Raw genomic sequence first — 1,153,433 nt, 5'->3', positions numbered from 1 at the left:
CACATTCTCAGCCTTTTTCTACTGTAGGCTGTGCATGGTAACTTGGGGAAAGCATTATGTTAAACTGAGAGAACATAGAGCCATAGTTAAGCAAATGTATTGGACATCTCTTTAATATGAAATGCAAGTGCCTCATAAAATCTATAAGTAAAAATGAGACATTAAAGACAAGGCAGACTAGAAGGGTCTAGGGAAGGATATTTATGTTCATCTTGTTATAGGACCACAATTATCATGTGGAAGCCAGGGATATGTAAGAGGTTGGCTTCTTGATTTTAAAAACATCTCATAAGCACCATGGAAAGGGGCATAAATGAGAGAAAGTGGAAGAAATGGAGTTAGTTTGTCATTATGAAAGAAGTGAGAAGACCTGTCCAATATGCTGTTTTTGTTAAATATAATTCTAACAACCTAATAAGTGAATTACCATTGATTGAGTGATATGAGAGATTGAATAAATGTTCCACTCTACACAATAAATACCTTGAAATTCTAACTTGTCATCTAATGGCATTCTGAGGTCAGAGCTTATGGATGAAATTAGGCTATAAGGGTAAAGTTCTCATGCATGGGATTGTTACCTTGATAAAAGGTACCTAAACATTTTCTTGCCCCTCCCACCATGTGAAGACATCATACAAAAACTATATTATTGCACACTGAAGAAATTCTTACCAAGAGTGTGACCATGATGGCACAGAGATCTCAAACTTGCAGACTCCCAAACTGGGAAACTATTCTTCCGTTATGTCTTAGCCTATCTGCAGTATTTTGCCATAGCTAAGATATACAATTCTACTTCTATAGAATATTTAAGTCTTTCTAAATTTTCAACATGAAGTGCTGAGAATATGGCCTACTGGCAAGAGTGCTCACCTCGTATACATGAGCCCTGGGTTTGATTCCTTAGCACCACATATATAGAAAACGGCTAGAAGTGGCACTGTGGCTCAAATGGCAGAGTGGTAGCCTTGAGCAAAAAGAAGCCAGGGACAGTGCTCAGGCCCTGAGTTCAAGGCCCAGGACTGGCAAGAAAATAAAGAAATACAATATTTTAATGATTGGCTTTATATAAGGATCTTAATCTACTTGTTTTTCAGTTCAAATTACTTAACCATATTTAATTCATGATGTTAGTCTTCTTTTTTCTAGGGCTCTTATATATTTAAAGATGTACTTTTAAAGCACTGGGTTCAATGTCTTGTTTTGTTTTCTTCCCCATGATGAAAATGAGATAGTGGCAGAGAGTGTAGCATTAGCAGCAGGCTACATTCAAGAACTCTATGATGCTTTTGAAATCTTACTTGGAATTAGAAAGTTATTTCCCATGGACTTTTTAAAGAGAGATACAATGAGTAGTGTCATCATAATTTTTGCCAGGAAGATTACCCGTGGAAATCCAATTCAAAACTTTAAACAAACATCTGAGAAACCTATTGTTCCTGGCTAACCACTCACATCATGTATCAGATTGTTTGATATAGGAATTACTTAAACTTACTTTTCCTTGAGGTACCCACAGGAAATTTGAACAAAAATTTCACAGCCTCTGAGTAAATATGGAAAGTAATATGTGTCAACGCTTCCCACTATTCTTTCTGGCACTTGTAGGAGCCTCAGAAACTATTATATATTGTTTAGGAATTTGCAGATCAAGTTATTTTCACATATTAGAAATAGAATAACAAGAGTAATAAAATACCATATATAATTCATTTGTTACAAAGAAAATCAATTTTGAAAACACTTTATGAACTAATGCTAATGTTCCTAACATGTTAGATTATTTTGTATTCATCTTTTTTCAAGCATATGTATATGAGGTTTCTATGACTAAGTGACTTGGCTTAAAGAATCCAGGTTCAGAAAAAGCTTAGCACTTGGTCTATGCAGTTTATTTTTAAACCTAGAAACTTAGCTCAGAATTATTTTTTCCTTAAGCTGGTGAGCTATAGCCAAATTAAGTTTCATGTCCAAAGGGAAGTACAATTTTCTTTGAAACTAAGACACCTTTTTTAAAAGAAAGATGGCTTAATTTTGTTGAGTCATCCCTGTGTAGCTATAAAGCAGGAAGTTCATATTGCCCCTAACATCAAAGCAATTCTTCCTTTTCCAAATTTAAATGCAGCACTAACAAAAAAACATGAGTCCAAAGACTGAGGAGTTACAATACTAGATATAGCCTGGAAATTTCAATATTATTAAATGGAACCTATTGGTTTTATAAAATCTGGAATTTTTTAACATGTGAAAATTTTAGATAGAATAATATTGGCAATAATGATATTGCAAATAATACCTGCTGTTGATTGTATATAGTTTAAGATGCCTCAATCAATTCTTAACATTATAAAATTATAAGTATACCGAGTGGGTATTGCAGGCTGTTTATAATGCCTCCAAATTATATCTTGAAGTCTTAAATCCTATGTAGTTGTATTGGCAGATGAGGCCCATAAGAAAGTACTTAAGGTCAAATGAGTTTATGAGAGTGGGGCCCTTTTTGATAGGATTAGTATCTTCCTGAGTAAAGTAACAAAGATCTCTCTAACAATCCCTCCTCACATAAATTCAAGATAACTTACATGGGGACAGAGATAGCTCACTATAAGCAAGAACTAGCCCTCACTTGGAGCTAAATTACCTGTCATGGTTTCCATAGACTTCCAATCTCCAGAATTATAAGAAATAAACTTGTATTTTTCATGCCACCTAATCTGTGGCAATTTGTTATGGGAGTTCTTGCAGAAAAAATATGGTGAATTACACAGCAGAGACAAAGTTCTGAAGTAGAAGGATTAGGGCTGTGGTTACTTAAATAGGTGATATGTTTATAGTTAATATTTCTGTGTATCCTTGTATATTATTCATATAGTTATTTTAAGGAGGCCATTTTTTTCTCTTTGTAAGTAGTGACTGAAAGAAGTAACATTAACTGGACACTTTACATCTGCCAGGCACCATTTTATCCTTAGAAGCTTCTTAAAATATATTATTATTCCAATAATCCTAAAGAAATACAATAATTCACACACACACAATCACTTAAGCAGTAAACTGATAATTTTGGAACTCAAATATACAAAGCCATTGGTTTCCTATTATATATTTTTGGGGGTCAAAGTCTGAAAAGAGAAAACAGTGTGATATTTCAAATACAGAGAATTAAGGTGACAACAACAACAAAAGAAATCAGCTAAAATGTCAAAGGGAAGATGACAAAACTACCAAGAGATAACAACAATTTAAGCATAGTTATGCCTTTGATCTACGAGACCATAAAGACAGTTATTTCATGAGGCCCAGGAGTAGAAATACTAGTGAAAGCTACAAGTTCTCCTTATCTGTCCCATGGAAGATAGGACAAGGTAGAGAGGTTTTCTGACAAGAGCTAGAGCTATTGTACTAGCACAATCCCTAAAGCAGTTGAAGGAATTACTGGGACTTCTCTCCTCTCCCTCTCTCCAGTCTTTAAAGAGGCAGTGCTCACATTACCTATATCTCCAGAATGTCAGAAAGCAAAGGCCCGAGAAAGCACTCTGTGATACAGAACAGAAAGAAAGCAAGTACTGGATCTGAGAACAAATAATCAAGTTGCTGGAGCAAAACCAGGGCAGGCTGGAACAGGTTTCCATATAAGTAACAGTTCTCAGTTCCTATCGTGTTTTGGAAGGTGCTGTACTTGCATGCATACATATAACCTGCAAGGGCTTCACGACTCATGTAGGTTTTTTTCTGTTGGCACATTATTAAACTGTGGCTCAAAGAGATAAATTGACTTACTAAATTTCAAAGAGCAAATGAACATCAAAGCTAGAAGCAAATGTAGCCAGAAGCAAATCCAAATACAACCAAATCTAGCATGGTTCTTATTTCATGCTAAAGAGCACCATTCATGATGTTTCAAATTAAATTGAACTGAATGGATTCCACTGAGGTGAGCGTTGTCAAGGCCAGCAATGCATTGCTGGTACAATCTCATAAACAACATTTCCGGTCAAGCTATAATGTTAAACTCTATAATAAATGAGTGTTCATCTTCTAAGTTTTGCTTGTCTACAGGTATTTCAAGTTTTCTCTTGCCATCAATAGAAGTACAAAATTAATTTTGCTTTACTTGAGATTACTGTTTGACTCCCTTAAATATATCTACTCTAAAACTGGTGAAACTAAAAGCTATCATTTCTTTTTTCTTAAATGAATACAATTTGAGCATTGTCCTTGGAGGGTCATCACCTGAAACTAATCCAATCTTCTCCAATAACTTAGGAGTGGGAACCAAAGAAAATCTCTTTTACCCAAGGGATAAATGTATTTACTTTGCCTCATAAAAATTCATAGCAATTTCTTCTCATATTCTTTTTATATTTCTCAGTAAATACAAGAGAGGGAAGCATCTTTCTGCTTCCCCAGAATTTACCCTGGATAAAGGAAAATCAAGGAAGGCAGATAAAGGATTCTTCTGATCCTCATTTTGTGTTGTCCTTGCCCAGCCGGCTACAATATCCCAAATTGAAGAATATTAATTATTATACCCACAGAACTCTAATAAGTTATTTTATTATCCTGAGCTACAACTGGGTACATTAAAACAAGCTCCAAACATATAAAACATTATTCTGACTTCTTGTCTCCACTGGCTCTCTCTATATGCTATCAATTCTGTCCTCAAATTATAATTCAGAGTATAGCTAATCTCGAGAAACAATCATGATAACTTCATTATGAATCTCTTTTGTAAGTTTTTAATGTGTGTTCCATCCCAGCAAACTCCCCTCTACTTTCTTAGTTCAACTTACCTTTCTGTGTTCTGTGGAACTGCACAACAATTTTTTCCTTTTATTGAGACAGAACTAGTGGCTCTTTCTATTGCCTGTGGTTTTAAGACTATAAGTCTCTTTCCTCATTTCCCACTATTATATTTGTCCACTAAACTCTCCAGCCCTTTCTCAGAGTGGCAATAGGCCTTCAATATGCTGAGCCAGAAAGATGTGTCTAAGGAAAGTGAGTCCTCCAAATTGCCCATGCTAGGGGTCACCAGTCAGAGCACGATTTATGTGAATGGCACCTCTAGTGTATCATGTAGTTCACAAGTATTTGTACAGACTGATGTCAACATCCACCTCCCTGAGTTGTATAGTTCTATTTATAAGAAGTTGTGACTGAGACCTCTAAACCTCTGTCTCAATGGCTAACCTTGAAATTATGCAAAGGTCCAGATTCCTTTCACCAGGCTTCTCCAAAAACTATATTTTATCATCGCATACCTTCTCTCTCCTGTTTTGTTCAAGACATATATATATAATCTCCTTGTAGCCAGTAATAAACTTCTTAAAAACTTCTTCTTGTCTATCTTCTAACCTTTCATTAGCCTCACCTTTCTAACCATGATTACTGCCACATAAACATATAATATACCTTATATGTGGTAAAAGCTTCTCTTATCAGTTATTATTCTTTATTCATATAAATAATTGCATATAAGTAAAGACATTATCCCAAACATACATGAACATGTAAAAAACCAAATAATCATTTTACTAAAGCTTATTTTTTTCAGGAACGATTTCACAAACCTAATTTATAAAGTATCTCTCCTCTAAATTACTAATACAGAAGTTAAAATGCATTAAGTAACAAGGTCCCACAGCACCTGCTTGATCTGAAAACAATTCATCTCTGAGATGGCTCATTCAGAACTATTCATAGTGCTGTGTATTATCTGGCACTTTCACTATGTTTCTACAATAAGAGTCTAATGTATGAAAACGACAGGAAATATCTGGGCCTACATTTTTAAGTCTAAAGTAGTTAACTATATAGTTCATAGTCTTATGCCTAACATAGAGCAGAAGGAGATAAACTGTATAATGATTCTAAATTCTCACAGTACTGTCTTAGTTATTTTTTTCAAAATATGTCAGCTAATAAATATTCTTTTTAGTTTTCTTTAACCTAAAATATCCAATTAAACAGAAACTTATAAAAACACATCTGTTTATTTTCCTTATATTTTGAGAGTTTTATTGACTGGTACTTGTATGGGCCACAGATCAACTTATTGAATAATTATGTTCTAATTAATAAACATTCTCACCATTATTATACTCTCCCTGATAATAATGACCTGCCAAATTTCCTATCAGTGATAGTGCATTCAATTCTATAGGAATTGTAAAAACTGGTGGACTCTCAAAGATCTTGAATAACCCCACAAAAATTCTATAGAAATCTTCATCCATGTTGCAGCTGGACCAATGCAAATTTTATTTTTTAGTTGGACATCAATACTATTTTAGATATTTTTCTATCCATTGTCATCATGGGAAGTTTTTGTTTATTTGTAATTCTTCAGTAGAGAACAACTAATATGAATTACAATAAAGCTAATGTTCTGTCAAACTAGGTTAACTCACTTACCATTCAGCTTACTATGAAGAGTCAACTTAATCACAAATTCTACCTCAGCAATACTGAAATATTTTGTATATCAAAGCATTTCATGTTGATTTGTGACTTGCCCAAAGCACAATGGCTAAATTCATAAATTCAATAATCCACTGGTTTTGAGTGGCACACATCCTGGCATTCTCCTCACACGATTGCATCTGGACTTCTGTTACACTCATTAGTGAGTAAGCAAGAGGAAAGTAACTCTGAACTCTAGGCCTATGCCCCCTGATATCTGTGATCTAAAACAACAGGAAAAAAATTTGTCCATTTCCAGACTTAGCTGATTTTCCTTGCTCTGAGGGCTTTTTAAAAAAGACAACAAGAGAAAAAAAAAAAAGATAAAAAGAAACCTATGGTGGGGAAGCCTGAAGCTGCAACACAAATAATGATTATTTCTGTCAAGGTTTAGCTGTGGTTGCTAAGTTACTGGTCTTCTCTGAAAAACCTTGAAGTATGGGACACATTAGGCGCTCGTTAGGTCCCGGTGACTTGCGGTAAATGTACAATTTGTCTCTGTACTAAACACACTTCAAAAATAACAATAAAAACCCACATGGCTTAAAATTTGTGACCTTTTTCTTTCTTTCTTTCTCCTCCCCTTTTCCCAACATCTAGTCTGATGTTATTAGAAAAGCAGCACAATTGGAAAAAATACACATGGGAATTTGACAATGGACTAGAACCAGACACACGAGCTTGTAGCCTTTACCATTTAATGATGGTGTTTGCAGAGAGAATCACATGAAGGGTTGAAACAAACTGAAAGAAGTTTCTATAATAATTGTTTGCATTACAAATTGCTAGGCCTTGAGCTCACTATTGCAGAGAGCACCTGAAATGTGTGTGCCAGATGTACAAAACACTGCTGAAATAGGTGTGCCACAGATTTACCCATTTTCTCTTGATACCATCAACATAATGCATCCAATTCATGGGTCATGAAATAAACCTAGTAACTTCTATTTGCAATTCAAACTGTTGCATGTGGGCCATTGAAAATCTTTTGCAGCCCAAGCTTAGTGACAGTGTTGGCACGCCTATTTCTGCCTCTGTGTTGTTTTCCTGTTCCATTGCTATTATTACAGAAAAAAAAAATATTTTACAGGTTCCATTTTCCTCTATTTTAACTACTAGCAGCTTTATCACATATATGTTTTCTTCCCCATAGGTAATATATTATATTTTCAAACATTTCAAATCATACTTTTGCTTTTAGATTTCGTACTTGTCTCCAGTGTTAGACACATTAACAAATTAGAGTAGATTCTTGATCATTACTTTGATCTATCAAGAATACTTGATATGTCAATATTTCTTCTTGCTTGAACATTTTTTCTGATCTCCGGGAAGCTACCCTGTACTTACCACATTTAGGCTTACTGCTTTACCTTAATCAATGATTTTGCTCAGCCCATAGTCTGGATGTTTATTTTTGTAACCTTTCTAACAAGCAGGAGATTTCCTAGTGTTCATACTGTTCTCTCTGAATTAACTACACTTACTATCTGGTGACCTCATATAGTTCTCATCTATAGAATGGATAATTTTAGTTTACATCATCCTCAGTAAAGTGCCTTCCATGGTAAATTCTGGGTTTGTTTTTCCAACAGTCTCATGTGGACTTTCTGAGCTTTTTCTTCTCTTAATCTTCCTTGGTTCTTCCATCAGGCAAATGGTAACTTCATTCTTTCAGCTTCTCAGTCCAAAACTTGTGAGAAGAAATTGACTTTCTCTCTTATACTACATTTCCATCCAGCAGCAAATGCTATTTTCTTTATCTCAAAATGCAACCTGAAGCTATCTTTTGTACAAATACTACTCTACACTATTATTGTGTTATACCATTCTTGTGCAAATCATCATCTTGTCTTTCTGGATTTATCACAGTAACCAAACTTCCATTTTTAATTTTTTCCATTATATATATATTTTTTTCTCCACACAAAAACAGCAATAATTGAAAAAAAGTCAGATAATACTACATATATACTGAAACCCTTTCAGTGGTGTTCTGCCTTGCTCAAAATAGAAGTAAAAATCTGTATAGTAGCTTAAGAGATTTTTGAGATATTATTATCTGGCTTTAATGCCAGCACTTTCCTCTCATTCTCTCTGTTTCCACTACTAAGTTCTTCCTATGTCTTATTTCTCAAACATAACAAACTATTGTTGCCCCATGGACTTACTCTTCTCTCCCCATAGTACAACCTACTGCTCTACTGCCCCAACACTCTCTCCATCACTTCATTCCTATCTCTGTTCTCATATAACTTCATCAGAGAATCTTTGTGTGGTGATCCTTGTGAAAATATTACTCTTCCTCTTATTTCTACCTTGTACTATTTTACAGCACATAGAGATTTGAAATACCTATGCATGTCAGTATATATGGATCTATAAATACTTGAAATATTGTAAGTATATGAATTTATATAATTGCTTATAGCTTGTTTACTTATAAAACAAGATTTTTTTCAATGTAAGCACCATTAATATATACATATATTAATTATTAATATTAATATTAATAATTAATATTAATTATTAATATATATAAATATATATTTTTTTTTTTGGCCAGTCCTGGGCCTTGGACTCAGGGCCTGAGCACTGTCCCTGGCTTCTTTTTGCTCAAGGCTAGCACTCTGCCACTTGAGCCACAGCGCCGCTTCTGGCCGTTTTCTGTATATGTGGTGCTGGGGAATCGAACCTAGGGCCTCGTGTAACCGAGGCAGGCACTCTTGCCACTAGGCTATATCCCCAGCCCACCATTAATATTTTTAGTTGAGCAATTTTGATTCATAATGGGGTTTTATGTGTATGTTTTTAGATATTTTCATTAACACTTGTGCTATTCACTGGATTCCAGTAGGAAAAGTTCTGTTTATTTAATATGTGTCCAGCAACTGACAAAATCTCTTCTGGGGACAAGATAACCCATAGTGAAGAACCATTTGTCTAAGCTGGGTATCCATGGCTCATACCTTTAATCTAGCTAGATACCCAGGACTCTGAGATCTGCAAAATCTCAATTTGAAATCATCCCAGACAGAAAAGTTCACACAACTCTATTTCGAAAGTAACAAGCAAAACTAAAGCAGGGCTAAAGGTGTGATTTAAGTGGTAAAATGACAGCTAAACAAGCTAATTAAGTCCATATCCTCATTTAGCAAAAATAAAAAGAAAGTGAGAAACTACTTGTCTAAACCCAAGTTATGTAAGCTTCAAAAGTCAAAGATTTTTTTTAATTGATTGCAATAAGACCAATATACAGGAAATGCTCAAAATCATTAAGTGAATAAAATCATGGATATTATGAGTTAGTTCAATACTGTTTCCACTGAGATAATAAATTTCTTCTTTGCTCTTCTAGTTTGAAATAATTTTCTGTGTGCCAAACCAGTTTTTTTCAAATATTTAGAAATGTAAAAAGAAAAAATGTATAATGATACAAAATGTGAATTGCCAAGATAATAAAGATCATCATATCCAAAGATTCTTGCATTAATACAGACTCAATAAATGTGGTACCAAAAATTATCTTCAAGCTGGATGCCAGTAGCTCAGACCTTTAATCCTACCTACTCAGGAGGCTGAGATTTGAGGATCGTGCTTTGAACCCAGCTTGGGCAGGAAAGACCACAAAACTCTTATTTCCAATAAACTACTTAGAAAAAACCAGAAGTGGTGCTGTAGTTCAAGTGGTAGAATGCTAGCCTTGAGCAAAAAGAAGCTCAAGGACAACACTTAGTCCCTGAGTTCAAGCCCCAAGTCCTGCCCCCCCCAAAAAAAATTGTATTCAAAAACGTAGATATTTTAGAGTTAAGGACCTAGTTTTCTAATGTTTGTGGTAACATTGCTCAGAAATGTTACTCATTTCAATTTTTCTTAGTAAAATTATTTTGGCAATTTAATAATCAGATGCTTATTTGAGCACAAATTGGAAAACAGTCCACCTTTTGCGTATTCTCTAGTACTTTGAAAAACTACTGGTATTGTAGATTCCTTCTGGAATCATCTTGAACATATTTGCATGTCTAAGTTAGCAAGTTTCTTTGGGAGTACTCATGCACTAGAAGACACAGGTAAAGAGGTAGCTTCAATAAGTGATGTAGATGCTTTGTTTATGGTGAGGATCTCTATCTGTATCTTCACATTTATGTATAACTGCAAGTCACTGGGAACAAAAACAGTTAACAAAATCTGACAAGCCATGTTAGAAAGGCATGTTAAGAAAGGTGGCAAGTGTTTTGGGGTTTGTGCAGTGAGGAGTGATATATGAATAACCATGTGTCTGATGGATAATGGAAGGAAGATAATTCCTGGCAAATGACAGCATATATATATATGTACAGATAGATAGATAGATAGATGGATATAGATGTACACATGTATATGCATATATATATACATATGGGTAAATATATATGGGTAAATGTATAGTGTATAACTATAAAAAGGAAATTGTATGACTGTATTCCTGGAGAATACAAGATTAATGAAGCCAAGTTATAAAGGCCCTTACAAGTCCTTTTAAGATTCTTATATATCACCGTGCACCAAAATCAATTCCAAATGGACCAAAGACCTCGAAATTAAAACAGATACCCTGAAAACACTACAAGAAGGAGTAAGAGAAACACTTGGGCTCCTTGGCACAGGATGAAACTTCCTTAATAAATGCCCAGAAATGCTACAAATCAAAGAACGGTTGGACAAATGTGACTGCATCAAACTGCAGAGCTTCTGCAGGGCAAAAGACATAGCATGCAAGATAAACAGAAAGCCAACAGATTGGGAAAAGATCTTTACAGGACATACAACAGACAAAGGCCTCATATCTAAAATATATGCAGAACTAAAACAATTAAATTCCTCCAAAACAAAACCGCAAAGAACCAACAGCCCCCTCAACAAGTGGGCTAAAGACTTAAAAAGAGACTTCTCTGATGAGGAAATGAGAATGGCCAAGAGACATATGAAAAAGTGCTCTATATCACTGGCCATAAAAGAAATGCAAATCAAAACAACATTTAGATTCCACCTTACCCCAGTAAGAATGTCCTTTACCAAGAAAACTAACGAACAAATGTTGGAGGGGATGTGGCCAAAAGGGAACCCTACTTCATTGTTGGTGGGAATGTAAACTTGTTCAACCACTCAGAGAAGTGGTATGGAGGTTCCTCAGAAGGCTAAACATAGAGCTCCCCTGTCACCCAGCAGCCCCACTTTTGGGTATCTACCCAAAAGACCACAAACAAGAACACAATAAAGCCACCAGCACAACAGTGTTCTTTGATTGTATCACAGTTTGTCATAGCTAAAATATGGAACCAACCCAGATGCCCCTCAGTAGGTAAATGGATCAGGAAAATGTGGTACATATACACAATGGAATTGTATGCCTCTATCAGAAAGAATGACATTGCCCCATTTGTGAGGAAATGGAAGAACTTGGAAAAAATTATACCAAATGAAGTGAGCCAGACCTAAAGAAATATGGACTCCATAGTTTCCCTCACAGGGAATAATTAGCACAGGTTTGGGCTAGTCACAGCAGAGGCTCACAAGAGCCTAATAGCTATGCCCTGATGAATACATAAGATGATGCTAAGTGAAATGAACTCCATGTTATGGAAGAAGTGTTATACCACTGTTGTAATTAATTTCAACATGCCATGTGAAACCGTAGCTTCTTTTCTTGATGATCCTCTTATATCCCTTCCTGTGGTTGTACTTGTGCTATCACTGTATGTCATCTGAATACACTGGACACTGTATATACTGGTATTAGAACTAGGGAAGTGAAAGGGAATATCAAAATTAAGAGACAAAGGATAAAAAGACAAACAGCTCCAAAAGCAATACTTGCAAAACCATTTGGTGTAAACCAACTGAACAACTCATGGGGGGAGATGGAAAAGAGGAGGGTGAGGGGGCAATTGAGGGAGTTGGTAACAAAAGTACAAGAAATGTACCCAAGGCCTAATGTATGAGACAATAATCTTTCTGTACATCAATTTGACAATAAAATAAAAATAAACATAAAAAAGAATTCATGCTTTTCTGGATGAAAAAAAAAGATATATGTACTTGGACTGGAAGTATGACTCAAGTGGTAATCCATCCAGCAGGAAAGTTGATTAAGAATGAGGCCCTGAGTTCAAAATCCAGTACTGTCCCCCTTTCAAAAATATAGGAAGAAGAGGAAGCAAAGAAAAACATTTATACTTGAGTCCCTGTTAAAACATAAACCTGTAATCCTATCTGTTCAGTAGGCAGAGGCAAGAGAATGGTAAATTTGAAGTCAGCCTGAGCATAGTTACTCCAGTGAAACAAGAAACAAAAGGACTGAGGCCTGACTCATGTGACAGAGCACTTACCTGGCAATCTCAAAGACCCATGTTTAATCTCCAGCATATAAAAAGAAATAAAAGTATGTACTGTATTTTATATATTACTTGGACTCTTCCTAGGTTTTTAACTTTGAGAATTACATTTCTCATATTTAGGAAGACCACTTGTCAATTCCGTGGTTACTGTATGGTAGTAAAAAGTACAAAATTAAAGCTGTTTTATTAATAATATATTATACCCTTTGAAGGGAGAAAAATAAGGATTTGAACCTTCCCAGGACATTGTGGAGGCATTGTGAGGTGGGAAGTAAAGTCAAATTTACGTCAGAAAATCGACATACATAGGTGATTGATAAAAGAAAAGAAGTAAAATGTGTCGTTAAGGATCCTGGCTTAGACAATTTGGAGAAACTATTGTGATTTTGTAATGATAAAGACAACCTTCCCACAATTCCCTTCATCGTCAGAACTCTGCTTGGTTTTCATATTCTTTTCTAGTGGCTGTGAATACTGATCTTATTTATTCAGATGAGAAATTCTGGTGGAGCAGGAAAAATATTGAACATCTGGGGTATCTCTGTACCAATGTCATATTTTATAAAGACAGTATTGCTTTGAAATTTTGATACTGAAATGACAAAGCAGAGTCTTAAAATATCAGCTGTCTTTGGCTGAATCCTTTTAAAGAAATGACTCCCGGCTTTCCATGTTTATGAACTCCTTCATGGACAGTCACAGCAACTTATTTTTCTGGCTTCAGCCCATCTCTTCGAGTTCTCCACTTTTATGTGCATCTCACTCAAAACAAATTATATGTGTGACTTGGCAAGTCTTAGGTGTGTGCATGTCCGTGGGTTAACACTGCCATCTAGCATCTGAAGGGAATTTTCCTTTGCTTGCTAACAGGAGAAATTCCAATCTCTCCTTTCCAGGCATCAGTGCCAGAACTCCCACCTTGCAAAGAGCTTGTTTACCATTAATTAGCATCGCAGGTGAAGAGCTTCTCATTTCTACATCAACATTTCAGCATGCTATGCTAAATGTTTGGAGTGTCCATCACTGCAAAGTGTCAGTGAGAAGTCAGGACAGCTGTGTGTTGGTGTGTATGCTGTACATACACGTATGTTCCACCTCAGAGATGGAGAGAAAGGAAGGGTGGGAGGGAGTCTGGAGAGGAAAGAAAAGTATTTTATTAAGACATGGAGTTGACCCTGCATGGGAAGAACGGAATGGTTAACAAGAATGAATGGCAGTAGTAGAGAGTATATCCGAATCTATAGGGACAGGATTAAGAGGAAAAATTGTATAAGCAGGGAGAGGAAAGGAAAGAAAATGTCATATTTCAGTCATCCAAGGAAGAGGAGGATTTCAGAATTTTTACATTTCCCTCCCCACCCTTAATACTCTTCTTCCACTCCTCCTCCTCCTCCTCCTCCTCCTCCTCCTCCTCCTCCTCCTCCTCCTCCTCCTCCTCCTCCTCCTCCTCCTCCTCCTCCTCCTCCTCCTTCTTCTTCTTCTTCTTCTCTCTATCTCTCTCTTTTTTCCTCGCTCTCACTTGCTCTCCACTTTCTCCTTCCCCTTCCCTTCCACTCTGAATATTAACTCTGTGAGACTATTAGCTTGATAGTTTTATATGCCGGTGAACTATCTTTTCTTCAGGCTCTATCAGGCCCATGATATCATTTGGTACACAACATGTCAAACATATGGGCCTCTTGTCAACATCTCCTTGGTTTCCTGAAGCTGCCTATATTGGAATTTTTGTATGCCCCATGGATGATGTCATAAACATCCAGACTATCCTTTTTAGGAGCAGGTTCCTAATATGTGTGTCAAAACATTACTCACTCATCAAAACCTCATAATTATATTTCTTGGTTGGGACACAAGCTTGTGTACCATATTAATTCTAGTGTGTATAGGAAGAGATACAAGAATTTAGCCTGTTATTATTAAATATGCTGAGAAGAACTTGGGGTTTAGAGTTCTGTGCTGGAAGTACTTGCTCTCGAGATTGTGCAAAGATCACATAAATGTGCCCCTTGGGCCTCTGAATGTCTTGCAAAGACTTTCTAAAAAGTACATCTTAGATCATAGTTTGAGCTGCATTTGAGAACTCTCTTTTCTCCCTCTTGCCCTCTGCCATGACAGTTCAATGTTCAAAAATCTTTTAAAGGATTTCTTTAGGGAAACATTCATACATTTGAAAGACTGTGCCCAGGTTCTTGTTTCTATAGTGTTTTCTCACCAATGACAGCCCTCCATCAAGTTCCTCATTTGTCACCATTTGGCTCTTCTTTTATTAGTGGTTGTGTCTGCCCATTGTTTGCTTTTCTCCTTCCTATTTTTTCTTGAAGGTAAGCAGCTTCAATTTGGTCAGGTGATGTTCATGTGTCCTACTTCTTATGACATATAAGTTTTTAAGCGCTTGTCTGTGTCTTAGGCAACCAAGAAGCTAGATCTGTTCTTATGACTGGATAATTGTTGTTGTAAGAGTCCAGTCAGGGGCAAAATTCAGGTCAGTCTAGTACCTGCAATTTGCCATTTACTACATTGGCTTTTTCTTTGCTGCTGAAATTCCTAGGATCTCACATCTTCTACAGGGGACCCTCTTTGTGGATTTCCCCACCAAATTTACCTAGTATTTGATTTCCTAGAGCTTAAGAAGTTGGTAACAAAGTATACAACTATATAACAGTTCTCTCATATTTTCCCTTCCTTCCTTCCTTCCTTCCTTCCTTCCTTCCTTCCTTCCTTCCTTCCTTCCTTCCTTCCTTCCTTCCTTCCTTCCTCCCTCCCTCCCTCCTTCCCTCCCTCCCTCCCTTCTTCCCTTCCTTCCTTCTTTCCTTCCTTCCTCTGTGTAAGACAAAGACAGAAACTAACTCAGGTTGCTTGTCCAGGTTGTGTTCTATCACTTGAGCCATGCTTCCAGGCCACTTTTTTTATGGTTATTTTGAGATGTGTTCTCACAGACTTTTCTAGCCAGGCTGGCTTCCAGCTGAGGTTCTCTAGATTTCAATCTTCTGTGTAGGCTAAGAGCATAGAGATGGGTCATTAGTACCAAACTCAGAATAGTTCCTTCCATCAGGCTATTTTTCAGTATCCACACTTTGTTTCCTGCTTGGAATAGCATCCTCTACTTTTGTGGTGACTTTTTAATTCAGTATGTAACCGGGCTGCTATTTAGCAAGGATAACTTACACATACCCTTTTGGCTGAGGGACAATCAGAGATAGAAAGTATATTCCTTTATGTTAATTGCCCTGTTTATGATGTCAGTCTTACTGAATGAGAAGCAGATCTTCACACAGGCCTCTGTGCATGAATTTTACATACAATTTACCACTTGATACCAGTCCCGCAGTCAGACTAGCTTGCAGCAGAGTGGTATTGGGCAGCATAACAAAAAGAATTAAAAATCAATCATGGCAGCCAAGGGGAGGCTGAGTAGAAAGCTTATGAATTGATGCAGTTCTGAGGTGATAACAGAGAAGATAAATGTTGGGGATTTCAAAAGGTACTGATTGAAAGATACAGGTTAAGATTGGGTCAGAGATGTTGACCTTTTTGAATCACAATTCCACACATATGTTATTCATTCATCATTCAGGTTAGTGGGCTCCATGATTCAGTCTGGAGCTGAATAACGTAATTGCCTTCTCAACAATGCTATGTAGAGTTAGTCTTTTGCAGAATGACTTACACTTTTTTTTTGCGGGGGGGAGATGGATATATTGAGTTGAATTAAGGTTAATTTACAGTATATTTTGAGTAGTTCATTTTTCTTGAGGAAATCTTTTAATTTTGATAATTTTAGAATTTCAAAGAGTTATTTATCATTTTAGATTTGTAGATGAAAATTAAAAGCACCCTTCTTTCTCTTATCTTGCACCTCTAGTACTCAGACTGCTGAACACCCTGTGTCTCAGTGATATTAAATGCTCAGACACTACAATGTTTATCATTGAGCTTTACAGTGAAGTATGTGTCTATTATGAAAAAAAATATTGCTACATGGAACTAGAAATTCACAACAGACTTAACTAGGAAGGCATGCCGGTGTGAATCACACTAGGACATAGAACTTTTCCTCTTGAATTACTCCAATGAACTGTGTGCAATGATCAGGACTGCTCAATACAGAATTTACAGAGAAAGGTTTCAAAGTCTCCTTTGCATGTGATATTAAAACCAGCAGTTAATTCCCTACCCAGTCCCCAGCTCCATCCAGATAAGAAGGGTGTATTCTGAAACATTATAATGAAGAGGACTTATACTACTTATCTTAGAGTATATATGTTTTTATTATTTATTTGTAAGAATTTTGAAAGGGATAACTGTAAGTATAGTACATGAAAGTGAGTCTAATTTAAAATTCTTGTTTAATAGTGTGTCCTTTTCTTAAAGCTGCTTAACATTCCTGAGCTTGCTTTCCTAATCTATGAAATGGAATGAATGTGCTTACAAATCCTTAGCTACAAATGAAATTATGGATATTTATTCTCTTTTCTGCAGTTATGTTTCTCACATCAACCTTATCCTGTATAACATATGCATGCATTGCACTTTTTAAATGCAGATGGCAGAGTCTCTAAAGCTATAGAGTGAAGGTAGTATTTATCTCAGAATTTCTATAGCTTTGATTACCTAAATATACTAATAGAAAAATTGGGTGAAGAAAAAACAGTAACTAAGCAAGATATTCTCAGACTTATACAGGGAATTGAAGTTTCATAAATTTTATTAGCCAGGCTTCAATTGCTTATGGTAAGTCCAAAGAATATTAGGTAAAAAATAGAAAACATTTTAATCCTTTGCCTTTGAAATTTGCAAAAGGTAGAAGGAAGATGTATTCGGCTCAGTGTATTAAGCACTTTAGATAGATCCTTACTCTCTGGATAGAGTAGGGTCAGAAGACTATGACACTTGCCTTTCTGACATTTCTACAAGTATTATGTACAGAGAGGCTGTCTGTGGTCTGGGGATAGTGATGTTATCTCTGTCCAGAGCACAAGTCAGGTTTCTTTAGAATACATTATAGAAAAAGATAATATCTCCATCCAGGTTAGGTCAGGCAGGCTTACTGCCTGTCATAGAAGATTTGAGTTCCTTATGATGGAGTTCCCTCCTTAATGCAAAGTACCAAGTATTCAAGTGTCACCGGGCCCACTTCAAGTCAGGGCGCCCTATTGGGGCTGGGATTTAGAAAACTACACAAACAAAGATACACTGTTCAACACTATCACTATCAATAACACAAACCTTTCTTTCTCATTCAAATGTCTCTTGTTATCTTCCAATGTGTAGGTAACAGAGGCAAGCAGATATGTTTTCTAGCAAGTAGACTATAAACCTTAGACCTTTTACAAGGGTTGGTAGGCAACAACTTGAACTTTTGTCTTAGTTCTCAATGTAGATTTCTGAAAACTTGGCCATTGTAGACTCATGGGTTCCATATGGTATTAAGAGTTTAATGTCTAGACCTGACCTTCAGAAGTAACTCATTGTAGAAATTAGGGGAAACAACTAAGAAGTAAAAGAAAGGTAATGCCAAATGAGAAGAAATTTGCTAAAAGGAGAAAGTATTAGGGGGCAGTAGTTCATGCCTATAGTTGTACAGATCAGGATGCTTCCAATTCAAGACCAGTCAGTCTGGGCCAAAAGTACCTGACATCCTATATCAACCAATAACCTGGGAATGGTAGTTGATACCTGTGATCTCAGCATGGTGGGAGGAATAGATAGGAAAATCTCTTGGTCAGAAGCTGGCTACATACAAAAATATGAAACCCTATCTGAACAGTAACTAAAGCACAAAATGTCTAGTAGGGGAAGGGGTGGCTCAAATGGTAGACTACCTAAAAGAGGCCTGAGTCTAATGGGGCATTTTGGTGCATGGGGACGGGAGGGAGCAGCAGGAGAAAGAATCCTAAAGACAAATATCACTCTTTAGATGTGTTCTTCTTTTTCATCCTTGTTCTTTTTCATTTATTTTCCTGGTAGTAAATTCTTTAACACCTAGCAGATTTTGCTACAGGTTTTTTGAACAAAGGTTAAGACAGAGTTTAAGTCACTTGTACCTTAACTTCATTGTTGAAGTCCCTGTGAAACAGAATTGAACTATCAGGAAGCAAATATGTATGCACATGGGTTATCACTCCGTATTGGGTTGTGAAACTTGAGAAATCTGGCAAATGCAAATGCCAGTCTGCACAATGACTTCTTTTGGGCTAAGCAGCAGGCCAGTCATGGCATGAACACATAGTCTAATTCCTTGTAATTTAAAATTGACAACTAATATTCCTAGTTGATAACTCTGCAGTTTTATCAATCAAGATGTAATGTAGTATATTATGATTATGATCATTATCATTGTCACTTTTTCCCTAAAAGCATGCCAGTATAGAGATAATAGAGGCTGCTGAGTTATTTGGATGAATCTTCATTTGGGGATGCCAGGCAGATCCAAATACCATAGTATTAATACTGTCTTCATATTATATTTGACACTGATGAGATTTGAGAACTGTTGTCCCAGACACAGATCTTCTCGTGAGTGAAGGGAGGATTGGTATAACATAAGGGTTCAAAAACAGCCTTGATACTTGATAGGCATGGCTTCAAATACCACTGTGGCCACTTACTATCTAGAGAATTATAGATTACTTTTGTTAAGATGGACACATGAGACCTGGAGAAATTGGATGGTTTGGAGAAATGGATTCAAAGAACTAACAGGGCTTTCAAACGACTGCATTTAGGGAAGGACAGAAGGTGGAAAAAATCAAAATGACTTCTAGGTAGGTGGTTCAAACAAGTAGATGGGCTGGTTGTGGAGCCAATAGGAAAGGCAGTACAAATGGAGAAAGAAGCCATCTGAGCTCTAGTCTGGAACAAGTTGAGATGAGGATAAGGAATAGAATAAGGAATTGATCCAGTAAAATCCCAACATTGGAGGGCTGAAGAAGAAGGTTAGTAAGTTTGAGGCTAGCTTGGACTACATAATTTCAAAAGAAGAAAATAGTTTCATTACCAGTTAATTTTTGAACACTGTAGTGCATATAAGACATCAGTTTTCATAGGAAAAAACAGAAAATATGTTTCTATGTTATGATATTATCAGTTTATTAGATTTCTTTGCAAGTTTCATTGCTTAAAAATTGTGGTGGTAACATTTACCTCTATTGCCTTATTTACGGTAGCCATACTTTAATCCTTCTTAAGTGCCTCTAATAGGGAATATCTCTCTGTTAAATAAGGTATTGCAAAGGAAGTGCAAGACATAGAGAAAACATGTTAGATATAGTTTAAATATGTGCTAAATTAAATGAGATAATCAATTACTATCATTTTAATAAGTAAAACTTCCAAATAAAGAATTGAGTTTTATGAAGTTGTGATTCCTTGAGACATCAAGTGGAAATGGCATGTGAACAGATCATATATAAGTTTCATCTTCAATGTACAGGCAGGGGCTGGAGACAGTACTATGTTGTTCATCTGCATAAAAATTAAATATAATGTGTATGAATAACTAGCAAAAGAAAAGAAAATAGACACCCAATTCTTAGAGTAGATATTAAGTAAATTACGTTGGACCTGTGAAACTTAATTCTGTCATCTATAAAAGAAAATAGTATTACATGATCTTTCAGTTTATAGGAAATTATGTCTGTATAAAATCAAAAGAAATGAATGTACTGTAGCTATTATTGTAATCACAATATTATGGATTCTTGCTACTAAAGAGAAAGAAAAATGAGAATGGTGAATAAAAATAGAAAAACGACTTTTGGAAATCAAATGTAGTATTCAAAATATAAAGACAATTACCTCATTAAAATGTGTATTAGTTATGCACGTAGGTACACACTGATGTGTAGCCACTGTGTTTGAGTATATGTCTGTGGCAGAGAACTTCCTTATTACAGTGGCAAAAATTAATCCTGTGAAAAGCAGTGACTATGGATAGGTCTCAAAAAGGATATGGGACAGTTCAAGTAGAGGTTGTTTTAGGCAACAAGAGAATTGTATATGTTAGTCAAGGGAAAATGAATGATTTGAAATAGAGAGCGAAGATATTGAAGATGATGTATTTGAAGTCTGATTTAATTGATGTGAAACACAACAGTCACAGAAGTGTCAAAGTTCCTCCCTCTGAGACCAACTCTGTACTCATTTCATGAGAGGCAATTTGTCTTCACATTGATAGTTACGATGGCATATTGAAGAGAATGGCCACTGGTCTGTGAATATGGGAAGACAAGAATTTTCAGGGTGATGGAAAGGAGGTAGTGTGCATCAGTAACCATCAATTAGATAGTATGACAAAAGTATTTTCTGGCTTGCTTAAACTTGAAGTCTTGAGTACAGTGGAAGAGAAATTATAATTAGAGCAAAAGAAAGAATGCATGTTTAGGGATTTACATGCTTGTGATAATAGGACTGTACATAACCTGAGTGAGAGAACTCTTCAGGAATCAATGGGAGCATGAGAAGCCACATGACAGCATTTCTCACCACATAGAGACTAAAATTTTCTGGAAACACAGTGGAAAAAGAGATCAAAGACTTTATATTTATTCAGAAAAAATGAATCTGGAAGAAAATACACACTTAGTTGAAATTATTCCAGGGGAACTTTAAAGCATAGGTTTGTGGACGTAGAAGACAATTAAGGAGAAGTTTAAACATATGTTGAATACAAGCAAAACTTATCAATATGAGTTTCAAACCACAGGAAAGTGAAAAAAATGACTAGTTTTTACTCACATCAAAGGCAAAATGATTGTGTTTTCTTCCAGTATTTTTTCTACTCTCTTTTTTATATGCTAATGTTAGTTGCATGTATGATAATGACTCTACCATTCACAAATGGACACAGGCATGACCTATTTGTGAATGAGTTCAATGGAAGACTTTGGAGAATTGGAAACATCAAATGGAAGAAAGAAGTGATGTGCCCACCAAATTTTTTGGCCAGTTAAAAACTGTGAGATACTCTCAATATAAAAGCTACAAAGTAAAGGCCAACTCATGGATACTTTCTGAAACAAAACTGGTAAATATTAGAACAACATGCCAGGTTCTCAAAATAATGCATCCTTTTGCCCTAAAACTGAACTAAGAAAGCAATCCTTTTCAAAATTTTCCATAAAAGCTTTTGATATGGAGGGGCTTGGAATATGCCCTGGGTTTGATTCCCCAGCACCACATATATAGAAAATCGCCAGAAGTGGTGTTGTGGCTCAAGTGGCAGAGTGCTAGCCTTGAGCAAAAAGAAGCCAGAGACAGTGCTCAGGCCCTGAGTTCAAGCCCCAGGACTGTCAAAAAGAAAAAAAGGTTTTAATATGGAAAGCTCAGGGAATTAAAAGTATAATATTTTTAGGAATTTTTATAAGAGAAATATAGAAAGGGGTGGTAATAAAAAGAACTAAATTACATTTACATTACAGGTATGTTCTTGAATACTTCTCTTTGGAAAGGAGTAGGAAACAGGCATAAAATACTAGTAAACATTCTCTGTTTAAAGATCACTTCATAATATATTTCCCCAACAGATCACAGCTATGCTGAACATTCATGACCATTTATCCCATTCAGAATATTAATAACATTTTCCTGGTGAATATTAAATTTACAACAACCATCCATTTTATGGGAAAACAAATTGATCATAGTATTTAAGTTTTTAATGAATTGAGTTTAAATTTTATATGCTCATCTCTAGTAATCTTTCCTCTGTCTACTCCTACTTCCTAGGGTCATCTTGATATACTCATGACTAGCTATAAGTCAAAATAATGTTAAAATAACTAACACTATGAAAATGAATATTGAAATGAAAATAGCAGTAAATCACACTTGCATTACGCTTTACAGCTGTTGAGTTTTATTATCACATGTCATTCATTAACAGTTTTATAAGCCAGTATTAGTACTATTTGCATTTTAATTTTACAGAATGAAGACTCAGAAATTATGGAGTTACCAGAGGTATATAGCAAGTAATAAAATCAAGACTATTCACTTCTCTGGCTACAATTCCATGTTCTGTTCTCTATTTGCGGTAGCTATTTGAAATTATACCACCAAATTGGATATCTTGGCTCCTTTCTTTAGACCATCTGGGCAGAAAACAATTTCTTTTTATCTGAGCCACACTTGCCACCAGGAAAGGGAAAAAAAGGAACTTCTAAGTCCTTGATTCTCTGGCACTACAGCAACCTTTTACTTTTAGGAATATTTGGGGAATATAGAGAATAAGACAGCATTTCTTTTTGATTCATTTGAAGCTGCTGACCTTGGAGAACAGATCACCAACAGGCATCAAATCTAGTTATTTGTCAACCATTTGGTGTCTTATGTTTCCAGGAAACAGAGCTTATAATTTGTTCCTTTGTGGAGAATCATCATTAGTGAAATGTATATAAGCTTAGAAAACAGATAGAATTAATTCACATCCCATTTCCTCTATTTGTTAGCTGTGTAGACTCAGAAAAAAAATCAACCACTGATCCTCATTTCTCATTTGTATAAGAGATGAGAAAATTTCCTTGATTTAGAGATCTCTTTCTGTTGGATTAGAGTTAATATATGTTAAAAGATGATCATTGGGATTTCCTACAGTACTCAGCAGAACACAGTTATGAATGCAGTTTCTGCTGCAAGTCTCAGACTTCAGCATGTCACTCCTGGATTTTTTAAGAGCCAGCCTTAAAAAAGAAGGGAAGTCAGCATTAAAGGTAATGCTTCATAGGCTTTTCAGACATTGTATGCATTCTGCTAAGGGCCATTCATTATGTCCTGTCCCAGTCCCTTCTCCTGCCACAACAGCAGTGAGAGACCAAGGACCACAAAGAAGCTGTCCTGTTTTATAATACTTACATGTACCAGTGTAAATGCTTTTATGTGATCTGGTAACTGGTTATCACATTTTTTTAAGCATCTCTTGAAAGCTCAGCACCATCAGTAGGCTCACATGGCATGGTAAATGCTTCTTTCTTTGCCTGATAACTCAGGTGATCAGAAGATGTTTTTTTGTGTGTGTTTTTTTCCTGTGTTTTGTGTGTAGCACTTTGGTATCATAAAACAGAAAGGAAAGAACAGAAGTTTGTGATATTTTTTATTGTTCTGGGTCTTTCCCATTCCTGAAGTACCTGTGATCATCAGCTATGCCTGAGAGACACAGGCAGTCCATAGAGCATGAGGTACAGATCTTACCGCATAATAAAAAGAGCATCTTAGAAAAAACATCAAACAGATGCGTGTTTTTTATTTCCTTTTTTTAAATGGCATTACTGATAAGGATGAAAGCTACTAGGTTAGCTCTTTCAATACAATATAAATGGGGCTAATCAGGCACGCTTGCTCTCTAAAATATACTATGCTGATTTCGCTAAAATATTAAGTTATGAAGATTACCAAAATAATGTGGACTGTCAAAGGTGGACCTGTAGCTTCCCAGCTGCTGTTTATTTTCATCTTGGGAAGGAAAATTTAGTAGATTATGTGGGTTTAGTAGTCAGATTATCTAGGCTCAATCCCAGCTCTGCCTTTTCCTCTTTATATAACCACAGACAAGTCGAAATGGCTTCCCACCCCAATCCCATCAGTCTCAGTTTCTACAAGTGCAAAATATGGAAAATTATGGTAATGTCTGTGTGCATTGAGATCATATGTATGCATATATATATGTATGTATATATGTATGTATGATGTGTGTTATGTGTATATATACATATGCATGCATATATAGATTAATATGAAGACCAAAATCATAGGGCTCAATCTATAAATGTCAGCTGTTCTTATTTTAATCATGTTCAAATATATTTACTGGATTGCACACATTAACAAAATTCTAGACAAAGCTAAGTAAGGTAATAAAATGGTTTTTATTTGAAAAGCTTATCCTTATGCCAAGAGACAGAAATGGGTACTTTTACATTCTAAATGTTCAAATAGAAGAAGCATAGAGACACAACTGAGTGAAAAAAAAGCCAGCAACCCAGGGTGGCAGAGGAAAGCTGCAATTATCCAATGTTTCTAGCTATAGGAGAGATTGGCAAACCTTTTCCATAAAGCACCAGATAGTACATGTTTTGACCATTGTATAACATTCACTGTCTCTGTTGTAAGTACTCATTTCTGCCAGCATAAGGAGAGAGGTTATAACTATTTGTATGTGAATGGGTATGGCTGTAATCCAATGAAACTCCATTTACAAAAATTAAAACAAAAACTTAAGTTTAAGTTAAGATTTTCTGGATTCTTCCCAAGTCTTTCCATTTCCTTACAAATCGGGTGATGCCATTCTTTGTGATGGAAGCATAGCATTCCATTTTGGATGAACACCATATTTTCTTGATCCCTTCACCTACTGAAGGACATCTGGGTTGATTCCACATCTTAGCTATGGTGAATAATAGTGCAATGAAAATAGTGCTGGTATCTTTAGTGTGACCTTGTTTGCTACCATTTGGGTAAATCCCAAGAGTGGAATTGCTGGATCATAAGGAAGCTGCATGTTTAGTCATTTAAGGAATCTCCATAGTACTTTTCAGAGTGCTTGGACAAGTTTATACTCCCACCAACAGTGGAGTAGCATTCCCTTTAATTTATCTCATGTTTTCCCTGTTTTTTATTTTGGTACCCTGTGTCTGGTATATATTTATCTGATTTGGGGAATGGAATGAGAATAACAAATTGGTGATACAAAGGGTAAACTAATACAATAGCAATATGACTAAGAACTATATTGGACATGAACATTACAACTTTGTGGGGAGAGCTGAGCAGGAGGGAAAGTGGTAGAAAATGAGGGAGGGGATAGCACTATTTGACAAGAAATATACTTATCACTTTACTTATGTAATTATAACCCCTCTGTACATCACCTTTATAATAAAACAAAATTAAATTTAAAAATGGTTCCTGGAGAAATTCTCTCTCTCTCTCTCTCTCTCTCTCTCTCTCTCTCTCTCTCTCTCTCTCTCTCTCTCTCTCTCTTTCTCTCTCTCTCTCTCTCTCTTTCTCTCTCTCTCTGTGTGTGTGTGTGTGTGTGTGTGTGTGTGTGTGTGTATTTGAAGTTTCATCTCAAGAAACTAGTTCATAGGATTATAGAAGCTAGCAAATCTAATCTGAGTTTGGACCAGCAAACCACGGGTTTGGAGAGGGGCTGGTGTGAGAGTTTTAAGGATGCCTGCTGCAGTATTCTCTTCTTGTTCAAGGAAGGTCATCCTTTTGTTTCATTCAGAGCCTTATGACAGACATCAGAGGCCTTACCAGTTTGTGGAGGGCAATTTCTTTGACTTAAAGTCTCTTGACTATAAACTAAGGGACTAACTCAAGTGATAGAATGTCTGTCTAGCAATCACAGGGCTCTGAGTTCAAACTCTACTTACTTTCTTTCCAAATACTTGTCTCAAAGTCCATTTGAAAAGATATGTCCTGGCCATCCCAGGGGACCATGCAGAGATAATCACAGACAGAAGAAGGTTCATAAGGAGGTTTAATAGTGGGGCCATAGCTCCCATGGGAGAGGGAGCTACAGGGCGTCTGCACTTTATCCAGGTGGCAGCTTCTCTTTGGGGGTAAAGGGGAAGTAGGTAGGTCTTAACAGTGAGTAGGAGTGGCTCATTAGGTATGGGTGATCTGGGGGCTAATGGGAGGAGCTGAGGACCTGAAGCAGGGGAAATGCTAACATTGTGATTTAACTTTTCCTGTATAGCTACTCCTGGGCCTTGAATTCAGAGTATGGGTGCTGTCCCTTAGCTCTTTTTACTCAAGGCTAGTGCTTAGCCAGTTGAGCCACAGCTCCATTTCTGGATGGTTTGGTTGTCAACTGAAGAAAAATGTCTCATGGCCATTTCTACTCAGGCCTGCTTCAAATGGATCCACAGATCTCAGCCTCCTGAATAGCTAGAATTACAAGCTTGCAATGCTAGCCCCCTTCCCACTGATTTAAATGCTTAACCTCTAAATTAACACATAAAAAATAACTATTTTCGGTATGCTATAATTTTCCTATCTTTGAGCTAGAGAGAGAGAACCCTGCTCACAACCAAAGTGAGTAGCATTCTGTTTTCTAAAAGCAACACAACTGTCACCCCAACATGCTGTGAATTGTCACAGCACACTGCACTATACTTTGGTGCTTAAGGACCATAATAGAGTGGATGGTGGGATCTGTGAATGGGATTGGGTATCTCCAGACAAAGCCTCCTACTTGTCACTGAGGATAGGAATGCCATATCCAAACAGGAGACACTGAGGAGAAAGATTCTTTCCTTTGGGCAGAGGAAAGGGATTAGCAGAATGAAGGATTATTTTACAACCTTCCCCAATAGAATTAAGCATATCCATGATACAAACAGAGGCTCAGCTACTCAAATTTCACCCCCAAATTGATTCAGTGTTATTCAAATCCATAAAAGATTTCAGTTATGTTTTAATAGAGATGTGGATGAAATGAGAACATTGATCTGAAGGAGAAGAAAATTAACCCAAAAGATACAAAGGAAAAGACTTTTGGGGAAGAAAGAAGCAGAGAAAGAAGGAGTTGGGATACAATACAAAAATGGATGGAAGCAGTAAAAAGTTTAATTTTTAATTTCATTTCTAAGCTTCAAACTGACTCTATCTTCCTTAGAATTTTCTAAAACAAGTGTTCAGTTGCTCAAAGGGTGTTATGGGGATGAAATCATTTAAATTGCAAAGCATTTCAGAACTCTTAGATGAAAAGTATTATTGAAGTACAAAGCTCAGGTTCATTATTAATAAAAATCAGTCCTTCGTAGCATAGTCTCCTTTGAAATGATTGGCTTCTTGACAATGCCTAAGGTTATTAGGAGATGGCCTTCATCTAATAAAAGAATCATACAGATGGAGATATGTATGTGTCTTTATCCTGCATGAGAGCTTTGTCAGAATCATGTCCAACTGTAGCTTAAAATTTCCTGGTCCAGGGCTCGCTTGCTACATGTCAAGGTTTTGTTGAAAACTTGCCTAAGAGAGGAATCAATGCAAAATGAATTACTTTTTGAATACCTAGGGAAGTTTAGGTGATTCAGTTCTATTCTAATAAAAGTCCATGATTTCTCATATTTTTCATAGTAAATATAATGATTCTGTATAGAGGAGAAATTTCTTGTGACAGTACCTTAACAATGATGATGGATATAACTGCTCTTTCATTCATTTCTAACAAGTTTACCAAAGAAATTAAAGAGTCTGAAGTATATTTAAAGTTTAACTACAACTTCTCTGTGGAAGTGCTTATTGGCAAACTATGATTTGCCTTTGCACTGCTAACCCTGCTGTGTTTTCTGGCCACTCTCCATGGTGTATGTATTTTGGCAATTATTTGTATGAAAATATTTATGTGCATTGTTTGCATGAGATGCTTTCTGAAGTGAGATGACATACAGATAACTATATTATAAATAATATTTATGTAGAAAATACGAAGGAACCAGTCACTGTTAATCGACAAGAGCAAGCCATGGTAAATATTTGTGCCATTATTCAGATTGGTTGACCTACTTTGGTTGATCCTTTTGGGAAAAATACCTTCATATTATCTATAAACATTTACAATTGCTCTTTGTTATGACATGCATGTTTCATGTTATGAATCTTCTTCAGCATAATATTTGAGAATGAGCTATCAAACTTTCACAGTTCTGGATGGAAGTGGGTTGGCCTGGCAGGATTTATTGCAGAATGCACAGTTGAAAGAGATTCCTAACTCCATGCTGTTGCACCAGTGATGTACCCCAGGAAGGAAGTTTCTGATCTCCTGTTTGTAACTTTAAGTCCTATTATGATTTTTTTTTCAGAAATAAAGCTAGAGAAAAAGATCTCCTAACTCAAAGTGGTAGATCTCACAGTTCAGTATAATTTAACAAGTCATTTAGCTCCACTGCCAATTCCATCCCTCCCACTCTATTTTCTTTCAGGTGTCCTTAGGCAGGATTTCTTAGGCAGGATTTCTCAAAAATCTGTATTAATAATATTTAATATCAGGTATTTCTTTGTGGTGGAACTGATTGTAAGATGCTCGTGAAACCTCACCCTCACATGTAACCCAATTACAGTGTCAGACAACCAAAAGTGTTCCCAGAGGACATTACCAAATGTCTACACAAAGGCAAGATAGATCATGGCTGAGAACCATTGTTTTAAAGAAATCTCTGTTATTCAGCCTCTCTGAGGAATATGTTTCTTGTCTTTTTCTGACATATGTCTATCTGTGCGTGTGTGTGTGGAAGAATAAGAAAATATAATTATTATGCCCTGTAGGAGCAGTTCCAGGGATCTAATCACATATAGGCTGTCTACTAATCTTTACGTTTTATCTCCTAGAATTCTAGAGGTATTCTTTACCTATAATTCCAGAAGCTTTCTTGAGCTCTGTGTTAGCATTATTTTTTCTTGGCTTCACCTCAAAGGCTCTTACAATTCCTATTCATTCTTACTCATCTGTGAAATCAGTTAAGTTTATCTTATTGCATCTTTCAAAGCTTTCTAAGTTTGCCTGTACTGCAGTTATTTCATCTCCCAGCAGGCCAGAAGTCTGATTTGTTTATATGACATTAAACAGGTTCTATGGTAACGGGAAAGAAGAAATGATACATTATGGATGTAGCTGAGGGACCACAAGCTAAGCAATATAGGAAGATGCTAAAAGGCCAGGAAATAGATTCTCCCACTGGAATATACAGAAACAACCAGATTGTGGATACTTTATTTTTGGCTTAGTAAGCATGTTTTTTTTTTCAATTTCTGACTTCAGAATTATAAGAGAGTAATTTTTATTATTTTGTGCCATTGACTTTGTGATCCTATATTGCATCTGTAAAAGGAATGAATATGCCAGGATGACTGTGATGAGGATAGTCTGCATCAAAATACACATCTTTGAATTACCCAAGAACATCAAAAGTCTAACTTTCTTCATATAACATTGGAAAAGTTTTCAGACAGACACAGAGAAAATAAGTGTGTGTGTGTGTGTGTGTGTGTGTGTGTGTGTGTGTGTGCATTAGAGAGAGGAAAGAGAAAGAGATGAAAGGAGGGAAAGCTAGACAATGTAGGAGTTCACAAGGATTTCTAAAGCTTATCATGTCACTTCTGGCAAAAGGAAATCACAAAGGCAGTCAAGATTCAAGGGTTAAAGAAATACTTGCGGGAAAGTCATATAGCAGGGTATGGATGCAAGACAGTGTAAAAGATCAGCATCACTTTCCCAATCTGCTATATTACTTCTTTCTCCAAACCTGCCTTTGACATTTCCAAGTGAGTAAGGCAAGTTTTTAAAATAAGAGAATTAGAGAATACTCTTCTCTTTATCCCTTTCTTTCCTTCCACATAAACAGGTGGGTTTATTTGTACTCTAAAATAATTCTCAAATATACTCCTTTTCTTCTACCCCAGAAGAAATTCAAAGTTTCATACTTAACCTTTCATCATCACTTGCTCATGCTATTTCAAATTTCTCATCTCCCTAACTTTGTTGGCTTTTGTTGTTGTTTTTATTTTTCATAACCATTCAAACCCCACTGCTCTAACACTGGACTGCCCTTTGTGTGTTGTTAGCTATGCCATATAACCCATACTGCTTATGATCATGCAGTGATTTTTTTTGCCAGTCCTGGAGCTTGAACTCAGGGCCTGGACACTCACTGTGCCAGTGCTTCTTTTTGCTTAAGGCTAGCACCCTTATCCTTGAGCCATTGTGCCACTTCTGGCTTTTTCTGTGTATGTGATACTAAGGAATCGAACTCAGATCCTCACGCCTGCTAGGCAAGCATGCTACCACTAAGCCACCTTCGCAGCTCTTTTAATCACTAACAGAAACCAACTCAGATGTGTGTTAATAGGAGGCTAGAATCTTATTACCTTCTTCCTTCCATACCTTTTGGCTTCCTTTCTCTTTCATTTGTTCCTTCCTTTGCTATGAAATCTGGAAACAAAGATAGCAGTATTTCTATTGTTTTATTATTTATAGTTTGATCTTCTGGCTTTCCTTATATGATGTTGATTTCTTGTCAGGTTTATTCATTGAAAGTAATAGGTATCATTTCTTTAAAGCAGTGTACCACAGACGTGTGTGCAAGGATTATTGGAAATGCTTCATTAATGCGCTGCCTGTACTGCAGTTCTGTCCAGCCCAATGAGCTCCATACCATTAATAAAGGGTATTCCACTGATCCTACCATGTGATGTTTTAAACATGTCATACATTTTAATGTAACATCAATATTGCAATTACAAATATTTATATGTGTTAATCTCTTATTTTCGGGGGTGAAGGACCCTTTGTCTAACACTCATTGTTTTTCTTGACTTTCAAGCTTTCCATGTGAGCTGTCCCATCTCCTCTTAGGGCTTTTCTGTACCCAATTATCCTATGGTAGTTGAATCACACATTAATTTCTGTGAGAAGCTTTTTCTTATTACCCTCAGTGTCTCCAGTACCATCAGCCTTCCACTCATTCCTTGACCTTTAGAAATCCAATAAGTGGAAACTGAATCCTCTCCTGTGGACAATTAATAGCTCCTGATACATATATTAAGCCATAGCTGACATCAGCATCATAGGTGCTAATATCTCAGAGAAGGCAGATGCATGTCTACTTTGGATAAATAAACAAAAAAGCTAGTCCTGTGAGAGTTAAATTATTCACAACAGGCAGATAAGCTTCTCTCAGATAATAGAGAATTGCTGAAGTTAAATCATGTGCTAGAGGAAGGTATTCAATCAAGTCTATCAGTTAGTTAAAAATAAACCTAGAGATGACATTGCTATAAATTCATTCTTTATCTAGAAGCTTTCCTCTCCTATTTAAAATGATTCTTCAAACCTTACATTTTCCATGAAACCTTCACCTACTAAAATGCATCTCTGTTCAATGTTCACAATTATCTCTCAGGTTTTACTCATATTTTCTCTTTGAGTTCATAAGCATTGCTGGGCAGAGACTTACTTTATCAATATGATATATTCATAAAGTACAAGATGTATCCACAAAGCTTCATACAGACTCATAATAACAGAAATATGTATTACAGATGACAGACACAGAATTGCTATTCTAGACCTCAAAAGTGCAAATCAGAATAAATAAGGCTGTATGAATTTCATTAGGGTATTTCTCTCATATTTGGTTTGTGGAACACAGATAACAATCTACTTATTTCTGGAATTATTTTTCTCATTGAAAATATGCCTAGCAATTTCTAATACATATTCACACAAACCATGTTTTCATTTAGTAAATAAAGTCAGATATTTTACTTAATGGTGAATTAGTTTCATGGTACATCAGTTTGATGGACTATTACATACCCATTAAGATGATAAATGTAGAATCTACTAAGATACATGGAAAACTATACGCTGCAAGAAAATTAATGCACACCATGCTGATATAATTATCTCGATTGAGTTCATCATTTTGCATAGTGCTGGGCACCAGTGGCTCACGCTGGTAATCCTAGCTACTCAGGAGGCTGAAATCTGAGGATTGCAGTTCAAAACTAGCCCAGGCAGGAAATGAGACTTTTATCTCCAATTAATCACCAGAAAACCAGAAGTGATGCTGTGGCTCAAGAGGTAGATTGCTAGACTTGAACTGAATAGCTCAGGGACAGCACCCAGGCCCAGAGTTCAAGCCCTGTGGGGTGTGAACAACCATATGCACATATATATGTATATATATTATATACTATATGTAGTATACATATACTATATATATAAAACAAAGTTTAGTAGTAGCTACAGAACAAGATAAATATTAATACATGTTTTCGTAGAAAGACACTGAGAATTTTAAATGTAAAAGTCGTTTTAAAGTATGTCTAAATAATATTAAATGAGAAAACTATAAGTTGTCTGGACATACTAATTCTTATAGTTGGACATTCATTTGAAATTAAATCATATACTTTGTCACCTGTAGAGGGAATATGTTGGGAAAATGATCTACAAATCTCTCTGGTCAGGTATCATCACTCATTTATTCCTATGTTCACATGAAGGTGAAAGTTTTGTATCTTGTTTCCATGACTGTGAGAAATTACAAACACTGTCTTTGCAATCAGATTGTTTAGTTTAAATCAACTTCTATAATTAATTATCTTACCTGGGGCCAGATGCTTAAATTCCCCTACATGTAGTTTCCCTCACCTATAAAGTGGAAATGATAAAAAACAAATTACCTCATATTAGTTTAGGAGACGAAATAAGGACATATATAAAGTGTTTTTCCCAATATCTGGCACATATAAATTTTGTGTATAGTTACATACACATACCCGGAGGACAGCAGAAATTCTAAGTACTTTTTTTAATTTGCCAAAGAAAAGCCAATGGAAAAAGATCAGTAAGAATGATACTCTGAAACATTTAGGCCATTCTAGATGAAATCTCATTCAACAGGGGTTTCTTTTGATTTATATAAAAATGAGAAGTTTTAAAATATGCAGTCTTCCTACCGGAAGAAAAGCAGACTTTTGCATAGTGTCTGTAGTAGATGACCTTTCTGCAGATGGGGCTTTGAGATAGAGTTGCAGGCATTCAGGGAACTTGCTGAACATCTTGTGAATTGATTCCATTTGGTAAAAAGCACTGGAATATGATACTTAAAGACTTTATTAGACTTAGAAGACCTGTTGATCATGATATATCAATATTTAAAAGTCTAAATGAATCTTGTCAGGAATTTGTTGCTCTATTTTCACCCTTTTATATATATCACATCTAAATAAATGTCTATAATTTGACTATGTGCTGTGTCCCAACCTACCCTTCTTCTTTAATCTGAAAGAAGAGTCAAAGGTTAAAAAAAAAAAACAGGCATCAAAGAACTGTTAAAAAGTAGGTGACATTCCTATGTTATCATGTCTTACATTCATGGAGTCATTCAAAGTTTACTTACAGTGAGATTAAGGGCTCTGTGATCAATTTAAGAGAACCCTTTATTCTTCTTGAGAAGGAGTCCTATATGGAAAAGTTTAGGCTATACTTCTGCAAGACTCACGCAGAGAAGAGAAAACATTATAAATGGGAAGGTTTGCCTCCCTGGAAATGGCAACCTCGAGTAAGTGAGAATTTATTTCAAAGTCTAGGAAAATTGTCAAGTTATATTAAACTTAAGAAATTATTTGGGGCTATTAAATAAGGACTTAGGGAGAATATGAATTGTTCTAAATGATCCAATGTTAGAGCCTGTTGTGTAAAGATTATGAAAGATAAACTAAGCCAAGGGAATGTTCTAATCTGCATCCTATAGCCAAGCTAGCTTTGTGCCCGGTCATAAATTCACATAGTCAAATGTATTACAACAAACTATCTTCCAGAGAGCATAATAAATCCTTTGAGACCAGGGACTTTGGATTGATTACTCACCTAATGTTTAGTCCAAGGAAACCAACCATAAACATATGATTACTTGAGTATATAAAGAAGTTAAAAATCTAATTAGATTCAAAATATGCTGAATTATCTGTACTTAAGAAGATAATGTTGTCTTCTGGTGGCTGTTACTATGCTCTGCCTAAACTATCCTTTATACCATTGTCAGGAGCAGAACTGAGTTGAATGGTGTGTTATTGTGTCCCTGCTCCTTCTAATGTACCATGTGGCTTTCAATGGTTCTTTAAGTTGATTTCTAATAGTTTATAGTATGTTGGTGATGTATACTAATCATCTAGCTTACACTAATAAGCATGCCATGTCATTTTTCTAGATGTCAATTCCTGCACCTGTAAATTGAGGCTCTAGAACTAGATTGTCTTAAAGATAAGTATCTACTCTGTATATATTTGCCTGATAATGAAGAAGTCAATATTTAGAGATCCATGGTCTTCATTCTAAGAGTATATCCTTCTGTCCTCTACATCATTTGCCTTAACTTTAGTATCTAGCTCACAATGAAAATAGTATAGAATCTGTCTTGACCTTAGTATAAAATAATAGGGTTATGGAAATAATATGGTTATGGAAATTGCTTTTTGTGCTTGTTGGTTTTGTTTGTTGTATGCATGTATTTATTTGAATTTGCCTAATGTAGCTCTTTTTCTTTTTAAGAAAAGGTCAAGTTGGAGCCCTGTCTATTTCTCTTCTGATCCATCCTTCAGAGATAGTATATATTACAGCATTTTAATGTACACAATGAAGATAGGATATGGTATCATGATATCATCCTACTTTATAATCAGAAGATTTTCTAGGTATCCACTTGTCTCTTGAACTGGTAGCTGCAGAACTTGTTTTCTTGTACTGTATTGGTTTGTCGATGTTTGAAATAGATATGAGTTATCATGTATGTCTTTTTTATTGTTTTCAATGTTGTTAATCAGACCCAAGTCCTCACACAGAAAGAGAAGTATGTTACCCATAAATTACACTCATGTATATTTTGGGTACTGCTATGACTATGCAAGAAGTGACCAATACTTGGCCAACATATTAACACCCCTTGTCAAAATCAAATAATGCCTTTAACAGCTTGAGGAATCAGCTGCAATATACACATTGCTGTGAAGAGAGGGACCTCTTGTCTCCCTTTATATAAACTAGACAGCAGTCTTGTTCTTGGAAATGATTTCTTTTCTCTGAACATCTTTAAAACTGAGCTCTTCTCACTGATAATAAGTAAATGTTCACAAAGGTTTGATTTCAAACATGGAACCAATCATAACAATGGAATTACTGTTTTTTTTTTTACTCATGCTGCCTGTTAGTGAAAAGTTTAAGTAACACTATCATATCATTAACACTGTCTACCCACCCCCTGTGATATGCAGGGGATCACTTACTGAATATTAACAGTTACCATTATCTCAGTCATCTGATTCTGCCCAGTTGTGTGATACTGATTATGCAAGGTATTTCTAAAGAATATGCAAATAACTAATACAAATCTCATTTTTGAATTTTACCAAACATTCCTCGAATGTCAGACATGTCAGAACACTTTCACAGAACATTCCTTGAAGGAATGATGGAAAAGGGTGACTATAAGTTCAACTCTTACAAATAGAAAATCATGAAACAACTTATAAAATACAAAAACTGGAGCTACAGAGTAATTTAAGAGCTTGGATTTTTGTTTGTTTTGCTTCAGACAGGGATTCACTATATAACTTAGGATCACCATCATCCTGCCTCTGCTTCACAAGAGCTGGAAATACAGGTGTGTACCACTGTGCTTGAAAACATGGGTTTTACTTTTTAGCATCATTTTAAACTTTATCATTTAAGATTCTGTTACCATATTGAATATGTTATTTTTTGTCAGGTTGTGATCATTGGGCAACATAGTTTTATGGTGATAGTTCCACACTTGCACATATGGGCATATAATTTTTTTAAATCAGATGCAGGAACATCTCAACCCTGTGGCTTATTTTTCCAGATAATTTTGGATAACATTTAATACAGTAAAGTTTCAGTTACTTCATTTGTGTAGAAAATTCCATTTGATAGTTCAAATTTGTTAAATATTGACTATGGTGCAAAACAATGTGTGTTTTAAGAATGGTGTGAAAAAATTGCCTGGTTGGATACAAGTCTACCTAGTATTTGATAACTTGCTGGTGGTGCTGCTTCCGTCCACCACTGCTATTGCTGTTGCTCCTATCACTAAGGCCACAACTACTGCCATGACCATTACAGCTGCTTGCCTTCTTCACAAATCTCACTCTTGTCATTTTCTCTCATCTACTCTATTATCATCAACATATGCCTTGGGTGAGATGAACAGTAGGTTTGTTCCAAACAGGTGAGAAAAAGTATCTATCACATTCCTCTGGTAAGTTTGAAAGTTCTTATTCTTGGCAGATTCTCTTTTATAAAACTATTATTAGTGTAGTTCAGGGAGGAAGTCTAAAGCAAAAATACCTGTGTTAGATTTGCAATAGATCTGAACTTCTTTTGTTAAAATAAAATAGTAGAATAATGGAAGTGGGATTGAAACTCAGGATGGAAATCAAATTTCAAAAAAAAAAACTATTACATTTTAAAGTGCTTCAGAAAAAAATGAATGGGGATAGAGAGAAAAAATGTATTTCTTGTACAAATTTTAGAATTGTTGGGGAAAAAAAAGAAGGAAAGAAAAAGCCAGCCCTCAGAATAGGAGAATTTGAGAGACACGGAGCTTTAGAGAGCTCTAACAAAAAATGCGATACAATCCAAGAAATACAATATATAGGTAGGAGAATAACTGAATCAAGGTACAGTGTTCTTAAAAGAAGAGAAAATTTAAAGCAAATACTTTTTAGGAAGTAGACAAAAAATAATAGGTGACATAAATCCTATTTGCTCTTCTCTGCATTACCTATATGGATTCAACTTTAAAATTCTCTCTCAAAAAGTACCTAGTATATTAACAACAATCTCACCACAATTTCTATACTCAATTTTGCTATTAAACATCTGTGTGACTATGACCAATTCTTAAAGTTCTACCATATAGCATATACTGTGATGATGCTTAAGCAGTAATACTTTTTAATTCATTACTCAGCTACTTTCAAATTGAACCACACTGCTTCTATTTTTATTCATCAGAAAGTAGAAAAGAGTTCCCTGGATGAGGCTTAATATTGATTTACAAATAGTGTCTTCCAAGTAAATGTTCAAGAAACCAAGGCAAAATTAAGAGATAAGAACACATTTTAAAGGTCAAGAATGTATAACCTGTTTGTATTGATCCCATCTTCTCAACATAGGGACTAAATCTAGGCTATAATTGACTATATTATATATACAAACACTTTTTCTAAGAATAGATATTTGACTTAAAAAATGTGACCAGGTATTGCTGTATATAGGGACTTTCAAATCAATTGTGAGGCTCTATTTAGTTTGCAAGGCAAGGTGGAAGACAGAGGCATGAAGGTAGTATGAGAAGAATGGAATGTGAAGAAATTCCTTTTTAGAAGTTTAGATGCCAGTCTTTGTATAGCATTCTTTTTCTCTATAATGTAAGAGTAATTTTTGCCACAGATCTTAGCAATGTCAGCATTTTTTCTTATTATGAGAAGTACTTTCACTCTTATCATTAAAAGGAAGCACTTTATAGCTTTTTCTTGGTATTTCTGAACTGAGAACAACACTACCTTGTGCTGTTACTTAGCAAAAAAAAATTGTGATCTTATTATAGTAATGACTAATAATTGAGAGAGCTATTAGGTTACTTAATAGTTAATCTAGAGACAAAGGACAAAGGGAACTCAAAATAAGACACTGACCCTAAATATGTTCAGTCTAGACAGAACAAGATAGGGAAAAATTTCACTGTGTTAGTCAGAATGAGAACAATTTAAAATATATAAATTCTTCATTTCTGAAATTGTTCATTTCTGGAATTTTTCCTTTAGTTTTATTTGAGGAACTGCTGACCATAAGAAACAGAAATTACTTAAAAGTCAAGTCACTGATAAGTGGAGACCTTTGCAATGGTCTGTGGAAAAAAAAAAACACCATGAAGAAGATAAAATGTAAGGCACATAGAACTATGGACATGGATGGTACTAGAATGCTAATTTTTTGTGTTAAATATGATGGGATCCAAATAGATTCAAATATGTTTATATTTCCTTGTGCAAGCTCTGGCAAGGAGACTCGGGAACTAATAATAGTGTGTATCTATAGGTGCCAGAGATTAAGAGCAAATACGGATAACAAATTTGAGAAAGTGAATTTATAGACACTAACAGGAAAAGTTTGTTGTACAAAAAATTAGCTTCATTATGATGTCTATATATATGTAAATATAATTGTGTTTGATCACATTCATCCTTATGGCTCAGTTTCCTCCTTCCCACTAAGTGACTTCCTGTATGTAAAAACAACAACAGAGACAAAAAAAAAAAAAAAAAACCCAAAGCAACTAGCTATTACCTGTAATCTTAGCTACTTAGGAAGCCAAGATAGGATCATGGTTCAAAGTCAGTCTGAGCAGGAAAGTCCATGATATTCTATTCTCCAGTTAGATGTCAACAAGCTAGAAACGGACTCATGTCTCAAATAGTAGAGCACTCATCTTGAGATAAAAAAGCTCCCGGATAGCATCCCTGTCTGAGTTCAAACCCCAAGATTGACACACATACCACATACATACACACACACACACACACACACACACACACACACTTAGCTAAGTGAAATGTGTCAAGTTTATATGTAAAAGTGTGAGCCCAACTTTTCATAAGTAATTTATGTTGATATATGTGTTTTCTTACAAATGATAACATAGTCAAATAAAAATACTGAATATGCATACTTGTCTGAGAATTTTTGTAAGCCACGTTTTCAAATACATTTTCAATATGTGAGGATGAGCTGTTTTTGGAGGACTTTGTGAAATGCAGTGTGGGAAGGGACAGGAGGATAAATAGCATGATCTGGAGAACCATGATTGAACATATCCATCCCCTAAGTCAGCCTGCATCAGTTCCATTCTCATAGCCCTTGAGTACTCTGTGCGAAAGAAAATAGTTCTCTAACCATCCATCTTCTCCAAAGCTGAAGTAGGGCCAGTTTAAAATCTTGAATGTCTTGATTAAACAAAAAGCCCACTGTGTGTCCAACTACTAGGCTTCTCAGACAATTATCTCCTCAAACTGACCTCAAAGAGCTTCATCACTCCATTTTCATATATATACATAAAAGATTGGGATCTTATAATTGTGAATCTTAGTTGACTAGATTTCCATAAAGTTTCTAATTCAAGAGGCAAATACTGTATTTTTACCAATTTACTTGACTGTGAATCTTCTAGTACAATCTGATCTTCCTCTGGAGAATCTCTGCTGTGAGAGGAAGATTATTGCTTACACAGCTGTTGAGATTCCAATGGAATCATTGGTTATGGAAAGAGGAGTGGGTGGAAGATGGATAGACTCAAAGGAACTCTTTAAAGATGAGACTGAAGCAATTTTCAGTGGAAAATGAGAGGAAATAATTACAAAAAAAATTCTGCCTCAAAGAGATCAATAGCTAGAAAATTACCCTTTGAACTCATTGTCTAGAAAATCTATTTTATATTTTTTTCTCCAGAAAATTACCCTTTGAATTCATTGTCTAGAAAATCTATTTTATATTTTTTTCTCCAGAAGACTAATTTTTAAATTGGCTTATATTGTCTAGTACAACCTTTTTACAGAAGTTTTAAGAGTCTACGCACATTTCCAGAAAAGGAAAAAATACTATTTTCCATGGTTTCAGGAAAAGTTAACATCATCAAACTGTAGAATAGTTAGACCTACTTTAATCTAACAATGTATTCTTGTAAGTATATTGATGGAAGAATTAATGTGAAAAAGAAAATGTATAGGTTAAAGAAGTTATTGTATATTTAATCCTAAACATTAAAACATTGTCATCATCAGAACATACGTGTTTGACTAATTCAGGCTTATAAAATATCTATGGAAAGACAACACTTTTATTCTTTTAGAAAGCTAGATTTATTTAGAATTATTTTACAGAGACTAATATTAGTCTTGACCACATATTTGGAACACTACTGAGAAATATATGCAGTTTTAAATTCTCAGCTACAATTATGATACAGAACATTTCCATTAACTCAGTTGATTCCTTAAATTCTTTATCATCAATCCTCTGGAGCGGAGTTCCTGGCAATCAATAATCTGTCACTATTGATTTTAGCCTCTCTAGGATTTTATATGAATGCAATAAGGCACATATTGTATGTTTGCTGTCTCTGCATATAACACAGTTGTTTACGTAATACCATTGCATCTGTAAGTAATTATGATATTGTTCTACTGATAAAAGCATTCTATTTTGTGACTGTGCTATAAATTAACTATCAGTATGTACCCTGAGAGGTTTATGGAGTAATTCAAGGTTAATGTGTGTGTGTGTGTGTGTGTGTGTGTGTGTGTGTGTGTGTGTGTGTGTGTGTGTTAGTCCTGGGGCTCAAATTCAAGGTCTGGCCTCTGACTTTCCTTTTGCTGAAGGCTAGCACTAACCACTTGAGCCACAGCTCCACTTCCAGCTTTTTTTGGTAGTTGGGTGGAGATAAGAACCTAACAGACTTTCCTGCCCAGATTGGCTTCAAACTGAAATCCTCGAATATCAGCCTCCTGAGTAGCAAGGTTAGAGGCATGAGCCATGGGCACCCAGGTTAAATTTAACAAGTTTTGTAACAAGCTCAGATATTCAGATCAGCAGTCAATTGTTTTCCATGTGAGAGGCCCTGGGTGCAATCCTCAGCTTTTCAAAAGACAAAACAAATATTTTTGTGTTATATGTTTTCATCTATATTGTATAAATGGAAGTAGAATTGGGTTCTTTTTCATATGGTAAGTGTGTCTTTTATGGTATAAGAATCTACTATTTTTGTTTCACATATTCACTACTTAGGTCTGTGTGCTCCACTTACTCCTCTTTTTCCCCAACATCTTGAATCATGCAGGTTGATTAATCAATGATTTTTGCCATGAACTCCAGCAGTAACTTTCTTTTACACTATAGCTTCTGTGATGCAGTTATAACTGAAACATATTTTAGGAAAAAGCACTTTGGGTTTGATTTTAACATCTTAAATCACTGATAAATTGCTAAAAATGTTAAAGCTCTATATCTTTAGTAAATTGAATTCACAAGTTACTAATGATTTGACCTAAAGTTTAATTATCACAACTCATAGTTTTAGCATTCAAATTCATAACCACACAAATATCTAATTTTAAGTTAATGGCTTGTTTTTATGAGAACATGACTATCTGATATATATATATATATATATATATACATATATATGCATTAGCGAATAAGTCCATGATTTTAGAAAAGAAAAAGGTAGAACATATTATTACATATTATTAGTAATTATTAAACTTTGAATTAGAAAGACCAAAATAACCATCTCAAACTATGAGATTTCACCATTTAATTTATTTATATACTTTCCATGATATTTGTTCATATTTGTTCAAGAATTAGGTGTACTAAGATAATATACACTTGAACTTGAAGAGCTGTAATACTAAATAAGGTTGTTACACTATGGCACTAAGTCTGGATATAGTTCTTATAGGAGATAACTATGTATTTATCTGTTATTTTTTTCTTATGAATTGGAAATTTTGGATCATTTTCTAAGTCATGTGCAGTGGTATCTACTTTTCCCATTGAAATTCACTATCCTTCCTTCCACCAATGGGTACCCAGCTAAAAGCTGGGTCTTTAAAGGCCTTAATAGTAGAGAAAACTGTGAAGTTGCAGAAATCATTAATACACTGATTCAACCTTTCAGATTAGCAAAGGAACATAGTCCAAGGTCACTGAATAAATTACAGTGCATCAGAAAAAGAAAATTACACCCTGACATAGTATGATTTTAATAAAAAATGAAAATGAGATTTATGACCTCCTTTCTTCAGGCTACTAATGTTCATTGCTAAAAGATGAATCCCTTCAGTGACATTAATGTGAGATGGGCTATAGAAAATGCTGTGGACTAATTCGCTTGCCAAAAAGAGAGGCAAAGCATATACATGCATATATTTTTATACCCATCTGCTTTCACAGTGAAGCCAAGCATATTTGAGGCAAACAAATCAGTCCAGATATGTTCTTTTTTTCCACACCACTGTAATAATGAAAACCTGAAGAAGTAGTTAGATGCAGGTCCAACATTTCAAATAAGTAACAAAGGTGATTGCAAAGAAGGGGCAAACATTTGATTTTACCACTGACAAATAATTAAACGCAACTCATCCAGGAAGTTCTGACAAGCTATTGTTGATCTGAAAGAACATAGTATGTTGAGTCTCTAATAAGAGACTTAAAATTATGATAGTAATAAACACTGTCATTAACAACTTAGAGAACCAAGTAAGAGAATAGGCAAGGCATGATTTAAAGGCGTAATAAGTCTAAAGACACTGAAGAAAAAAAAAAGCTTGTGTTCGAATCAGTTCACAACATACTCTGATTAAGATTGGAAAATTGGTTAAAGTCAATTTTGTAAGTAAAAGGAAATCTATTTAGTAAAAAAAAAATGTAAAATGGTTCAATGGTGGCAGAAATGAACAGGTGCCTTCATTTGGAATGACTATAACACAGACAGACTCCTGAGGATGGTTGAATGCATAGATTAATGAAGCTGCTAATAAGATAACATTTTACTGGAGGAATGTCTCCTAAGGCAGTCAATATTTTTATTTAGCCTTAAAAAGAAAACATTACATTACAAACTCTAAAATGTCAAGATGCTTCTCATCAATTAAAGCAAAGTTCTCCTTGACAAAATAGGAGATTCCACAGCATAAATAATAATGAAAATATTCCTACTACATAGGCACTGTTTGTATTTGGAGGACATTTCTTGATATATCTCCTTGGACTTCACAATGCACCTTTGTACTTCCTCTCTAGACTAATCCTTAGTTTCATTGCCCACCTTTATACTTCCCTAACTACCTGTTCTCTGGAGTCCCTCTAACCAAACTCCTGTTTCCATTTTTTTTTCTTAAATAATTTTACATGTGAGGTATTTACAAGCCAGGTCATAGTGACTCACACATACAATCTTAGCTATTCAGGAGGGTGAAATCTAAGAATCAGGATTCAGAGCTATCCAGGGAAAAACAAATCCTAAAGTATCTTCTCTCCAGAAAACAGCAAAAAATCTGAAGGTGGGGGCATGGCTCACATGGTAGGGCACAAAAAGCTTTATTAGAGGAAAAGAAAAATTGACACATGTTATTTAGAACCTCCCTCTAGTCAATGTACTTCTTCCCTTTCCCAGCTTTATTTATTTATTTTTTCCTTTGACTCTAGCATTTGGAACATAAGACCTTGTTTTCTTTTGAATTGCTTCTTGTTTGGCCTTTTTTCTCTCAGGTCCTCAATCTTTAAAGCTCTGACCTCTGCTTAGTTCTTCTTTAAGTGGCTATTTTGTTCCTCTACACACATATTGTGAGATTTCCTGAGTTTTAATATTGTGCTCAATTTTTTTCTTCTCCATACTCTCCAATTCTGAGAATATTTTATTATGGATTCAGTTGGCATCTTTATCATTATCTAATTTTCTAGTTCTTCAGCTCTGACCTCTTATCCTCGCTTGTTTATTTCACTTTTCTTTTCCAGTCCTTGGGCTTGGACTCTGGGCCTGAGCACTGTTCCTGTCTTCTTTTTGTTTAAGGCTAGCACTCTACCATTTGAGCCATGGTGCCATTTCAGCCTTTTCTGTTTATGTGATGTTGAGGAATCAAACCCAGGGCTTAGTGAATGCTAGGCAAACACTCTACTGCTACGCCACATTCCCAACCCCCATTTCACTAATTTAAAAATATATCTTGAATTTGTATATCTATTGCACATTTCACATTCTTATTGGAAGTAGTATTCTATTTGTAATTTTTTTTGTGTGTTTAATTGAGCAAAAGCACCATATTCCTTCTATGTTTGTTACTGACTCTTTTTCCGTTTGCCCTTTTTATTCATATCAGATCCCTCAGATGAAACGTTCTCACCAGGTTTGTGTGGTCACTGATCTCAGCATTGAACATACCGTGTCTAGTTCCTATGAAGGATTTTTACCCATTCTGTCTTATGAGCCAAACCTCTGGGCTCTGTTTGCACAACAAATATATTTTACACATAACTCATCATTTTTTCTAGCAATCAAATTTTCATGGTCCCCAAGGTCTAATTTGTCATATAGAGGATATTTTGCCTGTAGGTTAGTCTTTACCATAAACCCTCCCATTGCCTGAATAATTCCTTCTCATTTGCAGCAAAGTGTCTGCTTTACTTAGGACGACTTCATTTTTGTTTCCACTTTGTACCTTTCTTATAATGATTTGAAATAGTAACTATTCTTTGGTAGGCCAAAATTTGCTATTAAGAACCCAATAACACACACACACACACACACACACACACACACACACATACACACACACACACACACCTGTAGTCATTTAAAGAAATGATCAATGTTTAGCCTTCTGAGGAATCTCCATACTGCTTGCCAGAGTGGCTGAACCAGCTTACATTCCCACCAACAATGAAGTGGGGTTCCCTTTTGGCCACATCCCCTCCAACATTTGTTATTGTTAGTTTTCTTGATATAGGACATTCTTACTGGGAGGAGGTGGAATCTCATTGTTGTTTTGATTTGCATTTCTTTTATGGCCAGTGATGTAGAGTACTTTTTCATATGTCTCTTGGCCATTCTCATTTCCTCTTGAGGGGGCTGTTGGTTCTTTGCAGTTTTGTTTTGGAGGAGTTCTGCATATATTTTAGATATGAGGCTTTTGTCCATTGTATGGCTGGTAAAGATCTTTTCCCAATCTGTGGGCTTTCTTTTTATCTTGCAAGCTATGTCCTTTGCCCTGCAGAAGCTCTGCAGTTTGATGCAGTCCCATTTGTCCATCCTTTCTTTGATTTGTAGCATTTCTGGGTCTTTGTTAAGGAAGTTTTGTCCTCTGCCAAGGAGCCCATGGAGCTCCCCTATGACCTAGCAGCCCCACTTTTGGGCATCTACCCAAAAGACCACAAACAAGAACACACTAAAGCCACCAACACAACAGTGTTCATTGTATCACAACTTGTCATAGCTAAAATATGGAACCAACCCAGATGCCCCTCAGTAGGCAAATGGATCAGGAAAATGTGGTACATATACACAATGGAATTTTATGCCTCTATCAGAAAGAATGGCATTGCCCCATTCGTAAGGAAATGGAAGGACTTGGAAAAAAATTATACTAAATGAAGTGAGCCAGACCTAAAGAAACATGGACTCTATGGTCTCCCTCATAGGGTATAAGTAGCACAGGTTTAGGCAAGTCACAGTAGAGGATCACAAGAGCCCAACAGCTATACCCTTATGAACACATAAGATGATACTAAGTGAAATGAACTCCAGGTTATGGAAATGATTGTTATATCACTTTTGTAACTACATTCAATGTGCTATGTGTAACCATAGCTTTGATGATCTTCTTGTATCCCCCCTCCTGTGGTTGTACCTGCACTATTTCTGTATCTTATCTGAGTACATTGGAAATCGTGTATACTGGTATTAGAACTAGGAAACTGAAAGGAAATACTAAAATCAAGAGACACAGAGTAAAAAAGACAAATGACTACAAGAGCAATACTTGCAAAACGGTTTGGTCTAAATGAACTGAACAATTCTTGGGGGGGGGGAGGGAAAAGGGGAGGGGGGAGGAGGTAAAAAACAGAAAAAGAAATGTATCCAATGCCTAACATATGGAACTGTAACCTCTCTGTGCATCAGTTTGAAAAAAAAAAAAAGAAATGATCAAAAAATTATTGGTATTCCATGTATCTTAATTTTTTTTTGTTTTTTCTCCTAGATTCTAGGATAGCTTATGATTCCTGTGACCAAAACAAAAACAAAAGAACAACAAAAAAAACAATGTTTGACTTCTTTTGGTGGGGGGGGGCTTTATTTGTTTTCATTATTGTCAAAGTGTGCAGAGGAGTTACAGATTCATATGAAAGGCAGTGAGTACATTTCTTGTTCTACTTGTTACCTCCTCCCTCATTTCCCCCCTCCTCCTTCCCCCTTCCCTTTCCCCCCCAAGAGTTGTGCAGTTGGTTTACACCAAACGGTTTCTAAGTGTTGCTTTTTTTTTGTTTGTTTTGTTTTGTTTTGTTTTCTTATTTATTGTCAAAGTGATGTACAGAGAGGTTACAGTTCCATATGTTAGGCCTTGGGTACATTTATTGTACTGTTTGTTACCTCCTTCCTCATTCCCTCATCACCCCCTTCTCCCTCTCCCTCCATGAGTTGTTCAGTTGCTTTACACCAAATGGTTGACTTCTGAGGTTCATGTTTTATTATTTTTTTCATCAAAACAGTTTTGTCAAACATTTATTTGTACCTACTTAAAAGACCAAAGCAAGCTCTCATGAAACTAGTATGCTAGCAAGGCTGTAATATCAAAGGTTATATAGGGAACTGTCTGTCTGTCCATCCTGACACCAACTACTTAGTTTCTCTTCCCACAGAGGTATCCTTTTAGAGATAGTTGCTGTTCAGAGTGCACCCCCACACACACTCCCACATACTCCTTTCATACATGCCAGCATATTACTATATTGCTCAGCACTCTGATGTTGTTTGTCCCTTACACTTTTTCCTGATATTTAAAGTTTCTGTGTGTGTGTGTGCGCGTGCATGTGCACGCGCACACACACACACAGCCATGTGCGCATCCATTCTAGGGCTTGAACTCAAGGCATGAGTGCTGTCTCTTAGCTCTTTTCTCTTAAGGCGAGCACTCTACCACTTGAGCCACAGTTTTACTTCTGGAGTTTTGGTAGTTAATTGGAGATAAGAGTCTTCCCTGCCCAGGCTTGCTTCAAAACTTGGATCCTTAGGTCTCAGCCTCCTGAGTAGCTAGAATTATGTTGCACAGTACTCTGTTGTATGAATGCATGCTTTTCTTAACCAATTTCCTCCAGAGGGATATTTAAGGCTGCCTTCATTTTTATTACCAAAAGTGCTGGACTAAAGGAAGCTATTTTAAAAAGTCTAACTAGTTCATGAAAGTGTTTCTATAATGCACTCTATTGAGAGGATTAACAATTTGTCCTGGATATAAAGAGGCTCATGTTTTAAAGGACAAATATAACTTCTACTTTTTTTGCTGTAATATTTGTGAAAATCCCCTGAAACATTATGAAAGTTGTTCTGATCCTCTAAGCAAGCTTTAAGGGCCTTTTGTAGGCATGCTGTATCACTTCTGTGCATTACCACCCTATTCCAGGTACCAGACTCATGAGTTCTTACAATCTCAGTCTGGTCCCTGTTGTTCCCAATCATTAGAAATAAATAGTTCTCATTGTGCCATTTTTAAAACCGGACCAATATATATATACACACACACATAATTAAAATAGTGGTTTTAATATTAGTAAAGTTTATATTAAAATAGTTTATGAAATAGTTTTTCCCATTAGAAGATGGAATACTTTTACACAAAAGTTGCAAGTATGAGAGTCCTTTTCCAGTTATATAAATTCCACCACTTTGTAGCTTGCCTTTTTATTCTCTTAATGAAGGATTTTGATAAAAAAAAAAAATAAGTCCAGTTTTCAAACTTATTCTTCATGTGTCATGTTTTTGAGGGTTTTATTTGATGTGTTTTTATATTCTAGGGCCATTAAGGCCATTTTGTGTTGACTTTGAGAATCTCACCCTTCCTTTAATTTTCCAGTGTACAATTGTGATTTTTTTGTATGGTGTAAGATTTTCAAACTCATTTATTTTTGCTTACAGACATGCAATTGATCTATTCACATATATAAAAAGCTGATTTCTTCCCCATTTGTTTTTGGCTTTCGTTCTGGATGAACTTTTTCCTCCCATTAACTTATCTTTCTTTGAAAAATACTGTCTTTGGGCTGGGGATATGGCCTAGTGGCAAGAGTGCCTGCCTCGGATACACGAGGCCCTAGGTTCGATTCCCCAGCACCACATATACAGAAAACCGCCAGAAGTGGTGCTGTGGCTCAAGCGGCAGAGTGCTAGCCTTGAGCGGGAAGAAGCCAGGGACAGTGCTCAGGCCCTGAGTCCAAGGCCCAGGACTGGCAAAAAAAAAAAAAAAAAAGAAAAATACTGTCTTAGTTACTATTTTTATACGACTTCACATATGATTGCTTAGATCTTTGACTGTTTTTTAAAAATTAATTAATTAACTGGGCCTTGGACTCAGGGCCTGAGCACTGTCCCTGGATTCTTTTTGCTCAAGGCTAGCACTCTGCCACTTGAGCCACAGCACCCCTTCTGGCCGTTTCCTATATATGTGGTGCTGGGGAATTGAACCCAGGGCTTCATGTATACAAGGTGAGCACTCTACCACTAGGCCATATTCCCAGCCCTCTTTAACTGTTTTACTCTCAAAAAATATAGCTCTTGGATACCTAGAGAGGTTTTATATTTCTATCTAAATTTTTATACAAGGTTTTTTTTTCAATTTATAAGCACATAACTACCATGATTTTAATTGCAATTGAACTGAAAATATAGGGATATTTTGGGAAAAATTATCTCAAGAGTATTGGGCTTCCTATCTGTAAAAAAAATCCTATCTATAGAAAGTGAGGGTAAATTGTGGTGCAATAAACATAGTTGTTCTGGTAGTTTTAGTGTGACCATGCTTGTAATCCTTTGGTAAATGCCCAAACGTGGGGTTGCTGGGTCAAAGGGGAGCTCTATGTTTAGTTTTTTGAGGAATGTCCACACTGCTTTCCAGAGTGATTGAACAAGTTTACACTCCCACCAACGGTGTAGCAGGGTTCCCTTTTGGCCACATACTCACCAGAATGAGTTATTGTTAGTTTTCTTGTTAATGGACATTCTTACTGGAGTGAGGTGGAATCTCAATGGTGTTTTGATTTTCATTTCTTTTATGGCTAGTCCCCCTCAGTAGATGAATGGATCAAGAAAATGTGGTACATATACACATTGGAATTGTATGCTTCCATTAGAAAGAATGATTTGACCCCATTGGTAAGGAAACGGAAAGAATGGAAAAACTCATACTAAGTGAAGTGAGCCAGACCCAAAGAAACATAAATTCTGGTTTCATTTATTGGAAATAATTAGTAGTTGTCTAGGATAGTCCTAGCAGAGGATCACAATAGCTCAATAGCAATGTACATATGAACACATAAGATGGTGCAAAGTGAAATAAACTCCAAGTTATGGAACTAAGTGGTTTATCTTTGTTGTTATTTTCAACATGCCTTGTAAAATTATGCCTTTTTCTTTGTCTTTCTTCCCCATGATTTTACCCTGATGTCATGGTAACTGACTTTGCTACACTGGGTATTGTATGTACATTTATCAGAACTACGGAAGGGTATACCACAATGGAGAAGCAAAAGGTTAAAGGCAAACCAATGTCACAGCAACACTTACAAGACAATATGCTGTTAACCAACTGTACAACTCTGGAGAGGATAGGGAGGGAGCCAAGGAGGCAGGAAGGTGGGAGAAAAACTCAGTGGAGGTAACAAAGTTTGATGAGGAATATACTCACTGCCTTACCTATGAAACTGTAACACCTATGGACATTACTTTAACAATAAATCAATAAATTAATTTAAAAAATAACTAGACTTGGCTACTTTTAGTTTCTCTCAATATATTTTACACCTTTCTGTATAGATATAATGCACATCTATTGTAGATGTATTCCTACAGAGTTGATATTTTCTACCTTTTTAAAATTTAAATGTTATTGTAAAGATGATGTAGAGAGCTTACAGCTACATACATAAGGTAGTCAGTACACTTCTTGTCAAATGTGTTACCCCTTCTCTCATTTTTCTCCCACTTTAATTCCTCCCACAATAAACCCACCCCTAAGTTGTACAGTTAATTTCCAATGTACTGTCTTGTGAGTATTAATGTGGCATTCATTCACCTTTTGTCCTTTGTCACACCCGTTTGTTGATCCCCTTCCCTTCCCAAATTAGGATAAAAGTATATACAATACCCAGGGTAACAAAATCAAATACAGTGAAAACAGGTTATAAACCACAGGGGAAAAAATGAAAGAAAAAATAACATTCATTGTATTTCTTTTCTGTCTATTTGTTTATCTTGACATGGTACACAGTAACCTTCTTATATACATGCATTTAATATAACATTTAGTTCAACATGTTTGCATTGTCTTCACATGTAAGTACTTTTAAAAGCATGATACCATTAATTATTCTAATTCTTTTTTTTAAGTTAATTATGTTTTGGCACTAAGCCTGAATTACAAAGTTTAATAAAATGGTAAAATCAGATCATGTCTTCTCAAAGGTGTGATAAAAAATATCAATGTCATTGCAAAGCACAGAAATTGTCTTAAGTTTTTGAGATCTGTTCTGTCATAAGAAATACTTCCTGTGAATTTAGAGTTTGGGAATTGACATTTGTTCAATTTTTAATCACAAATAAGGTAGAATTTTAGTACATGGCTTTCTATCTATTGGCATGATTATATGCTCTTGGACATTTTCAATTTAGTGAATTATAATAGGCAGTTTTCAAATGTTAAATCAGCATTGCACAGCCAAACAAAGCGATTTTGTTATATTTTCTTACATTTGTATAACTTTTCTTATTCATTTATTTATTTATTTATTTATTTTACCAGTCCTGGGGCTGGGACTCAGGGCCTGAACACTGTCCCTAGCTTCTTTTTGCTCAAGACTAGCACTCTGCCAACTTGGCCACAGAGCCACTTCTGGCCTTTTTTATACATGTGGTACTGAGGAATCAAACCGGGCTTCATGTATATGGACAAGCACTCTTGCCACTAAGCCATATTCCCAGCCCTGTATAATATTTTTAACTATCATTTATTCTTATGAATAGGAGTGACCTCTATTTCCCTTTCTTGAAATTGTTATGTGATATTTTCTCTACCCCCTTTTCTACACAGTATTTTATTTGTATACATACATATGTGTGTGTATTCATATACATCTGCACATATTGATACATGGTGCTAGGGATCAAATCCAAGGCCATACACATGCTGTACATACCACTTAATTACTTCCAAAATCCCAGAAAGTCATATGCACATATGTACGTTTACATACTTGTAGATAAAATTATACATATTTATTTAACTATATATCAAACTTTAGATATAATTCTGTGCATAAAGTTTGTGGTATCAGAGATATCCCTACTTTCCAGAATATGTTGGAAATTTTGTGAATGAGCTTGCATTTGTATATGTTTCTCAAAGAAAAAATTTAGATTAATTTCATAAGTTTTTATAAGTCAAACATGTAGAATTTTTCTCAAATACCATTGTAATATTTTTGATCCAAGGTTACATATAAAACAATTTAGAAATATATTGATGGATATCAAATATGTTGAAATTTTTTCAGTGATCTTCTTGTTGATCACTAATTTGAGTGATGGTTGGAGAAAATACACTCCATCTGTAAGGTATAGTCACATGATTTTATGTATCGTACTGATAAAATGGAATTGTATGCTCATCATTGCTTACATAAAAATATTGCAACATAAAACTATCTCCAGAAATTAATATTTAGTGATAACAAATCCCTTGATCTCATTTATGTTAATCTATTTTAGTCATACTAAGAACTACTGAAATGTATGCAATTATTCACAAATATGATAGTATAACTAAAATACAGAGGGTATTTTTTTTTTTACAAAGTGGTAGAGCAAGTAAATAACTGAGTTTAAATCTGAACTCAAATTTCTGTTACTAAAGTTCTTATTTTTTGGGTAATACTTAGCTTAGATTGAAAGGGGAAAAGGCAAACACACAACTCAGTGTATTATAGATATAATTCTTGTAGCAGAAAGCAATCCTGTGACCTTAAGGACTTTAATTTTTTTATTATTTTTTATTTCTTATTCCAACATCAAAGTTATAAAATATCAAATCAATCCTACAGAGAAACTTGAAAGGAGGTGTTTTACCAACAATTTAACATTTAGTGCGCATTGCAAATATAAATAATATGAGTCATGTTTAAATTTGATTTACTGACAAAGATGCATACATGTAGTTTCTAAATTGTTTTTCAATATTGTGTTCTAAAATATTTATCAAACAGGTATCACTTATTTGTCTTTTTTTAAAGAAGGTATCTTCAATTTTGTATACATAAAGCAAAGCTATATTTTTAGTGTATGTTTTAACAAAATAATGGGTTTCATTATGGCATTGTCATATGTGTATAATTTATTTATCATATCTATCCTTTAGTCTCACATAAAATTACTTTTAATGTCTCACTTGTCCCCTTCCTTTTTAAAATTTTTTCATTATATCTTTAAACAGCTATACAAAGCAGTTGTTGTTTAACAAAACAATTTATGAATACAATATATCTTGATTAATGTCACCTCTTTCAATATTCTCACCAATATCTCCCTTACCTACCTCTTCCCTCTTCTTACCTTGAATTCTTTTTTTTTTTAAGTTTTTATTATAAAACTGATGTACAGAGAGGTTACAGTTTCACACGTTAGGCATTGGATACATTTCTTGTACTGTTTGTTACCTTGTCCCTCATACCCCCCTCCCCCCTTCCCCTGTGTCCCCCTGAGGTGTTCAGTTCACTTACACCAAACAGTTTTGCAAGTATTGCTTTTGTTGTTGTTTCTGGTATTTTACCCTTTGTCTCTCAATTTTGGTATTCCCTTTGAATTTCCTAATTCTAATACCAGTACACACTGTTTCCCATACACTCAGATAAGATTACAGAGATAGTGTAGATACAATCACAAGAAGGTGATACACGAACATCATCAATAGTAGAAAGTACAGATACACATGGGATGTTGAAAGTAGTTTCAACTCTGATATAACAATCATTTTCATAAAATGGAGTTCATTTCACTTAGCATCATCTTGTAAGGAAATGGAAGGACTTGGAAAAAATTATACTAAGTGAAGTGAGCCAGACCCAAAGAAACATGGACTCTATGGTCTCCCTTATTGGGACTAATTAGCACAGGTTTAGGCAAGTCACAACAGAGGATCACAAGAGCCCAATAGCTATGCCCTTATGATTACCTTGAATTCTTATCTGCATTTCCCCCCTTTTCCTCTCCATTGATCCACTCCACCTCTTTCAAGTACCCATTTCTTAGTGTCTCATTTTGCTGAGCTTAGGTTTTGGCTTTCTAAGGAATTACACTATTTGAGAACTCCTGTGAATCTACCATATTTCAGTTAATACATTTGTATACAGTTGAATACTACCCAATGCATTGACGCTGAGAATTTCCATTTCTTTACAAATGGTACACTATCATTCTTTCTGGATGAGTAATATTCAATTGTATATATACCATAATTTCTTGATCCATTCATAGACTGAGGGACATCTGGACTGATTCACCATATCTTGGCTATGGTAAATAGTGCGGCAATGAACACAGTTGTGCTGGTGGCTTTATTGTAGCCTTGTTTGTGTTCTAGTGCATAAATGCCCAGGAGTATATTTGCTGCAGGGTCGTAGAGAAGCTCTATATTTTGATTTTTGAGAAACATTCACACCGCTTTTCAGGGTAGTTGAATAAGTTTACATGCCAATTAATACTATATTAGGGTTAGCTGTGGCCACATCCTTCACAGTATCTATAATTGCTTGTGATCTAGATGATGACCATTCTAACTGGGTGAGGTGGAATCTCAATGTTTTTGTTTTTGTTTTTGTTTTTTAATTTATATTTCCTTTATAGCCACAGATGCGTACTATTTCTTTGTGTGTCTACTGGTCATTTTTACTTCTTCTTTAGAGAAGATTTTCTTTAGCTCATTAGCCCATTCATTAATTGAGTTGGGGTTTTGAGGGTTTAATTTGTAAGTTCTCTGTATATTTTCGATAATAGGCCATTGTCTGCTATGTAACTGGCTCCAAAACTGCTCCTATTATGTAGGCTTTTTATCTTGGTTATGTCCTTTGCTATGTGGAAACTTTCGTTTGGTACCATCCCATTTATCAAGTCTTTCTTTAATTTTCTGTGCTTGGGATATTTACTTAGAAGGTTTCTACATGTGCCCAGGTTTGTAACCCCAGTTAATCAGGAGTGAGAAAACTGAGGATCACAGTTAAGAGCCAGCCTAGGCAGGAAAGTTCATCAGACTCTTTATCTCCAATTAGCAGCAAAAAAAAAAAAAAAAAAAAAAAAAAAGCTGTTGAGGAACTGGCTTAAATGATAGTGTTGTAGCCTTGAGCAAAAATTCTTAGGGACAGGTCCTGAACAAGCAATAGGGCTAGCACCAAAATAGAAAAAAGCAGTTCCCTTCCTTTTTTTTTTTTAATAGTACTCCTTTCTTCTTTCCTTCCTTTCTTCCTTTCTTTTATTCTTTCCTTCTTGCTTTTGTTTTAAGGAAAGCTATATTGAGAAATGTCCTTTCCCAGGATAAACCAAGATATTGAGTACAAGTAAAAGGAAGGTACCTTGAAAAATCAAAATTCATCTGAAGGTGTGTTAGGTATAAGATGTGCAGAAGTGAGGCAGATTTCTAAGACAGGAAAAAAGGGAAATAGCTAAATGGAAAAATAGCCTCCTTAAATTTGAATGACTATTAAATAGTTCTTAGTAATAGTTTCTGGATAATGACAAGGTTCAAGGGAACTTTTATTGGAAGGAAGAATTCTTTTTCAGGTATTTCCTACTTTGTTTTCAGCCTACCTGTCTTTCCATTGAAGAACATGTAGCAAAACGGTTCCTTAAACACACACACACACACACACACACACACACACACACACACACACACACACTGAGGATGTGCTATAGTTGAAACAAGAGGAAGCGAATATGCATGCTTGATTTGTGCTCCTGAGGTGCTCAGAAGCAATTTCTTTATTCAATGTTCAGACCACAAGAAAAATTTATGGCTTTAAAAATTCGAACAGCTGGAAGAGACAGCGTGAATGTGCTGACACATCTGAGTTTCTAATTAATGAGTGATTCAGGTATTTCAGGAATAAAAGATGGTGTTTCAAATTGTTGTTCAGCAGGAAATAATTTCTTAATAGAAGCATGAAATTTCCAGTACTGTAGTATTTGAATGATCTCTTGACTTTTCATTTCTATGTGCTTGTGACTCCACCCTTTATTTCTGTGCACTCAATAAGCTGGCAGATGGAAATACTGTCCTTTAGGATAAGTTTCTGTGCTGGGATTCTGAGGGTAGAGTTGTAGTGGGGCAGTGTATGAAAGCATGTATGTAAGCTTTCAGCCAACGTGGGTTTGCAAAGGATCTATAGCTGTGGCATGTTCATTTTCTCATTTTGCAAAGCTGTCCTGATACAGACAAAAAGGCTTTTGGCTTTTCTGTGCTTATTGTTTTCAATTAATTAGAAATCTCTTTCCCCTTTGTCCCTGCACTGTTTCCCCTCTTACTCCCTGGAGATTAATGGGGGCAGATCAGCAAACACAGATGACTGTGCAGCAGGAAAGCCAGATTCACTTTCAGGGCTCAGTTCTGAGCCAGCATATTGGATCCACCTGCTGCTCAGCACTATAGTCACTATTGAATTAGCAGATGGAGGGGGAGAGTTTTAAACTTAGGGACACAGATGGAGAGCAGACATCAGAGTGAGGATTATTCTAGAGTTTAGTGAAAGGTTGTGTCACTTCAAAACAAATCCTTAGAACTAGAGAGATTAAATCTCTATGCCAAGAGACCAGAGACAATGTATATAATTAAAAGCAGTCAACCATCCAAGAAACATGTTCTGACCGCTGGTTTCAGTTTATTCACCAGGAGTTAATGAAACTTAACAAACCAAAGGTTAGCATCTCTTCAGATTCTTCTCTTTAAAAACAATATAAGTCAAAATGTTCCCTTTAAATCATTTCCTAGCAGCAACAATGAAAATAATTTTAAAAAAAGATTTGCATATTTATAGCTAAGAGAGAAGTAAAGGGGCAGTGTAACAGGGGAGAAGGTTCTGGACATTTCATAAAGTCCTTCTACATGAGTATGACTGGAGGGAATTTACCACTATGTAGAGATGGCCAAAGTCTGACAGCCTCAGAAAACTGATCCCTGAGGAGATGATTCACATTAATCAGATTCACAAGAGAATGAACTGTAAATCCAGAAGGCCAGCTTACTAATTTTCTTTGAAAAACGCAGATGTGTCTGATGAAATGAAATACTCAGTGACTCAAGCCTATCTCTATATAGAGTACAGCATGGGAAAATGAAATCATAATCTGGTATAGCAATTTCAGAGTCGCTAAACAGTGAAATGATTTTGTGTCATGGGAACATCTGGAAGATTGTTGAATAAACTTTATACTCATTCTCACAATAGAGATGAGAATGCTAATGCAATTGGACTACTAAAATTATTTTTACCTGGAGCCTAGAGCATCCATATTAGCTAGTAGTGAACTCTGAACAAATTGCCTGTTTCAAGCCCAATTCTGCAATTTACTAGCTGTGTCACCTCAGAGAAGTTACTTAGCTTCTCTATAACTTATAGTTGTCTCATTTATAGAATGAGGATTGTAATAATGTATTCTAAATTTGTTTGAGCTCTAGGTTAAAATATTTCCTCCATTATTTTCTTTATTGAGCAGGACTTTGAAACAGATCTTCTCTTTACCGCAGTATATATTTATGTATGTGCTTACTTATTTATTCATTCACCCATTAATTTTGGCAGCATTTGGGTCTGAACCCAGGGCTTCACAGGTGCTCTACTACTTTAGCCACACCTCCAGATCTTGCTTTTATTTTTTTCTTTTGTCTTGTCCTTTCTTTTTGTTTGTCTTTTCCTTCCTTCCTTCATTCTTTCTGCCCTTGTGCACAGTGGCTTGAATTCAGGATATTATCCCATAGTTTTTTCTGCTCAAGTCTGGCACTCTACCTCTTGAACTTGAGCCACATCTTTATGTCTGGCTTTTTGGTGGCTAATTGGTCGTGAGAATCTCATAGACTTTGTTTACATTTGTTACAGCATAGTAGAAACTTCACATGCATGGAGACAATCAAATAAAGTTAGAATAAATCCAAATGTAGCAGAATTAGAGTCTTTGATAATGCATCTGAATCAAGAATCTTAAATGAATGCTAGCCAGAGAAAGAAAGGTGAGGTTCAAGAATGTGCAAAGCACAATGTCTAGATTGAGAATTAATTTCATTGCATTTTAAATGCTGTAGTCTCAGGTATAAATTGGCACAGATTATTAAAATATTGCCAGTTCATGAAAAAATGCATATACTCACCACAGATCTACCTGTCTTTATAAGCAATAGACATAAATGATAGTTTTCATAAAGGAAGTAATTTTATTTTTAGTACTAAAGGTAATTTTAATTTAACACAAAAAATAAAGGTACCTTGCCTTATTGCAGATTTTAAATTAGTCTACTCTTCATTCCAATTCAATTTCATTCCATTCAATTTTATTTGTTTCAATTCTACTTGATTCAATTCAAGTCAATATACATTTACGAAGTTCTATTACATGTTCAGCAGTATGCACAGGTTAGACATAATTAGTTTTCGTTCCACCTGTGTATCATACTCTTTTCCAAACTAAAAAAATAAAATAAAATACTTCTAAATGTAGTACCTTAGAAGTAGGTCTGAGTTTTATATTGTTGCCTCTCAGAGAGTAAGAGGAGACCAAGATGAGAAAAGGAAGGTAAAAATTTATTTGGATTACTCATTGCTAAAATCAGTGGTGGGCTAATCTGACTCATCCATATTTTAAGCAAACAAATCTAAAATGTATTTTTTTAATTTAATGTAATTGTCAAGCCAATGTAAAATTTTCAAAATTTAAAACACAAATGTAAAAACCAATTTAAAAAAAGAACAGTCCTGAATTCGTAATGTTTCCTGATTTATCTCCCAATATGGCCACTTTCTTGAAACCTATGATTTAACAACTAGCTTGCCAAGGACCAGAGTACTTATAACAAATATATTTCAGGTACGAGGAGACCTCAGGCACCATTCTGTGCCTCACTGGGGTGATAGGCTTGGTCATGATTAGATATCTTCCCTGTCACTGTGTAAATGCTAAGAGTAATGTCTGCATCTGTCATACACAGCCTGCATATCCTTGTAACTGCCCCAGTACCTGAGAGAGAAAAGGCTTAGTAAATAGTTCCAGTGAATTTTGTCCACATGTGTCCTATCACTTAGCCAGATAATTATCCTCCTAAAGTCCTCTTCATAGAAGAAGCTTAACTACATAATTTTTCTCAATGAATGCCTGGGACTAAAGGGATCACTGAAAATCCCTTTAATACTCCTTACTTCCACTCACATGTATACACTCAACACATATTTTTCCAATTTCTTTTTTTTTGGGCGGGGGCAATACTGGGTTTGAACTAAAAGCCTCATTCCAGGCTCTGCTAGCTTGCTTGGCTGGTCCTCTACCACTTGAACCATACCTCCAGCCCTGGTCTTTTGCTTGTTATTTTAGAAACATAGTATCACAGACTTTTCTGAACAGGCTGTCTTCAAACTTCCATAGTCTGGATCTCAGCCCCATGAGGAGCTAGGGTTACAAGCATGAGCCAGTTAGCATCCTGCTAACACACTTTAGGTGCTACATCAACGTATTGAGCATCACACCGAATTCCACAGACTCAGGGATGAAAATGATCAAGATCCCAGTAAGGACTTGTAGAAGCCTGGCAGTTCAGTGTGAAAGGAGCTCTGTGTTTGAGAAAAGCATGAGCTTGCAAGTCATGGAAAGTGGGTCCTACCCAAGTTCTGAAGGCACACCTTATATTCTCTCTTCACCATAGATTTTGCAACTACGTCTGAAGAGGGTAACTGCAACAATTGAAATACCAAACATTATCCTTAGTTGAACTTTACTGAATACTACAATTTATCCTAACATGGAATGATGGTCATTCTTGAAAGAACAAGGTACAGTGAGAATTACCAAATAAATATCATTTTATTACGCATAAAGATATGGTTATGGGCTCCTCAGAAAACAAAATGGCATATGTTTCTCCTAGCTAATGGAGCAAGTTTAGGAAACATCAACCTGATTGTAAACTAAATTTTTATTAACAGAACCTTCAGGATATGCCTGCCTTTGTAAAAATATCATCTCATTACATAGTAAGCATCTATAAAATTAGACCAAAATTGTATTTAATTAATGCCACTTTTTCTTCCAGCTGGAGGCAAAATGATTTTTTAACTTTCAACCAGAGATATATTAATTAAGCTCTCACCTACTGATGGAATTTTACTAAGCAAAATGCCAGCCAAGTAAATATAGACCTTAACCTCTTCCACACTCACGCCCATATCCTCTACTCTTTAGGTCAGCATCTGCGGAAATACCTGAGTCAGTGCCCACATATATGACTTTCCTATTGGCTCTATTCAGCCAGGTGCAAGAACAATTTTATTTCCACTTACTTAAAAGCAGGTTTTGAAAAAGCACTAGTAGTTTCTACAATCAGATATAATGCAGTGCTTTTTTTTTTCCACATTCAGCTTGAAAATTCTACTCAGCCCTCACAAAATTTATACATGATGGACAGAAGGAAAGGGGAACTTTACAGAAGCTAAATCAATGCAGAAAAAAAGCCCCGAACCCTGCAGCTACCACGGTGAGGGGCATAACCAAAGATAGTTGAGTTCCTTTTAAACTCAGGCACCAGGGCTAATGGCATAATGCTAAGAACTCTCAGCCCATGGTTAAGGATCAAGCTGACTCATAAAATGCATTCTGTTCGGTTTGCAATCCTGTTGTTTCTCAAATAGCCTTCCCTGGCAAGAACTGAGGCTGGGAAGGAAAGCCACATGTAAACACAGGGCAGGGCCAGCACAATAAGCCTGCATGTGAGCAGCTGCAAACAATCCATTTTAATTCCAAGTCAGTGTTTAAGGACCTTGGGTGTTATAGTTAGGGAGGTGGAGGTAAAAGTGGAATTGGATTTGGCAGGCATGAATTTTCCTACAAACTGTGCTCAATTCTTCTAATCATAGTTATTATGAATGTTTCTCTCCAATTTATTCCTCTTGTCACTTTGTGCTCCCCACCATCTGCTAGTCAAGGGTATGAGAATGGTTTTTGAGCTTAGAAATAATAAGGCAGGAAAAGTGACAACTTTTAAAACCACATAAACACATGCACACGAATCTCCCTTGACCTCTGCCCTACTGGGCTAAACAACTGTGGACATTTGACAAAGGTGGAAATTATCTGAAGTGTGCCAAGACCTTAGTCATATCATGCAATTTTCTAAATCATGATGATTTGGTACATCATAGAATTATCTATGTGTTATAAACCTTGGCACATGCTTTTCTTCCTTTCTGCCTCAGTATCTCCTTTAGCAAACCAGGAGTCATTCCTAATTTTTTTTCAATATGACATAATTATTTTAGTAGTGGTCTTATTAGCAGACTATCATCAAGAATTCTTGCCAGGTGCAGGTGGCTCACACCTGTAATCCTAGCTACTCAAGAGGCTAAGATCCAAGAATTTCTGTTCAAAGCCAGCCCAGGCAGGAAAGTCTATGAAACTCTTAGCTCCACTTAACCACCAGAAAACTGGAAGAGTTGCTGTGGCTCAAGTGGTAGAACCCTAGCCTTGAACTGAAGAGCTCAAGGACAGCACCCAGGCCCAGAGTTCAAGCCAAACATCCAGAAGAAGAAGCCGGAGGAGGAGGAGGAGGACCGGCAAGGGGAGCAGGAGGGGAAAGAGAGTGAGATGGGGAGGAAGGGGAGGAGGAGGGGGGGAAGGAGGAGGAAGAGAAGGAGGAGAGGGGAGGAGGGGGAAAAGGGGGAGGAGGGAGGGGGGAGGGGAGGGGAGGGGAGGGGGGAGGAGGAGGAGGAGGAAGAGGAGGAGGGGGAGGAGGAGGAGGAGGAGGAGGAGAGGGAGGAGGAGAGGGGGGAGGAGGAGGGGGAGGAAGAGGGGGAAGGAGGAGGGGGGAGGAGGAGGGGGGAGGAGGGGGGAAGAGGGGGGGAAGAGGAGGGGGGAGGAGGGGGGAGGAGGAATCTAGCAGGAGGAGGAATCTTGATAGTGACCAAGTATACAACTAGAAATGAAAAAGGATATTTGATTTAAATTCTGTGAATTTCTGCAACTTCCATCCTATATCTGTCAACTACCTCTCAGACAAATACTATATATTTGTTGCAGAACATACTGAATTTCACTATGGCCTTTTCATACATGTTTTCTTTTTTTTATTCCATACTTTCTTTCTTTAAAAACTTGTTTAATTTTATTATTTTTCTGAAATTCAAAACATTATACACTGTGGTTAAAATTTAAATTGACCACATGTGTCTAGTACTTTTTGTCTATCCTTGTATCAACTTCTCCCAACTGTCTGTTCCCTGCCCCCAGACTTACTTCACACTTCTCGCTTCCTTTATCATGTATATACATTACTTCTTCTATACTTTTACTCATTGCTAATAGTTTAAATGTTCCCATTTTTTATATTACATTTTTGTGTGTGTCAATATTGAAGCTTAAGCTCAATGTTTTTCATTTTTGATTGGCTTTTTTACTCAATGTTATTGCTCTATTATTTGAACTGCAGTTCTACTTCCAGCATTTTGCTGGTTATTTCGAGGTAAGAGCCTCATGGAGGTTTTTTGTTGTTGTTAGTTTGTTTGCTTATTTGTTTTCTTAGTTGTATTTGAACTAGCATCTCAGATATTAGCCTCTTGAGTAGCTAAGATTACAGGAACAAGCCATTTGTGCCTGGGAAATAGTTTAGTTTCCCTTTTCCTTCTCAGTTATGGAAGCCTGTACTGATTTTCTTTTTTATTGAGACATAGATTAAATGGATTTGTAATATGGATGAATTCTTAAAGCTTTAAGAAAAATTTCTCCAGTGCAAAGGGTATTAGATTTGGTATCCTGGCCAAAGTCCAAATGACTAATTACATTTTATCCTGTAGTTTTAATCAAGGATGATATTCTTATTCCTTTACCTCCACTAGTGTCTATTGTTCTTGAGCATCTGTTAAAATGACTGCATTTCACTCCAGTGGAGAGTTCTTCACAGTAGTTATCCTAGTATTAAATAGCCTCTTTAAATGTACCCCATTTGCAACTTATGCGTGGGTGTGAGCAGGTGTGAGTAGCAACTAAAAGGCAATGATTTATAAAATGCCTTGGGATCCTAGATGGAAAGGGCAATTTAAACCTGGGTTATCAGCATTGTGTGAAAAACATGCCTCTGTAAACCAGTTACTAATTACACAATTACCTCTGTGGCACAAGTAAAAAATGATGTGAAGCTTTTCAGCAAATTCTAGTTTTAAGTAAATAATTCTCAGAGACAAATGATTAATTGTATCAAGCAGTCTTTACTGGATGCAATTTAGGGGAAGTCATTTTTTAAAAATATCTAAAGCACCATGATGAAGTAATTGCAAATTGTAATAAATTTGTCTCCTAGAAGAAATTTAATCCAGGGCAAAGAAAAATACTCTATCATTGTAAAAGAAGATTGTTAGTGTAGTTTAATTGTATACAGACAATATATAAGGGAAGCTATTGACTGCTGATGGGATCAGGTAAAGTTTCTAACAGTGATATGCTAGTCTCTTGTGGGTACTCCTGATAGAGGTTATTTGAGGACCTGTATTAAATGGAGTTTACGAACAGTCTCACTGAAAGATTAAATAAAGGCATGTGCCATAGCTTTCCTAAAACAGTTCTTCCTGATAGTTCTTTTTATATGTGGGTTCAGGGGGCTCAGGCATGAAATTCCAGCTGGGAGCAGCTGAGACTATTTGAGGCCATCCTGGACAGATAAAATAATGTCCTGGAGACCCCTTCTAGATAACAGACCTGTTTGTTATTCTGGCTATTCCAAGGCCTACTTAATAGAGGTGGATCATGCCCATACACATACCTGGGCAGGAAGGAAGACTCTGTGTAAAAACCTAGCAGTACAAAACTAACTCAGAGGTGGAGGTGTAGATCAGTCATGAATTGTTTGTTGGCATAAAGGTTATAATGTTCTAAATTTCAGTGGTATTTATTGTGATACATTTATTAACTTGGATGATTTATCCTTTTTGTCAGATTAGCTAAAAACATCAATTTTGTTTATCTTTTTAAAGAAACACCTTCTTGTTTTGTTTGTTCTTTGTAGAGTTCTTTTAGTCTCTGCTTGACTCACGTCTGATTTAATCTTTATTAGTGCCATCTACTGGTTTGGCGTTTGGCTTGTTTTTGCTGTCTAAGAGCTGGAGGTGCATTGTTTGAATATTAATTTGAGATCTCTATTTTGTCGATGTGGGTATTCAGTTATATATATATTAGTCTTAAAACTGCATTTGCTGATGCCAAATATTCTTGTATGTTTATATTTTCATTTGATTCTAAGAACTTTTCAGTTTCTGTTCTTTTTTTTTAATTTTTATTGTCAAACTGATGTACAGAAAGCTTACAGTTTCATACATTAGGCATTGGATACATTTCTTATACTGTTTGTTACCTCCTCCCTCATTCCCCCCTCCCCCTCCCCCTTTCCCTTCTCCCCATCCCCACCCCATGAGTTGTTAAGTTTATTTACACCAAACAGTTTTGCAAGTATTGCTTTTTGTGGTCGTTTGTCTTTTTTTACCCTGTGTCTCTCGATTTTGGTATTCCCTTTCAGTTTCCTAGTTCTAATACCAGTATACACGGTTTCCAATGTACTCAGATAAGATACAGAGATAGTGCAGGTATACCACAGGAAGGGGATGCAAGAGGATCATCAATAATAGAAGCTATGGTTATCCATTGGCCATTCAGCAATGTGTTGTTGTCTCCATGAGTCTGAATATTTTCTATGGTTTATTGTTATTATTATTAAGGTATAATTTTATCCCATTGTAATCTAACAGGATTGAGCATATTTTCAGTTCTCTTAAATTCACTGAGACTTGCTTTATGACACAGAATATGGTCTATTTTGGAGAATGTTCCAGGGCTATTGAAACAAATGTGTATTTTGTAGCTGCTGGATGAAAAATTCTGTAAATGTCTGTGAGGTCTAACTGACATATGACATCATTTAAACCTGACTTTTTTGTTGTTATTGTTGGTCTTTTGCAGGGTGATGTATCCATTGGTGAAAGTGTAGTGGGGAAAACTCCAAAAAATTGTTGTGTTTGGATCTATGAGTGGTTTTAAATCCAATACTGTTTATTTGGCAAGATCAGATGCTGCAGCATTTAATGGATAGATGTTAAGAATTGTTATGGCTCCTTCATGGAATGTTTCTTTTATTAATATGAAATAGCCTTCTTTATTTCTTCTAATTTTGATTTTAAATCTGCTTTGTCAGATATGAATATTACTAATCCATCCTATTTTACAAGGCCCATTTGCTTGGAAGGTTTCCAACCTTTCACCTTAGAGAAATGTTTGTTTTTGTCAGATGTGTGTCTCTTGAAGACAACAGATGGTTGGGTGTTAATAGCCTTTTGATCCAAACTGCCATTCTGTGTCTTATATTGTAGAATTGAACTCATCAGTATTGAGTGTTAGAATTGAGAAGTATGCAATAGTTCCTTTCATCTTCCCACCACAGTTTTGGTTTGATATCACTTTTTTGTCCTCCTATGTTAACTGACTACTCTGTTGGGAACTTTTTTCTTCCCACTTTATTTTTGTTGTTGGTGGTGGTGGTTGTAGAGTTTGAACTCAAGGCCTAGGTATAGTCCCTGAGATATTTTCCTCAAGGCTAGTACTCTACTACTTTGAACTATTGTTCCACTTCTGAGTTTCTGGTGGTTAATTGGACATAAGTGTCTCATGGACTTCCAGCCCGGACTGGCTTTGAACCATAATCCTCATCAGCCTCCTTAGTAGCTAGGATACAGGCATAAGCCATCAGCCCCCAACTTCCACTTTTTTTTTTTTTTTTCATGTTCATGTGGATCTCTGTGAGGGTGATATTTGAGTATCTTTTCTAGCATTCATGTAATGGTAATACATTGTTTTAGTTTTTGTTTATCATGTAATATTTTGATTTGCCTGTTTAGATAGTGTTTGGGAGCACCTTGGGATGAGAGTTATAACCATGATCTACAGTAAAACCAGTTCAGCCCCACTTGAGCATTGTGAGTTTTGCCTGAGGTAAAGTGGTTTAAAATCACACTCAATAGTGGCCTCTGCTAGGACATGCTGAGTCAGTGCGGGCAGTGTCCTGCACATAGGATGAGTTGCAGGAAACAAATGTCTTTCTCCCTGCTTGCTGGAGTTCAGGAGAAAGACAATCGAGGATGGCTGCAAGGTCTCCTTTCTAGGTGACTCTAGAGAACACCATTTCCCTGCAAGGAGTGAAGCATGTGGCCAAGTGTGGAGTTTCTTTGTTTAGTGCTTCTCTAGCACTCTCAGGAAATGGCTGCTGCTGGGTCAGCTCTGGCTTTTTCCAACCTTCAAACATGGCCTTACAGTTTGGTTTCCTTCCTTTAGCAGCATGGGTACATGGTCTCTTCAGGATATTACAAAACCAAACAAAACACAAAAACAAAACAAATAAAAAACAGTGTTTGCAGTTGCAGTGATGGCTCCTGCTGAGCCCAGGATCCTAAGTCTAAGATCCTTTTTGTCTGTTTGATTTTTTCTCTATTTAAAAGCTTAAATATTAAATTATTTTTGGTTAATACTAGACTCTGTTATACTCTGCCTGGTATCTTCACATAAGCTGGATTTCTCTGATAAAGCCCTATACTTCCTGTTGGTCAGAGAAGATCATGACTTTGGTTGGTCAGAAACCTTCCTTTTACCTTCCCAAATATCTATCTATCTGTCTGTCTATCTATCTATCTATCGATCGATCAATCAATCTATCGATCGATCTATCTATCCCGGATAGATAGATCCAAAATAAACTTCAGTAGTAGGTGAGCAGTAGATGCCTTAGAATACATAGTTGACTCTGCTAAGTTTGGAGCACTTGGTCTTTGTTATGAATATTTCCCTGAACTCCTTATTAACTGGAAATATAGAAATTATAATTCTCCAGGTTGTCTCTCTTCAATGGTTAAGAGGAATACTATATCTATTTTCTTACACTAAAAAGTCAGAAATCTGTTTACTATAGTAAATATTCTAATTTGCCTTTAAGAAATTTAAATAACCCCTGAAAATTCATGGTTATATGGTAAAGTGAAGCATTTTTATGCTCCAGTAAGCTAAACTGACAACTAGGCAATTTAGTAAAATAAATCTAAAAGAAGAATTTTCTTCAGGGGATAGTGTTTAATTCCTAGTTTGCATAAGCCAACAGAAAGCCTATGACTTTATTTCTATAAAAGTGAATGGTTTCTACCTAATTTAAGCAATCAATACTATTTTATAAAATGATAAATTGGGCTGTAGTGACCAGTATTGATTGTGGAAAACAACCAAAATTAATTCAGGTCAATCAAATATACTATATCTCAGTTAAATGTATTCATCAGCAAAGAGTCTAATATAATGTCCAGAATAGAGATTTTATAACTAAGGTTGAACATCAGAGCTGCCAGAGGGGTTGTGAGCAGAGAAAGGTTTTGATAGGATTCTCTGTACAGTCATTAGACACTTAGTGAAAATAAATCTTGTTTGACTATCTGTTGATGTTTTCTAAGATCTCAAGGTTTTGAAAGCCCGAACAAAGTGGCTTATATCGCAGAAAATATTTCTTATAACGTTTTCAGAGGTACTCCATGCATGCTGAGCATGAAAGGATGAGAATGTGGGCTTGCATCTTTTATTTTGCTTTCATTTCCTACAGAGACTTGATCTAGATCACAAGATGGAAATGGATATGTTGTAGGTGTTTATCATTAGGGGTTAACAGGTCATTTGATTGCAAATAAAGATGCCAACATAGCTGAAGTTATTTGAATTTTCATCATCTTGAAAAATTACCAGTGTTTGAAGTATAGAGGGAATTTTCCTTTCCTTATTTTTGTTTCATCTATTTTGATTTACCCTCTATAACTACACATAATTGAACGTAAGAAAATTTATATTTTGTAGATAGTTCTATTCCAAATCTTTTCTGACTGCTAATACTACACTCAATATTCTTTATAATTTTATTTAATTGCATATAAAGAAACTCTTCATATTTCACAGTTAGGCTATTTTTTAGAATTTTTATACTTGAGGTAATGGTTAATAGGTCACTGCATATAAGGCTTGATGTTCCTCAGATGGTCTGTCAGAATCTCATTATCCTCTTACAATTTCTTCATTTATCTATCTATAACACATTCTAAGCCCAGTATTGCCATAAACTAACGGTAACAAGAAATATAAAACAAAATTCCCACTGTCACGTATATTTGTTTGATATTTTTACTTTAGATGACTATGACTTTAAGAAGAGCAACCCTTTTTCTAAAAGATATTACATAATTCAATGAACAATTTTTTTAATTTTATTGTCAAGGTTATGTACAGTGGTTACAGCTACATGCATAGATTATGATTTCACAGGTTATTTTGAGTTAGGGCTCAGACACTATATGAGAAGGCATGCTTCCTCCAAATGAAAAGCAGAATGAAGATAATCATTTGTTAGCCAGTTAAGACTCCACGATATTTGATTTTGAATTATTAGGCTCCTATCAGTTTCCTTGAAGAAATTGTTTTTCATGTGTCTTGCAAGTTCAATGTGCTTGAAAACCTTCAATTTCTACTCATCACTATCATACAAGGTTACTCTTGTCTGTTAAATAACCATAATAGCATATTGCTGTTACTGTTGAAGGCACAATACTGTATGGAATTCAAACTGTGATTCTCAGAAACCTGAGGATAATCTGATGTTATATTAATTATGATGAACTAAGGGCATAATAATCTACTTACATAATAGATTCTGTAGTACATTCTCCCCTGATTTCAGTAATAAATATATTAGACACTGACACCATTGCCCTACTTTTATAGAAGATATTCCCATTTTCAGTAAATGTAAATCCTTCAAGTAAGAGTCATGATACTTGTTTATAATTTCTCTTGTTGTTTTATTTTATTTTATTTTACTGTCTCCCTGACAGATGGTCTGGCCTTTTTGCACTTCACCACACTTATCTACCTGTCTAGTCAGCCTGAAATGTTTTCTTTCATTTTTCCTGCCTCTTTATGCAAACTGTTTTTTCAGATTCAGCTCAAATATCCTCAGTCTGAAGAGAAACTTTTCTTTTTTTTTTTTTTTTTTTTTTGTAATGGTGGTATACAGAGAGGTTACAGTGCATGAGCCGGATAAGGAATACCCTTTCTTTTGTACAGTGTTAACCCCTCCATCATTTTCTCACAGTGTTTCTCCTTCTTGCTTCTTTCCTCCAAAAGTTGTATAGTTCATTTCTAACATAGTGTCTAGTGGGTTTCACTGCCGAGTTGGTTTTCTTTAGTTACTCCACAATGTTCCCCCCTAGTCAATTCTCTCAGCAGACCAAACTTGTTAACCTAGAAATAAACATGGTGCCTGACCACATCTGCACTTGTTTGTATTCTATTTTCCTCACATTCATTTCTCATCCAACAAATATCTTTGAATACTTAGCTTATATCAGATTGTCTTCTAAATTTAAGGAAACTATTTATTGATAAATATTGATTATACCCTAGAAAATGATAAAGCTTAATAGAAGGCAAAGAAAATAAATATCCTCTTCCCTACTTCAGCCCCAGACTTCACAGAGAGCCAGCAATGCTGAGTCTCTGTGGCAAAGATCCTTAAATTATCACTGCTAATGGAGTCATGTTTATGACATTGTTCATAGAGTGAGTGAAGCTCAATGGAAAAACTGTGACTTAGAAATCAATTGAAAACATTATTAGTACAAGCCTACATGTCTAAAGTTCTAGAATAGTAGGAGGATCAGCAAAACTTGAGACCAGTTAAGTCAGCTCTTTATACTGTACTGAATAAATATGAAAGTTGGGTGAATATGTTTATAAATGAAAGGCCACATATACAGACGTACATATTATCATCATTGTTGCAGAGGACTTCCTTTTTATTGTAATAAAATTGAAATGAAATATTCACAATACTCTTGGACACATATTGAAGTGTTACCTATCATTGCCTGGGGCAATCGCCTGGCAAGATAATGGGGAACAGTGGTAATTCAAATGGACTTCTAAAGAATGAAAGTAAAGAAGAGAGGAAATACAAAGCCATAAATTACAAGTGGAAAAATCTGAAGTAATTGTGGTTCGTTGGTGCATAAAGGGATTATAAATCTTTGTTTATATCCCAAGAATACAAGTGTAAAAAGTTCAGAATATCCAATTAGTTGGGGAATAAATTATAAGAGGCTTATATGGTAGGCAAAGGATTTGGAGACTTTAGAAAGTTGTTAAGAATTAAGTATTGGTCAGTTGTGAGTTTTGGAGAAACCATTAAAAGAACAAAATAGAGCAAAGATTAAGCTTGAGAAAAAGTGAGATGCTTTTGCAGTTAGCACAATGTGTGTGGGTGTTTATGTGTTTGTGTGACTGTGTGCACATGCATGCACGTGTCTGCCAATAGTACAGCTTTAAGTCAGAGCTGGATGCTGTCTGTTAGCTTCTTTGTATAAGACTAGTGTTGTACCACTTGAGGCATAGCATCATTTTGAGTTTATCATGGATTTTCCTACCTGGATTGGCTTTCAACTTTGATCCTCAGATCTCAGCCTCCTGAGTTACTAGGATTATAGAATTAACCACCAGTGCCTAGCTGAGCCCATTATTTTCTAATAAAAGATAAATATTGCTAAAAGATAACTAGTGCTTGATGACTAGTTCTTGACCATGGGCCTAGGATAAGAAGAGTCAGGAATGGGCTGTTTTCTCTTGATTCTTAGTCTGTGAAAGTAGCTCTAAGCAAGATGGTTGATTCAGAAACATGAGCTTGTGTGGGCAATTAAAGTCTGCCTTCTCCAACTTCATTGTAATATGTTTGAGGTCAGAGACCTTTCTTTTCATTTCTTTATTTTAGCCATCTTGTGATATAAAGAAATTATACTAACAATTAATTGCTGAGCAGAATAAAATGACACAGATGAGCCATTAACATTTTTTTCTGAGAGATACAGTGAAGCATAAGTAAGAGTTAAGGGAACCACATGTATATTTGCATTAAATATGCATCAAATTTGCATACAATTTGAGTAAATCTGTCAAAATAGTTCCATTTTTCATGTACACTTTAAATATTCAAAATCTATTATTGATATCTTTTAAAGGAGCCAATACATATTTCAGACAAAATGTCAGTAGCAGGCAAAGGGCAAAAAGGAGCAAAATTACTAACTACTTTTCATATAGAAATGCCCCCAGCAGACTAAGTATTCCTCATCCTAATGGCTAGATGTTTTATCTTTGATTAACACATCATTCATTGGACCTTAATAATCATGTAGCAAAACTCTCTCTCTCTCCTGCCACAGACAAATTTAATTATACACAGAAGTTACAGTTAGTAAAGTTCCTTGAGAACTTAATCATGAAAAGATATGAGAAATGCTCACTTAGTGAGGAGAACATAAAATTAGGCTCTCTTCTCAAATCATGGACATCTTACTCTTTCATTCTTGTTTGAACTCCCCTAGAAGGTGCTATATGTTTATACAAGATGTTATGGGCTACATGGGAGGTAAAATACATGGATGGTTTCTTTTCTTTTCTCTTCTTTAAGTGGTTGTACCAATGAGTTGCCATTTAACAAGGCAATTTCTGAATACACTGCATCTTGTTCAATGTCACCCCTTTCAATATTGTCATCTATCCCTCCAAGGTACCCCTTTCCCCACTTAAAAAATTTTTGTAGCATATGCATTGAATTCTTGATTGCATTCTCCAGGCCAGTGTGACCACATTGGAACCATCTAGGAAATTATCAAAGGACAAATTCACAATCCCTGTCTTTTGAGATTAGCAACTGAAGTGATACCATATCTGGCATGCATAGTTTCAAACCTGTCCTTAGATAAATTTAAGTCGAACACCTGGTTCTGAATCATTAAAATAGACTAAAAAAGCCTATCTGACTTCCAGTTTCATGATTATTCTTCTACCTGCTTCCAGTGGAGCAAGAAAGAGATTCAGCTGTGTGTGTATCACAATGACTTCCCCAAGTGTGAGAAGGATTCTCAGCCTCCAGCATAAAGGATTATACTCTAGATCCCACAATGAACTACCAAGGGGTAAAGATGGGCCATTTTTGACTCTGAAATCTTCAGGACATTCATCCCTAACCCTCGCATTGCTAGTAAGAATTCCTGAGCTAAGTCTGGGCATTTATCCAGTATAATATCCACAAAGTTCTTATACTTGAGTTTGAGGGATTTTTTTTTCCATAAAATTGCCCACACTCTATTTGTTGTTTTCTTATTCTATCCAATGACTTACTTTGTTCCTTAACTATTGGAACATATTATTGAATTAATCATATTTCTCATCTCAAAATTCATCTTCAAACATGGTCTGTGCATGACTTTCTCAGAGTTTTTGTTGTTTGTTTTTTCATTTCAAATTTATTAAAGTTTGACCTTTTCTCAGTCCTATCCCCAGTTCTGACCCATATATAATCATTCATGCTTATATATATGCAAAGATATGCATAGCTTACATATACATGTGTGTTTATATATAATATATTAACACATATATATATATATGCCTTTCTATAATTAATAATCCTGGCTTTTTGTGAGTGATTTTCCATAGTGAGGTAATGTTTACATGTCAGGTGATCCATGTGTGTGTGTGTGTGTGTGTGTGTGTGTGTCTTGATGGTTGAACTCATGTCTTGAACATAGTTGTTCATGTCTAGTGTGTGTGTGTATGTGTGTGTATATATGTGTGTGTCTTGACGCTTGAACTCATGTCCTGAGCATGTTTGCTCACGTCTATTCTTCTACCACTTGAACCAAAGTTCCACTTCTTGCTTTTTGGGTAGATAATAGAGATAACAGTCTCATGAACTTTCATATTAGGCCTAGCTTCAACTGTGATTTACTCAACCTCCTGAGTGGACATGAGCCATTGGTGTCTGGAGAAAGTCAGTTTATCTTTTTATATAAGTGTACATGGTATAACTCATCTAATAACTTTATAGTAGCATTTAATGATAATTGTAATACACTTACCTGTTCCCTGAACATAGGTGTATAGATTGGCCTCAGCTACATGATTAAAGAAATAGTACTGAAACAGTTTGATTTAGATTTACCACAGACAAATGGAAAATGTATGTCCAGGAAGATCTGTATGATCTGCTGTTAACTAATTGCACTAAGTATTGCCAACTTGATCTTTATGGCATGGTACTAGTAAATATTTCTAGCAGTGATGATTACCATATCCTATCCAACATTGATAATTTGCCAAATATAAACATATAACCATATACTGGTCATCTACAATTTTAGTTTTCTTTTTTTTTTTCATTACAATTGCCTTTGAAGGTGTCTTTGTAACTGAGAAACTGCTTTTGCTTAAAGTACTGACTTCCTTTGAGCATGAAGATTTTGTGGATGGGTAACTAAATGCAGAAAGAAGTGTAACATCTTTGATTTCATTTTGTATGCATTTATTTTATGACTTTTAAAATGTTGATTTGGATTCCTATTCATTTCTCTACTGTGAACATATTAATCACTTAAAGCTATTTATTTAAAGCTATCAATTTTCCTTTGTATTTTCAACAGAATGTCCATAGACTTAAGTTTTTAAAATTCCTATTCCAGAATCCTGGAGGGGCACCTAGAGGACTTTAATCATTGCCTCAAGCATTCCTTAAACAGCAGTCTTGCAAGAAGATAACCTCATGATGAATCTTATGGGAACTTAATTGCCCCACACCCACATTCAGGATCACAAGCCTCCTAGGAAAATGTCCTGGGAAGAAAATGGAGACTGACCCTACCAATATCTATTTCCTTGACATCAAATGGAAATTCCACACCTCCAGGGCACAGTAGTGTCAATTCTCTTGACATTGATTAAGACTCTGTGTTATCAGGCTGAGATGATGATCAATCAGGCCACAGTTGGTCTAAGACTTCTTGAGTATGCATATTCATTTCAATACTGCCAGATAAATCTAGGAGTTTTGATTTCCCTTGTCTTTTCAAGATAGCAATTTCTACTAAATTCCTTTTTATCATTAATTTTCTGTTGGATTTCTGTGGCCAATGGCAAGATCTAATTTGCTGACATTTCAGTAGCACGAATATATGAACACACACACACACACACACAAATTTACAGAATGGTTACAATTACGTAAGTCAAAATAATGAGTACATTTCTTTTTGAACAGTGTTACCACTTTCCTAACTCTTTCCGAATTTTTCCCTCTGGTCCTCCCCAACAAGTTGAATAGTGCATTTTTAACGTAATGTCTGGTGAATATCACTGCTGCATTTGTTCACCCTTTGTCTCATCTTTTCTGTACCCCTAACTTACCCTCCCCAAAGCAGATAAACTGACACAAAACAAAAGTTACAGAAAACAACACCAGCAACAATGAAAAAGAGGGGAACAGCCTTTTGAGGAGTGTCATTGGGGAGTGCCATTTCTTGGCACTCATTTTGATAAATATTGCTTTATATGATCATATGCACATAACTATTGAGTCTTTGTGATTCTCTCCCTTAAGACTATCCACCTTTGGTCTCACTATATCTAGAGACATATATAAATTTATCATGTCCAGGTATATTTTTTGCCTTTTACTGATGTGTTTATTTGTACATTTATAAGCGCATTCTAATTATCTATAAAAAAAATCACCTGGATTTAGTGTTTACTTAAGAAAACAAAAGGTTCAATCACCCTTTATATGATTATTATTTACTTGAATTATTTATCTCTTCTCACTCGCAGACATTTTTTACTTTTGATTCTTTTTAGTTTTGCTTTGATTCAGAAATTGTCATTTCTCATTTTTATAAACACTAATTTTCCTGATCTGTCATGTTTTTTCTCATTTCTGTTTTCTTCATGTTTAATTTTACTTATCCCCTTGTGAAGACATCCACTATTTTATTAACTTACTCAGAAATAATACTTTATATTAATTTATATAATCTTACCAGTGTTATGTTTCATGTAAATGGCTCCTGATTTATTTTTATTGTTTTCTCTATTTTTGTATCTTTCAATTTAACAAACTATTTAGTTCAAATATTTTATAAGACATGTACTTATATTTTAAAATTCTATAAGCTAAATTTTTCATCTATGTCATCACATGTCTGTGCCCCACATATTTTAACATTTACTGTTTTAAATGCTATATTCATATTTTGTAATTTTACTGGAGAATGTCTCATATAATTTTTTACAAATAGGTTCATTTTTATGCTTGTTAGCTTGTTTTGGAGTTGGGTTTTGTTTTTGCCATTTCGAGGGAAGTTGTGGTATTTGGGGTCTTTTAAATAAATAATACCTGATATTAATGTATTATAGTATTATTTTTCAAATAATATATCTGCATAAACACAACTCGTAAAAAATTACTTGTCCTATCTCTGTGGATTCATTTATAAGAAGTGTGATGAATGTCCCATATGCTTTTGCAGGTGATATACATTTTTTAATATATTTAGTAGTTGTATGAAATATTTGTTGAATCATATTCTTAAAATATTGTACAGATTCTCCTTTTATTTACCTGGTTATATGTTCAGTTTAAAAATATTTTCTGAAGCCAGGCTTTGATGGCTCACATTTAGAGAAGGAAGCTTGGACAGGCAACAATCAGACTCTCAGCTCCAATTAACTAGCTAAAAGCCAGAAGTAGAGCTGTAGCTAGGTGATAGAATGAGCAAAAAGATCAGGGACTACACCAGGCCATAAGTTCAAGTTCCAGGACCAGCACACCACACACACACACACATACACCACACACACACACACACACACTCCAAACTGTTGCTAGATTTAAAACCCTAAGCATATAATTAAGTCAAGTATTCCATCATTTATTGACTATTTGACATTGGGAAAATAGAATCTATTCACTGAACTCCAGAAAGGTCTTCTTAGGGTGAAGTCAGTTTCTGGTATCACTATTTTGATACTACTTGGCAAAGTTCCTATACGTTCATACATTACGTTCATATTTACATGCTTCCTGCAGCAAAGGGTAAATAAATTATACACATAGGGATGAAGAAATGGATGCTAGCTTTCCATGTTAGTTAACTCTTTATTCCATGCTTATGTTCTGAGATGAATGGGAAGAAAAAAGTCCTTTAATAGCAATTCATAAATGATGCTAGCATACAGGATGTGTCATTTGAAGGAGATGTAGAACATGACTAAATGGATATGAAGTAGACACAATGACTTGTCAAGTGTGGTACTTTGTTTATTCTTCACCCCTTTTGAAGCTTCAATATATAAGGTTCAGTGAATAAATTCAATTTTCTCAATGCCACACAGCCAATAAATGATACAAGTGAAACAGAAACATGAGACATTCTGGACATCATGAATCTAAAATCTCACTTTCTTCAAAGCAGCCAAGGTGCTTTTCTCTCTTCATAAATTCAGGAAATTTGAGCTAGGAGAATCTATTTTAACTTAGGATTCCGTAGACGTTGACCCTCATCATACACATTGTTCCACACATAGATAGTATAACTCTACAAAGAAATGGAAGAAGGAAACATTGTACCAGGGTTGAAACTCAGGGCCCTGTGCTTGCGAGGCAGGTGCTCTACCACTGAGCCACACCTCCAGCCAAGGGCATGCTTTCAAGGCAGGCCAGAAAATCTCACAAGCCTGGCACATTACCTAATGCCAGGGTTTCCTTAAAATAAATAAATAAAAATGCAATAGAGGAATTTAAATTGTTACAGTTAATTGCAGGATTAAATTGCCATTTGTCAATAGCAATGTAATTTGTATTATAGATTATAGGACTGTAGCTTTCTGGCATATTTTATCAATATGTTTCCAATGATTTAATAACAATATTTCTCAAAAATAAGCCAAACCACTTTTTGCCTCTTTTTAAATGAACATATTCAGAAGGATTTCATCAGCGTGCTAGCTAGCTCTGCAAAATTTCTAGTAAATAAATTATCACCAGGAGGCTCAAAATCCATTACCATAAAAAAAGCCATTTTTTCCTCCCTAATCGATTGCCCACTGTGCGACTGCTTATGGGACCATGTACACACGTTGTGCAGAGGGAATTCGTTTTCAGTGCTCTCTCTTTTCTAGAATTTATTTTACAAAGAATTTCTCACTCAACTCATAAATTAGTCAATGCATAAAATGAGCACTTCAGCTTCCAGCAAGAGAAATATTAAGGCTGTGCACCTAGACTGCTTTCCAAGCTGTTCCCCAAGGAAGTGGAAGTTGGTTTGTCCTGGGTGCCCTGAAAACCTTGAAGCACCTGTTTGAATGTTGACCCTTACTCCCTTCCCCACACCAGAGCTTGTGCCTTAATTTGGCTTCTATTGTTCAAGGATCCTTGTAAGCACAATTCCCTGTATATGCTGATTGATATTCCATCTGACAAGTGCACTGTGTAATACTGACCTTTAAACAGAAGATTTTTTGTGTTTTTTTTTTTGTGTGTGTCTGTGTGTGTGTGTGTGTGGCAACTGGGTCCGTGTTACCAAGCCATTTACATGTCTTCCTACTGATCTTTTGTGGGGCTTGAACTTGGGGCCTGAGTCTGTCTGTGAGCTTTTTCACTCAAGGCTAGTGCTCTACCCCTTTGAGACACAGTGCCACTTCCAGTTTTCAGCAGTTAATTGGAGATAAGAGTCTCACCGACTTTCCTGCCTCAGGTGGCTTCCAATTGCGATCCTCAGATTTCAGACTCCTGAGTAGCTATGATTACAAGTGTGAGCCACTGGTGCCCAGTTTCTTTTTATTTTTTTTCCTTTTTATAACCATCAATCCTATTCGGTATTGTTTGCAAATGATATTGCAGTGTTATAAATGCCAAATTATGCCACAGTATATAATTGCTCTAAACCTATAACTTTGACAGCCAAATCAGTCTTGACCCCATATAGAATAATCCACCTCTGGCAGACAAAAAAATGACACTGCTTGCAACTTCATCCTAACCCCCAATTTTATTCCAATTGAGTCACCTAAAAAAAAAAAAAAAAAAAAAAAAAAAAGAAGAAAAAAACTTCATTTGTTAACAGTTTATAGTTGCCATTCCAGTTGCTTTCTTTCAACTCAGAATTCTGAAACTTCAAACAAATGTATGACCATGTACCCCATCACTTTCTATTTCTATCTAGGATGAGATGAAATCTGAAATAAGCTCAGAATTTCGGGATTCCATTAATGTAAAATTAGTCATTTTCTGAGATAAGTTGTGTGTTAGAGCCAAACCTGAGAAGAAGATGTTGCAAAGATTGGGTCGACACGGGAAGTGAGGGGAGCTAAAAGAAAGCTGGCCAGAGACAAGAGAATAATAAACATTTCAAGGATGCAGGCTATCAATAATTACAGTGGGTCTCACTGAGTCTTCTTAATGTATGTAGTTTGAAGTTGATTGTCACCATGTCTTGCTTTCTTTAGGATGATTTTATCATTCTTCTAGAGTAACGTGTATCTTTTTCTTATTTTCTTTGTAGGTAAGTTGCTGTTCCTGCTTTTAAAAACTTATTGTCATGAAAAAGTCATGAATCCACGGCAAGTAACCATTGTGCTATTTTTTTTTTTCTTTCCATGTTTAAGTGACTTCGTCTCTGGTATTTGGTCCAGAAATTTCACAGTACAGTTCAGAGTTTTCATTTCCTGAAGCATCCATAGGTCTGATGATATCCTTACATAAGCTCCATGATCTCTTGGGGACAATGGCAAAAGGACTACTGTGTTTATCTACATTGTCCTGTTTGTTCTCAAGTTCTTTGTAAATTTCTCACTGGGTTTAACTGACAGATCATGATGGCATTTCAAAAACAACAAATGATATTGCTTCTGTTTTCACTGGGCCATGTGGGATGCCACAATACAAATAGAGCAATGGAGCAACATAGTTCATTTCTTGTAGTTATCTTGTTATTGTGATGTTGTCAGAAGAGTGAAATGTACATTGGCTAGAAGTTCTTCAGATTATTGGCAAAATATGAGAGAGACGGTTTAGAAATTCCTTTGTCTTTTTCTTTGCCTTCATGATTTCTTTCTCTTGCCTTTTTCTCTGGTTTATAATGTCAACTAATAAGATATAAGATAGATATAAGAAAACAAAGAAAAAGGAAGGAAGGGAGGGGAGAAAAGAAAGAGAAAGAAAAAGAAGATATATTATTTGAATAACCACCAAAAAAGCAGTGACTATTATGAAAATATCATAGAAATAATAAACAACAGGGATGAGTATTCATATTTAAGAGATATCTAGTTTTGTTTTCCCCAGTAGTGATAACTAATGTTACTGTTGACATTGCTGTTGATTTGCTATATTCTCAATAAACTAAACCATTCAGTACAGTTTTTATCAATAGAGAATGCTTTAAACATTTTGTTATGAGACAGGGGTTATTTATACTAGATCCAAGCAAATAAGAATTTTAAATGGGTTTAACTGGACATTTTCTATAATGTCAAAATAATGAGCCTGAAACAAAGGAAATACAAATATAAATCATTGAGTCCTGGATATTTAAGAGTTTGGAAATAAATAGCTGCAGCGGGATTTATGGTATTAAAGCCTTGATCTAATTACAAACATTAATTTTCTTTAGTACCATTGCTATAGCAACTCTGTAGCCAGAGGGTCCAGGCAAGTCCCAAATTATATATATTAGAAATTCTTCCCTCAACTATTAACATTTTATATTACTGAAACTTAAAAATATTTTATATTCAAGTGGACTTTTCATCATCTACATAATTTATATTTTTTCTTAACCAGTTCTTAATTATTTAAGATGGAAATTTTTCCATGTTTGGATTTTTTTTTTTTTTTTTTTTTTTGCTTTACTTGCTGATTCTCTAATACAATCCTGAGTTTCTTCTGGGCGTGGGCTTTCAACACCACAGGAGAACAAATTTAAAATATAAATTTGCTCATTGATATTTTCAAAGAAAGAATTATGTTTGCTTTGAGAACTTTAACAGAGACTTTTTTGACTCTTGTGTAATTATAATCTCAGTCTTAACTCTTCATTAGCATATTTTTGCATCTAATTTTATAAACAAATGCAACATTTTATAATAATATAGTCTTAAGTGGAAAATTTGGAAGCCATAAAAGTTAGGTAATTTCTAAACTTAAGATATTGTGAGATAACAATGAAATACTGTTGGGGATTCATCTTGGCCTTAAGGGGGGAAGGGCGAGGAGAGCGCGCTCCGGAGACGCCGCCCTTCCCCCAACCCTGGGGCAGTGTGGAAGTGAGCCACACCTATCTCCTTTGGGTCCAGAAGGAGTACCAGAAGGGGTAGCTTTGAGACCATCCCCCACCTTGCGCCAGCAAGCATGTGTGCTCTTCTTTGGGGGGGGGGGGGGGGTTTGCCCAGAGGGCGGTACTATGGGAAGTGACATTAGCCCATGAGGGAGGTCCTTGGGAGCTGCTATTGGATGTACAAGCTCGCCAGCCTATTGCCAGCTCATGCTCAATCCTCGTCATCACTACTATATTACTGTGAGCCCCTCCCAATTAAATTGGATTGCTCTCCGAAGCGTCCCAAGATCCGTCTGCGCCTGGCTTCCTTGGTGGGTAAGGAGGGAGGAAAAGGGGATCTCGTTCGGCCAAGTGCGCCTTAGGCTAGCCCGTGTCCCTTTGATCCACCTTGGCTTCCCACTGGTCGGGTGCCCAGGGGAAGGGGTGAAAAGGGGAGCACTGATAAGGGAGTAAGCTTAGCATCCCTGCACCAGGGGAGGTAAATCTAGCCCAGCAAAATACATTGCCATCTATGTAAACAAACATATTCACATGTACATACATACAAGATAGAGTAGCTAAAATATTTTTGGTTAACATTGTTTCAGTTATTTTAAATAAACAGAAGGATCATTTTCCTTTGCATACTACTAGTGAAATTATACATTAAATATAAATTATGCTTTAAAAACATCAGGATATTAGGAATAACTAACTCAACAGTCACTTATAGATACTTCCTACATGCTATTAGGTACTCTCATAAATATTATTTAGAATAGATTTATGCACTAAAGATTTTCTTCTAAAGTAGTGGTGACATAATATTACATAGAATATATATATATATACATATATATGAATATATATGTAAGCAACACACAGAAGAATGTTGTGAATCCATAAGAAAGAAAATACTTCAAACATGGACATGAGAGACAACTTTATACCAGTATGGTAATTTTTAGAAGTTAGTTTTACATAAGCATACTTAACAATGAGTTTAAAAAATAACATAAGATCCAGAAGAACAAAGGATAAAGGATGTTTAGTGGTAATTCTTCTCTCATGAGAGGATCAAGAGACAGAATTGGTTATGAAGTGATGATACTAGATTCATAATTCTGAAATATTCAGGGTTATTCAAGTATTTTTAATATATAGTCCCAAGATCACTACAAATATCATTATTTATGAGACACTCTTCTTTCTAATTTAATAGTATACCTTCCATGAGAATTTATCAATACAAATGGCAATTCCTTCATATAACTCCTTAAAGATAAAATTATCCCCACTCCCCCCAAAATAGCAGTTGACCATGAATTAATTATACCTACTGGAGTTTACCATTTCCTCAAAAATTATAAAGCCAACACAAAACTGCATTTATTTTTTGTATGCTCCTTTTTAGCTAAATTTTTAGCATAGAGTTGGCCTTAAATATAGTTGACCTTAAATAAATACTGTTTCTTTCTCTTAAGACAATTTTTTCTGCATCTTAATTCTGTATTTTACCAAGTCATACTTGACCCATACTCCCCTGGCTCTGTCAAATAGATGCTATGTAGTGAAACACCTGAACCTTCCAGATACCTACTTTCCTAAGGTGTGGGTTAAGGGCAGAAACTGAAATCTGTCTGTGATTCAATTTATTTCACCACTACCCTATAATGTAACCTTGCAAAATTTTCTAAACTACTTTGTGCTTCTGTTTCCTTATTTTATTAAATAAGAATAAAAGTTCAAAGAGTTGTTTCAATGACAGATTATATAGCTAGAGAGATGGAAACGTGGCTGGATCATAATGGGCACTTAAGTCCTTGCTATGTTCATCTTCACTGCTAATATAGTTGAAAATCAGCTTCTATTTGGAGATAGTAGAGGCTCATTCTATAACATTAAAAGTAATTAAATAACTAAAATTATTATGTGGAACTAATTATGTTATGAATTATTAATGAACACTAAGTTTATACTTTTTTTTCTCTTATGAATCACTAAGCATCTGTGTGTGCACATACATGTGTATCCTACAGTGTAAAGCTGGAGAAATTTTAGATACTATCCCATATGAATATTGTCTTTCCTTATAATTTAATGTTTAGTTCTTAGCTAAAATGCTGCTTGTTTGCTTATATAACTAGAAATTTTACTAGGGAGATTAGAATTCTCAAGTTGAATCCTCTTCTGAGTCCTATATATTTCGATTGCTATTGCTTGCAAATATTCTTGTGTCATTCAGCTCTTTCATGTTTTTTTTTGGGGGGGGGGGGGCAATGATAACTGAAAAGTGTATTTGGTAATAGCAGGTTTTCATTTGTCTCAAGTGCTACTTTTATTGTCATCTACTGTCGGGGTCTCTAGCCACCGGGCCCCCCCCCCCCCCACGCTCCCCTGACCCATGGAAGAGACAAGAGAAAGCCACACCCAGACCAGGACAAGCCAAGAGAGGAAAGGGTCAGCAGGCCACCCGCACCCAGCCCTCCCTCACTGGAGGACAATCAGACAGCCTGGGAGTCAAGTCAGCACAAGAGCACAAGATCTTGTTTATTGAGGAAATACGTGCCATTAATATAAGGCACAGGAGCCAATCAGATCTAAGATTGTCAGGAAGGGAAGGGATGAGCTGTCCATCAAGGGTAGAAGAGCCAGGGCGTCACAGCCCACAGAACCACCTCCAGGTTATAACCAAAGACACTTGCAGCAGCTGTTCATTGTTGTTAGGTGCCTCCATCTTAGCCATACGTGGCTTCAAGACTGAGAAACAGGCAGGGCCAGCTAGTTGACTTCCAGGTGTGCCCCACATCTCCCCCTTTTTGTTTTACTGGGGGAGGTAGAGATTGACACTCAAGAGGGAGTCCTGTTACTGCGCAGGGCAGCTGTCCTGGATGGAACTCCTCAGCGCCCAGCAGCAGGTCGCATCCTTGGCATTCTAGGGGCTGCCATTTCTGCACCAGGAGCTCCCATCGGGGCCCCACTGCCAGTTGACAAGCAGCTGCACATTGTCCTGTGCCAGGGCCCACAGAGCCATTCAGTGCCACGAGCTCCTTTGCGGGTGCACCGGTCCACAGTGGTGCCGCCACTCGCCGCTAGTCTGATGTCAGCGCATGGGAGACCATATCCCACACCAGGCTGCTCTTGTTCCAGGGGTGGATGCTCCAGGGCCCGGCCAGCCCCCTTTCCTCTTGCCCTTCTGGCTGCTGCTTCTCCTTTAGGGGGCCTCCTCCTGGTCCTCCTCCCTCATCTGCTTGTTGGCAGCTCTGGTGCTGCTCAGGAGGCACAGCAGCTCCAGCTGGCTCTGCTTCTCGGCAGCGTCGGGCTCTGGGGGCTTGGCCTGCGGTGCTGGCTGTGACAACAGAGGTGGTGGCCCAGAGCCCACTGCTTCCACTGAGTCCCCTCTCCAGGAATCTCCTCTCCATCTTGTTCCTCCAGTGGCTCCAGTGGGCTCTGCACCACTCCTCCAGGCAGCTGGGTTCAGCTTTCCACTCTGCTCCTCCAGTCCATCTGGTTCCACTCTACTCCACTTCACACCCCTCCTCTCTCCTTCCTTAAACAGTCTTCTTTGTTCATTTTCCTGTCATCTAAAGCTTAGGGTGAGATTACCCCATCTTTTCGGGGATACCCTTACCTTGGGTTATCTAAAGCTTAAACCTACACTTCCTCATGGCTAATGTTGGTCTCTGGCACCCAGCGCTCCTCCGACCTGTGAGAGAGACAGGGAAAGGCACACCCCAGCCAGACAACAAGCCAAGATAGGTAAAGGGTCGGCACACAGCCCGCCTGCAGCCCTCCCTCACCAGAGGACAATCAAACAGCCTGGGAATCAAGTCGATGCAAGATCTCATTTATTGGGGAAATATGTGCCACTAATATAAGGCACAGGAGCCAATCAGGTCTAAGATCGGCAGGAAGGGGGGGGATGAGCTGTCCACCAAGGATGGAAGAGCTGGGGCGTCACAGCCCACAGAACTGCCTCTGGGTTATAACCAAAGACACTTGTGGCAGCTTCGTATTGTAGTTAGGCGCTGCCATCTTAGCCACATGTGGCCCCAAGACTGAGAAACAGGCAGGGCCAGCTAGTTGACTTCCAGGTGTGCCCCACAATCTACTGCAGTTTAATGACCCAAACCTTAACAGTATTCTTGGATGAGCTGTATAGCAGGCAAGTCCAAAGTAATAAAGAAGCCTGATCAGCTATTGACTCAATGAGAGAATATGGGGGCCTAATAGCTTTCTTTACAGCATACATCTCTAGAAGAAACAAGGGCTCTAATGGGCAGTGTTTTCCTATTGTTTCCATAGTTCAGCACATAATAGGACCATGATAAAGAATATAATTTTATAAACAACTTTATCATGAGAGCTACTATTTTTCTAACAGTGTTATGATTAGTCTTTGGATTGTACTAGAAAACCTCAAGTATAAAAGAAAGAGTACAATTACTTGCACTTGTATCTCCAAGTGCACAAAATCAAGTACTGAAACCAGACGTAAAGTACATAGAGTAGCTAGCTGTATTTAATGATGTTCAGTTAATTTTCCCATCATCCTGGAGAGTAAAGGTAGAATGTCTTTGAGACTCAATTTGCTCCAAGAAAATTGAGAAGTAACATAGCAGAACAGTGTTTAGAAACAAATATACAGATTAGCATAGAAGAATGATAGGTGTCAGTCAGTATGTATGATTGGGCCACAAGGAACAAGGGGCATTAATAGAAAAACAATAGAACCTAGTGTTTTTAGAATTCCTAATTGAGTATTGAATAGAGATAGAGCTTGATCAAAATACATTTTCCACTCTTTTTTGATCAAGATACTTGAAAGTTAAATTTATCTACCCAAAGAAAATAGCCATAAAGTGGTGTTTGGTTTATAAAGAAGTGTCTATCTACATGTCTGTCTGTCTTTCTGTTTGTCTATATAACATTTTATAGAGTTTATTATTTCAAAATAGTGGTGACATTCTCCAAAGTTTCCAATTGAAGAATTATATTCTGGTTATATTTCAATGTGGGCAGTGTAGGTGTATTTATGGAAGCATATGGATATATGTATGTATTTTCAAAAAGTCTATAGGTTAGTAGATATATTTATCTCTATCTCTACTGTGTGTTTATTCATAGATCCCACTTGCTACTTTAGTGCACATTCATTCCTACATGGTCTTTGCTCTTCTCAGTACAATAAATGGCTACCCTGTTGTTGTTCTTTTTGTGTTTTTTGTTGTTATTGTTGTTTATCTTATTGAAAACTGGCTCTCTGTTATGAGAGCCAGTAGTGGGTGATTGGCAGTAAAAATGAGTCAAACTAATTCTGTCAACTTTTCTCTCTCTACTTCTATATCTTATCTATAGTACCAGGATACAAAGTATACCTTCTACTAGTTTTTTGTTTCCTTTGAGTGATCAGTTTGAGAAACAGATGCAACTTGGTAAGCTATAGCAACACCTGTCTTTGATTCTATTTCTTACAATTTTAGGGTTACAGGCATAAACCATCTCAACCAGCCCTAACTGATTAGTATTATATACAAGTATTCTTTAAGCCCGATAAAGAAAAATATAAAGATGATATGTATGAAGTCCATTTTCTCCATTACTTTCTTTGATTTCTTTAGTCTTCAAGCTAATTGTTTCCAAGTTATACTTTCTTCAGTTGACAGGTGTTAAGAATGATTTGAGCCTTCTGAATCTTATACCTTCATGTAACAGGAAAATAACTTTGAATTGTAGTAGAACAACTTGAGTCCTAAGAGAGTGTCTTACTGATCAATTCATTCATCCATCTACCTCTACATCCATCTATTCAGTAAAATTAAAACTAAACCCTAGAAGTGCCGTTTATCAACTATGGGCTTTTAAGCAGGTCACAATTTTGGAAAAGCTATGCTTCCTGAAATGGAAAAGATGTAAAGTATTTTCTGCTTTGTGAGGCTGCTGAAGTGTTACATAACTTGAAGTTTCTTTCCCTACTTCATACCATTGACAAATCACTAAAGAGTTGATTATTCAGTAGTCAATGAATGGAGAACTTGACCTACTACAAGGACACATTCTGTTTTGGCTGTCCTAGATTCTACATTTTTATTACAGCTTAGTTATGGGTGAGTGTGGAATGCAGGCTCTCAGAGCTTTCCGTGGCAAAGGAAGTTAATTTCCAGAAAACAGAGTTCTACCTTCCTACCCTAATTTGAGCAGAGTCAGATCTGTCATGGACCTGAGTTGGCGGGGGTGGGGGTACTTCTTTTTTTAATCATTATGAATCTGAAGTCTTTGGGAATGTCAATGTAGTCCCAGAGTCAGATTGAGCCAGTAATAAGTGACAAATGATTTGTTTGTTCAAGTAGTTAGAAGCTTTGTGTCATATCTATCTGGCTTTAACTTTTGCAAACATAGGTATGGCATAGAAAACTGATAGAATTCGATATCAGTAATTACAGTAATTATCAGTAATTATTCTGGTGAGAGGAGCATTTTTACTGTGCATGAATGTTTTGTAACACATAAAATCACATAAATACGGATATAAAATATATAATAATGCATGAATCCTAAACATTCATAATACTAAAATACTGTAGATGTCAATTTCTTATATTAATGTTAAGATTTATCCTTAAAGAATGACAATAGCAAAACCATAGCTTGTCTCTGATAGGGAAGCTAGAAAATTCATACAACATGACCTTTATGCTTTAAAAAATATTGCATGTACTTATATTTAACATGCCCATTTTTTATTTGGCTTATAAAGCCAAGTAAGATTTGAAAATAAGATTTTCTGAGACTATCACTTATCTTGGAAACTGGACTTGCTTTTCAAATGCTCAGCTAAGGATAATTTGAGTATTAAGGAAATCAAATGTCAGAGTTACATATATTCCAAAAGGATTATATTCCAATACGGTCAGTACAATAGATGATACAACTTGACCACAGTCTCCTAGCAAAGCAATGAATGATGCAGTGATATAATTTTGTTTCATATATTTCAAGCACAAAAGTAAAGTCTTTCCAAAGGGATTATTTGTATTATTTGTATTTGTGCAAGTTAAGTTGAACTGTATTTTTCTATACTCACTTATATGAGAATATTGTAAATAATGTAACAGAAAATAGGTAGATGAAAAGGAGACTGACAAAAACAAATGGCCTTTCATTGCAGGGCTTGCTGAAAAGGATTTGTGTCTTCAGAAATAAGTACAGGAAAAATATGTCAGAGATACTAGAAAGAGAACTGTTAAGTTTTCAGAAAGATCAATATAAATAAAATATTAGCACTGGATGGCAATAGTTTATGGGTTTGGAAGAAATTCAAAGGCAGGCAACATGTGCAACTTATAATTATAAATAATCCATTTCATTGGCTTGAAAAGCCTAGAAATTATATACTGATAAGTGCCACTTTTGTAGAGAAATAAGGATAAAAAAATTACACTCCCTACAGTTAATACTATCCTTATTTCCAAATAAACTCCGGTTTTCTCTCTCTAGTCATGTATGAGATATCAGTAGGTTTATATAACAAATTCCTCCCATTACAATGTTAACATTGGCATATTTTCTTTCAATTGATTTTTATATAAATTAAGCCTTCAAATTGGTAACCACCCTTTTCCCTAATCTTTGTAACAATTTACTTGAGATATTTGCTTGTTTCTAAAAAATCTAAAAATTTAAGGTAGTTAATTTTCTGGTATACAAAGAGATATAACAAGCTTCTTGATTCTGATTTTTTTAAATGTTTTACTTCCCACTATTGTAAAAATTATGTCATATTTATTTTCTCTTTTAGTTTTCATGTAAATCTATACAGTATTGTAAATAATATTGGAAAAAAGAATAAAATTAAAGCAGGATGTATGATAACAGGTTTTCTAGATATTCCATATCCATAAATATCTTCCTTCCTTTGAACCTTATTATTGTAATTATTTCTATACAATCTTTAGTAAATATGTACATATATTTTTCCTTTATTGTCAAAGTGATGTACAGAGGGGTTACAGTTTTATACATAAGGCAGTGTGTACTTTTTTTTATCCAACTTGTTACCTCCTCCCTCATTTTTCTCCCCACCTTTCCACTTCCCAACTTTCTCTCCCTACACCATGAGCTGTACAGTTTGTTTACACCATATAGTTTTGTAAGTATTGCTGTGCATTGGTTTGTCGTTTTGTCCTTTGTCTCTCAATTTTATTTCCATATCTAGACTTGTAATGACCAAAGTATTTAAAAGAATTTGATGAGAAAATAGCAAAAGCAAATCAGACCTATGTATTATTCAGAGTTATGTTTGTATTGTCTTATTTAGTATCTCCTCAATTCTACAAATTATTGGAAGCAGTACAGACACAGACTTAGCACAATTTTTTTTTATTTCCATGTTAGGGATAAATGAACAAAAAAACCCAGTAAATATCTTGGTGAATTATGTATGGAAAAATGTCTTTCTCTAAGATAGATAGATAGATAGATAGATAGATAGATAGATAGATAGATATACAGACAGATCGAGATATCTTCTATGTATACTTTTTTTGCCCCTGTTGAAATAATCAGACAATAGTTCTGATTTTTAAGATATAGCAGATGGAAAGGAAACGATTTAACTTCTTTCCATTTAGCTAATGCTAGAAGGCAGAAAATGGCCTAATCTCAGCTTGAAATGAAAAGTAAGTCCAGGTCTTGAATATAAATTGTGTCCTGAATACATACATACATATATATATATATATATATATATATATATATATATATATACACACATATATCCAATCTGACTTGAATGGACTAGCCTCATGACATCTTCAAAGGCCAGCTGGAAACTGGGGAGCCCAAGCAGGTCAGAGGCATTTGGTCTACTTTGTTAGCAAAAGGTCAAGTGGCACATGTGTATACATGTGTTCTTCTACAGGGCCCCTGGTTAGTACACAACCTGAGGTATTGAAAGGTCTGAAAAGCCTTCTATAGTTTAGGCATCATCAGAGCCTCTGAACAACACAAATCACAGAGACCACACAGTGGCTCTATTATTTCAGGTTTCCAAAGATCCATAAGCTAATTGCTTTGGTTTTGTTCCTGAGGGTGCTCTGTTCTCTGCTAACCTAATTCAATGCTGTTATTAAAGCCAAAGTTAAAACCAGGCTATATTCTTACTATTGAGCTATCTGCCTACCCCATAAGGTAGTAGAATTTGTGATTTTCCATTAGAAAAATAGTATTATTGAACAGTCACAATACTCTTTAAAATATGAATTCATTAATTTGTCCTGGCACATTTGTTTATATATACACTACACACAAGATTAGCAGGGAAGAATAGAGCATTTCAAATATCTTATTACAGATCTTATTACTACAGATTATTGCCCTTTCTGAGCTTGTCACAGTCTACAATGCTCACCCAAGTCATCTATCCATATTCACTAATATACTCTCCAAACTTCAGCTCTTTACATGTAAAAAGAATGGGTCAATTAGTATTGTTTCAAGGACTGAATAAGCTCCTATTTGTAACCTGCTTAGTAGTGTCGTTTCCTGCAGTATTGTAAGTATAAGAAAAAGGAAATCTTTGTTTTTTATTTTAAAGGTGATGTACAGAAGGATTACAGTTAGGAAATATTTCATAATAAACTGAATGCCATTGGCTACTTTTACGAGCATCAAAGGGTTGGAATAACGGAAGTGCACACACAAGGTGGTGCATTACTTCTCAATAGCAGAGCCTGTGTAGAATCTCATGATCACCCTCCACCTGTGTTAGAAGAGGGGCTTTACATTGTGTGTGTGTGGCAGCTAGGTGGTCTCTAAGGTTTCTTCTTTTCCAGTTTTAGTAGTAAGTGCTAAGTCACTCTACTCACCAATCCAATAGATTCTCAACCATTACAGTTCTTTAAATTTACTATTTTTACACCTATTCCTAGTGGTTCTTAACAATATTCGGATGAGAAAGAAGGATTGCTGTGAACATTGTTATTTTATGTATGGTGAAATACCGAGTATCAGAGAAGCTAAAGAACTTCCCCAAATCTGGGGGAGGTCAGAGAGCTGGGAGGTGTGGGAGTTCAGAGAGCTGGAACACACACTGTGCCTCTGGTTCCTGCGTTTGACATTTTGCTCAGTCATCTGCGGTTTTGTTTTGATGCTGGCTATTCTTTCAGAGATACTTCTGCAGAGTCATGCTCCTTCTCAGCATTTAGCTTTCCTGCCCCATATCTACTCAGTTACTACTATATCTACAAAATGCAATGTTGTAATGCTCAAGCTCATAGGCCCTTGTTGAAAAACTTGAGTGAGATTTTAAATTGGGCAGCTGGGGCAGGAAGGTCATTTGCTTGTTTACTCTTTGACCTAACTTCATTTTCCTACAAAATTTGCCCTGGCATTGAGAGTAAGAAAGCCTAAGCAGGTGCCATTCCTTCCTATTTTTTTGTACAGTAATACATTTGTGAACATACCTTGCTGTGAATTACTCTTCAGCAGAACATGTCTTTTTAATTTAAATCCATGGATACGTAGCCATTCAACTGGTGATGACTCAGGGTGGCTGTAACTGGGAGTCTAGCAGGAGGCCACTTATGCAAACCTGGGAATGGGCTCCTACTTTGCTATAATCCACTGTTATTATGAAAGGAAAGAGAATGTGTTTAATAGTCAAGCAGAGTATTTATGGACCAGTGTTCCCCTAGCTGCCAACCTCAGTTCTGAATGTACAAACCATGAGGGATATTAGTTGCCATGGATAAGTTTGGCCTATGCTTTTTTATTTTTTACCTTAAATCTTACTTCAAATTGTATTTTTCTACTCTAACAAATACTTTATTCAGTGACTTAAAATAGAATAAGTGTTATTAACTATTGGAAGCATTAGGTCTGTCCTTCATCACATTCTTTAAGACTTTAAGTAGACATGAGTCTTTCTTGCAGGCTGAAGAAAACTAAAATTGGCATTCTGGTTGTCTGTCCAATTGGAAAGTAGAAGAATACACTCAGCATTTCTCAGCATTGTGTTTCAGCTATCTTGTCCCAGTGTCTATTGGTCTCGAGAAGCAGGCAGACTATTTGTTGTTCAAATATATTTGCTTCATTTTACTTGTGTTTCTGTAAGTCATAAATATGTTACTAGTCAGGATGGTTTGCAAAGAAAGCAACATCAAGGAACTGGAATCATCAGGGAATCTTGAAAGGAAGTGATCTTACCTGTTGTCACTTTATCTTTTTTATTTTATAATTCAGGAAATTCTATGTGCCCTAGAATGAGAATATGGAAAACAACATCAAGCATTGGACATTTCTAGTAACACTCAGCATTCAAAAGAAATATATAAGCAATAAAACATTGAACCCTATATAACAGTAGAAAAAGCAGTCAATATCTTCCAGTGCAGAGAAAGGGTCTTGACTGCCTCTGGTAAAGCTGAAAGGTTTCCCTGAAGATGACAGCACTAGAACAGAATACCAGACAACAAATTCACTTCACAGACATAGAAAACAAGGCCAGTCTAAATAGTATCTCTACAAAAGACAGAACTCTGAGGGTGTATGCTGTGTAAAAGTTAAGGAGTTTAGTGTTATTAAACCTACATGTAGTGGCGAAATGTTGTTCAGAGACTTGTAGAAAGATACTCTTCAAAGTTCTTTGCTATCTTGTGAAAGAGTTTGAAGGGCAGGAAGATGTAAAGTGATCTAGTTAGGTTTTTAGGTTGAGGAAATATGGAAAAGTATGTGCTGTAGCATTTAAAGGGTATGAGTAGCAGGTGGTACAGCAGCAGATACATAGATATCTGTCTCTGCTGTTCATTTTCTGCTTGAGCTGTGGTCAGGACACTCCATTTATACTTCCTGGTCTGGAAGGGTGCAGGGTTCTGCATCTCTGTGGATAAAGGGTAAATTTGGTACAGTGACGAGACATACAAAAGCACTCCATAACTTGCAACGATTGTTTCTTGTGAGCGGGAGTAATAGCACCCCAATGGAGGTGTAGAAGGGAGGTTCTGTTGGGTCATGGAGCTAGGATAGGCATGGCAGGATCTTGACAATAGCCTAATGTGCATTTATAATCAAGGGTGAAAAGACTGAAAGATTGATGAGTCTGAAAACTGGCACTGGGCTATGGGAGAAACAACCATATTTCTACTTTGAGAAGGGAGTAGGCATGTAGAAGAACTAGCAGAAAAGAGACAGCTTAGCATTCCATGTTCATCTTAAGTTGCTGGCTCACTCCTCACTCAAAGCTTCTAATTCTCCCTGATGTTTTGAAAGTAGTATCTACAGTGCATTTTGCGTGATGGTCCCTTCAGCAGCATCCTTCAGTGAGTCCCAGATAACTCCTAAACTTACATAAGGTTACTAACAACAGTATGCATACAGTACTACAGGAATACTGTTGAATCAGGGCGTCTTTCAATTGGACTGATAAGAACATCTTTTATAAATAAATAAAATAATTAGCAATGATAATATTAAATGCATTATAATATATAATGTTAAATACATTTTAAGCATTATCATCACAGTGCTGGATGCACAGTAACATTCATCTTCCTCACAATAAGGAACAGGTAGAACTATGCCCACTATAAGTGGCATAAACAACAGTGGATTAGGGTAGAGAAAATATTTCTAAATGAATACTGTTAAAATCCGTGCTTAACTATGAGCATTCAAGTGTGGTGCCTAACTCCAGATCCTGTCTTCTTTCTCCCAGTGCTTCTTTCTCTGAGACATGATGAGGAAAGAAAGCTACTCTGATGTTTTGGGTTAAATCCAGCCAGGCAATTTTATTAGGGTTCCAAAGTGGCTTTCTGTGAAAGTTACAATTAGGTAAGAAATTTTTTCTTCTTTCCTCTCTTGATAAAAATGTGATTGTATACCCGTCTGTCTTCAGTTTCGATTCATAGAAGCATACGTGCACTTATTGAGAAATCTACTTGACAAAGGCTGAAAGATTCTGAAGAGCTGTAAGGATCTTGCCTTGGTTCTGTGAAAAATCCATAGCCTAACCTCTGGCCTTTTAGGGGAAAAAGTGTTATTCTTCCAATTAAAATGTCTACGGTACCATTACTGTCAACCCAAAGAAACCAATGCATAAATAAAATATTAGTGATGATGGTAGTAGTGTGTGCTAATCTATAAAAGTCTTTTTATCAATTTAAAGTAGCTCAAATGTGTATTCTGGAACTCACTAAAGCCATTTTTGCACAATTCTTTCTGCAGGTAATTGGTCTTATCCACTTTGTCTTAGAAGATTTGAATTGTATTTGCCCTAGCCCAGGGGTGGGGCCTTCCTGATTTTTCCTATACCTATCTTAACTCTTACTTTCCTTTTCTCTATCTATACGATATTCCTGGATATAGAACCAAGGGCAGTGGAAAGAAAGGATACCCAGCGCCTGAACAGAAAAAACATGCAAAAGAAAAGCAGTACTAGATGAGAACTGAGAGAAAATTAAACAGATAAATTCACAGAGCCACCAAATAATTCTTTTCATGCATTTCTTTATCTATTCCCATTATTCTCTTTGAGGAGCACAGGCCCTGTAATTCCTCTCTTTGTCTTCCTTGTCCTCCACTGAATCTCCAGAACTAAAACAAATCAAATCAAGAATTAACCTTTTAGGCATGAAATATATCTCTTTGCTATGCTGAGCATGTCCTCTATAAATCATTCTGTGGGAGAAGCCTAGGAGATCCACAGAGCTGCAATCCTCAGGTGACTACTAGGAAGTGCTTGCTGCAGCCTTCCCACCTTCCCTACCCAGCCCCCCCCCACCCCAGCATCCCATTTACTGTGATGGCTTTTCTCTGGCTGAAATACAGCTTTAGTAGAAACAAGCTCTTCAAATAGTTTCTTCATGCAACATCCAGCAATAACACAATCAAGACACTAGCAGAATGGGAAGGTCATAAGCCTGGTAAGACATAATTATTTGTAAGTAATTAAGTCATTCTATGACCTAAGACTGCAGCCTTATGCTAGGACTAAATTACAAGGCAAAGGATCAAGGAAGAGACAATTTTTCCCCCATCTCGCGTTGCCCACGACTGCTCCCCCTATGGGATTCTAAGGTGCTGCTTCTTGGCCCTCTCATTAACCTTGGCCTCAGATATCATGAAGCAAAGCACCAGTGGCTCTTGCCTGTAATCCTAGTTACTCAGAAGGCTGTGAGCTGAGGCTTGCGGAATGAAACCAGTCAGGGCAGGAAAGACTCTCATCTCCAATGAAATGGCAAAAAAAATAAAAAAGAAGAAAATGGAGCTATGGCTCAAATGTAGAGTACTAGCCTAGAGCAAAAAAAAACAAAAAAACAAAAAACCCAACAACTGAAACACAGAACCCAGGCCCTGAGTTCAAGCCTGGGACCTGCACATACACACAAAACATATCATGAAAAAAGTAGAATCAGATAGACATACATTAACTGCATCCATTACTTTTCATCTCTCTCTTGATCCATCAAAATTGGTATAATGTTTCTTCCTATTTTACTGATACAGTACAAGAAATGTATCCAATGCCTAATATATGAAACTGTAACCTCTCTGTGCATCACTTTGACAATAAATAAGAAAAGAATAAATATATAAATAAATAAAATTACCTTTCCCAAAGCAACACAGGTAGTAGTCAATACACTTAGAATTCAAACATAGGTCTGTCTAAGTCTAATGATTGCTCTTGGTATTACTCAAAAGAGGATTGGTCAAGATGTATTGTAATCATGCACTGCTTTGTTGAATGGCAACTCTTGTACAACTACTTAAAGAAAATTTAAAGGGTGAGGGGGGCTGCAGACTAAGCATGGTGGCTAACAGTTATAATCCTAGCTACTCAGGAGGTAATAAGTGGGAAAGAAACCAGCCTAAGGAACAAGTTAGCAAGTCTCTACTACAGTTAACCAGTCAGGTATGTTTGTGCATACACACCAGAAATCCCAACACAGAGGTAGAAAAATTTGTGTATGAAGCCAGGCATAGGAAACAATATGCATCTTGATCAATGTCACTCCTTTCATCATTCTCTCCCATCCCTGTCAACCTTATATTCTTCCCTCAATTTTCTTACTTTTGTAGGATATGTGCTGAATTTTCTGACTGCATTACCTCCTTCCTCAAACTACCATCCTTCGGCTGAAATGTGAATGTTGCAGGGAATACCTTCTTTTATTTTGTGGCCCTATGTGGTAATCCAATTTTCTTTCTTTCTTTTTTTTTTTTTTTTGAGATTAATAGGAGTTAGTGCAGAGAGCTGTTGGAAAGAAAGAACTTCACAAAGAACTACATTTCTCTATTTTTTTTTGTAGTTCTGGGGCTTGAACCCAGGGCCTTGTGTATGCTAGGAAAATGCTCTACTACTGAGCTATACCCCCATCCTATGAGGGAATACAAACCCTCCTAGTTTCATTGCCCCAGTGACAAGGGATAGTCTCAAATGGCATAGCAAAGTTTGATACACTCCTTTTATTAAATGTCTGCCAACAGAGACAAAATCTCTTTCCTGTCTACTCAACAGGCTATTTAAATACATCCACAAAGAATTTCATTGCTTGAACACATCCTCAAACATCTCATTGGATAAAAACATCCTCAAAGAGGATTGCTGAGAAGTATCCACAGTGGTTCAAGTGCATCCCGGTGGTGAAGGAGGAGGTCCTCCTGAACATGAGCAGACTTTTCAGATGTAGAGTCTGATTTCAAGGAGGGCAAACCACACCAGTCTGCAGTTACATAACCAAAACCACGGCTAGCCATTAATTGTTCTTCTTGTAATTGTTGATTGATCCATAATTCGATTGCAGAATCCAGGCTTTTATAATAAAATATGAGCAGAACTATCCAATTAAGAATATAGCAGCTCAAAGGAATCCAAACACATCTCTGGATTCACTGACAAACAGAGGTCGTTTCTAGCAGAGGGACCAATTAAAATCTCCTGGAGAGTGGGAAGAGATTTAAATTTAAATTGAATTAGCCTTTGTTAAGCACACACAATTCACCAGATATTAGGATGGATCATCTTACATTAACATACATCTGAGCTTTACAGTAATTCTGTAAGAGGCAGATGGGAACTTATACCTTTTAAAGCTCAGTAACCTGAAAAGGCTATGAAAGATATTCAAAATTCCCTGAAGATTTTGCAACTGTCCAGTGGTAAATAGCCAAACATACATCAGTTAAATTCCTCAGATCCCTTTACTTCTGATTCTAATTATTCTCCTCTGTATTCACATAAGAGGAAGGAGTATTTTTTTTTAGACACAAAAGGACATCATAGCACCATTAAGTCACAAAATATTAAGGTGAATGTATGTATTAAAAACCTCTGAGATTTACCTAGAAAATTTTAAATTCATATTTTTTGGAATATTTATACAGCTAACACTAGAAAATAATACATTTTACAGGTATCTCTGAAGTACTGCCTGGTAAAGAAAGATGATTTTGTAGTTCCTCACCAAGCTGCTTCTGTTCTATTAATTTCATTTTTCTATATCTAAAACTGTCACAGATCAAAACTCAGAACAAAGGAGTGGAATATAAATTACTATGCTTGCGTGTGGGATCTAGGCTAATAAGAATCTGTCTTCAATTGACTATAACATGCAAATTTGGGGAAAATAATCCTTAGTATTTCTACTCGCTGTGCAGTCTGGAGAAAGCAGTTTGGTAAGCCTGCTTTTCTAACTCTTTGTGACCTAATACGACAACAGGAACAACTGCTATTTACAAAGTAAATCCACTCAATAGCAAAATAATAAATAAATACTAGTTTTTTCCTCATGATAATAAGTACCTGAGAGAAACAATGTAAAGGAGAAAAGAGCTCCTGGTTTCAGAAGTCCAGGGTCAGTTGTTTCCATTGACTCTAGGCCCATATCAGGGCAGAAATATCATGGCAGAAATGTGTGACAGAGAGAAGTTGCTCAAGTTATGGCAGCCAAGAATCAGGGGGCCATCATATGCCTGAACTCGTGATTCCCTTCTGAATGTATAGGAGGTACTGCACATATTCAGCGAGGTTCTTTCCCCCTTTAGTTGCTATCCGACAAACCATTCATCTCTAGAAAAACCTTCATGATAGGCAACCAAAAGAATTTTTTTGCTAATATCCTCCATATCCCTCAGTTCAATCAATTTGACCATCATTAGTAACCCTCACAATGTATAAGATGTGCCACACTTTTGCTAGACATTAGCTAGAATAGATACAAACCTCTCCCCTCACAGAGTAATAATCTGACTCAAATAAAAACATATAAAAAACAAGCAAATGAATACCTCCTTACAATTTTGAACATACTTATAATAAAAGACCAGATTTCCTTGATAGCATAATATAAAAGTGGTGATGGGATGAGCCACTCAACAAGAGTTAACATTAGCTTTCTGATAACAGTCCTAATTGTGGATGAGAACTCAGCCATGACAAAAGAACACAGATGGCCTTTGTTCCTCCTCCAGGAACAACATGTTCTAAAGAAGACATGCACCTGGTTTATTTCAGGAATAAACTTGCAGGAAGCTTTGAGCAAGGTAAAAGTAGTCAGAAATTCCTTCCTGGAATTCAGAGACTTCAGGAAGGCTAACTCAAATCAGCCATGCTATCTACAGTAGAGAGAATGGGATCTTTTTCTAAGAGCTACAGAGAAACCTTCAAGGGTGTTAGCTAAAGAGTATCAGAGTTTAACTCATTTAGATGATCTGTTTGGCTCATTGAAGGAGAGAAGAAAGGGAACATTGATATTTCAAAAGATTCTGTATAGTCTGTCCAGCCTCAAAACACTGTGGAATCCAAGAGAAATAGATGACTCAAGGCCTATTCTTTAATGATTACTGTGGGAAGAAGGCTCCTGACACCTATGCCTGACACTGACAATTCTAATCATACCATTGTCGTCATGGGGATGAGCAAGATTTACCTTCACCAGGATGAAATTAGTGCATGGTTATTTGCTGACTAGTTTTCTCAAACTGTGTAGCAATATGGCTCCCTTCCCATTAAACATAACTTCTATTTTTCCCTCCAAAACAAACACTTGTGTATGTATCGGGGATAAAGTTCAGAGAGAAGAATATAAAAGCTGAGTTTCCTTTTGGCTATTTCTTTATAAACTTTTTTTTCAAGTTCTATAATAATAGATTAAAACCAAACAAAAGATATTAATAAATTTCTACCACCACAGAGCCTTAATCTACAAAACAAAACATTACTCTAGGGCACTAGGAAAGACAACAAGAGAGATAAAGTTGACTGCTTAATGAAAAACTTAGTTTGGAACATGTGTTTTTCCAACACTCATATTTTAGAGAACTGTGCTGTTCAACAAAATCATTGAGCAGATGACAATTCTTGGGACAATTCTTGCTAATTCTGGGATGTCAAACAAATTTTCACTTTCTGAATAACAGCCTACTATTGATTCCTTCATTGTTTACTCTTCTTCAATGCAAAGTTTACATCTTCAGGGTCTCATATAAACAATGGTCACATTTGAAAGCATCCTGGTATGAAAATTTCTAAGTAATGTCTATCACCTATAATGTGACAGGCCTTCCCTTTGGGACAGAAGACCCCTTGAGTGTAGGTTCTTGAGGTAACCCATATAAGTATCTAGTGGGAAGACAATTTGGAGGCAGGGTGATGAGTATTTGGGCACAGTGGTGTTTGGGGAACTTTTCTCTAATCAGTTTGCTGAGATGAGTGGATGACCCACATGCCTAGGAAGCCAGCCCTGAGGTTCAGGATTCTAGCAGTTGCATTTTCATCTTTTGTTTATATGAGCAGAGAGCACTAAGGCTCCTCAGCCTGGAAACTGGGCAGTACTTAGTTAAACTGGTAAGAGTTCCTTCAATAACCCCAGGTGCATTGCCTTTTTGAAGAGTCTGGTACAAGCTTCTCCCTTTTTGTGAGTTGTACTTTTCCTGACACAGCTCAGGGAAATTTTCATTCTGAATGCAAGTGTTTATATGGGCAAACCTCATTTGGATTAGGCTATTGAGATAGCCACACTGCCTTCTTGTCACACATATGCAGTGTAGGAGCCAGGTAAAGATGGGGAAAATTGCTTGAAGAGGCAAATGGAAATGTAAGAAGTAGCAGGCAATCAAGACTACATTTTTGAAATACTGGTGTTAAAATAATGATTGAAGATGAAAATACGTATGAGTCAGTCTCTTCTTTCGTAAGAAAATCATCAATACAACTTAGAGATTGTCTGAGATGAGTTGGGGAGTGTGGGGGTTGTGTAAGAACATGTTAAAAGTCGTGTTTTATATATATTTTTAAATGGTGTAGACTTTTGTGTTACTATAAATGGGCACACCTGATACCTGTAATAGGAAGTGTTCTAGAAACAGAACAGATTAAAAAAAGCATTATTTAATAATTCATGGCTGAACTGGGTACCAGAGGCTCATGTAATCCTACCTACTCAGCCAGGCTGTGCAGTTTGAAGCCAGTCCAAGCAAAAGTCCATGAGACTTTTATCTCCAATAAACTACTCAGAAAATTCTAGAAGTATTGCAGTGGTTCAAGTGGTAGAATGCTAGCCTTGAGCAAAAGAAACTCAGGGATAGCATCCAAGCCCAGAGTTCAAGCCTTGGGGGTGGGGGTGGCGGGGGAGAGGAGAAGCAATCATGTTGACATTAACAGGGCACACCTTCCCAAATTTCTGGATTTATACTTCGATTTCATAAAGTACATTCCTGTTTGCAGGCAGAGAACTCTCCACCATTACTAATGTGAGTAGCAAATAACCCTCTTTGACAAGAGTTCTGACTCTCAGTTGCTTTAACATTAGGGTTTGTTTTTGTTTTTTTGTTTTTTTTGTTTTTTGTTTTAGCTCTGAGAAGAAAACCTATGGAGTATGCTTGCATGTGTGACTGTGGGGTGAGTGGAGATACATATGTTTGCTTCATTTTCTCTGGAAAGATGATGAAGAAATCAGTGAAAATCCTGTCTAGGCCCCCAGAAAAGTATATTCAAAATTCTCCATGTTTTCCCTTAGTTGTACATTTGTCTCAGTTTTCTTCATGGCATCTATAAATGTATTTTATATTTGCACTATTCATATTAGGTCAGATCTACCTATTGAAGTGTTTTTCATCTGTAACATCTTCCAATCTGTTGCTTTCTCTCTGTCTAAATACTTTAGTTCAGGTCTTGTAGGTTCTTATCTAGACAATTTTCATAGCTTTCCAACTATTTCCTTATCACCAGTATAGCTTCTATCCACCTTCCCCTACTGTTGAAGTAATTAATCCAAAACTCAGATCTACTTGAATCACTTTTAGTTTAACAATCACTAAGTGGTTCTTAATAGTTTTATCTGACATCTAATACCTAACAATAATACCCACAATGTTATCCATGTGGTAGGCACCACGCTACATATTTTTCACCTGACTTCTCTCATTGATCCTCACTATTTCCTTGTTTTAGGTATTAGGGTTAGTTTTAACTTTATAACAGAAGGAACAAGGTTTAAGATGGGGAACACCAAGAGACAAAATAAATAGTCCAATCATGTTCTACTATACTTTTAACCTCAATCTCAAACCATTAAATAGTATCATGGTATTACTAATGTAACAGATGAAAGTTAAGTCATGAACTCCATATCTGAGTGCATCTGTGAGATAAATTCAGAAGAGAATTTGCCAAAAAGGTTTGAATAGATAGATAAACCAGAAAAGCAGCCAGGTTCTAAAAGCAGAAATGGACTCTGGACCATTGTCTCAAAAAAAAAAATTGCAAAGACTTACAGAAAAGAAAGTGGGTCGAAAATCCTTTATGCTTCATTTTTCCACTTTATATCATTAATCAAGTCACACAGTAAAGTTTCAGTGTCTACCTTTGTATTCAAGGTGACACAAGTGTTCTCCCATGCACCCCAGCTCTCTCCCCTACTTCCACATACTGACACTTGCTGTCTTAGCTCTCTACAATTTACCTTTCTCTCCTTTGGTTAGGTAATTTGTCCTTATATGCTTTAAGTGTTTATCTAGGCATCACTGTGGCCAGAAAGCCTTTCTTCCCTGTGTGCAACTTATCTTCTGCTTCATCTCCATATCAAAACCAGCACTGTAGCCATTATTCATTGTGACATTCCTGATGGCAGAGTACTTCTTCTATGATTTTGATTTCCAAATGCTTGGCCCAAGTTTTCACTCATAATAAATACTAAACATACATTTTTGGAATCTGCAGAATAAATAAACGATTGAAGACAATAAACTCATTGAAGGATGAGGAAAAGAGATAAATTTTGCATGTTACTTTCTTCCTTGAGAAGATGCAGTGCTACCTTATGTAAATAGGATTCTTTTTGCAAAGGTGTATATTTTTCAGATGGCTGTTGTTCTTTATGGTGATGTAGATAATTCTGCATTTGGGCAGAAGAGAAAAATTGTTGTAGTTAAAGAGTTTTCAGTTGCTAGAGGGGCTTTGGGTACCTAAAAGAACCTGAGAGTCTGGGGAATCCTTCTCCTTCAAATATTACTCCTTTGTACTCCTCACTTCCTTATCCAAAGCAGGTTACCATTCATGTTTTCTCTTGGAATCCTTCATAAGTATTTTTAAATAGAAAAAGTATTATGGTTCTAAAATGTTTAGAGTCTATAAGACAGAAGAAATTCAAATATATGAATTAAAAAATAGTTCTAGTATGGCTGTGGCCTTCAGCTTTCTGGAGGTCCTCATACTGGTCATTTATTTTTCTGAAGCCCAATATCTTAATCTGTGTGTGGAATTAATCCCCCCTAGGCTGTATGAGTCCTGAAGTCCTGTATAACCCCTAGAATAATTCCTATCTCATACTTAGGCATAGTATATGAAAATCTAAAATGTTTTTTGCTTAGTGTACTGCAGTCAGAAATTTCTGTTAACCACCACTTTGAATATGGAGACCTAAACTCTAAAATCACCCTATTTCAAGTGCCTGAGATACAAACAATAGGTTCTTGTCCTTATCTTCAAAACATCTAACACAAATTCCTGTACCTTCTATCCTTCCCATATTATTGGTCCATTTGTCTGCCCACCTGTTACTTGCCCTTTTCTATTAACAGTCATTGCTATCTATTTCTTAATTATTTGTTTAGGCATTCAAATTCTCTCATTTTTACTCTGTTTGTCTTATTTCAAGACACTATAAATTATGCACAGTTCATAAAATAGATTCAATCTGACCAATTAAGGAACAACTTTACTTCATTTTTGTTATATTTGTCAGGTAAGCACACATGCCATGGTAGACTTTATTAATGTAAGAAAATATGCATATGCTTTATATAGACACTTGATTTCTATGGCGTGAAATCTATTTATTATATAGATATCACTGGTCCTAGACAAAAGCTATTTTAGGAAACACTCTACCTGCCGAATAAAGCATACAGTGCATGGGTGCACCTTCAAGCATCCTGTGCCCATCAAAATGAAGATTTAAATTACATGGACTTGGAAAATGCTTAGTGCAGAGATGCTTTGAAAGTAAAATATAACTTAAAATTAATTTTCAGATGTTAGCTTCTTTGTATGTTCTGTTGTATCACATTTCCTGTAAAGTATGAGCCCTGGTAATTTTATGACTATCAGCATGCAATCTCTACATGTGATAATATTCTGAAAAATGAAAGGCAGTTCATGGGGTGGAAGTAAATATTCCATTTTCTTCTTTGTTCTTTTGTCATTGTCAAAAGCTCCCAAGATCACACACACACACACACACACACACACACACACACACACACACACACACTAGCACTCTCTTCCTCCAAATCCTGAACTTTTCCTACAGTTTAAAAACATTGGCAGGACTTCTGAAGCAAGTGGAGGCAACAAAGTATTCTTATAGGACACATCCCTCTTAATAAGTCCCTGTGGCCCCAAGAGGCAGCCTGGCTTCCTCTCCAGGGGCCCAGAGGTTTATAGCTGGGCTTTGTCTCTTCCCAACTTGCATCTAATGAGCTGATTCTTCCCTTTATCTGGGACACCTCAAAGGCCTCTGTGGAGCATGCCTTTTATGTGATCATTTTTTTCATTAAGGGTGGTACCTCTACCTCTTGGGAGGCCAAATTACTGTCTGAGATGCAGCCTTCTGGCAATTTCCATGGCTCACTCCCCGAGAGAGAAATCACCTCAGACACTGAGAGTCAATGTAATGCTACTGCTTTAGAAAAGAGTAACTCTCTTCTTCCTTATGTCCTTACTTACTGGCTGTTAAGAAGAACACTTTCTGGCCTGTAAAACTTCCAGTGAATGAATGATCTAGACAGTCCTGTCTGCAATCCAGCAAGGAAAAGAAACTTTTTTTTTTCAGAGATAATCACCCTTTTTAATCATTTCAAGAGCTCTGTTTTCCTCCCAAGATTTCCAGCCCAATGCAAAATGACCTAGCTGAAGAAATAAACACCCAAAGTCTTGTACACTTATCCATATCACTCTTCTAATCTCCCTGTCACTGGATCATCAATACATGGAATGAGTCTGAAGGTCCTTTTGTCTGAGCATCCTGAATGCAGAATGGAAGACAGGGAGCCTTGCATCAGTCACCTGTCACTCTCCCTCACCACCATCCTCTACTCTCTGGTCTCTTTTCAGAATTAATTTATCCTACAAGTTCCGAGAGGCAACAGGGTTCCATGTACATGCTCCACATCACAGCAATAACTGACCCAGACTCTTAATGTCATGCTGGTCCACAGTTCTTAGTGCAAAGCATATGTGATCCAGTGGAGAAGAGAAGGGAAATGGAGAGCTGGAGAGAGAGACAGACAGAGGCAGAGATGGAAGAGACAGACAGAGAGAAACGGAGATGGAGAGAGAGAGACAGAGAGATAGATGGACACTGGCGTATGCCCACACACATTACATTCACATCCAGAGAGCCATGTTCCTAACTTTCATTTCTCCAGAATTTTATAAAGACCCTAAGACACCAGTGCAAAAGTGTTCATGGGAAATGATTTGGATTTTCCTACTGTCACTAACTCAAACTATGCTTATATGGCGACAAGAAAATAAAATAGGAGGAAGAATAACATCAACAACTTAAAAATTAATTAGCTTCTAACTTCTCATGGATGAACCAACACTCTGTGTCACCAACACAAGTTGCAGTTTTGCTTTATTTCTCTTCCTTTTCCTGGCAGCTGTCATACTGTATAGTTCACTGGCTTCAGTCCACTTTTAGAGGCTTGGATGTAGTAGGCAGGGCATCCTTTGCTGGATTCATGCCACTGTCTCCTTCATGCTTGCCATACTCTATTTTCCTCATATGCTGATGAGGACAAAACTGAGGGGAACTTTCTGTGAGTCTGATGTGGAAAAAGGTTTTAGTGTGTCTTTGGCCGATGTGCCTACTGGTTTTGGGAGACACCTTATCTTTTTTCAGCCTAGATGATGCTGTGCAGTGTATGCTAGAAAATAGTTACAGGTGCACCTTTTGCAATTGCTGTGATAACAATGGTCCCAACTGGCCTGTGGGTAGGAAATTCTTAGGATAATAAGGTGAATTTTGCCTTTGAGACAGGAAGCTGTCAAAGTGTTGTTTCTTCTCTTATCAGAAATATCCCTAGAGTTTCCTCTTTATTAATATTTAGTGTTGATTCTTAGATGTTAACTATACAAAGGGATATTTGAAATCATTATATGGCATCCTATGACCAATGTCATCACAATAGCAAAACCCTACTCCTTGCTGGTTCTTTTTCATAAGTCACCACTTAGACACAATTAGGGAATACTGAGCCACTGTGCCTGGATACATATAGGTTAGGTTGTGGTAACTGTCTGATTACATTTTTACAACTGATTGTATATAACTGTTGTGTACATGTTTCTGTTTTAAGCTACTTTATTGAAAATCTATTATTGGGCTTGGAATATGGCCTAGTGGCAAGAGTGCTTGCCTCGTATATGTGAATCCCTGGGTTCGATTCATCAGCAGCACATATATAGAAAACTGCCAGAAGTGGCACTGTGGCTCAAGTGGTAGAGTGCTAGCTTTGAGCAAAAAGATGTCATGGACAGTGCTTAGGCCCTGAGTCCAAGCCCCAAGACTGGCAAAAAATAAAGATTAAAAAATACTGTTGAGGGGGCTGGGGATATAGCCTAGTGGCAAGAGTGCCTGCCTCGGATACACGAGGCTCTAGGTTCGATTCCCCAGCACCACATATACAGAAAACGGCCAGAAGTGGCGCTGTGGCTCAAGTGGCAGAGTGCTAGCCTTGAGCGGGAAGAAGCCAGGGACAGTGCTCAGGCCCTGAGTCCAAGGCCCAGGACTGGCCAAAAAAAAAAAAAAAAAATACTGTTGAAACTATATACTTAAAAAAAAAGAAAATCTATTATTGATTCATAAACACAAAAATACCACCACAAGTACAGAAGTGACACATGAACAAAGTGTGCCTTCCTGCCTTCCTGCTTGTCTTCTTTCATCCCTTCCTTCTTCCCTCACTCCTTCCCTCCATCTATCACTCCCTTCTTCTCTTTTTCTTTCTGGTATAGGGATTGGAACTCAGGCCCTTGCAAGAGCTAGCTGATACTCTTATTATTTGAACCACACCCATAAACACTTGAATGAAGCTTTCTAGCATACATACGTTTTCTAGAAGGCACATCACAGCCTTTTTTTGTTCTCAGAAATGCTAGATAGCATTTCAGTACTATGCTCCTGGGACATTTTCAATAGTGAATTCACTGATGCAAACAACAAACAACTGAAAAATGTGCCACTAAATAGACCACAGACAGAAGTGTGGTTTCCAATAGGAGAGCTGAATCTAGAATTCTTCTCAGCTGAACTTGGGCATGAGCATGAAATGTTCATGACGGTACAGTAGGTATTGTTTGATAATTACAAATACATTCTAGCCAATAGAATTTGGAAGTGATGAACTCTTCCAAGAATGACACTAAGCTTTAATTTGTAATTTAGGCTGAAGGACAAAGCAACACAGAATCCAAAACAAATAAATAAACAGTCAGACAATTCCTACACCATAGTCCTCAATGATCTGGCCAATGGCTTTCCTTCTGGGAAACCCTAAATGGAAGAAGCTTTTTCAGCTATCTCAGGGCAATAAAGCTTATTTAGCACTACAGATAGCAGTGTACTTATAAATAGCCATCCTTCTCTTGTTGCCGTTGCTTTAAACAGGTTCTTGTAATGGTCCGTTTTATATTAATCAGACCGATCTTTGGAAGAAAGTCTCTGATTCAGTTACATGTGCACTTTATTAATTTTGCAGTGCTCTGGGCATTGACTATGCTAGAAAAATGCCCAGCTACTGAGACCCAGTACCTCCCTCAGACCAGATATGTTTAATCTTTATAATGTGTCCACTTTATGACCCAATGTGTGCATGGACTTTTGACAAGAGGTGAAAATAATTAATAGGAGGCATCATTCTACATAACTTCCAAGTTCCCAGTAACCATGGTCATTTTTATCATCACCTTTGATCCCAAGTATAAAATGGAGTTGAATCTCTGAATGAAAGAAGTTGTGAGTGAACTGAGTCACTATTGACCTCCTGCATAGAGCTTGAGATGCTCCCATAAGAAAGGAAGTCTGGCAAATAAACATTTCAACCATTTTACATTACAAAGTTATGTGGTAAGATCTAGAAGTATCTGCTTTGAATTATGTATAAACAAGGTGAATGTTCCAACTGGGAAAATATATGAACTCTAATAGGATTTTTTTTACTTGCGTATTAATTTCATGGCTAAAGTTCTGAATGCTATAGTGTTTGTTGTTGTGTTGTTAGGCTGAGAAACTCAAAGTCAGCCTTTTTTAACCATAAGGATTTGGGGAAGTTTGCTAGGTATTAAGAAACAATATTTGAAAAACCTACCCCTACACATTAACAAAATCAGAAAGTCATCTGTTTATTCTATAAATTTAGTATACTCCACTATATGACAGCTCTAGACAGTTATGTATGAAATTCCATTTTCTTTTCTCATTTCACAGAGCTCTTTGTGACTGCTCTGCATTGCATCTTTTAGATTTTCCTGTCCATTCTCCCTAGTTGTTTTCTTTTGTTTTCCCCTTAACTGCCTGCCGCCTCTCTGCAGATGGCAGGGTAGTCTAGGATTTTCAAAGGCTTTGGTGGACTGTATGTGCAGAAAGCAGGGCAAGTGCTCCCTCTGCTGCCCAAAGGAGTAGTTGCAGGATTGAGTCTTTAAGTTTGAGCCCAGCAAACAGGTGAGAGGAACCGAATCTCTTTTGAGATATAAAGATATGCTTTCTTGTGAAATCTAAAGTTTAGACATTTCCCAAGGCACCCTCATTATTGTAGATGTCATTAGGACTTCCATGGTGGTTCTAGAATTATCAAATATGAGACAAATACATGCTGAGCTCCTCCTGGAATACTACTTACTATTGGCATTTTCCAAATTGCTTGCTAAATGGAGTCACAAAAGGTTTAAATCCCTAATAGGCATGGTGCAAGTCTGTGATAAAAATCTTTGTGAAGGATAAATGAATGACTTGTAACAATTTTTCATTTGTCTCTCTGAACCACCTGTTTGCAGTTTTTTTAAAAGGAGAAAATTCAGCATTAAACTGATTGAGCACTTTCTAAATCCACAGAGGGATCCAGTGAGCAGAAAGGAAATAATTTCTCACAAGGTACGGAGGATACTGAGCACATTGAAAGTGGAGACAGAGGAGGGTTTATAGTTCTTCATAGTTCCTCCCACAACCTAAGGGACGCCAGGCAGCCATGTCCACTTCCTTCACTGAAGGAAAAAGCTGTTTTACTAGGAAGGATTTGGCAGCAGAAGCCACTGTTCCAGAAAGTAGATCTGGTGTCATTTGGGGGAATGGAATTATGGGCATTTTCTTTATGGGCTTAACTGGGTGTCAGGGGACAGTCATTAATAGCAGGTAGAAATTTAGAGTCATGGTTATGCAAATCAAGTAAATCTATCACTTTCTTTAAAAGCAATATGAAAGCTTTTCACAATGTTACTTTTCAAATGCTTGCCCTGAATAACTTAATTCAGACTTCAGAATTATGGCATGCTGAATTGGGCTTGTAGTGCTTTTAATAACTTAGGCAAAAATTGGGGAGGGGGGCAGATATAAGGGAGTGAGGAGTTCAATCCTCAATTAGATATTCCTCTCGCAAGACATATATTTCCCTCCTGGTGCATGGCACAGCTGATCCTGAGGTAGTGATACAATTGAACTGTCAGAGATCTCAAACAATCAAACAGCCCTTTTCCATTCTTGAATTCTAGACTTAGAACCAGACTCCAAATAAACATTTTTTGGTTGGTCTTATGTTATCTGAAACTCAGCATCCCCACCCTCATAAGTGAGCAAAATCTAACAATTTTAACATTCTTCATAGTGAATCCAGTTCCCCTCCTTCGCCCCCCCCCCACAACAGAATCATTTTCTTAGAAGTCTGGCTTCATTTTTTCACTATTCTTCCATGCTTTTCAAAATAGATCTACCAATGTCATCGATACTTCTTTAAATTGTTCTGGTCACTCTTTCTTTCACATGACCACCAAACACCATGATTCCATCCTGATTGATACCGGATAACAGATAACAAGATAACAGCACCACAGCCTCCTGACTCAACTTTCTATTCCTGGTTTTTTGCTTAGAGTTTACATTCTCCATGGAAGTTCCCTGAGTACTGTCTCTTGTAGTCTAGGGTCAGAAAGTGGTCTCTGTTGTTGAAGCTCCTGTGGCTGTGATTCTAGTAAACACGTGGAGCCTTATACGTGCTCTGTGCGAGCAAAATGCTAAATATTCTCCATGGAATTCTTGTTATGCCCATCTTTATAGGTCAAGCTTTCATTTACTTCATTTATTGTTAGCTTTTCTACTGGTCAGGTCAAGGAAAGAAAATCTCACGCTTTCTATACTTTGAGCTTTCTATACCACAAACTGTAATATTTGGCATGCAATATAAATGATACATGTTTATCCCAGTGCCTGTGCTTCACACCTACAATCCTAGTTACTTGGGGATACAGATTTGAAGATCATGGTTTGAAGCCAGCCAGGCAGGGAAGTCTGTGAGATTTTTCTCTCCAATTAATCAACAAAACATCTGGAAATTAAACAATGGCTCAAGTGATAGAACACCAGTCTGGAGAGGAAAAGATAAGGAACATTACCGAGGCCCTGAGTTCAAGCTCCAGTGCCAGGAAAAGAAAAGAGAAAGATACATTTTATCCTTGAGCACATTTATTATTAACTTTCATAGACTGTATGCTGTTCTATGCAGTAGACAGTAAGTAATACATTCATCATTATGTTTTATCATGCACCTCAACAATTAGTTCTACATCTGAAAAAGCTATTTCTATTCATCCTTTGAAAAGATATTTTTAAAGAAAAATGCATTTAGGAAGACAAATAGTCATATGTTATCCTTTATAAAAATTCAAGTCTCATCTAAGCATCTTGCTTAAAGAAAAATACACTTGAATGGAAACATATTTTAAAGAGTACAAAGGCAATTGTCCAGGTGATTGCTTTTGGGAACAGGTTAAAAATCCAATGTAATTAATGTATTGGTTGCTTATAAGTAATTAGATATTTTAAAAACAACAGCTGAAGTTTTTATTCCTTGATTGTTTTTAAATTCACATTCTGAAGCTTTCTAAGAACAGCAAAGCAAGCTTCAAGGTTCATTCTTTATAAACCATCTAGACCAAATCCAATCCATTCCACGTTGTTTTTTTTTAATCAGACATCAAATTAATCAAAGTTTTCTGATTTATGTATCTTAGTGGAACTGTGGTCTGTGGTTTACTTGATAATTTTGAAAAGAATGTAGAGTGAATGCATATTCATTGAATCACCAATATGTATCTGACACAGAGGAAAGAGAAGTTGGAAAGTTGAATAAGGTCTTTCTCCTCATTTTTGTGCTTAATGGTAGGGATTTGCTTTTATTCCTGTCCATTTTCTGTTAAATAAAAGTAATGCTACTGCAGTGTCCTGAATACTTATTTTTAGAGAAGAATCAAGGAACATAAACTGTCAGGCAACAATTCCTTCATTAATTACTTCCTTCTAACTTATGCAATGACAGAAAACAGTGCAATAGAAACCTGTTTTCCTTTTGCCTCACAGATGGCAAACATAGCTGGAAAAAAATAAAAAGCTCATCATTAATGAAACCAACAGATGTACTAAGTGCATTCTGGTTGAGTTCCTGCATCTCTAACCTTTTGTCTTCCTCTCTCTCCCTCCCCATTCTGACCAACAATGAACACCATAGACAGGTAGAGAAACAAAGCAGCAAGCTGGACCAAAATTGAACTTAAGAGTGGAGAGGGATTTTTTTTTGGGGGGGGGGGAGGGGACAATCTAGGACAACCGCCTCTCATTTCTTTTCCATAAAAGAAAAGAAAACTTTGAAACAGAAAATTACACGCACAGGAGTTTTCAGGGAATGAATAATAGATTCTAGATGAGGAAAGGTCTTCTGACAACCATTTCTGTTCTTTATTTCTTTAAGTGACAAGGTTCTTGACAGCTGAATTTTCAGCCATGTGTTCATTCATCTCTGTTTTCTACAGTGGGGGCCTACAGAAATCTTCTAGGATGGGATGAAACCCACTCTGAGTTTTCAACCACAGACAAATAATAATGACTCACATGAGAATCAAGCCAAAGCATCCCCTTCAAGGCAGAAGGGAAAATGGGCAAATCTTAGAGCGTGAAACAGGGTGGCTCATGGCAGGATAAACAGAGTCTTCTGGGCACAGGGAAAGACAAAGCTGAGAATGGAGGAGAGGACAGATCTTCAAGTTCTTGGATCCTGTGCAAAAGACTTTGGGGTTGTTGTTGTTTTTGTGTGGGGATTTTGTTGTTATTTTTTCCTGACAGTGACAAAGACTCACACGTGGCTCCATGTATTAAGTGGCTGAATCTCAGTTTGAGAGTATAGGTGGCCAGGGTTGATGAAACCAGATAGTAGTAGTTCTGGTAATTGATTCATAGTAGTTGCTGGTTGATAGATATAGTAATTTCTTAGATGATGAGAAATGTTCCATGTACCCCACTCCCCACTCCTCTCACTCCTGGCTGATTCCCAGAAGTAAACAACTCTGCTATCGATGGGTTTGTGTATTTCTGCTGAGATAGTTGCATCAAAATCACTCTGAAAATTTCTAACCGCTCGCGCGGCAAGAGTATGAAAGAGTGGGGCACTGTTTGCAGAGTCTAACTCTCTAGCTAGGAAGGCTCTCTGCCTGGATAATTGCCTTCGTGTTTCATATGGAAGAGTAATGACTTTTTTTTCCAGACATGTATCTTTTGGCTGAAATCGATGTCGTAGATTTGTAACTCCACAGAAGCTGTGGTAATTATCACGAATCTCCCAGAAGAATTTGAGTAGCAATTTATAAAATTTTAGAGAAATAATCACTTGGTGGTGGAGGTGAGGAACTATTGAAAAATGAACATTTCATTCGCCTCCCTTGGTCTAATCAGAAAGCGCTGGTGTTTCTGAGACACAATTGAGTAACAGAGTTCATATTATTGGCACTTCTAAGTTATTGAGAGATGGTCTATGTTTTGCTACCTTATTAATTGGGGGGAGCACAGAGTGTCACATGTTCATAAAATAGCCTAAAAACTATTACTGTTATGTAGTGTGTAGGCACAGAATGACTTAAAGTATAAATGGAGAGGAACATTCAAAATCAGAGTGTCTGATCCTTAATTGGAAAATCAGTGCTGTGTTGATTTCTTTGACACTGGCATGTGGCACTAAGTATTGCATAAGACACAGGAAGGCACGTAAAAAGAGATGTAAATTTCCTGATACTAAATGCAAAGTGGGACATAAATGCTCCCTTCCAGATGTTATCTATTTATTGACTGCTTCCTATACAATAAATCCTCCATTATTGAGCATTATGACTGTTGTATTTTAAACACTAACGTTGGGAAGCCAATGCTTATGAATTCTGTGGTTTCACATTAGTTTTGCTTAAGTAAGATATATGTACATATATGTTTATGTAACACATATAGGATGTCATATACATTACAAAAAGAAATTTTATAGTGAATATTCAACCCAAGGACTAGGTCGGTTATTTCCCAAATTCACCTATCTATGCCCATCCTACCTTATTCCTTATTCTCTAAAGAGGTTATAGCTCCAAATTTTCTACTCATCATTTGCCTGCTTCTAAATAAAGCAGTTATGTCACAGATTGAAATAATACTTTTATTTTACTGTTTTAAGCTTTATAAAATCATATTAAATATATGTGTATATATACATATAATTTGCTAGTGCTTTCTCTTCACTGACCATTATGTATATTTACTTATAATTGATTAGTGTATTTACTTGTTAGTGATTGTTCATTTGGTACATGTTCCACGATGTTGTTGTTCATTCCTTTGTAGGTGGATAATCAAATTCTACTGTTTCCAGTAGTTTAATATATAAATCCTTTAAAATTAAGCATTTGGAAATAATTTATTTTTATTTTTATAAAGTAAAAATGATAATCTAGGCTGAAACTACACTACAAATGCAAGTATGGACAACTTATTTAAGATTCAGTCCAGGGCTGGGGATATAGCCTAGTGGCAAGAGTGCCTGCCTCGGATACACGAGGCCCTAGGTTCGATTCCCCAGCACCACATATACAGAAAACGGTCAGAAGCGGCGCTGTGGCTCAAGTGGCAGAGTGCTAGCCTTGAGCGGGAAGAAGCCAGGGACAGTGCTCAGGCCCTGAGTCCAAGGCCCAGGACTGGCCAAAAAAAAAAAAAAAAAAAAAAGATTCAGTCCAAAATAATATACCATTATCTTCCCTGAAAATATTCCTGCTGGCAGCTAACTTTTGACCAGGTACTTTTTGCCCTGTAGTACAAATCTGGAAGTTCATAGGACACCTTTTCTAGAGAACCATATGTTAAACCACATGACCAAACATCTTTCTTTCAAAAGATGCTTTTGTGATCTAGGAAAAATATCCATCTTTATTGGGCGACCAATAGTCTTCTGCCACCAACATGAACATATTGATATTCTCTATAAATCTCCTGTACCTTCTCTCTTTCATTTCCTTAGAGATTGTACATTACATATGAAGTAAAAGCAAACTTTTTAATTTTCTTTACTTGTGTATTTGTTCATGCTAGTACTGAGGCTTGAACTTAGGCCTCAAGTTCTCACTTGGCTGTTTCACTCCCGGTTAGAGCTCTACAACTTCATCAGTATCTCAACTTCCAGTTTTTTTTATGGTTAATTGGACATAAGTCTCCTGGATAAGTCTGCCTGGATTGATTTCTAACCAGGATCTCCTCAGATTTCAACTTCTCGAGTAGGTAGGATTACAGACACAAATCATTGGTGTCTGGCTTGTGTTATATCTTTTGGTAACACTGTAAAGCATCAGAGTTGACATGACAGGCATCAGGCAGTGAAACTTTCAATAAGTATATTTTACTTATTCTTGAAGCATTATAACATACACAGGAGGTATCTGCAAATGCTTCCAGGGGAAAATACAGTACTACTACAAGCAGCTTTCTCCATAAGGAGCATACAACCTAGGAAAGCTGTCTTTTTGTCCTTCCCATCACTAAAAATCTAGGTTCATTGAGGACTGAAATGATTCTTTTCCCCATTCACTCTAGAGGAAGTCTCCTTCTTCCTTCCATGTCTTAGCCTCTCATCCATGGAGCCATGGTCCCCTCTGCTATTTCACATGTACAAAATTCACATCTTCTGATGTTCTTTTCATTGCAAGCAAGCACACAGCCCTGGTTCTGCAATGTCCTTAATTCTAGGTCCTAACTTTTACTTTCTTCCACAAAAGGCCAGTGCTGCTGCAAACTCTCTCAACTTTCCATTAGTGTTGTCAATGCTCCTTTTCATTATTTGAAATTTGAATTATAAAGACTTCCTCCCTCCCATTATTTGTTCAGCTTGGGTGATACCCACCACCACTGACATGGTGTTTTGCTAAATTCACCAGTGAACATCATCTTGCCCGATTCAACAAGCCCTTTCCAATCCTCATTTTATTTCCACTCTATATTTCAATGCCTTTGGTTTTGCTACTGTTCTTACTACAATCTCGTACTCGCTACCTTGCATGGCCCCATATTTAGGACTTTATTCACCTTTCTATTTCTCACCTTCCTTATCCCATTTCTTTATCTCCTGCTAACTCTTTTTTATTTGTTTTTGTGCTGGTTCTGGGACTTGAGCTGAGAGCCTGGGCACTAGCCCTTAACTTTTTCACTCAAGGTTGGTACTGTATGACTTGAGCTACAACTCTACTTCCGAATTTTTGGTGGTTGGCGGAAACAAGAGTTTTCATGGATTTTCCAGCCCAAGCTGGCTTTGAACTGCAATCCTCAGATGTCAGCCTCCTGAATAACTAGGATTTCTGGCATGAACCACTAAAGCCAAGCTCCTGCTAACTTTTATGTTAATCTCCTCAGGTTTAAAATTAATTTAGGGTCTTCATGTATGTGTGCATGTCCTGGTATTTGAACTCAGGACACAGGCACTGTCCCTTTGCTTTTTGTTCAAGACTGGCACTCTACCACTTGAACCACAGGATCATTTCTGGCTTTTTGGTGGTGAATTGGAGATAAGAGTCTAATTTGTTGTTGTTGTTGTTGTTGTTGTTGTTGTTTTCCTTCCTAGGCTGTCATCAAACCTTGTGCTTAAAGTCTCAGCTTCCCAATAGCTGGGACTTTTAATAGTTGGGACTAAGGGCACCTCTCATGTTGTCTTTATTTCTTCTGCAAAATACAAAATATATTGGGAAAGTTGAAAATAAATGCCTTCTTCACCAAACAATAAAGAGAGAGGGGTGGGTAAAAAAGAAGAAAAGAAGAAGATATGGGATTTAAATAAATGAGGTGTGCAGGTAGAAACCAGAGAAGTAAATGTAGTATATAAGTTGAAAAACAAATCGAATAAATACTAATAGAAATCAGAAATGACTGTAAGACACAATTTTATAATTCCATCCCCATCTTTGTTCCTGGACCTAAGCCCAGGTATTCTTGGAGTTCCTGCTGTGTGGTGACCAGTCTGTGCTGACTCCTTAGCACTCATCTGGATCTTTGGTAGGATGGTCACTCTGCCTATGGACTTCTGTATGTCCACATTTCTTTATCCTCAACTCTGCATGTATTTGCCATGGCTCATGGTACACAGAGGTGCCTATCTTCCTTCACTTTTCGGGTTCCAAGCCTTATCATCCTTGAGGGAGGGGAGTGGGAAAGATTGTGACTTCTATGCACTGCTGAGATGCAAGGAGATGTAATCGTTTCCAGGCAGGCAAGGTTACAAGGCAGATACATCAGAAGAGACACTTAGTCAATCTGCAGCAGTATAACTCATTGAAGACGTGGATGGAAATTAAGGGTGACGGTGGGCTCGACTTGCTTCCTTCTGTATTAGGATCCACATACAAAGCACGTCTGCACTGAAGTTCCAACGGTGGCAGAGGATGTCCATCGCAGTTGTTCACTTTCAGGTATTATAGGTGACTAAGAGAAACAAATATAAAAACTGAAAGAGCTGCAAGGAGAAAGAAACATTAGGAAGATAATGACAGAAAATCATTACCATTGAGTTCCACTCTACTCCATCTGGCCACTGCCATTTAAAAATGAAACCTGAGGAACTTTTCACACATTCAAAGGATGTTAAAGCTCTGGAGACTTTTATTTGTTTAGTTTCCCCCCTCCCCCCACATACACACCCCAGTCCTGGGGCTTGAACTGAGAGCCTGGGCACCATCCTTGGACTTCTTTTGTTCATAGCTAGCACTCTACCACTTGAACCACAACACTACTTCTGGTTTTTTCTGTTTATGTGATGCTGAGGAATTGAATCTAGGGTTTCATGAATGCTAGACAGACACTCTACTGCTAGACTCCTATTTGTTTAGATTTGATCTTCTTTTTAACACAAAGGTTATCACCTCTTAATTAAAAGATAGGTTAAAGGAAGATGCTCAGCTTTGATCAATTCACAACTGTGAGTGAATTGCCTGATGTATCAATCATTCCATTAAGTGCCGTAGAAGCCAAGCACCATTCCAATTTTGTTCTCGGAAGTGTGCAGTCCAATCTATACAGCACCCTCTAAGATGGAACATCTAGGAATCTTTCAGTTCATAAGGGCAAAATTTCAGCTCAAGTGTGTTGAGCTGGAACTAAAATAGTTCTGGGATTACTCAACTAATGACTATTGCATAGCTTCCTTACGCTGAGGAATCTTGTTTAAAATGACCATAATTGAAGCTCAAAAAGGAAATGAAAATAAATAAACAAATAAATGAAGAAAAACCACTTAACTTGATAAGGGCTTCTGTGAATCAGGAATTTTTCTTCCGACAATCACATATTATTTATCTCTGGTTTTATAACTTGTGAAACAGAATGAGTTTTCAGGGTTTGTGCAATGCCTTCAAGGAAGTTACCACAAATTAAATGTGCATCTGACTTCCATATTATGCTGTGGATCACTTCAGGTACTGCACACTCTTGAGTTCAAGTGGAAACTCACTAACACAAACACTTTGTCCTGGATTTAGTTGTGTCTTCTGCTATTTCTTCGAGACAGGTTAAGAGAATGTATAGTGTCTTCTAGATTCGAGTGAATCTCTCTCACATTTTAATTTCTGTGTTTATATGCAGTTGTCATTGTTGTGGAAATAAGATAAATCATAAAGACTATTGACAAGAGAGTATATGGATTATACACATTGAGATATTTGCTTTATCTTGCACATGGAGGAAAACTAACTAGTTAGGAAAGTGGGCCATCAGACTCTATCCCCAAAATTGAGAGAAGAGAAGAAAGAGAAATGGGATAGAAAAGCAAAGATGTGTTAACTGACAGCCAGCCCATTAAAAAACAAGAGAAATGCCAAAAGGTTATTTCAATAAGAATATATTGAGCACTTACAAGCGGTGCTGGGATGTCAAAAACAAGAACCTGAGAAAAAGCAGGGGACGTATTTTCTATTCTCTGTGAGTCCTCAGAGAGAATGAGAGAAATATCATTAATGCTGTCCTGGTCACTTTTACATCCTATCTCTTGACATATGGCATATCAGAGAATATACTAGAAAATAATATTTAAATAATTTCATCTCTCCCTGTTTTAGTTGTTTGTAAGTTCCATATTCTAGTTAAATTTATTGATCTGGTCACAGGATAGGTGAGGAATGAGGCAAAATGGTAATTTCTTGGCCAGTTAGAATATCACATTCAATATTTTCTGTTTATATTCTTGAAATATTATTTCCTTTGCTTCCCCAAATCACAAGTCTAAGATTCTGATCAATTAATGAATTCACTCAAATTATTATAAATTCACACAAATTGTGTTTCAATGTGTAACTTTAAAAGCAGATTTGAATTTGAATGATATGAAGGTTTATATCTTAGATTTTACTCTACAGAAATATGAAAGCACAATCCTACACACCTCCAGTGATTCAGCAAAAAGAAAGATAAATGTTAACATTTATAATGGGCATTGGAAGAATGGTGTATATATGTTCATGTGTATTTAGGTATTATCCTTGTATTTCACTTCATTAGCTCTAATCATACACTAGTCTCAAAAAAAACAAAAAATAGCATCTGAAAGCAGCTTAAACTCATACACTGCAATAAATGAATAGGCCAGTAGATGGAGCGCGCACCTCACAATTGAGGACACTACCAATGACTGCAAAATTGTATTTTCCAAGTCTGCCCTAAGAGGTCCAGGGAAACAAATAATCACCATGTGTAGAATTAGGAAGAAGAATTGCTCATATTTGAAAGCATTTCCCTGCTTACATTCGAGAAAGAATTTATGAAATTAGTTGCTCATTATCTAATTTGAGTTACTGAAATCCTATGGAATTTCAGATGTTACCACCTAATACATGGTGTTTTTCAAAGGCAAGAAATGTCCATTGTTGTCTTGGCCATTATTGGGGCATTTTATTCCCCTGGGCAGTTCTGTAGCATTCCCTGGCCTCATTAATATCATGACAAATGGTGCATAGTGACCTTCAATGGGTCTCCTCCTCTGCTGATCTCATTTCATCAGATTTCTGAAGCAGAGGGCGGAATAGATCATGGATCTGGATAAAAAGAAACAGAAGATATGCATAGTTATGTAGCTACACATCTATGCTGTAGAAATGTGGAAATAAAGTAATATCTCAAGGTCAGGTGGAAAGTATAAGCCTTAATTTATTTTTGGATGCATTTTTTATCTAAGAAAGTTTCTGATAAGTAAAAAATATGGAATGAGAGGTCATTCTTTCTAGCCTACATGTAAAGGCATTCATTCCTATTCTGATAAAAATCTATACCCTTTCTAAAAGATCCAATTTTTCTCCAACAGAATATTATTCTCTTTCCTCATTCCTATATCCCACACTTTTTTTTCTTCCATATTCTTTCCTCTTTGAAAGCAGCAATTATTTTCCCCCTACTTTTGTTTCCTAGATTGATGCTCTACTACTTGAGCCATACCACAATCATGTTTTTGCTGGCTATTTTTTGTTTTAAGATAGGGACTTATAATGTTTTTCTACCTATGCTGGTCTGGAATCACAATCTACTTGTTCTCAGTCTCCAGAGTAGCTGAGTTACCTGTATTTCTTTTCTTATCACTGCTGCATATTGTTCAGGGCATCTTTCCTTAGTCATCTTTTCACACAAGCTGTCTGTCCATCATGTCCTCTGAGGTGTCCTTCCCACCTTACATAGGACTTGACATGGTGTTGGGAAGCACATCGCTAGGTACCACTCCTTGACATCCATTTGACAGTAGATGGTCTCTCTAAGAGAAAAAACTTGCCCAAAGGCCTCTGGTTAATGTGGGGCACCACATTGTGACTGTGTTGTTCATCTTGCTTCTGATGATACAAAAATAGGAAACAAAACACATTGTTGCTGGGATTTCAGTACATGAGCCAGGCAGAAAGAGAAGCAAAAACAACGAAGGAGAAACAGAAAATAGAAATGTAGTTCTGGAAAGTATTGGGGAAAGTAATGCTGAGTAAGGTCAGAGTGATTCAAAGAGTACTGTCTACTGTGCTTACTTGTGTTAGATAGCTTTGCTCTCAAACATATTCCCTAAGACCATTTCTTTATCTGAACAATGGAAAAGAAATCCTCACTTCCAGGAGAATTAAATGAACACTGCATATAAAATGACTGTTAGAACACTTGTGTTCAGGGCTGGATGTGATGGTGCATGCCTCTAAACCTAGACACTGCACAAGAAGGGGAGTGTAGAGATATGAAGACGAAAATCCAGAAAAAGAAGAGGAAAAAACATGAGTCCCCTTCTGGAAAAATAAATAAGCAAGGAAAAACCTAAATCAAAAAAGGCTTAAGGGTATGACTCATAAAGTGCTTGCCTACCCTTTCCGAGGCCCGGTATTCAGATGAAAGTACAGTAAAACATAGTAAAATGAAAGGAAGAAGAACTTACACACACACAACAAGATTATATTTTTAAAATATATTATATGGTGAGGTGGGAAGGTCAGAGGGCATAGGCTCATTAATCAGAGGTTCTGCTCCCTGACATACTAGTCCTTTCCAGACTCTTCATCTCTAGCAGAATACAGAGAGATGCAGGCTTCCAGATCCTACTGCATGATCTGGAGGAAGATACGTAAACTTCTGACTTTCTATTTCTGCATTTGGAAAGCACACATGAAGTCAGCAAGATGGAATGTGATGATGTAGGTGGTAAAGCTCTGCTGTCAGCAGGGCAGGCATGTTGCTTCCCCTTGTTCTGCCACCACACCAATGCCTCCCAAGCCCTCTTGGGGACGAGAGCAATAGATGCACCTCTTCTCACTTCCGCTGAGCATCCATCGTACCCTTTTCTTCCCAGGAACTCTCCAGAATCTAGTCTTTGCCTTGGCTACTGCTTCATGTCCCTTCATTGAACCTCTGCTCTATACTATGTTCCACTGCCTGTCAATTACCAGTGTCCTGGTTCCTGCTGGAAAGAGATGCAGACAGATTTTGAGAGCCTCAGCTCACCTCCAAATTATCCTGGTCCCCTTGCCAAAGACACTGCCTAAGTTTAGCTCTAATCGATGCTAGAAAACTTCATCTTTGGAGACCACTGTGGAACATCTTTCTCCAAGTCTCAAAAACATACCACTTTTAACTGGTGTTGCTTTTCACTTTATTGAAACAATATAAGCCATCTCACATGACTACATTCTAAAACCTCCCCTTTTGCTGCTGAAAATATACTCTTTTCTCTTCTTGTCCTGACAGCTGACATTTCTTTGTCATTTTTTGTCATGGGGCGGTTCCTTACGACTTAGTCATAGAAACATCTAGTTCTTTTCTTCTACAGCCTCTGTTTTTTAACAGATATGTCCTTTTCTGTAAGGTGACAATCACTTTTGTCCAGCTAATTAAGAGCAGACTTTTGCTCTAGGTTTGTTTTAAATATTTTTATCATTATTATAAAGGCACAGAGGAGTTACAGTCCCGTAAGCCAGGTAATGACTACAGTTCTTTATGAACAGTGTCACCTCTTTTTCTCCCACTTTTTCCCTCCCCATCCACAAGTTGTATAGTTCATTTTCAATGCAGTGTCTAGTGAGTATCACTGCTGCATTTTCTCTGTTTTTAATTTATTTGGGAGGGGAAGTGGTCTTTTTTTCTTCGTGTGCCTCTACTAAGGCTTGAACTTAGGATCTGGGTGTTGTCCCTTATCTTTATTGCTCTTCCACTTCTGGCTTTCAGGTAGATCATTGCACTTTTCTGCCTAACCTGGCTTCGAATTGTGATCCTCAGATGTTACTCGCCAGAGTGCCTAGGATTATAGTGATGGCATTTCACCTGTGCTGTGTTTTTCTATGTCCAGCTGCTCTCTAGATATTTCTAGATTACTCTGGTATGGTACAGAAAGCAGTAAATATATTGCTTGGTTCTTATTGAGTAGATTACTTTTTCCAGTGCTGCTATAAGAAACTTAGACGCTTACAACAACAAAAATGTATTATGTCACAGTTCCGTAGGTAAGAAATTCAGCACAGCATGCCTGGATTCTCCGCTGAGAGTATTACCAGTGTCTAATCAAGCTTTTGTTTGGCTGCGGTTCTCAGCCAGAGCCTTGAGATCACTTGCTCTGTGAGAATTCATTTCCTCTCCTGCTTTCTGTGTCTCCTTCTCCATACAGAAGTCAGGAATGGCACACAGTTCTCCTCCTCTTCCAGTCCGAGTTCTGTTTTGCTTATAAAGACTCATGTGGTTATGTAGGTCCCAGACAAATAACTCAGAAAAATATATTTTATTGTAGTAAGGTCAATTTTTGTGCAAAGCTAATTACTTTTTCAAAGTTTGTTTGGCTATGTAAAGTCATTCAATGTCATTGCTGGAGATTAGAATGTGGAGTTTTATTGTGGGCCATGGTTTTCTTACAAGCAATGCACAGGTGCTGGAAAGGATATTAGGGATTATATAGTCCAATGGTGTTATTTTCCAGACAAAGGAAATTAAGGTCCAATTAAGTAGACTTGTCAACATTGCATGCTGCTTAGTGATCACTGTTACTTCTTCCATGATTAACCACATGTGAACTCACACTAATCTCCATTCATTTCATCCCTGGAAAATGTAGCCTTTCTTTCATCCTGCAAAAACCACATCAATCAGTAGTCTGACATCTAAGTCACAAACTCTCCATCTCATCCTTGAGGTTATATTGAATGGAACTACTCACAGATATGTGAACCAAGATTTTAGAAAATTAAAAATGTTAACATTTGTGAAAGTTGAAAAGAATTCAACATCTAGAAGGATGAAGCATAAAAAAAGATTACAATGTAATATGGAGAGAAAGAGAGAGAGAGTGAGAGAGAGAGAGAGAGAGAGAGAGAGAGCGCTATGTATACACAATTACCCGTAAACACAGGTATAGGGATAGTAGAACCCATCCATATTCAGTTCATGAAGAATGGGTCAGTAAAGTCTCTGTGGACATGAATTTTAAAGAAAGATAAAATTACATTAGTTAAAAGTAAAGAAGGGGAGGTATAGATGCGTAGGCTGACAAGTCAACATTATCAGACCCACAGAAGTTTGCAATCTGGACTGGAAGAAGTCTTGTGAGAAGTGAAGCAGAAGTGGTGTTGTGTGCGTACTGAAGAATAATTTGCTGAAAGGTCTGGGATCTGAGTCCAAGGAAAGGCACAGCATTTAGTGTGTGGAAATATGGGCTAAATGGTGCATAGCACATTCTGCTTCTCCATTTGTTTCTTTGAGGGTCAGATGGAAAGAGACCCCAGGGAGTCCAAACCAGAAAGAAGTTGCAGAAAACCAGATGGGAATTATGAAATGAAAAGAAAGATATGGTAATCAGAAATAATGGGAAAACTTAGGGAAATGTGATTAGGCTGATTGAATGAGGTGTGTGTAAGAACAGAAAGATTTAAAGTATGAGCAAGATTTTTCCCCCCAGAAGGATGGGTGTGTCCATCAGAGATGAGGGAGTTTGAACAACTGTTATTTTCCTTTTGTGTGGGTGGGAATTCATTCCAAGGCTGTCAGATATAAACTTGAAAGGCATTAATAAGTGTGGGCAATTATACAGTTACTAAATTTTCTTTTCTTATTCATTTTGGTTTTCATATTAAGACTTTTATTTTTTTTAATTGGGAAGCTATTAGGCTAAAATTGTTCTACATCTTGAACCTTATATAATCAAACGAACTCTAACTAGGGATCTCTCTCATTTAACCATTCTTTTGGTTTATTTCCACAATCACCCTGACTGCCTTTCTCCCTTGTGTAGCTCTAATAGACTTTACAGTTTGTTGGTTGGTACTCAATTTATGAGGCTATGAATGTTCAAATAAACTGATTAATATTTTAAAGTGCCTTTTAAGAAGAGCAGCAGTTTATATTTTTTTAATTAAAGAGAAAATGAATACTTGGGCTTTGAATTATATATATATATATATATATATATATATATATATATATATATATATATATCTTAAAATTTGTATACAAAACCAGAAATTTTATTTAAAGGCAGAGACAAAGATTTGCTTTTGCTACATTCTATTTGTAGAAATGTTGGCAACTTTTCTTTTCCATCACTAGCCTGCCACTCTCATTCTACTGTTCCTAACAATGCTTATCTGGTCTTCCTTACATCACAGTGGCTACATTTCCATAGAGGTAATCAGTGATTTAGAGTCACTGACTTTTTCCAGTTATCTTTTTTTTTTTAAATCAGTACAAAGCCACAAAATTGTGAGTGGTTAAGGACACAACTTTCTGCATAGTAGGACAAGGATGAGCAAACATGAACTCATATTTTTATCTATCATCTATTAGTTTATTGTAATGTATTAGAGTCTTAAACTCTGGTTTCTATTTCTTCCGTTCCATTAAGCCAATGCTCTTGAAACTTCACTTCAATAATACTTTTCATAAAATATTAACAAAGCATCCAAAATTGTTCATCCTTATCTATAATTCTAATAAGGAATAACCTCAACCAAAGAAGTGAAAGGTCTCCATGATGAGAACTTTAAAAACCAGTAAAAGAAAATTAAGGCAGAACATAGGAAATGGAAAAACCTCCCATGCTCCTAGATTGGGAGGATTAATGTCAATATTGCCAAAGGCTATCTACACATTCAATGCAATACCCATCAATATCCCAACACCATTCTTTAATGAAATAGAGGAAGCAATCCAGAAATTCATATGGAACAATAAAAGACTCCAAATAACAAAAACAATCCTAAGTAGAAAGAACAGTGCTGGAGGAATTTCAATATCAAACTTCAAGCTGTATTACAAAGCTATAGTTATTGAAATTGGCACAAGAACAGGTCAGAGGACCAATGGAACAGAATTGAAGATCTAGAAATGAACCCACAGAACTATGGGTACTTAATCTTTGATAAAGGAGCTAAAAATATAGATTGGAAGAAAGACAGCCTCTTCAACAAATGTTGCTAGCAAAACTGGATCAACACCTGTAACAAACTAAAACTAGATCCTTATATTTCACCCTGCACCAAAATCAATTCCAAATGGATCAAAGACCTCCAAGTAAAATCAGGTACCTTGAAAACACTACAAGAAGAAATAGGGAAAACAGTTGGGCTCCTTGGCACAGGACAAAACGTCCTTAATAAAGACCCAGAAAGCCAACAAATCAAAGAAAGGTAGGAAAAATGGGACTTCATAAAACTGCAGAGCTTCTGCACAGCGAAGGACATAGTTTGCAAAATAAACAGAAAGCCCACAGATTGGGAGAAAAGATCTTTAACAGCCATATGATGGACAAAGGCCTCATATCTAAAATATACATAGAACTCAAAAAATTCAATTCCTCTAAAACAAATGCTCAAAAATCCAACTACCCCTTCAACAAATGGGCTAAAGACCTAAAAAGATACTTCTCTGAAGAGGAAATGAGAATGGCCAAAAGATACATGACGTGCTCTACATCACTGGCCATAAAAGAAATGCAAATCAAGACAACACTGAGATATCACCTCACCCCAGTAAGAATGTCCATTATCAGGAACACTAATAATAACAAATGCTAGAGGGGATGTGGCCAAAAGGGAACCCTACTTCATTGTTGGTGGGTTCAACCACTTGTCAACCACTCTGTGAAGTGGTATGGAGGTTCCTCAGAAAGCTAAACATAGAGCTTCCATATGACCCAGCAGCCCCACTTTTGGGCATCTACCCAAAAGATTACAAGCAAGACCATACTAAAGCCACCAACACAACTATGTTCACTGCAGCACAATTTGTCATAGCTAAAATATGGAGCCAACACAGATGCCCCTCAGTGGAATAGTAGATTAGGAAAATGTGGTACATATACACAATGGAATTTTATGCCTCCTCAGAAAGAGTGACACTGCCCCATTCATAAGGAAATGGAAGGATTTGGGAAAAAAACATACTAAGTGAAGTGAGCCAGACCCAAAGAAACCTGGACGCTATGGTTTACTTCATAGGGATTAATTAGTACATGTTTAAGCTAGTCATAGCAGAAGATTACAATAGCCCAATAGCTATGCCCATATAAACAAAGAAGATGATGCTAAGTGAAATGAACTCCGTGTTATTCAAACAAATAGTATATCATTGTTGTAACTATTTTCATCATTCCATGTGAAACAGTACTCTTTTCATTTTTTTTTCTTTTCTCTTGTATTCCTTTTCTGTGGTGTTACCCCTGCTATCACTCTATCTGATCTTAGCACACTGGATAATGTATATACATGTATTAGAACTAAGGATGGGAATGGGAATACCAAAATGGAGAGACAAAGGATAAAAAGACAAACCATTCCAAAAGCAATACTTATAAAACCATTTGTAATAAACAACTGTACAATTCATGGGGGAAAGAGTGAATGGGGGAGGGAAGAGGCAGGGGAAAAATGAGGGAGGAGGTAACAAGTTGGATAAGAAACGTACTCACTGCCTTACATATGAAACTGTAACCCCTCTGTACTTCACTACTGACAATAAAGAAAAAAATTAAAATTAAAATTAAAAAAATAAATTGAAAAAAGAGAGAGATCTGTAGTAGGGAAACAATTAGAGGTTATCCTTAAAATATCACTTTTCCTGATTTATGTTTTCTAAATATCTAGACATTTAGGATAAATGTATTTCCTTTTTTAAAAGAAAGTGGTGGGGGGAGTTAATTTACAGCTTAGTGATAGAGAGCTAGCCTTGAGCCAAAAGAGTTCAGGAACAGGGCCTAGCCCTGAGTTCAAGCCCCACAACTGACAAAAAAAATGGGGGGGGGGGGGGGAGAAAAAGATAAGAAGGTGAAGGAGAAAAAGAAGGAAGGAAGGAAAGGATGGAGGAAGAAAGAAAATGAAATCAGAAACTGAATATAACTGATTTTAAGTAATGTTGAGAAAATCAATTTTTCCAAGGTGATTTATCTCCAGCCTAATTCTGTTTTACAAACTCTAACTTTTGATTCTCAAGCTGCCCCTTGATGGCAATAATTTTAACTTAAATTTCTCTTCTTCCTCCTTCTCCTCTTCTTCTGTAGTATTATTTTTTCCTCTTTTCCTTGTATATATCTTTGACATGCTTTAGGAAGTCCCTTTCTACTCTTACTTGCGATATTTTTTAGCATTTAATTTCTCCCATGTTAATATTTCCAAATTTTGAATTTTCAAATTTATTTGTATAAAATTATACGTATACATTTGTTGTTGTGTTAATCCTGAACTTCTGTTGTTGTATGGTTCTTGATTATTTCTGACAATTCTGTCCATTTTAAGCCCTTCCACAAGAATATATTTTGGACTTTTATCATTCATTTCTATTTTTTTCTATTGTTTTGAATCATTTCTTTCAACCATCTTTGGTATTATTCTGCTGTTATTTCTCTGATCTATAAAGGTGAACATTTAACTCACATATTTTGAGTATCCTTAAAGTTTAGTGTCTATACAGTTGCATTGTAATTGATGGGCCTAACAAAGGGTCTGGTTTATCTTTAAAATAAATTATTGTCAAGTTGATGTACAGAGGGGTTACAATTACATATGTAAGGTAGTGAGTACATTCCTTGTCAAAATTCTTACCCTTTCCCTCATTTTTCATCAACTTTCCTTCTCCCACAATTTCCCCCCAAAGTAGTATCATTAATTTCCAACATATTGTCTTGTAAGTATTGCTGTTACATTGGTTCACCCTTTGTCCTTTGTCTCACTATTTTGATGTCCCCCTTCCCTTTCCTGATTCAGATAAACATATATACAATACCCAGGGTATCAAAATCAAATACAGTGACAAAAGGGGATAAGCCATAGGAAATAAAACTAAAAGAAAAAAAGAGAGGATCTAACAGAGCACATTAAAAATAAAAAGCAACAATGGAAAACCTCTTGTTTCCATATCTTGGAGTCTATATTGCCTACCATCATCTTATATGATCATACATACATAGCTATTGAGCTGTTGTGATCCTCTGCTAAGACTATCCTAGACATATACTCATTATTACCAATGAGGGAAACCATGTAATCTATGTTTCTTTGGGTCTGGCTTATCATATTGCCCAAATTAAAGTGGTATAAATAATATTTCTTAAGCAAAAAAGGTGAAAGGACAGCTCTATTTCGAACACTCTAACCACTCATGAAGCATCACTGGAAGTTCTGTTTATGTCACTTAGAAGTGACTTTGGCAAATGTAAGATGTGCAAAGCTTAAAGTAATATGGTGACAAAGCATTAGAGATTAATGACTGAAATAACTGTTTACTTATCATAAAAATTAGAATTAGGCGTGAGGCATGGGTTAAAAACTTCAAACGTTTGAAGTGATGTAAAATAAGAGTTTGAATTTGCATCTTTAAAAATTCTAATTGGCAAAAAAAAACTATATGGTTTGATATAATTTAGGAATGTCATTTTTGTTTCAGAAATAATTACTGATACACTAGCTAGTGGTAGAAAACTCAGTCTCACAGGAATTTTCTAAGACTCCTCCACCCCTTAACTCAATATTGTGATGGAATGTCTTACATGACTTAGACTTGGATGTGATCAATTCTACCGCTTATCTTCTATTATCCATTTTGTGATTTTTTTTAATTTTTAAGCTTAAGAGGCATTGACAAGAGACCCTGCATCTCTGTTTGCTTTTGTTTTGATTACCATCTTTAAATCTGCCCAAATGGGTTCTATGAGCACTGAAAATCAATGTATAAATTAATGAATGTTTAAATAAATCAGTGATAAAAGCAGCAACTATGCTATTAAAGGTCTCTTGCCTGATGCACTCACGTCTCTATAATTAATGCAGCTGTGTACTTGTAAAGGGGTGTGTGCTTATGCATATGTGTTGTAGAAACGTTGGAGGAGATCATTTGTCAAACTTCAAGCCCTGTCAGTGATTTCTTATTCAGAGTACGTAAAATCTTCCAACGCCTCTATTCAGTGACACCCTGGAAATGTTTTATGGATCAGGTTTCATCACTGGTTAGCAGTGGGTCTGGAAGGCTGAGCTACTTTTGATGAATGAGTTTTCAGAGTCTGTCTTAAAACAGTACTCTTGGTTTACTCCTTCTTAACTATTCCCGTTGCGCAGCCTTCTGATTATCTGCCTTCTGCTGGTTCCCAAATCAGTTTAGAACATCTGCTTCCTTTAGTTAATTTTCCCAACTTGGCTATAAATTGTCTACCCAACCTATAATTCTGCCCACTTCGTAATCTGTGAACGTCTATCAAATAATTTTTGTCACATGCACTATAATTCCAGTCATTAACTTTTCCTCTCTGGATTACTCTGGTCACCTCCTAAATAGCTTTTGTTACTTAATTATAGACTATGTTTCCCAGACTCCTTTAGCGCTAGGTCTGGCTATGTCATTAGGCTCAGGCTGGGATAGGAACAGAAATGATATGTGAAAGTCAAGACAGTCCCCATGTACAGAGAGAGACCCTGATCTATAATCCATTCCCTGCTTGTCTCTCCACACTTTTATCTTTCTCAGTCTTCACACTATTTTAATATTTAGTATTTTGTAATGTATTGTACTTAAGATTGCATTCTTAATGATTGTCCATTCCTTCTCTTCACATGGTATGCATTATCCTTTGTGATTTCCTTCTTCAATTTTTCAAACTTCTTTTCTTCTAAGAATTCTGTTTTGTCTGCCTCTACATTGTTTTCTAGTCTGGATTAGATGCCACCCCTGTGAGCTTCTACCATAGAAAAGTACAGTTTTTCAGTTAAACTGAATGGTCACCAAGAAAGTTACCTATATCTATACCTGTAACATTAATGCCTAGAAAGTTGCTTGTCATTTACTCAATGCTAAACAGAACTGCCTCTTCTTTTTTTGTATTGTAGAGCTTACTTCAAAGTTCTTTTTTATTTTTATATTTTTTATTATCAAACTGAATTACAGAGAGGTTACAGTTTCATACATTAGGCATTGGATACATTTCTTTGAGAACTGCCTCTTTTATTGATCTTTGTAGGGCAAAGGCTCAGTGTTAGAGGTCAGGAGTATTGTGATTGGTTAAGCATACAGGGTAGGAAACCAGAGAGAGTGAACTTGCCAAAAAGGCTTTGGTTATATATGTAACTTGGAGACCTAAGAATAAATTATATCCCATGATAAAGGAAATTAGACTATGAATACACATTTCTATATGATTTTGTGTATAACTTACTCAGTTCCTTCTGTCAATGGTTCCTTATGCCTTTCTTGTCTCCATTCTGCCTTTTTTTCAGTGCTTGCTGTCTCTCCAAACCTGGATAAATGAATCATGGCTTCTCATAAGGATTTCACAAAGCAGCACAATTTCCTTGAGCCAAGGAAGGCAACATAATGTCAATTTCTTATTGCTACAAGTAGTGAGAAATGATGGGGCTGCTTAGAACAAGAGTAGCTGGAGACAAAGATGAGATGCTGTATGAAAATACTACCAAATCATACTGTCATCTATCATAATTGACAAATGACAACTGTCATTTGCTTTTGCCTTTGATATTTAACAAATCAGTGTCATAAATGATTCTTTGGTGACAGATCCACCTTCCTGCCTATTGTATTAAGATTGTAGTTCAAAGGCTCTCGCCCATTTTCTCTCTTAGAGACAGGGAGTTTTGTTGTTGTTTGTTGTTTTTTAGGCCGGTACTGGGGTTTGAACTCAGAACCTCTTGCTCTCCTTTAGCTTTTTTGCTCAAGGCCGCCAGTCACCCTACCAATTGAGCCACACTTCTACTTTGACTTTTTGTTACATTAGTTTGAGATTCACAGATTTTTCTACCTGGGCTTGCCTTGAAGCACTATCTTCAGATTTCAGCCTCTGAACAGAATAGCTGGAATTACAAGTATGCACCGTCAGTGCCCAGCAACAAGGAAGTGTTAATCCTAAATTATCATCTTCTTAGATATAGCTGATGGCTTGATGATTGCAATGTTAAATTCAGTACAGTTTGGATTTGAAGCATACTATTTTATCATCAAACTATAGACTATAAAAAATCTCATTTTCCAATGTGAAAATTTTGGTAAGAATGATATTCATGCAACATATAAACTGAAAACATTGTACATTGGTGCTGTGAGTTATGTCTTATGTTATTATTTATTTCTTCTCCCTGCTTTTTTTTTTTAACGAATCAATCTTATTTGAGGATCTAGACGCTACTTGGAGCCCCTGCTACTCTCTTTAGATGCCTTTTTCCTTATACTGATGGGGGAAGGGTTGTTTGTCTGTGGTGAGTTGCTGGTACTAAAGTTTGAACTCAGGACATCACACTTTCTTGTCTGGTACTCTGTCACTTGAACCACCCATACAGCATGGCTTTCTTGCTGATTATTATGAATATGGAATCTCATAGATTTTCTGCTAGAGCTGGTTTCAAGTCATTCTCCTCCAGATAGCAGTCTCATAAGTAAATAAGATTAGTTGCAAGACCCTATGGCCAAGCTATGGGGTCCCCACTTTTGACTTAGCCACCATCAGCTCTTATTTGCTGTAATGCCATTGCACTCTTCAGACTTCAGGTCACACCACCTGCCCTGGTGGAAAACACAGAGGTCTATTCCTTCCCTTCATGCATTGATTTAACTGATAGGGGTTAGGTATTTGCCTTTCAAAGGCAAACATGGCCTTGGAGTCATAACAGGGCCTCCAGTGCCCATCTGGCTCTTAGCCTACACAGAGCATTTCCCTCCTTTCTGCATGCCTTGAGATAAAACTCCCTCGGTCCTTTTATTTCATTGCTTTCCCCCTTGTGAGGAACTGAAATGATTGCTGGAGTGCTGGAAATTCATGCTAATAATGAGTTCTCAAGAGCGACTTTCCTTTTCTCTGTCTTTCTCTCTCTCCTCTCTCTCACTCTCTCTCGTATTTCTCTTCTGAGTGGTGAGCTCTGAAAAGAATAATTTATCAAATCGTTTGTATTCAACTTTGGAGGAAGAAGAAAGAGGAAAGGGAGGGGAGAAGCCCTTTTGCAGTTTTAATTGCTTTGCAGTACACCCGTGACACTCTGGCTGAGCTTATCAAAGCTCACACAGCTGAGGCCCTGGGCTCACAGCTCCGTGCTGCCTCTTCACAGCAGCTGGGCTCTACTGATGGGCCAGATAGAGCCTCAGCTATCTGATGGCTTCAGTACTTAGGAGGTTAATTCAAGTGATGGATTAGAAAATTTGCAAGATCGAAGGAGGAAGGGGTAGGGGCTATGTTGTAGAACATATTTAGAATCATTAAGATGTTTAAAACTTACGTTTTATTCCATCCTCCCCCTTTCTATGGCTTCGAAACATATGAACTCATAGATTTGTATAATAAAGGGGAACAATATCTTCTTTGTTATTTCCAAAGTAATAATGTGAATGAGGACATATTGCATGATTTATTTACTATTATCCTTTTCTAATTCCTGAGGATGTCTAAAAAAAGTCATTTAGAAAGCCAGAAGTGCACAGAATATTGACATTTGTTGTGTAGAAAACAGAAGTTCTGTTAAATATTTCAGTGAAGGTATTGTATAGCGTGTATCCAGGAGAAGAGACAAGATGGTCTCATTATAGGAGAAGGTAGAGTCAAGTTCACTGTGGGAGAACTAGGCAAGTGGTCAGACACACTATGACAACAAGTGCTTAAAATGATACAGGAGCAGTTTGTAAAATCACTAGCAACAGAAGCACTTTAAAAAAGTATTTAAAATTTTTGAATCTTATTGGTGAGTACAGGTCAATCTTAGCCTCTTGTCTCTCTCTTTTCTCTTCTGTTCTCTCTCTTCTGTCTTTTCTCTTCTCTTTGCTATTCCTTCTCCCCTGCCAGTACAGAAGCTTAAAATCAGGGCCTAGTAGCTGTCCCTTAGCTATTTCAATCAAGGATGGTACGCTACCACTTGAGCTACAGCTCTGATTTGAGCATTTTGGGTGACTAATTGGAGATGGTCTTTCCTGCTCACACTGGCTGAGAATCACATTCCTCGATCTCAGCCTGCTGAGTATCTAGGATTATAGGCCTGATTTGTTTGTTTTTAGAGGCAGAAATATGTGCAAATGATCAAAGCCAGAGGAAAGGTGAATACTAGTCTATGGGCTATCATATCTTTGTGTTCTATACTTACCTTTCTCCACAGTGGGTAAAAGCACCCAAATGGAGGTTAAATAGCTTAGATCCATTCCAGATCTACCACATAATAGCAAAGGTGGCCTAGGAATGTGACAGAGTTTCTCTGTGCTTCAGAGATCTTGCCTATAAAGTTCTAGTAATTATAATAATGGTGTCACAATCTTATAAAGAAAATCAAATGTAGTAATATTTTAGAAAAATAAAAACCACTTGTCATAGCAACAAGCTATACTAAGCTGCTTGTGAGTGAGGCTGGAGTATTGCAAACCATTGTCATAGTACCAAGTAGTCAAGCTTTTCCTCAGTGCAATGAACTCTAGTCTAGAGTTCTGCCTGTGAAGTCACCGCCTTCAGATATGCCAAAGCTGAGTATGATACTGAGTGATTTGAGGAGGATCATAGTTACTATGATCTTTGCTGGATGTGTATAGGTAACTGAGTCAGGCCACATGTAGCAAGGTAGGCCAGGAGCTACAGGATATAACAGAAAGTTGTAATGGTTTGGGGGTCCAACAGACCTGGCTAGCTTCTTTCACCACTATTGTTCTCTGTAAGCAGTACATTTAACTTTTGTGGAACTATTTTCTCAGCTTACAACTCTGTGTTGAGGGAGAAGAAGATAGTGATAGTTAGAAATGCAGTCAACATCCACAGCAGATTTGGATCGAATTCTCATATTCAGAGAATCAGGCACCGTTTGCTTATTACTGCGAGTCTGGTATTATGGGTAGCCATCATGGGAAAGGGTTTTGAATGAGATTGCTTTTCTATGAAATATGCTTTAAAATATCTTGTGAATAAGATAATTTATAGGCGCTACATCTGTCAACACACTTAATATATATTCCGCATTTAAAAAATTAAGATCCTTTTAACTACTGTTTCCATTAAATTGTTTAATTGGAGGCAAAATGTGGGCTTATTGCTTGTCACTTATATCTGATAAAGAACCTGTGTTTTCTGGTTAATTCAATTTAAATTAAATCCCATCACTTTCAATACATTACAGGAAGGGGGAGAGGCGTTCTCCCTCAAAAGTAACAATGGAACAATCTATTATTAAATGTAGAAAATGACGCTAATGCAACCTGATGGCTGAGATTTTACAACAACAAAAAATCAGAAAATTCAGAGCTCTGTATCCCACAGCAACCGAAACACTTCTCCCTGTGAGCATGTGTAACATTTCACATTACCAAATATGCACTTAACTCTCGATTATTACATATTCACAATGGGGCCGAATTACAGTCACCATGGGCACCAGAAATTTGAAATTCCTAACATCTGTGCACTTGGAGCTTAAATGTCATTAGTACTTCTCCTCTCTTTTCTTCTTATTCTATTGTATATTAGTGTTTCGCATTCACTTTAGAAATGTAGGAAAATGTCTATGCTGCTTTCAGCCTCCAGTGTTTCCATGTATGTTGAAATCAGTATTTTCAAAAGGCCACAATGATGATATCCATCTGTGCATGCTTTGGGCCTGTTTGTGTATAAGAAAGACCCAGTTCTGTGTTCCATATTAGAAATTTATGCCCAGTACTTAGGTCCTTCAGTTTTAAGTTTCCTTCTTGGCCTTAGGAGCTGTCAAGTAAGACTGACAGAGTTCACCATCCTACTAGATGAATTTCCAGTTTGACAGTGGCATCTGGAAGAATTCTCCCTTATCATTAGTATCCCAAAACCTGTTCTCTATCACAATGTATTTATTTTATTCAGTAGGAAAGACACAGCTAAATTTTCAGTATTGGGTTATATAAGAAAACACTTCATTCTGGAATTAAATGTGCAGTCAATATGAATGTCTCGTTTTAAGCTATTGTTGTAGATCAGTCCTCTGGAGTGGAGGGAAGTCTACAGGGATATTTGGCTTTACTCTGCTGCTATCAAGGGCCTGGAAGGAAAGGAGCTTACTAAAATAAGCAGGCAGTTAACCATCTACAATTTTTATGGATCAGTGGATTACAAGTTTTGCTTCATGGAATTTTTCTAAAGTGTCCAGTCAGACAAGGACATCAAGATATATATGTAGAAACAAACACATAATATATATATACATATATAGTGTGTAAACATATGTGTTGTGTGTGTGTGTGTGAGAGAGAGAGAGAGAGAGAGAGAGAGACCAACAAAATATTAAACTATTGGGCACAAGAATAAATAATTGATATAATGCTTTGCTAAACAGCACAAAATATATATGAGATAGAAAGAGTTCCATAATACATTGTTAAATAAAAATATAAATTTTCAGGTTTGAATATGCAACATATTCTAACTTAGAGATATGAAGACATATATGTATTATCTAATAGTATATAGTTCATGTATGTGAGTAATACATAGTATTTTATATGTAATGCATGTAATGGTATCATATATTGTGTCAATAATATCACATACATGACATACATGCATGGCATACATTGCCTATATAATATATACTGTGTATATAATTTTATAATATATAATTGCTACATACAAAATATAATGTATATAATATATACATAACTATATAATCACATTATATAGAACTTGAGCAAAAAATCTGGAAAGATGCATCTACAATGTTGACAATGATTCTATCTCAAGGATGAAATTTCAGGTATTTATTTTTCTCATTTTACTTCATCTGCCAAGTTCAATTTTTCCTAGTAATCATCAGTTTCAGTATTATAAAAATACATTGCTATTTTAAAATGACTGTGTTCATGTATATTCTTAAATATATACATATGCATGAATATACATAAAATTCATAAATATGTATATATTAAATATATATTTAAGTATATGCATAAATCTACATACTTAAATATATATGCCTCATTTGGTGCCTTTTCCTGCACTAGAGATAATATACAATCATAAATATTCTGTCATGGTCAAAGCACAAAAGATTCAATACAGGAACCCTTGATTCCCAACCAAGTCATTAGCCTTGGTTCTCAAAATAGAGTGCACCCAAAATGATAGGTAAAACCCAGGAATCTTACAAGTAAGGTTTATATTTTCATGGTAATCTGCCTTTTTAGAGGAAGCTGAGTAGGAAGGGCTAGAAGATTTTGGAAATTAATTCACCATCTGAGTGAAAGGACCCTGTTTTGGATGTGTGCCCTATTAAAGAGGACTGGCATGGATTAGAGATGAGCAGGAGGAATCACGTTAGAAGAACATGAACATGGAAGGAGGAAAGTTTAGATTTTAATGATATAATTTTGGATTGATTAGCCAGCAGAGTGCCTTTCTAAGCCTAACTGTAGAATATCATTCAGTTAGACTTTACTAAATGCTTACTTACCAGAAAGTCAGCCAGGCACTGCAGAAGAGATTTAGTAATCAATAGCAAGGGAAAGGAAGACATCTTGATGAAATGAAGAGATAGTATGCAATGAATGAGTATTGAGACGTGGCCTAGAGCATGCTGGAATTTTCACTGACTTTGTTTTATATCTAATACCATTACTCTAATTTGAGCTGGGTGTTTTGTTGTTATTGTTTGTTTGCTTTACTCAGTCATGCAAAGGTTTGGTGGGTCTGCTATGATTAGACACTCTGACAATTGTTTGCATTTTGGTAACACATAGTATACATCCCTTTATTAGTAGGTTATAGTTTAGTGGGGAGTTGGAAAATTAGATGGCAAGTTTTCCAGAATTTTAAATCCAATGCAACAGAGACCAGCAATAAGTGAGCTCCAAGGGGAACAACTGATTCAGACAGGTAGATTGGAATAGTTGATGTTTTCAATGTCTATTTTATTCTTAGTTTTTGTCCCCACCCTCACCCCAGGCTTCTTAATTGCTAGACTTCCCTTCTGTCCTTCTATAATATCGTTACACTGACATTTGATACAAATGATACAAAAATGTGATTATCTTCTGTCATTTCTTGCTTAAGAAGTTACAATCGTTCTGTATTCTTCTTCTGTTTTCTGCCATTCTCATTAATCCATATTTCCACCTAATCTCATAGTTTTTCATTCATTCATTGAAGTGTTTATGTTTCTCACCATGAGGTACCCTAAGGTTGCAAAACTGAGTTAGAATGGTTTTTCTGTCCTCCAAAAAATAAGTGTAGTGTAAAAATGAAGAGTGGAAATAAATGAATATTAGCATAATGGATATGGAGTGTTATGATGGCATGGATACATGACAAATTATAAATAAAAGCCAGGAAGTCATCTGAACCAAGAGGAGTACAACTGTGAAAAAAGAGGCGGAACTAAGTCTTAAAAAAATGAACAGACACTTGAAGGATGAAAAACAGTTTTCTTTGTTATTGAGCTAAAAATACATGGCAATGTCAAGGGATGCAGACCTGTAGAGGCTGAATCATTGCAAACTGCCTTTCATACAATTAATTTACAAACATGATCTGCACTGGATATCTCTCTAGGACAGGTAAGAGATGGGGTGAAAGGGGGAGGACCCAGATTGGGATTTAGGCCATCCTGTAATATATTGTACTCCTCTAGACATGAGTAACTCAACTGGGATTCTAAGGCAAGTGACAGAAAGGAAGGTAAGGGAAGATAAGGATCTAGCAACCTGGATTTGTGGATAAATCTAAGACTTATTGTCAGGATGAATCATTTGGTACTCATCACAGAGATCTTATGAAGAAGTTATAGAAGGTACAGAGAGTAATGCAGAGGATTAGGGGATCAAGAGCAGGAGACTAATCTGGAGTATCTGAAATAGACATAGCTTGTGGGATGATTTGAGTTAAGTATGCCCTTCTATCCCTTAGGAAAGAGATCTATGCGAAGGAAACAAATTTGCAAATCATATCAAAATGACTAACTGAAGTTACTGGAGTGAAGCCATTTGTCCAACAAATATTTAATGGAAGGTATTTATTTGTCATAGTCTTCTACATGCTGAAAATTGAGAAATGAGTAATGACAAAAACGACTTCCAGTCCATCGTAGAACTTGCGATTCTATGAAAGAGTCAGGATATAAATAATTAAATAGATAGCTAAGTATAGCATCAGCAACTAGAGCATAAGCAACTAATGATAAATAGAGTATGGAGGAGGGGTACAAAGTGTAAGAATTACAATCAGGAAAAGGTTTTCCTAGTGGCCATAGCTTCTACAATCCTATGTAGAAAGGGTAAGCTTGACATTATTAGAAAAAATGGATAAGGCTTCTTAGTCTCTTTTGGACTAAAAAAAATGACTTTGACAGTTATAATGTAGTTATAACATACTTTGGTGGTATTTTAATCTTAAAGTGCTATCTGAGCCAACCACTAGTAACACATGCCTGTAATGCTACCTAATTAGGAAGCTGAGGTTTGGCAGATCATGGTTCAAGCCAGCCCAGGGAGTAAAGTTCACTATTGTCCTTATCCAAAACAATCAGCAAAATACCAGGGCTGGAGGTGTGGTTCAAATAGTTGAGTGCCAGCTGAATGCATAAGGAAGTGTAAGGACATTGGTTCAAATCCCAGTACAACTTTAAAAAGAAGAATGAAAGAAAAAAATATGATCGGAAGAGCATGCTTATGGATTTAGATAAAATAGAGATTGATTTGTGGAAAAAAAGCATGACTGGAAATATAGCTTATTCAATACTGAGAAAGCAAATTTGAAGTGTATCATGCTATGGGGTGCTGGTGATCAAACCTCAGCTGGATGCCAGTGGCATAGCTGAGAGAAATAAGGTCCAAAGCTACCTAGTCAAAAACTTCTGGGAGACTCCATCTCCAATGAACCATTAAAATGCCAGACAAGAGACATGGTTCAAATGGGCGAGAGTCACTTGTGAGCAAGACCGTTGGGGAAGAATATGAGGCCCTGAGTTTAAGCTTCAGTAACAGCACAAAGAAAAACAAATGAATAATAACAACAACAACAAACCACTCAGGGCCTCATGCGTGCTAGGCAATTCCTCTATCACTAAACTTCATCCCAAGTCCTGAATAATGTCTTCATGTTCCATCTCAGAACAGCTCTACAATAACTATTTATTAATAGCTAAGTGTTGCAGTATGTACCTGTTACTCTATATAGAGAGTAAGTAAGAGGCTCACAATCCAGAAAGCACATGAGACACTATCTTACACATAAACAGAGCAATAGGAACTATTGTTGTGGCTCAAGCTATTGAACACTATCGGAGCAAGCTTTAAATCTCTGAGGTAAAGCCTTAGTACCTCCCAAGTCCCCCACATCTCTTTCTCATCTCTGTGCTGTATTACATACATGATAAGGACTGTGCTAGAAATATTATTAAAGAATTAGGATGTGTACAATGTATCATTTCCTACAACTTAGGTACTTGTACATGCTATTTTTATAATCAACCTCACCCGTTATAGATTTTGACGTTTACTGAAAATTGTTCAGAGTTTTATTTTTTATTCTGTAAACAAAATAAAATAAGGATTTTGGTTATTGGTGATTCATTGTCATATTTCTTTATTTTTGGCTTTCCTGACAAAATGTAATTTTTGTAACTGACGAGAAGGTTTTGTATTTTTCCCATTTCCAAGTCTTCAGCATGTAGATGATGAGAAATAATATTTATTTATTGCACAAATGGATTCACTATAGTAATTTTAATGGCCATTATTATATAATTAAAAATTTTATTTCCCTAGTCTAGATCTCTTTCCCTGATTTAAAATCAATATATTCAACTGAGCTGAAATCACTCCAAGCCACCTCTAAACTCAGACACTTGAGGATGAACTCCTTATCTTGCATCCTCACATCTCTGCTTCACCCCCTCTAGCTTCCATGACCTCATGTAATCTCTGTGGTAAATAATAAGGATTCATCTAGACAGCAAGTGAAAAGGCTTGGATTTATGTCACAGTCACAAATTCTGGTCTTTAGATCCTTATCTTCCCTTGTACAGCACTCTTTCTTTCTATAATATCTCTGGAAGCAAGTATGAATGTTTTGTATTTATCTTTCTTTTGTTAATATGTGTCTAACTATACAAAATGACTGAATGTCCAAATGGAATTATTTTAATATGTGTAGGAATAGCTGTCATAAATTTAATTTCTTTATGTAAGAGAAATGTAAGAAATGTCTTTGTTGTAAAATATTTATTCCTATTAAAATCATTCTTCCTACTAACATTTAGGCCATTGTTTCTTTTTTTTAAAGTTTTTATTATCAAATAGGCTATTGTTTCATTTGGGGACATAATTCACAAATTAACAGTACTCAATGTAATTAGCATATAAAATAGAGGTTTTGAATGGTTCTCAATTCTTATATAAATTAATATTTCTTTAGTGTTCATTATTTTGTAGTCCTAAGAGACAGTAGCATATAGCAACAAATTATTTCATGTCTGCTCTGCTACCTAAGGCATAACACTTATTGACCCCATTTGTGTTTGTTGTAGGATTTCCATTATTATGAATGTTCAGAGATCACAAAATTTTTATGTGACATCAGATACAAATCTCTTACTGAGCTGTACGTTACTTTCCATTAAGTAAGTTATTTGGGTATGAATCTCAAGTTATTATTGCTCATTAATTTCAAGTAAAACAAGCTGTTTGTACATTTAATCTGAATTATTGTGATCACTGTCTCAACATACATGCACATATTTTAGTTGACTAAGACAATTGGGCACAACTGTATAGCAGTCAGTTTAAAGGCATGTCTAAATTCCTTCATTATATTCATAAGAGACAGAGAAAAAATGCTTTAAATTCTATTTTCCCTTCCAGGTTTTCCTTGTACGCTATATTGTTACCTACCTTATGTTTATATATGCTGCGTATTAATGTACATACAGATGTTCACATTGAGACAGTATCTGTCTGAAGTTCACATAATGAGTCTATTGTGGGCTCCAATTTGAATTATACCAAACATAGTTTTTGAGTGACCTGATTAGCCAGACCAAGGCAGTCCTTCAATGTCTTTGAAAAATATCAAGTGCTAATGTATTTGCTTTTTGAATATTGTTGTCATAAATCTATCTACATTCTTGTCCTTTCTAACTGCGTTAGAATGAATCACCTGCCAAGGTAATTGTGGCTTTCCTCTTTATTAAAGACTCCTTGAGTTCAGATGTGAAAGAAACCATGATAATAAACTACAGGCGTAGGATAAACAACACCATATAGGCAGAGAAAATATCTCACAAAGATATAGTAATTACAAAACAAAAACCTCTTTGGTAAGCAATGAATTATAGGGCCCAATATCCTGTAATTACAAACCATTTGTATATCTGTTTAAATTACTGTAGATGCCACTTAGTGTAATCACTTTGATGATTAATCAAACATTATGTGTGGTATGGAATGCTTCAGAGTTCACAGGTGTGCATGCTTTTTCAAATGCTTCCCCTAAAGTATCAAACTGCAGAGTTACTAGCGTTCTATTTGCTTCATATTTTACAGAAACAACCAAACCACCACCAACAACAACAAAAAGCACAGTACCACCAAGAACACTTCAACAATCCCGTATTTTCCTTCCAAGGCTATTGCTTTATGCTTGCTTTGGAGATTCCATCCCAGTTTCAATGTGTTAAAAGCCATGTTTCAATAGCTCCAATTTTAACATGCATACTCCCTGAGGTTACAGTAGAAATAAACTCAACTTGCCAAGTATTTGTGTGTAGTGAAGCTTTAGTGGCATGTTTAACTTGTCTTCCTAAAGCAAGACCTTTAACAACACTGCCAGAGAGCAGCCAATGAATTGGGCCCAATGCCCACCAAGGTGTTCCTTGGGCACAATACAGATCTGTCCTAAGGCTGTGAATGACAAGGATTAGTCCAGGACTACTGCTTTGAGCCCTTGCATTTTTGGCTGCCAAAGACATTAATCTTCCTGGCAACAGTAAATAAGGGTCAAATCGGATTATTCTAAACCAATATGATAAAAATGTAAGAACAATAGCTAGCTAGGGAGAAAATACCATGCAACTGAATTTCAGTAAATTATAGAGTCTTACCTTGGAAGAAATAATTTGATCACAAGACCTTCAAGAAATAATTATTACTGATTACAGAAAGCATCCCTCAATGGCTTATATGGAAACCACCTCAGGAAATGAGCTAGCTGCTCCAGTTCCTCTGTACATTACCCAAAAATGTAGATGTGAAGTTTACAGAATGTTTACTAAACACTTCTAAGTGTTTTGCTTGTATTAACTATCCCTCTCCACTATATTCCCACCTCATTACTACATTTCATAGGTAAGAATACTGAACATGAAATTTTCAAGTAACTGGATCATGACTACTAAATGTCAAAGCTGAATTTAAACCAAGGAAGCACAGCTTCAAAGTTTATATTTCTTTTTTTTTTAATTATGTCAAGATGATATACAGAGAAGTTACAGTTACATACATAAGGTAGTGTGTTTCTTGTCAAACTTGTTACTTGCTCCCTCATTTTACTCCCACCTACTCTCCTCCCCAGTCCCTCCTCCCCAAATTGTACAGTTCACAACATACTGTCTTGTAAGTATTGCTGTTGCATTGGTTTGCCTTTTACCCTTTGTCTCACCATTTTTATGTTCCTCTTCCCTTCCCTAATTCAGAAAAACATATATTCAATACCAAGTGTATTTCTAAATATTGTACTAACAAAGCCTTTCTATAGCATTTAAAAACAAGCTCTGGTTGAAGTTATAGTAGAGATTTTTTTTTTTATCCATGAGCTGCATCTAAATTGCATTTAATCTCAGATATCATTTTCTTTCTGCCAAAGCAGCCTAGGAAACTTTTATTTTTGCAATGGAGCAGAAGTGCTTTCAAGCTCCCAAATTTTTTTTCATATTAACTTCAACCTGTCTTGCCCTGTTGTGTACTTTAGCAGAGCAGAGCTATATGGCTAGCTGGGATTCAGGCTGGCAGGTAGCTTATCGATAATGTTGTTCTCTACATTAGGCTTTCTCAACTATCTCTCTTTCCTTTGGTTCCTCTATTCTCACTTCTTTTCCTTTTATATTTCCCCTTAAAATGAAATAAGTAAGGTGCCAGTGGCTCATGCCTGTAATCCTAGCTACTGAGGAGGCTGTGATCTGAGGATCACAATTCAAAGACACCCAAACAGGAAAGTCTGTGAGTGATCACCAATTAACTACCAAAAATATGAACGTGGAACTGTGACTCAAATTACAGAATGCTAGCCTTGACCAAAAAAAAGCTTAGAGGCAGTGCCCAGGCCAAGTTCAAACACTGGCACGCATGCACACACACACACACACACACACACACACATTAATAAATTAAAAATTGTTAACTGTAGTTGTGTAAGTAACTTAAAAGTTGAGCTTCAAACTTTAGCTATTTTCTTCCCCAGCCTTGCCAGGCAGCAATCCTGAGCTAAAAAAGTCACAAACTGTTTTTAAAAGGCTTGAAACTAACTTTGATATTGAAGTGTTGTGGAAATTCCACAATATAATATAACTAATATGAAATATGACTGTAAAGTTTAGATTGTAAACACTAAAAAGAAAACTTTTCAAGTAAATAAATAAAAACAATTGGTCTCTGATGGCTCATGTTTGGATTCTTTACAACTCAGGAGCCTGAAATCTGAGAATGTAGGTTCAGAGCCATCTGGGGCATGATATTCTGAGAATCTTTTTGTCAGTTAACCAGCAAAAAACCAGAAGTGGAGTTGTGTCTTAATTGTAGAGCTTTAGCCTTAAGCAAAAAGCCAAGTGTGATTGTAAAGGCCCTGAGTTCAAGCCCTATTAGGGGCACAAAATAAGTAAGTAGAAATTTAAAAAACAGAATAAATGAGGTTAAAACTAAAAGAAACATCAGCACTAGGAAAAGAGAAGCACATTTATGCTTCTTCCAAATAAATTTTCTCTCACAAGTCTGCTTTTGGCAAATGAATTGATGAGCACCATTTTATGTGAGAAATACAAATATGAGATTGGAGAAGACTGGCTTTACCCAAGGGATGAAGGCATGTTCGGGGCAGGGAAGTAGGGATAGAAGCACTTAAAAAACTTAGCTGTTAGAGAACCAGAAAATCCCAAACCCTAGGGAATTTTAAAGAAAATAATATTGTCTTAATATTGAGATAGCAATAGAGGAAGAAGAAATTAACTACAAAAGGCCAAGTAGACTGAAAAATACTTTAAAGGGAGATAGGACATTGTTAAGTAACTTGTTTTAGGCCATCCACAGCATGGAAATTTGATTTGATATAGAAATGCTGCAGAAATTCTACAACATAACTACTATAAAATATGATTGTAACATTTAGACTATAAACACTTGTAAATACTAAAACAAAAAATATAAACTGGTTAAGTTCTAATAAGAAACTTCTGTCATCATTTGCACGTGTGTGTGTGTGTGTGTGTGTGTGTGTGTGTGTGTGTCTGGGGACTTAACTCAAGGCCTTATATCTACTAGGTATATTCTGTACATCTTGGAACCACACTGCTCCAGTGTTTACTTTTCCAGCTTATTTTCCAAGTATCATCTTGAACCATTTTTCTACACTGACTTTAAATTACAATTTTCCTATGTTCCTCCAAAAGCTTGGACTACCACACCCAGTTCATTTTGAAGTTTGTACTGCATAGATAAAGCACTATGGCTCATTCATTCACTCAAAACATTCATTTCAATGCTTCATTCATTCACTGAAAACATCATTAGTCATTGATACTAGATAATAAACAATGCTTGGCTTACTCCTACTTTCAAAGATCAGAGTTGAAAGAGTACAAGAGACACATCTTTGTCTAGGAGTACACTGAAATGGCTATCTTCAGTTACCATCACCACACCCACACATGAACAGATGGGTTGGGGAAGAATTCTTCGATGAGGTACAATGGACCTAAGCATATGTAATTCTACGGGGAGAATCATATATTTCCCTAGGTATACACTTAGGATAGGCAGTCTCGTTTCTGTTTCTCCTTTGTTAATGCACTCACAGCCATTCAGAATGACTTTGCATGAGTTGTAATGAACTAGACTATATGTAGACTGCTTTAGGCCCCAAGAAAAAAAGATGCCAACTGTTTTCAAGGATTTTCTGTAGATATTGGACTAACAAGAAAATAATTACCCTAGAAGATATGCCTGCAACCACTACCTATCGGTGATACATAAACAAGGTTTATATTGTTGGAAGGAAGTTTGGCAAGTGGTGAAAGAATTACAGGAAGAAGGAATCCAGTCCTGTTTTTCAAAACACATCAAAAACTTTTTTTTTTTTTTTTTTTTTTTTTTTGGCCAGTCCTGGGGCTTGGACTCAGGGCCTGAGCACTGTCCCTGGCTTCTTTTTGCTCAAGGCTAGCACTCTGCCACTTGAGCCACAGCGCCCCCTCTGGCCATTTTCTGTATATGTGGTGCTGAGGAATTGAACCCAGGGCCTCATGTATAGGAGGCAAGCACTCTTGCCACTAGGCCGTATCCCCAGCCCACATCAAAAACTTTTATTGTTGGTTTTTACCCACTATGGTTTGGTTCCCAAAGTAGAATGTCTGTGAAAAGAAATTATGCCCATTGCTCCTGACTTCGTTGAATATGTCTGCTTCTGTTGGAAAATAATATAACATCTACAAGTCTCTGATTGCAATCTTCATGATTTAGTCCAATTTTAATTACATTGAATCTCTTATTAAACTCTACTTTTATGTTATTTAAGGCAATAGTGTATGCATCTTATGTTATGTAGCTCACCAATTTAGCTAAATGCTGAACTTGGCTTTTTCTTCTTTGAACTGTGAGACTATATCACAATTAGAGATGGAAGAAAAGGGATGGATTATGCCTTGGGATGATTGTATTATGTATGGGTGTTCTTCACGACATTTTCTGTGGAAAAATTTAAGCATACACAAAACTTGATAGAACAGTTCAGTGAAAATGCTTCATCAATAAATCTGATCATCAGTTCAAGATTAATTTTATTTCATATAAAAACCCTATGTCTCCTTCAGTCATGTTGAAATACACTTTAAGCTTCAAATTATATCATCTAATGTGTTTTTGTAAAGTATCCTCAAAAGATAAGACTATCTTTAAGCACAGCCAGAACACGATTATTATTCTAAGACAGAATACGTTTTAATATCAAACACTCAGTAAGGAACAAATTTCCGTAATTCTTAGGCTGAGAAATAGTTATGGATAATTGTAGGATTCAAATTCTATATTATCTTGGTTTCTACAGTGAATTGTACATAGTATATTTTCAGTATTGTTCAGTCAATAGCAAAGGTCAGCTGTCTTTAGCCCATGGAACAAGTATATATCATAGACTGATTCTACTTGGTTTTTGTTTTTGTTTTTGTTTTTCTGTATTGCCAGTCCTGGGGCTTGAATTCAGGGCCTGACCACTGTCACTCACTTCTTTTTTGCTCAAGGCTAGCACTTTGCCACTTGAGACACAGTCTCAATATATGTGTTGCTGAGGAATGAAACCCAGGGCTTCATGTATATGAGGCAAGCACTCTTGCCACTAGGCCAATTCCCAGCCCCATAACCTAATTCTGTAAATAAAGTTTTATTGAAATATATCCATGCTCTTCCATTTACATGTTCTCTATGACTGCTTTCATACTGCAGCTCTACTGCTCAGTGGTTGTAATGAAGATTATATGACTCAAAGAGATGAAATTATTTACTATCTTGTCATGTGCAGAAAAAGTTTGCTGACTTCTAATCTGTAGAGTTCATCACACACACACACACACACACACACACACACACACACACACACACACAACCCTGATTCAAATGGCAAAATGCTTCCTGCATAGATGACACAAAGTCTGACTGTAAAATAATTTTCCCCTTTCCCCTAACACCTCCCATTTGATTAACAAAATAATTCCTTCCATCTTTCATGCTTTTGGAGAGAGGAGAATGACAAACAGATATAGAGACTAGAGGCCACTGGCTTAGGCCTAGTAAAGTGGAAGTCACTTGCAAAGCTTCCTATTTTGAGTCTCCTAATTCCTGTGTCCTTAAGTTTACCTTTCTTCTCAGGCACAATCAAGCTGCAAAACTGATACCTATCTCTATTAGATTTTTTTGTTGTTAGTATAATAGTTTGCAACAAGAGTGATGAGATTTAACATATGATTGAAATGAGTGTATCTCTATCACTACTCTTAATACTTCCTTTGCACTAATTTATTCAATTCACACACACACACACTGTTATTACATCCTTTTTGTAGATATGGAAAATAAGTCATACAGTTGTTCACAAAATCCCAGACTGAGCCATAAATCCTTGCCAGTTCGTTGTTAATCTAGTCTCTACTCCATTAGAAAATCTTCATAGGAATCCAGTTAGCCTGGACCAAGAACAATGCAATATATGTCAACTTCCATGGTGGTGAAGAATATTGAGATACGGAGACATAATCTATGCTCCTTCCTACCAGTAGACATAAATATGCTAGGGACCCTGTAGCTTGTAGATTTCTTTACCCCTTGGCTTCCTTTATGAGCCAGTATAAACTCTTCTTGTGTTTCTTCAGTTTGGTTAAAATAAAATGATGGATTTTAAGCTTTCATTTTCCAATTTTGCTCTGTAGATTTTTTTCCAAGTCCTCTTACTTAAACTTGGATATTTCCAAATCTGCTTAGCTTCATGTTTTTATGAAATCCCCTTGGAACTTCTGTAGATGACTAATCTTCTCTAGTCTGTGTTGCTTCTTGCTAATTTCACTCTCAGTGGGTAAACTAATTTCCATATTCTGAGAGGCATTTTACATTATCTCTCCCTATTCACCAAGCTCTTGTGAAGATCAGCTCTGTCAGAAGGACTTTTAAAGATAATTTATTCAATTTTTGAATCCAAAATAGTGCACATCAGCATAGACAGAATCAGTCTTCTATTGTCTGCTCCAGAAAAAGAAGGCAGGAGTTGCTTTAAAAATTCATAGATACTCTTAATTCTTAGTGTCACATTTCCAAGACCAGGCAGATCAAAGGTGCAGAAAGATAACTGATCCTGACAGAATTGTTATGCAACCACACAGAAAAGATGTCTGCCTTCACATCTGTCCATTCTCCCAATCTTCAGTGGATGGAGTTGACACTGAAAAAGCAGAGGAATTAGTGGTACCATGTGCTCCACTCAGGCATGAACAAATTCTGTAATCCTTTCTACTTTTCTAAATTAGAATAAGAAAGTCATGAAGGAAGGGCCAAGTGGCTGAGAACAAAAACTGACCAGTGAGAATGAAATGTGATCGTCACCAAGAAGCAGATTGCATAAAAAGCAAATGGACGTCTCCCACTTTATTTTGTTTTCCATGGATCCAGAATATTACCATTTCAGGATAGTCCTGTATGGGATATCATTGGAAAGGTTTCATTCTCCCCATATTTAATTTTATGTGGAAAAGGAGAGAAAGAGTGAGTCAAAGAGGCATGATGAATCTGAGTCTAAGAGAACAGGACATAGAATGAGCAAAATCTGATTTTGAGACTACAAAGCCCATGATTTTACACAGGCTTCAGAGAATACCAGTAGAACTATGCATGTATGATGGGATGAGTTCCAGTCTTATTTAGATTATAAATTTAATACAGAACTATCTGAATATGCTATGAAAACTAAACTATGATTTTGATATTTTGATTATATAATTCTCGAATATCCCTTTTTGCCTCTTTATCCCAGTCATTAGTCCCTGTCCTTGGTATAATTTGTTCCTCTTCTGTTGTGTGTGTGTGTGTTTGTGTGTGTGTGTGTGTGTGTGTGCAATCATTTTTCTGAGTCTGGATTATTTTTCTTAATGATGTCCAGTTCTAGCTATTTTCCAGAAAATTATGTGATTTTTCTTGTTTTCATGGCTTTATAATACTTCAATGTGTGTGTGTGTGTGTGTGTGTGTGTGTGTGTGTGTGCACAACTGCCTTCATTTTTTTATGGATACCAAGGCTGATTTTGTAACTTGGCTATCATGAATACTGCTGCCAAAAATAATGATATTTCCATTATATTCTGACTTAGATTGTTGTGGGCATATACCAGGCATGCTATAGCTAGATCATATAATAACTCTTTTAGTTTTCCCTAGATTTGGAATTTTTAATTATCTAATTTAATTGAAATAAAGTGATCTGCTGGGGCTGGATTCAGAGCTCTCAGTTTCTACTGGTAAAAATCCCACTCACATGGAGGCTAGGGGATGCACTAGCCACAGGTTCAGGCTTGGAGGTCTGAGTTTCTTCAGTAATCCTAAAGTGATAGGCCTCATTCTTACCACCTAGGGCAGGATTAGCCACAATTATACCTTTCAGACCCAGAGCATCCTGCATCTTAAGCATCTCAGTAAGTCTGTGTCTGATCTCTCTTTCTCTCTCTCTAACTCCCTTTCATAACATTCTTCTACCCAGACACTGTGGCAGGGTATTCTCAGTCTCCATGACTTGTGACTATAAATCTGTACCTTTTACCCTACAACTCCATTTCCTATTCTAAAAAGATTTGTAAGTTTTCTCTCTAAATAATGTTCCAAAGATTTTAGATGTTACTGTCATAATTGCTATTTTCTTCATTGCTATCCAGATGTATTAATTCTACAACTTCATCTTTGATCTCTGACTTTTTTTTTCTGCTATTTGGTTTAGTCTTCTGTTAATGCTTTTCACTGAGATGTTTTATTTATTGAGCTATTCCTTTTGAAGATTTTCTTTTGACTTCAATTTAAAATCTATTATTTAGTTCCTTAATTTCTTGCCCACATTGTTAATATTTTTGTTGACTTACTCATCCTATTTTGAGTTGACTTCTTAATTCAAAATGAAAAGTTTAAATTCTTTTTTATTTCAACCATTTTAATATCTTTGGATTCAATTATTACAAAGTTGGAAGAATCTAGTGTCTTTGAGTTGAGATCTGTGCATTTGTTGGGATTGATACATTTTTCTGATATATTCATGAGTTTCTTAGTAGCCAGCCAGCTTCTGAGGGCTTAATCCAGGTATCACTGAGACAGGAGAAAGCAAATATGAACAGTAACTATATCAAAACAAATCAGTTATGAAATGCAAGGAGACTAAATTAAAACCAACCACTATACTACAAATAACCAGAAAAAAGAAATATTTAGAAAATAAGCTGTGAGGTTAAAATTAATGAAGGTAAAATTAATAATAGTAAATGAATAAAATTGAGGGGCAGGAAAAACATGAAAGAAACAAGATTGAATGAAAGAAAAGGAAAAAGTGAATAGAAAAGAGGAGGAGAAAAAGTAGAAAATATAACTAAGAAAGAGGATTTGAAGCTCTCATCACAAAAAAGAAAAATACTTTAAAATTAGATCAAGGGAAAGCATAAAAAAGAGAAATGATTAAGGAAAACCAAAACTAAAATATACTAAAATTTACAAAAAGAAATAAAACCAAAAAATTAGATTACAATTGACAAAGATGGAAATACGCTTATTTCTGGGTCCCCAAATATGAGGGTTTGCCAAGTGAGTGGTGAGTTGCAAGTGACACTTGTAGTTCTTGCTCTTCAGATTTATACCGTGTGTGGCCAAGGGTCAGTTGTCGGATTGAAGGCTTCATTCACTTTAGACATTTCTCAGGGTATTTAGTGTTCTAGACCCATTGAACTTTGCAGTCTATGGATTGAGCTGTTCCTATTTACTCCAGTTTGTGCCTTCCAGGGGTGGCAAACATCCAAGCCCACATGTGTCCCCCGAGGGTATGAAAGAGTAGGGTACAGGACAGAGTTCTGAGATGTGCACTTGAATGGGAGACCTCACCGGAGCTCTGCACTTCCTCATCCCATTCAGCAATAAAGCCCCTGAGTTTGGGGAAATCAAGTGATCTACTAGGCCTGGATTCAGAGATCTCAGTTTCTCCTGGCCAAAAAAAAAAAAAAGAAAAAGAAAAATCACTTTCACAAGGAAGCTGTGTGACCCACTGGCCACAGATTCAGGCTTGGGGAGGAGAGTCTGAGTTTCTTCAGAAATCTCAGCCTGATGGGGTTCATCCTCACCACAGAGGGCAAGATTATCTACCATTCTACCATTCACAACCAGAATATCCTGCATCTTAAGTGTCTCAGTAAGTCTGTGTCTCATATTTCTCTCTGTAACTGCCTTTCATAACATACTTCCACTCAGACACTGGGGCAGAGTATCCTCAGACTCCCTGACCTGTCTGTGACTGTGGCTTGTTTACAGACCCTCAGGTCAGTCTCAAACAACAGATGCCTTCTCAAGATGCCACCTGGTTTCAACTCTCTGAGGTATGGGGACTGACAAAATGGATTGACTCTCCAGTGCTGACCTGCCATAAAAGACAAGCCATAATCTCAACAAATTTCCCATCTGGATTTATGGTCTGTGAGAACCAGGGGTCTATCCTGTGACTAGTAATACCAGTATATTCTCACTAGGGCTGCCTGGCTTATCTCATGTCTTCAGCTTCCCCTCTACACCAGAGAGCCTAGGCTAGAGTTGTAGACTCTGTTTTTCTCTGCTCAGTATTTCTATTCCTCCATGATATATCCATGAAAAGGTGTGCCATGTGAAAAACTCATCATGTTTCTCTATTCCTCTGTTTTCAATGTAGTCTGACTATAGTACTCAGACTCTTCTACTTCATGGATTTGCAAGGAGGGAGTTTGTAACCATCCATTTTATCTCAGAAGCCTTTTTCACATTCTTCTAAAGATTCCTAGCAACCTCTATTATGACATTCTATCTGTGTTTGTATCTTGGTGCAGCACTCATTTCCCCCAGAAGAAAAAAAAACAAGTAACATGAAGCCCTTCATTGCTTAACTGGAGTGCAAAGCTAACACAGAACCCCTTCCATTTTACCCTCTCACCTCCCCATACCAAGTAAGATGGATATTAAGGATGTTCCCTGTGTTAAATCCCTTGTCATTCCCCCATCCAGGGTAAGTGAGTGATTTATAATTTCATGCTCGATTTTGAGTTTTTCTCTTCACTGTGGCTATTGGGTACTCAGTGCCTTTGGGACTTGTATTATATGCGGGTAAAAACCATCACAGCTTTTAGTAATATCTAAAATGTTCTAATCCTTTTCTGTAGAGGTGTTAGATACAATAAAACTTATATTTATCGCAGTTGCCACAGAAATGACCACTACCTTTTAGAAGACTTTTTCAAACCATATCAGAGTGGATATCTAAGCATTTGTTTATTGGTGGGTTTTGTAAAGGCATAGTTGTATGAGCAACCTACTAAGGTGTGTGTGTGAGTGTGTGTGTCTGTGTGTCTGTGTGTGTGTGTGTGTGTAAGGACGGGAGAACAAGGCTATAAAGTTAAGGTAGGGATGGATCTCCATGGAGGTTTCTACATGGTGTTTCTCACAGTAGAGGACTCAAACGAAAGGAAATGGTTGCCTGTTTCCTTAACAACCAGCGTTGCTTGTGACCTTCACTAAATTCCCCTGCATTTTTTAGCAACATTGCTGAGTAGGAAGAAGGCATGGATTAAGGAAGCATATTCTTGGCGACTATTGTGCATAGCCTAAATAACCATCATAATGCATAAATGTGGGGAAAAAACATCACAAAGCTGCCTAATTGTAAGACTTGAATTGAAAGAGAAATCTGGTAGCATCAACTGGGGCCTTTGGCTGTAGGGTTGTTGAAAAGGTTTTGTGTAAGAAGCACTGATTGGTGTGATTATGGTCCAGAAAGAAAGCTGCCAGCTGTGGCATTGGATACATAGTGCTTCCGCCATGTTACCTGGACTCTCAGAGAAGAAACTGGGAAATGCAATCAGCTTCATAGTCAAAAAAGATCAGGAACTTATGTAAGCCAAGGAGATTGTAGCTGAAATGCCATCCATGTGTCTGTCTGGAATCCTGCTGTTTCACCTCTGTGTCCCATGCCACTTAGGTGACTGAAGAACAAGCATAGTATCCCTACAAGCAAAGTTTGACCTGGGACTGTTGCATCTATCAAGGCAGCTCCTTTATTCTTTTTCTTTCACTTAGCAATGCATCGACCTCTTCATATGTGGCATCTCAAAATGGTTTCTGAGCTAAACCAGCTAATCCTGTGAATGGAAATAAAAGAAACAGACCTCACATACAAAAGATGATTCCCACCTATATTACTTACTTGAAGCATACCTGTTTACCTGTTTTCTTGTTTGAAGAATGTCAAGGTACACAAGAAAATGTTAGCTTATTTTCTGCTTTGGAGAACATCTACTCGTGAAATATACAAAGTATGCACAGAGATATTTCTATTCATACAATAGTTCCCAAGGCAAATGGACAGTTGAAACTGAAATGCATAGAAGCATGTGTGCAGTAAGAAAAGGACACAGGGACCAATCTTTGCATATGCAGTGACACAGAGAGCTTTTGGTTTGATTGAACTAGGCTTTTCCCTCACTATTCTATGTACTGTGGATCTTGGTTAGCTATAGATTTAAGAGGGCAAAAATAATATTTTGATGTGATTCCACATGCTCTATACAATATTGTTTTATAAGTGTTTAGGTATTTGGATAACTATCAAAAATACTGTTCTTATGAAACTTCTCTTTTTTGACTCATTTCAATATCCACCAACATTTTGGGTCCCAAGTCCTGATAAACAAGTGTGGTGAGAAAAGCATTCACGGTAGTGTTGTGAGTCCATTTATCAATGATTATATGATTGTTATGATTATAAAGAGCATTTCAAAATGCTCTTGGAAAAACCCTCTTGGAAAGGAAAGATATTGAACAAAGCTATACATACAATGAATGAGTATACTGATACTAGTTGTATCAATTAAGCATACAAACCACACATTGGCATTAGTTGAAAAATAATATGATTTTTAAGGCGGTATAGAAAAATTATAGGATTATGTTTCAGAGCCAAAATGATCTATGCACTTCCAGCTGCTAGTTCTCTCTCAAGGCCTATTTTCTTCCTCATTTTTCAATATAATTCAGCACGTGTTATCCAGATTTAATACTCGTGCACATATATCCAATCTTCCATAGAACAAAGGACTTAGTCTTTGGCAAAAGAAAACAGAAAAGTTGTATTAATTTGAGGATTTTTTTTGAAAAACAAAGGGATATGTCCTTCCGTTTTCCATCTTTTGTCCCTTCTGTATGAAAGTGTTTATAATGGTGGATCTTAACAAACATATTATAGGGCCATGACAGAGAAGTCATGATGACAAACTAACAAGACCCAAACCATCAATTACAACATTTATGTAAGAGGAAAATATATGTCTCTGTTTTTCACATCTTTGTAAGTTTGTCTTTGTTAGAGCTATCTTACCTGTGTCCTGACAATATGATTTGTCTCTTCTCCTAGCATTGGTACTAGTTTTGAGTTGAAAACTTTTCTATTGCAACAAAACAAAGTGTCATTTTCTTGATTTTTTTCCCTACTGAAATTTGGTTGGAATCCTTCCATAATTTCTAATTGATATTCTTCAGCAAAGTTATAATGTTCTGCTAAATAATATACATAAACTTATGTGAATAATTTGGTACAATGTTTAGAAAGGCAAAATAACACTAATGCTAGGGATAATAACAAGGAAGAAATTGTCAAAGCATTAAAGTAATTAAATTAAAAATATTGAAGTAATTGTCCAAATGATGATGATCTTGGAAAGCAGGAATCACTTTTTCTTTTAACATGGAAAGAGCCAAGAAATCAAGGAGACAAAGGAATGGATGCCAAAAATCTGAATTTATAACTCTTTAAATCTGACTCTTTAAGGCTTTTCATTGGTGATAGACTGGATCTGAAAGAAATCTTGATAACCAGGAATTAAAATCTCTGAATCTCCCTCTGCTTTATATAAGAATGTGTCATCACTGTTATCCCCTTGTAGAACCTTTTAGTTGAAATGGTATTTTATATGCTTGAAATCAACTACAAAAAAGCTGTCATTTAACCTTTGTAAAGGTCCGTATTTACATCATAAGTGACAATAACTTTAAAGTTCTATTTGTCAATGTTTACATTAATTTCATGTTCAGTGTCTCATAGTCTTGTCTTTAATCACTGTTGCTCCAATATTCAGGTCACTACTTCCTATCCATTGATTTCAATCTTATTCTAAAGAACAAATTTCTCTCACTTACCTATATTACTATAATTCTCAGCTTTTACCTCTATGTATTCTGGAAAGTCTGACCAATGGCAATATAGCTCTTGCACATCCTTCACACTTTCTCTTTCCCACTTACCTTAATTAAATCCTGATTCACTCCCAAGCATAATTATTACAAACCTCTTCAAGAAGCAGAGAATGGTCATTTTCTAAATATATTCATATTATTCTTGACCATCGTTTTTTATTCCAGAACAGTTTCCTTATGAACTCAGAAAAACAAACAAAACATCTTTTCTGTGGCTCATACCATTTATTTATTTACTTATTTATTTATTTCACCATTCTTTGTCTTTATTCTCCATTATTATCTTTTACAATGTTCAACCCCATTTCTTGTTTTCATTCCTCTTGAGTTTAAGCTCCATATGGATGAACATCAGAATATTTTGATTTTGTAATATTTGGCTTCTTTGACACTTGCATATTTCAAGACAACATTAGTTGCAGTATTCATATTTACAATGGATTCAACTTGACTGTCTCTTAAGATGTTCCTTTCTGTTTATGTCAAATTCCAGAATAACATTCTATAAACCCAATAGCCATGAAAAATCTTCAACTTTCCATCTTGTTACTCCTAGCTCATTATCTTTGACCTCACTTCATTTGATGGATTATTGATTTCTTTGTTTTTCTTTATAGTTTTCTTCTACTTTTGGGGACAGAAGAAAGGAAGGAGGCTATCAACAATTTCAGTGGCAATGTAACAATCCTGAGAAATTTCTGGTGGAAATCTACATATACATTCACATAGCTCAGAATATAAATCTGGCCTGGAAACATAATTTGGAAAGAGTTAGCAGAGATGTGTTATCTAAAGACATAATACTAGATGGCATTAGCAGGCAGAAGTTATTGATAGATAAGGTGGGCCTAGAAAGTATTAATTCCTTTTCTATCACTCTGACCCAATGCCTTAAGAACACAACTTAATGGGTGCAATCTGTGGTTGTATGTCCCCAAGCCCTTGGGCAGAATTTCAAGGCAGAGGGAGCATGTAGAAGAGAAGGATGCTCACGTGTTAAACAGGAAGTTGAAAATAAAGAAGTTACTGGAGTTCAGGCTCACCATCCCGTCAGTGACCTGATTTCTCCAAAGAGGCTCCAGCTCTATACGTTTTTAGAACTTCTGAAAGTAGTCCCACCAACTAGGGATCAAGCCTTTGACACATGAATTTTGTGGATAGACTTCAGATTCAAACCTTAGAAGAAAATGTACTAAAATACTTTAATATATGTGAATGTGGAGAAGGATGAGCTAACATGGGAACCTGAGAGAAAGTAAAAAATAGGTTTGAGAGAAAAACAGAGGGTGAAGACTACCATGGAAGTCAGTAGAAGAGAGTGTTTGAAGAAAGAGAATGCATGACATGACTTTTTTTTTTTTTTTGGCCAGTCCTCAGCGCCTGAGCACTGTCCCTAGCTTTTTTTTTTTTTTTTTTTTTTTTTTTTTTTTTGCTCAAGGCTAGCACTCTGCCACTCAAACCACAGCTCCACTTCTGGTTGTTTTGTATATATGTGGTGCTGGGGAATCGAACCCAGGGCTTCATGTATACAAGGCAAGCACTCTTGCCACTAGGCCATATTCCCAGCCCCTGCATGACATTTTTTGTGTGTACAACTTTTGCAGAAGGTGAAGTTGAAACCAGTCTGAAAGAAACCCAAAATCGTGATTAAAGACTGATGAAGTTAAGTTATAACGAATAGAAAAACAGTTAAAGAACCCAAAGAGATGGTACATTAGCTGAGGTTTCTTGCCTTTCTTCTTTCCTTTTCCTCCTTTCCCTTCCTCTTTGCCTCCCTTCCTCTCTCCCTCCTTTCTTCCAGTCCTTCCTTCTTTCCTTTCCCTCTCTTTTCCCTTTTTTCCTTCAACTGCTGTATTTCCCTCCTTTCCTTTCTTCCTCACTCCTTTCCTCCTCCCTTCCTCTCTTCTTTCTTCCTCTACCCTTTCTGTTTTCTTCCATTCCTGTTTATCTCCCTTATTTTCTCTCTTTCATCTCCTTTTATCTTTTTAAGGATGGGAGCTATACAGAATGCTTGAGGTTGTTTATGGGATAGTTGTGACTCATCTACTAGTGAATGTTTTATCATGAAGTAGGGAGAAAGGAAAATTGAAGGAGCAAAGCCCCTTAGAAATCATTGAAGGGTGAACTTTACTATACAGGGACAGAGATATTTCTAAGAGAAACAAAGTTTTAATACTAAGTTTGGCAGGAGAGAGACACAAGTTGCTTTCTCCAAAAGTGTAACCAAGAGTACAAAAGAATCTTCTCTAATAGCTCATTTTTTTAACATAGAGTAAAGCAGATATCAAATTAAAATAATGAGAGGAATGAGAGTGGGAGATTGCAGGACAGTTAAACATTATGAAATAATCTAGATAGTGAAAAAGCAAATCTATTGAAGAAAATTAATATAATTTTGACAGTGATCATGGTCCAAATGACTTTATGATCATAAATTAAAGTGACATAATTTAAACAGTCAGGCTGGTTGTCTCCTCTGCTTCTATATAGCAAGGCAAGGAAAGAATGAAGGATGTTGGATAAGTATGATGGAAAGAAACAGAGATTTAGACTTTGTGGAGCATCATAATGATGACCCATGGGATTCGAGACAGATCACTAACAGAGCCAAACATAATACCCAGCTCATCTTCCCAAAATAAAAGTGTTATTGGCAATTTTAGGCCAGCACTATAATTTAATGTTTGGTACTCTTTTATAAGTTTAAGACATTTCTTTAAACAATTCTTCTCCTTAATGAAAGATGTCACATTAATTCTGATTCATTATGAGAACAGACATACTGTTCATGCTTGACAGGTGCACTGAATCAATAAAATAGTGAGGGTTATAAAGTTGATCTTCAAAATTTTTAAATTAAAATTATTATTCTACCCCCAGAAACTTATCCTAAGAAATATTTGTATAATGTGAATATTTACAAATACAGTACTGTAATTTTAGTAGGATTTTAATTTGGACTTCATGTAGTATTCCCAATCCATCTGTTAATTACACTGATTACATCCTCTGGCTGATTACACTGAAAATTGCTATCCATGCCTCAGGTCAGGCAATGAGAAAGTTGTAGGTTCAGTTGTGAGTGGCAATAAATCTTTGTAAACTGAAATAACAAGCAAATGAAAATAAAGGCCAGGGATTTTTGGAGAATGTGTTGATTAGTTACCATGCTAAGCATTTTGCCTTCAACAAAGTTTCACTCTGTGGGCAGAGTGCAATACTGAACTGCTTACTTATTATGACGCCATATTTTCCCATAAAGTTACCAACTCTCTGAGTTTGATTTGTTTTGGTTTTCATTTGGCTAAAGGAAATACTTGTAAGTCCATCCAAGAGAATATTTTCCCCCCTGAGATAGAGCCCTATGTTGTTTTAAGTCTCACAGTCTGTGTCTTGAGCATTTTCTATCTGACTTTGCCTATCCAGTGGAATTCTCCATATCTAAGAGAGCCAAAGTGTAGTCCTTAAAGCCTGATGTTTCAAGAAAGTTACACTTAGGCTGGATTCTAATGTTATTTGAGAAGTATCTTCAGTCCTGAGTATGATCTTATCTGTAGGAAGAAGGGAAGAGAGGAAATGTGATAAGCCAATAGTCAAAATCAGAAAGTTCTTTAAAGCCTGATGTATTCTCCCAGACATAGACTGGTATAAGGCACATAAATGAAAGAGGAGAGCAGAGGAGAGGAGAGAGGAGAATTCAGCATTTAAGGTAATCTGTACTTAGCTGATTAAATCCACTGAAAGCTTCCTTTTAAGTGGTATTGATATTTGCTTTGGGCCTTGCTCTATTTGGTATTTTTAGCAGTGGCTTGAATAATAAAATACAGGACCTACTTATCAAATTTTCAAGTCTATCTTGTAGAAAATATCTAATATATTGAATAGCAAAATGAAAATTCAAGACTGTCAGCTTAAACAGTGAGCTGAAGTTAACAAACCAAAAATCAATGTGGATAAATGTGAAGTCTCACACTTAGATTAAAACATCCATTGCACAAGACAGGTGGAGGAAGTGTAACTTAATTGCCATTTAAGTTAGAACAAACCTCAATTCTTTGTACGATTCATAACAAAATATAGAGTGATCTTATACGCGTTTAATAGAAATAGAGCCTCCAGATTGTGGAAGGTAAAAACCCCAACATTCACTGAAGTGATGAGATTACAGCTGGAGTCTTATGTTTGGCAATAGCCAATATATTTTATTAGAAACATTGAAAACTAGATGGTAATGGGATGCTGCCAACATCTGTACACTAACAGTAGATATGATTCAACTGGGAAAAGAGGGGATGTTTCATGGGTATATAATAGCTACTTTTTATTTGATGACTTGCCACACAGGAGCAAAATTTGACTTATTCTCCAAAGGTCAAAACTTATTTCATAAATCTGACCTAAAGTTATACTCAAAGGAATTATTTCCTGACACTTAAAGCTTTTCATGAACTCAGGTTGCTTCATGCAACAAGGAGTGTCTTGTACTAAGTAGGACCTGGAGGCTGGGGAACTGGCTGAGATGATGAATTCCAGTGGCACAGTGGCCTTCAGTAGAACAGGTCCAATATTTATTGACAATCTCTAGGTATTCTCTAACCTCTGACTCCACTTGAGAGATAGATTTGGAATGCTAAATCTTCAGAGTAACAATGTATTACTCAGTATTAGCTCCCCCAGGCAGCTCAGTTATGCACATATGTACTGGTTTCTCTTTGATTAGTTCATCCTTGTCTGATAGACAGGTGTTATTCCGAAGCTGGCTCAGCTTTCTTTGTTTTGGTTACTTTGAAGCAAAGGGATTAATCCCCTCTGGAGATATTTGCTTGTTTTTGCTGTCAGAGCAGTCACACGTTTCCCTTTGTATCTCTTAGCTTGTTTTTTTTTGAAGTTTAGCTTCACAGAGAAACAGGCCTCATATTTCCTTGGTGATTCACTGCATCTGGAGAGTCCCTTCTCTGTCTTAAAAACAGCCACTGAGGATTTCTGCTTCCTGGTTTGCAAATTGGACAAAAGACTAGGCTTTTTTTTTTTTTTTGGTTCCCCAACTTAAATATTTCTTGCAGAAAATACCTCTCTGGTGAAAACAGTCCTCAGGCAGCCAGGCACCAGGACTCTCACTTGTAATCCTAGCTACTCAGGAGGTTCAGGTTCAAAGCCAGTCTTGGTAGAAAAGACAAAGACCCTATCTCTAATTAACCAGCAAGAGTCAAGTTGTAGTGCCAGCCGTGAACAAGTGAGCCTTGTGATACAATGAGACCCTGAGTTCGAGTCCTAGTGCCAGCACAACAATAGCCACAACAGAACAGGGAATTTGATTTTCCTTTCTTCCTTTTGTATTTTATATATGCAGATGTATATTGATTTAAATCGATAGTTTAGAAATCATTGCATTTGTTATAAATATCCTCTCCAAGTACCACTGGAATCACAATGATGAACATGAAAATAAAGAATTATCTCATCAAGACAAATTTTACTCCTGTACAGAAGGGTGCACCATCAGCTAACAACTCAGTAAGCAAACACAGGGAGCAGGCAGGCTTGCTTCCCTATTTATCTGTTTCACAGCACGCCCTGCCTCTATGCTCAGATTGGTTTAGCTCAGGTTCACAATCTGGATAAGGTAAAACTGAAACAAGTAAAAAATTTATACAAGGTGATTTTGAAATAAGGTTAACAGTTTGCAATTATACCCACACCCTCTACAATTTCTTGAACAATCAGCAGTCTTAATGTATTTGGAAAATAAACCAGTTTAAGAAAAAAATCTTATATTTCAAAAATCTTTTCTTATTTTAAAATCTTATATTTATCCTCCTTTCCTTTACAACAGCCAATCCACCAGGTTAAGGCAGGAAATTTTAAACAACACACTTTTAGAGAAAAGACATTTTTTTCCTCACACACTTATCAGTAATAAATACTGAATCTATGTATTAACTTTGCTTGCTAATATCATTAACAGCTACGTTTGTGACCTTTGCCATTTTAGAGTCATAGAATATTATCACTTCTAGCTACACCACTATGAGACAAAACAGGATTATTTTAAGGGCATAGAATGAGAAACACACTGATGAAAGATGAACTTGAGTTAAATGAAGGAAAATGTTACAAAATCTCAATGTAAATAAAACTAAAAATATGTATGTCTGCTTTATCACTGAAGTGATTCTCCCAAGGCCATATAAAATGGAGAATTTCAACCAAATGCCAACATATTCTGAAACATCTGTCTAATCAGAATGAGAACACCAGAACATACTGGGAGAAGATATTTGCAAGTGATACATATGATAAAAGACTGTAATCCAAAGTATAAAAAGAATAGTTAAAATTCAGTATTAAGAAGCAACATCTGACTAAAGACAATACACAGATTTAAAATAGAGGGAAATGCATATTTATATATATATATTAGTATATATGAATACTATTAGTATATATTATATGCTATATATATGTATATATATATGGTATATGTATCTCACATACATGTAATTCCATCACATGTTCTAGAGTGACCAAAATCCAAAACACTGACAACACCAAATGCTGGAGATATTGTGGGTGGAGCAACCAGAAAAACTGGTGATTTCTGGTGATCTTGCAAATTGGGATAACCATTTTCAAAGACATTTTGGCTTTTTCTTGTATAAATAAGTATATTGTTCCATTTTGTTCATTAATTTTATTTCTTGGTATCTACCCAAAGGAATGGAAAATGTGTGTTCACACAAAAACCTAAAGTGAGATGTTGATAGTTGCAGTTGATGAATGGATGAATAAATTACTGCCTGCTTAGATAAAGGATTATTTATTGCTAAAGTAAATGAGCTTCGAGGACAAAAACAAGTATGGAGGAATACCACAATGTGAAGACAGACAACTTGAAAGAAAATGCATACCAAATAAATTCTATGAATTTGGGACTAAAAACTCTAATGTTAAAAAAGTGTGTCCTTTCCTCCTTTTTTGTAAACATCATTGTCCATTGGAAACATAACATATGGTATGTGATTGAGTAAACTCAGGAGTCAGAAACACGGCAACAAAACACAATTGATACCTGTTAGCACACTTGAGACCTCTCTTATGATTTAGATTGTAGAACAAATATTGTTGTGAAAGACAGTATATCTTAGTAAGTAGATCTCAATGGTTGCATTGGCAAGTGATGCAATGTGAAGGCTTCTGTTTAAAGTGAGGAAATAGAGACAGAATGGAACCCATCATCCAAAAAAAATATAGCAACCAAAGAGCTGAAGAAGGGTTCTTTCTCAGTTTGAGACATTTCCAGAATTTTACACTGAAAGCATTTCTTGTCTAATGTGTTCCAGGAAAACAAAATTGTGAATGAACAGGTAGAATAAAAAACACTACAGTTTAAATCACAACCCTAATTCCTTATTCATCTAGTGAGTGAATACTATCAATGTTGAATGAAAATTCTGGAGAATAGATTACTGTAGGAGGAAGGATTTATAATCTCAGGGTAAAGAAAGTTTTCTTAATGTTCTTCCTATTTTCATGATTTGTTTTTTGGTTTCCTCTTTTTCACTGTTTAACATCAACTGACAATGGCACAAGATATTTTAATAATTTGATTATGTAATGTATGTGAAAGTGCTGAGAAAGAGTTCAAATATTGTATGTACACAAATACTACTAATTCTCTTCACTTGCTATTTTCCCTGTGCAGGTCAACTCTGACTGGAAAAGCATGAGAAGCAACTTGTCTTTGTACCTCATTCTGTTATTTACCAGAATTTACAGCACAAAAGCAAACATCCTCCCTCCTGCCCCATCTTCAGTCCTGTCCTTTGCTCCACTTATTTCCTAGACCTTTCTGAAAAGTTCCGTCTCTCTTTAGTGTTTACATTCTTCAAACGTTTGTAGACAGTTATCATACACCGCCTTGGTTGTGCTTTGCCAAGCTCTACAGATTTGGTCCTTTTCATCTTTTTTCATAAGCGACTGCCTCCATCGCTTTAATCATTTATTTTTTCTCAATGTTCTCCAAATTCTATCCAATTTGTAGATATCTTACTGGATGGAGGTGCCAAGAACAGAGTGTACAGTGTGATTAAGAAGCCGTGTCCATCGCTTCTCAGCCAGATGGGACAGTTGTTACTGCAGAGGACACAACTATAGACTGAGCACAGAGATAAAGGGGAAGGAAAGAGTAAATCTTGAGAAAGGAATTATACAATCCATTCCCTAGGGAAAATGAAAGAAGCACTGAAGTCACAGATCTGTTTCTAGTTTTGTGGCTATCAAGCAGATGCTATTGGGGTGAGGAAGGCAGGAAGGCAATATTTTATAAGATAAGGAAATGGAATCTTCAGAAGCATAATAATATGTCAGACCCTTCCTCACATTTTGAGAAAACAGTGGTAAACTATGAATGAAATTATTTTTAAAATGCTTTCAGACATTTTCCTCCATAGGAAAGCAGAAGGGAAATTGAGATTGACTAATTTAAATCCTTTAACACATTCCCTATGCCATTTTAATGCATGTGATACACAATTCATAAAATGGGTCCCCCAAAAGAGGCAAATTCTGTCGACTTAGAAAAATGTAGAGTTCCCATTAAATGTTTTTAGGTTATATCTCAAGATTTAGGCTTAGGTTTACCCGCAGAATGAATGACAGGTGAAAGTATGAATATTTGTTATATAGGGCGTCCATAATGAATACACAGAAGCCAATGTTTTCTAGTATGTTAGACTGAAGCTGAATATAGATGTTTCAGCCAGATGCTTTATTAAAGCTGAGTTTCATCACAGCCCTAATTTATCTCTAGTGTTTTGCTTTATGCTTATGTTTAAAGTTTTACTGTACTCATTGAACTGTGCTTGATCATTAATAATGGCAGCTATCTTAATGAGATGCATGTCACCCTCTGGCAGGTGGTATGGTCTAATAGTCTGAGCATTGAATTATGAGTCAGAAAGAAAATATTTCTTACTACATTTTCGAATGAGAAAGCTAAAAGTATCTTTAAAATGGAGTATCATTTGAAAAGAGAGAATGAGAAAAACAAAAACCAGAGTGCTTTGGTTTGTTGTTTTCTAAATAATAATTATATCCTGTTCACCCCTGAAAGAAGAACTTATAATTCACATGTTACTATTATGGAATTGAGCAGAAGCTGGGTCAATAAATGCTGACATTTTTAGTTGAGATAGCCCATCTGTTACTTTGTGTTGTAAGGGGGAGGAGGTGAAAGGGGGAAAGGTAGGAGAGGAAGAGGGGAGGAGGGAAAAGGAAGAGAGAGAGAAAGAAGGCAAAGGAGAGATGGAGAGGGAGAGAAGGATAGGGGGTTAAAGAGATAGAGACAGAGACAGAAAGAGAGGAAAGAACCAATGCATATAATGCATGTGGGTTTTCTGATGTTAAAAAATTATCAGAGAACATAAGTACATATGCCTTTCCTTCCTAAAACTCCAAGCATATCTCTAAGATTGTGTTGGTCTACATATTACCCATATTTACCCAGGTGGGAATTCTTGGATAATGGCTCAGTAAGAGTACTGTGTTTATCTTTCCTTTGATGCCTTTATCCTAAAATGCATATTTTGAAGATGGGGAATCAAGGCCCAGATTTATAGGCAAAAATTTTAAAGATACATAAGTATATTCATGAGACTGAAGTTTGTAATCATGTGAACTTTAGGAACTTAACTTTGAGTCTGTAAGTGGAGTAACTACTAAGTGTCTTCTACCTCTAAGGAGAGTTGGGACTATTCTGGAGGATAAAAATAAGAGACAGTGCTTTAATGTTTCTTATTGTTTTTCACTGTATAGTAAAAATAATCATAGCTGGGAACTGGTAGCTCAAGCCTGCAATCCTAGATACTCAAGATGCTGAGTTCAGAGGATGAGGATTCTAACCAAGCCTGGACAGAAAAGTTCTTAAGACTCTTATCTCCAATAAACTATTAAGAAACTTATGGAAGTGGCATTGTGGCTCAAGGGGTACAGTGCTAGCCTTGAGCACAAAGAGGATCAGGGATGGCACCCAGGCCTTGAGTTCAAGCCCCAGAACCAGCAAAAATAAATAAATAAAATAAGAAAGAAAGAAATTGTGCCTTTTCCTCTGTGTTACAGGCAAGTTCATCCTTAAAATAATGTTAGGTTAGAAAAGATTCAACTCCGCAAACATGTCAGTTTTGCTAATAAGTTTCAGAATAGAGACTGTGAAAATAACTTGCATTGCATGAAAACCAGTGCTCCTATTTGGGATTTTCTTTCATGTTAAATGTCATATTTAGGATTTTTAAAAAGCTGTAGCAGAGAAATAAGAAACAGGAAATTATTCTAGCCTAAGCTAGGACTGTGTTATTTTATATGGTTGTAACCCGTGGCTATAGGTTGTCATCACTTTTCTGGGCAATTGTCCTTAAAAAGATTTTAGATATGAAGATATTTGTCCTACATCCTCCATCAAATCTTCATTTTGACTGTCTCCTCTGCTCAGGCAAATTCTTCTCTGTCATTCTTGGCTTTGCAGTGGCTTTGCATGCTGGTTGCTGGTGTGTCCGTGGGGCTTATGGTAGAGCTAAGATTCTCCGAAAGCCTCCTACAAAAGGGGAATTCAGATGTTTTCTCATTCAGTTTGCCCTTGGGAGAAAAGTACTTCCAAAAGTTACATGACCATCTATACCATACCACTAGGAACACTCTCAAAATTAGAAATCTGTAGAAAATTTTAGTCCTGAGGGGGAAGTATACTGCTTAAGGAAAATTTGCTCAAGAATTTAGAGTCTTCTAGGGCAAGATTTGTCCTTTCAAACTTGCTCATAACATCAGTCTTGCCATTAGAAGAGAATATTTGCTGTTGTTCAAAACAGTGTCAAACATATCTCCATTTATTTTTCCAGAACACATCATTTCCTCCTTGTAGAAACTTACCTCAATTTCTGCCTAGTCAATTTCTAGCACTACTAGTCAAAGTCTTTAATTTGGAGCAATTTGGACTCTACATCTGAAAGGTCAGCTCAGGGTTGATTTTGGTGCCTTTGTCTAATAGAATAATCCAAAGTGTCATGGAATATGTAGCATGTTGCCCATTTTTTTATTCCAAGAAATCACAGTTACTTCATCAGCATGTTTCCCTTGTTTTGTTTTGTTTTGTTTTTACCATCTAGTACTTAATTAGTATATCACATATATAGAAACATATACATACAAATAGACAGTCTGCTTGTTGGCAATGGAAACATTAATTCTCAAAGACAGATTTTTCCAAGAGAGCTCTCTAACTCATAATACCCGAGCCAAATTCAGCCTACAGACACACTCTATTTGGCCCATGCAGTTTTTGTTTATTCTTAGAAACTAATATAACATTAAAAATTGGCATGGTTAATATAAAAAATTATACTTGTTATTTTTCTTTAAAACATTAAGATACAGATGTACTATGACTATAATTCTGCATGGAAAAATTGTGTAGCCAATGCCCCCTTTAGGTCTATGGTTTTCCTTTAACCATAATCTCTATGGAGTCCCTTTTATTTTCTCAACATGGAGGTCAAGTAGTCATGAATCATCTCAATGCATTTTCTTATTCCTGATCTATTTATCTTTTTCTATCTTTCCCTTGTATGCTTGGAACAAAAATCCTAATTTTGTATATCAAAAATCCAAAGAGATGTTTAGATTGCTTGCTAAACCTACAGCAGTAGACCATCATGATGGAAAAATACTTGTTTAAAATTTTATTATCTTTAAGTAGTTGCACAAAGCAGTTTCAATTTAGCAAAGCAGGGTATGAATACAGTGCATCATGATCAGTGACACCCCTTTCTATTTTATTTTCCATCTGTCCCAACCCACCCAGTAGGGACGCGTAAATGCAGAGCCATGAGGTCAGCCAAAGAGAATTGGAAGGCCATTCTCTGACTCAGAAGGCTGAGAGTGGCCCTACTATGATCTATTGCTCTTAGCATTACAGCAGCCACAGTTTCTACCCTAGTGATAATCTGTTCAGCATTCCAGCGTCACCGGACCTTGGAGCTGGCAGTTGGCCTATTTAAATTGGATGTTTACTGCTCACCTTCACTTCCTGTTAACAGGAAGTCACTGATCCTAGGATTGTTCTCCCCATGGTGGTACTCTTATCTCTTAAAAAATGGCTACCTTGTTTTCTGCATATACTCTCCTGTTTGATAATGAATAAAAGCTCTGTTCAAGGGACCCTCTGGATCTCTTGCTGAAAGCACGCAGCAGGTCCCCTGATACCCCAAAACCAGCTCCATGGTCTGGTCTCCATTACTGCTTTGCTCCTGGTTGTGACCCTTTGCAACACCCCCTTCCTCACACTTTTATTAATTTTGTCGTATATACAATGAATGAATGCTTGACTGTATTCTCCCCCTTTTCCACTTTCATTTGCCCATCTCTCTTCCGTTAACCCCAACTCCCTGGTGCTGATGTTATTGGGCTTTGACCTAGGCTTTCTAAAAGGTTATACTATTTCAGCTCTTCATAGAGTCTATTTCACTTTAGTTAGTTCATGGGTAACCACTATTATACTGCCCAGCTTCTTTACTCATAGACTTTAAGGTACATTCTATCTACCACAAATGAAGGAAACCATGCAATCTTTGTTTCTCTGAGTTTGGATTGATTCACTTGATATACTTTTTGCCAAATCTTTCCAATTCCTTATAGATAGTACAATATCATTTTTGATAGAAGCATAGAATTCTATTGTGTGTATATTCCACATTTTCTTGATCTAGTCATCCTTTGAGGGGCATCTGGACTGACCCTATATATCTTGGCTATGGTGAATGGTGCTACAATGGACATAATTTTGCTAGTGGCTTTAGTGTAACATTGTTTGTGTTCTACTGGATACATGCCAAGGAGTGGAATTTCTGGGTCATAGGGTAATTCTGTTTAGTTTTTTCTGAGGAACCTCTGTACTGCTTTCCAGCGTGGTTGAACAAGCTTACGTTTCTACCCAGTGTTCTAATACACTATTGGCACCATCTTTGCCAGCATTTGTTGTTGTTTTCTTGATAGTGGTCATTCTAACTGGGGTGAGGTAGAATCTCAGCATAGTTTTGATTTGTATTTTCTTTATGTCCAGAGTTGTTGAGAATTTTTTCATGTGTCTAGCAACCATTTTTACTTCTGAGAACTCTCTGTTTAAATCATTAGCACATTTATTAAATGGCTCATTGTTTCTTTGAGAGTTTAATCTTTGATGATTTAATTTTTTGAGCTCTAAGTACATTCTGGATATTTTGACTTTGTTGGATATATAGCTGATAAAAATCTCCCGTTCTATTGGCTATTTTAGGAAAAAATAATTCATATGCTCAAACAAGGGAAAAATAAATCATATTTTCTTCCCAATTCCTGATATCCATTAGAGAATATATGTGACCACAGATACATTTTAAGTTATAAAAATAGAGGAGTAGTCTTTAGGGAGAGAAAACACAAAAACACACACACAAATCTGTGTTTTCTGATTCTTAAAATGTTAGCAGCTTGAAAGGAGTCAACACAGAATACGAGAAATGAGGTGACAAATGCTTGGTGTCCAAGCCATCACTTACATATAATGAAACTGAGGAGCTGTTATCTGAATGCCTGGTTCATCACCATCATATTCATCTATTGCAAAAGCTGATACCTAAGAAATTACCTCAGGATGTAGAATTGGCATTGATCTTTTATGTTCTCTGGCTTCATGATGTACCTTCATTATCTTTCAATAAGTCTTAAGTTGGTCAGTGGGAGGAAAATCATGCCTTGGGCTAGGAAGAATTAAGTATCAGTTGTTTTCATTTCTATAGAATGGTTCAATTCTGTGCCTGAAGGCAAGAGACTTCATGAACAAAGTATAATTCAGTGCTCTTTGACCAATCAAAATATGAGAGAGAAGAGAGTCCTAACAGTGAAGGTTGACTGATTTGCAGTCTGGTTTTGCCTAGAATTCGATGTTAAATACTACAACCAGGAAATTTAATCTTTCTGAACCTCATCTTTGTCAGCCAAATAAGGATAATAATGTTATCTACCTTGAGAGATGTTCATTTGGTCACTAAATATATTCTTATGAAGTCCCTACAATCTGTGATATATTGTTGAGGGTGTTAATAGAGAGTCAGAAGATAATCAGCCTTATTATGGAAGGCAGGGTTGTTGTCAGAATTAAATGAATATATTATCTGACACAGAAGGCATGCTCAAAAATATTCACTTTCATTTTCTATCATGTTATTTTCCAAAATCAAGCCTTCATATGATGAGAATCAGTGCTGTGAAATTTTAATAAAGACTATAAGGTGATATAAATTGTAAAACAGGACCTTGAGAAGTTTTAAATAATGAGTCCAAATCCAAATATTATTTTTTATAACATGAGATGTGGTGCTATACCCCCAAAATGGTGAATACACAGCATCGTACACACTTTCCTTGAATATCAGAGACAAACTATTTGTAAAGAAAAAAACGACAGCAACCTTTTCATTATTATACTAGAATTTTCTATGAAACCCGAAGCAATGTCACAAACACTTGCTTTGTCTTTATGTCTTTACGTAAGGCAGAATAATATTCTCACTCTTCTAAATTCCTGAAAACTAGGAGTGGGGGGGTGGAAGTGGGTGATTAATTAAGGGAAAAGTTCTTACATCTTCTTTTGATCATCATCCCTGAAAGAGAGAAGAAAGTTGAAGCAAAAGCAGGCTGCTGTGAGATCTTGAAGGCATTCAGAAAGACTAAAAAGAGAATTGCTTATATCACCCCTCTTCGCCTCCCCACTCCCACCAAAGACGAAGATCTGTTCAGAACTGGAAGGAGAAATCAGAAGCCACCCTATGCTATGCCTCTTGCAAAAGTTATTTATTTCCTACAAAAGCCAATCCAACAATACAAAATATAAATAATATACAATTTAAAAATCATGTAACCTAAGGTTTATGCATAGGCAGGCCTTGTCATTATTTTACCATATTCCCTAGTCCACGATTCTTCCATTATATTAAAAAAATCATCCTATCTCAATAGCCATTGTTATATGGCCTTGAAAATTTTGTCTGACCTTTCTTTTATTTCAGCCTAAAGTCCAAGTTATGTGGTATGATGCAGAACTATTTGATGTGGTGACACTTCCCACATAGCAGTTCATTTTATTTTTATTATGATGAGTAAATAGTTGTACGCAGGGTTTACAATTGCACGAGTCAGGTTAGGAATAGAATGCTTCTTGATTGATGTCACCCCTTTCTTCTCCATTTTCCACTTCCATCCATACCCTCAAGTAACGTAGTTCAATGTTCATATAATGTACATTGAATATAATGACTGCATTCCCCTTCCATTCATGTGCACCTTCCACAAAGCTTTTTAGAGAAACCAAGAGGATATTATGGAATAGCATGAAGCATTTCCTTCAGATCTGCCTCTTGCTAGATACTTGACATGTATTTCAGTGCATCACATGATCTCTTAGGTCTTGCTTTCCTTGTCTATAAAATGGGCAATAGTGAATTATACAATTAGAGATAACCTTGTAGCTCAAGAAGCCAGATCTTCTAGGTATAAGGATGTGTGTCAACTACTTTTATTATCAGATATTTGGCTGTCTTGCACTTTCATAACACTGAAAATGTCTGGTCCATCAAAAAAGTAGGGTTCTATTCTTGCTCCAGCGCTGATCCTACCCATTCCCAGCTAGCTATTTAAAAATCCAGAATAGACTCAATTATGTCATATTATATTTATAATTCTTCATTGCAGTAGTAGGAAGCAGCTTTCAATTGAGATCGATTTTTGATTGCTTTCAGATTTTAAGAGTAAATTCTTTGAGAAAGACCGGAGATAATTATAGGAACTCAAACTTTCTGAGAAGGCCCCCTCTTACTGGTTATAGTAGTCAACAAACATAGAGTTGGTAACTGTAAATCCCCAGATAGTGTCTCACACAGAGTAGGAATTTAACCAATTGTACAACTTAATATTGTTACTTTGCAATTCAGTCTTGTGAGCTAGACAATCTACTCATAGTTTCAGGTTTTATTGTCTTTTAATATCCCTGTGAAGTCTTTGAAACCTGGGAGAATGTTTGGGACCTTAGCCTAACGTGTTAGTTCTGAAAATAAAACATTTCCCCTTTTCCCTTTCCTTTATATTTCTTAAGGTCACATTTTATTTTATTCTTCATTCCTGTATATTCTCATGTTCATGTTCTTTCTTTAGCTGTACTTTTTTTTCCAAATTTTTATTATCAAACTGATGTACAGAGAGGTTACAGTTTCATTGGTTAGGCATTGGAAACATTACTTGTACTGTTTGTTACCTCGTCCCTCATACCCTGCTGTACTTTTTTACATTTTCAGAATCACCATCCCCTAATATCCATTTTTACCAGCCTACCTTGCTGTAGCTATGGGGTAAAGTTTATTCCCTGAATCAAGAGAAAGCTTGATAATGTGCAGAGACCACCATACCTAAGGCAAAGTGAGGATTTAATACATTTTCTAATCTCTTTTTCCCCAGAGCCCCTCCTCTGTTTGTTTGGTTGTTGTTGTTGTGTTGTTTTTCTGTATTAAAAGACTAAGTCAGGCAATCATTTTTTCCCTCCACTGTTCCCTTTGCTTCTGGATTTGTTTTATTTTATTTGGATCTATGTTACCTTGTGCAAGGCTGTGAACTAGGGGTGTAAGATGAGGAAGACTGTTCCTATGAAATCACGGAAAAGGTGGAGGCCTAAGCAAGGGTGAGGGAGACTGGATGCAATCTTCCCAGCCATTTATACAGTTTAAGAATAGTAAATGATACCATATTTATTTTTCCCTTGAAATAAAGTCATCTATCTGTGATTTAATTGCTGTTCTCCTTAGATCATTTTCTTCCTGACATCCAGCATCCGTTGCCCCCTCTATTATTTTTCTCACATGTTTTCTCTTTCCTAGAAAATTGTCTTTCCTTTTTATTTGTACTTCTTTCAAAAACAGTGGATATCTCACTTGATTCATTCATGTTATTAATTAACAATGCTAATAAAACAGGAATTGTGTATTGCTTTACAAGGTTAAAATATTGATGTATCTAATTCTTTGTGTGTTTGTGCATGTGTGGGGGAAGGGGCTTGAACTCAGGTCTTCAGTTGGGCTGGGATGTAGCTCAGTGGTGAAGCACTTGCCTAGCACTTGCCTAGCAAGTGCAACATCCTGGGTTCAATCCCCAGTACCATACCTCTACTTCTCACTTTTTTACTGGTTGAATGGAGTTGAGTGTCTCATGGACACTCATGGACACAAAGCCTTTACTGGCTTTTAACCATATAATCTTCAGACCTCAGCTTCCTGACAAGCTAGGATTATAGATGTCCAACTATTGAATATCTGAAATAAGCCTGTGAGATACTTTACTGTTCATTCAATTTTATGGGCAGAACATCAAGCCAGAGGCCTTCCATTACATGGAACAAGTAGATGTTCTGAGTCCTGATACTATGCTTTCTCTGCATGACTCAGCAGTCTTTCCATTTCAAGCTTCATCTATGTGATTTAGTTCGGCCCTTACTGTCTCTATATGATATTTAATTATATCAAATATAAAGCTATTGTACTATTCTAAAATTACTTCCTAATTATATATATAGTTATACACACTCATACACATACATATGCATGTTAGTTTTTTATAATCTAACAAGATTGGTGGCCACATAGACATGGAGGTTTTGTCTTACCCTTATCTTGTTTCTGGTTGAGTTTCTAAACCTTTGAGTTATACATACTAAACATATATTTTGATTAACTGAGTTAAAGAGAGAACATCCTTTTCAATAAATTGTGCACATTTCCTTGACTATAAAATAGACAGGTGATAATTGTGATGATATTGGTAATAACACTGTAGTCATTCACAAACTATTATCTTTAATTCTGAATTCTATATGGGCATTATGGAATTCCCATTTGACTGATGTAAACTGATGGACAGACAGTGGCAAAAGCACTCCTATTCTTGTCTATTGAAGACAAATACAGTTGACTTCCTTTGCAGTGTATTTTGTTAGTGTGAATTAGATTATGTTTGTGTAAGAAAAATAAGACCTTTGAAGTTGAAGTCAAATAGGTAGGTCATGGCTGCATGCAGGTGGCTCACTCTTGTAACCTTCGGTATTCAAGAGTTTAAGGTCTGAGGATCTCAATTCAAATCCTACCTGAGCAGGAAAGCCTGTGAGACTCTTTCCTGTAAATAACTACCCCTCAAAAAACTAAGTGGTGCTGAAGCTCAAATGGTAGAGTGTTTGCCTTGAGAAGAGAAGCTAAGGGACAGTGCCCAGGCCCTGAGTTCAAGCTCCAGTACCAGCACACACACACACATCATCATCATCATCATCATCATCATCATCATCATCATCATCACCATCACTTTACAGCCTTGGTCAGGGGGTTATGCTATTGTGTTAACACTACTCTGCCTTCTAAGCAATACATGTTCATAAATACGTGTGTGTGTGTGTGGTGCATATGTGTGTCTGATATGATGTGTTTGGTGGTGTGCATATGTGTGTATCTGATATAATATGTGTGTTTATGTCTATATTTGTGTGTGTTCAAATGTCTATATTTTTCTGACAGAGGTGCTTTAAAGGGAAAGAGCTTCCTTGGATGTTTTTCTTCCAGTAGGAAGAATACCTCTTAAAGAAGAAAACAGGTGTTAAAGTACCACTTCTCTACTTTATCCCTTACCCTCCTCCTTACTTTTTTTTCTCCTCTCTTTCTAGTTGGCAAGAGAGTCTGGCTTTTATGCACAAGATTTACAGGAAATGTTTCTTCCTCGGCTGAAGAAATATTTAGACAGCAGCCGAGACAGACTTGAATCCCCACCCACACCAGACCTTCTGCTCTCATCTAGGCTTTCATATGAGAACTGAAGCATGAAGGGTGTTTTTTCAAAAGTTTTAAAATTATTTTTTTAATAATCATAGTACTCTCTTCCACAGAGACTGGCAGTCTGGAGATTTTTCTTGTTTTTCTTTTCTCTTTTTCCTCACAAGTTTGATTCCAGATTTCTGCCATTTTTTTTCTTGTCTTCCTCTCTTAGGTGAAGTAGAAACATAGGCAGTGACCATGCAATGTGTCTTTAGAGTGGTAAAAAGATGAAATACCTCAGTGTGACTGAGACATAGTGTTAAAAGAAGAGACTTTCTGGGCAAGAGTTTATTCTTTGTCCAAAACCTAAATCTCTCTGTAATACAGCAGGGCATAATACAAGGACTGAAAACAGAACAGATGATATGACAATAGGGTGAAACAGAGCAACATCCTATAACCATGAACACAAAGGAAATCCCAGGCATACAAGCCACTTAGGGACCATGTTTGTGGACAGATTTTTTTTCTTAAGGAAAGTGATAATCTAGGTACTTTTCTTAATCTTTGGTTCTCTTGTTTTCTTCATGAAAAACATACTCTAAATTCTTGATAGAAATGCATAATCCTCTCTCCTGCCCTCTAGCCCCCTCCTTCCCCTTCAGTTCTACTGAATCATAAAATCTTCACTTGACAAGATCCCAGGTGACACAGGGCACTGCCAAAGGCAATTTGTCCATCCTCTTCTTCCTGTTTCTGCTTTTTCTTCATCTGCCCTTTGTCTCGGTCTGTCTTTTTATTTCCGCAGATCTTTACCGAGAACTCTGATCTGACTTCTCATCAGCTGCATCAAGGTGGCCTGTTTGTAATAAATTGTATAATGCAGAGAGGATTTCTATCTAGAAAAATGCAATCCTGATATCAAGATGACCATCCCTGGAGGAGCTGGTGGGAGGGGAATGAGGGCAGTGCAGGCTGTGCAAGCTTCGGAGTTCTCTGTAGTTAATAATGAATTTATTTTTGCAAGGTAAAAATTAGATCAATATTTCTTCAGTTCCTTCAGTTTTAGAGTAACACACATGCCAGGATGAAAATCTCTCTGTCTCTCTTTCTGTGTCTCTGTGTTTCTGTCTCTGTCTCTGTTGCTCTCTTTCACTGTCTCTCTCTTTCTCAATGCTAAAATTTCTTCTCTATTTTCAGAATAAAAATCTTGTTTACTTTGAGTTGTTCACGGTCAAGGAACAGTGAAGCAATTACTGACTTTGGTCACAAGATTAAGTCCTGGAAGTGCTATTTGCTGGGAATATAATAATTTTCTTTGCCAGCTACCTTGGGTTAATAATGTACCCCTACAATCTGACCTATTGTTTGTTCTTGATTTTTGCCAAGAAAACACCATGAAATCATCCAGAAAGTGCTCACCAGCTGTTTTCCTCAAGTGCCACAGTACTGGTTTGTACTACATGTTACCATATAATTAAGGCTCAAACCTGCTTTGGCCCTTTAGAGACAAAAGGTCTTGCTAGTGGATTAGTTGCTATATTCCTTCACAGGTGCTTGCTTGTTGAGGGTCTTACCTTCACTTTATATTGAAATGGGCTAAAACTACATGCATTATTTTTTTCTCCTTATGGTTGACTATAGAAAAAATATATATTAACTAAATTAGAACAGTATACTATTCAAATCAAAATGAAAATCCATTTTGAGTTGAGCCAACTTTGGAAGCAGTAAAAGTTCTCCCATCTTGTCATGTCTATCACTGTGACTAAATTAGCTGTGTTTTCCCTAATTCAGTATTTTTAACTTTTAGTTATTAATTCTACAACAGACAATTTGATCGACTTTGTAGAAATTTCAATCATATTTTTAAACATTTTCCTTTTGTTTTACAATGCTGGGGAATCTCATCTAGGGCCTTATGCATGCTAAGCAAGCATTCTATCACTGAACCATCCCTGAATGTGTTTTCAATGGGGCAGGGGGAGGGAGACTTAAAAACCCTATCTTTGTGAATTACCAACCTGTTCATCTGTTACACTACCTAAAATCAAAGAAACAGAACACAAGGGGATTTGTACCTTGTCTCCATTATTGTAGATAATACATCGTGCTAGAAGAAAAATTCTAACATCAATCGTTCTTTAATCCATTGCTAGGAGATATGCTTTTGCCTAGAGCTATGTTGATTGACCTTCAGGGTAATTTTAAACCCTAAGCTCCACGTCTGAATTAGAATCAAATTACACATCTTTCTTGTTGAGCACAATATTCTTTTCAATTGAACAAAAATTTATAATGTGTCTAGCATTATTATAGGCCAGGAAAATGGCAAAGATATGGATAACAAAGTCCTTTCTCTCCATAAAACATATATTTTATTTCAGAGACCTGTAGATTGAGTATTGGTATTTACCAACCTGTATCTCCTCCTAAAGCTCCTCCTTTAGAGAACAGCATTTTTGCCACCCAATTCTCAACTCAGATTCAAACTTCCATTTCTCTCCAAATGGTAGTAAGTCAAATTGATTTTACTTTCTTCATATGTCCTGACATTTCTCTCTCCACTTCTTGTGCTGTTTCTTTAAATTGATCTCCATTACCCTAGGCTTATACCCTTGCAATATCCTTCCCAACTGTGGCATTCTACTTAGACAGCTCTTTGAAATACAGTTATTATTTTTCTGTTGCTCACAGAACAAAGTCCAGACCCCATCTTTCAGACCCATATCTCCGTTTTTGTGTCTTTCTTCAAAGTGTCTGTTTTTTCATGGTTAGAACAGAAGATATCCAGTTGTTTCAGCATCTGGAGTTTTTCTCACATGACTCCCTATTTTATTTTCTACTTGACCACCAGAGAAACACTCTCCAATATTCCTTTTAAAGAAATTTATTATGACTATCTTCCTAAGTAAGATTTACTTTGCCCTACCTTGGGTCCCATCCTGCAAATGAGGCACTTGACTATTTGATAACAATATTTTACCTACTCCCATTCAATAATCAACTCTTCAAAAACAGATTCCAGATAATTATACTCCTTGTATCTTCAAAGAGTTAGCAAAATATGGTTTACATACTAAAACGAATGAGAAAATGTATGAACAAATGAGTATGAAGGCAAGTATAGTCAAATGTGATACTCCTATAAAACAAAGGCCAAAGACAGGCTCACACAATGTACTAGTCTTCCATTGTTGCTATAATAAATAACCATGAACCATAGGACTTCAGATATTACAAATTATTATCTTATATTCCAGGTTAAAGGTGTAAAGTTTTTCTAGAGTACACTCCTTGTGAAGGTTCTCTAGTAAATCTATAGTTGCTTTTCTAACTTTTAGTGGCTTCCTGCTGTCATTGGCAAATAATTCATCACTTTGATCTCTAATTACCTCATCTGACTTTTAATATCTAATTTTCACTGTATGAGTATATTGAGTATACAGATGTAATTCTAGATAAACTACAATAGTCCTAGTTTGTCCTCACCATTAACTAATTACACTTGCAAAATCTCTGTTGTTAGTAATGTAATACAGTCACAAGTTCCAACAGTTGGTATAGGATATCTCTTTAGGATAATAAATCTGCTTATTACACAAAAAATCAAGCAATTTCTTACATATTATAGACATCAAGTGATTCTATTGCACTGGAAGGAAGATGTAAAGTAACATAGCACCTAGATGATGCCTAACCCTAAACAGTTTTGCTGTTGTTGTTGTTGAAGTTGAATTCAGGTCCTGAGCACTGTTCCTGAGCTTTTTCACTCAAGGCTAGTGCTCTACCACTTGAGCCACAGCTCCACCTCCAGCTTTTTGATAGTTAATTGGGGAAAAGAGTCACTTAGACTTACCTTTTCAAGCTGTCTTTGAAATGTGATCCTGCTCAGCCTCATGAATGGCTAGGATTAAAGGAATAAGCCATCAGCATGCACCATTAAACAGTTTTTAATGTGTACATAAGCATTAATATCCATAGAAATATTTGTCTGATGGATTTTTCTGTGAAGACTGTCCTGAAATTGTGATCCTATTGATCCCTGCCTTCCTTCCATAGCTCATGTGACAGATGTGCACCATTGCAACCAAACTGTGGGTTTAGTAGGGGTCTTCCAAATGTGTATACCTGTTTGACTTTGAATCATAATCTTCCCATTCTCAGTAGAAGAAGATGGATATGATACTGTGGGCTTGTCATCCTAGCTAAGATGGGAAGGTTAGAATAGGGAGATTACACTTCAGGTGCATGCTCGGGGAGGAAGCAGATCCTATCTCAAAAATGACCAGTGTAATCAATCAAGGTCTTAGCATTAGAGTGGCTGCCTAGGAAGCCTGAGGCCTTGAGTTCAAATCCTAGAACAATAAAACAAATAAAATTAAAATTATAACAAAGGCAAAGGGAGTAAAGGAAGGATGAAAAAAAATCACCTTGAGTTGTATCAGTAAAGCTCGATATTAGTGTAGTCATATACCCATTCTCAGTCTTGCAAGTGGCAAGAGTAATAGGCATGAGCCACCAGCTTTTGGCTGCCCTTGCACTTTTTTTTTTTTCTGAGAATAAACTGGCATAAGTTCAGGTGGGAAGTGGTTTGACTCTTCACCAGAAATGACCCAAAAGGCTTTTTGTCTGCAAGTTCACATCAATCTTCAAGGCATGGGAAGTGACACCAGATTTCTACTATGGAAAATCCTCTTCAAAAACTGGTTTCAGCATTTGAGGAAAGAGTGTGACAGTCCTTGGTGGTTTTAGGTGGTTATGATTTTTCAAAGAATTGCTTAATTTGTTAGTCCTTTGAAAAGCCTCAGGGAAAAACAAAATCTGTCAGATTGATGCCAAGCTACATCTAAGCCTGAAATTCAATTATTCCAATGATATTGACTATTTTTTTAAGATTCTCCATTTCTCCTCTGAAGTCATATGCTGTTTGGAACCACTTTAAATACAATATTGTTTGTGTGTGACTAAAAGGTCCTTAAAATCTGTATCAGAATTAACTCATCTTGAATTACAGATATTTGTGAGTCAGTTCAATCACACTTTCGATTTCTTGTTCTATTTTCTTGAGACATAAGGACCTGCCTTATAATTATTCATCCATTCCTCTCTGTGCTCTCACTGTAACTTCTCTGAGGGTACACTTTCACACTGTGTGTGTGTGTGTGTTTGTGTGTGTGTGTGTTTATGTGTGTTTGTTCATGCTTTGGAATAATAAGGACTAAGTGTCTTCTTCTGTCACTTCACAATCAGATGCAGGATGTGCTGGTTTTTGAAACATCATTACTAATTCTCTTGCCCTGGAGTGAATGATGTTAGAAATCCTGAAATTCCTTCAGCAGACTAAACTCTATTTCTCCCTAACTATAGACCTCCTTATATCATAAATAGTTGTCATGCAAATGTCTTCAAGTGACAAGATAATACCCTATCAATCATAAATTTTCCAAGTTATGCAGATGTGTCCTTCTATTCCATTTGTATTGTCATTGTGGATGGTAAAAGAATAAAGTGTCTAATGCATAAAAGGGAGAGTATTATTGTTTATCATCTTCCCCACATTTGAAAATTAAAGGTATTTTCTCAGTGGTTTTAGCAATTGGTTGTTTCTCCTGCAAAATCCGTTACTAGTAATTACTATGGGACATTGGATGAGAAGAAGAAAATGGCATGAGGTAACTTTCTGGCAAACTCCTGCTCTGAACTGTTGACTGAATTTGATTTTTATAGAATGGCTAACAACCCAAGGGCATTCTCCAGAACTGACAGTTATAGATCAGAGAGTTCTCTGCATTTGGCTAAGCTTATTAGGGACAGAATTGTAATTTATAAGAAAATTCTATGAGGCATTTTTAAGTACACAAAGTCCTCAAGCAATATAAAAATGCATGCGCACACACACACACACACACACACACACGCACGCACACTCACAGAGTGGAGTACAAGATAGGCAGTCCCTGGAGAATGACAGGCTGTCTTGACCCAGGCTGGTTTGGAAATAGAGGTTTGAGATATTGCAGAGTTAAGTTTTAGATCACAATGTAAGCACCTCTGGCTCATCTACTCTAGTTAGTCTGTCAATTTTTTTAAAGTACCTGAATTTCATTTTTATGTTGCTCTATAAATAAAGCAATTGTGACATTTTTAATACATTTATAGTTCCTGTAAGTCATTGCTCCTTTCACTTAATTGAAAGGAGGGGCCACAGTTTGAATTTGGTAACACAGCATAAAATGAAATTTAAATTGAATTCAGAAATAAGCAACCATCTTAAAATTTCAGGACAAATGAAGCATCAGTTATGGTCAATATTCAAATCACATATCAAAACCATCTTAAGGGGCTGGGGATATGGCCTAGTGGCAAGAGAGCTTGCCTTGTATACATGAGGCCCTGGGTTCGATTCCCCAGCATCACATATACAGAAAATGGCCAGAAGTGGCGCTGTGGCTCAAGTGGCAGAGTGCTAGCCTTGAGCAAGAAGAAGCCAGGGACAGTGCTCAGGCCCTGAGTCCAAGCCCCAGGACTGGCAAAAAAGAAAAAAAAAAAACCCATCTTAAGTCAAGAAGCTTAAACATTGTACATAAAATATGTGATGATGTGTGTATGTTGATGAATATAACAGGATCTGACAGAAGACAGAAAGTAATTGCTTCATCTTCTTTTACTTTATATCAATTTTCTTATTATCCAATTGCCTCATAAACCTTTATATATTTTTCCAAAAATATAAATTTATGCCAACTATGCTCCAGAACTATTATATTGCCTGGGAATACAAAAATAAATATCACACCTCTCTCCTCTCTCTCTCCCTCTCTCTCTCTCTCTCTCTCTCTCTCTCTCTCTCTCTCTCTCTCTCTCTCTCTCTCTCTCTCTGTGGCAGACATGTGTAGAAAGTTCTTTGAACAACATGAGACAGTAACTTTATCTACCCTAATGAATGACAAAAGATCTTCTAGAAAAGACGTTTCTTCAATTTTGAAGGTGAGGGAGGTCCCTACATTAGGGGATAGCCATTGTAAATGAGAAATCTTAATAATAATGGATTGTTTGTTACATAGAATGGAAATGGTGAAAGTTGATTTATGGTACAATATGAGAGCAATCAAGAAAAGCTTGACACACCACACCAGAGGTCAGGAAGTTTAACCCCAAACTCATAGATAGCCATAGGAAGAATTTGAACAATTAGCATGATATGATTGAATTGGGATTTAGAAATATGAATCAGACATTATAGGATATAGATTGGGAGGGTAGGTGTGGGAATGTGGCTTGGTAGTAGAGTGCTTGCTTCCCATGCACGAAGCCCTGGGCTTGAATCCTCAGTACCATATAAGCAGATAAAGCTGGAAGTGGCGCAGTTCCTCAAGTGGTAGAGTTCTAGCCTTGGGCAAAAGAAGCTCAAGGACAGTGCCCAGACCCTGAATACAAGCCCAAGGACTGGCTAAATAAATAGAGAAAAGAAAGAAAAAGGAAAGTACATTGGCCCTGGGAAGTGTTCAGAACTAGAAGGAAAGGAACAAACACTATTTCAAAATCCCAGGAATGGGTGCCAAACTAAAATGGAATTGGTTTAAATGTATGATGCCAGGAAAAAGGAAAAGATGAAGCAGTTTTAACTTGTGGCTTGGGCAGTTGAGTTGGCACAACATGTTTGCTAAAAGGAAGTAGTACAGAAGCAAAGGTTGCAAGCAAAAAGTGGATTAAAGGAGAATGTCATTGAGACCAGGAGTATGATGCATAGTCATAACTTGATAAAGAGAATGTTCTTTGAACATTAAATTTCCTTTTATTTCATAGAATGTTTCTTTCAGTTATTTATCTCTTATTAAATTTAGTTTATCTGTACTACTCTAATGTCAGCCACAAACATGTTTTTTCTTTTCTTATTGTTCATTTAATTCAAACATTTACCTTATTTCCTTTTTGTTATGTCCACACTTTGATTTTTCTTTCTAGCTTAATCCTAGCCTTTCACTTAATTCTCATATCTTAGTGCCCCTACTTATATTACAAGATTATATTTTAGTATTTACAGCCCTTTCCAATGCAAATGTTCAGTCCTTCTCTGAATCTCAGAGAAGTGTTGCAGTTTACCTACATCTTCTCTTCACTAATGATTTGCTATACCTTGGCCAGTATCAAATTGGCTTTTGGAAGGGTTTTACCTGGGGCAATTTAAGTCTGAACAAGTTGCCCAAAGTTAATAATGTATTCAAACACCATAAATCCTGTGCAGTTGCAAACTAAGTGGTCTTAGGGAAAGACTTACCACTTGCTTCAGGATCCTGAGCAATATGACCATTTTCAATTGTGATGAAAGCCGTACTTTTTAAACATAATTACACAACACATGCCTTGGTCATTGCACAAGGGAAACAATTTTCTAATAGATATGTGCAAAGGTTTTAACTCCTCCATTAGATTAAAATATATAGTAATGGAAATTAAGAAAATGATAATGAGTTTGAAAAGCCAAGGTAAACTTCCACACAATAATTTATAATCTTAAGATGAATCACTGTATTCCTCCATCATAAACAATTCTGCAAAGATAATTTTGGCCTAAGAGTTTCAGACCAGCCTAGGCCATACTGTGAGATCCCGTGTCTCTAAAATAAAATAAATGAACCCTTACACAAACAATACAATTTGTATAGGTATCCTTTCATAAGTTCATTGATGGAGTCACAGATGGGATAAGGAACCTGTCCTGCATGTAGCTACTTGGCTTACTCTTACACCTCTTTGTAGTTTGGTGTTTTCTTTCTTTTACATAATATTTTTGTAGTAATGTTTTTTTCTGGTCACTTTGTTGAGAACTTGTTTTAGCTCCCATTACAATACATGCTACCTCATTTCCCTGCTTTATTTGACTCTTTAGCACTTAAACTCATTTAACCTGCCATATGTTTAACTTTTAAAATATCCGTTTTCTTGTCAAGTTCCATTGCTGAACTAGAATTTATATACTTATACTGTTCTATATCTCTCGCTCACTGCTATCTGTCAGCCCCTAGAATAGTTCTGAACTGTCAATAAATAGTTATGTTCATGAAATCATTGGTCAATTGTGTTAGGTCTACATGCAGGTTAAAAAAAATCTCCTGAGAAATTTTATCTTCAACCAATTTTATTCACTTGCAAAATGTAGTGGCCAAATGTTATGGCTCATGCCTATAATTTCAGCTGCTTGGCCTACAGAAGCAGGAGGATCATGTACTTTCTAACTTACTAACTTTCAAAAACAATGTAAAAATGAAAAGGACTAGGGTTATGAGGCAAATGATATAGCACCTGTGAGGACCCAGGGTTGAACCCCTAATACCTCCTAAACAAAACAAGGAAACAAAAATCAAAGTATACTAAAAATGGTTTCTCTCCTTAAAGTTATGAACAGGACGATTATCGTTATAACTAGAATGAAAAATAAGCAGTTGCTCCTGGACGATCTCCTGGGATACGTCTAATAAAAGAGTAAAACTCTGTTTTCAATAGCACAAATTTAGGATGATTCTCATGATTATTGGCTTAAGAAATTATTTTAAAGGATTTTCATCAAGTTTCTTATTTTGATTGCTTGTGAATTACTCTCTATATATAGAGGGGGGAAGAATTGGGGTGAACATTTTACTTTTGTATTTGGAAGCTTTTTGTTCTCATTTTAATGGTTCAGATAATAGTCTTGGTGTTATTCCTCATTAGCTGATAGAGTCAGCGCTTTTGGAGGAAGCCCAGAAAGAAATGAATTAGTAGACAGAGTGTTAATTGATTGTGCAAACAAGTAGAATAACATCAATTTATTATTTTCTGGCACATGGCAATAATTTTAAGGGAGTGGGAATAAAGGGATGCTCTAACCAGGATGTGCTTGTTTAAAGAAAAAAAGTCAACAAAACACCCACCACCAACAACAAAACAACCGAACTCTGCATGGTCCCAATTCATGCCTACTTCATCTTAAGAACCTGGATATTCATTTGATTTTCTTTTATCATTAACTATAAAACTGTACATCTGAATGAGGAAAAGATAGAAAAAAATTAGAGATTTAGAGATCCAAAGACAAGCATTGACTTCCTCACCATTCTGGAATCTCTTAAACATTGCTTCAATTTTACTAAGTTTCTTCCTTCATTCTCTTACACAAACAACCCTTATTATTTGCTTGTGTCCTGCCAGCCACTGTGATCTACCAAGCCAATAGAGGGATTCACTTGTTACTGAAATATATATATATATATTGCACCCAGGTGTCAGGCATTTGTTCTAAGAACTAATGATAGAGAAATGAATGTATCAAGGTCCCTGCTTGCCATGCACTTTCACTGTATCAGGAGAAGGACAAAAGCAAGGAAACCAAAAATGCAAAGAAATATTCAAGTATAGGCATGCTCTATGATGGAAAACATGCCCAAGTAAGTGGAAACAAAGCAAGCATGAGGGCCTAGCAATGAGTCTGAGATTAACCAAATCTTAATATTATTTTGAGTGATTTGGAACTAGGAAGTAACTCTTAAAGACTCAGTCAGTGTGGGTAGAAGGAGACTAGTGGCTTGGTAGCTAGGTATCGTTGAAGTTACACATAGTACTAATGGCAATAGCTAGGCTAAGAGGATAGAAGGATAAAAGAGGATAGTAGAGAAGAATATATGTACACAAATACATATAAGAATATAAAATTGGGTTTTCTGTAACAAGGTTTTATATATATAGGATTATATTATATACATCATATACATACATGACAGAAAAGGAATGAGAGAAGGGAAAAAGAGAAGTGAGATAGAAAAGGAGGTAGGAAGGAAGGGAACAAGGAAGAAAGGATGAAATGATAGAAGGAAGAAAGTAAAGGGAAAAGAAAGGACAAAAGAAAGAAAAATGTAATTATAAACCACATCTTAAAAAGGTAGAATAGACACGCCCACTAAAAATATAGAACAAGAAAGTACTCAGTATTTCTTCAAATCTTTCTTGAGCAAATGTTCAATTCAGGCAATAGATGGATGCTCAGACCTGCAGTATATGTATGTTGGTGCACAGTATTTCACACAGGAAGGTCTGTTCGCTCTGAAACAGCATGGACTTGATGTGCTGCAGAGAATACTTAGTAAATTCATGAATTGTACCTGCCACATTTTATGCATCTTCTCAAAAAAAAGATAATTACTTTTTAGAGTGTGTTAGCAAAGGAAAATGTGTTTTTATTTTAGAGTCATGTTTGTATTACATAAGTTAGTTTTCTATTCCCTATAGGCCACCGAGTCTGGTCTGCCTCACTTTTTCTGAAGGCGGTAATAAAGCCATCAGGCTTCCAGTAAAGAAACAATTGCCTCGAGGATGAAAAATGTGAGCTTATATATAATTCAAAAATTTACTGATTGCGTTCCACCTTCACTATTCCTCCAAGAATGTAGCTGCCGATTGAATATACACGTGCACACACATGCACATACCCATATGCACTAATTTTTGCAAACTATTCTTGGGTGCTGATGAGAGTCGCTTCCAAATGCTTTCTTTTCCCATTAGATTGAATTACTGAGCCAGAGAGTAGATGGTTTGTCCCTTTCTGATCAGGACACTGATGAGCCTCCTGAATTAAAATTTATGTCTTTCCTTGTTACTGATATACCACCTGGCTCTTTTGAATTATTGCAGGCACCAAATGAATTTTATAGTCCATTGGGGGCTGTCCATGCTTGTTAAGGTGATATTTCTATCTCTGGCATAGCATGGAATCTCATCTCCTCCTTAGTGAATAATCACAGAACTCAATCCCCAATCTTTTGTTTCTTAAAATAATCTTTATGTATCCTCCATATCTTAGAAGGCCAGTCAAAAGTTGGCAGTCCCAACCTTTTGTTGACTTGGTTGTCTACTGATTAACAGAAGCTCTGTGTGTGTGTGTGCGTAGGTATGGGTATGGGTGTTTTGTTTTTGTTTTCCATCTATCCTCTAGATGGGTTTATTCTATCACCACTGTTTTTTTTTCTAACTCTTTTCTTCTCTTACTAGTTTTCTTCTCCTACTAGTTTCTACTTCTCTTTCTTCTCCTATTCTATTAAAGTCACTTAGGTATACTCCACTAGGAGATTTACTTATGTAATCATCATTTATATGTATCATACATATATATGATATAAATATATATCTCATATACATCTCATATATATCATATATGTATTATATATATATATATATATATATATATATATGGCCATTCCTGGGGACTGGGAACTGTCCCTGAACCTCTTTGTGCTCTACTACTACTTCATCCACAGTACCACTTCTAGCTTTTACTGAGTAGTTTATTTGAGATGAGAGTCTCACAGACTTTTTTGCCTGGACTGGCTTTGAATCATGATCCTTAGATCTCAACCTCACAAGTAGCTACGATTATACGTATGAGCCACTAGGACCCAGCCCATATAATTTTTAACTCTATACTTCTTTACCACTCTTACAAATGTAAGAATATTATCCAAGGTAGTACAGATAATTATACAGAGTCAGAATTCAACTTCAGATTATAGTATCCCAAAGGCCATACCTACTTATATCCACTACTGCCTCTTTAAAAAGCCATACATTTCCTGTGATTCTGAATCTTATCCTAGTATTTTTTCTATCTCCTAGAAAGCTATCTTGGGAAAAGAGAGAAGTACTACACTATTCATTTTAATGGCTTGCCAGCAGTTTTTCTTCTAAGTCATGAGACAAGTATAACATGTAAAATCTGGACTACAGATATTTGGTGAGATTTTTTTTGTTGTTGTTGTTGTTCATGATGATGTTTTTGTATGGCTTTATTCAGTCCTCATGGCTGAGCCCAGGCTTGACATATATTAATGCTGTACCATCCAAGCTATTCTACTGGCCAATAAAAATACCTACCTTTATCTATCTACCTACCTATATATCATCTATTAGTTTTGATTTTAAGAAAGCATCTTCCTAAGCAGATCTCCTAGGCAGGCTTTGAACTCAAGACCTTACTGCATTCTTGTCTTCTTTGTTTTGTTTTCCAGTTGGTACTGGGGCTTGAACTCAGGGATTCTTGCATTCTTGCTTACCTATCTTGATCAAAGTTGAGCCACACCTCCACTTTTGCCTTTTTGATGGATAACTGGAGATAACAATCTTGGGAATTTCTCTGCCTGGGCTGGCTTGGAACCATGGTCCTCAGATCTCAGCCTCCTGAGCTAGGATTACAAGGTGACAAGTATGAGCTCAGTGATTTGAATAAACCTAATTCACATTTATAGTGACAAAATACACATAGTTTCTTTGGGCAGTGAGGACATTAAAGTAAGACTTTGATCGATGCAGGAGCAAACCACTGAAGGTCAATGGTTTGAATGACAACATCCTGATGGTATTGACTGAAAGATTCTTAAAATCAAACCTCAAGAATGTCTGACTTTCTGTCTTCTCTGAGACATATTCATAGAAATTACTGGAATAACTTTGTTATTTCTCCTTGCAACACACCCAAAGAATTTGACTACTGCAATTTAAATAATATAAACAACCAATTTCCACCTCCTCAGGATTCTAATTTGTATAGGGACCTCAGTGAGAAAATATTTAGTATAGCTTCTCCATGGGGCTGAAATGGCAAAATTGGATACACATAGGCAAAGGTTCACTCCTGAGGCCACAGGTAATCTTTTCAAGTGGGGGCGTGGCAAGGGGAGTAGCTCTCAAAGGCTAGAACATTTGCATCTGCTCTTTTGGAAGCCTGCCAATCAACAATCATAAAGATGACAGATTAATGGGAACCACTGAGTTACATGTCATTAGATCTAGATAGTTTTATATGATAAGAGTTATAAGGATTCTCTCTGAATTATCCTCTCTCTCTCGTGCTCTCTCTCTCTCTCATGCTCTCTCTCTCTCTCTCATGGGGATTGAACTCTCTGGGTCTGGGTGCTGTCCCTGAGCTCCTCAGCTCAATGCTACCATTTCAGCCACAATGCCACTTCTGGTTTTCTGGTGGTTAATTGGAAGAGTATCACTGACTTTCCTACCCAGGGTGGTTTTGAACCAAGATCCTTAGATCTCAGTCCCCTGAGTAACTAGGATTACAGGTGCCTGGCTTCTTTTTCACTTTTGCTTGCAATTCACATCATGAAGTTTTGGAGTATATAGCAAGTGATATAGCATTCTTGAAGGAATCTATTCTTAGTTCTATCACCACACATTAGCTTTGCTTCACTTTGTACTTTGAATGAATGAAATTACATCCTAAGTATTCTTTGCATCTCCAAGTAAAATTGTTGAATCATAATGTGTGTTTATTTAGGTACTACAAAGAGTTTTTCAAATGTTATATTAATTTATATTGTTATAAGCTGTGTGGGAGCTCTCATTTCTCCAGTTCCTTATCAACCCTGGTAATTCTACTTTTTTACTTTTCAATGTTGTGTTGAGTGTATATTGCTATATATTGTGGCTTTAATTTGCATTTCTGGCATAACCAATGAAATTGAACAAGTTTTAAATTATGTGTTGGCCATTGGATAGTATTTTCCATGTAGCTCAATTAAAACATTACATTTCTGTTAAATTTTCTTTTCAAAGTTTTGATTATGACTTCTGAGCATTTGTTATACATTTATTTCAAATATATTCTCTTGGTTAATATGGATTGCTATTTTATCTTGGTTTTGGTGGCTTTTCCTTTCAGCTATTGTTTTTATGCTAATTTAGTTTTGTATTTCACCTAAGGTTTGCAAGCATCAATGTCCATTTATGCAAAGACATCTCTTATTATGTCTCTCACACAATTTCAGTGTTAATAAAGCCCTGTTTTTATTTTGAATTTCTAGTTTTATATTTTCTCTTATTTAACTGGTTAGATTTAGTTACATTTTAATGATTGTTCCTGCCTCCCCCCCCATCCCCTACCTCCTACCCTCCACAAAACAAGTGTTTGTATTTGCTTTGCAATTTTCAGTATATTAATATTGGCTTTTATCTTTATAAAATCATCCATCTTTATTCCTTTAGGTGTGTTTTGTTGCTCTAATTTCTTCAGTTGAATAATTAATCCATGCATTTTATTAAATCTTTTGAAAAGTTGGAAATGCGAATTACATAGATGTCTTTCCATGCACAGCTTTCTTTATATGCTTTAGATATGACACATGATATCTTTATAATTGTTAACTTATAAAGTAGCTATCTGTGTAAACATTAAAATAGGAAGAATGACTTAGGAAAACAAAGTCTCCTTCCCAGATAGATTATCTAGTAAGAGCTTCCTCATCACATTTACAAAACCGTCAGTCACTGGAGCAAGGCTTCTTTCATTTAGTTTTGCCTCTTGATCAGCAAAAAAAAAAAAAAGGAAAAAATACACAGAGGTTTCAATTAGGCTTGACAAATGCATATTCATTCTGTACAATAATTTGGCATTTACCCACCAGAGTTTTCTTACCTCACACCCAGCTTTTGTTTGCTCACTTTTGGCCCAGAACTTTTCCATATCTGCCTCTTGAAGAGTAGCGATATTCCAGTCACATGAGTGGTGCCTGTCTTCCTGTTACTTTCCTCACTCCCAGAAAAAGAAGTCCTGTGTTGGTTTCCCATAGGTCAATCTCCAAGTTAGAGGTTTTGACTTCACTTCAGCCTGATGGCATTAGCTTTAGATGGATGATGTGTTCCACAGGGAATCTGTCAAAGACTGGATTAGCTGTAGTCAACCTTTCTTGGCTGGCTCCTATCCTCATCCCTTTGTATTGTAGTCTGTAACAGACAATTACAGACTGTGTCATTTATAAATAAAAATTGTATTCCTACAATTTAAGACCTGGGGAAGTCTAAGTTCAGAATATGAGTGTACTATTTTCTCCTGATAAGTTAGTTCTTTAGATTTTGTGTTCTCTTGAGCAAGGCTAAAAGACAGGCTGGATCTTGATGGCAGCAGTAGTGAGGGTGTTTGTGTGTGGAGCCTGTGGTGTTCAATAGATTTCGCAGTATTAGCAATAAAATTAAAGGCTACCAAAGACTTACAAAGTGAGTTGCTGTGGGGAATGTTTGTAATTTTGAGCTAGTGCTCTGACTGCAGTGTATAAAGTGGATTGAAGAAAAAGCAAGACCACTAATCAGAACACCAAGGCAGAGAAGACTGTAGTGCTCTAAGAGAAAACCAAGGTTGCCTCTAAGGACAGCAATGATAATAATATTGGAGAAAAGCAGATTTGAGATTTATAAACTAGATTATTTTAAGTGAGAGAGTTCCAGAGTAAGTTGAAGCAAGTGTAACAGGTAAGTTTTTGGGTTGTTAATAAGTAAGAATACGGTGTTGAGGAAAACAATTTTAGTTTGGTCTTGTTTTTCAGAATTTCCCATGTTCTTTAATTAGGCAGTTGGTGCTTATGACTGAAGCTGAGGAGATGTGTGTTTATGCATGTGTGTGTGTGTGTGTGTGTATGCAGTTGCTACCACAGGACTAAAAGTAACTGTCCTGTGAAATTTGTAAGACTGAACAAACAACAAAAAAAGCAAGACAAATGCTTGTACCTAAATAATAAACACAAGAAATTACGGACATACAGAGTGTAAGAGGAAAGCAGAACAGGGTATTTCAGGGCTGTGTGAGCCAGGTTTGGGATTCGTTGTGAAGCCAGGAAAGAATGGAGAATACCATAGGATCGGTTGAAAGATCCAAAGATGTTGAAGGCTTTTCCTTTCTGCTTCTTCTTCTATCGTGTCCATGAGCATCTACAAACACTTCCGAGATCTCCTCTTCCTGTTTCTACACCCCTTCCTGTTTTCCTTACATGTTTTGTTCACATCACTATCCAACTCTACCCAATAAAGTATACCCTAAGGCCTTTAAGATGATGAGATCACTACAGAAGGGGTTGGAAGTCTCATTGTACATTTTTGAGTGATGGTTCTGCAAGATGTAATCTTCAGAACAGTGCATCTCTAGGAATAAAAGTTGCTTTGTTCTTGTTAATTACTTGTTAATAGTGGTGAATTCATATAGCATTGCTTTGATGTAATATGCCAAGAAAAAAAAATGTGTCTAGCTCTTTACTTTGCAAAGATATTTTCCCTAGCAGGAATGAAATGGGAAGGTTAAAAGGATATTTTAAAAGAGAAAATTACCATTTTATTCTAAATCCTTACAGAAAGACTATACAAATGGACATTGTGAATCGATATGCCCATTTTAGAACATAACACACACAAACACACATGAGCTCACAAATGTTACCGCATTCTTAACTGATCTAATTTCCATGTGCTTGTTTCAAATTCTGCTTTCATATATACATTAAATTTATGTTACATTTTAAATTAAAGGAAGTATTATTGTATTTGCTTTAGGAAATTTTGCTCCCAAAAGGCAGATTTTGTAACTTTCAATTTAACTTTACATGCACTCAAGTTTATAAATCTTTTACACAGTGATGATTTTAACTACAGCAATGGGACTGTTGATATTTTATCTTTACAGATCTATGCTTCCTGATTTTTTCCCATTTTTATTTCATCTAACTCAAAGCTCCTAATTCATTTTGATAATTTGGATCTATGCAGAAGGAAGTGGAGGTGGCTGATATTATTACATTTCTTTTTTATGCAACCTAATTAATTCTTATTTTATTTTTCCTCTTCATTTCCATGTTTTCCCTCCTCCTACTCAATGTCAAAAAAAAGAAGATATAGAGCATTTTAATGTAAAAAATAATCCTTTGAAATGATACCTTCTCTGTCACTTTACTCTCACTTTTTAAATTATAACTAAAATAAAAATTGGCATATTGATAAAAGCTTCCAAGCCTGCTGCCTGCTGCTTCCTAGTGATTAGGTGTGAAAAGGTAGCCATTCTCAAGTTCAGATAAAAAATATGCAAATGATGATATTTAAATCAAAATGACAGTGCAGTGGAAGAGGGAGGGGTACTTTCCTTTCTTCACCACCCATGACTATCTCAGGAGCAGTTTATAATTCTAAGGATGAGAAGCTGAAGATAAAGGAAGCACACAAACACACACACACACACACACACACACACACACATACACACACACACACACACACACACTTTTCTCCACCTTGGAGAGCAAAAACAGCCCTGACCTTGGTTCAAGTACTCTAGACTGTTGCTTCTTTGTTCAGATAATACATTAAGGTTTGTAATTTTTCTAACTGAAGGAAAACTACAGAGCATTTAAGAACTTGGTACTGGACAAACATGCCAGGATTTTTAATATGGATTTGTTTAATCTATAGGTTGATTCTCCAAAGCCAGAATAATCTTTATTCTATTCTCATTTTCATATATATGAAGTAAACCAATAGGTGCTGATAGATTTCCAAAGCCACATCCCAAACTACTGACTAGAAAGTGAGGATGGCAGAGATGGATCTATTTAATTCTAAGTTGTGTAAAATTATCATCAAGAAAGAAGACAGATGTACTAGTAGAGTTCCATTGTCTTTGGTACATAAAGCCTGTTTCTGGCTAGGTGAAATCATCAAGTCTATTTTCGTGATTCCCAGTAACCAACAGGAATGTTGCCTAGAAATAATTTACAGATTCTAGAAGGAACATGAAGAAAACTTTAAACTGGCCTGCACAGATATGCCATCGAATTTTAGCCCCATGGAATTTCAGCCTGAACTTGAAGTCTCCCTCATGTACTTCATGTATGCTTACATATTAAGAGCTTCAGTCAATTTGATTTATCACCGAGTAAACCGATGGAATCATAACTCTTAATATGTACATAAGCCACAAATTGGAGTTTTCCAGTGTAAATAAGATCTAGGAAGTGTGACTTCGCATATGCTGTGAATGTTTTGAAACGTAATAGGTAAAGGAGTAGAGTATGAATGTAGTTTAGTGCAGACCCTGGCTGGATATAATCTGTGAATCTGCATATCTCTTTTTTCTTTTTCTTTTGTCTATCCTGAGGCTTGACCTCTGGGTCTGGGCACAGTCCCTGATCTCTTCAACCCAAGGCTGGCACTCTACCACTTGAGCCACAATGCCATTTCAAATCTGCATATCTCTAGAAGTATGTATCTCTGCATTAAAATAAATAAACAATTAAGCAAATAAATGATGAAAAAGGAACTGGAGAATTGGAAAGGTTACATTTTTACAAACAATACATATGTTTGTAGAGCGAACATCAGCCCTACTAGTCAAATGCTAAATTCCCATTTCAAGAGGCATGTTATGTTCCTGGTAATACTGACTGGGATCTCAGGAAGTCCTCAGAATCTTTGCTGAGTCCAGAAACAGAATCATGGGAATTCATTTTTCCCACAAAGAAAGCTAGACTAAGTTGAGCATCTCACATCCCAAAATCCCCCAACTGAAATTCTTCAGTATCTAAAGTCTTGTGTCCAACCTGATACCACAAATGGCAAATCATTTCTACACTTAAACCTTACATGATGGATTGCAATCAATATACTGCTGTACCAAAAATACTGGAGGAGATTAATTTGTATATACAGTTAAGATGAAGAATACACAAATTTCACACATAAGACTTAAGTTTCATCACCAATATGTTACTAGATATAGGCAAATATTCCAAAATCCAGAAACAATCCAATATTGAAAACATTTTTGTGTCCAAAGAATTTCAGGTAAGGGGCTGGGAATATGGCCTAGTGGCAAGAGTGCCTGCCTCATATACATGAGGCCCTGGGTTCGATTCCCCAGCACCACATATACAGAAAATGGCCAGAAGTGGTGCTGTGGCTCAAGTGGCAGAGTGCTAGCCTTGAGCAAAAAGAAGCCAGGGGCAGTGCTCAAGCCCTGAGTCCAAGCCCCAGGACTGGCAAAAAAAAAAAAAAAAAAAGAATTTCAAGTAATATTCCTCTGTATTAACTGGCCTAAGATTTTTTTTTCAAGCTTCTGATACTGTCACTGGACAGAGGTGAGTTTTACTGAAGTTTCCCTTTAAAAGTAGGAACTCTTCACTTAGCATTCTTGACTTCAATCACAGAATTAGAATTTCTGGACAGCTCACAATGTAAGACAACTTGGTGGAGCTTTACTGAGCAAGTAAACAGGCAGTCAAATAGGCAAACAGGCAAGAAACAGACAGATAAGCAGAAGGCCAGGGTCACACTAACAGAGTATAGGTGCTCTTACAGAGAGATATACACATACAGATACACACACACATGCACACACACACACACACACTCACACACACACACACACACAAACACAGAATGAGAGACACAGAGACACACAGCTCCCTGGCTGTTGGAATACTTATATGGTAAAGGCAGGGGTTCTGGCTTCCAAGTTATGACTTTGCTCGAATCACACCTAGTGTTATTTTCTGAGTTTCCAGGTAAGAATGCATCCTGCCAGAAAACAGATTCTTGTCCTTGAGACAAGGAAGTGCTCTACTATCTGCATTTAGGGGCAGGAGGTTGCTTAAGTTTGGGGAAACACTTAAATCAGGACCACATAGGAAGGAATGCATCCTCGTTCTTTGAAGTGAAGATGACACTTCAATGTTTCTAAATACAATATTTCTGAAGTGCCTGCACCAGGCCTCAGTTTCCTTAAATTATCCAGTTCCCTTTCCCCCAAATTACATTGTCTCCTTAATCTTAAGGGAAGTAAATGAAGGACTATCTTCTGTATTTGATGTAAGTTTACCGTAACTCATTTCCCCCTAGTCCATCTGGGTTCAATCCCACCTAAAGGTCAAATAAAATGAATGAACATGGTATAGTTTAAGAATCTAGTATTTGTCCTTTTCAGCACTGATACTGATAGTGATATTTAAGGAGTTATACTTCAATCTTGTAGCTTCATTATGTAGCTGCTGATGAAATGTTTGGCTGTCTCTTTTTCTAACAAATGTTCAGTCCTTCAAGTAGGGAGACAAAACAATCTATCTCTCTAGTTTAAAGAAAATATTGGACATCTGTGTCTTTCATTTGAGCCACACAGAAGGGAAGAAGCAAGGAGGAGACAGGAGATATGGAGTGCTGGCACTTTGCCTGATGTGAAGACCATTGGAACCCCAGCAGCTCTCTCTAGAGAGAACACATCTCTTTATTCTTTTATCAAAGAGAATTCATCATGTTGAAAGTCTAAATTCCTTTAGTAAGAGACAGACCTGATGGCATTTTTTTTTTGGTCTCTCATCATTCACTACTGTTTGATCTGTGAGGCTTTTGAGAGGTAGGAAGCTGAGACCGGGAACCTAATATCACATTACTCCCCCGCTCCTAGATCTCTCCCTTCCTCCCATCTAAATACTCTGAGAAGAATGTGAATGAGGCCTTGTGAAGTTGGAATGATTTTAGCAGGTTTCACATGAGGGAGTTGATCACAGTAGGCATCAGATAACAAGTAGTTTCAAGTCTCTGTGAGACACAAATGTAATAGTATATTGAGCATGCTCTGACTCAGAATCTACTCAATACATTTCTAATGTTCATCCTAAAGACAGGTGATTGTTTAAAGGATTGTCAAAGTAACAGGGTTACAAGACTGCTGTGATACTCCTTTTCCATAAAATTCAGTTGAGATCAGCAAAAGCACTAGATTTACAGGTAGATGGACTTTTAACCCTAACTTGGTAACTATTGTCAGGCTTATTTCAACCATGCCTTTCAAGACTAGGTGCTAAAAGTGAAATACAAGAATGGTCTCATCTTCCCCGGCTCCTTCTTGATTTTGCAATGAAAATTGTGTTTATTATGAAAACAACTACCACGATTTGCTACTGGCACTAAACCAAGTTATCAGCAGACTCCTGATTAAGGATGTGCTCACTTAACAGTATTTCTTTATTTTAGATATAGATGCCCATTCAGAGGCTATGGGTCACTCACATTTATGACTGACTTTCCAGCACCCATTAAATATCAACAACTTACTATAGTTGTATCCAGGTAACTAAGGTGGGACTCTAACCCATGAGACTATAACCCATAGCCAGACTGAAGGTGTTTTATCCCAAATTCAAAGGAAACTCCTAGACTGTCAGTTAATTGGGCTAGGATTTTATTATCCACACGATGTCTGCACTCTACCATTTGGGGAGCGAAAGTGCAGCCCTGAGCTTCAGTAGGCCTGTGTTTATAAAGGCAAAAAGAAAGCCACATATAGGTGGTTGAGGAAGTTAGATAAAGCAAGCAAGCAGACATACAGAAGCAGAATTGGTGGTTAATGATTACAGATGATTATAATTCTGGTAAACAAGTTAATATTGACCAGAACACATTCCAGATTTTCTTTTTCAGATCTAAGACCAGACCATTCCAGGGTGTTACACTCTTCCGAGTTTCACTCCTATATACTAAATTCCAGTAACCTGGTATTCAATTCCCTAATTTACATTCTCTATTTCCAGAATTTCCCCATCCTCAATAGGGCCTTTTGTGTGAAGTCATCATAGTCTGGATGTCACACTATAACAACACATGGAAGTCAGGAAAATGCTATACTCGGAATTTCATTTTAAAGTACCCATATCAAGATCAGACTCATAAGGAAATGTTTAAAAGGGCCTGAAATTCAGAGGTTTTGTTTACTTTGTAGAATCAGGGAAAACATCATTCAAATCTACCTCCCTTGTGTTCACCAACCAAGGGCTCTAGTAAGTGTCCATATTCAGGATGCATATTGACGCTTGATATTTTATGATGGAGGCATGATTAACTCATTTCCCCCTCTAGTTCCTTTCCCTACCCAGAGCTCAAGCTGGTTCCAAATTCCAACTCTGATTAGTTTGTCTTCCTGGTCACTAGGTTCTGTCCTGAATTTCTGTAGAGGCTTGCCATAGGGTTTATTACTCCAGTGGGAGCCAGAGACTTTGAAAATAAAACAGATACTTTGACCACTTAAGAAATTGAAAAGAACCAGATGCTCTTGCCTCACACCTGTAATCCTAACTACTCAGGAGGCTGAGATCTGAGGATTGTGATTCGAAGCCAGCCCAGGCAGAAAAGTCCCCATGCAACGCTTGTCTCCAATTAACCACTCACAAAGCAGAAGTGGCACTATAGCTCAATTGGAAAAGCCTTGAGCATAGAGACTCAGGGAGAGTACCCAGGCCCTGAGTTCAAGCCACACAACCAACAACAACAACAACAAAAAGCAAAAAAAGAAATTGAAAGGTTGCATAACTTGCATGCTAAGAACCCAGCACAAAATGGAGACACCATTTTTATTACACTAGAATGTTATAGGTAGGGGAACATGAGGTATTATACAGTTACAAAGTATTATTGTTTTAAATTATATCCTCCTTAGCTTATACTTGGTGAAAATTCTCACATGGCAGAACACAAACCCCTCAGGGTGGCCTGTTGTGCCCTTGCTCTATTGTCTCTGGCCACTTTTGCTTACAATGCAGGGCCCTTCTGGAGCATTTGAGATGGCACAGTTGAAATTAAAGACAAAATACTTGAACATAAGGCAGGCCTTTCTCTTTTCTTTCTCTAGCTTGAGAGCAACACGTAGCTTTTACCTCATCAAAATGGAGAGATGGCCTCTTCAGGATAAACACTTTGAGTATAAGAGAGTGTTTGAAGCAATATGTAATGCATGTTTTTTTTCTTCTTTCTGGAAAAAAAAATCCAACTACTTAGAGAAAAAAGTTAAAAATTTTAATGAACCTCAACAGTTGTTGCCCATTCCTAGTATATACTATGTGTATCTAAACCAGTAATTCCTATGAACAACTCTGCATAATGATTTGCTTTTCAAGTGGATATGTAGAAAATGGCTTTTCCTTGATGATGTACTATTCAGAGCCATTTCTTCTTCCCCTTCGTTTTTTTAGGTAGAAAGACCAATATTTTCCATTTTCTGAGAATTCATCAATCTACAATCCAAATGCCTATATAGAAATGTTACTTAGTTTGCCCTTTAGGGACTTATCTCTCTTATTCTAAATCAGAAAAAATATTTGTCTCTCTCTGCTGATTCAGTTGTAAGGGAAACTTACAAGCCTATATGCTTTCACAAATGTATATGGCCATATCCATATATATTTGCATTATAAAGTCCCTCTTGATCATTTGTGCTTACAGATAATTGTGGCTTATATTCAGACACTATTTTGGTTTGATTTTAGTTGTTTATATTTGCCTAGACTCCTTTAGAGAGCAACCCTCTGTTTTCTCTTCCATCATCTCAGTTACTTACAGTAGAATGAGAAAAATTTGGTTTTTATATTATTTAGACATCAAAATATTCATTATTATTCTACAAAATGGTGTTAACTTAATTTTCATAAACACAATAAATCATGTCATCTCTTTAAAATCTTTTATCATCTACCATTACCCTCCATTAGCTTGAAATGCAAATTTGGCTTGGCATTTAAAGTCCTTCATAAAACTTTCTTTCTAATATCATTGTATATTATTCCTTTTATATGTATTTGATCTGCTTTCAGACATACAGTGTTTCCTATGTCCTGAGAATGTTTTGTCAATTGATTTTTATTCTTCCCACTGTCTAAAATAACATTTCCTTGGTTGAAAATGTTTGGCCATTTTCAATGTGTAGCTCAAATATCACCTCTACCAGAAAAGCATTCATTCTGTTTATGTGACCTTGCTTCCCAGGGGCAGCAGAGGTCTACTGATAAATTACTACATTCTAGGCACAACTAGACCACAGTGGTGAATGCTATAGCAAGAAGAACTTGTTACCTTCAACAATTTTAAAGCCCAAGCAGAGGAGATAGAGAACAACCATAAAGCCTAAAGATGCTATCATGGAGGAGGTCTGAGTTTCTATCGGGACTCATAAAAAGTGAACTTAGCCCTGTGAGCAATGAAAGAAGAAATTCTAAGAAAAGAATGCCAGTGCTGGAAGAAGAATTTGTTCAGTATGAAGAATTAGGAAGATGGTTTCTTGCTTTGATGCTCAAAGCAGGAGTCAGAGTTGGCAGAAGAATTTTCCTGAACACATTTTCTTTAGAGCTGTGGTCAGACTAGACTTAAAACATGCTATCCCCTACAAAATAACCGTGCACATGTGGTTTATATATCTTTTACTTATTTTAAAGGTTACTTTGTACCTATTCCCCTTGTGTTTTGTGTGGTTTTGAAGCATGGACATATCCCTTTAAATGGATTCTCCTATTTGTTTTAAATTTCCTAAAATATAAAAATATCCCTCTACTGTGTACAGTTTTCTTTTTCAGATCCTGCCACTGGATTCCCAGCTGTGGCTACTGAAGAGATTGCTCTGCTTTGCCTAATTCCTGAATCATTAAGATTCAGGCCTGGTGGTATATTAGAAACTAATTCCCCACCAGCAGGAATAAAAAATTAGTTTGTAGCCCTATGCAGGTGTCGCTTTTCTTCCAAGAACTGCTTCAGCATCAAGCTGAGCTTTCTTTCTCTAACCACCCTCTCTCCTCTTTCCTCGGAATTTTCATCATTCTGCTGAGCAGGCTGCCCTCCTGGGCCCCTTGCAACAAACCTTAACATCAAGCTCAGCTGTCTACGGCTATAACCTTCCTTCTAACTCCTACATGTCCCTTCCCCAGGGGTCTAGATCTTATTCTCTGAGATATTGATACTGCCTTCTGCCATTCCCAAAGCACAGTAGATATCAGTGACTCCTTTGCTCAGTTTCTTACCCAATGTCAGATAGCAAATGAGCACCTTCTAAGTCTGCCCTATTTCTCTTTGAAATCGGACTCAAATCTGGAGGAGCTATTACCTCAGAGATTTGGACTTTAGACCCTCTTCTCCTGGTATATGTCATCTACCTTAGGATGGTTTTTCTCATGTCTGAGTCCTTTCTTTTGGCTTTAGCTGTTTTATTTTTAAATTAATTGTATTGTCAAGGTGATATACAGAGGGATTATAGTTACATACATAGGTAATGAGTACACTTCTCGTCATACTTGTTACTTCTCCCTCATTTTCCCCCACTTTCCCTCCCACCCAGTTGTACAGTTAATTTTCAACATATCTTATCATCTTGTGAGTATCCCTACTGCATTGGTTCATCCTTTATACTTTGTCTCAGCATTTTGATGTTCCCCTTCCCTTACCTAATCAGATAAATGCATATACAATATCCAGGGTACTGAAATCAAATACAGTAACAACATGGAATAAACCATAGGGGAGAAAAAGAAAAAAAATAGCATAGTACATAGTTTAGACTTTATAGAGAAAGAACTCACAGACATTCTAAACAAAACATAGACCACTGCAGGAGCTGCAAGATACAATCAGAAAACCTAATTTAAGGCTAATAGGTATTGAGAAGGACTTAGAGAAGGAAGCTAATGGAATAGGAATATATATTTAACTGAATCCTAGCAGAGGATGTCCCAAATATCTGTAAAAATAAGCCCATGCAGATACAAGAAGCTTTTAGAACCCCAAACAGACCAGATCAGAACAGGACAGCCCATCATCCTTGAATTCTTTGTTTCTAGACAACTTGTCCTCTCCAATCCTCACTCCTCTTCTGTAGAGCAAAGTGAGTTCAAGGTGAAGTTACACAGAGTACCAGAATCGAGCCAAAAATTATTCAAAGTATCAGAGTCACAAGACTCATTCTTTATAATACTTGTGTTCTAATATAGCATCCCATTTCAGTAGCTCCTATAAGTCTTTCTGCAAAGTTATTAGGATTCTAGTATCTTTGATAGATGCCTGAAAGAAAACTTAAAATCTGTGTCTAATTTTAAACATCTGACTTCTTTTTGAAACTTTAGCTATAGTAAACTCTCATAAAGATGAGAAAAAATATTTTAATATTGTTGAGTTCTACAAATATAGACATGAAAATATTTTTCTTTTTTTGTCAAGTATTCAGAATGGAACCCATGTTCCTCATAATTGCTAGGCAAGCACTCTAGCCACAATTCTAACCCTGTTTTCTTCTTTGGTACTCTTCTTTCCCTTCTTCTCTTCTCCTCTTCCTCCTGCATATTCTCTTCATCCTTCTTCCTTTCATTCTTTCATCTTCTTCCTTTTTAGTGAATTCTATGCCAAAAAGAAATCTACTATAAAAAATCCAAACAGACTTTGTAGATAAAGAATTCTCTATTATAAGAACCAAGCACACTAGAATATATCCTGGCTCCATCTATTAGCCTGCAGAGATTTCATCATATATTAAGCTGAAGCTGAAAATAAACTGTGTTTATGTAGCTATCTTGAAAATTGTCAGACAATATATCTTTTGAAGGCTGTCATATAAAGTAAAACATTAAGAAGAATATTTATGGCTTTTTGTGCTATGGTAACATTGCAATTCTAGTAAATCATTTTTTGCAGCATGTACCCCTTTTTCTTTTGGCTTTCTGTCAAAGAAGTGCAAGACACATAGATGTCTAGAACTTAGACAGTCAGTTGCAAGCCTGGGAAAATCCTGAGTTGGAAAGCAGTACATGCAACTGCCATTTGGTGGGGTGAACCTAGCTAACCTGGGAGCACAAAACCACAAATTTCCCCTTTGCGTATGTTGCATAATCTTTGCATGTAATTATAACAAGTTTGCTGTAGGAAGGTGGAGGAATAATCTTAAAAGGCATTCCAAATTCCCACATTGCACCAGAAACCTGAAGATTAAAATGATACCAAGCAATAGAAGTAAAGAGGTAAAGAATTATACAAGAAATGTACCCACTGCCTTACATATGAAACTGTAACCCCTCTGTACATCAATTTGACAATAAATAATTATTGAGAAAAAAGAAGTTCTGTTTATGAGTAGAGCATTTCTTTTACAGCCCTGGGAAGTTTTTCTACTCTTTCTTGTGCTTTCTTAGTCTGTGTTCACTCACGTGCAGCCTCCACACAGTCCTTATTGAGAGAGAAGGCATCAAAATAACAGACAGTAGCTGAGCTGGGCACCACAACCTCATGCCTGTAATCCTTGCTAATCAGGAGGCTGAAATCTGAAAGATAGTGATTCAAAATTTACTGTGGTAGAAAAAGTTCTCAAGATACCATCTCCAAAATAATCAGCAAAAAAATGAGGCTGGATATATAGCTCAAGGGATAGAGCACCAGCCAAATGAGCATTCAGACCAAGCATGAGACCCTGAAGTATCTTTCCTTCTGGCAGATGCTACATTTAAATAAATGGTGAATCATATTTCTAGGTGTGATTTCTTTTTTTCTTTATTTTTATTATTATTATTATTATTATTATTATTATTATTATTATTATTATTATTTTTTGCCAGTCCTGGGCCTTGGACTCAGGGCCAGAGCACTGTCCTGGCTTCTTTTTGCTCAAGGATAGCACTCAACCACTTGAACCACAGCACCACTTCAGGCCGTTTTCTATATATGTGGTGCTGGGGAATTGAACCCAGGGCCTCATGTATGTGAGGTGAGCACTCTTGCCACTAGGCCATATTCCCAGCCCGTCTAGGTGTGATTTCTAATGGTAAAAATATGTGGGCCATGATGCTGGCATATCCTTCAAAGCCATCTTTTTTTGTGTTTTAACTTTTATAATACATCCATGGTAAAGAGCTGCTCCATACAAGTCAAACGAAGGTGCTAATGAGCACACAATTGAAAAAAGGGACACCCAGAAAATGCACATAGGTTTTGAATTCCATTAATATTCAATCCAGAATTGTCATGGTGGGGACCTCTGGCCAACGTGATAGACATATGTGTGGAGCAGCTCTGAATTTAGGAGACCTGAGTGCAACCCAAGGTCCTGCCTTCATTTATATTTCATCTCTGTCCATTAACTCTTGCGACAGAAAAACTGGAAAGAATTTAAGGCTGCTATTATCTGAGTCTTTTTCACTATTTAGTTGTACATTTATACAGAAGTAGAAATTGATGTCCTTCTGTTGCTCGAAAATTTCCCATCTCCTCCAAGTTTCTAAGATAAGAGATACAAAATGCAACAAAGAAAATAATAACAATAAATTAAAGCAATCATAATTCCAAAAGAAATAAATTAATACCAAATGGGAAAGGCAGCCACAAGTGGCCTAAATATGAAATCCTTCTGCTTTACTTTACTGTTTTGTGAAGCCATTCTATTTGGAATATTTGTTCTGTCCTGTTAGGAATATTGTAAATCCGATCAACAAATTCAAAATGAGGACACATTCTTTGTGTGTGTGCATTTGTTAGTGTGTGTGTGTGTGTGTGTGTGTGTGTGTGCAAGTACTAGTCCTGGAGCTTGAACTCAGGACCTAGTCTGTATTCCTAAGCTTCTTTTACTCAAGGCTAGCACTCTATTAATTGAGCCACACTGCATTTCCAGAGGCAGCTCCTCCTTCTCCTCGTCCTCCTCTCCTCCTCGTCCTCCTCCTCCTCTTCCTCCTCCTTATGCTTTTCTTTTTAAGTAGTTTTCTAGTAGTAGGAATTAAAATTCTCATGAAATATCTTTCCCTGGCTGGCTTTGAACTATAATCCTCAGATTTCAGCCTCTTGAATAGCTGGAATTACAATGTGAGCCACTGGCTCCCAGAAAGGTCATATTCTTACTAGTTCATGATAATGAGCAGAAATCATTTTGCCATGATTCTAAGAGAAAATAATGTATATTTCAATTGCAAGTTAATATGTTTACTTCCTTCGTTAAATCAAGTTACTTGGGTCTCTATATTTTTCCTAATATCTTTTTTTTAATGCCATGTACTTCAAACTAGCTTCTAAATTTTATGAATTTACACAAGTGTAGTTTAATAGAAAATAGATCAGTATTTACTTTAAAACTCTAAACTGGTGTAACATGATTTTTATATGCTATATGAAAGTTTTCAAATGCTCTGGGCATTTCAAATACTCTGGTACACTTGCTAATTAGTATATTACTCTCAAATGGCATAAAAATGGAATATTACCAAAGAACAGAGATAAAGATGAAAGATGGTGAAAGAGGATCTTACATCCAGAGTCAAAGCTGTAAGATCTGTGATCTTACAGAGTTCTTTGATTTTCTGAGCACAAATACTTGTAAATTAAATGTCTGATAACAACACAAGTACTATTACATGTGGATTATAGAAAATTGACCAGAGAAGCTGGTTAAATCACTGCCCTGAATAGTTCATAGCATTCTCCTCGTGAATTCTTCTCCTAGTCTGTGAATCTTTTGGAAATAAATACCATACCAATATAATCCTTGGCCTAGCACAGTGATTGGGAAATAGTAGAACTTGATAAGGATTATGAAATTAATTAAAAAAAACTCATTTAACTTCATAGATAGAGAGACATAAAGACACAGAGACATAGACAGAGGTAGAAAAAAATAATAAAGGAGTTAATGGAGTAATAAGGAAAACTATGTTTCAGGGCACTTGTGAATTTTAAATAAAAATAATGTACACTGAAAGAGTTGGTATATTTTCAAATCTACAATTGATTTCCCTATTGCCTACATTTTTTATTGTTGGAATACAAATTGGAATTCAAATTCTAAAAGATATTTGCTAATATATGTCTCTCCAATTTTATAAAATAGTCTTTCTTTTCTTTGATATAAAACTATAAGGAGAATTTTCCTGGGAGCAGGTACAATGAGTAGCCAGAGAAAAGTGAATGATGAAATAAGGGGAAATTGTATTGAAGTGGGAGGCACATACATTAATACCAAAGATAAGAGTGGTGGGGATCATTCAACACTCAATATCCTGGCATCTGTCCCTTCTTTGTTTCTCTGTTTATTTCTGGCACTTTGAGTTTTCCACTTTTATTCGTTATTCGTCCAACCCTTGACTGGCCAATGAAACCACAGGCTATTTCTAGAACCTTCTGATGAGGCTCCCTGCCTATCTCTTCTTTCTTTTTCTCTTGAAAACCCTGTTATAAGCTATTCAATACTTCAGGTCTTTACTCTTTATTTGCTAATCTGATGAATAACTCTTCTGGGAAGGTTCCCTAAGTAGACAATAATTTAATCAAATTGTTTTTGCTTTAATATTAGTGTTTCTAGCAAACATAACAAACTTTAAAAACAAATTCTTATTATGGTTGAGTGCTGGTGATTCACTTCTGTAATCCTAGCTACCCAGGAGGCTGAGATCTGAGGATCATGCTTCAAACCCAGTCTGAGCAGGAAAGTCCGTGAGACTACAATTAACTACTCAGAAAAAGCCAGATGTTTACCTGTAGCTCCAGTGGTAGAACACTAGCCTTAAGCAGGAGAAGTAAAAGAAGCTCAGGGAGAACACCTAGGCCCTGAGTTCAACACACACACACACACTCACACTCACACACACACACACACTCACACACACACACACACACACATTGAATATTGTGATGCTATTGAGATTTGAACTCCAGGCCTTATGCTTGCTAGCCAGCTACTTTACTACTTGACCACTTTACCCCATCCATAACAAATCTTTCGATGAAGACTTTTGGCTAATGTTTCTCAGTTCTTATTAAACCTCCATTTGGGCTTATTTGTGCTGACATTGTCAAGTCTTAACAAGGTTAGGAGAAGCTGTTGGGGCACTTGAGAGAAAAGTTCTACAGAGGACATTTGTTTCACATTTAAAATGAAAATAGTCCTATTCACTCTTACTGATTATTAAATCAATCTATCCATTTCATACTAGCATAGAAAAGGTTCAAAAAGGAATCCCTTATAAGAGCCCATCATCTCCAACATTGTGGAATGTATATTTTCTCAGTATGTTTCCTTTATAAATAAAAGAACAAAATCATATGAGTTTTGTTCTCTCTTCAATAGAAATATACTATGCATAGATTTCTATGCCAATAAAGATAGGCTTAAATAATCATGTTAATGGCTGCTTAGAATTCTGTTGAACTTGGTCTTATTCTTTTTGACAGCTACAGAAAAATCTCTATCAACCGAGTAGCTTATAAACAGCAGAAAATTATGACCCACAGTTTCACAGACCCAGTGCAGGATAAGGTTGCTTTCTGGTTCACAGAGAACACTTGCTTGCTGGGTTCTCAGTTGAGTTTCTTGCCAACCTCTTTCAGAACAGCATTATTCTCATTTATGAATATTCCATCCTCATTAACTATCCCTTCCTAATACAATTACTTTGGGACAAAGAATTTCAATAAATGACTTTGAGGGAATATATTCAGACCATAACATATGCTAATACTAAAAAACTGTTTAATATTTTCTTATTAATGAGCACTGTGGTTAGTTTTGGTTTATCACATGACTTCCTGAATTTGATATTGGTCTAATTATGTATCATTATTTGCTGATTTGTGGATTCCTCATAAGCAACAACAATCCATTTTGAAATATTTCCCTTTCAAATCTTGGAGTCAATCCTTTCTTCCCTATAGATTAACAGACTCACTTCATTACCATGCCCTCATATTACCCAGTGAGTGTGTGTGTGTGTGTATGTGTTTGTATGTGTCTGTCTGTGTGTGTATGTGTGTGTGTGTGCACACATAAAGTAATCACTGTTATAGTTTGGAGGATCTGGGATGAGTCTCAAAGGCATATCTGTTGAAACCTTAGTCCCGAGCTGACAGCACTATAGAGACTTGATGGGCATTTTAGAGGTAGAACCTCATTGGCAGAAGTAGGTATTTGGAGGTGCATCTTTGAAAAGTGTATTGAGACTTCAGTCCCTTGTTCTCATTGTCTTGTTCTTGGGTGCCACATGGTGGGCAGCTTTACCTTACCACATACTACTCTGAACCAAACATTGTATTCTGATTCACTGCAGGTCCAGAAACAATGAAACCAGGTAACCACAGAGTGAAACCTAAAACCATAAACCCAAATAAAACTTTCTTTCCCCAAGTTGACTTCCTCAGGTATCTAGTCACCATTATTAAATTAAAAAAAAATTAGGTCTACAATAACCAAGCATGGTTTGGTGTTGATGAAATGCTTCATCATATATTGAACTATTTGGTGCTTATAGCCATTCTGTGAAGTAGGTAAGGCATGAAAAATACACAGTATTTATTTACATTAGAGTAAACCAAAGCATATGCTCTTTGCAGTGTTCTTACATTACCATATCTTCATAACTTGGCTAAGGTTTAGTCGGCTTTGTGATGCTGTAACAGACTACAGAGACAGTGGTTAATAATGAAATGAAATTTCTCAGTTACAGCTCTAGAGACTGAGAAGCTCAATACTGGGGTTCTGGAATCCAGTGATGTTCTTCTTTCTGTGCTGTCCCATGGCAGAAGGCAGGATGGAAAAGGAGAGAATGAGAGAGAAAGGTACCCAGAGAGAGGGTAGAGAAGAGGGTGAATTTCATACCTTTATAACATACTCTTGCAATAATGACTAATTTGCAAGACAGTGACATTAATTTATTCACACCCCTCTATATATTCTAATCACCTTCCATTAGACCCTAACTCTCAACACACATAGTTGTGTTGCATAGGTAATTAAGTTTCCCATGTATTTTTTATATGGTACTTTCAACTATAGCATAGAGGTGTAACAATATTATAATTATAGTGTAGGTGTATTATTTTTTAAAATCTGTTTTCTCTGCTAAAGGAAAATAGTAGGTGCTAGGTGACCTTCATTTGCATATCATTTGCATCTATTTCCTTGGATGTCATTTGCATTCTCTTAGCCACTTTTTTTAAAGTAACATTCAGAGTTCTAAGACTGGCACTGGTAAAATGTACTAGGAGACAAAATCTGAACTATACAATATTCTTGTGCCTTGCATGGCCACCTTCCAGTAGATTTTCTTCCTCAGAGTTCTGCCATTTCAATAATATGCATGAGATTTGATTTCTTATTTAATAACTTGGCCACCGCTTTGATAAATAACCCTTCACTAAATACCTGTAGTATAGCTAAGATGAGTCTGGAATATTTAAGAGCAATTCTATTAAAAGGAAATCAACAGGAAATACATACCATGTCGTCCTTTCACTGTAACAGACACTTGAGAAACTAATGTAAACAGTAGATTCTCTTAATGATTAAATTACATAAAAACATTCACGCAGAAAGCTTTGCATATTGACAAAATTCATGAACTCCCTCGAGTTCACATATGGACTACAAATATCAATCTTAGAATCTCTGCTGGAGATAAATCTGATTGGAAAACTAATAGACTCTCTTGGGTCATTGTTGGTTTTTTTAATGTGAAAAATATAAAATACTTCTTCAAAAATGTGAAAAATATAAAATATTTCTTATTTTTAGTAGCTACTGTCCCACCCTGTACTTGTGTCTACCTTGATTCTGTAAAGTATAGATCAAGTAGGGTCTATGGTTATTATTTAATTTACACCACCTGCTCAATCATTTAGTTTCTTCTGTGACTCACCTTTCAACCACTGACCCAGTTTTCCACAGACATCAAGAAAATAGATAGGTTTCTATGTCACACGGCCATTAATAATGCATAAAACAAAAAGAGACACGGCGGGGGGGACCTTAGGTGAGGGAGACCTTCCAACTCTGGTTTCTGTTTCCTTCAGTCCTTTCATTTTATTTTTATACATGGACTCCTTGTGCTCCTGCTTGGATTAATTTTCACTCAAGGCTGGGTCTTTACCATTTTAACCACATCTCTACCTCTTGCTTTTTGCTAGTAATTGAAGATAAGAGTCTCAAGAATATTGTTTCTGCCGGGGTTCATTTCAAGCAGTGATCTGAGCCTCAGATCTCAGTCTCCTGAGTATTTAGGATTATAGGCATGAGCCACTACCACCTGGCTCTTCAGCTCTTTTATAATGTATGGCGTTTTCCTTTCCTGAAGGTATGTGGAGTTCTATGTCATTTGTGTTTTGAGATACTATATCTTGAAACCCTTTTTCTCTGTATCTTACAGCAGTTGCTAGGAGACACTGACTAACCAACCATAAATCAATAAACCTCTGATCTGTGTTCCCTGAATTTGGAGGGATACTGTGTCCTTTTACAGCAGAGAATAAACCTCAGAGAACTGAACAAACTACTCAGAGGCAAGATTGTCTAGCTCTTACTAGAGGATGAGAGAGGCAGATCACAGAATAACAACAGAAAAAGGAACATCTTAGAAATAATATTGAAGACTGGGATTTGATATTGAACTCAAGATGAGAGTTCACATTAAAAGGAAAAAGTAAAGATTCTCTATAAGGGCAAGAAAAACTTTCACCAGAAGATGAATGAAGTTTTTGGCTCAGGCATTTTACCAAGATGCATTGTACTTTACATCTTGCTGTCATGATGAATCCAATGCAGGCCAGGTGCTGGTGGTTTCTGCCTGTAATCCTAACTACTTAGGAGGCTGAGATTTGAGCCAGCCCGAGCAGGAAAGTCTGTGACACTCTCATCTCCAGTTAACCACCAAAATCCAGATATAGAGCTGTGGCTCAAAGTGGAAGAAAACCAGCCTTGAGCAGAAAATGTGATGGACAGCACCCAGGCCCTGAATTCAAAGCACAGAACCAAAAAAAAAAAACAAAAACAAGAATGAATGTTTCTTCTGGTTTGGTAATTTCAGTAGACTATTTTCCCCAATTTCTTCTCTTTTAGATTGATGGCTCTTGTTTCATCCACATTTTTCCCCATTACATTATAGGTTTCCCTTTTAGTAATCCATATTTTATTATACTTTTTTGTTTTAAATTTTACAATACTGGGGTTTGAACTCACAGCCTTTCAATTGCTAGGTAAATACTATATTATTTATTAGATATGGTCTTTTATTTTTGGCTTTGTTTTGCTTAGGGCTGGCTGTGAACCATGATCATTTTACTTGTGTTTCCCAAGTAGCTGGGATTACAAGTATGAGTCACTGTAACTGGCCTATGTTTTGGTTTTTAAGTAATGTCTTTTCCAAATTTATCGCTAGGAAACCCCACCAGTATAGAATTCAAAAATGATGAGTAAAGTCCTTCTTTAAGATCACCCAGATACAGAGGGCAAAGCTTTGTTTTAGATGTACTTTCATGGTGAGTTTGTAAAAACCTGCCTGGATTTACAGATGCTCAGGGATCTCAGACTCACGGCTTTGCTAATCCCCAAGATCTCTACATTGCTCTCAGGATTAGGCAGAAGAATAGTTCCCCATCCATTATCTGTGCGAGAAAGCTGAATTCCATCACTGCTGATTTAATATTTTAACTTTGGTAGGTCATTCCTCCTGTGTAAGACTCAATTCCCCCTTCATAGAGGGAGTATTTATTTAACCTGATCAAGCAGTAGTTTCCCGGCAGTTTTTCTCCTGTGCACAGGCACTGTTAACCTAAATAGATTATTCTTAATTCTTACTGATTTGTCATCTTCTGGCTTTATTAGCCCTAACTGAGGGCAAGGTTCATAGTGAGTCCAACTGGCTGCTTATTCTCATTCTATGGTCTCTGTATCCGTATAAACCGTTCTTTATTTCCCAGTGAATATTAGACATTCTATGTTCTACCTCCTCAAGAGACCAGATTTCCTCTTCCTGGCTACCATTACCCCCATGGTTGATATTATTTTGCCTTTATCTTCCAGCCGTACTTCTCAATGGATGTTGGAAATTCTTGCTTTATGTTGTTTTCCTGTCTAAAACGTATTTTGGCCTGCCTGCTAGTATTGGGTTCTCAGGGACTAATCCTGCTTTCTTTTGTTTATGAAGATCTTCAGCTCTGTGTAAGTATCCTTTCAATAATCAATTCATTCTTCTCTTCAGGATCTGAAGATGCTTCATTGGGCATACTAATTTTGTACAATATTTGACTTGCAGTTTTGATGGAATGCTGATTAAATAAAAAAAAAAACCACAGTAACAGAACACATCTCTGGCAAACTTTAAGGCAAATGCAGAATACTAGGTTTGGTTTATTGCTGCCAATCTAAGGTAGAAATGCAGAAGTGCAAGATTTTGTCTTCTGCTTGGTAACAAACCAAAGGGGGAATCTCAGAGCCACATGTGTGTTGTTTCACCATCCCCCTTTCTCTGTTTTCCTTTACTTTTTTTTTTTTTTTTTTTGATTCGGTGTCAAATATCTGCCTGAGCATTGCCATTATGCCTCCCAAGCATAGGCCGTCTTTAGAGCTTTGGTTTCAGAAACATGCACACAGATATATGCAATTAAATGCAGGCTTTGACTTTTCGCCTGGGAAACTGGAAGGATAAGGTGAGCTAAGCTTTTAATTACAAGTACCCATTCTGGGAGGCAGGGAGTTTGAGCTTCTGACAGCTACTGCTGCTCAGCCTAATCCCTATCTTTCAGGAAAGAAAACACAAAGCTGACATGTATCTATTTACAAAATGTTGACTCAATAGATTTGGCTTTTTAAAGTATATGTACATCTACTAGAGCAAATTCTGGTTTAAAAACCTGAAAAAAATATTGTTGTTTTTAAGGTAGAAAGATTTGTATTCATCTGATTTTTTTTAGTCTTTTTCTATTATTCTCTCTGTGTTTTGTTTAAGATTGGTGTGTGATATAGAAAAAAGCTAGTATTCTACACTTTACTCTCATCCAGGGTCCCAAATCTCTCTACAAACATTAATTACTGTGATCTAATGTCACTGAAAATCATTAAATATGCCCCAAAGAGGTCTAAAACATTAAATTCCAATTTACAAATTGAAAAATAGAATGTAGATAAGCAAAGCTACATGTGGGCATTTAAATAAGGTTTTTGGTTGAAGCAACTAGAAATGACATCTGTCAACTGAGTATGCTAGTCCTTGAACTTATGTGATATCCTACACTTCTTTAGTTATTATACATGCAGAAAGACAGCTTGGCATTGGGAATTCAGTCACCGAAGAGCTCTTCTCCTCCAAATAATATATAACATCTAAAAATACCAGTGTAAGATAGTGATATCTTTTCAGTCAAACTTTAAGATGTTTTTTAATGGAAGTGATTCTTTTGAACCAGGAATTATTGCAATCAGTGAATCACTTTACCCTTCTTAAGCATCTTCTAGATAGCCACTAGATTCAGTTTAATAAGTTAACAAATAGATTCATATATCCATCTTATCTTCTCACATTTCTACGCAGGGACACATATATGTATAACTGCATATGATCACAGATGCAGAAGTGTGAACACACAAAACCAGGTAAACAGAAACCATAGCCATTGAAGACCTTGAAATGAGGATCATGTAGAGTTCCCTATGTGCGATGCAGACACACGTCAATATATTCCCAACATTGCTTTTCATTTTCCAAAGGCTTGTCTGTACCTCTCTCTCTCTCTACCTCTCTCTCTCTCACTTTCTCTCTCTCTCTCTCTCTCTCTCTCTTTCTAATACACACACACACAGGCTCATAGTCTAACTATATTTCTGGAATACTTCGAAAGGTTGATTAAAGACAAAGGATACAATTCAAAGAAGCAAGCCTTCAGTTGTTACAAAACTGGACCCTCCTAGAAAAAGACATCAATAGGATCTATATTCACAAAAATGTCAGGTAGTTACCTAGATACAAAAAATGTTAGGCTAGTGCTATACTGAACTATTGAGCTACACTCCAGCCATGAAGCACGAAACATAAAAGAATAGATTAACCTAGGTATAATGAAGCAATGTAATAGACACACAATGTTGCATAAACAGAGAGTAGAGAGAGAAAAACCTACACACTTTCCAAAGTAAACAAAAATTATCTGCTGGTGTTGTAGCAACATAATCTGAAAATATGGGCACTATCCCTATTCTTTATGGGATGGTTTAGCTAGTTTTTCCAGTAATAATTGACCTAGCACCCAACAATCCTCAATATGACCACAAGCTATTTTGAGACTTCACTATTTGCTTAGGAAATTATAATACTTATTTCTTATATTTCATTTGACTCTGAGATTTCAAAGTGAGCAAATAAGGCAGCTAGCTTTCTTATTATTGTTGCTGTTTTAGAGCATTCGTAAAGCTGGTGCTGAAAGAGATTTTTCTTTCTAGAAACACACTTTCTGAGTAAGAAATGAGGTAGCTTGCATTTTTATGTTGTATACTTGCCACTCCTCATTAGTCCCTCCCCTACTTAAGCAAAACTATCCACATCTACTGTACTTACTTAATGGTAAATACAAACAACAATTAAGACTTAAACATCTTCCTAAATACTAACAATTGCTCACCAAAAGTTGTTTTCCTCTTTTAAAGACATAAAAAATGAAAAAAAGCAATGCAGTTACATGTACTTAACATATGTAATATCTAAGAGTGTAGCAAGAGACAGCACAGTTGTGTTAGGCTTAGAGAAGAGATTAAGCAGGACTACATTCTGGGGGAAATCATTATGGCTATAGCTTGTCACTTGTCAATACATTAATGTACTGTTGGTCTTGCTTCTGTTTCAGCTTGGATTTAACTTATATTTGAGAAATCACCCATTATCTTCTTCTCTTCTTCCAGAATTTGTTGTAAATTGACTTGCTGCCAATTTACCTTCACTACGCTATTACTCACCTATAGGCTCATTTTTGTTCTGTTCCTAAACTGCAAAGAAATAATAACCTAATAAATGCAAAAATCAGTGGTGTCTATGGAGTTGTAGTGGAAGGGGATGCCTCAAATGATGTAATATATGAACAAGGTACACTGGAAAGGAGAAAGTGAGTAAAATATTGTTGAAGCATCCCTAAAATATTTGTGTCGGTATACTATTTAAATGCACCATAACTAATCAGTTAAGTCCATCGTTCCCAAATATCATATTTGGATTTTCTTTTCACAGGAAATGAATATTACTCTGTATTAATCAGTGTTCTCCAGAGAAAGAAAACCAAATGGCAGACACATAAGTAGTTAGTTACTAGAGAGATAAATCATAGACAGACAGATGATAGGTAGATTGTAGACATGATAATCAGATAGATGATAAAGGATTTTCTTACGTGATTACAGAAACTGAGAATTACCAAGATTTGTCATCTGTAAACTGGAAGCCCTAGAGTACTGGTGGCATAGATTCAGTCTAACCCTGAAGGCCAGAGGGAAAATGGAAGCCATAATCTAAGTCCCAGTGTAGGAGAAGAGCAGGATCTCAGCAAGAGAAAACCTTCATTTCTCTCCCTTTTGTCTTATGTGAAGTCTGGATAGGTTGAATAAAGCCCAACCACATTGCTGAGGGTGATCTGCTCTACTCAGTCTAGCAGTTCAAAACCTATTTTTTTTCTAGAAACACCATCTGACGCATACCAAGAAGCAGTTTCTACCAGTTATATGTCTCATCAATTTGAGAGGCAAAATTAATATGACAACCCATGTAGCAAGAATATATATATATATGTGCCTATATGCAATGTACATAAAAGTATGTAATAAAATTTCAGTACAATATAGGTATTAAAATTTATTCAGCCTCTAGTTTATTAAGCAATTCTTCATTAACCCCCTCTCCTATGTGACAAAATCACTATCCCATGCATAGATTCACCCCCTAATGGATCTAGGGTCTTTATCTTAGCTCCAGTTTAGACAAAACTCTATTGTTGGCCAAACCTCCCAGTGTTAGACATATAATGAAATCTCAGTGGCCATTAAAAAAGTTTGTGAACAAATGAAAACTCATGACTATATATGTCAGAGGTAAGAAAAAGAAAAATTAAAATAACCTCTCTACTGTTATGCTACCCTTTGCACACACTATAGAGCAATAAGTTATGTGTCTTTAATGAAATGTTGATTAATATGTTAGTACATTGGCTACTAAAAAGAATTGGAAGAAACTACCTATTTCATTTCCATGTGGTTAAACAACTGAATTTATGTAAAAAAATAGATTAGGATATAAGTTCATCCACCAACATAAATACTGTAACTTTCCATACTCTGCAAAAATACTTTATGCACAATTATTTTTAACTGGATTATTTTTTCCTTTTGTGAAACACATAAGTTCCTTCTTTCGAGAAAGTATTCATTTCTAAAGTTCTGCAACAAAAGTTTACCACACAAATCTGACACAGATAGCTATACATCAACCTTTTAGTTTAGCCTGTATCTATTAATCAGTATTTAGAATTTTTTTTTGGGGGGGGGGATTTTCTTGCTAATAATGGAGAGATGAGGTATAAATGTTAGTGAGTTGAAATGAAAGCATAGAAATTATGTATTTAATGAAAAATGTAAGTATGGTAGCAGGCCTGACTCATTGCAAAATCAGGGCTGACTAGAATGGGATGGTTGAGTTGGTGACCTAAGGAGAAAGAAGGTACCAGAAGGCTGGTTCAAACAGAAAGGGAGTGATGAGCACACACATTTTGTCAAGTATAGGACATAAACAATTTAGTAACGTGAATTACAGTGTACTGTGAGTATTAATAAGATAAATATGTTCTCACTTGCATTTGATAGCTTGTTGGAAATGAATAATAATATCTTCTTCTTGGCAGTAATTTCTACTGATTTACTATTAAGACAGCAATTCTGAGTAAGCATGATTTGTATCCAACATGACAGATAATCTTTCCTTTCTGTCTCTAAGAATATACATAAAACTCTTTAATAACAGAGTCAAATTCAGCAGGACTGACTTCTGAGATCTTTGAGCTCTCTGCTAGGATTTTGTGTTTCCCAAATTGGAATTTGCTTTGCACTCTTTTTCAACTCGTATGCTTTTTCTTTATGCTTTCCACCACCACTCAAACAGAAACCTTTTAAGTTATGTAGGAAAAATAATTTTATTCTCTTATGAAATGTTTGTCTTAACCTGGGTTTGAAATGACATTGTGCATCTGTTCAGCACTCTCTAAACCATAAGACTTCATAACTAGGGGCTGGAGATATGGCTTAGTGGCAAGAATACTTACCTTGTATACATGAGGCCCTGGGTTGGATTCCCAAGCACCACACATACAGAAAACGGCCAGAAGTGGCACTGTGGCTCAAGTGGCAGAGTGCTAGCCTTGAGCAAGAAGAAGCCAGGGACACTGCTCAGGCCCTGAGTCCAAGGCCCAGGACTGGCCAATCAATCAATCAATCAATCAATAAATAAATAAATAAATAAAATGGCAACATTAAAAAAATAGACTTCATAACTATCTCTGGCTTCTTTTTGATGAAGGCTAGCACACTACCGCTTAAGTCACAATGCCACGTCTGGCTTTTTTTGTTTATGTGGTGCTGAGGAATCGAACCCAGGGCTTCATGAAAGCTAGGCAAGCATTGTACAGCTAAGCTACATTCCCAGCCCCTAGCCTATTTATATTATGGCATTCAAAATGGGAAGCTTTTCATTTCCTCCTATTTGTCTCTCTCCAATGTTTATTTATTTAATTTTGTTTCTTCGTAATGAACAGGTGTGGCTCTCTGAAATATACTCCCAGCCCCAGTAATTCCTCTTTAAAGTATAAATGACAGCACTTTATAATTCTGTGATCATGACTTGACCATTTAGAGAGTAGCAGAGATTTATTTTAATTCAGGAAAGTTGTATGGGGGCAGCTTATGCTTTGTGATTCAGCAATCACATTCTACTCATGCCCTAAGAGTTTTCAGTGCAGTGAAGTACCTACCAGGCTATACCTAGACCCTTATCACTCTGACTTTCCTTGTCTTTTCCTCTCTCCTTCACCAGTCCTTCACCTTGAACTCAATATCGTTTTTGCTTTCCTCATAATAAACGTGGTTCCTCTTCAAACCTATTTACCTCTTTTCTGGCTAATTTTCTCCAGCTTCTCCTTCCCCACTACTTGCATTTAATCTAGTCCTAGTGCTGTGTGCTTATCATTCAAGGTACTCTGAATAGAAAGATTGACATCCAGGTAAGCCTGGAGACCTTATCTCAGAAATAACCAGAACAAAAAGGTCTGCAGTCATGCCTCAAGAGGTAGAGTAATTGCTTAGCAAGTGTTGAGGCTTACTCTCAAACTCTAGTATTGAGGGGGAAAAAATCTCATTTGATGCTGGTCATCATTCTTATTTTATAATTCTTACATATGGCAATTAGACCTGGCTTTCTGAGTTTCAAGTTCAGAAGTGATCCAGATTGAAGACAAAATTAGGTAATGGAGAACAGAAGATCTCCTGCATTTGGGGTCTGATGATGCACAGTAATTTGTAGATACAGGCCATTGCTCTACCTGTGTTTTGACTTTAGAATTAAGGAAAGCTACAACAGAGTTTAGTTAGCACTAGGCAGCACACACATTCTACTTTTCTGGTAAACATCCTTCTAATTTTAAACATCTCAAAATAGTGTTTCCGTGACTACCTCTTGCCTCCTACGAATTCTGCAAGGTTTCTAATTCAATCTTGCAATTTGGGGCTAGCTTTTATTTTTGGTGCTTGAATAAATTAACAGGTATAAAACAATGATTTTATTGATGTGCTTTCAGAGTATTTGCACAAAATACTTTTTTAGCATCCCTCACCTTCTTACTAAAGTCCTAATTTCATGTATTTGATACCTATTTTCTTTCTTTAAGATAAAGCGACCTTTATTTTATCTTAATCTCTCTCTTGTTTTGGCCCATTGTTTTGCCCATTATGAAATACAACTACACAAAAGGAGTATACTTCCTGCTGAATTATGAAAGAAAAAAGAAAGACTGCTATATTCTAGCAGTTGTAATTTGGATTGTTAAAATAAAACACAATTATGTATGAAAGAAGGCTCTAAACAGACTTACAGGTAGACTCTATTAAGATCCAAAATGCTTGATTTCACTAAAATTAGCATGATGATATTATCATCTTGTGACCATGAATAAAACTTTATTGAATAAAAAATAAAATACCTCCTTCGCATAGTCCATGCTTTACCTATCCACTCACAAGGACAGAAGTCTGGGGTCTTTCAATACTTCTGATATAACCACACAAATGTTTTCAATATTGAAATATATTCTTCCTAATAGAATACTTGTAAAAATGTATGATGTGCACCTACTTAAACTTTTGAATTTTTACCATTACCAGAATGACATACTTTTGCAAAATTTTAGTTTTTGTGTCACCATTACTTAGTTTTTTTTACCTCTGTTCAGTTTCTTTTTTCTACCTTCTGTTTTACTTTTTAAGGCTTAGTGACTCAGTTAAGACTTATAGGAGTTAGATATATTGCAATAAAATTCACTACACCAATACATGTCAAGAGCTTTTTTTTACATTCATGTCTTGTCAGTTCACACTGATAACAACAAAGTACCATGAAGTGTATGGCTTATAAATAATGGACCACCAATTCATTTCTCACAAGCTAAAGGCTGAGAAGCGTAACTCCATGATGCCAGCAAATCCAGTTAGAGCCCACACTGGTTTATAGACAGCTACTTTCTCTTTGCCTCTCTTTCTAAAGGCATAGATTCCATTCCTTAGGCCCTTATGATCTAATTATCTCACAAAAGCACTGCCTAATGCCACCTAGCTGGGAGTTAGAAGAATTTTAGAGGGACACAAATACTCCTTAACATTAAAGAATAGATCTACACTAGGAAATAAGTAAAATACAAAGACTTGACCTCAATAAATACTCATTCTCCCTCAGGAGGGATTTTGGTATTTTAAAAAAAGGAACAAAAAGCAAGAAAGGAAACAGGTACATTTTACAGTAAATGATATGGCATTTAGGACCATAGAAACAAAGGAGTTAAGGACGAACAGAGATTTGGTGTATATAAGCAAGTGTATAGTAACATGTGTCTCCAGGCACATCTGTGTGCATTGGTGAGTTTCTTAATAGGATAGACAAGAAAGGGGTCATGACAAATGGCATCAGAGAAGAGGCTGAAGAACATAGTAGAATGTGTTATTATGTTCTCAAGAAGAGCTTTCCAGGGGAAGACAGCAGCAAGTACGAAGAGCAGAAGGAGTGACTGTCACATCAGGAACACAAAGAAGGCCACTTTAGCTGAAATAGAATGAAGGATCAGAGTGTGAAAGGAGATGAGACCTTTAAGCAGAAAGATGCATTAGGTGAAGGGATAATGATCACAATCATATTTTGAACATTTTTGTGAAATTGTTACTCTATGTAACTGAAACATAGTCTGGATGGATTTAATTTTTTTTCTTTTTCATTTTTTAGGTATAGTTTATAAATAACAAAATAAAATTGTCCTAAGTTTCTAGTTCTAGGTATCTTGACAATTATGTATTTAGATCTAAAACCTATGTTACCCTCAGCCAAAACATATAACATATTTTTCTCATGCCAGAATATTCTTCATTTTTATTATATTCTATATACTACATTTCTCTTCTTTAAAATTAATTAAAAATTATTATCTATGGGTAGTTATACAAAAAGTGCCATTTAACAAAGCTGTTTATGAATACAATGCAGCTTGATTGATATTTCCTCTTTCAACATCTTCATCCATCCTTCCTTCCCTCACTGTATCTAATTTTGCAGTACTTGTATTGAATTATTGGCTGCATTTTCCCTCTCTTCTCTTTTTCATTTTTTCCCTCTTCCCCTTTGACCCTACCCACCTCTTTCATGTATCTGTTTCCTGGTATTTATTTTGCTGAATTTTGACTTTGCTTTTCTAAGGAATTATACCATATCAGTTCACTCTGTATCTACCATATTTCAGACAAGACATTTGTATACTCTTGCATATTACCTAGCATATTTATTTGTAAGTTTATGAGCTAAATCTAGCTTTCATACATAAGAGAAAAATCCATCCTTTGTCTCTCTTGGCCTGATTTCACTTAACGTAATTTTGTCTAGGTCTTTCCATTTCTTGAGAAATGATACAATATTATTCTGTCATTGATAAGTGAAATTCCGTTTTATATTTTCTTGCTCCATTTTCCCATTGAGGGGCATCTGTGTACCTTGCCTACATTGGAAACCTTGGCAAAGGTGATGGAGCCCAGTAGTATGTACATACTTTTTTTTTCACAGTCCTGGGGCTTGGAACTCAGCATCTAAGCACTGTCCCTGGCTTCTTTTTGCTAAAGGTTAGCATTCTACCACTTGAGCCACAGCACCACTTCAGGCTTTTTCTATATATGTGTTGCTGGGGAAATGAACCCAGGGCTTCATGTATGTGAGGTGAGCACTATACCACTAGGCCACATTCCCAGCCCCTGTACATATACTTTTGTGTTTGGCATCTACTTTAATATTTGTCTGAAAGATTAATCCTTATTGTATGAATGAATAGTTATTCTTTTTTATTGCTGTGTGGCGCTCTAGAGTTTCGTAAATTGTTCATAAGTTGATGTCCTTATGAATACTTGGGTTGTCTCCAACTGTGTGGCATTATAAGTAAGATTACCACAAATTCTTTTTGAGGATAGATGCTTTTCATTACTGTTAGTATTCACCTAACTGTTCTACTAGGTCATAAGTTAATGGTATGTTGAATTTTACAGTAGGTGTGAAACTCTTCTTTAAGTTGCTGGACAATCTTGGTCATTCCTCAGCATTATATAAGAGTTGTGACCATTACAGTGTCTTCTTTGGTACATACATGTTAAAATTCTTTGTCTAATTGTATTGGTAAATTATCAGAGTGTCTTTGTGTTACTGATTTATGAAGCTTTACAGGTGTTTATTCTGTGCATATATTTCCTGGTGGTTAGTTTGCTCATTGTATTTTCCTAATGGAGTCTTGATAAGCAGGGCTGTTAGTTTTGAATGATATGTACTTCATGGAGTTTGCTCCTTCCAGATCAGTACTCACGTGTTCTGTTTAATAAATGTTCACAAGTGTGTAAACCCATTTTATCTGTTTCATCCTAGAAGTACTACATTATTGGTTTTTCACCTTTTTTTTTATCCTGAAGTAGTATTTGTGACCAATAAGTTAGTATTGAGAAATGTTTTTCTCTGTGTGTATTCATATGTTAAACAACAAAACCACTTTGTTTCCTCCATTGCATTGGCCTAGTGTATGGTTGAAATCAGCTGATGATATATGCATTATATATTAAAAATATCATTGGCTACTGTCTTGTCAGTAAACTATCATAGGCACACCAAGGGATAAAATCAGAGGTTACTGTTAAGCAACTATTGAAATGATTTTCTAAGCCAAATGATAAAGTTTAAAAAACAATGCAGAGTCTAGTTTGGGACACTTCAAGGTAAATAGAAAAAAGATTTCCTAATAGATTACATGTGGTTTTGAAAGGAAAAACAACTACTAAGGTGTAGATAACAGATGGCTCCCAGTTTTGTGGTAGAAAAGTTTAGGGATGAATTGTTTTCTATTGTGCACACAATTGTATATATTTTTGAAGAAAGAAGAATAAAAATTGTAGACTATGTAGCTTGAAATCAATCATCCGTGAAAGAACAGGGAAAGCTGCATAATTGTCCTCATTGCTCTCGAGTAAGACTAGACACAAGACAAAAAGAAAGCAAGCCACATAGACAATAAGCATTTTAAAATCTTTTTATTCTTCAGTAAGTGTTTTCTATTTTTTTCACTTTTTTATTTGTTTGCTTGTTTGTTTGTGCCAATCCGGGGGCTTGAACTCAGGGCTTGGGTGCTGTCACAGCTCCTCTTCTGACATTTTTTGGTTTGTTCACTGGAGAGACTTTTCTGCCTGGCCTGGCTTTGATCCACAATCTTCATATCTCAGCCTCTGGAGTAGCTAGAATTACAGGCATGAGCTACTTGTGCCTGGCTTAAAGTTTTCTGTGTTTGAACTCTCCTGGAATAGGATTTTATGGACAGGAGCTATAATACCTAAAGGTGTTATTTTATATAAGCATTTACTTCTTTCTCAGAAAGACCTCAAAAACCTCTTCCAATTGGATTATAACATGCCTCCCATAACTGGAAACAGATGTTGTAGTGAGTCCTATCTCTGAAACAGGAAAGAAATGCACCATCCTCACTCAAGAATGCCACTTGCAAGACTGATTCGCATTTCAAATTGAGTTGTTTTTCCTTCCTTAGATTTCCGTTGAATCTGTTTCTAAGCTGTAATCTGTAGACAAGGGTTCACCCACGTACCTGTGGTTAGGGCATGGTGAGAGAGCTTTGCCTTTATTCCATATTAAATGTAAAAAATTACTTTAATGCAGCACAGAAGTAAAAATGCTGCAGGAACTCTAGAAAAAAAATGAAAGCTAGCAATTTCTACTAAATGGTGATGCTGAAGGAAAACCTCAACTTCACTTTGTATCCTATGCATATCACAATGTGCATTTGACATAAAGCTGAAAGATAAATAAGATAAGCCACTTTCATCCCACTACTAATTATAAAGGATTAGAAAAACATATCCAGGGCACATTGGATCTTTACTGTTTCTTCTGTTTTCGCTTATATTTTTCTCTGGGTAGGGGAGTTCTTTAGTCAGATATCTGATAGGAACACAGGAGGATGACAGAGAAAAGAATAGGCTCAAATATAGCACATGGCTGAATATCTATCTTTTTAGTAATAGAAACTATGATCTTGGATATGTGTGTGTGTGTGTGCGCGCGCACACATGTGCACAGGCTACAAATTTGGGTTGAATTGTAAAAGATCTTTCATTTAATTAAAAGTATTTCTTCAAAATTTCTTTTGGCTATGGAATGCTGGTCAATTCTGAAGAGATATCACATTTTTCAGGTAATAGATATGATTAATTATCTATTTGTAGGAAATAGACTCAGAAGACACTGGCAAGAATGCATAAAATTTAGTGCTGGATAAGTGACATAACCCAGTTATTTACACAAATGAGTAATAGTGGCATTTTGTAAGAAAATAATAGAATCTTCTAGAACTACTAGTACTGTTGACTACCATAAGAGAAGACAGAGAGAAGTGGGGGAGGGGAGAAAGCATGGTAAAACCAATGTATGGGGAAAAATGTGAAAAATAGCACAACAAAACCGTAGGAATTCATTAACTTTGCTACATAATAGCCCACACCAAAATGTGAGAATTAAGCCAAGTAGTTAGTTTATGATTTTGTAGAAGTTGAGCTGTTATTCTGTATTAGACTTGTTTTCTTACTGATTTCTATAGGGTCTCTTATGCAGAGGTAAGTAGATGGTAGTTTTCTGATAATTCATAATATCCTCATTCATTTATCTGGTGGTTTCTGCTTCTAGCTTGAATATCCTGCCATGATCTTAGCATGAAGTTATTAAATGTGGTCTTCTCAATGCTCCAAGGGAAGGGTGTGTAGGTCTTAGTGCAAACACATAATCTGTAAATATCTTATTGTCTCTTTTTTCCTTTTAAGTCACTGGAGAGTTGATTACAAGAGAACGTAGAGAAATTGATGCCACATTTTGAGGGGAAGAATTAGAGGCTCACTTTGCAAAGTGTCATGAATGTGAGGTGGGAAAAATCCATGTCCAGTTTTTTCAATGCACCACTTTTTATAATACAATGGACCAACGTAGAGCTATAGTAGAATAGAGTCACTATTACAAAGGGAAAAACATAGCTGGGTGCCATTGAAAGAGCCACTGTGGTGATCTTAATAGGGGAAATAAGTGATGGCAAAATGATAATGTTATGTATATTAGAAAACAAATAGGTTTGTGAATAGTTTGGAGGAAAGACAGCACAGAGAAACATTTGATATGTGTGAAAACAGCTGCCAGGGTCTAGTTTCTAGCAGGTACACACAAAGTAGTTCTGGTACCTAAAGCATACTCTAAATCCAGTGCAAGACATTGAGAATATGCACCATAGTAATTGTACATATATACACAAAGTAGTGCCAAGTGCAAAAAGAAATTTACAATGACTTATATGATTTGGCTTTGAGGAATTTGAGGATTGGGATGGATAAGTAAAAGACAATAAAAAGTTAGCTTTACTGTTTCAATCCATGACAAGGGAAAGTAATAATAGATAAACACAGAGAAGGAAGGGGAAAGGTTTTGTTTAGGGACATTAAATTCGCACACATGACAGCATATTCTATTAATCTTGTTCAGCGGGACATTGGAAGAGTCGATGCCAGGCTTGGGTCATGGCCAATGATATATCAATAAGCATATTCTTATCCATATTCCAAACAGAACTGATGGTGAAATAATTGGATGAATTATCTGTGACGGAGGACAACAGATAAGCACAGAGTGGAGTTATGAATCTAACGTGTGATCATTGGAAGAATAAAAGATGGGAAAGGAACCAACAAAGATTAAATAAAAAACAAAAGAAAAAAATGATCCAGTAGCTGGAGGATGGTACAGAGGCAGTGTTATGTGTCACAGAGGGAAAAGTAGGAAACGATCTCCGGGAAACTTCCTGGAATTTTTTAAAAATCAAGAACATTTGAAAAGAGAAATTAAAATTAATGTTTGATTGGAAATCAGTAAGAAACAAAAGAGGCTGGCAGGAGATGTTAGTCATGCTGAATAGGAGTCTGGAAAGATTAGGGAAATGACAGGAATAATTGCAATTGGAACCAATTGAGACAAGCCATCACTTGCAGGGTCATTCCCTTGGATCAATGGGGGGAAAAATCTAAGAAAGAAGTTTCTCATGATTTGGCTCATCAACCTAGCTTACCTTACCCCCACCCTTACTATTGTAAACAAAGCAATTATATGTACTAGGATAGAAGATAAAATTTTTGACTTTGGCATATTCACATGCAGAATCAATATTTCCTTTATTCATTTTATCCTTACTTTCTTCTTTTCAAAATGATATGAAAAAAGTTTTATTCCCTAGTGTTGGATATGTATCCAATGTTTTTTCAAATGAAAATTCATTAACCATGAGTCACAAAATTGGTAAAAAGGATGGAACTACAAGGGACTCATGGACTACGATGGACTACAATAACTTGTGAATCAGTGTAAACAGAGCCCCTACTTTGTTCATCACAAAATGTATCTCACTGTGTGTCCATGTGCAACAATTCAAAATGATAGGGAATCATGTCTGAATTAAGTATTTTCTAATGGAGGGGTTTTATAGCTAGGACTTAAGCCCACAATCACCAGCAAAAATATATATATATTTTTTTTTTCCAGAAAGATGGGGCAGGAGAATCCTTGAGTAGAGAGATTTATGGGAAAATTCTGAAAAGCTAGGTTTTCTGTTTTTACCAGTAAGCACAATGGCCTGACACCATTGGCTCATATGTACAGTCCTAGCTACTAAGAAGACTGAGATTTGAGGATCACAGAAGCCAGACAGAGCAGAAAGTCCCAATGACTCTTATCTCCAAATAACTACAAAAGCCAGAATGGAGCTGTGGTTCAAATAGTAGAGTATGAGATTTGATCTGCATAAAGGTCAGGGACAGAGCCCAGGTCATGAGTTCAAGCCCAACACCTGGGAAAAAAAAGTAAGCTAATAGCACAGATCCTCTTTTCAAAAAGAATTTATGTTTATGTTAGGAAGAAGGCATGAAAAGCTGAGAAAAACAAATACATAGGTCACCAAATGCCAGATAAAATAGTTGTAATATCATTCATTGGCTGTTTGGAAACTGAGAAGCAGTGACATGTTTAAGACAATTTAGAAGAGTAGATAAAAGCAGTGAGATGCTCTTAGGCAGAATAATTACCTCTCTATTTTCTTCTAATTTTAAGAGTTATACAGATGTAAAGTAGCCTAAATTCATATAATCTGCTTAACTAAGGTAAACAACTTTTATTGCAAACTTGAAAGAAAGTAAATCTGTGTGATGTGCTCTTCAATTTTATTTGATAATTTATTTCTGGATTCCTAGGGACATTTTGTAAATTGGATAGTTTTCACATGAATCCCTGCCTTTTCATCCTTGTAATATAAGAAAAACCAAGTAAACACACTGCATAAAAGTCAACAGTTATTAAAATGAATTTATAGTGAGCATTGATAAGTATATTGTCTTAGTATGTTCTAACACCACTTCTTGAAATTAAGTGATGTTAAGACTGTCATAATCATGTTGGCTTGTTTAATTTGAGAGAGCTGGGTTGTCACTGAATTGATATGAACAAATCAATGGCTAATCAGTTTAAATAGCAATCACTACTAAATATATTTATGGGAGCTTAATTACTGTACAGTTGTGCCATATCAAGTGTGAAAATGCATTAAAATATACTAGAACGTGTCAACAGGCGATGTCAGAAAGTGCAATGAACTACAAACCCATTAAAGTTGTATGTTTTTAAGCTCTGTAGTTGGGCAAATCAACCAATCTCAGTGATAACCTGAAAAATATGCAAATTAGTAATATTTCACTTCCTGGCAAGCCACAACACATTCTAAGCCTATTCTGTATACAGTCACTATATTCAACATAAGTTACTTGAGCTGTTCTCTAGTACAAATTATAAGATTGCTGCAATTCTGATGATGATCTGGGTAGGTGGTGGAAAAAATGACATTATCTAAGCAATTCTGTCTAGAGCTGTCTAATTTCCTTGCAATGTTTTGTTTGTTTATAATCCAGCTTAGTTTATTGGATAGACTTGTCTTAAAAATAGAGGGGAATGTAGAAAACAGTAGTGGGGCAAATTGTCTGGAGCAGGTTCCATGACAGAGTTTTCCTATGGCCAGGAAAGACTGGCTCTTAATTAGAAGCTTAAGTGAAGGCTGTAGGATAATGAAAGGTAGAAGAAAGTGCCTATAGAGGTATAAGAATAATGCAAAGAGAAATACACCTATTTCAAAATCCCATCGATTCTGTACAGCTCGCTCTCTCTTTGCCTCATAAGTAAGCACACAAATATCATATGCACGTGTATGCACATATACTCATATATATAGACACATCCTTTTTCATTTAATGGCTAGATAAATAATAAAAGAAATAAATATTTTTGGTTCCCTTCTCTTTACCCAACTCCTTTCCCCATATTATTCTGCCTAGCTTTTATTACAATCTCTATTGCAAAAGAAATGTCATCAATTGGGAGGGGAGAATTTTGCTGTTAAATGGAACTCTTTTTTCTCCTATTTTAAGTCACTGGTGAAGGAAGTAATAAATGCAACATATTTATTTTGGTTATTTTTTTTCCTGACAGTATCTGGAACTTAGTAACAAGAATACTGATGTCTTGAGGGCTTTTCTTTTTGCATCTGTTCCTTAAAAAGTTCCTATAACTGGTACACAATCTCTATATATTTCCATCTTAATTAAAATGGTGCTTGGAAAATGAGAAGAGGAATAAAGAAAAAGTAAGAATTCATTTTATCCAGAAAACAGATTAAAACAGAAAGAGAAACAAAAGCTTCATAGGAGAGGTAAAAGCTAGAACTCATGGTGACTGGGAAAGCCAGAAGGAAAAATAAAACAAAGATATATATGATTTGCCCAATAGTTTGAAGACATATACGATACAGGCTTTCTGTTTCTAATTCTAGCTTGCTCCTGTCTTCACTCAGTTTTCACACCCTTTTTATTCCCTTAAAGAAAAAGAACAGCCTCTTGACGGACTCACTGTTGTAATACTTGGACTCCAAATATAAAGCTGGTCTTGCTCAAGTTAAGGCTCAACTAGTGTCATGATTATGAAGGTATTTTGAAGATTGCTGGCTCCTGGTCATTATTAAACACCTCTTAATCCATCTTCCAGGAACATGAACGATTATGCCATCTCCCACATACATAATTACTTCTCAATTCTGTGTCTATGTGGTTACATGGTGATAACTTAACACAGATTATCTTCTTGCCTCTAAAACATTTTCTTGAATCAAGCATTACAATAACACAAGCAAGGGCCATAATAAAGTAGTCAATTCTACCAAATTGAAAAATTAAAACTTAAAAATAAAAAATAAATAAATAAAAGCAAGGAAAGACTAGGGAGAAAATGCAGGCATACCCATCTATTACTGCAAAAAATGAATTTTTATTTTTTTCTTATTTATTGTCAAAGTGATGTACAGAGACGTTACAGTTTCATATGTTAGGCCTAGGGTACATGTCTTGTACTGTTTGTTACCTCTTCCCTCATTCTCCCCTCCCCCCTTGCCCTGTCTCTCTCCCCTCATGAGTTGTTCAGTTGGTTTACACCAAATGGTTTTGCAAATATTGCTTTTAGAGTCATTTGTCTTTTTATCTTTGGCTCTCGATTTGTAATCTAAACAGAAAAAATGATGAATTTATATATATATATATAATTTCCTTCATCATATGTATATATGTTTTATATATTTTTATATCTATAATATATATATACATATATAAAATCATATTGGTTGAAATTTGTGATCAGACAGATGAAAAGATAAAATGAAAATCATTTTCTTATACCCAAACTAGTTTCTGGAAACTGCAGAATGATTACAAGTAATATTTCTTCCAATGTTTTAAGCAGGCAATGGAGAAGAGCTGAACCAGCTGGATACTGAAAGCTGTTGATTAAAAAACAACAACAAACTTTGAATTATCCAGGCTAACCCAGGCTAATAAATCAGGTTCCTGGAAAATTATTTTTGCCTTCTTTTGCCTTTACCCTAAAGACCTGGGTTCTTGTGATTTGCCCATTTAGTAAGAGTCCCATGCAAAGAGAAACACGCTGACATTAAATTTTCAGTCTCATTGGAATCAATCTCTCCTGAAAGGAGCTCCTGCTGTCTCTCAGACCAAAAGTAAAACATGAAATCCATACTGGCTCATTAAAATACCAGTCTTCTCCAGGCCATCTGTAATCATGACAAGCAGTAATCAATGTGATTGCAATGTGCAGTTAATTCTTTCATATATCAACACATACATGCATGTAGCATGGTTTGGAAATGTCGGAAATATCTCAGGGTTTTTTTTGAACTCTAGCATTTCAGACTGTATCCTGGTTTCTATTATAAAATATAATTGAAATAGGTGATGATCTAGGCCCAAGAAGAGAAGCTAGTAATGTAATTTTCACCTCTTGTGGGCTTTTTTGGGTTCCAGCAGTCCAACACTCTTAGTCTCTGATGTGATACCCGAAGATACAGAACATAAGCCACACTGCTAGCTAGCGATAGAGCTCATAGATGATAAACTAGTCAATGCTTCTTTCCGGGAAGCCTCTGAGGATCCCAATTACTCTGAATCAATAGAGAAGTCAGTCAGGCTTGAAGTTAGGGGCTTGCATTTCAAATCAACAATGATGGAAAAGTGTGATGAACAGATGAAGTTTCTTAGCTTGTCAAAGTTGCTGAAAACTATTACCTTCAAATGTACCATTTCTCTCTCTGTCTTTCCTCTTTTATGGTATCGATAGGAAATGCAATCAGATACATTTATCTCCTTCTTCCTGTAAAAGCATAAGGTTACTTATTGACATTCTCTAAATTTCAATCTAGGAAGTTACTTTTTTCAGGACAAGATCCTGGAGAAGCCCCCTAAATCTCTTTTCATTTAGAAAGAAAACTGAGGAGGTTCTTCTCAAGAGGAGAAATAAATGTCTATAGCTGTATTTGATGCGAAATTGCTTAATGAAAGATTGCAGGCACCACATCCTCTTTAATTGATTCTCATCTTGTTTCACACATGGGAGTCCAGTTGTCACCAGAGAATTTTAAACAGACCCTTTGCCCTTCATAGCAATGCCCTTCATGTCTATGAAGACCACCAGAGTGGTGGAGGAGAAGAGCATTATTCACAAGGATTGCCCATGCCACCTTCAAAGGAGTCAGATGACAGGAGGGAGGCCTTGAAGATGACATTGGAATTCTGCTTCTAAAGTGCAATTGACAATAGTCTGGCCCGTCAAGTGCTACTTATGTTTTAGATACTTCCCCACTAGTGGTGTAGTGACAAAGTATAAAAGGCTACTCTCCACTTGATAGATAAAACCAATGGTCCATCTGGATCTTTAACAGATTTAAATATCACTATTCATGTAAATTACATTCCATTTTTTAAATTTTTACAAATTTATTTTAAATGATAGGTAACTGTAAATACTTATATGTGCTATTTTATGAGATATGTGGTATTTCAAGTACACAGTGATTACAACAGGATAATTAGGTTATACATTTCAGACACTGATCATTTTTTAAACGTGTGTGTGTGTGTGTGTGTGTGTGTTTGTGTGTGTGTGTGTGTGCTGTTTATGGGGCTTGACCTCAAGGCCTAGTGCTTGGGCTGGTCATTTTCCCTTACAACTGGTGATCTCTCATTTGGGCCACACATCCATTCCTGCTAGTTCATTGGAGGTCATTAATTGGAAGTTAACCATAGATCCTTAGATCTCACCAGTGCCTGGCTCATCATCTCTTTTGGAAAGTTTTTGGACATGATATATGTTAGGCAATTTGTACATCCTTGGCTAAAGGGTTAAAACAACAAGTAAATTAAAACTTTAGTAACATTTCCAAACCTCAGTGGATAAGCAAAGGAAATGTATTTATTTTAAATGCACGTATCTGTACAATTGAGAATCTTCCATTCAGCCATTAACTGGAAGTGATTATTCCACAGTGTAATAATATCATGATAAAAGGTAAATACAAGCCGAGTGCCAGTGGTTACTACCTGTAATCCTAGCTAGGAGACTGAAATTAATCCAAGAGCATCTTACTTCCAATTAACCTATTAAAAAAATACCTGGAACTCTAGGTGTTGTTCAAGTGGTGGATGCCCACCTCTACACCCAAAACAAGCATGACTGTGAAGCCTGGAGTGAAAGCCCCATCATTGGCACAAATAATTTGTTTTGTATTTCCAATGTGGTATTTGAGGATCAGTTGGTAATTTGGTTTGGGGGCCTTGGTAGGAATGGGTAGGAGAAGCCTCTCAGTGACAGGCCTGTTCTCTTGTAGAATGCCTTTGTTTATCGCATATAAGTGCAAATGAAAGAATGTGCCTTCCAAGCTAACCACCATGTGTCCAGTTTTCCTAAAACATTGCCTGCAACATGATATATGTTCAATCAATGTTGTAAAATGAGTGAAAGGAAAAGTGAATGATTGAATTTCAGGAACATAGTGATTGTCTGCGGTTGGTGATTTGTCTTCTTCATTTCTCATTGCTTGAAAACACCATTAGCCTGCAAAGGGTTAGTAATTAGAATTAATTTGCATGCATCTTCCTGTAAGGAAAAAATGGTTTTGGCATCTTTCTGTAAAATGCAGTCTTTCTCCTACATTTTGCTGTTTCTGTGACACAGCCTAGTTTCTGCTCTCTGAGATGGCCTGACAGGTACCTCATCTGGTTGTGCCCACCTCTCTGTGTTCTCACAAGGCTCCATCTGGGGCAAGGGCTGCTATTTGCTAGGGATAATTTTCTTGTAGAGCTACCGCCCACGGTCCAGTGTATGATCTCACTCTCTACTTGGGTGATGGAGTAGTACAGAAAAGATATATAATGGTGAATTAAACATATGATGGATTAATTTTTTATTTAGTAATTACTTCACAGTAGCAAACAGAACAAGATATCAGTGAATGTTGACATCTAATTTTCAGGTTTTGAATGGCTTGGAGAAAAAGCAGATCTCTCTGTTTGCATCTACTAGTTTTTATTGCCAGGTAATTATGCAGAGCATGGCGTGGTCTTGGGTCACGTTTAATGCAGGCAGGTTATGACTAGACAGTGAATGGACCCTTGCTTTAAGTACGGGAATAATTAAAGGCCTATTATCTTGGAAGAGCAGAGGTGATGTCATTTAATAGACATACAGGGAACTTCCTGCTGGAAAGGCTTGTGTTTTTGCCAGTCAGGTTTATTAGTAAACTGACAACACAATTTGGGAGCCAAATTCCTTTTGCCTAACTCGTTGCCTCATTGTTGGGGGTATGTTTTTATCTTTATGAGCAAGTTTATGCTTTGTGGCATTCATATGTCTTTGTTTACTTGAGAATGTACATATGTATTCATTCCAATATGTTGTTTTCCTTGGTTTATGAATGAATCAAGGAATTGAGAGAATAGGAATATAAATAGAAAATGGCATGAAATTATACATTTGTGGGCTTTCCCTACTCTGAAAGCTTTAGTGGTCCTATTTTTATTTCCTTTTTATACATTACAAAAAGAAAGACCATCCATACTATGCTGCTCTCTCTTAAGACATCGGTGACAAATTCATGTGGTTTTTGTATCACTCTTCTTTCACTTTAGCTGATGATTAGTTTTATGATTTAAAAATCTTTGCCTCATTGTTGAATATCTTTTATATTATTCACAAATGGCTGACTGTAAATGTTTATGAATATCACATATGAAATAATTTATCACAATAAAGGACAAATAAGAAAATAATCATGTCTTGCTTATTTTTAACCAATGAAATATATTAGATAAGATGAAGTAACTGAAGGGCCTGTCCATATATGCAATCAAATGGCAGAAAAACAGAACTTAAGAGGTAAAGAAGAATGTGATCATTCTCTCATAGATTTGTGTATAATTTGGATGTTTGGGAATCTTCGGCACCATTATAGAACGAGTACCTTTATATAAGAATCACCAGTGGATACCATGTTTAAAAAATTGGTAGAAAACAGTATATTTCATAGTTCCAAACAGCTTTCTCACATGCTGCTTATTAGTAGCAAGGAGGGAAAATAGTTACTATATAGTGGAAAACATTAGATAAGACTTTATTTACTTTGGCAAGAGACAGATGGAAGGTAGGACATCCTATGAAGGAAATATCACTCATGTCACTTCCGACCAGGCATATATTATCTGAATGGAATTGAGAGAAACAGCTAAGTGTAATTATGGTCAGAAACCACTGAATTTGTGGTGAGATTGATAGATGAGTTAAGAATGATTGGGGTACGTTATATACATGTATGTAAAGTCACAATGAAATCCCTTTGTACAACTAAATGTAACTAACATGTCCTAATTTAAAAAATAAATAACTACTAGATATTATACGGGAGAAAATATGTTAAGAAATGATATATTTGTTATTGAAAAAAATTGGAATATGGGCAGTATATCACTATATCAACATTGAATTTCCTAAACAGTATGGGCAGCACATTAACTATCATTGTATCAATGTTACATTTCCTGAATTTGAAATGTGTGTATATATGTAAGAATATGTATATGTCTATGAACATATATGGTACTAGATAAATATTAAATTATATATCTTAATGAGAAAAATAACAGAAGTAGCAAAGTGGTAGTTTAATAGAACCAGGAAAGAGAATTAAGTACTTGCTAATTTAGCATGCTTAAAAGCTTGAAATCATTTCTAAATTGGAATTTGAAAAGGAATACATTTTTAAGTTATTACCAAAAAAAATTACCAAAAAGCATGCAATAGGAAAATAAGAAATGGCTGAATTTCCAAAAGATTTGTCCCTACATTCTGACTTGTAACAGGGAGGTCAGGTTTTTTGTTTGTTTGTTTTGTTGTTGTTGTTTTATTTCGTTGTTTTAGAGATCTCTATTGGATAGACAGTTTAACAAAGTGAGCATCAGGAAACCAAAACATGCCTTGACTCAGAACATAAATGGGAATGGAAGGAAACAAATGGGAGAACAGACAAATAAAACTTGGAAACATGGGTAATTGTAATTATTTTATTTAATGTACCTACATGAGAATAGAACTAAAAACCATAACAATACTGATGAAAAGAAGCAGCAGGAGGGAGGAGGGAAAAATCATGGAAGAGGTGACTCAACTCAAGATGTGTTGTACACACAAATAGATACATTAAATTGAACACCCATTATACAATTACTTGGAAGGAGTAAGAATAACAAAAGCATGACAAAGACTTAAAATACAAAAATCCCTTTAAAACATTTCCATTTCGTATCAGCAAGCTACCTTTTTTACATCATGTCTCAATTCCTTCCTTCCTCCTAGTGTATTGGTCCCATAGGTAATGTGGGATTCTTCATTTGCCTCCCTTTGCATTGTTACACTCCTGAGGATGCTCTCAGAGGAGTCAGCTTGCACATGCCTCACAGGCTTGGGTAGATTCCCAGGTCATTCCCTCCTCCAGGGACCCTTTTCCCTTTCAGCTCCGCATCCAACTTTTTCTCAAGGTAAGCAAGCAGATGGCTCTCTGGGCCTCCAAGGGATCTCCCATGTTATGGGAACTTATTTTACATCTTGTAGAGCTGATGAGAATTAGCAATCTTAACAGTCCAATTTCGCCACCCCCACCCCACCCCCACGCATGCACACACACCTTTGCAATGTTTCTGAGTACCTAGAAAGAATTTTAGGGACTTCATTTCATCTGTTTCCTCATGGTACATAATTGGTGGTAGATGAGATGTAGATAAGGAACAAGTATCACAAACCTCATATTTCAAAACAACTGAAGCCTGGATGCATTGCAGATACTCTTCAAGGATCTAGTTAAGCTTTCTTTTCAGAAAGGAATACCCTGACAATAATTTATTGCTTTAAAATATCCTATGAAATTTTAAAACAAATCCACAAGGATTATTAGTGTGTCTGCATCTTAGGTTATCAACTAAAGAATATTCTGGAGTCTTTATCTATCCAGATGATTTCCAGAGTATGATTCTGTGTGTGAGAGGGTGGTTACATACACACATTGATGTTTTAACTGGCTTCCTTGTAATTTTAATGTGACTCCATTTTGAGAGAGATGATCAATCAACAATGAATTAAAATATCATCTACATATTGAGTTATCTATTAGTTTAACATCAGATTGAACCTGTCATCTTCTAGTGGAAGTGTAAAACTAGACATATTACTTAACCTCTCTATATCTCATTTTCCTTTTCTGGATAAATAGGATAATGATAGTATTTATCTGAGAGGACTGTTGTTTGAATTACATTAAACAATTTAATATATGCAAAGCACTCGGCACGTTGCTTGTTACCTAATGACCACTCCATACAGTTACAGAAGTTAGCAACAATAATAACCACTCACATTAGCATAATGATTCCGTTTTGCAAAGCACCTCACGTACATGATGCCATTTAAAGCTTACAGTAATTGGAAAGGCTGCATTAGTTGCATAACTTCATGTGGCTCAAAGCAGTCAAAATTGATTTTAAAAAAGATTTCTACACCTAAAAAGAAGGATTCATTCAAAGGAAGAAGATAAGGAAGGCAAAAACAATGGTTTAGGGCCAATTAAGAAGTAGGGGGATTCTATCTAGAGTTATTTTTTTAATTATCTATCTAAAATATTTCATTCATGGTGAATAGATTCACTAATCAATTTTCTTTATTAATTACAATTATGATTAATGCACTAACTTTCATTTTATTAAAGGGAAGTCATGCTGAAGAGTCATAGGCAACCTCTACTCTAACCTAGATCCCCACACCACTTACTAAGTGGTGCAGATGATCTATTCTAAAATAGAATACATTACAAGTTTATATTTCTATTTATTTCTTTGACATATAATCACCAAGAGTCAGCTTGTCCTCTTTATCAAGTAGGTAACTACATATGTGCTTGACATAGAAATGGGAGAAGAGTCTTCTATTCATTTAAAATGACAGGGATGTTTGGGATGACATCACTAGCATAAGTGCATGAGGTCCTTCTTTGTATGACATGCAATATTGTAAATAAGCCCAAAAAGTGGTTAAGTACTCAAACTAGGCTTTGAGTAGTGAATGTTCTAGAATGCTCCTCCTCTTCCAGTACAACACTTTCTTTAAGTAGGACTACTGCCCAGGATAATTGAAGTGTTACTAAATAGATTGATAGTGTATCTCTTGCCATCAATATATTTTCCTGTGTGTTGGGAGTTCTCTTCATTCTCATCACCTTACCTTTGGGCATTCTTCAAATTTTTTTTTTTTTTGTTCTAAAGATGTGACTTCAAGGAAAGTGCCTTCTTTGACAGCCCTGTTATGCCTTCAGGTCACTGCTAGACACACAAAGGTCATTGACTTACAAAGGGAAAACTATATCTTGTTCTGCCTCAGGCAAAATACAGTACTGGAATGGCTCAGTGAACTGCCTTTATGTGTTTTCTTTTCTTTTTTTTTTTTACCCTTTAGCTTGATTTCACCTTAGGCAAAACTATAAAATAGTTGGAGTGGATAGTGGATATTTGGTTCTACCTCTCCAGATTTCAATTTTCTTCTTTGAAATTCTTGCTGTTGCTTAAGATGTCCATTTTACAAGACATTGTGGGGACAGTGACACCATAATACAAATACCACCCTTCCTCACAGAAAGATGACATTTAGTAACCCAAGTAGTTAATGTTTTGGTCATGATAGCACTTGAGGTGGGCTCATTTAGTGTGGAAGGGTTTTTTTCCAATTTATATTCAGCAGAGAGCCATTAACCTGCCACTGAGTGAGATGAGTAAATGGAATATAAAGAAAAAGCTATGAATGACGTGGCCTCTAATGATTGGTTTAGAGAGGAGCCATTGGGTTGGGATATCATACTGCTACTAAACCATCTCTTGTCTCTGGGGAGAGTACAGGTATTTTAAATCAGATATCATGATTTAAACACTTTCCGGGCATAACAGTATTTCCTAGGTTATAGCACTGGATTGCTGCTCATATCATAAATACTCTCTAATTTTTGATGATTATTTTGGACACAACTACTAGAAAATTCCCAGATGTTTCTTAGAAGCCAATAATATACTTAACAGATAACACCCAAGAGGAAAAGAATCTGACAGAGATAGCATGAAAATATAAAACTTATTTTCAGCTCAAGTTACAAATGAGATAGTCAAGACGTTGTATTCCTAAATGTATTTTGTTATCTTGGAATACTTATGAAGAGGGGTTTCAATTCAACACATCAATGTATGTATATAGTGCATCTTGAACAATTTCACTCCTTCCATCATCCTCAACTCCCATTTGTTCCAACCCCATCCATTCTCATAAGTTTTCTAGTTCCATCTTCACATCTGTACATTGAGTATTATGAGCATGTTTTCCAACCATTCCTCTCTCCATTGATCTGCCTATTTCCCCTTAAGCTTTACCCACTCTTCAAACAATAGATGTCTCAGCTTCCTTGTATTCATTTTGTTAAATTGTCTGTTAATATTAAAAAGGGTTCTACCATGGGAGTGCATCCCATTGTCTCCTATATTTATGCCATCTTCATTGCAGATGTATACAGATGACTCTGCATATGTTTTCATATATGATTATATTTTAGGTCTAACTTCTATGTATAAGAGAAAACATGAGCTCTTTATCTCACTGAACCTGACTCATGACAGTTAAAAATAATTATTTCCAGGCCATGTCCATTCCTGAAAATGACATTTATTATTATTATTATTATTATTATTATTATTATTGGTGGATGAATAAGATATCATCATATCTATGCATATATGCAAACATATACATATAAACATTTTCTTGATCCATTCATTGGTTGAAGAGCACCTGAATTGTTTCCAATACTTAGCTATTTGAGCAGTGCAGCAATGTACATGCCAGGGTGGTTGTCTTTATTATATCCTAACTTGTGGTCTTTTAGATAAATACCCAAGAGTGCATCACTGGGCCATAGAGTAGTCATAGCAGATATCATCCAACAGATTTCTCAGCATAGTCCTTAAAAGCTTGAACATAGAATAATGAGTATTAACTTCATCAATTCATTCAATTATTTGTTACTGAAATTAAACAATAGCCAACCCAGAATACTCTACCAAGTGAAGCTTTCATTCATAACTAATAGTCAAATAAAAACTTTTTATGTTCATACTAAAACAATTTATCACCACTAAACCAACACTAAAGAAGATACTCAAAGAAATCATGCATGCAGAAGATCTTAATGAGCATGAAAATGAGATTAAAAATCCTACTAGTTAACTAGGTAAACAGGAGGAGGAACAGGAAAATGTATATAACTAAAACTTTCAGGGAAAATGACAGAGACTACATATGTTTCAATTCATTAGCGGTTTTAGTAATAAGTATCCCTATGATCATGAAGTTTACACACAGAAGAAGAAGGCAGACTTTTGAAAGTTAGAGCATAAAATAACCAAGATTTTCCAGGCACTAGTGACTCACACCTGTAATCCAACTACTTAAGAGTCTTAGATCTGAGGATTGTGGTTTGAAGCCAGCCTGGGCAGAAAAGTCCCCATGAAACTCTTTTCTCCAATTACTACTCAATAAAACAGAAGTGGAGCTATGGCTCAAAGTGGTACAGCACTAGCCTTAAGCAAAAGAGCTCAGAGATAGCACCCAGGCCCCAAGTTCAAGGCCTATGACCAACAAAACAAACAAAAAACAAGATTTATAGTAAATTTCCAGGGCTCTAATTTAAGAAGCCTGCCCTTCACCTTTCTGCCCCATACCCTACACACACACACACACACACACACACACACACACACACATACACACACACACACACACACACACACACACAGATCCAGTGCTCTTATTTCAGTCTACCTGTAAGCAACATAAGTTACACCTTTGCAGTGGGAAAATTTTTTCGGCTTTTGTTCCTGAAGTCTGGAATCATTCTTGTTATCGCTCTTGAAAGGCCCCAGGAATAGTATATTGTAAAGAATGTGTAGTTGGTCTCAGAAAATTTTAGCTTGAGTTTTGATTAGATATTTATTAGCTTTGTCCTTTAAATCATTTTCTGTCCTCTCTGACAGTCTGTTTCACTTAGAAAGAGAGGTTAATTATAGCTTACAAATATTAAATAAACAACATGAAAGTGTATAATGTGTGCAATAAGCCTCACTGGAAAATTAGAAGTTGGATGTTTTGTGATTACATTGGGTCTAAGTTGAGTGGAATTCAGAGGCTATTATTGTGGTTACCCTGACTGATGTTGACACCTCTCACCTGGTGATTAGAGACATGAGTAGTACTTTCCACCACTATGAATGAAAATCAGATTCATGTGTCAATTCATTATGTTCATTTGCAAATAACAGAACACTCATTTTGTAGTGACTTGTAAAATGAGGGCTGATTTCTCTAATTTGTACGGAGGGATGATTGTGGGGTATAGGAACTACTGTTAGTGCTTTAGTAGCTCCTTGCTACAGGTCCAATACATCTGCAATGTTTTGGAGATTTCCTGTGTGATTGAGAATGATGGCTTGAACACCAAACATCGAGTTCCAATGAAGAAGAAAGGGGGTGGGAGAATGATAGCTAAAAGGTCTTTTTTTTAGCCATATTAAATACAAAGAAGTACTCTGACAAACATTACTTTCAAAGATGACTGAAAATAACCAAATTTTTACCTAATCAAAGGATCATTTCAAACATAATGTGAAGCTTTCAGCACAGAACAGGCAGGAAAAGAAAACTAAACAAGGGATTCAAAGAGTCTGCCTTAAATTAAAGTCTCAATAAATCAATTTAAAAATGAGTTATTTTCTCTAATGAAGGAACAGATATTTTATTACAGTGAGACTCCAATCCCAAGGATGTAGAAGCGTAAATATAGATGTGTGCAATGCTTTTGTTTACTGGTTCTTAAGATGACTGCTTTTGCTGATCAATTGGTTTTCCCTTTATTTACTCCTTGAGGAACATATAGCTTGTTGGAAGATTTAATCTGTGTGTGTGTGTGTGTGTGTGTGTGTGTGTGTATGTGTTTCCTGTTATAACTATGGAAGTAATCAAATTAAAAAAAAACCCAAACCAGCAAGGCACTCACTTGTACACACACACACACACACACACACACACACACACACACACACACGAATTTACTAACACTTCCTAATTAGTAGTTATATCTGGTTGAAAATAAATGGTGAAAGCATTACAAATCAGAAACTCTGACTCCCAGATGGGCAGCTGAACTTGTTGCATCTGTCATTATGACAAGAACAAGTATTTTACTTGTCACAGGTTTATAAAAAGCATTCATGTTAACTTTTAGGCATAAACACTTTCTGCTTTGCATATCGCACTGTATTTCTCCATTATCCACAGAAGTATATACAACAATATTTTATGTGGTTGGTATACATTGCTTCAGAATAAGAATTTTGCATTTTCAAAGCCAGTCTTGAAGAAATATAAAAAGTAAAAGCTAAAAAGCTAGTATAAAAAGGAGAGAATATTCTAGAGGAAAGTATTGTATTGAAAGATACTTGTGACAGGAGAAATAAATCTATTGTATTAGCAATGGCCGGAAATATATTTCTTCTTAAAAGCCTTTAAGTAGTTGTACAAAGGGTTTTAAACTTTTGATGTCAATTTATGAGTACATTTCATCTTAATCAATATCACCCCTTCCAATCACCTTCCCCTATCACCCCCCCTAATATATTTCTTTAGTTTTCTATCTCACCATTTTTCTTGGGCACAGGTGTAGACAATGAGTAAGTAGCATGGATGCAGCTTGAGTTTGTGGATGAGCAAGAAGTTTGACTCTAGAAGGGGTGCTTTTGGAATTCTTGAAAAAGCAGAACTATGCATAGCCCAAATTATGTTAAAATGTTTAGATAATTATGGAAGTTAAACTATCTATTAGCAAATTGATTCATAATAGGAAAAAATTAAGCATTCAATATTAGTACAACTTTATATTTCATTTCAATCACTAACACTAACTCAGCATCTGTATATATTAGATTTGATTGAAATCATGCTTGCATAGAGTCATGGAGAAACTCTGGTTAGTAAGTATCCTTGTAGACATTTGCAGAACATCATCATTAGTAACCCCATAATCAATAAGACATCCTTGGGAATAAAAGAATAGTTGACTATATTTGTTATGTGATTTTTTTTCTTAAGTTCTAATTGCAGAAAATGAAAGACTGATTCACTCTAGAAAACTAGATCTAGGTTGTTTTCAAAAACTCACCAAAGCCACTTTGTGGATTTTCCTTCAGCACTATTGACACTCAGCTCAACGCATCCTCATGATTAGTAAAGTGGAGCAGTGACATAAAGGCCCTTTTGGTATATATGCCAGTACTGAAGCCACAAGACTGAAAGCCACAAAAAACTTGGAGCAGAACAGAGAAATGCATTCTTTGTCCGGTCAGAAACCTTTTTAGTGAAAGAAACATAGGAAGGATATTATACACTCTAGAGATATTTTGCCCACAAATGTCCTGGTAATATTCACACAGCATAATATGAAAACAAACTTCTTTTTGTTGTTGTTGTTTTTTTGTTTTTTTGGCCAGTCCTGGGGCTTGGACTCAGGGCCTGAGCACTGTCCCTGGCTTCTTTTTTGCTCAAGGCTAGCACTCTGCCACTTGAGCCACAGCGCCACTTCTGGCCATTTTCTGTATATGTGGTGCTGGGGAATCCAACCCAGGGCCTCATGTATATGAGGCAGGCACTCTTGCCACTAGGCCTGAAAACAAACTTGCCCAGCCCTGAAAATAAACTTCTTAATTGTATAACAGAAAATGGAAGTTAGACATTAACCTATATAAGAAAAATCTACACAAAACGTATTTTCCATTCAGGATGTGAAATCAGGCTGAGACTTGATCAATGGAAAACTGACTGATTGCCTATAAAGTCAAATATGATTGTTTTGATGGTCAACCATTCCTTTCTTTGGGCAATCATTCTCTTACACTCAATTCTTGCTTATTCATATTTGTCTCAGGCTGAGTGTTTATCTCAGAAGGATCCAATTAGAACCTGTCACTCAGATGTCAGTTATAACTAATCATTGCCTTGCTATTTATGAAAACTGTAGGAAAAAAATGTTTCCTGAAACTGCAGGTAACAATGTTTCCCTACCTATGAAAGAAAGTATGTTACAAAATGAATCCAGAGGAGAAAAAAAAAAGGCAAGGCTGAGAGCTGAAGGTAAAGAGGAGATAGGAAAGGCGGGGAAGAGATAAAAACAGAGACAGTGAGAAGGAAAACAGTTTGAGAATTGGTATGCTGCATCTGATACTGAGTATGTTTTTAAGGTATTTTGATTTGAATTTTACTGAATGTGTTTTTAAGGTATTTTGGTGTGTTTCTTTAATACTAAGTTTTTTACACCATCACTTCTACTGAAGCTCATCATAACATTCCATAGCTACTTAAATCCAAGCACAGGGTGGAGTTCCATCTTTAAAAACTAAATGGGCATTTTGGACAACACGTTCTTGGCAGTGGAGCCTGTACAACATTTATCAAACACAGCAGGGAGAGTTCTCACTTCGCATTATAAAAAGGCCATCCAGATATCAACTCTTACAGAAATTATATAAGACAGAAAATTTCAACAAACAGCCCCAACTACTCTTAAAGATACTTTCTCCATTGCCAGAGATCTTAAATAGCCTCCTGGTCAGTCATCCAGAAGCAATACTTCATGTAGTTGATGAACTTGGCTTCCACTTTGGGGAAAGAACCACCTTTGTCTACTCTTGCTAGCATGTTTGCTTTAATGTGTTCTACTGAACTAGGTCCTTTTGATGTTTTAGGAGTTTTTTCCTTTTTTTTTTTTTTTAAGGATTCTTGACCTTTTGATCTTGGCGTTGTTGGTTTTGAGACTTTTCCATTCTGGTTTTAGTTCTGTGTATTTTTGGCTGGAGTATCTCGTATAGATTTCTTCACTGGAACTTTTTCTTCTGCTTCCTCATCATCAAAATCATTGTCATCCTCCTTCTCTTCCTCTCCATCTTCATCCTCCTCCTCCTCCTCATCTTCCTCAGCAAGTTTTACTTTTTTATCTGGAACCTTGCTACCACCTCCAGGGGCAGACCGCTTTCCAGACACACTCAGTAGTTTTACATCCTCCTCCTCTTAATCTTCTGACCCTGCATCCTCCTCCACAGCAACCAAGTGCTGTTCACTAATGTGCACAGGTCCTGAGCCACACTTCAGCCTCAGAAGTACGGGGGGGGGGCGGTGATTTCAAAGCCCCCAAGGGAAACCCTTGGCTGCCCAGACATTTTCAAAGTTGCCAGTGTAACTTTAACTGGACTTCTCTCATAGTCCTCTGCCTCTGCCTCGACGATATGCAGTTCATCTTTTGCACCAGCCCCTAAACTAAGCGTTCTTAATGATAATTGTTGCTCATTTTCATTATTATCTACCTTAAAGTGATAATCTTTGTCAGCTTTTAGTTCACAAATGAAAAGGCAGTTCTGGGGCCGCAGCGGGCTCATGTCCATGTCCATGGAGTCCTCCATGGGCACGGTGAGGGCAGACAGACTAGTGGGGAGAAGAAGTGAGACCCAGGACAGAATCACGCCAAGGAAGCAAGTGTTTTGATTTGAGTTTCCCCTCACTTAGAATATTGAGTATACTAATAGACACACAAACTGGACAGTACAATGAATTTTAGAAATGGGTGTATCTTTTATAAGGTTTTGAGCAAAACCAAATAAGTAAACTAGAAACTGACTTGACTACAGCCTAAAGAAACAAGCATGTCTGGTTCCTTAACCTTTTCACTGTTATTGTGTCATACCTCCAAATAGTGTCTGATCTTTTTTGCACCATATTCTAAGATAACAGATAGGACAGTATTTTGCTCAAAGATTTGAACTTAGACCTCCACATAACAGTGAGCAGGACTGTGTTTATTGCTGCACACTGGAGTTATTTTTGCTAAAAAAATACTAAAAACTGAAGTTACTCTTGTAGAAAAGACTTTAGTGAGATTGGTTTCATGCTCACGATCTCTGTTGTGTGCTGAAATTTTTCAATACCATCTGTGCCAAGGGAGAAAATGGTTAGATCCATCCAGAATACTGTACGTTTTGAGAATCGATCGTCTGCTTACTATTGCTTTAAGAGGGTCCTAAAATCTAACCTTATATAATTGCTTCTGTAAGCAGAATAGTGTATAAAGATGCATGTAAACATAGCATGTGAAAGACAGTAATTCTGAATCAGGACTATAAAACAAAGCCTAAGGAAAAACACAACCATCACAACCATCTACTTGTTGAGAAAAGGATGAGTAGCAGTGCTTAGATGTCAAAACTTTTAATACAAGAGCCACAGGAAAAAAGAGAAAGGTGCACTTTAGACCACAGGTTAAAACCTTTTCCAAGTCTACTTCCCTTTGCATCTATCCACTTGAGGACATTAGTCTATTGATTTTTTTTAACTTAATAAGCATGTTGTGGGGCTCATCTAGAAACCAGAGTCTTGTACACATTGGCTTTTTAACAGCTCCATGAGGGAATTGATCAGAGATACTCTAGTTTTAACCTCCGAGCATGGGGTGAACCTAGTTAAATGTACTCAGTCAATATTTTTTCTCCATACATAATGCAGGCCAGCCACTCCAAGACCCAACTGAGCAATTTAGAGTGATTTCTTAAGATAGGGGGAGAAGGAAACCCTCATGTTATGCTTTTTGTACACTGCCGTTTAACACTTAGATCAAAAACTTTACCGTGATCACACCTTGGGTACATTCTACTTACATGGAAGTGACTGGAGGAGATTTATTTCTATTATGGACCATTCCCCATGGAAAAGACAGCAGGTGTGATGGGCCAATGCATTAACACGTTTCATTCTCTGCATAGTTGTCTCGAGACTGGTGATAAGGCAAAGAGAGGGTGTTAGTCTATGTCATCCTAAGTCACCTATTGCTATAGGGGCTATGCATTCTGGCTTGATGAACAGACACTGCCACTTTTTCCTTTTCATCATTGTGTGTGTGTGTATGTGTGTGTGTGTGTAAACAACTTTGTGAACTGGAGCTTTAGGAATATATTCTGCTTAATTTATATCTGGGAGTCCTGCAATTCCTCCTTTCTCATGTATCTCCTGCTGTTCCACAGCATTCCTAAACTCTGATTGCACCAGGTCTCCTCCCAGATGTTACTGCCTCTATTCCGTTTATCTCTTCTGTTTGAATCCTTCTTATATATGTACTTATTTGAAGCTTAGCAAGATGTTTTACATGTTCTGTCTGTTGAGAGCCACTGGGTTTCCCAATGTATTTCTCTTTATAGGTTAACATATTCACATTTCAATTTTATCTTTTTAATGTCAGATACAGTCATAAGCCTAAAGAAAGGAGAGAAATGGAAATCCTGAAGTTAGTGGATTCTGTACATTTCTCATGGAGACATCATCACTCTGACTGGGGCCTCTCTAGGTCTGGTTTATGTATCACTCATCTTGCTAGGTCTATCAAATATGAAAGAACAAATTCAGACACCTAGGTCCCAGTTGCTTTAACATAATCGTTGCTTGAAATTTAAGGCTGATATTTTGATGCTTGTTGCTCCAGAGTTAATTCTAGGTCCCTCTTTGCAATCTCTCACAGGCAACTTAATGCATTAGTGGGCATTTCTCATAAAGGATGTCAGGACCACTTTGCACAGAGGAGTGTGGACCCTCAACTTCCAAAAACTTTTGTGTCTCTTGCATAATAAAGTAGTAGACAAATTGCAAGTGTGTAGAGATTGTTTATTCATCAAAAATTCCCTTTCCTGCTTGAGGTTCTGATGATATCTTCTCATCTTGGTCTTTGGAGAGCCTACCATGGAATTGAACCTATGTTTGCAAAAGATGGTTAGTTGATTAATTTCTACTTTGTTTTAAATGAATTCTTATTTTTGATGAAAAAATCAAAGCTTAATAAAAACCTGGAGATAAGTAATTTATAAGGTAGAGCTTTCCAGTCTTCCTTTCTGTATACCCTATGATGGGCAAAGGATGAAAGAAAGCTTCCTTTAAGTCTGACCAGTTTCCCAAGCAGTCAGTAAGCAAGTGGAAAGGGGTTATTGGTGCAGTGTTTTCCTGACATGGTACTGAACTGTAACATAGGAGTTTTTCTTGTGGCTCAGAGCACAGAAAACAACCAACCATCCTCGAAGCATTGAGGTCTGCTGAACCATGCACTCTAAGCAGCCAGAAAAATTGCAAATATCTCACTTCAAAGGTGTTGGAAAACTTTCAAGTGTGAATGCCAAAAAATGTAGGACCTCAAGTTGAAAGAGAAAAGCACTGGTTTTGTTTGCTTGTTTGTTTCTTTTCAAAGGAGAATTGTATTTTCTGGAGTGACCATGAGCACGTTATTTCAAGTCAGGGGAGCTTCTATTTTACCAGTCTCCAAAGCCAGGATAAAATAGATAAAAATGATTGTGACACTCAAAAGCCCTTCCATTCCCCAGGGTCTGTCAGTGATCACATTCCTAACCAATTCTCTCCTGGCCCCAGGGATTTGACACAGAACCCTTCGGTCCCAGAGCATTTCTCTCAACTCAATTTGCCTTAAAGTTTGTCTTGGCTATTAAATTGGAGACAGATTCTAAAACCTTACTGAAGGAGATCCATTCATAAGGACATCTGCCACTCCAAACAATAGCTCTTGTACTGTCAAGTCTCTGGTTTGTAAAGCACTGGAATGCCTGTGTTCACAGGAGAATACTTAAGCATTAAACTTTGGACACAGCTTGCAGGTGGGTTCATATTTTCCAGAGAGCCCTTCATTTTGAAGAAATTGGGAGCTGCTCCCTGAGGGCCCAGACTCATACAATTTTAAAGTCTCACAGAGTTGCAAAAACAAAGTGAATGATGTCGTGGGTCAGTGGCTACACTGGTGAATCATTTATTTAAAGAGGCTTACTACAATAAAACTCTTAGAGAGTTATGAAATATGAATAGAGAAAAGTGGTTCACACCTTTTAGAAGTTGGGCATAGTCTTGATTCTTTGCTAATGGATGTGCTCGGGTAGCTTCAGGTTTTAGCAAGTCTTCCTTCCTCTTTTTGGGAGTGCACACTCAGAATGAATTCTTCTCTCCTGGCTGGCACCCTGCGTCGTCTGGTAAACCTTCAGGAACATATTGAGAACAGACAGGCACAGCACAACATTGAGTTCACAGTCCATTTTCTAAATGAAAAATCTTAGGAAGAATTTTTTAGTCCTATCTTCCTATGATCTGACAGAACCCCTTGTCTGTAAATAGTTCACCAGCTAACAGTGTTATTAAGATTTTTCTGGCTTGTCTTTCATATGAGCTATAGAAGTATTTTACTTTTTCTTTTACTGTTTTACAGTGTACAATTTCAATAGATAGAGAGCAGTTTGTTTCTCTATGTTAGGTAGATTTATTAGAGTTTGTGTTCTCCATTCTATGGTCTACAGGGCAGTGTATGGTACACAATCCTCAACATTGATGTACAATCACAGTCCAAATACATAAAGTTCTTCCTGAAAAGACATACATTCTAAGGGGCATCCCAAAGAAGACCCTTAGAAGAGAAGCAATAGAAATTAATAAATACATACGTAACTGTAGGGAAGTAAAACATTTTCCCCTTTATCTATTGTAGTTAACTAGCTTGACCCTTAAAAATAAATTCAACCAAAAACACATTAGCAAAGAAAATCGGGTTGTTACACAGGGTCTCACTTGCAATCCCAGCACTTATCAGAAGGAAAATAGTTCAAGGCCAGTCCAGGAAAAATGTTAGTGAGAATCTATCTTGACACACAAGCCATGAGTGGTGGCAAATGCCTGTAATCACACCTACCTGACAGGTATAGGAAGTTGGATCATAGTCTGAAACCAACCAAGACAGAAAGCACTGGACCCCATCAGAAAAAAATAACTAAAATAAAGATGGGCGGGGACTTTTTGTGGTAAAAATATGTGCCTCTGACAAGTACAAGACCTTAAGTTTAAGCTTCACTACCAAACAAAACAAGGAAAGGAAGAAAAGGAAACGAAAGAGAAAGGAAAAAGGAAAGGAAAGGAAAGGAAAGGAAAGGAAAGGAAAGGAAAAACAAACATGCATTAACTTTACCATGTACACTTACAAAAAAATGGAAGGGTCCAGATATGACTCCAAAAGATACTTAGGACTTACAGTTCAAATCCTCTTCGGCTAAAACAAAAGAACAGAGATGTTGAGACTTATGGGCAAGAAGTCAAGTTGTAGGATGCGAACAAGGAAAGTGAATACAAGAATGTTCAATATGATTTGTAACATGGATTTTTTACAAATGGAAACTAAGAGTCCTGTTTTTGCTGGTATAGAGGAAAAAGACATCTTTATAAATGGAAATTTTATTTGTAAATTTAGATTTCCTTTACAAAGGGAAAGCCCTGGTTCAGTGAATTCCCTGAGTCTTCTAGTTATTGATGGCTTTAAGCTCAAAATCATCCACATGCACAAGGGACCTATTATGGGATGTCATACTTTGAGTCCTCCTACATTGTAGAATGACATAAAAATGGAATGTGAGAGTTGGGAATGTGGCTTAGTGGTAGAATGCTTTCCTAGCATGCATGAAGCCCTGGGATCAATTCCACAGTACTATATAAACAACAACAAAAAAGCAGGAAATAGTGCTGTGACTTGAGGGGTAGAGTGCTGGTCTTGGGGGTGGGGACAGAAGCAGAAGCGCAAAGACAGTGCCCAGGCCCTGAGTTCAAGCCTTGGGACTGGCAAAAAATAAAAAATAAATAAGATTGCGAAAAGTTATGATGTAGAAAGGAGTAGCTAAAGGCCTTAACAATTGGGCATATGAAACAATAGGGAGAACGTTTACAATCTACAATCATAATTAGAAGGTACAACCTATTGTCAGCTCTCCCAGATGCTAAAAATATACAAAATGAGTCATACTAAGATAGAAAATTAAAGAAATGTACTGTATACTTGATTGTAAGGAAAGTTTTACTGGTAGCGTTTAAGTAGAAATCAAGAAGGACTGGAATATGAGACATGAATGACCACTGGAGAAAAGTCTTTCAAACTTTGGGGCCAGCAGGTACACCATCTGGGAGGTGGAAGTAGAATTTGAATATTCATGTTAAAGAAATGGCAAATCGATGTGACTGGAAGGGAATGGACATGAGGAAGACCAGGTTGGGCCTTCTAAGTCATAGTAAAAAAAAATAATAACAAATTTTACTCTATGAGAGTTGTACACCCAGGCGAGACTTTGACCAGAAGAGGAGCACAATCTGATTTACCATGTTGAATCCTCCATGTAGCATAGACAATAGGAAATAAATGTTCAAATGAAAGGAACAGAATAAATAGGATGTTATGGAAATAATCCATAGAGGAAACCATTATGGCTTTGAGTAATAACAGACTGGGTACTAGCAGTGAAATTGATAAGAGGAGATTTGATTCTTGATGTATTTCAAAATTATCATCCTTGAAAACTAGAAAATATATACAACAGAATACTTTAAAAAAATCTGAATTTCACTTTGCCCAATGCTTGGCAGTAATTGACAAGAAAAGACATTAAACTACTTTTCTTCGAAAACTGGTGATTCTTTATTCCCATATACACAGCTCTCAATACCAAGAATTTCTGATCACCCATCTGCCACTCCCAACAGTTTATGAACTCCTTCAGAACAGAATGTGTCATATTGGTTTTTGTAAACCCAGCAGGGAATCTTGTCATATAATTAAAATGAATAAACAAATGAATGAAATTGCTTAAAAAATCATGAAATCAAATAAAATAATAAAAAACGACTGTCTTAGCTTCTAAGGATATCAATTATATGAATGGAACCTGCACTCTTTTAAAGGAAAGATAAAATTGATTGTCAATGTTCTTGTGGAAGAGAAATTGAAAACAAGGAAATGTCAGTGTTCAGGACCTTAGATGGAAAGGCTCTGAGGGAGTGCCCACCTGGCATAGATATAGATTAAAAGTCTGGATTGAGGAACAGAATTTTTTGAGAGACAGAAACAAAGATAGAGACAGAGAGACAGAGAGAGACAGAGACAGAGAAACAGCTTGTATGCCTAAGTACTGCAAAGAAATACAGTGAATTAAAACTGGGTGAGGAAAAGCCCTGAGAATCTGTGAACACAGCATCTTCATTTAGACAAGCTGATGATCCTAGTGCACACTTTATTTTTATCAGCTCTCTATCTGGTAAATTGACCAATTTATTTCTTTTTTATAATTTCTGTAAAGATGATGTTGCCTTGCTATCTCCCAATATTGTTACAGAAAAGTAAAGCATAATACACATTTCAGTTTGAGGGTTTGTCTACTTGAAGGTGTTGGTCTGTGACTTCTTGTTTATCTAGGCTTTGGAAACTGAATTAAATACTCTGAACTCATTGTCAGCAGCAGATAAATGAGCTAATAGCAATATCTTCCTACTGGGGCCATTGTCAAAATGGAGAGGGATGCCATAATCTTGGCATCTTGTACAATCAGGGGCGTGTGGCAAGTTATAAATAACCACACATACATAGTGAAGCACATAATACTCTGGGAGCCAAGATGATGGCAAGAGCCACAGTCCAGTCTAGGAACCAAAGAATTCTACTGAGGTGACAGAAGAGTAAGTCTTTAACACACAGCTCTTTTCCCATATGGTTCTTCTTCCCTTCACAACTCTGTATGTGTGTTAACCTGAATGGCAATAGCGTCTTCTTCCCCTAGTGTCTTCCTTGACTGAAATTTTTCATTGTAATTTTAGAGTTAACCAGTGAGATTCTGCTGCTAGTTATGCAAACACAGGTGGGCAACTTAGGGGAACAATTACATGCTTTCTCTTGTGGAACCCTGAGAACACTTCTCACTTGCTTTCCATTCTTTGTGATAAGTGTATAAGTTTTGTGGCCATCTCAGAGTTCCTGCTGAACTGAACTATATCAGACTTACTGATCTAAACTCTGAATTCAGTTTGGTGCCTTGCCTATTCTGTCTTCAACTCTTGCTTCCTCCTTCTGTTTCCTGCCTGAATCATTATCTAGTTTCCTTTCATGCCTTTCTCTCTTTCATTTTCCATCTGCTTGTCTCTCACTTTTCCACATACAATATTGCTTTGTCTCTACACATTCCTAAGGTGACTTCAGCAGAGATTCTGGGAGCTCAATGTGCTTATTGCTTGCTCAGTGAGCTTCCAAAACATTCCTCAATGGTATTATCAAAGGGCAAGTTATCTCTGTACTATACTCCCTCAAACCTGTAGCACAGCTAGCTCCATGATGGTCCTGGTTAGTTGAGGGTAGCAGGAACAAATTGTAGTAGGTGAGGTGGTCAGCTCTTTATAAGATGTTCACAGGTTCATACCCAGCTCTTAAAAGAACCTATTTTTACTTACTTTATGGCTGATTACCACCTTGCCTATAATCTACTCTTATGGCAAGAAAGTGCTGTCAAGGCAGCTCCAGGCAAAGTAGGATAATACAGTGTTTTGTGACACCTTTCAGAGTAAGCTCTGGCTTCCTTAAGTGATGGAGGCAGACTAAATCATTATTTTTAAGGAGAAAGATGTCACTATATGGCTGAGTTGGTGTTCAATAATATGCACATTTAGGAAGCCTTCATTTTTTTTATTTTTCTTAGATGTGTTGTCAAGAAGCAGATACAGAAGAGTGGCCCTTAATTTACATCTAATTGCCACAAGACATTGAAAATGCAGGCATTCTCACAAAGAGTATGACTTAAACACAATGTATTCACACTCACCTTTGCACTTGTTAGGCTATAAATACTTGCATGCATTGTGATACGTATTATAAGAATTCATAAAAATGCTAAAAATAGGCAGTATATGTTGCATATATATGGCAAATATGCAAAGTAGCAATGTTACCTAATTTCAAATAATCCAGTTATTAACATTTGCAGGTTCTTTCTTTGCAACATGCATTGTAAGATCCTATCAGCAAAGAGAAAGACAGTTTTCTGTAAGTACAAAATATATGCTGTAGGTATACAACAAATAAATAAACTAAAAATGTACTCATTGTAAGGTTAAAGGAAATTTTATAGAGCTGATTAACTGACATTACTTATCAGGATCATGATGATTCCCTCTATCAAAACACAAACAAGTGTACATTTGTGCACATAGATATATACACACACACACACACACACATACACACACACTTCCTCTTCTTCCCCCAGATGCTCCAAATGTTCTTTCATCTCCTTCCCTAATGGCTGTCATTTTCTTTAATCTTTAGCAGTCATTCAAAAGGTATAAAGAAATAAGTCTTTCCAACTTCGAATTAATCCCTCATTTCAGTTATATCTTTACAACTCTTAAACACTATTTCGGAATCTCACATTTTCTACCTGAGGTGAGCATTCACTCTGAGTTTTTGACCTGATCATAAATCTCCTTGACATCTGGATAATCTTTACTTTCATCTCCAACTCAACAACAAGGTTTCTTAATGCCAAGTGTGCTGCATTTTAGGTTCAAGCCCAGACTTCAAGTCCTCCTGTTAGCTGCCTACCCCATCTATCTCTATGGCATCACTGTTACCCAAACTCTCACTATGTGTCTATTCTGGCCACAAGCAATGGATTTCCACCCCCTCACCCTGTGACCTTAGTTTCTTCCTGATGTAGCAGAGCACCTTGCACAGAGCCTTGTGTCTGTTCTTAGACAATACATGGCTTCATATTCAGATGTGTTGCTCACACCACTCCTTTCCTGCAAGTGTGTGCACAAGGTTGTCCTGGCAAAATGTCACTATAAAATGATTATTCATCATTTTACCATAGAAGTAGATATCACCAGCAACTAGCATATTTTTGTTGCTCTGTTACTTCATACACTTTCTTAAGTACTTTTCTCTGTCCATCTTCTGATTTTTATTAAGTATGAACCAATGTTTATCAGAGACCTCGGGTACAATTTTTTTGGAGTTTTACTAGTCCTGGTATAGAATTGTAAACATAAACTAGCCATCAATAAATTCAACTTAATTAATACTTCTTTGACTTTGTGTCACTGTTCCTTCTCAGAAAGCTGGGAGACATTCTCTCTAACCACACATGAAAAACCTGGAAACTATAAACATTTAATTTGTATAAAGGTTTGTAGCCTATGAATAGCCAAATTTATCTTAATATACTATAATAAAATGATCAAATTAAATAACTACCTTTTTAATTTTTTATTATTAAAAGAAATTCATACATGTGCTATACTGCTTCTACACCCAAACTTGATGTACTTTCTAATGGTTTGGGGTGCCAATATTACTATTAAGTAAAAACTGCTACCTTAGTTAGGGAAGGAATATTACTAGATTTCTGTTTAGTATACAATACTGAAAAGAATAGCTGAAAAAAGCAGTACAGTGTTATAATTTTCTACATACCCTTAATAGAATCAAGACTCCCTTCTGTTCAGTAAACAACTTAATTCAATTAGCAGAGATGAATATTGTTTAAGTCTATAGCACAACTCCATTCCATAAACTTGCTCGTTACTGAACTTTTGTTGCTTTGAGCAATGCATGTATAATATAGAAACCACTACAATATGTACTTCACAGGAATATCATGATGAAAAAAATGGAGAAAACACTTGGGAAATACTTTTTAGAGAACAAAAACCACGTTGGGCAATAATTACCAAATTTTTTTTCACTGTAAAAACTGTCTACACACACTATTGACAATGGGGTTACTAGCTCTCACCCTTATTTTAATCTCTGATCGCTAAAATAATCAGCTTTTGCTATAAAAATAAAGCTGTGAAAACAAGTGATATGGCAAAGAAACATCATGTTTAAATTTATGTTAAGCGTTGATTATCTTCACATAAGCAAATCCAGAAATGCTTGTTTACATAATAACAATAAACAAAAGCACAGTTAAATAGTATCTCCAGAAAGCATTCAGAAAACAAATATTAAAAGTCGAATAAATAGTGTCCAAATTGCCACCACAGTAGTTTGAACTGTTGACAAGATGGTTGTGTTAAAAGAGACAGTGGCATTCCAGGATGATGGTTTTTTAGAGGGCTACTTGCTTAAAGGGAAATTATAATTTGAACCCTGTGTAGTTATATTATGCATGATGCATTTGCCTGCAGCCTTAGAATACCTTCCTTTTCCTATAACCACCTTAAACTTCCATTTCACCTGCCAGTCATTTTTTTTCATATTTCAAAACTTAACTCAGGTGTCATTTTCTAATTCTTTGTTCTTCTACTTATAACTCCACCCCCTGAAAATAAATCAGTTCTCAAAGCTACTTCCAGAACTTATTTATGTTCCTACCATTTTATTTACTACCTGTGGTCTAATTTATTTGTTTACTAGCTTGTCTGCTTTTGACTTAGTGATTTTATGGGTAAATTCTGTGCCCTAAGTTCGCAGACTCATTTTGAGTAGAGTTTAACTGTCCAAAGTTTTTGTTTCATTTTTGTTTGTGTATTGAATTTTTTGAGGATTTCAAGTTGCTTGCAAAATTGTGGTAGCATTATTAAATGGGCAAGAAAATTGAGAGTATGAAGAGCATTAATTTATTATTTGTAAACAAAACTTTTACACTAATAGAGAAAAAATGAGAGTTTACAAAGCAAAGATTCGTAAAACGAAACCTGGCTTCTAGAAGAGAACTCTTAGTACCTATGCAAAGATGATGGTGTATGCCAGGAAAAAATCATTTACTATTTTTTAAAAATGGAAAATTAAATAACTAAAATCATAAATCATAGGAAGGCAAAATAAGAATGGAAGGGGTGACGAAGTTTCTTTTCAGTCATTTTTCATGTGGCCTTAGTATACAACTTGTCAATTTATTTTTAATTGTGTTTTTATTATCTTGAGGTAGTTGTACAAAGGAGTTGCCATGTGACAAAGCAAATTTTGAATGCAATTCATTTGGATCAAATGTCATCCCTTTCACCATTCTCTCCTGTCCCTCCCAACCCTACTGCTCCCCTCAGTCTTCTTAATTTTCTAGTATTTGCATAGAATTTTAAGATTTCCCTCCCCTGGCCCTGCCTTCTTTGTTCCTCTTCCCCCTTCTCCTTGTTCTCACCTCCCTTTTGAGTACCCATTTACTAGTGCTTATTTTGTTGGACTATGTTAACTTATCCATTTGAACTTTAATTTACTTATTTTGAGGACCTGCCTCTGAGAGTTACTATGAAGCTAAAATGTCCCAAGATTGCTTGACATTTGTAATTGTGGCTCTTAGGTTAACTTTTTTATCACTCAAGTAGATATAATCTAGATTCATTAATGGAAGCTGTGTGACAATGTAATGATTAACTTTACAACTTAATTTAGCAAAATCTTTTAAGATTAAATTCTTAGAAGTTGGTTAAATTACCCTTCTAATGGAGATATTGCTACAGATTCCATTAGTAGAAGTCATGTGCACATAAAACCACTTCATTTGCTCATTGTATACCAATTTTCCAATATATAATTTATACTCTTAAGATACCAGGAATCTCTACTGCTCTCCCTCCGCCGCCCTGTCCTCCTCCTCCCTCTCCCTCCACTCTCCTCCCTCCCTTCTCTCTGTCATTTTCAGTGTCTCCCTCAGCCTCCTTCCTGGCTGCTAGGAGGTGTGGTAATTCTCTGCTCCATTTTCCCACTGTGGTCATGTTGTGTCCAATGCATGGGTCTCAGGAATGGAGAACAGAATCCTTTGAAGTAATGAATCAAAATAAATCCTTTGTCCCTTAAAAAAAAAGAAAAAGAAAAAGAAAGCAGGTTCTTGGCTGTCTCTGAGCTCTTTTGCTCAAGACTAGTGCTCAGTCATTTTGACCACAACTCCACTTCTGAGTTTTGAATGGTTAATTTAACACAGGTGTTCCATGTGGACCTTTCTGCTCGGGCTGGCTTTGAACTGTGATCCTTACATCTCAGCATCCTGAGCAGTTAGGATTACAAATGTGAGCCTCCAGCACCCAGTTTAGCTTTTATTCCAGATTATTAGTTACATGTTTCTTCATAGTGTCCATTGGTGAGAGGTTGTCACATCATTTTGAGAACAATTAGAACAAAGCAAGCTTGGTAAGTTTCCTAAGGTCATAGGTGAGCTAAGTCAGAAGTATCTATAGACAATGGAATGATGTCAGAATAAACATTTAAGCATTCTGATTTCTTCATGATTAAGAGTTATGGGGGATTTATACCTGCATAAAGAAAGATTAGAATGTATTTCAAAAAGATAGAAAATTCAACATAATCAACTTTTGTAATCATTGTTCCTTTTTCCTTTATCAGGTAACTCCCTTCTCTTTTTCCCATACAGTTTTCCTCATGAAAGGAGTGACGCATGCTTATCACACCATTCACCTGATCATACACATTCTTTCAGAGTTGGACAACTATAAACCAATCATTATCATTATCATTGCCTAGTACTGATCCTGGTGCCATTTCACTTGGAAGAAGGCATTAAAAATATTAATATATAAGAAAATGAAAATCTAAAACGTATTTTATTGATCAAGTTCTCACTTGTATTTACCATTTCCTTTCTTACTTCTGAATAAGGATTTCTAATTAAAATGTCAAATTGACATCAAAGTTCCCAAACTTCCATAGTTTGATAGTAATACAGTAACTTTTAATTTTATCTAATAGAGTACTCATGTTGAAAATCCAAATGAGTTTTACACTTTAAAAAGAAATAAACCCTAGCATTTTTCAACTCTCTTTTGCAGCAGGTTCTTAGTGTATATGATGACTCCTTAGAATTCTTGTCCTAATTTTCTTTATCTTGGCATTCTGAAGGCTGATACTATTGCCCTTTCTAGCTACCAGAGACAAGTAGTAGTAAAACACATTCATATAAGAAGTAGTAAAACACATCCTTCCTTGAGAACTTAAGAAGAATGAGGCTGAAACTTTCTTAAATACCTGGGAAAGCATCTTGAAAGCCTTTAAATGGTTAATGTACATATATTGTTGAACTGGAATTAATCTGCTAAAGACGCTCTCTCCTAAAGGCCATAGTAAAGACAGACTATCTTCATGATAGATGAGCTTATATATGGACACGTGTGGACTACTGGAATCAACATGAACTGTACTCTCAAATCTAGTTAAAAAATAAATACAACCCTTCGAAGTTTCTCCTACATGTATAACTCTTCCACATTTTTACATTCTTGGTGGTCCAGAGTATATCAGAATTTGCCCTTGTTTGTATAAACTGTTTACTTCTGAGGGACCAAAGATCTAAGAGATTAAGAAATCATCAGAACACCTGCTTGTCTTATTTGGGGACTATACCAAATCCTCCTTAGAGTACAAATATTTCTGAATCTCATTCTGGATCCCCTGGGGATCTAAGACACATACTTCATATTTCTGTCCTTGGTTCTGAAGCAAACCATTTTAGGTGCTATGCAATTTAAGATTCTGTGACTGAGTAAGACATTCTTTAACAAAAAACAAGGACAATATCAAAACTGCATATTCGGTAATAGGATGTGAATTTCTCAAATTAATTTAAAGGTATCTGAGAGAGAACGGGAAGGCAAGGTGAAGAGCAAAAGAAGTAAATTTAGCAGGCTAGTTTGACATGCACTTAGAACCCATGCTCAGTTGAATGCCCTGCTCAGTGCCAGTGTCTAAAATTTTTTAAAGTATTTTTAAAATGAAGAGTTTCTCAATTAGAGAAAAAGTATCTCAATTAGAAAACCAGACCAATTTACTCTTTGACATTTGCAGATTTTACCCTGCTTGTTTTAATTTGGGACAGCAAAATAGAAAAAAAAAAAGAAACTGTTTTTTTTTTATACTTGTGACAATGTAACTCTTGAATTATAGAACCTAATTCAAAATATTCCAGTGACCACAGCTAGTGTTCCTGAAGTAAGGATTCATTGATTCTACAGCAGGCAAAGGCAATGTGGTTTCCATTTTAATCAGTTCTGGCCTTTATGGAAAACAAGTAAAATCCTCTCCTATGGTTCTTCTAAAACAAAAAGTACAACCTTCCACCCCTGTCAGCTACTGCAATGATTATACCAGCCTCCTCTTTAAGGGGCCACTGACCAAATTTTAATCCCCACTGTGCGGCTTTGCAAGGCACTTCTAGAAATGATCTTTCTTCCCTCCCCTTGATACCCACCCCACTGCCTTTCCTCTTGCCTTGTAAGAGAAGCAATATGTAGGATGCATCTATGTTAAAAATAGGAAAAGGCAGGGAATGTCCCCCAAAATGTTTAATTCTCTTTCTCTTTTTATTTGTATTTAATTTTTATTTCTGTGTATGCTGACTCTTCTTACTCATAGCTCTTTTCCCTTGTGTCAGAGCTGGAATGGATTTGAATGGAGGCTTTCCACATATCACCATCATTGCTTGCTCATGTATGAATGAAATATGTTTCCATATTATTTCCAGACACTCTTTTCACACCTTATTTTTTTCAGTTCTGGCATTTGACCTCAGAGTTTCATGCTTGGTAAGGAGGAACTGTACCCTTAGGACTACTAGATCATTGTTTTATTGTGTTGATTGTTTTCAAGATACTATCTCCTTTATGTCTGTCCCAGCCTTGACCATGATTCTCCTGTTTGCATATACCTTTGTCATTGGGGTAACAGGTGCATATCACCATACCCAGCCTCTAACTTTGGATAACAGAAGCTTGTTGTTGTGCCCAGCCATTGTTAGATAAGATTTTTATGCCAAGCTTTCCTCCATGTCTGGCTTCCCAAGTAGCTGTAGTTACCATAGGCTTGAGTGGCCACACCCAGCTAAAAATTATGGAAAATTTTCTATCTTTTAGTATTTTCCAGTACTTTACTATATTTTCTGTATTCAGAATTTAAAAAGTAATTTGCTTTTTTGCATGAATCTTTAATCTGGGTTATTTTTGAACCTTCATCTTATTTCCTTGCCCTTTTGAATTTATGCATTCCAATGCAGGGAGATGCATTTTAAAACTAATTTTCAATACAATTAGTTTGTGAAACACTTTTTTGTTCATTTTATCTCTTTGGTGGCTTGTGTTTCATTTTCCACCTGTCTAATAATACTTTCAAAATAACCAAAACACTACTCTTTAAAATCATTATTGAAATTTGACTTCTCCTATTTTGAATCTACTCAATCGAATCTACCCACTAAGTATGGCTTTTTCTGTCTACATCAAGCTTTTCATTTCTTTTCCTGTAAAATAGATGCTCACTACCAGAGTCCTGAATTAGTACAATGCCTTCCATGTCCCTGTCTCTCTTTTTTATTTGGCTTTTCAATCAACCTTATTGCCCATCATTAAACAACATTTTGAAACAGCATTTTCCTAATAATTCACAATCTGTTGAAACATTTCAGGAGATCTTTTCTTTTGGTATAATGTTTTAACCTGGCATTTAAGGCCCAATTTTATCTGATATCAGGTGGTTTCACCAATATTCAATTGGGTTAATTTTCCTCACAGGTACTTTTCTCTGGAGAGAATCCTTTACAGGTTCTCTGCTGAACATTCCATCCTTACCTCCTGACTTTGGAAACTGTATGTGTTGTTTGTCCTTTCACGTAGGAGCATTAAGTACAAACCCATCTTCCTTTCCATTGTTGATTCAAGAACCCCAGTATGGATAAGGGTGGCTCAAGCCTATAATCCCAGCTACCAAGAAGTAGGAGATCAGAACATAGAGTTTAGAAGTCAGCCCACAGATAAAGTTCTCAACAACTGACTGGGTGCAGTGGCACATACCTGTTATCCTGGGTTCCATAGAAACACCCAAATAAGGAAATCCACATCTTAGGCTGACACAGACTAAAGTGATACCATACCTTGAGAACAACTAATACAAAAACAAGCTGAAAGTGTTGCTCAAGTGATAGAGCACCTGCTTGGCAAGCATGAAAACCTGAGTTCAATCCCCAGTACCAATAAAATAGAGAGTGAGAGAGAGAGAGACAGACAGACAGACAGAGCGACAGAGAGACAAAGATAGAAAGACAGAGAGAGAGAAAGAGAGGAGACAGAGAGACAGAGACAGACAGAAGGAGAGGGACAGAGAGGGAGAATGGAAGACAAGAAGAGGTAAAAATGAAAAACAGAAACTCACGGTTCAATCCCATTGCTCATACCTTTATATTGTATATTGTATATATTCTTCTAATTCCATAGTGTTTCTTGTGAGTACTATCAAAACTAACAATTCCTCAGCATGTCTGTTTTTTCCACATTCCTAAAACATCTAGAAAAATGCTGAGAAGGGATTGTGTGCATAATTATGTACATGGATGGAAAAACTGATAATAAGACACTCTTAGGTTTACTAATTCATGAAGTCACAGGAAACTGCTCATATATTGAACATTTGAAACAATGCATTAGAACTAGAAGTAGACATTTTCACAGTCTGTAATTGTAAGATAGTAAAAATGGATATTATTTTCCTTTTTTGTAGTTCATTTCATAAAATGTTATTTTATGTGATCATTTGGTCCATAGCTATTTTGGCTTCTCTGTGTTAATAACTATGGTCCTATATAGTTCATTGTGTCCTGATTTCACTTATTTGTTTTGATCATTTGGTGTGTCTACTTGCAAATTTATAAGCACATTCTAGTTATCAAAAATGAGGGGAACCATGCAACCTATGTTCCTTTGGTTCTGGCTTATTTTGCTTCAAACAATATTTAATATAATAGTATGATATGCTTATAAAATATAACATGTATTATATTATATAGTAGTAATATTTCCAAATCTTTCTTTTTCTTTACAAATGGTAAAATATTGGGAGGAGGAAGGAAAGCACATAAAAGGTGGAACAAGGATGAGCAAATACAACAGTGATACTCACCAGAAACTATGTAGAAAATGAACTGGACATCTTATGGGTGGAGATGAAAGGAAAAGATTGCGAGAGAGTGATGGAAGGGGAAAGCTGGTTCAAAAATATACTAATAGTACCTGATTCATATAACTGTAACCTCTTTTTATATAAACTACATAAAACCAATAAAAAGAACTGATAATGGGTACATTTAAAACAAAACTAATATTGAGTCCTATATGGGCTTTTATTTGCTCTAAATTAATAGCATTTAATAAATTCTAACACTACTTAATATCCCCATCAAAGTATCTTCATACCAATATTTTCTTTTGTTCTACTTCTGAAGCATTTCAAGTTATGGTAGTAAATTACTTTGATGTGATCAGATCATACTCCATTTAGTACTACCCTAATTATATATGCCATTGCATTTAGTTATGCATCCTGTAAGGCTTAAAATCCCACCTGCTCCCTAAGCACATAATTTTAACTTTATGGCAAAGATAACAAGATCCATGAACTCCCCTCCACTCTTTTTTTTTAAAAATCAAGCGAAAGGATGTTATAGTAAACTTACATGCATTAATGTAAAGGCTAACTTTCTAGTTTCAAAATGGAGTTTGTGTTTGAATGTAGAATGGCTGTTAAAAACTGTTCCATAGTTCATCAAAACATTGAACATAGAATCACATATACAAATTCCACTCCTGGGTGCATTCTCAAAAGAACTGCAAATACTGAAACAGAAATGTGTATGTTCATGTTCAAAGAAGCATTATTCACAGGCGGGGTCATTCGACCCCAGCACTCTCCCGGCCAGCGGGAGAGGCGGGGAAGTACACCCCGACCATTCACAATATCCAAAATATAGAAACAGCCAAAATGTCCATAAAGGGAGGAATAAATAAGCACAATATGATATTTCTATGAAATGTGATATTATTTGTCCACTGAAAGGAAAGAAATACTGATTCACAAGAGATACAATGTGAATGGAAATTGAAATGCATTAAGCTAAGAGAAATGTCAATTATGAACTGCCCATACATTTTGTAATTTCTTTCAAATGAAGTATTTTAAATATGTATACCTGTCAAACCAAAAAATAGATTAGTGCTTCATTAGTGGCAGATTAAGGTAATAAGACACAGATATGGTATAGCTAAAGAGTACAAGATATATTGTGTATAAAAATGAAAAATTTTTTTAAATTGATTGCAGTAATAATTACACATATCTATTCATATGTTTAGAAACAGTGAGGAGGCATTGTCTGGAATATATTTATGACAAACCAAACAAGCTATTTTAAATGGATCACAGACCATGTGTATTGGTGCTTACATAAATGGACATTTATGTTAAAATACTTTATTAACAGATAATGAAGAAGCAAAATAACACAGACATATTTTATACTGCCTCTCAACTTCCTCTTTATATTGTAAAGAAAAAGGAGAGTTGTTTGAGAAAGAAGGAAATTTATGTAGGGTTATAATTATTTTTTGTAGTCAAGGGAATACATACTGGCATTAGGGAAGCCAAAAGTCCTCAGAGAGAAAAACTTCCAGAAATAAAGTCATGTACTAGTGCCAGGCAAGGTTCAAACCTCTAATCCTGGCTACTTGGGAGGCTAAGTTAGAGAAGAATATGGTTTCAGACAAACCCAGCAAACAGTTTATGAGATTCGATCTCAACCAAAACAGCTGGATAGATGATGGCTTGTGCATTTTCTCTCAGCTATATGGGAAGTAAATATCAGCAGAGATGGTGTAGGCCTGACAAGGTCAAAATAACAAGTTCTACAAGGACTGGAGTGATTGCTCAGTTGGTATAGTGCATGGCAAGTTAAAACCCCACTACTGGGGGAAAAAAGAAAGAAAGTAAGAAGGAAAGAAGGAAAGAAAGAAAGAAAGAAAGAAAGAGAGAGAGAGAGAGAGGGAGGGAGGGAGGAGGGAAGGAAGGAAGGAGGGAAGGAAGGAAGGAAGGAAGGAAGGAAGGAAGGAAGGAAGGAAGGAAGGAAGGAAGGAAGGAAGGAAGGAAGGAGAAACAAAAAGCATGTCACCTTAGAGTGGGTTCATTTCAATGAGTACTGAATATTACTGTGCTATTGCTCACATGGTCCTAGTTTCTGTCTCTGAATTATCTCTCTTTTCTAGTATTCAGCATGAGTGTTCCACATGTCTAGATCATGTTTTCAGGAAAAAGGCAATAAGTGATATCTAGGGCTGCAACTGTTGCTCCATCTTCCTCCCTCTGAATCAACTCCCACATAGAGAAAAAAATTCTGGAAAATTAAATGTAAACACCACCTGTCACCATTTACAAATCATCCCCTCCCACTATCAGAGGCTTTCTCTGACAAAAAAAAATAAATTTAAATCTCCACATGACATTTTTTAAATTAAAGAAATCAGTAAAGGAGAAATTTAAAAGCTCCCAAATTTGATAAATTTTGCTCATTTCCATTATTATTGAACAACTTGGATTGTTAATATAAAGGTTAATGAAATGTTCTGACTATGACAGTTAGAATATAGTCCGCTAGTGACATGAGTCATCACTTCACCCACCAAATTTAAAATGAGAATATTAGGGCACCACAGGAGGAGTTAAAAAAAATCCATGCTTCTTTTTCAGTTTAAAAACTCCCACGTTTATTGTAATTTAAATAGTACAACCAAGATGGGTCATGCACATGCATCTTACATCACTAATATCACTGACACCCATCTATGCAGGTCTGAATGACAACTACAGACACATAGATATCACCTCAAATGGTCCTGATCAGAAATGCAGTTTTCAGTAGGAACTTTTGAATACCATATACATACAAAGAAATACACACAGCATAAAATGTTCACATCTCTCTCTATCTTCTTCTTACCTGTAAGTTTCCACCACTCTTATTATAGTAAGATTTTGTGTGTATGCAGGTAATAGGGCTTTAACTCTTATCTGTTTATCTACTTATACTTACCAATTATAATTATCTATAGTTAGCTCAGAGAAACATGCCAACAAGCTTAAAATTATTTAGCTTTTTTTATATTAAACCTTTCCCCTTCTTTAGCCTGATTGAATGAAAAATTTTCTTTGTGAACATACCAGTGATTTTAGTGACATACAATAATTTTACTTATTTATGAGATGCACTGTGATACACTCTATTTCCTCCAAAATTCCACAAATGACAGAATTTTATTCTTTTACTATAGCTGAATAATATTCCACTCTAAATGCATACTGCACCTTTAGCATCCGTTCATCCATCAATAAACACCTCAGTGGATGGTATAATGTGGCTATTGTTACTAATGCTGCTATAAACAGGTGAAGGCAGGCACCTCATTGATGTACTGGTATTATTTTCCTTGGGCCTATGCAAACATTTGCAGCATTTTTATGTACAAATAATATGTTTGCTGGGAAAGAAATAAAAGAAAGCCATCACACTCACTATGGTGACCAAAACAAAAGAAAAGAAAGCACATACAAACAAACAATAAAGTCATCTAGGAAATAGACCCAAGGAAGTAAATTATCGCTATGATGAACATTGTGCTTCAAGGAGTAATTAATGATGTGAAGGAAGAAACTAAAGAGCACGTGAAATTATGCCATTTTCATATTTTGAAAGAACATTGTTAAAATGTTCACGCTACACAAAGTGATTTACAAAGTGATTTCTCATCAAAGTAGCCATGACATTCTGATAGAACTTTTTTAATGTAATTCATGTGGCTCATGTGGCGCCACAAAAGTAGCCAAAGCAACATTGAGCAGAAACTACAAAGACAAATATGTCACTACTTTACTTCAAAACACACTACTAAATTGCAGCAATCAAACTACATTGTACTGGCATAAAGGTAGACCTAAAGGCCAATGGGAAAAGGTAGAGAAAGCAGAAATAACCCTGCATGTCTATTACCAACTAGTCAAGAAAAACATACATTGCAAAAAAAAAATCACCTCTTCAAGTGAAACATATGGAAGGAACTGGGTGCACATGTGCATAAAAATGTCTCTTACCTTAGATCACAATAAATTCAAAATGACTCCAAGAACTTAATATATGATCCAAAACTATGAAACCACTGATGATTTTTTTCAGGAGAATGAAACTGGCATGACTCTCTTATACTTATAGACCTTTATTATTCCTTGAAGTTTAGTTTCTTATGTTCCTCATTCCCCCCCACCCCCCACAAAGAAAAAACAAAACTGGAAGGTTGAATTAATCGCCCACTCGTATTCATTGCCAACAAAAGGCAGCATACCATTCAGCTTTGTTTTATGAGAGAACAATCTCTTTGGACAAAACCATTCTCTATAGTGGTGGCCAACATGGCACTGTGAACCACTCAGTTCTATCAAAAGGGGTGTCCTAGGATATGAACAGCATTACCAGACTAGTCAGGCAAATTAGATGTTTATCATGAATGAAGCCACGTGATGCTTTGCTGAGAAGATTATATAAGTACTTAAAAGTATATTTGATTTCATTTCTTGATGAAGGATGGTAGAATCAAGCTTAAGAAATGTTGATATAGACTTTATATTCATTATATGACATACCCTATGACAATATCTATAAGCATCTTGTCCATTGCTTCTCCTTGCTACTCTGCCATGCCCCATTGAGAATAATGTTCTAAGGAAAAAGCTCAGATCCAAGTGTCAATTTCTAGATTCCAGCCATCTATATATATATACAGAGTCATCTACTGTGGGTTGCAATCAAGTAACTGCCTGAGTAGACCAGAAAAGCCAGAGACTATGCTTACTTAGGTACCCAATTCCTGGCAGTCTGGGAGCTGTATTTGTTTTCCAGCATGCACAGTATAAACATGTTTGTTGACTTTAAAGTAATATAATGAAATTGAAGGAAACTTAAGAAGTCATTAATCTCTATTATTGCTTTCCTTTTCTTCCATCTCAGGGTGAAATTCTATTGACATTTTGGGATGAGAGTATGATTGGATGTTATGTAAAACTTATTGTTTCTCTTACCTGCAAAGACTAGGTTAGTGCCAGATAAAAACATGTTAGCTCACAACAATGGACATGGTTTCATATAAAATGAAAGCCTCAGAAGAATATAGCAAATAAAAACAATGACTATGTGCTCTTGTAAGAGGTTAAAGCAGGAAGCAGGGAAAGGTTGGTGAAAGTCTTGAGTGCTAGTGAGTTTAAATCTTAGGGGAGGAAAACAAATGTTGCATACTTACTACAGCTACTATAGGTGGATGTAATTGGGATTTAGTTTTAAAATTGTAAGGTTTTTCTCTAGTCACTTTGTTTCCAATATTTACTGTGAAAAACTATATAACAAAAGATACAGGTTTGCAAATGTGTCCATATATTATGAGACAAACACACATTCATATGATATAAATGGTTCAAAATATTTTTCTTTGAATAGGGAAATTTGGCTGTGAATGAATGATAATACAAAAAGAAACAATTCTTGATGAGAATAGGATTTTCTATATCTAAGCAAAATAACTCACAATCAACAATCAAGTTCATCCATTTCAAGCCAGACAATACATAAACATAGTTAAATAAACAAATCAATCAAAGAACTGCCTTTCATGCTTGGAATTTGGAGGAAAGAATGTGATTCTTCAGTAGCCCATGAGATTTTCACATGCAATAATGTATGTATGCATGTGTATGTGTGTGTGTGAGAGAGAGAGAGAGAGAGAGAGAGAGAGAGAGAGAGAGAGAGAGCAAGTGAGAGATTGGATTTATGTGTCAGTTACACTTTTGGGCCTATTCGCACCTTATTCATAGGATTATACTTGGAATGTCTGTTCCATGAGCATTTATTGAGTACCTACTATGCACAGAGCCCTGCTTGTCACAAACACTCAGTGAATTACAGAGTACTACTGTGAGAACAGCAACAATATTATCCTACTTCACTGAGAAAAAAATACATAGAAATTAGGTTAACTTGTCCAATATCACAGTTATTAAGAGGTGGAGTTAGGATTTGCAGTTAAACTCATGCATTAATAATTTTAACTGCAATGCTATGAAGGAAAAATGGGAGCACAAAGAAAAAGTTGTAGGAGCAAAGGATAGGCTAGAATGATATAAACTATATCTTTTTAAAATGTAGAAATCAAGGTAAAAAAGAGATAGAACGGTCAGGGATTTATTTTCCTAACTATCATGTTTGTTAATGAGGCTTTCATACAATAGATTTGGATAATTGTCTTCAATCAGCCATAATTCAATTAGGTAGAGATAAGCAAAAAGATAGTATTCTTAATATAGTATGCTGAAATAAGTTTGTGAGTGTAATACAGAGAGGAAAGTAATTATCCTGGTTGATCCATTTCTTGGGAGGGTGTCATTAATTTGATACAATATAGAAAGTGATAAGAAGAAATTCATGTGATGTAAAATGTTTCTGTCCCTAGCCTATTTAAGCTGTGATGTTATAGCATTTAAGGCAGAAGATACTATCTGCAAGGGCTAAGCCCTCTGATGCTCATTAGCATATTAGCTGCTATTACTTTAACTGGTTCTAGCAGACAACAAAATAACTAAGCGAATGCATCTTTGAGCAAAAAGGTTATTAATGGTGCAATGCAGAGAAGAGAGTTGTGAACATGGACCATGCCTTCAGGATGGCTGTGGGCCTAATTAGGCTGGTCAGAGAGTGGCAGAGCAATTTGTTGATCTCAGCTGCATAGCCAAAGGTTGTACTTAAATACCCAGAATGATGATCTGTAAATACAGTGCCAGGAGAGACAGACTATTTCTTGGTTGGTTTCGACATGATGGAAGAACCAGCATAAGCCTGTATCCTGAAGAGGCAGAATGAAGAAGAAAATTTTAGTTTACAGATTCTTTATTAGATTGATGGTGTGTATAGGAGGAAGAGGTTTGAGAAACGTTACTGCTTAGAAACTATCCAATGTCTGCTTGGTTTAAGATCAGGATGATTTCTTCCAGTTGAGTTCAGTTGTTCCTCCAATTTACAGTTTTACCTTCATCTGTCTCTCTCTCTTTTTTTGTCCTTGTTGGAGCAAATTACCCCATCAGCTGCTAGATAGTATCCCATTCTATGAGTACAGAATCTCCTCACCTGCCTCAAAGCACCATACATCCTTCAGGAATGTGCCTACTGTGAGTGGGATGAGAGCCTTGGTCAACCTTTTCTATGAAAAATACCTTTCCCTTTTGTTGCTTTACTCCTCCTGGGAGGTAGATAGCTGTATCCAGAGAAGATAAATGGCAAAGGCACCCAGATGTATCAAATCAAAAGAAAAGATTCCCATGTAAGTTTAAATCTCAGTAAACAATGACACTTGGGGAGTATAAGTATAGCCCGTGCAATAGATGGATCACAATTGATGTTAAATTATTTATAACTTATCTGCAATTCAGATTTAACTGGATGTCCTGTATATTATCTCACACTTCTCTACAGGCAAAAAGGGTGGTGAGCATAGACCTTTGTTAGTTCAAGTACCTATAGCAGATATCTACCTTAAAGAAATGATTCTCTCCTTTTCATACAGTGTCTGTCAGTGGAGTGGAATGTGGAGTAAGGAAGTTACCACTTGAGCTGGGCAGTAGAACATTCACACACTGAACTATTTCATTAAACTCAAAGCTCTACCTGGAGCATAGCAATGAACTCTGCCAAAGCTGGTAGCAATCATTATTGATGAAATTCCCTCTAATCCATGAAAAGTTTTCAGTGTCTAGACTATGATTAATATTTAATTTTCATGTAAATTTCAGTATTTTTTAACTCAGAATAAGATGGGGGTGTTTTATTGTGTAAAACATTTACTATTCTGATGGAAGTCCCGCAGAATTGGCATTCCTCTGAGAATACATCCTCAAAAATCGTTAGTTTGGGGCTGGGATGTAACTCAATGGCAAAGTGCTTGCTTAGCAAGTACAATATCTGGGGTTTGATCCCCAGCACCAAGAAAGAAAAAATAAAATCATACAGGTTTTCTTGATGCAATTTTACTCACTTTTGATTCCAAGAGGTGGGCATTAACTCTGCCAATAGCCACTCTCCCTTTACAAACAATGGTGCAAGGAAATTCTGCAATAATGCAAGTCTCTCCCAGGGAATTTTCTGTTTCTGTCTGTTTGCTTATCCCTTTTCTTGCCTCACACCAACACAATGTACAGATGCATAAACACATACTCAGTCACTCATCTGCCCTTGCCTAGGGGAAAAAAAAACAAAAAAACATATGTCTGTCTTAAAGAGAGTATGATAGATATTTAGCAATTTTCTAAAATGTATTTTCTATTTAGAGAGGAGAAGGAGAGAGAAAGAAGGAGGAAGAGAGATAACCCCAGGAAAGTCAAACTATCTATTTATTTAGTTATGTGTTTTGGGTTGCATTTTGCATTAATCGCCGCCACACACAGAAGCACTGCAATTTATTATTAGTGATAAGTGTGGACAGTAGCTATTATTTTCTTTCCCTGTTCTAAAATGTGGCATAGTGGGACACTTAGATTTATGGAACATGCATTATTCAAAACTCTAGTTCTGGGATGGCTCAGCAGGAAAATTCCCAACTATTTCCATAAGCTTTTTTCCCCCCTTCTATTTCTTTAAGATTTTTTCCCCTGGCTTCCTTCATTTCCATCTCATGGTATTAGAAATCAGTCCAAACTCAGAATTGAAGAATTGATCACGGGAATATATCAATGCATCCTGTACTTTCACCAAGGAGAATCAGCAAGAACCTTCTATTCTATAAAGCCTGAAGAAAAGCCCTGGAGAAAGTACGTAGGAATTTCACCTACAGCAGTGCAATCAATGAGCACCTTATTCGCTAGCACCTCCAGTGTTAAATATCCAATTATATATTTTCCCTTAAACTTGAGAGGGCTAGCAGTAGGAAATATTTATAACCCATCATTTTAATATTTTTTAAATAATCTATTACTCAATATCCCAGTTGTCACATGTGCAAGTTATGTGAATGGAAGAACAAATTTGGAACCAGAGAAGGATAGGCATTAAAAAAATAAATAAATCAAAGAACAAAAACCTCATCCCTCTGTATATATGAACAAGGGTATAAGTCCAATGAATGAACTTGCAAATACAAACAATTTGTAATTGCTACTCATCATTGCATGTGGATAATTACTTTGAGAGAATCTAAGTGTAAATTGAGCATAATTAATGACTACTTGGGTTGTTTATCTTCAGAAATCCATCTGAATGTGACTCTGAAGTAATGAGAGAAGTACAATCTGTAACAAGGGTGAGTTGGGATTCCTGGCAATGAGAAAAAATTGAAAATGACATTTCAATGTCATGGTAACCTAAGAAGAATCAACAGGATAATGGAATCCTTGGCAATAAACAACACAGAAGAGACAGATGATCTGAAGGTGTGGTTAGTAGCCTGAGCTCAAAATAGTTGCTCTGTAACTTTAATATATTTGACAATTATTTATTTAGCTTCAAAAAGATTAGTTTTCTTCCTGACTTTCATCAGACTTGTGAGACTATGGGGTTTTTTTTTGTCTGCCTTGGGGCTTAAACCCATGTCCTGGGCACTAGCCCTAGCTTTTTTGTTCAAGGCTAGGGCTCTACCACTTTGAGGCACAAAGCCACTTCAAGCTTTTTCTGTGATTAATTGGAGATAAGTGTCTCCTGGATTTTCTGCCCAGCCTGGCTTAGCAACAAGCTACTCAGATATCAGCCTCCTTATTAGCTGAGATTATAGGTGTGTGAGACACCAGTGCCTCACTTGGGTTATGAATTTCTTTTGGACTGGAATTGTGTCTCACATTGCTCAGCTTCGAAGTACCCGACTGTTCCATTGTCTAGCTCCACTTGTGTTTTTGTATGATGATCAGTAGATGAAATCACAGGCCAACTACTTGCACCTCAGTATTGAGGTCTTTTGTAATGAAGTTTTGTAATGCCAAAGAAGTTTTTATTAAAATCTTCATTGTAAGCATGGAGAATGGTGGGAGGACATTTGGTTGTCAAATTTTTAATATTCTCAATATTTGCTATTCTCAGTGTTGAGATCTGTTTCTCATTATTGGTGAGAAATAGTAAGATTTTAGTTTACAGAAAGCAGAAATTGATTGAGAATTAATGCCCTGATTTACTGTAATTCCCTGAGATTGAGTCTTTGGGGAAAAGTCCAACAAGAAAAGCACTATTGAGAGAATTCAGGCTAGATCTTAATTCTGATGTATGATTTGAAGCCTTCTCCAGGTTCACAATTAGGAAAGGGATACAGGATTGTAACTAGACTACTTTGAGTTGAATCCTAGTAATTTCAGGGATTGTACTTAAACACATTACCCATCTGGGAAGAATCAGAGACCATGTGACTGGTTTGTTGTGTAGGATCAATGACGGAACAGTTATCTGTCATTTAAAATAGTGTTTGGAACCCCCTAAGTTGCCATGTACATGCTAGCTACTTTTAATTACTTGGGCTCTTGTGATAGCCTTGGCAATTGGATACTTCAAGAAGATTTTATTTATTGGGTCTTCACCCAAGAGCATCAAAGGCTACCAAGCCATAGAGGTGAAATATAACCTTGGGATGTAATTGCTGTCTGCTTAGGTCCATTCACAGCTTCCATGGGAAAATTAGAAATGATAATCCAGATCATTTGTTTACCTTATGATTCTAATTGGAGAGAAAGAGAGGACACTGCCATCAAATATACAAAAGAATCCAAGGTGACCCCTTTCATCGCATTTCTGCTGGAAGAATCTCTCCCCAAAGTAGAACTTTGTCCTTCCAAGATTCTGTTCAACAAGCAATGACCATCCCTAAGACAAAAAAACTTCACATTCCTGTTCAGTTGAGTGTGCATTTCAGGGAAAACAGCAACTGAAGGAAATAAGAAGAAATGACACAATTAAAAGTGCTTAGAAAAGTCACCTCAATTGTTCCATTATTATGTTAGAAATCCAAGGGAAACTAAAACTATTGGGCTGCAAAAGAAAAAAAAAAAAAGGACTTTACCAGTAATGTAGTGGGATGAGGAACCTATTTTCATCAAAAAGAAGAAAACTTATGTTCTATCAGTTGAGCCGCTTAAAAAACGTGTAAACAAACATTAGAAAACATGTCTGAGTTTCAACTTACCTACCAGCCAGAGGAGCCTATTTATGTTTTTTCTGTTCAAACTAATGATACATGTTCATCGATGTATGTAATATATACCTGTTTTACCACTTGAACGTATATAGTCTTAATATATTTCCTAACAGGTTTGCACCTTTTATCTAAGCATGTATGACAATGGAGCTGTTCATAAGAAAGCAATTAATATGGAAATCACACTAATATACAAATAAATATGTAAATCCAAATTATTTTAATTCATCTCATTTTCTACACATATCTACACATTGCAAATTTTGCTTACTAAGCAACATAACTTCCAAATCGAGTGATTATTAGTGATAATTTGGGTGCCTCTGCTGTCCTATTTGTGAGCTTTGATTTGATACTGTACCGACAAGAAAATGATGCTCCAATCTCTGTTATAATTTGCAATGGCAGATCCTGTCAAACTTTCCACCCATGTTTCCATTAAAGTAATATCATGGCCCCAACAATTAGAGACTCTCTTAATATCAATTACAATGTCAATTCACACAATCAGACTTCTGTTTCTTCTCAACTAATAGAAATCATAGTAAGACTACACTATCCTCAACAGGTTGCTGACATATAAAATGCAATATGCATAATGCTATTTTTGATTCAATCCAAATTCCATTTAATAAATAGGCATCATGTGAATAGGTGGGATCTGCTTTGATAATCACAACAAGCAGAGTAGTTTTTCCCATTTAACTAACAGCTCAACCTAGACTCGTTGCCAGGTTTCTTGAAGCAAAATTGTTTCTGTGATATTTAAGTAATATTAAATAATAATTTGTGCCTCAGTTTCCTCATCTATGAATAGGGATATACTTCCTCATCACATGGTCACTGTATTTATGAGATGGTATATACATAGCTGGATGGTTTATATTGATATTCTTTTTTTTAAATTTGGATAAGTACTAAGAGTACCTTTATTTTATTTGTTTTTTTTATTAGAAACTTTATTTTAATGTGATATTTAAATAAACCTAATCTAATGTATTTTATTTTATTTTTTTAATTTTTTAATATAAAACTGATGTACAGAGAGGTTACAGTTTCATACGTTAGGCATTGGATACATTGCTTGTACTGTTTGTTACCTTGTCCCTCATACCCCCCTCCCTCCTCCCCCTTTCCCCCCTGAGGTGTTCAGTTCGCTTACACCATACAGTTTTGCAAGTATTGCTTTTGTTGTTGTTTCTCTTAATTTACCCTTTGTCTCTCAATTTTGGTATTCCCTCTCAATTTCCTAATTCTAATACCAGTATACACGGTTTCCAATATACTCAGATAAGATTACAGAGATAGTGTAGATACAATCCAAGAAGGAGATACAAGAACATCATCAACAGTATAAACTACAGATACACATGGGATGTTGAAAGTAGTTACAACTGTGATATAACAATCATTTCCATAAAATGGAGTTCATTTCACTTAGCATCATCTTATGTGATCATAAGGGTATAGCTATTGGGCTCTTGTGATCCTCTGCTGTGGCTTGCCTAATCCTGTGCTAATTATTCCCAATAAGGGAGACCATAGAGTCCATGTTTCTTTGGGTCTGGCTCACTTCACTTAGTATAATTTTTTCCAAGTCCTTCCATTTCCTTACAAATGGGGCAATGTCATTCTTTCTGATAGAGGCATAAAATTCCATTGTGTATATGTACCACATTTTCCTGATCCATTCGTCTACAGAGGGGCATCTGGGTTGGTTCCAGATTCTCGCTATGACAAATTGCGCTGCAATGACCATTGTTGTGCTGGTGGCTTTACTGTGATTTTGTTTGTGGTTTTTTGGATAAATACCCAAAAGTGGGGTTGCTGGGTCATATATTGATATTCTTATGTGACACTTTCACTTGTTCTCAGTGGGAGGAGCTGCCATGTGTGCCATCTCTCCCTCTCATCTTTTTTTGTCCTAGCATTTCCTTGTCCTTTTTATCATAGTCTGAAACACCAAGTCAGTGCCCCTGGGAGCACCTATTATTCCTCTATTGCACACTTCCTTCTTTAGTTTTTCCATGTCCTTTAAAAACTGACCAGATATTATACACTTGTTTACTAGATGTTGGGAACTAGCAGGGATGCTCTTCCTTTCATTAACAGACTAAAAATGTATGGAACTTCCACTATATAGTAACTCCTGCTTGCACTGTATTGATATGAATCATCACTGACAGCCCTGTTTAAATTTAAGCTCCCATGACACCATAATAGTTAACATTATATGGTAAAATATAAACCACCTTATAGTAAATAAGAAGGTGGCTTGGGTAAAATTGAGGTTTTCTCTAATTTTATCTGCCATATTCTTCTTATAGTCATGGGCTAGTCATGTAAATTTGTATCTTTTATCTAAGAAGTGTAAAACTCTCTTTAAAAAAATTAAGAGCTTTCATTTTTGAAACATAAACTTTATTACAAGTTTCAGTTATTATAAATGCTGTTAGAATTAACTAATAATTCTACTTGGAGCAACAGTTGAGCAACTGACATTATAGAAAATGCTACCATAAACAAAACACATTGGCAAAAATTGCTGAATATAATGGGACTCTAGGAGCTCCTACCTGTAATCTTAGATACTCAGTAGGCTGAGATATAAGGATCAAGATCATGATTCACCAGAGCGGGGAGAAAAGTTCATGAGACTCTTCTTACTAATATACTACCAGAAAGCCAAAGGTAGATCTATAGCTCAAGTGATAGAGTGCTAGGCTTGAACAACAACAACAAAAAACTCAACAGTGCCCCAACCCTTAGTCCAGGCTCCAAGAATGGCACAAAACAAATCAAACCAGAAACCCCTGAAAATAAAGTTCTGTGACTTCCCATTTAAGGGGTTGACTTTTCATAGTTCCCTAGACGTTTTTTTAACTAGGGAGACATTGTTGTAGCCAGGACTTATGGTATGCAAATGTTGTTCTATATAATTTATTTGCTTCTACTTTACTGGTCATGAATATGGATGCCATTTACTCCTGCAATTAAAATATAGTCTAGTAATTTACACCTGAATTCAATTATAGACTTAAAATAGGTTCTCCACAGAGACTTTAGAAATTGCTCTGAGTTATTTTATTCCTGTTCACATGCTCAGTAAGAATCATGGCGTCTGGTCCACCATAAACCCCTTCTTTTGCAATTCCACTTATAACCCTAGAAGCTCTTTTATACAGTTTTATCTCAGTAATGTTATCAGTGGGCATTCCATCCACTTGAAAACTCATAAAACAAATAAAAGACCATTCATTTTCTGTTTTGATGTTACCTTTCCATACTTCTATGTTAAAACTTACAACTTTGTATGTACATTTTAAACTCTGTGCTTATTGTTTTCCCATTTCTCTCCTTTCCCAAATTGTGCAGTTGTGGAGAATGGCTATCTATTCAGTTCACGTTGGTACCTCTGTGTTTGGCATGGTGGCTTATATACAGAAGGGATTTAAGGTGGCTTTGTGTCTGAGCAAACAAGCAAGGATTGAAATACAAGAAATACTACTGTGAGTAAGCTATTGTACTATCAGGGCTTAGTTTGAATTGTAGGTTTTAAAAGCAGGAATGGTACTCTGAGGTAGAAGAATGTTATTACTATTTTAATTAAGATTGTGTAAGGCATGTATATTAAATATCTGGAAGTTCCCCTGAAAAAACAATTATTAATACTCACTTCATTCACAATTTTTCCTATATACTTCATCTTGCTTCTTCCTGGAACACTTTTAAGACAGTCCAATAGAATAAAATAACTTAGGCTGATAGTTTACTCATGATATAATTTAATTTTCTGAAATTTACATAGGCTGCAAGGTCCAAAATCAAAATGCCTGCATTTGTTACTATTCTTTTTTTTCATATATATATACATATATATATGTATATATATACATATATATATATAATCAAACTGAATTACAAAGAGGTTACAGTTTCATACATCAGGCATTGGATACATTCCTTGTACTGTTTGTCACCTCGTCCCTCATACCCCCCTCCCTTTCCCTTCCCCCTCCCCCCGCCATGAGTTGTTCAGTTGTTCAGTTCATTTTCACCAAACAGTTTGTAAGTATTGCTTTTGTAGTTGTTTGTCATTTTTTACCCTGTGTCTCTCGATTTTGGTATTCCCTTCCAATTTCCTAGTTCTAATACCAGTATACCCGGTTTCCAATATACTCAGATAAGATACAGAGATAGTGTAGGTACAACTACAGGAAGGTGATACAGGAATATCATCAATAATAGACGCTACAGTTACATATGGCACGTTGAAAGTAGTTACAACTGTGATATAACAGTCGTTTCCATAACATGGAGTTCATTTCACTTAGCATTATCATATGTGTTCATAAGGGTATAGCTATTGGGCTCCTGTGATCCTCTGCTGTGACTTGCCTAAACCTATGCTAATTATTCCCTATAAGGGAGACCATATAGTCCATGTTTCTTTGGGTCTGGCTCATTTCACTTAGTATAACTTTTTCCAGGACCTTCCATTTCCTTACAAATGGGGCAATGTCATACTTTCTGATAGAGGCATAAAATTCCATTGTGTATATGTACCACATCTTTCTGATCGACTCATCTACTGAGGGGCATATGGGTTGGTTCCAGAATCTAGCTATGACAAATTGTGCTGCGATGAACATTGTTGTGCTGGTGGCTTTGGTGTGATTTTGTTTGTGATCTTTTGGATAGATACCCAAAAGTGGGGCTGCTGGGTCATAGGACAGTTCTATGTTTAGCCTTCTGAGGAATCTCCATACTGCTTGCCAGAATGGCTGAACCAGTTTACATTCCCACCAAAAATGAAGTAGCGTTCCCTTTTGGCCACAACCCCTCCAACAGTTGTTATTGTTAGTTTTCTTGATATATGACATTCTTACTGGGGTGAGATGGAATCTCAATGTTGTTTTGATTTGCATTTCTTTTATGACCAGTGACGTAGAGCACTTTTTCATATGTCTCTTGGCCATTCTCATTTCCTCATCTGAGAAGTCTCTTTTTAAGTCTCTAGCCCACTTGATGAGGGGCTATTGGTTCTTTGCATTTTTGTTTTGGATGAAGGTAATTTTTTTAGTTCTGCATATATTTTAGGCCTTTGTCTGTTGAATGGCTGGTAAAGATCTTCTCCCAATCTGTGGGCTTTCTGTTTATCTTGTGAGCTATGTCCTTTGCCCTGCAGAAGCTCTGGAGTTTGATGTAGTCCCATTTGTCCAACCTTTCTTTGATTTGTAGCCCTTCTGGGCCTTTGTTAAGGAAGTTCCGTTCTGTGCCAAGGAGCCCAAGTGTTTCTCCTACTCCTTCCTTAATGTTTTCAGGGTGTCTGTTTTGATTTTGAGATCTTTGATCCATTTCGAATTGATTTTGGTGCAGGGTGATATATATGGATCTAGTTTTAGTTTGTTGCATGTGTTGAACCAGCTCTGGGAGCACCATTTGTTAAAGAGGCTATCTTTCTTCCAGACTATTGTTTTAGCTCCTTTATCAAAGATTAAGTAGGCATAGTTCTGTGGGTTCATTTCTGGGTCTTCAATTCTGTTTCATTGATCTTCAGGCCTGCTCCTGTGCCAACACCAAGCTGTTTTTATTACTATAGCTTTATAATACAGCTTGAAGTTTGGTATTGTAATTCCTCCAGCACTGATCTTTCTGCTTAGGAGTGTTTTTGCTATTCTAGGTCTTTTATTGTTCCACATGAATTTCAGGATTGCTTCCTCTATTTCATTAAAAAATGTTGTTGGTATATTAATGGGTATTGCATTGAATTTGCTGATTGCCTTTGGCAATATTGCCATTTTGATAATATTAATCCTCCCAATCCAGGAGCATGGGAGGTTTTTCCATTTCCTTAGTTCTGCCTTAATTTCACTTTTCTTGTTTTTAAAGTTCTCATCATAGAGGTCTTTCACTTATTTGTCTAAGGTTATTCCTAGGTATTTTATGTTTTTTGACGCTATTGCAAAAGGAGTTGCTTTCCTGATTTCAACCTCGGTCTTCGGGTCGTTAGCATAGAGAAAGGCCGTTGATTTTTGAGGGTTTATTATCCTGCAACTTTGCCAAAGTTTTGGATCAGCTCTAGTAGCTTGGGGGTAGAGTCTATGGGATTCTTTAGGTATAGGGTCATGTCATCTGCAAAGAGAGAAAATTTAACTTCATCTTTTCCTATTTGGATCCCCTTTATATTTTCTTCTTGCCTAATTGCTCTGGCTAGGAATTCTAGTACTATGTTGAAGAGACGGGGAGAGAGTGGACATCCCTGTCTTGTTCCTGATTTTAAAGGGAATGGCTTTAGGTTTTCACCATTTAGAGTTATGCTTGCTCTTGGTTTGTCATAAACTGCCTTGATTATATTCAAGAATGTTCCCTGGAATCCCAGTTTTTCCAGGGCTTTTAGCATAAATGGGTGCTGGATTTTATCAAAAGCTTTCTCTGCATCCAGTAATATAACCATGTGGTTCTTTACCTTGCTCCAGTTGATGTGGTGGATTACATTAATTGACTTGCATATATTGAACCAACTTTGCATCCCAGGGATGAATCCACTTTGATCGTGATGTATGATTTTTTTGATGACCTGTTGAAGTCAATTAGCCAGAATTTTGTTGAGAATTTTTGAGTCTATGTTCATCAGGGAAATTGGTCTATAATCCTCTTTCCGTGATGAGTCCCTGCCTGGTTTTGGGATGAGGGTTATAGTGGCTTCATAGAACGTGTCTGGAGGTGAACGTTCTCTTTCAATTTCATTGAAGAGTTTGAGAAATATTGGTGTGAGTTCTGTTTTGAAGACCTTGTAGAATTTTGCTGTGAATCCGTCTGGACCTGGGCTTTTCTTGGCTGGGAGATCACTTATTGCCTTTTCTATTTCAGTACTGGATATGGGTCTGTTTAGAAGGTTTAAGTCTTCATGGTTGAGTTTAGGGATATGAATTTTTTCTAGGAAATCATCCATTTCTTCCAAGTTCTCGAATTTGTTGGCATAAAGGTTAGGTTTGCAAAATAGTCCCTTATGGTCTGAATTTTGGTTGTTTCTGTGGTGATGTTACCTGTTTCATCTCTTATCTTATTTATTTGAGTGTGCTGCCTTCGTTTTTTGGTCAGGTTTGCTAGGGGTCTGTCTATCTTGTTGATTTTTTTTCAAAGAACCAACTCTTTGTTCTGTCAATTGTTTCATGGTTTTTTTTGTCTCTAATTGATTTAATTCTGATTTGATTTTAATTATTTGCTTTTGTCTATTGACTTGGGGTTTGGCTTGTTGTTCTCTTTCAAGGAAATTAAGGTGCTTCCTTAAATGATTGAGTTGCTGTTTCTCCAGTTTGTTGTTGTATGCACTCAGAGATGTAAATTTTCCTCTGAGTACTGCCTTTGCTGTGTCCCAAAGGAGCTGGTGCTTTGTGTCCTCATCTTGGTTGAGTTCCATAAACATTTGAATTTCTGATTTAATTTCTTCAATGACACACTCATGGTTCAGCAGGGTGTTGTTTAGTCTCCATGAACTGTAGGATTTTCTGTGGTGGCTGTTTGAGTTGTGTGTATTCTGTTCTTGCAGGGTGGGATATTCTGTAGATGTTGATTAAGTCTAGTTGGTCTACGTAATTGTTTGGTTCTGTGGTTTCTTTGTTCAGTTTTTGTCATGTTGATCTGTCCAGAGGTGATAGTGGAGTGTTAAAGTCCCCAACTATCCCCAACTATCAATGTGTTTGGGTCTATGAGTGTTTTTAGAGACAGCAGTGTTTGTTTGATGAAGTTGGGTGCTCCTGTATTTGGTGTATAGATATTTAGGATGGTTATATCTTCCTGTAGGGGAGATCCCTTTATTAGTATGTAGTAACCTTCTTTGTCTCTTCTTACCTTTTTTAATTTGAAGTCAATTTTGTCTGATACTAGGATTGCAACTCTGGTCTGCTTATGGGGGCCATTTGCTTGATAGATTTGATTCCAGCCTTTCACTTTTAGAAGATGTTTACTTTTGCTGGATAGATGAGTCTCTTGGAGGCAGCAGAAAGATGGATCTTGATTTTTGATCCAACTTATGAGCCTATGCCGTTTGATTGGCAAATTAAGTCCATTAATGTTGAGAATTAGGATTGAGAGCTTATCATTTGTTCCTTTCATTATCCCTATCTTGTTAAAGGCTGAGTGTTCCGATTTGTTGATCTGTTATTCTGGTTTACTATTTAGGGTTCATTTCTCTGTCTGCATTGGGATCTTGATTATTTTCTCTGTATAGTACATCTTTGAGTATTTTTGTAAAGCTGGTTTGGTGGAGATATATTGTTTCAGTTTTTCCTTACTGTGGAAGACTTTTATTTGACATTCGGCTATGAATGAGAGTTTAGCTGGGTACACTATTCTTGGTTGGTAGTTATTTTATTTAGGGTTTGGCATACCTCATTCCAGGCTCTCCTTGCTTTCATGGTCTCTGCTGAGAAGTCTGGGGTAATTCTTATTGCTTTTCCTTTATATGTGATTGTTCTCTTCTTCATAACAGCTTTAAGGGTTCTTTCCTTGGACTCTGCTGATCCTGTTTTGATCACAATGTGTTGGTGTGGACTCAGCAGGGCGGGGCGCCTCTGGCCTGGTTTACTTGGCTCAGGGTTGCTTTCCTGGGGAAGGTTCCTCCCTCCTGGGCAGAGCTGGGTATTGAATTCAGCTCCGTTTCGGGCTGGGAATTGGGCTTCTAAACCGGTAGTAAAGAAACTATTCTGGTCTGGTCAGTTTGGGGTCCTAAATGCTTCTAGTATCTGTATAGGTCTTTCCTTCTAGATGTTTGGGAAGTTCTCAGCTAATATTCTGTTAAATAGGTTGCCTATTCCATTAACTTCCTTCTCCAGGTTTTCCTCAATACCTATTATCCTTAAATTGGGATTTCTGATTGTATCTTGAATCTCCTGGAACGATCTGTTTTGTCGATTGGATTGGTTTTTTTTATTGATTTTTGATCTTTCTGCATAGTTTCTAGGGAATCTTCAGATCCTGACATTTGATCCTCTGCTTCAGTTAGTTGGGACTGTAGGCTAGCTACTTGATTTCGAATCTCTTTTCCTTCTGAGTGGTCTTTCCTGATGATTTCCATGTCATCTCTTAGGTCCTATATGGACTTCTTTACTTCATTAACTTCATTAATTTGGTTTTGAATGTTGTCTCTTAAATCTTTTAGCTGGGTAGCTATCTTTTCATTTGACTCTTGAAGTTCATTTATCTTTCTATTTGAGGAGGCCATGAAATTCTCCATTAAGTTTTGCTTTGCCTCCTCACACTGTAGAATAATTGGCTGAAGAGATCCAAACTTTTCATTTATCATGTTTATCAGTAGACTTTGTAGAGCATTTTGGGGGTTCTCTTCTATGTCTTTGATTGACTGCTCTTCTTCCTGCTTGTTTTGAGTGGGAGATAAGACTTGGTTGTTTGCCATCTTTCTTGTGTTTCTTCTGCCCATTTGGATTGGGAATGCCAGTCTACAAGCACCTGTGAGCACCATTTAAGACCCAAAGCAGAACTTACCAAGCACTGTTGTCTAAATCTTAGAAGTTCAGAATTATATACAGATACCTTTTATACCTGTGTATAAAATTAGTGTTCCTAAAGAATACAATTTCAATATAACAACCAATCCTGTGCCCTCTATTCAGTAGTTACTTGTTTACTGTTACAACCCTATGAGCACTTCTTGTTCTTATATTAAGTTCCTTTTGGACTGGCTTTCTCTATGAAACCCTTTGTTTCACTCAGATTAAGCAGGGATACCCTCTATCCAATAACCAGGACTCAATGGGATCTGGAGGACCTAGAAGAAAGTCAGGACGGTAAGTTAGAGGTAGTAAAGAAACTAGAGTAAAATGTATGGGGGGGGGTGATGATTTTGGTTTAGTTTCAGTGACGTGGAAATGTGGAGGAGAGTAGAATCAGTAGAAACAACAAGGTTAAAATGATAAACAATAGAGAGTTAGCAGTAAAGTGTGGAGGTGTTATTCATAAGAAAGTAATTTTTAAAGAACGAGAATACAAAGAGAGAAATAAACAAAGAATACTGGAAGACAGATGCACATAACAGAGAAAAATTATTTTAAAAAATACCAGAAAATGAAAAGAGAAAAAAAAATGAACAAGAACAACAAACAACAACAACAACAACAAAAAAAAAACTTGATAGAACCAACAGGTGAAAATGGAAAACAAAAACAAACCAATGTCGTTTCAGAAATGAAAATATAAGAAAAAAATAAAAATAAAAATGAAAGCTTAAAAAACTTTTGAGAGAAAACATACAAAAAAAAAAGTCTTCCTTGTTTGGGTGGGCTTTCTACAGTCTCTGGTTTCCTTGAGACGGTCTGCAGTCTATCTGCCGCTTGGCTGGTTTGACTTGCTTTCAGTTCGCAGGGGGTGGATCTGCTCTGACCTCTTCCCCTGTGAGTGAAATACTGGGGCTCTGTGGTTCCCACAGCTTGCAGGTAAGACTTGGGCATCCTCTGTAGATGGTGATGTGAACAGTCTTGGGAACCATGACTCCTCTGTCTGCTGTGTGGCTGCTGCCTTTAATGCCTGGCTCTGAATAGGCTGTGGACTCAGCAGGGCCGGGCGCCTCTGGCCTGGTTTACTTGGCTCAGGGTTGCTTTCCTGGGGAAGGTTCCTCCCTCCTGGGCGGGGCGGCCTTCTAGGCAGAGCTGGGTATTGAATTCAGCTCAGTTTTGGCCTGGGAATTGGGCTTCTAAACCGGAATTTGTCTGTCTCGGGAAGTTTTTTCTCCCTTGTGGCTGTTCCGTGCCACCCATAGCTACTTGCTGCTTTTGCTTTTAATTTAGGAATTCCAGCATGTAGGGTGGGCACCTCTAGCCAAGCTGAGGCCCAGGACAAGCCCCCCCCCCCCCCCCCCGTCTCCCTGGTCTCTGTTGAGCTGCTCAGGGTGCGCAGCGCTGTGCCTGCGCCGGCACTGGTGTGGCGACGGGATGCCACCGGGAGCTCAAATCTGTGTTTTCAGACCAGCAAAGTCGATTTTTCCTTCCTGGCCAGAATCCCTGTACTGTTATAACTTATTTGGGCAGTTTATCTAGGGGTAAAAGTTTCTCTGGGGTGGGAAAACTGCAATGTTGGAGGGAGCTCAGCTAGGGCTCTGCTGCTCCTTTGCCGTCTTCCCCCACCCATCCTTGTTATAAGAACTTTTTCTTTTTTTTCTTTTTTTTTTTGCCAGTCCTGGGCCTTGAACTCAGGGCCTGAGCACTGTCCCTGGCTTCTTTTTGCTCAAGGCTACCACTCTGCCACTTGAGCCACAGCACCACTTCTGGCCGTTTTCCTTATATATGGTGCTGGGGAATTGAACCCAGGACTTCATGCATACAAGGCAAACAGTCTTGCCACTAGGCTATATCCCCAGCCCCCTTGTTACTATTCTTACAAACTGAATTTGCCTAGTGTTAGCCTTCATTTTTATTTTAAGTATTGGTTACCTTTGGCATAGATGTTTATTGATCAGAAGCTTTTTGCTGAGAATGTGATTCCAAGGACCACCAGTTTTATGATGATATTTGTATTTGTTTTATGATTAAGAATAGAAATTGCTGGAATGCTTACCTGTTTTCCTGGGTCTTATTTTTCTCCATGAATGATGTATTTCTGTTCAAGCCTATGTTATCTATGTGAACATCACAGTTCTGCCATGTTCCTCAGAGATTGAAAGACTGTCATCATCATTCTAACATGTGCATAATTACACATAATACGTGTCCAATCTGCCAGTCTAAATGCAGAGAGCTGACATGCTGGCATGCTTGTATGTATATTCCAGCCAATTTTCTCAACCCTGCGGCTCTTCTTAGAACAGCAACTGAGGAATCTGTAGATGGAGGAATCAGAAGTGGAAGGTAACAGAATAAAGAAATGAAAAAAAAAAAGAAAATTGCTTAGCTACTTAGGTCTGGTGTTGAGATTACAGATTTCAAGCAGCTATGAAATACAACTGGGAGAGATTACATTTTTTTTCTATTTCCATTGATTACACAGATATTTGGATCAAAAATTATAAAAATGACATTAATTATCACAAACCATAATAAAAGAACGGTAAGAAATCATTTGTTCTACTTTCATAATCCAAATAATTAACAAGGCATTTGTGTACATTATGATAACATGTAGATCTCAAGATACTTTTTTGTAGGCACACATAATGTGATCTATTTTGGAAATTAAGAGTTCTACCTCAAAGATGTTAAGTGGATAGGACAAATCGATATACTTGAAATTAGAAAAAACAATACTTGTATTTCTAAAGTCAATACATTGTTGTTGTTTTTTAATTTTAATTTTTGCCAGTCCAGGGGCCTGGTCACCATCCCTGAGCTTCTTTTACTCAAGGCTAATACTTTACTACTTGAATCACAGTGCCACTTCCGGCTTTTCTGTTTATATGGTACTGAGGAATTGAACCCAGAGCTTCATGCAAGCTAGACAAAAAGTCTACCCCAAGCCACATTCCCACACCTATAATTTTTTTTTTTTTTTGCCAGTCCTGGTGCTTGGACTCAGGGCCTGAGCACTGTCCCTGACTTCTTTTCTTGCTCAAGGCTAGCACTCTGCCACTTGAGCCACAGCACCACTTCTGGCCATTTTCTGTATATATGGTGCTGGGGAATTGAACCTAGGGTGTCATATGTACAAGGCAATCACTCTTGCCACTAGGCCATATCCCCAGCCCCCTTATGAATGTTTTTGATGTACAGTTTAGGCTCCCCAGGAATTGTGTAGATAAGGATTTATTAGCGTTTAAGGACATAACAGTGTCAGAGAATACACAAGTAAGAAATTGGACATTTATTTTATTTCAATAAATTCCAGGAGAATGATGTTCCCATTGCATTCCTCCCAGTGTAGTCCTTGAGGAAGAAGGCTGTTCCATGAGTCATACAGAAAGGAAAAGGAAATGGTTGAGCAATGGATAGGAAAGAAATTTGGTCCAGTTGACCTTGTACTGAAAGTTCTCACCTTGAAGTTGTCCCAAGTCTGCCTGAATAATGAGGGCTGTCATGAAGGAGACTGATAAAGACTGAATGCTTGACACTGACAACAATAACATTTCATCATTGGTAAAAATGTTCCACAAGGGGCTGATAATATACCTCTGGATCATGCATGACTTATTCACATAATGGCAGTGGCTCCCATTCAGAGCAGCTTCTGAAGACAGTGGAATATGGGCTGGCAAAGTGTTTCCGCTCCATCAGCAAAAACATCTTTGTCCAGCAGAGAAGCTGATGATATAAGACTACTTGAATCCTTTCGTGTGTGTGTGTGTGTGTGTGTGAGAGAGAGAGAGAGAGAGAGAGAGAGGAAGAATAAAAGTTTAAAACAAGGTTTAATACACTCATGTATTTTTATGCAAAATCTGGAATCTTATGGTTCTTCCTTACATTGGAAGTTGATATAGACTTTTTTTAAATAAAGAAGCCATAGTAGATAAGGTAATTTGATTGTACAGAAACCCACTTATATCTCAGGACAGTACAATTAGCATCTCTATGCATAGAGAGTGTGGAGTGTAAGTATGTGGATCAAAGGTCCTTTTTTTACTTGAAGAATTTGCTTAAACTTTGAGGTAAAAACAGACCAAAGACAGTAGTTTAGCTCTCTTCAATCTCTGTTTCTCTCTGTCTCTTTCTCTCTTTCTATCTATGTCTATATATGTATGTACTTACTGATGTGGACAAATGGGGAATTTCTCCATGGGTAAAGACATAAACTGGTTTAATAGATTTAAGCCAGTTAAAAATAAAATATTTTAATATAGGAATATATTTATATAATAGTCATAGTAGTCATACAAAAAGATGAAGGTAAACATGTGTATGTGTGAGCAATTCCAGTTTCTATGAAAAATGAATGTATACATATATTTCTGCATATCTAAATAATATATAAATACTCATGATTGGTATATATCTTTATATATATTTAGATAGATAGATAGATAGATAGATAGATATTCTCTACAACATTCATCACAATGTCCAAAAGATGTTGTAAATATTCCCAATAATAAAGATTTAACTAGGTGCAATTTGGAGAATTTATACAATAAGCTACTAATTATCTATAATGAAGCATAAGGTAAAGCTAGGCACCAGTGACTCACACTTTAATTGAGACAAAGGATAGAAAGACAAACGACTCCAAAAGCAATACTTACAGAACCATTTGGTGTAAACCAACTGAAAAACTCATGGGGGGAGAGGGAAATGGGGAAGGGGGGAGGGGAGATATGAGTGAGGAGGTAACAAATTGTACAAGAAATGTACCCACTGCCTTATGTATGAAATTGTAACCCCTCTGTACATCACTTTGACAATAAATAAGTAATTATTCAGAAAAAAATCCTTTTTTAGAAAGCTCCTATCTGAAGGACAACAATTAGAGAGCCACTGTAGGTGGAAAAGTTAACTAGATGTCATATCCAAAATAAACAGCAGAAATTAGAGTTGGAGGTGTGGCTCAAGTGGTAGTGTGGCAACCTAAATCAAGGTGATCAAATATGAGGCCATGAATTAAACCCCAGTTCCACCGAAAAAACAAAAAACAAAAAACAAAAAACTACCACCACAACAAAAAAGCACACATTGGATCCATATAGCTGGATGCAAACCAACCTTCGAAATATATAAAGTTAAAAATACTATGAACAAATATTCATAAGAAAAATTGCATAAGATAAAGTATGTACATGTATACTATTTTACAAAAAAACAGGAAATTGAATTTGAAAAATATATAACAATGTTATGCTAGATTATTTTTGGCAAAGTGAAGTTGATTGATTTCAAATTTGTTCTCATTTTTTATATTATATAGATATATAGATATCTGTAGTTATAAAGGATTTATATATAGATTTCTATAGAGTATATAATATATATACTCATGTTACATGTATTAGACATATATGTGTATATATATATATATATATATATATATATGCCTAGATATAGGTATACTTATAGAATCAGTAAACCAAGAAGAAGAAAAAAGCAGGAACTTGAGCCTGGAATAGCTTTTAAAGTGAGTGTGTGTGTGTGTGTGTGTGTGTATGTGTGTGTGAATTGTATGGCAATATTGTTCAGGTCTCTAGTGTGCATTAAAGAAAACACCATAAAACCTCAAAAGCACAGGTCAAAATTCCTAGGATTTAGAGTTGCTTGACATTTCTCAGCTCTCCCCAAATAACTTTCTGAGTATCTTCATATTTCTCTATACTCTTTCTGTGTTTCTTGCTGACTGGCATTCTTACCAGGCTTTTGATGGATCAGAGGATAAGTAGAAAAAAAATCCCCTATAAGAACAAAGTAAAACTCAACAGTAGCAGAAAAGCCACTAAAGGTTTTGAGATATGTAGCCCAGAAGTTGTTGAGGTTGATGCTACTTCGTATTTCTAGGTCACATACAAAGGATAATACTCCACATTGTCTACCTATATGGAAGAATAAATGAATGGCCAAGACTGTCCAAAATAAAATTTAAGAAATAGTTAAAAGTGGCCTGGAATATATCTCAGTGGAAGACCTTTCCCAACATGCACAGGCCTTGCATTTGGTTTGCAATATTGTAACTAAAAGAAAATAGTGAGGGGCATCTGGGTTGGTTCCAGATTCTAGCTATGACAAATTGCGCTGCGATGAACATAGTTGTGCTAGTGGCTTTACTGTGATTTTGTTTGTGTTCTTTTGGATAGATACCCAAAAGTGGGGCTGCTGAGTCATAGAGGAGTTCTATATTTAGCCTTCTGAGGAATCTCCATACTGCTTGCCAGAGTGGTTGAACCAGTTTACATTCCCATCAACAATGAAGAAGGGTTCCCTTTTGGCCACATCCCCTTCAACAGTTGTTATTGTTAGTTTTCTTGATATATGACATTCTTACTGGGGTGAGATGAAATCTCAATGTTGTTTTGATTTGCATTTCTTTTATGGCCAGTGATGTAGAGCACTTTTTCATATGTCTCTTGGCCATTCTCATTTCCTCATCAGAGAGGAATGGATCAGGAAAATGTGGTACATACACACAATGGAATGTTATGCCTCTATCAGAAAGAATGACATTGCCCCATTTGCAAGGAAATGGAAGGACTTGGAAAAAATTATACTAAGTGAAGTGAGCCAGACCCAAAGAAACATGGAGACTCTATGGTTTCCCTTATTGGGTATAATTAGTACAGGTATAGGCAAGTCACAGCAGAGGATCACAAGAGCCCAATAGCTATACCCTTATGATCACATAAGATGATACTAAGTGAAATGAACTCCATGTTATGGAAACAATTGTTATATCACAGTTGTAACTACTTTCAACGTCCCATGTGTATCTGTAGCTACTATTATTGACGATGTTCTTGTATCACCTTCCCGTGGTTTACCTACAATATCTCTGTAATCTTATCTGAGTATATTGGAAACCATGTATACTTGTATTAGAACTAGGAAATTGAGAGGGAATACCAAAATTGAGAGACACAGGGTAAAAAAAGAAAAAAGTACAAAAGCAATACTTCCAAAGCTGTTTGGTGTAAGTGAACTGAACACCTCATGGGAGGAAAGGGAAACGGGGAGGAGGGAGGGGGGGTACGGGGGACAAGGTAACAAACAGTAGAAGTAATGTATCCAATGCCTAATGTATGAAACTGTAACCTCTCTGTACATCAGTTTGATAATAAAAATTTGAAAAAAGGAAAAGAAAAAAAAATAGTGAGAAGATGTACAGATCATTATTAACATTTTCTTTAAGCAGCTAACTATTCAGAATTATCTGGAAACCAATTCTCTCTCTCTCTCTCTCTCTCTCTCTGTGTGTGTGTGTGTGTGTGTGTGTGTGTGTGTGTGTGTGTGTGTGTGTGTGTGTGTGTTGGTCCTGGGACTTGAACTCAGACTGGGCACTTTCCCTGAGGTCTTTTACACAAGGCTAGCAATCTAGCACTTGAGCCACAACTCTGTTTCTGCATTTTTTTTTTTGGTGGTGGTTAATTGGAGATATGAGTCTCATAGACTTTTCTTGCCAGCTGGCTTCAAATCTCAAAATAAAGTTTAATAAGTCTAATGTTGATATCACCCACAAAGCCAGTCCCCATATGCTCCCTTCTACTTGTGTCTTTCAGGACTTACTCATTTGCCTATTGTTAAAATAGATTCACTTTTATTTTTATAATCATTTCTCAAACATACATTCTTTTTTATGTGATATTCTCTACTCCCTATAATGATTTAAAAATCCTCAGGGGTTATATGTAACCATTTAAAATTGTGAAGCAGTATAGCTACGTGGATATATTATAATCTGTTTACTCAGTGGAAGTGTGGACTATTTCAGTTTTAAGCTTGCACAAATAAAGTTGCTATTAGCATTCATGTGTGAAGATTTATGTGAACACATATTTTCATTTGTCTTGGGTAAAATGCCTAAGTATAGTTTCATTTTAAACTTCTACAGGGTAAATGAAAATTGTAGTTCTCCAATTCCTGACCATTCTAATGGGTGTGGAATGGAATTCATTCTGGTTATAACTTGTATTTCTCTAATGAATAATAATATTTAACCAATTTTTATGTGTTTAAAGTCCATGTGCATATCTTCTTTTTGTTCAAATCTCTGACCTGATTTCTATGTGTGATTGTTCTTCATTTTCTTATTTTTAAACTTAGAAATTCTTTCTACATTTAGCATGTAAGTTGTTTGATATGTGTGTTTCAAATATTTTCTTCTACTCTGAAGTTGCATTTTTTCTCATAATGCAATCTTTTGAAGAGCAAAATTTTCTAACTTAGAGGAAGTCTAATTTAGCAAAATTCACTTCATGCTTTCCTATTACTCGAGAGTATAAAAATGTATCATCTATATTTTTCTGTGAAATAGTAATAATTTGGGATTTTAAATATAGGTCTATGAAACACTACAAGTGAATTTTTCTACCATGTGAAAGAAGGATTAGTGATTATCAGTTGCTTCATTACTACTTTTATGTTGTGTAACTTAAAATTTGTTACAACTATGACCTCATATTTATTGATTATATTAAAACCAATACATAATGTCTATATCTAAAGATACAATTAGCAGCTTACTTCCAACACTGAATAAACTAGGATATCCCAGCCATTCTTTATATTTTAATCTCAGCATAATTATAAGCATCTCAACTAGAACTATCAAGGAGAAAATTAAGGTAACAATTTTAAGGCTTCTCATTTTGAGGAAATCTTGGAAATTTCATATAACAGTTTTTGTAGATTTTATTTAATGGAGCAATGTCATTTCCTTGTAAACTTTGAGGAGTTTCTAACTGTACTTTAGTCTAAGTAAATGTCAGTATCATTTGACAGTCATATTATCTTCAGTGCTAACAATGGTGTCTAATATATAATTGTGAATTATTTATAGAGCCTTTCTCCTGACTGTCATCCATTCTCATTCTAATGATGATATGGAGAAACTTACATAATTAGATAAAATACAAAATAAATGTATTTTGAAATGAGGGATGTGCAAAGTAGATACAAAATTGAAGCAAGAGATACACAGTAACATATATATATATATCATAACAATGTGTAAGTATTCAATAATCCAAGTACTGAAACATCCCCTATCTCATTTCTAGACAACAGGTTATTTTATTCTGTATTTTTAAAGAAGCTAAAACAAACAAAACAGAAACCAAAAACAAGCCAAACTAGCAATGGCTGTTCATTCTCCTCCACATTGCATAAAACTTTTGGTATGTTCCAGACTTCACTCTGCTGAACTTAACTCCATCTGTGGCTCTGTGGCTGGGATTCTTTGCTAAGAATTTATAATCACAGAGAAAATTCAATTCGAACATATATATATGTATATATACATATATAGACATATGCATACATGTATTTACACAAATATATGCATCTTTTATGTATATAAACATTCTTTATGGTGTATATACATACATATATATGTATCCTTTAAGTATCTGTACATATAACATAATATATGAAGGATATATATGAACATATATGTATGCATGTACATTTATATACGTATGTATATACACACATATCCTTCTTCTACTCTTTCAATCATCTTATCCTTCCCAGACTAGTGTAATCTGCCTTTCCCAAATAAACTATCCTTATTTTCTCTCTCTTCTATTAGTATTCTGGTGGGGAAGACTGAACTCAAGACAGTCACATAAGTAAAAATGAGATTTCTAGATATGACAAATCAAATGCTACTGACAAAAAGATTTTTTTTTCCCTTAGAAAGCTTCCACACCATTTTTTTAAATAGTGTTGATAAGACAGTGCCTCTGTCTTCTTTGGCTGTCTTCTATAGCTGTGACTCTGAGAATAAGAGGAAAGAAAAAGTGATAGACCAGAAGTGGAAAGTTAAAAGGGAAAATCTCTCTTCTTTTAATTCTGGATTCTTTCTGACCTAGAAATGGGGTTGTTCTAGATTGATCAGTGGGTTGTCATTCCATTTTTCAGCCTCTTCCTGGTCTGATCTCCTCACTTGAGATTCCCTAATTAGGAAGCTGCTGTTCATTACCACTTGGCTACAGCTTGGGTTGACAGGAGGCTCATTTGCCAAGTTCCTCCACCTATTTGGTGTCACATATTTTCCCCATAAATCTACCTGTGCAAAAAAAAAATGTCATGCATGATGTCTGAGGAGATGAGCAGCCATTTCTTTGTTTTCTGTTAGAGAAGGAAAAGACATAATAAAAGAAAAAATGGTATGCTGACACATCAAATCCTTAAGCCAGGCTGTCCACTAATGAAATGGGCAGGTTTTGATCATGGGTCTGATGGATGAGGCTAGCCTGTGCTTGTTTATTTTTCTTGGGCACAACGATTTGTCATGTCTCTTGGGCATCTCTCATCCAATGGTCACTGGTAGCTGTGCTTATCTTTAAATAACAACACAAACAAATCTTTTTTTTTCTTTCACTATTGTCTAATTAACAAGAAAAAACATAGGAAAGCAAAGTTCCCGGAAAGGAAGCATTAACAAAGAATTGAATGAAATGAGAGATTCAGGCCATGCTTTGACACTGAAAATCAGCAGCTTGTGCCATAGTTGGTCTACTTATTTTAGTTACTTTGACAGCTTGTTCCAAGCACTGTAGTCTGGATGTGATTAATTGTTTGGCTATCACTTGCTAATATAGCAGGGTTTAAAAAAATGGAAAGAATCAGCTACATTGCAGTAGATTAGGTATGTCATCTAGGCAGCAAAACTTGGATTTATAAACTCATAACGAAATATTTTACTGAATAATTAAGTGGTAACTAATAAGCGCAAAACACCAGTGTGCAGAAAAATTCAACTGTTCTCATACGTTCCACCCCCTCTGCTCTGCCCTCCTCAGCAAGTTTTTTCACAGGTAAGAGTATGCACTATCTTGGGTACATACCCAAGCTGTTATCTTGTTACTATATGGCAGAAAATGTATCTAAATGTTAATGGAGGAATAGCAGTTGCCCCTATCTATGTAAGGCAATCCCATCTTGCTGCTCAAAAACAGCAAATTGAAGGAATACAGATTTCAAGGTGTGTAGATTAGTAGTGTGTGGATAATAATAGAATGAGAGAGAATTTATTAGTAAGAAACGCTGAAAACTCACTTGCTGCTAATCTCACTCTCAAGCCCACTTCATTCTTAGTCATAACAATAACCCTCAAGTAAGAACTACTATTGTCCTTCTTTAACAAATTAAAGAACTGATTCAGAATAATCAGTTGCACTGATAGGAAAATTATAGACAATAAATGGTAGAACTGAGATATTCATCAGATAGATTGATTCTAGAACCAAGTCTCTAAAGATCCCCAACATACAGGTCCCCAGGTAACTTGTTGACTAAATATTTCATTTGAAACTAAGAGAAGAAAAATAAAATAATATTGAATTCTATAGTGATTTAGTCTGAGGAAATGATACATATTACTTTCTGCATCTAAAAGATATTTCCCAGAAATTCAAGGTAGACATTGGTATATGAAGGGTTTGGGTCTGAGCCTCAATGTCTGATATTCAAGAAGTCATATATCAACTAAGTAAAATAAAAATCCTGTACACATGAGTTTATTTACTTATGAATAGATTCCTGAGATGGCATTAACAATTTAAAATTAGCTCCTCCATTGAAGTAAGGTTTGTGATATTGCCCATTCGGGCTTTTTTTCTGACTTGGAGACTGAGTTATAAAAAGCTCCCCATCAAGATCATGTTTACTGAGTATGGTTCAGTGAATTCATTGCTTTTCATGAGATTTTGTATTAAAATTACTAAAAACTATGACAAATCTCAACTTTTATCTACTCAAGTTTGTAAAAAGAGTACAAGTTTTCTTTTGCTGTATACTTGAACCATCTATAAAAATGAGTAGTATACTTTGTACTCATATAAATTATGTTGAATTGAAACCTCTTTGTACAAGTACTTAAAGGTAATAAAATGATTGAACATTTTCTTTTAAAAAAAGAATGAGGAAGTATTTGATTAGTATTTTTAGATATAGTAAGCTATCTACGGTGGTTCACACCTGCAATCCCACTTGCTCAGGAGGCAAAAGGATTATTAATTAAATGCCAGCCTGTGGAACATTATTGATCCTTAAAATAAAATGTAAATGAAAGATCCAGGAACATGGCTCAAGTGGTAGAGCCCAGCATGTCCTATATTCAATTCCTGATACATGTAGAAGGAGTGAGATTGAATAATTATCAGAGTGGGAGTGTAAATGAATTTTTTTTTTATAAATCATTGGATGGAAAAGAAGTTTCTTGAGGTATCATAATTTCTATAGATGTATAGACAACAAAAATTTAAGTGTGTTACTTGTACTCCTTTGATTATTTATCGTACATATTATTATAGAAAATATATACAAATTTTAATTTTTTGTTTTCATAAACAAATCTGTCTGCAGAACTCCCCTTCCCCCAATAATTCTTTCAATTCCTGTCTCCTGTAATTCAGATTCCATTTTCAGGAAGACTTCTATGAATAAGTCACTTTATTTCAGAAAGAAAAAAGAAGTAATTCTGCCAATTGTACTGGACTGCCTCTTTACCAAGAGGCCTTGGGAAGCACACATGGTGAAGATATACTTCAAAGGCAGCTCTGGCATAAAAATTAATTAGACTCCAATTCAGACAATAAAAAACTGGGTACAGTGGTACACGCCTGTCATCTTAGTTATGAAGGGAGCATAAGTAGGAAGATTGCTGATAGGGCAAGCCTTGTCATAAATTCAGCATTCTATTTAGAAAGTTATAAAAGAAGAAAGTACCAGGGACATTAAAAAAGAAAAAAAGGACCGTGCCTTGCAAGAGCCAGGCCCTAAGTTCAAACTCATTGCTACAAATTAAGAAGGTATTCTTTGTAAATATGAATGTGTACATACTCACAAATATATCAGATGTTTAATTTGCCAGGATATATACTCTTTTAGGACTTTGGTAATTGCCAAAATCTCATAGAGAGACAGAAGATCCCCATGTTGAGTTGGTTTATTTTAGCCAGGATTGGCCAAAGTAAAAATCCTCATTGGTAACCAAAAGACTTTAGTCTGTGAGTTTGACAATCTTTACAAGAATCAAACTGATATTTCAAAGAAATTAAAAACTGAAGCTGAGACTTCAGATTTAATGAAGGCTGTATCAGAATGAGATATGATTCAGATATCAAATTATATTTGTTTCGCACAGCACAGCTTAATAAATCACAGCCACATTTAATAAATATTTATCTTGTTGTAATCACCATTTAGTGCGTTTCAATCTTCTCATCTTACTAAATAGTTCACTTCAATATTTATTAAATACCATTTCCATTTAAAAATAATCTATACATCTTTATTTTATGTTCATGATTCAAATTTACTTTGCCTATTTCTGAGAGATTTAATTAAGATTACATTTTGATCTCTCATTTTAAACATAAATTCCTACCTTTTCACAATGAAACCATTATTTGAAAATGTTTGGTATTGATATCCTATAGGGCAGTGATGAATTGAACACACATCATTAATTATTGACAGTTTGGAAGTTCTTATTAAAGATGAAGAAACTTTGTGAACATTGTATTTCCAAATTTAAATATGTAAATGTATGGATAGATAGTAATGATTAAAGAAATAATGAAATCAACAATAACATTTTCTTTTATGTGTGTGAAAAAATTCCCAAGTTTTAATTAGTAAATGGCAAATGAATATACTAAGATATTTTATGGAATACCATCATCCTAGGAGTCAGTAAATTATTTGTTAAGATTTTATTTTTCATGCACTCTTAAAATACAGTCTAGTTAAAGATTCCATTGTTCTCACTGTCCGTGGGGGTGATAGTAATTTTGTTAGTGATATCCAAAAGAAGTTGTAAAGTAAAACTACATTATTGTGAAATTATCTGGATAGTTTTGGGAGGGAACCAGTAGGAGTGGGAAGGGGGTGGGGAGAGAGGTAAACAGAATCATGAAACCCACTGAAAACTTTTTTAAAAGAAAGAGAAGGGAAGAGAAAGATAGTAATAGAGGTGTAAATTTGATCAAATGCATTGTATGTGTGCATGGAAAAACATGAAGTACCCCCTCTATATAATTAATTTGTATTAATTAAAATGAGGAAAATCACCTGCACAGTACTTTAATATTATTGAGGAAAAGTCCTGAGTCATTATTATGTCCTTCCAGTGATAAGAATTTTGCTTGAAGCAATTTGATGAATGTCAAATTAGTGAATGAATGGTCATAGAGTACAACAAAGAATCCTAACCACTTCGTTAACTCCTCTCCTTGCTCCCCTACATACGGAATTGCAGTTGTACAATATAAGGTATCATTTTTACACAAATTTCTTGGTGTAGAATAAAAGTTGTTGTGATTTGGGAAATGCTTGCTCCTTACTTATCTGAAAATATTTGCTTTTCATGTTGAGGCTCTGCCTAGAATATCTGATAGACTACCATTTCATTAATCTGAACATTGTTATACATCCTATGAATACCGTAATAAATAATAATAATGCCCGCCCTTGCTGTTAGTGGGGCTGTGGAGACTGACATAACAACCCGGTAATAAAAATTATTACAAATAAAATTGAAGTGGAATGAAGAACATAAAGAGTGTGAAAGTAGTATATCTAAAATAAGATGTTCAAGAGAGGCTTATTGAAATGATTTGAATAGAGACTTCAAGAAAGTCAAGAGCAGGCCATTCAAGAATCACTGTATTTGATTTTTGATACCATGGGTATTGTATATACATTTATCTGAATTAGGGAAGAGAAGGGGAACATCAAAATGGTGAGACAAAGAATAAAGGGTAAACCAATGCAGCAGCTATACTCAGGAGACAATATGGTAGAAATTAACTGTACAACTCGGCTGGGGTGGGATTGGGAAGAAAAGGGGTAACAAGCATGACAAGAAATGTACTCACTACCTTATGTATGTAACTATAATCCCTCTGTACATCATCTTGACAATAAAATTTAATTTAACAAAAAGAAGAAGAAGAAAAAAGTCCTCAGGATATTAAAAAAAAAAAAAAAAGAATCCTGGGAAAAGAGTACCCAGGTATAGAAAAAGTGAATAAAAATGAAGTTGGCAAAAGGCAAAGATTGGCCAAAGTGCCAATGTGTCTATGAAAGAGTAAGTAAAGAAGTTCATAGAAGATGATGTCAGACAGGTAGCAAGAAGTGGATGAAAGGGCTGGGGATATAGCCTAGTGGCAAGAGTGCCTGCCTCGGATACACGAGGCCCTAGGTTCGATTCCCCAGCACCACATATACAGAAAAAACGGCCAGAAGCGGCGCTGTGGCTCACGTGGCAGAGTGCTAGCCTTGAGCGGGAAGAAGCCAGGGATAGTGCTCAGGCCCTGAGTCCAAGGCCCAGGACTGGCCAAAAAAAAAAAAAAAAAAAAAAAGAAGTGGATGAAAAAGGTTAAACTTTGAAATTGAAAGCTAGCGAAGAATTTAAATCAGAGTAGCAACGCCTAATGTAGTGTTTCATGAGTTTTCTGATTGTTAAGTGCAGAATAGAAAATATGGTAGGGAATTCAGTGGAAAAGGAGATATGCTAGGTGGGATTGTTACAACCATCCAGTTAACTAAGAAACATGAAATGCTGGGAGCATGTTGGTAGTTATGGTGATTATAAGAAATGTGTCAAGCTGTGCACCAGTGACTCACTATAGTAATCCTAGCTACTCAGGAGGCTGAAATCTGAGGATTACAGTTGAAACCCAGGCAGGGAAAACAGTCAAACAACAACAACAACAACAAAAAAAAACACCTAAAAACCTGTGACACCTTTATTAACAATTAAACACTAAAAAGCCAAAGTAGAGCAGTGGCTCAAGAGCCAGCCTTAAGCACAAACGCTCAGGGAAAATGTTAAGTCCTTGAATTGAAGCCCTAGCACCAATAAATAGAAAAAGGCATTTATTTGTTTTACTTGGCACAACTGGGTATGAACTTTGGACCTTATGCTTGTCCAGCAGGTGATATGCTATTTGATACACACTTAGAGGACCTTTGGCTTTATTTCTTTTTCACATGGAGCTCTGTGTGTGTGTGTGTGTGTGTGTGTGTGTGTGTTTACCAGTATCAGCCTTGAACTGTATTCTTGCCTAAGTCCTTTTAAGAAGCTGGAATTGAAGACATGAACCACCATGCCTAGCTTGTTTGTGGAAATAGAGTTTTGCTAAATTTCTGCCTGGGCTGGCTTGATACTGTGATTCTTCTAATCTCCACCTTCTGTGTATGTGAGAATACAGGCATAAGACACTGCTGTTAACCAGAAAATAATTGTATTTAGATTAACTTGGATCAAATAAATAAAAGATCCTCGATCTTAGATTACAAAAACAAAAGCATTTTAATTCATTTATGTGTCCTTGTCAGCAAAGTTAAAATGTCTTCTTATACACCTAGAATACTGCTAACAGCCAGAATTTTAGCCGTATCTATAGAGTGCTTGTTTTCTGTGAAATAATGAGAAGTATCCTCCCTAGCTCATAAACTGTACTTGCACAAGTCATGAATTTGTCCATAGTTCCTTATGGGCTAGTGGATCAAGTTCATTGATATAGAATCTAAGACAGAGCCTTAATTTCCTGTACTGAGAACACTTGAACTCTTCACACCTATGAAACAGATAAACATGCCCTCCTACCAAGATTTTATTTTAATTGATGTGGGGCTTGAACTCAGGTCTAGCCACTGTCTCTGATCCTTTTTGTGCTCAAGCTAGCACTCTACCACTTGAGACACAGGGTTTTGAGAGGTTAATTGGAGATAAGAATCTCACAGGGTCTTTTCTGCCTAGGCTGGCTTCGAACCTCAATCTTCAGATCCCAACCTTCTGCTATTTAGGATTATAGGTGTGAGCTACAATGGAGTGGCTCCAAGATTTAAATTTAACTTTCCTGTTTAGTTTCTCAAAAACTCCTTCACAAAATGTTTTGTTATTAATTGGAAACTCACAACCTTTGGTCTCATGAAATCATTAATATATTTGTATCTATGCATTTTATGAAGTCAGGAATGCATAATATTTAGTAGTTTTGTTGTTTTTTTATTGTTGAGATGATGTACAGAGGAGTTACATTTACATACATAAGGGAGTGAGTACAATTTTTTCTTTTCCAACTTGTTACCTCCTACCTAATTTTTCTCCCACCTTCCCTCTTCCCCAATTCCTCCTCCCCCAAGTTGTACAGTTGATTTACAACACATTGTCCTGTAAGTATTGCTGTTACATTGTTTTGCCTTTAATCCCTTGTCTCACCATTTTGATGTTCCACTTCTCTCCCCTGATTCAGAAAAACAAAAAAAACAAAATCAAATACATTGACAACAAGGGCTAAACCACAGGGAAGATAAACAATAGTAAAAGTAAATAATTTCACGTATTGTGTTAAAAATAACAACTACAATGATAAACCACTATTTCCATAACTCAGAGCTCATTTCACTTTATGAAATATTTTCATCATTAATTCTTGGAGAAGTGAGAAATAGTCAAAAGTTCTACTTTCTTCAGGGCCTATTGTTTCCTTGCATAGGTTTTTCCAGTTAGCCAGTCATTTCAAGTGCCTACAAATAAGCTGTAAAAACTCAACACCTTAACACATTTCTGTTTGTAAGATAAACATATCTGAACTGGATTGGTTGTTGATTTATTGTGAGGAAAGATGTTTCACTGTTCTTGGAGTTTGTTAATAGTGAAAATTAAATGATGTGTGATACTATTGCTCAAATTTCATTGATTACAAATTCCTTGCTCATGATAAGGGGAAACAGACTCTATGGCCCTCAGGCCTTACCTACCTAAGCCACTGGTTTTATAAATACATACATTTTTGGAAGACAGCCCTATTTGTTCATTTATGTATAGTCCATGGCTGCCTGAACACTTTCCAATAGAGCAAAATATTTAGCCTTCTGTTCCAAAGTTTAAAATATTTATCATCTGAACCTTTACAAAAAAAAAAGCACCTTATCCCCTGACTTAATGATTCAAAGGGAAGATAGATTCTGTATATCTTCCCAGTTTATTCTGGGTTACTATCCTGGTCAAAATATGTTATTCTTAATATTTGATAAACAGAGGAATTCTGAATCAAACTTTGGAACATTATGATGTAGAAAAATATGTCTTGATTCAAATGTTATTATTCAGTCAGCTTTTATAGTTTAAGTGATGTATTAGTGTATCATTTATCTTTTTTTTGTGAGGATGTATAATTTACCAATTGCCTTTTTTTTTCTATTCTCCTTTCCCTTCCTGCCATACTCTTTCAACAAATAATTTTTGCTTAAGAGTATATGCACATGAGCTGTTTTTTAACATCGGAAAAAAATCCCCACATTTTTCTTTATTAATTTTTAATACATTGGTCTTTTTCCCTTATCCTGAAAACTATCCCTATTTTTAATCCTTAACAGGACACTTTAATTCAATATTTCACTGCTATTATTATGTGTTATCATTCTCTATTTTACTACTCTCTTCAATTCACAGCCACTTTCTTTTTCTGTGTCACACTTGGTCTTCTCCAGTATTGTAACATGCATCCTTTGAATATATAATTCCTTTTGAGTAGAAAAGATAAAACATAGCAATCCAGGTCATTGAGCAAATTGTCCTGCAGTTCTCTTGGACTTCAGAGACAGATTTCTCTTAATTGGTCTCAGGAGCTTTGTATGTTATTAACTATTTTAAACAAGCTTTCTCTTTTGGAAAGAGACCTAAAAGTGCATTATTGGCTAAGTCCCTCATATTAATCACTCATTGATAACGTCAAACCACTAACAATTGGACTTGTCACTGAGTTACCTGCCACTATTAATAGAGTAATAATGTGGGCAGCAGAGCACTATCACCTACCTTGAAGAAGTCCTATGGCAAATGAGGTGGAGTATCCACTAACAGTAATACAGGACTCACACTTAGAAAAGTCCCAAACATTTGTTAAAGAGGCTATCTTTCTTCCATCCTACTTTTTTAGCCCCTTTATCAAAGATTAAGTAAGCATAGTTCTGTGGGTTCATTTCTGGGTCTTCAGTTCTATTCCATTGGTCTTCAGGCCTGTTCCTGTGCCAATACCAAGCTGTTTTTATTATTATAGCTTTGTAATACAGCTTGAAGTTTGGTATTACAATTCCTCCAGCACTGTTCTTTCTACTTAGGATTGTTTTTGCTATTGGGGCAATACTTACAAAACCATTTGGTGTAAACCAACTGAACAACTCATGAAGGGAGAGGGAAAGAGGGAGGGGGAGGGGCAGGGGGAAAATGGAGGAGGAGATAACAAATTGTACAAGAAAAATACCCACTGCCCTACGTATGAAACTGTAACCCCTCTGTACATCACTTTGACAATAAATATTATTTTTAAAATAATAATTATTTTAAATAAATTTTTTAAATAAATTATTTTAAATAAATATTATTATTTTTTAAAAAGAAAGAAAAGTCCCAAACAGGAAAGGGTAAGTTTCCTAAGGACATGAAACTTGTAAATAAATTTCCAAACTCCCTAAATTAGAATGCAACAAACTTTTTTTTTTGGTCAGCCACAGGACTTGAATTCAGGGCCTGGGTGTTGTCCCTGGGCTCTTTTGGTCAAGGCTAGCACTCCACCACTTTGAGCCTCAGTGCCACTGCCAGTGTTTGCATGGTTAATTAGAAATAAGAGTCATAAGGACTTTTTTGCCTTGATTGGCTTTGAACTGTGATCCTCAGATCTCAGCCTCTTGAATAGCTAGGATTACCACTGATGCCCAGATAAAACAAGCTTTGAAGAGTAGACTCATGTGGCATAGAAATACCAACAATTTAAATTTTTTCTCAGTTGTTTGGTTTCCTACTTTGAGTCCTTTGTAAGGATAATCATCAAAACTGCTGGAAGTGGAGCTGTGACTCAAGAGCTCCAGCACTGAGCAAAAAATTTAAGTGACAGAGCCCAAGGTCTAACAGCAGTATCAGTGAACACACACACACACACACACACACACACACACACACACACATTCATGAATTATTTGCAAGAAAATCTTCTTACAAGAGAGAAAAAAATATATATATATATATACATATACACTCACCTTAATCAGAATGATTGTTATCAGAAATAAATTAGAGCTGGTGAGAATGGAAAATGACCTAGCACATTATTTTTATGGGAATGTAAATCAGAACAGCACTTACCACATGGATAGTTCCTAAAAGCATACACACACACACACACACACACACACACACACACACACACAAAATGCCCCATGATTCAGCAACCCTCACTACTGGATATATCCTCCAAAGAAATGAAATTAATCTGTCAAAGTGACATCTGCTCTCCCATGTCTATTGTAGCACCATTTACATTAGCCAGGAGAAATAAATAAACTAAGTGTCCATCAACCAATGAATGGGCATAGTGGTTCCTATCCACAGTGAAATACTGCTCAGCCATAAACACAAAAAAATAAAGTCCTATCACTTATGACAACATGGATGAACTAGAAATGATCAAACCAAATGAAAATCCAGGGACAGCAAGACAAGTGCCACATGATGCTGTGTGGTTTTAGGACAAAACAAGATGATCTCATAGAAGGTTGCATCAACATGGTGGCTGCTAAGGCTGAGAAGAATAGAAAGGAAAGGTTGATCAAATCATGTTGAATTACAATTACACAGGAGTAAATGCTTCTTTGTTTTCTTTTTGCTTAGTTTTGATTTTTGGTGTACTATTTTTCAGTAGGGCCATTACAGATAGACAAGTATTTGAAAAAGAAAAGATTTTAAATAGTTTGACTCTGAACATATAATAAATATTTGAGGAGATAGGTATGATTTACCTAGTTTACATGTAACACTGAATACCTGAATCAAATTTTCACACAGAAACTCATTAAATGCATATATCCATATATGTGTATATGTAATTGTATGCTTTGTGTCTCAGTAAAAAAGAAAGTTAATTTAAAAGTACTCAAAGCAAATATGATTTATTTGTGCTTGAATTAATAGAATTTTCTGCATTTTTAAAACACTGTTTTAAAATGAGTAAATTCTGGTTTATAAACTCATAAAGGTACTTCCCAGATCAACTACAAAATATTGGTTATTCTTCTCAACTCTGTAATTGTTTTGCAGAGTTTCATTGTATGAAACCATAAGTGATCACAAAGTTTTCTGATCTTTAATAGTCCAAATATTTGCCTTATTTAAATAAAAAGCTGTCATACTGACTTTATTAACCCTCTCCTCCCTTGATAATACAGGGTTATATTTTCCTTTTTTGTTATCTTTGAGTAGTTGTACAAAAGAGATACCATTCAACAAAGCAGGTTATGAATATTAGGTATCTTGAACACTATCACTCCATTCAACATGTCACTCCCCCCAAGCTACCCCTTCCCTTGCTTTTATTAAATTTGTGGTATATACAATGAATTCTTCATTACATTCTCCTTCTCTTTCCCCCTTCATTCCACATTAGCGAGGTAGGGTATTTCATTTTTATGATTCCATACATGTTTACAGTGTATTATAATTAATAACATCTTCCTTCTTTCCTCCCTTCCTGAATCAACACAAAGTTTCTTTTTTCTATTCTTATACTTGGAAACAACCTATTTCCACCATACTTAATCTCCTCCATCCTCTTTGTCAGTCCAACCCCCTTCCGTTAGTATCCACCCCATAACAGTCTATTTATCTTTCTCCATGTCCCCATGTTTATTTAACATCAAGTTTTATTGAGGTGGCTTATGCTTTTTTCATAATATTTTTGCAATGTTATACAAACTTATTTCCCCTTTTTTTCTCCTTCTCTCTTCCCTTTTGCCTCTTAGGTAGCTATTCTTGTGCATAGTATGAAGAGAAAGTACCCATCCACAGTCACCAGGTTTTAATTTCAGGCAAATAGAAATGGATGCTTTTTCCTCCTCTCAAATTATTTTCCTTCTACTGCACAGCCTCAGCCTTTCATTTGAGTGACTCCCATCCAGAGTTGTTTTTTTTTTAATATTTTCTTTCATTGTAAAGGTGTTGTACAGATGTACAGAGTGGTTACAGTTACATAAATAAGGTAATGAGTACATTACTTGTTACCTTCTCTTTTGTTTTCTCCCACTTTCCCCCTACCCAGTTGTAAAGTTCATATTCAATGTAGTGTCTTGTGACCATCACTGTTGCATTGGTTCACCCTTTGTCCTCTGTCCCACCATTTTGTTATTCCCCTTTCTTTCCCCCAAATCATTTAATGTACATATTAGACCCGTAGTACTAAAATCAAAAACAGTGACAACAGGCGATAAACCAAAAGGAGGAGAAAGAAAAAAGAAAAAAAATAACTTCACATTGAACATTAAAAATGACACTGACAAAGAAAAACCTCTTGTTTCCATATCTTGGAATTCATTTTGCTTAGCAGCAACTTATATAATTATATGTACATAGCTATTGAGCTGCTGTGATCCTCTTTTAGGACTGTCCTAGACATAAACTAATAATTACTAATGAGGGAAACCATGTATTCTATGTTTCTTTTTGTCTAGCTTAGATCATTTAATATGATTTTTTCTAAGTCTTTCCATTTCCTTATGAAGGAGTCGATGTCCTTCTTTCTGATGGAAGCATAGAATTCCCTTGTGTATATATACCACATTTTCTTGATCCATTCGCCCACTGAGGGGCATCTGGGTGGATCCATATCTTAGCTATGGTAAATAATGCTGCAATGAGCAGAAGGTTTTGAAAATACTCATACAGCTCCTTCTTTAATTCTCTAGAACCTATCTGCCCTGATATGTCCTTTCCTTCTATGGATATGGCCACGTGACCCTTTTAGGGGCTCATTGTTCTTCCTACAGACCTGAAAAGTGTAGGGGGGAAAATAGTTTTCATAGTACTAAACTGAAATTATATTAAACTATAGTTGTGCTAAAAAGTAAGTTTAAATACTAGCAAAAGTATAAAAGCAGCCAGTGCATTTAAAGAACAGAGCTTTCTGGCCTGAATGATTAACTGCAAATGCATTAACGTGATTGCTTTAATATTTCGTGGTTTTCCCTCACAATGAATGAAAGAGAATTTCATGTGAAGAAATACAAATTTTGCTGAGCCACTCAAGAAACTATCAAAAAAAAGGTTCATTTAGTTTCACAGCAAGGATGCTGATCTTCAAGGCCCCTCATAAACTACTGTCTATTTTTATTGATAGGCAAGAATTCCAGGGATATCCCTTTCAGCTCTTTGAGTGGCCTTGATCTGACTGTTCTTTACTTAGCACCAAAAATATATCTGGTTCCCTGTGGTTCTTTATATTTAGAAACATCATCCAATTTCCTAATTCAATGCTTTTATTTCCATTTGATGTATCTTCTAAAATACATATGTTCAAACAATTGCTAGGGTTGAGCTTACTCTGTGGGAGATTTACTTCTAGTTCATTTATAAAACTCCTATGGCCTTCATGACAAATCAACTCCATTCCTAGAGGGGAAGAAAACATATCATCTTCTTCCTATAATTGTCTTCCTTTGCTCCAGGTTATCAGCTTCCCACTTAAAAGTATTCACTTCCTACTTAAACCTAGGTAAGTTCATCTGGTTTGGGGAGGGGAAGGGAAAACATAGAAAAGGTGGGACAAAGGGTGAACCAATTCAACCGTGATACTCAGTAGACAATATGTTGGAAATTAACTTTATAGCTTTGGGGGAGTGTAGGGGGAAAACAACCAGGAGAAAATGAGGGAGGTGACAGTGTTCAAAATAATATACTCGGGGCTGGGGATATAGCCTAGTGTCAAGAGTGCCTGCCTCGGGCTGGGGATATAGCCTAGTGGCAAGAGTGCCTGCCTCGGATACACGAGGCTCTAGGTTCGATTCCCCAGCACCACATATACAGAAAACGGCCAGAAGTGGCGCTGTGGCTCAAGTGGCAGAGTGCTAGCCTTGAGCGGGAAGAAGCCAGGGACAGTGCTCAGGCCCTGAGTCCAAGGCCCAGGACTGGCCAAAAAAAAAAAAAAAAAAAAGAGTGCCTGCCTCGGATACACGAGGCCCTAGGTTCGATTCCCCAGCACCACATATACAGAAAACGGCCAGAAGCGGCGCTGTGGCTCAAGTGGCAGAGTGCTAGCCTTGAGCGGGAAGAAGCCAGGGACAGTGCTCAGGCCCTGAGTCCAAGGCCCAGGACTGGCAAAAAAAAAAAAAAAAATATATATATATATATATATATATATATACTCAATACCTGATTTATGTAACTGTAACCCTCTGTACATCCGCTTTACAATAAAAATTAAAAGTAAAATAATGTTACCATTGACTCCTAAAAACTAGATACTAATGTCAGATACATACCTACTAGGCAGTGCCTGCCATGAAGATATATGCAGTATAAGGGGGTGATCACTATTTATTTACATTCTCGGTTTATTGTTTCCTGGCCATGATATTTATAAAATAGAAATTATTTATATTTTATTTTGTCTAGCTAATCTATATCTCTTATCTAAGGCCATCATTTTTACTTAATTTGCTGAATCTGATCTTAAATATGACTGGTGATACAATTTATAATATATATAATATATGTGCATATTATATATGTGTGTGTGCTTATATGAGTATATTGTACTATGAATGTGTATATATACATACATATATATTATGCTATATATACTGTATATACTATGTATACTATATATGTGTGTATATACATTATTTTTATCTATATACAATATAGTATACTGTGTGTATACACATATATATTATAATACAGTATCAATGTTATCTTACACCTAGACTCTAAGTTCCAGGAGAAAATGAGAAGCAGATTTTTGTTGCTTTTGCATTTGGTGGTAGTTAATACAGGGAAATATCACAAAAAAGTAGAAATACGAAAGTAACAGCCAAATTTAACATGCCCTTGATATTGGCAACTTTTGTACTGGCAGTGGAAACATATCATATTATGAAATGAGAGAAATATTATAAAAATTATTCACTGGAAATTTTTAAGTTATTGTTTCATTTCTTCTATATTCAAAGATCTTCACTCATTGTCCATCAAAGCATGCTTAAAAATGTAAGATGTTGCATATTTTGACAGACATTTACAACTCAGTTTAGTACTTCTTTGTTCTAGAACAGTTTTGGTTTTCGATTTTAATCTCAATATTGTATTTCTATTTAATATTTGTACTGAGATGACTGGAAACACCATCAAACTTTTATGCAAATAAAATACTAAGCATTACTAAGATACTAAGCATTAGTTTTTCTCATTTTTCAAAAGTTAACTCCAAGCATTTCCTGCTGCAGTAATGCACATATGCAGGTACTAGGAAAGGGCAGTGCCTTGACATGGACGTCCTGGCTCCAGCAGGCATTCTCTCTCCTTTGGAACAAAGAGCAGTCCTATCTTTCTCTGCTCAAGCATGCATATACAAATCTAAGCTTTTTCCCAGAATACAGTTTTGCACTTATAGTTTGACATTTGTGTTTTGAATACTTAGTGAGCCTTTAGTTACAGTAGGGACTCAATGCTAGCATATTCTCCAGATCCTTTGTTCAACCTACTGAATTTTACATAAGTCCTCAGTGTATAGATACTTTAACACCAAACATTATATTACATTGAATAGTTCATTCTGGTGTTATGCCTAGCCACATAAGCTTGTGATCCTGCTATGAATGGTTTATGCCATAGCTGGGGGTAGCAGGTGTTTATCACTGTAAGTAGCAACTGTATGAAAAGATGTGTCCTGAAATTTTTTCCTCACACTCTCCAGAACCTGTTTCTCTCACTCTTTACATTTCAAGTACCAATAATTTAAAGTACCAGCCACCAGTGACTGGCCAGAACAAAAAATCCTATAGTTTGTCAATATATAATACTCTGGTAGTTAAGAACATAATTTTTGGAAACAAATTGAACTGAGAGTCCCTCACTGCTTTTTTATAATATATGTGACTATGGGCAAGTTACTTAATCTCTCCAGCTTTGTGTTCGGTATCACAAACTTTTAGGATTTTTGTTTATATTAAAGGAGAGTATATTTGCAAAACACTGCAGTGCATAGCTAACCTTATATATATATAATAACATGATTATATATTTTAATTGTTATTACTTCTCAGTCAGTTGTATATTTCAAAATCTTGCTTCTCAGAGCCCTTCTATTCTACATGATATATATTGGCTTAAAGCATTGCCTGTAGAAAGACATTGAATAGTCAGTACAACATCACCCAATTACCATTTTGGATCTTGTTACAGTAGCTGATTTATCTCGTTTCAAACAAGACTACACAATGGTAACTATTTTTTAATGAAAACATGAGATTGGAGAGAATAAGATTTAGGGGTAGGATGGTATTGGATTCTGGAATACAGCAAGACTAGGATATCTGAAGCCCAGACTTTTCCCCCTTAATTCCTCTAGCTCTATTGATATCTAATAAGCATTACTTGACATAAATTCTCTCACGTAAAACACATAAGATCAGAAGTACTATAAATTAGAGTAAACTTTGCTCAATTCATGAACAGAAATAATCAAATTTAAATTTACAAAGAGGTGAGAATATCTATTACTTTGTTAACTTGAATAGTTTTTGTCATTTTTGACAGAATAAAAGTTCAGAGTATTTATTCCTTATGATTTAGCCATAAACTCACCAGATTGCACTGAGTTGTTAAAACAGAGATTCAGTAGTCTGAGTATGAAAAGGTGACAGAGAATATTTTCGTTGCAAAGTTGTTGTTTTTTTTCATATAATTGTATCTATGAAAATCCAAGTTCCAGGAAAATGCTGGCTTGCTTGTTTTCATCTCAGTATTGAATTCTTTCCCTCCTTTTCTCTATTCTCCATCTACTCACTCACTCATTCATTTATTAACTTACAATTTACTGAACTCCATTATAATCTTCTCTTTTCAGCTTCTTCCCTTCTTGGGGGTTAACATTTGACATTTCAATAAACTTTTTGATAAACATTTGACATTTTAATAAAAAGTAGTGATGAGCATGAAAAGATCCCTATTTTCCAAATCTTGAGAGTTCCAATCATGGCCACGATATTTGGCTGTTCCTACTATCTGTAATATGGTTATTGCAGATAGTCATTCTTGAAAGTCGCTGAAAATGTGGAAACTCTGTTCAATAAATATTTTGTTTTTCTACAATTATTATGAATACAATACAATAAAAGGAGGAGATATATATTTGAGAAGACAAAATTGACTGCACTCAGACACTCAGTTTTCAATAGTTGAGCACAATAGCTATTTATTTCATGGATAATAAATATTCTGGTCATCAGAAAAAAAAAGAAAAAATTGTGTGCTCTAAGTCTAAATGGTTATTAGGAACTCCAGTTCTTCCATCTACTGAACTATATACCATAGGGTCATGCCATGAAAATATCCACCCATAGGATGAATAAAAAGCAATAATAGAGGATATATACCACATGAGACAATAGCTTCAGACCAGAATTAATCCATATCACATATGCTCACATTCATCAGAAAAACACAATCACCTAGATATATGTATGTCACCTAGATATATCTATGTAGATACATAGATAGAGAGAAAGATAACTGTATACATAAAGATACATAGATAGAGATCTATCTATCTTTTATACCTATATCTATGTATCTATATCTACATATCTAGATATATGTCTAGATATATTTTTGGATAGATGATAGATAGATAGATAGATAGATAGATAGATAGATAGATAGATAGATAGATAGACACTTGACTATAGGCTAAGAGACCTTGCTTCAAGACTGTTGTGGGAGAAGAAAGCATGACTGGGTTCAATATATAATGACATAGCTTTGCCCCAATATATGAAGGAGAAGCTATATTACAGAGGTGATTTTGTTTACTCACAAAGAGTAACTTGCTAGTATAGTGATACTTATTCCATTTTTTCTGAAGAATCCCTCCCCAGGAATAGTAATTTAAATTCTGCCTCTTCCCAAATGGATAAGGCATATGGGAGTATGATGGCATTCATTCTAAAAGGTAGATGATCTTTCTTAATGTACTTTTAAATAACACACCCAATTTAATGCAGCACCAGCATAGTATTCAATTTAAATTACATTACTAAAATAAAAATTAATGTTTTGTTACTGAATTGCTTGGCTGAATGCACCAATTAAACTGTTCTTATCTTCCCTACCTCCTCTCCAATCATTTTGGGAAAGACAAGACATGAAAACACAAATGCTCACATAAGTATACAACTTCTGACTACACAAACTGAATCTGAAGATAAATTTAGTCCCAGATATATTGTAATTATTCATTTTATGAGCATAATAAGGCAAGTAACATGAAAATCACATAATTCAAATACTTCATTAAAACATGTCTGACACTGGGCTCTGAGGACATGCCTGTAATCTACCTTCTCAAGAGGCTGACATCTGAGGATTGCAATTTGAAGCCATCCAGGCACGAAAGTCCATGAGACTCTTGTTTTCAGTTAAGTACCAAAAAAGCCAGAAGTGAAGCTGTGATTCAAGTGTTAGAATGCTAGCTTTGAGAAAAAAAATATTCAGGGACAGTGCTCTGGTCCTGAGTTCAAGCCCCAGAACTCTCACAAAAAAATTAAAGTAGAAAGCAATGTATGACATCTACATTCTTATACACTATTTTGTTTTCCTTTTAACTTATGTGTATGTGCTACTTTTTAAAGCAGAGTGTAATTTGGGTACTAGATCTCCATATGCAGTCCTTGTGGCGTGAATTTAACAGCTTTACAACACACCTATGTATTTTTACTTTTATTCTTCTAAATAGTACTTTTCTTAGAAACAATCCCTGTGGAATTCCAAAGTTATTTTTTGAAAATATATTTTTCCTAATATCTTCTTTTCTTTATCTGTCTTTGCATAATGACTTGGGTAGTCACTAAGAAATGGATAGAAATCATGGCAATAAAGAAAGAAACATATTTACACTAGGGTTGCTGATGATCAATTCTTTCTCCTTTAAGCAGATGAGGAAAGGCATCAAAAGACAGCAAAGGACATGTTACAGGAAAATCCTGTAACTATTTCCATAAGCAAGTTTTAGGTCCTATCTATGCTGGATCCACCTTCCTTTCCCATTTGCCACCTCCTTTCCAGAACATGCTATCTTCCTGATTTTCTCATATTATCCATTCTGCAAAATTGTTCTTGCCTTGAGTCCTTTGATTCAAATGTAAATGTGGTAGTTCACCCCTTGCTCACCTCTGAGAGCACTGTCGCCCAAGGTTTCTTCACCACCAGCAATTTCTTTCTCATCCAGATCTCTTTTTTTTTTTTTTTTTTTTTTTTTTTTTTTTTTTTGGCCAGTCCTGGGCCTTGGACTCAGGGCCTGAGCACTGTCCCTGGCTTCTTCTTGCTCAAAGCTAGCACTCTGCCACTTGAGCCACAGCGCCACTTCTGGCAGTTTTCTGTCTATGTGGTGCTGGGGAATCGAACCCAGGGCCTCATGTATACAAGACAAGCACTCTTGCCACTAGGCCATATCCCCAGCCCCTTCCAGATCTCTTTGTGGATATAAGCAACACAGAATCTTCTGAAGTTTTGTATACTCCTGTTAGATCCAGCCACCATTTTCCTTTTTTCCTTAGTAATTTGATCTTTCTATAAGTTTGCTTTTTTCTATTCTAATGGAAAAACCTGCCAGCTTCTATGTGAAGTTTCAGATACAGTTGAATATTGATCCCACTCTCATTATTTTTCCAGCACTCTTCCTGACACTGATAACACACAGATGAGCACAGCAACTGCTGCCATATCATGAACTAGATTTCCACATACTCATTTGAAATATGTTTGGTGGTTCATACTGAAGAAGTCAAATCTCTCTTCTTTTAGAGAAATATACACTTACAATATATGTACAATTACAAATGGCCAGAATATCAACCACATGAAGTGCTCATAAAAGGCAGAAAGTAGAGTTACTACTAATCTCAATGTTTAAGTAAATCACATTTGGCATATCTTTTTAACAACTGGATATTAGAAATGGAAAGTAAAGTTGCAGATGAAAACAACTATCTTGAATGGCAGTTATCATATCAGAATTTAGAAAACAAAGCAGAAACTTCTATGTGATATTATCACTGAACAAGAGTATACAATCCATGCTTAATACAGACCAAGACCAATCAGACCAAGACCCTCCCATTAAAATGATACTGGCAAAAAATTGTAAGTAGAGGATGAGGATTTATGCTCATTCCATATTCTAAAGATATCTATTAATGATATCTTCTGGAGAATAGCTTTCAAAAAGGCCATGCCATGGAGAAAAATAGTCCATCACTCAAGGAACTGTATGGTCATATGGAGAGGGAAGGACTGGCTTGGATTTGACTTTTAAAATACCTGCAAAGACAAACTAATTCATACACCGTTTCTTGTCTTGCAAACTCTATGGAAGGTTAGTCATCTCACATGATAATACACTTCCTGTGAAGTCCAAGGAAGGAACATGCATTTGGTCTTGGTGAGTATCAGTTCATATTCTTATAGATGTTTATTGATGTGCTTATATGAATACATTGGTTCATATGTAAAGAGGATTTCTGATGAAGTTCTTGCTCAGTCACTGTAGTCAGGCAGTTTCTGTTACAAGAACCTGTAAAGCTACCAGAGGCCTTGGAGAGGCCACTTTGTGACACTTCTCAATTCCTAAACATATTCACTCAACCTTAGCAAATTTCATTCAACAGCATCTACTTTCTCCATTTGGTTGTGTACAAATGATGAGTAACTTAATGCCTTTCTCAGGCAGTGACTCAATTCTTTCACTTCAACTTACTCAAATTACCTTCAATTAATGTGATTTATCCTTTCTACTTGAGGAATCCTAAAAAGAAACAAAAAACTATCAGGCTTTATTTTAACATGCAGTTTCAATGAGATTGTGGATGGATAGATAATAATTGTTTAAGAAAAAAAGTTCTATGAACAGATTGGCCTCTCAGTAGGGATGAACTCGATATATCAGGGAGAGAGATGACCTAGAATTTTGAAAAGCTGAAATGTTCCCAGGAGGAGGCCGCCTCTTAGGCATTTCTCTTCCATCCTTGCATAGCTTCTCATCCCTGAGAAGTGTATAGTACATATGGAAATAGGTCAGCATAGAAAGGGACATTAAAGCAGTATTATCTGCCCTCCAAATCATGTCATTCCATGTTCTCTTTTATACCTAGAAATTGAAGGAAAAGCAAGACCTCATTAGAGCAAATCAGATTCAAATGTACAAGAATCCATTGACTCTCTTGTGATGTATTCAGCCTTGAAAACTCAAATTCAGGTGAAAAGGGTGACAGAGGTTGAGACTGAGGACAGCAAAGGGAAATCAGAATGCACCTGTGGTCCTCGGTCATGTTTATAATTCACCTAGGCCTCAGATATCTGTGTGTTTGATGCACATAATACTTGGTTAAATGTTGTCAGGGATAAAATAAATTGTGAGTTGCAATTAATGCTTCTCAGAAGCTTATAGTCAGAAAAGGGCAAAGAGAATGTTAATGTCCACATTTAATTTGAAGGAAGAGGCAAATTATACTTGTGTACATATCCACCTCAGCCTTTGACCTCAGGCTGTGATAAGTTATCTCACTTAATTCTCACAAAACTCAAGGTAATAATTATATATCTGATACTACTTTATAGATAACACAGCTGTAGTTAAACAAGGATCTCAATTTCTACCTTTAATATTTTCAAATTTCTATGTGCTTTGTATACATGTCCAGAGAAACCTCCTTAAAAGCTTTGGTCATTATTTTATTTCTTACCTACTTGTTTTTAATAGTCCTCACTGCCTATATCACCACCACCATCATCATCATCATTATCAACATCATCATCATCCTCAAATCATCAGTTGGAATTTGAGACCTTAGAGTCAGTGCCCTGTAATCACTTCAACTTTCCAGTGTACAGGCGATTCTTTTTATGAACTTCCTAACTTCTCCTCAATAGGGTCTAATTTTCTTTGAATAAATAAAGAAAAACCAATCAAAGTTGGTCACATAAATGTCATGGGACCTGAAATTTTGCTTGACTTTACCCAGCTTACCTTCTCTTCTGATAACTATACATGCCTCAGTTATCTACAATTATCAACTTCTGCTTTCTTCCCATATTGGCCTTTCCACTTGTAGGTTCCTAAATCTGCCCTTTGTAAACTACCACAAATTGCATGCTTTCAACTACAGAAATATATTGTCTTGCAGTTCTGGAGCCTAAGGCCAAGGTGTTGGCAAGGTTGGTTTCTATTGACAGTTGTGATGATGAATCTGTTCTGTTCCTCTTTTCATAGTTTGCTGGTAATTTATCATTCATCCTATGGTAAAACATTGCCTTCATCATTGTTTTTACCTTCAATTGGTATTTGTTAACATCCCCTCCTTTATTTAAGGACACCAGTCATTTTGGGCCATTGCTCAATCTCACCTCATCTTTGTGTGCAAGGACTCTGTCACAAAGTCCATCTAATGTGCTAGAGGATAATGCTTTATGTGTGAATTTTAGAGGAACACATTTCAAACCACATTTTTCCATTGCTTAGCTAGTGCTTTGTTTTATTTTATTTTATTTCTAGTACTGGTAATTGAACTCAGGGCATCATATGCTTGCTTGGCATGTGATCTGCTACTTGAGCCACACTCTCAATCCTTTTTTTCCCCAGTTATATTTCAGATAGATTTTCAGGTTTTCACCTGGGACTAGTCATGCCATGTGCCGCTTACACTGCTGCTGTGGTCTTCTCTGATTTCCTTAGCAACCAATCCTTATTCATTTGTATCTGCAACATCTGGTAACCTCGGAATCACAGCAAGAATTTGGCAAATTGAAAGTAGTGAGAATAGATAGATCTGAGAGTAAGTAAAACCCGATCATCCCCACACAAGAGACTCCTCCCCAGATTAAGAACCATCAGGAAGCAGAGGGAAGGGTGTGGTCCCAATTATTGGAGAAGAGATATGTTGCAAATTTCAGCTCTTTTTGGTTCTTTTAAATCATGAATGTGATACATTAAGCACCATGGCCTTGTTTGCAAAGGCACAGTATAATCACATAGGATGAAGAATTGCTGAATAGGAAGCAAGCAAAGGTCACCAAATATTTCTAAATATCATTTAAGTAGACATTTTAGGTCAAATTAGTTGAATTTAAATGTTCTCTTTCTGCACAGGAACAAAATATAAAAATACAGATTATCAGTGTCTCTTCAAGTTACCAGGTAATTCCACAAACATTACCCACACAAGCCACCAGTGAATATTCAGAATTATAGTCTGGCTGCTACAAATCTGGCCCAATAAACCAATGAGAAATTTTTAGCCTTTCTCAGTTGTCAGTGTGCCTGTGTTTAAGGATCACTTTGTCCTTTAACATTCCAACAATTTTTAAAGGTTAAGAAGAAAAATATCAATGTTTAAACAAAGGTTCAAAAAGAATTTTAAAAGACTGTCTTGTGGTTTATAATGAAGATGTACAAATTTTCTACAACTCCAAAATGAAATTTGTTCACTATTTTTTAGTAATTAAAAAGAAAGAATGAGAATATTCTAAAATGCCAAAGGAGCAATGAAAAATAGAGAAGCATATGATAGTATTACCTCCTAACTTAGTACATCAAGAATAAAGAGTAAAGGAAAGAAGTCTGAAGGTAAGTTGTAGAGAATGAAACGTAGATTTTTAATGACTTCTTAAATTCTAACCTTTTCTATCATTACGGAAAACATTTAAACTTTTCAGAAGAGCAACCTCAAGTCCATTCCCCATCCATCTGCATCTTGCCATCTAAATTATTGGCTAAATAGAAAGATGGAAGTAACTTGTGAACATGATAGACAAAAGTCAAGTCAAAACTTTGAGATAACTAGTACTTTGGAGTCAAATACCACCAATGCCTTCTACCCTATTAACACCAATTGTTTTATCCAAAGTCTTGCAGTCCTTTATTAAATCTAGTGAAAGTTGGTCCAGAATGCATTTTGGGAGATTTTGACATTTGCTGTCAGAGATTTAAGGTATCACTATGACAGGGACATGAAAAGTTGGCAACAAAGATAGAAATAGGTAGTGACTTTTAAGCCTTTTTGTCAAAAGAAACCAGATTAATAATACTGACAAATGATGGTGTGTGAAGAGGATTAGGAGAAAGGAGTGCAGAGCATAAATAGATAAGGACACCAGGGGAAATGACAAAAGGGCAGAGGGACTTTCCACAGAGTGATATAGGACTAAAGTCTCAGAGGAGAGGCATACAGTGAGACAGCAAGAGGCTTCATGGGGGAGAGGGGATAAGCCTGGAACTCTAATGGTTTAACAACTTCTTTACACACACTGTTAATAATAAAAACATTAGACATTATTTATAATCACAAAATGCAAATAAGGGATTCCTTCTTTTTTTCTTTCCCCTAAAATACATAGTGCTTGTTTTTCCTCCTAGAGGCAAAGGGATGGTTTTAAAAGTGCTATGAGTAAACTTTTCTCACAGAGTAGAGATGGCTCTTCAGCAATCATTTAAACCTTTTTTCAGTCTCAAAGACATAAAATAGGAGAGATGCAAAGCTTGTATATTCTAATTTTAGAAGAAGTTGAAGACAAAGAGATAAATATTTCCCAAAAGCAGGTTTGGGCAGAAAAGAAGCATAGGAAGTATGCCCATTAAACAGCTTTCCATAATTTTCTTACACCTATCCAATATTCTAAAATATGTTTTAAATTATTAGAGACCTCAATAGGTTTTATACCTTTTCTATCAAATTTTTACTTATTTTCTTGTGTGGCTTCTTGTACACATGACACAGTAAATTAAAAGAAAATTTTAACTTTTGTTTTCATTAGGCTTTGCATCTCTAAAATGTAGACAATAAAAATAACTAGTTCTCAGTTGTTACCTTAAAGGAACTTCAGGCATAATAAATAGTCTTTAAGGGATTGTTGTAAGTATTTGTGATAATAAAATAATAATGTATTACATGAAGTAAGTTAAGAAAATTCATTGTTACCTTCCTTTAATTCCAGTGAGCATATATGTGCACACTTGTGGGCACAGACAAATCACTTACATTTTTTTTTAGAATGAGCTGCTGATACTTTAAATCTGTTTTCAGACATGGTATCTTGCTGAATAATTTTACAACTATAATTTCTTCTGCATTTTAGAATGAAGCTAATATCAAAAAGAGCTTACAAGGGGCCCTGTAGGAATATGATACTGCCAGAAGTGAGAAGTGCATACGCATATGTGTATACATATTCACACTCTCACACTCATATACCACCAGATACTATGTGGTAGGAGACCTTGCCACAAAAAAGGTATTCTTTCAAACTTTAAAGGTTTTCTCTGTTCCCAAATATCTAAATGGAGTGGAAAAAAATCACTTTGTAAATATGAGATAGTATGTTACTTTAGGAAGAAAATTTTAAGATAGCATTCTGAGGCTGAGTTCCTCCAGGAGTCAGATTAGCTGTTATTTACCTAGAAACTCAATACAAGTGCTACATGTCTATAAATAAATGAGTAAAACATTCAATCAGTCCATTAGCACATCAGTGGTAGAATGATAGGCACAAAGGCAGTGAAACACAGATGAAGAAATCATGGACCACACTACCTTTTCTTCTGTTGATACTTCTTTTAACAGGTAGTTAAGGAGATTCTGGGACAGAGAGAAACTTTGATAGGGTAACAAAAGTGCATTGTATGCACACACTAAGTTTCATAGTGATTTTTTTTTTAATTTCGAGAAAGATACGAAGACAGAAGGTATAGGAAAGAGTAATAGAGGGAGCAAATGTGCATGTACAAACACATCACAATGAAATTTATGGTATTGTTGAGTAAATATGTGCTAATAAGAATGTGAAAGAAGAAAACCACAAAAATAGTATTTGGCCAGGCAATGTTGGCTTAGGGTTATAATCCTAGGTATTCAGGAAGCTGAGATCTGGGAATGATAGTTGGAAGCCGAACCAAGCAGACAAATCCAAGAGATTCTTATCCGCAATTAAAGTACAGACATGTCTGAAGAGGTAGAGTGTCAGGCTCATATTTAAGCCCTGCTACCAGCACAGAAAATGCAGAGTGCAGAGAAAGATTTTATAGAGGAAGACATTTATTGTCAATCAGTTTGTCCTAATGGTTCTTAACAATCCTTAATGAGGTTCTGAATACACTAACAAAATAAGCCCTCCTTGCTCATGAATGTAAGCATGTAGTTTTGAACAAACATGGTCAACAAAATGATCATGTGTTTAATGAATCAGAAGTTATTTTAAGAAAAATGAAATTAAATTTTAAAATATTTTAAGAACAAAAATTTTTAGTCCCCCTGCCTTCATGGCACAGCTCGCTCGCTGCCTTGTGGAGAAACAATCACTGATTCTGTTGTGAACTGTGCTTAAATCCCTGCATGATCTGCTGCAGATTTCCTTCCCTTAATTTTGTGAAAATACATCTTTCAGAGAAAATTGTGCTCCAAAAGCAAGGCAAAGTTAATGTGCTTAATTGAAGTCATAAAGTAAGCATTTTAGATTATTTAAAAGATGGCACATCTTTAGCAGTAGGGTAGTGTTTGGGGAAAATGAACAAGGCATATGCAGTATTTGTGGTAAAGAGAATGGAATATGACCTACTACTGGCTGATCAGTAGAAATGTATACAACACTGATCTTTTAAATATTTCATTGTTGTTATAAAGGTGACATATTGAGGGGTTACAGTTTACATAAGTCATGTAAAGTACAAATTTGCTTTTGGACAAGGTCTACCCTTCCATTGTTCTTTCCTAGTATAATGCTGATTTTTGCAACATTAATGTAGCCTATTCTGTGAAGTTTCAATATGGACGCTCAGCTACTTTACCCATGGTATAGGCGGTTTGAGTAATTTTTTAGAGCACTAACTGTGTTCATCCAGAGCACTCATGGTGGTTGTTTTTTCCCCCTCTCTAATGATCTTGGAAGTATATGGCAGTGCAAACCAAGAGGTCTACTGTACCTTAAAGCTGAAGGCCATAGAAAAGGCAGACTGAGCACACACTCCAGATATTAAAGTAGCAAAGGGTCTTAATGAAGATGTATGATCACAGTTGTAATACTGTCTTTTTAATGCCTCTGAAACTATTAGCTCCAGGTGGCATGGAAATTCTTCACTGTATCCTTGGCCCCTTGCCAACATATTCCATATATGACTTGTAGTTCAGTAAATTGGTAAGTTCAGTAAGTTTGGTGATGGAGTCTATGAATGAATTAATATTATTAGAGGGGGGAATTGAGAATGAAGCAAAACTTAGAGTATATATATGCTGGCAGGGAAAAAGACTGATGAAAGTTAATTGAAGATTGTACAGAAAGAAAAGAATGACACTGGACACATATGAAGGAAAGGTAAAAAGAATAGATTATACAGTCCCAGGAAGAGTAAACAGCCTATGTGCAGGATCGGGTATTTTACTGCACAATTTCATATATTGAGTTAGTTTACAATTCTCTATCTAAATTGGTGTTTAAGTAATTTGAGAGAAAGGCAAAATCCAAAAATCACAACAAAAGCAAGTTAGGTATTATGTTTCTCTGCAGACCTCATAAAAGAACAATTTACTCCTGTACATTCTCTAAACATTTACAAGAGAGAATGTTTTATGGGCATACTGATTTTAAATTCCCTCCTCATCTTTGACTCTTAACTAATTTACTTAAAAACAAAAACTTGCCATCTTTGGAAAACTGGAAAAGTTCTTCCCACAGCTGGAGTTTTGAATTGGAAGTCTTAGGATCTGGGTTGGTCATTCTGTGTTGAAATTAACATAGTAATAGCAAAAGTCATTAAAAAGCAATTCGATTACCAAAGCAACAATAGTCATACCCAGTATTTTCAAAATTTAATAACCCTGTTAAACTCTTGGCTTATCCTATGGAAACACACAGTAACAGAACCTTCCAGAATCTAGTGAAACCCAAGAATCAGAGATATTTCCCTCTACAGAGATTTCACTCCTACGTTCATGGATTCACAGTAAACACATATTATTATCTAACAAGACAGAAAGCTTACTAAAAACATAAAGCCTGAAAGGTTATTGGACTGATACTGTTGTTGAAAAATAAAGAGATTGTTACCTTGGTTCACAAAATTATTCCAAGACAGAAACATGACTCAAAGTCGGGATCCACATTTTCACTCAGAAAGAACATAATTGATTACATTGGTGGTAAAGAGAAAAATACAGTTGAGGATAAAGTACTTGATGGGACCAGAAAAGTACATTTACTGCATAATCTAATTTTATAAGAAGCAAATCCTTCTTATATCTCTATGCTTAGTTTGTACTTGTAGCATTTGTAGTTGCTCAACACTTGTGCTTGTATGTATATATATGTAAATTGAGGTATAATTTATATACAATAGTATGTGACAAATTTCAGTATTCAGCTGGATGAATTCTAGAGATTTTTCTATTCACGTAGCTGTTCACAGAATAGCAAACTCCATCCTTTTGTCAGATATATGTTTAATGAAAAAACTTTCCCCAGTCTGTTTTTGACTATATTTGCATGACTCTGAAAAATTCCCTAATGGCCTCATATGAGCAATGTACCCTACCAAGAGAGGCAAATGCTTTCTGAGTTCTATCATCACATTTTGTCTAGTTTTAGAAATATGTAAGTTAAATCAATAAATATATTTTATTACTTATTTTGTTCAGTTCCAAAGTTTTGGGAATGTTCAGTTTTAAAATTTATTCCTGTATTAGAAATTCCATTCCATGGCATCTATTGAATGTATATAACACACTTCTAAAATTTATTTTCCTGTTGTGCTATGTACTCTTTGGGGGTGATATTGAATATTCTTTTATAAAATATCTTTTAGGATATTTTGAGTACATTTAACTACACACTGTCATTCATACTTCTTCAGATGTGCCTAAGATTTTTGACTATTGGGTAATTTGCCTTTTTATTTTTAGAAATTTTTCTAACCTGAGCATGACTTTTTTTCTCAATATATGCACGTTCAATTTATTCTTGACTATTAATTTTCTTGATAAGGATGATTCTAGTGTACGGTAAAAACTTAACAATTATCTTTGTTTTCTTTAGATTTTCTGACTCTGTCCTGGAGGTTTAGGGTTTGGTCAGTGTCGCTGAGCTTTTTCTTTTTGCTCAAGTCTAGCATTATAGCTTCACTTTGGCATTTTTGGTAGCTTACTGGCAATAAGAGTTTCACAAGACTGTTCCACCCCAAATGGCTTCAAATCATGATCTTTTGATCTCAGCCTCCTGAATAACTAGGAATACGAGTGTGAGCCACCAGTGCCCAGATGATTTACTGATTTATTGAAATCAATTTGCCATTTTCCAAGATTATAAATATATTATTCTATTTTAGTTGTGTTTGGATAGTAAGTTTTAAGTTTTTGTCAACATTTATTTAAGACTTTCTTTTCCCCCACTGAATCAAACCTATTCTTTTTCTGAAGATCAATGGCACGGTCTTTGTGAGTCTATTTCTACACTCTTTTGTGTTCCATTAGCTTAGGTCTTTAAATGAATTATTGTATTGTTGACTATAGTTGTACAATCTTGAAGTTAAGTGGTATTAAATCTTCTAACTTTTTAAACTTCCTTCATATTTCCATATGAGTTTTAGAAGCAGCTTGCCAATATCTTCAAAATGTACTGCTTGCAAATTGATATTGAATTGAATCATTAGCCACACCTTCAACCCTGCTTTCAGCTGGGTTGTTTCAAATATGAAGTCTAGTGGTCTTTTCTACCTTGGCTAGCCTCAAACCGTCATTCCTGCCACCTTCCATACCTCAGTCTCCTTAGTAACTAAAATTTTAGTTGTGAGGAACTAACACCCATAAGCCACCTCTATATTTTGAGTCATCTTGCAGGTCATAACTGCAAGATGACTTCTTTTTAATATCTTTTGATAGCCATGTCTTATATTGGGTGAGTTTTTTATTTAGAAAATGTATCAATTCAAGGATTTCTGGGTTTTTATTGCTTCCACTTCTCTGTTAGGTTGAACTATTAGCATCGTCTATCATCTCTGGGTTATCAGGAAGCATATTTACTCTCCTTAAGTGTTTAAATTCTCAGTGTTAAAACTTGCCTGTAGCTCCTAGAATAGTACTCTGATGCCTAATTTCCTTTCAGTTCTTGGGACTTTTTGGTATGCAGCATCACTGGCACATGGAAGTGTTAGGTGTTCTAGTTTTACAATATGGCATTGATTAAAACAGAGTACTTTTTTTTTGAGCCTGTAATTACTTCTACTATTTTATGTGACATGGCATTACAAGTCTAGGACTGCTACAAGTCTGTTTATTGCTATGTTGTCACTGCATCATAACCACATGGCAACCCAAGCCCAGATTTGTACCAAATTTATAATTGGTATGCTCTTCAGCATGAATTTGTCTCTGCTGACCTATTTCTAAAAGAAGGCTGTGGAGAAGAAGTGTGGACTTATATGTAGCTCTGGATAAAGTCCAAATGAATGAAATAATACCCATATCAGCATTAACAGACATATAGGTCAAACAATAAAGAATTGAAATGCAAAAAGTAGACTTATACATCTATTGCCAACTGATTTTTTGTATTATAATGATAAAAACATGCAGTGAAGAATGGACAGTCCTTCCAATAAATGGTGTATGGACAGAATAGTGAAATGGCCCCTATATAACACCAATTACTCAAATCAACTCAAAAATGGATTGAAGAATTAACAACGGACATGAAAATATGAAACTGTTAGAAAAAGTACATCAAAAATAGAAAAAAATGCTTAATGACATTGGAATGCTCAAAATTTTTAGAGAAGATCCCAAAACACATATGTATACATGCACACACACACACACGCACACACACACACACACAACTAAAAAGAAAAGGGAGGGGGCAGGAATGTGGCTTAGCGGTAGAGTGCCTGCCTATCATGCACAAAGCCCTGAGTTTGACTTCTTCAGCACCACATATATAGAAAAAGCCATAAGTAGAACTGTGGCTCAAGTGGTAGAGTGCTAGCCTTGAGCAAAAAGAAACCAGGGACAGTGCTCAGGTATTGTCCAAGCCCCAGGACTGGCAAAAAAAAGAAAAGAAAAGAAATGTTATACAGGCCACGTGAGACTGATATACCTAGCTGTACATCTTGGACACATATGAAGTTTAGTTAGCAAGCCTGGTCTCTTTTATTAGACTATGGGATTTACCTATACCCAAAATTCTTCTACCTGAAAAATCACACATCTTCAGTTTTTTGTTGCTGTTGTTGTTGTTGTTGTTGTTTTTGGCCAGTCCTGGGCCTTGGACTCAAGGCCTGAGCACTGTCCCTGGCTTCTTCCCCCTCAAGGCTAGCACTCTGCCACCAGAGCCACAGCGCCACTTCTGGCCGTTTTCCATATATGTGGTGCTGGGGAATCGAACCGAGAGCTTCATGTGTAGGAGGCAAGCACTCTTGCCACTAGGCCATATTCCCAGCCCACCTCTTCAGTTATTGAAACAGGCATTTGGAACACAGTTGTTGATTTTTTTAAAATAGAAATACTAGCTGGATTATTTTCATAGATATACCTTTTATCAAGTTGAGGAGGGTTCTTTCCATTTTCAGCTCGGTTTTTATTCTGAGGACATATTTATAGTTGTCAAATGTTCTTTTATACATAAAATTAGATAATGTTGTCCTTTCTCTTTTATTTTAATGTATACTAACTTACAAAATGAATCTTTAAAGGTCATTCCCTTTCTCTGCCTACATGATATAAAATCCAGCATCATTCTACCCACATGCATGTGTACATGTGTATGAATGTGTATATGCATACAACTTTTATGTGTGTTGTTACCTGTTTTGCACCTGTGATCTTCAGTATGTGTTTTGAAGTATAAATCTTTGCAAGTGTTAGTATCAGGGTTATATTGGCTTTGCAATGAAAATGAAACTGTTTGATAGAATTTATGTAAATTTAGGAATGTTGCAAAATCTTAGAAAACAATTATAAAACAAAATTTTATAAAATTAAGCAAAACCATCTGGAGTCCTCTTGGTTTCAGCTAGGTTTTCAGGTATAAGCCACCAGCTCATGTATTTTTAAAGTACTATCTTTTGGTATATATACGTATTGAATTTTTAAAATTATATGATGAATAAGTCTCATTATAATTATAAAACATTTTCATTTTACTTCAGAAACATTCCTTGCTTGTAAATATATCTATTTTAATATTAAAATAGCCACATAAAACTTTTAATTATACTATTTAAATGACATATTTAATATAAAAAATTTTAATCTGAACATTAAGACTCATTCTCGTGCTTTAATAGTATACTTTTATATATTTATTTCTCATTGGGGTCTTTTAACATAAAATTTATCCTTTAAAATGGTATAGAATTGTGTATTATATATATGTATATATATATAAATGATGTGTATGTATATTATACACAAATATATATCCATCTGGTATTTGTTTCCCTAGATATCTTTCTTGCCTTCTTCAGATAAATCATAGATTATTTTACTATTCTAACTCTAACTCCTACTTTCTAACTCCTATTTTTGATATACTATACATGCTTTAGTTTGTACTCTTAGAGGTTATCTAGACCAGCGCTCTCTAAATGAAAATTTTTCAGTAGTGGAAACATTGTATCTGTCTAGTTCAATGCTAGTCACTTTTAACACAAATATTTCTAGTCCAACTGAGGAGCTCAATTTGTTATTGGTGTTTTATTTCAGCTTCCATTAAACTTGAGTTACAACAGGTAGCTAGCAGTGATTGTGATTTTGATTTTAGATTTTTGTTTCCTGGTGCTTGAACTAAGGGCCTGGGTCTTGTCTCTGGTTTTTGTTGTTGTTGTTGTTTTTGGTCATGGGGCTTGAAAACTCTGTTCTTCAGCTCTTCAGCTCAAGGTTAGTACTCTAGCACTTGAGCCACAGTGCCACTTCCAGTTGTCTGGTGGTTAAATGGAGATATGAGTCTCACTTACTTTCCTGCCTAGGCTAGCCTTGAACCGTAATCCTCAGATCTCAGCCTCCTGAGTAGCTAGGATTACGGGTGTGAGTCATGTGCCCAGTGCTAGCAATGACCTTAATTGAATAGTAGACATTGCAAAATGATGATATGAGTCTTGAATTCATTTTAATCACCTTCACATAAACTACAGAATATATGTATTATGTATTATTATATATATATATATATATATATATATATATATTTTTTTTTTTTTTTGGCCAGTCCTGGGGCTTGGACTCAGGGCCTGAGCACTGTCCCTGGCTTCTTTTTGCTCAAGGCTAGAACTCTGCCACTTGAGGCACAGCGCCACTTCTGGCCACTTTCTGTATATGTGGTGCTGGGGAATTGAACCCAGGGCCTCATGCATATGAGGCAAGCACTCTTGCCACTAGGCCATATCTCCAGCCCATATGCATGTATTTTTATATGTGACATATTAATGACATGTATATATGTGATGTTTATATGTGACATAGATGGCATATATGATATAGGTATGATTATTTATATCATGTACATGACATATATATATAACATAGCCAGCATAGATAGATAGATTTAATTGATACTTTCTTTATGTGTGTGTGTGCATGCGTGCATTTGTGACAGTACTAGGGCTTGAACTCAGGGCCTAAGCGCTATTCCTTAACTTTCTGTATTCAAAGCTATAACTCCAACCCTTGAGGCTAGCAGTCTACTGTTTGAGCCTCAGCTCCCCTTTTGGCTTTTGGCTGGTTAGAGGTAAAATTCTCCTAGACTTTCCCCCTCCCGTGTTTGTGGGGTAGCAGGGGTGCCTTCAACTGCACTACTCTGATCTCACCCTCCTGAGTAGCTAGGACCATAGGACTGAGCCACTATCAACCAACTATATATTTAATTCTTACAGCAGTTTTAGGTATAGAGCATAATTGAAAGGAAAGTACAGAGAATTTCTTTGCAACTCTAGTCCAGCCCCTTCAACAATCAGCGATCCTGCATTGACACATTAGTGTTATTCAGTGTCCAAAGTTTATGTTTAAACTCTCTTGTGTTGTACATTCTATGGGTTTTGACAAATATATAATGATGCACCCATGCTTATATTATGTCACACAAATTAGCTTTCTTACCCTAATAATATAGTCTTTTGCTGTACAGTAGGACAGTACAGATTGACGCTGCAACTAGGGACTCACAGCTTAATCTTTCTTGGCATCACACAGATTTCTCCTTACTCCTTTCCATAGAGGACATTTTCTTTTCCTGCTACCAGCATGGGAGGAAAAGAGCTTTGTGTATCTTCTCAGTTCTGAACTCTCTTAAACTAAGGTCTAGTTTATTCAAATTTCTTTTGCATTTTCACTTTTTTATGAGTTCAGGAAAGCTGACTGTATCTTGAGGAAGACCAAAGGGCATTTTCCACTGTTTTGTTTTAACATCCAGGTTTGTCATCAGTTTGCCCCTTGTTAAGTGTATGTTTCCTTAACTATTGCATAGTAGTGATGCTTACATTTGATCTATGAACTTGAAAATTAAATGAGTTACCGTATGTAAATTTCATAGACTGATAGTCTCGCCCCAGTGAAATTTATGTTTATTGTTTTTATTTTGCTTTGAAATAATATTTCTTCAAAAAAATACCACAGAATGTATTTTTTATTCTCATCAATTCATCCCAAGATAATTACCTTTCCAACAATGAAGAGGGTAGAATTTGAAACCACTACCAATTATTAAAATAAAAGGTATTCCTTTAAATAGTATTGAATCAACCTGAATAACACTTTCAAGTCGCTGTTGAAAAAGGTGTTTTATCAGTAGAATTAGAAGATGAAAATGTTGTGTTCTATAAAGTACTTAAAGGAGCAAGCAGCTCTCTGCCTGAAATATATATATATATATATATATATATATATATATATATATATATATCACCACTGCTTATCTGTGTACCTCCTACAACTTATAGAATGTCATGCCATAAAGGGCAGTGCTGGGCAGTTCTACTCATCTTTCTTTTATGCCATCTCTTAAGCAGCTTTGGCTGACTATGACTAGTCACACAGTCCTGAGATTCTCCGCAAATTAAAGTAATGAACTTTTTTTTTGGGGGGGGGGGTACTGGAGCACTGTCCCTGAGCCTTTTGGCTTTTTGGCTCAAAGCTACTACTCTACCACTTGAGCCACAGCAACACTTCTTTTAAACTTTGTGTCTTTTAACTTTGTGTCTTCTTTTATATCATCCTTTAAAAATGTATAAAGTATTATTTCCTTCTCTAAAGTCTCTCTCCCTACTTTTCACTACTATCGTAGTGTCTTCTAATTATCTTTTCATTGTTTCTCTTTCTCTCGTATAGCTAAGGCAATGATAATGATATATTAATAATAGCAATTGTGTATTAACTATAGATTAATGAGATTATTAAAAGCATTTTCCACTGACTATAATCTCTTGCACTCACTCTCCTCTCTCTCTCTTTCTTTTTCTTGTTTCGGTCCTGGGGCTTGGACCAAGGGCATGAACTCAGTGTCATTTACCTTCTTTTTATCAAGGCTAGCCTTCTACCACTCGAGCCAATGCTCCATTTCTGGGTTTTAGGTGGTTAGTCAAAGATAAATGTCTAATGGACTTTCTTGCTTGGGCTGTCTTTGAATACAATAATCAAACCTCAGCGCCTTCAGTTGCTAGGAATACAGACATGAACCATGGGTGCCTGGTTTGACTCCAATTTCTTAACAACACAAAAATCCCAAATTATGGAAAGGTATTAGATGCTGAAGAACATCTTTATAAAGTTAACAAAATAATGAAGAACAAGAACTGTTAAATCAACAAGTTATATCTGTCACTCAAATTTATGAACTGAATAAATTGTGGCTGTAATATGCAAACCCTTGGAACCTGGATTTCCCAGTCCAAAACTTTTTTTTTTTTTAATTTTAGTGAAAGCATAGATCAAGAGTATGGTCAGTGTGTTTACTACTATTTGGGAGTATTGAACCAATCGATTTCTCTCTCAGCTTCATTCTTTCTCAACATTCCCAAATACCACACATTGGTCTGCTTTTCCCTCCCTCCCTCCCTCTTCCCCCTCTCTCTCTCCCTCTCCCTCACTTACTCTCTCTGTCTGTGGTTCTCTGCTTTATGTCCTTTTCTTTGTTTCTTTCATCAGAACAAGAATCACATTATTTTCAGCTCCTTCTCACATCCCCTTTTCTGCCTCTGTGTGTGTGTGTGTGTGAGAGAGAGAGAGAGAGAGAGAGAGAGAGAGAGAGAGAAAGAGAGAGAGACACCAGAGTTGATAATAATGCTTACATTTATTCTGATGTTTTTCCAGGTTCTCTGACTACTGATTTGGGAGGTATTTTTATACAAGGGGTTCTTCCAGAAAAACAGCCACTTATGTGTAAGTCTGGCTCGTATTGAACTGAATTTGCCAAGAAACAAGGTTTTAGGGGAAAGAACATGTACATTTTCTAAAAGGAAGATTGAAAGAGTGAAACCTATACTCCCTCCCATCTGTTCTGGTAGCACTTTGCTAGGTGAAGGACCACTATGGGTCACATGCTCTGCTCCACCCACCCCACTAATGGATTGTTTCCTCTTTGCCTTGTTTTCAAGGTTGGTACTCTCTGAGCCAGCCAGCCAGGCAGGCAGCTGCAGAGGACTGCAGCACAACTCTTGAATCCTGCAGATAATTGCCAAAGGCAGCTGAGTTCAGAAGCCCCACCTGTTAACGAGCTGCCAATTATTTATATGCTTATAAATCACCTTTTAAAAACTAACAAGCACTAATAAGCCCTGGCTGCCAGTTACCATGGTAACTATCAGTGCCCCCTAAAGGAAGAAGACTACTGACATATGGACTCTAGGTCAATGGTCCAGTATTTCCTGGCACTGTCATTTTTTTTACTCCTACTCATGAAATGATTCTGTCTAAGTATAACCTAAAATCACATGAAAAAAGAGACATGAGACATGATGAAATGTCTGCATTTTTCCCCACTCCCCCTGCATCCCAGGGTGTCTAAAGGGAATAGAATTGTGTCCAACTCCCCATGAGCTACAGGAACAGGCTGCCCTAACTTGTTAAGTGGCAGTTCCTATGTACAACCACACAGCTGGTCTACCCAGGCCACCTGCTGTCAGATATTTTATTCCCCAAAGCTTCCTGGGCTGCTAGGCTTCAGTGGTCTGAAGAGGTTTTCCTAATGTATTCAGTTTGCTATTGCAAATAGATATGATGATAAGCTACTTGTGGGATGCTCAGTAATATTTAGGGAGATGCAAGTAATGGTTTCATATGAAAAAGAACATATTTTTGCTCTTAGCATACTGAAGGCATTTTCTCTCTTCTCTTAAAAGCTCAGTGAGGAAGCAACCATCCGTGACCCAAAAGCTCTTTTTATAGAAGAGGAAGAAAACTACCCTCTGCCTTCAACTGGTTTTCCAAACTAGATATAAAGAAACTCACGGCAAGTAGTATCAGATAGGCTATGACAGCTCAAAGAAGCCCCTGGACATAGAACATGAGTGAACACTGACCTAATCTATCAACAGAGGGATATGATTGTGTCATTTTGCCATGATTGACCCAGAAATGATTTCTGACATGCCTCTGAAAGACACTAGTTTTTAAAAGAAAATTGTGTTGCTAGTGCTACCAAGAAGTTCCCTAAACTTTACCACAAATTCAAATTTATACCTTGAATCTTCAACCTGCCTTCAATGGGGAAGAGATTGTAGCCATATACCAAAGGCAGCTGATACAAGACTTATTAATGTTGGCACCATTGCGTATGTGTCATCTTAGATGGCAAATAGTGGCAAGGAATGAGACATGCCATATATCTTTAGGTTTTGGTAAAAATTATGCTAATAGCTGGGATTATAAGCTCCATCTACCTTGACAGCAATATAGATAGATAGATAGATGATAGATAGATAGATAGATAGATAGATAGATAGATAGATAGATAGACAGATATATTACTAACTCCATCTATTTACATCTAAGTAGCTATGAATCTGAGTAAACACACACACACACACACACACACACACATACTTCTCTCCTTACAGTTATATTCTAATGCTAGAGAATGAGTCCTGACACTGCAATTACTAATTTTTATGATGAGTAGCATTTTTTGTATACTACCATTACCTCCATTTATAGGTCCAAAATATTTACTTAGGGATTAAAACTATCCAAAAGGAGATAAACATTTTTAGTGATACAATACACACAATTGACCCCAAAATGAGACATCTGAGCATGTACAGAGAGGCCATGTGAATAAAATCCAGTGGCAGGAGGTTGAAGTCTTGTCTCAGGTGATAGAGTGTCAGCCAATGAGCAAGAGTGTCAGATACTGAGTTTGAGTCACGGTCTTGGAAAAGAAAAAATAGTGACAGTGAAGGTGTAATATGGAATAGAAGACAGAAGAGGACCAGTTGTATTCAAAATTCATGACAATGTGAATGCTACGAACATGCTGAGGCACAAACAATGGCAATGGAACAGTCACCTAACTTGGATGGTTGAGAAAGGTTTGCTCACAGCTCTTTGGTATTACTCCAGCAGGCTGGTATTAAGGATGGCAAGATGGTTAGTAATTCACTAGTGTTTGTGATTTAATAAGGAACCAAGTCATTTTGAAATATCAGGGAAAAGCAGACAGAGTAATCTCTTATGCCAGTGGAAATATGATTATGATTATGACTATCTTCCTACCCACTCCAGTTTTTCTTTGTTCAGAACGGTCAATTGGATACTGAGAAACAGGATGGTAGCTTTTCTTATGTTTCAAATTAGTTGTGCACCATCGGGAACATTATTTCACGATTTAGGGCATAGTTTTTTGTACTGCCTCTATGAACTTCATAATACAAAACAGTGTAATAACTACTGGTAAATTATATGAAAGATTAATATTTCTAAATAAAATATTGTCAATGTAGAAGATGATAATATTAATATGATAATAATGAACCTCCTATTTTATGAGAGTGTTCTAATAGTTGTAAAACTTAATTGAAATTTATATTGAGTAACCCAAGATGGCCTATATTCAAATGTAAAGTAATGATGTAAGAAAGACAGGTGGGAATTCTTTAAAAGGACAGTAAGCATATACCATCACAATGAAGGAGTATTACAAAGAATGTGGTAGGGGAATTCAGAAAAAAAATTCTTAGTTGATAAAGACCCAGGAGTCCTGGTTATAATCCCAGCTCTGTCGCTAGACACTTGAAACAAGTTACTCAGTATCTCCTGAGCTAGAATTTTTGACAATTGACATTCAAATACTCCTAAACCAATTTGAATTCTTCTAAGAAGAGAATTAATATTGAGGTTAAGAAGGACTCAGATTGAAATATATATATATATATGTGTGTGTGTATATATATATATATTTCTTATTATTGAACTAACTGATACCAAAAAATTCATCTTGAAAGAATAATCACCAAAAAAAGACAAAAGAGTTCATGAGGAAATAATATTTCCTAAATCAATACTAATTTAAGAATATTTATACAAGTAGAATATGAACAGAACTCGTGACAATGCTCCATAAACTAACTTCTGTGGAAAGCATCAACTCTATAGTTGTTGCTATCAGTATAGCCTGAATAATTTTGTATCCCAAGCATAAACAGTCCAATATATCCTGAGAGGGGCTCAGGGGGATATGATCTCATATATTTCCCATGTTCTCTCTCTTACAGGATGCTTTCATCCCTTCTTTTTCACACTTTATTCAACTCATGGAAATTTCTAAGGAGTTGAGTGCAGTGGGCAACTCCTGAAAAGAAACAATTGGACAGATTCTGGCTAGAATCTACAAGGACCACTTTGGGAATAGGATTTACATACCTCAGCCATCATTGGAAGTTATCAATTTCTATCAAATGGCTTTATTCATGTATTTATTGTGCTGGCACTGGGGCTGGAATTCAGGATCTCCATCTTTCCCTTGGCTTTTCTGCCCCAGCCTACTTCCCTACAGTTGAGCTACAGCTTTGCTTCCACTTTCTGTTGGTTAACTAGGGATAAGAGTTTTTTTCCAATCTGTGTGCCTAAGCTGGTATAAATCCAAGGTCTTCATATCTCAGCCTCCCAAATAGTATCACAGTATTACAGTTAGTATCACTAACTACTCTGCTCAGCAAGACCAATGTTTTGCAAAATGTTCCTCCACAATTGTTTTCATAAGGAGTTCCCTCAAATCTTTACTGAGCTTCAAGACACAGTTATGATTGTGTGGAGCTTTAAAGCTTTTGGGAAATCCTGAGTGTTGTCACCTTTTCTTACAGCTTGATATTTCAATTTCCACGTTTGCATTCTCTCAGTGGTCTATACATGCCCTACCACATGGCTGATGGAGTTGCAGGAGGAAATGCAGTAATGCAGCTTTGGGCAGAAAAACACATTCATCCAGGCCTCCTGACAGTACACATCTGGATATAGTTGACACAGAAAAAGCCACTGAAACTTTATATGAAAATACTGCTTTTTAATCTTAAAAGAAAATTTAAATATTTTTAGTATTAAGGTCCATTAGCATGTAAATATTTTAAGATTCCATAGCCTCCACTTTTGTTCATTGTCAGCGCAGTAGACTAGGGATATAACTCAGATATTTCACTGAAATCTCACTTTTGTGCAACTGAAAGTGCCTGGAAAGTATGGCTACTCCCTGAAGGGGTAAAGGATGAATAAAAGAAGGTGGCATTTTGCTATAGTTACTCCTTCTTTGCCAAGCAGTTGAAAATCTCACTTCTGTTCTCACCTCTCATTTCTCTTCAATTCCTCTGCTTATTAATATTTTATTCTTTCCAGGTTTCCATTGCCTTTTAAAAATCTTGTAAGGTGGGAAAGATGTTGTGGTATCTGTGGGTATGTAAGCTAGTTCAGAAACAAAATGAAAAAATAGGTTCCAGACACAGAGTTTTCAAAAGAAAAGAGAAGCAAAGAAACATTAAAATTTATTTTTCATTATTTCAGGTTCTTTTTATGATCAGATAAGAGCCAGACTCTAAATATGGTGTGTGTGTGTGTGTGTGTGTGTATGTGTATGTGCATGTGTATGTGTATGTGCATGCGTATGGGAGGGGTGGTGGTGGTCTGCATGGCCACAAAGAACACATAACTCATGTAACCCACTCTGTTTTGGAACAGTTGCTAGGAAAAGTCAGAGCAAACCCTGCGAAACTAGACCTCTGTGTAAATCTCTACTTGCCAAACTTTAGACATCTTAAGGAGTTTTCCTACTGAGCAGAACAATGTGACTTCTTTTTTATGATTAATTTTACCCAATTTTTAAAAATATTTTATTTTAGTGTTCCATTTATCATAAACTTTTTTTAAAAATATTATTATTATTTCTTTTTTATTTGTGCTAGTAGTACAAGGACATGAATTCAGGGCACAATCTTCTGCTCCTTTTTGCTTATGGCTGTAATTCTATCACTTGAATACTTCCAGTCCTAGATTTGGGATGATGAATTGAAAATTAAAATATCAAGGATTTGTCTACCTGAGCTGGCTTGGAACAAGGATCCTTCAATTTCAACCTGAGTAGCTAAGATTATAGACATGTGTGTGGCTTCATACAATTATTTTCCCAATTCTTCATCTTTAGAACACTGCTTGAGTTTTCTCTGTGTCTTTGCTTTTCTTATACAAATACCTGTCCCAATGTCCCAAAATTCTTTTAAAAGTTATTCTTCCACAAAGAACAGGAAAAACTCTTAACTTAAAAAATATATAACTTGACTAAATCTTAAGTGGCATACAATAAACTCTACAGGTGTGTCTATACCCTGAATTCATCATCATAGTCAAAATAATAAAACACCTAGCAGGCCAACTTGTTGGTTTGCATATATTTCTTGTTTGACTGGATTATGGCCATAGGAGTATATCTAATTATTCTATATTTTTACTATGACCAAGCATCTGGAACTTACAAGTTTTATATATCTATAATGCATACATTATCTACACATCATACAATGATTTTGCAGTATTAAATATATATTATAGTGAGAAAGAATCTGGTTACTTGTGGATTATTTGAGATTTGCCCCTGATTGGAGATTTTGAATTTTAAGATTAGATGGTGGGAGAATATGGAAGAAAGGAGACAGGATTGTATGGAAAGCCAGAACTTGGAAGTGAGGAAATGGCAGTAAAGACCACTGGCCACAGCCAGCTTTTGCTGAGAGGGGGTTGGAGATAAGGCCAGTGTGACTTTTAGGAAGGGGGCTGGGGATCAGTGGCTTATGTTTGTAACCCTACCTACTCAGGACAATGAGGATCGAAGTTCCAAGCCAGCCCAGGCAGGAAAGTCAGTGAGACTCTTATCACCAATTAATCACCCCCTAAAAATGCCATAAGTGAAGCTGTGGCTCAAGTAGTAGAGTGCTAGCCTTGAGCAGAATAGGTCAGGCTGTGAGATCAGGTCCCAGGCCTGGAAAAGAGGGGGCTGGAAAGAGTTTGTGATTCACTGGACCAGTTAAGGTACTTTCAATAAAATGATGCAGTTTTTATTAGGTAAGGTTTGGAAACATCAACTTTATACAACTATGTCCCTAAAGTCCCTGGGAAGATTCTAATTTAATCCAGCAACAATATCTACTGGGCTCCAAGCTGATGAGCATCTGCTAATTTTTCTAACTGCTTTAATCATGTTTGGGGATGCTGCTTTAGAACCAGTCCAACTCTCCCCCTTCTCACTAAAGTCTCAAGTCTTCAAAGCCTATGCCAATTTTAATGAAGGACTGTGAAGATTACCTTATGTTCCTGTATTGAGTTTTCCTATTTAATATTCCATTCTTTGTCCTACTGTAAATATTTCAAGATGAAAAAATAGAGATCCTTGAATTTCCAGAAGCCAAAGACTCACAAAATTTAAAAAAAAATTCAATTTAGGTGACACATAAGCAAGAAGCATTGTTGTGTGTAAGTGAGTGTGTGTGTGTGTGTGGTGTGTGTGTGTGTTATCCGGCACAGGATGATGTTGTTGAAGACAAGAGCTTAGACCTCTTCAGATTTTTTTTCCCCCAAGATATTAGCACAATTATCTCTTCTGACTTCTTTTTTTAGTTCCTTTTGTGAAAAGTTAATATTCAGGGTTATTTTTTTATTTTCATATTGAAGCACTACAAATCAAGAGTGATTGGTACCTCAAAACAGAATTGGAAATTATGAACAAACAAAACCCAGGAAATGCATTTATTATAAAATTAGATTATTTATTTTTTTCAACGTCTTTTTTATGCTCTAGATATGATATGGAGTTTGGGTGCAGAGTAGGAAAATTTTAGCAGTGGAAACAAGAATAAATAGGAGCCATATGTGTAAGGAAAGAGAGAGAAACAAAATAGAAGCATAGGAAAGCAAAGGCAGGGATGTGCTCACTGAAACAGAGATCCTGTGTGAATGACCTCCTAAATCACTCCATTCATCAAAATCAAATCGATCAGATTTCTGCATAGGGAGGTTTTGCCATGCCGCTTAGTTTCAATGATTTTCCACTTAGCTGTCATTGGAGAAACAGTTGAACTAGATGATTGGCCTTGCTTTGTCTTGCCCTCAAATGTCCATTCTGAAATTGTACTTTTTCTCTACATATTTTAGTCATATAGAAAAAGATGTGATAGTTTAGAAATTCCCCAATAGCATATCTTCAGGCTAGCAAACAGATCATTAACTAAAGCATTACCTTCTTAAAATGAGTGCTGAAATTCCAGGTTGTCTCGACGACTTTAACAAAATAGCTATAAATGGATTGCAAAATATCATGTTCACACAAGGATAAGGCAGAAGATTTCAATAGGTCATGGGAAGTTACAGGTACTTCAGAATAAGATTTAGTGACAAATGTAGGTGTCAGTATTGCTTTACAAAAACAAACCTAAGCACCCCTAACATCTTACAAAAGTATTAATGTTGTCTGCTTTCCAAATAGCACACAAGAATGAAAACAAAGTACGTTGTCATGTTTACAGAAAAAGATATAATAATTACTAAAAAGAACAAGATATTTTCTTTCCAATTTGTCTTCATTAAATCAAACTATTTCTACAATCTCCAGTGGAACATTCAGTATCTTTTGTCTACACTGTGTGAGGCTCCATGATTTCAAAGGCAAACAGACAACCAAACTTATTGTGAAGTAGAGACAATAGAACACAATGTACTCACACAAAGTAGTCAGGCATATTTGAAAGAACTCCGATGATGTATTTGACAACCTTGCTTTCTAGGAAGGTGTAGCAAGATGTCTTTCCTGAGAAGGAGCAAGAATTCAAGAAGGGATAGTATTTGGCTATGAATAAAGAATATGAATTTACTACATAATGAAAAGTTGGTGGCAAAGAACACAGAGGAAAGTGGGGAGTTTCTACACAGGAAATAGAGCAAGCAATTTCACACATAACAAACAAACATGGGTGTGCATAGACAGTCATAGTCCCTTTCTGACTGTTGGCATATTTCATTCATAAACTGGCACAGACAATAAAAACAAATGCATTTGCATCCTGGCTTTTAGGAACTGTTGTGTACTGTTAAGCAAGACCTTTGCACTCTTTGATTTGGTTGTTCTAGTTGTATAATGAAAAGAAGTGAGTTTCATGATGTGTTCACTTTTATACAAATAAATATTTGGGACATATATTTAAATGTGTTTCATTTAAAATTGATGATTTAGGGGATAAACTAATAGTTTGTTCCAGGTTCCTGTGGCTCAACATTAATTATAGCTATTCGGAAGTTTAAAATCTGAAGAGTCACAGGTTGAAATTGGCCTAGGTAGTAAAGCGTGCAAGATTCCATTTCCAATCTAACTTCCCCCTCCTCAAAACTGGATTGGAGGCATGACTCATGTGGTAGAATACCAGTTGAGCAAGGTAAGACAAGTGAGTGTCAGACAGTTCAAACCCTAGTGCAAGCAACACATAATTTATGAGAAATTGCCTAAGCTACCCTATTTGATTTTTCATGTAAGGGAAACATTGTAAATTCTCATGAAGAGGACAAAGGAGTCATAAATTAAATATCCCTTTAAGTCCCTTTACTATTTGAGAGTACAGATATCTTTGGATATATATTTAGTGTTTTTCTATAAAAATTAAGGACAGTTTTTCCTCTAAGTATCAGACAAGGAAAGGCACTGCTGAGAGTCAGGACATTGACATATAGTGCATTATAATACTCTATCTTGATCTGCCTAGGCAAGTGGGGATGATAAAGAATCAGTGTGGTACATTGAACCAAGTTCTGGGTGACAGAGAGAATTGAATGGCTCGAAATACAGTGAGAGTATACTAAATCTTCTGCTCATATCTGAATATCTGTAGGATTTTCATTTGTCAAATGGGAAAAGTGGAGCTCAGAAGCTATATGTAATACTAAAGATAGCAGCAGACACATCTTCTGTTCTTGAATATCTCCCTTAGACTTAGAGTACAAAGTTTCAGTCTTCAATTCTCAAGTAGGCCATTTGCCTGAGGCAGAAGCTACATGAACAAAACTAAGAAGTTAGACATGAAGTTTACTCTCTCCCAGTGATGTAGCTGGGCTTTAGTTAAATTTGTGAATCACCAGACCAATAAATAAGTGGCCAATAGTTACCAAATACCCAATTTTTTAGTACATTTGATGGGCAAATATTGCATATGTGTCATTCTATGTGGATGTATGATGTCATGTTTCTCCTTAAATAGTGTATAAAATGTTCATTGGGAAAAGTGAAAAATATTGGTGCTGATTACCAGAGGCTTTTTTATTTTCCTTTTGTAAAATACCTGGGTAACATCTCATCTTGTATTGTAAAGGAAACACTGCATTTCAATTGGCTTTTAGAACAACAGTCAAACATATACTTAAACTACTCCATTAACCTGATTTTTAATAGTAAAGATGACTAATGATTTCTCTTGGAAACAGAAAATCATACTTCAAATGTAGCAGCATCCCTAGGTTTATGATAGGCTCAATGGAACTTTAAATTAGAACACATTTGTGGAAGGACCACTCTTCCCTTGACGATATGTCACATCAGGTAGGACATGTTGCGCATGTAGGAATACCCTTGGCCTTCCCCACTCTTAGTTCTGTTCATCTTTAGCTATTGATCCAAGCCACTGGGTAATGAATATCGGAAGCATCTTCTTTTTGTTTAAAAATCTCAAGTATCTATTGTTGTTTTAATGTTTATTATCTTTATTCCCGATATTTATGACATCTTTCTTCTGAAGGGCTCTCTGGAGTGCTATAAGACATCAACTGGAGATAAATGAACATGAAAACACTTTGTGCTCTATGGAAGAAAGGAGGACTGCATGATCCTGCTGCTTTTCAGGAACAAAGTTCCCTGGTTCTTTCTTTCAATATGGCAAACCTACTCAAGATATAGTTCTTAAATGTAGTTCTAGAATGTGCTCTTCTTGTTCTTCTCTGTGTGACATATATACACAACCACACACACACACACACACACCACATACATAAAGACACACACCATCTCTAAATGCATTCACACACTCACCTGATGACTCCAAAACTTTTATTCTACTATGAGGTCTTTTCTTAAAGCCCAGATCCATATTCATAAGTATCTTTTGTAAATTTCTTGTTTAATATTTAAAACAAATCCAAACTCAACTTATAGCTCATTACTTATTTATCTTTAGAAAAACTATTCCATAACTTTATTTAACATTCAAAATGCATCTTGAAATGTACAGGTTTTTTTTTTTTTTAAGATCTGCCCTCAGCTTGAAATAGACTAGAATAAAGAAAGGCGTAAGACTCTCAAGAGCTGGGCATAATAATGAATAATCTAATCCAGTGAGCATAGCCTGAAATAGTTTGGACTAGATAAGAGTTTGAGCACAAGATATACTGAGACCTAGTAAATAAAATCTAGAATTATATAAAAACAGATGAAGGGCAATCAAATGTGAGTGTCTAGGCCTAGGTACTATGTGTATTTTAAGTATGTTTTAAAGTGTATATCACAATGTTAGATGCTAGAAAATAATAATATTTTATTTAGAAATTCTAACAAATGTAATCATCTGCAACAAAAGGATCTCTTAATTCTTTTGTTCCATTTTCCCTTTCATCGTTATGCACAGCTGGGAAAGTCACACTGAATGACTAATGCAGCCAACCCACCATCAGACATACCCCATCTCCCAGCAGATGCTGGCCAAGGACTGTCCAATGCTAATGAGGGAGAAGCTACTCACCCCACCTCCATCCCATGCACAATGTTTTCCAGTCCCTGATTGCTACTTGTGAGAATACACTTCTCAGGGCAGGGAACAGGAAGATACTTGAGACTCATGTTCCATAGTTAACACTTTTTCATTTCTTTATACTTGGTTACTCTCCATTCCCCGTAGCTTCTTCCTTCACAATCTTGACTTGGTGTTGATCCTTCTCCACCCTCTCTGTTAGATGCTTGAGTTACTGACATTGTTTCTTACCTGAATCTTCATTTTATTATGGTTACTACCCCAAATGCTCCTATCAAGAACTTGCCCAAGAAAACATTTGCTTCTTAAGGGCTTTAAACCTCTCCATTCTCCTTATCTAAATGTACTTCCTAGTATTTCCATGTCAAGGTTCTCCACTCTGAGTGGAGCACTTGCTTCTCTGCCTTATTGCCCTGGGTACTGGGACAGCCTGGGGTACTCTGGCATCCCTGATATCATTTCAAGCTTTGCCTAAAGCCAGAGGGCTCCAAGTTATACAGACCACTGATCTATTCTGATAGAGATTAATGATTGTCTTTGTTTAACTGGGATGCATTCTGTTTATATTGTTTTGGCTCTACCTTCGGTTTCTTAACTTGCTAACAAGTTTAACAAAGCTGTGGGCTCTTCTGATGCAAAGTACATCTAGCCTCAGTGAAATAGGCATTTCCAATCTACAACTTAGCCTACCCAATAGATGTTTCAGCTACACTGAAAAAGATTAATATCCTTGGCGGGGGGCACTATGCATTCTACATAGTAAAATTAGGAAAGAACACTGTTTCTAGGGGTGAGGTCTATGAATATCAATTTCAGTGTTCCCAAATAGCTGCACAAACTCTAAGTTTCAGTGTAGCAGCTTAAAAGGAGAGACTAAACAAGGAGATTTTTCTGGATCTCTTCCAGTTTTAACATTGTACAATTTTTCTAATTACATATCCTTCCTGATTTTTCCCCTAAATTTTATATTAGAACTTAATGGTTTGCAGTTTCACAGTAATTTTCTGACAAGTAGGGTGGTAATACTTGCACTGTTTATCTCAGAGAATTGCAGTGGAGATAACATTTGAAATTATTGGTGGCAGTATGCATTGTGAACTGCAAAGCCCTATAACTCTACGAAAGCAACAACAACAGCAAATTATTTGTGGGTATTTCTATTCTTTTCCATTATTACTCTGATGACACAAGCACCATGGTACCTCAATGTATAACCAGCAGAGGGAGACAAGTTCAGTTTTTATTTTTCTCTTGAAACAAAATCAATTACTAGCTCTGTGGGCATATGCTTTTTAAAAATCAAAATAAAATCCATTATTGCCAAATTAGTTCAGTGCTCATGTACTATATAAACATATCATAGTTACACAAACATGTGAGAGAGAAAAAAAGAAAGCCAAGGGAAAATACAGGAGAATGATTCTGGCCTTCTGGGCTTAGTTTATCACAGAAGTCAGAGACAGCCCTTCTGTGAAAAAATGTCATTTTCCTATGACAACTTCCTGAGCATGTCCATCTGGGACCACAGGCAATTTGAGTATGAATTTAGGAAGGAATCCAAAATTCTAAAAGTAGAATTTCCAAATTCTCTCTGAAGCTAGATTTTTATTCTGCTTCCCATTTTTATCAGCCTGAACTTAAAGAAGACAAAGAAAGAAAGAGAAATCCTTTGCCCTTCCTATTCCTGTCATTTCCATCTCCAACCAGTTGACAAGTCCCATCAGTCTTTCTGTGAAATTCCTCCAAAAGTTTTCACCTCTTCTTCATTTTACTCATTGCTCTGTAGCCTGCTTTTATCATCTCTCATCTGTGCTATTCCAGAGACTTTATAACTGTTGTTCCTTGACATTCCTTGTCCTACTGTGTTTTTCACTCCATTACCAGTTAATTATCTTCTTAAAACACAAGTTGATGTATGTTCTCTACTTCATGCAGAATAAAAGCCACAACTCATTAACATAAGCCTCACAATGACCACAGCTTGAAAACAGTAATTTCCCTCCGAAATTTTTTTCCATCTCTACCCCTACACACTCCTTTCTGCAATGCCCTCTTCTCTTCATGAAGGGCTTTCTTCCTCCTTTATATTTCATTGGAAGAGAAAAGTATACTGCTGATAGTATTTGTCACATTTTCATTATTTCTTCAGCAATCTGTTCGGCTCCTACCGTTTATCAACTTTGTCCCCATTGCACATTCTGATTTCTCATTGTCAAGTTATTCTCCTTAACTTGTCAGTGACTTCACTTGCTCAGGTTCAAACTAGCCCTCTGATCTGCTGAAGAAAAAGTATGCCTGTTTATTCAAGGCATTCACAGACCCCTATTCATTGCACAGACCCTTCTACCTACAGTGAGACAAATTCATGTGCCATTCTATTGGTTGTTTAGGGCTCTCCCTATCACAGTTCTTTGTAAAGTTGTGAATATCCCTTATTTTCAAACTTCTTCTAAGAATTACCTAAAATGTGATTTCCCCCCCAGAAGTTTTCTGGATGATCTCTTCTGAACTCCTATTGTGTTTTGATTCCGTTCACTTACAGTGCAGTCCTTGCTTGCTCACTGGTAATTCTTTTGCTTCTTGAGAATTTCTCTTACTTCCATCTTGGTTATGAGGCCCTGGGTACCTGAGAGTCTCTGAATTTTATTATTTTGCAGCACTGAGAAGCACCAAAGATTAAACTGGGCATATGTTTTAGCCATTGTATTGGAGAGCATTGTGTTTGAAGGCCTTATTTATGATTATATAAGAACAGTATTCAGGGCTGGGGATATAGCCTAGTGGCAAGAGTGCCTGCCTCGGATACACGAGGCCCTAGGTTCGATTCCCCAGCACCACATATACAGAAAAAGGCCAGAAGCGGCGCTGTGGCTCAAGTGGCAGAGTGCTAGCCTTGAGCGGGAAGAAGCCAGGGACAGTGCTCAGGCCCTGAGTCCAAGGCCCAGGACTGGCCAAAAAAAAAAAAAAAAAAGAACAGTATTCAATCCCTCTCTGGAAGGCCACTCCCTTGTTAGGTTTGCACAAGGAGATCTATTTTGTGCATCATTGTTTGTTCAGAGCTAAGCACAATGCCTCTTATATGGTAACTTTCAAAAGCTACGGATTATTTTAATGACCGCTCTCGTATATGGCAACACAACTGATGGGACAGGTCTTGTGAATCTTCTTTCTCTCATCTAGACAATGATCCTACATTCATTACTGAAAGCAGAGAAAGCTGAGAATGTAAATTACAAGCTAAGCTAGACAGCAAAGAGTCTTTTAAGCAGGCAAACTTCTGGGACCCTTTGCATAATATAATGACCTAACACTAGACTTTCCCTGCAGCTCAATATTGTCAGTAAACTCTGGAGAAAACATATTAGTGCTATTTACATGACTTATAGCCTCAAGACATTTAACTAGGCATTCCATTTAGATTTAGCAGGGTAGCAATTGCCTGAAAAATAAATATAGATGTGTACAAAAACATTTAGTAAAGTTTAGCTACTAAATAGCATCTGCTTATCTTGTTATGCATATCTTAATCTTTAACAAAACACTTTTGATTATGCTGATATTTAATTAACACACAACCATATTACAAAGTAAGTGGCATTTATACTTGAAGAAAAGCAACAACTGGAACAGTATTTTCTTTTTTTTTTTCCTGATACTGATAATGCCAGCCTACATGGCATCTGTCACTTTTAGTTGATGAGTGGAGGCATCCAATAAGGGTATACCAGAGTTAGATGAGTACAACGGGATAAAAACTCTAGCATTTGAAGAATATACATCACTTATGACAGAGCACTGGTAATTGGAAAGGTCCGCCCATCATGAGCCTGCTTCTTATTGGATCTTCCTTTAATCGCTGCTGTTACCAATGCAACCCCATTGTGACTGTATGAATAAGATCTCTTTCTACTTGTTCCTTAGCTTTCACTATTGTCCTCTGACAATCCACAAACTATATTGAATTCACAATAATCTTAATAAAATGTAAATCAGATAATATCAGTTTCTTGTTAAATTTTCACCAAAATAAAATTAGTCCACTAGAATAAAATTTAACTTCTGTACCAGGGAATCTTTCTAATTTGATTCCTTCTCAACCTGCAGGTCATCCACTTGTTTTCCAACTGCCTACCACAGCAGACACATAAACTAAACTTCATGTTTATGGTCCTTGTTTTGATTCCAAGTGCATAATGCATGAATTTCCTAACTAGGCCCTCTGAAATGGCATTTCTTCTACTTGGAAAAATTTTGCTGATATTTTCACTACTTCCTTCTCACATTTTAGGGTTTTAGCTTAAATGTTACCTTTTCAACAAGGTTTTTGTTAATTCCTCTTCTTTAAAAAGAAGTTCCAGTAGTATATATTAATTGCACAGATGGGTTTCATTGAGATATTCTTATACATGCATATGTTGTACATTTATCGAATGTATAGTTTTTATTACTCTTTCTTATTTTCATTCCTCCTTCTTTTGAAAATAGTCTTTTATGGGCTTCTTTAAACTATTTTCATACATAGGTGTAATAAACTTCGATATTGTTCACCCCTGGAAACGTTTCCTTTCTCTCTCCCATCCTGTTCATCCTTTTCCAAACAGTTCAACATTCATATGAATATATATGTGTGTATATAATATACTAGCATATATTATAGTGTAATATGCTTTATATATTATGTAAAATGCCTTATGTAATACACATCATATGTAATATATTATGAATATATTTTAGATAATATACATGATGAAGATTCTACATATAAGCAAAACCATAAAATAGTTTTTTATCATTTTTCTTTGTGATTTTTCTCAACCTATTTCCACACCTCTAGGCTATTTATTCTCTATTTCATATACTTTTTTCCATAGCATTTACTACATAAAATAACTTAATTATACATTCATTTGCTTATATCTATTGTTAAATCTAGGATATAACAATATATATGAATTCTACAAGCATCTTGGTCTGCCTTCACCCACTATTATATCAGTAGAAGCATACTGAGCAAATGAATGAATCATGAATATTTCACATGTTAGAGTGTTACAATTATATACCTGCTACTACTCTTTTACTTTTCTTAGCCTATTTTGTGATTTTAGGCATCTAAATCATGACAACTACCACAAACCAAGTTTAGAGTTGGTAGATTGCCTTCCTGTTCTAACATCTTGCTATCCTAAAAATGCTATTTCTGCCACCTTGCCAGGCGTGACAATGTTCTTCCCATATGTAGGGAGATCAAAAAGATCAGTAGTGATGCTGATGAAGTATTACTTGGCCATTATGCGGTATATAGTGTCCATGGTTGCAGTGGAAAAATTAGAAAATAGCTGCTTCCAAGGGCCAATGTACACACATAAATAGGTCATACAAGAATAAGTGTATTGTTACACCAGTGTATTAGTAAAAGTAAATGCATGTAATCAGGAGCAGAAAGAAGATGAGAGAATACAAGTAACAGCTCAAGAATCTCTGTGTAAAAATTGTGACATACCAAAGCATTAATGCCTACAAAATAGAATAAGAGAGCAAAATGTACTTAGAAGCAGAGGACTGATGTGATAATGATGAACTACAATGGCATGCACCAGAAGCAAACCAGATAGTAATTTTCATTGTGAAGAATTTGGGTCAAGTGTTTTGCATCGCTGGAGAATCCATGAGAGGTATTTGGATGATATTTAACGGACTTCAAGGTTGATGATTTTGTTATACAGTGAGCATGTATAAAAATGAAATTATGTGTGAGATATCCAAGGGATACTCATATGACATTGAGTCATGCTTATAAGCATGAACTAAAATGCTCAAATATTGCTAAATTATGATGAAATCATTAGAATGTCATAATAGGAATCCTAAGGACAGTATTAAAAACTCTGTGTTTCTAGTTCATATGGAAATGCTAATTCTACTTATGAAAGTAGAGTACAGGCATGACATTATTGTGATTAGGACCTTCTGACTGTAGAAATGTACAGTAGTGTATTAATAGTGTGATAGACATGTTTAGCATAAAACTCAAACAATGTGGCCAAATTAGTTGTGCATTCCAGGCGGCATCTGGATTTTATGTGAGCCTATAACCTTAAAAAGCTAAAGAGAGGAATAAACCTTTCATGTTTCTTAGGCTTCTCAAATGTTAGTCAGGTTTTTTTTTCTTGCAGCACTTGTCCCTAGAGAGTACCAGAATCTCCTACAACCTCTTTTAGAAAGGCAGTATGTTATTTTAAAGTAGTAGTTAAGATCATCTTACTTGGGTGATGATGGCTGTTTCACATGGCTAACAGCCATACTTGCCTCACAAATAACCCAAAAGTATGTTCGTTTTTGCCAACCTTCTGGGAAGAATGTATATAGTAGATTCTAGAATAATAGCATTGTACATTTCAAAAATGTATCTATTTGTTTCCCTCTCTACATTTCTAAGGAAAGCAAGCAGAGAAGTTAACATCGGAGTAGTTTGGGAAGAATGACTGTGAGGATTCAATACATTATCCAATTTTATGGACTACTGAATTTATTTAAAAAGGGCAACCATAAAAGAAAATAATGCACTCTGAGGAAGAGTAGACAGAGAAAACTCTCTGAGAAGCCATACTGTTGAAAATGATAATGGATGGTATTCCCACAAATTGACTTTGTGCTTTGTAAGTGATGAGGTAAGCCATGTAAGTTGACTAGGGCATTCAGTCATCTTTCCTCCATCCTTATACTGATCAATCAAAGTCTATTCCTTTTGAGTCAAGTTTTGGGTTAATGAGAAGTACTTGAAATGCTAGTTAGGTATAAATACTACTACATTAATAACATATGATAGACATCAAGAGCTTGAAATTGTTCAGGCATCTATTCTAATTTGATTAGACTGATTAAGCCGCTTAAATTATCACCCTTTTTTTCGAATTTTGTTTATATGGTTCATAGTAAGTCAAAAATTGTCTAGAATTGGACTTTGTTTAGTGAAGATATTGAATATTCCTTTAACAGATTTTTTTATTATTTCTATACAAATATGTATTTGTGGTTTATCTTCTTAAGTAGGTTAAGCATTTCCATTACAATTCTGATTACAGTCTTGATTAACGGAACATATGCTTTTCCTCATAGTGATTGTAGAGAAAAATTCTGGATGTGATTGATTTACTACAAATTCTACATTCCATCTTCTCCTTTGTGAGTTATTTTATGTCCTCTGTGTTATTCTGCGTTATGTCCCAGCACTGCCTACCAAGTTCTACCAGTAGCTTGAAATTATAGGTGTAGGTATTGGTAAACAGCCATGTATAAGCATTTTCTGCAAGTAATATGCTACCACTCCATCCATACTTCTTTTCATTTTGGAAAAAAAAACCCTCCTTCTTTGTCCATTCCATCCCTCTGGTACAAATGGATGGTCGTACTCTAGGTATGTCTGATCTTCTTTGCCTAATACATAGGACAACACTGAAGATCAAAACTCTACCTACTACCATCAGAGGAAAAACATCATCTAGTAGAACCCTGACTCTTGTATTAATATTCCTGTCTCTTCGCATTTTAAAAAATATCATCCAACTACATAATATGTGCTACAACTAAGGCTTTGCTTATGCAAGTCCTTCATATTTAAGAGCTCAGAAGCCTAACAGGAATGGTAGCAGTAATATAATATAGCATGATCATATAATCCTTGCAACCTTCTCCACCCTACACCCCACCACCACTAACATTAACAGTCATTTACCCATCGAGATAAATATTTGTGATTTAAATGTCCACTTAATCTACCCATCTTTTTCTATAGCAAAATGGGCCACACATTTTCAACTGCTAAGTTTAAGTTATGGTTTTGTAGTGGAACACCAGTGTCTCTTTAGCTGGCACTACTGATTAGCCCTGACAGAGGACATCTTGATTTATATGAAATAAATTCACCATTCAAATAAAATTAATAGACTTTAAGAACCTTGCATTTGTGACAATTCAAATTCCAGTCCTTCAAAGTCTTTTCTTCAATGACAAAAGGTCTTCCTTCCTCTCATTATACAACCTTAAGGTATCGTCTACCTTTAAGCTGATAACAATTCTGCAAAGAATTACTTTCAAGAATCTGGGGAAACAAGGCAGGTGTCAGCAGACTAAGTGCTCCTTAGAGTTGTGTTCTGCTGATGTTTGTTAAGATTCCTAAGAATGCTCCTTTTATTATTTCCTTATTTTTGCACATGTGTTAGGCTAGCAATTTGTGTAAAAGGAGTAACCATATTAACTTTGTGTGTGTTATACATACATATTAACATGCATATTAACTCTGTGTGTGTGTTTTGTATGTGGAATATTTGTAGGCAGAAAATGGCTCAGGAGGGAGGTAGAAAATAGAAGCTTTCACCACTGGGCTTCCCTCTGCTCATACTTGTAGAAGGGAGCTCCAGGAGTCACTTAAAGCCTGGTTGTGTTCAATGCTGCCTATGCAAATTTCTTGGGCTTTCTTTGATACCATTGAGGAAACACTTTATTTATTTTGTTCATTTAACTTTTATTATCTTTAAGTAGTTATTCAAATGAGTTGTCATTCCACAAAGTATTTTACAAATAAAACATGTCTTGGTATATATCACCTGTTTTAACATTTTCATCCATCCCTCCCAACCTTCCTCTTCCCTCACTTTTCTTAATTTTGTAGGATATTCATTGAATTTTTAATTCCATTCTACTCTTTCTTATTTTCATTGACCCCCCCATCTCTTTCAAGTACCCATTTCCTTTCTTTATTTTGTTAAAATTTGATTTTGCCTTTTGAAGGGATTGCAAAGTTTGTGTTCTCTGAATGTACCATATTTCAGTTAATACATTTGTATACACTGGAATATACCCAACATGTTTACTTATGTGTTTATAAAGTAGTTCTAGCTTTGAGGAAACACTTTAAACCTTGAGATTTGCTGGTATCAAAACCGAAAGGGTCATCAACAATAGAAGCTACGGTTATCCCCTTCCTGTGGTTGTACCTGGACTATCACTGTATCTCATCTGAGTACACTGGATATTGTATATACTGGTATTAGAACTAGGGAAGTGAAAGGGATTATCAAAATCGAGAGACAGGATAAAAAGACAAATGACTATAAAAGCAATACTTAAAACCATTTGGTGTAAACCAACTGAAAGCTCATGGCGGGAGAGGTAGAGAGGAAGGGGGGATTGGGGAATGAGGGAGGAGGTAACAAACAGTACATGAAATGTACCCAAGGCTTAACGTATGAAACTGTAACCTCTCTGTACATTACTTTGACAATAAATCAGAAAAAAAAAAGAAAAAGAGATGAAAGGTGATAGATAAGCATGCAAAAAAAAAAAAAAACGAAAGAGTAGCATACGTAATTCTGTGCTAGGGTCTGAAAGCAGATATTCTTGTTCAAAATCTGAAGGTGCTTCAGTTTTCCATCCCTCACATATCTTCCTTTGCCAACTTGTATTTATGAGAAACTGGACATATTTGCTGTATCTAGATTAGAGAAATGGTTGCCTAAAGATAGCAATAGGTAACCGACTACAATTCATCCTGTGGCCTTCTTTACCATTTGCATCTTATATAATATGAATATTTTCTTTTATGAATTCTCCAAAAAGAAAACAAATGCTTTGGTGGTCCACCCCCCATCTTTTATCCCCATGTCTGGTCATCTAGATCTCTGACTTGAGAGTCTCAAAATACTCTTAGGAACCTCTTCACTGACTTGGCTTATGGAGCAACAGTGACAAATGATGGTAGCCTGTCTGGTGTTCATTAGAGTGCTGTATTCACCATTGGATCTCACTAGAAATAACAAGCTTTATGATATACAAGTCTACTTCCTTGCATAGCAACGTTTTGAGAAGCAAATGCCAGTAGAAACTTGTATAGAAACAGCAATGTGCCAATTAAACAATCATCCTTCATACCATTACTCATGTACAGGACTGAGGGTTTCCTGGAGAGTGAAGTTGATTTAGGAATTGGGGATCAGCTGCTGAGGCTGGCACTTGGAAAAGACAAGCCAAGCATTCACACCCAGACCACTCAATACCAGCATTGTATCCCATCCATCTTTCATAAGGGGGTTTCAAGAGGGGGAGGGGATGAAAAAGGAAGAGAAAATAAACCTTTTTTTTTTTTTTAAATCCTATAACAGAAAGTGCAGGAGGAAGGAAACAATAAACATGACATGAGTTCTGGAAAGGAATGTTTCATTGAAATCAACCTTGGGTTTTCATCACTATTCCACCGTCAAGTTTCTTGTGTTTTATATTATTTAATCCTTCTGATTCTGGTTTGATCCCTACTACCCTTGCCTTCCTATCCTTCTGTTTCACTCTCTCCATTTGACAGTTTGCATTTCTTTTTTCACATTCTTTTTCCCTTCTTTCCTTAGCTTTTCCTGGACTCTTTTATAGCCACAGTCCTTTTCCTTCTCCTCTGTCTTGAACAGTACCTCTGAGTTCCATTCCCTCTTCTTAAGGAAATCAGCCAGGCCTCAGATGGAGCTGTTGTCCTGACAACCCAAAGGCGCATCAGGCTTTCATTGAGGCTGGCTGCTGTTGAAGGGGGCAGTTGTGCGAAGCAAAGGGGCCACGCCAAGGGGAGGGAGGAGGGGATGACGTGGTGGGGCTGTTGAAAACCAGCAGGGTAAAAGGGGGGAGGTGCTGAGTGGAGAGAGAGCCAGGGACTGGAAGGAGAAGCAGAGAAGGGAGGAGGGAGAAAGAGCCTTTGGGTTGCTGCTGCTGCTGCTGCTGCTGCTGCTACTGCTGCTAGGCTGTTTCTTTACACTCACTGGCAGGCTCGGTGCTGGTTCGCTTGCTCTCCAGCCTGGGAAGGAAAGTGGGTTACAGAGAGAAGCTCAGCTCACACACTGGCAGGGGGAGCTTCAAGCGTCCAAGGGAATCCCTCTCTGCCTTAGACAGTCTTGTCTTCATCTTTTCTAGAGGGTTTTATATTTTGTAACTCTCCCTTTTTAATTTTTATTTTATTTTTGGTTTGTTTGTTGTTGTTCTTTGGACTTCTCCTCCTCAACCCTTGTTTGGGTTTCCTGGGGGCTTTGTTAAGTCTTAGAAGGGCAAAAGACTAAGCGAAGGAAAAGAAGAGTTCCACAAACTGGGCAAGCTCGAGTTGCCTGGGCTGTGCATGCCAGCCCAGGGTTGGTAAAGCCTTCTGCCCAGACATCCGCGCGCACACACGCCCTCCGGAGTGCCCCTCAGACCTGCAACTCGGCTTGGCCACGATGGTCGGGAGAGTTCAGCCTGATCGGAAACAGTTGCCGCTGGTCCTACTGAGATTGCTCTGCCTTCTTCCCACAGGACTGCCCGTTCGCAGCGTGGATTTTAACCGAGGCACGGACAATATCACAGTGAGGCAGGGGGACACGGCCATCCTCAGGTAGGGGCTTTTCAGACAACTTTTCTGCTGTGTGAGGGTCTATGTGTCTGTGGTGTGTATGTGTGTTTGTGTGTGTGTGTGTGTGTAAGCATATGTAAGCTACTTGAACTTCTGCTGGCTTGGTGTTGCTGCAGGGATGTGTGTGTGTGTGTGTGTATGTGTGTTCCTTTTACTAAGAACACACAGCCACCAACAAAATTGAAGCGAATTCTGGTTCTTTTCAATATCCTGTGATGCTGGTAGAATGTTGTTTGGGTCTTTGCACACTATTTTCCTTATCATGGAAACGGAACTTCTCCCTCACCCCCACCCCCACCCTCATAACCTCTCACCCTGCATTAGTAGCATTGGGGCAGTATTCTTGATTTTATAATTGGTGGTGCTTGGCACTTCAGACTCTTGATGAGGCTTCTTAATCTAAGAGAAGAGTTGTTAAATTATGGCTCTCAGAGTGTGGTGCACAATAATGTGTTCTTCCTGCCTCCTCTCGTGTGTGTGTATGTGTGTGTGTGTGTGTGTGTGTGTGTTGGGGCACACCAGCACATCTCAGTCTGCCCTAGCAGTAGTTCTGATAGAAGACTTTATGTAAAGATCTTCTAATTGACATCTAGGGCAATAAATCAATGTGAGAACTTTGGTTGGTTACTGAGCCTGTTTTGGACTGTGGAGAGAAATCAACACAAGAATGAAGAGAGGAGGAGAAGAAGGGTCTTGCCCAACCACTAGCACTAAGGAACAGGATTATGAAGCACAGAGACTGGGACAGAATTAACCTGACATAGCATGGATATTCCAAATAGATTATTGACTTTAAAGTCTTACTGCCAACCTCTGAAATATAATTTGGGGATGGAAATTTGGAAAAGGGGAGTCATAGTCCTTGGGAGTTTGACCCCTAGAAGGGACTATGAGACAGGGACCCAAATCATTAGATTAGAGGCACCTAATCACTATCCTATCTCTAAAAAGCTCCAAGCTTCTTTTCTTGTGTTTTCCTTCTCTCTTCCTCTTTTCTACCCTTGCCTTTCAGCTTTACTTGAAAATCTGCTAGTAATAAAAAATAAAAGAAAACATTGTCCTTAGAGATCTTTTAAAATCTCATTTCCTCCAAATAAAATGACCCAGTGTTGAGTCTGTCTATCTAGCTAATATTTCTGGTTATAGCAATAAAAAAAACAGTATGCAATAGAAAATAAACCTCTAATCTGTGTGGAAGGAGCTGATAGTGCACAAACCCTGGGGCATCAGGGAGCAGTTCTGTAGCAGAGCTGCCGACAGCAGCAAAGTTTTCTTTTCTTTTCTCAGAAATAAATTTGGTTGGCTGTCACAGAGTGTCCTGCTTTGGGATCTCTAGCCTTGTTAGAGAAGAGCATGTGTGTGTAGTGTCATGTGTAAGTGTGTGTGTGAGTGAGTGTGTGTGTGCTGGGTTCTATGTGTGTATTTCATGCATATACTGTTCCAGATTGTAAAAAGTAAGAGAATGTGAATGTCTAAGTACTTCTTTCTTCATTTCCTGAGCGCTAGGTGGTTATGAATCCCAAAGACCCTACAATCCAAAGTAGATTTCCCCCTGTAGCTTTCCAGCCTTGTAAACCTGTATGTGTGATTTATCCACATGGAGCAATAAGATTTATAGAGTAATTTATCTGTTTGCAAGGGATTTAGATGTAATGCAGAAAATGTTTTTGCAAACACACAAGCGTGCCACCTCATCGGCTAGCATCCAGATCACCTAACATCATTAACCCTTTAATGAAGCAATCTATAGAAAAGTATGCTAGCCCTATAAATATAATTTCCCCAATAATAAGACTGAATATGAGAGATGTGCACTCACTCTGAATGTACAAGTTTCTATGTAAATGTTTATGAACTTTGTAAGGTCTAAATTAGTATCACCACTATCCTAGTATATAGCTATCAAAGAGTTAGAATAACTTTTAACTGTTAACTCAGAAGAAGAAGAATATGCTTATGTGTTCTGCATGTATACTATACTTTCATTTTGCACACATGTAGACATCTACATGTAGGATATGTAGTCTCATTACATAAACGTCAACTTAGAGTATACTTGTGTTTGTGTATATCTGTAGCTTAAAAGCAATGGAGTATTTTCTAAAACCAATATATATTTTTATAGAAATGGGTGTGTAAACAAAATGTCCAGATCTTTCCTGGAAAAGAGAAGATACACGAAAAGACCATGCAGATAGGTCACCAACAAGATTCCATAGCCTTCCCAGACATCACCTAACATGACCTCTTTTTTAATTGCCTGAGTTGGACAAGCCTTGATTTTTGAGTTGCTAGAATTCTATCAGAAGTACTCTGGTGAGAGTTCCCTTTGTTTCCTTAGCTGACCTTCTCTTCAATCTCTTTAACTGAATCCAGTAAGCTTTGTGGGTCAGTTTCCTGGTGAAGAATGGTCTTCTGGCTTTCTGTTAGAAAGTCTAGCCTGGGAAAGGCATGCATCCACTTTGTGACATTTTGCTGGGGGTGTGATCATCTAGGGGGAAGAGAGGAAGGAGAACTTGATTCATTAGACACCACAGTAGATGTTTGGCACTGAAAAAGTGAAATGGCAAGAAAAGAAAAAAAATCCTTTATTAGTCTGAAGCCCTGAATAATTCAAAATGGTAACGGGAGACAAGGGAGGCTTGTAATTCTGGTGGTCCAGTGACAGGAGTTTTGCCAACTTGTTTTTAAAACATTTACCTTCACTGTCTTCCTTCCATGAAACAAGTGTTTCTTTTGCAAATTGATACTTATCTTTATCTAGTTATGAATTTTGATATAATAGTGCATCATGATCAGAGTGTATACATTAGTCTTATAGACTTACACTGTAGCCTCTATCTTTTTGAAAACAGAAAGAAAACTACAGATTTACAGTGACAAAACTTGAGAGAAAGAGAAATGGATAGCCTGAGGTAAACAGAGCTGACCATGTTGCTTCTTGGAACAAAATGTGGCACAATAGCACCAGCAGCACCAAGGGGTATTTGTACTTGCATGTGTATAAAAGTGTATGACACACTTATCCATAGGAGTTCTCTCAGGATGCAACCTCAGATGATTTTCGGAATAGAACCTGCCTACCACAGTGCCACCCCAGTAAGCATAGGTGTTCCATCAACTACTGGGTGAACTTCCAGTGCAGCTTCTAGAAACCTGCTTAACTTTCACACAGACACCCCCGAAGGTACAGTTCCTGTTGAAACTTCATACACTGAGGCCATACAGTTGTGATAAAGCAAGATAAAATGAAAATAATTGATGTTTCAAAATGAAGTTCAAAATTTTCATTTTACTGGTACCATGGACCATATTTACAATATAACAGTAGGTATATGGGAAGATGAGCATAAAATACTTGATTCCATATAACTGTGCAAGTTGTATGACACATTATGTTATCCTATATCTGCTCATAAATTTCCTTTGTGAATATCATATGTACATGAATGTATGAACAGCACATATGATATAATGCAGAATCTCCCCAAAATGTCATTCTAAATATTTTAAATTGAACTTGTATTTATTTCAAGAGTCTAATCCTCCCTGGTGGTTGCAGGATGTTATAATACATTCTATGATAATAACATTTTCCCATTTAAATGTAAATATAGGTAGTGAGTATAAAGAATTTCCAAAGAAACTAAATATTTAAGTGAAGATTGGTTAATTCCAAATTCTAGGTCTTTACTTGTCTGTTTCTATACTAAAGGGAAGAAGACAAAAATACAACAGAGGATGTAATTGCTTAACAATAATATAAAGATTTTGTGCAAATTTCATGAAAAATGATTTCTCTTATATAAGGCATCTGGAACGCCTACATTCAGGAAGAAAGCATCAACACTCAAACAAATGCTTGACACAACATGTGATTTTTCTCCTACTTATAATTCATTATTTGGAAACAAACTTTGAGGGTGTACAGGGCAAGTTAGTAACAATTGTAAGGTTTTCTTTGTTTGTAGCTACATCACCCAAGGTAATAAAAATTGACTAATTATTACTAATACATTAATGAGAATTCATTTACAATGAAATCCTTTATTATAGTATAACATACTACATGTCATCTGGGAATATGACATTTTGTATACTTTGACAAAGAATTCATTTGTTGTCTTTTATGACTCAAGAAACAGTGGACAAATCTGAGACAAATGAAAATTATGTCTGTGTGCATGTGTGTGTTGCAATAACATGTAAGTATATGTATACATATGTACATATAAGTATGTACTATATACAAAATATACATAAACACATATATATTGTGTTATGTGTATATGTATGTATGTGTGAGTGTGTGTCATTTTTTTCTGCTTTATATAACGACTTCAAATAAATAACTTGTAAAATTGAGGAGAGAACTACCAAAGGGGATGATTCATCCTCTATGTCAGTTGGTGAAGGTTAAAAACTTGCATTTCCCAAAGCTGATTCCTCAAAAAGGAAGCAAACTCAGGCCAAAATGGATTAGTGCATTTTGCTGTGGCCTCTGAGAGTTCCAAGTACAAACAGCTGTGACTCACCTGATAGGAAGTTGTGTGAATGTGCTGGTCTTCCTCCCTGTAATCATCACCTGAACCATAGAGATACCTTTCCTTTAGGCCATTATTTATGGGTAATAGACATTGGCCCTCCTCTTAACCGAATGCCTAACTTGTTAATTTGTGAAACTCAAAAGAGCTAAGCTCTAAAATTGGATCTATCCTTTTATGCTATGACTTTGAGCAAAACCTCACATTATTTTGGGCTGTAGTTTCATTTGCAAAATGCTAAAACTATTTTAGTTACTCTGTAGTGTTATTTTAAGAAGCATGTAAGAGGTAAAGTTTGTTGAATTGTAAAGGGCTAGACAAACATTAAATATCAGTGGTTTTCCAACCTCATGCAACCAGTTGTTTAGAAACTCCTTTTACCTGATGATTTTTTTCTCAAAATTAAATGTATGTCTAGATTACCAGGAAGAGACAGACACCAGTGGCCCATATCTCTAATCCTAGTTACTGCAGATGCTAAGATCTGAGAATCATAGTTGAAAGCTAGCCAAAATAAGTTATGAATTAAGCAGAAAAAAAAGGCCAGAAATGGAGATAGAGCCTAAGTGGTAAAATACCGGCCTTGTATAAAAAAGCTGAAGGACAGAACCCAGGTGCTGAGTTCAAGCTCTTGTATTGGCAGAGAAATAGAGACAGAGATAGAGACAAAGACAGAGTGACAGAGACATACAGAGAGACAGGGACAAAAAGAGACAGAGACAAAGAAACACAGAGAGAGACAGAGAGACAAAGACAGACAGAGAAACAGAGAGGGGGAAGAGAGAGAGAGAGAGAGAGAGAGAAAACATGGAAAACGTTTTTAAAAGGTGCACTGCTGGGCCCCACTTCCAGAATTTCTGAGTAGTCTCTAACCTAATGAAAGAATATCTAACAAGTTCTCAAGTGATGATTCTACCTTCAGCCTAGCCCACACTTTGATTAACACTGACTCTTGCTACCATAAGCACTGTCTATAGATGAGAACCTTAACTATCTTACAGTAATTTGTTTAAAAGTAAAATCTCTGGCCAGGTTTCAGTGTCTAACACCTGTAATCTTAGCTACTCAAGAGGCTGAGCTAAGTATCACAACTCAAAGCCAGCCTGGACACACACACCACCACTACCACCATCACCACCACTACCACCACCACTACCACTACCACCACCACCACCACCACCACCACCAACAACAACAACAACAACAAACAAACAAATGAACAAAAAACATTGTGAGACTCTTATCTTCAATTAACTCCCATAGGATCTGAGGGCGATCTGGCTGCGACATCTGTCACCCCATTGATCGCCAGGGTTGATTCGGCTGATCTGGCTGGCTAGGCGGGTGTCGCCTTCCTCCCTCACCACTCCACGTGCGTCCCTCCCGAAGCTGCGCGCTTGGTCGAAGAGGATGACCATCCCGGATAGAGGAGGACGGTCAAGGGTATAGGAGTAGCTGCGCTCCCCTGCTAGAACCTCCAAACAAGCTCTCAATTAACTCCCATAAAGCCAGAGTGGGGCTGTGTGGCTCAAGCAGTAAAGCACTAGCCTAGATCAAAGAAAAAGGTAGGGGGAAAAAACAAAGAAAAATAACAAAATAAATATCCCTCGTAAAACAAGCACCAGGACAATGCCAAGCCTTGAGTTAAAGTCCCAGAACTGGCCTACATGCACATAAAAAGAGTATAAAAGAAAAAAAAAGCAACTCTCAAAACTATCCCAGAGTGGTGATACTGGATCTGTATAAGAACTCTCATTAATTTCTAAGTCAAGTGGAAGAAGAGGTGCTCTGGACATTTACCACCAGCGCTATTCATTCCCTCCAGCTAGAGAGCATTAGAAAAATACCAAGGCTGCATATTTCTTGTCCTCAGAAAATTTCATTTGATTAGTTGGGAGAAGAGCCCGGGATAAAATTACTGCTTTTTATATTTTAGTGATCTTATCTATGTACACAGAAGGGAAGCCTTTTTCAGGATAATACTCAGTAGACTGGCAGTAAAAATGTATAGTTTTATTGTCTGTTTTGAGAAACAAGATGGTAGGCAAGGAAGTTCAAATTCAGTTTGGACAAAAGAAAGAGATTGTCATGGATCCATTTCTTCTCTAAGTGATTCCATCACCACAATATAATAGAAAATGGAATAACTTTATTTTAATATGGATACAGTTTACATTGAATACAGTTTACATTGAATACATTGGATACATTTTATATTGAAATAGGATTAAAATTTGATTTTTGAAAGCTCTCGTCTTCCCCTCCTTCTCTCTCCTCCTCCTTTCTTCTCTTTCCCCTCTTTCTCCTTTTCTTCCTCCTTTCTCCTCTTCCTTATCCTTATTATGGTGGTTATTAAAGATTGAACTCAAATCCTTATGGTTGTTGTACTTTACCATATAAACCAAGTGCCCAGTCATTTTTACTTTACTTTATTCTTCTTGTAACACCTCTGTGTTTGCCAGATCTCAGATCATGGTCCTCCCACCTTCATCTCCCAAGAAACAGACTACAGGTCCAGTTCTCATTATTTAGTTTAGGTAAGACGCAAAGCAATCCTACATTTGTTAGCCATATGATCATTACTGTTGTTTATTGTGCTTTAAGGAAAGGAAAGGGCAATAGTTAGACAAAGAGAATGTCCAGTTCTAACATGTTCATACAGACTTTATTCTGTGCAATTATGTTTCTACATACTTAAATAGTTGCCAAAACAATGTATTTGTTGAATAATTCACTTCACTTTAATATAGTGATCAATCTTTAGTTGAAACTTACAAACAAGAATTTTCATGAAGGATATGTTAAGAATGCTCAAGAAGAAGTCAAATGACTAAGATCTAATAGCGTAAGATATTCTAAACTATTAGTGAAGATAATGGACAAACTATTTTAAGATCAAATAAGATAGTTCATAGCAAAGAGTTTTTAAATTATAAAATTGAATAAAGTATTAGCAGTTAAAAAGTGTTGACATTGTATTCATTATAGTTTCAACAAGAAATAACTTTTAGAAAATTGAGAAATTTAACAAAAGGATTTTATTCATAGCTCCATTGTCCATGTGGTTCATTTTCTATAAAGTAATTTTATTGTTATTGTTTCAAGTCATTTGAAGTCACAAGTATTTTATTTAATTATTCCTTATACTTGCAGCATGAGTGAATGCATTTTTGTAGTCACCCGTAATCAAAACATAATTTCAAGTTAATGTATGATTAACCTTCACAAAATAAAACCCTTCACTTCAGACTTTGTTAATTACTGCCTGAAAAACACATAGAAATTTTGAGTAGGACAAACCTTAGAGATTAGACAGTCCGAGTAACGTAACTGAGAAAAGATAAATTTAGGTGGTTGCTTAAAACCTTGAGTAACTATCTGAACCCTAGAACTGCTGTCTCTTGATTCTCATTCCATAGTACTATGGAGATAATCTTCTTTATTTTTATTTTATGTCATGATATGCCACTTTTTATGCCCAAAATGTTGCTAAAAATATCCCTCCCTTTGTTTATTCCATCTGCCCTTCTGTGTTCCCTCTTTTGATTTCTCTGCCTTCTTGTTTTTCTAATATTTGTCTCATCCTTGCAAATCAAATCTACATTTATTTGTGGAGGATCTTCCACTTAAGTCTAGTCAAGGAAGAATTCTTCAGAAAATGCCCCTTTTTGACATTTCCACTATTGACCCAAACTGAGGGATTTTCTTTCCCTCAGGCAAACACACAACCAAGACAGGAAACTTGATCAGCAGGTAAAGGACAGAGACCCATTCACTAGAAGGAAGACTTAAATAACCTTGGGAGTGATTTGAAGGTGACTTTCAGAGCTTTGAGGTCTATCTTTTAAAAAGTCCTACTTTGTAATTTCAGATTCCTTAGACCTGGTTTAGCTCTGTGGGAAAAAGATGACAGCAAGGGTGTGAATGCAATAACAACTTATCCTATTTACTTCTTCCCTAAGTACATTGATCAATTTTATATATGCATATGATATAAATATATAGAGTGAAAGATACATAGTGTGTGTGTGTGTGTGTGTGTGTGTGTGTGTGTGTGTGTGTGTGTGTGTGTGTGTACCTGTCCTGGGGCTTGAAATGAAGTCCTGGAGGGTCTGGGTGCTATCCCTGAGCTTTTGTGTTCATGGCTTGCACTTTACATCTTGAGTTACTGCTCTACTTCCACATTGTATGGTTAATTGGAGATGAGAATCTTTTCTGACTTTCCTACCAGGAATGACTTTGAATCTTGATCCTCAGGTCTCAGCCTCCTAATTTGCTAGGATTACAGGCATAAGTCCCCACTGCCTGACTTTATAAGTTTTGTCCACTTAGAACTCCCAGACTCCAAGCAGAGTAATTGTGGCCGTGAGTTCTCTTCTGGAGTGTCTCAGACTTGCTGTTTTTCAATAAATTAAAAATATCACTAGACCCATTAAAGTTTATTCATCATCCATAACATTTTGCCTTGAGTAACTCTGTGACCTAAAGATACCCCAGGAACGCCTCTACCCATAAGCAAGTGAGTGTGTCTCTACACAGTGTTGGTTCCTAGCTTTGTTCATGAAACTCTCTTTTTGGAGCTTCCCTCTATCTTTTACTCCATCACGCTTCTTTACTAGCTTGCTTCCCTATAGCTCCCTCAAGGCTAAATTCTGGTGTTAACCAGCATTTGGAAAATCTTTCCTAATTCCTCCAGGCTGTGGATAAATACTCTTATTTATTCTCACTGATAGGGTCTCTCTATACCTTGTGTTTAGCATTTATTACACTTTAAATAAAAACCATTCTGTTAATTTGTGCCTCTCTTCAAAGGAAGGCATCTCATCTGTTTTACCATCTCATCCCAGAATTTTACTTTGTAACTACAAGTACTCAAATAAATATTTGCCTGCTTAATTGAACAAAGAGGGATGGTAGCACTATAAATCAAGCAGACAAGAACTTGATTTATAAAAGAGGAATCAAATTAAAAAGAGACAAAGCTGGAAAAAGATATTTTGGTAGTGAAATCAACCACCACTAGATTAATTATGGTTGTGCTATTGAAGAAGGCATAGTAGCAATATCAGATGTAAATTATTATAAATTATTCTCTTATTACTGGTGGGGCAGATTATTAAAGTGTTTGATATATATATAAACTCTTCAATGTTTCTTATTGCAGTTATTTTTTCTGAGCACAAGTTTCTGAAAAAAATAATAAAACAAAACAGAAGGTCAAATGGGGATTCTAATGCTTCAGAGTTAGAGATACAGGACCCTAGACAGAGGGTGCATTCTCTGCTAGAATACCAGTTTCTGTTGTTTAATGGCCATGAAGTGAAGAATATCCAGTCTTTGAAGATCTCAGAATCCTATGCTGTTCTTAATGAGGAAACTTATCTTCACAGATACTCTAAGGCTTTCTCCCTCTAGTGGTGGCTATGAACTTTCAGGAAATTAAGGTAGCAAGATTGAGAGCAGCACCTACTATATCCAATGCCACACGTTCTACTTTCTTGTGAAATGAGGCAAGGCACATATCACTTACATTCATTTTTCTAAAAGTAATTACTCATACTGAGTAATGTTAGCTATCAGTGTTGTTGTTTTTTTCAGTTTAGAGCTCATTTCTCACTCCTGGAGAAACTGAAACCTGAGTCTACACTAGACTTTGGACTCATCCTAATTTCTCTTTGTGTCTTACTCTAATGCAGAGAGACATTGTTTATATGAGGTCAGAAGGGAAATTTATGCCCCTAAAAATTGCGATGAGTATCCCCTGAAATAATGCACTACTATTTATTTTATTGTAATATAGGATGATCTACTTGACTATTAATTCTCTCACTAATCTAAAGTTAGTTTTATCATTTCTAAGTTTTCTTTTAATGATGATGCTATTTCCCATACCTATTAGGCACAGATGGTTAAAATGGAAAAAATTGTAGTCCAATAGTAACTCATTTACAGCAAGTATTTATATCTATATTTATATGTGAAGGATGATTAGAACAAACTAACTGGAGTTCTGACTTTTGATTTTTATGTTTTAGTGACAATTCAGTCTAGTATATAATACAAACATATACATATAAGCTACAGATTTTTATCTTAATATCAATACTCTGAAGATTGTTGTCACCTTTTGCATTTTGATAAGGTAAGTGTATAAGCATATCTTAACATCACCAGTTTTTATAACTGAGTCAGTAACTTAACACAGAAATGAAATTCCTATATTGAGTTCTACTATGATCATTGTTCATCTCTTTTTTGAGTGACTAGATGAAGAACTGATCAATCCCTCAATGAATTTCCCAAAGTTTACAGACAATGTTTGATTAAATAAAACTCTAGTTTGATAATTAAAAAACAAGGATATTTTCTGCACTGTGTAAACTCTGGGATTAGCTTCTACTATTACATCTTAACAAATATCTATAGCATCTGTCTCTTAAAACAAGACATGTTGGTCTAGTAAAATAAAAGGACATCAATGAACATAGTTGAGGTAATTGGAAAAGCAAATGTACTATGTTGCAAAAAGGGTGATGGCTTATTCAAATTAAAAATTCTTTAATTGTGTGTGTGTGTATGTGTGTGTGTTATCCTAGTATAAGAAATAGAGTGACATTTTACATTAGTGCCTAATCCATACATAAAAATAAAACAGAACTCAAAATCTAGGTTTTCTAAAATAAGACTATTATTTGTACAGAATTGTTTATGAGGCATAATCAGCTTATGTCATGAATATGCATAATCTATATTGTTTAAATATGTTTCAAAACAAGGTTTTATATCTGACATATTGATATATAAAAATGTACAAGCATAAATGTGTTTTTATATGTATATAAAGTTTACATACACAAGATCAGGATGTGAACATTACCATGAACTTGGGTCACAGCACAATTTAATAGGAAACTAATTAACTTGATGCACCAATGATGGGAATTTTTTTAGCTGAAAACCAAAATTTTCAGGTTTTCAAGGATATGAACAAAATGTAAAAAGCATTAAAACAACTGCTTGAATTTGTTTTGACTAATGCCTTATTTTTAGTGATTGTGCAAGGAGCTAAATTTATATTGAAAGTGAAATGAAATTTCACATTTTTGTTTCTATTAAATGTGGGGTATTGTATAGTTTATAATGAGTAAAAGAAAATCTTACATAGCTTTTTTTCTATTTATTTTTGAAGGACAGGAACTGTGGTGGCTGGCTAAAGAAAAAATAACTATATTTTGTTCAATGTAACGTTAATACTTTGCATCTCAAGTTCAGACTAAATTTCTCTTTGTTTTCATTCTAAGTCATCTACTGATCTAGCATTTTTTAACAAGCATACATAGTCAAGATGAGCCTGTCCACTGAAAATATAAAAATTTATTGCCTATTTTAAATAGTATTATCCTTATGTAGTTGTACAAAAGGCTTACTATTGAACAAATCAGTTTATAAATATAATGCATTTTGATCAATATCATCTTGTTCATTATTTTCTTCCATCCCTTCCAATGTGACTCTTCCCCTAAATTCTCCTGGCTTCATAGGATATCCATTGAAAATTATGACTGCACACCCCTTTTTAAATAAAATTATGAAAATTATTCATTATGTAAAGTTTTAATGTTCAAGACATGTGCAACAAAAACTATTAGGATTATATAATAAATTCAGCTGTAAGATCTATGTGCAGTATAGTCAGAACGCTAAAATAATTTAGAAACATAATTGTAAAAACATTACTACTCAACATTTATATATTAACAGATAATAGAAATATTCTTGTAATATTTGTGGCATACAATATTGGCATCGCTATAAATAAATAGTAAAATAATAAATAGACCAAAATAAAACTCCACATCAAATTTTATAACTGAATTTTTTAAGTAGGTAGTTGTACAAAGGGATTGTCATTTGAATGTAGTTTTAAACAGATTTTGAAAAAAAAAGAAGTAATCTCTAGAGGCCAGCATGTGTTTCCTACAAAAAAAAACTAATATGTAGTAAATTAGTAAATTAATTTCCTTAAAATGAACAAATAAAATTGAAAAGTGGTAGATTGGGGAAAGCCCATTCACTTTGAGGCTCTGTGTTTCAGTAAGTTCCTTCTGTAGCTTTGTAAACACATAATGGGTCCAAATTATGGTATTTTTTTCTCAGCTGCACAATTGCGCCAAACAAATACTGATGGGCTGTGATAGAGAACTCTCTCAGCCTGTCAGTGGTCATGTTCCACAGTTGTATAAGAGAGTAGGCAGCCTTTTAGTAATGTGAATGACATCTAGATTTGGGGATTCTTAGTTTTTGTTCATGTAGATGGATGGAAACAAACTGTAAGAAGAAAGTTACAGCTCTGTAAAAAAATAACATTGTATACAGCTCACTCAGAATAAAAAAGACAAAGAAAGCAAATAATGTTGGTACTTTACAGTTTAGGTAGAACATGATTTACTTCTTTCTGTAAGCATCTCAGGTGAATACACATAAAACAACTATTCCAATGGGGTAAGGGAGATGTCAGAGTTCTGGGTCAGAAGATGGAGATCCAAGGTTTACCTGCACACTCTTGGCTTTGTCAATATGGGGCAATTTCTGCTGATCTTCTGATGCTCCTCCTTCTAAGATATAAAGAGCACTAATGATATTTTCCCTCTTGCCTTAAAAGAAGATTATAAGAATTAGGAAAGGTAGATCCACAATTACGTTTACCCATGTTTGGAATATTTATTACTGGTAAGGTTCCCTTCTGCCAAATGAACTGGGTTTTCCTTGTAGGGAAATACATTTTCCATCATTTAACTATTCAAGTAGAAGCTATACAACCATTATTAGGAAATATTACTATTTTAAAATGATCTTTTATGTTTGACATGGGTGATTTCTCTGATTCCCTACCACCAGTATCCTATAAAGAGTATCCAAAGAGTAATGGCTTAGGTAGTCCGTTCCCAAAATATGGCCACCTGGGGCAAAAAGTCCAAACTTCGAGACACACACTAGGCTTTGTGTGTTTATATTACATATCCCACAATATATAAATTATGTAAAGTATGTTCTTAATTCCTAAATTGATTACTGTTTTCCTAATCTGTGTGGTAGTTTCTATTCTATTGGGATGCAGTATTATTTTCCTCAATTAAGGTATTTCTTAAAGGGCTCATTTCCTTCATTATAAAGAAGGAAGAATATTAGATTAATGACTGAAGATCTTCTTAATCAATACATTATCATACTGTTCTAATCCAGTCAGTGATGAGTTCCATGAAAACATAAGCAAAAAATGAAAAGACTGACAGGACAGAGAGCAGTTTAAGTGAATAAGATATGGCATAAATGTAGATATAGACCTAGGAAAGTTAGAGAAAAGATATGCATAAAATCAAATAGTAGATTTTCAAAGTAAGATTATTTTATTGGCTGAACTGGGTTTGACAGACTATCAAGTGTTCAGGTAGAGTTGCTCACAATGTATTAACTCAAGACCTAGTAGTATTCAATAGAAGTTCTGAGATATATGGAACACAACCTAGTTTCTTATAAGAGGACAGTTCCAAGATATAGGTTTAAATAAAATTATCTGGGAAAGGATTACAGGAGATAAGAATCTCAAGGACTTTGCTACCCAGGATGGCCTTGAACTTTGATCCTCAGATCTCAGCCTCCTGAGTAGGTAAGATGACTGGCCCAAGCCACTGGTCCCTAGCTTCATTTGCATTTTAAACAAATGTTCTACACTGTGTGAGTTTCAGCCCCCACCAACCTGTGGATCCATCCCTGTCTAATGCTACATGGAACTTGTCCAAATAAAAAATTAGTTAACAACCCAGGTGTGGTTCAGATGGCTCTTCAAAAACTGCTGTGGGTTGATGTGTCACGATGGATATTTTCACTAAAAGAGCTGTGTCTTAAGGGGTGCAGTAGAATGTGAAGAGGGACAGGGAGAATGAATCTGGAGACAGACATTTCAATGTACAAGAGAGCACAATAAACAGTAAACCAATCTCAGGATGTCTGCTCACAGACAAACCCCAGGAGAGCTTTCTTTTCAAACTCTTTGGCACACTTCTTTACCTGGCAGCACATTCGTAACAATCATTAACCCCTTCATACTGTAGAAGGCTGTGGTTTATAATTCTTTCCTATGAAAAATAGCCTGCTGACAGCACTGTTCTAGTTCAGAATTAGGTAATGTGGTAATATGATGACCCCAGGGTTCAGAGCCCAGAGAAGACATAGAAGAAGTACTCACCTTTCAGATTTGTTTTCCCAATTGTGCTGCAGTGCTGTTGGGATTTTATTATTACTATTATTTTGCTTTTATTTTTCTTTATACTTGGTAAATTTAATGAGCTGTCTCTAAGTAATGGAGCTTCTTTATTCCCATTGCTATCATTCTATTCCAAATCTTTATCAGTGCATGACAGTATTACTGACTCGGGTTTTTCCACATATTGAGTTCTGACTTTTTATTAGGCTCTGAGTTGAGAGCTGGAAATGAACAGTGAATAAGATGAAGCTTATAGTCTAGCCCTTTAGAGAGGCACCAGTTTTTGGAATCTTCTTCAACAAGTTTTTCAACAAATCTGATTTTTTTTCCCCAAAGACTAAAATTTGCCTTTAGTCTTATGTCATATGAGTCTCAATTCCAAAGCACCAATGGGTTTTATAGTATCTTCCTCTAATACTCATCCTCTCTATTTTATCTAGCATGTGATGTTCTGTCACACTCTTGTTCTTAAGTCATTCTTAGCCTCCCAAGTAGTTAAGAAATGGAAGTATGTATTATGATACCCAGCTTCATCCTCTATTTATGTTTATTCATGGCACATGTTTATCATTTTGTGTATGTTTAGGTTTTAGTTTCTATCAGGACTTGTGGTTATATTTTCCCCTTCTGTTTATCTAAATTTTGCTCACCCTAAATCCAGCTTCCCCTAAGAAACTATTATTTGTAATTTAGTTCATTACTTTTTTGCCCTGATTTAAGCATGTATTTGTTTATGTTCATAAGGACATGATTGAACATGTATATGTCTGCTAATATTTTTCTTCAATTTCATCCTAGAAGTCAAATATCACACATTTTGCACCATAAGGTCAAGGAAAACTAGAGATATTGGTTTAATGACTTTCAATCAACATTTGTATCATATCCAGGAAGGTCATCTTATGTACAGTTTAATGTAGAGGAAATAAAACTCTGAGGAAAATAAGTGATTACCACAACAGCCAGTTGTTAGTTAAATTCAATTTAGAGCAGACCTGTTTCCACTAAGTTTTGTTTCCTATTGTCCTACATATTTCTTGAGTCAGGGATCACCATGTAGCAGGTGCTCAATAATTTCTTTTAATAGGAGATACAAAATAAAGTATAGTCATTGCTATTGTACAGCCTATAAATCAGATATGACCAAAGGTGAGTAATAGAGCATCATTTGTTTCCATTTTGTAAGTAAATATGGAGTGGGAAACATTGCAAGACCAATAAAAATTCCCGAAGCAATTAATTTTTTTCAAATCACTTTCATGCTGATTGTGAGTGTTAATTGTATTCCCAGAGTTGATAGCATGACTAAATCTTTGTGATTCAGAAATTTAGAATCATCACCAATTCTAAAGGCTCAGTTCCCCAACCACTCCAGATAAAAAAATTTATTTGGTTTGGCAAACTACTCTTTTTCCTTCGTTAGTGAAGTTAGCCTCTTGCAGATGACATTTTCATGAGTAATGGTGATACCTCTTTTCCTATCAATAAAGATGTGATTTACAATATTTAATCTAGCTGAAAGGAATAGAAAATAGAAGTCTGTATAGAAGAGAAATGAAATTATAGTAAAATGGCACACTCCCCAAGGTTTTCGTAATATGTTGAGTATTAAGCTGGCACTTCGCCTTATTTATGGCATGCAAAGCTCCATCAATCAAAAGAATGGCAAACCTGGCTTTCTGAGAGTCTTACTAGGGCATATGACTTAGTAGGTTCTGAAGATGTCATTGAGTAGGAAGTATGATATTTCACCTCTAACTCTTCTGTTGCCCTGTGTATGACGGTTGATGTTAAACCTAAAAATACTACTGTTTAGGATATCTGCTCTACAATTACCTAAATTCCACTTTTAACTCATGTGCTCCTATCTTTTATATTGCCATATAAATATCTCATTTGGTAGTACAACATTCGGCTTTAATAAGTACGACCATTCTCTGATGTTTTCTTTACAGATAAATGCTCTTTGAAGAAGGTAGACATACAGGAAATTAGTAGCGCGTCTTCTCAGAAATTCTGGAATGCAATTTAAATATTTTCCCCATGAACTATAAACTCTTCCCCTTTACTCAACCCTAAAACTTGAGTGGGATTTAGTGTTCATTCAGAGCTAACAATGTACATCCACTTCAGAAAAAATGTTCTGTTTACATAGCACTCTAAAAAGCTAAAGACATGTCATTGCCTAATTAGTCTTCACGGGACTTTGGTGAAGAAGGAATGGAGGACATACACATTATTATCACTACAAACATTGGAAATGTACCTCATGTTTTTCAAGATGAGAACTGGGACATAAGTGAAACAGACTTTGATTCATTCTGAAGTGACTCATAGAGGTCTTTACTTATCTCTCTCTATTCCTACTCCTATCACCTATTTCATATATTTTTAAATAAATTTTTATTTACTGGTTTGTGGTTTTTTTTGAGATGGGGTTTTACTATCTACTAGGACATAATCAAACTTTCCATATTAAGCCTCAACTTCCCAATTACTGGGATGATAGGTCTGCAACCGATTTTGACATTATTTCATTCTTTTTGTGCATTTTTCAAAAAGTGAAGGTTTTTTTTGCTTGTGATTATGCTATACACCCTTATCATGTAGAATAGAACTGTTCAGTGATTCATACTCCTCTGTGTGTGTGTGTGTGTGTGTGTGTGTGTGTGTGTGTGTGTGTGTGTGGTGTTGGTTCTGAGGCTTTGAACTCAGGGCCTGGGTGCTGTCTTTGAGCTTCTTTTGCTCAAGGCTAGCACTCTACCACTCCAGCTTTTTTGGTGTGAGTAATAAGAGCTAAGTGTCTCAGATAAGACGTCTCAGTCTGGGCTGATTTCAAACCCAGATCCTCAGATCTGAGCCTCTTGAGTAGGTTTATAGGCGTTAGCCACTGGTGCTTAGCTTTCCTGCTTTTTTTTCTTACATTTACTACTATGTTAAGTGAACGGTTGTGAAGACATAACATGACTATAGTTTCTCTCTCTCTCTCTCTCTCTCTCTCTCTCTCTCTCTCTCTCTCTCTCTCTCTCTCTCTCTCTCTCTCTTTCTTCCTCTTTCCCTGTCTCTGTCCTCTTTAGTTTTGGTACTGTGTTCAGTGTACGCTCTCTCTTCTCATTAAGGTTGCAGTTTGTCTGCTGAATGACTGCTTTGTATTTAGCCTGGGACCATGGAGTATTTCCAGTGTATTTATTTTCTGTTCCTGAGCTGGATTCTGGGTGCTTCTTTGTCCTGATGTTTCTGTAAAGGAGTTTAGAGTTTGGGGGAGGGGGTGCAAGAATGCCAATAAGGCTTTCTGTATCCCCCAGAGGATGTGCATGAACATCTTCACCACTGCTTCATTCTGGGTTCTCCTCTCTACTGCCCTTGCTCTTAATTGGATCTTACCCTAGAGAAAACAACTTTGTTAAGGGGATGGTTAAAGAAAATGAGAGGTGGAAGTTGGCTGCGTTCAGTTCTGGCACCTTACCCTCCTTGGGAATAAAAAGGTCTTAGATGCCTGATCTGGGAAGGGATTCTACTTTCTTGATCATGGGGATATACCACTTCCTTTTTTCCCCTGTTTTTTTGTTTTTGTTTTTCTGCCTCCCAGTCAAAAATGGAAGGCTATATTGCATTTTTTTTCCTTTTATAGGTAAATGCATCTAGTTTGCTCAGTAAATATGAGTCATTAGTTTCTCAGCAATTTGTTTATTTATTTATTTATTCATTTATTTATTTTAACATATATTTGGCAAATGTCTGTTAAACACAAATTTGTTCCTAGTGCTGTACATTTATTTCCATTTACTTATTTTTGTTATTTTATTTATGGAAATGTTAAATGGGTAAATAATGTCTCTACTTTATTGAGGTCTGCATTCCCACTGAAGAAATATGACCATAGTGAGTATGTCAATACACAAAATAATAATAGTATATGTTAAATGATAAAATTTGAAAGAAATATCAAATAGTAATAAACATTATAAAGGGGGTACTTTGGATAAAGAATGTATGTAAGCACATTGAAGTGGTAATATTTCATCTGAGACCTAAAGCCTGCTTATATAAGCTTGTTAGTACTATTTATCTTTGCAGTTTTAATGAAGTTAAACATGCATAATTAAAATTACCATGTTAAATATTCATTACTGTGATTCTTAGTAAAAAGACATTGAGTTGTGTACCTGTTACCACAATCTGTATTTAGAACATTTTCATTATCCCTTAAAAATCCTTTATGTCTATTTTCAGTCAATTTGAAATTTTACCCAAACCCAACTACCAGTCATTCTACTTTCTGATTTTATACATTTTCTTTTCTCAAATTTATTACACCAAATTGAATTATAAAACACATGTGTCTTATACATTTGAGTTTGAATGGATAGAGTCAGATCTATGTGTATATGTATATTTTATTCTCTTCTGTAGATGAGTAGAATTGGAATTTCTGGGTGACATTGTGCTTTTACTTATACTCTTCAAAGAAACTACCATGTTGGAACATTTGGCTTTCTCATCAGCAACTGTCACAGATTCTCAATATCTTGGCCAACATTGATTGTCTGTTTGGTATAGTTAGAAAGATTGTGTATATAGCATTGTGATATTCATTTTCATTTACCTAAATTTGATTTCTGAATATCCTTCCATGAGCTACCTACTAACCACTTTTGTATCATTCTGAAAGTGTGTTGGTCAGATATGCTATATTGAGTGGGACTTGGTCCGCTTTTGAAGTGTTAAGATCAATCTTTAATCTCATGAAATCCAATTTATCAGGTTTTTGTAAAAATGAATTTTACTTTTAGTACCTAAAACATTTTGTCTATCCAAGATGTAGCAACATTTACTCAGAATTTTTTTCCGTTCTAAAATTTGTACAATTTTACCATCTTATGTTTATTTTTATGATGTATTTTCCATTCATTTCAGTGCATGGTATGTGATAGGTTTTAAATAATATTTTTTCAGTGTTGATATCTACATAGTCATATAGAATTTGTTGAGAAGGCTCTACCTATAGAATATCTCGGGCACCCTTCCACAGATTATTTATTTATTTATTTATTTATTTATTTATTTATTTATTTATTTATTTTTGGCCAGTCCTGGGGCTTGGACTCAGGGCCTGAGCACTGTCCCTGGCTTCTTTTTGCTCAAGGATAGCACTCTGCCACTTGAGCCACAGCGCCACTTCTGGCCATTTTCTGTATATGTGGTGCTGGGGAATCAAACCCGGGGCCTCATGTATATGAGGCAGGCACTCTTGCCACTAGGCCATATCCCCAGCCCCTAGATTATTTATTTTTAACTAGTTTCTTAGATTAAAAAAAATCTTTAAACAAAATACATTCAAAGAAATATCTTTTAGACCTTGTTTTCCTTCACTCAATCTTGGCCCACTTTGCTCTGATTATTTCTCAGGTTTACATTACCATTCTATGATGTAAAGACTACAGTAATGAAAAAAAATCTCTTTTTTACAGAAGAAAAATAAATATTTCAAAAAAGCAATATTACTTCAAATTTCAACTATACTCATAGTTTCCAGACATAAAAAATAACTACTATAACTTCCAAATGGAAACAGAAAATGAGTTGTTAAATAAACATACAATTCATAAAGAGAAAAAAGTAATTTTAACTGTTATAATCAGAAAAGGATCCAGAGATTCCGGGGTAAGCAAATATTTTTGAAGGAGAGCAAGATTAATTAATCTTGCATAAATATGGGAAGAATAAAAAAGAAGAAAACTCCAGATTAAATAGTTCATTTGCTCATTGTTTTTTTTTTTGTTTGTTTGTTTTTGTTTTTTTTTACTTTCAGGTACAATGATATAGTAGAAGTAAAGGAAGGTAGAGAATACTTTAAGAAAGTATTTATAAGTAATCTTCCCTAAACAGACACTAAAGGAAGTACTTCTAGAAAAAGAGATCAATGCTGAGTTTTCAACAGTCTAGTAAAGGTTTATCCATGATGATTACAAGGAAGAAAATTTGTTTGGGGAGGAGGAAATGAAATGTACAAAGGGAAAGAGACACGTGGCTGCATGGGAGGTTCAGGAAATTGAAGTTGAAATTTAAATTTAAATTGAATTGCTATGATGAAAGTACCATGGATGAAGTTGAGCACACAGGTACCCCGTGGAAATGTCAGGGTGTTTTCAGGAAAGGAGGACACTTTACCTAGCACATATGAAGACTGTAAAGAGAATCATCACACACAGATCTGAAAATGTACTCATGAATTAGTTGTAGATCATCTTAACATCAAATCTATGTGTTTGAATTACACTTGATTAGGCAATATAATACCATAACTCATGATGATGCAGTTCTACTAAACAGGACAGTTTTCAGGGGGAGGAAAAACTGAGTTATCTGAGTTCAGTAGCATCATCTGAAATCCTTCAGCACTGAGATTGACAGGGAGCTAGTGTAGTGAGTGTACAACTGAGAAATTCTGAAGAAATGGTCCACAAGAATTTGTGGCTTGCTGGCTTATTGTGGCAAGGATGAATAAGGAGCCAAAGATGCCACTGAAGTTTCAAGTTTTCAAATAACCCAGAATGAAGGGAAAATAGGAGAATTTTAAGAGGAAAAGATGATAAATTCGGTGTTTAGTCCTTTAGACTTGACATCAAATATCTAGCAAACATTTTATGCTGGCAGGAACATTAGATAACTCTCATGGTAAGGTCAGCACTAAACATTAGATTGGGAGCTTTGCTATTAGTAAAAGAAAGAGTGGTAACTTACAATAACATAAGAATAGTCAAAAAGTATAAAACTATATTGGTTTCACTGTGGTTGTATAAGGAAATGATCAAGTGGAAATCAAATAATAGTGAGAGGTAAAGAGAGAATAAATAGATTTATGAAACAAATTTACTAAGGATGGAATGACTTTTCAAGTTGAGCAATGGTTACCCAAGGAAGCTTAGTTTATTTAGGTAATTTGACTTAAATCTGTCACTTCCTGTCTCTAGAATAGTGAAGGTAATACAGGACTTTTCTTTAACCCTTCCAGTAAGACATTCACAAGAACTACAGGAATTGGGCCACTGGCTCTTAGAGACAGTGAGTGAAACTTCCTTTTACGAGTGGGATTTTGTAGAAATGCAAAGGAGTTTTGTGCTACACTCTTTTCATTTACTTATCATAATCAGAACTGACAAGTGTAAAAAAGAGACCTATCCTTTAAAGGAACAGGAAACAAAGTCAGTTGATTTAAAAGGGGAAAAAAATTAGCCAGGAATGTTAGCCAAAGTCTCTTCCCTTCCTTTCTCAGTCCCCTTGTTCTATTTTTTATTTCTGTTTTGTTGTCAGCATTTCTCTTCATGAGTCAATTCCTCTTCTTTGAGTACCAGTGATTTTTAAGTGAACAAAGAAACTTACTCTTTGCAGGTGAAAGATAATCACATTGAATATTACACAGCACCTGAAGTACAGGAAGCTGATAACAAGAGCCAAGCTCAATATCCTGACAGATGTTAAGTTGGGTTGATTGATCTCTCCACACACTCTGGTTAGCTGTCCTCTATCATGGAGAGTGTGGTTCCTTGTCCCCATCCCAAGCGGAGTTTCCACGCATCGGGGATTGGCCCACAGGCACAACCCTGTTACGTACAAAATACAATTTATTTTAAGGAGGAGGAAATGGAAAGCCAACTTGCCTACATCTGCTTTTATATCCTCTAAACTGGACAATATTTTGGGCTGAGTTTATGATATTTATAAAAAGATGTCTTTCCTCTGAGCTCATTTAGTTTTGCCAACATGATAGACACAAAAATATCATGATACACATGCACACTCACAATCATGTTTTTATGTCTTGAACTTCAAGAATTAAGGGTTACTACATATTTTTGTGATGGGGAAAAACAAACCAATATGTAAAATATGAAAAGAGAAAAATGGTGACATTGTAAGACTGCATCCAAGTATGAAGGAAGAAAAAACATTACTTTTTTCACTTTTATGTTTTGCCTTCTCTTCCTTCCTTCCTGGCCTTTCCCCCCCATCTCCTTCTTCCAAATTCCTTCTTTTACTTATTTTAACAATATACATTATTATTAAGACTTTTGCTACATGTTGAGGCTACAAAAAGGACAAAGAAAAATTAGGGTTTTTTTTTTTTTTTTTTACCTCTTCTACATACCTTCTTCTTCACAGAGGTCCCAGGAGGTAGAGAAATTACAAATAACAGTGGGATAGGATGTCCTCTATAAAAGATTGCCATATGTTTTTGGAATAGGAAGATCGAAAGGAAAGTTTGATTTGAGAAATCAGGTTGGCCCTGGCCTTTGAAAGGGCACGGAGGAAGAATATTCATAGCATGGTTAATAGAGGTAGCCTATGCCGAATGAACACAGTATGCCAGGTAGAATGCCAGCTATATTCCAACATTCAACCACTTAATAAGTCTAACATATGCATGTCACTAAGACCAGTGTCTTCTTTCTTTTCACTATAATGGGACAAAACACATATAGACATCCACCAGGGTGGGGTGATATATGGCTTGTTGAGTGAGGAGCTAAATCTGGCTTAACTGGCACACAAAAGTGCTCAACTAGTATTTGTAAAATCATTTATTTCAATAATGCTGATTGAAGGCCAATGGCCCAGAACCATTTCCCACAGTACCTCAGTTTTGCAGAATCACATTTCAAAGCTATTGAAATAAAACCAATGTGTGCTAAAACTCAGCTTCTTTGCATTTCTCCGTTAGAAATTGCACAAATGTACATTGAAGCCTTTGTGAATGTCATTACTTTAAAGAAGGTGTTTGAAATGGAATAAACATTTATTTCAAAATGTATAGAACTGAAAAAATACGTTTACACAAACCTTGCTCCTATTTCCTCACTCCCTACATACATCACATATCTTCTCTCCAGGCATCTTCTCAATGGATCCTTTGCCCAAAGCTCTGTTGTCATATTCCAGATTTCTTTCATTTGCATTCTCTGCAAGGGCCTAGGTTAATTCAATATCAACTGCATTACAATGCAGCATGAAGGGAGAAGCATTATTATTATTTATTATGATGTTTTGAGTTTACACATTATCTCTGAGAGGTTTCAAATACCAGCACCATTCTGGTGTGCAATAATCATCCAGATACCTAACATAAGGGTATGTCAGCTCTCTAGTACAGAACAAGAAAACCAAGACAAGCTGCCACAGCTTCAAAGAGAATAACCTCTCTACTCCTGATCATTTTCTCATGCATATTTAAAAGCACCAAGAAAACTATTTTTTGGTCTCATCCTTGTTCACTGAGTATGATTTATCTCCATACTCTGATCTTTGTCATTTCATGCTAGCAAGTCCTTAGCCCTCTCACAACAATAACATAAAGCAGGTTAATCTATTTTTTATTTATTTTCACCAATCTATCTACAAATCCCTTGCTGTACCATTTATGATCTCATATCACTCAGTCTTCCCTGTGGAAGATTTCTTAGTCTGTAAAATGATCATAATAATAACAATGGTTAAAAATCCTACATTGGGGGAGTGGCTTTAATCAGAAAGAAAGTCTATTACAATAAGGAAATGTGCTGATTTCACAGTCTATAATTATCTTCAAATCAAGATGAGAAAGAAGTTTTTGTGGTGTAATGAAAGCACAAGTAGAGATAAATAGACTCTTTTCAGGGTGAGCTCTCCTCGAAAGGGGAAGTGACCAGAGGAATTCTAACAATGACAACTACAACTACAACAACAGCTGGTAGTTCCACTTTTTAGTGTGGATCACGCTTAGAAACAAAAAGAGATAAAATAGTTGTCTAAAAATATGGTGATATACACCTGTAATTCGAAATATGTTGGAAGCATAGGTAGGAGATTGAAACCAGGGAAACCCTGACCTAAAAAATAAGTAAAGAAAATAGATCTTTCCTAGAAAGGATGAGAATCTGAGTTCAAACCTTCTCTACCAGGAAACAAAAAAGTGCATCCTGAGTAAAGATGGTTAGGACAAAGCAGAGATAAGAAATGGGTGGCTTGGACCACTTGATCTCTATTGTTTATTATTCCTCTGAGAGGAAAGAAAGGAAGGAAGGAAGGAAGGAAGGAAGGAAGGAAGGAAGGAAGGAAGGAAGGAAGGAAGGAAGGAAGGAAGGAAGGAAGGAAGGAAAGAAAGAAAGAAAGAAAGAAAGAGAGACAAACCAGTGGATAGGCTAAGAGTCTGGGCTGGTGACTGAAGAACAGAACTTAACTGCGCTTGATAGAAATAGGATTCAGTAATTCAATTGCTCCTCGAGTCCAATTCTTTCTAACACTTCAAGGCACATGAAAGAATCTTGCCAGTCTTTCTTGTGAGTTAGATGAGTTTTAGCTGAAATATGATTCCCACAGAGATGAGAGAAACCAAAGGTTGGATAATTACTGTCTGCTTCAAGTTAGTGAGATATAAGATCTGTGAGGTCACATCTATGTCTGTTAGTACATGTCTTGTGAGGAATGGATTAATGAATGGATGGATAGAAAAGAACAAACAAGAAGACATGGGCTGGGCAAGATAGTGTTGTGATTTCTTTTTCTTTTTTTTTTTCCTGAAGTGAGGATTTCTAAAGCTGTCGTTTTTCACTGTGCTTACAACTAGTGGTGATAACTGCCACCAGGTAAGTTTTAAAATTCACTTTCAAAAGATATAAATCCCCCAAATTGGAAATATGTTAGTGACAGAAAACACATCAATTTAAGGTAAAGAAGCACTCTTAAAAATTCATTCCATTGTCACTGTCACTGTCACTGAGCCTTGGTCCCTGATACCTTCTTTTTTGTATGATTTTAACCATCAACTAGAAACATGCATGCAGCATAAAGGAACAAGAAGGAATGAATACCAGAAAGCAGTTTTGTGGGGTTTTTTTCCCTTGTTTGGGGTGTGGGGGGGGGGAGGGGGAGGGGTGTGGGGGTGTGCTCGCATTAGTCCTGAGGCTTGAACTCAGTATATGGGGCAGTTTCAGAGCTTTTTACTCAAGCTTGCCATGCTACCTTTTGAGTCACACCTCTACTTCTGGCTCTTTGGAGGTTAATTGGACTTTCCTGCTGGGATTGACTGAATTGTGACCCTCAGATCTCGGCCTCCTGAATAGCAAGGATCACAAGCATGAGCCACTAGCTCCCAGCAGGATTTACATGCTTTACAATTTGAATTTTAAGATTAACAGTAGCCACCCCCAATTTCTTTGTCCTTTTCACAGGCTCACTGGAGCACAGTTAACTAGGAACTGATATACTCTATTGTTGGGCATTATTTCACATTAGTTCACTCAGAATTTACTGTACTCAGGATGCCTTGATACAGTTGATATTTGAATCCTCTGGGGAATATTTGTCCCAACCCTCTTTGGTGCAGTGGCCTCTTTCTCTTTATTACATGAGTTTAGGAACCACAGGACAAGAAAGTGCAGACACTGGTGATGTAATGCTTAAAAAGTAACCAAATGATTTTTTAATGTTTTAGGATAATATTAAACATGCTTCAGCATGTTGGTGTAACTGCTTCTTTTGACAGAAGCCTAAATTGCCATGTAATTTAGTGATTTCTGAAGAAGCTGCGAAGTAGGAACTGGTTGTAAGCAGTTGTTTAATTTTTGCCGGTAGGTGGTTTATCTTCTCGTTAGAAACTTGTTTCTCATTGATCTAGGTCCCTTAATTTCTTAGAAAAAAAAATAAAAGTACCTGCAATGGAGGAAAAGAGTTCTAGTGAGTTTCCAGAGATGTGAAAACAGTAAAGAGAGTATTGGCATTCCTTGATGAAGGAATCTCTGCAACGTTGGACTGCATCTTCAGAGAATTCCAGGCTGGCAGAGCCAAGAGAATTGTCTGTGACTCTAACTAGAAAGAATAGACAGAAGTGTGTGTGTGTGTGTGTGTGTGTGTGTGTGTGTGTGTGTGTGTGTATTAGGGCTTGAATTCAGGGTCTGGGCACTGTTACTTAGTTTTTTGTTTTTGTTTTCTTTTCATTCAATGTTAGTACTTTATTATTTGAGCCACAGCTCCACTTGTAGATTGTTCGTAGTTAATTAGAAATAAGGCATCAGTCACAAATTTTCCTGCCCAGGCTGGCTTCCAACTCTGATCTTCGAATCTCAGCAACCTGAGTAGCTAAGATTGCAGGTGTGAGCTACCAGCTCCTGGCTTAAATAGAGGATCTTTTTTTAACTTAGTATACAATCTGCTCTCTTGTTTCCCCAATTATTTTATTTTACCATCTCCATTCTGGCTATAGGGTAATATAATTATGTTTGAGCAATTAGGATTTCTAGTTGTGCCAAGTCCCTTTCAGGGAATAGCTCCAAGGTCCCAACTTTGCAGTAGTAATGGTCTCTGTATAAATACAACCTTACAGACAGCCACTTATGGCTTGGGGAAATAAAGCAGCCGTAAGGAAAGTGCGAACTCTTAAAAAAAAAAAAAAAAAGCTCTGTGATAAAAGAAGAAATAATTATGAAATATTTGCTGCTAGTGTTTTGAAGGTGTATGCTAGACCAGAGAAGGTAGGGGGAGATTGAACATATCTCTACTAGAAAGCCTGGTTCCAGATGGTGATAGAAAAAGTTTCCAAGTTTCCTCTAATGCTAATTCTTCTGCATAATATTGTCCTTTAGCTTCAATAGACTCCATTATAATAACAAGACCCTGGAGGTTTTCCTTCAAAACACCTTTTTTGAGGATTCAGTACCATTGGTATTTTAATGTTTATACTTCAGATGATTGGAGGAAATGTCAAGAGTAAGGAATGTAGCTAGGCACTGGTGGCTCATGCCTATAATTCTAGATACTCATAAGACTGAAATCTGAGAATCGAGAATCAAATCCAACCTTTACAGAAAAGTCCCAGAGTCTCTTATCTCCAATTAACTACCAAGTGATAGAGTGTCAGCTTTCTGTGAAAAACCCAAGGGATAGCATGTAGGCCTTGAGTGCAAGCCCCTGTACTTATATTCAATATATTGTTTGTTAAGATTTATGTTTGTTAGGATTTATGTTATTTAGAATTATACTTTAGGTGATATAGAGAGATTTAGTAAGAACAACAGATTGTCTTTTCCCCAAAAAATTTGGTCACGGAGATTGAACTCAGGGCCAGGTGCTGTCCTTGAGAGTTTTTTTCACTCATGGTTAGCACTCTACCACTTAGAGTCACAGCACCACTTCCCATTTTCTGGTGATTAAATAGAGAGAAGGGTCTCACAGAATTTCTTGTCTGAGCTGGCTTTGAACCATGCTCTTCAGATATCAGCCTCCTGGATAGCTAGGATTACAATGTTGTGAGCCACCCATGTTGTGCCTGGGCCAGAGATTGTCTTAATGTGATGAAAATTGTATCTTAATAATGAAATTCAGGAATATTATAGGAAAATGAGATTCCACTGAGGTCCACTAAGGCACTATTCTGAAAGAATCCACTTAAAGATTCCATGAGTTCCCTTAATCATCATACAGCCTTTGTGAGAAATACCCTGGCAGAAAGGCAAGGAGGGGTAGGAATCTGAGTAGACATACCTACTGGGAGAGCTAACTTTAGACTTGCCAATGAGTCTCACTTTCCTTCAGTGTAACTCCATAAATAAGTGCCTTTCTCCTTCTATTCAGCAGCTCCAAAGCATTTACAGCTCCTTAATTAGACATATGTCTGGTATTTATTACCATTTAAAAGGGCAAGTGGTTAATGTCCCACTGTTGAAAATTCCTAGTAATTAATTATTAACTAAATAAGCACAGCTCCTTCTCTACTTACCTCATCCTCTGTTGTGTCTCCTCCTATTTGTACATTAAAATGGAGTAATTAGATGATAGCAGGAGAGCCAGAGATGTCATTGGCATCATAATAGATCTGTTGCTCACCCTTACAGTCTACATATTAGTGCTATTGCTAAAGGAAGAATGGAGGGGTCTGACTCTACTGGTTGTCCTTACTCACTTAGGTCACCAGGGCAGGTTCCCATAGGTATAAATTGAACCAGATTGTTTCAACTTTCATCTTTAAAAGGGAGGTGTGATGAGGGAAAACTACAGATCCCAGCTTGCAAAGCAGCTTCGTATTGCTGATCAGAAAAAATGGCTTTACATAAAGAGATGTTTCATCTCCCCATGCTGTCCCTCAGCTGTGAAGAGGAAGACAGCTGATATTACCCTAAAGTGCCTCTGTACCAAATTTGGCCCGAAAAGTATGCTTTGTCCATACCTGACTTAACATTGTGCCTGAGGGATCCAGTGGGAACATGCTTAAGCAAACAGCTGGTGGCTCAGCTTTTACTGTGTCTCCTAACAATGTTAATGAAAGCCTCACACTTTGTACTTAAAAGCGATCTCTCTTCCAAGAAACTTAAAGAGTCCTACATGTGATAACTCATTAGAGCTATAAACATCCCTCCCAGGTAACCAAGAGTGTGGTCTCTGCTGTAGTGATCAGATAATGAATGTGGACAAAGGGCAAGTCTGCTTTTCCATTTCTGCACAGTGACATAGCAAAGGCCTTGGGAACAGAATATGTAACTCCTGATTGCAGTCCACCTGGCTAGGCCCAAAAGCACATAGTTAATGAAAGATTTCTCCATGACAAAGGCTCTAGGAACAGCAAAGCAAAGAATTTGTGCTTTGTCGTTGTATGTCTGAGACTGTAAACTAATTCACTTTCAAATTGCCAGTTGTTATGCTTTTATATAGTTTTTTATGTCTTGGTGACAGAAATAGTTGGCCGTACAATCTCTTTAACTTCCTTGAACCTCCCCCCCAAAATGAGAGAAATAACAACTATAGTGTAAGAAGATTATAAAACTCTTTTTCGTTGTTGTTGTTGTTTTTTTACTATGGTCACAATCAGGACTGGATATCTCTCAATTTATTAAACATAAAGAGGAAGTTTGTCTCTGCTATTCAGGTATGATTAAATTCTTGGACAGGAAAACTCATTGTAATACCCAAAGATTCCTTCCAAAATAAAGTGCCTGAAGTAGAAGAATGTTAAATATCTTCCTCCATTTGGATTTTACTTTCAGAAAATTACACACTGCAATTTTGCCAACTCCAAATGAACTCTATTTTGCAAATTTCTCTCAAAGATAGAAAACACTTATGCTATACTTGTAGACTAAACACATAGTATTAGCAAATCACTCATTTATTAATTTATTTACTTAAAATAACATTCACCACATTACACTCTAAATTTAAATAGTATTTTATAATTTTAAGCAGTATATACTCATATGAAGTTTAAGTGACACAGATATGTGTAATGAAAGAAAACACTAACAGCTGTAGGTATATTTTTCATTAAGATTATTTCTAAGAAAGTAATTCTTAGTCTCTGCTTCATCTCTATCAAGAACCAGTGTAACACAAGTCTATGTGATGATCATCTCAAAGACGACTGGATAAATTTAAATCTGGTTCTGATGTCCTTTTTTAATTAACCATGGTTCACATACACATGTATTTTAATACTATATGAAATAGTGAAACTGGAGTCTAGTGTGTTCATATGGCAGACTGTCGGTGGAATGGGTTACCCTGCCCCATCATAGTCAGGCCTAGATGTAAGAATAAATATGGTAAGTGGCCACCTGGGAATCTGAGTATGGTAAGCTTTGACCTATGGATTGTTCCAATCATGCTCATTTTGCCAACCCTAGCATGCTAATCAATCATTTTACAAGACAAGGAAAATAGTCATGGAAATCATGCATCACAGTCACAGAATGTGTTATATAAACACTAAACAAGATCTTAAGATCAGACAGCCAGAGCTTACCTCCACAGTTGTCATTTGCATTTGTGTATATCTTTAGGTTGTTTATTCTTAGGCCTTTCTCTTAATATAAGCATCTGTTGAAAAGGCATTCAAATATGAAATGCAGTCTTGCAGTATGTTCCTCAAGGTCTTGCCAATAAACACACACACACACACACACACACACACACACACACACACACACATACAGGGTACCAAAATAAAGAACAATGACAACAGGGATTTACCATAGGGGGGAAAAAACAAAGAAAAAAAGAAATAACTTCATTTAGTACACTACAAACAACAACAAAGGAAAACCTCTTGTTTCCAAACTTGGAATTCTATGCTTCCATCAGAAAGAATGACATTGCCCCATTCATAAGGAAATCGAAGGATTTGAAAAAAATTATATTAAGTAAAGTAAGCAAGACCCAAGCAAACATCGATTCCATGGTTTTCCTCATTTGAGATAATTAGTATATGTCTAGGATAGTCCTAGCAGAGGATCACAATAGCTCAGTAGCTACGCACATGTGACCATATAAGGTGATGCTAAGTGAAATGAACTCCAACACTTGCTACTTTTGCTTTATCCAAGAATCATTTTTCCCTTTTCTAGGTATTTGCTTCCTGTGGGTGTTCAGTGGATGTCTGGTTGTAATGACAAATACATAAATAATATGCAGATATGGACAAGTAGGTGGAAGATAGAGAAAGAAGGCATCACAAATAGATGATGATCTGTACATCATATTCCTCTTCACAAACAGATATATATGACTAGCTTAAAAAAACCAGTCTTAAATAATCTTAAATTAAAATAGAAAAATCAATTCAATTAGTGAAAGCACAAAGTTATATTTTCTTCACACTCTCCCAGCAGATGGTTTGAGAATCACAGACAGGTGGCTGAAGAATTACTGCAAAGAGTCATCACTTCTCATTTTCACTTTCTGTATCCTTTCCTAGTCATGATCTCTTTCTATATACTTCCCCTTTTGCCTCTTTCTAGGCTTTGCCTTCCCTTATTATATCCTTTCACTTTCTGCTGCCATATCTTATCATCTTCATTGATAATTTCTCTAATTTTCTATTTTGTCCAATTAAGTTCTGCCAAAAATGATCAAATGTTTCTTGCAGTTTTACCTGATCATTGTTAGTGTGCAAGTGGTAGAAGGAAAACAGGAGAAAAGCTTTCACCAAAGAAATATGAGTGCCATTCTAGATACCTCTAATTCCACAATTATCATTTCTTACCCAGGTATTTAACCAAAAAAAAATGAGAAAGGTGCAAAGAAAATTGGAGGATATAGCCAAATCATATAATTTAAATATCAATTAACAATAAGAAAGGCAAGAAGTAAATTTACAATGTCAGGGTGAAAATAAAGGTGTCTCAGAGAGACAATTTCATTGCTATTGTTATTTTTAATGTAGTATTGAAATTCTTTCTTTTTTTTTCTTTCATTATTCTTTCCTATGGTTTATTCCCTGTTGTCATTGTATTTGGTCTTGGTACCCTGGGTATTGTGTTTATGTTTATCTTAATTAGGGAAAGGTAGGGGAACAACATAATGGTGAGACAAAGGACAAAGGGCAAAACAATGCAACAGTAATAACCACAAAACAATATGTAAAACTTTGTGGGGGGGGGGGTGTTTGGGAAGGAGAAAAAAATGAGTGAGGGAAGGGGTAACAAGTTTGACAAGAAATGTACTCACTACCTTATATATGTAACTGGAACTCCTCTGTACATCACCTTGACAATAAAGTTAAATTTAAAAAAAGAAAAAAAAGAAGTCATCCATAAACAGGATTCTTAACACTATTATTCTTCCTTATAGTCATCTCCAAAAATATAAATTCCAACAATGGCATTTGAATACCATTTATTGATTTCCTGTTACACTTTCTTTTAGAAACTTTAATCTTTATCTATAGTATGTGGTTTACAAAGCATAGAAGAGTCAGTGTTTAAATAAATCTCTTTGTATGTTAATTTATTCAGTATTGGTATTTGTGGCCTGTACTGTTTCATGAAATACATCATCACAGTCTCCCAAGCCTCAAGAAAGTGATTATTCAAAATAGGAAGAATTTTGGATACGCTGTTGTTTGTTGACCTTTCCTTTTTTTTTTTTTTTTTTTTTTTGGAGGGGGGGGTAGATATAGATTTCCAGATTTTAGCCAGAGGTAAAAAAGAGTATAATAAAAGATGGCATCTCACTTCCATGAGAAGATTATATCATTTGCATTTGCAAAGAATTGAACACAAGATAAATGCAGAAATCTCATAAATTTCTTGCCTAAGAGCTCAGATAATTTTCTTGGCTCAACAACAATGACAAAGCTGGCTCACTTGTTTTCTGTTTTATTGTTTTTTGTTCCAGTTTCATGTAGTTCTTTCTTGTTCTTGCTAAAGTTCACTTACACATTCTTCCCAGCAGATCAGAGTAATTTAGATTCCCCATTTTAATTTGGGGGGAAAAAGTGGATTAATCTATACCAACTATAATAAGCCATAAAGATCTAAATCTTTATGAAAATTCATTTTTTCTCTTCCATTTTTAGTAATTGGTTCTCCTGGTAATCACTTCCATGGAGTTTTGCATATCGTTTACTACTTCATTTAAAGGCAGGATGCAACATGTCCTCTCTATTTATCATATTAGAGATATTTCATACTGCAAATGTGTTCATTACTATCAGGGTGTCCGTCAGACAAAACATCTTGAAGAATGGCATTTTTGCAACCCAGACAGATAAGTCCCCACCACCGTCTGTGTTCCAGACACTCCCCACCTGTCTTCTGTCCTTATCAGGAAGATAAAACTAAATGGCTCATGTTCTCCATACAAATAATTTAGTAGCTTGTCTGTCTGGATAGTAATGGCATGGCATCTGCAATTCTTGCCATTTTGATAGTGTAATATAATACGATATGAGACACCCTTGAAGTGCAACCCAGACAGTCTTGTTGTTAAAGAGTGGTAAATGGTTCTGGCTTACTGGTCACAGACATTTCGTGGTTGCTACCATTCATCCATGTTTGTTCTTTGAGTCTTTCTGAGCTGTCTTCCTCTAGGTAGCAAATATATTGCTTTTGCACTACTTATCAGCTATGTATTCTAACTTGAATAAAGACTCTAAAATTCAGAGAGTTGATGCTCTTTTTATGTCAACTCCTATGAGCTCACTTCCTTATAATATATCTTATTGTTTCATACAATATTAACATAAAGTCCTAAATTAAATTATTCGAAAAAATGAGGGAGGGGATAACAAGTTTGACAAGAAATGTCTTCACTACCTTAGGTATGTAACTGTAATCAATCTGTACATTAACTTGACAATAAAATTAAATTAAAAAATCATTACACCCAGCCCAGGCACTAGAAACTACAATATTTAGACAAACAATTACTGTACACTCAAGTACCAGTATAGGAGGTAAGAACAAGCAAATTTATTGAGAAAACTTATGGCTCACATTTCTGCAATATACTTTTTGCATGACTTTTGATATGAACCCTAACAAACACAATTTTGTTCCCTTCCTTTCTTTCATGTGAGATGTGAAGTCAGCTGATGAGAAGCAAAAATATTATTCAGTTGCAGTGGTTTTTGTAGTCATCTTTTTAAATATCATCAATGTAATAAGAGTGAAAGCATGTCCTCTGCTGACTAAACAATGTTTTTTTTTTACAATCATCTATGCATGTACAATCCTTCATTTATGCATCCACCACATCTATCCATACACTCATGTATTTACCCATCCATCTATTCTCTATTAATTTTACACATGCTTTCCGTGCTGCATACACTCCGCAAGGCACTATGCAATGAATTAGAAAACTAGAAACTGACTTCAAGGAGTCTAGAGTGACTATTTAAGGCATAATTTTTAGTATGTTAGAAATTCCCCAAAGCAGACAGAAAGTAACATTTTCCAAGGCATTAAAAATAGAGAGAATTCTAGCTATCACCATTAGGGATCATAAGAACCAGACACTTAAAACTTGATTTTATATTTACAGCTGAGTCTGAAACTTGCAATCAGTGTAATCATGGAACAAACAGAATATTCATATCCACACTTGCTATTAAAAATTCACAGTAATATTTCAAATAGTGAGGCCTTTCACTGCAATTTTTTTAAATCTTTTCTCTCATTAGCTACAAATTAAAACTTTGGAACTCTTTTCCTTAAAATTTTAATACATAAAAGATTTTAAACTAAACTTAAATTTTTTAACTTTCCTGTTCACCAAGCAATCCTTTCTAGAGTCACTTACTTACATCAACATTGGGAAAATACATAAAATAATAAACCCATATGTAATTCAAACTATAACTTTTTAAGAGTACACAGAATCAATTCAATTAGACATTTAGCTAACATATAATGTGGACTAAGTTAATGCCTGCTCTTTAAATGTGGATTGATTAGATTTGTATCAAGGGATCCTTTTTTGAATGGTCTATGAAAGTAAGCAAATATATCCCAGACTAATCTACCATCAGCTGAATATTTAAGTGTTCAATAAACAGAACATGTAACAGCAAGCTCTGTGATGCGTATCCAGGTATTTAAATGCATTTGTAGTCATTTTTTATTGAACTAGAAATACATTGTTAATTGTTTCCAAGTCTTTGACATCTTCTTCACCCACCCTAATTCTACAATCTACTGTGCACTGAGTTTCTGGCCAGTTTTTGGTTTAGACTTTTCAAATTTTATTTTTTTTATTTTCAGCCACTTGATTAACTTTGTGTCCCTTGTTGTTATTATTTGTCTAAGGAGAGCTCTTCAGTTGCAGTTGCAATTTTAGCCTTGCCTGAGAGCAGTAATAGGAATGGAATGGTGCTCATCCTCATGAAGATTTCATTCTATGGGGTATTTCAAATTACTTAAGCTTATGGGAGGTTGCTATGCTTTAGATAAAGGTTATTTTTATTTCTCAAATTGGTATCATTGCTTCTATGGACATTGGTTATTCATGTGATAGTTTCATCATCATTCCCCTATGCACATACCTAATACTTATAAAAGCATGAGTATACTAAATATTTTAAAATGGAAATTTTCCCCCTGATGTTCAGGCATAATCATTGATGTGTCTTTTTTTCCTGTCCACTTTTGTCCTTGTAAAAGAAACTTGTTAGAGGTGGATCATGGATACTGAGTTCCATTTATTTGTTCTTAATTCTAGAAATAATTGTTAAATTTTCAATTGGATGAAGGATAAATAGTACTTGTATCAAAATATTTCTTTAAAGAAGATCCATGTTTTGCTTAGAAGGATAAAGATATTCATGATAGAAAGCAACAAATCATAGTTTAGAATAATACAAAATATTATGACAGATAAATGGAAGGACAATAAAGGACTGAGTTACTTGCCTACTTAGAAATATTTTTGAAATATTAGAGAAGTCTTCTAACCTCTGTAGGACTCAGTCTCCTTATTTTAAAATGAGTGATTTGAACTACAGGGTCTATAATACATCTTTTCTTCATATAGTTCTGCAGACTCTAAATCAGTTGTCTCTAAGGTTATGAATAAAAAATGGACTGAGTACAATGGAACCTGAAGTTTTCTAGTTCATGTGCACCCTGTGAAAGACTATTCATCCAAGTTTAATAACCAACACAGGTCTGCAAGTCTCTTATCCTAGCATAATTACTAGTAATTGTTCTTTTCATGCTCAAAAACTCTTCTTTGGACAATGGATGATTTCATCATACTATGCTGAAAGAAAGTGATTCTCTAGGCTTAGACATGATGCCTTTTCTGGTATAATTACTGTGATCTGAAAATGAGATACAGTTATTCATCATATCTTGATCATATGCTAACATTTGTGATCAGAGACTTGGGCGGGGGGGGGGGGGTCATTGAAACACAATATTAGAAAGAAACATTCCCAAACAATTTTACCACACAAAATGTACAAATTGTACTTACTGGACAGGTGAGGCCCACAGTTGTTTATTTATGAAATAATAGAGTGCAAGATATATAGAAGTGTGCAAGAGCAGCACCAAGAGTGTTGTATGGATTCTTATACCATCTAGCCTACACAGAGTTTAACTTAAAATGGAAGAGTAATAGTACATGCTGTGAATAAGCCAACTCAATCAATAATGTATATATGTATTTACACAGGTGAATGTCTCATGGTGTATACGTATAAAAATATAAAATATAAAAAATGTATAAATACATTTTAATAAGTATACAAAATATTAAATTATAAATATAGAAAAATATTATATAAATTATACATAGCATATAATAAAATGAATTATATATATTACATATAATACAGGTACTCTATTATATATGCAATGATTTGACTTAATGCCTATAAATTATGAAAAGGTCATTAGTAAACTAATGTAGAGTCTTGACTATGTTTGCATTTGCTATTAAAATGACTTTATTTTGCTTAACCGAAGTTCCTAGGGCTGCTTTTGTTTGTTTGATTGATTTTTGCTGGTACTGGGGTTTGAACTCAGGGTCGGGGTGCTATTCCTGACCTCATTTTTGCTCAAGGCTAGTGCTCTACCATTTGAGCCACAGTGATACTTGGGCTTTTTCTGTGATTTATTGGACATACAAGTCTCACAAACTTTCCTGCCTGGGTTGGCTTTGACCAGATCCTCAGATCTCAGCCTCCTAAGTAACTAGGGCTAGGATTATAGGCATGAGCCACAGCTGCTTGTTTTGTTTGTTTATTTGTTTTGTTTTCATTTCTTGCAACTAATCACAGAGATATTTAGATGCACTATTTTTAAATTACAGTGAGATAAGCATTTTGCCTTCCTTGTCAGCTTTGCAATAAGGTTGTTTTTTGGATCTTTCAAAATCTTTTCAAGATCTTTCTTGAATGATATTCATCATAATAGACTTTCAAATAGCATCTTAATGAGTGGATTTCCTAATGTCAGTTTGATGCTTAGATACGTTTAGTCTGAATTTGGTTTTCAACCCTACCATGTGACATCACAAATCCAACACGTCATTTTCTCTTTAAGGTAACATCACAAAAGCCATGGCTGCTAGGGTAGGATAGGAGAGAGATTACAAGCTAGTCTTGAAGGATTAGAAGGCGAGACAAAGTCAACACAGAAGGAAGCATGCACAGGTGACTATAGCAGTATGACCAAACCATTGTAAAAGTGTAAAAAATGGTGAGAGAAACAAGTCATTTCAGACCATGGAATGTAATCAGGGCAACAGGCTTGTCATTACTAATCTCTGCTAGATTTTGTACAGAAACTCTGAGATGTCAATCAAATGCCAGTGTGCAAGTATATGGTGGATAATTTATTGTAAATCTTATTTCTAACCTACTATGGTGCCATGTCCCCAGCCCTCTTTTCATTAGTTATTTTCCACATAGAGTCTCACATTTTTGCCTCAACTTGGTCTTCACTTGTGACACATCTGCTTCCAGCAGAGTGGGATTGGAAATGTGTGTTACCACATTCAGATTACTTTTGAGAGATTATCTTGCTATACTCAGCTTATTTAAAAAGTGCATATTTATAGATTGTTGTAAAGGTGATATACAGAGGGGATACAGTTACATGAGTCAGGTAATGAGTACCTTTCTGGGTTTTTTTTTTTTACTAGCATCACCTCTTCCCTTGTTCTCTCCCAGTTTTCCCCTCCCATCCTCACCCACAAGTTATATAGTTCATCTTCATGGTTTTGCCTGATTACAGGCAAAATGTTAGCAAGATGATATCCTCCCACCATTGCCTCCTGAGTAGCTGCCATTGCACAGATGTATCACCCTACACAACTCCTTACTGTGTTAGCTTTTTCATGTCCTACATACCTTAGAGGTCAACATTTGCCCAGGAATACAGAAGGCTAAAGCATTACAATGTCACCACCATCGGTGGGTCTCACCTTGTGGAAATCTGTACCAGCACAATTGTTTTCCAGAGTCTCCAGAATAAAGAAATTGGACAGTATTTGCGCATGCACAGTTGACTAGCACTATGACTAAACCAATGTAGAAATAAATGTAAAGGAAAACATATACTAAGGAAGAAATCAGAAGGGAAACAGAAGAAAATGTGCTGTAGGTAAAAGTGTGAGGCCAAAAAGTAACAAGATGAGAAGTGGCTGCACATGATGCTGATGTCTACAAGCCATTCATGGAAGGCAGCTGATTTTCTGGATCTAAGGACACAGATACATATTACATGCCTCATTGGACAGTGCATACTAACAACAAGAGAAATTAGCAGCTAGTTAGTAATCCTGGAATACAGGAGGAATGCCAAGGAATATAGGAATTCTCTTGAAATTTGTTGATAGTCTTGGTTTACCTTGAACCTTTGCAGATTTCCTTAAATATCCTGGAAGGAATGAAGCATAGACAGACAATTCAAAACCAGAATGCTGCTATTTTACTTCAATTTTGCAACTTTTCTTTTGCTGTATGCTTTCTTCACTGCTCACCATCACACTCAGAAAATACACACACTTCTCATTCTTAGTACACAATTCACCACCAAAAGATTATATGGGAGTAAGCCCAGGAAAGTTTGGACATGTGAGTGAGTGTAGATGTGTAAAGGCAAGTCAGATTTTGTAATTTGCATAGGCTTTATACAGCTCATCAATAGCTTTTGCACAATGAGGTAGAAACCTGAGGATCAAACGGATCAAAAGGAATATTTTTTCTCTCTCTTTGATTCTACAGAGCATTTGAATTCAACCTGCACAGTCAAAAGATGGAAAACCCAGGCACAGTTGCAGCTTCTTTTCTTTATTTCCTCTTTTTTTGCGGGGGGGGGGGGCAGTCTTGGGGCTTGAACTTAGGGCCTGAGTACTGTCCCTGTCTTCTTTTTACTCAAAGCTACCACTCTACCACTTGGGCCGCAGCGCCACTTCTGGCTTTTTCGTTATATGTGGTGCTGAGGAATTGCACCCAGGGCTTTATGTATGCTAGACAAGCATGCTATCACTAGCCACATTCCTAGCCCCTTTATTTCCTTTTATTTCTTTCTTTATTTTTATGTGTGTGGTGGTAGTGAGGATTTAATGCCAGCAAGATCTCTAGAGTTTGAGCCATGTTTCCCTTTTCTCTCTCTCTTTTTTTAAAAAATGTAGCTTGTTTTTCACATAGTGTCTCAACCTAAGTTTGTCTGCTCTGGACTCCAGCCACCATCCTCCTAATCTCTGCTTTCCAAGTTAGGTATGCACATTCACAATCATATTGTTTTTGAAATACTACATTTTGTCTGAGCTGGCCTCAAATCATGGTCCACCTCCTACTTCTGCCTCCTAAGTTGCTGTGGTGCTCTCATTCTTATCTGTGTTCCCCAGCCTTCCCTTTGTTATTGGAAAAGATTCTGCACCTATCGGCAGGCAATAGGGAGTTTCAGGATGGCCCATTCCTAGCACTGCTGCTCAGTTTAGTCCAGTCACCTGGCAATGTTACCACCTTACCTTGTTTTCAACAGTTTTTTTCTTGTGTTTCTGGCAATTGCACTTACTTACCATCACCTTGTCTGTTCCCTTCTTCCCCTTTTATGTCTACCTTATCTCAGGCCTGCATTATTTCTCAAGTGGAGATATGACAGTGACTCCAAGTAGCTTCAGTTGTGTGTTGTCCTTCCAATCACAAGTTTAGGCAGAGATTTCTGAATGCTAGTTCTACTCCACTTGTTGTATAATTTATTTTCTTGTGATACTTCCTGTTATTCTTAAGAATTAACTTAAAAATTCCTCCAAAGGCAAACAAGTCCTTTGTAATGTTGTACTTCCCTAGTCTTATGTATCTGCTTATATATCTACTTATGTACCTATTGTCCCAAGCCTACCTTCTGTTCCTACCTTCACAGTCCTCTTTCCATTTTTCTTGAAATGTCACCATATGAAACTTCTTCCAAGCCCCTTCTATGAAAATTCTCATGAACAGTTCTTCCTACCCTTCCTCTACCTTATCTAACTTTTAAAAATATCTCAAACTTTTTATAGATTTCTTCTGTTAACATAACAATCCATTAGCCAAAGCAAGACACTTAGTTAAGCTGAAAATCAAGACTGGAAAGTATGTTCTACTCCTCACAAACCATGCTCAACTTCAATATGAGAGGGTAGTGTATAACCCACAGAAAATAAATGTATGTGTGTATGTGAGAGTGGGGACAGGGGCTTCAACTCAGGGCCTGGGTGCTGTTTCTGGCCATTTGTATTCAAAGCTGGTATTCTATCACTTGAGCCACAGCTCCACTTCTGGTTTCTTTGCTTGTTACTTTGAGATAAGAGTCTCATAATCTTTCAAGACCACGCTGCCTTTGAACCATGATCCTCAGATCTCAGCCACCTGAGTAGTTAGGATTACAGACATGAGCCAATGGTGCCCAGCTAAAGCAAAGTTTCATAAAACACTCATGTAACTTTATCAGGAAATGAGTCAACCTTGTTCAAATTACCTATTGTCTCAAAAGAATTTAGATACCTACTGAGAAAGACTTGGATTTAACAATAAGAGAGAGAGTCTTTGATGGCAAGAAGTCATCTGGGAGTCTTTCCTCTCTTCATTTCTTCCGTGTTCAAAGACAAATAGTAAGCCAGATATATAAATATATATATATGTAATATCATATATAGTGTTCTATTTTTATTTAAAAACATTGAACAGATACTATGAATGAGTCATTGTATCATTGTTACATATTTAGGATTGAGTAACTCATGATTATCATATTATATTTCTGTAAAGCCTAATTTGTTTTAAATTTATGGCTCACAGTGCTTTATCTGCTTTTCTTCATTAGAATGTAATCATTGGGATGGTCAAAATCATTTTCTTTACCAAACATCTGTTAACTCTATCAATGGGTTCAAAATGATAAGTAAATATTACTTAATTCTATCTTGGAAGTTAAATCATTGCATAGAAGACATCATGAAGAAGTTTATACAACAACATGTAAAGTACTCAAGTAGAAGCCAAGTTTCATAACAAATTTACAAATGTGTGCCCAAAGCAAGACCATTCATAACAAAATTTCAGGCTTGTGCTCAAGGCAAGAAGAGTTTCAGGCTTTATCTGGGACTTTGTGTAGGTAACTGGTAGCTGAAATTGACCTGGAGCCTATTATCTCAGATTTGTGAGGACCCATACAACTATCTATGCAAAAACAAACAAAATATGCTTTCTCTAATTTATTTTTCAACTATATTTATGTGTCTGCTTGTTTATGCATTCATTCTTACATTCATCTATTTGAACAAAACAATGTTTTAGCATGTACTGCTATGCTCAATACACAGAAACTATTATTATCCTCATAGTTTAGGTTTCAGTATAGAGAAATTAGAAATTAGCAATAACAGAAAAGAAAAAAGTAAATATGTTATAGATTATATAGTAGAAGTAACAGTTGTAGACATTTGGTAGTTAAGTATTAGTATGGAAGGCAAAAATTATGTGCAAAGGCAGATAAGTGCAAAATGGGAGATTTGTGATAAAATAAGACCATGTCATAATGGATGAGTTGGGAGTATGGCAGAAAGACATACAAGGAATTTTAACATGAACAATTGAAAAGATAGAGCTTTTCAAAACTGAAATAGATAAAACAATAAACAGACATGAGAGAAAAGATTAAGAGTTACATTTTGGATACAGGAAGTTTGATATGTCTGTTAGTTTCACAAAGATGTTTGGGAAATCAGTGGAAAAAACACCTAGAAATCAAAAGAAACATCAAGTATAGATATATGATGGATATGATGTCAAACCTTACAGGATACAGAAAATATTCCATCTCCTATGCCTTCTAGAAATATGTAATTATATCATAGTAATTAACAAGCAAAGCAGAGCACTCCAACTAATATTTTTTTTACAAATAAACGAATAAATGAATGCTGAGTAAGATAGATACCATGACAGCTCATAGAAACAAGTTGTTCATTCAAGATCAATCAATAAGAAAGATCAAATTTTATGTAGTTTAGTACTGTGTGTTAAATTCAGAAGATATAGAAGAAAGAGAAATACCACGCCCAGAAGATGAATCTCTCTCTTCTTTTCTTTTCTTTTTTTTTTTTTTTTGTCAGTTGTGGGGCTTGAACTCTGGGCCTGGCTGCTGTCCCTGAGTTTTTCAGCTCAAGGCTAGCTCTCTGCCACTTAAGCCACAGCACCAATTCCAGTTTTCTGGTATTTAATTGGAGATAAGAGTCTCATAGACTTTCCTGCTCAGGCTGGCTTTGAGCTGTGATCCTTAGATCTCAACCTCCTGAGTAGCTAGAATTACAAGCATGAGCCACCAGCACCTGGCAGAATAGATTTTTTTTGAAATACAGATTAGATACTTCCCCTTGTCTATAGATATGTGGAATCCTTAAAGTAGATTATTGAGAATAGAATTGTATTAGAAGTGATAAAATGTAGTATTAGCAATTTCCGAGTTAGTGACTAACTCACTTATTGTATTGTTTTCAGCAAATGAATCTTGTGGCCATATTGTATATACTTAGTTTTGTAAATCAAGCTTTAGTACTTCCTACAAAATGTCATTCTTTAGAACCATGACCCCAGTTAATTTTTTTTAAATACTGATTTTACAGCATTTGAAATACTTTGTATTTGAAACATAACAGAAAGCCTAAAATGACATATCACTACTGTGGATATACAGTCACTGTTGTGTTCCTATGTGATCATGCTAGGGTTCCTTATCAAGTAGTTGTAGGAAAGCAATGGATTTTGGTAATCTAGGCTGGGATATATCTTTCTGTTCTAAATAGGCTGTTAACCCTAACAGAAAATAAACAATTTTCTCCTGGCCAAGAAATGCCATCTTATAGAAGGAGAAATAGCAAGAAGAACTAAAGAGGTTGGAAATACTTTAAAAATCAAAACATGTTCCCCTTTCCTAAAGTGGCTACTTTTGCCCTGTTTCTAGGTATACCTTAGTTTTCTAAGCAGACTGTTTAATCTGAGTCTTTCTCTAGAGATAATACAGGGTGCAAGCCTCTTCAAAGAAGGGATTTGTGCTTGCTGGCAGCTCCCACAGCTCTGTTCTGTCTAGCAGTTAAGATCTCTAGAGTGGCTTATGGGCTTTGTGTAATTTCTATCTGCACCCAGACAGCCGGACTTCATTTCATTTTATTTGCATTTAATAATAAGCTGCCTTTCCTTGGCTGTTAAATTGTGAATTATCAAACACTATCAAATCCTTCCTTCCCATATTCCAGCTACACTTCCTTTGAAATAGACCCATTGGTAACATGCTGGTTGTGCAGAAGAGCTGGGCTGTGTGCCATGCCATTTAGGGTGGAAACTGCTCTGATATATGTCTTTGGGGGCTACAAATGCCATGTTTTGATCTAATGTGAACACTGGGAATGGCAGAGTGAGCTTTGTGGTGGATTCATCTTTAATTATTAAAACAAGAGAGATCATTCATGCCTCTTTGAAGTTCTTACTTTATTTTCAGTACAGGAAATAAATGTACAAGTAACTACATGTGGAGAAAGGTAGGTAGTGAGGCTAAAAAGGAAAATAAAAAAGAGAAAAATGAAAGAGGGAATAAGAAATGAAGGGAATTAATGATTGTAAGGTGGAAAGGAACTAGAAAAATGAGGACAAATGCTGGAGATTACCTGCCTGGTAAGGAAGCTGATGCAAAGACACAGTAATATTTAGAAATAAGCGGATTTGAGATCTCTTCAATAAATCATTGTGAAGGGCTACAACTATATACTAGTAGCCAGGGTGATTTAGCTTCTAAGCTAGGGCTCAGAAAAACTAATAGTCTAAAGAGGAATGTGGGTAAGGAAGGAAGACTACATATTAAAACCTTGTTGAGAGCACACATCCTCATGCAATGGCTTTGGGAAGAAAAGCATGTATACGTTCAGTGTGTTGGAGAAAATGGAAAGGCGTGAGGAATGGGGAGCAGAAAAGTCACAACCAGAATTTTAAAAAAAGATCACTTGATATCTAGCATAAAAGATTTCAATGTGTTGTTTTTTCTTTCTGTCTAAAAACTATCCATTCCTGGTCATTAGAAAGTGGGCATAATGAAGGGCCTGTTCTGAGTCATGCCTAAATTAGTCAAAATTACAGCTGGCTGGCATCTGTTAAAAGGAAAAACTAATATGTGTGGAATAGGGTTAAGGTGTCATATTAAAGCTTTCCTTGGGCTCAAAGTATATTGATAGAATTCTTTCAGGACCTAGGCTAGGAATGGCAAAGAAACCATTAGGGCAGGATTTCAAAGCCTTAATGGTCTCATGAATGAATATAGTTTTTCTCCGTGTTATTATAATCAAGGCTAATTATATATATGCATATATATGTATACATTACATATATAGTTATATATGTATATATACACAGATTAAAAGTGAATCATTTCATTTTCTTTCATTCCTGAGGAATCTGAGATTTCTGATATACAGTATAATTCTCAAAAGATAGCATTTTAGTAGGGTCTGGCAAGATGTTGCTGCTAGCCAAGTTCTGGTGCCTCATACCTATAATCCTAGCTACTCTGGAAGATAAGATCTGAAAATTGAGGTGTAAAACCAGCCTAGTTAGGGAAGTTCATGAGACTCTAACCTCCTTCCTCCAATTATCCACCAAAAAGGTGGAAGTAGAGCTGTACCTCAAGTGGGAGATTGCTAGCCTTGAACAAAAGCAAAATACTCAGGGAGAGTGCCTAGGCCCTGGTTTCAAGAACCAGGACTAGCATGACCGTGTGTATGTACACATACACATAGACACACATGCACACACACATACACATGCACACTCACACACACAAAGATGCTGCTTCTAGACACAGTATTGTGGTGTTTGCCAAGGAAATAAGGCTCCCATTATTTGTTTGTCCTCTAACATGACATATGGATAGATTTAAAAAAAACTTTTTCCAATAAAGATAGAAATAGGGGAAATAAAACACATTTGTGTAACAGGCACCTTAGTTTTATGGAAGAAGTCTGAAAACACTGAAGTTAGAACATCGGATTCACTGGTCCTCTAGCCATCACATAATCAGACCCAGCCCAGGACAAGTTCATATAACAGTGCAAACAATAAGCAAAAGCCACACTTTCTTACTGTTCTGCACAAATGTATAATCTCATCTATTCTTAATGTCACCACCCTTGCAGTATACAAGAAGCTAATTAGAAACACATTCCATTCTATCTTGGCTTTCTATTTAGTTTATAAATAAAATATTAGCTCTACAGTCTCACTTTAATAGGTCACAGCTATAAGTTCAAAAGATATCTTGCTTATACTGGACTCCCCCCATAATAGACTCTTGAAGTGAGGGTTTATATTCCTAAAAAAGTACCAGTATAACAATAGGAAAATAGTTATCCAAGGGAAAAATATCCATATGAGCTTACCATATCATGTAAAATTTCATTGCACGTAATTTTGGCTCAATCTCATGAGAAATATGAAAACAATATAAATCTTGAGCACTTCAAAAATCTCCACATTTTAGCCACTACAACAGAAACCTAAGTACAGCCCACTGACAAATGTCGTGCTGTTTTGAGTGAACTTCCCTGGGAAACAATATACATGATAACAGTTGAGGATTGGAGACAATCAGAAAAGACCTTGAACTAAACCTAGTTTGGAAGGTATGGAACTTTGATACTACCTATTGCTTGTACAATATGAATAGTGTTGCTTCTTAGAAGTCTTTATTACTATGGCCCTCCCCCATCAATTCCAATTTTACAGAATTGCTTTCTGATCTCAAATGCACTGTACTGATAGATGTTTCTTTGCCTCCCTATACAACTCTCTCTCTTGGGCATGCCACGAAAAATGACTAGTAAATTCCTCTGACTAGTAAATTCTTATTCCATCCATAAAATCCAATGGACGCTCTGTGTTCTAGGTGACTTTTTTCATTTTAGTTTTTATTGTCAAGGTGTTGTTCAGAGAAGTTACAGTTATATATGTATTCTAGTGAGTACATTTTTTTTTTTTTTTTTGCCAGTCCTGGGCCTTGGACTCAGGGCCTGAGCACTGTCCCTGGCTTCTTTTTTTTTTGCTCAAGGCTAGCACTCTGCCACTTGAGTCACAGCGCCACTTCTGGCCATTTTCTGTATATGTGGTGCTGGGGAATCGAACCCAGGACTTCATGTATACAAGGCAAGCGCTCTTGCCACTAGGCTATATCCCCAGCTCCGTGAGTACATTTTTTGTCAAACTTGTTACCTTCTACATTATTTTAATTCCATCCTTCCTCCTCCCTAATTCCCTTCACCCCCCAATTATATAGTTGGTTTATAGCATATTGTCTTGTAAATATTGCTGTTAGATTGGTTCACCTTTTACCCTTTGTCACACCATTTTGATGTTCCCTTTCCCTTTCCCTGATTCAGACAAACATATATACAATACCCAGGGTACCAAAATCAAATACAGTGACAACATAGGTGCTAAACCATAGGGCAGATAAACAAAAAGAAATAATTTCATATGAAGAAGTCTTCTCTAACTGTTCTAGGCCAGATACATTGACACTCATTTCATAATGTAACTATGGAATCTTCATTCTCCAACATAAATCACAGCTCATGTGATTGTAATGATTTATTTGAATGATTGTTTACTTTGTTATAGTGTCTAGGTTTTTGTTTTTGAAAACCCTCAAACCATGTATGACATATGGTTGGTATCAGTGGATATTGCTGAATATGAATTAAATGCATGTTGTTGTTTACTGTGAATGTAGTAGGCAAATAGTTTTACTTTGGTGGGGGTCTCCTTTTGAGGTAATTAAATCCTAGCTCCTGTCCACTGTAGAGATCTCTGTGGAAACATCTGCAATGAGTGGATATTTTCTCAGTTTGTTTTAAATAATTTCCCAGGAAAAAAAAACTTTCATTTAACTAGACAGAGTATAATAAAACATCCATTAAGGGAAAGCTTGCTCCTTGGACCAAAAGATTTAACCTCATTGTCTTAGTAAGTAGATCTTACTGTTGCAGGGAGCACAGCTGACTCCATCTTGATTAGGTAAGCATAGTAGGAAATATTGGGGGGAGTAGAGCTGACTCCATCTTGATTATTAGGTCAACCTGACACCAAAATTCTGCTTCTGTAAATGGCTTGTTTGTTGCTTGCTACCCCCTGCATCAAGCCCCTACATCTGTGCTATGTTTTTACCCCAATTTGAGGACTGCTCGGGGTCATGGTGTTAGCTCCCGAGTCTTCACCATGTCCCTGGCCAGTCAACCCGCTTTTCACTGTCTCAGTTCAGCTCCCGAGTCTGTGCTGCATCCCTGGACAGTCAGTTGGCATTATGCTACCCCAATAAATCCATCTTTTTGCTTGAGACTGTCTCTGAGTGGTGGACTCTTGGAGGGACAGGGACTTCCCTCCCTCGAACCCTGTAACATTTCTTACCCTGTAACACTTACTTTATTGCTACTCTACATTTCCTACACTAAAAAATTATGAAGAAAATTACAACACAGAAGATGTTTGAATTGCATGTTCAAACCTAGAATTCAGTTCACATTCAGTACAAAACTGAATGTTCGAACCTAGAAACTATGTTTCCTGAGTTGCAAAATCATTAAGAGAATACAGCAAACAAGGTATTTGAAGTACATGTTCAAAACTGGACAAACCCAATTCATGATGATTCACTCATATACCTGTTCTTTCCCTTCTATTTGTAGCCAGGAAAAGGTTTCTTCTTGTCATCTTTTTCTACAATCCTGCCATAATTAGTAACCTACATGCCAGATTAAGATCATACTTTCAAGTAGTTCAATGAAAGGAAAAGTAAATAAAAGTTTAAATAATTGCTAAGTCATTTTGTTATCATCTAAGGAATAAAGTATTTGCAATCTAAATAAGTTACAGAGCTGTTTCTGAGGATGAGGTAATGAATGATCCTCCAGGGGAGTTTAAAGATAAAACTTTGCAGGGCACATAGCACATGGCAGTAATCCTTGTTATTCAGAAAGCCAAGATCTGAGGATCATGGTTCAAAGCTAGCCTGGGTAGAAAAATCTAAGAGTCTATTATCCCCAGTGAACCAGTAAATATCCAGAAGCAGAGGTGTGGCTCAGGTGGTAGAGGGACCCTTGAATGAAAAAGCCAAGCAAGAGCACAGGTGCCTGAGTTCAAGCCCCATTACCATGTGCACCTCCCCCCCACCCGCACACACACACACCAAAGACAAATCATATAGAAATGATTCGACATAGGAATGAGGTTTGGCCCAAGGAGTGGAGCTGAGACCCTGAGTTCCAGCCCTAGTGTGGGTGGGGAAGAGAAAGAGGGAGAGGGAGAGGGAGAGACCTCAGAAAGGAGAGGGGGGATGTGGGGAAGAGTAATGAGGAGAGACAGACAGATAAGACAGATGTGTGTTCACCAAGAACCAGCAAAGAATAAAAACTCTAATCTGACCCTCACATGTTTGTTGTGGCTTCTTTCCAAAAGCAGACATCTTTTTTTTTGCTGTTTTGTTTTTCTAGAATCTCCTGAGCTGGCCTTGATATTATCTACCTCCTTTCTCTATCTTCTGAGTGGTGATGGGATTATAGCCATGTGCCACCACACCCAGATAGAAAACCCATTTCTAAACCTTTCATAGATACTGAAGAAGTGGAGCCCACAATATTGGCTGAGGGTTAGAGATGACCTCACTCCCACAAGTGAACCCCAAGACTCACAGTCTCAGAGATTATTTCCTTCCTTCCTTCCTCCCTCCCTCCCACCCTCCCACCCTCCCTCCCACCCTCCCTCCCTCCCTCCCTCCCTCCCTCCCTTTCATTCTTCTGCTGGCACTGGGGCTCTAAGACAGGGCAGAGGCTTGCATTTCCATTCTCATTAAAAAAAACAACAACAAAAACAAAAACCTCAAGACTGGTGCTCTATCATTTTCAGTCAAATGCTGACTTCTACTTTTTTTGTTGCTGCATTTCACTTTCTCAGGACATTACTGAGCACAGGCTTTGAACTGAAGTCTTCAGCTCCCAGCTTTCCTACATATCTAAGATTACAGTTGTGAGTCACCAGTGTCTGTCTTCACACTGGCCAGTTCTTATTCCATCACAGTGAACTCTAAATTCAAGGACCATTTCAACAGGTAGTTATAAAGAATGTCTAATCTCTTGTTAGAGCAGTTGAGAGAAAATGGCAAAGGTTGTGATGATTGTATCCATCTCTTTCTCACATGATCTAGTTCTTCCTCTTTATGGATTGTGTTCATTAACACTAGAACCCCTAAACTCTGTCCACATTCTACCCCTGAACCCTGAAGGGAGATCTACCAAATCTGATCAAGACTCATGGGGGGACAGGACTCTAAGGAGATAAGCCAGGGCTTCCTGCCTGTCATGTCATTCTATTCAGGAGCCTAAGATGTGAGGACCATGATTCAAAGCCAGCCCTGGCAGGAATGTCTGAGACTCTTATCTTCAAAAAACCACAAATATGTGGGGGGAGTGGAGTTGTGGCTCAAGTGGAAGAATGCCAGATTTAAGCAAATAATAATAATAATAATGATTAATCAAACTGTTGTGCCAAGACGCAAGACCACCCCCAAGAAGACCACCGAGATTCAGACACTCCGAAATGCAAAAGCAAGGCAAGGCTTTATTTAACGAGCTGCCAACTCGGGCCTCGTCCTACCCACCGACACAGTGGAGGTTAGGAGGAAGCCCCGAGCTGTGATTACACAGGGCTTATAAAGGCAAAGAACAAGGTTACAACAATCAGCTGTGCAAGCAAGATTAGCACACAGGTACAAATCTGATTGGCTCAGGGTTCGATTCTAAAATGGGGTTCACGTGGTGGGGCCTGACTTCAAAGTCTGGCACCTCATTTCCCCCTTTTTCTTTTTGGTACCTTGGGAGCCAATCATGGCTCCATTCTGTCCATTTCAATGGCTTGCATGTCTAGGGGATGATATAGAGGTAAGGCATGGGCCAGTAGGGCCAAAAGTAGTATCCGAAAATAACTCTGGTCCCTCGGTTTTAAAGGGGAGCTGATGGGTGAAGATCATCCATCTTCTGTAACTTCTTCAGGCTGACTCAGGGGCGTAGACCTTACCTAGCCAGGAACCTATAACCTTAGTCTCAGCTATGCTCTAAGGGTCGGGTGGCTATACCCGTATTCCTGAGCAAGCCCAAAACTACCTAAGATAAGGGGGTCACCTCACTTTGAAGTGAGCTGCCAAAATAACATCAACACTAGCCAGGGTAGTAAGGAAAGAAGGCAAAAAGAAAATTATAACAATATTCAGTCTAACTTTCTTTTCTTGAGGCGAAGGCAAAGCGGCTGAGTTGGGTGCTTGGAGACCTCCCATGTTCCATCACGGTAGTTGTCATCCAGGGCAAAGGGGTCAGCTGGCCTGGCGTGGAAGCAATGAACCCAAGTGGCGATGCCATCTAGGGTCCCTTCCACCGTGGTCCTAAGGATTTCAGTCCCCTGGTCTGAATAAATGGGGGGGGGGCAGGGACAGAAGCAGAATCATATAATGCCTTAAGTTGGGGTCACATTCTTGTACACGAGCTGCAAATAATCGAGTTTACACAAAAATTCAGCATTATCCAAATCAGCAAGCAATTCAGTCTGAAGGCTAGGGATAATGGGCGGGGGGTACCCGTACATTATTTCAAAAGGAGTAAAGCCAAGTTGATAGGGAGAATTTCTTACCCTAAGTAGAGCAAAAGGAAGGAGTGACACCCAGTCTGCGCCAGTCTCTAAGGCCAATTTAGTTAAGGTCTCTTTTAGAGTCCGATTCATTCTCTCTACCTGTCCTGAACTCTGGGGTCTACAAGCACAATGCAATTTCCAATCTGTCCCCAGTGCAGCGGCTATTCCCTGACTTACTTTTGAAACGAAAGCCGGTCCGTTGTCCGACCCAATGGTGGATGGGAAGCCATACCTGGGTAGGATTTCTTCCAGGATCTTCTTCGCCACTACATTCGCAGTCTCATGCTTTGTTGGATAGGCTTCAACCCATCCTGAAAAGGTGTCTACAAAAACTAGCAAATATTTGTAATTTCTGTGAAATCTACTTCCCAATACACGCCTGGCCTATTCCCACAGAGGCGAGCTCCTTTAGTAATCTGTTGATTGGGGGCATTGGCAAGCTGACAGGTCTTGCAATTTTTAACAATATACCTTTGCAGGCCTTTAACAGATCTCAATAAGGACACAATCTCAGGTCTACAAGCTTTCTTTACTAAACAGATGTATGAGCTTAAAATTCTCACTGCCAGTCAGGGCTTTGAGTAAATGCGGGGGGTGAGATTTCAATCTATCCTCTCATTTGACAAACTTACCCTTACTAACCACTATCACAGATGACTGGCAAATTCCTGCCCAGTAGACAGACATGGGCATTGGAAAGGCATGCTTATGAACTATTCTTCTAGGACTTCCCGGCTTTAACTTTTGAAAGGCCAACAGTAGTGACTCTAGGATCTGACACCATCTCTGCCATCCAAGCAGTGGCTTACTGCCTTTGGATGCTCCATCACTTTTGTCCCAGGAGGAGTGACTTTCCACTGGACTTGGACTCAGGGCCTGAGTGCTGTCCCTCAGCTCTCCAGCTCAAGACTAGCACCCTACCACTTTGAGCTCCACACAACTCCGTTCCCAGCACTCTGCTGGCTGATTAGAGACAAGTCTCTCACAGGGACCTTTCTTTGCCCGGGCTGGCTTCGAACCGCAGATTCAGATCAATGAGTCTTATAAGGGGCCACTTTACTCCAATTATAAGCAACAAGGTGGTCCACACAGAAGTAGTTTTTAAGCATGCTCTCTTACCTGGAACTTATTAAGGGTCAGTATTAGATCTTGACAAACTTGTAGGAATCACCTGTGCTTCTCTGTGGGCCTGCTGGAAACTGTTACAAAAAACCTACAAAGAAGCTGGAATGACAATTAAACATTTTGGTAGCCATAATTCTCCTTTTCTCACTTTGCAATAATTATTTAGGACAATTTTACTTCCAAATTTCTTATCTAGAAATGTATTCTTGATTTCCAAAGCCTTTTTAACACTAACACAACACTTTAGCTTTTATCTGCATCGGAAAAACTGAAGCTCACAGGCAATCTGAAACCAGGTGCCGCCTTTTGCTTACGGGCTGCTTGTTTCAAAAGAGCCTCTTTTTTTTTTTTTTTTCTTCAGTCCCAGTTACTGCATGGCATGAAGACCTTTGAATTTAAACTTAGTTTTGCATCATACTGCAGTCTCGAACATGTTCACACTCACACATGCACACACACATATATTTTCAAAAGATCTTAAAGCGCGCTGAATAAGCATCGGCCGTACATTTTAAGACAAAAACCTTTAACAAATGATTTTAGCATTCTCCAGCCTCATTTTCCAGGGCTTGATAGTTTTAGTAAAACATTTTTAGTCTTAGTAAAACATTTTAGCACACCAAACAATTTTCTGCTTAAGAAGGCTGGGTGGGGGTCCCTCTAGAGTTCTTTCTGTGGACACTCACACTCTGATTGTGAACCATCACCTGTATATCTTTCCAATGAGCTATGCAGGTTTGATACAAAAGACTGTTAGACTTACAAACAACACAGAGATGACAGCACAGCATGGTGAGGTCACTCCCTGCCACCTGTGGGTGGCTTGTGCTGGCCCTACGTCCACCCCGTCGGCGGCTGCGGGTCAGGACTTGGACTTGGGGCTGATGCGTCTGTGTCCTGGGCTGTCGGCACCGGCGAGTTGACTTGGCAGGACCCTCCGGAGCGGAGGGCACAGCTGAAACATTTTCCTCAGAGTCCTCCTCTTGTAGAGTTAACTGGGATGGGGAGTATGGAGCGGGAAACATTTCCTCCTCCGTGTTTCCTCCCTATGTCAAAGCTCCCTCAATTTCCTCAATGGTGGACCCTTCTGACTTTCACAGGGTGATCCACTTTTCCTTCTTAAGGGCCACACCTTGGTTCTGAGCTATCTCCTTAACCTCCCTCCAGTGAGCTAGGATCAAGTCTAGGGGGCTAGATGGAGGTTCTCAAGATAGAACATTATCCATAGCTCTGATCAGATGTACAGTCCAAAAGGCTACAAAAAACAAAACAATTAATACAAAAGGAGGAAAACACACAGGCCTAAGAAAAGCTACGAGTTGGAGATCTCCCAAGCTGGCCCACAACCTCCTACAAGAGTGCAGAAGGAATGGACCCGAGTTGGCCCACAACCTCCTGCAAGAAGGAGTGGACCCGAGTTGGCCCACAACCTCCTGCAAGGGTGCAGAAGGAGTGGACCCGAGTTGGCCCACAACCTCCTGCAAGGGTGCAGAAGGAGTGGACCCGACTTACAAGTTGGAGATCTCCCAAGTTGGCCCACAACCTCCTGCCAGGGTACAGGAGGAGTGGACCCAAGTACAAGGTGGGCGGTTTGAGTCTCCTTTAGGAGGCCCTCCGGCCAAAAACCAAACTGACTTGTGCCCTACCAGTATAAGCAAAAGCAAAACAATCAAACAGACAAATTACAGGACAAGACAAATGAACAGCGCTGTTTTCTTACCTTCGGAGTCTGGGATCTCAGGGTCTCTGGGGCTATCCCGGACGAAACCCCAAATGTTGTGCCAAGACGCAAGACCACCCCCAAGAAGACCACCGAGATTCAGACACTCCGAAATGCAAAAGCAAGGCAAGGCTTTATTTAACGAGCTGCCAACTCGGGCCTCGTCCTACCCACCGACACAGTGGAGGTTAGGAGGAAGCCCCGAGCTGTGATTACACAGGGCTTATAAAGGCAAAGAACAAGGTTACAACAATCAGCTGTGCAAGCAAGATTAGCACACAGGTACAAATCTGATTGGCTCAGGGTTCGATTCTAAAATGGGGTTCACGTGGTGGGGCCTGACTTCAAAGTCTGGCACCTCAAAACCAAGAAAAAAGACAAAAAAGTAGAAAGATAACGCTCAGGAACTGACTTCAAATCCAGGTCTAGCTGGCAGGCAGACACACAAACACAAAGTCTGGAAAGAGTCATCTTACTATATAGTTTGTTTTGTTTTGGTTTTTGTTTTTTGACCCCGTTTTTGGGTTGTGTACATGATCAGCAGCTCCATTGCTATGTTGGAGGCTGTGTGAAGCAGGCCGGTGTCGTTAAGCAGGAAACGCACCCACCCACGGCCAGGTTACAGAACACAGGGGGAGAGGCTGGTGTCCCCCCACCCAGGCCTGCCCCACCGATCCTGGAAGACCCCCAAGTTCGACTACCGAAGCTGGGGTGAGGGCCTTGAGCCCAAGCCAGGAAGCCTGGTATTTCCTGAAAGGTGATAGGAGCCACAGGGGCTCCCTTGACCACCCCAGTCCTCTCCTCCTGCTCATGCTGGTTCCGAACTCCTGGCCTCGGAGAATGCACAGGAGCGGGGGCCCGGAGGTGGGAGAGGCGAAAGTGGGCGGGTGCCCCTCGTCCTCACCTTCTCCTCTGATGGGCACAGCCTACGGGTGCGTCTCAGTCAGGCAGGAACCTGTGGACACCGCGGGCACAGAAGCTCAGCGCGGATGCAGATGCCGTAAACACACAGATGGGGTGGACGGCCATAGCGTGGACTATAGAAATGGCGTAGACCTAGATGATGTCCAAGACAACGTGGGTGAAGTTTTGGTGCAGATGTAGATGTAGATGACGTAGAGGAAATGGGCGCAGAGCCAGACCTATTGGTGGCTGGAGGAAACGACGTAGGCCCCGGTGTAGGCATAGGTGTGGATGTGGGGACAGTAGACGCCAAAGGTGCCTAAGTAGGGCGCCTGCGCATGAAGGTGGTGGACGTCGACGTAGGTGGGGTAGATGAGTGTAGATGTGGAGGATCGAGACGTCTTCTGCGTCAGCACCGTAGACTCAGAAGGAAGCCACGTACAGGATGGCGTGGGCCAAGTTGCAGGCATAGACGACCAAGAGGACAGCTAAGAACGGAGGCAAATGACCAACGCATAGAGGAGGTACTCGGGCATAGAGATCCTTGGCAGAGACATCATGGATGTCCGTGTAGCAGACGCAGAAGATGTTGACATAGATGACGTAGATGACGTGGGCGCAGAGTCCAGAGTATTCATGGACTGTGGATACCACATAGAGGGGCATGTTGCGGCCCTGGAGCCAGGTGCAGGCGTGGCCCTGGGCTCCCCTGTTCCTATAGATGCAGACATGGGCGGAGGCATCCTAGGATCCGGGGGCGTGGATGTGGACCTAAGAATAAATGTAAACATTGGCAAAGACAGAAATAAACATATACATTGGGGAAGGCACAGACGTAGAGATATCTGTAGGCCTAGGCATAGCTGCAGATGCAGGCACAGCTGTAGGCCGAGCTGGAGCTGTAGGCGTAGCTGTATGCTGAACTGGAGCTTGAACTGGAGCTGGAACTGTGGGCATCCTCCTAGATCCATTGATGCAGAGGCAGTGGCTGGTGAGGGCGATTGCTCAGAAGGCCTGAAGGCTAGATATATATACACACAGATGTAGGTGTGGACACAGGTGTGAACACAGGCGTGCATGGGGTGTGACTACAGGCTTGCACAAAGCAATGAGGTGTGGCCTAAGGAGTACAGCTGAGGCCTAGTGTGGGTGGGGAAGAGAGCAAGGGGGGTGAGACCTAAGAGAAGAGAGTGGATGTGGAAGTGGGTGGGGACAGACAGACAGAAGTGTGTTCACAAGGAACAAACAAGCAAAGAAAAAGGCATCTAAATCTCATCCTCAGGTGTATGGGGTGGCTTCTTTCCAAAAACAGACATTTTTCTTCTTAGTTTTGTTTTCTAGTCTCCTGATCTGGCCTTGAACTCACAATCCTCTTTCTCCACCTTCTAAGTGGTGGTGGGATTATAGGCGTATGCCACCACACCTAGACAGAAAACCCATTTCTTAAACCTTTCAGAGACTGAGGAACTGGAGCCCACAATGTCTGCTGAGGGTTAGAGATGATCCCACTTCCATTAGTGTACCTCGAGATTCACAGGACTCACAGATTCCTTCCTTCCTTCCTTCCTTCCTTCCTTCCTTCCTTCCTTCCTTCCTTCCTTCCTTCCTTCCTTCCCTCCCTCCCTCCCTCCCTCCCTCCCTCCCTCCCTCCCTTCCTTCCTTCTCCCTTCCATTCGGGTCTTGAATTTAGGGCAGGGCCTTGCATTTGCATTCTCAATTGTTTGTTTTCACTCAAGACTGGTGCTCTACCATTTTGAGTCACACCCCAAATTCCAAATGTTTCAGGTTCATTAGACTTTTTCATGAACTTTCCAGCCCAGGCAGGCTTTGAACTGAGATCTTCAGCTCTCAGCCTCCTCAAAATCTGGGATTACAGGCATGAGACCCCAGTGCTGGCTTCAACAGGGCCATTTCTTATTCCACCATGATAAACATGGAATTGAAGGACTGTTGTGAGTGCTACAGTTGGAGTTATAGGCAGAAAAAGAAGTGCTTGCAGTATAAATTTTTCCAGCAACACTGTGGCTAAATTGGTCCTCCTCTGCTTATTAGCTTATCTACCTACTAGAGAGTATCTTTTCTGCTTTTAAACATTTTCTCACATTGACTAGAACCAATGATTCCTTGCCCTTCTTACCACAGCTTGAAGTTGGCTAAGTTTTGGAAGAGGCACTAGAGAGTCTGTGTTTGCATTTTTCCTCCTGCCATCTGTTCACCGAATGGATTACAGTTGCTCCCAGTTATAAAGCCAATTGTCTTGGCCCAAGGTCCTTGTTCTCTCTGATTGTTATGAACTATTGTGTCCCTCCAAGACAGAAAAGTACCATCTGCAATTAAGACCTGGAACCTTTGGCTAGTTCCTTTTGACTTTTGTTTAACAACTTTCTACTGGGAATTTTCAAAGGCTCTGAATTTTTCTCTGAGTTGGCCTCCTATTTCATTGTATCAATATATGTTCTCCTGGGCTTTTTCTTTAAAAAAGAAAAAAGTAAAACAAATAAAAAAATGAAGGCAGCTGTCAACTTTACCTTCAAATTGTCTTGTGTACACATCTACAGTGTGAGTGTATGTAAGGTTAGTAAAAAGTTAGTTGTCTTTTGGACAGATTAGCATCATCTTCAATGGAAAATTTCAGGTGTTTCAGTCTCTCTAGTTTGTCATTTTGGATGAGGAGCAAAGAATGAAAGGAGACTGAAACTAAAATTAAAAACCTTCCCAAATGGTTGGGTGACCACTTTGGAAGATAGTTAAAGAAATGTTGCTTATAATCTACATGTCTTCTCTTCTCCAGAGCTTTCCAATGGTACTTAGTAAAAATGATATTTGTCTCTGTGTGTCTCAGAACCCTTATTTTCTTAGTAAAATGAACTTATAAAAGAAGAAGAGTCCTTTACTTGGCTCCAGCCAGTTGCAAGTTTTTGAGTGAAACAGCTGTGGTGATAAATTGTTCAGAGTTTTCAAATGGCAGAAATAACTGAGAATCAAAGGCCAAGTGAAAAAAACACTCAACATCTATGTCTTCACCTTTATTTTCAGGTCAGTTGACCAAAATGAAGTCCTTGTATACTTCTTCTGAGGAGTTCCCAGTTTCTTAGACAGGTGACTTTACACCAGAGTTCCCCTCCACCATGCTTCTATAGCACTTGCTTCCATGATGTGCTCTCTTTGTCATGCCTCCTTCTCCTGTGCCTGAAAGTCCCCTTTTCCTCTAGCCATTCATACCAATCCAAATATGGATATGTCCCTGTGTTTTCCTCTCTTTATCTTGTAGTAATTAATTAATCAACCCGGTTCTGGGGTTTGAATTGAGGCTTTTGGTGCCATCCTTGACCTTTATTTACTCAAGACTAGTGCTCTACCACGTGAGCCACCAGCTTTTGTGCTGATTAATTGGAGATAAGAGTCTCAAAAACGTTCCTGCCCAACCTGGCTTAGAACTGCAGTCCTCAGATCTCAGCCTCCTGAGTAGCTAAGATTACAGGCATGAGCCACCAGTGACAGGCTTATCTTTTTATTTTTTTATTTCAAGTTATGAAGCACATCTAGCCTGTATCTATATATCTGTAGTCTATCTAAAATGTGTCACTCAGTCTCAATTTGGGTGTTATGTTTTTATTTCCATTCCAAATTTCAATGTTTGCATTCTCCTTTAGATGTTCAAGAATAGTCACTATTTCAACATCTTTTCCATGAAGAATTATATTTTTTTGCTTTTCTGTCCTAATTTGTACCTTTCATGTATACAACTTTTGGACTATGGTTCTTGAGCACCTGCTTACCTAGCTGACTCATTTACTTGGTCAACCAAATAAGTACTCCAGTGTAAGAAGCATACTGTGGGATTCCTCTTCTTAAACATAAATATCATAACAATTTCTTTATTGATAACGCCACTTGCCTCAATCATTTCCTGTCCCTATATCTTTTCTCCTAAGCCTTTTTCTGTGCAATGTAAACAGTTGCTATGTCATCAACATTTTACCTCTCCATTCTTCTTGTTATTCTTGAGTACATGGTTTTTGTTTTCTTGTTTGTTTGTCTTTTTTACTTTATTTGGAGGGTGGGTGGGTAACCTAAGTGTTACTGGCTATTAGTAATTCAAAAAGCTCAGCATAGACATACCCTATGACCTAGCCATACCACTTCTAGGTATCTATCCTGAACAACAGGTCTCAGGATATCAAAAAGACATCTGCACATCCATGTTTATTGCTGCACAATTCGCAATAGCCAAAATATGGAAACAACCCAGATGCCCCTCTACAGGTGAATGGATCAAAAACATGTGGTACCTGTACACAATGGAATACTACATAGCAATTAGAAATGATAAAATATTGGTATTCACAGGGAAATGGTTAGAACTTGAAAAAATAATGTTGAGTGAGACAAGCCTAGAACCCAGAGAACAAAGGGGCATGGTCTCCTTGATATATGACTGTTGGGGGTGGGGGAACAGTAGAGACCAGGTCTGCAAAACAAAAAACTTCTTGTCAAATGGTATTTGCACAGGTTTGGGTCAGCGACCTTACAGTATGTATCTAAAAACCAAACAACTACAAACACAATTAGGTCTAAAATAGACCTCTCAGTAGATCACAATAGCTCAACTGCTATGTATATATGATCATATAAGACAAGGATAAGCAAACTCTATTGTTGACATTATATTTAAAGTTCTAGGTGAATTTCCTTTGGCATACACCACGTGGCTACTGTATATGATTTTGGTACACTGGGTACTGTATATATGCCTACCCATTCTAGGGAAGGAAAAGAAAAATGAGGGTGTAATATATCAAAAGGTATGTACTCACTGCCCTATTATGTAACTGTACCCCTTTTGCACAACAAACACCTTGCCAACAAAATTTAATTAATAAACACAAAATTAGAAATCTTCACTAATTGTGTAAAATTGCAACAGAAGCCTATTGTACATTAGCTTTGAGAACTCCATAATACAATTCTAAATGTTCTTTTTTATTAATTTTTTGTTACTAATTTTCCATTCTGTTTTATATATCAGATAAACATGGCATCCAAAATATACTCTTGTTCTCTATCTTATCCTATGCTTTTATTTGACATGACAAATCTTAGATGTTCAGCTCTCTCCCAAAGTTTCAACCTCTATTGGAACTGTCAATTTTCTAGTCATCCTTCAAGATACAGTTTAAATACCACTTCCCTGTCCATATTAGCCAGAGGGTCCAGGATGGAGCATAGCATAACATGGAAAAGAATATGTGCCATATGGCAGATCACCACAGGGGAGTGAATCAGAGGATGGTGAACCATAGGGTGGTGGCTGGAAATACCAAAAAGTATTCATGCGCAGTAAGTTTGCTAACACAGATTATGACCAGATAATAGGTAGAATCAATGTTTGCCTGGGAAAGTTGAATTTAAAAGGTAAGAGACATAAAAGCATGGAAGTTTTTTTTTTTAATTCAGAATAAGGTTGCATAAAAATTGGCTTTGTGGCTAAGTATAAAAGATGAGTAGTGACTGTAAACTTGCCCTTCATGTGGAGGCTGGGCAGACTAAGTGTTCCCTATTAAGCAATTTCTTCAGACTTGAGATTCAACTTGGCCCTGGTGATACTACCACTTACTATGTGGTAAAATTTACTTTTTACTGTTTTTCTTTCATCATTATGAATGGGCAGAAGTACGGGTAATGTTGAAAACCATGGTGATAATCTATCTTATGCTGAATTCAGCTTATATATTCAACTTCATCTTTGTGTTGAAAGAACTTGTCTCTTGGAGCCAACATTTTAAATTGCAGAAAACTAAAAGGATTTTAACTAACGTTTTCATGTGACAGATGTTGAAATTGAATATAAAAGATGAGAAGTATCTTGGCTATATTTGTGCAGCTAATTTTAGTTTTGTATTCTGATATCAGGCTTCGTTTTATAGATACATAGGAAAGAGTCATCAAAACATGGTTATGGTATTTCCCACTTGCCTTATTTCTCTTTGGTTTTGCATTTTATCATTCTTTCCCCTTTGTCTGCCAGTGGGAATAAAAGGAGCTAGCTTCTGATCCTGTGACTAAGTGAAAATCAATAATTTACATGCTTGTCCTAAAATGTATTCAGCCTTGGTGACTATTTAGTGCCCTGAACCTCAGTGATTCAATTCCCATTTTCTAGTTGGTGTTGCACAGTGAATTCGAGAAAAAGGAGGGTAGACCTTTTTCCTGGCTCTTCAGACTAGACTTCATTGGTTTGCGAAATATAATCACTCATAAGTCAGTATGAGAGAATTGTACTTTCTAAATCATATGAATCAAAATTAAATGTGATTTTTGTGTGAGTGGACAGGTGGTGATATGTGAGAGAAGGGTTAAAAAGAATTACCATCTCCTCATAGTTACCTTTTCTCAGCTTAAGATTTTTTAGATTGTTCACATGTACAAAGAACAATGTACCATCTGTCATCAATATCAGAAATAACCCACTTAATTTAACTTTTACCACTTTCTGTGTATCACCGCATTCTGTTTTCTGGGTTGATGCATTCCTCCTATTTTCAATGTGTATCAGTTTCACCAGGGGAGCTAAGGACAAATAAACGAACACAGATGCCCAGATCCTTCTCCCAGACATTGTAATTCATTTGGATTGGATATGGACCATGTGTCATATAATTTTGGAATCATTTTTAGGTGATCTTATTGTATAGACTATTAAGAACAATTGTCCTGGTGATTTCATAAGACTATATGAGTATTCTTCAGAAGAAAGGCATAAAATGAGAGTTAACCTCATTCTGAGTTGAGATGTGAGATAGTAGGCTAGGCTAGTAGGCTAGGCAGTAACTAAAACATTCTAAAGGATACTGCTGTGGTATATTCTCTTTGCTACATTGCTTACCATAGCATTCTAATCAGAGGAACTTATTATATTACTGTGCAATGCTGAGTAGAGATGAGCCAAATAATTATCTGCTTTGAATAATTATTTTTTCCTTAAACAAATGAGACAGAATTGAGCATATACAGGTTAGCAAAATTCTCTTGCATGCCTTAGTCTGAAGTTATCAGGTTTAGAGCTCAGCCAAAAGAGCAAAGTATTAGTTAGTGTGCAGCTACGAGACACCAATATACTAATGAGCCAACTATGGCATCTAATCAATGTGTGAAAAATGGGTAATTCTCACTAATGCTCTACTAATGTTCTCATAATGATCTATCAAAGTACTAGAGATAATTATTGTCATAGCAATTTGGCTCTGGTTCACTGGGATAATCCAACATTGGTAAGAAGAAAGAGCTTTGCCATTTTGTCACCCATTGTATCTTCTTCCCAGGTTTTCCTCTCTTGGGTATCCTATACAACATTCCCCACATACGTTTAAATATGGGATCACATCATTTTCCCATTTTTCAAGCATAAGCTGTAGCTTTTGTTCCTATTTCTGATTTATTATTGCAAAAATACAAGAATGAGAGACAGTAATTGGGATGCCTGGGACCCAAGATATTCAGTCTGGGTTCCAGTGCAAGGCCAAGTCATTTTCTCTCTCAGTGTCTATTTTCTTACAGAAATAAAGGAATTAGCAAGAAATAATGCCATTTTCTCTCTAAAATACCGTAATTCTGAATGTTCCTTGCATGTCTGTTCTATATCTGTCCCCCCTAGAACTATTTATTCTCAAGTTTGTATATCACTGTAGAAAATTATTTTGCTGTATGGGACATAAAGCAAGTAAAAGAAAACTAAATGCCATGCTTATTATTAATTGCTATTATTAAGGTGAAAGGCAATGTAGCTCTACTGCAACAGAATAGAAAGAGGAAAATAAAATAGAGCCTTTACATTTGAACAAATGTGTTAAAGCTCACACCACAGTAGCACAACTACCTTAAAACTGTCTTACAAAGTAGCCTACAGGAGATTTCCTCTTTTTAATCTCCTAATAAACTGACATAGCAGTCTTTTGCAACACTGTAACACATAGCAAAAGGATCACAACCCTCTTCATATCATATAAAAGTCTTATGAAAAATCAGGGGAAAACAATAATTATCCCCTTGCTGCTGTTGGAAAGTAGTTGAAGACAGTCTAATATTTATGAACTGAATGAATTTATATTTCATATTTCCTTTTTGAGGCAATCCTCTGTTAAGATTATTCTTTTTCCTGTGAGTATGTACTGTTTTCAGTAAATGTAGTTTAAGGTAGTGTAGTACTTAGAGCTTCATCTTGGTACGAAATGGAGACAAAAAAAGGTCCCCCTTCCTGTCAAAATAAACAAAAGCTATACCAAATAACAAAACTAAAGACTTTTGAAAACATGCAATCATGTCCTTAGAGAAACACTTATCACACTTTTTCTATGAGTGGCTAGGTAGCATTTTACAAGAAAGATCCTCTAGCATATATTCTTAAAAAAAAAAAAACTCCTTTACAGATTTAAAAAATTTAAAACTAATTTTTCTCAAACTATACAAAAATGATCCCTCAAAATCAAGCCTATTCTTCATGGTCCTACTATACTGTACTAGTTAGTTTTAAATATGTCTGGCCCATATCCATATACCTTACAGAGCAAGTTAAAGAAGGAAGGTACTCTGTTTGGACCACAGTTTCAGAAGTTGTCTTTTCTGGTGACTTGGCTCCATATACTCAGGCAGAACAACATAGTCATAAGTACTTGTGGCAGAGGACTGCTGTTTACCTTGTGGCAGACGGGAGGAAAACAGCAGTAACAGTAACAGCAGTAACAAAAAGCAGCAATAACAGTGTAAGATACAATTCCAAGGACACAATCCTCAGTGACCTCTTTCTTCCAACCATGCAGGAAATTCCACCACTTCCCAAGAATCTACCTAAATTTTGAATCAATCAGATGAGTAGATATGCTTTCTAGGAGGAAACAAAACAGAACACTTTACTGAGTTGCAACATATAATCTAGCCAGGTGCCAATGACTTGTGCCTGTAATGCTAACTATTCAGGAGGCTGAGATCTGAATTGCAGTTTGAAACCAGTCTCCAAAAGCCAATAATATGGACTTTATTACTCATATTACAAATTTACTCTTCTAGAAATACACATATCAGGAATTCTAAGTCTCTTGGTCCTTGTCATCCTCATCTTCTCAGGAAACCCAGTTACATTTTTTTTCCCCACAGTAGCCTGCTTTCTCAGCATGACACTAAAAACATACAAAGATACATTCTTAATTAGACCAACTGAAATAGATCATGTTTGTTTGTTTACAGGTAACGTACGTAACAATAAAATTCATCATCAATAATATACTTAAATTATTCACTGATAGTAACTTATTATTTAAATTGACCCTAGGTGACAGGAACGTACAAGAATGAGCTTTTTAAAAAGAATTAAAGTAGCACTCAATTATTGTTCTTTTGAGCAATTACTAGTGGAAAAAATGAAGAGATTAGGCATAAAGTCCAGGTAACATGTGTTATGTACACCATTATGCTACACTTTTGACTTTTCAACAAGGTCCATTAACTTTGTTAAGTTTAATTACATTAGCTATAAAATGAAATTGATACAGTTTAATTTATAAATATGTCTACAATATAGACTAAATGTTTCCCTAAAAAGTAGTAGTACAATATTGGCAAATAATACTGCATGGGCAAATAATAGCACATTAATCTTGCTATCCACCAGGGATTGAGTTTGAGCATTGGCCTTCACATTTTTCCACAGTCATGAATGTTGGAGCTTTTGTAGACATCTGGTCAACCCCATGCCATCTACAAGTTCAGAGAGCACTGTGAAGGGCAGAAAGAATTCTGGCTGGTTTTAAACTCAAGGAAGAGATAGAAACTTTGAGAAAGTCTTTCCAGAGTTCAGGCTATTGTAGTTCTGCATTTGGAGTCTTCAGTCAACTGGCAGGAGAGATTCCTGGAGCAAGATATTGTAAGAAGGCTGTTTTAAAACCAAGTATCCTGGCTCTAATTGCAGATAATTCTTTATTTTCAGGTGAATGACTTCCCTGTCTCCTATTTGGCTAAAGGAAATTATTGATATTTTTTGTAGTTTAACTCAGTGTTTTATATATTTCATGTTAAAATTCATTTTTAATTCATGAAATATAAAAGATTCTATAGAATTTCAGTGTCTGAAGTCATGGAGAGAATAAAAATGGAAGAAGTAGATAAATCATGTGTCAAACAAAAATCAGCACCGCTTTGTAAAATGGCAATTCCTTTGTACATCTACTTAAAGATAATAAATAAAAATATAATAACATATGCAATATTGTCAATTCAGTTTAATTGTGAGGACTTTTTGAAGATTGAGAAGTAATATTTGAATTGGAATTATTAAGAAGGAATAAAAAGTAATATGATTGAAATTTTTGTCTCAGTAGTAATGTAAATAATAAGACAAATTCTGCTGCTGCTGATCTTAAAATAGCCATAAAGAGTTCCGTTTTAGTTAATATCTGTGGAGAGGTTATTGACAATTTCTAAACTGTCTTAGATTACTTTGGCAGTAAGTGACAGCTTATATAAATATTTATAGGTGTTAATTGACCCCACAGGGGTGTCTTTGAAACACATTTTTTTCTTTAGTTTCTTTTAAGTTTTCTTTTGGCATCAGTAAAAGTAGTTAACCTGGAGAGAGCCAGACATATATCAAAACAGTGTTCTTGTTGTTAAATGTAAAAGCTGCACTAAGAAAAATTCTTAAAGAAAGATTGGTTAAGGCTACAGAATTATTATTTCTTTGGATGAGCCCCAAATACAATCAAGAGCAAAAATTCAACTGTGGCTTTGTTGAAGTACTATTCAGGTTTCAAGGATAAACCTCAGTACTGCAATAAATCTGATAGAAGAGATACTGTTTATTTTTGTTTCCTGCTTTTGGAACAACATGTCAAGCAATGATCTGGTTTGAAAAAACAACAACAACAACAAAACTTTATTATTGTAATCAGGAGGAGCCACTTATCTCACACCTTTCATCTAAGATAAGAAGTGGAAAGTTTTGCATTTAGATGTTAGTAATTTAGATGCAAAAAAATACCTGATCAACAGTGTTTAAAATTAATCCACACAGTGGGTGTTGAACTTATTATGGTTGTATTTATCAGAATTCAAAAAATACTCCTTATAAGGAATTAATATGATACACAACATTTAATTGTAGCACATCTCCAGCTTGGAAATAGATTGTATTCTGAAAGTTTGTTGGCAGGTATTATTCTAACTAATTATTTTAAAGTTCTAAGAGTCAATCATTCTATATTAATAGCAAACTTCCCTGAGTATTAATCAACTTACTGTATTGCTGAAGTCAAATAAAAATTATGAAAAAGTTAATTATATACATAGTAAAAATATGCACAATAGTTATTATTCTACTAAAGAAGTTGTCATGAATGATAAGCAATTCACATACAAATCTGCATTGTGAAGTATTTTTGTACAAAATGAGATTTTGGTTCATAGAAGAGTATACTAGGATTTTAATCTTAAAAATGTTAAAGATAATCCAATAAAGTAATAATCCAAATTATCCAAAGTAAATTTATTATATGAGTTTTTCAACATATTTTAAATTATTTTTATGATCTTCAACTGTTAATGATAAGACAATGTTTTATATACTACAAATGACATCTATAATTAATTGTTTTATGAGCAATAGCAAAAATGCTTGTTTAAAAATTAAGAGTAGGAAGAATCAAAGTTTTATGAATATTATGATATGTAGAATATAAACTAAGAGAATTTATGAATTGGAAAAGCAAGTTTTCCTAGAAAACAATCCTTTGTGTAGACTTTTCATTAGGTGTTGGAATTGATAATATTTACTATTTTTGTATTTAGCTGTTCTATAAATTTCTTAAATTTAATCAATACAATAGCATTTAAAACATTTTAAAGTTGCTTATTTTAGTGTTGATTTTTTTTTCATGATGTCCCAATACCAAACAATAGTCCAAATGTTGAGCATGCATCCCAATGTAGAGTCCTTTTCCCCCAACAGGAGATTAAACAGCTGCCTTTCTTCTCTGAATAATAATACCATTATGATCATAATAGTGATGATAGATGAAGAAAACAAAGTAGCAGGAGTTTGAAGAACATCCCATGCATTTCAAAGCAATTTTCACACATATTCCCTCATTTGTACCTAATAACATCAGTGCTATGAGGCTGATGCCATATTTATAAAATGGAATTAGCTCTTTTGTTTGTGGCAGTTTCTAAGAAGTATTCTGCAGCTGGCAGGCAAGACATCTGGAATCTTGACTAAGCTTTCCTTTGGGAGATTCCATACCTCTGCCTTGTCCTAGTGGAGAGTTCAGTTCCAGATCTTTGAATTTTTCAGTGGAGTGACCTTTCTGGTAATCTGAAGAGTGCTTGTAGAGTTTGAGTGAAAATAAAAGTACATTACTTGTGGCTTTGGCAAAGAAATAAATGCTGACAAATGTGGGGCTTTGAGCCACCTGCTTTTATGTTTTTTGTTGTTGTTGTTGTTGAAATCCTGTACAATTCACTATCATAGAAATTACAACTAGAAATCTAGTAGCTGAGGTGTCAGGTGATGAGAACTTGGTTTTCATCATTGTGGTTGACTTGAGGTCAAACTAAACCTTTCAGTTCCTCACTTAATCTCCAGGGAAATGCACTTACTGTCTTAGTAATACTTGTCAGACTTATTGAACTCATAGAAGAGGGTACAACTGATAGGTGCCATTATACCCATATATGAATGAATGCCTACTAGTTTTCTTAAAGCCTCTCATGATAATTGAATGTGCCCATGCAAAAACTCAAGTGTTTTCTTAAATTCAATGTGTGGCTAGCTTCTTGAATGAAATAATTTCATTTGCAGAAAACTGGATAGAACTGCAGTTCATCATGTTAAGCCAGACTCAGTAGATGAGATGTCACATTTTCTTTCATACTTAAAATCTAGACTAAAAACTATAGATATGAAAATAGAACAAGGACTTTAGAAGAAGAGAAAAGAAATTAGGAGAGGAGAAACAAATGATAAGAGAGGGCAATTGGTGGTGATCTAACCAAAGTTTGTTATATGAATGTACAAAAATGTTGCAATAAAACCATTATTTTATACAAGTAATACACACATACAGAAAAATGACATTCTTCATATACTGAAATCTACTGTGTCTTTGTTAAAAAATGCATTTGTAGTTGTTGAAACACTACAATCTCAAAGAAAATAGAGAAATTAATACCTACTAGGTATTATGCATGCTTGTTTATTTTTTCCTAAAAAGTAACTGCAAATGAATTCAACAGTTTGATATCTTTACTGCTAACCCTTCTCACCACATAATTTAAACATTATGTAGAGGATATTTTCTTTCATAAAATATATTAACAATAGAATAGTTCTGGACTGAAAAGGAGGGTTCTAGAAAGGTCATAAACAGAGATCATTAACAGACTGTCAAATATTATTTTTGTTATCAGATTGGCCTGTTCTACCTAGAATTTTCTCCAATATATTGATAAGTAAGAAATCAATTTTAAAGTCAACTGTCTGTGTAATTCCTTAGAAATGCTACAAAATAAGCACTAGGAAACTAGTACTGAAAAGATGGGGGTGAAATCACAGGGAGAGGGTAAATAAATGAAGAGAGGAAGTGTGGAGAATGCAGTCATAAAATTTAATGCATGTGGAGCTGGGAATGGAATGTGGCTTAGTGATGGACTGCTTGTCTAGCATGCATGAAGCCCTGAGTTCAATTCCTCAGCACCACATACACAGAAAAAGGCAGAAGACGTGTTGTGGCTCAAGTGGTATAGTACTAGCCTTAAGCAAAAGAAGCTCAGGGACAGTGCTCAGGCCCTGAGTTCAAACTCCAGGACTGGCAAAAAGAAAAAAACAAATTCAATGTATATTCTACAAAGTTAAGAAACTGAGAAGTCTAGGGCTGGAAGACATGGAGAAGAAAGATGAAAAGAATGACTTGATTGAGATGCATTGTATTCATAAATTGCTGATGTGAATGGCAACTTTCATACAATTTCTTAAAGATAATAAGATATTTAATTTAAAAAACCTCAGCATATTTTTGGAACAAAAATGGTTTACTCTCTTAGGAAGCCTTACTGTTGATTATAAAATCTCACTCTAGAAAGTATGACAATCTAAAGGCTACCGATTTACCTTGATTGCTCATTATTTTTCTTTATTTCTTCAAAATAAAAAGTAATTACCTCAGTCATGGCTTTTTAGAATGGAAGGAATTCAGAAATTTCAACATGTCTAAAGATATCTAGGCATGCTATTTGGTGTAGATATGGGTGGAATTGGGGAGATTACTTCCCCCTATCTTTCATTAATTGTAGTACAGCATGTTGCCTAAAATTTATTATTTTAGTAATTTGAAATATATAGTTACATAGTATTAATTTTGCCAAATCATCTCCATCACATCCCGTGAGGTTTTTTATGTTCCAAGATTAAAAATTATACAAATTGAACAATTATTCCTCATTCTCTTCAGGTCCTAGAAACCACTAATTTGCTTTATGCCTCTAATTACTCTAGTTCAGATTAAGTTCAATCATTCGTGTTTTTTTTATAATTGCTTTATTTCCTTTAGCATAGTGCCGTCTAGGTTCTCTACATTGTACTATGTGTCAGAACATCTGTTTGAAGGCTGAGTACCCTGCTTTTGAACATATATGCCACATTTTGTTTAGCCATTTATCTTTCAAAGAACATTTGGGTTGCTTCTACATTTTAGCTATTGTGAATAATACAATTATGAATGTGAGTGAACAAATACCTCTTTGAGAAAATGTTTTCAATTCTTTTGCATATATATCTAGAGGTAGAATAGATAGTTCATATAATAATTCTATCATGAATGTTTGAGAATTGTCATACTGACCCATACATTAGCTGTAGCATTGTCCATTTCTACCAACAGCATATAAAGGTTTCAATGTTTTTCCATCCTTACCAATGATTGTGATCTTTTTTTTTTGCAGTATTCACTAGTTGCCATAATGTGTATCAGTACTATATCTTAGTGTGGTTTCTATTTGTTTTTCCCTAATTATTTGTGATGTTCAGTATGTGATGTTTTAGTGTTTGTTACCCATATGCCTATCTTTGCTAAAATTTTTATTTGTTATTTGCTCTCTTTGAATCAGGTTCTTTTTTTAATTTCCAACTTTTCTAGAAGTAATGTTTCTACCAGTCTATATGCTGTAAGTTTGCTTTGTTGATTGTGTGTGTGTGTGTGTGTGTGTGTGTGTGTGTGCGTGTCAGGTTCTTTTTTTTTTTTGTCTACTGTGGGGCTTGAACTCAGTGCTCAGGCACTGTCCCTGAGCATTTTTGATCAAGGCTAGTGCTTTACCACTTTGATGGACAGCTCTACTTCCAGTTTTCTGGTGGTTAATTGGAGATAAGTGTCTCCACGGTCTTTCTTGCCTGGGCTGACTTTGAATTGCAATTCTCATATCTCAGCCTCCTGAGTAGCTAGGATTATAGGCATGATCCACCAGCACCTAGCTGTTCACATTCTTTTATATACTATGTTAAATTAGTCTCTCTATCACTTGAACCAAGTCCCTAGCCCTACTTGTTTCCTATCTTGTTTTTGAGATAGGGTTTCAATAATTTGTCTGGGATTGTGACATCAACTTCCCAGTCGTCACTCCCTTTTGATTGGTACTGAGAGATAACATGCTTAATTATTAGTGATGTCTTGTGATGCATTATTTAAGATTTTTTTTTGCCAGTCCTGGGGCTTAAACTCAGGGCCTGAGCACTATACCTGGCTTCCTTTTGCTCAAAGCTAGTGAGCTACCACTTGAGCCACACACAGCACCACTTCTGGCTTTTTCTGTTCTTGTGGTGCTGAGGAATGGAGCCCAGAGCTTCATGCATACTAGGCAAGCACTCTACTGCTAAGCCACATTCCCAGCCCTATTTAAGAATTTTTCATGAATTCCAAGTTGTCTCTTTGGTCAGTTTATAGTACCTGTGCTTTTAGAATTATATCCAAGAAATTATTGAAATTAAATATTGTGAAGAATCACCCTGTTTTCTTTCTTTCTTTCTTTCTTTGTTGAGTGATAGCTATTGGAAATGTATTTTATTTTATTTTCATTTCTTTATTGTCAAAGTGATATACAAAGGGCAGTGAGTACATTTCTTATCCACCTTGTTACCTCCTCCCTCATTTTTCCTCTGCCTCCCCCTCCCCATTTCCCTTTCCCATTCATGAGTTGTACAGTTAGTTTATATCATGTAGTTCTGTAAGTATTGCCATTGTACTGGTTTGTCTTTTTATCCTTTGTTTCTCGATTTTGGTATTCCCTTTCCCTTCCCTAGTTCCAATACACACACACACACACACACACACACACACACACACACACACACACAATATCCAGGGTACTGAAATCAGTTACAGTGATATCTGGAGTAGAACCATGAGGAAGAAATACAAAAGAAAACGGGCATAATTTCACATGGCATGTTGATTAGAACAACAACAATGATATACCACTTGTTTCCATAACTGGGAATTCATTTTGCTTAGCATCATCTTATGTGTTCACATGGACATAGCTATTGAGCTATTGTGATCTTGTTTTAATATTTAAGAATTTTATATATTCAATTAAGACCTCTACCCTTTTATAGCCAAATTGTGTCTATAATACTAAGAGTCTAGCTTTGCATTTTAATATATGGATATCCAGTTTACCCAGCAACATTTTTGTTGAAGAAATTGTTCTATCCCCAGTAAATTGTCTTGGCAGCCTTGTCAAAATGATTTGACCACATTTGTGATGTTTACTATCAGTTTTCCCCCATTTCAATTGTCTAGATGTCTGCCTTTCTAAATCAGTAACACAAATTACTTCAGTTTTGTAGTAAATTTTGAAATTAAGTAATGTGAGTTCTTCTATTTTCAAGATTGATTTGGCTATTCAAAGTTCTTTGACATTCCATATGAATCCATAGTGTGTATCGTTGATTTATGCAGAAACTATCTTTGGGAATTTAGTAAGGATTTTATTTTATATATAGGTCACTTTTTATTACATTGATATATTAGTCTCATATATATAGGATTTGTTTCCACATATTCATGTCTTATTTCTTTCAGCAATCTGTTAGTTTTAATCACAGAATTCTTTCTTCTGGAACTAAGTTCTGAATGTTTTAGTTTTTGAAACCATTGTAAATTGGATTCTTTTTGTAGTTTGTTTCTCAGATTGCTCATTATGAGCATATCTTATTCAAATGATCTTATGTTTGATTTTCTATTCTGCTACTTTTCTGGATTTGCTTTTCTGGATTAGCTCTTACAAGTCTGTGTGTTTTAGTGTATGTGCATGTGAAAGTTAATGTGTGTTTGTGTGAGAAAGAGAGAGAATTTATTGCGTCATGTCCATTCTAGAATTTTTGAAACAGATTGATACTTACCAAATAGAAGGGCTTGGCTGCTGGAGATGTATCCTACTGATAGAGTGCTTGCCCTTAGTATACAAATGCCTTCTGTTTGATTCCCAGAATTTAAAAACAAATAATGATGTAGAAATTTAAATAAATAAACTTTTTTTTGTTTCGTTTTGTTTTCTGCCGGTCCTGGGGCTTGAACTCAGGGCCTGAGCACTGTCCCTGGCTACTTTTTGCTCAAGGCTAGCACTCTACCACTTGAGCCACAGTGCCACATCCCGCTTTTTCTATATATGCGCTGCTGAGGAATCGAAACCAGGGCTTCATGTCTACAAAGTGAGCGCTTTTACCAGAAGGCCATATTCCCGGCCCCCAACTTTTTTCTTTATTGAGGAAAAATTCTGTTGTCTTAGACAAAAATTTGTTTTCCATATTTTAAAAAATTCTGCTCATAACTGCAAACAGTACAATAAAAGACCTATTGTTTCCATTTCTTTGAGTTCCTTTTAATAAGCATTACATCACAGAAATGGTGGACAAAGGTTGAACCAATTCAGCAACGTTACACTCTAGATACTGTGTTGGAAATGAACTTCACAACCAGGAGGTCAGGGGAGGGGGTTGGGAGGGGCAATAGTGGGAGAAAACAGAGGAAGAGGTTAACACTGTTTAAAAAGAAATGTACTCAACAAACAGTACAAGAAATGTATCCAATGCCCAACGTATGATACTGTAACCTCTCTGTACATCAGTTTGATAATAAAAATTTGAAAAAAAAAAAAAGAAATGTACTCATTACCTGAACTTTAAAATAAAAAAAAATGTTTCTCATTTCATAAAATAGGACTAAAAACGTACCAAAAAAAACAAAACCCAGATTTTTTAAATTGTTATTAAATCCTATTAGCTACAGAAAAGTGTGTCTTAATAAAGCATTCAGTCACTAATCATTCAGTCATCATCTCACATTCATGGCGAGTGAATCCCATGTAGAAGTCCCACATGTCAATGGGTATTGTACCTTCTTGAGTTGGAAGCTCAGAAGTCTATCTAATAGAGGCATAAAATTCCATTGTGTGTATGTACCACATTTTCCTGATCCATTCATCTACTGAGGGGCATCTGGGTTGGTTCCATATTCGAGCTATGACAAATTGTGCTGTGATGAACATTGTTGTGTTGGTGGCTTTATTGTTTTCTTGTTTGTGTTCTTTTGGGTAGATGCCCAAAAGTGGGGCTGCTGGGTCCTAGGGGAGCTCTATGTTTAGCCTTCTGAGGAACCTCCATACCGCTTGCCAGAGTGGCTGAACCAGTTTACATTCCCACCAACAATGAAGTAGAGTTCCCTTTTGGCCACATCCCCTCCAACATTTGTTATTGTTAGTTTTCTTGATGTAGGACATTCTTACTGGGGTGAGATGGAATCTCAACATTGTTTTGATTTGCATTTCTTTTATGGCCAGTGATATAGAGCACTTTTTCATATGTCTCTTGGCCATTCTCATTTCCTCATCAGAGAAGTCTCTTTTTAAGTCTTTAGTCCGCTTGTTGAGGGGGCTACTGGTTCTTTGCAGTTTTGTTATGCCTCTATCAGAAAGAATGACCTTGCCCCATTCGTAAGGAAATGGAAGGACTTGGAAAAGATTATACTAAGTGAAGTGAGCCAGACCCAAAGAAACATGGACTCCGTGGTCTCCCTCATAGGGAATAATTAGCACAGGTTTAGGCAAGTCACAGCAGAGGATCACAAGAGCCCAATAGCTATACCCTTATGAACACATAAGGTGATTCTAAGTGAAATGAATTCCATGTTATGGAAACGATTGTTATATCACTTTGTAACTATTTTCAATGTGCTATGTGTAACTGTAGCTTCTATTATTGATGATCTTCTTGTATCCCCTTCCTGCGGTGTACCTGCACTATCTCTGTATCCTATCTGAGTACATTGGAAACTGTGTATACTGGTATTAGAACTAGGATACTGAAAGGGAATACAAAAATCAAGAGACACCTGGTAAAAAAGACAAATGACTACAAAAGCAATACTTGCAAAACTGTTTGGTGTAAATGAACTGAACAACTCATGGGGGGAAGGGAAAGGAGGAGGGGGAGGGGGGAGTGAGGGAGGAGGTAACAAACAGTACAAGAAATGTATCCAATGCCTAACATATGAAACTGTAACCTCTCTGTACATCAGTTTGACAATAAAAATTAAAAACAAAAACAAAAAAAAGAAATGTACCCAAGACCTCATGTATGAAACTGTAACCTGTCTGTACATCACTTTGACAATAAATAAGTATAAATTTTTTTTTTTAAAAAAGTCTATCTAACTAGCAGAACCTGTTATGCCTCCACTATCTTTTGAGGAATCTTATAAAATGGATTCAAAACCAGGCTTCACCAACACAAACCAAAAAAAAAAAAATCCATAGACTATTCATTCATATAGCTTCTAAATACTATAGTAAATAAATGAATGTTTAAATTATTGTTCTGTAGTAGATGCTTTTCCCTTTTTTTCTTGATTCATTCATATAGCTTCTAAATATTATAGTAAATAAATGAATGTTTAAATTATTGTTCTGTAGTAGATGCTTTTCCCTTTTTTTTTTCTTGATTTTATCCTAGAAGCTATACAATCATCATTCATGGAACAGATTTGTTAGTGACTTTCCTCTTCCATGTCTGTGTCTAATATACATATACTTATATATGTCTACAGAGATATATGTAGGTTAGATAGATAATGGAAAGATTGTTTTGCAGGCTTTTGATAATTGCTCTAGTGGAATTATCAGCTCAAGGTTACCATGAATCCCACATCACTGAATGTTAGCTTAATTTTTCTTTTCTTTTTACCAGTCAGGGAATGTGTTTCCCCTCCTCTGTGACCCACTGGAGAGTTCCTCCATAGCCTGCCCTCTAAGCCTTTCCCAGGGCTCTGCTCACACTATTAATTAAATGAGAAATATTATTACAGCATTTTTTTTTAAAAAAAACCTATCAAGCAGCTAACATTTTCCGCCCACCTACATTTAACAGAAGCAATTTTTCTCCCACTCACCCACCTGCCACTCACATCTTTAGGTTAAAGAATGCGCATTTGGCCTGCAAATCAGCACATTCAGAGATGGCACATAGTCACATTCATTAAGGCTAGAAGGAATGTGTGTGGAAATGAAGATAACAGAACATGTGACTAATTACTCTTATTTGGTAAACTGTGGATTTTATATCAAATTGAAGGAACAGGAAGAAAACGGGTAAATACAGGAATGAAATGGAGAAAGACCGCAATAAGAGATGAAGAAATTAAGGTGAGGAAAGAAGTATGTGTGATAAGGGATAAGGAAACAAAGCATATTTGAATATAAAATTTATGAAAGGTTTATTCAATTGTTGCTGTCTTTGTAATGGGTGACATTTTCTTTTTATGTTTTATTAGGTATTCATCATATGCTACATGATGTAGCTTAGGAAATAAAACAATGGGACTATTTTGAAGATTCTTTGGTTGTGACTACTCTAACTTAAGGTCTCATTCATATATGCAGGAAATATGGGTTCTTGTTGAGCTATGTCTATAACTTGGACCCTTCCAGTGAGATGATTTAATTATCTTAACATTAATGTAATAAATTGATACTAAAGAAGTTGTTAATCTGTTTATTGCAATGTTATCTGCCATTTGGAATTATTTCAGTGATACATAGAAGTAATTGTTTCAGGGATTATATGTATTAGTTGCCTTACTCCTGAAGTCTAGCAAATCCAATAAAATCTCCTTCCCCAAAACTCTTCACCACCACTGATATTTAGGTAATGTCTAGGTAATGCAGATGGCTAACAGGGGTTTAATGAAGAAAAGGTGGGAAGGGTGTGTATGTCATTAATTAGGAGGACTCTGAAAAGATTGTGGCTTAGAATCCTTCTCAGATCCTGGCCACCATCACAAAAGCAAAGCAAAAAAGACTTGTATCTACCATTGTGCTTCCCAAACATTAGCACAAGGAGCTACTTAGCAACTGGTATCCTAAATCCTTACTTCCAAGGTCTTTCCACATCTTAAAGCCCATTTGCCAGGGCTTGTTATACTCTTTGAAGTTTTTCCCCAGGCTTCTTGAGAACTTGTATTCTTTGCATGATTCAATTTAATTACATAAAAATCAATGTGGAAATAATCCTGAATGACAGCTTTAGACAAATCAGGACGAATATGCATGGCCATTGAAAGACCTAAATCGTGATAAAGAATGTGAGCAATCAATGTCAAAAGACTACATCTTCAGTGGAAAAATACAGTGATTCTTATTGACTCTCATTCTTGATCTTAAACTTTATGAAAAGCTGATGTGTCTTACAAAGAGATTCTATTGACAAAAGTCAGACATTGGCCCTGGACAGTCTAATCGCTCCACGCCTCTTTACTAGGAAACCAAGTAGAAATAAACGTTCACTTTGATTAAACTTTAGTGACTTGTCCAGGATAACAAGAATTCCTAAGAATTTGCTTATGGGAAGAAGCCATGCTCCACTCACACTCTGGAGCTAGAACTCTGACCCCTGGTCTCTTACCAAGACGATAATCATCATTCTGAACCAGAGAAGTTCCACAATGCTAGAGGACAACTCTGGATATTTATTTATTTTTCCAAATTTTTATTATCAAACTGATGTACAGAGAGGTTACAGTTTCATACGATAGGCATTGGATACATTACTTGTACTGTTTGTTACCTCGTCCCACATACCCGCCTCCCTCCTCCCCCTTTCCCTTTCCCCCCATGCAGTGTTAAGTTCACTTACATCAAACAGTTTTGCAAGTATTGCTTTTGTAGTTGTTTTTCTTTTTTTACCCTGTGTCTCTCAATTTTGGTATTCCCTTTCAATTTCCTAGTTCTAATACCAGTATACATGGTTTCCAATATACTCAGATAAGATTACAGAGATAGTGTAGGTACAACCACAGGAAGGTGATACAAGAACATTGTCAATAATAGAAGCTACAGATACACATGGGAAGTTGAAAGTAGTTACAACTGTGATATAACAATCGTTTCCATAACATGGAGTTCATTTCACTTAGCATCATCTTATGTGGTCATAAGGGTATAGCTATTGGGCTCTTGTGATCCTCTGCTGTGGCTTGCCTAAACCTGTACTAATTATTCCCAATAAGGGAGACCATAGAGTCCATGTTTCTTTGGGTCTGGCTCACTTCACTTAGTATAATCTTTTCCAAGTCCTTCCATTTCCTTGCAAATGGGGCAATGTCATTCTTTCTGATAGAGGCATAAAATTCCATTGTGTATATGTACCACATTTTCCTGATCCATTCGTCTACTGAGGGGCATCTGGGTTGGTTCCAGTTTCTAGCTATGACAAATTGCGCTGCGATGAACATTGTTGTGCTGGTGGCTTTAGTGTGTTCTTGTTTGTGTTCTTTTGGATAGATACCCAAAAGTGGGGTTGCTGGGTCATAGGGGAGTTCTATATTTAGCCTTCTGAGGAATCTCCATACCGCTTGCCAGAGTGGCTGAACCAGTTTACATTCCCACCAACAATGAAGTAGGGCTCCCTTTTGGCCACATCCCTCCAACAATTTTGTTATTGTTAGTTTTCTTGATATAGGACATTCTTCCTGGGGTGAGATGGAATCTCAATGTTGCTTTGATTTGCATTTCTTTTATGGCCAGTGATGTAGAGCACTTTTTCATATGTCTCTTGGCCATTCTCATTTCCTCATCAGACAAGTCTCTTTGTAAGTCTTTAGCCCACTTGATGAGGCAGGTATTGGTTCTTTGAGGTTTTGTTTTGGAGGAAGGTAATTATTTTTAGTTCTGCATACATTTTAGATATGAGGCCTTTGTCCATTGAATGGCCAGTAAAGATCTTCTCCCATTCTGTGGGCTTTCTGTTTATCTTGCGAGCTATGTCCTTTGCCGTGCAGAAGCTCTGCAGTTTGATGCAGTCCCATTTGTCCAACCTTTCTTTGATTTGTAGCCTTTCTGGGTCTTTGTTAATGAAGTTCTGTCCTGTGCCAAGGAGCCCAAGCATTTCTCCTACTCCTTCCTTTAGTGTTTTCAGGGTGTCTGTTTTGATTTCGAGGTCTTTAATCCATTTGGAATTGATTTTGGTGCAGGGTGATATATAAGGATCTAGTTTAGTTTGTTGCATGTGTTGAACCAGCTTTGCCAGCACCACTTGTTAAAGAGGCTATCTTTCTTCCAAACTATTGTCTTAGCTCCTTTATCAAAGATTAAGTAGGCATAGTTCTGTGGGTTCATTTCTTGGTCTTCAATTCTGTTCCGTTGGTCATCAGGTCTGTTCCGGTGCCAGTACCAAGCTGTTTTTATTACTATAGCTTTATAATACATGATTCAATTTATGATTCAAGTTGGGTATTGTAATTCCTCCAGCAGTGTTCTTTCTGCTTTGGATATTTATTCTTGATCCCAATTGGAATTATTTTTTTATTTACGTCATAAACAACAATCTATTTTCTCAGGATCTCTTTATCCTTATGAAAACAATCTTTTTTTCTTGATTGCTGGATAGCTTAATTAACTATAAATATATTACTTGCATAAGGCTGCAGAGGAAGCTTAGTGTTACAGCACTTGCTGAGTATGTACATGATTCTGGGTAGCTATCTATCTACTTGTATTTCTAGCTGTCTCCTTATCTAGCTAATCATAATGTGAATAAAATAAATGTATGTCAGTTTCCAAGACAGCCCAATCCAAAGTAATACACACACACACACACACACACACACACACACACACACACTATAGTTTCTATTTTTAGTAAGTTTAACACATGGCTTGTAATATGATATTTCATAGTAACAAATTCCTTTTTCTTTTTTGTTGGTCATGGGGCCTGGGAGCTGTCCCTGAGTTCTTTTGCTCATGGCTAGTGGTCCACCATTTTGAACCATAGAGCTACTTCTGATTTTCTGATGGTAATAGAGATAAGAATCTCATGGACTTTCCTACCTTGGCTACCTTTGAACCAGGATCCTCTGATCTCAGCCTCTTTAGTACCTAGGATTATAGGTGTAAGCTTCCAATGCCTGGCTAGTAACAAATTTTAGATAATGAAACTTAACATTTTTTTTCATGGAAACAAAATTTTTGTTGTTTTTTTTTATTATGACCAGCCCCTACCACCAAATCCTGAATGACATTTGCTGAAAAAATGACATATGCTGAAAAAAATCAAATTCAGATAGACATATATTTAAATGTTAGCTTAAGTTGGTTGTTTATTTATAACCTTAATGACCCTTAAGTGCTTTCTGCTAGTGAAGAAAACATATCACATGCGATGATTTACTTATCCCTGAAATAACAGAAAGCTTGAATATTTTCAAATCCACATTTGCTTTATTAATACTTATTTGCCCATATTTCAAAATTTTCATTGGAATCATTTATACTGTCACTAAATTTATATTTATAATTATATTTATTTTATATTTATTATATTTATATTTGAGCATGGAAGACTTCATATGAATGACTTTAATTCAGATACATATGCATATAGAACTTTTCCATTTAATGTATCCCTCATCAAAATTTTAAGGCATTTCAATTGGTAATAATTAGTATATCCAATGAACTTCAGTGATTTTTATTTTTCCTCTCATATGTAATTTGACATGACAAAGCTTTGCTTCCCCCAAATGTAAGAAAGGTTTAGCTTCCATGTCTGGTGTAACCTCAGTTAAGTTTGTGGTATCATCTAGTAACTCTCTTATCTTCTTTTACCCACATACAGCTCCCCTCCAACATCCAGCACAGGTCAGCATTGATGGAGAAGGCTCATAAATCCTTGCATTGCACTTCTGAGTTACTGAGAGGGCTTTAGATTGCACATACTCATTTCTGTAAAATCATACCCTCATTTCTGTAAAATCAGGTAGGTTTTCTTTTAGAGAGCTGCCACTCCCACTCTGTCCAGTGTCATTAAGACAGTCCATGGTGACATATTCTCCACCCAATTAGGGTAGCAAGACTAAACACCTTTATCTTAGCAGTCTGAGTGTGGCATTTTCTCATGCAAGAATCGAAAGCAATCGGACTCTTGTATCCTAAAGAAGAATCCTGTAGAATCCCTCCATGAGTGCTGCCCCCAGACTTCTTCAGTTTCCTAGTAGCTTAGCTTTCTGAGGCCTGAATAGGCAGCTCTTTAATTCATGTACAATTTATATACTCATTTTCATCCTGTCATTTCTTGTGAAATCAGTCATTGTTTCATTATTTGATCTTATATTAGCATCAGTAGAACATTTCTGTTGTTTTCAGTGAAGAGCAAACTGTTGTAAAATATTATTGAGACCTTTTATTTTGGGTGGGGGACTTATTTATTATTTAGTTATATTCATTTTTGAGCAAGATAAGTGGACCCACTAGTTATAAACCTTACTTAAAACCTATACAACATTTATAAGGACTTTCCAGCTGCACACAAGACCATCATTCAGAGTGCTGCACTTCACATCTGAACATCTGGCAGTTGCCTAGAATATAACTTATCTGGGGAATGTTTGGTTTGGATTTTAGTACAGGCACATCCTGGAATGAATAGGGTCTGTATGCCTGGGACACAAAAGGGGCAGGACAATATGGTAATTTTAGGATTTGGGTGTGAAAGGAAAGCTAAGCTAGTTACTCTTTCAGCCCTCAAAGCTCTCTAAATATCTGACTAAGATAAAAGGTAAATGTTGGCATTAAGTAGCTCCAGCTTCAATGGTGAAAAAGTATCAGGTAGATTCTAGCAAAGCTTGTTAATACTTGCTTAGCCAAACTCTACTTATTGGGTGTACTCTGGATGTCACATTCAGACTAATTGTTTTCTCTAAGCATAGGATGAATATGCAATTGGGAAATTTTAGAATCCCTCCTATAATGATGTTCATGAATTTTCTCATCATTAAATCACTAACTTAATAGATTCAAATGATTAGTTCCTGAAGCAGGCTCAATAATGTATAATTCAGTGTTTATGTGAATATGCTCATCTATGTAAACTTTTTAGTGGAAATTAATATAATCAGTGCATTTTACTATGTTAATATATGGTACAGAAAATTGATTATATGTCTGTTTCTATAATATCCATATTTATACATATTGCCCTTCCTCCCATTCTTCTTCCCATTATTACAGAGATATATAGTAGTGAAAAGAGTGAAATGTGCAAGTTAAATATTATCCATTACCATCATTATACATTTCAAATGGTATGTCAGAACACTGATCTCTGTTAGCCATCACAATAAACTAACACCATGGTAATACGTAACAGACATTTATTAAATGGTGAATGGATTTTAAAGGACCCCTAAGATTGGAAAGTGAGAGAAGTCAGTATTGTTAAGGCAAGTAGAAATTTCTGTTTCAATATCTAGGGTTGGTTTTTTCTTCTTCTACTTACTTTAATAGTGAAGACTGGTTATTATTTTGACCAAATTACAGAGCTGAAAAAGAATCATGCCACAGATGTCTAACACAATCACTAAGGTTTGGTCTGGTATATTTTCTGTGTGTGTGTGTGTGTGTGTGTGTGTGTGTGTGTGTGTGTGTTATCATTTTAGTAGCCATCCAGATAATCTGATATCCACTCTCTAGGGATATGACATCTAGTTATTTAGTTAGTTAGTTTAGTATTGTCATTGGTTCTGGAGTTTCCAGTAGAATATTCTCAGAATAATTGGTAACAGTCTGTTTCATCTAGGCAGATGAATTCTGATGGTCTTGAGAAGGAGGAGACCTAGCATGATAACCTTTTTTTCAATGTGAATATGCTGCTAACTCTGCAAAGTTCTTCAGAATTCCTTGCCAGCCCAGTCCTAGCTAAACCTCTCTGCATTTCATTGGCAGGTGGGAAGGTACCTCTCCCTTATTCAAGGACTAAGGTGTCCTCATTCTGTTTCCTCTCCCTTCAGAAGTCTAGCTTTTGATCATTTCCTGTTTAAAAGTGCCTCCACCCCAACATAGAAAAGAAACAAAGGCACAATTGAAACAAATCATTTGCATTGTGTGTAGGCTACAGCAGGTGCTCTGCCTTCACTCTCACTCATGCGACTCAGCACTTTTCCTTTACTTTCTGTCCCTAAACTCAAATTTCAGAATTCCTCCTTCCTTTATGCAAATGGTTTCCCCAAGCTTCAAGGCTGTATAAAGAACAACAAAATGAAACTTCACCAAAACCATTAAGGATGTTTCCAAATAAATCCCAGGACATAAATGTACATAGTGAACTGGTTGTCCACAGTTACTATGTTTGCCCTCAAGTAATATATATTTTTTTACCTCCATAGACCTTGCTTGCCTTATTACTATCCCCAATAAATTTTGAATGATAAAAGAACATGTGCAAAATGTAATATAAAGCCAGGTACCAGTAGCTCACACCAGAAATCCTAGCCACTCACAAGGCTAAGACCTGAAGATCACTGTTGGAAGCCAGCCTCTGCATACAAATCTGTGTCTCTACCTCTAGTTAACGAGCAAGAATACTGGACTGGAGGTATGAGCAGTGGCAGAGCACTTAATGAAGCAAAGATGAACCAGGTAAATGTACAAGACTTACATTTCAAGTCCCAGTAGGGTCTCTCTCTCTCTCTCTTTTCTCTCTCTTTCTCTCTCTCCCTCTCTCTCTCTCTCACACACACACGTCAGTTGAACTAGGACTTGTTAACTACTAAATGGTGTGACAGAAAATTAATTATTCTAGTTAGTGGTTTAGTTCCCATTCTTTATTTAATTTTTTACTTTGCACTAGTTTTTTTTTTCTTTTAAATATCACTAGTAACATTTGAACTGGTAAAATGTATAAAGAAAACATTTAATAACCCCCTTTAGACTAACCTCCAGAGATCCTCAATCTTCTTAAAGTAATGAAATGTAATATATTTAAGTGTTCAGTATATTTTTTCTTATGTTTTCCTTCTTATTCATTCAAGGTATGGGTATGATCAGGAAACCTATTTCTTCAACTACTTAAGATTCTGTTTAAAGGTTTTCATTTTGTTTTGTGTTTTGAGGTGCTGGGGATTGAACATTGGGTCTCATGCAAAACTACACATCAGCCCTATTCATCTATTTTCCTCTCCATGAGAGGCCTTCCTTTCCTTTCTTAAAGTTGGGTTCACTGAACCACCATTGTTCAGTGGGAATTCTCTTATCCTCATTTAAAGGTGGTTTGCAGCAAAGGCATGTGAAATGAGAGAACAAAAAATAGTTTCCCTAAGTTTCCAATCTGCCAAGTGGTTAAGACAAGATTCAAATTTTACCATGTGCATAGAAATGTATATATATATGGCTCCAACCTATCTGCTAAAAGCTAGAATAACCCCAATTACAAGTGAGGTCATTTGGTCAGGCTTATCTAAGCCCTGGCATCAGGTGCTTTCCAAATGTGACAATTGTGAGAAAAAGACAGGAAAAAGGAAGAAGCAGGAGGGGTTTTTTGTTTGTTTGTTTTTTAGAAAAAAAAGAAATATTTTTTCAAGTCTAGATGGACTTAAGTTAGAATATTCGCACCATTGATGCCTTTCTCCTCATTTTTGCCTATCCATCAGTTATTGTACTTTATAAGATTTTTCCCACCAGCCATCAATGATCATGGCAATTCAAAGTTATTCGCATTTACAATTTCCTTCAGCTAAATCCTTAAACATATCTCTTGTGTATATCTATGTAATCAGAATCAAATTGGACTTTGAAAGCAAAAGCTAAGCAAAGAGATTTTCACATACTATCTAGCTTTTGTTCAGGAATAATAATTTTGAACCCCTACTATCTATAGAGTAATGCTGTGATTTGGTTTGTTTGAAGAAATTCAAGTGGTTGAAGAATCTTTACTTGTCCATAACTGAAAAGAAACCATGTATATAGGCTGAATCATTTCATGTGTCTTTGCAGTTTAGAAAGGTCTGCATTCTCTCTTCAGCTTATGTTATGTTCACCCAGACTGTGCTTCTTTGAAGCTGAAGAAATTTATGTGATGTGGGTAAAATTGTTCTTAGATTTGGCCACTAATAATCAGCACAGAAAGCCATACTATCAGTAAACCCCGAGTGACCTGAATCTATCATAAAGACTGCCTATAGGCAGGTGTACAGGCTATTTTATACACGGTATGATGCATTTTACTGACCATGTTTTGCTAAACTGCCTGCCTCAGGTGACTATCCAGTTTCCATTAAAGCACTTGTATTAGGAAATTACCTGAAACCTAAGAAGACATTTTCTTTACTATTAGAATCTAAATAACCAATGGACATTGGCAATTGTTATGTTGTTTTTGCATCCCCCTACTAGCCCCTGAAGGCCAGTCTGTGGTAGATCTAGTGTGAGCCTCTTCTTCTGTTTGCAAGACTTATTTTCAGGGTCACAAACCTGTCCTTTCTATAACTTAGGGGCTCTTCAGTGACCTATGTTTCACTGTGTTTGCTCTACAGCAGATGCCTGACTCTTTAAAGTTCCCCCGAGCAAGATATCCTGTCTTTCCAAATACATCACCAGTAGGTGCAGGAATTTCATATTTTTCTCTTTCTACTCGAGGGATCAGTGATGGATGGTCAGTGTGGTACTTTCTGTTTGGTGATTTTTTTGTTGTTGTTTTCTTGAGATTCTGCCTTTTATTCACTAATCCTTCAAGCTTCATCATTCACATTGGTCCCAAATTGTATCTCTCTGGGATTGAAAGACCTCATACATAATAAGACAACTTTGCATCTCTTTCACTTGCTTTCTCACAGTGGCAAGGATTCATCCATAAAGGCTCCTTAATCATGAAAACGATTCAACAGGCACTGAGTTATAGAGTCATAGAAGATGAGAGCTAGAGAGGAGAGAAGTTATATTTCTCCTGCATTCTTGCTACCACTAGAGCATGTCCTGGCTCATTGTCAATGTATGAAAATCTTCCCCATGCTGCTTCCTGGGTTGTAAAGCATGTCACCTGCTTTTGATATTTGGGATTTTAATGCCACACTGAGATCTTTTCATCTCTCATTGTTGCAAGGAGAATTTCCAAATAAAGGTATTATTTTTTCCAAGTGACAACTTAGGAAATGTGATGTGTAGCGTATGTGGATGATCCATAACAACAACAACAACCAACCCACTAAGCCGAGGTCTCTGAGTAGAAAAGGAGAAACTGTCCCTTAAGCATATAATTGGAGCAACTTACTAAGCAATTTCATGTAATAGCATCTCAGTATAAAGCATTTCCAATCCTCCAAACTCTTTCCTCTATTGTTTCCTTTGGAAGTACAAAACATTTCTAAAAATTAATACTAAAAAAGAAAGATTTGATTCTGTAAGCAGAATGAAGAAATTAATTTCAACGAAGAGTAGAATAATAAAGAGAAGTATTAGGAAAACTTTGAAACTGGGCCTTATAATCTTATAATCCTTCGCTACTCAGATAGCTAAGGTCTGAAGACCTCAGAGTTTGAAGCCAATGTGGGCAAAGTCCCTGACAATCTTATCTCCACTACACCAGCCAAAGCCATAAGAAAATGTATGGCTCAAGTGATAGAGCACCAGCCTTGAGGAAAACGAGCAAAATAGCCAAGTGAAAGTGGGAAGCCATGAATTCAAGCCCAGTATCACCACAAAAAGAAAAGGAAAGGAAAAACAATAGAAATAGAAGAAAACATTGAAGCTACACTGCACTCAGTAGCAACTACCATTGCTCAAATTTCTTTATCTTGAGATTGAGTCCCCGACTTGTCTGATTCTATCCAATAACAATATAGTAAGTAAAATTGACTGCTGGAAGGGAGTTATGTAAAACACTAAGTATATAGTAAGTCTAGGTCTACTCTATGCCCTCTCAGACACTTTCTTCTGCAATTTTCATACCACTGTTATTATTTGACATTCATATCGCTTTCCTTTGAGGAAAATTATGCCTTTCAAATGTCGACTTAGTGCTATCCTAACCCTGCTTGTCATTGCTGGTCCCACCAACACATATTTAGTTCTTTAATCTTCCCTCATAAATACATCATCCCATTTCTTTCATCATTTCAGCACTGTTCTCTTTGTCCTCAGTCCAATTTCACCACACATTTTGAGTGTCGAGGGGCCAGATACTGTGCTCTACTCTAACCAGAGTCAAGAAAAAAGAGAGTCATTTCTCTATATTTTTCCTCTGCTCCAACATAATGGATCATTGTATTTAGTTCAAAATACTGCCAGCCCTTTGGCAGCCATATCACATTGCAAAATGCTATCTAATTTCTCCCCCATTATCCGTCCCAGGTCTCTTTCCAGTATTACCACTCTCTAGGTTTCTTCTTTTGATTGAATTAGTTTGCTCAAGATGTATTGGTTTTCATTTTTCTAAGTCAAATCTCATTTATCTATTTCTCAACTTAAATCACTGCCCTCTCGGTCCATTTATATTATGTCTTTGGAGCTTCAGTGGTGTCTGCCCTACATTTTTACCTGGGAAGTTCATTAGCAAGTTATTTCTACTTTTTTTACTTCCTAAAAGGAAGACAAAGAGAAACATGAAAGTAATAGGCAAGGAATTTGCTACTTATCCATGTCACCATCGCTTTTGTCAACATTCAAAGACCTCAACTTATGACCTTTGTGCTTCCACCTTTCAGAGTTGCTGGGATTACAGGAGTATACCACCATACATATTTATTATTATTATTTTTGCACTGAGGGTCTTACATATGCTAAGAAAAATCTAATCCACTTGAATCATTCCTGAGTCCAATTTGCTTTATTTATTTTTCAGGATAGAGTTTCACATTTTTTCCTAGGGCCAACCCTGGATAATAATCTTTCAACATGTGTGTCCTATAGCTGCAGTTTCAGGCCATCACTCTACTGTTTTAAGCTAAAATTGCGCTTTTGCCTGGGCTAGCCTTAAGTTTCAGTCCTCCTGATTTCTACCTCCTGAGTCACTCTTTCATGAGTTAAGCATGTTTCTGTAAGACAGCAAACCAGGCCCTCAAATTACTTTCTTAATGGTGGTTTTGAAAGTTTACAAATATTTACATGTTTTTATAGAAACTCCATTTTCCCTACCCATGGCTTGGAGCTATGAAAACAACATAGTTGGAAGTACTTAATGGTCATTATCTTAGTTACTCAGTGGCCATCTGGATGTGTAAAAGGATCATTTAGCTCCACTTTCCTCCATATGCCAGAGAAGTAATCACATCAACTCAGCTCACAGGACTGATAATATTGCACGCAGTGCTTATCAGAAACATTTTCCTTCTCCTAGGCTGAAGAGCTAGGCAAAAATCACAAGGAATGTGTCTAATTGGGTTCACCTGTGTTGTATCACTTTTAGAATGTCTAGAACCGAGGAACATTAACATTATCTTGGAAAGGGACATTAACTTGTCCTAGAATTTATAGACTCTGTGGTCTACTGAGCAGTAATGGTGCCCAATCCATAAGAGCCTGAGATTTGAATATTTTCTGTAGCCTGTGTGACAGTTTCTCCTTGCGATTTATATATGTATGTAGAAGCTATTGTTACTAAGATTTTTTTCCTACTGTGGAACAATATCCTATTAGAGGAGTGTCCAGAAATTGATTTCAATATTAAAAAATAATGAAAGAAGCTTCATATGAGCAATGTTGCATTCACTGTTCTGGAATAAATAGTCAATAAATTTCTGGCCCGTGTAAGATCTAAGGTTAAAAAAAAAAAAGACAGGCTCTGGAATCCGCTTTTCCATCACAAGATGTATTTGACATGGTCAAGATATCTTCTCTTGATTTTCTTCAGTCATAGTGGCAAATTTTTGTTGCCACTGAGAAGTTTTAGGTATTCTTGGCATAGTTAGATTAGTGGCAGTATGTAGCATTGACTCTTACCTTTGTAATATGTTACAGGCACTGTGCTGGGCACATTCTTACACATGGCCTCATTTCTTCTTTACCATCTTCACCTAGATTTAAGCACTATGGTACCCACATTGATGCAGGTTTTAATTTAGTGACAGAGGGTACTTAAGGGATGCCAGGATTGTCAGAATCTTGCTCAGACACCAACCCTTGAAGGCTTGCTGGCTATTATGCTACATGTCCTGTCCCACAACTTGGAGCTACAAAATAACCTTGTTATTATGCTCCACACTCTGTGGGCACAGCTTACAAGGCTTACTGAACCACAGGATCTAGGAATTTGGCTGGAAACCCACTTGAGTGGCCACAAGTTGAGAAATTCAACCTGCAGAATCTAGTAATATCTGGGGGCATCTTTACTGAGACGTATGGCAGGAAGTTATTAGCTGTTAGAAGAATCTCAGCTTGGCATTTATGTAACACATCCTAACATCAGAGTTTTCTCTGATGGCTTAAAATTCTGAAGGCACCTATTTTAAGGGAATAAGGCAAAAAAGGCAGACACTCTACCCTTGAAAATCATGTAGGGCAATTTCCTCTAAATGCTAATGCCTACCTGTTCCGTATGTTTAACCTAAGAGTCAGAGAAGTAGAGGCAAAGGATACTTTTTTTTTTCTTTTGCTGGTCCTGGGGCTTGAACTCAGGGCCTAGGTTCTGTCCCTGAGCTTTGGTGCTTGAGGCTAGTGATCTACCACTTGAGCCACAGCTCTACTTCAGGCTTTTTGTGGTTAAATGGAGATAACAGTCTCATGGACATTCTTGCCTGGGGCTGGCTTCAAACTATGATCCTCAGATCTCAGCCTCCTGAATAGCTAGGATTACAGGTGTGTGCTACCGGCACCTAGCCAAACCATACTTCTTTATAAGAACGTGTTTAACAGTTTTAAATATATGCTTAGTACTATTCTAACTCAGTTATCCTAGAACATGTTAGTATCTGGCAATCAATACTGCTGATTGTTTTTGAGTTTCAGTGTGTGCGTTTGCAGAACTTTGTTATAGTTTTGGATATTTACTATGGTTCTTAACCATGGCTATACGTATTTATCACTCAAGAGTATGACAGATTGATCAGTACTGGTCTCCTCTCCAAATCTACTGAAACAAAATGCATAGAAAGGGAGCATGGGTGTCTATGGTTTTCTACACTGCTGGTGATTCTTAGCCTGCCATTAGCACTGGATTCTAATTAAACTTTTATCAGGAGCCTACCCTGGCCTCTGATCTTCAGGTTTTTATGTCATAACCTTTTCTTTTCAGGAAGTCTACCTGATACTTTAGAAAATTATCACCTCTATCCTAGCATGAGGAATCCTGGAAGGTCTTTCCCCATCTGATCAGGAATAGATGACAGGATTTTAAAGCAGAGACAAAGCTCAAATTATCATAGCAGAGAGCATATCAGCTCAGAGTTGTTGTTTGATAATCATTCTCCTGTAAATGGCTGGGCTAGAAGCACCCAGTGATTCCATTTACATATTTATAATTTGATGTGTACACAGAACTGCATTTTAGGGGTACCTAGGCAGCAGCTTCAGTGAAAACATCTTCAAAAGGCCTTATCAGCATTCTTCTCAAGTCCAGGACCAGAAGAATGTGGCAATACATACCTCAAGAGGAACCCTGGTGAAAGAAGTTAACTCATTCTCCCCCTAGACTTTCCTGTCATCTCTCAGAAACTACAGCAACCAGTCTTCTCAATGAATAAGTGAGAGTATTACTTACACTGAAGAATACTTCTGTTGTTTCCTACTTGATTCCAGTCTTCAGATTACCATAAATTTCTCACAGGTTGTATGTGGAGGTGTAAAGTGTTCATACATTGAGTGAGAAAGAAGAGATGATAGGGGTTCCAACTGGAGAGGACAATGAAATTTAAGGATAGACAACTTTTAGGAATATCTGGAAGAGCACTTCATAGTTATTTCAAGTGAGGAGATTATAAAACAAGGAAACAAAGTGGCTATGAGGTGGACCTTACCTCATTTTTCCCTTAAAGCCTACAGAGCTCATTGGCCCACAGTCCTCCCAAGCTTCAGCCAGATTCTCATGACTACAGGAGTTAAAGTGATGATGATTATTAAGACAGGTCTCAAAAAGTTTTGTCTTTGGAAAAGATAGGACAATTAAAAAGAAAGAAAAGCCGCATCCCATTTTTTTTATAGGACTAAAGTAGAGCAGTATGTGAGTTTGTTCATGAGTGTGGGGAGGGGAAGCAAATGAATACCATTTTGTCTTTGATTCTTTCTCCTTCATGATTTTGGACAAGGTCCAGCTATCTAGCGGCTAGCCCCAAGCAATGGGGAAAATATGAAGGAAATCTAAAATTGAGGTAGAATTCACAAGGTCTCTATTAGAACACTGTAATTAAGCTTTTCAACTGCATATGTGGCCCACTAAGGTCATGGAATGTTGAGTACCTAAGGATTAATGATAGGCTTCATTCCCATCTAAGATAGATCAATAAATAGTTCCTGAAACAACGTATTTTTAACTTACCACTCCCAGCCCCAGCCAAGAAACTTGGCCTAGATATCTGTTGTAACTCAGTAAACTTTCCCTAGCCTTAGAACAGTGACCCTACCTGTATGCTGGCCTTGAAAAGGGCTTAATGATTCAAGCAGCATGCAGTTCAAGCAAAACTTGTGTTGGATTATCATTCTCCCCCATACAAACAGCCTATTTTCAATCTATTGACAGTATATCCCTTCCCTAATAAACTTGCCTCTGACTTTCACCATATTCGTATGTTGCCTGAATTCTTCTTGTCCCAAGGTTGAGGTTGATTCCCTGTGCTTATTTCCCTGTAACCATCACCATCAGTGTTGGAAAAGTTCAATGGAAATGAAGATGTGTGGAACACACCTCTGGTGTGTAAAGTCCCAGTGGTAGAGGCATGAAATGAGAACTGGTGAGAAAACGTAGCTCAATGACTGATGCACACACACACTAGTGAAGAAGCATTATCCTAGATCCTGTTATTGCTTGTGTTGAGGGGAGCAAAAATGTGTCTTGCTAAAGGTTTCGATTAACATATAAGCCCTTTTTTACTGTCCTTGCACCACAAGGAGACCCAGGGGCACTAAAAGGGTCATTTAAAGTTTCATGGTGTTAAGTGGTTGACCTTTATGAGATAGAGTTTTCTTTGATATTAATTAGTCATTAGGTCAGCAAATAGTCTAAAGGACAGAGCTACCTAGAGTGCAGGGTACAGTAAAAATAAATACCTCTTTGCTCTGTAGATGAATGTTACAGATTTTATGCTATATTTTAACACATTAAAATTGATTATCCAAATGACTATTGCATTTCTCTAGCATCAGAATAAGCCATATCTTGAGACTACAGAACAACCTATTCAGAGTAGATTGCCAAAAGATATTACTTGACTCTATTCCTTTTATTTTTTTCATTGTGTTAAAATACACAAAACAAAAGTTACCACTTTACTAATTTTTAAAAATCGAATGTGTTATATTAGGTGATCCTAATATTGTGACACTATCACAGCCAAACCTTTTGTCATCTTCTACAACTGAAACTCTAGACTCAGTGAGCAGTAACTTTCCATTTCTTTCTCCTCTGAAACCCTTACCAGTCTGCTGTGTGTCTCTAGGATTTTTGACTACTCCTAAGTATATTCATGGAATCCTAGAGGGTGTCTCATTTGAGACTGACTTATTTCACCTACCATAAAGCCATTCAGGTTGAGCCCTGTTGAAGCATATGTCAGAACTTCCTTCTAAAGCTAAATGATATTCCATTGGATCTATAGACAACATGTTGCTTCTCCATTTATCTATCAACGGATGTTTAGGCAGTTTCCATATTTAATTGTGAACCATGTTCTAGACACGAGAACAAATACTATTTGGGCACTGTTCTCAATTATTTTGACTTGGATTTGTTTCGTTATATGGCAAGGTTATTTTTTAAAAATCATTTGAAGAATTGGCATACTGTTTTGCACAGTGGTATCCTATGTTATATTTTTACCAACAGTGCACAAGGGTTCCAATGTTTGTATTGTCACTGATACTTACTATTTTCTTGCTTTTAATAACAGCTATTATAGTGGGTATAAAGAGTTACTTCTTAGGGGCTGGGGATATAGCCTAGTGGCAAGAGTGCCTGCCTCGGATACACGAGGCCCTAGGTTCGATTCCCCAGCACCACATATACAGAAAATGGCCAGAAGCGGCGCTGTGGCTCAAGTGGCAGAGTGCTAGCCTTGAGCGGGAAGAAGCCAGGGACAGTGCTCAGGCCCTGAGTCCAAGGCCCAGGACTGGCCAAAAAAAAAAAAAAAAAAAAAAAAAGAAGAGTTACTTCTTAGTAATTTTTATTGGATTTTGTTAATGATTAGTGATCATTTAACATGTTTCCATGTCTGTATGTTGATCATTTTTGTATATCTTCTTGTTTTTTTGGTTATTGTTTGGATTTTTAATTTTGAATTTTTGTTACTGTATGTTCCAGCTCTAAAATTTCCCATTTAAAAGGTTTTCTGCTTATTTATATCTAACTTAACATTATACCTCATTTTCTTGATTTTCTTTGTCTTCCTTTAGATCTGGCAGTATCTATGAAATATTTTAAGTATTTTTCAATCTTTGTCTAGTAGATCTGTAGTCAAATCATTTTCACAGATACTTTTCCTGGGCTTACTTTTTTCCTTTGAATTGCTATAGTTTAGTGCTTTGTGTGTCTTGTGATTTCTTTGTTTGTATTGTTTTTGTGTAATAATCTAGTTACCTTTGCACTCATATTCTCCCTCTTCCACAGATTTTGCTCTTGTATATTTTGCTCTTGATTTTTTGAATTTTGTGAACTATTTCAATGCTAACCATTAGCCTGAATTAGAATAAAAGGCTTTTGTGAATCTATACCTTTGCTTAGGCATGTGTTATCATGTTTTCCCTTCCATGCAGTTGTTTTATGAATATTGTATCTTGTAATGTCTGAATTCCAAAACAGGAGTAAGATCAAAATGAAGGGAGAGGGAGGAGAAAACATGTTGGCTCCTCAAATCTCCTGGAATTCTCTTCAATGAAAGGAAATAGGCTTGCCAAAAGGGAGTCAGATGCAACAAAATGACCACTTACCTCTGTCTGTGCTCATCAGAAGCATCACACTGAGATCAAGCTACTAATGTCCCATATTTTTAGGACAGGATCTCTTTTGCCCACCCTGGCTATCACAGCTGTGAGCAATCTGCTCTAGGAATGCCTGCCTGCACAGCTGACTGCCATAGGCATAGAAGAGGATGGATAACTGTTACTATGCTACGGCCTGAAATTGGCTTAAATTAACCACACTTTATAATCAAAGCTTTCCTCTGTACATTACAAGCCTTCAATAAACTCTCGAGTTCCAAAATGTACATCAGGCAGATTGTTCCAGTACAATCATTGTGTAGGTGTCGAAACACGTTCCTAGAGCTGCTTCCTATTTCACTGTTCCCCCAGATGTGTGTGACCACTGATTTCCTTTGTAGTGTGGCTTAATGACTGAGCACTGAGAAAAGGTCATATGAATCAACTACCATGTAAATTTTTTGGAAGGGTTGTTTGCAAACAAAATGGAAAGTAATGACTATTCAGAACTTGTATGTGCCACGCACTATTAGGTTATGAAATATAAAACTTTCAGTATGATGCAAGTATGCTTAGTTTTTTTAACCAAAATCATATTTTGTATAAATCAACTACATTATTTTTGCTTATTTATTCTGTGTATCAGTAATTGGTTCATCTTGCCATATTTGAAAATGAAATAGTACTAATTAGGAAACCATGGTTTACATACACTGTCATCTACCACTTGAGATGTAGTTAGGTGATACATTTGCTCTAATTCACTCACATTATATATTATAAAGTCCTTGTACATGATATTTTGACAATGTATGAACACCTGGTGTTGGCAGAATTACTCTTGAATCTTGACAATTTGGACCCTATTCTATTTACAATGTTTTTGGTAGCTAAGACTTTATACATGTAGGATTAGGGAACTTTAGACTTGACTAGAAAAATGTCCAGGTTTATTGTAGAATGTTTTCCCTTTGGGCAACTTTCAGTCTTATTATTAACTAAGAGCCTCCACTTCATTTTTTTTTTTTTTGCCAGTCCTGGGCCTTGGACTCAGGGCCTGAGCACCTTCCCTGGTTTCTTCCTGCTCAAGGTTAGGACTCTGCCACTTGAGCCACAGCGCCCCTTCTGGCCGTCTTCCATATATGTGGTACTGGGGAATTGAACCCAGGGCTTCATGTATACTAGGCAGACTCTCTTGCCACTAGGCCATATTCCCAGCCCCTCCACTTCATTTTCAAAGGCTTTTTTCAGCCAAAGCCTAACAAATATTGGTATTCTGTTGATTTGATTATTTTGTGGAAAAAATTGGTTTTTACATTGCAAGTGGAGTTCTTCACTTATAGGTAGAATTGTTATATAACTCTGCTTTAGTTTCTTTCATGACAAAATGAGGGTAAATGATGGATCAAGTTCACTGGGGTTTTGTAGGAACTAAATTAGAAATGAATGTTTAGTGTTTGGCACAGAGCTTATTAAATTTCAGCACATATTTATAATTACTATTTAAACATATGCATTTGTAGAGTATACTAAATTCTACCTTTACGCAGTTGACTATTTTTACTTAAAACAACCCTATAATTTATATATTTGATTAAATGAAATGTACTTAACCTTACATTATTCTGAGCTATGTGATATTTTATACTATTAGAATTGTGAACATACCTTTGTGACAATGAAATTATGCACTTTAAGGATTTAGAAATACCAATCCATTCACTTTTATTTTCTCATACATCAAGCCATAGAAGTAAATTGTGGAATCACTGGAGATATAATCCATATTATATAATAAGAATAATTTTTCCATGATTTTCTACAATAAATCTATAAAAAGTAAACATTGAATCTCGAAAGAAACATTATAGTAGGTACTTGCCATGTTTGGAGCATCATAACCACCTTTCTCTTTAGAAGATTGGTCATGTGAAAGCGCCATGCCTTTTCCACTTCACTCTGGCCTGGCAATGTATAGAGGGGCATCTTCGTTGACAAGGATCCTAAGGCTCATCTCTTCTCATTATTTCTCAGCCCCTTCATTTATAACAACTGAGTTTCCTTCATCCAATATGCTAAATGTAAACAAGTGGTTTCTACTCTACACGACAGCTCTAGTAATTAATGATTATAAAAGCATTTTTGGTATCTAATGACAAAATATATTATACGTAGTGATAGATTGTAATTCGTTTGTTTCTTTATAATGAAATATGACAGAATTCATAGTAAGAACAATCTTGCATTTCCCTACCTCTTCTATTCTGCCTATTACTTTAAGGGAGTGAAGAATCTTGAATCTAGATTTCCATTTTCAGAGTCAGTCTTGCAGTGAAGATTTCTGTGTCCCAGGGAAAAGAAGGATAGCTGACATCCTTAAAAGAAAGACAATAAAACTGATGAAGGGAAATGTTTTTGGCTTGGTGTTTCTTTAGTGCCCAAGTGACAATGGGAGAAAAATCATTTCTGTGATGGATTACAACTCTTCCTTCTCTGTAGCTTTGGGAAAGGAGAGTGAAAGTAGGAGAATGAGCCTAAACATTTGATATCTCAGCCAATGAACAACAAAAGTGTCAACGACAAAATACTTGAAAGGAAAATGCAAGTAGAAGGAGGTAAGGGACTCAGCGCCTCAGAAATAAGAGGAAATAATGGAGAGACTGATGAAGGTTGATCAGAAACTATCCATCCTGCCCGCCCCCTATGCAATGTCTCTGCACAAGAAGGTTGGATAAGACAATTACCAATGTCATAGAGGAGGATATCACTTGGATTCAGGCCTAATTTACTCTGCTTGCTAATTTTTAAAGATTAATTTTCACTTTTTTTCTCTTTCCTTAATGATTCTCATAGTCACATCTCATTACTGAGTGGAATTTCTTAGTGACAAATATAATATGCTCTTAGAGACTGATATTCTGCCTGATTAGTCAACTTTTCAGCTAGGGTTGGGTGTAAAACTGAGTGTATTCTTTATATATTATTTAGTTGTACAAACAATTGAAAGGTATTTTAACAGACCCCAAAGACTTCTAGGGAACAAGGACATAGACAGACACTTAAACCTTGACACAAATATATAGCATAGGAAAACGTATGTGGCATCAGTCAAATTTTTGAAGATAAAATTCTATCTACAAATATACAATTTTGGTGGTCTAAAAGGTAGGAAAAAAGATTACATACCTGGGAAATATTGTGAAGCTAAATATAATAGACTATTCTTGATAGCTATGAATACATTGGTCTCCTCAGAAGATAAGATGCAGAAATATGAGTAGGACAATTTTAGGAATAATTGGTAACAGGTCCTAGGGAGGCTTATAGGTTCAAGTTACTCAAAGTATTAATCTCATTTGCTTGTGTCAGCTTCTGCTTCAATTTATTTGTTCATATTTTTGTTGCTACAGCAAAATACCGAAGCCCGAGTCAACTTTATTTAATGTAAGCCCTATTTAGCTCACCATTCTAGGGATTCATAAGCAGTGCCCTGACATTGGTTCAACCATGGTGAGAATCTCTTGCTAGGTGGTGTCATAGCCATGGGTATGCATGTGGATGAAAAGATTGTATCTCAAAGCAAAAGAAGCAAACAAAAACAGAGAAATTCCAAAGTTAGGTGAAATCTTATGTAACTGCTCACTTAAAAGTTAAATCACTCCAGAAGATCAGTCTTCTTTCTCTTCAGAGGGCAGCATTGCCAATGAACTAAGAATCACCCACTGAGCACCACCTGATTCCATCAGCTCCCAGATTACTACCTTGCAGACAAGGCTGCCAACACACAAATCTTTGAGACTTACTTAAACTGTTTCCAAACCATACCTTTCACCCATATTACTGGAAATGTTCCTCCTCAGGTGAAGACTCATATATCAAGATCTATTTTAACAAGATACACAAGCAATTTACTTTCACATTAAAACATGGAAAACACTGATGTGATAGAATTGGTAAGATCTAAGGAAATGGTAGCTACCAGCTTGGAAGCCCAAAAGCTCACTCAGCCTCAGTTTCCATCATTTTTCTTTTATTTCTGATCAAAATTGAACTCCTGAAAATACTTTCAGACCCAACTAAGACCTCAAATTCCTGCATTCTGCTTCTTGATTTCAAAACACCTATCCCCTAGAACATGAATAGTTTGGTGTAAGAGCTTTATATGTATGAGGTACTGGATGGCATGTGGCCTTGAAAGCTAACATTAACAATATTCACCTGGTTGTGATGATTGTCAATGTCTTTCATATACTTGTTTTTCACATTAGCCTTGTGATTGATCATGATCAATTTCCTCATTCTGCAGAGTAAGAAATTGAGAGAGATGTCAATTGTTAGAAAGATGAATGGCTAAGGAAGAACCAAAATGAGAGAGATGTCAATTGTAGAAAGATACATGACTAGGGAAGAAGCAAAACAGCCTTTCTCAGGTGAAGTTAACACCTCTTCCTTTCCCCTTAAGTTATCCTCCTAGCTCTCATGTCTACCTTTCTGTGGCCCAGCTATTCCTCCTTGTTCTAATATCCTCCAAAATTAGTAGAACTGAGGGTGTAATGACATTGGGCATTGAGAGTAACCCAGAGGAAAGGTCAATTAGAGGATGGTTCTGTTCAACCTTTTGAAGGAGTCAGGATTCAGTGAAATGAATTTTGTTTTTCTTTCTGTTTTTTCCTCTCTCTCCTTCCTTCCCTTTCTCTCCTTCCTTCTCTCTCTTTCTCTCCCTCTCTCTCCTTCTATATTCTTATAAAGGGAGGGCAAACAGAGTTAAGGAAGAATTATTTTCTCTTAATTATAATTGAAAACAGGGATCAGAGCCTTATGAAAGTTGTCTTATGTTTTCTTTTCACCTCTCAGCAGTACAAAACACCATGACTTCACAAGCAAAAAGTACTCTACTCAAACATGGTCGAAATAGGTTGAAAAATCAAATTAATGAGTGAACTGGAAGATCTACATTGAATATTTGATTGACTACATTGAGAGCAGTCATTCCATACGTAACTGGGTTTCATATGAGAATTTTACCAAGAATTATGTGTATATCTAAATGTGCATAGAGTAAAAATTCTTGTGCTGCAATTACTCAGGTTTAGGTCATCAGTTGAAGATGGGCAATAGGGACCTGGGGAAAACCATAATGAATGAAATTGGATATGCAGGTGCTGTTTTCATTCTGTTTCTTCTGAGGGTTTTAGGTCTTAAGTATCTCTGTATGATAGAGAGAAAACAGATTATTCTTTTTAATAATCAAAATAAAGATGTTACTTTGAGTAGTGGTCCTGGAATAATACTTCTATCACTGAGGGTTCAAAAAAGCTCTATGTGGGGCTGGGGATATGGCCTAGTGGCAAGAGTGCTTGCCTCGTATACATGAGGCCCTGGGTTCAATTCCCCAGCACCACATATACAGAAAACGGCCAGAAGTGGCACTGTGGCTCAAGTGGCAGAGTGCTAGCCTTGAGCAAAAAGAGGCCAGGGACAGTGCTCGGGCCCTGAGTTCAAGGCCCAGAACTGGCCAAAAAAAAAAAAAAAAAAGCTCTATGTATACTCAGTTCTATAGCACTTTTGCCCAGAAGCAAGTAGTATTAATTACACTTTAAAACATTCCATCTTGTGGGTACTGTGTAGCTTACTACTGAAGTTCTAATTACACAGATGGCTAAGATGCGAGGATTGTGGTTCAAAGCCAGTTTGGGAAAGAAAGTCCCAAGACTCATCTCTTCCAGTGATCCACCAAAAATCTAGGAATGGAGCTGTGGCTCAAGTGGTATAGCTCTATTCTTGGGCACAAAAGCTCAAGGCCCTGATTTAAAGCCCCAGAACTGCACAAAAAAACAAACAAAACAAAAACCCTCTCCATTTTAAATATGAATGAAGTAGAAATATCTGCTGAAAACTCATAGAGCAGAAAGAGCTGAAGGAGAAGGAAAGGTTGATATCTGTTTGTTTCTGTTAGATATAAGGTATATTTTAGCTGCAGAAATTCTAATTTCTAATAGAAGTAAGATCTTCATTATCTCAAGGTTTGAGAGACATTTAAGCCCTCACTGAAATTAAGCATACTGGGAAATGCATACCTTTCCCTGTTTACTTTACTATTTACTTCATCACAGAAATATTAAGACAAGTGTAAGTTTATAATAGATGAAATTGGTTTAGGGCAGATGAGGTCTGTAACAAAAGAAAAATAGTACCTTAATAGTAAGCTGTGAATACCCAAGAAGCAGAGAATATTAAAACCAAATTTAAAATGAAAATCGGAGACAATGTCAGCAAGTATAGTTTCCAGTGCTGGGCAAGCCTGAAAGTTGGTGAAGAAATGCAATGGCCAGCATGTGGATGCTGAGAGACCCAGTCTAACACAGAAATGGCTAAATGTAAGGGATAGTTCGAAGTCCATGGACATGAAGAGAGTTTAGAGGGGAATAATTGGGCATAAAAGATGTGGCATAGATAATCCTAAAACGCACTGGCTGTTGTAGGGCAGCTCAGAAAAGACAACTTGCTGAAGAGAAAGCAAGGTCACTCATCTCATGGTATAATGTTATTCACACCGAGGCATGGATACCTTGAATGTCTCAGCAAAGAAAAAAAAAAGATGGATTCAATGAAATCACGAGACGAGCATCTAGGGGGAAACTAAAGTTTAAGAGCTTGGAACAAATACAGTATAATTCTAGATTTTTTAAATTAAATTTTATTGATAAAGTGATGTTCAGAGAGGGTACAGTTACATAATAAGGTAGTGAGTACATTTCTTGTCATATTTGTTACACCCTCCTTCATTTTTCTTTCCTTTCCCTAGTTCAGATAAGCATATATACAATATCCAGTGTACCAGTATCATATACAGTGACCACAGGGGGTATGTCAAAGGAAATTCACCTACTACATTAAACATAATGACAACAGTAAAATCCTCCTGTTTCCATCTCTTGGAGTTAATTTTGCTTAGCCTCATCTTATATAATCATATGTATGTAGCTGTTGAACTATTGTGCTCCTGGCAGGTCTATCCTAGACCTTTTTATGTTTATTTAGTAATTGTTTGGTTTTAGAGACATGATGTAAAGTCGCTGACCAAAACATGTAGAAATACCATTTGAAAAGAAGTTTGATATTTTACAGACATGATCTGTCCTCTGTGCTCTAGGCTTGTCTTGCTCAACATTATTCGTTCAAGATCTGACTATTTCCCTGTGAATGCCATTATTTTATCATTTCTTTTTTTGCCATTAAGATTACCTTTATTTTAAGTACACATTAAACAAGAGATTGATTATCTAAAATCAAATGTAACACTTTTGAAAGAGACATAGTCTAAAATAACTGATTTCAATGTCAAATTAAAAATTTACTGAGTAGTGTGATTTCTAAGTTTATCTTGCTGTTAATTTCATTAAACATACTGACTATTTTTTCAGTAGGCAGACAATTATGTTTACTTTAGAGACAATATTTTTGTTGATTATTCAGTAGAATTCATTATGTTACCTAATATGCACAGAATGGATTTTCTATGAAATTATGTAGGATGTCATGTTATCTTCTCCATATTAATAACATAATTAAGTTTTATTATGTAGTTGCCATACGTATGTGTGCATGTGTGCTTTCTGTTATCAGAATAGAGCCTAAAGTTTAAAGATGTTACATGATTCAGTCAAGTCACAAAAGTAGCAATGAGGATGTTTCAAAAATTCTTGACTTCTAAAACAATTTGTATCTAAGTCTGTGTAAATGAATCATGTGGTCCTTGCCCCACAGTTGTGCAGATAATTGTCCCAGGAGGCTACTTTTTTTTTTTTTACTGAAGAGACTATTTATTGTTACTAATGTTAGTAAAATTCTAGAAATCTAGAATTACTAACAATAATTCTAGATTTAATGGAAAATTTGACTGATTCCATAGTACTTGTTTGTGTATATAAAATTCAGAAGTGGGAATGGTGTCTTTCCTCTTTCTTTTAACCATCAGATTCACAATTTCTTCTTCTCTGATAAAGGCATCAATAAATGGATGAACTAAATATATGAATAATTATAAAAGATGTGTTGGACGATAAAAAATAGTATTCCATGCGTTAGAATCAATGATATCATAGAATACAAGGACTACTTTAGATGTCATGACCTCCTCAAATTTATTATTTCTAAGATATACTTACAATATTCCTCAAAGAAAAATTTTCATTTATATATTTTTGAAACCTTTGAAGCACCAGGCATGACACCATATGCTTATAATCACAGAACTCAGAAGGCTGAATCATAGCACCATAAGTTTAAGGCTAGCAAGGCTTGAACCATGAGATCATTATGCAGTTTTGATACATAATAAGAGCCTTTTTCAACACAAAGAATTGTGGAGGTTTCCAGTGTTAACCATGTACACTCTCCAATAGCAATTTCCAAGAGAAATACATACCAAAAAATTAAATAATACAAAAAAAATCTCCCCCAATGTTACTTGTAGCAGTTAAGACCCTTTGGTCTTATAAGGAGCAAGTCATCTCAAAGAGGAAAAAGACATATTTTTGATTGAATTGTGTTCATGTTCTGAGAAAAGAACAAGGTCTCAACCCAAAGGCCATTCCATGATTATCAGAACTATTGCAATTTAAGCCTGAGAGAAAGGGTTGAACATCATTTTAGGTCTTCTTACATCTTCATCAGAAATAAGTGCAAGGGCTGGGGATGGTGAGAGAGTGCTATTAACAAGGCAATAGAGTGGTTTATACTAGAAAGCAAGATGGTGTCTGTTATACAAGCTTCTGCAAGCTGTGATCAGAGTCTACAATTGAGAATGCACGCCTGCTGGAGAATTAGCATCAACTTATAGGAGAATATAGAATTAGATCTTAGGTGGAATGGAGACCTGCTTTTCTAGAGCCCTGTAAGTCTGAAATTACAAAAACAAAAAAAAAAATCTTTTGCTGAGGGTAGATATAAGAAACGTACTAAAGGAGAAGAGAATTCATCAAGACACAGAAATATTCAGATCCAATCATCTGAGGAATAAGAAGGTAGAAGGAAACATTGTTTTCTGTCCTTAGTTGTTTTGTAATGTTTTGGTTAGACATTTCAATCACAGTGGCTACACTGGCCACTACTCCAAAGGAAATTGTTCCAACTCTCACTTGGTGCTACTGGGAATTATCTAAACTACCAAGATTTACCCTCAGTATCCTCCTGTTCAATTAGTCTCACCTCAGTCATAACATACTCAGCATCTATTAATAAAGATGTTAATGAGGAAACATCCCCTAACTAATCTATAACACTAACTTAGGGTATAACCAATACAAAATGATAAACTAGACAAAGGAAATTTGTGCTGGACACTCATTGGATGTATTAGTACAAAATGCCTTTGTTAGCATAGAAAGTTCATTATGGTCACATGCAGATTTGGAAATAAAAAGTATATTAAAACATGAGAAAGAATTCAGTGCCTTCGGAACCAAGAAGAGAAATGGACATTCGGAAGTGAAGATGCGTGGAGAACCAGATACAAGCTCTTTTCTGCTCTTTCTGAACCCCTGATCTGGCATAACTTTTACTGAATGTAGAGTAAGAAATCCCTGCAAAGCAGGTTTGGGGGCTGCATACTTATAATTCCAGCACTTAAAAGTCTGAAGCAGAAAAACTGCGAGTTTGAGTCTGGTCTGGTTTACACAGAAAGTTCCAGGTTGTGTGAGCAAAGGCTGGAGGCATTATTAGATTGTAGGATTTCAGTAGGAAAAATATGATCAGTTAAGTGGTTAATAAATTCCTGTGTTTTGAGTTCAAGGTTTGTTTACTCATAGAAAGTCTTTCAAAGTTTTTATCTGTCAAAAGAAATATTAGTCAACTTCAAATATTTATGCAGTTTCTAAATCTTGGTAACCAAATTACCTTCCAGTATTATGTACAATAAACATATTGAAATTATGTACCAAAGGGGCAATATTTGTGTGTGGCATGTGTTTTAAGAACTTAACTACTACTAATATTTTCTTTAGAAAATAAAAGTCCTAAACTTGTTTACAGAACTTTAAAATGCATTAAAGGAAATGTCTGCATATCTCTGGTTAACTGCATGTGAAAAAAAATGGCAGGCTTATTTCCATATAAAAACCCAGTGGAATAGTTATAGCCACTTCAATAATATAATGTAATAAACCTTATTTTATTATTCAGTCATGAAGTTACTATACCAGAAGTCCCCAACCATTTTTAGTTCTTTGAATGGCTAATGTATGAAGCTGAGCGAGATGTAAAACCCCTGGAATGTGTCTAATTATCCTAAGCTGAATGCATAAAGGAACTAATTTTCGTGACCCTTTCTGTTGACCAGTTTATGTCATAAACTAAATGGGCTGATGACCCTTACAACATAGTTCTGCTTCAGTGTGTAATGTGACTGTAGATCACTTTTATTGTTCTATAAATAGGATGTATATCCTTGAAGTAAAATTATATGTATCATGTGTTATGATAATTATTCTCTAGTATCATTATTTCAGGTATTAATTGAAAATCATTACATTAAATATGAAATGAATGAATGAATTATGAAGAAAAGCTATTAAAAACAGCACAATTCCCTAGGGCAAGTCAGTATCTTGACTAAAATGAGGATCACACTCAAAAATCCAAACTTGGCTTACCACTAGCTCTAGACCTCATCCTGTTGTTTGAGATTGGAAAAGAAGGAAAAACCTACAAATTATTTCTTCTCCTCAAATTTTCACCCTAAGAATGAGTGCATAAGTACATGCATAAGACATACACATATATCTGTGTGTACGTGTGTATATGTATGTGTGTATATGAGCATGTGTGTGCATGTGTCCCAGAGGCGCTCTGAAGTTTAGCACTGACAAAACACTCAAAGTACTGTTAACACTGAACCTAGGTTTTATCGCCAACTAACTAAATGATCTTTGCCAATTATTTCTCTCAACTCAGTTTCACTAGCAGTGAAACATTACTAGTACTTTCTTTCTAGATTTTTTTTTTGAGTCCTGGGGCTTGAACTCAGGGCCTGAGCACTGTCTCTGGCTTCTTTATGCTCAAAGCTAGCACTCTATCACTTGAGTCACAGCTCCACTTCTGGCTTTTTCTATATATGTGGTGCCGAGGAATAGAATCCAGGGCTTCAAGTACACGAGGCGAGCACTTTATCACTAGGCCATATTCCCAGTCCCTCTTTGTAGATTTTGAAATCATTAAGGGAACAAACACCAGAGACCCTGAAGATGGTACTTTGCACAAAGTAAGAACCAGTGAATGTGAATCTCTAAAAAAAGTGTGGCCTCTTTTTAAAAAAAAAAAATTATTATCAAACTGATGTACAGAGAAGTTACAGTTTCATATGTTAGGCATTGGATACATTTCTTGTGCTGTTTGTTACCTCATCCCTCATTCCCCCCCTCCCCCTCCCCCTTTTCCTTTCCCCCCTCCCCCTTTTCCTTCCCCCCCCCATGAATTGTTCAGTTCATTTACACCAAACAGTTTTGCAAGTACTGCTTTTGTAGTTGTTTGTCTTTTTTTTACCCTGTGTCTCTTGATTTTGGTATTCCCTTTCAATTTCCTAGTTCTAATACCATGTACACGGTTTCCAATATACTCAGATAAGATAAAGAGTTAGTGTAAGTACAACCACAGGAAGGGTATACAAGAAGATCACCAATAATAGAAGCTACAGTTACACATAGCACGTTGAAAGTAGTTACAACAGTGATATAACAGTCGTTTCCATAACATGGAGTTCATTTCACTTAGCATCATCTTATGTGTACATAAGGGTATAGCTATTGGGCTCTTGTGATCCTCTGCTGTGACTTGCCTAAACCTGTGCTAATTATTCCCTATAAGGGAGACCATAGAGTCCATGTTTATTTGGGTCTGGCTCACTTCACTTAGTATAATTTTTTCCAAGTCCTTCCATTTCCTTAGTCCAAGTGATCAAACCTGCTTAAATAGTAGGAGAAAAAGACTTCATTAAAAAAATCTATTGTGTTAAGATACTTCCCACAAAGAAGTCATTGAAATTGGGTCTGGAAGGTCTTATACAGAGATAAGATGGGGAGAAAAAGTATAGTCTAAAAGCCCTCACTATAATGATGAAAACAAGATGAAGAAACTGAAGGCACATAAAGGAAAAAAAAATGTTGGGAATAAAATTTTCAAGTACGGTATTCTTTTTGTTACTTTTTTTTCATTGTGTCTGGCTTGATGCTAGTCCTGTCCCTATAAGGTGGGTGGTAGACTTGTCATGTATATACTGTGTTCTGTGAAGGAAAGTTTAACCATGTTACAGATTAATGCCTCACCAATGATATTAATCATTGTCAACAATTCTCAGGGTTGAGACATAGACATGTCATAACATTTTTACCTGAAAGGCTATTGTCTGACATAATTTGGGGTGGGCATGGAGTGAGGGCAGGAGGTGTGAGCCATCTATTACTTTTCTGATATATGCAAATGTTTAGAAAGCCTTCCACATTTAAAGTAGAGCAGAAATTGTACTCAAAGAATAAAGAAAAAAAACAACCAAACTTGTTTAGTGTTTTTTCATCTTCCCTGGAGAGCAGTTGCTGATTTCACTCTAATTTTAGTTGCTATTGCTTTGAGCTAAACTTTCCATTTTTATTAAAACACACACACACACACACACACACATACGCGTGCGTACGCACACACACAGCTTTTGAGTCTAGAGGATTACAAGCGCCTGTGCTTTTGATTTTTAATAAAAAGCAAGCGTTTACCTCTGAACAGTAGCAGCAAGAAAGGGAATTAAACCTGAGGCTAGTGATCTGACCTTTAGAAGGGTGCCGATCCAGAGGGAGATGAGGAATATAACACACGTCCCTTTCCTTCCTCATGTACACACTCCCACTAATACGATTTTAATACATTTATTTAAATGGAAAAGTGCTTTGATTTTTTTAAAAAAGGTTTTGATTCATTAATGTTCATGTTTCATGGACTGTCTAGGTGAATTCTAACTCCTGAAGTTGTTCCAACAGCCTGAGATGGCTGGATTTCAGTTGGAAAATGAGTGATAATGGTGGGCTTAAGGTAAAAGCAATATCACATAGCCATCTCCACACCAGATGAAGCATCAGAGGCGATACCTAGTGAAATTAATTACTCCAACATGGCTGATAAAATATAACCTGCAACTAGAATTTGTGTGCTCTAATTGCAAGAATAATCTCATTCCTAATTTGTTTGTTTGTGTGTGTGTATGTGTGTGTACATGCATGTGTACATGTGTGCATGCCTATGAATGCTCATAGTAGGGCTTCAGCTCAGGACCTGGGTACTGTACATTACCTTTTCATTCCAGGATAGCATTTCAACCCCACCTCTGCAGCTGAAGTTTTGGTGTCTAATTGGAGATAAAAGTCTCAGGAAACTTCTTCCTTTGCCTGGCTTCCAAACCATGATTCTCAATCTTAGCCTCCTGAGTAGCTAGAACTACAAACATGAGCCACTGGCATCTCACTTGTTTACATTTTTGTAGGGAAAGGAAGAATAGTAAGTGTAGTTTCATTTTCACATAACTTTTCTGTAAAACTAGTGGTGCTCTTGTGGTGTTAAGTGAATGATACTTTTTGAAGAGAAATGTTCTATGACCCATTAATTCTGTTTCCTAATTACTATTTGTATGAATATCCTATCCTACACAACATAATCCTCTGTAGCATTATTTTTTCTCAGCACAGAACTAGAAATAACTAGTTTAGGATATGAAATGTTGATCATCTCAATCTTAGCCCTCTACTCTTTTATTTCCCAATTCTTTGCTTATGCTTATTGTGAACAGAGCATCAGGCAGATAGAATAAAATTTGCAAGTTCATCCTTCTCTTAGAAATCATTCATAGTCTCAATTTCCACTGTCAAATGGATCACTACTCTTAGCACATTTAATTATCTTTATCATCAAAAAAAATGCCGTGCCTTCAGAGAAATATTTAAAGAGGCTTTGTAAGGGTATCCAAACATAATATGTTGCACTGAGTTTTTGTTTTCATGAATTTTGCCTTCTTATGGGTATTGGCATTAATTAGATTTGTACATGGAATGCCGATCACATTGTGTTTAATTACTTTTGTTATTTAACTTTTCTTGAGATTTTAAGCTAGTTAAAATTACAATGAGGAGATAATAGAAACCTCTGTTGGAGCTAATTAAATGACTAAGGATATTTGGTAAAGGTCAAGCCCACAGTTGGCTTTGGGAGAAGCAGGGGGCTTCCAGGTGAAGAACAACAGATTGTAAAGACCTGGAGAATGTCAGACAGACAGAACTTCAGAGATAGGCTCTTCCCATTGTAGACCCATGGAACACTAACTTTTGACACCATCAGTAACTTGGTATGAAACCTTTCCATGAATAATTAAATGCCTCAATATCTAATCCTTATAATCTGCTACTAACCTCCAACTGTGTATTAATACAATGTAAGCTTTCCTAGGGACAAAGGGCCTAAGATCTTTTGTCACAATCAGAAATAAGAGTGAATGATTTATTACTGATTTTACTGAAGACACATTGCCAAGTTAAATAAAGAGGCTCTGGCTTCTTAAAAACAAATATATTCTTGATCCAATCACTCACATATCAACCTCTTTTCTTGTTACTAACTGAAAACAAAAATCACAGACTATATTTACTGCCTTCAGTTTCCCCCTTAACATCCATGAGAGTACTTTGGTTTCTATGTAAGTATCACCCACACATCCCTCCGAATAAAGCAAATGACCCTTTCTTGGACTTCATTCCCCGTATTTTATTTTGGCCTCAAGTCCTTTATTTGCCACTGCATTTTATAAACACACTTTCTTTGCCTTTTTCACTACCTTATCCTATTTTTTCCCAACCTTCTTTTCCTATGTACATTCATTCAACCACCATTTATGATCACCTTTACTATTTGCCAGTCACTTTGCAAGGCAAGGAGAATAACTTGATAAATAATAAATGACTCTTAAAACAACCTAAATAGCATACATAGGACAGAACCCTGTGGCGATATAGGGTTCTATGAAACAATGTGAAATCCCACTCAGCAGTAATTCTAAATGATGAGTAGTTTCAATTCAGAACCCAGCTGCCTGCCTCACTAGAGACTATAATGCTTCCTGGTCATTTGAGCTACTTCAGTGTACAGCCAAGGCCCTGCATCAAATGTCCTTTTTATTACCTATTAGTAATTTCTTAGTAGGTCCTCCCACATAAATGGTGACTATTCTCAACTCTGATCTTGCTGGATTTTCTTTCTCTATTCCAAAATATCACACTGGATGTGCTTCAGTTCATTGAGCTGTATTTTTTTATATTAATCTTCTTTTGAGTTCTTATTTGAATTAAATGAATGGCACTGGTTTCTGAACATGCACTTGGAATCCCAAAATGTAGATGTTTATTATGTAGAAAAGACAGGGCATTTAGAACATGAATTCTGAAGTTTATATTCACTGCTTCCCAGTTAAATGATGGCACTAGGCTTGCCTGCTCTTCTTGGCAGAATGGAGGTAACAATAGCACTCACCTCCTGGTGAGTAACTTAGAGGATACAAAGAAAAGATTGGTAGATAGATAACGAAATGGAGTGAACACACCACTCTTTTACTTAGAATAATCATCAAAAAAAGCAAACACTCATTTTTTTACTTGACATTATTATTTATGTGATCTCTGGATATAGGTGTCAGTTCTTGAAGCATAATTTTTTTTTTTTTTTGGTCAGTGTGGGGCTTGAACTCAGTGCCTGGGCGCTGTCCCTGAGCCTCTTTGTGCTCAAGGCTAGTTCTTTATCAAACTGGAGCCACAGCACCACTTCCATTTTTTTAAGTGGTTAATTGTAGATCAGAGTCTCATGGGGACTTTCCTGCTCAGGATGGCTTCAAACTGCAATCCTGAGATCTCAACCTCCTGAATAGCTAGAATTATAGGCATAAGCCACTGGTGCTTGGCCCAAGTGTATATTCTTTAAAGACGTAGCTACTACCTCTGATCTTTCCCAAAGCCAGTGGAGAAATATGGTCTTTATAACACAAAGGATATTCATCTGACTGATTGAAATGCTTAATATCTGTTTTTCTTCCATCTGATACTATCCCCACCTATCACCAACATAGATGTATGGATTTCCCTAACCCATGCTAAAACATTGTTGCACAAGTAGAAATTGAGATAGTCTCAGATTAAGGAAATGTCTATAACTGATCCAAGAACAAAGGCATTTGGGCAAAGATCATGTAGATGAGACTAGTCCCCCATCATATTGGGAACATTTGCCATCTCCAAAAGGTGCATCAGGAAGGAGGAGGCCTCTGAGTGAATTTTGCAGGTTTAACAGGTAGACTTTGAAAGATAAAGAGTATGGTAAACATAGGGTTGATTACAAAAAATGAGAGTGGAGGGAGTGAAAGTCCAGAGGATAGAAATGTAAATGAAAAGTCACACAGTTTAACAGGAAGGTGATTACCACAGAAGAGTATTGGAGAGAAACTTGGAACTTTAGGATGATAGAACAAACTTGAACATTCTATTTTGAAAGTGAAAGGCAGGGCTGGGAGTATGGCCTAGTGGCAAGAGTGCTTGGCTCGTATACATGAGGCCCTGGGTTCGATTCCTCAGCACCACATACACAGAAAATGGCCAGAGGTGGTGCTGTGGCTCAAGTGGCAGAGTGCTAGCCTTGAGCAAAAAGAAGCCAGGGACAGTGCTCAGGCCCTGAATTCACGGCCTAGGACTGGCCAAAAAAAAAAAAAAAAAAAAAGAAAGTGAAAGGCATTCTATTTAAGGGGAAATAATATTTTTATTCAATTCTGTTATGTAAATATCACCATTGCCTATTAAATCAAACAATAATAATCAGAAAGCAAGAAATTGATATTGCTTACTGACTTCTTTTGGAAGTGTGAATGTCTTCTTTCCTTTCTTTCTTTTTTCCCCTTAAGGGACTAAAATGTCTTATTTCTAGGCTCTATATATGGTGCCCTTGGATAAGTTCAGCTTTATATAAATGTTGACAGTTCTAAAAACAGAAGTACTAATGGTCAAGCTTAGCCCTTGGAACATCACCCCAGAGGACTCCCAAAGCCAGGCAGGAGAGATTGTAGTAAAAAAATAAAAATAGTTCCAGGAATTACCTTATCTGTCTTTACCAGTTAAACCGTAGCTGTCTACTGCCATAGTCAGTTTCCACAGATACCATCATGAGTTTGGTTGTTCTTTCATTAAGAAAGATTCCTGTCCTATTATACAGGGAGGTACTATACAATAATTCTCTTCTGAGAAACCATACCATTTTCTTCTTTATTGGCATGCTATATTACCATTTATCTGTTTAAGCATTTTCCTTTCTAGCCCATGAGTTCTACCAAGAGATATTTTTAGTTACTAAAAAACTTGCTATGTTTCTTGTCTATCCTACCCTAAACATTTTACAAATAATGAATAATGTATAGATGAAGAACAACTATTCAATTAGATAACTAGGAAATATTGGACCTAGGACTTGAACTCAATCCAATTTTAGATCCTGAATTCTTAAATAATTAGACCAGAATATAAGAAATGAACTCTACCCATTAGGCTAGTTGCAAACTACATGTTAAGCAATTAAACTAACAACTTGCTGTTTCATTTCTTGATGTGTAAAAGAGCAACTGTGAAGTATTCTTGACTATGTCTTGGTGAGACTTAATTCTTCTGATGTGTGGAAAAATGTTGGATGTAAACCCCTGGCACTATCTAAGTTTTTAATGGATGTAAACATTAGTTTCTTTCTTATCCTTCTTTGTCCTAAAAGGTTTGTGAACTGACCTTCACTGTTCTAAAGCAGATGACATTCTGTTCCAATCTGTGTCCACCCCCTATGGGCCAGAAGGTGCTTCCTCACACTGGAAGGAAGGAACCCATGGACTGTGCCACATGATGACTAAGAGGCAGATCTGGGTGAGGGTTTTTGAGCTGCCACTTTGATAACCCATGGTGACAAAGGACCATCACATCAGTGCAGGGTCTTGTGTGTCCATGCTGGGTGGAAGCTGCCTCAAGCTCTCTAGCTAGTGTGAGTTACACATGTAATTATCCAGGCAGCAAGCTACAATATCTCCACAGACAGCAAAGTTTCATCAGCAGAAGGGCACATTTTGTTTCATGTGACTCCTGCAGAGTACAGCCCAGTGTTACAAAGCTGTGGTGATTAATTGAAGGACAAGTTAGAAGGTCATGAGAGCTATGCTGCCCCCACAGCGACACCTCCATGGGTAAAGCAAAGCAAAAGGTTGAAGAGTAAATATGAGACTGTCAGGAAAAAAATACCCACCCAGGTGTCTCTAGCTGCGGGGTTCTTAGTAGAATATGCTGCTCTTCAAAAGGGTTAAAGTACTATATTTTTGTCACGAAGTCCTTGATCTTGACTAAGACAGTCACTATAAAATAAAAAGGGAACTCACCTTTTTGGCCACCAATTACATTGAACGCAGTTGTCATACATACATATATAGAGTGTGTATCTTCTGTGAGTTACTTGTGTGTATACAGATCATGTACACATTTTCACACGTTCAAAAACACGGTTGTATTTGCTTTTGTAAAAAAATCTTATTGCTGGATTCCTGTGGCTGCCTCCACACCTAGTATTAGTTGACTTCCTGTTACTACAGAGAATTGCCTGAGACAACTAACTCATAAGGAGAAAGTTTTTATTTAGCAGGCAGTATTGGAGTCTCATAGCCATGCCTGTACTCAGTTCTGGTGATGGCTATGGATAGAGGCACATTTTGGCAGTACTGCATGTTGGGATAATAGCATCCATGGGTAGGAAGCAGAGACAAAACAGGACAGGCAGTGCCCCACACCCTCAAGAACTAATGTTCTCCCAATAGGTTTTACCTCCTAGAGCTTCCACTACATTCTGATAGTGCCACCTGGCAGATAAACCTGAACATATGGAAATTTAGGGTACATTCAGCTTTCAACCATAGCACATCTCCAAATGACATTAGTTACCTGAGAGGTTCCTTATGATGTGGGTTCAATGACAGAAACTTACTATTATTATTATTTTTTTTTTTTTTGGCCATTCCTGGGCCTTGGACTCAGGGCCTGAGCACTGTCCCTGGCTTCTTTTTGCTCCAGGCTAGCACTCTGCCACTTGAGCCACATGCCAGTTCTGGCTGTTTTCTATATGTGTGGTGCTTGGTAATCAAACCCAGGGTTTAATGTACACGAGGCAAGCACTCTTGCCACTAGGCCATATTCCCAGCCGACAGAAACTTATTCTTCAGAAGAGTTATATAGAAATCTTCTAAGTTCTGTGTACTCTGATGTAAATAAGAAATGCTTGTGAGAATTATGAAAATATTAAAACCATGTAACTCAAAGAAAAATATATAAGGTGAAATTAAAGGGATTATGAAATAATACAAGGCAGAAGGGGAGAGGAAGTAGTGGAAAGACAGGAAGAAGAAAAGGGGTGTGAGCTTGCTACTTGCAGCCACCTTCAACAATACACAGTTGCTGAATCTGCGAATGTCTCACAAATGGGCCTCAGACTAATGAAGCTGAGACTGCATGTCATAGTCTCTCTACTAAAGATTTTTTTATTTTAATTCTGTGTGATTTATCTACTTTACAGGTATCTGCTCTCAGTCTCCACATAAAAATGTCCTCTTCAAGAAACTTCAGAGGGCTCTTTCTCTTTTTCTTCTATTGTTTTAAACTTGCTTTCAAGAAGGAGAGAGTGAGAAGAAGGCAATGCACAAATAGAGGAGAGGCTAGAGAGATGAAGCCAAAGGGTGTTGGTGTCAAAGCTATAGGCTTCTTTATGTCTGTCTATTGACAAGAATGACAAATGGAACTATGAAAAAATTGTTAGTTGATAGATTGGATGTGATTCCTTTCCCCTTTTCTGAATGAATTGAGATTATGAAGTAAAATTAAATTAATTTGGCACTGATCTTTTTGTTCTATAGGCATTATTTGTTTTTTTAAGAGTCTCAGATTTACTGCATGATTGCAATAGTTTGCCTTACTGATTATTTGAGATTCTTCCTAAACTAGACGTTTCAGGTATCAGTACTAGATTTCTGTGAGTGGTAACATTACTGTCTCTATTACTGTAACTACTCTTTACAATTTGTCGAAATTTACACTGTTTTCAGTTTTCTTGGCACATCAGTGTTTGATATTATACAACAAGCCTTTGAAGTATATGCAATTATATGAGCCACTAGACTCAGAAGTTTTATAATTTCCTCCAGGTCATGTAGCTAGTAATGGTTGCAATGCAAACTTAAAGGTGTCTGCTTGTCTAAATCTAAACCTTCTTACAAATCATTGCACAAAGAAGGATGAATACTGAAACAAACAAAAATTGTAAAGAGAAGGGCTAAAATTAAACTTTGACCTACTCATTAAAATCTCATAGATGAAAAGTGGAATGAATAAGTAACTCTTATTTGTGTATAGATGGTATTGAACAATGCCAATAGTGATTCTCAAAGGGTGCATTGTGTTCATTTGGTGAGGAGTAGTTATATAAGCAAGGAATGCTAGAGTCAAATTTATGTAACCATAATTCAAAAATAATAATGTGAACTTATCCATTGAATCCATAGTCCAGCCACATTTGATAACTGATACTAAGCCTTGATTGTCACAGGAATACATGAAAGGGGGAAGTTGTTTGAACCCCAGAGAATTATGTCTTAGGTAGTTGTACATAATTACAATAACTATATAATCTACACATAACTATCTTTAATTGGTGACTAGAATAAATTTTAGTTTCAAAGTATCTAACAATATTTGATTGTCTCATTTTTCAGGTACATCATCCTACTAACCACTTACTCTATCAGTGAACAGAAAAACAACATGTCTTCATCATTTTTTCAAATTATACTATCAATATTTTCTTTAGACACTGTTTATATGTTCGTGGTCAAGTTACCTTACCAGTCTGGATCCAAAATTTCCCATGTATACCATAAAGAACTTTTACTAAATGACTTCAGTGTTATTAAATATCATGAATTCATGAATTGAAGGTCATTAGGCATCATCCACATTAGCCGCTCAATTGTCTAGGACTTATTTTTTTTTTTAAATTCGGAGAGTTCCTCATACTTCTGTAGATATACAGTCACAACATGAAAGGCCAGTTCTGGAATAAAGTGGAATCTTGCTTGGCACATTTGAGGCTTGCACTAGAAAAGCTATATATATACAAAATGCCTAGAGGATGGAAATAGTCCACAGCTTTTCATAACTGGACAGCTGATGAGTGGGTAAAGGTTGTCTGTGCCTCACTCTGTCAGCCTGTCATTTTTAGGAATATCAAAACTATCTTTGTACCAAAGTGGGGCACTAAGGACCACATTTTGATAGAGAATTAGCCCCTCCCTCAGGCCAGATGAAGTTTTATGAGTGCAGTCACAATAGCTACTTTTAGTAGCTAAAAGAATCACTCCCACCAGCTTGCAAGTTCTTGGAATACCAGGATTCTGTGACTTCTCTGGCCCTTGATTATGATATAGGCAAAACCTCTTTTGAGAAGATAAAGATATTTTACATGATTTACAGTCTGACCTTAAGATGCTCTTGATGGAATGTATGAAAGAAAAGAAGGTATGGCTGTTCCCAGACAGATCAAATTCTTCTCTTATCAGAAGGGTTAACATAAATATGCTTTCCCTTCCATGTCTTTCCTAGCATTTCTGTAGCTGATTAAAGGGGAGATGTGTGTGTTAGGCTGAGTGTTAAGGGGAAGCAAACTCAAAGAGATGAGAACTAGTTTTCCTTTTTGCCAGTGTACATCAAGTGTGAGTTTGAGGGGCAAGAGAAAGGGAGATATGTTAGGTAAGGGGTTAAGCAAGCAAAAGCGGCCGCCAAAGCAAAGGCAGCAGAACCTCTAAAACAATGCCCAAGAAAGATTTGTTGGTGAAATAGTATGCTAATAATAGTGTCAGTTCCTCACTTTGACCAGGTTATTGTAATTCAGTATTATTAAATATTTGACTCATCCAATCATCTCCTCTATTCTAATTCTGTATCTCTAAAAGCATCGCCATAGGCAGACCATGGTGTTCTTATAGTACAGAGATACTACTGGTCTTACTCTCAGTAACTGGGAGTATCTTGCACATTGTGAAATAATAAAATGCGGATTGGGAATATGGCCTAGTGGCAAGAGTGCTTGCCTTGTATACGTGAAGCTCTGGGTTTTATTCCCCAGCACCACATATATAGAAAAAGCCAGAAGTGGTGCTGTGGCTCAAGTGGCAGAGTGCTAGCCTTGAGTAAAAATGAAATTAGTGCTCAGGCCCTGAGTCTAAGGCCCAGGACTGGCAAATAAATAAATAAATAAATAAATAAATAAATAAATAAATGTCACTCTTTTAAGTGTCAATTTTGCTAAGAAGCAAATGTAAAGTTTATATTTGGGTTGCATGTGTAAGGAAATCCTCATGCTAAATCTACACATTGGTTATAAATATAGCTATTTAAATGTATTAAATTTAAACTGAGTTAAACATTGATGTCTTCCTTCTGACAAACTTCAAGTGCTAAAAATTTGTACCAGGCTTGTGGTTACTATATTGAACAGTGATGTTTACTAACAATTTCTGTAATTCCAGAAAGTTCTCAGTTCCTTTAGCAGATCATACTTGATAAGCTGTAATCACAAAGTTAGACCTAGCTGTGGCTCAGTATGTCTGTAAAATTAAAGAAAGATACTATCAGGAAACTAGAATCATGTAACTGCTAATTGATGCTTTATAAATAGAAAAAGAAGAAAGTTTGTATGTTTATATATTAATGTTAGTCACATTCCTCATATTAGGGTGATCCCTGGTAACTGTACTTAATAATTTGAAGCATCATCTTATTCTCCACAACTTCCTTCTAAAATGAGGCAAATGGAAATGGGAAAAGGATGACCTTAATCTTGACGAAGTGTTATAGGTGCCTGTAAATTTGTCAAGTGTCTGTTATTAAATGTGAACTTCCAAATGAGCAAAGATTTTTCCAAACAAAGGAGCAAATGATGATATCCTACATTTGTGTGCTGTGTTTCTGAAATGCTCTCACATGCATTCTATAGTATGATGCCTAAACTAGACCTGAGAAATAGGCAGAGGTGTAGACTGTGCTATAATCCCCATTTTGCATGTTCAACGAAATGAAGTACTTGTTCAAGGTCACAGTGGTAAGGCCAGCACTAAGAGTATGAGTTTTGGATTCTATGATATGACCTGCTGTGAGGTACCAGCATAACTATCATTCTTTAGGAAAGACCACAACAGAAAGAAAACTGGACTTGGGGGGATGAAATGAAGCCTCTAGACCAAAGAAGTACACTGTGGCATTTGTAAGTTGCAGAGAAAGAAACAACTGCTTTCCTTTATGCATGCTTTATTCCTAGAGCTTAGTTTACATTATACATTAATTTGTTCATCTCATCCAACATGGTCTATCAAGGTGCTACAGAAGCAAGACACGTCTCCTGATCTTGAGGGCTTCACGTTCTTACAGGGAAAGACAAACCTTGATTAGCCTTCTATAGGTAGTTTTATAAAGGCTGAGGTCCGGTTAATCATGAAATGGTTTGACAAGTAAAAGAAAGGGATTCCTACAGGGGTGAGATCATGAGAAAAAGCTTCATAATCTGTGTATCAGATACTAGAATAAAAGTAGGAGATTATGAGTAAGTTCTTAAGAGGGGAAAATATTTCTAGGGGGAAGAAACAGCATTAGCAGAGTTACATTGATTTAAAACAAAAATGTATCATTTTAGTGCTTACTACATTCTAAGCATCTTATAAATACAATAAACATATTCTCATAAAACAGTATGTGACAGATGTAGTTTTGATGTGTGTTTGCTAAACAGATAACCTGAGACTCTGAAATTTGTAGTACCTTACTCTAGATCAACTAATAGGCAATCTCTATCCAGAGTTACACAGGCAAATTCCAACTATATGCTAAAGCACATAGTAACAAATACTCATTTTTATAACCAGATTTGTTTCTTTTTATGGCATATCATAAGCTGTTTCCCAATCCATTAAAATTCTCTATAAATGCTATTTCAATAGTGCAAGAATGCAACATATTGATGTATTATAATTTACCCTTTATTGTTAGATATTAAGTTGTCTCCATTTTTTCACTAGTTTGAATAACAGTACATGACTACTTTCATGAGTCAAAACTTTCTTCACAAGCCCAATGTAAATCTTTGAGCTTTATCTGTTACCATCATAAGTTCAAGAGCAGGTCTAGTGGGACAAAACACATACTAAATGCATTCTATTTTGGATTAATCACTTTGGGAATTATATCAGCATAGTGAGCAACCCAAATTGGCTCCTTCCTAAAGGCCTAGATAATTCTAGTCTCTGCTATCTAGATACTATATTCTGAAAGATTGCAATTTAGTTTTTAATATTAACGCAGGAAAAACTATAATTAAGAAAGTAAATCAGTTGAAAATGTTATTACAAATTTAAATAAGGATGATCTTTGGATTATCTGCTCTTCTGAATTACTTATTACATTTCTCTGTCCATTTAAGAGAACCGTGGCATTTTTTTATTGCTTTGCTCTGAGACAAATTTGGCAGAAGGAAATGTGGTTAAGATGTGAGAAGTTTAGTTCTTTTTTTTTCTTGTGTTGCTGATTTTTTTTTTGGAAGTCCTGGGACTTGAACTCAGAGCCTGGGCTCTGTCCCTGAGCCTCTCTGTGTTCGAGGCTAGCACTCTACCACTTGAGCCACAGCACCACTTCCAGCTTTTTCTGTATATGTGGTACTGAGGAATCAAACCTAGAGTTTCATGCATGCTAGGCAAGCACTCTATCACTAGGCCACATTCCTGGCCCCAGTTTAGTTCTTTTCTTTTCTTTTTCCTTTTTTTTTTTTTTTTGCTAAATAAATGCAATTGAAACTATCTTCATTTGACCCGTAGTAATTGTACATCTCTTCTGATGATGGATCCATTTTAAAGGAGAAATGTAGAAATGCTGAGAGGGAGGAACCCACACTCTTCATTTCAAGAAGCTTCACTTCCATTCCTGCTTTGGATTGACAATGAGTTGTAGTTCAAGGCTGCCCTGCAGGGAAGCTCATATACCCTACAATTTTAAAGGTCCTCACATGCCTCTTGGGAAACTTGGTAAAAACATTCTATTTAGAGACATACCCGCTGATACGACATATATTTTTATAGTTACACCTCTTTATTGCTGGGACATAAAACTTGTTTTCACTCACAATGTGCCTGCTTTCAGAAAATAGAACAAGAATCATGCAAAAAAAAGTGATCTTATTATTGTCCATTATTTGCTTTTGTTTTATTGGTATCTTTTTCAATGCATTTCTTTGTGGCTAGTTATTTAGCACAGCAAAGTATTCTTAATGTTTCTTCTTCTATACCCAGCTTTCAGGTATAACCCTTCTGAATCTTTCAGTAAATTCTTATCAGCATTAAGGCTTATATGGAAGAACAAAGAATCCTTCATCCATCCCTTCATGCTTTTGCTTCTTATTAAACATTATCTATTGAATCAAAACCATTTCAGAAAAGTAAATATGTTATTCTCAGAATTATGCTACATGCTGCAATAACATAGTCATGAAGGAACAATCCTAGCCTTGTCCATTCCAACTCTCAGCAAATTACCAACCCTTGTAGCATCTTGCAGAATGAAATACTCTTCATTTCCTGAATTTAAACACTCTAATCTGACTACAAACTTCACCATCTTTTTATCCCTTTGCTCCTGGTACAGTACAAGGGTAGTCTACTTTCTACTGGAAGATAATCCCTTTATTTTATCCTAACCTCATGCATTTGAGAACAAATATTACACTTGCTTTCACCTGTCTTTCTTTTTTTGAGATCTAGCATAGTAACTGGTACATGTTAGCATTCCAATAAATATCTTCTGAGTAAATCAGCAAAGTAATAAATTTTATTTGAAGGCACTAATAACCATATACAAAAGCTTAGAAATAACATCTGATAAAGTAAATCTCCCAAATATTACCTAAAAAAATGAATATAGGCACAGAAAGAAATAAGTTCTGCTTAAAAGACACTGGAGAGACATTGGTTAGAGAAAGTTTAAATTTCCTACTTATTTCATGGGGAAAGAAGTTTTATATTTCCACCATCCTCTGATCCATTCAAACTGTAGTTTCTCTTGGGGAGCATTTTCTCTTATTGTTGCTAGGTTAGACATTTTCACTCTTCAATATACCCTTACAAAATGAGTCTTAGGGTAAGTTTTGTGAAATTATGCATTTGTTTATATCCTAGTTTGATACTTGTATTTTCCTTTTATTAGTTTTACAGCTGGGTATTTCTCTGTTACATTGTCATTCATGATGATTTCATGTTCATATTGATTTTGTCACCCTTTCTGTTGATGTCTGTATGTCTGCCTTACTCTCGCTGGCATCTTCATCATTTGCCATGCAAATTGACCCATACTTCAGTTTAACCTAAGGTGAAAGTTTGCTTTGGATTCAGTAAGACTTGGGGTGATCATTTCTGCTTGTGTCAGATACTTTTTCATTCACCTCTTGCCTCAGATTGTAGGAGTTTCCAGGAACTATTTATTTAAGAATGCAATGAGGCTGGGTAGAATAAACCACATAATGTTCTCGTCCAAGGTTTTAGATCTACAAGTTTCTGGTTTGCTCTTGTCTTTTTAATTCCCTCTTATTGACCCATTTGTGAAAATGTACTAGTCCTCAAATGAATTCTGGTTCATTTCCCAATGAGTACTCTGACCTCTAAACAGGATACATTATGAGGAAAATATAGTGTAATAATGCACAAAACTGCACTAGTGTCTAATTCTTTGGTTCTGCCATAGGAACTGGGAAGGACATTGAAATTATGTACTTAAAAAAGAAAAGGACACTGTCTTGCCCTTGATCTTTTTTTAAAAGACAAAGTTGTTATATCAAATTAGTATTAGATATATGGCTTCATCTTTAAGTCCTAAAACCACAGTAAGTGGCATATTTAACTTCTTTCCCCTCTTATCCTGAAATCTATAATTCAGCTTGTCAGTTTCCTTCTCTCCTGTGAAAAAAGTCTTTCAGAATCAGAAAGTGACACTTTGTTCTTTCCTTTAGATTCCCCATCTTCCCAATCAATAGCATCCTATCATAAATTACCATTCATTCTTCCTCAACATATGTATCTATTTTAGGCACCATTAAACCCATTGCCTTTGTGTGAGTCCTCATAAGTCAGTAGGACTATCACTAACATGATTTCTGATATTCTGTATGCCTGAGACGCCAAGATTCACTTTCCCTAACTTTTGCTACAGAAATCTTTCTAGAGTTTGCTTCTGACCTTCTCATTGACCTGCTTAAAATCCCTTGCTTTGTCCTGAATTTTGATAGGGACTTGCATGTAGCTCTGGCCCATACCTTCCTGCTAAGAGTACTTTCCGATAGCTCCCGGTCCTGTCCCTCACACTCATTTATCATACTTTCAACTCCGAGAAATCTGGCTGATTGGCTTTCTCATAAATGCCTTTCTGTTTACCAGTGCAGTCCCTGTAGCTTCCTTTGTAGGAAAGATAAAGGAAATGTGTGGATTCGACTCTCCTCTGCTAAGAGAAGGCTCCTTGACTGTGGACTCCCATTTCAACCTCAAGTACCACATCACTATGTAATCTTTGTTTACCTCTGTACCCTACCCATTTTTTATGATTATAAGTGTACTGTATTAAATCTTGAATTTGTCTGCTTTAACCTCAATTAAATCTCAGCTCTCTCAGGGCAGAGTTTGTTGTACAGATCCTTAGAACATAGCACATAAGCAGTAGCTCAAGTATTTTTGTTGAATTACATAGAACATTCTATAGATAGGCCCAAGTTGATTTAGCACAGCTCATGCAAAAATATTCATATTATCAATTATGTCACATGTGACAAGGCAAAAATCCTTCATGATTTCTTCCTAACTATTTTCGGGAGGCTTTCTACCTGATCAGACCTTTCCCTTATCCTGCTCGTCTATTGGTGTTACCCAAGCCAGGTCACATAAGTGATGCCATCCTTCACATTCCTTTGGGTGTTTTAACACTTCTATCAGTTCACACTTGTTTCTCAAAATGAGAGAAGGGATAACAGCCCAAATATCACATACCGTGTAAAAGATTGTTCTGTGCATCCAGTTGGTAAATCTGTTGTGCTCTGGCTATGCCCGTGCCAATCTGCACGTACAGATTATTCGCTCGCAGGGTTAGTGACTGAAACGTTTTTGATTAACCTCTCTGTAGACTTCACAAGCACTTACTGTAGGCCATGTCCAGATCACAAAGATGCTTCGAATCACTGAGATGTTGCTGAATATCTGTTGACATAGTTTTTACCAGTGTGGAATAATTCAGTGATCTTCAGAATCAAGGGGAATAAAATAACATTTCTCTCTGACTTCCTTTTTTTTATGTCAGACACAATGGTCACAGAATGACATGCCAAATGATAATTGAGAATGCTTTTGTTATACCTTCATGCCACAGCAAGTGTGTTAATGGCCACATGTTCTATCTTTTTGGTACCAATATAGCCACTCCTTTTTATATATTATTATCTTAAGTAGTACAGAAGGAGCCCTATCCTTTTAAAGTTTTATAATTGTTTGTAATTTGAAATAAACACAATAATGCTTGTCTTTAATGACAGAGGGTAATTTTCATTTCTTCCAATTATCTTCTAGTGGAGGCATTCATTTTGTAGTTTGCTTACTTTAAGTCAGAGACAATTTGACATCTCAGTTACTATTTACCTTTTTGCAGGATGAAGCTAGGCATGAATGAGCTTTAGAAGCCATCTCTAGTAGTCTCATTGTTCCAAGTTGTTCATCGACACACCTTAATTCCAGAGTTTATGAAAAATAGAACCATACACCAAATGTACATAATTTAAAACTTGCTTACAATTGTACAATTTTAGGAAAGAGAATACATTTACTTCAAAGGCTAGAAAAACCTAGCTTGTGTCTGGGTGCTTCATAACTTATATTTCCTAATAGAAATGCTGCTAAATTGGTGTGACTAAAATATTAGCTTTTACCCTAGAATGATATGAGCCATCCATCTAACCATGCATTTTTTTACCCTACAACTATTTACTGACTCTTATTGCACTCCCTGCACAAAAAGTCATTATAAAGGAATAACCTTAAAAAGAAAAGAGAGTGTTAAGATTGAATGGCTATTATGCTTTACCAAAGGAAATGAATGTTAAAACATCAGACATTCAGAATAAATCAATTACTATTCATATGTTTAGTGAAAAGTACTTATTGAACAATCTCAAAAAAAAAAAAAAGCTATGAAGTACCTCCTGTATGTCAGGCTCCACCTTCAGAATAATGTATTATTTTTCCTAGTTGAAAGTGTTAGCCAAAAAAAAATTAAGGGTGATAATTATACAGATTATATTGTACAGGGAAGCATTACAGAGATTATTATAATCATAAGTAATAATTTGAAAAAATATTTTAGGAGCTAAGAATGCTGGCAACTGACAACAGAAGGACAATTAGGATAAAGGAGAAATGGGTAAAACAAAGAAGCACATTTTCAAAGGGATACTGAGTCATATGGAAAAAAAAGTTACTTAAATACAATTTTGCCTTAGTGCCTCCCAGAAATGCTTTATTTGGAAAGGAAAATTTTGTTCGGCAATAAACAAACAATACATTTTTAGAATGTTACTGGTAATTTCCATAGCAAGTGAGTCTTTTATTTTCTATTACATTATTGGGTCACAATTATCAGTACCTTCATTTTAAAACACCTGCTTCTTTCTTGACAGATTACCATGGCATCTACTGTAAATGAGTATTGATTTAATATTTGGAGCCTTAAGTAGTTTCTGTAACAAAAAAAGGGGGACTTGAACTAGAGCATCTGCCTAGCCTTTGCCAAAAGAACTGCACTGGGGAATGAAAACATGGGTGAAATTACACCATGGCCTCACAGTGACAATCAACCCTTTTTCTTTGGGGTAGCTAGGAAGAAAGAAAGAACCACCATCTAAAATCAGATCCTGTTGATACAATGTGGATTTGTGTCAAGGAAATACCTTGTTTATTATCTGTCTTTATAATTTCTAAGATCATCATTCTATATATATTCTATTTTTCCCCCACTCACCTTATGAAGCACTAATTTTGTGAATTGGCATGAGTACTTTTTTCTGATGAATCGATATAAAGAATAAGGCCCACCTATGCCTCTGCCTACTCATTAATAAAATTCATAAATCTCAGGTCTTTTAAATTTATTTTTCTTCTCTGTATTTTGGATAAAAATAACCTGAACACATTGTCATGTCTCCAAAATGAGCATATTGTTTCCAGAAGTTTAGAGTGGTCTTTTGTCTGTGACTACCATAGAAAAACTAATATGAATAGATGAAGGGTTATTATATACATTTTAAATTCACTATTGAGGTTTCAAACTCAGGGTCTTGTGATTGCTATATGGAATTTCTATTATTTGTGCTAGATACTAATCCTTCCCTTGTTATACTTATTTCTCAAATACTATCTCATTAAATTTTTACCTCTGCTGGTTGAGAAGAGTAGTTCTCCAATCTTTCCCTCCCTAGCAGCTAGTATTATGATATGTGCTACAACACCAAGCCCTTTTTATCTCCATGACAAATCATTGTTACAAGATCTGGAGACTCTATGTATGTCAACAGAATATAATGCTAAGGCCTTTCAACACTTTTCCTGTGCTTCTTCCACTCAATTACATGGTTTTCATGTCCTGTGGACTTCAGGTTCAAACTCTTGGGAAACAATAGCCATGTTCTTTCTTTTCTCTGTCTCTGATGTCTTTTTCTGAGTGAGGAGATGGAGGACTGAGCGCTGCTGCACAGCCAGCCTGCTTTCTTTCTTCACCTCTTTGTTAAATGGATGTGATCAAAATATGCCTTGGACACAGGAACCTAAATAATGGGGCTGCATTTCCTCGTGGAGCTCAGTAATATTTACTGAGCCCAACAGCTTCATTTTCTTCCATCCCTGCTGCCTTAATGGCTGGCTTCAGGGTGGGAGGTGGGAAGGGAGGGGAAGAGGAATTGCTGAGAGGGTCTCAGGCGACATGGTTAACGGATGGCCTTATTAGAGACACTTTCCTTAGGCCTAAGTGAAGCCTTTTCATCTGAGTCGGCAAGAAGTGGGTCATTTTCCTCAGCTCTCAGGCTCAGTGCTATCTTGACTTGTGACTGTAGTTGCAGAAAGCATTGGTTTCCCCAGGGGCTTTTGGGTCTCTGGGATATGCTAAGGGCCCTGTTTTTAAGGGCTTCTTCACAGACCATTTGTTTCTTTTCTGAGCTGTAGGCTACTCCTAACACTCCATGTCTCATGCACAACCACCCACAGCTGAGAATCTCCAAATCCCTGCCTTTAAGCTGGATCCAACTCTGATCTGGTCCGCCAGTCCAGTTGTTTTGAGAGCCAGAAAAATACTGCACAGTCTTAAAATTTTCACACACATGCAGAAATAGCTTCAGAATAAACAGCAGACCTAAATAATAGATGCACTGCAGAAATTAACCCATAGTATGACAGGTAGTATTCATATTTACTTAAAAAAATTATGAATTTACCTGGGCACTGGTGGCTCACACTTGTAATAATGGCTACTCAGGAGGCTTAGAACTAGAGATTGTGGTTCAAAGGCATCCCAGTTAGGAAAGTCTATGATACTCTGATTGCTAATTGTCCACCAAAAATTCAGAAGAGGAGCTGTGACTAAAGTATCAGTCTTGAGCTCAGAAAGCTAAGGAACAGTGCCTGGGCCTTGAGTTTAATCCCCAGTATCAGCTCTGTCATATGCATGTGTGCACACTACATACACACACACACACACACACACACACATATCTGAATTTACAGCAACCTCACACTATGCACTTTCTCAATCAATATATTTTGAAGTAATGTTCATGGCCCTGGGTGGTTCTATGAGATCATTTTCCCATGTACTTACTTTTTTTTTTTTTAATTTTATCTCCATCTATCTCATTTCCAATATGGTGCATCCTATAGGCTCTAACACAAATTATCAGTGACTTGCACATACCAAAAGTAGTCTTTCCCCAAGCAGATGTTTTAGAAGTTACTGTTTCTACTTCTCTCAGTTACTGGGTTCAAGAGTTTATGGGTGGTCATTTCCTAGCACTATTAAATGGATAGGATCCTCAAATAGTAAAGATAAAGATAAAACTGCAGTCTCTTAGCAGATTTTATCAGAGTCATTTCCATAAGGATATCATGTGTCCTGTCTAATGTGAATAAATAACACATAAAGGTTTGTTTTCCTTTTCCCCATTCCAATATCCTTTCCTTCAAAGATCCTGAAGCAATTGATACCTGTCCACATGTAAGGGTAGCCATTGCTCAGTGCACATTAGAAACCTCTCCAAAGACAGATGAGGTCTGTTTATGCCCCTTGCTGTTAGTGAAATCAAGTATTTCTGCTCACTGCTCAAACCCTATTGTTCAGGAGATCAGAATAGGTGGGAAGACCATCAGGTTTATGTAGGATCCACCACTCAGAAGAGATGATAATAACTATTGTCCCACAAAAAGGAGAACACTTTGGTGAACTGAGATATAGTAAGGGTTTTTAAAGGGAGAGAAAGAGGTACAAGAAGCAATAAGCAGAAAGACTACATGTTGGATGTCTCTTGCTGGAACATCACAACTGACTTTGACCTCCTGGGAATAGTTCTTTTATTTTTTTATTTTGTTTTTGTTTTTGTTACTTACTGGGCTTTTAACTCAGGGCACATGCTTATTAGGCATGATGCTATACCAGTTGAGTCATGTCCCTAACCCATTTTTTTTCCTTAGTAACAATGTATCCAGCTTATTTATTGAGGTGAGGTCTTTTAAATGCTGTGTCCTGACTGCTTTGAACTGCAGTCCCATCGATCTTTATTTCTCAAGTAACTGTGATGACAGATACAGATCATGACATCAGAGTAGTTATTATAATCCTTTTTTTCCCTTCTTTTTTCTTGCAAAACTGAAGTTCATGGTACTAATGTTTCCTAAGCTAGCTCCCTACTACATGAACACTACCTCTAGCCCTGGTTTTGGCTGGTTATTTTGGAAATAGAGTCTAGCAACTTGTCCTTTTTTTTTCTCTCAAGCTTGCCTCAAACCAGAATTCTACAGATATCAGCTTCTTGAATAGCTGGGCATGAGCCACTGATGCCCAACTCTTGTAATTCTTTAAAAGATTCTTGTTCTGAAATTTAGACCTTGAAACAATTTTAATTGTTTTGTTAATTGATGCACAGGAGTAGAATAAGAAGGGGCAGTGACATTCTGATCTTATTAGAGGACCAACAATAACCTAGATTTTATAAATCTGAAGAAAGTTTGTTATCAGCTCATATCTTAATCATTTAGGTTGCAGCATTTTTGTAAATTTAGAATGACAGGAAAGGGGAATGAAAGTCAACAGAGAACTTGGAGAGGACCTGTTTCATTGCCACAAGAACGGCACAGAAGGGCCAACTAAATATAACCACAAAGTAAAGTACTATCTTTGGGTAGGCTCTAGTGGATTTAAAAATCCTATGTGCTTAGTTATAAGTCTGACTTGAAAATTACTTCTTTCATCATTGTGAAGAAGAATATAAAACAAACTGGAACTCTGACTTGAAAATAGTTCTCAAAACATATATGCTATGCTTTGATAGATAAGAAAATAATTTTATAGAGCTAATTTCCTCCCAGTGCCACAGATAAATGGTTGTCTGTTTGCAAACTAGAAGCACATGAATACTTTCCTACATAACAACACTGCCCAAGATCGTTTGTGCTTTCTGAGCTGTGCCCTCTCCCTCTCCAGCAAACTCTAGAAATCAGAGAAAAGCCTCTCCTAAATCCCAGTTCTTTCACTTTTGAACACATATCTCTCAAATATATTCAGACATGTTGGAACTAGCAGATGTAAAGCTGTTGGTTTTAAGTCCATGATTTATTTGCAAAAACGGCATGATTTTGGGCAGACAATCAGAGAGGGGAACAGAAGGAGGGTCTCTCCCTTCTGTCCCATGGCTCTGCTGGGATTTCTGTTGGAACCGGAAAAGAAGAATGAGACAGAAGGCTACTATCGTTTCCAAGAGATAGTAAGTCAATTGTTGAATTTTATTTTAGGTATCTCTGCCTGCAATAAGAGCACAATGGGTAGCTAGATGGATTTAAGGATAGATACCTAGGTAAATGATAAAGAGAAAGAGAACATTCCAAGAGGCAAGAAGCATGCCTTTTGGAAGGTTATTTGCTGCCAGACATGTCACACATAAGGATGATAAAATAGAGTCAGCCAAGAAGAGAGAAATCTATTTTGACGATGGAATAGTGGATTTTGGAAAAAAAGAAGGGGTGGTATTTCACCATGCATCATTGAAAAAAAAATAATGCATTTAAAATTATAAAACACAGGCAGAACTGAAATATTGAGCTCTCCAGCCAGCACTGCTATATTTTCAAATGACCTATACCACTGAAAGTTGTTTTTTGACTATATTGTTCTTACTCCATGCAAAAAAATTATGTACAGAGAAGTTAGTTGAAATTGACCAATTTGCATAAGTTTATTAAAAATAACCCTATACTTTTTTTACACACTGTCAAGAAATGTAGTTCTAGGATAAGAATGAAAATTATAAGGCAAAGAAATAAATAGCCTGACAGTTGATCAAATCCAAATTTAGTATTTTGATTTTAAGCAAATCAACAAAACAAAATACATTGTGTGTTATATGAGAAAAATTCTCACTTAGTTTCTTTTATGTTATTACAGAAAACTTATATTTTAAAATGTATATATATTAAATATATGTGCATATATTTAAATTATCATACAACATCTTCTTTGGTTGACAGAAAATTTATCTTTTATCCAATGTGTGTTACTTTCGAATGGCCTCACTATCATTTGTTACCTAGGGAAAACTTATTTTGTAGAGGATTTAATATTATCATCGAGAGTTTAATCATCCTTGTTAGAAAAAAATAATGATTTATGTGGACTTAGAATTTAACATGTTTTTAGTCCTATAGTTTTCCTCATTTATGCAACTTCTATCCATTTATTTCATTTTTCTTTAACCTATTTTCCATTTAGATAAAAAATGCATTATTTTCAATAAATTCATAAGAAATCCAGTCACAGTGTCTGAGTTTTTGGGGATATACTTTGCAGAAGATGGGGAGAGAGTATAATCCAAAGTATTCCAAATCCTGCCATCTTTCTTGCCATGCTTTTCAAAAATTATCTTTAAGTTGTACAGACAAAAGTAGTTTAACAAAGCAGTTTATGAATACAATGCACATTGATCAATGTCCCTCCTTTCAAAATTTTTGCCATCCTTTCCAACATATACCTTCCCTTGCTTTTCTTAATTTTGTAGGATATACTTTGAGTTTTTAATGCATTCCTCCTGGCCCCCAACCTTCTCCTCTTCACTGCATATCACATAACATATTTTCTTATGTGTTTATAAGCTAATTCTATCTTTTCTTTATGGAAGAAACCATGTAGCCTTTGTTTCTCTGGTTCTGACTTATTTTCTCACAAAAAGAGGCAAAAAGAGTGAGTATTACATGAGGTCATAGGACCTCTATCTTTCATAAGATGAAAGTGTCATCTGTACTTGTCCTTTAAGTCCTCTGGGACCATTTTCTTATTGATAAGAAGCTTTGATCATTGATCTAGGTTTTCCTTAATTACATGGTCTCCTAGCATAAGAGCTACATCTCCAACTTCTTTTTTTAATTGTCAAGGTAATGTACAGAGAGGTTACAGTTACAAATGTAAGGTAGTGAGTATATTTCTTGTAAAACTTATTACCTCCTCCCTCATTTTTCTCCTACCTTCTCTTCTCCCAATCCCCCCTTTCCCTGAGTTGTAGAGTTAGTTTACAATGTATTGTCTTATAAGTCTTGCTGTTGCATTGGTTCACCTTTTACCCTTTGCCTCACCAATTGATGTTCCCCTTTCCTTCCCTAATTCAAACAAACATCTATATAATACACAGGGCACCAAAATCAAATACAGTACAACAAGGGTTAAACCATAGGGAAGATAAACAGAAGAGAAAAGAAATAATTTCACATAGTTCATTAAAAATAACAACAGTGATAAGTCATTTGTTTCCATATCTTGGAGTTCATTTCACTTAGCATTATCATATGTGATTATATGTACAAAGCTATTGAGCTGTTATAGTCATCTGCTAGGACTATCCTAGACATATACTAATTATTACCAATGAGGGAAACCATGGAGTCTATGTTTCTTTGGGTCTGGCTCAGTTCAATTAGTGTGTTTTTTCCCCCACATTTTCCCACTTCCCTATGAATGGGGCAATGTCATTCTTTGTGATAGAAGCATAGGATTCTATTGTGTATATAAACCACAATTTCTTGATCCATTTGTCTACTGAGGGGCATCTGGATTGGTTCCATAGTTTGTCTATGGTAAATAATACTGCAATGAACATGATTGTGCCTTGATAAGATAAATAGAAAGTTCACAGACTGGGAGAAGATCTTCGCTGGCCATACAATGGACAAGGGCCTCATATCTACAATATACTTTGAACTAAAAAAAAAAAAATAAGTTCCCCCAAAACAAATCCTCAAAAAACAACTGTCCCATTATTAAGTGGGCTGAAGACTTAAAGAGAGACTTCTCTGAATAAGAAATGAGAATGGTAAAGAGGCTTATGAAGAAGTGTTCAATTTTCCTGGCAATAAAAGAAATACAAATAAAAACAACATTGAGATTCCACCTCATCACAGTAAGAATGGCCATCGTCAAGAAAACTAATAACAACAGATGCTGGGAGGGGGTGTGGTCAAACACTACTACACTGTTGGTAGGAGTGTAAGCTTGTTCAAACAAGCAATTTGGAGAGTCCTCAAAAGACTAAATATAGAGCTCCCCTTTGACCCTAAAACCCCACTTTGGGGCATTTATCCAACTTCTTTGAGTCTTTCAGAATGCTGAATCTGCTGCACCACCTACAGGGATGGACTGTCAGTAGATATTTATGGGTTTCCTTTTAAAAGTCCTTATTTTCATATAGGCCTGACACATGAAGGACTCTCTGGAGACCACTTTTCTTGAACAAACCAAACTATAGTTCTTGGCTGCACTTCTCAGATACCTCTAGTGTGGGTTGATGTTGGATATTTTATGGTAAAGTGGAGCATTCAGAGTTAAGAAGATCCAGAAAATGGAAAATATAGCACTGACTTACCTAAGACAGAAATCCTCCATATTCCCAGTTTAAAAGCCCAGCAGAGAGTTAATGAAGGACATAGATGGCAGCTATTAAACCCGTTTGTTTGAGCTCTTTGCAAATGTATTTGTTTTATCCATACGTGGTTTTACTACACTTATGTCACTCTTATTCATAGTCATTGCCATGTCCATCCTAGGTGGTTTGGTTCCTTCTGTGTACACAGCCATGGATCTTGTGAGTTCAGTAGAAATGGGTAATTTATTCTGAGATGTATATGCAAGTACGTCAGTTCCCTAATGTATTATTTTTTTAAGATAACAAATAATGTTCTAGTCTTCTTAGCAATGGTCTAAAACTTTGGGAGTCTGTTTTTTCATATGGTATCTCATCTCATTTGTACACTACTTACTTAGCAAAGTATTTTTAAGGGCTTGGGAAGTTAGTGTGCATATATCCCTTTGTTTCCTCCTGAATACTGATGCAATCAAGAAATGCAACCTAGTGGAAGATATGTTCTGTAATATGGGAAGGTACTTATAACGGAAACTAGAGCACTGAACTGTGAGTATAGGGCACTTTATCTTTCTATGTCCCTCAAATACTTGCATTTCCAGACCTTGATGAGAACCACAAAATAAGTTTAACTCTGTACACAAGCTATATTTGTCAAGAATTTTAGATCTATGCTTTTTTGTGTTTTGTTCTGTTCTTGAAAAGGAGGACAATAAATGCTCCTCACTTAGAATTTTAAAATATATTAACTCTATCCAGTCAGGATCCATGGATCCATGTGTGTCACTGGACACAGAAAGAATTCATCTGGGAGATTTAAGCTGCCAGGATATTGTTGTACAGGAAGTTTTTCCAGGTGGGAAATGGAAACCAGGGAAAGTAGGCTCCCTCAGCATGATGTCTGTTTGAAACTACAAATTCCCCTCATGTCATCCAGATGTTGACCTCTAGGACTAGGGCAAAAGAATCTGGTCACTTTTTCCTTTCCCATCAACCATCAAGATATGATTTCTATGATGTCATATTTTTCTTTGATTGTTTTATTTTTTTAATTGTCAAACTGATATACAGAGCGGTTACAGTTTCATACTTTAGGCATTGGATACGTTTCTTGTACTGTTTGTTACTTCCTGCCTCACTCCCCCCTCCCCCCTCCCTCTTTCCCTTTCCCACCCATGAGTTGTTCAGTAGATTTACACTAAACAGTTTTGCAAGTATTGCTTTTGTAATCGTTTGTCTTTTTTACCCCGTGTCTCTCGATTTTGGTATTCCCTAACAGTTTCCTAGTTCTAATACCTGTGTACATGGTTTCCAATTTACTCAGATAAGATACAGAGATAGTGAAGGTATGACCACAGGAAGGGCATACAAGAGGATCATCAATAATAGAAGCAATGGTTTCACATCACATGTTCAAAGTAATTACAACAGTGATATAACTCGTTTCCATAACATGAAGTTCATTTCACTTAGCATCATCTTTTGTGTTCATAAGGGTATAGCTATTGAACTCTTGTGATCCTCTGCTGTGACTAACCTAAACCTGTGCTAATTATTCCCTATGAGGGAGACCATAGAGTCCATGTTTCTTTGGGTCTGGCTCACTTCACTTACTATAATTTTTTCTATGTCCATCCCTTTCCTTACAAATGGGGCAAAGTCATTCTTTCTGATAGAGGCATAAGATTCCATTGTGTATATATACCACATTTTCCTGATCCATTCATCTACTGGGGCATCTGGGTTGGTTCCAGATTCTAGCTATGACAAATTGTGCTGTGATGAACATTGTTGTGCTGGTGGCTTTAGTGTGTTCTTGTTTGTGCTCTTTTGGGTAGATGCCCAAAAGTGGGGCTGCTCGGTCATAGGGGAGCTCTATGTTTAGCCTTCTGAGGAATCTCCATACCACTTTCCAGAATGGCTGAACCAGTTTACATTCCCACCAACAATGAAGTAGGGTTCCCTTTTGGCCACATCCCCTCCAACATTTCTTATTGTTAGTTTTCTTGATATAGGACATTCTTACTGGGGTGAGATGGAATCTCAGTGTTGTTTTGATTTGCATTTCTTTTATGGTGATGTAGAGCACTTTTTCATATGTCTCTTGGCCATTCTCACCTCCTCATCAGAGAAGTCTCTTTTTAAGTCTTTTGCCCACTTTTTGATGGGGCCACTGGTTCTTTGCAATTTTGTTTTGGAGGAATGTAATTTTTTTTTAGTTCTGCATATATTTTTTTATATTAGGCCTTTGTCCGTTTTATGGCTGGTAAAGATCTTCTCCCAATCTGTGGGCTTTCTGTTTATCTTGCAAGCTATGTCCTTTGCCCTTCAGAAGCTCTGCAGTTAGAAGCAGTCCCATTTGTCCATCCTTTCTTTGATTTGTCGCATTTCTGGGTCTTTGTTAAGGAAGTTCCGTCCTGTGCCAAGGAGCCCAAGTGTTTCTCCTACTCCTTCCTTTAGTGTTGTTTTTCTTCTAGCATTCCATTCCTCTAAGTTCCATAAAAAAATTCTCATACTTCCTAAAGCTGAGAGACAAAAACTAGTTCTATTAGCTCCTTATCCCCTACCTTCTTTCCAATGAATTTTTAGCTTATGAGTGAAGATGGGAGAAAAAAAGTATGCACTTGTAATAACTCCTACACTGTAGTCTGTAATTGGTATACACACTATAAATCTACTGGCGACAAATTGAACTTTTATGCCCTGTATCGCCCCCTTTCAGCACCCCCATGCCCAGTCACTGCAGGCTTGAAAATTAAGTGCAGGTTACTTATATAACCTGATGTTAATGATGAAATGGCTTCTCCTATAATACCTCACATCAGATATTACCCACTGAACATTTAAATCAACCTTTGATTCGTTATATTTCTTAATATTTAAATTTAAATGCCAACCAAAGCTTGAACATTGTGTGTTACTTTTAATACCTTAAAACACAATAGGAAACACTGATTACTGTAATGCTGAAATCTCTATGAATGGTATTTAAAAATCACTGCCTCTATGGTAACCAAGGAAATTCTTATTCTTTATTATCAGAGTCTGCTAAAGCATTTCTCTTTATCTTAGATAGGTTCTTCATACAATTTGTTTTTTGCATTTCCTACAAAATAGCTTTTCAGAAATAGGTGTATTTATTGTGCTTCTTGTTCTGGAATCTGTGAATATTCAAATGCTTTAGTAAACTGTAGTAAATCTTAGCAATCAACATGTGATATAATTACACTAAAACCAGTTTTCAAATTTTTATAGAAATATTCCCTGAACATTGTCATTTCAGCTGATTTTCTGAAATGTAACTACCAACAGTTAATGTGCATGTGAATAATTCACTATTTGGATTGATTGTAATCAGCTTTCGATGTCAAATGGTTTCACCTCAAATATCTACCAGTGATTGGTTTCTATCCTATGTTAACTAGTTTTATATGCAATAAGTATACATTCAAAATCTTGATTATAAGCATGACCATTAGTTTTCATTTAGTTGTGCATTCACTCCTTCCTCTGGACAAACAAAACCAACCAAAATATATTGTGGATGCTGCGTATGGATACAATCTTGTTATAGATTACCTGGAAGGAATAATCTTCTTTTTCTTCTTCCTCCTCCTCTTCCTCCTCCTCCTCCTCTTCCTCCTCCTCTTCTTCTTCTTCTTTTCCTGTGTGTGTGTGTATGTGTGTGTGCACGTGTTTAGAATAATATACCAACATAACAAAAACCACTGAAGTTTAGAACAATTGGTAGATGCCTAAACCTCACTCTCTAAGGACCCTCTACACTTGTGTTTGTTTTCATTTTTATGCTGATTAGCTCAATATAATCTCAATATGATGTTTATATAGTTGTTAATGTTTTTATCAGATTTAGAACCACCTATTGATTTACTGTTATAAGAGATAATAATTTTGTTCTTCAAACTATTTCCTGTTTTCCAAACCAATTGGGTCTATTCTCTTACTATTCAATTGCATATAAATAACTCACACCCATATTTAAGCTTTTATTTCTTTCCATATTCCATGAACCATAGCAATATTTTAAACTATACCTTTTAAAGTAAGAATATTTGAATTTCTGCTTCTCCCTCCAACTTATTTCCCACCCTAATTTTTTTTTTCAATTAAAAGGGAGGGAGAAAGAAAGTAAGAAGGAAGGATGGCGGGACAGAAGGAAAGGAGAGAAATAACAGAGCCTTATTATTCTACACTAGCCCCTCATAGTTGTAAAGATTACAGGTTGGGGACTAACTTTTAGGACTTAAAATGCTAGCATTAGAATTTAAATCAAAAGAAGACTGTGTGTGGCTATCAGCTACATTTTACACACGGATAAAACAGAAAAGTATAAATGGGCACACTATAAAGAACCTGGTAGTGTATTTGTAGAGGTGAAGCTCTGATAAAGGAAGACCTCTGGACTGGTACTCATTCATGACAAAGAAAGGAAATGGAGACAAAAGGAGGAGTTGCTTCCTTTTGGTAAAGTTGACATTGAAAGCTCAAGAGGTAAACCCCGCTTAAGGACATGAACTTAAAAAGGTTACTTGGATAGCTTTTGGTTATTGCACATTTTTGTTATTCTGAACTTTAGCCTTACTAACCCTTAGGGTCAGTATATGTTGAATGGACACTTTGAAGGCAACAGAGAAACTATGTGAGCAAAGCATTTAACCTTGTGGGCTTCCATTATCTTCCTGGAAAAAGGGTTAGGGAGCAAGATTATTTACAAAACAAAACCCCCAAACTGTATTAGCCAATGTTAGATTTTATACAGTGGACCAAAAGTCAGGAAGCAAAATCAGAAATACTGCAGTTGAACAAAATATTTATGAATAAAATCTTAAAACTTAAATGGGTCCCTTGCCTTACTGATTTTTCAGAACAACTCTGGAAAACATAATGAGAGTATCTGCCCAAATTTGATATTTATATAATAGATGGACTGTGTAAGAACCCTAATTTCCTGTTTTCTGGTAGGCATTTTTTCCCTTCACCATCTGAAGTAGGCCACACCATGGACACAATGTCTTTTATTCCTATTAATGATTTATTTACAACACATACACACATTTGTGTCCTATAATCACCACTTGAGATGTTATGGTTGGCATCATCTTATTTTCATTTTTCTGTACTGCAATTCATACAGAGACCCAGGATTAAAGATGAAGTGACTTGATGCACTGACTATTAATATCTTGGGGAGATTAGGAGCTTTTGTCAGTGTGATATTACTTCCTACTTGTATTTAATTATAAAGTGTACATTCCATCTAAACTACAGAAATGAAATAAATAAAAGAAGCAGGGGAGATTATGAAAGATAAAATTTTAAATTAACTCTCTGCTCTGCAGGTCAGGAGACAAAAGTACCTTCTCTTGTACATCTTTTGTGAATGACATTATTTTATAAGGACAGTGCTTCCTGAAATGGTAATTTTTTAAATGACAGAGTATGTCTTTCAAGAATTTATTTGCCCATTTCTTTTAAAGAAAAGCAATGACAAAAAAAAGGTAGAGTCCTTGTTACTGAAATCCTTTTAGAAAAGATTGATGGTTAATGAACTTAAAGCCTTAAAATTTGTAAGGCTAGGATAAAGAACAGAATAGGAAGAACAATAAACAGCAATAGTCCAAAGAGTTATTGCTGGTACATTGCTGTATCCCCATGGAATTCTGCCAGGTATTTTCACATATGAGTTGAAGATCCCCGACCAGTGCTGGTAGTTTCCACCTATAATCCTCGCTGTTCAGGAGGCTGAAATATAAAGAAATTCCATGAGATTTGTTTGTTTGTTTGTTTGTTTGTTTTGGCCAGTCCTGGGGCTTGGACTCAGGGCCTGAGCACTGTCCCTGGGCTTCTTTTTTCTCAAGGCTAGCACTCTACCACTTGAGCCACAGGGCCACTTCTGGCCTTTTCTGTTTATGTGGTGCTGAGGAATCAAACCTAGGGCTTCATGTATACAAGGTAAGCACTCACTCCACCCCCTAAGCCATATTACCAGCCCTCCATGAGACTCTTCTAATTAACCACTAAAAAGTTGGAAGTGTGTCACTGGCTTAAGTGGTAGAGTGCTAGCCTTGAGAAAAAAGTTCAGGGATAAGGCATAAGCCCCAAGTTCAAGCCCCAGCACTAGGAAACATACACAAAAAAATAATATTCTGATTAATCCAACTTCTGAAGTATGGTCTGTAAAGAGTTGTATCTAGTAAACCACTGAGGGCCTCTTCCAATTTTTCTAGGTCCTGAGAATCTATCAAAAGCCATCATGGGTAAGATGTCAGAAGCACCCAGTCCTGAAGGAGCTTGCTCATATACCTGAAAGGGAACCTTTATCTATAGCTTAGGTCATTTCCTAACCTAATGTTGGAGGTAGCAAACTTATTAAAGCCAATGCATAATGAGAATAAACATCTATGAAGGCATCGTAGAATGAAAATTTGAACATACTCTGGTTATCCTCTAGGCAAAAGCACTTATGCTGCCAATGAAGGTCCGAACCCAAGAGGTGAAGTGTCTTACCCAATGTTAAATGGTTTGTTAGCAGAATATCTGGAACTAGAGCCCAGATTCTGTGACACCAAGATAATGCTTTGGTCAAATTCAATACATTTGGCCATATGGCCAAAACATATGGGAGAACTCACAATCATCTAGTTCTGTGCCCAGAAAAAAAAAATCAATATTGATCATTGTTGCCTTTTAAATTTTGTTTCAGTCTACCTTTCTATATGTGTGTGTGCACAGAAATTGATGATTTAAGGCATTTATGTGTAGATAAGTGAGTAGGTTAGATTAGGATACAAGGAGGACTGTGCTTAGCAGGGTGAATTAAATTGGAAAGGACATCATCATGAGAAGTTGGCTGGTGTCCATAGCAACCAGGGGAAAGGATAACAGTTTCTTGTTGGTCAGAAGGGGCACATAAATTTAGAGACAGGACATGAGTCTTCTGTGGAATTTCAGAGTTTCAATGTGCCCCTTGATTGCAAGGAGAGACTTTTAAAGAGAGAAGTGGATTGCCCTAATCACAGTTAATTAGGTTAATGCAATAGCAGAAAATAGAATTGATTATATCATTGAGAACTTAGAAACATAAAGGCCAAGTAGAAAAGTATGGTATATCTACATTATTTTACATATATCTTAGGGACAATGGAAGTAATTCTTCACTTCACAGTTTTTGTGTGTGTGTGTGTGTGTGTGTGTGTGTGTGTGTGTGTGTGTGTGTGTGTGTTTGCTGGTACTGGGGCTTGAACTCAGTCCTTTGTGCTCAAAATAGCACCCTAGGACCTGAGCCTTACCTGGAGAAAATAAATTAGTTTGTTTGCTTTAATTTCTGATTTCAGCCTCCTGAGAAACTAGGATTGCAGGAGTGAGCTATTGTGCTTGGCTATAGATTCCAATTTTTAAGGTCCATTTATTCTTTTTAAATTCATTCATTTATTCATTGGGTAATACTTTGGTTGGAACACTTAAGGCCTAACACATGCTAAACAATTATTTTGCGACTTGAACCAGGTGTCCATCCTCTTTCCACATTGGTAATTTTGAGGTCATGTGCCATGTTAAGTTCCTAGCCTTGGCTAGGATCCTCTTATACTTGTATTTGTACTTGTTCAGGTGCATAGAATCTCACAAACTTCTTTTTGCTGGCCTGATATCATGATCCATCTCTCTCCTCCTCCTCCCAAGTAGCATTTCAGACATTACTATATTTAGGTATCTCTATGAGTTCTTGATTGTGGGACAACACAGGTAATAAAAATTAATATTTTCCCCATATTATTGTAGTTAGAGGCATGTACAAGGACATGTCATTTTTAAAAACCTGGCACATAAACTCTCTCTTTTCATTTATCTTTTCCTAATCACTTCCCATGAAAGTCACCACCCCAGTGGTTTGAATAAGGATCATTTTGATAAAATAGAAAGTTTATATTCAACCTTAAAGGGGTCAGGCTGGAGTCCATGACATTATTTGATACAAACAGCACCCCAGGATAGTGCAATTAATGATTTGGCAATCAATGAGTGCTTCTGGTATTGATGATAAAGAATGTAAAAAGACAAGCCAGCAGATAATAATCAAAGTAGATACAAGCAAGAGAGAGAGAGAGAGACAGACAGACAGACAGACAGAGAGACAGAGACAGAGACAGAGACAGAGAGACAGAGACATAGTGTGTGAGAAAGAGGAGGGGAGAGAGAAATAGGAGATGGGGCAAGTCATTTCTTTGTATGTCCATTCAGTCATAGCTTTGGGGGCTAGAGTTAACTTCTGTGAAACTTATTTATTTTGGGAGAAACAGTTAACAATATTGAAATATTTTTTTAATATTGCTTATTGAATAACTTAAAATAAGTGAGGTTTGAGTCAGAGATAGTTAGCTAAGATTTCTATTCAAATATGCCCCACATAAGTATCAGATGGTGTACTTGTAGCATCTTATCACTGAGCCATTTCGACTTCAATAATGTTAAAGAGAAGACATTTCTGGACTTGGAATCAGGAAGTGAGTGGATAAAAGGAGCTGAATAGGGAAAATTAATCATGAAGTCAATTGGTCTTTAGTAGTGTTTGCCTTATCATTTGGCTATTGATTGAAATGAACATGTCCTTAATTATCTTATAACAACCTAGAGAAACCTATATTTTCTACTGGGCATTTTTTTCTGGAAATACAATGCAATGTAAATATGATATAATAAATGGAAATACAATATATATATTTCAAGTTGAATACAAGTAGACATTATTTGGATAATTTAGACAAATTAAATGGCTTTTGGAACTTTTCAGTACCTTTCATGTTTTGCTATATTGTGAATATCTTCAAAAATAGTAACATAGTCAGTGGTTTTCAAATGTTACACCAGGAAAAAAGTCAGAGCCTCAGTTTTTGAAAAATGTTTATTCCAATCACATAGAAATATCAGGCTTTTCTCTTTGCTCAAAAATTGGTGTGTTTTCTTTTGTGCTAAGTCTCTGATTACTGAAGTAGCTGCTGATTTTTCTTCTCTCATTGAATCTTATAAAACAGAACAACAAATAAAAATCATGGTTCTGTGTGTTCAGACCTGTAAGTATGCACTGGATTTTAAAGTAAGTTGTTTCAACTCAACCTAATAAAACCATGAGGCTTACGACTGGGAAAGCAAGACCTAGTTTTACTGTGTGTGAAATGGTTTAAATGTTCATACAAAATTGAATTTCACTTCATTTATTCTCAAATGAATTGGCAGACTTCTTATTTGTTTTCTGTTCTTGGTCTTGACAAGTTTAAGCACTAGGACATTTAATGGAAGAATGCAGTTATTGCGCAAGGTCCTCTTATAAAAACTATTCTACCAGGTGGTTTGGGAGTAAAAGAAATTTCTCACTATTTTATGCCAGGAAAATGAATCCTGATTTACAGAAGACCCAAGAGATCAGAGAAAGTTAGAAAAAATTTAGCTACTGCATGTTGTTGGAAACTTGGCAAATTGAAATTCTCAGTATCTTCAGGGCTTTGTTACAGAAACGCCTCCAACTTAGTGAGAGTGATGACACTAGAGTGAACTTTTCAGTCTTCTTTTTAAAGTTTAAAGATTTGGAAGTTTTATAATCCTTCAACACTACAGGTCCCCAGTGAAAAATCAAGAGTCAGCATAAGGGAAATTAGGAACATAGGTGTTTTGTTTTTTGTCAGTTATTTTTGGGTGGGGCCAAGGGGTTACTTTGTTTTGTGCTAGACTGGTATTTGAAGTCAAGGCCTAGGTACTGTCACATAGCTTTTGTTGATGAAGGATGGTGCTGGTGTTTTGGGTGGCTAGTTGGAATAAGAGTCTCACAGACTTTACTGCTCAAAATAGATTTGAAAGATGGTCCTCAGGTCTTAGCTTCTTGAGTAGCTAGAATTACTGGTGTGACCCACCATCATATGGCTACAAATAGGTTTTAATACATGACAGTGGACCTTGGTGGGCACCATTGCAGTTTTTCAATTTCTCTACATATTATTTTGTGTTCTCTGCAATTAAAAATACCTCCTTTTATTTCTCCCTTCTTTGAGAAGTCTATGCAGAGAGAACAACTGGAGCAACAAATGTGAAAGGATAGACAGATCAAGATGGCACAATCACTCCCATATGAATTTGTATGACCCCTCTAGCATGAGTTTCTTTTCATTCTTTTTATACACTTTTCCTATTACTTACTACACAAACAAGAAACCCTGAAACTACCAAGATCTTAGTGTCTACCTCTGTCACATGGAAATAAAGAATGTTTCCTTTTGCCTGGTCAGAATATTCTATATGATTGTCCTCTATCTGCCAAGGAGCTAGGAGTACTGCCTATTCTCTTTCAAGGTCAAAGTTATTAGAAATGAAAAGGAAATATCATGCTTCTTATGTACTATCGAACAGTTTTGGAATTATATAAAGTCTGAGGCTTATGTAGTTTTCTTAGCCAAACGAGTTGTCCAGGAACAGTTGTAGTTGAGGGCAAAGTAAAAACAGGTGGAGGAATCTGCATAGAAAAGGCAGTGACTAAAGCATAAAACAAATTTGCCTGGAGGTAGAACTCTGGGATATGCTGGTGATAGGAATTGGACAGTTAGATAAATGACCACTGTTGTTTTTATTGCAACCCTTTCCATCTGATAAGGAAGGAATCTTTCAGAAGGTTGCATTTTTACTATATTCATGGTTTTTTGGTTTTTTTAGTTTCTTTTTCTAGTGAATTTGGCTTTCAAAGTCCTTCCTCCTTTACCCTTCACATTATTTTTTTTCAAATTTTTATTATCAAACTGATGTACAGAAAAGTTACAGTTTCATACGTTAGGCACTGGATACATTTCTTGTACAGTTTGTTACCTTGTCCTTCATACCCCCCTCCCTCCTCCCCCTTTCCCTCCCCTCCCCCGAGGTGTTTAGTTCACTTACACCAAACAGTTTTGCAAGTATTGCTTTTGTAGTTGTTTGTCTTTTTTTACCCTGTGTCTCTCAAATTTGGTATTCCCTTTCAATTTCCTACTTCCAATACCAGTAAACACGGTTTCCAATATACTCAGATAAGATTACAGAGATAGTGTAGGTATTTTGTCTTTGGAAAATGTTAAATCCATCAAGTTGTAGGAATTGATAAGAGCCAGATATATTCCACAAAAAAGGTAGTAAACATTTTACAAGTAAGTGGTTGCTCTTCACCAATGCGCAGAGTCCCCAGCCCGCTTTCATGGAGGGATTTGTGTGAATTGTAAAATAAGTCTTCTTGCTTAGAAGTACATCCTCTCCTATTACAGGGTCACTTTGTGAGAACTGTAGGTGAGAAAAATCACAGAGAGTGCTAAGCATTTCTGACCTCACCTCCTGATGCAAACCATTCCCCACAATATGTTATCTGCAAACATGAATTTACACATCTGTGTGTGTGTTTGTGTGTGTGTGTTTGATACACGAACCTCCCTTGATCCTCCTTTTCTCTTTATATACTCAAACACAGACTGACAGAACTCAATGCTCATTGTTCACAGCTGCTTTTCAAAAATCAAAGGAGACATAATAAAATGATAGGGTTTGTTTTTTGTTGTTGTTCAATTCTTGTTCCATCTGTGAGAGGTTATTACAAAGAAAGTAGGGAGAAACTGGGATAGTCTGCATGTGTGTAAGATACACCAGAGAGAGGGAATTGCAGCTAACAATGGAAAAATTTGAAACAGAAAAGAAACATTTTAGGCTTTAATTATTTTGTATTTTCATTTCAGAGATAATATATACGGTGCTCTTTATATGGGAGATAAATAACTGAGGGAAAAAGCCCTGGCATCAATATATAACTTGGGTCTTGTCTCACTAAAAAGTCAAGTATTGTGGCGTATGCCTTTAATCTCAGCGACTTGGAAGAGAGATGTAGCAGGATGATTATCTGAGGCCAATTCTGAGCAAAAGCAGGAGACTCCACCAGATATACAAACAATAAAGCAGAAGCACTTGAGTATAACTTACATTGTATTTACCTAGCAGGTAACACTCCCTAGTGTTGCCAGAAAGGAAAAAGAAAGAAAAAAAGGTGTTAAACTTGTTATAATATTTGTAATTCTGATCCCTTGTTTTTTTTATAGTACAGATGACTTAACATAATTTTGATCACCTTTTTGAAAACTGTGATATAAATTCATCCTTTAATCAAATGAAATGAGCCAATGTCAGATGGATGGAAATACCACAAAAATGAAAGAAACAGAAAAACTGGGGAATGGTAGGTTAGAGAAGTGATTACAACCCTAGAAACTTCATCTGAGGACATGAGCCTGAAACTGGGAGCCTGAATTATGATGAGAACTGAGCCTTTCCATCATTTTTAATGGAATGTTATTAAAGACAAATCTGGAGTAGTCAACCCTTCAGAGTTCCCTCTTAATTTATTTATTTCTGCAGAAGGAAACCCTGTTAACCCCCACAGATAATATATTCAACAGCTTGTATCCATGGCAAGGTTGTTTCCTCAAAATTTTATAGGATAAATTTAGTTCAACATTTGCACATATTTACACATGAGGTCTCCATTTCAAGGTCTTTGGCTAAAGTGAAGAAAGTCATTCCCAAGGCAGAATATCTGCCAGGCTGCAGAGTGGATTCCATATGCATTGCAAAGTTTCCCTGTCTCCCAGGACAAGGAAAGGACATTGCCTCAAATGCCCCTCTTCTCCTCCTGGAATTTAAAGTTAGGTTAGGACTGCTGTGAGCCACAGGAAGCTTTCTATACAGCTAAGCCCTCTGGGTCAAGCCTCAGACCTAGAGTGGCTCCCCCATGGTCTTTGCCCTCCTTTTTGTAAGCCCCAGAGATGAAGCCTACTTTCCTTTCCCCTTTTAAAAAAAAAAAAAAACAAGAAAAAACAAAACACTACTCTTCTAGTCCTTTTCCCCAGTGCAACCACTATGGGATGGCACATAACCTCTTTCATCTACCAGTTCCTACTGTTGACCTTTCCCCCCAAAAAAGTTTTGCACCACTTTTTTCCTCGAATGTTTTACAGCTAACACCTGTGTGCACTGCAGGAGTAGAAGAAACAGGAGAAATATTTCCCTTCCATTGATAACTAATAGAGAATTACTACTCACTTGGCCTGTTTCTAGATACAGATAATGTTATGGCGTCGAAGTAAAATCCCTACTTTTGTGATTCATATATGCTAGAGAGAGAAAATTATGCATACAGCTGCCTGCCTTTTGTATCAATGACAGGGAGACAATTGAAGCCCTGAAAGGGATTGAAGTCTAGGGAAGATTTTAGGAAGTGTATGCTATTCTTTAAAATGTACACGTCGAATTAGAATAGACTCCTGAAAGGGAAATGGATCATGTAAAATGTGGGAGCAAAACATTTGAGGCGGAAGAAATGGCAGTCATAGACTCCCATGACACCCCTCAGCCTGAGTTGTCTAAGGACTGGCAGACTCACTCCCACGAGTGACTGGCAGAGATTGGTGGGTGGGAAATCTTCCTGTACAGTCTGCAGGATCTGGGGTAGAGTCAGCCCAATCAGGAATTGGGATTTTACTCCATGTGTGATAGAAACACAGAGTATATGACTTACATTTAAAAGATTCTCTGGGGCTAGTGGAGATGAGGACCATTTGACACTTAGTAAACTCTTAAGTATGGCGGAATCTTCTAGTCAACCCTACTCAGAATCCAAACTTTCAGTCTTGAGTCCCTGGAGATTGATGCCCACTGGGAATATGAACTCATTTTCTTCACCCACTAAAGAATTAAAAGGCAGGAAAGTGTTTAAGATAAAAACAGTAAGTTTCTCTTAAAATGAAAGGAAAGCCACGAAAGGAAATTAGAGAGGTTCTCCATTCTGAGAGATGTTCCAAAGAGGAGTGCAAGCAAGTTGTTTTTGTTTTTTTTTTTCTTTTTTTTCAGTATGGATATTATGCTTATTATACTACAGGACTTTTGGGCTTTGCACTGATTGATGACTTGTACAAGTGCCATTCTGGTTCTTTTCATTGGTTGATTGGACACACAGGGCAATGTAGGAAGAAGAAGAAACATTTGGGCACAAGCCTGAATAAAGCACCATGATGGGACACATGTGACCTGCAATCTGTTATATCCACCAATTATATTTATTCCTATCTATGTACCAGTTTCCACCACCCCCCATCCCCCCATCAAGATTAACTCTGTTACTGTATTTATATCTTCTCAGAGTGTGTGTGTGTGTGTGTGTGTGTGTGTGTGTGTGTGTGAAGTATATTACTAGACCACTCAGTAGGCAGCGATTTTACTATAATATATGGAATATTGGGGATGTGTATATATATTTGCCCTAAATTAGTGCATTACAGAACCATATCATGTTTTATATTTCTTCAAATAATACTGATGAACAACATAACAAGTAGGTATTCTGAATTGACTTGATTACTTTCTTTTTTTCTTTTTTTTGCCAGTCCTGGGCCTTGGACTCAGGGCCTGAGCACTGTCCCTGGCTTCCTTTTTGCTCAAGGCTAGCACTCTGCCACTTGAGCCACAGCGCCACTTCTGGCCGTTTTCTATATATGTGGTGCTGGGGAATTGAACCCAGGGCTTCATGTATACGAGGCAAACACTCTTGCCACTAGGCCATATCCCCAGCCCCGACTTGATTATTTTTTGAATGGAGTGTTTTCATTTCAGATAGAACTGATTGTCTTAGAGAGATGATTAGGCTTAGAAATGGTCTTTTGTGTTCTTTGCATAGGCATCCCAGGAGGTACAAGTGATGTCAGTGGGCTCTTACATACAGAGAGATACTAGCATCCAGAGATTCTTCCTCCCCTCAGTGCCAATGCGTGAATTCTCCTCATTGTGTCAAAAATAGAATGTTAATTTTTTACCTAGTGTAAAGAGGAGAGGATTAATAGCTCAGAAAGGATCCTAGCTTATGAAATATGATAGTCTTGGAAAAGATAACGTTTAATTTTGAACTGCTAGATATGATCCTATAAATGCATCAATTGATAACAAATTGCCTGAATTCTGAGATCTTCTCCAGGCCTAGAGAATGTATATAGGTTCTTCTAGAGAAATGTACTTAAAAAAAAAAGAACATCAAAAAAGAATCTCAAAACTGTGCTGATAGATGTTTGAGTTCAATGTATTAAAAAAAAATGAGTACCATTTTTTGGTACAGAACTCTGAATTAAAGGACCCAGTAATAAATGAGTGTACAAGAGGAAATACAATAGAGAAGCAATTTTGGGCCTGAAACTATTGACCTTTAGAATGGTGGGGCTGAACAATCAGCTTTCCAATCACCTTTCCTATCTTCATGTTTGGAAAGCACAAATGTGATGAAAACGTTTTTCTACACACTTGATCCATTCTTCTAATCTCTCTCTGACCACATATAATATAACCCCTTTCCTCTATAAAGAAACACATCTTGAGTAACTGACATTGTCCTGATGAGAAGAAAAAAACATTAAAACCAAGTGAGTACTGGCAAAAAAGTTCTAGTTCTCATTGGGCACATATTAATCATCTAGCCCTTGAAAAATCTAGGCTTATGTAGGTCCTAGTATAAGTTAAAATAAGCTAGTATTACTTTTTGATTCCCCAATCTGTATAAAATGTATTTACTGGGATAATTTTGTCTGCCCTTAACAAGGAATTTTCTGGTCTCTCTTAGATAACCAAACTTGCACAGATAAATCAAAGCACAGACTTGATTAAATATTAAATTGTTAGACTCTGTAAGTTAGTTAATAATTTTCTCTTCATTCAAAAGTTTCTTCTGTAGCTCATGTTAAAGTCTACATCAGTCAGGGCAAAGATGTTATACCCATGTCTTTTATTTCCCATTTCCCATCCTTCCTACTCAACAAGTAAGCGACTTAACAAAAATAATCTTGCCAGGTACGTATGTTTATGCCTGTAATGCTGGCTACTCAGAAGGATGATGTTTGAAACTAAACTGGGCAGGAAAGTCTGTGAGACTCTACATAAAATTAATCACCAAAAACGCAGGGTAGTGGAACTGTGGCTCCAGTGGTAGACTGCTAACCATGAGTAAAAGGAACTCAGAGACAGCTAGCTCAGAGCTCCCAGACCCTGAAATTAAGTCCTTGGATTAAACACACAAGCACAGGTCGCGCGCACACACACACACACACACACTTATTTTATCATTAACTTTTCTATTTTAGGCTTTGGCTGGGAAGAAAGGAATGAGGAGAAAACTGACAAGTGAAGTGAATAGATCTGTGAAGTGAGGAACATATAACCAATTGTCTAGTTCCATCATGAATCCATGTCTTCTCTTTCTGAATGCCCAATGTGTTCCATAATTGCTTACTCTGAGATTCTTAAAGCCACTCCTGGAAAGAAATCCTCATCTCCACTTGGAGCAGGAATTAGGGTTAGCCTATTTCCACTTCTCTTTCTATATCTTTCAGTTTTTAAATATTAGTTCCTTTTTCTTGTTGAGGTTTAAAAATATTCGAATCTATTTTTTAATTGGCATAAATCTTGCTAACATTTTCTTTGTTTTTAAAATCTACTTCTTTTTATTTTGGGGGGACAGTAACTGGGGTGTGAACTTGGGTGATCATGCTTGTTAGATGAGTGTTTACACTGCTTAGCCACACCTTAAGTCCTAATTTTTACTGTTATTTTTCAGATAGATTCTTCTTTTCTGACTGGATACACAAATGGGCCCGATTTGCTTTTTTTAGGCTTCTCATTATAGCTGTTATAAAGACATACACTATTGGATTGAAATAGAATCACATGAACTTTTGTGCCAAGCGTGGCCTTGACACGTGGGCCTCCCATTCTCAGTATACCAAGTAGTAAGGATTACAGATGTAAGGCACCAGCACCTATCTCTTATTTTTACTTTTTATTATCCCTTTGATATTGAATGTTTTTCTCTGGTAAACCTTCCATTGTAACATCCTCAGTATCCTGACCAACAAATATCAGGCTATTTATTAATCATCTAGGACATTCTGAATTAGAGTGTTTCATTCATTTGAGATTCTTAGAAATGTTCTATTGCAAACTTTAAGATATATATATATACATATTTATATGTATGTGTGTATACATATATGTTTATATTTGGAAAATATTTATGTCATTTAATCTACTTGTATAGAAAGCCTTAGAAATCAGAATATGTGTACTTGGTGTATTTCTCCACAGACAGTTTGCCTCCATGACAGTATTTAATAGCTCTGAGGATCTTTATGATTTTAATCACTGTCCTCCTATATACCCAGTTCTAATAATAACTTGTATTTTCAAAGTTCAGGTCAAAAGAGCATTTACTTTGCATTCCAGTCAGAAAACCTGAGCTTATATAATTAACATATTTTCATTCCACATGAATAGGACTTTATTGTGTGTAGTATAAGATATAACTTATTTATAATTCCTTGTAAGATAATGAATATTTAAGGATTGTTGTGGAATCTAAGCCAAACACTGAATGTGTTTGCCTAGGTTTGTCATACACTGAAGAAAGATATGAACTTCAGTTTAGGTCTCAGTGATAACTATAAAAAGGGTCATTTATCATCACATTTTATTCACAGGAGTACCTTCAGGATTAACTAAATTAATGGAAAACCTTTTTTGTTGTTGTTGTGCTAGTCCTGGGATTTGAACTCAGGGCCTAGGCTCTGTCGCCGAGCTTCTTTTGCTCAAGGCAAAAGTGCACTACCACTTGACCCATAGCACCACTTCTGACTTTTTCTTAGTAGTTTGTTGGAAATAAGAGTCTCATAGCCTTTCCTGCCCTGGCAGACTTTTAACCTTTATCCTCAGATCTCAGTCTCTGGAGTAGCTAGGGTTACAAGTATGAGTCACCAGTGCCCAGTTTCTGTTTACTAATTTTTTTTGGCCTTTTTAAAAAACAGGTATGACATTATCCTTGGTTTGGTCATACTCAGGAGCATTCTTTTTCATTAGCAAATATTAATTATATGTGGGGGTTTTATTGTAATATTTCCACATGCATGCAATATAATTTGATTAAATTTAACCCCTATATCACTCTCCTGCACCCTTGCCTTTTCTCTGAAAACATTTTCAACATGTTTCATTGTCCTCTTTTCATACTTGCAAATAGACTACATCAAACATATTCTTCACCCTCTTCCTTCTCTTATGCACTCCCACTGGTGCCCAGCCCCTAACAAAACCTCTTTTATATTCCTAGCATTCATTTTATTTAGTGTTTGTGAATTTTACAAAGCGGTTTCAGCATGGTATTTCACACATGTATAATTATGGTTTAATCAAATTAATCCTTTCTACTGTTTTTTTTCCCTTTCCCCCTACCATCCTTTATTTAAAATATTTCCGTAACCCTTTTTATGCCATCTTCATATAAAGACACAAATTTACTTTGACATTATTTACTGTGTGTTATTCTCTTTCTCTCATCCTTCTACCCTTCATCCACCAAAATCTTAGAATTACAATTATGTGTATACACACACACACACACACACACACACACACACATATCTGTTAGGTCTAAATTCCACATGTCAGAAACATATTTCACCTTTTCTCAAGAGTACTTTTTTTCTTGTTCTTGTGTTGTCTGCTTACAAATATACATGTAGAAATAGATGATAAATTGACGAGAGATAGATAAGGATATAAATATGGAAATTAAGGATTGATGGGAGATCTAATCCCTATTACTGCTTTGCCAAAACCATTTGTGGAACTTGTATCTCATAACTTAAAATTTCACAGGGCTTCTTATAAAGAAAGAGTATAATAAGAGAAAGAAATGGGAGTTACAGTGACAGATGAATATTAAGTTATCTTGAAAGATGAATTTACCTCGCCATTGGCTAAAATACAATAAATACTTTTTTTCAAAACTCCAAACTGTTTGTAAGGGCTGACTCCCAAGATACGTTTTGCATATTTATATGGATTTCTTCTGTTTTGTTCTTGTAAAGCTACTTGGGGGGAAAACTGGCTTTAACCTGCTCTTTTCACCCCTTTATTTTCCATCCTTTCCTTTCTTTGTAGAAACATCAAACCAAATAGTGACCATTCCAATTCAGTATTCCCAGCCTGAGCGTTGAACATAGAAGCCCATCAACATTATCTTCACTTATCTTGATTTTCTTATAGGAAATAAAGCCACAGAATTTAATAGCATATCTCTTCACAACAATGAACTTTCTTACTGCTTATGTCAGAGGGTTAATTAGAAGGTTAATGTAAAGATGGAGGTTTTCATTACAGATTGGCACCTCTGAGGATGTTGGTATGACTGAGATTTGTTGGTCATCTCTAAAAGATGTCATAGACAATGTAGGGGTGGTAGGCAACAACCATGAAAGATTTAAAATTAAGTGAGAAAGGGGCATCATATTGGGGTGAGTTCTTGCAACACTCAAAATGTATCGAGCATCTTCTCATGTCATTTATCTCAAAAACTTTGCTCCACAGAATGTCCCCAGTCTATGTCTCATACACTGTTCTTCCTTTTTTCAGGAATCCTACTGTTTTCATGCCTTACCTTTCCAAAGGTTACAAATGCTCTTTGTCTTTTATTCTAGCATCTTTTCTTCTCTCCTTTGCCTTTCTTTTTTGCCATGTGTCCACACTTTCTCTTACATGTTAAAGGTGGGATCCTTTCTTTACTTGTTAAAAAGGGGTTTTCACAAAAATAAAATAAAATAAAATAAAATAAAATCACACCTTCTAAGATCTCCAGGGCTTGCAAAACACAGCTTGCTTTCTCAATCTACCCTTAAAATTTGTGTGGAGGGATCATTTTCTGTCTAGAGAGGAACAAAGGATCATGAAAGAGTGACCAAGACAACTAGAAATTTGGAAAGAAAGACATACCACAGAGCAATAGCCAGTCACCTGCAATCAGTTGTCTGCTCCTGCAAGTGAAGCACATTACCAAATGTGTTTATTTCAGTCCTGGGCTTTCGACTCAGGGCCTGAGCACTGTCCCTGGCTTCTTTTTTTTTTTTTTTTTTTTGGCCAGTCCTGGGCCTTGGACTCAGGGCCTGAGCACTGACCCTGGCTTCTTTTTTTTTTTTTTTTTTTTTTTGGCCAGTCCTGGGCCACTTGGACTCAGGGCCTGAGCACTGTCCCTGGCTTCTTCCCGCTCAAGGCTAGCACTCCGCCACTTGAGCCACAGCGCCGCTTCTGGCCGTTTTCTGTATATGTGGTGCTGGGGAATCGAACCCAGGGCCTCATGTATACGAGGCAAGCTTTCTTGCCCCTAGGCCATATCCCCAGCCCCAATAAACTCATTCTTTTTCTTTTTTTGGCCAGTCCTGGGCCTTGGACTCAGGGCCTGAGCACTGTCCCTGGCTTCTTCCCGCTCAAGGCCAGCACTCCGCCACTTGAGCCACAGCGCCGCTTCTGGCCGTTTTCTGTATATGTGGTGCTGGGGAATCGAACCTAGGGCCTCGTGTATCCGAGGCAGGCACTCTTGCCACTAGGCTATATCCCCAGCCCCCGGCTTCTTTTTGTTCCAGGCTAGCACTTTGCCACTTGAGCCACAGCGCCACTTCAGGCTTTTTCTTTTTTTCTTTTTTCTTTTTGGCCAGTCCTGGGCCTTGGACTCAGGGCCTGAGCACTATCCCTGGCTTCTTTTTGCTCAAGGCTAACACTCTGCCACTTGAGCCACAGCGCCACTTCTGGCCGTTTTCTGTATATATGGTGCTGGGGAATCGAACCCACGGCCTCATGTATACAAGGCAAGCACTCTTGCCACTAGGCCATATCCCCAGCCCTACTTCAGGCTTTTTCTATATATGTGGTGCTGGGGAATCAAACCCAGGGCTTCATGTACACAAGGCAAGCACTCTTGCCACTAGGCTATATTCCCAGCCCTATTAGTATCAATTCTTTTGACTCCTTGTTATAAATGTTTCTAGTTAGATGATGTTTTCTCGTAAGTTACACTATGGCAAAAAGCTTATAAGGATGAGCATTAATCAACATCACCATGGTTTCTTTTTTAAATATGAAGGATATTGTATAAATGAACAGTTTTATTCATGATCTCATCCTGTGCTCCAACTCCAATTCCTGGGCTATCATTTTCTAACTAGGATAGGTTTTAAATAGTAGTAAATGTTCAGAACACATTCCTGATATTTACTGAAGAAATGACATTAGGAAGTGGGTAAGTGCAGCTAATCTGTCATAGTATCATCAGAAATCATTTACAGTGCAGTCCAATAATCATTACTTTAGGAATTTGGAGAAAAATGCTTACCATTTTAGATTAAATGTTCATGTACCCTATAAAAACAGATTTCCAAAATTCAATACAGATAATATGCACTCTCAGTCAGCAATCTGCACGTACAAGAAATATTGAACATAATTTTATTTCTACAGTAATTACAAGCAATAAAATACAATAACCAAGAACATCATTACTTTAGGAGAACACATAATTCTTTATAAAAACATGAAAAATTTATAATACTTTCCATGATTTGAGACTCGAAGAAGTAAAAAAAAAAATCACTGCAGAGAATCTTTTACAGAAGATACATGCAATTATTAATAGACATTCTGTTTCTCTCCACCTGGTTTTAGTCAGAGAGTATAGTGAAAATCAGATGTGGAGTTTGTATGAAGAAAGAAGCAGACCTAGACAGGGCATCTTGTCGTCTAAGAAAGAATTCATTGGAAATCAGTTCTCTTAGTAGAAAGTGGATCATCTTGCATTGCTGTATGATTTTACTTCTACATTACAATGGAGATTTCTCTAACCAGTAATTTATTAGGGTTGAGTATTTTTTTTTTGTGAGCAATGTGAAGGTTCTCACTCAGTGTTCCTTCTCTACCTCTTATTTGAAGGACCACAAAGAATTCAATGTAATTCAAAGTCCAGATGAAAATATGGATGAATGTATTCATTTCAGTGATTCATGTCCAAATTCTACTCAAGTGGTGAACACAAGCAAAACGAATCCTTAATGAAAATTCTTCTATGATAAAATTAAAACCCCCGGTATAAAAATTTGCTCGGAGTTTTGTCAAATGAAATTTCAACACACATTCTGCCAAGCCACTAATAGAACCATGGGCTTGCAAGGCAGTCCCCTGGAGAAGATAACTTCATGCTGGACTAGATAGCTATATTCTTTGAGAGATAATACAAAAGCATAAACTGAACATTCAATGTGATTTTGGTCTGTTTTAATTTAATAAGGCTGTATTTGTCATTAGTTATTCAACAAAACATTCTATTATGTAATAGGTATGAGTTAAGCTTGCTTGCAAGTACTGAGTGTTGTTTTATCAGTAGACCTTGCTTACAACTTATTATGGCTGGGGGAACTGTAACATGATTTAGATTCTATCTGATCTATTTTTCTTTAGAACATCATCTGATATCCTGTTAAGCTCTCTTAAAATGCATTCATTCATTCATTCATTCACACATAGTCTTGATGCTTTTGGCTTAATCTCCTTGAGACTGGGGATTAGGAGTTCACAACCATAACTAGCTGCAGGCATTGTTTAACTTGTTTCTAATCTAATATCAAGAACATTATCCTTAAAGGAGTTAATTTGGGGAGATATTTGTGAAATAGAAAATAGGTTCCTTTCTTTATCTATGGCCACAGTTATATCTCAATAGAAGTAACTATTAGCCACTTCAAATCCAGATAAAGTAAAATCTGCATCTTAGAGGTGAAAACAGCCTGGAGTGCATCCATGCCTCCCCAGGGAATTTTCTCTTACTGGCTCTTTCTGCTTTACAAATCTTCATTCCTCTTGTTTAGTTCCCCCAACTGAATCTATGTTCCTGTCTGGCTGTTTTGCAAAGTGTGATGTTATGAATTGAGGATAATGACTTCAGGTGGAGAATAAGTGGTAAAAAAAATCAGCTAATAGTTTCATTTAAATATCCTTAGTAGTAAAGAGTAGGAAGAGGAAACCTAGACAATATATAACCCAAGAGTTGAATTATTTTCAAATGGAATAATTTTCAGAGTTCCACAGAGTGACAATAGCTCTCAAATCACACAAAAGGAAAAGCTTATTTCAGCTTCAGGGTGTGTTTGTGACTTTTTTCTTTCTCTCTAAAGCTAGAATTGCTCTGATAATCAGCACACAGAAGGGTTGTCCTGCTGGGACTAAATTATAAATAAGAGAAACATTCAGCACTCTCCCAGGACTCTTTTTTTTAACTTGTGGTAATAGTGCTTTCTATCTTTAATACACTTCACTTTTATTATAGGATTATTGCATTTTGGTCCTCTCTCTAAATGTGCAGTTTTGTCAGCACAATATATCATGCAGATAAATAACATTAACTAGGATTACAGTGATTATTAGACATTTCAGTGACGTCTTGTACATCATGGTACTAATATTGTGCAGATGTCCAAAAAGTAAGACTCAGACAGTAAACATTATTTTCTTCTATCCGATGAAAATAAGAATACTTCAAGCCATCATGATTCTGAATGATTGGCATAGTTACCTAGAATTCACTAAATTTTTTATACCAGGTGATTTGCATCTCTGATATAGTTAGGTGAGTAGAAAGTATGTGGTTAACTTTTGTAGGTGTACAAAACCAAGAAGACAGCATGAATTCTTATGTGAAAAACAAGTAACAGCACACAGAATCCACAGAATTACTTGTATTTAAAGTACTTTATACACTTGTAAAGTTCATTATATCATTTGAATCAAGATATATTTGCCTGCAGTTTCAGTATTTGGGAGGCTGAGCCAGGAGGAACATGAGAATGAAGCCATTTTTGTGATTTCAGTGAGACTTTGTCCCAATACTTAAAAAAAAAAAATACTGATGAAAATTGTGAACCCATGCTAGCCATTTGAACTCTCTATTGAAGCATTATAATTCATTTCTGTTTAGAAATCTAATATAATCTGACCTCAATTAGCAGGAGCCATTTTGTTGATTTTTCCAGTGTTTAGCAATGTATGCATTTAGTGTCCCATACTACAAGCCCTATTGCTACCATTGCCTGCACTAAAGATTTGTCTCATTCCGTATCTTCCGCATACATATTAATTCATAACTAGATAGGAACTATCATAACCATGAGTATCAACAAACATAAAAAACATAAGTGTACTGGAGTTCAATTCTTTCCAGAGTCCCATTTGGTCATCGTCAATGATCAGTCTATTCAGTAGTGGACACTTTACCTGGCATCCTTTCTTCTCAAGATGATGGTCTCCAGGAGAGTTGGTCTACTGGGCCTGCTCCATCCTATCAATCTCATGCTCTGTCTCTTATAGATCTCTACTGACTTCAACCTTTATACTTAAGTATCTACCACAAAGGCCCTGTTGTAACAGTAACAAATTATGAAATTTCTACCTTTTTAACATATATATACATATATATTTACTTTTAACATAAGCTAACCAAAAGGTAACATGTCCTATATGTTTAAAAAAACAAGCAAATCAGTTGTTTATTATAATAGATTTTATTTTTAAGTTTTTTAGAGGTAAAGCCAATTCTAACATAAATGAAACAGGTCAGGCATTTATATTTTTTGTAATTCAGGCATTTACTTATTATAGGTCATTTGTTCTTTGTATTAAATACATCAAAATCAAAAGTCAGAATTATAGAATATTTTACATATAAAGATATTATTTGCTTAAAGATATTCAAAGGAAAAGACACTTGAATCCATGCAATCAATTATTTCTAAGATGAAGATAGCCTATTATAAGGCTGGTTATCCTTAATATCTGCAGAACTTCAAGGATTTTTTAAAATCACACCATAGTGTTGTTCAAGAACTGAAATTTACATAACCTTACCCACTGTATCCCTCTCTCTGATTTAGTTTCATTCAATCAGGTATAGGATGATCCTACCACTTACTATAGCTTCCACCAGTTGTGTATTATAGAAATGATATTAAATCCTAATTTGGAAAAAAAGGAGGCAAGATGGCAGATAGGAAGGAAAATGTTATCAGCCTCATTATTGACAGGCACTATATAGGACTTAATGTTAAAAGGCATATTTTGGAATTTTTCTCACAATCCCACTTCTCAAAGTTTAGGTGATTATTACTCTGCCTTGATGCATATTGTTTTTTCTAGGAAACTCATACTTTGCTTTTTTATTTCTGCATCGTTCTATAAAACCTAAAATTTAGATTTTAAATAAAAAAAGCATTGACATGTTTATGCTTTTTCCTTATTGGTGTGCTTAACAATTAGCTAAGTAACACTTCCCATAAATCTTAGATTTCTCTCCCCACAAGAGCATATACATTAGATACTTACTTACCAAAATGACCAATCTGGTTAAGTGCATATTTATTTCCAATATTACATTAGAAAGAAGAGTAGAAGCAAAACTTTCTTTGTATCTATGCTTTTAAGACAGTGAAGAGATATTTTAAGCAGTTAAGAAATGTTCTGAGAAACAGTTTCTTGGCTGTTTCTGCTTTATGCAATTCGCATCAATTATCAAATATACCTCATAGCCTTTGCTCAATGAAACTGACTTTTGCACATTTAATTTGTTAAGGTTGAGAGAAAAAACTACAGCATGAAGAGATTGTATCTTTGTTTCTTATTCTATTTTTTACTGCATTTAGGCAAAATAAAATTGCCTGGAAAATAATTTTTTTTTTTTTTTTGGCCAGTCCTGGGCTTTGGACTCAGGGCCTGAGCACTGTCCCTGGCTTCTTCCCGCTCAAGGTTAGCACTCTGCCACTTGAACCACAGCGCCGCTTCTGGCCATTTTCTGTATATGTGGTGCTGGGGAATCGAACCTAGGGCCTCGTGTATCTGAGGCAGGCACTCTTGCCACTAGGCTATATCCCCAGCCCCCTGGAAAATAATTTTAAAGAATTACAAGCAAAAAACAAAAACAAACAACAACAACAACAAAACCAATCACTATATCTACCCAAACCCTTTGGTACAAAGTCTTTGGCCAAATGCCTTTGCTTCAGTACTTCATCATTTGTACATCTTATATATCACAGCTTCCAGTTGCCTGGTAGGGGAGCAAAATCAGCTCCCAATATCATCTTAGTATGTTTGCCTCAAATGATTTGCTGAAGTTATCATACATATGCAGGATGTTTATTTTTGTGCATCTAGATTTTAGTTGTAAACAGAAATGATAAAAAATAAGTAAAATGTAAACAAGCAATATAGTGGTTAGGTGTAATCTAGTAATAATTGATATATAGAAGAGTGATAATTTTACAAATGTCATTCACTTGCTAGTCTTGTGATATGTTTCTATCATTTATTGATTCTTCTACTATGTATTCTAATAACAAGAGTCACAAGATAATAATAAGAAGAAAACATGGAAGTACAAACTACACAATGTAATAGCAATTACTTTCAGCATATTAAAATGAAAGCTGAAGGTCTTTCAATTCTGGTATGTAAATGAAACGTGGAAATTAGGAGAGATTGTCAAAGGCAGTCAGGAGGGGGATGAGAATTTTGAAAATAATATCCCAGATGTGAGACAGAACAAGCAAAAACTATCTTCTGAAATGATTTATAATGAAGACGTGATATTTATTAAATAACACAGAGAAGAAATAGAGAAAAAATAACATCTGTGACCACAGGAGAATCTTAGACTCAGAATCCAGTTGACTCTTCGTGCCTTTATCAAGGAACATGTAGAAATACACAATAACCAGCCATCAAGACTTCTTTGGTAAGAAGGGAAGAAAGAATGAGCAAGATACATATCTATGTATATTCAAAATGAGATTAAAAACTCCAAATTCAAAGATAAGATTGCCCCAAGAAAGAAGCAAACAATCCGTTTTTCTTTCTTGAACTACATTTGTGTAGTTAGTATTTCCTGTCTTATAAATGAGCATCCACTATGTATGCTTAAGTGCATTTTGCAACTATATATGTATATATATGTATACATATACATATATGTGTATATACGTATATACACATATATGTATATATATGTATATACACATGTGTATATACATATATATATATTTTTTTTTTTTGCCAGTCCTGGGGCTTGGACTCAGGGCCTGAGCACTGTCCCTGGCTTCTTTTTGCTCAAGGCTAGCACTCTTCCACTTGAGCCACAGAGCCACTTCTGGTTGTTTTCTGTATATGTGGTGCTGGGGAATTGAACCCAGGGCCTAATGTATATGAGGCAAGCACTCTTACCACTAGGCCATATCCCCAGCCCATTTTGCAACAATATTTAAGTTAGCTTTATTTTCTGTTAATATTGAGGTAGGCTTTCTTTCACTACTCCATAGCAGAAAGGAAAGCTAGGTTATGCCTATGACTGGTCAAAAGTTATTTAAATCGATGAAGAATCCAGGATGAGAATAGAAGATCATGGCTGTCCTTATCCAAGCTGCTTTAGTGAAGGGTAAAGCCAGGTAGAGATAAGATTGATAGGGAGAGTGACTTGGCTCCTGGAGAAAGTTTAGACAGGAACTCACATTTGATATACAGATATGGTTTTTATTCCTCCTTATCTCTTTCTTAAATTATTAAGTGTTTAATGACCTTTAGGATGAGTGTGAGAATTTCTAAGTAGTTCTTGAACAATAAATGACAGGAACACATCAGTATGTCACAAAAACCTAAAAATAATTCACCAAATTCTGGAAGATTAGTTATACTCAAAATCCTGCTTACATTAAAGAGTAAAATATTAAACAACAAAAGTAATCTGTACTTATTCTAAATAGTTAAATCAGTTAAGCAAGGCAAAATTTCAAGTTTAAAAAAGTCATGTCACATTTTTCTTTTTTATTTGGGATAGATTTCCACACATATAGATTCACATTATTTGTATGTCCTGAATCAGTTGGACCCCAAGTGATGTAGAAACGAAAGAATTATCTAGGAGATATATAGTTATTTCTATTGTCTTCAAAAAGCTGGCAAAACATTAGAACCAACAACAACATTATGACCAGCAACACCATCAAATGCCAATTTAGTTAAAAGATTGCATTTCAAAACATTTTCACCATTTCTTTAAATTATCAACAAGCAATTGTACAATAATGTTTCATTTTGACATGCCTATATATACATACAACGTACCTTTGTCCAATTCACCTCCTTTCCTCGCTTTTCCTCATTCCAGGTGCCATTACCTAAACCAATTGCAACAGCTTTGTTATTACATTTTTTTCAAATATTTCAACCTTATTCATTTGCTTCTCTTTTTCTATTTACCTTTCCCCCTCCCACTCATATCCAAGACTGAACCTAGTTTAGTGTTTTCCTGTCATTCATTTACTTAAATGTATGTCAATGATTTGGAAAAAGTTCACCTTAGATCAAAAATTAGAGTCAAAGCAAATTAGGTCAATTTTTTTAAGTAAGAATTTTTTTTAGAATAACTGATAAAGTAGGGGGAAATAAAGAGAAACAGTTCCTCCTGCTCACGCAGGCACTGAGAATTAAAGACAAAATAGTAGTTCTTATTATTTATATCTTTCATATTTTTTGAGCTAGGTGAACAGAAGTGATCTTTTCAGTTTCAGTCTAGGGGATGCTAAACCTTAAATAATATTTTCAGGTAGGTAAAATGGATTATGTGAGTCACACACAAAAGCCAGGTAGCCTTTAGAACTTCAAATTAGGTCAATTTTTAAATTAAAAAAAATGTATTTCCCCATTAGATAACAGGCAACATATGGCAAACCTAAGTGTTTGTAATGAAGTCCCATCTTTATAGTCATGATCACGGAGCCATTTAATGAGACTATTATGACTCTATGTTCTATTAAGCAATGAGGCATGAGTTTCCCAGTGATAGAACAATAGAACACTAACTGGAAGTTTTGATGTTATAGAGTTATTGTTGTTGCTGTTACTATTATTTTGGCTTTGTTTGTACTGTTGACTTTTCCTTTATCAAAATACAGAACTACTGATCTTAGTTACATGAGCTCAATAAGTTTTGGCTATGCATATGTTACTGGGAAGAAGAGTTATTCACACTTATGTGATGCCTACATTTGTTTATGCACACAGATACACACAGGGGGAGGCACTGTAATTTATTGAGACATATGTAAAACTAAGTGACCAATGTTTCCATAGACAAAAAGAGAAAAAGGGCATCTGTAAACTCCTCTCTCACTACATCCATTCTTTCTTTCATTCCACTTGCTTTGCTAAAATCCAATCTTGGTTTCATCATTTTTTTCACTTTACAATTGCAAACCAGTCTGTACTTTTTTTTCTGTATTCAATTCAGATAGAATACATAAATACTCTATTTTACTTTCTTAACTTCTGTCCTTATTTTCTAGCTGTCCTTCTATAAAGACCAAGAATAAAAGCAGAAAGAAGCTCAAGAATAAATTTGCATATCATTGGAATAGTTTTCCAAAAGAACAGCAATGAAACTTCAGTTCTTTTTAGTTTAAGTACAATTTGCCACATCTTCCCTCCCCCAAAAAGCTGTATTCTTTCTCTCTCCACAGAGTAGATTGGAAAGAAAAAGGTAGGTTTCAAGCTGAGTATAAAGTAGAATATTTTTCTTTAATATTCTTAAGCATTAGGTTCCAACCATTTACTAATATAAACCAGTTTGGTTTTTAATTTCTACTTAAACAAAACTAAAATTCAAAGAAACTAAGGCTCTAAATCATTTCAAGTCCTAGAAATTTTAGGGAAGACTAAGCCTTTCTAAGTCTCATTCTTCTGAAAGATGAAAAAAGAGCATCAATAATTCATACATTAAAAATATACTTTTATGCTAAAAATAATCATAGAAATAGAAATATGATACTCTATATTACTACAAATAATCTATGTGATATATCAGAATAGCTAAATTCTATGTTTTTATATTCTCCTTAATATTGGCATAATTTCTTATTTTCTTATCCATCAACTCTTTAATATGGTTTCCTGACATTCTTTACTCTTGGGAGCATATGCAAACTATGCTTCTGTCTTTAAAGAATACAAAATGGGAGGAGGAAAAGATGGTAGCAAAGGAATAGGGAATTACCCTCTCTGTTTCACTCTGAATTGATCTCTGGTCAAACATAGATTCAGTGTCCTATTAAGAGATCAACAATGAGGGAAAAATAAAAAGAGAAATCACAAGGATAAAAAAACTGTAATGTGCCTTTCCTCCGCCTTCCATCCCAAAACCACAGCACAGCTAAGCCACAAGCGCAGGCCAGAGTCTGTGCTGGGGCCCCAATCAGCACAGACCACACTGTGGGAGCCCACCACTCTCAAGACTGTGGCTGTCCTAATTCAGGACCTGGACAGAGACAACTGCCCACTAAAGCTTAGTGGGAACCTGACTCTCCCACATTCCCCCCTCCCCACGTCCATCTCAAATTAGGTATGAGTGGTGAATGCTTTAACATTCTAGCATAACTTGAATGACCCAGGCAAACCCTGAACTCTAATTCATAAATCCAATGAAAGATTACAAATTCATGATTAATCAAAACATCAAACCAAAATTCAAAGCCAAAAACAACCGAGGGAAGGACCCTACTGAGAGGGAAGAAGAGGGAAGGGAGGAGGATAAAAGAACCATTACAGTAATGATGAGAGTATTGCATAAGAATTAGAAAAGAATATCGAAAAAAAATAGAAGAATGCAAGGAGGAAATAACAGAGAACACACAGGTCACCCAAAAAGTTATGAAGAGGAAGAAAGAAGGTATACATAGCTCATTAAAAGACAAAATTAACTCTCTGAGTTTTGACTACAACAAAAAACTTGGAACCATGAAAGGTTCAATTTCCCTGTTACAAGCAACAGTTGAAAGCATAAACAACAGAATAAACAAAAATAGAAAAATACGGTTTCCAGAGTTGAGGATAAAACTGATGAATTAAAAAAAAAAAAACTAAAAACATGAAAAAAAAACTAAAAGCATGAAAAAAAAACCCTCATTAACTATAACAAAGAGAAATCTAAAAATTTGCAGACTCAGCTAAAAGACCAAGTTTAAGCATCATTGGGGATGAAGAAGAAGAATTCAAAACTAAAACTAGAATTCAAAACTAAAACATTGAAAAACTATTCAATAAAATAACAGAAAATGTCTCCAATCTCAAGAGGGAAAATCTCACCCACCTGACAGATTCCTAGTAGACAGGATCCCAAAATACATACTTTTAGACACATCATAGTGAAGTCTCTGGAGTTACAAAGCAAAGATTTAAGTTTAAATGTAGGAAAAATCAAAGGAGTTATATTACAATGGAAGATCAGAATCACTGCAGATATCACCACAGAAATTCTCAATGCAAGAAGAGCTTGGAATGTTAATTCAAGTCCTGAAGCTCCACAATTGCCACCTCAAACTGGTGTACCCAGTGAGGCTGTCAACACAGTTGACAGTAAAACTAAAACCTTCTATGACAAACAACAATTAAAGGAAGTCATGAACACTAAACCAGTATTACAAAGAATAGTCAAGGAAAGCATGAAGAAAACAATCAAAGTGAAGTGAAGGAAACATATTAGGTAATTACTAGCATACTAATTTAGTAAGCACAGGGAGAACAAAGAAGCAAAATATATGAAATTGTGAAAATAGCAGGGAACATGGCATAGCTCTACATAATATACTTAAACATTAACAGACTCAATTCCCCTACCATAGCACCAGACTGCATCAAAAACAAGATCCATCCATTTGTTGTCTCCAAAAGACCCATCTCACAGTCAAAGGTAAAAACAAATTCTGAGTGGAGGGATGGAAAAAGATCTCTCATGGAAATGCAATCAAAATAGTCTTTTCATTAAAGTTGGTACAAAGAGTCAAGGAAAGTCATTATATATCAATAAAAGGAATGATCCATGAAGAGGAGATCACGGTGATCAATATTTATGTACCAACAATAGAGCACCTAAATACATTAAACAAACATTCATGGACTTACAGAACATGATATATCCCAATAGAGTAATAGTGGGTTATTTGAATACTTCACTCTCACCAGAGGACAGTTATCCAAACAAAAAAAAACCTTTTAATTAAATGTCACGCTAACCCAAAAAGGATGTGACATATCTGCAGAGTATTCCACTCAGCAGCAACCCAACTCAATATTCTTCTCAGCAACCCATGAAACACTCTCCAAAACTCAACATAGCATAAGACACACAAAGAACTTATGCAAATACAAGAGATTGAGATAACCCCTTGCATCCTATCTGAGTAATCAAATTAGTACTCAACAACAAAACACGTTGCACAAAGCATGTTGCAAAAAACATTCCAACACACAGAGACTGAATACACACTACTGAATAACACATGGGTCACAGAAGAAATAGAGGAACAAATTAGAAAGTTCTTACAATTCAGTGAAAATGAAAATACATCACAATGGAAATTTATAATACAGCAAAAGCAGTGCTAAGAGGAACATTCATAGTTATAAGTGCACACATTAAAAAAAACAGAAACAGCTTAAATAAAATAATCTCATGATGCAACTAAAATTGGTAGGAAAACAATATGAAAGCACACTCCAAATTTCTAGATTAGGGCAGAAATTAATAATATAGAGATTTTTAAAAATACATAAAATCAAAGAAACAAAAAGCTCGTTCTTGGAAAAAATAGTAAAATTGGCAAACTACTAGATTGACAAAAAAAAAAAAAAAAGAAGATACGAGATGCCACAGGAAAAAATTACAACAAATATCCAAGAAATCCAAAATATTAAAGGAAAATCTATACTTAGAATTGAAGGAAAACCTTACAGAAATAGACAAATTTCCAGAGATATACAAATTGCCTAAGCTAAACTAGGAAGATATAAACCAGTTAAACATGCCACTAACACGCAATGAGATTGAGGAAGTAAACAGAAGGAAAACCCCAGGCATGGATGGATTCACTGCTGAATTCTATAAAAGTTTTAAGGCTGAGCTAACACCAATACTCCTCAAATTTTCTGTGAAAGAGCAACAGAAGGAGCAATGCCAAACTCATTCTATGAAGCCAATATCACACTCATCCAAAAACCAGGTAAGGATCCAACAAAGAAAGAACTACAGACCAATTTCTTTGATGAACACAGATGCAAAGTTCTTCAATAAAATACTGGCCAAAAAATCCTGAAACAAAAATTACATTATGACCAAAGTAGGCTTCATTCAACAGATAGTTTAACAAATGCAAATCAATAAATGTAATTCACCATGTCAACAGAGCAAAAGTCAAAAACAAGAACTACATGATCATCTCCTCAGATGCAGAATAAGTCTTTGGGGGGGGGGAATATAATTTCCATTCATGTTAAAAGCTTTGGAGAAGCTAGAAATAGAAGAAACATCGTTTAATATAATAAAAGTATATATGACAGACCAGTAGCCAAAATCATACTGAATGGTGAAATGCTAAAATATTTTTCTCTATAATTAGAAATAAGGGTAGGATGTCCACTCTCTCTCACTCCTCTTAAATATCATTCTGGAATTCCTAGACAGAGCAATAAGGCAAGAAAGACATAAAAGAGAGTTGCTTAGAGAAATATGTCAAAAGATCCCCATTTGCTGATGACTTGGTTTTATACCTAAAGGAAACCAAACTTTCCACTCAAGCTCCTGGAACTAATCAACCACTTTGACAAAGTAGCAGGCTAAAAACTTAACCCACAAAGGCGGTAGCCTTTCTGTATGGGAACAATGTACAAGCAGAAAGGGGAATCAGTAAACAGCTCCATTTTCAATAGCCTTAAAATAACAAAAACAAAAATGAATAACTCTAACCAAAGACATAAAAGAGCTTTACAGTAAAAACTCTACAAATTCAAAGAAATAAATGAAAGAACATATCAGTAAATGGAAAGACCTTCTATCTCATGGATAGGTAGAATCTATATTGTGAAAATGGCCATACTGCCAAAAATGATATTCAATTTCAATGAAATCCTCATGAAAAGTCTAATGAGGCTATTTACTGAGATAGACAAAATAATACAAAAATTCATATGGAACAACAAAGGAATTCTAGCTACAAGAAAATGTAATGTAGGTAGTATCACAACATCAGACATCAAACTACTCCAAAGCTATAATAACAAAAATAGCTTGGTATTGGCACAAAAATAGACCTGTAGATCAATGGAACAGATTAAAAGGCACAAAAATAAAACCAAACACTTATGCTTACAATTATCTGATATCTGATAAGGGAGCCGAAGACATATGGTGGAAAAAAAAAAAGTAGCCTCTTCAATAGCTGGTGTTTTGAAAACTGGATCTCGGTATCGATATGCAGAAAACTGTTTATCACCATGCACTAATATCACCTCAAAGTAGAGCAAAGACCTCAACATCAGACCCCAAACTTTGCAACTACTGAAAGAGAGAGTAGGAAAAACATTGGAACTTACATACATAGCTAGAAACTTGAAAAGACTCCCAGGATCACAACAGATAAGAGAGAGACTTGATAAATGGGACTACATCAAAATGAAAATGTTCCTGCACAGGTAAGTACAGTTATTAAACTAGAAAGTAAACCAACAGATAGAGATCTTTACCATAAATATATCAAAGGCCTAATATCAAATATATACAGTGGTTCAAGAAACTAACCCCTCTGAAACCTAAGAAAACAATCACTAAATGCATAAGGGTGAGAATAAGGAGAGACTTCTCAGAAGAGGTCAAAATAGCAAAGAAACCCAAGAGGAAATGCTCATTGTCCCTGGCCATAAAGGAAATACAAATCAAAACAATTCTGAGATCCCATCTCACCCCAGTTAGATTGGTCACTACTGTGCATTCAAGCAACAACGAATGTTGGCCAGGATGAGGAGAAACAGCGGCCCAACTGCACTGTTGGTGGGAATGTAAACTAGTACAACCAGTCTGGACAGAAGTCTGGAGGTTCCTCAAAATACTAAACATAGATCTTCCATTGGAACAACTATACCACTGCCAGGCATCCACCCTCAACATCATGATACAGGATATGATGATAATGACACCTGTACATCCATGTTCATTGCTTCACCTATACACAATACCCATGATACGGAAGGAAGCCAGATTAACCACAGTGGATGAGTGGATCCAAAGTATATGGTATCTACATACACTGGAATTTTACAGTCATTATAAAGAATAAATTAAGGTCATTCATAGGAAAATAGATGGAACTAGAATAAATCATGTTAAGTGAGGTAAATTGCGGGGCTAGATCTCCGGCAGGAGGTAAGCGTGAACGATGCCCACAGGAACACACGCAGGGAGGACAAGCTTGAAGCAGGGGATTATATAGCCCCCAGCCACTCCCACCTCCTGAATCCTCCTCAGCCAATCACCTAGCGGGGAGTTGATGTAAGACACTAGTGACGGGCACCTATTGGTCCCCCCGGGGAGTGTGGGGAGCGTGGACAGATCCTGGCTGGCAAGTCAGGCAGACGTGCCTGTGGGCTACGTCTCAATGAGCAAGAAGTGTTCTTTCTACTGCTACTCCAGTTGACTCAGCCAGACCTGACCAGCCCTACCCACAGTAAATCAAGCTGAGAGAGATAAATGGTGCATGTTCTGTCTGATATGCAGAATTTAGATCTAAAATACACTGGAACATGATGAATTATATGGGATTCTAGATATACACTGGGACCAAAAGAGAATACTCTTAATAGCGAAACACAGTGGGGCAATGCCTATGTACCTCTTCATATTTACATAAAATATTTATATTGAAATGAACTCCAAGATATGAAAAAGAGACCTCTTTTGGTGATTTTTTTTGATGATTCTACTTTCTTTTCCTTATGTGTGTTGTATCCAAATGTATAACTTCAGAATTATTGAGGGAAGGGTACAGAACTTGAGGATAAAAGGGTGAATAGTGCATTAGTGATACTGACTGGTCACTAATGAAAACAAACTATACATCTCATGGTTGGAAACACAAGGGAGGGACTATAAGAGAATGAGGGAAAAGAATAAACTGTATGAAATGGAATGTACCCACTACCTGATTCATGTAATTATAATCTCTGTGTACATCACCTCTATAATAACAAGAAAGTTAAGTAACTTGTAAAAAAAAGAATGCAAAACTTTGCCTGGTTGGTTCATGGCTGTAATCCCAGATATACAGAAGTCATAAATAGGAAGATGACAGTCCACACTAGCCTGGGACAAAAACGGGAGAAAATCTCTAAAAAAAAAATACTTAAAGCAAAAAAAGGCTGGGCATATGGCTCAAATGGAAATATCCCTGACTAACAAGTGGAAGGTCCTAAGTTGATGCTCTTAGACATTAGTTACAAAACAAATGTGTAGTATATCTAGTCCAATCTTCTTAATTTTAATTTGGAGAAATTGAAGTGTAGAAAAGTAAGCAGGTTGTATCAAACTCTCAGCTGTGACTAACATTGTCTGAATGGTTATTTTAAATCTTCCTGAATTTATTAGCTATTTACTGCTTCTTATATACAGTGGTTAAAGAGGAATGTTTGACTGCATGTGGAAGAGCTGGTTTACCTTTAACATCAGGTGTAGTGACCTTCTGTGTGTTCATCTCGAACAAGATAAGCAGAGAGCTTTCATAAAGTCACCGATCAAAAGTTTCCTAAGCACCGCAGCACGTTAGAGATTTATTCCCCTTTCCCCTTTCAGTCATAGGTGTGCAGGTTTAACAATTGCAGAGGGCCCTAGTGCTTCCAGGTATACATTAATCTTGGACTTCATTGATATCAACTTAACCTATGTTTATTCCAATTGTTCAGAAAACAAGCCATTGTGAGACACAAAGTGTACTTGTAAAATATATGAGCAGTTGCTTTGACTTAAAAAGTGAGGGAATTGAACTTGAGCATCTATGCTAGTTGTTCTGTAATAATTGATGATAGTTACCTAATAAAACTGCTCCACATTCTGAAAAGAGTTCTGACTTAGATGATAAATTACATGATACCCTTATTGATACGGTTACTGCACAATGCAATAAGTTCTGTGTTAGTTTGAGTGTCGAGTGGAATTACTCAAATTACATTCAGCCAGCACTGACACCAGAACCATTAGGGTTAGTGTCATACAGCCATTAGATCATTATGTAGCATTCAAACTTCAGCACATATTGATTGTGTATATAGTGTTCAGGCCCTATGTAAAGCTCCAATTGTGAGTTGATTGTTAGTGCTTTCCCATGAATGGTATTTTGTCAATATGAACCTTGGGGCAAGAATGTTGAAAATTGGACTTGAGGTTTAATAAGCAAGACTGACATTAGCATTTTATAAATGAGGGAAGGGGCTTGCAGATGTTTTCTACCTTGCTTGTGATCAGTAGCTCATAGAGAGAATCAATGAAATCCAAGCCATTTGTTATTAAAGTTGTGCACATATCCCTTCATTATTTATCTTGAAGGCATTATAGAGAGACAGGAAAACACCCCATGCTTTGTATGTTGTGAAAGGAAAAGGGGCCCTACAGTGTACTTACCAAAGTTTTTCAGCTATTAGGACCACCCAACTGGGGGGATTCTGTAGTTCCTACCAGGGAAAGAATTATTCCTGCAGATATTTGAGCAGAAGTTCCATGGCTACTGGGCCTACCAAGTGATCTTTTGTTGTAAACATTCTCCATGTTCTTGGATTGCCTTTTTCCTTGTTATTTAAATCCCAAGGAAGATCTTTCCCATTTCTATTCTCCATAGGAATTCCTGTCTTCCTACTATGTTCCTCCTTCAAGGGGATACTACTTCCTTAAACATAAAAAATAATTCTAGTATGTATAAGAAAAGTGAAAAGCCAAAATGAAACAAAATACACAGAAGAAAGAAAGAAATTCTGAAATGTATGCAAGATACTGGGCTTGAACCAAAATACAGAGGTTCTGTATTTGCTGAGTTTTCAAAAAATGCAATATTTCAGATATCTTTAAAAACTGCTATGTTCTTACATTGACCCAAAGTTCCATGAGAGCTACATGTGTTAATATGTGCTTGTAATTCCAGACAATTGAGTGGTGGAGATCTGGAATATTGTGATTCAAGGACAGCTGGTCAAAATGTTAGTAAAATGTGGTTCCTCCAAAATAATCGGTCTATGCCCATGATGGGAGACATAGAGGGGAAGGGCCATGGTCCAAGGACTTGCCTGGGCCAAAAACATGAGACCCTATCTGAATAATAACCGATCAGAAAAGGCTGAATGTGTGACTCAAGAGGTTCAACATATCTAGTCAGCATATACATACTCTGTGAGTCAACCTCCAGTAATACTAAGAGGGAGAAGGACAGGAATGAGGAGAGGGAGAGGAAGAAAGGTGGGGAGAAAGAGAAAAGAGAGTGGGACAGTGAGGGAAAGGAGAGGAGGAGGAGGAGGAGGAGGAGGAGGAGGAGGAGGAGGAGGAGGAGGAGGAGGAGGAGGAGGAGGGGGGAGGAGGAGGGGGGAGGGGGAGGAGGAGGGGGGGAGGAGGAGGAGGAGGAGGAGGAGGAGGAGGAGGAGGAGGAGGAGGAGGAGGAGGAGGAGGAGGAGGAGGAGGAGGAGGAGGAGGAATGTCTGTGAAGAGGATAGATGTCTGTGAATCTCCAGACTTCCCTCACCTTCACCCCGTTCTATTCCTGATATATTTGAGAAAGGATAAAACACAATGACAGCAACAAATTAAGCCAATCCGTACACGAAGAAGAGGTATGGATTTATACCCATTTTGAAAATCAAAGCATGGAAAAGGACTCTAGGTTGGCTAGGCTCAGGAGGGTATTTGTAAAACTCATCACCATTAAACTAGTCGAAAGTAGGAGCTCATTCTTCTGTGTTTGACAGGTTCTTACTTTTGACTCCCTGGTGGGAAATAATGGTTAGACACATGCTGTTAGAAGCTTGTATTTATCTTTTTATAGTGCCCACTAGGATAGAATGTTATAAAAAGTCAGTAGATAACACAGGTGAGTAAAGTATTTCTGAAGAGTTGGTGCCTGCTAAACAGAAAAGGAACCTTTGTGAAGTACTGGTTAGTTGGCATTTATGTTGGCTATTATTATCATAAGCATTACAGTTGCTATCTTCTTGTCTCTTCACAGTATTCCTTTTTACTGCCATCTTTTTTTAATCACAATTAGGTGAATGTAATTACATATAATTAATTTTACTACTTCCCCCCCATTTTTTCCTCTGTATATGCTTATTTGTATGACTCACACTCCACTTCCCCATGAAATGTCAACTTTGAAAATCTGTATTTAAGAAATTCTACACCAATAACTGCAAATCTAGACAGTGGCATATGTAGAAGTAGCTGATCAATAGTTCACTTCCAATATCCTAATCTTCCAACACTGTGCCCACCAGAAATAATCATGAAAGTGCTTCACTTATTGCATACTCTCTGACATATATGCTCTTACACTCCATGATCTCCTGTACATCAAATACTCAGATATTTTGGTTTCAGCTTGACTGTTTCTTTCTCTATGTGAATCCCTTGCTTGGCCTTTCTTCCCTCTTTCAAAGTTCATGGCTATCCAGCAGCATACTAAATCCTCCGTTTGATCATCATTAACTGTCAACTGGCAATGCAGTGCCAGGAAGAGGGTAGAATAGGTAACCATGCCTTGTCACTAAAGCACACTGGATCTCTAATATCTCATTAACATACCATACACAAGCATCCTGCTTTTAATTAGTTACGTGGTATGATAATTAAATAGTATTTCTCTGCCATTTCTCCTTGTGTGGGGGAAAAGAGGGAGGGAAAGGGTTGACTGGAGAGGTCAAGGGGTGTTAATGCTAAGTATAAAGTTTGAAATAATTATGTCCCTGGGGATACATTTTTTTTCAATGGGAGAAGATAAAGTAGTTTGATAAGTTTAAAAGAAATCATGGACACAGATCCTCCCACTCTATATTCTTGTTGATAGTTATTTGAAGGGAAATACCTTAATTGTTTTTTATGCCAATCCTAGGAATTGAATTTAGGGTCTGTTCAATCACTGAGCATTTTTTGCACAAGGTTAGAGCTCTACCACTTAACTTAAAAAATATACTTTGGATTGTGTGTGTGTGTGTGTGTGTGTGTGTGTGTGTGTGTGTGTGTACTTTATTGGAGATAATAGTCTCAAAGACTTCCCTACCTGAACTACTTAGAACTGCCATCCTTAGCTCTCAGCCTCCTGAGTAGCTATGATTACAGGCATGAGCCACTGGTGCCTAGCTCACATTTTAAAAATTAAAACAATATATAAACATAGAAATAAGAAATAAAGAATGCTTTCTGACATTTGTCTTGATAGGAGAGCATAAATTAGGCCAAGTCAAGAGGATCAGGAGAAGAGAACTTCCAACCTTATAAATAGACTAACGTCCCTGAGTGGGGTCTTGGAGTTCAACAGAGAAATATTTTAGGAGTCAGTCAGCCCCTAGGGCTACCAGCATAGCTACCCAGTTAAATCACATGCTTTCTTCTCACATTTGAGCATCACATCTCTGGATGAATGTCATCAGTATGAGACCAATATCCAGAGGAGAATTGCCCTACTCATGAAGTTCATACCATTGGCAAAACATGTAAGCTATCCATGTCCCCAGCAACAGGACATACAAAGCAAAGTCATGCTCATGTTGATCAGATGTCTTCTTATAAGGAAGCAGATGGCAGGGTATAGGCCTTCTATGTGCAGCTTTTAAAGTTACATCATCAAAAGGAGAGGTGTAAACCTATTATGATATAAAAACCAAATGTAGTCCCATATTGAGTCTTAATACTAATAATATAACCCTCCCCTCTCTTGGAAACTGTCTTTACTTTAAATGAGGGCAAAATTTTCCAGTCTAAAAAATACCCAGCATGCACCTTGGCCCTTCTCTAAATGACTCTCCCTCAGAAGTACAGCAGATTTCTCTGGAGGTCTTGAGCATATGTTCTTTCATGGTGTAGTACACAGAGAGACACGTTTTGTCTTAGTCCTCCTTGATCCCTCCAAACCTTTTGAACTTCAGAATGGCAGGAGTATCTTTTTGACTCATAACTATCCTACGTTGATCTCACCTGAGTTTGTACTAACAATGTAATTTATGATGAGACCCTTAGAAATCTCAGGGTGGGGCCGCTCATCAGAAAGGCCAAAAGATTAAACAACGTTGACCTTCTAGATAGACATTCCAACCTCAGGGGAAGTAAGGTTGGTGGTGGTGCTGAAAACTAAGCTTTATAAAAATCTTGAACTACCAGATTTGATGAAATCCTTGGTCAGCATACATTCTGAGTTACTGGGAGCATGGTCCACATAGAGAGGGTATACAAGCTCCCTGCATTTGCTTCTTATACATTGTCCTGTGTGTCATCTCTGTCCATGTGTTTCTGAGTTGTATCTTACTATATAATTGCCTTCAAATGAGAGTAAAGCACTTGTCTGACTTCGATGAGCCATTGTAGTAAGTTGTAGTAAATTATCAAACTGGAAGAGGGAACATGAGAACTTATGATTTTATTTTATTTTAAAATATTTTTCCTGATGAACAATGGCATTTTTAAAAATTAAATGCTATTGACAAAGTGATGTACAGAGGGGATACAGTTACATAATAAGGTAGTGAGTATATTTCTTTCATTTTTGTTACACCCTCCCTCATTTTTCTTCCCCTTCCCTAGTTCAGATAAGCATATATACAATATCTAGTGTACCAAAATCATATACAGTAACCAGATGGGGTACACCAAAGGAAATTCACCTAATACATTAAACATAATGACAACAATAAAATCTTCCTGTCTCCTTCTCTTGGAGTTCATTTTGCTTAGCCTTATCTTATATAATCATATGTACATAGTTGTTGAGCTATTGTGATCTTCTGATAGGTCTTTCCTAGACTTTTTTATGTTTATTTAGTAATTGTTTGGTTTTAGATACATAATGTAAAGTCGCTGACCCAAACATGTGGAAATACCATTTGAAAAGAAGTTTGTTATTTTACAGGCATGATCTCTACTGTTCTCCCCCACAACAATCATGTATCAAGGAGACCATTCGCCTTTGTTCTCTGTTTTCTAGGCTTGTCTCAATCAACATTATTTGTTCAAGATCTGACCATTTCCTATGAATGCCATTATTTTATCATTTCCAATCGCTATTTAGTATTCCATTGTGTACATGTACCACAGTTTTTGGATCCATTCATCTGTAGTGGGGCATCTGGGTTGTTTCCATAGTTTGTCTATTGTGAATTGTGCAGTGATAAACATGGATGTGCAGGTGTCTTTATGGTATCCTGGATCCTGTGGTTCCGGATAGATGCCTAGGAGTGGTATGGCTGGGTCATAGGGTATTTCTATGCTGAGTTTTTTGAGGAACCTCCATACTGTTCTCCTGAGTAGTTGTACTGGTTTACACTCCCACCTGTATGGAGAAGGAGAACTTATGATTTTAAATGATGAATTTGAAGTACAGGAGGAAGTCCAGTCTTACAAAATAATGTCTGAGATGGGGACAACCTTGTGGAACTGAGCCTGTCCCTTGTTAAGGACACTAAATCCAAATAGACAATATCAGAATAAAGTTGAATAAGGTTTCTAGCTGGTTAGTCCAAGGAGTTGGACAATAGCTTGGTAAGGAAAATAATTCCATATATCTGGTTTCAGAGGCATTGTATGAGGACAAAAGCAGAAAGAATCTGTTTTGTAAGATATATCCAAACTTTTAAAAATAAAATAGGTACAACAAAATAAATCTATATACTATGAATATACTTATGCTAACCTTTAGCTGAAATCAATATACATGTAGCCTATGAACAATATAAAATAATTGTCAAACCACTAGGAATATTGCCAAAGAAATGGGTGACTCTAACCTATGGACTAGGAAAATGAATGAGTTGATAATGGAGTGGGGTTGAGGGAGTCTTTTTACTACCTATCACTGTGCCATCATCTCCAGCTCTTTATCATTTACCTCTCTGGTTTCTTTGACATTCCCAGCAAAGCTGAAACACTGAACAATCCCTCTTAGCTCCTGGGAGCCTCCCAGAGACAATAAGTGAGCTGAACAGCAATCAATGGGGCTGCATCAGAGCCCCGTGACTAGATGTCTTGGAAACTGCATCTAACATATGAAAAATGGCACAAGGCCATTTCTTAGCTCAAGTTTGGCTAGCAATCAAATCCACACAAATCTCTAAGTTGGAACAAGATTATATCCAGATTAAAAATGTAATGTGAAAGGAAAGCTTGCTTTCTCTATCCTAGCAAAGTAAGTTTGTTGGATTCTTCCAGAGACAAAGCAACCAGAGAGGAAGCAGAATATACTCTGATCCTTGCACTTTAATTTGAGGAGCTGGTATATCGTATTAGTGTTCTGCTGAACTAGCAGACAACATAATATTAAAAGGTGATATTGCTCTTAAACTTTTAAAGAGACAGGCACTTGGTAACTGCCAACTAGAAGCTGACATGTAGACTTGTGGCACTGCCAGCCATTCTGGTAGCACCATACAATTCTTTTAACTGAGCCACCTGGAGATGACAGGTACTTTATTCTGTTCTCGATCACCCTTCATGGAGGAATTTAAGTGTGTAGTGTCAAGAAGCCAAAAATTGTTCCCTGAGATTATTTTTTAAGATTCTAGCCTTAAAACCACGATGCCACATTTTCTTGGAAGTCAAAGGGAGCAACAATACATTTTTCTATACAGATTAATATCAATAATATCAGTGGGAACAACCACAGTTTGAAATTTAGCCTTTTAAGTAAAAGATCATATTTCTAGATCTATATACTTTATCATATCAAACGGATATTCTAATGAGAACCAAAATAAAGACAGTGTAATCTTAATCCACACTTCCTTGCAGTAAAGCCTTGTTGGAAAGCTGAAAACACTATCAACACATTTCTCTCAACCAGTAGTTTTTTTTACCAAACAAATGAGATTATTCATGTCTGTTTTTTTCCCCCCACATAGATTAATGCATTCCTACAGTTGGGACGCACATAGGTGGTTTGTTATGATCATTATACTCATCTTCCTTTTGCTGTACTGATGACAGTTTGTTACCTTTGTTATATGTGCTTCAAATAAATGGCCCCACACAAATATTCTTTCCCTCTTCTCCTATGTAGTATCATCTCTCTTTGGTCATTACAGAACAGATGAGTTTTCCAATGAGCATGACTGGAGTGATCTAGCTAGAACTATAGGATTTCTTCCTAATGCCTGTAATAACATACATTCCCACCAACATTATAGTCAATCCTCTCTCCCCTTTCTTACCAACATTTTTGTTTTCTCTATGATAGCCACACTGCGAAGAGATGAAATCTCAAAATGGTTTTGATTTGCATCTTCCTTGTAGCTACAGGTGCCAGACATTTCGTTTTTGAGATTGAATTATTGTTCTCTGAGTGTTTGTTTAGACTCTTTATATATTGGAGATATTAATCCTCAGTTGAACAAGTAGTTGTTAATGATTTTTGACCCATCTTTACTCTGTTAATTGTCTCCTTTGTTGTGCAGAAATTTTCAAAGTTAATGCAATTCCATTTGTCCATTCTTATTGTTGCTTCATGAGCAAATGGATCCTTATTTAGAAAGTTGTTCCCTATATGTAAATGATTCCCTTATGTTGTCCTCTAGTAGTTTCAAAGGTTTGTGTCTGGAAGTCTTTGACCAATTTTGTATGTTTTTTTATGTCAGGGTGGCATTTAGACATGAGTGACGGGAAAATACAAAGGCAACCTAAAAGATAATTAAACTTCCAAGTCAGAAAGAACTGCAGCCCTGCAGATTGGACATAAGGATGGAAATAAAGGAAGAGAGTAGAAGGAAAAGAAGAAGGAGGAGTAAGGGGAAAAGGAGAGATCTGTAATGGAATAATTACGCAAAATAAATTATTAAAACTAAGTAATTTATTAAGCAAAATAAGTGGTAACTTATTAAGTAAAATAAGTTATACTCAGAAAGGCAAGAATTGCACATTTTCTCTCATATATGGAATCTAGAAAACAAAGACATGAAAGGGAGACTATTAGGGATAAGCCAGTGGAGGGAAGGCAAGTCTGTGGAGTAAATATGGAGAGCAAATATGAGCAAAATACATTATATTTATGTATGAAAACAATTCTTTAATACAGTAGAAGAGAAGATCATTGGGCCTTCATTTTCACTGGGCACTCACAAAAGCAGTTTCCATGAATGCATCTGATGTCCTGGATCCTTGCACTTGCCCAGTGAGAGCAGTATTCCAAATACAGGAAGCTCCAAGTGATGTGGCTTGCTTCTGTTTGAGGGTTTCATATTTCCCTAGTAAATACCCTTTCTCTCTGTCCTCAGAGGCATGACATAACCTACTGAACTCTGTCCTTGTACCGCTAGCAAGAGGTACTGAATGATTGATGACTTGATGTTTTCTGCATTGTTAGCTGTGGAATGGTAGCTTTCCATTTAAAGAATAAAAAGGAATTTACTAGTATTATTTTGCATATGCCAAAAGACATCTTCCATCTATCTGGTATTCACTAACAACATCAGAATGAACTGAGAGCCACACACTATCATCCCAAAGTCCCACTGTCCCTGACAAATGCTTAAAAATCTGTACAGACATAAAAATCAATACAGACATACGTATTCATAAGAGTGTCCAAGACTATGTTACATATTAAGGGATGAATGTATCAGTATTTATATCACTTACTCTCTGAAATCTAACATCCCTCCTTTCCCCAAGATACTCTAGGATCTATGGTTTTTATTAATTCTTCATCCCTGATATTTAAAACCAGCTTCAATCTCACCAAGTCACTGATAGCCACAGCACAACAGGTGTTAATCATTTATTCTGTTTGTAAAGTACATGGAAGAAATACTAAAATGCCTTTCCATTTAGCTCAATAGTATTGTTTAAAAATCTACAAAAGCAAATATTTCAGGATTTCATCCTGAATTTGGATTGGAAAACTGATAAAGATAATTGTTAATATGGCAGTCCATTAGACTCATGAAGTAAGTGTTTCAATATTTATAGCATTCTGAAGTTATTCTTTTATAAATCAACCACATAGAGTATTAAAATATTTTTCTCTTTAATTTAGAAAAAACTCTGTAGTTATACTTACAAGACAATATGTTGGAAATTAACTGCACAACTCGGGGGTAGGGATTGGGGAGGAGGGAAGGTGGGACAAAAATGAGGGAGGAGGTAAGAAGAAATGTACTCACTACCTTATATATGTAACTATAACCACTCTGTACATCACCTTGACAATAAAACAAAAATTTTTAAAGTCTATATTTTTATAATTATGTGAAATTTATGTGTGCCCAGATTGGGGGAAAAAAGATTAGCCAAATTTTGTGAACTTCCTCACCATTGTCTAAGAATTTTCTGAAGAATATACTTTTCCAAAAGGTTGGATCTAATTTACTAGGTAAATAATTGGTTCCTAAATAGAAAATGGTGCACATCACAGATAGCTAAGCAAAGCCAAGTTGAACTGCAGGAGAATGTAAAGCTCTGAGAAAAAGACTGAGATAAGGTAGAAGGATGCCAGGAACAAGAGAGCATCAGGTGACAGTTTTCTAAGTAGTAAAGAGGCATGCTGATAATTCAGTGTGATGCGAAGATAATAAAAATGCAGAAGAGTGCTGGCCTCATAAACAGACACCTGCTATCACCAGACAGCGAAGCTGTAGCCTATAGCTCCTATTTATACAGTAATGTGAGATATTATCTGGCATTCCCCCTTCTAGGTGTGAGTGCCCCAGGATCAGGAAGATGCTGATAACTGGAAATGGAAAGGAAAAAAAAACAAAACACCCACCAACAAAAAAATGATTAAAGAACTTTAGGACACCGACAGCAAGATTAGAAGAACAAAATAGCTCGAGTTTCCCTGTGATAACTAGGAAGGAATGTGAGCCATCACTATCTGCAGGTGCTGTCTCAGAAAATTGTAAACACTAAGGAGGCAAAGGAATAATTTACAGTGCTGTGATACAAGGTATATATGGCTAAGGATAATTTGATAGAATTATACCTCACAAAATATAATATGAAATCTTTGGAATATGTTGTAGCAAAGTTAATTGTACACAAACTGTTTCACATGCTCAGAATGATCAGCAGCAGCATCTTCCTCTAGGTAGTTATTATTTCTGCTCCCTCCCCTACTCTATCAACACACATTTCACAAGTGCCTCTCACAAAGCCAGACCACAGGAAAGGATGCCTAGCATTTGGGGTTTTGAGACCCAGGTTGTGCTTCTCCCTCTCCAAGGCACAGATGAATAGGAATTGTCTTCACCTCTGTAAGCTACACATATGTTGATCTCAGCAGACCAATGATCAGAATTAGGAGCCCAAGACTTACGCTATAACAATGAAAATACCTTATTCCACCCATGTTTTCAGTTCCTACATCCTGTCAAGTGTTTGTGGTTCCCCATAGGTATGCAAATACACTAGGATAATGAGCCTAATATATAATAGTTGCTTTAAGGATTATCCTAGAACTATGTCCTGAGACCTTAAAGAAATTACTAGAAAGCCTGGCACTGGTATCTTATAAGATTATAATCTTAGCTACATGGAAGGCTAAAATTTGAGGATCACAATTCAAAGCCAGCCTGGGCAGAAAAGTCTGTGAGACTCTTATCTCCAATTATTCACCAGCAAGCTGGAAGTAGAGCTGTGGCTACATTGGTAGAGTGCTAGCCTTGAGTTAAAAAGCTGAAGGGCTGCTTTGAGGCACTGAGTACAAGTTTTAGCACATGTATTTTTTCTCCCTTTTAGGTCTATTCTATGAATTTCATATTTATTGCGGTTTAGCATATATATTAGTGTGACAATAACTCATCATTTGATGCTAAATCAAAATCCATATTTGAGGAGGCCCTGTGCTCAAAACAATTTTTCAATTTTTCTATTATTATAGAAGAGGGGAAAGTCACAAAAACCCAGGAGTCCTTCCTATCACCTGGTGGTCTCAGTCAATACCAAAAAGCATACAGTGTGTGTGCACAAACCCTTTGAAAGTGAACTCAGCTACATGAGATAAAGAAGGATCCTTCTTAAAAATACTAAAAGGAGGTAATGTAAAGTTCTTTCCACAGAGCAAGAATCAACCAAGACCATCCTCCTGAGCACAAATGGGAGGTTTGACCTTGTATGTGAGACACTAAACAAACAGAAAACAAGCAAAAAAAATAAATAAATAAAACAAAATTCAGAACTGAATCTTCAAAATGAAACTTTTTATGTAAAAATTCTGACCTGGAAGATTGTAGGTGGAGAAATGAAAAGAAAGATATGTATACATGAAAAGAAAAAAAATGCTGAAAATGCTTGAATGAGAATCAAAACATTTTTAATATGTTAATTTAATTTTGTTGGCAAGGTAATGTACAGAGGGGTTACAATTACATGTGTAAGGTAATGAGTACATTTCTTGTCATACTTGTTATCCCTTCCCTCATTTTTCTCCCTAGTTCCCTCCTTTCCTCCCCAAGTTGTACTGTTAATTACCAATATATTGTCTTTGAGTATTGCTGTTGCATTGGTTCACCCTTTGGTCTCAACATTGTGATGTTCTCTTTCCCTTCCCTAATTCAGATAAACATATATACAACACCCAGGGTACTGAAACAAAGTATGGTGACAATGGGATAAAACATAGGAAAGAGAGGGGAGCAGGAAGGGCGAGCCGCTGCGATCCTGCGGCTCGCGTGCACTGTGCCACTCGAGGGTAGCGATGGGTGGGGAAACTGAGGGAGAGTGTAGGGAGGGGCGTCACCTTAATAATCTACATAAAGCACACCGGAGCCGGGCGCCCACTGCCGGTGCCCGGCATCCCAGCTATTCAGAGGCTAAGGATTGCAGTTCAAAGCCAGCCCGGGGCAGGAGAGTCCATAAAACTCCTACCTCCGATAGCTGTGGCTTAAGTGGTAAACTGACAGCCTCGAGTGAAAAAGCAAAGAGCGAGCCAGAGGCCCTGGGTTCAAACCCCGGTGCCAGCGAAACAAAATACATAAAAGGGGGTGTAATATCCACAGAACTTAATAATATTCAATTCACTTGATTTTATAAACTGTTTTCTAAAGGGATCAGAAAAACTGAGTAGTACCTCATAATGATATAAGATTCCCCTTGAAAGCACACAGTGGCACGTGGAGTATAACTTACCTATCAAACAACACGATGTAAAAGGTAAAAAACTTTCACATATTATGTTAGAAATAACAGCATCAACAAAAAACCTCGTTTGTCCATATCTTGGTGTTCATTTTGCTTAGCATCATCTCTTATGATATATGTACATAGCTATTGTGCTATTGTGATTCCTCTGCTAGGACTATCCTAGACATATACTGATTGTTATCAATGAAGGAAACCATGTGGTATTTATACACAATGAAATTTTATGCTTCCATCAGAATGACATTGCCCCATTCATAAGGAAATGGAAAGACTTAGAAAAATTAATATTAAATGAAGTGAGCAAGATTCAATGAAACATAGATTGAAAGCATTTTAAAAAGAAGTAAATATAAAGGCAAGAGAAGAGAGCTAGTGATAATGATGAAGAGGGTAAAGCTTATTATTATAATCAGACAGCCCAAAAATATGTAGGACACTCAAACATTCATTTTCCTCTTGTTTTAGTTAGTTCACTTTGTTTTTGTTGTTTTTAGTGGCAGTGCTAGGATTTGAATTCAGGGCCTTGTGTTTGGCAGGTAGACATTGTACTACCTTAGCTATCTGTGCCTCCTGCCATGTCTTTGCTTTGTTACTTTTCACAGGAGTTTTGCATTTTTTTTTGCCCAGGACAATAATCTTCAAATTGATGTTTCCTGAAAATCTGGGGTGATAGATATATAGCACTGTACTCAACTATTTACTGCTTGTGATAATGAAATCTTGTGAACATTTTGCCTGGGGTGGACTTTTAACTGATTCTCTGATCTCAGCCTATTGAGTAGCTAAGATTTCAGGTGGGAGCCACCTTACCTGGCTGAAATACTATTTTTTTGTCAAGAATATTTGTTACCAAAAATATTCTCCAGGAATCTACATAATTTATAGATAGAACATTAGATTGTTCCTGCAAGTAACTGTACAATATCATTGTAAACCAATAGCACTGAAACACCAACTATATACATTCACATAGTATTTTTTAAGTTAACTAACTGTATGCAAACTGCTATTATACTGGCTTGATAGAAGCAATCTGTTCAAGTGTTATAAACCTTTAACTAAGAAATCACACATAAAATTATAGTAACAATGAACATAAGAATAAGCCTTTGTGAAATTTTCTGGTTTTATTTTGTCTTAAAATCTGTTGGGACTGAAAAGGAATCACTCTAAAAGCTAAACCATTTATGAACAAAATATAGTAATTGGACTGTTTTATATAGAGAAAGCAATATTACAACACAGAAAACATATCATGCATGTTATTTTTAGCTACTAACTCTGACCCAATGTCTCATAAATGAGCAAGCTAAAATGTTTTTGAATGAATTCACTTGTGGCATGTGCATGGTTGGTAAGACCGAATTGGCATTTATATCTAACATGCTTTTGGATAGATAAATATATGATATTGTGAAAATCTTCAACTTACTGTAGAGTAGCAAGCAGAATATTGCAGAATATTGTAATTTCTGAATATATTGAATACCATTCAAAACCAGTAAATGGTATGTGTTAGTGAAAACAAAACCTTTGGGTGAAATCAACCAAATTTTAATATTGACACATTTTAGAAATAAGGACAGAAGGGCTATATTGATATTTGTGGAATTTATTTAGAAAAAACATAATCAAAAGAATAAGAAATTTTATTAATAGAAAAATCTCTCTCTCTCTCTCTCTGTCTCTCTCTCTTCCCAGTCCTGGGGCATGGACTCAGACTCAGGGCCTGAGCACTGTCCCTGGCTTCTTTATGCTCAAGGCTAGCACTCAACCATTAGAGCCACAGCACCACTTCAGGCTTTTTCTGTTTGTGTGGTGCTGAGGAATTGAACCCAGGCTTCATGTATGCAAGGCAAGCACTCTACCACTAAGCCATATTCCCAGCTCACTTTCCAACAGTTTTAAAAAATGAGGAAATATAAATCTTTTGCTTAAAAAATACAAGTTTCCTTCCTTCCTTCCTTCCTTCCTTTCTTCCTTCCTTTCTTTCCTTTGTCCCTCCTTTCTTTTTCTCTCTCCCCCCTGTTGAGTGGTATCTTTTCATTATTACCCATGCAATAAGAGGTCATTTTGATACATGTAGCCAACTGAAAACTCTGAAAAAGGCAATCTTATTTTTATCATTGGGAAATTGCTTACCTTCAGAAAATAGAGTTGATGTGATATTCTGTATAATTTTTCTGTTTGTCATTATTGCTTCATTGAGTCAAACTATGTGCCTGGATCTTATTTAGAAATATATACATGTGTGTGTATATGTGGGTGTAGGTATGGAGGTATGTGTATAAATATATTCATATAATATATTTGTATTGACAAATCACAGTCCACAATTATAACATACAATTTTAAAAATGTTCCTTTCTTCTACAATTCTATTAAAGAAACTTAACAATAAAAAGATACATGAAAGTTTATTACTGACTTTCTGTTTAGTCTTCAAAATTATTACCTATACTAGTGTTGTATACTTTTTTAACTTCAGAAGATTTTTATCCAATAACTAAAGGATAATAGAATGAAACTTCCATATTTATATAAGTTGTTTGTAATACTCAGATTATAAAATGTATTTTGAAAGCTAGTGAAAATTCAAAACAGACTCATACAAATGGAAAAAAAAGATTGTAATGGGGGTTGGGAAACAATTTTGGAGAAGATGAATTCATTCCTAGACTCACTCATTAATTTTGTAGAAAGGCAGCTATGTTAAATTTAGTTCAGAAGGCCACAGAACTGAATATTTTTCATTCTTTTTCGAGAGTAAGATAAAGGGCAAAAAAAGAGGCTGGAATCAAAGAAATAGACAGGAGCAAGTGCAGTGACAAGATAGGGACAATGAAGACCAACTTTAGTTCCTCCATTTACCTGGGAATTAGGCAGTTATTAATTTTATAATTGAGATTAGTTATACTTAAGAAGGTACTATGAGGTTATGAGTCATTAAGAATGAAGTATGTTAATTCCTATGTTTATTGAGGAGTCAGAGAATGCTTTTTGGAAATTTCCATAGAAAAGGTAAAGGAATAAGTAGCATTTGCTGATCCTCTCACTAGTTAAAATAATATGCCTGGAATGCATATCACTACCTATTAGAAATTCTATGATAAAATTCTGGGATAAAAAAGACAAAATATTTTCCATGGAGTTTGTAAAGCTTAAATTCAAATAGCTAAGAAAAATTCTGTTGCTTAGTACAATTCTCAGCCAGATAACTAAACTGATTTTGTGTTTCATTATTATTGTATTTATTTTATCATTGGTAGCTAATATTTCAAACATCTGTAATTTTATATAGAAAATACAGATAACACTATAGTTTCCTGTAACTCTAATTGCTTATGTAATAACATTGTCTTAGAGAACCACTCTGTGAATGGTACTTCTTGAGTTTTGTATGACTACTTAAGAAAATGATCCCAAGAAATTTGCAAAACAGGAAATACAGAGATTAAGCTCGTAAATCTAAAGAAAATAGAAGACTAAGACTAATTGAAAACAATGTTTTATTGTACATTTGATTCACTCTCTTTTTTCTCACTGTTTGGAGGAGGAGAATACACTGGCACAGACTGGGTGTACTCCGTCGGTAAATGTATACTAATTTCCTTGAACTACACTGCGTGGCTCTGATGAATAGATTAGAAACAGGATTAAAAACTGTGATCTGAGGGTGAAATCGGTTTGTGAGATCCTATCCTGACATTAGGTCTTGGGGCTTACACAGATTCTTTGGAGAACGCAAACTTCCAATGAAGACCACGCCCTGGGCCTTGGCCCAGAAGAGCTTGTAACATAAGGTTTCCATGCACACCATTCGCAGCACAGGAGGCCCTGATGTAAAAAAACAGCATGGAAGAATGGTTTGCTGTGGCTCCAATGGAAGCTGGAAAAAAGGTCATATGGCTTTGTCTTGCTTCTGGTGAAAAGCATCTTGTGCCACATGTAAACACAATTCAATGGATGTGAGAAATGGAGACTTTGGCTTCTCCTTTTTCTCCCTTCTCCCTTGGAGTAGAAAAAGTGATGGGATGAAATTAATTGAATTAATTATTCCAGTCCAGAGAAAAGCAAGGTAACATACAAAAGGGAGAAAGGAGAGAGTGCTAGACACAGGAGTAATAAATAAGAGTAGTCTTTAGATTCTTGACTTTCTTCTCTCTCTTCCTTTTGTTCTTTCCTTCTTTCCTTCCAACCTTCCTTCCTTTTTTCCCCCCTCTGATGTTACTGAGGCTTTAACTCAGGGCCTCACATTCTCACCTGGCTGTGTTTTGCTCAAGACTAGCACGGTACCACTTCAGCCACACATCCATTTCTTGTTTTTTTTGTTGGTTAATTGGAGCTAAGACACTCAGATTTGATTGCCTTCATATCTTGATTCTCAGATCTCAGCCTTTTAGCTAAGAATACAGTCATAAGCACCTTTGTGTAGTTCAACTCTGGACATTCTACCTTTTCCATACAGTCTATGATTATTAATCTCAAGTTTATTCTATTATATATTAATAATACCATAAGGACATATTCCATTACTCCCCTCATCAAATGCTTCAATTTCCCTCTATCTTCAAATCATACTATCAAAAATTAAAGATAGGAAGTAGACCTTTAGCTTATGTGGCAGAGTGCTAACCCTGAACAAAATAGCTTAGAGACAGTGCACAGGCTATGAGCTCAAGTCAGGACTCACACACACAAACACACAAAGAAGAAAAACACTTCTGAGTTCACCTGTGTGGTTCCCCTTGATCAGAGTCGGGATGCCATTGTTTTGTTCAGTATTTTGGTGTGCTCAAAGGTCTGCCCCACTCTGATTGCCTTGCTGGTGGGTTTTGCACAGAGACAGGTTTTTAATGCACTAGGGGAAAGCAGCTTTTGCTAAATGTTTTATAACGTGTCAAGAAACCTTTATCAAACATTTAATCCAAAACCTGGCTTTGAACCAGGGAGGCATACAATTCCGTAATTAATTTTTTTTACCTTCTTTTGCTAATCGCTGATAAAAAGCTTAATTCTATTAACAACTCGACTTGACAAATTGCACCGCTCAACGGAAGCGTTTAGAAATTAATTACGCATTTTATTGCATTAGATCGGATAAACAGGGAAAGACCAGTAAGAAAAAAGAAAGAGAAAATTTGGAAAGAAGCAAATGGTCAAGTATAAACCCGTTTGCTATATATTTCCATTATGACTTAAGGTATTATCTAAATAAATAAATAAACACATAAACCTCAGAGCTCACAGACCTTGGCACATTCTATTCAAATGTAGGTTTGTCTGTAGGCGTTCTGAATAATTACCCCTTCCCCCACCCCAATCCCTGGAAGAAGACAGTTTTTCTTAAGCTCAAATTGATTTGGATTCCAAGAAGAATTTCTTGTCTAATTGTCACAGAAGCTGAAACTTGCCTCATCTTACATACCAGCATCTAGTCTTTGGAATTTCAGTGTGTGGTCTTCAGGGATTTAACGAAGAGTAGCAAATTGCTGTAGTAGGTGTAATATTGTGTCACCAAAATATAAAAGGATGGGAGGAAAAGATGGATTAAATTGGCTTCCACTTCACTTCTCTAGTTAAAGTTAAGTGCTCAAGGGTCAGAGACCATATGCAAATTTTATGGCGCTCTTTGTCTATAAATATACATATTTCTCAAAATCGCTGTTGAAAGAGATCCCTGGCACATAATCAAACTATTCTAGCTTGTAGACTCCTACACTTAGAGTCTGCTGTAAGTGAAAACTTTTATGCTGTAGCAAAATCAACCATAAATTTATGTTTAAAGCATTATGCTTACATTCTTTCTTGCATACTTTTGCACTTCACTGGCCTGTATTATTTAACTAAAATGCAGATTTCCTTGTGTAGGTAGTAGGGCAGTCAGTTGTGCAGATCCTTATCACTTTGATAATTGTCATGTCCATTTATAAGTATGTTATGGAAACAAATATTAACACTACACAGCTGGGCCTGAAGGAATATATCAAAGAGAGAGGGGTCTTGCTTTCAAAAATCCAGAATACAATGGTTTTGTAAAATGACATAAGGAAGAAATGCAGTCTTATAGCTTAGACATAGAAAGAATGCAGAACAAAACAAGGACCATTTCTTGATATCCTTTCAGTCATTGGCAAGCACTGTTCCTTGTATGTGAAGAAGCAAATGGATAGGTTTCCTTGAAGAAATCCATTTTAAACAACCCCACAAAGTAGACATCTGAGAGCCTTGAAACGTTTCTGTGAAAATAATTTTTTGCAAAATTGTAACTTATTCTAAAAGTAGTATTATGAAAAAAATATAGGACCATTTGGATTTCCAAGGAAGTTTTTGGGAAATAATTCCAACTTTTAGAATTCAAAAAACTCCCAAAAAACTAAGAAATAAAATCACTAATCAAATGTAGTCAGGAATTTAGATCAAGTGTAAATAGGCTTTTTGTGTTTTGATAAAGTTGAGGGTACTGTGTTAAAGCTCTAGCAGAGCAATGCCATCATATAAGGAAGGAAATGTAGTTAAGAGAATGTTTTCTTTTTAGCCTAGGAGAAGCAGAAATGGAGCAAAACCACCTTAACAGCTATCTTTACCACAGTGTGTTTAGCTACTTTTTTCTTGTTCTATCTTCTATTCTCTAGTTTTCTTCTTCTATTCCTCCTGTGTCACCAGTTTCTCCTTCTATCCTCTTCCTCCCCTCTTGGTTCTTCTATTCTATTTAATATTTTTTTTCCTTTACTGTTCTTATTCTCACTGCATCATGTCATTTCATAATTATTTCCTGAAAAGCAAAGAAGCAGTGATGAGGGAATTCTATAGAATGTACATGTTGCACATGTTTATACATGTTGCATAAGGTTTAATATACCTCTGCCTCACAGTCAGATATCAGGTGTTATTATGAATTGATCATTTTTACCTTTTTGTATTGGACAGTATAAGGAAATTAAGTTGTCATATCATATCATATCATATCATATCATAGGAACTATTCCATGTATCTTCAGAATATATTAAAAGAGAAATTACTCTCCAGTTTATCCTGTCAAAGTTCCCGTGAGAAATGTGCTGGACTTTAAAGGTGGAGCATCTTTAGAATAACTACATAATGTTTAAATCAAGAAACTTTTCTTGCCCAAAAAGTCAGGTGAATTTTATAGAATGTATAAAAATTATAAATACTCTTCCTGGACCCTTTTGAGAAACTCTTTTATCAGACTGAATCATACCTTTTATTCTGTGTACTTATCTATCATCTATCTATCTATCTACCTATTTTTCTATCTGTTTTATATTATTTTATTTTTTTGCTGGTACTGAGGCTTGTACTCAGGGCCTAGGTTCTGTCCCTTAGCTTCTTCACTGAAAGCTAGTGCTCAGCATTTGAGCTGCAATCGCTTCTGACATTTTGCTGGTTAATTAGCAATAACAGTTTCTCTGACTTTTCAGACAGGGCTGTCTTCTACATTTGGTGCTCAAATCTCATCCTTCTGACTAGAATGATAGGGATGAGAGCCTCTAGCATCAGCGTTTTTTTATCCTATCTTAAAACTTCTAAGAAAACTGAAGAGCAACTACTTATGTCCAACCTAAAACAACACATCAGAATTTCTCACACCTGCAAAAAGAACATAGATGAGCTCTCCTACAAACCAGATTCTGCCAGGTGAACAACTGGAAGAGAATTATTAAGGCTTGCTACACTTAAAATCATTGAAGTGTCTTTCCCTTGCCTCTGCATTCTTATTTTGGGTTGCTGGGAATTGTCATCTGCAAGGATATGTGAACAATAAAAGACAAATCATAGTAATAAAACCATGCTGTATGTATCACATATATGCAATGTTCTAGAAAAATGTGTTTCTCTTGGGATTTCAGCTGCTATTTGCAAGCTCCACAGAACTCTTGGCTGAAGGATTGGATGTTGCTAATGGAAAATACCACCTTCCGTTTTCTATATTTCTATGGGTGACAACTGATTACTGCAAATCACATTATATGGCTGGTTGGTATGTACAGATGGTGAAGAGTGTTTTATTTCTGTGTTTATTCAATTTGCAGAATGTATCCATTCCTTAGACACCTTTTCAATAGTAGTATATCTCTAGCTGTCCTTGAGGAAGAAGGAAGGGAGGAAGGTCGCAGTGTATGCAGTACTTCTGTAACTCTGCAAGGCGGAAACAGCTTTAGGACTGCTAGCTTGGCTCAAGGTCATGTTGTTCCAAGTACTCTAGAAGGGAATACAAAGATTCAGAATTTAAGATCTCTTTCAGGGCATAAAGACAAAAGAGACCTTTCTCTTTTTTGACCAGGGCTTAGGCCTCCAACATCCTCTAGTGTCTGCCCCTAATCTTTAACAATGGTTTCCTTAAAATTGGCTTTCATGGACCTTGTTGTACAGTAGGATAAAAATGCCTTAATGTTAAATTCTTTGTGAGGCCTGCTGAATCCACACTATTTATAGAAGTGTGAACTTGAGTGCCTGCTAAATAGACACCTCTTAGAGTAGTTTTCCTTGAGTCATTTCTGTTCATTATGATAAAAATGTTTTCTTTTCTGAAAGCATCCAAGTTATTTGTTTAAAATGTTTAGTCACTTGCAATCGTAGGAATGTATAAGATTGCAAGAACTTTTAGAGATGTTTCAAAATGGAAAAAAAAACCCATCATCACTGCTTTAAAAATAATATTTTCCATAGAATTGAGGTTTTAACTCAAAGCTTTATGCTTGCTAAGCAGTTACTCTACTTTTTGAGCCTCCCTATTAGCCACTTTCGCTCTGGTTATTTTTAAATAGGGTCTCATTTTCCCCTATTCCAGCCTGTACCACGATCCTCTGATTTTTGCTTCTTCCATAGCTTCAGTTTAAGTGCATACCAGCACACCTAGGTTTTTCTGCTGGAATAGGGTCTTGTGAGGTTTTATTTATTTATTTTGTTGGCTTTTCTTTTTGGCCTAGATGGCCTTGAACATCATTCTAGCCACCATGTATAGCTGTGATAAAAGGCACATGCCACTCACTGCCTTCTGCAATTTGTTTTTCCCTCATAAAACATTGAATAACACTGCAGAAAGAAAAAAAAATGATGATGAGATTTCTTTACTTCAAAGCCTGGATCAGCATCTGTCTTTCAGGTCACTGGCTATCTAAAGCCAATTCTCTGAGGTCAGGATTTAAATGGGTGACTTGAAAGGTCTGTCTTTTCTACACAATTGGTTTCCTAACATTTTCTTCTTGGTGTGAGATTACTGGGTTCCTTCTGTGGCATATATGAGTAGTAGCTAGCAGTGGGAAAACTTCCCTGCTCTCCTAAGCATGTACCATTGGAAGAGCCCTCACATTAGCTTCTTTGTGCTTTGGATATTTGTAGGCACATGGCACAGTGTTAGCTGTGTATACAGGGCCCCCATAAGCCCCAATGAGTTAAAGAACAATGAATGTTAATGTCATTCCTAGCCAGCAGCAAGAAGCGCAGAGATGCTCCTAACAAGAACTGACACAAGGAGATATGCTGGCTTTTTGTCCCCCTTATACATTAAACAATGCATGAGGTTTGGGATTGAGTGAGACGTTTAATAAACATTGGCCGCTTGGGCTGCCTACAGCTGATGATTTGTCACTATTGGTCAAATGTATGAGAATCAGAATGAGATTCTCCGGCTTTGAGGACTTAAGGCTTAACAAACAATGCTATTTATCATTCATTTAAATTTAAAGGCATAACGTGTCAACTGATAAGTACTGGATTTTGGTATGGGCAAAAAACGGCAAGGCACCCCAAGATGAAATGAAAATCCTTGTAAATATTGAAATCTTTCATAGAAGCCCTAAAATTCTTCCTGTATGTCTTTCAGCTAGTTTCCACTTCTTGCTAGAATTCCTCCTGCATTGAGTGTCATTTTCTATTGTTGCTTATGTATTTTCTTCTAACTACTCAGTTCCTTAAAAAGAAAGCTCCTCTACCAAATTGAATAAAATGAATGGCCCAACAACTCATTCGTATATGGTTTGAGTGAACCTTTTCTGCCTTGAGTTGATGTATTGAAACCTCATACCCAGTGTGAAACATTAAGAGTAAGGAAAGTTAATTCAACTATGGTGTTTAGAGATGAGAACTTTAGGGAATAATTTGGCTTAGGTAAATTGTCAGGCTAGATCCTTCCATCCTGCATGATGGAAATAGTTGTGGTTTATGAGAAGAATTAAAGACCAGAAGATAGTCCCACATACAAGTTCATATCTGATCTCTTGCCTTGTGAGGTTTGTGCCATCTTGAGACTATGAAAGTAAAAAAAGCCATCATCAAATGGGACTCTTGTTTTTGGACTTCATGAATGATGAACCAAAATAATCTCTCCGCCCCCCCCCCGCCCTTAGCCATCCTCATATATTTTCATGGAGGAATGAAAACTGGAGGAATACAATACCCAGTCTGCTCTGTCCTTTTTACCTGCATGTACCTCTGTTCATGGTCTCTTTCTTTTTGTTAATGAATTCAACTGCTTTTGGTGTGATTCATTTCACGGATAAAGTGTTTTCTGGGTGGATTCAGTCTGCTTGATCAACTTATTTTTAAAGAAGAATCTACTTAACATTGACATGTTTTCTCTATGTCTTTGTACTAACCATGGTCTCCTTAAAAAATCAACATTAACTTCATAGATGAATTAGCAATTCTGATTCCAGAGTTTATGAAAATTGAATGAGGATTTCATCAGAGAAATCATAAGGTAAATTGATATTCAAGCCAAATGTTTCTACCTTAAATCAGTAATAATTTATTCCAATCACTTATTGTTCAGCAAATCTGAGAAAATAGCAAAGATACTTTTAGTGATAAGTAAAGATATTACTTCCAGCTGCATGTGTTAGTAAGGGAAAAGCTTGTCTAAACAAGAGGGTGACTAAACTCAGGGAAGCCTATGTGGACACATAGCTAATTTTCTGTGCCTTCAATGAGTCTTAGCCAAAGAATAAACCAAACCAGCCATTCCCTGAATATTTTGTCCTGCAAACTTAGGTTTTTTTTCCTTTCTTTTTTCTTACCATTTTATTTGCTTTAAAAATAATTATCATTAAGGTTTCATCTTTGAAGTCACAAGTTTAAGCATCAGGATAAGAAGGTAGTTAGAGAGTAAAGAGTAGCTGTTCTATTATTAGTAATAATTTATGTTTAATGTCTACATAGAAATGCTTCTTTCTTAGATACCAAGTACTTTCCTAGAAAGTACATAAAGTGAAAATGAGTGGAAATGAGTACTTACGAGCCAACCCTGTAGTAAGGTGTACACATTCAAATGTATAGTAAAAATTGCATTATTTTTAAGTGTAGATAATAAACTCCAGAAACTCCTAATATTCTAGGTTTTAGATCACCATCAAGTAACCAAGATTCCCAGAGAAGATAACTGTATTATAATGATCTCTTTGTCTACTAAAATTGGGGAGAAAATACAACATACATTAGATTACCACACACTCTGTTTTTAATTGTATTTAGATCTGATTCTATATGGTATAATTCAACATTCTGGGACAATAAAATCCTCAGCCATTGAGAAGAAGATCTGGGTTTTTCCGTGTACTACTATTAAATAGTTCAGTGAAAATTCAGCTAGTTAGTTATCTCCCTGGAGCTCAGGTCCCTTATTTACATCATGAGTTCATTAAATTCCACCCAAGGACTCATGGAAGAGTTAAATACAACAATGTACTTTGTCACGTATAAATGAGCATTCTGATGGGAAAAATTGTTACTAGGCTGATGCTATCATTGGTAATGCCTATGACATTAACAATAAACCTAAATTACAGAGACATATTTGTTCATAACTGGTTAGGTGTAATTCAATGGGAAATGTTGCTGATTTTACTTAAATAAAACATTGACCTTCTGGGAATCTTTTGGGTATTCCATGCTCAGAAGGCTCAATATTAAAGAATCTGCTAGTTTCTAGGAAGTTCTTAGAACTACTAGCTCCAAAGAATAGGTAGAAAACTTGCCTTGCATGCCTTATTTGCAAGAAGAAAATCACAATAACAAAAAGTTGGAATGTAACAGCTGTTAGGAACCTAAAAAGTCCTGAAATGTGTATCTTCATCTTCTTTGTTACCTCTCTTTTCTGTTCTGCCATGACCACTACCAGGGCATTTGAAAATTAAAAGGCAATCTTTCTGTCCTATGGATGTTTTAGATTTTTAGAACTGCCCTCTCATTTATCCTTGGTCCAAATGTTCTCTTACTTCCTGCCTCATTCCTTCCCTTTCATATGCATCACTTTGGAGGAGACTGCGTATGGGGAGCACCTTCCTTCCTCTCTTGCCCTGAGGCATTTGTAAAACTCAGAGAATTATGTGCCTTGGAGTTGTTTATCACAAGCTGGAGAAATGGAAGGATGGCATGACTACAAGAGCAGATGGCACTGCACGCTTGGCATAATTTTCTCAGACAAACTAGGACTAAGGCTGTGAATACTGGCATTTGCCTGCTGTAGTCATTCACAGTAAAACATAACAATGAAAATAGGATGTTTCTGCAAAAAAGGTACAGAGGTTTTAAATTACATGCATTTAAGACTTGTGGCCTCCTGTTTTATGCATAGAACATGGTTGTGTTCCTGAGATGCTTTCGGTGTGTGTGTTTGTGTGTGTGTGTGTGTGTGTGTGTGTGTGTGCATCTATGTGTATGTCAATCAATACTTTGTTAGATATGTAATTTATTTTAATATATTTATGTTCTATGTATTCCCATAATTGCACTGAGTCAATGGCATGTAGGAAAACTATATTTGGACCCATGTAGATTGTGCTAACAAACAAACAAACAAACACAGAAAATGAGCCAGTGGCTCAAACCTTCAGGAGGCTGAGATTTGATGATCTCAGTTCAAGCCAATTCTCCAATTATCTACCAAAAAGACAGAAGTGAAGCTGTAAATCAATTAGTAGAGTGCCAGTTGTGAAAGGAGAAAGCTAAGAGCTTGTGTTCAGGTCCATTGTTCAAGCCCCAGTACCAGCACACACACACACACACACACACACACACACACACACGTAGAAAATATATGAATGTTTTTTAAATTCTAGAAACTAAAATATGATATGATAAAGTAGCATTTCCTGGCTTTGTTTAGAAAACTTAAATTAAGTTTCTACTACATATTCGCTAGGTAATTTAAGCAAGTCAAACATTTGACTTAGAATTTTGCTCATGGCAAAGGAAAGAATTTATATTGAATGACTGCTGACTTTTTCTAGTTCTATTTCTCTTTCTATGAGAACTACTAAAGCAACAATGCAGGGTGCCTACATTTGGCCTACATCTTTTTTTTTTTTTTCAATTTAAAGAATCATGGATGGAATGAAAAGAACACATGGAAAAGGGCCAGAGAACTCAGTATGTATATCACTTCTGAATATATTCCATTTTTGTTCCCTTTCTTGATGCACTTTTCCCTTAGAATCAATATTTATATGCCTCACTTTTGATTTCCTTTGAGAAAATGGACACCTTCCAGGAGAATCATCATGGTCTCTCAAGTGTTTGGATTAGCTAAGCCACTTTTTTATTCATTCAACAAGTTTTGTTCTAGGGAGGTGGTGGGTTATAGGGATAAAATGATGGATGGGACATGTGTTCCTTTCCTAGAGAATTGATAGTCCAGGAGCAAGCATATACACATTTGATATCGTAATGTTACAATAAAGTACAGGAGATGGATCAATTTTGTTAAGAGGATATGGAAAAGCTGTTACTGAAGAAGTTATACTGGCTTTGGTTTTAGTGGAATCATTATAGTTTCTCCAATGAAGAAAGGACAAACACTTTTCTTTGCAGAAAGACTAATATACTAAGACTGATGATCATGTAAAGGACTATCATGTTTAGGGAAAGGTAAGAAAGTTTATTGGACTTGAATATAGGGTATGGATGGAAAAGGATGGGATAATTGGCTTTGAGGAAAATTAAGTCAAGATTTTGAAGGCAATGTAATCTATCATTTGAATTTTGCCTTTTAGTAAACAAATATGTGAAAAAAAATTTTATGTGCAAAACTGCATACCATGAGCAGATAACTTGTTTAATGCTACGTATGTAATAAGTTGATTAGGGCAGTAACTTACAACTTGGAAATAAGTATCACAGACTGAGTGACTTAAATTTAAAAAATGTTACCTCACAGTTCTGGGGCTGACTCACAAGGAATAAGTTATATTTGGGATTGATTTCTGCTGAGGCATCTTTCTTGGACTTCGAAGTGATTATTATCTCCTTGAGCATTCTTTTCTCTTCACACTTTTGGCTCTATGTCTATGTCCTGATTTCCTTGTCTTATAAGGACATCCATTGTATTGGTATAGGACCTACTCTACAACTTCATTTTAATTTAATTATCTCTTTAAAGACTATCAACAAACACATCACATTATGAGGTATATGGTTTTAAGGATATCAAAATGTGAATTTTAGAGAACACAATTCAGTTCATAGTACGATAGTCATGATTTGGTGAAAATGTAGATGTTTTTGCTGGACAGAGCTCAGAACCTCAGACTGAAATATTTCAGAAAAAAAGAATGAAAATCACTACATTAAAAGAAGATCTGAGGGCTGGGGATATAGCCTAGTGGCAAGAGTGCCTGCCTCGGATACACGAGGCTCTAGGTTCGATTCCCCAGCACCACATATACAGAAAACGGCCAGAAGCGGCGCTGTGGCTCAAGTGGCAGAGTGCTAGCCTTGAGCGGGAAGAAGCCAGGGACAGTGCTCAGGCCCTGAGTCCAAGGCCCAGGACTGGCAAAAAAAAAAAAAAAAAAAAAGAAGATCTGAGGAAACATTTTTATGGGGAAGTATTTTCCTATAATATTTCCCATAGGAAATATTTTCCTACCCATGATTGGGAGATGGAATTTAAGATAGAGTGATACAAGTTTAGGAACTCAATTATAGGAAATGTACAAAGGCATCAATACTATTCCAAGCAATCTACACCATTCAACAGAAATTTGTTACCTTGTTCTGCTTTTCTACCAACCATATTTCTGAGTATGGAATACAAATTTCATAATTATGAATCTTTCAAAATTTTTGAAATTAAAATTGTCTTGTAAATTAAAAAATAGTTGAGTAATGCAATATTATAAAGGGTGTTTCACGTATCCCATACCAAAACCTTGTAGACATTTAGTGCAGTAATACCATGATTTGTCCAATGAGCAAAGATTATAACTGCACAGGTAGTTCTCTTCAATTTGTGTTGATATGATGGATTGTTTTGCTCTTAAGTATGAGAATTCTTCAGACCTTACTACTTCAGAATAGCTAGTCAGAGTAGCTAGTTCAAAGATAAAATATGCACTGAAAGGTAAAGATATTTGGAACTTAGAAATGTCCAAATATTTAAGATGTTCCTATCATATAGATATTGGAGTTCTATCTCAACACAGGCATTGAAAAATTGTTAAAATATGGGAGGCAACTAATGAAGAACAATGGGAAATTTCACTTCCTCCCAATGGACCTAGGTTGATGGGCTTCAGATTAAGTTCTCAGTGTACTGCTTCTCTCCTTGTGGTAGGAGCTTGACTTTGGCAGGAGGTTCCCAGGCTCCTATGTTAGGCTGGGCTCAGGCTCACCCAGTGTATCTTGGACTGTAGTTGAGTCTTTTCTATAGCTTCCCATCCCCAGGACATGCCTGTAAGGTTCCAGCTTTGCCTCTGGGTTCAGGCAATGAGATCTCCTCTGTGCCTCCAACTAGAGAGTGAGAGTGACTTCCGGCCGTGGCTATTCACTTCATTGCCTCCTCTTCTTCCATCATCTATTCATCAAGTTCTTACATTAATTTCCTTTACTCTTAGAAATGCAAAAGGAATTGTGCTTTCTTGACTCTACTTTGAAGAGCTCAATTAAATCCAGAGCTTTCTTCAATGTAAAGGACCTTGATGTTTTACTCCACATTGGAATGGAATTCAATAACCATTTAGAAGATATATGTATATATGTATATATATATATATATACATGTACCCATATACATATACATATATACATATTTTTACCTATGATTCTGGACAGAATAAAAGTGCTTGAAATAGTCCCTAGAAGACAATCTTAAGAGATTTTTCTTTCTTCAGGTTAAAATTCAAGTTGGGTATGTTGAACATGTTTGGACTGCAGAGATCTCTTATACAAAGAAAGCAGGATGGAGAAGGAAATCGTACTTGGGAAGAACATATGAGAAATGATTAAGAGATGGTAGAGAAAATAACCTGAAAGGAAGAAGGAATAATGGGAAACCTAGGGACCTGGCAAAGAGGAGGTGAATCTTTTGTAGAAGAAAAGAGATAACACTGTCAACCAGCATGCCCATGTGGCAGCTGTTCTACTTGATCAGGACCACTGGACCTGCCTAGAGTGTTGAGAAAGCTTTTTAATTTCAGTTCATGACCAGCCTTTTCCTTCCCCCACCATCAACCTGCTAATGCTTTTCTAATAATTACCATTTTTGAAACTATTTTGGCTGTTAAAAATGTTTCTTTTAATAAGCTGATTAAAAGAGACTGCTTATTAGCATAAGCTCTTTGCTGTTCAGCCCTCTTCCTAATTAAAAGCACTCATCTGTGGAGACCTCGATTTTTCCCTTCTCTCAGTGATAGGTTTTTGGTTTGTTTTTTTGATATTTTTCCTTAAAATTTTGTTTTGCTTTACTCTTCTTTCTTTTGGTTACTGCTTTGCTTCTGTGTTCTTCAGAGATAGGGACAATGGATCAAAATGACACCTAGGAAGGAATCTATAGTCTGAGTATCAAGAAATGGATGTGCTACCCATGGGGTTTAGTTGAGTCTAAAGAGAAACTCCTATTTTTTTTATGATAATCACAAATTATCCAAAGTGATATACAGCAATGGCAGATAATAGATACTGATCTTATATTTTCTGCATGGGATTACATCCTTAGTGGATCTGCCTTTGGAAATGTCCTTTTTCTAACAGAGATAGTACTGATGACCCATCTATGAATGCCCTTAGAGATAAGGATATAGTGGATGATGTTAGCTGAATACAGATGCTATAGCCTTCAGAAATGGTCCTCATGTATGTGGTGACAGAACATAGGTAACAATTAGGTCTAGAGAAGTATTAGCAATCTCACAGTTTAATTTACAGTGATGGACAGAAGTGTATTAGTAATAAGAAAAGCATGCACCAAAAGCTTTTATTCATAAAGAATACATTCACAGGATATCCTGCATAAAACCTCTAACACAAAAGAGAGAAATGGTGCCAAAGAGACAGTTCAGCATTGGAGCCCTCCAATACCTAGAATGTGCAAGGACCTAGGTTAAATGACAAGAAGAGGTAGGATGAGGAGGAAAAAAGGAGAGGAAAATTTGGAGGAATCATAGGAGGAGGAAGTGAGGAGGAGAAAGAGGAGCGAGCAGAAGAAGGACAATAAAGAATAGGAGAGGAGAAGGAAGATGAAAAGGAGAGAAGGAGGAAGAAGAGAGGAAGATGAGGAGAGGTTATTAAGCTAAGGAAGGGCTGAAGGGAGAAAAAAGGACAAAGAGGAGGAGAGGAGAAAGAGAAAGAAGAGAAGGAGCAGAAAGGATACGTGTGAAAAAATGTTTTGTCTGTACATTGCTTAAGGAAAATAATTTTTTTTTTTTTTTTTTTGGCCAGTCCTGGGCCTTGGACTCAGGGCCTGAGCACTGTCCCTGGCTTCTTTTTGCTCAAGGCTAGCACTCTGCCACTTGAGCCACAGCGCCACTTCTGGCCGTTTTCTGTATATGTGGTGCTGGGGAATCGAACCTAGGGCCTCGTGTATCCGAGGCAGGCACTCTTGCCACTAGGCTATATCCCCAGCCCCAAGGAAAATAAATTTTATAAAGACAATGTAAGGTACCCTCTTCACTCAGCATCATGTATTCTTCAATGCTTGACATTGTTTTATGATCTCTCTTGGGAATCTGCTGTAATGATTTCCTTCTCACTAGTGAAAAACTCAATATTTGCCTATAATCATATTTTGATTGTTTTCATAGATGCATTGAAGTCATAAACCTATGGTTATAAGGTTGAGAATCATTTATACAGCTCCAACAACCCTCCATGCTTTTATTGTGATTCCATCCTCATCATTTGAAGTCACTTGAATTTTAACTTATTTTTCTTAAAAGACAGAGTAATATAGTACCAACCAGACTTACTACAAATATGTGGGACCACATTCATCATGCAAATTAATAATATAGCATTATTCCTTACTGTATAGCTGTTTCAAAACATGCTAGTATGACTTTGGAACATGACCCTTGGAACTTCGAAATAACTGCCAAGGTTTTGTTTTTGTCCATAAAATATCAGATCAAGATATAATGATTCAGTTTTCTCACTAATATGTCTTTCATTTTATGCAAGTTCTAGAAGAGCTAGTCCTCACACATCTTATAAATAGCATGCAGGAGAGATATCATTCCTTTTTTTTTTTCTAATCTAACACTCATATTGTGTAAGTTACAAAGGTAAGGTTAAAGGATATTCATTTCTTTAAAATTGTTTACCTATTCTTATAATCATACTTTCTTACAATAACTATTAATCATATTATTGAGAATTTTTGTGTACATAGAGAGATTATTAAAAAACTTCAATTTAGAGGTACTTGATGTACATAAAAATGATAACAAAAATGAAGCAATACACAAAGGATCAACTGTAACTAGAGTATGTCCAACTGAATATGAAACTATAGACCTTCTTTTGCAACATAAACTAGTTTAAACAAGGAAGTGCTGATTGAAACCCAACTTATTAAATTTCATTTGGGGAAGTTAATACAGACATGCCTATCTCTAAATTCATGCAAATGTAGCATAAGAAAACCTGACTGTTATTCTCAGTTCTTCTTATCTAAAAGTCTGAACAAGGCCATTGAATATAAGACACATGGTGGGGTAGAATAAGAAGATGATCAGACTCATATCAGATGACATAATGCAAGCAGAAGTGTCCAGAGGAGCAATGCTGTGTCTTCAGAAGGGTGAATGAATGCACAGTTCCTGGAATACTCAAAGGAGGGGTTACATAATAGTTGGTCAAGATGCCTCCATTTGAGAGTTTAAAGATGATTGTAAATCTGAAATTTGCCTTACATTTGCCTACTAAAGAATTTTTTTTAAATCTTTGTTCTCTTCTAGTTTTCTACAAATTTATTTATGCTGTATTTCATCCATTATAATATTAAATCATCTTTAAAGTTTTGAGTATAACATATTAATTTGTTTACTGTATCAAACATCTTTGTTAATATTATATTTCATCCTATGTTTAATTAATCATTTAAGAACAGCATTCATTAATTACAAGAGATATGATAGATTTTTATCTCGCTAATCATTTTTACTCTTTCTTCTTTTTTAACAAGCATTAGGGCCTGAATTGAAGGATTGTGCTCATGCTTGGCTTTTTTAATTTATGACTTTCACTCTACCACTTGAGCCACATCTCAAGACTGGCATTTTGTGTTAATCAGAGAATGAGCCTCTTGGATCTTTCTTCCCAATTTTTCTTCAAACCTTGATTCCTTTTTATTTTTTTTGGCCAGTCCTGGGCCTTGGACTCAGGGCCTGAGCACCATCCCTGGCTTCTTCCCGCTCAAGGCTAGCACTCTGCCACCAGAGCCACAGCGCCCCTTCTAGCCGTTTTCCATATATGTGGTGCTGGGGAATTGAACTGAGAGCTTCATGTGTAGGAGGCAAGCACTCTTGCCACTAGGCCATATTCCCAGCCCCTCAAACCTTGATTCCTTGATCCACTAGATCTCAACCTCCTAAGTAGTTAGGATCGAAGTGTGAACCACTGATAGGCATCTTATTTTCATTACTTTTTCTTTTTTAAAAAATAAATTTCATATGTCCATATGTAAATGCTAGGATATTTAAGCTCAACTTTCAGTTCTAAAGTTTTAATTCTGAAATCCTTGTTATTATTACCTTTATCTTTAAATAGTCATGCAAAGGGAATTTAATTCAACATGTCAGTTTGTGAGTACCATGCATCTTGATCAACATTTATTTCATCATCTTCTCTCTCCCAACCCACCCACCTAAATTTTTCTAGTTTTGGTTTTACACACACACACACACACACACACATTATTTTACACACACACACACACACACATTATTTTACCTACATTCTCCCACCTTCTTCTCTTCACTCATCTACAATCTTATTAGCCATAAAGTCACCAAGGCTTTTTTTTTTATAGTATAATGTATGAAAATTCTGACTACAGAGGCATATGGCTGTCTGTGTGCCCATGTATTTGTGCATGGGTATAGGGTTCTACTTCACCACTTAGTATCACATACTGAAGATGCTTCAAGTCCTTCACTTTTACTGTTCCCATGGAGAACTCTATATATTTCATAGTCCTATGGTGAGATCAGCAACCCATGGAGAAAAATCTGGAATATATTTTCTTTATGCTAGACTTAGGCTACCTAGGCAACATGTTACAAATGCATGTCTACTTATCATAGAATCTGAAACCATAGCTAGGCCTAGCTACATAGTGACAAGTAGGCTGAATTCACTGTCACTATGTGAATCATCTGAACATTTTCAATTGGGTTATGTGATAGGAAAAAAGAGGCAAAGAAGATGCTTTTCTTTTTATATTGCATGTCAGGTGATTGCAATTTTAACAATCAGATTGTTCCATTCTTTTACTTTTATATTAAGCACATGTCCTACTAAAGTCAGAAAATACTAATACATATATTATGGCACTCTTTTCAGGATCATCTTAATTAATTTTAGAAGAAGGCTAGGTGAAATTGAATTTGGTGAACTGGAATTATAGGCAAAGAGACTTAACAAATTTACTTTACCACATAGGTGAGTATTAAGAAGTTGGCTTTTTCCTGTCCTTACTACCCTCTCTTCGTGAGTGTAGTGCAGCTAAATTGTGTGCAGCAGCACAAGTAAGTACTCCAGACATGTGACTCAGCAAATGCTGTCTCCCAGGCTACGTATGATTTTCCTGTAACCTCAGCTATATAGATGGTAGAATTAGGAGGACCATTGTCAGAGACCAGTCCAGGCTAAACCAAGACCCTACTTGAAAAAAAATGAACTAAAGAATAAAGGGCTCAAAGTAGGGCTGAGGCAGAAAAGCACCTGCGTAGCAAGGGCATGCTCTGAGTTCAAACTGCATACGGTACCACCAAAATAAACAGAAAAGGAAAAAAGAAAACTGCTATCTCCCTAGCCATGGTCCCATTTGAGTTTCACTCTGCAGCAATCAGGATGAGTATTTAACTGAATTGCAATTTATGCAGGAATATTAAAAAGGTCAGAAAAAATTTTCCAAAATTACAGCTGTTTTGTGCTCTTGTTCCAGAATCTCAACCGTTTATCAAAAATGTCAGGCAGGGTGAAAATGAGGATAAAATGAATAGAAAAGATTTATCAGCCCTGTTGAAAGCCAAAATGTTTTGTGAATCTTTTATGAGCCCAGTGCTTAGTAGGCGTAAACCAGGAACGTGAGTACACAGGAAGGCCTTGAGATAAACTTGGGGATCCTAATGGTGATTGATTACTCAGGTGGTCATAGTCAATATATCATTTCTCTAGGTCCTTACCCTGGGGTGACTTTACCCTTTAGAAATATTTGGAAATGTTGAGATACGTTTATGGTTTACCACAACTTGTTGGGGGAAGTGGTACATGCTACCCTCATCCCAACAGCAGAAGCCAGAGACATTACTTAATACCTTACTCTATATGAAACTATTGCTCCCCCCAAAATTATTCATCCCAAAATAGCCATAGTCTCAAGACTAAGAAAATGTGCTTCAGACATTTGTTTTTGAATGGCCTTTGGCTATCTGCCTCTCTTAATACTCCATCTCTTGTTCATACAAAGTGCATTGAGTCTATTTTTGAATGATGCAAAGTAAGATCATGAGTTTCATAGTTGAATAGCTTGGGTTTGGATCCCAGTCAAAATGATGTGTGATCTCTGGTCACTTGCTATATGCCCCAGATCTTAGCTTTTTCATATATCAAAGGGTCAACCATGTATCTAAATTTTATGGTGAAGACTCAGCAAGAGTTTAATTGTTTAATAATGTGGAGAGGAAAATTAAAATATGGAAGTAACTATCTCTACTAATAGTGTCTCTGTGTTATTTGACAAGCAGGCATGCATAAGGCTCATGTGTTGAATTGTATTAAGATAGCTTCATGTGCATCTTAAAAAGGGAGAAAGAAGAGCCTAAGTAAACACTTACTGAATTACTACTGACTTGAATGCTGTACTTATTTTTCATCACATTGAACAAAGCACTGTGTATCTTTGATTTAAAAACTATACAAGCCTGCTGTTGGTGGTACATGCCTGTAATCCTAGCTACTCAGGAGCTGATATCTGAGGACTGGGGTTCAAAACCAGCTCAGGCAAGAAAGTCTGTGAGACTTTTATTTTCAATTAACCACCAAAAAACCCAGAAGTGGCACTGTGGCTCAAGTTGTTGAGGGCTAGCTTGAGCTGAAGAGCTCAGGGACAATGCCCAGGCCCAGAGTTCAAGCTCCATGACCATATATATATATATATATATATATATATATATATATATATATATATATATATATATACATATATAATATATTACTTATATATACATATATATTACTTGTAGGATCTATATGTGTTATTGTTAATACCAGTGTGAGAATCACACTCATGTTGCTTGAGTCTTTGAGGAAGAATGAGAGTGAAAAGTAGATTTTATTACCATGTAAAGGTGGGTTAGGCTTTGCCTTCCAATGAAACTATGCTATTTGGGGCAAGGTTTTAATGTCACCATTAGAAACTTATTTCTGCGTATGTATCCAGTGTCATTTTCAAGACTTTGATAGAGCTTATTTTAAACATTATAGCTGGGAAAAAGTATAGATTGTTTAAATCATAAAGGCATAGCACTTTTGGAGTAGAAAATGACCTTATAATTCATTAAGTGTAGCTCTATTGCTTTATAGAATTAGAGGAAGTCATATGCTCACACTCTAGCTCAAAAGAAAATATGTCTACACATTCCTTCACATCATTTATTGGATTTCATTCCAATTATCTCAATATAAAGAACCTTAAACAAGAGTCCTTTTCCAAAGGCCATCATATTAAAAGCAACACATAGCTACAAAGCTGTTAACTAAACATTACATTGTGTAAATAATTTGTTCAATTATAATCTCATATTTACTGTCCTCTATAATTCCTGGTGATTCATTTTGTCATACTCAGTGTGAAGCCTGGGTTTGGGAAGAAGCCATAACTCCGCGCTATAGTTGAGCCTTTCAGAATGGAAATGACGGTAGACAGCAGCCATGAGTAAAAGTCAAAGTGAAGGTCAGCCTTGTATTGCTGAGACCAGAAAGTCATCTTCTGCCTTCCCTCCCCCACCTCCCTATTTCTTTTTTTTTCTTTTATATGCAATAAGAATCTCAAAACAGAAGTTTGAAACAAGATACTTCAGCCTTTACATGATACATTGCTGCATGGAAATAAATATTTTGCCCAAATTTCTGACCAGTATAATTTGGGTCATTTGTTTTTAATATTTTAAAAAGATATAGCTCACTGAAAGGAAAACATTTTAAAATTTCAAAAACATTTTGAAGAAAATTGTTTGCTAAACAATGGAAAGGAGGAATATGAAGCCTGCAGTCTGTCTAAGGCTCGGGAATCATAACACAGACAGGCTTGTTTCTGGGTGGCTGACCAGGCCTGTATTGATAATTTGGTATGGCCTGCAAATTAGGTTATAATATCCAAATAGCCCTTAGTAGAAAAATATTCTGCCAAATTTAGACAGAAGAATAATGCTTTTTTTAAGTTTCATTACAAAGAAATATTTTCATTTTTTCTAGTTGCCAATGAATCAGGCTCCTGTATGTCTTACCTTTGGTTTTGTGACAAGAATTAATATATCTGGTACAGGTACAGTATCAATCTTGATAAAGTACAAGAAAAAAAATGTACAGAGTACCTACTCTGTCCCATATGTGTTAACAAAAGTGCAAAAAATGTAGGCCTTACAAGTCGCAGTGAGTCTGGAAAGTCAGACTCCTCTTCTCTCCTAATTCCATTAGAGTTAAATGGATTAACATGTGCAAGTAAGATTTATGCTTCAGTATTTCAGTATTTGTTTAAAGCAAATTTAAGGATAGACTATGGAAGTCACAGGAATTCTGTAGAGGCACTGTTTCCTCCAAATGGGATCTACTCTGATCTCTTGTAGAAAAACATGCTTTTTTTTTTTGCCATAACAACTGTGTTAACTTCATGAAATAACACATAATGCAACTAAAATGGATTTGCACAGAACATGGAGCTAAATGATTTTTTCAATTTTTCATTAATGCTCTTTGGAATTACTTTGATTATGCTATACTAAGAAACATAACCTGGAGATTAAGTTATTTAAAGTTGAGGGAACAGGAGCAATGTTTCATCCTCCCTCCCTCCCTCCCTCCCTCCCTCCCTCCCTCCCTCCCTCCCTTCCTTCCTTCCTTCCTTCCTTCCTTCCTTCCTTCCTTCCTTCCTTCCTTCCTTCCTTCCTTTCTTCTTTCCTTCCTTCCTTCTTTCCTTCTTCCTTCCTTCCTTCCTTCCTTCCTTCCTTCTTCTAACTCTCCCTTTTTTGTACACTAATATGTATGTATATGTATGTGTGATTCTTACAGTTAAGAAGGACAAGCTTATCAAGAAAAAAACAAGAATTTGAATGTTGATCTGAGGGTCATTCTGTTTTTTTGTTTATTATAAAGTTGTATATTGAATTATGCCTCTTAAAATATCTGTTCTGTATAAATACAGTTTAACACATCAAAACTTTTATCTCCATTGTGAAAAATTTTAGTTGGTACTGATATTATTTTTGCATGGTTTCTTAGAGACTTTAATATCTCTATCTGAGCTATAAATTTCCTAATAGTATGTAGTTTAAAAAATCTTAAATTTATTTCAGTTGTAGAATGGAATCTAAAAAACACTCAAAATCCTTTGTAGCTGGCTACCAGTGGCTCATACTTGTAATCCTAGCTACTTAAGAGGCTGATATCTGTGGGTCATAATTCAAAGCCAGCCCAGGCAGGAAAGTCTGTGAGTTCTTGTTTCTAGTAATCTACTCAGAAAAAGCTGGAATTGGATCTGTGGCTCACGTAGTAAAGCATTTATCTTGAACAAAACAAGCTCAGGACAGTGCCTCAGTGCAAGCAAAATATTAAAAAAAAATTTGTAAAAATTACAATTGTCTCCACGATATCAGGAAATCCAGGTAAAATATGGAACAGAAAGCTAAAGTTGATTTTTCTGGGGAGGCTTTGGTTTTATCTGACCCATTAACATTTTTAGAACAAAAATTCTTTCTTTTACAATTGAACTACTTGATCAGGTTCTGATTAGCTTTGATGCTAATTTTATGACTAAATCTTAAAGGAAAATAATTTCCATTTAGTAACAACAGCAGTTCCTATTTGAATAACTGAAGATTTGAACCAATGAAGGAATGGAGTCTCCAAAGTCTCTCTGTCACTCTTCATTGATTTTTGCTTTTGCCAAGTTCTATCTTCTTATCTCTTAGGCAGCATTTGGTCACTTCATGAAATATTCTCTGTGTATGTCCATTCATTCTTTCTTCCTTTGCCTAACATTCATATGCCAAGAGAAGTAAAAATGAAAAATGAATGTGCGTGTATCCTCCAATCCATGGGATCTGTGATCAGATCTGTGATAACTTAAGAAAAGACCCTGTTCAACACACAGGCGCACGCATGTGCGTACACACACACACACACACACACACACACACACACACACCAGAAATGGACTGAACTATTCCAGGGAAGAATGCATAATGAAATGAGCTATGTCCTTTGCCAGCAGCTCCACATCCATGATCCCTGGTACTATTGCATTTCTTTCTATGAGCCAAGCTGCACTGTGTGTAAGCCAGGAGCAGTGTAGGTGCCAGCTGCCAGTCAGCAGTTATTTGCCTGAACCAGATTGTAAGTCCAGCACTTCAGTGGAGACTCCACATCCAGTCAGCGGGAAGATTTTCTGCTGCTCACAGAGCATGTTGTGATGCCTTCTGGAAGTACTATGGGAGAATCAAGTAAACCTGTGACCATGAAACATTGAACGGTAACAGGAATTCACACAGGTCACAGAATATCAGTTTTTCACTTTAAAATGGTAATTTATGATTATTTTTAATGTGGCTCATTTTGTTCCCTACAGTGTTTCATTACTTCAAGGCCATCTTTTCTTATAGGATAAGTATAATTAGGTCCATCATTCCTTAACTAAAATATGGATGCACATATTTTTTCCCTACAAGCACTCAGATGTTTTTCATGATGGCTTTCTTGTTATAAGGTCTTAATGAATGATTAAAAGCAACTAGAAAAACAAACCAACCGTACGCTTTGAGCTTCTCCTCTACAACAAAATATTGCAGTACATTGATATACATCGTAAAGGCAGGTGGGGGGATTAAATAATTTTCCCTTGCTTGTTAATTTCTCACTAAAGTAGCAAAAGATTGCTTGCAGTCGGTAGGGGCCACTGGTTAGTTTAAGTGGTTTATCAGCTGCTCACACACCTAGCTGACATCCATCAAGACCCAGCTAGGTTCATTTAACCTAATAGCTCTACTTTCTCAGTGCTTAAGACCTGTGTTCATCTGAGACTAGCTAGTTCTTTGCCTCTGGCAGCAAACCTACCCCGTTGCTTATTAAAAGAGAGAAAGAGAGAAAATAAGAGAGAGTGGGGAGGGAAAAAATAGCTCCTCGAACTGTCCCTTTCTCACACTGATCTAGCTGGAGCTAGGATTGATTTTCTTCACTTGGAAAATGCAGAAGCTGTATAGCCAAACAAGATTGCAAAAAACATCTGGGCAAACTCTATAGACCTGAACTGACAATCCATAGGCTTTCCATCTAGATTTTTTTCCCTTTATTGTCAAAGTGAATTACAGAGGGGTTACAGTTTCATATGTAAGGCAGTGAGTACATTTTTTTTTTTTTTTTTTTTTTTGGCTAGTCCTGGGCCTTGGACTCAGGGCCTGAGCACTGTCCCTGGCTTCTTCCCGCTCAAGGCTAGCACTCTGCCACTTGAGCCACAGCGCCGCTTCTGGCCGTTTTCTGCATATGTGGTGCTGGGGAATCGAACCTAGGGCCTCGTGTATCCGAGGCAGGCACTCTTGCCACTAGGCTATATCCCCAGCCCCCAGTGAGTACATTTCTTGTTTAACTTGTTACCTCCTCTCCATCTAGATTTTACAGGTAACAAATAAATACTTTGCTGTCTTAGGTTGAAGATAGTTCTACAAATTCCTCTCATACAATGACAACAGAAAATATGTTCTAAATCTCCCATGGATGTCTGCAATCTTGGATAGTACAAAACTCTGATGGTTTGTTATTTTTCCTATATGTATCTATGATGTAGCCTACAAATTAGGTACAGGAAGAGATTAACAACAAGACCGAAAAGAGAAAATAGAAGCATTCAACAATATATTGCCATACCAGTTATGTCAGAGTGATCTTTCTCTCTCAACACGTCTTTTTACTGTGACTATGTGAGTTTTTGTGAGACTGATAGGAACTGCTGCAGGTCAGTGATGAAGGAACTGTGATGTGAAGTTAGGTTACTTTTAAGGGTTACTCAAACACAAACACTGTGGTGTTGCAAACATTGTTCTCCAAATGAAGCAGACTCCTTGGACGCTTAAGAGTGAGAGTTTTCTTCAGTGTAGATCAATCATGGCTGACCACAGGCACTTTTCAGTGCCACAAGAAGGGAAACAGCAGATGGGTTAGAAGGTTCATTTCATGGTTAAATATAAGGAAGCTAATTTTATGATCTGTGGAGTTGACAATGAAGTACAAGGTACTGTCATATGGTCAACTGACCACCGGTTTCTAGGAAAGCTGATACCTGGAAAGGCTGGAGATATGATCCCCAAATAGAGGACAGATATGAAATTTGGAGAACGTGTTTTAGCATTTTCAGAGATTATTTGAAGGCTTTCCAGCAGTCTCTCCTCAGTATTATCTTCAAAACCTGTGCAGAGAATTGTTCATTTCATATGTATATATCCAAATTTGCTTACTTCATGAACTAAGATCAGAGAAAGTGCCCTTATTTTGAAAGAGGAAATATAATGATTCCTTTAAAAAATCAGCTATGGAAATATTCTTCTGGTTGAGAATGTACTGAAGGCTTTCTGAGGCAGGAGGCTTAACCCAGTGAAAATCCTTAGACTAGCAAAGGATATTGCCAGAATTCAAAAGAGTCCTACAGAATTGCCATTGTTACTTATCTTTTCACAGTATTTTCCACACCTCTTGAATCGTAACTGAAGAATATTTTCTTCCACCCCTTTCCCCTGGTTCATTCTTTCCATGTAGTCATTACTGACTTCCTGGTCTATAATGTCCTTTCTCTTTAACAAACCTCATTTCACTCAGACTACAACTGAAACTGTTGGTCTTGAATTGCTCATTTCTGTGGTTTATACAAGTAAAATATAACAGTTCTTTGAAGACCAAGGTTGTGTTTTCTATGGTTTCCTGTGCCCTATTTGAAGCACATCACAGTTCTAAGGTGCCTACCAGGATTAACCATGTTATTGATTATTACTATTCTTTGATGAGCACAGTTCTAAGATAGACACTAGGATTAACCACATGTTTATTGATTAATTGTTACCATTCCTTTATGAGCATTAGGACTCTAGCATATTGTGTGAATCTGAAAAAAAAAAGCCATGTCTGTCAGAGAGTAGAATCTAAATTCAGAGAAATAAGAATAGAGTATGATGATCTGTCCCTCTTTAAGCCTTTGCATTGGGAAAGGAAGGAATAAGGAGTATGATTGCCTTACTCAAGCTGTGTTATAAGTAATGATTGAATATTTTAGAACTGTGTCCTGAATAATGAAGCAGACCCTCTGGTTGCATCCAATGTACAAAAAAAATCAGACATTAGATCTAATTAATAATAATATAAAAGCCAATTTACAGCCCATTAATCCAAGCAATCTACTACATGAAAATTGGAGGTGGTGGGGTTAAACAAACATGGGAGTTCACATTTGTGGTCTTCATAGTGACCCATAGTGAAACTGAGGCAAAGTCCTTTCACTCTGTTTCTTCAACATCTGATCACTTTTGGCTCCATTAACCCAGACTCTCACACAACACTAAGAGTCAAAAGACATTTGAATCCTCCCACCCTTCCTAGTTTGCTTCATTAATAAGGATGCAAACTTTTCCGCTTCCTCTTCCCTCTACCCCTCCCTCTCTCCTTTTCTGATTTGTTTAACTGAAGGCAATTCATCTCATTTTAATTAATTTTTACTTGCAGCATTATCACCCTGACTATAAAGGCAAAAAGTTGTTTTTTTTAATTACAAAGCTAACAGCATTAATTACTAGTACAGTAAAGGCATCAGCCCAAGAAAGCCGAGTGTGTGTTCCAAGGAGCTGAAGCAGCAATTGGTGAACATTTCAACAGCTGGAAAAAGGCTTAGTCGCAAAGGAGAAATCTTTCTATGGTAACAATATGAAGGCTGTCTTCACACTGATGGAGCCACTGTTTAATTGAAGGTGACATAGCTTATAGCCTAGGGACAACACTATTGCATTACAAGGAAAAGGTTATTCTGAGAGTCTCTCTGGACTTCCTGCAGGATCTACTGTCAGATGGAACCAAGAACTCACACAAACTTTTAAACATGGAAACAGCTGCAAAAGCACAGCACCAAAGTCAGAATATAATGTCAAATCCTTTACCATCCATTTAGTGTTTTTCCTCCTCTGTTTATTAGAAAACAATCTCATGATATATTAAATCAAAGCTAAAATCCAATGCCAAATGTATGGCTAGAGAGACCTGGCAAACTTGGAGCAGTTTTTGTTGTTGTTGTTGTTTTGGTTTGGTTTTTGCCAGCCCTGGGGCTTGGATTCAGGAACTGAGCACTGTCCCTAGCTTATTTTTGCTCAAGGCTAACACTCTACCGCTTGAGCTACAGCAACACTTCTGGCCTTTTCTGTTAATGTGGTGCTGAGGAATCAAACCCAGGGCTTTGTGCATGCTAGGTAAGCACTCTACAGCTAAGCCACATTCCCAGCCCCTTGAACCATTTTTTGACATGGGAAAGTTTGTGTATTAACCAAAAAAGCCATTAGCATTAGCATTACAACTTGGGTTAGGCAATCAAAATGCCAAAAGGAAATATTCCTGCCACTTTATAGTCATCTCTGTTTCTGCCCCAACAATATGTAACTAGTATATATTATATAGTATATTTCACATATCAGTACATATATTATATATAGTAGTATACTCATATATACGTACAATATACTAATATATTATATATACTAATATGTGAAAAATACTCTAAAGTAATACTTTTGTTTTAGTACTAATTTTTTGTGTTATTATCAAGTGCATAATAATTTCCAAAAGTCTCCATGTTTTCATGAGTCCAAAAGATTTCCTTGTTAAATTCTTTCCTGTGAGCCTCTCTAAAATTAAAAACAAGTTCATATTTCTCAGATGCAATTGCTCAGCGTAAACATTCCCACTGCAAAAGAGGGTTAAAAAATAGCACAAAGGGAATGTGTTAGCAGATAGCGGTCTCAGGGAATGTGGGTCATCTCTCTCACGAGGGATGCTCAGGTTCTTTCATGTCCCAAAGAATTGAGCAACACACAAAGGAATCATAACAAAAGAGCATGAGAGTTTATGTAAGTGAAGGTCAGATCCACTGTTAGGGAGCAGCAGGCTCCAGCAAGTCTATTGGAGGGCCCTGATGCTTGGGTTGACTGAAGGCTTATTTAGGTCAGGGTTAAGTATAGGCAGACTTCGGAGGGATGTCTGTAGTGGTTGTATTGCTTGATTGACAGAAAGGCTTCTTTTGTATGTGGACTAAATAAGTAATTCCCGGATTTTTAATCCTATGCCTGAGAAGAAGCCCATATGTATGAAGTCCTTAGTAGGGGTTGTAACCATTAATAAGGGCAGTTCCCTGTGTGGCTTTCCCTCTAGGTTTGGCATCCTCTGTTTTAGAAGTTAGGCACTCTCCATAGAGCAAATCTTGAAGCAAGACAAAGCAAGGTGAAACCAGGCAGTTTCTCAGGTAGCTCCTTTCCCTATTATTCCTGAGTCCACTGAATGGAAATCCAGCAGAGCAAATATAAAATCTATATCTCGATATCTAGCAGTCAGTGCATACAGTAGCTGGATTTGAGCTTCAGAGGTCTTGGGCAGAACCATCCAGGAAGTAAGCCTTCCTGGTTGTACCACAAGGCCTCAGGCTGGCTCTGTTCTTTGCCTAACGTTTTCCTCCGCTGATTCAAGATTTCTACTAACAAATTTCCTGAAGACACCACTGAATCTTTGACTTCACCCTGGCATTGTCACATACCAACTCTCAAGGAACATCTGCAGCCCTGTGCACCCAGCCTAACACACCCCTTCAGATCTTACTCTGAGATCTCAGTGGAAGCCTCTATAATATTTTGACTTTCACATTCTTTATACATGTAAAACGAACTTCATGTGGATGACACTGAGGAGAGATCGCCAACTCAATCACTAGCCGCATCCCATGGTGCAGGTGGTTATTCTATCTTCCTAATTGCCTGGGCAACTGAGCATGCTGCAAGGAATTCTGAGGGAAACAAAGTTCTCAAGCAACCTTGTATCATCAGGGTGCCTGGAAGCTCCCTTCTCAAAGAAAATTGTTTGAAATGAGTTGACAATCTTTTGCTTTCCACTCTTCCCGCGAGTAGAGACTGATCAATTCTTGAGATGCTCTCAAGGCATTTTTCCTATTGTCTAGTTGCAAAACACAGGGGTCCATTTTGTAGCACTAATCTTTTGCAGCAGCCACACCTTTTATGGATCCAATTTTAAATTCCTTTTTTCTTTCTCACCAAACTGAAACTTTTATTTCCATCCTTCCACTCTGCTTTTTGCTCCTGATCTCCCTGTAAAACTGCGTAAAATAAAGCAAGCCAGTAATACCCACGCCTTGGCTTGAAAGCTGCATTGCCTTCAAATTTCCTCTGCCAGATTAATTACTCTGTCACTATTAAATTCAGCCACACACAAAGTCTCACTGCAGGGACAAAATGTAGATAAATCCTTTGCCAGAAAGTTACATGAATGGGCTCTTGTCAAATTCCCAGAGTCCTCATTTTCATTAGAATCCACATAAGAGCCGACCTTACTGCATACATCCTTCCAGCATTCTTGTTTCTGAGCTCAAATGTGACAGTCTAAGCTTTTTCTAACCAACTTCTCCAAATTTTCCTGTACTTTTTCAAAGCCAGTTCTAAAGGTTTCTGAACCACATGGTGAAATAACCATGCTCCATTCCTGTTACCAGTAACAATCTGTGTTAGGTGTTTTTGTTTGTTTGGTTGGTTGGGTTTTTTTTTGCTGTTGTTTTGGCCATTTTGATAAAATATCCGAGAACACAATGTAAGGAAGGAAAATTCATGTGTCAATTTCAGTCGGTGTTCACTGGCTCCATTGCTAGCAGACCCTTCCCCTGCATAGCAGAACATCATGGCTGGTAGTAGAGGGGGAAAAAAATGTTCACCCATGGAGAAAAGAAGGTAAAAAGAGACAGGGAAGGGCTGGGAATATGGCATAGGGGTACAGTGCTCACCTCGTATACATGGAGCCCTGTATTCGATTCATCAGCACCACATACATAGAAAAAGCCAGACGGGCGCTGTGGCTCAAGTGATAGAGTGCTAGGCTTAGGCAAAAAGAAGCCAGGGACAGTGCTCAGGCCCTGAGTTCAAGCCCCAGGACTGGCGAGAGAGAGAGAGAGAGAGAAAGAGAGGGAATACCTCTGTAAATTTATATCCCCCAATAATAGACCCATAGTGACCTATTTGTTCTTTTTTTTGAAGTTTATTTATTAATTAACACATTTTTTGACAAGGTGTTGTGCAAAAAGGGTACAGTCACATAATAGGGCAGTGTGTACATTTCTTGTGATATATTACACCCTGTTTTTCTTTCCCTTCCCTAGGTCAGGTGGACATATATACAATACACAATGTACCAAGAACATATACAGTAGCCACGTGGCCTACCCCCAAGAAAATTTGTCTAGAGCTTTAAATGTAATGTCGACATTAGACAATACGTTGACAGTAGTCTTATATGAACGTACATACATAGCTTTTGAGCTATTGTATTCCACTGACAGGTCAATTTTTGACCTTTATATGTTGAGTAGTTGTTTGGTTTTAGTTACATAATGTTGGGTCCCTGACCCAATCCTGTGGGAAATACCATTTGACAAGCAGTTTTTGGTTTCACAGACCTGGTCTCTACTGTCTCTCCGTCACCCCATCCTAACAGTCATATATCAGGGAGATCATGCCCCTTTGTTTTCTGTGTTCTAGGCTTGTCTCGCTCAACATTATTTGTTCAGTTCTGACCATTTCCCTGTGAATAACAATATTTCACCATTCCTAATCTCTATGTAGTATTCCATTGTGTATAGGTACCATATTTTTTGGATCCATTCATCTGTGGAGGGGCATCTGGGTTGTTTCCATATTTTGGCTATTGTGAATTGTGCAGCAATAAACATGGAAGTACAAATGTCTTTTTGATATCTTGGGACCTGCTGTTCAGGATAGATGCCTAGGAGTGGTATGGCTGGGTCATAGGGTAGGTCTATATTGAGCTTTTTGAGAAACCTCCATACTGTTCTCCAAAGTGGTTGTACTAATTTGCACTCCCACCAACAATGGAGAAGGGTTCCTCTTTCCCCGCACCCCCTCCAGCATTTGTTGTTGCCTGAGTTCAGAGTATAGGCCATTCTAACTGGGGTGAGGTGGTATCTCAGGGTTGTTTTTATTTGCATTTCCTTTATTACCAGGGATGTTGAACATTTCCTCATATGTTTCTTTGCCATTTTTATCTCTTCTCTTGTGAAGTCTCTCCTTAGCTCCTTTGCCCATTTCCTAATTGGTTTATTGGGCTTGGAAGGGCTTAGTTTTTTGAGTTCTCTGTAGAGGACAGATATTAGGCCTTTGTCTGTTGCTGTGCTGGTAAAGATCCTTTCCCATATGGTTGGCTGTCTTTCTATTTTGGTGGCTATGTCCTTAGCTGTGCAGAAACTTTTTAATTTATAGTATTCCCATTTGTCAAGTCTCTCCCTATTTGTTGTGCCCCTGAGACTATATTCAGGAAGTTCCTTCCTGTGCCTATAAGTTCTAGCGTCTTTCCTACTCTGTCCTTCAGTAGTTTCAAGGATTCAGATCTGATGTTGAGGTCTTTGATCCATTTTGAGTTGATCTTGGTGCATGGTGATAGGCTTGGGTCTACTTTGAGTTTTCTGCACATGGCTGCCCAGTCCTCCCAGCACCAGTAGTTGAAGAGGCTATGTTTATTCCATTGTATGTCTTTAGCTCCTTTGTCGAATATCAGCTGACTGTAAGAGTGCGGTTTTATTTCTGGATCTTCAATTCTAATCCATTGGTCTTCTGATCTGTTTTTATACCAATACCAGGCTGTTTTTGTTATGATAGCCCTATAGTAGAGCTTGAAGTTTGGTATTGTGATACCTCCTGCACTGCTTTTTTTGCCTAGAATTGCTTTGGCTATTCTAGGCCTTTTGCTGTTCGATATGGATTTATGGATTGCTTTCTCTATTTCAGTGAAGAATGTAACTGGCATTGTGATAGGGTTTGCATTGAATTTGTATAACAATTTGGGCAATATGGCCATTTTCACTATATTGATTCTGCCTACCCATGAGCATGGGAGGTCTTTCCATCTCCTCGTGTCTTCTTTGATTTCCTTTATTAGATTTTTATAGTTCTCATTAAATAGGTCTGGCACGTCCTTGCTTAGGTTGATCCCTAGGTACTTTTTTTTTTTTTTTTTGGCTACTGTATATGGAATTGTTTCCATAATTTCCTTTTCTGCTTGTACATTGCTGGTGTACAGAAAAGCTGCTGACTTTTGTGGATTGATTTTGTATCCTGCTACTTTGTCAAAATGGTTAATTAGGTCTAGGAGTTTGGGGACTGAGTTTTTTGGGTCCTTCAGATATAAGATCATGTTGTCTGCAAATAGGGATAGATTGATTTCTTCTTTGCTGATGTGGATCCCTTTGATGTCCTCCTCTTGCCTTATTGCTATGGCTAGGGATTACAGAACTATGTTGAAAAGAAGTGGGGAGAGTGGGAATCCTTGTCTTGTTCCTGAGTTTAGGGGGAATGATTTAAGTTTCTCTCCATTTAATATGATGTTAGCAGTTGGTCTGTTGTATATGGCTTTTATTGTTTTGAGGAATGTTCCATCTATTCCTGTTCTCTCCAAAGCTTTTAATAGTATGGATGTTGTATTTTGTCAAAGGCTTTTTGGGTATCAACTGAGATAACAATGTGATTCTTGATTTTAGTTCTGTTTATGTGGTGAATTACATTGATTGATTTACGGATGTTGAACCATCCTTGTGACTATGGGATGAAGCCTAATTGGACATGATGTATAATTTTCTTGATCAGTTTCTGGATCCTGTTAGCTAATATTTTATTGAGGAGCTTTGCGTCTGTGTTCATTAGTGATATTGGTCTGTAGTTCTCTTTTTTTGTTTTGTCATTGACTGGTTTGGGAATGAGTATGATATTAGCTTCATAGAATGAGTTTGGGATTTCTCTCTCTGTTTCTATTTCGCGGAAGAGTTTGAGGAGTATTGGTATTAGCTCCTCACTAAAAGTTTTATAGAATTCATTGGTGAATCCATCTGTGCCTGGGCTTTTCTTTGTTGGGAGGTTCTTGGTTACCCCCTATATCTCGCTGTAAGTTATTGGTTTATCTAGTGGATTTATTTCTTCTTGGTTCAGTTTGGGTACTTCATACTTCTCTAAGAATTGACCCATTTCTGTAAAATTATTGTTTTTTAGTGAGTAGAGGTTCTGGAAATAGTTCCTTATGATTGTTTGAATATCGTGTGTACTTGTAATTTTTCTGGTGGAGTCCCTGATTTTACGTATATGAGTCTCTTCTTTTTTTAGTAAGTCTTGCGAGAGGTCTGTCAATTTTATTTATTTTTTCAAAGAACCAGCTTTTAGGCTTATTTATTGGTTGAATGGTCTTTCTATTTTCAATCAGATTTATCTCTTCTTTAATCTTTGTGATCTCTCTCCTCCTAGTCATTTTAGGTTGGATCATTTCTTGTTTCTCCAGTTCTTTCAGTTTCATCGTGAGGTTATTCACCTGCTCTGCTTCCATTCTTTTAATGTGAATGCTGAGGGCAATGATCTTGCCCACCATACTGCCTTAGCTGTGTCCCATAGGTTTCTTTGTGATGTATTTTCATTGTCATTGTGGCTTATGAATTCGTTGATTTCATCTTTAATTTGGTCTGTGGTCCAACTGTTGGATAACAGTGTGGGGTTTAGCCTCCAAGAATGTGTATAGCCTCTGTGGTAACCGTTGTTATTGAGGGTTACCTTTAATCCACTGTGGTCAAATATAATACATGGGATGACATCAATACTTTTGTATTTGCTGAGGTTCTTTGTGTGGGCTATGACATGGTCTATTTTGGAGTATAATCCATGCGCTGCTGAGAAGAAGGTGTATTGGGTCTCTGTAGGGTGAAAGATTCTGTATAGATCTGTCAGATCCATTTGGGATATGATGTTACTTAGGTCCTCAGCTCCCTTGCTAATCCTCTGGGTGTTGAATCTGTCTCTTGGAGAGAGTAGAGTATTAAAGTCACCCACTATGATTGTGTTTGGGTCTATCTTGTTCTGTAGTTCTGTGAGAATTTGCTTGACATATGTAGGGACTCTTTTGTTCGGTGAGTATACATTTATCACCGTGATGTCTTAATTCTGGATTTTTCCTTGTATTAAAATGTAGTGACCTTCTTTGTCTTTTTGAGTTGATTTTAATGAGAAGTCCAGCTTTTCTGAGATCAGGATGGCTACTCCTGCCGCTTTGGTAGGTGCAATTGCTTGGAAGATCTTGCTCCATCCTTTCATTCGGAGTCTGTTTTTATCCCTTGCTGTAAGGTGGGTCTCTTGTAGAAAACAGATGGCAACTTTTTGTTTGCTGATCCATTCTGCCAGTCTGCTCCTCTTTGTCAGAGAGTTTATACCATTTATATTTCGAGAGATCAAGGATAAGAGTGTTTTTTCTCCTTCCATTTTCTTGTTGGGCTGTTTTTCCTCTTTTTTTTTTTTTTCTTGTCTTTAGTGAGCTGCTCTTTCTGTTGGGTTCTGGATATTGTAGTTTCTTTCTGTTTCTGTCTGTGTGTCCTGTACGATTTCTGTTGGGTGGGATTCCCCTTTTAGAATTCTCTGTAGGGCTGTTCTTTTATTCACATACTCCTTTAGATGCTCTTTGCTATGGAAAGACCTGGTTTTCCCCTCGAATATGAACTCCAGCTTCGCTGGATATTTTATTCTAGGTTGGCACTTGTTGGCCTGTAGAACTTGGATGGTGTTCTTCCATTCTCTTCACATGTGGTAGGTTTGTGTGTAGGTTGTGTGCTGTTATTCGGATCCTCTTCCCATTGTAATCAATTTCTTTGCTTTGGAGGCATTCAAAATTTGCTCTTTATTCTTGAGATCTGAAGTCTTGAATATTATGTGCCTTGGCGTGGCTTTTCTGGGGTCTGGTCTGCCAGGTGTCCTATAGGCTTCGGTTACCTGGATGGGGTCCCTTGTGAGATTGGATAAGTTTTCTGCAATAACTTTATTGAAAATATGTTGAAGCCCTCTGCTCTGGTATTCGGCTCCTTCTTCTATTCCAATTATGTGCAAATTATATCTCTTGTCTTTCTCCACTAGCTCCTGGATTAGTCTGCCCTGGAGCTTTACCGTTTCTTGGAGTGTTGTAATTTTCTGGTTCTTTTTGGCTGCATCATCGTCAAAGAGAGAGATTCTGGATTCAATATGGTCAATTCTTTGTGCTGTGGATTCAATTGTGGAGTTTATGGATGTCAGAGAGCTATTTATGGTTGCCAGATCAGCTCTGATTGTGGAAATTTCTTCCTTTAAAGAGTTGTATTTTAAATCTATTTTTTCATGCATTTTACTTCTCAGGATGTTAAGGTCTTCTTTAACGGAGGTTTGCACTGTATCCATTTTTGCTTCCATTTCTTTCTTTGCTTCCTGGATGTCCTTCGAGACCTCCACTCTAAACTCCTGGAATTGTTTTCTGATTTCGTTTCTGAGGCTTTCCATCATTTCTGCTAACATGGCCTCAGTTGTTTTTTATTCTCCATCTCCTCTTCAGTCGTGCTGCTTTTTGGAGCTGGCGAGTTGGCTTGCCCTTTGACGAAACTCATTATATTTCTTTGTGATTTGCGCATCTGGAGATCTGTGGGTGGCTTCCCTGGTTTGGCTTTGTGCTGGTTCCTGCTGGTCCATCAGTGGGAGACTTGTCTGTGTCCTGGCTCTGGGTTTGAGTTTGGCTGTTGAACCTTGCTGCCCAATGGGTGAGCGTGACCATCTCGGTTGTTGCCGGGGTGGTCACCCTCCCTGCACTTGGGGGTGGGTAGGTTCTGCATCTTTCTCTGTGGGACAGTGTCCTGCCGCTGTATTGTGCTGACCCTAGCGTGCCCCTGGTGGGGGTTTGCTGGTCCTTGATTCAGCATGGCGTGGAGGCTTTTCTCTTCTTTGGTTCTTTTTTCCACTCTGTATCTTGGTCAGAGGAGCTCACCTCTCAGGCAGTTCGCCCTCCTGTGTGGACCGCTCTGGGGCCGGTGTTGTTGAGGGGCAGCCCACCCACTTGTGCGAAATGCACCGAACCTGAGTGGGCACGGCCGCTCGGGAGCTCTGCCCTCCTGTGCGGGTGCGCCTACCAGAGTGGGTGCTGCTGCTGGGGGGCACCGCCCAACTGTGCGACGTGCACCCACCACAGCGGGCGTTGCCGCTGGGGGGCCCTGCCCACCTGTGCGGGGCACGCCTACCAGAGTGAGCCCCGGGTTGTTGGGGTGTGCTTGCGCCCTCCCACGAGTCCGCTGTGGGGGGCGGTATGTGTGGGCCCCAGTGGGATCAAGTGTCCGGGAGCGGGTTAGCGCCCACCCACAGACTGCGCCTCCGCTGCAAGGGAGGTGCGTGATCTGGCCGAGGTGTCCCTGCTGGACTGGTATTGCTCACCAACGCACCTGTGACTTTTGTTGAAAAAGTCCGTGGGGCCCAGGCGCCTCAGGTGGGCTTCCAATGCCTGCTGTCCCTGGGCTCCTGTTGGGAATGGGGCGGGGCTGGTGCAGCCGGTTCAGGCTCCTTTGCTGCCTTGGTGCTGCTCCGCCCCTCCCCTGCTAGCTCCTGTGTCCTCCCAGAGTCTGAAGGGGACCATTTGCAGCCTGATTTGGGGGTTCTTTGTTCCCTAGGGGTGGGGAGGGGGAGGGAGGGAGTTCCAACTTCTCTGCAGGGCTTGGGTCTCTGACAGCTGGTCTCCCATTGGGGGAGGGGGCAATGGGGAACTCACTGGTCCTGGATTGTTTGTGTGTGTGTGTGTCCTGTGCCGCCTTTGGCCCTTTAGGAGTGGGGTGAGGCGAAAGGTCGTTTGGTTGTAGCGGTCCTGGCTCTCCCCTTCTGCACCGCTCGGTTCCCCCACTGCTCACGTCTGATCCCGGTCCTGTGGTCCCGAACTTCCCGTCGCCGCCGTCTGTCTCGATCTATTTGTTCTAACTGGGCCCGATTTTTGCAAGTTTCCTCCCAGGTAAAGCCATAATGGTTTATGGCTTTAACCATAACCAATGGTTTAACCAGTCATTTCTCTGAAGACAGTCACTTCTGAAGACAGGTAGCCTTGGGGAAAAAAAAACCTTCAACATATCAACTATTGGGGGTATTTCATATACAAAGCCATATTATTTCTATGGATATGAAATGTCATAATGATGTTTTTTTGTAAAATAAGCATGTATCCTCTGTCCAACCAACTTAATCACAAATAATAAAGGAAATAGGAAAAACCAATCTATGGCTGGTTCTAAATTAAATTAAAAATTTTGAAATTTTATACTTAGAATTCTATTTTGCATAATTACCTACACATATATAATCTTCAGGAATGCAAATGGGGATATCCAATAGAAAATTTATCCCTAACCTATCAAAATATTACCATAAGCAGGAGATTCTCACTAATTTTTGCTCCATGATTTTTTATAATTTTATGACTTTGAAATTCATTCATAAGTGTATTGTGAGCATATTATGACTTCTACATTGGCCTTTGTTTTTCTCAGATAAGGAAATGGGATCTTCTGCTCTTCTTTGAGGGCTTTGGGAGAAAGACTAGAAATTTTGTTCATTTTTCTCTGAATATCTTAATTTAGTGGAATAAGACTGTAATTCTCCCCAAAGAAACACTTTGAAGAGAAGTTGTGCTGTCTTTTGTTTAGTGAAATTCCCATGAAAAAAGGCTTATAAACTGTGATGAAAAACAATCAGAGAAAATTAATTGCTGAGTTAATCTCAATTTTTATGAAATATGACAATTACTTAAACTAGAATTTAGCAAATGTCATTGTACTTCTTAAATCTTGAGTGGGTTCACTGATTCCCTAGGGCAATGGAACAGAGTGGAGATTTCCCAAGAGTTATCTCAAGGTATTATTTGAAAGTGCTGCAGAAAATGCTGGATAAGATATTAAATACACCACCTACTTTCTCTAATGCCTTTAGGTTCCTTCATGAGTCTAGAGGGAATTAATGCTAATCTCCCTTTGAAAGTTCAAGGTAGTTTTTTGTGGTACCCATATTTGATTTATTTGATTTTTTTCTCACATGATGGCATTTAGAATTTGCCTTTCTGATCTGGCCAAATTATTTTCATATTCAGTAAGAACAAATTGACTACCACTACTGCTAAAATAACAATGTAGCAATAATGATGTATGGCATAGCATTATTGCAATAATAACAATAGCTATCATTTACTGAACAATTTCTCTATATACTTAATATTGTGTTACATCTATCAAATTTCAGGCTCATTTTTACCACTGAACAGATAGACATTATTATTATACTCATTTTACATGCAAGAAAACTGAGGTAAACATAATTAGTACTTTGTTCACGTTGTGATTAGTAAAGGAGAAGCCTTAATACAAACCTAGACTTTCCCAGATTCTAGACCCTACATTATGATGATTGTAGGGATAGTAATGATGACATTGTATATTGGGAGGCTTTCTACCACACTTGTACATCTTGGGAAAATGAAGAATGAAATTCTTAATCTTAGTACCACTGATTAATCATCAACTATTCTTACAGGAGGCTTTACCAGAGATGCCTTTCCTAATATCTTGCAAATTGTTAAGGAAGAGTCTGGATGAGTTTAGTTTCAAACTCTGGACTACATACAACAAGAAGAACTAATTAATATTAGTATTATCAAAGCCAACAAGAATGATATTTCTCTCTTTAGAAAACAAGATTTACTCATCTTTCCGATGTCCTCTAGTTTGTGCCTAGTTTATATTACTTTCTCAAAAGATGATATACCGGTTTGAACTCACCACATACAAACATATATTAATGTTAAGTATATTTGAATATAGGTGTACATATTATATGAGTATTTTTGTTACATTTAAATGCACTTTTAAATATATTTGACTGATAATGGATTAGTCAAATGAAGTTTCTTTGTGGTATCTTCCATAAAATACAGCAAGACAGTGACAGAGTAGAGACAAAAATAGATGAAGGAAGGGCCAAAGACAATATTAAAAAGAAAAGAATGAGGAAAAAAAGAATAAAGGAATAAAATAACAGTCTGAGCAGAAAATAAGTTATTCAGAGAAGTATTTATCAATGAAGCAAGCTAAGCCTGTACTTTGGGTGTAGTCTATCCTCCCTCATTTAACTAGTATGTTGTACAAAATGTGTTTGATGCCCTTCTAGGAATACAGTAATAGAAACAGTGCACATCTAATTTACAGACAATTTTGGGAAATGAATTTCAGGCCATGAATATTGTGTCAATATATATTGTTTAGTGCTGTGGTGAGAATATAACCAAGACATATCCCTGAGTGTAGATGGCCTAGTACATACTACTTCAAGGAATTAGTACATTGATACCAAAAGATGGGAAGATTCTCATTAAGTAAAGGGCATGACAAGCCAACAGGTATCATTTACAAGCCTATGCCTAGTAAGACAATGTTCATCATGTTCTAGTATTACTTTGAAGGGTGATTGCTCTGGGAGAAATTTGGGGCATAATAGGAAAACCATGACTTGGGGCTTAAAGAAGAACCTTTTCAATTCCTTGTACGGACAAATCACTAGTTGAATATTTATGGAAAAAAAACCCTTCACTTTCAGTTCATTACACAGTGTTAGGAAAAGGAGAGGAAAGAATGCAGAAGGTAATTTCAGTGACTGTGTGTGGAAGTGTCGTGGCACAGGGAATTGGGAATTTCTGGAGCTTACTTCTTTTGACTCCATTGCAGGAGATGTTGGAAGATGTGGTCTTGGTAATATAACAATGCTAGACACAAATGCAATGAAGACTATCTGTAACATGTCAACCTTTTCACACATCATAAAAGAGAAAAGCCACCGTTTTAAGGGATTAAATAGACAGATAATGTGTGTGTGTGTGTGTGTGTGTGTGTGTGTGTGTGTGTGTTGGTACCAAGGTTTAAACTTAGGGCCTTGTACTCTCATTTGGCCATTTTTTTTTTTTGCCAGTCGTGGGGCTTGGACTCAGGGCCTGAGCACTGTCCCTGGCTTCTTTTTGCTCAAGGCTAGCACTCTGCCACTTGAGCCACAGCGCCACTTCTGGCCGTTTTCTGTATATGTGGTTCTGGGGAATTGAACCCAGGGCCTCATGTATATGAGTCAAGCACTCTTGCGACTAGGCCATATCCCCAACCCCTAATTTGTCCTTTTAATTCATGCATGAAACTCTACCACTTGAGCCAGGCCTCTAGTCCAGTTTTTTTGCTGTATATTAGAGACAGAGTTTATCAGACTTTTCTGCCCAGGCCGACTTCAAATCTCAGTCCTCAGAACTCAGCATGTTTTGTAGCTGGGATGAGAGGCATGAGCTACCAATGCCCAGCCAAAACAGTTACATATATGATTTAGTATATTTTCCATTAAAATGTGAATAAAAGCAAATTTAAAATGTCAGTGACTCTAAACACATGGGTGGTCCATATCCCTGGAATCTTAAGTGATACTTTACTCTCAACAGGTATGTTCTACATGCCAAGGAGAGGGTGTTAGTGACACTTAAAGAAGACCTCTGGTAACAGAAAAAATAAATTGCTGTGTCCCTCTTTCAAAGATCAGCAAGTGGATTCAAGGGAATTAAGAATTATCTGGAAAAAATATTTCTTGGTATCACCTTCCAGTAAGAGAGAAACAAAGGGCAATTTATCACAACTTTGATCTTGCTCTGGTAGGAGAGACTATGTGCTGTTTTCAGAAGCTGAGGAGGCAGACTGTCTTCTATGTGCATGACCATGAATCATGAGAATGACCAAGAAGGACACAACTAGAATCTAAAGTCCAGATGGGTATGGGATAGAAGATGTCATTCTGCTTACACTAATTGGGGGAGATTTGGAGATAGCATTTATTGAGAAACCTAGTGATTGTTCACTGGTTAAATCAAATAACTTTCACCTGACATAAAGGAAATTTTGAGGATAATATGATGGCTAGTTTTCAAGTGGAGTTTAAAAAATTGAATGATAGTAGTAGGGCTGAATGTGCCATGACTACATGACTTCTTGGTTCTGCTCTGAGCTAAATAAGCTCAAGGACTGTGTCTCTCATGTAAAGATAGAAGATGGTAGGTTCTATTGTAGCTGTTGACTTGTTTGAGGCTGAGCAATCTTTTTTCTTGGTTCTGTAAATTTTTGGCTACGTTATACTTCATCTGTGACATGTTTATAAAAACTTTATAGACCTCAGTGATGACTAATGTGCTGTAGACTGTGAAGATATTCAGAAGAAAAAAAGACATTTTAAAGCATGAAAAATCTCTTTCCTTTATCTGTTTGCCTCAATTATTGTTTTTAACAAAGTATTTATTGTGCTGCTTCTATCACCCTTCTCTGGTATCTGTCAGTGAATTGATAAGTTATTATAAGGAGTGGGGAAAGAAGTTGAAGAAAATATATAATTTTTATTAAAAAAGACAAGTCCTCAGAAATATAATTTTTAGTATTGCTACGCTGTGTCTCAGGTGTGCTATGCAAATGACTGAGAGAAGAAATCTTGTAAAATGCTTATGGATCTTTAGGTGAAGGGTCTAATTAAGTGGGCATTACTGTTTGTTATTATTTTATGGGCATGGTATAAAATAATTATGGCTGACTAACATGAATAGTTGTTTCTTGAAACAATGAACTGGGCAGCCTGCTAGAGAGGTTATGATCTGGGACTTGTAAGCCTCGTTGAGTCATTAAGTAACAGAGAGCACAATCTAATTAAATTTGACATACCCACATGGGGAATCATACCCACAGGTCTTTCTACACTGACCTGGAACTAAGGGAAGGAATTTTAAAAAAGAAAGTTCATTAGAAAGAAATGGAAGGGAAAAGTTTGAAAATGAAAATTTATGAAATCAGCGAAGAAGCCAATTTAAAATATTTCCCTAGAGGAAGAATTAGAGCCATGAAAGTATCCAAAATTTCCAAAGAGTTATACAATCTTCTATAGAGTTTTTATTCACAAAGGGTCAACCCTCAAGCAGCAATAGTGTGAGACTACAACCCTCATGAAACTAAGGAAACTCTCCTGTGCTTAAATGCTGTCACATTCAAACAACTGTCATGAAGGAACTTTTCCCTGTCTAGTACCAAACAAATATAGTCCAGAATTAGCAGTAAATACCATCTTCAAATATACCCCCACACAATGCCAACACTGTTTAGTTCATTCATATTTATATGTTGATGAATATATATTTATATTTTAGACATGATTGAGTATTAACATGAAAATGAGTTTGTAGTCTAATTTTTTACTTGGAATGATAGTCTAAATATTTTAAATTCTCTCCTATACCCTTAGCCATTTTAAAAGTTTTTGTCTATTCTTTGAATGATTTGATACATCACGTTTGATCATTTTCAACAGTTGGGTTGGCTGTAGTTTACCATAGACAAATTTGAAATTGATTTTAAATTTCAGGTGCTAATATAATGTAAAGGGTCCAATTAACATACGGTAAAAGAATCAACAGAGTTACTTTTATCTTCCTTGGATAGTGTTACCAGTAATAGCATTCTGATTTTAGAATTTCTATTACTTCTTCAAAAGGTCTATACTGTTCACAATGTTCACAGATTATTATAAATATGATTTAGTTATACCCAAATTCAGTATTTATTCATTATAGGCTAAACATTTAAAAATGGATCTAGACTAGTAGTGTATTAAGCTTGATCTGTTTGCATTGCATCTACTATACTAAAGAAGAATGTTTTAGGGGCTGGGAATGTGGCTTAGTCATAGAATGCTTGCCTAGCATGCATGAAGCCCTGGGTTTGATTCTTCAGCACCACATAAACAGAAGTTCCAGACAAAAGTGCCAGAAGTGGCACTGTGGTTCAAGAAGTGGAGTACTAGCCTTGAGCGTAAAGAAGCCAGGGACAGTGCTCAGTATCTGAGTCCCAAGCTGCAGACTGACAAAAAAAAAAAAAGAAGAATGTTTTAGGCTTTATAAAATTAGCATGTTTTGAAGATTGGATTTTTAAGGAAAAACTACTATAGACAATTGAATGATATTTAAGATGATGAAGATATGGCTGGTGGGATGAAAGAGCATCCCATGCAAAGAAGATGCTAAATTCTTCCAAAAAACCTACTCCTGGGTTCTGTGAAGTACCTTACACTTTGCCTTTCTTTTATTCTATCCCCTGCTATCCGCAGTGTATTCACAGCATAAAACTCTCACCCATAGCTCTTACTTAACAGACTTCACACCCAGACTAAATGTGCAACCAACAAATTTAGAATAGAAAGTTATATTTGATATTTTTCCTACTCACATTTAAATAGGAATGTATTTATGCCCTGGAGGGGAATCTTAAGGAAATTTTAAATGAGCACCTAATAAGCAGTTATTAAAAAGCCATTTTATCCATGGTGGGTCACTATCAGACTATTTAAACCAAAAGCAGAATAAGCATCATTGAACATCAAAGCAGGAAGAAGTCTTAGGGATCATCTTCAATTACTAATGAGGAACCATGTCTAGAAAAGGAACAGGATTCCTAGGATCAGATCACACAGCCTGTTAGTATTGGAATTAAGACTGGAACCCAGAGCTTTACAACTCTCAAAGGAGTTGTAAAATGCTTTCCTTAGGGGCTTTACATCTAGAAAGAGAAGCAGTCCTCAATAACAAGTGTTGGAACCGAGCTCCATGTAGTTCAGGCTATTATGTCAGACTCAAGACATAGCCAGTGCTTCACAGTGGTCTTTGGGGGTGAATTCCGACACAGTGGAGCTCTCATCAAAAGGTCACGAAAGGCCATGTCAATGTGTTTCTCTTACCACAAAACTCATGTGTATATGCATGTGGAGGTGCATACACATATTCACTTACTTTTAAGGTTATGGAATATCAAACATGGAGCATCTTAAACTGTTCTCTGCAGTGTCGTGTGTCTTGGCATCTCTCCAAGGTCAATGTGGGGATGGAAAGAAAGACAACCAGGGTTCAGATTATCTCTCTCATCAGCTGTACTATGTATCTCACTATCAAAGATTTCTATAAGGTTTACTTCAGTGACATTTCTGCCTTTCTCACACCTCACACACCTGCAAGTGCATGTGTATACACACACACACACACACACACACACACACACACACACCCCTACATAGAAGGGAATGAATCTTTATATACACATTTGTAACTTACTGATGAAGAAGCTATGGAATATGAAGAATGAAAGCATCATCTAGCTAGACAGGAGGTAAGATGGGAGAATGAGGAAGGCTCTAATTTTGAATTCTTCACTTTCTTGTCCAAAACCTGCCTCCATTCATTTATCAGACATGCTGGTGTGGGGATAATTTTACTGGCAGAACCTCCGTTGTCTTGCTTATTCAGTGGAGTTGTACACATTGATATAGGCTAGTATTATGATAAAACAGTGTTGTGTATGTAAATAAACGAGGAGCTTGTGTGTTTGAAATAAATGTTTGGATTATTGCCATTGGGTCTCTTTTCCATACTCTCAGATCCCAGACTGGAACCAGCCTTCCTGAATACTATTTAATGCTCTTTTGACTGCAGAATGGTTGCTTCTTCCGACTATGTCAGAATTGTTTTCCCATCCATCGTGCTTGATTACAACAGTAGATAAGTGGCCCCTAAATCCCTTATCTCATTCCCCGGTTCCAGTTTGATAAATACAAATCCTGAAGCTCCTAAAGGTATGATGCTTGAGAATCCATAATAGGTGCTCCCATAATAGAACAAATTCTGACATGTGATAGGAGAAGAAATTGGTGCCTCCAACTGCCTACCTTCTATTGCTTGGCAACACAACATGTCCCCAGGTCCCAATACACTGTTTTCCAATGATGGATACATTATCCTCTATTATTTATCTTCCTACTCTTAGCTTCTGTTCCAATCCGGCCTCTCTCAGTCACTTTTCACTGTTCCTTTGGATTTTTGTCCCTTTCAGAAGTGCCTTTTCACTGTGTGTGTGTGTGTGTGTCTGTGTGTGTGTGTGTGTGTGTGTGTCTGGCATGTGAGTGGTTTACACATGGCGCACATATATTGAATATAACTACACATCTACACATTATGGAAAGATATATGTATATACATATATGCATACATATACATGAAAATGTAAGGGCAAAATAGAAACACTCTTAATTAAGTAGATGTTACTCCAATTTCTCCTGCAATGCTCTTGTCTTTTTCCCTGTGATAATAGCTTTTCTAGTACATGTGAAGTGAACCATAGTTTAGTTTGATTTGCATTTCTCTGATGATTAGTGGTATTGGGCATGCTTCATAGACCTAGTGGCCATTTTTGTATCTTCTTTGAAAAATGCCTAAACACTTAGATTTTAAAAAGCCATACTTAGGATAGATAGATAGATAGATAGATAGATAGATAGATAGATATAGATAGATAGATAGATATAGATATAGATATAGATACAGATATATATGCATATATATAATATTTTGGAGATTAACCCCTTCTTTTTAAAAATTAATTTATTGTCAGACTGATATACAGAGGGGTTACAGGTTCATATGTTAAGTCAGTGAGTACATTTCTTATCAATGTAAAATTTTCAGATATTTTCTCTGATTTCATATGTTACCTCTTAGTTTGGTTGATTGTTCTTGCTGTGTAATTTTTTAACTTGATTTAGTTTCTCTCTGTCTCTCTGTCTTTGTCTCTGTCTATCTCTTTCTCTTTTTGGTTTTGCTGCTTAGAATCCTTGTACTTTTTGGGAATACAAAACAGTATGGCCTTTATGGAGACAGTACTGACTGACATTCTTTAAAATATGAAACATAAGCAGGCACCAGTGGATTATGCCTGTAATCCTAACTACTCAAGAGGGTGAAGTCTGAGGATCATAGTTCAAAGCCAACCTGAGTAGGAAAGTCCATAAGAGTCTTATCACCAATAAACTACTGAAAAGATGAAAGTAGAGCTGCAGCTCAAATGCTAGAGCTCTAGCTTTCTGGGAAAAAAAAAAAAAACAACTCAGAGTGTGCTCAAGTCCTGAGGACTGGCACAAAAAATGAAAAAAATATAGCTGTCATGTGTAATGTAGTACTTGCAGTTATGCTTGTACATACCTAAAAGAACTTGAATAAGAAAATTTCTTTGAGCAAGAAAACAACATTTCCATATTCATAATGGTATTACTTGTAACGCCTACTATGTGGAAGGACACTAAATGTCCATTACTGGATGGACGAATGGATGACAAATATATGCATTTGCAGAATGGAATACTATGCAACGTTTAAAATGACAGAAGTTCTGCAATTTGCAATGATAGCCATGAACCTTAAGAACTTTCTGCTGGGGCTGGGGATATAGCCTAGTGGCAAGAGTGCCTGCCTCGGATGCACGAGGCCCTAGGTTCGATTCCCCAGCACCACATATACAGAAAACAGCCAGAAGCGGCGCTGTGGCTCAAGTGGCAGAGTGCTAGCCTTGAGCGGGAAGAAGCCAGGGACAGTGCTCAGGCCCTGAGTCCAAGGCCCAGGACTGGCCAAAAAAAAGAACTTTCTGCTGAGTGAAATAAGCCTGTTACAGAAAGGTAAATTGTCTAATGTTGCATGATTCCATGAGATACATAATGTAATCACATTCACAAGGCATGTAATATGTTTTCCATATGGTAAAATGAGGTTCCAATATGGTAAAAGGAGGTTATTGATTAGTGAGAATGAAATTTCAGTGAAGCAGGATGAGTAAGCAGGAGAGCTCCATGCACAACACTGTACTTACACTCAACAACAATGCAATGCATACTTAAAACTTGTTAACAGATAGAACCTATGTTTAAGGCTCCTACCATAATTGAGTTTTTGAAGAACATAGCTTTAGTCTATTTTTTTAGTTATGTTGGAGCTCAAGGGACAGCATAAATTTTCACCAGTAAAAATTTTTAAAAACTTAAAATTTAAAAAGCTGAGGGCTGACTCCATGGCATTAGAACTGAAAGCAAAGTAGGGATGTGGCACCATGCAGAGCTCCTCGCCGGAGTCAATCTCACTCAGTGTGGTATGCCAGGAAGAGGCATTGCCAAATCTCTGTCAAAACTGTTGATGAGCAGGGAAAAAGAAAGAGAGATGCATGGTAGCAAAGAGTGTTTAAAGTTATACAGCTAGTATATTCCAGTAGCAACACACTAGGAGAACATTATATTCTGTATTAAAAAAAAGTGGACCTATGATAATGACCATACCCCATCAGCATTCATGGATAGTGCTTTGACATTTAGTACATGTGATTCCCTTCTAAGATTGGGTAGCATTAGCTTGTACCTTCCATTCCCTGAGTCCAATGATCCCCACAGTTGCCATCCTGAACCATGTGATTTACAATCCACTCTTCATAATCATGGACTGCTTAGTATGCTAAAAGAGTTTCAAGATATTCATACTCTGCACCAAGATGGAAAATGTGCTATTCTTTCACCTAAACCTCAGTTGGAACTAATGTCTCTTGGAAGCCCTGGGTTTAGGCCTATGGCAAGATCCCTTCAGGATTCCCTATTGGCCATCCTTAGCACCCCTATCCCTACAATTATGCAGATATAAATAATATACAAGTTAAGAACAAAAGTAGCAGGATTAGAAATGCTTATTTCAAACATTATCTTGGGCAAGTTCATCTGAGAACTCCTCAGGTTTCTTGTTTATTATCAATAATTATTAATATCTTCACAGAATTTTGTATGGAAGAAAGCATCAAGTACAGTGTAAAGTGTTCACTTCCATGTCTGGCACATGACAGTACTTTGTACTAATAAAGGGGAAATCTGCATAGCAGTGTATAGCTCACAAGACTATAAAGTCTTTGTGATAAGAGCTACGGCTTTCTGTTTTCCTGAAGCATAGTAGATATTTACTTAACTTGCAAGAAATAAATACATTTCATACCTTTGTAAGTATAGCAAATCAAACTGTAGCTCTGTCAATTAAGTAACTTGTCCTAAGTCAACCATTGTTAGAAAAGCTAGAAATGGAGACAAGCTAATTTTTTGGCTGTTGCCTATCACTCATTTAGAACATGAATGGTTTATTTGATTTCTTTTGTTTGTGAATGGTTAGTTGTTGCTTTTTCAGGCATGATTTCTTGAGCTGTACAGGTTTGATGATGAAAACAGCCATCAATTCTTGGGACTTGATATTAAAATATTTTGGCACAATTACCTGCATGAATTTATCTGTTTGGTGAAGGTGTGAGCTCTTACCATAACAGCCGCCAGCAGTGAGAATTAATCTCCTGAGTCTTAATTAAAACAGTCTTTGGAGAATACAACTGCCTCAGGAAGTGCCAGAAAATTCATTTGAAAGCTTCCTGATTGTGATATTTCCAATGTTATATTGCAGATTCAAGAAACTTGGGTGTTTGGAATGAGCTGAAGATGAGAACACCCTTCAAGTGCTTATCTTAACCACCAAACCATCTGTTCTCCTTCATCATGGTTCTGAACAGTACATAAGAACAAGCATTCCTCTTCCTGTCCCATTTTGCATCTGAACACGATCTATTTCCACAGTACTTTATTTTTCTCCCTTTCCCATAAAGTAAAGCAGAACATAGCTGTGAATATTTGGAGAGAATTGAAATAATTTCTACTCTTTCTAATACCTCCTCTCCCACACTTCTTAAATTTCCTGTTTTAAATCCATAGTTATTTCAGTGAAGTGTTTTCTTTTTCCTACTATTCACATCTAACACATTACTACTCCTGTTAGATTTTTTTTCCCTAAACAGTATTGTAGCTCTCTCTTTCTCATCACTCTGTGGATTATATTGTTAGGGAATTATTTTTATCATTGCTTCTAAATTCTTCTATGTTCATATCACTTCATACAAGACATAAAATTATGCTTCTCTGACCTCATCCAAACATATCTGAGTAGCAGGTCCAATTCTGAGCACAAAAAAAGAAAAAAATCAAACTGAAAATACAGATTGTTTAAATAGAAATGGACCTGGAAAATATAGGAGGTCAGGAAGTAACCGGATAGACAGACGACAAACAGACAGACAGAGACGTAACTTGAAGACTTATATTTGAAAGTTAAAAAGGTAAGGAAAGCATAACTAGAATACATTTATTTTTTATCAGTTGCATGAATAAAACTGGAATCACTGACAGAAGACTGATGGAGAGGTGATTTTAGATTTATCTCAGGAAGAATTTACCCATGTGTAGTTTTACTTAACAAGAACATGTGTTTTGTTAAATAGTAAGTTTCTCGGGGCAGGGAATATGGCCTAATGGTAAAGTGCATGCCTCCCATACTCGAAGCCTGGGTTCAGTTCCTCAGTACCACATATATAGAAAACGGCCAGAAGTTGTACTGTGGCTCAAGTGGTAGAGTGCTAGCCTTGAACAGAAAAAAGCCAGGAGCAGTGCTCAAGCCCTGAGTTCAAGCCTCAGGACTGGCAAAAAAAAAAAAAGGAAAGTGATAACTTTCTGTATAAGCTGCTATACCGTTATTCCAAATTCAATAGGCCTCTGGGGTCCTTTGCAATGCTGAATGACTGATTCTACATGTCTTTAGTAACCCCAGTTTCTTTTTTCTTTTTCTTTCTTTTCTTTCTTCTTCTTTCTTACTTACTTTTGCACTCAAGGCTGGTGCTCTATCAACTGAGCCACACCTCCACTTCAAGCGTTTTGGTAGTGAACTGAGGATAACAATCTCAGCTATTTGCTATGATATGATCCTCAAAATATGATCCTCAGATATGAGCATTCTAAATAGTTAGGATTACAGACATGAGCCTTCAGTGGCCAGCCACTCCCTATTTCTTTTCTTGAAAAAGTACTGTTCCTCTGAAAGTCATATGTTGAGGTTGTGTTGGATGTAATAAGATGACTGATTTATAAAGGCTCCGATCTGACTCAAAACTGAATGGCATTATTGGGAGGAAATGGAAACTAAGAGGTAGGGCCTGCTTTAGAAAAAGTAGATGTGTGTGTGTGTGTGTGTGTGTGTGTGTGTGTGTGTGTGTGTGTGTGTGTGTGTGGTGTGAATTTAAAGAGCATGTGTTGTCTCTGGCCCTTTCCTATAGCAAGTGATCATGAATTGAAACCTTTGAAACTGTGAGTCAAAATAAATCTTCCCTCAGGCATTCTGTCACAGCAATGAAAAGCTGAGTTTTTACAGTAATCGACTCAGTTATCTCCATTTTTCATTCTTCATCCCAATTAGTGTGCCATTCTGCATACATATCTGTCCCCTTGATAATTCTTCATTGACCATTGTCTTCCTCAAGGTCAATTCAAGGAATCTTTTCCAGTTACACTCACTTCTTTGGCAATCAAATCAATAAACAACAGAGCACACACAGAACAATGGCTGAAATACAAGTGTGTTTATCTCTGAAACCATAGTCGAGAATGAGGCTGTCCTGACTAAAATATGTTTGAGTCTTCCCCAAGTGGCTTCTCTTTCTTCTCCCCTCACAGCAATAGGCTATAGAAAGCTATCAGGACAGTGAGTGCTCAATACTTAAAAGAGCAAGTTTGGAAATACATGAGTCACTTCTGCTTATGTTGAATTGACCATAAGTGGCCTCATGTTTATAGTCAGCTACAAGGAAGACTGAAAGTTAGGGAGAATAGGTGTTAGAGAATATCTCGACAGTTGACCAGAGCCATTTCCATTGTTTGTGTCTCCAGCATTTATTTGTTATTTTTTTGTAAGTTAAATCATGTAAGCTTCTTAAGACCGCAGTGTTCTCGCTTCTTGATCCATCCATCCCCAGTGTACACAGTGTAGTGGTTTGTATAGGCTGAGTTGTTAATGTTGACTAAATGAACAGATGAACAAATAAATAAAAATGACCCACAGTATCATTATGAAATCCCATTAGTATTTCCTGGAGAGTCTGGTTATTTTTATTACCTTCTCACTCTTCCAAGACTTTAAGAAATATTTAGTCACAGTCTGTTGAGATTTAATATTTCTCTTCTTTTCATTACTTTTTCCCTCATGGAGATAACTCTGTCATGCTTCTTTCCTGCTGGCGCCTTCATATATTTTTAAAGGCACAGGCTTGAACAATAGCACTCATTGTGGAGAGAAAATGTAGGGAAGGGGACTGGTACCACAAAATGTAACTTGACTCCTGGCTTTCAGCAGAAGTACATTTTCTCATAGAGATCAGCAAGGCACTTTTGCTTTGAGTTGAAATTGAGTTATAGGGCATTTTGTCATAAGACCTGACCTATAGATTGAGCATAATTTATATATTAGCTAGGATAGCTTTTGAGAAAGTAAATAGCTTTATTTTGAATAATAACTTGCCATTCAATTCCATTAAGATATTAAGGCTGAATTCATTTCTTTCAAAATTGTGGCTCTTGGTCTATCTATCAACAATTTTAGCTTCTTCTTATTTTTCACTATGAAGTCTCTGTGTTTTTATTTATTAATTTTTTTTAATTTTCACAGCAGTTTTATCTTAATACAAACATTTAAACATACTTAGCCAAACTCCTTTACACAACTGAATCTTGGCCCATGAACACAAATGCCTGTATTTTTCCTTCTGATTTCTGTTATATGTTGCTTTTCCACTAGTGGTGGTTGACAGCAATGATATTTGAGGAAGTTTGGTTTTGTTTGCAACATCCACATTCTTATTCAGTCATATCAGTAAAGCTGGTCCAGTAGAAAAAAAAATGCCACAGGAAATTATTTTCTATTAGGAAAGACAACACCATCAACAAGGTAAATATCTTCAGTTTTATGTTTCAGGAGACATGTTTTTAAGAAATTTTCTTCATCTTTGCTTCATAAATTAAGTAGCACCATCTTTCTAGTGGATACCAGACTTCCTTTTGCTTTGATTAGCTAAGGTCAAAACATACTTAATTACTCCTTTATGGAAAGAAAAAAAATCTACATGGTGCTGATGTGGCTGCCAAAGGGACTCAGTCCATAATCATCCACAGTCTTGCTTTAAATACCCCATATTCTTTTAAAAATTATTTTACTGTAGTAGGAACCCCTAACATGAAATCTATCCCCTTAACATTTTGAATGTGTCATTCATCATTGCTATCAGCACTATGATAAACAATAGCTAATTAGATCATCTCCATCCTGCTTAAATGGTACTTTATACCTTTTGGTAAGAAACTCCCTATCTTCTTGTGCTGTGAACTCCTGAGACCACTCAACTCTTTGAATCACTAAATTTGGTTATTTTAGATGCTTCTTCTAGATGAAGTCATACAGTACTTGTCTTTAGCTTGTTTTATGTGCCAGTATGTCCTCCATTTTCATCCATGGTATCCTGTATTACAGAATCTCCTTTATAAATAGTGGCTAATACCCCGTTGTCTTTTTTTTTTTTTTTTTTTTTTTTTTGCCAGTCCTGGGCCTTGGACTCAGGGCCTGAGCACTGTCCCTGGCTTCTTCCCGCTCAAGGCTAGCACTCTGCCACTTGAGCCACCGCGCCGCTTCTGGCCGTTTTCTGTATATGTGGTGCTGGGGAATCGAACCTAGGGCCTCGTGTATCCGAGGCAGGCACTCTTGCCACTAGGCTATATCCCCAGCCCCATGATCCCGTTGTCTTAATATACCATATTTTCTTGATCCATACACCAGTAGGACTGAGTTTATTTCTGTGTACTGGCTATGGTGAACAGTGCTATAGTAAACATGGTAGTTCAACTATCTCTTTGTGATTTGACTTCAATTCAGTATGATACAATGCCAACAGAAAACAATGTGGCGTTTCCTGTCTATCTGTCTGTCTATCTGTCTCTCTCTCTCTCTCTCTCTCTCTCTCACACACACACACACACACACACACACACAGAGTTAATAGTAGAACCTTAGGATTCAGCAATCACACTTCTGGATATTGATCCACAAGTCTTCTAAAAGGAATGATCCTTTTAGAATCCTAAAAGGAATACTTAATTGCAATTTCTCATGTGACAGGAACTTCTTGCTTAATAACAATCTACACATTCTTTACTTTGACTGCAGTAAAGTGCAATAAACTTGCCACTGAAAGAGAGAAATAAATCCCCAATACATGTGATATATGCACAGAGGACTGTGCTCATTCAGATAAACTAGGTAGCAGGATACCAGAAAGCACATACATTTACATAAACTTACAACTCAAAAACCTGTGTTGATGATTTTTATCAGCCTTAAACATTAGTTAGATGGTCATTAAATTCTTAAGTAAACATTTGTAGTATCTAATCAACCCAGAATGGGGTCTTTGAAGCTCATTTTACATCTGTAGTTTCTTTGAAGTTTTATTGTGCCTCTAAACAAGTCTCTAAATGAAATCTTTGCCTTAATAAAGTAAATGGTAAAAGTGAAATTGCAAAGTGAATATGATCAGAGAGAAGTCATCCTATACAGATAGATTTCTCAATTAATTCCTTCTCTACTCCTTTTAGAATTGCCTTTCCCTTTTTATTCTGATCTTTATCAGTAAGTATTATAGGATTGGCATAAATAAAAGGGGGAAAAAAAGTACCTCTTCAGTTTTATCATCTTTAAAATGTGTTTGGAAGGTAACTCTCATCACTCCTTGAATCATTTCACACCTAGGACTGAACTTTGTACATATTTTCCAATTGGGTGATCATAAGCATTCTCTCAATTCCAACTCCATTTATTTGATATCACAGCACACATGGTTCATTATTTTCCAGAAGTACTAGACTGTGAATTGCCTCATGGCTGCTCAACAAACTGTGTCAAGCAATAAAATCCTGTGTCACTGGATTGGGTAAACACTTTCTTCTTTAGCATTCTTTTCATAGTCTTTATCACAATAAGAAGCTGATTGGAACCTGACTTGTCTCTTCTATTACACATAAGGTAGCACAACCAGAATACTGACACAAACTTTAACCCCATGGATCCAGTGCCACCTGCTCACTTCTTACTGCTTCCTGTCCTTCTCATCCTGTGTATTTCTGAAAAGAAAGATGGGAACATGGGGGAGGGGGTGACATCCATCAAGAGGCATCATAACATAAACTGCTTTGTTGAATGGTAGCCCCTTTGGTCAATTACTTCAGTAGAATAAAATATATAATATTAAAAGATGGGAAAATGTCAGAGCTCTCATTAGACAAGAAGTAAGCATAGACTCTTCCTCTGAGATGAATTCTGATGCCATATGACTTAACTTATGCAAAGTAGTTAGGTGTATTTAGGGGGGATAGTGTGGCAATCTAATATTGCTAAACCACGTGGAACATTCAAATTAGAGCAACTAGCAGTTCCTTAAACATTCACAATTTTTTGTGTTGAGAAGTTCCTTTGTCAAGTGCATAAATAAATTACTGGAAACTACTCATCCTACTTGGCTATATGATATTTGAATTTATTACTCAAATATAACTATAATTTGGTAACTATTATCCAATCTCATTTATCTCTCTTTCCCCTTTACTCCATGACCTCTAGTGACAACTATTCTAGTCTCTATTCCTGAGATTCCTTTTAAAGTTTTTGATATATGTCTGATAGTATGTAGTATTTCTTTTTCTGTGAGAAAAGTATATGCCACTTTTAATACACACACACACACACACACTTCAATTTTCAAAATTTCAGCTACCTGTTGATTGACACAACTTGGCTTCGTTTTGTATTTTCATACCATATGGCTATTATAAACACTTCTACAATGAGTGAAGGAATGTGGGTATCTCTGACAAACATATAATTTCCTAATGCCTACTGTTTTATTCTTTTATTTTGTTTCTTACGGTCCATTCAGCCATTCACTATTAGAAATTATCTTCACTTCTGGACTATAATGTTTCATTTGTGTTCCAAATCATGTGGTTCTGAAGGTAAGTGTGTATTATTTATTGGAACCTGACCATAGTGACAAAATTCCAACCAACTTCTTGAGCACTTTCTGTAATTCTTGGAACTCTGCTTTAATTCTTCTTTCTTCAAAATCAAAGTTCCCTCCTACTTTAGTACTTATAAACATGGTACACACAAACTGAATCCACAATGTAAATAAAATCCATACTTGCTTGAGCCTTACTGGCTTAAGTAATTGACATATTCAGGCTGCTTGAAAAACTATTTGCACAAGAAGAATATTTTTAAAATAATACATACTGTAAAAGTGGAGTATAAATGTTCTATTTGTATAAAATAATTAAGAAGACTCATTTGTTAAACTGTTATTGTTGATTCATAATATGAGTATTTCATAAATTGGAGTTACAGATCATTTCTTCATTCCATTGAGAAAGTCTCTGATGAATAACAGCAGAATACTTAAGTGTAACATTCACTCAGGAATGAAACTAATATTTTTCCAAGTCACAGCATCTCAGAGAACACCATGAAGGCCAGTGAAACATGACAAGAGAGAGAAATAAAGTTTAGAAAGCAAAAAGTAAAACTGTTCTTATTTTTTTAGGAAAGATGACTCTTAATCTAAAATTAGGGGATCTATGTGCCATTAGAACCTATAAAGTAGTTTAGAAACATAGAAGTGATTGTATCAAGAGATGGGGACAAAGGCAAGTGTTAAGGAATAAGATGCTCAAAAAGAAGAGTTCATCAGCTTGCAGATCCATGCCACTAAGTAGAACGGTTAGTATTTCTAAGTACCAAATAGAAAGTATTGAAGGTGTTTATGCTAAAGATGAAAAAGCCAGCATCCATGACAGGACAGAATGAATCCAGTAGCTTCTCTACACTTGGTTAACGCAAGTTCCACTTTTCCCTCGTGAGGAAAGTCTTCAGTTAGGTCTAGCTAAGGCCTGGGTGTTGGGGATGTAGAAGCAACTCTACACAGAGAACTTTTAAGAGCTCTGGCTGCTGAGGTGAGAAGCATTCAGAGCATTCAGTTGCTCTATCTCTTGGGTGACTGCCTTAGCAAAGGGAACATTTTCCTTTTCTAAAAGTAAGGCAGTGACTGGATGTAGATCAGAGACCCTTCAAGGGATCCATTGACCTGTAGTGTTGCAGTACAAGAAGATGCCATTGAAAAGCTCCAGGAAAGAAACTCACAGACATTAGGGGCACTCTGTCAGGCAAGCTTTTGGAGAGACCTGATGGGCATCACAGAGCACATGGAAATGATCCATGACACTTCCAGAAAGGAAGCTGGATTTTCTGAAGACACCAGGATGAATAAGACACCATCCATGTATTCTCCAGAAGTGTTAACATTTTGAATGTGTTTGGATGTACTCTGTAGAAAGAAGCAAAGGCTGTTTTAAAATCTGTACTGGCTGGGTCTGCCAGAGCATTCTGGGGCCTTGAGGGAGGCTCTGTTAGGAATGACAATTAACAGTCTGGGCACAAGCTGGGAGCCAATGCATGCAAATGAAAAACAAACAAACCTGAAGGTGGGCTGGAGAGAGGGAGGGGCTGGGGGAGAGGGACTGAGAGCAGATGAAACAGCAAGCCCACCCATCCGATGAATTCTTCTCTGCTCTCATTTTCAAACTGCACAGGGTTGGCTAAGCAGTGCACCTCACTTGTTAATCTCCTTTTTGCATCCCTGTTTTTGTGGCTGTCAGAGCTCTATATTATGCAAATTGGGCTTAAGCAATTAAGGCAATAATGTTTCCCTTGAAGAGTTTGACAAGGTGGTGGGAGCATGGGCTGAATTTCACAGACAGGAGCTTGGATACTTATTTACCTACAAATACATGAGTAGAAGAAAAGGAAAAACACAGCAGCAGGCTTCCCTGAGTTGGGCTGCTGCTTTGGGCTGCTGCTTTCTCTTGCTTTTCCTTCAGTTGTTTCAGAATAAGACAAAAGGTCACTCCATGGCATTAGTGGGTGGTAAATGTAGCACAAATGAACACTTTTCACAAGATGTTGCTTTAACCTGTTGAATTCACAGTCGTAGAGGCCACTGAATCAATTCTCTGACAGGATTTTAAGAGGGGGACTGGTTGATTTGATGGCAAGTAACATTTGAAGCCACTGTAGCTATGTACCTTCTGTTTGGGGTCATGAGCTGATTGTCAGAAAGCTAGGGAGAAGCAAGGCCATGAAGAAGCCAGACTCTGTCTGCAATAAACAGGACCTATTGCACAATAGACTAGAGTAGCTTGAGTACCTTCTTCCTAATCCTCCACTGCCATTAGGAAACCAGGTAAAGATGCATCAGGCTCTCACTTGAGACTGTCAGGTTTTGTGTTTCTGTTCTTAAGGAATAAAATCCAGGTCACATTTTCCTCAATTTGAGCATATGACTGAAAAAAAAATTTCCTTTTCACTTGACAAACTTCAATCCCCCTCTCCAATCATGTGGTTGAAGCTCCTGGAAATGTCAGAATTTTAGAAAATGGTACCTTCTCTCCTGTCTAGCGTTTTATATTAATTGTTTGACCTCTCAGTAGTAACTTGCTATGAATGTAAAGTATGTGTATATGGTGAGTGCATTTGTGCATGAGTGAGAGAATGGGTGTGAGTGTGGGGAGAGGGGGAGAAGGAAGGAGGGAAAGCAAAGCTGTGAACAACAGTAAATGCAAGTGCCTGTCTCTCATCCATAGTTGTCTATTACAGAATCTCTGCTACTGATCCCTTCTACATAATTTCTCACTTTCCTTCAGATATACCTTATTTTTTAAAGTATATTAAAATTCTCTCTTCCAAATATTACCCAGTATCAATGACTCAACACCTCTCCCTTCAATCTTCTACATTTATGTAAACATAGTCAATGGTTGCTGCCATGTCCATCTCCATAAATTCAAGGAACCAAATTTTGACCTATGTCCCATGAAAATGAGTTTTTAATATAAACAATGTCCAATTAAATGTGACTTCTAATGTGAGTCCTTATGATCTCATCTACTTGACTACAACACAGCCTTTCCCATTGCTAATGCTTAAAGTGACCTCTAAAATACCTTTGTGGTAATGCTGCCTCATTGCCCTCATTCTGTTTATCCATCCACTTTCCTTGCTTTATCATTATTTTCTAGTAGATAAGCATTAAATTTCTGTGCTAAGAGTGGTAATGTGTATGGAGATCACATCATTAAAGACGGCAGAATGCCAGTTTTAGGGAAAATGTACTTGAGTAGAGCTAAAATGAATTGACATCATGCAATGCTAATACAGTTGGGATACTGTTAAAGGCAGAGAGGGAAAAGGCCCATAATTGGTGAGATGGTCGTCAGGGAAGGCTTCCAGGAATAAGCAACTGAACTAGGTTTTAAAATTTGAAGAACAAATTTATCGTTTGTCACTTAAAAGTAGGTGATGCCCAAGTTTTCCTGTTAGCCTTTTCCCTTAGCTTTACCCTTCCTTGTTTTTTTACTCCAAAATAATTTCTGCAGATTTCTGATTTTTGTTTTATTATTCCATTTTATTAGCATAAACTAAGTGTACAAAGGTATTTTATTACAACATTATACCTTGCATATTATGTGCTTTGATCAAATTTACCTTGTCTATATTATTCTTTCTTAGCCCTCCTCTCTTCTCCCTCCTTTAAAGTTTTATTGTTCAATCCACTTTCTGAGAAAGTTCTGTTCTTTTTATAGTATTTTTACAGTAGCCAAGTTATAGAATCAGCATAGAAGGCAAATAGCCAATGACTAGATAATGTGGCACATTTTATTCCTACTCTCATTTTTTTTTTTTTTTTTTTTTTTTTGGCCAGTCCTGGGCCTTGGACTCAGGGCCTGAGCACTGTCCCACTGTCCCTGGCTTCTTCTTGCTCAAGGCTAGCACTCTGCCACTTGAGCCACAGCGCCACTTCTGGCTGTTTTCTGTATATGTGGTGCTGGGGAATCGAACCCAGGGCCTCATGTATACAAGGCAAGCACTCTTGCCACTAGGCCCTATCCCCAGCCCCCTACTCTCATTTTTTCAGCCTCATCTTTCCTTATTCTCTATTTCTTCCTTTTACTTCATCCAAACTGAAAGGCTCCTCTTCGCCCAAAGAAGGCATTTCTATTTGTATCTCCATGATGTTTCTCATGTTTTTCCCCCCTGTGGAATAATGGTCCCTCCTTTCTCTGGCTGGTGAAATTTAAATTATACTTCATATCCTATTGATTTCTATCTGTATCTATATTAAAACTGATCACTCATGGGTTTGCATACTAGGCTGAGCAGAGTATTATTGCTAATATGTGCTAGGTCTTCTATCAGTGTTTAGTTGATGTCAAGAAAACAAATCTGTAGAATATTAATTAGTATGGGTAGGTTATTGCTCTGCTTCTTGCTGTTCTTCTGAAAAAATCAGAAGTTTGTGGTATGATACATAAACCAAAATAGATAAATATTAAAATAGAGGAATTAAGACTGTGATGACAGGAAGAAGATTTGGTTGCAACATCTGCTATCCTACCCAGAAATTATGTAACAGAGAAACTGAGAAAAGTTGGCACAATGCTTTCAAAAATCTTTAACTTAATATGATGAGTCTGTAGACTTGTAACTTATCTGATCCAGCTGAGTAAGGTGAGTTTGTATTCTTCGAACTAGTTTGTAAACTCTGATTGCCTGGCATGATAGCCTTTAGAAAAATGATGTTGTCTGCATCTTGAAGCATCTGGCTCCAGGTGAGTTTTAGACGTAGGACATTTGGGAGGAGTGACAAGGACAGAGTTATAAATTTCTTGTCAAACAAAATTCATACAGTCTTCCTCCTCTTTCATTTTTTGGTGCCGCTCTTGGGGCTTGAACTCAGGGCCTGGACATTGTCCCTGAGCTTTTTTCAATGCGAATGCTCTATCTACCACTTGAGCCAAAGCTGTGCTTCCGGATATTTGGAAGTTAATTGATAAGAGTCTCATGGACTTTCTTGCCCTGGCTGGTTTCAATTAAATCTCAGCCTCCAGGGGCTGGGGATATAGCCTAGCGGCAAGAGTGCCTGCCTCGGATACACGAGGCCCTAGGTTCGATTCCCCAGCACCACATATACAGAAAACGGCCAGAAGCGGCGCTGTGGCTCAAGTGGCAGAGTGCTAGCCTTGAGCGGGAAGAAGCCAGGGACAGTGCTCAGGCCCTGAGTCCAAGGCCCAGGACTGGCAAAACAAAACAAAACAAAACAAAACAAAAAAAAAAAAAACAACTAATGGCAAAACCAAGATTTGGCAAGATGTGGGGTGTGTGTGTGTGTGTGTGTGTGTGTGTGTGTGTGTGTGTGTGCTCATATGTGTGTGTCTATCTTTTATTTGGAATCTAGGAAGGGGGCATTACTGTATTAGACTATACATACTGTTCATTATTTGGAAGAGAAACCTGTATTGGTCTCTGTTCTCCTCTTTATTTTATCGGATGACTTGGGGTGCAGACAGATTCTTCCTAGAGAGGAAGAGGAAAACAGAATGAAAGATAATGCCTGAGAAGCCCTGGTGATGGGATGCTTTCAGGAGTTTATCAATAAAGCAGAGATCTGTCTGAGGAGGATGTGAGATGAATGAGAGAGGGTCTGCAAAGAGGGTAATCCAAAAGAGAGAGCTTCTAAGAACAAGAAATGGAAGAAGTAGCAAAGTGATACTGCAAAAGAAAGAGATACTTCACCTCTTGAAAAAATTTACCCAGGGCAAACAGTAGCTATATATTTTGATGGATGATGTATGATAAGACAGATTTCTAAAAGGGAAAAGTTCCTATCACATTCTTTTTTCTGAAAATGTTCTTTTCCAGCTTCAGCACTACAATTTCCATAGAAAACTGAATATATTTTGAAGCACCAAGTAGCTAAAAAGAAAAGAGAGTCCATGGAAATGAATGATATAACTTAAATAGCAGACTGGGAAGAAAAAAAAATGAGTATATTCCTTATCTTGATGTGCTTGAAGTAAGATCCTTGAATGTTTGCATCAGACTGGTAAATTTGCATGCAATGATTAGACCTAGTGGAATTTTCATTATATCAATTATTGTCAACAAATGTATATCAGTAGCTAGGAGCCCTGTATTGAGTTCTGTTTATAAAATGATGAATTCGGTGATTGATAACATTTACAAAGGATATACTAGGTCTGGGATTTATTCTAGTATTATAATTATATGAAGCATAACTCCAACATTACTAATCAAATCTATTCCCTTGGGTAGTCCCTTGTAGTCTCAGTCAAAATCATACCTAACTTTAGTTAATGATCCATAGGTACAAAGTTAGATGATGATTTTCTGGCAGTCCTTGAAAGGTAAGGGCAAGGATCTAACCCATAAAATTGTCTATCATGCAAAACCTTGCAATTTTACAATTGCAAAATGCTGACTTTGTTTCAATTACAAAGATGTACTTGTTTCCTTATTTTTAATGGCTAATCATATTGTTTTTCTTTTTAGGGCAATTCTTCAAACATAATAAAATAGCTAAGTAAATGTGTAAATAAGACAGATATTCCAACTATCAAACTGTATTTGGTTCAATCATTTCTTTTTTAATAATTATTTATTTATTTATTTCAAATTTTTATTATCAAACTGATGTACAGAGAGGTTACAGTTTCATATCATTTCTAATGGCCAACAGAATATTTCCCTTTTTAGGGCAAAGGAAAGGCTCTTCAAAATATATATATATATATATATGACTTCATATATATATATGACTTCAGTATTTTTGTAAAAAACATATTCCTGGAATTACCTACCAAAGATTCTGGCTCTATAGCTAGAATAGGAAGGAAAGATAATCTAAGAGGCAAATTGAATAATAATTTGTCTATGAATAATATCTAGAAAAGTGCTGTTTATGAAGGAATTTTCCTTTGAGTGTGTCCATTTTTCTTAAAAACTTCTCTACTAGAGCATTTTTAAAAAATTCATTCATTTATTTTTGAGCTTCCATTTTTATTAAAAAGGAATAGGTACCATTTACATGTGATACATTTCAATTTTCTTCTATTAATTAGTTCCTTTTACAAGTTCTACACAAAATTAATTATGGAAGGTTACATAGTTAGCTTAGTGACATACCTATTTGGTATAAAATTAAACCAAGCTATTTAGAGATATGATCAGAAATTATACATATATATACATACCCATATATATTTGGAAATACATAGCTGTGAATATATAAAATATACATATGCTGTGTATATAAATGAATGCATACATATGGCAAAATATTTAAGCAACAGTGTTAAAATAGAAATAATAAAATGTCTAAAGAAAAAATTGTAAATTACTGAAATTAAATGAAAAGATTTTGTTATATGGGTGATGGAGTTTGAGAGGACAATCAGAGGGTACTCAGTATCATCTACAGAAACCATGAAAAAGGTCAGGATTACTGGAGCCAAGTCACTCTTCTGCAGAGGAGACATACCCACTGCCAAAGGCAGTGGCCAGCTGAGAAAAAGGAAGAGAAATTCATTGGCATTCTACTCTCTCTTGCCTCTAATTTTCTGCCACTGCTTCTTATTGAATGAATTCAGTTGACAGGGACCATGAGAAAAACAGCCAGTGCTTGTCAGCTTTAGAATAGTTCAGAAGAGGAGAGGAAGGAGAATTAACTCTTAAAACATGTACCCACTGCCTTACATATGAAACTGTAACCCCTCTGTACATCACTTTGACAATAAATAAGTAACTATTCAGAAAAAAGGACAAAAAAAAAAAACCAAGAACCAAATGACAGTACCTACTCCCCAAGTCTACTTTAATGATTTCCCTAATTCTACTTTAATTCTAAGAACATTGATTGTCCTTGATAATCTTTACAAATGCTTCCTTCATGTTTAATCATATCAAACATGAATCTTGAACAAATATTTAATTGAAGCTTAAATCAGATAGTGGAGAGACTAGAAAATGGGGGGTATGAGGTCATCTCTTAGAAAGGTCCACACTAATACCCCAGTTTGACACCTGAGAGTTATAGGCTTAACTCAACAGGAGAATTGATTATTTTTTCTGTAATTTTCTTCCACTGATTATCTTATCCCAAGTTTTCATTGCATTTCTCTAGGTTAAATGTGGTACTCATATACATTTGATTATCTTCAGCTAACTATATAACTATATCTTAAGTGAGACAAGATGATCTTCTATCTATTTCCTCATGACTCTCAAATTTCTCCCCTCCTACTTCTCTTATGCTCACCATCTGATGCTAATGAAATCTAACCTACTTGTGTCCTGTTGGAGGAAGATTGACTTAGCAAAGATGTTTTAGGATGGCTAGTTCAGGTTGTTCTGTGATTCCAGCATGACTTTGCTGACACATGGTAGGACTATCAAAGCAGATATGGGGATGGATTAAAGCCAACAAAGAGAAGATCATGGGGCCTGGGAATGTAGCCTAGTGGTAGAGTGCTTGCCTAGCATGCGTGAAGTCCTGGGTTCGATTCCTCAGCACCACGTATACAGAAAAAGCCAGAAGTGGCACTGTGGCTCAAGTGGTAGAGTGCTAGGCTTGAGCAAAAAGAATCCAGGGACAGTGCTCAGGCCCTGAGCTCAAGCCCCAGGACTGGAGAGAGAGAGAGAGAGAGAGAGAGAGAGAGAGAGAGAGAGAGAGAGAGAGAGAGAGAGAGAGAAAAGATCACAGTAGAGCTGTAGGGAATGTGGCATTAAATCCAATTCTAAGTCTTACAGTTGTTATTTAGTTGTTTTAGCTACAGATTTAATGTTTGTTTTCATGGTTTTGTGTCTGTCATTTCATCTCAATATATTATTTAATTAGATTTTTGTGGGGAAAAGGATATGACAGTTAGGTACTTTTGTCCTACATTTGGGAATAAGATCTTAAGTCTTCTCTACTTTATTTTTATTATGAATTTGTACTTGTTCTAAGTCTAGAATAGAATCGTCCACTGTCTAGGGCATATTATATTTTTTGTATGTAAGTATACTTCCTTTGTTGAAGACTCACGGAATATTGAGAGACATTTGATTTAAAGAAATCTGAGATCATTAGGTTTTACAAATCCACGCAAAGCAAATGTGATCCTACTTTCAAAAATTGATTTATTTATTGTCAAAGTGGTGTACAAAGTGGTTACAGTTTCAAACATAAGGCAGTGAGTACATTTCTTACCAAACTTGTTACCTCCTCCCTCATCTTTCTTTCACCTTCCCCTCTCCCCATCTCCCTTCCCATGAGTTGTGCAGTTGGCTTACACGATATAGTTTTGTAAGTATTGCTCTTGCATTGGTTTGCCTTTTACCCTTTGTCTCTCCATTTTAATGTTTCCCTTCCCTACTTCCAATAAACAATACCCAAGGTACCAAATTCAGGGGTAAAAACAGGGAAGAAAGATAAAAGAAAAGGGATAATTTCACATGGTACGTTGAACATAACAACAACAATAAACCACTTATTTCCGTAAGTTGAAGTTCATTTTGCTTAGAATCATCTTATAATTTCATATGTACATAGCTATTGAGCTATTGTGATCTTCTGTTAGGACTATGCTAGATGTGTACTAATTATTACCAGTGAGGGAAACCACGGAGTCCATGTTGCTTTGGGTCTGGTACACTTCCCTTAGTATGATTTTTTTCCATGTCTTTCCATTTCCTTATAAATGGGGCAATGTCATTCTTTCTGATAGAGGGATAGAATTACATTCATCTACTGAGGGGTATCTGAGTTGGTTCCATATTTTAGCTATGGCAAATTGTACTGCGATGAACATAGTTATGCTGGTGGCTTTAGTGTGGTCCTGCTTATAATCTTTTTGGTAGATGCCCAAAAGAGGGGCTGCTGGGTGTGACGCTCCTTTTTGTTAAAAAAAAATATCGCTGCTCTTAATGAACTTCCCTACTAGGTATTAATGATTCCAAGGCTTAAGTTTCAAGCTGAAAATTTTGAAAACTTTGCAAAAGATTTTCCAGATTCAAGTTTTCCAGTTGAAAACAAAACAAACAGGAATGGTTGAGAACATCAGTTGTTGATCCCTGTTTAACCTTGAGCAAATCAAGTAATTGCATGTTCAGCATTCTCATTTGTGCACTGTACAAAAAGTTCATGTTTAGCTCATGATTTCAGTGAGGGCCTAATGAGTTCACTTATGAGAAAGTTAAACAAGGAAACATTTCTATAAATAAAGAATGTGAACATAACCTTCATCTTCATTTTTTAATTGCAGAAGAAACTCATTATCTACCATGGGATCATTCTGCCACAGTGCAGTGGTTGGTATCTCCTAGCTAACATTATCTAATTAAGTGGTAGTTGAAACACCTCTTGGTACCAGTGTAATCCAATTACATTTACCACTTAAAAGAAATTAGCACAGAAATCTAGTCTTTGGCATGGACAGCTCCCTGCTCATCAGCCAGCCTTTCAGAGCTGAAAGGGTCCTTAGAGATCATTGATTCCAATATCCTAATTGCTTCACAAGAAGAAAAAAAAAAACACCTAGAAGTCAGTAGAGAATAGCCTAACACCATTAACAAGGTTGCAGCTGACATGAGTTGCAGAAACTATCCATTTGCTGACATGTCTACCTAATTCTTTCTTAGATTGATAATATTTTCATATGCCTTCACTTCTTTCAACTTGTTCTCTAGGATCGTTCCCTGGCATATGGGTAGGGAAAAGATAAAGAGACATACACAGAAAAGATAAACATTCTGGCAGAAAGAAAAAATAGAAGGAAAGAATCACTTGGAAAAGGTGGAGTTTAGGGTATAATGGGATAAAAAAAAGTTGTTGAGAATAGCTAGTCAGGGGCAAATGACTAAGATAAAAGACATGCAGGGACTTAGCTGATATTCTTACAACTCTGCTTTTGTTCCACTCTCTTCCAAGTCTCATGTTTTCCCCTATGTCACCTGCACAGCAAAAAGTGATTCCAAGCTACTTTTCACAGACAGGAGCAATTAGAATGCAGATGTGAGTCTTTGCCTCCTGAATTCTGTATTAACATCCAATGGCATGTGTTCTTGAATTGAACAATAATCAAGCCACACTAATGTTTTACTTATTAAAAACTGTACCTTGTTGTACATAGCGGAATATTTTCAACTGTTTTCAAAGCTTAGTTTATGTTCTTACATCTCATATTTTACTGTCTGTAATTCTACCACTTAGACATATCTTGGTGTCTTTTACCAATAAAGAAGCTATGTTACTATGTAGTTGACTGGCAATCATACATCAAGTTAATAATGCTTAGCTAAATGATGCAGGAGTTCGATGCAATCCTTCATACCAACATTTAGAATAATTGTTGAACAGGATACATAGATATCATTTGTAAAATTGTAACTTTTTCTTTCTTTGTGTGTGTGTGTGTGTGTGTGTGTGTGTGCGCGTGCGCACACACACACACACACGCATATACCCGCACCAGTCCTAGACCTTGAATTTAAGGCCTATTAACTGTCAACTGAGATATTTTTCCTTAAGTCTAGCACTCTGCACTCTAGCCTTTGAGCCAAAGATTTACTTTGGTTGTATGGGGGTTAAATGGAGATTTGTGTCTCATGGCCTTTTCTGCCTGGTTTGGCTTTAATCACAGTTCTCAGATTTTAGCCTCCCAAGTAGCTAGTATTCCAGACATGAGCCACTGGTGATCAGCCATTTTTAACATTTTTTATACACTAGTCATAAAGCTTTCACAGTTCAGAACATCTTGGGTCTTAAAAAGACCCTTTCACATTTTTATTTTTGATGCATATTTATTAATTGAATGTATTAACACAATTCCACATGACTTTTCTACACATGCATGTGTTCATTGATCAAACTCAGCATTTCCAGACAAGTACCAGGGACTTATGCCTGTAATCCTAGCTACTCAGGATGCTGAGATCTGAAGATGGTGGTTTGAGGCCAGCCCATACAGAAGAGTCCCTGAAAGACTCTTAACTCCAATTAATCTCTCTCAAAAACTGGAAGTTTGGCACTGTGGCTCAAAGTGGTAGAGTGCTGGCTTTGAGCAAAAGAGCTCAGGGACAGTGCTCAGGACCTGAATACAAGTCCCCAGACTGACAAAAAAAAAAAAAAAGAAAGAAACCTATAATTTCCTCTTCCTGCAACCCCCATCTTTTATATGTCAACATAAAAGAGTGAATATGATGTGCTTGTCTTTCTGTGTCTGTTTATATCATTGAATTCAACACCCATCCATTAATGGCTATGCAGCATTCCATTGTGTAAATATAGAACATCTCTCTTCACACATCTATGGACACCTAGATTAATTCTGTAATAAATCTATTGTCAATTGTGTTCAAGAACAATATGTGTGCAGTTGTCTTTTCTCTTACACCGATTTCCCTCTCTTTTGACATATTTTTAGATTTTGTGTGACAATGTACTGTTCTGTACAGTGGTTGTGCGAGAGTTGCCTCAATATTCTGACATAAAAAGATTTCCTTTAAGATTTTGACATGAAGTTGTAGTAGAAATGCCACGCAGAATTGTAGAGAAAACGGATGGCACAGAAAGATTCAAGCTAAAGAAGCTACACCAGGAAATAAAAAAGACCATACAAGCGAATTATTTTTTCTTAAGACAAATTGTTGAGTTGCCCTAAGACAAATTGTTGAGTTGCCATAGAAGTCAGTAAGTCATAGGCTTGAGTTATAGTCAAGCCAAAATTTGAATGGAATTCTCAAATGCCTCAAATTTTTCTTCTCCTTCTGCAATGCTTTTACATTCCTTACATGGCAGACCCATCTGACATTCTCAAGAAATCCAGCAATCATAATTCAAACAGTGAAGATTTCATTCAAATTCAGGGAATCATAGACATTTTTTGTACACATACTGATGTTTAGACACAGGGAATGGGCACTCTTCCTCAACTTTTTCACTCAGGTCTGGCACCATACCACTTGAGCCACCACTTGTACTTCTTGCTTTGTATTCAGGCTGGCTTTGGGTAGTTAGGTAACAGTGTATGAATTCTACCATTGCATTAATTGTTCTGATAGTAATCCATCTTCTTGAGGAGCAAGGATTACAGGTTTGAGACACAGGCACCCAGCTGATAGACTTTCTAAAACATATCCATAGATCTTTTAGAAGGGGAACATCAAAATTATAAGTCAAAAGGAAACAGGTGAGCCAATGCAACAGCAATACTTACACGACAATATGTTGTAAACCAACTGTACAATTTGAGAGTGGGGGTGGGGAGGAGGGAAGGAGGGAGGAAAATAAGAGAGGAGGTAACAAGTTGACTAGGAATGTACTCACAGGCTGGGAATATGGCCTAGTGGCAAGAGTGCTTGTGTCGTATACACGAAGCCCAGGGTTCGATTGCCCAGCACCACATATATAGAAAATAGCCAGAAGTGGCGGTGTGGCTCAAGTGGCAGAGTACTAGCCTTGAGCAAAAAGAAGCTAGGGACAGTACTCAGACCCTGAGTCCAAGGCCCAGGACTGGCAAAAAAAGAAAAGAAAAGAAAAAGAAATGTACTCACTACTCACTACCTGTTGTATGCAACTGTAACCCCTCTGTACATCTCATTGGCAATAAAAATTTTTAAAGGAAAAGAAAAAGAACTGTATTTCCAAGTGGGTGTTCGTGAAATCACATCAGAATTTCCTACACTGTTGATTAAGTACAGCCTCATGACTGGTCCCCAATCACTCAAAAAAGTGTTTGTTGATGGAGATTATGCATTTGCACTTTTAACAAGACAGACAGGTAATTTTCATACAATGCCACCATTTTTGGTTCTTGTAGGTTGTTACCCAACCAAGTTGTCCAAGGAAGGAGAGCCTCTGATTTAACGTGAAACAGAAAACATGCAAAGGTAGCTCTTTGTTTCCTAGAATCATCCTAAGGCAATATGGTAGCCCTTGAAAAAGTCTTGTTAGTGGAAGTCATAATCCTGTTTATTATAAGTTCTGTCCATAAAATTCAGTCCCATATAGTTTTCGGCAGTCCTTAACATGTGGTGCTTTCACTGTCTCCTGCTGTCTTGGAAATAGGAAGTGAATGTGGTAAAAAGTGAGTCCTGTTTACTCCCATTATAATGCAGGCACATTGTTTGTTTATCTCCCTCTGGGAACAAGCTGAGAAACTACTACTGTTGGGGAAAATATTACTAAAAAAGTCTTAAGTGTTGACTCCACATTTTCAGGGCTTGATAAGTCCTTTGGAGTGTAGCATTTCATCACTTTTCTCAGTGGGGTATAATTACTCATATCTTGAAAGTTTTATCTCTAGGCTGCTTCTAATAAAAAGTAAAGAGGGAAGAAGGTGAATGTATCACTCACTGGAAGTATAGATTATTAATTAAGTGCCATATATAATAGTTTGAGACCCTTGTGTGCCAATTGCACAGTCCAGGAATTTGTAGTTGATATGGGGAGGGAGGAGGGATTGCCAGCAAATTTATAAAGGATTAAGGATTTATAAGTATAGGGATATTTTAATGCACTCCTATCTCTCTTTCTTTCTCACTCAGTCTTTCTCTCAATGCTCAGTATGCATGCTTAATACTACTATGCCTTGGGCTGGGGATATAGCCTAGTGGCAAGAGTGCCTGCCTCGGATACACGAGGCCCTAGGTTCGATTCCCCAGCACCACATATACAGAAAACGGCCAGAAGCGGCGCTGTGGCTCAAGTGGCAGAGTGCTAGCCTTGAGCGGGAAGAAGCCAGGGACAGTGCTCAGGCCCTGAGTCCAAGGCCCAGGACTGGCCAAAAAAAAAAAAAAAAAAAAAAAAAAAAAAAAAAAAAATACTACTATGCCTTAAGGTCACCTTAGTTCCGATTGTTTTATGTTTTATATCTGTTTTATATTGTCAAATCTTATTTATTTTTTACATCAATGGATAAATTATATTTGCAGGTACAAGGCTAGCTATTGGAATAACTAAATCTAAGTTCCTTCTTTTTGAATATCACATTGTTTACTAAAGACAGGAAACTTCCTCAGCATTCTCAAGCTACAAAGTAATTATCTTATCTCTCCGTCCAGTTTGATCAAAACAGACTTACATGGGGGATGTCTGAAGTTATGGCATGGGACAAAAAGTATAGAAAGAATACTAGAGTTCTATATTTATTTTTAAAAGGTCACATACGTCACTTCATACGTGTATGTGTGTGCATGCACACACACAAACGCACGCACACACACACACACACCATTTAAAACCTTGTGTCAAAATGCCTCAGAGTACTTTCTCTCTGTTTTTTCCTTCTCCTCTGTAACTAAGCAGCTTCAGAAGTTTCTGGGCACTATGGTTCTAAGGCTAATTTTTGGTGGTTTCATTTGTATTGAAGAGCTTCTCTGGAACTGCTTGGGGAGGTCTGAAAACATTTTCTTCCCTGGAATGAGAGTCATGAGACAGTTTTTCTTTTACCCATGGACAAGAGCTCATGATTTGCAGTGTTTTCTAATTTCTACAGTACAAATCCTCCCACCTTGGCCAGCTAAAAGGGTCCATATATCTACTCACTGTCTCTTCATGGTCCTCAAATGCCAACAAAACTCATTTCAGAAATTGTGTTATTGCTGCCTCTTTGGCTGGGAAGATTTCTTCCTTGAGACCAATGGCTGTCTGTTCAACTTTGTTTAGAGTGCACTGTGATGTCATGTTCTCAGAGATGCCTTCCCTTGGCATGCATTCTTCTTCATCTATTATTTTTTCCTTTAGTACCTGAACTTAGAACTTGCTTATTATCTATTTCTCACACTAGAATGGAAGCCAGAGTACTAGCTAATACTTGTATCTCTAGTACCTAAGATAAGATTGAAGGGTTCCTAAACAAAAGAAACAATTGCTGAATTAAAAGATAAAATATATGTTTACTCAATAGCCACCAAGTGAAGACTAAAAATACTATACAATTCTTGGATTGCTCAAAGTTACACTAGCCATATAACTATTATTTTTTTACATTTCTAAATCACTTCTTTTTCCTATTATAGCATCTGTTGACTATATGTAAGTTTTATCTGTTACAAAATCCACTTAGAAAAAGGCATAATTATTCATTTATTCTTGGATTTCCTGGGCCTAGAATGTAGTAACTCAGTAGATACATGCTGACTGATTGAAGGAGCTTTCCACATTCCATAAACTCCCCTCCCCTCCCCTCTCCTCCCCTCTCATCCCCTCCCCTCCCCCTGTTCTCCCCCTCTCCTTTCTGCTCTTCTTCCTCTCACTTCTCCTTCTTTTTCCTTTCCTTTGCTCCCCTTCCTTCCTTTTCTTCTCATTTTTTTCTTTTTCTTACTGTTCACCCCTCCCTTTCTCATTTTTCTTTCTTTTCTTTCTTTTTCCTAGATTTCCTTCTCTCTCACTTTATAGCTCAGGCTGACCTTGAACAGTCATCCTGCCCTGTTTCTTGAGTACTATAGAGATATCACCATTTTAATACCTTATTTTCTAGAAATGGCCAGTGAGAACTTGAGAGGAAGTAGGGACTATATTTTACTCCACAAACAGGCTACTGAGAGATAAAAAGTTGGGAAACAGTGGGAGTTTTGACAGTTGCAAGGAGAATTAGTTGAAATCCCTGAAGTTTTAGGCCAAAGAGGAAGATGCTCTGAAGATGAACAGGTTTGTGGTTCCCATTGGACTTCCCCAGGAAGCAAGGTCATACCAGGCATTGCAAAACATACTGTACAGTGTCACGTTAGACCTCTCACCATGTGATCTTGGTAGTCTTATAGGCAGCTTCCTCTAAGAATCCTGATGGGAAGCTTTTTGAGGCAGTAGACTCTATGTCTGTTTGGGCTTGTACATGGCAGGACCAGAAAATGAGTCAAAGAACTCCCACTAACAATTGTTCATGATGGGAAAGGGCAAATAAAGTCATGGAGATATGATGTGGAACATCACCCAGGAATGCTAACAGATATTTATAGACCAAGGTTTTATAATATTTTTGTGTTATGATCTTCATCATGGAGAAATGTGTAACAAAATAAGAGTATGCCTTCAAGAATTATGTAAAATAAATTCTGGGTGCAATGTAACTTTGATATAGAAAAACTGTTTGGGGAAGGAAAGGATTCTCTGAAGGAGGCAGAAGGAAGCAACTCAATAACTTGCTGGGTGACATCTATGAAGGAGAAGTTTTCCTCTCCTAAGAGGGAAAGGGACAGGAAGCATGCAAATTTTTCATGTTCTCTTGAGGACTTGACACTTTGAAAACAAGGCATGGCTGACATTTAAAGGTACTGGAAAAATCACTATTGGAGAAAGAGTATGAAGTGGAAAGTAGGCAATAAAGGAAAAAATACTGTACTACTTTTTTCTTGTTCTTTAAGAAAGTATTGCACAGCTCTTTAAAACCATGGAGTCTAATATCTTAACTTTATTTTGTTGAGTCAAGTTTCTGTTAATGATTTACTGAGGTTGCCTGCAAGATACTGAGGGTTTTAGGGCTCAGTCTAGGATGTCTTTGGTTTCCCTTGAAGCCAAACTATATTGCATTGCCCTCCACTAAGATACTCATCCTAATTAGTGTGACCCTAACTACATAGTAAGTTCAATAAAGAAATGTCACTGGGGCAAAGGTGATCTAGAATTTTAAGATAAGATAGATGAACATATTTAATAGCTATGAACATAAAAGATGTCATAGTAAGGCAGGGTATACTTTTAGTTTGTGGCTATTATTGCCCTAGGAAACATTATCATTGTTATTTACAATTCCCCTTTCATGCCTTCCAAAATAATCTCATGCATAGCAGTCTTTCTTCTAGACCCAGCTATATACAAAACCACAGGCCTGAAGTATTTCCAACTAATGAAAATTCTGCTGTCCTAAAGCCCACAGACTGGGAGAAGATCTTTACCGGCCATTCAACAGACAAAGGCCTCATATCTAAAATATATGTAGAACTATAAAAATTATCTTCCTCCAAAACAAAACCGCAAAGAACCAATAACCCCCTCATCAAGTGGGCTAAAGACTTACAAAGAGACTTCTCTGATGAGGAAGTGAGAATGGCCAAGAGACATATGAAAAAGTGCTCTACATCACTGGCCATAAAAGAAATGCAAATCAAAACAACATTGAGATTCCATCTGACCCCAGTAAGAATGTCCTATATCAAGAAAACTAGCAATAACAATTGTTGGAGGGGATGTGGCCAAAAGGGAACCCTACTTCATTGTTGGTGGGAATGTAAACTGGTTCAGCCACTCTGGCAAGCAGTATGGAGATTCCTCAGAAGGCTAAATATAGAACTCCCCTATGACCCAGCAACCCCACTTTTGGGTATCTACCCAAAAGACTACAAACAAAATCACAGTAAAGACACCAGCACAACAATGTTCATCGCAGCGCAATTTGTCATAGCGAGAATCTGGAACCAACCCAGATGCCCCTCAGTAGACGAATGGATCAGGAAAATGTGGTGCATATACAGAATGGAATTTTATGCCTCTATCAGAAAGAATGACATTGCTCCATTTGTAAGGAAATTGAAGGACTTGGAAAAAATTATACTAAGTGAAGTGAGCCAGACCCAAAGAAACATGGACTCTATGGTCTCCCTTATGGGGAATAATTAGCACAGCCACATGGGGAACAATTAGGCAAGCCACAGCAGAGGATCACAAGAGCCCAATAGCTATACCCTTATGATCACATAAGATGATGCTAAGTGAAATGAACTCCATGTTATGGAAACGATTGTTATATCACAGTTGTAACTACTTTCAACGTCCCATGTGTATCTGTAGCTTCTACTATTGATGATGTTCTTGTATCACCTTCCTGTGGTTGTATCTACACTATCTCTGTAATCTTATCTGAGTATATTGGAAACCGTCTATACTGGCATTAGAACTAGGAAACTGAAAGGGAATACCAAAATCGAGAGACACAGGGTAAAAAAAGACAAACAACTACAAAAGCAATACTTGCAAAACTGTTTGGTGTAAGTGAACTGAACACCTAATGCGGGAATGAGGGACGAGGTAACAAACAGTACAAGAAATGTATCCAATGCCTAACGTATGAAACTGTAACCTCTCTGTACATCAGTTTGATAACAAAAATTTGAAGAAAAAAAAAAGAAAATTCTGCTGTCCATTTTTTCCAGATAGTGATGGAATCAATAAAGGGAAGTAGAGATGGTAATCTAAGTGTTCTGTAAATATACAGAGAGATTGTATTCTGAAAGAAGTAAAGCAGTCTTTTATTTTCATTGAACTAATTGTGAGTCCTTCAAGCTTGCTTTCCTGTTACAAAATGAGGGGATTTATCATGTGATACCCTAGTGGTGCCAATGTGATGTAATTAGGTCTATTCAAGAAATAATCCTTATCTTGATTAGGTAAATAAAACTTGATTAATTCCACTCTGATTAACCACTGCTTCTCAAAATGTCCTAGAAGTTTCTACCAGCAATTCACCATGTTCTTCCAGCAGACAGTTAAAAAAAAAAATAGGTGCCAGTATCCCTCAAGAGAAAGATCAAGTCAAGATCCAAATGCCCTAAAATATAAAACACTTTTACAGATGGTTGTGGTTTGCCTTGCAAGTGAAATGGCATTGGTTAGGACAATATGATGGAGGGAAAGGGAAGGGGATTCTAAAGGAGAGATTGCTTTGAAACATCAAAAAGACTTTCTATATCTTTTCTGCCCTTTTATAAAGACTTCATCTGGCAGCCAGATTGCCTTAATGGCCTGCCTAAAAAGGCCCACCCTGGCCTAACATAGCCAGACACACTCTCCTCAGCTTTGCTTTTCCTCTTTGATGCTGTCACGTGTCCTTCATTTTCCACATTTCATTCATTCTTTGCCTTTAAGCTACAAGGATAAAAGTGCTTGGCATTAAAAAAAAAAAACAAAAAAAAAAAAAACAGCTTACATTTTTTTTAAAGGGGCAGACATTTCATGCAGTCTTTGATTTCCTTCCAGGAGAAAATCATTACTTTTCTTTAAAGGAAAAACTAACGAGATTTTTTTTCTTCTTCTTCCTTTTCTTCCTTCCTACCCTTTACCCCAGCTCCCTCATTTTCAACAGTAATAACACTGAATGTGGAGCAGGAAAGAGCTAGAAAAATAATTGTCTCTTAGAACACTCTTCTGCCACTAGTGAATAAAAAAGCCTGAACATTCATTTACTGCTAAACAATGACAATAGATAATTAGAATGCTTTAAAGCACTGCACTACATTCAACATCTGTTAAGCATTGTTTGGGATAACTGTTTTTAAAATGAGGTGATTTTAAGGAGGAAAGGCAATGGAATAATGTATAATGTGGCAGAATTTATAAGGATACACAAGAGAGATATTTATAGCAGTGTATGTAAAGGATACAAATAAAAACAGAGCAAACATCTATAATATGGAACACATTTCATGATAGAAATTGTCTGTATGGAAATGCAGTAAGATCTGAACTTGGTCTTAAACATAAAGGAACATGGAAGATCTATATAAAAGAAAGGTAAGGAGAAATAAATAGAGAAACAAAAAGAAATAATGAGGTTACCAGGTGAGATTAGTAGCTACATCCTACAACAGGTGTTTAGAACTCAGGGGGAAAAGAAATATCTGGACTAATCCAGAGCTAATGCTGAAAATTATATAAATATGTTAGAAAAAAAATCACAAAGGTCTTGAGAGATTGAGGTAATGGTAAAGAAATCTATCACCCAGAAATTGAACCTCAGGAAGGAAAAATTATACAAAATTGTGGAAATTGAAGGAAGAATCTGCAAAAATGAAATAAACCTCAAGAATCTGGAAGCATTTAGAACACCTCATTGGGACTTTAGGATGCAAATATTTTGTGGATCAAATAGACATTACGATGGTAAAAATAAAATGAAACTGAATAACCTGAAAAGTCAAAGAACCTCTTCTTGAAATGAGAACAAACAACCAGACCAGAAATCTGGAACGCTCTTACACAAAATAATAACCTGTGAGAAACATATTAGTTATAGTACTAAAATTGTCATTAATCTTCTAGTTGAATCTACTAGGAATCAGTTGTATCTTATGTTCTGTAGACCTATACTTCAAAGATTAAAGAGCCATTTGAAGGCCAGTGAGTTCAGGAATAAAGGGAAAAATCAGCAAAATGATTTGAAAATTGTCTTCCTACATTAAATAAGCCAATAATTTTCAGAGCAGCACTAGTGGAATCTTTTCTGAATGATTAGATAAATAGTGACAAAGTCCCTGCTTGTCCTATAATGTCATATATATTGAAGAGAACTCAATAAATATTTGCAAGCCTCCCCCCCCCTTTTTATAAGAGAAAAGGAACACAGCTTCTGTACTTGGAATGATTTGTCATTTCAAAAGATCATTTTAAAGAAATCATTGAACATTGGTACTAGAATATGTTGATGTTTTATTATGGAACTGAATCTTAAAAATAGGAAAGACAAGCTGGGCATTGATGGCTCACACCTGTAATCCCAGCTACCCACTAGGCTGAGATATGAGAATCCTGAATGGAAGTTGGCCCTGATAAGAAAGTCTGTGAGACTCTCATCTCCAACCAATAAACTGTTCAGAAAAAGCTGGAAGTGGTGCTGTAGTTCAAGTGGTAGAGCACTAGCTTTGAGCAAAAAGGTCAGAGACAGCGCCCAGGCTCTGAGTTCAAGCCCCAGGACCAGCACAAAGAAAGAGAGAAGAGAGAGGAAGAGGGAGAGAGGGAGAGAGAGAGAGAGACAGAGACAGAGAGACAGAGAGAGAATAAAGACTATAAAATAAGATTGAGTTTGCACAAGTGTGTACACATTATGCTTTCTGTGAAAAATCTAAAAAATACCAAAGTAGTGACAACTAGTAACAGTTTCCCCAACAGTACTGTTGTATCCTGAGCCATAGAATGTCATCTTCATGGGAATAAAAGAAAGAATGTTCTCAAGGACAAGCCATGGTTGGCCAATGAAAGGACATATGAGACCCAAGTGTGTGCAAATCTAAGGAATAAATCAAAGTATTTAAGGAGACAGTCAAGCTATTATACATTGCTCTCTACTGATAGAATCTGTTTAATTAACCAAAGTTAGACTTCATTGGATGGGAATCCAAAATAAAACACTATGTGGCCTCTGCTTTTGCTCATCTGAAATGTTTATAAAAGAACTGAGCTATGGAAAATAGAGAGTAGATAATTTAAAGAAAAAGAAAAATGGGAGGAGCCTGGCATTTGAGCAGCAGAAGCTGACTGGAGAGAAATCCATAAAGAATGTGCTTCTTAGGAAGACAATTTCTAAATTGAGACTGATATAAACAGCTTTGTAAGGTATCTCTACAAATTAGGAAAAATAATTTTTAGGACAAATAAAAAGAAGCTCCATTTTGTGTAGCACATTTTAAATGTGTAGAGCATTATAATATGGAGGTGGTAAATAATAAATATGTGAATGGAATAACAAAATCCTTGCATGTGTTTAAATATGCATGATGCAGAGTAGGATTTTAAAGGTAAGCAGGAAAATGTGAATGTACAGAGTTCAGCATGAGGTTGAAAATTATACTCTTTCACATTTAATTCTTTAGTACTTCTGTCAAATGAGGACAACTGTTTTCTGGCTTTGAGTTTTTACCTTTGTTTCTGGTGAGAACTTGAATCCTTAAAGAAATAGAAAAACATAAAAAAAATCCGATCACCAACCCCGTGAAGCTTCAGGAATACGATTTATGAAAATAATTGGTGTCTCCATTAGCAAAGGAAAATATTTGATATATAAGTCTTTTCTTTACTAGTCTCAGACTTTGAATTTTACTATGAAATACAAAGTTAGTAATTTTGGTAATCTGTAGATACTGAATGACTGGATAGCCTAGCAAAATATGGAAAGCTAATATGGGACTTTTTCTACAATAAATGTAAGATATATAATACAACCATATATAGCACAATATATCTGGTAGTACAAAATTGATGATTGGATAATAGAAATTGGTTGGCAGGTAAGTAGATAGATCATTAATAAATAGTAGATGATAGGTAGAAGATAGATGACATAGATAACAGATACAGAGGTACAAATACATATGCATACATACATACATAATTATAAAGTTACATAATTAAAATTATTTTTCAGGTAAAATTTTTTCAGGTGGATGACAAAATAAAACAGAATAAAATGGAAAGCATATTTTATATGTTAGGTAATACATGATCCTACTTTGTACCTTTAATACAGTTTACTCGATTTAGATAATAAATACTTTTAGAGCATTTAGAACCAGGAGTTTAAGTTTATTGGTTCAACTTTATAAGTTTAATTTCTTTGGTAATTTTGAATCTCTATATCCTCTATATCTCCAATTCTCTCTCTCTTCCTTTGTTTTTCTGTCTCTCTTTCTCAACTTGCTTATCCTTATGTCACACTTTTACAACTACAAGGATACTCGTCTAGATATCTCAACATAACCCCCAGAATTTTCTTTTGCTAGTAAACACTATTTTCTCAAAAATTAAAAATACATAAGAATCAAACTTTTTTTAATCCAGTTCCTTTTGGTCAAAATGTCAGATTCTTCAGGTCACTTTCTACTTTCTATTCTTTCAAGTTGAATTTTTGGGCTACTACTATGATTGACATAGTCCAACATGTCTGCTACTATTTTCTCTCCTGTAAAATAGACTTATGCCTTCCAGAATGGCTTCCAGGCCCATAAAGATGGTATTTAAGAGCCTGCCTTACAGGAATTTCTATCAACCCAGTAGCTTTACTACCTTCCTTCTGCTCATATGGCCATTTACTTCTCCATCTCCATGCATTCTACTAGTTCTTCTTCAATTGTTTCCTGGATTTTGCTCTTTCTTTACTTTCCATCTGGCTATTTTTACCATTATCACTTCTTTTCACTAACCATTAAAGGTAGTCCCAATATTTCTATCAAAATTGTTAGCTGAAATTTTTTTGAATAGTAACAGTTTATCACAAATTTTATTCTATGTGGAGAACATTGACAATGTCACCAGTTGAAAGATTAAGGAAGTTATGATGTAAAAGTCACCAAACCAGAGAATTAGAACTTATATTCAGATCCAATTCTCTCTCTTTCCAGAGCCTCTGTTTTCTCATTTGCCAACCTATGTCAGTATCTATCACCTTAGAATATGTTAATTTCTCTTCCAATATCCTCTTCTGTTCCCACAAACTAAAACTCCCTTTAAGGCCAATATTGTCTCTGCAGTTATCTTTTAAAACTCAGTACTGTGCCTTCCATTGTAGTAAGCATGCAATCATTTGGTTTGAGTTCTGCCAAAAGATAAAAATAAATAAGTAAATAAAACACTGCCCTAGCAGTTGTGTTTTATTTCTTCAGTCTTAAATTTAGGTGTCTTTTAAAAGAAAGAATCATTGCCAAGTTGAATTTTACTTAATTTCTCTGTTCCTAGGGGTTATGTATATATAATCTCCCATATGAATATATACATATATATATATATATACACACTGCACCCCATATCTACCTCAATATAAAATCTATTAGTACCACAAAGTTAGATACTCAAATGATATCATATGTTATATTTTGTTTAGGTATAAATATGTAGAGAACATTCGCTAGATCTGTTCTCTGACTCATTGATTTTATGTGTTTATAATTCTCTCAGTAAATTTACAATAGACATTATAATCGTAAGATATGAGCCTTTCTTCTCTGTCATCAATATATTGCACTGTGTCTAACATATAATACAAACTTGAGGAAAGTGTATAATCATTATTTAGTATTTATAATATATTTTACTTATATATTACAATATAAAATGTTGTGATACAGGGCCCACTTATTCTCCCCAAATCCTGATTCTATCTGCCAGGTGTGAGACTCTACGAAAAGACAAAAAGCCAGGTATAGCCTGAACAGATTCATCCTCACTTTGTTTAAAAATATTATCAGAGCCAAATGAATGCCTGTATTGCTAGCAACTCAAGAGGTCTGAGACAGGAGAATCTTGAGCCCAACATTTAGAGTCCAGTCTGGGCAACATGGCATGACTTTACCTTAAAGGAATAAAGAAGATTTTAGGAAGAGGTTGTTTTGCTTTGTTTTTTACTTATTTATTTTTATTTTTTTGTAGACACCCTTCTTATCCTCTTGACCTTTTCTCCCACTCCTTCAAGATCCACATATGAACAAATACTCTGACAAGTTAAGGTGCCTCCTGAAGACCTTTGCGTAGCATCACTGCATAACAATTCCTCTTACACTGTTTATTCTGATACCCAGACTCTTGTCTTAGATGGAGATTTTTAAGATAGACTAGTCTTGTCTTGCTTGCCACTGTACTTCTTGTGCCTACCTAAATGCATATAGTCTAATGTAGCCAATAAAAAAGAAATCTTTTAATGAAAAAATAAAGGAGGTTGTTAATTTTTATAATGTGGTTATATTTACCCACAAGGAAATGCTTTATGCAAATAATGTTAGGATGAACTGAAGTATTGCCTCATGAAGTAGCTTTGTGGCATCAGCTGCTACATGAATTTAATGTGTTATAGACTCAGCCACTATCAACCATTCCATGAAAGAATGATTTCTAGTTCCTTTAAGTTAAAATAACTTTTCAAACATAGCACTTTATGGCCTACCTGCACTGATCAGGCAAATAATTTCAGGTGAAGCTGAACACAACATGTTCTATTCATTTATAATAAAAGATGTTTCTTTTCACCCTTAAATTTTTTTCTCAGATTGCTCCACAATAGTTTCTCAATGCAGTCATTGGTAGATTGAAGTTGAGTCACTTGGGAGAACTTGTAAAAAATACATAATCCAGGGTTAGCCCTCCTGGCATATTTTCACTCCAAGTATCTGTGTTAGGATTTGTAAATTTAAATTTTCAGACACTTCTCTAAGGAACTAATACTATTGGTATAAAGTTAAAAAATCAGTCTTAGGCCACATTGGCTATGAAGATATGATTCTGATGGCTGCCTGCCATGGCATACTGTGACAAGTACCAAAACTATTTCTGAAAGTTCTTTGGAAAACAAAATGACATATAAATGCCAGAGTTTCAGAGGATAGTAAGTGTATAGGTGTCATTATTGAGAAACAGGAATTTCTAATCCTGTGAAGGATGGATACATTGAAGGTACTGAGGTTCATTTTGGACACCCTAAGTCATTTCATACACAAACTCTGCTAAGCTTTACATTCAAATATTTTTTTTTTTTTTTTTTTTTTTTTTTTTGCCAGTCCTGGGCCTTGGACTCAGGGCCTAAGCACTGTCCCTGGCTTCTTCCCGCTCAAGGCTAGCACTCTGCCACTTGAGCCACAGCGCCACTTCTGGCCGTTTTCTGTATATGTGGTGCTGGGGAATCGAACCTAGGGCCTCGGGTATACCGAGGCAGGCACTCTTGCCACTAGGCTATATCCCCAGCCCTACATTCAAATATTTTTAAAATAATTGCGCTAATCCAAAACTCCTCATTAGTGTTCCATTTGGGGTAGGGATTCAAGAATTACAGCTCTAATAGCATCTTTCTTTTGGGGATGGAAACCTGTCCTTTGTTAGTATATTAGCACAAATCCAGGGAAGTGAGGATCAAGAATGCTTAAATATAGTGTCTTCAATAGGATGACTGAATTATTTTAGGGCCTTATTCTAATTTTTACTGATAAGTTGTACCTGGATGAAGTGGGCTAAGTAATAAACTCCTACACCAATAGCATACTAATGTTTAAAAGAACGATTAAAACTACATAACACTAGGAAAATTATCATGAAATGTGCTTGGATGATTGTTAAAATTTCATTTTATTATTTGAATAGCTACTACTAAACTCAATGGATCACAGCCACAAATCACTTCATCTATCTTAAGGATACAACTCTCTTTATAGTAAGACGTAATAGCTGTGCAATATAGCAGTGGCCTACAAAAATCACATGAAAACTATCATCTCTTTTTCAAACGTTTAGGTGAATTCTATAATAATAATAGTCATAGCAGCTATGTCTTTTATTATACAAGTTGTATTACCTTAGTTATACACTACAGGTCAGATTCAGGAAAGAAAACATAACTTTTATATGAAGCAAAATAATTAGCTCATAAAACCATTTGTCATCTTATATTCTGCTTCTCCTTCCTCATGAAGATTAGCAAATTATTGCACTATAAAAAGTTTCATGTGGGGGCTGGGGATATAGCCTAGTGGCAAGAGTGCCTGCCTCGGATATACGAGGCCCTAGGTTCGATTCCCCAGCACCACATATACAGAAAACGGCCAGAAGCGGCGCTGTGGCTCAAGTGGCAGAGTGCTAGCCTTGAGCGGGAAGAAGCCAGGGACGGTGCTCGGGCCCTGAGTCCAAGGCCCAGGACTGGCCAAAAAAAAAAAAAAAAAGTTTCATGTGATCCTCTTCTTCCTATTTTTATGTTTAAAAGAATCAAACTTTTTATTTAATTCAAAAATAAACAAGTAAAATATTATGTGTTAATCAGTTACAATATTATGCTTTCAAGTACATATATATACTGAAATGGCCACAGCTGTTACCTACATGATTTTGTTGTTGTTGTTGATGTTGTAGATTCTGCTGTTTGAACTGTGGGCCTGGGCACTGTCCCTGAGCTTCTTTTGTTCAAGGATAGTGCTCTATCACTGGAGCCACTGCATTGCTTCTGGCTTTTTCTGAGTAGTTTATTGGAGATAAGAAAATCACAGACTTTCCTTCCCTAGCCTCAGTTCAAACCATGATTCTCAGAACTTAGTCTTGAGTAGCTAGGATTACAGGGATGAGCCACCAGTGACTATCCCTAACAGGTCTTATTCTATCCTGTTTCACCTTAGCAGAGTCCTCTTTCTACCGTAACTTTCTACACTCTCTATTACTCTCCCAGGTTAGGCAATAAGACCTAACTTTGTCATTGCCTTCTAAATGATCTTACTGCTTTAAATCTTTTCATGTATATGTAGGCGTATATGTTCATGTACACAGACATTCATGCACACACAAACACAATAAACTATTACTATGATTATCCCCATAGAGAGATATCACTATATACTTACTCTCCCTGCAGTGTTTTCTTCTATAAAATTGAAATCATTTTTAATATTCATACTGGTCATTCATTTGACTCTGTTATCGCTTGTGACTGAGCACTATTAAGCTAATTATAGTAGTATGATATTCACCATCTAGATTTTATAATTCACAAGTCAGATTCAAGTTTTCATTCATTATGGCAGCCTCAATAATTGTGAGTCTATATTCACATAGTAGACACACAACAGGTTCCTGCTAACGGAATAGTTGACTATGTAATTTTGAAAAAGTCTAATTTTTTTAATTCACTTCTTCCTCTTTTTTCCCTTATGAGATGAAATTGTTCATAAACTTTCTATGTGATTTAATATACTTCTCATCCCTGGATAGTTCAGAGGAATTGTATCAAGTTACTGTTTTTTTCTTCATATTCACTTCCCACTGATTTTGTCTACATCCTAATCTTTCACTACATTAAACATTAACAACATTCTTTTGCCACACTCTTTCTATTTTACATTTATCAAATCTCAAGACAGGCTCCTATCATGTTTTCCTGTGCGAGACCCTTCCTTCCTTCCTTCCTTTCCTTCCTTCCTTCCTTCCTTCCTTCCCTCCTTCCTTCCTTCCTTCCTTCCTTCCTTCCTTCCTTCCTTCCTTCCTTCCTTCCCTCCCTCCCTTCCTCCTCCCCACCTCTCTCCTTGTTGTTGTTGGACATTGGGCTTGAACTCAGGGTCTTGGTACTGTCCCTGAGCTCCATTTTTGCTGAATGTTAGCACTCTACCACTTTGAGTCTTAGCTCCTCTAACAGTTTTTGAGTGATTGATTGGAGATAAGAATAGGGACTTTTCTGTCCTGGCTGGCTTTGAACAATGATCAGATCTCTGCCTCTTGATTAGCTAAGATTGTAGGCATTATCCACTGGCTCCTGGCTCGTGGGAGACTTTCTATGTAGAGAATTCATATCCCTATAGAGAGACTCTTAATAACTTGCATAAAAGTGGCATCTTTCTTCTATGATTTTAGACTTGTTCCTCTTGCTATTTATAAAATATGGAATCTAAATATCACTATATATTCAGGACATATTCATATTTATGTTAAATCTTTTGGGCATATTCAGAAGTATCAGCCTTGGGAATTATTGTTCTGTGTATAGTCAGGGTTATACACAAAACCACAACACCAGAGCAAAACAATGTGTCACACTATTGACTTTATCAGAACGACTTTTGACTGTGTCATGAGGCTTTTCAAGTTGTTTCTGGCTAAAAACATTACAACTTTTTTGAACTTTCATGTGATCTATTTTATATAACTTAGATGAAAAGTAGGATTATACTTGCAAAATATCATTTATGAGGACCAGATTTCCAACAATGGGGGAACTATTCTACTGTGGCATAAACACAAGGTCTAACATTTGTATGTGTGTGCTGATCCTGGGGCTTGAACTCAGGGTCTTGGTGCTGTCACTTATTTTTTCTTCTTTTTTAATTTTTTTTAAGGCTAGAACTCTAGCACTTGGATTCCAACTTTTTGATGGTTAATTGGATAAGAGTCTCACAGACTTTCTTGCCTGGCTGGCTTCAAACTAAGGTCTTCATGATCTTAGCCTCATGAGTAGCTAGGATTTTAGGCAAGAGCCAACACAACCAGTGACAATTATTTTTTAACTGTTGGTGGAATATTGAAGATTTTTACTTATTCCTCATTTTTCTTAAAGTCCATACTATCTAAAAGTTACTATGGATACAAGATGATATTAATTTTGGTTTGTTTGGTTAATCATCACATATATTTCCCCATAATGGTGGCTTGTAGTTTATTATTTTTCTAAGTATTCACCTATTTGCTCAATGTGCTTAATGCTAAATATATTCACACTACTTGAATTATAAAGGGTACTTAAAACAAATAAAATTAACATATGCCTACTCATGCTATCTAGTTATTGTTTATTGATATCCATCACTGGTGATGTTAAAACTCTTTGCTGGCTTAGTTGATTGGTTAGTAATTTGCTTTTCTTATTGTTTGGATCAACCTTTTATTATTTTGACAAAGGAAATCATTACAGGAGTTGAACCTGGGCAAAATAATAAAATAATTTTAATTGTTCATTGATATTCAATAAATAATTGAATAATAAAAATATTATTAATAAAGTATAATTTTAATTATTAGTTTTCAACCAAGCATTATTTTCTAGTTTTAAACAAGGCATGACCACTTCCATACTATATTGTTTTAAGCTTTTAACTTTCATTTTTCTCTCTATATTTTTTCTGAAGACTAATACCATCCTTTCTATTTTGAGGCTTGAGTTTATTTTTATACATCTATGCATTGCTCTATGATCTCCTGCTTCTAATGCAATTCTTTGCACATGAAGCATACTCAATATAATGTCTGAAAGGGCAGTTATTACATTTCCATATTTCTGGGTCTATTGGTAAGGATAAAGATGGAATGGCTATAGATTGTTCTGATCCATGTACCAAGTTCTACCAAGTTGAAATACATGAAAGAAGATCCCTACTAGAGATATTATATCAAGAATGCATGCATCAAATGAATACGACTTTCCAACACACTTTCTATCTCTTAATTTTGTTATTTGGCACTATTATACAAGGTACATTTTTGTAAAAATTAAAAAATATGTTTGGTTTGTGTTGTTAGATTTTTCACATCTTTTAATTGGGGATTTTATTGGATGTGCGGTGACCACTAGCACAATGTTGTCTTTATGGCAGTCAAAGTATGGGGAACCCTGGCTCTTCTTCTTTTCATAGAAACAATTTTTATCATGTTCCACTGTGTAAATATGTTTGCTAGCACCAGAACAACACCTTTTTTGATGCACACTGTTTCTTTTGGGGTTATTCAGGGACTGGTTCTTAAGATGCATGTGTATGTGTGTGTATGTGATTCTATATGGATTTGCACTAGTCTGTTTCCTTTTCTTTTTCTTTGGGTAACATCTTTAATATGGTCATTTGTTCAATATTTATTGATCACTTCCTGGCCTCTCAGCTCTAAATACTTCCGTAGAGCTGCACAAGTGAGTGAATATGTTCTTCATCTCGGAGAAAACAGCCTAAATGAGGAAATACTAATAGGAGCCATAATCTCAGCTGTCTTTGGACTAGTGTGATATACTAAGAGAAGATTAAATGATACTTGCAGTGGAGAACACATTATTAAGAAGAATTCTTGGTAGTTTGTCTTGAGCTTATGTTTGTGGAAAGGCCATTTGGTATTGGAAATAGAGAAGAAGAGAGCATAAATCAAGTCAGAAAGGATAGATGATGAGACATTGAGGCAACGAATAAAACACCTATAGTTAAATGTAACATCAAAGTTGGAAATGAGAATAGTAGATGGGCAAGGGGAGCTGATTTCAGAAGGAAATTGGTGGAACTTATATGTGACTTGATAAACAGCACAGAGACACAATACATGCATGATGTGGGCTGAGTGGATATGGTTTTGAGTGAACATCTTTATTTGACGAGAGTGCACAGATAAGAAAATTATCTGAAATATGATCACTGAGATATCCTTATTGTGTGACAGTTTACTCAACATCATGGTTATCTGTCATATGACTGAATTTGGTGACCAATAATTTTGTATGCTAGTTATTTGGATGCTAGATTAGTGACATTATTGTGTTTCCTTTACTGAATGGTACATTTGGGCCATGAATAGGGCAAAAGAGTAAGCACAATAAAAGACAATGATTATGATTGCTTTTATTATAATATCCCTTTTGAGAGTTAGAGAATAATATTCTTAATGTGCTATTTGTCCACCAGTGCTATGTCAAGCCACTGTTACTTTTTACCCTTAGGTTTCTGTATCCCAAAGATGGGTGAAGTAATATCTAAGAATACGGCTTATAAAATATTTAGTTTCAGTTCAAATAAAAGCCACCATATAAATACAAGGAGTCATATCAGTACACATAAAAGTATTGATTGTTATTATTGTCTTGGGATATTTATTAGAACTAATTGAAATAGTAACTCATATTGCAGCCATAAGCTACAAGAAATAATGTTTTTTAGTCATAATATTAAAAATGCCCAAAGGCAGCTAAGCAGCCTTTGGAAATAAATGAGACTGCTTTGATTTTTTAACCTGTGACAATGCACAAATCTGGCATTTTCTGATTTGGAAAAGTTCTGAGTCTGGAAATTAAACTGTCAGAGTAAGGGAATATGAGGACCAAAAACTGTTTAATCAAAGTGCTGGATACTTTTTCAAAAGGGGTAAGAAATAGATTGTCCAATAACAATGTAACTGTGTGAAATACATCTTCGGAACAAGGAGAGATAGAAAAGGAGAAAGAAGACAACTGAATCTGGTGATTGCTTTTGTAAACCAAACCAAACCCAAACAAAACAAACAAACAAAAAAAGCCCTTCTCTGTCTCTTTCATCTTTAATACAAGAAATTTCATTAACTACTAATCCTTGCCTTTACTTTCAATTAAACATTTGTCTTTCATATTCTTTTATTCCCTGTTCCAAACTTCTGGTATTTCTGAACATTAGGTTTCAAACATATACACATAGTAGAAATTGTGTGTGTATAAACTCAAGTGTATACACAAGTTTATGTTTAAATAGTTCTATTCCTGATGAAAAGACATGGTGACAGAGAGTGACAGCAAATAACATACACAACTTCTAACTTCTGGATTATTAGTGGATATTTGCATTGGATCATAAATTAATATAAATGTTTTCTCTAATGCATCTTTATTATCTACAAGTTCATCAGTGTTCAGCCATTTAACTGAAACCAACTGACCAACTGAAAGTCCATGGCATACATTATACTCCATTGTGTTAGGATTTGGGAGAAATTTTTAAGAGGATATAGTAGAATTTACTAGACTGAGCTTTGCCATGACATGAGTTCTATACTTTTCCTCAGAAGAACTAATCTGCCTTTCACTTTTTTTCATTTATTTATGTAATGTTTATTGAATGTCATTTCCATATACAGATCTATTTTTCTTCTAGAACTATAGTAATGATGATGATAACCTTAAAAATCTTTCATCATAGAAAGAAAACATCTTCTAGGAAATGGAAAATTCTTATACAGTGAAAGAAATAGATTTCCAGACTTGGAAAGAATTAGTGGATGGCGTTCTTTACAATTCATGTGATTCTTTCTGTGTTGTTTTAGAAGGTTAAGCCCTTTCCCTTCTTTATGCCATTTCTTTCACTGTCCTTCCATCATCATTGTAGCTGTGGAGACTTTACTTTGTTTCCTGTCATGAAGAGGGAAAAGAAACACTTCACTCAGCAATGTCAATTTAAGTAAACCAATCCTCCCTCTCAAGTTATTGAGCAAAGCTGGAATCATGACACACAACATCGATAACACTGATGATTCTGAAAGCAAAGCCTTCTTGAGAGAATCATTGAGAGCAGCTAGGTGCTTACATTTCTATCCCAGACCCTCTCAACCGTATTGCTCCCATCTCCTTAGGAGATTTCAAATGTGCTTAAACCTAGGTTTGAAGTTGACTTTATCCTTATTATATTTTCTACTTTATTTCCCAGGCTGAAGCAAAACATATCAGTTGTTTGGAAAGCCTCAGTAACAAATTCCAGATATTTGCATTCGGTCTTTATGGATATACTTATCACTAGCTGAAGTCAAAGACATGGTAATTAGGTTCAAAGAACTTAAGAATTTTCAACTAGGAAACAAAACTTGAAAGGAGAGCTTTAAAATGCTAAAACTGCTAAACATCAACTTTACTTCTGACCAAGTTTCCCTGATCTATTTTAACCCTCATGTGTAAAATTATCAAAGATACTTTTTCAGTACTTGATATGCATGGTACAGCACATCAAATAATATTTATTGATTACACTCTGAAGAAGGGTATGATGATAAAAAAATCTGTCTTTAATAGATTGGTGTTTATGTAACTGACTATAGACATTCCTCGAAAGTAATAGGAATATATACTAAAATTAAAAAAATCTTGCTTATAAAGAAAAAATTTCAATCATTTTTATTCACTCTGCACTTTATCCATCAGTCATTTCTGAGAAAACACCATGAACTAGGTACTGTGGTGAAGTTCAAAGACACATAGATTAATTTCCTCTACAAGATGGTTCTCTTTCTCCATGTCTTATATTCATATCTCCCATAGTTCCTATTTGTTTGAACCTTTTAAGGAATCATGGTGCTTCAGAGGACAGAAGGGCCCAGAAGTTCCACGCACCTTTGTGCTCAGAGCGGGACATAAAAATGAAAATTCCATTCCATTGATATCATAAATGCCAAGAAGTTTTGCAAATATGTATAGGTAAACTTACTGTTAGTAATGTATTCCCAGTTGAAATAAAAAAATAAATAGAGCCATCAGAGTTTATCTATTATTTAATCATTCCATGTTCATTTGGGAAGAAAAATAATATGGTGATGTTATTAAAATAATAGCACTAATAATAAAAGTAACAATATTTTGAGTGTGATGATCAAACTTGCTCCCTTACTTAATATAACTGAGTTTTGTTGCAAGGTTTCTATCCTCCCATATGAGACAATAAAAAGTTTGATCGTATCTTCAGTTAATAAATTCTGATTCACAAAAATCAAAGTCGTCTTGATTTTTTTCTGTTACATTTTTCTTAGCACGCACGCACACACACACACACACTCACGGATTAAAGATTATCTAGAGAGCTAGCTCTATGATTTGCCATAGATGTGGTTTAGTCCTATTAATTATGGATAGCTTTGGTCTGTGCTAGAAAATAGTCGGTGTCTGCCATTGGTGTTCAAGGCCTTTGACAAGAGGCATAGCTTTACTCACACCCATGCCCATTTATTTTAAAAGTGCCCTGAATGGTAGATATTAAAAATGGATGAGTATAGTTTCACAAGACTCACTGTCAGTAATCAATAGCCTGAGTGAAGAGAAAAATAAATTCGATTTTTAAAATCTTTTCAGCTGAGAACTTCAGAGACTTTTCTGGTTCTAAACCAAAATTTAAGTTTAAAGAAATAGAGTTATCTTTGGAGGGTGTGTTTTTAAAAAGAAGAAGAAGGTTATAAAAATGAGTGCAAATTGTGAACACTCTTCCTCATAAGCAGAGTAGGCCATGAAGAATAGGGGTTGTTCTGTTGGCATTTGGGGCTCCAAGGCTTCTTGCTCATAGTGATAGGCCAGTGTGCTCTTCAATGATATATCTTTCCCAGTGGCAAACAGGGAGGGAGAATGAAACGAAGCATGAGTAAAAGAAAACATGCTAGAGAGACTTAACCCATGGTAAAGAACTTAGCCCTCTTGCTCAGCCTCATCTAAGCTTGTCTTTCTCATGTTTTCTGCTCAGAACTTACATTGGAAAATAAATCGTGTTTTTAGAAATAATTTTCCACAGCTAGATACACTAGAGGCAGTTAAGGGGAAAAGAAATTTTATGTTTTGATATTTTTTTTGCTTTTACTTTCCTTATCTCATATACAAGTGTAGGAAATAAATTTATTTGATTAAAAAATTTTTTAAGCTGGGCGCCACTGGCTCATGCCTATAATCCTTGCTACTCAAGAAGCTGAGATTTGAGGATTGTGGTTCGAAGCGAGCCCAGGCAGAAAAGTCCCCATGAGACTCATCTCCAATTAACCACTCAAAAACTGGAAGTGCTGCTGTGGCTTGTGGTAGAGTGCTAGCCTTGAGCACTAAGGGGCTTAGGGACAGTGCCTAGGCCCTGAGTTCAAGCCCCATGACCACCACCACTAACAACAACAAAATTAGTTTAAAGACTTGCAGCTCTCTGATTTCCAAAATATTTTCCATTTTTATCAAAGGTCAACAATTATATATATGTATATATATATATATAATGCTTTTACATAGTTAAATTAAGAAATTGCATCCACCAATATCAACGTCATACTAGCACTTCCATTTCTTCAAAGTATCACTCACTAATGGTAGAATTTTAGACATCAGAGGGAGAGATGTACAGATCAGTAAAGCCCTTCTGTAGCCTGTCAATATGCTCTGCAGGGCAAAGCTGGTGCTATTCTGATCAATCTATGTTAGTTCGTAGGATGTTAAAATGCTCAGAGGTCACATATGTGCAAAAAAATAAAAATAAAATAAAAAGCAGAAGCAAATGCCTTTCCCATAAGACTTTTCGAGGACATGCTTAGAGGTAGCAAACCTCAAAATAATCACATTACAATTTTACATCTCTAGGATGAATTTCTATTAAAGAATGACTTGGCAGTCATGGTGAGCGGCTGGATTGAGTGGAAAATAACTGACAATAAAATGATGGTGTTTTATTTTCGCTTCTCATTGTAAATGTTAAATGAAAACTCTTGATTCGCAGGCAATGCAACCATAGTTCTGCCTTCCACAATGGCACCGAGGGCTACCCCTGCAGGAATGCCATCTTTTATACCAAAAATTCTGTCAGATGTAAGATATGGTATTCTTATAGGGGTAGTAGTGATTGGCTTCCTTTAAACAGGTACAATTGGTTCAATTTATTTCTGGATTCATGGATAGATGAAGGAATATACAGATGGATAAAATGTTGGGACACATGAATAGGATACAAAAAACATCCTAGATCTATTTGTGCTGGTTTTCTTATTTCTATTTGTGTGGTTTGATATGCATGTCAAATCATTGCATATCTCTGTACCTCAGATTTCTCATTTAAAGTATAGAAACATTATAGGAATTATAGGAAAATAATTTCTTCCTATGGTTATGCAAGAGCTAAAGAATACACACACACACACACACACACACACACACACACACACACACACACACACACACACCCCAAAAACTGGATTAGTATAATAGCAGAAGAGTATTGAAAGGATTTTTGTTTGTTTGTTGTGTGAGAGATTTTTGTTTGTTTTTGCATGTTTTAGCTTATTCACAATGATATGTGATAAGAACTAGAGTAACTGGATCTGAATAGAAAGCAAAACTGATGCTCTGCCTTCATCAAACACACTACCCATTGGTATATATACATATAGTCAAAAGATGTTTTAAGGAGACAATAAGGGCTCCCAAGATTATGCAATGGTGCTATCCGGAGGTAGGAGAATGAGTATTCAGAGATGAAGAGAAGCCATCCATATTCACAATCTGGTGAAGATATTCCAAGATTAGTAGTACAGAAAACCTGGCATGCTTGTAGCATAAGAGCAAAGATCACTGACAGTAGATGAGACCCACGGGGTAGAGCAGAGTCAGTCCACTGCAACCAGCCTGCCTGCTCAGGCCACATTTTCCTCATCATTAAATATAGCCTATCTGTACTACTCTTATTTTACTATGCAATAGATGGAGTCTAAATTTTCTTTATCATCTCCTCTTTAGTGGGTTTCTGAACACACACACACACCGACACATAAGACTTTGTCCTATCTTTAGCTGAGCTTCCCATTAATCCAGTTTTAATCTATCTACCTAATTGTGCTTTGCTATTTTCCCTTTCTTTATCCTCCAATTGCTCCACTGGGCGAGGGGTTCTGGAGGGCAAACACATTCATTATGTTGCCAGCAAACAAGATAGGAATCGCACTGCAGGGGACAAAATTAAATTTACAGCTTTCCCTTGTACATGTCATAAACTATTGATTTAACACAAGAGGAGAAAGCTGCAATGATGGGACACCACTGAAGTGGAGAACTGAGTTACTGCACACAACCCCCACCCCAAGCAGCTGAGACCAGCCTCTGCTCCAAGCAAAGGGTGAGGGAGAAAACACTTGGCTAATAAATAATATATGCAAAATTTCAAGGGCAATCTTCTGCTAAGATACACTGACTTTGTGCCTGGGTAAAAGATTTGAACCATCAATAGGTAGAAGGTAGATTCAATGATTTTCTACCTCTAATATCCTTGGGCTCTTAGAGCTGCATGGGTTTTTACAAAGTAACAAATGAGAAGTCAGGCTCTGAATGGCAGATAGCCTGATAAGAGCCAAGTGATTTGTAAATAATAGTCTTCCCCTGCTATGGGGATCTCTTCCTGATACCTCATTACCAGTTAGGGAGAGGCTCTGCAAGCTTCCCTAATACCATGAGCTGGGGCAGGGAAGCGGTTCTCTGGTTATTACCTTCAAGGGAGTAGATGCTCTTTGAAGCAAGAGAATTCATTATATTTATTCTTGTATCTGATCTTCAGTGACATAGAGAAGACCGGATACATGAAAGTGCTCTGTGTGTGTGTGTGTGTGTGTGTGTGTGTGTGTGTGTGTGTGTGTGTGTACTTATATAAATAGATGGATATTTTAAAAATTAGTAATCCCATGTCCGTTTCACAAGACAAGGTTATTGACAAATATATCTTTTCCACACCCCAGATCTCAACCCCAAACCTCTTCTTTGCCCTCACTTATGCTAATTTAGCATTTTGCATAACTCTGATGTGACAGAGTCAAGAAGGAAAGGGAAAGAAAATGAAATAGATCTACAAGGGCTTGAAGCAGTCTCTTACCCATCCTCCAAGCACATTTAGTAAGTCTTAAATAATCTGACTATGGAAAACAGATGCTACTTGTTAACTACATTTTGAGTCAGTAAATAGGAGAGGGATTTTAGAAGTGCAATGTGTATTTGTGTTTTAAAAAATAAACACTATTATTCCAACATTCACGCAAATATTTGACATACCATTCAAAGGATCCAAGTCAAGCTGAGAATTTCACAGGTATAATGTTAAAATGGAAAGAAAATTCAGTGATACTTGGGAAGCTTTTCTAACAGACTTTATCATGAGCTAAAAGTCTGTCTAGATAATGCAGTAACTCCCTATGATGGATATGTGATTATTATTTTCAAAACTGAAAGCAGGGTAAAAACTATAAAGCATATATACTCAGATTTCTTCTTGCTTTTCCATTGTATTTTGTTATTGTGCCTCCTCCCCAAGCTCTATCTTTTTTTTTTTTTTTTTTTCACAGACTCAGAAACTTTGAGTCATCTGGTATACCTAGGGATAGGGAAACATGTAGGCTGGCAGCTAATCTATAGAAGGCACAACTGATCCTGTCTAGAGAGTTTCTCCAGTGGGAAAACTAAGCCTAGAATTCCTGCCAGAATGAGAGGACACAGAGCTTTATCAAGAGCACAACATTTAGCAAAATCGTAGCCTTCTTAACACAGTAGATGCACATGCATGTACATAATGTGTGTGGGTGTGTCACATTTATGTATGTGTATGTATACAGGAAGAAAGACAATATTGCATGTATAAAAGTTACAAACAGGAAACATCAAGTTTTCTGGAATGAAAACTTGTCAGCCTCTCTTGAAAACTTTCTTTCTTTCTTTCAAGAGAGGCTGACCAGTTTTCATGGTACTAAGACATGGGTTACAGTAGTATTGCAAAAATGTGCAAAAATTAAAAAAAAAAAAGCCAGAGTTTTAATCCCAAATCTGCCATTGATTTCTTATAGGACCCCAGCAGTAGGGGCTTCCATCTTTGTATCAATTAAATCATAACAATTTAAAAGTTTGAGACTAAGTAAGATTCTAAACTGAGACAGGTAATGGAGAAGATAGCTTTACAAAATAAGATAATAGGGGATAGATTCCAAACTCTATAAAAATTGAGAAAGAACAAAATAATGACCCAGCTCAGTCCTTATTATGGTCTAACAACATCATGGAAAGATTTCAAGTTGCTGACCCAGAATCCCCAGCTTCCTTTGTGTTCTGGCCAGGACTAATTTCCTAGGAGAGGTTCCAGGAACCAGGGAACTTTAATGTGCATAGATCAAGTAACATTGCCACTACCAATCCATGCACAGGATCTGCATAGAACTAGTCACAAAAATTCTGAAACAATTCTCTGAGACCACTTATTACCAGCAACATCAGATTGTCTAAGATTTTAGTTAGCAGAGCTGTAATTTATTACAGACTAGCACTCAAATTCATTTTCATATGCCAAAATGCTAATGTGAATCTTTAGAAAGAACCTTTGTCTCTGGGGGCAAAGGAGACAGCAGATCCATTAATGTTCTCTCTTTTCTGCCCTACTTCCCCTCCATTTCTTTTCTGCTTGGAGTTGAGTTATTTTGACATGATTATGCATACTTATTTTTCCATCCAAATCCACTCTTCCCTACTCTGTCCTGTCAATCTCCATCTATTGTGTGCATGTGTGTGTGTGTGTGTGCGTGTGTGTGTAGTGGTGTGTGTATTTCTTGTACAGGGGGTGGATATGCACATGGTGTACTTTTTCCATCTAATTGCTTCTCAGAACAGGTTCGATAAAGACAGCCTGGTGGAGGAATCCAACTTTCTTTCAAAAGGGAAATTCTGTGTTATCTCTTTTTGGTACATAGATAATGTATCCTCTTGCCCTTCCAATACTTTGATTATTAACACCCTCCATGAGACAGGTGGGAATGTCAAGTTATTCTGCTGTAAGTTTTGTGGAAGTCAACATTCATGGATTCGTTGGAAATATTCTGATAAAAAATGCTACTCTTAACAAGATATGTTTAGTTTTTATTGTCTCCTCATACTTAGAGACACAATGCAGAAGAAAACCTTGCATGTTCCTTATCTCAAAACAAAATATTCTGAAGTGAACTCTGATGTGGCAGCCATGAGAGCCATGGGACTAAACTTAAAATAATTAAAACTGAATGAAATTGCAAATTCAATTCCTTACCCATCAAATACTCAGTAATCAAACATGCCTGCTGACTTCCTCCCTGAACATCACACATAAAAGTATATACATCAGCTCAGCTAAGTCCTCGTGCAGAGGGCTGGGAAGGGTGATTTCTCTAAATGTGGCTTGCAGAGCTTATTAAATATGCAAGTTTCTGGCCTCATGCGAGACCTACTAAATCAGAATCTTTGGGATGTGGCCTTGAAATATGCATGTTAGCAAACCTCTCAAATGTCCTTTATGTGCAGTGAGGTTTGAGAGTGTTTCCTGAAGTATGTCTTCACATGCATTACATATGCCAGTCACCAAGTATGTTTAACATAAAATAGTTCTTCCCTTGCTTTATTTCTATCTTGCAGTTTTTTTCTTAATACATAGTTTTTGAAATAGGTTTTCCTTTCTTACATTTTTGAGGTGGGGAGGACTCATTAAGTCATTTCTGTAAAGAGAATAATTACTGAACAGTATGGTTAAAGGAATTAGCCATGATTTTTATACTTCCCTAAGGCCAATAACTTTGGTATTTGCAAACATAACAAGATTATAAAGTACAGAACATATGAACATGGAAGAAATAGGTTTCACTCTTGGTAAGATAGATAGATAGATAATTAAAATTCCACTTAAAACCTCATGAAACTCTGGCTCTTCATTATTGTTCTTCTTTCTATCTTCATTTTTCTATTATTGTCAGTTCAAGTTCTAAAAAAGGTAGAATCACAGTCTTATGGCAGAAAGAACTCTGCAAAATCACCTTTGCCTTCTTGTATGATTTTTGTCTTTACTATCACAGAATGATCATCTGAACCTGGACTTACATATGTCACATAGTGATAAGAATAACTGTGGAACACAAGAAAGCTCCCCAGATAATTCTGATAACTAGAAGCTGTGATTGGAAGCTAAATATAATGGAAGCTATGGGCTATGATTAATTGCCTCTAGTAGTCCACCTTTATTTAGCCTCTTGTTTGAGGTTACCCGCCCAATCACCATAGTGTTCAAAGAATACCCTTCTCCTTCCTTACAAGCACTTGAGCTTATCTTTCAAGAATCCATTCCCAGGTTCTGGCGCTGCCTTATAAAGCTCCACAGAAGTCCAATTTCTCCACCTAATATTCTTTCACTCAACACATTTTCCACCTGAAACTAGTGCATTCATTTCTTGGAAGCCTCTTCATTGTTGCATACTGATTATGCATTTTATGGAGTAGCAGTGTAACCATCTTTTTTAAGGCGTGGTATTGTATTATCCCATTATACAAGTATCTTATTCTCTAAAGTTTCTATCTTGCTGTCATTTTAAAATATGCCATGTTTCATCGCTTGTTTTTTTTCTTCTATCAGTAAAGCCTGACTTAATTTATAAAATATTGAGTAGCAATGCCCACATAACACCATACTTCCTGCTGCCCCTCATTTCCTTGCCCCCCTCAATCCAAGGCTGTTTCACCATGTCATTAAAACTAAACATATCTTGTGTTAATTTTACTGTTGGTTATTTGTTTCACTAAAACTTTCCAGTTAGAGTAACCAGCCTTCTTTCCTCCCATCTGACTCCAAACTAGAAGAGTTTCATATCACCTTTTGCCTTCTTTTACTCCACTTTCAGAATGCTGCCACCACTGTTCCTTTCTGTGACAAGCAGTACAAACTGATCTGATCTGCTCAACTACCAGTCAGTCCCACAGGTTTCCTTTCCTTCTTTCATTTTCTTTCCTGCAGGGTGGGATTATAGGTTTCCCATCCCCTGCCTGGGGATTCTGAATGAGCCTTAACGAGAACTGGAATTTTCAACAGTGTCCTAAATCACCATGATTAAGTCCAAAGAGCACATCCTGTACAGGGGAATTGCAACAGCATATGGGCAGCCCTCTGTACTTCATATGTTATCCATCACATTATGGAGCCCTGCCACATGTTCCTGAAGCGACCAGGGAAGAACTTGGCTCCGTGCTTGCTGAGTAGGGCCTCTTAATCTGTTTTACAGCAAACAGTTTTGCAATTACTGTGGGCATCATGGGCCCAGCTGATATTTGAGCTTTGTCCTGACAAGTCTGTGGCAAATAAACATATGACACGGAGATCATTGACTTAAAAAAATCAATGCAAAAGGATCTGTTTAAATGACAGTTTATTGGTTGCAAAGATAGAAGGAAAAATATCATAATTTTCCATTTGTGTATCTTTCATCTTGACTTATTTGTATATGTGTGTTTGTAACTTTGTTTCAAATGTATAGATATAGATATCTGTTTTTATATATGTCTATATATTGTTATTAAATACTTATCAAGTGCATATTACATGTATGTATACCAGATCACATGTTAACCATTATTATGGTAACAAAAGACCTCAGTTCTGTCCCTTCACAGGAGTCTACTAAGAAATGAAGTATCTTCAGAAATAAGGGTGAAATTCAGTATGTTATACTTGCTACACTGGTGCAGTACCAGCAAGCAATGGCCCTAGCACTGTTTTTACATTGATTATTATTGAAATAATGTCTTGTTTCCCTCTTGGATATGTGCCTGATCCTCTATCCACCAACTTGTAGGCTTTCTGTTGTCTCTGGGATCACAGACACACGTCACCTTGATCAGTTTCTCTCCATGAAGAGAGATTATCAAATCCTTGTACTGAAATCCGCCCCCCCCCCCCAAAAAAAAGGCAAGAAAACAGAAACAGTACTGTGACTTTTGGGTTCTTGGAGAGCCCTCCATTGAGTTCAGACTGTGTTCAACGTGACTTTTCTGATTTCACTGATGACTTTCTGTCAATAAATTCAGCCTCAGGGGAAAAGAGAGAGAGAGAGAGGAAGGAAGGAAGGAAGGAAGGAAGGAAGGAAGGAAGGAAGGAAGGAAGGAAGGAAGGAAGGAAGGAAGGAAGGAAGGAAGGAAGGAAGGAAGGAAGGAAGGAAGGAAGGAAGGAAGGAAGGAAGGAAGGAAGGAAGGGAAAGAAAGAGTAAAGAAAGAAACAAAAAAATGAAGAAACAAAGAAAAAAGGGGAGGAAGGAAGAAAAGGAGGAAGGGAAAGGAGGAAGGAAGGAAGAAAGGGGGAAATGTAACTACTAGAATGCTTCCAGAAATAGTTGATGCTATGAAGGTCAACACCATTATTTTTGCCTTCTTCTGATTGATAAAGGAAACATTTTGATTAAAAAAAACACACAGAAGTTTTGAGATCTGAGAGTGGAGACAGCAAACATTTCTGTGGGATAGACTCTTAAATATTCTTATGTTTGTATATAAATTGCCTATAAGCCTTCTTAGGGAGGCTTCAATATTTTAAAGTATAATTGATTTTGAAGTTTAAGCAAAGAAAGTACAAAAAAAAATCAAAGCTCTGATTCTTCTTTTTTTTTTTTTTCCTTCCTCAGGCTCCAAAGGACTGTCTTACATACCTCTAAACAGGCTCCTTTGAAGGCTATGTTAATGGTGTGATTGCTGACTAAGTAAAATGAGTAGAGACAGGGAAGGTCATGGCCAAGAGCTTGAAAAAGGAGGGAACAAGGTGTGTTTAAGGAAGTGACAAAAGCCAGTGGGGCTGAGTATTAATGAAGAGTCCCAATAGATGAGACTGGAAACCTTAAGTTCCAGAACACTTAGGATATCTTGGAATCTATTGTGTCCATTAACATGGGAACAATGTAAAGCCAAGGCAATTGTAATCAGTGAATGAGAGGAGTGTCTTTTGAGTTTTTGTAGATCCTTATGGAAAAAAGGATCATCTCACTTAATTGTAGAGAATGTGTGTATTAAGCCTTGGGTAACTGATTGTGGCAGTGAATGGGTTTGTTGGGGATAAATTTTAAATTATAAGAATTATTTTCTGTGTTCCTACGTTGCCATTAAAAATATCTTTCACAAACAGCTCAGAATGTACCAAAGAGTTTAACTGACTCTCTGGCCTTGTAGTTCCTTGATTTGGGCCAGTGTGTGTGTGTGTGTGTGTGTGTGTGTGTGTGTGTGTGTGTGTGTGTGTGTGTGTGTGTGTTTATGATTGATAATTATCCTGACAATGCACACTATTGTCATTATTCTTCATCACACAGATATTGGCATATCACTTTTCTAATAAACCAACAAATAAATACTTTACTTACAATAATTCTGTTATTTCTCAAGGAAACCCTTCACCTGCTTATGTGATAGGCTATCATTATAGGTTATTCCATATGAGGTATTTGGGGAAATTGGTCAATTTGTTTGAATACATGAACACAGACTTAAAAGGCATGGCTGACAATAGCTCTAGTTGTTTGGTTGGGTTTAAATCTCTAAAATAAGACAGGTATTTTTAAAAATGTTATATAAAATGTATCTCTTTTTTCATTAAACGTACATGCAAATAGATACCTTAATTGTGATAATATTTTCATAGTTTTTTTTAGATTTTATACTTTAAACAAGGTTTGAGTTAAAACCAGAGTTAAAGCAATGTTTGAAAAAAATCGAAGGAGTGTATTAAGTGATATTTAAGGAGAGAGCTCCTTTACCCCTGAAACAAGTTTTCAATGCTTAAAACAGGGACAATTACTTGACTCAACATTTATTCTCCTTGAAATAACATAATAGCACACACTTTTCTATGAATTGGTAAACACATTAGTTGTCACACTACAAAAGCTTTTATTCTTCTAGATGCAATCCATGATTAGTTTTATATATAATTCTACACAAAGATGACAAAATAATAATATATGCTACTGCACTGCAAATGCACTGTAATGTTAAGAAAATTCTACACAAAAATAACAATATATACTAACTGCACTGGAAATGCACTGTAATGATTAAAGAAAACTGGGCTACTAGGGTTAGTCTAATTCATTCCTTTATAACACGGGAATCATCCTTGGGAGATATGTGGGTGCTTTTCAGCACCAAAGCTATTTCCATCCTTGTTGAGTTCTTCTGCCCAATCGATTTAGTAACAAGATACCACTGTTTGATAAGTCACCTTTTCTTAGGGAAAAGCAAGCTCTCCATAGTATGTGGTATAATTTAGAGCCATTATTCAAGAGAAACCCTGCAGAGCCTCATGCCTAAATATGGAATTTCTCTCATCTTCCTTCAGTTAGGTTGGATCATTAGCTGAACCATGCACTTATCGTCTGAGAAATCACTTTATTGGTCAGATGGCCTGCAGTGGACTGAATGGTAACAGTGGCTTCTGCTTTGGAGGAACTGAAGATCAGCATGAACTCCAAGAGGAAGGAATTTCTCATAGCACTTAGAAGGGTTCTAAATAAGTTAATTTATTGTGATTGAAATGAAATACAATTTCTTGTAAATACCAGGCAAGTGCTCTTACTGCTGAGCAATATTCTCACCCCTTTTTAAATTGTCTGTTTCATTTTACATATTTTTGGGTGATGAATATATCGTTAAAGTAGATCCTTTCTGAAACAGAAAAGACAGGTGTTTTTTGTTGTTGTTGTTGTTGTTGTTCTTTGTTTTATCAGTTGTGAGCCTTGAATTCTGGGCCTACATGCTATCTCTTGTGTTCTTTTGTGTAAGGCTAGTGCTCTACTATTTGTGTGACAGCACCACTTCCAGTTTTCTGGTGATTCATTGGAGATAAGAGTCTCGTGGACTTCTTGCCCAAACTGCCTTTGAACTATGATCCTCAAATTGTAGCCTCCCGAGCAGCTAGGATTACAAGCATTAGCCAGCAGTACCTATCCAGAAAAGATAGTTTTTAAAAAGTGCCCATGATATCATAAGAATATAAATACTGATATTTCAGCAAACTTCTTTTCTAATTCTGTTGTAAAACTTAAATCAAACTTCCAAGATCTTTGTTAATAATGACATTCTGTTCTCTAGCATTTCTAAATAGTGGAATATGGAGCCTGATTCCTAGATTTCAGTGCTTTCATTTGACTTGTACATGTGTAACTTTACATAGGTGATGGGTATATAAACTTATAATGAAGTTTATATTGAATATTGTTATTCTGATTTGTTAAATGCATCACTGGACTTGATATATATGTCTAGAGGGTTCAGATCACATGATCTTCTGTCATTTTGATTCCCTTCATAGAAATTATCCTCATAGGTTAAAGACCCTCATTGTTGTTCTCCTTATATTTACAAATGTGTAAAATAATATCCCTGATACATAGAAAAAGTTGCTCATTAGCTATGTGTTGATCAATTTTTACAATAAATAACAACTTAGCTAAGTAGAGGCCTGATCAATAACTATTCTAAGTGATCTCATCTCAAGTTATTACAACTGAAAAACAGAAATGTGTTTGAGGTCATTTAGTGTCATAGTGAGAAGTAAATTCATATTCCTTTGTTCCATATGTAATTGTTGGTCTTTGGCTAGTCATGTGTCACGTTGTGGTGACTTAAGAGAGAATATGTAACTATTAAATTGTCAACTCTCAGGTCAACACTTAACTCACTACTATTACAGATTTTATCATTTAAATTAGGATTGAGTTTCTGGAAGGCAGTGGCTGGAAGTTTGTTACGCAAGTGGCAGAAGGAGCCCTCTTGCATGCATTATAATCAGGAAAGATAATTGAGAGACCCATTTCTTCACAGGAGGAATTAATTTGTCTTCCTGGGAAGGTTCTGGGAAATGCTATTAGAGATGGAAAACACATCTAGCCATTCTCACCTGAGAGTCTCATCCTCTCCACAGAGTAGATCCAGAAAGACTCTACTTCAGTATTGCTAGTAAAGAAAGAAAATTCCATATCTCTAAATAGGTTTGACAATTTAGACTTTACCTGTCCATCAAATTGTTCTCCAAATTAGTAGCTTTTATTTTTATTTTCCCCCCTATGGTACTGGGTTTTGGATTTATGGCCCTAAACTTTCTAGTCAGGCAATCAACCATTTGTGCAATGCATCCGGCCCTTTTTGCATTAGTCATTCTTTAAATAACGTCTTTTTTGGTTCCATTGCATTCTTAATAATTCTGGCTCCTGTTAATATTTTTTACTATTGAACTCCAAGAACTCTTGAATTCTTTTTTTTCCCATTTCTGGATACTCTTTGGGCAATGCTTTTTTATTTCTAATAAAAACACCATTTCCACATTTCATTCTGCTACTGTGTAGTTGCTTTTGAAGTATTTCATCTAAAACTCTCATTTACAGTAGAAATTCTATAATAGTCATACTCACTATTCTGAAGTTTTAAAGTATTTCTTTAAATCATGACAGATGACATTGGTTCAGGCCTATAATCTTAGCTAATCAGGAGGCTAAGATCTGAGAATTACAGTTCACAGTCACACTGGGCAAGAAAGTTCATGAGATTTTTATCTCTAGTTTTCCAGCAAAATGCCAGTCATGGAACTGTGACTCAAGTGTTAGAATGCTAGTCTTGAATGAGAAAACTCAGGGACATTACCCAGGCCCTAAGTTCAAGCCCCAGTATCTGAAAAAACAGTTTCTTTAAATCAATTGTCTAAGGGTATTTAAATGAACAAATAGAGAGGTTTGAATCAAAAATGTAATAGTAACTCAGAACAATTATGGAGGAGCTTGTTGGTTGTTTTATGAATAGAGCTCTATTTATACTTGTGGAACTGAAGCAAAAATAATTTGTTTACTTGCTTAAGAACTCTGGGTCTTGATTTCTTGTTCATTTAATTGTAACTGATGACTCAACTCATTCCCCTGCTGTGAAAAGCAAGTGTGTGAAATTCTAACACACTCATGAGGTCAGAAGAGTGTAATTTACTAATTAAAACATACTAAATGGCTTTAATGAAGTCTACATACTTTTGAATCAGCCTGGTGCATTTAGTTCAACCATTTTTTAAGTCTTCTGATAACTGATTGTGTTATTTGTGGTCAGACTAATAAGTGAAGCTAAAACTTTTTACTTATGCAACCCTAGGTAATATTCCATGTGGAACCTAGGTAGATATATGATGTTTTAACAAACTATTCATTTTGGTTAGAATGTGATTATACAAGGGATTTTCAAATATCTCTTTGCTACTGAAGTCTGTATGTGTATGTGAAATAGTTCTAGTTACTTGGAGAACCTTTTTTTTTTTTTCTTAAAAGGCATGTTTATTCAAAATTCCCATCAAGGAAGAAGTACATCACCATTACAACAAAGTCTCCTTCCTAAATCTTGCCAAGTAGCAGTACATATTCAGATAAATGAACCACTGAATTCTGTCTGTAACAGCAACAGCTGGTACCTCTCAGATAACGCTGAGCTGCCCAGCCCCCCGAGATCAGAAAATAGGCAACAACTAAGTAGAATTTTTATAGATCTAAAATCTGCTGAATACCCATTGAAAGAGAGCAAAATGTGCATTAGGCCTCGCTGACAAATGCCCAAGGTTCAATCCCTCAAATGGTTTTGCAGGCCAACAAAAAAAGGAGAGAAAAGGATTATCTCCATCCTCAAATTTTCAGCACAGTCAAAGGGATTGTAAAATCCTTCTGGTGAGCAAGCTAGGTTTAATGGTCAGGAACAAATGCTACTTTAGTCACAGGGCAAGCCTTTTGGATTTGTTGTAATTTTCTGTTAGGGACAGCAAAGGCAGAATGCACCCATCGCTTCTAACCTACTCTGCTCCCCAATTCTTTTCTCCAAACTGTTTTTCCTTCTCTCCTTTCCCTTTTCTTCCCGTGGAAAAATCTCACTTTACCACAGGATGCCCTGGAGTCTGCACATGGGAGGGCATGAGGGCCATGCTGTGATCAGTTTGCTACAACCCTGTACAGGAGCCCAGTTCTCTAGAGATGTAAATATGTACTTGAACTGTGAGCTGTACATATAATTGGTGCCTAGCAGAAGGTTGGACCCAAGGAACACTAAGGACAGCTCATTAAGGGCTGAATAGATGATCTTATGCAATCAGTTGCACTGTGGCTGAGCCCCAGCGTAGCAGTAGGTCTCCCATTATAGCTAGTCTTTTCATAGCCTGTGCCATTTTCTCTATTGACTTCTGTGATTGCAGATAGCAGAGTAGGTGCTGTTGTCCAAAATCAGTAGTTTGCTGTACATTCTTTGGAAACATAGTGGGGACTATTGTCCGATACCATTACTCATTTATTTTGAGTCTAGAATAGACCTCTCTCTGTTTACAGAACAATCACATGTTAAATTACTCTGACAGATGCATTTTTTAAAAGGCAAGTAAATTTAGTCTTTGAGATTGCATGGAACAAAGATGTTGGATGGCTTATCATTAGCTTCTGTTGTCATTAACTCTCTGGGATTTTTATATCCACAGATTTCCTACAAGGCTAGAAACTGCCTAGGATTTATTAAAGGCTCAATATCTACTTTTGCTCTACCCCAAACAACTTCTTTTGTTTGGAATTAGGTATAGCTATAAAAGCACTATGACCAAAAACCCTTATTGGACAACATGTAGGGTTGCAACATGTAAGGGTTTCACTTATTAAATGAGGAGAATAAAGTTATTTTGCCAGCTGCACACTCTACTGACTAGAGCTTTATATTAGTAGTCATAACCAAGAGAAAGTAAATAGGAATTACTCACATGAAGTTATCTAATGAGCCTAATTCCAGGTCTGAAAACAGATGGCTATTCTATTCTAAACGACTTTGGATTGAATTGTGTGAATCAACAAATCAAACAAAATTTTCTGTCCATTTTTAAGCTATCTTTAGATGTAGCATACATTTTTATAGAAAACTGTACCAAGAGTCAAAAATGATAGAAAGATTTTAAAGCAGTAAAGAAATATTCTGAATAGTATTGGAAAATCTTAAAATCAGAGCAAAGTAAATTCCAGGAAACAAACTCTAAGAAAAAATGTGTCTTTTTTTATTCTCATTATTTTTTATTGAAATTAAGTACAAGGAAAAAGAATATATAGGTTTTGACAATGAGGCACAAGTAGCAATACTGTTCTTCCTATTTGAAATTGTCATTTGGATGAAAGGAGAAACACTAAATTTGGAAAGATGAAGCTCAAAACATAGAGAAATGGTGGGAACATCCTATTACCTTATATGGCTTCTATTATACTTGTCTAGGATAAATATGCGCTAATGTCTATCCCCCCAAAAATCATACAGACTTATTAGGAAATTCAGAAAAATCAAGGTCTATTCACTAAAAAATTAAAGAAGACAAAAACTGGTTGGTGTTGTTTTCTAAAGGAGATGGACCCACAGTCATATAACAGAATTTCTCATTATTTTCTGTCAGTATTGTGGACAAATTGCTACATTGATTTCTCCCCCCCCCCCGGCTGTGTGTGTGTGTGTGTGTGTGTGTGTGTGTGCACGTGTGTGTTTTTGTATCAGAATTAACAGAGCTTTCTGTGTGCTAGGCAGTAATTTCTACCACTTGAATCATATCCCCAAACCATTTGTTTGTGATAGAGAATCATAATCTTTCCTAGGATGACCTTAGATTTACATGCTTCCTGCCTCTGCTTCCCAAATAGCTCAAATAGCTGGATTGACAGGCCCGTGTCACAATATCTAGCTCTAATTTGATTATGATAAGAGGCAATGGTGATCAATATATCCTAGAACAGAGTCACCACACAGTAAATTCCGTAGATTGAACCCTTGCTCTTCTGACTGTCTTCTAAATCTATTGATTGGAAGAATATAGGCAGTTGAGGTAAATAGCAAAGAAACATTGAAAAATATCTCCTGAGAGTATAAGTGACAAAATAAGGAAAAATGGATACAATTTTAATAAACCTCAATACACACAGAGAAAATTTTTCCAGCATGATAAAATACAAAAATATGAAACACACAGATTGAGTGTACACCAGGAGTATGCATGAGCAAATATGCAGAAGACACCAGACCTGGAATTTTAAATTTTCAGGCGTCTAGCATAATGACACCAATCTGAGAAACACAGCAACATAAGAACACCTGTCAAATTTGTCATGTAAATATATGTAAAATGTTGTATGACCAGTGCATACAATTTCAACTCAAATCAATAAACTGAAACAGATTAAAAAATAAACAAAGCAAAAAAGGACCTTAAATTGTGTTGGAAGTAAGAGAGATAATAATCCAACTTGACACTTCTTCATCTTGAAATGCTGGCATCCTCAGTTTGGAAGTCCTCTTGCTGAAATATTTTATGAATGTGTATGTGTAGAAATACGTCACATATGTAGTTTTTCAGCCTGTTGAATACCTCAAAACAAAGTCATTGCATTTTTATGTTGTAAAAATGATGAAGTTATTTTTACTGTAACTTTTGCTGACTGGATATGATTGCACTCACATCAATACATAGAAAAGTTCTACAATACATAGAAAAATCCATCTTCCATTTGACGATTCTCTGGAAAGATACTATTTTCATGACCATTGTCAGATTATTTCCCTGAGAAATATATACTTTGGGTCAACATCTTCTCTTTGGCTCATATTACCACACACTCATACAACACAAAGATCCAGTTCCCATGTCAGTGTTGGCACTAGTAAGAAAAATCAGACTTTTTCTCTCTGTCCCAAAGGAACCACTTTGTCCCAAAGGGAACAACAGTTTTGATTGACTATTATTGAGCTTTTTGTTAACTAAAATCCCTCATGCTCTTTTCACTTGTGCAAATCATACTAGTTATTATAACCATTTCATACCCATTTTATCCATACAACTAGGTCAGGCCAGTTCTAAGCCAACTTTGAGAATTAAAAAGAGCTGAATCTAAAGAAAAAGGCGAGAAGCATCAGGTGACAGAAATAGAGGGGTTCCCTCCCACCTGAGGATATCGTCAGCTGAGACCATGGAGGTATCTAACAGATATATTGTTTGCAGGGTTCTTGCACACAGAGTCTTGCTTTATGGTAAGATATAAATCAGCCATCAGGAAGAGTCACTACTAAATAGAAATGGGACATTAAGAAGTCTGCTGTCTGTGAAAAGGGCTATATAACCTCAGCTACCTACATACAAAAGCTTACCACCTAGTCACGTTTCTGAAAAACTCTGCTATGAAAATCTTGAACCCAATAAAGGGTCAAATAATATAATTCGTAGTAAAGGTGATAAAGGATATAAAAATCAAAAGAGTACAGATAGTTAAAATTATTTTGATGATGTAAAAAACAACAAACATCCAAGTAAACTGTTTATATGAAAAAGTTGCAGTTGTAATTTTTTGAAATAAAAGCTATACTAAGAGTAGTTGAAAAAACAATCAATGCAGACATTAAAGTTAGATGAACAGTTACAGATAGAATTAATGAAATCAAACTTACATCTGATAAAATATAATCAAATCATTTATAATTGATAAATCAAAGTACTAGTAAATCAAAGCAAGTATCTTAGCTACTGGTTACATAAGATCTATACAATTATATAAATTATGTAAAGCATAGGCCATGTGATTATTTTATGGAATCTATTAGTCTAGGCAATCATGCCTTATTGCAAGGTTAAGCACCATTCTAAATATTGTTGTTAAAAATTTTAAGATATGATTAACATTAAAATCAACAGATTTTTAATGAAATAGATGACTGTCCATGATATGTTTGTGCTTCCTTCAATGAATTGAGACCTTAGAGAATAAACTAAGCTTCCTCCAAATGGAAGGAATTTGACTTCCAGATTACCTTTGCAGTCATAATTACAGCATTGATACCTGCTAGGCTGTCTAGCCCCTGGACTGGCCTACAATCTGTAAATCTCCAGGTTGCCAATCTCCTTCTTCATACCAACATGGGCTACTTTCTATAACTCTCTTTCTTTTTCCTTCTCTTGCTTCTTCCCTCCTTTTCTCCTTCCGTTCTTTTCACCCTCTTTCCATCTCTGACATGGGCCACTTTCTGAGGATTTCTTTCTTTCTCTTTCTGGAGAGTATTTCAGAGGGATAATTCTGAAATTAGCCTAATAAGAGTTTCAAAAAAAAAGAGTAAATAAAATGGGAAGAAAACACATTCAAAGGGATAAGGGTGAAGAGGATCTTAAGATTTAAAAATAGCAAAAGTCTAAGCAGATTCAACAAAAGTAAGCTCCCACAAAACTATGTCCTTGGGAAACTAAATAGTAGCAAAGAAAAAGAGATAATTTTTCATGCAGCCAACTAAAATAAAAATAGTATTTAAAATGAAACTTCAGTTCAGTTGAAGCAGCCTTAGTTTCTGCCACAATTTTTACCAGAAGATAAGAGATTACCATTTTCAAATTGATTAAATATCCATTTTTCTATCATTTGAAACCCAACTATACTATATTTGTGTATATTTCATTCTACCAAAGAAATTTATTTGTGTGTGTGCATAGATACAGTTTTTTGTTGTTGTTAAAAAATGATGGACTTATCTAAAACATTGAAAGTTTCAAAGCAGGAAAAAAAGATGAGGCAAACTGAAATATAACGAAAGATGACATAGTAACTATAATACATAAACATAATAGACTTGTCCATAGACTATAACAAATCTGAGCTGGTGTGAACCCAAATGAAAACTTTAGATTATAGTCAGACAAATTTGACCACATTACTACAAAATAACCAATGAATATTAATCTAGTGGAAAATTTAACACTCTCATTTAAAACTTGTTTATGAAAAAGGCAAAAATATTGATGATATAGAGAATTTGAACAACATAATTAATCAGCTTAAGTATAAGAATGCAAATAGTCCTACACAAAGCAATTGGAAAAATATGCAGTCTTTTGAACCAAAAAGGGTTCATTTAAAAACCTGGTCACATAATAAATCTCAAAGTAGTCCACCAATAATGAAAAAACTTTCCCACATCCAAATTCAATTCTCACAGAAACTAAAATACACATTTCTAAATAAATGATGCTTCTGAGCAGAGGTTATGATGGAAACTCCACTGTCTTTAGAACTTGATGAAGAGACTAGATACCCAATGTTTTAAGATTCAGATGAAGAGATTTTTGAAGGAAGACCTGGCATAGAGAATGAATAAATATGTTTTGAGGTCATAAGAATTAAAATTCGGGGCTGGGAATATGGCCTAGTGGCAAGAGTGCTTGTCTCATATATATGAAGCCCTGGGTTCGATTCCCTAGCACCACAAACATAGAAAATGGCCAGAAGTGGAGCTGTGGCTCAAGTAGCAGAGTGCTAGCCTTGAGCAAAAAGAAGCCAGGGACAGTGCTCAGGCCCTGAGTCCAAGGTACAGGACTGGCAAAAAAATAGAATAAAATAAAAATAAATAAAATTTGGGGGTTGGGGATTTAGCTGAGTGCAAGAGCACCTAAGGCCCTGAGTTTGGTCCTCAGCTCTGGAAAAAACAAAAAACAAAAACACAACTATAAAATAGTAAAAATTTAAGATTTACTTATTAACTTATAAAAAGTAAAGATGGGAGAATAATGCTAATTCAATTAATTTTGATGTAAGTTATATAAACAATAGAGAAGCTCAGCAAATTTAAGAGCTCCTTCTTTTGACAAAGCTACTACAATAGAAAATGTGTGTAATGGTTGGTCAAATAAAAAACACAAGTGAGAATAAAATCACTGATCAGTAAAAAGAAGCACAATTAAAATAGAACATTTTAAACTAGAGCATCAAATAAACAATTTCATGCCAATAGATTTCAAAAATTACAAGAAATAATAAAATGACAATTCCGATTTTAGGTAAACTGACACATTATCGTTTCTTTGATTTTTGTGGGGGATGGATGGGAGTACTTGCTCTTGGGAGACAGGAGCTCCTATGAGCTTCACCTGCACCCCTTTGGCCTTCTTTTCAAAGTGGAGTCTCATTTTATTCCTGGTGAGCTGGACCTGACATCCTTTTACTTAGGTTTTTCAGTGTGTTGCTAAAGATAACAGGTGTGAGCTACCACAACTAACCATTGTTTAGATGGAATCACTGAAACTTGAATGCACAGGCTGGCTTTGCACTGTGATCACCCTTTTTGTAAGTATGCTCTCCAAGAGCCATTGGAGTCACAACGATAGACTTGAAAAGAAAGAATTGTCTCAGCAAGGCAAATTTTACTTCTGCTCTGAAGGGCGCACCATAGGCCAAAAAATATGGCAAGAAAGTACACAGCAGGCAATTGGCTCAGGTATTTATTACTAAGGCAACAGGCCCTTCCCTGCTGCTCCCATTGGTTGAGCTCAGGTTCACAATCTCCTAAGATTGGCTAACTTGAATAGGGTAAAATATATTGGCAGAAGCAGATTTTGAAATCAGATTAACAGTACACAAGTAATCTCAAAACATACCCACACTTTCTGCGGTTTCTTGAATAGTCTGAAGCATGTTGTAATTTCATCTTGAAAAGAAGCCAGTGTAAGATAAAACCTTACATTTTACAAATCCCTTTTTTTTTTTAATCCCAAATCCGTTCCTCCTTTCTTTACCAAGAGCCAAGCCACCAGGCCAAGGCAGGAACTTTTAATCAATACAAGTTTTCTCACAACCCCTTTCTCAGATCAGTTCTCTTAAGTAACAAGGTTTACAAGGAGGAGCCACAGCATGGCTACTGTTTTTCACTCTTTTTACTCTTTCTCCTCCATACCCCAAACAAACAAACAAGCAAACAAAACGCTGGATTCCATGTGTTCAACAGAGCCATGCCTGCAAGGAATTTACCACTTATTCCAAAGGGAATAAAAAGGGCTGGGAATGTGGCTTAGTGGTTAGAGTTCTTCCTTAGCATGCACAAATCCCTGGGTTCCATTCCTCAGTACCACATAAACAGAAAAAGCTGGAAGTGGCACTGTGGCTCAATGGGTAGAGTGCTAGCCTTGAGCAAAAGAAGCTCAGAGACAGTGCCAAGGCCCTGAGTTCAAGCCTCAGGACTAGCAAAGAAAAAAAAAAGGAATGGGGGAGGGGGAGGATTAAAAAACATAGGGAGGAAATAATAGTGCTATCTGATAGCTGTGTTGAAATACTACATCATGCTAGACAAGTAATACATGCCTTTTATAGACTATAATTATAAACCATTAAACCTTAGAATAAAATTAAAGGATCACCTTGCCAGGTAAATTCCATCCTGCAGAACACACAGCACCTACAAGGAGACTGTTCAACTCCCATCATGGTACAGAAGCCCCCAGGGCTGACATTGCCTTGAAGCTACCTTCAAAAGAGAATGATATTCGAATTTGATGTCATTCAGATGGAACCCGGTGTTTTAATTTATTGTATCGCAGAGGTCCTTGTCAAACTGGAAGATGGTCCAAAGGGAATTACTAAGATGATGATGAGACTTTAAATCATGTCGGAAATCATCAACTGTCTTTGGGTATCTGAAGGAAAAAATGTGCAGAATGAGTTAAGTGTGAGTATTGTGGTTCCTAAAAGGAGATCACTGTACAAATATGCACGTGGATAGATAATCTCTGTTTATTTAGCTAAGATTCTAATGGCTGTATCCATAGCAATGTGGAATTGAAAGGTTTATTGCTAGAGGCTCAGGACATTTGCTCTTGGAAATAGACACACACATGTATACACACACAATCTGGATGGTCACTTCGGCTATGGTAGAGAATACAAGAACATTCGGTGAGATGCTAAACAGAATGCCTTTGGAGGCTTAATTTTATGATCCTGAAGTCTACAGCTGGATTCATCCTAAGAACATTCTTGGGAAGAGTTTTTTTTTTTTTTTTTTTTTTTTGGCCAGTCCTGGGCATTGGACTCAGGGCCTGAGCACTGTCCCTGGCTTCCTTTTGCTCAAGGCTAGCACTCTGCCACTTGAGCCACAGCGCCACTTCTGGCCGTTTTCTGTATATGTGGTGCTGGGGAATCGAACCCAGGGCCTCATGTATACAAGGCAAGCTCTCTTGCCACTAGGCCATATCCCCAGCCCCTTGGGAAGAGTTTTTTAATCCATCATATGCCAATTTATGATTTTCTGTAGGTAAATGTAAAATAAATCTTCAGCAATAATCAGATGAACAACTTTTAAATGTCTAGAATGGATGTACTGAACTTTAATGGCCATTAGTGGTCATGTGAAGGGTGTTCCAATCCCAAAGCACCAACCAGTCCTGGGGCTACTGTACTGGGTAGGGTGACTTGCCACTCTGAGGGAGCCCAGGTTCCAGTGAAGGCGTGGTAGCACTGTCACATGCTGCTTTCTGTGTGCATACACACTCCCAGCTACTGCACAGATCAAGGACTTGTGACTCTACTGATTCCTTCTCTGGGAATTACTTTCAACCAAAGATCTCCACTTGCCAGGTCATCTCCTGGAAGGTAATCTTATCCAATGACTGATTGATTAAAGGTGACAAAGCCTCCTTTTCCGGAGGTTTGTACAACTCTAAAAGGGCATTCAAGCTCCAGAGATTTGTTGTGTTTTTATTTTACAAAGAATCTTAGACTCTGTCCTGATTAGTCAACATAAGATATAGATGGATTCCCTACAAATTGAGTCTCTTTTTGATGCAACGGACTTGCTTGCTTGTCATGACCACAGGTAGACTACTTGGTTATATTGCAGTAGTCAGTCAGCAGTATTAGCAGTCATCTCCTTTCTTGCTATACTTTTTAATTTGGGATTTGGGGAAGAAATTAATAATGAAAATACGAAAGTGTGATAGAAATGGAGGAGATAGTGAACATAAAACAGAGGGCTAAGAGTGTAATACTTCTTCTCCATCTCTAATTAGATTTTCACCTTTCTTTACTAATGCACATCTTTCTAAAGATCCTGATCTCTGTATCTTCTCATCTTTCTTCCTACTGCCCCTACTCATCTGTGTTAAATCTAACTTAACACAGAAGAAATAAGACATAGTTGGATGGGGCATAATGGGGAGAGCCCTGAATATAGTCAGGGCATCTGAATACATATATCAGCTTTGCCACTTTCTCTAAATGGATTGTCATATAATGTAGTAACATCTCAGTCCTGTCGGCAGCCAAGGCAGATAACACACTTTTAGTGGAAGTGAGTAGAACTTATTGCCTACTATAGCATTTTTATTCAGGCCCAGGTAAGTTCCCTGTAGAGTTCAAACCCTAAACTTATAGAAAGAAAAGTCCTAGTCAACTTTCCTCCCTTTCTCCTTTACTTCCTTATTTCTAATTAGTTCAATGTTTTCTTCTTCATTTAAGATACTTAAAATATTCCTCTTCTCATTTTACTTTCTTCAAGTTATGACGCTTTCAGAAAATGAGTCTCAAATAGTCATTTTATGTATAGATGTTCTGGACAAAATTTTACCAACACTCATTTTGCTATGAGTGATCATGGCCTACTGCTTTAAAACCTCAATATTGTTTTTGTTGGCTTCCTATAACACATATCAATTATGCTTTCCACTTTCTGAAATTGAGTTTAGCTGATTGTGAACATCAGAAGCACTGCTGAATTTCATCTTTTCAAGCTGCTTAGCCACTTCCCCGTGGTGATCCTGCCACTCCTGCCAATTCAGAGCATGATTCACCTTCTCCTTTGTGACTTGGGTTTGTGATCTCATTTCTTCTGAATAATTGCAACCATGAAAAAGAAATTCAGTTAACAGCTTGGTTTACTGTTTAAAAGCAATTGAATGATTGTTCAGTCTCCTGTCTGTTAACAAGGGACCCCAGCCAGGAGCTGGTGGATTAACTTGTAATTCCAGCAAGTCAGGAGACTGAGATCTGAGGATCACAGTTCAAAGCAAGCCCAGACAGGAAAGTCCATGAGACTCGTGTCTCCAATTAACCACCAAAAACAACAACTAAAAATGGATCTGTGGCTTAAGTGATAGAGAGCCAGCCTTGAATAAAAAAATAATAATGTTCACGGACAGCACCCAGGACCTGAGTTCAAAATCCAGGATCTGGGGAAAAGATAAAGGCCCCAAATTAAAAAATAAATCTGAGTCCTCAATACCAAAGATTAGTTTTAGAAACACTGTCACCTGGTGGCACATTTGAGTTATTGCATTTGGCCTTGCCTCAAGTTGTCCAGAAAGAGAAATGATTCAGTCTCTAAGCCATTAAACAGTACATTTCAATATACCAAATGTAGTTCAGACTCAGAACCACACAAACTCCGTGGTTTCATGATTGCTTAAGACTTCAAGGTCTAAGGCCATTTTTTTATTCTGAGAAGTTCACAGATCTCTCCTCTTTGGTGTTCATCCACATGCATTTGTAACTTTAAGTAACTTGAGAAATTCTTGGTGATATTTTGGGCTGATAAAGCCACTTCTTTGTTACTATTTCTTTCAGCTGTGAGAAGTAGGACACAGACTCTATAAGAACCACAAGCAAGAGACAATATTCCCAGAGAAACTCTGTCTGCAGGGACATTGTTTCCCTCTCTATACTAAAATGAGTCATAGAATGCTGGGCTGGAGGGAGAACAGAAAGCAGTTTGTTGCCAGTTGCTACATCTTTCTCATTCTCCAGTGCAGGAACCATGAGCAGTATTATTGGTCTAAAAATAGATCCCATATGTGCTGTAATATATTGATTTGAATATGCCTTTAAGGAGGAAAATAAAAGCCTGTACATTGGTAATGAATAACTTCAGCAAGGCACTTATTCAAGATATGTGCATTAAATCCTACAACATCTCTTTGACAGCTAGCTAGACCATTTGATCAATGGAGATATAACAAATCCAACATAAGAGAATACTGTGTCTGCCCTTGGGGTGGAAGAATGCAGTTGAAAAGTTGAAGACAGAGCTTAGTTTATATGTGATGGCATGCGATTGGGTTATGGCACCACTGAGAGTCACTTGCTTTCTTCACTGATGTCATGATTAAGGACTCCAGGTTGGCTTTAGAACCTCAATCCACTAGTGTCAGACTGAAGATTTTGTGGTCTAGAATGGTTCTGATCATATAAATCTGAGTGTAAAGAGTCACCCTTTCAAAATTGGCGATTTGTTTTAGGGGCCACACTTACCTCTATGTATAATAGTTGCCCTTTGTTAGAATTTACTGTATAAATATCATGAGACCACAACCTCCTTTGACACTTCAGAAGTATCAGCAGATATATTATAGGACATGTTTCCAAGCATTATTTAACACTCTCCCCATAATATATATAATATATGTATGTTACATATGTGTGTATAATGCTCAGTGCATACTTAAAGTGCAAGCATATGCATCACTGTCATAATCAGAAGAATCTCTAGTGGAATCTAGTTGAAGGTTACTCAAGGGCAACCATTTAACAGCACACCTTAGTTTACACAAGCCCTTTCTATCCTCTCAGGAAAACTTAAGCCTTCAATACCTAAGATAATTTCTCATTCTGAAAAGTACAATCTTTTGGGAGGGGAGTTCTATTTGTTTTTATATTTGTTTTTCTCTCTTGATCCTTCAGTGTTTTATTCACTTTGACTAAAACCTGGATAGGAACTCTCCAATCTTTATCCTAAACAAGAAACAATCCAAAACAACAACACAACACACACACACACACACACACACACACACACACACACACACACCCCACACACACCCCACAAGAGAAAGAAGCAGCTATTGCTTAAGTAGACTTCAGTATTTACAGCCATTACTATAGCATTTTTCTTTGGCAATACTTGCCATTAAATCCAAGGAATTTTTCTACAAATCAAATGCATTCTTCTATGAAGGCTCAGTATTTACATCCTGAGGCTCACTTATAAAAATGTTGCATTCATATTATTTCTACCACTGGTTGAGAAACATTGGTCACATGAACTATGTGTCCTTTGTTTTTAATATTACAATGATTATTATTGTGTATGAGCTGAGTGAATGTCTGTTGGGAATTTGCCAGCTATGTAATCTTTAGGCTATGTGATTTAATAATTATTGTTCAACCCTCTTGATCCTCTATGTTTTTGCTACTCAAGGGGCAATCCTTCATCATTATTTGTTAGAAATAAGGAATCTCAGGACCTACTACTGACCCACTGAGGTGAATCTGCTTTTTAACAAGATCCCTAGGTGATTCAAGTGAAAAGCACTGCTTTTCTATATTCCCTCTTCCTTCATTAGAATGGGCAACCTTTGTTTTTCAGTGTTATTGCTATAGGAATGGATTTCCTGGTGTTATCTTCATTCTTGTAAGATGTTTGGTTAATTTCTGAATCTTTTTATATTCCTTGCTGATAAATACAAGTGTTGAATTTTTGTTGTCCTTTGATAAGGACATCATTAACTAGGTTAACATCAGCTTGGTCTTCTTCTAACACAAAGTGCCTTTTTTAGTGTATAGAATATTTTATGAGTATTTAAGATTTATCTGACCTTATTCACATTCTACTAAAGTTCAATCAATAATTTCAGAATAAATTGATTACCTAGGACAGCATAAAAATCAATTTTGAACTTGACTCACATTTGTTCATTTTGCCAATTCTTAAAGAATATTGATGACATATAATACTTCATTGGAAGAATCTTTGTTGTTCTAAAGGTAATTAGGTAGGTAGATCCTTGGCTTCCATGTAGTTAGCAAAATTTTTGTATTTCTTTCAGTCCTATTATAAATATCATTACTGTATAGAATATTTACTACTACTTTAAAAAATATACTCTAAGAATAATTTTCATATAAATTACACAGATAGTCTATACATGGATATAGTGAATTGAGTGGTAACACTCCTTCCATCCCCTAAATGGTCTACCTAAATACCCAATAGTAAGCTTATTTGGAAAAAAGCTTTTCTTCTCTAATCTGGTTAAGATAGGGATCTCAAGTTAAGACCTGTCTTGATTAGGATATGCCCTGAATCCAAGGACAAATATTCCTGTGTGACACACACACACACACACACACACACACACACACACACAGAGACAGACAGAGGGAGACACACAGAGAGAGACAGAGAGAGAAAGAGAAAGAGGGAGAGAGAGAGCGAGAGAGAGAGAGAGAGAGAGAGAGAGAGAGAGAGAGAGAGAGAGAGAGAGAGAGAGAGAGATGGCCTGGAACAGATCCTGACAAAAGAGGAAGAAGGAGAAGAAGGAAGCAGATATTGTAGAAGTTTCAGTCAACTAACACCAAGGAATAATGGTAGCTACTGGATGCTGCAAATGTAAGCAATATTTCTCCCTGGGCCTAATAGAGCCTTACTTACAACATTTGATTTTGGACTACTATCCTCCAATCATTCAGAGAATATATTTCTGTTGTGAGAATACCACATTTATGGTCATTTCTTCAGGAAAACCCTATGAAACTATTGTTAATTTGATAAGGACAGTTTTACCCTGTTTCACACATCATATTCTAATTCTGTTCCTGCAAGATGGAGATACATGAACACAAAGCACGCCAGACACAAGTACATAAAGACTGAAAACCATCCACAGCAGACAACTGAATAAGAAGAGCTGATTCTGTCTAAGTTGTAAAATATTGCCAGAAATTGAAAATTAAAATAATATTTTTCTAGCAAGGAGGGCTAGAAGTTTAAGATAACCAAATACTTAGAATAGTCATATATTTTTTTTTCATCAAGAGCCAGGAACTTGGCTTTGTGATGTTCTTAATATGTAAATAAATCGATAAACTTAGTTGAACAATTAATTGTTTGAAATCACTAGAGCTAAGATTCCTGTTCTCTCATCTGCATGTACCTCTTCCATTGTGTGTGGTTTTGTGTGAATGTGCCCAAGGGAAGGGCTTCAAAGCATATGTGTAGCTCCTTAGAGAGGCACGCTGCATTCTATTATAGCAATGAAAGTGTGAGTGAAGAAGGAGTCATTGGTCTGGTTGAATTAAATCTGTGTGATTTGTTCTATATGTTCCATTCCCTTGCCAAAGCTATTTGATCCAGCAAGGTACTAAAATTGTTGATATATTAGGCTTATGAAAGAAATGGGTGGTTTTAAAACAGTTTTCTCCATCTGTGTCACTAATGTGGGTCTTGCCACCTTGTAACCCCACAAATCAATATCCAAATTCAATGACAAAGTTTTTCAAACACATATCTCATTAAGCTTTAGTGCTATTCAAGACAAGGACCTTGCTTGTGTGAGGCCATCAAGCACTGATATTGACTCCCTAGGACATTTTTAAGGCTATTTATATCACAATAAAGGCGCTTTATTAGTCTCATCAATCAAGAGAGCGCAAATTTCACCATGAAATCAGTCTGCCTGAGCCTGTGGAACAGGGAACGGTGAGAAATTATGGAATGCATTATCTTCAATCTCATTTGAAACTTCCTAAATGAAACAACAGACAAGCACAGTTTATTGCTTATAAAATAAATGAAGGAGGTGCCACTAATATAATAATGAAAGTTTAGGTTTATGGTTTTGCCCCCTCCCCGCACCACACACACTTGATAAAGAGTTGGTGGTCAGCCAGCAGATTGATTCCTGGTTTCCATAGTTAAAGACACAATTTGTCTGTCATTTGGCCAAGATGAATGCACACGCCATGCAGTGGGGCTACATTCAGCTAGTAGCAGAGGCCCAGGGAGACTGGTAGCTCCTGTCGTCTGTGACTCGGCATGGAACCTTGTCTTTTATTGGGTGAGGGAAACGTAGTTAACAATTCAGTCTCTAGAGTCGGGGCAGATTCAGTTCAAAATTCTGACTTCTTTCACCTAAACAGACCTATATCACAGCGCTGCTTTGAAAAAAAATCAACAATGTTTTGTACACAGTAAGTGCACAATACCTGCCCTCTGTAGGTTATTAAGTTAACCTAGGGGTACATTTCTAGCTGAGTGTCTATTAATGATAGGAAACATTGTTGATGTTGATGATGACATTTATCAAATGAAGAGCTCTGGTGGTAGCATCAGAATTAGTTTTGAAACCTATCTCTGATGTTTATGACATTTTGAGTTGTGAGTTCTTATTTTACATTATTTTATTAAAACTTATTGTTTGAACAATGGGGTTTCATTGATATATCCTTACATGTAAGCCATATACCTTCAAAAATCAACCCCTTATCACTCTTCATTATTCCTGCATCTCACGTCTTAAAAACAATCTCCACGGGGTCCATTGTTCTCTTTTCAAAGATGCATATAAAGTAATTTGACTTTATTCACCCTATTTGGTGTTTCCATTTGCCTTCACCACTCCCATTTATGTCCACCCCACTGAATGAGCTATGAATTCATGAACAATACATTTACCTTAGTTTTAATTTTCTAAGCCATGAATGATTTTTAATATAAGAATGCTACCCATTCAAAGTGGTTTTGGAGGCCAAATGGAAAATGTATGTTGGTGATATATGTTAAGTGCTTTCTGTATACCTATAGTGCCTCATACACCATTATTGTGTAATTATTGAGTGTGCAACAATATTTTAGAAAGAAACAGCAATGTGTGCTTGTAATAAATTACCAATTGGGTGGAATTTATTCAATTGTTGTATAAAATACCTCTTTTAGTATCACCTGGAAAAGGATAGGGAGTGAAGAACAGGGATGGTGAGTTTTTTGTTCACTGAGCTTACGGTCACAGTGGGAAAGATGGACTAGTTTCATTACAAAGGAACATAAACAAGATGGTAAGAAAGAAGGTGACTGGAGATAAGAAGCTACCATGCTGAAAAGACAGGGATTTGAACATTCACAGAACAATATAAATATAAAGGGAGGGGTGGGCTAACCCCATATAGCAAAGGAACTGCATGTTACTTCTGGATAAGGAAGGCCAAGGTACCAGGAGCACAATGAATGATAGATAGACAGCAGATGAGATCCAGCAAGATCCCATAAGAGTTTTATATATCATGGTGAAAATGTAGAACTTTTTCTAGATACATTTCTAGTCATTTGGAAAAATTTTACAGCTGGTAAAAATACATGTGCATGTGGCTTCCATTTTTTTAGAAGGTAACTGATGGTTGGAAAGGAAAAGCTAGTGGTAACTTAAGCAAAGGCTACAGAAATGTGTCCAGAAGGCAGTGGGATGAAGTAAGTGGATGGATATAAGAATTTGCTTCAGTTGTCAGATGTGCTAATGATTTTTAACATAAAAAGTATTAAAAAGAGTATTCAGGTTGGCTTGTAAATATTTTAAGAAATACTTTTTAAATTTAATTTTATTGACAAGGTGATGTACACAGTGGTTAGAATTGCATATGTATGGTAGTGAGTACATTTCTTGTCACAATTGTATCTCCTCCCTCCTTTTTCTCCTACCTTTCCTCCCACCAAGTCCCCTCATCCAATAGTACAGTTAATTTCCAAAATATTGTCTTGTGAGTATCCCTGTTGCATTGGTTTTCCCTTTGCCCTTTGTCTCACCATTTTAATGTTCCCCTTCCCTTCCCTAATTCAGATAAACTTATATACAATACTCAGGGTACTAAAATCAAGTACAATGAAAACAAGAGATAAACAATAGGAAAGAAAAGAGAATAATTTCACCTACTACATTAAAAATATCAACAACAATAATAAAGGCAGTCTATAACAAACCAACAGCAAACGTAATTCTGAATGGTGAAAAGCTAAAGCCATTCCCTTTAAAATCAGGAGCAAGACAGGGATGTCCACTCTCTCCTCTCCTCTTCAACATAGTACTAGAATTCCTAGCCATAGCAATTATGAAAGGAGAAAACATAAAGGTGATCCAAAAAGGAAAAGGTGAAGTTAAACTTTCTCTCTTTGCAAATGACAAGATTCTATACCTAAAGAACCCCATAGACTCTATTCCCAAACTACTAGATCTGATCCAAAAATTTGGCAAAATTGCAGGATATAAAATAAGACCTCAAAAATCAATGGCTTTTCTGTATGCCAATGACCCAAAGACTGAGGCCAAAATCAGGAAAGCAACGCCTTTTACAATAGCCTCAAAAAACTTAAAATACCTAGGAATAACCTTATCCAAAGAAGTGAAAGACTTCTATGATGAGAACTCTAGAAACATTAAAAAAAAAAAAAAAAAAAGGCAGAACTAAGGAAATGGAAAAACTTCCCATGCTCCTGGATTGGGAGGATTAATATTGTCAAAATGGCAATATTGCCAAAGGCTATCAATAATTCAATGTAATACCCATTATTATCCCAGCACCATTTTTTAATGAAATAGAGGAAGCAACCCAGAAATTCATATGGAACAGTAAAAGACCCAGAATAGCAAAAACAATCCTAAGCAGAAAGAACAGCGCTGAAGGAATTACAATACCAAACTTCAAGCTGTATTGCCAAGCTATAGTAATAAAAACAGCTTGGTATTGGCACAGGAACAGGCCTGAAGACCAATGGAACAGAATTGAAGACCCAGATGAACCCGCAGAACTATGCCTACTTAATCTTTGATAAAGACGCTAAAAAAATAGGATGGAAGAAAGATAGCCTTTTTAACAAATGGTGTGGCAAAACTGGTTCAACACTTGCAACAAACTAAAACTAGATCCTTATAAACCACCCTGCACCAAAATCAATTCCAAATGGATCAAAGACATCGAAATAAAAACAGATACCCTGAAAACACTACAAGAAGGAATAGGAGAAACACTTGGGCTCCTTTGTGCAGGACGAAACTTCCTTAATAAAGGCTCAGAAAGCCAACAAATCAAAGAAAGGCTGGACAAATGGGACTGCATCAAACTGCAGAGTTTCTGCAGGACAAAAGACATAGCTTGCAAGATAAACAGAAAGCCCACAGATTGGGAAAAGATCTTTACCGGCCATACAACAGACGAAAGCCTCATATCTAAAATATATGCAGAACTAAAAAAACTAAATTCCTTCAAAACAAAACTACAAAGAACCAATAGCCACCTCAACAAGTGGGATAAAGACTTAAAAAGAAACTTTTCTGATGAGGAAATGAGAATGGCCAAGAGACATACGAAAAAGTACTCTATATCACTGGCCATAAAAGAAATGCAAATCATAACAATATTGAGATTCCACCTCACCCCAGTAAGAATGTCCATTATCAAGAAAACTAGCAGTAACAAATGTTGGAGGGGATGTGGCCAAAAGGGAACACTACTTCATTGTTGGTGGGAATGTAAACTGGTTCAGCCACTCTGGAAAGCAGTATGGAGATTCCTCAGAAGGCTAAACATAGAACTCCCCTATGACCCCGCAGCCCCACTCTTGGGCATCTACCCAAAAGACTACAAACAAGAACACACTAAAGCCACCAGCACAACAATGTTCATCGCAGCACAATTTGTCATAGCCAAAATGTGGAACCAACCCAGATGCCCCTCAGTAGATGAATGGATCAGGAAAATGTGGTACATATACACAATGGAATTTTATGCCTCTATCAGAAAGAATGACATTGCCCCATTCATAAGGAAATTGAAGAACTTGGAAAAAATTATACTAAGTGAAGTGAACCAGACCCAAAGAAACATATACTCTATGGTTTCCCTCATAGGGAATAATTAGCAAAGGTTTAAGCTAGTCACAGCAGAGGATTACAAGAGCCCAATAGCTATTCCCTTATGAACACATAAGATGATGCTAAGTGAAATGAACTCCATGTTATGAAAACGACTGTTATATCACTGTAGTAGTTACTTTCAACATGCCATGTGAAACCGAAACTTCTCTTCTTGATGATCCTCTTGTATCCCCTTCCTGTGGTTGTCCCTGCGCTATCACTGCATCTCATCTGAGTACTCTGGATACTGTATATACTGGTATTAGAACTAGGGAAGTGAAAGGGAATATCAAAATTGAGAGACAAAGGATAAAGAGATAAACAACTCTAAAAGCAATACTTGCAAAACCATTTGGTATAAACCAACTGAACAACTCATGGAGGGAGATGGGAATGGGCAAGGGGGAGGGGGGAATGAGGGAGGAGGTAACAAATAGTACAAGAAATGTACCCATGGCCTAACGTATGAAACTGTAACCCCTCTGTACATCATTTTGACAATAAATAAGTAATTATTTTTTAAAAATTAAAAAAATAACAACAATGAAAAAACTCGTTACCGTATCTTGCAATTCAGTTCGCTTAGCTTCATCTTATATGACTCCTCTCTTTTCACTTTAAATCAAAACAACTCCAATTAACTCTGATCTCTCAGTTCTGCTTTGTTTAGATTCTGCTCTGACTCATTCCAAATCCTAATTATCCAATCCACATTTCAAAAGCCACTAACATACGAATTTTTAACAAGAAAAAAATAAAAACTAGGACTGCTCTAACTGGGAAAGTGAGCTTACTGAGGCTATTACCTATTGCATTTTTCCCACGTGCTCATTCTTCTATTCTGGATTTCCTTAAATGTGTTAAATTACTTAACTGCATTACACCAATGCAGTGAAGTATTGTACATGCTTTACAGAAATATTGTACACTGTGTTCATCAAAAATATATCTTGGACTCCTAGAATAATGCCTCATTTGTTTCAAAATGTTTAATTAATTAGGTAGATTTTTAAAAATTTAATGAAAAAGCAGACCCACTGAGTTTGAGCCAAGTATCCCAGGTCTCACAGATTGTAGGAATCCTTCAGATTCTGAATTCATCTTCTGTGCTGGCTCAGCTGACTGGACAAGAAGAAATGTGCCAGGCTTTCAAATCTCCATTCTGATGCTTTCTGGTATGAAAATTTCTATGCTTTACTCTTCTCTATAGAAGAGGCATGTCTATCTCACAAAATGTTTTTTACTGATCTAACTTCATCATAAAAATGTCGTTCTACTTTGTCAAACTCTTCCTTCCATCACATCCATAGCATGAAGTTGTTCAAGAAAGTCTACAGGGGAAATAGGGAAAAAATGTCTAAGAACAATGTAAATTTGCTTAGGTGAGTATTACAGGATAATGTGAATGGAATATTTAGGTAGACAGATATTCTAGTGACAGCATAAAATATGAAGTCATTTACCATACCACCCCAAAGCATTACTGACTATAAATTTTTAGTGTCCCAGTTAAAGAGAAATAAAAGTGTTACACTGTTTCAGGAAATATAAAAGAGGCAACTAAATAGAGAAAGAAGAGACAAAATAGGGAGATTTGTAAAGAAACAAACTCAAAGGGAATATAGCCTGATCAACATCTTCACTCTCATCCCCCACTCTGTACTTAAAACTTGAAAAGCATGTCATAGAATACGGTGGATGATAATACATTCTATCTGTCCTCAAGTTCGTCTAGTCTCTACATCCCTAAGAAAAGATGTACAGCCATCTCTTACCACAAATAATCTGTCATTTGGGAAGTAGTAAGTTGAAGGCAGCCTGAACCTTTGTATTCTCTTCATTCCTACCCCATTTGCCAAGTAGTGCTGGTCCAGGCTTGTAGTAGCCACTAAGTGGCCTGTGGGAAATAACATATAACACCACTTTAAAAATGCTCATTTTCAAGGCCCCAAGGGATATTGATTTCCAGATACATGTACTACTTTCTGCCAATAGGCAACAGTGTAGGGCATTGTTTCATATATTGGTTGTCCCTTTTCTGTCTGCCTTCGTTTACTTGTTTCTCTACTGACTTTATTCCCAATAGATTCTACTTGTAGTCATAAAAGGGCTACAGTGGCTCCAGATCTTTCATTTTGGAACTTAAATCCTTTGAGAAAGAGAAAGTAACTCTTCCTCAGAAAAGTTTCAAATCACACGGTTCTACCTCGGTAGCTCGGATTGAGTTTCATGCTTGTGGATGAACCTATAAGAGCCACTGCTTGAAGAGCAGGACTGAGAGAAGTGGAGAATTTGAAGAACTGAGAGATGGAAATCCTTAAAGAAGAGGGTAGAAAGTATCTGCACAAGCATCATCTAGACATATAATTTTAATTTCTAGATGAGTATGTGGTTATTTATACAGAAATATGTATACTTGCAAATAAAAACTCCAGTTTTTAAAAGATACTAAATGTTATATTAACTAAATGCTTTTAAAAGATGCAAAGAATAAACTATCAGAATAAAATCATATTTGCTTGATTCTTTGCATTATCATCAAAGAGATACCCCCAAATCAGATAATATTTTCTAAGTGTTCAGCCATATACAGGTAAATTATAACCCTCTTATGTTGCAGCTCTCAGGGATTATCTTTTACATGGCAACATTTGTAGTTACATTTTGTTTATCAAATGGTCATTAATTTTTCCAAATGAGTATTAGAAAATTGAGCTATAGTAGAAAGGAAAAACCATCTTGTACAAGAAATTCTGTTACCTACATTTGTACATGTACATTTGATAATCATTGTAAGCTTTTTGTTAACTTGCTTTTAATCTTAACCCTTAAATACTAATGCTCCACTAGCTACTTAGATGACCTTCTAAAGATACCAGGGAATATGTAATGGGAAAATACGGAGCCTGAACAAAGGAGTGGCAAACATATGAAGTAAAAGAGAGAGAGAGAGAGAGAGAGAGAGAGAGAGAGAGAAAGAGAGAGAGAGAGAGAGAGAGAGAGAGAGAGAGTCAGCTAGGTAGAGCAGCCATGAAATGGGCCAGAAAGCATAGTTTTCAGCACAATTACCCAGAACATTTGTCTCTTTAAAATATTGTCCTTGAACCTACTGAGAATGTTCCCTGATATGCTTGGGAAAGCTTGTCATCTTTATGTTTGGACACTGCAATAAAAGAATTACCAGTCTTATGTTTCTGGAGTCAGTATCCAGCATACAATAAAATTCAAAAGTAGATGAGTAAAATAGTCCTTGTAATTTGCCTCTGGATAAACACTTGGATTGAGAAGCCAGCTTGTTTCTTTAGGGCTTACTTTCAACTAGACTAGAAAAGATGGCATGTCCCAAAAGGTTTGGTAGTATCCCCAGGGTCTTTTAGTCAGAACAAGTAATATTCCTATGGAAAAACTGAATATGTTTATATGTGCATGAACCCACTTGGCATTTCTCTTTATAGAAGCCAAGCCCATGTATGTTGATATACTTCGTGCTATGGCTACTGGAAGCAGGGTTTGTTGCTGCATTAATGCCACATATTGCTAGCAGAATTATAGGGAAAGTGGTGTTGGTTCCCTTTAGGGAAAGTGCTTTCCTATCTGGTCCTTGTCAAAGGTTAGACTGACAATGTTTTAAGACAAGCTGGGTCATACCTTTCACATACCAATGTGTATTTTGTGACCAGAATTCCTTTTTGTAAATAAAATCTAATATATCAGAGACCTACTTACCTTGGGAGTAGGGAATGCTATTTACCCAAGGTAGGAAATTGGCAGTGTATTATCAAAGGGTATTGAGTTCTGAGCAAATATTTAATCAAAATCCTTCTTATTTGCCTGCTTCAGCCCAAGGATGTTCTATGAAGTGCAAGGCAATATCATTGCTATGATTTACCCAGAGCTTTGACACAACCTGTTATGTATACAAAAGAAAGTTCAGCATACTTAGCAGTCCTTTGTATCAGCTGACACATTTTTATCAACACATCCCATTGCTAAATATCAAGGGCCATGAATTCACATTTTGTTAAGCCTTTCAGAGGAGCATGGATTGATATCATTACAGTTACATAATTTTACACGCCTTTGCTATAGCATATACATCAATGAACCCACCAAAATCCAATCTATTTCTGACTTTATATTTTTCAGTAGCCAAAACATTTACTTTTGACAAATACTCAGCAATGTTGTCACACTGCTGAAAGGTTTTTAGTTAACTCAGATGACATATGAATGGCATTGAGCAAAAATATTGGTGACATGTTCTAATGTTCTTGTTTTTCTTTGCAGAGGTCACATGAAAGTAAGAATTAAAAATTTTCCCCTTTTCTGCACTGGATTCGTATTCTACCTCTTTATCTTACTTGAAAAACAAGTTGTCTGGATCCTTCCTCTGTGCTTTCAAGTGGGGAAAGGACCATGTGCAATTAAAATGGTGGCAAATACGTAGTAATCACAACTCACACTTCTTTGGGATATTGTAGTGATATCCTACCATGTAATCAAAACAGGCAGTAGCACAGTTGTTTCCTAAACTTAGATACACACCACAAGGCAATTTGAGGAACCTGGGTCAGGAGACTTTTATTTTGAGGGTGAGTAAAAAAACAAATAGAATTAATCTCCCTCCCACAAACATGTTGGGAATGTGAATTCACTAGGTATAAAAGGGAGTAACTAACTGATTCACAAAGGTTTTCCTAGAAATATTTAGGCCGGAGAAAATATGGGCTTTGCGAGTCCACAGGTCAGTGTTTGAATCTTACTTCTTCAATCTAGTCATGAAGAATTGGCTACGTTATTTGAGTATCTTCATTGTTTGCTTGAAAGAAGTAAAGCCTAGAAAAATGAGTGAATATTAGACCTGCTTAGTCAGTATCTTTGTATTATACTTTTATCACAAAAAGGTAACAATTGGTATCTTTCTGTCTGATATCCCCGGAATTTAGGACCTTTTCTGAAACATAGAAAACCATTCTTAAGTGTTAATTAAATGAATGAGTGAATATTATTAGAATTTGACAAAAAGCAACAGTAGAGATTAAAATTAAAATTTAAAAAAATCACTAAAAACAGTCCAAGGATCTGGACTACTGCATTTCGCCAAATTGTGACAATAAAATTAAGATTAGAGAAACCTAAGGAATAATTAACACTGCAGATGTGGAAATATCTTTCAGACCTGCTAAGCAGCATGATATATGAATATATGATATCTTTGTAAAAATAATGTTTTTAGAGGAAATGCATGTTGCTTATAATTAAATTAACTCTTCTCATGAGTTAAAAGGCAAGAATACAGGAATTATCTACTTTAAAAGTATGTCTCAGTTATAAATAAAAATGAAAAGATTTCAGTATTTTCTTCATGACCCAATAACTCTATAAGAGACATCTAGAGACACTCAAAAGGAAGCATTTGCCTACTCAGCTTGTTTGCCTTTCTAGAGACACTAATTTCCACCAAAAAAAGAAGATATATTTAAAAGAACTTTCTGTCTCAGCTTTTATTTTTAAATGTGAGTATTTTTGTACTTGTAAATTCACACCTATCCTGAAGATGTTTTTCTAAAACCTGGGAAGGTACTCCGATAGAATTAGAGTATGTGTTTTTCTGCTTTTCCTTGCCTTCTCTCATACCTGTTAGATGTTCTTTCATTTCACATAAAATGTCTTTATGCCATTAAAGAAATAACAGTAGTTGAGTCATTGAATTTGACTGTGGTTAGGGTGGGGAGGTATAAATGAAGATAGGTTGGGAATAATATAGCCATTTGTCTTGACCGAGGTACATACAGGCTGTTGGGATGTGATTATCAGTATCCACAAAATAATCATATAAGCAGCTGTCTATTTCAGCCTGTAAATCAAACTTGCTTGATATCCTAATTAATTGAACTTTCACATGATCAATTAATTACACAATACAACCTATGCAATGTACAGTTTATTAGTCCACAATTTTTTACTAAATTCTGAAGGTGCTTCCTGTATCATTTGGATTAGTCCCTGTAAATAAATCACAGTAAATCACTCCAGACATGTGAGAAATTTGCAGAAATAAATAATAAAGATCTAAACCAGCATTTCTCATTCTAGCTAGAGTTGTGTTTTACAAAATGTTTTGAATATCCCCAGAGGGGAAAAAAAAGATTCAGAAACTGGATGTATGCCACGTGCAACTAGTATAATTTATTGGCATACTTTCGCCTCTCCAGCTTGATTCTTAAGCCCTTGTAGGATCAAACTTCTACTACTATAGTCTACCAATCAGAGGTAGTGCCCTGACTCTGGTTGAGGGTACACAACATACATAAATGAAGGGCATTGTCCATGGTGCTGTTTCCTATCACCACTCTCAATTGAACCAAACCTTCCTCTTTTCAAGAGAAATTTAACAAGAATATAGATATCCCTTTGACAAATGCTATCACTAGTACTTTGTGGAGGGACTTCTGCTCTATTTCTTTCTGTGTACTCTCAGATCTCCCTGCCCATCTATATGTTAGCAAGTACAGAGGATCATGACTTAAATTGATATGGCTGAGATTCAGGTTCAATTTTCACATTGCCAAACAGGAAAAAAGAAAAACCTGTCTAGACTTCATTATGTGTGAGATGCATGTTCAGCTTGTCCATTTGTGTGATTTTTTTCCCTTTTCAGGTAAACAAGCATGGGGAGGCTAGATCAATATATCTGGGATCCAAAGTCATGTTTGCTTCAAACTCACAAAAAGAAGTAACAACACTGCCCTCATCCTTGAGGGCTACAGAAGCATCCTGTACACAAAAGGATATGAAATGCTGTGACATGGATATGGGAATACAGGTTCTTTCTTGCTGTATGACCTACGTCTTCTCCATACTTGTGTGTTCATTAGTGTATGAGAGATTTTGTACTCTGTGCAATGAGCAATTAGGCCACTCACAACCACATATCTCAATTCCCTGTCCCTTATCATTTTCTATCTTCTTGTTACTAGTTACACAGCATTTCTAGGTTTCATTGCTGCCAGAGAAAATCCCATCAAATACAATAGATCAAGTTGTTTCTTTGCATGACTATTTACTGAATATCCCTAGTTTAAAACTTCATTGTGTGTAGTGAAGGCAAATTCAGAACAGAACTGGTAACTAGTATGCATAGTGATTATCCAAAGCAGTTTATCTGGATTAGTGTTGGGAAAAAATAGGCATGCAATAGGTGAACCCTTATTTTCTTATTAAAACTTCATGATATCAGAGCTGACTTTATTTTATTTTTATTTTTTGGTGGGACTACAGTTTTGACTTTAGGGCCTGTACTTACTGGCTAGATGCTCTACCACTTGAGTCATATCTCCAGTCTTTTTTCACTTTAGTTATTTTTTAGGTAAGAATCTTATGCTTGTTTCAGAGTGCTAGCCTTTCATCACCATCCTCCTATCTATGACTCACATACAGCTTAATTTTTAGGCATTCACTATAATTTCTAATTTGTTCTTTGAAAGAGGATTTTGCTAACTTTATTTGATGAGACTCGCCCTGAACCACAATCCTTCTAACTTTGCTTTCCATATATCTAGGATTACAGTTGGGTACCATCAGGCCAGGCTTTAATATGACTTTATATATGAAAATGAATGTTTCACCTTCTTGTTGTTCATGATAGATGCTGTCCTTCACTATCAATGGGAAAAGCGACAACAGATGCTATAACATGACATTAAGTAGAATCACATGAGGTTGAGCTGATAGTCCTAAGAAAAAGAAGACCCTGAAGTGCTGCAGTGATAAATTTCTTTTTTAAGATTCTCCCTTCCAAACCCAAAAATTTAGCATCCTTCAAGACACTGCTATTGTCTTAGTCCATCTCAAATCAGTGAAAGCCAGTCAGTTCTTTGCTGGACCAGATGGAGTGGTGAAATTTTGAAATAAAAACAGTGACGTTCACATTTGTCAAATGAATAAACCACCTAGAATTTATCACCACTATCGTTTTCTGCTTTGAACTTGTCTGTATGATCCCATCTAAGCCAATAGCAGCCTTGGACTGCTATAAACAATTACACTATTTTACACGTGCTCGTCATCCCATGTAGTCTACAGTTATTATGCTTACTAAAGAATATTTTATTTCCTCTACATTTTTGCATTTTCATTTTGTGTTTTTAATTCTCTCTTGGCCAGAAACATGTTCCCAACTGTAATTTACTCTTACAAATATGGTTGGTGGTAAGATCAGTCTCTAAAATATTTTAAAAGTTATTTACATTTTAATGAATTTAAAATGCTTATGTGCTAACGATATGCATCCTAAACAATGTAATGCAAATAATCTTTACAAGGCTTGAAACCAAGACCATAATTTCACAAAAACCCTATCAATCAAAAACAAAAATGTGATGTATGCTTGACTCTGAGAAACTTAGAAGGTCTCAGAGCTCAAAAATAATATTCATGAGTGAGAAGCAGTGATTTCTTTGGTTCTCTGAGGATATGAGTTTTAAAAAATCCAAAAAATAACCAAAACCAAAAAGGTCTGGAGGCAAAGCTCAAGTGGTAGATCCCTAAGGTCAAAATTCTAACATCCCTTTCACTATTTTTTTTAAACAGGGACCCAAAGATATTTGTATAAATTAAAATAATGTCTAAAAAGCGAACCAATGGAACAGCAATACTTATAAAACTATATACTGTAAACCAACTATAAACTCAGGGAGGATTAGGGAGGGAGGGGAGAAGGTGGGAGAAAAATGAGGGAGGAGGTAACAAGTTTGATGAAAAATGTACTCACTGCCTTATGTTTGAAAATGTAAGCCTTCTGTACGAAACTGTAAGCCTTATATACGTCACTTTGATGATAAATAAATCAATTTAAATTTTGTTTAGAGAGATAATGATTTTCCTCTAGGATTTGACTATGTCTGACTTGGAATCATGGATACAATTCCACACTTAATATTTTCAGAAAATATACTGCTTCACTATAAAACATAACCTAAAGTCTGTTGATGAGGATCTGTGGTAAAATGCTTGCTTAGCAGATGGGAGACTGAGCCTAATTGCTAGCCCAGAGAAAGAAAGAAAAGAAGACAGAAAGACAGTCAGGAAGGAAGGAAGGAAGGAAGGAAGGAAGGAAGGAAGGAAGGAAGGAAGGAAGGAAGGAAGGAAGGAAGGAAGGAAAGAAAGGAGGAAGGAAAGAGAGAAGAGTGAGGGAGGGAGACATATGAAAATCATTTGTACTTACTTATGATGTACCATATGATGTTTTCCCATATTATACATTTGTATGTTTACCTCAAATTAATCGCATCTCTATCCTCAAACATTTATTCGTTTGTGGGGAAAACTTCAAAATCCTTTCTTCTAGATTTTTGGAATATACAGTGCATCACCATCAAGTCATCCCTTCAGTAGGCCACTTTGGATTCACAAAGGTTTTAATGAAAGCAATTTAAAATAAAAGAGGTAGTAAGTAAACGAGGGTAGCCTTTCTTCATGTTTGTAGTCAATTAATAATTATCTTATATCTGATTTTTCATCCATATTGTGTTTCCCACGGGGCATAGCTTTGCCTCTTGTTAGAATGTCAGCTAACAATGACAGATGGAAAACCTAAACTTCTCTTGATGTTTCTTGTATGCATGCTGAAAACATGAATTGAGTTGAAATATGCAGAGGCCCGGCTTCCTCTCTAAGGAAGAAGTGCAATAGCTATAGCACATAACATGGGAGGTAATCTGGGAGACATTTTTCCTGAGTTTTGTCCTTGGTGCTACCATTCCCTAACTGTGAGATCTTGAGTTAATTGGTTTTATCATCTCTAAAATGGGCATACCAACAGACCTAAGGCATAGGCTTCCCAGAACACTTCTTTGCATTGTAGGATCCTTTGTGCCATCTGGGCATCTCACTCAATGTGATCTGCAGTTTTTAGGTTCTAGAGAACTTGGTAGATTGAGAAATTTACTTTACCAACCAAATTTAGCCAGTTAGTTATTCTTTTAAAGGTTGGATCATTTTATTTCCTTTTAAAATTCTATAATAGATAAAGTAAAGATTGTGCAGATTAAATATAGCCTACTCTACCTTAAGATCTAGCTAAAATATGCATACTTTTTGAACTGTGGGGTTCATAGTTGTTTTCTCCTTTTTTATTTTGGGTTCTTTTTTGAAAGGGTAAGTCAGGAAAGCTGCCAATATTGGTGGGTCCAGTTTTGTACACTGATATTGAAGTATGGTTATCTTATGTTCACTGAAGTCTCAATTCTAAGCAACAGTACAGTTTTCAGATTTTAGTTTGAAGTCTTGCGGTAAGCAACTATTATCAGGTGAAAAGGTCTGCAGGAAGGTCAGTGAGTTCAAGTAATAAAAAAAAGTGCACACAACTGCATTGTGATTAGAAATAAAATATTGAAGATGTTGTGACCTCCTCCACTCTAGGCCATCATATTGCCTGTAGGCAGGGTGTTCCCATCCAGAGCTTCCCCTAATAGGCTCCACCAGGTCTGTTGTTCACCTTGGATTCTTGACATTCTGAAAGCAGAAGGTCATCTGATGGGCATCAAACTAAAGGAATGATAGTTGGGAACAATAGCTAAATGGCCCAGAGTCTCAAGTTCCATCCACTTAATGTAGTTTGTTTTGATCAGAGTTTATGGAAATTTTTAATGGTCTCTGATATCCTTTACAATGTTGAACCCCACTCCAAACTTTCTAAGTGTGTATATTTAGACCCACAATGTTAATAGCTTGAGTTATACTTTCAAAGATACCTAGGAATCAACACACGATTGTGTCTGGCTTTCACGATGTGGGGCCACTGTTCTGTCATCTTTGCTTTTGAGATTGTCCTCAAACTGTCTCCAGAAACCTGTTTTCTGACATCTACTGCTGGTAAATAACAGCTGAACTTTGTAGGGTTCTAGTCCTCCATTCTTAAGCATTTCCTGAAACACAGAGAAGCTGGGTTCTACACATTTATTGCCAAATTTCTAACTTCTGATTCTTAGTTCTTCCCTCTTTCCTTACCTTTTTTTTATTATTTCTCCCTTTATTATTTCCATCCTTCCTTTCCCTCTTTCCTCTTTTCCTTCCTCCCTCCTTCCTCTTTATTTTTCTTCTACTCATCTCAAGTCAGAGACCACTTAGAGGAAGACCTTTAATCATTTATGATCAGTTATGGGTATATTTCTCATTCCAGAAACTGGTCCCTACTCTCCCATAATTCCTATGACTACATTTATTTCTTCTTCATTTAAACCACCAATATACTTTATGTATCCATTTGAATATTTGAATGTATCCATTTGAATATTTGTTGTAGCTGTTCTGTTTGTCTTTTGTTTTTTGGTACTGGAGATGGAACCCAGGACGTTGCACTTGCTAGGCAAGTGCTTTGCCACTGAGCTACATCCTAGCCATGCTGTAAATGTTCAAGAGCTAGAACTCTTAAATTTCTTTGTTCCATATTTTTCTAGATAGTATTCTAAGCTCCTTAAGGAGATAGTGTCTTTATCACTCCATTACCAGCAACTCAATTTATAAACAAACAAATAAATATATTTGATCTGAGTTGACCTATAAAATTATTACTATAAGTTTGTCCTTGAAAAAATCCTATGGAACATTACATAGACTCTTCTTTGAAAACTAAAGCAGTTATCTTTTAGCTTTAGTGACTGATTTAGATAACTGAATATTCATTTTTGTACTGTGTTCACACCTGTATTTATAATATCCCTGCCATTAACTGCAGAAATCATGATATGGTTTTGGTATACAAACCCTAATATTTGTTTTATTGTATCTTTCTTTGGGTAATGTTCCATTACTTTTCTTTTTCTTTTAATAAATTGTTTAGGTGCATAGGAAATCAGCTATTATCAATTGGTATAAATTATAATCTAAAAATAACATAAATGCATACATACAGATAAACATATATTAATTATTTGTACCAACCATATCTATGCAAATAACATCTCATGGCTTAAAATGTCTTTGTTTCACTATAATGATACACACACACACACACACACACACACACACACACACAGCTATCTATTTTAAGGCTGGCTGTTTGCTGACATTTTTATCCCTATATCTTAATAAACTCATAGCGTGACCCAAATCCCTAGCCCTCGACCTTACTTTCTCTGAGACAACTCAACCTGTGGCTATCTAAGTCTTGATTTTGACAGTTTTTTTTTAAATACAAATAGCACCTCTTCAACAGAAATAAAGTATAAAATAGTATTTTATAATACTAAAAAATATAGTGCTGTCAATCTATTACTAAACATTTCAGTGATCTATACCCTAGCTATACAGATTTGTGGTTCTTGGACCAAGGGAGTCTCAGTCCTACCACACTTACTGAATAAGAATCTGCATTTTATGATGTCCCTAAGGTATTTCTATGCACATAAAACATTTGAAAAGCACTGATCTGCATTATCTTATGGATGAGAACTTCCATTTTTGATGTTCAAAATATGAGCTTATAATTGATGAGGTGTAGAAGTTTAGGGTAAATGAAAACCAAAAATTATCTTGGGCTTAAAATTGTATTAGTCCTGACTCAGCTCCCTATTTTCATTTAAATGGGTTCAATTAGTATTTAGCTATTATTCTTTACCAATCATGTGTGGGTGATGGGTATACAAAGACAGAGCCTCCGGTCTCCTGGAGTAAAATCTGTAATCCTAAGCAAATCTGTGACTATGGGTCAAACACACATTTAGTTTTACTTCCCCAAATTCTACTCACCCTGCTATAAAGGAATTTCTCCCTTTAAAGTCATGTATACAGGGATAAAGAGAAGAAGAAAGAACATGGCAAAAACAATTTTGGAAGCTGTAAAGCACTTTGACAAATGCAATAGATTTAGCAGATATGAAAGTGCTGAAGCCTAAGTCAATAATGGATAAAACTGAGAACCAAAATTCTGATACACAAGAAAACCTCAAATCAGCAAACAAACAAAAGCAACTTGAAGTAGAGAGATTATCCATAGTCTTAGACAAGGGAAGGGAAGTCTTGGAATGATGACCCTGCACAGATGCAGAGGAAACTCAGTGGTGCCATTTATTAACTAGTATTCCTTGCCCAACACAATTGAACTTTGACTTACTATTCTCTTCTGGAATGTGGGGGTAAGCCAGAAGAGCATCTACCTTATACAGATTATTTGAGAATGAAATCTAATAACCTGTATACATATATTTGAGCAAGACCTGACACAAAATTGGTTCCCTCCAACTAGTGAGCCTCATAAACAAATATAGTTGATTATTAGGACCCTTCCTGCTTCATAAGCACTCAGGCTTCATTTAAAGTAACTCAAGCATATAAGCTTCTTTAAAAATAAACAAAAACAAAACCCAAGATCCTCAAATGCAAGCTACACTGCCATCATTTCAAAACATCTGAGCTAGACTTAACAATTCAATTTAAAGTGTTTCCCAAATCCTACAAACTTCACAATTATAAAGGAGATGAATAATAAGCAAAACAGTTCCTTCCACGTCATAAAATCCTGTTGAAAAACATCCACATTTGTGTGTTACTCTAGACACTACAAGCTGTGCTACTTGACTGTTAACCCAGTGGCATAAAATAAAATGAAAACATAATAAAACGTAGGGAACCCTGCATCCTGCTGACATAATAACTAAACTGAATAGACAAGAAATGCGAATTTTCCTAACTTTATGATCCACAAGGAGGAATGATCCACAGTATAGGTAAATGTATTAGAATCTAAAAAAAAATTCTACCCAAGGGGGTTCACTTTCAGTATTTTCATTTCTTGATTTATTTGGTGGGAATCACAAGATTATAAATGTTCAGAATATTATTTTTAGTGTTTTATCAAAATAAAGTTGCTATTCCTTTTTAACCATGTGAGAGTAAAAAGCAGTGCTACTGCTTTAAGTGTCTAATTTTATTACATCTCAGGATTTTATTGCATCCAAGAATCTCTGGTTTTCTAATAGCTGTCCCCAAGGCACCAGAAAAAAATGCATTTCTGGAATACATATATTTTATGATAAAAGACATAATATCAGGAACAAGGCCTTCTTCATAAAGGAATGAAAAAGTCCTCTTTTCTATGTTCCTTTTAACCAGTGAATTGCTTAGGATTAATCTCGACACTGCTCCTGGCCCAGGCATTACCACACATGGAGAGATTTTTATAATATAAATTATTTAAAAAAGGCACTAGACAGAAAGGACGTATCATGGGCTATTGCAATGAAAAGAATGTTCTTTAATGAGTAATACTGCACTGTAAAGAAAGGGAGCCTGGGAACTCTGATGGAAGAAGATGTCTGCATCAATGGTGTCATGAGGAAGGGTGGAGGTGAGTCTTAAATCTGTGATAGCACTAGGATCCTGTATGGTTAGGACTGTCCTGAAACAGAAAAGGTTATGAGGTATTTCTTTTTTTTTTTTTTTTCATGGACTAATCACCTTTTTATGAGGCGTTTCTTAACCACCTATGCTTTGTGGGAGCTCACTACTCAGATAAAGCTTAACATTTTCATTGTGGTGATCTATTTCTTCCTTCCCACTTAGAAGTACAATTCAGAAAATTGCACTTCAATTGTTTTACTTGAGTGAACATTCCCAAGATTCCCCTTCCCGTTGCTTCTAGTTAGTATCTTGCAATTATTGACTCGTAATAACAATAATTGTTTCCCAGACTCTAAGTAACATAAGATCTTTAAGTCTTAGATAGTATAAGGTCTTTAAGTATAATTATATATTAACTCCCCAAACAATCCACAGAAATGTTGAATTGAGACACTGATGAAATAGTTTGCCTATACTATTATAGGTGATGTGTTCTGTAGCTGAGGTTTGAACTTCCTTAATTTACTGTTGATGTTGCTGTTTTGTGCTAGCACTAGGACTTAAACTCGGGTCCAGGGAACTTTCCATTAGATTCTTTTTGCTCAAGGCTCATACCTGCCCTTTGAACCATGCCTCCACTTCTGGCATTTTGCTTATTAATTGGAAATAAGAGGCACATGGAGTTTTCTGTCTGGCCTGGTTTTGAACCACAGTCGTCAGATCTCAGCCTCCAAAGTGTCTAGGATTATAGGCAGAAGCCACCAGAGTCCAGCTCTTAGTTTATTTAGGACTTCTTTTGTTAGTTAGTTGTGTTTGTTTTTTTTTTGGAGGGGGCATGGTGTTTTGGTGCTGGCCCTGGGGCTTGAACTGGGGGTCTGGGTTCTGTCCTTATTTTTTTGGCTCAAGGCTAGTACCCTACCTCTTGAGCCACAGCTCCACTCCCGAATTTTTGTGGGTTAATTGGAGATAAGTGTCTCACAGACTTTCCCACCTGGCCTGGCTTTACTTTTTATGCTCAGATCTCAACCTCCTGAGTATCTGAGGCTAAACGCATGATCCATCTGCACTCAGATTTCTTAATATACTCTTGCCCATTGCACTACTCAAATCCTGCACATAGTAAAAAGTGTTTCATAGGAACATGAATTAGTTAAAGATACTCTGGGAATCACTAACCACTACTGAGAAGAGCATTAAGAATCAGCTGGGAAGAGATGGTTTATGCCTATAATCCTAGCTACTCAAGAAGTTGAGATCTTAGGATCCTGTTTAAAGCCTGCCAAAACAGGGAAGTCAGTAAGGCTCTTATCTCCGATTAATTGACAAACAACCAAAAATGAATGTGTAGCTTAAGTGGTAGAGCACTAGTCTTACGCACTAAGGGAAAGTGCCCAAGCCTTAGTTGAGGCACAGGCACACACACACACACACACACACACACACACACACACACACAGTGCACTGAAAGAAACATCTTCCTCACTAATTAAATTTTCCTGAGTACGATGAGTTAATATCAAAGTCTACTCTCATCCTTACTTACTTACCTGAGTCCTCCCGAATTTATGGTTTTGATGGCGATTCTTTTAAGAGTTTATGGAAAGTAAATAAGAGGCAAATTGAATTATTCTGTATTGAACATGCCTTAAATATAGTAATTTTAAAAGCAGAGTTCAAAGACATGAATTGACATGTCAGCATGATTTCAATGAAATGTAAATATGACTATAATGATATGTTAAACATAAATCACCAAAGTAAGCATTATGAGCTCTATGACTGGTTTTATCTACACTTTTGCTCTGACTTTTTTATACAGAGCAAATATTAGGCATAAAATGAAAACATTCCTGTTTCTAGAAACCTCTACCTTTTATATCCTGAAGTTTGCTGTTTTATGGAGGGTGGGAAAAAGAGACTGGCTTGGTGAAGAAAGAGAGTGGAAAGAGGGAAAGAGAGAACATGACATTTCTGAACACAAATATGCTTATTTCTCTTTTCTATGTTTTCTATGCAAAAAAGCTATTCTGAATGTCTACTGAAAATTTCTTTTGGCTCTTCATATCTCCTTTTATCTGATCCTCTAATAAATACTTAGTAGTCAATAGGTCTGTCTCTATGTCACTCTGTCTGTCCTATCCATTTCCTTTTTTCATTTTATTGCTCTTTCTGAGTTTCTGTGTGCATCTTTATTTCAGCCCTATATTTTCCCTTTTACTTTTATTTATTTGTCAGTCATGGGGCTTGAACTCTGGGCCTGGGTGCTGTCCCTCAGCTCAAAGTTAGCTCTCTACCACTTGAGCGATTCTTCAGTAACACATAAACAGAAAAAGCCACAAGTGACGCTGTGGCTCAAGTGGGAGAGTGCTAGTTTTGAGCAAAAAAAAAAAAAAAAAAAGGCTCAGGGACAGTACCCAGGCCCAGAGTTCAAACCCCATGACTGACAGATAAATAAGTACAAGCCCCAGGGGTGAGGGAAAAAAAGAGAGAGAGGAGGAAAAATAATCTGCATACTGGATTTCTAGAAACTTAAACGTACTGATGCCTACACATATATTCTGGAATCTCCTCTCAGAAACAGAATTTTTTAGGGATATTTATAAAACAGTGTGACTCATATTTAATATGTTAAAGCTAACTCTATGATAGCTATAATCCCCCAGGGATGGTTGAGAAGTTTTCCAGGAGAAACAACTTGTTACCTCCCTAATTGTTCTCTATCAAAACAAACTTTCCCTTTCTTCCTTGTCTAATTACTATGAATTCCCAGAAGATTGCAAATCTGCCTATGGCTTCTTCTAGATCCAGCCTTTCTAATTGCAAACTTCCTGAGCTGGTTTCCTTTCCCACTAGAACCTTGAAGATACCATTGGGTTATGATGTTGAGAACCATCTGTTAAAATCCAAAACAGAGCAGGTACAATGATTGTTAAACAAATGACTTTTTTTTTTTTTTTGGCCAGTCCTGGGCCTTGGACTCAGGGCCTGAGCACTGTCCCTGGCTTCTTCCCGCTCAAGGCTAGCACTCTGCCACTTGAGCCACAGCGCCACTTCTGGCCGTTTTCTGTATATGTGGTGCTGGGGAATCGAACCTAGGGCCTCGTGTATCCGAGGCAGGCACTCTTGCCACTAGGCTATATCCCCAGCCCCAACAAATGACTTTTTAAAGATTGAATTGGTATAATTCTTAAACATTTCACAAGTCTTATTATTAAAGTTAAAAGGAGCCTACCAGTCTACACACACTTCCTTTGTGTTCTGGAGAAAGGAAGTTTAAATAAATATTTCAAGTACCAGGAATCTGAATAAAGAAAAGAGCAGAGAGATGAAGACGGCAGGCCAATGGGTTTTAATCAGGAAGAAATACTTCAACCTGATGGAAGAGGAAATGGTGATCCAACCGCCCCCACTCCTATCCCCAAGCCCCACCTTCCCCCAGTTACAGCCAGGGTCCCTTTTTCTTAGGCAGAAAACATGAAGTCAGCAGGGCAGGTAGTTGGAGGCAGGGGCAGATGAAGGCAGGGTGGAAGAGTAATCGTATCTTGAGTAGGGACTTTGGAAGTTTAAGAGCCATTGTGTTGATAGATAATGTCAGCACCACATGTGTCCCAAGGGTTTGTTCAGGAAGAAAGGGATGAGAGAGAGAGATGATTCAGTGAGGTTGGTAGCCCAAGGCAATTCTTGGATGTGGCTATGAGTGGAGGAGTTGTGTGCTTTTAGTTCCAGTTTTTATTTTTTTGTTTTTGTTGTTTGGTTTTGTTTTTTTCTCAATCAGGAAATACTGTACCCGCTGGCTGAGAGCACTGACTATACATTTATGTATGTTCTATATAGCTTCCATTCCATTAATCTGGTTTCTCTTATACAGCCACCCCCATGTGTATCTTTTAGGCAAGGCATAATTGCATACTCTCTACCAAACAGTGGTTTTTTGGATACATTTTGGTTCCAGGATCTACATTTCTAAGGAGAATCCTTAGACTGATCTTGAACTCTAATTAGAAGTATGTGGTTTTGGTTTTTTTTTTTTGTTTTTTTTTTTTATCCCAGAACTCCAATTTCTCTGTCACAGTTATGCAGCATTCTAGTTTAAAATGAAACACTTTATGGTTGCTCAGCTAGATAGCCTTATCCCTTGAAAAAAAGCAGGCATCATTGAGAGAATATGGCTTGTGTCCAGGTAGATCCCCATGAGTAATTATCTCTCACATACTAGAGGAGGAGCTGTCCTATGTTATCTAAATTCTTCCACTTGTCTCTCTACCTTTGCTTCAGAAAAGTCAGTGCTGGCTAGCAAAAGCAGAATGGCTTTCACTTGCTGCCAGCTAGTTGCTAGAGTCCCCTTGATTTTGTGCCAACCTTCATTATGGGGATCACCATAGCTTCACTGAAGCACATTTTTAAACAGCCAACTCATATATCTCTTTCATTAGAGAACTCTTATCAGGTGTTAGAGTGAAAAGGGAGTGAGTGTCATTAGCTAAATTAATTGATAAATTAGCAGAATTAATGATACCGAAAAGAAACAGTCTTCAAATGTGTGCTGTAATATACTAAACAAATTTTTCATAACCTATGACAAAAATGAGCATTAAAGGAGGATACAGACATGAATAGAGAAAGAACTGATTGTTAAGATGATAAATTATATCATGTTTTGAAATTCTAATTTCATATAGTGTTAGAGACCCAAGTTTTAAAATAGGGACATTTCAAAATTAACATTTACTAAGAAATTCTAAATTAACCTTTTGAACACTCTGAAGGCTTTGATGAAAATGAAGAATTAGCTTCTGTCTTAGTGAAAATTCATGAACCCATAAGTATCGGGAAATGCCTTCTGTTAGGCACCAGTCAGAAGGAATAAAACTTCCCATTGATAAAAGGAAGGCACTTCCAACTTGTACTTCCATTTCTTAGTGACAGTCAGTGCCTTCTTGCCTTATACCAAAGACCCCAGCCAACTGTCCTATAGTTGATTCCAAAACTTTCTATGGTCTTTCTGACAGCTAGCCCTTCAAATTGGGCTTCTATTCTGGCTGAAAGAGTCTCAAAAGTTTGCTAGCAATATTTTTTATTGTTCTTTTATTCTGGATGTATACCATCAGTGGTAGCCCTTGATTTTATTTTTTATTTTATTTTTTTGTTGGTCCTAGGACTTGAACTCAGGGCCTGAGTTCCCTGAGCTCTTTCACTCAAGGCTAGCTGTCTACTATTTTGAGCCACAGCACCACTTCCAGTTTTCTTGTGGTTAATTGGAAGTGAGTGGCTCATAGGCTTTCTTATCTTGGTTGACTTTAAACCATGATCCTCAGATCTCAGCCTCCTGAGTAGCTAGGATTACAGACAGGCATGAGCCACCAGCACCTGGATTGGCCCTTGATTTTATAGGTCAAACTGAAAGCTACCTCTTCTAAAGGCAAAAGTGACTATAAATGACTTCATCTTGCTAAATATTTTACATTACAGTCAACAATTTGAAACAGGAGTAGCAGGCTTTGTTAGACTAAAGCCTGCTCAAGGTCAAATGCCTCCTTGACCAGCCCTATTTACAATGCTGGTTTGTGTTGTGGAAGTACCTGGAACAATCCAGGCAAGAAGCTCCTTTCTAATGCTATGTCCTGACTACGCCTAAAATATATTTATAAGTAGGACCAAAGTGAAACTATGATTGTTAAATCAAGGATGATATCAATTTATATTCCTCTTAGATATTCATCTTTCATACAACTGTGAGAATTTGGCATAGCCCAATGCCAATACCACCTTTAAAGAGGAATGGAGAAAGGATTTAGAATTGTGAAGTAGTGTAAGAGAGTTAATCAGTTTTCCTTCATCAGAGAAATGTGGAGAAGTTCACTTATGGGTGGCTTGCAAAGGATTACACTGTAATAACTTTATTGATTCCTACAAAATTTTTGTCCCATGCAACTGTACTAGCAGACTTTGCTGTGTTATTTAAAAATGGATTTGGGGGAGAAAAATAACACCATAGAATATGGTTAATATCTGATATAGATTTGTTAATTCCTTCTGACTTCATATAGTCATACATTTCCTCCATCATAGACAAAGACTGGGTAAGCTGCACAAAAGGACATAAAAAGAAAGCTCTTTATATTTCTGTTATTAGCATTTGCAATTTTTTTGTAACATTGCCTTGGGCAGATTTGCATCTAACAACATTAGCCTCCCAGAAACACACTTTACTACACAATAGAGACTGTCCTTCACTTATTTGTTGCTTGGGGCAAATAAACTGAGCTGTTTTGTACTGAGTATATTTCTTTTGATCTTGCTTTATGTTCCTCTTACCATTTTGTGGCTAGAAGCTGGTAATTAGTGGAAATCAGCAAGTAATAACTGCCAAAATGTTAAAAAAATCTCTGGAATGAGATTCTAAGTTCAGCAGGACTCTTAGGCCCTGCTTAAATCTCAGCAATTGAGAAAGAAATCCACTGCAGCTTAGTTAGAGTTGCATTGTATCTAATGAACATTGTATACATCTTCTTTGACCTCTTCTGCTCAGCTCTCTTCCCTCAGAACAGATTTAATAAATTCATGTTTACTCTCCTAAATCATCACAATCTGTGATTCAGCTGATACATAGAGGTATAGAATTTTTTAAATTACTTTTTTACAAACTCATTCTTACACTGATTTGCTGAGATCTGAGAAGTCAGGAACTCTTGACTCCCTTCACTCCTTTAGTATAGCAGACACTTAACTTTCGTGTGAAGCATTATGTGACAATAGCATGTAGTTTCCTAGTAGACAGTGTTTGTCCTCATCGCATAAAAACAACTAGGAACATTTTACAAAGAATCCACATTTTTTTGTTGTTGTTCCTGGGGCTTGAACTCAGGGCTTGGTTACTGCACTTGTGCTTCTTTGTGCTCAAGGCTAGCGCTCTACCACTTGAGCCATAGAGGGACTTCCAGCTTTTTCTGAGTAGATTATTGGAGAGTCTCAGCTAGGATTATAGCCATGATCCACCAGCACCTGGCCCAAAACCACTTTTTGACTTGGTCATCGAAACAAAGAAGAATACAAAATAAGAGATTGAGTAAAAAGTGACTCAGCAAATATTAACAAAATAAAATGACTTTTATCAGATTTTCGAAGATGGGCCAAGGAGAGCACGGGAATGGAGGGAGTATAGGGGAACCAATATAGTCACTATATTCCATATACATTATTTAAAATATGAAGTATATAACTTGATGATAGGGAGAGGAAAAATAGGGGAGAATGAAGGAAGAGGTAACACTGATCAAGTATTTTCCTCATAACTTGACTTAAGGAATTGTAACTTCTTTGTACAACTGCTTCATAAGAAGAAAACAATCAAATAACCTAACACTATTTTTCCCCCCATCGGTTGTGAGCTTGAACTCAGAGCCTAGGTGCTGTCCCTGAGCTTTTGTGCTCAAGGCTAGAGTGCTACCACTTTGAGCCACAGTGTTAAATGCTCTTGGGAAATGGCTTTTTCACAGAATGCAGACCTTGAAACTGCAAAGTTCCATTTTTATCTAAGATGTCTTTAGATAACTATTCAGTTGAAATGAATCTCTAAAAGTTACATATAATCTCCATGTTCATTTGAGATGAACAAAAGTACAAAAAGTTTAAACTTCGAACTTCAAAGCCCCAGGAAAAGAAAAGGCCTCAGTCAGGGTCTGTCTCAGAAAAGGTCAGAAATACCTGGAGGCATCAAAGAACTTGAACTGGAGTTGTGGTCAAATGCACATTTCCTATGATCCTTAAATGAGGGCAAGAACAACAACAGGAGCTGTAGTGTAACTTCCAAATTAGAGGTTTTATGTAAAACTTCATATTAAGAGTTACTTGAAAAAAGAAAGAAAAAAACAACATAAAATTGTTACTTTTACTACTAGTTCTTCTCCTAGTCCTAAGATTAAGTATTGATTAACAGAGTAAAATACCCCTGTTTTGACTAAAGAAATATACAGCAATGAATGTTTCTGATGTTTAAGTACTAGACCATACCTTGATTAACCATAGTAGTGACTTCTAGTAACAGAGAGAGTATAAAAAGACTATTTTCTTTGGAAAACACTGTGATTGACAGTTGAAACATGCTGGCTGATATGAATAATTGAATTAAATTGTTTATGGAAGTTAAATAGCTCCATTCTGGCTAGGTGCCGGTGGCTCACACCTGTAATCTTAGGGACTCAGGAGGCTGAGATCTGAAGATCTCTGATCAAAGCCAGTTCAGGCAGAGAAGTTCCTGCGACTTTTATCTCCAATTGACCACCAGAATACTGAAAGTGGCACTGTGGCTCAAGTGGTAGAGAGCTAGCCTTGAGCTAAAGAGCTCAGGGATAGCGCCCAGGCTCATAGTTCAAGCCCAATGGTGAGCAACAGTAACAACAAAAATCTCCATCCTCTATACTGAGCAAGCTGGAAATCTAGCAGTAATGTTATTATAAAAGGTGTAGGTCTCATTGGAAGTCCTGACAACCAGAAAAGCCAAAGAAGTAAATGCTAGTTCAAGACTAAGTTGGAAGGCATGAGAAGATAATCCTTGCCCAAAGAAGTCTTTCCTAGCATTTAATTCATTGAAGCCTTAATAAGATTGAATGAAATCCTGCATACTGAAGAGAGAAATCTGATTTATTTGGGTTTAAAATTCAAATGTCAATTTCCTCTAGAAATACCTACAAAGACACATCCAGAAATGATTAATATGAAATAACTAGACATTGTTTAGCCCAATTTGGGTGTCCATAAAATTAATTTCATTCTGTTGTGGTTTTTTTTTTGGGGGGGTGCTCAATTCTGATTACAAATTCAGATACTGACATTCTGAAATCTGAATGAAGATTTCTGAATACTGAAAGTATATTGTAAGAATGATGGAAAAAAAGTAGGTAAATTTCCCCAATACTAAAGAATGAAACCATTTTATTTGAATAACTAAGGTACCTCCTATTGAGTAGAAAATGCTACAATGCACAAATTTCAGTTACATCCAGACTAAAAAGGATCAATAGAGAAAATATCTACTGATACAGCTCTTTATCACCCTTCCTGATTTTCTTCTTGATTTTAATATTATTTTGAAAGAAAAAAAATCCAGTTTCACAGTAAAATGAAGTGAACAAAATCATTTTAAGTGTCATGTGTGACCAAGTAACCTAACTCATCAAAAATGAGTTGAGAAAATTGTTTATGGCTTAGTCTCAAAGCCTTTGTAAATTCAAAAATAGCAAGTTATGTAAAGGAAGATCGTTAGTCCTCAGTGTGACATTGAAGTGTACATTAGATGTATTCATTTGAACCCTGAAATAGGAGTCATTAGGACAAGTGACATCAACTAAAAAGTAAAATGTCAAGGTTCTTACTAACATCTACTAAACTGAAAGAAGGGCACTGCTATGTTTGGCAACAGTATCATTCTTTACTCTATTGCATATTTTCACATATTGTTTATGTTGAGAAATGTCAATTGCACTTTTTCTCTTTTAAAAGTTTACTTTCTTTTTTGCATTTTATTGTTATTATTAATCAGGGTATTATCAAAAAAGATTTTTTAGACAAAGAGAAAAAAATTGTAGCAGCAAGTAAAACAAGATGTTTGGTTTAAATAAGAAAAAAAATCTATCATAATTTCTATGCTTTCTAAAACAACTTGGAATGGCAACGTTCCTCTACATTGAAGATTACATTAGGAAGAGGGATTCTCAGAAATGAGAGAAGTAAGAGGAAAAAGGTTTTTAATGTATTTCTTTTTCATCTACTAAAAGATGATTTTTGATGAAGTTTGAGTGTTGACATTTGATTGGGCAAAACATTGAGAAGAATGGTTTTGGGTCTTACTTAAAATAGTGTTGGAAGGCAGAAAAGCAAATATTTAAAATGTAATTATAAGCTGAATACAAGCAGGGAACTTGGGAACTTAGAGAATACTTCCCCAGGGGGATGGTGCATCTGAGGTGAGATTTTGTATTGTAAGTATGGACTTACAAAAGATGCTTCAGAGAAAAAGGAAAAGACAAAAACAGGAGTGCTGAGATCTGAACCTGGATAAAGAACAAATTTCAAGCTAGAGAGTGTAATGTCAAGAGATCAGGCTCAACAGAATGATAGGGCTGAGCTAATTTATGTTTTATTGGTCAATTTTGGCTAATAGATCAAAAGACAACGAGCAGTGAAACAAGAGGGTTATGTGGTCAATTTCCTGTGTGTTCTGTTCACTATAAAAGGTTGATGAAATTTAGCTGTGGATAGAGAGTACAATATCACAGGCTAGACACTGTATAAAATGTCATGCAGTGATGTTGGCAAAAGACAGCAAGTCAGTGACCAATACTAGGAAAATGATGGTAGATAGTCAGTGTCATAATTGACATGAAGAAGAAGGAAATGTTCTGTGACTGTTAGGTTCATAAATGAATGATGGTTTAGGAAGTTAGAAAAAGATTAAAGAATCAACAATAAAAGGAAAGCTCAGGACATATTGAATTGGAGAAGCCATCAGACATCCACAAGGAGCAGCTAGCTGAGTATGCTGTTTGAAATTTTAATCAAACAGGTAATTAAAAGCCTACCTTCTGAAGAAACCTATTGGGAAAACTCCATGAGGTCAGAAGGAAAGAAGTACAATCCTGAAGGATGGCATACTGAGCAGCAGTCAAAAATAAGCAATCAGGGCTGCGAATGTGGCTTAGTGGTAGAGTGCTTGCCTAGCATGCATGAAGCTCTGGGTTCAATTCCTCAGTACCACACAAACAGAAATATCCAGGAGTGGTACTGTGGCTCAAGTGGTAGCATGCTAGCCTTGAGCAAAAGAAGCTGAGAGACAGGCCCTGAGACTGGCAAAAAAAAAAGAAAGAAAGAAAGAAAAGAAAAAAGAATAATCAGCTACGGAAATTGATACATATTAGAGATGTTAGGGGAGAGAGACTATGTAATGAATGTTGTTGAAAGCTTTAAAGGGAATAAATAAGGCACATAGGTCAGACTCTCTCATTGCATCTGGCAATGAGTAGTTCCTAACTTGCCCACCCATAAAGGAGAGCAAACACCACAAGTTGGTCAAGGTAATTCATTTTGCTAGGCAAGTTACATGCCTTGAGCACATAGTAAGATTTCAACAGCATTCCTGGTACCATGTGAACAGATTTTGACATTGAATTAAACAACAATGCCTTTTTAATCTCCAACTACATTCAGTTCTTTCTCTCACTCCCCTTACCTTTCCATTTAATCATCATGTTTGGGGAGTTACATTAAGAGAAGATGCCTTTCTGTAATACTCAAAGTTAGCGTGGCCCAGGGTCAGAGAATGTGAGAAGAGGGGATAGAAAGGCTCTCACATTAAAAAGCTGGCTCTTTTGAGTCATGGAGTTCTTTTTAGGATTCATTGAACGACCTTAACCTTGAACATTCGTGCCTCTCTCTTGAACTTAGACTAGCTGTGATATTTCGGAGTGAACTTATTTGGTGGATGTAGTAGAACCAGGGGCCATGGCCTCTGACTGCCTCTCTCTCTCTCTCTCTCTCTCTCTCTCTCTCTCTCTCTCTCTCTCTCTCTCTCTCTCTCTCTCTCTTTCTAATCCAAATAATAGGTCCTTCCATTCACCTCCATCAACCTAGCAAGCTCAGACTTTATGTGTTGGACATTATAGTTGCTTTTTATTATTCTCTGGCTAGAGCAGGCTGAGATCATTACAAGAACTCTCCTAGATGGAATTTCATTCAAACTCAAAAGCTTTTGCTTTGATTTCAACTCTTTCAGTCACTTCTAAAGCTTTTTTTCACCTGGCTCCAACTCCATTCACAACCTGATTGTTGATCTGTACAAGAGTGACAAGCTTTCAGTAGAGCCTTAGGTTGCGGGGGGGGGGGGGGGGGGGGTGGACATAATGGGAAGAGAAAAAGGAAAAAAAAACTATCAAAAATAAGTTGTCACACAAGGGTAAAAATTCTTCTTGTACCACTGTCATTTTAAAGGGAATGCTGATAATTTTTTAAGGTTGGAGCTAGGAAATACAGGAGAGGAGGCAGAGTGGAATGTGGGTGAGGGAAAAATCAAACATGGAAGTCAAAAAAATCCTTGTGGTTATGATTCTCCATGTGGAAAGTGTCCTTGTGATTTATATGCGCTCAGCTCATCAGTAATCTATCAGCTTCCTGTCAGCTGGGGGAGGGGACCACTACATTTCCTTCACCTGTGATGGATCTGTTTGATAATATCATCATCAGTGTGCAGCTGCTGGAGTCCCCATTTCACACTTGTACCCATGAAATACATTTTAACAAGGAAAGACTTCCTTTGCTCTTTATATTTATCTGCTTCCGTCTTCCTCTCTTTTAACTCTATCTGTACCAGTGAAGGCACACTAAAGAGAAGAGGCCTTTTTCACTAGTAGTCCTGCAGGTAGTTTTATTTAAAATTTATTTTTTGACATATTTCCTGTCTATATTTTAACTTGGTAATAGCATGCTTTGGGGATTTATTAATTGTCATGTCTTGAAACTACTTGATCTGAATTATACCTAAATGTTTTTAAATGCATGTAATTCAATGGTTAGCCTTATTATAATATGGTTATGCTCCAGTGACAGTATTTGCATAATGTTGTATATGAGAAGACTGTGAAGTAACAGGCTGGGTTTTCAAGTGAGACTTCTGGAAACCAGTCTTCTGACTGTACAGCTATGCCTCCTGTATTGGAATGCTCATCCTAAGTGCCTTATAATTTATTAGAACTACTTTCATTTCTTCTTACTGCTGGAAGGAGATAAAGAACAAACCCTATATGGTACAAACCGCATATTTTCCCCTTGCCAGACCTTAGCATACTTTTGATATTTACTTTGTAATGACTTGGAAGGTAACAGAAATTTTCCTCAAATAGCTGTGGAATTATTTTTAATTGCATACTGTGTGCGAATGTTAACTACATATCTCAGCCAGGATCCCAAGACTAATTTATTCTTTCAAAGATACAACTAAAAGCACTTTTTTCTCCATATAAGTGAGAGGGAATTTTTTGCTTTTTTTTTTCTTTACAATGAACAGAGACACACAGGGAGAAGCCAAAAGAAAGCAAGATATAAAATTGCTATTCATCTTCCCCAACCTATATGGAGAGGAAAACTTGTAGTTCAAAGGAGAGGGAGGGACTGAAGTTTCTTGTTATTTCAGTGAGACCATAACCATCACTTATTCATTGGCAAGGATGAAGTCTTGTTTTTGCAGCCTGAAGGTTCATAAAGGCACAGCATATAGCATGTGCCTCATTCAATCCAGGAGGAACCCAATTTTGACAGGAGACCTATGCTGCTCACCAAGCACAGCATGGACCTGTTTTTGCCCTCTATTCAGGTTATCCTGGAGAGAGAGAGGAGAGATCAGCATAAAGCTCTAACTTTTATGGAAATAAGTGGATCTAATACAAAGTAATGGAGCATTTAAGACCTAGGTTATTCATGTGCAAGTATCCCTAAAGTCCTTATAAAATGTTCCACATGGGCTATTGTATTACAGCTGCTGTTGACTTTTCTGTACTAAAACCATACTGTATCATCTTGCTTCCATTTTAAACCCTATGGTTTTAAGGAATCCCCGCTGACTGAAGGGGGGCAGGAGGGTGGGGTTCGAAAGGTTGAAACAAAAGCAGGTCTCCTCAAAAGACATATCCATGCAGATGTCTAATAATTAGTTCAGTTTACTAATGCATATGAATGTTACGTTTACACTATAGAGTATAGTGTAGTCCATTCAGTGTGTAATAGCACACTTTTATGTATAGAAAACAATCAATATACATAGCTTAATTAAAAGTGTCTTATTAGTAAAGCTGGAAGTGAATAAGCTTGAGAACTAAAGCTTCTTCCTCCTCCCTGCCCTCTCCTTCATCCTCTTTGTCCTCCTCCTTCTCCTCCTTCAGCACTACCAAAGTTTGAAACCAGGGCTTCCTACTTGCTGGGCAGGTGCTTTTTCCCTTGAGTCACATACTGGATCATTTTTTTTTTCTTTTTTCAGCAAAGGTCAGAACAGAGAGTCAGTCTCTTGACAGTCAAGTTAGCATAGAACCCCAAAATTCTTTTTTTTAATTGCTTACTGAGTCTAATCATAGAACACGATAATGCGACCAAAATCACTGATAACTCTAAGTTCCTTAAATTCGGTATTTAACTAGCTTGTTATTTTTAAGTGTGTTTGCCTATTTCTTGGAATTCATTACACTTGAAATAATGCTGTAAAACCAGACTCAGGACTTCCGATTCTGAAGAGTCTGGGATATTTTCAGTATAGTTTATTCCATCTTCTGCTTAGAAAATTTCCTGATTCTACACTTTAATGGTTGTAATATATAGCATCACTTCCAAGACCAATTATCTCTTCTTTTAGAGTGAAATGATTCTATAATGGTTTTGCTGATTCATTAAGGGTTTTATTTGTGGATTGAAGTTACAAAGTAAACAGCACCAAAATACAGAGCCATCACATTCTTGAAGAGTTTCTTCCCATCTACATCTTCAATCTTTTCACATACCAGAAAAAGAGGGAGATTCACAAATGAGGAAAATATAAGTTGAAAAAAAAAGTTTTTTTTTCTGATGAACAAAAGTTAATAATTTCTTTAAAAAACAAAGTTTCCCCAGCTGACTTGAGTTTCTTATCTGTCCTGTGTGTGATTACATAGGGGGTGAGGAAACACACTAATGTTAAATAATGTCTCTGACATTAAATTAGAAAACAAGTTACAGCGTTATCTTTCCATGTTAGTGTTTAATGACATATCATTATATAACTTTTATACCAACATAGTACAGCAAAGAGGCATGATTTGTTAAGTATTAACTTACTTTCAATACATTGATATTTCTAACTGACATATATATTTGTGGGATACAGCTAGTGATTTAAACACATGTATACAATATGTTTTATTAGATCGGAGTAATTGGAAGATTTATAATGTATGACACATTATCATTTGTGTATGTTTGGAATATTTAAAATTATCTTTATTAGTTTTTGTTTGTTTTTTTTGTTTGCTTTAAGGGCTGGGGTTGGATCCTGGGCCCTGTGCATGCTGGAAAATTACCTTATCATTTAGTTACGCCTTTTAAATTTTGTATTTTGAAATAGAGTCTGGTTAAATTGCCCAGGCTGGTCTTGTACTTGCAGACCTCTTGCCTCAGCCTCCTAATTAACTGGGAGTATAGGCATGTGTCAACCACTGTGTCTACCTTCTATCACTTTTTAAAAATATTTAACTAGATTGGCCACCTGCGTGTGGCCTATCATGCTCTGTAAAAATATTTAACTACTAAGTATAAGCAAAGAATCTCATGAACTTTACTTACAGTTTAGAGACTGCTAGTTGCAATTATGTGCCTATAAGTCAAGAAGTATACTATGTATAACAAAACACCATTGCACTGTAGACATTTTCCTGGTGATTCTAGATATTTAAATGAAGATATCTAGACCTAATTGAAAGTTTGTAAACCTTTGCTTTGGGAACATTTGGATGGAATTCATCCATTTCTGTGGAGTCTGTAATGTGTATTGTCAGTAACATTTTGGTCCCTATCTTCTAGATACCAATAGCCTTACCTCCTTCCTCAGTTGGTTCAGAACAAGGGGTAAGAAGAGGTCCAGACATTATCAATGTCATTTAAGGGTACAAATTGTCACCACTTGAAATCTATTCTCTATTTGTACTTTCATAACTTAAAAAAGAAAGAAATCTCTCCTACTCATTCAGTCAAATTGTCCCTAGGGAAAATAGGTTGTAATGTAGATAAGCATCAAATAAAATGTACTTGTTTTATTTGTTATCAATTATCCTTTTAAGAAATAGTGAGATTTGGACTGGGGCTATAGCTCAGTAGGAAAGCACTCTTGCCTGGCCTACCAGGAGCCCTGGGCTTGATCTCAATCACACAAAATACAAAAACTCGAAAAGCGTATGTTAGAGCTACATTTAGATAAGCACTAATGCTAAGTTGGTGATTTTTAAATACAAAGATATATCTGGAATGTATTTTACATGTATGGATATCCTTTCATTATGTTATCAAATCATTAGTACACGCTGAATTGAGCGTTTCCCTTCTGTCGCTAATTGTAATTAATTGTTTTCAGAGCATAACCCTCAGACCTGCCCAGTATAAAGGGAATTGTCAGTATACCTGTTCATATCAGTGTGCATAATACACCTAATTTTTGCAGATATACAATGCTTGAGAGCTTTATGACTGTATTGATTTTCCTGCCACTTGTGTAGGTTCAGATATACTGAACAGAGGAATAAAACGTGTTTTCTAATCTTTGTTATTATTATCTTTCTTTGTTCGTGTTGTCAGTCCTCGGCTTGAACTCTGGGCCTGGGTGCTATCCCCTTGCTTCTTTTGCTCAAGGTTAGCACTCTACCACTTGAGCCACATGGCTACTTCTGGATTTTCTGAGTAGTTAATTGGAGATAAGAGTCTCATGGACTATCCTGCCTGAACTGGCTTCAAATTGTGATTCTTCATCCTCCTGAGTATCTAGAATTATAGGTGTCAGCCTGGCACCTTTCTTATTATTTAAAGATAATTAAAAAAATAAATTTCTTGGTTAAAATAGGTAACTCATCTGATATATGAGAGTTCATGGTTAAAGTAGATGACCTGCTAAACATTTGTGTAATGATTTATATTTATTTTCCTCATTTTTCTTATAAGCAATGTCTATAATACTTGATTCCCAGACATGATCTTTCTTTATAGTGGAAATGAAGAGTATATTTTTCTCCCTTTCACTTTCCTATTAATATTACATTTAATAATTCTCCTCAAATTATAACAATTTCTTAGGAGATATTAATAGTTACACACTTATCTTTCACCCATTAAATAATTACATTAAACATCTGAGGGATGACCTAAGAACAAATTGTTAAATTAAAATCAGTTTATTTATTCCACACATCAGCAAGCAGCTACTGAGCAGATGATGTTTATAGTGAGTGGCTTGGTGGGGACTCTACAGGTGAATTATAAGAGGGTTCCTGTCTTTGATGAATAAAGATAAATGCAAGTCATTGAAATGTAACAAACAGCATGATGAAATCACAGGGAGAATGCCAGGCTGGAACATTGATATGGAAAGATCTCAGAGTGACTCTCTTGTACCCCTAGGTCCTCAGATGCCTGAAATATACCCAATCCAAATGTAGAAAGGCATTCTCATATCTTTTTTGTGTGTCTCGAATGTCCATTCTCTTGAGGACAGTCTTTTCTAAATCTCAAAAGTTGCATGCACCATAAACTGGTAGAGAAAACATTCTATTAAATAGAAAAAACTAATTCTCACCTATTTAAAAATGCATCTTTATGTATCTGCTCTAGCCTCAGCTGATTTTTGAGATGAAGTCATTACCCATACAATGTTGAACTATACTGCCCAGTACTGAAGCAATATGTTAGGTTGGTCAATAATTTGTATTGTAGTATACTGTCACGACTGCAATCAACTTTTACTCTACAGCCTGCTATCATGTGGTTAAGTCAACTTCATAGGATATTTTCTGCCTAGTCAGTGAATGCTGGGATCCAGGATCTATGTCAACATCAACATTTCTCATTTCTGTATAGCCAGGTGGTCTGTCTGTGATTCCTCTTGGTTACCAATTGATTATCTTCCTTTAGTAGACATAGCCTTGTACAAAAATAGGGTATTGTTTTGGCTTTTAGCTTCTCATCCTTGTGTTCACGCTTTACAATTTAAAGTTTGTAAAATTGCTTTAGAATTAGAAAAAAAAACAGTTCTGAAATCATATTGTATATTCCCCTTATTTTAATCTGGAAAATTTCACCTGCATTATAGCATGCTTATTTCCCATATTTTAGGTTTTAGTACATTTACTTTGGAACTTTGACCATATAAAAAAAGATCTCTTAATGATGTAGAAATACAATTTCCTTTTCAAAAACTCTCTACTGTACTCTAGGTGCTTAGAATTTAGCTAACACTCCGAGTTAATAAAATGTGTGTGTGTGGGGGGGGGTGTTCTAACACACCTTTCACTTGTTTGTAAGTAAAAGATAAATTTACAAACCAAGTAAGGCTGAGACCTGAACTAAAAATAAGATGTTACATAGATTGTCAAGACAAAGTTTACACATACAGCATTGTTTCAGTAAATGCATTTTTATGGGTCTAGCAATTTTGCTGAAATAGTCAATTACTTCTCTATGTAAGATAAATCTGAATGCTTCCAGAGAATAATTTGGAATAATGATGTGTATGATTTTTAACTTTTCCATGGATAAAAATTGCTAGAATGCCAAAGGACCCTAAAGACCTGACTTAGCATTTCTATCTTACCCGGTTAAGAAAATTTGCCAATTTTATCTGTGAATTCTTTAAAGCTTGGAATGGGGGCAGGGAATGTAGGCAGGCATATGTCCCTTCTATGTCTGCCTTGTGTGACTCTATTAGCTCACATTATAGCATATACATCAAGGGTCTGTTTTATTCTAGTATAGTTTTTTGGAAATAACCAAATAAGCAATCTTGTCTTGTTAAACTTGTAGATCATACCTACATAAAATACATAGTATTGTTAGTTTGTTTTTCAAACCAGTGCTGCAAGATGAACAGGTGCCTGGAAGGGGGAAGGCATGATGTGAGAAAGAAAAAGAAAGACAGACACAAAGATCATCTCAGGAATCAAAGCAGGAAGACCAGGGGAAACTCCATCTTGGAGGGCAAAGACCCCTAGTTCATCTCCCAAGTCGTTATTATTATACAGCATGACAATAGTGGGAAAGCAATAAACCTTATACATAATTAGTGATGAGTAAATCAGTTTCTTCTGTGTCACAAAGCAGGCATCATTCTGATAGAAAGTAACCCTGAGCCAACCACGCACTTAAGCTAGCATCCTTGAGTAAGCTAGCTATTTTATCTTGGCCAGAAAATAGGCTTAGGGAGCCAAACAGCATAAACTCTGAGTAAAATTATCTTTGTTTGGGAGAAGGATCAGGGATAGGGGCCAGGGCCACAGTTCTCCCGTGCATGTCTCCGCACTCTGCCTATGTGACCCTTGCCACTTAGACATCCCTGGCCTGGTGGCTTTGCCTGTAGCTAGGGGTGCCTCCAACCTGGATTAGGGAGATCAGTGATCCCAACAGAAAAGCACTTGTAGATTTACATTTGCATAGATATATTTTCATACCCTCTAGAACAAAACAAAGTAAGTCAATTTTCTGTTACCCCCAGAGATGGAAAATTTTGGGTCTGCAGACTGCATAAGGCTTTTCAAATCACGTGGCATATCATGGAACAGAAGCAAACCATTTCGTCCTCTGCCTCCGGCTATCTGTCTGTACTGACAATGTTGTATGAAGTGCAAATGATATTATAAATATCCAAATAACCTTTGACAGCAGAAAAGATTCCCTACCCTTGGAAGAAGGCACCAAATAGCCTATTAATTAGTTCTAAATGACTCTAAGTTGAATGGTGCTGTGAACCACTAAGGACAGTGAAGTGTATGCCACAAAAAAATATGGAATAGAGACAGGTCAAGTCCAAAAACAAACAGCCAGCATCCACCAAGTTCCTTTCAGAGGTGCTCTAAATTGTCAAACACAAGAAAGTTTCTCAGGAATGTCTATATAGAGGTAGAGAAATACAAATTGGAGATGCTTCCTGACAATTAAATCTAACTAGGCTTATAAAAACAAAGAGGTAAAGAAGAAAAGGAAAACCTGTGTATCTTCCTACTCATTTAACTGAAGTCAAATGCTTGCTCAAAATAAAACATAAAACTTACCTAATAACAATGAGATAAGGGAATCTTTGTCTTACAACATTTTTGTGCCCCTTTATGAGAGATATAAGTTGGCATATAAATCTGTTTGTATGCTGTCTATGAATTATGTGTCTTTTTCTGTCCCTTCCCTTTTGGTTGTTTGTTCTGTGCCAGTCCTGCAGCTTGAACTGCTTGAACTTAGGGCCTGGGTGCTATACCTGAGTGTTATTGCTCAATGCTAGCACTTTACCACTTGAAACACTACTCCACTTCTAGCTATTTTTTTTTTTTTTTGGTAATTCATTGGAGAAAAAAGACTCAAAGTTTACCAGTCTCCTTCAAATCCCCATTTTCAGATCTTAGCTTCCTGAGTAGCAAGGATTAAAGGCGTGAGCCACCACCACTTGACTCTATTCCTGTTGTTGACCCCAAGGATATGTGGATTTGACACACAATAGTGGATATGGTGTTTTACATTGTTCTGCTGTCTGTGGTCTTGCTATTTCTGTTTTTCTTATACCCCCATGTTTTTGAATGGCTGACTAAACTGTGGACAGGTCTGGGATTATCTTTCTGTAGGGAAGACCTCAGTCTTACCAGAGGGGTGCAATGAGAAGATCGTTCTTGCTTTCTTGATGTGTTTATTTTTCATTGCTAGGTTTTTGCTTTGGCTGGAAAGTTGAAGACAAAATTCCTCATTAGCCAGGTGGCATTTACCCTTTCTCCACTGACATATTTGCTTTGTCCCTTTTTCTTCCCCCAATCTTCCTGTTAGGTTTCTAGAATGTTTATATTTTGCTTTTATAGTAATGGGAAGTGAAAAACATTTCCCTTCATTTCCTATGAAATATTGTATTCATACAAAATGACCCCTAATGCTAGTAGCCAACTATCTTGCTATCAATTGACCTGGTGCCTTCTGTTGCTGAAGTGAGCCATAAGCTCAATGATGTTTGCTTTGATTTACTTGATATAACATCTATCCACTTACCCTCAGGACTGCTTACACGTTTCTCATTCTAATATCTTAAAGTTCACAAGTGTCAACCTTGAAATCTACACTAATTCCTAAAGCTATGGAACCAAACTTGAACCCTCCATCAGACAAGGCTACAGGATATACACACAAAATAACAAATACAGATTAAGATGGAGTAAAGCCACCATAATATCAATTATATCACTCTCAAAACAAAAAAGCAGATGGAGTTTTATCTGAATGACATTTCCCTAAACAATGAGAAGCTAATCCTGTGGGAAGTCAATACCCATTTAACTTTATTGGTCTGCATTTCTCATATCAGGTTGTTTATTGCTGAACTGAATCTGATATAATGACATTTGTCCATTGGATAGTAATTAGATCTTAAAGGAAACAGAGGAAATATTTAAGACTTGAAGAAATGCCATGGCAATGATTTATGGTGCATATAATTATCTTTCTTGATTGGTCACGTTGAGTCCAATCATGCAGAGAATGAGAACAGATACAATTATTGTTAAGGTACTAATGTTATTGTTCTGCTCTGTCAGATGTGTTGTAGAAGACAAGAACTCGAAGGTGGCATGGTTGAACCGTTCTGGCATCATTTTTGCTGGACATGACAAGTGGTCTCTGGATCCCCGAGTTGAGCTGGAGAAGCGCCATTCTCTGGAATACAGCCTCCGAATCCAGAAGGTGGATGTCTATGATGAAGGTTCCTACACATGCTCAGTTCAGACACAGCATGAGCCCAAGACCTCCCAAGTTTACTTGATCGTGCAAGGTAAGAAATATACGGGAATGGGGGGGGGGAGGGGGCCCATGGTGAGGGTGAAAGGGAAATGTAGATATGGAGAACCAATGTGATTTGCAAAATATGATTTTTTTTTTTTTTTTGGCCAGTCCTGGGCCTTGCACTCAGGGACTAAGCACTGTCCCTGGCTTCTTCCCGCTCAAGGATTAGCACTCTGCCACCTGAGCCACAGCGCCCCTTCTGACCGTTTTAGTATACGTGGTGCTGGGGAATCGAACCTAGGGCTTCATGTATGGGAGGCAAGCTCTCTTGCCACTAGGCCATATCCCCAGGCCCCCAAAATATGATTTTTTTTTAAATCACAAGATATGATTGCACTTACATCTCTATTTTCCTTCTAGAATTCTAAAGTAGACTTACACTGAGATTACAGAGAATATTCATGATACTGTGAGCCAGTATCTTAATTTCTTTGATGAGGCTATTTTTTCCCTAGAATAATTATTAAAACACAAGGGGAAGCCAGACAAGAAAATACAGAACACACATAGAACATAAAAACAATGAATGCTTAGAACCAGAAGGAATTCATTTATACCAGGGAACTGATGCTTTGATTAATTTAAGAAAGCTTGTTGCTGAGCACCAGTGGCTCATACCTGTAATCCTAGCTACTCAGGAGGCTGAGATCTAAGGATCATGGTTCAAAGCCAGCCCAGGCAGAAAAGTCCCTGTGGGATTCTTATCTCCAATTAACCACCCAAAAATTGGAAGTGGCTCTATTGCTCAAAGTGGCAGAGCGCTAACCTTGAGCTAAAGAGCTCAGGGATAACACACAGGCCCTATGTTCAAGCCCCATGACCAACAACAATAATAACAAAAACTTGTCACTGGATATGGTGAGACACACTTGTAAGCCCAACTCCCCAGGAGACAGAAACCAGAAAAACAAGTTCAGACTAGCCAGTACAAAGTTTGTGAGAACTCATTTCAAAAATTATATATATAGACAGGGGGCTTGTCTCAAGTGATGGAACTTGCCTAGGCTTTGGGATAAAGTTTGTTTTTATCTATTTTGTCCCTAAAAATTATCATTAATTATCTACTTTTATGATGGCAAATTCTTTTGGAATGCATTAAAATTCCCAGCGGTCTTAACACCTCTCATTTGTTTAGGTTTCTGGTAGAATTTTATCTTATCTTCAGTAGCAAGTTACTTGTGAGCAAGTCTAGTGACAAGGATCTACAAAGGCATTGGGAACAATTTGCTTCTAGATTGGGGCGTTCAAAGGTATATCTGAGCCATGGTTTTATGGAATGAAAGTGGAACACATATGCCCGAACTATAGCTCATTTGTGTCCCTTTCTCTGTAATTGCAGAATGAAAACAAAGCTGATCAGCCATATGATTTTATTGTTAAAAAAGTCAACCAGCCAACAGTCTTAATCCATATGTCAGGGAAGATCCAAATACTAACAAATATTAGGACTATGTTCATGTGGACTTGATTTCCAATTTTATGTAAATTATTGCAAATTAGGCATGGCACTAGGGCTCCTGTCTTGATACCAATGTAGTTAGTGGTGTGGTATAGTTTGTAGCTTCTATTAATGTGTTATGGAATTGATTATTGCCGCATTTTCATTTTCACTCTCCCATATACTCTGATTAATAGATTGAAACTGGAATAAAATACATGAGTGCTTTAGTCATGTGACCTCTATCTTGGTCCATTTGCAATGGCTGACAGGTTCATTTTAATTGCCTGTAAAAGGCATGTCTCCTGTTTTGCCAGGTTGCAATCACAGTCAAAGCACAAGATGCTTTCCTTATAGTCTTGTGAGAAATATTTGAGCTCTGTGACAAGAGACACTGGGTTTCAGATCTCAGGAAACTTGTTTAATGTGTTAGTATCACTACAGTTATGCAAATGTGTTAGTAGGCTAACATACCAGTGCTCTCAAAACACAAAGTACACAGGCACACACTACTAACTCAACACAAAAAGAGAATTTCTACCTGATTCAGTGGCAGAGGGAGAAATATTTGCTTTAATGACCTTATTGAGATTAGATCATAATTTTTTCTTTGACTTTTGAATTATTTCATCAGTGTATTTCTTAATAATGGATTATGCTTTTAAGATCTTGTTCAAAATATTTAAGCACAATTTTATTACTTTTACAGCTTTTTATTGTCATTAAAAACCTGATAGAAAGCTTCATATTTTGTGTTTCACTAAACTAACTGTAACAGGACAGTGAGTATTATGTTTCTTGGTTTCTACATGAGGGAACAAAGGTCATTAAATTTAGTTGATTCTTCAAGGTCACCCAGAGTTTAAGGAACAGTTGAGAGATAAAAGGACCTAGGATTAAATCTGAAATGTTTTTGTTATGACTTTAAGGATGTTAAAGATTCATGTTAAAGTCTGGGCTTGGTTCCTCTCCATATTTTTTATCTTATTTTTCTGTGCCCTTTTGAGCTACAAACATGCCTATTCCACGAGACTTAGGACAAAAACTCAGTGTATATGTACATTCAGGCCATGGTAGTGCAAATGAAACTCAACTTAATAGTATTAAAGGATGAAAAATGACTGTCAAATATTATTTATTTACCATCTCATTTCATTCTAATATCTTGCATTCATAGATGAGAACAATTTGCTAAGGCACAAGCATACATATATACTAAAGTTTGTAGATCAAACGTAAGGGCAAGAGGAGGAGAGTAGATAAAGAGAGGAAATGGGGGAACGCAGTCATAATATTCGGTACATACACTACGAATTTAAGAAAAATCAAAGTGGGTGGTTTGGTTCAGAGCCATTGGGGAGAATGATGAAAGGGCTGACATCAAGATGTATTGTCTTCATAAACCGATTTGTTGAATGGTTAAGGCCTTGGTACAACTACTTAAAGATACTAAAAATACAATTTGAAAAGATCAGAAGTAATAAGGTACCTGCTCAAGGTTCCCTGTTGATTTAGGAAATGGTTTGAAATTTATATCTGTTTAACTCAAAAATTTATTATATTTCCTGACTTGAAAGAGGAATTGAGCAACAAGGGCCATAGTTCTAAGAAGGATGAAGAAAGGACTGTCTATTCCTTGAGTTTGCTTTCAAGAGGAACTTCTGGAGGACTGTATGCATGTTGTTGTTTGATCTTTAGCACCAGATGGCTGGATCACTCCCCTTTGAGACATTTAACTTGGTTGTAGTCAGGGGATCCAATCATATACCACCTTCCACTTATTCTTTGCCTAGTGCATCAACTCTATATATACCTTTGTTTGTTCCTTTTCAACCACATCAAAGTTTCTCTTTCTAGGCATGGTCACATTCCTCTTTTTCGTAGCTTCTCCAGAATACATGGCCTCTGGTGTCCTTCTTGTCTTGATCACCCTCCATAATGTTTGAAAATTCATTCTGAATAGCCACTCAAGGAATATTCTATTCCTTTTCCTTAACTACGATGAGGCCACTCTTAGCTCAAGGATGCGATGAGAGAAGAATAAAGCATAGCAGTTGAGAAAGCCAGTTGTACAGTCACACTGCCTGCCTAATGCAAATCTCAGTTTTCCTTCATGCTATCTAGGGGGGAAAACAGCTGCGAAAACCACTTAATTTCCTTGAAGCTCAGTTTTGTCATAGTGGAAATTTAGATAAAACAAACATTTTAAATCCTTCTTTATTTATTGTAAGGATTAAATTATGCCATCTATTGGTCTGATGTCTGGAGATCATGTGTTCTCACCAGCAGATGAAGAACACTGGTGGTGCTGCTGCAGTACTTCTCTGAGGCTCGGGCTGCTGCTGCCCCATTCTGACAGCTGCCTTGACTTAGTTATCCTTATAGTAGGCTTGGTCAGTTTTAGGTTTCTGACATGTGTTTGTTTCTTCAGCTGTTCTTTTCCTTAGGATCTAGTGTTTGTTTTTACTTCTTTCGGGTTGTAGAAGGCTGTTATAGCATCATTACTTTTAAGTTCTTCATCTGTATTTTTTCAGTCTACATATCAGCACCAACAGGGTTTGGTAAATTTCAGATGAGTGGAATCTGCCCAGAATTTCTGATTTAGCAGATCTGGGTGTTGTCTGAGAATTTCTACTTGTAACAAATTCCTAGATGATCCTGAGGTTCCTGGTATAGGGACAGTGAAGTTGCAAATGCCACCCCCAAAAGGACAAAGGAACACTGCATAATTTCAAGGATGTCAGTTATTTTGTACATTCAAATGTTCCAACAACTTATCCTGCTGGATAGGAGACAAAGAACAGATGGGATGACAAGTATCTTAACTTTGGCATCCTACTTTAAGCACTTAAATGCTGCTTTTATAGCTCCTGTTTGTGAAAACTCCCTAAATTGTCCATTTGCAAGTATGAAAGTAATGGTTGTAGCATACTGGCCTAGACACAAGATAATTTCATTTTTATAAATGTTAGTGTTTAGAAGCCTTAGGAGTATTTAACACATACACACACACACACACACACACACACACACACACACCTACCACTTTAGACTTTTTGCTATCTTCAAAACTTTCTCTCTAAGTCTGATGGTTATTTTTCACAGCAAAGTTAAGATTTTTTTTTTTATCAGTTCTTGAGGTTCATTATGCTCAAAATAACTTGTATTGAAATAAACTTGTGGTATAGGTCAATAACTATCTTCGTCTAAATGACAGCTACTCACACTTTCCTCATGAAGTACATAGGTTGACAGTCTTGCATCAGCAAATGTACAAATCAATGATAATATTTTAGGTCACTGGTAATTGCCTGATAGTAAATATTCTGTCTGTGGATCTCAAGACCACACACACATAAGGACACATTTTTCAATATTTAAGAGATAGAGGGACCCATAGCTAAAGCCAGAATTTTTTTTGGGTGGGGGTTCCTTTACAAGACACTAAACAGAGTCCAAGACCAAGGTGTAGAAAAAAAAAATCACCCTTAAAATCAGTCAAATAAACAGACATGTATTAGTAGCAACCTTTCTGCCAATAACACCATTGTTTTTTTCCAAAGGTGACCCTCTAGTGATTCCCTAGTCTTTCTAGGCATCTGACCTATATAAGCACATGCTTTAAGACAATGTACCTCTATATGAAATCCTTACATAGCTTACAGAACACTCAACATTTTAGTTTATTGTTCTTGTTGAAATGCAGGTGCTTGAGAATCACGTCCAGACAATTGAATCTGAAACCCTGGGGTGGGTCAAAACTTTCAAATGCCTTATGCTCTGCAGGTGATTCAGATGCACAAACAAAAACATCGAGAACTACTATTCTAGGGATCTAAGCAATCAATGAGGGGTATTTGTGCTGCTACCTGCTTATTTTCCCATATGACATTGCATCAAATTATATCTAAAACCCTGCAGAGAAGGTATTAGAGGATTCTCATAGCAAAATCTAAAAATATTTTTGATGTGCATTCATCAAATATAGTTATTAACCAAGGAACTTGAGCCCTGGGAATAATGGTCCCCAAAACTGAGCTATTTGTCTACAGTGTCCATATATATGTGAATCCAAAAGAAATCTTATATTTTTAATATGTGAATAGTATTTTTATTCATATTTATGTATGTTTGTATGTATGTATGTATGTGTGTATGTATGTGTGTCACATGCATGCAAGTACTAGGCCTTAAACTTATGGCATGGGCAATTTCTACTAGATATATCACTCTAGGTTAATGTGGACCACTCGGGCCACAGATCCATTTCCAGCTTTTTGCTGGTTAATAAGAGATAAGATTCTCACAGGTTTTCCTGTTCCTGCTGGTTTTGAACCTCAGTTGTCAGATTTCAGCATTTTGAGTAGCTACAATTTCAATAGTGAACCACCAGTGCACAATGTAAGTGGCATTTTTAAATACTGTCATTTAGCATGTTGTAACTTTAAAAAAAATTTTATTATCAAACTGATGTACAGAGAGGTTACAGTTTCATTTGTTAGGCATTGAATACATTTCTTGTACTGTTTGTTACCTTGTCCCTCATTTCCCCTTCCCCACTCCTGTTTCCCTTTCACCCCCATGAGTTGTTCAGTTCATTTACACCAAACAGTTTTGCAAGTATTGCTTTTGTAGTTGTTTGTCTTTTTTTACCCTGTGTCTCTCAAATTTGGTATTCCCTTTCAATTTCCTGCATCCAATACCAGTATACACGGTTTCCAATATACTCAGAAAAGATACAGAGATAGTGTAGGTACAACCACAGAAAGGGGATACAAGAAGATCATCAATAATAGAAGCTACAGTTACACATAGCAAGTTAAAAATAGTTACAACAGTGATATAACAATTGTTTCTATAATATAGAGTTCAATTCACTTAGCATCATCTTATGTGTTCATAAGGTTATAGTTATTGGGCTCTTGTGATCCTCTGCTGTGACTTGCCTAAACCTGTGCTAATTATTCCCTATGAGGGAGACCATAGAGTCCATGTTTCTTTGGGTCTGGCTCACTTCACTTAGTATAATTTTTCCAAGTCCTAGACTAGTATTAGTGTGATGGTGTCAAGGTTGGGTCTTTTCCTCTCTTTGCTAATGTATTTTGGTTAACATTGCCTTAAGAATAGCCCAAATAGCCAGGCACTTGTGGCTCATGCCTGCAGTCCTAGTACTCAGGACGCTGAGATCTGAGGTTCCCAGTTCAACATTAGCTTAGGCAGGAAAGTCCATGAGACTCTTATTTCCAGCTCATCACAGAAAAATCTGGAAATGGTGCTGTGTCTCAAGTAGTAGAGTGTTAGCCTAAAAGTAAAAGAACTCAGGGACAAGGCTCAGGCCCAGAGTTCAAGCTCCAGGACTAGGGGGGTGGGGGGAGAATAAGGAAAAAATAGCCTAATTTACAAATAGAACAGTTGGTGATTTTTGTAAATTAACATTTCAGAGTTTTAAAATGTATTTCAAAGATATTCTTAAGTTTCACTACAGTATTAAATAAATCCAGAAATTTTCTCAGCACTGTGATTCAAATCACACACTTGTCCAGTGGAAATTTACACATTACTGCTCATAATATTTACTGCATAATTATCTTAGTTGTAACAAATATGTCAAATTCCTTCTAAGACCAAAATGTTCTGTTCCTATTCTTAAAAGTATATTTCTTGTGCCTCATTAATTCTACAATATTCATTGACACACAATGATTGTTTCTATAGATATTCATTTAATTCTAAACCCAAATGTTAAGAAAGTTAACGTTCTGTTTTTATTATAAAGAATGTCTGAAACTCACTGTTTGGTTTTTTGGTTGTTTTTTTTTTTGGATTTAAATTCTAGAGGCCACTTTTACAATTCTGCAACATTCTGAATGCTGCTTAAAAGCCTATTACCTAGAACTGTAAGGAAGTACCATTTTTCTCTCTGACCCTCTTTTGTTTTCTGGCACTCCTTCTTCTTTCATCCCTTCTCTCCCATTGTTCTTACCTTTCTTAATAAACATATTTCTTTAATTATTTTGTCAATGTTGATAATTGCTTACAAAACTTACTAAAGAAATTTTGCCAACCCACTGTAATTGAATTTACCCTGTAGCTCTTCTCACTTTTCAGAGATCATAATAAAATAAGAATTCAGAATATTAATTAGTTAGATTTGCTTTGAGGGTTAATTCTGTTGATTATTGAGATTCTTAATGTGAGTTAGCATTACAATTTGTGCTTTATATGCTAAAATCTATTAATTTTCTTGCTCTTCAGCTTAATTTTCACATAATAGCCTCCTGGTTGGCTGTTAAGTCCAGTTCAGACTTGAAAGATACCACCCTCTCTACCTCAGCAACCACACAATTAACATAGAGAAAATGATATTCAATGGAAAAAATATTTCAGAATATTATTTCATGTGCTTTAAGCTTGATATTTCTCTCATAGGAAGGATTTCAAGGTTTATCTAAGTCTATCTCAGCCATTTATAATCATTTACAATGATTTTTCCATATATGTCCATAGCCCACCCATAATTTATTAAATTAAATGAACACTTAACATTGTCTGATCCAAACTATATTGTATTAGTCATTGGGCATTTTTGAACATGAGAGGAAATAAGTGATGAGAGACCTAGTTAGCCATAGATTTGTCACTAGATTTGGCTTATTTGGGAAACATAAACTTCATGTAAATAAGAAAGTTATGTGAAGGCAGAGACAATGAAGGTTTGTCTACTACCAAACATTCAAACATTTGCCAGTTAGGATTTTAAAGCCTTATACTAAAAAATTGGAAAACCACTAGGAAAATCAGCGAGCGGAGATTTATGAGATATTAGATTCGCATCTATGAGATACCACAGTTACATTCAATTTGAGTAACAAATATTCTTACTTATGTTAACATACATTGCTCCCAAAGATCTGCTGGCTTTTATACTGTTTGTATTAACCATTAAATACGGATTTTTATATCAGATGTCCTTCTAATGACTATTATTTGTAGCATGTATTACCCAGTAAAACTTCACTATAGAGTACTCTTTGAATTTAAATATTGAATGACCCCCCCAACATACAATATTGTTTAAAACACTGAAAAAACTATCATTATTTATTGATGTTTTGTTTGTTTGTTTGTTTTCCCCTATATCATGGTTCTGTAGATTGAACCCAAGGTCTCATGCCTGCAAGACAAGTTCTCTACATAGAACTACATCCTGAACAGTCTTATAATTACCATGTGCTAACTGATTGCTCCACTGGAGCTCTATCCTGAACATTCTTTAAACAAAAAAAACATTTTTCTTTATTGTCAAAGTATGTCCCAGATGGCTTACAGATTCATATGTAAGGCAGTGTGTACATTTCTTGTTCAACTTGTTACCTCCTCCCTCATTCTTTACAAGCAGTTTGAATAAACTCACTAAAGAAAACTCCATTTATCTTCATTAGATTTTTTAACTGAATGACCGTTCATGAAAATGAACATAACTCTTACAGATTTTAAAATAAAATTAAAAAGGTCAAATAATCAATAAATACATCCCTCAACAGAATAAGATGGACTTTCTTAGCATGTAAAAGAAAAGGCAACAGGGAGAATGCAGTCAAAACGTTCAGTGCATAATCCACAAAATTAAGAAAATTGAAGGAAACAATGGGGTTGGGAGAGATGGGAGAGAGTGATGATAGAGGTGACATTGAACAAAATTTATTATAGCCATATACTACTTTGCCGAATGGCAACTTCTTTGTACAACTACTTTTTTAAAATAAAATTAAAAAATGTAAAATGAATAATTTTGAATCTTCTATATCTATATTTATATAAATACATAATGTTAATAGAAATAGGAATGAAACAAAATGGGTAAATTGAAACATAAAAGGGGTAAAAGGTAAAGCTTTAATATTAATGAGACATGAACAGATTCTTAGAAATCAACAAGGGAAATATGGAAAAACCAACAAATAAAATATTTATTTAAAAATTTATCAAAGGGCTGGGGATATAGCCTAGTGGCAAGAGTGCCTGCCTCGGATACACGAGGCCCTAGGTTCGATTCCCCAGCACCACATATACAGAAAACGGCCAGAAGCGGCGCTGTGGCTCAAGTGGCAGAGTGCTAGCCTTGAGCGGGAAGAAGCCAGGGACAGTGCTCAGGCCCTGAGTCCAAGGCCCAGGACTGGCCAAAAAAAAAAAAAAAAAAAATTATCAAAGGACACACAATGTTCATTGCTTTTTTTAAACAAGTACATGGAAATAACATAGAAAACTATCAAAATCTCAGTAATAATCAAGGAACTACAAGGCAAAAGAGTAATAATTTGTTGTTATTTTTAAACTAGTAGCACTGCAAAGGGTTAATAAATTTAGGACAGCCAGAACTGGCAAGTCAGTTGGAAAACTGACACTTTTATGTCTCCCTGTTGAGAGTGTAAATTAATGGAAGCTTTCCCTGGGGTAAAGTAGGCATGTCTATCAAACTTTTAAAATATATTTCTATCATTTGACCTAGTAATTCCACTTCCATGAATGTGTAAAAAGAAAATCATCTGAAATGCAAATGCAGAGTTTTGTACAAAGTGGTCATCACTGAATTCCTTTTCAAGAAAATTATGGAAAATGCTCCAACTACTCAGAATAAGAAATTGGGAAGGAACAGGGGGGCTACTTCTTAAGAAATGCTGTTAATATGGACATTTTACTGGCTGTCAATCATTCAAACCTCATCCTATAGTTTGGAAATTTTCATCATCTTCAATATTGTTGAGATGCAAACACTACTATTCAGTGTAAAATCTGAAGTAAAAGCCAGTTATTGTGAAAACTAGGATTGTGCATGAAATTGGCATATTAAACCAATGAAGCTGTTATAGGCTCAGAATTATCTCAGCATTATTAAGACATTACTGATATAAGAAACTCAGCATCAAAGAGAACCAGGTACCTGGTATGTGGGTTTCTACTGGAGTCCTTCTGTCAAGGTCTGGACACAGGGAGATAGGGCCATACTGATGGTAGTGAGAACTTGGTATCTATCCAGACTCACCAGTTGCCATGCCCTCTTTATTTTTCTTTTGTGCATGTACACAAGACACAGTTGCTTGAACTCAGAGCCTTGAACTCTGGCTCTGTTTTTCACTTATGGATGGTGCTCTACCACTTGAGCAATACATCCATTTCTAAATTTTTTGTTAGTGAATTTGAAATTAGAATCTAATAGATTGTCTAGGCTGGCAAAGAACAAAAATCCTCAGATCTCAGCTTCCTGACTAAACCTACAGGCATGAGCTACTGGAACCCAGTAGTGTTGGACTTCCTGTGTCATAATTTGAGGTAATTCTCCTTACACAGAGTCCCCTCTCTCCGGTGATATGAGATGCAATGAGTCCTTCCCATACGAAACCACACAGACAATAGTGCTTTCTTTTTTTTTTTTTTTTTTTTTTTTTTTTTTTTTTTTTTTGGCCAGTCCTGGGCCTTGGACTCAGGGCCTGAGCACTGTCCCTGGCTTCTTCCCGCTCAAGGCTAGCACTCTGCCACTTGAGCCACAGCGCCGCTTCTGGCCGTTTTCTGTATATGTGGTGCTGGGGAATCGAACCTAGGGCCTCGTGTATCCGAGGCAGGCACTCTTGCCACTAGGCTATATCCCCAGCCCGACAATAGTGCTTTCTAAACAGTACACAAACAAGAGTTTAGGAAATTGAGTTTGTATGTACTACATAAATCTATTAGGGGGAAAAAGATAAATTGGACATGGCACATTTCTGTAATTCTAGCATTCAGAAGTCACATGTAGGGAATGGTGAGTTCAAAAAATACAAATACTTGGAAAAATGGGAACAATTACAAAAGATAAAATGGAAACTACTAATATAATTTCAATAAATTTTGGAGAGCTTATAACATCTCTCTTTACTATTTAGTGTCTAATTTTGTGCATGGCATAGCTTATAAATCATAGTTTGGTAAAAGTATTAAATTCACTATTTAGAATAAACAAAAAATTAAATATTTTAATATTCATTTAAAAATTTGAAAAGTTTTATAGTTAAGTTTGCTTTTTTAAAAATATGACTGGCCTTTAGGATCTTATGAATACTTTTTTCACCATGTACTGACTTTCTTTGCCTTTCCACTTAATCTTGGGCCCATAGGTCTTCAAACTTCAGTGGCTGCTTTCCTGCACTCAAAGTTCAAATTCATTTCAGCTTTTCTTCTTTTGACCTTTCCAGACTCTATCTATGAAGGATGATTATGGTTCCCTTTCTCCTCTTCTCTGAAAATGATTAGATGTTACTAGGAAGTAGGATATCAGTGAGGCTTCAGTTCGAGTTCTTGTGGTATCTGTGAATCTCTATTTCTGTCTTTCTGGTGGTCAACTGGAGTAAGAATAACATGGACTTTTCCACCTAGGCTGACTTTGAATGGGATTCTGACATCTCAGCCTCCTGAGAAACTAGGATTACAGGTGCGATCCACCAGCACCTGTTTGAATCCTGTTTTCAAAGAGCCATCTTATGTATTCTCTCTGCTCTCTATTTAAATATATTTATTATCAAGTTCTTTTTCCATTGGTATTTCCTTTCCCTACATTTTTAAAAATAATGCACTATGTTAGGGTTTCTTTTATCTCTCAAACTATGTTAAATTAGTCTTTTTCATTTGTGTGAACTGTGATTTGCTGTTTTTCATCAGAGTTGTCCTCGCCTCTCTACCTTTCCAGATTTGCTCATCCATGACTTCATCATTAACTATAGCATCTAAATAGTTTTATACCAAATCTCTACTGCCAGTCTCACCCTTCATTTATCTGAATACTAGCCCAGAAATAACTTTTAAGCATTCTGTTCTGTCTATCAGCTATTTCACGTTTATTATACTCAGGTCAAAACTAATTTTTGCCTTCAAAGCATTTCTTCCTTTTCCTTCTTATAACATTTGTTCTTATAATGGTACAATTTATCTCCCTAAAAGCAGAGTTATTCTTATTTCTCTATTTTATTTATCTTGGTTTGTCCCTATCCGTGATTATTTTTGTAAACTCTGCATTCTTACATTCTCTAATTTACCTCTTGTTCAGATAGATTTTTTTCCCCACAAAAACAGTGCTATTGCTTGCTTTTGCCTTTTCTAAACTGCATGAAACATGGTTTTTGGATAGTTATGAAATATAGCTCTGTTGTCACTGTCTTTGTCTTGAATCTTTTGACTGCTCACCTAGTGAAAGAATAAGTGCACCACAGAGAAACACTTTTCCCCAAATATTGCTCTAAACTTACTTCTATGTGCATCTACTGGATCCTGGATAATAAAACTTTTCCCCTAAATTGTGACAGTCAAATTATCCAGGCATGGACTGTGAGACAGTGGGTTCCTGGCACAACAGGAGTGTGTGGATAGGCCTGGCAGTGAGCTGGGACACAGTGAGCAAGAAAACAAGAAGATCCTGCTGTGATGCACACAGCTTTGCCAGCTCGCTACAGGGGTTGGTTGGCTTTCTTTTCCAGAATGGGTGAGGATTCTAAATATTGAACATGGGCTTTATAGCAGGAAAGTGACAGTGGGTTCCCATTGGAGTTATTATAAAGTGATTTAAATCTGGATTAACATGTATGAGTGTACATATTAACAATTTCAGTATATTTCCACACATATATGTCAGGTACTGATCAAATCCCATCTCCCTTTCTCCACTCTCTCCAACCCTCCAGCCTTCCCAACCTTCACTAATCTTCTACATTATAGCTGATGTTTTCTCCATTTCTACATATGAAAGATCAGGGGGAGAAAAGGGAATTCCTATGCACTGTTAAGAATGAAAATTAGTACAGCCTGTTGTAGAGAACACCGTGAATGTTTCTCAAAATGTTAAAAATAGAAGTGCCATATGATCCACCTATCCCACTTGTGGGAAGGTATACAAAAACCACAAAACAAGGCTGTCATACCCAAAGGATACCTTTCTGCCTTTGTTTTTTACAGTGCTATTGACAATACTAAAACAATGGAAACAGCCCAGGTGTCCATTGGAAAATGAGAGGCTAAAGAAAACAGCATAGATACACAATGGAATATTATTCATTTATAAACAGAATGAAATTGTGTCATTGTACCAGATCAGATGTAACTATAGGGCAGAATAAGCAGGACACAGACAAATAGCCATTTGAATGTTAAGTGTCACTCACACATTATATTTCATATGGCCTCTCTATCATGGCTTACTTGATCATACAATCCAAAAGCATTCTTTCTCTAACATGAGAAACATTTATCTCTCTCTTGAACCATATCACACTCTATAAAATACCTATTTGATTACACATATTAACTCTTCTACTAGCACAAGTAAGTAGGATATCCCTTATTTTTTCTAAAAATCCACAAAACTCTGTGTGAAAAATTATGAAAATTCTTGGTAATGGATGAATACTCATACTTTCTAAGAGTTCAGGCTCAAAAGGAATGGTGGGATCACATAAACAATGTAGACATTTTGTCTTTATTCATTATCATTATTTACCTGTCAACAGTGAAAGCATTTGCAATGATCTATACATGTTCTCTGTGTCTTGAAATAGCAATAAACATTATCAACTTATTTACAAGAGCTTACTGAACCTCATGAAATTAACAACCATTGAATACTTTGAATTCTCTAAAGAAAATATCACTGCTTATTCTCCTATCCCTTGCTATATTAAATCTGAAAGGAAAGCTATTGTTTTCCATCATGTATCCAGTCAGAAAAGCTGTTACCAGGCAGGCCTCCGAGTTAGCAAAATGAGAGCATTACAGATTGTGCCAAGGAAGAAGAATGGACAAAGCGGGTATAACTTTCCTGACTGTTGATTGGTTGCTGAGCAAATAATGATTTATGGCACATTTTAAATTACTCTTCTGGATGGAATGGTTTATGGAGGGGGGAAATGGGATTGTTCTTTAATATCCTGAAGCTTCTGAAAACCTATGCAACTTTCATTGATCTGTTCTCTGTTGGATAATACTGCTATTTAAAATCAATGACATATTTACTTTTCTCAGAATGCCTCCATAGTAGTAAACCATTTTTTGTTGTTTGTTGAGAAGTAAATTCTTATTCCTTCCCCATTAAGCTAGAGTTTCCCTAGCTGTTGGTGTGCTTTGTGTTTGTAAGTACCCAGTCTATCGTTCCTTCTCTTCCTTGATCTGTTTTCATCTCCACAGTCTCTTGTAATAACTCAAGGTTGATAGTCATCAGTAGTTTGCAAGACAATTACAAACTACTAAACTTTGCACATAGTTCATCACTTAACAGCTTATTGCAGCACAATCTTCATAATAGTTATGTAATAACAAAAAACAACAACATTAGCTTGGTGCTTTTATTTGCGAACATCATATTATTATTGTTTTTAAACAAAAGCAAGAAAAGCGAGATGCCAGTGGTTCATCCTGTAATCAGAACTACTTTGGAGGCTGAGATCTGAGAAATGCAATTCAAGTCACTCTAGGCAAGAAAGTACGTGAGACTCATCACTGATTAGCCACCAAAAAGCCAGAAATAGAGGTGTGGATCAAGTGATAGAGTGCTAGTCTTGAGCAATAAAGCTAAGGGACAGCTCCCAGGTGCTAGTTCAAGCTGGCACAAAAAAATGTGAAAACAATAATAAGATACAACAAAATATTCATAGCAGATTCTCAGATCAAGGTGTAAACCAGCTTAATTTTATTGCCTTAGAATAAGTGTTTTAAGTGAGTTAAAAAGAGGGAGACTATCTGCTCAAGGATGCAGGCCTGCCAAATGGGCCATGATTAATGTGGCCACAATAACCGGGGGATATTTGCCAATTCATCATCACCAACTCTTCAGAGTGATTTTTTTTTTGGTGTCTGACCACTGGTATTCTCCATTAGAGGGCTGTTTCTGCATACATCTATGATTTGCATAATTTTTATCCCTCACTGCTATATGAGGGCTCCATTTCACAACAGGGTATGTAAGCTGGACAGGTTTATTGCTTGTGTGCCTCTAGGCATGCAATGCTGGAATTGATGCTGGTAAAATGAAGTGTGTATGTTTCGCTATTTTGCAAGTTAACCTGTGATATCATGTTTTTTGTTTCTATCTTCTTTGGTTTCAGAAGTAATTCTGAAGCATTGACTACTATTTGAGGCAGATACATTGCATGCTGTCTGGAAAGGTACAAGGTTGGGCATTAAGATATCAGATAAAGATAGAAAGGAAGACATTAAAGGAATTGATGTCTTCAAGTTGAAGCCTGATGTGGGAATTGTAGGATTTGCACATGGAAGGAAGTTACTGATGTTTTCCTTCTCTCAGGGGAAGACTTAAGAGGGGAAGAATTGCTCTAATAAATGAGATATGTGAAGTTTTCAGTTGTAGCTGCAGGACTAAGCAATAAGATCACAGGAATCCTGAAACTGTTGGGAGTTTTGCAGTTGGAAGACTGAACAACTATGGACTGCATATTGCATAGATAAAAGGAGGGAGGGTGATTTGGATGAAAAGAATGTACGGAATGTCCCTTGGAAAGAAATGTACATTATATAAACTAATAACAACTAAAAGAAAGTAGTATTAGGAACAAGGAAACCAATGAGTGACTAAGAGAGATATTTACAGTAAGAGTTTCACTTATGGAAAGTTAGGGTAACTGAAAACCTTATGCATCATTTGCTATAAAAATGAAGCAACTTATAGATCACTTAAGTTTATTACCTTATAAAAATGATAGGTATGATCTTTGATGTAAAAGGTAACTGGTAACTAGGATGTTTTCAAAAGCAGTGTTTGAAAAAATGTGGTATCTGAAAAGAGGTAAGTTTACTAGAATTCTAGTGGGTGAACTGAATGAGAATTTTTTATAGAAATAATATTTATTATAGATAATTAAGAGTTCAAAAGTCAACTGAAATTTTTTCCTTGGGAATCTTTCTACCAAAGTAGTATGTAGGAATGAAAGTGCTAATGCAACAGTTTTTTTTTTTTTTCAGTCATAGGGCTTGAACTCGGGGCTTGGGCATTATCCCTCAGTTTTTAATACACTCAAGGCTACCACTCTATCTCTTTGAGCCACAATACCACTTGTAGTTTCCTGGTGGTTAACTGGAAATAAGAGTCTCCAATTAAGTTTCCTGCCTGGGCTGGCATTGACCTGTGATCCTCAAATCTCAGCCCCCTGTGTGGCTAAGATTACAAGTGTGAGCCGCCAGAATCCAGACACAGCTCTATTTTTTATTTTGAAGTAAATACATATTTAGATTGAATGTTTGGGTTATCCCAAAATTTATATCCCTAGAGTCAGTATTTTGAGATAGATATTAAACTCCAGTGTGAAAGTATCTAGGATTGAAGCCTATGGAAGGTGACTAGGCAGTAACCTCCCTAGAAAGGAAACCCAAGGGGGCTGGGAATACAGCCTAGTGGCAGAGTGCTCGCCATGAAGCCCTGGGTTCGATTCCTCAGCACCACATATATAGAAAAGGCCAGAGGTGGCACTGTGGCTCAAGTGGTAGAGTGCTAGCCTTGAGCAAAAAGAAGCCAGGGACAGTGCTCAGGCCATGAGTCCAAGCCCCAGGACTGGCAAACAACAACAACAACAATAAAAAAAAAAAAAAAAACCAAGAAAGGAAACCCAAGTAGATACTATCTCCCTTATACTATGTGATGACACAGTGAAGAATCAGCCATTTGTGAACCAGAAAGCAAATCTTCTTGGACTTCCCATCCTCCAGACAGGAGAGATACAAATTTCTATTGTCTGTAAGTTACCCAGTCTATAGCATTTGTATGGCATCCTAAGAAGACTAAGACTATATATACCAGACATTCACATTCATCGTCCTTAAACTACATCAATCCTATTATAGAGAAGATAAAGAAGGGAGAATAGAATAAATGTTTATAGAATTGATGCATATGTGCATGATGGAAACTCTGGTCTGTCTGACCACAGAAGGCATTTTCATTTATTTTTTTTGCTTTTTTTTCCTAACATGTCACTTCCTGAAGCACACTGGAATATGAATAAAAGGTGGAAAACAGTCCTCTGGGGTTTATTTAATTTGAGTTGGCAGGCAAATAAACATGTGGGGATGTGGCTTTGACAAAGTACTTGTGGGGCTCACTCTCTACATACCTGTGAGATGTGTAATATTAGGTTCTGCAGGCACTGCTTTATATTTTAAAATGGCATGGTTGGATTACTTTATGATAGTAAAACTAGTCTGTGCTAAAAGTTCTGGACGTGAGGTCTATCACCATGTCTCATGAGCATTTACCCATGAATTACTCAGTGAATGAATGCATTGTTTTAGTAAGCTGTACATCATAGTTCATTGGAAGTATTTTGATTACCTAAACAACTAGAGAGAATATTTGCCAAACATAGAAAACCAAGCTAAATATATAGTTGTAAAAATAATTCTATAACTATCTTTGAATATTACAATATCAATAAATGAGGAGAATGACAAAGAATACATAAATCTAATTACTTTAAAATAATCATTATTGCTTCTAATTCTTGGCAACGTCTTGTTTCATCTACTTTTAGCACATTGTTCATATAGTTGGAGTCAAGAGTTATTATTATGTAACAGAATCTTGTTATATTTATCTTGGCCTTTGAAACATTAGTACTATGGTTCTGGAAACATCATAAATCTAGACTTAAGGTTCAATACATAATGACTGAATACCATCGCCTCTGAGGTCAGAATAAGTTTTATTCAAATCTGATGCTTTGTTAGCCATATAATTCACTGTACATTATATCACCTTTCATACATAAATTTCCTTTTCCATAGAAGCAAAGATATGAAAGCCACATTTTTACAGTTCTCAGTGTATAGGTACGAGATATTGAAAAAATATATAACCTAAAGTCTATATAGCAAAGACTGACATAGTAGATGCGCAATAAATATTAATACTGGGTATTATTTTTATTTCATTTTATTTCTTAAAATCATGTCAAGTGTATCCTAAAGTGCTTGTGCTTTTATTCTCAGTAAGAAAATGTTTTCTATAACTTATCATCTGCACTCTGCATAGTCGGAAAAAGAGCACAAATTTGTTCTCAATGTTTTTGCAAGTTTTCTTATTTAGCTTATGTAGAAAGCTCCAATTGTTTGACGCTGAAGGAGAAAGTACATGTAGGAATTATTAAGAATGTTAGCAATAAGAGAGGAATGATTTTCATTAGAGCTTTCCTCCCCTGAGACTAATCCTCCCAGGAGAAAAAAATGAGTACTGAACATTAATTCACCACTATACATCTCCACTCACTTATTGTGTTTATCTAGAATTTGGCCAGAAACATCAAAAGGCAGAGCAAATAACAGCAGATTAAAGGACACTTCAAAGTGCACAGGATAAAAAACAGATGCTTAGATGGAAAGGGAGTTATGAGTATCAATTTTGATAGGATGTCAGATCTTTTGAAGAAAAAATTTTTGGCAACAGATACCTACTTGAAGGAAGGTCTATATGTAAGATGATTTTTTTCACAAACTGAAATGATTCCCTAATTCTTGTTAATTTGATGATGAATCTTAACAATCATTGTACTTAATCATCATGATCAAATAGCTAACAATTGTAAATATATAATCATACAATTTTCAATATTTTGAAAATTCTGTTGATAACTATCTGTCAAAGCAAAAACATTTATTTTTAAACCTTAATTTAACTGCATAATCTCACTTATTTGAAGTTGTATTCATGTTTTCCATGCAGTGTTGAGCTTACTTAGAGATATAGATAGACAACTATTTTTTCTGTTGGATTGATTATTTGACCCTTTGAAAACATGATATGAATTGAGTTGCCTTTGGTAGTAGATAAGAAAAAAAATCTATTTTTTTCATTAAAAAAAGAATCAGGCTGAATCATGTGTGTTTTACTTTCTTAGAGTATTTCAATAACCTAATTGCCAAAGTACCTCAAGAATTTCAGTGTCTAATTCAGAAGAAGTACTAGAAATTGTACAACAAATTCAGTTGTAAAATAATTAATGAGTTTTGTCACATCCAAAGATTGAGGCAACATAAACAATTATCCAACTCCGTGTTTTCATTAAAGTTGACAGACAAACATACTCTCTGAATCTGGTGATGTACACACATACATGAAAACATATATTAATGGATAGTAGGAGTGACAATGAGTAACAGAATGAATTCATAAACAACATGTGGAGTGGTTATGAATTTTAAAAAGTTTTATCTTTCAAAAGAATTTAAAGTACTTGAATGGAATACTATTCTTTCAATTTTGTAGATTTTTTTTTTTTTTGCCAGTCCTGGGGCTTGGACTCAGGAGCACTGTCCCTGACTTCTTTTTGCTCAAGGCTAGCAATTTTGTAGATTTTTTTTAACCCCTTTGTAAAACTTCTCATTTTCTATCAAGTTTATTTATAATAAAATATTTTTTAAGGTTTTTTGTTTTGTTTTGTTTTGCCAGACCTGGGGCTTGGACTCAGGGTCTGAGCACTGTCCCTGGCTTCTTTTTGCTCAAGGCTAACACTCTACCACTTGAGCCACAGTGCCACTTCTGGCTTTTTCTGTGTATATGTTACTGAGGAATCGAACCTAGGGCTTCATTCATGTAAGAAAAGCACTCCATCACTAGGCCATATTCCCAGCCCCTTTTAAAGTTTCATAGCTTTGTTTTTATTTCACTGAAAAAAAATACTACCTTGCTTAACTTCAGACTTCTGCTAATGTTATCTGAAAAAAAAAAAGCATACTGAATAAATATTTATTTCCTTGTTACCAAGGTTTTAGAAGTGAATTCTGAAAATGGGTTCCAGAAATAATTCAAACAATGAATATATTACTGAAATAAGTCCATACTTTTTTCTGAAAAAAATTTTCTAAAATCTATGTAGGTATTTATATTTATGTAGCCGAAGATAGAACCAGTCTGTGTGAAGAAAGAAGATGAAAGAATAAAGAGAAAAGTAAGAGAGATAAAGAGAAAGGAGCAAGAGAGTTGAAGAGAGGTGTTAGAAAGGGAGAGAGAAAGGACAGAGAAAGAGAGAGAGGTGTGAGAGCTGAGAGCGCTGAGATCCATCTCCTCATGTTGAGGAGATGAGGAGAAGGATCTTGTCTACATGTGTAGCTGAGGGTAACAGGATGGTCATTTTTGTTCTCCATCCTTGTTAGGCCCTGTGAAGCCAACTAAACATTTAGAGGACATAACAACAGACAGACATGTACGCTTCTCATATACTTTTCACAAGTTTGCTTCTCATATGCTTTTTCCAGAGGCAATTGGCACTGGCCCATCTGCCTGTATTGAAAATTTTGTATGGTTTTCAAACAATGTTATGAATATCCAAATGACACTTGAAAGAAAAAACATTTCTGAACCCGTGTAGGATGAATACTGAGACAAGCCTTCTTATACTCTACATCTTACATTAAGCTTAAGGTGGACCATAAATAATGATGCTTATTGAAATGAACTCCAAGAAATGGAAACAAGAAGTTTTTTTGTTTGTTTGTTTTGTTTTTGCCAATCCTGGGGCTTGGACTCAGGGCCTGAGCACTGTCCCTGGCTTTGTTTTGCTCGGCTTGCACTCTACCATTTGAGCCACATGGCCCCTTCCAGTTTTTCTGTTTATGTGGTTCTGAGGAATTCAACCCAGAGCTTCATACTTGCAAGGCAAGCACTCTACCGCTAAGCCATATTCCCAGCCCAAGAGAGGTTTGTGTTTTGCTTTTTGTTATTGTACTGCTGCAGTTCTTTCTTTCTTTTTTCCTTTTGGTTTATTCCCTGTTGTCAGTTTTTTATTTCTGTAGCCTTCGTCTTATATGCAAGTTTATCTTATGTGAGGAAGGGAAGAGGAATCACAGAAATGGTGGGACAAAGGATGAAGCCATGTAACAGTGATACTCACGAGATATTATGTTGGAAATGAACTTTACAACTTGGGGGGCAGGGAAGTGGGAGAAAGTGAAAGAGGGGATAACACTGTTCAAAAAGAAACATACTCATTACCCTACTTATGTAACTGTAGCCCCCATACATTACCTTTACAATAAAATTTAAAGTAAGAAAAAAAAAGATTAGGGTATACCATTCTATTTGCTGGAGACCTTGTACTCAGTCATATGTAGTAGGTCACTAAAACAACAAAACCTACATTCAGATCAACTACAGACTAGAGTCACATCTACTGGACAAAGGAAATGAGACTGGACTTTGTCTAGGAAAAAATACATGATCTTATGATTTATTTTTTTGTCAAGCACAATTTCTAGAATGGAGAGAACCCTATAGTAAATTTAGTATTGCTTACAACGTTTATGAACATAGAATAAATCTTAAGATACAGAATAGTCAGTGGAAGACCCCAGGGATGATTCAATTATTAAAGATATCAGAAAAGAGTATATTAATATGATGAATATTAAAAAGGACTTAGAGGGAAAGATCAGCCAAGTACACGAAGAGATGAAGAATTTCAGCAGAGTTAGGAACTATTAAAGATAAAAATGAAAACACACAGAGAAAAGGGAAGCACACCAGAATAAGACTAAATTTGATGACCGTATCATCAAACTGGACAAAGGAAAGAAATGGATCAATGCACAATCAGCTACATGAAATAAAGGTGCAAAGAAACCAAGAGTAAAAAACAGGGACTGGTGAATACCCCAGGTCTATGAGACAAAAAGCCTGTTATATCCTAGAAGGAAAAGAGAGAAAATAAGGCAGAAGAAATAGTTTGTGTGTTCATTAATAACTTTCTAAAATCAGTAAAATGCCCAAATTTCATGTCCAAAACTCTAAATTATGTTAGAGATTTTTACACATACATATCTACAGCATATATGATTTGCAAAGTACAGAATATAAAACTTACACCTAGATTTAGCTGTCAGTATTATCACTCTTACTCTAATTATTATATTATTGTCCCCCAGAAAGGGGAAAGCAGTAACACAAAAGTTTTACTATATTTTAGGGCTGTGAAGAATCAGTAAAATTTTATTTCTATCATTTGAATTTCAGGAAAGGACATATTAAAATATCAATAGCATATTAAAGTCCCACATACCTCTTATACTAATGTTTATTTTGTTTTTGCTCTGTTTTTAATTATAATGTAGTTTTATGCTTGCCATGCCACTCTTGTTATTGACTGAAAAAAATTGTATTTCCATTTATTAACTAAGTGTCAATCATATGCAAAGTGTATTGAAAGTTTCTATGCAAATTTCCTCAGGGAAAATGGGAGCAACAATAACAGTGAAGCGGATTCCATCTTATTGCCTCATTTGCAAATATTTTATTTTTAATTTTATAAAGAGATTGTGAACTATTTTTCTTCTAATCAAACCATACATATAAACTGGAAACTGCCCTACTTCCATTTCTAGTCCCAGGGTCCTCTCAAGAAGCAATGACATAAACAGTTTTGACTCAGTGTCCCACTTTTACAGTCACATTGTCTCTCAGAAGCAATTCAACTAGATTACAGAAATAGGCATAATATTGCTGAACACTTCTTATATTATTTTCTGCCAATTTGGGGCCTTCAATTGAGAGTCGCAGACTTTTACTCGACTTTTTTTTCCTCTCATATCTCATACTCTACTACATCTGTAATTCTGGATCTTTTCTGGTTTATTGGAATCAAAAGTCTCTAGGATTTGTCTGCCCAGCTCGCTTTGAACCTTAATCTTCAGCTCTCATCCTCTACAGTATGTAGGATTATAAATGTGAGCCATCAGCACTCAATAGCTTCGACTCTTTCTACTTATATCTGACTACCTAAAAATTAGTAGAGCTTAGTACATCGAGTAGACATTGGTTTGAATTTAGCTGTATACCTTCTGGCTTCTAGGACTAGAGTACTAAATATAAGTTATTCATAAGAAAACCAAAACCAAAAATTGTCCCCTCATACAGATAGGCAATGACAGTCAATAAATAAAGATAAACAAAAGAAAATATTATGTAATGTATGTGCTAGGCACAGTGCTGCACCAAAACCAAGCAACACAGGGGCAATAAGTGTTAGAAGATGGGGTAGGGGTCATTTGCAAATTTTAAAAGCATGAAAGAAATCCTCTCTATTATAGTGCTGTTTAAGCAAAGATCTGAAGGACCTGAGGATGAACACTGATGGATTTAACACTACTACCAAATCCAGCCAGCTTCTCACTCTTTCAAACTCAACTATATCTCAGAGACCAAATCCAGGCATGAAGAATAACTAAGGTTTGGGTCTGGGAATGTGGCTTAGTGGTAGAGTGCTCATCTGGCATGCACAAAGCTCTGGGTTCAATTCCTCAGCACCATATACATAGAAAAAGCCAGAAGTGGTGCTGTGGCTCAAGTGGTAGAGTGCTAGCTTTGAGCAAAAAGAAGCCAGGGACAGTGCTTGGGCCCTGAGTTCAAGACCCAGGACTGGCAAAAAAAAAAAAAAAAAAAAAAGAAGAAGATTTGAGGTTTGTCTATACCCTACTTTTCTATCAACCCCCCAAAGAAAGACCAGATCAATATATAGTAGTTAATGGCATGATCTTGTTTTGAAAACATATCTCATTAAGTGGCTTTTGCACAATTCACTTTTTTATATGCTCTTCTAGAACATGGACTTTGGAACTAAACGATCTGGATTCAAATCCTGTCTGCTAATTACTAACTATATATGTAATACAGAAGAGCTCTTTTGGGAGCTCCTGTGTAACATAGAACTATTGGTATTTAATAGGTTATTATGAGACCAGGCTCATGAATGTTATACTCACACTCTGGAAAATGTAGTATGAGGAGTGTGAACTCCAGGCCTTCCCTGTTTGTATAGCAAGACCCTGTCTCAAAATTAAAAATAAAGTTTTTGTGAGGAAATAATAATGCTTTCAAATGGAAAATGATATACTATGCTAAGAGTTCTGGCTACTCCTAGTCACTCACTTCATTCTATACATTTATATTTCTCTGGAAACTCAAAGCTGAGTAATTCACATGCCTCCAGATATGCTTCTATTTATTTGAAGGTAATCCTCTAAATATTGGGAATCTATTGTATTTTTAATTTCTCATTAAGGCATCTGGAAATGTGTATATGTCTCACAGATCAATGTCTTGGACAATAGGCATAAATTTTGTGCAATAACAGTTGTGAGTTTTTATTTCTTTGAAAGAAATCTCTCCTTTATAGAGAGTCATTTTCTTATATTTTAATCTACCTTCCTATTCATTAATATTTGTATTCTCTTAACTATTAAAATGTCACTGAGCATTTGTCTTGCTTCTTCAAAGATTTCACTTATTTGTGTATTTTTCCAGCTCCTCAGTTTGACTTGCAAGAAAAAAAGGAGAAAATTTTACAACCAGTTTTTATTTGACTATCTTTACAATTCTGCAAATAAATAAGTACATTGCTGTAAAAATTTTAGACAGAAGCGAGTAGGAAGAAATGGGAGGGAGTTAAGAAAAGCAGAGAGGAAGGAAGAGAGAACAGGAAAGAGTGAAGAAGAGAAGCAAAGCCAAACCTGAACTAAGCCTTTGCATTTCCCCAGTCCTCCATAAGGAATAATCATTGGCAGCATTTTCTGCCTGGAGACATTGCCATATATCATAAATCAAAGAATGGTTGTGCTCAGGCAGGAACAGAGGGACTCTGGGAGCACTTTGCTTGGTAGTGACAAGCCCGCCATTCTTCCAGCAGGAGGGCTGCAGGCTCCGCTGGATGGGTGAGGGCCTCTTATTGCCCTTCCTGGTGATTCACAAAAGCACTCACATGCCAGGGCAAGGGGCACTTCATTAGAGAGAGTTCTGGTGATTTCTCATCATTTAAAGCTGAGCTGGAGCCAAGTAAGCTGATGGGAATCCAGGCACCTAGTTAAAAGACCTCATTTACATCCATTTAACTAAATGTGTGTACAAGACCTTGATGTCTGAGATATTCCTGTGAACTGCTGTGTTTGAAAACACCAGCTCTGCTTGGTGAAAAAGTCCCAGCCCTTGACCTCTCTGATGGAGATAGGCTATACCTTTCCCCTGGGGGCAATTGTGGCCGAGTGTGGGAAATGCTGGAGGAAGAAGAAAGATAGCTCAAAGAAATTGAACAAAGGTGATAATTATGTCATCTTCAGAATTCTCAGGGGCTGGATATCTTTTCTCACAACTCTTCCAATTTGATAAGCAAAATACCAAGAGGCTTACAAATGAAGCAGAGTTAAGGGAACATATCTTTTCCTAATTACATTTTTTTCTTGCTTTAATTCATTCAAGAATGTGAATAACTACAGAGAGTTGGGAAAGGCAAAAAGCTTTGATGCTTTACCTCTTTAGCATGCTTAACAGCTGCTAATGAAAGATAATTTACCCCTCCGATCTACCAAAAAGTAGAATATGATGTAAGGTAGAAAACCAAATCATTTGAAAATTCAAGTGGCCAGTTGCTAAATGAGTTACCATCTTGATTGTATACAGAGATGTTAATGTGTGGAGATGCCATCTGTGGCTGTTGCAGGTGCATTTGTGTTTAAGCTCATGCTTGTTCTAAACTAGAGAAGGGGAATGACACAGATCGTTGTATGCCCCAGGTATCTGCTACGGCATCAGCACAGAATGGGCATCCAGTCCGTGTGTTCTGCAAATGAGGGCAACATAAACAAATGCAAAAGTCTTTTTCTGGTTTCTGAACATTATTCATCCGTGTTTAATTCTATCCCTAGTGGAAACTAAGCTAAAAGCTTGTGCTTTTAGATAAATTATATAAATCATTCATCTGTTTTCTAAAAATTGTATTTCTATTATCTTTAAGTAAGTTGCACCAAGGAGTTACCATTCAACAAATCAGTTTGTAGGTACAATGCATCTAGGTCAATATCACCTCCATCTTTCATCATCTTTCCATCTTCCTTTCAAATAAGTCATTGATCTTTAACTTATATTTATCATGCCTCTCAGTTTATCTTTTATTCTATAAGGGATATAAGTTATTCTGTGCTCTCTTCCTTAAATATTCTGTACAAGACAATTTTAAGCACTTAACATGAATTCCCCAACTAAGTTTTGTTTTTTTTAACTTTTATACAGAGAACTTCACAAGATAAAGTTTCTCGATGTTCAGATGGGATCCACGGGCTTGGATTAAGTAAAAGCAATCACAGAAGATAGTTATTTTCTCTAAGTTACTGTATTTCTGGTAGAAAATTTGATTCGAGGATTAACTTCAAAGACTGTTAAAACCAGAAGAGACTCAGGGAATCATCAAGTCCAGTGTTTTTCAACTTTTATTTTCCCCAAATTTTCACCAGAGATACCCCTCAGTTGGAAGCTGTCACTCAAGCTCAAAAGATAAAACAGATATACTGTAACCTTCTCTCATTTAGACAACAGGGACAGAGAATTGAAGACCCTTCTTTGTTATTCCTCTTACATTTCACCCCTCAAAGGGCTCCACTAAACGCCTAGAGGATGGTCAAGGTCGAATGAAAGCCACTGCCCCAGCTTCTCATTTTACAAAGGAGCAAACCAGAACTAAAAAGTTAGAATGACTGACCTATAATCAAATAGCTAGCTTCTGGAAGAATATTCAAGCTACAGCTTACACCTTATGTATATCATATTTGTTGTGTATGTTTTAGCACAAAATTTCCCATCTCACATGTAATAGAATACTCTTCCTATATAAGAATAAATCCAGTTATCTCTCAGATAACTGTCTTGACACATGGTAGTAAAAGCCTAGATATACATGCAATATTCACATTCACAATATATAGAAACATACACATATGTATGTGTATATAAATGAGTGCTTAAACATGCATACTATATATATACACACATTGTGTGTGGGGGGGGGATGTTCTGAATGGTGTTAAACTTTAAATAAAAGGCATTCAACCACAAGCCTTAAACTTTTATTTTCACCAAGTAAGTCAAACTAAATTCAGTTAAAGTAGTTTAAGTAGAAAGGGGAAATGATGGCTCATGTTACTGTAAAATAGAAGTGAAAATTCACAGGGAATAATAAAAATTCCATTTCTTTTTGTACCTTTTAATTGTGCTTCCTTGTGGGTTAACCTTATTCTCCATCAGAGTTCCTGCATAGCATGGGAAAGGTGACCCTAGCTATTCCAGATGGTGTGTATTTGAAACCTCTGAAAATGATAGCTAAAAGGGTCAATGTTCTCTTGCCTACAAACCAGTACTTCATTAAATTGTTTGAATTTCTTCACTGTTTCATCTTTATTTTATTGGTAAAAATGACCAGTAAATAAGTGAGGGTTCGTAGGGACCAGTGGCTTTGTATAAACCACAGTTAAACATAGTTAAATAATCTAGACAGATGCTAAAGACAGAGTCGTGTTGTAACTTCATACAGGTCAGATCAACTTTTATGGTTCACCTTACTATGTGTCCTTTTTACAACATATCAAATCATTTCTCTTTGATTCCTTTTATAAACTCTATGTCCATACCATAGTAGGTCCTCACTAAACGTTTTCTTACGCATTCAAACTGGCCCCCTGCCAGTTGCCCACATCCTGTAAACCAAGCTACTGAGAAGGCTGAAGTCTGAGGATAATAGTTCAAAGCCAGCCTGGGCAAGAAAGTCCATGAGACTCTTATGTCCAGTTAATCACAGAAAAAGCTGGAAGTGGTGAGGTAGTTCAACAGGTAGAGTGATAACCTGGAAAGAAAGGAGCTCAGAGACAGAGCCCAGTTCCAGAGTTCAAGTCCCAGGACCATGAAAAAAAAGAGTGAATAAAAATGTCTCAGGGGACATTGTATCTATATTGACATGTTAGTGAGGTTTTGTTCCCTCATTACCTTTCTTCCAAGAGCAGAAAACAAAGTATAATGGTGAGCACTCCAGCTCTCTAGAAGTTGAAGGATATGGACACAGTTAGGGAATACAGAACTTAGAGGCAGGAGTTATTAAACATACTTTACTCAAAGAGTTAATTAGAATTAATCTTCAGAGAACATTTGTTTCTAACTGTATCATTGTATAATACATTGCACTTTGTAGTTTTTATTAATAATAAATATAATTATGACATATCTGAGTTAATTATCTAACTGAATCATATTCGCTAGTTAAAGGCACTGTTCCTAAATACAGGTACTAGTTCTGTGCATGTTAGTCCAAATTATGTTAACACGCACATTTGAAGAAGAGGAAGGAGTGTGAGTGATACCATTTTAACACTAATATGAGAGAGACATGGCCTGATCACTTTAGTTCAGTCCAATAGACCATTTGTGTGTTAATATGCAAAAACATCATGCTATTATTACAAGTCAATAATATTCTGTAATATGTTCTGGTTTTTGTGGTATATACCTACATACACACATAAGTGTATATATATATATATATCACATATATATTAGATAAAGTGTAAAAGTAATCATTATCAGAGTAAGGAATGAGAATCTTTAAAAATATGGAACAAGAAGTATTATTTTATAAAAGTCAAGTCTCTAAGCTTCAGGAAGCTGCTGCCCCAACAGTGCTATTGAATCAGAAGAGCCAGAGAAACACAAAAGCAAGCGAGGGCCTTTTCCTAGCATCGTTAGCCTACATTCAATATGACTTATACTTCAATCGCAAGCTCTTTGAAAATAGTGATGATGTAAGACAGGCAGAATTTATTTTCATAAACTACATGAAATTTGCAACCTTAGCTCAAAAAAATTCTTCTTTTGACATATAGATGAAGCAGATTTGCTACGCAAGTGTTTTAGAAAGGAAGCATATGGAATCTGCTGTCTCTTTTCTCCAATCACTCTTTACTTCTTCCATACACATTGGAAGAATGACAAACATGGCAACCTGGCACAGAGCCCAGGGTGAGTCAGGACTTGGAAACAAGGTCAGCAATGAGCTCCAAAGTAATGAGTGCAAAGATTACTGCTAAATGTTATCATTTTCATGTTGGTGAACCTTCTGTAGCTCAGTGTCTTCCAGGGACTGAGAGGAGGACCTTACCTCTCAAAGACTGACATCTAGAGAACACTTGCTTATAAGTAGACCTCTCAAACCAGCACACTCATCTATAATCACTTAGTTACTAAGTAAGGTTAAGTGAATGTACCAGATAGATAGATAGATAGATAGATAGATAGATAGATAGATAGATAGATAGATAGATAGATGATCAGCTAGATGATACATAAATGATAGATTCGATAGATAGATAGATTCGATAAATGATAAATTAGATAGACAGACATCTTAGGGCAGTGATTGCTGATCACTGCACATCTGTGCAGGTTGCTATCAACCACTATTAGCTACAGGACATGTGTATCACTGAAATACCACTGTGTCATCATGCCAGACAAATTGCATATGGTCAATGAATGAGAATAACCTCCATCAGTTTGAACTGCTGTCAAGGACAGAAGAAAATTATCTAAATTGTATAAATCATGCATGTGATTTCATTTCATACCACATCATCTCCTTGGCATTTGTAGCATGGATACTTTCTCATCCATGTATAGCACACAGGAAAATGGAGGCCTGGCAATGTGAATATAAATGTCAGAATATATATTGGTTATTTTTTCAGTTAAAATCAGAATAATTATCTAACTTGTTTCAAATATTTAGACTACTTTCATGTAAAATTATTATTTACTTTTCCTTTCACACTAGGTTCTTATAACCTTTAATATTCTTGTTAAATCTTTATTCAGGGCTCATCATAGGTAACACAGAATGGTTTTTGAGTTGATAGGAAAGGCAATAAAAGTCCTCAATTAGAGTTTTTTCCTTCTTGACTGTTTTGATTCCCCCCTGAGAGGTGGTGAACACAGCCAGTTTTACTGGTAGAAATCTAGGGCAGATTCCCAGGAGTGACATACCTGGAGCTCCCCACCCACCCCCTGTGTATTCAGACTTTACTCTCTGACCTATGTATGTCTGTAGAAGACAGAATAATGTCCCCATAGTGAAGATATTCATGCACTAATCCTGAGCATGTAAGAGTATGTTAATTAAGATAACAGAAAAAGACTGCATTTGTGACTAAATTAATGACTTTAAGATGTGTAGATTATCCCAAGTGGGACTACTGTAAATGGAAGGATCATTAAAAGAATCCAAAAGGAAAATGTAGGGGCTGGGGATATGGCCTAGTGGCAAGAGAGCTTGCCTCCCATACATGAAGCCCTAGGTTCGATTCCCCAGCACCACGTATACAGAAAATGGTCAGAAGTGGTGCTGTGACTCAAGTGGCAGAGTGCTAGTCTTGAGCAAAAAAGAAGCCAGGGACAGTGCTCAGGCCCTGAGTCCAAGGCACAGGACCGGCAAAAAAAAAAAAAAAAAAGAAGAAAGAAAGAAAGAAACCAAAAGGAAAATGTATGGCAAAGACAGTGGCAGAGTCAGAGAGCTATTTTATGGTGCCACACTACTGGCTTAGGGTATAGCAAGTGGGGCTAGGAGTTCAGTAACGTGACATAGGAACAGATGGAAAAGGCAAAGAATAAAACGTCTTTACAGCACTGCAGAAGATCACAGACACATCTGTACCTCGATTTCTAGCACATCGAGTCCCATTTTGAAGTTCTCATTGCTGAAACCGTTGGAGATATGTTTGTGTGGTTTAAGCTACCAGGTCTGTGGTCAATGTTATAGAGCAATAGGAAACATCCAATGTTCAAAGTTGAGACATTCAAATGGTAGAATTAAAAGATTTACAAGTTTCCTTTCATCTATAATCCTAAAATCCATCTATTATTCCATTGTCCTAGCTTGACTTTCAGAAACCACAAACACTGTTTCTTTCCTGTACAAGACACGTGGCAGCATTTTGTGTGGACTCCTCTTTACCTTCTGAATTCAGCAGTCTTTACCTTAACATTCATCTTCCCCACAAACATTATACAAGGTTGCCTTCTAACTATTTCTCTCATTATACTTACTTTCCTCCTTTGTGCTTCAGTCATAGACATTTATATATCTGAAAATTCATTTGACTTTTACATCTTTTGACACACAATGACCAATAAATGTTGGCCAGTGCCATGTGTTAGCATGACTGTCCTGCTTTCTACTCCACTAAATCAGATCTGAACAAACTTGTCAGTAGAGCTCCTTTGCCCTGATTTTGTTTCCTGTCTTTTGACTCTGCATTACACTCTTGTTTCTTCCAATAAAACTAAGTTTTGCTTCAGAATTGGTTGATTCTGAGCACCAGGTGAGTGAGACTAGAGAGCATATACCATCAAATCTCATCCAGCTAAACAATGAGATGTGAAATCAGTCTGGGAGCACATGAGGACCTTGAATGACATCACACTGCCTTGGTTGCCCCCAGAATTTTTGACTGTGGCCTTTTTCCCCCCAAGGATTTTTCCTGGGAAATTGAGTTCAAATGTCTGGGGATCAGTAGTTAGCAGGTGAATAATTTATTCTTAATGATGGTTAAACACAAGAATGTCTTGTCTTCTGTCCTATTACCCTTTAGCATTGACGTTCTTGTCTTCAGTGGCATAGGGTCTACCTCCTAGAATGAATTTGAAAGTCAGTTAGATGTGTGCTTGTACAATGTCTTGCAAGGAAGGAAACAGTACAGGACATTTAAATAGAATAACTCAATTACATATCATGTAAAATAAATACCTATTTGTAAAAGATACAGTAAAAGGAAAATAAAATCCATATGCAGTGTTTCTTCTGAAATCTTTCCTTTATGTTTCAGAGGTATGTTTATCCTCTTACCGTTTTCACTATATCTCTCTGATGTTCCTTCTTATCATCATCATCATCATCATCATCATCATCATTATTCCTTTCCTCCTCTGTCTTCTCTTCTTTCTTCTGTCCTCCTCCTCCTCCTCCTCCTTCTTCTCCTTCTCCTTCTTCCTTCTTTCTTCTTCTTCTTCTCTTTCTCCTCTCTCCTCTTCCCCATATCTCCTCATCCTTCTTCTCTCCCCTCTCCTCCTTCTTTTCCTCCTCTTTCTTTCTTTCTCTCCCTCCCTCTCTCTCTCTCTCTCTCTTTCTTTCTTTCTTTCTTTCTTCTTGCCCTTCTTCTTTCCTGTCCTTTTATTCTTTCTTCTTCCCTGTTTTCTCTCTTCTTTCTCTTCATTGCTGACTCTAGATGTAGATGATTTTGTCCATAATCATCTGTTATCAACCAGGAAGTTCTTGTGAAGCATTCTTTGTTGCTTCTCTTCCATGCTGTAGGATTTTGAGCACTCAGCGATGGGTCAAATTCAGCTCAAGGCTCCTCTTCCTACTGCTCAGTTGTGTTCTTTTAAAAGATACCTTTCTCTCTTTTCTTTCTCTTACTTCATATTTTATTGCTTCTCTATGTTTTGCTCAACATTTAAAGGATAGCACTAGGTGCAAAGAAGTTCTGAATTCACTGGTGGTGATATAACAGCTGTTCCACTTGTATTTCCCCTAGGGGACAATTCTACTCCAGCAAGAGAGGAAAATTGAATTTCCCTTTCCCCAGCCCTCTGCACCAATTTCCGCAATCACTACCTGCCAGTGCTCCCAATGGGCAATGATGACCTGAATGGGGCCTACATCACATTCTCTGTGGCTACCCAAGCTGGAAGTGACATCTTGTGAATGACTTCTGGCAGTTAGAGTGGGTGGTCATGAAGTCATTGCTCAAGTTTTTCTATTTTCTGTGATGGGGCCAGCTTCTTTTTGCCCAAGGCCAGTGACAAAAACAAGGATCATAGCTTTGAGGAAAAATTTTTCTTTGAAAGCTCACTTCCTATGATCTCCTACAAAGTCAAGATTGGTGGAGGTTAGGAAAAGAAAAATTTCAAAATAAGGATTTAAAAAGATCTCTGAAAGAATTGCCAAGCGAAATTCACGTCTTTGAATGGGAAGGGTGCTACTGCCTTTCCCAGAACAGTGCATTTTCAAAAGATTTGTGCTGCTGTGAAAAGCAGCTTTCGAAAGAAGAGACTTTCGTTCTTTCTCTCTCTTTTTCCCCCCTCACTCATCAACCCTTTTGTGCTGCCTGAGTCCAGTGACAAGTCACGTGGAACCTGCAGGAAAGCTATTTTAAGCCCCTGTTTTGCGTGCCAAATGTATAGGAGGCTAAAACCTGACAAGCGAGGTCACTGTCATTCACCTTGAAGTTCCTGAGCTGGCTGGGCTGGATGATTCTCAGCCCTTCTCTGGGACATCTACCAAACTGATTGCTTGCTTGCTTTATTTATGTATTTTTTTTAAAAAACAGCAGATTCAAATACCTTTGGAGGGGAAAACAAAGTTCCCAAATATATGCCTCACTGCAACTACCACCCGGTATCTGCTGGAGGCACACCTGGAAGAGACTTTCACCATATCACAAGTACAATTGCGTTGAGCTCATTTTTTTTATTATTATTAAACACTTCCTTGCCGTTGTGGGATTGTAGTTGGGCATCTTATTTGGTTCTTAGATGCCAGCAAGCCCTACTCTATACCCTTATATAACACAATTCATCCTTCTAAGCTGTCATTACCTTACATTGTGATACAAACGAATTTTATAGTTGTTGGGGAAATGACAGCATTTCATAGCAACTCATATTTGGGATCTTAAAACAAAAAGGAGAAGAAGTCATTTAGAAGTAACTGGGAAATATGCCCTTGGCCTGGGGAGAGGAAAGCTAACTCCAAACCTTTTATTTCACTATTAAAACCTTGGCTGGAAAGCATGCTTTCATTGGAGATTGTGAACCACATCCTAGCGGCCAATATCTGGCATGGAGAAACTCACAGTTTTTCTGGTAATTTTCTAAGGCTAAACCAACTCATGTTCAATCACCTGACTTTGTATTACACTTTTTTTTTCTGATTTCCTCAAGGATAATACTCAGGCTTCAGAATAAAGGTGAATCTGAATTATAAGATTTTATTATTCAGGGTCCCTACAGGAGACAGATGGCATACCTAAATTGAATAATTTCAAAGGAGTTTAGTGGAGAGTATTTTTTAAATATTTGGGCAGGAGTCAGGGGATAAGGAAATGTCAGGGGATGGTACAGTGCCCTGGGGCTAGCAAGAAGAAGAAGCTGTTAACATCTCTAGGACTAAAGTAGGTAAGGAGAAGGAAAAATCACTAAAGCCAAATGGGCAGGGAGCTGTGTGAAAAGGAGTTCTGTGACAATAGTAGTAGAAGACCACAGCTGCCTACAGAGACAGTGTGGTATGATTCAGAGAAATAAATGTCCAGCTAGGTTCTAGGGGCTCATGCCTGTAATCCTGGCTACTCAGAAAGCTGAGATATGAGGATTGCAGCAGTTGAAAGCCAACCCAGGCAGTAAAGTCTATAAGATTCTTATTTCCAATTAACCACCAGAAAACCAGAAGTAGGGCTGTGGCTCAAGAGGTACAGCTGAAAAGCTCAAGGACAGCACCCAGGCCCAGAGTTCAAAACCTATGTCTGACAAAGAAAAAAGAAAAGAAGGAAAGAGGGAGGGAGGGAGGGAGGGAGGGAGGGAGGGAGGGAGGGAGGAAGGGAGGGAGGAAAGGAGGGAAGAAAGGAGGGGGGAAGGGAGGGAAGATGGGAGGGAAGATGGGAGGAAGGAAGGAAGGAAGGAAGGAAGGAAGGAAGGAAGGAAGGAAGGAACCAATTTTACCCTCCCCTTCCTTACAGATCTTTCACCAATATTCCCCATTGAAAGATCTCAACTAAAAGCCAGAGGTGTGGACACCATTCATATTCATAGGATATACACCCAAGGGCCCAGCCCAGCAGGGAACTGAGACTGGGGTGCAGTGTGTCAATCAAAGGAATTCAGCCAAGGAATAATCCTCTTCTAGAGGATTCATGGAGCCTTTAACTTTCCTTTAAAGAGACAGATTCCCTTTACTGTGTTAAATAGCAATGATCTGGGCCTTTGGCTTTTCTTCATGTGAAAACATACCACACACACACACACAGTATCTAATTCAGTCTTGCGGTGTGTACTTGGTTTAGCAATATGTATTGATTAAAATATAAGTGCAAGAGGAATGTAACGGGCAAACACTAGTAATTTTATCTAATTGTTGAAGCCTGGAAATGGATTTTACCTGTGTACTGTTATATATCTAGAAATCTTTTTCTTTAGGGAAAATAAAAGTAGTTAATGGATCCAGGAAGATAGGAATTGGGTCGTGCACAAGGCAGCTAGAGACCTTTCTTATCCATTCAACTAAAGAAATAAAAACTAAAGTATCAGTATTATGAGTGATAAGTGCTACCCTATTATCACTTGATTGTAACTGCCTGCACCATCACCAATCACCTATTTCAGGAGAGAACCATGTGTTAGGTAACAGTAGAGAGGATGGGTGGCAAGATGCCATCCAACAAGTTGCTATAAATTATTGGAATGGTTCGGTTTTTTTCCTTCCCAACTAATAGTCACTGGGAGAAGAAAAGAACACTTAAAACCAGAGAGCCTACTGAAGATGAACTGCCTGCTCCCTGGTTTTGCTACAGGCTGGCCCTGAATCAAGCTTTACTGTCCATAAATTCTCCTAACAGCCACTTATGTAGCCAAAAACTGCTCCCAGATTACTAACACGGATGCCTTCTGATTCTGTTTGGCAGAAAGCAGAGATAGCAAAGCCTGATCAATCCCATTACAGCTAGGACAGATGGACACCCTTGGCTTCAAACTCCAGTGAGGCATTGCAGTCCTCATAACACACTGACTGTATTTACTGTCTCTTAATCATTGTCTGCAAATGAACCAAGAGAAGGTTCTGTGCTCTGCTAAACTTCTTAGCATCAGCTTCTCTAATAAAATAGTTACAAGAGCAAACCTCAACTGACATGCACTGCTTTTTCACACTTCCCTCTCTGCTAGTGCATTGGTTTTTTTGTATTTTTTTATTCAACTTTTAAAGGTTATGTACAGAGGGGTTACAGTTTTATAAGTCAGGCAATGAGTATATTTCTTTTTGGACAATGTCACACTTGTTCTTGATTTTTGATTTCTGTATCATCTCCCAATCATGTAGAACCTTACATCACAATGGAGAAAAGAAACAAATATCCATTACATATTGAAAGGAGGCATGACCTTGAAATCAGAACACTGGTTTGATTCTAGTACTGACCTTTCAGCTCTGTGGATGAGATGATGTCTATCAACTCATTGGATCTCATTCACTATAATCTTTAAAATGCAAGTGAAGGCAACCCCTTATTTAGAACTAGGATGAACTGGGCACCTTTGCCTCATACCTGTAATCTTAGCTACTTTAGAGGCTAAGACTTAAGGACCAAAATTCAAAGCCAGTTTAGTTAGGAAAGTCTAGGAAACTCTTTTCTCCAATTATCCACCAAAAATTCAGAAGAGGAGCTGTGGTTCAAGTGGTAGAGTGCTAGTCTTAAACAAAAAAGCTAAGGGACAGCACCTAGGCTTCAAGCTCCAATACTAGCACACATATACACTATCTCTCTCTGTTTCTCTCAGGATTAAAGAACTTTACACAATTTTTAACATAAAACAATGAAGATGTAAAAGTAGCTCATAGGAAAGAATGTTGTAATATTTATACTTTTCACCATACTCATAATTTAAGCCCTATGATTATTTGCTTTGCTTAGATGATTCTAATTCATACATAGCCATAGCTAAGTCACAGTATTCAGAGATTTGCTTTTGGAAATCCATTTGGATCAATCATTTTTCAAGGTCTTGGATATTATTTACCATAATGTAGTCCACACAACTGAATTACACAGAATATTCCATCCCTGGTAGCTGGTGATCTTCCAAGACATTATGTTTGTTGATTCTTTGTCATCTTATATAAAGAATGAGTGCACATGACCAACTTTTCCAAGATGTATGCATTTGTCAACTCTACTGAACAGTTGAAAGATACATAATCATTCCAAATCCTATCACTGGTCCTCTTCTTTAAAAATGAATCACTCCATCATTGGCTACTGAGACACTTATAGTCAGTGTAAAATTTATTCATAAATTCATCCCTTCCATGGATATTTATTAAGGGCCTGCATATGCCAAGTGCTATGACAGGTATGAGAAATTTAAGGAGGAATTAAAAACATCAGTGACTCAATGTACATGGGTGCCAAGGAAGCAAGTTGAGGGAAAGGAAGAACAAAATTGTAGAGATAGGCACTGGGGAGCTCATGCCTATAACCAGTCCTAGTGAGATCTGAGGATCTAAGTTCAGAGCCAGCCTGGGCAAACAAATGCTCAAGACACTTACCTCCAATGAACCAGTGAAATGTCAAAAGTGCAGGTATGGCACAAGTGGTGGAGTACTAGCTGTGTATGAAAAAGCTGAGGAAGAGCTTGAGACCCTGAGTTCAATCTTTAGTACTAACACACACAAACACAAGACACAGACATATACATTCACACACGAACACACACATACACACATGTGACATTTAATTTCAACACAGAAATATGATATCTAATTTCAACTACGGAAATACAACCAAAGTCCAGTTAACATACAGAAAGGGAGTGGTTATCCCACTGGGATGTGAAGGATTTCACTGAGAAATATGGAGTAATACCTTGTAGACTAAGAGTTCTGTGCAGAACAAAAGAGAAATGCGTAAGTGTAGAGGTGCTTAGAATATTCATGATACAACATATGGTTCCTTGCAAATGGAATAAAAGGAACAGGGAGGGGAATTTGGAAAGAGACAGAGAGAGAAACCTAGAATAAGCAATCAAGAACACAATAATGTGCTTTGAACACCCTGACAAAGATATTTGGCTTGACTTTGCAGTCAAGGGTAAGTAAGGACTTTCGAAGGGCTGTGAAATGATGGGAAGTAGGTTTCATAAAGGATGGTAGGAGCAGCGACAAAAAGATTAAGGCTGTATGACTTGTAGAAATATTTGCCTAAATGTAGGATTTTTCTGTTTTGGACTGACACACAGCCTTTGCTTTGTCCAACTGATTTGCAATGCAAACATTTTAGGGCTCTGAAGGAGAATCATAATCTTTTAAATGTATTCGTTGAGAGGAATCGTCAGGATAGACCAGCTCGTGCAAGATTTCCTTGAGGGCATCTGATGATTTCTCTGACTTACTCAACTGAAAAAGACATGTCCCAAAGGACGGGAACAGCATACCAGCATTAGTTAAGTATCTGAGCATAGCTGCATAAGAAAGAATAAATAAAACAGGAGCTATGTCTCAGCCATTTGCAATAGGAGATGATTGGAACAATTCTGACCTAACTAGCCATTTGATCAACTGTCTGACTTGTGTTATGAGTGAGAACCAGAATATCTACCATGTGACTGTCTACTACACAGCAATAGCTGCAATATTAGGGAAGGGGAGAAATAGGCATTGTCAATGCTAATCTTTATCTCAGCACACAATTGTGCCCCTAAAGCAAAAGCATACTTATTATTTGTACAAATAAAAAGACTCCAAGAGCACGTTACATTTGGGCAAATTTGTGAAGTGATTAAACTCTTTTGCACAACTCTCATGACTTCCTATATGTTATTATTTCCTTTCAGGGTTGCTTCCCACAGAAGTATAGGACACTGCCTCTTCAGTGCTGGCAGCCTCTGTCTTGTTGTCATTCTTCCGTCTGTTCCAGCATCCCAAACCAGGGCCTTTGAGCTCTGCTCCCCGTCTAATCTGTGCCTCCCTACCTAACGACACCCACTAATGTGTGCTAACAGATGTCTGAGCAAAAATTAGCCATGGTGTCCAAATCAATTAGACCAGAGTTCTGTGCAGGAACAATTGCTCTGTAGGCTGTGTGGGCTGTATTTTCCCCCCCAGTTTCTTTCTTTTCTTTTCTTTTTTTTATTCTAAAGGTGCAGTCATATAGCTCAGGCTGTGCTTCCCCATTCCAGATTTTCTACTTGCAAGCAGCCTCCATCTGTGCTTAATGAGCTCTGATTGGACCACCAGATGGAGAAGCTTCTACCAGGTGTATTCCCAGTAACCAAGTGAAGAACAGAAAGACTGCATCACCCCAAGGCAATGTGGCCCAGAATAAAATGCATGTCAGTTTCAAATGATAGATTTGGTATATGTTTTCAATTCTGAGGGATTCCTTGGTTAACTGAGTTGCCTGATAAGTATTTTTAGCAAAAGACTGACAACTAATTGGATAGAAAATGGCTTGAATAGCCAGCATGCTTCCCGTATTTTGCTCATGCAAGGTGACTTTTTATTTCCTATCTCTGAAAACAAGGTCCAAATATAAGATACCATGAACAAATAGGTAAACAGTGAAAGGAGGCAGACTTAAATTTTTGACCTACAGGCTTTGGATCTTGGTGGAACCTTAAACATAAAACTGGGTTTTACCTTAAGGGAAATGCTATTTACCTGAGAACGTAGTCAATCTTTTGCAGTCTGCGTTTACATGTAAAGTGGGCATAATAATATAAACATCACAAGGATAATTAAATGTATTCTTAAAGAAGTTCTGTCATATAGTACATGTTCGAAAGTGATAGCTTAATAAAAACAAACTTTATTTGCCTCTCAGAAACACTTAAGTAACAACCAATTTATGAAGCATTCATATATGCTTTTGTCTATTTTTATTTACTAGCCCTACCCTAGAAAAGTTTTTCTGAGCTGCTAGTGATTTTACAGTTTTTTTTAACCCTACTATTGTCTTTGCCAGGTTTTATAAATTTCTTTCCAAAATATGCTAGCCAAACCTTCAAGCACTACCCCAACCTATCTCTACTTGTATCTCCCTATGTCCTATTCTAAGATAGTTGCTGTGGTCTTCAATATGGTTTTATGTATAGAAAACAAATGCTTGTTCCCTCAATAGGGCCAACACTCATAAAAAAATTAATATGAAATACTACAGAGAATAAACAGCAATATTTAGAGGCAGTTGTAAAAAGTTAATCTGTTTCTCATTTATTGTATATGCCCATATTCTGAGTTTTATCTTGCTTATGGTAGACAATTCTTTTGAACATTTAGAATAACTTCTTTATGCACTTCATAATCCTTCAATACCTTGCTGCTTATTTATGTATTCCATTTTAGAGCTCACACCCCTCGTGAAACCCACCTCAGGCAACCTATGTATATAGAATGATCCTATTTTCAAGAACTTCTGACACTTGCTATAAAGCTTTCTCAGAAATGGCAGCCTGCCTTTTTTTCTCCTTTTTTTTTATCTTGGAAATTTAATCACCACCTTAAGGCATCCAGTCTTTTAAGGGCAACTTCCATACCTAAGAGCAGACAAAAAAAAAAGAGAAATGGAAGCATCCTAATACAGCTGAGACCCTTACCCTCAAATACTTCTACAATCATAGGTTTGTTCTCATCAACCTCCTGGGCAGCCTTTTAGGTCTGTCCAATTGGGGCTGTAAGTGCAAAGGACTATCCTAGGTAAATAAGTTCCCAATGAGAAACTGGTGAGGTTAGTTTTATTCTCTGGCTAAGGATCAGCCATTTTGTTTAGTTTTGCATTTTTAAAAGTACAATTACATTTATATTTTAGGTTGCCTAAAAACTGCAGCTCTAAAGTAGAAACCTGTCTGACTCAGAGTTTCAATCAGTCCCCCTTTATGTGCAAACCGATTCCCCATGAATACACAAACATCACACTCAGCTCCGTCAGATCAGCTTCATAACCACATTTATCAAAATTATCCCAGAGTCCCTTGCAGAGATGAATATTAATAGGGTTCATTTAAAACCCAAAGTGTTACTAATGCTTTTTTTTTCTATGTGCTAAATGGGAGGAAACAAGAATTACACAAACAACAAAAAAAAGGGCAGGGTTGTTAGAATAGTTAATAAGGCGAGGTGAAATCTTTGGGCGAGGGGAAATAATGCTGAGCTTTCAGAAATCTTGATACATCAATTTACATATTATTATTCCCATTGCTTTCCATCCAGAAAGCAAAGCATTTCTCTCTCTTGGTACACACTGCCAGGTAAGCATTCTAAGTATACTAATTGCTTTCTATCCGCCTATCTAGCTCTAGCATTCTTACTAGGTACCATTTCAGTTCATAGAGGAGTAGTATTAGCTTTCACTTAAGTTTGCAAAGAAGACTCAAGAAGAATGAAATGAGTAGAGGAACCTTTGGAAACAAAGATGGAAATGCATTCAGTAGGTTATTTCCATTTTCCTTCCAAACCTACAGAACCATTTGTACACAACAGGCCAGGTGCCATTGGCACCTCTGCTTCACAGAGCAGCAAGTTGGCATAGTGGTGTTTCTGGTGAGTTTTGTTGGAGAGCATTTCACACTACGGTGTCGCATTCCTAGGAAGTGCCATTTTGTTGCTTTATGCTGAGGTGACATCTGCTCTGAGTTAGGTAGAAAGAACCACCTCTCTATAAGCAAAGGAGAGTTAGAAACCACCTTTCATGTCTCTTGGCATTAAGCTAACTTTAATAATTACGTATTCTGCTGCCAGAATCCCCATGTTTCACATTCTTTATGATAAAAGTGAAATTGAATGTGTGTCTCAGAACATTCTTTAGGCCCAGAAATTAGAAAGTTTTCAATTAATTTATTACTTTGTTTTTTTATAAAAGAGTACAGAAATGAATGTTTAACGAGTAAAAAGTAATGGTAATCATTGAGACTGTCCTTTATCACTTTTTAATTATGTGAAACAGCATTGCACAGAATGAATTTAATATGGTGTTGATCTTTTTTTTGAGCTTAAAAGTGTGACTTATGGTTAATTTTAATCTCGGATGACATACACATGAGTAATAGATTCTAGGGTCAAAAGCTCTATTATGGGAGCATCCATTGTCCTTGAGATTGTGACTTCACCAACTCCCTAAATCCTTACAGATCAACACAACAAACACCCTAGATCACTGATTCTAAAACTAGTGCAACTTTGGGCGAACTCCCTACACATTTTTGCTTGTCCCAACTCTGGGCCAACTAGTGTCTGATGAGCTCATGATGTTTCTTAGCATCTTATAAATGTGCAGGACAGTTCTCAAAATGAAAAATTATCTAGTGAAAGCATCAACAGTGACAAGGTTGAGATGTGCTGCCTTAGAGACATGTGGAAAGGTAGAAAATTTTCAACAAGATCATGGACAGGTTGAACAGAAAAAAAATACGTTGAATCACAGTCTTTCTAGAATTTTTAGCAGAGGGATATAACATTCACAAGATTTCCACTGAATAATCACCGTCCTTTTTCTCTATGGTCATTCTTCACTAGCAAGCATGTTTGGAGAGGCAATATAGGATGTGGGGAGAAAAGAGGGCATGCTGCAAGGTTAGTTGATTCAGACCTTTGCATGAAACACTGGCAAGTGTTCCTAGGGAAAACAGAGTGATGGTATATGGGGCATTCAGACAGAGAGGAAGTAGCAAACCTGAGATTTTTTTAACCCACCCTATTTTCTCATCTTACATAGAAATACTAATTATGCCTATCTCTTAGAGTTGTAAAGATGATTAAATAGATTAATCTGTACAAAAATACTGTAGTAAGTACACAATAAGTGTTGGGAATTGTATATCATTACACTATATCATAATGGGAACTCAAGAATGCTAAATGTGGGGGAGCCACACATGCTTCAGAATAGTAGGTAAATTTTTCAGTCAGAAAAAGTCCTACTTATCACTTAATATTATCCATGAATATTATGTACAATTAGCTTCTGTATCAGGGGAAATGAATAATATGTTCAAATACTAGTTGTTTGTAGCAGTATGTTGAAGACTATGTTAAGAAAACATATGTAAAGAATACAGTTACTGCAGGCATAAATGAATCCCCTACATACACTCACATACATTTGCCATAGAGAAACTGATCCCACATTAATGCAATGTTAAAATGGTCATTGTATAGAATAACATGTTCCCAGTTAAAAGCCAGGATTTACCTTTGTACACAAAGTCATACATGACTTTGCTTCTTTCATATTACATTGAAATGAAATAACATTTAGGAAACAATACCTCCTGAGAAGGACATGTTTTTTTTAATTAGAACCAAGTGTTAGCTTCTATTTCTATTTTTTTCTTCCATTCTTCATAGTACACATCACCATGGCATGATCAATTATTAATTGAAAAGTGGACACTACTGTATGATCAAGTGTCAGAGGTGCTCATGTTAATGGGCATTCAAAGTTCAGTTTGTTCTTTGTAAGAAACTGAATTTTCATTATGGATTGTATGCACCTGCCTTAAACCAGGGGACTTGATTCCCTGTGAATGCAAAGGGTATTCCATCTGATTCTGTGGCCAGATGTGTTTCATCAATCATCAACCATACCTTGGATACAATACTTACTATATCAAAATCCATTAATAAGGAACTGTATAACGTAGAAATCACTCATTTGTTACATACTCTTCTTCAGATTATTTCCCCAAATCAGTTTTCCATCTTACTGACTAGAATGTGATTTCAAAGTATATACCAAGTCAGTTCTTGACACTGTAGATGAAGTTATGGTGATATTACTGTGATCAGTTCCATTGATAACAAAGATGTTTAAAATACCTTTCTTATTGTTTTAGTTGATGGTTATCATAGCTTTATACGTAATTGCTAAGATACTTAACAATGGTGGAAATGCAGAAACATATTTTGTCCAATAGGAAAAGAATAGTATGATACAAAATAAACAAGGATTCAAATGTAGATCATGTCGACACTACGCATTGCAAGGTTATGTGTACTTTTCAGTAAAGGGGAAAGAATTTTATTTTTGTTTTGTCCAGTGAGATATACTCAGATTGCAGTCATTTCTCCGGGCTTATCTGAGACAGAGTGTTGGACAACTATCATCTCCCTCCATCTCCTTTCAATGAAGACAGATTACTCTCATCAGCCTTTCCATTCTGATTTCTTCTCTCATGACCTGCATTTGTTTAGTTCCATCCAGGCTATAGGGAGGAAAAAAAAAGGTTTTTATTTCTCTTCTATCTATAGAAATATTGGGGTGAAATCAGATCATATTATATTAACTGTGAGTTTCCTTCTCTTTCGTTTTGTTTACCAAGTTAGAACAAAACCTTTTTGTGCACAACACACATTTTCTTTCTCTTTGGCCAGGTTATTTTACTGTTCAGCAAGTTTCCTCTTTCCTGCTTTTGAATCTCACTCCCAGTACATAGAGAAGGGGTTGAGGACCTTTATTCCAAAAAGAATAGAGTGAAGAGTTGTTGTTACCTGGAGCATGAGGACTCAAGATGAGACAGGGCTTTGGTGATGTAAGTTGAGGGCTAAAGGGAGGACTTTGAAAGGTGAACCTGAGAGAGACAAGCTGGTCATTGAAAACTAAATTGCCAACTTGCCTCCAGTGAACAAATGCACCTGCCATTCGTATTGCAGCCAATTTGCTGTTTCTACTTTTATCTCTCTCATGCAGCAGGCTCCAAACTCTCAAAGGTTTTCCTGTGCCTCCTTTTAGTGATGCCCAAACCAGCAGGACTGTTAGATAGGGGCTTCTTTGTATGTGTTTTATTCCCATTTTTCTCCCACTTATTGCACTAAGATAAATTGAGACAATAATATTCATAAGAGAAGTAAAGTTCTTAGGAGCTACAGCTCTTCCTCCAAACCCCAGTGTTACTGGAAGTGGTTCAACTTTTGAAGATGGTGCATGGCATCTCTATGAAATGCGGGCACTGGAGCCTAGCCACCAAGCGAGAGGCACTCTGTGCTGTGAACACATTGCTGAGGTGTGAATTAATGCTTCTAAGCCTCCTCTCTAAGAGTGAATAATAGCTTCTGGAAGAAGGCTTCCTTTGAAGGATGAAATTTTGCAAGAAAGGTCTCAGACCCCAAACCTTTCTTATCCCTGATGTGTGAAAACATTTGATAATGAATGATCATCAGGTGACTACTTTTAATTACCTAAACAGGGGGGAGAAACATCTTTCCATTAAAAGAATTTTGAACAACATATGTAGATTTGCTTATATGAAAACGTCCAGTACAACCATTTTCAAAAGATTTAATTATTTCAAAAAATGTATTGTCGAGCTTTCACAATAGCTTACATTTCTCAGCCCCCAAATAAACTTCTACTCAGACTTGTAATTCTCCATGCCTATGATTCTCTGAAGACACCACTATACATTTAAATATATGCCACTTCAAACACTGGCAAGAAAGAAAGAAAGACCTTGGAATAGCATCAAATGTAGCTCTTCCCGCCCACCTCTTGAAAACCTGAAATGTTATGCAAAATATTCTAATGCTGCCTTAAGGTTGCATTTTAATTGCACAAAAGAGAAATTATTCATTGTGGTTTTCCAATCAACTGTAATTCTTGCCCAGTGTAAGGAAAGATTTATGTCTTTCCTCTTACGATAGGGAAAAGATGACAGGCTTTTGAACAACATTTCAAATCTACTGTCCTTTGCTTTTCTGACTTGCATTTCTCTATCATACTTTGGCCTGCCTAATGAGTAGCCTTCAATTAACAGTGGAAGTGCTAAGAAAGTATAATATTTATCTCAGAAAAGAGGAGGCAGACAGAGAGCAAATGAATTTGAAATAGAAAGAAATCATTTGAGGCATACTACTAGAAAAGGGTGTGTTTTAGATATTTCAGGTTACCCTGTAGAGATATCAATGAGTAAACAGAAATGGCTACTCACCCCTTAGCTCCCCAAAAGTATGCTTCTAAATAAGACCCTTCTGTCCTTCACTGATTCATTCTTCCATTTTTTCCTTCTTCTCTTAAAAAGGAGTATTTTATTTTAGTTTTTCAATTGCATTTTATTTTATTGTAAAGGTGATGTACAGATGGTTTACAGTTATGTAAGTAAGGTAATGAGTACATTTCTTGTCCCCTCTCTTCATCTCTTACAAAAATATTTTTAAATGATAGTCTCCAAGAGACTAAATCAGATAATACTACCATGTCCTGAGATCACATTTATTACAAGTAAATCATGTGAATTATTTCACATATATTGTCTTATTTTGTTATTTTTACCTCTAAAATCCCATGAGGTTAAAGTTCCCATTATGCAGATAAGAAAACTAAGTCAAAGAAGTAGCTAGTAAACTGAGGAATGGAGGCCTGGTTCTGAAGCCGACTGTGTAGCTAGTAAATTATGCTCTAAAAATAGTGGTTGAAAGACATGATTCTCAAACCTGTATACCTTCAAACATTTTTGAGATTTTCCTTTGCTTGAAATATTTATCATATTCACATGACCTCTAATGTTCATAGATACAAGGTTATATTGCCCATCAGGCTTTGAGGACCTAGCTTAAGGAAAATCCTGGTTGATTTCTCAACCAAATTAGCATATCCTATTGAGGTTGGGCAAAATATCACACAGAACTTTACTGACATGTATTTAATCAGTAAGTCCCTAACTAGTATTATAATATATGCTAATGATATGAATTGCATTCCATTAACCCTGTATAAAAAGCAGTATATTTCCACACAATTCTGACGCTATGCAAATACACAGATACTGACACTGATACTATATATATATACATATATGTATATATATTATTGTCATTGTAAAGATAATGTACAGAGAATTTACAGTTACATATGTCAGGTAATGAGTACATTTCTTTTTGAACAATCACTCTCCCAGGATTTCCCCCCAGCCCCACCCATAAATTGAATAATTTTCAGCATAGTGTCCAGTATCACTGCTGCATTTGTTCACCCTTTGTCCCACCCAAAACAGATAAACTTACAAAGACAAAAGATACAGGAGAAAAAAAAACAGCATAAAGGAAAAAAATCTCTTGGGTCCATTCCTTGGAGTTCATTTTGATAAGTACTATTATATATTATCATACGCACATACCTATTGAGCCTTTGTGCTCCTTGCCTCTGTGTTTTCTGAAACAAAAAAAAGTCTGAAAAGATATTCTAGATGTATAAATCTAATGTTCTTTTACTAAATTATTTAATCTTTTATCCATCTCAGAATTTAGAAAATTGGAATATATTATATTAATATTAAAGGTGAAGACACTGAGGTACAGTGGAAATTTCTGGCATAGGAAAAGCCTACTAAAAGTCATAGATGCTCAAAATCTAGGTCTCCTGACGCTTTGTATTAGTGAATGGGGCTGCTCTTAGATAACTCTGTGTACTTATGTGGGTCAGATCTTATTTTCTATTCAGAGTCATACATTTTCAGTGTGTTCCCTTCACTATTATCCCAAAATTCTCCCTGGTTGGCCTCAAAAATCACTCCTGTACTAGAAATATATTCAGTGAACTTCTTTTAGGTTTTTCTTATGAAGACATGATAGTGTAATAATGAGAACTGCAAAATGCCAAATATAGAACCATTTCACTATGGGAAGGCTGAAGATATCCTCAACTCATACTAGAAATCTTATTTGTTTTGATAAAGTGTAATTTTGTCTTGCACTAAGGGTGAACAATACAGAGCTCCCTGAGTCTTTTCATTGATTATGTAACATAGTTTCCTTAAATAACCCTGGAGGCATTGTCCTTCCCTTTTAGCTAGAGGGAGAAGGGGTGGGGGGAAAGCCTTCAGGTAGAAAAGATACCAAGATAGAGGCAAAGCCAAAAATATATCCTGGAACTCATTTATTCTAGCAGCTGTGCTATTTACTAGCAAGCATTTGCATCGAAGAGAAACTTGGTTACAGTACCTGGACTACAAAATAAACATTTTAGTACAGTATTTCTTCAGAAAGTTTCTAGAAATATCCAGTTTTATGATCTGTATGGTTTTGAATGTATATTATGACTGTCTTGATGAATAAATGCTATTTTGCTCATTCAAACAATATGCTTTCATACTATTACCTTTGGTTGGGCTTTACAGAGTGCTTTCTTTCACACTATGTACTCAGAAAATGAGGAAATTCACATCTGGGAATGCCAAATTTCTAGAATATGTGACATACAGATATGAGATCCATAATGGACACAGTCTGCCAGCTTCTTAATACCAAAGACTGTAGTCAGGGCCTGCCATGTAGGTGGGAAAGGCCCAACTTCTTGGCAAGACAAAAGTGAGACCCAGAATTAGACTAAGATATCTATATTTGATTCTGAACTGTGTCTTCAGTACTACAGAAGATATAGAGAAGTTCCTCTGTCTCTTCTAGAAGATGGTCAGTGTCAGACAGGAAGCTACAACTCACCAGTAAAAAAGTAATGGCTAAATATACTGGCAGATGAGTTGTGTTTTCATTAGCAACCAACCATCAAAATTTCCAATGTAGAGAAAATAAGATTTTCTTCCAATACTCCATCATGAAGAGTGAGGGACTTTGACAGGACATCCAATCCTGTTTTAAAATTTCAATAAGTGAACTTTAAATAAAAGCTGTACAATTTATTTTTTTCATGATGTTTGGTCCAGAATAATTAATGATGGTTGCCATAGCAGACAGTGCTGAGTTCTTACCACTTATCAAGCCCAGGCCCATTCTGGCATACCTCAATAAAGTAGCAACAACACAATAGCATTACACACCCACCATAACGTCATGGAAAGGTAGAAGAGGACCACATCAATGCATGAACTTTAATTTTTTTTTTCTGAAGGGATATACCTGCACATGGCTTAGCTCAATGTCTTATTGACCAGAACCCAATTGCCTGGTCCCAAATTAACTACAAGAGGATGGAGAAAATATAGGAAATCTTGGTGAAATGTAAGCCTGGATACAACCTCCAAGTCCGTAAATCGGAAATACCAACTGCACTGTCCTGCTAGTGAAGAGTATACACATTCCCTCGTTCAGGAAGCAGATGGAGCAAAGAAGGAGGTCCATAATTCCTACACAGAGTATACATGGGACAAATGTAAGAAATGTCTCAGCAGACAACTCCCTTGGAAGTAAAGGATTTGCTATCAAGGATTAAATTGTCTTTAGTGTTTCATTAATTTGGACAATGTGAGGCACTTGAAACAAGTTAATGAAAGATTCAGAAAAAAAGAGGATACATCTGCATTTAGGAAACACACACACACAGGTGCAGTGTCACATGTTCACTTTCCCATTCCCTGTTCCTTCTCTTGGCCTATTTTCATTTCAATTCATCCACTGGAAATCTCTTTCTGTCCAGTGTAAGAGAAATGTTGTTCTGTTCCCAACAGGACCTATAAACTATAGTGTACTTTGAAGCATCTGATTGAGGGTAAGAGAGAGGCTATAAAGTTTTTAAATGTATGAATGCTGGAATCAGATATCAGGAATAGCCATGACATATAACATTGACATTCCCAAATTCCAAATAATGTCATCAGCATACCAGATTTCTGTTTAGTTGATAATTTTTCATTTTTTACAATGTTTTAAGACACTTTAAGAGGCATTTATAATAATTTAATCTACTTTGTAATTAGAGTTAGTGATTAGACTCTTACTCACTTACATAGCTGTTTTCCTTTAAATGGATGGCACCAGCTGGCTTATAGCTGAAACCTGATCTGACTCTCAAGGCTGTCAGAAGGGCCAACATAAGGTAGAGCTTAATGTGCTGTGCAGCTTTATGAAAAGGTAACACAGAGGCAGAGCCTTACATTTAAAAATATTTCTTCAATAACGCTGTATATACATTAACTACATTAATAAGAAGATCTTCATTGTAATTGTAATTTGCATGACCTGGAAAGAAGCTGATACTTTCTTTCAGCCTCCAGTCATTAGAGGAAGGGCAAATAGCTAAAAAATCTGCAGCTTGGACTTGAGCCACTTGGGGTATTTTATCACCAGGAGAATGTGATGGCTGTATAATTAATGGAAAAAGCATTAGCAAAAGGCTAAGAGAGCAAGGTAATCACAAGTGGTTCTCTCTATTGTTTCTGTGTAATTTTACCAAAGGTGCTGAAGATTCAGAAAGTTATTCATTCACTCCCTTATTACATGGGTAATGCAAAAGTCTTATCAAATTATGCAGGGCCCTTTCGGACTGGTTTGACAGATGTGATCAAATCTGATTCAAATCACAAGCCCTCATGGTCTGAAGACTCATATGGCCCGGTCATTTTCCATAGGTGAGGTACAGTGACCTGCTCTAGACCAGAAGGAAAAGTCGGTAAAAATCACAGACCAGACCACTCAGTTTGCTCTTTCCCCTAGATGCTAAAGGAAGAGATGTGGGCTGAGAATGAAAAACTCTTCTTGCAGCCACAGGCATGCTTCGCAGTCCATCTGGAGCTGGATGGAATGGAGAAAAACACAGAAATCCTGCTTCTTGCTGTAGCATGTGTCTCCATCTTATGTGGTGTCTGGGGCTCAAGGAGAAATAATGCACTATCAGAGCAAATGCCTTCCGTTACTTGACATCAGGGAAATAGGAGGAGTGGCTGTGCTGCTGTGCCTGCAGATGGGTGAATTCCATAACTGCCAGTTTTTGACTCCTGTCCTATCTGTACCTCATGTGCCTGTAACAGGGCACAGTCAGTGGACACAAACTACACGTACAGCTCACCATCAACTCAGGCTCAGTATCCCTGTGGGAATTCTTTTGCAGAGTCCTAGCAAAGCCCTAGGGACAACATACCCTCCCCTGATGACCACCAGCTTGGAACCACAGAGCTGCTGCAGAGCCTGACAAGAGAAACTCGTTTCTCCCTCCTGCAAGAGCTGCTGCTGCTGACCCATACCCAGTGGCATCTGCATATCTCCTTCCAAACCCAGCTCTATTTTCCCAATAGTCACACCATCTCTCACAGGAACCAAGAGTCCAGAGGTAGTTAAAATCATCTCTTGCTGGAAGGGTCAGTGAACACATCGTGTTGGATAAGCACCCGCATTGTGAGATGGATACAAACACAGTCACTGAGGGTCATGATTGCCTCAGAAATCATTTGTTAGAGTGCTCCAGCTCCTCAGCAGGCTGCCGAGAGGCTGCTTTTTGCAAGAATTGATCAGTTCTCCTAAACACAGGTGCTGTGCATGTTTATGTGCGAGACTGGGAGCCAGGTGGGTGAGATTTTGATAGGCAGTGTTTGTGTCCGTAGGACATGGAGTTTGAATAAAACATAGCAGGGTGCAGAAGCAAGAGAAATCTTTGACATTTTCTCCATAACATGCCCAGGGCTTGGGGAAAAAAAAAGAAGAAGAACAGGTGGGATCCTAGGCTTCTCCAGTCCAACTCACATTTAGCTCAAGATTAATGAGAGATTCAACCCATTTAGGACTCATTAGTAGAAGGAGGAGGAAAGGGGAAGGGAGGGAAAGAAGGAGAGGGAGAGAGAGGGAAGGAGAGATATTTCCTCTCTGTCCTATGCAGGCATGCTTTTGAATTTCAAAGAGGAAGGAGGAGGAAAAGAAATCTTATTTCATGATGACCAAATTGGCAGAAAGGAAATATGATACAAAGAGTAGAAATGGATCTAGTTTCCATTGGAGAAGTGTTCGAGTGTTTCAGGTTATGTATACAAATATTTGTTGCCTTGATTTAGAAAAATGTCTTAAAACAAGAGAGCCAAACATCATAAACCATATAATATTGGAAGTGAATATTGCAGAAAAAGCTTAGTTCAGGAAGCCAAGCTCTCAAAGTCTCTACACAATGGATGACATTTTCACCTCTTTACTCAACACAATTACCCAGGTACCCAGACTTTCTTGTCTCCTGCTATATGCTGGTCAAGTTGGCAGCGGTTTAATTCAGTTCACATGGCAGCATCCTACATATTAGTGATAGATGATGTAGTGTGGGAAGCATTAAGGTCTTTCTTAAATCTTCTTGACATAAAGAATTGGTTATAAGCTCAGTGCTTTCCCTCTTCAGCTTTGTGGTATCAACCAACAGAATGAACCTCACTGGATGACTGGCAGGTGGATGACTGGTAGACTGTTACCCAACCAATGAATGGGTGTCAGGGGTGGGAAAAATACTTGCCTGAGTTATTGTATAGGGTTAAAATAGGGACCAAATAAAAAAAGACATACACTATGGCTTTTAAACAATGTAGTGTCATTGTTACACAGTATAGCATTGTCATTATTATTGGCATTATTGCATCTTGTATTTTCATCTTATTTATACTTGTTTGTTCTGTGTATGAGTGTGTGTGTGTGTGTGTGTGTGTGTGTGTGTGTGTGTATGCATATGAAAATTTGAACTCAGGGGCTTGTGCACTCTAGAATTTGAGCCATACCTTCACTTCCAGATTTTTGTTAGTTTATTGTAGATTTGAGTTTCTCAGCTTTGTTTGCCTGGGCGGCTTCAAACTGAGATGCTCAGATGTCAGCCTCTTGAGTAACTAGGATTACAGGCATGAAACACTGGTATTCAGCATCGTTTGTGTCTTCTCTCATTCTTGAGCATTCATGTGCTCATAATAGAAGGTAAGGTAAAAGGGAGAAGTATAAGTCATATTTATCAATTCACAATTTTCTTTTGATATCTGCCCTTACTCCAAACCCTGCCCAAACTTATGTACTTCCCTGAAATTTCCAAACCTGTTTAGAATTACAGAAATCATTCTATCTCTCGTAGCTACCTTTAACTTTTGGACTATCTACAATTTTTTTTGTAACTATTAAAAATATTGCACTAGCTCTATCTTCTGGTACAAAACTGTAATCCTAGCATTTAGGAGGCTGAAGAAGAAGAGGCTGAGTTTGAGACCAGCCTGGGATACTTAGTAAGACACTATCTAATCAAATAAACACATCAAAGTAGATAATTTTGGAAAAATTACAACTGACATGAATGGACTTACACAATTCATAATGATAACTCTACTTGTTTAAAAGGAAATAACTCAAATATTCAGTGTTCCATTGAAATGGCTCATGGTAAACTTAGAACAAGCTCAATGCAAAGAAAGAAATTCTGATAGCCTCCCGCCTCTCTTATTCTTTGTCTGAATATTGTATCCTTTGGGCCCTTCAGCACTGGTAGGAAAGAACTTGTATTATTTTCATTATATTCTAGGCAGGCTTTAGTTCACTCTGGTTGGTTTCTATTAGAATCTACTTCTTTCCCTATACACAAAGAAAACTGTGCCTCAAGCAACTGGAGAAATAGAATTTAGGTTAGTAATGTGGACATGAAATCATTAAGCTTAAAGAGCTCTTACAAACAGCATAGTGATCTTACATATTTCTGATTCCCAAAATGAACTGAAGGAATGAGATGAATAGTAAGCCATTTCTGGAAATGGTAAAATAACTATTATTTTCATGGCAACCTCCCAATGGCAGTTTTGTTGAGACAATAAAAAGTGGCTGATCTAACTCATAATTGTCATTTTTCTACCTCCCCTGTACTCTTCCCAGGCTTAATGCAGTCCCTTTACAGAGGTACTCAGAATTATTATTGGTTTGTATTACTGGCTTGCAAACACAAACAAAAAATATTGCCTCAGAAACTTTATACATGTTTTTCTATTCTCTTATAATTCCTTTCTTATTGATTTAAAAGTCGTTTCTCCTTGTGATAGAAAAGGACTTCTCATTCCTAACATTCTCTTCGAAACTAAAGGGCTCACCTGTAGGGTTTAGTTAATATTTTCCTTACAGTCAATATTTTTTAGAAAAGTTAGTGGAACAGAGAAAGATATTTTCAACTGCCTATAAATTATTTTTTAGCCTTTAAGGATATGTGATGATATAGAGCTAAATTCTATTGGCTTATCATAGGGAAAGAGTAGGTTTTTAGTAGATTCTAGGAATACTAGCTAAATTTCAGTCTCTTCTAAGAGTTATACCAAACAGCTTCCTTGAACTTAGCAAAAAAAAAATTAAAAACAATCTCTTTCAGAATACAGAAAGAGGAAAAGATACTCTTCTCTCTAATAAAGGCTTACAGAACTACTTTCAGAGACATTGGAATTCATCCAGTTGCTATTTGCTACCTACTCAAGGTAACCTGATATTTTTTGAGCCTCCCTCTGCTAGATACCCTTGATTCTGCCAAATAGGACCATCTGCTCTGGTTGGACATCATCTATAAGAAACGAGAGAGATATTTTTGGCCTCCATAAAGAAAGATGGCCATTTTATTCCTTCTTGTCTATTGGTTACAACAACATCTGGGAGTATACCCAAATTAACAAAAACAAATACCCCAAACAGCTGGAATAAGCGTCTGGGAACATGAGATTTTTAAAGAAGCTGCTGACTTGTTAAGGAACTGCAGCCTCAATGAGCAGTCAGAACAGTTCCATTTGCACTTATTTAGAGAAGCAATGACCCGTCCACGGGAAGCGCCAGTTCACACTCCACAGTGTACCTATTGCTGAAACAGCAATAATGAACATCTTCAGCTGGTTGTGAATGCCCAGCTGGCACCTGGGTAATTTGTCCTCTTTCTAAACATGTTCTCACACTTCAATCTTAGGAAGATTATGGATATGTAATAGATACACATAACCTCTCATTTAATATAGATTCTTTAATGAGTAGAGTAATTGTCTCTACTTAGATACCCATGCTACTGCACATGTATTATAGTCCAAAAGATAGATATACATGCGAAACTTATAACATTTCTTTGTCCCATGGCTTCTGTGTTTAGGTTATTTTGAACAGTCAAACCAATGAACTCTACTTTTTGATTATAGCAATTGTCTACATAAGATTCTAGGGCCATTGTGTTGTAAATCTGACATCCTAGGAAAGTGGGCCAGATGAGAATATAGTAAAAGAGAAGCAAAGATCCCCAAAGTATATGTATTCATCTTACAAATTTGACCCACCAAGTAAAATATCTGCTACATCTCAGAGGACTAAGGTGAGGCTTTAGACACTACTTTTAGTTACATAGATAGACTAGTAATTCCTACTGTCTGATTAAAAGAATGACTATTTTCTTACCATGCAATTGTTTGAGTAGATCACTTTTATAAGCTTGCCCGCTTCCATCTTTCTGGCTTAACCACATTACCACATGCATGGTGTCTAGCATTGTTTTGATTTGCACACGCCTTTTATCTCTTCTTCTAAATAAGTAGCATATTACCTCTCTTACCTTAAGTTATTTGGTTTTTATTAAATGTATGCATACGTACGGCTCTTCAAATCATTCGTGGCAGAGAAATTTAACAGATACTCAAGATGGGTTTTTATTCTACCTTCCGATATCCTTGAACTGATAATTTCCATACTTTCCCTACCGATCCACCAAATTATTAACTATGTTGCTATAGAACGGATTTGAATACCAACTTGAATACCAACTTTCTGAGGCTGATGTTCCCTGCTTTATAAATTGTCCCTAACAGGAATGAAAACTGGTACTGGTAGAAAGATAGGATTACCCCTGGGTGTTTTATTCTACTTTGAGTCTAAAGCTGCATAGCCTGAACTTATACCCACAAAACATCTGGCAACATCTGTTATTGGCAATTGCAAATTAATGAAGCACCCCAGCGTTACCAAGACAAAAAAGTTATTTACAGAACATTTTCCAGGCTGCTAAAGAGCTAGTTGTTTCTAAAAATTTTGGTAAAACTAGTTTTGTCCATAGTTGTATATTCTCACTGTATCTACCAGTTTTTAATAGGGATGTAAAACGTCTAGACCTTGGCTAAAAGATTGCACATATTTGTTTATTACTCCCATTAGTAAAAATTCACAGTGAAATCTGTGTGTTCAAGGGATACAACCTAAGAAATGTTTGTTAAAAAAACTTAATACTTATCTTGTTATTGCCGACAATAATGATTAATTATGATCATTACCTGTACTTTTTAGCAATCTTGGCATCTGCAAAAATATAACTAGAATTCTACAAATATAAAAATGCATGAAACATTTTATTATGGTACATCAGAAAGAGTTCAGCAGTATTGTATTAATTTCAGTATGCAATAAATAATAGCTACACTGTTAGAACTTCTTAAGTGTACACTGGTCACATTCATTGCACTATTTCTTTTTTTTAATTTGTTAAAGCATATTTTATTTTATTTTTATTTAATTTATTTATTAATTGAATACAATTTTTTTTGACAAGGTGTTGTGCAAAAAGGGTACAGTTACATAGTAGGGCAGTGTATATGCACTATTTCTTAAACTTACATATCAACCTTGAAATGTTGCCTGCTAGCAACTTTGTATATTATCTATCTTCAATTGCCAGGTGAGTAAACTGAGTCTCAGAGATTAAATAAGTTGTTTGTAATTAGTTTATTGCCAGCCATGGGACTTGAAGTCAGGGCCTGGCCACTGTCCCTGAGCTTCTTTTATTCAAGGATAGCACTCTACCACTTGAACCACAGTGCCACTTCTGGCTTTTTCTGTTTATGTGGAACAAAGGAATCGACCCCAGGGCTTCATGCATGCTAGGCAAGCACTGTACCACTAAGACACATCCCCAGCCCTATAATTGTTTATTTTAAATTGGTTGAGTACTTACAATGTCTTAAATAATAAAAGTTCAAAAGCAAGTCTCAGAGGACATTTTATGGCATCAGGAGTCAAGATCAAAATTTCCTGGTATTCAGTCTCATAAATTTTGCTACATTTCTGATCCTGTAAAATATGATTTCATGAGTTTGTCAGAAGTAAAATGCCTAGATGGATTGAAAGTTTGATGTTTCATAACATTTATGTTTCATTGTATTTTTTTATTTTTTTGTTGAATCTTGAGACCCTGCTCAATAAAGCCAACTGCTGCTTAAGAAACATCCTACTAAACCCAGTTCTTACAGAGACATCCTGTAGTGACTCATAGCCTCTTACATGTGCCAATGACAGGGCTTGAGCTTCTCTTGCTCTATCAAAGAAAAGTTAAGAGGAGCTGATATTGCTTTATTTTTTAACACCCTACCACCCCTACACATATATAAATAAACACTTCTTGTCTTGACTTTGAATATACAGTAAATAGTGAGGTCAATTAGTTGCTAATGTATAGCATTAAGACTGACATTTTAAGGGCTAGAGATACAGCTCAGTAGTAGAGCTCTTAGATAAGAAACTGAGTTAGCTCCCTGACACTGGAAAAAAGTAGAATTTTAAGTTTAATAGAAGTAATAGCTGCGAATTATTTGAGGTTAGAAAAATAAACCACTCTTTTTTTTCCTACTGTAGAACTGATTTATTTTTCTTCCACTAGCCGATCATTTTGTTGCCAAGGAAAAAGAGATGAAACCATTCACACCTGGTTTGATAGGCCTAAGTGACTTTAAAGCATTATATACTGACAGAAGAATATAAAAACTAAGCATGTAATGACATAAGCAATGTGCAGGCCCAATGACAATAATTTACTTCCTGAGGAAGGTCAATTTTCTCCTTAGAACTACTTTCTAATTTGCTTCTTTGTTTTAAGCAACAGAAATGGACTAATGTGTTGTAAAAAAGAGAAATAGGTGAATAATTGGAATTTGGCTCATAGAAGCAAGGAAAGAGAAAAGTTTTGCCTTGAAAAGCACAGAAATCCAGCATCTTCAGGTGCTAGGAAAGACTGATGGGGAAGCAGTTGGCCTTTTTTGATGCATATCACCTAAATGTTGTTGCTGAACAAATAACTTTGAAATTCAAGAGCATGAAATTCTAGTTATTCTTTATTTCCTATACATATGAAAGTCAGCAAATATACTACTAAATGGCATTGAAGGAGACTGCTCCAAGAATCCTTAAATTTGCCAAATAAAAATGTAGGAAGCTCAGGTAAATTTGAATTTCAGGTAATAACAAATATTTTATTATAATGGAGACTCATGAAATCTTATATTAAAATATTATATATTTTGTTGTGTGGCTTTAGTGTATGTTCTACTAGGTACCCTGTATTTGATCCGACTATCCTGTTAACTATGTATCTCCCATCATCCTTCTCCACAATCCAAGAAGCTTTGCTCAACCTGCACTTCTTTATAAGGAAAGCAGGGCCATGACCATGTATGTGAGTGAATCCAGATGTGCTACCATTTTCACATTCTGAGCTGTAATTCAGTTGGAAACAAGTAACAGGGTCCAGGAATAAAAATGTGAGCTGTCCACTGCAGATGTCTCATGTGTGAAGAGGATGTGGATATAGCAAGGAACACAGGCGGTGAATTTCTATCAATCTCTCTCAAGTTGGCCCTAATAAAATTCCTGTTCCAAGGGAGCAATCTGACTGGGCCAGCTTAGGTCTTGCATCTACTCCTTGACCAAAAGGATAACAGATCACTTGATTAACAGTGCCAACAAATAAGTGATTTTAAGTGTTGGTTTTCTCAAAGACAAACTAAGCAGTGTTACCAGAAGAGACATAGTGCCAAACACTACATGTCTACTATACTTTGCTTTTACTTCAGGATGAATTTTGAGCTCAAGGCCTCTTGATTCTAGTCTCTATGACCTGAGACACACCTTCAGTGCCCACCATTCTGTTTGCTTTAGTTTTGTTTCCATAAAGATTCTCTGCTTTTGCTAGGATTAGCCTTGTACCTGAGTAGCTACAATTACAGATGCCCACTACCATGTCTAGCCCTTCACGATTAACTTTGATGTTGCCTACCTTTTATTTTTTGTCAGAAGTAACACCAGTTTTGAACAGGAGTTTAGTTTTCTACACTGTAAACATACAAGGCAGTTCTGTGTTCATAAATGTCAATACAGACCATAAAGATTAATACAGGATAAATAAAAAATTATTACAAACAGAGGGGGTGGGGGAAGAGCACAACTATGTTGTCAAAGCCAGATTGACAATATGTTATTATCTTACTTCAGGCTGGTTCATTGACCAGGCCAAGGAATCTATATATATTAAATTCATGTCATTTTTAGAAACCCAAATTAAATTTGGGCTGAGTAGAATAAGTGAGCATTTTAAACACAAAATTTACATTCATTTCAATGGAAGAAAATCATCTATAATGATTCGGATTTTTAGATTAACATATAATACTACTTTAATGCATAAAAGATTCATGACTTACGTTTTTAAATGTCTTAATAAGGTCACTTGTCCATATTACATGAGATTTATATTTACGTTTTTCTCAGAAATATTAGACAGACTAATTGGCAGCACTTTTTATGGTGATTAGGAAAACAAGCTAGTGTCCATATTATTCAACAAATGGTATTAGAGATATCGGCTAAAAATTATGTGGTGAGGGAAATGTATCTCTCATATTACAAATAAATTCAAAGTCCAACATATAAGCAGCAATTGAAGAGAAAAAGTAGATAAGTATTTAACTGATGTTTATGTTGGAAAAGGATCATCTATGCACAAAGCAATGGGAGAAATCACAAAGAAAGATTAGTAGGTATAGAAACAGTGATGTTTAAATCCCTGAAAAGCAAAAATAATCACAAAGAATAAATTGTGGGAAATTGCATCCTGACAACAAAAGGTCCATTCCTCTCACTGGTCATTAAGAAAAACAAAGTAATCCAGACAAATTGGAGAGATGCTGAAATTGAATAGGTTGAAGACATTAAATAAATGATTCCTGGAATTTCATGTAGAAAAATACAATAAATCACACTAGTATCTTATGAAAAGAAATGGTTAAGGGGTATCCCCAAAAGAAACAAGCTACTTAGAGCATAGAAATGACCCAAGAAGTGAGCATAAATCAATATTGCAGTGAATTTGAAAAATAAACAATTTGTATTTGTTGATACAAATGATATTCTCATGTTAACCAGTACTTCCTAGGCAGTCATCCTTACTAATAATTAAAGTGAAAAAAATACTAGCCAGACATTTTTACAAAAGTAAATGTGATCTAGAGGAAGAGTAATTTCAGAAAATACACAAAGTATAGAATGTGTTCTTGCCATACATTATCCATGTGATTTTCATATAGGGGACAAAATGGCCCTTTATGCCTGCATGTGAGAATTGTCAGTTGTAGTAAGATTTTACTTCTCAGTATTTTTATAAAGTCTTTTGGAATAAATAAGATAAAGTTTTTGAATTGTCATCTTGATGCTATCAGTGATATCCTAAAGTTAGATCTCATAAATTGCTATAGGATACTCAGAATTAACTAGTAAACCATTAACACTAGAAAGTTAAACTTATGACTTCTGAAAAAAAAAGTAAAGATTAGGAGAAATCTATATTTGAAAATAATAGACACAATTGTCCCATGATTCCTATGTTGCTTAAATATGTGCTTATTTGCTCCATTTTTTTCTTCCTTGAATCAAAACACAAAAAGGCTAGGCATTGTTGCCCATAATCGTTACTTCTCAAGAGACTGAGACCTGGAGGATCATGGTTCCCTGTCAACCCAGGCAGAAAAGTTCCTGAGATTTATTCTCCAAACTAACTAGCAAAAAGTAACACTATAAGTGTGATTTAAGATGTAGATCACCAACTCTGACCAAGCAAGGTAAATGAGTGAGATTGAATCCCCTGAATTCCAGCTCCAGTATTAGCTAAGAAGGGGAGAAGGAGAGGGGAAGGGGGAGGGGGAGGGGGAGGGGGAGGGGAGAGGGAGCGGGAGCGGGAGCGGGAGAGGGCCTTAGGAAATCCAAGCAGGAAGTTCTCAAGTTCAAAGCTAGCTAGCGTGGGCTACATGGTAAGACCCTGCTTTAAGAAAAAGAAAAAGGGGAGTCAAATAAGTTGGTAGTGAAACAGATAAGAAAAGAGATGTTCTGACCATGAGAATACTGAGCAAAGTAAACCTTAGTCTACCACAGAAAATATTCAATGAAATACCTTCTTTAAACAGTCTAGAGAATGGACTAGAACTTAGATGATATTTTTTTCCATTCACTTTTTTCTACCATGTTCCAAGTACTATATGCTATAAGATTCAATAGTCAAGGAAACAAAAGCCCTGCATCTGCCTCTTAAAATTTATTAAACATAACACTTACTAGAAAGCAGTTATGATAACACATGAAAGCAATTTAGATTGGATACGGTATTCACATTTATGGCGTAGGAGAAATTCTTGATTGTAGTGTGAATGCATGATGGAGAGGAAGGAGCGTAAGGAGAGGAAGACCGGAGGCAAAGGAGCTAGTTTAAATTATCATTCAGTAATTCAGGAAAAAGAACAAAGAAATGTTATTTAAAACAAGCCTAAGTGGGAGTAAGGGGCTTGGGAATAATGAATGAATCTGAGAGATATTAAAAATAGAGAAGTCACAGAAATCAGGATCAATTTTACATGGGGACAACGAGGACAGAAACTGTCACAATCATTCACTAAAATAATCAAAATGCGGTGTTTCATAGGAGGCAGATGATACTTTGTAAAACGTGATAAAATAAGGAATAGTCAAGTGAACATGTATGAACAGAAGTGAGAAGAAGAAATGTGAGCTAGCCATACTACTTTGGAAGTCATCAAAGCATGATATTAGCATGTCATGTTGGTACATGCCTGTAATGCCAGCATTCCTGAGGCAGAAGCAGAAGAATGGTGACTTTAAAGCCATCCTGATTACCTAGTGCAAACCAAACAAAAAGCATGGCTTTAGCTGCTGAAGCTTTGACAGAGGTAATAAAGCTGAAAGAAAGAAATCAGCAAACTCTTAAATACAGACTGTTAATGAACAAGATAAATCCAAAAGTGAACCTGGGAAAAATTAAAGGGTAAATATTAAAAGGAGAAATGATTTTGTTGTCCAAAAAATAAAAGAAAGGACTAGAAGAAAAGTTGTGAAAAGAAAAGCAACAGTGTTAAACCACTTGTTTCCATGACTTGGAGTTCAACATGCCATATGAAATTATGCCCTTTTTCTTTTGTATTTGTTTCCTGTGGTTTAACCCCTGAGGTCATTGTAACTGATTTTGGTACTCTGGATATTGTATGTACATGTATTGGAACTCAGGAAAGGAAGGGAATATCAAAATCGAGAGACAAAGGATAAAAAGACAAACCAAGGCAACAGCAATACTTACAAAACTATATGCTGTAAACCAACTGTACAACTCAAGGGGGAGAGGAAAATGGGGAGGGGGAAGGTGGGGGAAAATGAGGGAGGAGGTAACCAGTTGGATAAGAAATGTACACCCTACATATGAAACTGTAGCACCTCTGTACATCACTCTGACAATAAAGAAATGAAAAAAAGAAAAAGAAAAGTTGTAATCTGTAGAGTTAAGGTCTTCAATTGAAAATAAGATAGTGACAAAAGAAGCTTACAGTCCTAGCAATAGACACTGTTTCTTTGGGGATGCAGGAAGGAACCCACTTAGCATTGAAGTATTGCTAGGTGGGGAAGATGTAGTACAACACGGTTATGTCCAGAAACTTAGAAAGAGAAGTCAAAAGTTATCAATAATGGCATGAGAATTGAGAAGAAATTCCTTATGAGAGCAAAAAAATAATCACATGTAAATTCTCTGTGGAGAAGCTGGTACAAACTAAAATAAATGAATAGAGGGAAGTGAATGGAGGCATGTGTGTAGTGATAGTGATAGTGATCGTGATAGTGGTATGGTACATGGTCTCATTCTTGACTCCCCGTCAATGATATTTCAGCATGTTCTTCACTAGGAACCAGGGCCTGACTATATTACCCTCAATTAGGAGAATCAATGTTGTTTGATGAACTTAAACCTGTAGTCAAATACTCTACATATAATTTCTAATTTTATGAACACCTGCCTATGTAGGGTTGATCTGTGGCTTATCCACCGTGACATGTAAATGCAAAATCCTTAATACATTTTTTGTTTACAGTAGCAGTGGGTAAGTTTTATTACAGGCACTATTGTTCCCAGAAATATGTTCCTTAATTATGGGCCTTTCTTTTTATTTTATTTATTTATTTTTCACAATTTTCACTGTGGCAAATTTGCATACTTTGTATTAGGGATTTGGACCACTTCTTTTATAAAATGTATTTTTATTGTAAAGATGATATACAGAGGGGTGACAGTTATGTAGATCAGATAATGAGTACATTACTTTTTGGATAATGTCACTTCTGACACTTTCTTTGTTTTTATCAGAAAACATCTATACTTTCTCTCTTTAAACCATGGTGCCTGTTGCAATTCAGAGGTAACTACAACTTGAATAATGAGAGCTCTTATAATTACCATAGAGCTTCTTATAACAGTGTCAGATTGTTGAGAAAGACGCCTTAGATGCTTATAGCTTGTTCTTCCAAATGATTTATTGTCATTTATTTGGGGATGTTCAGAACACTAGCTTACTCAGCCAGAAATTAGAAACTGTAAGTATTAATCTATAGAACACCTGGATACTTAAGAATTCTGAATCGTAAGTCCAGCCATAGTGGTTGATGGGATCATTCTTGACAAGCCATTAATCTTTTCTTTTCCTCAAGTTCTTCCCAATAAAATGAGTATGACCTTTCAGGTCTTTGTTCTAAAAGTCTGGAGGCAACACATTGTAAGCCAGTGTATGGAGAGAGGAAAATAACCCTTAACCCCCACAGCTAAAGGAGGAATAGGAACCATATAAATATCATAGAGATTGCTAAGTTATGAGAATTAACTATGATCTCCTTCTACCATTGGGCTTGATTTGAAATAGTTACTTTGTACCCAGAGACACCAAAACGTGTCATGGTGAAGGAGTGCTAAGGTCATGGAAGTCCTCTGCATGCTTCCTTCAAGAGACATTCTGAACTGGTCAGTTGTCTAAGTACCATCATGTCTCCTAATAAGAATTTGGGGGAATTTAATAGTTTTCAGGAAACTGCTCCTTTAAGCAGAAAAATGTCCCTGCTGGGCAAGACCAGTCTGAATAGGAAAAAAAAAATGAGAGGAAAAAAAACATACTTATTATTGAAGTCCTTCCTGTTTTCTTGCCTTCCCTCAAATGCATACTTTCCAGTAGATAGAATAGTCACTGACTTTAAAAAAGAAAAAAAAGGAAAAAGAAAAATCACAAGCATCCATAAACTTTGCTATTTGTAATCTGTGCATAACCTCCATGATGAAATTTGTGAGTAATTCACTCCCCACACTTTCCACTTCAGCCTACCAATATGGGATCTCATGCTGCCACCCTGAACATTAATGAAGGAAGTCAGGCGGCAGTGCAGCTTGCCCTTGGGGACTCATTTTTCACATCACCAAAAAGTAATTTGTGTCATTTTTGGCCATCTGGTAGCCTGGATTGTGAAGATGAAATTTCTCTCAAGAATTACTTAAGAGAGTGGGCCTTGCAGTCTGCCTGACTGCCCAGTACCAAATGCTTTCTCTGTTTCATGTACAACCCCATCTAGGCCTCAGTGTCCCACTGGGAAATGAGATTTTCATGGCAAAGTCATACTCCGTGAATGAGAGGGTGGTTACCTTTTACTATCTTTAAATAGTTGTAGAAGAGCTGTCAATTCAGCGTGTCAGTGTTTGCGTACAATGCGTCTTGATCAATATTACCCCTTTATTTTCTCCAGTGATAAACAGTATCTTAGTTATTGTAAGTGTGTAATTAAAGTTATATTTAATTAAAGTTAACACAGCATTACATTGTAAATAGTAGTGATAACAGTAGTCTTTAGTATAATAGTAGGTGGTAGTTTTAAAATGTCTACATACCTTTACATGAGCCTAATTAATCCTGTTTCATATGTTTTCAAGTATACAATCTGCCCTCTTATATATTATGATACTATTTAGAGGCTTTATATTGTAGTTATTATCTTGTGGCTTGTTTAAGTAGATGCAAAAATCCTATATCTTACTAACAATGATGCAATCTTATATTAAGTGATATTTTTATTATCCTAGCATATTGAGAAAAGTACATTATATATGATATCCACAATAAGATATACATGATACCATATATATGATAAAAATTTGAATGACAGTGACGAGAGGAAATTTTACTAATTTATATAAATGTACAATTTATTATTTAAATAAAATTTAATCTGGTAAGAATCAAGCTAAAGCTTTTTCATTATAAGATGACAAATACTTCGTATAGCACTCAGATGGCCATATTGGGAAGCATTCTCACCTTGGAGACTTGGGGAGCAGATAACAAGAAGAGATATTAAAAGTAGCCTGCTTACTTAATATAATATTTCAAATTAATCAGTAGAAACTTAAATTTCCTGTCTCCACTTGTATGGAGCAGTGCTACAAGCCTGCTTCTAATGACATTAACAACATGGTTATATATTCCATTTGTTTCTGTCTTTACAGTTCCACCAAAGATCTCCAACATCTCCTCGGACGTCACTGTGAATGAGGGCAGCAATGTGACTCTGGTCTGCATGGCCAATGGCCGCCCTGAACCTGTTATCACCTGGAGACACCTCACACCAACTGGTAAGCAGCCCTCTAGTTTGCAAAAGGTCATGTACTAGTTAAGATTGTGTAGGTCAAAAGTCATGAACATTTCATGTTCTTAAGATACTAAGATGACTGCCATGTAACCAGTCAAGTCTTTTGTAGCATCCTTGAGGTCTTCAATAATTTGTTCATCTCTATGAAGTTTATAGCCATAATATTAAGTTAATATATGTATGCATATACACATTGTATTTCACTTGCAATGTTACATCCCTAAGGCAACACATACAGGAACCTTGAATGACTTGATATTGCGTCTAAAATGTATGCTGATTTGGTAGTTGAGTAACTTGGGGTGATGTTTTGAATTAAATTTACATTCTTTTCTTTTGTAAGTCTGTTTTGTCTTGATTTTAAACAATTATAGTTTTCTAGTATGTACTAATTTGTGAAGAAACTAGTCAGGAATGATACGATATTGTATGTGGTTTCTAATCTCTACTACTTGGCTTCTAGCTCTGTGATGGAAGTCATGGACATAGGGGTGGACAAAACATGAGTTTATCATTCATCTCAGATTTTGGCTTTAGTTCAGTATCAATCTGAATTTGATTCCCCAGGAATGTATTTTGCATCTGCTTCTCCAATTTCATATAACCTTCATTGAAACTCGCTTCCAATCTTCTCTAACATTATCATTTCTAGCATTATTTAAATATTCTAACAAATGAGTTAGAATTAACTGACTAGATAATCCTGTGCTGTACCAATTGATTTGTTCAGTAGTCATTTCCTCCATTTGACAATGGAGCCTGCTATATAATTGTTTCAGAAGATTTGTAGATTGACTACTCTTATAAAACAGTTTTAGTTTAGTAGAGAAGATTTTTTTGTTTGATAAATATGTAAAAACATAAAGGTATTAACATATTGATATGATTTGAAAACTATATGGAGTCCTCAACTTTTGCCTAGCTTATGTCCAATATTTTCTTAAATTCTCTCCATAAAGTATTTAGAAATTATTATATAGGATACTAGTTTGATAATGAACTCCATTAAAAGATGTGCCAAGCTAAGCATACAGGGAGAGCTGCCCTGAGGTATATTTAAAGAGTCAGGGTAATGTTTGCTTATAGTGGCTTATAAAAATCTCTGTATTTTGTGATGTGAGACTATGAGTCACCATTTATCATTGTACCCCAAATTAATTTTCAAGTAAAGTTTGGACAATTATGACATGGTCATATATTTAGCCAGATATTCTTATCTGATATCTATATTTTCTTCAAAAGATCTTCTTGTTAAAATTTGCATTGTCACTTACTGGTAACATATAAGAAGGGCACAAGGTAAGCTTATTTGGGAAGTTAGTTTCAAATTTATTGCCTCATGAGATCATATGGAAGATTGCCTTTAGTATGAATTTGAAGATGTCTATCTTTCCTCTGAACTGAAACTTCAGAGCATATTCTACCTGGATGGCATTCTAATAACTCCTGACCTAAACACCTACCACTGTCCCGAGTAGCCATTGTTTTACTGTCTGGCCATTTAGTATAAAATAAGAGAGCTATATTAAGTATTTTATCAAAACAACTTCTAAAACTATTGTATTTTCTATATTGTTATTGAGAAGTAATCAAAATCCTAACATAATTTTATTCTGAAGAATCTTTTAAAGGTATTCCTTGTTTTCAAAGTATTATTTTTATAAACAAATCTTTGTAAATGCAATCAGTAAATTTTTATAAATAATCTTGAATTCTTCATTCTATTGATTTAGTAAACTTAGAGCCAATTTTCTGGCCCATCTTTATATACTCTATGTGTATGTGTGTTTGTGTGTGTGTATTCACATATACACATAAAATTACACATTAATAAAATTGACCTTGAAGAAATTACTTGAGTTAACAATAGCAGTTCATTTACATATTATGCTTCTGTTTTCTTACCATTATTTTTATATTTTTATTTATTTTTAATTTACAAGTTTGTATAAATATACTGTTTATAATCTCTTAATCTCCTCATAAGACAAGGTAACAGATCAAATATAAAATAGACAATGAAAGGAAGACCTGTAAATGTTATGGTCATGTAATAGATATATTACTAGAAGGACATTATTTCCTCTGGTAGAATACTGGTATTAAAATAGTATTTTCATGAGGAAATGTAATTGCTCAGCAGAGATCAAAGAGAGATTCATTTTTTTGTCCTTTGTATTTGGGAAACTTCTGGGAACCAAAGCTTCAAGGCTTTTCCCTGTTTGTCTGTTGGTTTAGAGCTTCATGCCTAGCTCTAATTCAAACATCTGCATGATAATGAACATCTGATTTGAAACTTAAAGTACACTGCCTTCTATGCTTCTTGTCAACAAAAGTTCAATGGACCAACTATTATCATTTGGGGTAAAGACAATATTTTTATATGCAGAGAGAATTCTAAAAATTTAAGATTATATACAAAAATTTATATATTCACAAGGATTCTCAATAATCAATATCAGGGGCATCAAGATAAGCCTCTGGGTCCAATCTAGTATGCTTTGTTTATGTAGTTATGTAATAACTTCAAGACGAATACCTTCTTATTTTGGTAGGGGTTACTGGAATTTTATATCCAGATCACTGAGCTTGCTAGATAGGTTTTCTACCTCTTAAGCCACACCCCCAGCCTCATAATAGTTTTGAAATAGCTACATAGTTGAAAAAAATAATAACAATGCTATGTTTTGTTAGTAAAACATATATAAAATCCAAATTTCAGTGTACATATATGTTATATTGAAATATATCCATGCTTTTGTATTTGCATATTGTCTGTTTGCTTTCACTCTAAAATAGCAAACTTAAATATGTGCAACAACAACAACAAAAATCTTGGCCCACAAAGCTTTACAAAAGCATTTGCTATATGGCCTTTTAGAAAAATGTACATAGAGCCCTGCTCAAGACCATAACATAGGATAAAGGATAAGGATGTTCTATTATCCTTCAAGCCCTTCAGCCATCTCAAGAAAACTTTACTCTTCTAATTGTCTATTCAGGCCTTCTCTGTGGGTCAGATTCTATTCTGGTACATGCAAAAAGAGCTTCCTCATATATTTGCAGAGTCAAAGGCAGACTACCGCCCACCCTTACAATGTCTATTGATTTCCAAGCTTACTCTTTTCATCTCTTTCACATTTGGCCTAAATAAAAACTTGATAAAAATCATATTCCCAGTGACAGAAGAAAGAACTTGCCCTTAATTATTATTTTATTAAAAAAAACAAAGTATGTGTGTGTGTGTGTGTGTGTGTGTGTGTGTGTGTTGCTATTCCTTGTAAATCATGGAAAGAGGGTAATTGTTTGCAGCCTATCATGCAAAGTCTTTCTTGGAGACACTGAAGGAAGAGACTTGTTCCCTGTGTGACAGCAAAGCTGCCTGTGACTCATGGCCATGTGAAGGAAAAGAAAATCCCGCTCGCTTTGTTCCATTATTAATCATGGCTTCCACAGTTGAGAGTGTGACTGCCTTCCAGAGGAAATATACCTGTAATTAGCTCGACCTTACAGGAACATGAAGTCCTGAAAGTGGGAAGATTTCATGCAAGGGTCACAAGTGTGGGATGTCCTGATATTTGTTAACATGAAATGAAGAAAGAAAGAAAGAATAAAAACAACACATGGTATATTTTTATGAGAAAACTACTTATTACCTACCTCAGTAGGGTTCCTTTGTTTTAAATTTTTGTGTTAGATACTTCTTTTTTTCTTTCTTTTAGCATTAGGGATTTCTTTCTCAAATATATTACTATTGTTTTCAAAGAGGAAAATTAGAAGAATAAATTTTCATTACGCACACTAAACCAAACATTTACCTGACTCAGAGATTGACTTATTCCATCCATGTCTTTCTTATATTTCTGATTTCTTATATGATTCACTTTTTCAGTTTTTCTATGTAGTTACAGTGGTGTATCACAAATATGGTTATTGAATGTGACCTATTTTTCCCTTAATTAAGTTAGACTTTTATAATACTGTGACTCCCAGAGGGCAATTGCACTGTAACATATATTTCTGTGGAGTGTTTGATCTCCCTTCTGTGTGCAAAAGAGGCTCCTATCTTCATTTAACTTTATTTCTAAATCTTTCTTCTTATAGCCATGAGAAAATCTCTTTGTGAAGTGTGTATTATGGGGTGTAAGGATTACTCGGGGTTACAGAAAGAGTTTCTATGCATTTTGTTTCTACAGAGTTTTCACATTCGTAATACTGTTAGATACCTGGAAAACTCAAAAAGTACACTGAGCATTTTTTTCACCCCTTAGGCTAAGATCAACTCAGAAGGTGTTGTGTAATTTTCTTGTCCAGCCAGAAGCAAGATTTGACATCAACAGAAAGTATGGAAATCCTACTTAAAAGAATTATTTTGTTTTGTTGGACTGAGTAGAGAAACATTGTTCAAGAGGGGTTCAATAGGATTTTCAGGCAGCAGAAACTCATTATACTCTGAGTTAATCACTTGGTCTTAGATTCCCCTTTCCATATGTTTTCCAGCTCTGAACATAACTGATATGCTCTTGAATGTGATTTATAGAACACCTTCATCTTTCTTACTTTTAATTGTATAACTCATTTCATATGGCCAGCATAAACTTTGACCTCATAGATTTGGCAAAATTACATAATGCTATATTGAAGTCTTTGTTTTCCATTATGAGAGTTTGAACTCTGGGCCTAGGTGCTGTCCCTAAACTCTTCAGCTCAAGGCTAGCGCTCTACCACTTGAGCCACCGCGCCACTTTCAGTTGTCTGGGTGTTAATTGGAGATAAGAGCCTCAAGGACTTTACTTGCAGGGCTGGCTTTAAGCAGTGATCCTCAGATCTCAGCCTCCTGAGTAGCTAGGATTACAGGTGTTAGCCACTGGCACCTGCCTGATGTCATTTTGAAAGTCAAATTCTACATGTCCATGTTGTAACGAACAGTCATCTGGCATTTTGAGTGACTATAGTAGAATTAGCATGGTCTTATGTATAGTGCAGACAATGTATCATCTACAGTTTAAGTCCAGGGCTATTATTTCCCTGAAATTTTCTTTCATAGACCCCACAAAAGATTTTGTGAATTGATGTCTGTAGTATATCCATATGGAAGTCAAACATATATACTTTTCCCACAAAGAGTGTTGATCACATCATAATGATTTAATGCAGAGTACTGGTTCAGCTTACACTAGAAAGTACATTCATTTATTCTTTGTGGAGAAAATTAATGAAATTTTTGTTATAAGTTTTCAGTGGCATCCCTGTACATTGGTGTCAAAATGTTATATGCCATTACAGAATTACATTCACATTAATCTTGCTCCCAATAGAATTCATTTGGTCAGGATTATTTGTAGAGTGCCCAATCTATAAAAAGACAAAATGAAGAGTAAGACAGACATGGTTCCTGCACAAATGGAGCTTATAGTTCAACAAGAGAGCTGAGCATGAAAATAATAATTGCATGAATAACCCTTTAATTAGATTCATACATTATAAAGCAAAATTACAACATTCAATAAGACTATAAAACAGGCCCATATAGTGAAATCTGCAAGGCCAGCAGACTCCTCTAAAGGGACATTATGCTGAGACCTCAAAACTGAACAGTACCTGGCCAAGAAGACAGGAAGAAAGAGTATTTTAGACATATAAAAGAGTGCATGCAAACACCTGGAATGATAAGGCTTTTTGGAAGTGGAGAGAATATTCTTAGGTGAAACCTTGATGTTTGTTACTGTATTGTTACGATCCCTTCTATACTTAAATCTCATGTTTTAGACAGTTTTATTTACCTTTCAATGTTCTCATTTTCTCTTTCCAAAAAGCAGAAAAAAATTTAAAATGTACAATATGTTTTTCTGTGCCTTACTTGTGTGCTGATTTTATATCAGTAAACAGTATATATATATATATGTGTGTGTATATATATATATGTATTTTGTACATAAGTATCTTAGATATAGGTCAGAAATTTGTTTTGGGCACAGCACAGTGATCAGTGATGCACAATTGTAATCTCAGCATTTAGGAGGATGAGGAAGGAAGATCATGAGTTTGAGGACAATTTGAACTATGTAGTGCAAGCATTTAGAAAGACTGTCTCCAAATAAAATCAAACAAAACAAAAAGTTCTTCCCTTATATAAATGGCTCAGTAAAACCTAATCAAGTGCACACGAATTCCTTTTTAAGCCATCATACCATTAAAATTAGTAGGTGATTTAGAAAATAAAAAATGCAAAATTTAACTACATGATTACTGAAATCCTCTACCAAGCACTTAAAAATCCTGGCAATATAATAACTGAACTTGTGAATCTTTAAACCACAGAGTAACTATTCCCAATTTACTATTATTTGGTACACACTGAGAAATGACCTCATGCCCCATTTGTAGCCCATCCAGATGTGTTGTAAGATCCTAAAAGGACTGCCAGACGAGAAGTGAATTAGACTTGTTTTGGAGTTAGACTTCAGTGCTACTTGGGAAACTTTGGGTTGAGTTGAGGCAACACCTCAATTGGAAATTCCCTATAGGATCTATGAGAACAGAATTTCAGACTCTACCTCTATTCTAATCATCTCAGTACTCATCTATCACTATTTTACCTTTTGCCACTATTCCAAATACTGTACACACACACACACACACACACACACACACACACACACACACTGCCCAACATTCATTTATGTGGGCGGTTAACATGTATTTAAAACATGAAGGGGTTTCATCAGGTTATGTCCACATATGCACACAGTATATTTTAAACAAATTAAACTTCTCTTACATATTCTGGTTCCTCCTTCTATCTTCAGCCTTTTTTCAAACAGTAATTTATGATTTTATTGGGTTGCATTCATTTCTATGTATATACATATATATGTAACCTCCTTTAATTCTCTTCACCCCTCCATATTCCCTCCTTTACTCCACCCCCTACTCATAAACAATCCACATTTTACATTCATATCCTAGTACCAATACTATAACCATCATTATCTCTTTAAGTCTATAATCCACAAATGAGCAAAAACCTTGATATATGGTTTGGCATATCATAGTTATCATGATGATCTCCAAATGCATCCATTTTCTGAAAATATTATAATTTTACTTTTCCTTATGGATGAATAATATTATCTGATCTATATCCTACATACCTCTATAGAGAAACACATATATTATAGAAAATATTTTTTGTCCATTTGTCATTTGTTGCACACTTTGATCCCATCATCTGGCTATTATGAACATGGACATGTAGGCAAAACTCATTTAAACTATGTATTGAATTTTCCCTTATTAAGTGTGTGAGGCTTATAAAAGTCTGGAAATTATACTCTATCCATATGTATATTGTGCATTTGTTAATATTCAATTGAATGACTGAGTTACTTAAGGACTGTACAAAAAGTAGAAGTATTACTGAGAAATAATTCATGAAGTATAAACTAAATACACACTGATGAATAATTAAAGCATGTGAGAATAGAAAATAAACTGCAAGTGATATAACAAGATTATAAGACTTAGTCTATGTAACTAAGTTTCATTAATTTCTCACCTTAAATGTTTTGAAACCTTCAGAGAGCTCCCTGCCTTGGTTCTATTTATTTCTTTTCATTTTGAGTTTCCCTGATGTGCTAGTCCATGTCTATATGACTTGCATCCCCACCTACTAGGCTATGGAGAAAGCTGTGCAATCTTCACATTCTTACATCATTTCTTTTAATATCCTCTTATCACTCTTCCACTATCAGTCATTGTTAGTTTGCTTCTCAGTTCTTATCACACTCAATTGTCTCAAACATTCCTTTCCTTTTTCATTACATATTTTCCTCATGAAAGCAAGCACCTGATATCCTTAGTTCCTGTTATAGTACCTGGCACAGAGTAAGGTAGTTATTTATTGAATATATAAGCAAATTACTTATTGTAGATAAATGTCAGCCTTTCAATCACTCTCTGCTTAAATTTTAGATTCAGGAAAAATCTTCAGGAAATTCTGTTTCATATGTGTGGTAGAGATCGTATCATGAACATCTCTAAAAGATAAGACTTTTTCCCCCATGAAGACATTGTGACGTTTTACACACGTTTTTCTCTCTGTAAAGTATATGTTTTTATTTATGTATATTGACATAGATGGAACTCAATTGAACTCCTGCTGAGGTGTGGTGGAGATATGGTGGGAGAGAAGCTTCAAGACCACGTAGGACTGGGGATATGGCCTAGTGGCTAGAGTGCTTGCCTCATATACATGAAGCCCTGGGTTCAATTCCCCAACACCACATATACAGAAAACGGCCAGAAGTGGTGCTGTGGCTCAAGTGGCAGAGTGCTAGCCTTGAGCAAAAAAAGAAGCCAGGGACAGTGCTTAGGCCCTGAGTTGAAGGCCCAGGACTGGCCAAAAAAAGACCACTACAGTTGGGCAGTAGATAACAGTCCCAATGCAGAGCCAACCCGAAAAAAGAACCCCCCCACTGCAGAGTTGTTTTACAATACTTCCTATGACCTTATACAGCATATCTTTCTGGTTGTATCCAAAGGTAGTATAAGATTTCCAAATCTGGCAACCATCAGAAGTACCCTGAGTAGAAGAAAATCATTTGACAAAACAGATGCTCTTACTCACCTTACACTAAATCATCTGTTTGGTGAAATCTATGATCATACAGAAGGGAAGCCCTCCTTAAGTCAGATAACCACCTACATAAGCAGATTGTCAACTGAAAGCACAAGAAAGGCAAAAGACAGGAAGGACTGCATCTACTACTCTAGTGTGTTGGGAAATTATCTGGATTAGGATTTAGTGAGACTAACATGGAACCAACAATTCTGCATTTGCAGCAAGCACTCAAGTAATGGTAGAAGCACTGGTCCATGGATTAGTTGGAGCATTATTCAGGACCTTGTAAATAAAATAGATTGGAGCATGCTGGGATGTACAAATATATTAGCAAAAGAAACACCTTAGAAGGTTGGAGGCATGGCTCAGTTGGTAGAGCACTAGACAAGGAGCAAGAGTGTCAGGTACAGCCTTCAAGTCCCTATCTCCAGTAAAAGACAAAAATGAAAATGAGAAGGAAGAGAAACACCTTGGTTACATTCTATAATATACACAAATTTCACCAAATTCCATTAGGATTAAAAAAAATAGGGAGGCAATTCAGAGAATAATGAAAAAAAATTATGAGATAGAGAAATAGAGCTGTTTCTGCCCATTAAATTTGGACTCTTGTCATGAGAATTGGTGAGGGCTTTATAGGAAAGGTAAAGTTTTGGGCCACAGCACAGATCCAAAAGTTCAGAAACTACAGTCAGTCAGGATCTCCAGGTGTTGTATATTCTGGTTCAATGTGGAAAGGTGAAGTCTTCAAATTCACAGGAAGCTGAGTTTTTTAGCATTTGAAGTACAGAACTAACAAAACTTTCTATGCTTTTTTTTTTAACCAGGGGGTAATTTTAAACTGTAATCTCTTCCTTCCCTCTTTCTTTTCAAAATCATTCCTACCAAGAAAAGAGAAAATAAAATGGTGTAAGATAGGGGTAGAGAACAATACTGTGCCACTGAATGTTTATCATGGGAAAATAGAACAACTAATACCCTTACTACTATAGAAGTTTCTGCAGTTAAGTATTGCAAAAAAAGAGTTACTTTATGAAGAGATGCAGTCTGGATGACAGTAGCCACTTTTCTTATCATCGTTTATAATAAGTTTATCACAAATTGTAGGCAATAATATGTGGCCTGTCTGCCTTTGAGAGCTAAAATGAGATAATGAATAGGAAAGTTGTTTGAACACTGAAAATCTCTCTACAAATGCAAAGGACTGGTAGAAAGAACACAGTATTTGGAGTAGAAAGCAAGGGTTTGAGTCCCTGCTCTCTATAATTTTCTCTTTTTGGGGTAGGAGGATTGGATAAGTTCTTTGAGCACTGACTTCTCATGACTAAACTATGAATGATGGAATGACTGCTCACCTACCAGGAGAGCTAATGTATATGAAAACGATTTACTAATGACAAAGAATTACTCAACTGAGATTTGTTATGGTTGTCATAGATTATGGGAAGCAAAATACAGACTTAAAACATGGCAGCCATTTTGGGTAAATTGCAGAAGGACGTAATTTCAAGACTGGGAGGTACTCTCCAAAGTCATCCATTGCTCTCATTCAGGGGTTAAAAGAACTTATCATCTGGACAATTATCAAGCTCCACACAACACTTGCTTAAATAAAAAACCCTAGGCCTATGGGTCCAATATCCATTATTTGACAAAAGCTCAAAGTGATTTTGATGCACACTAACCTTACATAATTCTTACACTGAAGAAATACATCTCTGTCCCATAATCAGTATGGTGTGCTATTTCTACTGATCACAAGTGTAAGGACACTTTGGATTCCTTTATATTGTATGTTCATGAAACCATTCTATAATAAGAATGTACTGTCTTATTTCTTTTGCTAGAATAGCTATCAATTTAGATGGAGAGGTTCGGAAGTGACACGTGCACAGAAATTACAAATTTGTATTTTCCTGTCCGCATTCTAATGATATTTGGAGCTAATTCATTGCTTAAAATGTGGACACACTTCTAAAGTCCTCAACATTCTCCCAAAAAATACATTTTCAAGTTTCCCTGTCCACAAGCTGTGACTCGTCAAAATAGGACAGAGAAACCTCGATGGCTAATGAGGCTACAGTCTGTAAAAGACATGCCAATAAAATCACCCCATGCCATTAGGAAACTCTGTGAAAAGCAGATTTCTCATTTTATTAAAAATAAATAAATAAACAGAAAGAAAGGGAATACTTTGTCAATTCCTTTATGTGTCACCAACTTTTGTTTCACAGCTCAAATCCGGTATTATCTTCAAATTGTTCAACAGTTCGAAGCATAGTAGGCTCTGGGAATCAGCACCACAGCTCAATTGTGACAGTCTGCTGTTGACTGAAGTGTTAAAATCAGCTGAAGGAAAAAAGAAAATGAGAAAAAAAAACTTTAATAATTCAATAGGCAAATATCAATGCAAATCAGATCTAATTCTTCAAGGTATTCTAGCAATAAAAACGGAAATGTCAGTCTTTGAATGACATCAGTCTTTTTTCTATTTTTTTTTTGTTGTGGTTGCTGAAACTTTATGATATTTTGGCTGTGGAAGTCAGATCCAGATCAGGGAATAATAGATTTCAAAAGCAGATGCGAACTCTCCCAGCCACTTCATCTTCAGAGGACCAAGGGAAAAAAAAAAAAAAAAAAAAAAAAAAGCAAAGTTTCTTGAAATTGTAGGGAAGGAATACATTCAAGGATTTCACCTTAGAACAAAAGTCTTTCCAGTGATAATGCATGGAACTGAGGATGCAGCTGCCCGTCACTTACTGTCACTTTCTAAGGAAAGAGAATCAGGAGGTGGCCAGTACATAGACACAGTTTATTCCTAGTGAAATAGTTGATTGTGACAATTATGATGGTTGCACGTGTAATGATTCCTGAAGCCAACTTATTTAAAAAATTGACTAAGCCTTTTTATTTTAAAATGAAGTCATTATAGTACACGGCCTTCCATAATAAAATACTGCAGAGTAGAGGTTTAAACAACAGACATTAATTTCCTCTAGAGTTCTAGAGGCTAGCCGTCCATGATGAATGGCATGGGGAGGGCTCTCCATGGCTTGTAGATTTTGGTCACCTCCTTGCCTCTTTCTGTTTGTGTTGACAATACATACATTCCCTAGTATTCCTTCTTAAAAGGGCACTAATTATTCTATAGGGGCCTCACCTTTATGTCAGCATATAAATATAATTACTCAAAGAAGACTCTATCTCAAAATTTTAGGACATTGGTAGCTAGGGGTTCTATATATTGATTTGTAGAGGATAAAGTATTGTCCATTGCATGTTATAGTTGCTCACATGGTGTTGACTATGGCTCTTTCTTGGAGCACTGCTCCAACAGATTTGAATTTACCCTGTTGCCATATTCCTTAAGGACTGCATATATCCTGGAGTTGAATCTTCTCTTAAATTATGAATATGCAGTCTGAATATAGAAATCAAGTGATGGTGGCATTGGCAGCCTATTGCTTGCTGCCTTCCCCAAGTCCAAATGTCCTGTCAGTTAGCATCCACCCTGAACATCTATAATTCCAAACAGACAGTAGAAGAACCCAAGCACATCCGATGGAGTTATTCTGGTAACACACCAAGGCCAGGCTGAAAGGAAAATTTGTTTTATGCATGTGTTAGTAGCTTTAACTCTCTCTCTCTCTCTCTCTCTCTCTCTCTCTCTCTCTCTCTCTCTCTCTCTCTCTCTCTCTCTCTCTCTTCTTGGCAGTGCTGTTACTGATTACTGCTAGAGGAGATAATTCCCCTAGGAACATTTAAGCATTCTAAGCTCTCCACAGCAGGCTGACTCAGCTGCTGTGTGTCAGAGTGGATCAGGAGCTCTGCTGAGCCAGTGTGCAGTATTGCTAAGCCTTTGAGGATGCATGCGAATCTTCTCTCTGCTCTGTTCCTTGTCAAAGGTGTGGTTCTGCCAAGGGAATGTCTGGCTGCAGGGATTACCCATAATCCTCTCCTCTCGTGCTGGGTAAGAGTGGGAGAAGGGGACTGGGGAGGGATAAATGGCTGCTACCGTGGCCAGCCTATGGGGACTCAGTCCTTCTCACCTGATTATCATGTGAATAGAGGCTAAGAAGTACTTTAACAAATCAAAACCAAAAATCTGTGTTTGACTTCAGCTATCTAAGGCAGTATGTTTCTGAATTCAGACAGACAGATTCTCAATACGCAAAGAAACATTAAGATTAAAAAAAAACGACTTTGCCTTTTTGAAGCGTTTCTTTGTTTTATGGGAGAGCTCTGTGAGATCTTGACAAACTAGAATGATTATTCATCTTAATACTTATCACAAGTAGTGCCATTTCTATTCTCATTACCACTACCATGACTGCTAGAAACAACTATGATAATTTTCACTACTTCTACCCAGGATGGAAAGATACTCAAGACTGATAATTCCTGGTCTCTGTAGGAGCCTCAGGACCATTGCCCCAGAGTGATTCCCTAAATTTTTAGCAAGCATCCTAGCACAAACCAAGTGCTCTACAAGCAACCAGCTATGAATCACAAATTAGAGCCAGACAGCTTTCCTGAAAGGAAACTTCTGAGTTTGATGAAGAGAAAATACCACATACTAGAAGGAGCTCTATATGTATTTTTCTCCTGTTGATATGGCAGAAAAAATACCAAACAACCAAAGGTGATATATAAAACATATACATATATACACACATTTAAACTCACATTTACAACCACATACAATCAAAACACAATCTCCTGCACACTCCCCTCTCACACATGTCACACTCACACAAACACACACATAGTCTCACACTGAGAAACACACTCATTCTTTCACATGTGTACTCATATATTCAAGCATAAGCACACGTAATTTCACCTATACACATACACAAACACACATAGGCTCACTTACACCTGCCCTCACACCTATTTGCTTTAGTTGTACAACCTCAAAAATATTTTATTACTAAGTTTAATGGAAATAGATTTTCTATCATTATGATGGTGAATTTTCAATTAGGAAATATTTTCTGGTTTTTACCTTCAAAGCCAATGTTTTATCCTCAAATCCAATAACTGAGTTGTTTCCCAAAGTTGAAAAACAAAACCCAGTATAACCTCACTGTACATTACATTGAAACCTTGAATATATATTGGACTTTTAGGACTTTTTTTTAACCGTTGAAAAACCTTAAGATTTCTCCATTTGTAGTGGTAAGAAACTAAAATCCCAAACTATATTCTTGAGACCCACTAGTCATTACCAATGCAGGGCTTTCCTGAGGAATGCTTGTCAAGCTATCTGGATATCTGTGCCAGCCAAATAACAGCTCAGTTATTAGGTTTTATAGTTACCACAACAAATTATCGCAGGCTTGGTGGCTTACAACAATAAAAATGTATTCTACAGTTCTGAAGGCCTTGGAATCCATAGTATAGGAGTTTGGGACCAGGCGCCCTCTGCTGGTTCCAGTGAGCAATTGACTTCAGTGGCTCAAGTTTTTCCTTAGCTTTTAGTACTTCAACTCTAGGCCTTCTACTTTCACATGGCCTCTTCCCTGTCTTTGCACCTCTGTATCTCAATTCTTCCTTCTTTCTCTTATTCTTAGAACAGTCATTGGACTTAGGGTTCATATAGAGCTCTGGAGCTCTTTAATTACTTCTGCAAACACCTTATTTCCAATAAGGACCTATTTCCTATTAGTAAGGGTAAGTACTGACATATATATATACATATATATACACACATATACACACACACATATATATATACATATATATTATTTTTGTCGATCTTGGGGCTCAAACCCTGGGGCTGGGAGCTGCCCCTGACCTCTTCAGCTCAAGGCTAATGCTCTACCACTTTGACCACAAGTGCCACTTCTGGTTTTCTGGTGGTTAATTGGAGATCTCATGGACTTTCCTAAATAGGCTGGCTTTGAACTATGATGCCCAGCCTCCTGAGTAGCTGGGAGTACAGGTGTGAGCTACTAGCAACCGGCTCTAAGAAATATTTTTATGCAGAGAAAAAAGTTAGGGTAAAATGAGATCTGAGTAGAATAAGCCTAAATGATGTTTGAAAGGCAAAGTATGTGTGCCTGTGGAATGTCAATGACTACTGTATTGATGCCAAATCATACCATTATAATATATAATATGTGTGTATTTAATATAATGTTTTATATTATATATTGATATATTATAATTTTTCATATAAATATATGGCATATAGTTATGTCATATATTACTACTAAATAATATGTGGAGAATGACTATTATGTAATAGCTCATTCTGAGTTTACCTATACAAATGAAAGATTTTTGTAAGCGTAAAAGAAATACGCATAATGGCTAACAGGATAAAATGAGAAAGTCAGCTAACTGGGTTTAAACTTTAGACAGACATTGCCAGATGGGTGTATTGTTACATACCCACAATCCCAGTTTAGGTTAAGGTAAAAAGGTCATGAATTTGACATCACCCTGGGTTATAATAGTAACATCTTGTTTAAAAAAACAAAACACCTGACAGGTAGTTTTCTGACTATATGACCATTGGATAACTTCCGTCAGCCAAATAATCACACACACACACACACACACACACACACACACACGCACACACACACACCCCATGGATTCATAGTGGGACTTTCTAATTCCTACTGCACAAATTAAAGAGATACTACTTATGAAAAGTGTGACATAGTATCTGATCTGGAAAATTCTCAATTAAGAAAAGCTACTGCCTTGTCATTCCAGTAAATGTTTTAAAAGAAAAAATTGTGTAGGCTATGTGCCAACGTGCTAACCCACAAGTAGTTAGGCCTGCTAAGAAGAACTAAAAATAAGAACTCTAACTGATGGTGACAACTTCACATCTTTCCTTCACACTAGGTTTTAGTTACAGGGAAGGTATGTGTCTGTCTGTGTGTGTGTGTGTGTGCACGCACGCGCGTATGTATGTGTATGTGCATGTGCCTACATGTGTGTGCCAATACTGGGACTTGAACTCAGCACAGTGTCATCTCTCTGGGTTTTTGCAAGTAGTGTTATACCAGTTGAGCCACAGCTCCTCTTCTGGATTTTCAACTGCTTAATTGGAGATAAAAGTCTCACAGGCCTGCTTTGATTTGCAATCCTCAAGATCTCAGCCTCCTGAGTAGCTGAGATTACAGACAGGTATAAGCCACTAGTGCCTGGCTTGGGAAGTTTAATCTATATTTTTACCAGGTTTGGACACAGAAGTGATTCATCTTATTCCTCCAAATATCGCTTAAACCGCATTTTTCAAGTGTCTTCCTTTAGTGTAAAATGTTTAGCAAATAGCAAGTCATTTGAGGCACCCAAAAGTGAAATAAAAGAAAAAATCTAACATCATTCAGAGGCTAGCAGCCAAAGTGAACTGGGGGCACAAGGTTAGCAGAGAGGACATTTATCTACATTTGAAACAACTGAAGCCCAGTCTGGCTTGACCTCCACGTGTGTACTTTCTTCTGTCTGAACTTGTTTGTTTTCCCATGCAACTGTAACCTCCACTATCCCTTGGCCAGCCTCCCTTTCATAACCTGGGCCATGACTTTAACCCATTCTATGGGAACCCTGGGATATTGTTTACAAAGGGATAAGCTCCGGTTTCTCATGCAGTGCCCAGGGAAGTGGGGGTTCATGGCAGAGCTGAAAAGGTGACCAAGTCACATCCCAAAGCCCGTCAGATGGCATGCAACATTTTATTCATCCTGGCTTTCTGCCTTCTCATTTCTTCTACCCAATCATTGCTTGGCTTCTCCAGTGTCTGGTACCAAGAAAATATTCTCCATTTTCTCTCCTTTTCTTTCTTATTCTCCATCCAAGTTCTTCTAAACTTTCACGTCAAAACTCTGTACAACAAAAGTGTGAGCAGCTCCCTGCAAGGTAAAAATCTGACAGATGCCAGTATAGAGCTTTGTATGAACTTGATTCCTGTGACCTTGAGGATTCCCAGCATTTATATTTCACACTCACCCTGTCCATCAACTGTAGCATTGGGCTAAAGTTTCAAGAAAAAAAATCAAATTCAAAGAGAAAAGAGAGGAAAGGAGAACATTTTTGATGAAAAAGATACTATAGAAGGAAATGTGGTGCAGAATAGAGGACACTCAGAGATGACTACAATCTAATCTTTAGAACCTGTGAAGGTGTCACTTCTAGGGCAAAACATATTTGGGAAGATGATGAAGTACTCGATGTAAAGAGACTACTTGTAGATTTTATGGATGGGCCCAGTGTAATCACAGGAATTCATATAAGAGGGAAAAGCCAATCGGGTCAAGGAAGGAAATGTGAAGTAAGACTCATCAGCAAGAGAATCATTTGGGGACTCTACACTTTTGGCATTAAGACAGAAGTCAGAGGGCAATGACTGCAGGTTGGAAAAGAAAAGGAAACAGAATTCCCCCTTAAAACCTCCAGAAGGAGCTTGGCTCTGTGGACACTTTCATGTTATCCCATTGAGAGCTATTTGGGGCTTTTTGCCTCTAGAATTTATACAGGATTTTGTGGATTTACACAGGAATTTGTGGCAATTTGTGAGAGTGACAGGAAACTAATACATGGAACTAATCCCACAAGTTGTTCTTCGCCCGAGTTAGGTTAAAATAGCTTTAATTTTTGTGAGGGGGATTCTAAACATATGTTTGTACAGAATTATTATGCATAGTGTAGAATAATAGGAAATGGATTCATCTCATCAATAATGTCAGCACATTTATTAAAAGAATTAAATCATGGACAAATGTCATGGAAGAAATTGTGGTGCCAAAGGAAGCTCTCCTTTCTTTGCTTTTCCTTTTCTTTCTTTTTTTTTCCTTTGCCTTTGTTTTTTATGATCTACAAAGCATGTGAGGAACTTGTACTGCCTCCGGGTGATCATTGTGAATATCAATTACCATTGTCCCATGGAAGCATGAAGCTACACTGGTGGAGATATTGCCGGGTGACAAGCACTTAGATAAACCACCATTTAACATGATATTGCCTAGACTAGAACTGTCAAATAGCAACTTTGAGAAAATTGTCTCAGAATTCAGACATACTCATTGTATGTGTTTGCTTTGAAATTTCATGGGGAAAAAATGAAATGAGAGCTACTCTTAAGTGAGACTATTAAATACCGTTATATAATCACCGTCAGTGACCTCCAGAAATCAAACTTCAGTAGGTAGTTGTTTGAGCATCATGTGGTGAGTTGTGCCTCAATCTTAGTCTTATGAGACAGCAAAAGGATACATCATTCTTTTTTCCATCAGATGGCATCATGCAAGTTACTTGAGGGCAGGGAAAATAACTTTCTTTTTCCTTACTACCCTTCCCCTTATGGTATAAGTCACTTTTCTTTACAGTCTTAGAGCTAGTTCCAGAGCCAGCAAGTATTTGGTAGATAAATAAGCTAACTACCAGTTCATTATACGACAGCATCTGACAAGTTTGCAGCCCTCGGTTTACAATGTGCTTTCCAACAGGTCACCTTGGCTGACAGGCTCACATATCCATCACCCTATGTGTAGAGTGATTATAGTGTCGTGTGGCCTGGGGTGGACTGACAACTCCAAAACCTTCCCTCCCACCCACCCCCATCTGACTTATCTTTACCAGTTATAAGTATCTCAGGCTGAAAAACATAAAACAAAAATTCAAAATAATCCTTGTCTTATCCAGTTGTGCAGATGAAGTGAGATAAGTTCCCACAGTGTGCAATTATATAGGGCCTGGTACTTACCAATCCTTCTGCAGGTCATGGTTTATTGCTGTTTGCAGTTGGTGGAGATGGAAATGAAAGATCTGAGGCAGAAAAGGACTAACCCATAGCCCTTAAAACCAAGAGGGGAAATTGGCCTTAAATCCTGCCTTCTTTTCCTATTCTTTGTACATATTTGAATTTGTAATCTGTTTGTACTTCTGTTATTATTTTCTTTGTTGTCTCTCTCCTTCCCCTCCCCCCCTCACACCCCTGCATCACTGCCTGGCTTTAGTTGCTGGGGAGAAGCACAGGAGAACTCCACATGTTCCTGTCAGGAACTTGCTAATGGCAGATGACAGCTGTGCATTGACAGAAGCCTTGTGCTTCAGGGGCCAGTCCCCTGCAGAGAGGAGCAATCGTTTCTGAACCAGCCCTAAAAAGACATTCAGCTTTACCCTCCTCCTTCCTTTTCCAGCCCGTGGTGGTCTCCAGCCCACCAACCACTGTGCTGATACAGCACTTGGTTTATCTGTCCTTGATAAACCTGCTACTTCCTGAAATTGGGACCTTGTGGCAGATGTGGCTCACCAAATCACACCTAGGTTTTGAAGAAAACAGGACTGCCTGTCACTTCTAAGGCTTAGAGAGATGGATATCTTGTCATACAAAAGAGAGCCTTGAGGATTTGAATCGTGTTGCTTATTCTCCCTTCCTCTCAAGCTTTTCCTCAATCCATGCTCTCCAGCTTATGATATAGTGGCATGCACATACTGGGATAAGCACAGCACATTACCACCACAAAAGCAGTCATGGGGACAGTAATGGTTCTGTGTTTTAGGATTGGAGGTGGAGATAATTTGACAAATGGTCCATGTCCCTCGGGGAGGAGAAAGCAGAGAGTCTGAGCTAAGGGGAGATGTGGCTGAAAGAAACCAAGGAGATGCAGGCTCCAGTAGCTTTTCCAAAATCGCTCTTTCCACGGAGGTGAAAAGATATGAAATTTGAGCCCAAAATACTGTTCAAAGTGTAAGTCTTGCTGCTTGTGATCCAGAAGGTTCCTGTCACTGAATGGCAGCTAAGCAGCTCTCTAAGCAGGGATGATCATCCTTGCCCGCACCCCAATCCTGGCATCATTGTTCAAGAGACTGGCTCTGTGTTTCCAGCGTTCACACACTGAGTGGGAAGAGATGCCAGCCTGTGCAGCAGCTATGCAGTTTGGTAACTGGATTTTAAATATTCTTTGCTTTAAATTGATATCGTGGGTCTTCATTCTTCTTCCCTGGAGCAATGTCAATCTTTTACTTTTCAAAGGGTAACTTTTCCTCATCCTAGGAGAATTAAGGGACAACTGTACAATTCCTAGCACTCTCATTAAGAATTCTAAAAAGAGATACTTACGATCCTTTCCAGTGGGGCTGTTGGAAAGGATACTGAAGCTGGAGATGGGAGAATTGGGTTCCATTCTGACTCTGCCCCTGATTATCTTGGTCACTTATGACAGATGGTTTTTCTTCTCAAAGCATCACTTCTTCTAAGTAAAAAAGGAATCTTGTGCTGGAGGATGGAACTCCAGAGATGGAGCATTTTCCTAGCCAGAGCAAGGCCCTGAGTTAATTCCTAGTATAGGAAGGGCCTGTTGGGGAAGAGGGTGACTTAATGCTGAGCACTGGCTCATGCCTGTAATCCACGCTATACAGGAGGCTGAGATCTGAGGGTTGCAATTTGAAGCCAGCAAGGGCAGGAAAGTCCATGAGACTCTTACCTACAATTAATACCAGAAAATGGAATTGGAGCTGTGGCTCAAAGTGGTTGAGTACTAGCTTTGAACAACAACGACAACAACAAAAGCTCAGGGAGAGGACCCAGGACTTGAATTCAAGCCCCACAACTGAAAAAAAGAGTGGGATCATAGGGTGGAAGCAGGGGACTTAAACTTTCCATTACTAGCATTCAGCACTACCTGAATGGGGTATGGGCTGGAATGGGGTATCGAAGGTCCTAGGTAATGACACTGTTGCTGGTCCCTAGATCAGCTTTATACAGCAAGAGTCACCTTGTGAACAGTATAAGTCTTGCCAAGGTGGCTCCCATTGCATTTGCTAAATGTAATATATTTCCTCCATCCTCAAAGTTCATCCCACCATGTCATCTTTCCCGCTGGATGACTTCCCAGTCTGCAACCAGCATCCCTGCTTCCACAGTCTTTCCCTTGAGCCACCAGAGTATCCTTTAAAAACAGAATGTAGCACATCCAACCCCAATTTATATATTTCAATGGCTTCCAAAATCTCATGGCAAAAGAGTTCCAGGGATTAGTATGGCCTATGTGATTTGGCTAATCTCTATTTGATTCCCACAAGCCCTATCATTCTTGTTCTTTGGGCAACAATTAAGTGGTTTTCAACTAAGGTGATTTTTCTTTTCCAGGGATTTTGCCAATGGCTAGTGACATTCTGGGCTCTCCCAAATGGGAGAATACAGATCACACCTAGTATGTTGAGGCAAGAATGTAGCATCAATGAAATCAGTCCATCTGTGTTTTATAATCACTGTTCTTCTAAGAAGTCTTGTACACTCCCATGAAGAGAAAAACTAGGGACCCTGCCTTTCTTGATGATTATATTTCAGAGAGATGGCTTCCAGATCCTTGAGGGAAAACATTCCTCACTGAAGATGATTTATATTTCTAAGAGGCATAGAAATAATTTTACAATGGCAAATTCCCTAAATAATAAAGGGTCAGGGATTTAAGGTTAAGTAAAATGGACAGGCATGCTAAGTCCATCTTGACCACTATTTTTAACCTTAGGAATCATGCTGAGAACTGTTTAGGTCTACCTACCCCATGCCCCTACTTCAGAACCAGATTCTATTCTGCCTGTTAATGGCTACAATGATTGGCTATTTAAAGTTGAATAGAAATCGCAAAAATCCTCTTAAAGATAGCTATTTTCTATTTTCTTCCCTCGGGAATTTCTCCTGCTCAAATACATATTCAGCATTTAAACCGAGGGTAGCCTCCCAACAATGCCAATCTTCTGGAAGATCTTAAGATTTATTGTCTACAACTGCCTACTGAGAAATATTTTTTTGCAAAAATTATGTATAGAGAGCTTTTCATTCAGCTACCATCTCAACTTAAACTCAATAAATGCTTTACTTCCTTCAAAAAAAAAGAATGTAGAAATCCTGAAATGCAGAGAAAAGATACCCATATGTAAATAATGTTTTAGCCTCAAATGTCCATAGTTCTGCTGTAGTATTTTTCTTTGTGTCATTCAAGATTACTAAATATCTTCATAGCCCATGGCCTTTGCTCTTGCAACATTGGCTCTGCATCTCCTATACTGTGTCCTCTCACTTGCTTCAGTCCACTTGGTTTAGACACATTCACACACACTCACACACATATACTCACATACTCACACATACATACACATACACACCAAAGAAGCCACAAATGGAATGTAACATCTCAAAGCCATTCCTGGTCTTGTCTGGTCACACAGTCCCTAATACTCTTTTCCTACTTACAAAAACATTCCTTATAACAGTGCCATTGGAAAGTTTACCATTTACTTTTTTATGACCTTTATATCTGCAGTATCACAGGAGAATGAAGTCCCTTAGTCCTTAGTCCTATGATGGAATGTCCTTTCTATTACATTCACTGTTTTACTCTCAATGACAGTACTTTATCCTCCACAGGTGACCAAGACATAGCCACATATATGTTGAGTTAATTCACTGATACAACAGTATCCAGTGTGTGTGTGTGTGTGTGTGTGTGTGTGTGTGTGTGTACACTGGACAATTCTAGATCTGTTTCAAGCTTTCTGTAACATGATCTCTTAGGTATGGGGTCAAAGAGTCTATGTATTAATATGCTTCATTTTTATTCCTATACACCTTGGTTTTCACTGGATTATATAACACATATCTAACCCCCAAGATGCACACTGGCATCGGTCATGTACTCACTGCCCTTCCAACACATGACAACAGATCTATTTGTCTCCCAATAAGTAGAAAAGACGAAGACTCCTGGCTTTGGTTTTATCTCTGGGAGAGAAGGAAAGAGAGTGTGAAGTGTGTCCTAATCCTTTCTTCCCTTGACATTGCCTCGACCTGGTGTGTTTTTATTGAAAATTGAAAGGAGCTGAGGAGAGGGGAAGAAATGACCTTTTTTGAGCAAATAGTAGTGAAGTGGATGATTTAAGAAAGGATTAGTCAAAAAATGTTAATTTAATCTCAGATAATGAGTTTTATGAGGATTTTACAAATTGTTAGGTCCTGTTGCAACCACTATCATGGCCATACTCCTGACTATGAAACCCAGGCAATCAAAACCTACTTAACACTAATAAACCATGTATTCCCTATTTTGAATTGACAACATTATTGCAATATTGTTGTTTTCTTAAATGTAAATGACTTTACATTTATCTCCATTACATACATTCTTTGTAGATTTATTTTGTTGTTGACATTTTATAACAAGGCAGTCATCTTAAAATTCTTATTATAGCAATGTGAGCAATATGTCAATTCCCAGAAGACATTGTTATTTGCAAAATTTGATTATCATGTTCTTTTCTAGGTTCCTTTAAATTACCTCCAATTCTTCAGTCAGTATTGTTTAGGAAAAATTATCAATTATCAATCCGAATTGATGATCTGGGACCTAGATTCATGTTACTTACAAAAATTTGTTAGGAAAAACACACTGAGTAAAATCAAATATATTTTACAGTATTCTGTTAATTCATTGGTTTGTATAATAGTAAAATAATCTTGGGTATTTGTTCAGTTTAGGTTTCTGGTTGTTAATGTTCAATATCTTAACTTCACTTTCTTTGGTGATTATTCTTGTGTTTTCAGACATAAATCTCCGATACTAACCAGAGGGGTTGGAAATATATGTTTGGGGGGGGGGCTGTGCATGTGCGTGGGTGTGGGTGTGTGTTTGTAAGTTTCTCCATTAGCTCCTACTATCTGTGAAAATTTAGTCTTGAGAGTAAAACAATGAGAATCAACTATAATTTTTAGATTTTTTCCTCAATTTTTATATTAGTTTCTCCACTACTAGAAACATTTAAAGTAAAGTGAACTAAAATGCCTAACTTCCTAATCTAGTACAGATTTTGTTTTCCAAACGGTGTAATACTATTTTGGATATGGGATTACTTTCAGATTTTTGAGCTGATACATGTACATAATCAGATCTATGAGAATGAGAGCCAAATATAAACAAGAAATTATTTATATTTCACATAGTAGTTCTATATAATATTTTTAATACTCTTGCTTTCTGACTGTAACCTATCACATTATGTTAGGTGTGGAAATTTTCCCTATCAGTATTCTGGATGTCAGACTTTAAAATATTTTAGATTTCAGACTGTTGGATTAACAATGCCCAAACTGCATATTTTTCCCACCTCCATAACACTACTGTAGCATTAGTTATTGAATACATTTTGGAGGAGAAAAGCCTGCAACTAATTACCTACAACCTGTCTTCTGGATTCACTTTAAAATGTATAAAATTCCTTTAAAAAACACTCAACCAAAACTTAAAACTAATAAGAATTTGGTATGTCTTTATCAGAACAAGCATTGGCATAGAAACATCACAGAGATCATCATCAACAAATCCTCCCCACAGGGCTCTGTCATGGGTAAAACAGTAAATTAGGTCCTGAGTACTAAGGAGGAGGAAGGACAATAAAGAAAACAAATGAAGGCAGGCCCTGTTGACCACCATGAGCAGTCATTTTCAGTAGAGGCTATAACAAGCTTAGAAGAAGAAGACATATTGATCATACATACATTTAATAATTACCAGACTATTGACAAATATAATAGTGGCATCATAGAACTGATGGCCTTGAGCACTGGGCAAACTGAACTGATTTCTTTATCTTTAAAGTCTTGTGCTGGGTGCCTATAATCCTAGCTACTCAGGAGGCTGAGATCTGAGGATTGCAGTTCAAAACCAGCCTGGTCAGGAAAGTCCATGAGACTCTTCTCTCCACTTAACTACTAGAAAACTACAAGTGGCACTGTGGCTCATGTGATAGAGCTCTATCCCTAAGCTGAAGAGCTTAAGGACAGTGCCCAGGCCCAGAGTTCTAGTCCTATGATCGATAAAATAACAACAACAACAACAATAATAATGTTATATAAAAGTCTCTTAATAACGTCTACCTGAGGAAAATAAACAGGCTGAAACCAACAAGAGTATATGTTAGGTACAAATATGAGGAAGTTTCAAGGAGAATTATGTATGTATGGACCTTATTTCCACCTGTTCTGAAAATAGGGACACTTTTCTAAGTCCAGGCATCTACATTCTCATTTCCCTCCATATCAAACTTGAAGAAAAAGTCATTCCTTAGCAGATTATCCATCAGCAAAGACAAGTTCCTATTGTCCATCAGATCTCAATCCACATAGAATACTAAAATACTGCTAAAAATAGCTGTAATTCCTTTCAGAACCACAGACTGAAACTAAAGGAAGACTGGGGTCACCTCTAGCCAAATTTCATTTTAAATTCTAGTATAAAACCTGCCTCTCAAAGGGAGGATTCAATCTTAATGACTCTGCATTGAAATTGTTTCTCTAATCCATTGAAATCCCAAGATAGTCCACTAATGACTTCATGCTGAAATGAGGCTACCTTTGCATGGTTAAGCACGGATGCTGTAATGATTAGTCAACCACACAATACCTCAGTGGTAGATACTAATATATATATGGACAAAATAAGCCTTGTAACAAAAGCAGAAGAATCTTGACTTTTTTAAATAGTGAAATAATTTTATAGCAGATATGACCCATTTCTCAAACTGTGTTAACCAAACAAAGTTGTATTTTATAGAGTGGTGGTTGCTTTATAAACATAATTACTAATAGCTTCCTTCTTGCCCTTGGTGTGATTGGCCTCTTCTAGTCCGTAAAGTCAATTTCCACCAATCCCCAGGTACTAGACTTACCTAATTCCATCTTCCTCATTTCCTCCTGAAATTGACCCGTTTTTGTGTGTGAATGAGCCACCACCAAGAGCAGATAATGTGAAGCTATGATGTCATGCTATCATGCCAAATGTCAGCAAGTCCTTACTTTTGTCATTGTCAATGCTCATTATTTTCAAAACCTATGCTTCAATTGGAGAGATGGGGTTAAAAAATAAATCAATAACTTTTATTGCCCCAATTTCTACCATATTGAAACTCTGTGATTTGAGCCATTCATTATTACCTTCTCGAAAACAGACCTTCCAAGAAATGTACCCACTGCCTTAGGTATGAAACTGTAACCCCTCTGTACATCACTTTGACAGTAAATAAGTAATTATTCAAAAAATAAACAGAAAGAAAACAGACCTTCCTTCTCAAAACCAAGTTCAAACTTGGAACATATCTCTGTATCATTTTCAAAGAGTATACCTCAATATGACAAAACAACATCATTCTTTGCAGATATTACTTGTATTTGTAAGTGAAATTAACGAACTTTTTTTTTGTTGGTCCTGGGACTTGAACTCAGGGAGTGAACTCTGTCCCTAAGCTGCTTTTGCTCAAGGCTAACTCTCTACCACTTGAGCCATAGCACCACTTCTGGCTCTTTCTGAAAAATTTTATTGGAAATGAGTCTCATGGACTTTCCTGCTCTGGCCGACTTCAAATGGCTTTCTCAGATCTCAGCCTCCTGAGTAGCTAGGATTACAGACAAGTGTAAGCCATTGATGTCCAGCTGTAAATCAACATTTCTATCCTGATTTACTCATCTGTAGCAAGTAAAAATACTGTATACCAATAAAATGAAGAAAAAGACTAGGACTGTAAAGAGATGGAAATAGCATCAGTATTTTAGATTGATATACATATTCTGATAATTTTCAGTGCAACAGGTATAAAATGTATGCTCATCTCTCTAATACGAAATGAAAACAATTCATTTAAGAACAGAGGGGAAATTACAAAACTAAAATATCAAAACAGTGTAAATTGTCATGACTTAGAAAACTTTCAAGGGAAAAAAATGTTTGTAACCAAATTTCAAAAGAGGAATAGGAAGAATATAGTTTATCTAGTCATTAAATATTAGTAAGATAATCAGTACAAAAGAAAAAAAAGATGATCAATCCACAGACTTAAAATTGTCAGAAATGGCTGGGGATATGGCCTAGTGGCAAGAGTGTTTGACTTGTATACATGAGGCCCTGGGTTCAATTCCCCAGCACCACATATACAGAAAATGGCCAGAAGTGGCGCTGTGGCCCAAGTGGCAGAGTACTAGCCTTGAGCAAAAAGAAGCCAGGGACAGTGCTCAGGCCCTGAGTTCAAGCCCCAGGACTGGCAAAAAAAAAAAATTGTCAGAAATGTTGGGGAATCAATTCCTTTATGAAATACTAAATTCTCTCTCTCCTGTGTTGTATAGATCAGAACGAAGTCACTACCACAGAAAACACAGGAGTAGGAATAAAAAACAAAGGAGGAAATTGTCCTAACATTTTCAAGATTGTCAAAAGAATGTATTTTTCAGAGCTCAGGATTTGTCATATACAGAGACTATCACTGAGAAAAATTAGAGCACTTGTTGTTTGCTTCTCTTTCCAGGTGATTATTTATCATATTCTCTCAAGAATTCCTGTTGTTTATAGGCATATGACATACAAATAGTATGACTAGCATACAGAGGAAATAGAAAATGATGCCTAACACATCAAGGCACCCAGAGATTTGAAGCCAGATAGATTAACAGTAGACATCAGGCTTTAAATGCAGGGGAAATTACCACTTTCCATATCTAGTATCAACCAGGTACAGAGAGGAAAATAATCAGAAAAGAAGGATATCCTAAGCTTCAAAATCCTCTTGGAATGGGCAGAGAGCTGGCTGCCTGAGGGAAACCACTGCTACTGCAACATTAATTAGAGCAATAGATGTATGAACAGTCACATCAAGCAACTGCATAATTTTCCTTCTCAAGATGGCTTTGTTCTTCTTATTGTGAGCTGACTTTTCTTCATCCACTTCATCATTACCCTTTCATTATCTTTATAAATTATGCCAACATTATCTCTCTGTCCTCCAGAAAGCATTGGAACTGAGGAGGGGACTTCTACTGTGGGAATTGAAACAAAAATATTAGTTTTCAGCTAAATATTTTTTTAGGTATGCATAACAGTTTGTGTGTGGCACATGTTTTCTTCTTATATACTGAAGGGAAAGAAATTATTATTTTTTCCCGCAGCCATGTCCATCTACCTGTTCCCCTTTTGGGAAAGTACTCTAGGATATTTGTTTGGGGGGAAAGGGGTGGGAATTCAGCCTACATATACAACAGTAAACATGGGTTGAAAAAAGAAGATATGTCCTGATGGTGTGCTTTACTTTAAAGCATGGTATTGACTTATTCAGGCCAACTAAGCTTGCACTAATATTGTCAGGCATGGACCAACCTCAGCTCATTAAGCCACCTGCAATGCAAACTTGTGGCACACCCTAACTGTCTTTAAGTGGTATTTTTCCCTTCTTCGGTTTATTATTAATTTTATTCCACTTGATCAGAAAACTAGGTTAGAGAAATAGGCTAAAAACTACACTTCCTTTTTCTTCCAATGAAGATACAGTATTAGTATTAAAACATACTTTGCTAAGGCATAGATAAATACTATCATGTACATATGTATGGATTATGTATAATAACATTTAATTTAGAGAGTTCTACAAGATATGGTTTACTGGGGGTGGGGATATGGCCTAGTGGCAAGAGTGCTTCCCTTGTATACAGCACCACACATACAGAAATCAGCCAGAAGTGGCGCTGTGGCTCAAGTGGCAGAGTGCTAGCCTTGAGCAAAAAAAAGAAGCCAGGGACAGTGCTCAGGCCCTGAGTCCAAGCCCCAGGACTGGCCAAAAAAAAGATATGATTTACTATCCCTGTTTTATAGATGAGGAGGCTGTGGATTAGGGGGCTAAATGATTAAAATCTAAAGTCACTTCGAAGAATCCCTCTCTTACATAATGATCTTGTATGCAAACTATAATACCGACTACTAGGCCACATCATTTATTTTTTTTAAATGAGCAGCAGATGGTAATAACTTCTGGAGATGGTATTTGAACACACATCTCATGCTCAAATTACAATATTGTGACTTACAACCTTGGCACAGCTTTCCAAGTTTCAATCTCAATTCATTATTGAAGTTAGACTATATAAACACAAAGTTCTATGTTTCACTTATTTTCTCCCAAGTAAATAAACACATTCATATAATTTATAAACAAAATGCCCTTTAAAAATTAATCATTTTATTTAGGAGAAATGAAGGTGTCAATAGAAAGAGGAAATAAAAGGAAAACCATTTTATCAATGCATTTAAATGAAACACTAGGATATATTTATTCTCAACAGTCAATCCACCAGTGATTAACCATATACAATGCTTCTCCACATTGACTCAAAGCTACTTGCTTCAAAATAACTGTGGTTCTTGTTAAATAAGAGCCTTTGAGGATAAGCCTGGGGAATCATACTGTTCCTGTAATCCCCATGTCCACTCCAGAACTAATGTCCTAGGCTACTGTGCTATTTCTCATCGTGCTAGTGTGACAATTTACTGAGTAACACAGCTGATGATTGAAAAATGGTATATTTTAGTTCAATAACGAGAGACCTTCTCAAAGTTACTCATTGACTGTAGCAAAGCTAGTTTTAGAAGCTCAGATGATTATCAGCAATTAGAACCTAGTTACATTTGAAATTTCCTGGGCACATAGAAGCTGATTTGTGTGTGTAGACTATTATAATGGATGAATAAGAAGAGCACATGCACTGTGAAGGAAAAGTTCTCTTACATGATGACCTTGTATACAACCTAAGAGCCTTCCTATTAGGTCACAGAGTTTACTTAAAAGAAATAAGCATTTTACCAAAGATGTTATAAGGTAGGCTAATCAGAAGCTGCCTGTCAAATTGAAGTAGGATCAAGAGGCTCCGAATAAGGGCTCTTGGGCACTAAACAGTTCCTACCAAATACCAAACCTATTATCATGATTGGCTGTTATAGCCCTCCAAACGATAAAGTGATTAAATTGGTCATTATGAAACCCTAAAGATGCATAATGATGACAAATAAGACTCAAGTGCAGGGAGATTTCTGTCTTCCTGACTGGATTACATTTCAGGAAGGAATTGATGAAGGAATATTTTTCAAACCACTTCCAGCCATGTGGAGGCTGATTAGGAGCTGGATTCTCTTGATCCTCACACAAATCTCTTGTGGGCACCATGTGAACACACTCAGCTCAAAAGCCTCTCCAGACTGGAACTCTTATCCTAAATGTCAGTCTGGTGCAACAACTCTTCCTTCATTTGCTAAGTATCAGGTCCCTTGTCCTCTTCTGAGTCACTCTAATTTGCTCAATATGAAGATCTCAATCTGGATAAATGCATTTGATTTGCTTCTGAAGACCAAGTTATGGTGAATAAAGAGGCCTACAAACTGGTCAGGGCTGGGACTATGGCCTAGTGGTAGAGTGCTTACCTCACCTACATGAAGCCCTGGGTTCAATTCCTCAGCACCATATATGTAGAAAAAGCCAGAAGTGGTGCTGTGACTCAAGTGGTAGAGTGCTAGCCTTGAGCAAAAAGAAGCCAGGGACAGTGCTCAGGCCCTGAGTTCAAGCCCCAGGACAGAAAGGAAGAAAGAAAGAAAGAAAGAAAGAAAAAGAAAGAAAGAAAGAAAGAAAGAAAGAAAGAAAGAAAGAAAGAAAGAAAGAAAGAAAGAAAGAAAGAAAGAAAGAAAGAAAGAAAAAAAGAAAGAAAGAGAGAGAGAGAGAGAAAGAAAGAAAGAAAGAAAGAAAGAAAGAAAAGAAAAGAAAGAGAGAGGGAGAGAGAGAGGGAGGGAGGGAGGGAGGGAGGGAGGGAGGAAGGAAGGGAGAGAAAGAAAGAGAAAGTTGTTTCAAAAGCAAGCTTGAGAAAATGCCCTCTGTCTTCTGGTTACTACTTATAGATATACTCTGTGTCTGTGCGGACACAAGCAAATTGAACACTGTTCACTGTGTAATATTAACAGGATTACAGTGCACCTGAAGGAAAACTCATTAGTTATACAATATGTGGAGGCATTTGTAATGGTTTGTTGTTGTTGTTGTTTGAGAGAGTATCTCACTCTGTAGTTCAGAATGGTCTCAAACTCTAGATTCTACTGCCTCCAATACTTAACAGCTGGGATTACAGTCTTGCAGTCCACATCAGAGGCCTCATATTATTTCTTTGTATCATTAAAAATAAGGAATAAAGGATTAACTCACTGCAGTGGGTTTGCTTTTATCTGATTTCCTTGGAGTTAGAAAGCTTTGGAATAAGGTAAAGCTTCTTATATTTACAGAGGAAAAAAAGGAAAGGAAGGCATTACTGGAGAAGAAATTAATCCCATTACAGAATGATTAGAGCGGTCTATTTATATTTGCCCTCAAACAAATCTTACATATAACTTATTACAGTTGTTGAGTTTTCTTGTAATTTTTTATGTTTTATTTGTTAGGCTTTTTGAAAATTTCAAATTCCCTGTATATACAATAAAGCTTGGCAGGAAAGTGATAATTCAGAAAGCTTTTTCAGATTTTAAAGTAAAAGTATACAATGTAGGAAAACTATTCTGTGTAGTTTTTGAAGTAATAAAGAAGTTGTAGCTCTGCTTAGTGGTTCAAGCTCATAATCTTAGTTACTTGAAAGGTAGAGATTAGAAGATTGTGGGTTCTGGTCAAACACGGACAAAAAGAAATTTGAGAGACACCATCTCAACTAATGGCTGAGTACAGTGGCTGAGGTAGCTGAGGCTCGGGAACACACACTTCTCATCCCCAATAATGTGGGAACCACGAAGGGGCTTGAATCCTGAGCATAAACCAAGACTCTACGTCAAAAAATAAGTAAGGCCAATGAGATGGTTAACATTGTGGATTAAGTGATAGAGTCCCTGCCTAGCAAGGATACGGCCAAGTTTAATCCCAATACTACCAAAAATGAAATGGGTTGTTTTGTCAGCAAGGTCATTGTGATGGGAAAGAGGAAAAGGAAGGGAAGTCAATAGCTCCTAACTACTTTAGCCAAAGGAATTTTCTACAATGCTGCATAATTTATTGGCTAGAACTCATTCTTACAAGATCATCTAAGAGCAGGAGAGGCTCAGAAATGAAGTGATTGGTGGTAAATTCAAAGCATTTCCTCTGCTACAGTCAGCCAAATGGCCTCCAAAAAAAACATGTATTCTCATTTGTTTGTTTTGTTTAAAATGGAATGCCATAGCCTTCTCACTGGAAGAAGAAACCTATTATTCATACACCTCCAATTTCAGTCATACCACCCATCCGACCCATAAGATCCAGATGTAATTTCTCCTGGTTCAGCACAAAAGTAAATAAAAGGATGAGTTATGAGCATCCTCCCTTCCCCACACGCATATACTGCGTATACATGGATGCTCGGATTGTTTCAGTAGAATATTTCACTAGGAAATGGGATGAATGTGAAAGAAACATACTGGTCTTTGGCCCAACACTATTCCAAAATTTCAGTGCATATTATGAAAGCCTCCCCTCTGCACTCTAAACTAAAAGAAACTACATGTTTGGTGTTAAGCTGCTGATTTTGCTTTCTTTGCCCTTCTTCTCTCAGCGATGCCTAGATCTGTCTCCTAGAAGGTAGAAAATATATTATCAAGCATCCACAATCTCCTTGTTTACATTTTAAATGAGAATTAGGAAGTATATTCTTTTTACTTAAGAAAATACCTCTTTTTTTTTTGGCTCAGTGTTTTCTCGTGGTGGTCTAAGGTATTAAAAGAAACCAAACCTAAATACAGTATTCTTTAGCCAATTACTCACTTAAATACAAACTTTTAAAAACACGGTAATTTCCCCCTAATGTTCTGGCTTTTCTTAGCATGAGGTCATGACTTCCTTGTCAATGTATCCCCTTAACATCACAGAGTAGACTTCCCACCTATTTGCTTGCTGTTAGCAACAGATGCAATGAACTTCAGTGTTCCTTATGAAAATTGTTCTCAAGTGTGTTTTACTTATTTTGCCTTCTAAAGCTCACATTCTCTCTCCATCAACTTAAATTCTGTGTGCCTTGAGATCCTGCCAATAATAGGATCTTCTTCCCTCCCACTGCCAGGTTTCTTTAATCAGCAAACAGATTTTGTTGCCTCTGTCATTCTAAGTCTTACCATTTGGAATCAAGATGCAGTTGGCTTTTCTTAAAATTATAACCTTCGAAGCTTCAAATTCCTGGACACTATTTTCTTGGCAAGTCTCTCCATTGCTCATCTCTTGGAAAGATAATCATATTAGTTATATATTGCTGAGTAGCAACCTGATCCAGAATTTAACAGCTTAAAACCAAAAAGATATTATCTCCATGTCTGTGGGCTGAGAATCCTGAGCAATTTACCTAGGTGCTTCTCTCAGAATCTCTCATGAGATTACACCTGAAAATTTAGGGCTATAGCTTCTGAAAACCTAATGGAAGCTTCAGAATCTTTTGAATTTATCTACCTGGCTGTCAAGACTCTTCCCTACCTGAGCCTTTCTATTGGACAAGTCATTTCATGGATACCTTGGTGTTATGTACTATGAAATGTAAAACAGAAATAAGGGAGCAAGACAGCATCCACTGGAGAAGCTGAAGTCTTTATTTTGGGAGAACCCTACCATATTTTCAGCCTTGTACTATTGATCACATATACCAGCCCTTGTTCAACATGGCTCTCTGCTAAAAGAACAAGGTCCTGGGCCAGTCGAGCTATCTTTAAGGCTGGTAATGACAAGGAACCCATAGTACGAAGCACAATTTAAAAAAAAAAATTTTTGCAATGTACTTGCCCAATAAATGTGTATCACATAAAATCAGGTGCCAAAAATATGCAGATAGACTACATTTAGGATGGTGTTCTCCTAAAAGCAATATCTCTTCTGGTGATGTCATATTTGATTTAGTTTGTGTAAGCACTTTCTTTGATGCTGAAACAATGTCCAATCACACAAGAACACCTTGTACCCACTAGGCCACTACTGCAGTTTACATTGTGGTAACAGCATTCTATTCCTGGTACATTGAATTTTAAATGACCTTACATATTACTAATTTCTGGGTTCTCTATAATCAGGCTTTGTTGCATAAAGTAGCCAGTGTTAATCAATGAATAAAAGCTCTTTGATTCTAATGTCTCCAGAACAAAATTCTTTTTCTGACTTCTTTTTTTTTTTTCAAATTTTTATTATCAAACTGATGTACAGAGAGGTTACAGTTTCATACATTAGGCTTTGGATACATTTCTTGTACTGTTTGTTACCTTGTCCCTCATACCCCCTCCCCCTTCTCCTCCTACAAAGCCCTTTATGATGTGAGCCTAGTGTGTGCTTTTAGCTTATTTTCAAGTACACTCATATATCCTAGCTCGAATCACAGGATTTCTTTATGTCTATTAAATTAAAAAAAACATTTATATCATTGAATCAGTGCATTTTCTATATGCTGATCCCTTTACCTAAGTCATATGCCTTCCCCCTAAACCTTTACAAAGACTGGTGTCTCCACTTCAGTCCTGCTAGTCCTGCAGGGCTGCACACATGCCTCACTATGAGTTATGCCTCCCTCATTCCAGTGTTTACTCCACAGATTATACTTCCCATTACTATAGGCACTCTCTCAATCTTTTGCACATACGTGATTCGGTAATCATATAATAAGTATTTATTGAATGCATAAGTGAACACATAAGCAAATCGACAAGGATTTTCTATACTCCTAGTCAACACATATAACTCAACTCCTGAACTTCCTTGTACCTACAGTAAATCCTTCATGTTAGATATGAATTGTGAAGGTGATGAAAATAACTGAATCTTCCCAATGTAGCTATTCTCCTTGGATGACTGCATTTAAACATCTATCCAGCTCAGAACTAAACCCTGATAAAGTTGCCGTAGTGTACTTCCTTAATAGAAATCTCCATTTATAGCCTCTAAATAAAATTTACATGAGATATGTACACAATGGAAGTCATCATATTACCCATTCACACCCATTTTTTCTCTTGAATTTTCTTTCTTTGTAAATGACACCCTGTTCACACATGCCAGAAGTATAGGGCTAATCCCTGACTTCCTATTTACTTGATCCCCCTTAACCAATTTGTCTCCACTTGTGATTTAAATGTCTCGAATTTTTTTTATTTCTCAGCTTGTTTTAAACTTATTCTCATGCTGGCCAGTGCCTCCTAACTAGTCTCCCTTCCTCCTGTCTGATAATCCTTATGTTTATTTTTTATACTGCTGTCAGATGATTGTTCTACAACACAGGCTTGCCATCTGTCATTTCTACTTAAACACCGTTCACAGTTTTTCCATTGCCTGTATGGTAAAAATACCGCTTTTGTACCAACCCAAAGATGTCCTAGTTTTGTCCTTGCCTATCTCTGGCATCACAATTCCTGTCTGCCTCTCTTCTCCCTGCAAATTCCAAATATAAAGAGCCATGCCATACCTAACTAGCTTAACAATTTGCTATTCCCACAAGGCACTGTACCTTTTTTTATGTTCTTCCCTTCCCCACTATGGGGTGTGTGTGTGTGTGTGTGTGTGTGTGTGTGTGTGTGTGTGTGTGTGTGTGTGTCTTTGTGTGTGTGTGTCTCTGTATGTGTATGTGTGTGTGTGTTGTTCTGCCTACAGATATTCTCTTGGAGGAATTCTTTATGGGTAGTTGTATAACTATTTACCTCTTAGTATATAGCTATTGAGTACATGCACAATTTCCAGAAATCTTAACACCACCCCAAAACCTAAAAACAGCAAGAAATTAATAGCTTAACCACTTGTTTCTTTATAGACACTGCTTAATACCACCTTAGGTGTTGTGATTTTTCTAGTAGTAACCCAGTTGACCATTCTTTTGTGCCTCAAAATCAGGTTTTAATTAGTATTTTTACTGTTGTATTCTTATGTTGGAGGGAGCATTGAAAGAGTTGAATATAGAAAACTGATCATACCTAGATTTTTCATAGTATCACTTTGACTTAGAATCTCAGGTGACCTCTCTGGAAAGCTCTTCATATTTCTCCTTACACTGGATTTCTAAAGAAAAACAAAAGAAACATGTTTCCTTGAGCAGTGATTGGTTAAGACAGAGAGAAAATAGTGATGAAACCATAAGAGGAAGCTGAGGCAAAGACAGTGACAGGCAGATAAACAGAAAAGGAGCAAGTAGTTAAAAATAAAAAAATTTCAGGTACCCTAGAAACCCTGGCTGAGACAGTAAGAGAGATAAAAATGTGAACAAGGAGAAATACAATCAGTATTGCTAGTAAATGAGGTATATAAAGGAATGAAGGATGGAAACTCAAACAAGGAAAGATGACAGAGACTTTGTGTAGAAAAGTGGGGGGAAGAAACACAGGAGGAACTTTTGAAAATGAGTTTCTAATGTAGAAAATAGGAAAGTGAGATGGAAAATCACTTGGGTCTTACTTGTTTCACTGTCCCCCCCAGTACTAAGCCTTAAACTCAGGGCCTGGGTATTATCCCTTAGCTCTTTTGTTCAAGGCTGGAACTCTACCACTTGAACCATAACTCCACTTCCAACTTTTTTGGAGGTCCAATAGAGGTAAGATTCTCATGGACTTTCCTGCCCCAGCTAGCTTTGAACCACAATCCTCAGATCTCAGCCTCCTGAATAGCTGGTATTACAGGTGTGAGCTACAGCATCCCACTCACTAACTTCTTTTACAAGAAAACATATGGAAAAATTCATTATTTCAAGCAAATAAACTCTAATTTCAAATAAATATATGTGTTCACAAATGCTCTCTATGTTGGGAGACAAAATTCAAAATCAGTGCCGGCTAATAAGAGACACCTGACAGATTTGGAAACCACAGTTGTTAAATGAGGAAGTTAGAAAATGTGAAAAATGTATCTCCTAAACCCTGTGGATTTCATGCACTCATTTCACACTCCTGTTTGTTTTTCTTCCCTCTACTTGATCAATAACAGTGAACACCATCAAATTTCCTATCCCTTCTCTATCTGCAAATTGGTTTGACAGTTAAGTTTTATTCTGTAGCCTCTCCTTTCAAAGATGAATGCAATGCAGATGGACCACTGTCTCCAAATTGCCTTTCATTTATAAAGAAGAAAATATTTGACCAATAACATGAAAATAGTTGTGATAGGGCACTTTCGAACTGCTTCACACTTTCCCATCATCAAGGATTCTTTAACCTTTGTCATCTGACACCTTACTCACATTTAAGTGAGCTTTCTTTTGATAGCTGAGAGGAGCTAAATCCATTCAAATGAAGGTGCTGTAGAAAGAATAATGTAATTTTCATAGCTGGAATTTCTGCCTTGGAAGCTGGAAAGAAATTATTTTAGTTAGAATGCTGATGTGTAGGTTTGGGTTATGTGTTTTGATTTTGTTGTTTTGGTGGTGGTTAAATAAAGCTCTGAGAAATCAGTTCTGTAAGAGAACATGAGAAAATATTGACTAAAGCACCAAACAATTCAAGTGACCTTCATGCAGCTGAACAACTAGCCAGTCAGAATTCATAGCAAGTGGAAACTATCCAGTCAGTATTCACTTCACATGACTAAGTAACCTGCTGATGTCAGAGAATGGATGAAAGGCAGCATTGAGGTATGTAATATGATTATAGAATAATGGGTGAGAGGATAATTCTACAAAAATCTGCAGGAGTAATGGGGTTAAAACAAGTATTTTATAGCTTCAGGGAAAAAATACAATTTATAAGATCACATAATCTACAGTGGAACAAAATCAGAAGTTCAAAACAAACTAACAGGAATTTATGGCAGTACCTATTGCTTTCTTCATATTGTAAAAGGCCCAGCTTGACAGAAGGGTATCTAATGACATAACTGAAAAGAGCTTTAGTGACTATTGCCATGTTTCCGAAAATTCCACTTCAGAAGGCTGAACCTCCAAAACAATTTATCCTAATTGTCATTACTTTTTACCACTGAGTTTGCTTCATTTCTTTTATTTATGTTTTTTTCCATAATGCAACAAATGTTCATAGGTGCAAGATAAATTTCATATCAGGGATACCATGAAGTTTTTGGGTTAGAGTTCATGGATTTTAAATGGGTAGGGTGCTCAGCCTGGGACTCTGGCATTGTGCCCTGGGATTGAAAACAACTCTGAATGTACTCCTCAAAGCCCTGATAATCACTAGTGAAGTGACAATTCACCTCTCTGTTTTCTTTTACTGAAACTGACACACACTGTAAGTAACAAAATGTAGTGAGGTTTCAAAGAAAGGAAAAATGACCTTTAAGTTTTCTGAAGCATAAAGGCCACTTCAGGCTACAGAGAGCCACAAAAAAAAAAATAAAATGTGGCCTTAGGAGATGAGTGAGATGATTCAGATTAGGGAATAAAAAAGGAAAGGCAGCTGGGACCTTGGGGCTTGTCCTTTCTGAAGTCACAAGGACGAAGGTCTCCTTTAAATGGAAAATAGAGGTGGGAGAGTCTCAAAAGCCTTTGTACAGATAATAACCCAAAGATCACAACAATTATGTATCTCAGTCCAAATGGCTCAATCAGCTTGTTATATTCATTATGGTACTATAAAACCAAATTGAAGAGAATATGCATGTAAAATTAATGAAGATATATTTCCCATTACCTGTAGTCTAAAAGTGAAAATTAAGCCTGTGTTTCTACACTAAAAGAAAAAAACCCAAACCAAGGAATTACTTTTGGGTTTATTTTTCTTTATAAAGAAATAAAAATTAAGGAGTTTCAAAACCACAGAATCTATTTAGAAGTTTTCAAACTACAGAAAAATTTGAAATTATGTACATATTTAAATTTAATAGAAAAAAACTAACAATTTACTCTTTTTTGTGGGGGGAGGCAGTCCTGGGGCTTGGACTCAGGGCCTGAGCACTGTCCCTGGCTTCTTTTTGCTCAAGGCTAGCACTCTGCCACTTGAGCCACAGCGCCACTTCTGGCCATTTTCTGTATATGTAGTGCTGGGGAATCAAACCCAGGGCCTCATGTATATGAGGCAGGCACTCTTGCCACTAGGCCATATCCCCAGCCCTCTTTTTGTATTTTTAAAGGCTTGAAATTTTAAAATATTTAAAGTTTAAAAAAACTCGATAGTTTTAAGGTAAAATGAATTAGAAAGATTGCCTAAAAATAAAAATGAATATATTTCCGCATGTCCAAACATCTCTCAAGCCTTGGGCAAATGCTTGGTGTCTACTCTAGAACAAAATATGTAAGAGTACAACAAACTTAAGAAGTACCATGAATTATCTCTGCCTTTGATCTGTTAGACGAATCCTATGTATATTATCAGAATTATTATTCATGAAATCACAGCACTGAAAGGAACTTTTTAATGTTTATTCTATCCCAATGATTTTAGGAAATGAAGATTTATCTTTTTTGGAAGATCATTCCAATGTTGCATCAAGAAAATGAGTTCTAAATTCCCACTCTGGGTAATAGTTACTACCTAGTTTGTTTTATTCCTGTTTTACTTCCCTTTAGAAGTAAGAAAATCAAAGCACCATCAGTCTGTAATTTATGATGTCATCTGACTAACCACTTCTACTAGGAAATAACTTACATGTAACTCTTTCTGAATCTCTCACATACATTTCTTATTGGATAGGACAAGTATCTTCCATTATCTTTAAATTTGTAAAGCTTACAATGTTCTTGGATTCTTTTCACCTCCTTTGGCCATATTGCTAGAGCTGCTAGACATTAGCATTTTTACCTTACCTTTTCTCTTCTTCAAACAGTCCATCCTGAAAAAAATTGTTAGTTTAAGCTAAGCACTGTTTTAAGAATGAAGAAGTAGTTCCAGTTGAGCCAACCTAGTCTACTTATATTTTCTCTCCTCTTTGCTCTTCTCATCCGTGTCTAATCTCATCATCTGTGTGCTTTTCCTTTCAGCAGTGGGAGGGGAGGAAGTTGGGGTATGTGGAGAGCTGAGATTAAGTCTCTTTGTGACCCAGGCTAGCCCCAAACCCATAATACTTCTGCCTTAATTGCCCAAGTACTGGGATTACATCATCATTTACACACCAGACTATAGACAGATCATTTTAGAATATAGAATATCTTTTAAAAATATTTTACTTCTTCAGTCCCCATATGATTACCACCTTTGCCTGTTCGGGTTCTCTAGTCGTGTTTAGTTATTTGTTTTAAATGCATAAAACTTGATTTATTGATTTTTTTCTACTTTAAAATATAGCACTCCTTATTAATAAATGAATTCCTAATTTCATTTAGGCCAGAACTTCTCAAAACTGTTGACTATATCTCCTACTCACCTCTTTTGACTTGATTAAATCTGGCTATCATTAGTGTTTTCCTACTTGCAAATATGAGAAGAATCTTAGCACCATCTTTATTCTCCTTATAACATGGCAGCAACTCAACTTGTGACACCTCAAGTCTCCATAAGCAAAGCCACTGTGAGGCTACTTGTGAAAACCTGGCTGATTTCTTTTTCTTATCGTATTACGTTTACCTTTCCTAACTTCTTTTCATCCTCTTATATGTTTTTTGGTTGTTTGTTACTTTGGAAATGTTCCCAAAATGATTATGTTTACATACAATAAATAATCCTGCATTCTTGTATTGGTTATCTTCTTGTAATTAGCCACTATTATAATTTTTTCAAAAATTTTATACTGAAGTACAGATGAGTACTTTTTGTTTATAATGGGAAGACCAGTGAATCAGTATGTAAAAGATTTTGATAAAGGATTGCAAGTCACTTAGCCTTTCTAACCCTGAATTTATCTTTAAAAGAGGACTATATTGTTTCCTTCATTCTTGTGATCATCAGATGATAACGGATCTAAGAACACATCTTATAAATGCTAAAGCACTATTTCAGTCCGTCATAATTTCTTATTGATAACCCATGTTATCAAAGTTATCCTCTGCTTTCCTATGAAGGACATAGCTTTTGCCTCTGCTGTAAGAAGGGCATAATTCTAACTTCTTTGCCTTAACAAAGAAGTCTATGCCCCCTTTATTCCCAGAGCTATGCCTATGGGGATTTCATTTCCACAATTACTTTTAAATGATGGCTATTGGGTCTGTCATGACATCTACTAATTTCTTCCATATCCTAAGATAAATTTAATTCACTCAGCTTTTCAAGGACTTCTTCCTATTTTCATTTAGCCCTTTCCCTTACTTCAAAACTGGCACCCCTGGAACTTATCCCATATACATATTTAATGTTTAAAAAAAGAAGGAAAGGACAAAATATAAGCAAAAATAATTGATTTGGGGAGGTGCAGGGCAAACCCAAGGGATGATGAGTAGCCATTCCAGACAGGAACCTACGGTAAAATTAAAGCATGGGCTGTCTGTCTTAGAAAGTAATTTTATGTTTGAAGAACATAAATTACTAATGTTTGAAAGACATCGATTTTCAGCACACAAAATTTATTAGGACACTCAAGCCTTTCATGAACCATGACACCATCTTGGGTAGCTTTGATTATAAGCAAGTCTCCATTCTTCTTTAAGTGTAAATTTATCATTTTCCCACTATTTGTCTTAATGCTCTCATCTGGACCATACTGAATGAGTTAAAATCCCTTCTTTGTTCTTTATGTATTTAAACAACATCTCAGGAAATCTTTTTTTCCCCTTTATTGTGAAAGTGAAGTACACAGGGGTAACATTTTCATATCTAAGGCAGTGAATACGTTTCTTGTTCAACTTGTTACCTCCTCCCTCATTTTTCCCCCACCTATCCCCTCCCCCTCTACCTCTCCCCACCATGATTTGTACAGTTGGTTTACACCAAATGGTTTTGTAAGTATGCTCTTGAAATCATTTGTCTTTTTATCCTTTGTCTCTCTGTTTTAATATTCCCTTTCCCTTCCCTAATTCTAATACAAGTATATACAGTATCCAGGGTACTCAGATGAGATACAGTGATAGTGGGGGTACAACCACAGGAAGGGAATATGAGAGAAACAAACAAACAAAAAGCTATGGTTTCACATGGCATGTTGAAAATAATTACAACAATGAGATAACACTTGTTTCCATAACATGGAGTTCATTTCACTTAGCATCATCTTATGTGTTCAGACAGGCATAGCTCTTGGGCTATTGTGATCTTCTTGTATGACTAGCCAGCCTAAGCATGTACTAATTATTCCCTATGAAGGAAACCATAGAGTCCATGTTTCTTTGGGTCTGGCTCACTTCACTTAGTATAATTTTTTCCAAATCCTTCCATTTCCTTAAGAATGAGGTGATGTCATTCTTTCTGATAGAGGCATAGAATTCCATTGTGTACATGTACCACATTTTCCTGATCCCCTTGTCTACTCAGGGGCACCTAAGTTGGGTCCACATTTTAGCAATGACTGGCCATAAAATAAATGCAAATCAAAACAACATTGAGATTCTACCTCACCCCAGTAAGAACGTCCATTATCAGGAAAACTAACAATAACAAATGCTGGAGGGGATGTGGCCAAAAGGGAACCCTACTACATTGTTGGTGAGAAAGTAAACTTGTTCAACCACTCTGGAAAGCGGTATGGAGGTTCCTCAGAAGGCTAAACATAGAGCTCCCCTACCACCCAGCACCCCCACTTTTGGGCATCTACCCAAATTATTACAAGCAAGACCACAAAGCTACCAGCACAACAATGTTCATCCCAGCACAATTTGTCATTGCTAAAATATGGAACCAACTCAGGAAATCTTATATCTTCCAATATTCAAGCCAATTATGTTTGGTCTTATCAATACTATTTCATATAACATGAAATGGTTTCTATTTCCTGTACTCAACTTTAAATAACTTCTTCTGAGAATGTCTTCTAATATTTGTACCTATTTTCAACAATTAAATACTATGAATCTTTACCAAGTACGATAAAACAATATTGAATTATTTATCTCCTATAGATTATCTTTTCCTACTGGCTTCTGAATTTTTTTCCTTCAAATAGAAATTCCTTCAATAATGTTGACCTTTTGTTTTGTTTTGTTCATGCTAGGGTACTTTTCTTCTGTTTTAGTTTTTTTTAATATGTTGCAATAATTTTTTCTTTCTAGCCACTTTTTTCCTGGTTTTATTATTTCATTATTCTCCCATTCCCTTCAGGACAAAACTGACCATCTTTGACATCACTTGTTAGTGAATTTTGCAGCTTCTGTTGCCATATTTGGTGGTCTGCCACTTTCTTTTATATTATTAAAAGGGGCAATTGAAGTCTCTCCAAACTATATGCCTGTCTCTCTTCATTTCAGTCCATTCTATTTGTGACTACTAGATTAGTCTGCTTAGAGTAACAATAAGAAATTATTGCAGCATATTAAGTTTGCATGTCAGAAAAGTAAGCTGTGGAGAAGGCTGTGTATATGTTTATAAATGATAGGCTAGAAATAAATATTAGAAATAAAAATTTGTGTTTTTCATACATGGAGGCTATTTTCAAGATATCAAAAATCTAGAATATTTATACCACATGTTCATGATCCATTTGGCTGTTGTGGGGCATTCTGGACTGTTTTTATACCTTTGTTATGGTGAATAGTGCTACTATGAGTATGGTTGTGCAAATGGCTTTATTGTAAGGATAAAGTTTGTATTTTACCTATTGGGCAGAAAGATACTACATCGTTTGCAAAGAAATGGGTGGTCTTGGGGAAATAAAACTCATATTAAGTGAAGTAAGTCCTACCCAAATGGATAATGATGGTTTTCTCTCACATGGGCAAACTAGAACTAATTTATAAATGTATAAGTAAACACTTCAGTGTAGTATGCCAACATATACACAAATGTATGTACTGAAACATGGTATCGTGAGGGGAGAATACAAATGGTGTAATTCCTTAGAAAAGCTAACCAATAGTTCAACAAAATAAATGCCAGGAGACTGGTATTTGAAATCTGAAGGGAGGGTCAAGGGAAGGATTGTAAATAAATGAATGGGGGAGGAAAAAATGTAGTAATAAAATTCAGCACCTATTCTACAAAATTAAGAAGATTGAGACAGGAGGTAAGATTGGGAAGGATGAGGAAGAGAGATGAGAGGAGGGACATCCATCAAGATACATTGTATTCATAAATTGATTTATATAACTACTTCAAGATAAAAATATAAAAAGATAACAAGATTATAAACAACCAAAAATATTCTAGACTATTGGGACAGGATACCTAGTATGTTTTTTAAATTCTGTACCCTTTGTTTTTTATGTACTCACTGCCTTACATATGAAACTGTAACACTTATGTACATCATTTAACAGTAAATAAATGAAAAAAATTAAAATGAGTTTATCTGATTTGAGGAAGGAAAGGGGAATCACAGAAGCAGTGAGACAAAGAGTGAACCAATTCAACAATGGCACTCACTAGACACTATGTTGGACATGAACTCTACAACTTGGGGGGAGGTAAATTGGGGAAAAAAGTGAGGTAGGGTATAACCCTGTTCAAAAAAATGTACTCACTATCTTACTTATATAACTGTAATCCCTCTGTACATTACTTTTACAATAAAAATATAATAAAAACAATGGCTTGTTTGATGGTTTAGAAATCTCTGTAGTCAAGGTTTGATAACTAGATGGCCATGTAAATAATGAAACCAAAAAATTAAATAGTTCATTCTTGAATAAAGATAAAAATTTATCTGTCTTCATACCACTACCTCCCTTCTCTGATATTTCCATGGGCTTCCTCCATTCTTGAAGCTGCTGCTTCTCCAGATTTTAGTGAAGTCTCATACTGTCTATATTATATGGTTTCTCCTTTTATCTTTTAAGTTTAAGAGTCTCTCAGAGTTCTCTTCTATTGCTTCAATTATGTTCATAAATCAGAAAAAAATATACAACTAAATCCCACCTTCTTCCATTAGTTATAGATTTGTATTTTCAATGCTTTGGCTTTGAAGTCTACTTAGATTTCTCTCCTGTTTCTATCCTAAATAGAACCCATAACTTTATTTTTTTTTTCAAATAGAACCCATAACTTTATAAAGACTCAAATAGGAAACAGGCTTTCAAAACAGCTTCAACTTGTTTTTCTCTCTGTTCTTTTACTATTTTCCATTTCCAGGGCAAAAATCCTACCAACTCCACTTAAAAACACATACTAAATCCACACCTTCTCCATTATTCCTTTCACAGCCACCACTAATCTAATTCAAGATTTCATCATCCTTCCATGTGTGGTAGTATTTTCCTAGAGGGAATTGCCACACATAGTCCTTCTCATACCTAATTTGTCCTTATACATTGCTGCCAAATTAATCTTCTTAAAGTACAATTTAAATCATGTCACTCTACTACTCCAAAATGTTTAATTGCTTTTTATTATCCATTGAATAAGATCCAAACTCCTTAAAATAACATTTAACACCATCTACCATCTGGTGATGTCCTGCATTTCTAGATGAATCTCTTATTCCTTTCTTTCAAAGATCTAATAGTGCATTCAAACTATATTCTGTCCTTCTACTGTGTTTCTCAATGCCTTTATTCAGTCTGTACTCTTTACTAGTAATATTCTTTTTTTTCACTCTTTTCTGTATTGTTTGCCTAAGCAGAAAACAACATATAATTCAAAATGTATTGCACTATAAAAGTGTGTTACAGTGCATTCTCAGACTAAACTCAATAATCTTATCACATTATTTTCTAATTTTAGCAATAAATAGCTCTTTTTTTATGTGTGTTTCTTAAGTACTCAGAAAGTCATATAATAGCTATCCGTGTATGCCTGATTTCACAGTAAGTGCTCTTAAGCTTAACCCAAATATTTTTTATCATAGCTCCTTCATGTAAAATAATACATTCCATGATTTCAATAAAGTCATGATAATAAGGAAAATTTTAATTTGTCATGCACATTAATTATTTTAACATATTTTCTAAAGTATGCTTTACCCAATGCAAAATCTACTCTTCTTCTGGATGGCATTATTAATTCAGCACCTCTGACTTAGTTTTCCTATGTGTTACTTTTCAAATCAAATAATTTATTTCTATAGTTCCCCTAAGTAATTTGATCTAATTTCAATCATGTTTACTTTCCTTTACATTTCTCCTATTTTTGGAAGTGTTGAATGATGTCCACATTGCCTTAGTGCTTGTGGAAGTCTTTTACCTTGAATTTGCTCATAAAATATATCTGGAATTGTTCAAAGAATGAGAAGTTAAGTTTATACTTCTAAGCAGAAATCATGAATTATCTCGCCAATTAGATCTGTCCTATTGTATAGTAAATTGAATAAAATCCTTTATTTTTTTGCCAGTCTTGGGTGCTTGAACTCGGGGCCTGGGCACTGACCCTGAACTTCTTTTGCTTAAGGCTAGCACTCAGCCTCTTGAGCTGCAGTGCTACTTCCAGGTTTTTCTGATTTTATGGTCCTGAGGAATCAAAACCAGGGCTTCATGAATGCTACACAAGCACTCTACCACTAAGCCACATCCCCAGCCCCAGATAAAATCTTTATTCTTGTAATTTTCCTTTTTACTTAACAGATTTATAAAATTTGTAAAATATAATTTATAACACTGCTGTACATATTGCAGAAAATGAGAGTTGAGTGCAATTCCAAATGCAAGCATAGGTCAAAAGGCAAGAATGGAATCCCTTTTTTTCCAGGAGCCATGTTTCTACTAAATTTATGCAATAATTTGTTAATTTCTTCAATTACTAAAGCATTTACTGAGAACATACTGTGAAATAGTCTTAAACTTTCCCTAAGCAACTTACTATGTGATAGTTATTCTAATTGATTAACAGCATATATAATGAGTAAAGGAAGTTCTAGCAAGATAATCACTGCAAGAGAGTTAATAGTCAAGTTAATTAAGTGTTGGACTAACAAAAGGGAAGAGAATTTTTTTTTTTTACTTTTAGGAAGAGCTAACAAGATAATATCTAGTGTATTATTGAAGTTCAACAGCAACCTAAACCCAGTAATTAGGAGGATGAGATTTAAAGCCAAGTGGTTTCAAAGCTTCAGTGTATTAGGTCAATCATTGCATTAGAAATAAGAGGACTACTTTTCATATAAAAGCAAAAGCTTTTTGAGTATCTTGAAAGCATTCCCCTTGAGTGCTTTTGAAGCTAAAGCCCTTTTAAAATGCGTTGTCATAAAGTACTAACAATAGTTGTTTTTTTTCCCCTGCCATTATTGTATAAATATGTCATCTTGTTTTTTACCTCTATCGGGAAGTTTTTGAGAAAACAAACAATAGTTATGGGCATTTATCCTCATAAGATATTCCTTACTGGCTACATAGGCACAATTTTGAACTTTTCAAATGGAGGAGTAAGAAAGTTTTTCGTAGCCTTTCTCACTACAGGATTACTGTTCTACAACTTCTCCTCCATCCTCAAATGAATTATCTATCTGGAGAACCAATTTTCATGAATCCTAAAGATCTGAAGAGCCACAGGAATTTTCTGGTCTTTGCATGCCTTGGAGGGCTAAGTGGTTCTATGTCTGTCTCCATCTTTAACTCTTTTGTCCATTACTTCCTTAACTCTTCCTGCTTTGTGTCCTGTCTTCTCTCTTAGCTCTCACGATACATCATTAAAATTAGCAGGATAAAATGAATTAACTATAAGGCTCAGGAGTTACTACAGGAATCATATGCTACACATAAACAATAAATCTTGTGATGACACATGCATCACTGATTTCAGAGGAAGAAAGTTATCTCACTTACCCAGCCTGCAAACCTGCAACACCAAAATTATCTCTTTTAATAAGTAGGTAAATATACTATTTTTAAGGATTGTTCGCAAGTATAGTGTCATGTTCCCACCCTAACAATCTGAGTCTTCACACCCCATGGAAATTTCTACATATATCTGTGATTTATACATTCAGATGCACAGTTAAAATATTCAAATATACAGTAGTCAAACCAAGAACCTTGTTCTGTCCTAAAAGTACCTCATTAGTACAGATGTCCAAGAGAGACAGCTTCAAATATACTGAAGGTCAAGGGCATGAGAGAGTCTTTTCTTTCATAAACTAACAGGTGGATTTCTATAAATTAGTGTGTGATCTTAAAAATATTATCATGGCAAGCTGATTTGTACAGACATAATGCCAAGAGAGAAACACCAGCTAGGCAGTATTATTATTATTCTGTAATTATTGCCCAAACCATAAGACCCTAAAGCTTACTGGATGTAAGGCTTGCAAGGGAAAAACAATCTATCCCAGGGTTTGCACTGTGGACTTGAAATTACTTTTCAACCTTTTCTTCTTATTTATCCAACTCATTTCAAAAGATGAAACACCTATTCCAAGGTGAGGAAAGAGCCTTCTGGGGAAAAGAAAAAATAAATTCTTTAGGATGGTCTTCTTATTTCCTGTTCATTCTCCTGGCCTTTCTTCCCCTTCTTGCCTATTTCCCTGTGTCTAATTTATCTTTCTCCATTTCTTTCCTTTCGCCCTCAATCTTTCACAATGTCCTACATCTATTCTCTATGTCTCATCTTCCAACCTCTCAGAAGTATTGTCAGTAATCAGTCATATATATATACTCACTTTATTCTTCCTTTCTCTATTACTCCTTGTTAAACCATTACCCTCAAATATCACTCTAAAGAAGCCATGGTACCCATTATTATAACTGAATGGATGACAGTAAAAATATTCATTTGAAATGGGGGCCATAAAAATCAGTAGGTACAGAGGTTGCAAAGTTGCATTTTATAAACAGAAGGATTTACATTTGAATCTGCCACTGACTGCCATTTACTAGCTGTGACAAATCTAGTTCATTCACAGTGTTGAGCCTCAATTCTGGCAGATCTTATGAGAGACTAATATAATACCCAGCTCACTGTGTGGTTGGGATTGAAGGACCAAATGACATAAAATACCTAGCAAAATGTTAGGACCATAAAGCACTTAACACAAACTAATGATAGAAAATGGTAGGGAAAGCATTGCAGTTACAGGTGGAGTTATAAGGCTGGCAACATCAGACATGAACTTTTAAGCATTTTTGTGACAGTAAGATTACACAAGTCTCTCCATTTGGGTTGCAAGTTCTTGATAGTCACTCATACATTTAAAAGCAGAGAAACAAGTGTTCTGCTATACTCTGCACAAATACTGTATTTTAACTTCCTGATGTCCCCAGAGGGAGATTTACTCCGCAAGCACCAACTTCTAGTCACTGTTTTGACCTATTTCTAGAATTATCTGCAATTATTCATACAATGAAATGAACACCTAAAACTTACTACACAAGTTAAAAATTTCAAAAAAGTAATTCATGTGTCAGTGGCTCAAGTCTGTAATCCTAGCAACTTGGGTGGTTGAAACCTGCCAGACTAGACAGGGAAGTCCATGAAGCTCTTATCTTCAATTAACCAGAAAAAAAAAAGTAACAAATAGAAGTTTACTTATGGCTGAAGTGATAGAGCAATAGCCTTAATTAGGAAAGCCAAGGGATGGTACTTAGGCCCTGAGTTCAAGCCCCAGTACTGGCAATAAGTAAATAAATAATACAAAAAATATTTCTGTCCCTAGTAACTACATTTAAAAATTGGGTCCTAGTAACTACATTTAAAAACTGGGCTCTCATTATGGCCTCGGTAACTTAACCTCTCCCCTCTCTCCTGCTGAGTGCACTCACTATTTTTAAATTCTGTTTCTATGTTATATTATACAAATTCTCTATATGTATGTATCTCCAAACAGAGTTTCTTCTTACTGAATTCTTACTCACCAATATGTTATTATATTATTCTTATAGATTCTATGATAATTAGACTAAATTCCCAGTTTGTGAAATAAGAACATTGCAGTAAAACTATGTATTTTTTTAATCTGTTAGCTGTAGGGTCATTTCCAGGATTTTACTTTTGAACTATGTTATTTTGAGCACTTTAGTACACACTACTTGATAAATATAAAAATAAGTTCCTTTACCAGACACGAATGTCTCACATCTAGGAGATTCTGCAATTAATAAGCAAAAAGTCAGGATCTAGTAGTAGAGTATTAGTCATGAGCAAAAAGATCAAGAAAGAGAAACACTGAGTTCAAGCCCCAGCATCAGCACAATAAAGGAATGAAGAACAAGAAAAGGAAAATGACAAATGAAATAATGCATGTAATTTGATGGAAAATGAGTGGAACTGGAGACCATCATGTTAAGTGAAATAAATGAGACACAGAAAGATAAGTATCACATATTTTCCCTCCTTTGTAGAAGCTATAGGGAAACTAAACAACAATACACACACACACACACACACACACACACACGGACAATTGAAGAGCGATAATGGAAGGGGAAAATGGAGGAGGAGGGGGGATAAGAAATAGTAATAAAAGGAAATGAACATGATCAAAGCATGCAATATGTATGCATGGAAATGTCACAATGAAACCCCTTACCATGTGCAATTTTATATATGCTAATAAAAATAAAATTTAAAAGTTGATTGATGAAAAGTTTCAAGTGTTCCATTTTTATTATAATTTAAAATTCTTACTTCCTGTTTAAGAAATTCTTTCTCATTCTCACTTTTTCATTATAAGAAATTCCCACTTGTGAGCTTGTTTGGAGGTTCTAGCAGAGGAGCACAGCTACTCAGTATACCCTTGACCAAAGACTGGTCCTCCTTTACCGGGGATGGTCATCCTCTTCAACTGAGCATGAAGTTTCCAGAGGGACGCACATGGAGCAGTGAGGGAGGAAGGGGACACCTGCCTAGCCAGCCAGATCAGCCGAATCAACCCTGGTGATCAATGGGGTGACAGATGTCACAGACAGATCGCCCTCACTGGTTCAGCTACTCTGGAAAGCAGTATGGAGATTCCACAGAAGGCTAAACATAGAGCTCCCCTATGACCCACCAGCCCCACTTTTGGAGTCTACTCAAAAGACCACAAACAAGAACACACTAAAGCCACCAGCACAACAATGTTCATCGCAGCACAATTTGTCATAGCTAAAATATGGAACCAACCCAGATGCCCCCCAGTAGATGAATGGATCAGGGAAATGTGGTACATATACACAATGGAATTTTATGCCTCTATCAGAAAGAATGACATTGCCCCATTCATAAGGAAATGGAAGGACTTAGAAAAAATTATACTAAATGAAGTGAGCCAGATCCAAAGAAACATGGACTCTATGGTCTCCCTCATAGGGAATAATTAGCACAGGTTTAAGCTAGTCACAGCAGAGGATCACAAGAGCCTAATAGCTATGCCCTTAGAAACACATAAGATGATGCTAAGTGAAACGAACTCCATGCTAAGGAAACAACTGTTATATCACTGTTGTAATTACTTTTAACATGCCATATGAAACTGTAGCTTCTATTGATGATGTTCTTGTATCCTCTTCCTGTGGTTGTACCCACACTATCACTGTATTTCATCTGAGTACACTGGATACTGTATATACTGGTATTAGAACTAGGGAAGTGAAAGGGAATATCAAAATTGAGAGACAAAGGATAAAAAGACAAACGACTCCAAAAGCAATACTTGCAAGAACATTTGGTGTAAACCAACTGAACAACTCATGGGGGGAGGGGGGGAGTGAGGGAGGAGGTAACAAACAGTACAAGAAATGTACCCGGGGCTGGGGATATGGCCTAGTGGCAAGAGTGCCAGCCTCGTATACATGAGGCCCTGGGTTCGATTCCCCAGCACCACATATACAGAAAACGGCCAGAAGTGGCGCTGTGGCTCAAGTGGCAGAGTGCTAGCCTTGAGCAAAAAGGAAGCCAGGGACAGTGCTCAGGCCCTGAGTCCAAGGCCCAGGACTCAAGTACCCAAGATTTAACATATGAAACTGTAACCTCTGTACATCACTTTGACAATAAATAAGAAAAAATTTTTTAAAAATTCAAGAAAAAAAGAAATTCTCACTTGTTTTTTCTAAGTTTTGAATGAGTTTTGTATATGCGTTCTTTTCAAAGAACGAGAGTTGATTTTTTTTTGTTATTGTTATTCATCGGTAGGACTACAGTTCCATATACTTCTTTCAAAAAATTAAAACCAGTAGTGTCAGGACTATTATAATAATTTAACCTTTACACACTGTTCTGAAATGCCGGCTCTGTCATATGCAGTTTTCCTTACATGTAAAAAGACTTGTTTCTGAGAACTTGTTATCTCTTCCTAAGTCCATCTATATGACTCTGAATATGTTAAATACATACCTGCCTGGCATTTTAAAGTCATCCTGCTATCAAATAAATTTGATCTTTGCTTGCATTTATTGTTTTCCATCAGGTAGGTATATCTTAGTTTAGCTGTTTGTTCTTGTACATAAATTTTAAAGTAAGTTTATCAAGCTCAAGAACAAAGTCATATTAAATCTACTGATTAGGTAAGAACTAAGATATAGGTACATATACATAAATATGGTATTATTAATGACTGTGGCATTTTTTTATTTGTGAGTATCTTCTTTTACATATTGCCTTAATGTGTTATGATTTTCAGCTATAAAGGCTGACACATAATGTTTTGGGTTTATTTCTACCTATGTTTGTAGGCTGGTTAGTATTGTTAATAATATCCATTTACCTACATTTTTGCCAAGGTGCTGTTTTGGTACTGTGTAGAAGTGAAATTGACTTTTGTTTCTATTTTCCATCTATCCAGTTTAATATGTTCCCTGTATTCTGTACATTTTCAAATGGGGGGTTCTGATACAGATATTTTTTATCATCTGTCCACAATGAACAGTTTGTTCCATCCTCCTAGTACTTATACTTCTTTTTATTCCTGCTTTAGGATACTGCTTAGGCACTCCAACACACTGCCAAAATAGGCATGGTGAGAGAGGGCATTCTTGTATTGTGATATTTTGTATAAGTAAATTTGGTTCTTACTTAGATATCCTTCTTTATATAATCATCGTGGTCTTTCTATAATGACAAATGGGCTGTTCTATAACATTAATTCAATGAATTTAAATTAAGTAATTATAATTTCCAATAGCGACTGTACTTGACAGGTGAGATTCTGCAATGACCCAGGCCCAGATTTTACCTCCACGTCATTTACTACCTATAAAAAGTGATTAGAACTACATAAAATCCACACAACAAAATCCAGAAAGTAATGGGTACCATAAAAGGATTTCACATAGCGTACAATGAAAGTTCAAAAAGTAGAGCACACTTTATCAATTGGACTTGTCAGGAAAATATTTGCAATTGAGGTTACTTTTGTCTGTCATAGTGGCCTATGATTGTATTTATATCAATACGGAGTCAGTGGCAGGAGGAGTGAAAGTTTAAGGCCAGCATGGGCCACATAGCAGACCCCCTATCTCAAAAATAAAAAAAAATAAATAAAAAACAAAAACAAAAAACAAGAAGAAAACTTGTCATTTAAAATAGCATGACAATTTCTGCACCCATTATCTTCTATAAAAGTTTATCTGATTTTGAGAGAATCACAGGAGAATCACAGAAGCAGTGGGACAAAGGGTGAGCAAACTCAACAGTGATACCAGATACTATGTTGGAAATGAACTTTACAACTTGGGGGGAGCGAGGTCACAAGGGGAAAAAGTGGGAGAAAATGAGAGAGAAAAAGGGGTAACACTGTTCAAAAAGAAATGTACTCACTACCTTATATAACTGTAATTCCTCTGTATATCAACTCTACAATAAAAGTTAAATTAAAAAAATAAATAAAATAGGGCTGGGGATATGGCCTAGTGGCAAGAGTGCCTGCCTCATATACATGAGGCCCTGGGTTCGATTCCCCAGCACCACATATACAGAAAATGGCCAGAAGGGGCGCTGTGGCTCAAGTGGCAGAGTGCTAGCCTTGAGCAAAAAAAAGCCAGGGTCAGTGCTCAGGCCCTGAGTCCAAGCCCCAGGACTGGCCAAAAAAAATAAATAATAAATAAATAAATAGCATTAAAGAATGGAGAACAAAATGACTGCTTTGAAGCAAGCAACCATTTGGATGGTTGATTCTGGTTTATTTGCTAAAAATCTAATCACATTATTTAACAGTTGCAATTGGACCCCTTGTGATAGTGGCTCATTGGAATTCTGTGAGCCCACAATAAAAGTATTCAGAAATTTTAAAAATGAAAAAAATAAGAAACATTTAAATCTTTATGGAAAAGTAAAGTTCTTCTCTCTTTTAGTTGTTCAGTAGTAATTTCATCCCTGGCTAATGTATTACTCATAATTTATTGCAAATTTATTAAACCTCAGTAGCTTAGAAACCCAATAGGTTATGGATGATCCTCTAATTAGTGGAATTAGAGGATGATACTGTTTCCTTTGATTAATTGGCACACGTGGAGACTGGTTGTCCTCAGAGGCCTGTCATTTACATATTGAGTTACGACATATCACTGTGGTGAAATCCAAAGTACTGGGGCCGGATCTGCCCATGTGAAGGTAATGTCCTGTGGATCTAATTAAACTACTATGCTCTTGCCCATTTCCCTGTTCTATCTGCTTTGGTACTGTTTACCAAGGAGTAACCTAAAAGTTAAAAAAAAAATTGAATAAACTATGTATGTGCATATAACAATTTACTATTTACAAATACTTTTCATACACATCCTGTTTAGTTCTCTCACAGCCCTCCTGAGGACATACAGCTTTATTCCCATCTTACCAATAGACCTGAAAATTGATAGGCCTCCCAATTAACAACGTGGTAATTGATGAAGCTGGGATTCACATCTGGATCTTACACCAAGGCCACAGCTTTCTTCACTCTATCGTGTAGACTTTAGAGAATTATCCCAAATTATGTAATTAAAGACAGGAAGGAAATATTACTCTTGTAGTTCTGAACATGTTCTGCACAAACTAGTATTATCCTTGTTGCTTTTGAGCGAATGGTAGAGTAAATGGAATCAATAAAAAGAGAGCTTTATTTAGCATACAAAGAGAAAATAGTTTTAGGTGAAAGGTAGTATGTAAGAGAGAGTAACCTCTGTAATTCTTCCATCCAGGATTTCATACCAGAGCTAGGTGTGCACTTGATTACAATCTGAATTCAGATGTCAATTATGTGAAAGAATAAGTGCATCATTAAGATCTGTTTGTCAGAGCTTATGTGATTAAAAAAAAAAGAAACAACAAATCACTTTGTTATCCCAAAGAATTTCGCAGGCTAACCAATGTCTTTGCTGGGCATTTGTCACAGCCTAGATATGAATAAAGGGAGTTATTTTAGACAACAGGTGATTTCAGTAGCCAAAAGCTATGCAGTCATCTTCTAGGCACTTGTCACAAAGCATATTATGTTTGCTCTATGGAAGCAAGCGAGTATAGCTGAAAGGACTTAATAAAGGTTCTGAAGGACTCTTTTGGTATAAATACCTATTATTGTTGTCAGAGTTACTTAAGAGCAGCAGGGGGGAGGCTTTCTAAATGGAAGCTCAGCATCTATTCCCAGAAGCCATACTAGACCCAGAACTGCCAATGTCTCTAAGCAATCTGTGAAGCTGGCCTGGAGGAAGGGAGAGAAGGAAAAAGGCTGGGCGGTCTCAAGCTCAGCTCTTCTTGCCAATTTGGGTTATGAGGATTATTTATTTGGAGAACTGTTCTTTGTGTGGTGTTTTTGTTTATTTGTTTGTTTCGTTGCTCATTTGCTTCTCACTCTGGTCCACATGTCAGTGGCTGAGTTCCTAGGCTTCCATATGAAGCATGGGGAAGAAAGCCGTATTTCCTTTGTGATCACCAGTTAGATGGTACTATATGAGTTTGCCCCAAGCCTTATATGAAAAACAAAAACAAACAAACAAACCAGCACCCCCAAACTTCTACATTCTTTCTTGCTTACCATGATTTCTAAAGGAAGCCCCAAATTGAATCCATCACACTTCTGACAGTTGCAATGGGAGGAGGGAGAATTGGGATTGTGTCCTCCAGTGTGTCCATAAGATAAAAATGAAAGCAGGCTGGCCAGCTTGTTGTGATTTCGCTGCTTCATCCCCTCATTGTCCATTGCCTCTCTTGCTTTAGGAGCTTGGAAAATACATCTGCATAGAAATGACAACAGAAGATCTTATGAGGGGAAAAAAAAAACACCCTGTTGCTTAATGGCCTATATCTTGCTTTTCTTCACCAAGACTCCTCTCTGAGCTTTCCCTTTCCTTTTAAAGTAGCATTTGCCTCTTGGTGATGCCAGCTCCCTCACCTCCTTAAGCTGCTGCAGCAGAGGAAATCCAGGGATGGATGGCAGACAAGTGCAATGTGTCTCACACAGAGCAGTCAAATTTAGCGGCTGCATGGGAGGCTGATAGAGAGAAACCCCAGCTGCTTGCAGTGGCTGCGAACTTAAAGATGATGAAGAAGCATTCTTTGATATCTGTTTCATTTGGAATGCACTGTACTAACATTATTTTTAATTCCTCATGAGGAAAATAATGATTTCTTTTTTGCTTGTTTGCCTTTCAGTAACAACTGGCTTCAGGGTATTCCGGAAATACCATGTTGGCAGTATTGGCAGGCACTCTTTTGCCCGCTATTGACAAGTCTCTAAATCTTTTGTCTAGATGGTGAATGGTGGTGAGTCTCAGCAAATGGCATTACAATCATTCAGAAAGGGTAGGAGTTGGGGCCAGCACCCAAGCCAAAGCTGGCTAAACTATGTCAACTGAGAGAATGAAAACATTGATGGGTGATGTAGAAGAAGAGATCCCACATATGCCAGAAGTCTTTCACTTAGGGAGACTCAGGAATAGCTGTGAAATTCCAGGGCGATGCCAGGTTTGTGTTTGTTTCGCTTCATTTGGCTTGGTAAAGAAAAGCTGCCTGTTCAAATTGAACTAAAAGAGGAATTGTCAAATGTTTGTGAGGGCTGCCATAAGACAGTACCAGAGACCGGGCTGTGTCAACAACAGAAATTCATTTACTCACACTTTTGGAGAGTAAACCTGCTCTGGTGCTGTCTCCTTGGCCTCTTTCCCCTGTACCTGTAGACATCTGTGCCCAAATGTCCTCCTTTGAGAACACTAGTTATATCTGACTAGGGATCAACCCAATGACTTCATTTCAATGTAGTTACTTCTTTTTTCCTTTTCTTTTCTTTTCTCTTCCTTTCTTTTCTTTTCCTTTCTTTTCTGCCTCTCCTAGGCCTTGAACTTGGGGCCTGCATGCTATCACTCAGCCTCTTTATGATTAAGGCTAGTCCTCTACTACTTGAGACAAAGTGCCACTTCCATATTTTTCTGAATAATTTATTGGTGATAAGAGTCTCACTGATTTTCCTGCCCCTAGTTGACTTCAAACCATGATACTCAGATCTCAGCCTCCTGAATAGCTAGGATTACAGGTTTGAGCCACTGATGCCGGCACCCAGCTACTTAGTTACTTCTTAAAATACATCATGTCTAACAAGCAAGATTACTTACACCTGTAGTCCTAGCTAGCCAGGAGGCTGAAACCTGAAAGATCAAGATTCCAAGCCAGCCCAATTAGAAAACAGTGTGAGACTCTTATCTCCAATTAACTAGAAAAATCTCAGACTGAAGGTGTGGTAAAGTACCTGTTATAAGCAAAAACACCAAAAGAAAGAGAGAGACAGAGAGACAGAGAAAGAGACAGAGAGAGCCTGAGTTCAAGCCCCAGTACACACACACACACACACACACACACACACACACACACACACACACACAATTTCTGAAAACAGTTATGTTCTGCAGTGTTGAGATTAATTGTAATTGGGGAGAGAAGGATACAGTTCAATCAAAGACAGGAATTAGACACAGATCTTCAGGTGGTTATCGATGTGTTCAACCAATGGGCACAACTCAGATTGTAAAACTACCCTTGAACTCTCTGTTTCCAGTGCCAACAGAAGACTCTGGGCTTTCTCTATATGACTAAGGGACTTATTGGAATCCCAATTTATCCTGTTGGAAGAGCTCTGAGAATAATAGCAAAAATAAGAGTGAAAATAGCATTATAATGACAGCTATCATTTCCTCTCTGCCAATCTAAGTTCAAAGCATATCACTGTACCGGCTGATTTACACCTAGTTTAGTCCTTACTTGGACAGCCACAGAGATGCCTTACCCGCATACTTACACAAGCTAAGGCCCAAGGAAGCTAACTGTTTGACCACAGGATGAGTGAGATGAAGAGATATATTCTGCCTTGAGCCAATACTCATGATCTAAACTACTATAGCCATTATTCAAAAATCAGAGTTTAAAACTTGCCTTTAGTTAAGAAAACCTTCTAACATTTCAACCAAACCCTTACAAGTAGGCTCCATAATAACACTGTAATTCTCATGATGTAGTTAGAAGAAGGAGCATGGAATGTTGCCATTTCCTCTTAGTGGCTGCCCACCAATTAGAAAAAGGAAAAAACAAAAACACCACCCTCAATCATGCCTAAAGTCTTCTGCTTTCTGATAACATGCCCTGGAGGCTTTAAACATGGTCTAGCACATTCTGATTTTCTTTTCCTCCCCTGACACTTGGCTGTATTTCTGTCTTACACAGAAAGAACCTGTATTAAATTCCATGTTTTTCCCAGTGCATTGTATGAAACCCTTGGACTTGATGCTTCATGGCATCTAGTGATAGTGACAAAGGAAGTAAGTAGGAAATAGTAAGGGCATAGTATATTACAGAGCATAGCTGAGGAGAATAGTAGCATCTAGATTGGAATACCATTTTCAAATGTGTCCTAAGTGTAAGGTGTGGTTTGCTGGGGAAGGAGAGAGAGCTGACAGGCATCAGGCATCTTTCCAGCTACTCTGCTGGGTGCCCTGCGTGGGCCTTATTTATTCCACCCTGCAGCCTATAGGGAAGCCTGTGCTCCCTGGCCTCACTTCCACCAGCTTCCCCTGACAATAGGGATGCTCACAAATTGATCTCATTCAAGGGGACAAGTTGTATCATTTGGAGACAAAAAAAGAAAACACTCTTAACGCTTCGCTTGCTGAATCCCATGCAAGGAAGACAGCCTTTGCAGCCACCCGACTGCAGCAACGAATCTGCCACCGAATATTATCTTCTCATCCTCGCCACCATATGTTCAAGCAATCTGTGTTCCACAGTCTATATTAATACACTGAGTCAGAGGCAGTGGGGTTCAGTGGGCTAAGCAACAGCCTGGAAAATTGAGGGGTGTGAGTTCTAATTCTGTCCTTCCCCCTAGCTTTGTTGGCTGACCTTCAGGGAAGTTATATCCATCTCAATTCGCCATCCCCTTCCACCCCACTTCTCATCGGGGTTCACAGTGTCTGAACAAATTGAAGAGAAACACTGACAATGTCAGAAGAGATTCACAAACACCTGAGGCTTTTAAATACCTGCCATCCCAACCATACACTCGTTTGTAATCTTGTCAGAAAATCAAACATTCCTAAAGTTAGTTGATGTCATCATCATATGCTATACATGTTAGTCCTTCTTAAGGTTTGTTATATTGTTCTTACATAATTAAAAAGATATCAAAAGAAGCACTTTGCAAATCCTAGATTAATGTATGCATGATCCTCAGGCTCTCAAAACATAAATCTAAATATGTGTGTATGTATATATCATTAAGTATATATGTACATTGAAGAAATACATTAATAAATAAAAGGATAATTATACCCATGCCCAAGAACTGGTGATTACCACATTCATGGCTAAAGGCAATTTGTCCTCCCTTCTCCCGTTCAGTAAGTAGAGCAGCTACTCCTTCTTTCACTCCACTCCTCAGAAGCCAGAACATTACCTACCTAAAAATGTTGGAAAAAATATAGAGGTATAAGAATAATAGAGTCCCATGTAATCATATGATGATTTAGTTTCAGTAGAAATCATGTTGTTGAGGTAAACATGGTAATTTTTTTGTTTGTTTGCCAGTCCTGAGCCTTGAACTCAGGGCCTGAGCACTGTCCCTGGCTTCTTTTTGCTCAAGGCTAGGACTCTGCCACTTGAGCCGCAGTGCCAGTTCTGGCCATTTTCTATATATGTGGTGCTAAGGAATCGAACTCAGGGGTTCATGTATACAAGGCAAGCACTCTTGCTACTAGGCCATATTCCCATCCCTGAGATAAACATGTTCCTGAAAGTTTTTTTGAATAAAGTGGTGACCATATCTTGCAGAAAATAGCACGCAATGACTATTTTTATATAGCAAAGCTACAAGAATGGTGCCTAGGCTTTGCAATGGAAACAAGAATACCATTCCACTAATTGAATTGATGTTACATAGACCTTGGGGGCTGATATGTAAAATATAAATTACCTGGATGTTTTGGCTTGATGTAGAACTCACGAGTAGTGATATATTTGTCATATAATGAAAATAAAACTGATATTTTCCTCCCAGACAGTTTAATCTGATAACATACTCTCTCTCTCTCTCTCTCTCTCACACACACACACACACACACACACACACACAGAAGCTCATACATACACATGCATGCACACTGCACCAAATAACTACCTGCTGATTTAGTAGCACTCTTTTCTTTACTGGGAGTTAATACAACAATGGTTTGTTTAAATACCTGTCAATCATAATCACTGCTAAGTCTTCTGACAGAAAGTTACTATGATAAATTTGCTTAAACCTGCATCCCTTTACCTCAATAAAGTATCTTTATATAGTAGATATGATAATTTATAGAATTGCTGTTTTATCCTAACGTAATTTTCATGAGATATGAATATAATGTATTGGAATGTTTTGTTTGTCTTGCATTTTTCTTTAGTCTTCAGTTTGCTTTACTAAGAAATAAACCAAGAACTTGGGTAGAATAACTTATTATAATTTTACACTGAGATAATCTCATTCAGACACCAGAGAAATCCTATTCTGGATATAAAAACCCAGCACAGGTCAAGATTTACTACCAAATTACAAGATAAAACATGAAAGCAATAGGAAAAGAAAAGGGAAAAGGATAATACCAAAGTCAAACACAGAAAGCCTGGCTTAAGTTACTGGGACTAAGTGGACCCATAGGGTCAGAAATTGCCAGAAGCCAGTCTGCTAACAGGATTGCATGCATTGAAGAGAAAATAATTATGGAGCTATTTTCAAAGGCTGGGTCAGTGTCTTCCTCTTTGATCAAAGACTATCACAAAGGTAACATTTAATAAATACTGGTTTCCAGAAAGAGAATGCCTTTTATTTGCCAGTCATCGTAAAAAATCATATGTTTGGTTAAAAACACATTGCCCTTTTATTCTAATCTATATTTGGCCCAACTCTGAAAGAGCTTGGCTTTAGTACAAATGAGTGCTCTATCTCAGAGCTGCAGCTGATATATCCAAGAGGAATGTACCAGACCCTTGCATTTTCACAGAACTCTTTCTATATCCATTTTCCATATCTATTTCAACTTCTCTAGCCTCTCACTTAAAATGGTCTCTGCAGATTCAGGTCATTTCCCACAGATATAGCTCTGTGTCTGACCATAAGGTGAGTAGGCATGCCATGTATTCCTTCCCATCAGCAGGTCTCACATAGCTAAGTACATGAATGCCTGAGGGTTAGGTATTAGAAGACGGGCTCTGCCTATCAAACAGCACATCCAATGTGAGCAGTCTTAGTTGATCTGTGGTCCCAGGATGGCTTCCCATAGCAACCCAGATGCCAGAGACCTGGGGTTGGGGGTGGGGAGAATTGCAGTTATTTCAAATACCACCGTCAGACAATGAAGTAAAAGAAAAGAAAGGAACATTCAACAAATATTCATCATGAATCTTATAGATAGAACATGCCAGCTGGGAATCAGGAAAGAGGGATTGATGAATAAAGCAGAAAATAAAGTTAACAAAGGAAGTGAATATGATATTCTTAGACTCATATAGGATACAACAGCATAATGACTAGGGTGATGTAAGATGTGGTCATGACATGGCCATGTTGATCAGGGGCCACAGAGGAAGATATTTGACATGAGACCTGAAAGGTCAGACTGAGTTAATCATAGAAGAAACTACCAGGGTAGGGATTCTAGGCCCAGGAATCAGAGGTCAAAATGCTATAAGGAAATCAACCAGGTACTCATGGCCCATGCCTATAATCCCACCTACTCAAGAAGATGAGACCTGAGAATCATGGTTCAGAGTCAGCACAGGTAGAAAAGTCTGTGACACTTTTAACCCTCAATTAACAAGGAAAAAGCTGTAAGGGGAACTGTGGCTCAAGTGGTAAAATGCTAGCAAAAAAGCCTAGCTGAGCATCATCTTATGTGTTCATAAGGGCATAGCTATTGGGCTCTTGTGATCCTCTGCTGTGACTAGCCTAAACCTATGCTAATTATTCCCTGTGGGGGAGACCATAGAGTCCATGTTTCTTTGGATCTGGCTCACTTCACTTAGCATAATTTTTTCCAAGTCCTTCCATTTCCTTACGAATGGAGCAATGTCATTATTTCTGATAGAGGCATAAATGAACTCCATGTTATGGAAATGACTATTATATCACTGTTGTAACTACTTTCAACGCGCACTATGTTTAACCTTAGTTTCTGTTATTGAAGATCTTCTTGTATCCCCTTCCTGTGGTGTACCTGCACTATCTCTGTATCTTATCTGAGTACATTTGAAACCGTGTATACTGGTATTAGAACTAGGAAAGTGAAAGGGAATACCAAAATCGAGAGACACAGGGTAAAAAAGACAAACGACTACAAAAGCAATACTTGGAAAACTGTTTGGTGTAAATGAACTGAACAACTCATGGGGGGGAGGGGGGGAAAGGGGGAAAGGGAAAGGGGGAGGGGGGAGGGAGGAATGAGGGAGGAGGTAACAAAAAGTACAAGAAATGTATCTAATGCCTAATGTATGAAACTGTAACCTCTCTGTACTTCAGTTTGACAATAATTAAAAAAAAAAAAAAGCCTAGCTGAGTGCCCATGGCTCATGCCTATAATCCTAGTTACTCCAGAGGCAGAGATCTGAGGTTTATGGTTTGAAGCCAGCCAGGGCAGGAAAATCAGTGAAACACTTATCTCCAATAAACTAATCAGAAAAAGTTGGAAGTGGCATTGTGGATTGAGTAGTAGAGCACTGGCCTTGAGCACAAAGAGGCTCAGGGACAGCGTCCCAGCCTAAAGTTCAAGCCTGGCAAAAAATAAGCCAAGCCAGTGTGTGAGGTCCTGAGTTCAAACCCCAGTACTTTCACACACACACAAACACACACACACACACACACACACACACACACACACACACACAGAAAGAGACAGAGAGCAGAGAGAGAGAGAGAGAGAGAGAGAGAGAGAGAGAGAGAGGGAGAGTAAATTACTAACAAATAGCGAGCAGGCTGTTGTGGTTAAAGGTCACTTGGACAAGGAGTGCCTCAGTTTAGAGATGTAAAAAGGTAGGTAGGAACCTTGTAGAGCATAGAGCAAGGTAGAAAATTTTCCATATTTCAAGGTCTGCTTATTTTAAATTTCCTGAGACCCTTACTCTTTTAATCTTTTAGTTCTCTTAAGTTCATGTTTATTTTTCCTCCTAGTTACTAGCATTTTACTCAATCAATCATTTTTCTTAGTTTTCCTGATGAGGGAGAAGTCAAGACAAAGGAAATTTCTGATTCAAAAGGAATTTATATTTGTTTTTATCATAGATGCATGTGTTTTAAGTATATAAGGCATAGGCTGTGTGTGTGTGTGTGTGTGTATCTCTACTCTTGTTTTATACCATTTGTATCAATCATCAGTTTTACTGTGTAACATTGGTCTTATTTTACTATATACATGAGATAAATTTTTAAGAAGTGTATGTATTTCTTGACCTCTGAATGGAACCCTGGCCTTCTTTGGTTTTAATTCCATATGCATGAAATCTCTGTTATTTAACAATTGCACACGGGTAGTTTAACATTAAATAATTTTTGTGGCTTCATATTTATGTCATATTGTATGTGGTAATCAGTTTGACAATGTGTGTTTTGGTTCCATTACTTTGTGTATTTGTATTTATAATTGCTGGCATTTGCGTGTCACTTCATTGCTAATTTTGCCTATACTTACCTATATTCTTGTTCTTCATTTTCTTAATTCTTATCTTTATATCAAATACCTTCTCAAAAGGTCCCTTATGAAACCTAACTTTGGTTTTCATTTCTTAGCACCATGAATCTGGAAAAAATAACTCTGCTTTGATTTTCCAAACTCTTAGCAGCTGTTTCCTGCCTAGTTTCTTGGCATCTTGCCCACACGTTTATACTTTAGAACTCGGGGCATCCACATTTAAGGAAAATTTCTTGCATAGGCCAGGGTGACCCCTCAGGCCCTGGCTGCTTGCCAGTCCTACATTCTGGTTCTGGTGCTAGAGCCGTCTATCACCCTCTTTTCCTCATAACATGAACAAACAATTGTATAATCCACTTCTTTCTCTTCTGCTATTTCTCTTAGCTCAAGTCTGGTGCTGTTTGATACAAGAATATCACATATATATTTTTTACTCTTCTTTTTAAATGTTTTACTATTATTACAAAGGTGATGGACAGAGTTACAGTTACATAAGACAGGTGAAGAGTACATTAATTTTTGGACAATGTCACTCCTTCCTTTGCTCTCTCCTAATTTTTCCCTCCCACCTCTACCCACAAGTTGTATAGTTTATTTTCAACCTAGTGTATAATGAGTACTACTGCTAGATTTGCTGACCCTTTATCAGGTTCTTTACTCTTAAAAATAAATGTATCTGTACATATTTATGGGATGGAACATGGTATTATATTCATATTTAGTATATTATCTAAATCACATTAATTGTATCCACTATCTTATGTACATGTACCTATTTATGGGATTAAAATATGTAAAAGGGCTGGGGATATGGTCTAGTGGTAAAGTGCTTGCCTCGTATACATGAAGCCTTGGGTTCAATTCCTCAGCATCACATATATAACAAAGGCAAGAAGTGGCGCTGTGGCTCAAGTGGCAGAGTGCTAGCCTTGAACAGAAAAAAGCCAGGGACAGTGCTCAGGCCCTGAGTCCAAGCCGCAGACTGGCAAATATATATATATATTCTTAGTAATTTTAAGCATACATTTTTATTAACTACAAAGTTAATGTTTTAACAATGAAGTTTTTAAATTTGGTCCTCTCACCTAACTGAAATTGTTTACCCTTGAATCAAGATAGTTCCATTTCTCCTACTCTTTTACACTGAGTCTCTGGCACCTATCTTAACACTCCCTGCCTATATGTCTTCAGATTTTTTTATATACCACATATAAGTGAGATTATACAGCATTATAGGTTTCCTCAGCAGAGCTAAGTCAATGCAAGTTTCTTTGCCATGTACAGAAATGGGAAGTCTCTTTTTGAAATTAATTTTTGTATTGACTATGATCCTATGGTCCATCAAAATGTGACAAATATGTAAACAGCTTTCATAGGAAATTCTGTGTAAGGATTTTTTTCTTTAAAACAGGCTTTCCTTTTAAACTCTTATTGTATTTTAAAACTACAGAAGACAACTGCACTAGAGTTGCATTCACAGATATTTCACTGAATTGAATAGGTAACAGTACCAGTAGGAACTAAAAAGCAAATGTCTTGATGAAGCACCAGTGGGTAATTAAGAGGGGTCTACTTGAGCTGAGTACCTACAGTAGTGCAAACTCTATTAAATGGAAACTGTCCTCAAAAAGCTTTTAAGTAACTCTAGATCTTTTTATAAGCTTTTTTTTTCTTTGCCAGTCCAGGGGCTTGGACTCAGGGCCTCAGCACTGTCCCTGTCTTCTTTCTGTTCAAGCCTAGCATTCTGCCACTTGAGCCACAGCGCCATTTCTGGCTTTTTCCATATATGTGGTGCCGAGGAATCGAACCCAGGGCTTCATGTATGTGAGGCAAGCACATATTCCCAGCCCCAGTAACTCTATTTCTTACAGATAGGATCTGAAATATTCTAAGTTTCTAGTCATACTACAGCAGAAAATTTGTTGGACACGAGGACCAGAAAAGTTGGTGGCAAGATACTTTAAATGTCACTAGTCATGTTGTTCATCTCAGCATGGTAGCAGATAAAAGAATATCGAACCAGTATCATGTCAATCAGAATCACAGCTCAGTGGCTCTGAATCTTCAAAGTTATGTGTCCTTCGATAACCCACCTTCTCTTACCTGCCACCTCTCTCAACTTTATTATATCTGAAGTCTTGTAGAGACCAGAAACTCATGATAATTCTCCATCATTCATATGGGAGAAGTGACCCATGAGCCTGAATGTGAATACTGTGTGGATATTGCTGCTGATATTTATTTTGAACAAGTCCTTAATTGGACTTTTGACCCAGATTAAACCTAGGAAAGCTATTTTCAAATTATATTAAAGAGTTATTTGCTGAGAACCTACCATGTGGAAAACATTCAGTAGTCATTTGAGAGTTTACATTACCAAGCAGGGAAAGCAAAACAGATTTTTTAAAAAAAGTTCTAAGGAGGAACTGACAATTCTTGGAGTTTATTAGAGGAATTTGGGGTTTCTCTGTATTATGTCCATGTATACAAACCTCAAGAAATGAAGAAAGGGAAGGGAGAAAAGAAGGCAGGAACAACGAACTCATATCTGATTAAAGAGTAAAGGGAAAGGAAAATCAGGATGATTTTCAAAAACGGTACTTAAGACCAGTTTTTCAGAAAGTTGTAGACTTCTATCAGGCAGATAAAGGTGGTACAAATAATCTGATAAATGAACAGGGGAAAGGAATGGGAATAGGTTCAGCAGATCATAGAGATCTGGAGATTAAAGAGCTAGTTAGTTAGTCTTAGGTTCAAAATCTGCCACTGATGGGTATAAAATAGGTAACTCTGAATATTATCACAAACTTTTTTGTAAAATATGGATAGTTAAAGTGAACACAAAAATCAATTGCAACTAATGATGGCAATACTTTCTAAAGTATTTCTCTCAGTAATAAACATGTAAAAAGATGGCAACAGGATTGTCAAGAAAAAATACTCTCAAAACTCAGAGACTTTCAAGTACAACATTTCCTTCCCAATCAGGAACAGTGAAACTCTAAGAGGATGGAGTTAAAAGGAACTGAATGAATACTTAGCTGATGAAGTCCCCTTTAAAGTTTTTTTTTCTTTTTTTATTGTCAAAGTGATGTACAGTGAGGTTACAGTTTCGTACATTAGGCCTTGGGTACATTTCTTGTACTGTTTGTTACCTCCTCCCTCATCCCTCCCACCCTCCACCCCTTCCCCTCTCCCCTCCTGAGTTGCTCAGTTGGTTTATACCAAATGGTTTTGGAAGTATTGCTTTTGGAGTCGTTTGTCTTTTTATCCTTTGTCTCTCGATTTTGTTATTCCCTTTCACTTCCCTAGTTCTAATACCAGTATATACAGTATCCAGTATACTCAGATAAGATACAGTGATAGTGTGGGTACAACCACAGGAAGAGGATACAAGAGGATCATCAACAATAGAAGCTACGGTTTCACATGGCATGTTGAAAGTAATTACAACAGTGATATAACAGTCGTTTCCATAACATGAAGTTCATTTCACTTAGCATCATCTTATGTGTTCATAAGGCCATAGTTATTAGGCTCTTGTGATCCTCTGCTATGACTAGCCTAAACCTGTGCTAATTATTCCCTGTGAGGGAGACCATAGAGTCCATGTTTCTTTGCATGTGGCTCACTTCATTTAGTATAATTTTTTCTAAATCCTTCCATTTCCTTATGAATGGGGCAATGTCATTCTTTCTGATAGAGGCATAAAATTCCATCGTGTATATGTACCACATTTTCCTGATGCATTTGTTTACTGAGGGGCATCTGGATTTGTTCCATAGTTTAGCTATGACAGATTGTGCTGCGATGAACATTGTTGTGCTGGTGGCTTTAGTGTGTTCATGTTTGTGGTCTTTTGGGTAGATGTCCAAAACTGGGGCTACTGGGTCATAGGGGAGCTCTATGTTTAGCCTTCTGAGGAATCCCCATACTGCTTTCCAGAATGGCTGAACCAGTTTACATTCCCACCAGCAGTGAAGTAGGGTTCCCTTTTGGCCACATCCCCTCCAACATTTATTATTATTGGCACTGGAACAGGCCTGAAGACCAATGGGACAGAATTGAAGACCCAGAAATGAACCCACAGAACTATGCTTACTTAATCTTTGATAAAGGAGCTAAAATAATAGAATGGAAGAAAGATAGCCTCTTTAACAAATGGTACTGGCAAAACTGTTTCAACCCATGAAACAAACTAAAACTAGATCCTTATATATCACCCTGCACCAAAATCAATTCCAAATGGATCAAAGACATTGAAATAAAAACAGATACCCTGAAAACACTAAGAGAAGGAGTAGGAGAAACACTTGGGCTCCTTGGCACAGGACAAAACATTCCGAGAAATGCTACAAATCAAAGAAAGGATGGACAAATGTGACTGCATCAAACTGCAGAGCTTCTGCAGGGCAAAGGACTTAGGTTGCAAGATAAAGAAAAGATCTTTACTGGCCATACCATGGACAAAGGCCTTGCATCTAAAATATATGCAGAACTAAAAATATTAAATTCCTCCAAAACAAAACCACAGAGAACCAACAGCCCCCTCTGTTGGATGTCGGGATCTGAACGATCCCCTTCTCCCCGACCCCACGGGGAGAATGGTGAACCCCGAAAAACTATGAAAGAGCACTCGGCCTTGCCCTCCGCCAGCTGAAGGCCAAAGGCGCACTCACATGGACCTGCGCTAAGTTGAGGAAAGGTTGCTGAAGCCTCCCCTCCTCCCCCCTCCCATGTTACCAAGAGCGGGGGCGAAAAGGAAGGCATCAGGGACACGCTGCAGTGGTGGGATGCGTCTCAAAGACTTTAATATGGAAAGGCACTTATATAGAAGTAATGGCGGGAAAGAAAGGGGGCTGGCCAAAGGGCCAGTCATAGGCTAAGGACCATGTCCATCAAATGACATCACGAAACTTCCTTTGGGGGTGGGACAACCCCATCATGGTGGCACGCACATGTTCACCTCCCAAGGGGTGGAGGCCAGAAGGTGGGAGGGACTTCCATTGTCCCAAGGCTGGTGGAAGGGCAGCCTTCCCCCAAGGCCATAATAATCCCCAACACCCTCAACAAGTGGGCTAAAGACTTAAAGAGACTTCTCTGATGAGGAAGTGAGAATGGCCAAGAGACATATGAAAAATTGCTCTACATTAGTGGCTGTAAAAGAAATGCAAATCAAAACAACATTGAGATTCCACCTCACCCCAGTAAGACTGTCCCTTTAAAGTTTTTACTTGACAATCACCCAAGGGTTCAGTGTGAAACATGAGGCTGAATTTCAAGTGGGAAAACTGTGGAGTTATTGATAACAATGCAAGTATCCAAAGAGATTGTCTTTAATTGCCTAGGGTCGATATGTTCTTACTTTCAATGAGAGCTAATACCTCATTCTTAGCCCTTCATCTCCTCAGCAGTACAAGCAAGGACATTCCCACTGATAAAAAGAGTGTAACACAGATTCCAAATGTCTCAGCCAGTAGCAGCCTCCTTCTCTAGTGGGGCACTTGCAATAGTGGACAGTTAAAAAGTTATCATCACTCCAAACATTATTAACTGTGAGAAAACTAAACTGATCATTTTCAGTGGCAGGCTATAAAGCAGTAGATGTGGCTGTGTCATTTTCTTCTTAAGGAAACCATGGGTTTAAAATAAGCCTAATACCAGATGACATGTATTCTCTTACAGAGAAAGAGAAGCTGTTGGGAATTAACTCCCCCCTCTGCAAAGACTTGAGTACTAGCACAGGTATTCTTGCTAAAGTGGAATGATCTATGAGCCACTACAGCTAAAGACTCGTTGGAGGCAGTGGTGACAGCAGATAGTAGGAAGTTCCACTTCTCCATCTATGTAATTCAGTTTCAAGTTCATGTTCAACCTGAGAAGATGAAATAGTATCTGGGGTATGTGGCCTTGGTAAGAACAGCAGAGCTTCATGGGCTATGCAAATTCCGACTACTAACAAATCTCTGTAGTAGGGCTTAATCTTAAACTTTCAGACAGTTTGAAATAGATACACTATCAGCTCAGGTTCTCACTGATTTTAGAGAGTGGCCATCAGTCTAACTACAGAGCAGTAAGAAACCAGCACCCAGCTCTTTCTCTAATGGGAAGGAAGGTTTATGTTGACTTCCTTTAAAAGAATGATGAGGGGCTGGGGATATAGCCTAGTGGCAAGAGTGCCTGCCTCGGATACACGAGGCCCTAGGTTCGATTCCCCAGCACCACATATACAGAAAACGGCCAGAAGCGGCACTGTGGCTCAAGTGGCAGAGTGCTAGCCTTGAGCGGGAAGAAGCCAGGGACAGTGCTCAGGCCCTGAGTCCAAGGCCCAGGACTGGCCAAAAAAAAAAAAAGAATGATGAGGAATAAACTTCCAATTCTCAAGAAAATGGGCTTATGAAACAGTCTGGATGACATATAATCTGAGAAATCAATGCCAAATTCATGAAGAATAGGAAGAAATTGTGAGCTACATCCCAATAAGAATGTCCATTATCAGGAAAACTAAAAATAACAAATGCTGGAGGGGATGTGGCCAAAAGGGAACACTACTACACTGTTGGTGAGAATGTAAACTTGTTCAGCCACTCTGGAAAGCAGTGTGGAAGTTCTTCAGAAGGCTAAACATAGAGCTCCCCTATGACCCAGCAGAAATGTGGTATATATACATGATAGAATTCTATGCCTCTATCAGAATGAATGATAGTGCCCCCATTCATAAGGAAATGGAAGGAGTTGGAAAAAATCATATTAAGTGAAGTGAGCCAGACCCCAAAAAACATGAACTCTATGATCTTCTTCATAGGGAATAATTAGTACATTTCTAGGATAGACATAGCAGAAGATCACAATAGCTATGCCCTTATGAACACACAAGATAAATGCTAAGTGAAATTAACTCCATGTCATGGAAATAAATGGTATATCATTGTTGTAGTTAATTTCAACATGCCTTGTGAAACCATACTTTTTTTTTTCTCTCGTATTCCCTTCCTGTGGCTTTACTCCTGCTATTTCTGTAACTGATCTTAGTACGCCAGATACTGTATATATGTGTATGGGAACTAGCGAAGAGAAAGGGAATACCAAAGTTGAGAGACAAAGGACAAAAAGACTAACCACTGCAATAGCAATACTCACAAAACCAATTGGTATTAACCAATGGTACAACTCATAGGGGGAGAGGGAACTTTGAAAAGGGAGATGGGGGAAAATGAAGGAGGAGGTAACACATTGGAAGAAATGTACTTCCCTTAAATATGAAACTGTAACCCCTCTGTACATCACTTTGACAATAAAGAAGAAAAAAGAAAGAAAGAAATTAGAACTACTTGCACAGTGGATCTTCTCAGAGTCTCTTAACAAGAGAGTCTAACATGGATCCATTATTCCTATTTACTAGCTCAACTGCTATACCACAGGTAGAAACTTCTTCCAGGTGTTCATTTCTGAATTTCTACTATTGAAACTCTTGACCCTCTAATAAATGCTTCCTTCAAATCTCATTCTAAATTTATTCTTCCATAGACCTTACAACTGCACTTTTCTCTCTGGTCTTCTTAAGTTACCTTGTTCACACTTGCCATTCACTGAGAACTTACTGATCTGAGTTATTTTTTATCTGTGTGCTTCTCCTTTCATTAGACGTAAGTTAATGTGATAAAGCACTAAAGTGGGCAGTTGTACTTAGGCAATCTGTTAAAAAGGCCTGCATATTAATTTAATTATATTTTTATCTTTAACATAAAAGATAGATCTTTATCCAGGTTAGGGATATAACCCTTGGAAACTCCAAAGTTTTCTCACAGATACATTGCATCAGAAGCTCAAGGCATGGGACCTGGGAAAAATGCATGGTAACAAAGTTAGCATAGAAAGGATTTCTAGTACACAGAATTTTAAATGATGGAATTAATCAACCTGTTTATAGTTGAAAAATTGCAGCAAGAAATAAACATCTTTATGACACTATGTACAATCCAGTTCAAGTTTTGCATAGTGTCCTCTTTATGATGTTATATAGAGTCCAGGTCAATTTTTTTCTGTCTTGTTTCTCTTAAAGTAAATATTATTTCATTTTTGTTGTATCAATTTATAAAGGAGAAACTGACTCACTCATCATCCTCCAACTTTGATGATAAAATTTTTACAAGTAGATACCTTGTGCTCCTTTGAATACTGATAGAATTCTGACCCTTGACATTGGGATCCATATTTTCATAAAAAGAAAAAGGTAAAAAGACCATGCTTGAAGGTAAGCAATGTTTTTGATGGAACTCAGGAGAGACACCGAATTTGTTTGTGAGGTATTTATTTCGTTGTTTTCTTTTTATCTCTTTCTGTCTATCAAATTGTACCTATATTTTTTCTCTTAGCAACTAAGTAGATCTTCTTTAGAATGACATCAAACAAACATTATTATACACTAAGAAAAATGTAACAGAATAATTTTAGAATATTTAATTGGCAAATAAAACTTCTACCTATTCAAGGTGCAGTGTGATCATTTAATATACATTTATGTTATGATGATGATTCTCACAAATTAACACAATTATCACCATGTATATAAACACACATATGCATACATATGTTGTTTTCATATCTTAGCTAAAGTGAATTACACCGTAATGAAGGTAGAAGTACTTCTTTAAGAGAAGAACTTCATTTCACTTAGAAATCCACAGATATAAAGGATTATTGATGGTTATGGTAGTTGTTTTTTTTTCATTTCTTAAAACTCACCACACTGTTTTCCATGATGGAAATACCGACTTACAGTCCCATCGCAATGTGCTAGCGCATTGCAACATTTGCTTCTTTTCTTATTTTATGATGGCCTCTCTAATAGGTGCAGGATGACAACCCATAGTGGTTTTGATTTTCATTTCCATGGTGATTAGTGATGCCAACCATGTTTTGAATCTAACTGCTGTCCACTTGAATGTCTTCTTGCAATTAAAAAAAAGTGCATCATATTCCATTGACTATATTTTAACCCAATTATTTCATTTTTCTTATGCTAAGTGGGGTAAAAGTGTTAAATATTTTGAGAACTATTAAGTATATTATTGCAAGACTTTTATTTAAATTCTAGAGAGACTTTCTCATTTTGTTGTTTCCTTTCACATACTGAAATGTTTAAAAAAATCTCATTCTAAAGTGCTTATGAAGTCATAGAAGTTGAGATTAGAAACATGGTTAGCATAGATTAAGGGGAGTAAGAATCTGAGAACACAATTAAGGAAAGTTTGAACAATGAGTTACAGGTTCTAAGTTATTGTTACATATTAGCAAGAAATTTTCTTGTGCTATTGCACAGAACAGTGACCACAGATAACAATAATGAATTGCATATTTCAAAAAGCTAGAAGATGTCAGGTTTGTTCATAAACATGACATCTGAAAGCCAGTGAAACAGACAAAATAATAATGATTTAGGCTTGTGATCCTATCATATATTAATATTTACTGGAGATTTTTTTCCTTCTGTTGCTAGGAGGATGCTTAAATAAACAAAAATATGCATTTCAGTTTAAATGGAGACTTGTACACTTTGGCTAATTTTAGTAGCTTTATATGACTACAATTGTTATCCTACTGAAATTCACCACTAGCTGTTTTTCTTTGTTTCTATAGCTACCTTAAATAAGATATATACAGACAATTAAATTTTGTGTATGCTGTTCATCCTAGTTTATACATGCATTTTATGTACAGGAACTCTTCCTTCAAACTTTCTGTAATTCTAATCTAATGTTATTCAAACTAATTCTACCAAAAATGGAGTGAATTGACCTAGACAGAATTTATAGTTTATTTAGCATGCATTCTCCAGGAAATCTGATCCGTGATAGTTAAATAGTTTGGGAAGTACTCACCTTAGAATAGAACTCGTAAAGGTACAATAAAAGGAGATATAAATAGCAAACTATTTTAAAAGTTAGCACAACTAAGGTAATGATAAACTATTCCATAAACATCTCAATTCTTTTAGGGTGAGAAAATATTTATTTCAAAAAGCAGTACAAAAATAATAGAGACTGAGGAACCCTGCCCTCTTATCTATATAATGGAAATTTAGAAGATTTAAATAGTAGTCATTAACTCAGCTATTTGTATGCAGGCTAGGGCAATTCCAGTCTGACCAATATCAAGACATAAGGTCAAACCACCTAGCAACTGTAAATATTTTTTTGTAAAATGTCTGTTCTTTGCTGTCATTTGAATTTATAGAAAAGTGAAATAGGGGGAATCTATTATTTCTCAGAACCTATAGACAGTATCATATTGAGGTCATCCCTTTGCCAGCTATGCAAACATTTTTTTTTTGCCAGTCCTGGGCCTTGAACTCAGGGCCTCAACACTGTCCATGGCTTCTTTTTGCTCAAGGCTAGCATTGTACAACTTGAGCCACAGCACCACTTCCAGCGTTTTCTGTTTATGTGTTGCCGATGAATCAAACCCAGGGCTTCATGCATGCTAGGTGAGCACTCTACCACTAGGCCACATTCCCAGCCACTCAAATGTGATTTTAATGCTGTCTCTCTACTCTTTCTGGGAAGCTTATGGAAAAATGATTGCTTCTTTATCAAACTTTATGAATTTGTGATTCTATTTTAATTCCAGAATCCACCCAGTTTTGAATAAATTATTTTATTTGTAATTTCTCTGCCATCTTAATCATCTCTCTTGCCTTAATTATGTCTTCAGAAAGCTTGCCACATCATGATAAGTAGAAAGCATATGACCCTTATCTTAATATTTGCTGTAGGGTGTGGCCCATCCTGAGTTTTATAGCCTGGGGCATTTCATTGTCCCCTATTCATGCTTAAGTACTTGAATGTTCCCCCTCCAGGTCTTAGGACCTTGTATTCTTTCTGAAGCATGGACAGCTAGAGATTGATCTGGCTGTTTCCTGTGGATGAACTGGCAAGGGGTACTCAAACTCCCAAAGTTTGGATCTCTGTCAGAAGGCCAATTAAGCTCAGATAGTGAGAACGTGTTTCCATTGTTGGGCCAGCAGTACTATAGTTGTCCTAAGTGAATCAGCCATCATGTCCAAGGACAAAAAGTATCTTAGAGTACTTTTAGTGGATTCAAATGACCACACCCACATCTTAGTAGTTGGTAGGATGCTTTCAAGTTCCTTGGTTTTTGGGTACAAGATCGAAGATTAGGACACCACTCCAAAAAGTAAGAACAGAGTAGTCCATAAGCCAGTGTTTATTCATACCTTTACTTCTTGCTTTATAATCATAGTAATTGTGTTATATAGGTCTCCATACTGGAGCTCTCCAATACCCACAATACATTAGCTTACATTTCCTGTCTTGGATTCTTTTAATTATAGTGAAAACTTAGAGACCTTTGTAAAGTAATGTAAATGTAGTTTGCTTTTTCTCTATTTTACTTCAATGTTTTTCTACAGTTGACTTGTTCACTTTTAGTACAAAAGTACTTCTTAAGAATCTTTTCTTTAATGGAAACTCTCAAAAGATTGAATATAGTTTAAATAGAAACCTATCACTTAAGTTTCATCAATTTCTATAATATAAATTACATTATTTAATTATCCTAAAGACTAAAGCTCTAAGAAAGTGGTTTGGTAATAAACAAAATAACCTCATATTAGGGATACAATAAGACTGTGGAAGAAATAGGTAAAGCTCAGTGCTGGTAGTAGTTCATGCCTGTATCAGGACGCTGAGATCTGAGGATCACAATTCGAAGCCAGCCCAAACAGCAAAGTCCATGAGACTCTTTTTTTTTTATTGAATAAGCATTTTATTATTATTTAACTACTTCATTTAGTTACATCAAGTAGAGGGAAAATTGTAATGAATCATTATATTGTTCAATAATGACCAAATTATCTGCTATTAACTACCCCACCAGAACACTGGAAGTGGAGCTGTGGCTCAAAGTGATAGAATGCTAGCCTTGAGTAAAAAAAGCTCAGAGACGGTGCCCAAGCCCTGAGTTCAAGCCCCATGACCAAAAATAAAAAAGACATAGGAAGCCATTCAATACTGGCCAATACCACAGATCATGAGGTAGGAACTCCTTTTAACAGAGAGAGAGCATGCAAAAGACCCAGTTACAGTTTCTGCCATTGTATTTAAAATATGCAAACAAGGTAATCCATTTGATTTGATGTCATCATGGTTCAATATTTTCAACTGCTAATGATATAAAAATCTACTGTGTTGAATATATTCTTTGTTCATTTTATATGAAATTTGTGAAGCTGCTGCTACTGATAGGACAGATATAATGGTAAGTTTTTTCAAAGATAAATTATATAAAACAAAGCAGTTAGAAAAAATAGTTATTTTGTTAGACCCACAGACAGATGACACATGAAGTAATTATACATTTTTGGTTAAATCATTCTTCATGATCTAAAGTGATCTTAAAGATGAACACATTTTTAATTATTATTATTACTTATTTATTGTCAAAGTGATGTACAGAGGGGTTACAGTTTCATACATTAGGCCATGGGTACATTTCTTGTAGTGTTTGTTACCTCCTTCCTCATTCCTCCCCTCCCCCTCCCCCTTTCCTCTCCCCTTATGAGTTGTTCAGTTGGTTTACACCAAATGGTTTTGCAAGTATTGCTTTTGGAGTCATTTGTCTTTTTATTCTTTGTCTCTTGATTTTGATATTCCCTTTCACTTCCCTAGTTCTAATACCAGTATATACAGTATCCAGGGTACTCACATGAGATACAGTGATAGCACAGGTAAAGATGAATACTTTTAATGGCACCCTTCGTATATAGTTCATGAATACATCAAAGCAAGAGAAGCTTAAACCACTTGAACTAGTGAATGTGGTTTATGCATTTAACTAAATAATAACTACTACTAACTGTAGCTTGAATTTCTGATTCTATCTTGAACCAATTTGCCTGTTAACCTAAACTTCTCTCATGGATTCAGGATGACCTTATTGTGGCTCTGCTATATATTCAGTTGAATGTATTTCTAACACCTAGAGTTGTGTCCCAGAATAGTTTTGGAGCTTTCATCTAGCAAATTTTAATACATGAGTTGGAAAACTGTACTTTGGGCATGATTTTTTCCTAGCTTAAAATGTCCCTTCAGGCTGTGAAAGGCTAGTATTTTTAGCTTGCTGATTTCTTTAACACACAAGATTCTCATTTTGCTTCCTTAACTCTAGAGGATAGTGGTAAATGTTTTTCAACACTCTGAAAGGTTAGGGCAAAAATGAACTTCTGGCATTACTTCCTGTTCTCTGTCAAGGAGACAGGCAAATATAGCATCCATTTTATTTCCCACTACCACTCTCAATCAGGAAAATATTATATTTCCAGTAATATTATTATAGTGATAATTCTGCTAAATTACTGTCTCAAGAAAAATATTTTTGAATAGACAGATCACAACAATTTCTTTAACAGTTAAGGATTTTTTCTTAACTTATATGAGTCATTATTTAGGACCAATGAATAACTGTCATAGGAAGAATTGATTACTGGACATGGCAGGGCTTAAATGACAAACAACCTGCCACTATAAGGAAGTCATAGAAGATCAACTAATTGGTCCAAAATCCATAGCTATCACTTGGATGATCTTGAATTCTTCCTTTGACACCTCACCCCTCTACATTTTCAGAATTGATTAACAAACAATAAGGTAAAATAAGCCATACCAAGTTAATGAAGTCATGAAGTTCTCAAATTAAGTATATGTCTTGCTTTGAATTTCTGAATTGCCAGTAGCATAACATAAATCTTCGTCCATGCTTGTCTTTTACTTAACCATTTAGTTATGGCCTATGGAATTTGGGGCAGGATGCATCTTCCCAGTTCAAATAATGATCCAAATGATGGTTTTGTAGTCATCTTCACTATCAAATGATACTGATTGCTGGGAAGCAAACCTGAGATGTTTTAAGTAGCAAAACAGGGAATGTACTGGAAGTGTTACAAGAAAACGTGGTTCTCTCATATTTCCAGCTCAATTTGCTTGTTCAGAGAGGCTTTGATGTGACTTAGAGGGAAGGTTAAAGCCTTGCCTTGTGGGTGTTCAATAAATGTTAATTGAACTGAATTGAGTTGAGACCCAAGTTCAAATCCAATTTAATACCAAAATAGTGAAAGTTTGGTCAGATCACAAAGTCACAGTTGACAGGATTGCTGGGGACAGGAATTACAGCGTGTGTGGTAGAGAGGAAAAAGAAGAGATTGGCAGGACACCTCAAATTATGTTCCAGGTTCTGAAAGAGCACTATTTACAGCCAAGAAGTGTCATGACACTTTACTAGCTTTTACAGACACTAAAGCATTTTGCTACTTCTTCAAACTGTCATCATGTGAAAAATCTTCGTCTCTTCCTTTCTTACTCTCCAAAAAGATATGCCACCACCTTGCCACTCTGAGAGTGTGTTCTCATCGAAAATATAGTAGATGCAGAGTTATGTCTCAAAACCAGAAAGATATAAAGTGGCAACAGTCCAATCAACTGCCATAAGCTAAGACATCTAAAACCACTTCCCAGGGGCAGTAGAGAAGGGAAGAGGACTAACTTGACAGAAAACAGAAGAGCAACCTGTGTAAGGTATTCATTTTTCTGAGACCCACAAGGTGAAATATTGGCATGTGTGTTTTTCTTTCTTTTTTTTCTCTACTGTATTTGAGGACCACAAAGGCAAGATTGCATTTTCATTGTTGGAGCTTCTTTCCAATTGAGTTTCTCCAGAGGCTCATTATTCCACACTGCTCTCTCAGGAAGCAAGGGAGTCATCCATTCCTCAGGGCGCGTCCTGACTCCAGTTCATCCATCATCCTCACAGTGAAGCCTTTCTTTCATTTGAAATGGAGAATAGTAGAAGGGTACATATATAAAATGAGCCTGACTTATGTTCCCTGCCTCCTCTTTTTTCTTCTTTCCCACTTTCCATATGGCATACAGCCAACAAGAGTGTAAAGCATCTTGCAAAATGATGATGAGTTGAAAGGCTACCATAGGGGTTTTTATTCAGTACACCAAAAGGAAGTCATGACTGAGAGCACAGTATGATCACATACAATGTTATGCTTCCGTTTCTTCATCAAATTTTTTTTTCTTTTATATTATTTTCCAAGATTATATATAAAATATTCCAGTGCATGGCACTTTTGGCTCATACCTGTAATCGTAGCTATTCAGGAAGCTGAGATATATGGATGGCGTTTCAAAGACAGCCCAGGCAAGAAAAGCCATGAGACTTTTACCTCCAATTAACTACCAAAAATGTTAGAAGTAGAGCTGTGGCCCTAGGGGTAGAATGCTAGCCTTGAGGAAATAAAAAGCCAAAGGACAGCACTCAAGCCCCAAGTTTAATCCCCAGGACTGGCCCAAAAATAAAATAAAGTAATAAAATATAAACATTCCAGAAACATTCATTCACTATTTTTGTCTTCTGGTAAGTTTTACATATTGATCTCATCCATTTCTTTCCCTATTTCCACAATACACTAATATAATGCACAGTTTTTGGAAGTTTGTTCTATATGTGTGACTGATACTCTAATCTTATCAATCATATATACATAATCATTTCAAAACCTTCTCCAAAATAAAGTTTGAACAAGAAAGGGAAGACATAACATTTCCTGTCTATAATATACCTAAGAAGTTGTCAAGCCAGAAACTTTAATTTCCAGAAAATGGGCCAGAGCAGTATAATTTGCTTCTTGCTTCAAATCTGATCAGTGAACAACCCAAGACCATTACTACACAATCCTCAGCATGGAAGCAGAGTCCGACATAAGCAATCTAGGCAGAAAAGAGCCCCAAATTTCCTGACTTAATATCCAAACACTTGGTCTATTTGCTCTAAACCATTACTTCGTCAAGAACTGCTGTCCTATACAATATAGTGCCCAATTTCTCATGGCACAGCTGTCCACATAAAATATGGCATATACTCATGTTTTGCACAGGACTTTATTTTTATTTAGTTCAATACTCTTAACATGCAGCATATGCCATACATTTAAGGAAACCATTTTGGAAATAAATTTGTGCTTTTGATTTGCAGAGCCATCCCCAAAAGACATTGATAGAATTATATTTCCCCAGTGAAAAGTTCCTCTAACAGTTCTGAAAGCCACTGCTCTATCTTTCTCCTTGGCTTCTGATACCAACCAACACTGTCAAAAGAATGAATTACATTCATTGTCTCTCTTTCCCTGGCTCACATTCATTCTATAGGCTGATTCCTGTCCCAGAGACTCTATTATTTTTCTCCTCTTACCAAACACTAAATAGCACATCCTTGTTGCTCATACTACAGCTTGGACACTGTTGCTTCTCCTCTTATTGTTTCCTTAGTACGAAGTTCTGACTGTCACTTTAGCATAGATTCTCCTACTACCAGCACAGATCTCTTACCAGCCCTTCCAGGGATGTTCCTCTGTCTATATATGGGCCACATTTTAAAAGCAGGCCGTTTGGATCTCTAGATCTGATCTTTTTGACTTGCAGATCGTGTTATTTGGCTCTCTTACAGGCACTTCAGTGTAGCTCTTTATTCTTTTCCTAACAAATGGTCACTGTTGATATTAGTAATTCTTATCTACTCAGGAGACCTATACACAGAAACTGTTGTCAAGTTTAAAACAGCATAATAAATGGCAGCTATTTCATTATCATGTTGGTTCTGCCATCCTGTTACTAAGCATTTTCTTTGTAACCCTATGCAAATGTTCATGTTTGTCTCAACTACTACACTGTAAACTTCTTAAAACTCTTGAACCTGGCCTGTTTCATCTCTTCCACCCCTGCAATGCTTAGCAACACACCACCCATTTCTTTCTTGCTGTAGCAAAAAGTTTGAGCTCATGCATTTTAGAGACAGATAAAACTAGATTTTTTTCTAAAAAATCTATATTCTTCTGTATACTGCCACAGTTTGGGAGCCAAATGTTCAACAGTTTTGTGCCTCAGTTTCCTCTTTAATAAACTTGAAGTAGTAATCATTTGCCCCTGGGACTGTTGTCAATTTGGGAAATAAGTGTGGATGACTGACACAGGAATGCATGCATGTAGAATGAGCAAAGTGCTAAAAATAGATATATGCTAGATATTCCATCAATACTCCTTGAAGTCAATTCCAGTATCTGCATAGAAACATCCAGTCCAGAATTTTATAGGTGAGTTGTGACAAGAAGACACAGTGGAGGTGAGGGTGTACTCTCAACAGAACCGTCTCTGGTCAGAGGGCTTATTTGTACCTACAGTCTGACCTTGTGCCTCAGAAAACAGAATCACTTTGATCCAACCCCCTGACACTTGATTTCATTCTTCTCGTTGTGAAACAATCTCATTAGAGAACTCATGCTGCTGAGAAAGCAGGTCACTCAGCTGGGGGCAAGGAAGGTCTTGCTCAGCTTAGTCATGACCTCTGTGAAGACTGAAACAGTAGTGAAGGGCTTTGGGATTTGTGGCATGCTATAGTGTCCATTTTCACCAGAGGCTTCTGGGAGTTTGAGCAGAAGAAAGAGTGATGAAGGGGTTGACTGAAATGCTGCTGTGGGCATTAGCCTCAATCCCCGCCCCCCCCCCCAATTAATAATGAGCTCCCCCTCCCATCTGGTGAGGAATGCTAGGAAGAAGGACAGAGGGTGCCGTTATATATTTATAATAAACACGTAACTGGTTTGGTCATCATGTGACCATATCCCATGTCCTGTCAAAACAAGAGCTGTTCATTAAGGAACATAGGACTGGCTTTATTATAAGGTGAATTCTACTCAGGCCATTTATACAAAATGTGTCCTATTGCTTTTATACAGTCATAGCAAACCAAAACAGATGGTGTCATTAAGATAATCAAGTTCACCTCTTACCCTATGTACATAGCCATGAAGGAAGAGGCGACCTTTATAAAACCAGACAAACAAAGCTCCATGATATTAGAGTGTTAGGCAGAAAAACTTCCTAGAGCTTAAGTCCCCACTAATCCCTGTCATCTGTGGAAACTGTAGGTTAATGTCTAGATTGCTAAAGAGATATTTGGCTGCACTTTAAAGCTATTTATTTTTTAAATTTTATTTTATTATTTTTAGTAAAAGATGATGTGCAGAAAGGTTACAACTACATAAGTTAGGTAACGAGCACATTTCTTCGTAGACAATGTCACCCCTTCCCTCCTAGTTTTTCCCTGCCATCCCACCCACAAGTTGTATAGCATTTTCAATATAGTAACTAGTGAATACCACTGCTACATCTGTTCATCCTTTGTCCCTCCAACAACAACAAATAAAATCTATTTAAAGCTAACTGCAAAGATGTTTAAACCTAAAGATTTATGTTTTTGGGTGGTAAACTGCACAAAGTTAAGAGTAAAGTTAATGAATGCTAGTCCCATTTGATTTCAGTGGGTTTTCTTCCTTCATATACTTCCTTTTTGCTTAGCATGGGCCTCTCAAACCCATCTCCCTTACAAATATACTGACTAGGAGCATATCCTAACAGAAACTGCTACTCTTTACCTAGGATAAATAGAGATAAAGGAAGTAAAGGCCTTGTATCTGGTCCATACCACATGCTTATTAGTTGTCTTACCTATTGTTATTGTTTTAGCTGTAGTCTCACAAAGAGGCTATCTTATGACTCTGAAACTTAAATCTGCAATTTTGGTGGAATGAGGTTATCTCATGTCAACATGCAAAGAAGGAACTACCATTACCTTTTCTACAATATCAGATCAAGCTATAAAATGGATGGAACTGCTAGTAGTCCCATACAAAGCTGCTGATGAGGAAGCTAATCCTTCCCCATGCTAGTCAAGCATCGTGACTTACTCCTGTAATCCCAGCTCTTGGCAAACTGAAGCAGGGGGATTACAAATTTGAAGCCATAATGAGCTACATAGTGAGGCCCAGACATCAAACAAACAAATAAGGAAACAATAAACAAATAAAAACCCTTCTAAGTTCTTACTACTCATGGGGTCCCAGTCCATCACACAACTTATTTTATGAATCATTGGATAAGAGAGCCTGTTACGTTTACAGCTCTAGATAATAAAACAATTATGGTGTGTACCTCATATGAATTGAACACCTTCTTTTCCAGAAATTGGCAGTGTTCTTAAAAATGACCACTAGAAAAGAACTATACTTCATCACAGAAACTGAGACCCAAGGCAAAATTTTGAAGAAATGGTATGAATATAGAAGGGAACCACTAGTTCTCTTAAGTTAACTTTATGTTTCCCACTTTTAATTATCCCTACGTATCTCAAAAAAATGTTCTTTTCTGCCTTCACGACATTTTATTTCTTTATAAGAACACTATCATTTTTTAGGAGGGAAATAATTTATAATCTACTCAACAGGTGAAATTTACTTATCTAAGTTTACAGGGATGATTAATGGTGACAGTCTGTAGAACAACAGATTATTTGACTCTCCACCAAGACCTTTTATAAATTATCCCATGTCCTGTTGTGTGTGGATTTGCATCTGCCTGCTTGGTAGATTCGTGATTTTTTTTTCAGAGCTGCCATATGAAAGTAATGGAGAGGATTCGTCCATGTTCTCCACTTCTATGCTAAATATACAATTTGACCAACAATCCCTTGTCTGGGGATGGATGATTGTCATAATGTCACAAGTGGTCCCACCCAACCTCTTTCACTTTTCCTCAATTTATACCTATCACCTCACCCTTGATGATTTTTGAAATTGTTGTGTTGATCCTACTTTAGGATTAAGCTAATTAGGTTTGGTTGATTTGGGTTTGGTTTTGACAAGTCTTCTCTGCTTTTCTACTTTTCGTTCTTCAGTTGATCGATTTATATTTATTTCTCTGCCTATTGAATTAGGAGGCTAAGATTCTTCCTTGACCATCTGTAGCAATAATCCTTTCTCTAAGTGTACATAGTACTCAAATAATTAGTCAAAGCTCCCTAAAACCTGTTACATCCCAAGAGCTACCTGCCTAGCCATGTTCAACTTCCTGTAGTCTACAAATATGAAGATTACCTATCTAGATAGATATAGATATGATCATATATATTCAGTATTCTTCGATTTGTTTCTGTTTGGGGAAAGGTAAGGGAAAGCACAGAAACAGTTGGACCAAGAGTGTACTAATTCAGCAGTGATACTCACTAGACACTACATTGAAAATGAACTATACGGCTTGGGGGAGAGGGGATTCAAGAGGGAAAAAGGGGAGAAATGAGGAAAGACATGACACTGTTCAAAAAGAAATGTACTCAGCACCTGACCTATGTAACTCTAACCCCTCCATACATCACCTTTACAATAAAAAATAAATTTAAAATAAATTCCATCATAATCTTTCACTGAACCATGACCTTGGATGAATACAGTTTCCTGATTATTTTGTATTGGTGCCCTTTTTTCCCCTCATCCTTTTCCTATGCACTGTCTTCTTCTATCTACCTGTACCCTGCAGGACTCTGAGGCTCTTTTACTAGGAGTCATCCAAGTTGAAGGTAAGCCCACACATCCTGTACATGTCTAGAATTTCACAATGTGCAATGGACTTCTTAAAGGCAGTTTCTTGTCTTCTTTCCTGTGCCTGATTTCCATGAAGTATTGAAAGCTAGTTCATCTCTCACAATTACATTTTAGAAAGGAAATTTAGTGTAGACCCTTTTTATCAGCCAAAAACTTTAGGAAATGAGATGCTTTTTATTATTTTGTTCTATACATAGCCACACTTTGAGCTACATGGGACTGTCTTCTTTTGTCTCCTCCAAGAATGCAGTGATAGTTATCTGGGAAAGTGGCTTAGTGGCGGTGTTTGCCTAGCATGCATGAAGCCCTGGGTTCAATTCCTGAATGCCACATAAACAGAAAACGCCAGAAGTGGCACTGTGGCTCAAGTGGTAGAATTCTAGCCTTGAGCAAAAGAAGCTTAAGGACAGTGCTCAGACTTTACTGTGTGTGGGGGGGGGAGGGGTGCGCGTGCGCGCATGGGTGTGTGTGCGGGAGCCAGTGCAAGAGCTTGAGCTCAGGGCCTTGTACTTTTGTTCACCTTTCTTGCTCACAGACGACACTCTAGCATTTGAGCCATACTTCCAGCCAGTCTAGACTGGCTATGAAATGTGATTTCCCCAGATCTCAGCCTCCTCAATAACTAAGATCATAGGCATAAGACACCCCCCCCCACACACACAAAGCTGGCTCTAGCTTTATTCAATTTTGATAGTCATTTAATTTTGTATCTAGTAGTGAATCTTTTTTTTACCATGTGCTATATAAATGGCACTTCTCTGTACATGAGGATACAATATCAAATAAAACAGAGGTATTCTGAGGTATAATGCTCTCCTGGTCAGTCTACTTGAAGGAAGTATTTTGTTGAAGACAGATACTCATCAATTAGAAATAATACATAATATTTAAATTCATATTTTCAAGTAATAAGCATATCAGAAGAATTAAAAGCATAGAGGAGGGCATCATCACAGAAACATGTGCAAAGAGTAAAGGTGCTTTGTTAAATAGGCTTGTCAAAACCAGATATTCTGAGAGGGTAAAATCTGATCAAAGACTTGAAATAGAACAGGAAAGAGCAAGTGGTCTCCAGGAGGAAGTTCTTCCCTAGCTGACTCTGACAGCTAGAGGAAACACATATGAAAGTTTAGGGAAGAACAAGGAAGTCCAATGTAGCTAAAGCAAAGTAGCTGAAGAAAAGTGAGGCAGGAGAAGTACATCAGGGGAGGAGAGAAGCCATTTGATTTTCACCTAATGAAGAATTAAGAGGAAGAAATGTCGGTTCTCTCCATCAGTGTTGGGATAAGAAACAGCTATGGTTAGGTTGGGGTAGACCTAGTCTTCTCTTTGGAAAAGAAGAAAGGCTGTCTCAAAGTGAATGGCCAGGCAGCAAGCTGCTATGTGTAGGAGGCAGGTAGAAGGATATTACAAATGCTCACACAGATCCCTCAATGCACATCTGTTATTTCAGAGCATGGTGAATGTTTCAAGAAGTCAGCTGCCATAATTGGCTTCTCAGCAGGCATCAAGCTGTTTCACTCCACTGATCTCTAGTTCCTTTATAATTCTCTTGTCTTTTATGAAATTCTTCTCCCCATCTTCTTCTCTACTACCTCCCCCACCACCTAACTTTTGTGGCTTGGTAGAAACTTTTGAGATAAATCCTTTATACAATGCATATTTTCACTTAAAACATAACGTTAAAAAGGGATGAATGATTAGTCCTGGGTTTGGGCATCTCTGCTCAAATAGTTATTACTTAGAATACTTATTACTTAAAAATAGACATTCACGACTCAACCTGTCATTCATATACTAAACCAACAAATAAATACTCACTCATGCATTTGTCTATTTGTTAATTTAACATATATGTGTTAGTCACTTATGATTTCCCAGGCTTCATTTAAAGCTGATATTCAGCAGACAATAATATTAAATCACTATCCTCAAAGAACCTAGGTTCTTTTTGCCTAGTGGCAAAAAATAAAAAAACCACCAAAAAAAAACATCAACCAAAAAACAGATAAACATATTTCCAGGTAATACTAAGATGAAAAAGGAATTAAGACTAGAAGTGACAAGAAATAGACCTATTTAAGATTTGAGTGAGGGGAAGGACCAGAATTTGCAGAAGTATGGAAAATAGTGGTTTAGGCAGAGAGAACAGAAAATTCCAGAGTCAAGAAATAATCATGCTCTTAGCATGTATCAGAACTGGTTTTTCCTAGTAGGACTGTAGTTTTCAATTCCTAATGAGAATCAACATTCTTGCAGAATCCTTCAGGACTCCAGAGGAACACAAAATACTCTCTACAGGCTTCCTAAACACAAACGTATGGGATTGCAAGCTAAGGATGCTTATTTTCTCACAAGGCTCCATTACCGTCATCAAGGTTTGAAAATTCCTACACTAGCTACCCGGCTGTGAACACACAGCTGTGTGTTTCTGCTCTTATGGGACATTGTGAGTGAGCTCTCAAGGCTAGAAAGATATTTAAGTATATGTTGGTCCAAAACGATTTTCCTGTAACCTCCCAACTGTTGTTCTTAATGTCCACCACTACTACAAAGTTTGCTCCTACTTGCATGTGGCACCTATCAGGCATTTGAGGACAGTTCCTTCTGTCCCTCTTCATGAGAACCATTACATCCTATCCCGCTATCGCTCTACGTGAGAGTTATTGGCCCCCTTTGCCATCCTGTTCTCCTTCATTAAGACGCTCATCAAGAGCCACATTCCTTCTTAAGTTTACTGCTCAGAAGTAACACCACATTTTCCATAAGCATCTGCTTATGGACAGGCACCTGTTCTCCACATTTCTCACACATCTTACATAATAGTCAGCACAATCCCTTGCAGGGGTTTCTTCTCAATGAACTCTAGGATATTATCATCCTTCTCTTAGATAACATCATTTACACTGTTCACAGTTTTGTCCTTTGGCTCCAAAGTTCTTGCTAAAGAGAGTGGTTAAATGCATCTGATTTGTATTTATCTTCTTCCTATATTCTGGCACTAGACATTCAATATCTTCAATCTAGTCATAAATAATACTATTCAAAAACAATTTTGTTTGACCTAATTTACTGGAATCTCAATTACTAGCACTCCACATTTAGAATACAAAATGAAATTTTAAGCAAGTGATATGTTTTGAGGTTTGTTCCTAGTAGACACACTCCAGAATTTTTTTGCAATGTACCTGACTGTCATTCTCAAATGCTTTCATTGCTATACACATTGTATTTATCAAGGCAAACAGAATCTTTTTCAAAATACTTAATACTCATCATAGCAGGTTGGGCCCTCCCTTAGCATTTGTGAGTCCTTTATCAAAAAGGAAAATGGAGAACTATATGCTAATCACTACATATTTAAAATCTACACATCAAGCTAAAAAAATTATCTTCTAACTTGCAGTTCTTTTTCAGAATTGAATAGGAGCTAGGCTTAAAATTAGAATTATTGGATGCATCCATGTTCATTCCCAGGATGTGTTAGTGTCAATAGAATGATTTTGGATGTTATCTCATAGTTGATCATTCTCTTCTCTTCTACACTCTCCCCTCCAATGTATAGGTAGCTTGTGAACACATGTATGGACATACTTGCCCATCTGTCTAAATTCTACCCACACTCTTTCCACCCAGATTCCTGTCTTTACCCCTAGAGCCTAGGAATGCAGAGACCAAGGAAATGATCCAAACAAGTCATGATTTAGCTGGGGAGTTTGGAATTCTCATATACCTACAGGATCACCCAGGAAATCATTAGGTATACAATAACTATGGGAAGGCATGTTTCATGTGTTACTTCTGTCCTTAGAAGGAGCATAAAAAAGGTCAGAATAAGACCTGCTGAGTTGTAAAAAAAAAAAGTGTAGTTTAGTTTAAAATTGTAGCTTTAGCTTAAGCACAACACAGCACTAAGGAAGAAGTCGATCTTTGCTTTGTAAATGACCAAACAATGGTAGACAAGTTGCTTTACCTTTCTGGTATCATTAGATGGCAACATTTGTAAAGTCTCCTCTAACATCCTCTTTGTCCCACAATGCTCACTATTCTATAAATCTACAGAACACATTTATTGACAGTTATCAAACTTGATGGAAGGTGCATGCAGAAGAAATACAAGAGATGAAAATGAAGATATAGAAAGTTATATGTATTGATGGAGTTCTGACCCAAATGGGTATTGCATGGCAGGAAGAGGAGTGCAAGATCCTAAGAATAAGACCATACAGAGGGTTATGCAGTCAAGGAAATTTCCATTTTATTCTCCATGTATATAGCAGTGAAGGCCAGAAAGTCCAAGTTAGAAAATAAACAATACCACACTTGTGGTGTGCTTATGTGAGTCTAGATTAGAAGTCTAGAAATTTATATTAAAGCAGCATCACCACCCTATATAATTCAAATTGATAAACCCTTAATGAATATTTCTTTATGGTCACCTTTCTCGGTCATGGACAAAAAGAAAAAATTATAAATAATAATATATCAAAATGTAATTCTAAAGAGTTTGAATTTTTGAAGAACTGTTATACCTTTAGATTGAAACAAAAAGTATATGCATATGTATATGTTTATATGTGTATATGTCTACATATCTATGTTCATAGACCTACCACATATATACACTTAAACATAGAATATATATGTACATATATATATATATATATCCTTCGTGTATGTGTATGTGTGAAACAAATTCAGTTCATCTCAGAACCAACTTCTTACAATCAAGGGTTTCCATAGACATCAAGAGAATGGAAAAAGATAGCAAAAATTGTCTGTAGCACTTTCAGGTGAAACAAAAAAAAAAATGAAAAAAGAAAGGAAATGCTAAAATCCCAGTTTCTCATTCACACTTATTCACACATACACGCCACATAGGATTCCTGCATGCACATACTCAATCTAAAAGAGCCCTCTTGAATACAGTGGCAAACAAAGTTTTAGCCAGCAGAACTCAGGGCCTGTTGTGAGGCACTTATATCTGTCTTTCCCTCTCAGTTGGTGTGTTTGAGATGCCAGAAGTGTAGACCAACTATTTACGAATCTAACTAGCACAAAAAAAGAAAGGTCACCTGGAACTTTTTCCTTCAGGGCTAAACAAGCTCAGGTGTATAAACTCAAAGTGGATCATGTTGGCATTTAATTTCTAGATTCAGAAAGCTAAATATAGAATGTCCTATTGACAATTCGACATCCAGCAGGACAGAGAGAGTGAAGAGAATTCAAGTGCTGTGTTGTCTGCTCTCCAGAGATCAAGGTCGGCTGCTCTCCTAGAGTGAGTAATTCAGCACTCCCCTTCTATCTCTACAGATAGATAGATGTTGTAGATAGTGTTAACATTAGATCTGAGATCTGAGATATCCCTGTATTTTATAGCCTCAGACAGGAATTTAAACCCCATCTATTGGATTGTTATGATATTACATGAACAATTCATGTAAGAAATCTAGCACAAAAGCTGGCACCTGGAAAATGCTAATTAAATGATAGCTATTATCTAATCTGATCAAATTTGACTTATTCCATGGTGCTTTGAAGGTATTTAAGGATGTCTTCCTTCTTGCTAAGCTATAAGCACTTTAGAACAAGGGACAAAATTCTCTTTTTTCATCTTGTCCCTAATTTAAAAATAAAGCTGTCTAGGGATTGACTCTGAGCACAGCAGCTGCTGAGAGTCACATAGTTCATCATCACTCAGCCAAAATCATGGTCAGGGCCAGAATAATTGAGCTGACTGTGCGACTGGTTGCCTCGCTGGGCCTTTTGTCAGGACTGTGCTAGTAGGAAACAGATGAAGGCAAGGCTCTTGCCCACAGAGAAAGAAAATCAAAGGCTCCCTCTCCCTCAAAGTTTAGCAGGCTCATCTAAGAAGTTATCATGACTTCAGAAAGTCTTGTTTGAATGATTGGATCTGGATTTATTTTGTTGAAAACATGTAATACCATATCAGATAACATCATTTATTTCTCAGCTTTAGGAGAAATCTGTGCACATTTGATTATACTTTGCTGTTTTCTACCATAACCTAGAAGAATAATCTGTAACCTTTGCATCTATAGGAATAACGTGATCTTATCCTAGACATGAGCTAGTAATCTCCCTAGGTAAGAATCCACTGATCGACATGGGGTTTTAATGGTACTCAAAGAATAAAACTTCTCTGTTCCCTGCTAAGAGTAAATGAGCACTGAATTGAATCATCAGAGAGCCAGAAAGATCAACAAATAGAAATACACAGTTGAACTTGACCCCTGCCCACAACCACAGTAGTTGTCCAGCATTCTTCTCTGCATCTCATGCAGCTTTTATTAAGGAATACTTGCATTTTGAAGACTGCTTAAATTTAGAAAGAGGTGGTTTTAGAAAATAATATATAATTAAAATCTCTTTGATGAACAGAGATAATTTTTTCTATTCAAGGAAGCTACCACGGGAGCAAATTTTTAGTCCTTAGCATATTTTTAAGGTTAATGCACTATGTTAATAAAGTAAATAATGTGGTTTATAATTTCTTAGGAAAGTTGTAAAAATAGTAAAAGAGAATAGTAAAAAAATAGTAAAAGGGAATAGTAAAAGGGAGGTAAAGAAGGAAGGAAGGAAGGAAGTAGGAAGGAGGGGAGGAAGGAAGGAAGGAAATGGGGGAGAGGGAATGGACCAGATTTTCAATTTAACCCACAAAGTTCCCAAAAGCACCATTGACTACGAACCAAACTTTCAACACATAGTTGCACATTCAAGATCTAAATTATAGCAGAGAAATAGAATAAATGGATTGGAGAATATGTGAAAATGTAGTTACTTTTAGGGATGGTACAAAATAAAAAAAGACATGTGTTTTTAAAAAAAGATATGTGTTTTTTTTCAAAATGGGAAAAATTTCTAAGTTTTCTAAGTTTCAGGAAGAAAGACAAGGTGGTTAATAGTGATACTTGGGAAATACTTCTAGAAACGTGATCAAAAGAAAATCACTGAGAGATGGTTCTTACTGCTACAGAGGGTCTAAAATGTCTGAATTGAAGCATTTTATTCCAGAAGGCAGCAAAATATAGTAGCAAAGGCAAGTAATAAACAATCATCTAAAATAGTAGAAAGGAAAAGCTAGTTTCAAGTCAGAAGTATTGAAGCAAAGGCCCATGGATTGCTCAAGGCTATTGAGCATTTTTTAATGTCCTAGTTCAACCCTTACCTTAATATTTCATTTCCCCTTAAGTTTCTCAGCCTAGGAAATATCGGAAAGCATCTGCAGTGAGTCACTATGTGCCTTGAAATGTAATCATTTCCTTCTTCTCAACTGTAGGCCCTAGGCAAGTTTCAAAAAACAAAAATCATTAACAGAGGCCCTTGTTCCTCTACCTGGTAGTTTGCAAAACCATTTGCTCTCTTACTTGAGTTTTTAATAACATAGATGATAAAGATCTTATTCTTACAAAAGCAATGCTACCTTGTATAAGAACTTACTTTCTATCATAATACATTCTAGCCTTATTCTTTCCTCACTTATCTGGAAATATAAAGGCACACATGCATTTTTCATAGTATGTATATGACAGACAAATAGACTGACATGTGATTTTTGAACTTAGGCTAGTTTCATAGCTTTAGATTACCCACACCAGATTGATTTTCCTTAGTTGGGTATGTCTTTAGACCAATAACATTAGATGAATTAATGAGCTTTTGTTTATTTTTTCATCTGAGCTATATAGGAAAATTAAAATTTTAGGTGAGAGAAATTCACACTTGAGACAGAGAGATGGTATTGCACAGGAATGTTATGAAAATTAAAATTATTTCCTTGCTTATTGTATATTTTGGCTTCAGAGTCCCTTGTTACTTTCAATTGTTGATTTGTTTGGTTTTTCTCTTGGAATTCTTCAACTGTTCAGTAGACTTTCAGATACCCCAAAGCAGGAGCAGACATCCCTTGTGATCTCCTGTGTCTACTTGTATCTACTTTTCTGTTGCATCATTGTTAAACTTTAATGTCTTATATTCTATACTGTAGCTTAATATTGTGCTAGATGCATTACATTCATCTCAAAAGTGACAACAACCTTATTCATATGTGCTATGTTAAATGAGGCTGATTTGAAGCAGGGTATTCTTTGTAAGTTGTGCACTTCTGGTAACATATAAGTTCACTACCCTCCATTCTTGGCCAAGATTAGCTTAATATTCGAAGAATTATACTAATTTTATCTCATTCCAAGATCACTTCCGAAGAGGAACATTACAAGGCTCCAGCAAATAAACACAGGAGTTTTATACAGAGTACTGGGTATGGAAGAGCCAGGAGTAAGCCCAGACAGATTCACAAACTACCCCAACTATTAACTAGTGGTTTAATCTAAGTCATTGTTCCACTTCCCTGAAAGTTGTTGATTGTTTTTTTCCACTCAGAAAACAGGGGAAGAGTTGACCTAGTTGATCTCTAAGGTCTCTCCAGCAGCAGAACTCTGTAGTCAGCAAAAACCTTTTTACAACTAAGCAGGCAGAGATACTATAGAAACCCCATCTCATTTCACCACTTGTAAATTTATCACTTGAGTCATCAACAAGACATCATCCAATAGAAGCCAGCTGAGTTAGCCATATTTAATAGCAAGTTGCGTTGTCTCAGCCAAGTGAGGAATGTCAAACTTCATTGGACTGTTTGGTCACAGTCAAGGGAAATCAGAGTATATGGAAGAATTCAGCAAATCCCAGGTGGCCTCGTTCCAGTTACCTTACATAGCACTTAGCAAGGAAAGGGTGAGAGGACATCCCTTTCAGCTAGTTTCTATGGCACAGCAAGGCTCCAGCCTTTCACTGTCTTCTGCCTACCAGGTAAATAAAAGAAGTAAATAACCCCCACCTTGCTTCCATACCCCTCCCTATCCTGCCCCTTTCAACGTTTATTCTCTCACCTTCTGTAGAGTCCATCTCAGAATACAAGCCTTTTAAGTATAAAAATGCACTTCCTAATACCATAGTACTGGTATCCTAAACCTTTATAAAGAAAGAAAGAAGCCTCTGAAATCTATGTGCCTGTGATTATTTAGAACCCCATTCTCCCTGACATAATAGGCAGGTTTTAGGTGATATGCACCTAAAAAAGAGCGATCTGAAGGTTGCAATGAACACTTCTACTTACCTGTGAAGAAGATACTTAATCTTTTTTTTCTAATTCTAAGAAGAAAAAAAAAACCCACAGATGGGCTGGGGATATGGCCTAGTGGCAAGAGTGCTTGCCTCGTATACATGAGGCCCTAGGTTCGATTCCCCAGCACCACATATACAGAAAATGGCCAGAAGTGGCGCTGTGGCTCAAGTGGCAGAGTGCTAGCCTTGAGCGGGAAGAAGCCAGGGACAGTGCTCAGGCCCTGAGTCCAAGCCCCAGGACTGGTCAAAAAATAAAAAAAAAATAATAAATAAAAATAAAAACCCACAGATATACAATAAAAGAGAGAAGGAGAAGCTTTCATTCTCGTCTTCTAGACTTAGATTCTGTTAAGCATGCTTACTTCTTAACACAGTGGCAAGACTATTGCAGTCTGGGAAAGATTCAGCTTCCAAGGCAAGAACAAGTGGCAAGGTACAGCTAAGGACCAGGTTGGTGATTTAGAGTTAAGAAGTTGGGTGAACAGAAAATGCCTTACAAGTGATGTTAAGGATCTTGCAAAGTGACCTCACAGGATTCTTATTAAAGTCAGACTAAATGGTGAATAGATATCAGAGGTGAGATAGTGATGGATGGCAAATATGATCAGAAAGAAAGAGTAAGAGACTTGACTTAGCAAGACTCTCACTAAAGCTAGAAAGGACAGCCCAGAAATGTGGAGGGGGGGAAAAAAAAGAAAAAATAAAAAACAACTGATGTCAGTGAGAGGAGTGGCAAGGTCAAAGATGGAGGAGTTAGTCTGACATTTTCTTGAAAGACAGTTCATTGTCCATGCTGGCACCTTCAGGGGCTCTGGGGGCTTTAACTGTTTGTTTGTTTTTAATTAAACTTTTTCCTTTATTGTCAAAGTGTGGTACAGAGGGGTTACAGATTCATATGTAAGGCAGTAAAAGCCACTTCCTTGTATATGCTGTGCTGCCACCTCAGGTGACAAAGTCAGAAAACTTATGGGTCTTTGCTCTCTGTATCTTCTTTGGGGGGCCAATAATTTTAACTATGCTCTTGTTTTACACAAAATTTAGTTCCATGCACATTCTCTTTTGAAAATCTACATAGAATTCAAAACATGACTGTGGCTTTATGCACATAGGAAATAAGCATGAAATAGACATAGCTCCTATCCTAAAGGAAAAACAAATAAATAATGTTTGTATTGGAGCAGTCCACATAGATTATATGTTATTCTATTATCTCAGTTCATGTGCAAGAGGGATTCATCTTCGAGAGAAAGGTATGTTTCGTTATTTACTTTTTTCTTTAATATAAAACTCAGAGCAAGCAGTAAAAGAGATTTTTTTTTTGAAGGAAGGCACTTCTGGGCCATTTTTAAAAACCTGAAACACCTGTGCACCTTCAGCCATCTGACATTCCTTGCCCTAGAGAGGCCTAAGTACACAGGTTGCTGCTAGTCTGCTAAACTCTCAGCACAAGCCTCTACCCCTGGGGGAATTCAATAATTGTAGACTGATAGAAGCCTGCAGGTCAGAAAGCCCATGGCTTTTTCGTGCAGCCAGATGAGGTAGAGATGTCAATACAACCAATGGAGTGAGATAGAGAAGTAACACTGGAACACAACTTGTTACCAGTCTTGAGGACTATGAAGTTAAGAAAAGAAAATAGCATCAATTGTATTTTCCCCACAAGGAATCATCACGTAGGCAGATTACACAATTAATAAAGATTAGGTTAGTGTCTTTCTTTCTTTCTTCCTCCCTCCCTCCCTCCCTCCCTTCTTTCTTTCTTTCTTTCTTTCTTTCTTTCTTTCTTTCTTTCTTTCTTTCTTTTATTTCTTTCTTCTTTCCTCTTCTTAATCAACAAAATCCTGACATATGTCCAAGCAACTATCCTGTCTGCACCCTTATGCTGTGGACTTTGAAGAGCAGATTAAAATAGTATAGCTTACTTGCCAGAATTAACAGGACATATTTTCTAGACCATCAAGTTTTACTTAAAAATGAAATTGACGGAAATTCACGTCTGTGAAGATGGAGTAGGCATAGTTGCCCCTATTCTTTCACAGCAATACAGCTGAAAACCCTGCTTATTTCTAATGGAACAAAGTTTACTTTAAGTTAAACTTTTAAAAAAAACTGGAGAGAGGGCTGGGGATATGGCCTAGTGGCATGAGAGCTTGCCTCATATACATGAGGCCCTGGGTTCGATTCCCCAGCACCACATATACAGAAAACGGCCAGAAGTGGCGCTGTGGCTCAAGTGGCAGAGTGCTAGCCTTGAGCAAAAAGGAAGCCAGGGACAGTGCTCAGGCCGAGTCCAAGCCCCAGGACTGGCCAAAAAAAAAAAAAAAAAAACAACTGGAAAGAAGAGCAGAGTAGGTAATGAGTAAAGTTGGGATGTGGGAAACAATGCAGTCAGTAGTTCCCTCCATGTCTTGTGCTATGCTGTCTTGTTTTCTACATTTAAACATCCTACAATTGGAGATGAAGAAACCAGCCACCGGAAATGCCAATGAACAATAGCCAAAGGAAAGTCCTCTCCAAAGGCTGCCCTCTGATAAAGAACTGAGACAGAAGCAGAAAAGTAATAAAGCAAAATTTTAGATAGTAATCACTCTACTCTAGCCAAATGCCACAGAAAAATCTAGCTGCCACCCCAAATCATTCTTGCAAGCGGGGTTAGCATGCAACCTAGAGGTGATACGAAGGAACCACAATGCTCTTGCCAAGATGCCATATGAACAGGCTACATAAGGAGCTAAGATTTTCATTCTCTCAGTAATGCTGTCCCTCACACCCCTCATGCTAGAGTAGCTCTTGTGGAGAGGCAGAACTCCTGTGGTACACAGCAGCAACAAATGCTCTGTCCTTCACTTGCGTGGATATCAGACAACGGGTTTTGCCACAGTTGGATCTGTACAGATAAAGGAGGAAAAGGAACATTGACTTATGTATGACATGTTGTACAAAAATTAACTCAAATGGATCACAGTAATAAATATAAAATTCAACACTATAAAACTTTTACCAAAAGAAAAAGTTCCATGATTTGTAGCCAGCATAGTCTGTAGACTAAAATCCCCAAAAGAATGACCCATAAAAGGTAAAAACCAGTAAATTGAATATCATTAAAATTAAAAGCATTTAATCAATATATGGAAATGTCATAATAAACCCATTTTTGTACAATTAGTATATGTTAGTAATAATATTAATTGTAAAGAGAAATTGAAACTGCTTTACCAAAAGCCATTTATGAAAAATAAGAAAAGAGAATGAGAAAAACTATTTATATTAGGCAAAAACTGGTGTCTGGACTATATAAAGGATTCTCTATATTCAACATAAAAAAATCAAACATTATCCAGTTAGAAAATGGACAAAATGGTAAAAAAGCATTTACCAACAATGATAGACAGATTGTAACTAAGCAAATTAAAAGATGTTCAACATTACTAGCCATTAAGGAATCAAAATTAAAGGAACAATGAGATATCATTACACATTCATCAAAATGAGCAAAATAAAACACATTGCAACATCAAGTGATGGCAAGGATGTGGAGAAATAGAATCAAACAGCCATTGCATGTGGGAATGTAAAATGACTTAGCCAAAAAGAAGGAAAAAGGTTTGACATTTGTTTAAAAAATTAAACATATGCTCCAGCAATTGTATTCCTGGGCACTTATCCCAGAAAAAATGAAAGAGTTATGTTCATATAAAAATCCATATGCAAGTGTTTACAGAAGCTCTATTCATAATAGATGAAAAGCAGGAACACCCAGGTGCACAATAGATGAACTGTGTGGCATATCTGTTCAATAGAATACTACTCAACAATAACAAAGAATAAATGATTGATAGGTGCTGAAAGCTGGATACTTCTTCAAGGTTACATACTGAATGAGGAAAAAAAATACCAAAAGTTAAACATTCTATAATTTCATTCATATAACACTTTTGAAAGGACAAAAATAAACAAAGAACAGGTTAAGGCTGCAAGTGGTAGTGTTCACCTCAATCCTCACTTGAGACCCTGAGATGCAAGTAGCACTTGAATCCATATACATATATATGCACACATCAAATGTTATGAACATATTAATTCTAGGATAAAAGCAGAGATGGGAGAGGGAAGTAGTTTGACTGTTAGACACATATATCTGCCTAGTGATGGAAAATTCTGCTCGTGTGTGTGTGTGTGTGTGTGTGTGTGTGTGTGTGTGTGTGTGTGTGTGTGTGTAAGTGCTGAGGCTTGAACTCAGGGATTAGGTAACATCCCTGAGGTTTTTTGCTCAAGGCTCCTTTTCTACCAGTTAAGCCACACTGCTCCGCTTCTTGTTTTCTGGTTAATTGGAGATGAGAGTCTCATCAACTGTACTGCCCAGACTGGCTTTGAACCATGATTCTCAGATCTCAGCCTCCTCCTAAGGAACTAGCTAGGAGGTATAAGCCATTAGCACTTGGCTAGGGATTTCTGTAGTACTTTTTACAACTTATATGACTCTGTCTCCTTTTTGGTATCTCAAACTTTTAAAAATAATTAAAAAATCAAAAGGAAGAAAGAGTAGTAGCTTCAGAATGAATTGTTTACATGGGGGAAAAAGCCATACTGATTGACACTCATGAGAAAGATATACCTTCTGACATTTCTGCAATCTCTATTGCATTATGTTATGATCCATAAATGAACAGATCCACTTCCCAAACCCTTACCCCTGAAAACTGCTGCACTGGGGATACAAGCCTTTGACACTTGAGTTTTTAGAGGACAGTTGAGATTCAGACCATGAGAGTAATTTAACAACAGCACAAGGCCATTGCCACATTCTTGAGTCTACAGCAGAACTGGATATGACCCTTTTAAAATATTTTTGGCTCATCTGTACATTAGCAATGGTCAATAATATTTCATTTCCATTTACTTAAGTAACTTATGATTATATTTAATATACCATTTTGTTTGAAAGTTAAAATGTATCAAATCTTACGTAAGACTGCATTTACTGCTCAATCCTTTGGATTTTCAAGGGCTTTGTAGACCTACAGGTGCCAACATAGCATAGAATCATAGTAAAGGACCAGGTGTGTGACTCCCATTCTAATGCTTCTTCTCACTCTCTGAGTGGAATAAATACGGATTTTTCATTTCTCTACCTTGCAGAAGTGGTGTGACATGCAACTTTCTTTGTGACTGAGATGAGAAAATTCAGTGAGACAAAATATTTATATTCTTGACATAGTGCTTAACACTCACAAATCTTCTTAAAGTGTTAATTATCATGAGCACCTTTTTCATTTAATCGAGTAAAGTTCTCTTTCTTCTGGAGAGAACTTTTTTAAAAACATGAAAAGAAGAAAAGCAAAGAAAGAAACACATGAATATGGGCAGAATAAAAGTTTTCTGATTTTTAATAGTGCAAAATATTAAAGAAATTTCACATTTGAAAATTCCTTTCAAACTGTTCTCATAATTTCAAACTGTACACAGATTTGTTTGAGTCTGTGTTCTAGATACACTTAGATGAAAAGCTATGAGGAATGCTCAATGGAAAGAAAAGATAATTATGTGAACTACCTCTATTTTACTTAATATTAACTAGGAGACTTTAAACATTTTTATTTAATTTCTCTGAACTTCAGACCCTCCATTTTAACTGGGAAAAAAACCTCAATGTCCTTATCTACTCTCCCAAATTATTATAAGCATCAACTAAGAAGTGTGTGTGTGTGTGTGTGTGTGTGTGTGTGTATAAAATCTGGAAAGTACTGCTATTACTCAAATAAGAACACTGATTACACCAAGGATTTAGATGTCCCTTAATAAGCAAAAGGTGATTAACATTAAGATATTTATGCAAACAGGACAAAAACAATTTTTGTTGTTTAGAAAAGTAAAACATGGAACATATAAGGGAGAGCTAAACTATAGCTAAATTACTCTAGATAAGAGCACACTTCTTATTAGACTATCTTTGTCTCGACTGGCCTTTTAATGGCCTTCCTCCAGCCCAGAGGGATGGAACACACAGGACATAGCTTTAACTTCTCTGAACATTTTAACATTTAACTTTACATTTGTAGCTCCATCCCTTAAATCTGAATAATGCTACCTATTGAAAGTGATGCATTACTTGCTTTAAAACAATTAAGGACTGGAAGTGTGGTTCAAGTGGTACAGCACCTGCCTAGTATGCATGAGACCCTGAGTACAAACGAACCCCAGCACTACCAAAACAAACAACAAATTAAACTAACTTAAATATTACGAGAAAGAGGAACCCACAAATGAAGCCAATGACTAGGAATGAGTTCCCAGATCAAGATGTACTAAAAGGCAGGAGATGGTAATATTAAACTACACCTTAAGAAAAAACAAGTGCTAATACAAGCTAGATAGATAACTTCCCCAAGGGAACAAACATAAACACCTAGGCATTTGGCAATTTACTTGGAGGTCTTTCAATTTATTCTTATTGATTCTAATCCTTACTCATATCAAGACAAGCATGGTCACTACTTGCAGGATTGGGCAGACTCAGAGGTCAGATGTATAACAGCAGAAATGTAGTATCTGGGGAGGTGACAGAGCATTGGGACTCTAGAACCAAACAGAATTTCTGAGGACCTTTCACCCCAGAAATCTGTGGCACTTGGATGGCCAAAGGGAGATCAAGGCTTAGAAGGGATAGAGAAGTGTTTAAAATCAAGACATTTCTCAGCTCTAGGTATATATTGAACCTAAAGAGTCTGTTAGGACAGCAAAGGTGGTATACAGCAACAACATGGGAAATTAAATGATTTCCAAATTTCAAGTCTGAGACTTTGAGAAAAAGATAGTCATCTTATTTAAATTTAGAACAGGGTCATCCATCACAAGGCAAGCAGCAAGGATACATTCCTTGGGAATCCTAAAGAACAAACTAGAACACCTTCTGTCACTTGACTGAGGACAGGAGGAATTCAGTGCCCCAGGACAAGGGTGATCTTTAGGTAGATTTGAGATGAAGAGAAGTGAGTAGGAGGGGAGAGATTTTTAGAAAGACAGCAGTAAAGGCCCTGACACAGGTATTTTATTCCCTGCAAGTTCCATGTCTAAGATGACACAAAAATAGTGTGAGGTTTTGGCACTAAAAGAGATATAATATTAACAGCAACCAGAATGATAATGCTACCTCTTGTGCTTTTTCTCCCACATTCTTCTTTTGTTCTCTGATCTCAGTAGAGATAAGTTTTATATAAATATCAGAGGCTGCATATCTGAAAAATCATGGAAAAGAAAGGTCAGGCTATAAGAAACTTCAGAATCAGGCTTTTGGATTCTCTTTAAAGGGTTCAGCTTATGTTTTTCTTTGTTAAATGCCAAGGTAGGTTCTTGTGTTCTACTTTCTGCAAATCTAGCCATCTTCCTGCAATGTTTTATCTTGTGACTTGCAGGTACATAGATATACTAGAGGTATTAGCAGTATAGGAGCAAGATAAGAAGAGCTGGGTCTACAGCTAAATAGGCTTTGAATCTAACATATATTATTATAGGTGGGGTGAACTAAAATCATTCAGTTGGCTATTTGAGGGAAGTTTTAGTACTATTTAAGCAATCTCTTTTCTGAGAAAGTAATGTCAGAATTTTCCTATCTTCTTTGGACTGAACACCAAGAATTCACATATTGGGCAAAAATGTCCCTATGAATTAAGTTTAAGTTAAGTGCTCTTTAACATTAAAGATTCATCCATGTGAAACTGGAGTCAGCCATGATTAAGAAAGCCTGTTTGAAAACTATCCAGTAAGTGCTGTGGTGATTTCTTAGGATAAGATTCTGACAATTTCTATTGATGTTGGACTCAACTGCAGCTGATACTGTTTCCTTTCTTTATATGCAGCAAGATCCTTCACATAATATTTGTGATTTTGCTTTTATTAAAAGCTAAATAATTTCAGGGAAAACTTTCTTGTGTGCTTGTGCCAGTACTAGTGTTCGAACTTAAGACCTCTCATTCTCTTTCAGCCTTTTAACTCAAGGCTGGGGCTCTACAACTTGAGCCACATCTCAAATCCTTTTATTTTGTTTGTTTGTTTTAGTTTGTTTTTGTTTGACAATTAGAGATAGTCTTGCAGACTTTTCTGCCTGGGGCTTGCTTCAAATTTTAATCTTCAGATCTAGGATTAAGAGCATGAGCCACCAACATATGGCTGAAAACATCTATAACTGAATTTACACTGTATTTTTTTTCCTTTTTGCTATTTTGCTGTTACTAAGTGAATTTCCTCTTAGAAAATTTAGGTTTGACTGAGAAAGTAGCCTACAGGTAGACAGAGTAAGAGCAAAAGGTCAGAAGATGTATGTCTCAGGCTATTTCTGCTATAACAACAAAATACCTTAGGCTGAGTGATTTGTAAATAACAAAAGTTTATTTCTCCTAATTCTGGAGTCTGCCAAGTCCAAGATAAAGGTCCTTGAGATCCCATTGGCTCACTCTCTAGTTCATTAAGGCTCTCTACCTGCTACATCGTTAGATGGGGGAAAGGAAATATTCCCAGGAATCTTTTACTAAGGCATTAAGGGTATTCACAAGAGTTAGTCAGTTCCTCCAGGCCCTTATCTTTACTCTCACAACACTGAGAGGGTGTAGATAGGAATTTGTAGAAGATAGAAATACTCAGGTTTGGGCAATGAATGAGAAAAATCAGGAAGAAAATGGTTGAAACAGTTAGAAACTAGGTAAGAAGTGCATTGAAATGGGGACAGCCTAGAAATAAGCAACAGGCTTCAGGACGCCTGTTAATAAAGCCCACCATATGCATGGGAATTGTTTATCAGCACAGAACAAAGATAGAAAGCCAACTGACTTACACATTTTCAATAGAAAATGCAATTTATTTCTTCATATTCAGTTTTGATTTGGCATTATCATTAAATTATTAGTGCTGTTATTTACGTTTTTCCTTCGATTGCCTTTGTAGAACCTGATGAAGAATTCAAATCCCCAAACATTATAGGGTTCACAATTTCAAATCAAAACTAGCAAAAGATTTATTTAGCTGCTCCTAATTCAGTTTAATTTGTAATGCCTGGTTATTGGACCACATGTTATCTCACAGTACTCTTAGAAAGTCTACCTACATAGCAAAGAACAGGACTTAACATGCAATGGGTACCTGCTGTATGCCCCAAACTTTGTTGAACTTTTAATGCAAAGTAATTTACTTAAAGCCTTCAGCAAACAAAGCTATGAGCTTTACTTTACAGATGAATAAGTGAAAGCTTTGATATTCTTCCTGGATATTCATCTAGTAGAAGAACAGAATGGGATTCCAAAGCTGATGTCCTCTCTGCTCATCCATACTGCTTCCCTTTTTTGAATTTCGGATTTCAGCCTGTCCCTTGAAGTCTAGACCGCAGGAAGCTAGATGTTGCAATAACCATGATAACGACTAATAATAAACTTGGTCTCGTGGCAATACCCACACTCAGACAACATCTGATTCAATTAAGCCATTTTCTCTCCAGAGCAATATTATTTTACCCAAGACTAACACACACACACACACACACACACACACACACAAAGAAAAGAAAACTAGGGGCAAATCAACTTAATCTCAGTACCAGGCTTAATAAATGCTGGTCTTGTATAGATGAAATGGCATAAATAAAAGGACTTCCCGTTGTTACCTCTGCTCTCCCCACCACAAAGTGGCACATGTTATAAATGGCAGAACTCTGTCACTCAGTGCATTTCTGGCATAATACTGAAGATGATAGCTAGGTGAAAATTTCCTGGGCTAGCAACCTCATCTCTTTCTCTGTTTTTCTCTTTCTTTTTTCTTCTGAACATTGGCAAAAGTCTGCAGTCTGGAGGAGACCTCTAATTGCTTTCCATAGGGTTCTAGCACCCTTTTCAAGGGTTGGGCGGTCAGATGAAAGACTGAATGCCAAAAGCAGTTTGTTATTTCTAGTTCTGCTCTAGCCTCATGACCTTGGCATTCTGGAAGTTTAAGACTTCACCTCCTCTCCCAGGTGTTTTACAAAAGCGTGAATACCCAGTAATGTCCCACTAGCAAAAATGTCCTAAGGTGCCTGAGATCCTGATGTTCAAGAGTTGGAGATACTCCTGGGGAGAAGCCCGGCTGAGACATTTTTTATTGAAAACTGCCAAGGTCAATGCAGGTGAGACAGATGAACATAGTGGCATCTTCCTCTGGGCCTCCCATGATGAGCCTCCCATGTATTGTACAGAAGTGGCTTCTCTGTTTAAGTCTATATTCTCTACAGCACTAGTTCCCAAGTAGGCCCTGGGTAGCTGAGAAGCCTGTGAATTTAATAAGTCTCAAAGCCTTTTTCTGGTCTTGTGTTACTGATTCAATAGTAAAGGATCAATTTATATTAAAGGCCAAATATTAAAAATTCTACAGAGGACTCTGGGGTTTCCATTTGGAATTTAATTGAAATCAGTGTTATGTTGTTCACAGATGAAAAAGTGAACCAGGTACATTTGAGGGGCTTATAGTGATAGGTCTATACTGTGAAATGAAACTCAGCAGGGAAGAAGGTAAAACTTTGATTTTTCTTTGTGTGTGTGTGTGCGCGCGCACGTGTGTGTGCTAAAGAATGTTTGTAAGTATCATCAGTATCTCAGAGAAATTCAGAGCTTCCTGTCTTTTGAAGTACCTAGGAATGACAGGTGATACTTTCACTGGCTGTTATATCTCAACCATGTGAGAAACTTTCCATAGCAAATGAAGACAGAACTGAACCTAGAATTGGGCTATATTCCAGATGTGTAATTTTGGTTGTTCTATATAACTTGGAATGTGTTTTCCTCATAGAAATTGAATTATATTGCATAATGAGTTTACTGACAAGTTGTATAAAAGATATTTCATCCACAATATGTTTTGAAGCAGGGTATGCACCGTAATGTGATAGGAATGTACAGGGCCCTAAAGACCCAGAGATAAATTCCCTCAAGGAATTCATATTGTCATAAGAAAGACAAACTGTTATCCTAGTTAGAGTTCATTGTGGACTGGTACATGTTGTGAAATAATTGAACAAAAGTTCTCTTAATGACCCAAAGGAGGAAAAAATTAAGTCTACTTCTGAAAGAAAAGATTGTGAAATCAGAGGTGTACATGAAAAGCAGGGCCATATTGCAAAGATGCCATAGTGTCATAATGGGATGTAGAATAAGGAAATCAAAAAGGCAGATACAAATTGAGATGAGGTTAGGAGCATTTCTTAGTTTTGTTTATATTTTCTATAAATGCATGGATAGTATAATATACTTGTATTGTTTTAATTACTACGTTTTCTTAGTATTGAGCAGAATTCTTACACTAATTTTTTTCAAACATAGCATTGTCTCTCTTTTATTGTTGGATACATGTCTTAAATGCCTATAAAATTTTGAATATAGCTTTCTTTTTAAATAAATATCTCCAAATTACATTATTATAGGAATTTGAATGCTTCTTCTACAGTTTTAGAAACACCTGACATAAGTATATGTTACTTCCAGAACCTATATATATGTGAGTGTGTATATGTATGCATATATATACACACATATATATGTATCCTGAGATTTAATCCATGATGACATCAAATATATATAGATAGATAGATAGATAGATAGATAGATAGATAGATAGATAGAGAGAGATAGAGATATAGAGAGAGAGTTGGTATAGAGAAAATAACATAGTATTGTGCATTTTATAAGTCATTGTTTTTATAACTTTTTGAAATACATACTAAACTCATTGAGCAAAATTGAAATAAATGGAAAGCATTAATTTCTTAAGACATTTTATGTATATTACCCACCAAGAATTACTTCAACTGAAGCCCACAAGAGATTTATAGTTATTTTATTATCTGCCTATTTTATTATTGCTTTTGCTTCTGTTAAGTATTTAGAACTTCTAAATGGACTCGATTTTTTCATGGTGAAATTTTTCTACAAATTTATATTTATTGCATATGAATAAAGATGGAGATCTATATAAAATAATCTTATGTATTGAGATTTGTATTTCTGCTCCTAAAATGTGATTAATTCTTGGTAAATCACTCATAAATGACTTATATAATGAAGAGAATTTTTATCCTCTATTTGAAAATGTATGTTATTTTGTATAGACTCATGAAATAAATTGCCTCTGAGATTAGATAAAATGTTGAACTAAATCCATGGCAATGGAAAAATAGAAGAGGAAGATGAATTGGAGAGGTGCCGGATCTTCTTGGATAATCAATTGGTTGCTAAACGTCATGAAAATTAAAATCTAGATCTAATAGCCATCTCACATGGATTATTGCATAGTCTTTAGTGTTTATACTGAACTGAGGAATACAAGGGTGTAACATATTTGGAGAAGTAGAATGAAAAGTTGGGTTTTGAAATGTAACTTTTGAAATGCTGGTGTGACATTGGGTTAATATTCATAGGAGGCAGTCGAAAATGTGCATGTGTAGCTCAGCAAAGAGACCTAGCTTGGAAACTCTATTTTAGGAAGGCATCCACATCAAGGGAGTAATTGCAGCCCAAGTAAAGTAGATAGAATGAGAAGAGAAGGCAGCCAAGGACACACTTTGAAACCTATTAAAATGCATTATTATATATATTACCTCCTCACATGCCTTCCTATTGAGTATTTTGCTGGTAAATTAGCAAAGGGCAGTGATTATGTAAGTTACTCTTGGCTGCCATTACTGACGGGTTAAGCCCAGACTCTCAGAACTGGAATGTTTCTGGTAGCAGAGACTCCAGGACTTGTCCAGGGAAGCTGGACAGGGTATATGTTTATAATCACCACCCTGCTGCTTTAACTTTCCATACTAAACTTGTGGATGAGCCTGCTAAAGTACCACTGAACCGAAGTTGAATAGAGGAGGGGCAGGAAGCATATAATGTGTATGAGTGGAATAATAGCAAGCTTTCTTTCTTTTAAAATCTTTTCATTTTTAGATCATGTTAATTTGAGAGGGGAGGCACTAGTGGCTCACACCTGTATTCCTAATTATTTGTGAGGCTGAGATCTGAGGATCACAGTTTAAAGCCAGCCTGGGCAAGAAAGTCCACGAGACTCCTGTTAGCCAAAAAAAATGCAAGAAGCCAGAAGTGCAGCTATGGTTCACCTGATAAAGTGCCAACCTTGAAAGCACCCAGGCTTTGAGTTCTACCTTCAATAATGGCATAAACAGACAGAGAGACAGAGAGAAACAGAGAGAGAGTGAGGAGGCAGAAGAAGAGAGAAGAGAGGGCAGAGAAAGAATCAGGAGAAAAAGAGAAAGGTAAAACTCTTCAGCAAGAAAAACCTCCACGTAAATAAAAAGAAAGTTTATATTGCCCCAGACAATTAAATCTCAAAGCCCATCTCAGCTGTTTCCATCCTGCTAAAGAATCCATGTCCTAGTGCCATGGCCAGGGAAGGCATCTGGAAGAGTCTAACACTTCTACCAGATCACTGTAATTCTTTTGCTTCCTGCTACTCCTTTCAGGCTAAAGAGAGGGGGCAAGAATCAAATAAGTAGAAAAGTCAACTTCTCTTCTTTGAATTGTATCTATGATCATTTGCCTTCTTATCCATCCTACCAGGATGCAGACCATTAACAAATATATTTAACTTAGACAGTCTAGGGTCTTTAAGCCTTGCATCAAAGCCTGTGGAGAAACTGTGGCCAGATTACCAAACAGCAATTTGAGCCTGAGTGACTTTGCTTGTTCAGTCTCCATTTCTTCATTGGTAGAAGCTGAGCTTAGAAAGTAGTGCCTTTAAGGTAATAGCCCTGACTGAAACTATGATCCATTGAGTTTAGGAAAATAAAGGAAAAAAAGAGAGAGAGACAGGATTGTAGCTCACCTGCCTGGTGAGTGCAAAACTCCACTTGCAAACCCTAGCACCACTATAAATAAATTAAAAAAGAGAAACAAACCTCCCTCCACTTAATGTTAAGTGGAATTGCACATGCAGATTATTTATCATGCTTAGAGCACCACTGTGAGGATGGGAAGATTGTAAGATACAAAGGCCATTCATCTTCTCAGCCTCACGTCTTAAGAAAGCAGGCCATTCCTAATGGTCATCAGCAAGACCATCTTTCAGTTTGGAAACTGGGTCTGTCCCTCCAAAATAAATCAGATGTGAATAAATATAGACAGTGATGCCATTTTTAGATAGTTCTGTTGTCAACAGTAAGCATAATTTAAAGTAGAGCCAGATGCCACGTCCCCTTCTCAGGATATTTAAGAATCTAGATTGTTGCTGAGTGGGCAAAGTTGATGCTTGGACTATGTATAGAGACAGATACAAAATCATTCTAATCAACAGAATAAACAGCATCCTGTTTAGATTTCATGGCAATTTGACACATAAGATTTAGGGGATTTGCAGGATTGAGGTTATTAGAAGAGTGCAGTCTACATCTTTTATTGAATATGCATTGTGCATCCAAGGCTGTGGTTTAAAAATAGGTGTCAGGCAGTTATGCATACAAAGGTAATCACAGCTCTGATAGTAATAATTTTTGTAAGTACCTTTCTCTTATTCACCAAGGCAGGCTGACTCGGTGATTTATAGAGATTGTGAATGTTATGCCGTTTCTTTCCAAGACAGGGCATCTTCACTTGTAATTCCTTTACTGGAGTGTGTCCTAGGAAGGCAATGCCCTCTGAAACAAACAAACAGATATTGTAAAAGGGAAATTGGATGCAGAAGCTACATGCTTTCTAACTATATAAAGGCATGTCTCAGAGAGCTCACTGTTAAGAAAAACTGAAAGGAAACCAAGCTAGCTAAAAATGCTCTTGGTAGCTTGAATATATCTGCTTATGTATGGATGTATACCTGCTTGTGTATGTATGTACAGCATATTAAAATGAGGCTTCTTTATCCTTGTTCATGATTTCAGCACAGTATTCTCCTTTGGATTTGGGATACTAAACTGATTTGCCTGTATTTATACTGTGATGTCGTGTGAAAAGCCATTGCTGTCTGCATAGCTGGACAGCTTCAAACAACTATAGCCTGAAAGCACCTTGACTACTGCAGCCCATACTTGAAATGTGCCACCAAGAGGGGGCAAAAAAAGAAAGAGAAAGCAAAAAGAAAAACCAACAGCAACATTCCATGCTCTCAGATCTCTAACTTCATTTAATGCTATTGGGTAGGGTGGTCCCCCACTGCAGATTCTCCACAACTTTCAAAGAATTGAGCTTATTCTTCCTTCCCTATCTTTTAAGGCTTCTTCCTGATTTGGGAAAGGGAAAATGGCTGTTAGCTGAGCATTCTAACTAAATATCATTAAGCCCAAAGATTATATCTTTTGGGGTACCTGCATGTATATATTGGTATACCATCCTTGGAACAAATTTAGAGAATTGTATTACTGTTAATGTCAACTGATGTGCAGCACAAATAGATCATTAAAACTTCAATGGAATACTGAGGTCTGCTTCTCAAAATTCAGCTCTTTCTTCAAAATCTGGAGGAAGCCCGATTTAAAAAAGAAATAGCCCCCAAACAGTTTTTCCCAAAATGTGCCTATGACTTGTCCTGATAAACACTGGAACACAACATTTTATCTTTTGACAATACACATCTGTCAGCTGAAAGCATAGGTCTCAGCCATCCCAGAGGACCATGCAGAGATAATCACAGACAGGAGAAGAAGGTTCATACGGAGGTTTATTAGTGGGACCATAGTTCCCACGGGAGAGGGAGCTACATGACATCTGCACCTTATCCAGGTGGCAGCTTCCCTCTCTGGGGGTAAAGGGGAAGTAGGTAGGTAGTGAGTAGTAGTGGCTCATTAGGTATGGGTGGATCTGGGGGCTAGTGGAAGGAGCTAAGGATCTGAGGCTAGGGAAATGCTAACATTCCCCCATTTGTTGTTTATTAATAACAGAGGAGGGGTACCAGGCCAGGAGTATGGGCAGAGGTTGTTTCTTCTGGAGTTACTTCCTGCTGTAAAGGGGCAAAGTAGTCAGGGGTCACTGATTCGTCATTTGGCCTGGTACTGTCCAAGAAGTATGTTTGACAGTTTGGTTGGTAAAAGTCCTCATCATTTCCACAAGAATGGTTATCAGGGCCAAAGGGTGTCATGGTCTCCTCTGACTACCTCCTACAGCTTGGGCACATCACTGGGGCTGGGGTCTTCAGGGTCCAGATCTGCTCTGAGTAGAGCAGTGTAGTAAGAGGATGGCCTTGAACTGCAAGTTCCCAGGTGGTATCCTCAGTGAGGGATGTTATCCTGTTAAAAGAGACTTTTGAAAAGGTCAGGCAAAAGGCTGACAAGTTCACAGGACCAGTTAACATGAACAACATGGGAGAACATACCCTGGCACAAGCCAGAAATGTTCCATTTGGAACATAAACCCAATTGTGGCCCATTACAAGGAAGGAGGAATAACTGGACTGGAGACAGGAAGGAAGTGTTTAGGAATAGTGGACTGATTGGGGGTAACCAGTCAGAGGCACATATATACAAATAGCAAGTAACAAAGGCAAGAATGCAAGCTTCTGTCCAGATGGAAAATGGACAGGTATAGACATTAGGTGGGTAAACAACTATTCCTCTTGGTCTTCCAGCTCTGATTAATTTTGAAAGGGCAAGTTTAAATTGACTCCATTTAAGATGAGACTTCATCTCCTCTTACTCCTCTCCATGGTTCCTCATTGTCAGGATTGACCTTGTCCTGAAGGTCTAGGTGCTCATTGCTTAGATAGCTTGTCCCAGTTGGCATTCACAGGGTTTGAACTCAAGGCCTGGGCACTGTCCCTAAGCACTTCTGCTCAAGGCTAGTGCTCTACCACTTGAGCCACAGTGCCACTTTCAGCCTTTGGCTGGTTCTCTTGAGCCAAGCTTCCAGTCTGGCTCTGCTGGTTAGTTGGGAGATGGAGTTTTAGAGGGATTTTTTTTTTCTGCCCAGGCTGGCTTCGAACTGCAATCCAAGGAGTCTTAGCCATAAAAGCCCTTTTTATTTCCAATTAAAGCAACAGGAGAACAATAGAAGTAGAGCTTACCTGTAACTTGTTGAGAATTGACCAACAAATACTTGCCACAGTTCTGATGTAACACTTAGAGAACAGCAGACTGAATGAGACCCATGTGCCATCAAATCAAATCATATCATTTAACCTTACTGGCAGGTGGAAGAGAGCACAAATGAATTAACAATCAAGAGCTTTGGCAAAGGGTCAGGACATTGTAAAAGTCTCAGTTTCAGTGGATCCGAAGTGGCTGTGTCTTCCATCCCGAATCAGCAGGCTTTGTTAGTCATATGTGATGGAGGCAGACAGGAGAGATGAGTTGGATCTGGGTGAGGCTGTAGTGGCATCTCAGAGTCCCCTGGATAGATTGTCACACCTCCTGCTGGGTTGCCTGCAAATTTCTACACAGACTGGTTAAAGACATTTGAAATCTCCCAGTATTCTGTTGTGCCAAGTTGCAAGACCACCCCCAAGAAGACCACCGAGATTTAGACACTCCGAAATGCAAAAGCAAGGCAAGGCTTTATTTAACGAGCTGCCAACTCGGGCCTCGTCCTACCCACCGACACAGCGGAGGTTAGGAGGGAGCCTCGAGCTGTGATTACACAGGGCTTATAAAGGCAAAGAACAAGGTTACAACAATCAGCTGTGCAAGCAAGATTAGAACACAGGTACAAATCTGATTGGCTCAGGGTTCGATTCTAAAATGGGGTTCACATGGTGGGGCCTGACTTCAAAGTCTGGCACCTCATTTCCCCCTTTTTCTTTTTGGTACCTTGGGAGCCAATCATGGCTCCATTCTGTCCATTTCAATGGCTTGCATGTCTAGGGGATGATATAGAGGTAAGGCATGGGCCAGTAGGGCCCAATGTAGTAACCAAAGGGCCTGTCACCATTTCTTACAAGAATAGTCTCTGTACCTCTGTTTTGCATACCTCTAGTTTATCCTGCCTCATCTTCCCAAAAACAACTCTGGTCCCTTGATTTTAAAGGGGGGCTGATGGGTGAAGATCATCCATCTTCTGTAACTTCTTCAGGCTGACTCAGGGGCGTAGACCTTACCTAGCCAGGAACCTATAACCTTAGTCTCAGTCTAACTTTCTTTTCTTGAGGCGAAGGTGAAGCGGCTGAGTTGGGTGCTTGGAGACCTCCCATGTTCCATCACGGTAGTTGTCATCCAGGGCAAAGGGGTCAGCTGGCCTGGCGTGGAAGCAATGAACCCAAGTGGCGATGCCGTCTAGGGTCCCTTCCACCGTGGTTCTTAGGATTTCAGTCCCCTGGTCTGAATAAATGGGGGGTAGGGACAGAAGCAGAATCATATAATGCCTTAAGTTGGGGTCACATTCTTGTACACGAGCTGCAAATAATCGAGTTTACACAAAAATTCAGCATTATCCAAATCAGCAAGCAATTCAGTCTGAAGGCTAGGGATAATGGGCGGAGGGTACCCGTACATTATTTCAAAAGGAGTAAAGCCAAGCTGATAGGGAGAATTTCTTACTCTAAGCAGAGCAAAAGGAAGGAGTGACACCCAGTCTGCGCCAGTCTCTAAGGCCAATTTAGTTACGGTCTCTTTTAGAGTCCGATTCATTCTACCTGTCCTGAACTCTGGGGTCTATGAGCACAATGCAATTTCCAATCCGTCCCCAGTGCAGCGGCTATTCTCTGACTTACTTTTGAGACGAAAGCCTGCCCATTGTCTGACCCAATGGTGGATGGGAAGCCATACCTGGGTAGGATTTCTTTCAGGATCTTCTTAGCCACTATATTCGCAGTTTCATGCTTTGTTGGATAGGCTTCCACCCATCCTGAAAAGGTGTCTACAAAAACTAGCAAATATTTGTATCCAAATTTTCCAGGTTTGATTTTTGTGAAATCTACTTCCCAATACACGCCTGGCCTATCCCCACGGAAGCGAGCTCCTTTAGTAACTTGTTGATTGGGGGCATTGGTAAGCTGACAGATCTTGCAATTTTTAACAATATACCTTTGCAGGCCTTTAACAGATCTCAATAAGGACACAATCTCAGGTCTACAAGCTTTCTTTACTAAACAGATGTATGAGCTTAAAATTCTCACTGCCAGTCAGGGCTTTGAGTAAATGCGGGGGGGTGAGATTTTAATCTAGCCTCTCATTTGACAAACTTACCCTTACTAACCACTATCACAGATGACTGGCAAATTCCTGCCCAGTAGACAGACATGGGCATTGGAAAGGCATGCTTATGAACTATTCTTCTAGGACTTCCCGGCTTTAACTTTTGAAAGGCCAACAGTAGTGACTCTAGGATCTGACACCATCTCTGCCATCCAAGCAGTGGCTTACTGCCTCTGGATGCTCCATCACTTTTGTCCCAGGAGGAGTGACTTTCCACTGGACTTGGACTCAGGGCCTGAGTGCTGTCCCTCAGCTCTCCAGCTCAAGACTAGCACCCTACCACTTTTGAGCTCCACACCACTCCGTTCCCAGCACTCTGCTGGCTGATTAGAGACAAGTCTCTCACAGGGACCTTTCTTTGCCCGGGCTGGCTTCGAACCGCAGATTCAGATCAATGAGTCTTATAAGGGGCCACTTTACTCCAATTATAAGCAACAAGGTGGTCCACACAGAAGTAGTTTTTAAGCATGCTCTCTTACCTGGAACTTATTAAGGGTCAGTATTAGATCTTGACAAACTTGTAGGAATCACCTGTGCTTCTCTGTGGGCCTGCTGGAAACTGTTACAAAAAACCTACAAAGAAGCTGGAATGGCAATTAAACATTTTGGTAGCCATAATTCTCCTTTTCTCACTTTGCAATAATTATTTAGGACAATTTTACTTCCAAATTTCTTATCTAGAAATGTATTCTTGATTTCCAAAGCCTTTTTAACACTAACACAACACTTTAGCTTTTATCTGCATCGGAAAAACTGAAGCTCACAGGCCTAAGAAAAGTTACGAGTTGGAGATCTCCCAAGCTGGCCCACAACCTCCTACAAGGGTGCAGAAGGAATGGACCCGAGTTGGCCCACAACCTCCTGCAAGAAGGAGTGGACCCGAGTTGGCCCACAACCTCCTGCAAGGGTGCAGAAGGAGTGGACCCGAGTTGGCCCACAACCTCCTGCAAGGGTGCAGAAGGAGTGGACCCGAGTTACGAGTTGGAGATCTCCCAAGTTGGCCCACAACCTCCTGCCAGGGTACAGGAGGAGTGGACCCAAGTTGGCCCACAACCTCCTGCCAGATAAGCAGAAGGAGCAGACCCAAGTACAAGGTGGGCGGGTTGAGTCTCGTTTAGGAGGCCCTCCTGGTCAGTTCCGGCCAAAAACCAAACTGACTCGTGCCCTACAAGTATAAGCAAAAGCAAAACAGACAAACAGACAAATTACAGGACAAGACAAATGAAGAGCGCTGTTTTCTTACCTTCGGAGTCTGGGATCTCGGGGTCTCTGGGGCTATCCCGGACGAAACCCCAAATGTTGTGCCAAGTTGCAAGACCACCCCCAAGAAGACCACCGAGATTTAGACACTCCGAAATGCAAAAGCAAGGCAAGGCTTTATTTAACGAGCTGCCAACTCGGGCCTCGTCCTACCCACCGACACAGCGGAGGTTAGGAGGGAGCCTCGAGCTGTGATTACACAGGGCTTATAAAGGCAAAGAACAAGGTTACAACAATCAGCTGTGCAAGCAAGATTAGAACACAGGTACAAATCTGATTGGCTCAGGGTTCGATTCTAAAATGGGGTTCACATGGTGGGGCCTGACTTCAAAGTCTGGCACCTCATTCCTTGGTTGCTTACTCTGAGTACTCTAGCTTTTGTAGGCTGGTGCTCTACTGGTTTAAGCAGGGTGACAACTTTAAAAAGATTTTAGAAGCCTTGGCTTGGGCCTTTAATCATCTTCCTAGTCACAAAATCCACACAGACCAAAGGCCGACCAAGTCTGCTCTCTGCAGCAGCCACGACAGTTTCTGAGACATAGAGGGGAAAGACACCAATGCTACCCCAAGGCAACCCTGTGGCCACCAAACACAACTGGGATATTTTAACCTTGGAGTAAGTCTCAGTTGCAACTCTGTCATGATAGGCCTGCTATAAACCCAACTCTAATCTTGGGGGTGGGGGAGGCAGAGCCAGGGCAGGGCCACTCTGGGCCTGTCAAAATCTTCACAGGAACACCACCAGTGACTCCTAGATTTCCTGAGCAGTTTTAGCCATGGGCCACCACAGTCCACGCAGCTAGGGCACATGTTGACCTGCATTCTATAAAGCAAAATATTAATCCTGGGTCAGGAAAATATAGGTTAGCAGGCACTTAGTCTATACCAAAGAATTGTCAGGAACAGATGTACACTTGACTTTTAGCATAGATGGACATAAAGAATAACACACTGGTTTTACATCATTGTATTATACCACATGCTGCATATTTGAACCTTTTGGAGTTTTTCTTAGACACATTTGCTTGCACCCAAACATGATCAGTTTGGGTTTAAAACCTGGGTGTTGTTTTTTTTTTTTCTTTTGGCTTGGAGTCTGGTGATAACAATCAGGATTGCCTCCAGGCTGTTCACTGTGACTCCACCCACAGGCTGCAAAGATCAGTTTAAGACAAGACTTAAAGTAAATTAAAATAGTAGTCAAAAGCAAATAATTTTAAAACCAAGAAGCCAGTTTTACATGTTTTACCAACAGACAAACAGACAAACATACAGACAGTTGTGCACAAGCTTTGGGGCGTGCTTAGAATTTTTTTTAATTGGCCATGTAAGTTTTCTGGAATTCCAGTGGCAAAATGATAATATTTTCCCCATATTTTAGAACCACGTGATCAGGTAGAAAACAAAAAACTTTTCTAGCAAACAAAATGTTCACAGATTATACGGTGAGGAAACGGAGAAGCCACATTTTGAGAAACCAGTTTAGCTCCAATGGGGAGCTGAAGTAGGATGCTATGACCAGAGAAGGACCAGGAGATGAGAGACAAAACACGAACAGAACACAGACATGTGGCAAGGTGTAATGGCGGCAGAGCTGGTCAGTGTTAGGTTTTTAAAGTAGGTAGCCGGTAAAGGAGAACGCCACGCGGTATTCAGGCAGGAAAAAAAGTTTATTACCGAACTGCTGGCCTGTGGCCAAGATGATCCATGGCCGGAGAGAAGGGAGAGAGAGAGGGCGAGCGACCCCCACCCAGCCCTGCTTTATTTAGGGCAGGGGCAAGGGGTGTGGCCAGGTGGATTAGGAGGTGACCTCAGGGAAAGGGGAGGTAACTGCCTCCAGGTCTGCTGGTTACCCAGGTAACTGGGTGGAGACTTAATGAGGTGGGGGCATCTGCATGTAGCCCTCAGGGAGAGGACCTAACATTCCAGCCTTTTAATAGTTATGAAAAAGGATGAAGACTCTCTGGCTGCTTCCTGCTGGCAAGGGGCGTAGGCATTAGGGGTAAAAGGCAGAAATGTGGCCTCTCCTGGAGAAGGCGAGCAGCAGGGTCCCTTGGTGGTAGATGCCAGTCCTTGAATGAAGCCTGGAAGAAGTCTCATGAGGCAGGGGCTGGACAAAAAAAATATTAAGGCAAAAGGAAGGGTTTAGGGCACAAAATTAAAAATTGGATGACTTGGACAGTTCTTATACTCAGGTATGGACATTAGATGGACAAGCTACTATCTGTTGATCCCCCAGCTCTGATTAATTTTGAAAGGGCGAGACAAAGTGACTCCATTTAGGATCTGACATAATTCTCCTCTTACTCCTCTCCCTGATCCTTGTTCCCGGAACTGGCTGAGTCCCAGTGGTCTAGGTGCTTGTTGCTGGGCTACATGCAGATGCCCCCACCTCATTAAGTCTCCACCCAGTTACCTGGGTAACCAGCAGACCTGGAGGCAGTTACCTCCCCTTTCCCTGAGGTCACCTCCTAATCCACCTGGCCACACCCCTTGCCCCTGCCCTAAATAAAGCAGGGCTGGGTGGGGGTCGCTCGCCCTCTCTCTCTCCCTTCTCTCCGGCCATGGATCATCTTGGCCACAGGCCAGCAGTTCGGTAATAAACTTTTTTTCCTGCCTGAATACCGCGTGGCGTTCTCCTTTACCGGTTACCTACTTTAAAAACCTAACAGTCAGAGCCTTAGCAGGCTCACAGCAAGATACCTTCACCTTCAGCATTTGAATTGCAAGGCACATTTCAATTGCAAGGCCACAGTTACAGAGTTTAGGGTGGGGGGGCAGGGTTACCAGGAACTTGAGCCTCCACATCCCTGCCCAGCCTTGAGGAATTTGGCATGCCCATTACCTAGGGGATGGGTGGGCTTCTACCTCCCAAGTTTTTGGAACCTTGATGGAACCAAGATGGCGCTTGCTAAAACCAATTCTATTGTCCACCACGTGGTCAAAGCTAGAGAAAACAGGATTTAGCCAACAGCAAGCATAACCTAATCGAATCTCCAAGCTTAACAAACATCAATAACAAGAACAGAAAACCTTTCTTTGTGTCTTTCAAAGCAGATGTTAAACAAATATTGGTACCTTTGGAAGCTAGTACCAGCCCATCCTACAGGCAGAGTTTAGAGAGAGGCAGAAAGAGAGAGAGAGAGAACTCCATCCGCCCGAGCGCTCATAGAAGTTATGTAAATCCTGTAAAATATTCCAAATTTGTAAGATTGGGTTCAAACTTGAGCAGCTTTCCTGAAACATTTTAGACTGTTCCCCACTTGATGAGTGATCAGCGGAGCTGAACTAGAGATCAGTTGACTCCAAACACCCACAATTGCTGATTCCCTTGACCTAGCCCAGTGGCTTAAGGTCAGTGGCCCGGTGGCCTTCCCTGGGAGTGGGGCTCGGAACTTAGAGCCAAGATTTACAGTGGCCCAGTGGCCTTATGGAAAAATCCAAGCTCCCAGCTAATGGTCACTCACCCTAGTTGGAGTTTCAAATCTGTTGTGGTGGATGATTGTGCCCCTCCCATGGTAAGTGATTAGCGGAGCTGAGGAGTTAAATACCAAGCGTCCCCAGTATTACTCTGGTCTGCTGAAATGTAGGAGACAATCAGCAATGGGGTTGTCACCCCAGTTCCTGTCTCCCGGACTGAGCGCAGAGTATGGCCCTGAAGCCATGGCCCTGTGGCTTTATGCTACGGTCATTTGGAGTGGGGCTCAGAACTTGGCGCCAAGATTTTTAGTGTGGAGCTGAAGCCATGGCCCTGTGGCCCTACAGTAAATCAGAAAATCGGATCGGAGCTCTTGGTTAGATGATCACTTACCCTGGGTGTGAGGGAAAATTTGTAGATTGTCGTGGTGGATGGAAGTAGAGCACTCGGTCAGAAGTTACTTTGGTGGTCCTCTGGGTGGGCTTAGGACAGCAGAATAGGTCCTGGGGACAGCTTGGACCCCCCAGAAATGGGGGAGAAAATCCACCAGGGAGCCTATCCCGGGTTTGGCACCAATGAAAGCATAGGTCTCCGCCATCCCAGAGGACCATGCGGAGAGAATCACAGACAGGAGAAGGTTCATAAGGAGGTTTATTAGTGGGGCCATAGTTCCCACGGGAGAAGCTACATGGCATCTGCACCTTATCCAGGTGGCAGCTTCCCTCTCTGGGGGTAGAGGGGAAGTAGGTAGGTAGTGAGTAGGAGTGGTTCAATAGGTATGGGTGGATCTGGGGGCTAGTGGGAGGAGCTGAAGACTTGAGGCTAGGGAAATGCTAACATCAGCAGTTTAAAATTTTTAGCAATTCCTATAGTTGCTGAGCATCTGTAGTTCACTTCTATATCCTAGATACTCAGGAGGCTGAGATCTGGGGGTCTCGGTTCAAAGCCAGCCTAGGCAGGAAAGTCTGTAAAACTCTTATTTTCATTTATCTTTCAAAAGAAAGATAGTATTGGTGCTGTTGCCCAAGTGGTAGAGTACTAGCTTTGAGCAAATAAAAGCTCAGGAACAGGGTCCAGGATTGGCAAGAACAAGAGTCTTTTTTTTTTCAATCTAGTGTTATGAGAATTATTAATGCATGGCATTTAGCATTATATAGAATTTGGAGAAACATTAAGCCTTATATATGTATAAACCTTATATAAGTAGAGAAAAAAAAAAAAAAAAGCATAGCTCCCTGTCACAGATTACTGAATGTGAGTCCTTTAGCTAGTGAACCTCCTCTCCCTTGAGCTTATTTAAACCCCTAGGATTCCGTCAGGGAGTATTATGGACTAGCCTTTTGGATGTGGAGTGGGATTTGAATTCAGAGTGGAAGGCTGAGTTGACCAGAGCTCATAAATTGTTCCTGAATGAAGTGGCACTTTGCCTGCCAACCTCGATTCCTAATGTTGTTCCTCTCATACATCAAACTTGCCCTCCCAATTTAATTAACATGAGAGACTGAAGGTGAGAGCCAGTGATTTTTGCCAGAGGCACTTCTAGGTCTATTCCAGCTAGCTAGGAGTCAGTGCTCATCGTTTCATTTTAAAGAAAGTCCAGACATTCTTAAAGTGTGTTCTATTTTTAACAAAACACTATTAAACTGTCACATCCCTTCTTTTCTGTTTTCTTCTCCGTTGCTGCTGATGGTGACCAAGATATTTGTACGAGAATAAAAGCTGTCTCCTTTATATTCAACTGACGTCTCTACTTCCCTGATTTTATTATTTTGCATTTCTATAGACTTTATCTTTGCAAAAGGCTTTTTACAATCATTTATTGGTTATCTTCCCCAGCTTCCCTATTAGGCAGAACACTGATTTACCACCTCTGCCATTTCATCCCCCTCTACTCAGTTCCTCCCCCTTTCTTTTCATGGGAAGAACAGAGAAGTAAATAAATAATGATGGCCTACTGTGTGTCAAGCTTTTTTCTTTTAAATCATGTAATTACCATAATCCTCCTAGAGTAATAAGGTTTCTGGATAGGATTTAGTGGAGTTCATGCTGTTCTGCCTTCCTCCCTCCCAGTTTGCTACAGAGAAAATTATATACAACAATAACAACTGGCCGAATTGTGGGGAGGGGGAGAGGAATGATCAGTTTAATAATAGCCAAGCAAACATCTGAAGGATATCTTCTTCCACCCCAATGCACACAGATGCACACCCTGGCCCAGCGCTATCCAGTTTGGACTTTGATAAGAGGCAGTAGTGGAAGCTAGATTTGGAATTCTCCATTATAAGTGAGATTTTCATTGCCTCCGCATCCTATCATCCATATTTAAATCTCCGTACTCAAACTACCTCTCAGGTGCAGACATAAGAAATGGGCATAAAAACAGATATGAGAGTCTGATCCCAAGGGCAGGCATCACTTAAGGAGTTTCCAGGTGGTTCTAGAGATCTCACATGCTTGAGCACTGAAAGTGCCCTATGTTAGTAGAACGTAAAATCCCAATTTCCAGGCACAGTACACCCTGCACTTGTAAAAGCTTAACCATTGAATGTGAAATTCTATTCCATCAGATTAGAATGTACTTCTAAATAGTAACAATACATGAACCACATGGGAAAACTGTGCTAGCTGCTTCATGTATGTTTAGAAAAATAAGGAGAGAAGCAGCAATTTTCTTCCCCAGTATTGATGAAGCACTATGCTATACATGTGAAAATGAAGACATAAGTGATCAAATGAATGATTAATCTTTAGGTGATATAAGCATATGTAACAAGATGAACTTTCTATATATTTCCTTTTCTGTGAGTACTGGGGTTTGCATTTGGTGTCTCACACTTGCTAGGCAAGCACTCTACCATTTGAGTCATGCCTGCAGTCCTTTCTGTTACCAGGATTTTAGGGTAGCTACCTTGACCTCAGTCCTTATGTCTGGCAAGAGAATAATTCAGGCAATATACAAACATGGTAATGATGATAGGAAAGTTCATTAGAAAAGAGATATGCCATATGTTATGGGAAAACAGCAATTTGGCCTGCCTCAGCCATCTTCCTTACATAGCTCAGCCTTGGGATGAATAATGAGAATTGCAGTCCTTGACGATGCCTTTCATCAACTTGGTGGTTGCCTTCTGTAAGTTGTAAGGGCAGTGATTTACTCTCTCATCCTTATCTCCTCATTCTTTCACCCTTCTTCCTTCCTAATTCTTTTGTAGCCCCCTCACCATTTCTATGTCAGGCAGGTTTTGGTTTATCTGTTTTTCCTGCCATCCATCTGCAAGTTCTGTTGGCTTAAATTCCCTGATCAGCTACTTTTCTACTACCTCATATCATTGTTACATACTGTTTCTATCAACATAGGATGATCCATTTTTTTTCTGTCTCTTGGACCCAGAGACCTTGTCCTTAGGCTACTACTCCCATCTTGTTCTAGTTTAATGATGATTTTTATATCTTAGAGGCTATACTGTGCTTTCAGAAGAATATGTTCTATTTTACCTGAGTATTGGGCACCTTATAGTCACACCTACCTAGAACTAGGTAGCAGTCAGTTTCAGTAGAATATCTGTGACAGTTATCTTGACAGCGGAAGATCATTATTTTTAGCTACTAGTGTGCTTTCTTCATAGAAGACCTATGAAGGATTTAATATGAGGCTTTTTAAGATTTTCACACAGTCCTGAGTATTCGATTTAATGCTTTACTATTTTTCTTTTAAATCTTAACAGATATAGAGAAAGAAACTAAAAGGAAAAAGAATTGTAGAAAAACTGGTAAAGAGTAAGAATTATAATCAATAGCCCCCCCCATTAAAGAGAACAGAGAAAAATAAAAACAAATACAAATATTTAAAACTCACTACACTGTAATTACATTAAATAAGAACAAAATAGCTCAACAGATCTTTCAATGAATTTTAATGCTATCAGTATAATGTAATAATAAATGGTCACAATAATCCTGGCTCTTCACAAAAAGAATTTGTAATCATAGTATTTTTGAATTATTTTATTATATATGGTACATATAAAAATCAACAAATCTTTTTCACTTATTACAGCTCCTTAAAAACAAAAAGAAATGTGGCTCTCCAGAATGAATCACTACCAAATTTCCTCAATAAATGGGTCATACAAATTTATATATAGCTATATATGCATATGTGTATACATATGCATATATATTATTCTGCCAAGAATAAGTACACTGATAGGTAATTACCAATATACCACATATACCTAAATACTACACCATTCTCTCTCCCCATGCTACTCATCCCACATCCCACATCCCACAGATCTGCTCAGAGGAATACATTCCCTTCTTCATGAACTCCTGAAAAAGAGATATCATATTGAAAAATTTTTTGTTCATCTAAACTTCAAAGTTAGCTGGTGAGCCCTATATTTTTATTTACTAATTCAGGAAATCATTCCCAATCAATTCTAGTGATGAGCTATTTTGTATAACTAGTGAAGTTTTGCTATCTTGTGGAGGCCTTTGCTCTCAGTATCTGAAACTTAGCAGACATCTGACTCTATCTATTAAGTCTATTAATGAGCAATTAGTCTGTAGAGGGCTTTGATGATACCAAGCTATTCATCCCTAAAGTCCTTAGTGATTTATCTACCAAGTCCCCAAAGCCTCATCATTCACAGTCAAGAGATTGGACTGCAAAGATGATAAGAGCTGTGACTGGCAAAACAGAACAAAGAATCTTAGAACAATCAGATAGTTAAAGGACATATTCTGCATTTATACCTGATGATTCTGGAAACTGTCAAGGGGAAGGAAGCATAACACAGACTTTACATAGACTATGAGTAAACACTGTTCCATATGTTTTTCATATTTGCTTAAATGTATTCATATGTGCTAACCCTTAATATTCCCTTCTTTCATTTTTCTGATTTCTTCATCTGTATTTGATTCTCTCAGAATTAATGAAAGAAAGTCAAAGTGCTTTTGTGAGTTTTGACAGCCAGCTGCAAACAGATAGATTAAAAACACGATGTTTCTTTTGTAATTTAAATAAAGGGGAGATTTGTGGGTAATATGTATAATATGTGTTCACTAGTAATGAGTTAGCAGCAGGAAGAGGGAGAAAATATGGATGCGCCATCAGTGTTGTTCTGCTTTTAAGCATGAGATTGATTTTAAATTTTTCATGTGTGTCAGTTTCATTATAGGCAAATTAATCCTTCTTTCCATGGGTTGAGACTTTTTTCTGAACAACTCACAGAAAATATATGTATCAATGTGTTGTTGTTTTTTTATTCTTCATGAGCAGAGAATTAAGTCTGAATACTGCATTAGGAGTCCTAACTCAAAAAATGGTAGTTTTAAATAAGATGATGTGACAAAGAAAGGCTTTGCTTTGTACTTAGTATACATTGTCTCCCAAAATTCTAACACTAAGGTAGAGATCTCAGAATAAGCTTGCTTTTCTTTCTCACTCATTGAATTTCAGGATACTTACCCAGAAAGCAGTGAGTGACTTAGATAAGCTCATGTATGCTCAGTATATGCTTCATTTCTTAGCTTCTCATCTTTGTGCTACATGTAATTAAGGGAAAATAGGGGGCCAAAGACTGTATTAAGCAAGGAATTGTACGAAGGAAGGAGAATGTTAGGGCCCTCCTAGATGAGAGAGAAATCTACTCAAGTTACACCATTGTCTCTGCAATGTTAAATGAGATAGCACAGTGATAAGTAAGTAGCTTCCTATTGGGTACTAATAATAAATCAGCTATTCAATGAATCAGCTACAGAACTCGTAATCATATTCTGTTCTCTCTGGCTGTATGCAGCAGCAGCTCAGCTTCCAATTAATAGGATTCCCACAGCCTACTAGACGTGCTGCTCATGATGTGGGCAAACTCAGTAAGCCACTCAAGTCTGAGGAGCTCGGAATTTCTGTGAACTTAGATATGTCAGCCATATCTCTGTGAGTCTATCCACGAGTTTGAAAATTATTCTTTTACAGGTTGAGGCCATTGGTCCTCTAACCACTCATGAGCCAGTCAAATGCTTTCCATACAGAAGAACTTCTGGAATGATGTAATATGAATCCCAACAATCATTTGTATGTGATTACATAAAAACTGACAAGCTCTATATTTTACTGTGGTTCCATTTTTATTTGTTTTGTTTTATGTTCTGGGAAAAAGAACAGTGCAAAGAAGATTTGATCAGGAAAGAATTGGAGAAGATGGGCTTTGGAAATTCAGAAAGAAAAGAGTTAACAAAAAGTGAAAGAGGAAAATTCACTGGTAGGGTGTGGTGTGGTATCAACTACTTGGAAGACACAGTTCAAGAGGATAGCAGTTTCATGCCAGCCCGTACAAAAGGTTAGAGACACTCCCATATCCACCAGCAAATTGGGTATGATGGGAAATATATGCCTATAATACTACCTAGAAGGAAGGCAAAAAAGAAAAGGCAGAAAATTGTCTGAGATTGGCCCCAGGCAAAATCACAACATTCTATCTGAAAAAATAATTCAAGTATAAAGAGTTCAGAGGGCATTGCTCAAATGCTGTGTAGCAAGCATGAAAACCTAACATTCAACTTTAATACCACACAGATTAAAAAGAGGAAAGAGAGAAAGAGGAAAAGGAAGAAAGAAGAAAGAGAGAAAGGAAGAAAGAGAAAGAGAGGAAGGAAGGAAGGAAAGAAGGAAGGAAGGAAGGGCGGGAGGAAGGGAGGGAGGGAGGGAGGGAGGGAGGGAAGGGAAGGGAAAGGAGGAAGGAAGTGGAAGAAAAACAAAACAAAAAATGAGAAAGAAAAAAGTAGACAGGCTTCCTTTCTAATCATAGTTTAACTGTACTAGTGGTAAGAACATCTTACTTGTGATTGGAAAAGTGAGGAATATCTAACTGATAATGTCTAAATGAGTTACTGGTGCTATATTGTTTCATAGAGCATTTAAACACAGTAGGAAAATAAATTGTTCTTGTTGGATTATCGTGTAGAACTACATAACTATTAATCAATTAGATCATTGATAACTTGAGCCAGGTGATGTTCCAATATCCCTTATGCAAGTTTAAGAAATAGTGTTTAAAATATCCTAGAGCAAACACACATTAGCATATTTTGTATTGAGCTTCTGTGCAGTGTTATAAGTGCTTTAGAGATTTAAGAATCTAGGTAGAACCTTATTTTATCCAACTTGAAGAGAAATCAAGTTTGCTGTATTGAATTGAAATCTCATTAAAACAGAAGTTTACTGTTGTAGAATATGAAGTAATATATTGTTTATTGAGTTTTTTATTTGTTTACATAAAACAAGTGTTAGGTATGCAGTATGTCTGCAAACAGTAACAAATGGGAGAGAGGCAAGAGAGTATGTTCCTGCCAGTTCTGAATGAGTATCTAAAATTATTTCTTCCACAATAACTATATTTACATGCTGTATAAAATGCTCTTAATATGAATTATGTGTTCCTCACATTAGGTTAGTAGTGATGAAAGTATGAACAGATTTTCTTTCACATGGTTAAATTTTTAGGACTAATTTTTAGGCAATAACCTGATAAAGATGCCCAAACAGACTTTATATTTAGTAAGGAAGCAAATTATTCTTGTAGGATTATCATATACTTATAGACTATTAATCTTTAAGACAAATTGTCAATTTTTGCTTTCTAAATTTCACTCTCTGAGGTCATTTCATGGATAATCCAATGCCACTGCATTCATTTATAATATATTAAGTTCAGGGCAAATCAACCCATGGAGAAACCAAATCTTCTGAGATTTAACTAATTATCTATTCACTTAGAAATATCACATTTTCCTGGACTCAGATCTACCTGGACTTTATCATTTGATCCCCTCTTATACTCTTACCCCCTTTCTTAATATAACTTAATTTTAACAACCAAATCCAAGTTTTGTTCTTTTTTAAACTTTACACACAAGTTCACATACACACATACACACACACACACACACACACACACACACCCTACTGTGCAAAGGATTGTTCAAAACCACCACATCCAATATTAAATGTATTTAGATTTTTACAGATTTTTCAACCTAAGCTTTTCCATTAAGTAGAATGAAAGCTTACTGCAGCAGTTTCACAACATAAGAAACATTGTCAATCATCAGTCACAGCCTCTCAGTTTCTGTTGCTGTGTCCAGAGTCGATGAAAAGGACACTTAGTTCCACCATACCTGAGCATGGATGTTGTGGGTTGCTTCCGGGGTAATGAGAACATTCACAAAAGCAGTGTCACAACATATGATGTAAGCAAGAAATGGGGCTTTTTGTTACCGCCTTCCTCTCCCTGTCTGTTCTCTCCGAGACTCTGGAAAAGATTAAGACTTTCAGTGGTCTGAAGTCTAATATAGGGTTTGTCTCTCCTCAAAATTATTTTCTAACCAAAGGTCTAGAACAGACAAGGATTTCTTTTTTTTTTTTTTTTGGCCAGTCTTGAGCCTTGGACTCAGGGCCTGAGCACTGTCCCTGGCTTCCTTTTTGCTCAAGGTTAGCACTCTGCCACTTGAGCCACAGCGCCACTTCTGGCCATTTTCTGTATATATGGTGCTGGGGAATCGAACCCAGGGCCTCATGTATATGAGGCAAGCTCTCTTGCCACTAGGTCATATCCCCAGCCCCCAGACAAGGATTTCTTTCTGCACAATCGCAACCATCCAATTTTGTACTGAAGTTGATTTTCGTCTGTTCTACATTTATCATACTTACAAGTAGTCTGTGATCAGAGTGACAGACAAGGAAGGAACAACTAAGGAAAAGATGTTGGAATCTGTTCATCCTATCTATTCTTTATGTGAATTTTTTGTGCACCAGTACTGGGATTGGAACTCATGGCTTGGGTACCATCCCTGAGCATTTTAGCTCAAGGCTAGCACCCTACCATTTGAGCCACAGTTTCGTTTTTTGCTTTTTGGCAATTAATCGAAGATAAAAGTCTCACAGTTTGCTGCCCATGCTGGCTTCAAACTGTGATCCTCAGAGCTCAGCCTTCTGAGTAGCAAGGACTACAGGTGTGGGCCAAATAGTCACCAAGACTGATCAGTAAGAAGTTTGGAGTTTGGAGTGGTTAGGGTCAGTTTGGAGGTACTTGAAATCATTCAGAAAATACTAATTTGAGGGAGAAAATACGGAGATTTGTAATTCAGAAAAGATGGTTTATACCATAAGATAGTATTATGTGAGGTCAGATGCATCATAAGTGTTAAAGAGGTAACTCAGTAAGTTTTGGAGAAGATGAGAATTAGAAAGTCCAAAAGGCTGAGGATAGAGATAGGAAGATAAACATGAACGAACTAAGTAAAGGGGCTCTTCATACAGTTATGTCATTGACAAAAGAATTAATTGGCACTTAAAAGTTTTGCTTTCTGCAATCTTGATGTTATATTACACAGATTATGAGAAGAAAATGGAATAATGACTTTTGTGATGCCTTCTATATCAACAGAATTGTGTAGGTAGCTACTCACATAACCCCACACACATAGATGTATTTTCAGTGAACAAATGAAGAACACATCATTGCTTTCCAATTCATCACTGCTTAACTTAAACCTATAACAAGACTTTTCTTTCCCCTTATAAAATGTTCATGGCTTAGCCAATGAATGATCCTGGAAATTCAGGCTTCACACATATATGAAACACTAACCTCCAAACACTTTACTTTCATAATTATGCCTTTACTTTCCTATTCACTTTCAAGCTAACCACGCGTATGTTGATGTAGGTAAGGGCTAGTTACGTGACTGTGTTTCAGGTTGTACACCTGGCAGGCTTGATCCACATCTGTAGTTTGCATCAGAGCATCTTCACATATATTTGTACCAGAGCCTGGGTTTCAGAAGGAAATAGAAACCCCACACAGTGATCTGAAATACGTAGGAATCCAGGAATAAAGCTACAGAATAAATGAAGCAGCACATGACTATGTACTTGGTACTTCTTAGATTGTTAATAGGATTGACATATATTTCATACTTACACTTTTCAATCTAAATAAAAGATGGATGGATTCTTTAATCCCACAAACTTCCTGTAGTCATGTTTTTAATATCCAGTCTGGTATAGTCTTCTGGGGTCTTGTACAGTTAACTTACAAACCAATAGTCAGATTCATGGCCCTTCATCTAACACAAATTATTCAACAATAATGAAGAAAAGTCACTTTTCTTTTTTTTTTTTGCCAGTCCTGGGGTTTGAACTTTGCTCTGGGCCTGTGTGCTGTTCCTGAGCCTCTTTGTGCTCAAGGCTAGAGTTCTACACTTGAGCCACAGCACCACTTCCAGTTTTGTCTTAGTAGTTAAATGGAGATAAGAGTCTCACTGACTTTTCTACCTGGGCTGGCTTCAAATCGTGATCCTCAGCTCTCAGCCTCCTGAGTAGCAAGGATTGCAGGTGTGAGCCACTCATGCCTGGCTAAGCCAAGCTCTTTTATCTCAGGGAAATGCTTAGCCTTAGATGGTTACCACTCTAATTAAAAAAAAAAAAAAAGTAAAGGTCACTAGACAAGCCCTAATCCATGGGACCTGAGTGGCATGAAGATCTTTGACAGAGCATGATGTGGTTATTATGGCTGACCACTAAGTAGGTTAATACTATAGCTTCAAGGGGGGAAACTATCATCGGGTACTTATCACATTAGAAATAGCAATGGGTACTTTGCTTTGCCTAGCAAGGCAGATCTTGTGATTCACAAAGCACAGTGCATCATTTATCCACCTTCACAAGGCACCTACTTCCAATTCCTGCCTATTTCTACCCATCCATCTTTGTCACTTAAAATATTTGGATAAGCCAATCTGCAGTATCAACATATGTACATATATAGTAAAGAAGAGAGAGAGAGAAAGGTAAGTGCTTGCACAATTGATACTTCATGAAATGACAAGCCTTCAGTTTCTACTCAAAGGGGAAAAAAAGAACACCTTCCAGAAAAAGTTTAATCCATATACTAACCTCATCCTTCAAAATTGATTAGAGTTCGAAGAAAATGGACTATATATGTTTAAAATGTGTTTCTTTCAACAGGAAGCAATCCAATATAATTGTTCTAGTTAGTATAAAACCAAAGGAACAATATCTGAGCTAAACTAAATTGTTAAATTATAGACACATTAAAGTATGTCATTCATCTTATCAAGCTCAGTGACAGAACTTAGATTTTGCTACTTACTACAATAAAACATATGGTTGGGAATGTGCCTTAGGGATAGAGTGCTTGCCTAACATGCATGAAGCCCTGGGTTTGATTCCTCAACACCACATAAACAGAAAAAGCTGGAAGTGGCACTGTGGCTCAAGTGGTAGAGTGCTAGCCTTGAGCAAAAGAAGCTCAGGGACAGTGCCCCAACCCTGAGTTCAAACCAAGAATGGCAAAAACAAACAAACAAATAAAATTAACATATAGCCGGGTGCAGATGGCTCACATCTATAATCCTAGCTACTTGGGAAGCTGAGATCTGAGGATTATGGTTCAAAGCCAGCCCTGGCAGGAAAGTCCATAAGACTCTTCACTCCAATCAACCACCATAAAACTGTAAGTGTCACTGTAGCTCAAGTGGTAGAGTGCTAGCTTTGAGCAAAAGAGCTCTGGGACAGTGCCCAGACCCTGAGTTCAAGCCCCACAACCCACTAAATCAATAAATAATAAAATATATCTTTATTCAGATTTTGTATCCTAAAGGAAAAATCACAAGTTGTTCTTATAAGTTTTAATGTTTGGATAAATATAAAGGTACAATTTAAAAGTTATTAAAAGCATATATAAAAAGAGAAAAGCAAAGTAGCACTTATGTAGTCATGCCTTTGGTCCTAATCAGTCTAACTATAATTAGTTTATGTACTATTAGAAAATATTAACTAGTTGAATTTGATAAATCTTTAATGAAAATTTTGTGTGGACTTTTATGAAAGTCATTCTTATTCCTGGACTGTTTTTTGTGCCATATTTTAAGGTCAAGTTGGTTCAAAAAAAACCCTGTTGTTATAATATCAAGAACATCTAATAATGCCTTGTATGTTACCTTTTGCTGATACTAGCATTGCATTTTCTATTGGACCTCTGTCACAGGAGAATTTGTTTTGTAAATACAGTTAAAACTGAGCATATTTAGTCAATGATTAGATAGAACCACTCCATTTCATTTGAAGTCATAAGTGAAATAATTTTATACAAATGTCCCTTTCAAGTCAGCCATAGTGATTCACTGTGTAATCTCAGCTACTTCAGACGTAGCTATTGGGAAGATCAAATTTGGCTATATCTCATCTCAACCAGCAAGCTGTGTGTAATGACTGCATGGGAGATGTAGGTGAAAAAGATCATGATTTGTGGTCCGAATGGGGGGAAAAAAATCACAAAATTCTAGCAAAAAAAAAAAAAAAAAAGACCATGCTTCAAGAGGTGAAGCTCCTGCCTGGCAAGTGGGAGGCCTGGAGTTCAAATTCCAGTGCTACCAAACAAATAAGAAAAAAGTGAATTGGGCACTGGTGGGTCATATCTATAATTCTAGCTACTCAGGAGGATGAGATCGGACAATCATGATTCAGATAGCCTGGGAAGATACATTTGAAAGACTTTCCCTCCTGTTAAGCACCCAAATCCTGTAAGTGGAAATGTGGCTCAAATAGTAGAGGACCAGTGAAGAATGGAGGGGGAAAATAGCCAAATAAAAGTGCCAAGGTCCTGAGTTCAAGCTCCAGTAGTAGCTGATGCGCATGCTTGCAAATGAACATGTCTGCGCTCTCGCGCGCATGCACAAGGACACACACACACACACACACACACACACACACAGAATAAGAAATATAAATGCGGGGCTGGGAATATGGCCTAGTGGCAAGAGAGCTCGACTTGTATACATGAAGCCCTGGGTTCGAATCTCCAGCACCACATATCTAGAAAAGGGCCAGAAGTGGCGCTGTGGCTCAAGTGGCAGAGTGCTAGCCTTGAGCAAAAAGGAAGCCAGGGACAGTGCTCAGGCCCTGAGTCCAAGGCCCAGGCCTGGCAAAAAAAAAAAAAAAAGAAAAAAAAAGAAAAGAAATATAAATGCTTCTTTAACACCAATGCCATTTTGTCTTTTTGTTTCTGACACTCAAAAATTTAAGACTAGATTATCTCCAAGCAATAATGGTCAAAACTAAAAAAGAAAGAAAGAAAGAAAAGAAAAGAAAGAAAGAAAGAAAGAAAGAAAGAAAGAAAGAAAGAAAGAAAGAAAGAAAGAAAGAAAGGCATTTTGTTTCCTAAGCAATTTTGTTTAGGAAAACTCCAAAAAGAAAAATGTTACTAACATTTCAAAGGAGAGGCTGAAAGGGAGGATTTCGACTTGAAATATAACTTATTTGGACATAACCTCTCCCATTCCTAGCATCTTTGATTGTTGTCGTTTCAAATGATACCCAGTGTCACTGACATTCTTACAGCTTTAAAGGTGATTCTCAACTTGTTGGTAAGCTTTTAATGATCCACAGTGAGGTAAATGTAAAAGCTGAGAATAAATGTCTAGATAATATTTATCTTATAAATGATCAATTTTATGCATTAAGATGACTGGACTAAGGAATGCCCAGGTACTGATGAAACACTTCTTTATATGTCTGTGAGAATATTTCTATAAGATGTTGACAGTTAAATCAAAAGACTGAGTAATAAAAATAAGACTGAGGCCCACTAATACGTGCCTCACCTAATCAGTCCAAGACTTGAGTAGAATAAAGTGCAGAAGATGGGCAAATGATCTCTCTCTGTGACCTAGGACAGGGACCACAGCTGCTGATACTCCACAGAAAGACTGGCTCAAAGAATTAAATTCTGCCAAAGACTTAAAATATTAATACCATACAAAGACCTAAAAAAACACAAAAGCAAAATTTCCATTAAAAGCCATGCCTGGACAGAAAATTCCTGTTGCAGTAGATCCAAAGTTACTCTTTGCAGGGCTTGGGGGTGGCACATTTTAAAACCTCACATTCTTATTTTCTAATTGTTGGACCAAGGGAAATCTTACCTCCAGCATGATAGGAGCTCTTCAGTTCTGATTCATATCCAGGCATCAGCTGACATGCTTATTGATTCTAATTCAAGCATTACTTTTCTGAGATCCTTCCAATATCTATTTAATATTTAAAGTGTCAAAATTAGATAAATAAATGTCTTCCATTATGTAATGGGTATATATAGCTTTAGAAACATGTATTTGTCCTCCTGATCGAACTCTGCTAATTGATGGATTCTGACTAGCTGCCCAATGGTAGAACTAATGTTAAATCTACATCCTTCAATCTACTCTTTCAATTTCTTCCCCTGGTCATGGTAACCTGGGTCAGTATGATCTCACTTCTCATCTCATAGTAGTTCTACAGAACTGAAAAACATGGAATTAAAATAAATTGAACGAAATTAAGATCCTATCTCACAAGCACATAAACTATCCCATCATCATAATGAACCGTGGATCTTTGCTCACTCCATTGTCCCTGCCACATTACTATATTTACAACTTTAGGCATTCCTGAACATCACCCAGATTCCATTGTATATCAATCTCTCTTCCAAGGAATAAAACCCTGAAAGATAGTAAAGGACAAATGTAAACACTGATGTTCCTCGAGAATCTGGAACATCAACCACATTTCATATACATTGCAGGTATTAAATTTAAGTACTTGCTGAATGCATTTGCACTACTCTTGCAGTCTCCTTATTAGTTTTTGCCCTTCTCTGTAAATTCCTTCATTTTTAAAAATATTTGAGGCATAAACACATTTGATTTTTTTATACTTAGTGTATTTTCTTCTGCCAGTGCCTTGCTTACTATTTTGTACATGTTAGCTGTTAAATAACATTTCTTTTTAAAAAATTAATTTGCATGACCTTCAAAGAGTGCTTCTTCATATTTGGCACCAAGGAGCAGCTTTTTATTTTATCTGCTCTTTGCAGAATGTATTTGTCCTTATCATCATCCATGCCTTTGTCAATGTTTATCTCTAAGTTTGTCTTCTTAGTGTCTATTAGATTGTTTTATGTTGTGCTAGTTCATGTATATTTTCCAAGCTCCACTTTATTCTCAATGTTTTCTGCTCACCTTTATGAATATGTTGGTGATCCTTGCATTATTTTCTGTTTCCTGACATGTCCAATATCTTTAAATCTAGCATCATCTCCAACTTCTCTAGAGCCATTGACTAGGTGATGATGAACCTTATAATGGCCTCACTAACAAGTTCACCACAAGTAGATAACTAATCCATAACCATCAGTCTTAACAAATTGCCATACCCACAGCACTAATTTTAGATTGAAATAGGATCTTTAATGTGTCTTTTGAATTTCCTGAAATCCCACACTATCAGTTGTCTTCTATTGCCTTTTATTATTTGCTTGTAACTTTGCCTACTATAAAAACCAATCAGAAATGATGTCCACCATTTGTTCTTGAGATAATATTGCTCCCTTGTCTTACTGATGTTGAGGAATATTCTCTAAAAACATCTGTTCTATTTAAAATCTGCTTGTTAGCCCCCCCCCCAATCATTCTCTTTACCTAGATTAGTTCCATTCACTTATTACTACTACATCTTGTTGACAGTCGTAGAGCTTTCCCTTTTCTTCATAAGTTTGCAAAAGAAAAATCAAACTCAATCACTGTGACACCCAACTATCAACTAAGCTGTGGGCATCATATGCCCAGAGCTAGTGATTAGTTGATGTTCAGATTTTCCAGTTGTTCCATTCTCTGCTTTTTAAACCTTTTTCTCACAAACTCAATCATAATGGAATAATACAAAATAATTTTATTTTTTATTAAAGTAAAATGTAGGAAATTAAGTAAATCACTTAACCATTCAGACTTGTGAATGTCAGTTCCTCACTTTTTTTTTATACCATTCACTCAGCTCTTTTCTCTCCCACTGTCTTCCCCAGGAGGTCATAAAAATACCCTTTACTTTTAATCATCTGGGCCAACACTGACCCATTCTTTCATAGTAGCTTTTTTCTCTTCCATGGCTAAGTTAAAGTGGCCTACCATTGCTTTGTGTAAAAGGCAGCTGTAACAGTAAATACATAGAAAACAGAAGTATTACTCCATGATAGATTCAGACCCAGGATTTCTGCAAAGTGCTAGATAGATCCCTGCTTATTTGGAAGCCAGCTAGCTTTGATCTTAAATTCCACCCATCCACTATTTGTAAACATTGCATCAACCATCTACACAGTTAAACCCACTGTGATAACCCTTTCCTCAAAACCACCGAGTACCCAAACTTTCAACCTAATTGGTGGCTATGTCCCAGCTATGGCACCACAGCCTAACTTTACATTAGGACTGTGATTTTTTTTTAACCTCTTTGAGGACCATCTTAAACCATGGACAGATTCACACTAAAGTATTCTACAATGTGCATTGAAGGTTCCTTCATATATACATTACTATTCCAAATTACTTTCTATGTTCCTTTCTGCTTATCCTCTCACCTCCTCACCTTCATATTCCTCATCTCTTTTTTAGTCACTTGACTGTATTTTAACCCAAATGTGTTTTAACAGATCTCAGTCAAGTGACACTCTCTATTTATTCAGGATATTTCCAAGCATTAGCTGGTTGCTTATATGTCTCCAGTGGCAATTGAAAATTGGATGGAAAGGTTTTAGGAATTGAAATATAATACATAAATAAATGCTTTGGAATTTTAGTGTAACAGGAATTGTCCTCTAGCTCACTTTCTCATTCATTCTCTCTGCACAAATTCTTCCTCATAGCTATCCACCCACATGCTCAGCATAAGGTAATAAAAAGAGCTGAATTCACTCAGCATGAAGTAGACTCAACATGATGGGAACATTAGGATCAGAAGGTTACATCATAAAAAAGGACACAGCAATCTAAAATAAGAGTAAAGGAGGCTTACAGTAATTGCACTAGTATCAGTGCATTCATTAGTAAACCAGTACCTTCTTTTGTGATCATAGAAATGCGATTATAGAAAAAGATGAGCTTAGTTACTAATTATTCTTTATCAAAAGCAGTGCTATTAGCAGCACAGTCCTTTATGCCTTTTCAAGTATGACTCCATTTACAAAATATCTATTACTTAATTTGGGGGAAAAAGTAGTTTTTGAATAAATGTAAGGTATGTAGGGATATTCAGGTTCAGAGAAAATGGTAAATAAGGTCATCTGTTCCTAAGCAAATAATAAATTACAATCTACTTGGAGAAATTAAAAAAGGATGAAATCTTGAACCCAGGTATGAAGAGACAGTGTCTAATGACAAAGGGATATTGTAAACACAAAGTACACATTGCCATAGGTCTGATTCCTTAGTCGGTTACCCTACCTCCAGATAAAAGGGCTGGCCTTCTTAAAACCCTGACTCACAAGATCACGAGTCACTTGAGGGCATGGAAATTGTAACCAGCATAGATTTCTGGGCATCTTAGATGCTATACACCTACATGTCTCCAGAGATTACTATAGGCAGCATATTGCCTATAGTACAAGGTAGATGCCACCATTCCAGAAGGAGAATCTCGAGTGTGACATCTACTGAGGCAATAAAATGCATATTTATTAAGAGAGGGAAGGGATGGTTATGAGACAATCTGTCTGGAAACCAACTTTGCATTTATAGGAAGTGAGATATTTTCCAATTTTTCTTTACAGCAGTGAATTTTATTCAACATACTACACATGTCCTGTCTGGCTTCATCAGTGTCATTTTAGATCCCACACTTAAATTTCAAGGGACTATAAACAACTACAGAGTCCAAAAACACAACCAACCAAAAACAACAGAAAAATTAATATATTTCTTAGTGATAGGGGAAAGACAGCAGGATTTACAAGCAACTGAATGAGTTGAGACCATTAAGGCAGTTGGAAGAAATACTAACAAAGCACATTAAAGCAGGGCCCAAAACAATGCAGAAAAGCTCCATAATGTTCAGCAAAAAAGGATATTTAGAAATAGAGTGTAGGCAAGTCCACCCAAATAGGGATTTTTCTTTCCAAGTAGAATTAAAAGCCTGAAATGAAAGAAGGCACAGGAGTGACAACTTTATTGAGCATATGTAGCAGCAGCATTTAAGACTGCAAGAGTTAAGATTTAAAATGCCACTAGTTCAAGTCTGATATTAATAATGAGTGTAAGGGTATAGAGTACAACAGGAAATGGTAGAAGACCATGAATATAATTTCAATGTAGTGGATTTCAAATAGTTAGACTTCAATATAACCATGTTCTTTCAATTTGGTGTTCCAGCTTGTGGAAAATATTATCCACTTGTTCATAAGTGACTGCATATGTTTTTTTGCATTTATTGACTTCAGATTTTTCCAACTCATACAGATGTTTTAAATTGAAACCTAGCCTTCCCTGAAACACTTATCAAATTAGAGAATACAAATAGATGTGAAATATCTTCTTTAAAACTTCTTAGAAGAAGCCAAGGCCCAGTGGCTCATGCCTGTAATCCTAGCCACTCTGTAGGCTGAGATTTGAGAATCACAGTTCAAACCCAGCCCCAGGCAGTAGAGTCTGTGCAATTCTTATTTCTAGTTAATCACAAAATAAGCCAGAAGTGCCTTTGACTCCAGTGGTAGAGCACTAGCCTTGAGCAAAAGGAGCCCAGGGACAGCACCCAGGCCCAGAGTTCAAGTCTCCAGGACTGGGGAAAAAAATCAGAAGAAAACATTAGTTGTCAGATGTTTATCTCTCAATATCCCATTTCTGTAAGCAGCAGAAATAAGGTGACCTAATATGGAAGAAACAAAAATCATTGAAGTTTTGCAGGAATAAATCACAGATCTAAAAGAAAAGCTGAACCATGTGACTCTTAGTGAAATATTACATTCTCTCACTCTCCATTCAAGGTATACATGTCCAAGAAAGAATTGTATTAGCATATTCTAAGCCCTTTTCCTCTTGAATTAATCAACTTGTCTAGAAAAGTGTGACATAGAAATGATTGCCAGGGAAATCTATGTCTATGAAGTCATCCCAGATTAGATTAGTTTAGGTTTAGCATTAAAGTCTGTAACTGGAATCTCAGTCCAAATCCATAAGATCTATTAGAGCTACTTGTATTTATGTGTTTATTAGGTGAAACTTTATATTTACACTTTTATATGAAGTTTAAGCTGGGCTTTAGTGGCTCATACCTAGCTACCCAGGTGGCCCAGATCTGAGGACAATGGCTGGAAGCTATCCCATGCAGAAAAGTCCATGAGATTCTATCTCCAGTTAACCACCAAAAAGCCAGGGATGGACCTGTGGCTCAGGGGTTGAGCTCCAGCCTTAAGCAAAAATGTTGAAAGACAGAGCCCAGGCCCTGTTAAGCCCCGAGACTTGTAAAAAAAAAAAAAAAAAAAAAGGAAGAAGAAGAAAGGAAGAAAGAAAGGAAGGAAGGAGGAGGGAAGGAAGGAATAAGGAAGGAAAGAAGGAAGGACAAAGAAGAAAAAGGCAAAGGAATGGAAGAAAAGAAGGAAAAGAAAGGAAAGAAATTGATTTCAGAAGCATCCAGTTTATTATATTTTATCCTAGTATTTTTAAGTTGAATTAAGGTTTTTGATCATAGCACAAGGATCATCATAAACATGAATATTTATATAAAAAGTACAAAAGAAAGATTTATATCTATTATACATAGTGCTTATAGTCAATACAATTTTTATTTTACCATGGTTGTCTTTGTGAAACATTGTCATCTTTCTTCCTAAGATACCATTATTTCTTACTTGTACATTGGCTTACCAATCATCCAATTTTCAATTGTCCAGAGATTTCTTTCTAGTCTTAAAATTGTCAGTCAAGTGAAAGCCCCATGAAAGGCAGGAAACCTGTCTTCCATTTGTGTAACCCATGTTTAGTGGAGCATATTATATGGGCTGATAACATGTTTGTTGAATGAGTGAGTGGATGTCATTTGTGTATTTATGCTATTCCCAGTACCCAGTGGCTTAAATAATTTAAAAAGGAAATTTTCCATGAATTTTGTTACATGCACATATTTGTAGCTCTGTATCTTGGGCAACAAAAAAATTGCTCCAAATAAAATAGATAAGTGTACCTTCTCGCTAAATCTGAACCCATTTACCTGCTTGGCTGAATTTGTACTTCTTGGGTCATAAAATTTGCCCTCCGTAAACCCAAGGAATGGTATAATGACACAAACTTGAATGAACTTGCAATCCCTCAAAGCATGAAAGTGATTCTGCAGTGCCTATCATAAATTTGCTGTCATGTAACTTCCATCAAATGTTAGGCCGCAGACACTGCAGACCTAGAGTGATATATTCACTTTGCAGGGGATGCAAATGGCAGGACTTCAGGAACATCAGTTTCAGTTACTCAAGCTGACCCCATAAGTCACCAAATCCAAAGGAACCAAATCCCTTTCTCACTGATACACAGGTAGGTTCATAGAAGCAATTCTTACCTACTTCTAGAACTGGCAATATGTGTGATCTTGCTGTTTTTATTATACTGAAATAGTATTTTCTCAAAGTTCCAAGAAAATCTCTTACTGGTGACTATTATCTGAGACAGATCCACATTTTTGTACCTCTCTTATTTGTTAATTTTTTTTTTTTTTTTTTTTTTTGCCAGTCCTGGGCCTTGGACTCAGGGCCTGAGCACCATCCCTGGCTTCTTCCCGCTCAAGGCTAGCACTCTGCCACTTGAGCCACAGCGCCGCTTCTGGCCGTTTTCTGTATATGTGGTGCTGGGGAATCGAACCTAGGGCCTCGTGTATCCGAGGCAGGCACTCTTGCCACTAGGCTATATCCCCAGCCCCTCTTATTTGTTAATTTTTATAAGTAGGACAAAAACACTTGATCATTGTTTCTATAACCAATGTTATCTCCCATAACCAACAGTAATAGATTGTCAAGAGCCTTTCTTACCTTTCCTTTTCTCCGTTTCCATCTATACTGTTCCATATTGAGACATAGAACACTTGCTCTTCCCAGAGGATACTTATTAGGCATCTCACACTCATGTAAGAGTACCCCTTCTATTGTCTTTCCAAAGCCATGTGGATATTTGGAATGATCATTAGCACATCAACCTTGGAAGCCACACATCTTATACGGTATGGCTCAAGGATAGGAAGTTCATTGACCTATGTCTTTTGCATTGAGTTTAAAACCTTGCATTGGGGTTGGGATGTGTCTCAGTGGTAGAATGCCTACCTGGAAAGTTAGAGGCCCTGAGTTCAAACACAAATACTATGGAAGTAAATAAAATAAAACCTTAAATTGTAGATAAGGTTCAAAACAACTGCTGTAATACAAATTGTTGCATGCCATTATTTGTTTGCCTAGCAATTCTTCAGTAGCTACCAATAAACTTAAACACTGAAAGGTGGAGCCACATTTTCTTTATGCATCAACTTTCCCTCTACATACCATTTGTCTGGCTAGTTACTAATGTTCTCTTTGACCAAATAATTTCCTTACTAAAAGTTCACAGACAGAACATGGTCACATGGTCGGATGCATAGCTAGAATCTCCCACTTTTATGACAGGAAAATGAAATTAGAGCGAAACTTCAAAATTGAAGAAAGGGGAAGGTGCATTGAAAAAAAAATCCAGACACTTCCTTCTGCTACTAGTCAGGTAATGCATTTTATGGAACAAAATACTGCACTCTGGGCTCATGTTCCTCACGAGATCAGCACATAATGCTAGGATCTGAGCTGCGTTGTCATTCTGTGTTTATTTTTATAAGCACTACATTGATGTATAAATGTTTGAAAGAGGGGGGAAATCCTACTCATTTTGAAATGTTATGTCTGTGAATAAAATATGTACATGTATTTGAGACTGGGTTTGACACTACAACAGTATATTTAAGATAAACTATTTATCTTTCACAAACACATTTCTCTGTTTTAACACATCCATTTGTTTCTGGAATGAAGGCAGAGACATGAGGGTGGGAGGGAGGAAAGGAGGCAGGAAAGAGAAGGAAACAGTCAGGGAGCTTTGTGTTGTGATATTTCAGCTTTCCTCTTGATGGCAGAAATCCTAACTGGAATACTGTTTTGTTATTCCGCACGTCAGTTCACAAATCATGAATTAAGCAGCTCAAGCCAAGTGGCACCTAACAGTAAAACTGGCATTTCTCAAAATATTGGCAGATCGAGCAAGCAACTGTTGATTTTAAATGTTTAATGAGCAATATGTTACTTATTCCAGTAATATTGTTGTGTTTGCCTAACCTTTCTCAAACTGTCTCCTCTGCTTTATTTCTGGAAACCTTCCAAAATAAAGAGTAGGTTAGGGAAGGGAGACAATGTGGACAGCTCTTATGAGGAAGAATTATAAAAAAATTAATTAAAATTATTTTTCTAGCCAGGCACTTGTGGCGTACTCCTATAATCCTACCTACTCAGGAGGCTGAGATCTGAGGATCATGGTTCAAAGCCAGCCTGGAAAGAAAAGACGCTGACACTGTAGTTTCCAGTGAATGAACAAAAACTAGGAGGAGAGCTGTGGCTCAACTGGTAGAGCACCAGCCTTGAGCAAAAAAAGCTAAGCAAGAGCGTGAGGCTATGAATTTAAACCCTAGGACCAAACACACACACACACACACACACACACACACACACACACACACACACACACACACACACACCCCACAGCGTCTTCTGATGATGAAGATGTATGCCTTTGATCACAGAATCAAAGGTTAGGGATTTATCAGATATTGTGGAGTCCTGGCATGTGTTAACTCACACATGTATAATCACAATGTCTTCAGTGTAGGAGGGAAGAAGATGAAAACAAACCTGCTGAGGGATGATTGACATAAGATGTACATGCTAGTGGTAAGGGGCTGGGTAAGAAGATCTTGACCCAGGATTAAGGACTAGATTGTGATCACAGAAATATGGGTTAAGTCAAAACACAGTATTATAATAGAAGAGTCTTGATCTAGAAAAGGAGCTGGTTTCAACAAAATCAAATCAACAGAGCAAAGGAGTGAGAAAGAAACAGTTAGAAGCTCCACCGCCTGTGACAGAAGCACATGGCTTTTTGGTCCCCTTATATTAAAGTACTCCTGATACATATTCATTTCTTAGCTATACTCGTTGAGAAATCCAAATTATCAGTGGTCAATATGTGTAAGATAAGTGAAAGAAATTGAACCTCCATCAAGGTAAAGTTAATGAGCCCTATGCAAACCATTCTTATCACTTATTGCCTAAAAAGCATTAATTTGCTATCTTTATCAGAATGATTTCATCTAGCCAAAGTGAATGAGGAAACTTGAGGCATTGTTGAGTGAGTTTGAAATCCTCTACAGAACTAATACAGATAATTTGTGTAAAGGATCTGGAGCAATAAGAGTATTAAAATGGAAATAACTATATGACTGATTAGCATAAAAAGTCAGCTACAGAGGCAAATCTTCCAAACAGAGCTTTTATTATATTTAGGAACAGAAAAAACAATTCTCAATGCTGTAAGAATTAAAGTGAAAAAAGAAAGATCAAATTACCTCTATTTGTGGAAGTTAGGGAAGGATTTTTGTCTTTATATACATATGCTTGCACCCTGCTGCTATTTGTGAGTAGGAAAATAAGTCATATGTAAAGGTCACATTTTATAAAGTTACTTCAAACTACAGATCTCTTTGCACTTCTTCATGTTTGTTTTTAATGTAGGAAGTATGGTTTTCCTTAATGAATTCAGAAAGTCTATTTTTGATGTTGACAGTTAAAAAAAAATAATAAACTCTGAAAATGGAGCTAATGGGGTCAGAACAAGAAAAGCCCCCATAATCTGGCAAACCTGATTTTGTCCTTTGGTCATAGACTTTAACCCTTGCACTGACCCCCCAAATGAATATTCAGTCACAACAGCAGTAGCTTGTCAAAGAAAAGTCATTTGAGATTCATCATTAAAAAGTCATCATTTATTGAGTATCTATTATGAGACAGGCAGAGTGCAGAGTGTATTTGGGATAATATTATAATTATTCTCTACCCTGAAGTAATAGGTTCCTATATATAGAGACAGGGTCACAGTACAATGATTATGGTAACCTACCAATGCTAGAGATCTCAGGATTGAAATGAGTGAAGATACAGGAAAAAGAAAAAAAAACACACTTATTTGGTATATGAGGATAAGGAATACATTTGAAACAAATGAATTCAAATGTTAGATTAAGGTGACTTGGCTTGTTTCCACTAATGAAACGTAGTATACAGTTAGTGTTGTCTTTTACTCACAATTCCTAATCTATCCTTTTTGAAGTAATAAAGAAACAATAGTTCCTCATGCAGTTGATATTGCATTACATAAGTGATATAGATATGTGTAGAAATAGGTCTATTTCTAGTGTTAAGTTAAATGAAGACAAATGGCTATGTTACTGCCACATATGTGGCTCACTGGTCTACTTGTAAACCCAACTACCCAGGAGACCGAGATCTGAGGATTACAGTTTGAAGCCAGCCCAAATAGGAAAATCCATGAAAATCTTCTCTCTATTTGACTGCCAAAAAGCCAGAAGAAGAGCTGTGGCTCAAGTGGTGGCATACCAGCCTTAGGGGAAAAAAAAGAAAAAAGAAAGCTAAGGGACAGTGCTCTGACCGTGTGTTTAAACCTTAGTACCAGGAACAGAGAGGGAAGGGGAGGCAGGGAGAGAGGGAGCGAGGGAGGGAAGGAGAGAAAGAAGGAAGGAACTAGCTATGTTATTAAATTTATGCTTTATTTGAAGAGGCCCTTTGTTTTTTTAAGCAACTACTATGTGATAGACATCCTCCTGAGACAAACTATGTATCCTTTAGCTCTCAAAGTAAGTGACTTTTTCTCAGATGATCTTTATTAACCTCCCAACTCTCAGTTAGGGTGAAATGTTTCTGTTTTCAGATACCTGGCCTCATTAGCACTTAATGGAGTCACAACATACTCAATCATATGATAACATATACACATGTATGAGATGAAAACTTCATCCAAATAAAAGGCTCTTCCACTCACCATGATTTACTCACTCAGCCCCTAGGGTTTCACTCAGTTTTGAGCTGAGTGTGTAAATAAATGTAAAAGTCAATGAGTAAACAGGGGATGTAAAGATAGATCTTTGGCATGACTTCATGTGTGGTGGGAAAAGACAGCAATATATGCAAATATATTTAAATAATGACAGGACAACTGGAGCTAGACCACAGTCACTGCATGAATAAACTCCTCTTAGGGTATGGAAAAACTAAAACTGGAGGTCAGGAATATGAGTAGTTTCCCAAAGAGATTCTGAACAGGATGGAGAAAAGGGAAAGTCTTAAAGGAGATGACACTTGTGTTGGTTAATCTTAAGGACTAAGTTGAAGAAGCCCCAACAGACAAGAGGAAAGTCTTTCTTGGGAAAGAGGGCCAATAGGTACTGTTTTTCACCAACGTGCATTGGAATCTTAAAGTACACATTCTATGAAGACATACAAAATCAAAGTTTTGCAATATTCAGAACCTGATTATTTTTAAATATACAATAAAAATTATGAAAAAGCTCCAAAGGAGTCTAACAAAATTGCAAAGTTGCAGATTGCTACAAAATATACCCAACCCCAGAAACTCAGCATATAAAACATTTCTAAGGACCTAGGGGCTTGGGCAACCTGCGAGAAGGTGGAGAACAACTCCTTCAGGCATGCACCTCATTGTATGCTGATTCCTGAGAGTTAAAGGTCCTTTCCTAAAAGCACCTCCAGAAGGGACCAAAGAAACCAAGCTGAAGACTCTCCAACAGCCTAAAAGAGCTATGAATTTTAACAGTGAGCATTTACTTACATATGTATAGTGTTTCTTCGTTTGCATATACTTTTGCTTTTGCACCTCTGCAAATCTTATTTGGTCATCAAGACGGGTCCTATAAGCTTCATTGTACAGATGAGGAGAGTGAATTTAGGAAAATATCAGTGATTTGTCCACAAGTTAAAATAAGAAGCTTAATTCTGGCTCCCTAAAACCAGTGTCAATATACTGTTGTCCTATTTAATCTTATTGTTTTTTAAAACAAACATAATAAGGTAGAATGATCAGAAAGACAAGACAGAAATCTTAAAAAGAAATTTTCTGAATTGCATGTCGTATAAAAAAAGGTTTTAAATCTAATGCTCCAATATTTTGCCTTTTAGGGTATACTCTTCTCTCATTGTTTCATTGTCTTTACTTGTTGTGCCTTAAGCTGTACAATCCCTTAAATTCAAATAGTTTTTTTGCTACATCTGAAACAGTATTTCCGTTCTTATTACTAAAAGAAAATAGAGATGGGGGATCAACATAGAAGAGCACTATACACTTACCATATGCAAGACCCTAGTTTGAATTCTGAGAACCAACAAACAAGTAAATCCGTAGATTTTAAAGCCAGACAGAGCTAGCTTCAAATCGTCATTGGCCCACTTCCTAGCATTATAAACTCAGAAAGTTATTCAGATTTCACTGTCTCTTCTACACCTATAAATAGGAATGATTCTATAGGTATCATATGTATATATATACATGTACATTTATATATACATGTATATGTATATATATATGTATGTATGTAGAGAGAGAGAGAGTGATGTTGTATTTCCTAAATCAAGTAAAGTAGCTAGCCTGTGTGGAATTGTTTAGCACATACCTGGGTCACAGTAAGCCCTTAGTAAACATTTATTCAATCGATGAGTGTTAATAAATTCTCTTCTTCTGGCCCACTGTGTGGGTGATTTTAGATAAGAACCTTAATTGCTCTGACCCTTGCTTACTTCATCACTTGTGATTTTTTAAATATTCCTTTTACTGATTTTTCAAGATAGTTAAATAAATTACTAGCTTTTTTCTAAAAAGTAGTCACATCTTTTCCTCTTCCTCTTAATTTCATTGCCCATGCCAGTCAGACTCTTCTTTGTACTCTTCTAGTCTCAAGAATCTCAATTCTGTTTTTTGTACCTCCTCTTGCTTCTGTCCTTCTCTTGGCAGCTGCACCTCTCTTTTCTGGATTCCTACCTCCCTGTACTCCCTCTGTACATTCCCTTCTTGGTCCATTCGGGAACAGTGCTGTGAGCCTTCACGTTAGGAAATGTGGAGTGGCCCCACCTTGCAGAACAGATGTCTGCCTGGCAAAGGGACTCAGATGTCCCATCACAGGGCATACTCTGGGAAAATTGGCTGTCCTGAGGTAGATGTATCACTCTGAACACCTGCTGGGCTGAAGGCAGAGTTTACACCTGGCCTGAGGCTTTTGTTTTTTGGCCAGGATTTAAGACTTGCTTTGGTTACAATTTAGTAAGTTGGCAGGGGAGGAGAGTCAGGTCACAGATGTGATGAGCCTCTGCCTGAGAAGGCTCCCAAATGACTGTGATGAAGCCTCTCAGTTTGCATAGGTGGTAACATGTGCGATAGGAATGGGGGGTGGGGAGAGGGGAAAGACCCGGATAGAGGAAGGTTGGAATTGAGTTGCTCCTCCTACAAATAAGGAAGAAGTCAGGCAGCTTTAAATCTAGGGTGTCTCCATCCACATCTTGTCTGCACGGGACCCCTGTTCTACAGGTATTGGTAGCTCAGGTTGAGGTACTTTTTGCATTCCATCGATCCCAACAGGATCCTTTCATGTGTACCACTGAAATCCTTGATGACCCTCCCGATAGCATAAGAGCAAGGGTGCTCAGTGGGGAAGAGTGTGAAGCATTAGGGTGACCCGTGCCTGAGGCCCTGTGCCCAGGTGATTTCATTCAATTCCGGTCAGCACTGAATAAAGAACCATCCACAGGGCATCCTCAGGGAGAGTGGGCAGTTGTGGGCAGAGCAAGACAGCCATTAGAGGAAGCCTAAGGTGCCCAATCCAGGGCTTTGTACCTCCGGTCCCTTCTACATCTTCTCTCCCTGCAAGATATAGCCCTGGAGGGGCTCAAGTGGTGAATTCACATGAACTCCACAAGATGTAGGAAGGTTAATACTTGTGACGATATGCCCACTGGTAAAGGTCAAAGATTCCAGGGCCAGGAAGCCCTGGGCCTTGCTTTAACCTGGGATGGTACTGAAGGTCAGTTACACTGCTACCTTTCCTCTTGCCTTTGCTAATAACTCTTAGAGAGTTGGCATGAGGACAGGATGATTCTGGAGAATGAGTGTATGGAGATGTCTCACCTGCCATGTGAAGACTCTTGAAGCTCTTCTAATAACTGAAGGATAAACAATTAAGGCATCTTTGATTTTGAAGAGTGGGGACAATAAAGTATATTGGTTTATTATTACTCCATAGTTGCTCACACAGACAAGTCCTTATGTATTTAATCAATATCAATAGTATAGCTGTAAATTTTTGTAAAATGCCAGACCAACCTGGTAAACTTAATATATCTATCCAAAGTTGATGGCATAGCTACAGTTCCTAAAATCTCAACTTTTATATGTGTATAAAATTTGTAATATACATCGAAATTTATATGCATAGATCTATATGAGGCCACTAACATCACTATGCTACATATGAATAGATACAACATCTTTTAAATGGTTTTAGTAATCTGAACAAAATTATAGCGATATCCAGCATATTCCAATTAAAAAAAAAAGAAACTCCCAAAACAGTTCTGTTACTGTTATGGTACCTGGCATCATTTTTTAAATTAACTTCTCAGTCATCATCTGGAAAGAAAAGATTCCAGAGTAACATCATTAAAAACACCTTTGATAAAGCATCATCATTTCTACTTTATCATCACACAGATACAACATATTTTACAATCAGAGCATTATGTAACAATATACACTTGTGATAGTACATGTGTAAGAAAGGAAGATACAGTTGAAAAAAGCATGGTATGAGACTTGCTTCTAATTTCCTAGGAGAAAGTGCTGCAAGATAGTGTGTCACAGCTCTATATGAAATGTTCTTTCTTAGATGGAAGTTCCTTCCATTCATGGCACAATTCTAAGTACTCTCCTCATGAATATTGACTGAAAACCATTTTTAATCTAGAAAAAAATCCCTATTACCACTGGATTCACATGAAAACCAAATGGAGTCAAGCAAGAGTCAACCTCACTAGTATTTTACAAATCTGTGATGTCTGAATGGTGAGAGCTTCGTGGAAGAAAGAAGACATCAAGTACCACTTGAAAGCATACAAAACATAGCATCATTTCAGGCAGCAGTAGCCAAATTTTGATTTGTCTATGTCCAAGGACATCAACAAAATATATTTAACAGTAGAAAGCCTTTTTTGTCACTTTGCTCATTTACCTGTTTTATAGGCACACACATACACATATGTGCCAGTACAACCCTACCCAAGACTTGTGCAGCTGATCACTTCTGCAACCATTGGTTGCATACTTTCATTTCTAATTTTTCTTCATTCATTTTCAGAACATCAATAACAATTGAGTTTGTGAATCAAGGGAACTCTGAGAGAACACATACATAAAAGAAAGATGCTCAGCTACGAATGACAACTAGATGCAAACACGTTAGTTCTCTTACAACCACTGCTCTCTTAACCATACTGGCCAAGCTTTATGCTTGTTCTGAGCAGTTTGTAACACTCTCTTCTTTCCCACAAGTCCTTGTGCTGCATAGTGTAGAGAGGTTTCTGAGTCCAGCTGGTGATCGCTTTATATCCTGAGGCAAAAGGATTGATGGGGTGTGCTATACATTTTCTAGCTTGTATAATGGAGATGCTATTCCTGCTCTGCTCACTCACATAAATGTTTAATTCTTCCAAGAATCTTATAAAGCTTCAACAGTACCCCAGGAAACTCAGGCAATAGGGCACCCTTGGGTTAAAGAAAAACATAAAAGAAGAGAAAGTTGGAGGCATATCTCTCTCTCTCTTTTTCATCCTCCTTCCCTCACTCTTTCTCTCTTTCTTCCTCTCCTTCCCCTCCTCTTGTTTCTCCCCTGCCTCCCCTCCCTCCCCTCCCTCTCTCCCTCTCTCCAACACACATACATAAATGCACACACAAAATGCACATTTTGGAGGTGGAATTATTCTTTCTAGACTGGAGCAATTTCAACAAAGATATTTCAGTCTCTCTACCCTTCTTGATTTTTAGCACTACACTGCTAACGTAGTTTTCCTTTGAATCTTTGCCTTTCTGAATACCTTCTAGAACCTCCCATGGTCATAGTAGATTTACCTAAGGATGATGCCAATTGCCTGCAGTCAATTTTTTTGTCTGTCCCTGTGAAATAGACACAATCTCAGTTTTGAGCCTTGACCAGCACAAAGAATACAATCTAAGAAGATGAGAAAATGAATATCTATATGTTTCAGGGTCTCAGCCACATGGCCATTCCAAGCTGCCAGTCTCTACATAATGCCATTTTTTCTTTGGTCCAATTCTAAGAACTTCCAGCCAGCATAAAGTGAGAAATAGCTTTATTGTGAATTTGGGATAATACTGTTCTCAGAGGGAAAACATACCAACTATTGGAAATATAATTTCTAGTTTCTTAATTTGATAGCTCTATGACTGATTCCTACGTATTTCTCTCTCATCTTGTTGAGCATTTATGTGTGATTTCACATAATGGCTTTTTTCTGCTGTGGGACCCCAAAACACTATGTACCTTATAAGTTTGTGATCTTTGACTCTCCAGGAAGCAGAGCAAATGCCTGGGGCCTTTTCAGTTTTCTTAGAAAGAAACAAGTGTAAGGCTGTTAGTCTGATTCTAGCTTTTATTGCATTTCTCCTGAGAATAACTCCACAGCAAGCACAGCAATCTCTTCTCTAGAAAGTCTCAGGATACAAGATAAAATGTGCAGTTCATATCCTCAGCCGGAGCTTTTCAAGCTTCCTTACATCATGGCTAGTTTGTAGAGGCCAGGGCAAAGGAAGAGCAGAAGCAGACTGCCTTTGTGAAGCTCCAGCCATTCGTGTGGATGTGGGAATGACCACAGGAGCTTTGAAGTGGAGAATTCTGGGGCTTAACCCTGACCTAATACTTTAGGACTTCTGGAGCTGGGCCCAAGAAGCTTCCTTAGAAGGAGTACCATAACTTATTCTTGCTTTTGGAAGCTTTATCTTCAAGAAGGCTTTTAGGATGACCTAAAAATCTAAGTGGACAGAAAGGTGTCAAAATTGGAAATGTTTCAAATAAAAGAATAGACTCAAGATCATAAAATTCTGCTTCTGAAACACACTTTGGTTGTCATCCTTTGTACTCCCCAGTTTAAAAACAGAAACAGGAAGCGCAATAGCTCAATGAAAAATGGAATTCATCTGACTTGTATGTTACTACTTTGTAAACATGACTACATTAGGTAGGACTTATTTTCTGCTTTTACATTCCATGTCATCTCTGTTACAATTAAACTCTGCCATGACAAACAGAGATGAAAAGTAAATGCTTGGGTATGGGTCCAAATTAAATGACATTTGTGAATACTGAAGTTTGGATTTCCTATAATTTTCACGTGGCATACAATACAGCTTTTGTAATTCTTTCTAACCATTTAAAACCCTGCAATCTGAATTACTTGGGAAATTGAGAATGAGATCGCAATTTGAGGCCAGTTGAGTCAGAAAAGCTCATGAGACTGCATTTCTTCCTATATCTGAGTGGAGGAGGGTAAGGAGGGAGGGAGAGACAGAAAGGGAAAGAAAAAAGAGAGAGAGGGAGAAAGAGATTGACTCAGAATGCCTACAAATATAGAAAGGGTTTTCCTTTATAAATGTCTACTTACTTTATACCAACTCCAGAGAGGTAGCAAGTCAAAACTGGCCGATGGAATATAGCTTAGCCAGCCCTGTTCAGCAACTCCATGGGTTCCAACTTAAATTTGGAAAAGAATAAAAAACATTCTTGCAATAATTAAATATATATGGATGTGTATTTATGTATACATACACATGTATGAATATAAAATCTAAAGGTCAATGCCCAGAAATCCAATATTTTCTGTTCAGAAAAGACATTTATATCAAATAGCCAATCTTATGGTTTACAAATGATGTACTAGAATTCAAAGGTTGTTCAGAATCTAAGAGGTAAAATCTCTTTGAGAGAGATGTACTAGAAACAATAAAGATTAAAGCAAGCATATAAATGCATATTTTATATCACTTTTTACTTTTTGTATTTTGAGAACACTAACTTTGAGCAGAAAAGCTCATAGGCAGTAAATTCAAGCTCTAAGACTGGCATGATAAAAAGAGCAATGTAGTTATTACTAGTGAATTTTTTCTAATATAATAGTTTCCTAAATGGTTGCCTCCCCTTTAATTTTTATTAATATATTGCTGTGTATTGTTACATCTCTCAAACACAAAGCTGGATACATAATTGTTATCAGACTTAATCTTTATTTCTCTCTCTACTCAAAGGAAGATGTAGAGATTTACAAATCGAGAGTGTCCTTCCTAAATCAATAGTCAGTCTGTGTCTGTCTGTCTCTCTCTCTCTGTCTCTCTCTCTCTGTCTCTCTCTCTCACCCAGTTTATCTCAGTTGACCTAATTTAGCATTTGTTGGCTTTGGACTTGTAACTATCAACAACTGTATAGTTGGCACTTGGTCTTTTGTCACTACCACATTCCCTAACATCCCTTTAAATTACTTGATGTCAATTTATCCCTGAGTGCTAAGGAGCCCTGCTGTTCTTGAAACTGAATTTAGATGTTTATGCTGCTAACATATAATATTGATATTCTTTCCCTGGCTTAAAGGAGGTTTCTAAGTAGAATTTTGTTGATTATGTCTTTTTTTCTTTTAGTGTCTGTACCATTTCTGATTTAAATATTTACAATCAAATGCAAGACAAGCACAAATTCACATAATTAATATTGTGCCTCTTGTATTGGATCTGCTACTTGAAAAATTTGGGAATCTGTATCCTGAATTGTAATTGGAAAATTTGGTAGGGTTTTTTTTTAAGAATCGAGAGATGAAACCTTTATGATTCCGATTAAATATTATGAAATTACATTAAAACTTTCCTCCAGGGGCTGGGGATATAGCCTAGTGGCAAGAGTGCCTGCCTCGGATACACGAGGCCCTAGGTTCAATTCCCCAGCACCACATATACAGAAAACGGCCAGAAGCGGCGCTGTGGCTCAAGTGGCAGAGTGCTAGCCTTGAGTGGGAAGAAGCCAGGGACAGTGCTCAGGCCCTGAGTCCAAGGCCCAGGACTGGCCAAAAAAAAAAAAACTTTCCTCCAAACAAATCTTATTTTATTTTGTTTATTTTTTTATTATTTCTTTTTGTAACTATCCCATGGCTTGGACACAGGTTTCTCTCAGCTTGCTAGCTTGCTTGTTCACTGCTAGCTTGCTACCATTTGAGCCATGCCTCTAGCCTGGCTTTTTGACTAATTAATTGGAGCTAGAGTCTTTTGGACTTCTGACCAGTAGGCCTTCAAACCACCAATTTGTTATCTCAGCCTCCTGAGTAACTATGATTTCATATATGATCCATCATTGTCCTGCACTAATTTTATTTTTAGTGTATGTCCCAAGTTTCTTATGAACTTTACAGAAAAATTTGTTTCTGCTATTTTAGGGAATAATTCTCTACTCCTTTTAACCTAAAATTTTTCCAACTATTCCTAAACATATTTTACACATGCATTCATTCACACGTGCACACCCACACGCACACACATACACACACATGTTGACACAAGAGAGTTTTCTTCCATATGTTTTTTTTTCAAATTTTTATTATCAAACTTATGTACAGAGAGGTTACAGTTTCATACGTTAGGCATTGGATACATTTCTTGTACTGTTTGTTACCTTGTCCCTCATACCCCCCTCCCTCCTCCCCCTTTCCCTTTCCCCCGCTGAGGTGTTCAGTTCACTTACACCAAACAGTTTTTCAAGTATTGTTTTTGAAGTTGTTTGTCTTTTTTTACCCTGTGTCTCTTGATTTTGGTATTCCCTTTCAGTTTCCTAGTTCTAATACCAGTATACACGGTTTCCAATATACTCAGATAAGATTGCAGAGATAGTGTAGGTACAACCACAGGAAGGTGATACAAGAACACCATCAATAATAGAAGCCACAGATACACATGGGACGTTGAAAGTAGTTACAAGTGTGATATAACAATCGTTTCCATAACATGGAGTTCATTTCACTTAGCATCATCTTATGTGTTCATAAGGGTATAGCTATTGGGCTCTTGTGATCCTCTGCTATGACTTGCCTAAACCTGTACTAATTATTCCCAATAAGGGAGACCATAGAGTCCATGTTTCTTTGGGTCTGGCTCACTTCACTTAGTATAATTTTTTTCAAATCCTTCCATTTCCTTACAAATGGGGCAATGTCATTCTTTCTGATAGAGGCATAAAATTCCATTGTGTATATGTACCACATTTCTTCCATATGTTTTTAACTCTTACCTTGCTTAAAGATATTCCTATCTTGGCTACTTTTCTAAAGAGAAATAAATTTCTCAGTGGCCTGTGTTGTATTGACAGAGAAGGAGATCAAGTCTCTATCTCTGACACTTTGGGGAATTCCATCATTTTTTAGTAGTATAGATCCAGTCTAGCACTGTTCTAACTAATAATTATTTATTATCTGGCCATAGCACAGCACACACAATATGCAATAGCACACAGCACACACATATAAAGTCACCTTTTCATCTACATCTGCATCTAATTTCTAATTTCCCATCAATACTCACATATTAAATATGAGAATGATTGACTGCCTCAGTATTTACATACTTCCTAGTTACCCCAAATATTTAGATGTGTTAAGGTGTAGTTGTATTAAATGCACACACATAGTATTGGTCAATTGTTCTTATCCTTTATAATTTACATATTTTCTAGGTAACATTGTATTAAGTAAAAGTTAAGAATAGAGTTGTTTGGGCTGGGAATATGGCTTAGTGGTAAAGTGCTCGCCTCATATACATGAAGCCCTGGGTTCGATTCCTCAGCACCACATATATAGAAAAAGCCGGAAATGGCACTGTGGCTCAAGTGGTAGAGCGCTAGCCTTGAGCAAAAAGAAGCCAGGAACAGTGCTCAGGCCCTGATTTCAAGCCCCAGGACTGGCTAAAAACAAAACAAACAAACAAAAAAATGAATAGAGATGTTTCATTACCACTGATACGCATAAATACCTTGATAATCTGCCCATGCCGGAATGTAAAGCCCTTAGATTATCTGGAACCATATATCAGAGCCAGTAATAACTGATTTTTTTTAATTCCCAAAAAATAGTTGGGTCTTCAGTTCTTCAAATTGGATTAAAGCTATTTGCTATATTGTCAGATATTCCCACTCAAACTTCTGTGACTCTTAAGCTTTTCTACCTCTGTAATAATATGCTCATATATTCACTTTTTCTCAGATACATAAAGTGGCAGGTAACTACTTCTTAATATAATTATTACAACTCATGACAAATTAAAGTCTTAAGCTAGGCACTGGTGGCTCACACTCTAATCATAGCTAACCAAGAGGCTGAGATCTGAGGATCCTGGCTCAAAACCACCCTGGGCAGGGACGTGCTTGAGAATTATCTTCAGTTAACCACCAAAAAGCTAGAAGTGGAGTTGTGTTAGAATGCTAGCTTTGAGAGACAAAGCTAATACAGACAGTACCCTGGCCTCAGTATCAGCATAATTTAATAATAATAATAATAATAATAATAATAATAATGTCATTACTGAATACATTTCAGAATCAACAAACCCAAGAAACTTTCTGTTAGTTCTATCTGCCTTCCACATCTCAGTATCTCCTTTTCTAAGGTGACTGTGAGTCTACTGTAGGTTGTTGCATTTACAGCATTTTCTCCCTGCTTTTATTGTTTCTCTTGGTATGAATTGCTTGATTTCTCCTGTGATCTCCCTATGTCTCACTATTACCATCTTCTTTTGTACTCCTCCCTCATGCCATCTTGTCTTGACACTTTCCCTGTGCCCTTCTCTGCCTCTCAACACATCTGGGCAGTGTTACCAGAGAGATCTTGAGAAGTGTATCTTTAGATGAAGTGTCTACCAAAAATCATGCTTTAAGGTGCTTATCTTTATTCCCTCTGAAAATGAAAGCTTTTTAGACCAGGAACCTAATACTACATCAGTACATGATGTTAATTAGGTATAATTAGATTTTTTATTTTTTTATTTTTATTTATTTAGCCAGTCCTGGGCCTTGGACTCAGGGCCTGAGCACTGTCCCTGGCTTCTTTTTGCTCAAGGCTAGCACTCTGCCACTTGAACCACAGCGCCCCTTCTGGCCGTTTTCTATATATGTGGTGCTGGGGAATTGAACCCAGGGCCTCATGTATACGAGGCAAGCACTCTTGCCACTAGGCCATATCCCCAGCCCTATAATTAGATTTAACCTCCTAGAAAATGATATTATTTTAAATTAGTAAACCAAGAAGGACAGAATAAGCTGTTGGACATATTCCAAGCCCTCCTGCTTGGAACTTTCCCAATTATGGACTAGCAAATTGAGTCATTATTGTCCTCATCAAAGTATGGATCAGCAAGTTTAAAAGTTGAGTTAAAATGAACTCAAAGGCTTTATTGTGCCTCATCTCTATTCCAGGGCTGCTGCTGAGGTAGGTGTGTGTGTGTGTGTGTGTGTGTGTGTGTGTGTGTGTGTGTGTAACATGCATATATGTAGCCACCTTTTCATCTACATCTACATCTAATTTCTAATTTCATATCAATACTCACATATTAAATGTGGGAGTGATTGCCTCAGTACTTACATTCTTCCTAGTTATCCCAAATGTTTAAGTAAGTTAAGGTGTAGTTGTTTTAAATGCAATCTCTGAATTTATGACCTCCCACTCCACCTGGTAGTGTCTTCTTCTTCTATTCTGGACATTTTTGTTCCATAGAACTTATTCCCCCAGGTTCCCATGCTGATTGCTGCAGGCTGAGAAATCCCTTAGGTGTTAATTGAAAATTAAGACGTTAGCTGATAAAAAGTATAACCACTTGCATTAATATTTGCATTGCAAAAGGAGTCTTAATGGGAAAATAATTAAGCTTTAAAGATTGATATCTTTGAAGCAATTTATGCAGCCTGGCAACCTGTCAAATCTCTCCACACAGCCAGAAGCCAGCCTCTCCTTTGCATCACTTTCCCTGACTATGTTTCAGCCAGCTACATGTAGTCTCAGTGTAACTCTGCAAGTATCAGTGTGTGTCTGTGTGTCTGTGTGTGTGTGTATGTGCAGTACACTGCAATGCAGAATACAAGTACTCTGAAGGAAGTAAATGGTGGGTTCTGAAGTCCATGTGACACATTCTAAAGAAAATTTTAAATCTCTCATCTATTTTCAAGTTAATTCCCTCTTAGAGGATCTTCAACTTTTGAGAAGATCAGCAACCATCCATCTGTCATTATCAAGTTCACCAACAGCATACCCATCCACCAAAGGTGTTCTGTAACAAAGCTCACGCAAAGTGGAGCAAGGAAACATTATGTATGTTTTCTTGTCCTGTGAAATGGCCTATTCTCTGTGATTTTCACAATATGAAAAATCTAGTGATCACATGACATAACACAGAGCTAACAGGAGGAAGAAATTAAAGGGCAACTGACAATTGAGAGTTAGAACCCAGGAATTGTTTGGAATTCCAGGCAGGTAAGAATACTGTTCGTGCTGCCATTTATCAGGAACCTAGTATCTAGAACTTGAAGCAAGTAGGAGATCAACCACAGGAAAGTATCAGCACATTTAATTAACCCTGTGACCATCTTCGGTCTACGTGGTGTTGGGAAAGATGCTTAACTTTACTAAACTTTATTTCACATATACACACTGAGAGAAGAGAGAGAGTAGTAGTAGTATAGATATGCAGCTCATGTGGTACAAAGTGCTATCCAACAAATGTCACTGAATTGTTATCTCCCCTTGGACAGTCTATGGTTGCCAGGGCAACAGGTGGAGCAGACCTTCCATGGTTGCCAGGGAGACAGGTGGAGCATACTTTTCATGGTTGCCAGAGCCACTTGAAAAAGCTAGCCCATGAATGCACCCCTGCCTGAGGAATAGCCCCAAAGATTCATAAAGGAACTCCCCGAGACCACCAAACGGTGCTAATAAAAGTACTAATCAAATTCCTGGGCTTAGACAAATAGACTTTCTGTCCTGATAACCAAGGATTGTTTGCCCAGCAAAGCTGAACTCTTACACTATGTACATAAAGGACAAACAGGATGCTCCTACAAAAACCTTTTGGCCCCATGATGCTGAGGACTAATAATACAGGACTATTCTGTGTCTATGAAGAGCCTGTACATATTCATTCTGGCAAGTCAAGAAAACTGTGGGCATGAACAAACAACGGTTAGTCAATCTTTCCATTAGAATTTATACTAAACGAAGGACCTCCTGTCTCTCCCCTGGGACTCATCTACAGTCTTGACCCCACAAAGAAAGGAAAGTGTATTTAACCTTACATTTTTCTGTGAGGCATACTTTTTTTCTTTCCTGAGCTTTGCTGCTACCTATCTGTGTTCTACACTTTTTTTTTATTCAAAATGCAAAGATCTGGAACTGGTCCTAATGAGAGAGCTCTTTCCTGAGATTCTAGACTGATAACATTAATGCTCTTGCATGTACCCCTAAAGACAGCTTAAAGTGTCATATAATGATCTCATTTCTCAACCATATTTCTTTTCTAATATACTTTCTTATCACTTTCACTGCACTTCACATCTTGCCTGAATTATTCTTTAGATGGACACAAGTGAGCTTTTCAAATGAATTCCCAGTGACACTCTCATTATAGTTTAATTTTTTTCCTTTCAAATCCTTCTGAGCTACTTGGGTACTGGTGGCTCATGCCAACTACACAGCAGGCTGAATGCTGAGGATCAAGATTTGAAGCCAACACGGACAGAAAAGTCCATGAGACTCTTACGATCAATTAACCGGTAAAATGCTACAAATGGAGGTATGGATTTAGTGGAAGAGTAGCAGCCTTGAGTGAAAAATCAAAGTGAAATCATGAGGCCCTAAATTCAAGCCCTAATACCATCAAGCACACACACACACACACACACACACACACACACACACACACACACTTCCTCTGAGTTAAATGAAGCTAACTGATCCCTGATTTCAGAGCAAGTCCTGTAAGCTGCAATTAATTGCACTCCTTTTAGAGAAAAAAAATGGGGAGGAGATGTTTGTTTGAATGTCTGACTACTAAGATCTATCAGGGGTAGGGAACATTTGTTTTCTGCCAAGAGCTCTTTGCATATTTGCAACATCAGGAGCCACAAAAAATCATCACCACAGCCAGACACAAACCAGTGACTCATGCCTGTAAACCTCACTACTTATGAGGCTGAGTTCTGAGGATCACAGGTCAAATCCAGGCCAGGAAGGAAAATCTGTGAGACTCTTAACTCCAATAAAACACCGAAAAGTTGAAAGTGAATCAGTGGCTCAAGTGGTAGAGTACTAACGTTGAACAAGCTCAAGAGCATGGCCCAGGCCCTGAGTTCAAGCCTCAGTACTAACACAAAAAATTAAAGTAATAAAACTGTCAATACAGGAAGCTAGGCATTGGGCAGACAATTAGAAGCATATTTCTTCCCTATTGGGTACCAAATGACTTAAAGGGCCTTATATGGTCCATGTGCTGGACATTCTCCACCTATGAATGGTTATCAAATATAGTGTCTGAGTATCAAATAGAATTGCATAAATTCATTAATTCTTGGGCCTCCTCTAGAGACCTACTCAGCAAGTCTATAAACAGCCCCAGTGATCTGCATGTGTAAGTAGCTCCCAGTGTGATTCCTGTGTGGGTGGTTCTTGGATCCCACATTGAGAAACACTAGAAAAGATGCTGACAGGAACCTGAGGTAAGCTGATCACTACATCTGGGAAACATATTTGCATAATTACTCTGGAGTGGAAAAAAAAGAGGAAAAATATATTGATTCACACACATATTATTTTTTTAATTAAAAAAAAAGTAGCAAGAGTTTTAAAAAGCTATCTAAAGAGACAGTTTTTCTGGAACTACTTGATGCAACCAGCTTTTAATAAAAGCCATTTGGTAATGCACTAGACAATATATTTGAGTAAAACAAAATGCACTAAAATGTGTTCAAAAGGGTAATACTTTAAGTAGTCTTTATCGAAAAGTCGTAGTCTCACTTCAGTGAAGACATTTCTAGGAAGGATCAAATAATTATGCTCCAAATGGCTTGCATTTTTAATATTTGATCCCTGGAAGGAACCCAGAGACTTTCAATAAATGGATAGTAACATACAAGACGTGCTTTGCAAGGACCAAGTGTCTTAAACAAGCATTTGACAGGTCCCAGCCTGAGTTCTACTAGTGATTGAATCTCAGACAATTACTCTGTTGTGGTTGCCAGTGAGATCCTACATGATAGAAATGAGAAGTGAAGAAAAAGACCCTCCTACCAGGCTGGCCAATATTAGATAAGTAAGATGAAATGGCTTTACCACAGGGCTGAGAAGTTACATAACATTTTTCTCTGATATAAATAAATGATTGAATACATTTAAGTGTGTGGTTGAGATCCAAAGTTCTATGCTGTACAACAAGGATAAAAAGCTGAGCCTGATATTTTTGTATGGCAGGTATTAGTTATCACCTGCTTTTTTCCATCTATAAAAGTTCTCCATATAGTCTATTAATCACATACCTTTGAAGGAATGGTTTCATGATTCTTGCCTGTTAGTACCTCCTGCTGAGGGGGGAGGAGCTAAGTACACCACTGGGGAACTTAAATTTCACAATGAAAAAGGAAGATATTTTTCGTGGGCTAAGAGAGTACAAAAGAAAAAAAATGCACTAAGACAGGTCATGAATTATTTCTGCAAGGCCTCACCCTCTTCCCCTTTCCTGTAAAACTCATGGGTAGTAACAGTAAGAAAACTCTGTTGAGATCATTCTCAAAATATTAAAATTCCGCCAGGCACTGCTGGCTCACTCCTGCAATTCTAGCTACTTAAGAAGCTGATAAATAGCTGAGGATCTTGCTTCAAAACCAGCCCAGGTAGGAAAGTCCATGAAACTCTGTTCTCCAATTCACTTCCTACAATTCACTTCCTGTGGCTTGAGCATTAACCTTAAGTATACAAAGCTAAGTGACAGCTCCCAGGCCCTGAGTTCAAGCCCCCTACACACACACACACACACACACACACACACACACACACACACACACACACACACACACATTCAGATTTAAAGGTATATTACAATTGCATGGCATAGAGATTTTTTTTTATAATGGTACTGCATCAAGGCTAACAGCTTTCAATCAGTAATACAAATACAGTAAATAGGATCCAATTTTATGGGGAAGGTGATGGTGACAACTTGATAAGATTATCAAGTTTATGGTTCAACACAGTGTTAGCCCTTGTGAGGAACAGAATACAACCTGACTGCCAATGACAAGACCAAAGAGCTGTCAATCAAAATGGTGTGGTAAGGTGGAGAGTACATAGGAAGAATGCATATGAGTGTGCCTACAGGGACTGTCACCTTCAAGGTTGAAACTCCTCTCAGTTGTGGAGAAAGAGCTTTTGACAAGCAGCCAGGCTTGGGCTCACTATATAGGGGCTGGGTGCACAGGGCCTGCAGTTCTAAATTTTCAATAACTATAGTTGGACAGGCAAGAGAGGTTGGAAGTGACAATGTCTTTGTGCAGTTCACTGAGACCCCTTTATTGCCCACTTCATTAGAAAAATGTCCTTATTTGGTATAGCATCAACTTTCTTGCTGCTACTCTTCTTGTCACTTGGAATTTCTATCTTATTCCCCTGTTAATTTGTCCTTTCTTTTGCCAGAAATAGAAACATCTCAGAGACTTTCTTTTTCATTATGAGAAACTTACCCTGAGGACACCTTGTCAACTGTGTTGACATGGGTGGGTATGTCTTTCCCATAAATTATTAAATCCAATTTCATTTTTCAAAAATTATTTACCATAAAAGTCACATATGATCTATGCAGGCAAGGTAAGGTACTATGAATTGGAGAAAATCCCTGACCACACACGTTCAGCACTATGGATATCTAATAACGTTTAAACAGAGTACATATAAGCAAATATATTTACTATCCCATATATAAACAGATGTACTTATGTGTTTGCATAATGAGTCAAACACAAAAAAATATATAATCAACATATCAATATAGCAATATATATAATCAACATATCTTCTTATGACTAGATAACATGACATTATATTAATTAGACTTTTTTTTTGTCATTCATGGGTCTTGAACTCAGGGCATAGGCTGCTCAAAGCTAGCACTCTACCACTTTGAGCCACAACTCCACTTCAGGTTTTGTGGTGGCTAATTGGAGAAAAGGGTCTCATCTTTTCTTGCCTTGGCTGTCTCTGAACCACAATCTCAGATCTCAGCCTCCTGCATAGTTAGGATTATAGGCATAAGCCACCAGCACCCAGCATGAATTAGATTTTATATAAACCAATGGATATTTACAGTATGACACATAGTAACTTACTGAATCCTAGATGGAACAGGGCTAAATATTTTGTAATATTCCTTTCCTCAGTGCACTTCATGATTTTCTAAATATATTGCATAATATGGATGTGTTTTTGCGCATCTGTAATTTTCCTCTGACAACATTAATACTGTATTTATTCTGTTTTAGTCCACACTCATTGCATTATGTTTGGGAGATACTGATATTGCCACTTACACTTGTTTGTTCATTTTCTTTGTTGTATATATATATATCCATTATATGAATGTGCAACAACATATTTGTTCTATTGACTTTTGGTGCTTCCATAAACATCAGTGTACCCAGTGAGAGGATTGTTGTATCACATGAGTGTCTTCAGCTCTGGTAGACATAGCTAGATGGTTTCCAAGATGGGAAATATCCTATTCTTCAGGCTTTGAAAATTCAACCTTTTAAAGAATTTCTCTCTATTGTGTGACATATACTTTAGATAAATTTTTCGTCTTGTCATCTGTATACCAACTGTGTTGATCAAAGTTTTGTACTATGAAGACCTTTTTATATTTCATGGATTCAAAATAATAGATTTCTTTTTCTCATTCTTATTTCATGTCTTGCTCAGGAAGACATATTCTTCTTCAATATTTACAAATAATTGTTTTAATTTTTCTTTTTGTACTATTATAGTGTTTAATTTATAATTTTTCACCTTTGGATTCACTGAATGTGTTTTGGTGAATAATGAGAAGGTAGTTTGTTGTTTTACTTTTTGAGATGAGTAGCCAGTTATTCCATTATCATTACAGCAAGAGGAAAAGATAATTCAATCAGCAGGCAGCTCATCACAATGTTGTGTGATTCAGTGTCCCATCTCTAACAAAATGCAGGATGAAAATGGGATAAAAAGAAGAAAGATTGATTTTGATTCCCAGATTGAAGAGTTTCAGGTCAACATCACTTGGTTCTAGTGTTTCTGAGCCTACAGCAAAGCAGAGCATTGTGGAGTCAGAGAGAGAGAGAGAGAGAGAGAGAGAGAGAGAGAGAGAGAGAGAGAGAGAGAGAGAGAGAGAGGAAGAGAGAGAGAGGTCAGAATATTCTTTTTAAGGGCATAGCCCTTAGTGCCCTCCCTGCCTTCTAAATAGTCTGGCCCCACCTTCTAATGATTGTGCCACCATCCAATAGCCTATTAAGCTATGAATCAATCAATAGATTAACCCACTGATGAAGTGAGAACCCTCATGGTAGATTCACCTTCCAAAGTCTCTGAACAAGAGCCTTCACTTCTGAACCTGACTTGGGTACTGAGCCTTCAACACATGAGCTTTGGGGTTCATTTCAGATTCAAGCTATAACATTAACATACAACATTGTTTTTCTACACAAGACTAAGTCAGTTTGGTTATGATAGAAAGAACCTTTCAGACTGTAAATAATAAATTGTAAAATATGTCCAATAAGTTTAATACAAAATTACAAGGAGTTACAAAGAAAAATAACTAAGGAATGATTAAATAAAACATAAATGTGGTAAGTTATCCCTGGATAGAATAACTTCAGATTGTAAAAAAAAAAAAAAAAACAGTTCTCTCTCTAACAATGCCATTATAAACATAAAATAACAAATATTTTTGTTTGTCTTATGAAATAATTCTAAAGTTCACTGAAAATAAAGATGTAGAAGAATGAAAAAATTCTAAGAAATGACTATTAATGACAGTAATATGTTATAATGTTATGATAATTAGAATAGTAACATAGTGACACAGGAGTAGAGAAACAATTTTTCAAAGGCCAGAAAAGGAAAACAAAACAATTTGAAAGCAGATCAAGTTGTAAATATGAGCAACATTTCAAATCTTTTAGGAAAATATGATTAATAATGTTAAAACAATTAGGCAAATTTCAAATATTATTCTCAAAACCTTTGATCCATTTCCTGTATTTCTTTGTGAAATAAAGTCAAGGCCTCCCAGAGATGTTGATTTTATTTATATTCTAGGGAAATATCAGATCCCTGATAGTGAGGAATAATATCATCCTACTTACTTGTCAAATTACCACAAGGACATACTCCGCTATTTGTATCAAAATTAACACTTATATACATTTTTAGTATTTAGACCTTTTTACACTAAATGCTTTTAGTTTGAATTGATATTCTTGCTCAGCATTCACCAATTTACTCTTCATCCTTTTCACCTTCTTAGGGTGGCTAATTTCTTCCCTTTACCTGTAATTATCTTTCCATGATTTAAAATACTTCAGGATATGAATTCATATGATGGCACAAGCCTGTAATTCCAGGACACGAGAGACAGAAGTAGATGTAGGAGGATATAAGCAGATTTGAGGACAAAACCCACAAATAAAAATAAAGCAAACGGTCTTAGGTATAACTCAAGTGGTAAAGGACCTTGGTTCAAGGCCCAGTACTGCTGAAAAAAAAATTAAGAAATAAAGTACTTAAAAAATTAGGTGTATTCCTCATTTCAATATCATTGTATAGAAAGATTCTCATTTGAATATTCTCTAAGAATTCAAGTTCAAGTGATCAAAGACTGTCACCATCTTTCCTCCATGATACAGTCATCCAGTGCACAGATCATTCAGACTGAAAACATTATTCCACCCCTCCCTCACTGGTGATATTAATCAGAGAGGAGTTTGTGAGAGCAGAACCAATCTTCTAATACTGACTGTCCAGCTGAGGCAGCCTTAGGAACTTTGTTTATTTCAACCACTTAAACCTTTATGTTGGCCTTTTCTTCTTCTGTTTTGCTTTCAAAAGGAGAGAAAGCATGCCCATGCAGTGCTTTTTAAATGAAGTGACTTGTCAAGTCAGAGACTATAGCAGTAATCTGAAAGGCAGTAAATTTAGAGACCCTCACTCTCACTGACAGCCTGTCCAGTTCTTGAAACATAAATAGCAGTGGAAACAAATCACCACTGTTTTCCTATTAAGCTTAGGCCCACTGGCCCCTTAGCCTTTCAGGATCATCTAGGCCCAGCCTGGGAGAACGGCTGCATTCAAGAGCAGGCAGGAGCTCTCCTGTTCATTTCTACCCCTCTTGCAACCCAGAGGTTTGCTCCAGATACCTTCAGCCAGGGTCCCCTCACCCCTATGGCTGTCATCTCTCTGCTTCAACAAAAGCTGACTGATGGAGGGTTGCTGGTTAAGCCAAAACCTGCCATCCAAAATGAATGTTGATAGAGTAATTCCTAGCCATACATTTTGGTTTCAAATCAGGAAGCTAAACTTCAAGAGCCCCTATTATGGCCGCATTGACCACTGAGCTGCAAAGATTGTCCATTTTATGTAAACTGGAAATATTACAAAAACATTGCTTTAGTGTATGCTTAAGCCACTTCCTTCTACACCTGTCTCCCAACTCTCGCCTCACTTTTCCCTCATAACTTATGTATCGACTATAAGCAAAATCATTTTGCTAAGTTGTGTCTAACAGCTCAGTTCAGCCCTGAGACTATCTGAAGAACAGGGCCCAGGATTTGGGGGTGAGCCTGAAGTCTTTTCAATAGCAGGACCTGAAAAGAAAGAGTCAAGAGCCAGATGCAGTTTAGCATCTTTTGCTGTGTTTTAATTCCATTTCCAAAGCTGCACTGGCACACACAAAATAACTCTGCCTTGTGGTCTTGTCCACAGTGCCATTGCCCCGCTGAGTTTAACACAGTCACTTACAAAATGCCAATTGATTTATGGGACTCTTGAAAACAGCAACTGCTGCTCTCATCTCTCTTGATATTTAATCCTCAACCATGGAAGAATGGCTAATGATAGGTCGGCTGTACCCCTGCCGTTCTGATGACAATAGTGCACCATCATGGTTGTTACTGCCTCTATCCAGCAGGTCCCCCCCCCCCCCCCAATTAGGAAGAAGTCTAAAAAGAAAATAGACATCAGCAGGAATTCTTACTTCTATTTTGTTCCAAAAGAATTCTTCTCAGTATTAATTTTTTTCTTTTCTTTTTATTTGGTTTTGTCTCTTCTACCTTACATGCTTGAAGGAATTAAGGTAGTAAAAGTAGTAAAGATGCTTGTAATTGTTACATGGGTACAACAAATAACATGTATCAAATAAAAGGTTGGTTTCATATCACAGTTTTGCTATTGAGAGTCCAAAACATTGGCGATGGCTCTTGTGAGGCCTCCTCCCAAGTTACATCAGTTCATAGAGGCAGCATCATGATGGGAACATATTTGAAACAGAGAGATCATATAACAAGAAAAAAGGCAAAAGAGAAAGAGAGGACAGGCCAGGATCCTAGCTAAGATCCCACAAGAAATAACAAAATTCTTACAAGAACATCACCCCCAGTGACCGCAATCATGTCTCACCAGGTACCACCTCTAAAGATTCCACTACTTTCCAACATTAACACCAAGGAGACCATGCTTTCAGGCCATTCTCAAACCATATCCAAACTGTAGATTGACACGGCAGATGAATGTACTCTATCCCTGTGGTTGGAATGACCATTGGAGTATAGATTCCACATGTAAGTCCACATTCACAGGCAAACTTCATATTGATGAATCTCTTCAAGCAACCTAGAGAGGATCCACAAAATGCCCCCAAGAAAGTCAGATGCCAACCACCCCGATCAAGAATGGACATCATTACACCATTTCAAAAAGCACTTCTTAATTTTCTTTTCTTTTCTTTTCTTTATGCCAGTCTTGGGGTTTAAACTCAGAGCCTGGATAAGGTCCCTGAACTTGCTTTGTTCAAGGCTTTGTTCAAAGCTAGTGGTCACTTCTTGCATTTTAGTGATTAATTGGAAATAGGAGTCTCACAGTCTTTTCTTCCTGGACTGGTTTTAAACCATAATTCTCAGATCTCAGCCTCCTGAGTAGTTAGTATTACAGGCATGGGCCATGGAATGGGGCTAGTTTTCCAAATGATACTAACTGCATCTACATCCAGAAAGCTGCCAGCATGTTGCATTCAAACACATTTCTTCATACAAGAAAACCTTAATGGGCTATAAGAAACCCCCTCAACTATTAAGGGTACAAGTATGGAGGCCATATCCCATCCCCTGCTCTCATAGCAGACACTGCCAACTCCACCAACCCATATTCTGCCCCCAGAATAATTCTCAATATGAAGGCCCAGGTAGTCACTGTCAATTAAACAATGGTGATTTGAATAACCCATTTCCAATTTCCTAGAATTCATAATGGGTTTATCACATATTAGAGCTCATGTTTATGAATGTTAGAGTTCAGTGTCATCAACTAATACTATAAGGATTTTTAAAAGAGTAATGTAAAGGGCTTCAAACGAATAGAATTTTTATGGGAATCCTTGCCTATATAGCATTTTTTTTCCAGAAAAAAAAGAAGAGTTGAAAACGCAAGAGAAGGAAGAAAGGAGACAGTTATGAAATAATATCATTGTACTCAATACCTTGTGGCTGTAAGAACAACTAAATGAGATAAAGAAGTACCTAATAAATCACACACAGAGCTGTGTGCCCTCATGCCAGTGACAGGGATCACTGTTTCAGACAGGCTGGTAGGATTGCCAATTCCTTTTACAATCTGCCAGTTCTCATTCTCCCAGTTTTGTTCACAATGATCTGAAAGTTCATTCCACCCAAGGACCACTTTGCTGGATGCTGGCAGTTCACTGCATCAATGGGTTTATATTTCTAATGGAGGAGCTTCTAAAAGTAAATGAGTAGAGGCTGGATTTTCAAATACCAATTTTTCTCATTTATTGCCACATTTGATTCTCTCAATAAGGAAGTGAAGTGAAGTGGAGAAAGATGAAGTCTGTCTGTTTATTCCCCCCTTAATCTGAAACTGAGTTGCATTGCTTGGATACCACTCCTACCCTCCAACCCCCTCCCTTTCCTCCCACCCCACCACCCCCGTGTCTTATTCTCAACCTCCCATTTTATGCTTGAAAGAAATACATAGAACAGATTCAGAGCACTAGGAATTCAGTAAACTCTAGCATCTCTCAGCATTTTGATGATAAAAGAAATTTGATTGGTCAGGAACATTCACTTCCAAAGGCCCCATTTAAACCTCGACTGTCTCTTACTGACATAAAAAGCTTGAGCAAATTTCTGGTCCACCGGAAACCTGTGGCTTTCCATGTCTGTAAGAAAACTTACCAAGGTTCTTCATTAAGACAAAGTATCTTGAGTGTCGCTGATGCCATCAGCACAGTGCCTAGCAAATGTTTATTAAGTAGTAGCTCATTCAACAGTCACTCTTCACCATTTCTTGAACTTGGAGTAGATTTCCACATTGTGCTGCATACTGCAGGTACAGTCAAGGCCAAAAACAGATGTGGTTCTTACAGTGGATAATCCTTGCAATGTAACTCTAATTACTCAGAATATAATTTCCTTCAGAGAACTAATGATAGGAGATCCAAACTTCAAGCATAACAATTAGAGGACTAGACAATTTTGAAACACTGATACTGGACTGGAGTTATGGGTTGGTATGATTCCTTCATGGCCCAGGACTAAAAAGGAAAGTTGTATGGATAACAGTCATAGGAGGGATGCTGAGCTCATACTATGTCAGCTGCCTGAGCTTTGTATGTAGAATCAAATATGCAAATCACAATGAATTGGCTCTCTCGGGATGCTAAGAAAAAATGATGCCAGGATGTTCTTCCTTTGGCTGGTATTTATTGATTGAATCAAAACTAGTTGTGAAATCTTCCCTGGCATTCTATTTTCATTGGTTACCGGATAAGAACTACAGCCTTTGAGGTTGAAGAAGGCAATGGGCCAACCTGCATATTTCATACCCTATTATATCTTTCTATGCAAATATTGAATATATTAGAATACCCTTTCTGGAAAACTCCCTCCATTTGTCTCCAGTCCTCTAACTCTTCCTTAGAAGAGTATCACTTGGAAGTCGTTTGCATTTTCCTTGACTCCCTTCAATATATTGCCCTTCCCTGTGTCTCTTTATCCTCCCATGAGTGTTGTTTCTGAAAATAGTGTCTACTCCCTCCCCTCCCCTATCTTCTTTCAATCATGGATCATGTACTATTCCTGACCCCTTCCTGTCTATGATGAAAAGTGAGGATAAGAAGTAGCTTCCACTTTGGAGAGCAGCATTGTCAAACACTAAGGGATCTCTCAGGTGGAATATGAAGTAGAGAAACAAAAACTTCAAAGGATCTGGGGAGAGACATGGCTAGAAATGTAAACAGAGCTCTAGTGAAACCTACTTTTGTCTCTTCTTTTTTCTCCCCTATTTTTGTGTAGATCTTGCGGAGCAGAAAAGTAGGGAAGGAAGCACAACCAGGAATAGTTAGTTATCCTTATGAAGGAAAGTAAAAAAGAAAACACAAAATGTACTGTAAGAACAGACACTTGTTACAGCATTTGAAGTTTGCCTAGGAAACTTCAAATAGCATGGTTGATTTGCCATCTCTTTCTTTAGTTTTAGAGGTATAAGTTCATAACGTGCTTGCGCTCACCTTCTTCGCTCTGCTTTCCAAACACACTCATACAAACACACATAGACACACAAATACAGTGCAACTTAAGTTCCAGTTCTCTGCTTCTTGTTTAGCCATATGTGCATTTGTGTTTACAGCTAATGTGTTTACATCCACTTAAGCATAAATATTCAAACTTCATTGAGTAAAGGAAATGTCAAAACCATTTCAAACTCATCTTCCCTCTAGCAAATGACTGATCTACAGAAATGTTACATTTTTAAGACTCTTCTCTGAACAGTAGGGAAGAAAATGATCTGCCCGTTTTTAAACATATAAGGGTCCTTAGAATTCTACACTTTAAAATTTCATGAAGTACATCAAATTAGCAAGTTGCCTAAACTTCATCTCTTACACCTCAGAGAAAACAAAAGAAAGACATATTTTGCCATTATTATTGGGATAGTAGACTGTTTTAAATGTCATTCTATGCCAAATAGGAGGCAAGCTATCATCTACTAGGAAACTTGTTTCAGTAACTACTCTTCATTGCAAGCAAATATGAGAGAGTTAGTAAATGTTTATGGTACTTCTTAAAAGCTGGGATTGGAAGCTTATGTCCAAATAAATAGCTATGAGAGAGAGAGAGAGAGAGAGAGAGAGAGAGACAGAGACAGAGACAGAGACAGAGACAGAGACAGAAAGACAGACAGAGACAGAATCAGAGACACTGAGACACAAAGACATGGCAGACTGAAAGACAGAGACAGATGGAGAGAGAGAGAGAGAGCAAGACTGAAAGAAGAGGAAGGAAAGGGAATGAAAGAACAGAAGCACCATGGAAATGTTTAATTCTCAATCACTGCTTGCTTACAAATTCAAGACCTTGGAAATCTAAATAAATCAACATTTTTTGTTATGAACTCCTGATTTCACCAATGCAAGCTGCTCTTAAGGCACAGTACACCGAAGGTAGCACCTGGCATGTTTTAATTGGAGATAGTCCTCACTGATTTACCTTCACATTGGGAAACACCAAAGAGAATGCTTTCTCTTGCCATTAGCTCCAGGCTCTTCTTTCTGATTTATGAAGAAATATGAGAGCCACTAATACATATAACTTGAGTAAACAGTGACTAAAAGGAGATATGCTAATTACATGCAGGAATTTCAAAGGGGCAGACACTGAGGAGAGAGTTATTTATCCTGGTAGCTGAATTATTGCCAGGAGACACAAAATGACATTAAGTAAAGTGAGATTTAAACTGAATACTACATACCAGGATAAATATAACATGTGGCAATATAAGCAGGCTTGTGGAATCTGGTTGAGATGTTTAAAATATCAAAATATTAAAATTTTTCCTTTCAACTAAATATTTGTACAAGGGCAGAAAATAATAGATAGAACTAAGAAAAGGACTAGAGAAAGTCTTCTAGGGAACTTAACATTGACAGGATCACTTTCTAACTTGTGAATTTTCTTAAGCTTGAGGAAACAGGAAATGATGATTGAGAGAGTCTAGCCTTTCCTGTGTGCTGGTTACTTGGAGATAAAGTCTTATATGTTGCCCAGAGCACATATGTAGACTACAATCTACCTATTTTACACTTTCCCTCCTGGCTGGAATGATAGGCTTATACCACTATATCCAACTTGCTTTTTTGAAATGGAGTTCCACCAACGTTTTACCCAGGCTGGGCTACAACCACAGGCCTTTTGATCTCATTATCCCATGTAGCTAACAAGATAGGCACATGGCACTGCAATCCAGCTGTTTGCTGAAAAAGAGGTCTCAATTGTATGCCTGAGTTGGCCTGAAACTCCAATTCTGAAGCTCCCAGCTTCCCAAGTGGCTAGGATTCTATGTAAGAGCCACCAGCAACTTTACAGCAGCTAACTTTCAACACTTACCTCTTTTGCTTTATGAAACTCAACTAACTATGAAAAACCAAAACTATATAAATTATATGCAAAGTTAAAACTAAATCTCTTTCTACCTGTGTTTCTTACATCAGTTTCTGTTTCTTGTTCATTCAAGTTGTTATGAAAATAGCCTAGGTTGGGCACTTATAAACAAGAGCTCCTTTCTCACAGTTTTGGAGGTGCCAGAAAGTTCAGTGTCTGGTGAGGCCCCACCTCTTGGCCTACAGTTAGCTATCTTCTCTGTGTGTCTTCACAGGACAGAAGGGACTGAGTAGCTTTCTCTGGGTCTTTTAGAAGGGCATTAACCTCATTGATAAGGGGCCCATTCTTGTATACTAACAACCTCCCAGATACCATTATATTTGGGGTTCAATTTCAGCATATGAATTGTGGAGTGCAATAATTCAGCCCATGGCAAGGTAAGTCAACAAGCATTTACTGATGTTACCTAATCTTACTATGTCCTCTTCAAGTTCATTGGAACATGAGTTCATGTATAAGATTTGGTCACAAAGGATCATACAGTCAGGAGCCTTGATTGTCTAGTAACAGGAATACTGCCATTTCCTACCAAATTCCTCTGGACAGATGAGAATTTCTTCTCTAGTGAAGTAATCGTTATGCTACATTGTGGCTTTACCTAAACCAGACTAGTAAGAAATGCCAGGGAATGCAACAGTTTCTACTGGATGATTCCAGGAGCAAAAAAGTGACAAGGAGATCCCAGAGGCCTTGCTCTATATTTTAAAATGCTTGTGCAGCCGGCCAGATGAGGAGAGAATCTAATTTTGCTTACCTGCTATTTATTTTGCACACTAAGATCCCCCTGACTCTAGTGCGATTCTAATGTGAACTTCTGTGCTGGAGACAGAGAAAGCTGTGGGAAGGAGGAGAGCTATCACAGAAGGAAAACAGTTGCCTTGCATGTGAGTCACGTAAAAGAGAACTTTCCTTTCATCCTCAGGTAGTGCTAGAGAAATCCTTCATAGAGACATGGGATTAAGTTTTTATCTGATAGGAATCTGCTTTATTAACTACTTATCTTCATTTATCCGGAAAAAATGCTATTATTAATATGTACATTGGCATATAAAAAGCTCAAGCCCCAAATCCAATACATATTGCTGTATTTTCTTTCATCTATTCTAATATTTGCCCTCAGAAATGACATCTTTCCAAACTAGTAGAGGTCTTAATTGATGATTATAAAATTACCCTTCCTTCTCTTGCAACTGGTTTAATTCTTCAAGGTATTAGAAATGGGTGGATTGGGACATATCTTAAGTAGTAGAATGACGAGGGAGCATGAAACCCTGAATTCACTTCCCAATACTGGTGGAGGAGGAGGAAGAGAAAGAGGAGGAGGAGGGGGGAGAAAGAGGAGGAGGAGGAGGAGGGGGGAAGGGGGAAAAGGAGGAGGAGGAGGAGGAAGAGGAGGAAGAGGAGGAGGAGGAGGAGGAGGAGGAGGAGGAGGAGGAGGAGGAGGAGGAGGAGGAGGTGGAGGAGGAGGAGGGAAAAAACTGAGAGCTCCATGACTCACCACTTCAAGGTATCTTTTGGAAATTGAAAAGAATTCAGTATTTCAACCACCTCTGCAGTTATTATTTTTTGGTTCTCCTTTTCTTATACCTGAAATAATCTAGTCACTTGGGAATGAAGTTTATGGATGTGGTGGAGGGCAAGGAAACCCTGGAATCATCCTTAACTTTTTTCATTGTAATCCTCAATTACTATCAGAATCAATAATACTAGCTGGGCACTTGCAGTTCACACCTGTAACTCTAGCTAGTCAGGAGGCTGAGGTTTAAGAGGATCATGGTTCAAAGTCAGTCCAGGCAAAATAGTCTGTGAGACTTTGGGAAAGGCTGTATTGAAGGTGTGGTGGCTAACGTGATAGAGCTTGAGCTGTGAGCAAGAAAACCAAATGAGAGCTCAAGGCCTTCAGTTCAAGCCCTAGTACTGGCGCGCGCGCACACACACACACACACACACACACACACACACACACACACACAATTAGTAATATTATCTTTCTATCTTTTCCACATTGCATGCCAGATTTTTTTAATTAGCTAACATCTATTTCATCATGCTAAATAAAAACAAATTGTCCTAATTGCTATTAGTCTCCAGGGTACTTGCTGTCACCTAGAAGATACTTGGCTCTGAGTAAATGAAATGATTCTCAGTTCAAAAACTCAGGTATATAGTTGGACGCTGGTGGCTCATGCCTGTAATCCTAGATACTCAGTAGGCTGAGATCTGAGGATCATAGTGAAAAGCCAGCTGGGCAGAAAAGTCTCTGTGAGATTCTTATCTCCAATTAACCACCAGAAAATAGGAATGGTGCTATGGCTCAAAGTGGTAGAGCACTAGTCTGAAGCAAAAGAGCTCAGAGACAATGCTCAGTCCTTGAGTTCAAGCCCCACATCCAAAGACAACAGCAAAAAAATGCAGGTATACACAAAAGAATTTTCCCCTTCAAGCCCAATTCGTACCTCAGTAAATCCCATAAAGTGACCTGTTAATCAGATTTCTGTTTTCTTCCTCCCTATATTATCCTTCTATAACATAAATCATATCTGACTACTTGCTCAAATATGGGGAAAGAAAGGGGGAGAGATGAACTTTCTATAAATAATATCTAGCTAAATACCATAGAGCAAAGTTCTAAAACATTTTCAGTAGAACATGTGTCAGATAATGTGCAGAATGTCAGAATCAAAAAATATAAAATAACTATTGACTATCTGTTGATAGCATTGCAAAGTTCCTTCAAAACTAGTAATCCTGACAGTTGGCAGAGGTTTGAGGTTTTGAGCATGCCTGACAGTTGTGTTATAGAGCGCTGTGAAAGAGGTCCTGTGTTCTATTGGGAGCCTAGTTAGCAGATTTAGCTGACATATTTAGAGAGCAAATTCATGTCCATGCTGGCTGACTGTGATGTTGATGTAGCCATCAGAGAATTTCCAGAAAAAGAAAACAGCTTGTGGCATTTGAGCAGAGCTATTAATTGGTACCATTTAGTATGGGATGACTAGGAGCAAGATTCCATCATGGTGGCAGGAATGTGTTCTTTAACACCCTTGCCAGCTGCTCTACCCTCACCCAATCAGCAATCGAGTTTTAAAATATTAAGGGTGAGTAGTATTCAATGTAACTACCACTAAAGTTCATTGGCCCTTCTTACCAGCCTCTAGCTTAATTCTTTCTGCTGTTCAACTTCTCTTTCCTTTCTAATTTCTCCTTCCTCTTTTCCCCCTCCTCCCTCTCACGTTTTTATTCATTTCAATCTCCTCATGAGAAAGGTCATTAACTCAGTTACACTTCACATGAGAAGAGTTTAAATAAACTTTCCTGTCTTCATATTTCTTTACCAACTTTCTATAAATGGCCTCCCCATCTCTAATCCCAAGAGCTGAGAATCCTACTTGCAGTCCCAAGAGCTGTGGTCTGCAACAAAGTTCACTGTCCACACACAACACATTGTCATAGATCTATCTTGTAACCTGAAGGCCTCAATGATGACACAAAACAAAAGGGAAACTATAACCACAAGGCACAGTTTAACACATGATCTGTGTGAAAAGAATCCCACCCAATCTGGAAAAGTCTGGTATTCTTCAAAGAGGAAGCCATTTCTCTCCTCATATCCACCTTAGTGTAAGGTCAAATTCATCACAGCATGTCTTCTTTCAATCATATCCCCTCAGAGTACCCTTCCCTCCTCCTAGACTTTGTTTCAAGCCCTCAACCAATAAAACTGACATGTATGCTTATATAAACACTCTTGTGATCCGAATGGCCTCGAAGTGGGACTTGTGAAAGCCTCTGAGATCGCTGAAAGATTGAGACAGATGCGTTTTCTTTGAGATTGAATTTGACATCACAGCATTGTATGACTACTTTTTCCCCACTCCTCTACCAGATTTTTTTCCCTGAAAACACCTAATTACCTTTACAAGGTTTTTCATTTTCATTTTTGTTTTGTCTTGGGGTCTACTTCTATGGAATCTGACCCTCAGATATTGTCAAATTATTGGAAAGCCACATGGATTTATTTCTTTAAAAAAATGAAATGAAGCTATCCACTGAATGTGTTAGATTTCAACAAACAATGGTGTAAATTTCATTTTCTTTTCTTTATCAGGAAGAGAATTTGAAGGAGAAGAAGAATATCTGGAGATCCTTGGCATCACCAGGGAGCAGTCAGGCAAATATGAGTGCAAAGCTGCCAACGAAGTCTCCTCAGCGGATGTCAAGCAAGTCAAGGTCACTGTGAACTGTGAGTATGGCAGCAGATTGTCTGTGCCCGGGGCACACCTCCATCTCCAGAGAGCATGCAGATTCCATTAGCAGAAGAGCATCGCATATCAAGCAGATGTTCTTCTGGTCAGGGATGCACATTTATACCTTGGACACCTCCAAGGGCAGGACTTGGCCTTTGAAATTGATAAATCAACTCTACCAATTCTAAATATAATCATAATACATTTAACAATAGCCTCTGTCTTTTTAGTCCAACTGCAGAATTAAGAGATCAGTGCTAGCACTTGGGCAGTCACTGCTGTGGTATGTGTATGGGACATCAAGGTCATTTTCCTTTGGGAAAAGCAGCAACTAATAGCAGCTTTGGATATCTTAATGCATTGCTGTCAATCCATAATATCCCAAGATTTTTTTTATCAGCTGCTATTTAACTAATTGGCTGTGAGAACAAATTCAAGTCCTTGGAGTCACCTAACATGTATTCCTGATGGCTACTGGGGATGCCTGATTAGTTAATTTTAGCTATCTGTTTGTCCTAAGTTTGGGCATCAGAAAGGAAGATTTCACTAAGATGCAGCATAAGCAGGCATACTTTGAACTTGTTAGATGAAAGGATCCTTAGATGTAGTTCAAAAGGGGGAGGGAGGAAGGAAGGATCTATAAGATGCATGTCACCCAGCAAAGGAATAAAGAGAATTTGTTTACCTTAGTCAGTTAGGAGTGTCTTTCTCTGTCATTCAAATTCTCTCCTTACTATGGTACACAACCTTGGCCAGTGATAGGGATAAATGGATATCGTAGCCTTTCCCATCCTTTCTATGCATTTCATATGTACCTATATCACACCACACACACGAACATGTATCCTACAAATACACGCACACATATGCATGTGCACACGCACAGGCACCCATATCTTACACCACATTTGAAAGAGGTGTTAGGCCATGTTGAGTTGTACCTGATGTTTTTTATGTCCTACATTTACTGGGCCATAAAATATATAAACACTATCTTCTCAAGGAACTGGGGAAGGCAGATAAAATCAGCTTCATTTCAAAATTTGAGAAAGTGAAGCTCAAGGAATAAACATTGCCTATCATAAAGCAACACAGAAATTTAATGCAAGAAAGGGGCTTAATCCTTGTGCTATTTGATTCTAAAGCCCAAGCACTCAGGAGAAGGAATGAATTTTTCAATTCTTTGTACCCACTGTGTGAAAATTCAATTAACATTTGCACCTATTATTTATAGGCTTAAGTTATAGCTCAAATGGTATAGCACCTGCTAGGAAGTATGAGGCCTTTAGGTTCCAACTATAGTGCTACCAAAAACTAAACCAAACAACTCTATGTGGTGTGTGTGTGTGTGTGTGTGTGTGTGTGTGTGTGTGTGTGTGTGTAAATATTTAATCATCACAGTAGACCTATGAGATAAATAGGCATCACTGGTCTTTGTTTGGAAAATTCAAAAGTAATGCTTTAGCTGCTAAAGAATCTTGCCTAAGGTGGCTCAGCTTAACCTGAGATATCCCGTTCCCTGGCACATGCCCCAACGTTCAGCATCTTGAAACAGAAAAAGTGAAAATTTCCTCATCTGGTACCTAGAGAAATCCAGCAGTCATGGCTGTACATGTTGATGATCCACATTTCCAAGACCAAGAGGCTGGATTTGATAAACTGTAGACTGCTTTTATCTCTAGCTGTCTCCACATTTTTTTGGTAATAGAATTTGGAAATGTCAGTATTACTATTCTTTTCCAGTACTGGTGTGTTTCAAAGACACATTAATGATCTCAATGTTATAAAATGCTTTAGGTCCTTTTTTTTCACATGAAAGGCAATTTCTCTGGGTGTTTATATAAGTTTATAATTAGGTTAGTTAGCTCCTTTTATGTACACATAACCAAACCCTCATCTTCCACCTCTTTTCCTGGCTTTTGGAGTCAAGATTTAATTTTCTCTTAATTGACCTTCAACTTAATTAGATTTTTGAAAGTCCAATCATGTAGTAAATAGAAAATATTTATGCTTCCATTGTATGAAACTTCAAAGTGGTCTGGATTGCAGATGGCTCCCAAGATCAAAGCTAGCCGCCTCGGCCCTATTATTATTGGAGCAATTAGTCTGACATTGCTCCTTCTTCAATGTCCCAAAAGTGTAATTTAGAACAGAGAAAATACTGATAATTTTTTAAAAGACTTATGAAAATGTGAGTTTTTGCTAGTGAGCAGTGAATCACAGAATACAGAAAGAACCAGAAGATTCTATAACAGACATCTTGTGATAAATTATGTGGAAAACTATAATGAAAATTAATCAAACATCCAGTATTTCCTGAGCAACAGGAGTTAGAACATGCCTAGTTACAAAATTGCTCAGCAAATGTTGACTCTAGGAGGAGGTAAAAACTCACAGATAAATACAATCCTTCAAACTTGAAAATGGTGTTGGTTACTAATGAGGAAGCATATTCTAATAGAAATTTCCTTTGGAATGGTCTTTTTAATTCAAACTTCATAAACTATGTTTGTGTCATATTAAAGCTACCCATCACACCAGTTGTCCTCTTCAAAAAAGTCATCTTTCCTAAATATAGTCATATTAGTAAATGATGTCCCCAAAAATGATTTAAGAAAGTAGATTTGCCTCGTGAAATCTTGAGACCCAAAGAAATATTCAGGATTGCTTTTATGACTTAATTTAAGCTCACAGATTAGGAAATGCTCTGTTGCCTAAACTGATTTCTCTTCTTTTTCAAAAGAGAAACTTTTGGGCTAGGAATATGGCCTAGTGGCAACAGTGCTTGCCTTGTATACATGAAGCCCTGGGTTCGATTCCTCAGCACCACATATATAGAAAATGGCTAGAAGTGGCACTGTGGCTCAAGTGGTAGAGTGCTAGCCTTGAACAAAAAGAAGCCAGGGATAGTACTCAGCCCCTGAGTCCAAGGCCCAGGACTAGCAAAAAAAAAAAAAAAAAAAGACTTCAAAAGAGAAACTTTGGAGTTAGATGAGGGGGAACAGACCCTATGGACTACTCAAGAAAGAAATCAAATCCTAAAGCTAGGAACCAGTGATTCACCCCTCTAATTCTGGCTACTACTCAAGCGGCTGAGACCTGAAGATTAAAATTTGAAGCCAGCATGGCAGGAAAGTTTGTGAAATTCTGATCAACAATTAAGCACTACAAAACAAAGCAGAAGTGGAATTGTGGCTCAAGTTACAGAGCACCAGCCTTGAGCAAAGACTCTAAGGCAAAACAGCTAAGGGACAGTACCCTGGCCCTGAGTTCACGCCCCAGTACTAGCAGTAGTGGTAGTAAATATTTTTTAAAAAATAAAAAGAAGGGAAGTGAAAGGGAATATCAAAATTGAGAGACAAAGGATAAAAAGACAACTCCAAAAGCAATACTTGAAAACCATTTGGTGTAAACCAACTGAACAGCTCATGGGGGGAGAGGGAAAGGGGGAGGGGGGAGGGTGGAATGAGGGAGAAGGTAACAACAATACAAGAAATGTACCCAAGGCCTAATGTGTGAAACTGTAACCTCTCTGTACATCACTTTGACAATAAATAAGAAAAAAAAATTAAAGACAAAAAATAAAATAAAAAGAATCCTCGCACAAGTAACTGCCCACCACTGAATTAATTCATTCACCCTGTTGCTACCAGATGTTTGCTATGGAACACAGAAAGGCTAGCTCCAGAAGGAAGAGAGACCTAAGAATTCTTCATCTGAGCTTGCAAGCTAGATTCTACAGCCTCTCCTTGATACTTCTCTTTCATAACACATTTCTGTGGTAGGTCTACAGCATTGTGCATTGCCATTTTATTTGCAAAAATCTCTTTTCTACAGGGTATAAATCATAGAAGGGATATTTATAGAAAGCTAACTTAGTGGCTCAAAATATTTTCTATTGCATTAGCTTAGTGAATTCATGAAGTAGGACCTTTCACTTCCTGTATCTTCCCCACACTGCAGCTTCTAAGCTCCTGTGGATACCAGCCCTAGCCTTCTCTGGCAGGTTCCAGGTATAATCCCTCAGCTATAGGCCCCAAAGTGTATTAATTGAAAGTATCTACTCAAGAATTTGCTTTCCTTTGGCCCCCATAATCCCCAAGTTCATAAGTAGCCACTGTTGGGGATTCTCACTGCCCTTCAACCAGCCCTGGAGCACAGTGTGGGAGGGAGCCCCTCCCACCTTCCAGCCTCAACCGGAAGAGAAGGTTCGGCCTCGTGTCTAATGGCGGAGGTCTGGCCCTTGGGGGATTGTAATCCCCGCCCACAGGGGAAGTTTTATGACATCACCTGATGGGCAGCCCAGTCAGCCAATCAGTCGGTCACCACAAGTCCTTCCCCTTCCACCTTTGTCATCGTAATAAATTCTTCTCCCCGCCCTCTGGAGGCTGAGGCGCAGGGACCATTGAACCGTCTCCCGATGTCTCTCTCTCCGCCGCCGTTCCACACGTGAGGGGGGGGCCTCGACAACTTTCTCCTCACCTTAGCGTGATCCATCACAGTATGGGGTTCAGGCATTCCCCCGGGAGATAGGGGGAAAGAGGTCCTAGAGACTCCAACATTTGGGCATCTCCTCCGGAGAAGTGAGGAGAGGGGTCCTCAGAGGCCCCGACAGCACACAGTCAACACTAAATAAGAGCAGGCTATTTTATCTGGACTCTTCCTATATTGAACTTGTTTTTCCTATTGCTGGAAAATTTTCTTCTCAAAAGCTGCCCTCAGTGCTCAAGCCCAGCTCTTCTTCAGTGGACAAACTAATCTGTCTACTTTCTGCCTGCCTGTAACTATTTCTCCAAATAGGCTTTTGTTGTCATGCTTTTACAACTTCTTCCTCTCCTTATCTCCCCTTGCACTCAACTCTTTATTCACAGTAACTGACACAACCCATGGAGCCAGCAGACGTGGACAGGGGATGTGGGCATTTCTGCAGCCCAGTATTGTATCACTAGTCACTGACTTAGGAGAAGCAGAGATCACTGAGGAACATTCACCTGGGACTGAAGACACGTGTAACTGTCAGGATACAAATGCATTTTAACTGCATTCTTCAGTGCTTTCTTTCAAAATTGTCTCATGGGGAAGCTTTAGGATAATGGCTGCTCAATGAGACAATGGAGAATACCCACCCTGTCTATGGATTCGTGACGCTGAAGCTTCATCCCCATGCTGCAGTTATACTTGCATTTAGAAAGAGATTAGGAAACACACAGGGAAACCTCAAGGATATACAGCGATTGTGATAACTTCAGGAGAATGCATCAGAGTACCCAAATTTCCTGCAACAGTGTTCCCATGAAGAGAAGAACCATGGTTTTCTGAATACCATGTTTACCCCCCAGAGATTTCAGCATCACTTAATTCTTTAACAGTGGGTCAGACTATAGGTCTTCCCTGGACAAGGTCAGACTGAATTGTTAAATAATTTACTGTAGCATGGCTAGTACCTCTTCATATGTTTTGAAAATCTCTGCTAACAATGGCGTTTATGTTGCCTGAACCCAGTGCCTCTACCTCTTTGTTATACCACTAGCTCACTAATACTGGAAGAAAATTGAAATCACTCCTATGTAGAGATGACAAAAGACAAAGCACTTGCTGTAGGCATTCTCCACCACAAAGTCAAATAATCAGTGAGTGGCAGGCAGACCCAGGTCTCTAACCTAGGTCTAACTCCAAAGCCCTCTCTATTTTTTATGTGAATGATAGATGATATTTTAAAGAAATAGGGACACATGTGAAGATATGTTACTGTAATCCTAGCTACTTGGGAGGTAAAGATGAGGAAGATTGAGGTTTGAGGCTAGAGTGAGCCAGCCAACAAGCTAAGTGCAGTTGAGGAGCATTTGTAAACACTTGCTAGTGAAAGGCATAAATAAATGGATCACAGTATAGGCCAGCCATGAAAACTTGGGACTTCATCTGAAAAATAGATAAAGCAAAATTAGGACTAGAGCACAAGTAATGAAAAATGTTCCTAACAAAGGTAAAGTACTAAATTCAAACCCGTACCATCAAAATAAATAAGTATGAAAAGAAGTAAACAAGGGTAATCATGTTAGGCATATGTACACTTTCATTTGCAAACCTCTATGTGCTGAGTAGGCTGATATCCTCATCTGTGCTCAGAGGTGAAGAGCTTCAGGAGAAGCAAGCGCAGAGCACACAGCTCTAACACATCAAAGGGGACAGATGGAAGCAGCCCACCTCTGCTCACTTCTGATGCAGAATTATACCCATTATGTCATTGCATGTTATATAGTGCTGGTACCTTGCAAAAAACAGGAATCTGTCACATTTACCATTCACACTATTAAGGATAGTTTCCTTTATTGGAATCCATTGTTGTCTAAAAAAATTCCTTCAAATGGAGTGACCATAGCAGAGAGACTCAGAAGTTAACTTGGTAAATCTGGGTGCAATTCCACTGTCCCATCCCCATAGCAGTCAGGGTCATTTGGACAAGTCACTACCCCTCTGTATATCTGTCTTCTCATTCATGAGATAAAGTTAAGAATTCATTTTCCAGAGCTATTCCTTTATAAAGAGAATACTGCATCCTCAAAGAATGCCAACACATGCCTATGATGCCTATAAACTGCATCATTTGTTCAAATTGTATCCTTTGGAACAATTACTTCCAATATGAGGAAGATTAAATTCGTAACATTTTGTTTCCTAGGTCACTTCTATTGTTATCATAGCCATTCTAATGGAAAGTCTTGTAATTGTGATTTAAGAATAAGAAAGCCTCTTATTAATATTTTCAGAACCTGGAACTTTGAAGTAATAAAATCTCAAAGAATCCTTTGACAATTAGAAGGTATTCCAAAGTCATATACAGTGTAACAATGGATCTCTCAATGCAGTATTTTTAATAAGGCCATTTTTTATTATAATCATATTGTGTGCAAGGACATGTATTATTTTAACTACAGTAGGCATGCTGTCATTTGACTTGTAATAATCTTTCCTATTTTCACCTATATTGAATTCATTAAGAGGAATTTTGAAATCTTCATTCCAATAAGCCATGATCGAACAAACCTGCACCATGGAGTCACTTGAGAAATATTAGGAACATTCAACTCTTCTGACACTTGTTAGCACTCATGAGTTTACTTTGGCACAAGAACCTTCCTAGGTTTTGAAAGACAGTAGCAAATGGTTGGCCTTGGTAATTGACCAATGTTATCCTTTCTTGAGATGAAAGCACTTGAAAGTGCTCAACCCCAGTTTCTTGCCAACTGCTCCATGCTCAGGCCTCTGATCCACTAATGACTAGCCGTTGCTTACATAATCTGTTTCCAAACAAATTTAGAAAGAAGTCAAGGAGTAGCTTTGGAGACAGGATCCTACTATGATTAGAGATCCGGGTAATTGCAGATAGCACCTTCATATGTCCAATTTATCACCTTAGTCTTTTCTACCTTGGGATGGGGAAACAGCTCCCATGAGAGCCAGGGGAGAGTCCAAATCAGACTGTCAGCACAGAGAAACAGAGAAGAACTTTCTGCCTAAAACTTGTTCTCAAAAGAACAAAGGGAACCAGCCAGATGTGATGTTACCTTCTTAATACTCTTAAAAATGTTAGGCCACACTGGTGTTTGGGCCTTGTTCTTGCTAAGCTAGCACTCTACCAGTTGAGCTACCAGTTGCACCTGGGTTTTTCACAGACTGTTTTTCAGATAATACTTCACTTCCCACCTATGACTCACCTTCTTTTAGGGTTCCCTTCACATCTGGAATCATAGACTCGTGCAACTGTAGCCAACCCCCCTCTGTGGGGATGGAATCTTGAAGACTTTTCTGAAACTGCCATCCTCACAATCTCAACTTCCAGTGTACCTTGAGGTGTCCAGTGTATATCACTATTGTACACCCATTTAGGGGTTGAGAAAAGTGCTGATGAACTTTTATAAATGAATTGGCTTCAAACCATAATTCTCTGGATCTCAGGCTCTCTAGCTGCTAGCATTACAACCATATACCATCAGCACCAAGCTTTTCTAAAAAAATTTTTTTTCTTATTTTGAGGGAGTCATATTGAGGTTTGAACTCAGGGCCTCAACCCGGGTAGGTGCACTACTATTTGAGCCACTCCACCAATGAAACTTTTTCTTTGCCTCTCTTTCACATTGAATTTGTTGCTGCTTTGATCAGCTCTAAGGCCTTGTATATGTCAAATCTTACCCCTCTTTGCAGACCCTTTATGTCAGACTTAATGTATACTATCTATAAGTTCCTTCACCAGCTCTCTAATGATCCTCCCTGCCACTGGCTCCAGCATTTTATTCAAGAAGAAATTGAGCAGTGTGAATCTGAGCCAAGTACTAACGACTCTAATGAGGAAGAACCAATGAGAGTCAGGCTGTGCGTGGATTCAAGCTCAAGCCCATGGAGTTTAGATCTCAGTCCACAACTTGTAATGAGTTCTCCCTCTCCAGACCAGTACTTCACTCACCAGTGCAAATGTATCCAGATCTTAAATCATCCTTTAAAATGAGGTGTGCTCATGTCCTAGACAGCCAGTTTGTCAGAGTGACTTTTGAATGGAACTTTGGTGATCATCTTAAGGTAGCTCCTTTTAAAAGATGAAGAGGGAAAGGAGCAACTGGTGCAGACAGTCACTCAGGATAGAGTGATGTCTAATAGTACAATAAAAAAATAGATTTTACATTTCCTACTCTTGACTACAAATTCTAACTCCCAACTCATGGGGCAGATATAATCCAAAAGTGAAATGTACTAAGAAATAAACAAAAACCTCATGGGCTATGATGATACGATATCTATTTGTAAAGAATGTTTGTAGGTAATTAAAAGAAGGCCCACAGAACAGAGGGTGTCATGGGAAGTATATGCAGACAAACTAAAGTCCCATGCCGGCATCCCACCTTCCAGTCGAGAGTTCTTTCATTATATCATACAGAGGCAGATAGGTCTAAAGAACAACAGCAACAAATCCCAGCTGTGGCTGCCTATTGACCTGATAACTGCCAAAAGTTCTCTTACTCCTTCTCCCTGACCCCCAAGTGACAAAGATTTACACACTAATAGGAAAATGAAATAGGGGAGGAAGTTGCAGACTAACTTGATGCCGAACACCCTGGTAAACTCATAATCTAAATCTTCTATACATTGAAAACTTTGAGAAAAGAGTTTTCTAAAATTGGATAAATCATTTAAAATCTATGCAGAAGAGTAAGAGTCTTGAGTCTGTTTTTATTATTATGTATTAATTAATTTGTCTTTTGCCTGTGCTGGAGCTTGAACTCAGGGACTGGACTCTGTCTCTGATCTTATTTTACTCTACCACTTGAGACACAGATCCACTTCTGACTTTTATTAGTGATACATTGAAGATAATGTCTCACAGATTTTCCTGACCAGGTTGGAATCAAACCACAACCTCATGAGTGGCTAGGACTGCAGGCATAAACCAGCCACACGTGGCTTTTAGGTGAAATTTTGCAATTGTGCCTCCCATCTGGATCATGGCAAAAGCAGATCATATGAAGGAGAAGGGAGGTAAAGTTATTACTTAATATTAGAATTTTTATTTTACTGCTTGTTGCTGAATTCCTTTGGCACTATCAGGCTAGACTTGGAAAGACTAGCTTTCTATCATTTGCATTAAACCTCTCAAAGCCATCTCTAACTAGTAGTGAGAATGGGGAAAAAAGAAATTAAAAAACTTAGCCAAATTATACACTTAAATTTTCAAGCCTTTTGGTATCATCACTGAGTATCTGAAAAGAAAATTGGTAAATATTACAATTTACCATTGAGGGCTTATGGGGTTCCATGTCCACACAATCCTGTTAGATGTCTCATTTAGGTAACGATTCTACATTTCATTATTTGTCTCTCCTTTCTGTTTAGTTTGTGCTGCTCAGTCCCATTCAATCAGAAGTCATGGAAGTGTGGACTGTGCAGCCAACCCTTTCCTTGTGTCTCTGCAAGCAGATTCTCCTTCCTACTTCCTTTCTGAATGCAAGGTCTAGCAAGGGCCGGGGCTCTCCTATAACCCTGTGTGCCTGTCCTTCCTACAGATCCTCCCACCATCACAGAGTCCAAGAGCAACGAGGCCACCACAGGGCGACAAGCTTCACTCAAGTGCGAGGCTTCGGCGGTGCCTGCACCTGACTTTGAGTGGTACCGGGATGACACCAGGTATGTGTCAAACCCACCATGCCTCCCTTTCATCATACTGAGGATTGAAAGAGAGCCAATGAAAATCAAGCTTAGTTGTAATTGTGCAGTCCTATACTATACAGGTTTTTCACTCCAAGCTAGTGCTCTACTACTTGAGCACTTCTGGCTTTTTCGTGCTTGATCAGATATAAGAATCTGATGAAAATTCCTCTCTGGGCTAGCAGTGAACTACATTCCTCAGGTCTCAGCCTCCTGGTCAGTAGGATTACAGGTATGAGCCACTGATACCTGGCTCAATATCATGTATCAGGCTCTTTAGGGCCTATAACTCTTAAATTGAAGCTCAGGAATGATATAGAAAGTGACAAATGTGATTCCATGGGTACTTTCTTTCTCATATAGCAAAACCCTGGGCAAATGGAACACATCTATTCCTGAGTCTTCTCTATTAATGGACATTGGTTCCAATCACGGGAATTGTGCAATGATGATGAGGAATTGGCTAGGGAAATCAATGTCTAATTGATTTATCTCTCTCTTCCTCCATGTAAGAAAGTGGGGGCGAAATCACTAAGGTAACACCATCCTCCATGTTCTTTTAACTCTTCTGTTTTACCTTCTTAGGATAAACAGTGCCAATGGCCTTGAGATTAAGAGCACGGAGGGGCAGTCCTCCCTGACGGTGACCAACGTCACTGAGGAGCATTATGGCAACTACACCTGCGTGGCTGCCAACAAGCTGGGGGTCACCAATGCCAGCCTAGTCCTTTTCAGTAAGTATGCCAAGGCAGGGCCCGACTCAGCCCAGTTAAACTGGTAGAGTTCTTGTGAAAACCTGCAAATCACTACCTCATCTATAAAAGGTAAACTTACACAAAAGTAAGAATATACTCACAGAAAGAAAACCTAAGATTTTTCAATCTGGAGGCCTATGGAAGAGGCAAATGGAAGAACTTCTGCAGCCTCTTAGTTTTGATAATTATATTGTTTTGTTTTTATTTATTTGTTTATTTCATGGAGGCAAAGGATACATATGGCCTTTGTATATGCAAAGAACATATATAGTGCCCTCTTTAAGAAACACAGGTAAGTAAGAACCTGCTAATGATGGCCATTAGAAAATATCAGTAATGGTAGTAATATATATATATATATATATATATATATATATATATATATATATATGTAGAGAGAGAGACAAAAAATGGGTTAAAGAGAGTGCTTGGGAAAAGGAGAGAGGGAGAGGCTGGACAAGAAAGTTTATTTTTGATAACACAAGAGAAGATGGAGTGAATGATTGTAACAGTATAAAATCTAAATGAAGTGGTCATGGATGCAGAAGGCTTCTGTGTAACAGAGGGAAACACAACTTCTCCAATATACTTTGCAATGGGATGAAACAGTAGGAAAAACAGACTGATTGAAGATCAGAGAAGACCCTGAAAGTTGACTCAAAAGTGGTCAGTCATTTCAAAGTGAGATGTTAGTAGTAGATCCCACCTAAGTGTCTTGCTCTTTAACAGCATGTTACAGTCACAGTTCTGAGCCTTCTGCCTTGTCAAGCAGTGAGGAGTATAGACACAAACGTCTCCTGAGAGATAGAAGGGAAAAACGAGGAGACTGAATAGAAACTCGTTTGTTGAGTTAAAAAAGAGAAGTTAGCAAGTGCTGAGCCCCGAAGAAGTTCATTTACACTCGATAAAAATGTCTAAAAAAAGCATTGTTATTATTTTACAATAACTATTTTTCTGCACAAGCTCGATTGGAAAAACATACTACGACCAGGATAGTGTCTTTATCTTGTCTTATTCAGTTTAGATGAAACTTCAAGAACAGAAGATTCTTAGAATAAAAATCAATTTAACTGAGAATTCTCTTGAAATATGATATGAAAACCATTTTAAAACTACTCAAGCTCCAAGAACGTATATGTGTATGTACACACACACACTCATACACACACACACACACACACACACACACACACCACAGACATAACCAGCACAAACTACCCTAAATTTAACCATTAGATTCTCATTCATAACTCTCACTGGCATCAGTCTATGACAATTTGATAGGATGGAGCTATACAAATGCCAAATCAATATGAAGCTTAAAATGCATATTCTAGTCTGTCTCAAGACCAAACACCAGTGTTTTTTGCTTCAACCAAAGACATCAATAATCATAAAACACTTGGGACAATATATATTAAGAAATGTAGCCTGATTTATCACTGATAGTATAAATTTAAGAAGTATGGACAAAGCCAGCCTCAAATATGAATTCAAGATTCTGACAAATCTAAGAGAAACTCAGAACAACTTATACTTAACAAGGTTTTAAGGGTGAGAAGAACAGGGCAACTGGTTTGGTTTTAAAAGGTGACTAAATACACAATTGCATTTAAGTGTGTTTTTCTCATCAGATGGGAAATAAGATATATACTAACAAACAAAGTGGTGCCTCTAGACTAAGAAAGATGAAGAGAAAGGAGAGCGGAAAGATGGAAAAGTTGGAATGGAGAGAACAGAGCCTGGTCGGGGTCAAGGATAATAAAGATATGACTGAGGTAGTGAAAGGCAGTCTTGAGCTCTGTAATGCCACTCCCCTGTCACTTAAGGACTTAATGAAATTAAGGAAACATCAAGCTGGATGAATGCTGGTGTCTCATCCCTAAATATCTAGAGGCTGAGATGTGAGGAACATGGTTCCAAGGCAACCAATAGACAGACCTGTGAAACTCTTATCTCTAGTTAACCTGCAAGAAATCCAGAAGTGGAGGTGTGGTAAAGTACAAGCCATGAGCAAAAAAGCTAAGTAATAGCTCTAGACCCTGAGTTGAAACCTCAGTACTTACACATACATGAAAGAATTCTGTTGGATTTCTTTTGTGAACTGACAGTCAGGGAACTAGAATGCCCTTGATGATTTGGGAGAAGTCATCTTCAATTATGTATTTCATGGTGCAGTGATTAATGACATGTTACCTCCCAGCAGCCCCCATAATGCCCTCTCTACAGCAGCCCTCTCAGGCAGTAGTTCCTCATTTAGCTGCATAAAACGCATCAACATTTGGCTTGGAATTGTATTACAACCTTATGGTAAAGTAAAGAAACACTACAGTTACTGAAGAATAAAAAATAAAAGGTCATTAGGCAAGGAACTATTGAAAAATATAGAAAAACAATAGATCAACTGTCCAGTTCATAATTAGACACTAAGTTTAATTATGAACATTCTAAGGATGGAAGGGGGGAGGAAAAATTCTGCTTCTTTTGCAGTAAGAATGGTACCTGTGGAAGTGTTGCTGTGGCTCAAGTGGTAAGAGCACTAGCCATGAGTACAAAGAGGCGCAGGATCAGTGCCCAGGCCCTGAGTTCAAGCCCCACAACCAACAACAAAAAAAGGATGGCACCCATGCATCCCAGCTCCATCAGCTAGATGTGGGAGGCAGAAACCTTGAAGATGAGGCTTCATGTTAGCACAGTTCATTCAAGATGAGAGAAGGGTCAGGGGCAAGGAGAGGAAGAAGGAGAGGAAGTCAAAGAGAAGGAAGAAAGGAAAGAAGGAAGGAAGGAAGGAAGGAAGGAAGGAAGGAAGGAAGGAAGGAAGGAAGGAAGGAAGGAAGGAAGGAAGGAAGGAGAGGGAGGGAGGGAGGGAGGGAATGGAAAGAAAGAAAAAGAAAAGTGCATATATGGAATGGATTGCCATTACTTAGATTCAAAGTAAATGGTGCTGAAGGGAAAAGGAATCCCCATGCAAGTGCTGTTGATGGCACTGGCCCACAGCTTCATGTCAAGAGGAGGTGTCTGCAGCCACAAGCCCTGACAGAAGCACTGTGTGGGCAGTAGGGTGCTCTGCTGACCAAGCCAGTCCAGAGCTGATGTGGCAGCTGGTGAGCTGCCACCAGACAGAGGCAGCAACAGATGAGACCCAGAGCCAGAGCCCCTGAAGAGTTCACAATTACTCACTTACTCATCTGTGGTGAGTCAGCACATTTTCAGTGGGGGCCACCACAGTGACGTGCTGTTTCACAGTGTTAATTTAAGATCCCTTTTCCTTAGCAACATAATACATACATATACTTGTCCACCCTCTATTCAAAATAATTGACCAAGAGTTCAAGAACACACTGTATTGATAATCATTTATTCTTAAGCTACTGGAAGCATGTTTTACTCATTGTCTTTTTCTATGGTTTAGCACTCTGTCAAGCACTATTATTTAAGTCTGTTGAGTCAAGTAGTGCCTTTTCTATATTTTCCTTCATCACTAGGCTAAGTATTATTACCTTACAAATTTGTTTTTTAATATGTCAGCCCACAGTGGCAATATGTTTGGTCAGGGATTTTTAGCTCCTTAGTCTTTGTCAGACAGGGGAGTCTGTGTGTGACACAAATGGAGACTTGGATTTCTGATGATGTCCAGAGAAGATCCATTATTGAATATAATATTCATTTCCACAGTGGTGACTGAGGAGTAATTATCAAGGTGTAGGTTCCTCTAGTTTTGGTGCTTATGTTGAGTTAGTGTTAGTAAGAGAGAAAAGGAGACAAAATGTGGAGTGACAAGTTAGGTAACTCTATCCACTGAGTGCTCACGGTGTATTCCATAGCATGCACTATGTACTTAATGCTTTCCATACATGGTCTCATTAAGTCATCATGACAAGCTGGCTATGTCCCCATGATTCAGACATCATAGAACTAGTTTACATAAGAAAGATGGTGCTTCGGTAATCTAATTCCAGATACCTACCTATAACCTACCTATACAGGTAGGTAAAAATAGCAGGAGATATAGCATGCAGTTTGGAGGTAAGTAGATATTTCATTTCTTTCTTTTCACTTAATGAGGTTTAAAACTCTTAGCTTAAAACTGCTCTTTTCCTTTAGAGCCAAGAGCCCTACCTATGCTACCACCTACTTCCATTCCTGTTACCTGCCATCAGAATGTGCAGGTCCACTGAATGCCTAGAGTCTGGATTTAGGTTTTAGTATGTTGAGATTCTCAGGTAACATTTTAGATGAATGGCTTGAAAGGGGTTCACATTATAAGACAGTCCTACTGATCAGTTCCCTCCTCTTTAGAGAATTATATGGGTTAGTAAAGTATGGGGGGGGAGGGTATAAAGAAATCTGCACTTGATCATGCCATACCAGTATGTAGAAGGTAGGTTTTTTTTTTGCCAGTCCTGGGCCTTGGACTCAGGGCCTGAGCACTGTCCCTGGCTTCTTTTTGCTCAAGGCTAGCACTCTGCCACTGAGCCACAGCGCAACCTCTGGACATTTTCTATATATGTGGTGCTGGGGAATTGAACCCAGGGCCTCATGTATACGGGGCAAGCACTCTTGCCACTAGGCCATATCCCCAGCCCAGGAGGTAGGGTTTTTATGAATTTCTTTTTAATTGTAAAAAATTACAAACTTATAAACTTATAATGGAGTACATTTTAAGTACTAAGAAAATTCAGCACTATGAGATTTTATAGTGAGAACACACACTCACCCCTTCTTTAAAAACAATTTTAAATGATTATTTTAGGGATGTAGAGTTAAACACACAGCACCCAGCAATACTAGATAACGCTTGGCAGAGTTCTTAAACAAGTTCTTATACTGCCACATAAGAAAACACTCTTAGCTACTGTTTGAACCCAATGTTGTTTAAAAGACTAGTATCAACTGTTTTTTTAAAGGCTTGGTGTGGATTCAAAAGAAATAGGTAAGTCCTTAGACTACTTTGCATTTCAAGCATTGGCATCAAGGGATTGACTTTCAGAAAGATCATTAAGCATTTTTGCAGTACCCATTTGGGAAATAAATCAAACCTAAGTCAATACATTCATGACCTTTCAACATATACCACCTACACTCAACTCGAGTCTTCATCATTTAGTGTCTTTAGTTAAAATGCTTCCTCTTGACCTCTTGATGCTCATTGAGTTGTTTCTCCTGTTACCCAGCACCATCAGCCACCCATACACACCTAACACTCATTTAGCCACAAAAACAAACAAAAAACCACCATGAGTTCGGAGATAAGGGAGTACCTAAAGGCCACAGTTGAATGATGGAGTCAACAGTGGCATTCTGTTTTTCATTCCTTCCAATCAGGTGCTGAGCAAAGTTGATCTCCCCAGGAACCCACCCAGTCATAGGGAGAGTGTCTGTGCCCAACGTTCCCACCCTCCTTTCCTTTTTGAAAGCCAAAAATTGAATTTTTGGGTTTTTTTGTCATTTTCCTTGGTATTCAATTTTTTAAACACCATTTACTATGGGAACTCATAAAACTCTGGCATCCACTCTAAAAAAGAGCAGCAGAATATTGGTGAGAAAAAAAAAGGATAAAAAGCTTCACCAGGGAAGCATCTGTGGAAAGAAAAGTCAAAGGAAAGAGATGACATTTAGAGAACGGCACTAACTAATGGAGCATGATAAGCCTAAAATGAGAATAACAGGGTGGAGCTAAGCCCATAATAACAAGCTGAGAAGCAGATGAAAAAGGCGAGCAAAGGTGGTTTTAACTATATGTAAGTTGTCTTGTAAAAATGAGGGCAAAGTGCATTTGCACAGCTGGGAACAGTGTGATGGGAAAATATTAAGCTGAATCATTTAAACACTCAGTAATACTAGTAATAATAAGAATAAAACGCAGTAAAAAGAGCATTGCATGGGACAATGGTCTCCAACTGCTACATAAATGCTCAAAGTAGTTCTGCTATTTATTTTCAAAGCTGGAAACTTGATACCACATAACCAGTGAAGGTTTAAACCATTTTTCCACATGACACTTGGGCAACCATTGTTCACTGAGTTGTTATTGACCTGCTGCATCTTAAGACACTTAGGAAACCTTCAGCTAAGCTACAGAGTTCACTCTGCGTGGAGTCTGGGTTTTCTCAGTGGTCAAATGTATTGAAGATCAGGTAAAATCTACTTTTCCTTATGGTATAAAAGGGACAGAAGATCAGATTTGAATATGTGCATAGGCTTACCTCTATGATTTTGGTTTTTCCTAATCTTCACTTATCATTGGTCATTATTTAAGCAAACTTCTGCATAGGCAGAAAATATGTACTGTGTTACACTACGTTCAGAGGTAGGTAGCAAATAATGCATCATTCTGAAAAGTGTCAGAGGAGAATTTAGAGCTAAACCTCTGTTTTTAATAAAAAGCAGGGTACCTGGAAGCCTAAATTCCATCAGCATATTCAATTTGTAGTCAGTAGCCCTGCTTGAGAACTGTGACAGACTTGAAAGCTTAAAACCTCTGCTCTCAAAAGGGAAATACTTCTTACAATTCAGCAGGATGTACAATCAAGCAGGTTTGATTGGCTATCAAATTTCACACAAGATTGTATTATATCAAGAGGGTGTGAATAAGGAATAGATTAAAAATAAAATTATATCATTCCAAGAAATGAATTACCTGTGAATGACTCCTGCATGAGCCTCACTAATACAGAAGCAAAAACCTAAGAGAGAAGAAGAGCTAGTATTTCCAAAAACAAAATTTAAAGATGCTTCGCTAAGAGTGATGAGCTGTGTGGCTGAGGGAGATGAAAGTAGGTGTGAGTACCTGCCACACTTTCCATCTCTCATGAGCAAAAGGATCAAGGTGCATGGCCTGGATTTCAGCATTTGCTATGAACAGCCTCTACTCAGTGTTGTATAACATCTAATGTCTGGGCAGTAGATGATTCCAATGGAGAGAGAAGGATCTGAAGAGTTACCACAATCTGATGTAGTCTCCTTACTCTGCATAGACTTTTTCAAAATGTCTTGTGCTTTTAATTGCTTTAGTATTTTGAAGCTTTGGTATTAACAGAAAGAACAAATAATCATCTCATGGGAAACAAGTTCCTAGAAGCATGGGAATTCATCTGCTTTGCAATAGTTTGAGTGGCTGAACAACAGAAAAATTTGTATCTCTGTATTGAAACTCCATGTTGTTTACCATTTTTCCCCCTTTAGAGCGTGTTTTACCCACAATCCCCCATCCCATTCAAGGTCAGTATGATTTCTATAACTGTAGATCTATTGCTGGGTCATTCTCCAACATCAATAATGTGCAAAATACAACATTCACAAATAGTAGATTTGCTTTTGTGTTTTTTTTTCTTTAAACATTCAAAAAACAGTCAGTGTACTACCACTACAACAAATGATAGGTAGGTTATCTGAACTAACTTCAAGTCGGTCAGTAGATAGGCAATGCTGAACTCAAGAGCAATTTTTTTAAATCAGTATTTATTAAACTACTCACATTTGTGGAAAACAGCTGCTTATATTCTCTAGCTTTTCAAAACCATAAACTACAAATTCATCCACTCACCACCCTTACATGTAGAGATTTGTACTATTTGAATTTGAAATCCAAGGTTAAACTCAACTAGATTACAAGGATACTATTTTGCTTTAAACTCTTGATCAACTTATAGATTTCTTTTTTCCTTTTTAGCATAACTACTTTAGAACAAAATTTAAGTAGTCGTTCTGCATTCTTTTTCATAAAACCTTCTAACATATCCAAATTAAATTGTGCTTCCCACATCCCATTTAGATGCAAGTCGCAGCCAAGACTCTCTTGCTTAAGGCTATTTAAAGGCAAATTGGCAAATAAAATTAAAATAATACAAAAAATCTGAAATGAAACTAACCTACCATTGAAATTAAATTCCAGAAAAGTGATTTGCAAATAGCACTCAAAGACCTGAGAAAAAAAAAGGAAACTAGGCCATGCAGGGCCTAGTATGGAAAAAATAAATCCAATTAAACGAGATTATCATCCACACTATAAAGAAAATGTGCTCAGCATTAACAGTGGTAAGCTGCTGTTTTATAAGTTTGAAGAAAGATCATGATTCATTAGCATTTGTCCAAGCTAAAAATTAGACCAAAATTGAGTATGGATATTCAGAATGTCAATAATACAATGTTTTGCATAAATATGCTATCACATATATGCAAACTTATTTTAATTATGTTTGAAATGGGTACTGCAAGGTTTCCAGGAACAATAAGACAGCTTAATAAAAGAGTTTATTATTAAATTTTAAGGAGACTTCAAATATTTTAATATAAAAGTTTAGAACTCTGATGAATTTAAAAAAAAAAACTTTCTAGAACACTAATGAAATCTGCTTCTTATCCCAACCACTAAAAATAAACCTGCTAAAATGTGCCTGATTTTTTTAAAAACTCGACACAGAATTTAGTACTCAGGGAAAATAATCCTATCTTGAATTCCTGACATGCCACGATTATTTTAAAACATTTATCTTCCAGAGTTGCTGCAAAGATTGACACTATTTTATCGTGTTGCCATCTTGTAAATATCTTGATATGGAACTCACGAACATACACATTTGTCCCAATGGATAGCATTTTCAAAGAGGTCGTGCCCCATCCAAGATGAGCATTGCACAGTATCATGATGACTTCAGCTATCCTCTGTAACATGGGTTCTGCAGCCACAAGCTCAAATACTTATCTGATTGTGCATTATGACATAGGTAACATGGAACAAAGTGAAGCCAGACACTCTTCATAAAAGACAGCAGTCAAAAGTGGAAACACAAGTTAGTCTAGAGAGGGAGCATGTGGAATTTCCCATTCCCCATGAACTGAATTGTTGATTGGAGAATGACCCTCGTTTGATTTTTATGTTGTAGGTAGACTGTAGTTAGCTTTCTTAGATCCAGTAGATGTAGAGAATATAGTTTCGCGTACTACTAATACTTTGAGCTTCTGCGAGTAGAAATTGAAAAGCTGTTCATGGAGGTTTGGGATAGCTGGTGTGAGAGGCTGCCCTACAATGACAGCCCCCTCTTTAATTCCCCATTCTTCACAAGACTCTAACTCCTTAAGGATTTAATCACTTTTTTTTCTTCTCCTCTTTCTTCCTAATCAAGATGACCAATCCCATGAAATGTACTTTCCCTTGGAAAGGAAAGCTAAGGATAGAATGCCTGATTCCTTAGGTTGCAAATTGAGTATCCAAACAGCTATATAAAGCTCATCTTACTATAGTCATAAGTATAATGTAAGACTCCCTCATTTAATCAAATGTGTATTTTGTCCCTAAATTATCTCCCAAATATTAACATGACCATAAGCAATTGTTTGTAACAAGTGCTTGGAAGAATTTTGGACCAATTTCCCTAAGATTTTTTTAAAATACTTTTATTATCGCTGAATAGTGGTATGAAGGGATTTCAACTTAACAGAACAACTTAACAGAACAACAGTACAACACATCTCACTCAGTGTCATCCCTTTCATCATTGTCCCCATCTCTCCAGATCCCATCCACCCTCCCAAGTTACCTGGTTACATTGTCTCATGTGTACATTGAATATCATGACCATATTTTCCCTTAAGGTGTTTTGACAGTAGGAAGTCACAAAGATACCTTGCTGCCCATCCATGATAAAAAAAAAACAACTTTCTCTTCTCCTAATATTCATATTTCATTTCAGCTTCTTTGTTAACATCTCTCATTGGAGGGTTGTCTCTCTTCCTCAACACTCCATGGCCCATTGGGCTAACTGAGGATGCATTGCTGAGCATCAGCAAGAATGTGGAACTAAACCCCCTTAAGCTGTGATTAAGCCAAAACAAGGCTCAATAAATCAAATGCATTACCCTAGGGTTTCCATCATCATATTGCTTGATTTTCTGCAGTGATGATAATAATGCTGGAATTACACCAAAGAGTAATGTGTACTGGCTGTGGCCAATTAGAAAATTTCCCAATGTCCTTTACCAAACACAGACACACATACACACACACTCACATGTGTGTGCGCGCGTGCACACACACGCACACACACACTTTTCTTCCCTATGCCATAATTTAAAAGATATAAAGAAAATATGTATAGTTTTCCATCCTGGATCTGTTCCTGATAGGTCCTTTACCCCATTAATTTTAATTTAAGTTTATTAATTCTGAAATGAGTCTGAATTGCAGATATTGCATAAATACACCCCACTTCACCCCACTCCACCCTACCCTACCTCACCTCCTATTCTGTTGTTGCAGAAAATCTACTGAATTGTAAAGTGAGTCAAGAGTCATCTGCAAAAGTCTGAGGAAACTTTTCTTACTTATTTTGTTTCCTTAACTCATTTCCTGTGCCCTCAGAATTCTGAGCATTGATCAAATTCTCCCCTCCAGCTTCCTTGTGCACAGGCCTTCTTCATAGTTGCAAATGTCCCTACAGAGGCCTTCACATTGAAAAGGGCAATAGGTTCAGGATGAGGTGATGAAACCAGTCCCAGAAAGCAAAGAATAAAATGAGAGAAGGGAAAAGAACAAGGACAAACCACCATTGTTTTGTTCTAACAGCTCTCCAGCCAAAAGTTCCCTTGAGTTTCTGGCTCTCTAAGCTCCCTCACTGCCTCTTAAAAACAAAACCAGAAAGAAAAAAAAAAAAAAAAAAAGAACAACCAACTCCCTGAACTGTGTCTCACTTGTTTGCCTCCCATCTGATTATTTCTCCCAAGTGAACAGCCTTTCCAATCACTAACCCCGTGTGGTGAGTGGGTTTGGGAAATGTGGATATTATCTTCCAGGTTCAGGCCTTGCACCGGGTCTGTGCACAGCTGCTTGCCAATCAGTTGTTGTTTTTCCATTGATAAAACACATTGCACATGGCTGGGTTTGCATGATTAATACAGCTGTCTAAAGCTCTCTCTGAAAACAAAACAACCACCACCCCAGAATTAAACTTGAGAAAGAATTAGCATCCAACCCACAAACAGATCAGGCTCACATACATTTGGAGTCAGCCTGGTATGTTTTCTCTCAGGGAGATTGGTGTTCTTCTAGGCAGGCCTAGCATGGTAAAGGAGGGGATAGCCCTGTCCTCACCAGGCACTCCTAGGAATAGGTTTTTACATTCAGACTCCAAAGGGATGGAAAGGGAAAATAGGAAAGCCCTGAACTGATCTCATGCTGTAAAGATCTCTAAATAATCACTAGAATCTCATTTATTTTCTATAGGATATCATTCTGGAACTCAAAGAAAATGTCTCTTTACAGCTCCTAAATATAGCAATAGTGGCATTAGTATTAACAATAATATTAATATAATAACAATTGCTAACATTCTTAGTAGGTTGCTTACTTACCAATAGTGATTTAAGATCTTTTTAACTCAAGCAATCCCCATAACCCTAAGAAAGTAGTATGTACTTTCTCCTCCATCCTTTTGCACTACATTTTTGGTTAGCAACAACTAGCTGTACAAGGTGGTTTCATTTTCACATTTACATATCTGCATACAATGTACCTTAATCAGACTCATCCCTCCTGTCATTGTTCTTCATCTCCCTCCCCCTCCCCAAACCAATCTCCACAGTTCCACTGTTCCATTTTCGGTTATGTCTATACCTACCCTCCTTCTCCACATGTTTTAATGATCAAGCAGCTACTTGGGATACAAATTCCATGTATAAATCTGTATGGCATAGTACATATGCACTCATAATATTCCTTAGATATACATTTGTCCAGTGAAATTTTACCACTTATCTAATTCTTTGTATATATTACCAGATGTAAAATTCATAATCATTTAGTATCCACACATATTTACAAAGCTCATTTCCAAATATACCAGCAGAGAGAGAGAGAAAGAGAGAGAGAGAGGGGGGGGGTATGTTTGACTCACGCATATTTATTTGAAAGCATTTATCTTTTTTTTTAAGGGGAAGAACTATCTGGCATCAGCACATTTAATTTCACACACTTATTCAGATTGATTTACATACACACCTCCATTAATCATGGATAATTACTTGCATTGTTCTCTGTAATTCAGTTTTTCCAACTGTGAAATGGGAAAGAAATTATATTTTTCATGCCTGCAAGTTCAAAGTATTATCTTCAATAACTCATAAAGAGAAAAGCTTCAAGTTTGTAGAACAAGAGCATATTGAATTTAAAAATACTCATACCCAAATGCATATATTTTCTATGATTTGTTAAAAATGTACTGTCTTTAAAGGTACATGTGTGTCATTTTGCATGGACATTCAACGAGATGTGAATTCAGTATGGTTTTGTTTTAGTTTGAAGTTTTATAGATTCTAAGATCTGAAATGCTCCTACTATTGACAAGTTGAGAAGTCGAATTATCTCAAGGCCAACTACAAAATGTTTTATGGTAGTTCTTTTTTTATATATAAGTGTGATAATAGTGCACCCTGCAGACACTGGGCATCCACCATACAGTATGTGATGTATTTAACTAATCAACAGCCATCAGACTAAGGATTCTGCCCCTGGGCTAGGCAGAGGTATAATGTATGTCCTAGGAAGGCTTGTACTGTTTCACCACATCAGTCTCTTCCTGGTGACAGGATACAACAATCTTGCCTCTACTGATAGAACTTAAATATCCATGTCAAAACAAATGTACAGCAAATATCTTTGGCCATGATTCATGTACATGAAAAGAAATAAAATTTGACCATAATTCTTGATCCCATGGATCCTTTACTGGAAACAATAGTCAGACTTTCTCTTGACTTTTTGTTTGTTTGTTTGTTTGTTGTACTGATGAGGAACCAAGTGGAAGAGTCATGCCACTGTTTCACTGACACCAATAATTCACTTGTTGGCAACCAATAATTTAGAGCAACTGTAGTAGTGAGGCCCTATACCTGTTTCTGCCTTACCTCTCTCTCCTCACCTTCCTGCTCTTCTGCTGTTTCCTTAAGTATACTTGGTCAATTTTGCTACCAAGACTCAACCTGAAATTTATTCCTAGCTTTATTTAAATATCCAGCAGCAGCTTGGAAGGGTTATTTCTCTCTGAATTTATATTTAGCTTCAAGCTAAATGTCTAAAAATCCTGCAGCATCAGTTTATTGATCAGAAATGTCTTAGTACTGGGACATCTCTAATGCCTTCTCCTGTTTTCCAAATCTGGATCTGCCTATGCCAGTCAACCTTTACCTGGTGATCTCCCTCGCTAGCCTATTTGGATTTCTAGAGCCGGCAGGGATTTGAAAATGAATATATTTTTGAAAATCCATGCTTCCACTAAATTTTAATTTGATGGAAATATTGCTCTTGTATAAGCTTGATGAGGGAAAAAAATCTTTCAAAGTAACAATTACATTTGGGGATTAAGTTTAAGTAATTGGCAGCCTTGTCTTTTTAATTAAAAGGAATATAACTGCCTCAGAAGAGCTCGATGAGATTTGCAGTGGAAAATATTGGCGGCCTGCCCCAAAGAGTGAGAAGACGGGGGATGGTGAATGGACAGGAACTGACAGGCAGGCTCCTCCAGTTTCTCAAGTGCAACTCCAACAAAGCTCACCATGGTGATTTTCTCCTGTGACTTTTAGCAAGAAGATACTATGAGAAGTACTCCTGGGGATAGCCATCACATAGCTTTTCCTCAGAAGCTTAGCTCTAGGGTCTAGAACATGGCATAAAGGTAGAATCCTTTAAGGAAGTAGCACTAATTACAATTCAGAAGAAGAAAAGAGGCGAAGGTACTTTGTAGAAGAATATTTGACATACCAAAGGCCCTTCTGCATCCCCCCAATGAAATGCATATTCTTCTAAATATTAAAATTATTCATTCAATCCCTAGCCCATGACAAATGTGATACCTTAGACTTCCCCCCTCCCCATGTAAAGCTTAATTTTAGTCTATCCTTAATCTCCTTCTTTCTCCATCACTTTGAATTCTTATTCCTTATATCTATAGCTCCTGATTCACTTTGTACTCTATACATTCTTTCTTGACGTCATTCAAACAAAATCAAAGGGAAAGTTTAGATCGTATTAACTTTCACTTCTAGACATCTATTAGCAGCCACACAAACACCACAAAGCCACTGTCTCTTATGGAAGTGGAGGGGAGATGAAGATTAACCTCAGTAGCTACTTTCCTTACCTACTCACCCTGTTCTCCCCATGCTCTTTATCACAACTTCTTCCTAGGAGTTAAACTAGGCAAGCACTGCTACCGGGGGGAAAGCTCAGCGTCAATCGTCCCACCTTACATCTCCCCTTGTACACTGCTGTGCAGAAACACACCTGCCAAGCAAGAACACAGCATGACATAATGAGATTGGAATTCCAATTTAAGGTGTTCACATGCACCAGATGTATGAGAGGAGCCCGCAGACTACTCACAGGGACTCCACTGAGAATTGTCAGCTCATATCCTCTACAAACCAGTGGGGGGTCGACCTTACAAGCCATTTATCATGCTTCCTAATTGGACACTGGGGAACCTAGGCCACCGCCGTTTACTGAATTCTTTTGCTTGTTTTGTTTTGTTTTGTTTTGTCTATTGTCCAAGAAAGTGCCCCCCATCTCTTTAACACCTAGACATTGCCACTAACATAGTCTCTCTCCTAAAAAATCATGGCCCTGGCCCATCTGATTTTTTCTCTAGCCTGTATTCTTGATAAAGATTCTGAGTGAACCATCCTCTTTATAACCCTTGTATTGCCAGTATGAGATTTATAATTGCACAAGAGGGCATTGTTTGGGGTAATGAATGGTAGCTTGGTAGCTTCCTGTGATTGGGAGTATAGAAAAAAATACACACACACACACACACACACACACACGAGAGAGAGAGAGAGAGAGAGAGAGAGAGAGAGAGAGAGAGAGAGAGAGATGGGAGAAAGGTGGGAGAACAGTAAAAAGCAGTGGACAGGCCCCAGCTGTTCTTCCTGTTTACCTCACATGCTCTTTAACTCACAAATTCCGGCATTCCCAGCCCTGTTCTCTGTGAGGCAGTTGCTAGCTATTCAGTGCTTTCTCATTTCTGTGTGTGGTTTGTGCATGACTTAAAAACCAGGAGTGTGGAAAGAACAGAAACTAAACAGTAACTTACACTAGTTTTTTGAATCACAAGTTAGAATAACATGGGAAATTTACTTTTTCTTTCTACCTGGAGTTCTGGCATACAGGTAAGTTCTCATCAAAAGTGCTAGAAAAGACAATGATTTCATTCACTGTGTGTCGGGGCCCTGTTGAAAGCTGGAACCTCACATCCTAACTCACTAACAGTATGATCTCTTGGGTGTCTTTAGGTGTACTCTCCACTTCCTTTTGCCTTTGCCTTGTAGTTTCTTTTTGTGTTCATGTCCTCTTTTCCTTGTGTTTTCTAGTTATTAGCAACATAGGAAAGAGCCTTCATGTTCAACAGGCAGTTTACAGTTCGTTTGGGGCACAAGTTAACTTCATTTGGCAATAAACAATATTGTCTATTCATTTACTCAAAAAATGTCTCCATAGAATTGACTCAGTTGGATTTTCAGGTGACTATGGAGAACCACATAGAAGTTTTGTACTAACAGAGTTTGCAAGGCAGATGGAAAAGTAGGTAATGGAATTGATTAAAATAACAACTACCACAATCAACTCTGTTAAATGCATCTTGGGATGCCTGTGGGCTATTTGAGGGAAAACAGCAGGTCACTGCAGCTATAGCTTTTGGGGACAAGTGTGGTTTAGTAGACAGAAGGAAGGGAAGGAACTCAATATTCCTGTGGATTCTGATGTCTAGAATCCAAGAAACACTTGCTGGATAGGGATTTATATCCTTAAAATCTAGGGGGAATGTCTCTAATTTTCTTGTGGTTTTTTTTTTTTTTTTCGTATTTGGCACAAAGAAAGAAGCAAAGAAAAGGAGAGAAGGGAAAAAGGAAGAGAGGGAAGGAAGGAAAAAAGGAGGGAGGGAGGAAGGGAAGTGAGGGGAGGGAGGGAGGAATGAAAGGAAGAAGGAAGGAAGGGAGGGAAATTAGGGAAATGCTGTGCATTTCCATATCTATTATAAGACATGCTCCAATATTCCATTCTGAGTGGAAGGAGACATCTCTTAGGAATGATAAGTATATTGAGAATTTGTTTTCTAGCAGAATATCTAGAGAAAACATACAGCCTTTCAACAAGAAGGGGTCATAGGAATCATTGTAGGAAAGATCAGGTCATAAAGTGTTACCAATATTTTAGGCACTTGCCAGAGCTGGCTGGATGCTGTCTTGGGATCTGTGACTCTAGCAGGAGTTGTAGAGAAACAAGGCTTGTCCTTGGGACATCCAACAACTCAGAGGAAGTGGCTGAACCAGCCTAAGTGAGAACTGCCCTTCACCAGGTTGCCTGAGGGGTTAGTGCCATGGAGGTGGGTAGATTTTTATTTTTGTCTTGTTTTGCTTTTGTTGGTCATTGGGGCTTGAACTCAGGGCCTGAGCACTGTCCCTGAACTTTTTCACTCAAGGCTAGAGCTCTGCCACTTTGAACCACAGCTCTGCTTCCAGTTTTCTATGGTTAATTGGAGACAGGAGTCTCATGTACTTTCCTGCCTAGGCTGGCTTCAAACCATGATCCTCAGATCTCAGACTCCTAAGTAGCTAGGATTAAAGACATAAGCCACTGGCACCCAGCTAGCACAGTGATGGTTTTAATTCCTTATCTTCTCATTTCCAGGAGCCTTAAGAACCTAGAACATCTTACAAATTCACTTCTTATCTCTGCACTTGAATTCTGCAGGCCCATTCCCTTGTTTCCTGCTATTTCAATGTCTTTGGTTTTGAAACATGCAAAATGAAAACTCACATTATGTGGATTGAAGATTGCCTTGAGTTACTTACCAGCCTGAATCTAAAATATATTTTAAATGAATTTGAAATTCGCAAGTTAGAGCTGTGAAACAGTAAGCAAGGAGAAGAGCCAAAAGGACAAAAGTCCCTAGAGCTCTGTTAACACCTGTGTTTTTAATCCATTTTATAGCAAATCAAATCCGTGAAGGTACAAAAGGCTTTCAAATACACATGTTGCATATATTTTACATGAAATCTAAAATATGTCCTGTACAGGTACTTCTGTACATGTACATAAGGGAAAGTAGACTCTACTTTCTGTTTTGACAGCTAAGGGAATTTGGGTGGAGGAAGTCATTGTGAGTTAACTGGTCTCTTAATAGTGCAAGGAAGAAATGTTCTTCATTGTACCCATAGAGGCAGTGGGTCTGCTCAAGGCATGAAAGAAGAAACACTTGCTTTTTTGTGAAGGCAGAAACTCCATGTCTTGCCTCAGGTACCTTACTGAAAATTGCTTCAAATGAATTTACTGCTAGAGGTTTTAGAATCTTATACATACTTTTAGTCTGTGTAGCCAATGGAAATCCTTTTGTGAAACATAAGCCCTTGGGCATTTTTGAACATGTTCATTCATTGATTATTAAAAAAAATCAAACCTGTCAAGCTGAATAGGAAGTGCACAGGATTTGAGAAAGTGGACTTGGTGTGAGAGACTTAACGAAGCCTTCTCTTTATGTGGAGACTGCTTATGGATACTGCTTTTTCTTTAATGATCCATAATGCAGTGGAAAAGACCTGATAGCAACGAATCAAATCACGCATCCATACCCCCTGGTTGAGACAATTAGCCAGTCGATCAAGCTTATGGTCAGAAAAACCTCATAAGCCTGTAGGAGAAATTTCTATTGCATTGCCATTCCATGCTCTTAAAAACACATTCCTAAACTGGGCGCTGGTGGTTCACACCTGTAATCCTAGCTACTCAGGAGGCTGAGATCTGAGGATCACTGTTTAAAGTCAGGCCAGGCAGGAAACTCCATGAGATGCTTTTCTCTAATGAAGTATTCAGAAAAAGCCAGAATTGGTGCTGTGACTCAAATGGTTAGCCTTAAGTAAAAGAAGCATAAGGACCATGCCTAGGCCTTGAGTTCAGGGCCCAGGACTAGCAAATAAATTGCTTTAATTTAGTTAAAAATTTTAAAACATATTCCTCATATAAATGAGATTTCCTTCAGCTTAGCTCAGTCTTCATGACATCAGCCAACTCCCAAATAGAGGAAAACACAATCTCTTGACTACGTTTTCATGCCTAGTAATCAGAAAGTGATCATTTAAGGGTTATTTTTTTTCAACACATGGATTTGTTTTCATACTTTTGTATTCCGATAATAGATATAATACATTCTCATGATGGAAGAATACAGAAGAATGTTTGATACTACATAAAAGAAAATAAAGATCGTATATAATCCCTCTCCTCAGAGACAGCATCATTCATATGATGCAAATGAATGTTTTGTCTGAAGTATTGCAATGAACTATAGAATATTTCTTCACCCCCTCCCCCCCCAAAAAAAAAATCTGGGCATGTTTCTCAGAATTGCTCAAAGCTGTGGCAGAAACCAGCCCAGAAGGAGGAGGGATTCCTGGCTGGCCTAGGCCCTCTACATGGGGGACAAGAAAACTCCAGTTCTTCCAGGACTTAGGTCAAGTTCACAGGCCTTACAAGGACCATGATTCCCAGTCAGACACTCCTCCCCTCCTTTGGTTGTAGAACTCCCTCCATTCTCTCTCTAAATTGGAAGGGTCCTATTCCACCACCCCCCATTTATCTCCTACTACTTACATTACAATGAAGAAATTAATCAAAATATCTCACCTATTTGTTTTGAATTTTTTTTTGTTTTCTTCTACTCATAATAGAACACTGGGATTATAGAAGGCTGGCCAGCCAAATAACAGAATGAATGAGGCTTGAACATTTTGTTCACACATAATAGCATTGTGCCAGCATTACTATGAGTTTGAGTCCATGCATGTATTCATTCATTCATTCATTCATTCATTCCACAAAGCGTTAGCACTTGGGTCTGGCAGGGGACTGCTCTGCAAGACTGCATGGTAACTGGCTCCTGGTCACATCAAATGGCAGAAATTCACATCTAGTCACAGAGAACTGTCAATAGAAAAGTCCTGCCACAGGCTAAGATGTAGCTTCATAGGGAGCGGGGAGGGGAAATGAGGGAGGAGGTAACAAACAGGACAAGAAATATATCCAATGCCTAATGTATGAAACTGTAACCTCTCTGTACATCAGTTTGACAATAAAAATTTTTTTTAAATACACACAAAAAAAGAGATGTAGCTTCATGGCAAAGCACTTGCACTAGCAAGTGCAATATCCTGGGTTCGATCCCCAGTACCAAAAAAGAAAAGACAAAAATATTCAGTTAAAAAAAAAGAAAGAAAACCCTACAAGGAAACGCACGGCCAATACCTTAGATATGTGTGAGGCACTGAGTTCTAGTCCCAGCATCACTGAATAAATGACTGAACGAATGAGCTTAAGGTTGAGGTTTGTTTCTGCTTCTGTATTTGCGCTTTTTCTCCCTTACAGAATCAGTTCTGTGATGCTCAGAAGAAACATTATTTCAGAAATATTAAGGTTAGGATTTATTGAAATGAATGACATCCATAGGAGAAAATCCAAAACTCTAACAATACAAATAGGAAGGAAGGAAGGAAGGAAGGAAGGAAGGAAGGAAGGAAGGAAGGAAGGAAGGAAGGAAGGAAGGAAGGAAGGAAGGAAGGAAGGGAAGGAAGGAAGGAGGGGAAGGAAGCTGATCACACTTGTAAGTAGAAGCTGCTAATCCCAAAAGCCTCCAGGAAGAGTGGAGAATCCCAAGAGAAAGAAATGAATAACTTTCAAAGTTTGATTTTGAAAGTTGAATTAATAAAAATGTTCCCCTTTAAAGCCACTGTAATAATAAAGGTTTTATTTTTTCAAAACCTTGATAAAAAAAAGTCAGATGGCAAAAAGAAAAAGAAAAAAGCCTTCAAAGAAGGGTCTTAGCAACATTCCAGGTCCTGGGACTGGCCAGTGGGGGAGACAGCGGCTCCCTGCACCTCTTTTATTAGAAGTCTTGCCAATTTGAACCCCGTTCCCACTCAAGTTCCTGGCACCTAAAGGCCAATGGCACCTGTTTGGAACCTTCCTTGTCCTTCAAGGAAATGCCCTATTCATTCTTTTGGCCTCAACAAAGAAAAAGTGCCATTGAACATACTAAATTCCTTGGAGGGCAACAGAAGGCTGACCTTCTAGAAATCATGTGTCACACACAAGGCAAGAATGAGTCCTTATTCAAATGCCTGTGTCAGATCAGAAGCAAGACACTTCTGCTCAAGTAAATACCCTGGAATTAGAACCAGTGAGCAAACAACATAAACCGCAGACCATCTAGATAGAATGAATTGACAGCTGGTCATAGGGGCTTCGAGGCAGCTGTCAAGCAGAAGAGCACTGAAGATCAATTCTTAGGCTTCTGTGGATAGGAAAGTACCCTGAGAACATGAAGGAATAGGTTCTCAAACTAAAAAAACTCTTGAGTTTCCAATAAAACATCTTTTACCTTTGCAATAATCACTTTAATTTTTGAGAAGGAGAGAGAGGGAAGAGAAGAAAGAGATGGAGAATGAAAAGAAGGGGGAGAAACAGGAGACATTTCTGTCCTTGGAACTTAAGGTAGCTTGAGTATTTTTTCATCTTCCATGGGGATATTTTTAAATAATATTCAATCTTTCATAAGATTTTCTACTGTCTAGGATTAGAGGCCTATGATCTCCTGGTACCATATGGCTCATTAAATGACTGAATTCCCCAAAATATTCTTGCTTTGAGATTAAGGCATTACAGTCTCAAAAAAAAAAAAAAAAGAATGCAAATTTTCATGCCTACCATTGCAACTAGGGTCGTTCTGAGATATTGATCATTCACATTTGTTCAGACACTTAGTCATTCTTTTATTTATATACTCAGATGTATGTCTAACAAAGCTACTGGATTCTTCTCTCCACAAAAAAAATAGCAACCTGAGGATTCAGTAGTCCATAATGGAGGACTCATTTCTATGTGAATAAAAAAGGCTGAATGAACTGCTAGGAATGGTGCAGTTTTGTCTAACGTGGCTTTGATAGAAGGATCTTGAAAGTTGGGGTGATACGAAAGAATGATAGGGAGGGCAAACATGATCGATGTACGTTCTATGCGTGCATGACATGTCAAGGTGAAACCCCCTTATGATGTTTGATTTAAAATATGCCATCTTACAAAAAGAGAGAGATTCTGGAAGTCAAATGTCAGACAGATAAATATAAATAAATTTGACAGTGGGTGCTAGTGGCTCAAGTTTGAACTCAGCCCAGGAAGAAAAGTCTGTGAGACTCTAATCTCCAATTAACCAGCAAGAAACTGGAAGTGGAGGTATGGCTCAAGTGATAGAACATCAGCCTTCACTGAAAACGTGAGTGTGAAAGTCCCTGAATTCAAGCCCCTGTCCTTACACTAACTGGCTGTTTGCCATTCCTAGTGCTGAATTATTTCCCTGTTGCTACCTCATGCTAAGATCTAAACATCTGACAATGCTTGGAAAAAAAAATCTAGAATCTCCAATGCTATGTCCGTTGTATCATATCAGATTTGCCTGTTCATATTATTTTACCTGCCATACTTATTTGCCTAGGTGCTGAGGCAAGATCAATGTGTTGAAGGAAAGTTTTTGTGAAAAGCCTCAAAGTCATTCTGATGAGTGTTTGAGGAAACCCTACAAGAATAATATTCCTGGCAGTGCAGTTGTTTTCAAGAACATAAATCACCTTTTTTCACTAGAAGAGGAACAATTTTCAGTTAGGGGTAAAAGAAATGAAAAACAAAAACTGTGTATGATGATATGAAAGGCCCTCTTCTCGAGGAGTAGCATTTCATTTCTGCTCTTAAGTACAGAAAAACAAAAGTACTCTCACTATTGCCACCTGGTGGACAGAGGTGATCTCTTTAGACAGCACCTAGGAACATGTCTGAGTATGACCACAAGATGGCAGCATACAACCAGAATTTCCAAGAATGAGGCATTAAAAATGTGTAGTTCTGTGCGTCAAATATTCTGTGGCTTCAGAAGCAAAGTAAAGATATATTGTTTTAGACACGTGATCTGTTCTCTTTTCATAAAGGAAAATGTTTGAAGATCATTCTACAAAGATAGTGGTTCATTTCAGGATAAGGAGGAACATTCAAAGTTTAACTGGTCAATAATTCACAGGCTTTTGAAAAACATTTCACGTACTATTTACGTTTTTCTTATATTTTCTTCACTTGTGTTTCTTTTTTACCTTTCTTTTAATAAATTCTTTTTACTTGACTAGTAGGAAGTGTCATTTTATTAACATTTTAATTAGACTTATAGACTCAAGCCAGGCTCTAGGGACTTGTGCTTATAGAGCCCCGGAGGATCATGGTTTGAGAAAAGTTTTCAAGAGTCCATCTCCAAAATAACCAGCCAGCTTCTGCTAGGGGAGAATTCTCTCCACCTTGTGCTACAGACCTGTGGTATATTACACCATTACCTAAAGCATCTGCAATTAATGACTTCCAGGTCAGAAGAGCATCCTCAGAAGTGCTCCATGAGCTCTATCCCAGCCAGCATAGTACAAGAAAATGTCCAGACTGGGCCCTTCTTTCACATCTTGCCAGTTTAGGGAAACTCTCCTTACCTGTAGATGTGGTTAGCTCTCAAGTAAGTCCTAGATGGAACTACATATGCTAAGGCAGAGTGGTGACCAAATGTTTTTAGACTTCAGACACTGAATCAATTGTATCCTCCTGTATAACCATTACCATAATGCCCAAAAATATTATACTATTTGAGGGCTTCTCCGTGAGACAAGGGAAAACTCCACAAAGGAGGGGATTTATAGTTTGCCCCAAACTTTGGATATTCTACAGACTTGATTTTAAAGATATGATCCCTTTCTTGCTAACACAGAGAAATAAACTACTCAGATTCCCATTTTCCAAGGTTAGCAGGACATGAGCATTTGTTTACTTTCAGTGACTCTTAGAGTTCTCTTTAGGGACATTGTCATGCACAGTGCTTGCCACGCATGGTCTGAGATACAGGAGCTGACAGCAACTGAACCAGCCCTGCCTCTGAGAACCCAGAGTCCAACAGGGAAGACAGACATCCATCAGAGATCAGACAAATGCATTTGAAGGTGACAGATGAAGAGCCAGCTTGCATCATCTCAGGTCATCTTGAAGGAAAGCAGAGTTTATCACGCAGAAATGTCCTTGGATGGAGGATGGAAGGTGGCGTTCCTTGTGGAAGTTGACATTCAAACACTGAGAGGAGAGTGAGCTATAGCTAACAGAGCATTAAGGTTCCAAGATTCAAAATGATTCCTGGCAGAAATTATACATTGATTTCTAAAGTTACAAGAGTATTGTGGCTTATTTGATAAATGAAACTCACATGATCACCTCCAACCTTGGAGTTTATTTCTACCTACAATAATTAGGAAACCTACTAACCCTCGAAGTCTCATCTGAGGTTGATAAGACATACAATGTGCTGCCTTCTTGGAACATATAGTCTATTGGAGGAGATAAGCCAGAAATCAGTAAATATGCAGCAGGGAGCCATGTAGAAATTAAGTTGATGTTTAGATTATAATACTCACTAAAGAAGAGTGATTCTGATCAAGCTTCATGGTACACATAAATAGACAAGTTCAATTGAATTCCCTTGTCCAACTATTTGGAGGTTTTTTTTAAAAAGTAGAGAAAATATCAGAGGGTATTTTTTTAATATTGGGGAGAAATTCCTGGGTTGGGGACATTTCTGCCAAAATAAGGATAAAGTGATCTAATTAGCAATACAAAGATTTGGGAAACATTTCAGGCAAGTGGAATGGAGTGCAAGAAAGTTTTACAAGTTTGAATGGATTTGTCTGTTAGAAGAGCAACAAGTCAATTTGCTTGAGTGGAGTGAACTGGGGATACAATGCAAAGATGGCATGCGGGGTGAGACACAAACATGCTTCTGTGTGTTCCAGGCTCAGAGTCCTCAGTTTTCTCCCCCCTAACAGGTAGCACCAAGGGCATCATTCTTTTTCTTTTCCTGACTCCAACTGCACATTGTTTTCCTAACACAATCTCCTTTCATTTGCCCTTCATTCCATCTCTACCACTCTCTGCTCCTACTAAAGCCTGCTTTCCTCCTGTCCTCTCATTCTCCTTTCAGTGGAGAGTACCAGACTACATTCCTGTTTGTTCTCAAGTCATTAAGAATTTTCTTTTTTGCTCCATGTTTCTTTTATAGAAATTGGTACCACCGTGCACTTCAAGCAAAAAGGTATGGCTCTTCCTTCTCCTTCTCTTCAATGTGTGTGGCCATCTTCTATTCTTGAGTTTATTTCAATTCAGTCATATGTAGTGGTGTTTTCCATAACAAACATGGGGTTATTTTGCAAGTTGTAAGCTTCCTTATTTACGAAAGAAAACAAAACACATTTTGTCCAACTTATCCGTGTGTGTGTGTGTGTGTGTGTGTGTGTGTGTGTGTGTGTGTGTGTGTCTACCAGTACTGGGGCTTGAACTCAGAACCTGGGTGCTGTCCCTTAGCTTTTTTGCTCCAGGCTGGTGCTCTGTCATTTAAACTTCAGTGCCACTTCTGGACACTTGGTGTTTAATTGGAGATACGAAATCGCATGGGTTGTTTTTTTTTTTTTTTTTTTTTTGCTGGTGGCTGGGCTTCCAACTGTGATTCACAGAGCTCAGCCTCCGGAATAGCTAGGATGATAGGTGTTGGCTTCCAGCACTGGGCTCCTATTTTACTGCTGACAACGTTTACATCATTAAATTTCTAAACAGAGTAAATTAATCTCAACCATGCCATGTTCTCCCTCACCACCTCCATTCTTCATCTTTGAGGTGCACAGTTCATTCTTACAGAGTAACATTTTTTAGAAGGGTCACTACCTGCCTTCCGGCCCTGGGAAGACTCATGGGGCATGTTGTGTCTTCATTCCTTGGGTTTTGAAGTGGGCACATTGCTGGACGATGATGTATAGACCAGACCTAGCAAGTGGGCAGCATCTCTTAAAATGAAGATGTAGCATTTCATATTTCCTCTGGCCCCATCATTCTTCTGGATCTTCCTTAAACCTCACATCCTGGGCTGCTGAGCCCTCTTAGGCACGAACACTTTACATCCTCCACGAACCTCCATCAGCCACATACCCACGGAATGCATTCTTGTCTCCACAGGACAGTGTAGCCATCCTGTAAGACCACTGAACATACCCTAATATGAAAACAGCTACTAAATCTAAGTTGTCTTCTCTACAAGTCCAATAGGTAACTTCTGTCCTCACACTAGAGCCACTGAGGCACCCACAAGGCTGGACAATACCATCTTTAAGTCTTTGTGGTCATCCACTTGCATAGGGGATTTTCTCACAGGAAGATATGTTCTCTGAACCCCAAAGAGCAAGTGACATCCAGGATCATTATCCATAGTCAACATTTATACTGTGGGACTTAGGCTCTCCCAGCATCCAGGAGACACAGAGATGGTGGGAGCCTGGTTGCTTGCTTCCAGTAAAGGGTCAGTCTCTTGTTTACGGCCTGACAACAGGCCCTTACACAAGGCAGCAGGAAAGAGGCAGTCCAGGAAACATCAGCTCTTTCTTTCCTGTCTAGATCACTGACTTGAATCTCCCATTCCTTCACACAGATAAAGCTGTAGTAGTGAACAATGGATGGCAGGGGGCGCCAAAGTCAACCTTTTCACACTTCCCTGTCAACATGGCTTCCCCAGACACCACAACCATAGGCCTTCACCTGAACATTTAGAGAGCAGCAAAAGCTATTTAGAAGACTCTGGATTGTAACTCTCCTTTGAGCAACCTTTTTTCACAAATCTTTTTTTTTTTTTTTATTTTTTTTTATTTAGTCATTCTATCAGTCCCTAACAATTCTAAAAAGACTTTTTTTTTTTTTTGGCCAGTCCTAGGCCTTGGACTCAGGGCCTGAGCACTGTCCCTGGCTTCTTCCCGCTCAAGGCTAGCACTCTGCCACTTGCGCCACAGCGCCGCTTCTGGCCGTTTTCTGTGTATGTGGTGCTGGGGAATCGAACCTAGGGCCTCGTGTATCCGAGACAGGCACTCTTGCCACTAGGCTATATCCCCAGCCCCTAAAAAGACTTTTAACTTTCCTCTGACTAATGGCTCAAAGGAGTACCCAGGAGTCCTGGGGACAAGATTAAGGATGGTTTGGAATAAATCCATTCCCAAACCCAGGAGACAGAAACTGAGAACTCAGATGAAACAACAAAAACCTGTTGGCCTGATCTGAATTACAAAGTATCTGAAAGTACAGGCTCTTTAAAACAGGTGTTAAAAACAACAACAACACTTTGTTCTTTCTTTGACATTTTAGTGAAATGCCAATTACTTGGGTCTGGATCCAATAACAGAGTTTCCACTATAGAGATTCACTAAAAACAAAAAAGAAGGAAAAGGAAGGACGCAAGGAAAGAAGAGAGGAAGAACAGGAAACCCTCATATTTTTCTTCAGATATTTTATCAATTTTGTCCATAATTACACCTTATTTTATGTTGGTTTATGGGGCTTGAACTCAGGGCTTAAGTGTTATCTCTGAGTTCTTCTGCTCAAGAGTAGCTCTCTGCCACTTGAAGCAATAGCACCACTGCCGGTTTTTTGGTGGTTAATTGGAGATAAGAACCTCATGGACTTCCCTGCCTGTGCTGACTTTGAACTGGGATCCTCAGACCTCAGCCTCCTGAATAGCTAGGATTATAGGCCTGGGCCACAGGCACCAGCAAAGGGCACCTTTTATATGCATTGTCATCCCAAGGTCCTATACATAGACTGTCTTCACCCCAGTTTCTCTACCAATGACCCTACTCTGCTTTTCGCTGGGACCTTCTACTGAATTTTTCCTCTTAGTGTCAAACATTAAAAGCCTTTATCTAATTTTAAAAATCAGTATATTGGATTCAGGTTGGTATTTCATTTATTTCTGCAATCCAAATTTCTATGTTTATAATAATAATGATGCTGCTATTTGCTGACAACCAGATACCACATATATATGTATATATATGTATATATATATATGTCTGTATGTGTATCTGTGCACAGAATGTGGTTACATACAAAGATAGGATTGTTGTTTGTTAGATGAGAAACATGTCGCAAGTTTTTGCATTGTATGTCTATTTGCCCGTCTATTCTTAAGACTAATTTATGTTTGCAGACTCTTGCTTTCATTATATCTGTCAGTATATGAAAGCACGTGCTAAGCCCGGCCATCTGGCACGGGAAATAAGATTTATCATTTGCATTTCCACAAATAAGCAGGAATTTTATAACTAAAACATAATTAATGATTTTGCTGATTATTCTTCCCTGAAATAGCCATTAACTGAAGTAGTCTCCTATGCAGTCACATATATCTGTAATTGTGTGAACACTTGTGATGATTCTTTGGCTATTACCCGTTAGCCTGGTATTTCTCAAGGCTGTTTATTTACTCTCAAAATCAATTATGACAAGAGCAAGTCACAGAAGCACATGGGATAGCTATATGAGAGCACTTGATAACTAATATTTGATAGAAATGGAGAGAAGATATATTTAACAGATTTGTACAATGCATTTCAAATATAAAATAGTACTGTTGGGGATAAAATGAAAGATGATCAGTACAGACATTACCACAGAATAAAATAGGGACGCAGCAATTAACTGTATTATGTGTACTAAATAAAGCCAAAAGTATGTTTGTGTATCATATATGTATGAATGAATGTATCTACAGCATATATACTTCCTATTACTTCTAGACATAAATATCAAAGGGGTTGTACAAATGCATTAGCAAAAATGTTATATTAAACATATTTATCTATGTGTATGTATGTGTATATTATATTTTTCAGTGGTAGTATTTTTTGCTTTATGTACTAAAATTTGATTTATTTACTAAAATTCACAACTTTTTTAGCCTTTCCTCAATACCACTCTGCTCCAGTATGTCAAGAGGACAATGTATATATACCATCCTAACAATGAAATCAGATTACACAGATAAGCAAAATGTGATTTGATAACACCCATTTCACATATTCCAGGGGCAAAACATAACTCAATTTCTTAAACATTAGATTACCTAACTTTTAGGTAGACCTTCTGTTTCCAAAGTCTCAACAATACATTAATATTTAATCAAATGTCCTTACAAGCTCAGGCCATTAATGCAGAGAGGGGAACTAAAGCAGTCAGGAAACAAAATGGTACCTTTAGGCGAGAGGCTTAGGAAGCTTCAAATGAGAGAATTATGACATTAAAAGTTTGATACCTCTGGGAGAAAACACGGAGAAAGAGTAGATTAAGAAGAACACAAGCCACACCCAAGTGTCCACTCCACAATCACTAATCAATCACTAATCATCCTCAGAATGATGAATTTCTTTGAACCTGATTTCATGAGCTCATATCTCATGGTAACAGAAATGCCTTTTCTTATGACCCGACAGCAGTTCCAAAAAGCAGAGAATTAGCTGGGCTGATTATTTAATTTGTTCATTTGGTTTCCATAGCTTTATTCATATAAAGCACAAAAACTGAAGTGAGTGAGCTCATCTCACATAGCGGTTATGCATCTCTTCGTATTTTTATATTAATTAATGATCTTTTTATTGTCAAGAGGGCATACAGTCACAGTTGTGTCTGCCCTGGCAGTCCTAGGGTTGTATGGGAAGAGAGGCATTGCCAGGTTCGATTCTCAGGTTCAGAGCTCAGGCTATTCCAGACTTAGACCTGCCTTTCAACTGCCCAAATTGGCACGCGTGTTTATGTTGTTGCTGTCTTTAATGTTTTGATTTTGATTTTTTTTCTTGTTTCTGTTGTTTTGTTTGATTTTCAATTTTAAAAAAATGATAAATGAAGAGCTTAGGCAAAATAAGTCCATACTTCCTTGGCGGGTTGTTGTTGTTTTTGTTTTGTGCTAATCCTGGGGCTTGAACTCAGAGCCTGGGTGCTGTCCTTGAACTCTTTGTGCTCAAGGCTTGTACTTGATCACTTGAGACACAGCTCTACTTCAGGCCGTTTGGTAGTTTGTTCGATAAAATAGTCTTGCAGACTTTTGTGCAGAGGCTGGCTTTGAACAACCACCCTCAGAGATCCCAGCATCCTAAGTAGCTAGGATTATAGGCCTGAGCCATGGATGGGCAGCCAGACTTCCCCTTAAGATCCTACAATGTGTAGAGAGCCTTCTTTGCTAAAGTGCCTTTCCTAAGCACTGACATATCGGTATCTGGCCAACTTTCACCTGACAGCAGTCAGCTGTCCCTTAGCCTGGCAGGCGGTAATTTTTCTGTTTTCTCTCTTTTTTTTCTCTGCAGGACCTGGGTCGGTGAGAGGAATAAACGGATCCATCAGTCTGGCTGTACCACTGTGGCTGCTGGCGGCATCGCTGCTCTGCCTTCTCAGCAAATGTTAATAGAATAAAAATTTAAGAATAATTAAACACACACACACACAAAAATGTCACACAGGATACAGAGAGAGAGAGAGAAAGAAAGAGAGAAAGAGAGTGTGTGCCAGATGGGGGGAGACCATTTATTTCACAATTTTGTGTGTTTATAAATGAGGGGAAATAATGCAAATGAAGAAACAGAGACAACATTTTAAACGATTTTAAAGTCCATCAATAAAATATATGTATAATTCAGAGTGGGGAAAAAAATTCTACTAGGATGTGTGTGTATCTACTAAGCAAATGAAGGCTAGTGTAAAGACACCATCATGCTAAAGACATCCAATGTTGTAAAAAAAAAAACAAAACAAACAAAACAAAACCAACAACAAGAAGTACCAGTTGGAAATTAAGCAAATCCCCACACACTTTATCCTTCCTTCCTTCATCTTTTTTCATCTGTGGGGAAAAAGGGGGAAAAAAATCAAGATCTTACCTTTGGTGTTTATATTGCCATCATCTTTCACTTCTGTTTTTCATTCAAGCTGACCTGCAGCCATTTTGGACTATCAATGGAGTCCCTGTGTTGAGCTTTTGCCAGGCCCTCCTGCCTTCACGATCTCTCCAACTTTTGAGATCCTCCCTTCTCCCTCCAGTGTGTTGTGCCCTTCCCTATACCTCATTCCAAATAGTCCCTTTTTTCCAACCCTTCTCTTCATCCCCACAACCACCCCTTCTTCCCCAAGACCAGTCAGGCCGCAAATGCTAGGAAGTGCCATTTTAATTTTTCTCCACTGTGCGTGTGTACCCGTCTCTCTATCTCAAGTGAGTGTACATGTGTATGAGCGTGTGTATGTGCGTGTGTGCGTCTCTCTCTAAAGCATGCCAAGGGAATGGCCCGTGTGTACATAGACTCATTGTGCTGTAGATGCTGTCCTGCATTGTAATTGTGAGATGCGGCTGTCACAAGTTGCTGGGAGAGATGATGGAGGCGAGGAGGGAGGCACAGAGCAGAGTTCTTCCCCTCGTTCATGGCTGTCACATGACATCAGTGTGTATTCAACCCAAGCTTTGCCCCTTCCAAGGGCAGCACCCCCATGTTCCTGCTAGTCTCATCCTCAGAACCCAGTCGGGAGTCACCCAGAATATCACTGTCCATGAAAGTGCCTACGACCCATTGGGGTGAGCAAACAGTGGAACAAACCAGTGATGTGAATGAAATGATCTAGGAGAGCAAGTCTGAGGGATTCCCAGCGTTCCTGGCATGTAGAGTATTCTGCCTGGACCGAGCAGACCACTCCAGGAACGTTTCCAAGCGATAACTCCCCAGGGAAGACTGATGGACCACATGGAGCTCCTAAACAGCCCTGTTTTGCCTCCTTCCTTAATCTTCGAATAACACTGCATCTACCCCATCAATTCCCCTGAGCAGCGATCGTTTCCTCTTTCAGATATAAAATTGTGAGAATGAGCAAGACAGGAAAAGTGAACAGATGCCCAAGTCCATTTCAACATTCTGGGGATACTGTTAGGCATTGCCCATAATTCCTGTACTCCTTTGCAGATTTTTGCCCTGGTGTTCTAAGCTGATATTTTGTTTGGGTACCCACTTTGTCTCCCTTCTCTTCTACCACTGATGTGTGTAGCACCCGTGTTCACAGTGGTTCATCATTATCCTAAGCCAGACAAATAAAAATTGCATTCTATTCACTTTTGCTGTTCTATTTAAATTGAAGTCCATCTGGGTCATCTTGACACTAACACTAAAATATGAGCTAATCCTTTCACCCAAAGATCTCAGCAACTGGAAATTACTTCAGAGAGAAATTGCATAAGCAATACAAAGCTTGACATCTCCACATCACCCAAAGAGTTTTCTTGAGTAAGATCATGCAGAGATTTCTGGCTGTCCACATGTAGCTATCTTTGTCAGAAAGCAAACCATTACCTTTGCCTACACTATGGGACATGTTGAAAGTGGTTCAGACAGAGGATTATTGTTGAAGTCATAATAAAATGTAATCACACAGAGCTTATCTTGTTTTGAACCATGAAAATACAAATTATACAAAACAAGGCAATTCATAAAAGAAAGAAGAAAGACAACGAAAGAAAGAAAGACAATGAGAGAAAGAAAGACAATGAGAGAAAGAAAGAAAGAAAGAAAGAAAGAAAGAAAGAAAGAGAAAGAAAGAAAGAGAAAGGAAGGAAGGAAGGAAGGAAGGAAGGAAGGAAGGAAAGAAGGAAGGAAAGGAAAGGAAGGAAGGGGGAGAGAGGGAGGGAGGGAGGGAGAGAGGGAGGGAAGAAGGAAGGAAGAAAGGAGAGGGAGGGAGAGAGGGAGGGAGGGAGGAAGGAAGGAAGGAAGGAAGGAAGGAAGGAAGGATGGAAGGAAGGAAGGAAGGAAGGAAAAAAGGAAGAAAACAAAAGAAAAGTAAAAAGGAGAGAAAGGGCTTTGAGAACTGTTTTAAAACACTCCTAGTGAGTCTATAGTCTCAACACACACTTTTCTCATGATTTTTCAAGATAAAACAAAGACTTTATGTATGTGGCAGATCTTGAGATAGAACAAAACTCTTGTTCAGGAAGGCAGGCTAGTGAAATACATTTTAAAAAGCCACATTCCTATGTAGCTTTCATTTGACAGAAGTTCCTCTATTTTGTCTTCTTAGTATAAGAATAAAAGGATACGTGTTCCCCATATGTTGAACAGACAGCCACATTGTTAAGTGGAAACTTTAGAAAAATGCAGACTAATTTAAAAATACAGGAAGAGAAAAGGAGTTGACGATTCCGAGGTCATTTAGTATTCCTTTTAGAAACAGATGCCTGTGGAATGCCACAGGTTTTAGTCACACATCTGGTCTTATCTTCGCCACCTTCCCACTAGGAAAAAGGTCTTAGTTTTATGGGAAGAGTTTCTCCATTGAAAACAACTTCACTGCACTATTTATGTTCTTGGTTTTAGTATAATAGGCCATCTACTGAACATAAACATATGTCTTTTTAAGTGTGATTTCCTTTTTCTCTATCAGATTCTGAGATCCAGATTAAGAATGTGTTCCTTGTTCCCATTTCAGAAAGAAACATTGGCCCTAGAACACTCATAGTCTGAGAATGACTTTAGACCATGTAGAGAGTGGACAACAGTATAGATCTGATAATAGGACCAGACAAAAGACACCAAGAAATCATGGAATCTTAACACAAGACTTTTTGGAATTTAATCACCTTACTATAAATCCCTCCAAGAATCTTGTTTTTGGGTAACCAATGCACTGAAGAGACAATTGGGTGGAAATACTATACTGACAGAAGTGAATGCATCAATTCATTTGAACAGTTAACATTTCACATCTTTTACATACAAAGTGCAACTTTACCTTCCATATAACAAAATTCTTACCCTTGACTATTAAGTTAAGAAAAGTAGAAATGACCTTGTCTCAGGGTACTTTCTAAAGAATGAGAACCACCCTAGGTTTTATAACAAGATCACTATAATTAAAATCTGTGCAATTAGTTGTCAAAAAGATTTTTCCTACTTAGAAGAACATTTTTCTTGTTTTAAGACATAAAATCCCTGTGTATGAAAAGAATTAAATCTAATATAAAACTAGATGGGAAGGATTGTCCCATTAGCTTTTGCTGTTCTTCCAACTCAGACTGCTTTTCTTCGTTTCCTTTGCCTTGAGCATTTTTTTCCCCTGAAACTACATAGTCAGACAACTGGGGCTATTCCTAGAGACCTTGGAAAAATACTCGTGATTTCATGTTCTTGGGGGATGGAAGCACAAATCTGTTTCTCCTCCAAAGATGGACTTACCTCCTTTGCATACAGCACCTAAATTTCTTCGCATGAAATAGTTTTAAAGCATTACCTACCAAGTTGTGATTTTCACATTCCAGACTCACAGATGCATCTTTGAGTTGGTTTGACTATTTCTACTGGCTAGTTTCTCTAAATTTCTCGTTTTGTTCTTGCAGGCTTGAATTATTTGTAGATGCATAAGATGTGTGTGTGTTACTGTGTGTGTGTGTGTGTGTGTTTTTAATCTTATCTTTACAGATGCTATATTTACAATAATATATGTATTATAAGAAAAATTTAGAAGAATGGCTTAACCTTAACAATATTGGATTTGGTTTATTAAAAAAGAAGCTATGCTTAATTTAGAAAGACACAGAGCCCCATTTTGTAATTATATGTTTAAAAGAAATCTGCTTCCAGACCATGTATGGTGGGAATAACCATGTCCTCGTTTATTTCTTCATGTTTATAAACATTTAGCTTGAATTTAGTCTTGGTTTCTCAAAGCTATCCATTTGTACAGAATCTAATTGCAATGCTAGACTCAACTTTTAAAAAAATGTCTTAAAATTCTGGAGACAAATATATGTATTTTTTTTAATGTTGAGATAAGACCCTGAGTCAAGAAATGCAAATCTAAATTAGGAGGTCCCCTGTGCCCCAGTGATGTGATTTTCCCATCAATGTTGGCATAATATCTGTAAACATTTCACTAATGCAAAATGGAGTTTACATTTCTATCCCTACAAGTGGGAAAAGGAGTAAACTATGGTCATTTGCATGTGAGTATGTCATTCAAATGACACCAGCTGAAATTCAAGAATTTGTTTTTACCCTCCATGTACATGATTTAACTCTTGGCAAGGAAGCTGGTGTTAATATTAGGTTTCAGTCTAACATTTACACCAGAGAAATGTTTATGGATATTGTGGAAACCTTATTTTTAAATCTTGATTTCTCCTCAGTGCATTTACATACTTTGTGTTGATTAATAAATTAGGCACTAATCATGTATAAATCAATGTAAATCACAAGTTTATGGATGTAATATAAACTATGTAAACTTCATTTTTTTCACACAGGACCAGAGTTCAGCTAAGCCTATAAATCTTAAAAACAACAACAAATGAAATTAAGAAAAACCCAAACATTGCATAGGTCAAATGGCATGGAATAGGATTAAAGGCACAAGTGTAAGGTTTTCTCACTAAAAACAACAGGACCGACAAGAATATCTTTCAGTCCTACCCCAGCTCATGAGTGTGCCTCTTGGCTCCTGCCAGGAATAAGTGGAGCTGCTCCTACCTGTTACATGTGAACACTCCTTCCGAAAATAAGAGAAGTAAAAAGAATCAGAGGAAATGTTTGAAGGGTTCACGTGTCTGTGGTATCTCCTCTCAGGTGTCCCTTCATTTCCTCTTCATCATCTTAGTCATATTATTTAAATTATTCCATGAAGGTCCCCCATGCTTTGATGATCAAAACAGGATTAATTCTGTATCTCATTAAACAACAGTATTGGTAAGGTTTCTTAGTCACCTTAACTCTCATAATTGTTGGGAGATAGGAACAAGTTATGTCCCTGAGAAACATCTTGCTGAGTCAGGCTGGAAAATAAAAGTTTTACCTTATCTAGTAGCCCTATGTTCTTGTATGTCTATGCGGAATGTTACAAATAAGGGAGAGAATCACTTCAGCTGAGATGCGATCTCTCTCAGACATGAGCTTTTCGAACCTTTCTGTCATGCCTGATACATTAAACAGAATGGTATTTGTGTATTCCGTTCAATGTAAAGACCCAGGAGTTAAAAGGTCATCAAGTAGATGACTGCAGGAGCTACCTGAATGTTCTCAGATTGTAAGAAATGTGTTTGTAGTATACTTCTTTCCTAACAGTAAAGACAACTATGAAGTGAAGTAGAAAGTGTACAGCATTGTGGGGGAGGAGTGTCACAAAAATCAGATTGCAGACCTGGGTTTGGCCACCACACACACACAAAAAAGATAGTTGTGTGACATCAGCAACATCATTCACCCTCGCATCAGTGTTCTCATCTTAAGAGAAAGGTTTAAATGACATCCTTACAATCTCTTCCATTCTTTCTCTCATTTTGAATAAGAACTTAATGTTCACTTTCTGCTCTTTCCACCTAATATATCCAAAGCAGCTGTTTGTCATCTCTAGTTTCATCTAAAACCATTCATCCTACCATTCCCATAACAAAAGTCCAAAGCCTCCTAGAATACAGGATCCTTGGACTGGATTCTATAATTCTCTTCTGATTAAAAAAGTATATATAACCTAGAAAAAGAACACCTTCAGACTGCACTGAGGGTGTTGGGAGAGCTGAGGTATTTTCCCTGTTTAGGATATTAGAAAGATCTAACTGTTAAACTATATTTTACTAACCCTTCCTAGGAGAGAAAATAGCTAGTCTGAGCATTATGCATGAGATAAATGAGGAAGTTGTACATATGAAAGAAAAGTCTTTTCTCTCATCCTGGGCCAAGGGCCTCATTATAGTAAATGTGTGTCCTTGGAAACTTGCTTTGTGCTGATGGCGGTTAGCATGTGGTCCAAGGCTAAGTTCAAAAGGCCGATCTGTGAAAAACAGCCAAGACAATGTTTTTTTGCTTAGAAGGGAAATTCTGCAAGGGTTAAGTTTCCAAGAGCTTCACTAGGAAATCAAGAATGTGGACAAAGACAAAGTAACTCTCATTAAAACTAAAGAGGAGAAACTGAAAACAGGGCAGAAATAAGGATCTTTTAGGAGTCCCCAGCTGGAAGACAGTAAGAGTTATAAAAGCCAAAGGAAAATTGAGTTCTCTAAGAAGAGTTAGTTTAAAGCAGAAAGGATAGTTTCTGTGGTAGTTAACCAAGAATACTCTTGTGCTGTGTTCTAGATGGATTGAGCGATGGTCCTGTGTGCTAAACTGACTTCAAGGCAGAGATGAGCCTCTGCTCAAAGTTGTATTTTTGTTTATTATCTGAAAGAGTAGAGGAATTTGGTCTCCAGATGAAGAAGAAAGGGATCCACCATTTCACCTTGGGTAGATCAGGATACACAATGGACTTAGAGTACTTAGGAAGCTCTCTTTAAGATGAAGATAGTCTTCCCATGAATCCAACTCCCCAATTCCATGGTTATATCAGAAGTACCTCTTCGGGGGGTGACTCCTGGATCTACTCCTGGTTACATTCTCTTCTGTACAAGCCTTCTCTCTGTAAAGCCAGGCACAGTTAAAAATCTGCTTTTGCAAATGAAGACAACACATGGAACTTCGTGGCACGCAGCAGCAACCCTGAGCTATTGGGAGCCTTTTTTGTTAAACTAGCTTCCCTAACTCTTTGCTCTTCTCCAGAAACTGAAAATGATTTATCCTGGTGAATTGTAGCCAAGATCTGCCCCCTAAGTTTTTCCTGGGAGGTGGGATGCTAAAGGGAAAATAGCAGGGGGAGAGAGAAGCACAGGAGACCCCCCCTCCCCATGCCTCCCTGCACCCCGACCCCCAAGTGCTTCACTCCTTCCTCTTCATTGCTCTACTGAAGAGTGTATAAATCCCTGCTCTCGGGTAGAATTCTCGTATTAACCGTGTTAATATACATTAAATATATAGATATGAATATATTCCTTTTTTCAGCCCTGTAGACATGAACTGATCTTCCCTTGATGATGCAAACACCATGGCCATGTTTTCATTTGAGTATTTTGTTGCTCAAGGTATTTATTTTAATGTTTATCAGGTGGATATATTTCCCCTGGATACTAGCTCTGTGAAGGAAAATTAAAAGCGCAGTGTGTGTAAAAAAAGAAAAAATCAAACTTAAAAAAAGAAGCCTTTTTCTTTTCTTTTTAAGTGGTATTTAAATTCTGTTTCTCTCTTCTGTTATTTTGACCCATATGAATGCTCTGCTCTTCTGTGATCTTAAAACAAAATGAAATAAACGTGGAAAAGGGAGACGTGTCGTGGTTGACCTGAGTCACGTGGTCTTGTGGTTGGTTACACTTGTACAAAGGCTTTCGTGACTAAGCTAGGAAATGAAGACCATAATAAAATATTGTGTGGGCAAGAGGCAGACAATTTTTTTTATATCACTGGAAGGCTTTCTAACAATATGTGTTTTTCCTGCAGAAGTGAATGTGCTATTTACAATCATTGTCTTCACCTAAGTGAAGAGATTGTCTGAAAATACCTTTCCCTTCCCTTCATCTTCCTTAAGGGATCATAAGAAATAAAATGACCACTGAACAACTGCAAATAAAGCATTAAAGAGCTGCTGAGTGAAAACTTGAGACCTTGGAGTAGGAACACCAGGGATTATAGCTTTCCTTTGAAGTCTGCATTTCAGGTGGTTATCTTTAAGGGATCGTTTTTAATGAGATCCTGTGCGATATCAGGAAGAAACTAAGTTACCTCCCAAAGCCACCTATTATTTCTACTTATTTAAATGCAGTTTTTCTGTTTTTGCTAAGAGCTATTATCTTCTCCAAACATTTCCAGAATCTATATAGAATCCCTGTGGCATGGCACTGGACAGACCCGAGATGGCAAGAGACAATAAGAAATGAAAAAACTACGGGAGGAAGGGGTGAAGGTGGCTATTTATCAGAAGTGGCTTGGGAGGGTCTGCAGTTTTATCTTTGGGACACAAATAAGATCTGAAACACTTCTGAGAAAACTTATGGGAACTTAAACGTGTGTGCAGGGGAGGAGTAAATGGAGTTTGAGGTGTTTAGTGCTGCTGTTTGGACTTTGAGAAAAGAATCTCAGACAGAACAGAACTCTTTCTCCCCGCTGCTTCATAGAGACAGCTGAAGGGCTCACTCTCCTCAACATTTGAATCTCATTTTTTTAAAAACTCAGAAAAGACCTTCTTGCAATATGTTTACCAAACTCAGGCTTAAAGACATGGTGCTTAAACAAAACTTCCCTAGGTGAGAATTCTCCTTATTAATTCTCCAAGTCTATGAAACTTAAGACTCTACCTGCACACGTGGAGCCTTCTGATCACTCTCATTACTGATCAAATTTATTCTAACTACAAACTCAAGGCTCTAAACTCCTCTTCAGATTCAACAGCTTGCTGGAATGATTGCCACCCTCGGAAAGTATTACATATTAACAGTTTTGGTTTTTTCAATAGTGAAGAAATAACAATTAAAACCACTTGAAGCTAGGTGCTGATGGCTCATGCCTATAATCCCAGTAGCATCAGGGTTCAAAGCCAGTCAGGGCAGCAAAGTCAGTGAGACTCTTAACTCCAATTAACCACTAGAAAACCAGAAGTGTTGCTGTGGCTCAAAGTGGTAGAGCATTAGCCTTGAGCAGAAGAGCTCAGGAACAGATCCCCTGGCCCAGAGTTCAAGCCCCATGACCAACCAAAAACAAACAAACAAAAAAAGTCAGTGGAAAGAAGAAAGTCATAGTGCACAGTCTGGGAATTGCAAAGGTGAATTTCACTCACAGTACACCTAGGAAACATTGCTCCTCTACCACACTGATATGTGACAACAGAATATTATCAACCAGGGAATGTCACCTGGTGTTGGTGTTCACAATTCTCTGTGTTTCTTTATGTGGTGATTTTGTTTTTCCTTTGAGGTCTCATTATAAAAACATGGGTGGGTTGAATCCCTGGCTGCACTCTGAACTCACTTCTTAGCACCTATTCCCTATCCAAAGATGAAGTGGATACCATGTGACTCCAAGGCACATCCTCTATTTACCCAACTGTTCTTTTACTAGCAAGACCAGCCCCATTCTCACCTCATCAGTATGAACGATGAGGTGGCCATCATAAATAATGAAGATCAGAATATGACTTGGAAAATTCCAAGCAATTAGAAATTATCTCCCAGAACCAGGGGACAAAGGCCAGCCAGAGACTTTATTTCAATACCTTCCATTGCCAGTTGTAGAAAATCAAAGTCTCTACATTTCCCCCAGATGACCTAAGATTTCATTTCCAAACCATAGAAGCTTCAGTATTGGAAAGCCAGAACTCCTTCAGCCTTCATGATCTTAAGCGCCTCTGAGGAAATTCTATTACAACCCATTTTCTTCTCAATTTACAGCATTGGTTTGATTGCGAGCTAGAAAGAATGTGAGCCTATGTTCCTGACATCTTAACGAAAGGACCCTGTGGTTTGGGCATCCCATATGCCTAACATGCTACTGTCCTCAGGTACAGGTTTAACAAATATTCATCTGATGGGATTAAGTTGTTTTTTATTTTCCCAATAAATCCACTACATAAAGAATTCTTTCCTATTATAGATCACTATACTTGACCATTTCTCTAGAAAGTTTCTGAATCTAAATCTATGAAACAAAAGACAAATCCTTCAAGTATGCAAAACAATTCTTTTTCTTTTCTAAAAACATGGAAAATTTGCCAAAGTCCCTAGAGAGATAAGAAACAGGGAATCTTCCTAGGATTTTAAGCTATATGGAAAAATATGGAGATCTCCAACTGTTCAAAATTTTGAAGAAGAGTCACATATGGGTATAAGAAAACTTTCTTCCATAGTCATGCCATTCAATACTAGTACAGACATAGAGCCACAGCTTCAGGTCATCACTATAATGCGCAAAGGAAAGCCATTGTAATTTCATTTGCTCCCTCCTTCCTGATAGATTTCTATTTGAGCAATTTCTTATAGGAAGGATAAACAAACAAAAATAAAGGTCGCAGAAATAAGAGGTCTCAATAGGTAAAAAATTGAGAATGCTTTCAAGATAGGACATTTCTGGGCAACCCAAAACTTTAAAAAAAAAAAAAAAGGTGAATGTAATAAATGCTGCTTGTAAACATGCTTCACAGATCTGCTCCGTCCCTTCACACTTAGACCTTTCCAACCCTAGCTAGCAAGACTGAGCTAAACCTATTAGCCAGGTCTGGAGCCTAGCTAACAAAGTAATTGCCCAAAAGGAAGCATGAGTCCCAACTATTGAATATCCAGAGATGTGTCAAGGCACAAGGGCCCCTCCACATTGTAATACAGTGAGAAAACAGGGAAGCCACATTTTGAGAATTGGAATTGGGAGTCTTTATTAGAAAGCCAGCAAATGCAGATGGACTCTTGTTACAAAGACCTGCAGCCCCTCAAGTATACTTGAAACTGAGCAATGGGAGCAGGAAAGGAAAGAAAGAGCAGAAAAAAATACCAACAAACCAGATCAACTCCATTGGAGACATCTGGGATGCCACGGTGACCAGAGAAGAGCCAAGAGACAGGACATAGGATAGAAGGCATGGTATACCTACCCAGGAGTTGGTCTGAGTCTACAAGTCAGGGGGCAGTCACAAGGAGCTTGCGAATTCACAACCCAAGAACGGCAGATCCAGTAATCTACTGTCCAAGTCCCCGCCCCTGCCTCTAGAAATCCAGTCATGCCCATTACCTGGGAGGTGGGACTTCTCTACATCTACCATAAAGATGAGATGGCACCAGTTAAACCCAGTGCCCTTATCATCCACCACATGGCCAAGATGGTACCGGTTAGCTTCAGCATCTCTACTTCAACATAACCCTAACACCATCATCTATGTGAATCTGTCTTAGTATCACAAGTGGAATAGCCTAGAAAGACACAGAATTCTTCTGTGTATTATTAATTCTTGTTAATTCTTATTCATTCCATTTGCCAGTGAAAATTCAAGCCTAAACTAGTCTTCTTTCTGTTGTGGAAGGAGATTTCATATTTATAAACAGTAAAATCCAGTTAGTTCCCCCACTTTGATCCTAATTTGTGGCAGAAAATGGTGGTACTATCAAGAAAACAAGATACTGGCTTATCAGCTAGTTGAACTATTGAGGATCTTAATTATACAATGCTGTCTTGCAGCTTAAATGCATCTCAAAAAAATAAAATAAAAGAGAGATAAAAGAGGAGAGTTAATCAACTATAGTTAGTGTTCCAACACAGTTCTGATGCCCCTGCGCTGCTGCGAACAGAATTTAGATCACCTTTCCTGGTTGGAAGGACCATCCAGGCAAATATCTTCTTACCTCACCAAAGGCCATAAAATAAGAAACAATAAAGCAGAAATTGAAAAAAAAATTTCTGGTGTCTACAGTCACAATTTTCATTACCATTTTAAATGGTTATCTTTAATGGTACATTTAACAAAAGCTAACTTATCCATGAGAAGAGAGTGTGGCCATTAAGATGGGCATCTGTTGAACCAAACTGAGGTTCTTCATGCAGTGATGTGTGATTATAATACCAAGAATTCCGTATGCTAACAGCAGACTTATTAGCATTAATTGCTGCATTTAGTCCCACTTAAAGCCTCCTGTATTAGTAACATTTTCTAAATACATTTTCCTCTTACAAATTACATATTCTAAAATACCAACCATAAGGAACAATGGAACTAATTCAAGTGGGACATGTGTGCATAGAAAAAGAAGGGAAAAGCATGCTGTTGATCACCTTGGTTGACATTTTGACAATGGAAAGGCACCACTTGTTGACACGGTGTGAAAATCAGTTTGGAAGGGGAGGGCTGCCTAGAAGTGTGGCAGATGGGCATAGAGAGAGAGAGAGAGGTGAATTGCAGTCAGGAACATGTTTTGCATTTAGAGTTATGGTAAGGACTAGAGAGGTGTACCTATGTGATGCCAATCATAGTACTATTCATTCATTGGCTCCTTCTTTCCAGGCTAGTTCATTTGCTTGCAGGGGGCAAGCCCCAGTTGTAGGTGGAACTTAAGTCTGGCTGGGAATACAGTTAAAATGAATTTATAAGTCAATCCCCTCACGATGTAAATAAAATGCCTTAACATTATTTCATCATTCTTCCATTTAACCAAAAAGAATTTGCCTAGAACTGGAATTAGAGGGAGTTTAAGTCACTGAAACAAGATGCTGTGAACATATTTACAAATAGAAAAACATGGCTCCTCAGTTCTTAAACAATATCCTAATGACCTGTTTCCATTTCTCTTTGGTTCTAATTTCTATTTCCTGCCCCTATGTCTTGGAGGAATATGCTACACACCCACACACGCCGCCACAGCCACACACACCACTTGTCTGTATGTCACTTGTTTTTTGTTTTATTTTGGGATTTGTTTTTTCTTTATTGGTCATGGGACTTGAACTCAGGTCCTGGGCCCTGTCCCTGAGCTCTTCTGCTCAAGGATAGTGCTCTACAACTTTGAGCCACATGCCACTTCCAGTCTTCTGGTGGTCAATTGGAAATAAGAATCTGAAGGACTTATTTGCCCAGTCTGGCTTTGAACTCTGATTCTCAGATCTCAGCCTCCTGATTAGCGAGGATTACAGGTCTGAGCCAGCCACTAGCACCAGGTACTAGATTTTTTGTTTGTTTAATTTCATTACTATCTCCATTGAAAATTTCTCCCACTTACTTCCTGTCACTGAAAATGGGCTTAGTCCTTTAGCTACTATCTTGTTAGCACAAGTCATCCAGTAAGTCATCCATTGCCTACACATTTCTGGGTTGGTATTTTTTGCCAGATACTGTTGGGATACCTGGTGAATACTAGGTTGAGAAGAAAATGTAAGGGAGATAAATTCATGGCAGCCAAACAGCAGTTCCTTCTGAAAAAACCTGTCTATGACTCTTGTGTGATTTGCCAAACAAAGGAGATGGTATCTACAAAGGATGTGAATGACTTCATTATCTTCACAAAGGTACAGAGATCTACAACCTTTGAAAGCTGGATGGGTAACAGGAATAAGACTCAAAAAGATGTACTGAATAGTAAGTTGTTGCCATTAGGGTAAAGGAATATCTCAAAGATTATGAGACATACAGCCTACTTATCAGTAGAGCTGAACTCAGTGTTGAGGTGTGTGAAATGATTTTTCAGAAATAAATTAATAATGATAATGATTACAAACAATTTTAAGTCCTCACACATTGTAAGTACAATTTTCTTTTATTTTCACATGAGTTTTATGTAGCTATGTGTATTGTTCACCATATTTTGCAAAACAGGAAGCTGAATCTTTCAAAATTAAAAAATGAAAAACAGTTCTATTATTAACACATGTCCCTCCAATATTATGACTTGGAAGCCTAACTCCCAATGCAGTAATATTGGAAGTAGGACCTAATCAAAGATGAAGTCATGAGAGTAGAGTGAATGGCCTCATGCTACTATTGTAGGAATAGATTCCTTGTGAACATAGGATGAAAAAGCAGGAAGACCAGGTGCCTGTGGCTCACACCACTCAGGAGGCTGAGATCTGAGGATTTCATTTCAAAGCTACCCTGGGCAGGAAAGTCTCATCTCCAATGAACTACCAAGAAAAAACCATTTGTGGCACTGTGGTTCAAGTGATTGAGCGCTAGCTTTGAGCAGAAGCTCAGGGACATTGCCCAGGCCTTGAATTCAAACTCCAGGAATGGCAGAAAAGATAATAAATACAATAAACAACAACTACCACAAAAAATACACACACACACACACACACACACACACACACACACACACACACACACACACACACAGCAAGAAGACCTGTGCTAGAAGCCAACCTTTCCATCTTGGATGTTTCAGTCTCCCGAATCACGAACCAAAAAAAAAACCCCATTATATATATTAGTAAATCTGTGCTATGCCATGGTAGAAGCGCAAAATAAACTAAGAATAGACTTAAAACTCTGATTGTTTTCTACCATCATAGATCTTGTTCTTAACTACTAGTCATCTCCCAACACTAAGAAAAGTTAGCACTTGAAAGATTAACTACAGAAACACAGAAACACTATGCATCAAAGCAGTATTGATGACTTTATAGAACTTCTTCAGACACTTGAAAATTAATATCTATACATGCACTGGTAATGAATAGTAGCATACCGACAGTCTATTTTCACAGAAAAGGCAATGTTTCACAGCTGACTAGTAGAACCCCAAACCCACTAGCACATTTGGGGCTGACATGATCATTGTTTCCACTACATATGTCTCTATGCCCATGGAACCTAGAAAGGGAACTCTCAGTAGCTCTTGTGGCTATGTTTAGAAAGTGTTAAAGACTGAATTGTCTCTTACCATTTAGATATCGAAACCCTAGTCCCCAATACCTTAGAACATGTGGGACTGTTTTTGGAGGTAGTCAGTGACCAATGGCATAAAAGGGAAGTGAATCATAAGGCTGAGTCCCAAAGCCTATCTGACTGAGACCCTTTTAAGAAACAACAGAAACATAGGGAGCTATACACACAAAAGAGAGTCCAAAGGAAGACAGAATGTAAAGGTAGCAATTTGCAAGCCAAGGAGAGAGGCCTTAGGAGAAACTACCTACTAACATCTTGTTTCCAACTTTCAGCCTTTGCCAATGTGGTATTTTGTTCTGACAGCCCCGGAAATCTAATATAAAGAGTAATTCCACTGTCCCATGTGAGGTTTTTCTAAATATTCTTCCTTTACAACCCTTATGGTGACTGTTAGTATGGAGACTTGATTTTTCTATTCTCTCTCCAAATCAGAAGGAAAGTCCTTGAGTTCAAATGTGGCATTGCTCCTGTCAGTACTGAACACAGTTGGAGAGGCTTCTTTGCCCCAGGGAATAGGACATGGACTCACAGAACCTCCGAGGGCTTGTGGTGAGCCCTCTCCATGATGCAAGGCTGAGCATGGATGGCTCAGGGTTGGTGAGCGTGGATCTCAGTCACACTCATTACTGCTACTGTAGACCACATTAGGACACAGTTTCCCTAAAACCCAACTAAGAGAATGGGTTCCTTGGCTGAAACTCTGACTAGAGACTCTAAGCAAATGTATTAAATAGATTCATGAACACAGGGATAGAATAAAGGAATTGAGAAAGTAAAATATACATGTGAAAGAGATAAGTGAATATTTAAAAAAAATATTTTGAAGTGCTAGAGGTTGAACCTAAGGTCTTAACATATACCACCCAAGTGTTCTAACACTGAGCTCTAATCCAAGCCTTGTAATCAACTATTTAAGGATTAAGGACATACATAGCTGATTAACAGCTGATTCTGGGCCTTTCTTCTCTCTAGCATTGTTTTGCTTTAGCTCTCAGAAAACACCCATCCCCTTTTGCATTCTGATAAATAGGCCACCAGTCCTCAATATGGCAAAATACGCTGTATTAACCAAAACATTTTTTTTATGAAACCATTTGTTGTGGTAAATGAATTGAGACATTACTGCCCACACCCATTTGCAGTGATTTATCTCCTGCCAAAACAATTTTTATCATCCTGTCCAAGCTTTTAAATGTGACCCTGCCTACCAAAATCTGGAACAAAACTAGGTATAGTTGGCAAAATAATAACTAAGGCTGGGGCACAGAAATTCCTTTCAACCTTTTCATAGCTTGTATAGAGTTTTTCCCCCTGAACACAGGGACAGCAAAAAAAAAAATCTACCTCCTCCTTTTGTTCTTTTAGGAATGATGAAAGGGATGAAGTCAGGAGTTACAGAAGTGATTCAGAAGGACCCATGGGTGGGCGGATGAGGGGGTTGTTGTGGTTGAGGCTTTGTTTGGTTCCTGTTGATGAGTCCCTGACAGAAACGAGGTTTAGATATGCATTTGGATTCGTAGAAGCAACCAGGTCTATTTCCCAAAGGACAAGAATGTTCACAGCGGGTCAGAAAAGATGAGGGGGGGGGGGGGGGAAGAAGAGAAGGAGAAGGAGAGGGAGATGGAGAGGAAGAGGGAGAGGGAGAGGGAGGGAGGGAGAGGGAGAGGGAGGGAGAAAGAGGGAGAGGGAGAGAGGTCTTGCATGAACTTTGAATGCAAATAACAAAAGCAGTTGTAATTGATGGGGAAGAGTGGGCAGGCAGGAGTTAATAAGCGAGCCTGAACTGAGGGCTCTGTCAAGCACAGGGAATGTATGTGGCATAATTGTTCCTGCCTCTAATGATCTTAGTGATGTGGGAGACAAGAGAATATTAAAACAAGACAGAAAAATGGAAACTCATTTCTAGCAGCTGCCAAACAAAATGGGAATGTAAAAGAGAAGAGAGGTATATTGAAATGTTCCCAAGGTTCACTTCACCAGAATGAAACTTTCCCTCTCACAAATGTCAAATCCTCCCTCCCTCCCCCAGCCCCCCCCCCCTTGCTTAAGTCCCCTCCCATCTCCCATCAAACTGTTGCTCTCTGCATTCTTCCTGCATCCTGGACTGTCACTCTAGGCCTTCATCACTGTCATTTTTCCTTTCTCTCTTTTTAAAAATCTCTTCCCCCCCCCCCCCATTCCTTTCTTGTCTCCGTTATTCTGTCACCACAAACACCATGCCTTTTCTTTTTTACAGGTTTCTGTCGTCCCGTCCCCTCCCCCCCCCCCTCCCCGCCACACACACACACACTCATTCGTCAGGGGCCCGGGAACCCCACCTCCTAGCTGTAAACATACTTCCTTTGAACACCCCACCCCCCTGCAAAAGTGGTGACCCTCAGGGACTGCTAGGTGGGTGGTGCGGGGTGGGCGTGGCGCTGCGCTGCGGGCACCCACCAGCAGGGGGCCGACGTGGCGCGCGGCGCAGCGCCCCAGCAGTGCGCCCCAGGACGCGCGGGGAGAGCGGCGCGGGCGGCGGCGCGCGTTCCGCACCCGTCCCCGCGGAGGGATGACAGCTGCGTAAGGATTCAGCCCGCGTCCTCCGACGGGCGCGGCTCAAGCGCCGACCATTCCCGCGGAGCGCGCGAGGGGAGGGGCGGAGGCCGGAGCTCCGCCTCGGGCTCGGACCGAGAGATCTTTCCCAGAAACAAAGGGATGATGAGTCATGCTGCTACCTCGGATTCTAGACGGGAGAGGCCACACTGAGCGAGCCCTGAGCAGGGGAGACGTGCGTCTTCCCTCTGTTCTTCCTACCCAGGGAGGTCGCGGCATCCCCGCCCCCGCCTGCACCCCACCTCTGTTGACTACACCTGTTACAAGGGGATCTCCAAGGATCATTTGGGGGCAGGGTGGGGGTAAGAGGGAAAGGACAGCGGTGGTGGAGCCACCCCGCACATCACGTGTATGTTGGGGGTCGAGGGTGGATTAGCAACCCTCCCCTGAGGGCGCAAGTTCCAATCAGGACGGTCTGCACAGCTCCACAGCAGGTGGCGGTAATGCTTCTGTCAACCTGCAGCCTCAGCCTGGCTGGGGAGCCAAGCTGGGCATAGGTGTCACACACACACACACACACACACACACACACACACACACACACACACACACACACACGTCGTACTGCCCCTCTGCTAACATTCTCCAAAGCGAAGTGATGACATTAATAACCGTAATAGAGTATTTATTTATTGAAGACTACATGTCAATATGGGCAGAGAAATAATGATAATCAGTAGCAATATGATAAAGGAACGCCATTTGTGAGATTCATTATGTTTTATTTCCTTGGGAGAAGGCAGAGGTATGTTTTCCCTTCCAAAAAGACAACCAAGTCTAGTTCTGTGGATGAGAAATAAAATAAAATAATTTGTTTATTTGGTGCAGAAAACTACAATTGTTCAATTACCTCTAGACAGGATTTAGGTTGTGAATCTCATTTTTAATGAGAATATTGGTATTACTACCCTGATTTGCACCTGCCCTTGAACTAGTAGAAAATCTGTACATCCTGGGTCTAAATGACAACCATGTATGGTAGGAATTGAGGAGCGGTTGCTACCATCAGAAGTGGTAAATGTCAGCACAGGTGAAGAATTACTGTACGCGAACTCAGACTGGATAGTCTGGGAAATGCTTATCTCCCTAACCACACAAAAGCTGGAAATAGAGGTGTGGCTCAAGCAGTAGAACACCAACCTTGGATGAAAGAGCTGAGAGATAGTCCTGAAAACCCTGAGTTCAAGCCCCAGTACTGACACACCAAAAAAAAAAAAAAAAAAAAGGAGGAGGGAAAGAGATGGCTCTGTAGCTCTGTAGCTTACTCTACTATCTCTCGTCAGCTTACCTTTCATTCATCTTTTTTCCATTTTTATAGCCTTATTAAGTTTTTGTGTCTAAAACCACTGGTGTGCTGGAGACCCCTAAAGAAGAGGAACTGAACTGTCAGAGAAGAGGGAAGTTGGAAGAGGGGCTGAAAAGGAAGATGGTGGTTGCCCTAAAATAGAAGATAGATTAACCAGAGAGGATTAGATCAATAAAGCGTGTGATTTACACTCTTACTCCATCCAGTTCTTTGGGAGAGGACAAGTCAGGGAAGTGTTCTATGATCTGGAATGCCAGCCACAGTTGCTGTGGCGAATGATTCTTGGGCAAATGTGTCAACATAAGGGAGTGTCACCAGCAGAGCTTCCTGTTTTGTTCTAGGCACTGTGTGCTGGGTCAAAATGGAAATCTTCGGATCACACACACAAACCAAACTGAAGACATCCTTGATTTCCTGGGGAAAAGGGAACCCTGAAAAGTGACTGAGATAAATGTATCTCTAAATCCTGATAAATGGGACCAGAAGCATCATTCTTAAAGGACAAAGAAATGTTTTGTTTCAGTATCCAAATATTTGGAAATATTTTCAAGGGTTTCTTACTAAGTTTAATTTTTGTGGGCACCATTCTTATTCTTGTGTTATAGTTTAGGAGCATGATACTTAGTAAGCTTCATTAAAGTACTCATGATTACCTAGTAAAGTCAATTGCTGCTAAACGTGTGTATGTCACAGCTCAGGGCTCAGCAAACTTCGGGAAAGATCAGATAGTACATCTTTTAAGTCTATGGACCATCAAGTCTCAGAAGGGTATTACCTTAATCAAGGGATCAAAGTGAACAATACTTTTAGTGAATGGAACAAATCAATATCATGGGACACCTGTTAGGAGGCAATGAATGGAGACAGTGTCACTCCTGTGAAATGCATAATCCATCCATAACCATAACCATAAATTGATGCAGATAAAGCTAAGTCAATGAATATTCTTCAAAACAGTCTAGGATCTTTAGAATTGTCAAGCTCACACACCAGGTAAACTGAAGAATGGTTCAAGATTGGAAGAAACTTTTAAAAGAGCTGCTTAGCTGGGCACCAGGGGCTTGCACCTGTAATCCTAACTACTCTGGAGCCTGAGATATGAGGATTGTGGTTCAAAACACAGGCAGAAAAATCAGTGAGACTCTCTCCAATAAACTACTAGAAAAATCCCAAAGTGGCATTGTGGCTCAAGTAGTAGAACACTAGCCTTGAACATTAAAGAGGCTCAGGGATAGCATCCAGGCTCTGAGTTCAAGCCCCAAGACTGACAAAAAATACAAACTAAAGGACAAGGTTAAAAAATGTAACATGTTCTAAACTGGATCGTTTTGCTATAAAGTCATCATTAGGACAATTAGTACAATTTGACTGGGAATAACAAATATGAAATAAGACTGAAATAATACATCAATGTTAGTTCCTAATTTTGATGATTGTAGTATGGTTTTGTAGAATCTCTCTCTCTCTCTCTTTCTCTCTCTCTCTCCATCTCCATATCCCTATGTTTTCTTTCTCAGAAATACAAATGAAAGACTCAGAGATGATAAACAACTGGGCCACCAACTTATTCTCAAATAGATTAGGTGAAGTGGGGGAAGAACGTTGTGTTGATCTCTCACATTTTCTAGAACGGTAAGTGATCAGGAGGGAGAAAAGAACTTAAGGCAACTTTAAAGCATAAACTTCTGAGATATTGAGAAGCCAACAGAGTCAGTGTCTTAATTCCTGATCACTAGGGTCTTACAAAGTAATTAGAAGGACAACTTTTATCCTTTCAAACAAAAATAATACACAAGAACCAGCATACTTATTTCCAACTCGGGTATAAGAGGCAAATATGGAAGAGACCAGCCAATAATACTTCTTTCTATCAAGTACTAATAGGTTGCTTGACATGATGCTTAATATGTCAAAAAAAAATGAAGCTTAACTTATTGAGAACTACATGTATCCTTCTTTCAGTCCTCTTGTTCTTTTATTCCATCAACCAACTTCATTAGCTCTATGACCAAAATAGTACTGCAGTATTTTTAACTTTCTTACAACTACACTAGTAGACTGATCTACAGTTACAACTTTCTAACTGGTTTCCTTCCTTTTTTCCCCCTTCAAATTTATTCTCCAAGAATAGCCAGAATGCTAGTAAAATGATTGATGCCTGGCTCACAGAAAATGCTTGAAAATAAATATACCAAATGTCTGAATACATGCTTTGCATAGTCCAGTATGACTCCTTTGAGCTAAAAAGTCAGAAACCCAAGTCTGGACTAATCTGCACATTTCCAGATCCCATAATCCCATGCAGGCTGAATTATCAGAGGAAAGATACCAGGGTAGCAAGTTCTTGTTCTTTGAATCAGTCATGAGTGTAAACCGTAACCTGCACTGTGGCCCCTCATGGATGGCAAATGGTGAGATGACTTGTCTTTGGAACTACAACACTCATTCAGTAGGATCTTTGTATGAATGAGCTGTAAAAGTGGTCCCCTAAATACCAGGACTTCTTCCCTTTTTACCAAGCTCTGGGCCTCTGAGCTTTATTACCCATAACTACTCAGAGTCTACCTGCATTCCTCTTGGATCCTCAACCTCTCCGGGTAAGTAGCAATCAACCAAATACTAAGAACAGAATTGTGCCTCACATGGAGATCCTCGGTAGCACAAGGGACAGATCGATGAATGGAGTGTCCATAGAAACAATTCTGCTTTTCTGGTTTACTCTTCAAACTTCATTGCTTTAACAAATATTGCAAAATACTCTGTAAACTGGTGTACACAGATTCTAAAAGACTGGATATCACTCTGTGATGATCATAAACAAGTTCTTTCATACTTTCTGATTCTAGGATAAACACATAAATAAATTACCATAATCCCATCTGTTTTCCAGTGTCCCCTATGAAATAAATATTTAAAATAAAAGGTGAGTGGGTTGAAAGCCTAATGTGCTGAATAATGTAATGTGTCATGGGATCAGGCATTCTGAGGAAGAGTCAAAGTAGGCTGCAGGCCCCAAAGGGGAAATGTTAAATTTTAGTGTGTAAAAAATATTAACAACACAAGCAATTCAGTGAAATCTCAGTGAATGAAGCGTTCCACTTTTGACTATGAAACTAATCTGGGGAAAGAAAAATCATTTGAACATGTATCTTCAAACCTCTATGTTTATTTGTAAATGACGTAGCTGTATTTCTATATGAATAAGCTATATAAAATCAAGCCAGGCACTGGTGGCTTAGGCCTAGTAATCTTAGCTACTCAGGAGGCTGAGATCTGAAGATTGTAGTTTGAAGCTACCCCAGACAGAAAAGTCCCCATGAGACTCTTATTTCCAGTTATCCACTCAAAAACTGTAAGTGGTGCTATGGCTCAAGTCGTAGAGACTTGAGAACAAAGAGACTCAAGGACAGTGACCAGGCCCTGAATTCAAGCCCTACAACTGACAATATATCTATACATACGTGTGTGTGCGTGTTTGTGTACAAATAGCAAACCTTTTTAATAGGTGAAAGATATATATATATCATTTTCTATTGTATACCTATGTGTGCGTCTTTGTGTACAAGTAGTAAACCTTTTAAATAGATGAAAGATATATATGTATATCCTTTTCTATTGGATATAGTATGGGGTAACTGAAACACTGGAAGGTAATTTTTTTTTGGCCAGTCCTGGGGCTTGGACTCAGGGTCTGAGCCCTGTCCCTGGCTTCTTTTTTTGCTCAAGGCTAGCCCTCTGCCACTTGAGTCAAAGCGCCACTTCTGGCCATTTTTTTCTGTATATGTGGTGCTGGGGAATCGAACCCAGGGCTTCATGTATAGAAGGCAAGCACTCTAGCCACTAGGCCATATCCCCAGCCCCACTGGAAGGTAATTTTAACTAAAGGAGGAAAGGGATAAGATAAACTTTTCTCTCTTCTTGTTCCCAAGAGACTACTGCATCATAGAAGGCATCCTGAACACCCAAACAGTCAGGCTTTTTTTTATTTTATTCATTTAATTTTGTTTCATCAATCCTTGGGCTTGAACTCTGAGCCTAGGAGCTGTCAGTGAGCATCTTTTGCTCAAGGCTAACACTTACTACTTGAGCCACTTTACCACTTCTGGCTTTTTTTTTTTTTTAGTTGTTTGTTGGAGATAAAAGTCTCATGGGCATTCCTGCTTAGGCCAGCTTTGAATAGCAATCCTCAGATATCAGCCTCCTGAGTCAGCTGTATTTTAAAGACATGATCTCACTTGGTAGCCTGCCACATTTGGGGTAATAGTTTGTTCACATTTGGAATCTTCCCTCACTTTAGCCTTTGTACTGAAGGATCAACCTGAGACTGATACCAAGTGTCCCCACTCTCCAACATTCTGGACCCAAGAACACTGACTCAAAGACCATCCCTCCCCTTCTGGAGAGGTCAAAGAAGAACTGGACCATTTTCTGGGATTTGGATTTGAACAACTCAAATGGAAGATGTTTATTATTTGTAGGTGCTGGGTTTGTCAGTTCTAAGAACTTTAGGGAGTACTTCTCTAAGAGAAGGAAAACATCAGATGTCAAGAAATGAATGGAGATGATTGGATAGGTCCAGAGTGAAAGACAGTTAAGTATTTGATTTGTTTCATTGCAGGTCTCAGACACATTTCCAATGGGATTACATTTGAATAGCACAGATCTTTCTGTCTCTGAATCATTTCCTTACACCATAGTATGTAGATCTATGTAATTTCCAACCAAAAATGTCTCTGACTAAAGCATCGTTGCTCCCCAATATCTATGAACAGCCTTTCAGAAAGGCAGGTGAAATTCTCTCCAGAACTATAAAATTCTGTCCATGGATGAAGTCCAACCAGCAGGAAGCAACAAGTTGAATAGATTTTGTGTTATCAATCTCTTTCCTAGTTCCTTCTATATTATCTGGTGTGTTATCACCAGCCTGTTTTTCTTTAAGAAATAGACTTATGAAATGCCTTGGCTCAACTAGAAGAAGATTTTGGAGGCATTTGCTTGTGACACTGTGGTGTGTTTTTTTAAAAATAAAAGTCCCCAGGATAAATGTCTTCCTTATCTAAGAAGTAATCATATTCCTTACTGACAAGGCAAAAGCCTTCTTTTCGCCAGGATTTTTAGTCCTAGAATTTATATAAATGTATGCTACAACACTCAAAATAAGAATCTATTTTGCATTAGCTCAATTTCTGATTCTAATTTATGTTCTGACCTGCTGTTTAACACTTTTTTCTTTCTCATTTCCTTCCAATTTATGTTATCTTGCTGTATGACATATATCCATAAAGCCATCTTAAATTCTTTTTGAAGTATGCAGATACAATATAAAATAGACCCAATATCAATAGCCCAGAGAACAAAAATAGCTGACATTATTTATGATAAGTCTTTAAGTCAGAAGGGCAAAAGTCACAAAATTATTAACTGGTTTTTAAATTAAACAAGCCTTCTAAGGAAATGAGTTCAGGCATTTAGGTAGGTTTCAATATTGTTTTATATTTCTCTCCATAGGAGCTATTAAATACATAGGAACTATAAAAGAGAAAACAAAAAGAGAAAGAGAGAGATCCAGAAACTACTGACAATCCATGATTGTCAGTCCATCATTGTTTTTCTTGCACTGGTCTGACATTCTAACATTCTAGGACTTTTACAAAATCTAGTGGCATTCAGTTCTGAAAACAAGGCAAATATTTATAAACTTATTGTCATCAATATGGTCTGTCTACAAAACTTATTTTGCTAATAGAATTTGAATGAGTTTAGGAATTCCTATTAGCTGCCACTTGGAGACTTAATTTTTCTTTCCAATGCCTCAGGAGGAAGGATCAAGCTGATTTTTTGGAGCCTCTAAATTCATGGCAGAAATAATGTTTTACATATTTTCCCTTTATTTTATGACCTGCTGTGGTCCCTTCCATGAATTCCCGATTTTCTTCTGAAAGTCTTTCCTTCTTTTTCTTCCCTCCCCTCCTTTCTCAATCCAGTACCATCTTTGAACTCTGTCAATATACGCAGGTTAGGAAAACCTGGTATCTCCAATTCACCAAGTCTTAAAGTTTCCTGAGTGGGAAAGACCACAGAAACTATCTAATATCGTCTTTCAGATAAAGTTAAGTATGAAAAGACAATGGTAAGGTCAAGAAATGAGATTTCCCTTTCACAATTAAAAAGTTTGGACACTCGAGCAACATGAGGTACAAGGGTCTAACAAGTCCATCAGAAAACTCAACTTTTGGATAACTTATCCTAATTGGGAGAAACATAGAATAGTGTTTAAAGGCAGATTCTTTGTTAAGAAGAAATAGAATACTTGCATAGTCTCAGAACATATCTCCCAAGACATCTATCAATTACAAAGAAACACAATTACAAAGAATGATTTTATGGTTAAAGAAATCAGATACCCAATGTTCAAAGTTAGCAACAGCAATGATAAGATGGGTTAAGATAATGTTGTATTTATTGAACTACACTGAAAGGAATATCGTCTTAATCTATTTGGGCTATTATAACAAAATGCCATGACAGAATAGTTTCAGACAGAAGTTTATTTCTCAGAGTTCTAGAGTCTAGTACCTCTTAGGAGAAAATGCCAGTATATTCTGTGTCTGTGTCTGATTCAAAGATGGCCATGTTTTTCTGTCTTCACAGGAAAATCAGAGCCAGGAAGCTTTCTGGGCTCTCTGTAGAAGGATACCCTTTTTGCTTGGGCCCCATCCTCATGACTTAAAGGTCTCACTTGCAAATATCATTAAATTGGGTATTGGTTTTCAACATACACATTTGAAGGACAAACACTCAGTTAATAACATCCTTACCATTATTTCTATATGCCACATAAAAATGCATAAGTTTTGAATCATTATGATAAAGTATCAGATAGGGTGAAATTGAGACATATTTCATAGAGTAACTGACTGACACTCTTCTTAAAGTTAAAGTCCATGAAATCTAAGGAAAGAATGTCTGTCAGATTGGAAGAAAGCTATAAAGACACAAAAACATGGAATCCTAGATTTGACCATAGACCAGGGGAAAAGGGCAGTAAATAATATCTTATTAATATCCACTGCCTAGTTTGAATTAGTGGACAATAATTATGTAATATGTTAACATTAGGTTAGGCCATGTAAAGGGAAGACGGGTTATGTACTTCCTCTATAACAACTTGTCCTACATTTAAGTCTTGCTTCACTACTTGTTTGTGTGATTTGGGGTGAATTAGAATTCTGTGTCTCCATCTTTGCATCTTTAAAAAGGAAGTACTAGTATTTATAACATTAAATGATTGTAAGGATGAAATCAGTTAAAACACATTAGCACCAGAAAATGGACCCTGATGCTTAATGAGATCAATATAGGCTATATTTAAGAACATATCTTCTTTCTATTATTCATTTCTACTTGCATGTTTCCATAACATTTTCTGTCTTTATTGTATCATTTAACCCATAGTTGGCATTATTTTGTAGGCTCTCCCCAGGCTTTGGGTCAAAAGTTAGCCTGAGTTCAGATTTGTGTTGGATCTTTAGCTCAAACAAGTTACTCAAATTTGCTAAGTCAATTTTCACATGCAAAGATGAATACTAATACCATGGCATGCCCATATGGCATTTGAGAGTAAAAGATATAATGTATATGACATGCAAGCAAAGCTTAATGACTCATAGTAGGCACTGAATAAATATCTGTGCTTCTGTTTCGCTGCATATTGTTCCTTTTAATAGACATCGCTCCCCCTAGGACCTTGGCTATTATATATACACACAGCTTTATATATATATATATATATATATATGTATGTATGTATGCATAGATATAGACATGTGGATTAGTTCAGTGCTATACCTGTAGCACAAGTTGAATAAATATATTTTAAGATGAATAGGTATACTAGAATTTATACTTGCTCTATCACTGGTCTTACAGTCCGTTCTCAGAAACAATTTACTACATTTGATCCCAGAAATCTTGAGTTTTGCTGAATATTTGCTTAAGTTGAGTGCACTTCAGTTCTTTCTAACACAGCTTTTCAGACTACGATAAAAGTAAGAGAGGTACCATTCCTTGTACATCAGCTTTCAGTTTACCACGGTATTTCAATTTATTTTTAGACTGGGATCTACATTTGCTGTAGTACAGGAAGATCACACACTATTTCCATGAAAACCAAATAAATATGGACAAATTTTAATTTTATGATCCATGCATAACACAAAACCCTTGAAGGTCCAGTGCTATGCACAGTGACATTCCATGGAACCATTCCTTTAACTCCACAAGCCTTATAAAATGATGTGGGCTTTTACTGCATTTTTTTATATAAGCAGTTGGGGCATTTTATGTAGTGATGTGATCTTATAATGCACTGTCCAAATTGGAATTCTCTAGAAAGGAAGAGATGACCCTTATAAAATCATATCGATCCAACCCATAAACTAAAGTTAAACTGGTAAAATCCAGATAGACAATCATCCCAATTTTATGTTATTCAACATATACAACCCTCTCATATGTTCTAATTTGAGCCTTTTTCCGTTTACCCCAAATCCTGATGCACAGTTGCCTATAAATATGGATCTAGCTTATTCCTGTCCAAAAACTACCTCTTACCCACATCACTTGTTCTGTTCTTTTTATTTTTACCCTTCACATGACTATCACATATTCCCACTAGAAGTCATTTCAGGGGCTTCTGTTCCCTCCTGTGCTAAGATAGTTCAACAAGTTTGGAGAACATAATTCTTCTTTGCACCCATTCTGCCTTTGCTTCCTGAAAAGAATGCCAACTAGGACACTCAGTTTCTCTACATTATTTTTGTTTTTTGGCTTTTTTTTTTGTTTGTTTTTTCAAATGTTTATTATCAAACTGATGTACAGAGAGGTTACAGTTTCATACGTTAGGCATTGGATACATTACTTCTACTGTTTGTTACCTCGTCCCTCGTACTCTACATTATTTTTGATAAGAAAATATCTCATAAATATCCTTAGCTTCATTATGTTTCTCTGACCTAACATTTACACTTCTTTACAGAAAGGAGAATAGCATATGCTTGAGTCCCCGAGAGTTTCAAATCAAATATCATATTCAGAGTCTGGTGTTGACTACCCTTTGACCACCACTTCAGTCCATTTTATTTACTTCATTATAACCTGAAATTTTCCTGATTTTTATGTTTCACTTTTTGTTTCTTGTATGTCTCTTTCCATAAAAATGTGTGTGAGTGATGACATTGCAAAAGAAGTTCAAGGACTGTACTCCATGCTCTGAGTTCAAGCCCCAAGACAGGCAAAAAACAAAACATCTTTTTAACCTATGCTGTGTCTAATCAAAGGAAAAATGCTTCAGGACATCCAATATTACTAGAACAACCAGTACCAGACATGCTTTCAAGTAACACAATCGTACCTGCATCTGGGGAAACTCCCACCCAATAGGGTCCATAACTACCATTATAGGAGTAGCCTCGCTGGGTGTACCGTGTACTCAGCTATCGATTCTTCTGCTGCCTGAACTGCTGCTGTCCCTGGTTTTATGTGACTTATCTATGAATGTTCCTTCCTACTTTCCTCCTGTTGTCTCTCTCAGTAAACCAAGTTCTTTACCCATTTACACTTTCCTTAATTTTCCTCCACCTGCAATTGTATCCTACAGGAGGATCCTGAATTCAAGGTTAATCTGGGCCTGACTTTATAAATAAATAAATAAATAAATAAATAAATAAATAAATAAACAAACAAACAAACAAACAAACAAATAAATAAATAAATAAATGAAAGAAATAATAAATGTCATTTATAAAAGGAACTTTAAATTGTAATGAATCTCAGAATCAAAATAATATTTGTACTAATGAAGCATGGATATATTCAATATTGGATGGCACTATTGGGAGGTGATAGAATCCAGAAAGTAGTGACTAATTGGAGGAAATAGATTACTAGGGGCATAACCTGGAAGGGAATATCTTATAATTAGCCTTGATCATCATCCCCCTCCCTCTGCCTCTCCACCTCCCTCTCCCTCTTTCTTCCACTCCCTTTTCTCCCCTTTCCTCTCCTCTGTCTTCTTTCCTCCTCTTCTTCTTTCTATACTCTCCTCCTCCTTCTTCCTTCTTTCCAAGAGAGCAGCTTCTCTCCACCATATGTTCTGCCATGAAATTCTTGTCTTTCCACAAGTCTAAAAACAATAGCGTCAGCTGACCAAGGATGAAAATGTATGAACTGGTGAGCTAAAACCAATCTTTCCATCATTAAGTCGATTTCCTCAGGTAATAAAACAAAAAGTGACTACCACAGCTTTTGGTGAAGGAGAAGTGGCAACCCCAAGCAAGTTCAATATATATATATATCTACAGAAGCATCAAAGCTAAGTCAGGGTCAAACACTTAAAGCATGTAATTCCACTGGCTTCTCTGGGAGACAAGAAAAAAACAAACAAAAAAACAGAAAATCAGTTTGTTCTGCAACAGAGAACAAGATTAGTGAAAATAGGGGGAAGTAAGCCTTAGCCTGAATCAATGCAAACTAAATCATCTGGGGGAAAATTCTCCAACACCATATTTCCAATGAGCAGAAGCACTTCAGACAATAATGGCAGATAAGAGCCATTGAGGTGATGGTGAGCAGCACAGTCAGTTTGAGAATCAAACTGCAAATTCCGCAATCAGAGGTGGCCATGTGGGGAACAATGACACAGGAAGTGGGGGGACATGGTGCTGCCTCCCAAGATACTCTAGACCTTTAGCACTACTACAACGTGGACATGGGGTTGCTTCAAAATAACTTGATAATCAGGCTGTGGTAGTGGGGAAAGGAGAATGACAAGGAACTTCCCAATTGGTCTAGAGACTAACAGTTGAGCTCAATGACTCCAAACTCTTTCTTATTTCATTGAGTTGGTTTGGACAACCAACTCACAGGTGAAAGAAAATGTTTTCTTAAACAAATGTTGTCCCCTGTTCTTTCCTTTTGAACAATTTGTGTGCAGATCTGGTAGAAATTCTCCTTGTACTTCCAAATTGTAGAATTATTGATAGTTGTTTTATCCTTGAGAAGGAGGCAAGTGTGAACATCAGGATAGAAGAAATGAGAGTTGAAAGGCATCCTCAAGAATGTGAGAAGATAAAATTTGAAGTCCTTTCTGACACATGGTATGTATGAGAAATGAGAAGATATATCAGACCTGGCAACAATGCTGATCTGGCTGTCCCTATGGAGGATGTCTTAGCCAGAACCTGTTTAGTTGTAAGAAGCAGAAATCTACTAGATGCATTCCTAAGTTAATGGGAATTTATTTTATGAATTAGACTAGTGACTCAAAGAATCTCAGGAGAGAAAGGCCAGCTGGGCCTCCTAATGGTGGAATTGAAAGCAGATCTGAATTCAAGAACATTCCATCCACTTTCTATGTCTCTTCTTTTTCTTTGGACCTTTAATTGTTAATCTTTTTATGTTTTGGCTCTGTCTCTACATATATGTATATGTAATATGTGTAGAATATACACACATATTTTGCACACATATATACATACATAAATACATACATATATATGCATACACACAAAGGTAGATAGATAGATAGATACATAGATAGATAGATACATAGATAGATAGATAATAGAGATGCTTTGGATTTAAAGGAAATCCATGTGATGAGGTTTGTCAAACTACTGGTAAACCAGGTCCAGAGCTGAGGGATGATTGAGACAGGGAGATTGGGAACCTTTTTCTAACCCTTGAATCTTGATAATAATAAAAGGAAAGTTGAGAGACTCTCTTTTAAAACATCTGATAGAGAACATAGGATTGTCTAAGACGATCTTCATTAACTTATAAAAAAGTTAATAGCAAGATTATTTCCATTTAATTTCTTTTCCCAAAGAATGTAGGATATCTTTCCTGGCCTGATCATTCAATTTCATCCAAACCCAAAATTTATCTTGTTGGTCTTAAAGGGATCCTTTTTCTGCCATGCAAAAAAGAAGAAGAAAGTTTGACCTCACATAGCTGTCTTTCATAATTTTTTTGCTAAATTCTGATTGTGTAATTTCCCTATTTCCAGATGATTATGCATGGAAGGCTGATTCCGAATCCATGAAGCCATTGTCTGTTTTGAAATGAACCCCTAGAGTGCACTAATGGGATTTTATGGAATTAATGCCAAATAGAGTGGGATGAGAAATCACATTTCTGATCCATCTGTTCCTTGGTCTCAGCATTCAGTGAGACCACAAGTGGCTGCTGTCTGAAAAAAAGATTCACCAGCTCCTGACCCTGCCAGCCACTGCCTGAATCTCTTCAGTGAGTGAACAGGGACCTTAGCTTCTAATTTTCTTGTCTTTTCTATTTCAGTTGAAGATTTCAAATCCTGAGCTTCAGTGTGTTAGGGTAGGTGAGTCATCTGTTACACTCTCTATAGCCCATTTCATCCGGAATAAAAGGCTTTGTGCAACTGAGAAATTTGATATCTGGGCAGTCAGCTTTGTAGAGAGAGCCCTATAAACAAATTTCTTAAAGAGAGCCTTTCCTCTGCAGGTTTTTCCTTCTCTGCTTTTTCTAGCTTTTAATGATCTGGCTGCTTTTGGACCCTGTAAGAAGGAGAAAAGAAAAGCCAAGCCACAACTGGCCTTTATTGCTTTTGTTTTACTACCATGTAAGTCACCTTCCATCTCTATCCTCCAAGAACAAAACCCAAGAAAGGTTGGAGACTCACAGCTGGGACTGGATGCCCTCCTCTCTGCAGGACAGCTTTTCATTAGACTTTTGCAGCTGTGAGCTAGACCTCTTCCTCTCTTCTTTTTGGAGTCAGGTTTGCTTCCACTGTGCTCAAGGCAACAACATTCTTATACATAGGTTTTATCTTCCTTCTCTGGAATGTGGAATGAGGATAAAGTGTGTGTGTGTGTGTGTGTGTGTGTGTGTGTGTGTGTGTGTGTGTGTGATGGGGGAAGAGAGGGTTGGGACCCTGCACACTTATCCATAGCTGTTTGTGAAAACTAAGCACTAAGTTCAGAGAGAAGTGAGGAACAGAGGAGTCAGGAGGTTGTGAGGGTCTTAGAGATAGACTTAAAAATGAGAAATTCTGAGCATGAAGAGTAAGGGTGAAATCAAACATTTATTACCTTTACCTCAAGAAAACACTAGTGGAACATCCTGCTGCAGCCACACAAAGATCATCCCTACCGCTCAGCTTCTCAGCCTGCTACATTGCCCAGAGTTCACTCCCTTGTTTCTGCTGTGTCCAGCATGGGAGCAGAGAGGGGAAGGGTGCACACACAAGCACCAAAAGTAATTGTTTCTGAGAAGAAATCTGTGAAAGACAAGCTCATATACCAAAGTAAAAGTTTCCAGTCTTTGAAATGAGTCCTGGGCTGTATCCAGCAGGGAGATCAGCTACTTTACATGGCTCTGTGAATGTGTACTTTCTACGCTGTCAATAAATGTAGAAAGAACAGGTGATGCATTTCAGACAACTAAGTTGAAGACTTAGCTGTCTCAAACAAATCACCTGACACCTCTAACTGCTCAGAAATTCTATTTTGAATTCTATTATATCCTAAATCATGAAAAGTACAATAACCAGGTATGTTGTATGCAGTTTTAACCAAAGAGCTACAGCTCAGGAGTGAATCTAATTTCAAGATGCACAGTTGAACTCAATGGAACCAGGGCATAGATGAACAATAGAGGAGAAAGAAAGTATGCCAAGAAGTCCAGATTGGGACAGGATGATCATCAAGGCCAAAAACCTGGAAACAGTAACAGTCAGGACAGATGAAAGGTCCTGGAGAATTCTGCAAATGGCCAATGAGGTGGTTTGTGTCTAAAATCCCAGCAATGGAAAGGCTGGAGCAACAATGACATGACTTGGAGGCCTTTCTGAACTCCACAGTTAAGATCCTTTCTTTCTTTTTTTTTTTTCAGCAAACACTTTCTTTTTTTAATTAAAAAAATCTATCCTTATGTAGTTGTACAAAGGAGATGTCATTTAAGAAATCAGTTTATGAATACAATATATCTGGATCCATGTCATCTTTTTCAAGATTCTCACTTTCTTGAAGACCCAGATAGAAGCCAGGTATGGTAGGGCATACTTATTCAGGACACAGGCAGAGGGAAAGAACAGAAAAAGAAGAGAAAGAAAGGTGAATAAAAAATGCTTAAGCCATTTAAGATCCTTTCTTGAAGTAGCAGCATCAGCAACAACAGATTTTTTTTTAAGTTATCTTTGCATAGATGGGAAGTAATCAGGGGAAAGCAAGAAGAGGAAAGGCTTTAAAGGGCATACTGGACAGATCATGTCTCTGGTAAATTCTTCTAAATACCAAAGAGAGGAAGAATCTTAGCAAAATGCCACTATAGTTGGAATGCCCATTGTGTCTCAAACGAAGCTAATCATTTTACATACAATTCCTGGATTTGAGTCTTACGAGTAATAATTCAAGATATAGTGCTGGTCCTCAGGTTTGAACTCAGGGCCTGGGAGCTCTACCTAAGCCTTTTTTTTGTGCTCAAAGTCATTATTCTACCACTTCAGCCACAGCTCCAATTCTGTGGGGGTTTTGTTTTGTTTTGTTTTGTTGTGACTACTTGGAAATAAGAATTTCATGGACTTTCTTCCCAGGGTTGGCTTCGACTTGTGATCTTCAGATCTCAGCCTTTAGAGTAATTAGGATTTCAGGTGTTAACCACCAGTGCCAAACAAGATTTATGATTTTATATTTTTGCTTTAATTTAAAAAATGGAGATTACCTTTACAATAAATTAAAATTTCAAAATGTTGACCGATGAAATGATATCTGTGTAGCCATAATTTACCATAATTCGTATTCTGAAATCTGAAATCTAAAAGAAGAAAGAATAAAAATCCTACTATGAATACATTCCTAAGGATATTCCATTCAAATTGACTCAGTCTTGAGCACTATCAGGCTGTCTTTTCGTAAAATAAGACAAAATACAAGCTTAGTGTTTATTTTAAGAGAAATTCTGTAGATTCCCCATGAATTTTTATAAACTATCAAACAAAATATGATTTCTAAAATCTGCTTGGCTCAAAATATGATATATGTTGAAAGCTAGAGAATATCTTTAAGAGCTTTCCAGCAGGAGTATTCATTTCGAATTAAAGTACTTTATTGTTAGTATGTAAAGATTTATTTTTTCAAAAGTCATCTTGAATTTAAATCCATATATATTCAAATGAAATTGGACATGTATGGTATATGTTCTTTGGTATGTGTGTATATATATATATATATTATTTTCATGCAAGCAGCGTAGTTTAAAGTAATAAGAAGGAGTAATTGAAAGTATTTGTCTTGATAGTTAACCTGCCAAGTTTAATTTTCTTTTGTCGAAATTGTTTCTAATTTGCTAAATTGTTACATTAAAATTATGTGGGCTTATGAATGTATCTGCCATGTGATGTTTATAAATATATATATATGTTATGTTATATTCAATCAGAATAAGTGTGCTTATTTCCTGAAACATTCGTCATTTCATTTAAAATCTCCTTTTTAAAAGCTATTTTGAAATATGCATTCTTATTGTGTATGGCCATCCTTCTCTTCAGTAGAACAGCAGAACTCATTCCTCCTACCTTAGTACTGTTAGTACTGTAAAGTACTACCCACTGCCCTACCTTTCTCCATCTCTCTTGTTGAATTTTCTGAGGAAACCTAACTTTATCGTTGTCAGATAACTTTACAAAATAACTGGGAAGAGAACACTTCATCTTTGTGGGCTTTAGTCTTCTCATTCATAAAAACACGAAATAGAGAATTTTGAAAACTTCCAAGTCTGTAGTCTTTTCATTCTGGAAAGTGCCTTTACAATAAATATATTGCGTTAAATAATGTAGTGTGCTGCAGTGGTGACAAGAATGACATCTCCAGTCAATCAGCCATGTAGGTGCTGCTGAACCCCTTTGTGTTTATTTACTTGTTGAGGGACCTTAGAAAGAGTTTTCAGCCTTTCACAGTACATTCATGCTTTAGTTTTCTTATGTATAAAATACAGACTTTTCTAAAGCAATTCAAAGAACTAAATTGCATTAACTCAGTTTTTTTTTTCTTTCTCAAATTTTTATTATCAAACTGACGTACAGAGTGGTTACAGTATCATACGTTGGGTATTGGATACATTTCTTGTACTGTTTGTTGCCTTGTCCCTCATGCCCCCCTCCCTCCCCCCCTTTCCCTCCCCCTCCAGGTGTTCAGTTCACTTACGCCAAAGAGTTTTGCAAGTATTGCTTTTGTAGTTATTTCTTTTTTTACCCTGTGTCTCTCGAATATGGTATTCCCTTTGAATTTCCTACTTCCAATACCAGTAAACACGGTTTCCAATATACTCAGATAAGATTACAGAGATAGTGTAGGTACAAACATAGGAAGGTGATACAAAACATCATCAATAATAGAAACTACACATACACATAGGACGTTGAAAGTAGTTACAACTGTGATAGGTCACTTGTTTCCATAACATGGAGTTCATTTCACTTAGCATCATCTTATGTGTTTCTAAGGGTATAGCTATTGGGCCTTGTGATGCTCTGCTATGGCTTGCCTAAACCTGTACTAATTATTCCCAATAAGGGAGGCCATAGAGTCCACGTTTCTTTGGGTCTGGCTCACTTCACTTAGTATAACTTTTTCCAAGTCCTTCCATTTCCTAACAAATGGAACAATGTCATTCTTTCTGATAGAGGCATAAAATTCCATTGTGTAAATGTACCACATTTTCCTGATCCATTCATCTATGGAGGGGCATCTGGGTTGGTTCCAGCTTCTCGCTATGACAAATTGTGCTGCGATGAACATTGTTGTGCTGGTGGCATTACTGTGATTTTGTTTGTGAGCTTTTGGATAGATACCCAACAGTGGGGCTGCTGGGTCATAGGGGAGTTCTATATTGAGCCTTCTGAGGAATCTCCATACTGCTTGCCAGAGTGGCTGAACCAGTTTACATTCCCACCAACAATGAAGTAGGGTTCCCTTTTGGCCACATCCCCTCCAACAATTGTTATTATTAGTTTTCTTGATATATGACATTCTTGCTGGGGTGAGATGGAATCTCAATGTTGTTTTGATTTGCATTTCCTTTATGGCCAGTGATGTAGAGCATTTTTTCATATGTCTATTGGCCATTCTCATTTCCTCATCAGAGAAGTTTCTTTGCAAGTCTTTAGCCCACTTGATGAGGGGGCTATTGGTTCTTTGCAGTTTTGTTTTGGAAGAAGGTAATTTTTTTAGTTCTGCATATATTTTAGAGATGAGGCCTTTGTCTGTTGAATGTCCGGTAAAGATCTTCTCCCAGTCTGTGGGCTTTCTGTTTATCTTGAGAGCTATGTCCTTTGCCGTGCAGAAGCTCTGGAGTTTGATGCAGTCCCATTTGTCCAACCTTTCTTTGATTTGTAGCCTTTCAGGGTCTTTGTTAAGGAAGTTCTGTCCTGTGCCAAGGAGCCCAAGTGTTTCTCCTATTACTTCCTTTAGTGTCTTCAGGGTGCCTGTTTTGATTTCAAGGTCTTTAATCCATTTGGAATTGATTTTGGTGCAGGGTGATATATAAGGATCTAGTTTTAGTTTGTTGCATGTGTTGAGCCAGTTTTGCCAGCACCACTTGTTAAAGAGGCTATCTTTCTTCCATACTATTGTTTTAGCTCCTTTATCAAAGATTAAGTAGGCATAGTTCTGTGGGTTTAATTCTGGGTCTTCAATTCTGTTCCATTGGTCTTCAGGCCTGTTCCGGTGCCAATACCAAGCTGTTTTTATTACTATAGCTTTATAATACAGCTTGAAGTTGGGTATTGTAATTCCTCCAGCACTGTTCTTTCTGCTTAGGAGTGTTTTTGCTATTCTAGGTCTTTTATTGTTCCATATGAATTTCTGGATTGCTTCCTCTATTTCATTAAAGAATGGTGTTGGGATATTAATGGGTATTGCATTGAATTTGTAGATAGCCTTTGGCAATATTGCCATTTTGATTATATTAATCCTCCCAATCCAGGAGCATGGGAGGTTTTTCCATTTTCTTAGTTCTGACTTAATTTCATTTTTCAAGCTTTTAAAGTTCTCATCAAAGAGGTCTTTCACTTCTTTGGTTAAGGTTATTCCTAGGTATTTTATGTTTTGGGGGGCTATTGCAAAAGGAGTTGCTTTCCTGATTTCAGCCTCGGTCTTCGGGTTGTTAGCATAGAGAAAGGCCGTCGATTTTTGAAGGTTTATTTTATATCCTGCAACTTTGCCAAAGTTTTGGATCAGCTCTAGTAGCTTGGGGGTAGAGTCTATGGGATTCTTTAGGTATAGGATCATGTCATCTGCGAAGAGAGAAAGTTTAACTTCATCTTTTCCTATTTGGATCCCCTTTATATTCTCTTCTTGCCTAATTGCTCTGGCTAGGAATTCTAGTACTATGTTGAAGAGCAGGGGAGAGAGTGGACATCCCTGCCTTGTTCCTGATTTTAAAGGGAATGGCTTTAGTTTTTCACCATTTAGAGTTATGCTTGCTGTTGGTTTGTCATAAACTGCCTTGATTATATTCAGGAATGTTCCCTGGAATCCCAGTTTTTCCAGGGCTTTTAGCATAAATGGGTGCTGGATTTTATCGAACGCTTTTTCCGCATCCAGCGATAAAACCATGTGGTTCTTTACCTTGCTCCGGTTGATGTGGTGGATTACATTAATTGACTTGCGTATATTAAACCAGCTTTGCATTCCTGGGATGAATCCAGTTTGATCGTGGTGTATGATTTTTTTGATGACCTGTTGAAGTCGATTGGCCAGAATTTTGTTGAGAATTTTTGCATCTATGTTCATCAGGGAGATTGGTCTGTAGTCCTCTTTCCGTGATGAGTCTCTGCCTGGTTTTGGGATGAGGGTTATACTGGCTTCATAAAATGAGTCTGGCAGTGAACGTTCTCTTTCAATTTCATTGAAGAGTTTGAGAAATATTGGAGTGAGTTCTGTTTTGAAGGCCTTGTAGAATTCTGCGGTGAATCCATCTGGACCTGGGCTTTTCTTGGATGGGAGATCATTTATTGCTGTTTCTATTTCAATACTGGATATAGGTCTGTTTAGAAGGTTTAAGTCTTCATAGTTGAGTTTGGGGGTATCAATTTTTTCTAGGAAATCATCCATTTCTTCCAAGTTCTCGAATTTGTTGGCATAAAGGTTTGCAAAATAGTCCCTTATTATTTTCTGAATTTCGGTTATTTCTGTGGTGATGCTACCTGTTTCATCTCTTATCTTGTTTATTTGAGTGTGCTGCCTTCGTTCTTTGGTCAAGTTTGCCAGGGGTCTGTCTATCTTGTTGATTTTTTCAAAGAACCAACTCTTTGTTTTGTTGATTCTTTCGATGGTTTTTTCATCTCTAATTGATTTAATTCTGATTTGATTTTAATTATTTGCTTCCGTCTATTGACTTGGGGTTTGGCTTGCTGTTCTCTCTCCAGAAAATTAAGGTGCTTCCTTAAATTACTGAGTTGCTGTTTCTCCAGTTTGTTGATGTATGTACTCAGAGATATAAATTTTCCTCTGAATACTGCCTTTGCTGTGTCCCAAAGGAGCTGGTACTTTGTGCCCTCAACTTGGTTGAAGTCCATAAACATTTGAATTTCTGTTTTAATTTCTTCAATGATCCACTGATGGTTCAGCAGTGTGTTCTTTAGTCTCCATGAATTGTGGGATTTTCTGTGGTGGCTGAATGAGTTGAGCTCTAATTTTATTCCATTGTGGTCTGAAAGAATGCAGGGAATGATTTTGATACTTCTGAATTTGTACAGATTTTCTTTGTGCCCTAAGATGTGATCTATTTTGGAGAACGTTCCGTGTGCTGCCGAAAAGAATGTGTATTCTGTCCTTGCTGGGTGGAATATTCTGTAGATGTCGATTAAGTCTAGTTGGTCTATGCAATTGTTTAGTTCTGTGGTTTCTTTGTTCAGTTTTTGGCGTGTTGATCTGTCCAGAGGTGATAGTGGAGTGTTAAAGTCCCCCACTATCATTGTGTTTGTGTCTATGAATGTTTTTAGAGCCAGTAGTGTTTGTTTGATGAAGTTGGGTGCTCCTGCATTTGGCGTGTAGATATTTAGGATGGTTATTTCTTCCTGTTGGAGAGATCCTTTTACTAGTATGTAGTAACCTTCTTTGTCTCTTCTTACCTTTTTTAATTTGAAGTCAATTTTGTCTGATACTAGGATTGCAACTCCAGCCTGCTTATGGGGGCCATTTGCTTGATAGATTTGTTTCCAGCCTTTCACTTTTAGAAGATGTTTACTTTTGCTGGATAGATGTGTCTCTTGGAGGCAGCAGAAAGATGGATCTTGATTTTTGATCCAAGTTATGAGCCTATGTCATTTGATTGGAGAATTAAGTCCATTAATGTTGACAGTTAGGATTGAGAGGTGATCGTTTGTTCCTTTCATTATCACTGTCTTGTTTAAAGCTGTGTCTTCCCATTTCTTGATCTAGTGTTTACTAATTGGGGTTCATTTCTCTGTCTGTGTTGGGATCTTGATTATTTTCCCTGTATAGTACATCTTTAAGGATTTTGTGTAAAGCTGGTTTGGTGGAGATATATTGTTTCAGTTTTTCCTTATTGTGGAAGACTTTTATTTGACCTTCGGCTATGAAGGAGAGTTTGGCGGGGTACAGAATTCTTGGTTGGTAGTTATTTTTATTTAGAGTTTGGTATACTTCATTCCAGGCTCTCCTTGCTTTCATGGTCTCTGCTGAGAAGTCTGGGGTATTTCTGATTGCTTTTCCTTTATATGTGATTGTTTTCTTTGCCCTAACAGCTTTGAGTATTTTTTCCTTGCACTCTGCTGAAGCTGTTTTGATCACAATGTGTCGGTGGGAAGTCCTATTCTGGTCTGGTCGATTTGGGGTTCTAAATGCTTCTTGTATCTGTATAGGCCTTTCCTTCTGGATGTTTGGGAAGTTCTCAGCTAATATTCTGTTAAATAGGTTCCCTATCCCATTAACCTCTTTCTCCAAGTTTTCCTCAATACCTATTATCCTTAAATTGGGCTTCCTGATTGTGTCTTGAATCTCCTGTAGCGATCTGTTTTGTTGCTTGGACTGGATTTGTATTGATTTTTGATCTTTCTCCATAGAATCTAAGGAATCTTCAGCTCCTGAGATTCGATCCTCTGCTTCAGTTAGTCGGGACTGTAGGCTAGCTACTTGATTTCGAATCTCTTTTCCTTCTGACTGGTCTTTCCTGATGATTTCCATGTCATTTCGTAGGTCCTGTATGGACTTCTTTACTTCATTAACTTCATTACTTTGGTTTTGAGTGTTGTCTCTCAAATCTTTAAGTTGGGTAGCTATCTTTTCATTTGACTCTTGAAGCTCACTTATCTTTCTATTTGTGGATGCCATGAAATTCTCCATTAATTTTTGCTTTGCCTCCTCACGCTCTAACATAATTGACTGAAGAGATTCAAACTTTTCATTTATCATGTTTATCAGTAAACTTTGTAGAGCATTTTGGGGGTTTTCTTCTATGTTTTTGATTGACTGCTCTGCTTCCTGCTTGTTTTGGGTGGGGGATAAGACTTCATTATTTGCCATCTTTCTTGTGTTTCTTCTGCCCATTTGAATTGGGAATGCCAGTCTACCAGCACCTGTGAGCACTGTTTAAGACCCAAAGCAGCCCTTACCAAGCACTGTCGTGTAAATCTTACAATTTCACAATTATATACAGATAACTTGTATACCTGTCTATAAAGTTAGATTGGTGTTCCTAAAGAATACAATTTCAATATAACATCTGATCCTGGGCCCTGTATTCAGTAGTTACTTATTTACTGTTACAACCTTCTACGCAATTCTTGTTTTTATATTAAGTTCTTTTAGGACTGGCTTTCTCTATGAACCACTTTGATTCACTCGTATTAAGCTGGGATATCCTCTATCCAATAACCAGGAGTCAATAGAGCCTGGAGGTCCAGGCAGTAAGTCAGGAGGGTAAGTTGGAGGTAGTAAAGAGAATAGAGTAAAGTGTATTGGGGGGGGGGTGGTGGTGATTTTGGTTTAGTTTCAGTGACGTGGAAATGTGGAGAAGAGTAGAATCAGTAGAAAGCACATTGATAAAATGACAGACACTGGAGAATTAGCAGAAAAGGGTGTAGGTGTTATTTATAGGAAAGTAATTTTTAAAGGAAGAGGACGCAACGAGAGAAATGAAGTAAAAATACTGGAAGACAGATACACAAAACAGAGAAAAATTATTTAACAGGGAAGCATAAGTAAATAAAAAGGAAAATAACAGAAAAGGGACAACCCAAGCAAATAAACAAACACAAAAAAAAAAACTTGATAAAACAAACCAGTAAAAATGGAAAACAAACAAACAAACAAAAAAAAAACAGCCAATGATGTTTCAGGTGTGAAAAAATTAAAAAGAAAATTTAAAAGAAAAGTTAAAAAAAAATGTTTGAAAAGAAAAAGAAACCAGTCTCTGGTTTCCCTGCAATGGACTGCAGTCTATTTTCCTGATTGGCTGGTTTGACTTGATTTCAGTTGGCAAGGGGTGGTTCTGTTCTGACTTTCTCCCCTGTTGGTGCAATCGTGGGTCTCTGAGGTTCGCACAGCTTGCAGGCAGGCCTTGGGCGTCCTCTGTCGATGGGGACGTGGGCAGTCACAGGAACTGTGGCTCCTCTGTCTGCTGTGGGGCTGCTGCCTTTGATGCCTGGACTTGACTAGACTGTGAACTCAGCAGAGTGTGGCGCCTCTGGCCTGTTTTGCTCCACTAAGAGTTGCTTGCCTGAGGGAGGCGGCCTCTTTGGCATAGGTAGCTATGGAATGCAGCTCCGTTTTGGGCTGGGAATTAGTTTCCTCTGTGACGGGACCGTTTAGCTGTCCCCGGAACTGTTTGTTCCTCCTTCTGTTGTTTCCGTGCCCCTGGTAGCTGCTCGCAGCTTTTGCTTTAAGTTTAGAAGTTCCGGCGGGCAGGGCGGGGCATCTCTGGATAATCCCCGGACTCGCCTCCCGCCAGGGCAGGGGGCGTTCTTCTGGGCGGAGCTGGTTCTCACTGATTCCGCCCCTCCTGCCCTTTTCAAAGTTTTCAAAGATGGCTTTTTTGACCTCGCTTTCCCCAGGCCCGCTTCAGTTCCAGTCTGGTCTGACCCTATGCCAGTGGCAAAGATGGCGCTTTGCTCTGGCGGTGGGGACAGGGATGCCTTCCAGAAGCTGGACTGTGTGCACAAGCGAGAATAATTTTTTTTTTTTTTTTGCGGGGTACTCACGCTGTCTCCGCGATGTCAGGTCCTCCGTGCTCGGCTGTCGTCTGGAGTATTTCTCGCTTTAGCTGCGCGGAGTGTGGGGGGCTGTGCCCGGCACTGTGCCGGAGCCGGCGCTGGCGCGGCGGCGGGACGCCGCCCGGAGCTCAAAACTGTGTTTTCAGACCAGCAAAGTCGATTTTTCCTTCCTGTTCAGAATCCCTGTACTGTTAGAAATTACTTTGGCTGTCTTTCTCGGAGAAACAGTTTCTATGAGGTGAGAAAACTACGATAACGGAGGGAGCTCTGCAGGGCTCAGCCGCTCCTCCACCGTCTTCCCCGGAAGTCTTAACTCAGTTTTATAAAGACCTTAGTACAGTTCCAAGAACTGAGGCTGAGATCTGAGAATCATGGTTCAAAGCCAAACTGGGCAGGAAATTCTGAGAGACTCTTTTCTCCACTAAACTACTCAAAAAAGGTGAAAGTGGTGCTATGAATCAAGTGGAAGAGCACTAACGTTCTTTTGAAGCTCAGGGGCAGAGCCTAGGCCCAGAGGGGGAGCTGGGGAGAGAGACAGAGACAGAGACAGAGAGAGGGTGGGGGAGGGAGGGAGAGAGAAGCAGAGGGAGGAGGGAGGATAGTGAGAGAGGGAGAGGGAGAGGGAAAGGGGGAGGGAGAGAGGGAGGGAAGGGAGAGGGGGAGGGAGAGGGACAGGGGGAGGGGGAGGGAGAGGGAGAGAGTAGAGGAAGAGGGAGAGGGGGAAGGGAGAAGAAGAGGGAGAGTGGGGGAGGGAGAAGAAGGAGGGGAGGAGGGAGAGGAAGAGGGAGAGAGGAAAGTAAGTACTTGATTAATAGCTAAAGAGTCAGTAAGAAGAGTAAAATATCCAGCTTTTCTACTATGCTCTTTCTCTTCCTATTCTTACTTTTATTGGGAAATTGACTGCAAAATAATAAATGGAAGGGGATTTTCAAGGCTTTTGTAACACAGTAACACAGTAACACATAGATATTAGTTTTGTCAATTTATTCCTGGTTTCAACTAATGATGTTTACAAAGGTGGACTATAGTCAACCGGACTATAACCAATGAAGGCCATGGCAGGCTTATTCTTCACTCAATCAAACTAAGATTTGTCATTAAATCTGTCCTCTAGTCACAGTTCTTTTCACCAGTAAATTTAATGGAAACCATAATATGAAATGAACTCACAGTGTAGGTAAGTATGGAACCCATCCGCCAAATCACTTGCAATTTCAGCAGGATTTGTCCAAATTTGTGTGTCTCATGAGTCTGTCAATTTAAATCTAAAATTAAAAATTAAATCCAAAGCCTTGCAATTCAATTTATACCAGTGATAAATTTATATTAATTAAAATTGGAGCTACAGACTTCCTAATTTGGACTATCACAAATGTATTCTTGAACATTTTCCCTTTGCTGAACTAGAAATGATGCCATAGATAGAAATTTAGGGTTAAGGTTCTCAAGCTTGGCTATATGGTAGAATTCAGGGAAATTTTGTTTTTTAATCCCAATACCCATTTCGTACCTGGTTAATACCCATTTCGTATACTGGTTAATGAGAAATTCTGGGGTTTGGACTTAGTAATTCTAAGGCCCTGAGGTAATTCCAATATTCAACCATCCTACTGGACCAGAGCTTTAGAACCTTGCCAGAATTTGATTCATGGATTTTTAAATATGATAACATGCATTTGAAATTTTTACAGTTATATATGTGACAATTTTCCTTCATAATTCTACAGAAAGGGGCTCTACTTTTCCATTTTAAGGTCTAAGTTTCATGATCATAATTAGGTAGGAATAAATTCACTCAAAATGTGATATGTACTTTGAAGTTTGAACATGGGTTTTTAAAGCAAGAGTGTTGGTTCTTATCTGTAGTTAAGAATAATTTCATTGGCAAACACATTTGACTAGCAAGAGCAATGGTCTGGATTCAATCCCCAATGCCAAAAAAGAAAAGACAAAAAAGGGTTTAAAAAAACCCAAAGAAAAACTTCATAAATTTATTAAATATGCAAATCCAAGGTACTTTTATTCTTTTTTTATTAACTTATTTGTTTATTAATTGAACACAAATTTTTTAACAAGGTGTTGTGCAAAAAGGGTACAGTTACATAGTAGGGCAGTGTGTACATTTTTTCTTGTGATATCTTACGTCCTGTTTTTCTATCTCTTCTCTAGGTCAGGTAGACATATATACAATATACAATGTATCATGAACACATACAGTAGCCATGTGGCCACGCCCAAGAAAGTTCACCTAGGGCTTTAAATGTAATATCGATATTAGACCATATGTTGACAGTAGTCTTATATGAACGTACAAACCTAGCTTTTGAGCTATTGTATTCCCCTGAGAGGTCAATTTTTGACCTTTATATGTTGAGTAATTGTTTGGTTTTAGTTACATATTGTTGGGTCACTGCCCCAATCCTGTGGGGAATACTATTTGACAAGCAGTTTTTGGTTTCACAGACCTGGTCTCTACTGTCTCTCCGTCTCCCTTTCTTAACAGTCATATATCAAGGAGATCATGCCCCTTTGTTTTCTATGTTCTAGGCTTGTCTCGCTCAACATTATTTGTTTGAGTTCTGACCATTTCCCTGTGAATAACAATATTTCACCATTCCTAATCTCTATGTAGTATTCCATTGTGTATAAGTACCATATTTTTTGGATCCATTCGTCTGTGGAGGGGCATCTGGGTTGTTTCCATATTTTGGCTATTGTGAATTGTGCCGCGATAAACATGGAAGTACAAATGTCTTTTTGATATCTTGAGTTTTGCTGTTTAGGGTAGATGCCTAGGAGTGGTGTGGCTGGGTCATAGGGTAGGTCTATATTGAGCTTTTGAGAAACCTCCATACTGTTCTCCAAAGTGGTTGTACTAATTTGCACTCCCACCAACAATGGAGAAGGGTTCCTCTGTCCCCGCACCCCCTCCAGCATTTGTTGTGCCTGAGTTCAGAGTATGGGCCATTCTAACTGGGGTGAGGTGGTATCTCAGGGTTGTTTTTATTTGCATTTCCTTTACTAGCAGGGATGTTGAGCATTTCCTCATGTGTTTCTTTGCCATTTTTATATCTTTTCTTGTGAAGTCTCTCTTTAGCTCCTTTGCCCATTTCCTAATAGGTTTACTGGGCTTGGAGGGGCTTAGTTTTTTGAGTTCTCTGTAGATGACAGATATCAGGCCTTTGTCTGTTGCTGTGCTGGTAAATATCCTTTCCCATATCATTGGCTGTCTTTCTATTTTGGTGGCTATGTCCTTAGCTATGCAGAAACTTTTTAATTTGTAGTAGTCCCATTTGTCGAGTCTTTCCCCTATTTGTTGTGCCCCTGGGACTATATTCAGGAAGTTCCTTCCTGTGCCTATAAGTTCTAGCATCTTTCCTACTCTGTCCTTCAGTAGTTTCAAGGATTCAGGTCTGATATTGAGGTCCTTGATCCATTTTGAGTTGATCTTGGATGTTGTATTTTGTCAAAGGCTTTTTGGGCATCGACTGAGATAACAATGTAATTCTTAATTTTAGATCTGTTTATGTGGTGAATTACGTTGATTGATTTACGGATGTTGAACCATCCTTGTGACTGTGGGATGAAGCCTACTTGGTCATGATGTATGATTTTCTTGATCAGTTTCTGGATCCTGTTAGCTAATATTTTATTGAGGAGCTTCGCGTCTGTGTTCATTGGTGATATTGGTCTGTAGTTCTCTTTTTTTGTTGGGTCTTTGCCTGGTTTGGGAATGAGTATGATACTGGCTTCGTAGAATGAGTTTGGGATTTCTCCCTCTTTCTATTTCACAGAAGAGTTTGAGGAGTATTGGTATTAGCTCATCACTAAAGGTTTTGTAGAATTCGTTGGTGAATCCATCTGGGCCTGGGCTTTTCTTTGTTGGGAGGTTCTTGATTACCTCCTGTATCTCACTGTAAGTTATTGGTTTATTTAGTTGATTTATTTCTTCTTGGTTCAGTTTGGGCAGTTTGTACTTCTATAAGAATTGATCCATTTCTGTAAAATTATTGTTTTTTTGCTGAGTAGAGGTTTTGGAAATAGCTCCTTATGATTGTTTGTCTATCGTGTGTACTTGTTGTAATTTTTCAGGTGGAGTCCTTGATTTTACGTATATGAGTCTCTTCTCTTCCTTTTTTTGTAAGTCTTGTAAGGGGTCTGTCAATTTTGTTTATTTTCTCAAAGAACCAGCTTTTAGTCTTATTTATTTGTTGAATGGTCTTTCTATTTTCATTCAGATTTATCTCTTCTTTAATCTTTGCGATCTCTCCCCTCCTAGTTGTTTTAGATTCTGTCATTTCTTGTTTCTCCAGTTGTTTTAGTTTCATTGTGAGGTTATTCACCTGCTCTGCTTCCATTCTTTTAATGTGAGTGCTGAGGGCAATGATCTTGCCCCTCAGTACTGCCTTAGCTGTGTCCCATAGGTTTCTTTGTGATGTGTTTTCATTGTCATGTGGCTTATGAATTCGTTGATTTCATCTTTAATTTGGTCTGTGGCCCAACTGTTGGATAACAGTGTGGGGTTTAGCCTCCAAGAGTGTATGTAGCCTCTGTGGTATCCTTTGTTGTTGAGGGTTACCTTTAATCCAATGTGATCAGATATAATACATGGGATGACGTCAATACTTTTGTATTTGCTGAGGTTCTTTGTGTGGGCTATGACGTGGTCTATTTTGGAATATGATCCATGGGCTACTGAAAAGAAGGTGTATTGGGTCTCTATAGGGTGGAAGATTCTATATAGGTCTGTCAGATCCATTTGGGAAATGGTGTTACTTAGGTCCTCAGCTCCCTTGCTAATACTCTGGGTGTTGGATCTGTCTCTTGGACAGAGTGGGGTATTAAGGTCACCCACTATGATTGTGTTTGCGTCTATCTTGTTCTGTAATTCTGTGAGAATTTGCTTGACATATGTAGGGCCTCTTTTGTTCGGTGAGTATACATTTATCACCGTGATATCTTGATTCTGGATTTTTCCTTGTATTAATATGTAGTGTCCTTCTTTGTCTTTTTGAGTTGATTTTAATGAAAAGCCCAGCTTGTCTGAGATCAGGATGGCTACACCTGCCGTTTTGGTAAGTGCATTTGCTTGGTAGATCTTGCTCCATCCTTTCATTCGGAGCCTGTTTTTGTCCCTTGCTGTAAGGTGGGTCTCTTGTAGAAAGCAGATGTCAACTTTTTGTTTGCGAATCCATTCTGCCAGTCTGCTCCTCTTTATTGGAGCGTTTCAACCATTTATATTTAAAGAGATCAAAGATAAGGGTGTTTTCTCTCCTTCCATTTACTTGTTGGGCTGTTTTTTCCTCTTTTTTTTTTTCTTGTCTTTAGTGAGCTGTTCTTTCTGTTGGACTTTGGCTATTGTAGTTTCTTTCTGATTCTGTCTGTGTGTCTTATACGATCTCTGTTGGGTGGGGCTCCCCTCTTAGAATTCGCTGTAGGGCTCGTTTTTTATTTACATACTCCTTTAGCTCCTCTTTGGTGTGGAAAGATCTGGTTTTCCCTTCAAATGTGAACTCCAATTTCGCTGGATATTTGATCCAAGGTTGCATATTGTTAGCCTTAAGTACTTGGATGGTGTTCTTCCACTCACTTCGTGCTTGGTAAATTTGTGTGGATAAGTCAGCTGTTATTCGAATCCTCTTCCCATTGTTGAAAATTTCTTTCTTCGCTTTGGCTGAATTCAGAATTTGCTCTTTAATCTTGAGGTCTGAAGTCTTGAATATTATGTGCGTTGGGGTGGCTTTTCTGGGGTCTGGCTTGCCAGGTGTCCTATAGGCTTTGGTTACCTGGATGGGGTCCCCTGTGAGATTGGGGAAGTTTTCTGCAATAACTTTATTGAAAACATGTTTAAGCCCTCTGCTCTGGTATTTTGCTCCTTCTTCTATTCCAATTATGCGCAGATTATATCTCTTGTCTTTGTCCATTAGTTCCTGGATTAGTCTGCCCTGAAGCTTTACCGTTTCTTGGATTGTGGTCATTTTCTGGTTGTTGTCAGCTGCTTCATCGTCCAGGCTAGAGATTCTGGATTCCATATGGTCCATTCTTTGTGTTATGGTTTCAATTGCAGAGTTTATGGATGTCAGAGAGCTATTTATGGTTGTCAGATCAGCTCTGATCGTGGAAATTTCTTCCTTCAAAGAGTTGTATTTTAAATCTATTTTTTCATGCATTTCAATTCTCAGGATGTTAAGATTTTCTTTAAAGGAGGCTTGCATTGTATACATTTTTGTTTCCATTTCTTTAAAGGAGGCTTGCATTGTATCCATTTTTGCTTCCATTTCTTTCTTGGCTTCTTGGGTGTCCTTCAAGATTTCCGCTCTAAACTCCTGGAATTGTTTTCTGATTTCATTTCTGACGCTTTCCATCATTCCTGTTAACATGGCCTCATTTGCTTTTTTAATCTCCATCTCCTCTTCAGTCCTGCTGCTTTTTGGAGCTGGCAAGTTGGCTTGCTCTTTGATGAACTGTGTTATGTTTCTTTGTGATTTGTGCATCTGGAGATCTGTGGATGGCTTCTCAGGTTTGTTTGTAGCTCTGCCCTCCCTCCTGTGTAGGCGTGTCTACCGGAGCAGGTGCTGCCGCTGTGGCCCCGCCCACCAGTGCCGGGTACGCCTACCAGAGTGGGGGCAGTTGCTGGGGGCCCCGCCCTCCTGTGCGCTGTGCGCCCGCTACAACAGGCGCTGGCGCTGTGGCCCCGTCCACTTTAGCGGGGTACGCCTCCCAGAGCAAGCCCCGGGTTGTTGGGTTGTGTTTGCGCCCTCCTGCGAGTCTGTTGGGGGTGGCGGTATGTGTGGGTCCCAGTGGGATCAACTCTCCGGGTGTGGCTTGGCACCCTCAGACCTCGCCTCCCCTGCGAGGGGGGGACGTGATCAGGCTCAGGTGACCCTGCTGGGCTGGTATTGCCCACGAGCGCCTGTGATTTTAGTTGTAAGAGTCTGCGAGGTCCAGGCGCCTTGGGTGGGGCTTGCACTGCTGGCCGTCCCCCGGCCCCTGTTGGGAAGGGGGCAGGGCGGGTTCTACCAGTTCAGGAACCTGTGTGGCCTTGGGGCTGCTCTGCCCTTCCCCTGCTAAACTGACTTTCCAGTGCCTGATGGGAGCTTCCCGCCTGATTTGGGGGTTCTTTGTTCCCTCGTGGTGGGGAGGGGGAGGGCGGGAGATCTAGCTTCTTTGTAGGGCTTGGGTCTCTGATAGCTGGTCTCCCGTTGGGTGAGGGGGTAATGGGGGACTCACTGTTCCTGGATTGTGTGTGTGTCCCACGCAGCCGTTGGTCCTTAAGGGGGTGGCGAAGTGTCGTGGTGGCTTCCCCGGTTCCCTCCTTCTGCCGCACTGGGTTCCCCAGCCGCCGTCGTCTGTCCGAACCCCGTGTGGATCCGAACTTCTCATCGCTGCCGTTGTGTGTCTTGGTCTGCACCCTCCCTAGTGACCGTGGGGTCTCCCGCTGTCTGAATTCTGCGCTCCCGGCAGCCTGTCTGCCGATCGCCGCGTTCCCCTCTCCCAGCCTGGCCCTGTTTGGGCCAGGGTCGGCTGGTGGAGGGAGGGTGCCCCGGAGATTCTCCGGCTCTGTGTACGTTTTTGGCTCTTCTTTTTTGCTCCTTTTTGTTTTCCTGCGTTTCTCCACTGCTTCTGGCTGCTGGTTTTGCTGGGTTCTTGATGGGGTGTTGGGTGTTGGAGTTCCCAGCTCGCTATTCAGTTGGGGCGAGTCGGAGTGCCTCCCTACTGTGTCAGCGCCATCTTTCTCTCTACTTTTATTCTTGATTTCTGATTTTTTTTTTTTTTGGCCAGTCCTGAGCCTTGACTCAGGGCCTGAGCACTATCCCTGACTTCTTTTTGCTTAAGACTAGAACTCTGCCACTTGAGCCACAGAGCCACTTCTAGGCATTTTCTATATATGTGGTGCTGGGGAATCAAACCCAGGGCCTCATGTATACAAGGCAAGCACTCTTGCCACTAGGCCATATTCCCAGCCCTTTGATTTCTGGTTTAATAATGTGCATTTAAAAAAAATTCAAGTTTGAGTTGGAATATTGTGACATTACAGAAGTTGGAGCTCAACCTTTTGGTCTTTGATATCAGTAAGTATGTAAAAGAATCACTCAAAACTTAAATTTAGTTATTAAATACAGGAACAGTTTACTACTGCTGAGAAGTCTGTGGGTGGGTCTCTGTTCTCAACTGGCTCAATTCTCATAGGTATAGTGACATGGATACTGGCTTTGCTCAAGCGGGCTGCCTTTGCTCACTGCTTTGCTGACTGCTGAGAGACTATTGAATGGTGATACTGTCGTTCTTTTTGACATTCCTCCCACATTCCTTTAGCAGGCTAACCCAGTTTTCCTCAAATGAAGCAAATAAAGGAGAGCACCAAAGAAAGCAAGATTATACAAGATATAACATCCCTGTTGCCATATTTTATTGGCCAATGCAAGTATAAAGCCAGTGCAGGTTCTTAGTGTGGGGAAGTAACTGAATCTTTAAGGGAGAAATCTCAGTTACACTATAAAGAACTGGAACACAACACAAAAGGTTCAAGCACTACAGACTTTTTTGTGTAATAAGCACACCTCATCTAGGCAACCGTTTTCAAAGCACATTTGAGCATAAATCTTTCCATGTCCTCTTCAAAATAATGCAATGTGGTAAGCAATATTATACAGGGATCCCAGAGGATGTAAAACAGTTGCTAATGATTGTAACAAATAGGCCTCAGGTACGCTTGGTAGATATGTATTTTAACCTAAATGAGCAGCAGAAGATGAGGTCATTACATTTTGGCAGTGAGGGTATATTACAAGTGTAAATGTGTTGATTATGTGAGATGAAAGTATCTTATGAAAGAAGAAATGACATTTAAGAATCGGTTCCATTTAGATCTCACAGCTCTCTTTCAACATCTAATCCTGATTTATTTTATCTGATTCTGACGCAGTGGGGTATATACAGTTGGTATCTGGTGCTTCTATTACTTCCATCACAGACTTCAGGGGAAACTGGAGGATTATATTTGTTTGACCTGTAGGAAGAAATTGCCTGGTGATGTAGTTAATTGAGGTTTGCAAGGAAGATTGCCAAACCTCTATTACAGCAAAGATGATTTTGTTGAATCGTTTAATGTTTTAAAGCTTCTGTAAGAAAAAGTAACTTTTATAAAGAGAAAAAAAAGTACATAGAAATGAGGAATAGGAGCTATGATTCTAACCCGGCACCAACCCATTTAATTTGCTGTGCCACTTTTCATCTCTGACTCTCTTATCTCAGTAGTTGACACAGGGGCTCTCCTCCTCCTCCTGACAGAACTAAGTGAGAACAGCTTTATTTTTACATGACCAGAAAGAATTTTTTTATTCAATATATTGGGGCAAGTGAACTGGTTATTTCAGATAAGATCAGACCTCATTTTAGACATCATGTTGATTTTTAATTTTCTATGTTAGGACCTGTGTCATCAAATAGGATGCAAAAATACTATCATGACATTTTATATTTACGTGACATCTTTTTATTATGAATTAGCAAACACCAATAATACAAGAAGGTTTTTTGTGATAATTCCATACATGCATAGTTACTCCAAACACCCACTCTTTTGTGTCCCAATGCTTCCTTTTTTAAAGCACATTCAGTAGGTTTCATTCTGCCATCTTCATATGTATATGTGTACACACATATACATACGCACATAAGCATACACATTCATTAAGATATATGAATATACACGTGTGTAAAATACTTTAGCATCTTTTCTCCCATCCCATCTCTCTTCTTCTCTCATACACATTATCTTCTACATTCAATCTTGGTTGTTACTATTATTATTGTTACTATCATTATTTTAGGTATTTGACATCTTTACCCAAGTAATTCTGTAGTAATTTGGTATTGTCCTCTTATGGGGTATGAGTTTATTTTTCTGAACTTCTGGAGCTTATCTACATTGTAAAATCACATACCCTGTTTACTTTGTAGGCTTGAGTCAGAACTCATAGATAAGGTGGTAACTAGCTGGTCCTGCAGGCTTCATTTTCTTGAGGCTGTGAGAACCTTAGGAGGATGTGATTTGTATCTTTGGCCTCCTGTGGACTAGTTCATGGTCTGAAACCATGCAGCACATGTATGATGATAAGTTAGAGGTTAGGAGCTGGAATCCAGCTTTCTGAGTTGGAGGCTCTACTTCTATCATTTGATAATCGACCTTAGGAAAGTTATGCAACCGCCCTGTGCTTTTATATGCTTACCTATAAATAGTAATAAAATAATAACTGCTTCATATACTTCTGAAAACTAAATGTAACAATGTGAATAAAATATTTAAATCAGAGCCTAGAATACAATAACGACTTAATGAATGGGAGCTGCTCAATAAATACACATTCAGTGAAAAGAAATAAATGTCATATTAATATTCTATAACTTGACTAAAGATTTTTTCTTTGTATTATATAAAAAATCCTAGAAGAAGTGAAGACAATTTTATGGCTGAAATAATCAGCATTAATGACTATCCTCATTTTTTAATGTACCCTTTTCTTATCCCACTGGCTTATTGTATCTCTAAGTTTTGTTGAGCTTTTTTATTGTACCTATAATAGCAGTTACATAGTTACTTCCCCAAGGAATTCTTCTATTTAATGTGATTTATAGTCCAATTGTATACTAGAATATTTTTATAAGCTACAAAAGATAATTATTATGGATTTTTCAGCTTATGTTCTTAGTTTACATTAATTTATTCATCTAATTTAGGTTATTTTAGGGTTACCCAAATTTTTAAGTTAGAATAGCTCCACTCTTGTGAAAAAATAACTTTTTATTTACTTTAAAATGTATTAGGGTTTGGCATTACCAAACTTCCTTTAATAAAAGAAGAAAAATAGGAAAGAGAATTTGGGCTTTGGAACCAAGGTGAGGCTCAACTATTAAGATTCTAACACAGGCTTAAAGTAATTTGATATGTCCTACACCCTGTTCTTTACTTTTCTGAGATGAATATATTTGCTTCACTAATTTGGTGCTAAGAGTATAGTAAATAGCCTTCAGCAGACCCGCGGCAGCTTCGCCCTCGTGTTTGACTGCTTGCTGTTCCCCGTGGCCACGGTCACCCAGGAGACCGGCCAAATTGTACATCGACCTGAAGGTGGTTTCATGGCAGCCACGAAGAAAGCAGTTTTGGGCCGTTGGTGGGGGCAGTGGACCAGGGTACCAGCTCGACACGTTTTTTGGTTTTTAATTCAAAAACAGCTGGACTTCTAAGTCATCATCAAGTGGAAATAAAACAGGAATTCCCAAGAGAAGGATGGGTAGAACAAGACCCAAAGGAAATTCTTCAATCTGTCTATGAGTGTATAGAGAAACCATGCGAGAAACTTGGACAGCTCAATATCGATATTTCCAACATAAAAGCTATTGGTGTTAGCAACCAGAGGGAAACCACCGTGGTCTGGGACAAGTTAACTGGAGAGCCTCTCTACAATGCTGTGGTGTGGCTTGATCTAAGAACCCAGTCTACTGTTGAGAATCTTAGTAAAAGAATTCCAGGAAATAATAACTTTGTCAAGTCCAAGACAGGACTTCCACTCAGCACTTACTTCAGTGCAGTGAAACTTCGTTGGCTCCTTGACAATGTGAAAAAAGTTCAAAAGGCTGTTGAAGAAAATAGAGCTCTTTTTGGGACCATTGATTCATGGCTTATTTGGAGTCTGACAGGAGGAGTCAATGGAGGTGTCCACTGTACTGATGTAACGAATGCAAGTAGGACAATGCTTTTCAACATCCATTCTTTGGAATGGGATAAAGAGCTTTGCGATTTTTTTGGAATTCCAATGGAAATTCTTCCCAATGTCCGGAGTTCTTCTGAGATCTATGGCTTAATGAAAGCTGGGGCCTTGGAAGGTGTGCCAATATCTGGGTGTTTGGGAGACCAATCTGCTGCCTTGGTAGGACAAATGTGCTTCCAGGATGGGCAGGCCAAAAACACGAATGGAACAGGATGTTTCTTGTTATGTAACACAGGCCATAAGTGTGTATTTTCTGAGCACTGCCTTCTGACCACTGTGGCTTACAAACTTGGCAGGGACAAACCAGTTTATTATGCACTGGAAGGTTCTGTAGCTATCGCTGGTGCTGGTGCTGTTATGGGCTGGTTAAGAGACAATCTTGGAATCATTAAGAGCTCAGAGGAAATTGAAAAACTTGCTAAACAAGTTGGTACTTCTAATGGCTGCTACTTTGTCCCAGCATTTTCAGGATTATATGCACTTTACTGGGAACCCAGTGCAAGAGGGATAATCTGTGGACTCACCCAGTTCACCAATAAATGTCACATTGCTTTTGCTGCCTTAGAAGCTGTTTGTTTTCAAACCCGAGAGATTTTGGATGCCATGAATCGTGACTGTGGAATTCCACTGAGTCATCTGCAGGTAGACGGAGGCATGACCAGCAACAAAATTCTTATGCAGCTACAGGCAGATATTCTGTATATTCTAGTAGTGAAGCCCTCTATGCCTGAAACAACTGCTCTGGGAGCTGCCATGGCAGCCGGGGCTGCAGAAGGAGTTGGCGTTTGGAGTCTCGAACCTGAGGATTTGTCAGCTGTCACGATGGAGCAGTTTGAACCATAGATCAATGCGGAGGAAAGTGAAATTCGTTACTCTACGTGAAAGAAAGCTGTGATGAAGTCAATCGGCTGGGTTACAACTCAATCTCCAGAAAGTGGTATCCCATAAATAAGGCCATCTCCTGTATTCCCAAGATGCAAGCTTTTTACCTAATGAGAGAATCCAACAATTCTGTCTCTTGATATGATGACACTATTTACAGACTCTGATTTTATTTATTAGCCACTTGCTGCATGATTCTCCAAGTAGACCTGTGGCTTGAAATAAAATGCAGCAGAGCAAATGCCAAAAAAAAAAAAAAGTATAGTAAGTACTCAATACATTTACTTACTCAGTGATGCAGACTGTACTAGAAAGTAATTCATTCTGGGTAAGAAGTTGGTAAGTGAATGTTGTTAGTTGAATCATCTGTGGATAGATCCCAAATAAGATAAAAAATACTTTTAAAAATTGTATCAGTATTAATAAGGAATAAGCCTTTGATTCTTGTTATTGTTCTCTAAACAATACAGTGTACTATTCATATAACATTTACATTGTTTTCTGGTAGTATAAAACACAGAAGTCATTTAAAGTGTAAGAGAATATGTACATGCTTTGTATGCAAATGCTATGCCATTTATATATGAGTATCTATTGTCATATATGGAAATATATATCATACATGTATGCATATAGTATGCATGTTTTCATTTTAGTAAACCAGTATTCAAGTCACTGGAGGTACACTATGACTGTTAGTGATTACAGTCCAGCTATGACCTAGAAGGGACAGCTAGATGGGAGTCTAGAAAGGAGGCAAATGAATGCTCTGAAAGTGGATCAGGACCTCAAAGGAGGCCATGAGAAGGTGCTATTTTGAGAAATGTGAAGTTAGTTGATGCTGTGTTCTCATTGCCTGACCTTTTACCAAGCCTTTCCATGGAGGCCATTTCTTATTATTCGTTTGAGCCTGGTTAGCCTCTTATCTAATGGAACAGACAGACACAGGCTGAGAAATGACAGGATGAAATCCCCTTTTCCCAGAATGTGCCCTTTCCACACTCCATTTCTTCCAGATCTAGGGAAAGTAGACCTACTCCATGGGGAATGAACACCCCCATCCATCTGAGAGTAAACATCTCCACCTCTATCTGCTGTGCTGGCTCCTTGCCTCTAGCCCTTCCATGGTTTCTTCCCTAATGGAAGAGGAGGCAAGCATGAAAGAAGCTGCTAAAGACCATAAATATTTCAAAGGGAAAAAGCCAAGGGACTCCATTAAACCTCGTACATTTGTCTGTCAATGGAGAAGGAAGCTGAATAATGAAATGCTCAGAGGTATGGAGGTGATTTCAGAGCAAAATGGGCAGATAGGAAATAAAATGCCTCTCACCACAAAGAAAACTCAAATTTTCTTCCCAACCTTCTTTCTGAGCCAGTTCTTTTAAGCACCATAACCTCAAAAGCACTATTACCTCAAAGGGCACAAGAGAATAAATAGTATAGTGGTAAAAGGCAAGGTATTTCCAATCTATGAATTCTAGTTGGAATCTGGTTTCTTGCACTGACTGCCTGAATTTATGTAGGGTTCCCTTAGATGAAATCTATATGTGGCAAAGTACATAAATAAACAAGTTGCTAACTTAATATTTCTTATAGTTTTATTATTATATATTCCTCTTTCACATGTATTCTACTTTTATGGAAACCCTCTTCTTTCTATATTACTGTTGAGCAATGCCCGGACTCCATCAGTCAGGTCAGTGGCCAGTGATGGCATTTTCAGTGTTAATCAACCAAAGTTGCCCAACAGACACAGATGTTGCAGCAGACCTAGTCTTCTCCCTAATGGTCCTTTGGGAATAAGGCTTTTAAGCCTTCACATGCATGTGACCGGCTTGAAACCTTCATTAATGGCCCATGCACTGTCAGGACCTGTTACATCAGTTGGTGTATAAGAAGCAATACCCTAGCCTGGCAATGTGCCTGCTTTCTATCTCTTTCATTACCTTCAGAAAACACTAACAACTCACTTTTGATATTCAGACCATTTATGTTTTTCATAACCAACTCAAACCCCAACTAAGCAAGTTGGAAATGGTGCCACTGGTGGAGTCAGAAAAGTGAGAAATATTTTCCCTTGGTGATTTCATATCTTCCTGCAGTGACTTGAACTAGTTAACTAGGCATTCAACTATTTATTTATTTATTTATTTATTTATTTATTTATTTATTTATTTATTTATTTATTTGGGGGGGATGCTATTATATAACCTAGGTGGACCTTGAACTTGTGATCCTTCTATCTCTGCCTTCAGTGTTGGGATTACAAGCATGTGCCACCATGCCCAGCTAATTTTAAAAAAACTATTTAACTTGTCCTTCTAGAATATGGGTGGGGAATGAGAACTTTGCTGAAACCACACTGACCAACTAACACACTCATTTCTGCCAGCTACATTGAGAAATGGAATAAGAATTTAACAGTCTCATATGGGTACCTACATATTCAAGTGAGGAAATCACTGCTACTTACAATGTAATACCTACAACAAGCTTCATAATTCTACACAAACTTCAAAGAGAAATACCCTACCATGTGTCAGAATCACACAAAATTGAATGGTAAGAATGTTCTGCTGGTGCAATGTATATGCTATCCATTGCCTGCGAGTAGCACACAGCATAATATAGGAGATGGCCAAAGAAAGACCATACAGTGAAGGTAACAAGAAATGATTTCATGGAACTAAGGGGGATATGTGACTAATTCATACACTAAAGAGCATTTGTTGAATATACAGTGCCTTGATTAAACACACCATCTTGACAAGATACAGAAAAAGAGGCACAAGAACTAAGTGCTACCAAGGGCCAAGCTCTTGAGTGTGCTTCTGATTTCATCCCTGCCACAATCCTACACAATTGCTATTGTACTTCATTTTACCTGTAACCTCCTTATTTCTAAAGTTATTGTGCTATAGTGACAGAACCAGAAATACAATCAGGTCAATTCAAAAGCACTGTTCTTTTCACCCCATGGATCCATTGGTCAAAGGGAGAGAATAGACAAACAGCAAATTACAGCATGGGAAATATTATCATGGTAGTATGAAGAATGTATGCCTTGTGTACTCTGTAGGCCCTGGGGAGCCAACTTAATGCCTGGGGAGTGTCTGAAAGGCTTCTCCACAGTGGTGACATTTTAGCAGGGGCTTTGAAAGATGAGTCAATATTTGCCATGCAGAAATCAATTCATTCTAGTAGTAATAAATGGGACTTAAAGAGGCAAACTGCCAAACTGTTTTTCTAATGTCAAATATTTCTGCAATCACACATTCTCATCAATCTTTCTTGTCACTGGCATCCTTCTAAGTTCTCAGACTTTTAACCTCACAGCCATTTCCTCTCCCTTTCGCCCGATGTATCCCTTGCCAAGTTCTGACAGACTCTTCCTCCATAATTTCTAGAGATCCACTACATAAGCACATCCCCGAAGAGTGGAGCTGAGTGAGAGAAACATTGCCTGTTGCAACCAAGAACCTTCTATTTGCCTACACTTTCTTATCAGTTAACACCAAAAAGTACAGCCAAGATTCTTTCCACAACTGGTAGCTTTAGCGCAACTTGGCGATGGCAAAGAGAGGAAAAGAAAACGTGTTTGTTTCCCATAGAGTGGGGCTGAAGTTGGAATCATAGGAAAGGAAAACGTAACTATGAAAATGATACTTCAGCTGGGCGCAGGTGGCTCACGCCTGTAATCCTAGCTACTCAGGAGGCCAAGATCTAAGGATCATGTTTCAAAGCCAGGCTGGGCAGGAAAGTTTGTCAATCCCTTATCTCCAAGTAACCACCAGAAAGGCAGGACAGTAGCTGTGGCTCAAAGTGGTATCACACTAGCCTTGAGTGAAAAGGCTCAAATACAGTGCCCAGAGCGAGTTCAAAGCCCACAACTGACAAAAGAAAAAATAAAAAAAGAAAGATTTTTCATCAGTTGCTCCCTTATTTTATCTCCTTACAGAAATGAAAGAATTTTAAAAAAACTTTTGCCTGGTAAGTAAGCCAACTTAACTTACTAGAAACAAATGAAAGAAAGAATATATGCTAATAAAAAGAATAAATATAAAATATTAATAATATTCTGTATATAATCTCTAGTCCCTTTCAACATGATCTTACAAAGCAAAACATATTCTTTTTCCCCCTTTAGTGAACAGTATTGGCTTTCTCTTATCAATGGGAAATTAAGTCTTTCTTTCATTTGTGTAATGTGTGAAATAATTAACACTGAGTTAGAAATAATCCAAAAATGTTGCTGTTGATACATGAGTCAGCTTCCTATTACTTTGTCCAACTCTGAATGTTCTCAGTGAAAGGCTAACCCATGTTAAGGAAGATTTAACAGTCAAGAGACAAAGACACCAGATAGAATTATATTTACATAAATTAAGCAAGTGCATTATAACGTAGTGATAAACCTGGATCATTATTTTTATACTACATTGGAGAAATAGTAGTTTATCTAGTGAATGTCCCAAAGGCTCCTATGTAAGGATTGCTCACCAGAGTGAGCTGCTATGAGGAAATGATGTGAAATTCTTGGGAGATGAGGCATACAGGAATGAAGTTAGGTCATTGGGTTAGGTCATTGAAGGATATTTGAATCTCAGTCCCTTTCCTCCTTATCTTTGCTTTTCAGTTGTCATGAGGTCAGGGGCTTTGCTCTACCATTTGCCCCTTACCTAACAATCTTCCTCATAACAAGCCCAACACTCCTGGGGTTGGCTAATCATAAACTGAAATTTCTGAGACTATGAGCTAAGAGAAATCTCATCTCTTTTTAGGTTGATTGTTTCAGGCATTTATTGAAGCAATAAGAAGCTAACACCTAAGATTTTTGAGACTCGAGCAATGGGAAAAAAATGGTGTCGATTCTGAATCTGCAGAGCATGAAAAAAATAGTTGCTCTCCAATGTTTCTGAGAAAGATTTGTGGAAGAAGTGATGGTTGGGACTCCTTAAGTAATAGGATAACGATAGTATGGAGAGTAGGGAAATGGGGTCTATAGACCCCATTTGCATTACTCCATCAATTTGTGTATATTATAATACAATACATATTATATATTGAATATATTATAAAACATACAAAATTATATTTATATATCATCCTATGTATTTTATATAGGATACACATATATAGGATACCTATTTTATAAATAATATATCCTTGTATATTATATATAGGATATACAAATTATTAAATTATATATAGGATATATGTTTATATAATATCTCATATATTGTATATGAATACCACACAATATGTACATATAATATACATGTTATGCATACATGTATATATCTTGAACTCATTTTGAATATTTATATATCTAATGTAATGTCTTGTGTCATATTATTTTTCCTAAAATAAATTGTTACTTAGAAACAATTGAAACAAGTTGAAAATTTGTGTGAAATATGTTGTAAAATTTTTAGCTTTCTTATTTTTTCAGTTTGTTTTTGTGCTGCTACTGAGGCTTCAATTCAGAGTCTTGTGCACTCCCTTGGATTTTTTTGCTTGAAACTGGTACTCTGCCATTTGAATCACACTGTGAGTTCGAATTTTTTTGCTGGTTAATTTGAGATGAGTCTAGCAAATTTGTCTTCTTGAGCTGTCTTCAAATTATGATCTTCAGATCTCAGCCTCCTGAGTAGCTAAGATTATAGATATGAACTACTGCCATCTGGCTTAGTTATTTAAAAAATCTTCCTAGTATTAAATAATCTTTTATTGATTGTGTATAAAATCTTTCATGTATGGACATATTTAGAATAGTATACAAAAATAAATACATGATATGTGTGTATGTAACACATATAATATATGGGTGTGTGTAATATTTTTTCTCAGCCTGAGGATTTTCCTTTAAGCATCTTTCATGGATCAGAAGTTTAGATCCTGATGATAGTCACTTTGCCAGTTTTTCTTTCATAAATCATGTTTTCTGCATTTTTGTAGCTTTTTTTGAAACTATAAACCAGTAAATTATATTTTAGTTTTGATAAAATTGACCACTATTTCTTAAAAATCTTTCTCAAAAGTTTTATGCTTTCATCATATATATTTTTTTCATTTCTGATTACTGCTTCTGAGTTTTCCTTCTTCCGAACCAGAAATGTCTGTTGGAGCACTCCCTACTCAACTATCTCAAGATCAATTTAAATGTTATATATCTATCACTGCCTATCAACTTTTACAGCAATAACTCAGACCTTTTTTCTACATTTAAGACCTCAAAAATCTTTTCCTAGCAGTCATCACCAATTAAATGTTTGATATAGACACAATTTATAATTAAATGAGAAGCAGAACTTAAAGACTTGAAAATTTCTCAGCCTGGCCATATTGCAGGAAAAAAAAATGCATTTTCCTAGAGGACATCCATGCGTAGCCAAGCAAACACCTTTGGTGCCTGTTACTTGTGGTGAAGACCTCAGCATGAATGGCATATGGCAAGCACTCATGTGAAAGGGAGAGATAGCAAGGTAAGACAGGAAGCATGAAAAGAGGAAAGGCCAGTCACTCTTTCAAGAACTATCTGGGATCCTTAGACTGTACAGAACCTTCCAAGGGCAGGCCCCTCAATGAGCTTTCTCTAAGATCCACTCTTAGACATCACAATACCACAAAACTACAACTCAGAAAGCCAAACTGCAGGAGATAAGCCTCATGGAAACCATGAAGGAAGGCAATCTGTTTACAGAGTTAGTTTACACAATGTTAGTTTCCATCTCACTCAGACCAGCATCTAGAATAATGTTTGAACAATTATCTGCACACTGTAGCTTAATCAAATAGACTCTGAAAATGAACCATTATACTTTAGGTACCCCTGTGCTTCCCATTAAAGACACCAACCAACATCTGGCAGTTGGCCCACCACTTTCACTCTATTATTCTGTCAATCCTTTCTTTATATAATAACATTTCTCTTTACGCAAAAAATCAAATGGCATTGTCTCACCACCTTAAAATTCTTAAGTGCCCTCCCTTTCTTATCTCCTTGTCAAGGCTACAATGGCTTCCCCTTCCCCTCTCTCTCTCTCTCTCTCTCTCTCTCTCTCTCTCTCTGTCTGTCTCATTGGTGTGCATATGTATGCATGTGTGTATATGTGCACACTTCATACAGTGCTCACACTGGTACTGAGGTTTTAGTTCAGGGACTAGATGTGCTACTCTTTCACATTTTCACAAAAGGCTGGCACTCTTCCATTTGTGCCACAGCCCCATATCTAGCTGTTTAATGGTTAATTGGAAATAAGACTTTCAGGGACTTCCTTCCCAGGCTGGCTCGGAAATGTGTTCCTTAGAACTCAGTCTCTTAAGTAGCTAGGATTACAAGCCTGAGCCACCAGTGTCCAGCACACCTAGTTCTTCCTACCCTGAAAGGCTCACATTGCCCCCACCTCCCACCACTCAGCAGCTTCCACCCTCTCCGCTTTACTTTTGTTTCCTAGGACAGGCTAGACCACTTCAGGCTGGGTTCCTGCTGTTTCCATTGCCTCTGCTTCTCTTCCCCACATCTGCACACAACCTTCTACTTCTTAACTCCCATTTTCAAAGCCTCTATTCAGTTTCCAACAGCTCTCACCTAAACAATGACTGCAGTCTTTTGAATAAAGTCGTCATCTTCACAACTCCTTTGTACCCTGCAGTTTCGCAAGACCTTTTTCATCCAAATCACAATACAGTCTCTAAAGATATCTCCAATACAATGCTCTTAACCTTTTAAAACCACTGATTCCTTTATCATTGAAAAAGGATAGATATCCTTCTCTGAATATTACTTTAAACGTGCAAATAAGGTACAGTAGTACAAATACATGTACATCATAATACAAATGCATATTTAAACTCAGTTACCACAGAAATATAATTATGAATATGCTTCGGTTGTAATCCATGAAGTAACAAGATACAGCAGTAGACCTTCAAGGTACCTGACTTTTAAAGAAGGAAATAGCATATGTATTTGTTCAAGATATATAAATATCTGAAAATTGTTGTATGAAAGAAAGATAACCTGTTTTGTTTTGATGAGAAAGCTGCAGGTCCTGCCATTACTACTCATGCCTAAATTCTCTTCATAATGATTTTTGATCCATTTACAGATCCCTTAAATTGTTTCAGATGTATCCTACTAGGGAGGCCTTAAATATCACTGGCTATGTACTAGTCCAAAGACCTTAATTGGTCTAAATTCTTATCATACTTCACATACTTTTCCTAATCTTCTCTGTGTACAAAGCCAAGCATCCCCTCAACCCTCAGCTCCGGACATATAGACTTTCTGCCATTTCAAATCAAATTGGCCTCTTTTACATATTAAGGCCTTTTGAGATGGGCCTTTACTATTTCTACACCTGAGAAACTCATGCATATCGTTTGAAACTAAACATATACTTTGCTCTTCCAGGAAGCCTTTCATATTGGCTACATAGTTTAGGTACACCTTTACTTGCTTCTCTACACTGTTATTCCTCTACACAAACCATTACAATCTCCTTTTTGTTCCATGCCTTATTTCCTTGTTATCTCCTGTGTCTATCTGAGGCAGAACAAAAGTTTAATAGGATAGAATGTAGGATGGAATGATGCTGTCTTGAACTTGTGGTACCTTCTGATCTCCTGTAGAGTAATAAAACAAAAATTGACCACATATAAATAAGAAAAGTAAGCCTATCTGAATTGCTCAGGTCATAGCTCTAAAGTAGCAGATGAAAAAAAAATAATAAAGTAGCAGATGAGGACCTAGACCCATCATGATGCAGTAGTCCCTACAGAGAGCTCATTAAGACAACTGCAGATGCAAGCAAAAGAGAAAATACAACATCACCTCGCCTGTTCAAAAACACAACAATGCCCCTTTCCAGGACAGGCCTTACTGGTAACTAATAATCCCTATTTTAAGAAATAGCATAAGTGACATTTGTTTATGTGTCGATACTTTGAATGTAAGGCTTTGGTGTTTTAAATTTTACTTTGTTTTAAATTCTGTATTTCTTATTTCTCTTTCTAGAGCTTATCCAATTATTATATGTAAATTTTCAATTTATTGTAGACATGCAAAAAGCATATACAGTCACATCCATGTAAGTACATTGCTTATGTATGCAAATGTTTCTACCTTTCTGTGCATATATTGTATATCTCTGTGTGTATATATATATGTACATACATATATATATATATATATAGTTGTGGCCTGTAGGCAACAAAAATATACTCATTTCCAACTTGTTAAACACCCACTCTATTGTGTCACAACAGTACTATAACCAGAGTAAATATTTCAAAATATTTGCTCAACATAGCTTGCTAAGAGGAAAGGATTCATGTTCATTAAAATGTATAATTACTTTCATACCATATGTTCTTCTGATGTAAAGTAAGTTTAGGTTTTTGAATGAAATACCTATAATTTCAAGAATAGATCCAATATCATGTACTTCTCAGCACAAAATGTGCTTTGCAACTTTGGACCAGATTTGTAGATAGAAAAGTGTTGTTGGTTATACTTGATTCAGTTCTGACCTAGACTCTATAATATCATGTATTCCTTCCTTTACAGACCTTTTCTTCAGCACTTTCCATTTGTGGATTAAATGTTGAACATATCTTACTGTCCTATGGGGGTGGGGAAAGCTATCAATTATACACTTTACAACACATCATTCTGTTTGTGCCACAAATAACAATGAACGCATTCAGGATCCAAGAAACGAGCACTATAAGATCATCACCCTGAGACGACTTAAGTGTGGGGGCTACTAGGATTGGATCAAGCCTAGAGAGGCTTATAATAAGCCAACAGTCTTTTAAGTTGTGTGTTGCAGAAATACAACTCAAGCAAGCTTAAACAAAAACAATTATTAATAGATATATCTGAAAAGTTCAATACTAAACTTGTTGAGGGCTAGTGGCTCACACCTGTAATTCTTGCTATTCAGGATGTTGAGATCTGAGTTCAGAACCATCCCTGGCAGAAAAAGTCCACAAGAATCTTATCTCCAGTGGATTACTCAGAGATAAAGCCAGAAGTGGTGCTGTGGCTCGCAAGTGGTAAAGTGCTCACCTTGAGCAAAAGAAGCTCAAGGAAAGAGCTCAGGCCCAGAGTTCAAGCCCTAGGACCAGCAAAACACAAAACAAAACAAAACAATATACTTGCTTTAGATATTATTAGATCTATAGCATTAAACAATATCACCAGTTTTTCTTCCTTCATATTTCTTGGCTATTTTTTCCACAGGGTGAGCAAACAATTACCATCTATAGATTAACATTCACATGTTTAGAAATCCTAGCAGAGCTGAGAATGGTGGCACACATTTATAAGCCCAGCACTCAGGAGACTGGGGAAGGATCAAGATCAGCCTAACTACCCCTAGTGAGTTTGAGGCAATCTTGGGACTACAAAGTGAGGTATTGTCTCCAAGAGAAAGGAGGAGCAGGTGAAAGAAGAAGGAATAAGAAATCCTACCAGGATGAAACTTCTTTTCTGTTTCTTGCCATCTCTGGCAGAAATTCCAGAGGCAGTCATAAATTAGGTCATATCCCCATGCAGGAGCCAATCACTGGGCCAGGAAATGTGAATCATCCATTTTGTGGGACCTAATTCTTGAATCTGTTCTATTTGAATGTAAGTCAACTCCATTAGTTTAAATGGAATAGGAAAGAACACCTCTATTACCAGAAGAAAGTGGAAAGACATTGATTGGGCAAGAATGCTAGGGGCTGGAGGTGTGGCTCAAGCAGTAGAAAACAAGGTCCTGAAAATTAAAAAAAAAATATATATAGTCTTAAGTGTAAAAAGGAAAACCACATTTTCTCAAATGCAGTTTAAACATAGATTTGCACCCATGGTGAGTTAATCCTTGAATATTTATTCCCCACATACTTTCTAATACTCCAACTGGCAGGTAAATGAGGCCCTCTTTAATAAGTTTCTTCAGAAACATAATTTTTAGGTGACTGAGTCCCATTTTACCACAGTATTCTCAAAGACAGATGCAGTGCTGAGGAATGCTGGCTATATCAGGCCATTTCAAATAACAATTTCAAATGTTATTGGTCAATAGATTTCAGCATATGACTTGTGAGAGGACCTAAATCTATTCCGTAGCAGCACCTGTGGAAAACAGGAAAAATTCTTAGCTACCTTGTTAAATTTCAGGAGATGTCAGACATTTATTGATACATCCTCACATCCTCATCCTCAAGCCTTATTGTTCCTGAGTATCATTAAGACTTACATCATCACAGCTGCCTACTAACCATCAGAAAATACTGAGTGTATTTTCGATGTAGTAGTCATCTTTTCATCCCTATCACAGGACACTTGAGACAGGTCTCTTTGAAGTAGGGATTTATTTAGTTCACCATTTTGAATACTGGTGGTACAAATGATATGGTCAGGTTCTGTGGCATGGGTGCATCCACTCCGAACACTGGCAGCAATGATGGGAGCAAGCAAGTGGTTATACCTCGAGCCAGGAGCCGAGGGGACTAGACAGGGCTTGATTTGTTCCTTTTATAAGAACACCAGCTTGCCAGAACTCAGAGAATCAGACAACTAACCAACAGTCCCCCAAGAATGAGCCCATACCTGAAATGAACCTAGCAACATCAAAGCTCAAAATTTAGGGTTATACAAGAAAAAGTAGTAATCAAGCTGGTATTTAAGTGCAATATTTTAAAATCAAGATTAATGTCAAATGATGCATAAAAAAGAAAAGCAACATTTCATTTAGCCTGGCTACTAATTAGTTAGGCAGTGCTGGAAATTGAACCTAGGACCTCTTGCACACTAGAAGTACTCTATCCTTGAGCAAAAGCCCCAGTTCTCATGATCTTTTGAGTAAAGATAGGCTGCTTTTTGTTCATGACTGCTTTATTCTGCATTATGGTACAATGGGATCTGTATATTCCAATCAGTCCTCAGTTCCTAAGCCTAGAGAAGTCATTAAGTCCCATGTCCACTCATACAGATTTGAGAGAGATGAAGATGATGTGTCAATAGACTAAAAAACAGAGTGCTTTATGTATTGTCTTTTCATTCCTGGGTTTTCATAACAGTCTGAAATAAGAATACTGGGTCTCAGCAGCCCCACTTTTGGGTATCTATCCAAAAGACCACAAACAAAATTACAGTAAAGCCACCAGCACAACAATGTTCATCGCAGCGCAATTTGTCATAGCTAGAATCTGGAACCAACCCAGATGCCCCTCAGTAGACGAATGGATCAGGAAAATGTGGTACATATACACAATGGAATTTTATGCCTCTATCAGAAAGAATGACATTGCCCCATTTGTAAGGAAATGGAAGGACTTGGAAAAAATTATACTAAGTGAAGTGAGCCAGACCCAAAGCAACATGGACTCTATGGTCTTCCTTATTGGGAATAATTAGTACAGGTTTAGGCAAGTCATAGCAGAGGATCACAAGAGCCCAATAGCTATACCCTTATGAACACATAAGATGATGCTCAGTGAAATGAACTCCATGTTATGGAAACAATTGTTATATCACAGTTGTAACTACTTTCAACGTCCCATGTGTATCTGTAGCTTCTATTATTGATGATGTTCTTGTATCACCTTCCTGTGGTTGTACCTACACTATCTCTGTAATCTTATCTGAGTATATTGGAAACCGTCTATACTGGTATTAGAAGTAGGAAATTGAAAGGGAATACCAAAATCGAGAGACACAGGGTAAAAAAAAGACAAACAACTACAAAAGCAATACTTGCAAAACTGTTTGGTGTAAGTGAATTGAACACCCCATGGGGGGAAAGGGAAAGGGGTATGAGGGACAAGGTAACAAACAGTACAAGAAATGTATCCAATGCCTAACATATGAAACTGTAACCTCTCTGTACATAAATTTGATAATAAAAATTTGAAAAAAAAAAAAGAATACTGGGTCTAAGTAACATTTCACAGCCATCCTTGTGCCTTGCTGGGTGGTTTGGGCTTTTCAATAAGCTCCGAAAAGCCTAGAGGTGAGATAGGTCATTCTTTAAAATGCAGACATATCATTCTGTTTAGCCCCAGAGAATGCTCTCCCTTGAGTCTTCCCCTAGATAATTTGCTTTTGTTGGGCTTGAGTCTCCAAGCCAATCAAAAGGTTTTTGCAAGCTACTTTTGGGGTTGCAGGTCTATGGAACAGGAGTCCACCTGCAGTTGCCAGCCTTCTAATAAAGACTCAGCTATCCAACCTCTCAAAATGTAGCTTCTCTGTTTCTCATGATTGAATTCCTATATAACAATTCCCTATGGCTCAAAATATGGGACAGTACTTTGGTACATGTGTATTGTCTTGTACAATTTTCTTTCTTTTTTTTTTTTTTTTGCCAGTCCTGGGCCGTGAACTCAGGGCCTGAGCACTGTCCCTGGCTTCTTTTTTCCTCAAGGCTAGCACTCTGCCACTTGAGCCACAGCGCCACTTCTGGCCATTTTTCTGTATATGTGGTGCTGAGGAATCAAACCCAGGGCCTCATGTATATGGGGCAAGCACTCTTGCCACTAGGCCATATTCCCAGCCCTTGTACAATTTTCTTTCACTAAGGCTTCACAGCCACTCGGAGGTGGCAAGAACAATCATAAATTTTAAAATCTTCTGTCTCTAAGATGACAAGCTGTACCAATAGCCATTAAATACTCAGGTCTTAAGACCTAATTCCCTCCCCCTTTTTTTGGATCTAGTCAAGTAAATTCCTTGGAAACATATGCTAAAAAGTGCAACTATTAAAGCACATTGTTGTAAATGGGCATTTATCATCTTGAAAAGATTCTGCATTTTGTGTTGAATATTGAAAGCAATTTACAAAACAATATGCACAGCATGAGCCTTTTTTGCATTAAGTATATGCATATTTAAACAGATGTCTATGTACATACATGAGTATAAACAGATAAACGCATGATGTATGGCAAGAGAGAAAGTCAGATAAGCTATATGGAGACTATATATCACTCTCTTTAAATATTCGTGTTCCTTAATTTTTGCCAGTACATTATAGATTATTCCTATTTTTTATATTTTTGCCTTTTTTTTCTATATCACTTTTTTATTTTTTGTAATCACATAAAGTGATTTAGTGGTAACATTTACATACATGCATACAATGTACTTTAATCATAGTCAATCCTTGTCAGCCTCTTCTTTCCCTTTCTCTATTTCCTGCTGGTTCTCCAACAAACAATACCCCTTTACAATCATGTCCTATCATTTCTGCTTTTGTAAGTCTAGAATCTTCATGTAAGCAAAAATGTGTGATTCTTGTCACTCTGAGTTGGTTTAATCTTGCTCAACATGATTTTCTTCAATTCCACCCGATTTCCTGGAAATGTTATAATTTCATGCTGCTTTATTATGAACTCATCTATTATGTATATGATCCACACTTTCACTATTCTTTCATTGGTTGATGCGTACCAAATGTATACTTTGTTATGAATAGTATGACAATAAATATGAGTATGCAGGTATCGTTATTATTTCTTGACTTAGACTCCTTAAAGTATGGACTATTTGTAATCTTGCTTTTCTACTACAAAATGAATTTTGTGGACAATAAAACTGTTTTAGGGTTGGGTTTGTTTTTTTTGCTTTGTTTTTTTCAGTAGTGGGTATTAAACCCAAGGTTATACATAGACTCACAGGACAAATATTCTACCACTTGATCTACACCCTTTGCCCATTTCCTAGATAGATTCCCACTAACTTTGCTTGGGCTAGCCTCAAATTCATTATCCTCTAGCCTAATTCTTCCAATGAAACTAGAATCATAGACATACCACCATTCCCAGAAAAACTATTTAAAATTCCTTGTGGCAAACCATGTGCTTCCTTCCATAATGCAAGGTTAACCAGAAACAGTTATATATCCTATATGGAGACATCTCACTCCACTAAATATGCATGTGGGGAAGTTAACATCTGTAACATTAAACATGCTGTCATTACAATAACACTCACCTGTAAGAAAACAAATCAGACAGCTAATGTGCTGGAAAATATGCATCCAGAATGTCCTTGCTACTTTGGTAGTATCCTCCTAAAGCATTTAAGGACTCATCATTTTCATAGCTATAATCTTGTGCACATTCCTTTTGACTGAATTGAGAAAGGACAAATTTTAATCATGGAGGAAATAACAGTATGACTGAAAGTGGTGCTAAGTACAGCTGTAGGGTTTGCCTAGATGATACACAGATTAGAAGTTTAATTTCCAGGGAAGAGAGGTAGGTTCTCTTTGAAATTAAAGAAGCATACATTTCAATGTTACCCTCATTAGCTGACATGTAGTTGGACGGGGGACCAGTCAAGTTATTTTTATAGTGAATTGAATAGAAGCTATGCTTCCACGACAAAGCAGTGTATGGGAAACTATAATGGTCTTTAGAATATCTATTTTTAAAATCATTGATTAATTTTGTTTTTCTATTGTCCAGACTTCTGTGCCAACTTCAGTTCTGGCTTTCATGGGACTGGCTAATGTTGAGAATAATTCATTTTGGAGACCTCCCATTGTCTTTAACATAAGAAAATATTTAATATGTCTTCCTTGAATGTTCCTAGGAGCTGAATATGGAAATTAACTCTGTCAAAGAACATTCAGATCACCTCAACTGACCAAGGTTATACAGGATTGAGAAAAGTTTTATCCCCATTTTCTTATAGAAGCCCATGGTAGCAGGCTTGTTCAAGAATTAAATATTATATAAAGAAAGAAGATGTCAGATTCCTGACCTAAGCCACTGGGTAGATCAGAATGGTGAAAATGAATGGAAAACCGTCAAAGTGTAGGTAAAATAAAGGGGATGAAGAGTTCTATTTTAGGGCCTGGAATGTGGCATAGTGGTAGAGTGCTTGCTTAACATGCATGAAGCCCTGGGTTTAATTCCTCAGTACCATGTAAAGAGAAAAGGCCAGAAGTCATGCTGTGGCTCAAGTGGTAGAGTGCTAGCCTTGAGCAAAAGAAGTTCAGGGACAGAGCCCAGGCCCTGAGTTCAAGCCCCAGAACTGATCAAAAAAAAAAAAAGGAAAAATAAAAGAATTCTATTAGAAAGACTCAAATTTTATTATAGCATGATTGAGCATTTCAGATCCAAATAATGCAGCTTGGACCAAAAAAAGTCACATTTGATAGAAAAGACCAGAGTTTTTCTATCAATGAGATGTATTATCTCTAGTACCCATAGTAAGATCTTATTACTATATTCATCACCTATCTATACTGGAGACTTTTGTACTTGTTTCCAATCTTGTTTGGATTTTTCAGAGCAATGTAGTTATAGATATTTTAGTATCAACAACTTAAATGTTGTATTATATTAATTATTATATTAATTTAGGAACTATGCTTCTTCTTTTTTTTTTTTTTTTTTTTGGCCAGTCCTGGGCCTTGGACTCAGGGCCTAAGCACTGTCCCTGGCTTCTTTTTGCTCAAGGCTTAGCACTCTGCCACTTGAGCCACAGCACCACTTCTGGCCATTTTCTATATATGTGGTGCTGGGGAATTGAACCCAGGGCTTCATGTATACAAGGCAAGCACTCTTGCCACTAGGCCATATTCCCAGGCCCTAGGAACTACGTTTCTAAGTCTTGAGTGCTCCATACTTTTCAATACTACCTTTACTTTGTGTGCATTGTGCATAAGTGTGACATCTTTTGTATCAAAGGGAAGTCTGTAATTATCTTCAGTAAGGATTTTAAAATTTCTTATGTGCCTCCTCAGATCTTTCCCATCTTTACAGTTATATTAATAAATCAAGGGATTATAAATCAAATAAAAATAATTACCTGCAATTAAAAATAAAATTACAGCATTGGCCTAAGATTTTTTTTTAAATCCCACTACATAGTGTATAATGATATACATTTTAAAAATCCAGGGCTATAGCTTTCAGCATGAATATGGATTAAGTAGTAGACATTTAGAATTGTGTTTGAAAAAAATCAAATTGTTCCTCTTCATAGCAATGTTTCTTCAATATAGAGGGGCAATTAAAATAGGATTATTAAAGCAAAACGATCTATGTCAGCCAGACTATATGAGTTGGCTCCAATTCATAAATGACCTTTCCTAGTTCCTTTTCATACCTATGAGAGTCCATTCGGATTGAATAAGCCTCAGGCATGTATGCCCAAAATTCTTCAAGGAAATCCTACCAACTCAGACTGAAATAAAAGTTATGTTGCTTTGTTTTGTTTTCCTTTTTGAATTAACATACATTTGTAGTATGAAGGGATTTTACCATGGTATTTCCATATACGCACACAGTGTACTTTGAACAAATTGATCTCCCTCCACCATATTTGCATTGCTTCTCTCCTTGTTTCTTTTTTCACAAATGAAGTAGGTTTTTTGTTTGCTTGTTTGTTTGTTTTGGTTCCAGTCCTGAGGCTTGAACTCAGGGCTTGGGCACTGCCTCTGAGCTTTTTTTGCTCAACCCTTTTTTGCTCAACCCAAGGGGTCTAACCCTTGAGTCACAGCTCTACTTCTGGCTTTTTGATGGCTAATTGTAGATAAAAGTCTCACAGACTTTACTTCCCCAGGTTGGCTTGGAACCATGATCCTCAAATCTCAGCCTCTCGAGTAGCTAGGATTACAGTCATGAGCCACCAGCACCTGGCAAAGTCAAGACTCTTAAGTTGCTGAAATAGATGGCACTGATGCTTTCTGATCTCTAGAGAGATCAGTTTACTTCTCAATAAAAATTTTATTTAGTGTCATTCACCAAGAAAGACTCTTACCTCCTTGATTCAGGATGGACTCTTTTTTTTGGTATGACATCAGCTTTCTTTGAAGTACTAAGCAAGCACAGAGTTACCAAGGTATAGATTCTACTTGCAAAGATGATATTTTTCATGATCTCTATCAGTTTAATGACATCATCTTTAATTCCATTTTCTTTTGCAAACATAGAAAAATCTACCTACAAAGAAGTATGGAACTCTGAAGGGAGTCAGCTGACCAGGCTTCTCTATAAAGAGAAACTTAAGGCCATTGCAGAGTATGATTGCCTATGAATTTGCCTCAGGATTAATTTCACAAATTTAAGAAGGAAAAGAAGTATAGATTCTTGAGGACTTAGAAGCTTTGCCTTGTTTCTCATAGGAACTCTACATTCTCACAAAAGTTACTTGGAATAACTGAAGCTGGAAGGAAATTTAAAGATAACTGACAATGGATGTACTGAAGGTACATCACCATCTACAATTGCAATGAATCTGGGAGTCTTTAAGACATGTGAACAGCTGTATAGTAGTTAACCTAGTACAACCTGGAACAAGTGTCCATTGGATAAATGAAACTTCTTCTGAATCATGAAAATACTGAAGGTTATTTTAGTAAAAGCAAGTTTTGGAGTCTATTATAATAGGCTGCAATCCTAATTATTTTGCAGATCAGAAAAATTTCATTTCCTAATCAGCCTTGGCAAAAAGTTTGCTAAGTACATGGGTAGCAAAGTTTGTTTGGGCATAAATGGAAAACTTTATTCAAAAACTGTCTGATGCAGCTGGGTGCTGGTGGCTCATGCATGTAAACTTAGCTACTCAGAGGCTGAGATCTGAGGATCACAGTTTGAAGCCAGCCCTGGAAGGAAAGTCTGTGAGATTATCTCCAAACAACTACCAGATAACCAAAAGTGGCGCTGTGACTCCAAGCGATAGAGTGCTAGCCTCAGCAAAACAGCTCAGGGACAGCACCTAAGCCTTGAGTTCAAGCCCCACAATTGACCAAAAAAATAAAAAATAAAAAAAAAATCTAAATCTAAAAGAGCCTGGGGAATGGCTCAAGTGAATGACTTAGCAAATCCAAGACCTGAGTTCCAAGTATATATGGATATAGGATCTTGGCACTCAATTTAAAGTGAGGTTCTGAAGATGGGAGCTTAATCCAATATGAATACTATCTTTAGAAAAAAGAGAATTTGAACACAAAGGGGAAAATAAGAAGAGGCAGATGGAGAATTTAGCCACTTGCCAGCCACAGAAAGGCCTGCAACTCTTCATTTTTCATCATTTTCTTAAATTCTTCAGAAGGAATTAACACTGGTACTCTGAGACTTCTAGCTTCCATTACTACAAGATAATAAATATCTGTTGTTTACACCAGCCATTTCATGGTTCTTTGTTATAGCAGCACGTCATTCAAATGCCACTATTACCCAAAGATTAGAGTTGTTAGTCCTGACTAGAGTCTATATTTTGCTTATCAGGGTTGTTGGTGTCATAATGAAGAACCAGGCCAAGATGAAACAGATGAAAGAGATTTGCTACAACCGTTCAACTAAGAGGAGGGTGAAAAAAGAAACACAGAGCCACTGGAATTTGATTACTCTCATGATTTATTAATATTCAGATTGAAAAAGGAGCCTTAGAGCCATAAGTTACGCTAATTGGCACATTTCCTTTATTTATTTATTTTTAAAACAAACTGGGTTTTTGACGTATTTTTCTTTTCCTTTTTGTTCATTCCATCACATTGAAAAGAAGGAAACAAAAATGGTTTTGATTTCACTCAATATTTTGGACTCCTCAGATGAACGGAACATTGCACACACACTTGGAACAGAGAGAGAGATAGAGATAGGAAAGTGGACTCCCACAGGGCCACACGCACCAGATCAAAAAACCGGGATACAGTGCAAGAATTTCCCAAAATGATTGGATCATCATTACCAAAAAACTCGCCATAACAACACCAAGAAACAAAATGTTTAAGCCACACTGTTTGACTTGGGATCTTTCCTGCTTTTTTTTTTTTTAAATGTTTGCCACACAGAGAAGAGAGGGTTAGTGGGGGCAGAGGACAGACTCACAGACGTGAGCAGGACAGGAAGGGGAACTTTAGAGTGGAGATTAGAGAGGGTAGGAGAGACAGGTTTCAGGAGAGGGGTGGTTTGGGACGTGGAAAGCCATTTCTTAAAGTTCAGGCATGTTCTTGGTCAGCCTCACGTTCTTCTTCTTTACCCTCATCCTGCCGGGCACTTTCCTTAGGTTTGGTTTCATCTACAGCTTCTGAGAAGAAAAGAAGATGGGAGAGAGAGAGGAAGAGTTACTATTTAGTCTTAGCTCTATGAAAATGTAATGCATTTGTTCTTTTCATAGCCTTCAGATAAAAAGAGAATATTAGAATTCCATTAATACAAGTTATTTTTAATTAATACAATGAATCGATGCAATTTTCCAGCTTTAAGATAAAAAGTATTCCATTAATATAATTTCCAACTCCAGAAGCATTTACCTCAAGGAAAAGCTGCTCCGTAGCAAAAATGGAAGACCTCAAGAAAAAGGTATGAGGTTAGGAGCAAGTTGGCCATGCAATAGCAATGACTGCGTTGTTTAGCCATTCAGTTCACAGTCAAGCCATCAATATATTGGGTAGCATGTGTGTCATGTACAGAATCAGCATTAATCTTGGTTTTCTGTTGTAAATGAGATTGACAGGTGATAGAAACACACCAATTTTATAAGAACAGTGATACCATTTCTGCTGTTAGTATTTCTGTATATTTCCTCTAAAATAAATCTCACACTATTGTCTTCTCTTCATGTCACTATCTGCTAGCTTTTCTTAGAAAGATAAACTGGAGCCAGTGGGATTTTTATTAGGCTAATAATGTATGTGCGAGTACCAGGGCTTGAACTCAGGACCTCAAGCACTCACATTTTGATTTTTTGGGGGGTGGGGTGGGGTATGCTCAACAATCACACTCTACCACTTAACCCACACTTTCACCTTTGGTGTTTTGCTGATTAATGACAGATAATAGTCACATGGATCTTCTATGTGGGCTGGCTTTGAATCATGATCCTCAAATCTCAGCCTCCTGAGTCGCCAGGATTATAGGTATAAGCCACCAGCATGGAGCTCAGTGACTCATTTTGAACTAATGTTATAAACTAATTTATTTTCTCAACTACTTATAACATATCTCCTAAACAGAGTTATTCTATGAATACAACCTGCTATTATGTAAAAATACTTTTAAAGGGTGTTGATTTTAGTTCCAAATGGATCAACGACCTCAATGTAAGGACATGTGCCATGAAATTATTACAGGAAGGGGTAGGGGAAACACTAGGGCTCCTAGGCATGGGTTGAAACTTCCTAAATAAAGATCCAGAATCACAATAAATCAAAGAAAGTCTGAATAATTGAGATTGCAACAAACTGAAGAGTTTCTGTATGGCAATGGACATAGCTAACAAGATAAATAGAATGCCCACAGCATGGAAGACTACTTTTACTAGCTATGCATCAGACAAGGGCCTCATATCTAAAATATACTTAGGGTCAAAAAATTTACCCCCTCAAAACAAACCCTCAAAGAAATGACACCCAATTCATAAATGAGATAAATACTTAGAGAGAGACTTCCCAGAAGAAGAACTAAAAATGGCCAATAGACACATAAAGAAGTGTTCAACATTGATGACCATAAAAGAAATGAAAATCAAAATAATATTGAGATTCCACCTCACCCCAGTTAGAACAGCCATTATCAAGAAAACAAACAATAAAAGTTGCTGGTAGAAATATGGTGAGGAAGGAACCCTACTACACTTGGTGGGAATTTAAACTTGTTTAACTACTCTGGGAAGTAGTAAGGAGGTTCCTCAAAAGAATAAACATAGAGCTTCCTTATGACCCAGTAATTCCACTCCTGGAAATTTATCCAATAGACCACAAATAAGGCCACACTAAAGCTACTAGCACAACCATGTTCATTGCAGTATTGTTTCCCATAGCCACGATATTGAATCAATCCAGATGCCTCTCAGTAGATGAATGGATCAAGAAATGTGGTATACACACACAGTGGAATTATATGCTTCCATCAGAATGAATGAGATTGCACCATTTGTAAGGAAATGGAGACTTGGAAAAATCTATATTAAGCACAGTAAGCCAGACCCAAAGAAACATAAGCTACATGGTTTTCCTCATTTGTAGTAATTAGAATGTGCCTATAAATCTGCAAGAAAATGCAATGGATAATAAGACTAAAAATTATACTTGGACATGATAAACAGGACTCCACACATTAACACAGTGAGACCAAAGAAGGATATTCTCAGGAGAGGATAACAAAGGCTCAGTAGCTTTGCATATTTTTTTTTTTATAAAATGATGTTTATCCAAATGAACTCCAAGAAATGGAGACAAGAGATTATTTCTTATTTTGCTTTTTATTTTGGGTTTTCTGTTTTTTTCTTTTTTTTTTATACTTTGTTATTGTTTTATACTTCTGTACCTTTTGTCTTGTATGTAAGTTTATCTGTTTTGAGGAAGGTAAGAGGGAACACAGAAATGGTGAGACCAAAGGTGAATAAATCCAGCAGTGATACTCACTAGACACTATGTTGCAAATGGACTTGTTGAGGAGGATTGGGAGAGAAAAACTGGGAGAGAAAGAGGGAAGAGGTGGGATAGTTCAAAAAGAAATGTACTCATTACCTGACTAATGTAACTGCAACTCCTCTTACATCACCTTTACAGTAATTTTTTAAAGGGTGTTCATTTTCAAGCTGGCAGATGAAAACCAACTGCCCACTAACTGCCAACTAACTCTTCAAGAACAATACACAATTTCAAGTTCTTGGATGAAAAGAACTCACAGTTTTGATCATTATGATACTGTGTACCTACCAACAGTGTTTCTCAAGGATTATATAATTTTGGGGTGCTAATGAGCTATTTAATTTTCTGCCACAGAAAGCTCCTACATCTATTTCATTGAGGTCCTTCCTTGGCAACCTGCAGTTTCTGGCCTGGCCCAAACCTTTGGATATCACAAGTTTTGCCCAAGGTAGTTTAAGATTCTTAAAAGTTCCATGAAACAAAAATTTAATGAGTTTTTCAAACTACAAATGCAAGATAATATTGTTTACAACTATGCAGCAGCATATAGAAGGATCATTTGGAGGAGGAGACATCTTGTTTTTACTAAAGTAAATGTTGGGGAAATAAAAAGTATGATTTGAGGGAAATTAGGAATCTCAAGCAAAAAGAGGATGGAGGTTAGGCAAGGGGAGAAATTTATAACTGTGGGATCAAAAGGAAGGAAATTTAAAAGGGAGAACCAAAAGAGCCAAAAATGATCCTAAAATGTAAACCCCCCAAAATTAAAGTCAATGGAGTTCAGTTAGATAATTAAAAAAGAAAATGTCATTAATTTAACTGAAACTCAATTTAGCAGAACATATACAATTAATTATACATACATTTTGTCTTGTATGACAGAAGAGTAATTTTTCCATCTGATTATTTAACATTAAGCAAATTTCTTTTATGTGAAGAACTGACTACTTAGCAGAAACAAATATGTCTACTCTGTAGGTTCAGTATAATTTTTATAGGCCACCAAGAATCTGCATGGAAAGCCACAAAGGGCAGAAACAATGTGAAGTTCCAATCTTTCAGAATGGAAAGTGAAACCAGCTAAGAAGGCATTTTTTTAAAATCCTACATCTAAATGAGAGATGTGTGCTTATACCTATTATATCAGCTGTGACCTTACCTACTGTAGCTAGATTCACTTTGATGAGACAATAAATATGAGTTTAAGAAGGAATTTTATGGGGTTGGGAATATAGCCTAGTGGTAGAGTGCTTGCCTCTCACACATGAAGCCCTGGGTTCGATTCCTCAGCACCAGGTATATAGAAAGAGCTAGAAGTGGCGCTGTGGCTCAAGTGGCAAAGTACTAGCCTTGATCAAAAAGAAGCCAGGGATAATACTCAGGCCCTGAGTTCAAGCCCCAGGACTGGAAACAAACAAACTAACAAACAAATGAAAGAATTTTATCTCCAAGGAGAATTTGTTAAAAACAGAAAGGTTGATTTGAGTCTGAAAACAAGAAAGAACTCGATATTGTTTTGTTGGGTCTTTTTTTTTGTCAGTTGTGGGGCTTGAACTAGGGGTCTAGGCACTGTCCATTGAGCTTTTGTGTTCAAAGATAGCACTCTACCACATGGAGCCACAGGGCCACTTCTGGTTTTTTGATGGTAAGAGAAAAGAATCTAATGGACTTTCCTCCCTGGATTGGCTTTGAACCACAATCCTCAGATCTCAGCTTCTTGGTTAGGATGACAAGTGTGAGCTACCAGCATCTGGCCCATATTGCTTCTTATTCCTTCCTCCCCTCTTTTGCCAACCCAAATACAACTCATATTGATTATATAGTTTCGTATCTAACCAATTTTACTCAATAACTAGGAATAAACTATGAAATTGTAGATATTTTGTATAAGTTATTTAGATAAGAGTAATATTTAAAATGTGACTTTTCTTATACTTGTAGCATTTCCTTTTATTCTCACAGATGCTTCTCTAATCACTTTATTTTGTCACTGTACATATTGAGGCAAAGGAAAATTAAGTAATTTCCCTAAACTCAAACACACTGATACTCAACGGCAGCAAATTCCATTTTAGGGTTGAACCATTCTTCCAGGCAGCTTTTAGTCTAGATTGCTTTACAGACCCAGCATGAGAAGAATGTATGGACTTCAGGTACAAACAAGGGAAGGAGTCAACAGGTTTAGAGTACTGGAGTCTCTCAAGTCTGAAATTACTCTTGCTAAAAGCAGCTCAAAGTGGTGGGAAAGACCCTGATTAGTCTTTTATAATAGCAAATCTGATGTTGGCACATTCTGGTACTAATTACATAATTTGTAAGTGCTAGAGATGAATTTGCATGCTATGTAATCTTCCGTATTTGTACAAAAAAAAACTTTGATGATCATGGTGAGTGTCAGAGACAGATGAATGGCTGAGGGCAGCTGGTCACTCCAATTACCATCGTCCAATTAGGGTAAATAACCATATTTCTCATCTAGAAGACCAGCTTCCCTCTGTGACAGTTGCTACTTCAGAAGCTGTAGATGGAAAAAAAAGAAAAAAAACCCACTGATTTGTGACTGATGTGATATGGAACAAGGAAGTAAAATTAACCAGGCCTGGAGATGGCTAGGAAGTCCAACTCAGAGTTGTAAATGTAAGAACAGAAATCCAGAAAGCTAAAGAGCAGACCATTAGTCTCCTTATTTAGCTCACCACTGAATAGCAGTACATTTACTCATGCTAAACATAGAAAGCTAACAGGACCCCCATTATTTTGATAACTGTATCAATGCTGTGATACGTTTTGTGATACCCTTCCCACCAAAAAAAAAAAAAAAGTCATGTTAAAGTTTAAATTCCTGAGATAATGGTACTAGAGGTGTGGTCTCTAGGAAGTAGCTGGAGTATGAAGGTGGAGCAGCCATGATTGGCATGGATGTTCATAGACAAGAGACCCCAGAGAGCCAGCTCATTCCTTCTACCTTGCTTCATGAAACCACTTCCTTGACTTTGGACTTTTCAAACTCCAAAACTATGAGTACTAAATTTCTGCTAGAACTAAATTTGTAATGCACTCTAGGTTGTAGTATTTTGTTACAGTGGCCAGGTTAAGATGCAGTATGTACTATGTGTGTGTGTGTGTGTGTGTGTGTGTGTGTGCATGTGTGTGTGTGTGAGAGAGAGAGAGAGAAAGAGAGAGGTCTTTATGCTGTATCATACAGTCCGTAACCCCTTAACCACTGCATGATTTTCCAAGCTGTGTGTGCGTGTGCATGTACATGCTGGGGCTTGAATTCAGAGCCTGGGCACTGTCTCAAAGCTTTTATTGCACTTTACCACTTGAGCCATAGCTCCATTTCCAGTTTCATTGGTTGGTTAATTGGTGATAAGAGTCTCTCAGACTTTCTTGCCCAGGCTGGCTTTGAATCAATCTTCAGATCTCAGCCTCCTGAGTGGCTATGATTACAGGTGTGAGCCCCCAGCACCTGGCAAACTTGACTATTGTTGATGAATCTATGAAATTCATTCTATTTGTGTCTTTGGCTTTTTTGAGACAGAGTCTTACTACATAATCCAAGCTGGCTTTTAACTAAAATTCTGTTTCTGCCTCCCAAAGGACTGAAATTACAAGATTGTACCCACTATATCCAGCAACTGCATATATTCTGAAAAACAGCAATGCTTAGTTTTCACATCTTGGTCCACAATTACTAGTCTTAAGAAAGATCCCAATCACATTAAGATAAGGATGCAATAAGGATGTAAGTTATTTCTATGCTTATTTGAAACTTTGTGGTAGTAGTTTCAAAAGGCAAGTGGGATTCAGAGACACAACTTCACAGTGGTTTTTAAAAACTGTATGCCCAAAGGGTGAACAAATGCTGTGTTGAAAATGAACTATTACAACTTGTGGGCAAGGATGGGAGGGGAAAAAAAAAAACAAAAACAGGAGAAAACAAAGGAAGGGGTGACATTGTCCAAAAAGAAATGTGCTCCTTTCCTGATGTGTGAAGCAGTAGTTACTGTACATCACCTTTATAATAACCCTTTTTTTTAAGGTATGGCAACCTGGTTTTCTGAATTTCTCTGAAATAGATTCTGGAAGTGGTTCTTGCCTTTGGGCATTCCATTCATTTCCTTGAAAGGGTGAGACGTGGCAAGTGTGTGCATTCTGTTGGTGAGCAAACACCAGGAGCATATGCGACAGCGACTGCTTGTGCACTCAGCCAGACAGCCGGTTTGCGATGTTGCTGGAGAGATGGTGGCGCTCCCAGCTGCCAGTGCCCACATGGAGTTCTAATGGCCCTGTTTCCTGGCTCCAGTCCAGACCCCTCCACAGCCCTACATTACTGAAATTAGGTTGAGTGGATTTCCGAGTAAAACATTACCTCTTGGGGCCTGCCCAGCTCTCCCCAGCCTTGTCAACATTGATTAAATAGAAGCCGCTATCATTCTGGGGCCATGCCCACAATTATTCTACCAGGCACCGCTGGGCTGGGCTGGGCTGTGTGCTTCCTTTCCCTTTTTATTTTCATCTTTCTTGAATATTAAGCACCACCACCTCAAGACCTCAGAGAAAAGCAATCATAATAAGAAAAGTTTGGTAGCTAATGTGCATATGGCCCTTTTGTTTTTTTACATGGACTTTCTCTTGAGCTGTGTGTCGGCTGTGCATCTGTAACCTAGAGCATGGCTTTCAATGGTCACTGGGATTCAGTTTACTCATATCCTCACTAATTTTCCATGTTTAAGTTATATTCAAGACATTGACCATATTTGAATGTGTGTGTGTGTCCAAATAACACCTATTTACCCACGTTTTGCTTTCTGCATACTTGAAAGAGACAGTAATACTTCCTTTTTTTTTTTTTTTTTGCCAGTTCTGGACCTTGGACTCAGGGCTTGAGCACTCTCCCTGGCTTCTTTTTTGCTCAAGGCTAGCACTCTGCCACTTGAGCTACAGCAACACTTCTTGCCATATTCTATTTATGTGATGCTGAGGAATTGAACCCAGGGCTTCATGTATCCAAGGCAAGCACTCTTGCCACTAGGCCATATTCCCAGCCCCAGTAATACTTTCTTTATGATTATGCCTTTCAAGTTTTTCAGTGAGTATCAAATGAGAATACAATCAAGAAGAAACCCTGAGGGCAGTGAAATGGAGTCCAGAGACATCTCAAACACAGCACACACTATTTTTATTTCTCCCAGAAAGAATTTAGGACCAAAGTAAGCTGTATTACAGCCTTGATTGCCATCAATTCATCCCTTGAACGCAGATAAGTCAGGTTTCCTTCTTTACTTCAGTTTACTAATGTAAAGATAATATTGAAAATGATGCCTATCCCATCTTATTGCAAGCAATTACAAAGTTGTAAAAAGCTATTGGAAAGGGCTTTATAAAACTCAGTGCACAATGTAGTATGTTGAACTTTTTAGTTCTACCTGTGGGTTTGGAGAAATGATTCCATTTAATACCAGCCATCAGGTTGGACATTTTCATTGCAGGAAGGGAAAAGCAATTTCCTAAATGGCAACAAACAAAAATTTCTTTCTCAGACACATGGTTAAGAGATCCTCCCCCAGAATGTTTCTGTAAAATCTCTGACTCTAAAAATAAGGGGATGAGTGGTTTGTTAATTAAATAGTTACTCAGAAAATAACATGAGTGTTTGTTATTTGAAGAGAAATATTTTTATAGGTGCTAAAGTAGAATACAGGATTTCTAGTCTATAGAAGACAAACTGATTTGTTTAGTGGTAAGCACTTTGTGCAACTAAAGATAATAAAATATAATAATATAATAATAAAAAGAAAATGTACAGCACACAGAAAAAAATCCCATCAAAACAAAAGCCACAGAAGGTATAATTTGAGTAGCCTACAAAAGGTATTAAAGATTATCCACATATTGTATAAAATCATCAGAAATTAGTGTCCTATCTTCTTTCTCTCTTGGAGTCATGTAATTTAAACTTCCATTATTTGCATAGTTGCTATTGATGGTTTCTGGAGTATGATAAAATAAATCTATAAAATTAAATCATGATAACTATTTTTTGTGTGTGTGTATGTATTGTGCTGCTTGTGGAACCCAAGGCCTCTCATACATGCTAGGCCAGCACTTTGCCACTAAGCTCCATTCTTAGCCTGTTAACTTTACTCCTTACAACAATCACAGTCAAGCATAAAAGTCAAGTAGGCTTCTTCCCTCATTCCTCCTCCAAGATGAATTACACTTAAAGCTGGCAGTTGAATCAAGTTCTAAGGAGATATTGCTTCTGTTAGTTTGTGGGAGGAAAGGAAGAATGTGGAGTCAGCAAAAGGATAAACAATTCCCATATCACAATGATATGGGGATTTGGGGAAATATCTCTCAAGGATGGAATGCTATATTGTAGCAGTGAGTGATGATAAGAAACATCACAGCCTAGAGATTTGTGTTTTCCTCTTTGCTGTGTATGTGTATATAAATATATACATTTCAGTATGTATGCATGCATATATACATACCTATATACATATATCTACGCACAAACATATTATTCCTACAAAATAATAAAATATGATTTTGAAATATGTGTGTGTGCAGTATTTTAAGTTTGAAAGAAAAAATAATATCTCTTGGACACTGTGCATTACTCTCTCTAGCCCCAACTATGCAATAAACAGAGCTATTAAGTATTTCCTTTCACTTAAGGGTGCCATAAAATAAATTGCTTGGCCATGCACTGCAAGAGTTTGAAAACCTCTACTTAAAATTAATACATAAATCAATTGCTGAGATGTATATGTTCACATCTACTTGCCAAATACAGTAAATACTGAGAATTCTACTTGGGCCTTGAGTTTGTTGTCAAAGAGAATTATAATATAGCAGGTTACTCAGTAACACTTTTTTTTTTCTTCAATAGCCTCTTGTTGAATGGATGAATAATAAAATTAATGGCCTCTGGGAGGGAGGGGGACCTCATTCTCCAGCACTCCAAAACAGAGTTTGGAGGTGTCTCAGTGGCACCTTTTTCTGGTCCCAAGTGGCAGGAGTGGTGTCTCCTAACTCCCTTTTCCTTGGGCTCCTCTCATCCCCTCCACCTCCATGTTCTCTGGCACCTTGAGCAAGAAAAGAAGGTAGGTCTCTCCCAAGGGTCCAGGTACCCGGAAATGGAAGTGCCATCCCAGGAAAGGGAGAGCCTTGACCTTTGTCTGTCTCCTAGAATCAAGGAACCTGGACAGCAAGAGTCACATGTGGAGAGCCCAGCCTCACATCTTTGCGTGTGTGTCACATTAGTGTTGAAAAGGTTAATTAATGTCTGTTCATCACTTTGGTTATGAAAAAGAATTTTGTGGTTTGGTTTATTACCATGAATTCGTTGAAATAGGCCTTAGGGTAAAATCAGCAAAATATATAGCCAATTTATGTTTCTGTTTCAGAACATAATAGATTTGCCAACACTTAATTCTAGAAGGTCAGAATCAAGTCTAAATATTTCAATACAATGAACATTCAGAAACTACATTTACAATAAATACTTTGCAATTTCAAACCTCAGTTCTAGGTTTGAAATTTCACTGGATTCCAGAAGAGAATTGGAGCTACCAAGAAAAACATATCTGTGTCTTCAGATTTACAAATTCAGTGACCTAGGAGGACAGGCACAAATAGTCATGGAAATTCATGGCCACGGATAAGATTGAAGGTGGGATCTATGGGAATTTAGCAATACATATTTTGTCTAGGGGCATGAAAAAATTATAGGAATTTTTATGGGAAAACTAGGAGACAGGGTGTCTACACTGTCTCTTTGTGCTTTAGTTGCTATTTAGCTAAAATCCTGTATAGCTGGAATTACAGGGAGATACTGCCACATCTTACTTTTTGAGAGAGCTTCATACTAACTTTTTGCCTAAGCTGACTCTGAACCCACCTGATCTCCACTTCCCTTGGTTTATAGCCAATAAAAAGTAAATCCTATATATGCCTTCAAGCATTACCTTCAAAATAGAGACTCACAACTACACTGATACATTTTCTATTTTTGTTAAACATAAATAATGTACATCAAAATTTTCAATGAGTAAAAACTAACAACTATTTCGGATTTGATAAGTGGTTTACCAAAACAAAAAGAGATATATAAAATCAGTTCTTGAGAGGAAGGTAGGGGGAAGGGTAGGAGAAGGCAGCTTTAAAATTCAATGCATAGCCTACCAAGAAAATTGAGGGGAGGAGTAGGGTTGGGAGGAATGACGGCCTAGGTCACATGATGTTTCCAACCTCCAAGCCCACTCTAGGAATAATCACTACACTCTCTTCCTATGGGAATTTTCTGTCCTGTATTATATGCTAGTTTGTAGTATCCTTTCTAGTCTTCTTCAGTTTACCATGAACTCAAAAGAAAAGAATACATTTTCTAGAATTTAAATTCCACAGAGACATAGATTTTTAAATTATGCTCATTGGTGAATTCTAAGTATCTAACACATACCTGTCAATATGTGTGTGTGTGTGTGTGTATAGGATATATACATAATATTTATGTTCACAAGAATAGGAAAATTCTAAGAATGTCTTTGATATATAAATTAAACCTTAAAATATTAAAAAAAATATGTAGGCTTGTCATGCTACTATGACCAAAGGAAATAGCAAATGTTGTTCCAAATTTTAATATATTTGGTGAGAAAATGAACTCCAATTTTACTGTGGTTTACTGCCATGGGAAGCATGACCCCATCATCCTTTATTTCACTGTAAATCAGATGCTTTTTAATTTTGTATCTTTTCTTCTTATTTTAAATTTGTAATTGGTACTTTATACTAAATTATGTAAACATAAAAGAAGGTAAAAGTACATAATGTACTTAATCATAGCTGGGCTGCAAGGACGTGGAGTAGCAGTGAAGAGGAATAATCAAGAGGTAGACCGTTGGCATTTGAATTCTCTCCAATACTTAGCAAGGCTTCAGTTACTTAATTTCTAATCCCCTCATTTCCTTTATCTATAATTGGTAGTAATGGTTAGTACCCACCTCATGGGATTGTTACAAGAGTAGAATGTATTGATATAAAGTCTAGAAAGGCATAGAAGGACACCCCTATAATCCCAGCACTTAGGAGGCTGAGGCAGGATGATTGAGTTGGGAGCTGGCCTGGAATACATAATATGGCCTTTCCTCAGAAAACCAAAAAGAATAATAGGAAAGAGAATCTAACCGTAAGTGACATGCTTAAGTAAGTGTTCAGGTTTGGGTTTTCATTATTCGTGCCTGGAAGGGGCTGACTTTGCTTTAGTGTTTACTGTGTGCTCATTATTATACTAAGGAGTTGCATATATGAGTTTTCCTGCATTTCTAATTCTTTCAAAGTAGGGGTGATAATAGCTACCTCGTAAATGTGTTGCTAAAGAAGAAAATGAAATTTAAATGAAATAAAGGACCCCCTGAATCTAACACAGTACTATTTCCTGGCTTATGGGGGGACCTAATACCTGAGTTTTCATCTTCCTTTTCCCACTAATTCATGCTTCTCTAATCTTAGCAGACAAGAGAAAGAAACTTTCTCCAAGTTATCTTGTCAAAAGAAAAGAAAATAAATGTCCATGACAAAGAAGTTTTTGCTTGTAGAGTCAAAAAAAAAAGAAAAAAGCAAGAAAGGAAAGGAAAGAGAAGGGACAAAGAAATAGTGCTTTGAAAAAGGCTTTGAAGTCAGGGGCCAACGTCCAGCAATGATTTCAAAGGGCAAGGTGAACCACTGACCAACTTGAAGGACAGCAAAGAAGAAAAGTCAGGTTTATTGTGATTTGGAATACAGGCTTTTGGAATAGTAATATAAAAAAAAAAAAACAACGCAGATATCTCTGCTCTTGCCTCCACTTAAAGACAGAACAATCTCTATTTAACCCCGAAACAATAGCAGCCAGTGATTTCAAAAGAAAATATCTTTATCTTTGGGCTTTGCTCCATTTGTTTAAAAAGAAAAGAAAGCCACTTTAAAACATATGCTTACCATACTAAAGAGATGAAGAGCCAAGCCACTGGCTATTCCCAGCTGTGTAGTGCATCTTGCACTAGATAGCTGGTATGCAAGGAATAGCCATTCTCCAGGCTTAGGATAGCATATCCACTTGGAAGAAAATTTATTTTATTTGACTGTAATTCCAGAATTCTACACTTGAAAAAGACATTAGACTTCTCATAAATAATTTGTCTTGTAAGCTTAAAAAAATGTCCTGTACAGTGAGATTTTCTAGCTTCTTCTTCTTTATTTAATTTCTAGAACTACTTGCTGTCATCTAGGGACACAGCATATGTTGACGGCCCTGGGGTCCCCAACATTTTGTTGGGGTTATTCTTGCTACTCCCACACAGCACCCCTGTGCTTGGGGGCATTATCAAGTAAGGAATCCCAGCAACTTGATGCTCTCTCTAACTTACCCCCCAAAAGAATTTTCTGTAATTATTCCTCATGCATTCTGGAGGAATTATCAAATGTATCAGATGTCTTGTATCTGATATACCGTGAACATGTATGTTAGTCATTAGTCACAGAATGGGACTTGTTACAAATCCCATAGCAAATCCATAAGAGCCTGACTCCTTCCAACCTTCAGAGATGAGTTGATTGTAATGTTGATTACATCTTGCATACGCTCAGACTCACATTCTCAGCAATCCTAGGTGTACTGTTCATGTCTATTCCATTAGCCTATCCTCTTTTCCTTCTCTCCTCTCATATTTTTAATTGAAATACAGGTAATTCAATATCACTTTGCTTTAATGGCTATAAAAATCATTTTAGATACTCTTTGTGCTTTGCAAAGTCAGGAAAGTCAGTAAGGATTATTGTTTTATCTAATCTCAATATCGTATGTTCAGATTATGAGAAATGAAGAAGACATTGTACACAGAAAAGAGAAAAACAGGGACCTCTGAAAAGAGTAACATGAGTTAAGAAGTTAAGATTTATTCTAGTAAATACCATTAGTTAAATGACGAAAGAGTTGCTGAATAATCCATTCCATTGTAGTAACTAAACTTACTACAATGCTGTCATATCTAAGAATCATTGGGAAATGGGCTCCACACTCTGTCTTGAAGTCAAGAAAGTAAGAGTATTTATCATCCCAAGCCCCTCTCCTGATGTCCCAGTGCTTTTAAAATGCTAAAAAGCCAACTCTGATAGTTTCACTGTTTTGAAATTAATTTAGAAAGTACTATTGTAACCGAGAAGTCCTATAAAAGGTATGTGTATGATAGCTTTGCACATGGGTAAATAGATGCAATCTCCATGTCTAACTGGGATGATTCATTTTGCACACATTTCATGTCTTAGCTTTCCCTGAGTCTGTCAAATCATGGTTCTGTCTTTGAGTAAAAAAAAAAAAAAAATTCTTGAATCAACAGAACTTACTGAAACACAATCAGAACTATACTGGAAAAGTAATAATTGTATTTGTACTGATTTTGCTTTTTTTGGTAAAGAACTCCAAGTTTTTTTACTTACATTTAGTAGCAAAGAATGTTAACAATTTGATTATTTGGAGGCACAATAATCAGGGAAAAAAATAAGAATTCATGGCAAGTCTGTCTCTCGGCTGCAGTAGAACTACAGATTTATTATATACAAATGCCATTTGAAAACCATCTTGTCTTCTTTTTTACTAACCAAGGTTTTTCTCCAATGAAAGCATTTTCAAAGACACACCTAAGTCTAGAAACTACCTCCGATTACCTCCCTTTCTTCACATCGCCATTCCTTTAAAAGTAGTCAGGACATATACAGGAATCTCAGTGTGAATGGGGGCTACGTGGGACTTCTTGCAGCCATCATCCTAATGCAGGAGTTCCCTGTGACAGCCTCAGCAAGTAGACAATGCCCTCAACAGGCTATTTCAGCTCTAACTGGATTATTTCAGAAATCTCATCTGGATCCCCTATACCTTATGAGTCTTTGACTTCTGGGAAAATGTAAGGCACATATGTCGATATATTCTTATACAACACAGCCTTTCAAAAATGTACAGATAGTTTCTTTCCTCCTGGAGCTGACAAATGTGTTCTTTTCCTTTTTAACCAACAAACTTCATGAAAAAAAAAAAAGAAACCATTAACTATGCCATCTATTTCTCACCTCTCCTCTTCTTTATGGGCTGGCTTTAAGCCATAACTTTTTGTTTTTCTAATTATGTTCTTGTATCCACCAAAACAAAATTAAAAAGAAAAAAAAATAAAATCACAGACCTTTTCCCATCTACGACTATTATCAACCTTTCATTGACTGCTTGTTTTGAATATTGATTATGCTCCAGAAAACAGTGAATTAAGAAATTCAGGGGCTGGGGATATAGCCTAGCGGCAAGAGTGCCTGCCTCGGATACACGAGGCCCTAGGTTCGATTCCCCAGCACCACATATACAGAAAACGGCCAGAAGCGGCGCTGTGGCTCAAGTGGCAGAGTGCTAGCCTTGAGCGGGAAGAAGCCAGGGACAGTGCTCAGGCCCTGAGTCCAAGGCCCAGGACTGGCAAAAAAAAAAAAAAAAAAAAAAAAAAAGAAATTCACCCATTTCTTTTGCTTCCTGAAATCCCCCTCATCCTTTGAACTTCAGAAAGCAGCTTACCACAAAGAACACTCTTCACATTATTTTCTGTCTTCTCTTTTTTGAGACTTCCGTAAGACACAGAAGTAATAACCTTGTTTACCTGTAACATGGCAAAACGGTGACCTTTCTACTTTTGCCTGTACTTTTTGACAAAACTACATACTGAGACTTCAAATTCTCATTCTTTCTCTCCAGGATGTTTAGCTGAGTTGCGAATTGTTTGTCAATTAGAAATGAACTACACACACACACACACACACACACACACACACACACACACACACACACACATACACACACGTCCTGTTTCCTTAACTAAACTTATCCTGATTCCAAAACAATCACAGGTTAAAAAAAAATAGTCTTCTGTCTTAACTTCAGTGAAGACTATAGCTTTTCTCTTGTTTCTAGATTCTTTTTGCTCATTCTGAAATTAGTTTTCTTTTCCTGTCCCCTCATATGACTATAGGATTCAATTCTAGGTTATCAACTACTGATTCAAAATATTCGGTCACGATCTCTACTCAGATAACCACTAAATTTATTTTATTGTTACCATATTCTAAAACCTTAAAGTCCTCTGGAAGCATATTGCTTTCTTTACCAAAAATGTTAACAACTCCCTGTGTCATATCCATCAGATTCCAGATTTCACTGCCAAATATTTCTCTGCCTAGTTTCAAGTCTATATTGTATACTCAGTGTCACCTGACCACTACCACTACAAACATAACCAGAGTGGCTTTATCATTATCTTGGGAATCCAAGTTTAAAATCCCCTTTCTAGGGCTGGGAATATGGCCTAGTGGCAAGAGTGCTTGCCTCCTACACATGAAGCTCTCAGTTCGATTCCCCAGCACCACATATATGGAAAACGGCCAGAAGGGGCGCTGTGGCTCAGGTGGCAGAGTGCTAGCCTTGAGCGGGAAGAAGCCAGGGAAGGTGCTCAGGCCCTGATTCCAAGGCCCAGGACTGGCAAAAAAAAAAAAAAAAAAAATCCCCTTTCTACCTGGGCACTGGTGGCTAACGCTTGTAATCCTAGCTACTCAGGAGGCTGAGACCTGAGGATTGCAGCTTAAAGCCAGCCTGGCAGGAAAGTCCTTGAGACTCCTATCTCCAATTAACAACCAGAAAACTGGAAGACATGCTATGGCTCAAGTGGTAGAGCACTAGCCTTGAGCTGAAGAGTTCAGGGACAGCACCCAGGCCCAGAGTTCAAGCCCCACAGCCAACAACAATAAAAAAAAATCCCCTTTCTATATGTTCATTTATGTCAGTTATTTTTTTCCTTTCAGAAACACACTTTTCTGAGGCTATAAAATGGAAACAAAGTAAGAACTTAAAACCGAGAGTTAAATGGTAAACACAGTTCAAAGAGAAAGGAGAATAAACACATAATTGTTTCTTGGGTTGAAGTCAGTAGTAGGTAATGAGATAAGGTGAAATTGGATTCAAGTAACATGATATCTAAAGTACCTGGTTCAGGGAAGTAGTTCAAAAGCAGGTAAATTTCAGAGAATAGACAGCAGGCATGGAGAGCTGGTGGAACAGAGCAACTAGAGAAGAAGCCAATACAGACAGACAATGGTCATTTAGGAAAATCTATTGGCAAACAATAGGGTTCTCTAATCACAAGCTTGAGAGAAAAAATTTCCAGTTCTGAGACCATGGGTGAAAATAAAGACAGGCTCTAGTCTCAGAGAAACCAGAATCTTAGAAAGAGGTAAGCTGGAAGAATTAGGCAATACAAACTGCAGAAGTATGGTTAATGGAACTATGCCCAAGCAAGGGGCCAGCTGAGTTGATGCTGAGCCAGTTGTAAGATGACTGGGGCTCTTTCGATGATCCTAGCTTAAGAATGATATGGATTCCAAAGGTAGGTTTAGATTGCAACCTAAAGAGAAATAGACAATAACTTCATCATTGTGGCCTAGAGAGATACATGAGAGGACATCATGCATATATTTCAGGGATTGGTGGAGAAGACACTAATAAAAATGCCGACTTCTTAGCAAAAGCTCCCAGATTGGCTTTCTTCAAAGCTTCCTCTCTGTCTTGGAAAGTAATAGTAAAAATAGCCATCTCATGCTGAAAAATGACATTGTGGCACTGCTGACTCTAAAAGAAGGGATACTATTTGTCTTGTGACTTCAATAAAAGTGAGCAAAACTTTTAAAAGATTGTCATACTCCTCTTGTAATTTTTCCTGGCCATATATGAAGTCTGCTGACCTTCTCATCCTTCTTTTGTTATTCTTACTGCCGACTCAGGCCTTCATCCAGGGTCCTAATCCTAATGTCTAAATACTAAAGTGGAAGTGTGTGTGTGTGTGTGTGTGTGTGTGTGTGTGTGTGTTAAACCTAGGCGAAAACATGTGAACTTGGTTTTCTAAATTAAGTTTTTACGAAATCTTAGACTTCATGGTAATAATTTTGGGGATAAAGATAACAATGAAAACATTCAGATGTGGAAGAAAAAATAAATTTTCAAAGACTACCAGGGTGATTTATGAACTTGATCATGGTTACATGCTGTAACCATGGACAACATATATATTGAAAAACCATGCAACTTCTTAGAAGAGATTAGAAAACGCTTATTTAGATACTTGGTTTGGTGGAAGCAGAATATTGTTCTTTACTGGAACATCCTGGGTAATTTTCTAATTAGGTATTTCCATAAATATCATCTAGGAAAGACAGATGAATGAAGCAATTATCATTATATCACCCATGCTCTAGGAACATGACCATCTTATGATTTGGAAAAGGTTCATGTGTAGTCTGTGTCTTGGTTTGTCATGATGTATCACACAAAGTACTCTTGCTTGGTGTTGGTATTCTATAAAATATTTTATGCTCATGGGAAGCTGTAAAACAAACACGTGAGCACCATGCCAGGTTCTGATTGTTAAGGGTTATTTTTCTCTATCTTGGGGAAAATAAGGGAGAAGTATCATTTAAGGGCCTTTCTTATTTTGGCCTACATTCCACTTTATAGCTTTCCATCCAGTACTACCAAAGACATGTAATTTTCCTGAGCATTATAGAGAGAAAAATCACATTGATTGCCTGGAGACTGAAAAAAAAAATTCTATGCCAACCCATAGCTATCAGCTGAAAGAGCTTCATCCTGAAAATGCTTTGCCTGGCTTTTAAAGATGCTTACGACTCCCAGTGGACTAGTGGCAATGCTTTCTAATTTAAAATATTTTAATTAAATAAAATCCTTCCCAAGGAAGAAAGAGTAAGCCAGATCAGAGTCTGTCACTTCGTTTGTCTTCTTACCACAGGGCTATGACAAGACAGTAAGTTTAGGTTTCTCACCCTCTTTTTTTTCCCCTCCTTCTTTAATGGCCTGTCAAAAGGAAACTCCATCCAGTGTTGGCATTAATTCTGGCTGTAAATAAAAAGGAAATGGAAGGAAAGAGGAGGAGGGAAGAGTGGGGTGTGTGTGTTAGAAACTAGATTTGCAGTTCAATTGCAAGGCATCTCTCAGTGTCTAGACACCAGCTGCCTCGTTACCATGGAAACTCACTAACTTTGGCTGATGGGCTGAGTAGCAATGATTCTCAGGAGATCTGGGTGGGAGCATGGTGATGGGGGAAGCAAAAGGGAGGTTGGGAATGATGACATAGGGGATGCTAATATGGGAGACAATAAGAGAAAACAAAATTCCCTTTGTGAAAGAGTGGCATTAACCCTGGTATTGTTCCTCTCCTGTGGATTACACATGGGATGAGAAAGTATAAAATTTTCCTGTAACCAGCAGGTGTCAGGATACAGGTTGCTAAAGAGGAATAGCAGAGCTGGAATGATTCTATTACCATCAACCTCCTGCCAGCGACAAAGTACATTCTTAGCAAACCTACATCCCATGGTAAACAGACATGATCAAGAATTTCCTGCCCAAATCTCAGAAGTAGGAAATTCAAATCCCCAAGAATGGGTGTCACTTTACTAAGCACTCAGCAATAGAGATTAATCACAGCTCCGTTCTCCCTGCTTGTTCCTCCCAATTTTCTATGCCACATGTTAGGGCTGGGCAGCTGCTCAAATAAAGGAGGATGTTGGCAATGTTGATAGGATTTGTAAGAAATGAGGGTTTACAACTTTAGGGGAAAATCATTAAGCATATAGGCACATTCTCTTCTTATAGTCATGGACAGGTTCCAATCACCAGAAGCTTTCACTCCATAGATTTTAGAGCTTTATAGTTGCTTGCTGTTGTTTTGGTCATTTCTGACCACAGTTTCCTTTTGGATTTGAATTCTTCATGGCTCACTGACATCCTTGCTCTTTGCCTCTCTCATTATCCAACTTTGTATCCATTCCCATCCCAGACCCACATCTCTCACTCTCCTTCCTAAATGACGTCACACACAAACGTGCCCCATAAGAAACCTATTAGGAACCTCCAGACTCTTCGATAATAAAGAACACAGCTCTCTTATCAGCATTTCTCTATATTCATATGGACTAGATTTATTGTTTGTATTACAGTATTTTGTCTTGATTCAGGCAAATTTACCTATTATAGTTAAACTCGTAAGTCCCATAAGCTTTTTTGAAGTTGCCTACACCACCAACTGTGTTCCAAACGAGCAAATCTAATAGATGAAATGAGATTTAAGCCTTGATCATTATGATTGACAGAGTTGTCTGGAGATGAATAGATAGATATGCATGTGTGCTTAAATATATATGTACACATATGTAAGTATCTTACTGTATATAACTATATATAGAGAGAAAAATAGACACATGCTTATATTTTGCTTATATATGTGTGTGTGCATGTGTGCTTACATGTTGATTTCAGCCTAGAATATTATATATTTTGTAGATTTCACCACAGTAGTTCCTTTGATGACATGCTTATGAAAAATACTGAGCTATAAGCAACAATGCAAAAATATTCAACATATTAAAAATGAAGTACTGAGAGGTATAATTTATGACATATAGAATTTTTTTGTGTGTGTATGTGTGTGCCCACCCTGGAGCTTGAATTTAGAGCCTAAGTGCTCTCCCTGAGTTTTTTTCTCAACGCTAGTTAATGCTTTGCCAGTTGAGCCACAGCTCCACTTCTACCCTTCATGGTTCATTGGAAATAAGAGTCTCGTGGACTTTCCTGGACAGGTTGGCTTTGAATCACTATCCTCAGATCTCATCCCCCTGAATAGCTAGGATTGTAAGCATGAGATACTGGCACCTGGCAATAGAAAAATTTTAATCCACAGAGATTCTTTAGTAAGTGTGAAAGCTTCCATCATCCATGACTTCAAATTCGTGATTTAATGAGAGAGAGAGACAGAGACAGAGACAGAGACAGAGACAGCTCACATCTAAGCAAAAGTGAGTTTAGCCATCTATTTCCCATGGGGAAAAATTGAGTGGTTTGTGATTGGCTAAAAGGGTCTCTGCTTTTAGAGATCCTTGGCAGTCGGAGGCAAAATGTTTTCCTCCCCAAGGCCAGTCTCCCGTGCAGGAAGCTACTGTAAAGCAATGAAGCTCTGACAGCCAGTATCCAGTGCCCTGCAACCGCAGCCTGCAGTTCAGCTACAGTCACTGTTTACTGCTAACGTCTCCCAGTCACTAGGAGGATGGCAATGCATGTGACAATGACATAAGACACCAAAGTGCTTCCAAGAGTAGACACAAATGTTAGGTCAAAAATCCCACTGAGTGTGATTTGGGGTCATCTTTATCGCTTAGGTGGTCACCATGAGAACTAGTTGAGAACTGAGCTGTTTGCCCTATTTATATGCAGGTAACTTTCTTTGGTTATGGAAGGAACCAATGACTATTGAGACTTGCTACCTGCTCTGGCTACTGGACGTACAAATGTACAAAACCACAACAAAAAGCACCCTGTCTTTATGGAGCTTATATAATGCTGCCAATAAATAGCTAAATGTGTATGTTCTGTGAGAGGATGGAAAGAGCTCTGCAAAATGAAGTTGAAAGGGAGAACAAGGGCTTCTGGGATGAGGGCAGGGTGATGGGATCAGTGAGAAAGTTTCTTTGGGAAGCTGACTTTTGAAAAGAAAAGAAAGTGTACGTAGAGGAGAGTTTTAGAGATGGATAGAACTGGAAGTGATAATGTCCTAGATATACATAATAACCTAATGGTAAAGTTGAAGCCAGGAAATCAGCATTGCTAAAATGAACTGCAAAAGAAGAAGTAAAAACAGATAAAATCTGAGCAGTGACCCAGTATAAGGCTAATCTATAGTGCTCTGAGGTCATTGGTAAGGGCTTTGTTTTTATTTTTTTTCTCACTAGAGAAAGTGACATATGCTGAGAATCTAGATATATGTTGAAGAAAGAGTGAGTAAGATTTGCTCATAGATTTAATATTGCCAAAGAAAAACTGAGTGAGGGATAATCCCTCAACATATGGTATCAGCATCAGGAAAATGTTTTCCTGAGATGAGGAAAAGTGAAAAATGAGTATGTTCAGGGAGAAAAGGAGGCGGAGGACTTGATTTAAGTGTGTATTTTGAGCTATCCATTAGAAATCATGTAGAGATGCAAATTAAATTATTATCTAGAGTCAGATGCATAGTCTGGAATATAAACAGAAGAGTGAAATTTATCACATTTAAATTCCTGAGCTGCAATGGCCATCAAACACATAAACATAAGCAGGAAGGGGAAGAGATCCAAGAACTGAGCAGTGAGGTGATCCAACACTTAAACAAATTAGGAATATAGAAGGAAAAAAATAGAAGAAAATGAGATTAGCCAACAGGTTTTGGGAGGGGAGCAAAAAATGTTGTAGAAGAGAAGTAGCAAAACTATCTCAAAGAGTAGAAAGTGATCAACTATCTAATGTCAGATCGAGAAGATAAGGCCTTAGGATTTAGCCATTGGATCTTGGCAATGTGAGGTCATTTGTGATTGGCTAAAGTCATTTCACTTGAGGATGGAATGTTGTTTGTTCAAGACAGAATTAAAGGAAGTAAGTTAGACACCAATCACAAGCAATCCTGGGTGAGAAACACACTCAGGGGCTGGGCAGATGTCTGAGGTGGAATCTAGAATCCACCATTGAGACCTGGGAATGTTACCTCTCCGTAGTGTGGTTTCTCTGTCTAGAAGTTGGGGATACAGTATACAGTTCACAGGGTTGCTTCCCAATGTAACACACATGCAAAAATGCTTAAGTGGTTGGTTTCATTGCTATAATGAAAACAGTCCTTCTTCTCTTAAGCCTCAAAAAGATGGGGTCCCATGTCAATGAGTTCTGTTGTCAGTTCAGAGAAAGTTGTTTTAGCAACTGTGATGAAAATTCTGCCAGTACCAATGGGTCTCTCATAGCTTGATGACAGATTTAATCTCTCCCAATGAGTGTCATATTTTATTTTTCTACGTAGTATAAACTTCAGGTTTTGAAAAGCACAGTGTAGTGATTCAGAGTGTAATGAATTTGAGGTTCCCACAGCTGTAATATTCTCTGTTTCTGAAAGACCCCAAAAGATTTCTTTTCTGGTCAAATTACACTTCAATGGAAGTTTATATAAAAGTACTTTGAAATATATAATATTCAAAATGTTAGGGCAGATATTTCTATGTTACAAAAGCAATTCATTTGGCATTCTGTCAAACAGAAGTCTTTATCAACTAACACTTCTACATTGCTATAAAAATTGACATTTGTATAATAGTCCTGAAGTGTTTTATGACTATGATTACTCTATTGCTAATGTTGTGTAAGTTTTATTATATCCCATACCTTTCCCAATTGGAATCCAATAGTGACTTTAACGCCAATTATTAATCAAACATCAGATTAACCAGGATGTTCTCTTTTCCCCAAGCAAACTGAATAACATAGGGTTTGCCACAAATATATTGTACTTTTCCTCTTGCTCCCCATCCCTTTTATTTTTTTTCACTTTTTTAAAAGTCTTTTCCTTAGAATTAAACCCAACGTTTTACTCATTCTGGGCAAGCACTCTACCACCGGCCCATATCTCCACCCCTATGTTGTGCTTTCTTATTTTGAGGGTATCCAAGTTAAACAATAAGAACATCAAATTAGTTATGTAGAGCAATAGATTGATATCCTGACTGTAACCTTATTATAGGCCCACATACATTCTCTTATCTTGTCTACCTATCTATGCAAAGAAGGGCCATGATGCTCTCACTACAGAATCCTTGCCAGGCTGCAATAAAATAGTCCATATAGAACATTTAGTGGAAAGTCTGGCACAAATAAATACTACTTGTGGGCTTTTTTAAATCGTTATCCGAATTATTACTGATACTGTCAATTAGTCTATGTAAGAACCTAAAATCCCAACAGTAGACCAAAGACTTAGTGATGCAAAGCTGGCAAATATGCATTACATTGTCTTCGCATTTTAATTTAGTTGTGTTCTTATTAAAGAGTCGCCATTTTTTTTTTTTTTGTGCAAAGCCTCCATTCATTATAGGAGCCCAACAGACACACAAGGCAGGTGCATTATGTTCGCATAGATTTGATCCAGGTGGATGGCTTTTGGGGTGGGGCTGAGAAAAGTCATCTCTATTTCAGGTTGGAAGTGCAACAGCGCCACAGTCGTCAAAGGCTTGAGATGTTCTGAATGACCGTAACCCACCCCACCCCGTCCCCCCAACACTACCCCAGAGTGACAGGAGGACAAATGAAGGCTGTCTCCCCACACAGCTCCACTTCCCCTGCCTCTACCCTCCTGCCAGCCCACCAGGCACGTGCCAACAATGCACTGCCCGCCTCGCTGGGAACCTCGCCTCCATTAATAAGCCCTGGAAGGCTGATAATTGGGGATTTGTGGAGCCTGCCGGCTTTCAATACGCCAGGTTGTTATGGAGACCAGAAACAGACCTCTGCGTCCCTATTATTGATCCTTAAAGTATAAAAATAAAAGTGGGAAGGTGGAAAGGATCTTTGCGATCTATCACCTGTCCCAATGCCGCACCCATCATTATATTTTATAAGTTTGTCACTAATGTGTCTACCTGTGAATTCACAATTCTCTTTTTGTTTCTTTCCCAGCACTCCCCCCACCCTCCAATCCCACACCTTGTTCTTCATTACAACCGAATGTGTTTTCACCTCTAGCAGGAGAATCAGCTGAGCAGGGAACTAAAGGAACACCCCAGAAGACATTCTAAATCTAATTTAACACCAGAGCATTAATTCTGATTATCTGAGCCAAGAAAATCAGCAATGAATATCAATGTGCTTTCCTCACGATTAAAAAAAGAAAGGAAGTCACCACCAATAATTGGACAACATTTTTTTAATGACCTTAGAATCCGCTCCCCTCCCCCTCCCGCGCCTTGTTCAGTAACAAGATGAGCACCACCCACGATGAGTCTCCTTCAGTGTTCAAAGAAAGCAGCCTCCAGCATTCAAACTGCAAGAGTAAAGGGGGGCCAGGGAGCCATTTTCTGAGACCATTTTTTTAAATTAGCTGACAGCCTTCTTACAATAAAAACCCAATTAATTCTTTTAATGAGTTCAGGCATGGTGCTAGAATGTACCTGACTAAGAGGCCTGTAAATAACATTAAATGAATCCTGTCTGTGGCCACCAAGGTCGTAGAATCACCTAACCCAGGTTTGAAAAGAACAGGACACCATTGTTTCCTGGTGAGCTTCCTAATGTAGGCCAGCAGAGGGCACCAGTGTAATTCTGTTCCCGGCTTTGGACTCCAGGAAGAATGACTCAAGGCAGAGAGTGATGTAATACAGTAGAAAGAACCTATTGAGACTGGGACCTTACTTTTATATATTTTAAAATATTTTAAGTGTTATTTTTGAGGAGTGGTAAAGGAGTTCCAATTTCATTAATCATATTATGAGTAGCAATGCTTCTTGGGCATTTTCACACCTCGTTTCACTTTCCCCCATTTCCCCTTCCCATTCTTAGCCCCAAGTTACATAGTTCATTTTTAATCACAGTGTATATTGAATACAGTGACGACATTTGCCCACCCTTCTTCCCTCCATTCTTGTGTCCTCCTTTACTCCATGCCCCAAGAGAAAAATAAAACCAAACAAATTAAAACAAAATAAAAACAAAAACATTTTTAAAGCCCATGTTTCCATTTCTTGGGATTTGTTTTGATAAATAGTACTTTAATTTTTCAGAGGAGTTACCATTTAGATTCCTTCCCCTTCTATGCCTTCCTTGAGTCAGTTTGTTTGGGTGTGAACACATAAAGCCCTGTATAAGTTATCATGTTTAGTTGAATTTTAGATCTAGCTTCCACATATGAGCGAGAACATGGGCCATTTGTCTCTTGGAACTTGGTTTACTTCACTTAAAATGATTTGTTCTAAGTTCATCCATTTCCCTGAAAATGACATAGCATAATGTTATATACTATTATTCATTCCAGTGGATGAAAAAAATCCATTTTTTATCTGCTTATCTATTGTAGGGTTCCTGAAGTGTTTCCATAATTTGGCCATTGTTAATAGCTCAGCAATGAACATGGATGTGCAAGTATCTTGACTTGTAATGTTCTGGGTTGATGCCCAAGAGAGGTAATGGCTCATAGGGTAGGTCTAAGTTTTTTTTTAAAGAAATCTCCAACCCACATTCTAGAGTGGTTTACTAGTTTACATTCCCACCAACAGGACAATAGAATTCTTTCCTCCACTACCCTGACACCCCCATCACAATGAATTCCCAGTGTTGGCCAATCTTATTGGAGTAAGATGGAATCTCAGTGTTGTGTTCATTTTTAAGCTGCCCTGAATCAATTTTTTTTTAATTTCTCAAAAGCTTGGTTTAGAAATACCACTCTTTTTTTTTTTTTTTTTTTTTTTTGCCAGTCCTGTGGCTTGCACTCAGGGCCTGAGCACTGTCTCTGACTTCTTTTTGCTCAAGGCTAGCACTCTGCCACTTGACCCATAGCGCCAGCTCTGGCCCTATCTATATATGTGGTGCTGAGGAATAGAACCCAGGGCTTTATGTACTTGAGGCAAGCACTCTTGCCACTAGGCCATATTCCCAGCCCAAAATACTACTCATTAAAGTTGTTTGCATGAATAAAAAAAAATTTTTTTTTTTTTTGGCCAGTCCTGGGGCTTGGACTCAGGGCCTGAGCACTGTCCCTGGCTTCTTATTGCTCAAGGCTAGCACTCTGCCACTTGAGCCACAGTGCCACTTCTGGCCATTTTCTGTATATGTGGTGCTGGGGAATCGAACCCAGGGCCTCATGTATACAAGGCAAGCACTCTTGCCACTAGGCCATATCCCCAGCCCGAATAAAATTATTATTAGTCTTTGAACTGGATAGTTATGCTTTGTGTAGCCATTGTAGAGAGACATCAGAATCATTCTTGAACAAAAATACAATAAAGTAAAATTTCAAATAATCTCTGTTTGAAGCCTCCAATACTTTATGGGTTTAAGAACTTGTAAGTCCAGTACATGTTCCTTCCCCTCCCTGACTGGACTTACTGCTAGCAGTGGCTCACCAATCAATATTCCATAAAGCTATTCATCTCTTCTCCTTTCCCTCAAGTTCCACCCACCGTCTCTACCTACAAATTCCTACTCTGTAACTATTGACTGTAGTTTTCAAGCAGGCATATATTTAATATCTCGTTCCTCATTAGCCCTGGGATTTTACTTTTTTTTCATATTGGACTGTAACTTCATGACAAGAAACATTCAATTTTATGTGTCTTCATTCTTTACCATTTCTAGTGCAGCATGAGAATTATACACATTAATGAATAGCAGATGCTGGCATTGATGTGGGCAAAAGGGCACCCCAATTCACTGGAGGTAAGAATGTAAACATGTTCAACCACTCTAGAAAGCAGTATGGAGGTTCCTCAAAAAACTAAACATAAAGCAATCCCACTCCTGCACATTTACCCAAAGGATTACAGACCCAGTAAAGGTATTAGTACTAGTATGACCATGCAGCATTATTCACACAGCAAGATATGGAATCAGCCCAGCTGTCCCTCAATTGATGACTGGATGAAGGAAATGAGACATATATACACCATGAAATTTTACTCGTCAATTAGAAAAAATTCATGTAGCATCATTTTCCAAAAAAAAAAAAGGCAGGACCTGGGAAATAAAATATGTTAAGAGAAATAAATCATGTCCAGAGACACAAAGATTGGGTGTTTTCTCTCATATGTGGAAGGTAGAATTAGTTTATTAATTTATAAGTAAATATATTGGGGGGGTGTACAAGTGTACATAAAGGAATATGGTACATTCAAGAGAACTAAAACACTGTCATTTATTAGAAAGGTTAAGGTACTTGAAAAGGGTGGGACCAAAGAGAGAGTGTTAGAGTAATGAAGAGAGGCAGGAGGCATGAAGTTAAAAAACTCAATAAATATCTTACAAACTTAAGAAAATTAAGAGAAGGGATGGGTTGGGAGGGATGGGTACAAATGATGAAAGGAGAAATGGAAAGACTTGGAAAACTTATATTAAGTGAAGCATGCCAAACCCAAAGTAACATAGGCTGCATGGTTTTACTCATTTGTAATAACTAGAATATGTCTAGGATATTCTTAGCAGAGGATCACAATAACTCAATAGCTATGTGCCTATGAGTGTATAAAATGATGCTTATTGAAATGAATTCCAAGAAATGGAAACAAGTGGTATTTTAGTATACTGTTCACAGTTCTTTCTTTTTTATTTCTTTTTCCTCCTCTGGTTTAGTTCATGTTGTCACTGTTTATGATCTCTGTATCCTTTTTCTATATATAAGTTTTTCTGATTTGGGGAAGGGAAGAGGAATCACAGAAATGGTGGGACAAAGATTAAACTAATGCAGCAGTGATACTCACTAGACACTGTGTTGGAAATAAATTTTACAACTTGATGGGGAGGGGAGCCAAGGGTGGGCAACAAGAGAAAATAAAGGAGGGGATAACACTGTTCAAAAAGAAATGTACTTATTACCTTACTTATGTAACTGTAATCTCTCTGTATATCACCTTTACAATAAAAAATTTTAAAAGAGTGATGAAAAAAGTGACACTGATCAAGATGCACTGATTTCATACAGTGCTTTGTTGAATGGCAATTCTTTTGTACAAGCACTTAAATTATATATGTATGTATATACATACACACATATGTACATATATATATATATATATATATTGGATGACCAGGAAATATAGCCCTTAGGACATCTAGATTTATCTTCTCTACTTTGCTCCTAACTTGTTAGGTGACCATAATCAGGCCATGAAATCTAAATTCTAGAACGTAGTTCATCTTTCATTAAAAAACACACTTATAAAACCCTTCCTAGATATTTTTCAAGCATAGTGGGCTAAATACATTTGAGTAGTGGCCCCAGTTGAGTATCTGATGAAAGATAAGGGCACCTTCCCAAGAATTTCATCCATATGCATGTACTATATAGCATGTCTCATATCAATTCAGAAGATTAAAGGAGCCTCCTGAAACTCTCCAATTCCCAGGTCTAGGTGATTGCTAACTTTCCCTTTAGGTGTAACACAGCAAGATTAAAATTTAAGCTGTGATGGCTTATACTGGTATCAACCTAGAAAGAATATATTAGCCATTTCCCTTAAGGGATCCCAACACTTTCTATCAAATCTCTAGATTGCAGTTTCTAAGGGACCAATTACCTGAAGCCTAAATTAATCCTATTGTTACTACCTGGTGGCTTTGGCGAACTTCCAGGCTCAATCATTACTGATAATGTAAGGACTTGGTAATATTGCTGAGCTACCAAGTAGGCCAAACAGAACTGGTCTCTAACTCCCCAAAGAGACTGCAAATCATTATGTGTCTCTCTTGCTGGCTATAAATTAAGTCATATTTGCACATTCATTTCCTTGATAAAACCGAAGGGTTAGTACCTAAGAAAGCAAAAGACAAGTTTCCCAGTTGCTTCAGTTGGAAGGAACAGAAACAAGGTGATTTCCTGCTAAGCATTTACTATGTGTTCAATAAAATATCATGATGAGCATTTTACATGCAATGTTTTTCAAGTTCAGCAATGAGGCCATTAATTTCACAGTGACGAAACTGATGTTAAGCTTAGTAGTATAGGGATGGCTAGGGACTAAGTCACTGCTTCACACATGAAAGTTCACTTCTAAGATCCATCATCTTTCTTCTGAGCCATCACCAAAAAAAGAGATTTGGCTAAGCCCAGGACTGTCCCACTCCTCAGTTTTGTGTTGCAACATCCACTGGAAATACCAATTTTCTTTTACCAAAAATGAGTACTTTGTAACTATTTGAAACATTTTGCTTTGGAAATATTGTTCTTTCTATTTAGTCCATGAAACAATCTGTCCAACTTACTTACATGATGAGGCTGACAGGTGACCTTTGTTGTTACCATCTCTGGTTTGAAGATCTTAGCAGAAGGCTTCCATATGGGAATGGAAGGCCATGAGTCTGAGAAGTATTCAGATTACCAAAAGAAATATAAGGCAAAATGACATCAATGGGGGTTCTTCGTTGAGTTTCTTTATTAACATCTCCAATAACAGTGTAATGGTAGTATTCTTATTTCTATTTTATAGAGTAGAAAAAGGAAACATCAAAACCATTCAGGAAGACACCTGGAATTGAACCCAGGATGGACTAACTCGAAGACCATTTATTCTAAGTTAACAAAAAATGTTTCCTAAAGCATGCCTTAAAATCTACAGCCTATTTGCATAAGCCCACACTAACACTCTGGAAATAACGAAGCCTATTACCTCTTTTCTGCTCCTGCCTGTAAACAAACAGGCAGGGGCTCTTGATTTGCTGAGACAGAGTCCCTGAGCTGAGATGCTGCAGAAGGACTCAGACAATAGTGGGAGGGGGGACTGTCTCCCCCTGGGGAGCCGAGCCCCATCTGCCACTTAGATCTGCTCAAAGATGAAAATCCATTTGCCAAGGAGCCCTTTAAGCCCTGCTGTTTGTAAAGCCAAGAACAGAGAGTGCTCAGGAGAGATGATACCTTAAAAACCATCCCCTATTAGATGCATGCAAGGTGCATTTACCCTGTCCATGCATGGCCAGTGAGCTCCTTAGCATCAGGGGAACCTAAGGGCAACCCTGCAGCTTTTGGCAAGGGATTACCTCTTTGGTGTCTTTTATCCAATCCTCAGAACCTGCTTGACTCTTCCCGGGGATCCACACTTCCTTCCTCATTGTGGCTCATTTTCCCTCTGCTTCAAACATCCTCCTCAGGACTCAAAGAATCTGAGTCCTGGGCTGGGGATATGGCCTAGTGGCAAGAGTGCTTGCCTCGTATACATGAGGCCCTGGGTTCAATTCCCCAGCACCACATATACAGAAAATGGCCAGAAGTGGCGCTGTGGCTCAAGGGGCAGAGTGCTAGCCTTAAGCAAAAAGAAGCCAGGGACAGTGCTCAGGCCCTGAGTCCAAAAGCCCAGGACTGGCCAAAAAAAAAAAAGAATCCGAGTCCTGGGAACAGGTTGTGGAAGAGAAGTAGCTGATGACTAACATTTAAAGGAGAATAAGCTGAACTCAACAAAAATGGACACTAGCCTAAACATTCCTAGCTGCTGCTACTGCTGCTGCTTCCTCTTCCTCTCCTCCTACTCCTCCTTGTGGGGGCCTCTAATTTTAAAAACTGACTATGTTCTTTCCCTTTCAAGCTATTTATGAAACCTCTCCATGAATGACATTCATGTTATAGTCAGTCAGCGATGCCCAGTGAGGATTTTCTACTGATTAGCCTCTTCCCTGGGTCCTGGGATACCGACTGCTGTGCTAAGAGATGCAGAGGCTTTGCCTTGGTAGGGGATGGAACAGAAAGCCTAGTTCCACGGGGACAATGAAAACACATGTAAGTACAGTGATGTGAAGCCCTGAATACTAGAACCAAAATGAAGAGGTTAATGCAATAGAGCTAATTAGGCCGGCAGATACAATGCTATGCTGACCAAAAGATTAGGAAAGTCATTTCAGAGCAAGTGATATTCAAATGGGGTCCCAGACACTGAGAAGATCAAGAGAGAAAGCAAGTGCAAAGGTCCTGTGATAGAAATAAGCCGAATTCATTAGAGACATCACCAATATGGCCAAAGAAGAATGAAAGCCGGAGTGGGGGAGGGGAAGGCAGAACAGAGACAAATATGATCAGAGACAAACATAAGTCAGATCATGGGAGCCTTTCTAGGTCATACTTATAACTTATGTTTCATTCAGGTTGTAAAAGTAAACATTGGAAAGGTTTATTGTAGGCTATCCGTATGGATAAGTATAAATTTAAAGCGCTGAATGAGCTAAAGCTCCTTAAATCATAAGCCTAAAATGATTGTGTAACATTGTGGTATCACTGATGTGACACAGACAATGTCAACCCCATAAGTAAAATAGGTATTGTCCCCACTGCTCATGCGGTTCACCTTCAGGGCACCATTTTAGAGAGAGATATAAACAGCTACCATCCACTGGGGCTCAGGAGTGGAAGAAAGAAAGGTGGGGTGTGTGTGTGTGTGTGTGTGTGTGTGTGTGTGTGTGTGTGCATATATACATATGTATGATTTATTTTGTTGTTAAACGTCTAGAAATCTTATGTCAGAATTACACAGAGACAATTCTTTAGTATCTTATCAGAAAGAATGCTTTGTTTATTCCTTTATGTTGCAAACCAGAGTATGTTTGAAAAAAATATTATTGCATCATTTGTCCATTTCTTTTCCTTAAAGACCCATTGGTCATGGCTGTAGTATCTATTTAGCATTGGTTCATAGCCCTAGGTGGATCCCTTAAATTCACATTATTTATGATTTTCACCATAAATAAAATTTTAGAATCTGAACAGCTTCTATTTATACTAGGTGGGGAAGATCATGTGTTTGAAATATAAGCAATTCAAGCTACCTACAAAATGGTTGCCTATGGAGGTGGATCAGCTTTGAATGTATCAGCATTCCAAATTTCAAGATTTTTTGAAAATTCTCTTAAGTGCTCAATAGTTATTTTTAATTACTATTGGTTAAAACTTTGGTCTTACCAAGATTCATAAATAGTTTGGTAGGTGGTAAAGGAAATGGGTTGTAAGACAGTGGGAGACGGAGATCTCTGGCCAATCTATTCTCACCAAAACAATTCCGTTCCCAGAAGCCACTCTGAGGGGCTGCTCTATGAAACCCTCAGGCTGTAACAACACCATCCACAACTCACTGATTTAAGATTTAAAAATAAGGCTTGAGAAAGTAAACTGTCCTTATATATTACTTGTGAAATGCAATTTAGAAAGTAAGTATTGCATGGCTTTCATATTACTGGAATTAGAATAAAATAGAACATCATCATATTAATTAATATCTGTAGAGGTGACTCAAAACACCAACAATATCTGACTAGTTGACAAATGTATGTGTATATATTATACATAGTACGTTATATATACTGTTATATATAGTATATATAATATATATTAAGCCATGTTAATTATATAAGACTATATATTATATAATATATACACATAAAATATATATAATCTTGTATTATCAACACAGCTGCAATTATCCATATACCCAGATCAGCTTATGTTAAATAGGAATGACAGACATTGACCCTTTTTCTGCCACAGGTAGACGTAATAGCAGAGACATTTCTTGAATCTCTATTCTTCAAAGTGTACTTTCACACTCAGAGATGATCCATGGAGGTGAGATGTATAGGACAGGAAAAGAGGCCCTGAACACATCCAGGAAACTGCACCCTAGTACTAGCTTCTACCACAGCAGCTCTGCTTTGGGATTTACTATACATCTCTTAAACTCATTCTAATGAATAGTGCTAGGCTAACAGTTGGAAATACTTCTGTCTTCAATCATTATTCACAAATCTTATCTGATCCTTCGTGAACACAGTATTTTTACAATGGTCCTCCTAGCACTAAAATTAGTATTGAGGAAAGGAAGAAGTTCACTGTCTTCATTAGAGGTAGGAAAAGCCAGAAATCAGGGCAATTCAATCTCAACCCTGAAATTCATCTCTGAGAAAATTTTTTAAAAAGCTTTTGATTAATCCAAAAGATACAGCTGAGACCACACTTTGAGGACAACGTATCTATTCCCTCAAAGGCAATTATTTTTCTAATTTTAAAATTTCACCTGTTTTTTTAACCATCTTCATACATATATAATGATTATCAGAAATCTTTCTCAACATTAAAATTACTTTTCATGGCATCACAGAAATTTGTACATAACTAAAAATGTGGTATTATCTATGTGTTACTATACTAAAACATTATTTGGAAGTGGATAATTGCTATTTTCATATGTTTTAAATACTCAATGTAAAATTAATTAAATTATTAAAATATATTGCATTGTAGTATGGTGTAGCTGGCTCACGGTGCATGCTAAGAAACATTGGTTAAATCTGTTCCTAAGGATTCAGCATTACCAACACTTTGGTATCCTGAAATCAACCATAATGGGAATATTTATACCTCAGAAATCAGCAAACTTTACAATTAGAATCTTTGTAAATTTCGTATTGTGTTTTGAAAATGTCTCTGCAGATATCTGAGGGGATTATCATGAATAATCTTATCTTGTCTCCCTTAGTTTCTTGACATAATAGCATATGCTCATTTGAGATCAACATGCGCCTCAGGGAAAATTAGACATACCTAAAATAAATGTGCAGAATTTGATAGAGAAGACTCCTGATGCAATAAATATATCACCTACATTCCAGATCAATTAGACCACTATTAATATGGTACAAATGCAGTCATACATCTTCGACTGATGCACTTGTCCATGAGATGAAAAAGCATAAAAAATTTTACACAAAGTGGTAAGGTTTTATCTTCTGCGATCTCCTTTGTGTAAACTAGCAAAAAAAAAAAAAAAAAGGAAAGGGGAGTGAACAAACAATGAGGGAGGGAGAGGGGGAGAAAAAGAGAGAAAGAAGAGAAAGACCTGAGGAAGGGGAGGAGATGGAGAGGGAGGGAAGAAGGATGAAGTGTCTTTCAAAGTGACCAGATTCTCCTATAGTAAAACCATCAGTATGACATAGGAAGAAGAGGAGGAGGAAGGAAAACAAAGATAGACCACTGCTGCTGCTGCTTTTTAAAGGATGCCACAGAGGGCTGAAATGTGGTAGAGTGATTGCCTAGCATGCATGAAGCCCTGGGTTCCATTCTTTAGTACCACATAAACAGAAAAGTTGAAAGTGGCTTTGTGGCTCAAGTGGTAGAGTGCTAGCTTTGAGCAAAAAGAAGCCAGGGACAGTGCTCAGGCCCTGAGTTCAAGGCCTAGGACTGGCAAAAAAAAAAAATGCCACTGAGTCAGGTGCCTATAATCCTAACTACTCAGGAGGCTGAGATCTGAGGGTCAGGGTTGGAAGCCAGCTGGGGCATTCGAAAAATCCCTGTGAGACTCCTATCTTCAATTAACTACTCAAAAACTGGGAGTGGTGCTGTGGCTCAAAGTGGTAGAGCACTAACCTTGGGCAAAAGAGCTCAGGGACAGTGCCCAGGCCCTGGGTTCAAGCCCCATAACTGGAAAAAAAATTACCACTGCACCAATGGGGAGAATGCTACAATGGCACTGAGAAAATATGGCCTTTCTTAGCCCTTTAAATTAAGATCTTTTTATTTCTTTCTGTCTTCATGCCAAATAAATGAGAGTCACATCACGTGTCATTGCACATATAGAAGCATTTGCTCTTGTCCACAGCTAACCCCTTTCAATAATTTCCTCACAAGCTGTGAGCAAATTGTGTTGCTACTAGGGAAGGAAAGAAAAATCAGCAACAGGTGTGGAAAGACTGTTTTCTGGTCTCTGTTCCAACACTGTTGGCTTGGGAAGGCATGAACTGTTCATCCTATAGTGGGGAAGCAGCCGGTCTGGTGGACTCTTAAACACCTTGTGAAGATGACTTAAATATGTCAGATGAGGGAAAGGAGCCAAGGAACCTGGCAGACCCTTCCTTCCCTGGGTGTACCTGTCACACTCTGGCAAGAGTCACCTACAGGTCACTCATGGGGCTGCAATGAAATTAATCACCTGCTTTCAGAAGGGAGCATCCCTGCTTTCCTCTAGCTCTCAATATGTTTCGAGACACCATGCAAAATGGCTCACTTTGGTTTGTGAAGCTCTTAATGGTTTGAATTCTGGCAACCCACGGGGAAGACTCATGGCCCTGAGTAGCAGGAATTCCCAGGGACCTTCTGCATTCAGCTTCCAAGCAAGCAGAAAATTGGTGACACCACAGATTTTTCTTTGAGCAAGTGTCTGCCTCCTTTTGTTACTTAGAATCTGCATATATAATAGGAATTTTTCATGAGCATAGGTAATGTCTGGCTCTTTTAGAAAGAGTAGTGATTTGGTGATCGTGTTTGATGAAAGAATAAGCTCACTCCCAGAGATGTTAAGGAATTTGTGTTCCTAATATTTTACAGTTAGAATCCAGTCTCCTGGGTCAGTGTAAGATTTTCTATAGTGTGTAATATTATTCACTCATGCTTAACTCACTCATCAAATCCTTACTGACTGCATCCTGTCTCCAAATCATTGATATGGACAAAGGAAATTCAACAATCAACACAGACCATGAAGTTACTTTTAGCACTGACGATTGATTTTTTTTTAAGTCATTGCTTCTGAATTGTGATTTCAATAACTGAATTGTCCAAGTATCAACAGGTCCCATCTCAAAATAATCAAGACCCTATCTCAAATTAATCAGTGCAAAAAATAAAAAAGTATTGTAGTGGTCCTAGTAATCTTGAGGTCTTTCCTAAGTTTAAGCCCAAGTACAGCTGAAAGGAAAGAAAGAAAGAATAATCAATTTCAACTGATCTTTATAGCCCTCTTTAGTCCAATAAAAGAGTACTCAAAGCCATTTTGAAATGAGAACCTAAGGATGAGATGTAATTTAATATTCCTTTTATTTCAGGGTTGATGGAACTGTGACAAAATTCTGATCAGGGATCCTTATAGTTACTGGATGGCCATCTATACCTATTATCATTAATAATTCCCAGGCAGGAGTCTGGAGTATTCAACTATATAAAAGAGAGAAAAAAAGAGAGAAACGTTCTTAGATTAAAACATCATATTATGTTTCCAAGACATCATGATTTTCCTTGTTTCTTTAAAATAGAATTTTCCCTGGTATCAAGGTTAGCATGTGACCTCTCTGAGTAGAGTTTGGCTTATAGTTCAAATCCTCACTAGTCGCTGACAGTGATTAAGTGTCATAATCTCTGAACCTCAGCTTCCTCATCTGCCAGAGGGTTAAGAGGAAATAATGCTATTTATGTCACAGAATAGCTAGGATGATTGATCAGGATAAGAAAAAAGAAAAAAAGGATAACAGAAAATGGCACAAAACCCCTTGGCACAGGGCTTGGCACTTCACAAATGCTTATTAAGTTGACATTTCCTTTTTAATCCTTAAAAAAAAACATTAAAAACAATCCGAGAACATCTTAAAGATGAGACCACTGAAGTCCAGAAAATGAATAAATTGTCTAAGATTTCACTGCTGGTTGATAGGAATATTGAGATCTTAGGAGCCTAGGTCTCCTTTCTTCAGTTCAACACTCTTTCCCCTACAGACCTGACATAGGTGGCAAATAGGCTAGAAAATTCCTTTTAAGTGCCCTGGTTAGTATTTTCCCCCAAGTAATTAGAAATTAATAAGAAAGAGAAATATTAAAATTGAGATAAAACTTAACATTTAAGAGAAGTAACAATCCCCTAGGTTAAAGTAAAAGATTTAGTGGTCTATCAATTTGACTCCTGTTCGTCAATAAATGTGTCTGTGGGCAGAAAATCCATTTGCTTTACCATCAGAAAGTAAAAAACAGGAAAATATTACCAAATGGAACTGGATTGTTGTCAGGAAAAGCCAATAAAAATGATTACTCTAGCAATATGAAGTGCTACATAAAAGCTTAATAATCAACGGTATTTAAGCAGCCTACTGCTGAGGATCTGATGGGGTGCCATGTTTTATAAACAGCATTTATGGACTTTCACAACTCAAATTTTCACTCTTTATGAGTTGTATATAAATTTGGGAAGTGGTTGAAACCACATTTCAAATCAAAACCCACTTATGAGGCACCCTGCCAAACAAGAGTAAATATCCTTCGGAAATCTCACATCTAAAACACAGTTTGGTGAAAGCAGATCTGTCTTTTGGAGAGCTAAAAAGTGGATGGTTCCCTTGGGACTCGGGAAAAAAAGTCCTGAGGAATGTAAGTAATTTCTCTAAATCTGGAGATGCATTCTTGGTGTTCCACTTTCTTACACATTTTTTATTCTTTTTGTCAACAACTTATGTATGAAGTATACATTTTATAAAAATTAACTTGTAGAATGAGTCAAAATGTGTTTGGCCACTTGAAACAATCTCAGTTGTATTTTGTTCCAAAGGATATTGGCTTATAGACACATTGAAGAGTTCAATTTTGAGATTGGGCATGTGATCATTTTAGACGCCACGCCTTGAAGTTCATCACATCTCTACTGCTAAAGGAGAGCTCCCTCAGCAGAAAGGATCATGTCTTCCTTATCTTTGTGACCTCATTGAAGAATGTTATTATAAATAGGATTTGAAAGGATGTAAGAACAGAAGAAAGGAAGAGAGGGAAAAAAGAAAAGATAAAATACAGTGGCATGTGGGAACTTTTCTTCTTCCTAGATCATTACTGATTATTCCAATATGAAAGCTGTAATGAGACTAGGATAACTAAATGCACTCAAGGTTACAATAGAGACCATCTAGGATAACCCAGTGATACTTCCTACTGACCTGTGAGGTACACTGTACCAGCCACCCAGTCAATTCCACTGTTTGATAGACACTTAGTTGGGTTGCCTTATTAATAATCTGTCATGGAATAGAGCTCCAGCAGGTTTGTGGAGTCCCCTAATGAGCAAACTCCTTCACCCAGAACCAGTGAGTGCACTGCTCAGGAGTCTCCAATCACATAACAGAGCTTGAAATTCTTTCCTTGTGGATAGAGTGTAGTGTCCTACAGATACTTTAAACATTCCTCTCCATCGAAATGAAATGTAATCAGAAGCACACTGTAATCTCTGTTATAGACACAGTGAGTGCCCAATAGGCAGAATGATAAAACAGAAAAAGAAAAATATAGTGGAGGATTTTTTTAAGAAGTACTATTAAAGGTCTCACTGCAAATGGCACTCATAATCACAACAAAATCATAACTCTGAAAAGCAGTTTAGAAATAACTGACTTATAATTGACAAATCATCTTGAGGTTCTTACTGACAGAAATCATTTTCAAGCCTCTTTCTTTTACTTTATTTTGCCCTCACTTCTTTCTACTGCATCTTCTTAGTTTGTCTTTCTTTTTGTCCCTCTAGGCAAGCCATTGAATCCTAAATCAACCATGGTTTCATCCATTACCAAAGAGTACAACCCTATCAAAAATATTACTATATTAACCTGGGTTAGAATGAAAACCAATAGGAGGTAGAAGAAATGTGATACAGAACTCTGGGAATTGGGGCCTGATATGATGTGATAGATTTCCTTGTCAGCTTTAGTTTCTGGGATTTCACAAGATTCATCACAACCGAGTAATTTGTGCTTGTCACATTCAGCAAGCAAGGATAACAGATAACTCAGTCGAGAGAGACTAGAGGCAGCATTTCAGAATTTAACCAAGAGGACAATATCTACCCAAAGCTAAGAGATAATGTAAAATAAACTCTTTTTGGTGATTGATTACCTTCAAGTTGGATTTTTGTCTATACTTTCAATTACACTTTGATGCACATTATGCAATCTCATTTGGTGAAACTTCTTTTAGTTGGAATTTGTAAAATTTAGGGAAGAATACTATCTCAATTTACTTTAAGTAACAAGATACATTTTTAATCAAGTAAATGAACAGAATTTGCAAATTGGAAGAGAAATATGTGAATGGGTGGAAAAATCTATTATCTATAAGTTAAATGTGGTCAGAATTTTCATTGTTTTAACATTTATTGAGCACTCACCACCTAAAATAGTTTATTCAGAATGATGATAACTTGAAAAAATAGCAAAAAGGAATACACACACACACACACACACACACACACACACACACACACACACACACACACCAAGTCCTTTTCATTAATCCAAATTACAAGTACATACCTAAAACCATATCATGTCTTTGTGGCTATACTTAAAAACCTTAGGAATCACAGTTTAAAATATATAGTCTGAGCAAAATCAAATATTTATATTTTTTTAAAGCATGCTGCCCAAGACTTATAGAATGCTATGTTAGAAGAGTTTTTGCCATGAAAAGTGATTTTTCAGACATCTTATCTGATACTCAAACCTTAAACAGAAAGAAAAGGTTAGTTCTGTCAAACAAATGAAAAGCAACAACACCCCATTCTTTATCACATACATTACCTTCTCTTGGGGGAAACCTTTTCACCTTCTTGACCTCATGGTCAGGTCCCTGGGGCAGGTTTGTTATTAGAATAAATATTTTAAATAAGTGATTGGTAGAAAGAAGCATGATTTATTTGGAACTAGAATATGAAAACATGCTAATAATAATTATTATTAATGTAGATCCTGACAGGTGAAAAAGGCAGACCTATTAGGTGTTAATTATTATAACAATCATCTTCCATCCTATAGTACTGAATTTTGAAAAATGATCATCAAGAAAAAAATGCAATGATTATTTCCTCAATCTTATGGTCAGATGCCAAAACATTTCCCAGCTCAATCTAATGGAATAAATCCTCTCCTAAGGGTGCACTGTAGCCTAATCTGTATTTGAACTTTGGGTCATGTTTCCAAATAAATCCACAAGGTTCTAGGGAGGCAAGCCCAATCTGTTAAGTTGGCATGGAGGCACCTTAATCTTCAAGGATCTTTGGAGCTGGAAAGTGTGCTGGTTTGTCTACACTGTCAGCTTTACTAGATCGGGAGATGCTTAGAAGATTAGCGAAACACTGAGCACAAGTCTGGGTGTTTCTGAGAAGGCATTTTCAGAGGTGGTTAAATCATGAGGGCTTGACCTAATCAATGATTTAATCCACTGGTTGATTCAAAAGTTGAATATATTACTATAATACATATAGTTCTACTGTGGTATAACTTTGGGGGGTATGAACTACTTGGAGAAAGTGGGTCTGTGGGGGTATTTCAAGAATATATTTTAACCTTAATTCCCCCACCTTCCTCTCTCTTCCTCTATCTCAGTCTGCCCTGGCCCCTATGAAGTAAGCAACTTCACTCTGTCATATCATTCTTGGCCCCAAAGACCTACACCAATGGAGTCACCCAACTCTTGAGTTAATGACTCAAGCCTCTGAAACCATGTTCCAAAAAAGAATTGTTTCCTCTCATATGTTTCTCTCAAGTATTTGTTATAGCAAAGGCAAGTCTGACAACAGAGAAGGATTCATGGGTCATATCTGACTAAAGACTTTGGAGATTGCTGGCCTATTTCACCATTGTGTTGTCAGGATGAGGGACAGATCTGGTTTCAGGAGTGAGGATCTATTAGTCTTGTTTTGCTCTGGGGATGTTCTTTTCTAATATTGCATTAGATCTTTGGACAATAAAAGTGGAAATATTCCAACCTTCAAGTTCCAGCTCTAAACTGGAGAACCCAGTACCTTTGTGTACTCAACTATCAATTATTTATGGGTGTATGGAAGGACTGGAGTCTTCAGTAATAAAATGATAATTTATGTATTTGGAAGGTTTCCTTTTGTTTTTGCCAACATCAACACTTATTTTGCTAATTATTTTTAACCCCAATTAGTATCACTATTAGCATTTTCTGAGCATGCACACACAAACACACATGACTCACCAGTTGATAATGGGTAGAATGCCCAGAAACATATTGTGGGAGAGAGAAAGGTGCTCTAAGATTATGAGTTTTTTAAAAAATATTTTTGACTATCAATTCACACATGGATATTCTGAATCAATAAAGTGTTGTCTAGATATGTACCAAATTTTTCCAGAGCCAAATAATCACATGACTTAATTGCCATCTAGAAAATACATGTAGTGTCAGTAAATTGTGTAGTCAACTAAGTCTATCAGCACCCATGATATTTTCTCCTAACTGGGGTTATCTAGTTTGACTAGGGCTCAATAGCTATGTGCATATGAGCCTATAAATTGATGCTTATCAAAATGAACTCCAAGAAATGGAAACAAGAGGGTGTTTTTTTATGTTTTGCTGTTTCTTTTTTGTTTGCTATGTTTTTTTCTGTAAGTTTATCTGACTTGGGGAGGAGAAAGGGAAGCACAGAGATAACAGAAATAGTGGGACAAAGGGTGAACCAATTCAGCAATTATACTCACTAGACACCATGTTAGAAATGAACTGTACAACTTGGGGGGGTGGGGGTGGGGGGAAACTGGGAGAAAATGTTGAAAAAGAGATCTACTCAATACCTGACTTATGTAACTGTCATCACCTTTACAATAATTTTTTAAGACAATTGTAGACCTCTGTCTTACTGGCTGCCTGCTACACAGACCTTTGCTGCATTTTCTCCCAGTCTTGGAGATGGTCAGAGAATTCCTCACATCTCCCCTTGGTTTCCAGAATACATGCTTCCAGACTCCTCGCTCATCCTCAATGGTCCTGATGCCTGTTTAGGTCCCATTTGGTCTCTCCTCTTTGCCTTCTGACCAGTCCCCCCTGCCCATGGATGGTTCTCCCCCTCACCCAAGGTGCTCACCTAGCTTCTCTTCGGCTTGGCTGCTCTCTGCGGTCTCCGTTGGAGACTTGGCAGCAGCTTCCTCTGCAGCAGGGGTGGTGGCAGCAGCAGGCACATCGGCTTGTTTTGGCTCCTCCTTGGCTGGGGCATCTTCGGCCTTGGAGGACGGCGAGTTATCAGTGGAAGCTTTAGTGGCACTTTCTGTGTCGGCAGAGCCAGCCTTCTCCTCGGACGGCGCAGCAGCCTGCAGGGCCACCTGCTCCGGAGCAGCATCGGGGGCGGCGTCTTCGGCCTTCTTCTCCTCGGAAGCAGTGTCTCCTGCCTTGCCGGTGTCATCAGGTTTGGGGCCAGTGGCCGGGGCCCCATCAGTGGTAGCTGTGCCTTCTCCCTCCTTCTTCTCCACGCCATCGGCCACGGGGGTGTCTTCCTTCTTCTCGTTTGCTTCGGCCTCGGCAGCATCGCCCTTCTTCTCGCCTTTGAGCTTTTTCCTTGTTATGTGTCCACGGAAGCTAGCCTGGATTTTGGTGGCGGCCTTGTGAGCTTTGTCTTCCGGTTTGATGCCATCTTGTTCAATCTTTTGGTCCTCATCATTTTTTTCAACCTTAATGGAGAAAAATAAAAAGACAAGAAAAGGGAAGCTCAAGGGGTGGTCTACAAAGCCTAGCATTGGCCAGCTATGTAATTTATTAATGCACCAGGCACTGTAGTTGAGAGTTTGGGCTCCACAGCGCTTTAAGCAACCTAGTCAGATTTGTTGACAGTTCAAATCACATTCACTCTTTTGATTTTAATCAAAGAGCTTTGAAAAAATGATTGAGTTTGCAGGATTTCTAAAATTTTGTAAAATTTTATATTTTGAAAGCATTATGCAAACCAGGCACCTGTGGCCATACCTGTAATCCTAACTACTCAGAAGGCTGAGGTCTGAGGATTGAGATTTGAAGCCAGCCAGGACAGGAAAGTCCATAAGACTTTTACCAATTAGTAACTAAGAACAGACAGAATTTGAGGTGTGGCTCAAATGGTAGAACACCTTCTTGAGTAAAAATAAGAAGCTAAGGGACAATGTCCAGGACCTGAATACTGGCTTACCATAAAAATTAATTAAGTAACTAAAACTCAGTATGCAAGAGTCTACTTCACATGAAATCACACATGGTTTCAAGCTTGACAAAGAAATTAATAGTTTCAAGAAAGATGTATGGTAAAGGTGTATACAGCAAATCCTATCTGAATTTTATGTAAAAATATGAATAAATTCCAAGGGTCTGAGAGATTTGTAAAGACTATGACAACTCAGAATGCTGGTCACAAGATGATACCTAACTTTCTTCAATGTGTGATCAAATGTCAGTAATAAACAGATCCCACTTTCAAAATTTGAATACATAAAATAGTCATTAGAGCTTTTTGAAACTGAGAACTGTTTCCTCAAAATAATAAAGCATTTTGCTAAGTCACAAGTTCTTATTCCCAAAGCAATTTAAACCCCAACCTAGTTTTGTCTTATCATTACAAAGTTTTACCTGTTGACCATATTTATAGGCTTTTGCATGCTACAAATAGCCTTTTTTTCCCACTTGGAAATCAATCAGAAGATGTGGAAATAAAGGCATAGTCATGGGAAAGCATGTAAAGGAAAGTATACAGAATTCTACACAGCTCCATTGTTCATCACTGTGCCATCCTGGTTACTGAGTCATCATTTTTCCTTAGCATTCCTTTAGCTTGTGTTTGATTTTATGATCTTGATTTTGATTTTATGTTCTAGATATTAACAAACAGTATTTTCCCTCAAAACCTTCTCTCTAAAGATTATTAAACTGATGATTGCATGTGTGCACACGTTTGTGTCTGCTTGTGTGAGCATGCATGCATGTGTGGATGTGTGTGTTTACTGTGCATTGCCTTTTGTGCTTGATCCTCTCTGGCCTTGGCCTTGACCTTGGCCTTCATTCCAGTTTAGAAAGTAAGGTACAGCAGCCAACATACAGTATGTTTTCCACCTGTCAAACCAGCTCTGCCCCAGTGACCCAGATCCTGCCAATCATTAGTCAGTCTTGTTTGACATTCTTTGGACAAGCACACAGAGCTGTCATTGCTTAGTTCCATCAGCATGCCAGAGGACACCAGATTTTTTAAAATACAAGGTTCATGTGAAAGTAAAAAGTAAAATTCAAAAGAGCCCCCCCCAACGTTAGCCATGTGTGTATTCCTACAAAGAAGGAACGAGTGGTTATGAGCAAAGAGGGAGGCCCATCCTGCCCCCTCCTCCCAGTGCCATGCTGCAAACTGCTTCTCTCTCTGATGCACTACCACCTTCCCACTATCCTGCCTCTCTGGATGACTCCTACTGGGATGCACACAGCACAATCTGGGGCACAGGAGCAGCTGTCCCTGCCAGGAACACTCTGATCAGAGATTGAATCACAACCCTGTAAAATGAACAGTTGTGAATGGAGCAGAGAGCCAAGATGTTATTTATTTTACTCAGTCTTGAGTTTTCTGAATGGGATACTGTCTTACATGATAGGGCATCTGCACTTGGGTACTAATGCCAAGTTGTTCTTTTATACAAATACTGGTCTTTGTCAAAGTGAGCAAACTGATTGTTTCAGAGGGGACAGATTACATAAAAGAATATCTACTAGGTCAAGAAAGCTACTGTTTTAAAGTCCTTCTTGTTTCCCTTTTAAGGACACAATATATAGGGCCTAGAACGTTTTAAAAGCTGGACTCTATGGGACTGGGAATATGGCCTAATGGCAGAATGCTTGTCTTGTATACATGAAGCCCTGAGTTTGATTCCTTAGCACCACATATATAGAAAAAATGGCACTGTGGCTCAAGTGGTAGAGTCCTAGCCTTGAGCAAAAAGAAGCCAGGGACAGTGCTCAGGCCCTGAGTTCAAGCCCCAGAACTGGCAAAAAGAAACTCTGGACTATATTAGAATAACAAAGTTGGGGGTCTATTGGATATGAAGAAAGAAGCTATAGCTTCTTCCCAACCCTCACCTCCATTTTTTTGTCTCCCTCTTCCTCATAGCTTGTGCATAGCATCTGTGTTAAAATGACTATCTACAAAGATTCAGGTTAGACTCATTTTCCTAAATTGTGGGATCAGTCTCAAGTCAATAGTCAAAGAGAATAAGGAAAGCAAGGACTAAGAAGTGGGGAAGACAGAGAGACTGGAGTCAGGAGAGAGAAAGTGAATTGAAGTCATGCCATAAGAGACAGGCAGGTGCCCACACAGGTAGATACATTCAAAGAGATGCTCTCAGTACACCCACAGACATACAGGGTGTCTTGGCACAACTGCCTACTTCTTAGCATCATTAGAAATTCTGAAGATGTTTATTGTTTTCTTTCCTTTTTTTTTCTTCAGTATGGGGTTTGAATTGAGGACCTTGAACTTGCAAAGCTGGCACTCTTCCACTTGAGCCACTCTGCCAGATCATTTTTGCATTTGTTCTTTTTTACCTTGTTCTCAGATTGTCCAAGACAGTGATTCTCCTTTTTGTGCTTCTTTTATGTCATTGACATGACAAACCCATGCCACTACCAACCACTTGTAGTTCACAAAAATGGAGTCTTATGAAGTTTTTTGTCCAGGGGGATAGGAGGGGTAGTAGTTCTCAAATATGATTCCCTGATCTCCATCTCCTAAGTAATTAGAATTACATGTTTGAACCTGTATATCAGAAGAGATCCTGAAGACATTAGAGATATTAGAAGCTGGTTGGAGAAAAGACAACCCATACTGCAAAGATACTTTAAATAAAAGGGGGAAATGACAGAAAAGAAAGGAAAAGGGAAGGAGAAAACAGGAAGGAGAGGAAAAGAAAGAAGTATGAAAATTTTAAACTAGACATTGCTTGATTGGATGTGTCTTACTTTTATACTTTCAATGGATTCTATTAATATGGCTTAAAGTTTATTTTACTTTCTGATAAAACTCTTTGTGCAGTACTAATGTAACTAGACAGTGTTTCTTTTGTGATTAGTGTGTATCAATTGTGTAAAAGAGTGGCACTGAATATTCCATACATGCATATCATGGACTCTGATCATAGTCATCTTTTCTATTGCTCTTGCTGATTTTTATTTTCTTATAAAATTTTCAGTAGTATAGGAATGCATATAATCTACTTTTTTGAGAGAGGAAAATGGTAGAAAACCAACATTGCCCCGAACTAGCTGCTAAAATGTAATTGTCTAGGTACTAAGCCACTTAGAATTTTTCTTAACTAGAAATAGAAAAACTTACATAAGACAAAGTACATTTGAACTCAGAGAAACAAGAGATACACACAATCACTCAGTGCCTTCAGCACAATGTTGTCAGCTTATAAAATGAAAAGCTTGATGAAATTAAATAACCATCTTATATATTCATGAAGTAAGTAAGCTAGTTACCCAGCTTGTATTTGAACTCAGAACTCTTCTCCAAGTAGATCTATCTTCCATATCCATTTTTATTGTATTAGTGACCTAAAATCCCTTGTAGCAATTTATAGCAGATTTAATATCTATGTTAAGCACTACAAACACACACAAGAAAAGGTATAAGAAGTTCCATGAATACCAAATTTTCAGAACTAAAAAAAAACCCCTCAAATCTCCCATTCTTCTGGGACACCTCAGTGTATTCAACTTTTCTGAATTATTTAACCTTCTAAGCAAGGAAAAACTTGGCCAAATATCTACTTCTGCCAGCTATAAATAGTACTATTATAATTCTTCAAAGTTTCTCTTTAACAGGACTGATTTCTAAGTATTCTAAAATCATTTTATAGCCAATTCTTCTTTTAAAGAATATCTTTAGTAAAGTAGAATCAATTTGATTGGTTAAAAGTTATTTTTTTACTAGAAAAATCTAAGGATACAATATATAAATACTAATCAATTGTTTCTTTAAATAGTTTTGTGCATATCAAAATCTTATAGAGCCTGAATAAAACATTAATGGATTGTGTGAAATCAAGTATGATCCCATTATGGCTTATTTTACTTTTATTTCTAATTTATTCAAATGAAATTCACATAACTAATTTTTACTCTATTTTGGGGCATCACCAATACTTTGTTAATAGACTTTGGAGAAACTACATAGGTATTTAACTAGTTTACAATGGGGGCATCTGTACTTTTTTCAGATCTAGTCAATGATCAGAAATATAGTGAAATGTCCTTATAAGTTAAAAATAAAAAAAAAAGAGGAGATAGAAAATCTTCCTCTAGTTCTATGGGTAAAATATCTACTTGGTTCTGTGCAGATTCCAAAAGCATTATTTAAAAGAGGAGCAACCATATCTGTGACATACATGGTTAGTCAACATTAATCCTGATTTGCAGATCTTACAAAGATTATGAAGGGATGAAGAGCAGTAGATGGATAAAAGCAATGGAATTGTTATGCCTTTGCCAACAATTATTATGACTTGGTCAAACTAGTTTACAGTCCAGTAAAAATTCCTTTCTTAGTTTCTGGATGGGTGAGAGCCCAAACATAATTTCTGAGCAATACGCCAAGGAATGTGAGATATAGAAAGGAATGTTGAAAATCCTAACAAAACTTGATAGTGACGAACATTCTTTACTCTTCATACAACTTATTCTACAGCTCCAGACTCATAACAAGTGGTTAAGAAAAGGCCATTGATTGACTATATAAGAGAACTGAATGTTCTGTGTTGGAAACTGTAAGAGTAATCTCAGCTTTTGGAAAAATAGCAAGTAATCAATAGATGGGGCTCTGGTCTCTTTTCACAAATTATTAACTTAACGTATACATCTCATTTTAAAAATAATCAGTTTTTTTAAAGCAGTATAAAACACTACTTGGGGTGTAATTTAGGTTCCATTCAATAGTTATTGTTTGTTTTGTATAATTAACTGTAATCCTATTTGTTATGCAAAGACATCAAAAAGGCAAAGCATACATTATAATGATTATCTCCTAAGAAATGAAATTGCACATGTGAGAAAGACCTTGACTATAGTTACTGCTGTATGGTACCTGATTCATGTCAGTCATCCATTAATAACTGTTTGATGAATCCAAAACTGCAACAGTTCAAATAGTACCACTTCATAAGGACAATGAGAGAAAAAGTTGAGATTGCATTTTGCCAATTTTTTGTTAAAATCTTTCATGTCCTACTGATGAATTTCCTAAGGCAGGTAACTTCTCTAGCTATAGAAATAAAAATCATGGGGGCTGGGGATATAGCCTAGTGGCAAGAGTGCCTGCCTCAGATACACGAGGCCCTAGGTTCGATTCCCCAGCACCACATATACAGAAAACGGCCAGAAGCGGCGCTGTGGCTCAAGTGGCAGAGTGCTAGCCTTGAGCGGGAAGAAGCCAGGGACAGTGCTTAGGCCCTGAGTCCAAGGCCCAGGACTGGCCAAAATAAAAATAAAAAAGAAATAAAAATCATGAGTCCAGCAATGAGAGAACTAACTTAACTATAGAACTGCCATTAATAGTACTAATGATAAAAATAAGGCAAGTATTTAAAAATAACAAAGAAAAATCTATGTCTATGATAAAGACAATTGACTCATGTTCATTTTAGCCATAGTTTGACATGATTTACATAGTTTTCTAATATCACTGCTTTATTAGTGAAAATATTCAAAAAGATTATTAAAGAATCTGTCTTCCCCTCTGTTGACAATGTGGAAATTTCTCTACAAAGCCTTGAACAGACTAGCCTGTTGGCTAGACAGGAAGACCCTTTCCTCAAGTCAGAATTGGGAAGATAAGGTACAGATTTGTATGGATCATCTTCCAGGGAACCTACTGGCCGAATACGATTAAACTCTTCTGGAAATCTTTTGGCTGTATCAGACATACATGTAAGTTGCTTAGCTGAATCAAGGATCAAAGTCACTAACACTCAAGCAAATACCTAGGGAGAGTCAGCCTGGCAAGAAAGAGACTCCACTCCAGAACAATGAGCACAGGCTCCCTGATGAACACAGCCTGCTACAGAAGCTTCTGTTGACGACCTCTAGAAGTAACATGCTCAAAGGAGAAAAGGAGGGAGAGGTGAGGAAGACGTTAAACGCTGCTCTCAGAGGTCACTACACCTGAAACTGCCACTGAACTGGAAACAAAAGGGAAGGGCATCCCATCAGGCCACTGAAATACTGATATCAAATATCCATGAAGAGAGACTGTGAAAAGAACCAAGATATTTGTGAAACTATGGATAAACAGCCTATCAGAAGACAGCCCCTGGGCCACCACTACAAGTGAATCTTTCCCAGTTAAGAGGCCCTACAAGCAAACTACATCTTCAGGTACTAGAGAAGTGGTCAAAGATAAGCAGCTGGAAGAGAAATCTTCAGCCCATGGTGGTTGGCATAAAATGTACTTCTTCCCAAGTAAGGCACTCCAAAATGTCTGGTGTTGGACACACAACAACAGGTTATTAGACATCCATATTACAAAACACAATGCAATGAATATTCATAGCAATTATTTTATATTGCCTCCCATACAACACAGTGATATTGATCAATCTCTTTGTTGTTTAAGCCCTTCCCCCTTTAGAAACTATGTTCTGAATCAATAAGGACTTGATACATATAATTTGTGCAGCTGTGAAAACAGAAAAGGGAACTGGTATTGTCCAGATTCTAAATAGTACAATCTACCCTCAGTCCTAGTCCTTGTCCAGCGCTTTGTAAAATAAGAGAAAGAAAGCCAGTTTTCCTTAGAGTTTAAGAGTATGAACTGTGAGGGTTAGACATTTGTAAGTTTGAAACTCAGTTCTGCCATGTTATTTGCCTGGTTTTGACCTTAGGCAAGGGAACTTCCGTTTCCTTATCTGTAAGAACGGGACTATCCCATTGGATGTCTTTGTACATAAACTTCTTAGCACATTTCCTGACACAGTTGATATACTCAGAAATGGGTAACTACTACTCATTTCTTCAGCATCATCACTGTCATCGTCATTATCCTGTCAGAGTAATTTCTACATCATCAAGGAACTAAGTCAAGTCATGTCCATAATATAAATACCTCATTCCTCCCTCTGCTGGCATTCTCTTCCAGGGAGAGGAGAAGCCATTCCTTCACTTTTCATTGGTACTTAGCTCTATCTTCAAAGTGATAAATAGAATCTGTCTAAAATGTGCCACAGTATTCAATTCTCTTCTATCCTTAGGAAGGTAGGTGTGTCTACACATTTGTTTGCAAGGCTAAATCAGTCATATGTACTCTTACCAGCTGATATTCACCAACTAATTCATTATCTTCTCTTTTTGTTTCTCAGATCTCTACATGGTGTATCAGCAAGGTGATATAACCCATTTTCAAAATACATGACCCCTTCACCACATAAAATAAAATTTCATGTAGCTACTATTTTATTTATGTATTGCATGGATCCAACTATATTCCTTATACAGTTGTAGGGGATGGCTATTCCTTTAAGACCTGGGGCGGCTGGCCACTGGCTGGTCCCACCTCCTTCCGGTTCTGCCAGAAGAGAAGCTAAACCAGCCCCCGCCTCTCCGCAGAGAGCATGTGTGTTGTAATGGCGCCGGAGACCCCAGAGGCCCGGTCCTTGGGGGGCTGTGGTCTCCACCCATAGAGGAAGTTCCGTGACATCCCCGTGATGGAAAGTTCATTAGCCAATTGTTAATACCCAGTTAGTCCCGCCTCTTCCTGCCGCCATTACTGTTATATAAACCCCTCCCTTGAATAAAACCCTTTGGAAGCCGGTAGAGCATCACACGGCTCCCCCGGAATCTTCCTGTCGAGTGTGGTCTCTTAAAGGGGTAAGGGGGCCTGGGGATGCGCGGGGATTTCGGCAGCCCTATCCCAGCTCAGCTTAGCCCGATTGGGACACACTCTGCCCTCCCGCCGGTGGGAGCAGCATGCAAAGCCGAGTGTCCCCCACAATTAGAGGCTTGCATCTCCCCAGGGGGTACGTGGAGGCATAGCCCGACATATAGCCAGTAAAACCATTGCCTGTACAAATTATGAGAGCTTCTCTATATGTCTAAACACACTCCAAGATAGTAAAAGTTCTAAGTGTGGTATTAATGGGGACTAGTTTAAGAGATTTGTTCCTGAGGATAATAGCTTATTATAATTTTAGATTTCCAGCTCTCTCCAATATATCCCATTGGATATTTGTTACCTCAATGTCACACACCTGATATATACTGAGAGTAAATATTATCTGTCATCAGAGAATGCCTTATTATAAAGTCTGCTTGGTGGGAGATGGAAAGAACTGGGAATTCCATTTGCAAAAAAAATCAAAATGACTTGAGTTTGTATATGACATATTATGAAGTACTTTTAACTTAAGAAAATTAAGTATAATTAATTTTCATTAGTACTTCATACATTGAACAATGAAGTAGACTGAACATATAAAAGAAAACAAACTTTACAGAAGGAAGAAATGGAGATGGAAAGCCCATAACTAGTAGAAACCTATATTTTTCATCTATTACACTTTAAATCTAATACACAAGCTAAGAAATCAACACTAAACATTCAGGAAGTGTCACTGAATAAATAGTATAACCCTAACAGCCCCAAGACTGTTGGAAGTGTTTTTTGATGGACAGAATTATTCTGTATTTCAGATCTTCTGAAAGGAGCAGTTTCAGAGTCTATGTAGGTGAGATTAGAGGGAAAAATCATGTTTTGAAGGAGATGCTAAGTGATTTGCACAGCAAACATTCTAATTTTTCTCTTTTACTCTTTTTTGTATGTGTGTATATGTGTGTGGTACTGAGGTTTGAACCCAAGACCTCATACTTGTGAGGCAGGCACTCTACCAATTGGGCCATGCTACCAGCCCTTCGTGCTTTACATTGTTTTCTTTTCTCCTGGTGATATTTGTATCCATGCTAGCCATGTAGCTAGGCTTACAGGTATGAACTACTATGCCTAGCTTATTTGTTGAGATGAAAGTTCACTAACTTTTTGCCCAGGCTAGCTTCAAACTGCGTTCTTCCCAATCTCTTTCCTGAAGATACTAGATTACTGGCATGAGCTACACAATGCTCAGACTGCACATACTAATTTTTAAAGTGTGTTTATATATTTAAGGTAGCTAGTAGAATGATTTTACAGGATAGCTGTTAACTACCATCATAATTATATGCATGCCTCAATGTGTATACCTATATTCATTATAAGGTAAGTAATTGTCCTTTTAGAACCATAGATAAGAAATCTACAAAGAGTAAAAGCACAAATGCTTCTCTCTGATTATAGGCAATAGGTCATTGTATTATTTCACATGTAGACAAAGAACTGAATGTTTCCTTGTGAGGATGAGAAGGTGGTGGTAGGTAGGGTAGGATTTTAGATGCAAAGAATAGACTGCCATTTTAAATGAATTTCAAATCCCCCAAAACAGCATCATTTCAGAGCAAATACACAAGACTTTAGAAAAATCTGTAAACTAAGTTTGTTATCTTTCTTTTCTAGCCACCATCTTTGTTGCTAGAATTTGTTTCTCTCTGAGTTATCAGTCACTGACACTTGGTGATCACATGGTCTCTGAATTCAAAAAAATTTAAGTTTGAATCTAGGCTCAGCCACTACTTAAATATATAACCAGAAGCAAATGACTTAATATCCTCAGAATTCAGTTTCTTCATCCCACATGTTAGAATACAACTACCTATTTTGCAGCTTTTTCTTGAAGATGAAAGAAAATAGTGTTTGTGAAATGCCTGAAGAATGATAATACAAAGGACATTGTAAAAATTGCTAGTGTCTGGAGATGAGGGAATAGGTGAATGATTTGATAAATAGTTTATGTTTTTCTGTGTTTCACAATTCTATGGAGGGATACAGCAAGGCTATGCACTCTTAAAAAACTAATATTTGAACCCCTACACAAGCATTCTGAAGGCAAAGGTTGTAAAATACCACCACATCCTTGGGGAATATGATACCAAAAGCAAATTGAAAACTAAGTAGCACTATATATCAAACCGTCTTCTTAGCACTTCATAATACATATCATACATATCTACTAAATGCATTTTATAGAGTAATTTAATTTTAACAATAGCACTATGTAATAGGTACTATTATTTTACAGAGACAAGAGTAAGGCAGAAGAATATTAAGTAGCTTGCTTAAAATCCGTTGACTAGTAAGTGGCCAAGCTGAGATATGAAACAAAGTACATACGCAGGAACCCTGTGAGGTAGAAAGAGTCTAGGCAGTAAGGAAGCCAAGGAGCCAAATGAGGGCAGCGCACATTGACTTTCTGTAAATATCCCCCCTCCAGTTCCCAGACAAGGTGTAAAATGAGCAGAGAGGAGGACTATTTCAGAGCAGGACTTGGTCACTGCTAGTGCCTGCTAGTGCTGGGCTGATTCAGAGATCAAAGTGTCTAAAGGAGTAGGAGTCAGTGTTATCACCTCTATTTTACCTTCCCTTTTCAAGATCTCTTTGCAATAGGAAAGAAGAAATTGATTTTCAAAGCGGAGGCTGTGGCATCATGACCTCATCACTCAGTGATGACTCATTTTCCCTGGGAAAGGAAGATGGGAAAAACAGCCCTGAACCCAGATTTCCTATTAATTCTGAAAGCAGAAGAAAGAAATGATCAGACATCAGAGGAAGCAATACTGGGAGGAAAGGAAGAAAGGGGACCTCAAGTCAGGAAGTATGGCTATTTAATTAAATGAGAAAATATAAACTAAAGTCATCCGTGTGCATTCTTATCAGAAGAGAAGAATCAATAATCCTAGCTCCTCAAGAGGCTGAGAACCAGAGCATTGTGGGGCAAGGCTAGTCAGTACAGAAAAGTCTGTGAGATTCTGTCTCCAAAATAACTAGCAAAAAGCAGGGCTGGGGGCATGCCTCAAGTTGAAGGACACCAAGTAAGCAATCAAGCTAAGCTAATATTAGGCCCTGACTTCAAACTCCAGTACTGTAGCAGAAGAAAAAGGAAGAGGGGAAGAGAAGGAGGGGAAGGTCTAGAGGAGGAAAAAGTTTAGTAGTTGGTAAAGTGTAGTTTTTATGATTTTTTTTTCCTGAGTCTTAAATACAGCCCATGTTTCTGAATTGAATATTAGCTTTTCCTTGAACCAGTTTTTTGTTCTGTCACAATTGTAGTAAGGCAGATAGGAAAATCCATCCAGAATTATTTTATGGATGTCATACCAGCTGATTATGTTCCTCAAATATGTTCCTCAAATAATACCAAGACATTTTTACCACATATGTCCTTGATTCTTGGAGGAATGTATCACCCGTGTAGTGACTATTCACTGTGGCATCCATTTGAAGCCGTGCAGAAATTCCTTCTTCTCTGTTTATGAGACTGTGCAAGAAAAATGTATGACCTTTGAATTCATTTGTATGAATCTGTTTACCAAAGATATTACAATAATATAGGTATTGAGTATATCAGGCTGAATAGGTCAAACTAGAAGATACCATCTAAGGCCTTGAGATCAATGAAAGTTAATTTCCTTTCTTCCTGATGTATAGACAGTGGTAGAATATGCAAATAACTTCTCATAGAAAATGTTACAGGATGCAAAGAAATACAGGCATCAAGACTGTCAAGTACAGGGACACTCTAGTCACTGACGAGTTTTACAGATGTGTCATCCCATGCAGAAAGCATGGAGACTCTCCTGAGGCCCAGGAAGTAAGGATGAGGTCATCTCTCTCTCCACAATTCTGAGTCACTCATCAGAAACTAATGATTCCTCCTACTCCTGTTTCAGCTCAGAACTAGACCCAAGGGGAGGAATGAAAGATTTTAAAGGACCTCATAACTATCCCTTACCATGGCTGAGGCAACATAAGTATTACTATCTATAATAGTTCCTTATTTTCCCCGCAAGCCAAGCTCACAGTTAAAAGTCTTATCAGGCCAGTGGCTCACACCCATAATCCTAGCTACTGGGGAGTCTGAGATCTGAGGATCACAGTTCAAAGCCAATCAAGGTAGTAGAATCCATGAGACTCTTATCCCCACTTAGCCACCAAAAAGTTGGAAGTAGTGCTTTACCATTCTACGTGGTAGAATGCTAAGCTTAAGTGAAAAGAACTAAGGGACAGTGCCTAGGCCCTGCATTCAAGTGCCAGTACCTGAATGCACAACCACCCTCCCCCACCCCACAGAGTCATAGCAAAGACCACTGAGTTTTAACAAAGAGAAAAGGATAGCCCTGCAGCCTCTGCTAAATGGCTTCAATAGTGACTTCAAATGGTTTCAACTATGTCACAATACAGAAGCCCCCCAGAAACACACAGCAGGAGTTCTGAATCAAAGTGACAGTAGTGGCATCAGAGAGAACCAAAGATTCTCCTTTTACCAAATAGCAAAATTCTACCTTGGAACATTTTTGCCATATATTAAGGTTTAAGATTGTCAAAGACACCAAAAAAATTAACACTATAATATTCAACTGGCGAAGCTTAGTATTGATCTTCTTTGATCATTTATTTGACCTACCTTCAACTCTTATCAGAATAAGTCAAAATAGAAGTGTAGTTTATCATACATAGTGTTTCCTCTCTCATATTCCCATTGGGTATGAAGCCATGATGATATGAATTGCTTTGGGATGTGAGAAGTTCTAGAATGGCCTCAATCCTTCCTCCCCCTTCTCTTCTGAGTGTGCCCTGAACTTCAACCAAATGAAAACACATACTATTCACACATTCCACACTAGCCAGGATCTGTGAGCTCACAGACAATGTAGACTTTCTCAAACATCTGTATCTTGTGTGTCTGCTGAAGTTCTATACATTCTTCATGGCTTGTTCTATTCCCCAGCTCCTTCATGCATTTTCTTCCTTTGTCTCAGTGAGGTACCCCGGGGGTGAGCCACATTCTTTTTCAAAGGACCCAAGTGTTAACATTTTTGGCCATATAATCTCTGTCTCAAATAATCAACTCTGTCACAGTAGAGGGAAACAAGCTATAGACAACACGTAGTGAAAGAGCATGGTCATGCAACAGCAATACTTACAAGACATGCTGTAAACTGTACATCTCAGTGGGGGTGGGGGAGAAACTGAGGGGTAAAGGTAGGAAAAAATGAAGGAGGAAGTAACAAGTTTGACAAGAAATGTACTCATTGCTTTACATATGTAACTTTAACTCCTCTGTACATTACTTTGACAAAAAAGTTCAATAATGAGCAGTCAAATGGTCACACAATTTTCAGGTGCAATAAAATATTATTATTCTTTTGATTTTCTTTGAAGCCACTTAAAACTGTAAAACCTTTTATAGTTTGCAAGCCATAGTTTGCCAACCTCTGCATACTTAGTTGTATTTCCCTCTGTGTCATAACTATTGTATTATTATACTTATTTCCCTAATGCTCTTTGAGGGAAGGAGAACTGTCTTACTATTACTATTATTAATAGTTATTCTTATTATAGGAGTATAATAGAGTATCACATTTGGTGATCACGTCGGGCTAGGCACCAAGTTAAGGATTTTGTATGGGAAAATCTCATATGACATTAGTACTAATATAATTATAATGTATAAGAAAGGCACTGTTATTTTTATATGGGGAAAACAACACTTAGGAAGAGTGTATTCAATGGGAAAAAATAGAATTTGGCTGTATCAACAGCCAGACTCGTGAGCCCAAAATCTACCACTTTTCACGTATGAACACTTGCAAAGATGCCTGAAGAATGGATTCCATTCTGCTTCTTTCCTGATAATAGGGTATAATATGAAAGACAGAAGCGGAGCTTTCAGGGCAACTTTAAGAGCCATGGCAGAGTCACTTCCAAGGCAGAAAAGCTTCAGAGAAATGGGTTACAATGAAGCTTGGCTGCCTTAAAAGAGCCTTTGCCCTGTTATCTTCTAGCCCTTCTCAGCTCAGGTCACACACACAAGCACATGGACAGAAGAAGTGCAAACAGCATTGAGTGGTGAGAAAAGGCACAAATATTCACTTAACTGCAGTGTAAGGGCAGGGCCTGTGAGCTAACAGTTTATCAGCTGCATGCCCAGAAGGAAAGAAATGAGCTATAGCTGAGGACACGAGCACTAGAAAAAAAGACTTTTTTTAGCCATTACAGTTGAGCAAATCACTTATGTGTGAAAAGTTTGTAGAACCAAGTTAAATGGTGCTAAGTCACTAGACAAAAGATCACACCCTCTAGCTCAAGACACTTGCCTCTAGAGACTATTTCTAACAATCTCAAGTCTAGCTGAGGAAGAGGCAGTGAAAGGCATCTGAATTAGCCAAGGGGGCACAGTGACCTAGCAACTGTAACCACACAAAAAGGTTCTTAAATCCCCAGGGCTGTTGAATCAGTGAGAAATAAAAATCAGGGAGGAAAAATGCTGGCTGCAGCCTTGCTGCTTATGATGGGGATCAGGAAAGCATCTGTACCAACAAGGGCAGGTGCAGACTGTCCACCCATCCTAGGACTAGGGCACCAGGATCTACATTTTAACAAACATTAGGCACACTGATGTATGAAATGTACTGGCCACATCACTCATAGGAAATACACCTGTTGTGGAAAAAATCATACCTGTTCCTTTTGAATAACTCCCTAACTAAAGAGATAATTATGGAAGTGTCTCTTTAACTCTTTAACTAACTGGGGTGATTCCAGGAATAAGGACCATCAGGTAAGAAGTCAAAGCTCTGGATTAGTAATCAGGAGGCCAGGGCTGTAGATTTCACACATCCCAACCTGACTGCAACCTACTTTACTTCTCTGAGCCTTGGGTTTTTCTTGTTTGTCAGTTTTTGTTTGTACATTAACAGAGTTGTCCAGAAGATTTAAGGCTCAGAAGATTTAAGGCTCGAACACTGGAATTATCAAGTTATAATTGTGTAAAAATGGATATATGTTCTAATTTCTTATTTATGTAGAAAAGAAAGCATCAAACAAGTTATTCTTGATCCAATCCTAGAACCCAGATGGATAAGATTTCCTCCATAGACGGTGGCCTCTATTGTCATTTACCTACTAGCATCAGTTTTTATATGAATCCTTCTTCTCTTTTTCTACCCTCCTCCAATGCATAAAGAGAATGTGCTTTTCTCAAATTGATCATCCTTGTGGTTAAGATACTTTTTTAAAAATTAATTTATTGTCAAAGTGATGTACAGAGGGGTTACAATTTCATATGTAAGGCCATGAATACATTTTTTTTCTTTTTTCTTTTTTTTTTGCCAGTCCTGGGCCTTGGACTCGGGGCCTGAGCACTGTCCCTGGCTTCTTTTTGCTCAAGGCTAGCACTCTGCCACTTGAGGCACAGCACCACTTCTGGCCATTTTCTATTTGTGATGCTGGGGAATCGAACCCAGGGTTTCATGTATAGGAGTCAAGTACTCTTGCCACTAGGCCATATTCCCAGCCCCTGTGCAGTTCAGGCTGTCTTCCTTCAGTTTTTTTTTTTTTTTTTTGCCAGTCCTGGGGATTTGACTCAGGGCCTGAGCACTGTCCCTGGCTTCTTTTTGCTCAAGGCTAGCACTCTGCCACTTGAGCCACAGTGCCACTTCTGGCCGTTTTCTATATATGTGGTGCTGGGGAATTGAACCCAGAGCTTCATGTATATGAGGCAAGCACTCTTGCCACTAGGCCATGTCCCCAGCCCCATTTCATTTGTTCTTATGAACAGACAAATGACCCATCCCAGAAGAGCAAACACTACCATCCTTTAGATTCCAACCTTCTCCAAATTCAGTATCACATCATTAATTGCTCAGCCAAAATAAATAAATAAGTCCTATGCTTTTCCCAAAGCCTCCATGATGACAGAGAATTCTAAGAATTCCTTACTTAACAATTTTTAAAGCCCTGTTGCCAGTCTATGTGTAAAATCTGAATGAAATCAACTGCTCTAGTTGAAGAAGGGACAGGAAGACTGCTAAAAATAAATAAAATATGGAAATCAATGTTATCCTTTCCTACAATTGGTTTCAACCGAATTAAGTAAGAAAAAGAGATCAGATAATAGAAATAAATCTAACTCCCATCAGCATGCTACAACGCACCATTAGCAAATGTACTTGTTTTCTCTTACTGCTCCTGCCTGATTCCAGATCACTGCACAATCATCAGCACCCTAGCTCTCTCCTTTCTCTAGTGGATCCGAAGTCATTTGCAGCCTGTGACATGGTGAGTGCTCTATGTTCATTCATATTGCGGAATGAATGAACAAAACAGCGCCGGTGCCATGCAGTTTCCAGACTAGGAGGAAATCTCACACCAAGTGTAAATTTGGCTCCACCTCTACAATCCTACAGCTTCCTCCCACTTGCCTCGTATACGGTCCTCCTCAAGGCCCAGTGTGGAGAAAGGCACGAGTGTGCGGCTGTCTTTGGAGACAGCATTTCATTGTGGGCAATGTGCTATTCAAATAAAGAAGCCCTGGAACAATTTCATAATAGTTAGGAAGGGATATTAGTTTCCAAATGGAGCCTCTGGCCTAAAATTTTCTCCACTTTCTCTCCTCCCCCCTCCCCCCACGCCTCTCTCTCTCCTAGGCTCTCCTTCCGGGCAAGGTATTCTGCTTTAGTCTTCAAAGGTCTGCTCCTGCTGACAGAAACAGACTTAGCCTGGGCTTTGGTCTCTGCAGAACGTTGACAGGACCTGGGTCTCTAGGTGCAGGCCGGCCAGCTGATTAGTGAAGGGCCATGGGAGGGAGCCCCACGCACGGCCCCTGGCTGCTCTTCCTCCACCGAGGGGCCCGCGGCGTGGCCGGGGCCTTTGTTCTCCACGCCGCTGGAAGAGGCAATTAGCTCCCGCACAAGAGTTCGTGGAGGTTCGTTAAAATAAATCCGAACTCCCCAGTGCTCCGGGCAGAGGAAATGAGAGACAGGATGGGGGGCGGGGTGGGGCTGCAGGCTCAAGGTCGCTGCCTCTGGGTGGCACTAGGGGAGCCCGCGGGTAGAGCATCCCCCTGCCGGTGCGCGGTCTGCGCCACGCCCAGCGCCCCCCCCCCCCGCCGCAGTCCCTGTGCCCCCCCCCAGCCACACCCGCAGCGGCTGGTGAGAGGAGGGAGGGAGCGCCAGGTGGGGGGCACAGAGGAGCCGCAGATGCAGAGGCACAGACAAAGGGATGAGGTCACCATACAGAGATGTGGGAGCAGAAGCCTCCTGGAGTAGGAAAATGAAGTGCCTGGAGGGGCTGATGGATAGGAACCCGAGTCCAAATGCGGGGGGGAGGGAGGGGGGGGCAGGAGACCCAAAGCCAGGACTGACTTGGGGGCTGCACGAGGTGGGTGAGGGGAGTGGGGGGGATGGGAACAGAGTGTACTTAAATCCTCTCCCCTGCTCCCCAATCGTATGCCCCCCTGAACTGCCAGGATTTGCGTCAGTTCTTTAGAGACTACGTTTTGCAGTTCTGGAGTGAAAGATGGGTGGGGGTGGGGGTGGGGGTGGGGGTGGGGGGTGGGGGGGCGGGTGGGACGCCGTCTCTCATCTTGAAGCAACATGTCACATGTTCAGTTTTCTACTTGGTGTTCATAACTTTTCTGAGAATGTCGGAAGTGCTGTGACCCTCCCCCCCCCCATCCCACCCCCGCCCCAAGGTTACACAGCCAGCGTTGTGGGAAAGCAAAGGCAAAACAAAGCAAAATGAATGGATGACTGAATGGTAAGACATACTTAAAATGCAAATAACACCAGGAGTGAGGAATTCCATGATATCTTCTCAGAGGACAACCAGTCCAGGAGCCATAGACCGCTTTGGAAGCATTATGAAAACAAGAGGCAAAGGGGCACATGCTTTTTTTATCTGAGGGAGAAGACTGATAAGTGGATCAGGGAAGAGCCAGAAGAGGGGTAGAAGCTGTCTTCTAGAAGTGCCACAGGGGGTGGGGATTAGGAAGACTGGTGGAGAAGGAGGCCCACTGGAGCTCTCCTAGGGTATACCTGGAGCTCAGATTAAGGCAAGTAAACAAAGGAACATTACAATGTATGTATGAATCTCACTACATAACAATATTGGCTATATGTAGATTTCAATTCACATCTAGGGTCATTCTTGTACCTGCCAGAGGGTCTTACTCAGTTGTAAATTGGTTGAAGGCAGGGACTTGGTCTGGTTTGCCAATTTAAAATCAGTTCTTTTGCATGGCTTGCAGGATTATAGAGAGCTCAGCTAATATTTGTGGAAGAAGGGAATAAATGGCCAAGTAAATCACACATTCTTTTCCTATCCTGTCCCCCAAATGGCCAGCAACCAAAAGGCCTTGAATCAATATTACCAGTTGATGATCTTATTGATCATTGAAAACTCTCTTACCATTGGTCCTTTTTCCTTCCTGGAGGTGAATAAATGCTCGAGAACTCTTTCTCCTTTGACCTACCTTAAACCACTTTTCCCACCTTCCAATCACTTGCCCTCATCAACCACACGTTTCCTGTTTCATTCTGTTTTTTCCTTCTATGTTCTACTCTTTTTCTCTTCACATGAAAGTGTTTCTTCTAACTTTTGCCCAACCAAGAAGGGAATTTTCGGGCTGGGGATATAGCCTAGTGGCAAGAGTGCCTGCCTCGGATACACGAGGCCCTAGGTTTGATTCCCCAGCACCACATATGCAGAAAACAGCCAGAAGCGGCGCTGTGGCAGAGTGCTAGCCTTGAGCGGGAAGAAGCCAGGGACAGTGCTCAGGCCCTGAGTCCAAGGCCCAGGACTGGCCAAAAAAAAAAAAAAAAAAAAAAGAAGGGAATTTTCCTTTATATCCATGCCTCTTTTCATTCCTTTTAAGAAATTAAATTTGACAGTGGTATCTAATTAATAATAACATTATTATAATTTTCTTTCTACTACTAAGGATATTATTTTTGAAGTGCCAGACTTTGAAGTCAGGCCCCACTTTACCACGTGAACCCCACTTTACCACACGAGCCTGAGATAAGCAGGCCCTGTGAGCAAACCCAGGACAAGCCCTTTAGGGCCCAGTCAGTCTAGAACTCTAACCGCTGGGAATGCTTAACTCTGACTGCCCCCAGAGTGCCTCAAACCCTGAGCCAATCAGATTTGTACCTGTGTCCTAATCTTGCTTGCTTGAACACCTGATTGTTGTAACGTTGTTTTTTGCCTTTATAAGCCCTGTGTAATCTTGGCTCCGGGCTTCCTCTTAACCTCCGCTGTGTCCGTGGGTAGGACGAGGCCCGAGTTGCAGCTCGCTTGAATAAAGCCTTGCCCTGCTTTTGCATTTCAGAACGTCTGAGTCTCGGTGGTCTTCTTGGTGGTCGTCTCATGACTTGGCACGACAATTTTATAACATTTATAGATCAGAAAAGAGAAAGTTGGGGGTTGGGGTTTACTTTTTTTTTCTCAATGAAATTAGATGTAAAGGAATAACTATATTACCAAAACCCAGTAATATTTTCTTCTATGTTTCCATGACCAATATACAGATCTTAAGTTAAATTTTGGATTAAGCTAAGTTATAGACAGGTTTAGAAATGTAACAACATTTTCCTAAGTCTGTGGAGAAAGTATTTTAAAGATATATATATATATATTTATATATATACATATATATATATATGGTCCATTTGTGAGTAGGAAATGGCTTTTTTTTAAATCAAGTTGTTTGCTTAAGAGATTTTTCCAAGATGCACACAAACTGGTGGATCACATCTATATTCCTAGCTGCTCAAGAGGCTGAGATCTGAGGATATGGTTCAAGGCCAGCTCAGGCATGAAAGTCTATGGGACTCTTATCTCCAAATAACTGCCAGAACGCAGAACATTGGAAGTGAAGCTGTGGCTCAAATAGATAGAGTGCTAGCCTTGAGCAAAAGAGCTCAGGGACAAGGTCCAGGCCCAAAGTTCAAGCCCCATGAGAGAGAGAAAGAGAGAGAGAGAGAGAGAGAGAGAGAGATTTCCATTAATAATTATGCTTTTGGAGAAATGGAGGAAAATGGATAACACAAAATCATACACACATACACACACACACGATGATTAGATAATTTAAATGACTTTCTCTCAAACCAGATTAGCAAGAAAAAAATGCTCTTTCATCTGGACGAGGGGTTCACAACCCTCAGTGTACTTATTTGCCACCTAGGATGCTTATTTTACAAGACAGATTCTTTAACCAACTAATAAACTAAGCCATGGAGCCTGGGATGCTTATTTTAAAGAGACTCATGGCCCCATCTACCAAGATGCAGAGGAAGGAGCTTGGTGGGAAGCACCCATAATGAATTTCTTTCTTTCTTTCTTTTTTGTGAGTACTAGGGATTGAACTCAGGTCCTGGGTGCTGTCCTTTTGTGTTTTTGCTTAAGGTTAACATTCTGCCAGTTGATTTATAGATCCACTTCCTGCCTTTTGGTGGTAAGTTGGAGATAGAGTCTCACAAACTTCCTGAGCCTGTGCCATCTTTGAACCACTAGCCTCAGATCGCAGTCTCTTCAGCAGCTAGGATTATAGGCGTGAACTACTGATGCCTAGTTCCAAAATTAATTTGTGCTCCCTGGAGTTCTGTTATAAGTGGTCTTCACACTACAATGAGGACTATAAACTATAGCTTCCTTGGTTTTATTGAAAATGGTCTATGTTGGGCAAACTAGAATGTTTTTATTCTTCCTTGTCTCCTTAAGTTTACAGTCATTGAGTAGACTGTTGCAGCTATCCAACACAAGTGACCAAAAAGGATTATTCTCAGTTCCCACATCCTTAAATCACTGAATGCAAGGCACCAGTCTTATAGGAAAGCATCATGTAATGTTATTTCATAGGCATGGAAACAGGCCTGAAGAGTGAATCAATCAGAAAGAGAGCTGTGGCTAACCCTAGTCACCTCTTACATTTTCCCTTGAGTCCTGGAGGCCAGAAAGAATAAGAAGCCTAAATGTGGGACAAAGTATGAACTGGATTACATCATTAGTGTCAATAGCCTGCCTTAGCTTAAGGCATTTAGCAGTTCTCAATTTATTGCCCTTCTGTTCCGTGCCTGAAATGATCCAGATGAGCAGACTAGCTTGTTCTTGTTACATTTCAATCATAGAGACATGGTTTGGTGTTTCTGCAAGTTAGTATGGGATCAAAGGAGCTGCAGAGTTTAGCCTATAAAAAGCAGATTGTCCACTGAGGCACATCTAGGCTGATTCTGTACCTCAGCTATGGCGAATAGTGCTGCAGTGAACGTAATTGTGCTGGTGGCTCCCTGTGTCCTGGTTTGCATTTCCGACTCAGAAACAAAACTCACAAGTTTTGCATCATACTATTGTATATTACAATATGCAATGCAAGTGAAAATTAACTTTTGTTCTTCTACCATATCTGCTAACTTATAGGACACATTCTGGTCTTCTGTGAAGTTTCAGTATATCTAAAGAAACAGCTCTTAGCCAGGAGATTATCCTCAGGCACATTCTGAATCTCTGTATGTTTTCATTCACTATTTGACAGAGTAGAGGAGGAACAGTGAATTTATCTAGAGAGAAAAGGTAAAGAAGCTTTGGTAATATTTATGTATATATATTTATACATAAATAAACATTTATATAATACATATTTAACTATATATAATATATGAACATGTATTTGTGCTAATTGAATTATTCAATAAAGTATTGTAATATAGTAAGTTGGTTGGTATTGTTTTATTTTTATTTTCACAGATAATATTTACTATCAGATAGTCATATAAGTATACATCCTGGAAAATAAGTATCTATAAAAACAATTAGTAGAAGGATTAGCAGCAGTGATTTCACCTAATTATTGCTGTTGTCTCCAAAGGAATGCAGGCCATTATAAGAAGCCATTGGATTCTAGTTTCTAGAACCAGCAGTCAATACCAGCTCCTCTACCAGATCCTCTAGTGGTAAGTGGCCTCACTTTGGTTATAGCTAAAATGCACTGGTTTCAGCAGGGTAGGGAGCATCAGAGGTTTCTTATTCCATTCCCACTCACTACATACATCTTCTCTGGAAAACATTAGAATCAACGATTTGTTACCCAGATTCTTTGGCTGTCACTTGCTGAGTGCCCACCACAATTTTTAAACTCATGAACTCATCTGAGTCATTTTCTAGTTGTCCCTAGACTTTCTTGCTAGATGCACCACTGAATTTCCATCTTCTTTAAATGTAAGCACATGCAGTTATAACGCTAAAGAGACCTCTGCACAGAACATTACAGCTGCACTGCACTGTGTACATTTCTGGAAAGTGGACTTGGGATTATTTTCCCCCAAGAAACCACCAATTTACACATCTGTTCTTTGCAGCAATGGATATAATTAGCATGGTGCTGTTTGTAGTCACATGACCCTCTGAAAGGGCACTGGTTAAACATCTGTAAACAGATATAAACATCATATTGTGCCTCTTTCTCTAGCAATTTGAGCAATTTTTGCTGGAGGGGAAAAAAAGAAAAAAAATCTCACACATCTTTTGTCCCCTTAGTGTGGAGCATTATCTGCCTTTCTCAAAGTGTGACTGTGTGAGATTGGTTTTGCCCCAAGGAAGGCAGATTTTGCTCAAGTACTACTTAAGTTAGGAACACAGTGTTCAAGTCAAACAGAGCTTTGCAAAAGCAGACTGTAGGAGAAGTGTGCTGCTTTTGAACTAGGTTTTCTCATCAATTCTTAGATTTTCCTGGAAAGAGCTGAGCTCTTCAGGAAAGAGAGTTTGTATTTCTTAAGTATCTTTCGCTACAGAAGAACTTTTAGAAAAACTCTTGCATTTTGGTGCCCCCCAGGTGGTGACTTACTTAAAGTCACACTAAAAATGAATGATGATTGCCATATATTAATGTTTGAATCTATTAATATCTGAATTACTCTGTACTTCACTCTAAGCATCAACTCTTGTCTTCTACAGAGAGTGACCAACTGATAAATTAAAACACAGTGGAATACTTGAAATGGATTGCCATGGCAGCAAATATCCAATATTTCTCAATGATAATCTACAGTGGTGATTTTTCCAGCTTTAACAAAAGGCAGGATGATCAGAGAAGAATGCATGAGTGCAAATGAACAGTAGATTTGCCATAAGAATGGATGGATAGAGAAGATAACTAATATTTATTTCCTCCTGTTGTTCCATGAGTCTCAGAAATTAATCATCAGTATTAATCTTTAAAATTTTAAATATTATTTGAAAAGTTAGATGCATGTCTATTTTTCATGGGATAGTCCATTACAGATGAACAAGCCTAAATGTTATTATTATTATTTTTTTTGGCCAGTCCTGGGGCTTGGACTCTGGGCCTGTTATTTTTAATATAACAGCAATATTTACATTTGGGTGAGATTACCCAAATTCTAGGGCTAGCGCAGACCTAGAGCTTCAGTGATAAGGCCCAGAGGCAATGTGGGAAAATTTAACATATAACCAGGATTGAGAAAGTAGCCATCTTTAAAAAGAAAAAAAAAAAAAGGTGGTTTGATGTAGGTAGTCAAGTCTTTCTTACCTCTTTAATTCTAAGAACCTGGGAAAACCCAAACTTTATGAAATAAAGTTTACCTTGGGTGAATGAATGATACAAAACCTAAAGTGGGAGCAGAAAACAATTCTCAAAACCTTTTCTAGTATTGTTTGATACTGAAAAGCTGTCCTATATTTTGATTTTTAAAAAGATAACAAAATATATATTGCTGATGTTCAGTATTCTCCCAAGCAAGTATAGAAATCTAGTATCAGACTTTCAATATAGCCTTTCCTCTCATTTAAGGTTAACCTAATCAACTCTAGATTCTCAGCTTGCTTTGTAATTTCCTCTTTCAGAAGTTCTGAACAGACAGTACAAAATTGTGTGTAAAACTGTAAAGAATATACAGTTAATAGTAAATCAACTATAAGTTGCACTAATTCTTCTATCAGTAAATTCATTAACTACCATTTTGTCTCTAAGATAGTATTCTGAACCTAAATTGAGTCTTCACATATTTTCATCAGAATCTTTCAACCATTTCAAATACTATCACACTGAGAAAAATACATGCAAAACCTAGTAACTTAGTTAAAATGTCTTAATAAAATTCATTTCTTGGGCACTGAAGAGGAATTAAGATGCAGAGATATAGAAAATCATGTTCTCACTCTCAAAAGACTTAACATTTAGGTGTGCAAACCTTATTAAGCAAACACTCAAAGCAACAGCAGCATATACTCTGAATTAAGTGGGTGGTACTGTGCAAATGTGGGTCAGATATTTAATAACAATTTACTACTGACAGTGGAAGAAACCAGTGAAACAAGGTGAATTTACAGAAAGGCATTGGACTCACTTTCAATTAGAAACATGTGGAAGGAATTAGACATCCAGTAAGGGTTGTAAAGATTCCCATATTTTTAGCAATTACAGGCCTCTTATTTAACAAATATATGCATCAAAGTATTTTTGAACTGTGAGAGCTGAAGCTCCGAAAATGGATGAGACTTTTAATAAAGATAATAAGAAACAAAAGGTCAAGCCTCATGCCTACAATCCTAGTTATTCAGCAGACTGAGATCTAAGGATCAAGTTTTGAAGCCAACCCCAGTAGGAAAGTCCATGACTCTTATCTTCAGTTGATCACAGAAAATGCCAGAAGAGGAGTTGTGGCTTGAGTGGTAGATCACTAGCCTTGAGCAAAAGCCCTGAGTTCAAGCCTGTGGACTATAAAGGAGGAGTAGGGGAAGGAGGAAGAGGAGGAGGGGGAGGAGGGGGAGGAAGAGGAGGGGGAGGAAAAAAATAAAGGAAGGCAAGAAATAAAAGGTCAGAAAAACAAAGATCTTGCCTAGGAAGTATTTGTATTTAGAAGCCAAAAGAAGAAAGTTGATCCAGTCCAGAGAAAGAGATTAAGATGCTAACCCATCTAGAATGTGAGTCAACAGAGAGATCTCCCAAAAAGTATGTATTGAGTCACAGGTAGAAATTTTTAAATGGGGGCTGAGAAAAATGTGTTTGGAAATGAAAAATGAAGATGTCACTAAGGACCTCAGGAAAAACAGATTTAGAAAAATAGAGGAAGTAAAAAGGCACAGATGACATGTATTTAAGGAAAATGAAAGCCAATAAAGAAGTGAAAGACTGTAATACTTTTTTCAGATGTTGATCATGAGGAGAAACTGAAGAAACTACCTCTTGTTTTAGTAAAACCCCTGTTTGCAAGTAAAATAAAATGCAGTCAGAAAAGAAAATGAAATGAGATTAGGAATGTTTAATATTTAAGTAAACATATCTTCTTTTTTTTTCTTTTTTTCTTTCTTTCTTTCTTTTTTTCTTTTTTGTTGTTGTTGTTGCCAGTCCTGGGACTTTGACTCAGGGCTGAGCTCGGTCCCTGGCTTTTTCTTTGCTCAAGGCTAGCACTTTTCCTCATGAGCCACAGCACCACTTCTGGCGTTTTCAGTTTATATGGGGCTGAGGAATTGAACTCAGGGCTTCATGCAGCCTAGGCAAGCACTCTACCACTAAGCCATATTCCCAGCCCAAGTAACCCTATCTTAATGATATAAGCTTCAGCTCAACATTTGGGCCTTGATCCTTGATTTAGCTTATTTTTCCCCCTCTCTCTGTTTCAAGCTTCTATCGTTGCTCTATAGGAGCCCTCTTGAAATTTAAACATTTGGACCTACCTCTTCTTTAATTCACATTGACTTCATCCTCTAGCCTTTCCAATTTCTGCTCTCTGTTCTGCTGTCTGCTTTAACGAATGTCTCTCCCTGACTTGAAACATAGCACCCTTGTAGGAATTCAGTTTGACATGACTCCCACCATCTTTGGTTGTAACCACCATGACTGCACATGAATAGCCCTCATTGGTCCCCAACCTCACACACAGTCTCCCAGCATAAAACAAAACCTTTACAGTAGCCCAAGGAGCTCCTGGACCCTGGGTCCACAGTGCCAGAAATGTGCCTCATGCCCTGGATACCAGCCTAAGATAAGCCAGATATATTCTGGCCTGGATGAAGTCACTTTTGACCTGATTGCTTTCTAAGTCTCTTACTTGAAGCAAATTCTGAGTGCTAGCTTGATTTTGCTAGCCCTCAGAACCATATATCTATCAGGAAGTCTCCAACGAATTGAACTATATATAATACTGGGTCTGTCTGCCTCTTTCTTCTGTTTCCTGGCATCCTGGAGCCAGTATTCATATGCTGAGATCAGATTATTCAGGAAAAAAAAAATGAACCCTTTTACAGCAGTCTATTTCTCTTCCTACATCAAACACTGGTATGGTTTTAATGTTTGTGTCTCTCCAAAATTCCTATTGAAGTGTAATGCAACAGTATTAAGAGATGGGCCTATAGGAGATGACTAAATCATGAGAGTTCAGCTCTCAACCATGGGGCTAGTAATCGTATGAAAAAGTTAGTTAGAGTTTGTCACTATAGATGAGGACACAGCTACAAATCACAGAATCTGTGGGATTTCATGATAGCAGTGGCTTCTGGACAAGCCAAATTCCTAGATGTGTTGCCTACACTATTTTCTGTATTTTCTCTACCTAAACCTCCTTCTAAACCCCTACAATCTAGCCTTCATCCTTATCAGTCTTCTGAATCACCAACGCAAAAGCTATCTGTGACCTCCTCATTGCTATATTCAGTGATCAATTCTCCTTTATCATCCTTCTTCATCCCTCTTGTTCAACAGTGTTGACTAGTCTAATCCCAAATTGCCTTTTGCCAACTTCTCTAATTCCATGTGCTTAAGCTTTTATTAACTACTCTTCTTGTTTTCTTTTAATGAAATATTTTCCACCACTTGAAGGGAAGGCAGGTATTTCTCTCAGCTCTTCACATGTCCCTCAACAGAAGCCTTGAATCTGTTCTCATTCACTCTTGGAATCTCGAGTATTCTGTTCTTCTAGCCTTCACTTCTGATTCTTTCAGTAAGCATTTCTTTCCTCATGCTTCACTCATACAGGCCAAAGGAAAATAATTGACTCCCTTACCATATCAGCAATTCCTTTCATGTATATCAGATCTGCCAATAGTATTTTCCATCTTCATTATCTAAGCCAGAAACCATAGCTACTTCTCTAGCTATCACAGAGAAAAAGGGAGATTGGTCTGACTCACAATATTCAATGGGATTGAAACAGAGTACATAGAATTCAATGCTACAGATATTGCCCAAGGCTAGAGAATAAAGCAAGTATAGACCCCAAGGGGCAGAGGATTCCCAATCTCAGTGGTTAAGAGGATTATCTGATATGATATGCCTGAAAGAGTTAGAAGAAGAAAAACAGAGAGGATACAGAGATAGCAATCTAAGAATCGAAGAAATGGAAACAAAACAAAACAAAAAACAGAAGGGCTCAGAGTAGTTGCCAAAAACAGATACTGCTTCTATAAGTTATCTCTTCATAGCACCATGTCTATGTGTCAACGGGTCAGCTGAACTAGAAAGGCCACAGGTTTTGTGTCTACACTGGCAGAGACAATGTCACATCCCATCAGCACTGAAAATGGCCCACTTTTTCCACAGAGGGTCTCCACTTTGATTGACATCCAGATTTCAGTTGGGAACATTTTAGTCTAAGGTTTCATTTACTCATCCCTACATATATTTTTCTTAGCCAAAAGGGGGTAATGGCACTCATTCCTTACTACATATGGCTGAGAATTCTGGAAGCAGAGGCAAGTCTCATCGTTCATACCTTTCTGCCCTTGCTAGTCCTTACCATCCAGCACTCATTAGTGTTTTCACAGTTGTCTTCTCAAGGCTCCATCAGCAGGCCCTTTGTCATCCCACATGGTAGGAGTGCCTTCTCTCCTCCACATACTAAGCACTGTTCTAGTTCCCTCATTTTCACAGCCCACAGGTCACTCTGCCTCCTCCAGTGAGTCCTTACTGAGCCCTTGTGGCACCTATATCCCTTTAATTACAGACAGGCTTATTTTGTTATGTTATAAAGGTTATTTCTAACTTAGACATATTTCCTTAGTCACTTTGTGCTGTTATAGCTAAATAACTAAATAAACTGAATAGATGATAAAAAACAGAAATTTATTTCTCTGGAGATGGAACTAACAAGACAAATATTCTATCACACTAGAGCCACATCCTAGTCTTTTTTTGAGTGTGTTGGTTTTTGCGATAAGGTCTCCTTAACTTGTCCTGGGCTACTCTTGGACGATGACCTTCCTATCTCCACCTCCCAAGTAGCATCATACTTGGCTGTTTCTCACAGTTCTGGAGGCTGAAATGTCCAAGATCAAACTGTTGGCAGATTCAGTGTGTAGTGAGGGATTTTTTTCCAGTCTCATTGGCAGAGCTGTCATTGTGTTCTCATATGGTGGAATGGTCAAGGCAGCTCTGTGAGGTCTTTTTATTAGGGCACTAGCCTAGTAATGAGAGCTCCCTTCTTATGACCTAATCACTTCCAAAGGGCCTTATCCCTATATACCATCACAATGGGAGTTAGGATTTATAACAGGGAATTTTGAGAGGACATAAATGTTTAATACATAGCACTCTCATTGGTAATGGAGATTTTTATCCCAATTACATATATCCTATAGCATCTAAGAGATGTATGTTCAATCATAGAAGTTCAGGAAATCCAAAATGGACGATTAGTTTCCTGGTAGGAAATGCATAATATATAAAACAGGGAAATTAAAGGGTCTCTGACACATAGTGGGTTATCAAATGTGAGTCTCAATGGAGAGGTCTCTAGTGGTTGGGATCTAACCTAATTATATATTTTCTACAAGAGTTTGCAATCTATTAATTTAGAGCACACAACTATTTCCAAAGTCTTATGTTCATTCAAGATACCAAATAGCTTTCCTTCCTTTGACTACCTGTAACAACTATCCCAAATCCTTGCTACATTACCAAGGCATATTTTGCAAATCTTCATTGCTCTAATCTTGGAAAGCATGAGGAGGAGGAGAAAGAGGAAGAGAAGGAGGAGGAGGAGAAGAAGAAATAAAAGAAGAGAAAGAAGAAAGAAAAAGAAGGAAAGAAAGAAAGAAGAGAAAGAGAGAATGAAAGAAAGAAGGTAAAAAGAAAGAAAGGAAAGAAAAATAGAAAGGAAGACAGACAGGAAGAAAGGAAAGAAGGAAGGAAGGAAAGAAAAAGAAGGAAAGGGAGAAAGAGGGAGAAAGTGAAGGAAGGAAGGAAGGAAGGAAGAAAGGAAGGAAGGAAGGGAGGAAGGGAGGAAGGAAGGAAGGGAGGAAAGAAAGATGGGTAAGGAATAAAGCAAGAAAGAAACAGAGTGAAAGAGAAAAGGAGGAAGAGTGGAAACAAATTTCAGGCACAGTAGCACTAATTACTAATTAGTTGTATAACAAAACAAACCTGGGAAGTGACAGCTTTTGGAAGTTTCCACTGTGCATGTAAAACAGTTAACACAAGCAGGACTGCTTGCAGGAAAAATCTTTATAGGTCACAAATATTGGACAGATTGGTGGCCTAGGCCAGACAATCTGTTTATCTAAGGCTGACTTCCCCTGGCACCGAGTTTCAGGATTCTGACAGTGAGAGAATAATAGGAGATTCTTAGATCATGGTTTAAGAATAATCTTATCAAGAGTCATACCCAATCTGTCTTGGCTTCTACTAACATAATGAAAAGTTAATCTAACATTTCTATTTTAATAATTATTAAACCAAAGTTCTAATAAATGACAACTGACCATGCCTTAAACTCACACTGAGAATTTCAAAATCTCCAAAATTCCGTAGTTTGCATTTTATATGTACATATAGTTGCGTGCCATTTTATTTCCTATTTTGTGAGACTTCATAATGCCTTAAGTCTTGCTAAGGCTAATGATGAGAATCTTCAAGAAATACTTGTATTGAGAAATTTCTAAGCATTTTATATGCAAACAAAATTACACTGTGTTGATGAAGTTTCATTTAATAATGAGGAAAACTTTCTAAAATCTAGTAAAAGGCTTTGGGATATTATGCTGATATTCATTGTGTAACAAACATCTAAGTTTGGTGTTCAGATCTTATCTGGGAATGGATAGAAAGAATGGAGAGGTATACTGAAACCTGAGATATAGAGAAAAGACAGTGAAGGTTAGAGAGTTCACTAAATATACTCTTTTAGCACTTTTATATTAATTGTATTTTGATGCCTAAACTTGACTTTCTGAAAAATGAGAGGTAAATAAAACATGATTGGGCTTCATTAATCTAAGTGAAACCTGCTTTGCCTCATTTGAGGGAATAATAGCAACAATATATGATATTTTGGGCATAGCTCATCAAAGGCTGAACTCCAACTCATGATGAAGAAATAATGTATCCTATAGATGAAATCACCATATTAATTTCATGTTTTAACTCTACATCTTTTCTACCACATGCTCCATGAATATTTTAATGAATAACAATATGCCAGGTGATTTCTGAAATCTCTTCTAATTCAGGAATACTATGAAAGTAATCTATGGATAAACCAAAATAATGTTGGAATCAATTCTATTTATACTTAAAAGATATTTCTCTCTCCCTTTTACTTTTGTTCTCCCCCTAACTCTCTCCCTTTCTTCTCTTTGTCTACTTTTTCTTTTCTCTCTTTGGTTCAAGTCTAATTAACAAGACTATTGAAGAAGCCCTACATTAGCAGAGTAATCATCTGATTCTACCTGGTCTGAAGATTGGTGGAGATAAAGTGTTCAAAATGGATGGGTGATAGAGGTTGATTTTTCATATGAGATTAGGTTACAACCAGACCAAGTGCCAATTGGCATTATTTTGTTTGTGGCCTGGTAAAATGAAGTGAATATTTATTTTTTAAAAAGCATTAGCATTAATTTTATTAGTCAGCTTTTTTTAAATTGTCAAAGTGATGTACAAAGGGGTTACAGTTTCATACGTTAGGCCTTGGGTACATTTCTTGTACTGTTTCTTACCTCCTCCCTCATTCCCTCCTCCCCACTTCCCCTTTCCCTCTCCCCCCATGAGTTGTTTAGTAATTGGTTTACACCAAATGGTTTGAGTTGAGCTCTAATTTTATTCCATTGTGTTCTAAGAGAATGCAGGGAATGGTTTTGATACTTCTGAATTTGTACAGATTTTCTTTGTGCCCTAAGATGTGATCTATTTTGGAGAATGTTCCATGTGCTGCCGAAAAGAATGTGTATTCTGTCCTTGCTCGGTGGAATATTCTGTAGATGTCGATTAAGTCTAGTTGGTCTATGCAGTTGTTTAGTTCTGTGGTTTCTTTGTTCAGTTTTTGGTGTGTTGATCTGTCCAGAGGTGATAGTGGAGTGTTAAAGTCCCCAACTATCAATGTGTTTGGGTCTATGAGTGTTTTTAGAGTCAGTAGTGTTTGTTTGATGAAGTTGGGTGCTCCTGCATTTGGTGTGTAGATATTTAGAATGGTTATATCTTCCTTGCAAGTATTGCTTTTGGAGTTGTTTGTCTTTTTATCCTTTGTCTCTTGATTTTGAGATTCCCTTTCACTTTTCAAGTTCTAATACCAGTATATACAGTATCCAATGTATTCAGATGAGATACAGTGATAGCACGGGTACAACCACAGGCAGGGATACAAGAGGATCATCAGCAAAAGAAGCTACGGTTTCACATGTCATGTTGAAAGTAATTACAACAGTGATATAACACTCATTTTTATAACATGGAGTTCATTTCACTTAGCATCATTTTATGCGTTCATAGGGCATAGCTATTAGGCTCTTGTGATCCTCTGCTATGACTAGCCTAAACCTGTGCTAATTATTCCCTATGAGGGAGACCATAGAGTCCATGTTTCTTTGGGTCTGGCTCACTTCACTTAGTATAATTTTTCCACGTCCTTCCATTTCCTTACAAATGGGGCAATGTCATTCTTTCTGATAGAGACATAAAATTCCATTGTATATATGTAGCACATTTTCCTGATGCATTCGTCTACTGAGGGACATTTGGGTTGGTTCAGTATTTTAGCTATGATAAATTGTGCTGCGATGAACATTGTTGTGCTGGTCGCTTTAGTGTGGTCTTGTTTATGGTCTTTTGGGTATATGGCATCATTCTTTTACACTTTAACTCTTACAAATTTTAAAAAAGTTTTAGAATATCTTTAAATATTCTAAAAGGAACATCTTTTTAAAGTCTCCATTCCTAAGTCACTAATGCTAAGAAAAGGCAGAATTTTAGGAGGCAGTCACAACTCAATAGAACTAAAATACATTTTTCTCCCATAGAATTATTTTTCCTTGGCTTTAAAACCTAAATCTTTTCTGGAAGATCTTGCTAGTTTTATCCAGGTATGCTTTTGCCATGTTAACTCTCTGAAGATTTGCCTGGAATGCAAACTGGTCATGAAATGTCTTTTTCATCTCACTCAGTGCTTGGAATGTTTCACAGTATCTGACTTACTGCTACAGGTTTGTTATTCTTTCTCAGACAGTGTTTGAACTCCTCCTACTGTCACTCATTCATCACTCTGATAGTCTTGCCCAAAGACTATCAGGTAAAATACAATAATCAGTCAAAGCCAGATGGTGCCAGTGGCAAAAGCAGGCAATTCCTCAGTTGCGCCTGCAATAAGTAAATAAATAAATAATATAGTCACATCTGACAATTTAATGAGTATAAATTTACCACAGCAGGAATATCCTCCCTAAACACTTAAACAATTAAAATGTAAGAGGGGAAGTAAATAAGCATTTTCTCCTGGTATGTAGGACCAAATTCTTCTTTTATCATTTTTCTAAAATTCATTGTATCATATATCTTGAGACTGACAGCTAGACTGGGAGAAATATATGATATACAAGTAATCAAGGCAAAGGGGCAGGATCAGGAAAGACATGGGAGAGGTAAAATGGAACTCATTAGCTAAAACGTATTTTAAATTTGTTCTTAGTACACATAAACAGAGAGTAAATGTATACATTCAATTATTCGATAAATGTTTACTGAACATCTGATATGTGTCAGGCACTGTACTATGTTTTAGGAAATTTCAGTCATCAACCAGGGAGTTTACATATCACTGATGTCAAGAAGTTAGGATTAAAAAAAGTACCTAGAGTAGATACAAGAGAGAGAAATGAAAGAACATGACAGGGGACAGGTGAGAATGGTAGGCATACATCCATTTATGTGTGTAAATGAGAGAAAAACTGCTTTGTAAGATTTCATCAGATGAGATTTGAGTTGAGTTGATCCTTGAGGAAGTAAGGATTCAGTCAAGAGTATATGTTACATACAAGCATTTCAGGCAGACATAGCCCCAAGAACAAAAGCCCAAAGGCAAAGGCAATAATTCAGGCAGAAAATAATAAAATCCTGGACCTGATTTTTGGGTCTATGGTTGTGTCAGTAAGATTCTTGAGTGCAGCCAATCAGATTTGGTTTGGGTTAAAATAATATCTGAATTTAAATTATTAATGGGAAATCAGATATGAAGGATCAAAAATAGGTGGGAATCAAGAAAAGTGGCCCCAGGAAACACAATCAAAGAAAAACCAATAACTGGTGAGGACCTAGCCTAAGCACTGTCCCTGGCTTCTTTTTGCCCAAGGCTAGTACTCTCTACCTCTTGAGCCACAGCACCACTTCTTTTTTTTTTAATTTATTTATTAATTGAACACAAATTTTTTGGACACGGTGTTGTGCAAAAAGGGTTCAGTTACATAGTAGGGGAGTGTGTACATTTCTTGTGATATCTTACGCCCTGTTTTTCTTTCCCTTCTCTATGTCAGGTAGACATATATACAATATACAATGTATCAAGAACATATACAGTAGCCACGTGGCCATGCCCAAGAAAATTCGCCTAGGGCTTTAAATGCAATGTCGATATTAGACAATATGTCGACAGTAGTCTTATATGAATGTACATACATAGATTTTGAGCTATTGTATTAAATGAGAGGTCAATTTTTGAGCTTTATATGTTGAGTAATTGTTTGGTTTTAGTTACATACTGTTGGGTCACTGCCCCAATCCTGTGGGAAATACTATTTGACAAGCAGTTTTTGGTCTCACAGACTTGGTCTCTACTGACTCTCCGTCTCCCTTTCTTAACAGTCATATATCAGGGAGATCATGCCCCTTTGTTTTCTGTGTTCTAGGCTTGTCTCGCTCAACATTATTTGTTTGAGTTCTGACCATTTCCCTGCGAATAACAATTATTTCACTATTCCTAATTGCTATGTAGTATTCCATTGTGTATAGGTACCATATTTTTTTGGATCCATTTGTCTGTGGAGGGGCATCTGGGTTGTTTCCATATTTTGGCTATTGTCAATTGTGCCGCGATGGAAGTACAAATGTCTTTTTGATATGTTGGGGTTTGCTGTTCAGGATAGATGCCTAGGAGTGGTATGGCTGGGTAATAGGGTAGGTCTATATTGAGCTTTTTGAGAAACCTCCATATTGTTCTCCAAAGTGGTTGTACTAATTTGCACTCCCACCAACAATGGAGAAGGGTTCCTCTGTCCCCGCACCCCCTCCAGCATTCGTTCTTGCCTGAGTTAAGAGTATAGGCCATTCTAACTGGGGTGAGGACAGCACCACTTCTGGCTTTTTCTGTTTATGTGGTGCTGAGGAATCAAACCCTGGGCTTCATGCATGCAAGGCAAGCACTCTATGGCTAAGCCATGTTCCCAGCCCCTGAGTCTAGATCTTAAGATGCTCAAGATCTTTACTAGCTCTCCAGACGTGATAAGCTTCACCAGCTCTAAGCTCAAACAAGCTCAATTTTCCATTTCTCTGTTATTGGTCACATGTGTAATATATGCTAATTATACCATATATATGGTATAATATATACATTTCTAAAGACTGAAGGGGTGCAAAGTTTAAGTTAATGGCATTAATCTCTCTGTCTCTGTCTTTCTCTTTCTCTTTCTCTCTTTGTCTCTCTCTCTCTCTCTGTCTCCATCCTTCTCAATCTCTCTCTCTCTCTCTCTCTCTCTCTGTGTGTGTGTGTGTGTGTGTGTGTGTGTGTGTGTGTGTGTGTGTGTGTGTACCAGTTCTAGGGCTCAAAGTGAGGGCCAGGTGATGTCCCTGAGATATTTTTGCTCAAAGCTACTTCTTGAGCCTTAGCCCCACTCACTGCTTTCTGGTAGACAATTGGAGATAGTCTCATAGTCTTTGCTGCCTGGGCTGTCTTTAAACTGTAATCCTCCAATCTCAGCCTCCTAAGTAGCTAAAATTACAGGCATGAGCCACTGGCACCTAGTTAATATCTTATTTCTTCATTAACAAATCATATGCTTACTAGACTTCAGTATATACAATATCCCCATTCCAGAAATAGGTATTTTGAGAATACCTGTTCTAGAAAGATACTTGGTTGGCAAAGATGAGGAAGAATGATGGAAGGGGCAACATTGATCAAGAGGCACTGTACTGGGCTGGGGATATGGCCTAGTGGCAAGAGTGCCTGCCTCATATACATGAGGCCCTGGGTTCGATTCCCCAGCACCACATATACAGAAAATGGCCAGAAGTGGCGCTGTGGCTCAAGTGGCAGAGTGCTAGCCTTGAGCAAAAAGAAGCCAGGGACAGTGCTCAGGCCCTGAGTCCAAGCCCCAGGACTGGCCAAAAAAAAAAAAAGAGGCACTGTACTCATAACCTGACTTCTGGAATTGAAATTCCTTTGTACAACTGCTTAATAATTTTAATAGAATTCTTTGGAATAAAATGAATTATACTAAAAAATTAATATGTTATTCTGCAATCCCTTTATACAACTACTTAAAGGTAATATTAAAATAAAAAATAGATGTGTGATCTATTTAACATAAATATGTCATTGTTAAAAACAGCATCAACCCTAATAAACTATAATTAACAGTGTTTATCAAATACCAGATCTCATTTTTAATATTGTATATGTAATAATTCACATAGTCCTTACATTTTTTGATGTTGTAGAGTTTAAATATTTAGACTTATGAATGCCTTTTTTATTTAAAAAACGAATTCTCAAAATCTCCAAGGCTGGTCGTACAATCATATAAAGAGAAATCCTAATGTATTATTTCAGCATTGGGAAACAAAGAAATAATGCCGGAGACTAATAATATTATACAGGGAATATTCTAGAAAGTAGACTTTTAAGTTGCACACACAGTCTATCATACTACATTAAGTTCTGCTTTGGGATAAAACCTTTTTATTTCTTTTAAATATAACTATAGTACAACTCATGGAGGGAGAGGGAAGTGAGGAGGGGGAGGCGGGAGAAAAATGAGCAAGGAGGAAACAAGTTGTATAAGAAATGCACTCACTGTCTTACTATGAAACTGTAACTCCTCTGTACATCACTTTGATAATAAAGAAATTTTAAAAATTCCTATATTTTTAGTACCACATTCCTATATTTTTAGCATAGCTTTTGGCTCTTGGTAGTTGATTAATGAAGATTTGATAAATGAAGAAAAGATACCTATATATCTACAAAGATATCTATATAATAAGTATAGGTATCTATATCTACATATAATAGATATCTATATGATAGACATAAAGATAGCTATATAATATTTGAGAAAAATCTTTTCTCCAGAAATTAGTCTTTTGGAAATATTTGAATTTGAGTTTAGACCCTTGCCCTTTTTAGCAGTTGCTTTACCACTGGAGGCCATCCTGTCTAACCCCTACCCTTTATTGCAATGTTTCAGGTAGAATCTCTCTAAGGCCCCTCTGAAATGATCTTACTTACACCTCCTGTATATCTGGGATTATAGGAACATACCATCACTAATTTTTCAGGTAATACCTATCTCACTATTTTTTTTTTGCCTGTGCTAGCCAGAAATTACAATCTCTTGGATCTTCTGAATAGCAGGGATTATAGGCTTGAGCCACTGTGCTGAGTCCTAGAAATTAGTCTTAATAAATAAAAGTCAAAACATGAAAAAAAGAGAATGAGAGTTTCTCTGTGAAAGATTTAATGATATCTCTCATTAGTAGTAGCTTTAACAGTAGTCCCAGTGAGTGTAAGCATTCAATAACATATTATACAGTCTAAAATGGAGGAAGAGCCAGCAATTCATCTTAAGCCATCTCTCAGGGAACAAGAAAGTAGAATGTATATAAAAGTGTATATACATATACAAATGTATGGGGAGAGACAGGGATATAGGCAAACAATATGAGAAGTGAAAATTCCTAAAGAAGTTTCAGGGAATGCTGTGTGGAATTCAGGAAATTGGGAGTAGTGTATTTTGAGTGATTTATAAAAGAAGCGATAGTTTCAACCAAATTTTTGGAAGCAGAATTATGGCTTAGCAGAATGAGGGAAACGAGCTCTTAGTGGAGGAAATAGTATCAGCTTAACTGTTAGGATGCAGTATCTGCTCCTACATAGGAAAAATAACACGAAAATATTACCATTCCATTATCTGATGTCTGATTTTGTTATACCAGCACAGTTCCAAACTGTTGACCCTTCACTGGCATCAGAAGAAAACTTTCTTCTTAATTCCAGAGAATTGGAATTAAATGTGGCTTATGAGAGTAACTCAAATGTGTTGACTGTTCTAGAAAATCATGTGATTATAATATATAATATATATAATATAATATATTATATAATAATTATATATATAAACTTAAAGTTTATAATGGCTGACACATCAGTATCTCTAGGTGTACATCCATCACGGTTTCAAGAGCTTTGCTTTGAAAATGGCTTTTCCCCTCTATCAAAGACTTATGGTGAGAAAATATCCTAGTGACAAAGTCTGAGAAGACTTAGAAGCAAAGGAATATATGGATAGGTCAGAGGATGGATAGTAAAATAGATTTTGTTGTACCAATGGCTCCAACTGCTTTTACCTATGACTGGTAGGTTTCTCAAAGTTCCACTATAACCAAGTCAATTTCTACAACAATAAATACTTGCCTCGCTAATCCACTTTCCTAACAACCTAAACTAGTCATGTGTCTTCCTTACCACCCACATAATTACCAAAATTAAATATGTACAACTGAGAAAAGTGACTCATTCAAGTCTGTTTCATCTTGCTTTTCTTTTGATCATCTGTTCCCCAAATAGGAAAATTATATTCTTTTGGGCATTCCCAAATTTGATTTTGATGTGAGAACTATTCCAACATATAAATGAGATATATTTCCAAAGTTTGTTTTTACAGTTAACAGTTTGAGACTTACACTGTCATTTCCTGTAGGAATAAATCTAAAATAAAGACCAAAAAGAAGCATCTTGAATCTCTATCTTATTTAATTTTAGTTCAAAGAGATTTAGCTACAAAGGAATCATTGTAATAATCATTCTTCCCCATAGCCCATTTGATTCCTATAACTATTCTGTCACAGCACCACTTCTGGCTTTTTCTATATATATGATGCTAAGGAATCAAACCCAGGGCTTCATGTATACGAGGCAAGTACTCTACCACTAGGCCATATTCCCAGCCCAACTGAGCGATTTTGTTCATACTTTCTCTAATTAGAAATATAATAGTGTAAGTCTAGTGAGAGTACACTTGCAACTAGAATTCATGTTAACGAAGAGTGAATTGCATCAGGACTCCTATGGGAATGACGAAAAACTAACAGTTTTAGGTGTGAGGAAAAGGCTAATTGTTCAGCATCTTGTTTAGAAGGCAGATTAATTGACTAAGGAGACAAAGCTGTGGATTTCGTAGTTATTTTTTATCCATAGGCAAGATAGTACTCTATAGAGTCACGTCTATCTTTCAGTCCTAATAAAGCATGCCTCTGTAAAACAGTAATTTATCTGCTAAAACAACCAGCTGGCAGGATTTGGGTGAAATCTTGATCTGTATGGTCTTAGCTCTGTGTGAGATATTTATAAGGTGCCCAGTTATGGCCTGCTCCACAACTGGGCAATTTCCATGACTGATCAGTGAAGTTGGACATTTGACTTAGTCTTAGCCAAATTTTGAATCACATACTAGTCACTGGATACCAATATCTGTTCATTACCTAATTTCTACCTAATGACCGTCTCCAGCATGCCAGACACTGAATTAGAGTTCTGTCTTCTATCTGTCTGTCTATCTATCTATCTATCTATCTATCTATCTATCTATCTATCGATCGATCTATCTATCTATCTATGTACCTACCTATCTACTTACCTATCTATCTATAATGCAAAATAACTTACCTGGAAGGAGTTCTTGGTGTAGAAAATTACATAGACACATCAATGAATATCATAATATCTGGTGGATGTAGCAGTAATTATAAATTAGACACAATGGTAGCACCAGGAGGAGGGGGGACAACCATACTTAAGTAAAGGATTAGGGCAGATTCATAAAGAAGATATCTCTAGGCATGTTATTGGAATGAATGGGTAGAAATAAGTTATGCAGAAAGAAGTGGAAAGAAGATTGCAATCAAGCAAATTGAGTATCTTTAGGAAGGAAAGGAGGCAAAATAATGTGGTTCATTCCTTGAAGTAACAGAATTGCAATAAAGGATGATATGTAAATAGAAGTAGGTTTTCAAGTTTGAAGAGATAGATAAGACTAGACTATTAAAAAGTAAAAATTTAAAAATAAGATGGTAAGCACTCTTATTTTTCTTAAAAATAAATAAATAAATAAATAAAAGCCAGACACTAGTGGCTTGATCCTGTATCTTAGCTATTTAGAATGGTGAGACCTGAAGAATGGTGGTTCAAACCCAGCACATACAGAAGTCTATAATACTCTATCTCTATTTAAGCAGTAAAATGTTGGGCTGGAGGTGTGGCTCAAGTGGTAAAGCACTAGATGGGAACAAGAACTAGGCCCTGAGTTCAAGCCCCAATGGCACCAGGAAAAGAAAAGCTAAAGAAAACAAAAGAAGAAAGAAAAACTGAGATTTGTCGAAAAGTAACTCAGACACTGATCAGAAGAGCCAGGGAAAAGGGATTGCAGACACAGGAAGCAGCTTGAATAATGGCCTTGGAGAGGAAATTTTCAGGATGTTTCTTGCAAGTGGGAAAAGGAGTACAGAAGACTTAATGACAAAGTCAGATCTAAGAACAAGTTTAGAGAAGGAAGCAAGGCCTAGGTATGTAGGAATTACAGGCCTCTATAATTAGGATTTTGGTTTATACTACTTGCAATGGAAAAACACCAGAGATTTCTCAAAACAAGAGATACAGGATTTGATAGACAATTTTAATAAGACCACTCTGGCTTCTAAGGGAAGAAAGATTTTTTAGATGAGTTTAGGGTAGAAGAAGGGAGGCTAAAAGGGAACTTTGGCTCCTTGATGGAACTGAAGATGACCAGAAAAGAGTGGATACCATTTTGAGGAAATGAGTGAAGTAGAGTTTAGTTAAGTTTTTGTTTTTGGTTTTTTTTAAACCTAGTTATGCAGCAGTAGAATCTAATGATAAGAAAAGTATGAGAGAAGAACTAAGGATTCTGTTTCTGAATTAGATGACTGGATGACAAAGGGGGTTAACTAGGAAATGAGAGATAATTATTTTTAGGACATCTTAAGATTGGAGTACCTATTGGTCATAGGGAAGAGATTTCCAGTGGACAATTATATAGAAGTCCTAGAGCACAGAAGTTTGAGCTGGAAAGGCTGGAATTAGTCCATGTGAGAAGGTGGCCTTGGATTAGAATATTCATGGACCTTAAGTAAGTGCAGCTAATCAGAAAGGATAAATATTGGTGACATCATTTTCTTTTCAGAGATTGGTTGAATAATAAAGAAGCCAAGCTGGATACTGGTGGCTCACTCTATAATCTTAGCTACTCATGAGGCTGAGATCTGAGGATAATAGTTCAAAGATAGCCTAAGTAGGAAAAGTCATGAAACTCTTAGCTCCAATTAGCCAGCAAAAAGCTGGAAGTGGAGGTGTAGCTCAAGTGGTACAGTAGCAGCCTTGAGTAAAATAAATAAATAAATAAAAACTAACAGTGCCCAGGCCCTGAGTTCAAACCCCAGGAGTAACTAGTTTAACAACAAAATAAAACTCCTAATCCTTAAATTCATAGGTATATCTGGGACTGAATTTCTAAGATTAAGATGAGCTTTGTTGTAGAACATATTACAATACAAGTCTTAGAGATAACTGTTTAATTATTTTTTCCATGAAAGGTAATGATAAAAAACTAAAATTTCTAGATCGTATAAGATATGAATAGGGGATTGGTAAAGGATCCTAATGAATCTTAAAAACAATCATGAGTAAATAGAATTAACTCTGTGGACAAAGAGAAAGTACGGAAATTGGGGAAAATGGAAGATAAATGTATGATTAACCAGCACAAAATATTTAGGGGTGATGCTGAAAACAGAATTTGAGTGTCTATCAACTTTTTTACCTGAGGTTTCTTTCTGAACCTCAGAACACACACACACACACACACACACACACACACACACACACACACAAACACATACACACACATTCTCTTCTAAGAAAGATGTACAACTATTAACCATCTGGAAAGTTTCCGAGAAGGGTTAATTCATCACAGAGCCTTACAGCCACAACAGCTTGGTTATCATCTGGAATAATGATGGAGAAATACTTATAAAAGATGAAAAGAACAAGTGTAAAAGACATCACAAACAGTATTTGGTAACTGATAGTATAACCTTCATAGAAGAGGGAAAATAATCAGTTATTTTTATGTTATTTTAATAGTTATTTCTATAGTAAGGAAGAAGGTAATTGTCTTAGCATGGCATTTTCTGTGATGACTACCAATAACTAGAAAGTAATTTTTTGTTGTTGGTGGTGGTGGTCATGGAACTTGAACTCAGGGCCTGGGAGCTGTCCCTAAGCTTTTCTGCTCAAGGCTAGCACTCTACCACTTTGAGCAATAGCTTCACTTCCAGTATTCTGGTGGTTAGTTGGAGGTAAGAGTCTCACAGAACTTTCCTGCCCATGTTGGCTTCAAACCACCTCCCCAGATCTCAGCTTCCTGAGTTGCTAGGATTACAGACATGAGCCACAAGAGCCCAGAGAAAGTAATGCTTTTAATCTAGAAATCTTATAGAAAAACTAATTTTTTCACTGATGAATTTTTCCTATATATGCAATTTAAGTAAAAATAACAATGTTTGTAAGTTATGGTTAATAAAACAAGTTGTAGTGTTGTGCCAAGTTGTGAGAGGGCCACCACCAAGAAGGCCACCGAGACTCAGACACTCCGAAATGCAAAAGCAAGGCAAGGCTTTATTTAAGCAAGCTGCAACTCGGGCCTCGTCCTACCCACTGACACAGTGGAGGTTAGGAGGGAGCCCCGAGCTGTGATTCCACAGGGCTTATAAAGGCAAAGAACAAGGTTACAACAATCAGGTGTTCAAGCAAGCAAGATTAGGACACAGGTACAAATCTGATTGGCTCAGGGTTCGATTCTAAAATGGGGTTCACCTGGTAAAATGGGGCCTGACTTCAAAGTCTGGCACTTCAGTAGTAGGTATGAAAAGAAATCAGTTGCCATAAAACTAGACTGATAATGAAGGGAAACGTAAGGCTTATAAGAAAACTCTAAAGTGACTGAAGTATACAGTCTACTAAAAGATGAGACAATAGTGGTGGTTTTCTATCAGCAATAGGATGACAAGATTGGTATCATGCACTGATTCTTTCAGCCAAGAGTCAATAGCTTTTTATTTCTGTGTTTGTTTGTTTTGGTCCATCATGGCTTAAACTCAGGGCCTTGGTGCAATCCTTGAGCTCTTTTGTTCAAGGCTAGTACTCTATCACTTTGAGCCACAGTTCCATTTCCATTAATATTTATTTCCCCTGCTAAATGACAATGGTACCCGAATTTAGCACTAAGCATGATTAAGTATATTTTACCTGTACTCTCATTTAAACTTCTTGAATTATTTTCTAAATATTACTTTTCTCAACCTATTGTGTTTTCTGGATGCTGTTAAAAAGTGAGATCTGAGCCAGGTGCTGGTGGCTCATGCCTGCAATCCTAGTTACTAAAGGAAGCTGAGATCTGAGGATCATAGTTTGAAGCCATCTGGGCAGAAAAGCGCATGAAACACTTATCTCCAATAAACCATTCAGAAAAAGCCACGAATGATGCTGTGGCTCAAGTGGTAGAGCACTAGCTTTGAGCACAAAGAGGTGTCAGAGACAGCACCCAGGCCCTGAATTCAAGCCCCAGGACCACAATCCCCCCATCAAAAAAAAAAAAAAGTGAGTTCTGGACCATTTGTGGTCATTAATGTTCCCAGGATAATTTTCAGTCAAGAGTTATGGCCAAATTCTGTAAGGTCCCTCCCCGGAAGGCTCCGTGTAGATGCCCCCACCTCCTTAAGTCTCCACTCAGTTACCTGGGTAACCAGCAGACCTAGCAGTTACCTCCCCTTTCCTAATCCACCTGGCCACACCCCCTGCCCCTGCCCTAAATAAGGCAGGGCTGGGTGGGGGTCGCCCCTTCTCTCCCTTCTCTCTCTTCTCTCTGGCCATGGATCATCTGGGCCACAGGCCAGCAGTTTGGTAATAAATTCTCTTTCCTGCCTGAATATCACGTGGCTTTCTCCTTTACCCCCTACCTACTTAAAAGACCTAACTAATTCCAAATTGAGTAGTTTGATTTTATAATTTGTAGCTTATTCCTCCCTGTTCAAGGATTCAAATCCTAAAATTACCTATCTTTTAATTTTATCTATAGATACGTAAGATCTGAGAGTCAAGATGGAGGAAAGAATTTGAAAGAAATTAAGTCTTGCCCTCAAATTTTCTGTATAGCACTCTAGTTCACAGCTCAAAAACACAAACCTGGTTCAGTTATCAAGAAGCTATCACTTGGTCATTCAATCAAAGGCAATCAAAGCCATAAGGAACACTGAAATAAGATTAATATGAAAGACTTATTCACTGAATACGAAATACCAACCTGAGTTCTAAGAGCAGATTTTTCAGATGATAAGGAAGATAATCCCTTCTCTTTCATTTGAGTTAACCAAATCTTTGAGAAATAAGGAAATATTGCAAATGATGTTCTTCAGGGTGAAAAAAAGAAAAGGACATTTGAGTACATTAACCCTCCAACTTAGATTTTACTTTTTTTAAAAAGTCAGTCTATTTGAATGAGATTGTGTCATTTTCTCCCTTATCTTGAAAATCTCAGAAAAGCTGAGAAATACTGATCCAATAAAAACTTGATTTTGAAAGAAAGTTGTAAAAATGTCTAGATGAAAATGAAATGAGGAACAAATTTACAGTGAATCATTATGCTTTTCTGTCTGTCAAATAAACACATTACCTTTTTTGTTGGTTTTAAAAGAGGCTTCTTAAAGGTACTGTCCACACAGAATATTCAGTCCCTATTCCTCTTTCCCCATTATAATCCTCAGAGTCCAAATAACCATATTAAACTGCCTTGAGCAATTAGCAAGAATATGTGACAGCCAGAATTCCTATTCCATTCATGTATATGACCCTAAACTAACTGCAAATTAACTTCTTAGGAAATGGGACCTTTTAAGACAAATCTTTTCTCCTTCCATTCCTTTCTTCTTTTCTCTAAATAACTGACAAACTGGAGTAATACTGTACAGTACACCCTTTGGAAACAGCTCTTATAAGATCCAGTTTGGCCAAAGCAAAATAAGAATGGACACTACCTGCTCCCAGTCAAGCCTTAATTTCTAAACTAATTGGGCTAAAAATCTCTAAAGTTCATTTAAAAAGCAGAAGTTCCTGAATTTAATTAACATTTGAGGATCACTCCATTTATTACTTTTTTCTGTGCCTCACTTAGCTTTTTTATATAGTCATTAATGGGAAGATAGTAGACTTTCCCATTTTTTATGTTGGAATGAGGATTACAACGAATGAATGTAAAGCTAATTACCTACCTTCTACATTTAGAACAAGCAAGTGTATGGAGACAACAGCTAATATTTGAGAAAGTTCCAGTGTGCTAAAAATAGATAAATATGGTGATGATTGCTAGGATTAATTCAATAACGTTCAGAAAAATGTGATGGCTAATGTCAAGGAGTAGCATATCTATTATATAAATTGAGTGAAGTAGTTTTATACCCAATAATGACCAATCTTTTTATGGAAATAGACCCTACATATTAAAAAGGACAAAGCTTTATCATGGCAAATTAGCAAGAATATTTGACAGCCAGAATTTTTCTTAGAAAGGTATACCTTCCAGAATCTGGCTTCTGAAAGGCTGTGGATGTCTAGCATTTGTTATAGCTGAAGATAACACAAATTTGTACAAAAATTTGTCCTAACCTTCCTTTTTTAAGTATATACCACTGAGTATCTATGAAACTACTGTTTCATCTTAGAATCCTACCAATAACTAAAATTTGTAGTATAGCCACATTGGAGATCAAAGGAAAAAACTAGTGGTCCATTATAGTTAATGTAATGTCCTCCTGATCTGAGCATCTACCCTATATTTGTACACAAATATATGCAAGGTAGTTTTTCTCAGCCCAATTGCCTTGCCTCATCTCACCTCTCCTTACCCTCCCTCTAACCCCTCCACTCCCATCTATTTTCCTCTCCCCCTAATGTTCCCTTCTTCCACTTCTGTCTCTCTTATTTAGAATTTTGTACTGAGAGATAGAAAAGTTAAGATTATTGGCAAGTGAATATTTAAATTGTGAGGTGTCGGACAGAAAGTTTATGAATTTCTGATACTGAGATTCCCATATCTACCTTGGTTTTCATAGGCTGGACTATTCAGTTGTTCATTTCATAGATTCTGTAGATTCTCCTAAATTGATTCAAATTATGGGCACTTAACGTCATTTTATGTGCCAAAGGGCACATAAATAATAACAGTGTATGTCTGAGTAGAGTCAAAGAAGTCGCTATAATGAAGGATTTAAAGTCATATTGAATATTACAAATTACAGAATAAGTAAATTATTATTTCTTCCTAAATACAACTTTATCCTCAAATTTCTAGTTAGCATACCTTTCTCTTGCAAGGCCACATGAGCTCCCTACATAAAATTACTTTTTGTAACATATGCATGACAATATTTTCTTATGCTAGACATTAGGCTTCTGGCAGGAGGTGGGGGGGGGGGAGGTGACAAACAGGATTTTTGAACTAAGCTCACCCAATTGTTTTACTTAAAAAATATTTGTAAATAGTATTCAAAGTATTTGAAACTCAGTTTCTTTGGATTGCAAAATTGCATTCCTCATTTGAAAAGTTGATGGATGTTGTTGTATTAAATTACTAGCTTAACCCAGTCATAACCAGGGATGTGAACTGAAATGTTCTTTGTGGAAATTTGGAGGATTTAGACAATTCTTTTTGGCACTGAGAGTTAAACTTGTAAAGGTTCAGGGTTGGATTCTCTTCTGATCAAGGTTTATTTCTGACACCATGAGGATCCCTGATGTTAATGGAACCTGTGCCAGGTGATGGTATTTGCAGGAGGCCTCCAACCAGGCTGCATAGCCATTTTCAGGCTTTCAGTCAGCTAGCTGTCCCTTTCCTCTCCACCCTTTTGCCTGACTGGGCCCTGGTATGATAGATGTGAGCACAGCAGGCCTGGTAATCTTAGTGCTGAGAACCCAGTTTGGAAGTGAAGTGGGGGTGGGGATGGGGCCAGGCAGCAGATTTAGCAAATGTGGAAGAAACTGGAACACGCAGAAAAGACAAAGGCAGAAAAAGAAAAGAAAAACAGCACACATTCCTAGTTGTTGTGCTACATGGGGCTTAAGACAATCTGAATATTTGCATATCTGATTTTTATGCTGTGCTCTCATCTAGCAGCATAGTTCACAGGTACTTTGTAGAAAATAAGAGAGGAGGAATGGGAGTAGAAGAAGTATACTTTCTATGCAGAGGGCAATAGCACTTCCTGTTGAAATGGAGTGGTGAGTATTTTAGGAATCACTATGTGAAATCCCTTAGTTAATGACAATTTCTTTTTGTATAACACATTGTTTTGAAAAAACTGATTTTTTATTGCATTCCTTGAGCCTCCCACCAGCCTAGTAAAAACAAAAAATCCGGATTCGGAGGATTTTATTTTACCCACTACACAGATGAGTAAACTGAGGCTGAGGAAGATTAAGTTACTTACCCAAGATCACATGATAAGCAATTGGCAGAACCAGGTCTACAACCCAGGGGAAGGGTTTATTCCACTACAAAGACATGAAACAGGATATTAAGCAAACAGTAGCTAAGAAAATAAGGTCTGTAAATAATGAAGGATGGTAAACCTGGAAAGTCACACTTCCATACTAAACCAGAAATAACGGCAAGTATACCACTCTGAAAGGTACAGGTCAGGGAACAGCATGTCTAACTATAAACACTGGTGAAAATACGTGTGCCTTTACATAAAACCTGTTTTGAATAGTATACCAATATGGCTTTGTTCTACCTTAAGTCTCCTAATAATGCATAATATTATGCCTCCTTATCTACATTTATTCCCTAATTTGAATATTTATTGAATATCTAGTATGTGCTAGGCATAGCTTAAAGTATCTTACTTAGGAAGTAATATGGAATATATTTTCCTTAAAGTTTATTTGCCAAGCACTAGCATGAAATTGTATTAATCATAGAAATTTCCCTTAGTTCTGAGAGGAGAGGAAAAGGAGAAGAAAACTTACAAAACATTGGGAGAATTGAGTCAAATTTAGAATAAAGTAGAGTGGTTGAAAACACTACTCAATCTTAGCAATTAAAATCAGTCAGTGGCTGGTGGCTCACACTTGTCATCCTTGCTACTCAGGAGGCTGAGATCTGAGGATCTCTGTGCAAAGCCAGCCAGGGCAGAAAAGTCTGTGAGACTCTTATCTCCAATTAACCACCAGAGATCCAGAAGTGGTGCTGTGGCTCTAAGTGGTAGAGTGCTGAGCTTGTGTGGAAAAAGCTCAGGGATGGTGCCCAGGCACAGAGTTCAAGCACTACAACTGACAAAAATACATACATATATACACATATACATACATACATACATTCATACAAACTTCACCCCTAAGTAATTTTGTAGGTGAAAATTTTTTACCATTCGGGGCTGGGGATATGGCCTAGTGGCAAGAGAGCTTGCCTCGTATACATGAGGCCCTGGGTTCGATTCCCCAGCACCACATATACAGAAAATGGCCAGAAGTGGCGCTGTGGCTCAAGTGGCAGAGTGCTAGCCTTGAGCAAAAGGAAGCCAGGGACAGTGCTCAGGCCCTGAGTCCAAGGCCCAGGACTGGCCAAAAAAACAAAACAAACAAATGAAAATTTTTACCATTCTTCTCAAAGATATGCCAGTTCCAAGTAAACTACTTAAAAGTCTGGTAGAGTATTTTCATGGGTCAGTTGGCTCCAGGAAGATGGAAATTGATCTAATTTTCATACATTTAACATATATTAGGGACTATTTACTCTTCCTTTGCTTTTGTGTAAGATATCTGCTTGTTGATATTATTGTAAGGCTACTTCAGTGGGAAGGAATAATCAAAATGAGGATAAAATTAATTCTTAGGAATAGATCCCTTAGGCAAAGCCTGAAACTTGCACCTTTTGAAGTTTGTGTGATCACACAAGTTAATCAACTAAGCAAAGAAGAGACTAGTTTATCAAGTATAGTAAGGAAGTACCACAGGGCTCAAGGATTAGGAATCCAAAAAAAGAGCTCATGGATAACAATGTGGTAGCTGGGTGTTTAAGCTTTAAGTGTGTTACCCTTGGAGAGAGGGGCTGGCATGGTGGTTGATGGAATTGGAGGATATAGAAGGGAAGATTCTAGATAGATCAGTCATGGCATTTGGAAGAAATTAGCACTACACATGGGCATATTGATTGTACCTGCTTTTATTAAAAAACAGAGTGAATGCCATATCTACAGGTAAGTAGGTGGAGTCAGTTATGGTGAGATCCACTTTAAAATTTTTTCCCAATAGATTTGTCTCTAATCTACTGTGATTCTCTCCAGTTCAGTATGCAAGAACTGGGGGAAGACTCTAAACCTAGTTCTATACTCCTTTAATAAGCAAGATGATTCATTGTTAGAACCAAAACCACTAACTTCATGTGTCAAGCATTGTCTTAGGCACTAGAAATAGAAAGAATATCATAGATGGGATCTAGATTAAAGAAAGAAAAAGGCATGAAAGTAGAAGACTAGAAAATGGATTATTTGGAAAGAGGGAAGGGACTAGAAGAAAAAAAGGAAAATGTCTGGGCTGGAAGGGAAGCTTTATGTGGACAGAAAACATAGTGAGAGCAAAGGCACCAAGGCCTGAAATATTGACATGGTGTCATTGAGTGAGAAGGAGGAGTTATTTGAAGATGGCAATGGAAAAGTAGGCAAGACAGATCAGATAAAAAGCAGGAGATACATTCAAAGTCTTTCCAACTACTAGATATGAGAATCAGGTTCTTAAGCTCTCTTAATGGATAGTATTATAGTAATAAAAGTGGGAAGAAAGTCCAAGAGTAGTACAAAACAGAGAACAAGTTTGGTGTGCACTAGGTTAACTTTGGTATCTCTGAAATACTTCAGTATATCTATGACTCAGGCGCTCAAATATCTGGTGTACAGATTTGGAAATCCCATAGGCCTGCCTGACAGAGGTTATCTAGGATTAGTAAATTGAATGTGATGAGGAATGGATCACAATTATAGCGTGACGTTCACTAATAATTTGGGAGGAAGAAAGTGAAAAAAAATCAAGCAAAGATGAGAAAGGTCCTGTCTGGAAAGGAGGAGAATGAGAATGAATGAAGAAACCCCATGAGGATGAAGTTTGAGGGAGAAGAATGGACAACAAGACAAAATGCAAAAGGAAATTCAATTAAGGTATGTCAGACTGGAGAATCATTGGATGTAGTGGCACTTTTCCGAATAGGACATACTGCAGTTTTAGAAACAGAAGTCTCTTTAAAGTAGGTAGATGAACGTATAGAGTGAAAAAGTAAGTGAACTTTTATGAACTTTGTTCTAAAAAAGGATGAAATAGGGTATTACAGAGACTGTGGTCCTACAGAATCAGAGGACTGTGTTTAAGACAGCAGAGACAGGTATAAACTTCATAGGAAGAAAGGATCTAATACAGTAGGAAAGGAGGAAATCTCAAGAGAATGGGGCCCAAGTGAGAGAGGCACTGGAGAACACACTGGGGAAGGAGCAAGCAGGGTGCTTGTATGATCAATCAGAAGGAAGTAATTTCCAGGGAGGAAGGCAGACATTGTAGACACATGACAGTTTTAAAAAGTCAGAGATTCTCTCAAGTCTCGCCTTGCACAAGTTAAAAAAAATACTTTTTTGTTTTTACAAAAATTGTGTTTAATCCCTACAAAACCCTTGAAGGTAAACAGGGTGGAGGTTTTGTTGGGATTGTTCTGTTTGTTTCTCAGTGCCCATTGGATAAGAGTCAATGGAAACCCAAGTAGCTGTGATTCATTTGAGATCAGAGATCCGTAAGTGACACCAACTAAGGATTCTTTCCAGCACTTCAGAGAATGTAAGAAGATTCAATTATACTGGCACAGAGGCAATCTGATGACAATTCAGACATCTAACAGGGAGAAATCTGGTGTCAACTTATTTGGTTTACAACAGACACCTCTGGGCTGCAAGGATGCCTCTGTTTTAACTAACAGGAAAGAGAAGAGTTGAATGTTGTTCTACCATTTTTTTTAGATGAACTGGCTATGTGTATTTTTTGAACTGTCAATAGAGGAAGATTTCAGCTCTGTCTTACCTTATGAATATGAACAACAGGAACATTTAGTTAACATCTATACCTAGTATTGCCTGCAAGATATTCTCCACCTCTTCTCTATGGACCAGGTAAAACTCAGCCCCAGGCATATTACTGACATTTCACTATGATGAGGAAGAGGAGACCCTGAGCAGCCCCCACCCCCTTCTTGGTGAACAAGAGCACTGCCCGTTAGCTGGCAACATCAAAAGAGGTTTCTGTAATATTGCCAGCTCAGCAAGAAAGAAAATTAACCCTGTGTTTTCTTATTCCAGTTGTCTCAGCATGGGTTGGAGGTGGGGGGTAGGCACAGAGTGACACAGACTCTCTCAGCATGAGAAATCAGGGCTCATTATGCATGCATCGTGGCCATAGGTTAGAAAAAAAATTGGTCACCAGGAATAATCACATTTCTTGATTCACTATAAATTGTCTAAAGGCTTTGCAAAGTCCAGATATTGTGGCAGAAAATAAAGAAGTCCTTCAAGTCATTTCTTCTGTTTAAATTTGGAAATGTATGATAGCACTGTTTTCTTTTGAATGAGCAGCTGCAATTATATTAAGTAGAATGCTTCCATTTGATTAATTCACTAAATCCCTAGATGACACTGGGTGTGGCTCGGGGAGATTAGGGAGGAATCTTAGTTTCTCACTGAGAAGGATGCCCCGCACCTTGTACCTCCAAAGCAAGGCTGTAACCTTCCACAACTTCCTGAGGCTGCAAAGGGAAGGCTCAGAGGGTTGCAATTCCAAGCCACAGAACACATTCTCAAAGATAAGAATTATTTGTTGAGGGAAGGAGGCAGATGTTAGCAAGGTAAGGAAGGGGCTACTTGCTTGCAAAATTAATTTTTATACTTTAATTACAAGCTAAAGTCATTATTTTCAAACAAAGGAAGCATCTCACAGTTGTCTTGATATTTGGAAATCACACCTTGCAAGTTTTTAATCATCTGCACTATGCGTGGTGATTGAGCTATTTAAAGATACTTGAAAATCATAAGCCAATTAAATCTCAGGGATCCTTTCAGTTCTTCCTTTGGCCACTCCTTTCTGTGCTTCCACCCCACTCACGCTTCTTCCTGCTGTAATAATCTATACTGGTAACTAATAGCTAATATAGATCATTTATGCTTTCTTCCTTAGCTATTGGCAATGTATTACAAGTTAGAAATCCAGGATTGCTTCTTTATGCGGCTCAAGTGGAAGAGGAAGGAAGTGCAAGTCCTCCAGCCCCCTCCCACATTTCTGCTGGATTTCATGGGTGTGGCAGAGTTTAGACCTTTTCGGGTGTGTGCCCTTATTTTATTCCTGATTAAAAACCTAGGATAATGAATATGTGTCCAAATTGTAGACACTAATGGATTCCCCTCTAAATGACTGAGAATCATTTCACCCCAAAGCAGGAAACCTGTGTGAGACTTAAGTATTCACAGTATATAAATGCCAGTCAGGGTGGTGTGAGCCCACGCCCTGAGCCCTGAATACACTATCTCCTTCTGTTTGATTTAATGGTATCTTAAATACTGACAAATGTGAGTGATTCATAGCACTGTTATATAGGACATAACCATTTCACACACAAGTACACACAAAATGTATGGGACAAAAGGACCTTTGCTATATATTTCATTTTCTCTTTTGCATATGAATGATGCTAAACCACAGAAAGGCATGTGGAAGCTTACAGAATACATGCATGACTGGTGAGCATGATTCATGCAGATGCTATATGCCTCTACATGCAAACTCCCCAACACGCAATTTCATCTCCATTACTTTGCACATCAGAGTTAATGCTGGAGGCTGTCTGTGAGATAGAGCTGGAGTCAAGGCAGCAGTCTGCATTTTGGAAAGGTAATTCCTTTAGCCACATTCCCTGTCTTAAATGCATGCTTAATTTCCTTTATCAAAGGATATATGTCTATACTTACATGGATATAAAGAGTATGGGATTAAGTTGTAAACCACAATCTTTCTCTTTGCAAAATGAAAGCTTTTGAGAAAAGAATAGCACTGGCTTCCTTAGGGCTCCGCCTTCCTAAATTTTATTTCCCCAGTTCACCGGTAGGATAACCTTAGGACCTTTCTTTGACAGTGTACTTAACCAGAACGCCTGTATCAATTACATTTATATATCAAAAACGAAGGAAGACAAGAGGAAAAAAAGTCTCAGTTTAAAAAATGATCTAGTGGAAGAGAAATTTAGAGAAATGCTTGCCAATATCCCCTGCAGTCCTCTCCCCTCTACTATCCTTCCTCATACAACCAAGGATGTCTACTACATTCATTCATTCATTCATTCATTCATTCACTTAGTTTCGTCTTGCTTCTCCACCCACTCTCTGATACTCTGCTTCTGTGTCTTCCTCTACCTCTTCCTTCTCCCTCTTCCTCATTCCCCACCCCCTCCTTCCAGGGCGCTGGCTCAACATGCAAGGCTTGTAGACTCTCCACCGAGTGTATTACAAATTACCCATTTTTTCATACCTGCATAAGAATAATACCCAAACCCATCTTTTGCACCCCACCCAGCGTAATGCAAGCACTCTGCAGAGAGCTTCTTTGACCAAGATTGCCCACCACCACCTTGCCACTGGCACACACACACACACACACACACACACACACGCACGCCCACACACATACATGCACACACACACTCAGTTATCTATATCCCACACCCATTTTTTCTCTTTAACCGTTGCCCAAAACCACTTAAATGTGTTCCAAGAAATGTTTTAAAGCTTCTTTTGGAGAATGTCACTGCACTATCTGTTACTGCGGAATACCGAACTCGTCATTCCTCCCACCCCGCTCCCCCCTCCATCAAGTTTCTCAAACGTCTTGCAAGAAATAAGTGAGCAATTCGAAATGTAAGAGAGAAAAAAATCCGAGCAGTGGGGGAGGGCGAGAGGGGATTCAGATTCTAGCTAATCTTGGATGGGTCCCTTTTTCTGATGAAAATTAGTCACCATCGTTTTCTACAGGATGGGAGCACGTCTCTGGTCACTGACCATGCCAGGACTAAGAAGCAAAGGAAAGGGGAAAGAGAAAAGACCTGATTTCCAACAGGTAATACTGGCTGGCCTTTCCCATCCCAGCGGAGCTCAAAGCTCCTAGGGGCGTGGTCCTCCCTCTCCTCCGACCAGCTGGTGCACAATCGGCTACGAATCTCAGAAAGGGAATTTTCCCCTCTTTCCACACTCCCAATCCCCCCCACACCCCCGACCCCAGCCCCAGTTGTCTTTAGGTTCTCTTAAAAAAAGAAGAAGAATTTCCCCCAAATCACAGTTTCATTCATTCACTGATAAATAAATAAATAAATAAAACCTCCACATGTTCTGCCATCAATACCTGCGTCCTTTTGGATGCATGTATGAAATAAGGCATCTTCCAGAGCACATGTGAGCGAACTACGACAGAGAAGGCGATACTCAAGCCTGAATATTCGTCCCCCAACCACGCTTTTTGCACATAATATAAAGGCTCGTTTCTCTATCTTGTAGGTAAAGCCCACATTATCGCCCTCACACCCCTTTCTACATCCACACCCTCAAAAGCAGAGACCGAAAACAGTATGCATTTACTAATAGGGGGAAAAAAAGGAAGAAGAAGCAACCGTATTTCTAGCCAAATGGGCATTTTTTTTTACCCTCGCCCTAATTCGTAGCAGCATTCCAAAACCAGAACATGAAAGACAGAAAAGAATAAAAGCTGGGATACACCATTAGCTACCATATGCTAAGGAATCGCGAGCACCATGCCAGAGCAAAAGCAGTTAAAATATTTTTTTTCTGCTTTTACAAGAAAATATTATACTCTGGTAATTTCACAACAGCAAGAAGTTTAAAAAAATCTTTAGCTCTACCTGTTTGGTTCTTCTCATACAGCACAGCATGGTTGTAGCGTCCCTTGCCTTCTTCCTGCCTTCTCTCCTTTCCTCTCTCTTCCTATCCCCCCCTCTCCACCTCTTTTCTGCTCGCTTGCTCACTCGCTCTCTCGCGCTAGCGCGCTCTCCCTCCCTCCCTCCCTTCCTCCCTCCCTCCCTCCCTCTCTCTTTTCCTCTCTCTCCCTCACACACACCAGGGCAGTTAGCTGCAACTGTAAGGTCCAGAGCTATTGCTCATCGCACAATCTCTCTCTCTCTCTCTCTCTCTCTCTCTCTCTCTCTCTCTCTCTCTCTCTCTCTCTCTCTCTCTCTCTCTCTCTCTCTCTCTCTCTCTCTCCTCTCTTCCCTCTCCCCTGTCTCTGTCTCCCTTCGCCCCTCCTCTTCTTTTCTCTCCTCTTTTCTTCACCCACTCCACCCAATTTTTCAATTTTTATATGCCCTTTTCTCCCATATCTCAGAATTGGTCACTAGCTTTCAATGACTAATCACTTCCTGCAGCCCCTACCCCCTTTCTAGACTGTCACCCCCTCCCAGTCCCCTGCCAGCCTCATGAATATTTAAACATCTCCAATCTGGACCCAATTACTTACTGACTTTCCCACTGCATTGGGAAGATGACTGGGTGGGGGCAGAAAAGGGATATTCCAGCTTGCTCAAGAGATTGGATGGGAAGTGTTTGGGAAAGAGAGGCCTCAGGAATGCTTGAGTTTAAAAAGCAAAAACAAAGCAAAACAAAACAAAAACTCTTCTCTTTCCTCAATCCCATAAAAGCAAAAACAGATACTTTAAAGAGGCACTGTATTCAAACCTTTATGAAGTTATGTCTACCATTTACATTTTATACAGTTAATAATTGTAGAGGCTCAGTTCCCTCAAGAATATGCTTCACAGCTAATGTTCTCAGGAGACATATAAGTTTACATAAATACATACATATAATAAGCTTAGATATGCATAAACATATCTCATTTATGCTCCAAAATATTAGAAAAATTGGCATGAATATACAGCACTTAACTAAGGACTTTAGTTGTGAAACAATAATTTTTGGGAAATTAGCATCCATATCTAAAAGTCATATGGTAACTTTTTTTTTCTTGATGCACATATATTTATTTGAAAGGTTTTGTTTCCAACTTTACTGATAAAACTGAACATGTGAGCCACAGTTTTGTGTCATATTGGTAGTGATATTTCATTTTTTTGGAATGATGGGTAAAAGCAATCTCATCTCTGATGAGAAGAATAGATACACACATAAAACCTATTTCATTTCCTTCTGTGGTCTTTCAGAATTTGGGGGAGGAACAGGTGGTTCAGAAAGTGAGTATAGGGCTGGGAATATGGCCTAGTGGCAAGAGTGCTTGCTTTGTATTCATAAGCCCTGGGTTTGATTCCCAAGCACCACATATATAGTAAACGGCCAGAAGTGGCGCTGTGGCTCAAGTGGCAGAGTGCTAGCCTTGAGCAAAAAGAAGCCAGGGACAGTGCTCAGGCCCTGAGTCCAAGCCCCAGGATTGGCAAAAAAAAAAAAAAAAAAAAAAGTGAATATAACTTGGATTTTGGATATGTAGTGCCTGTAAGAGCTTGCAAAGCCCCATGCACCGAAGCTTTTCATCTGTGAAATAGGCATAGTAATGTTGAACTTGCCAACATTCTATCGGATGAAATAAAATATGGACACAGCCCAGCCCAGCCCCTCTGAAGTCATCATTGCTTTCCCAGACTACACTTTGTTGAAATGTTGATGCTAGTGCCAAGTGACTCTCTCACAGAACTTTCCAAACTATTTCTTATTGTACATTAACAGTGGCAAGCACCTCTATTTAAAGAGCTCTCCTTTTTTTTCTTAGTCCCTTCTAATATGTTACGACAAGACAGTTGGTTATGTCTATTTCAGGACCACTGAAAGTTGAAGATGTGTTTTACCTTTTAACAAGTCAAGGCACATTCCTATCAGTATGGACTCTCTAAGGAAGATACTCAGGGGAGAGGGTGATAGCTTGGTCTTTTCTTTCAGTTCTTTTCTAAGTGTCTGTATTTTATGGATAAATTTTAAAAAACATATTCTAGATTTAGTATTATTCTAAGTTTGCAATGAGCCCACTCCGAGTTCAGTCTTTCATGAATTCGAGACAAGGGCAAAGAATGAAGAAGAAAGAGCTTCCTGTCAGAGATACTCCTGTTCTGGATGAATAAAGTGATGAAAGGAGAAAGCAAAAGGATGATGGGTAAAGGAAAGAGAAGAGCCTCTTTACCATTTAAGCAGGTTTATAGCTTGATTGAGAAGATTATTTGATTAACTGTTTGATTAACTGTTTGGCTAAACTTCAGACAAAATTTGGGAACAGTTTTTTTTACTTTACTTATCCCAACCTTCCCATTTTTCTTCACTTTCATTTTATTTCATTTATTGGAAGTACCTTTGGAAACAATATGTCATACAGACTAGGTCCCAAAATCAATCCAGGTGCTGATGAATTTTGTGTTAAATCATCAGAACAACACCAGCTACCTCATTAGTTTACATGAATTGTTTTGGCAAATACTCAATGAAGTAGGTACAAACATTCATCCAATTTTATTGGGGATAGTAAGCCTAAGAGAAATGAAGCTCCTTGACAAGTTTAAGTTAGGAATCTGAAAACCCACTAATCGATATCATCTTAGGACAAACCCCTATATGTCATTATTTCTGGTCTTTAGATGAGTAAAATACATAGTTTATATGTTGAAATAAATAAATATTCTACAAGGTTAACTTTTTAGGCCCAATCCTTATCTCAAGAGCCCTGAAGACAGAATTGATATCTTCATCCAATAGAATCTTCTCTATATTTCTAGTCAATGTCAGCTCTCCCAACTCCCCTCACTCAGTTCCATGTAGGAATCTTCATTTTTTCATGACTTTCTCTGGACATTATATATAGTCAATGAGCTTCCCAAGAAGGCAACTTAAGATTCCAAATTGAGTTTGAGTAATAAGAAATCAGTTCCAATGCATTATTACTTATGTTTCCCCTAAGCATAAGTTTCCCATATGTTTCCATGGGATGTGAAAGAAAATGAAAGAAGAATAATGTATACACTGATCTGATTTTGGACACATACACACAAACACACACACACACACACACACACACATCACACACACATACTAAGAGAGTCAAATTGGCTTTATTCCTTTCCCAGAAACTACCCACTGAATCCTGTAATTTTTATGCCCTCATCACCATTCTCCAAAGATGTAGAGTCTTAGGTATCAGAAGCAAACATACAGTTAGCAATTAGCAAATGAGTTTATGAATCTATTAACTGCCTGACTACAGTCAATACCATCCTAGAAAAAAAAGATGAGGCATGATAGAGATCAAGTTCCAGTTATATTCACAGATCTCTTAAACTTCATACTAAAATGATATTGTTTACATAATAAATGGAAAAGCCTCTAGACTTTACTAAGGACTCTATCAAACAGTCAGCATTTTAGAAATAAATCTAATTCTTAAGAAAAGAGAATATCCTCATAGAAAATATATTGTTTATTTCTTTTCTGTTTTTAAACTAGGAGTTGTACCACCTTTCACCTGCTGTGGTTGTTTTCTATGGCTGTCCAAACAAAGTACACCAGAGTAGGTATCATAAAAAGCAGACATTTAGTTCCCCACAGTTCTAGAGTTAGAAATACAAGGTCAAGGTGCTGTCAGACTTGGTTTTCCCTGAGAGCCAGAAGGGAACTGTGTTCTGAGCCTCTGTCCTGGATGCCTACCTTTTCACATTATTTGGTCATCCCTTATCCAAGGACATTCTTATTCTTTTTTCCATTACAAGACACCAGTACTCAAACTTTATTTAACCTCAATTATCTCTTCAAAGTCCCCATTCCCAAATACAGTCACATTCTGAGGTTCTAGGCATAAAGGCTTCTTCAACAGGTGAGTAGGAAGAACCACAACACATTTTTGCCCATAAGATTTGACATTCTTTGTCAGGATTTACTGACTTTATTTACTTAATTCAACATTTTCTGAGTTATAAACATCATCCTTAAGGAGGTCATATGCAGTTAAAAGGTCAAACAAACAACTAAGCATGGTATATAGGCCTGTAATCCAAACTACTCCTGAAAGAGGTAGGAGGAACGTCTAAGTGAAAAATAATAACAAAACAAAAACTAAACAAAAAAACTCGATGGCATGGTTTGAATTATAAAGTACCCACTCAAGAAGGACAAGGCTCTAAATTCAAACCACCAAGGAAAGGAAGGGTAAAAAAGGAAGAAGGAAGGAAGGAAGGAAGAAAAGAAGGAAGGAAGGAAGGATTTAAAGGAAAGGGGGAAAGAGAAAAATGCAGAAATAATCATCTCATGATCAAGGAACAGTCAGTATACAGAAGAGGGGACAGGTAGTAATAAGAAGCAGGCTTGGAAGGATAGGTTAAATCTAGTAAGAGGTATTTTAAAGATTACACTAAAAATAAAGTAATGCAACTCTGTCATTTGTAGAAATGTGGATGGAAATAGAGATTACTGAAATAAGCCAGGCTTACAAAGACAAATACCACATGATCTCACTCCTATGTAGAAATTGAGGGTAAAATGGTGGTTACCAGAGAGAAAAGGGGGGAAATGAGAAAGGGTGATCAATAGATACAAAGTTAGACAGAAACATGTACTTCTAGTATATTACTACACAATAGGTTTACTGTGCATAACAATAATGTTACACACATTTCAAAAGCCTAGAAGAAAGTTTAAGTTCTATCATAAAGAATGATAAATATTTGGGGAGGTAAATATGTTTAACCTATTTAGATATTATGTAATATATACCTGAAAAATCACATAGCATCTCTGTTTATATATGTGTATATATAATATATGTAGACAAACTTAAGAAAGGACAAATCTAATAAAATAGATTCATTTCCTGGCTTTACTATAACAAATCTCTACAAATTTGTTTTCTTAAAACAACAAAACTTTATTTTTTTTTCATATTTCTCGAGGCCAGAAATTGTAAATCAAAATGCACTAGTGTAAGTTCTTCCTGGAGGATCTGAAGGGGAATCCAGTCTGCTCACTTATGGTGACTGTGGTTATCTTTGACATTTCTTGGTCTGAGGATATACTACTCCAGTTTCTGCTTTCATCTTTACACCATCTTCCCTTGATATTTGTCATTGAACTTTGAGTTCATTCTAATTGTAGGGTTATGTCTCCTTGAGATCCTTAACTGAATTACATCTGAAAACAGATTTTCCAAATAAGGTTAAATTCACAGGTCTTTGGACATAACTGTTTGAGGTATACAGGTCAATCTACTATACAAGGAATTAGACCTAATGCTTCTGAATGGGAGTCTTTTTGGAAATACCTACAGCAATTGTGCACCCTGTGGAATAGGGAGAACACCTAGGGCCCAGCATGATATTGTTCAAATGCTTAAATCTGGAAGGACAAGTGGCAAAACAGTGAACATCTGTTGTCTACCATCTAGTGTGTTTCAGGTATCACATCATTTGTATTTTAGGTGTTCTGTCTCATTTGTCTATGGACAGATAAAAATGGAAGAATTAAAATTATAAGGAGATTGAATCTAGATAGCCTAGAGAATGAGAAAAAAATCAGATATGAGCAGATCTAGTAAGTGACATAGTTTTGTGAGGAAGGTTGATGAGCTAAGTTTGAAAGTGTGCATTTTATGGAAGCATTGAAATATTCAATTGCAATACAGGATTAGGTTATAAGAAACACAACTCAGAATTGTCTTTCCATGGGTGATTGTGAGATCAAAAAGAACTCATTTTCTGCCCTAAAATGGGCTATAGAAGCCAGAGAAGCAAAGAACCAACTTGGCAAAATGTGCAGGATTCAGGAATGTCAAGATAGGGTCAAGCAAATGAGAAAACAGTGAAGAAATGAGAGGTAAAGAAAAGCCCTCAAAAATGCTTAAGAAAGTTTCCTTTTTTTATTCTCTGAAAATTTCATCTATAAATTCAATTGTAGTTGCATAATTAAATACAACTAGCAAGTATCCACAGCTAATACTATTCATGCAACGATATTGCCTCGTTCTAGGGTAAGGGAGTATTGTATACTGTGCCTTCTCATGTTATTTTCAAACATCCTGAATGCAATTATTGAAACTAAAAATCCATCACATAGCCTGAAAAATATATAACATCAAGACCTAAGATTTTGACCAGGATGCTACAGAGCTGAACCAAGATTAAACAAACCAAACCTTCTCTCCTCCAAAAATAGGACCTAACCCCAAAGAAGAATCCTTACTTTTCAATGGTTGAATTAATAAAGCATTTGGTTCTCACGCTTTCACCACTACAGTGAGGCATCATTGACCAGTGGATGCTCTAGGAACTCCACAGATAAAGAAGTAATGGCAGCAGAAACTACAAAGACAGATCATTGTTCCATACAGACTAAGTTACAACAAAATTATGTCTACAAGGTACTGAAAAATCCTTAATTCTTGTATGAATCTTTATGTCATATATATTATATACACTATATAACTATATGTAATAGTATATAGTATACTAGGTATACTATATTTACTAAAACCCCTAATAAGAATCCGTACTTTTCAATGGTTGAATTAATAAAATATTTATTCTCACACTTATACACGTATATAGTATTATACATAGTATTACACATGTATATACTATACTATATATGTGTAATTATAAATACTATATACATGTATATATATATACACACACACTATTCATATAGTCTATTTTTCCTTTTAAGCAACATTATTTGAGACACATTTCTCTAGGTTCATTAGCACCAACTTACCCTTAAATATAGATTTCTCATGTGTACCTCTCTGACAGTTTAGCAGGGTCAGTGTAATGGTGAATGAATTTTGAATTGGAACTTTAGAACTGGATGTTTAGTTCCTTCAGTTTGATGGAAGTGTTCGATTGAATTACAATGAGATGACTGATAGCACAATCTCAAATTGAAGCTCAGCCTGGCATCTTGGCTACTGTCTTGCTCTTCTACCTGCAGATGGAGAATTGGAGGAGTGCATTATTGTTCACCATTACTCATTCATCCAAGTCATCATGACCTCCTCCATTACCACTGCCATCCCACAACCAGTGTACACCCTCACTGAAACATTCTGCCCATCTTCATTTCTGCAATGTTTTTTCTCAAATGTTGTTTTTTTTAAATCTTATTCTATCCCACTAGGTTAGTCTTTCATCATTCCTTTCCAAAACTAGTTGAACAACATGATAAGAGGTTTTGCTATTTTTTTGTATTAGTGAACACTTAGGTTTCCTTTCTACATTGTGCAATCATATAACATCTTACTCTTCCTAAAATCCATCTCTTGATTCTCATGTCTTAATTGGTTATTTTCAAACTTTTGGTGCATATAAGGTCTCTTGAGAAACTTGCTCAAAATGAAGATTGTTTAGACAACTCTAACAAATGGTGTTATTAAAGATCACACTTTAAGAAAACATGGATGGCTGGGAATATTGGCTCACAACTGTAATACCAACTGCTTAAGAGGCAGAGAATGGAAAAACCATAGTTCCTGGTTGTCTGGCAAAAATTTAGCTAGACTCCATCCCAATCAATAAGCAAGGTTTGCTGGCACATGTCTATTATTTCAGACACCAAAGTGACTATAAGCAAGAGGATTACACTCTCTAGCACTGGGAAAAAACACAAGAGGAATACAATAAAAAAAAAAAAAACTGAAGCAAAACTGTCTGGGGAGCAAGGATCAAGAAGTAGATTACCTGCCTTGCAAGCTTAAGACACTGAGTTCAAACGCCAGTACTTCCAAAAAGTTAGAAAAAGAGAAAGAAAAATAAAATGGTCTTAAGAATAAAGGCCAAGCTCAGACTCATAAAGTTCTTTTTACTGTGTAGCTGTGTCTTCAACTTCTCTCCATTATATAGTGCATACTACAAAGGATTAGGAGCCCATTGAACTTATCGCCTTGTTTCCATTTGTTAAGTCCTTCTTTTCTATAGATTTACATTCTGTGAGCATTAAAAAATGGCAGAAGTAGTAACCCAATAGTAAATGAGTAGCCTTCCTTGAACCTCAAGGAAAAGCTCTCTCTACCTTCTCTGGGTCTCTGGGCATCCAAATAGAAATATTATACTCTAGTATAATATTTTCTTGATACTGAGCACTCAAATGTAAATGCTTTGTTTTGAGGGAGGGTTCTTTTCTTACTTCTCTTTACACCTCTGGAATCTGACCTGGTGGCTGGCACAAAAATATATATTTAATGAGTATTTTCAGACTGGACCTGGACTGCTAGCTTTAGATGATTCTGTTAGTGTGAACCTGCCAGTGTCTTCTAGGCAAGCATGGCGTCATCTGATTCCAAGGAACAGGCCTTGCCCCTATGATATGATGTCACCAGATGAATAAGTCTGATCACATTTCAGTAGGGCCTCACTGACACAGGATTCACTCAGCTTCCTGTAAGCAGACAAGATTTCTGAAGCCAGGAACTGGATGTCTTTAAGACCCTCTAAACCTCTATTTGTCTTTCCAGATTTGCCTTAGCTACCCTCAGAGATGTCCTTCCAGCATACCCTGAAAGCTGTCTGACTCTGTGAGTGTCCAGTGTTTCAGAACAAGGAAATCTCAGACAAGGCACCGGAAGAGATGGGAAAAGTCATGTAGTCCATAAGCTAAGACTGAGATTGCCATTCAGCTCATAAGGATTGCTTGAGTGAACAAACCTAACTCAGTGGCTTACTGAGCATATTGCACAGCTGATGTGAAAAAAAAAATTGCAACACACCATCAGAAGCTGAAATCAGTGTATCTTATTTGACTTGGTCAGTGAAGTAATGGCATAATTTTTCACATGCCCCTTTTCTATTCCCCGCTCAGGATACCAATAGTTTACTTGCCTATTGCTTTCCTGGGATATGCATTTCTGCATGGCAAGCACCACAGCCTAGTTTTTTAATTTCTTCTTGGTGCTTCTATATTGGATATCTATAAGGCCTCAAGCTTATATGACCTAAATGCCTTCTTTAAGAAAGAAAATACAAGTTTGGCATGAAACAAATCTTGTTTAGAATAGGAAAGATATCAAAATGTACATATGTACATAAATAGATATGTGTGTACATACATACATAACTACAAGAAACATCACAATATTCATAATGTAATTCTTATCATAACTACTGAATTACTTTTTTATATTTTCATAAAATTTTGGCGACATATTGTTGCATCATCTTTTTGTGTGGCATTGGCTTTTTAATAGAAATTTTTAAACAAAAATGGAAAGATAATATTTTTCTCTTATAACAGGAGATAGATATATTTTTATTATGTTAAGTTGGGAGACTTGACATGTAAGGCTCCATGTACAGATGTATTTTTATGTGTAGGGAAGTATTAGCAGTACAAAATCCAAAACAATTTATTCCAAGTAATTGCTATCAAAAGAGAAAATTGTTTATGAAGTATATATGATTACAGATACTGCATTAGCAGCTTTGTTCTTGACAGAAAGAATTCAGTTTGCTTGGACTACAGTGAGAACTGACTTTCCATTTTAAAAGTTCATACAGTTATTGATTGAATGAAATGCCCACTGATTAACTTCTTTGTTTCAATCCTTACTTATTATCATCTTAAATATGTGATGCAGGAGCTGGGTGATGTGAGACTTATTTATACTGTTACTAAACCTTGTTCCTGTATTCTGACTGAAAAGTCCAGTGAATTATCATACTGTTTCCTTAAAGTCATTCCTACTACAAGAAGGCTAGCAATAATTTAATTCTACCAAGAGGTCCCTTGAAGCAGCATAAATACATTGCATTAAATCTTATCTACAGGCAATGCCAATATAAACCCTCATCTTAACTGATTTCTCAAATTGCCCACAGCCATTCTATACAACTTGACATGAGAGAAAATGTTGCATTGAATGGAAGCAGAATCTTAATGGCTTGCTGTTAAAACATTGTATTATTTTAGGTTTTATACAGACACACAACTGTGTGGCCTATGATCCACCCATGTGGGCAGCCCTGAGGCTTAAACTGCATTAGCTTCCTGTTTAATTTGCTCTGGTTTCTTTATCAAGTTCAGAGGCCTTAAGCCTTCAGTAAATAATTGTTAAAGAAAAAAGGATGAGAGATGATGGAGCAAGTGGTAAAGTAAGAAAAAAGAGAAGGTGGAAGCTATTTCAATTTAATATTTAATAATTTTCAGGATACGGAATTGTTTCAATTTGCAATACTTTGTTCTACATAAATAACCACAGTTATATTTCTCATCATTATCTTTCTAAATTTCCTTCTGATATGCACATGGCTTGGAGATAACAAAACACACTCTTCCCATGCTGTGTCCTCTGAATATGAATCTCATTTGAATTTATTGCATGTTCACTACCATCACTGTGAGTCACGGCAGTGACCTGTCCCAAGACCTTTATCACCTTTCAGACCTTGCAATATCTCGTTGACATTTTCTTCTAAAATACATTATTTCCATAGGTGGATGGGGCATTTTACAGTATTTAGTTGTAGAATAAAAGGAAATTCAGACATATACTTTCATATTGATATGCTTGTATTGACATGAATTACTGATACAGCATTCACTGATTCCAATCATTATTGAAAGAGTATAATTTGCACTAAAATTCATCTCTGAATTATTTTTCCCTCTTATTCTCTTGCCATACCCTACTATAATTCTACAGATCTAAAACTGGCCTTTCTGTCTCCAGCTTTTTCTGTCTGAAATCCAAGAATTCTGTTATTTTTTATATTGAAATAATCCATAGTGTAGGTAAGTAAAACACACTTAGAATGGCTAATGTACTCTGTTCACAGAACTTTCTTGAACAAACTTACCCATTCTTTGTTCTTTAGGCTCTGGGTTAATTATTGCAAATAGTTCTTAGATGATTTTCTTTTCAGTTGTTCTAGTACCTATTGGTTCTTTGAAATTCTCATCTGCTGGATTTTAGTTATCTGCTTGGAAGGTCTCTATACCAAGTAATCTATTCCTTTCTTCATTTCTAAAACTCCACTCCAAGCCAAAAATTCTGAAAGTTCCTTGTTAACAAATACTAGCCCATTTTGAATTTCAAAGACAAAGTTGGTTGTAGTAATTCTCCCCAGATATCAACAGCTGAGTGACACTTCCCCCCCTCGACTTACATAAATGATGAGTTACTGGAAAGGGATATTATATTTCCATTAGTTTATATTTTATTCATTTATTTGAGCTCTTCAGTATTAGAAGATTAAAATATTTTAATTGGAATTCAAAAATGTCATCTTGTTTATCTCCCTGTCACTAATTACTCCAAAGTTTTGCAATTTTTTAAAAATCAAGGGAGCTTTCATTAAAATTTGTCCATCTCATTCCTAATATCTGCTACATTAGCTCCCTCCCTCATGTTAGAAAATCATCATCTTCTGGGCTTCCATCAAAGTGAATGTGTCTAATGGTCTGAATGACAATGAAGATGTGAACTGCTTCTTAACATGCCATGAAATAATTAGCTTCATAGCATTTGGTGTCTGTATATCTCTAGTCATTTGCACTGCACACTGCAGAACTTCAAAGATTCCACGTTAGACAACATGTATAAAATCCTAAGGTACAGCGACCCATTTGATGTTTACCCAACTGTAGAGCATCTTTTACTGAAGAAAAAAATGTTACTTTCAACATTTTTCTCTTTTAACTTTGTACATCTGTTGGATTATTATGTCCTATAAAAACTATTTATCTCTCTATTTGATTCACCCATTATTTCACTTTGCAACCTTGGGTCCACCAAGAATAAAATATTTTTCACATATTATTTCAGTATGCAGTTTGATATAGCTCATGTATACTGTCTGAGATGTTCTCATGCTAAGTCCTTGTAGAGCTTATTCTCTATAATCTTTGGATAACTTTCCCTCTTTCAACTTACATTTATCTATTCTCTCTTAAAATGTAGCACTCATTAACAGTCACTGTATTTGAAAGGAGAAAGAGTTTTGATGGGAAGAGTGAACAAGCCACTGTCATGCTTTTAGATATTATCAGTACACCACAGAACTGCAAGCGCTGTACATCAGTGCATGAAAGTGTGTGTTCCTCCAATCTACTGGTGGAATGTGAAAATATTCAGCAATGTGCCAGCAAGTATTTAACAGCAGGCTCTCAGAAGATGGTAAAGTATTCTGATTTCATGTCATCTACACATTTGATGAGTGGTTCCTCATTTTAAAGATACAAACCCTCCCACTGTAGTATACTTCAGGCTGTACACATGATGTTACCAAAGGTAGATCTTGGAAAAGATACACAGCAAAAGAGTATACAGTATTCCCATCATGGAGATATAACTGGCATAGATAATTTCAAGTATGGAAAATGGTAAAATATATCAATTTTAATTAGAAAGGGATATATATTGTACAGCATTACCTTAATTTTTAATATTATCATTTAATTTTGAGTTTATACACCTCAATTTTTAATCACAGTTAAGATTAACAACTGGTTCAAAATCTTAACAATTAGCTCATAAAAGTTGATTATAGGTATATCTAACATACCAATAATTTACACCAATGAGGATTTTGACATATTTCTTTACTTGTAACACTGATAGACTACAGATCCTTTACAACACCCTGAAATGTATCTTTCTGTTAAGATGTTTTTTCTTCCAACCTCAGTTAAATACTATATATGTAGTCTTCTTTATTTTCATCTTGTTAGATTCAGCCAATCTTTTCTATTGTCAATAATTCTTTAGATCCTAATTCTGTCATCCCCCATCACTGTCATCTTTCCCCTCTAGCTTCATGTCATCCACACATTTGATGAGCAAGCCTTATATTTTTCTCTCGGAGGCACTGAATTTATAAAATGCTTGACAAGACAGAGGCAAGGACAGAAAATTTGGCCATGCAAATTGAATTTTCCTCCATACATGCATCAAAACAATTACCATTAATTCAAAAGATATCTGGGTGCTGATTTGCCTTTGCATCCAGCCCAAATTTCTCTATCTACTCAGTAACACATGGGAGAGATTATTAATGAAGCATGTGACCAAGTCTAGAAACTTTCATTACGTCCTCCTTCCCCAATACAAAGCTG

The 1,153,433-nt window shown here is 37.1% G+C and overlaps 2 protein-coding genes and 2 pseudogenes across 3 annotated transcripts; 2 read left to right on the top strand and 2 right to left on the bottom strand.

Moving 5' to 3' along the window:
• Window positions 1-240,671: 240,671 nt before the first annotated feature.
• LOC125351718 lies at window positions 240,672-241,564 on the bottom strand (annotated as a pseudogene).
• Window positions 241,565-348,167: 106,603 nt separating this feature from the next.
• Window positions 348,168-968,987, top strand: LOC125351717 (limbic system associated membrane protein). Of its 2 annotated transcripts, XM_048346680.1 has the most exons (9): window positions 348,168-348,322; window positions 689,534-689,766; window positions 755,149-755,274; window positions 928,096-928,230; window positions 938,287-938,407; window positions 939,014-939,162; window positions 946,369-946,404; window positions 963,351-963,383; window positions 968,461-968,558. In XM_048346680.1, the coding sequence occupies exons 1-9, from the start codon at window positions 348,168-348,170 to the stop codon at window positions 968,556-968,558; spliced, it is 1,086 nt and encodes a 361-aa protein (XP_048202637.1). The 2 variants fall into 2 exon arrangements, with proteins under 2 accessions (XP_048202637.1, XP_048202638.1); XM_048346681.1 differs by lacking the exons at window positions 946,369-946,404; window positions 963,351-963,383 and having other exon boundaries at window positions 968,461-968,987.
• A 52,690-nt stretch (window positions 968,988-1,021,677) lies between these two features.
• LOC125351716 lies at window positions 1,021,678-1,023,446 on the top strand (annotated as a pseudogene).
• Window positions 1,023,447-1,042,585: 19,139 nt separating this feature from the next.
• Window positions 1,042,586-1,140,354, bottom strand: Gap43 (growth associated protein 43). Its single transcript, XM_048345987.1, has 3 exons — window positions 1,140,260-1,140,354; window positions 1,084,886-1,085,465; window positions 1,042,586-1,043,244 (listed from the first exon to the last, which is right to left on the bottom strand). The coding sequence occupies exons 1-3, from the start codon at window positions 1,140,287-1,140,289 to the stop codon at window positions 1,043,156-1,043,158; spliced, it is 699 nt and encodes a 232-aa protein (XP_048201944.1). The 5' UTR covers window positions 1,140,290-1,140,354; the 3' UTR covers window positions 1,042,586-1,043,155.
• Between the last annotated feature and the right edge of the window lie 13,079 nt (window positions 1,140,355-1,153,433).

The sequence above is a fragment of the Perognathus longimembris genome, chromosome 5 (genome assembly GCF_023159225.1).
Source record: "Perognathus longimembris pacificus isolate PPM17 chromosome 5, ASM2315922v1, whole genome shotgun sequence".
Taxonomy (NCBI): domain Eukaryota; kingdom Metazoa; phylum Chordata; class Mammalia; order Rodentia; family Heteromyidae; genus Perognathus; species Perognathus longimembris.
This window is presented reverse-complemented; position numbering and strand designations above follow the sequence as displayed.

Bases quoted from the DNA above. Each gene is read 5' to 3' on its own strand.
- LOC125351717 (XM_048346680.1), top strand. From the start codon at position 348,168: ATGGTCGGGAGAGTTCAGCCTGATCGGAAACAGTTGCCGCTGGTCCTA. The intron at 939,163-946,368 runs GTAAGTATGCCA...TTCCCCCTTTAG, and splicing joins TGCCAGCCTAGTCCTTTTCA to AGCGTGTTTTACCCACAATC. The intron at 946,405-963,350 runs GTCAGTATGATT...TTTCTTTTATAG, and splicing joins AATCCCCCATCCCATTCAAG to AAATTGGTACCACCGTGCAC.
- Gap43 (XM_048345987.1), bottom strand. From the start codon at position 1,140,289: ATGCTGTGCTGTATGAGAAGAACCAAACAG. The intron at 1,085,466-1,140,259 runs GTAGAGCTAAAG...TTCTCCATTAAG, and splicing joins GTATGAGAAGAACCAAACAG to GTTGAAAAAAATGATGAGGA. The intron at 1,043,245-1,084,885 runs GTGAGCACCTTG...TTTTCTTCTCAG, and splicing joins CCAAGCCGAAGAGAAGCTAG to AAGCTGTAGATGAAACCAAA.